At 37.3% G+C, this 968648-nt stretch overlaps 9 protein-coding genes, 1 long non-coding RNA gene and 1 pseudogene across 29 annotated transcripts; 7 read left to right on the top strand and 4 right to left on the bottom strand.

The window, feature by feature from the left end:
- Positions 1 to 56303: 56303 nt before the first annotated feature.
- Positions 56304 to 684816, bottom strand: B4. 13 transcript variants are annotated; one of them, XM_067765289.1, is made up of 13 exons: positions 684132 to 684816; positions 666694 to 667032; positions 611367 to 611821; positions 539240 to 539435; positions 438523 to 438548; positions 355305 to 355429; positions 181652 to 181700; positions 101620 to 102233; positions 99137 to 100296; positions 87288 to 87536; positions 85761 to 86140; positions 85149 to 85683; positions 56304 to 60844 (listed from the first exon to the last, which is right to left on the bottom strand). In XM_067765289.1, exons 9-13 carry the CDS (start codon positions 99393 to 99395, stop codon positions 58200 to 58202), a joined length of 4068 nt encoding a protein of 1355 aa, XP_067621390.1. In that variant the 5' UTR covers positions 99396 to 100296; positions 101620 to 102233; positions 181652 to 181700; positions 355305 to 355429; positions 438523 to 438548; positions 539240 to 539435; positions 611367 to 611821; positions 666694 to 667032; positions 684132 to 684816; the 3' UTR covers positions 56304 to 58199. The 13 variants fall into 13 exon arrangements, with proteins under 13 accessions (XP_067621390.1, XP_067621388.1, XP_067621389.1 ...); XM_067765287.1 differs by lacking the exon at positions 539240 to 539435; XM_067765288.1 differs by lacking the exon at positions 539240 to 539435 and having other exon boundaries at positions 99137 to 100235.
- Positions 199663 to 202551, top strand: LOC137242110 (uncharacterized). 2 transcript variants are annotated; one of them, XM_067769478.1, is made up of 4 exons: positions 199663 to 199876; positions 199960 to 199971; positions 201771 to 201833; positions 202106 to 202551. In XM_067769478.1, the coding sequence occupies exons 1-4, from the start codon at positions 199713 to 199715 to the stop codon at positions 202176 to 202178; spliced, it is 312 nt and encodes a 103-aa protein (XP_067625579.1). In that variant the 5' UTR covers positions 199663 to 199712; the 3' UTR covers positions 202179 to 202551. The 2 variants fall into 2 exon arrangements, with proteins under 2 accessions (XP_067625579.1, XP_067625580.1); XM_067769479.1 differs by lacking the exon at positions 199960 to 199971.
- LOC137242109 (uncharacterized) lies at positions 218282 to 221096 on the top strand. Of its 2 annotated transcripts, XM_067769477.1 has the most exons (4): positions 218282 to 218481; positions 218565 to 218576; positions 220337 to 220399; positions 220652 to 221096. In XM_067769477.1, exons 1-4 carry the CDS (start codon positions 218291 to 218293, stop codon positions 220722 to 220724), a joined length of 339 nt encoding a protein of 112 aa, XP_067625578.1. In that variant the 5' UTR covers positions 218282 to 218290; the 3' UTR covers positions 220725 to 221096. The 2 variants fall into 2 exon arrangements, 1 of the variants encoding a protein (XP_067625578.1); XR_010950081.1 differs by lacking the exons at positions 218282 to 218481; positions 218565 to 218576 and adding an exon at positions 219293 to 219701.
- Positions 233505 to 235576, top strand: LOC137239698 (uncharacterized). Of its 2 annotated transcripts, XM_067765285.1 has the most exons (4): positions 233505 to 233825; positions 233909 to 233920; positions 234840 to 234902; positions 235213 to 235576. In XM_067765285.1, the coding sequence occupies exons 1-4, from the start codon at positions 233635 to 233637 to the stop codon at positions 235283 to 235285; spliced, it is 339 nt and encodes a 112-aa protein (XP_067621386.1). In that variant the 5' UTR covers positions 233505 to 233634; the 3' UTR covers positions 235286 to 235576. The 2 variants fall into 2 exon arrangements, with proteins under 2 accessions (XP_067621386.1, XP_067621387.1); XM_067765286.1 differs by lacking the exon at positions 233909 to 233920 and having other exon boundaries at positions 233507 to 233825.
- On the top strand, positions 251017 to 271422 carry LOC137239697 (uncharacterized). 3 transcript variants are annotated; one of them, XM_067765283.1, is made up of 4 exons: positions 251017 to 251216; positions 251300 to 251311; positions 270715 to 270777; positions 271082 to 271422. In XM_067765283.1, the coding sequence occupies exons 1-4, from the start codon at positions 251026 to 251028 to the stop codon at positions 271149 to 271151; spliced, it is 336 nt and encodes a 111-aa protein (XP_067621384.1). In that variant the 5' UTR covers positions 251017 to 251025; the 3' UTR covers positions 271152 to 271422. The 3 variants fall into 3 exon arrangements, with proteins under 3 accessions (XP_067621384.1, XP_067621383.1, XP_067621385.1); XM_067765282.1 differs by lacking the exons at positions 251017 to 251216; positions 251300 to 251311 and adding exons at positions 269210 to 269411; positions 269495 to 269506; XM_067765284.1 differs by lacking the exons at positions 251017 to 251216; positions 251300 to 251311 and adding an exon at positions 269210 to 269411.
- LOC137242107 (uncharacterized) lies at positions 283529 to 287380 on the top strand. The gene is made up of 4 exons (XR_010950080.1): positions 283529 to 283691; positions 284255 to 284543; positions 286926 to 286988; positions 287291 to 287380. It is a non-coding gene; the product is annotated as an uncharacterized lncRNA (long non-coding RNA).
- Positions 360831 to 362168, bottom strand: LOC137241506 (uncharacterized; annotated as a pseudogene).
- LOC137242106 (uncharacterized) lies at positions 407677 to 409754 on the bottom strand. The gene is made up of 2 exons (XM_067769476.1): positions 408722 to 409754; positions 407677 to 408634 (listed from the first exon to the last, which is right to left on the bottom strand). The coding sequence occupies exons 1-2, from the start codon at positions 409671 to 409673 to the stop codon at positions 407730 to 407732; spliced, it is 1857 nt and encodes a 618-aa protein (XP_067625577.1). The 5' UTR covers positions 409674 to 409754; the 3' UTR covers positions 407677 to 407729.
- Positions 684817 to 687610: 2794 nt separating the features above from the next.
- On the top strand, positions 687611 to 693026 carry grk (gurken). 3 transcript variants are annotated; one of them, XM_067765280.1, is made up of 5 exons: positions 687611 to 688275; positions 688317 to 688421; positions 690814 to 691134; positions 691195 to 691728; positions 692017 to 693026. In XM_067765280.1, the coding sequence occupies exons 1-5, from the start codon at positions 688092 to 688094 to the stop codon at positions 692328 to 692330; spliced, it is 1458 nt and encodes a 485-aa protein (XP_067621381.1). In that variant the 5' UTR covers positions 687611 to 688091; the 3' UTR covers positions 692331 to 693026. The 3 variants fall into 3 exon arrangements, with proteins under 3 accessions (XP_067621381.1, XP_067621380.1, XP_067621382.1); XM_067765279.1 differs by having other exon boundaries at positions 690814 to 691728; XM_067765281.1 differs by having other exon boundaries at positions 687611 to 688421; positions 690814 to 691728.
- Positions 693027 to 752009: 58983 nt separating this feature from the next.
- LOC137239691 (uncharacterized) lies at positions 752010 to 754911 on the top strand. The gene is made up of 6 exons (XM_067765276.1): positions 752010 to 752429; positions 752505 to 752658; positions 752722 to 752855; positions 752913 to 753041; positions 753127 to 753400; positions 753461 to 754911. Exons 1-6 carry the CDS (start codon positions 752010 to 752012, stop codon positions 754909 to 754911), a joined length of 2562 nt encoding a protein of 853 aa, XP_067621377.1.
- Positions 754912 to 769558: 14647 nt separating this feature from the next.
- Positions 769559 to 771974, bottom strand: LOC137239692 (uncharacterized). The gene is made up of 2 exons (XM_067765277.1): positions 771820 to 771974; positions 769559 to 771744 (listed from the first exon to the last, which is right to left on the bottom strand). Exons 1-2 carry the CDS (start codon positions 771862 to 771864, stop codon positions 769651 to 769653), a joined length of 2139 nt encoding a protein of 712 aa, XP_067621378.1. The 5' UTR covers positions 771865 to 771974; the 3' UTR covers positions 769559 to 769650.
- Positions 771975 to 968648: the final 196674 nt, after the last annotated feature.

The following is a 968648-nucleotide window of genomic DNA, read 5'->3' as shown; positions in this document are numbered from 1 at the left end:
AAACACTCAAATATTCTGTATTACAAAATGACCTTTATTAGACTACTTTGAGAGTACTTCGCAATTAAACTTTACTTCGCAACTGATAGCGTGTTTTTAAATTAAACTGATTTCTTTACTACTGAGCTTGCGCCCTTTTATACTCTCTGCTGCTTCATTCGCATATTTCTACTTCAGTCTAGACGTTTCGCCTGCTAAAACTGCAGTACATATCTCCTACTTAGCTATATACATGTATATTTGTAGTTTATGCGTTTCTCATAATCATATGCGTGTGTATGTGTAGCAACTTTCGGCTACAAGTGTGTGGGCGTAATATCTCTTCGTGCCTTATATATATAGGTGTAAATGATGATTGATGTGTTCATGTACACAGTGTGGATCGCTTCAATGTTTTTGTGTTGAGAGTTTATTAATAGTGATGGTAATATTCGTCACAATACAAATGAAAAAAGCGTTTAAACTAATTATGAGGAGTGCATATCTCGCAGCTTATGCCGTATATATCTCAATCAGAATTGGCGCGATAATAAGAAGGAAAGAGTTGCCGTGATCGAACGCGCGGGTGAGGCGTCGAACCGCACTTTGGCTGTGTCGAAGATCATGCACATGTCTCAGGATGTTAGACCAACAAAGTTTCCCTTATCACTAAATAGAGGGTTTTTTTTAATTACAACACACCTCATCCTTCGTCTGCACCCATGAAAATATGTTTTTCTTATGCTGAAATAGCTAATAGATCAACAAGGCAAAATCTTACCATACATAGTATACTGCGTTTCCGGTGTACTATGCCCAACTGGCCGCCGTGGTGTGATGGTAGCGTACTCCTCCATCCACAGCGAAGATCCTGGGTTCACGCTCCGGGCAAAGCAACATCAAAATTTTAGAAAAAAGTTTTTTCAATCAAGAAAATTTTTCTAAGCGGGCTCGCCCCTCGGCAGTGTTTGGCAAGAACTCAGAGTGTATTTCTGCCATGAAAAGCTCTCAGTGAAAACTCATCTGCCTTTCAGATGCCGTTCGGAATCGGCATAAAACAAGTAGGTCCCGTCCCGCCAATTTGTAGGAAAAAATCAAGACGAGCTCGACGCAAATAGGAAGAGAAGCTCGGCTTAAAATCTCTTTATCGTTATCGGGCCTTACATTTTATTTTTATTTTTTACACCCAACGCTGGTTAAAAGGTATGTCCTTTTAGTAATTTTTAGCTATTTCAAAATTTATATGTTATGCTTTGGTACCGCTAGAGTGAAAATGTATAGTTTTGATATGAATCTTAATACAAATTTAAAAAAATAAAATTGTTACAAAAATTATATTATAGCTAGATTTGCGACCTTGGCAGTGGGGAGATTACTAATGGGCAATCGTACTAACTGTTTGCTTCAAATCAATTTAATAATGGATTGGTTGAATTTTATAAGTCCCTGATTCAAAATATGGATAGAAGTCAGTAAGGGCACAAACAGATTTGTCTTAATCGTCGTTTCGGCGCTTACGTTACGTCAACAGCTGACTTTGAACGCACACATTTTCATAGCTATGTTCCAAAGCCACAGGCAACGCAACGGAAGCGCCAAAGTAGCGCAAAAGGAGTTCAAAAATTTATACTAGGTTCAAACACACACAAAATTGGCAATTTATACTATTTGGGCAATTTATTACGCAATTTATCATATAATAAATTGTAATAATAAATTGCCAATTTAAAAAAAATTGCGTAATAAATTGTTTCAAACTGCAAATACAGCCTTGTAAAGTGTGTTTATTGAGTAGATTTCAACGTCAGTTGCGCATGGCTGAACTATATGGTTGGCTCATCTCATCAGCTGATTTTATGTCTTTCATTTCACTGGAGTAGGGATTGTCAAAAGAAGATGGCAAACTCAAAATGAAACCAAAACATTGAACACATTTTCTTACAACACACAAAAATTTCAAAGTTTTATGTTTTCATTCCATTTCATTCGCCTAATACCAACACGCACATTTTGACAGTCTGAACAAAGGTATGTTCTTGCTGTAGAGATGAGCCAACCAGCTATCAAATTACTATTGTGTAAGCTAAATCGAGTTGTATGAACAGCACTCAATTCAAATCGAAATTTCCTCAATTTATTTTTCTGTTTGAACATAGTATTACGTTTTGCTGGCGTTGTAAGGTCATTTCTTTGCAGCTCTCGAGTTTTGCTCAAATTACTTTTATTTTCAATTCAGTTTATGCATTTGACGAAAGTATCTTTTTTTAATTAAAAAAAATTGTGATTTAAATTTTTGAAATAAAGAAATTTAAATTCGTGTTATCCTTTTGCTTTTATTATGGCAGGAAAACTTTTACGTGCGCTCTTGCAAAATGATGACAGCGCTAAAACCCCGAATGTGTTCGGGCCTTGAGTGGAAGGTCTTGGGGAGTGTTATCGATGTTGATGGTCCTTCGCCGGATGCAGATCCGGTACGTTCCGGTACTAAGCCCTACCATCTCGTGATCGATTTGTTATGACCACATGCGACCTTCTAGGCCATCCCACCCCCTAGATCCATGAGGAGTTCGGTGTCGCCAGAGCCTCGGTTGTTAATGTAACAGGATTCGCCACGGATAGGTGAGGTTGACAATTGGGTTGGAGAAGCTATATATTACGCTGGCAACCCCTTGAAAGAGTTGCGCTACACAACCCGTTCATTCAATTTGGTATTTTAGTCGCCTCTTACGACAGGCATACCTACCGCGGGTATTTTCTAAGCCCCTAACCCGCTGGGGGTAAAAGTATGAAGTCCTCAGCACATTCGAAGCCAGCACGGTCCTTATAAAAGAAAATAATAAGGCGGTTCTACAAATCAGCGCAAACATTTTTCATTCCTTTCCGTACTCTTTTCTTTTAAGAGATTTTTGTACAAACGCAGTTGAGTTTCAATTATGAATAACCACACTTTTATTGTTACCGTATTCTTGAAATGAAATTATGCTTACATATTTTTTCACACATACTTATTTGACAATGGTAAATACCTTAACCAACACTCAGTCGTTTTAAAGCGTCCTCAACACAACAAAAAAATTCATCAAAATAGTGATGAAAGCAAGCAACTTATTATTGTTTTTATTTCATACACTCATCAAGTTGATACAGCAAACTTGTAAGGCTGGGAGTGTGAAACGTTTACCCAAATACTTGCACTGTGGTAAATAATCCAAAACTTTTATGTCAAAATGACTTATAGTGCGAAAGTGGTTGCTCATGTTTATATATATATCTAATATCTAATCTAATATCTAATATATATTATAAATGGGAAAGTTTGGATGTTAAGATGTTTGGATGTTTAGATGTTTGGATGTTTGGATGTTTGGATGTTTGGATGTTTGGATGTTTGTCCAGACGTTTGTCTTTGTGACTCAATAACGCAAGAACGGCTGGACCGATTTGGATGAAATTTTGCACACATATAGCCAATAGTCTAGAAGGATCTACTAGCTAAATATTTTTCAAAAGGGGCGTGGTCCCCGCCCCCTAGGAACAGTTATAATTTAATTATTATATTTTTTCGTCTTTGCGACTGAATCACGCCAGAATGGCTACACGGATTTTGATGAAATTTGGGACACAGACAGTAGTCTACTAGCGAAATTTTTTTCGAACATGGAAAGAGGGGTGGGGGTCCCACGACCCTTCGAGAAATTATTTTTCATAATTTTTACACATTATAACTTTACGTATACTGGCCTTCACCAATATCACAGACTCAAGGGGTCAAATAAGTCGAGGGCTTACAAAGTAAGCAGTGACACCCTCCGCCCGCCCCCCTTTATCTCCCCCTCTGATGTAAAATCCATAAATTGTTATAACTCAATCTAAATTTTCTCCTAAATCAATAGTTTTTCGTATCTGGTACATACAGAACGAGATCTAGACAATTTTGGAGGAACGATCAGTGGTCCTCTCCTCTACTCCCGCCATGCGCCCTCCATCAATTGTTTTTATTAGCACGCTTTTATTAGCTTTACCTGTATGTTTCTATCTAACTTTTTATTCGCTCCAATGCGCCTGCTGCCTTATTAACATGGTTTTATAATTAGCTTCACCTTATTTGTAATCCCGTAAGGGTCATATCGAGACCCTTCCGGGATCATTTCTGGATGGTTTTCGGGATCGGTCCGGGATTACGCCGGGGTAATTTCGGGACTTTTTCGGGACTATTTCGGGATCATTTTGGGACCCTTCCGGGATCATTTCTGTATAGTTTACGGGATCCGTCCGGGATCCCGTCGGGGTTATTTTGGAACATTTTCGGGACTATTCCGGAATCATTTCGGGACTATTTCGCGATCATTTGGGGACCCTTCCGGCATCATTTCTGGATGGTTTTCGGGATCCGTGCGGGATCTCGTCGGGGTCATATGGGGACTTTTTCGGGATCATTTGAGGGCTCTTCCGGCATCATTTCTGGATGGTTTTCGGGATCCGTCCGGGATCCCGTCGGGGTCATTTCGGGACTTTTTCGCGACTAATACGGGATCATTTGGGAACCCTTTCGGCATCATTTCTGGATGGTTTTCGGGATCCGTCCGGGATCCCGTCGGGGTCATTTCGGGACTTATTCGCGACTAATACGGAATCATTTGGGAACCCTTTCGGCATCATTTCTGGATGGTTTTCGGGATCCGTCCGGGATCCCATTCGGGTAATTTCGGGACTATTAGGGGATCATTTGGGAACCTTTCCGGCATCATTTCTGGATAATTTTCGGGATCCGTCCGGGATGCCGACGAGGTCATTTCGGGACTATTTCGGGATCATTTGGGATACCTACCGGCATCATTTCTGGATGGTTTTTGGGATTCGTCCGGGATCCCGTCGTGGTCCTTTCGGGACTTTTTTTCGACTAATACGGGATCATTTGCGGACCCTTTCGGCATCATTTCTGGATAGTTGTCGGGATCCCGTCACGGTCATTTCGGGACTATTAGGGGATCATTTGAGGACCTTTCCGGCATCATTTCTGTATTGTTTTCGGAATCCTTTCGGGATCCCGTCAGGGTCATTTTGGGACTTTTTCTCGACTAATACGGGATCATTTGGGGATCCTCTAGGGGTCGTTTCGTGACTTTTTCTGTTTTATTTCGGGATCATTTGGGGACCCTTCCGGCATAATTTCTTGATGGTTTGCCGGATCCATCAGGGTCATTTCGGGACCATTATGCGATCATTTGGGGACCCTTCCGAGATCATTTCTGGATCCGTCCGGGATGCCGTAGGAGCCATTTCGGGATTTTTTGTTACTTTTCCGGGATAGTTTTTGGACCCTTCCGGGATCATTTCTGGATCTGTGCGGGATCCCATCTGGGTCATTTCCGGACTATTTCGGGATCATTTTGGGATCCTTCCGGAATCATTTCTGTATGGTTTTCGCGATCCGTCGTTGATTCCCTCGGAGCCATTTCGGAACCTTTTCTGGAGTATGTCGGGGTCATTTGGGGACTTTTTCGGGATCATTTGGGGGCTCTTCCGGCATCATTTCTGGATGGTTTTCGGGATCCGTCCGGGATCTCGTCGGGGTCATTTGGGGACTTTTTCGGGATCATTTGGGGGCTCTTCCGGCATCATTTCTGGATGGTTTTCGGGATCCGTCCGGGATATCGTCGGGGTCATTTGGGGACTTTTTCGGGATCATTTGGTGGCTCTTCCGGCATCATTTCAGGATGGTTTTCGGCATCCGTCCGGGATCCCATCAGGGTAATTTCGGGACTATTAGGGGATCATTTGTGGACCTTTCCGGCATCATTTCTGGATAATTTTCGGTATCCGTCCGGGATACCGACGAGGTCATTTCGGGATTATTTCGGGATCATTTGGGATACCTACCGGCATCATTTCTGGATGGTTTTTGGGATTCGTCCGGGATCCCGTCGGGGATTTCTGGATGGTTTATGGGATCCGTCCATGACCCTTTAAGGGTCATTTCGGGACTATTAGGTGATCATTTGAGGACCTTTCCGGCATCACTTCTGGATGATTTTCGGTATCCGTTCGGGATCCCGTCGGAATCAATGCGGGACTTTTACGGAATCATTTGGGATTCCTTCCGGCATCATTTCTGGATGGTTTTCGGGATTTGTCCGGGATCCCGTCGGGGTTATTTCGGGACCTTTTCGGGGCTAATACGGGATCATTTGGGGATCCTCTAGGTGTCGTTTCGTGACTTTTTCTGTATTATTTCGGGATCATTTTGGGACCCTTTCGGCATAATTTGTTGATGGTTTGCCGGATCCATCAGGGTCATTTCGGAACCATTTTGGGATCATTTGGGGACCCTTCCGAGATCATTTCTGGATCCGTCCGGGATGCCGTAGGAGCCATTTCGGGATTTTTTGTTACTTTTCCGGGATAGTTTTTGCACCCTTCCGGGAACATTTCTGGATCTGTGCGGGATCCCATCTGGGTCAATTCCGGACTATTTCGGGATCATTTTGGAATCCTTCCGGAATCATTTCTGTATGGTTTTCGCGATCCATCGTGGATCCCCTCGGAGCCAGTTCGGAACTTTTTCTGGAGTTAGTCGGGATAATTTAAGGACCCTTCCTGGATATTTTCTGGATGGTTTTTGAGATCCGCCCGGGAGCCCGTCAGGGTCATTTCGGAACCTTTTCGGGATCATTTTGGAACACCTTCAGGGATCTTTTCTGTGTGGTTCTCTGGATACGTCTAGAATCGTGTCGCTCTCATTTCGGGTTTTTTTGGGACTATTCGGGGAATTTTTGGAGACCCTTTCGGGGCATTTCTGGATGGTTTTCGGGATCCGTCCGCGATAGCGTTGGGGTCATTTCGTAGCTTTTTCTGGATAATTTCGGGATCATTTGGGATCCTATCAGGTTATCAGCTCATTTAGTTCTTTTTTTTACTCAATTACAAAAATAAAATGCATTAGACAGAAAACAAAATTTTAAACAGATAATAAGCAGGCTAACGCGAATAGCCCATATATTTAAAATTTTCCTTGCGGACGGGGCCGCGGGTAAAGGCTAGTATATATTATAAATGGCAAAGTTTGGATGTGAAGATGTTTGGATGTTTGGATGTTTGGATGTTTGTCCAGGCGTTTGTCTTTGTGACTCAATCACGCAAGAACGGCTGGACCGATTTGGATGAAATTTTGCACACATATAGCCAATAGTCTAGAAGGATCTACTAGCTATATATTTTTCAAAAGGGGCGTGGTCCCCGCCCCCCAGGAACAGTTATAATTTAATTATTATATTTTTTCGTCTTTGCGACTAAATCACGCCAGAATGGCTACACGGATTTTGATGAAATTTGGGACACAGACAATAGTCTACTAGCGAAATTTTTTTCGAACATGGAAAGAGGGGTGGGGGTCCCACGACCCCTTCTAGAAATTACTTTTCATAATTTTTACACATTATAACTTTACGTATACTGGCCTTCACCAATATCACAGACTCAAGGTGTCAAATAAGTCGAGGGCTTACAAAGTAAGCAGTGACACCCTCCGCCCGCCCCCATTTATCTCCCCCTCTGGTGTAAAACCCATAAATTGTTATAACTCAATCTAAATTTTCTCCTAAATCAATAGTTTTTGGTATCTGGTACATACAGAACGAGATCTAGACAATTTTGGAGGAACGATCAGTGGTCCTCTCCTCTACTTCCGCCATCCGCCCTCCATCAATTGTTTTTATTAGCACGCTTTTATTAGCTTTACCTGTAAGTTTCTATCTAACTTTTTATTCGCTCCAATACGCCTGCTGCCTTATTAACATGGTTTTATAATTAGCTTCACCTTATTTGTAATCCCGTAAGGGTCATATCGAGACCCTTCCGGGATCATTTCTGGATGGTTTTCGGGATCGGTCCGGGATTACGCCGGGGTAATTTCGGGACTTTTTCGGGACTATATCGGGATCATTTTGGGACCCTTCCGGGATCATTTCTGTATAGTTTACGGGATCCGTCCGGGATCCCGTCGGGGTTATTTTGGAACATTTTCGGGACTATTCCGGAATCAATTCGGGACTATTTCGCGACCATTTGGGGACCCTTCCGGCATCATTTCTGGATGGTTTTCGGGATCCGTGCGGGATCTCGTCGGGGTCATATAGGGACTTTTTCGGGATCATTTGGGGGCTCTTCCGGCATCATTTCTGGATGGTTTTCGGGATCCGTCCGGGATCTCGTCGGGGTCATTTGGGGACTTTTTCGGGATCATTTTGGGGCTCATCCGGCATCATTTCTGGATAGTTTTCGGGATCCGTCCGGGATCCCGTCGGGGTCATTTCGGGACTTTTTCGCGACTAATACGGGATCATTTGGGAACCCTTTCGGCATCATTTCTGGATGGTTTTCGGGATCCGTCCGGGATCCCGACGAGGTCATTTCGGGACTTTTTCGGGACTATTTCGGGATCATTTTGGGACCCTTCCGGGATCATTTCTGTATAGTTTACGGGATCCGTCCGGGATCCCGTCGGGGTTATTTTGGAACATTTTCGGGACTATTCCGGAATCAATTCGGGACTATTTCGCGATCATTTGGGGACTCTTCCGGCATCATTTCTGGATGGTTTTCGGGATCCGTGCGGGATCTCGTCGGGGTCATATGGGGACTTTTTCGGGATCATTTGGGGGCTCTTCCGGCATCATTTCTGGATGGTTTTCGGGATCCGTCCGGGATATCGTCACGGTCATTTCGGAACTATTAGGGGATCATTTGAGGACCTTTCCGGCATCATTTCTGGATTGTTTTTGGAATCCTTTCGGGATCCCGTCAGGGTCATTTCGGGGCTTTTTCGGTATCATTTAAGGATGGCTTTCAGGATTCGTCCGGGAACACGTCAGGCTAATTTCTGGACTTTTCCGAGACTATTTCGGGATCATTTTGGGACCTTCCCAAGATCATTTCTGGATGGATTTCAGATTCCCGTCGGAATAATTGCGGGACTTTTTCGGGATCATTGGGGTCCCTTCCGACATCATTTCTGGATGGTTTTTGGGATTCGTCCGGCATCCCTTCGGGGTCATTTCGGGACTTTTTCTCGACTAATACGGGATCATTTGCGGGCCCTTTCGGTATCATTTCTGGATAGTTGTCGGGATCCGTTCGGGATCCCGTCAGGGTCTTTTCGGAACTATTGGGAGATCATTTGAGGACCTTTCCGGCATCATTTCTGGTTAGTTTTCGGGATCCTTTCCGGGTCCCATCAGGGTCATTTCGGGACTTTCGGCATCATTTAAGATTGGTTTTCAGGATTCGACCGGGATCCGTCAGGGTAATTTCTAGACTTTTCCCAGACTATTTCGGGATAATTTTGGGACCCTCCCAAGATCATTTCTGGATGGATTTCGGGATCTGTCCGGGATGCCGTCAGGGTCATTTTGGGACTATTAGGTGATCATTTGAGGACCTTTTCGGCATCACTTCTGGATGGTTTTCGGTATCCGCTCAGGATCCCGTCGGAATTATTGCGGGACTTTTTCGGGATCATTTGGTGTCCCTTCCGGCATCATTTCTGGATGGTTTTTGGGATTCGTCCGGCATCCCGTCGGGTTCATTTCGGGACTTTTTCTCGACTAATACGGGATCATTTGCGGGCCCTTTCGGCATCATTTCTTGATAGTTGTCGGGATCCGTCCGGGATGCCGTCAGGGTCATTTTGCTATTAGGTGATCATTTGAGGACCTTTCCGGCATCACTTCTGGATAGTTTCCGGTATCCGATCAGGATCCCCTCGGAAGCATTGCGGGACTTTTTCGGGATCATTTGGGGTCCCTCCCAAGATCATTTCTGGATGGATTTCGGGATCTGTCCGGGATCCAGTCAGGGTCATTTAGGGGTGCGTTCGAGATGCCGTCAGGGTCATTTCGGGACTATATCGGGATCATTTCTGGATGGTTTATGGGATCCGTCCATGACCCCTTAAGGGTCATTTCGGGACTATTAGGTGATCATTTGAGGACCTTTCCGGCATCACTTCTGGATGATTTTCGGTATCCGTTCGGGATCCCGTCGGAATCAATGCGGGACATTTACGGAATCATTTGGGATTCCTTCCGGCATCATTTCTGGATGATTTTCGGGATTTGTCCGGGATCCCGTCGGGGTTATTTCGGGACCTTTTCGGGGCTAATACGGGATCATTTGGGGATCCTCTAGGGGTCGTTTCGTGACTTTTTCTGTATTATTTCGGGATCATTTTGGGACCCTTTTGGCATAATTTCTTGATGGTTTGCCGGATCCATCAGGGTCATTACGGGACCATTTTGGGATCATTTGGGGACCCTTCCGAGATCATTTCTGGATCCGTCCGGGATGCCGTAGGAGCCATTTCGGTATTTTTTGTTACTTTTCCGGGATAGTTTTTGCACCCTTCCGGGATCATTTCTGGATCTGTGCGGGATCCCATCTGGGTCAATTCCGGACTATCTCGGGATCATTTTGGAATCCTTCCGGAATCATTTCTGTATGGTTTTCGCGATCCATCGTGGATCCCCTCGGAGCCATTTCGGAACTTTTTCTGCAGTTATTCGGGATAATTTAGGGACCCTTCCTGGATATTTTCTGGATGGTTTTTGAGATCCGCCCGGGAGCCCGTCAGGGTCATTTCGGAACCTTTTCGGGATCATTTTGGAACACCTTCAGGGATCATTTCTGTGCGGTTCTCTGGATACGTCTAGAATCGTGTCGCTCTCATTTCGGGTTTTTTTGGGACTATTCGGGGAACTTTTGGAGACCCTTTCGGGGCATTTCTGGATGGTTTTCGGGATCCATCCGCGATAGCGTTGGCGTCATTTCGTAGCTTTTTCTGGATAATTTCGGGATCATTTGGGATCCTATCAGGTTATCAGCTCATTTAGTTCTTTTTTTTACTCAATTACAGAAATAAAATGCATTAGACAGAAAACAAAATTTTAAACAGATAATAAGCAGGCTAACGCGAATAGCCCATATATTTAAAATTTTCCTTGCGGACGGGGCCGCGGGTAAAGGCTAGTATATTATAAATGGGAAAGTTTGGTTGTTTGGATGTTTAGATGTTTGGATATTTGGATGTTTGTCCAGACTTTTGTCTTTGTGACTCAATCACGAAAGAACGGCTGGACCGATTTGGATGAAATTTTGCACACGTATAGCCAATAGTATAGAAGGATCTACTAGCTATATATTTTTGAAAAGGGGCGTGGTCCCCGCCCCCTAGGAACAGTTATAATCAGGCATCATTTCTGGATGGTTTTCGGGATCCGTCCGGGATCCCGTCGGGGTCATTTCGGGACTTTTTCGCGACTAATACGGGATCATTTGGGAACCCTTTCGGCAACATTTCCGGATGGTTTTCGGGATCCGTCCCGGATCTCGTCGGGGTCATTTGGGGACTTTTTCGGGATCATTTGGGGGCTCTTCCGGCATCATTTCCGGATGGTGTTCGGATGGCTTTTCTCGACTAATACGGGATCATTTGCGGGCCCTTTCGGCATCATTTCTAGATAGTTGTCGGAATCCGTGCGGGATCCCGTCAGGGTCTTTTCGGAGCTATTAGGAGATCATTTGGGGACCTTTCCGACATCATTTCTGAATGGCTTTCAGGATTCGTCCGGGAACCCGTCAGGGTAATTTCTGGACTTTTCCGTGACTATTTTGGGATCATTTTTGGACATTCCCAAGGTCATTTCTGGGTGGATTTCTGGATCAGTCCGGGATGCCGTCAGGGTCATTTTGGGACTATTAGGTGATCATTTGAGGACCTTTCCGGCATCACTTCTGGATGGTTTTCGGTATCCGTTCAGGATCCCGTCGGATCATTGTGGGACTGTTTCGGGATAATTTGGGGTCCCTCCCAAGATCATTTCTGGATGGATTTCGGGATATGTCTGGGATCTCGTCAGGGTCATTTAGGGATGAGTTCAAGATCCCGTCAGGGTCATTTCGGGACTTCTTCGGGACTATATCGGGATCATTTCTGGATGGTTTACGGGATCCGTCCAGGATCCCTTAAGGGTCATTTCGGGACTACTAGGTGATCATTTGAAGACCTTTCCGGCATAACTCCTGGATGATTTTCGGTATCCGTTCGGGATCCCGTCGGAATCATTGCCGGACTTTTTCGGAATCATTTGAGGACCTTTCCGGCATCATTTCTGGATTGTTTTCGGAATCCTTTCGGGATCCCGTCAGGGTCATTTTGGGACTTTTTCGGGGCTAATACGGGATCATTTGGGGATCCTCTAGGGGTCGTTTCGTGACTTTTTCTGTTTTATTTCGGGATCATTTGTTGACCCTTCCGGCATAATTTCTTGATGGTTTGCCGGATCCATCAGGGTCATTTCGGGACCATTTTGGGATCATTTGGGGACCCTTCCAAGATCATTTCTGGATCCGTCCGGGATGCCGTAGGAGCCATTTCGGGATTTTTTGTTACTTTTCCGGGATCATTTCTGGATCTGTGCGGGATCCCATCTGGGTCAATTCCGGACTATTTTGGGATTATTTTGGGATCCTTCCGGAATCATTTCTGTATGGTTTTCGCGATCCGTCGTTGATTCCCTCGGAGCCATTTCGGAACTTTTTCTGGAGTATGTCGGGGTCATTTGGGGACTTTTTCGGGATCATTTGGGGGCTCTTCCGGCATCATTTCTGTATGGTTTTCGGGATCCGTCCGGGATCCCGTCGGGGTCATTTCGGGACCTTTTCGCGACTAATACGGAATAATTTGGGTACCTTTCCGGCATCATTTCTGGATAACTTTCGGGATCCGTCCGGGATGCCGACGAGGTCATTTCGGGACTATTTCGGGATCATTTGTGGGCTCTTCCGGCATAATTTCTGTATGGTTTTCGGGATCCGTCCGGGATCCCGTCGGGGTCATTTCTGGACTTTTTCTCGACTAATACGGGATCATTTGGGGACCCTTTCGACATCATTTCTTGATAGTTTTCGGGATCCGTCCGGGATCCGGACGGGGTCATTGCGGGACTATTTCGGGATCATTTGGGGTACATACCGGCATCATTTCTGAATGGTTTTCGGTATCCGTCCGGGATCTCGTCGGGGTAATTTCGGGACTTTTTCGAGACTAATACGGGATCATTTGGGAACCCTTTCGGCATCATTTCTGGATGGTTTTCGGGATTTGTCCGGGATGCCGTCAGGGTCATTTTGTGACTATTAGGTGAGCATTTGAGGACCTTTCCGGCAGCACTTCCGGATGGTTTTCGGTATCCGTTCAGGATCCCGTCGGAATAATTGCGGGACTTTTTCGGGATCATTGGTGTCCCTTCCGACATCATTTCTGGATGGTTTTTGGGATTCGTCCGGCATTCCGTCGGGGTCATTTCGGGACTTTTTCTCGACTAATACGGGACCATTTGCGGGCCCTTTCGGTAACATTTCTGGATAGTTGTCGGGATCCGTTCGGGATCCCGTCAGGGTCTTTTCGGAACTATTGGGAGATCATTTGAGGACCTTTCCGGCATCATTTCTGGTTAGTTTTCGGGATCCTTTCCGGGTCCTATCAGGGTTATTTCGGGACTTTTTCGGCATCATTTAAGATTGGTATTCAGGATTCGTCCGGGATCCCGTCAGGGTAATTTCTGGACTTTTCCGGAGATTTCTGGATGGATTTCGGGATCTGACCGGGATGCCATCAGGGTCATTTTGGTACTATTAGGTGATCATTTGAGGACCTTTCCGGCATCACTTCTGGATGGTTTTCGGTATCCGATCAGGATCCCGTCGGAATCATTGCGGGACTTTTTCGGGATCATTTGGGGTCCCTCCCAAGATCATTTCTGGATGGATTTCGGGATATGTCCGGGATCCCGTCAGGGTAATTTAGCGGTGCGTTCGAGATCCCGTCAGGGTCATTTCGGGACTTCTTCGGTACTATATCGGGATCACTTCTGGATGGTTTATGGGATCCGTCCATGACGCCTTAAGGGTCATTTCGGGACTATTAGGTGATCATTTGAGGACCTTTCCGGCATCACTTCTGGATGATTTTCGGTATCCGTTCGGGATCCAGTCGGATGGTTTTCGGGATTTGTTCGGGATTCCGTCGGGGTTATTTCGGGACCTTTTCGAGGCTAATACGGGATCATTTACGGATCCTCTAAGGGTCGTTTCGTGACTTTTTCTGTATTATTTCGGGATCATTTTAGGACCCTTTCGGTATAATTTCTTGATGGTTTGCCGGATTCATCAGGGTCATTTCGGGACCATTTTGGGATCTTTTGGGGACCTTTCCGAGATCTTTTCTGAATCCGTCCGGATTCCGTAGGAGCCATTTCGGGATTTTTTGTTACTTTTCTGCGATATTTTTTGCACCCTTCCGGGATCATTTCTGGATCTGTGCGGGATCCCATCTGGGTCATTTCCGGACTATTTCGGATCATTTTGGGATCCTTCCGGAATCATTTCGGTATGGTTTTCGCGATCCGTCGTGGATCCCCTCGGAGCCATTTCGGATCATTTGGAACACCTTCAGGGATTATTTCTGTGTGGTTCTCTGGATACGTCTAGAATCGTGTCGCTGTCATTTCGGGTTTTTTTGGGACTATTCGGGGAACTTTTGGAGACCCCTTCGGGGTATTTCTGGATGGTTTTCGGGATCCGTCCGCGATAGCGTGGGGGTCATTTCGTAGCTTTTTCTGGATAATTTCGGGATCATTTAGGATCCTATCAGGTTATCAGCTCATTTAGTTCTTTTTTTACTCAATTACAAAAATAAAATGCATTAGACAGAAAACAAAATTTTAAACAGATAATAAGCAGGCTAACGCGAATAGCCCATATATTTAAATTTCCCCTTGCGGACGGGGCCGCGGGTAAAGGCTAGTAATTATATATTTTTGAATTTACAACCGAAATCTTTAAATCTTGAATCTCGTAAATGAGCAAATTGAAGTTGTAATTAAAATGTAAATTATGTTATAAAAGTAAAACTTATATGACAAATGTCAACAAACCGTCTGATGCCTGAAAACAAAGCACGTGGCGAGCACGTGTTGTATGTATGTATGTGGATGGAGCTTATGGGTGTGACTATTTAAAGTGAGAAGTAGGCTGCGAGTTCTTATATTTATCATAGAAGTAGTAAGAGGATAGGAACATGCTGGCTATTTATTTATATATTAAGCATAAGTTTTAAGAAAGTTTTATAGGAATCAAAAACCGAAAACTAAAGGAAGGGGGAAAAAGAATAGGAAGGGAAAGGAAAGGAAAAATTTGAAGTCAAAACCGAAGAGGGGCTAGTTATTGATGAGTTATTGGTTTCTTATCGACGGGTTTTAGGCGTGTTAACTAGTTTTCATCGACGAGTCATTAGTTTGTTATACATAGGTGCCTTGCTGACGAGGTATAGACGAGCTATCGATTTAGTATCGAAGTGTTATAAATATTTTAGCGATAACTTTGTTACCGATTTGTTATTAATTTTATTAAATTTTATCGAAAATTTATCGAATAGTTATCGACCATTTTTTTGAAAATCAGCGATATGATTAAAAAGTTATCGATAAGTTATTGAAAGTTGTCGAATATTTAAAAGAATGTTATTAAAGAGTTATCGAGTTGTTATCGCAAAATTATAGTTATTATCGAAAGGTTATCTATTATTTATGGAAGGGTTATCGATTATTTATCAGATCATATCTGTCGAAAAGTTATCGATAGACATCAGAAAGCTATGGATTTGTTATCAGAAAAATATCGAATTATCTAAAATTTGTCGAATAATTATGGAAAAATTATGTAGATGTTATCAAATTTTTATCGATTTGTTATCAAAAGTTCGCAGAATGTGATGCATGCAGGGACGTGTATAGGAATATGTTAAGGATCTACAAGTTTGACATTTTCAGGGCGAAGATAATCTCATGGAAATTTTTCTGTGTGGACATCGTATGCTCTAGCAAAACAGCGCGGTTGAGAAAAGTCCCAGCAAGGGGAAATATAGTCCAGAGACTAATAAAGAAAGATAACGGAAAATGGTGACATAGCAGTGAAGAGTCTCTTGAGGCGCTTTTCGACACACATTTCTCATCGGCAGTTGATTCTGAAGAGCCAGCAGACAACATCTATGTACACTTCGATCACGGAGCGGGTATTTCCAGGCTTGGTGGCCAATACCAAAATCGAATGGGCTGTGAAGACTATCTCTAAGTTAAAATCGCCGGGCTCAGATGGTATATTCTCTATCATGCTGCAAATTTCGACTAGAGCGAACGTGGAATAGCTTGAAATAATATTATGGGTGGATAAGACTGAATTAAGTACCCAACGCTTGGAGAACTGTCCGTGTCGTTTACCTACTAAAGGCGGATAAAATCGGCCATATGTATCTCAAAGATAACAGGCTCAATAGCTAGCTTGCCAGGCTTAGACTTCAGCTATTAGGAGTAGCACAGCTATCAGATCTAGAAGCAGCAAGTGGTATAGGTCCCAGAAAGCTTCTAGTTTAGGCCAAGAGGATGGAGATATTTTATAACATAGGTCCCGGTGTTTGATTTTGTTTTTCATTTTGGTCTTTGAGCAAACTTCTGGTAACACTATAGGCTCATTCAGTCTATGTGAAGTCCTCACGGACGAGCCAGTTAAACCTAACATAGCCTGTCCATATTTTATAGAAAAGTTATCGATTATTTTTCGGAATATTATCGATAAGTTATCGAATATTTTATCGTTGACCAAACTTCTGGTAACACCATGGGCTCATTCAGTCTATGTGAAGTCCTTACGCAGCAGCCAGTTAAACCTAACCTAGCCTGTCCATACTTTATGGAAACGTTATCGATTATTTATCAGAATATTATCAATATAATCAAAAAGTTATCGATATATTATCGAATATTTATCGAAAAATATCGTTTGATTACTTCATTCTATTCGAAGGAGGGGCGTACTTGTTGCAAAAGGATCCGGTCTCTTGTTCTTATTTATTGCAATGTATAGCGACATGGCTTTGCATAGGGAAGAGCCGAACATTTTAGGCTTTCTGCGTATGATGTCTGGACCTTCCTGAAGTGATATTCGTTAAACTATGAAATAAATGTTTTTAGCATTTAAAGTAAGGCCGGGCTGTCTTCGGCTGTGCCGAAGACTTCATACCTTTCATGAATGGGGCTGAACAATAATCTTATCTCGTTCATAATCTCCAAATAATCGGATGTATAAGATAAGAAATATATAGTGAAGAGATGTACATACCTAGACGATTTTTAAGATAAATATAAAATAAAAAATGGCAAAAAACCTCCTTATCTGAACGATTGGTTGTATGGGATATATATTATATATAGCTCCGATCGAAATGATTTTTACAGGAAATCTTCAATGATGTATTGGAATATATATCACCAAGTTTCACGTTTTTATATTGGAAACTAAGGGAGAAATGGCCGAAAATCTTTCTATCTGAACGATCGGTTGTATGGGATAGGTATATACTATACACATATAGCTCCGATCAAAGTGATTTTTTCAGGAAATCTTCTATGATATATTAGAATAAATATCACCAAGTTTAACGTTTTTATATTGGAAATTAAGGGTTCGGTTGTATGGGATATATACTCACCCCTATTCTGCATTTCGATTACGTCCCCGTTCTACGCTCCGCTTTAATCGAAGTTGGGTATTCTGCATTACGACGGAATCGTAACGAGAAGAGGAAGAGCAAATGATTTTTCGAAATCAGCTGTTTGTACGGAATGTGTGAACATTGGAACAAAAAAAATTAAAGAAAATTTTTAAAAAACACTGAAAAACATTTATATTTTATTATCCACGCCATTTTGTACAAAAAAAAGCAATAAAATATATTGCCGCAGTGTTATATTTTTTGAGTGAAGTGCTTTCATAATTGTATTTGTGTTTTTGTCATTCTTTTCGCCAATTCCCTGCCGTGGCCAAAAAGTTTTGTTAAAACGGATTCCTGTACGAATATAGTTGACATTTTCTGAATTTCCTGGATGCTAATTTCATTGCACTGGCCTAAATACTTTATAAAGGTTTATTTATTCTTTCCGCAAGGATTGTTTACGTTTTCGCTTCACCTTCCTCTTCTCCGGCAGCTTGCTTTGGCATATAACTGGACCCAACGAACAGACACAAATAATAGCTGTCTATTATAGTGGAATCAATAGCCGCAGCATTATTTGTGAAGTTGGAAAGGAACGCATACGAAAATGGCCAGGCGAGAATGAAAAGGCAAATATTGAACGATTTTTGCGTAATCCATTAGAGATGAGTGACGAATTGTAAGAAATTGAACTTAATAGTGGTAAAGTTTAATGGCTTATTTTCTTATTTAGGTTCAAAAAAACTTTCGACTTAATAACGATGCTTTCAAGTATGTGTCAGATACTTTTGCGGGCAAATACCTCCAAGGAATTCGACATCGGCATGTCGTTTTTGACCTGGAAACATATAAAAAACAATCATCATCAAGCCTTCTACCTTTCTTAACAAGTCTTACTTACATTTTTGTTAAAATTCTGTAATAAATTAATAAAAAAATAAAAATTAAATATTTTTCCGCCAACTAATTTGCAACTTAGAAAAACGGAACTACGATCGAAATGCAGAATACACAAAATCGAACGATTCGAAGTTGGATCGAAAGAGATTGGAACACAGAATACCAAAATTGCCAAATCGAAAAAATTCCAATCCAATTCGAAATGCAGAATAGGGCTGACTATATATAGCTCCGATCAAAGTAATTTTTTCAGAAAATCTTCTATGATATATTAAAATATATATCACCGAGTTTCACGTTTATACTTTCTAAATTGCGGCAGAAATGACAAAAATCGTCTTATCTGAACGATCGGTTGTATGGGAGATATATGTTATAGTGGTCCGATCCTACCGGATCCGACAAATGTCCAATATAATACAAAAACACATCCTTGTGCCAAATTTGATTGAGATATATCAAAATTTGAGGGACTAGTTTGCTTTCAAACAGACAGACGGACGGACGGACAGACGGACATGGCTATATCAACTCAGTTCGTCGCCCTGATCAATTCGGTATACTTAATGGTGAGCCTATCTTCTATATTTCTCAACGTTACAAACATCGGACCAAAGTTAATATACCATTTCATGTTCACGAAAGGTATAATAAGACTATCTTTTTAAAAAATATTATGTAACTTGCTTCAACGCTCAGCATTTAACTCCAATTAAAGGATCATTATTATTATTATTTTTTTTTCACTGGTATTCACAACGTAAAATATAATAAATCAATTAAAAATTATTTTAATACAAAAGGCACTTAAAAGATGTCATCAAAACATAAAAAACGGAAAGGGAAATATTTTATGAAGATATAGTATGACGGTAAAATTTTAAAAAGAGAATCTACCTACATATGGCCAAAGTGGCATAACGGACGATTAAAATCAACACAGTATCAAAATGTACGAAAGCAACAATAAAAGCAACTAAACAAGAACAGAAGCAAACAGCAAACAAACGATTGAAATGCGACATGCAAACGATATGAATGAATAAAGGGAAATCAATGGATCCAATTCGAGCAGACAGCGCTCTAATAACCGCAACGAGCAACAGTAAACCAATCGAGTAAATCATCACTGCTACCGTTAGAGGGGTAAGGTACAGAGGAAAACATAAACGGGCGTATGGTTGTAAACCCAAATAAAATGGGTGAAAGGATATGTGAACGTTGATAATATTGAACATTTTGCTTTATATGGTCTATGTATGTTTGTATGTGTGTATATGCAAACATTTAAAGGATTTGTGTGCGTTTGTTCAACGCCTTGTAACATGACCAAAAGCCTGGGTAACAAATCGAATTGCCTATTGTTGCTTTTGTTGTACATGTTCGAACGCAAAACGCATAAATTGTGGTTTGATAAAATGTGGTTAACATATCGGCAGGCGCACATATGTATACAAGTATATTTACCTACTTTCGTTTGCAAATGTTAGCTCATATTTCTCTACTCCGTCGTGTCGGCAATGGCTGCTTGACTTTTGGCTTACATATAGAGCACCTGTGGTTCTGCAAGTCCACCCCTATATAGAGCACCTGTGGTTCTGCAGGTCCGCCCCTAGGCATGAGAATTCTTATACTCTTTGAATACTTTAAATACCCTTTTAACATTGGCATGTCATTGGAGATGGCGTCCTGCCACAAGTAGCATAATAAAAACCTTGAGAAATATCCCACCGTTGCTCTTTCAGCAAGTGCGTTCTACCTTACATTGCAGACTTTAGGATACACTTTTTCTCAACATTCGGGGTATGCTTTTACCCAACATAGCCCACATTGTAGACTAAATTCCTTAAGAAATAGAAGAAGCCTGATATTGGAGTTGGTAATAGAGCTATGAGAAAGTGCTTGTCGAATTGGATATCTTGCCACTGGTAGAGAAACAGGGATATCATATATATTTTTTTATTTTTATTTTTAAAATATTTTTTTTAACTTTATTTTATTTTGTTTTATTTTATTAAATTTTTTTATTTTATTTTATTTTTTGTTTATTTTTTAGTTTATTATGTTGTTGTTGTAGCAGTGCTTCGCCCCACCTAATAGGTGCCACCGAATCATAAATTGTCATCAATGTCCTCTAACGGGAGTTCAAGGAAACTTGCTGTTTCAACAGGGGTGAACCATAAAGAAAGGGGTGTTAGAGGCGTTGGTTCCACATTACAATTAAAGAAATGGTTGGTGTCATGTGAGAACGGATTGCAAGCGGGGCATACATTTTGTATGTCGGGGCTGATTCTGGATATGTAAGAGTTTAACCTGTTACAGTATCCCGAACGAAGTTGAGCCAGAGTGACTCGCGTTTCCCTGGGGAGTATGTGTTCCTCTTCCTCGAGTTTTGGGTGCTGTTCTTTGAGTACTGGATTTCATGGGCAATTCCTGGCATAAAGGTCCGACGCCTTTTTGTGGAGTTCACTGAGGACCTGCTTGTGTTTTTTTGCTACATACGGCTGAGTTCTCAGGTGCCGTATTTCCTCAAAATTCTTGCGGAGATTACTCCTTAAGTCCCTAGGCGACGTTGGCTCATCAATCAGATGTCTGTTGGGATGCCCCGGTTTCTGGGTATTCAACAGGAACTGTTTGGTTAGCATCTCATTTCTCTCCCTGATGGGGAGTATTCTCGCCTCATTATGTATATTGTGTTCTGGGAACATAAGAAGACAGCCCGTAGCGGTTCTGAGAGCAGTATTTTGGCAGGCCTGTAGCTTCTTCCACTGGGTAATTTTTAGGCTTGGCGACCATATAGGGGACGCGTAGTACGCAATCGGCTGGCCAATTGCTTTGTATGTGGTAATGAGCGTTTCTTTAGCTTTTCCCCAAGTACTGCCAGCAAGGGATTTGAGGATTTTATTACTGCTCTGGATTTTCGGTACAATTTCGGCTGCGTGCTCACCAAAATGTAGATCCTGATCAAACGTCACACCCAAGATTTTGGGGTGTAAGACAGTCGGTAGCGTAGTGCCATCGACTTGGATGTTAAAAATGGTTGACATTTGGGACGTCCATGTTGTAAATAAGGTCGCGGAGGATTTAGTCGGTGATATTGCCAGGTTTCGCGAGGCGAAAAAACTGGAGAGACCAAGGAGGTAGCCGTTTATTCTGTTGCAAAGCTCATCAACCATTGGGCCTGGGCCTGTAGCCATTATTGTGCAGTCATCGGCGATAGTAACTCCTTCTGGTGGGGAAGGTAGCTTAGGTATGTAGAAATTAAACCAAAGTGGGGATAGGACACCACCCTGTGGAACCCCCTGTTCAATTCTTCTTGGTTTTGATGTTTCATTTTTAAATTGCACCGATGTTTTATTTTATTGTTTCGTTATTTTATTACTTTTATTTAATTTCATTTAATTTCATATCATTTCATTTCATTTCATTTCTTTTAATTTTATTTTATTTCACATCTTATATTTTTTATTTTGATTTCTTTCATTAGACCTTATATTACGTGTTTTCTTAATTTTATTTCATTCAATTTTATTTTATTTCCTTATATATTACCGTACTTAATTTTATTTGATTATTTAAATTTTATTTTTTCTTATTTTTTTTTTAAATTATTATTGAATTTATTTTATTTTATTTTAGTTTTGTTTTATTTTATCTTATTTTTATTATTTTGTTTAATTTTATTTTATTTCAGTTTCATTTAATTTAATTTAATTAGTTGATTTAATTTCATTTAATTTTATTTTACTTTATATCAAGAAGAATTTCCGAGCTCTAGGTGACACATATATATTATTAATAAAAATGCAATTAATTATACCATATATGTTGTATTTATTTATTTTGTCGATATTTCGATTTCAATTAGAAATCATTTTCAGGGCTGTAAAAAATAAATTGTTCTATGTAAAAAAACCACAAATGCACAAACATAATCTAACACTTACACTTGTGAATGCTTCTTGTCGTCTAATTTAAAATTTCAGTGCAGAACACAGAATATCATAAACAGAAAACAAAGATGTATACAAATAATAAACAGCAATAAAAAACAAAATGTCTGCTAACAACAACGGATATATTAACTTGTTGGACACCCTCAGCATTATTGTTGCTAACTTCTCTTCATTACCAAATGTCTGTATGCGTGAGCGATGTTGTCGGTATCGCTCTTAAAATTCATGCGTGTATTGATAATATGTAGAATTTCGAGAGTGTACCGCTTGGAATATTGTTTTTCTTCTTGCAATATTGTAACATTCTCTAAGTCCGGAGAGTGTCCCGTGGTCTTGTCGTTAGAGTGGTCGCGATTTTTGATGTTCGATTTGTGAGCGGAAATCCTTGTCTTTAGTTTTGATTTAGTAGTATAGTAATGGAGGAATTACTATTGAAATATGAGGAAGAATCACGGCACAAACCTCGTCTGCTCACAAAGTACGTTGACGATTTATTCGCCATTGTGAAAACCGATTCCGTTGAAGAAATGCTGGGCCTCTTGAACTCATTTCATAACTCAATAAAATTCACATCTGAGATGGAAAATAATGGAATGTTGCCGTTTCTGGACACGGTAGTAATAAGAAATAACAACCATCTAACTTTTGACTGGTATAAAAAGCCTACGGCTTCCGGGAGGTCAATAAATTTTAACTCGAAACATGATAGGAGTATAATAATAAACACTGTCAAAAATTTTATCAGGCGAGTTCTCTCTATCAGCGATAGAATATATCACCCGAAAAATATAAGCATCATCAAAAAAATACTTCAAAACAACGAGTTTCCGATCCACCTTATTAATGGTTATATCCACCAATTTTACGCTACGAATAGAAATAAAGAACAAAACATAAACAAAATATATAAGACTGCCGTATTTGTACCTGGTTTGTCTAACCGAATAAAACATTCAAACATATATGACAAAGAAAAATTTAAATCGCGTTCCAATATAAAAATACCCTACAACAAATATACAGCAATACAAAAAGCAAAATCGAAAAATACGATGAATCCAACGTAATATACAAAATTAAATGTAATGGCGACGGGTCCAACGTATGCAACAAAGTATATGTGGGTACTACTAAATCAAAACTAAAGACAAGGATTCCCGCTCACAAATCGAACATCAAAAATCGCGACCACTCTAACGATAACAGAACGGCTTTATCGCAACATTGCAAGACCACGGGACACTCTCCAGACTTAGAGAATGTTACAATATTGCAAGAAGAAAAACAATATTCCAAGCGGTACAATCTCGAAATGCTATCAATATCACTATTAAATAGGAACACGACGCAAATCGGAAAAGAAGCTCGGCCTAAAATATCTTCGGAGGTTATCGTGATCATAGGATCCATGTTTTTTTTTACAATTTTTATAAATAGTTTGGCAGATTCATTTGAGAGAAACTGGTGCTTCATACGTAATCGTATTAACACGATCCGGGCGCAAATAAATTGGACTAGTAGACCGGGTGACGTGATAAAACAATTCCTAGCCTTTTAATTGAAAACTCATATGCCTTGCAGATGCCGTTCGGCATAAAACAAGTAGGTGCGCTCTCGAAAAATTAAAAGAAGCACGGAGCAAATTGGAAAAGAAGCTCCGCCTAAAATCTCTTCGGAGGTTATCGCGCCTTACATTTATTTATTTTAAATTGAAAATCATATGTTTGTTAATGAAAGTTTGGTAAGAAGAGTACCGAAATCGGGGAGGGGACACTGTCTAAAAAGGACCAACATTGAAAAAAGGGACCAGCGGACTAGAGGGGTTTGGAAGGGACAATGTGTGCTCCAAATGAACACAAAAGGGCAACCGTGATACATATGCGTGTATATCCGTCTTATCTATCAAAATAGTTGTATTTTTTGGCAGCATTTTTTTTTCAATGTTGGGCGCATGTTTTAAGACTGCGCGCGTCACTTCTATTGAATATTGGTTCGAATTCCGCTGGCGACTTTTATATGTTTTTACTTTTTAAATTTTTTCTTTATTATCAATCAGAATCATCAAAAAACCAAGCTATGGTTTTTTTATAAGCCATAAAATTTATAGAAGAGCAAAAAAAAAAAATCATCTGCCTTGCAGATGCCGTTTGCAGTCGGCATAAAACAAGTAGGTCCCGTCCCGCGAATTTGTAGGCAAAAGTTAAAGAAGCACGACGCAAATTGGAAGAGAAATTCGACCTAAACTCTATTCGGAGGTTATCGCGTCTTACATTTTTATTTTTATGCAAACATATCCATATATTACGTTGTCAAAAATTACAGTTATATGTACATATGTAAGTCGAACGCATTAATCTCACCACATACTAGACTGTCATTCATGCATTGAACTGTGTGTGGTGTTTGTTAGCTATGTGTAAATTGTGCGACTAAAGCATATCCTTGAATCCTTTTGCAACGTTTAGAACCATTTCCAGCATTTTCGGAATTAACCGCTTATTAGGTTGCTGTACTGAATAGAAATATACTGGGAAATTTACAGTGAAGGTCACACAAACAAAACTCCTCTTTTGCGGCACTGTTATGCACATCTTTTGCAAGTTGAATAAAAGCTAAATTCTTCTTACATAAGTTTATCTTTTACATCCGGAAATGAAGCTGGCATATACGCATATAAGCTAATCCCAGTTTAACATCATACATTTCTTGAGTTCAATCAACTCGGTTGGCGTTCCCTATTGTGCTATCTAGAAGATTATTAGACCGACCACTATTTCAAAATTTTTTTTTCCGATTTCAACTGCCGGGCGGTAAAGGTTACCTTTTCACCAAAAACTAGAAAAATTAATTTTGGTGAAAAATGTAACCTACATTCGGGAGCGCGCTCAAGCGGTACTGTAAATATGCAGTTGTGGTATACGCGACTAGAACTACAATTTGAGGTTAGCCTCGCTAAGAGTATATTTTCACTGTCACACTCTGTTAAATAAAAAATTATAAATACTTGTGCGATTTAACTCCGGGGAGCTTTATACTAAGCTTCTCTTACAATTTGCGTCATCTAATCTACGTCATTTTACCTCTTAATTGAATGAATTGTCGCAGTAATTTATTGATATTAAAGTTTATTAAAGGCAAACAAGTTTACTTTGCAACCTTTTTGCTATGGACGCCAGTATACTTACTTACTTAATTGACGCTTAACTGTTCAAACGGTTATGGCCGTCCAACAGGGTGTGCTTCTTCGCTTGGCTAACTGACGCCAATTGGTAGAACCAAGCGAACTTAAATAATTTTCTACCTGGTTCGTCCAACGTAGTGGGGCGCCCTCCTTCTCTGCTTCCATAGACGGGTTCCAATAAGAATACTTTTTTGGCCGGATCATCCCCTTTCTTTCGCCTAACATAAATAGGCAGCGTTGTCGCTCTGCTTCCATAATCTAAGTACCCTCTGGTTACCAGATCCACGTTTTCGTTTTTACAGAAGTTGCCCTGGACTTAAAACATTCTGTCTGTTATGCCCTCGAATCGTACATCTAAAACACTGTAGGCATGCCATGCCGTCCGTCTATCACAACGTGTCGATTAGCCCATAAAGGGTGGTTTCAACTTTACTACTCGTTCGTTCCAACAGCTCGTAGAATGCGTCCTTTACTTCATCGTCCTTCTAATCCGTCGGTGCATGGGCGCATGAATGAGATAAAAAAATTGATTTTATGCGGATGGCGGCGAGAGGTGAGGTCGTCATCAAAAAAGGGTTTTTTCTTTATCCAAGGCTTAAATGGTATTTTAATTCGAGTCTGATTTTACGTGGTGTGTGCTAAGTCCAGCGCAAAACTCATTCAGCGGGAATTAGGCATTTATGATACACGTTTATATAGCGAGCCGCTTGATCCAAGACAGATGCCCGCTTGCGGCCTAGCCTTATGGTGATCAGATGCTGCTAATGAATCCCTCATTAGCGCTTGAACCTTGTACGAAGAATTGGCCTAACTAGCTCGGCAGTATAGCTTTTTGAAAAATCATGTACGAGTATTTAAGTGTAGATGACTGTTGCCTTTTAGCTTTTTTCAAGCTAGATTTAGCATTTTTCCTCCGTTTGCTTGAAAATTTTCGATTTTAGATTTAAAAAAATTGAGGGGCTAAGGAACAGATAATGTTGGCATTATGGTAGGCAGAAATTGAGGCGTAGTCACTTTATTAAGGCAACATTAACTTAATATCATTTTTCTTCCGTGTGTTTACCACTCGATTCTACGACTGTTTCATCCGCTTCGAAACCGCTTTCGAGCGAAATTGAATTTTTGATTTCAGAAACATTTAACTGGGTTTCTAAGTCCACATGTAGACAAAAAAAACTATGCTGATAGCGATTTCAAATCGCATCCACATGAATGGGATAACTCCTTGTTTTTCTGTACTTATGCCAACAGGCATAATATTTATCTGAAAGATACCATTGTGTATAAGGCTTATATCTCATATTAAGTAAAACTTACGTTAGGAACTATTATAAGCCATACGGTTATTTACATAAGGCCTTATTAAAAGGAACTACTTGCTGTATCACCCACCGAAAATCAGGCTTACATAAGCTACTATAATAACGAGGTTGAATAAGGATTGGTGTACCATAGTATAAACTTATTATACATTTTATTGCACATGTAAAATTGCTTGGACTTATAATAAGACACCATCTGACTTCAAATTCCTTTTTATATCCATAATAACCTATATCAAAGCTTTTTTTTAACCTGGGGTAACCCATCGGCAGTGGTTCGGCCAGCCCAGAAAGTGCCATGACAACATTCTCTCTAAAAATTCATTTGCCAGTTATCGTTTGGAGTCGGCGTAAAACACATACCAAAAACTTGAAAAAGAGGTTCGTGTGGACAGTGTGGAATTTAGAGTTTACATCTTTCATTTGTTCCTTAAAAGGACAAAAAGTAGATTTACTATTGAAAATAGTTTTGTCGGCGTTCTTATTTTGCACTATTTACATCAAGTATATTACGAAAACTTATAGACTAATACTGTTTTCACACAGAAACTTAATGATCTCATTTCACCTTCTATTGAAATCGTAAATTTTTTGCTTTCACACGTAAGTGGCTGCTCGATTAGTATGAAGGATGAAATGTGAAGCGAATAAAATGACCAATCCTATATGACAGACAATGACATTTACTTTGACAAATGACATTTTTAAGCACTGAACACACGAAAAACTAAGAAACTGAACGCTCCCAACAGCATTGGGCTTTTGCTTTCATTATGCATTCGATTAGTCACTAAAGAAATAATTATAGATTCGACTCTTGTATGGAAGATTGATCTCAATAAGCGTCTTAATGTAGAAAACTGCCTTTATTATTCAATTAGCCGTGTGTGTAGTATAAAGTGAAGTTGTATCTCTTTTAAGTTAGAACACGATAACATCTGCTAACAATTTTTTTTTATTTTTATTTTTTATGAAATTGGACTAAAAATTAATTAAAATTTTCTATCCTGTCTTTTATGAAAAAAAAAAGAAAAATTAATAAAACGCATAGAAAGTTGCCTTAAACTTTTAGTTTTTTTTCATAGCCTTAAAAATTTTTATTTAGCCTTTTTCAGCTTTTTGGTTTTTGTCAATCTAGCCTTTTTTCTGAAAAAGTTCTGGCAACACTAGTGTAGATACCAAGTGCTTTTCTAAATAGCGCCATTTTTTCGAAAATTTTGGTTCAAAAACATTTTATAAAAAGGCCCCAAGTCAACAAATTTTATATCCCCATTTTTAATTTATTTGGTTTAACTAAAAAGTAAAAAAAAGTAAAAAAAAAATAAGCAAAAACAAGTAAGCAAGGCTAAGTTCGGGTGTAACCACCGAACATTACATACTCAGCTGAGAGCTATGGAGACAAAATAAGGGAAAATCACCATTTAGCAAAATGAACCTAGCGTAACCCTGGAATGTGTTTGTATGACATGTGTATCAAATGAAAGGTGTTAATGATTATTTAAAACGTAGTGGGCCTTAGTTCTATAGGTCGACGCCTTTTCGAGATATCGCAATAAGGGTGGACCAGGGGTGACTCTAGAATGTGTTTGTACGATATGGGTATCAAATTAAAACTATTAATGAAGGTTTTAAAAGGGAGTAGCCCTTAGTTGTATATGTGAAGGCGTTTTCGAGATATCGACCAAAATGTGGACCAGGGTGACCCAGAACATCTTCTGTCGGGTACCGCTAATTTATTTATATATTGTAACGAATTTACTTGCAAATCCTCTTATTTGCAATCCTCTGCTAAGTTCGAATCACTAAACTGTTGAATAAATAACTCCAATTTGTAATAATGCAAAATGGCCTTTATTAAAGTACTTCACAATGACACTCAAACTGTGCACCGAATAGCTTGCTTAATAACCAAACTTATTGATAGCTCAAATGAAACTCTACTATTCAAAATAATACTGCTCTTGCTCGCTAGATAGCGTCTTAGTCGAAACTGCTTGACAACTCAAATCAAACTGAATTTCAGCGCCTCTACAATTGCCGCCTTTTATGCTCTTTGATTTCAACCTTCGCATCTTTTAGGCGCTTCCAGAATCTACTAGTCCAGCAGCTCTCAAACTTCTCAGCTGTAACTACAATTGCACAATTTTATAGTTTTTCTCATTGCATACTTATAGGAGTATCTCAGATATATGCATGTGTTTGTGCATTGACTCTCCGCTGCTCGTATACGTATATGGTACTTATGTGTAGACGCAATTATTGTTTCGTTTATGTAGATACATAATGATTGAATTATTGATGTGAATTCGCGTCACTGCTTAGCATCGGCTTAGAGATAGCAGCACCCCTTAGTTTTGCTAATATTCGTAACAATATGTCATACCACGAACAGTATCCCTGCCAAGATTACAAGGGCTTTTGATTTCGCCCTGCAGAACTTTTTCATTTTCTTCTACTTAATATGGTAGGTGTCACACCCATTTTACAAAGTTTTTTCTAAAGTTATATTTTTCGCCAATAAACCAATTTAATTACCATGTTTCATATCTTTTTTCATATTTGGTACAGAATTTTGGCATTTTTTTCATTTTTCTTAATTTTCGGCCATATTTTATACCAAGATAAACTGACTTCAGATAAGTACGTGAACTAAGTTTAGGTAAGATCTATCATTTTTTGCACAAGTTATCGTGTTAAGGGCCGAGCGGAAGGACATACGGTCGACTGTGTATAAAAACTGGGCGTGGCTTTAACCGATTTCGCCCATTTTCACAGAAAACAGTTATATAGATTAGATTGAATCTATGTCCCTATCAAATTTCACAAGGATTGATAAATTTTTGTTCGACTTATGGCATTAAAAGTATTCTAGACGAATTAAATGAAAAAGGGCGGAGTTACGCCCATTTTGAAATTTTCTTTTATCTTTGTATTTTGTTGTACTGTACTACTGTACTAATGTAATTTCTTATAAATGAAAATGAAATGAAAAAATATCATTACTGGAGTCGAATGTTGACATAATTGACTTTTATACTGTAAAGATATTAAATTTTTTGTTAAATTTGACTTAAAAAAAACTGTTTTTTAAAGTGGGCGTGTTCGTCATCCGATTTCGCTAATTTTTATTTAGCACACATGTAGTAATAGGAGTAACGTGCCTACCAAATTTCATCATGATATCTTCAACGACTGCCAAATTACAGCTTGCAAAACTTTTAAATTACCTTCTTTTAAAAGTGGGCGGTGCCACCCCCATTGTCCAAAATTTTTCTAATTTTCTATTTTGCGTCATAAGTTCAACGCACCTACCAAGTTTCATCGCTTTATCCGTCTTTGGTAATGAATTATCGCACTTTTTCGGTTTTTCGAAATTTCCGATATCGAAAAAGTGGGCGTGGTTGTATTTCGATTTCGTTCATTTTAAATAGCGATCTGAGATGAGCGCCCAGGAACCTACATACCAAATTTCATCAAGATACCTCAAAATTTATTCAAGTTATCGTGTTTACTGACGGACGGACGGACATGGCTAAATGAATTTCTTTTTTCACCCAGATCATTTGATATATAGAAGTCTATATCTATCTCGATTAGTTTATGCCATTACGGATTACCAATATTCGAACAAAGTTAATATACTCTGTGGGGGGCTAAGATACTTTGCTTGGATATCATAAGTGGTTTCAGGCTCTGGATCAGGGACTGATTTCAGTCTTAGACCGGCCATAGTGACGAATGTCACGCGTGATTAGTTTTCACGTCCTGCACGAGGTGCCCCTGCTTCTACTGATAATGGCGGATCTAGAGAGGACAACTCGATAAAACCCGCACTCCCTGAGTCATTGTTCCGAGCTCAGGGGAGGGAGGACTCTTTAAGAGTCAAGATCGGTACACAACGGTGACGAACTGGACTGTTTTAGGGCTTTGATTTGACATTAAATTTGGACTTGATGACTTTGGGCTGGTAGGTGTGGTATTCTGCCACTTTAGTAGCTCGGGGTGAAACCCTACCGAAATGGCTGGTAGGCTAATGCTGCACCTGCCCACGTCCCGTTAAAACCGTGGCGGGCCTCAAGGTACGTTCCGGCTCCGTCGCCGTTAAGTTGGTGGTGTAGGTGCGGTTATCCTAATATACTCTGTGAGCTCTGCTCATCTGAGTATAAAAAAGCAAAAAAAATATAAACAGTTTTTCAAAAACTCGAATGATTTAGGCCTGATTAAATTGGAGACGGCATCTACAGACCACAGATAACAGATGTCGCTTTGTAGCCGCCGTCGTATGATGCTTGAAACACAATGCCCTGACGCCGCGAAATAAACGCGACAAACTTCGCCTCGTCAAAAATATAGAATGCTCGTAATTACATGAAGGTGAACACAATGAAAGCGAAGAGCGATATTTACGCGATGTACGATGTCATTTAGCGACGATAGATTTATAACTATCGTCGCCACCGGGCGATGGCGACAAACATCCCAAGGGTTGCGGCTGTTAAATTTTTTTAAGTATAAAAAAGGAAAACATAATATCCAAAAAAAATTTTTTTTACATATAATTCTTAATTTCACTGCCAAAACACGTTCAAAAAATTGGGAGGGATATCGACAGACGTGTTTCGGTATCATTGTTGATAAACCGCCAACTATTGATTAATATTATTAAAAACTAAAAGGTAATTAGCACAAACATTTGCTAAATTTTAGTTTTTTCAATCAATGTTTTCAACTAACCGGGTACGTGCGCTGTCAAAATTTTAAACTCATGCAAGCTTATGGAAACGTACGTAACGTGCGCCATATACATGTAAACTGTATTTTTTAAATTAAAGGGTTATAATATTAATGTTCGCTCTCCGGATTAACACAGCTCTTAACATTTTGGGCGTGTTTAAGCAGTCAAGCGCTAAAGCAAAGAATTAAAAAAGTTTAAATTTTTTTCTTCTTTATTTCTAAATAATGGCCACTCTGAATAAATAGCGTAAATTTCGCTCGGCATTGTGTTTCAAGCATATGTTATGCAAACGTCAATGTAAATGAGGCAGGGGTCTTCTTCAGTTGGGTACTTACGTTGAACTATTTCAATATAGATTAAACAAATAGGACATACATTTTTATACAATAACTGTATGATTTATTCACGTTATATGTGGTACTTTTACATATTTCTCTATATTGTTTATTTCGTATAATATAATATTTCGTGTATCTCATTTAAGATTCGATAATATCTTTTTGCTGATTTTCAATCTCTCACGCAAAGTATTGGTTAGTTGATCTCTGAAGGGCAACATAAATCTTTTGACGAGAGTTTGAAATTGTTTCTCTTGAATTTGTTTATGAAAATTTTTTAAAATATTTAATATGAACAATGTGCTGGCTCCTGGAGGCCTGTGTTCTTCACTGTTCTCGTTCTAACCAACCAATCACACTTTCTTTTATGTTTCTTGAATTTAGTTTGCTTCTGTATGGCATCCGCACAATTTTTTTCCAAAACTCTCTAAAATATATATTTTTTTTTAATTTTTTCATTAATTATATACTATAAACTACACACATAAAGAAGAAAAATTTGTTTTTTATGTATATATTTATTTTTGCATTACTAATTTTTTGCTATTCTGAGAATTTTTTTAAATTTATTATTCTATTTATTTTTAACCTTTTTTTTGCATAGGTATATGCCTTTGTTATTCTAAAAGTTTATTTACTTTTTTTTATTTGCCTGCAATCCACTCAACTACAATGTTTTCTTAACCTTCGCAATGTTTTGTTAATTCTAATTCTTGTTTATTCTCATTATTCATACTTCCTTTATTAGTAATTTTGTATTTCATTGTCTTTGCCACTTTTTGCTGTGCATATTTAAGTTCTCTTCTTCTCTCCTCCTTTGTTAAGAAATATAACGAATTAGTCTAATCGAGATATTGCCTTTACTTAGGTTTTATTAAAATATTTTGTTAAACAATATTTGTTTAATGATTTCGTATGACTTTTGTTTTAAAGTTGATATGCAAATAAGACGAAACCCTTAAAGAATTTCGCTTAACGGAAAAACAAAGGTATTAAGATATGCAATTTATTTTTAATGTGTTGGACTAAAGCATTTTCAATTTTTCTAGATATTTAAAATTTTTTTTTCCAATTTGTGTTATTTCCACGTGCCATACGAAAACTACCACTTTCAAGTTTTTGTTGAGCATTTCTTGATCGTTCTTGCGATTAGGATACCGCGCTTAAAAAAGCCTATGATATATTCAGTAGCCGTTTCACCACTTAAGAATTTTACCAATCAACGACGAACTCAAACTACCATCACCTCTTTTACAACACTTTGGAAAACTTCGTTCATTTCTTTATAGTTCTTGTGGTAAAGGCGTTTCTGACGGACGACTTCCTTAAACATAGATCAGGCAGAGCAGTATATTGAAGAAAGACCTAGAATTTTTGATCGTAGACTTTCAGGCGTCTTTTTGAAAAATCTCTAATTTGGAAAGATAAGTGGGGTAGATTAATCTGGAATAAATGGAATCAGTCCTAACTCGCCACCGAGGTTGTATAAGTTTACACATATTTTAAAAGTTTTATTTAATTTCTCTCGGCTATAAAGTTTGTTGGTGTGCTAATACTTAGGCCCGGTTTTTCAGTACAAGTTGAACCCAGTTTGTCAGTTAAACTACGCTTAACCTTATTCTGCAGTTTTCCAATCTATTTTAACTGAAGTTTAAGCTGAGCTTAAGCTGCCGATCTGGCAGCGTTAAAATACCATATCACAGTATTTGAACGAAAATAAAATAAAATATATGGATATAATCCATTTTTGATTAATTACGCTTCATTACTGCTATCAACCAGGTGTTTATTTCTCACCATAAACAGCTGTTGGTTTTGGTGGTACCTCCTTGGAGATTTTTTTTCAACTCGATATCCAATATAGGATATCAACTGGAGAAATGTGCTGAATATTCATTTGAGAACTGTGGATTTCTCTAAGTCTCTCAAAGGTCGGAAAATAATTTAAGAATGACGTCTTAAGGAAAGCTTCGACGTTGGATATTCGAGAACTATACATTTTACAAATCTTCACAAAAGTTGGATAGCGATTGGAGAATGAAGTTGGATATCAACTAGATAACTATCTGATATAAGAATAATTGAATAATGATGTTGGATATTACCTCCGGAACTAGATATATTTCGTTGGAGAATTTTTTTTCCATGTTTGTGGGGTAAATTAAAATTAGCTGTTGCCGTATCTACAAATTATCTAGGTATAATAAAAAACCAATATTGCCGTACAAAAAAGCCTACCCCGAAGGCGGCCTTAAACTGTGACTGAAAAACTGCTCGGTAGTTTAACTTAACTTTTTTACTAGAGTTTAAGCAAACCACTGAAATACCGGGCCTTAAAGTGGTAAAGTCCTTGCACTAGTGGAATGTTTGTGAAAGGCAACTGTTCAGATAAACTCTCACTTAAAATATTTTATTTGCAATGATCACTTATGAAGTTTCTAGAATTGCAAACCTAAGTTTTCGTTAATATATTTATAAGTGACTATGAACTTGTTGAAAATTAGCGATATAATTTTGGCCACTGGATTTAGTATTAGAACTGATTGCTTTCACGATGGCGGCTACAAAGCGTCGTTATTTTCAGCGCGACAGAGAAACACGACAATCCATCACTAATATCACTGTCGCAGCATATTCCGCTTGTGTCACCGAAAATTGATTCGAAGATAGCAGTGTACATTGTATTAGAAAAAGCTTGAATCCATCAAAAGGGCCACAGTTGAGCGTTTTTTGTTCTGATGAAAGCAAAAATTTTGAAAACAGGGAAACCAACAAAAGCCATTACAGTTTACCAGTCCTTATTTAAGGCTGCCGCGTTCGAAGTAATGAAGTAGTGAATACTTAGCTACGGTTGTCGTCAACCTTCGCTTTGCAGTTGTGGTTGTGGTTTATAAGCGCCGTATTCAATGTATTCAGCCTTATTATCGTGCGCTCTATTCAATTGCCCATTTGCCGCTTATTGCAGTGATGGGGGCGCATTTAATAGTGACTACTGTGAACACCAACTTCAGTTAGTCACTTATCAATAAGTGATCGAAATTTTCGTTATCTGTTTGCTATCCTCCAGATGGCGAAAACGACCCTAAAGTATTTTAGCATAAAAAATGTATTTGATAATAATATTTTCTAACGTTTTTGGTTAAAGAATTTTCTAAAATAATAATCATCATCAAAAATGATTAATTTTCCATACAGTTAGCCGATTTGAGCTAAAATCGCGTTATTCGTGCAATCAAAAATTCTTTAATTTCGCTTGAATAATGAATTATTTGATGTCATATCTAACTTTTTTTCTTTTTTATTAAAACAAATATTTTAGTAAATTTTTACGACATACCTTTGTATTTCTTTTGTGTGCATTTAATCTCTTTTATGATTTAACAATTTCAACAATATATTACTTTTTTCACAATTTCGCTTCAGTCTTTCCAAAATCTTTAACCAAAATTTGTTAGCGCCACAGTCACATCAAAATATTAGCACAGATACGAGTTTTTTTTAGCAATTATTTATATTTTTAATGCATTTTTATGCATAGAATGTTTTTTAGATTTGTACTAAAAAAAATTGATTAAGACTTTGGGAAATAAAAATATTTAAGTATTATAAAATTTTTGTATGACAACAGTTTTGCATTTCATTTCGACTTTTTTAAGAACTAATACATTTTTTTCGAATTGGAAAATATTTAAGTTTATCAAGACTAAGTAAATAAAACAATATAAGAAATAATAATAAAAAATATGACATAATACTTCTATATCCACTGCTGAGTGTTATATCACCCTATCCCGGTTGCCGTTTCGATAAACGTCCTATCTCAGCGAGCGCTTGAGCTATTTCAGAATTGGTTTCAAAAACGTCCTATCTCAGAATTCGGTTGAAGAACACCCTATCTGAGCTGAAATACAATGCATTTGATAATAGCTGTGTCGTTTATGAACAAATTTTTGAGATAGGGCGTTTCTGAATCAAATTCTGAGATAGGGCGTTATTCAAACGCTCTGTGAGATAGGGCATTTTCGAAATGGCAGCAAAGATAGTGTGGAATATCACAACTCAGCAATCGATATACACTTAATAAAGTTGCTTCGTACTTATTTAACATAGAGTCGAATACTCTGCTGCTTGATTTGCTCACATTTATTCATAATTTTTATTAAGTCCTACTTATATTTAAATATAATTTGTTGCTTAGCTTATTGCGATTTATTCAATAATTTGTGCTTGTATTTTCCTTTAAGGACTTTTATTTTGTTCTACACTAGTTTTTTTATATGATATTTGTTTAACGTAGACACCGAAAAGTTTAAAAAACTGTATATGAAATGAGTATTGTTGTTTTTTAAGCTACACATACTATATTTTTACTGTATTTTATTAGTAACATAACTTTTGGTTTATTTTTTTTATACATATTTTAAATTTTGTGGTTGTTGAATTTTGAAATGAAATTCCAATTCAAAACGAAATGTACTATTGCAAAGTTTTACCGCCGTTTTCTCATATAAACTTTAAGATTTATCAAATGTTGTTCAGAAAATAATTTTTTTCGGCTAGTTAAAACTTAAGATTGATTAAAGAAAACGGCCCTTAAGGCCCAAACACATTCCAATTTTGGGTCGTTTGTGCGCTGGCGTCACTTTGAGAGAACGCACGTTGAAAGTGTTTCAGCTACAATGAACGCAAAGGGTGGACCATGACGTAATAACGACAAGGTGGTCTACGTAGTGACAACTTATTTTGCCTCCCTTACGGTACGAAAGACGATAGTGTTTAAACAATTTAGTACTTTTTTGTGCCAAAGGACTAAAACCAAAATGGTGACGAAAATATTTTTTTTTAATTTGCTCATGAAACTATTACGTATATTATGTACGCTAAATCAAAGAAGGTCAAAGCAGCTGCCCTGTATACAGAATGCGTGATGACCTCTCCTAATTTGAAGTACAGGGTTAACTATCATCAAAATACTGTAAAAACACATTTTTTTTAAACGAGGTTGCCCCTCAGCAATGGTTTAACAAGCACTTCGATTATATTTCTGCCATGAAAAGCTTCTCAGAAATAATTGTCGGCTTTAGCAGATACCTTTCGGGCTTGGCATTAAAATTGTAGGTCCTGCCAATTTCTGTTTGTAGATAGGACGCTAGAGAAGGTCATCACCTCGTTTATTGTAACCTGGCCTTGCTATTTTGTTCCTGAATTTGGGTGATGCCTATTTGCTTGGCGGATTAGAACGAGAAGTTGCCAACTCAACCAACAGTAGTAATTGTTTAAGTTTTTGAATTTCTTTTACGTTACTTTGACGTTACCATTGCTTGTGTATTGAGAACATAGTCAGAGAGACATGTGTATTCAAAGTCAGCTGTTGGCGCAGCGTATGCGCCAAAATGACGCAAAAGTCGAATGTGTTTAGGTCTTTAAAGTTGTAATTTATTCCAATTTTAGAAGGGTTTTTTTTCGTATTCCTATTTATGTTGCATGTATTTATTACTTCCTATGCAATATTCGCTATACCTGTTATTGTAATGTTTTTATATTAAAATGCTATCTTAATTGCATTGATTAATTAAATATTTATTTTTTATCCTACATATTTTACTTAAATCTAGCTTAGTTTTAATTTCATGTCGTAGAGTTTTATCACACCTTTTTGAATATATGATGGCGGGGAGGTTTGCTTTGTCTGTTTCGTTTATGTTATATTTGTTATTAATTTTTTATAACCTATTTTATGCCTTTTTTGTTTCAAAATTTAATATTGAGTTCTACTACTTTCTTTATCAATTTCAATTTATTTATTATTTAAATTATTTTTTCTTAATCAATGATACCTACTTAGTTATAGAACATGAATTTTGATTCAGAACTTATCATACTTCAAAGAAATATTTTTATTCATTAAATCTTTGTCATTCTCCTTCAAACTTCTTTTCGCTTTAATGCGAAAATAATATTTAAAAAAAATATTTTTATTGCAAAAAATATTTCATTTATATTTAATAGATTTTTTTTTGTAAAAAAATTTGCTCACTTTGTTAAAACTTTCAGAGTATATTGACTATTTGTTAGAGTCCAAAATTCCCCGAATTATTTTGAAATTCTTAACGATATTTCCAAAGTTTCAACAATTTTTTTTAAATTTCCTTGTAAATAGCTCCAGTGAGAATGCTTTGAAATATATCGAATTCTGAAAAGAGTTTAACGTTAAGGCCCAATTTCACCATCTACAGTTAGTCACTTATTGATAAGTTATCGAAATTTTCGTTTTCTCCGTGCTAACTGAAGCTTCGCGTCTTAGTTAAGTGCAATTAAAGAGTGTTAGCAAAAGTCAGCTGCTTGATTACTTTCCATGTAATCGCAATAGATTTTTGCAATTAGTTCTACAAAATATTCAAAATTATCGATTTAACCGTGAGTTGGTCACCGTGTGTTAATGGAAACGAAAATGTCGAATGAAACTATCTGATAGATTACTGTACTCCAGATAAAATCTAACTTAACTGGAGATGGTGAGAACGGCCCTAAGTGGTTTCTGTTTTCTAAAGCCGAAAGGTAAATAGAGTCAAAGTCGTGTTTAAACTACAACAAATTTTGTAGTTTTTCACTAATATTAATTAGCAAACAAAACTTTATAAAACGATGACCTTGGCTCGCTACTTCAATACACGTAAAAAACAAATATGAATCACCTTAAACTTTTGAGGTTATTAATTCGGTTTTTTTATGCTCTTCAAGCTCTTTTCAGTATTTACACTTTGCACCTTATCGTCTATCATTGAGTTGTGCTTTTCTTTATTAAATTTTTTGGTTTCCTATAACAATTAGTAATATTAAATTTTTTTTTGAAATTTTCAGAATTATATTTACTACATTTAAAAAAGAAATTAGGTATCTAAATATATACATAAATAAAAGTAGGTATATAATGATTGGTTCTCTATCACAAATCTATATACTTAGTCACATATGACAAATTATTATTTTCAACAGTGACATATCACATACATATAAATAATAACTCAAAATTTAAAATTTGTATAGTGAATATCTGATTAAGGGCTATTTCACTATCTTCAGTTAGTCACTTATCTATAAGCTATCGAAATTTTTGTTTTCTATATACTAACTAATGCTTCGCGGCTTAGTTGAGTCCAAGAGAAAAGTGTAAACATTGATTTGTTCGTCCGTATGTCACTTATGAAATATTTCACTCATTTTTGAGACTTATTTTGGTTGCTTCGAGAAACTTACTGATGCGTTTGTGGTTCATAAAAAACGCGTCCGTATGCGCAACTTTGCTGAGTTCTGTTATGTCTTGCATGATTACTTAACTCTCAATTTAAAAAGACAGCGACTAATATTCATGGTACTTAATTCACGACTCTGAGCCGTTTTGCCATCTGCAGTTAGTCATCACCTACCTAGGCAAAACTGTAAACAAAAGTCAGCAGTTTTGTTGATCAGCGTAAATTCGCAATAGATTTTTGCTATTTTTAGTACAAAATATTCACAATTATTGTTTTAACTGGGTGCGGGTCACCCTGTGCTGATTAAAACGAAAACTTCAAATGAACGTTTACATGGCTCAACTATGTACATGGTTAGCTCATCTCTACAGCAACAAAATACATGTCTTCAGCTTGTCAAAAACTGCGTGTTGTTGTTAGGCGAAGGGAATGGAGAGAAAACATACAACACTGCAATTATTGTATGTTGTGGGAGAATAGTGCTCTATATTAGATGCAATTACTAATAAAATAGCCAAAAGTGCTGCGAAACTCTTTTTTAATAAAAAAATTTACCATCTGCAGTAAGTAAAGGTCAATTGGTTGGTTACATTTTGTGTTAGTCATCTCCTTTTGTTATCACCATTGTGAATGATGACTAAGTGTGATATCTTTATCTGTCAACTGCCTGACAGGGTGTTCAATATGGCTACTTTTTAGCGTTTTGACAGGGTGTTCAATATGGAAAGAGATACAGAATGAGACATAGTAGTCAATTACAAATCAGGTGATCCAATCACTTTGGAATTTTGACGTCTATGTAGAAGATATCACACTTAGTTATCATTCACAATGGTTATCACTACGCCAGTGTAACGAAAAAAAATTTTATCAGCTGATCAGATAAACCAACCATATAATTGCGCAATGAAGGTATCTTAAGTATTGCTATCCTACAGTTAAATTCTTAGTTAACTAGAGATGGCGAAAATGGCCTCCAAGATTTTCAGTCTGCGTGAATATTTTGTAGAACAAATCAGAAATATGGATTGTGAATAAACGAAAACTAACAAAACATCTGACATTTCTTTAAGTTCACTTTTTCATTTAACTTAACTAAGACGCGAAGCTTCAGTTAACATGACGAAAACGAAAATTTCGATAACTTGTAGATAAGTGACTAACTGAAGATGGTGAAAGGGGCCGTAAGAATATGAGATCATTTATCGTATTCGTTCTACGGATTTTAAATTTCTGGATAAGAGTACTTTTCAAACAATTCTCGGGTCATCATGAATTTTCAAACATAAATGAATAAGAGCAGGAGTAATAAAAAGCAAACTCTTAAAAGATTGCTGTTTTACAAAATAGGCATACCCCTTTTCGCACCATACTTTTTGTGCATTATTATAATTGTTTTTTTTTTATTAACTTGTTATCATTTGCAAATAATTACTGTAACTCTACTCAATTATAAAAAATATTATATTTTCTCCCCTTCCTTTTTTATTATCATTTGTTTAAGTGGCTCTCCCCACTTTTATTATCATTTTAATTCATTATATTTGTTATTTCATTTTACTTTTGTAATAAAAATAGACTTCAACTACTATCACATTTATTATTATAAAAGTGGTTAGACGGCAAATGCTGACACAGAAAGCGAGTTTCGGGAGCATTGCGCTCGCATTTGAAAAAAGAACTTACTTTGTTATCATTTTTATAGATACGAAATTTTTCTTTTAAAAATCTAGTCATAGGTATGTATGTATATTTAACATTCATTAAGATGTTGAGCCTTAAAAACTTTTTATCGCTGTTGAACATGTGCTTTCCAATGCTAAATTTACATCAGTGGTGCACAACGCCGAAAGAGCTTCAAATGAAAACGCAACTTTTTTTTGTAGTAGTGTGTATGGGAAATGTTTGAGCATAGGGTTTACTCATGAGATGTTTTCTGCTTGAAGTACAAGTTTAAAACTTATTGACTGCTTTCTTTATTGCAGACGTCGGCAAAATGAAAATGTAAATGTGTTAGTGGGAGCGCGATGATCGCGTACATCATTCGCTTCTTAGCAAGCAACAAGAAAAAATCGTTTATTATGCTTTTTTTTTCAATGTTGCCAATTCTACTGAGTGAATTAATGGTTTATCCTAAGATAAATTTTTTTGCAGAATATACACCCCCTAATACATATTTTTGTATACAAAATATGTACTCCTAATATACATATGGACAACATTCGTCAACATTCCGAGCGACGCACACAATCGATGTTAATGCGCCAAATGCTCAGCGACTACTAAACTAAAGAGAAAAAGAATACGTGTGAATTGAGTGCGAACAATTGTTTCACTATTTGCAGACGTCTGCTCTATTGCAACTGCTCACGAGTGCAGCACTGATTTACATGTGTATATGTGTGTGTGTGTGAGTATGTTGCATTGTTACATGTTATTGTATGTGTTTTGGTGACACAATTTTAATTTTAATTAATACAAATTCTTTTTACATACATTTTATATACAACGTTTTTATGCTTGTATTTGTATTTTTTTGTCATATTATTTCTAATATCATAGCTATTTTGTGAGTATCGTTTGTATTTTTACAAGGATTTTTTTCTTTTTCAACGGCAAACGTTGACTAACATACTAACTAATTTAGATATAAGTGAGAATTATTGTTATTATGAGCTTTTTTCTCTGGAATCTGAGTTTATGGTTGTAGTTTATACAAAAAAGTTACTGTAAATCTAATTCTTTAGTGCTTACATACTTCGTTAAAAAAATTTTCATGTTTTAAGTTAACAGATCCAAGCATACATCAGCACACAGAAAAAAACACAGTGAACATTTTTAATCAAATTTCGTCCATTAACTTCTTTTTTCGACTTTCATTGAAACTATATTTGTATTTAGCTCTATAAAGATGGCCTTTTAAAGTCAAAACTAGCCCATCCATTTCTAAAATATTTATGAATTCAGTTTTTCATTTATTTACACTACGCATAGCATTGCTACGAACGAAATTACTTCTATAGCGGCAAGCAGCGCGTTGTGTGAGTCGTTAATCAACTGCTCTTTATGTTGTGTTTTTGATTTCACCATCCACTCAACGTTTTACACCTGACCCCGTATCGTGTTATACGTTCAGTGACCATAATACATTTTTTAAATCGCAATAGCTAGGAAATGGTTAGGGAAATATGTGAAATGGTGGCTACCAGTACTCATTACATCCATAACTTATCATCATTTTTACGAATCTTTTGACAGTTTTACATTAATGGTTTGTGTGAAATTGCTTCGATAATAGTATAGAGTACGTTAAAAGAGAATTTGATAATTTTTTTGAAGATAAATAGAATTTAAAGGCAATTAACGGTATCGCACATCATCGATTATTGGAATAATTGCTCGGTGCCAATTATTCGAATACTCGCTGCTCAAGGATTATTCGAATGTCGAAATACATAAGTTTTTTTTTTTTTTTAACCAATGTTAGTACTAGCAACTTCAGAGCAACAGTTGCAACGAAAAATATGTTCTGTTACTGCTCCATTACATAAGACGTAATGGTAATACACTGGCTGCTGAGTCGTGGCTTAGAGAACAGCAAATAGCAAAATAAAAACTACGAGCGACCTATTTGTAGCGGAGCGGTAGGATTCGTGATCATTTCGGAATTATTTCGGTCAACCCCGGATGTTTTTAGGAACTATTTCATTGTCATTTCGGAATGGTTTTAAAAATTATTCGGATTCGGATAATTACGATTGCTTTTGGCACTATTCCGGGTTATTTTGGGATAATTTCTAAGCTTTTTCGGGATAATTTCAGAACTATTGCGTGGTTCTTCCCAAGTAATTTTTTGTAATTTCCTTATGAATTTGGGGAATATTTCGGCACTTTCTCGGGAATGTTTTGGAAACTATTTTGAGCTCATTTTGGGGCTATTTCTCGTTTTGAGACATTTTCGGGGTCAACTTCTTGTCATTTCGTGATGATCTTGGGGATTTATTCAGTATTATGCTGGTATTATTTGAGGATCACTTCGGCCATTTCGTTTTAATTTTGAGGACTAGTAGTGTTAATTGAAGTTGGAGTAGGAGAGGGAGTGGTTAAGGCAAAGGGAATAGGTGAGAAAGAAATCATTTCAACTTTTAAGGTAATTGAGGTGGGAGAGGTAGAAGGCGTAGAAGTTGGAGTAAGAGATGGATTTGTGGAGTGGGTATATAAAGGAAAAAAGGAGAAGTTGTAGAAAAAGTAGTAATATAGTAGTAGGGGAGGACAACGTCTGCCGGTTACGCTAGGATCGATTAGAAAAGTTCGTAATATCCTCATAATTATCGAGAAATAAGCATAAAGTATTCACGAAACTAGCGTTGACATGCCTATGGAACAAAAGGCATTGGTAGTATGTTACAGGCTGCTCAAACTGCCACTCCCCGGGCGCTTAATTTTTTGTCACTCAAATACGTATTCGTAAAAAGAGCCTACATTTTTGCAGTTATTTTAGTGTATTAAAGTTTTATACCATGTGTTATATCAAAATTGTATACAAATACTTTGCTCACGTATTCATAGATCCAAGATGGGAAAAATTTAAGAAACATTTTCTTGAGCTTCATACAACTTTTTCGAGATATCGGTGATAAAAGCTGTCATGCTAGCCCATTATCACTAAACACATCTCCGTCGATTTGGAGCATATTTTTCATTGTGAAACGCTCAGATATGATACGTTGTAAAAGTGCGGACTTCTCTTTCATTTCTAAAACTAAAGGCTTCTGCGTCGACGACCACAAATAAGTTCCCAAAAATTGTAAGGAATGTCAAGTTTTTTATCATTTTTTTACATTATTACCATAATATTCTAACGAATTTCAGGAATTCTTGATTATTCTGCAGCTTCTGTTACAGTTCCAATCGCTGAACATATATTCGACAAATAACTCAAATATTCAGTATAGCAAAATGGCAACACTACTTTGGCAGTAGTACTTTACAATCAAATTACTCGCGTACTTTACCTACAGCCTGTTAAAATCAAACTGATTCCTTATTCCTCAGCTTGCACCGTTTTCATACTCTCAGTTGCATCGTTCGCCTATTCTCCAAGGGTCCAGACTTTGTGCGAACAGCCTTCTCGAACAGCTGCTTATTGATTTCCCCTTTATGTATTTGGTATTCACGTTTCTCTTCTAGTTACATGCGTGTGTACGTGTGAGTAATAACTTCTGCTCTTAGGTGATTACATGATGTGTAACCGTTTCTTTTTCTTCTTCGCTCTAAGCTGCTGACTACATGTATGTTTTTAAAATATTCTCTTAGCTTTTACCTTCATTGTTTACGTGTATGTGTATCTGCTTCTTTTGATGTTTACATGTACATATGTCCATTTATTTGCTAGCAATATAGTGATGTATCGAAATCCTAATATTCGCCACAGTTATGTTTTTGCCCCGAAAGGTTTGTATGCCATCTTATGTTTTTTTCAACGGAATCGGGAAGTTTTTAAAATTCTTCTTGATTTATATCACTCCAAGATTTCAATTTAGTCGTTCAAATTAACAAAGATTCATACATGGGGTATATGCAATTTTTTTTAAAACTTCATATAAAATCGCAGTTCGAATTTGAAAATCGAATAATCGTTGAGTCGACATTATTCGAATAATTTAAATAAATCAACTATTCGAATAGTGAAATTCAATTAATTGACGTAGAAAGATCTAAAATTGTATAATCGCATCCTCGATTAATCGAGTTAATCGAATTTTTTCAAAAGCCCTTCAAGAAATACACAATTAAATTTTTAATATATTTGCTATAATTTTTACGAAGTTATTCCTATAACCTAGGGACAAAAAATAGTTAAAATTTCTACGAAAATTACTTTTCTAGATTTAGGGACTAATTATGTTTAACGCACCGAGTCATACTTGCTCGCGTGAAACCAAAATTTCTTTAATATAGAAAAACTAGCAGACCCGGCAGACGTTGTTCTGCCCTAAATTTGGTCTATCTGCATACATTTTATTAAGCTTTTTCCGTCTAACTCTGCCCCCGGCCCGTCTACACTTTTTCCTAATATTTGTATTCACTCCTCCCTCCGTATTTCTCGATTCATCTATCTCCATCTTCGTCTCATTCTATCTCTTTCTAAGTCTCTTTCTCTCTTTTCTCTTCTCTCAAGTTTTTCTCATTCTTCTTCATATCTTATTGCCAGTCCCAGTTGGTGGTATGTATTTTGTTCCAGTCCTATTCCGAGTCTCAGTCCCAGTCCCACTCCGAGTCTCAGTCTCAGTTCCAGTCCCAGTCCTAGTCCTAATCGCAGTCCCAGTTCGTCTCTGATCTACTTCCCGGAAAAAAAGCATCGTAAATACTAATATAGGCAAATTTATATAACAAATTTCAGGCAAATCGGATAGGACGTATGTAAATATGTATGTGGGTATTATTAATTCATGTCTTTATTTCGGCTTCGAATGCATATTTATCCGTTTTGGCAGGTTGATGCGACTAAATCGAATATCAGAATGAAAATTACTTTAAAGCTCTCAGCAACATATCTCATTTGATATCCATAATACACACACATTCTAGGGGTATCCGGTTCCATGTTTTGGCCCATATCTCGAGACCCTAGTCACCCAGGGGTGTAAAACTTACTCTGTACTAAAGCACACATCAACAACTTCAATTTGATACCCATAATGTAAAAACACATTCTAGGTGTATCCGGGTCCACGTTTTGGCCTATATCTCTAGTCACCCAGGGGAATGAGAATTACCCACTACTAAAGCACTCATCAACAGCTTTCACTTGTTATCCATATCCTATAAACAAATATGAATGAATGTATTTATGAAATTTTTGGTATTATATAGCAGTGACTTTGAATGTGAGTGGCAGCGAGGCAAAGTGTCACGGCATCATACATAATCTGGCCCTAAGTTCAGAATTTCTATGAGGAGATATGATATACCATTTTTCCTTATTTTAATAGCTATTTTTCAAGTTTTCTTGAATTGTTTTTTTTTTGTGTATTCTAACACAAAATTTCTACGCAACGTACATATGTGATTATTTACATTTTGTAAATAATTAATTATTTAATATTAGCCGTTATATCACTTTTCAATTTTATACATATGTAAATACACCAAAATTTATTTGTAGTTTATTTTAAATATTCACAATAAAATTTTAATGCTATTTTCGTATAAATTGTTTATCATGCAAGCAGCTTCTGACTAATTGCTTTTAAAACATTTTCGTAAAATTTTTTGTTTCCTAACTGTTTTTTTTTATAGGCTGTCAATATATTTGACACGTTCAACACCATTGCTGCATTCATACATAATTTTTTTATTTATATCTAGTCATTAATTGCATTTTATTGGAAAAGTGGAAAATAGCTGCCTTCACACTTTGTATAAATGTTTATTTACATTTAAACAAATTTGTATTTATTTAAACTTTTTTTGTTTTTATCATCATCAAAATAAACATATGCGATCTTTTAGAACATTATTATAAAATCTCCATTTTTTTCACTCAATTTTAAGTTTTCTTTATTATTTAACTAAGTAATTAATAACGTTTCACATAGTTTATTGTTGGATGTCCTTATTTGTTGCAGTTTTCGGTGCTTTTGATATGATGTTCCACTTTTACTACTACATAAACAAATACCCATCTCTAGGTCCACATTTATATACACGTCATACGAAAAGTTCTCTTGCTCCAGTATTAACTTCTTTTTAGACATCTGAAAGTTGTTATTGCAAGAAGAAAATAAATATTTATTTGTGGGCAAGCATTTATATTAATTTAATATAAATATATATATATATACTAGAAGACCCGGCAGACGTTGTCCTGCCCTAAATTTGGCCTATCTGCATACATTTTAATAAGCTTTTTCCGTCTGACTCTGCTCTCCCCCTCTTCACATTTTCCTAATCCTTTTATTCACTCCTCCCTCCGTCTTTTTTGCTTCATCTATCTCCATCTTCGTCTCATTCTATCTCTTTCTCATTCTCCTTCTCTCTTTTATCTTCTCTCAATTCCGTCTCATTCTTCTGCATCCCTTATTGCCTCTCCCAGAGGGTGGTATGTATTTTATTCCAGTCCCAGTCCCACTCCCACTTCGAGTCAGTTTAATATATATAGATTTTTATTTTTCACACTTCACTATAATATTAAAACGAAATGCAGATATTCGTTGCTTTTGAAATTCGGCTTAAAAATTGCACATAGAACAACTAAAGACTCTCCTGAATTAAAAAAAATGTCTTAGTACATCAAATAGCGGGCCCCTCAGAAACCCCGGGCCCCTCTCGCCGGCCCTGGTGATGTGCTATATATATATTATATGTATGTAAAGATAAATAGGCACGTGCACAAACATATCCATACCAACTGAAAAGAGGTGCACCACTGCGTATACGTAACATTTTATTATTACGTATAAACAAATAAAAAAAAATTGCAATAAAATAATATTGCTACTATAAACTGAGATATAACCTATCCTATGTCTCAAGTTAGATCAAACTACACACGAGATGCAAAACAAATTCAAAATCGGTACAGTAGTTTAGGAGTCCGTCGCGGCCGAAAATGTTGTGACACTTGTTTTTTATATATTAAGATATGTAAGGCGCGATAACCTCCGAACAGATCTAAGCAGAGCTTCTCTTCCAATTTACGTCGTGCTCCTTTTTTTTCCTACAAATTGGCGGGATGGGACCTACTTGTTTTATGTCGACTCCGAACGGTATCTGCAAGGCAGATGAGTTTTTACTGAGAGCTTTTCATGGCAGAAATACACTCGGAATGCTTGCCAATAATAATATACTGTGGCGAATATTAGCATCACTATGCTGTTAGTAAATAATCACAACAACAAATACAGCAATCACCCAAATTTATGTACAGGTACACACATAACCACACACACACATAAGTGAAGAGATATCTCACATACATACATGTTGTCATCAGCTAAGTGTTGTTACTCACACATACACATGCATATAACTAAATTACCAAGCAGAAGATACAACTATTGTAGAAGGTGAAACGTCTAGACTTTAGGAGAAATATGCGAATGAGGCAACAGAGAGTATAAAAACAGCGCAAGTTGAGGCATAACTAATTGATTTAAGCACGCTATTAGTGTAGTATAATTGTTATTGTGAAGCACTACTGCCAAAGTAGTCTAAATAAAGACCATTTTGCAATACTGAATATTGGAGTTATTTATTCAATGGTTCAGCTATTCGAACGTTGGCGGAAGGTGCATAATTATCAGAAATCCCCAGAATTCGTTACAATATTCAATTTAAACTTTTGTAATTGGAAAAAAGACTTTGCAGACAATTTTGCGAAATTAGAATCACTTTTCCTTTCAAAAGCAGATAATAGAGGAAACCATTATTTTACGGAGACAGAGGGGTGCCAGTGTTATTTTAGGTTCGCTTGAGCTAGCACTTTAATCCGCGATAAAGTCCAGAACATCAGTATTCACAAACCTCTTAAACGCCTGTATCCAAGAAGGCGTCTCACCCCGCTCATGGAAACGTCAAAGAATGGCTCTTTTGCTGAGACCTGGCACGATGCCCGTCCAGCCATATTCATACAGGCCAATTTGTATGTTGGATTATATAGAAAATATTCTCGAGCATATTATTAGTGAATGTCTACATCGAACCCTTAAAAGCCCAGGCTTGTGAAATAGTTGGTTTAGTTAATTTATTACTGTCAATTTCTTGAACCAAGCCAAATAAGAAAGTTTTTGTTTTTGCAACATATATCTACTCACTAGTGGGTTAAGCCACAATTTGAATCAAGATTCCATCATTAACGGTCAAGCCGCTACGTGGATTAAGCCTTTTATCGATAACTACTGTCAATTCGTGTATATCGCTTGAACCAAGCCTAATACGGCTAGGTATCTATATATTGCAAAAACCAAAACTTTGTAATTTGGCTTGGTTCAAGAAATGGACAGTAATAATCGAAAAACCGATCAATGCGCTTAACGCCATAACCGTTGATGATGGAAGCTTGAAACATGTTGTGCACAAAGCTACAAGTTGGAGCTACATTATGCAACAAAAAAAGTTTGAAATTTTGCTTAGTTTAAGAGATATACACAAAAAGCAGTTAAGAGTCAGCACTGATCGATCACCCGATAAATCGCACGTAGAAATTGAACCGTTAAGGATGGAACGCTGAATCAAATTGAGTATCAATCTACAGGAAGGTGGCTATATAACCTAGTTTGATATAAAGTTTCATCATTAATCCTTCATGGCAAAAGTGGGAATTTTCCGGTACACAAATGACCCGGCACTTAATTATCCCATATCTCTTGAACAAAGCAAGATTTTCAAATTTTTTTTACTACATTACATAGCTACTTAACCGTAGATGAATTCACAATTTGACATAAAGCTCCATCGTTAACCCCTCAAGGCAAAAATTATAGTTTTTCGGTACACAAATGACCCAGCACACAAATTGCCCTTTATATCTTGAACCAAGCAAGATTTTCTAAATTCTTTTTTTGTCCCATGTAGCCACTTATTATTAGATAAATACAAAATTTGATTCAACGTTCTTCCGTTAACGGTTAAATTTCTACGTGCGATTTATCGGTTGATCGATCAGTGGTGACTCTTTACTGCTTTTTGTGTATATCTCCTGAGCCGAGCACAATTTCAAACTTTTTTTGTTGCACAATGTATCTCCTATTTGTAGTTTTATCCACAACATGTTTCAAGTTTCTATCATTAACGGTTAAGGCACTAACTGCAATAATCGGTTTTTCGATTATCACTGTCCATTTCTTGAACCAAGCCAAATAACAAAGTTTTTGCTTTTGTAACGTGTATCTACTCACCAGTAGGTTAATCCACAATCTGAATCAAGGTTCCATCATTAACGGTTAAGCCGCTACGTGGGTTAAGCGCTTTTTCGATAAATATAGTCAATTCGTATTCAATATCGCATGAACTAAGCCTAAGGTAGGTACCTATGTATTGCAAAAACAAAAACTTTGTAATTTGGCTTGGTTAAGAAATGGACAGTATTAATCGAAAAACCGATTAATGCACTTAGTGCCTTAACCGTTAACGATAGAAACTTGAAACATGTTGTGGATAAAGCTACAAGCAGGAGCTATATTATGCAACAAAAAAATGTTTGAAATTTTGCTTAGTTCAAGAGATATACACAAAAGTCAGTTAATACCCAGCACTGATCAATCAACCGATAAATCGCTCGTATAAATTGAACTCTTAACTTTAGAACGTTGAATCAACTTGTGTATATATCTACGAGTAAGTGGCTACATGGAACACAAAAAAAAATTTAAGAAAATCTTGCTTGGTTCGAGAGATGTAGTGCAATGTGTGCTGGGTCATTTGTGTACCGAAAAACTAGCATTTTTGCCTTGAAGGGTTAACGATAGAACTTTATATCAAATTGTGGATTAATCTAGAGGTATTTTGCTATATAATACAAAAAAAGTTTAAAAAAAATCGTCCTGGGTTCAAGAGGTATTGGGCAATTTAGGTGCTGGGTCATTTGTGTACCGATAAATTACTATTTTTCATTGAAGGGTTAATGATAGAAGATTATGTCATATTGCGGATTAATCTACAGGTGAGTACCTACATACTGCAAAAACAAAAACTTTGTCATTCAAGATATATTCAGAAATGGAGAGTATTAATCGAAAACCCGATTAATGCACTTAGTGCCTTAACTGTTAACGATAAAACCTTGAATCATGTTGTGCCTCAATCTAGAAGAGCCAGGCACAAGATGCAATGCAAAAATTTGTGAAATTTTGCTTCGTTCAAAAGATATACACAAAAGTCAGTTAATAGCCAGCACTGATAAATCAACCGATAAATCGCACGTAGAAATTAAACCGTTAATGTTAGAACGTTGAATCAAATTGTGTATTTATCTACGAATAAGTGGCTACATGGAACACAAAAAATATATAAGAAAATCTTTCTTGGTTCATGAGGTGTAGTGCAATTTGTGTGCTCGGTTATTTGTGTACCGAAAAACTATCATTTTTGCCTTGAAGAGTTAATGATGGAACTTTATACCAAATTATGTCTTAATCTCCAGTTAGGTAGCAGTATAATGCATTAAAAAAATTTGGAAAATCTCGCTTTCTTCAAGAGATATATAGCAATTTAGGAGCTGTGTTGTTTGCGTACCAAGAGCTCGAAATTTTTCCTTGAAGGTTTAATGATGGAACTTTATATCAAGTTGTGGATTAATCTTCAAGAGAATGCCTAGGTATTGCAAAAACAAACACTTTGTGATTTGGGTTGTTTCAAGACTTATACACGAAGGTACAGAAGTTATCGAAAAATCGACATACCCTCCTAGCGCCTGAACCATTAATGTTACGAACCTTGAATGAAATTGTGGATTATTCCATAAGTAGGTACCTAGATACTGCAGAAGAGTTTTTTTTTCGAAATTTTACTTGGTTTAAGAGGTATATACGACAGTAGTTGTCGATAAACCCTCGTAGCGCCTGAACAGTTAATGATGGGTGATTCCGATATATTTTAAAAATAAATTTTCGATAAGCTCGGGATTGGAAAATTTGAAGATAGTATCGGGTGTTGGAGGAAAACAACGTTGGCATAGATGATTATACATAAAATGTTTGTATAACTTCGTTAATTTTCGTATATCTTACCTGAAGTTTTTATTGGCTATATTATAGTCAAAAGCCCGCTCGAACGGAGTTCCACACATTTTTCTCCTCTCTCTGCGTACCAGCCTCTCTGTGTATTTATTTGTCTATATTTTTATGTTTGCGTATGTTTGATTCATTCATTTCATAGACATTTATTACTTAAAAAATGCATACTTGATTTAAATAACTAAGTGTCCGGATGTCAATTGGGTAGTGAGTATTGATATTATAAAATTATAAATTGCTTTAAGAATGTTATTTAGGAAGAGTTATGTATCCGTGAAAATAATGGTTTAAAGGTGGAACTAAAAACTGAAATATCTTCAGTAGTTTCAGTGTTCACAAAAGAACATAAAAAATCGTACTTTAATGTAGGGTTTCGCATTAACATTTAAATTTAGCACCAAAATACTCTTAGTGCAATCTTTGCAAAATTTGGTGTAATTGTACAGTATAGCAGGGTTGTGTCCAATCCACATACCAGCAAATGAAGCGGCAATGATGTTCAAAAAGGAAAAGACACGCTCCGGCTCACGTGAAATAAACAAGCAGCTGACCCTAACCGGGCACGGCTATTCCATATGCGACAATTGCGGTGGCAAAACAGAAGCAGAAGCAAATCGCGGAATGGAAACAAATAGTCTAAGGATTGGCTTGGAGGCAAGGATTCTCCAACTATGCAAATAATAACAACGGTAGAGCAATACAGATTTACCTCCATAGGTGTAACATCCTAGATACGGAGACTAGATCTCTTCAACCGTGCCTCGAATTGGATATAGGGTCTCTTCAAGCTTCGTACCAGCAAACATACTCGAAAATTGACATTAGTCCCGGTTGGAGTACTACTTAAACGGTAGGTGGTTTAGTGTGATCAAAGTCACACATTGACTGTGAGGACGTCAATGCTTCCTTATTTGGAGTGGACGCTATTGTTCGTTGTATGGAGTAATGGTGGATGTGAACAGCAAGCCACAGTGATGTGGTGGTTGCGTGATCCGCCTTTTACACCAAATATTCTGGGTGCAAGTTGCGACGGAAGCAACATCCAATTTTTTTTTACTTATTACTGTTATAATTTAAATTTTATTTTTATAACAGCACTTTTTGCGAATGAAATTCACATTATTTTGGTTATTATACATAACAGTGGTTTTGATAGCACAATTTTTTTTTGTGTGCAATTTAAAAAAAATTTGTTTCCCACAAATAAAAAAATAACAAAATTTCCAAACAAAACAATAAAACAGAAAATATTTTTTTATTAAATTTGTATCTTTAAATTTTGTATTTCATTTGTTGCCTTTTGTGTTATAAATAAAAGCAAATTAGTAAAACTAAAATAATACAATACTAATAATACATAAAACTTAAATATAATCAAATTATATATTTAAACCCAATTGACTTAATACTTGTACATTCTGATACATAATAATACGTTATTTACATATATACATATTATTTGTTTTTATAAAAATTGTTTGTTTTTTATACAATTAAGCATACGATCTCATTTAACAAAGTTTCCAAAACCAAAAATTATTTATTCAGTAGTAAAAATTACTGAAGCGAGTGAAATAATTTCGTACCTACATAGAACGATTCACATATTCCTGCAAGGGGGTGCAATTTTCTTTTTTTTAGTGTATACAGTGAAATTTCTCATATTCGGGCATTCGCCGTCGCTGTTGTGGTAGCGCTTCGCCCCATCCAATATATGCGATCACTCACAAATTGTTATCAATATGCTCTAACGGTATTCCGAGGAAACTTGCCGTTTCAACATGGTTGCACGAAAGAGATAAGTATATTAGATGCGTCGATTCCACATTTCAATTGAAAGGTTGGTTGTTGTCATGTGGGGCCACGTTACAAGCAGCCCATGCAACGGGAATGTCGGGGTTGATTCTAGATAAGTAAGAGTTAAGCCTATTACAGTATCCAGCCCACCAATTCTAACGCTAAAGCCATGTAGTCATAGGAATAGCCGTCTGGGTCCCATGTAAAAGTACTAGAGTTAGGCTGTCATTCTTTGTAATCATATGCTACTAAATGTTACATGCTTTTCTGCGCACTTGTTACTCTTTAAGATATTTTTAGCGATGTATTTTTGGCATTGGCGAATGTTGGAACTAGGGTGCAGATCGTAGTTGAGCTAGAGTGAGGCGTGTTTGGAGAGTTTGCTTTACTCAAATACGAGTTCAAGGTATTTGTCTTTGATAATGGGGTTTGCCGGACAATTGTTGGTATACATAGTAATTTATGGACGTCTCTGAGGGCTTTTGAACTCTCTTTTCTTCATATGGCTCACTTCTCAAGTGCAGTGTTTCTTTATAGTGCTAACGGAGATGAGTTCTTAAATTCCTGGGATACGGGGTCTCTTCATACAGATGTACTTGGACATCTGGGTATTCAGCAGAAGCTGTTTGTTTAGCATTCGTCATGTCTTTGCTTTATGCGAAGTACTCTCGCCTCCCTATGCAGATGATGTTCGGAAGGAGACATAAGAAGACATCCCGTCGCAGTTCTGAACGCGGTGTTTTGACAGACCTGCAGCTCTCCAATGATTTCCTTCTAGTCTCCGCGATCATATGGGGGGCGCATAGCATATAAGCGGCCAAGCAATTGCTTTATAAGTGGTTACGAGCTTTTCTTTGCTTTTGCCCCAAGAGCTGCTGGCAAGAGATTTTGGGGGAGTTTTTTTTACGGCTCTGTACTTTAGGTCCTGATCGAACATCACACCTATACGTTTTGGATGTAGGGCAGTTGGTAGCGTAATGCCACCGACGTGGATGTCCGATATGGTCGATATTTGATTTGCCCACGTTATTTGAAGAGTGGTAATTACTGCTAAATTTTTTATGAAATGTAAAATTTTAGAGTGCCCGTTTATTGGGATGATATTTGTATGGAGTTTACAGGAGTGTCCGTAATGAGAAGCTTCACTATAATTAAATAAAGAAAAAAAATTGTTTATTCGATATTTGTTTCAATTTTATCCGAAAAAAATTTGTTGATATTTTTAGGCTTCTCATTTCCTATATACCATCTGACGTTCAGTCTATTAAAGCCTGTTTTCAGCATCTTCTGTTAATGTCTTAGCTATAAGTTATTGAAATTCTCATTTATAACTGAAGCATCAACTGTCGGTTAAGTACAAGGAAAAAACAAAGTAAGTAACAAAAATCAGCTGTTTTGCTGGTTTTTATGAATGCACAATAGATTTGTTCTACAAAATATTCCCAGTTAACGATTTAATTATTAGTCTGATACCCTGTGTGAAATGAAGCTCACAGTTAAATTCTAACTTGACCAGAGACGTTGAAAACGGACCTGTTTTAGTGTTTAAATTGCGCTTGCGCAAGTTTAAGATATTTGTCTTATGTAGTTCTAGGAAGTAAAGCATTAAAACATAGAGTATAAAAAAAATGTATTCAACTAAACTATAAAAAAAATGACTTTTTCACGTTTTACCATTTCTACATTAAAATGCATGACAAAATTAATTTCAGTCTAATTTTATGTGCATTTTTTTTGTCTTAGTAAATTAATTTAAAAAAATATATATTAATATATTTGTAAAAATATTGCAACTTACATTGTTTTTATTACTGGTTTTTTACTTAATTATTCTGTTTTTTTGTTTTTTTTGTATAATATTACTTGTTGAGTTGTCATTTCTACTATTCTTCGTCTGCCTTTGACGTAATTTACAAACTTATACATAAGCAAAAAAAAAAAATTGTATTATTTTTAAGTGGTTGTTTTATTAACATTTCATACTTGTACAGAGCTAAGTATTTACTATATACATATGAATTTTATATAATTTTACTAGCGCATCATTTGCCGTAAGACTTATTTTTTTGTTGTTTTTTTTTTTTTGTTTTGCATTGCCACTGCATCTTCTTCTACATATTGTATAGATTTCGCTTAGCTTGAGGCTTATTCACAATAAAAATTATAAAATGTATTAATATACTAATTTACGTAATACTTTAAAGAAACTACAAGCACAATATTTGTAGCAAAGATTGTTCTCTACTTAATTTTTTTCTACCTTTAACTTAAGTTACCAAGTTTTAAATGATTTGAATGGTATGTAAATTGTATCGCAGTAAAACAAAAATAAAATAATTAATTGTGATTGCCGTGCAAACTTAATCTTGTTTCTCTAAAAACAATGACAATTTGATGAGTGCGCTTGCATAGTTTTAGGCACCATTTTGCCAGCATCCATCTCATATGCATCGGAATAGGTTTGCATTTTTTTTTTCTTACGAGAACGTAGCTGATTAGTCCGTTTTCCCTTTTTTTGTTATCGAATAATTCACGACTTCTTATCGAAATATTGAGTAAAAAAAATTTATCGATTTGTTATCGAAGAAGTATCGATGATATATCGAATAGTTGTCGATTTGTAATCAAAAAAAAATGTTGAGCTGTCACACAAATGCATCGATTTTTTATGAATTTTTTTTCGATATTTCTGATTTTTTTTCAAAAACACCCATCTTAAAGTTCGGTTGAGGAACGCTAATTTTTTCTCTATCTGCAACGTAAAAGTATTGGATTTATGCTAAGAAAATGTATTTCTGAAATTAATGAGATAAAATTTTTAAGTAGGGCGTTTTTCAAAAGTTTTCTGAGATAGGCCGCTTTTGAAACCGCAGTCGCTTTATGGTGATCTTCCACTCGATAGTCCAAATGTTACTGTGGACTGATAAGGCAACTGTAATTGTAAATAAAACGACCTCTCTCGGCGAACGAATTTATATAAGCTCTACAGTTACGCTAAGATAAATTCTACAAAAGCATGAGCGCAGACAATCAGCATGTGAGAGAGAAATATTCTATGCCAGTCTTACGCACGGTGGCGACGGCAAATAAAAACACAGCGACTGTGCTGTCACGCGACTGTTGGAAGTTGTTTCAACCCAGAGATTATTCTCAAAGGAACCATTCCAAGTATGTAAAATAAGAGAGAGATGTCACCTTTGGTAGGACCCAGTAGGGCCATTAGACGCTTTGTTTCTTGTGAGGAAATAATCTTATTTTAACTTTTGTGTTATTGTCGTATAACTAAACTTAACAAGGATTGATGGAAAATCATTACAATGTCATAGGCCATTTTGAATTGGTAAACACAAGACGCAAATTCGTTTCGAGTTACCTCTTAAGACTAATTGTTTGAATTAATATATAGTATCCCTGAAGAAGACGCAGTAACGTGTGGAACGCGTCGGAGAAAAATAGATACATTTTTTTTTTTGCTTTAACAGTAATTGCATGAACAAAAAAAATTTTATTAGAAAATGAAATAATGATATTTTAATTTGAATTTTGTTCACTAAATCTAGTATACTATTTTGACATTTCGAAAACTAATAGCGCATTTTCACTACTTTCGTGAAAGTCTTAATCCACTGTCACAGAGTACTTATTATGTGCTTATGATGAGACCAAACAACATAATTCAAATAAATACAAATTTGAACAGTGGGCCTTTATACTAAAGTTGCAATTAAAATTATATTTTATACATTCATCGCTGTAATGTTAATTAGTATAGATAGGTATGTTACCTATTCTTGAAAAAAAAAAAATAAATAAAATAAACGCACCTTAACTAATATGAATCATAAAAACTTTTACATCACATTTCTGTTTCTTCTTTGGAACCGGAGCCTCATTATGAAATATATTTCGAAGGAAATTTGCATTGAGTGCATTTTTTTTTTTTCTGAATTGAATTACAACAGTGGTGCAAAACCCCGGGAGAGCTTCGAATACAAGCGCAACTATTTCGTAGTATGTGTTGACATGGAGAATGTTTGAGCATAGAATTAACGCATGGAAATTTCGCTCCTTGAAGTAATAGCTAAAACTGATTGACTGCTTGCTTTACTAAATCACTGTCGCTACGCTCACACGACTTATCGGTGAATACCGAATAGTTTACCGAAGCTCCCGAATGCACCACTTAATTATAACATAAGGCCCCTGTTCAACAAAGTACATGTATTAATACAATTACAAAAGCTTAACAACTTAATCTAGTGCTTTATTATTCTGTTGACTTTTTCTCAGCTCAAAATCGTTACACGATGACGCGCTGACCTTTTAATAGAACTCATTATTAATAGCTCATTATACTAAATACTGTTGCACCCAATTTCCAGCTAAATCACATTAGTCATCATTTTAATGTATTATATATATTGTCGGCTATTTCTTCGATCTCATTGGCGAAATGCGCAGCCGCAGCACTAATACCGCTACCGCCACTACCACCAGTACCATTGCTTGCCTCATATCCCAAAGAGTTGCCCTCCAAAGCCACCGTCGTTACATGCTCACGACTTTTGCGCACCTCTTTCGTGCGTCTGCCTGCACGCTCGTGCTGCTTACCACTGCTATTCAGCGGCTCATCGCCTAAGTAAACAGTATGATAACTTACAGGGCTGACAGAGTTGCAATTGATTTGTACGCGACTTATTGCTGCTAAACCTGTTGAGTTCGCGATCGTATGACCGCTTACCGATTTCGTGAGCGCAACAACAGCTGCAGTATGCTCAGCAGCCAATGCTTGCGCAGGACGTTCAATTGGTACGTAGGTGAGCGATGCATAATCGCCATAATCATCAGAGATATGCGTGGAATGTGTTTCAGCGGAGAAATTGTCACGTGTTATCGATGACCGTATGCCACCCATAGCCGAAACGACAGTGCCAGCTGCCGTTGTTGTAGTGCATGACGAGTTGGCCGATGATGATGCTGCATTGCAACTAATATTGTCATGACATATTTCTGCGTAGATATTCTCTTTGTTGTAATCGATGAGATTGAGCGCTTGACATATATTACCCGCTGGATTATCGGCTGCTGATTCGTCACTTGAGAGCACTAACGAATCGCGCACGCTTGAGTATGGTAAATCGTCGATTAAGCTGGTGGGAGTGAGCGGTGTTGTAAGCGCCGAGTTGTTGTAGTTGTGGTTTGTTGCAATGCCAAAACTGGCGCTACCTGCGAGCAACGATAGGCCACCCGCGGCGCGTCTACCCGTTACCGGCTCGCCAATATTGAAATCGAGTCGTCTGTCGATGTTTGGCCTTGCGGGCACGCTATTTACCACATTTTGGTGCTTGAGCTGCGCCATTGAACGTTTATTGTCATGTAGCTGCAATTTTTGTGGACGCGAAAAATTCAAAAGCTGATGTAAACTTGATGAGGATTTACTGTACTGTCTTGTTTTTACATGAAATTCATTGTAGAGTTTTTCTGTGATAAATGATTGTGGTACGGGATCTTGATTTTCAAGATCTTCCAAATCTGTGCCCGCTTCAGAAATGGTGTCCGCGGGTAGAAGGTCAGGTTTACGTGAGGCGCCACCGCCGCTTATGAGTTCGATGTCTTGCAGCGACATGGATTTTGTTATCATTATCTTACCTTTGGTCTCAATCTTTTTCAGCTTCTCGTCGATTGTAGCGAGCGTTGTTGTTTCCATATCTGAACAGCCAATGTCCGATGCGCCACCGCTAGGCTCGGACACAGATTTATGTGCATTTTGCGCTTGTGCGTTGGGTTTGTCGCCAAAACGTTCTTGCAACAGTTTCGACATATCCGAATAGCGTTCCATGCTCATGCGTTTCGCTTGCATATCCAGTTCGTAGGAGGTCATAGTGTGTGCGGCGTGCTTATCTTGCTTGCGAAACCATTTCTTCTTGGTCGTTTGAAAAACTGTCATTTTTTCTGTAATGCGGTTGCCGCTACCAGGTGCGCTCTCCAAAGCAGTTTGCGACGCCGTTTCCTTCGCCTCCAAATTGGCGAGATCTGATTTACTTAAAAATATAATTGAATCCTCCTTCTCATGCGCAGATATTGTGGTCTTTTCACGTCTCAGCAACTTTGGCAAATGTAGCGGCTTAAGTATTTTCAAGCCTTCACCACGACTTTTCGAACCTGAACGCTCGGGACGATGCAACACTTCCACCTCAACCATTTTCAAAAACTGATCACAATTGAATTGACAAAATTTCAGTATATTTTGCACATTGGGATTGGCTAGCATACGTTGTTCGCTTTCAAAACCTAATGAGCTCTTTAGTAAATTCATCTCTTTGGATAAATGCAGCTTGCGTAAATGTAGTGGACTTAGCACCTCAACATCTTCAATTGGGCAAGCGATTACCACATTTTCGGTAGTTATGTGCGTTAAGCAAACATTTTCTGGTATTGCGCTATTGCAGCCATGCGGTCCAGAAATGTAGCGCAGCGTGAGCGGCAATTCACGTTGTGGTGTTACCAGTGCTGTTATGCGATGCACACAATCGGGATTCACTTTTTTGTTAGCATCATTGCCAATACCGCCCAGTTTTTGCAGAATTTGTGGTATGCCTCGTTCAATTTCATAATATTTACCCTTCGTGGAGAGTGAGACGTAAAGCACTTGTCGATTCTCGTTTAACAGCTGAGCATAGCGCCCTTTTTCCTTCTCACGTCCATGATTGTTGCTCGCTTTGGCTGTTACGCCTCCGGCGCAGCCGACGGTCGCATGATCTTGTTTGCCATCTTCGAAGACGGCAAGCAATCGAAATACTTGTCCACCTCGCGCTGTAGTCTTTACATATTGTGGTCGATTGTTGGTTGGTGGTGGTGGTTGTTGATTGTATATTGGTATGCATCCCTCTACGGGTGGGTTATTTACGTTGGGTTGAGATTCTGTGAAGGCGGGCATATTGTCAACTGAAACAAATTTATACACACGCTCACGCACCAGCTGTATCAGCGATGTGTAGAGAGTTGCTGTGGGCATACCCTTGTCATTGAGCAGAGAGAAGTAACCTGTAAAGAGAAGAAGATAGGGATATATTGTAGATGGTATCGGAAAACAAAGTTTTGTACAACTAAAATGCTTACACAATATTGATGTAAGATACAACAATAAAACTACAATAATTACCAGAAACAAGAACACAAAGGTAATTATTGATTCGTCCCATCTCATCATTAATTACCAAAATGTTCGTGTCCTACCATCAAAACTCGCCACTTTTTCCTTAATAGCTTCACTTTTACGGCACAAGTAGTCACCTTTACGGAGACCTGGCTAAAGCTTGATAATTTCAATTCTGAGGTATTTTCAAATAAATAGCTGTTTATCGGCGTGCCCGTTTTTTTTAGAGCGGGAGGTGTCCTTATTGCTGTTGATTCTAACCTCTCATCTGAGTTGACTTTGCTGGACAATATCTCTCATATCGAATTCATAGCAGTTAGGCTTTCATTCGGTACCTATAGCGTAATTGTTTGCTGTTCGTACATTCCACCTTGTTCGGATATGGATGTTTATGCTAGTCACAGCTCGGCCATCTGCGATTTGCATTCGCAGTTAGGTGATAATAACCGACTTGTTGTTGTTAGTGATTTTAACTTGCCAACAGTTAGCAGGGTTAATATGAGTCATTCAAACTTTTTAACTCCCACTGCTCAACACGATTTTCTCAATTGCCTGTTAGACTCACCCTTCTTCAGATTAACAACATTCCCAATAGTAGAAACAAAATGCTGGATTTAGTATTTGTGGATGGCTCGGTGGGCACTACCCTTACTCAAATTCCACCTTTATCCCTTCCAGAAGACCCTCTGCAACCTACGCTAGAGATATCACTTGATATCAGTCTACCCCGCAGAATTCAAGTACAGGATCGACCCCGTTCTAGATGTTTCTACAAAGCGAATTTCATTATGCTTAATGATCTGTTGGCTTCCCATGATTGGTTGGATCTCTATGCATGCACTGATGTCGATTCGGCAATCTCCATATTTTACAGTACACTTGACGGCTTCTTTAATACCTGTATTCCTACTCGCTATACCCTGTGTTCGAATAAGCCGCCTTGGTTTTCAAGGCAACTTATCAGACTTAATAACATCAAATCTAGGCTTTATAAGGAATTCAAGAAAACGGGAACATCTGCAAACTTCTCTAAATATCTAATAGCTCGTTCTAACTTTCACCATCTTAATTAGCTTTATTATAAAAATTACTTAAGTTGTTGTAAAGCTAAATTTTTTGAAAATCCAAAAAAGTTTTACAGTTTCGTAAATTCAAAACGGAAAACTTCTGGGTATCCTCCCTCATTAACCTTTGGATGTAAAAAAGCTTGCACTGTTGACCACGTTGCTGAACTATTTTCTGAGTCCTTTAAGTCCACGTATTCATCCAGTGGTTTTCGTTCCGGTCAATACCCCTATCGCTTAGATAGCTCGACTTCCATTAGGAATCCTGCTATTGATGGTAATATTGGTCTTCAGAGTCTTCAATCCTTGAAGTACAACTTTTCTCCGGGACCAGATGGTGTTCCTAGTTGTGTGCTTAAGTACTGCGCTGAAAACATATATGAGCCTATTTTAAAATTATTTGAGCTCTCTCTGAGATCTGCGTCATTCCCGTCACTTTGGAAACAGTCTTTTATTATACCCCTATATTAAAAAGGTAGTAGGTCAAAAGTTGAGAACTATAGGGGTATTGCTAAACTTTCGGCTATTCCTAAAGTGTTTAAACAGATTGTTACCAGTCAACTTCAATATCAGTGCTCTTCCCTTTTATCTCCATGCCAACACGGCTTCATTCGTCAAAGGTCAACCACTACAAACTTGCTAGTATTTACCTCTTTAGTTATGGAAGGATTTTTAGCGAACAAGCTAACGGATGTCGTCTATACTGATTTCAGCAAAGCATTCGATTCAGTCAACCATGAGTTACTTATTCATGAGCTTGATTTACTGGGCTTTCCGTTTGCCCTATTAATGTGGCTGAAAAGATATCTTTCTAACCGGACCCAAAAACTCCTGTTCAAGTGCAATCTCTCGGAATCGTTTGGAGTTTTCTCCAGTGTTCCTTTGGGAAGTCATCTAGGCCCTTTGCTCTTTACCCTATTCATAAACGACTTGCCACATATAATATTACATTCCCATATTATAATGTATGCGGATGATGTAAAACTTTGCTACACTTACTGTCCTACCGATTTGAGAGCCTTGGATCTTTTTCAGACGGACTTAGACTCGTTCCATTGTTGGTGCACAACAAATTTACTAGCTTCGAATTGCTCTAAATATAAGCATATGACATTTCGCCGAGTGAAACCAGTTTTGAAACCGTATGTAATAGATGGTACCCCTTTGAAGCGTATATCTATTGTAAATGATCTAGGTGTTCTTTTTAATCCGAAACTGAGTTTCAACATGCATATTTCATCTATTGCCAACAAAGCGTTGGGCGTACTTGGGTTCGTTAAAAGATAGGCTAAAGAGTTCGATGATCCATACCTCACTAGGATTCTTTACACATCGCTGATCCGTCCAATACTCGAGTATTGCTCATGCGTTTAGTGCCCTGTTTCTCAAAATCATATAAAGAGTCTTGAGTCTGTTCAAAAGCAATTTTGATATTCGCATTACGTGGCCTTAACTGGGACTCAAGTCTCCACCTTCCACCATACAGAAATATACTTCTTTTTATTAGCTTACCCACTCTGGAAAACCGGAGAATCTTACTAGGGGTATTGTTCATCCATAAGCTCAATATCGGAGCAATTGATTCTGCTGACCTTCTCAGCCGATTGTTTTTTTGCAGTTCTTACTAGGGTTTCCAGACACTACGTTTCCTTTTTATTTACCCCTTTGTCGTCGAAACTTTGCTAAACACAATCCTCTACTTATCTGGTGCTCGCACTACAGTGACTTGTATAGCTGTATCAGTCTTGAATGTACTTTTGTCACTATACGTAATGCAATACTTACCTTTCTAAACTAAGAGATACAAGCTAATTTATTTTTTTAATATGCTGGAATTATTATTTCTTCCGTTGAAAACAGGCACGATATCGTATAAGGATGGATTGGCTACATCGGTACTTCAACCAGTTCGCGCGTTCCCCCTACTGCGCATCTGGCTCCTTTATGAGCACGTCGCATCAGCCCCCTTATGGGCGCCAAGGTCCTTTCTGAGCAACTCGCGTAAGCTCCCTTCTGAGCTCCTCACGATGACCCACCACTGGGGACACTTATATAAATCCTTAAATAACATTACTTTCTGTATAATAGAAATTGTAATGCCTATAATTATATACAATTTAATTTAAATTTTTAACAGTCGGCCGCTTTGTTTTTGAGTCGACTATAATCTATACTATAATAAATCTCTAGAAAATCGTGTCTGTATTCCAGGATTTCTAAAAAAAAAACGAGTGTACTTGACGTTTGGAATGTCGTAGAATCCATCGGCACCACTTTTTTCTGTTTGTCTGTATGATATAGATAATCTCGGAAACTAGCTAATGGATTTTTATGAGACTTTCACAGATGGATAGCCTGTAATCCAGAAGGGAATCTGGAACTTATTTCATTAAAATCGCGTGAGAAACAGAAAAGATATAGTTGTTTAAGCTATAATTAAGCTACTTTTAAGGATTTTTTTTTTTTGAAAACGAAGGAAAATGCACTTAGTTTCCAAACAAATATCAAAAAATGCCTTAGCAAAGTTTTTTTTTCAATTTCATATAAATTAAAAATCAAATTCATGAATAGATACAGTGGCGTACCAAAAAAAATTATTTCACGCTGCCATATTACGATAATCGGTTAAAATGAGGTTACCTAAAACCTCTAAATATGCGTACAATATGGGCATCAAACAATAGAGGAAGGTCACAGGTTTCATTTGAATTTTGTGATATTTCGATAAATTAATCGATAACTGAGTTATCGGTCAAAATGTATTTGCTCCAAAATCTTTAAATTTACCTACAATATGAAATACTTTTAGCTAAGATTTAAACCTTTTACACGCGTTAATCAGGGATTCAAACCTTTTGGTGCAATTCGGTTTATCCATTCGCTGACAGGTGGCGCAAAGTTTTCGTGTGTACTGCGATGCTTTGGTAGGTGTGCGATTGGTTGTCGTACACATACACTAAATAAAAAAAAAAAAAATAAGGGCCACTTTAATATAAATACGCATCCCGAACAACGTCGGGTACCCTGCTAGTACTATAATAAATCTCTAGAAAATCGTGTCTGTACATCCAAGATTTCTAAAAAAAAATGAGTGTACTTGACGTTTGGAATGTCGTAGAATCCACCGGCACCACTTTTTTCTGTTTGTCTGTTTGTCGGTTTGTCCGTTTGTCTGTATGATATCGATAATCTCGGAAACTAACAAATGGATTTATATGAGACTTTCACAGATGGATAGCCTGTAATCCAGAAGGGAATCTAGAACTTATTTCATTAAAATCACGTGAGAAACAAAAAAGATGTAGTTGTTTAAGCTATAATTTTTTTTGAAAAACGAAGGAAATCTATACTATAATAAATCTCGAGAAAATCATGTCTGTACATCCAATATTTCTAAAAAAAGATGTGTACTTGACGTTTGGAATGTCGTAGAATCCATCGCCACCACTTTTTTATGTTTGTCTGTTTGTCGGTTTGGCTGTTTGTCTGTATGATATCGATAATCTCGGAAACTAACAAATGGATTTGTATGAGACTTTCACAGATGGATAGCCTGTAATCCAGAAGGGAATCTAGAACTTATTTCATTAAAATCACGTGAGAAACAAAAAAGATGTAGTTTTTTAAGCTATAATTTTTTTTGAAAAACGAAGGAAATCTATCTTCTATCTATCTATACTATAATAAATCTCGAGAAAATCGTGTCTGTACATCCAATATTTCTAAAAAAAAATGTGTACTTGACGTTTGGAATGTCGTAGAATCCATCGCCACCACTTTTTTCTGTTTGTCTGTTTGTCGGTTTGGCTGTTTGTCTGTATGATATCGATAATCTCGGAAACTAACAAATGGATTTATATGAGACTTTCACAGATGGATAGCCTGTGATCCAGAAGGGAATCTAGAACTTATTTCATTAAAATCACGTGAGAAACAAAAAAAGATGTAGTTGTTTAAGCTATAATTTTTTTTGAAAAACGAAGGAAATCTATCTTCTATCTATCTATACTATAATAAATCTCGAGAAAATCGTGTCTGTACATCCAATATTTCTAAAAAAAGATGTGTACTTGACGTTTGGAATGTCGTAGAATCCATCGCCACCACTTTTTTATGTTTGTCTGTTTGTCGGTTTGGCTGTTTGTCTGTATGATATCGATAATCTCGGAAACTAACAAATGGATTTGTATGAGACTTTCACAGATGGATAGCCTGTAATCCAGAAGGGAATCTAGAACTTATTTCATTAAAATCACGTGAGAAACAAAAAAGATGTAGTTTTTTAAGCTATAATTTTTTTTGAAAAACGAAGGAAATCTATCTTCTATCTATCTATACTATAATAAATCTCGAGAAAATCGTGTCTGTACATCCAATATTTCTAAAAAAAAAATGTGTACTTGACGTTTGGAATGTCGTAGAATCCATCGCCACCACTTTTTTCTGTTTGTCTGTTTGTCGGTTTGTCCGTTTGTCTGTATGATATCGATAATCTCGGAAACTAACAAATGGATTTATATGAGACTTTCACAGATGGATAGCCTGTAATCCAGAAGGGAATCTAGAACTTATTTCATTAAAATCACGTGAGAAACAAAAAAGATGTAGTTGTTTAAGCTATAAATAATTAAGCTACTTTTAAGGATTTTTTTTTTGAAAAACGAAGGAAAATACACTTAGTTTCCAAACAAATATCAAAGAATGCTTTTGCAAAGTTTTTTTTCAGCTTCATATAAATTAAAAATCAAATTCATGAATAGATACAGTGGCGTACCAAAAAAAATTATTTCACGCTGCCATATTACGATAATCGGTTAAAATGAGGTTACCTAAAACCTCTAAATATGCGTACAATATGGGCATCAAAAAATAGAGGAAGGTCACAGGTTTCATTTGAATTTTGTGATATTTCAATAAATTAATCGATAACTGAGTTATCGGTCAAAATGTATTTGCTCCAAAATCTTTAAATTTACCTACAATATGAAATACTTTTAGCTAAGATTTTAAACCTTTTACACGCGTTAATCAGGGATTCAAACCTTTTGGTGCAATTCGGTTTATCTATTCGCTGACAGGTGGCGCAAAGTTTTCGTGTGTACTGCGATGCTTTGGTAGGTGTGCGATTGGTTGTCGTACACATACACTAAATAAAATTAAAAAAAAAAAATAAGGGCCACTTTAATATAAATACGCATCCCGAACAACGTCGGGTACCCTGCTAGTTTTAAATAAATAAATAAATATCATTAAATACAGCTCCTCATTCCTCAGCGTGTGCCTCTTTTGCTTGTTGTTGTTGTTGTTGTTGAAGCGATAAGGTTGCTCCCCGAAGGCTTTGGGGAGTGTTATCGATGTGATGGTCCTTTGCCGGATATAGATCCGGCTCCGGTACCACAGCACCATTAAGGTGCTAGCCCGACCATCTCGAGAACGATTTATGCGGCCGCATTAAACCTTCAGGCCATTCCCTCCCTCCCCACCCCTCAAGTTCTATGAGGAGATTGGGGTCGCCAGAGCCTCGTCTGTTAGTGAAACAGGATTCACCGCGGATAGGTGAGGTTGACAATTGGGTTTGGAGAAGCTATATATTGCGCTGGCAACCTGAAAGGTTGCGCTACATAGCCCCTTGAATCTGGTATTTTAGTCGCCTCTGACGACAGGCATACCTACCGCGGGTATATTCTGATCCCCTAACCCGCTGCTCATATTGAGTCTTTTAATGTGTAAACATCTTTGCTCACGGTATGCGGGAATCCAGAATGTAAGGATAGGGTAAGTTTAGGCGTAGTGTATGGGATTGGTTTGCTGTAAGGGGAATACAAAATGTATGCGCTGAAGCGTAATGTGGAAACAATGTAGTGGGAGCCGAAACCGGGCGGCGTGTTATCAATTTGTTATCGAGGTGGTAAAGTGTTATCCAAATCTTATAGTCGAGTTATCGCTATGTTATCCACGTGGTATAGACAAGTTAGATATTTGCTATCGAAGTGTTAAAAATTGTATATCGATAGTTATGAAACATTTTTAGATTTGTTACCAAAAAGTATCATTTTGGTATTGGTTTGGTATCGATAAGTTCTCCATAAGTTATATATGTAGGTGGTCATGAATATAGAGCAAGTCTGAAAACACCAGAAATATGTTCTATGTTTTTTTTCTGGACATTGCCGTGGCTTTCAACAACTTACATTCGGCCTTGGCAAATTGGATTGGATCCATGTTTAGCTGTACAATGATCAGGTCGCAGTGGGTTCTATGTGAGGCCACAAAGTCTGTAAACAGATGAATGCTACAGGGTGGGGTTTTATAAGCAATGCTGTGGACCACGGTTACCAACCAATTGCATAGGCGTTTCGATAGAGGACCAGCCGAACTCACGGTGTATGCAGAAGAGGTTTCAGTCATCATAAGCGGAAAATGTCTCCTAACAATCAGCTCCTTTGTGGATCACGCCCTTCAGGATGTGCATGCCTGAGCATCTGGAATCGGAAAAAACGATCTCGTATTATTTACTAGGAAAATAAGGTCCCTGGTTGGACTAAGCCAAAGTTGGTGGTACAAGTTGTGTATTTACGGCAATTGTCAAGCCAACACTGAACTGTCGGTTCCTAGTTTGGTGGACAGCCACCCACAAAATTACGCATACGAAAAAACTTGTTGTTGTTGTTGTTATGGTTGTATTAACGATAAAGACACTCCCTTTGGGGAACGTTATCGATGTTGATGGTCTTTTGCCAGATACAGATCCGGTACGTTCTGGTAACAAAGCACAATGAAGGTACTAGCCTCACCATCTCGGGAACGATTAATATAACAACATTAAATCTTCTGGGCCATACCGCACCCCCCCCCCCCCCCCCCCACCCGCTAGTGCCATAAGTAACTTGACGTCGCTAGAGCCTCGCCTGCTAAACATATGTATGATAAATTCATATTTGTAACAGCATTCCCCTCGCGTAGGTGAGGTTGACCATTGGGTTGCGGAAGCTTTGAAGCTCTAAAACTTTGTATTGCGTTTATCAGCCCCTTGAATCCCTACCAAAAAACTTGAGGGCGCTATGCAGATAATTAATAGTTAGCATAACAGAAACTTGAAAACTACCTCGACGGCAGCATTGTATGTCATTCTGTCCATCCCGCTTGAAGATATAACGCCCAAAAATAGCTTCAGCAGCTGCAACAAGGCTTAGCGCCTCGGGCAGCTTTCGCCATCTAATTAAGGGCGAACAGACTAAATCTATTAAATTTAACACAACGACCCACGCGCTCAACTTCGATTTGTATGTATTGTGGCGAATGTTGGCATCACTATGCTGTTAGTAAATAATCACAACAACAAAAACAGCAAGCAGCCACACACATACGTGTACACACTAAAGCAAGCAGCTACGCTCATGTGCAAGGCAATGAAGAATATTCCACACACATAACCAGCAGCTCGAAGTGAAGAGATATCTCACATACACACATGTAGGCATCAGCTAAGAGCAGAAGTTGTTACTCACACATACACACGCACATAGCTAAAAACGATAAAACTGTCCCAAGTTCGTGAAAAGTCTAGACCTTAGGAGAAATATGCGAGCGATGCAACAGAGAGTATAAAAGCAGCGCAAGCCGAGAAATAACTAACCAGTTTGATTTAAACACGGTATTAGTTGTGAAGTTAGTTATAATTGTGAAGTACTACTCCCAAAGTAGTCTAATAAAGACCATTTTGCAATACTGAATATTAGAGTTATTTATTCAACAGTTCAGCGATTCGAACGTTAGCAGAAGGTGCATAATTATCAGGAATTTGCCAAAATTCATTACAGTATGTAAATCAAAATAAAATCTAAGTAAAATACGCTTAAGCAACTTCCCCAAGAACATAAATACCAAAATATTAATCGCAGTAAAAAATGCAAGTGCAATTACATGTAGGTACTTGGGCAAAATTCTTATTTGTTTTTGTGATCTTGAGCTGAGTTGTAGTTTGTGTAGGCCCCATGCCATTTCGAATTGCTTGCAACAAGAGGTGGTGGCACACAGCAAATTAAAAAAACTGTAGCCGCAATGTCGTATAGCCTTAAAAGCATCATAAACATAAGCGTAATTTGTCGTAATAATTTGTATGTAACAAACGGCCACAGCATGTGGTCAGCAGCAGAAGGGGAAGAAGCAAGCAATGGCAAAAGCCAAGAAGACACATAAGCAAGTTGGCACTGAGTAGAGGGTGGGTGGGTATGGTTGTTTGCCTTCATGAGTGCATCGGTTTTACAAATTAAAGACTGCAACCACCAGAAGAAAACTTACGGTGTACGCTTGTCTTTTTCGTTAGAACACTTGGCGCCAAAATCATATTGAAATTTGCAAGCAATGATTAAGAGCGAACACACATAATCACAGGCACAGGCATTTACATAAATATGAGCTTAAAAGCTCATAAGCGTTAAATTAGAGGGTTTGATGGCTGTTGGTCTGTGCTAAATAAAAGTAAATTGCCAGTGGCATTTGCCAAAGCTAGTTAAACCAAATTGAACAAATTAAGCAACCAATATTGCATAAGCACGGAAAATTAGAACAAAAGTATGCGCATACTCTTGCGGTTATTTGTGCGGAGGCTGCGGATTGCTTCAAGCGTACTGCTGGGGTCGCCGCAACAATTTGGCTCGCGCTCATCAGTAACGATTTATAAATATTTGTGTAAATTGCTTTCAGCAGCCAAATGTCAACAGCAACCATGAATGGTGGTTATTGGTGGTGGTATTAAAATCATTTTAATTATTCGTCTTTATGAGTAGATATATGTATGAACTTCTAATCGTATGTGTTGTTGGATAGTTATTGCTCAGTTATTGTATTGTCCTTTGCCGGATCTGGATCCGATACGTTGCAGTAACAAGCACCTTTAAGGTACAAGACTGACTATTTCGGGAAAGATTTAATAGAACCACCCGGAACCTTGTGCCGCGCAGTCTAGTTCCACAAGGAACTAGGGGTCGCCAGAGACTGCCCTGCTTAAGAAACAGGATTCGCCATGCGTAGGTGAGGATGAGAAGCTTTAAATTTCGTTGGCAGCTCCTTGAACGGGTTGCGCCGTACAGCCTCTTTTTCAGTGGGGCTTTTCACTTCAGATGGGAGAATCCAGCATATAAGCGTAAGCGTATCCTTTGCAAGTGGTATGCTACATGTGGGAATATAGAAGGCAAATGTAGGTGTAATGTGTATGATTGGTATGCTGTATGGGGGTATATAGAATGTAAGCGTAAGTAAAGTCACTACCTGTACCTTAATGTGGGCACAATGTAAGTGGTAGAGCAGATATCGTACAGCAAATTAAGGCAAGGCAATGCGTGCTAACAATTTGTTATCGAAGAGTTAGCGGCTTTGTTATCGATGAGCTAGCGGCTTTTAATCGGCAGGTTATTGGCCTATTTTCCATTTATTATTGATGACCTATCGGCTTGTGTGTGGTGTTATCGACAAGCTTCAGACGGCTTATCGATTTGTTAACGAAGTGTTATAAATTTGCTATCGATGAGAAAGGTTATCAGTGAGTTACCTGTTTTTTATCGACTAGTTGTTGGTTTTTGGTTTTCTATTTCTCGATTGGTCATAAAAAAGTGATCAATATGCTACGAAAGTTTTTCGATTCACTATCGAAAAGTTATCGGTCAATCATGGATATGTTATCATAAAGTTATAGATCTGTTTTAAAAAAGATTATCGTTTTACTATCGAAAAATTATTTGGTTAATCATCGATATGTTAACACATTCTTATCGAATTGTTTTCAAACGTTATCGATTTGCCATTTAAAAGTTATCAATTTAATATCGAAATGTTCTCGATTTCATGTCATAGTGCTTCTGTTCTGTTATCGGTGTGTTATCGATTTATTACCTACGACTCATCGGTTTGTTATGAAACTGGTACTGCTAAAACTAAAACTAAACTCTCTGTTTCAGTTCTGCTCTGTCGATTATTTATTGAAAAGTTGTTGATTTGTTAACGGAGTTTTACCACTTTTTTCATAGCGTGTTATCGGAGTGTTAACATTTTATTAACAGCATGTTGTCGACTTGTTATCGAAAAGTTGTCCATTCTTTCAAAAAATTATCGATATTTTATCGAAAATATAGCGTTTAGTTTTCAAAAATATAGCGATTTTATATTTTTTATCGAAAAGTTATCGAAATGCTATCAAATTACTATCGATTTGCTAACAAAAGTTTAACGATCTGTTATCACAATGTTATTAGTTTTTTTTTACGGCGCGTAATCGTTTTTTTTTATGACGACTCATCGGATTGTTATGAGACAAATACCGATAAAGCTTCAATGTAAAATGGATGACAAATCTGTAACCATTTTATTTATTTATTTATTTATTTACTCATCTTGAAATTGTTACATTTCTTACAGACTAGTGACATATATAAAGACTTAACCACTAATTTAGTATTTGGTTAAGTAACAATTTAAAAGTATTTTCAGAGTAGGAAAAGTCCAAAATTGACGAATTTGAGAGCAAGTTAAACTCTTTAAGAGCTCTGGAAAGAGGAGCATTTGCAGCATAATTAGTTCTTGCCAATCCTACAAAAAAATACGCATTATTTCTTAGGCAAATATGTGGAATAGCAAGGAAAATGCGTTCTAACAGGTACGGACAATCAACAGACCCACGGATTAAATTAAAAACAAATATTAAAGAGAGAAAAGTTCTCCTGCAGTTCAAAGTCTTAATATTGATAAGCAAACATCTGGATTCATAGGAAAGAAAAGGAGGATCAAAATGAAGGGGACGTAGAGCGTACTTAATAAATACTTTTTGAATTTTTTCCAGACGATAAATATGACAAGCATAATACGGCCGCCAAATAAATACGGCATATTCCAATTTCGAACGTACGAAAGTAGTATATAGTGATTTTAAAGTATATGGGTCAGTGAAATCAGAACTGAATCGTCGAACAAAAGCCAACATCGAGTAAGCCTTAGCTATTGTAAAGTTTAAATGACTATGAAAAGAAAACTTAGAATCAAAGACCACCCCAAGATCAGTGACCTCGGACACAGTGCTTAGTTGCGCGCCCCCAATGTGGTAGGAAGTAGGAATGAGTAAACGGGATTTATAATAAGGGACATGATAGCATTTTTTAATATTTAACGCAAGTTTATTATTTTTGCACCAAGTAACTACACTATCTAGGTCCTTCTGAAGTTTAATTGAATCGGAGGGGCAAGTAATCTTGTTGAAAATCTTCATATCATCTGCGTATAGCAGGAATTGCGAAGATTCAAAACAGCTGGCAATATCATTAATGAAAATCACAAAAAGAATAGGGCCCAGTATGCTTCCTTGAGGAACGCCTGAAGAAGCTATGAAGGGATATGAGGTCATACCATCAACTACCACGGTACAACTACGGTTGGAGAGATATGATTTAATCCATTTCAAAAAAACAGAATGAAAACCAAAACAATGTAATTTCGATAGTAGAATACTATGATTAACTTTATCGAAGGCTTTTGAAAAGTCGGTATACACGGTATCTACTTGGGCTCGATTAGTAAAAGCGTCGATGCAGTATTCCGAAAACACTGCCAAGTTAGACGTGGTTGATCTTCCCGACATGAAACCATGCTGATCTACAGAGACTAGACGACTTATTGAGAAAATAATTTTTTCTTTTACAATACATTCGAAAATTTTTGAGACAGTAGATAATTTAGAGAACGGTCTGTAATTAACAATATTGTTTTTATTGCCAGTTTTGAAAATGGGAGTGATAAACGTAATTTTCCATGCATTAATGAACTCCCCTTGCGCGAGGGATTTATTAAAAAGCAGCCATAGAGGGTAGGCGATAGCAGAACTGTTTTTGAAAAGGAGAGACGACAATCCATCAACATCAGTCTGTGATGACAATTTTACTTGTTGAATCCCCCTTTCAACATCGTCTAAAGTGAGCTCGAGACCACCAAAATTTAACATAGAATCAGCAGGAGGAAGCCAGTTATTACTCACGGCCGAGTCTGGGTCAAAATTTGAACTTAAAAAATCAGCGAAAAGATTCGCAGCATCAGATGAAGAGCCTGCTTGCTTATCAGTGAAGAACACAACGGAGGGAATACTTGAACAGGATTTTATAGACTTAACATAACACCAGACAGCCTTGGGATTAAATTTTGTATCTGCCTCAAAGTTACGCACATATTTCTTCTTCAAATCCTTGCTCAATGACTTAAACTCTTTTAAGTACTGCAAATACTTTTCTTTATGAGAAGGCAAGTTTGATTTTTTAAATTTTTTATAAAACTTGTTCCTTAAATTCTTAAGTTTTTTCAACTCCTTAGTAAACCAAGGAATTTTATAAGCCCTTTTTTTGGCTCTCGGGATGTTGTCACTACAGATAGTGCTTAAATTATTCTTAAATATATCAAAACAACCTGAGACTTCAACCCCAGTAAATAGCATATCCCAGTCAATAGAATCAATTGCCGTATTGACAACATCGACATCGTAATTTTTAAAGCAAAATTTTGAAAAAGAGTCCTCACAATAAGTATTAAATTCATAAAATTCCAAATGAAGAACAAGCGGTACATGATGCAAACCAGGAGTAGACAAAGGGTCGAGGCACTCCTGGATAGAAAAGTTTATATCGCTTAAAAAGATAAGGTCCAAAATTCTATGAAAAGTATTATAAAAACTGTTGACTTGACTAAGGTCACATTTTGAAAAATTATCAATCAAGTATATTTCAGCAAAAGTATTAATAGATTTTGGGTAGAGCCCAAGGCCACCCTTTATATTAGACCATTCTAATTTGCTAAGGTTGAAACCTCCGATTACGCAAACGTTTTCGTGATCAGATGCTAAGGCTACAATATTATCAACATGATATTTGTAAGGCAAATCCCCACTAGTTGGCGGTATATAAGAAGCACAAATTAATAGTTTGGAAGATCCATGTACTGTAATGCATAGCTGATCCAAGAGAGTATCGTCATTGGGTAGTGGCATCAATGTCGAACGATATTTTCGCTGAACAGCAATTAAGACGCCCCCTCCTCTTGAGAGACCAGTTTTATAAAAGTCACGATCTTTACGAAAAACGCAGTATAATTTCTCATCAAAAAACTCACTATCCAGGAAATTGTCATTTAACCACGACTCTACAAGAACAAAGATGTCGTAATCCATGTGGGAACTCATAGTATGAAGATCGTAAGACTTGGTCCTGAGGCCTGATACATTTTGATAATAAATTTTAAGGTCCTTAGGAGGAATAATATGCGTCACATCACTAACTACGACACTTGACGAAGTGTCCCCTCCTTGCGAAAAGACCGGAACGGCCGAATTTGGACATTTGTAGGCCAGATACTAGCATTAACTATCTTATTGTAGTAGCAGTGCGGTACGCCAAGTTTAAAGTTAACTTTAATTAGTTCTTTTAAGCTGGTATCTTTTTTGACAAGTGCATAACACACGACAAATTTTTTGTCAATTTCAGCGTGCTTTGAAATATACGTTACAATTTCTGCACTGGTCACATTTGGAGAGAATGATGATAGGTGCAGCCATGCAAATCTGGGGGCAACAAGTAATTCCTGATTTTCACTAGATCCAATCACAAGTGGCTTACTTGAGTTATTTGTGAACTATGCACAGATTTCCTATTGGGTACTTTTGAAACAGAAGATGTAGCCGAATTCACTACGTTAGCATTCTCCACCGTATTCAGTTGAGCAGATGGATCAGTAGAGACAGGCATAATTGAGGCAGCAGCAGAGGTAGTCGGCTTCGACGTCAGTTTCACTTGTGACGAAGCAGGCGCCAAAAGCGAATGCGCATTACTAAGAGAGCCGGCCACAGTAGCAAATGTTTGCATATTATTGTTTAGAGCAGCGACGCCGACAGCGGTATTAACAGCAGAATCGATTGCACTGCCAGCTGCAGACGGCGAAGGCAAACTTTGCGTATTTGTACCAACAGAAATGTCACTATCCACCTAAATATGCTTTGGTCGAAAAACATTGTTTGGTTTTTTTGCACCAACACTGGATTTTGATGTTTTCAAATTTGCACCAACCTCAGCAGTATCACCATCAACAGCAGCAGTAGCTGGCTGAGGTGAGAAATTAGCATTTCCCGTTGAGACACTAGCAGAATTTTCACTGCCTTTAACCATCGAGCGAGTAACAATAGTTTTTTTGTTGTTATTTGCATTTACATTAGACAAACATCTCTCGCCCACACTCACAGACAATGATTTAAAAAAATCACATAAATTATTTAAGTTTGATAAAGTTTCTGCAATTGACTCTTTACTTAATAAAAAACCCAAACACTGGGCAGCACAATTAGAGCAAATTGGCATTATTTTAAAATTTATAAATAACAAAGTTTAATAAAAATTTGCCTCTAAAAGGAGAGCAAAAAAACACACATGCGTTCGCTACAAACTAACGATAACAAACCCACTAATCTCTATATATGTATGTGTTTCGTTCGTTAAGGTTCAAGAAGAGGTAGGATTTCGAAAATAGAATTTTTTCCCTAAAACTAGGCGAGGCCACGCCCCCTTTTAGAAAAAAGGTAAAATCGCTATAGCTCCGCAATTATATGAAGAAGGTATTCAAAAGTTATTATAGAGATTTCATATATGAGTGGGGGTGCAGTGAGAGTGAGAGTTGTAGTGGGAGTTGAAGAGAAAGTTGGAGCTGGACATGGAATTAATGGAAAGACTAAAGTACATACTCTTACACCAAACAGTACTAACTTTTTCACAACAAATATAAATTTTCCTAGTAAGGAATATGTAGGTATGCTAATATGCGTGTTTTTGTAAGCAAAGCAGATAATAATGTCAAGTGCGATTGTGTTAAGGCCTGCTGCGATCTACAACCGGATTGACTGAATTTTTGTATGTGTGCGTGTCGGGTATTTGACGCTTGCCCCGCGACTATTAAATAAAAAGCCATCAGTCAACATTTGCATTGAGAAACCGTAGCGTTCGGACGTGAATATGTCGTCATCGGATGATGAGCTTTTTACTTGCAACTACAGCAATTTTATTAAATAATAAAAAAATTAATAAAAATTTTATTAAATAATAATAAAAGCTTTAAATTCCATAAAGCTGGTAAAAAATAATTTTCAATACATTTTAATATGAATTGCTGTTATTCCGCGCACTTGTTCATTTTGAATGTCGACACAAACAAAATACAACACTGTTGTTTTGCCAATCACATCCCGCGACTATCAAATAAGCAAGCGTCAAATGAAAAAATCAAAAATTTTTGATTTTCATCAACGTGTAGCCGACAACAAATACGTGTGTAACGAAGTCACCCGACTGCACTAACACACACAAAATTCAGTCAATCTCGATGTAAATCGCAGGAGGCCTTTAACAATAATGCAATAATGTAACGACAAAGCTGCTAGCAGCAGCAGCAGCAACAACATCAACAATTGTAACAACAACATCGATAGCGTGAGCAACAACGGTTCAATAGTATTTAAAGCATTATCATGGCTATCAACGAGCTATAGCCAATGACTATTACCACATGCATGCACAGGCATCCATATATCTACATCAGTGGTGCACTCGAGAGCTTCGGAAAACAAGTTGGCATCAGATTCAGCAAAGCAAGCACTCAATCAGTTTTCGCTTGTACTTCAAGCAGTAAACATCTCATGCGTGAATTCTATGCTCAAACATTCTCAATTTAAACGCATACTACTACAAAAAAGTTACGTTTGTATTCGCAGCTCTGTCGGCGTTGTGCACCACTGATCTATGTACATATATATGCAGTTTTAGTAGTAAAAATAAGAATACAAATAAGAAGCACAACACACATAAAAGGGCAAAAGCCAGCAACAACGTCAACAAATAAAATGTATCAACAATGCTTTGCCAATCTGCTCTCCTTCCCCTGTTTGTCGTCTAAGCCGTTGACAGCAAATGATGACAACAATTGTCAGAAGGACATTTGGCATAGCACCCAACCTATTGCCATAATCATTTTGTTCATTTATTGTTTTCCTTTCATTATATTTACAACTTCTTATATACATAAATTCGTATGAATATTTATGGGTCATTCCATTAAAACACGATCAATGTTATAAAATAAGTCACTTAAACCGCTGAGCTAAGTTTGAACTCAAGGTTTCGCAAAGTGAAAAATTGTTCAGTATTTCTACGTTTTCGAGTGTAAATGTTGTCTTTGCTCACAACATGAGGAAATCCAGAATGTTATGTGGAAATAATGCATGTGGTAGAGTTGATATGAGCAAAATCAGTCTGTAGACTAAGCCAAGCCAGAGAGAGGAATGGAAAGAAAGGCTTGTTATACATAGTTGTGTTATCGACGAGGTAAAAATGAACTATCGATTTATTAACGGTTTTTTGTCGACGAATTCGTTATCGAATTCTTATCTCTCCATAATCGAAAAAATATCGATTATTTATGGAAAAATCACCGATATGTGACCAAAAATTTATCGACTTGAAATTGAAAAGTTATCGATTTGTTATCAAACTGTTAGCATTTGGTTACCGAAATGTTGCCATTTTGTTATCGAAGTATTGTCATTTTTTATCTATTTTTTTTCAAAAATTTATCGGTTTGTTTTCACAAAGATATAACACTTTCACGAAAAAAATTTATCGAATTGTTAAGAAAAGGTTATCTATCTGTTATCGGAGTATTAGCGGTGTGTTATCGACTTGTTATTGACGATTCTTTCGTTTGTTATAAAACAGGTACCGATAAAACTTCAATATAGAATGGATGACACATCCATGACAAGGCGATGAAATACCAAGAATAAGCCGATACCAAACACAAAGTTTGCATGTCCAGACGTTTTCTTCGTGACTCAATCACATCAAAACGGCTAAGCGGATTTTATTAAAATATTGAAAGCTGATGGAAAGGGGGATGGGGTCGTGCGACCCCTGGGAACAGTTACTTTCGAGTAACTTTTTAATCAATGTGTGACTCAATCACGACAGAAATTTGGTCAAAGCGAACAGGCACCAATCCCCCCACACACCCTCCCTGGAGCAGTATTTTTAAATCGCTCAAACTTTACCTGTATTTGTCCTAAAAAAATAATATTTGCTATCAAAATCATTTAAATAGAGTTCTACGAAACAGTTAGATTTGACGCAGTCCACTCCCGCAATCCCCCACCTCCTTTTATAAATCGTGACAACCCTACGCTTAGTATATTTGGTATAAAGGTCATATAGATAGAGGTCAAAGCATTTTTGGAAAAGTCAGCAGTGGCACGTCCTCATACTTTACCCTCAAAACCCCTGAAACCTTTTTATAAACTGCTATAATTCAAAATGTATTTACCTCAGACCGATAATATTTGGTATATGGGTATATTCATCCAGGTCTACCAATTTTTGGTGTCTAGATGATTTAGATTGAGGCCAAAACAACTGTGGAAAGGGGATGATTCATGGCTTATTTGGGGCTATTTCGGGATTACTACGTGTCTGTTTTAAGAATCGTATCGGAAAATTCTATGTATTTTACTTTTAGGGTATCATTTCAGCATATTTTCGGACTATTTCAGGATATTTTCGGAGTTATTTTGGAACCGCTTCCGGGATTATTTCAGAGTTAATTACGGGATTGGTTAAGAATTTTTTCAAGTTTTTTTTACAATTTCGGAAAATTTTCGTGATTGTTGTTGTCATCATTTCGAATTATTTTCTGGATCAATTCAAGAAAACTTCAATACTGCTTATGAATTTCTTCAGTACTTCTTTAGTACAATTTCGGAAGAGTTTCGGGATTGTTGTTGTCATCATTTCGGATTGTTGCTAGCTCTGGATCATTGAGCGAATGCTCTTGATGCTCCTATAATTTGGGCTATTTGGGATAAGACACTGCCGACTGTAATAAAATATATCAAGCAGTGATATTTTTTAGTCAATTAGTTCAACCCTTCTGGTATGATTGAGTCACAAAAGCTCCCGACATGGAAGTGTCCAATTATCCAAATATCCCAACTTTCACGTTTATGATTTATGTATGGCTCATGGTTCATATAGATATTGGTCTACATTTGCTTGGATTAACATGAAATTTGGCAAGCAGATTGTCAATAAAACGATGTAATTTCGTACTTATTTTTATCTTAATTAAAGAATTTAATGAAATCTGACACAGAGATAGAATGCCCCATATGTATATATATCCTTATGTAATTACACACACGTGTAGGGGCACGATATTTTCTCATCACATACTGTTACTATTGTGGCGTGATGCCTTCTTCTTTGGCTTTTGTGTGCAATATTCATTGGTTGTTTGGGATTATACAATTTTGTGACCCATTTTTACACCACATTTGCATTTTTTGTATGCGAATATGAAAATTTTATGGGATTATTATTTTTTTGTAAATATGTAGAAATGCTTTTAAACCTCAACTTGGTAATATGTTTATTTGTATGTATATTGGACAATGTGTTCTCGTTATTGCAATAACCGTTAGTTCATTGTTTGTCATTGCTATTCCTAGCCAAAAGTACTTCATGTTAATGGCAGCCAATTGTATTCAAATAGCGAAGTCATTTCAACGACCATGAGTTGCATTTCTTTTTTTAACAAAAAAAAAAAAAAAAACAAACAAAAAAAAATAGCAACAAATAGGCGTTGTAGAAATTTCTTGTACGCTCAATTTGCGAATTTTTGCAGGCTTTTCAAATTAAATTTACAGAATGTGTTTCTAAGCCCGTCGAAGTTTTAGGCAAATATCGGATTAGCTCTGGCGACCAAACGAACACTCTAAAATGGCTTTCAGTTATTTAGTCATGTACCAAAAATTCATTTCTCATTTTAAACTATTTATTTTATTTTTCAGACCCAGTTAGTTAAGAACTGCTCAATTATAAATGATTGCGAAGTTCCAACCGTCACACAAGTACTATAATAATTTATCGTTTGAATTACATATCCTAGTTCCATATTTCATTAGCTTTATATCCAATGAGTACTCGCCTTTAAGTTATAAAATTTAAAAAATTTCTATAGTGACTAATTAAAAAGAGATTAATCACAATTTTTTTTTTTTTTTTTTTTTTTTTAATCACAATTTGAGTCAAAATATCCCACCCGTCACTATGGAATACCCCAAAAACTGTTTCCCATGCCTGTTGAAAATTTGGTTTAGTTACTAGTATGCAATCCCAAAACGCATAACTTTCGTGTATTTGAAAATTTACAATACCACCTTAAAATGGCGCCAAACATGGGGCTCATGAGTGCGGTTCATAGCTAAAAGCCTCGCAGATTGTAAAAGCTTTGTTAGAAAACAATTGTTTCGAATAGCGGAAACAAATATTTCGGAAATGTCTTACAATTTTGATCTTTTCACACTTTTATTATACTCATTAGGGTGGGTCAAAAATAATATTAATAATAAAATATTTTTGTCCATCCTAATACTCTTATTGAAATGTTCACAATATCCCTAGTAAGCAACCGTTATTTGCTGTTTAGTTGTACTAGGCTGAATATACATCGAAATGCCTAACTTGTTATGTTATAAAATAAAATTAAAGAAAAAAATTTTTTTTTTTAAATAAGCTTTTATTATTTGTTAATAAAATTAACTAAAAAGTAAAAAAAAAAAAGTAAGAAAAAAAAACTTGTTTTAAAATAAGCTTTTATTATTGGTTAATAAAACGAACTAAAAAGTAAAAAATAAAATTTAAGAAAAAAAACTTTTTTAAAAATAAGCTTTTATTATTGGTTAATAAAATTAACTAAAAAGTAAAAAAAAAATTGACTGTAATAACTATAACACTTTATGAGTTCATTGTAACCTTTAACGATAATTAGGCTTCTTCGTCTGCAACAAAAAATTCCATATTGTACATAATTATATATTTGTATCATTAAAAATTTACACCTAAATTATTAAATCTTACAGTTTATATCACAGTCCTAATTGTTCTAATAACGCCATCGTTACCAAAGTCTACGTGAACCAATGGTATATCCTTATGGTATAGTTGAGCACGTCTGTAATATGGCCATATAATTTCAGTGATGTGACTTATTGCTCCATTTACAAGTCCCTTAGCAACGTCAACGGTAGATCTCAACATAACTTTAGCACCAACAAATATTTCTAGTTTTTTGGAAGACCTCTTGTTTTGTTAATGTCTGGGTGTATTATATTATTAATATTAATCTGATCATTGTTTTTTGTTCCATCAATTAATTGGTCTTGCTAATAATCAGTTATCAGCTGAGTGAAAGAAATAGTGCTATTGAAATGATACGTTGAGCCAACTGTCAACAACCAATCGATAAAAACGTTGAGTGAATAGAGCGGAAAATTTGTATGCTCATTAATTTGTCGTGAAGTCTCAACTGTGCGTTTCAAAAAGTTATCACTAATCAACTTCGCCAGCAGTTGTGCTTTTGGAATGCGCCCCATGCTTTGTTCAACTCATTCAAATGAATTTGTATATATGAATGTGCATACACATGTTCACGTGTTCTTGCAACAACAAAACGTTAAATATATATGAATATACAGATTTTCGAGAAAACATATCGTATGTGTTTGCCAAAAGGGGCTTCACTTAGAATATCAGCATCTTCGGTTGTCAGATCTTTGGCGTTCAACGCTAACGCGGTGTCAGTATGAAAAAGACTCTCAACCAAATTACTGATACGAATCGCTACGTTTAAATAACCCTGACTGAGTATGAGTACACGATTTTTTATATCATGATGCGAATATATTGGGGCATATTCATAATCGAAATAAAATGTGACAAAGTTAGTTGAAGCATTTTTAACAGAGAGCACATATAAAATTATATCAAACAGTGCTAACTAATTTAAAATCATATTTTATTGTGCCTTTGCTTATGTCGCGTTAGTTTACAACTACTCATTGCAGATCTCTGCTCTGTGGGTTAAATCTGTAAAACAAAATCAAGTGCGCAGAAAAGTATACAACATTGAGCTATAACAGCCTAAATTCTACGTTCGTTGTATACACAAACAAAGCGAAGTTACCTCGTTCTTGAGCCGCTGTAGGTTATTCACCATCCCTCTAAACAAAGGACTTAGGTTTTTATTCCTTTGTGAACACAAATCTTTACCGATCTCTGTTATCGATTAATTTATCGAATTATCGCAAAGTAATATTGCATTGCCATCGGAGTTATACATGTGGGCAAAACTTCAGCTCAATCGTACACCGGGAAGTGTATCAAATTTAACTTGTGAGATTTGATTATAAACAACAGCCAAGTGAAAGTAAATAAAAGCTTATAATAACTCCGTCTTCTTGGCAAAGACTAAAGCTTGCTAGCACCTATGCCACTTCCAGCTTCTAGATCTGATAGGAGTATCCCTTCTATTAGCTAGAGTCTTATAGCAACCGTAGAACATAAGTCGTTTCCCCCTCCAATCCGCACTTCGTACACCTGTTATCACTGATCAAGCCTAATTTAAAGGCATGTGACGCCAGAAGGCAGTGCCCAGTCAGAATACCCGTCATGAGCCAACATTACTTTCTTCTTAATGGAAAGAGTAAATTTGTTAGTCTAAGGTGGTTCTTCAACACTTAACAGCCCCTCGCTTTGATTCACACCTTTCCCGCTTCGTCGATCATGCGCAGCACACGCCTTCTCTTAATCTCGCCCAATCTAATTTCGACGTATATCGTACAATCTTGAAGAGGGAGCTAACTCATCCGTTTTTCCATTCCCATCTATTCCCATATGACGAGGGACCCAATAAAGATGTATGCTTCCCCCTGTACCGATTCTTTCCAGGAACTGCTCACCCTAGCACACTTTTAGATGTTGTGCTATGCGAGATTCATGCCCTATTCGCTGCTTGGCTGTCAATATAATAGTTGACACGGCTGCAGTTTAAGCTATTTTTCTCCAGTGTTTCTACTGCTTTGGTTACGGATACTACTTTAACCAAAAAAAAAAAATTCAGCGATCTGGCAGTTTGTAGGATTTGTTTATTTCTGGATCAGCACAGTATACCGCAGATCCTACTCCTTCAATTACATTGGACCCATGGTTGTACACATGTATCGCCTCCTCTGCCATTTGTGCACCCTTGCGACACTAACAGCCCTTCGAAACGCAGGTACGAAATCAGGTAGTCTGTTGGTCCAGTAATTGATGACACATTACTACTATGGCCGTATGGTCTGTGCTCGAGCTGTTTCAAGTCACTGAGTCTCGTTGCAGTTGTTAACGCTGTGTTCTTCGCCACCCGGTCTACAGGTGCAATGTGCAGAATGGCATACATTACAGCCGCCAGGATGGTTTTCATGGCAAAGAATAACATCTTCGATTTCAGCTTACAGCAAGTCTTCACCACCCATTCGAAATTGGTATCGGTCACCAAGGCCGTCACTACCCGCTTTGTGATCGAAGTGTAGGTCGTATCCGCTGGCTATTCTAAATCATCTGCAGATGGGACATGTATCGAAGACCGTGTCATAGCACTGTTCACTACTACGTTCTCTTTCTTTATTACTCCTTGAACTATATTTCTCCTTGCAGGGACTTTTTCTCAACCGCGCTCTTTCGCTGGATCACTCGATATCCGCGCAGAAATTTTTCCATGAGACTCTCTTCGCCCTGGAAATTCCACGCTTGTAGATCCTCAAGAGATCCCAATACTCAAACATGCACGCTTCGCTTACAGCGACCTTTACCTGCTAAAAAAATATTGCTTTAGCTGTCTTCATAAAAGACCCAGCTCCTTGCTCTAACATCACGACTTTGCCTTTCCTCTGAATCTTTACTAAACAAAAATTCAAAAATTTCTTTTTCATTCACTTCTGTACCTCATAATTACTAATTCTTGTGTAATTGTGTTATTAGTCACCACCAGTTCTACAAAGAAATTTTCCGGTACAAAAATGCCCTAACTTATTCATAAGTATACGCAAATACGTACATATAAATGCAAATATAAGTAGTATTTTAAACATTTTGCAAATGAGTCACAACCGATACGAATCCAATTAAAATTCTGAAGGGCGCTAAATTACTTTCAACTATTGTCTTAGCTAAAATTGTACATTTCGACTCACCTGGAAATTCTTGCGGTATCAGCACGCCTTTTTTACGATTTGCTACCGCCGTTTTTGAATTATGACCATGATAAATGTGACGCTGACGTATCAGTCGATAAAGTAAAAATAATTCACCAAGAGCTTCTTGATTTTCCGCATCCACAATATTGCTATTGCTATTTGTAGTTGTAGTATTTGAATGAGTAGTTATTGTTGTTGGTGACGCAGTGGTAGGTGGCGTCTTTGAGCTACCCCTTTCACCACTGCTGCTCGTATTTGTAGCACTCGAGCTAAGCGCATTCACATTACCGCTTGAGGAGGCCGTCGATGAGGATGTGCCGGTATTTACAGCAGCCACTGTTACACCGCATGCACTCACCGACGAATTTGATGCGCTGGTACCTGTGGTATTTGTAGTAGCTGTGGATGAGCCATTTGACGAAGAGGATTGTAATGTTTCATCGGAAAACTTCGTTTTATACGAAATGCGTACAACGCGTGGCAGCGAATAACGATCAAGAAAGATATCTGCAGGTAATGGTTCGTGTTGAGACTGAAAACATAATTTAATAATAAAAAGAGAAATTTGTTTTAATACTAATTGATATTTTATTTTTATTTTTTGCTCACCTCATTGCTATATTTGGATGTCTTACTATCGCCAGTGGAATAATCACCACCACTCATGCTGCTACCACCTGTGCCCATACCAATTCCAATACTGTTTACACCACCTAAACCACAACCACTACCCATGCCATTGCTACTAGCTAAACTTGCGCCCAGACCACCAGCCATGCAACCAGCGGCGTAGCCACCATTGGCGCTCATGCGCATGCGTCGTGCTAAACGTTGTTTCATTTCAATTTCGTTACGACGCGCTAATCGCGCATTCTCAAAATCTGCTACTGAGAACATATTTGCGCTGGTATCGTGAGAATTAAAACGTCGCAATTTGGGTTTGCGTCCCTCGACCGATGCGAAATGGCCAAGCGGACCGCCAGGTACAGCTGTAAAGCACAAAAACATATGTAATTAGTCATACGCATGTAAATAAGTACTAATCAGAATACAAACAGAATAAATAATCATGTTCGTCTAACGTCGAACACCATATACTCAGTTGTGTATTTAAAAAAAAAAAATAATGTAATCTTGCAATTTGAAGAGGCAGCCTAAGAATCGCAGAGATGGAAAGGGATAGGAAGAGATAGAAGTACATGTGAAGGTAGAGATTGAGAAAGGGGTAGAGGTAGTGGTAGAGGGCGAAAGCTTTCTCGCTCTCCAGAAGGACCTGGTCCATCGGCCGTACGTCCGGGATAGGATGGAAGGAGAGGGATAGGCAGGGATAGAAGAAAAAGTGTATGTAAATGTAAAGGTAGGGGAAGCGGTAATGATAGAGCTAGGGGTAGAGAGCGAAAGCTACCTAACTTTCCACAAGGCCCTGGTAGGCCGTATGTCAAAATGTCTTGTCGCACACGGGGACAAAATCAAAAGAAGCAGAAGTCAGCGATATATAAGGAGCGTACTCGGTTGTTGCGCCAAGGGCAGAACAGGGGAAGGCTAAACCAGGAACTCATTTAAAAGGTAGCGGAAAATCCTCAAAATCTTCAGAGCTCAGGAGAGAACGCAAATAAGATGACCAAATTAGTGAGATCGATTGGTGATCTGATTGAGTTATTTAAAGGGCGTTACAATATACACACGAAAATTGAGCGCTTAGCCTCCATAATCAAGGCATTGTACTTCGAATCCGCGCTGAAGGTAAAGGAGTGGAAGTAAATAATAGCCAATTATATGGCTAAGGACGGAAGCTCGTCACCCCCAGGAAAGAGACCGAGGAAAAATTCGTGTGGAGTGTGTACACATGAACAGGGTTAACCTGGTTTCATTGGTTCACTTGAGGGCAGTGCGCGGACAAAACGTCTAGAAAGAAAAAGTAGAGTTAGAGGCAATGAAGTTAAGTAAATGGAAACGGAAGGAGAAAGTAAGCGGAATGAGAAGGAATAGTGAGACATAGAAGGATAAGGAGATCAAAAAGGGAAGCAAAGTTTTGGTAAATTTAAAAATGCTATAATACTTTGAGTTTTAACGCATCTGGGTATAAAAACGCTTACGAAAAAAAAACTCACATAAATTTGCTTACTAATTACATACCACTTATCGCATTGGGCGGTACAGCAACAACACTTGTAGCTGCTGATGACGCATTGTTGCTATGCTTGCCATTGACAATATTGCCATTTGCATTGCCAGCGCTTGAGACTAAAAAAAAGACCGAAGTTGGATTGTTGCTGCTGCTGCTGCCACCACCAGTGCTATTGTGATGCTTAGCATTTATTTGTTGTTGTTGCTGTTGATGATATGTAGTAGCTGATGACATACCATTTTTATGATTGCCACTACCTGGAAACAGAGAAGTGTAAAATATGTATATAAATTAGTGAATGGTTATAAAATTCATGATTTCTTCGAAGCTGGGGATTTATAATAGGATAAAGTTGCTGTCTCCAAGAAAAAGTCTAAATTCAATGAAATCGGATGTACGGAAATAATATATTGCAAATTTGTTTTTGGTTTCGGGTTTACAGTCCAATGAATCAGAAAACGCCTTTTTTATTTTTCGCCAACATTTCGACATTTTATTTTGGTCTTCTTCAGGGCCTAGTGACAAAAAACATAAAACTTAGTATATAAGGCCTTGCATTACAACAGAAGGTTAATAATAATTACATATACAAACAAAAGTGCATATATAACACAATTATTGAAATCACAGATTCTTACTCAAAATTACTGCGTTCTTCCTTGTCCAGTTGTTTTGCATAAATATTTTGTAATAGTTTTAATTTCTATTGATTGTTGTTGGGCGTTGGTGCTCGTTAATATTGGGACGGTGTTTTTGTTGTTGATGGGCATTTTATAATGATTTATTAATCTTGAAACTAGTTTTGGCGGATAATCATTCGCTTTGAGGATGCCTATTATAATTAATTTGTTCTTGTTGTGGTATTTTTCAGCACTTAGGTTTAGAACTCTGTTTGTTAACCCTTTTGCGGTGCTGATTTTTTGGGTTAATGGATGTTTTGACCTATAATTAAGGATACAACCTGATGAGCCTGGTTTACGGTACCAGTCCGTGTTAAAGGTTCCATCCTGTGTGTTTATGAAAATAACCATATCTAAGAATGAAGAGGAGATGCTCAGGGATACTAACACATACAACGCTATAACTGACCCAACAAACAAAATACGAACCAAAAATAATCTGTTTGTAAAAACTCTATTCAATAGAGGTTAAATAGACTCCCTAACAAAATGGAAACTTACAACGTACAACGCAAACCCACCAAGGATATACTTCGTACCAAAACACCACAAAAACGAAAATCCAATGCTACTTAAACCGATCTCCGCCGACTGTGATGGACCAACAACAACACTGTCGAAATATGCAGCAGCGATTCTAGCCAAAATACCAAAATCGCAATTCCACTTACGTCATTCATTTGAATTTAAAACATTCATCGCCGAACAAACACACGAACCGGGCCAAATACAAGTATCATTTGGCCTATTTACAAATGCGTCAGTTGATTCAATTTTAAGTATCTTAAACGAGAGGTGGAGGGAAATTAAATCCATCACAAATCTTTCGCAAAGTGAATTTATCGAAATGATTACTCTTTGCACAAAAAACAGCTATTTTCAATTTAACGAACAATTCTATGCACACAATGTCGGTTGCCCAATGGGATCATCCATCAGCTGTATTCTAGTAGAAATTCTAATGGGCAACGTTTTAGAACGAGCCATTCAGAGAGTAAAACAAGAACTAGAATTCAACATTTGCATAATTAAGAAATACGTAGACGACCTATACCTTGTACTGCCTGAACATTCCATCGATCTTCAAAATATTCAATGCCATAGAACCAGAAATCGAGTTCACATTTGAAAAAGAACTACAAAATATGCTACCATTCTTGGATATGGTTATTTTCAGAAACACACAGGATGGAACCTTTAAAATGGACTGGTACCGTAAACCAGTCTCATCACGTCGTATCCTTAATTATAGGTCAATACATCCATTAACCCAAAAAATCAGCACCGCAAAAGGGTTAATAAACAGAGTTCTTAACTTAAGTGATGAAAAATACCAAAACAAGTTTCAAGATTAATAAATCATTATAAAATGGCCATCAACAACAAAAAAACCGTCCTAATATTAACGAGCACCAACGCCCAACAACTATCAGCAGAAATTAAAACTATGACAATTTCATATTTCCCGTATATAACCAAGTGTATTACAAACAAATTCAAAGAGTTCACTGCCAACGTCCGTTTTGCGTACAAAAATAGTAACAATGTTGGGAAAATGTACAACAAGATTAAAGACAGAATTCCAACAAAGAAAGAAAAGCATCGACTGCCAGCGAAGAAAAAGTTACATAGGCACTACATCTCAACATTTATACAAACGCCTAAATCAACATAAAAAAACTGTTGAGAAGAAACAGAAAAAAGTGCACTCGCCCTCCACGCTTTTACCTGTGGACATAGATTTGATTTCGAAGGAACCAAAGTATTGGCCAGAGAGAAAAGTTGGGGAAAAAGGAATCCTATAAGAAGAAATATTTATAAAAGCTGATAAAAACTGCGTTAATAAAAGAAGCTTAGAAGCTAAAAACATCGGCGACATCTACACTTGTATTTTCTAACGATGTCAACAATCATCAGCTGCTCTACATAGTCCATCAAGCACGAACCGGCTGACAACATATCAACAAACGCCAAATACGTATTTATATAGTTCGTTGTTTGAATTACATTGTGTTCATTTTATTACTTATTTCTTTTTCAATTTTATTCAAATTTAAAAAAAATAATCCCAAAGCCCAATAATTTAAACATTTTATATCTGACCATTTCTGCACAATGCAGAAAACAAAATATTTATACAAAACAGCTGGACAAGGAAGAACGCAGTAATTTTGAGTAAGAATCTGTGATTTCAATAATTGTGTTATATATGTACTTTTGTTTGTATATGTAATTATTATTAACCCTCTATTGTAATGCAAGGCCTTGTATACTAAGTTTTATGTTTTTTGTCATTAGGCCTTGAAGAAGACCAAAATAAAAGGTCGAAACGTTGGCGAACAAATAAAAAAGGCGTTTTCTGATTCATTGGACTGTAAACCCGAAACCAAAAACAAATTGGCAATAAATAAAGAAAAGAGTCCGTAGTATAAAAAAAAAATTAGGATATATGTGCATAAATTAGCTTAATACTTATATACTTATACCTAAGTTAATTTACCTTTGAAGAGACTTGACTATCGTGGTGTAAGCCGACATTTAATTTTGTGTAAGATTGTGACATTGATTGATTCGCCTTAACCCCTTTTCTATGTTGGGAATCAAAAGTTATAGCTAAGAATATTGCATGGGAATTCTTTTTTTTTTCGCCACTAATTAGCGACTAATATGCACCTAAATAAAAGCTAAGTCGAATTTCGATCAGTGAAGTGTAAGTCAGTTTTTAGCTACAACCAACCCAGCTGCAAGCCAAAAAAAAAAAACGAATTTAGAAAAGCGCGACAATTTTGACGCTTCGCAACTAAAAGGCGAATAATTTGCGGCAAAATACCGACCTTTGATCCGCCGAAGTTGCTTCGCTTACTTCACGTTCATAAGAATATTGAATAAGCTATTTTAGCTCTATGTCCCCTTTTACACCATACCATTCTTGAATTCAAGTCTGCCGCGGCATATGCGAAAAGTATGGGCAGAGAGAGGAAGAGTACAGGTCGTTCCAATTTGTCTTGCTAAGTCTTCCTCTCTCTGCTTGTATGTCATTTTTATACTCAGCTGAGCAGAGCTCACAGAGTATATTAATTTTGTTCGCATAACGGTACCCCGTAACGGCATAAAATAATCGAGATAGATCTAGACTTCTATATATCAAAATGATCTGATCACTTTTTCGATATCGAAAATTTTGAAAAACCGAAAAAGTGCGATAATTCATTACCAAAGACGGATAAAACGATGAAACTTGGTAGGTGAGTTGATCTTATGACGCAGAAGAGAAAGTTAGTAAAATTTTGGACAATGGTTGTGGCACCGCCCACTTTTAAAAAAAGATAATTTAAAAGTTTTGAAAGCTGTAATTTGGCAGCTGAGTATGTAATGTTCGGTTACGCCCGAACTTAGCTTTCCTTACTTGTTTATCACACAGTTACTTCCAAGAAAGATTGATGAAATTAAAAGCGAATAGAAAGCACAAAAGGGAGCGCCAACAGATTTGAATTCAAGAATTGTATTTTGTAAAACAGGACTATATAAATACATTTCCTTAGTTAAGAGAAGTTAAATGCCAGTAGAGCTTCGAAATGCGAAATTTTTTGTATTGGATGAATAGTTTTGCCGTTGCTTTACAAAGCTGTCAAGGGCACCTCTGGCTTGGAGCTGCAAACCAATCGATGGCACTATCAGTCGATTACTATAGTGAAATACGCATAAGGTAGCCCTAAGCCTAATCCAAACAGAGTAAGAAAGCATACTACCAAGGGAGACGTGAGTCACTCTTCGTTCTGGATACTGCAACAGGTTTAAACCCTTACTTGGTCAGAATCAACCCTGACTACATGACACCAGCAATATTTTCAATTATAATGTGTAGCCTAATCCTATTACAGCAACATCCAAAGGATAGAGGACTTTGATGACAACTTCTGAGTGGTCGCACCTATTAAATGGGTTGAGGCACTGTAAAGACAACAACATCAACAATTCAATCAATTCAAAGCTGTCTTTTCACCCACGTTTTCAATACACTTCCATTAACAGGTAACATATTTCATATTTTCAAACACTTAAATCGTCATTATATTCATTAAATTTATGTTTGTAGGCAAACAAGCAGATAGTCACTTATACAAATTCTGCAATTATTGTCAATGCGAGCATGTCATGCGAAAATTTTAACAATTTCATTGTCAAAACAATTAAAATGATTAATTGATTGCAATGAGCATTTCATCATCTTTGGAAAAATTGTCCTCAACAGACTTTGTGTTTTTGTATTTTTGTTGCTAACTCGTTTGGCATGCACAATATCAGTGGCGCCGACAGTTTTTTTTTAATATTTTGAATGAAGGGGTTCACTGGGTTTATCATTAAATACGTATACATTTCAAATCGGCGGAACCGAATGGAAAGAAAGGATACTAAACCACTCGCTAGAGGCCTGTAAGTTTCTGCTCCTTTATCCTTAATACACTGGAGAGACTTAGCGACCTACACATAAGACCCAACGCTAACTTCTACAGGATGAACGCAGCTCTAAACGCTTACCAGAAAGGCAAATCGGCTGAAAGCATCCTTCACGAGATAGTCAGCGTCAGCAAAAAGTCACGGAGCCACAAAGAGTATACCCCAGCAGGGTTATTCTGATCACCAGTTAGTTTAGAAGAAACGGTACTTTGCGGAATTTCACGATGAGCCGGAAAAGAGGGGGAGGGGGGGTGTGCAAATACACAAGAAAAACCAAAATTCTCTCCTTAGCCTAACGAGGCTAAGCCGCACAACGAATCTCTGTTCCGCGCAGGAGGTGGGGTGAGATCAAAAAAAAAAAACCTCTACAACTGTAAAACGGCTTTCAGGAGGAACTGGAAACCGTCACGGCATACCATCCATGGTATGTACTACACAGTCGTGTGACCGATACTAATGTAGGAAGCTCATATCTGCTGGAAAGCGTCGGACAAAAATATCGATCAATAGCTGATGTGTAAGGTGCAAAGGATACTATTTCTGGGAATATCATGTGCAGCGAACAGCACACTTGATATCTCTGCAATTTTTTATGGAGGGTTTGACCGCGAACGGGGCTCTATGACAAAGATAACCCAACATGGGGAAATAAACCGGCTCTCGGCGATATTAAATGAAATGATAAGAAGACGATTAAACGGTCTGATAACTGGCCGAACATCCAACACCGACCATATATATCATGGCAGTCGACTTGTAGCTGCAGAACATAAGACAGGCTTCTAGGAAGAAATGGGAAGAAGGCCTTGATTGTGGTAGGGCATAAGAATCTCCACAAATGGATCGAAAATGGAAAATAGAGCTGGACTATACACAAAACATTTGCAGATAAATCAGTCGTACTGGTTTCCTGACTCATGCAGCGTCTTTCCTGCGGAGGTTTATACCATAGAAAGAGAAGCCAGATTACTCTGGAACAGCACGGTCTCATGCACCAATAAAGCGATTTTTGTTGACAGCTACGCCACCTTCAAGCAATAGTTGATAAAATCAGACACAGTGCGGAAGTGTCGAGCCTCGCTGGCAAATATAGGGCTGCTCAATATCCCCCTTTACTTGGTTTCTGGCCACAACAATATTAAAATGAATTAATTTACAAATGAGATAGCGAGTAAATGTTCCGAAATGGACATAAGCGATGTGGAAAGCATCCAGCGCAGCAGAGCGTTATGGCTGTTTTTGGATATTAACGGAATTAGCTTCACTCTCAAGCGAAACATATATCCAGTGAGAGTACATACGGGTGGCATCACAGAACTTTGTATCATTGCACCGACGAGAAGTCGATTCGTGACTTTCTTTGCCGATGTCCAGGACTGCAGACAAGATTACTCAATATATAAATATATGTCTTCACGTCGGGTTTTGCGATCCAGACTTGAGGCCTTAGATTTCATATTGAAAAGAAAACTAGCTAATGAACTATTTATGCTTTTTAGTGTAATTTTTGTTTTGTTTCTAATCATTTCATTTCGGTTTTTGAGGTGTTTTTTTGGAATTAAATTTAAACGCAACAACAAATGGCCAACCTCCTCTGTATATATGTATGTATAAATGTAGCTGCATAGTAACTATCGTATTTAAATTCTCCCTCTCATTTTACACACATTTCCAATTTCATACACTTTGTCTACAAACGGCAAGTATTCTTAAAATTATCGACAGTGGTACATTAGGGTAGTCCATGTAAATTATATATTTTAAAAATTTTCAAACTCTATCAAACACATAGCCCTAAAATTCCGACCAAGTATGTGTAGGTTTTACCTCTTTTATTCTTTATCGGTTACGTACTACAACCTTCCGCTGCGGGTACTAGGTTATAATATGCCCGCGGTAGGTATACCGAGCAATGTTGACGTGTCTTATCACTTGCGGCACCCTAACACGGTCGTTTTTAAAAACTTTTCTCGCGGGGAGCAGAAAAAGAAGTCGTGATCTGTCTTGTCTCATTGATTCTGTTATACAGGTCTCAATTCCTATCTTTGGGTTGGACTCCTAGTGGTCGAATCGCGGGTGCTGTGATTTCATCTGAACTGCAAGGGAGTTCACTTTGTGGGAAGTTGATAGTAAAGCATTCTCAATGGAGCTATGTGATCTATTCTCCGCTCTATTCGGAGCTATGTAGCCTATTCAGCTCTCGATGTTGACAATAAAGCTTCCTCTTCGGGCTGATGAATGAGCAACGAGGCAGATGTGGACAGCGAAACTTATAACAGACGTTGGAGCATGGATCACCAGCTGTGGCGACATAAATTACTACATAACCCAAATGCCAAAAGGCCAAAGATCCAACGTGCGTTTACGACGATGCAGATGAGGACAATGCTAAACGCACTTTCTTCAAATGCTCGCGATGGAGCCAAAACCGGCACAAACGCTCGAGGAGAAAATCAATGTCGATAATGTAATAGCAAAAACGCGGAACAGCATAGAAGAGTGGAAATAAAAAATTAACTTTGTAGAAACCACAATCAGAGCAAAAAAGCGGGATATGGGGTGGTTTTTAGTCGACGAGCACGAACCACATATAAATTTTGGTCCCAATGGCAGGTTGTTAACTTTGACCCGTGTACGACATGTCTTAATGATCTTCAATCGAGTCCAAATATATATGTGATATCTCATACCATAGAATTTATATAAATAATTGTGTTTGAATGAATAAGACGCGGTATTCACATCATACGAAAACGCTCAAGTAAAATTTTGTATATATTTCATGTGTGAAAACCCCTTCAGGCAATTTCCCAAAAGGGGAGGAAGTTGAACTCTCTTGTAATGCAGCAAGTGTGAATAACCGCTCTCTGCATTACTAAGATCCTTCCAATAGTAGGTCCGTATTCCAAGTCCAACTTAAAACTTAAAAAAATAATAGTTTAAAAAAATTAAAAAAACACGCTTTTATAGCTAACCGAACTAAAAAATATAAAATAATTTTCAATTAAAAAGAGTTTATATAAGAGTAGTAGAAGGTCAAACAATCATTTATAGTTAATCACCTCAAAATAAAATTATAATAAAATTTAATTTACTAACAGATTAAGTTAATTCACAGTAAAAAGCGTGGGTGCTTGATATTGAATGTTACAATCATTCTATTGGCAACTATCTGCGAGGAAAGATATGAAATGTAGCCAAATACACCCCACGCTTTTTACTGTGAATTAAAGTAATCTGTTAATAAATTAAATTTTTATCAGGGCTGTCATGGAATCCAAATCGGTTTTGCGTTTTGTCGGAATTACAAACCAATATTGATTTCAATTGGTGTCATAAAACCGTATTGGTTTTGCTCTTTTCGAATGTAAATAAAAGCGATGTTCGAATCAGCTGTTTTGCGATGCACCGGCAATTTTGATGTTAATTTTTTTGGCAAAATTTTATAAAATAGTTGTTTTGTGCAATTAAAAAGAAATATATCTAGAAATATATATATATAGAAATACAAAAAATTTATTGACATCAAAATGGCATCAGCAGTTAAAGCAGTTATATTATGGAATTTATATTTGGAAGAAGAAAGTTGCGAGAGGGTCAAAAGGAAAATTTTGAGAGATCGCAGCAATCCGTTTGAGTTGCCAAAGACAGCGTAATTACAAAAATGTCTTAATGTGGGTTTCTCAATATTTATAGTGTATTTGCAGTTACATTGAAAAATATTGCATAAACAAAGAGGCTTTCAGAATGGTATTGGACACCATTGAAAGATGCTTAACCCGCTCGAAAGTTCTGCCAGTGCTGCAACTAGCAGCTACATTACGATTTTTAGCTGAAGGATCCTATCAAAGATCAGTTAGCAAAGATTCTAGCATGAGTGTAGGTAGAAGCACGTTGTCAACGATTTTAAATGATGTGCTTCGTGAAGTCCTTCGCAATATCTGGATGTTTCTCCATAAATTCAGTCAAAATACTGTTTTGCATTGCATGGCACCGAAAAGGTCCAAGACGCAGGGAGGCTGAACGCGGTCTTTCGCCGAAATTTCCAAAGGTCAGCAGATCATTGACATTATAGACGAGAGCAGCGAAGATGGCAGGATCCCGAAACAACAGTGGAAGTGGATCGAGGCCGCGCTCGCTACGGTGGCCGTTAAGGTTAAGAAAGACAACCCAGGTCCACCGCCATCTTACACCGATGGAGGGTGGTTCCAGGGCAATGTCAAGCTAATTGCCTGTGACGACCCCAGGTCGGTAACCCTCTATAGGGCCGCCGTCACGCTGATAGGGGTGGTAAATCCGGGCGAGCGCCTCAAGGTAGTGGAGGCGCGTGATATCCCCTCACGACCAAGGGCTAGAGCCTGGGTTCCAGTGACGCCAACGGACCCAGCTGACATCCTGGAGCTTCTCTAGGAGTACAAACCGCCACAGGTTTGGAAGTCAACTCGGATAAAACCGAGCTTGTCCTCTTCACGAGGAGGTACAAAGTACCAAATTTTACACCGCCAAGAATTGGGGGTACGTTCTTAGCGTTTAGCGACCAAGTCAAGTATTTGGGAGTCATTATGGATAGGAAGCTATTATGGAGTGACCATATAGTGGAGCGATCCAAGAAGGCAGCAGCAGAGTTGTTCACCTGCAATAGGGCAATTGGCACCTCCTGGGGATTCTCCCCTAAGGGAGATTTACACAGCCATTGTGCGCCCGATTCTTCTTTATGGTGCCTTGGTCTGGTGGCCTGCACTAGCTAAAAGTACCTATCTTAAAATGCTTCAAAAGGTGCAACGGAGTTCGGAGCTCTGCATTACCGGTGCTCTCAGCTCCACTCCAGATTCCGTTACATACATACATGGATACATAGATAGATACAGGCCAAGCGAAAAAAGCGTGTTAAAAAGGGCTCCAGTATGCTCTTTCGTAGATGTGCCATGCATCCACTTCTATCATTAATAAAGGAATGCGTTTTTCACATTATGTGCAAGGTTTCAAATCTATGGTCATTTGGGGTGGTCATAAGTTCAAATGACCTTATGTCCGTTAACCTTATGTCACCTCACCATCACATTATTGCATTGTCATCGAGCCTTGATTCGTGTGCAAAGCTTCAATCAAACTTGTGGCCATTCAAAGTGGTAATAAGGCCAATTGACCTTATGGCCGTTGACCTTATGTCACCCCACCATCACATTAATGCATTGTCATCGAGGCTTGATACGCGTGCAGAGTTTCAATCAAACTTATGGCTATTCAAAGTGGTAATAAGGCCAATTGACCTTATGGCCGTTGACCTTATGTCACCGCACCATCACATTAATGCATTGTCATCGAGCCTTGATACGTGTGCAAAGTTTCAATGAAACATATGGTCATTCAAAGTGGTAATAACGCCAATTGACCTTATGGCCGTTGACCTTATGTCACCACACCATCACATTAATGCATTGTCATCGAGCCTTGATACGTGTGAAAAGTTTCAATCATACTTATGGCCATTCAAAGTGGTAATAAGGCCAATTGACCTTATGGCCGTTGACCTTATGTCACCACACCACCACATTAGTGCATTGTCATCGGTTCTGGAAACCGGTGAAAATTAACCTCAAAAATTCCGTTACATACAGGCCAAGCTAATAAAAGCGTGTTAAAAAGGCCAAACTTATTAAAAGTCTGTCACCATATCTGTGTTAAAGGACCAGTTCTTTCAATATATCACAGGTCAACCACTATAGCCTTGTTAAAGAACTAGTTCTCTTAACCCGTTACAGGCCGATCACCATAGTCTTGTTATGGGATACATTCTTTTAATCCATCACAGGTCGGCCCTCCGGTTAAAGAATAAGTTATTTCCCATTACAGGTCTACTACCAATGTTTTAATCAAGGACCAGTTCTTTCAACCCTTATAGGGCTGCCACAAGAGCCTCTTTATGGTGGCATTTGGTCACACCCAATTTTGCGCTAAATAAAATTTGCGCGGAATTTTTTATACCGGTCCCTTTGCCTGCGGAGAATAGTAGCACCCAAATAATTTTGATATTTTCTATATCTCCCTGTTCTCTTAGAATATACGTCACTTCACTGCAAGACACGAACGTCAGATTGAATAAAGCATTAGACGAAAATTTGTCAAAATTAACATTTTAGAATTGAAAATGCACTTACGAACGTCAGATTGAGTAAAGCATTAGACGAAAATTTGTCAAAATTAACATTTTAGAATTGAAAATGCACTTAAATTAAAGAGAATATACTTAAGGAGAGAAAAGTTACACTTGTGCTCAAATAGAATTGCAAATTCTATGCAAAATAAATACAGTCACTGCTAGCTCTGGTATTTAACCGAATGTGTTCTTACAGGGTCGTTGCTCAAGAAATACTGAGACATGCATGTATTTCTTGGCAAAATCAGGGCTCTTCTGTGCAGGTTTGCAAAATAATCTTAAGAAAAAGGTAGCAAAAGCTTCTTGAGAGGTGGATATAAACGCGAAATTTTTGTTGAGGGTCACTTGAAAGTTTTTTTGTACGGAATTTTTCATTTCTTGCGATGTGGATATCGCGCTTTAATAATATCCAATCGAGTAAAAAATTTATATGTTTACCGCAGATCATGGCGTTCGTATTAACACTTTTCAAGAATCGAGACAGAAAAACAATCATTTATTCTAATTTTTTTAAGAACCACCCTAATGTATATACAAAAACACAAAATATACCCTAACTCACCTATTTGATTTGCTGTTGCTGTGGTATTTTTTGTAGCTGGTGATACTGTATTGACGGTGGTTGTTGTCGTCGTCGCATTTTCTGTTGTTGCACCAACTGATGCGGTTGTTGTTGTTGTCGCTGCTGCGGCAGCACTGTGAGTTGTATTCGGTGTTGCCATGTGCGGACTACTCTTGATAAACCAGTTGGCCAAATGTCGTTGACGCTCAAATTCGATACTACTACGCTGCATTTCGGATAATTTTATGGAATCAGTCATAACGCTAGACAAACTAAACAACACAACAAGCACAAGACGATTTAAAAAGAAATAAATATGAGTAGCGCAACTGAAAAAGCAATTCTTTGTTGTTTTTGATTTTTTGTATAAATTTTTTTCTTGATCAATAGCTGTTAGGGAAGGGCTCGTACGCCTGCGCAGAGCAGATAGTGAAAAGCAGCAAAAATTACTAATCACCTACACGCGCACACATGAGCACACGCACACGTACATCTGTCACTGTTGGCATGTCGACGCACCGCTACACTTAGTGTGCTTTTATTTAACTCTTTATTTCTTATTTACTTAATTTGCGTTTATTTTTTGCTTAAATTGCACTTGTTGTTTTTTATTTTTTGCATGTACGCTTAAATTAAATTTAACTCGCTATATGCAAATATTTTTTACAAATCACATTTCCTGTTCGTTTAGGTATTTAAAAAAATTTTTTTTATATATTTTTTCAAGTTCTAATTTTTTTTTTGAGATTTCATATATGTATGTAAATCATTTACACTTTTTTAATTTTTTCAAAATTTTATCTATAATATTTTTAATACATTTTTTTACTTTTCATTTGCACGTTTTATGTTTGCAAAACACGAGTGGCCATGTATTTTTTTTGCAGTTTGCGCCACGTTTGTTGACCCCTCAACTGCCTGCTAGATATTGGCGTGTTCTACAGCGCTCATAAAACTGTTGTTCACACTAGAGCTGAATTTCGATTCGATTCTCAATGGATTTAATCGATCTTTTTTTAGAAATGTAGAATCGATTTTTTTTTTAAATCGTTCGATTCTTTAGGCATCGAAGTTTCCATTACTATATACTTTACGGACGCTTGAGGAAATACATATTCTGTATTTTTGTTTTTATAAATTTAGCTTTATTGTGTTGGTGGCTTCGAGAGAAAAGAGAAAGATGAAGAAATTTCTTTCTGGCAAGCAATATATTGAACATGTGTTTATCTATTTTGTGGTATGATATTGTGTTCAGTACGAAATGAAAACTAATTAATACCACATTTTTCGATTCTAGTACGCCAATTGAGTGACTCTGAAGGGGAATTCCATCTTATAAGTAATCCAAAGATTCGCAGATCTGTTGTCTGAAAGTACTTTAGTGCAGTGTATGGCGATTCTGCGATGTGCAAATCGTGAGGAAAAAAATGCAAAACAGGTCGAAATACAATCAATTTGTTAAATCACTTGAAGCGGTCACATGCAACGTTGATTGAAATGTCTTCATCAACAGCTCCTATAGAATCCTTTTTTGAACATAAGGAAGTCTCAGTCTTTAGATGAGCGAAAAAAAAATAACTAGATTGTGCTTTGATTAGAATGATTGCCACAGATATGCAGCCCTTTAGGATTTTTGAAGATAACGGATTCAGATCGTTTACACAATGCTTGGATCCTCGGTACGCTTTGCCTTCACGAGTAACATTAAGAAACACACTTTTAACAAATGTATAAAATCAATACTTTTTATGGTATAGACAACAGCAAACACGAAAACAGAAGTGGCAATTTTTATGAAATTTCGACAATTTAATTCCTTATTCCCTTTTATTTTCAATAAGCTACGAAAATACTTCCATAAAGTTTTTAACTGAAACTACGCAAACCTTGACACTAATTGCCGTATCTTGTCAATAGAAAGTTCCGTATACATACCTCATTGATTAAAAAGCTGCAAAACGTATACTGAGAACATGTTACTTTACTTATGTAATAAATACTTCCTTTTTATATGACGTTGAACTTCGATCGATTCTAATGTCGTAAACGAAGCGAGAAGATGTACATATTGTAATAATAAGTATTAAAGAATAAATTGTATTGGTTAATGTTCCCAAGGTTGGTTTCCCTACATTTTGAAATAACAGATTCAAGAAAACACAAAAAGTATGACATTTCGGTAAATACTATACTAATTATCTCACTCCGATGAAAGGATCAAGTGAAGACCCATGTGGCATTGCTTGATGCTTCCAATTTTGTCGGCAGGCAACGAAACGAGAGAGAAACTGTCCAGCTTTATTTGTCGGGAAAAATCGTGTAAATGGTTAAGTACGTAAGCAAGTACACTGTTACAAAGAATAAGCAAACTTTAAATAAACTTTGTTTGGTTCGATTTAATCGTTTTTTTTTCTAGAATTGAATCGAAAAATCGATCCTTAAAAAAATCGAATCGAATCCAACTCTAGTTCACACTGTCGTACCTTCACTGATATTGATGTTAACAACAAACGCGACACAGCGCACGTATTCGAAAACAATCATACACGCTCGCACTCTATGCTGTAGCATGAACCGACGACAGACCCACTCCGTTGGTGCGTCGAAAGCAACTGCCGGCCAACTTGAATGCTAACAATATACGAAGTCTCAAAATGTGATATATTTTGTGCACCGTGCTCCAACGAGAATATCAGCACACCAGCAATAAAAATGCGCGCCTCTCAATTGTGTATAATATGAATTGAGTTGCTGCTGCTGTCGCCGCTTTTGTGACTCAGTCAAAAAATACAACAAACATTTAATCGATCGTCATCCGCATCGACATATTCTAAAGTTAGTGGGTTATTTCACATTGACGATTGTGACGACTGTGACAACGACGCCTTTGACTTCCAAAAACTGCTCTCTTCCCACAGGCAGTCAGGTTAGTCAGTCACTCAGTCAGTCAGTTGGATAACCGAATGATTACGGTTGTTGTTAATTGTGAGTAAATGCGACGACGACGGTGATGACGGCGCGTAGAAACAATTGAGTTGAGGTGCTACAATGTTGAGACGAAGCAGCTGCTCGTTTGTTGTCTGACGGGGTTGGTTACCTGTAAAATATAATAAAAAAGAACAACAATAAGCAAACAATTGTATTGTTGATACGTATGAATAATAATACTATGTTATAATAATAAAAAAACTTTATATAACAATAGTTGATTGCGCTTGGGGGGCGAGGAGAGCATGGTGGATCTGTGGTTAATGAATACCTAAGGGGCTTCAAGAGATGTTAAAATTTTTGTTGTATGAAGATTGTATTGTATGGATAGACCTTAGAGTATCTCACAGAGATATACGAGAAGAAATATTCTGAAGTAGTATACATATGTATGAGTACAATAGGGTGTCCCATTTCGGGATTATATTTTTTGAAAAACAATTAATTGTATGGAAAACAAAAGTAATTATAACACTTGGGTCTTCCGTAGACAACTCGGCTTGTCATCATATCGTACTCGGATTTTTCCATTTAGCGACGATGATGATGCGATTACAGATCTACAAATAATGCTGGAAACGATCAGCAATGCATAGGTTGTCAAATGGTAGGGTGATGAAGAATTTTCCTTGATAAATTTTCCTGGTAGAAAGAGTAAACAGCAAGCATTGCGTGTATCAGTTTATTCAAGGTGGCATGCATTCATCTTGCCTATTTCTTCTAAAGTCTAGAGTTGTCGCGAACAGCCTTCTCGATTAGTTACTTCTCTCATATCTCTGCATCTCATATTCTTCCCATATTCACTATTGCCTTATATGTATATGGCTGAGTAATAAATTTATTTATGTGTGCCTTGCTGTTGTTGTTGTCTAGAATTAACTACTATCGGCATAATGACGTATCGAAACTGCTTATACTCGCCACAATACGATCGAGACGCGTGTGCCACTGAACTTTGCTTTCCCCTTTTGCAATAGTTACAAATTTATGTAGATCTTATAAGTTCACTGATGGTTAGTCGATAAAGAAGTCTACCTACTCGGTTAGAAAGCAGTGGCTGTCCTACTTATATTCCTAACTTGTACATATGTTTCCAGATCTCGTTACATTTTGCAGATTTCTCTTCATTTGCCAAGTAGAGCCTCGTCAATCAGTTTGCTGCTGTTGTTGTTGTATTAACGATAAAGACACTCTACGAAGGTTTTGGGGAGTGTTATCGATGTTGCTGGTCCTTTGCCGGATATAGATCCTGTACGTTTCGGTAACAAAGCACCATTAAGGTACTAGCTCAACCACCTCGGGAACGAGCAAAATGACCAAATCAAACCTTCCTGGCCGACCCGCCTAACAGTTTTTCAACCCAATTTACGCGTAACACTTGATAGGCTGGCCAATTGCTAGCAATTCGCCTATTTTCCAAGTGCTTCTAACAAGCGATTTCTTGATACTACGCCCTTTAGGGCCAATTTCGGTTTTAAGCAAATAAAAACTACGACTACTATCGAAAACAGAAGATTTTAGGCTATCTACCTTAGGAGGAATGCAGAAATTAAACAAAAGTTCGGCGGCTATACGTATTTTCTACACTGGCTTAGGAAGATATGATCGTCCTTCATTGCATTGTTTCGCAGGCATTAGCAGCGGTACCAACCTATGTAGCTTGTTTTTATTTTTAATGAATGCCAAAGCACAGAAGTCCAAAATATACGCTAGCTGAGGGAGTCCCTCATAGACAAAAGTGAAAGTTTGATATCGGGGCCACGACTGTAAAGTCTTTGGCTTTGGATACCTGCGTGGTTGTGATGGTAATGTACGCAAAATCCGAAAGGGACATCACTAATTGTCGGTGGAAAGCGACTGTACACCCTTCCGGATGCGGCATAACTTTATCGCCAGAAGAGATGACAACGACTTTTACGGTTGACAAACCAATCGTCTTATGTTGATGAACCATTTGCCTGATTTCCATGTGTAGGTGCTTTTCAGGGGTTAGAATTAAATGTATGCTATCTGACGTTTTTTACGAATATGATACTATGATTAGCCGACTCATCTGCGGAGGCCCAAGAATAAGTCCAAGTGCAAAAGAGTTTTGTTTCTCTTTAAATCAATTTTTCATATGATCAGATGCCCTTGTGAGTGGGCGTAAAACATTGAAAACTTAAAAGAGCAGGAGGTAAATTTGAGGAGAAGCTCGGCCTAATATCTTTTCGAAGGTTAACGTGCCTTGCATTAACTAATGCATTAATTTGTTATTATGTTAGCATTATATTTTATTTTAATTCTTTGGTACTCTCATATAATAAAAGAATATTTCCATAGCACATTTACGAAATATTTGTTGAATGCAAGCCAACAATACGTGCGTTCGAATTGCTTCAATGATCGTTAATCGACGACTAAACTACTACCACTACGATCATAATACTCTTGTTGATACAGACACAGTTTAAGTTTTGAAGATATGAGACAATGAGAGCCTGCATTGGTCCGTACTGAAGCAGACCAGCTGCTCTCTTCCGAACCAGGACTTTATTTGTTCTCATTAGAAGGGTTAAGTGATAGACAGCTTTCGATGTTTGATGAGCTTGACTTTCTGTATTGCCCACTCTATCTATAGACCTATCTCGAAAGGTACTTAAATTACGAAATTCTCGACAGTTTTCGATATTACTAATATTTATTTAAAACTTACATATAAGCTTTGAATTCCACTTGCGATTTTTATTACTACACAAGATAAGAAATATTCAAGAGATTCTATGAAAACTAGCCAAAGTAACCGTTATCAGAGTTTTTGTTCCAGGAAATTTTGTTTTTAGTACTCAGCACACAACAAAAGTCATAATTTTTTATTCGATGCTGAAACTTTTTTCGGTATCATGTATTACATGGCGTTTTCTCAGGCTGCGTGTACAGCATATCCTCCGCCTGCTTCTTTATTTGGAAGATGTAGGGCTGACCTTTCCCGTAGGCCGACACACAGTAAGTACCTTTCAATTCTGTGTCATTATATTTGGGTTCAAACTCTGCAGAAGGTGCAGGGTACTTCATCACGTATGGTATCCGTAATTTGGCTTTTGGTATCGTGGGGATCTGCGCTTTAACCATCACCTCAATCCGCGCATTCTTGCCTTGCCTTTGGAAGTTCACAACAACTTCCTAGAGCTACTACAAGCGATAATGTCTCACGATATCACCCTTACACCACCTATTCACAGCGGACATCTGTCCGAAAGGATTACTCCGATCAACCAATGGCACAGTCAGTGACTGCTTCGCCGCACCACTCATTTTCTAGGGAACAGCCGGGGCCTTGGTGTTACCTGGCGTTGGCGCTATCGAAAAATCTAGAGTTATAACGTTACCTCCCTATGGCCTACCTTCTCCTGCAGCAGCGATTATTGGCAAATAGCCCCCTTCCACGTCCTCTCTCTGAATTGCAGCTTTTGAGTTTGTTGCCTTCGAGGTAGTTGCTACCTCGCCATTGGTGTCCATATGTCTTACAACTTTAGACCCACGTGCCTTGTCTATGCGACTAGACTGCCTCACGGCCCTGGAACTAGGTCCATTCTGTCTCTTCACAGCAGGCTTGTCACCATCGAGCGAACGTTGCCTCTTCGTTCTGCCGCTTAAAGATTCCTCCTCTTCGTATCGGTTGCAGTACCGGGGGTGTCTCGCAGCAAAACTCTTGAACTGCCTTCGACCAACTTCTACCACCTCACGGGCCCATTCCAAGCGCTCACTCTCGAGGTTTCCTGGGTCGTTGGACAATTCTTATTGCTGCACTGTACTCCGAGAGAGCTCTGTTTGTTCCTCTGCTCCGTACTCTTTTCCACTCACCCCTTTGCTTGATTTCACCTACAGTTCCATCATGGAGCCCGTTGACTTTCCACTACTTTCGCTTTCGAAACCAACGCATCGTATATAGCGCTTTTGTCTTCTTGGGAGTGCGACCGCGTTCTCCCTATCTTGTTCTTCTTATTAATATAAGATCTTCAGCTGTACATCTTTATCGTAGAACCACCTGCCGACAAGGCGGGCTCAGCGGTTTAATACTAAATATTTAGAAAACCGTCCGCAGTGCCCTTTTCTATGCTAAGTCCATCGTTACTTCCTGAAGCGGCCCTGTATAGGGCAAGCTCCGTTGAAATTCAGCCGAACATAGGCCCTGGCTTTAAATCATAAAATAAGCACAGATTAGGGGGCTGGCAGGTCTATGAAGCCGAACGGCGTAGAGACTTACTTACTTACTTAATTGGCGCTTAACCGTCTAAACGGTTCGCTCCTTCGCTCCGCCAACCGGCGCCAGTTGGTCACACCAAGGGAGTTTAAATCGTTTTCCACCTGGTCCTTCCAACGGAGTGGGGGCCGTCCTCTACCTCTGCTTCCACTGGCGGGTTCCGATAGAAACACATTCTTGGCCGGAGCATCATCTTTAATTCGCTTAACATGGCCTAGCCAGCGCAGCCGCTGCGTTTTAATTCGCTGGACTATGTTGATTTCTGCGTATAGCTCGTACAGCTCATCATTAAATCTTCTTCGATACTCGCCATCGCCAACGCACTTTTCTCTCGAACACTCCCAAAGCCCCTTCATCTGCTGTTGTCATGGTCCATGCTTCTGCCCCATATAGCAGGACGGGTACAATAAGTGACTTGTAAAGTATGATTTTCGTTCGCCGAGAGAGGACTTTACTTTTCAATTGCATACTTAGTCCAAAGTAGCATTTATTGGCAATATTGATTCTTCGCTGGATTTCAGTGCTGATGCTGTTGCTAGTGTTGATGCTGGTTCCCAAATAAATGAAGTCTTTTACTATTTCGAAATTATGGCTGCCAACAGTAGCGTGGTTGCCAAGGCGCACATGCGCCGACTCTTTTTTCGATGACAGCAGGACTTCGTTTTGTCCTCATTTACCATCAACGGCGTACATGCAGTCCCTTAATCACTCGGACACATAGTGGGCGCTCTGGAGTTCGGGAAAGCCATTACACCATCGCCACGGTGCCTACCCTAGTGAGGGTACATCTAGAGAGTTCATCTCAAAATATTGCTCTATCGCGATTACAAAAAAAAAAACAAAAATCGACTTTGTACTTATGAAATTAAATAAAATTGTTGCTCTCTTTTGTGCTTAATTGGCAAAGCAGGAAACAAAATTAATACTTTGTGATAGATAAACCATTTAATGAAATTTATAAAAATAGAAAAAAATTAATAAAACTAGATAATTGATATCTATGGGAGATCGCGAAAAATTTAAGCACGTTTTACTCGTACCTCCACCTACTACAATTTATTAATAAATTTATATCTAAGTACGAACATACAAACATACACATATATATATATATATATATATATATATATATGTATATATATTCATATGATTAGTGTACACTAGACCATTATAAAAAAAAATGTTTTTTCATCTGAACAACAGAATACAACTTTTGCTGAGAATCCAATAAATGCCTCTGAGAATATAATCTCAAACAAGAGCAAGGTGCTCATCGTCACATATTAAAACTTCGATAAGTCTGTAAAACTTCCACTCTAGTAATCCATTAGATATCTTTACAAATCAGCAGAAGCGAGAAAAAGTGTTCCCTGCAAATTCTATGTTAGTAAGGGTGGTGTGATCGTAGTGGTAGTGGCTTAGTCGTTGATTAACGAGCAATGAAGCAAGACGAATGCAAGCATTGTTTGCTAACATTCAATAAATATTTCGCAAATATGCTATGAAAATAATATTTTATTACATGAGAGTATTCGTTCTCTTTGGTAATATTAGATCTTCAGTGGTTCATTCTGTATTAGGGGGTTGACAGTTCTTGGTCATCGTCGTGCGCTATGGAGTGCGACCAAGCCCTCACACCATCGATAAGGTGCCTACCCTAGTGAGAGTACAATCTTAACGTTAAAAAGCTTAAATATTTCGTGGTTGATGTTTTGTTATCAAAATATATTATTTTGAAATGCGTAAATAAACGACAGTATCCGTCAATGCTGCTGCTCCGCTTTTTCAGCAACGAGTAACACCAGTGTTGCCATCTTTTCTTTTTTCAAGCTAGATTCGCTTTTTTCTTCTCCGTTTAGCTTGAAAATTTGTAATTTAGCTTTAACCTTTTTTCAGCTTTTCTTCAGAATTCTTTTTAGCTCTTTTTAGCTTTTTTCCAAAATTTTTGAAAATCTATATGAAAAATTTGGTATAAATTTTATTGAAGTAACATCAACCTTAAGCGATTTAGTTCCGTGGGTTTGTCATTCTATTCAATAGGCGATTTCATCTGCTTTAAAACTACTACCGAACGAAATTTAAGTTTTTGATTTCAGAAATACTTAACTGGTTTTCTAAGATTCAAGTGGACAAAGGGCTATACAATGCTATTTTCTGCGATTGAGAGGGGACTTGAACCATTGAGAACTAAAGTTCGAAATAAAAAAAAACCAAAAATCAAAACGAAAGAAATAGGTATTCTGAGTAGCTTTTCAATAGTTCTGGAGTCTGACGAAAAGAGTTCTGCAAAATTACGCCCAATTACAGGTAATTTTTAATCTTTCAGGAACTCCAGATCTATTGAAAACTTACTCACAACACCAATTAGTTTTTTTATTTTCTTTTTTTCAGATACTAAAGAACGATTTAAAATCATTTTTTATTTTAAAGTTTTTTTAAAAATTTCCACTTTCATAAAAATTTGATTGTTGGGCGACATTTGCAGAACTGTTTTCTCCTTTTTAGGATTTCGAGAACTATTGAAGAGCTACTCAGAACACCAACTTTTTTGAAATCAACATTTTTTTTTATTTTTTCCACTTTTGAAAATATGTGATAATTGACGTAATTTTAAAAACTTTTTCTCCTTTTCAGGAACTCCAGAATCATTAAAACACTACTCAATACACCTTTTTTTTTTATTTAAAATTTTCGACTTTTGGAGAATGTGAATATTGGGCGTCGTAGATCTTTTTTCTCCTCTTAAGGAATTCTAGAGCTATTTGAAATCTACTTAGAACAGTTTTTGTTTTTTGTTGATATTGTGTATTTACCTTCACAGATATGCTGTAGTAATTGTAGTAGAAGAGTGTCAAATGCGTCACTTTAAACAATTTTTACAAATCACACATTGCATTTGTAAATTATTTTATTTATTTTCTATAAAATTGGAGTACATATTAATTTTACATTTTAAATAGAAGTATTAAATAATTATACGGATACGTTTTTATACTCAGTTGAGCAGAGCTCACAGAGTATATTAACTTTGATTGGATAACGGTTGGTTGTACAGGTATAAAGGAATCGAGATAGATATAGACTTCCATATATCAAAATCATCAGTATCGAAAAAAAATCGATTGAGCCATGTCCGTCCGTCCGTCCGTCCGTTAACACGATAACTTGAGTAAATTTTGAGGTATCTTGATAAAATTTGGTATGTAGGTTCCTGGGCACTCATCTGAGATCGCTGTTTAAAATGAACGATATCGGGCTATAACCACGCCCACTTTTTCGATATCGAAAATTTCGAAAAAAACGAAAAAGTGCGATAATTCATTACCAAATAGGGATAAAGTAATGAAACTTGGTAGGTGAGTTGAACCTATGACGCAGAATAGAAAACTAGTAAAAGTTTGGACAATGGGCGTGGCACCGCCCACTTTTAAAAGAAAGTAATTTAGAAGTTTTGCAAGCTGTAATTTGGCAGTCGTTGAAGATATCATGATGAAATTTGGAAGGAACGTTACCCTTATAACTATATGTATGCTTAATAAAAATTAGCAAAATCGGAGAGCGACCACGCCCACTTTTTAAAAAAAAATTTGTTAAAGTCAAATTTTAAAAGAAAAGTTAATATCTTTACAGTATATAAGTAAATTATGTCAACATTCAACTCCAGTAATGATATGGTGCAACAAAATACAAAAATAAAAGAAATTTTCAAAATGGGCGTGGCTCCGCCCTTTTTCATTTAATTTGTCTAGGATACTTTTAATGCCATATGTCGAACAAAACATTACCAATCCTTGTGAAATTTGGTAGAGGCTTAGATTCTAGGACGATAACTGTTTTCTGTGAAAAAAGGTGAAATCGGTTGAAGCCACGCCCAGTTTTTATACACAGTCTACCGTCTGTCCTTCCGCTCGGCCGAATCGATATATCTTTACTAAACTCAGTTCACGTTCTTATCTGAACTCACTTTATATTGGTGTAAAAAATGGCCGAAATCCGACTATGACCACGCCAACTTTTTCGATATCGAAAATTACTAAAAATTAAAAAAATGCCATCATAATATACCAAATACGAAAAAAGGGATGAAACATGGTAATTGGATTTGTCTATTGACGCAAAATATAACTTTAGAAAAAAACTGTGTAAAATGGGTGTGACACCTACCATATTAAGTAGAAGAAAATGAAAAAGTTTTGCAGGGCGAATTCAAAAGCCCTTGGAATCTTGGAAGGATAATTGTTCGTGGTATTACATATATAAATAAATTAGCGGTACCCGGCAGATGATGTTCTGGGTCACTCTGGTCCACATTTTGGTCGATATCTCGAAAACGCCTTCACATATGCAACTAAGGGCTACTCCCTTTTAAAATCCTCATTAATACTTTTAATTTGATACCCATATCGTACAAACAAATTCTAGAGTCATCCCTGGTCCACCTTTACGGCGATATCTCGAAAAGGCGTCCACCTATAGAACTAAGGCCCACGCCCTTTTAAAATACTCATTAATACCTTTCATTTCATACCCATGTCATACAAACACATTCCAGGGTTACCCTAGGTTCATTTTACTACGAGGTGATTTTCCCTTATTTTGTCTCCATAGCTCACAACTGAGTATGTAATGTTCGGTTACACCCGAACTTAGCCTTCCTTACTTGTTTATGAATAAAATGAACAAAACGCTTGAAAATTTGGCTTAAACTTTTAGCTTTCTTTTAGCTTTAAACATTTTAATTTAGCCTTTTTTAGCTTATTTTTTGTTTGTCCATCTAGCCTTCTTTCTGAAAAAGTTCTGGCAACACTGAGTAACACATTCAATAAGCGTAATCGCGAAGCAATCTGTATGAATCGAATCTGTACAATTTTGCTATGAAATGACGGCCCCTGCTTTGAGTCTATTTTGGCCACTTAATAAACCAAACTTTTTTTAAACGCTCTAAAGCCGATACACACATACATATGTTAAACAAAAAAATTCTACCCGTTTCATATAAATTTAATGATGACTTGCGATAAGCTTTTTTTGCTCGCAAACCGCTAGTTCCTCTGGCTCATACATAGCAACTATAAAAGTGCGATAATCGAAAACGGGCTCATAAGCAATCACAATTGCCGTCATTTCGGCTGTCATTGTTGTCATTGCTGCTGGTTGTGGGGTGCCCTCATATCGCAATTATACAGAAATTTAGAACAATTGTGTTTTTTTGTTTAGTGTTTTTTTTTTTTTGAAGGTTTGAATTTTATACAAATGTTAAAATAAAAATATCCCGTAGTGAAAAAATTTGCCAAGTCATTTACAATATCAGTTTACAGTTACTAGATGACTTGTACGAACTACATCATCATCTGTATTTGGATCTCAACCTCTATAAGATAGGAAATAGTCTTGCACGTGCCCAGTATAGGCGACGAACTTATTGGACGAAATTCGAAAGCTTTGTAACGAGCACATTCCTAAAAGTTTGAGCGCGTCTAACCTAAATTTTAATATAAATTCAGTTCTTTTATACTCAGTTGTGTAATCGTCAAAACTCTAGAGGAACTTTTAAACACGAACTTTAGATTTATTTGTTTATTTGTTTATTCCAAACTAACGTACACGGCAGAATTTATTTTGCCAGAAACTCGTTTTACCGTGTTTAAAAAGGGAACCTCGTTTTCATTCTTCACTCTCTGTTCCATTCTCTTCTACTTTATTCTCCATTTAACTTCTTACTTTTCTCCATTCCGTATTCCATTTCTCTCCCTCCCACTCTGAAACCCCTTTCCCCTTCCATTCCCAATCCACTTCTACTACCACTCCCAATTCCACTCCTAATCCCAATTTCAATCTCTCTCCAACTACCATTCCCACTTCCTCTCCCACTCCCATTCCAATTCCCATTCCCACTACCATTATCACCCCACCCCAATATTGAATGGACTAAAAACAAGTAAGGAAAGGTAAGTTCGGGTGTAGCCGAACATTGCATACTCAGCTGAGAGCTTTGGAGACAAAATAAGGGAAAATCACCAAGTAGGAAAATGAACCTAGGGTGGATAACCCTGGAATGTGTTCGTATGACATGGGTGTCAAATGGAAGGCATTAAAGAGTATTCTAAAAGGGAGTGGGTCATAGTTCTATAGGTGGACGCCTTTTCGATATATCGCCATAAAGGTGGACCAGGGGTGACTCTAGAATATGTTTGTACGATATGGGTATCAAATTAAAGGTATTAATGAGGCTTTTAAAAGGGAGTTGTATATGTGAAGGCGTTTTCGAGATATCGACCAAAATGTGGACCAGGGTGACCCAGAACATCATCTGTCGGGTACCGCTAATTTATTTATATATTTAATACCACGAACAATATTCCTGCCAAGATTTCAAGGGCTTTTGATTTCGCCCTGCAGAAATTTTTCATTTTATTCTACTTAAAATGGTAGGTTATTTTGCGTCAATAAACCAATCCAATTACCATGTTTCATCCCTTTTTTCATATTTGGTATAGAATTATGCCATTTTTTTCATTTTAAACAGCGATCTGAGATGAATGCCCAGGAACCTACATACCAGATTTCATCAAGATACCTGAAAATTTACTCAAGTTATCGTGTTAATGGACAGGCGGACGGACGGACGGACATGGCTAGATGAATTTCTTTTTTCGCCCAGATAATTTTGATATATATAAGTCTATATCTATCTCGATTAGTTTATGCCGGTACGGAATACCGTTATGCGAACAAAATTAATAGACTCTGTGAGCTCTGCTCAGCTGAATATAAAAAACGTATTAATTTAAGCCATCGAAAGACTTGGGCCACACTGTAGTAGCTAAAGCCTGTGAATACTTTTGACATGTAAGTATGTAACTCTAAAGTGCAGCGATTGGTGGTGGTAGCATGCCTCGCCTACATCACCGAAGGTTCTGGATTCAACTCCCTGGCAAAGCTACATCAAACATTTACAAAAATAGTTTTTTCAATTTGAAAAGTTTTTCTAACCGGGGTCGACCCTCGGCAGTGATTCTGTTAACTTTCCGAGACTTTTTCTCAGTGAAAGTTCATCTGCCTTGCCGTTCTGGGCGGCATATAATGTTCGTCCCGTTCCGTCCGCCTAATTTGTAGGAAAAATTTAAAAGGGCATGACGAAAATTGGAAGAAGAGAAGTTCATCCTAAATCTCCTCAGAGGTAAATCGCCAAGTGTTTTTGGTTTTTTGATTGAATATACGCATTTACTTAATACAAAAACTTAGCTGGATATTCGAATGAGATATGGCTGTCGGGAAGTACGGAAAGGCCTTGCAACTGTTTGACCAAAAATTTAGAAAGAAAAAACAAGTGGTCTAATAGAGTGAAACAGGTCGATGTATAGCACATCAAACTTCGGCATGGAATTTCTTTTACAGACAAATAAATCGAGTACCCACCTAGGGTGTCGAAACAAATATTCTTAATAAGACAGCATTCCAGCAGAAGCCGATAAATAAATCGCAAAACTACACCAAGAGGTTATGCTGGATATGTATAAAGCATGTCTTAAGGACAGATTGTTCCCCGAAATATGGAAAAAGCAGCAGATTGTGTTAATTGGTAATGGCAAAGGGCACCAGAATAGCATACCGCCCGCTATGCATGCTCGACACAGCCGGACAACTTTTTTAAAGGCTCCTTAAACCACGCATCGCATATGCCGTAGAACAAGCAGAAGGACTATCAGGCACGGAAATATAACATGAGGAACGATTTTCCGTCATCTCTTGTCAAATTTGGTGTGGAGACAAACTGGTTTCGGCGTTGCGCCATCAGTGTCATTTTCGTTCGAGCGTCTCCAAACCAAATTTGGAAAGGGGTGACAGAAAATCGTCCAATATATATCACTCAACCGTTGCGATCTGGAAACGCGTCCACTCAAGTCTTACCCCTTTACGTATTCCTATGTTAACATTACCATTTTTTGGTACAAAAGAAATAAGTTGGCTGGCTAGTTAAGCTTCGAATTGTTGTTAGTTGAAAAGTAGTCAGTGTCATGTTCATTCGGCTGCAATGCATACACATATGCGTACTATATTGAGACGCGGGCGTTTGCTTACATTTGTGTGTACAGTGAAACCTCTTTTGGGTGGGCACTTACCGCCAGCCAACTTTTGTACGCCCAAGAGAGGTGTCCGCTCAAGGGAGTGGTTAGCTATTTCACATTTTTTTATTTAGTTAGAACATTTAGTATTTAAACCCGTTTTTCAAAAATTATTAAGATCCGTGCATTGGTATAATAGAGCCTCAATAGAGTTGAGCAAAAAACGCCAAAATACGCCATATGACCAGATACGATACGCGGTATTAAAATGGAACCAATTTAATGGAACCGGGATGGTCTATGATATACTGTGCCTGTCCAGTAATAAGAATATCGTGAAAACTGGTAGAGAAACTGCAAAATAACTGAGCAAACTGCAGTTCCTTAGATTTTGGTTTTGCCAAACAGGTGGTCATTTAAGCGGTAATCACGCATACCAAAAACACTAGAAGTGTGTTATGGTGCAAATAAGCACTTGGAAGAATTGGAACAGGAAAACGCTTACAGTCATTATAGGGTCCCGGTCATATGGGTATAGATGGTAAAGAAAAAGCGAAGAAAGTAGACAATATTTGCACTTGATCAACCAAGTAGAGGTTGCAAGCGTAGGGCTGCAAGGTGTTAAAGAACACTTCGAATCAAAATTTCAGGTCCAGAAGCAGTTATTACGTCGAATAAAACTCTATGGTAACTCTATGGACACATTCAGTTTATGTGAAGTCTTCAAGGGCCGAACAGTTCAATCTTACCTCACTTCAGGCAATATGGAAGCCATACTTTTCATTTATATAAAATCGTTACTAATTAGTGAGAGATTATGACACTTGCTAAACTTGAGTTCATATTTATCTAACGCAAAATTGGTTTCATTCGGGGAGCCCTCTTTTCTCATTAGACAAACAGTTATGTGTTTCCGCAACCAGTACCATGTTTTTCAAACGTAGACATTGATATTCATTCCTTCATTTTGTCCGCTTACGAGGAGTTCGCGTCCGTCTAAAAGAAATTTTTAATTGATTTGTTATGAGAACAGGTCTTGGTGTTCGCTGATAAGAGGTTCTCTCTCGTCCCCTCAATAGAGGGTTTTTATCCCATTTTATAGCCGCCGCGTTCGACGGAGACAGCACCCGCTAACAGCATGCGAATTGCTCCAAAAATTGTAACTAGAACTTGGTGCATGAAATTGTCCCGCCAAGAGGGGTGTTCACCTAATTGCGGTGTCCGTTAGGAAGGGTTTCTCTGTAGTTAGTACACAACTACGTGAGTATGTTTGCTTTACTTAACTCACAAATTTGTTTGCATAGCTGCATACATTGTATATATTTTTAGTTTCACTAATTCAATAATTACACTTTATATTGCCACTTATGCTTATTGTTGCTGTTTTTGTCTGCTTCATGTTAATTTATTTATACCCGTGCCAAGCACTTTTTCCTTATATTTATTTGCAAATTTTTTTATTTTTGTTTATTTGTGAAATATGACAAGTACTTGCTTAATATATACAAAAATATGACGCGATTTTTATGATCTTTATGAGAAATTTCGCTTAAGGAGCTTTTTTCATAGGCAACGCGGGATCGCCTTCAGCGGGTATTAGGGATATAATTAAATGTTAAATAAAAATTTTTCAAGAGGTAATTGTTATATATTTTTTTGTAATGAGTAATTGAATTGTGTTTGATTTACACACGAAAAAATTTTGGTGTCAAAACCGCACTTTGTGGTGTTTTTCTACATGGAGTTAATTGATATTGATGTTGCTTCGGCTCGGACTTGAACGCCGGACGTTCGGTGTAAAAGGCGGGTCACGCCTGCTTACTGTTCACATTCGCCATTACTCAATACAACGAGCAACAACGTTGAATTAGGAAACATATAGTTTTGCTATCGGCATCTTATGGAAAAGTAATCGATTCCGTTATCAAAATGTATCGATTTTTTATGGAATAGTTATCGAATTCTTATCGAAGACATTTTTAAGGTGGAAAAAGTTGCGGAAATTGAGGAGTATAAAGAGATCTGTTGAGGATTTATAAACTTGAAATCAACAGGTCGAAGAGGGTTTCGTGGTATAGACCATACGTCTATATTGCATTCCCGGTCATAAAAAGGTAGAAGGTAGCGAAAAGTCCGATGAGTTGGCAAAAGAGGGTGCAGCACTCGCTCGACAGTAGACATCACAATCCGTTTGGGAAAAACCAAAGGATATGATCCATCAAACGGGAAAGGTGCTGACAGAAGGGCGATACTTCGAAATGTCTAAGATCATGTGCAAATACTACGATAGTAGCTCACAAAGTGCCTTATATCTCTGAAGAGAGAAGACTTAAGGGTCACGGTGAGCATATTAACTGGCGTCACGTGGTCATAAGTAAAGTATCGGTAATAACAGTAGATGTAGGAAGTGCGAGCTACAGGAAGAAAAATTTGAGCACATTCTGTGTCCGCGTCCTTGGCTCGCCAGTTCAAGGCTCTAGCTATTATGGGTGGCAGAGTTGCCAGATCTTGAGGCAACAATTAAGCTAGGTCCTAGAAAACTTCTAGTATTTCCCAAAAGTACGGAGCTTTGTATAACATAAGTCCTGGCACCTGATTGGGGTTCTTCCGTTTGGTCGTCAAACAAATTGTGGTAACACTGTGGACATCCTCGGCCTATGTGAGGTCTTTATTCAGTAGACCCAATTTTTTTTTTTTTTTGTTGAAAAAAAGCGCTATTCGTAAATATCTCAAAAACGTTACCATATACTTAAAAATAACCTTGATTTTCGGAATCAGGGGGTGATTTTACATAGGAATTTCATAATGGCGTCTCTGGTGCATTTTGGCTGTAAACAAGTGTTATAGGTAACTCAATATAATTTGTAAGGAGGTTATAAACACACTTTGTTATACGAAAGTAAGTAGTTTAAGTTATAGTTTGAACGGCATTTCAATAATAAAAAACTCTTGCTTGTTTTCGTTTATATGCTGATATATTTAATATGGAGTTATTAAGTGTTATCGGTGAGTAAAATGTGATATGAATCACAGCGTGATATGCAAGCTTATATATAGCATTTTCAGGTCAAATGAAACTTTTTTCAAGTCAAATGAAACTTTTTTCATTTTAAATGAAACTTTTTTCAAGTTAAATGAAACCATACTACTAAGGTAATTGTCAATATATATTTATATCGTACTTTATAACGCTAAGTATTTATCAAATTTTTCTTTAAGACAACTATTTCTAATTAGCCACATTGAAGGCAAAATTTTTGCTTAAATTTTCTTTGTGCATCATGAAAAAACGCTTAAAAATCAAAGTCAAAAAAAGTAAAAAAAAAATGAAATTTCGCAGGCTCGAAAATTATTTTTTTGGGTATGCGTAGTGAAACTTTTTTTCCTGACCCCAAATCCTATCGAAAAATCGATGGCGTGATATCGGTTAATAAATCGACCCATTCTAATATATATTCTAAGTATTACATTTAAATACAATATACAATGAAAAATAATGGAATAAAAACAAATATATATGTTTTCAAAGGCCCAAACGAGTGAAGTGCAATGTAACTACGCCATAGAGTAGAAAAGATAACTTTTTACCGTTATGTTTTTCAGCATAGTTGAAAATGATCTCTCCACAGTCCACACGCTCTACTATATAGTTGGTAAAAGTAATGTTTCCCTCAATACCTATCGTTCTATGTTGTTTGGTAAGACGTTGGCCAAAGAGAAAAGCATAATACAGAGGATTCAACCGACGTGTTAGTTGGTGTCAGACAGTGAATAGGAAATACGCTCACATCATGCTCTTTGGTTCCTTCTTTTTGTTCTCTACGTTGCTTTATTCCTACGTTATTAACGAAGTATATGTAGAAGAAGAATGTGCTTTATATATAAGAGTAGATACAAGTAAAAAATATAGGTGCTTATTTTCAGGGGGTGGTTAAACTGTAGTATATAAGTTGCCTAGCGTATAAGCCTGCTACTTTATCTATTAAAAAATTGAAATAATCAAAATGCAAGGTTAAACTAAGCCGACCTTAACTGCAGCTTAAATTCACAAACAAAATTTAAGCAAAAAATTTGCCTTCAATGTGGCTAATTAGAAATAGTTGTCTTAAAGAAAAATTTGATAAATACTTAGCGTTATAAAGTACGATATAAATATATATTGACAATTACCTTAGTAGTATGGTTTCATTTGACTTGAAAAAAGTTTCATTTAAAATGAAAAAAAGGTTCATTTAAAATGAAAAAAGTTTCATTTGAAATGAAAAAAGTTTCATTTGACCTGAAAATAAGCCGACCTTAACAGCAGCTTAAATTCACAAACAAAATTTAAGCAAAAATTTTGCCTTCAATGTGGCTAATTGGAAATAGTTGTCTTAAAGAAAAAATTGATAAATAGCGTTATAAAGTACGATATAAATATATCTTGACAATTACCTTAGTAGTATGGTTTCATTTGAAATGAAAAAAGTTTCATTTGAAATGAAAAAAGTTTCATTTGAAATGAAAAAAGTTTCATTTAAAATGAAAAAAGGTTCATTTGAAATGAAAAAAGTTTCATTTGAAATGAAAAAAGTTTCATTTGACCTGAAAATGCTATATTTACAATAACAACAACGTCGAATTTTACACATATGATTCAAATTTTCGGAGTTGGAAATTTACGACGAGCGCGTTAGATATGATACGTTAACAATACGATAAAAGATGGATAACTTTTCGATAATAACTCAATAACTTTTCGAATAAAAATCGATAGTTTTTCGATAATACGCCTGTAACAAATCGCTATCTTTTAAACAACAACAACTTTTCGATAAATAGGCCACAAATTTTCCATAATTAATCGATAACTTTGCGATAACTCGTCGTCCGATTACTCGTCGTTAAAAATCGATAAATCATTGATAGCCTTCGTTATCGTCTATACCTCAAATTAGTAGAACTTTAATTACAAATCTTTAAGTTTCCTAAAACAAATTGATATTCTTTTTATATTATATCGATAACTTTTCGGCTAGTAGTTGATAACTTTTTAATAACAAATCGACAACTCTTCGAAAACACTTCGATAAGAAATTAATTACAATTCGATAACATATCGATAATTTTTCGATAAAAAATCAAAAACTTTTCAATAACTAATGGATAACTCATGGGTTCAAAATCATTTAAATTTGATATTATTTTATTTTAATTTATTTAATTTTAATAATTTAAAATTTATGTCAATTTGTTTGATTTCATTTTATTATACTTAATTTTTTTACACTTTATTTTTATTTGTTTTACTTAAGTTTGTTTCGTTTAATCTCATTTTATTTTACTTTATTTTGTTGTATCCTGTTTTAGTTATTTAATTTTATTAAAATTTTTTTTATCGATAACAAACCTTAACACTTCGATAACAAATTGATAACACGTGGTCTCATTTCGGTTCCGCTTTAGCTTTTGGCTATTGATATTTCCTTTATAATACCCCCTTTTCTTTTGTCCTTTATTTTCACGTATGCTCATTTGCTTTGTTTGTCTTTACTTTCTTTCCTTTCCCTATTTTCTTTTCATTACTTTTCATTGCTCGCCTTATCATCGCAACCGTGCCGATTATCATGAGCATGTCCCATCATTATGGACATTTTCATTCTACTGCTCTTTTTATTCCGTCTCTTCTTCTGTTTTTTCTTCTTTACATTTATTGCTCTTCTTTTGCTCTTCACTTGTACCCCAATAAAATCGAGGGAAGTATACCTCCCATATGAATTTTTTGTGGGCAGAAGAAGTACTTGTACATCTCGCCGTTTATCCTATCAAAAGCCGGTGGCCGTTTTGACCTGACCAGGCCAAATGCATACTCTAGCTCATCAAACTCTAATGGAGGTGCAGGTACCTTCTGTGCAAGAGGTACCGCAGCTCAAGTAATAAACTCCTCAAATAGCGCTTCCGAAAATTCCCTCCATGTTGATAGCGGCGTCTCACTAACACGGGGAGAGTTGCCTTGGGTATGGCGGCGACCCCGGCAGATCCTGTGAATTTTTCAAGGGTCATCCACGTTCTGAGACACGAAGTGGTGCCATTCTTCCCCCCAAAATTCATAGCTGTCGTTTTATTTCTTCAATTCAAGAATATGAGACGTAGTATACCTAAATAGATCTAATACCCAATTTTCGTTTAGAAATTACAAAACTATTTTTACAAATCACATCGTCTACTACAAATTTACTCTTCGATAGTTTTAACATTGCCATATATACAAAAAGCTATTTAAAATAAAATAGAGAAGTCAATAACGTGAGCACACTAAGAATTAGCCCCCAAGCGGGTTAGGGGGTTAGAATATACCCGCGGTAGTATGCCTGTCGTAAGAGGCAACTAAAATACCGGATTCAAGGGGTTTGTACAGCGCAGCCCTTTCATGTTGCCAGCGCAATACATACCTTCTCCACACCCAATTGTCAACCTCACCTATCCGTGGCGAATCCTGTTTCATTAAGAGCCGAGGCTCTGTCGACCCCGAACTCCTCATGGATCTAGCGTGTTGGAGGGCGGGATGGCCTAGAAGGTCGCATGTGGTCATAACAAATCGTTCCCGAGATGGTCGGGCTTGGTACCGGAACGTACCGGATCTGCATCCGGCAAAGGACCATCAACTCGATAACACTCCCCAAGGCCTTCGGGGAGTGTTCTTATCGCTAAAACAACCACAACAACAAATAAGAATTAGCTATCGATTGCCAAGTGACGCAGGTATGGGGAGAGATAAAGAAGGGGAAGTGCTAGTCACTTAAAAATATATATTTAAATGAGCTAAGTGTCAGGCCATAAAGTTAACTACTATCAGTCGGGAAAGTAGAAAAAAAGATTAAAATGAGAGATAAACATAATGACAGAAACAGTTCACATATGTATGTAGAGTGTTGTATATTTACATTAGGGTAACTCAATTTCAATCAAAGTTTTTTCTAATCAAATTTAAGTTTAAGTGCCGAAGGGCCGTTTTCACCAACTTCAGTTAGTAATTTATCTATAGGTTATCGAAATTTGTGTTTTCTCCATGCTACCTGAAGCTCCGCGTCTCAATTAAGTTCAAGGAAGAAGTGTAAATAAGATTCAGCTGCGCGGATAGTTTTTGTGTATTTACAATAGCAAACGAAACGTATACGCGCGTGTTAAAAAACGCCTATCTTCGATTAGATAATGCTTAGGAGACCCATCTAGCGGCTGTGGTAAAACAACTAGCTACAGCAACAGGGTGTAGCGAAAAGCGGAGACGCAACGCTCTGATGGCCATAGGGTATAACATATAGCTGAATCAGTTGCGATGAATTGTGGACACACATATAATACATAGAATTAGTGTACAGGGTGAAACAAAGACACATATTTCAGTTACATCTGAGTATAATGCGTATTGAAATTTAGTAGGACAAAATTTATGCGCAGCAATTTCAGAGGTGTATTTATAGTTTGTCTCTTAGCAGTCAATATAAAGTTTAAGCGTAAACGGATATACGCGTGTTAAAAAACACGGCTGAAAAAACACACTGAATCAGTTGCGATGAATTGTGGACACACATATAATACATAGAATTAGTGTACAGGGTGAAACAAAGACACATATTTCAGTTACATCTGAGTATAATGCGTATTGAAATTTAGTAGGACAAAATTTATGCGCAGCAATTTCAGAGGTGTATTTATAGTTTGTCTCTTAGCAGTCAATATAAAGTTTAAGCGTAAACGGATATACGCGTGTTAAAAAACACGGCTGAAAAAACACACTGAATCAGTTGCGATGAATTGTGGACACACATATAATACATAGAATTAGTGTACAGGGTGAAACAAAGACACATATTTCAGTTACATCTGAGTATAATGCGTATTGAAATTTAGTAGGACAAAATTTATGCGCAGCAATTTCAGAGGTGTATTTATAGTTTGTCTCTTAGCAGTCAATAGCCGTGTTTTTTAACACGCGCGTATACGTTTCGTTTGCGCGTGTTAAAAAACGCCTATCTTCGCTTAGATAATGCTTAGGAGACCCATCTAGCGGCTGTGGTAAAACAACTAGCTACAGCAACAGGGTGTACCGAAAAGCGGAGACGCAACGCTCTGATGGCCATAGGGTATAACATATAGCTGAATCAGTTGCGATGAATTGTGGACACACATATAATACATAGAATTAGTGTACAGGGTGAAACAAAGACACATATTTCAGTTACATCTGAGTATAATGCGTATTGAAATTTAGTAGGACAAAATTTATGCGCAGCAATTTCAGAGGTGTATTTATAGTTTGTCTCTTAGCAGTCAATATAAAGTTTAAGCGTAAACGGATATACGCGTGTTAAAAAACACGGCTAATATAAAGTTTAAGCGTAAACGGATATACGCGTGTTAAAAAACACGGCTAATATATTTTTACTATTCCTGCTACAAAATATTCACAACTGCGATTTAACCGGGGGTTGGTCACTCTGTGTTGGTGAAAACGAAAATAGCAAATGAAGCTATCTGATATCAAATCTTACTTAACTGGAGATGGTGAAAATGGCCCTTAAGCTGTGATGATTTTTTTGGTTCTTTGATAAGTATTTGCACTAACCCTCATAAAATTGGCAAACGATTTATAAAATATTCAAAATATAATACTCCAAAAGGAAGGTTTAATGTGGTCTTATTAATCGTTCCCCAGATGGCCGGGCTAGTACCTTAATGATGCTTTGTTATCGTAACGTACCGGATCTATATACGGCAAAGGACCATCAACATTGATAACACGCCCCAAAACTTTCGGGGAGTGCCTTTATCGTCAAAACGACAACAACAACAACATGACTCGGAGATAATTAGTCAGTAACAAACGGATAACCCGAAGGTGCATTCAGTACATCTCACTAGAGCTTGAATATAGAGATATACGCCGCCGAAAAACGCCGCCGCCGAATGTCAAAAATAGCGGCGCGCCCCGCCGCGGCGCGTTATTATATTTTCTACTCGTTTAAGACTGTTTAGGCCATTTATTGTTCCTGTCGAAAATTGATCGGATATGGTCAAAAGTGGTATCAAAGGATGCGCATCACTGTCAGTTATAAGAAACTAATTGCGAAAATTAACTCTTTCTAACTGTTGAAAAGTTATTTAAAAAACAGTTATTAAAACAAAACACTAAAAGAAAAGTTGTATAATAAATTTATAAGTTCACTTTGCATATTTTTTTTAAAAAATTAATAATGAACAATGAACTCAAATAAAATTACATAAGGCGAACATGTTTTTAAATTGTCCTCAAGTTGTTAAAAAAAGCAAATTACCCAAAAAATGTGCCGATCTTTTAAAGAATTTTATATTGCGATTGGCTAGCCAGAACCACGAATGTGCAATATTTCCGATTTTGTGTTAGAGGCTTCTTTGGATTACCCTTTAGATTCTCTAGGTTCTACTTAAATCTAGAGCTTCCTACGTACATGGAAACCCCAATAACTTGCAATGCCATTTTCACGAATGTATAATTCAATCACACAAACTTCAACCCGAAAAATAATGTGTCACATTGTATGACACATTTGTTGATATGGCTAAACAATTTTTGAAAAAAAAAAAATAAGAAAATCACATATTCGTATGTTCGAATGTTCGAGTATACGTGCCTGGCATTCTTCAAAAAAAATTATACCGATGAAGAATTTTTAATAGCTTAATATCCGAAAAAAATAGTTGTTTAATTGAAGGCAAACCGGTTTATTCGAAGTCGTTGACTCTTCCTGAATCAAAACTAAAATACTTGGAAAAACTGGTTATACCAAAATAATATCATTCTTTTTATAAAAATCTTGAGGGCAACGCTTTTCCCGAACTCAACATTTCAGAAGATTTTGATTCTGATGAGAATAAGAACTAGTATGTTTGCAATAATATCTTAAATAAAAACACATTAGTGTATATGAAATTTAATTGAATGTGTAACTTTTTTCATTTACATACATACATACTTCCCCAAGTACTGTGATGCTCCGAATCCCAATCCGCCAACGGAATTGGCCTAGCAGGTCTTGGCTTGGCCCTAACGTTATTTAAAAATCAATCGGTAGTGATCTTTTTTACGTCTTTTGAGGTTAAGGCCATACCATGACCAGTTGGGCCAATTCTTATAGCTTATTCGGATTCAGCGCGTCAAATGCATAGAAAACATGATCAGATTAACCTGATCCGACTACTTTTAATTTTTTTGTATAGATGTGTTAACAAAAATATATCAGCTTTTTAAATTTTTGTTGTGCCAGAAAAATTAATATGCTAAATCTCGGAGAATAGAAGGGATGCGAGCAGAACAATTATCTCAGTTAAAAGAGCATAGTGTGAGTATAATATATAAGTACATTTTTACACTAGGTTATGTTAGGTGCTAGCTGCACTGATAAGGATAGCTCACTTGGACAAGACGAAGGTCCGCTGTGATACCACATACACCAAAAATAACGGTGACTTAGATCTAGCTACTTAGAGAATCATTGGGTAGCAACGATAAAGCTCCGAATGATACCGATCTCAACTTTGGATAAATCCTCGGGAGATCCAAGGGAGTCGCGACTGAAGTACTTTCGCCTAATTCTGGCAAAAGCTGGGCAATCAAGCATAAAGCGATTTGGTGATTCCGCCTCATCATCCTCCATACAGCTGCAGCAGGATGGAGTTTCCAGTACATTGAGACGCACCGCATGGATACCCATGGGACAGTGCCCTGTCAAAACCCTAATGACCGTTGATAGGTGAGCCTTAGTGAAACCAATTATTTCCGCAGGCCTCCTGCCATCCAATTTCGGCCAGAAAGATCTTGCTACCCTGCAAGACGTGGTGTCCGCCCAACATTTGCTGATCTGACTCGAGGCCCAGCTATGGAGGAGCAATCCACAGGTGGCCAGCGGGATCCCGAAATCCCTACAGCCATCTTCATCCGGTTCAGTTGTACCGATGCGGGCTAAGAGATCCGCTTGACAGTTACCCGGGATATCACTATCGCCCGGGACCCAGATAATCTTAATTGTAAAATAATTCGCAATCGCAAGCGAGGTCAGGCACTCCCAGGCCACCCTCGATCGCACTGTAGTTGAGCTCAAGGCCTTGATAGCCGCTTGGCTATCAGAGTAGATGTTAGATTCCCTAACCGTAGTAGCACTGGATAGAATTCCATCCACCGCATCCTTAATCGCAGCAACTTACGCTTGGAATACACTCCAGTGGTCAGCCAATTTAAACTTGCGGCTTAGCTCTGGACAAAACATAACATGACATGGACATGATTTCGAGGGCGGCATCCTTGGCCGAATAGTCACTCCCTAACGTTTCAACATGTTTCTCTGGTGTAGCTCGGTAGCATAGCGCGACAAAAAAATCAGTTAGAAAGTCTTCCTACACCTAGAGCTTCTAGGAAAGTGACGTGGACGAAGGTATGAGTTCGAAGTTGCAGTCTTATAGCTTCTGTACTGGCATATGGTGTGAAGGTCAGGAGGCGTGGTAGCGACTGGTGGTCGGGATTGCTACTGTTCGCACATTGGGAATTGTAGCTCTTAAAAACAGCCGAAAAACTGGATGCGCCCTGTGCCACGAGATTCATGACTATTAATAGACCATTAATAGCAACCATAAGTCGCCTATGTGCGTGACCGCTAAGGAGCCACAAATGATTTAAAGAAATTGCGTTCGCGACAAGTTAACGCCAGGTGAAACTACGCTTTGCACGAGATATACAGACAAAAGTGTGACCATTATATATCTCTATTTCTTTTCAGCAAACGCAGCTGTGCCAATTCCAAAGACCGGGGTTAGGTTCGAATCCTCTCTGGAGAAAGTGAACGAGGGACAATCCCTCCGCAAGGAGCTACACCTGGTTCTTTCCGAAATGGCCAAAATGTTGATTTCCTTAAATACATAAAAACAAAACCTTTCCAAAATATTATTTTTTTAAATAGAAAAATCAAGCTTTTTACGCCCGGTTTTTCAGTCCGAGTTTAAGCTACAGTTAAAGTTGACTAGAGTTTAACCTTGCCACTTTGTTCGATAGCATAAAATACTTGCTGCTCATCTCAGCTTAAGCGGCCGAAGTGGCAGGGTTAAACTCTAGTCAACTTTTTCTGTAGTTTAAACTCGCTCTGAAGATCCGGGCATTATAGTAAGAACACCGGCGTACGCCGTCGCGCGTAAACCTATACTTGAATATGGCACCGCAGAGATGAGAAATTCAGAGGCCTATTCAAAGATGGCTAGACACTCTACTCCGCACGAAAATCGTTCACTTCCAGGTAGGCAAGAGCGCAGTTCACGTCAATACCATGAAGGGATATCCCCAAATACGAGTTCTGTCACCCCTCCTGTGGATCTTAGTAGTGGATGAACTCCTGCTAAAACTGTTTAACAATAGAATCAGATGCCATTTTGGCGCATATAATATATTAATAATTGCAAAGAATACGCTTTGTGATATAATACAAAGAGCATTAAACACAACAAAAGATTGTGCGCCAGTGTGGACTTAACATCAAGCCATGAAAAACGGCCATCATCCTTTTCAGCGGAGGAATAGTCTTACCAGCCCTAAGAACAATAACAATTGATGGCGTAGCACTAGAATATGGAAACGAATTACAATACTTCAGGGTTACCTTTGACACCAAGCTCCTATAAAAGCAACGTTTTGACTCCATGATAATCACAGCTACGAAGTCCATCATGGTATGGAAAACTCATGCACCAAAATAGCGCTAGAGGCTATTCGCGACCAAACTCCCCTTAACATAGCGAACCCTGCAGAATTTTGTGAAGGAGGGCTCGGGCAAAGGAAAGGTTATCTCATTTCGGAACATGAAGGAACTTAGAAGCACATGAAGCAACTTGGATCTCTCAACTCCCTGGAGATGGTATCCTCAGGTAGGTAGTCGTTCAGAAAAGATATAGAGTGGAATTGGGAGACAAGATAAGATAGAATGCAGCTAGACTAGAGAGCATTCAGATGGTTCGAAAACACCAGAGGGGATTGGAGTTGGAGTCTTTGGATCAATGCCTCTGTGAGTGCGCACGAGAATATTCCCAGCAGAAGTTTACGCCAAAAGTCAGTGTGTTGAGCTGAGCCGGATAACACGGATACTGAAACGAGCAATCGACATACTCATTCAGACAGCCGCACTCGAGGCAATTGCGGCGTTCGAAATAAAGTCAGCACTATTCTTGGAGTGCGTGGAAAAGATAAAACAACAAGGAGCACACAACTTTGTCTTACTGGACTGGGTTCAACCCCCGGGTGAGCTCTACTTAATCTAAAACATTAGCTTTCTAGACGTACACCTGTTTATACACAGCTAACTTAACGAGTACTTGGTACTCACGTCCTTGGTTTTTTAATACATATAAGTTCTTAGAGGTTGGGTGATTATAAAAACGAATTTGTTCGTTTGCACTCTCATTATAAGAACCAAATCGCAAAGTCAACATAAAAAGAAATTGAGAACAGAACCACCAAATAACCTTTATTAGAACAAAAACAATGTGATTCACCAGAAAACCACAAAACACATACCTTTGATATGAATCGCGGAAAACGAAAGCCGATTGAATGAAAAGAAATGAAAACAAAAATGTACATAATTTTAAATTCATTGTTCGATTAAGTAGTCTACGGTGTCGCCGTTGGGGCTGCGGTGACACGCAGTATGACACTTTTATCATTATTCATAGTTAATTATCACAATATAGCCAGTTGCGTCAGTTAGGAGTCGTCATTCCATAGCATAGTTGTGCAGATTCGATTTGCACGGATTACTTCGTTCTTTTAGTTTTTCGTATGTGTTAGTTGTCCCTGAACAAGCGTATCAGCAACATTGTATGCATTCATTCTGCTGCGTTGCTCGTCAATCAACGACTAATTTACTACCACCGCGATCATAATACTCTTACTAACACAGTTACAGCTACAAGTTTGAAGGGTTCTGCTCTAAGTTATAACGGTAAAAACGATACTTATAAATACTCTTTTCAAGCGAATGAAATCAAGTCAATAATCGGGGCACTTTTTCTGGAGTTACGCTACATTCGCCTTATTTCATAGTCTGTAAGGTTTCTATACCATAGACTTAATAAATAAATAAATAAATAAAATTATGCTCATAAACATATTGTACTTGCTTAAGGCTCTGTTTTATGGTTAGTGTTAGCTATTCATAAAGTTCGAAGCTGGGTATATATAGTTGGATTTTACCAGTACCTAGACTTTTTTGTTTACCTATTTTCACTCAAATGCTGTATTCTGCATTGCTTTGCCTTCTTTGTGTACACTTTTGCTTTTGATTTAGATGCCAATGCTTTGAGACCTTGAATCTGACTTTGAACTACTACTACTAACGTTTTTTTTTTGCTTGTGTGTAGATATACATATGTGCTACGAAATTGATATGGATTGAGCTGAATACCGGGCACGCTGGGTGACTTCCGATGATGGGAAATTCTGCTGCTGTTGCTGATGCGTAATCTTATGAGGGGGAGCCCACAAGCAGTTTCGACTAATATTTAATTTCGTAGAATATACAAACATACATAAATACAGTGTGACGTCTCTTCAGCGGACACTAACCCTCAGTCAACTTTTATTCGCCCGAAAGAGTGTGTAGCTATTTTAAATTATTTAACAGATTTTGTACTCACAACTTTCTATTTTTTTTTTATCTCAACGCTAATGTATGTATGTAAGCCTGTACTTCGATGCAGATTTAAGAGCCCCAACAGAGGCTGAAGGGCGCGGAAGTGCTGGAAACTGATAATAAGAAGATCGTACTGGCAGATCACTAAAATCGCTTTCAGGTGGAAATGGAAGTCGTGACCAAAACAGAGGAGATACTGGAAAAGAACTGCGCAAATTGCATTGGCGTCAACTTGGATTGACAACCAGGCAGTCATTGGGGTGATAATCTCGCATAGCACAACAACTAAAAGTGTGTAAGGGTGCAAATGAGCACTTGGAAGAATTGGAATAAGAAGAGACTTTCAACAAATATAGCTCCTCCGTCATATAAACATAGATAGTAATAAAAAGGCGGATGAACTGAGAAAAAAGAAAGCAGCTGCACATGATCAACCCAGTAGAAAATTTTTGAAACTAAGGGTAGGACCGCAAGATGTTAGAAGCCTAGAAGCCGTTAGTGGCGTGGGGTCGCGGTAACTTCTAGTATTTCATAACATAGTTATTTCATAACAAACGTCATGGTTTTTGAGGGGGGTTTTCAGATTGGTCGTCGAATATGCTGTCTGTTAACTCTTTGAGCACATATAAACTAAGTCCCTAGGGACCGACCAGCTCAACCTAACTTAACTTCAGGCAATCTGAAAGCAATACGAGGTAGTGACAGACTATGACACTTCATAAAATTGAGTACGTATTTATCTTAATCAAAATTAGTGTATTTGGGGAGACCCTTTTTAAACGGTTTTATCTAGATTGACTTGTGCGCCGGGCCAAACAGAATTTTGTAATTGAAATTTAAGTAACTTCCTGATAAACTACATGCTTTAATCTTGAAATATAGTTCAGAAACCGATGACAATGCAATAATACGAAGAAAAAACTCTGATAGGTGGCGCATGGATCGAAATATTTAAAAAAATCGTATTTGTGGTCCGATTTGGCTCGTATTTGGAACACGTATAATATATATATGAATAGAAAGCGACTAATCGCCGCCAGGTGGCGCATGGATCGGAATATTAAGAAAATCGTATTTGTGCTCCGATTAGACTCATATTTGAAACACACAATACATACATGAATAGAAAGCGACCTATGAAAAAAATTGCCGCTAGGTGGCGCAGGTATCAAGATATTAAAAAAAACTATTCGTGGTCCGATTTGGCTCATATTTGAAAAAAATATTACATATAGTCCGGTAGAAGTGCCATCAAAATACTTTGGAGTTCAAGGAGGGACAAGCACACGTGGCGCCGAGTAGAGTAAAGTCTTTGGAATGAGTCATTAAATGAACTAAATAGAATGAGAAATAATAGGCAATTAAATAAAGACCAAAAACTTGAAAATAAAATGATTAAAAAAATTTTTTTAGGTTAACGGTTTTATTGAAAACAATACTTACATTAAGTAATAATAATACTAAAAGCTAGAAAATATGTGACCCGGTCTATGAAAAGGTGGCTTATGAAGTTATGAAATTTCTAAAAGTGTCAGGCGTAGCATAACCTGATTAAGGTTCAGTGGGTCTTACTTATGACTATCAATAGAAATTTGTAGCGTCTAACGCTTTTACTTAATTGTCTGATCATTCTCTCACTTTGTCCGCTAACGAAAAATTCGATTTCGTGCAAGAGGGTTTTCTTTTTGTTTTCTTTCTCACTGTTCACTGATGAGGTATTTGTGGCCGCACAGTTGAGGGTTTTTATCCCATGTTATAGCAAATAACTGTTCGCGTACGGCAAAACCGCCAAATGGAGAGCAATTTTTTTCTAAAAATTTTACCTAAAATTTTGTGAATGAAAAACTGTCCGGCCAAGGGGGACACCTCTCTATTATAGGTGTCCGTTAGGAGGGGTTTCTCTGCATTTACTATTCTTAGGGATCAATTGCGCCATTTGAGGCAATTTTAATTGTCATACGGAAGCACGTGAAGGTGTTGGAGGTTGGAGGGGAACCGTTGGGAAAGTAGAGACAACACTTTCGTGATGAGCTTATTTTAAATATTCCTACAACATACAAAAAAATAGCAGTGGGAATTTTTAACAAATTTCGTCAATTACATATTATAATTTTTTTTTACGTAAAATTTATCGAGTTTTCGAATTTTTCCAAAACGTGTTCAAGAATGGTTTTCATAGTTTCAGTTACAAAGGTCATAGACATTTTTTTAGAATAAAAAAAAAACACCTTGACAAAGGTTTTAATACAATTTAAGTGTAGAGTTAAATCAAATTAAAAGTTCGAAGTTTTCGTATTTAAATTTTTTTCGAAAACGTTTTTGAGAAGGGGTTTCATAGTTTCAGTTATAAAATTCATAGGAGTTTTTTCCTAAAATATTGAAATAAAAAAAGATTGACGAAGTGTGAAAAAAAAACTTTAAACTTAAAAAATTGAAATAAAAAGTTCGAAGTTGGCGTAAAACTTCCTCTAAGTGTGAAAAACAAAATTGTAAACTTAAAAAATTGAAATAAAAAGTTCGAAGATTTCGGAAAACTTTTTCGAAAACGTTTTTGATAAGGGTTCTCATATTTCCAGTAATTAAATTCAGAATAAAGATTGACGAAGTGTGAAAAAACTGTAAACTTAAAAAATTTAAATAAAAAGTTCGAAGTTTTCGTAAAACTTTTTTGAGAAGGGTTTTCATAGTTCCAGTTTTAAATTCAGAATAAAGATTGACGAAGTGTGAAAAACAAAACTGTAAACTTAAAAAATTTAAATAAAAAGTTCGAAGTTTTCGTAAAACTTTTCCGAAAACGTTTTTGAGAAGGGTTTTCATAGTTCCAGTTATAAAATTCAAAATAAAGATTGACGAATTGCGAAAAACAAAACTGTAAACTTAAAAAATTGAAATAAAAAGTTCGAAGTTTTCGTAAAACTTTTCTGAAAATGTTTTTGAGAAGGGTTTTCATAGTTCCAGTTATAAAATTCAGAATAAAGATTGACGAATTGCGAAAAACAAAACTGTAAACTTAAAGAATTGAAATAAAAAGTTCGAAGTTTTCGTAAAATGTTTTTGAGAAGGGTTTTCATAGTTCCAGTTATAAAATTCAGAATAAAGATTGACCAAGTGCGAAAAAACAAAGCTGTAAACTTAAAAAATCGAAATAAAAAGTTCGAAGTTTTCGTAAAACTTTTTCGAAAACGTTTTTGAGATGGGTCTTAATAGTTCCAGTTATAAAATTCAGAATAAAGATTGACGAAGTGTGAAAAACAAAACTGTAAACTTAAAAATTATAAATATAAAGTTCGAAGTTTTCGTAAATCTTTTCCGAAAATGTTTTTGAGAAGGGTTTTCATAGTTCCAATTATAAAATTCAGAATAAATATTGACGAAGTGCGAAAAACAAAACTGTAAACTTAAAAAATTGAAATAAAAAGTTCGACGTTTTCGTAAAACTTTTCTGAAAACGTTTTTGAGAAGGGTTTTCATAGTTCCTGTTATAAAATTCAGAATAAAGATTGACGAAGTGCGAAAAACAAAACTGTAAACTTAAAAAATTTAAATAAGAAGTTCGAAGTTTTCGTAAAACTTTTTCGAAAACGTTTTTGAGAATGGTTTTCATAGTTCCAGTTATAAAATTCAGAATAAAGATTGACGAAGTGCGAAAAAACAAAGCTGTAAACTTAAAAAATCGAAATAAAAAGTTCGAAATTTTCGTAAAACTTTTTCGAAAACGTTTTTGAAAAGGGTTTTCATAGTCCTAGTTATAAAATTCATAATAAAGATTGACGCAGTGTGAAAAACAAAACTGTAAACTTAAAGAATTGAAATAAAAAGTTCGAAATTTTCGTAAAACTTTTCCGAAAACGTTTTTGAGAAGGGTTTTCATAGTTCCAGTTATAAAATTCAGAATAGAGATTGACGAAGTGCGAAAACCAAAACTGTAAACTTAAAAAATTTAAATAAAAAGTTCGAAGTTTTCGTAAAACTTTTCCGAAAACGTTTTTGAGAAGGGTTTTCATAGTTCCAGTTATAAAATTCAGAATAGAGATTGACGAAGTGCGTAAACCAAAACTGTAAACTTAAAAAATTGAAATAAAAAGTTCAAAGTTTTCGTAAAACTTTTTCGAAAACGTTTTTGAGAATGGTTTTCATAGTTCCATTTATAAAATTCAGAATAAAGATTGACGAAGTGGGAAAAAACAAAGCTGTAAACTTAAAAAATCGAAATAAAAAGTTCGAAGATTTCGTAAAACTTTTTCCAAAACGTTTTTGAAAAGCGTTTTCATAGTCCTAGCTATAAAATTCAGAATAAAGATTGACGAAGTGTGAAAAACAAAACTGTAAACTTAAAAAATTGAAATAAAAAGTTCGAAGTTTTCGTAAAACTTTTCCGAAAACGTTTTTGAGAAGGGTTTTCATAGTTCCAGTTATAAAATTCAGAATAAAGATTGACGAAGTGCAAAAAACAAAACTGTAAACTTAAAAAATTGAAATAAAAAGTTCGAAGTTTTCGTAAAACTTTTTCGAAAACGTTTTTGAGAAGGGTTTTCATAGTTCCAGTTATAAAATTCAGAATAAAGATTGACAAAGTGTGAAAAACAAAACTGTAAACTTAAAAATTGAAATAAAAAGTTCGAAGTTTTCGTAAAACTTTTTCGAAAACGTTTTTGAGAAGGGTTTCCATAGTTCCAGTTATAAAATTCAGAATAAAGATTGACAAAGTGTGAAAAACAAAACTGTAAACTTAAAAATTGAAATAAAAAGTTCGAAGTTTTCGTAAAACTTTTCCGAAAACGTTTTTGGGAAGGGTTTTCATAGTCCTAGTTATAAAATTCAGAATAAAGATTGACGCCGTGTGAAAAACAAAACTGTAAACTTAAAGAATTGAAATAAAAAGTTCGACGTTTTCGTAAAACTTTTCTGAAAACGTTTTTGAGAAAGGTTTTCATAGCTCCAGTTATAAAATTCAGAATAAAGATTGACGAAGTGCGAAAAAACAAAGCCGTAAACTTAAAAAATCGAAATAAAAAGTTCGCGTTTTCGTAAGACTTTTTCGAAAACGTTTTTGAGAATGGTTTTCATAGTTCCAGTTATAAAATTCACAATAAAGATTGACGAAGTGTGAAAAACAAAACTGTAAACTTAAAGAATTGAAATAAAAAGTTCGAAGTTTTCGTAAAACTTTTTCGAAAATGTTTTTGAGAAGGGGTTTCATAGTTCCAGTTATAAAATTCAGAATAAATATTGACGAAGTGCGAAAAAACAAAGCTGTAAACTTAAAAAATCGAAATAAAAAGTTCGAAGTTTTCGTAAAACTTTTTCGAAAACGTTTTTGAGAAGGGTTTTCATAGTTCCAGTTATAAAATTCAGAATAAAGATTGACAAAGTGTGAAAAACAAAACTGTAAACTTAAAAATTGAAATAAAAAGTTCGAAGTTTTCGTAAAACTTTTCCGAAAACGTTTTTGAGAAGGGTTTTCATAGTCCTAGTTATAAAATTCAGAATAAAGATTGACGCCGTGTGAAAAACAAAACTGTAAACTTAAAGAATTGAAATAAAAAGTTCGAAGTTTTCGTAAAACTTTTTTCGAAAATGTTTTTGAGAAGGGTTTTCATAGTTCCAGTTATAAAATTAAGAATAAAGATTGACGAAGTGCGAAAAAACAAAGCTGTAAACTTAAAAATCGAAATAAAAAGTTCGAAGTTTTCGTAAAACTTTTTCGAAAACGTTTTTGAGAAGGGTTTTCATAGTTCCAGTTATAAAATTCAGAATAAAGATTGACGAAGTGTGAAAAACAAAACTGTAAACTTAAAAAATTGAAATAAAAAGTTGAAAGTTTTCGTAAAACTTTTCCGAAAACGTTTTTGAGAAGGGTTTTCATAGTTCCAGTTATAAAGTTCAGAATAAAGATTGACGAAGTGCGAAAAAACAAAGCTGTAAACTTAAAAAATCGAAATAAAAAGTTCGAAGTTTTCGTAAAACTTTTTCGAAAACGTTTTTGAAAAGGGTTTTCATAGTCCTAGTTATAAAATTCAGAATAAAAATTTACGCCGTGTGAAACACAAAACTATAAATTTAAAGAATTGAAATAAAAAGTTCGAAGTTTTCGTAAAACTTTTTCGAAAATGTTTTTGAGAAGGGTTTTCATAGTTCCAGTCATAAAATTCAGAATAAAGATTGACGAAGTGCGAAAAAACAAAGCTGTAAACTTAAAAAATCGAAATAAAAAGTTCGAAGTTTTCGTAAAACTTTTTCGAAAACGTTTTTGAGAAAGGTTTTCATAGTTCCAGTTATAAAATTCAGAATAAAGATTGACGAAGTGTGAAAAACAAAACTGTAATCTTAAAAAATTGAAATAAAAAGTTCGAAGTTTTCGTAAAACTTTTCCGAAAACGTTTTTGAGAAGGGTTTTCATAGTTCCAGTTATAAAATTCAGAATAAAGATTGACGAAGTGCGAAAAACAAAACTGTAAACTTAAAAAATTGAAATAAAAAGTTCGAAGTTTTCGAAAAACTTTTCCGAAAACGTTTCTGAGAAAGGTTTTCATAGTTCCAGTTATAAAATTCAGAATAAAGATTGACGAAGTGCGAAAAAACAAAGCTGTAAAATTAAAACATCGAAATAAAAAGTTCGTGTTTTCGTAAAACTTTTCCGAAAACGTTTTTGAGAAGGGTTTTCATAGTTCCAGTTATAAAATTCAGAATAAAGATTGACGAAGTGCGCAAAACAAAACTGTAAACATAAAAAATTTAAATAAAATGTTCGAAGTTTTCGTAAAACTTTTTCGAAAACGTTTTTTAGAATGGTTTTCATAGTTCCATTTATAAAATTCAGAATAAAGATTGACGAGTGTGAAAAAACAAAGCTGTAAACTTAAAAAATCGAAATAAAAAGTTCGAAGTTTTCGTAAAACTTTTTCGAAAACGTTTTTTAGAATGGTTTTCATAGTTCCATTTATAAAATTCAGAATAAAGATTGACGGGTGTGAAAAAACAAAGCTGTAAACTTAAAAAATCGAAATAAAAAAAGGCTGCCGAAGTTTAACAAACAATTTGCACTGCCATTTCTCTGCGCGCGGCTGTATATTGGCTTTAATTGCAGTAATAATGTTTGTTAAATAATTTTTTCAATTTAACAGGTACTATAAATCAAATTTGATATATTTGCCAATGGTATAAAAAATAAAGAACGGCATATTCATAGATAGAAATCTGCTTGGCGAAATGCATATTTATGATATCAATGGAAGATTTCACATCTGTTATTGTGCCGATCAGACAAATTTCCAGCTTGAAATGCTGCTAGCCTTTCCAAATGAGCTACAATTCTTCTATATGGTTTCCCAATTTTTCGTATACCGCGGACGACATAGCTGAAGCGTTTTACAACTTTGTGTGGGCCTTTGCGGTTACATTGATATTTTGATAAAAAAACCCTTTCTGCCGGTGAGGATTGTCGCACCTGTTTTCAACTTACTACTCCTGATCCTGGTGCGTTGTCTAACACTCCGTTCTTTGGCCAATGGAATACTTCGAAATGCTTGGCGGATCGCCTTTGCATCATCAGTGTCGATTTGATGTGTCACATCAGTAGTGCGTCCTGGCTTTAAACCACCCTTGTATTCCTTTTGGGAAGTTCTTTCTTTCTTTTCTCATTGGAAGGTCATAACCGTTTAAACGGTCAAGTGCCAATTGAGTATGTTAGTAAGTAAGTCTTTCTTTGGAATGCGTCCATTTGGTTTTGCGAATTGTTTCGACATCCAGTATTCCATTTATAAAGCTCTGAGCTTTTATAGCCTCTGTGTATTCCACGGTTACATCCGCATTCGTCAAATGAGCCAGCCTTGCGAAATCAGACGCAAACTCCTACAAAGTCTCATTCACTTTTTTTAGCGATTTGGTATATTTGCTTTCTGTGTTCGCTTCCATAACGTCGCTCGACAGCGGCCATCAATGCTTCATATTTGCTTTGTTCTCCCTTTGGAATGCTCTATAAACTTTCAATTGCCGATCATTTCAATGTTTGTCGTCTGTCGAACTATTAACTGCTACGGTCTTCTCAAACTGTAGCTTAAAGACCTGGACAGAACCGACAAAGGATGGAATTTTTGCCTGACGACCAATGATCTAGACTTCTCGCGCACAGCATTCTTAATAGGTTGCTTGCTTACTCCACTCATCTTCTACTTCTCATATTCTCTGTTGCCTTCTACTTATATATGTGAGTAATGTCATCTGCGCTCTTTGTTGCTGTTTAGATGTGTACGAACTGTCGTCTATGCTCTAAGCTCCTGTGTACATGTTTGCGTAGCTATTTTTTGTCTCATATGCTTACTTTGCTTTTCTGGTTGCCCCGTAGTTATGTATTTACTAGTGGCGTAGTGACGAGTCTGACCAAATGATTGAGATTCCATATTCTTTTTCAGTGAGGAGTACTTGGACCTGAGCAGCCCTTTTCCGATCAATTTTGATCACCATATAGCTAAGCACGCCAATTGGCATCTTCTACATGCGGTGTTACTGTTGTTGGCCGCTTTGTGAGATTACGGTCCGGTCAGTTCAAACTAGACTACCAGTAACACTAAAGGTCAATGAGAGCATATATGTTCGTGGGTTCACAATAAGTATGTATGGCGATCATCTTCAGCGAATAGGGAATAGCTACTTGACCAGAATGCCTCTTTGTTCGTGTGGGTCTCGATCCTCCACAGATGCCCAAGTATCTCAGTTATAGTCATCAGACCCTAATATTAATTATGGATTTCTCACAGTAAATTAATTTTGTTTTTCCCTGCCAAAATCGGTGTTTTTTTCTCTATTTTCAGGTTAGGTTGAACTGGCCGGTTCGTGAAGACCTGAGATTGATTGAAGTTTGCTCAATGACTACACTTAAGTTAGGATAGATCGCTTGTCTGTGATGACCTGACGCATTTTGAATGAGTCCATAGTGTTGACAGAAGTTTACCAAGACCGTTGTCATAAAGTAATTCTATCGTTTTAGCAAATACTAGATGCTTCTAAGACCTAACCTGCTTGTGGTTTCTAGATCTGATAGCTGAGCCTCTCTTAATAACCAGCTATTCGATTCTTCTGTATGCCGATTATGTTTTCAAATTTGAGACGAGGATGACTTAGATAAGTTACTTGGGACGAAGTTTTCTCTCGAAAAGTTCTGTCTCGAAAGTCTTCTACTACCTACTAGCGTCTTGTTAATGTCCTTCTCAATACATTACACGGAACATTTTTAATGTCGATGCGATATGACATCTAGCATACCTCAAAGATAAGCTTTAACTTTTTTGTGATGAAATTTACAAAGATGGTCTTAATAGACTTTCAACTTTTAGTATGAGCATGGCAATTGACACGTACGCTACCGCTGAGCTTGTAGATAGAGCTAGCTAAATTCCTTTGTATAAAATCTGCGCAAAGTCATGATCTATCTAGAGAATTTCCTAGTTGGTGTACGTGACTTATTTCAAACAAGTTTTTGTTAGCTTTTTTTTTCTTAACAATAAACGAACCCCATAACGGCATAAACTAATAGAGATAGATATAGACTTCTATATATCAAAATGATCTGGGCGAAAAAATAAATTCATTTAGCCATGCCCGTCGGTCCGTCCGTCTATCCGTAAATACGATAGCTTGAGTAAATTTTGAGGAATATTAATGAAATTTGGTATGTAAGTTCCTGGGCGCTCATCTCAGATCGCTATTTCAAATGAACGAAAGCGGACTATAACCACGCCCACTTTTTCGATATCGAAAATTTCGAAAAACCGAAAAAGTGCGAGAATTCATTACCAAAGACGGATAAAGCGATGAAACTTGGTAGGTGGGTTGGCCTTATGACGCAGAATAGAAAATTAGTAAAATTTTAGACAATGGGCGTGGCAATGCCCACTTTTAAAAGAAGGTAATTTAAAAGATTTGCAAGCTGTTATTTGGCAGCTGAGTATGTAATGTTCGGTTACATCCGAACTCAGCCTTCCTTACTTGTTATATATAGCTTAATGTAACAGCACTAAAGACATATCAGAAAAAGCTGTTATAAAGATATTAAGAATATTAATTTTTTTCGTAATGCGCTGTCATATTTCCAATCAGTGAAATGGAAAAAAGTTGTGAGTACTTTATCCCGTTTATAGTACTACAACAATCTTCCCCGCAGGAAAAGAAGCTAACGACAGGCTAACTATAAGTTTGTTTCAAAATAACTAACGTGGACTACTATGTTTTTAGTTGCTTTGAAAAAAAGCTAATAAGTTTTGTATGACATCTCACTCTTACTATATAGGCACCTTTTCGTTGGTGTGAGGGCTTTTCCTAACACTATGGCGCCCGACTATGGAGGGCTGTTAGGCGAAGCGTGCCTAATAGAAGATTTGCGTCCGATTTCCCGATACCGATCCGCCTCGGGAAGTGATGATGACCACACCAAGGGGCGCTGCTGACGGCTGAGCCCGACTTATCGGGCAGATGGTCATACGCCCAAGATGAAGAACAAAAACTTCAACTATATGGTACGATGAGAAGAAAAAGCGAAGGCGTCACAAGTAGGGAAAGAGAAAATCGCTATCAGCGATAATTCGGTCGCGGGCAGTGATGATAGTGAGCAGTCAGTGTGATCGGTAAAGGAGGGGTCTGCCAACACGGACAATGAAATACCGCTAGGACGGGAACGAGAAGGGAGTTTATGAGAATACCGGGAAGCATTAAGAGTTATGCAGCGCTTGGGTGCAGTTGTTGGTTCCAACGACTGCGAAAGCGAGTGTTTGGCATGGGCATGTGAGACAACGCAAGAATGTCAATGGTAGTACACTGACAAAGACTTTGCTACGAGCAGTCCCTAATTTTGCAACCGCATCGGGGAGGAACAAGCACCGAGAGGAAAGAGGCAGTTATCGGCTGAACCCAATAAGCTCGCTTATAAAAGGAAGAAGTAGGAGCGAAAACGCCCTAGTCCCAGAAACAATAGGCGAAATAGCTGGAACGACAGGAACCAATCCTCAAAATCTAAAAGCACAGCGAAAAGGTAAGTCTAAGTACTGAAAAGCTATATACCTCAAAAGCTGCAATGCTGAAAGAGGAGGGCAATAATCACATAAACAATTAAGACGAAAAGTTTAATTAGCTAAAGGAAAGTAACGATCAGACACCAGCTTACTCGTTGCTACTAAAGGGAGCTAACGAAGAGACGCCTGTTTTTATCATGAAGAAGATGAATGAAGTTGTGAAGCAGTCCCTAGATGTGGCACTAGTAGATTGCAGCAACCCCAATGGGCAGTAAAGTGGAGATCCGCTGAAGGGGAGCTGATTAATATAATAAACACAATGATGCATAATGAACAAAATTAGGCACTAACAGCCTTCGAAACAGCTGTGTGGTATAATGGAGTTAAACTAATGATCTGTACTAATATTGCGACTTAAGAATGGCTGCAGAGAGTTGGTCCAGACCTTCAAAGACAAGACGGCGCATAGTTGAAGGTGATGAATAGAGCACTGATTCCCACGATACCAAAAGCTGAGGTTTGGATACCATGTGTGTGCTTAAGTCGGAGGTCACGCTAAACATGCTGCAGCGTAAAAGCCCGAATATACCAACACGGGATTGGAAGGTGCTTCGTGTATCTCATTTCGATTTGATTGAGTGGTTGCCATGGCAACGTTGCTTCAGGGATTCTTTAGTCAACCGATTGCCCTAGCACGCAGTAAACAAATAAATTTTTCTTGAACCTGATAGCTTTTTCCACTGATTTCTATAGAAGTAACTGATTACGTTTTATTTTTTATTTCGCGCGAAGTGCAATTAAAACATTTGCACTTATTAGTAGATCAAAATTATTGATAATTAAATACTCATTACTTGACTACATATTTGCTTTTTAATAATTAAACTGACAGCATGCACAAAACCAGCTGTGTTTGAGAAGCTCTACGCTGCGACAAATAGGAATTGAAATTCTGAAAATAGAACAGCGATTGCTCGAAGCAGTGATACACAACATTGACAGAGGCATAAGCCAAATACTTTTCTCTTAGGATGAATGCATTTAAAGAAGTCATCAGTTTTAACAGATTTGGACGACAAGAACTTCGCTCGGCATTCCACGAGACATCTGATTGAAGAGGCCTCCCAGGAACTTAAGAAGTGATATCCATGAAGAAATTCGGCTCATAAGAACTCAGCCGTTGGAACCTGATGACCATTAACAGGCCTTCGAATACCCGCGACTCGCAGTTGAGGAAAGCAATCTCATAAGGAAGATGCGCGATACTATCGGCACAACTTCGATATGGATGCTATAATAAGATAAACACTTACTTATTCAGAATCAACCCGACATAACCAATGTGTATGTTCCGCATGTATTGGGCCCCTACATGCCACCAACCATCTTTCCTGCGCCGCTAACATGGTCCTACCCTGTTAAAACTGTAAGTTTCCTTGAACTCCCGTTAGAGAATATCGATGACAATTAGTGAGTGATCGCCATTATTGGATGAAGCGAAGCACTGCTACAACCGGAACAACAACAACGTTGCTGTTAGAGGCCACGGGTCTATATTTTAAAGTTGGAAACATGGTTTGGTCATTTGTAAAAGTGTCACAGTATCAAAATCGCAGTTTAGCCATAATGACGCGCGTCTACCTGGGGTAATTTTCTTTACTGTCAGAGTTGGGTAATTTGCATTTATCTGGGCTTAACGGATGGAAGTTGATAAAAGCGTTTACCGGCTCTATATGGAGGGCATAAATGGTATTGTGTAAGAACTCAGCGTATTGCTCACGTAGATATTCTCTTATTTTGCTGGAAGGTTGTCTGTGGGGTTGTCCAGGGTTGTTAAAATTGAGCCCTCACTGTAAAAAAATATGTGAAATCTTGAGTAGACGTCGTCGCGTGTTTTGTGTTGCTGTGTTCTGGCAAATGATGCTTACATGCGAATTAGGATCTTTGTTGCGGCAGTGGCTTTGAGAGGCAACTACTATGGTATGTTACATTAAAGAGCACAGTCAATAGCGTGAAGGCATCGATCTAGATGTCCAACTATGTTTCATCTCTTTCTGTTAAAACGTGAATTAGGTGGCCGCAGATTTTTTTTGGGAATGTTAAATCAAGTAAGGTAATAAAACTGAAAAGCCTAAGAAAATAGCCGCATATTACAGATAAAAATCAGAGCCTTTAGTTTGCATAGATACCTACGAGCCTACACACAATAATAAGACTCCAGTTTTGTATTTTTCAAAAAGGGTGATATTTTCAACACTCAAACGCCTAATTTATAAACGCATTAATGTGAAGTTAGAAAAGCAACTTTGCCATATCAAAAAATTATTTCGTTATTTTGTGGCTAATTATTCGCTAATAAGCGGCGAAAAGAAACAAATTTGTCGCGTTTTTCTAAGTGCTTTTTTGGGGTGCCTCGCTAGGTTCACTTGAAGTTAGCGAAGCACTTTCGTAAAAACAGACTAACACTTTTCTGATCGAAATTTGATTTAGCTGACATTTTGTGGCGCATTAGGCGCTAATTAGTTGCGAAAAGAACAATTATGTCACACTTCTCTAAGTGTTTTTTTTTGTGCTCCGTGAACCAAGCGATGCTTCGTGAAATTAACGAAGCACCCTTGTAAAAAATGACTAACGCGTCTCTGATTGAAATGCGTCTTAGCTGGTATTTTTGTGCGTATTAGCCGCTAATAATTGCGAAAAGCAAAAATGTGCAACTCTTTTTTAAGTGATCTTTGTGTTGGGTGCTTCGTTAAGTAGACGTAGTATAGTATCTAACTCCTTCATTCTAAGCTGAAGAGTTAATTTACAATTTACAAAAAAAATACAGTTGTTGTCATTACAAAATCTAATTAGCTTGAAACATTTAACTGCTCTTCCAGGAAATATCGTAATTATAGGATTGGACCGCCACACTGAAAAAGAAACTTCTTAAAAAGATTAATATGATTCTAGACGAAAGATATTTACATAATTTTGGGTGTTGTGGAGGCCAGCTGTGAAGAGTTCCTTTCAAAAAATTTCCCTTTATATAGCTATTGACAGAAGGCACATTACTGGGTAACTTACGACAATTTAAAAGTCAAATTTTACTTGTAAAAGAAAACTAGGACTTAACCAGTGAATTAGTTAGCGGCTAAGATGCAACAAAATACCAACTAAGTCGCATTTCAATCAGTGAAATGTAAATAAGATTTTACGAGTGTGCTTCTCTTACTACACATGAACTTAGCGAATCACTCCAAAAACAGCAATTACAAAATCGCAACAAATTTTTTCTCTACGCAGCTAATAATTGACTAAATTGCGCCAAAATAATGAACTAATAATTTTTTCAACGGCCGAGGGTGCTTCGCTTACTTAAGGTTCATGACTAAAGGGCGCATTACCCATATTTTGCATAGACTTGACTTGACTTGAGAACTGTCACTTACAGTTCTGTTAAATGAACATTACATGTTACTGATTTCTCAAAACTTAGCAACACTTAACTTGACTTAGACGTCCGTTGAATTTTGATTTTCTATGTAAGTTCTAAGTGACGTTTACATTTTGAGATGCCATTTGTTTGTTTCCATTTCATTTTGACATTTTGTCATACAAATTGACATTTATTGATTATGATGCCAGATTGTATGCGCTAAGTGGAGTATAATCGTGGCTAAGTTGCCAAGTTTACTCCAAGTCAAATCAAGTCTATGCTAAGTATGAGTAATGGGCCCTTAACAGTCTAGCAGTGCGTGACGTCTTCTCTTCCAGTTTTAGTCGTACTAATTGTCGTACTGACTGCTTCAAAATAAAATGAAAATACTCGCATATATGCCAAGCTTTGTGCCTTTTATCACCTGGCAGCTGAAATCAGCTGACAACGTGACGTCAATACAAATTGCAAGCCAATAAGCAATAAAACAAAATTAAATGTTCTATACCTATCTTATAAGCATTGCAATACAGATACAATATATTGTAATGAGAACAGCTAGTGCAACAATAATAACAATAACAACAAAAGCTGTATTACAATAAAACAAAAAAAAAATTAAATATACAAAATTGATTGAATGACTGACATGACTTTATTTTATTATAGGTACAGTCTGCTTACGTTTGTTGCATTTTAATGAGCGAAATAAATACATATCTAACTATGTAAGTTAAATTGTGTAATTGAATAAATATGAAAATTTTGTATATGAATGCATGCAGTGGGCGCGTTTGCAAAATATAGGCAGCTGCGCACACGCACATTTATATACGTACAAAAGCTTGTTGGTACAAAAGTTAATGAATTTCGATATTCGATTGTTGCTGAAAGAAAGGTGGCAAGTTTGCAGGTGGCATATTTGAATAACATACACAAATTTTTATTATGAAAGCAAACTAAGTTTATTGACAGATATTGTTTTTTGTTTATGCTGAATATAAAGTGTAGGTACTTTGTCATAAAATTTTAAGTTTTATGCGCGTGCGTCCATTTTTTGTTATGTTTGTACAGAGGAACTGCGGATATTATGGTATAGCGTTTGGTTTCGTGACAACTGAAGCCAATGTATACAATTTTATCGTGTGGAATATTGATGAAATATCTTTGACAGCAGTATGTTTATTGGAAAGCAGACAAGTTATTCGAGAAGGCTAGGTAAGGCTGAAGTTGCTGGTCTACGAGGACTTCACATAGAATGACAAATACTAGAAGCTTTATATTAAGATCTATGCCAATTGCTGCTTCTAGATCTGATAGCTGTGCCACTCCTAAAAGCTGGAGTCTTAGCCTTGCGAGCGCAGTGCTCTAGCACAAAACGTGCTCAATCATTTCCTCTTTCAGCGCGCACTTTATACATCTGTTATATCTGACAAGGCCTAATTTAAAAACACGTGACGCCAGAAAATAGTGCTCAGACAGCATTCCCATCTTCGGCTCCATTTTCAATGATAAGAGTAACTTTGTTAATCTAAGGTGGTAAAACCACCACACGTTCTTCGACACTTTGCACCCTCTCACTGAAAGAAAGGTTCAGTGGTTTCACACCTCTCCCGCTTAACTGATCATAAGCAACTCCCGTCTTTTCTTAATCTCGCCCAATCGAATGGGGGGATTTACGGAGCAAACTTCGAGGAATGCGCTCATTTCAGCTAGCTCATCCGCTTTTTCGTCCCATCTATCTCGATATGGCCTGGAACCCAATTAATGTAGATGTATGCTTCTCCCTTTCCCGATTTTTTCCCATGGATTGCTTACACTCTAATACACTTTTACATTTTGTGCCATGCGAGATTATTGATTTATTTGCTGCTTGACTGTCAATATAAAAGCTTAAAAAAGCGGCGTGTATTTCTGCTATGAAAAGCTCCTCAGTGAAAACTCATCTGCCTTGCAAATGCCGCAAACATGTAGATCCCGTCCCGCCAATTTGTAGGAAAAATTAAAAGGAGCACAACGCAAATTGGAAGAGAAGTTCGGCCTAAAATCTTTTCGGAGGAAGAGAAAAATTAACTCCAAAAAGAAAAAACATAGGCATTTCAAAGTGGGATTTTTCAAAATTTGCCCCTACGACATAAAGTGGGGACATCAGAATTCGTTTTAGAGGTATAGTTCCTTCGGCAAAGTTTCTTATTTTGATCCCTAGAATATGATTTTCACAGAGCAATGGGTGATTTTTTTGCCTCCCCACAAATCGACCCGGCATAATATATACCTTTCATGAACATGAAATGGAATATTAACTTTGGTCCCATGTTTATAACGTTGAGAAGTATAGAAGATAGACTCACCATTAAGTATACCGAATTGATCAGGGCGACGAACTGAGTTGATATATAAAAACACCAAATAATGACTTTAATTGCATTCGCTTGGCAAATATCAACATTCGTTCATTTGCAATGTTTGCATGTTGTATTTGCATTGAAAACATTTCCATTTCAACTGCAGAGTTCCAATCAATTTCGGTTCATTTCATTTAATTACCCACAATTAAAAATCTTTATAAATTATACGCGCGCCGCAACCAAGCGAATATTTAGCGCAGCAGCAGCAGCATCATTTGTCGGTAATTTTATTATCGATACAATACGTCACTTCCGGCAAACCGCACACCACAGAATGAGTAGAAAATGAGTTAAAACATATTTAATTACTCATAAACAGAGCGCCAGCGAGTCTCGACAATTGTCGGCAGCACTATTCACCGCTAGCGTCACCAAGATTGATGTGCTCTAATTGAAAATTGTAAATCAACCAAAAAGTAAATGAGAATTTAAATTTTATTATATTTAAACCGCTTCGCAGCAATCGACATATATTAGGATATATATCACCGAGTTTCACGTTTATACTTTCTAAATTGCGGCAGTAGTGACCAAAATCGTCTTATCTGAACTATGTATGGGAGATACATTTTATAGTGGTCCGATCCTACCGGATCCAACAAATGTCTAATATAATACAAAAATACATCCTTGCGCCAAATTTCATTGAGATATCTCAAAATTTGAGGGACTCGTTTGCGTTAAAATAGAGAGACGGACGGACGGGACGGACTTCCTAGGAGCTTAAGTTTAGCACTTTATTATACTAAAATTAAACGGGCTACAAAACTACATACTTGAAAAAATTCTGCATGTTCTTTTGGCCGAGCAATCAACGTTCGAAATTTTATTGCAACAATTTTTGGAGCCAAAAGGGTCTAAGTGCGTTTGGATCCAGAAAAAAAATTGCCAAAAATCAGCGAGACTTCCTACGAACTTAAGTTTAGCACTTTATTATACTAAAACAAGTAAGGAAGGCTAAGTTCGGGTGTAACCGAACATAACATACTCAGTTGAGAGCTATGGAGACAAAATAAGGAAAATCAATCTGGGGTAACCCTGGAATGTGGTTGTATAACATGTGTATCAAATGAAAGATATTAAAGAGTATTTTAAGAGAGAGTAGGCCATAGTTCTATGGATGAACGCCATTTAGGGATATCGCCATAAAGGTAGACCAGGGCTGACTCTAGAATTTGTTTGTACGATATGGGTATCAAATGAAAGGTGTTACTGAGCATTTTAAGAGGGAGTGGGCCTTAGGTCTATCGGTGGACGCCTTTTCGAGATGTCCCCATTAAGGTGGACCAGGGGTGATTCTATAATGTGTTTGTACGATATGTGCATCAAACGAAAGGTGTTACTGAGCATTTTAAGAGGGAGTGGGCATTAGGTCTATAGGTGGACGCCCTTTCGAGATATCGCCATTAGGGTGGGCCAGGGTTGACTCTAGAATGTTTGTACGATATGGGTATCAAACGAAAGGTGTTACTGAGCATTTTAAGAAATGAAAGCTGTTAATGAGTATTTTGAAAAGGAGTGATCCTTAGTTCCATAGGTGGACGCCGTTTCGAGATATCGCCATAAAGGTGGACCAGGGGTGTCTCTAGAATGTGTTTGTACGATATGGGAATCAAATGAAAGGTGTTACTGAGCATTTTAAGAGGGAGTGGGCATTAGGTCTATAGGTGGACGCCTTTTCGAGATATCGCCATTAGGGTGGGCCAGGGGTGACTCTAGAATGTTTGTACGGTATGGGTATCAAACGAAAGGTGTTACTGAGCATTTTAAGAGGGAGTGGGCATGAGTTCTATAGGTGGACGCCTTTTCGAGATATCGTCATTAGGGTGGGCCAGGGGTGACTCTAGAATGTGTTTGTACGATATGTGCATCAAACGAAAGGTGTTACTGAGCATTTTAAGAGGGAGTGGGCATTAGGTCTATAGGTGGACGCCCTTTCGAGATATCGCCATTAGGGTGGGCCAGGGTTGACTCTAGAATGTTTGTACGATATGGGTATCAAACGAAAGGTGTTACTGAGCATTTTAAGAGGGAGTGGGCATTCGGTCTATAGGTGGACGCCTTTTCGAGATATCGCCATTAGGGTGGGCCAGGGGTGACTCTAGAATGTGTTTGTACGATATGGGTATCAAATGAAAGGTGGTAAGGAGTATTTTAAAAGGGAGTAATCCTTAGTTCTATAGGTGGACGCCTTTTCGAGATATCGCCATAAAGGTGGACCAAGGGTGACTCTAGAATGTTTGTACGATATGGGTATCAAACGAAAGGTGTTACTGCGAATTTTAAGAGGGAGTGGGCATTAGGTCTATAGGTGGACGCCTTTTCGAGATATCGCCATTAGGGTGGGCCAGGGTGACTCTAGAATGTGTTTGTACGATATGGGTATCAAATGAAAGGTGGTAATGAGTATTTTAAAAGGGAGTAATCCTTAGTTCTATAGGTGGACGCCTTTTCGAGATATCGCCATAAAGCTGGAACAAGGGTGTCTCTAGAATGTTTGTACGGTATGGGTATCAAACGAAAGGTGTTAATGAGCATTTTAAGAGGGAGTGGGCATTAGGTCTATAGGTGGACGCCTTTTCGAGATATCGCCATTAGGGTGGGCCAGGGTGACTCTAGAATGTGTTTGTACGATATGGGTATCAAATGAAAGGTGGTAATGAGTATTTTAAAAGGGAGTAATCCTTAGTTCTATAGGTGGACGCCTTTTCCAGATATCGCCATTAGGGTGGGCCAGGTGTGACTCTAGAAGGTTTGTACGATATGGGTATCAAACGAAAGGTGTTACTGAGCATTTTAAGAGGGAGTGGGCATTAGGTCTATAGGTGGACGCCTTTTCGAGATATCGCCATTAGGGTGGGACAGGGGTGACTCTAGAATGTTTGTACGATATGGGTATCAAACGAAAGGTGTTACTGAGCATTTTAAGAGGGATTGAACATTAGGTCTATAGGTGGACGCCTTTTCGAGATATCGCCATTAGGGTGGGCCAGGGGTGACTCTAGAATGTTTGTACGATATGGGTATCAAACGAAAGGTGTTACTGAGCATTTTAAGAGGGAGTGGACATTAGGTCTATAGGTGAACGCCTTTTCGAGATATCGCCATTAGGGTGGGCCAGGGTGACTCTAGAATGTGTTTGTACGATATGGGTATCAAATGAAAGGTGGTAATCAGTATTTTAAAAGGGAGTAATCCTTAGTTCTATAGGTGGACGCCTTTTTGAAATATCGCCATTAGGGTGGGCCAGGTGTGACTCTAGAATGTTTGTACGATATGGGTATCAAACGAAAGCTGTTACTGAGCATTTTAAGAGGGAGTGGGCATTAGGTCTATAGGTGGACGCCTTTTCGAGATATCGCCATTAGGGTGGGCCAGGGGTGACTCTAGAATGTTTGTACGATATGGGTATCAAACGAAAGGTGTTACTGAGCATTTTAAGAGGGAGTGGACACTAGGTCTATAGGTGGACGCCTTTTCGAGATATCGCCATTAGGGTGGGCCAGGGGTGACTCTAGAATGTTTGTACGATATGGGTATCAAACAAAAGGTGTTACTGAGCATTTTAAGAGGGAGGGGGCATTAGGTCTATAGGTGGACGCCTTTTTGAGATATCGCCATTAGGGTGGGACAGGGGTGACTCTGGTATGTTTTTGTACGATATGGATATCAAATTAAAGGTATTAATGAGGGTTTTAAAAGCGAGTGGCCCTTAGATGTATATGTGAAGGCGTTCTCGCGATATAGACCAAAATGTGGACCAGGTGATCCAGAAAATCATCTGTCGGGTACTGCTAATTTATTTATATATGCAATACCACTAACAGTATTCCTGCCAAGATTCCAAGGGCTGTTGATTTCGCCTTGTAGAACTTTTTCATTTTCTTCTACTTAATATGGTAGGTGTCACACCCATTTTACAAAGTTTTTTCCAAAGTTATATTTTGCGTCAATAAACCAATCCAGTTACCATGTTTCATCACTTTTTTCGTATTTGGTATAGAATTATGGCATTTTTTTCATTTTTCGTAATTTTCGCAATCGATAAAGTGGGCGTGGTTATGGTCAGATTTCGCCCATTTTTTATACCAAGAAAAAGTGAGCTCAGGTAAGTACGTGGGCTAAGTTTAGTAAAGATATATCGGATTTTGCTCAAGTTATTGTGTTAATGGCCGAGCGGAAGGACAGACGGTGGACTGTGTATAAAAACTGGGCGTGGCTTCCACCGATTTCGCCCATTTTCACAGAGAACAGTTACCGTCATAGAATCTATGCTCCTGCCAAATTTGAGAAGGATTGGTAAATTTTTGTTCGACTTATGGCAATAAAAGTATTCTAGACAAACTAAATGAAAATGGGCGGAGCCACGCCCATTTTGAAATTTTCTTTTATTTTTGTATTTTGTTGCATCATATCATTACTGGAGTTGAATTTTGACTTAATTTACTTATATACAGTAAAGATATTAAATTTTTTGTTAAAATTTGAATTTAAAAAATTTTTTTTTTAAAAAGTGGGCGTGTTCTTCATCCAATTTTGCAAATTTTTATTTAGCACATATAGAGTAATAGTAGTAACGTTCCTGCCAAATTTCATCATGATATCTTCAACGACTGCCAAATTACAGCTTGCAAAACTTTTAAATTACCTTCTTGTAAAAGTGGGCGGTGCCACGCCCATTGTCCAAAATCTTACTAATTTTCTATTCTGCGTCATAACGTCAACCCATCTACCAAGTTTGGTCGCTTTATCTGTCTTTTGTAATGAGTTATCGCACTTTTTCGGTTTTTCGAAATTTTCGATATCGAAAAAGTGGGCGTGGTTATAGTCCGATATCGTTAATTTTAAATAGCGATCTGAGATGAGTGCTCAGGAACCTACATACCAAATTTCATCAAGATACCTCAAAATTTACTCAAGTTATCGTGTTAACGGACGGACGGACGGACGGACGGACGGACGGACATGGCTCAATCAAATTTTTTTTCGATCCTGATTATTTTGATATATGGAAGTCTATATCTATCTCGATTCCTTTATATATGTACAACCAACCGTTATCCAATCAAACTTAATATACTCTGTGAGCTCTGCTCAACTGAGTATAATTAAACGGGCTACAAGACTGCATACTCGAAAAAAATCTACATGTTCTTTTAGCCGAGCAATCAACGTTCGAAATTTTATTGCAATAATTTTTGGATATTTTTGCAATAATTTTTGGAAATTTACAGTTATTTTCCATCTGCAGTAAACATCCTTTGAATTAGTTGACTAACCTGCATTCATTTAGACAGGAATTATTTCAAACGCATTTACCCAGAATTTACAATAAGTAATTTACATTAACCTTAATTATCTCAATTCAACGTCGATGTTACTTAGATCCTTTTGGTTCTAAGCCCTTCATATACTATATATTTCTTATCTTATACATCCTATTATTTGGAGATTACGAACGGGATAAGATTATTGTTCAGCCCCATTCATGAAAGGCATGAAGTCTTCGGCACAGCCGAAGACAGTACTCTCCTTACTTGTTTCTTTTTTAAATTCATTATAAACAAAAATACGGAAACTAATCATGATTTTGAATATTGGAACAGTACGAATGTGTTTTCTAGAGTTTTGTAGACACCAGTGGTGAACAACGCTGATAGCGCTTCGAATACAAACACAGCTACTTTTGTAGTAGTACTTGTTTACATGAAGACTGTTTGAGCATAGAATTCACGCGTGAGATGTGTAATGCTTGAAGTACAAGCTTAAGCTGATTGATTGACCGTTTACTGAGCCGCCGTCACTGCGCTCACCCGCAAATGGGTGAACGACGAACAGTTTTTCGAATATCTGTAGTGCACCACTGGTATGTTGACTTCCCTGTTCCAATTGATTGTGTTCGTTTAAAACGTCAATAAGTGCATTTGCTTAGCACAACAAGTCTGGGAGACTTGTAAATGGCCTGGGGGATTGACAGTAATGCCAAAGGTAAACAAAATTGAAACATTCTTCATACAAGCAAAAATATTAAGAAACGAAATTTTATGATAACAAAATTGCTTACGTTAACGTTCTGATTTGACAGAAAAGGTAGTAAAAATATTTTGTTGTTCTTTTCAGTCTTTTTCTGCAGCTTGTTTAAGTCCGACCGATGGCTTTGTTAGCGAATACACCCCGTGATGTATAATACATTAGCTATTACCAGGAGGGTGGCGTTGCCATTCAGCAGGTAATGGCCAGGGCGTTCTTTGTTGCAAGCAGCTGACTACTTGCGGCCAAGTATCCTCTGGGTAGCCACTGAACATCCGTTTGGTCGCAAGCTATGTGATAAGGCGACAGCCTATCTGGGCAAGGAACTCCGTCATAATCGGTTCAAGGGCTAGCGAGGGGACTTCATCAGCAGCATCTGATCACCATACACGTGTATCGTATATGTCGGCCGTCGTGTTGTGGTGGTAGCGTGCTCCGCCTACCACATCCTGCGTTCATGCCCCGGGAAAAGCAACATCAAAATTTTAGAAACAAGTTTCTTTTTTATTTTGAAGAAAGCTTTTTAGTGAAAACTTCCCTTACAGATGCCGGTGGGAGTCGGCATAAAACAGGTAGGTCCTGTCCCGCCAATTTGTAGGAAAAATTTAAAGGAGTACGACGCAAATTATAAGCGAAGCTCGGCCTAAAATCTCTTAGGGGGTTATCGCTCCTTATATCAGAAATGCCTCATACCAGCGGAGCGCCGGACTTTGGACCCGCCACGTAAAATCAGACCCCAGTGAAAGTAACAATCAAGCCTCATATAAAGAGAAAGATATAACTCAAGCCACTTGGCTGTTCCCTGATCGAAATACATGCAACCAGAACGTCCACGTTATGATAGACGGATGGCAAACCTCCAGTATTTTAGATGTATGTGCGATTCATGGACCTAGCAACGATTTGGTGCTCTATCTCGTTGCAGCTAAAATACGCAAGGAAGAAAAAGCACAAGGAAAGTTAGACGTCAAAAGGCTGCAATCGCAACAGACTACCAATGATTTCGCAACTCGACTTAGACAGCTGCTCCCTGAGAGTACAAGTCAACCCGGCGGAATGCAGGAGCAGTGTCCCTAAAGCTCTTCATATCGCCGACGAGGAAAAAATTGGTTACCGGCGACCACTTAAAAGCAACTGGTACAATGCGGCGTTGCAACCAAAATAGATGACGCTTCCTATAGGTTAAAAGCGAATGCACCTTTACGGAATAAAAAAAAGCTGAGGCAGAAAGGCGGGAGTGCGAGGAGGTTTCACTGCTAACCACCAGGAACAATACTCACAAATTTACCAAAAAATTCTGCGACAGGCAGAAGTATTAAGTTCAGGAAGCTTGAAATGCTAACTACCAGGAACAACACACATTTACAAAAAAACACCCGCTACAGACAGAAGTTTTTGAGTCCAAGGCATACCGCGGTAAAAAACATAAATGGCGAACTTGTAACCGATGTCTTGAGGGTGCTTAGATTATAGAGGGATCACTTCTCTGCCCTCCTCGCGATGAAACGCCCAGGGAAGATGATGAACCCGAGCCCGTATTCGATGATTACCCACCCGACTATGACGAAGTAAGACTAGCGATAACCAAATTAAAAATAACAAGGCCACGGGCGCTCATGCATTAGGATTCTGTGCCAGTTCGAGTTATATTTTTAAGGTTTTTTTTTTCAAATGTACATAGCTTGCAATATTTGTAGTTTTCAAACATGTACCCGTAACTTCTGTTTCGCCATCCTTTTTCTCTCTGTATATTTGAAATTTTTGAAAGTCACAACCGCATGCACTTTTCTTGTTTATTTTTTTCTTTGTTTCAAATGAGTGTGGCATAAAAGCGGAAAAAAGTTTACTGTGATGGAAACTCTAGTAAAGTTAGATTCCAAGTTTTTACATAGATACTACACTACCCAGTAGAATTTGTTTTGCCAGAAAATTGGTATGGCTATATCTTAAAAGTGAGCCTCGCTTCCCCCTCTTCAGTTTATATAACATTCTCTTCTACTTTATCTTAAATTTTTCTTCTTATTCTTGTCCATTTCTTATTGAATTTTTATTTCTCCTACTCCCGAACTCATTACCACTCCAACTCCTACTAATACTTCCACTCCCACTCTCACTAATAGTTTCACTGCCATTCCTACTCCTACTCTCACATCCACTCCTACTCTCACATCCATCTCTAGTTCCACTCCCTCTACCACTCCCACTTCATCTACCTATCTCACTTAAATTTTCTCATATATGGAATCTCTTTACCAAATATGGAATGCCTGCTTCACCTTACCGGCCGATTTCAATATCTTTATTTCCATAAACCACCAATAAACTATATAAACTATATAAATTCGAATTTTGCATTACACATAGCATATAGAGAGATAATTGAGACGTTCCCCTGTCCGGTAATATTCGTCTTCTTTAAACAGTGGAATTTGTCATACTGTACCTCAAAAAAAAAAAAATATAATTTTTTTGTAAATTCTTGCCTGTCCCTTATCTTCTTTATGTTTAATCCATATCACTCTTCATCCTTCACTCCTTTCACTTTGTCGATTTTCCCCTCTTTGACTTCTACTTTATTCCCCTCCCTAAACCTCCCCCTATTTTTCTTCATCTCCTTTCCTTTTCTAGGTTCCTCTCAAAGGTTTTAAATGTTTCTTAAATAATAACCTAGTCAAGATGGTACTCCTGTACGAAACCTCAAGCAAATTACCCAATAAAAAGTAGTAATTTTTAGAATTTTTGGAATAGGTTGGTCTCTGGTCCACTTCCCGGAAAGAAAAGTTTCTCAAATAATGAGCTCGTCACGGAAGTACCTTTTTACCAAATTTCAAGAAAATCGCGAAATACACTATTATTATTTGGAATAGGTCCGCCTTTGGTTTATTTCCCGAAGTGAAAAGTGTCTCAAATATTATCTAGGTCAAAGAGGCACCCCTGTACCGGATTTCATGTGAATCGTAATATAAATTTGATTTTTTGGAATAGGTCGATCTCCGGTCCACGACCCTGACCAAATTGTCAATCTAAAGTATTCTCAAATCTCCTTGAAGACACACACATTTTCATTAGAATCGGTCCAGTCGTTTGAAAGGAGTTCAGGCACAAATGCACCTACGGGAGAAATAAATATAGCAAGAAAGTCAGGTGGCAAACGAGGCAATAAACTCACGCAGTACTTCATCAGGAAGTTTTCTGCAATGCAGAGCAGCATTGGAAGGACTACGCTCAGGCTATGGTCTATATTTCTATACTTAGTTACCGGTCATAAAGGGATATAAGATAAAGAAAATGCCGATGAGTTTGCAAAAGAGGGTGCAGCACTCGACTGAATCGACATTGGACGTCCCAATCCATAAAAAAGAGACAGAAGTTGCATATTATCTATCTAGCAAAAAAGGAATGGAAGCGCTGGGCTATAAAATTTCTAAAATCATGAGGCTAAAAAGACTTGAGGCTCACGGTGAGCATACTAACTGGACACTGCCTTCTGGCATGACACGCTTATAAGTTAGGCCTCACGTTAGAAAGTACGTTCTGTGTTCGTGTCCTGCGCAGGCGAGGTTCAGGCGCCAGCCACTAGGGGCGGCAGAGTGTCCAGATGACGCGCCAGCTATAATGATTATAAAGGTAGGTCCTAGAAAATGTATAGCATTTTCCAAAAGAAAGGAGTTATTTTCTAACGTAAGTCCTGGTACATAACTGGAGGTTTTCAGTTTGCTCGTCAAACAAAAATCTGGTAACAATATGGACACATTCGGCCTATATGAGGTCTTTACTGGCCGATAAGTTTAAACTTACCAAGGTCGATTCTTAGTGTTCCTAATGATGCTTTAGTTACTTTCATTAATTCAGTAATTTTTATTTTTCACTTTTAGATTTTTTCTTTTGTATACTTTTTGTTGTTGCCTTTTATATTATTTTTGTTTACTCCCTCTTTTTGGTAATAACTATTTATTGTAGTTGTTACTCGTTAAACTTTATTCACGAAAAGTGCGAAAAAGTTCTTCTGGCAGTAGTTGCCAAGAAAGTTAACAGAAAGTAAATAAAACTTTAATTTCTTCTCACTACTTTATTTTCACTACTTGATAATGGATTTTTCGCTATTACAGTTTTCGCATTTTTTATTTTGTGTGCAATTGACATGGCGACTTTTCAATGATTTTTGCCATATTTGTAATTTAGTTGTGTGCTGGTAGGGAATAAGGCTTTCACAGTAGAGTTTCTGAAAGAAACAAATAAAATAAATGAAACAGCTTTAGAGTTAGGTTTGTGCTGCATTGCATCACGCTATGTTAAGGCACATTATGTTATGTTATGCTGTGCCATGCTATCGCGGTGTGTAAATAGAGTTTAACTTCTATTCGAAGTGTAAGCCAGGGATGATCTCTAACACCGTGGATCGAGTGTCAAAACTCTCCCACAGTCACAGTGAAGTACTTCCTATTGAAAGTTGTTTACGCGGGATAAAACAACGTCAGAGCTCAAGTGAGCGATTTTCAACCCAGCGGACTTGGAGGCTTAGAATATACCCTGTGCGAGGCATGCTGATTGCAAGAGACGGCTGAAATCTAAATATTGTACCCGGATTGTGTGCTGGGGTAGGCAGCCGGCAGCCAAAAACCCCTAACAATGAAAAAAAAAAACAATTCCCCGTAAGAGATTCTTTCCTCTTATATCAACCACAGAAAATATTTAAGAGACTACAATTTGAAGTAATCTACTTGAAAATATCAGATTATTGCAGAAGTTACAACTGTTAGGTTTATTGATCACCACGTGGACTCAAAGACAGGTAAAACAGAATGACGATAGAGCCTTGCAACGTCTGCCGCAGTGACTATATGAGAAAGAAAGCGCGATTCAGAGACAAGAGGCTTTGCCTTTATGTATTATCGTTCGTGGCCTTACACGAGCCTTTTACCGTGACCCTCATAAACATAAAAATATGAAGAGACCGAAATAAATAAGGTGCCTTAAATAAAAGCCAAGAGGGGCACACGATGACTGCTGAGAACGTGCCATCAAAATCATGTTTGGCGAATTTAAAGCTAAGGTGGACAAGGAAGAGGACTTTGGACCTCTTTCACGATATGTTAGACCAGCAAGGTTAGGACATGAGTGTATGTTACTATGTCTGAATTCAAGCTTCCTACAATGCTAATAAGGCTTAGCCAAATAACTCTGAGCAACACAAACAGCTGCGGAATGAAGGATCTCTCCGATCCATACGAAAAGGAAAGTGCATACCGTTATTCAAATATAGAAATACGGATGCTAAATTCGAAATGCAAATTATCAACACTCCTGTAAAAAATCGATACTTGCGAGTATCGATAAATTTTCGATAAACAATTGATGACTTTTCGATAACGAAGCAAAAACCTCTCCATAAATAATCGTTAACTTTTCGATACAAAATCAATATTTTTTTTTGATAAATCGTCGATCAAAACTAAGCGAATCATCGATAGGCCTTGTTGTCGATAACAAAATGAAAAACACTAAAACACGCAGATAAAAAATTGGTGACAAAACTTTCGTCAACTTTTCGGAAACAAGTCGCTAAAGTTTTTATAATCTACATCGACAACTTTTTGATAAATCGATAAATTTTTAATTACACGTCTATAACATGCCAATAACAAATTGGTAATCTTAATATATAAAAAAAACGTGTCACACAATTGAGGCCAATGGACTCCTAAACTACTGAACCGATTTTGAATTTGTTTTGCACCCCGTGTGTAGTTTGATCTAACTTGAAATATAGGATAGGTCTCTAAGATCTCTAGGGTCTCGAGATATAGGCCAAAACGTGGACCCGCGTACCCCTAGAGTGTGTGTATAGAGTATGGATATCAAATTAAAGCTGTTGATAAGTGCTTTAGTAGAGGGTAATTTTCACACCCCTGGGTGACTAGGGTCTCGAGATATAGGCCAAAACGTGGACCCGGGCACCCCTAGAATGTGTTTATACAATATGGATATCAAATGAAAGCTGTTGATGAGTGCTTTAGTAGAGGGTAATTTTTATACCCCTGGGTGGCTAGGGACTCGAGATATAGGCCAAAACGTGGACCTGGGTACCCCTAGAATGTGTATATAGAATATGGATATCAAATGACTGAATGGGTGACTACGGTCGTGATATAGGCCAAAACGTGGACCCGGGCAGCTATAGAATGTGTTTATAACATATGTATATCAAATGAAAGCTGCTTATTAGTGCTTTAGTACCAGGTAGTTTTCATACCTATTGGTGACTGGGGTCTCGAGATATAGGCCAAAACGTGGACCCGGGTACCCCTAGAGTGTGTTTATAGAATATGGATATCAAATGAAAGCTGTTGATGAGTGCTTTAGTAGAGGGTACTTTTCATACCCCTGGGTGACTTGGGTCTCGAGATATACGCCAAAACGTGGACCTGGGTACCCCTAGAATGTGTGTATAGAATATGGATATCAAATGAAAGCTGTTGATGAGTGCTTTAGTAGAGGGTAATTTTCATACCCATGGGTGACTAGGGTCTCGAGCTATTTACCAAAACGTGGACCCGGGCACCCCTAGAATGTGTTTATACAACATGGATATCAAAAGAAAGCTGTTGATGAGTGCTTTAGTAGAGGGTAATTTTTATACCCCTGGGTGGCTAGCGACTCGAGATATAGGCCAAAACGTGGACCCGGGTACCCCTAGAATGTGTTTATAGAATGAGGATATCAAATTAAAGCTGTGGATGAGTGCTTTGGCAGAGGGTAATTTTCATACCCCTGGGTGACTAGGGCCTCGAGATATAGGCCAAAACGTGGACCCGGGTGCCCCTAGAATGTGTTTGTAGAATAAGGATATCAAATTAAAGCTGTGGATGAGTGCTTTAGCAGAGGGTAATTTTCATACCCCTGGGTGACTAGGGTCTCGAGATATAGGCCAAAACGTGGGCCAGTGAATGCCTCGACAGTGTTTATACAATATGGATATCAAATGAAAGCTGTTGATGAGTACTTTAGTACAGAGTAATATATTATCCAGAGACGGACTGGGACAGGGATTAGGACTAGGACTGGGACTAAGACTCGGAATGGGACTGGAACTGGGACTGGAATAAAATACATACCACCTTCTGGGACAGGCAATAAGGGATGCAGAAGAATGAGAAGACATTGAGAGAAGAGAAAAGAGAAAAGCGAGAAGGAGATTGAGAAAGAGATAGAATGGGACGAAGATGGAGATAGATGAAGCGAAAAGATGGAGGGAGGAGTGAATAAAAGGATTAGGAAAAAGTGAAGAGAGGGGTGGGCAGAGTCAGACGTAAAAAGCTTATTAAAATGTATGCAGATTGGCCAAATTTAGGGCAGGACAACGTCTGCCGGGTCTTCTAGTACTCCTATAAAAAATGGATATATCTTTGCGAATATCGATAACTTTTAGGGAAATAATCGATGACTTTTCCATAGTTAGTCGATAACTTTTCGTTTACGAGGCAAAAACGTCTTAATAAATAATCGATCATTTTTCGATATAAAATCAATATTTTTTAGATAAATCGTCGATAAAGATTCAGCAAACCATCGATAGACCTTGTTGTCGATAACTATGTTAAAAATAAAAAAAATCGATGACTCTTTGGTAGTAAATCGATAAATTTTCGATAGCATATCAAGAACTTTTTATAACAATCCCACAACACGCCGACAAAAAATGGTGACAAACTTTCGTCAACTTTTGGACAAAAAATCGATAACTTTTGGTAAGATATCTTACATTTTCGAAAACTAATATATGGTTTTTCCATTACAAAACTATAACCTTTTGAAGACAAATCGATAACTTTTTGATAGCAAAACTTAAACATGGCGGCACTTATTGACAACAAATGGATAAGTTTTGATAATATATAGCTTGTCGTGAAATAGTCGACGATTTCTCAGTAATAAATCAATATCTTTTCGATCACATTTCGATAATATTTTTGATAACAAATCGATAGCTCTTCAGTAACAAATAGATAATTTTTTATAACAGTCTTGTCTTTTCAGCAATAAGTCGTTACTTTTCGATAGCACACCGAAAATAACAAATTGTAAGCACGCCGATAAAAAATGATAGCTTTCGATAACAAACCAATAATCTTGCTATAAATAATGGATAACTTTTCGATGTGAAGTCAATATTTTTTCGATAAACCGTCGGTAAAAAATTAGTAGATCAACAATAAGCCTTGTAATCGAGAGCAAAGCTAAAAATATTAAAAATCGATGTCTCTTCGGTAATAACCCGAGAGAATATCGCTAACATTTTGATAACAAGTCTATGACACGCCGATAACAAAATGGTAACAATCCTTTAAGAAATAGTAACCTGTGGCACCAAGTAGAAAAATTATCGATAGCATTTCGAAAACTTATCGATGACTTTTCAATGACAAATCTATAACCTTTTGATGACAAATCGATAACTTTCAGATGACAAATCTATAGATCAGAGCAAATCTATAACATGCCGGCACTTGTTGGCAATAACTCGATAACTTTTGAAACATATCTATAACTTTCGATAAACTCTTCGAAAAATAATCGATGATTTATCGATCACGCAACGATAACACATCGGTTATCAATCATGAAACATATATATACCATATCAATATCAATAATCTGTTTGATAACAAACCGATAACTTTTCGATTGCAAATATACTTTTTTGTCTTAACTTAACTTAACTTTTCGATGATAAATCGATAACTTTTCAATAACACACCGATAATAACAAATTGTTAGCACTCCGATAAAAATCGACAACTTTTCGAAAGCAAATCAATAAGACTACGATAAATATTTCGATAACACATAGCTAATTCTTGAACATAATAGAATAGCTCATCGATAAGAAACCGTTAAAACTGCGATAACAAATCTGTAACACGCCGTTCGGTTTTGGTTTCAACTTCGGTTTTGATTTGTTTTCTTTTATAACTCTCCTCAACTTTTCAAAGCACGATTTTCTTAATTTTAAATCTTTTGTCTATGTTCACTTTAGCGACTTATGACACAATGCACAAAATGTCATACATAGTTAATAGTTTAAAAGAAAATATTGCGAGCTACAGATTTTAATAACATATATATAAAGAAAAGCCTCTAAGCACCTTAAAATGTACTTACAGCAACTAAAACTCTAAATACTTTTATGCAACTTGAAAATTAAAATTTCAGCATAAGACAGCTTTTTGCAACCTCGACTTAAGACAGCATATATTAGCTATGCATGAAATTTTTGGTAAACATCCGTTTGTATGTAGTATGTATGTATATATGTATGTATATACGTATATGGTTGTATGTGTTAAGCATTACGCGCTTGGGGCTAAAGTGAAATTCAATTAAGTACATTGAAATATTGGCCATTACTCACAAATTCATACAGAAAAGGAAGCACAAATTGCTTTGAACTAATGGAGTCGCCAAGACAAATATAAGACAAATTGACAGCAAAAAGTAGAAGTAAAAGAATATTTACAAACAACAAATGCGTACAACAGCAAAACAGGACAGACCAGTGCGTATACGTAACTTTAGATTTTCCATTCATTTAAGCGCAGTGGTGTATTCGAGAGCTTCGTAGAGCTTCGGCAAACTATTCGACATGCACTTATATGTAGTATGAGAGCAGTAACGATGTAGTTAAACAAGCAGTGAGACAGTTTTAGCTTGGACTTCAAGCCAAAGATGACTTGATACGAAACATTTGTTTACGCTGTAATTTTTTTCGCTCTAACGAGGGATTTATCTCAAATTTGTGCTGGCAACAAGCACAGATAAATCCCTCGCGCCAGCTGAAGCGGGTGCCAGAACAAAAAATGTGCCAGCTGAAACGAAAAACGGGCCAAAAATTTCGGTAAACTTTAGTTTGACCTACAACTGTAGAAAGGCGTTAAAAAAATATGGGAAAAAAGATAAAAGTACTTGTTTTAGTGTAAATATTATTAGTTCGAAGGCGTGTGGTAAATATCATTTCCTATTCAAAAGTTATCACTAAAAACAAGTTTTGTATATATGAAGTCCCGATGCAACCAGTCCATTTTGATCACATAACCTGGAACGTCAGACATGTAAGATAAGCCTTATCCATGTTAACTATTATATCCTAGGTCCTATTTACTCAAATTTCGAAATAATATTTGGTTTTCACTGTGAGTTAAATGTGTTACAATATTTGACAATTTAATTTAATCAAAATGTAAATTTTTCTTAAATTTGTTTATATTTAACTCTAACCAACCGTATTATTGTAAAATAAGTTTAAAGAAGTTAATATTTTTGGACTATAATTTTATTAAATGATTGAAACTATAAAAGTGCTGAATGGTATGTCAAAAATCGCCATATTCATATCTATTCATTTTTTTTTTGGAGTGGCATCATTAACAAATGTTATAAAAAATGTGCATTTTGACAGCGCTCTCTCTAAACAAAGAGTTGCAAATCCATTCATCTATGCTTCAAGCATATCTCAAGCGCGACCTCTATGCTCAAAGATTCTCTATGTGAACACATACTACTACAAAAACAAGTTGGGTTTGCGTTCGAAGTTTTGACGGCTTTGTGCACCACTGAGTTAAGAGCATTGCTGTCTTGCCGTTTTACGCTTGAAAATAAAATCGTTCCATGAATTAGTGTAGTAATATAAGGCATAAGTAAGTTTTCATTCTATCATAGTTTAAAAATGTTGTTATGCAATATTAATTAGAATTTATTGCGCTGAAAAATGCTTTGAGTTGTTGCCTTTGCCACCATTTAACTATTAAAGTTTTTATTTTTATTTATATCTGCGCGCAATACTTTACAAAATATTGCTTAAAAAGAATTTACTGCTGCAGAATTTTGATAACATTGCGATAAAGTTTGTCGAAATTTCCACACAAGCACATTTACCATAATCAAAAACAATTTGTTATTCAAATTTAAGCAGAGTAAAAGTTTGCTTTCGTATTTCTTAATGCATTCCGAAATTTTTCTTTTGTTTTATTAAGGAATATTTATTTTTAGTGTCCTTAATGGCCTTGAATGCATCAATAGATAATAAAAACCAGTTAAAGAAGACATTTACTTTGCCAACTCTTCGGCCTTTTCGCTACCTTATATTCCTTTAGGACTTGGAACTCAGCATAGAAGTATGAGCTAAGTCTCTCCAAGGCTTCTTTGCGTTCTAGGACACTTCTTAATGATGTACAATGTGAGATTATTGCCTGATAGGCGCCTGACTATCAATATATAGTCAGCACCGGCCGTTGCCAGTTCATCCATTTTTTCGTTGCCGTCAATATATAGTCAGCACCGGCAGTTGTCAGTTCATCCATTTTTTCGTTGCCGTCAATATTCTTGTGACCAAGTACCCAAGTAAGCATGATGAGCGCATGGTCTGCTGTTTCGTGTAACGTCCTCTTACAGCTTTCCATGGCCTTAGAGAATGTATGTGGTGAATCTCATGCCTTTAGCGCAGCTGGGCTGCCCGAGTATACACTTTACCAACCGTCGCTTAACCGATTCTTTAACAGTTAAAAACAGAACATCTTTATTCCAAGTATCTCTGCTTGGAATATACTAGCTAAGTTTGGAAGACGGATGGATAATGCGACTTTTACGTTGTGCATTCTTAACATACCTCTGTGCCCATACAGCTTTTCGTTCCAACTTCTAGACACCCTAAATCTTGTGGCTGAGCTAGTAGCCGTCAGGCGTAAGTGGAGTCCCACTGCCAGTTGTTTAAGGATAACTGAAAGGTATCAGTTCTGATTTGCTTGGGTTAACTTTAAGACCACTCTATGCCACCCAAGTATATAGCCTGCTAAGCGCACCCTGGTAGATTTCGCTTAACGCTATGGAAGAAGTTCCCGAGGCAGCGATAAGAATGTTGTACGCTTATGCTGCTACCTTTCCGCCGTTCTTATCAAGATCGAGTAGTATTTCGTTCAGTGCTACAACCCACAGTAGTCGGGTCTTTGTCACCGAGCCCATGTCTACTCCGGCCCTTTGAAAGGCTTTGACAATAGCGCTGTTTTCTATTTCATTGAACGAACCCTTGTGACTAGGAAGGCATTTAGGGTGTAATCTTTGGAGCGGAGTGATTTTTCTACAGTACCCTTCAGGCGGTTTTTGTTGGCCTGCCCAGCATGCTGCGCCTTTGAGAACTTTGGTCGTTTTATTGTTTATCAAATATAGATGTTCAAAAGTCTCGCAAGAACTTCAACCTTAAAGGATGTGAGGCTTACTAATCTGTAGCTTTAGCATATTCGTGCCCCCTTGTGCAGAAATATTACTTTTGTTTACTCCAACTTTGTGGAATGCAGGTCAGTTTCTGAAGCATCACCGGGGTAACGACATCTAAGTTAGGAATTTAGATGGGGAAAAATTGTTGATTGCGCAACTTATTTTAATGCCATCTATTATCAAGTCCAGTAATCCCTCTGGGGGGGGGGGGGGGGGGGGGGGGGAGGGGGGGGGGGGGTTTAAAGCACCTACAGTAAAATTTTTTATCAGGTAAATGGTCGCATCCAGCGAGGTGTGTATTTTTGAGGGTTCTGAGGCAGTTCTCTGCTGCATCCGTCCATACGACGCCCTATCTTCTTACGAAGTGGTAGTTGGAGTGTGCTTTATATAGAATTTTGCTCAATCTCAAGGACTCCGGACTGTTTTCTATTGAAGAAGTATTGCCAGCACAAAAGCCTTTGTCACCTTAACAGCTTTTTTGTAATGTTTGAACCTATATCCGTACAGCTGCCACATTTTGGTTGTGAAGTACGTCTTGAACACCTTGCTTACTGGGATTTTTTTTATGAATACTAATTGGTTGTTGTATGAAGTTAATAGCGCGAGTGCAAGCTTACCCACCTACTTCCTACCTCATCTAGCTCTTACGGATTAGTGTTATAGCTGCCTATTTTTAGCGCTGCTTGGGTTAGTTTTTCTTTACCGGAGAGTCGATCTTTGTCTGAACTTTAAGTCGAAGAAGATACAGTGGTGAAAGTAGAGAGAGGCTTTATTAGTCACTCTCCAGTTTACGACCTATGTATGCCGATGCGCCTTCAAGTGACAAAGTTTGAACTAGAACATCTACCAAACCCCGAAACCTATCCGAACCAAGGAATATATATGTATGTGGGCGTATTATTGGTGTTACAAATATTAAGTTTCGTATTAAGGATGAGGCTGAGCTTCTCTTCCAATTTACGTCGTGCAGCTTTTAATTTATCCTACAAATTGGCGGGACGGTACCTACTTGTTTTATGCCGACTTCGAACGGCATCTGCAAGGCAGATGAGTTTTCACTGAGAGCTTTTCATGGCAGAAATACACCCGGAGCGCTTGCCAAACACTGCCGAGGGGCGACCCCGCTTAGAAAAATGTTGTTCTATTTGAAAAATATTGTTTCTAAAATTTTTGATGTTGCTTTGCCTGGGGCGTGAACCCAGGCTTCTCGGTGTGGTAGGCGGAGCACGCTACCATCACACCATGGCGGTTGCTACAAACAAGATACATACACACAACAAAATTATCGAATATTTTCAGCGTCACTCTTCTGTATTGAAAAACTGTCTTACTTTTTCCTGCACACCGCACAATCTCCACACAAATCTAAGTGCATTTTGCACAACTTAAGCTCCAAGCATTTGCATACATTATTTATGATTTCTCTTTGAAAATTCATATGTATGTATGTGTGCCTGCCTTCAGTTTGTTGTACGCATGTATTACTCAGGATATATAACAATATACACACATACATAAATCTCGTAAGTTTCCCCTGCATAAAATCGGGCGCTTAATCCCTAAAGAGAGTGGTCTGCGATTGATCTCATTTGTCTACATTCGGGTTCAGTTGATGCTCTCTAGTCCTTTTAGGGTATAGTTGGAATTATCCTTTAGTTTGAAATTTATGCTCGAACAACATGGTATCACTTCCACTCATATAAAGAGATAAAAACTAGCTAGTCGCATATTCCTTTGCGTCTCAACCCGTGCTCATCCCAGATTTATCACATTTTTTCAGAGCAGTTTAACTGTGTATACGTGGGTGTATGTATTTACATATGTAGTAGCATTGCGTATCTATTATCTGCAGTATTTTTGGGGGTGTTGATGGAAGTGAGTCTCATTAAAAATCACTTAAAATTCCATCATCATAAATTTGTCAAATTTTATTTCCAATTTTTAAATTTTTTTAGAAAAAACTTATTCTATCTAAATTATTAGACAAAATACTAGAAATAATAAAAATAAATGCTGTCAAAGATGAGAAATAGATTTTATACGCATATGTATGTTTATGTGTACGTATGTATGAAAAATGAGCACATTGAAAATAATAAAAAAATACACAAAATGAGAATAAAGTTAAAATAATGTAATGGACAAAAATCAAATACTGTCAAACTGGTTTTCTTCCAACAATAATAAAATTTTGTTATTACTCTTTAACTGACCTATCTATATATATATATATGTATATATGTATGTATTAGGGCGGGTGGATTTAAAAATCGCTCATTGCTCTGTGAAAATCGTATTCTAGGGATCAAAATAAGAAACTTTGCCGAAGGAACCATACCTCTAAAACGAATTCTGATGTCCACCCCTTTGGCTCGAACTTTTGGGTAGGGCCAATTTGAATTCTACCTGCTGTGTCTTGTGGTGGCTTTAAAAATACAACACAAGCAATTTTACGATCTGCAATTTTGTCACAGTGATGCCTTGGTTTTAAAAGGGGGTTGTAAAAACGCTAATTTCTAATAATTTTTTTAATTTCTTTTCTATTACTAAGGTAAATCCATTTTTTCATTTACATATGTTCTGACTAAATAAATTTCTAAAGAGAAAAATAAACTCCAAAAAGAAAAAACATAGGCATTTCAAAGTGGGATTTTTCAAAATTTGCCCCTACGTCCCAAAGGGGGGCGGGGGGGGGGGGGGGACATCAGAATTCGTTTTAGAGGTATGGTTCCTCCGGCAAAGTTTCTTATTTTGATCCCTAGAATACGATTTTCACAGAGCAATGAGCGATTTTTAAGTCGACCCGCCCTAATACATACATATATACACATATATATATATAGATAGGCCAGTTAAAGAGTAATAACAAAATTTTATTATTGTTAGAAGAAAACCAGTTTGACAGTATTTGATTTTTGTCCATTACATTATTTTAACTTTATTCTCATTTTATGTATTTTTTTTATTGATAGAATATGATTTTCACAGAGCAATGGGCGCTTTTTTTGCCTCCGCACAAATCGACCCGGCCTAGTATGTATACTTGAGTACCCCACAGACTTTGTACTGCCCAAAAATTGGTTGCCCGCTCCCAGTCCTTGTCCCACTCCAACTAAAATTCCGTCTCCAACTTCCATTCCCTATCCCTCTCTCACCTGACCGATCAATTTCAATATCTTTGTTTGTATAAGCTTTACAAAACTATATGAAATTAACGCAATTTTTCAAATCGCTTTCATTTTTATATATTAGATAAATTATAGATAATTAACCCGCGTTATTCTGCCCGATAATATTTCTCCCTGCAATGTTATTACACTACCAGTAAACAGAGGCATTTGTTATATTGTAGCTTCTGAAAACTGAAAAAAAAAAAAAACATTTACTTCTAGCCTCTCCTCCCTTATCAACATATATATTCCCTGTTTCTCCTCCGTATCTTCTCCCTTTTACATTCCCGATTTTTCTCTTTTCTACTGTCACTTTATTTCCTCTCTGTTTTACTCCCACTTTCTTTTCTTTCCCTTAACCTTCCTCTATTCTACCTTATTTCCTTACTTGCACATGCTTTCTCTCCTTTTCATCTGACCCTCACACTTTTTCATTTTTATCTCCGTTTTCTACTCACCCTTTCTTCTTTCTCCATTACCCTCCCTTCTTTTTCTTCGCCTCCCTTTTCGAAAGGCTGCCTAAACAATACATTTCAAACAAATTGCACCAAAAATTAGATTTTTTGAAAAAGGTCGGCCAGGTCCCATTTTCGGGAGTGAAAGGCTTCTCAAATATTATCTTTGTCAAGAAAGTACCCCTGTATCAAATTTCAAGCGAAATCTCACCATAAATAAGAGTTTTTGGAATAAGTTAGTCCCTGGTCTAATTCCTGGAAAGAAAAGTTTCTTAAATATTGAGCTGGTCAAAGAAGTACTCCTGTACCGAATTTCAAGCGAATCGTACCATTCATAAAATTTTTTGGAATAAGTCTGCTCTGGTGCACTGAATCTAAAACATCTTCGAACCCCATTGAACGTACACACAAAATTTCATCAAAATCGGTCCAGTCGTTTAGGAGGAGCTCAGTGACAAACACAGTTAAAGAAAAAATATGCACTAAATACCCAGCAAATAGCCTGTAGAAATAAGGACACCCTCATGTTATTATATTGCCCACATATGTACAAGAGATTTGAACAATGAGCAAACAGAATTTCTAATGTTAATAACATTGAGGGTTTATTTTAAGTAATATTGGTTTTCATTTTACCTTACTTAATTTTTTGGCTTAAGTATTATATTAAGCTGGATGTTAGTCTTTGTTGGATATGCACTTAGGTAAGCATAGTATGAAAAGCATTGAATACTCCTCAGAATACTTTAAAAGATGGTAAGATCCCAGGACGTTAAGGGATCCCTATACTTGCGGAGAGCGCTTTCGAGGTTGCAACAATGCGGTAATCGTTTACAAGTCCATAGTGAGGACTGAACTTGGTTGCAATCTTTATAAACTAGGTATCTAAAAAATGTGTGGCAACAAAGTACTCCTGACGTATCATTCGCAAAACAAAATAAAGAGTAATCATGAGCTTAACTTTAGCAGCAACCGTAACTTAAACCATACTACTAATCTTATGCGTAACCATAACCGTAATCTTGGCCGTTGCGTTGCGACCTTAACCGTAATTTGAACAGTTTGATGAACTTAAATAGCAGTGGAAAATCCACTTTCCTAAGCGCTGCCAGACTGTTGAAAAACCTTGCTTCCAGAAATCTGATTCCTCTAGTTTACATTCCAAGAGATCGGTATAAAATTGATCAATCGACTCCTCTTCATCTTAACAGTTTCTGCAGATACGCCTGTAAATATTCTCACTGCGTATTTGTTTAGTTTCAGAAAGAAGATAGTTTCTTTCCTATTCAATTATTACGATAGGGATCTTGAGACCTCGCAATCAACTCGGTTGTTCCACAGCAAGTTCGTTACTCTTATCCCACATTCTTCGACTTTTCTGAGTATATAACCCGGTCTTGCGGAGCTGCCTACCTCGCTTATGTCTATTGCGGAACCATTCCAGCCCATATCATCTGCAAATTCATTCATTTCAACGTCGCTGTGAGATATTGATATGCCTTATGGATGCCAGCGAAGCTCGATACCTCCGCATAGTATACGACTTTATCATGTTGAATTCTAATGACTTTAGGGCTGGCTGTAAGCGAAGATTGTTATATAAGTGTCTGGAACCGCTGTGCACTGACGAAGTCTGGCTGTTTGCTCTATGGAATAGACTTCCGCCAGGACGACACCGCATGAGTTAGGATGCATATACCTTCAGTACATTCTAGATCCAGTTCTCTTTTTCATTTTCGAGTCCTCTGTGTAAATTGCAATGCCCTTCCACAGTATAGGCCCTTCTCCCATTCCTTCCTTCAAGGATATATTAATCTGGAGGTCAAAAGCCGCCGTGATATGCTCGGTGTCGGCGTAGGGTTAGTTTTAATTAGTCCCTTTACAGTTCCCTTTCAGCTCCTTTCGTTGCCAATCCCTGTGCGACCACTTGTAGAGGTATCAAATAAAAAATTACTTTTAACCCTTCCTGAGAGATGCACTGTGGGCGCAGTGAGCCTGACATTCGCAGGCATGCTAGACTTTGCACATTCCCAACCCTATGTTGATTGTTCTTTTTGTCTAGCGCTTTTCACCAATCAAAAGCACAATACGTTGGTAGTCCTCAGCCTCTTCCAATAGCCCTTTGCAATTGTAGTATTGCCTTAAAGTGGGCATGGCAACTCCCACGTCTTCCTAACATAATTTATTGGTCATAAGTCAAAAATTGTTTGGAGTTTTTGAGTCGTAACCAGAAATTTGGTAAGCTGATTATTATTGTCAACAGGACCGAGTCTGGATAAATTGAACGAAATCGGTAAATGGTCACGCCCACTTTTACATAAAAGATTTTTGAAAGGACCGTGGGCGAATATAACAGGCTATATCTTAGCGAACTTTGTATCGATTTCATTTTAATTTTGAAATATATTCATAACAAGAAAACGGATATATAATCAAGTTTTGAAAATGGGCGTGGAACCTCCTTTTTTTTCGAACATTCATTCGTCTACACTAAAAGAAAACAGGTAAAATCAACCGAATTACGGGTAAATTCAACCAATATTTTGCAGACTTAGAATTATTAATGTTATCCTAAAAATACCAACGAATATTGTTAAAATTACAGATTTCCGTCGACATTAGAATAACAGTGGCTGTTGATATGAGAGAAATGGTTGTACCACGATAGTCAGAAGAACAAAGTAGTGAGTATAGGTTTCTCTTTAAGTTTGGGCGATGCATTTGCATAATATTGATAGTTGTTCGCTGTAGAAATGGTCAATGAAATCAGTTCTTTTAACAGAAGAATCAGTTAGATTGATTGAGAATCTGCAATTTTTACAGAATATGGTTGAACTAACCATAATGCGATCAAGTTTACTGAATCCTTGTTTATTCAAGAACAAGAAATCTGATTTACTTATTTATTTCACTAGCTTCTTTCCGTTTGGTGTACGTTTCGGGAGAAATAACTAAAATTTATCGCGAATTTTCGAGTTTCTTCGTAAACGTTTTTGAAAACGAGTTTTCATAGTTTCAGTTACGAAAGTTTCTGAAGATCTCGAAATTTTTATTTAAAGTTTTCCGTTTCTGTTTCAAATACTTAGTAAGAAATCTTGCTAAAACTCGGTAAATATTTCGAAAAAGTTCGATAATTCAGAAAAGATGTAAAAAAATGTCGAAGTTTTTCTTAAATATATTCACAACTATCGTTAATTAAATTTTTAGTTATTTATTTCAAGAGTTAAAGAAAAAACTACTTCTACGCAAAACTAACCTCAAAAGCGTTTCCATAAAAATTGGAAAATGTTGTGGAAAGGTTCGAAAATTCGAAAAAAATTTGTATTTAAAGTTTTCTGTTTCTGTTTCAAAAAGTTCGAACATTCTCTGAAATTATTTCGAATTTATTCGAAAAATTTGAAAAAACTAAAATATTTTCGAAAAAATTCCAAAATTAGTATAAAAAATGTACGAAGATTTCGAAATTTTTATTTGACGTTCTCTATTTCTGTTTCAAAAACTTCGAAAGTTTTCTGAAATTATTTCGAATTTTTTTCGAAAGCGTTTTTTAATGGGTTTTTATAGTTTCATTTACGAAATCATGAACATTTTTTCTTAAAATATAAAAAATCATTGCAGTTTTTTTGTTCGCTGCTGTATTTGTATTTTCTAACCAGGTTTTTTTTTGCAACTTGCAAACAAAAAATCGCACGCGGTATCTGTATGAAATCACTGCCTATAAGTCTGACAAGTTTAAACAAAGGATTTGTTTTTTACTACGCTGCACTAATTTTTATGGCTTTTGTTTCAAACACTTCAAATTTATTCAGGAGAAAAAATGTAAACAATAAATCTCACACAAACTGAGCTGACAACTTTGAAAATGACGTCACTCAGTAGTACAGCCACACAAATGGTATTAGAGTGATTTTGTAGCTGTCACGTGCAGGTAAGCACGGTGATTAGCTGTAGGCGTTTTAAAAAGCATTGCGCGAAAAAAACTGTGGCGGTGGCTTTAATAATTTTTGTGAATTTTTTATAACTCGCCTAATGAACATTCTACCGTACAATGCAAGGTCTGAAATTCATTCGTTTAATACACTAAAACAGGCAACATCAAAGCAAATTAAAATTGACAAAAAAAAAAATATATATCAGTCTTTGTTAAAATTCATTCAAGTGAGCAATGTAAATTGACACTTTCAATTATGACCAAGCATGTTTCCTCGTACAGCACGTTGCAAATTAAATAAAATTAATTAAGAATAAACTAAAATGTGAAATTAATATTTAAGCTTGTAATAAACCCATTTAAAGCGGACGAAGTGTCACAGAAAATCAATTTTGTCTTGTTGGCGACTGTGTAGCCGTGTTTCCTATCTAGTTTTAAGCAGCCAAGTAACAACACTGAGGCATTGGATGCACTTAAGGTGACTATACAGATGGTGGCGTGAAACTTAGCACCACAAGTTTGGTGACAGGCTTTCTACATTGATTAGTTTTTAAATGAAAAATAGGTAGATCAAATTTTATAACGTGAAGGCTAAAGCTGAAAAAAGATCAAGGTCAATTCAGAATTTTTTCAGTTAAAGCTTAATGAAATTCTCTGAATCACTGACATTTAGCTCTAGTCTTGTTAAATTTGATAACCTAAAAACTACGAAATTAAGAGCGTGAATGAGAGTGGGAGTTGGAGTTGGAGGATGTGTTAGGAAGGGACTGGGAGTGGTAGGAAGATTGGAAGAAGAAAGTGGTCTGAGAGTGAGAGGGAGACAAATCTAAAACGAAATTGGTACAAATAAGAAGAACAACTATGGACGGGACTGTCTTCTGCTCTGACGAAGACCCCATATGTTTCATCAGTCGAGCTGTACACTAATGTGTTGAACTTTCAAAAATTCATAAAATCTGAAAAGTTAGTCGTATGGGATATATATTATATATACGACCGATCTTGACGACATTTTCGTACAACAATGTATGTAAACATCATGTCAAGCTTCTAGCTGTTAAAATTAGGAAGAAGTTACGCCGAGCCTTTTATCTGAACAATCGGTTGTATGGGCTATATATTATATATATGACCGATCTTTACGATTTTTTTCAGACAATAACGTACGACGCATACATAAGCATCTTCTGTAATTTCAAGCTTTTATCTTTTAAAATAAGGAAGAAATTACGTTAAATCCTTTGTCTGAACAATCGGTTGTATGGAATATATATTATATATATAACCGATCTTGACGATATTTTCAGACAACAATGTATGCTTTACATAAATCCTTCAAGCAGTTAAAATGAGGAATAAATGACGAAACCCTCTTTTTCGAAAAATCGGCTGTGTGAGGATATATGCTATAGTGGTTTGATCCGGTCGGTTCCGACAAACAAACAATCGGATACCAGCTCACAAAATTTCATAAAGATATCTCAAAAATTGAGGGACTAGATTGCGTTTAACTAGACAGACGGACGGACATGGATAAATCAACTCAGCTCGTCAGACTAAGCATTTCAGTATACTTAATTGTGGGTATATCTCTTCTCCTTTAAGGACTTACAATTTTCAGATTCGTGACTAACTTAATATACTATTTCAGTTTCATGAAAGGTATTAAAATAAAGCACAAAGTAGAAGAGAGTAGGAAATAGAGCGAAGACTGGACATGGAGTGGGAGTGGGTGTAAGAATGGGAGTGGGAGTGAGGGTGGAATTGGGATAGGGAATCGACGTGGATGTAAGAGTAGGATGAGAGTGAGGGCTGAATTGGGAGAGGGAATGCGTGCGGGAGTGTAGGTGGGAGTGGGAGATGGGGTGGGATTGGAGTTCGAAGAGGGAGTAGGAGTGGAATTTAGAGTGGGAGTTGGAGCGAAATTGGGAATGGGAAAGAAAAATAATGTGAAATTGGGGCTGGGAGTAGAATGGAGAAAATAAGAAGAAACATGTAGAAGGTAAAGTAGAATAGAGTGGCATATATATTGAAGGCTGGAAGCGAGGATAACCTTTTTACCTGTAAATCAGTTTTGGGGCAGAAAAAGGTTTGCCGGGTACCCTAGCTTTTTTTTTAAAGAGTTCCGACGAGGTCTGCTGCTTATTAAACCCTAATCATATGATTTTTTTTAAGAACAATTCAAAAGGGTACAAATTTTGTAGAAAAAAAATGACAAACCTCCTTTTTTGATAAAAAAAAATGCATTAAGTCTAAAAAGGGTATTGTTCTGAGACTAGGTTTAAAAGGGTTATGCAAAAACAAATTTTTTTTTTTTTTGAAAAAAAAAGTTGATAGAGAGCTAGTCCCGGTCCGTTTCATGCAAAAAAATTAAGAGGTTTCAGTTTGAAAAATAAGACTGACGAAATTCATTCGGATTCGTTTTGATATAAAAAAGCTTGTCGAGAACATTTAATAGAAAAAAAAAGATTGAAGAGGACCGTTTCTGAAAAATAAGTTTGAGAATTTTTCTTTTTTGAAGATAATGTTTGGAGAGGTTTTATTTAAAAGCAAAAAAAAGTCTGAATTTTATTATAAAAGATTGTAGAGGACATCAAAATGGGAGAAAAAGAAGTCTGACGAGGGCCCTTTTTGAAACATCTGAAAGCTCCGTTTTTTGTTTTTTGAAAAAGAGGCCTAACTAGGTACATTTTTATAAACAAGTCTGACGAGATCTTTCTCTTCCAAAAAAAGAAAAAAGAAGTATGACGAGATCTATCTTGAAAAACGAAGATTGGAGAGTCCTCTGTTTTGAAAAGAGAAGCCTGATGACAGCCTTTTGTTTTAAAGAGATGTTTGATGAATTCTGCTCTAAGAAAAACGTCTGATAAACTCCTTTTGAAGACATTTAGAATGAGGAGGGCTATTGTTTTAAATAAAAGTCTTGTTTTGAGGAATGGACATTAAAATGAAAAACTAGTTAACTAGTTGTGGCTAAAACTACAAATCGACAGATACAATAATTAAACTAAGTCATTTTAAGCTTTGCAAACCTTAAGTTCAATTTACCTCGTTAAGTTAAATAAATGAATAAAAACATGTATAGATGTTGTAAAACAATTTAAACATAGCTCCTTATGCACTCTGCAGCAGCAACCCATATTCTTTGTAATGAAACTGCAATCAATTTTTAAAATAAAAATTCGCAATTCCTTAAAACGCAACGAGATTATCAAAAGTTGCAAGCGATAAAATCAAAGCAAGCCGATACATGATCCAATCTATAGTAAAGACATGCATTCGCGAAACCTCAATGTTCTTTACTAATAATGCCAGTTTTTTTTTCTTTTTTTGGGTAACTGAACTCATAAAAGCTATGGCATTGGCTGTAACATATGCCACCAACGTAGCTGCTTTTCACATCACCAACAAGGCAATGAGTTGGTTTATGACAGCGATGTCTGTATTTGTGTGTGATGTACAGCTATTGATGCAATGATTCATAAATTTTGTGAAAATTTTTTATTATACTAAAAAATGGATTTTTGAATTTTACAACGCATCATAAAAGTCAAATTCACGCATGACACAATTGCATAAGGGGGACTAATATATGTATATGCAACTGCATCAGACAGAGTTTTGAGTAGATACAAGCGGAACATTTTTTGTAGTAGTATGTGTGCATAAAAAACACTCTAAAACAAGTAAGGAAGGTTAAGTTCGGGTGTAACCGAATATTACATACTCAGTTGAGAGCTATGGTGGCAACATAAGGGACAATAACCATGTAGGAAAATGAACCGAGGCTAACCCTGGAATGTGTTGGTATGACATGTGTATCAAATGAAAGGTATTAAAGAGTACTTTAAGAGGAAGTGGGCCATAGTTGTATAGGTAGTCGCCTTTTCGAGATATCGGCATAAAGGTGGACCAGGGGTGACTCTAGAATTTGTTTGTACGATATGGGTATCAAATTAAAGGTATTAATGAGAGTTTTAAAAGGGAGTGGTGGTAGTTGTATAGGTGGTCGCCTTTTCGAGATATCGCCATAAAGGTGGACCAGGGGTGACTCTAGAATGTGATTGTACGATATGGGTATCAAATTAAAGGTATTAATGAGGGTTTTAAAAGGGAGTGGTGGTAGTTGTATAGGTGGTCGCCTTTTCGAGATATCGCCATAAAGGTGGACCAGGGGTGACTCTAGAATGCGTTTGTACAATACGGCTATCAAACGAAAGGGATTAATGAACATTTTAAAAGGGAGTGGGCCTTAGTTCTATAGGGACGCCTTTTCGAGATAACCCCATAAAGGTGGACCAGGGGTGATTCTAGAATGCGTTTGTACGATATGGGTATCAAATTGAAGGTATTAATGAGAGTTTTAAAACATGGACCAGGGTGACCCAGAACAACATCACCGCTAATTTATTTATATATGTAATACTACGAACAGTATTCCTGCCAAGATTCCAAGGGCTTTTGATTTCGCCCTGCAAAACTTTTTCATTTTCTTCTACTTAATATGGTAGGTGTCCCACCCATTTTACAAAGTTTTTTCTAAATTTATATTTTGCGTCGATAAACCAATCCAATTTTCATGTTTCGTCCCTTTTTATACCTTTCATGAAAATGAAATGGTATATTAATTTCGTCACGAAACCCAAAATTGTAAGTCCTTAAAGCAAAATAGATAGACCCACCATTAAGTATACCAAAATAATCAGGTTGAAGAGCTGAGTTGATTTAGCCATGTCCGTCTGTCCGTCTGTCCGTCTGTCTGTTTGTATGCAAACTAGTCCCTCAATTTTTGATATATCTTGATAAAATTTGGTGAGCGGGTGTATTTGGGTGTCCGATTAGACATTTGTCGGAACCGCCGGATCGGACCACTATAGCATATATCCTCCATACAACCGAGTTTTCGGAAAAAGAGGATTTTTGTCATATCTTACTCAATTTAACAGAGTGAAGCTTCAAACTTCACCATATAATTTCGTATATTGCACATGTTGTTGCCTGAAAAAATTGATGAGATCGGTCGTATATATAGTATATATCCCCCACAACCGATTGTTCAGGTAAGAAACTTTTCGTAATTACTGTCCTATTTTAAGAGCTAGTGGCTTCAAATTTCAATGAATGCTTACGTATATAGCATATATTGTTTTCTGAAAAAATCATAGAGATCGGTGGTATATATATTATATACTTCATATAAAATGTCATTTTTGCCCCTTTTTTACGGCTAGAAGCTTCATAATTCATCAAGTTTCATCTAATAGTTACGTTTACGTCATATATTGTTGAAATACGTGATTCGTAGTCATAGTTTTTACACGCAGACCACAAAAAACCTGAAACTTTGCATCCTCACACAAAGTACCTACCTATTTGTTATTTTATATTTATTTTAAAAATCGTTTAGGTATGTAGATCTGTTCATTATATATTTCTTATCTTATACATCCGATTATTCGGAGATTACGAACGGCATGAGACTATTGTTCAGCCCAATTCATGAAAGGTATGAAGTCTTCGGCACAGCCGTATTTACTTGTTTCATATTTTCGTAATTTTCGATATCGGAAAAGTGGGCGTGGTCATAGTCGGATTTCGGCCATTTTTTTATATCAATACAAAGTGAGTTCAAATAAGTACGTGAACTTAGTTTAGTAAAGATATATCGATTTTTGCTCAATTTATCGTGTTAACGGCTGAGCGAGCTCACATATAATAATAGGAGTAACGTTCCTGCCAAATTTCATCATGATATCTTCTACGACTGCCAAATTACAGCTTGCAAAACTTTTTAATTACCTTCTTTTAAAGGTGGGCGGTGCCAGGCCCATTGTCCAAAATTTTACTAATTTTCTATTTTGCATCATAAGATGAACCCACCTACCAAGTTTCATCGCTTTATCCGTCTTTGGTAATGAATTATCACACTTTTTCGGTTTTTCGAAATTTTCGATATCGAAAAAGTGGGCGTGGTTGTAGTCCGATTTCATTCATTTTAAATAGGGATCTGAGATGAGCGGCCAGGAACCTACATACCAAATTTCACCAAGATACCTCAAAATTTATCGTGTTAACGGACAGACAGACAGACGGACGGACGGGCATGGCCCAATCAAATTTTGTTTCGATACTGATGATTTTGATATATGGAAGTCCATATCTATCTCGATTCTTTACACCTGAAAAAGCAACCGTTATTCAATGAAAGTTAATATATTCTGTGTGCAAAGCATGCTGAGTATAAAAACAGCAGACACATGCACATACTAGCCACACAAAATTATGGATCATAGCTTATGGCAGAGGTCGTCAGTGAGTGAAATCATTATTCGCGCTCACTTCACATATATTATTATTCTCTTTCCTTTATCAGTCCTTGAACAAGAAGAGTAGTAACCTCAGAGAAGGCTATTGTTTGTTTGTATAAGATAGTGGTGCACGAAGCTAGCGGAGCTTTGAATACAAACGCAAAATTTTTTATAGTAGTATGTGTGCATAAGAAAAACTGTGAAAAAAAAATCAACACAGAATGCACGCATGAGATGTTTACTGCTTGAAGTACAAGCGAAAACTTATCCACTGCTTGCTCTGTTGTGTCTCAGTCGCTGAGCTCGACGACATGTAGGTGAACACCGTATGAAATACCGACGCTCTACGAAGCTCCTTAGAGCATTTCCGGTTTAATGTCAGCAACATATTTTGTTAAGAGTTTCCTGTTAGATTCAACTAATCATAATCGTTGATCAACGACTAAAGCACTACCACTACTAAGATTTAATTATTATCAACGCAGTTCCAATTTGGTAAGCACTGCTCTTCTATGATGATACTGCGGCGCCTTTTTTTCGGGAGTGTGAACTTTTTTTAGTCCCGTCATTTGACTGTGTGAATTTTAGTTAGTTTTGTTGTTCTTTCAGCTGCTGTTGACTATGGGCAATATGTATTTAGTAATTCTGTTTTCGCTGCATAAAGTTAAATTAGTTGAACTAAAAAGCAATAAAACTCACTGGACTACTCAGTTGGCAGTAAAATTAAACCAATGAAGCGCATACTTGAGGACGCTTTTTTAAATGAAATCAAACCAGCGTTGAAATTGATTTGATCATCATTAAGGTAGAACAAGGGAAATATCATTTAAAAAAGCTTCTTTTTGTATGATACACAACTTTATTTGTTAGTTTATTGCCATATTGATTTTAAACGTTTTTTTAAAAGATCTAAACTTTTAAATATACTTGTAGTTCTGCAAAAATATTTATCTTTGAAAGCAACTGCACATTTCCTTTTAGGAAGCCTGTTGAAGTATACACTTCTGAAAAAAGCTATTGTGTTCCTAGTCTAGGATGAGTAAGGATGAATTAAACTCCTGCAAAGGATTGTGGGCTAATGCCACTATTATAGCACGAATGGAAGATAACAGTGGCAATTTTTTTATCTTATCTTATCTTATTTTTTAATTGCGATATTTTAAGGAAAAAACTGTATAATTTTGTAACTGAAACTATGCAAAATAATTAAAAAAAAATTCGAAAACTCGATGATATTTTTTTTTGAGAGATTCGAACTTTTTATTGCGAGTTCTCTGATTTTTTTAGTGTGCAGTTTAGAAGCCCAATCAATTCTTGCCTAACAAAGTACTAGTTATAGGTATCTCAAAATTCGCATTGATTTTTGATCATTTTGAGCCCAAATTGATCAATGAGCAAGTTCTGGTGAGCGCGCCGAAAAATATTCCTCACCTTTTAGGTTTAGAACGTAATACATACATAGTATATACTTGTGTACCAAACTGTGTATAAAAGGAATATCCACAAAATGACAGAAGTAAGAGACAAATTACAGAGGAAGCAGCGATAAATTCAAATGGCTTAGTAGCATGAAAGCAGATGTACTTCGAGTTTAAACTTCTGGATTGTTCTAATATTTATAAGTCATGAACTGTTTGTCACCTTAAATCGAAGTTATGCTCGAAGTTAAATTCGATAATACTTAGCCAAACTCATCAATTAAAATTAATTTTTCAAAATAAAACCAATAAAATTATAATGAGATTTTATGTTAGTGTGAAAACTATATGCTTACATTGACCAAAGCTTCACTGGCAGAAGTACTATGTCTTTATTAGAAGCTTGCTTAGAACGTCTGCCGGTATATGTTGATATCTAAGCTGTCTGGCCACAACAAATTGAGACAAAATCAAATTAGCATGCGATTTAATTGAAATTTAGCCACACTTCCATATGTCCATATTACAGCATACACATATTCACCAATAAATAGAGGTAAAAGGAAATTAAACAAAAACAGGTACGTATCAGTGGTGCACAACGTCGAGAGAGCTTTGAATAGAAATCAATTTTTTTTTGTAGTGGTATCTGTTTACATGGAGAATGTTTGAGCATACCACTCACGCTTAATATGTTTACTGTTTGAGGTACAAACTAAAACTGATTGACTGCTTACTTTGATTATTGTTTGTCGCTGCGCTCACTGACATACATATAAGTAAACTCCGAATAATTTTCCGAAGCTCTACGCAGCACACGAGTGCACCACTGATCTAAAAGGATGGAGAAAATCGGCACAAGCAATAACCTTTCTTTTAAGTACAAAGCTTTTGAGAGTTTAAAATGGAGAGAAGGCATTTGCACAGATATTTAACAAAGCCACTCTCAAACAAGTGTATGTATGTATGCGCGTCAGCAAATTAAGTTTGAAAATTTAATATTGTAAGCAAATTTGTAAAATTTCCGCCAATTTTATTAAGCACAAATTCAATTGAAAAATCAATGTCCGCATATGCCTGTTTATGTATAAGTATGTGAGCTAGGGTGGGTCGATTTATTAACCGATATCGCGCCATCGATTTTCGGATAGGATTTGGGCTCAGGAAAAAAAGTTCCACTAAGCCTACCCAAAAACTAATTTTCGAGCATGAGAAATTTAATTTGTTTTTACTTTTTTCGACTTTGATTATGAAGGTTTTTTCAGGAACTCCTAAAAAATTTTCATTTCATTGTAAAATTTTCATGTACTATAATATAATATAAATATATATATTTTTTTTTTTTCAAAAAACTGTTATCGACAACGTTTTTAGCGGACATTTTTGGGTCGGACAGGGTATACATATGAAATTTTTTTTAGTAGGTCATGAAAAAAACCTTAAAAATCAAAGTAGAAAAAAGTCAAAAAACTGAAAATTGCAGGTTCGAAAATTATTTTTTTTTTGGGTATGCGTAGTGGAACTTTTTTTCCTGAGCCCAAATCCTAACGAAAAACATCTTCTTCTTTATGCAGCTATTAAGACACCACCCGATATGGTTGCCAAGCCTTAAGGTTACTTATTGGAAAAAAAATACAGGCCTGTCAAACACCGCTCTCAGAACCGCTAAGGACTGTCTTCTTAAAGTTATCCCCAGAACACCACCTACACGATGAGGTGAGAGTATTCTCCATCAGGGAGAGAAATGAAATGCTGAACTAACAGTTTCTGGTGAATACCCAGAAACGTGGGCATACATCTGATTGAAGAGGCCACACCTCCCAGGAGCATAAGAAGTCATCTCCACAAGCATTATGGGGAAAATCGGCACCTGAGAACACAGAAGTGTGAAGGAAAAAACACAAACAGGTTCTCAGTGATATCCACTGATTTTTTCTGAAATGTAGGAAACATTTCTTACAACACGGAATTTTTATGCTATAAAGAGAACATTTTGTTGTGCGCAAAAATATATCCCGAACTGCTTTTTCTTATGAATCTTTCTTTGAGTATCGAAAACGAATATTAAACTTTCAAAAACAATTTTTCTTCAACTTTTTTTGGTATGATCATTAAGTACTTACCAATCTTAATAAGCAAGTTCTTCAGCTCGTTTCCTAAAAGTTTCAGAATCTGAAAAAGAAAAAGGTAATAAATGCCTTTGTTTAGTATAAACAATTCCAAAGCAAAAGAAAAATATTGATGTATTGATATTAGGGAAAAATTGAAGTTCACTTATGGAGCTGAGTTTTGAACTTGAAATCTCCTGCATTCATACTGGTCAACAGAGTTTGGTTAGTAACATTGGATTTTTTTAGCAGTGCATTATTAGCAATATTTCGCTGTTCACTAAAAACAGGCTCCTTTTGCTATGTTCAATATTGCGATTTTTATTTATTTTCTAAAAAAAATAATTAGACAAGCATTTCAGTCCAACCAGGAAACTAATTTTTATTTTTTTTCAAAATCATACACAAAATTTAGATTTTTTGTTTAACAGCACATGTTCGCAATGAGTAGCAAAGTTTTTGTTTGAAATACCTTCTAAAGAAGCATGCAATCATATTTCGAGAGATATTTATTTTAAAAACATTTGAAGCGATTCGCTTCTTCAGAAAAATTGCTAGTCTGAGTTTTGGATGAAGTTGAGGATAGTTGAAATCTTTAGTTCTTATGACGCCTGTTGGTGTCGGTTCTTGATCTACTACCCAAAAGACTCCTCGTTTTCTGTTATTGTCTGATTATTTTGAATGAACCCCTTATCCATTGCTTAGGATATTTCTACTTTGACCACGATTGTTCTCTTATCTCCCTTCGCTTTTCTATCTCATTTGCATTTCTACTGCCTTCAATTCCTTCTTTATGATCCTTAAACCAGGGGTTTAAAGATACCCAATTGGTTCAGATCTCACTTCTTATCGAAGGAAAGCAATGCAATCGATTGTTAGTCTAAGACTCGTTGCTGGTAAGATCTTGATTGTTAAGTCTGGAGAGTGAACTTACTTGCTTTATAATTACCACAAAGTTCTCGCAGTGGTGTCCTTCCACAGACCTAACTACTAAAGCTTGTTCCCTTAGCTCAGTTTATATAGCGGTGTTAGGAAATAGCTACGAGATTCTATTCTTTATTGGCTTTTCTACATCTGATCAGCTAAGCCGTTTTGAGATCGCCATTAACATCAACAAACGTAGCTTAAGGCAAACCTTTCTGTAGTCATATTTCGCTACTATTCGTGTCACCTCTAGTATGAATGTTGCAAGGAACTCGTTTAAAAGTTTGCGTATGTTAACGGCGAAGGATACTAAGCTCAGTGAAAGCAATTATCCAGATTATGTTTTCCTTCACTCTATTGCGGGATGGAAACCATCGTTGTTTCCTTATATGTGAAGATTTCTTTATGTACTTTTACCAAAACCTTTGACGTTTTCCGAATTATTTAGGAGATAAATAACATTAAACATAGTGATTTATGCAGGACCTGATCCTATCATACCAATTCAGTATCCTTTGCAAAAGTCTTATTGAACATAATTCTGGTCATAATTTTTTACTGCTCTGTGGGCTTAATCGATTCGCATACTTCTTGCCAAAACATTGTCTCCGAAACACGTACAGTTTGTTTTTTAAACCCGTAAGTGCTATACGTGTCGATTAAAAAGAGGAAGCCAAGGGAAAGGAAAGAAAAGGAAGCCGGAACCGGACGGTAACCGAGCCCGAGAACGGAACCGAGCCCGGAAAGAGAAGCGACCCAAAACCGTAGCTGAATCCAGAACCAAATCCGGAACCGGACGAGAAACCAGAACCTGACCCGGATGACATTTTATCATTTTATAATTTTGTAACAGTTTGTTAGCGATGATTTAGCGGTTTTTTTGTAGGCGTGCTATCGACGAGGTATGGGTGAGTTTTCTGTCGAAGTGTTATTTGAATTATATATCGATGACATACAAATTTATCGATTTTTTATCAAACATTTTTTGGAATGTTTCGAAGATTGATCGATTTTCAATCGAAAAATTCTAGATTATTTACCGAAAGGTTATCGCTTTAAAAGAACTATCGATTGTTATCGGATTGCACCCAGTTTTCCAGATTTCCCAGGGCATATGGGAATAGATGGGAATGAAAAAGCAGCTGAACTAGCTAGAAAGGGAGTATCCCTTGAAGCTTGCTCCGTAAACGTCAAAATTAAATTGTGCGAGATTAAGAGAAGGCGAGATCACATGATCGACCAAGCGGGAAAGGCGTGGGTTCAAGCGCGGGGCTGCAAAGTGTCGAAGATTATGTGTAGGTCTTACAACCTTAGACTAACAAAGTAGCTTCTATCATTAAAAAGAGAGGACTGTAGACTCATAAGTCATTAGGAGTGATACAGCTGTCAGATCTAAAAGCAGCAAGTTGCTTAAGTTCTAGAAAGCTTCTTGTATTTGCCAAGAGGATGGAGTTATTTTATAACACACGTCCTGGTTTTTTGATAGGTTTTTTCATATGTATATGTATATTAACCTGGGTTAACCGATATTGCGTCATCGATTTTTCGATAGGATTTGGGCTCAGGACAAAAATGTTCCACTACGCATACCCAAAAAAATAATTTTCGAGCCTGCGAAAAAAAATGGCGAAAGGGTAAACTTTTCGAAAAAAAAAAACACTCCCCAAAACCCAAAAAATATTTTTTTTTTTTTTTAAACTGTTGTAAAAACGTTGGCGATAACAGCTTTTTGAAAAAAAAGAAAATAGTTTTTGGGTTTTGGGGAGTGTTTTGGTCGAAAAATGGACCCTTTCGCCATTTTTTTCGCAAGCTCAAACTATTTTTTTGGGTATGCGTAGTGGAATTTTTTTTCCCGAGCCTAAATCCAATCGAAAAATCGATAGCGCGATATCGGTTAATAAATCAACCCAGTCTAATGTATATAATAAATTGTATCAAATATCGAAGAATATAAATGTTAACTCTTAAATTCAAAGAAATTATATACCATATTAAGTAACATTAAAATAAATAAATGTAAGGCGCGATAACCTCCGGAGAGATCTAAGGCCGAGTTTCTCTTCCAATTTGCGTCGTGCTCCTCTTGATTTTCCCTACAAATTGGCCGGACGAGACCTACATGTTTTATGTCGACTCCGAACGGCAGATGAGTTTTCACTGAAAGCTTTTCATGGCAGAAATACACTCGGAGCGCTTGCCAAACATTGCCGAGGGGCGACCACGCTTAGAAAAATTTTCTTCTAATTGAAAAACCTTATTTCTAAAATATTGTTGTTGGGTGGACGGAGCACGCTACCATCGGTGGCCGCAAGTAACATTACCTTTGAACAATTTCTCCCAAATGCCATCCAATGTGGTAGTTAGATGGCTCATACATGAATACATACACATACATATGCACATATGTTATAACTTTATCTTGTTTTATGGTGACCATTCCATTCTGCCTGTGCAGTGTTTGGTTTTATTGGTGCACTGGTCGCCTGATGTTGATGATGACTAGCTTCGTTGTACGAATAGCACATAGCACATAGAACATGTGTGCTGTGTTTTTCTGGCGATAAGGACATTTTCATGTAATCATGGATGAATAATTGGATTTTGAATTTCAGCTGTTGACTAAAATAGGCATATTGCTGATACATGGTCTTACGTTCGAACATTTCGTATATGGATGCTAAACATATGTGCATAGTCATTTATAGATGCGTATCGATGTAAGCAACCTTTAATGGGCGTAGTAAATGTGAATGTACATAATTAAGGTTTGATATTTTTGTTAACATGTATTTAACAACTTAATAAATTTTGGTCAGACAAATTGATTCAAACACATAAGTTGATTAGAAAAATAAAATCAAATTTAAAATGTTCGGAAAAAAAACCTTAAAAATAGTCGATAGACGGTTTAAGAACTTTTAAGGTTGCACTTTGAGATACGTCCGTAGTAAAAAACCCAGTGACGGTAACATAAAGCGAAAAGTTCCGCACAGGGTCACATGAATCAATATATTTGCAAGTTAGACTGAATTTGACACCTAGAGAGAAAGTTCGAAACTCGATGTGACTGTGTCGGTAGGGTAATAAAATTTTGCGTGGGGATGTACATAAAAGCGGCCTTGTAAATTGAATAAACGATTTTTTCCAATCTTATCTCTTAAGACTACCGTCTAATAAGTGAAAAATATCACATATGAATTTTTGGTCCCAATTGAAAACGGTTAAAGGATGTCAAACAGGGGCAAAGTTAAGCTTTATCTATGGAGACTTAAAAAATTTATATTGAATACTTCGAATTCAATAACAAAAGTCGAAACGCATAAACATTTTGGTCCAAATTGACAACACTCCGAAAAGAATTCGGTAGCAAATCGAAAATGATAACTCACCGATAAAAAAAAGGTAACACTTTTATTAAAAATCGATAGCTTTTCATTAACGAATTGATAACGTTTTCGATAGCAAACCTATACCTTTTCATAAACATATCGATAACTTTTCGACAACAAATTGGTAATACGCCAATAAGAATCCGATAGCTATTCGATAGCAAATTGATAGCTTTTTGATAACAGAACGATAACTCTCCGATATGAAGCTTGCGTGTTGAGATACGTTCGTATTAAAAAACCCAGTTACTGCGAAAAAAAGGGAAGTTTCGCCAGAGGCACACACATCAATATATTGGCAAGTTAGAGCGGAATTTGACACCTGGCGGTTGATATTGAAGGAGACGGTGAGAAAGGGGCTTTAAATTTGAAACAAAGTTCGAAACTCGATGTGTACGTATCGGTAGGGTAGTGAAATTTTGCTTCGGTGGCGCGTGGTTGTACATTGCAGTGGCCCTTATTAATTAAGTTAACTGAGTTTTGCCAGAGTTATCCCTTTAGACGGTAATATTAAGTGAAAAATATCACACATGAATTCTACGTCCCAATTGAAATTGGTTAAAGGGTGTTGGACAAGAGTCAAAGTTAAGCTTTTTCCATGGAAACTTAATAAACAAATATTGAATATTTTAATTCTAATACTCAAACACGATAACACATATAAATTTTGGTCGAAATTGGTTAGACTCCGATAAGAATCAATTGGACAAATCGATAAGAACAAATTGTTAACTTTTCGATAACAAGTTGATAACTTTTCAATAAAAATCGATGGAATGCCGATAAAAAATCGATGGAATGCCGATAACAAACTGTTCGCAATCCGATAACGATCGATAGCTCTTTTAAAACTTATCGATAACTTTTCGGTAAATAATCTATAATTTTTCGATAACATTCCATAAAATAAATTTTTATGTGATCGATAGATCATTCATAACACTTCGACAATAAACTCACAAACACCTCGCCGATAGCACGCCTACAAAAAACTGCTAAATCATCGCTAACTGTTAACAAATTATAAAATGATAAAATGCCATCCGGGTTCGGTTCCGGTTTCTCCTCCGATTAAGTATTTGGTTCTGGACTAAGCACCGGTTTCGGGCTCGGTTCCGCTGTGCGCCTCGGTTACCGCCTTCCTTTTCTTTCCTTTTTATTAACATATCGATAACTTTTTGATAACAAATTGATAACACGCGGATTACCGGATACGGCTTCGGTTTCGGGTTCGCTAACAGAGCCGGGATCCGTGACGGTTTAAGTTCCAGATTTGGGGAACTATCCGGGTTCGGTTTCGGGATCCTTTCCATTTTTCCTCTTTTCGTTTCCTTTCCGTTCTTTCCTTTTCTATTCCATCTCATCCTTTCCTTCCCTCTCTTTACCTCGCCTTTTTTCCTCTTCCTTTTCTTTCCTATTCTTCGTTTTTCAATGCTTTCCCTTCTGTTACTTTCCTTTCAGCGATCAGGCTGCATAAAGAGATTTAAGACGCAGATTGGTAACAAGGGTTTCCACGCGCACAGGAAGCAAGGAAGAATACAAACCATAAGGGTACAGGTACGGATTGAAGACAAGGCCTCTCCATAAAGGTATAGGTACGGATTAAAGACAAGGCCTCTCCAACCCTTGAAGCAACGACATCGTAGTGAAGACGCGGTCCGCAACCCATACAGCTAGCTGATGGAATGAATGAGTGAATTACCCAGCGGGCTCGGGGGCTTAGAATATACCAGGTCATGCAAGCAAGTGGCGCTGGCAAAGTCCACGATTTTTGTTGGGTGCTTACATACAAACATTACGCTATGTTAGTTCAATCCACTTTAACATGGAAACAGTGCTTGTTATTGTGGTTGTTGTTGCAATACAGACATGGAATTTATTGATTGCACCCACGCAATTTAGGCTTCTTGCTATTGTCCGTTGGTCATACAAACATGCATAGATTACCTTCAAACTTATATGTGTATGTATATATATAGCATGTTCATATTTACAGTACAAGCATAAGAGTGTATCTGTGTTTGCGTGAATGTGTTTGTATATTTATATGCATTAGCTGCGCTGCTGCAATTTTTTAATTAAAATGCAAATATGAGCTGACGTTTGCTCAACGCATGCTATGCTTATCCACACATACACCCACATAAACAAACATATAGCTCACATGACACACATACACACATTCATACGTCATAGTTACTTATATAACTGTCCTTATGGTTTGGTAGGGCATTTCCGTGCTGTTGGTCAATAATGCGCAAATATGACAGGGCGTATGAGTAACCAGAGTGTATTTTAATTTCCTCTCATTTCTTGTTTTTCGTAATTTTTAATGCCCATTTTGCCTACGTTTGCAAGTATTAATGAAGTCGTCATTCCATTACTACTAAATTACTTTTATGAAGCGTTGAATGCAAGTTGATAGTAAAGACATGCTTCGTCGACTTCTTAGCGGTAACCATCGATAACAATCGACAAGTTATTGTTATTTACTATCGAAAGCGAGTTATCGGTTTGTTGTCGGTTTATTATCGCCAAGTCATCGGCTTCTTATTGGTTTCTCATCGGCTTATTAGCGACGGGTTACACATGTGTCATCGATTTAATATTGAAGTTTTATCGACATCGGTAAGAGTCATCGATAACACGCATATAACAAATTAATAACACTGCAATAAGGAATCGATAACTTTTCAATAGCAAATCGATGCTTTTTTGATAACAAATCGATACATTTCTGATAGCAAATCAATACCTATTTACTTAATTGGCGCTTAACCGTTTAAACCAAGGGAGTTTAAATCGCTTTCCCCTTGGTTCTTCCAGCGTAGTGGGCGCCGCCCTCTTCCTCTGCTTCCAAAGGCGGGTTGTGATAAAATAGTTTCTTAACCGGAGCGTCATATTTCGTTCGCATAATATGGCCTAGCCAGCGTAGCCGCAACGTTTTAATTCACTGCACTATCTTTGCGTCTGCGTAAAGAAAATCAATAATTTTCGATAATAAATTGATACTTTTTTGAAAACATATCGACATTTTTTAAAATGGACAATTTTTCGATAGCAAATAGAAACACATCAACAACTTTTCGATAAATAATCCAAAAATTTTCGATATTAAATCGATAACAAACATATAAATCATTGATAAAAATCAATTACGCATCGACAACCTTCGGATTTGGTTTCGGTTTCTACGTCCAATCTTTATTTTCTCCGCTTACACTCGGCATTCCTCCATAACGAAGTCAAAGATGCTTACTTCTCAAAATCCTTGCATGAGCTACTCGATTTGATAGTTACCTCCGTCGGCCTAACCTAACGATGTGCCAACGCACACGGGTCAGAGATCATTTGATAAACGCCCAATAATCACTTTCCTTGTTATCAAGTGACGATTTGAGTGAATACACCATCAGCTTCGTGTGGTTGTAGGCCTCTCCAAAACCTCTTTCAATCAATAGGCCATGTTATCCGCGGTTGCAATGCAGCTCCTCATTTGAGTAAACCAGCTCTTGCGCATTTGGTTGTCAACCACAGCCACGATGACGCTACTCAAATGAACAGAAACGGAGCAAGCTCGGCGGGCTATGCTGCTCGTGGTACAAACTTCAAAGTCTTTGGTCTTACCGTTTGATTATCCACCTACGGCGGACCGGTGGCCTTGAAAAGTAAAAAATGAAAATAAAAAGAAACACCTAAACACTCTCAACACTCTGACCATCCTGCGTATCCTTCGTCTAAACACATCCAAAGCAGACCTTTTCAACAATTCCATAAACTAGTAGAAAGAGCCCCACTTGCGTCATACCCATTAATCCTTGACATATTACTCCAGCTATTTTAGTCCTTTACATCTGAGTACTCCGAACAATCACACAAAACATGCAACCAATTATCATACAATGCCCGACACGTACATTCACCCGTTTCACTTGGGGCGTTCTTATGCATTAAACACATTAAGAGAATCATAAGCTGTTATCATAAAACCAATACGCATGTTAAATCTGCAGTCTAAATTGTCTTCCTCATACAAAACTTTCCGGATGTAAGTAATCGAACGTTACCCTACCTACTACTTGGAGCCTTTGCCACTTGTTAACAATCTGACCCTCCTTTTGTTAATTAAAAAGTCCCTCTCCATATCAATTCCGGTTATCCAATCATCTAGCAGAAACCGCAAACTCAAACCCCTCTTCAGGCTTAAGGTGATAACTCGTTAATACTTGTATGGCAACTGTCGATAAAGTGCGACATACCGGCGATCTACTGTACTAAATACGATAGTGGATGCATAAACATAAGAACCCTCTGCCGAACCACAAGAAAGCAAGCTCGGCTATAGGGAACTAAGCCAACTGACTTAACCTTGTGATTGCGAATTTAGATCTTACTTTAAACGGGTTGAGTTGGGGCACCACAGTGGAGGTTCGTATACCAATCGTCTAACATAGTACAAATAGTGCGTTATGAGTTATATTCAAGTATTTTTAAGAGTAGCCTGAAGACATCTTTATATACAATCCATGACCTGAAAATAGGTATTTTAAGAAGAAGTCAGGCAAAAAGCATTGAATGAAGCAAGTTAGCACTTTGACCTTGTTTTTTTTTTTGTGCGGGAGGGCTGAAAAATACCTAATGAACCTCAATTGCTGCCATCGCAGCAACCGTACGTCCGTAGACTAAAAAACAGCCCCAATTTTGGAACCGTCGCCCACCCCGGTACTATTTTCGCATTACTTCAGAGTGGCGTTCTATATTTCAAATTTTTTTTAAGAGCATACTATTGTCCCTGCATCCAGGTTCCCGCTATTTGCTCTGACTGTGGATTTAATCGCCACTGCTTCGCCTGCGCATTTCTCTGCGCTCCCTCTTAGCATCCATCAGACGTGTCATTACCATAGATGCCATTTTGCTCACTGCAGTCCAACATTCCTTCCTGTTGCACATTTTTGATACAAAATTTCTCGTGGTAGATTCCAACCCAAAAACTCTTTGCCAGGTGAGTCTTTCCTCGTGAATACGGGGGCAGTGCTACACCTTGGGCAAAGTGGATCTTCCTCTATACTCTGTGGAACCGCCATGTCCATTCAGTATCTGTGTGAGATGGTAGAAAACTTCATTATGAGTGAGAAACAGCAGTTAAACCTTTAATCATTTTGGCATGTCAAGTGCCCGTAAATATGTTATAAATATGTGTGTGACTTTCTTGCTTTATGGTGTACTCTCTGATTGATTGATTGATTAATGTTTTCTTTTTGCTTTGTTTGACCTTTTATATGGAAAGTATACAACAAAAAAAAAAAAAAAAGCGAGAGAAAAAAGTAAAATAAGTCATTATGACATTATTAATCATACAGAGATGTTGGAAGTATGCAATTAATAAACTTTAAGGAAGAGACGGAGAGAAAAGTAAAATGAAAGAGAAAAATTTACAGACCCAAGAATCGATAGAGGCCGTGGAAGAAAATCATGTATAGCAACGGATAGACTGCGAAAAAGGTATACAAGAAAGTGTCTAAGGTAAACAGTGATGAAGAGAAAATATACGAGATTGAGTGGAAAGAGGGGCAAAGTGGTTGGGTTAGACGACCAATAGAGACCTCGCATAGATTGATTATGTCCAAAGTCTTCTTTGAATTAATTTCGATAATCAAACGAAAAACCCGAATGAGATGCCAGGACTTTAGTTATAAATAAATCCGACCTCTTAGCAAAGACTAGATGTTTTCAAAAACCTACAGTAAATGCTGCATGCAGGTCTTCCAACTCTGCCCACCCTTATAGCCGCAACCTCGCTTTCGCAGGATACGAACGCATTACGTACTCAACCGTTTCCTCCTGCAGCTCGCAATTCCTACATTTGCTGTTACTGAAAAAGCCGAGCTTTTAAGCATGTGACGCCAGAAGGCAATATGCCGCTAGTATGCTTATCATGGGCATTAAATCTTCTCTCTCCAGAGATATGAGTAATATTGTAAGTTTGCTATCGTAGGATTTGAATGATATTTACAATTTTGCTGCCCCGTGCTTCTATCTGCGTCTATTCTGCATGATAAATCATATGCAACGCCTATCTCCTTTTGATTTCTAACAGAGCGGACTGGAACGTCTACGGTCGATTCATCGAGTGCTATACCCTGCTTTGTCTTTTTATCGCGTCTTTCGTTACCTTCTTTCATTTTATGACCCGCAACTCTTTATAGATGTGCAGTTCAGCAGAGGCAAAGTCTCTCTAATGCTTACGTGATTTCCATAACACGACTTGATGAGTAGCTGCGTGGGTTTAGTGCCTCGATGGCTATCTCACTATCAATATAAAATGCAATTGCAGCTTAAATATTATTATTTAAGAGCACCACGAAATGCTGAGCAAAAGCCTTTTGCTTGGATGTCACAAACCAGGACACTCTAGCAAACAACTGCTTGATCTAGCCACATCTCCCAGAAGGTTAAGGGAACATCTCCGTAAGCACAACAATGAGATCCGAGAAGATGAAAGCACACTACCAAGGGAGACATGAGTCACTCTGGCCCAACTTCGTTCTGTATACTGTAATGGTTTAAACTATTACCTGTCCAAAATCAACCCCAACATATGTAATGTATGTCCTGCATGCGTTGTGTCCCCACATGACACCAAATATCTTTTCAATTGTAATGTAGAACCTGAGTCTCGAACACCAACCTCCCTATGGTCCACGGCTGTTGAAACTGCTAGTTTCCTTGGACTACCGTTAGAGGACTTTGATGAAAATCGCAGCTTAAACACGCATCCTACAGAACTTCTGCTGGTTTCTTCACGACTACAGTGTCCGTCTGAAAGACATTTGGCAGCCTATGAGATCTTTTTATTTCTGGATCGACGTAATGAACATTAGATCCGACTCGTTTTGTTCATTTAGAATAATCGGCACACACGAGTATAGTATGTCTTGCAATTACCGCACATTTACGCGAACCCTCCAACTCTACTGTGGCTCCAATATCACTTGCAAAGCTCACACCATGCAGTCTGTTTGTGCTATATTAAATAACATTATACTAATATGGCCATATGTTCTACACTCAAGCTGCTCCGAGGCATTAGCCGTGGTTGTAGTTCTTAGCACTATATTCTTGGTCATTACGTCCGCAGACGGGATGTGCAGAATTGTACACATAGCTGCTTTCGCCAGTTATGCGTACCATTGATAATCTGCAGTCCCGCTTTTTGTGTAGCTGTTCACAAAACATGAGCTCTATTGTAAAGTATGGGCTTGACAATCGTAGTTAAGCCATAGGCCCCATGTGTTTTCACGAAAGTATATTATAATATAATTCCTATATTTGTTGGTTGCTTTGTATATTGTTGTAAGCCAGTAACTCCCTTTATTTTTTTAATAATAAATAGACTCCCTGAAGAAGATGCGAAAGCATCGAAACGTGTAGAAGGTAAAAGGAAAATTTTAATTGTGCTTTATAATTATTATCGGCCCTAAATCTTCAACTCTGTATAAACTAATTTCTATACCTTCTGCGCTGTACTTCGCTTATAGGGTTATCCCAAGCAGCATACTTAGGCTTAGTCCAATTGAGGACCTTACATTTTCTCCGACTACATACGCCCAGGCATAGACGTCTCGCTGAATCGCCTGATCCATCACAGAGCTGGTTGTTGGTAGAATAGTCTTGATAAACTTTTTGAAATATATTTTTTTATATTTAACCAAACTATTTGGGAAGGCTTTCCGCGAAAAGTCTAGATACTGGGAGAGTGGTATATAAGCAGCTCAATCTAAGATACGATTGAACAATATTATTTAAAGTGTAGAGCGCAGATACATTTAATTGAGCAAATCTTCATGTTTTTTGTGAATAAAGCACATTTTGTAAAGCGAACATTTGATTTTATGTACTCGACAGTTCAGCGATTCAAACGATAACAGAAGGCAAAACAAAATCGAGAACTCTTAAAATTCGCTACCGTATGCTTTCAAGTTTATATATGTAGTTGTTGATTTCCAAATCTCAGGATTTACTAGTCCAAATATATAAAATTTAGCATTAAACTACACAACACACTTTCGCCATTTCGCTTCAGTACCCATTTCAAACTTAAGAACGTTTTATATGCATAACCTCGTGCATGTATGCATTAGAGAGTAAAAGCGCCTCAAAGTATGCAGAATTTGATAGCATTGCTTCCAAAAGAAAAAAAACATATCCTGCTGATTCAGCGCCATAATTATGTCAACATGTACACATACATTAGTGCAGTGGTGCCGGCAGAGCTTCGAATACAAACATAACTTTTTTTGTAGTAGTATGTGTTTACATAGAGAATGTTTGAGCACAGAATTCACGTGTGAGATGTTTACGACTTGAAGTACAAGCTTAAAAACCCCCAGTGGGTTAATGGGCTTAGTATATGTCCGCGGCAGGTATGCTTGTCGTAAGACACAACTAAAATACCAAATTGATTCAAGGTGTTGTGTAGCGCAACCCTTTCAAGGGGTTGCCAGCGCAATACATATCTTCACCAACTCAATTGTCAACCTTACCTACCCGTGTCGAATCCTGTATCTTTAACAGCAGAGGCTCGAGCGAGCTCCTCATGGATCTGGAGGTGGGGGGGTGGTATAGCCTAGAAGGTTTCATGTGGTCATACCAATTCGTTCCCGAGGCGGTCGGGCTAGTACCTTAATGGTGCTTTTTACCGAATCTGCATCCGGGAAAGGTCCATCAACATCAACACCGCGAAAGCCTCGGGGAGTGGCCTTATCGTTACAACACCAAAAACAACAACAACTAGTACAAGCTTCAACTGATTGACTGTTGCTTTATTGAATCTCTGTCACCTCCGCTCACACAACATTAAGGTAAACGGCGACTCTCTGCTCTCGAGCGCATCATTGCATTGGTTTTTAAGACAGGAGCTGTTATAGCAAAAGGTATGTCGTATGTATGTATGACTAAGAGAGTGTGTGCAAACGGACGCGGAAAAACATATGACTAGGAAACAAAATTTTTTAATAAGTGTTTTTGCAATTTTCTTATGCACTTTTCAAATGCATTTTAGTGCAATTGTCAGCAAAAAGCTGTTTATTTTGTGCAAGCTTAAATGCTGCTGTGCACTTATGGACACATTTGACCATGTGTGGGTGTGTGTTTGCATATAATATTTTTTTATTAAATTTTGCATGCGAAATGTCACTAGAAATCTTTTAAAATATTATGCGCACTCTTCTCTTGCCGCGAGAAGTTCTGATGAAAAGAATTATTTTCGTTTCTCAACCGGAAACGAACTAACTTTAACCACAATAGAGATAGATATATATAAAACTGTACTACAATTTTTTTTTTTTTGCTTTATCTCTGCTTGCTCCTTTAGCACACCCAAGGTCATCAGTCCTAATTTCGGGAAAAGCAACATCAAATAATTTAGAAAAGGTTTATCTAAACGTGGTCGCTCTCGTCAGAGGTTAAACAACAGCTTGTCAACAAAAATGTTTCCGCTAGCCGCATTAGCCGTTGGGAGTGGACGTTAAACATGTATATCCAGTCGGAAATTGGATGAGAATCTTGGTCTCAAAACTTCTCAGAGGTTTTTCGCGCCAACTTATTATTTTTATATAATGAGTCATATTTCCACCCTTATTTCTCAAACCACCCAATACAGATATTTAAGGTTTTATAGGATGGGTTTTATCGAAAGCTGAGGTAACACTCAGTTAATCCAGGGTGAAGTGGAGATCCCAGAAACCCCAACGAAGAAAACGTCGTATTTATTTGCTAGTACGAATATAATACACTCATACACACACGGTTCGAGGTGTTAGGAAAGCAGCAACTTTCTATACCAAGATTGTGGGGAGAGAGTGACCTGGGTAAGTAGTATGCGACATACATAGTATATGAGGGCGGAAGGCGTCTGATATTACTCTTACGGTGACTTGATTTGCAGTCGACCAACCTTTTTCAACGTGGGTTTCAGAATGGGTTTCAGAGCGGCGATGTGGTAGCGGCTGGAAACAGCAAGGCGATCTAAACCGATAAAAGGCGACGTAGCGCGTACCAGTGGTAGAGACGGGAAGTTTATGATTTGCCTTATCACACTGGGGTTACCCATGGGTATTCTGGTAACTGGTCGCTAAGGAGTTCGATATATGCAATAAGAGCTGCAAGGAATACCATATTAATGTGGGCTAACTCGTTGAAGATGACCACATCCATAGCTGCACGGTGGCAGGATGGAAGGCGGAGTTGTACCAGTCGGTAATCCGTAGGGAGATTCGTGTACTGAGGGGTATGGCACCAAAAAGGTACAGTGGCAGCCCTTTATGCCCACAGAAGGGATCAGGTGACCATAAGTCTGCCTCACCCCTCCTATCAGTTGAGTTGGAAACGGGTGAGATAACCTAAAGAGTAAAGCCCGTGCTAAAAAATACACTCCTTTTACTTAGCTAGTAGTAGCGGCTCACTCGCTGGACATCTCTAATTCCGTGTTCGTACTCTAAAGTGAGGTTCCAAGGGCAATGTACCAGCTCTGTACTGCCCGAGCGAAATGGGCACGAAGACACAACCGCTCTGCAGCCTCACTGCCCTGACCTTAGTTTCGTTTTGGCTATTAAAAACAAGCTTGTTACCTTCAGGTGATCGTAACTTATTTCTCTTCCTAACGGATGCGGTACCGAGGATTCCTTGCATCAAAATCCTTCTGCCAATTCACGAGCCCAAAACAAATGCTCATTGCCCCAAGTCATTCCTAGTACCGTAGGATGGTAGATAATATTGTGAGGGGCTATTTTAATCTTTCTAATTCGTACTCTTGTGTTAACTTTTTCTCCGTTCCCCGCAAAGTTTTATTTTTCACTGGCTTGTCATTTCATTCTCCTTCTCTCCTCCCCTTTATCAAAGTACCATCCTGACAACGCAGAGTAAAAATAAAGCTCGCCAAAGCAACGCCTCATACTGTGCTAAGTCAACCGTTACTTTCCGAACTGGCCCGGTATTGGGAAGGCTTTGATGGGGTATAGCCAAATAAACCCCCTGGCTACAGATCATTCGATATGTTTCATGAAACACCTCGGAAGCAGGAGATTAGTAGTCCTACGTCACTGACAAATCGCAGCTTTTCTATGAGGAACGTAGTGATGACGTATGAATTCGGATAAGGCTTCACACCATCGGCAAGGTACTTACCGTAGTGAGGGTAGATAAATATATAGTTTCTTTCACTCAACTAATGGAAACATGTTGCAAAGCATTTTGTCAGATATGAGTTTTGACTGCAGCCATAGGGGCTCTTTTACACTTTAAAATGCCATATAACTACCACACAGCCGATCAAAACCCAAAATTTGAATAAAGCATAATCAGTAATTTGACGTAAGCTCCAAACTGTTGAGTTGATTAAAAATATTAACGGTTGCCTCAAAAAATTAATTATTCAATGGTTGCTCAACAGTTGTGTTTGCTGAAAATCCCTAATATCATTTGCGTTTTGTTGTCTTTTTCAACAGCTGAAACTGCATACATACATTAGAGCGTATCCCGAAAAAACTAACGTATACTGTGTTCTCCTCAGGTTAGGTGAAACTGAGCGATCAATAACGACATGACATAGACTGATTGTATCCATACTGTTACCAGAATTTGTTTGATGCCCAGACGGAAAAAACCCAGATAGCTACCAGGGCCCATGTTACGTGTTACGATCAGTAACTGAAAAGGCAACCGGTTCTATGTACCGTAACGATTCGGGATATTGCCCGACCAAGGGCTGTCATTTCAGTGTAACCCCACTTCACTGCTACAACAACAACAACAGTGACTGTAAACAATTTTCACTCAAGCGATAGCTATGCAATTGCCAAACTTTTTTTTTTTTTAATTATAATAAAACTGGATCTAACGAGTACTATTGTCGCTAGTTCAAATATGCCATTTATCCGATCCACATTTTCAGAGCTATTGTGATTTAAAAAATGTGTTTCGATCACGGATTGTAATACGTAATTCGGGCCCAGGACTTATGTCATAGAACTCCGTCTATTTGACAAACACTCGAAGCTTCATAGGACTTAGCTTGATTGCTACCTCGGGATCTGGCAACTCTGTCGGCTCTAGTAGCTTTCGCCTTGACCTACCGCGAGCAGGACGCGAACATGGAATGCACTTCCTAGATCTGCTGTAGCTGACGAGGCCTAACTTATAAGCATGTGAAACCAAAAAGCAGTGTGCAGGCATAAAATACCGTCGGGGGCTTGTCCACTCTCTCCTCCATGTTGAGTTTCCACGATAACTCACTGTCTAGAATAGTTCCTAGACATTTAGTGCACGGTTTCTCCTGCAGTGTCATCCCCCCCCCCCTCCCAAGGAGTCAATTTTGTAGCTCTTAGTAAATAATACCATATCCATTTCTCCGCGTTGGCGCTCAACCCAACATTAGATGCAAGGTATGTGTATCTCAAAGCGCGTGATACATCAAAGAGCTAATTTTCACTTATGCCAACTGCAACGTTATCTGCGTATACCGTACTTTTGACGGGTTCCTTATCGAACCGCCTGAGGAGTTGGTCGATGACTAGCGTCCACAGTAGAGGTGGTAACACTCCGCCCTGCGTCGTGCTCCTCTCCACTGATTTCGTGGCAAGCACCGGCAATGTCTAAGATGACTCCTAAGGCTTACTCCACTTATTACAGGCCTCTCTTTATGTTTATAATCACCCTATGCAGTGCTATGTCTACTAATTTGCTGTTGGTGTACGCATATTGTGTTGTGGACAATAGTTTTTCCATCCATCTTGGACTTTGTGTACACATCTATCAGCTTCCCAAAGGTTTTGGACAGAAATAATGTTAAGCTAATGGGGTTGTAGTTTTTTGTATAGATATGACCGATCTTCCCCTGCTTTGGTAATAAATCTACACGAGCAGTTCTACAATAGTGCAGTACACGATTCAGCCTTATGCACCCATTGAAAACTGTTTTAAGCCATACCACGATCGCTCTACTTGAAATTAGTAGCATAGCTGAAAGTGCTCAGGCCTATTCAATTTTGGTATCGGTCATCAACCCCGGCACTACTCGCTTTGTGATCGGAGTGTAAATGCTGTCTGCTGGCGAAAGTTTTGATTTTACACAAATAAAGTTCTGGAGCCCGGTACGAACATTATGAACATTTTTCATAATATGCTCTTATTATAGATACAACTGCACTCTAACTGATGAGTAAGCTTTGTAATCAGTAAGTCACTTGAATTATTATTGTATTGATAAGATTACCAGCGATTGGTGATATGAAGTAGTCCCAAGTGGCATAGCACCAAATTTTTTACTTGGACTTATGTCACACACTGCATTCATATAACCACAAGTTTTTTGCTTCGGATTTATAACACTGTAATGGGGTTGACATAATCCAAAGTAAGAATAACATTATCTCAAAGCTTTTTCTAACAAAATTTGAGTGCAGAATTTGGTAATACTCGGAACATTTTTTTGTGATTTATTTTAAATTGAAAATTTTTAATTTAAAAAAGTTAAAAATTTTGGCTTATCAAAATTTTAATTAATTTAAATTTTCTTCTTTAAAGGCTCAAAAGTGATATTATCCCGATTGGTATTATGGCATCTCATGGCCAGTGACATAGTCCCAAGTAAAAAATTTGCAGTTATGCCACTTGGGATTATGTCATGCCACACCACATCGATTGCGAAAACGGACGAACTTACAAATCAAACTTTTTAGATACATTCAATTCAACGTTCTTGCAAGATGGGTCGTCTATTATACGCAATAATATTTACTTTACTGATTACCTCATTCGACACGGTGCCAGCCGACAACACATTTACCTATCTTGACGATGGAAATGAATGTAAAAATGTAAAAACCAGTCTGGAGGCAATCGCTAATAATGAAATGGAAAATTTCCAAACGTATGAAAAAATTTTGTATTTTATTAAAATTTACTTACAACTAAAATAATTTTGTTTTGCATATTTCGCTGTATCATACATAGCATGAAAAGTTGGTAAGCAAATTTGATAAATATATTAATAATTATGTGTACTAAGATATAGACGCGAACAGAGAAATAGCAGTTGCAAATTTTTATCAGATTTCATTAAGCAAAATCTGCTTTATATTTTTGATATTTAAAGAAAAAACTTTTGTGAATTTTATGGCTTGGTTTTTTATAAAAATTTTGTGGAATAATTTTAGGCTTGTTCAACGGAACTTGATCAGTGATATTAGATTTTGCAGCAGTGCATTACTAACAACGCTTCCGCTGTTCACTAACAATTGATATAATACTGAACAGCTCAAGACTGCTTATAATGCACTACTAGAATATCCAACCTCACTGATCAAGTTCCGTTGAAAGAGTTTAAATTATTCCCTAAAATTTGGATAATAAATATAGACTATATATATGTACCTAATTATATATAAAAGGAATAGGAACAAAAAAGGAAACACTTATACACAAATTGCAAAGCGTGCAGCGGAGCATTTATACGGCTGAGTGTGAAGTATGAATGTTGGAGATTTCGATTTCAAAACTTAGGCTCTGAAAAGCTAACTGATGAAAATTCAGAAACATCTCCAAGTGACCATCGCCGTATGCAAATTTTGTAATTTTTCTCTAATATCAATAACAAAAAATAATTTCAAAAATAATTTTACGAAAATTTCCAACTTTTTACTTGAAGTTTTTTAAACTTTTTTGAGTATGTATGCACTTTTTAGCGAAATTTTAAACTTTCAATATTTTCTCGAGGGTTGTTCAAGATTTTTCTCCAAACAAAGTGTGAATACAATTGTTTTTGTTTTTATCGGCCTATTGATAAATCATTAAAGGTTCAAATCGAGCTCAAGGCCAGAACAATAATTTTTTTCTAATGATAATTATTGTTATTTTTTAATTTTTCTAAATTTGAAAAATTGTATTTTGTTTTTGGAATAGTAAGTAGAAAGTTTTTCAGACAACCTGCCATAGCTGCGCAGATAGATCCATTTCGAAGGGTGCTAAGCCTTCATCATCAGTACGCTTTAGGCATGCTGCGCTAACCATTTAGCTATACAGCGGTGGTTTGTTTGACTGGCAAATTTTCTACTTCTATTCCTTTTTACCAACTATATTTATTCAGTGTTGCGCCATCTGGTGCAAATCACTGATAATGCTGGATTTTTGTTTATTGTCAATTACTTTGTTTGACATTCCCCAAGTGCTCATGGTTTATTAACAATTGTTTTTGTTTTTATCGGCCTATTGATAAATCATTCAAGGTTCAAATCGAGCTCAAGGACGGAATAATAATTTTTTTCTAATGATAATTATTGTTATTTTTTAATTTTTCTAAATTTGAAAAATTATTGTTCTGTCCTTGAGCTCGATTTGAACCTTGAATGACAAAGTGTGAATATTTTTTTTTTAAATAGAAGAAAATCCCAAACTACGTTCGGAACACAAAAATTTTCAAAAATCAATGTGAATTTTGGGAGTCCTATCACTTTTACAAAGTGAGTTAAGAATTGACTAGGCTATAAAACTGCACACTTGAAAGGAATTAAAAAATAAGTGCGATTTTTTTTTAATTATCTCGAATTTTCGAATTTTTTCGAAAACATTTTTAAGATTTTTTTTCATAGTTTAAGTTCCAGAGTTCATTGAAATTTTTTCTTAAAATATAGGAATTAGAAAAAGTGAAATATAATTGACGAAATTTGCTTGAAATTGCAACTACTATTTTTTTGTTTGCTGTTGTATATACATATTTTTCAAATTTTTTTTTTTATAATTTTCATACAATTAACATTTTAACGAAGGATTGACAATTTGGATACAGAAATACAGCAGCTAGCGGAATGTATTACACAACTACAAAATGAGTGAGATTTGAATATCTTTATATCACATTTTCACTGCACCAAATGCATTATTTTGGGCGAAGAACTCGATTCCCTCATATAAGTCGCATTTATGTATGTTATGACTGATTTGGCCTGCCAATGCACAGTCGAGCCTTGCGAAATGCTAATGAAGGCAATGTCAATGCTTTCAAATTACTCATTCCGAAGTATGGCTTTGGGCCTAGTGTAAATGTGATATCAGTTGCAAACGTATACTAAATATTATTTTTCTCTTTTAATTTATTTTTTAGTATCAATGATCTTGATCGCAAACGCAGTTGTTTTCTGCAACAAGGGGCCCTAAACGCTAAATGTGAGTTTTAAAGTTTACACAAGAAATTGTGTTAACTTTGAAATTCTGATTCTGTGAAGCAAAACTGTGAACAAAAAACTCACTGATAAAAACTTCGCACTAGTGTACACAATTGTGACATTCAAAACTGATACGCACTGTTGCAGAATGACGCTTTTGTTTTCATGGCGTTTGGTGAATATTTTCTCACGGACATAAGACTTTTACATTCAGCGCTCATTCAGCAAACCAATGCGCAAATACTTTACAGAATCGCATTAAAATTTAAAGTGTAAATTGTATATACAAATGAGTTTTCAATAAGTTTACATTTTTCAGTTTTTTACAATTAGGGAATTGACCCCCAGAAAGCAATCGGAAATATAATATTTAAACAAATATAAATGTGTCTTATTATTATATATGGAATATTCATCTAAGGTGTGTGGAAGGAGAGCATACAACTAGTTATATTTCTTATAGTAGTAGTGTGTTATATTCCTAGATAGAATTGAACATCTAGTTGACAATCGCAAAAGTTAAAACTAATACCATAGCCATCCAGAAGCACAACTTATCGCTCCTAGTCGGAGCATAGGGCGGAGACGAACGCTCTCCAGCGACTTCTATCAGTCGCTAAACATCTTATTTCATTCCAGGTGGCGGTGGAAGAGCCCTCATTGAAAATCGTACGCATCCAAGTTTGTCGAAGACGTCCCCTGCGCCAGCTTCCTTGTGGGGGGTTGTTCGTGAGTGACAGTAGATCGGCGTTGCTTATTGTTCTTGGCCAGAAGATACGGCATACTATTCTCAGACACTTGTTTATAAACGTTTGCAGTCGTCGGTTAATGCGGTCAGAGACAAGCCAGGTTTCGGATCCGTATAACAGAACTGATTTCACGCTGGTGTTGAAAATCCTCAGTTTTGTTTTCATCACAATATGCGAGAGCGCCATACTCGGCCTAAGTTGTGGAATGCAGTTCGTGCCCTACAGATCCTTGCATATACATCCGATTATGCGCCGCGATCTTTAGTAATTTGGCTGCCAAGGTAGCAGAATTCTTCTACATCCTCAATGACGGTAGTGCTGCCATTTGATACAAGTTGGAGAGGAGATGTTTTCGTTATTTGCAGTCTCATTAGCTTAGTTTTTGCGTAGTTAATTTTCAAACCGACTGCGCGAGCATTGGTTTCGAGTCGCTGGTGTTTTGCGGCAACAGCAGCTAGTGTGTGAGTAGTGAAGAAGATATCATCAGCGTAGTCTAAATCACTTAGTTTCTGATTCAGCGTCCATTGTAACCCATCTGGGGCTTCTGCGTTTGTGCGCTTCAGGACGTTGTCCAGCACTACTATGAAAAGCAGCGGTGATAGGACGCACCCTTGTCGTACGCCTTTGTTTATGCTAAATTTGTTCTTGTTTTTTCCTTTGAAGCGTACACTGATCATTGCATCTTTGTAGAGGGCCTTAATCATGTCGATGACTTTCTCTGGGACCCCGCAGTTTTGCAGTGCACTCCATATCGCGTCACGGAAGATTGTGTCAAACGCACGTTCAAAGTCAACGAAGAGAAGATATAGTGGCGATCTCCATTCATTAGACTGTTCTATGGTTATTCGTAGGGTATTGGTGTGGTCCACGAAAGATCGATTTGGTATCAAGCCGTTCTGTTCTTTACGCAATTGTGCGTTGAGCGTGGGCGATATTCTTGCCAGTATGATGAATGCTAGAACCTTATGGATTGAGTTAAGCAATGTAATGCTGCGCCAGTTTTTGCATTGGCTGAGATCGCCTTTTTTTGGGATAGTGATTATAACCCCTTCTTTCCATTCTGCAGGAATTGTGGATCCTGTCCACGCTGACTGTATAATAGAATGTAGGGCACGGGCAGTGACGTCCGCACCATACTTGAGAAGTTCTGCTGGAAGGTCATCGGGACCGGGAGATTTATTGTTTTTCAATTTGGTTATCGCCTCTAGAAGCTCTTCGTATGACGGCAGTTCTGTTGGAATATTTCTGTTGGGCTTTCTTCTCTGCATTGTTCGTGAGTTTGACGCCACTTCTTCACCGGGGGAGTTGTCCTTAAAGAACTCCTCCCATCGGTTCAGTTGGTCTTCATCTGAGGTTAAAATGGTGCCATTTTCTGCTTTGAGGAGGGGTACGTTAGGCTTTGAGTTTGTTAGCTTCTTAATGGAAGTGTACGCGCCGCGTAGGTTATTGCTGTTTGCTGCTATTTCTGCTTCGTTTGCTGTGCTTCGCATTATATGTTTGCAGGATGCGATCGCGCTCAGGAACCGATGAGATGTTGAGTTGAGCTTTCAGTTGTTTGCGTTCTTCTATTAGCTGCCTGGAACTGTTGTTCATCCAAGGCTTTCTCTTGCATTCGTTCTTGCCGACAGTCTTTCTTATAGAAGATAATAAATTCGTAGATTCAAATTGTTGCTCTTTGGTTTACTGCTTACTTAGGTACAATGCCTACTTGATCGTTAGCAGCGACTCAAATGTTTCTTCTGTGTGTGCTAAGTGCTCTTATAAGTTTCTATATTCTATCATGAATATTTTCCTAGTCAATAAGATTTGTTTTTTAATATGTGTTTAATTAGTAATTCTTTGAAACCGCAACAAACTCCTTCTGTGTAGAAATCAATTTGCCTATCAGTCAGGAAAATCCACGCCGACGGACATTCAGAGCCTCACGGAAAAAATTAAAAAGGATTTGATTTAAAAAATAAATCCTTCTGCGATGTTACTGTAGTCTCAGGACCCTTCGATGGCACGACACATCAAGCTATCGAACACACTATGATAGGCAACGATATAAGGCCAAATATCATTTACTAGGTGCTATCAATACTTAACAGAAGAAATAAGTCTTGAGCTGGGATAGACAACTGAGTCTATTGTGACCTATAAAATTCGCCGTGAAGGGGATGTACTTTCTCCTCTATCGTGGAGCTGGGATGGACAACTGAATCAATTTTAGCCACTAGCGAATGCCGTCAAAGAGATGTACTCTCTCTTTTCTAGGGGAGCGTGTCGTAGATGAAATAATATTCAACTTCAATTTGAAATTTTTTTTCGAATTTATAAAATATGCCACTTCTCTACGACAAATTTACGGCAAATTCACGTGCAAGAATTATTTTCCTTGCTGGTCTGTAAGGTAGTTTTCTGTGTTCAAGTGAAGTTAGCGTGCCACCCTATATTTTCTAATATATGGCTGCGGCAAATTTATTTGCTTCACGGATAAATTACGGAAAATTCACGGCAATTTTCCCAATAGGTAATTTTTTTCCACGTAAAAGTGGTTTTGCCAACTTCAGATAGGTGTTTTTATCGGCCTATTGTTAAATGATTCAAGGTTAGATTCGAGCTCAAGGCCAGAAAAATAATTTTTTTTCTAATGATAATTTTTGATTTTGTTTTTTTAATTTTTCTATAATTGAAAAATTGTATTTGGTTTTTGGAATACTAAGTAGACATTTTTGCAGATAACCTGCCATAGCTGCGCAGATAGGTCCATTTCGAAGGGTGCTCAGCATTCATCTTCAGTACGCTTTAGCCACGGTGCGCTAACCATTTAGCTATAGAGCAGTGGTTGACTGATAAATTGGTACTTCTATTCCTCCTTATCAAATATATATGTAATCACCGTTGCGTCATCTGTTGCAAATCACTGATAATGCTGGACTTTTTTATTATCAATTACTTTGTTTTGACATTCCCAATTGCTCTTGGTTTTATTAACAATTGTTTTTGTTTTTATCAGCCTATTGATGAATGGTTTAAGGTTCGATTCAAGTTCAAGGCCAGAACAATAATTTTTTTTTAATGATAATGAAGTAGCAATTTATCAGCCAAACAAACCACCGCTCTATAGCTAAATGGTTAGCGCAGCGTGCCTAAAGCGTACTGATGATGAAGGCTGAGCACCCTTCGAAATGGATCTATCTGCGCAGCTATGGCAGATTGTCTGAAAAAATTTCTACTTACTATTCCCAAAACAAAATACAATTTTTCAATTATAGAAAAATTAAAACAAGTAAAGGTGTCTAAGTTCGGGTGTAACCGAACATTATATACTCAGCGTGAGCTTCAATTGTACATTTCATTTCAGATAAATTACTTTTCTACATAACACCTGGCACCGCCCATTTAAAAAAAATGTCTCCCCAATTCCTCTTACAATAAAACTTGATAAGTGAAATATTATTGATTCAAAACTATTTTTTTCTAAGTTATAGGTTATTATTCTAGTCTACGACAATTTTAAACCTTTTAAACTTGTTTTATATCTAAGTTGCCGTGGTCTTTAATCGATCCCGTCCATTTTTACTAGAAATATTTTCTGCTATAGGGAAAATTTGTGTACCTATTTTTATTACGATCCGTTAATTTTTCTTCGAGTTTTGGCTCCCGAAGCATAGAAAATTGCTTAGTTATAAAAGGGGCGGTGCCACGCCCATTTTTTATAATTTGAAGTTTTTCCTATTTATTGTTATAAATCCACTTGGGAAATTAAATACCATTGCTATAAAGCGCTTTTTTGCAAAGATATAGCTTATTTATTCGCCCACGACCCTTTTAAAACTCTTTTATATAAAAGTGGGCGTGGTCTTTAACCGATCTCGCCCATTTTTTCTAGAAATATTTCCTGCTATACGGAAAATTTGTGTAACCAATTTTATTACGATCCGTTAATTTTTCTTCGAGTTATGGCTCCCGAATTTCTTAGTTATAAAAGGGGCGGTGCCACGCCCATTTTTTAAAATTTGAAGTTTTTCCAATTTATTGTTACAAAACCAATAGGGAAATGAAATACCATTGATATAAAGCTCTTTTTTGCAACGATATAGCTTATTTTATTCTTCCACGACCCTTTTAAAAATCTTTTATATAAAAGTGGGCGTGGCCTTTAACCGATTTTGTTAATTTTTCTGTAAAGCATTCCTTATAGTAAAGGTACCTCGTAACGATTTTTGAGTTATGATTAATAATATTTGTAAAATTGATTTTATCACAAGTTGGCGGTGCCACGCCCATTTTAAAAATTGTTTTTCAAATTTTTATCAATGGTTTCAATATCAGTCGACATGTCAGATTTCAACATTCTAGGTGTATTATTTACTAAATAATCAGGTGTTTTGTGTTTTCCAAAATGTTAGATATATAAAAGGTGGGCGTGGTTATCATCCGATTTCGCTCATTTTCAATACCAATCTATTCTGGGTCCAGATAAGCTCATGTACCAAACTTCGTGACGATATCTCCATATTTACTCAGTTATCGTGTTAACGGGCAGACGGACGTACGGACATGGCTCAATCAAATTTTTTTTCGATACTGATGATTTTGATATATGGACGTCTATATCTATCTCGATTCCTTTATACCTGTACAACCTGTGCAAAGCACGCTGAGTATAAAATTAAAAACAATAATTATCATTAGAAAAAAACTATTCTTCTGGCCTTTTTTTTTTTGCTTTTGTCTCTCCTTGCTGCTTTAGCACACCCAAGGTCATCAGTCCTAATTTCGGAAAAGTAACATCAAAATACTATAGATATAGTTGATCTAACCGGGTTCACTCTCGTCAAAAATGTTTCGGCTAGCCGCATTAGCCGTTGGGAGTCGTCCTTAAACATGTATATTCAGTCGGAAATTGGATTAGAATCTTGGTCTCAAAACTTCTCAGAGGTTTGTCGCGCCACCTTATTATTGTTATATTATGAGTCATATTTCCACCCTTATTTCTCAAACCATCCAATACAGATATTTAAAATTTTATTTATTTATTTATTTCTTCTTACAGCTGATATTAAGCCTAGCTTATATCTATATATAGAAATTAATAAATAATCTAAATTAAGTTATTTATATGAGTCTTTTGACTGCCCAAATAGAGTGAGAGATAGGTAGCACACGAATGACACCAATGCAAGGATTGTACCAGTTGTACCTGACGCTGTTAACGTATTTAAAGTGCGAAGGCAACATTTGAACGGCGATGCACTTATTAGGTTGAGTGATGCGTTACAGTATGAGCTTCGGCTACTTTTTGCATACGTGGGAAAGCTTCCTAGTGCCAGCGCAGAGTAGTCGGGATGTATGCAATGCTATTGGTGATTCGAAAGTTTGCCCACCTTGCACTAGAATGGCAGTGTTCTACAGTAATTGTACAATTTGTGTTTAAATTCCCTTATGTTACTAGATTTTACTTCATTGTAGAATTTTAGTCCTTTATAGTACAAATTACATTTGTCTGCTTCTGTTCTATAAGCTGGTAAATTAAAATCATTCCTTCTTCTTGTGTTTACGGAAGGAATATTTCTTACATATTTTATGTTACTTTTCAAATAATCAGGCAAGTTGCCTTCTATTATGTTTCTAATAAACTTCATCGTATGATAAAACAGTACATGTTTAATGCTTAGCCAATGTAGAGCGCCGAGCATATCTCGGATAGGTGTGTCATAGCGTTTCCTAAGAATAAATCGCATAGCTCGGTTCTGTTGCATTTGCAGTTTGTAAATTTGGATATCTCTCATAATGAAGAATAATGCTGGACAATATATGAAGTGGGGTTCGATTATCGATCTGTAAATCATTACCTTGTACCGTCTACTTAAATACTTCCAGGTTCTTTGTTCATGCATATATATATATCTTTTTGTCTATTTTCCCAACCGCGTAATTGATGTGCTCACTAAAGTTGAGTTTATCATAAATTTTAATTCCTAAATACTTGAAAGTACTGACTTTGTCAATTGCTTCGCTGTTTATATTTAGAAGTGGTAATTCATTGTTTTGAAAATTCCTTCTTGATATAACCATAAATTTTGTTTTGCTTATATTCAGTTTCAATCTATTCGAGCATAACCAATCATATACTCTGTTTAAGTCTTCTTGTAATTTTATATATATTTCAGTGATGCTATTTCCACTAAGCATTAACAATGTATCGTCAGCAAAACATTTAATATCACAGTACTTTTGGTTATATCATTAATATAGATATTAAAGAGTATAGGTGCCAGGATAGACCTTTGCGGAAGTCCAACAGGCATCCCTCTCTTACAGGTATGATCCAATTACAGTTCTTGGACTTCCCTTCATGATAAATTCTTGGAACAATTTAGCTCCGTTTCAGTAACACCTATGCTATAAAGTTTTTTCTAGCAATTAATTTTGATCGATAGTTTCAAAAGCATGTTTTAAGTCTAGGAAAACAGCTATTATTTCTGCTCAGATATTCCTTCCAGTTAGTTAAAACAAGGTTCAAGGCACTTTCAAAAGAAGGTTTTTTCCGAAAACCTGATTCCTGCGGTATAATAACTTTATTATCATCTAGGTACTTCATTAGCTGGTTTTTAACTACAGTTTCTAGTATCTTTTCATCACACGCTAACGTGTTAGTTGGTCTTATCTCATCAGCTCTTATAGTATTCTTGACTTTCTCTATTGGTACCACAATTGAAGTTTTTCATAGGTTAGGAACTACCCCTTTGTCTAGACTTTCATTCACAATTTGAGTATAAAAGTATCCCGTGTATGTTGTGGAGTCCCTTATGACTCCTACAGTTATCAGTTTTTCCCTCCAATTTATTTTTGAATTTACTAACTATTTCTAGTATATCGCTTGCAGCTACCTTCTGAAATTTGAATGTAAGAGTGCTACTTTGAACTGCAGAAAATGCCACGTTATTGTTATTAACTGGAATATTCGAGCTGATTTCGACTATACTATCAATGAAATAGTTATTGAGCGACTCGGCTATTTCATTCTCCGAGTATATAGTTGGTCTTTTAGCAATATTTTATTTATTCCATTATTTTCTTTGGACATACATATACTTTTCTTCAAATGCTTCCACATTGCCTTACTATCCCCAACATTATGTGTGATTCTTTGTTCCATATACTTGGCCTTTTTAATCTTTATAAGACGTTTATACCTGCGCTTTGTAAGGTTGTATTCATTCCATTAACCTGTTGTTCGAGATATTTTGTATAGGTTGAATTTATATTTGTGCAGATTAACTAGTTCCGAGTCCTACCACTTGTTCATAAGTTTCACAGTGATTTCTTGAGAGTATGTTAATGTAGTCATTGCATTCGATAATGTATTGTTAAGGAATGAGACCTTGTTTTCGACACTGAATTTCTCAAATCCAGAGTAGTTAACCTGTGGTAATTGGTTGACAGGACTATCACATGCATAATATTCCCAAGAAGTTATGATTTTTTAGCTCTCATTTGAAATACTCTATCTAGCTTGGTTTTGAACTGTATGGTTTCGTGATCAGAAATCTGATGTTCTTCCAATTTTTCACATGAGATGGATTCACTGTTCGTAAAGGGCAGATCTATCATTGTTTCGGTATTATCGGTCTTTCGGGTATAAAAATCTATTTTTTGTACCATAGCAAAATACCTAAATAGGTCAACTAACTGCTCGCTATATGTCGTGCTTCTATTAAGATTTATTTGTAATCCCCAATGAAGATGACCTTGTCGTGTATAAGACAGTTGTTGTTTAGAATTCCGTTGAGGCATGCAATAAAGTCAGCATCACCCGCACTAGGCGAATGATAAGGTGCAGTGAAATAACTCCCAACAAAGAAATGAAATAACTCCCAAATATTTTCCATACAAATTGGAACTTATTTCATTATGAAATAGCCCCCAATTTATTGGCACTTATTTCATAATTTTTGCTAGTAATTATTTCATAATGAAATAACTCCCAAATGATATAATCCCACATAAAATTTCTTTGGGAGTTATTTCATAATTTTTTGAGATTGGGAGTTATTTCATTTTTATTGGGACTTACTTCATTTTTTGTAATTCAGGCATTGGAAGTTATTTCATTTTTGTTGGGAGTTATTTAATTTTCTTACAAATACAATTTTATCAAACTTTGACGTTCTTCTAACAGTTTCTATGGGTCGGCTATACATTAAGGGACCAATTGGTTTTATTCGTAAACCAAAGGGGTTTGAAATTGGAAATTTTGCACATAGGTTCTCAGGGAGTTCCCGAACGAGAATCAGTAAGTAATTTTTAATTGTTATTAACAATTTACTAGTAATTAGTAGTTAAAGTTACCATGGTATAACTATCACTTTTTATCTACATGCGAACACTTTCAAAAGAATTTTATACATAAGTACACTTTATAATGTTTATAAAACCACAATCAACTATTTTCATTTGTTTACATTTGCGTATTATTGTAAAATTTAATGATTTATTTGTTTACTTTCCGCGAACACAAGCATACAGCCATTTTATCTAATTCACCGGTTGCTTGGTGGTAATAGATGCTTTAAATTGTTCCAACGAATGACAAATTTTTAAATAGTACCAACGAGGAAAATGGACCTTTTTCATTCAACTCTATTTATTTATTTTACAAAAGAATAGAAAATTTGGAATAAAAAATCGCGCGATGCACAGTAGTTCTGCGTAGTACACCCTTCTGCGTAGAAGGACATCACCGTGGCGGTAGCCACGGTTATACCACACACCCGGACTTGACATGGCGTAGCCCAGGTATATTTTTTATAAGCGCGGCCGAAGGCTGCCTATGCAGAAAGGTGTTCTACGCAGACTTGTTCCTTTTATTTTTTACTTTTAATAAATTATGTTAATTTCATAAAAAAATGCGATTTTTTTAAATAAATAACGTTTACTTCGACGACACTATTCAAGTTCCCTTGTAATTGTAACTTTTACATATGTACATAATAGTTTGCTGTATTTTTCAAATCTCATTATATCTGATTATATAGTATAAAGATACCATTTCAAATTTTGATTTGGGATTTATTTCATTTTTTTTGGACTTATTTCATTTGGGAGTTATTTCATTTTTTTTGGGACTTGTGGTTTCATTATGAAATAATTGGAAAATATTGGGAGATATTTAATTTTTATTGGGACTTATTTCATTGGGAGTTATTTCACTGCACCGAATGATAAACCTATCCTATTTGGTACTGTGAAAAGATGTTTTTGATTTTTATTATTATACATCAAATATTTTTGTTAATAGTATTATTGTAAACTATTTTATACTCTATTGAGTCATGTATATATACTAACTACTGTATGCCTGCTATGTGAATTACTCCGTAAAGGTTTATATGTTGATATCTGTAACTCTTGGTTTGTTATTTCATCTGTGGAACAGCTTTCTGAACAAAAAATCAGATGTGGTTTCAGAAGTTCGGTAAGACGTTCTAGCTCACCTTCATTAGTAACAATACTATTTATATTTAAATATACACAGTTCAGTTAATGTAATGCTCGTTGCTAAATACGCACTTTATTTTTTAACTGCGCGTTTTTTTGTACGCTGGACATCTTTGCTGACATCTACGTGAATCACTTTCTTTTTCACCAGTTCACGACAGTTAACACATTTAATCGTACTTGATGAAATTCCTTTCTCTCGTGGGATCCAGCACATTTGCTACAAGCCACTTTATTTGTACAATCGCTTGCTTTTGTGCTTATATCCCGCGCACTTAAAGCATCTCAAAACACTTACGTGTTCGTAAGCGACACAGGTATCCCACTCTATATACAGTCTTTTTTATTGCAATATATTCTCGAATATTATTGCGTCAGTTTCTCCTAATGCAATATAACTTTCTTCCCTACGATTCGTATTTTTATATACCTTTCTTACTACAAACTCTTTTCCTGCACAAGAATCGTTCTGCTTCGTTAAATACTCTATTAACCGTTCATTGCTATTTTTTTCAGTTATACCAACTATCTTAACTATCTTTTTTATCTCACTTTTATTTTTTGTTTTCTCCGTATCGTAATCTTTTCCTATAGTTTCTTGTACTTTCTGACGGACTTGTTCACAGGCTTCCTTGTTTCTACATTCAACAATTATAGCCTCTTTATTTATCTCTTTAACATTTCTTACAAGGCCATCTGTGGGCTCATCAACTTTCTTTAAAGCTTCCTTAGTTTATTTCGCTCTCTTTTTTTGATTTTTTGGTTTAAAAAATATTTTGTTTTCATTTGTTTTAAATGCCTGAGCAAATGTCAACTTAGAGTTATCTAACATTCTCACTAGCTGCCTTTAAATTACTAATAACTTCATTACTCTTGTGGAATTGATTAGCTATATCCTTTACAATTTCAGTTTTCATTTCAATTATTTTTACTTCTATATTGTGCTCCAGAAGGGACTTGAAATCTGGTAGGATGCTACTTTTTAATAGTGAACATTTATTGATAAATATTTGTTCGACTATTTGTTTTACATCCGAGACTTTCATTTTTGATTGCTCACTTTTGTTTATAAGGTGTTTGATATCAATGAACTTTGTATTTGTATCTGAAAAAGTGCATTGATTGCAAAACCATTTTAAATTAAAATTTTCTGAGATTATTTTTATCTCGTTTCTTTTTATGTTACTGCATTTGATGCAAAAACTATAACCACACCCACCAGATCCTGCTATCATTTCATCTATCAGCAGCAATTTCGCTGTACACTCTTTACATTCTGCTGGCATTATGGATGTATATTGTTTGTGAAATTATCACAAACATATACATTAATTATATAACAACGTTATCTTATAACAATGTTTATTGCCATCATCCGGTGGCAAAATCCTGAGCCAGATAAATAATTTTGCATGTAAATGCAACAACAACGATTTGAGCCAGATAAATCCAGATAGAAGTCTGGTTCAATTTGTAAGCCAGATAATTTGTTAATTATTTCTTTTTAGTTTGGCAACGCTGCCTTTAATAAATCTACTTTTTCAAAAATAGATGCCGCTGCTTAGCCTTTCGCCGTAAGAGCTAAATCAAAAACAGCGGCGGCATCTGCCTATCACATTTCACGTGTGCGAAAATTTCACGACATCTGCTTCTCAAGTGTCTCAATAATCCAGAGCATTCCCGTGAGAATTGAGCGTGAGCCGGATCTGTACAACTCACTGGAAGACGGCATAAATGTACAACCACTAAAAATTTATATAAACTCTAGTTATAATAGCAAATAACTAAAACTAAACGCGGTGCGGTGAATGAGAGGTGGAAGCACGATCTTTGTAGGAGATGTTAAGTTTTCAGGCAGATGTCGCCACTGTTAATTATCCAGGATACAAAACAAGATCAAATGTTATCCGACAAACAGATGGCGCTGAACACAAGAACAGATGATAGATTCTCGTAGTTGTTGTTATATCGAGACAGCTGATTTGCCAACACAAGAACAAATAGCAGAAGAACCTTTAAAACTTACTTGTTTTTACAAAAATACATCCGCCGGAACAAATTTTTGATGAAGAGAGTTGCTAAATGCATTTTCGCTTGCGAAATTGGCTTTATTTATATTTAATTGGCTATTAAGTGTTTAATTTAAAACAAAATCGTATAAAAAGCGCTAAAAACTTTCCTTTAGTCACCAGGGTTGCCAGGTTCCCACCCCAGGATGGGTTTTGTCGAAAGCTGAGGTAACACTCAGTCAATCCAGTGAAGTGAATATCCCAGAAACCCCTACGAAGAAAACGTAGTATTTATTTGGCTCACACACGGCTCGAGGTGTTAGGAAAGCAGCAACTTTCTATACTAAGGCTGTGGGGAGAGAGGTGACCTGGGTAAGTAGTATGCGACATACATATTATATGAGGGCGGAAGGCGTCTGATATTACTCTTACGGTCTGATATTACTCTTTCACTGGCTTGTCATTTCATTCTCCTTCTCTTCTTCCCTTATCAAGGTACCACCATGACAACGTAGAGTAAAAATAAAGCTCGGCAATGCAACGCCTCATACTGTGCGAAGTCAACCGTTACTTTCCGAACTGGCCCGATATTAGGAAGGCTTTGATGAGGTATAGCCAAATAAACCCCCTGGCTACAGATCATTCGATAAGTTCCATGAAACACCGCGGAGGCAGGGGATTAGTAGTCCTACCTCACTGACAAATCGCCGCTTTTCTATGAGGAACGTAGTGATGACGTATGAATGCGGCTAAAGCGGCAACTACCCACCGACGTGTGCCGTACGTACGGACGTTTGTCCCGTAGGAATCAATGTGTGCGTCTGTGTACATATACATAACATATTTGTGTGTGTATTGTTTACAGATAAGCACTGTTGCCATTGACCATTTTGCATGCATGTTTATGGAAACATCAACTTTTTCCAATTTAATTTTTGATGTTGCAAAAGGCTGGAATTAATATTAAATAAATATAAATAGATTACATATTTATAATCTGCACTTTTACGAAATTATTTCAAATTATTTTCACAATATTTCAAACTTTAATTAGGTGTTTTTGCATAAAACGGCAAACGGTCAAAAATTAGTGCACAAAAGTTTACTAGGCAACTCTGTCTAGTGAGAGAACGATCAGCTGACACGTTCTTACGGAAAAAATTAAAATTGTTTTGATTTCTACGTTCCAGGCTACGTACGTACGGGCGTTGCACGTCGGTGATTTTTCGTTTACATTGCACACTGATAAGATAGGTCGTGTCAGCTGACACGTTTTTGGTACGTACGTTCGTGAGTAACTGCCGCATAAGGCTTCACACCATCCGCAAGGCGCTTACCATAGTGAGGGTATATAAATATATAGTTCTTTCACTCAACTGATGGAAACATGCTGCAAAACATTTTGTTAGATGTGAGTTTTGACTGCAACCATAGGGGCTCTTTTACACTTTAAAATGCCATATAACTACCACACAGCCGATCAAAACCCAAAATTTGAATAAAGCATAATCAGTAATTTGACGTAAGCTACAAACTGTTGAGTTGATTAAAAATATTAACGGTTGCCTCAAAAAATTAATTATTCAATGGTTGCTCAACAGTTGTGTTTGCTGAAAATCCCTAATGTCATTTGCGTTTTGTTGTCTTTTTTAACAGCTGAAAATGCATACATACATTAGAGCGTATCCCGAGAAAACTAACGTTTACTGTGTTCTCCTCAGGTTAGGTGGAACTGAGCGATCAATAAAGACCTCACATAGACTGATTGTATCCATACTGTTACCAGAATTTGTTTGATGCCCAGACGAAAAAAAAACCAGATAGCTACCAGGGCCCATATTAAGTATTACGATCAGTGACTGAAAAGGCAGCCGGTTCAATGTACCGTAGCGATTCGGGATATTGCCCGACAAAGGGCTGTCATTTCAGTGTAACCCCACTTCACTGCTACAACAACAACAACAGTGACTGTAAACAATTTTCACTCAAGCGATAGCTATGCAATTGCCAAACTTTTTTTTTATAATTATAATAAAAATGGATCTAACGAGTACTATTTGTCGCTAGTTCAAATATGCCATTTATCCGATCCACATTTTCAGAGCTATTGTGATAAATGTGTTTCGATCACGGATTGTAATACGTAATTCGGGCCCAGGACTTATGTCATAGAATAACTCCGACTATTTGGCAAACACTCGAAGCTTCATAGGGGTTAGCTTGATTGCTACCTCGGGATCTGGCAGCTCTGTCGGCTCTAGTAACGAGCAGGACGCGAACATGGGATGCACTTCCTAGATCTGCTGTAGCTGACGAGGCCTAACTTATGAGCATGTGAAACCAAAAAGCAGTGTGCAGGCATAAAATACCGTCGAGAGCTTCTCTACCCTCTCCTCAAAGGTTGAGTTTCCAATACAACTTACTGTCTAAAATAGTTCCTAGACATTGAGTGCACGGTTTCTCCTGCGGGGTCACACCTCCTAGCAGTCAATTTTAAAGCTCTTAGTAAATAATACTATATCCGTTTTCTCCGCGTTGGCGCTCAACCCAACATTAGATGCCCAGGTATGTGTATCTCAAAGCGCCTGATCCATCAAAGAGCTAATTTTTGGAAGGCACTTTTGATTTATGACAACTGAAACGTTATGTGCGTATGCCGTATGTTTGACGGGTTCCTTATCAAAACGCCTGAGGAGTTGGTCGATGACGAGCGTCCACAGTAGAGGTGGTAACACTCCGCGCTGCGTCGTGCTCCTGTCCATTGATTTCGTGGCAAGCCCCGGCAATGTCTAGGATGACTCCTAAGGTTTACTCCACTTATTACAGGCCTCTCTTTATGTTTATAATCACCCTATGCAATGCTATGTCTACTAATTTGCTGTTGGTGTACGCATATTGTGTTGTGGAGAATAGTTTTTCCATCCATCTTGGACTTTGTGTACACATCTATCAGCTTCCCAAAGGTTTTGTCCAGAAATAATGTTAAGCTAATGGGGTTGTAGTCTTTTGAATAGATATGACTGATCTTCCCCTGCTTTGGTAAGAAATCTACACGAGCAGTTCTACAATAGTGCGGTACACGATTCAGCCGTATGCACCCATCGAAAATTGTTTTAAGCCATACCACGATCGCTCTACTTGAAATTAGTAGCATAGCTGAAAGTCTTCGCGCCTATTCAATTTTGGTATCGGTCATCAACCCCGGCACTACTCGCTTTGTGATCGGAGTGTAAATGCTGTCTGCTGGCGAAAATTTTGATTTTACACAAATAAAGTTCTGGAGCCCGGTGCGAACATTATGAACATTTTTCATAATATGCTCTTATTATAGGTACAACTGCACTCTAACTGATGAGTAAGCTTTGTAATCAGTAAGTCACTTGAATTATTGTATTGTATTGATAAGATTAGCAGCGATTGGTGATATGAAGTAGTCCCAAGTGGCATAGCGCCAATTTTTTTACTTGGACTTATGTCACACCTACTGCGTTCATATAACCACAAGTTTTTTGCTTCGGATTTATAACACTGTAATGGGGTTGACATAATCCAAAGTAAGAATAACATTATCTCAAAGCTTTTTCTAACAAAATTTGAGTGCAGATTTTGATAATACTCGGAAAATTTTTTTGTGATTTATTTTAAATTGAAATTTTTAATTTTAACAAGTTAAACATTTTGGTTTATCAAAATTTAGGTTAAATTAAATTTTCTTCTTTAAAGGCAAAGAGTGACATTATCCCGATTGGTATTATGGCATCTCATGGGCAGTGACATAGTCCCAAGTAAAAAATTTGCAGTTATGCCACTTGGGATTATGTCATGCCACACCACATCGATTGCGAAAACGGACGAACTTACAAATCAAACTTTTTAGATGCATTCAATTCAACGTTCTTGCAAGATGGGTCGTCTATTATACGCAATAATATTTACTTTACTGATTACCTCATTCGACACGGCGCAAGCCGACAACACATTTACCTATCTTGACGATGGAAATGAATGTAAAAATGTAAAAACCAGTCTGGACGCAATTGCTAATAATGAAATGGAAAATTTGCAAACGTATGAAAAAATTTTGTATTTTATTAAAATTTACTTATAATTAAAATAATTTTGTTTTGCATATTTCGCTGTATCATACATAGCATGAAAAGTTGGTAAGCAAATTTGATAAATATATTAATAATTATGTGTACTAAGATATAGACGCGAACAGAGAAATAGCAGTTGCAAATTTTTATCAGATTTCATTAAACAAAATCTGCTTTATATTTTTAATATTTAAAGAAAAAACTTTTGTGAATTTTATGGCTTTGTTTTTTATAAAAATTTTGTGGAATAATTTTAGGCTAGTTCAACGGAACTTCATCAGTGATATTAGATTTTGCAGCAGTGCATTACTAACAATGCTTCCGCTGTTCTTACTTACTTACTTAATTGGCGCTTAACCGTCTAAACGGTTATGGCCGTCCAAAAAGGCGCGCCAGTCGCTCCTTCGCTCCGCCAACTGGCGCCAATTGGTCACAGCAAGGGAGTTTAAATCGTTTTCCACCTGGTCCTTCCAACGGAGTGGGGGCCGCCCTCTACCTCTGCTTCCATAGGCGGGTTCCGATAGGAACACTTTCTTGGCCGGAGCATCATCTTTCATTCGCATAACATGGCCTAGTCAGCGCAGCCGCTGCGTTTTAATTCGCTGGACTATGTTGATGTCTGCGTATAGCTCGTACAGCTCATCATTAAATCTTCTTCGGTACTCGCCATCGCCAACGCGAACACTCCCAAAGCCGCTTCATCTGCTGTTGTCATGGTCCATGCTTCTGCCCCATATAGCAGGACGGGTACGATAAGTGACTTGTAGAGTATGATTTTCATTCGCCGAGAGAGGAATTTACTTTTCAATTGCCTACCTAGTCAAAAGTAGCATTATTGGCTCCCGCTGTTCACTAACCATTGATATAATAGTGAACAGCTCAAGACTTATTATAATGCACTACTAGAATATCCAACCTCACTGATCAAGTTCCGTTGAAAGAGTTTAAATTATTCACTACAATTTGGATAATAAATATAGACTATATATATGTACCTAATTATATATAAAAGGAATAGGAACAAAAAAGGAAATACTTATAGACAAATTGCAAAGCGTGCAGCGGAGCATTTATATGGCTGAGTGTGAAGTATGAATGTTGGAGATTTCGATTTCAAAACTTAGGCTCTGAAAAGCTAACTGATGAAAATTCAGAAACATCTCCAAGTGACCATCACCGTATGCAAATTTTGTAAGTTTTCTCTAATATCAATAACAAAAAATAATTTCAAAAATTGTTTTCGAAAAAATTCGAAATAATTTTACGAAAATTTCCAACTTTTTACTTGAAGTTTTTTAAACTTTTTTTGAGTATGTATGCACTTTTTAGCCCAATCCATTTTAAAATTTCAATATTTTCTCGAAGGTTGTTTAAGACTTTTCTCCAAACAAAGTGTGAATATTTTTTTTAAATAGAAGAAAATCCCAAACTACGTTCGGAAAACAAAAATTTTCAAAAATCAATGTGAATTTTGGGAGTCCTATCACTTTTAAAAAGTGAGTTTAGAATTGACTGGGCTATAAAACTGCACACTTGAAAAGAATTAAAAAATTAAAAAATATTAAGTTCAATTTTTTTTAATTATCTCGAATTTTCGAATTTTTTCGAAAACATTTTTAAGATTTTTTTTCATAGTTTAAGTTCCAGAGTTCATTGAAATTTTTTCTTAAAATATAGGAATTAGAAAAAGTGAAATATAATTGACGAAATTTGCTTGAAATTGCAACTACTATTTTTTTGTTTGCTGTTGTATATACATATTTTTCATATTTTTAAACGGTTTTATTTATTTTTATAATTTTCATACAATTTACATTTTAACGAAGGATTGACAATTTGGATACAGCAGTACAGCAGCTAACGGAAAGTATTACACAACTACAAAATGAGTGAGATTTGAATATCTTTATATCAAATTTACACTGCACCAAATTTGTTATTTTGGGCGAAAAACACGATTTGTGATGTATTTAGCGAAATGGTAATGAAGACAATGTAAATGCTTTCAAATTACTCATTCCGAAGTATGGATTTGGGGCTAGTGTAAATGTGTTATCAGTTGCAAACGTATACGAAATATTATTTTTTTCTTTAGGAAACGTATATTAAATATTATTTTTTTCTTTTAATTTCTTTTTTAGTATCAATGATCTTGATCGCAAACGCAGTTGTTTTCTGCAACAAGGGGCCCTATACGCTAAATGTGAGTTTTAAAGTTTACACAAGAAATTGTGTTAACTTTGAAATTCTGATTCTGTAAAGCAAAACTGTGAACAAAAAACTCAGTGATGAAAACTTCGCACTAGTGTACACTATTGTGACATTCAAAACTGATACGCACTGTTGCAGAATGACCCTTTGTTTTCATGGCGTTTGATGAATATTTTCTCACGGACATAAGACTTTTACATTCAGCGCTCATTCAGCAAACCAATGCGCAAATACTTTACAGAATCGCATTAAAATTTAAAGTGTAAATTGTATATACAAATGAGTTTTCAATAAGTGTACATTTTTCAGTTTTTCACAGTTAGGGAATTGACCCCCAGAAAGCAATCGGAAATATAATATTTAAACAAATATAAATGTGTCTTATTATTATATATGGAATATTCATCTAAGGTGTGTGGAAGGAGAGCATACAACTAGTTATATTTCTTATAGCAGTTAGTTATATTCCTAGATAGAATTGAACATCTAGTTGACAATCGCAAAAGTTAAAACTAATACCATAGCCATCCAGAAGCACAACTTATCGCTCCTAGTCGGAGCATAGGGCGGAGACGAACGCTCTCCAGCGACTTCTATCAGTCGCTAAACGTCTTATTTCATTCCAGGTGGCGGTGGAAGTGCTCTCATTGAAAATCGTACGCATCCAAGCTTGTCGAGGACGTCCCCTGTGCCAGCTTCCTTGTAGGTTCCATTGGAAGGTCATTTTGGCAACGTTGTCATCTTCTCTGCGGAGAGTGTGACCGATCCAACCCCACTTACGTTTTCTAATTTCAGTGTAGATTGGGGGGTTGTTCGTGAGTGACAGTGGATCGGCGTTGCTTATTGTTCTTGGCCAGAAGATATGGCAGACTATTCTCAGACACTTGCTTATAAACGTTTGCAGTCGTCGGTTAATGCGGTCAGAGACAAGCCAGGTTTGGTGTTAAAACTCCTCAGTTTTGTTTTCATCGACAATATGCGAGAGCGCCATACTAGGCATAAGTTGTGGAATGCAGTTCGTGCCTTACAGATCCTTGCAGATACATCCGATTCTGCGCTGCCATCTTTAGTAATTTGGCTGCCAAGGTAGCAGAATTCTTCTACATCCTCAATGACGGTAGTGCTGCCATTTGATACAAGTTGGAGAGGAGATGTGTTCGTTGTTTGCAGTATCATTAGCTTAGTTTTTGCGTAGTTAATTTTCAAACCGACTGCGCGAGCGTTGATTTCGAGTCGCTGGAGTTATGCGGCAACAGCAGCTAGTGTGTGAGTAGTGAAGAAGATATCATCAGCGTAGTCTAAATCACATAGTTTCTGATTCAGCGTCCATTGTAGCCCATCTGGGGCTTCTGCGTTTGTGCGCTTCAGGACGTCGTCCAGCACTATTATGAAAAGCAGTGGTGATAGGACGCACCCTTGTCGTACGCCTTTGTTTATGCTAAATTTGTTGATGTTTTTTCCTTTGAAGCCACTGATCATTGAATCTTTGTAGAGGGCCTTAATCATGTCGATGACTTTCTCTGGGACCCCGCAGTTTTGCAGCGCAATCCATATCGCGTCACGGAAGATTGTGTCAAACACACGTTGAAAGTCAACGAAGAGAAGATATAGTGGCGATCTCCATTCATTAGACTGTTCTATGATTATTCGTAGGGTATTGATGTGGTCCACGAAAGATCGATTTGGCATAAAGCCGTTCTGTTCTTTGTGCAATTGTGCGTTGAGCGTGGGCGATATTCTTGCCAGTATGATGAATGCTAGAACCTTATGGATTGCGTTAAGCAATGTAATGCCGCGCATGTTTTTGCATTGGCTGAGATCGCCTTTTTTTTGGGATAGTGATTATAACCCCTTCTTTCCATTCTCCAGGAATTGTGGATCCTGTCCACGCTGATTGTATAATAGGATGTAGGGCACGGGCAGTGACGTCCGCACCATACTTGAGAAGTTCTGCTGGAAGGTCATCGGGACCGGGAGATTTATTCTTTTTCAATTTGGTTATCGCCTCTAGAATCTCTTCGTTTGACGACGGCTCTATTGGAATATTTCTGTTGGGGTTTCTTCTCTGCATTGTTCGTGAGTTTGACGCCACTTCTTCACCGGGGGAGTTGTCCTTAAAGAACTCCTCCCATCGGTTCAGTTGGTCTTCATCTGAGGTTAAAATCGTGCCATTTTCTGCTTTGAGGGGGGGGGGTACGTTAGGCTTTGAGTTTGTTAGCTTCTTAGTGGTAGTGTACACGCCGCATAGGTTATTGCTGTTTGCTGCTATTTCTGCTTCAGTTTTTTGCGTTCTTCTATCAGCTGCCAGGTACTGTCGTTTATCCAAGGCTTTCTCTTGCATTCTTTCTTGCCGACAGTCTTTCTTATAGAAGATAATAAATTCGTAGATTCAAATTGTTGCTCTTTGGTTTAGTGCTTACTTAGGTACAGTGCCTGCTTGATCGACAATGAGTTAGCAGCGACTCAAATGTTTCTTCTGTGTGTGCTAAGTGCTCTTATAAGTTTCTATATTCTATCATGAATATTTTCCTAGTCAATAAGATTTGTTTTTTAATATGTGTTTAATGAGTAATTCTTTGAAACCTCAACAAACTCCTTATGTGTAGAAATCAATTTGCCCATCAGTCAGGAAAATCCGCGCGGACGGATATTCATAGCCTCACGGAAAAAATTAAAAAGGATTTGATTAAAAAAATAAAGCCCTCTGCGATTTTACTGTAGTCTCAGTATCCTTCGATAGCACGACACATCAAGCTATCGAACACACTATGATAGGCAACGATATAGGTCCAAATATCATTTACTAGGTGCTATCAATACTTAACAGAAGAAATCAGTCTTGAGCTGGGAGAGACAACCGAGTCTATTGTGACCAATAAAATTCGCCGTCAAGGGGATGTACTCTCTCCTCTATCGTGGAGCTGGGATGGACAACTGAATCAATTTTAGCCACTAGCGAATGCCGTCAAAGAGATGTACTCTCTCTTTTCTAGGGGAGCGTGTCGTAGATGAAATAATATTCAACTTCAATTTGAAATTTTTTTTCGAATTTATAAAATATGCCACTTATCTACGACAAATTTACGGCAAATTCACGTGCAAGAATTATTCTCCTTGCTGGCCTCTAAGGTAGTTTTCTGTGTTCAAGTGAAGTTAGCGTGCCACCCTATATTTTCTAATATATGGCTGCGGCAAATTTATTTGCTTCACGGATAAATTACGGAAAATTCACGGCAATTTTCCCAATAGGTAATTTTTTCCACGTAAAAGTGGTTTTGCCAACTTCAGATAGGTGTTTTTATCGGCCTATTGTTAAATGATTCAAGGTTAGATTCGAGCTCATGGCCAGAAAAATAATTTTTTTTCTAATGATAATTTTTGATTTTGTTTTTTTAATTTTTCTATAATTGAAAAATTGTATTTGGTTTTTGGAATACTAAGTAGACATTTTTGCAGATAACCTGCCATAGCTGCGCAGATAGATCCATTTCGAAGGGTGCTCAGCATTCATCTTCAGTACGCTTTAGCCACGGTGCGCTAACCATTTAGCTATAGAGCAGTGGTTGACTGATAAATTGGTACTTCTATTCCTCCTTATCAAATATATATGTAATCACCGTTGCGTCATCTGTTGCAAATCACTGATAATGCTGGACTTTTTTATTATCAATTACTTTGTTTTGACATTCCCAATTGCTCTTGGTTTTATTAACAATTGTTTTTGTTTTTATCAGCCTATTGATGAATGGTTTAAGGTTCGATTCAAGTTCAAGGCCAGAACAATAATTTTTTTTTAATGATAATGAAGTAGCAATTTATCAGCCAAACAAACCACCGCTCTATAGCTAAATGGTTAGCGCAGCGTGCCTAAAGCGTACTGATGATGAAGGCTGAGCACCCTTCGAAATGGATCTATCTGCGCAGCTATGGCAGATTGTCTGAAAAAATTTCTACTTACTATTCCCAAAACAAAATACAATTTTTCAATTATAGAAAAATTAAAACAAGTAAAGGTGTCTAAGTTCGGGTGTAACCGAACATTATATACTCAGCGTGAGCTTCAATTGTACATTTCATTTCAGATAAATTACTTTTCTACATAACACCTGGCACCGCCCATTTAAAAAAAATGTCTCCCCAATTCCTCTTACAATAAAACTTGATAAGTGAAATATTATTGATTCAAAACTATTTTTTTCTAAGTTATAGGTTATTATTCTAGTCTACGACAATTTTAAACCTTCTAAACTTGTTTTATATCTAAGTTGCCGTGGTCTTAAACCGATCCCGTCCATTTATACTAGAAATATTTTCTGCTATAAGGAAAATATGTATACACAATTTCATTACGATATGTTAATTTTTCTTAGAGTTATGGCTCCCGAAACATAGAAACTTGCCTACTAATAAAAGAGGCGGTGCCTCGCCCATTTTTTTCAAAGGGAAATGAAATACCATTGATATAAAGCTCTTTTTTGCAAAGATATAGCTTATTTTATTCTTCCACGACCCTTTTAAAAATCTTTTATATAAAAGTGGGCGTGGCCTTTAACCGAATTCGTTCATTTTTCTTCAAAGCATTCCTTATAGTAAAGGTAACCTCGTAAAGATTTTTGATTTATGATTAATAATATTTGTAAAATTGATTTTATCACAAGTTGGCGGTGCCACGCCCATTTTAAAAATTTTTTTTCAAATTTTTATCAATGGTTTCAATATCAGTCGACATGCCAGATTTCAACATTCTAGGTGTATTATTTACTAAATAATCAGGTTTTTTGTGTTTTCCAAAATGTTATATATATAAAAGGTGGGCGTGGTTATCATCCGATTTCGCTCATTGTCAATACCAATATATTCTGGGCCCAGATAAACTCATGTACCATTTCGTGACGGTATCTCAATATTTACTCAGTTATCGTGTTAACGGGCGGACGGACGTACGGACATGGCTCAATCAAATTTTTTTTCGATACTGATGATTTTGATATATGGAAGTCTATATCTATCTCGATTCCTTTATACCTGTACAACCAACCGTTGTCCAGTCAAAGTTAATATACTCTGTGTGCAAAGCACATATTATGAGTCATATTTCCACCCTTATTTCTCAAACCATCCAATACAGATATTTAAAATTTTATTTATTTACTAGCAGAACCGGCAGACGTTGTTCTGCCCTAAATTCGCAAATCTGCATACATTTTAATAAGCTTTTTCCGTCTAACTCTGGCCTCCCTCCTCTACACTTTTCACTAATCCTTTTATTTACTCTTCCCTCCGTCTTTTTCGCTTCATCTATCTCCATCTTCGTCTCATTCTATCTCTTTCTCAGTCTCCTTCTCTCCTTTCTCTTCTCTCTTCTCTCAAGTTCTTATTATTCTTCTTCATCCCTTATTTCCAGTCCCAGAGGGTGGTATGTATTTTGTTCCAATCCCCTTCCGAGTCTCAGTCCCAGTCCCACTCCGAGTCTCAGTCCCAGTCCTAGTCCTAATCCCAGTCACAGTCCGTCTCTGGTCTACTTCCCGAAAAAAACGATCGTAAATACTAATAGAGGCAAATTTATATACCAAACTAAAAATTTCATGGCAATCTTTCTATCCGTTCTTGAGTTATGGAGTGACAATCAAAATATACACTTCTTTTTATATATATAAATAGGGGAAGCAAATTATGCATTCTGGAGTAAACACTACAGGCATAGGTATATGTGCGAAAAACAATAGTTAGTATACATTTGTTAGGACCTCTATTCTATAAAAATTATGCTATATTTTAATTAAGACAAAATGCTACTAATTTACAAAACTCAACTAAATCGCATTACGAATATTATAATTTAGAATAAACCGGTTTTTTGTTCACTTCCCAGAAGAAAAATTATTGTTTAGAATAGGTCGGTCCCGGGTCCAGTTCCCGGAAGAAAAATTATTGTTATTCTAATCCAGGCATAACGCTACTTACATACCAAATTTCAGGCAAATCGAGCCATATATACGATAGTTTAGAATAAATCGGTCCCTGGTCCACTTCCCGGAAAAACAATTATCCGAAATTGTATTCTAGATATAACGCTACCTACACACCAAAATTCAGACAAATCGAGCCATATATACGATAGTTTAGAATAAAGCGGTCCCTGGTCCACTTCCCGGAAAAAAAGACTTTTCACGAACACTCTCCGGGTTCCTACTAAGTTATCCTAAAAATTTCATGGCAATCCTTCTATCCGTTATCGAGTTATGGAGTGACAATCAAAATGTACACTTCTTTTATATATATAGATTTATTTATTTATTTCTTCTTACAGCTTATACTAAGCCTTGCTTATATCTATATATATTAATTAATAAATAATCAAATTAAGTTATTTATATGAGTCTATTGACTGCCCAAATGGAGTGAGAGATAGGTAGCAGACGAATGACACCAATGCAAGGATTGTACCAACATTTGAACGGCGATGCACTTATTAGGTTGAGTGATGCGTTACAGTATGAGCTTCGGCTACTTTTTGCATACGTGGGAAAGATTCCTAGTGCCAGCATAGAGTACTCGGGATGTATGCAATGCTATTGGTGATTCGAAAGTATGCCCACCTTGCACTAGAATGGCACTGTTCTACAGTAATTGTACAATTTGTGTTTAAATTCCCTTATGTTACTAGATTTTACTTCATTTGGTAATTCATTGTAGAATTTTAGTCCTTTATAGTACAAATTACATTTGTCTGCTTCTGCTCTATAAGCTGGTAAATTAAAATCATTCCTTCTTCTTGTGTTTACGGAAGGAATATTTCTTACATATTTTATGTTACTTTTCAAATAATCAGGCAAGTTGCCTTCTATTATGTTTCTACAAAATTTCATCGTATGATGAAACAGTATATGTTTAATGCTTAGCCAATGTAGAGCGCCGAGCATATCTCGGATAGGTGTGTCATAGCGTTTCCTAAGAAAAAATCGCATAGCTCGGTTCTGTTGCTTTTGCAGTTTGTAAATTAGGTTATCTCTCATAATGAAGAATAATGTTGGACAATATATGAATTGGGGTTCGATTATCGATCTGTAAACCATTACCTTGTACCGTCTACTTAAATACTTGCAGGTTCTTTGCATGAAATATATCTTTTTGGATATTTTCCCAACCGTGTAATCGATGTGCTCACTAAAGTTGAGTTTATCATCGATTTTGATTCCTAAATACTAGAAAGTACTGACTTTGTCAATTGCTTCGCTGTTTATATTTAGAAGTGGTAATTCATTGTTTTGAAAATTCCTTCTTGATATAACCATAAATTTTGTATTCAGTTTCAATCTATTCGAGCATAACCAATCATATACTCTGTTTAAGTCTTCTTGTAATTTTATATATATTTCAGTGATGTTGTTTCCACTAAGCATTAACAATGTATCGTCAGCAAAAAATTTAATATCACAGTACTTTTGGTTATATCATTAATATAGATATTAAAGAGTATAGGTGCCAGGATAGACCCTTGCGGAAGTCCAACAGGCATCCCTCTGACAGGGATGATCCAATTACAGTTCTTTGACTTCTCTTCATGATAAAGTCTAGGAACCATTTTAGCTCCGTTTCAGTAACACCTATGATATAAAGTTTTTTCTAGCAATAAATTTTGATCGATAGTCTAAAAAGCATGTTTTAAGTCTAGGAAAACAGCTATTATTTCTGCTCAGATCTTCTTTCCAGTTAGTTAAAACAAAGTTCAAGGCACTTTCAAAAGAATGTTTTTTCCAAAAACCTGATTCTTGCGGTATAATTAATAACTTTATTATCATCTAGGTACTTCACAGCTGGTTTTAACTACAGTTTCTAGAATCTTTTCATTACACGCTAACGTGTTAGTTGGCCTTATCTCATCAGCTCTTTAATATTCTTCACTTTCTCTATTGGTACCACAATTGAAGTTTTCCATATGTTAGGAACTACCCATTTGTCTAGACTTTCGTTCACAGTTTGAGTATAAAAGTATCCCGTGTATGTTATAGAGTCCCTTATGACTCCTACAGTTATCAGTTTTTCCCTCCAATTTATTTTTGAAACCTTCTGAAATTTGAATGTAAGAGTGCTACTTTGAACTGCAGAAAATGCCACGTTATTGTTATTAACTGGAATATTCGAGCTGATTTCGACTATACTGTCACTGAAATAGCTATTGAGCGACTCGGCTATTTTATTTATTTTATATAGTTGGCCGTTTATCAATATTTTATTTATTCCATTATTTTCTTTGGACATGCATATACTTTTTTTCAAATGTTTCCACATTGCCTTACTATCCCCAACATTATGTGTGATTCTTTGTTCCATATACTTGGCCTTTTTAATCTTTATAAGACGTTTATACCTGCGCTTTGTAAGGTTGTATTCATTCCATTCAGATAGAAGTCTGGTTCAATTTGTGAGCCAGATAATTTGTTAATTACTTATTTTTAGTTTGGCAACGCTGTCTTTAATAAACCTACTTTTTCAAAAATAGATGTCGCTGGTTAGCATTTCGCCGTAACAGCTAAATCAAAAACAGCGGCGGCATCTGCCTATCACATTTCACATGTGCAAACATTTCACGACATCTTCTTCTCAAGTCTCTCAATGATCCAGAGCATTCCCGTGAGAATTGAGCGTGAGCCGGAGCTGTAAAACTCACTGGAAGACGGCATAAATGTATAAACACTAAAAATGTATATAAACTCTAGTTATAATAACAAATAACTAAAACTAAACGCGGTGCGGTGAATGAGAGGTGGAAGCACGATCTTTGTAGGAGATGTTAAGTTTTCAGGCCACTGCTAGTTGTCCAGGGCACAAACCAAGATCAAATGTTATCCGACAAACATATGGCGCTGAACACAAGAACAGATGATAGATTCTCGTAGTTGTTGTTATATCGAGACAGCTGATTTGCCAACACAAGAAAAAACAGCAGGAGCACCTTTAAAAACTTACTTGTTTTTACAAAAATACGTCGGCCGGAACAAATTTTTGATGATGAGAGTTGCTAAATGCATTTTCGCTTGTGAAATTGGCTTTATTTATATTTAATTGGCTATTAAGTCTTTAATTTAAAACAAAATCGTATAAAGAGCGCTAAAAGCTTTCCTTTAGTCACCAGGGTTGCCAGGTTCCCACCCCAGGATGGGGTTTGTCGAAAGCTGAGGTAACACTCAGTCAATCCAGTGAAACCCCAACGAAGAAAACGTAGTATTTATTTGGCTCACACACAGCTCGAGGTGTTAGGAAAGCAGCAACTTTCTATACTAAGACTGTGGGGAGAGAGGTGACCTGGGTAAGTAGTATGCGACATACATAGTAGATGAGGGCGGAAGGCGTCTGATATTACTCTTACGGTGACTTGATCTGCAGTCGACCAACCTTTCTTGTAACGTGCGTTTCAGTGGTCGGTAACAGCAAGGCGATCTAAAGCGATAATAAGGCGACGTAGCGCGTACCAGTGGTAGAGACGGGAAGTTTATGATTTGCCTTTTCACAGTGGCGCGCTACCTATGGGTAGTCAGGGTCAGGGCCACCTGACCAAGTCTGCCTAACCCTCCCCTCAGTTGGCTTGGAAGCAGGTGAGATAACCTAAAGGGCAAAGCCCGTGCTAAAAAACACTCCTTTCACTCAGCTAGTAGTAGCGGCTCACTCGCTGGACATCGCTAATTCCGTGTCCGTACACTAAAGTGAGGTTCCAAGGGCAATGTACCAGCTCTATACTGCTCGGGCGAAATGGGCACGAAGACACAACCGCTCTGCAGCCTCACTACCCTGGCCTTAGTTTGGTTTTGGCTATTAAAAACAAGCTTGCTACCTTCAGATGATCGAAACTTATTTCTCTTCCTAGATACGGTACCGAGGGTTCCTTGCAGCAAACCCCTTCTGCCACTTCACGAGCCCAAAACAAATGTTCATTGCCCCAGGTCATTCCTCTTGGTGTAGGATGGTAAATAGTATTGTGAGGTGCTCGTTTAATCTCTCTAATTCGTACTCCTGTGTGCCCTGTTTCTCCGTTCCCCGCAAAGTTTTATTTTTCACTGGCTTGTCATTTCATTCTCCTTCTCTCCTCCCCATATCAAGGTACCTTATGACAACGAAGAGTAAAAATAAAGCTCGCCAAAGCAACGCCTCATACTGTGCGAAGTCAACCGTTACTTTCCGAGCTGCCCCGATATTAGGAAGGCTTTGATGAGGTATAGTCAAATAAACCCCCTGGCTACAGATCATTCGATAAGTTCCATGAAACACCTCGGAAGCAGGGGATTAGAAGTCCTACGTCACTGACAAATCGCAGCTTTTCTATAAGGAACGTAGTGATGACGTATGAATTCGGCTAAGGCTTCACACCATCGGCAAGGGGCTTACAGTAGTGAGGGTAGATAAATATATAGTTTCTTTCACTCAACTGATGGAAACATGTTGCATAGCATTTTGTCAGATGTGAGTTTTGACTGCAGCCATAGGGGCTCTTTTACACTTTAAAATGTCATATAACTACTACAGAGCCAATCAAAACCCAAAATGTGAATGAAGCATAATCATTAATTTGACGTAAGCTCCAAACTATTGAGTTGATTAAAAATAATAACGGTGCCTCAAAAAATTATCTACTCAATAGTTGCTCAACAGCTGTGTTTGCTGGAAATCCCTAATGTCATTTGCGTTTTGTTGTCTTTTTCAACAGCTGAAAATGCATACATACATTAGAGCGTATCCCGAGAAAACTAACGTTTACTGGGTTCTCCTCAGGTTAGGTGGAACTGAGCGATCAATAAAGACCTCACATAGACTGATTGTATCCATACTGTACCAGAATTTGTTTGATGCCCAAACGAAAAAAAAAAACCCAGATAGCTACCAGGGCCCATGTTACGTGTTACGATCAGTGACTGAAAAGGCAGCCGGTTCTATGTACCGTAGCGATTCGGGATATTGCCCGACAAAGGGATGTCATTTCAGTGTAACCCCACTTCACTGCAACAACAAGAACAACAGTGACTGTAAACAATTTTCACTCAAGCGATAGCTATGCAATTGCCAAACTTTTTTTTTATAATTATAAAAAAACTGGATTTAACTAGTACTATTTGTCGCTAGTTCAAATATGCCATTTATCCGATCCACATTTTCAGAGCTACTGTAATTTAGAAAATGTGTTTCGATCACGGATTGTAATACCTAATTCGGGCCCAGGACTTATGTCATAGAATAACTCCGTCTATTTGGCAAACACTCGAAGCTTCATAGGGGTTAGCTTGATTGCTACCTCGGGATCTGGCAGCTCTGTCGGCTCTAGTAGCTTTCGTCTTGACCTACCGCGAGCAGGACGCGAACATGGAATGCACTTCCTAGATCTGCTGTAGGTGACGAGGCCTAACTTATAAGCATGTGAAACCAAAAAGCAGTGTGCAGGCATAAAATACCGTCGAGAGCTTCTCTATCCTCTCCTCAAAGGTTGAGTTTCCAATACAACTTACTGTCTAAAATAGTTCCTAGACATTGAGTGCACTGTTTCACCTGCAGGGGCACCCCCCCCCCCCTAGCAATCAATTTTGTAGCTCTTACTAAATAATACCATATCCATTTCTCCGCGTTGGTGCTCAACCCAACTTTAGATGCAAGGTATGTGTATCTCAAAGCGCGTGATCCATCAAAGAGCTAATTTTTGGAAGGCACTTTTCACTTATGACAACTGAAGCGTTATGTGCGTATGCCGTACTTTTGACGGGTTCCTTATCGAACCGCCTGAGAAGTTGGTCGATGACGAGCGTCCACAGTAGAGGTGGTAACACTCCGCCCTGCGTCGTGCTCCTGTCCACTGATTTCGTGGCAAGCCCCGGCAATGTCTAGGATGACTCCTAAGGCTTACTCCACTTATTACAGGAATTTTTTTATGTTTATAATCACCCTATGCAGTGCTATGTCTACCAATTTGCTTTTGGTGTACGCATATTGTGTTGTGGAGAATAGTTTTTCCATCCATCTTGGACTTTGTGTACACATCTATCAGCTTCCCAAAGGTTTTGGACAGAAATAATGTTAAGCTAATAGCGTTGTAGTCTTTTGAATAGATATGACCGATCTTCCCCTCCTTTGGTAAGAAACCTACACGAGCAGTTCTACAATAGTGCAGTACACGATTCAGCCTTATGCACCCATCGAAAATTGTTTTAAGCCATACCACGATCGCTCTACTTGAAATTAGTAGCATAGCTGAAATTCTTCGCGCCTATTCGATTTTGGTATCGGTGACCAACCCCGGCACTAATCGCTTCGTGATCGGAGTGTAAATGCTCTCTGCTGGCGAAAATTTTGATGTTACACAAATAAAGTTCTGGAGCCCTGTGCGAACATTATGAACTTTTTTCATAATATGCTCTTATTATAGGTACAACTGCACTCTAACTGATGAGTAAGCTTTGTAATCAGTAAGTCACTTGAATTATTGTATTGTATTGATAAGATTAGCAGCGATTGGTGATATGAAGTAGTCCCAAGTGGCATAGCGCCAATTTTTTTTTTTGGACTTATGCCACACCTACTTCATTCATATAACCACAAGTTTTTTGATTCGGATTTATGACACTGTAGTGGGGTTGACATAATCCAAAGTAAGAATAACATTATCTCAAAGGTATTTCTAACAAAATTTGAGTGCAGAATTTGGTAATACTCGGAAAATTTTTTTGTGATTTATTTAAAATTGAAAATTTTTAATTTAAAAAAGTTAAAAATTTTCTGCTTTAAAGGATAAAGAGTGATATTATCCCGATTGGTATTATGGCATCTCATGGCCAGTGACATAGTCCCAAGTAAAAAAATTGCAGTTATGCCATGCCACACCACATCGATTGATATCAAGAAAACGAACGAACTTACCAATCAAACTTTTTAGATGCATTCAATTCAACGTTCTTGCAAGATGGGTCGTCTATTATACGCAATAATATTTACTTTACTGATTACCTCATTCGACACGGTGCAAGCCAACAACACATTTACCTATCTTGACGATGGAAGTGAATGTAAAAATGCAAAAACGAGTCTGGAGGCAATCGCTAATAATGAAATGGAAAATTTGCAAACGTATGAAAAAATTTTGTATTTTATTGAAATTTACTTATAATTAAAATAATTTTGTTTTGCATATTTCGCTGTATCATACATAGCATGAAAAGTTGGTAAGCAAATTTGGTGAAAGTATTAATAATTATGTGTACTAAGATATAGACGCGAACAGAGAAATAGCAGTTGCAAATTTTTATCAGATTTCATTAAACAAAATCTGCTTTATATTTTTGATATTTAAAGAAAAAACTTTTGTGAATTTTATGGCTTGGTTTTTTATAAAAATTTTGTGGAATAATTTTAGGCTTGTTCAACGGAACTTGATCAGTGATATTAGATTTTGCAGCAGTGCATTACTAGCAACGCTTCCGCTGTTCACTAACCATTGATATATTAGTGAGCAGCTCTGCTTATAATGCACTACTAGAATATCCAATTCAAAAAATCAAAAATTTTTTTCGAAAAAATTCGAAAAAATTTTACGAAAATTTCCAACTTTTTACTTGAAGTTTTTTAAACTTTTTTGAGTATGTATGCACTTTTTAGCGCAATCCATTTTAAACTTTCAATATTTTCTCGAAGGTTGTTTAAGATTTTTCTCCAAACAAAGTGTGAATATTTTTTTAAATAGAAGAAAATCCCAAACTACATTCGGAAAACAAAAATTTTCAAAAATTAGTGTGAATTTTGGGAGGGCTATCACTTTTACAAAGTGAGTTTAGAATTCACTAGGCTATAAGACTGCACACTTGAAAAGAATTAAAAAATAAGTGCGATTTTTTTTTAATTATCTCGAATTTTCGAATTTTTTCGAAAAAATTTTTAAGATTTTTCTTCATAGCTTAAGTTCCAAAGTTCATTGAAGTTTTTTCTTAAAATATAAGAATTAGAAAAATTTAAATGTAATTGACGAAATTTGCTTGAAATTGCAACTACTATTTTCTTGTATGCTGCTGTATATACACATTTTTTATATTTTTAAACGGTTTTATTTATTTTTATAATTTTCATACAATTTACATTTTAACGAAGGATTGACAATTTGAATACCGCAATACAGCAGCTAAAGGGACGTATTACACAATTACAAATTGAGTGAGATTTGAATATCTTTATATCACATTTATACTGCACCAAAAGTATTATTTTGGACGAAGAACTCGATTTGTGATGTATTTTCTTCATATAAGTCGCATTTATGTATGTTATGACTGATTTGACCTGCCAATGCAATCCACAGTCGAGCTTGCAGGGAAGGTTAAACGAAATGCTAATGAAGGCAATGTAAACGCCTTCAAATTACTCATTCCGCAGTATGCATTTGGGCCTAGTGTAAATGTGATATCACTTGCAAACGTATACTAAGTATTGTTTTTTTTTTTTTTTCTTTTAATTTACGTTTTAGTATCAATGATCCTGATCGCAAACACAGTTGTACTGTGCAACAAGGGGCCCTATACGCTAGATGTGAGTTTTAAAATTTACACAAGAAGTTGTGTAAGCCATTCAAAACTCATACGCACTGTTGCAGAATGACTTTTTTGTTTTCATGGCGTTTGATGAATATTTTCTCACTGACACAAGACTTTTACATTCAGCGCTCATTCAGCAAACCAATGCGCAAATACTTTACAGAATCGCATTAAAATTTAAAGTGTAAATTGTATATACAAATGAATTTTCAATAAGTTTACATTTTTCAGTTTTTCACAATTAGGGAATTGACCCCCAGAAAGCAATCGGAAATATAATATTTAAACAAACATAAATGTGTGTTATTATCATATATGGAATATTTATCTGAGGTGTGTGGAAGGAGAGCATACAACTAGTTATATTTCTTATAGAAGATAATAAATTCGTAGATTCAAATTGTTGCTCTTTGGTTTAGTGCTTACTTAGGTACAGTGCCTGCTTGATCGACAATGAGTTAGCAGCGACTCAAATGTTTCTTCTGTGTGTGCTAAGTGCTCTTATAAGTTTCTATATTCTATCATGAATATTTTCCTAGTCAATAAGATTTGTTTTTTAATATGTGTTTAATTAGTAATTCTTTGAAACCTCAACAAACTCCTTCTGTGTAGAAATCAATTTGCCTATCAGTCAGGAAAATCCGCGCGGACGGATATTCATAGCCTCACGGAAAAAATTAAAAAGGATTTGATTAAAAAAATAAAGCCCTATGCGATTTTACTGTAGTCTCAGGATCCTTCGATAGCACGACACATCAAGCTATCGAACACACTACGATAGACAACGATATAAGCCCAAATATCATTTACTAGGTGCTATCAATACTTAGCAGAAGAAATCAGACTTGAGCTGTGAGAGACAACCGAGTCTATTGTGACCAATAAAATTCGCCGTCAAGGGGATGTACTCTCTCCTCTATCGTGGAGCTGGGATGGACAACTGAATCAATTTTAGCCACTAGCGAATGCCGTCAAAGAGATGTACTCTCTCTTTTCTAGGGGAGCGTGTCGTAGATGAAATAATATTCAACTTCAATTTGAAATTTTTTTTCGAATTTATAAAATATGCCACTTATCTACGACAAATTTACGGCAAATTCACGTGCAAGAATTATTCTCCTTGCTGGCCTCTAAGGTAGTTTTCTGTGTTCAAGTGAAGTTAGCGTGCCACCCTATATTTTCTAATATATGGCTGCGGCAAATTTATTTGCTTCACGGATAAATTACGGAAAATTCACGGCAATTTTCCCAATAGGTAATTTTTTCCACGTAAAAGTTGTTTTGCCAACTTCAGATAGGTGTTTTTATCGGCCTATTGTTAAATGATTCAAGGCCAGAAAAATAATTTTTTTTCTAATGATAATTTTTGATTTTGTTTTTTTTTTAATTTTTCTATAATTGAAAAATTGTATTTGGTTTTTGGAATACTAAGTAGACATTTTTGCAGACAACCTGCCATAGCTGCGCAGATAGATCCATTTCGAAGGGTGCTCAGTAGGGCGGGTCGATTTAAAAATCGCTCATTGCTCTGTGAAAATCGTATTCCAGGGATCAAAATAAGAAACTTTGCCGAATTCTGATGTCCCCCCCTTTGGGTCGAACTTTTGGGCAGGGGCAATTTCAATTCTAACTGCTGTGTCTTGTGGTGGCTTAAAAAAAACAACACAAGCAATTTTACGATCTGCAATTGTGTCACAATTGTGTGATACCTTCATTTTTTAAAACGGTTGAATAAAAAACCCACACAACTCTGTTTACGACATGCAAATGCATTACAGTGATGCCTTGGTTTTAAAAGGGGGTAGGAAAAACGCTAATTTCTAATAATTTCTTAAAATTTCTTTTCTATTACTAAGTTAAATTCATTTTTTCATTTACATATGTTCTGACTAAATAAATTTCTAAAGATAAAATAAAATCCAAAAAGAAAAAACATAGGCATTTCAAAGTGGGATTTTTCAAAATTTGCCCCTACGACCCAAAGGGGGGGGGGGGGGGGGGGGGGGGAACATCAGAATTTGTTTTAGAGGTATGGTTCCTTCGGCAAAGTTTCTTATTTTGATCCCTAGAATATGATTTTCACATCAGCAGTACGATTTAGGTACACTGCGCTAACCATTTAGCTATAGAACGGTGGTTGCCTGATAAATTGGTACTTCTATTCCTCCTTATCAAATATATATGTAATCAGCGTTGTGTCGTCTGTTGCAAATCACTGATAATGCTGGACTTGTTTATTGTCAATTACTTTGTTTTGACATTCCGAAGTGCTCTTGGTTTTATTAACAATTGTTTTTGTTTTTATCAGCCTATTGATGAATGGTTTAAGGTTCGATTCGAGTTCAAGGCCAGAACAATAATTTGTTTTTAATGATAATGAAGTAACAATTTATCAGCCAAACAAACCACCGCTCTATAGCTAAATGGTTAGCGCAGCGTGCCTAAAGCGTACTGAAGATGAAGGCTGAGCACCCTTCGAAATGGATCTATCTGCGCAGCTATGGCAGATTGTCCGAAAAAATTTCTACTTACTATTCCCAAAACAAAATACAATTTTTCAATTATAGAAAAATTAAAACAAGTAAAGGTGTCTAAGTTCGGGTGTAACCGAACATTATATACTCAGCGTGAGCTTCAATTGTACATTTCATTTCCGATAAATTACTTTTCTACATAATACCTGGCACCGCCCATTTAAAAAAAAAATGTCTCCCCATTTCCTCTTACAATAAAACTTGATAAGTGAAATATCATTGATTCAAAACTATTTTTTGCTAAGTTAGAGGTTATTATTCTAGTCTACGACCATTTTAAACCTTTTAAACTTGTTTTATATCTAAGTTGCCGTGGTCTTTAACGGATCCCGTCCATTTTTACTAGAAATATTTTCTGCTATAAGGAAAATATGTATACACAATTTCATTACGATATGTTAATTTTTCTTCGAGTTATGGCTCCCGAAACATAGAAATTTGCTTACTCATAAAAGGGGCGGTGCCACGCCCATTTTTTCAAATTTTAAGTTTTTCCAATTTATTGTTATAAAACCACTAGGGAAATGAAATACGATTGATATAAAGCTCTGCTAATAGGGGAAAATTTGTGTACCCAATTTTATTACGATCCGTTAATTTTCTTCGAGTTATGGCTACCGAAACATAGAAAATTGCTTAGGTTTAAAAGGGGTGGTGCCACGCCCATTTTTTAAAGTTTGAAGTTTTTCCTATTTATTGTTATAAATCCACTTGGGAAATGAAATATCATTGATATGAAGCTCTTTTTTGCAAAGATATAGCTTATTTTATTCATCCACGACCCTTTTAAAAATCTTGTATATAAAAGGGGGCGTGGTCTTTAACCGATCTCGTCCATTTATTCTACAAATATTTCCTGCTATAGGGAAAATTTGTGTTTCCAATTTTGTTAGGATCCGTTATTGATTAGTCATAAAAGGGGCGGAGTCACGCCCATTTTTTAAAATTTGAAGCTTTTCCTATTTATTGTTATAAATCCACTTGGGAAATGAAATATCATTGAAATAAAGCTCTTTTTTGCAAAGATATAGCTTATTTATTCGTCCACGACCCTTTTAAAAATCTTGTATATAACGATGGGCGTGGTCCTTAACCGATTTCGTTAATTTTTCTTCAAAGCATTCCTTACAGAAAAGGTAAATGCTCTGTCGGATTTTGTTACGGTAGGTGTAACGATTTTTGAGTTATGATTAATAATATTTGTAAATTTGATTTTATCACAAGTTGTCGGTGCCACGCCCATTTAAGAATTTTTTTTTTTTTCAAATTTTTATCAATGGTCTCAGTATCAGTCTACATGTCAAATTTCAACATTCTAGGTGTATTATTTACTAAATAATCAGGTTTTTTGTGTTTTCCAAAATGTTATATATATAAAAGGTGGGCGTGGTTATCATCCGATTTCGCTCATTTTCAATACCAATCTATTCTGGGTCCAGATAAGCTCATGTACCAAATTTGGTGACGATATCTCCATATTTACCCAGTTATCGTGTTAACGGGCGGACGGACGTACGGATATGGATCAATCAAATTTTTTTTCGATACTGATGATTTTGATATATGGAAGTCAATATCTATCTCGATTCCTTTATACCTGTACAACCAACCGTTGTCCAGCCAAAGTTAATATACTCCTTGTGCAAAAACGCTGAGTGTAAAATTAAAAACAATAATTATCATTAATAAAAAACTATTCTTCTGGCCTTAAGTTCGAATCGAACCTTGAATCATTTATCAATAGGCCGATAGGAACAACAAAAAAAATAATATTTTTTTATTATATTTTGCATGCGAAATGTCACTTGAAATCTTTAAAATATTATGCGCACCCTTCTCTTGCCGCGAGAAGATCTGATGAAAAGAATTATTTTCTTTTCTCAACCGGAAACGAACTAACTTTAACCACAATAGAGATAGATATATATAAGACTTACTACACATTTTTTTTTGTGCTTTTGTCTCTCCTTGCTGCTTTAGCACACCCAAGGTCATCAGTCCTAATTTCGGGAAAAGTAACATCAAAATCCTATAGATATAGTTTATCTAACCGGGTTCACTCTCGGCAGAGGTTAAACAACACCTTGTCAGCAAAAATGTTTCGGCTAGCCGCATTAGCCGTTTGGAGTCGTCCTTAAAAATGTATATCCAGTCGGAAATTGGATGAGAATCTTGGTCTCAAAACTTCTCAGAGGTTTATCGCGCCAACTTATTATTGTTATATTATGAGTCATATTTCCACCCTTATTTCTCAAACCATCCAATACAGATATTTAAAATTTTATTTATTTACTAGCAGAACCGGCAGACGTTGTTCTGCCCTAAATTCGCAAATCTGCATACATTTTAATAAGCTCTTTCCGTCTAACTCTGGCCTCCCTCCTCTACACTTTTCACTAATCCTTTTATTTACTCTTCCCTCCGTCTTTTTCGCTTCATCTATCTCCATCTTCGTCTCATTCTATCTCTTTCTCAGTCTCCTTCTCTCCTTTCTCTTCTCTCTTTTCTCAAGTTCTTATTATTCTTCTTCATCCCTTATTTCCAGTCCCAGAGGGTGGTATGTATTTTGTTCCAATCCCCTTCCGAGTCTCAGTCCCAGTCCCACTCCGAGTCTCAGTCCCAGTCCTAGTCCTAATCCCAGTCACAGTCCGTCTCTGGTCTACTTCCCGAAAAAAACGATCGTAAATACTAATAGAGGCAAATTTATATACCAAACTAAAAATTTCATGGCAATCTTTCTATCCGTTCTTGAGTTATGGAGTGACAATCAAAATATACACTTCTTTTTATATATATAAATAGGGGAAGCAAATTATGCATTCTGGAGTAAACACTACAGGCATAGGTATATGTGCGAAAAACAACAGTTAGTATACATTTGTTAGGACCTCTATTCTATAAAAATTATGCTATATTTTAATTAAGACAAAATGCTACTAATTTACAAAACTCAACTAAATCGCATTACGAATATTATAATTTAGAATAAACCGGTTTTTTGTTCACTTCCCAGAAGAAAAATTATTGTTTAGGTCGGTCCCGGGTCCAGTTCCCGGAAGAAAAATTATTGTTATTCTAATCCAGGCATAACGCTACTTACATATCAAATTTCAAGCAAATCGAGCCATATGTACGATTGTTTAGAATAAATCGGTCCCTGATCCACTTCCCGGAAGAAAAATTATCCAACATTTTCTTCTACATATAACGCTACCCACATACCAAATTTCAGGCAAATCGAGCCATATATACGATAGTTTAGAATAAATCGGTCCCTGGTCCACTTCCCGGAAAAATAAATTATCCGAAATTGTATTCTAGATATAACGCTACCTACACACCAAAATTCAGACAAATCGAGCCATATATACGATAGTTTAGAATAAAGCGGTCCCTGGTCCACTTCCCGGAAAAAAAGACTTTACACGAACACTCTCCGGGTTCCCACTAAGTTATCCTAAAAATTTCATGGAAATCCTTCTATCCGTTATCGAGTTATGGAGTGACAATCAAAATGTACACTTCTTTTATATATATAGATTTATTTATTTATTTCTTCTTACAGCTTATACTAAGCCTTGCTTATATCTATATATATTAATTAATAAATAATCAAATTAAGTTATTTATATGAGTCTATTGACTGCCCAAATGGAGTGAGAGATAGGTAGCAGACGAATGACACCAATGCAAGGATTGTACCAGTTGTACCTGACGCTGTTAACGTATTTAAAGTGCGAAGGCAACATTTGAACGGCGATGCACTTATTAGGTTGAGTGATGCGTTACAGTATGAGCTTCGGCTACTTTTTGCATACGTGGGAAAGATTCCTAGTGCCAGCATAGAGTACTCGGGATGTATGCAATGCTATTGGTGATTCGAAAGTATGCCCACCTTGCACTAGAATGGCACTGTTCTACAGTAATTGTACAATTTGTGTTTAAATTCCCTTATGTTACTAGATTTTACTTCATTTGGTAATTCATTGTAGAATTTTAGTCCTTTATAGTACAAATTACATTTGTCTGCTTCTGCTCTATAAGCTGGTAAATTAAAATCATTCCTTCTTCTTGTGTTTACGGAAGGAATATTTCTAACATATTTTATGTTACTTTTCAAATAATCAGGCAAGTTGCCTTCTATTATGTTTCTACAAAATTTCATCGTATGATAAAACAGTATATGTTTAATGCTTAGCCAATTTAGAGCGGGGAGCATATCTCTGATAGGTGTGTCATAGCGTTTCCTAAGAATAAATCGCACAGTTCGGTTCTGTTGCATTTGCAGTTTGTAAATTTAGATATCTCTCATAATGAAGAATAATGTTGGACAATATATGAAGTGAGGTTCGATTATCGATCTGTAAACCATTACCTTGTACCGTCTACTTAAATACTTGCAGGTTCTTTGCATGAAATATATCTTTTTGGCTATTTTCCCAACCGTGTAATCGATGTGCTCACTAAAGTTGAGTTTATAATCGATTTTGATTCCTAAATACTTGAAAGTACTGGCTTTGTCAATTGCTTCGCTGTTTATATTTAGCAGAGGTAATTCATTGTTTTGAAAATTCCTTCTTGATATAACCATAAATTTTGTTTTGCTTATATTCAGTTTCAATCTATTCGAGCATAACCAATCATATACTCTGTTTAAGTGTTCTTGTAATTTTATATATATTTCAGTGATGTTATTTCCACTAAGCATTAACAATGTATCGACAGCAAAAAATTTAATATCACAGTACTTTTGGTTATATAATTAATATAGATATTAAACAGTATAGGTGTCAGGATAGAGCTTTGCGGAAGTACAACAGGCATCCCTCTCTGACAGGTATGATCCAATAACAGTTCTTGCACTTCTCTTCATGATAAAGTCTTGGAACCATTTTAGCTCCGTTTCAGTATCACCTATGCTATAAAGTTTTTTCTAGCAATAAATTTTGATCGATAGTCTCAAAAGCATGTTTTAAGTCTAGGAAAACAGCCATTATATGTTTATTTCTGCTCAGATCTTCTTTCCAGTTAGCTAAAACAAGGTTCAAGGCACTTTCACAAGAATTTTTTTTTCCGAAAACCTGATTCCTGCGGTATAGTAATTTTATTATCATCTAGGTACTTCACTAGCTGGTTTTTAACTACAGTTTCTAGTATCTTTTCATCACACGCTAACGTGTTAGTTGGTGTTATCTCATCAGCTCTTATGGTATTCTTGACTTTCTCTATTGGTTCCACAATTGAAGTTTGCCATAGATTAGGAACTACTCCTTTGTCTAGACTTTCATTCACAATTTGAGTATAAAAGTATCCCGTGTATGTTATGGAGTCCCTTATGACTCCTTCAGTTATAAGTTTTATCCCTCCAATTTATTTTTGAATTTACTAACTCTTTCTAGTATATCGCTTGCAGATACCTTCTGAAATTTGAAAGTAAGAGTGCTACTTTGAACTGCCGAAAATGCTATGTTATTGTTATTAACTGGAATATTCGAGCTGATTTCGACTATACTGTCAATGAAATAGCTATTGAGCGACTCGGCTATTTTATTCTGCTGAGTATATAGTTGGCCGTTTATCAATAGTTTATTTATTCCATTATTTTTTTTGGACATAAATATACTTTTCTTCAAATGCGTCCACATTGCCTTACTATCCCAAACATTATGTGTGATTCTTTGTTCCATATACTTGGCCATTTTAATCTTTATAAGACGTTTATACCTGCGCTTTGTAAGGTTGTATTCATTCCATTAACCTGTTGTTCGAGATATTTTGTATAGGTTGAATTTATATTTGTGCAGATTCGCTAGTTCAGAGTCGTACCACTTGTTCATAAGTTTCACAGTGATTTCTTTAGAGTATGTTAATGTAGTCACTGCATTCGATAATGTATTGTTTAGGGATGAGACCTTGTTTTCGACACTCAGATGCTCAAATCCAGAGTAGTTAACCTGTCGTAATTGGTTGACAGGACTATCACATGCATAATATTCCCAGGAAGTTATGATTTTTAAGCTCTCATTTGAAATTCTCTATCTAATTTGGTTTTGAACTGTATGGTTTCGTGATCAGAAATCTGATGCTCTTCCAATTTTTCACATGAGATGGATTCACTGTTCGTAAAGGGCAGATCTATCATTGTTTCGTATTATCGGTCTTTCGGATATAAAATTCTATTTTTTGTACCATAGCAAAAGACCTAAACAAGTAAACTAACTGCTCGGTATATGTCGTGCTTCTATTAAGATTTATGTTGTAATCCCCAATGAAGATGACCTTGTCATGTGTAAGACAGTTGTTGTTTAGAATTTCGTTGAGGTATGCAATAAAGTCAGCATCACTCGCAATAGGCGAATGATAAACCTATCCTATTTGGTACTGTGGAAAGATGTTTTTGATTTTTATTATTATACACCAAATATTTTTGTTAATAGTATTATTGTAAACTATTTTATACTCTATTGAGTCATGCATATATACTAACTACTGTATGCCTGCTATGTGAATTACTCCGTAAAGGTTTATATGTTGATATCTGTAACTCTTGGTTTGTTATTTCATCTGTGGAACAGCTTTCTGAACAAAAAATCAGATGTGGTTTCAGAAGTTCGGTAAGACGTTCTAGCTCACCTTCATTAGTAACAATACTATTTATATTTAAATATACACAGTTCAGTTAATGTAATGCTCGTTGCTAAATGCGTACGTTATTTTTTTACTGCGCGTGTTTTTTGTACGCTGGACAGTCTTTATTGAAAGCGTGATGATTGACATCTACGTCAATCACTTTCTTTTTCACCAGTTCACAACAGTTAACACATTTAATCGTATTTGATGTACATTCTTTGCTGTCGTGGGATCCAGCACATTTTCTACAAGCCACTTTATTTGTACAATAGCTTGCTTTTGTGCTTATATCCCGCGCACTTAAAGCATCTCGAAACACTTACGTGTTCGTAAGCGACACAGGTATCCCACTCTATATACAGTCTTTTTTATTGCAATATATTCTAGAATGTTATTGCGTCAGTTTCTCCTAATGCAATATAACTTTCTTCCCTACGATTCGTATTTTTATATACCTTTCTTACTACAAACTCTTTTCCTGCACAAGAATCGTTCTGCTTCGTTAAATACTCTATTAACCGTTCATTGCTATTTTTTTCAGTTATACCAACTATCTTAACTATCTTTTTTATCTCACTTTTATTTTTTGTTTTCTCCACATCGTAATCTTTTCCTATAGTTTCTTGTACTTTCTGACGGACTTGTTCACAGGCTTCCTTGTTTCTACATTCAACAATTATAGCCTCTTTATTTATCTCTTTAACATTACTTACAAGGCCATCTGTGGGCTCAACAACTTTCTTTAAAGCTTCCTTAGTTTATTTCGCTTTATTTTTTTGATTTTTCGGTTTAAAAACTATTTAGTTTTCATTTGTTTTAAATGCCTGAGCAAATGTCAACTTAGAGTTATCTAACATTCTCACTAGCTGCCTTTAAGTTATTAATAACTTCATTACTCTTGTGGAATTGATTAGCTATATCCTTTACAATTTCAGTTTTCATTTCAATTATTTTTACTTCTATATTGTGCTCCAGAAGGGACTTGAAATCTGGTAGGATGCTACTTTTTAATTGTGAACATTTATTGATAAACACATATTTGTTCGACTATTTGTTTTACATCCGAGACTTTCATTTTTGATTGCTCACTTTTGTTTATAAGGTGTTTGATATCAATGAACTTTGTATTTGTATCTGAAAAAGTGCATTGATTGCAAAACCATTTTAAATTCAAATTTTCTGAGATTATTTTTATCTCGTTTCTTTTCATGTTACAGCATTTGATGCAAAAACTATAACCACACCCACCAGATCATGCTATCATTTCATCTATCAGCAGCAATTTCGCTGTAAGCTTTTTACATTCTGCTGGCATTATGGATGTATATTGTTTGTGAAATTATCGCAAGCATATACATTAATTATATAACCACGTTATCGTATAATAATGTTTATTGCCATCATCCGGTGGCAAAATCCTGAGCCAGATAAATAATTTTGCATGTAAATGCAACAACAACGATTTGAGCCAGATAAATCCAGATAGAAGTCTGGTTCAATTTGTAAGCCAGATAATTTGTTAATTACTTCTTTTTAGTTTGGCAACGCTGCCTTGAATAAACCTACTTTTTCAAAAATAGATGTCGCTGGTTAGCATTTCGCCGTAACAGCTAAATCAAAAACAGCGGCGGCATCTGCCTATCACATTTCACGTGTGCACAAATTTCACGACATCTGCTTCTCAAGTCTCTCAATGATCCAGAGCATTCCCGTGAGAATTGAGCGTGAACCGGAGCTGTACAACTCACTGGAAGACGGCATAAATGTATAACCACTTAAAGTTTATATAAACTCTAGTTATAATAGCAAATAACTAAAACTAAACGCGGTGCGGTGAATGAGAGGTGAAAGCACGATCTTTGTAGGAGATGTTAAGTTTTCAGGCAGATGTCGCCACTGTTAGTTGTCCAGGATACAATCCAAGATCAAATGTTATCCGACAAACAGATGGCACTGAACACAAGAACAGATGATAGATTATCGTAGTTGTTGTTATATCGAGACAGCTGGTTTGCCAACACAAGAACAAACAGCAGGGGCACCTTTAAAAATTTGCTTGTTTTTACAAAAATTTGCTTGTTTTTACAAAAATACGTCTGCCGGAACAAATTTTTGTTGATGAGAGTTGCTAAATACACTTTCGTTTGTGAAATTAGCTTTATTTATATTTAATTGGCTATTAAGTCTTTAATTTAAAACAAAATCCTATAAAGAGGGCGAAAAACTTTCCTTCAGTCACCAGGGTTGCCAGGTTCCCACCCTAGTATGGGTTTTGTCGAAAGCAGAGGTAACACTCAGGCAATCCAGGGTGAAGTGCAGATCCCAGAAACCCCAACGAAGAAAGCGTAGTCTTTATTTGCTAAGTACGAATATAATACACTCATACACACACGGCTCGAAGTGTTAGGAAAGCAGCAACTTTCTATACCAAGACTGTGGGGAGAGAGGTGACCTGGGTAAGTAGTATGCGACATACATAGTAGATGAGGGCGGAAGGCATCTGATATTACTCTTACGGTGACTTGATCTGCAGTCGACCAACCTTTCTTGTAACGTGGGTTTCGGGATGTGGGGGCGAGATGTAAGGATGGAATGATGAAGAGGTAAGTAGGAGTATGGAGCATGGCATTAGGGTGACCGCAGAGTAGGTTGCATGATGTGAGCGGTCCAAGTTTGGGTGGGATTCCTGTGGTGCGGTCAGTAAGTGAATCCGAAGAGGTTGAGTGAAGGAAATGAATATATGTGTGCGTCCGGTTTCAAGATGGCGGGTTGAGAACCACGGCCGCCAAATGTACTGAGCTAGCCAGGGACACCATCGGGAACCAAAGCAACGTGTACCTGACATATATTTATAATGTAACAGCAAGGCGATCTAAAGCGATAATAAGGCAACGTAGCGCGTACCAGTGGTAGCGACGGGAAGTTTATGATTTGCCTTTTCACAGTGGCGCGCTACTTATGGGTGGTCTGGTAAATGGTCGCTAAGGAGCTCGTTAGCTGCAATAAGAGCTGCGAGGAATACCATATTAGTGTGGGCTAACTCATGGAACACGACTACCTCCATAGCTGTACGGTGGCAGGATGGAAGAGGGAGTTATACCAGTCGGTAATCCGTAGGCAATTTCGTGGACAAAGAGGTAGTGCACCAAAAAGTTACAGCGGGGGCCGTTATGCCCACGGAAGGGGTCAGGTGGCCATAAGTCTGCCTCACCCCTCCCCTCAGTTGGCTTGGAAGCAGGTGAGATAACCTAAAGGGCAAAGCCCGTGCTAAAAACACTCCTTTCACTCAGCTAGTAGTAGCGGCTCACTCGCTGGACATCGCTAATTCCGTGTCCGTACACTAAAGTGAGGTTCCAAGGGCAATGTACCAGCTCTATACTGTCCGGGAGAAATGGGCACGAAGACACAACCGCTCTGCAGCCTCACTACCCTGGCCTTAGTTTGGTTTTGGCTATTAAAAACAAGCTTGCTACCTTCAGTTGATCGAAACTTATTTCTCTTCCTAGATACGGTACCGAGGGTTCCTTGCAGCAAACCCCTTCTGCCACTTCACGAGCCCAAAACAAATGCTCATTGCCCCAAGTCATTCCTCTTGGTGTAGGATGGTAAATAGTATTGTGAGGGGCTCTTTTAATTTCTCTAATTCGTGCTCTTGTGTGCACTTTTTCTCCGTTCCCCGCAAAGTTTTATTTTTCACTGGCTTGTCATTTTATTCTCCTTCTCTCCTCCCCTTATCAAGGTACCATCCTGACAACGCAGAGTAAAAATAAAGCTTGCCAAAGCAACGCCTCATACTGTGCGAAGTCAACCGTTACTTTCCGAACTGGCCCGATATTAGGAAGGCTTTGATGAGGTATAGCCAAATAAACCCCCTGGATACAGATCATTCGATAAGTTCCATGAAACACCTCGGAAGCAGGGGATTAGTAGTCCTACGTCACTGACAAATCACAGCTTTCCTATGAGGAACGTATTGATGACGTATGAATTCGGCTAAGGCTTCACACCATCGGCAAAGTGCTTCTCGTAGTGAGGGTAGATAAATATATAGTTTCTTTCACTCCACTGATGGAAACATGTTGCAAAGAATTTTGTCAGATGTGAGTTTTGACTGCAGCCATAGGGTCTCTTTTACACTTTAAAATGTCATATAACTACCACACAGTCGATCAAAACCCAAAATGTGAATGAAGCATAATCAGTAATTTGACATAAGCTCCAAACAGTTGAGTTGATTAAAAATATTAACGGTGCCTCAAAAAATTATCTACTCAATGTTGCTCAACAGTTGTTTTTGCTGAAAATCCCTTATATCATTTGCGTTTTGTTGTCTTTTTCAACAGCTGAAAATGCATTCATACATTAGAGCGTATCCCGCGAAAACTAACATTTACAGTGTTCTCCTCAGGTTAGGTGGAACTGAGCGATCAATAAAGACCTCACATAGACTGATTGTATCCATACTGTACCAGAATTTGTTTGATGCCCAGACGAAAAAAAAACCCAGATAGCTACCAGGGCCCATGTTACGTGTTACGATCAGTGACTGAAAAGGCAGCCGGTTCTATATACCGTAGCGATTCGGGATATTGCCCGACCAAGGGCTGTCATTTCAGTGTAACCCCACTTCACTGCAACATCAAGAACAACAGTAACTGTAAACAATTTTCACTCAAGCGATAGCTATGCAATTTCCAAACTTTTATTTTTTAATTATAATAAAACTGGATCTAACGAGTACTATTTGTCGCTAGTTCAAATATGCCCTTTATCCGATCCACCTTTTCAGAGCTATTGTGATTTAAAAAATGTGTTTCGATCATGGATTGTAATACGCAATTGGGGCCCAGGACTTATGTCATAGAACTCCGTCTATTTGGCAAACACTCGAAGCTTCATAGGACTTAGCTTGATTGCTACCTCGGGATCTGGCAACTCTGTAGGCTCTAGTAGCTTTCGCCTTGACCTACCGCGAGCGGGACACGAACATGGAATGCACTTCCTGCTGTAGCTGACGTGGCGTAACTTTTAAGCATGTGAAACCAGAAAGCAGTGTGCAGACATAAAATACCGTCGGGGGCTTGTCTACTCTCTCCTCCACGTTGATTTTCCACGACAACTCACTGTCTAGAATAGTTCCTACACATTTAGTGCACGGTTTCTCCTGCAGGGTCGCCCCCCTCCCCCCCCCTCCTAGCAGTAAATTTTGTAGCTCTTAGTAAATAATATCATATCGATTTCTCCGCGTTGGCGCTCAACCCAACATTAGATGCAAGGTATGTGTATCTCAAAGCGCGTGATCCATCAAAGAGCTAATTTTCACTTATGACAACTGAAACGTTATGTGCGTATGCCGTATATTTGATGGGTTTCTTATCGAAACGCCTGAGGAATTGGTTGATGACTAGCGTCCACAGTAGAGGTGGTAACACTCCGCCCTGCGTCGTGCTCCTGTCCACTGATTTCGTGGCAAGCCCCGGCGATGTCTAGGATGACTCCTAAGGCTTACTCCACTTATTACAGGAATTTTTTTATGTTTATAATCACCCTATGCAGTGCTATGTCTACCAATTTGCTTTTGGTGTACGCATATTGTGTTGTGGAGAATAGTTTTTCCATCCATCTTGGACTTTGTGTACACATCTATCAGCTTCCCAAAGGTTTTGGACGGAAATAATGTTAAGCAAATGGGGTTGGAGTCTTTTGAATAGATATGACCGATCTTCCCCTCCTTTGGTAAGAAACCTACACGAGCAGTTCTACAATAGTGCGGTACACGATTCAGCCTTATGCACCCATCGAAAATTGTTTTAAGCCATTCCACGATCGCTCTACTTGAAATTAGTAGCATAGCTGAAAGTCTTCGCGCCTATTCAATTTTGGTATCGGTCATCAACCCCGGCACTACTCGCTTTGTGATCGGAGTGTAAATGCTGTCTGCTGGCGAAAATTTTGATTTTACACAAATAAAGTTCTGGAGCCCGGTGCGAACATTATGAACATTTTTCATAATATGCTCTTATTATAGGTACAACTGCACTCTAACTGATGAGTAAGCTTTGTAATCAGTAAGTCACTTGAATTATTGTATTGTATTGATAAGATTAGCAGCGATTGGTGATATGAAGTAGTCCCAAGTGGCAAAGCGCCAAATTTTTTACTTGGACTTATGTCACACCTACTGCGTTCATATAACCACAAGTTTTTTGCTTCGGATTTATAACACTGTAGTGGGGTTGACATAATCCAAAGTAAGAATAACATTATCTCAAAGGTATTTCTAACAAAATTTGAGTGCAGAATTTGGTAATACTCGGAAAATTTTTTTGTGATTTATTTCAAATTGAAAATTTTTAATTTAAAAAAGTTAAAAATTTTGGTTTATCAAAATTTTAATTAATTTAAATTTTCTTCTTTAAAGGCTTAAGAGTGACATTATCCCGATTGGTATTATGGCATCCCATGGCCAGTGACATAGTCCCAAGTAAAAAATTTGCAGTTATGCCACTTGGGATTATGCCATGCCACACCACATCGATTGCTATCAAGAACACGAACGAACTTACCAATCAAACTTTTTAGATGCATTCAATTCAACGTTCTTGCAAGATGGGTCGTCTATTATACGCAATAATATTTACTTTACTGATTACCTTATTCGACACGGTGCAAGCCGACAACACATTTACCTATCTTGACGATGGAAATGAATGCAAAAATGTAAAAACCAGTCTGGAGGCAATCGCAAATAATGAAAAGGCAAATTTGCAAACGTATGAAAAAATTTTGTATTTTATTAAAATTTACTTATAATTAAAATAATTTTGTTTTGCATATTTCGCTGTATCATAAATAGCATGAAAAGTTGGTAAGCAAATTTGATAAATATATTAATAATTATGTGTACTAACATACAGCAGCGAATAGAAAAATAGAAGTGGCAAGTATTTATCGGATTTTATTAAACAAAATCTGCTTTATATTTTTGATATTTAAAGAAAAAAACTTTTGTGAATTTTATGGCTTGGTTTTTTATAAAAATTTTGTGGAATAATTTTAGGCTTGTTCAACGGAACTTGATCAGTGATATTGGATTTTGCAGCAGTGCATTATTAGAAATGCTTCCGCTGTTCACTAATAATTGATATAATAGTGAACAACTCAAGACTGCTTATAATGCACTACTAGAATATCCAATCTCACTGATCAAGTTCCGTTGAAAGAGTTTAAATTATTCCCTAAAATTTGGATAATAAATATAGACTATATATATGTACCTAATTATATATAAAAGGAATAGGAACAAAAAAGGAAATACTTATACACAAATGGCAAAGCGTGCAGCGGAGCATTTATACGGCTGAGTGTGAAGTATGAATGTTGGAGATTTCGATTTCAAAACTTAGGCTCTGAAAAGCTAACTGATGAAAATTCAGAAACATCTCCAAGTGACCATCACGGTATGCAAATTTTGTAATTTTTCTCTAATATCAATAACAAAAAATAATTTAAAAATTGTTTTCGAAAAAATTGGAAATAATTTTACGAAAATTTCCAACTTTTTACTTGAAGTTTTTTAAACTTTTTTGAGTATGTATGCACTTTTTAGCCCAATTCATTTTAAACTTTCAATATTTTCTCGAAGGTTGTTTAAGATTTTTCTCCAAACAAAGTGCGAATATTTTTTTTAAATAGAAGAAAATCCCAAACTACGTTCGGAAAACAAAAATTTTCAAAAATCAATGTGAATATTGGGAGTCCAATCACTTTTCCAAAGTGAGTTTAGAATTGACTGGGCTATAAAACTGCACACTTGAAAAGAATTAAAAAATTAAAAAATATTAAGTTCGATTTTTTTTTAAATATCTCGAATTTTTTCGAAACATTTTTTAAGATTGGTTTTCATAGTTTAAGTTCCGAAGTTCATTGAAGTTTTTTCTTAAAATATAGAAAATAGAAAAATTCAAATGTAATTGACGAAATTTGTTAGAAATAGCAACTGCTATTTTTTTGTTTGCTGTTGTATATACATATTTTTCAGATTTTTATACTCAGTTGAGCAGAGCTCACAGAGTATATTAACTTTGATTGGATAACGGTTGGCTGTACAGGTATAAAGGAATCGAGATAGATATAGACTTCCATATATCAAAATCATCAGTATCGAAAAAAAATGTGATTGAGCCATGTCCGTCCGTCTGTCCGTTAACACGATAACTTGAGTAAATTTTGAGATACCTTAATGAAATTTGGTATGTAAGTTCCTGGACACTCATCTCAGATCGCTGTTTAAAATGAACGATATCGGACTGTAACCACGCCCACTTTTTCGATATCGAAAATTTCGAAAAACCGAAAAAGTGCGATAATTCATTACCAAAGACGGATAAAGCGATGAAACTTGGTAAATGAGTTGAACTTATGAACAATGGGCGTGGCACCGCCCACTTTTGAAACAAGGTAATTTAGAAATTTTGCAAGCTGTAGTTTGACAGTCGTTGAAGATATCATGATGAAATTTGGCAGGAAGGTTACCCCTATTACTATATGTATGCTTAATAAAAATTAGCAAAATCGGAGAACGACCACGCACACTTAAAAAAAAATTATTTTAAGTCAAATTTTAACAAAAAATTTAATATATTTACAGTATATGAGCCGTTTATTTTGAAAGTGGCATAAGTCATTTCATGTCGTTTAGGTTCAGTGGTAATTTGTTTGTATCTCTCCTCGCCTCCAGTTTTTTAGAGTCCAATATCCAAAAGATGCAATTCTTATTATTATTTTATAATTGTAGAACCATCTATATATGCATTCGTTCAAAAACAACAATGCATTTAAGACCATGAGTTGGAAATGACTTATGCCACTTTCAAAATAAACGGCTCATATAAGTAAATCATGTCAACATTCAACTCCAGTAATGACATGGTGCAACAAAATACAAAATTAAAAGAAAATTTCAAAATGGGCGTGGCTCCGCCCTTTTCCATTTAATTCGTCTAGGATACTTTTAATGCCATAAGTCGAACAAAAATTTACCAATCCTTGTGAAATTTGGTAGAGGATTCGATTCCAGAACGATAACTGTTTTCTGTGAAAAAGGGCGAAATCGGTTGAAGCCACGCCCAGTTTTTATACACAGTCGACCGTCTGTCCTTCCGCTCGGCCGTTAACATGATAACTTGAGCAAGAATATATATATCTTTTCTAAACTCAGTTCACGTACTTATCTGAACTCACTTTGTATTGGTATAAGAAATGGCCGAAATCCGACTATGACCACGCCCACTTTTTCGGTATTGAAAATTACGAAAAATTAAAAAAATGCCATAATTCTATACCAGATACGAAAAAAGGGATGAAACATGGTAATTGGATTGGCCTATTGACGCAAAATATAACTTTCGAAAAAAAACTTTGTAAAATAGGTGTGACACCTAAGTAGAAGAAAATGAAAAAGTTCTGCAGGGCGAAATCAAAAGCCCTTGGAATCTTGGCAGGAATACAGTTCGTGGGATTACATATATAAATAAATTAGCGGTACCCGACAGATGATGTTCTGGGTCACCCTGGGCCACATTTTGTTCGATATCTCGAAAACGCCTTCACATATACAACTACCATCACTCCCTTTTGAAACCTTCATTACTACCTTTAATTTGATAACCATATCGTACAAACACATTATAAAGTCACCCCTGGTCCACCTTTATGGCGATATCTCGAAAAGGCGTCCACCTATAGAACTAAGGCCCACTCCCTTTTAAAATACTCATTATCACGTTTCGTTTGATACCCATATCGTACAAACCAATTCTAGAGTCACCCCTGGTCCACCTTTATGGCGATATCTCGAAAAGGTGTCCACCTATAGAACTAAGGCCAACTCCCTTTTAAAATACTCATTAACACTTTTCGTTTGATACCCATATCGTACAAACCAATTCTAGAGTCACCCCTGGTCCACCTTTATGGCGATATCTCGAAAAGGTGTCCACCTATAGAACTAAGGCCAACTCCCTTTTAAAAAGACTCATTAACACTTTTCGTTTGATACCCATATCGTACAAACAAATTCTAGAGTCACCCCTGGTCCACCTTTATGGCGATATCCCTAAATGGGGTCCGCCTATAGAACTAAGGCCCACTCCCTCTTAAAATACTCTTTAATACCTTCCCTTTGATATACATGTCATACAAACACATTCCAGGGTTACCATAGGTTCATTTTCCTACATGGTGATTTTCCCTTATTTTGTCTCCATAGCTCTCAGCTGAGTATGTATAATGTTCGGTTGCACCCGAACTTAGCCTTCCTTACTTGTTTACTTTTATAATTTTCATACAATTTACATTTTAACGAAGGATTGACAATTTGAATACAGCAATACAGCAGCAAACGGGACGCATTACACAATTAAAAAAGGGGTGAGATTTGAATATCTTTATATCAAATTTACACTGAACCAAATGCATTATTTTGGGCGAAAAATCTCGATTTGTGATGTATTTTCCTCATATAAGTCGCATTTATGTATGTTATGACTGATTTGGCCTGCCAATGCAATCTACAGTCGAGCTTGCAGGGAAGGTTAAACGAAATGCTAATGAAGGCAATGTAAACGCTTTCAAATCACTCATTCCGAAGTATGCATTTGGGCCTAGTGTAAATGTGATATCAGTTGCAAACGTATGCTAAGTATTGTTTTTTTTCTTTTAATTTCATTCTTAGAATCGAAGATCATAAGCGTCAAAGAGGCAGTTTTTTTGTGAAACAAGGCTCCCTAGAGGCTACGTGTGAGCTTTAAAGTGTACGCAAGAAATTGTTTAAACTGTGAAATTCTGATTCTGTAAAGCAAAACTGTGAACAAAAAAACTCACTGATGAAAACTTCGTACTAGTGTACACTATTTTGACATTCAAAACTCATAGGCAATGTTGCAGAATGACCCTTTGTTTTCATAGCGTTTGATGAATATTTTCTCACTGACATAAGACTTTTACATTCAGCGCTCATTCAGCAAAACAATGTGTACAATACTTTACAGAATCGTATTAAAATTTAAAGTGTAAATTATGTGTGCAAATGAGCTTTCAATAAGTGTACATTTGTCAGTTTTTCACAATTAGGGAATTGACCCCCAGAAAGCAATCGGAAATATAATATTTAAACAAATATAAATGTGTCTTATTATCATATATGGAATATTTATCTGAGGTGTGTAGAAGGAGAGCATATAACTAGTTTTATTTCTTATAGAAGATAATAAATTCGTAGATTCAAATTGTTGCTCTTTGGATTAGTGCTTACTTAGGTACAATGCCTACTTGATCGTTAGCAGCGACTCAAATGTTTCTTCTGTGTGTGCAAAGTGCTCTTATAAGTTTCTATATTCTATCACGAATATTTTCCTAGTGAATAAGATTTGTTCTTTAATAATATTGTTATTGGAGCTTTTCGGCCGGGGTTTTTTTCCTTCTTAATAAAACAATGTTTTATTTAAACATCCTACGCTTTTCGACGCAATTTTTGCGTCTTCATCAGGGATTTTTTTAATTATAATTTTTTGTACATTAACACTAATAATTTTTTTGATAAATAACATTTAAAGTATAGAACATACACATCTATAAATACATCACCAGTAGATTTTTGACTGGTGAAAGCAAAGGGTGTACAGTGTGTCAATGATGTATTTATAGATGTGTATGTTCTATACTTTAAATGTTATTTATCAAAAAAATTATTAGTGTTAATGTACAAAAAATTATAATTAAAAAAATCCCTGATGAAGACGCAAAAATTGCGTCGAAACGCGTAGGAAGTTTAAATAAAACGTTGTTTTATTAACAAGGAAAAAACCCCGTCCGAAAAGCTCCAATAACAATATTATTAAAATTCTTACTTGGCCCAATAATAATAATTTGTTCTTTAATATGTGTTTAATTAGTAATGCTTTGAAACCTCAACAAACTCCTTCTGTGTAGAAATAAATGTGCCTATCATTCAGGAAAATCCAAAGGGGCCGAATATTCATAGCCACACGGAAAAAAATGAAAAGTATATGAAACAAATTATTATAGGCTAGGAAATCAGTCTTGAGCCAGCAGAGACAACCGATTCCATTGTGAATAATAAAATTCGCCGTCAAGGGGATGTACTCTCTCCTCTATCGTGGAGCTGAGAGGGACAACTGAGCAATTTTAGCCGCTAGAGGATGCCGTCAAAGAGATGTACTCCCTCTTTTCTAGGGGAGCGTGTCATAGATGAAATAATATTCAACTTCATGCAGCAAACCCTGTGCATCATAAAAAGGTGATGTGAAACTGTCCTAGCGCCTTTTACTATTCATGACAGAACTATCTCTGGGCGGCACCAAAATCCGATTTTTAATAGAAGCAAAATACCTTGGGCTTACATTGCAGAGATCCCTCATATGGAATGCTCATTAAGATGCTACCGTAAACAAAGCAACAAGAGCTTTCTTCGCCTTCACTCGACTTTATGGCAAAACATGCGGTCTAAATTGTATACTGAACATTTAATACTGATGCGAAGTCAATAGTTATCTATACAGGACCTGGCACTAAGAGTTTTCCAGCGCTTGGAAGCAGTGGTCGACAGAATAGAACAGGAGAGCGAGCGCTTAGAGTGGGCCCGTTAGGCGGAAGAAGTTTCAAAAGTTTAACTCCGAGAAACCCTCAGTACTGCTACCTGCACGAAGAGAATGGCAGCGTTCCTACTGCTTTAGGCTACTTGCGCCTGAAAAGCGCTACAGTGCTCTGGCTGCTTGTGGGATTTTTTTTATTTCCGGGTCAGTATACTATACCGCAGATCCTACACTTTCTATAACTTCGAAACCATCGATATACATATGTATTGCCACGTTTACTAATTGAGCGCCCTTGCGCCAACCTTCCACCCTTATTGTGGCTCTAAAAGACCCATCAAAACGCAGGTAAGTAACTAGGTAGCCTGCACGACCAATATTTGATGATGCTATACTACCACGGACGTATGGTTTGCAGTTAAGCTGCATTGAGTCTCGTTGCTATGTTCTTCGCCACTACATCTACAGGTGAAATGTGCAGAATGGCATATATTGCAGCTGTCGGGGCTTCTTTTTAGGGCTCCCGTTAGGTGGGCATTTGTAGCCTACATACGCCCTCTAATTGTTAAGATAGATTCTTTAATGTATGGCCGTTCCCAAACAAGCACTCCATAGCATAGAATAGACTTAAAAAATCGATGTAAGTACACAATGAGAGAGGGCGCGATAGACCCCACGAACACCACAGCATTAATTTACATGCATGAAATGTCGTCAAAGCCTACATGAATCTCCCGTGTACGTTGAGCTTCCACGACAAATTACCGCCTGGAAGGATTCCTCTATATTTTGTACATGGGTTCTCCTGCAAAATCACCCCTCTTAGCCTAAGCATTGTCTCATTTGGGGCATTGTACCTCTTAGTAAACAAAATCATACCGATCTTCTTCGCTTGGCGGTCAATCCCATAGAAGATGCTCAGTTAAGATGCGCCCGATCCTGCGAATACCAAAGTTTGACGGGTCCCACATCGATTCGCCTGCGCAGTTGGTTCATCACCAGCGTTCACAGCATAGATGACAATGCTCCGTCGTGTGGTGTGCCCCTGTCCACCGACTTTGTGGCCACAAGCTCTCAAATTTTGTTTCACAGAAATCGGCTCGTATATCGGTTTCAACAACGATTGTAGCTTTAGTATTATGAAGGGTATAGATAACAGGGGCTTAGAATGTACCAGCGGCAGGTATGACCATTCGCAAAAGGCGACTAGAATACGCAAATGATTGAAGGGGTAGTGTAGCGCAACCTTCTCAAGACATTGGCAGCGCAATTTACTTATAGCTTCCCCAACCCAATTGTTAACCCCACCTACCCGTGGCGAATTCTTTTTCTTCAGCAGCCGATGCTAAGGCTACCCCAAGCTTCTCATGTAACATGACCTAGAAGGTGGTCATATTGAATCATTCCGAGCTGGTCGGGTTAGTACCTTAATGGTGCTTATTACCAGAGCGTACCATATACATATCCGGCAAATTACCATTAATATCGATAATACTCCCAAAACCTTCGGGGAGTATCTTTATCGCTACAATAACAACGACAGGCATGCGCTTTTTGATATCTAAAGTTTAAGATATAAATTTTGCTTGAATGAAAAAATAAAAACAAAATTTTAAGTACCCGAGTTATTTTTAAAACAGCTTTAGTAGCAGAGCAATATTGCGTTAGTCCGTTAAATTTAACCGTTTCGCAAATATGATTCCACATTCGTCTTAGCATTGTTGTCAAGAGATGAGAATATGAAATAGGAAATAGAAAATTTGAAATAAAAGCAAAACATGAAACGCGCAAAGTGGAGTACACAATGCGGGCTGGGCACAATTTTATTTTGTTTTTTGCACTCAGCTTCCGCTTAGTGTATACTTCCTGTAATACCGTTAAGAGTGTTGTTATGCAACGTGTAAGTATGTGCTTACTGCTCCTTGGTTGATGGTCGAGATCAAATTATATGTCACTGTTCTAGCTGAAGTTGAAATAAACGCAAAGATTTGTTTGATGGAAAAGCGTACTTGTAGGTTCTGCGTACATTTTGAGCTGTTTTAAAATAATCGTAGTTTATACTGGGCACCGCTGAGATGTGCAGCAGCGAACATGAAAATAGCAGTGGTAATTTTTTGTCAAATTTCGTTAAGTAAATTGTTCTTTTTATGCCTTTCATGAAAATGAAATGGTATATTAACTTCGGGACGAATCTCAAAATTGTAATTCCTTGAAGAAAAATATATATATAAGTATACCGAAATTATCAGGATAAAGAGCTGAGTTGATTTAGCCATGTCCGTCTCTCTGTTTGTATGCAAACTAGTCCCTAAATTTTTGAGATATCTTAATAAAATTTTCTGAGCGGGTATATTTGGGCGTCGGATTATACATTTGTTGGAACCGGTCGGATCGGACCACTATAGCATATATCCCCCATATAACCGATGTTTCAGAAAAGATGATTTTTTCATATCTTCCTCAATTGATCAGATTAAAGCTTCAAACTTCACCCCATAAATAAAAATAATAAATAAATGTAAGGCGCGTTAACCTCCGAAGAGGTATTAGGCCGAGCTTCTCTTCCAATTTGCGTTGTGCTGCTATTTTTTTATTTTTCCCACAAATTGGCGGGACGGGACCTACTTGTTTTATGCCGACTCTGAACGGCATCTGCAAGGCAGATGAGTTTTCACTGAGAGCTTTTCATGGCAGAAATACAGTTTTAACAGCTAGAAGCATCAAATTTCCCTGAATGCTTACGTATTGATCATTCATTGTTGTCTGAAAAACAATAGAGATCGGTGGTATATATAGTATATACCCAGGCCCGTATTAACCCTCAACGGGGCCCTAGGTAAACATCAATTTGGGGGCCCTTTTTCACGTCCGTTCCCTTTTTTTCGATTAAAAAATACAAACTTATATCTTTCATAAACATTTTATTGTCACCATGTAATAATATCAATAGGATTACTATCTACATTTTAAACATGTCGTTTTCTTCATTTGTTTTCGGCAAATTCGACAATTATATTGTAACGAATTTATGGAAATTCCTCTTATTTGTAACCTTCTACTAACGTTCGAATCACTAAACTGTTGAATAAATAACTCCACTATTCAATAATGCAAAATGGCATTTATTCAAGTACAATAAAACTACTACTTCTCGACAGATAGCGTGCTTAAATCAAACTGAATTTATGATTGCTCAGATTGCGCTCTTTTACACTCTTCGATTTCCTCGTTCCATACCTCTAGGCGTTTCCAGAATTTACTTAGTTATCAGCTATAAAATTATAACTACAGATGCACGTGTACAGTTTCTTATATGCGCGTGTATTACTGCACAAATAATTGCATACTTTTGGGAGTATCTTAGATATATGCATGTGTTTGCGCGTTGCTCTCCGCTGCTTGTATGGGCATATGTGTAGACATAATGATTAATTTGGTTATGTGCATACAAGTCACTGCTTAGTATTGGCTTAGAGATGATAGTACCCTTAGCGTTTGTAATATTCGTCACAATATCATCAATATCGATTTTGTTCAATAAATCTGACTCAATGCAAAGTATACCTAACATCTCGAGTCGCTCTTGCCGCGTTGTAGCTCTTTCAGCAACTTTGATTCTTTTTAATTGCGAGAGAAGGATCGTTCGGCAGAACAATTTGTGATCATTAATGTTAAAAAAAACCGAAGAGCTATTTTTGTGCTAGGAAATACATCGGCTAATTGATCTTCCATTAGAATTGTATACAAATGACTATGAGTTTTTTGTGCATCAGTGTATCTGGAGTTCACGTAATTTTGGAATTATTTCATTTCAATGAAAATTTCTTCCAAATCTCTAGAATAAAAACGAACTAAGTTATTTATAGCTTCGTCGAGGTCTCCATGACTTAGAGAAAAGTTGATGAGAAATGCAAATCTCTCTGAAACTTCCATATACACTTTTGCACGTCGTTTGATTTGACTGTGAAGATTGTCGATGATTTCGAGTAAACCTTTTGACCTAAAATCATAGCGAGGCGAAAATTCTACTTCAGGTAATAATTGTTTTGAGTTTTCTAGAAATCATTGAACTTTTCACGGAATGAAACTAAACTCTCTTTAGCAGTCAAAATAGAGTTCCATAAAATCAACATGAAACTAAATTCGATTTTTTTTCATTTTATTCGCGATACCCGTATTTTGTGATTCATCATCAGCAATGATTTCTAGAGCCACTAATATGATATCAAATGAATCGTAAACTGCATTCGTCGCATTCGAATGTGCTTCCCAGGGTGTAGTTGAAAATGTCTTCAAAGTTTTCTCATTGTTTGCTTTATTTTTTAGTACGCCACAACGATAGATGGAAGCGGAAAAAATTATATAATGTCTGCATAATGGCGAAAAAATCTACTGCATAAAAACAGCACTTCAAAGCGTGCTCTCCAACCAAATTAAGGGAATGCGCGGAACAGTATGGTACCTGCTCCATTCTCATTCAAACTCTATATGCTTGCTTGCACACCTTTATACTTCCCGGACATGTTTAATGCGTTGTCATATTATTGTCCTCTACAATTTTGAATATCTAAACCACAGTCTTTGGCAAGAAACTTTAAAGTTTGATTCGCTAGATTTTCACCAGTATGACCTTCCAACTGAAGGACAGTTATAAACCTTTTTATTATTCAATATACTGTCCTTTCTCTTCGATACACTTCTTTGCACGCTCATACAATTTGTAAAATGAGTCGGAAATGTTCTTTTTAGGAACCTTGTCTAGTTTGTCGGTCGTCGTGAAATTTCTAAATATGTGAGGCGTAGCCTTATTATGGTCTTACTTATGACTATCAATAGAAAGTTTACGCGTCCAATGCTTTTATTTAATTGTCTGATCGACGCCCTAGATAGATAAGGAGTGTGATGACTAGTACCTAGAACCTACCGAGTTATTTTCTTGCTTTTAGTATTGTTATGACTTAATGTAAGTATTGTTTTCAATAAAACCGCTTAATTTAAAATTTTGTTTGAATTATTTTATTTATTTTATATTTATCGCTTAGGTATGTACATCTGTTCACTATATATTTCTTATCTTATACAAACGATTATTATTACGAATGGGATAAGATTATTGTTCAGCCCCATTTATGAAAGGTATGAAATCTTCGGCACAGCCATGTCTTTTTAACACGCTTTTATTAGCTTGGCCTGTATGTAACGGAATCTTTGAGTCTAATTTTCACCAGTTTCTGGAAGTCTGATTAATTTGAAACTTTGCATACGATTCAGGGACCGATGACAATGCATTAATGTGGTGGTGTGGTGACATAAGGTCAACGGCCATAAGGTCAATTGGCCTGATTACCAATTTGAATGGCCATAAGTTTGATTGAAACTCTGCACGCGTATCAAGCCTCGATGACAATGCATTAATGTGATGGTGTGGTGACATTAGGTCAACGGCCATAAAGTCAATTGGCCTTATTACCACTTTGAATGGCCATAAGTTTGATTGAAGCTTTGCACACGTATCAAGGCTCGATGACAATGCAATAATGTGATGGTGGGGTGACATAAGGTTAACGGACATAAGGTCAATTGAACTATTTGACCACCCAAATGGCCATAGATTTGAAACCTTGCACATAATGCAAAAACGCATTCCTTTATTAATGATAGAAGTGGATGCATGGCACATCTACGAAAGAGCATACTGGAGCCCTTTTTAACACGCTTTTATCAGCTTGGCCTATATCTATCTATGTATCCCTGTATGTATGTAACGGCATCTGAAGTGGAGCCGAGAGCCCGGGTAATGCAGAGCTCCGAACTCCGTTGCACCTTTTGAAGCATTTTAAGATAGGTACTTTTAGCTAGTGCAGGCCACAAGACCAAGGCACCATAAAGAAGAATCGGGCGCACAATGGCTGTGTAAATCCAGTAGGTCACCTTAAGGGAGAATCCCCAGGAGGTGCCAATTGTCCTCTTGCAGGTTAACAGCTCTGCTGCTGTCTTCTTGGATCGCTCCACTATATGGTCACTCCATAATAGCTTCCTATCCAGAATGACTCCCAAGTACTTGACTTGATCGCTAAACGCTAAGAACGTTCCCCCAATTCTTGGCGGTGTAAAGAAAAATCCTCGTGAAGAGGACAAGCTCGGTTTTATCCGGGTTGACTTCCAAACCCGTGGCGGGTTGTACTCCTGGAGCAGCTCCGGGATGTCAGCTGGGTCCGTTGGCGTCACTGGAAGCCAGGCTCTAGCCCTTGGTCGTGAGGGAATATCACGCGCCTCCACTACCTTGAGGCGCGCGCCCGGATATACCACCCCTATCAGCGTGACGGCGGCCCTATAGAGGTTTACCGACCTGGCGTCGTCACAGGCAATTAGCTTGACAATACCCTGAACCACCCTGCATCGGTGTAAGATGGCGATGGACCATGGTTGTCTTTCTTAACCTTAACGGCCACCGTAGCGAGCGCGGCCTCGATCCACTTCCACTGTTGTTTCGGGATCCTGCCATCTTCGCTGCTCTCGTCTATAATGCCAATGATCTGCCGACCCTTGGCAATTTCGGCGAAAGACCGCGTCCAATTAAAAAGAGTTTATATAACAGTAGTAGAAGGTCAAACAATCATTTATAGTTAATCACCTCAAAATAAAATTATAGTAAAATTTAAGTTATTAACAGAATAAACAGTAAAAAGCGTGGGGTGCTTGATATTGAATGTTACAATCATTCTATTGGCAACTATCTGACAGGAAAGATATGAAATATAGTCAAATGTACCCCACGTTTTTACTGTGAATTAAATTATTCTGTTAACAACTTAAATTTTACTATAATTTTATTTTGAGGTGATTAACTATAAATGATTGTTTGACCTTCTACTACTGTTATATAAACTCTTTTTAATTGAAAATTATTTTCTATTTTTTAGTTCGGTTAGCTATAAAAGCGTGTTTTTTTAGTTTTTTTAAACTATTATTTTTAAATATTATGCACACTCTTATCTTGCAGCGAGAAGTTCTGATGAATAGAATTATGTTCTTTTCTCAAGCGGAAACGAACTAACTTTAATAGCAAGAGAGATGGATATATACGTATAAGACTGTACTACAATATTTTTTTAGCATTTGTCTCTCCTTGCTGCTTTAGCACACCCAAGGTCATCAGTCCTAATTTTGGGAAAAGCAACATCAAATAATTTAGAAAAGGTTTATCTAAACGGGGTCGCTCCGTCAGCGGTTAAACAACAGCTTATCAGCAAAATAGTTTCCGCCAGCCGCATTAGCAGTTTGGAGACGACCTTAAACATATATCTAAAGTCGAAAATTGGATGAGAATCTTGGTATCAAAACTCCTCAGAGGTTTATCGCGCCAACTTATTATTGTTATATTAGGAACCATATTTCCACCCATATCTCTAAAACCATCCCTATACAGATATTTAAAATTTTATACGATAGGTTTTGTCGAAAGCTGAGGTAATACTCAGTCAATCCAGGATCAATTGGAGATCTCACAAACCCCAAACAAAGAAAACGTAGTATTTATTTTCTCAGTACGAATACATACTCATACACATACGGCTCGAGGTGTTAGGAAAGCAGCAACTTTCTATACCAAGATTGTGGGGAGAGAGGTGATCTGGGTATGTAGTATGCGACATACATAGTAGATTAGGACGGAAGGCGTCTGATATTACTGTTACGGTGACTAGATCTGCAGTCGGCCAACCTTCGTTGCAACGTGGGGTGCAGAATGGCATCAGCTGAGTGGCGATATGGTTAGCGGCTGGCAACAGCAAGTTGATCTCTAACGATAATAAGGCGAGGTAACGCGTAACAGAGACGGGAAGTTTATGATTTGCCTTGTCACACTGGCGTGCTACCCATGGGTAGTCTGGTAACTGGTCGCTGAGGATCCCGTTGTCTGCAATAAGAGCTGCAAGGAATAATATATTAATTTTGGCTAACCCATTGCTGCACGGTGGCAGGATGCACGGCGGAGTTGTACCAGTCGATGATCCGTAGGCAGATTCTTGGACTGGGGGGTAATGCACCAAAAAGGAACAGTGGCAGCCCTTTATGGCTGTGGAAGGCATCAGGTGGCCATAAGTCTGCCTCACTCCTCCCCTCAGTTGGGTTGGAAACGGGTGAGATAACCTAAAGGGAAAAGCCCCTGCTAAAAAAAACACTCCTTCCACTCAGCTAGTAGTAGCGTTTCACTCGCTGAACATCGCTCATTCCGTGTTCTTACACTAAAGTGAGGTTCCAAGGGCAATGTACCAGCTCTGTACTGCCCAGGCGAAATGGGCACGAAGACACAACCGCTCTGCAGCCTCACTGCCCTAACCTTAGTTTCGTTTTGACTATTAAAAACAAGCTTGTCGCCTTCGGATGATCGAAACTTATTTCTCTTCCTAACAGTTGCGGTACCGAGGGCAGCAAAATGCTTCTACCACTTCACGAGCCCAAATCAAATGCTCCTTTCCCCAGGGCATTCCTAGTGCTGTAGGATGGTAGATGGTATCATGAGGGGCTCTTTTAATCTCTCTAATTCGGACTCTTGTGTACACTTTTTTCCTTTCCCCGCAAAGTTTTATTTTTCACTAGCTTGTCATCCGTTCTCCTTCTCTCCTCCCAAATAAACAATATATAAGTTCCATGAAACACCGCGGAAGCAGGGGATTGGTAGTTCTACGTCTCTGACAAATAGCCGCTTTTCTATGAGGAACGTAGTAGGACCCTATGGATTTCGGCTAAGGCTTAACACCATCGGCAAGGTGCTTACCGTAGTGAAGGTACATAAATATATAGTTTCTATCACTCAACTGATGGAAACATGTTGCAAAGCATCATTTGTCAGATGTGAGTTTGGACTGTAACCATAGGGGCTCTTTTACACTTCTTATAACTACCACACACCCGATCAAAACCCAAAATGTGAGTGTAGCATAATTAGTAATTTAACATAAGCTCCAAACTGTTGAGTTGATTAAATATATTAGCGGTACCTCAAAGAATTAATTACTCAATGGTTGCTCAACAGTGGTGTTTGCATGAAAGTCCCTAATGTCATTTGCGTTTTGCTGTCTCTTTCAACAGCTGAAAATGCATATATACATTACAGCGTATCCCGAGTAAACTAACGTGTACTATGTTCTCCTCAGGTTAGGTGGAACTGGCCGTTCAATAAAGACCTCACATATACTGAATGTATCCATACTATTACCAGAATTTGTTTGACCCTCAGATCGAAAAAAAACCCAGTGACTGAAAAGGCAACTGGTTCTATGTACTGTAGCCACTCGGGATTTTGCCCGACCAAGGGCTGTCATTTCAGTGTAACACCCGTTTCACTGCTACAACAACAACAACAGTGACTGAAAGCCATTTTCACTCAAGCGAAAACTATGCAACTGTCAAACATTTTTTCAAAAATTATAATAAATAATGGATCTAATGAGTAGTATTTGTCGCTAGTTCAAATATGCCATTTATCCGATCCACCTTTTCTCAGCTATTGTGATTTAATAATAATAATATTTTTCGATCACGGATTGTATTACGTAATTCGGGCCCAGGACTTATGTCATAGAACTCCATCTATTTGGCAAACACTCGAAGCTTCATAGAACTTAGCTTGATTGCTACCTCGGGATCTGGTAACTCTGTCGACCCTAGTAGCTTTCGCCTTGACCTACCGAGCGCGGGACAAGAACACAGAACGTACCTCCTAGATCTGCTGTAGCTGATGAGGACTAACGTATAAGCATGTGAAACCAGAAAGCAGTGTGCAGTTAGTATACCCACCGTGAGTCTTAAGACTTCTATCTTTAGTGATATGAGCAACTTTGTGAGCTTAACGTCGTAAAATTTGCACATGATCTTAGAAACTTCGCATTCTCGCGTTTCTGTTCACGGGTTTCCTGCTTGATGGATCATATGCAATTCGTGTTTTTTTTTATTTCTTCGGATTGGCACGCCTTTTATCTATCTATGAATTCTATCCCCGTATGACTGGGAATCCAGAATACATTTTGATGAAATACTGTGTAAGAATATTACCTAGATCGCCTTCTGACTATTAATATATGTATTGACGCGACTGCGGCTTAAACGCACTTCCTCCAGAATTTCTGCTGCTTTCTTCACGTCTATAATTACCCCATGAAAGACACTGCTGTGATCTGGCAGCCTGTAGGATCTACTTATTTTTTGATCGACACCGTAAACAGCTGACCCAACCCCTTCTGTTAATTCGGAGTCATCGGTATAAACTAATATTGTCATTTCTGCCATTTCCGTAACTTCCGCCAACCCTCCGTCTCAATTTTGTTCGCAAGATTTCTCTCGAAGCACAGGCAGGAGATCTGCTATGGCTATACGACCTGCACACAAGCTGCTGGAAGTCTTGTTAGAGTTGGTAGCGGAATGTCATTCAATGCTGCTGTGGAAGTAGTTTTCGGGGTTCCCGTTATGCTAATCATTGATAATATGCGTACCCCATAATGTTTTTGGCACAGGTATTTTTTGTGTGGCTGCCTACCAAACTAGTCCGTAATACCTAATGAAAGAGGGGGCGATAGACCCTACGTACACCCTCAAATTTTTTTACAGGCATAGAATACCGTCGAGGGCTTCTTTGCTCTCTCCACCACGTTGAGCTTCCACGACAACTTACTGTCTAGAATAGTTCCTAGACATTTAGTGCACGGTTTCTCCTGTAGGGTCACCCCTCCTAGCAGTCCATTTTATAGCTCTTAGTAAATAGTTCCATATCCGTTTTCTCTGCGTTGGCGCTCAACGCAACATTAGATGCCCAGGTATGTGTATCTCAAAGCGCCTGATTCATCAAAGAGCTAATTTTTTGAAGGCACTTTTCACTTATGACAACTGCAACGTTATCTGCGTAAGCCGGACGTTTGACAGGTTCTTCATCGAACAGCCACAGTAGAGGTGGTAACACCCCGCGCTGCATCGTGCTCTTGCCACAGATTTTGTGGCATCATACAACCCCCAGTTTGAATTAATTTTCTTGCAATTCAACATGCATATGATCCATTCGGTTATCGCTGGAAGTACTTCACAAGATAGACATTGTTGAAAGCCCCGCCAATGTCTAAGATGACTCCTAAGGCTTACTCCTCTTCTTAAAGGCCTTTCTTTATGTTTATACTCACCCTATGTAGTTTTTCTATCCATCTTGGACTTTGTGTACACATTTATCAACCTCCCAAAGGTTTTGAGTAGAAATAACGTTACGCTAATTGTAGTCTTTTGTATAGATATGACCGATCTTCCCCTCCTTTGGTAAGAAAACTACACGAGCAGTTCTACAATAGTGCGGTACACGATTCAGCCTTATGCACCCATCGAAAATTGTTTTAAGCCATACCACGATCGCTCTACTTGAAATTTGTAGCATAGCTTAAAGTCTTCGCGCCTATTCGATTTTTGTATCGGTCCCCAACCCCGGCACTACTCGCTTCGTGATCGGAGTGTAAATACTGTCTACTGGCTTTTATGAATAATCTCCCGAGAGGAAATTATTGTCAAAAAATTTTGATTTTACACAAATAAAGTTTGGGAACCCCGTGCGAACATTGTCAACTTTTTTCATAATATTCTATTATTATACGTACAAACGCACTCTAACTGATAAGTAAACTTTGTAATCAGTAAGTCACTTGATTTATAATTGTATTGATAAGATTAGCAGCTATTGGTGATATGAAGTAGTCCCAAGTGGCATAGCGCCAAATTTTTTAATTGGACTTATGTCACACCTACTGCGTTCATATAACCACAAGTTTTTTGCTTAGGTTTATAACACTGCAGTTGGTAACAATAATATTATAAAAAGGTATTTCTAAAAAAATGTGAGTGCAGATTTTGATAATACTCGGAAAATTTTTTTGTGATTTATTTTAAATTGAAATTCTTAATTTTAACAAGTTAAACATTTTGGTTTATCAAAATTTAGGTTAAATTAAATTTTCTTCTTTAAAGGCAAAGAGTGACATTATCCCGATTGGTATTATGGCATCTCATGGGCAGTGACATAATCCCAAGTACAATATTTGCAGTTAAGCTACTTGGGATTAAGTCATGACACACCACATCGATTGCTATCAAGAAAACGAACGAATTTACAAATCAAACTTTTTAGATGCATTCAATTCAACGTTCTTGCAAGATGGGTCGTCTATTATACGCAATAATATTCGCTTTACTGGTTATCTCATTCGACACGGTGCAAGCCGACGACACATTTACGTCCTATCTTGACGGTGGAAATGAATGTGGAAATCTAAAAACCAATCTGGAGGCAATCGCAAATAATGAAAAGGCAAATTTCCAAACGTATGAAAAAATTTTGTATTTTATTAAAATTTGCTTATAATTAAAATAATTTTTTTTTGCATATTTCGCTGTATCATACATAGCATGACAAGTTGGTAAGCAAAATTTGGTGAAAATATTAATTATTATGTGTACTAACATACAGCAACGAATAGAAAAATAGCAGTGACAAATATTTATCGGATTTTATTAAGCAAAATCTGCTTTATATTTTTGATATTTAAAGAAAAAACTTTTGTGAATTTTATGGCTTGGTTTTTTATAAAAATTTTGTGGAATAATTTTAGGCTTGTTTAACGGAACTTGATCAGTGATATTGGATTTTGCAGCAGTGCATTATTAGAAATGCTTCCGCTGTTCACTAACAATTGATATAATAGTGAACAACTCAAGACTGCTTATAATGCACTGCTAGAATATCCAATCTGACTGATCAAGTTCCGTTGAAAGAGTCTAAAATTATTCCACACAATTTGGATAATAAATATAGACTATATATGTACCTAATTATATATAAAAGGAATAGGAACAAAAAAGAAATACTTATAGACAAATTGCAAAGCGTGCAGCGGATCATTTATACGGCTGAGTGTGAAGTATGAATGTTGGAGATTTCGATTTCAAAACTTAGCTTCTGAAAAGCTAACTGATGAAAATTCAGAAACATCTCCAAGTGACCATCGCCGTATGCAAATTTTGTAATTTTTCTCTAATATAAATAACACAAAATAATTACAAAATTTTTTTCGAAAAAATTCGAACTTTTTACATAAAATTTTTAAATTTTTGTTTGGTTTGTATGCACTTTTTAGCCCAATCCATTTTAAACTTTCAATATTTTCTCGAAGGTTGTTTAAGATTTTTCTCCAAACAAAGTGTCAATATTTTTTTTAAGTAGAAGAAAATCGTAGACTACGTTCGGAAAACAAAAGCTTTCAAAAATCAATGTGAATTTTGGGAGTCCTATCACTTTTACAAAGTGTGTTTAGAATTGACTGGGCTATAAAAGTGCACATTTGAAAAAAAAAATTTTAAAACTACAAATATTAAGTGCGATTTTTTTTTTAATTATCTCGAATTTTTTCGAAAACATTTTTAAGATTGATTTTCATAGTTTAAGTTCCAAAGATCACTAAAGTTTTTTCTTAAAATATAGAAATTAGAAAAAGTGAAATATAATTGACTAAATTTGCTTGAAACTGCAACAACTATTTTTTTGTTTGCTGCTGTATAAACACATTTTTCATATTTTTAAACGGTTTTTTATTTTTATAATTTTCATACAATTTACATTTTAACGAAGGATTGACAATTTTAATACCGCAATACAGCAGCTAACGGGACGCATTACACAATTACAAAATGAGTGAGATTTGAATATCTTTAAGTCACATTTACACTGCACCAAATGCGTTATTTTGGGCGAAAACCTCGATTTGTGATGTATTTTCCCCATATAAGTCGCACTTATGTATGTTATGACTGATTTGACCTGCCAATGCAATCCACAGTAGAGCCTTACAGGGAAGGTTAAGCGAAATGCTAACGAAGGCAATATAAACGCTTTCAAATGACTCATTCCGAAGTATGCATTTGGGGCTAGTGTAAATGTGATGTTAGTTGCAAACGTATACTAAATATTTTTTTTTTTCTTTTAATTTCTTTTTTAGTATCGAAGATCTTTCAAAACGCAGTTGTACTGTGCAACAAGGGGCTCTAAACGCTAAATGTGAGATTTAAAGTGTACACAAGAAATTGTATATACTTTGAAATTCTGATTCTGTAAAGCAAAACTGTGAACAAAAAAACTTACGGATAAAATCTTCGTACTAGTGTACTCTATTGTGTCATTCAAACTCAAACGCACTGTTGCAGAATGACGCTTTTGTTTTCATGGCGTTTGGTGAATATTTTCTCACTGACATAAGACTTCTACATTCAGCGCTCATTCAGCAAAACAATGTGCACAATACTTTATAGAATCGCATTAAAATTTAAAGTGTAAATTGTATGTACAAATGAGTTTTCAATAAGTGGATATTTTTCAGTTTTTCACAGTTAAGGACTTGACCCCCAGAAAGCAATCGGATATATAATATTTAAACAAATATAAATGTGTCTTATTATCATACTAGCGTACCCTCGCCCGCTTTGCTAGGCGATAAATTCAATATTATTTTTATGATAAATTTTGTCTTATTTGAAACAATTTGTAAATTAGAATAGAAGAAGGAAAAAATTTAGACAACTGCCATAGCTCGTTGTATAGATCCATTTCGGGAACTGCTAAATTCCTTCATCGGCAACGTTTATGCGCCGCTGCTATAACCATTCAGCCATCACAGCGGTTTTTTGTTTGTCTTCATTAATCCTACTTCTATTCTGGTTCGTGCCAATTGATATTCACAATACTGCGACATCTGTTGCAGAATGGATGTGAAAATTGGACTTGTTTGATGGCAATGCTGCCATAGTGTCATATTTTATTGACACTTTCCCCGTGCTCTGGGATGTATTAACAATTTTGGTTGTTATATCGGCGTACTGATTTGTAAGAAAGAACGCGGGTTCGAATCGAGCTCAAGGCCTAACAATAATTTTTTATCATTATTATTGTTATGATAAATTTTGTCTTATTTGAAACAATTTTTAAATTAGAATAGAAGAAAGAAAAAATTTAGACAACTGCCAAAGCTCGTTGTATAGATCCATTTCGGGAACTGCTAAATTCTTTCATCGGCAACGTTTAGGCGCCGCTGCTATAACCATTCAGCCATCACAGCGGTTTTTGTTTGTCTTCATTAATCCTACTTCTATTCTGGTTTGTGCCAATTGATATTCACAACACTGCGACATATGTTGCAGAATGGATGTGAAAATTGAACTTGTTTGATGGCAATGCTGCCATAGTGTCATATTTTATTGACACTTTTTCCCCGTGCTCTGGGATGTATTAACAATTTTTGTTGTTATATCGGCCTACTGATTTGTAAGATCGCGGGTTCGAATCGAGCTCAAGGCCTAACAATAATTTTTTAATTAATAATAATTGTTATGATAAATTTTTTCTTTTCTTCTCTTATTTGTCTAAATTTATTCTTTCTTCTATTCTAATTTAAAAATTTTTTTCAAATAAGAAAAAATTTTTCATAATAATAATGATAACAAGTAAGTAAGGTTAAGTTCGGGTGTAACCGAACATTACATACTCAGTTGAGAGCTATGATGACAAAATAAGGGAAAATAACCATGTAGGAAAATGAACCGAGGGAAAGCCTGGAATGTGTTTGTATGACATGTGTATCAAATGAAAGGCATTAAAGAGTATTTTATGAGGGAGTAGGCCATATTTCTATAGGTGGACGCCATTTAGGGATATAGCCATAAAGGTGGATCAGGGTTGACTCTAGAATGCGTTTGTACGTTATGGGTATCAAATGAAAGGTGTTAATGAGTATTTTAAAAGGGAGTAATCCTTAGTTCCATAGGTGGACGCCGTTTCGAGATATAGCCACAAAGGTGGACCAGGGGTGACCCTAGAATTTGTTTGTACAATATGGGCATCAAACGAATGGTGTTAATGAGTATTTTAAAAGGGAGTGGGCCTTAGTTCTATAGGTGGACGCCGTTTCGAAATATCGCCATTAAGGTGGACCAGTAGAGACTCTAGAATGTGTTTGTACGATATGGGTATCAAATTAAAGGTATTAATTATGTTTTAAAAGGGAGTGGTGGTTGTTGTATAGGTGGTCGCCTTTTCGAGATATCGCCATAAAGGTGGGCCAGGGGTGACTCTAGAATGCGTTTGTACGATATGGGTATCAAATGAAAGGTGTTAATGAGTATTTTAAAAGGGAGTAATCCTTAGTTCCATAGGTGGACGCCGTTTCGAGATATCGCCATAAAGGTGGACCAAGGGTGACCCTAGAATTTGTTTGTACAATATGGGTATCAAAAGAAAGGTGTTAACTGAACTGAGTTTAGTAAAGGTATATCGATTTTTGCTCAAGTTATCGTGTTATCGGCCGAGCGGAAGGACAGACAGACGACTGTGTATAAAAACTGAGCGTGGCATCAACCGATTTCGCCCATTTTCACAGAAAACAGTTAACATCATAAAATCTATGCCCCTACCAAATTTCAAAAGGATTGGTTAATTTTTGTTCGACTTATGGCGTTAAAAGTATCCTAGACAAATTGAAAAAGGGCGGAGCCACGCCCATTTTGAAATTTTCTTTTATTTTTGTATTTTGTTGCACCATATCATTACTGGAGTTGAATGTTGACATAATTTACTTTTATACTGTAAAGATATTAAATTTTTTGTTAAAATTTTACTTTAAAAAATTTTTTTTTTAAAGTGGGCGTGGTCCTTCTCCGATTTTGCTAATTTTTATTAAGCGTACACATAGTAATAGGAGTAACGTTCCTGCCAAATTTCATCATGATATCTTCAACGACTGCCAAATTACAGCTTGCAAAATTTTTAAATTACCTTCTTTTAAAAGTGGGCGGTGCCACGCCCATTGTCCAAAATTTTACTAATTTTCTATCCTGCGTCATAAGTTCAACTCATCTACCAAGCTTCGTCGCTTTAGCTGTCTTTTGTAATGAATTATAGCACTTTTTCGGTTTTTCGAAATTTTCGATATCGAAAAAGTGGGCGTGGTTATAGTCCGATATCGTTCATTTTAAATAGCGATCTGAGATGAGTGCTCAGAAACCTACATACCAAATTTCATCAAGATACCTCAAAATTTACTCAAGTTATCGTGTTAACGGACGGACGGACGGACGGAGGGACGGACGGACATGGCTCAATCAAGTTTTTTTTCGATCCTGTTTATTTTGATATATGGAAGTCTATATCTATCTCGATTCCTTTATATATGTACAACCAACCGTTATCCAACCAAACTTAATATACTCTGTGAGCTCTGCTCAACTGAGTATACAAAATTATTGTTAGGCCTTGAGCTCGATTCGAACCCGCGATCTTACAAATCAGTAGGCCGATATAACAACAAAAATTGATAAATTCAATAGTTTGCTGAAAGGGAATAAAATTAATACGAAACAAATTCTTTGATACAATTTCATTCCAACTTTATTGTAACACTTTTTGGTAGACAATGTTTTTGGGTTTTCCATCTTTCGCGTAAATGAATAATGACGTGAGCAAGCTACATACAATTGACCATGAGAAAAATTCGGTTTTCTAAATTAATACCGCACATTTGTAGAGACTGTCCTTGCACCTTATTAATTGTCATAGCGAAGGCAAGGCGAATAGGGAACTGCGAAATCGAATGGTAAATTCCTCGGAATCAGTGGAATTCTGGGTATCAAAATGTCTTCTCTTTTTGTACTTCCCTTTCAAAATTGTTTCTGCGATAACGTTACCCATTAGCTTCTTCACAGCGAGTCTGGTACCATTGCAAATTCGTGGCACATTAATGTTGCGCAGCGTAATAATCGGTGCTCCAATTTTTAATCATAGATTATGAGGTGGTAGGCCTGGCAAATCGAGTGAGTTTAACAATTCATTTGGATAATTTACGACATCATCTTGATCAGTAATAGTGTCCATTGACTTATATGCAACTATGTCACCAGGTATTTGATCCAGAATAGCTGCATTTATATCATTGACATCCTTATCTTTCCCAGCTAAAATTGCTCTTTCGCTGAGCCAATCATAGTTTTTGTAATGTTGAACTATGTTTGGAAATACACTCTGTATCAATGCTGCTTTAGACTGTGCAAAAGTGCAGAAATTATTAAGCAATGTAATCATTCCTGTTGGATCGACAGACATTTGGTCATTTCCGATTTTCAGTAATTGCTGTGAAAATTCAGCTGCTGACGGATCGTACATGTCTCCATAAATACGATGATTTTAAACATGCATTGATTTCATCTGCAGCAGTGGATTTTGGGATCACAGGTAATGTTTGCCTGAAATCTCCAGCCAATAAAATCATGGCAGCTCCAAAACTGTTTGGCTTCCTCGTAGATCTTTCAAAGTTCTATCAAGTGCTTCCAATGATTTCTTGTGTGCCATAGTACACTCGTCCCATACGATGATCTTACATACTTTAAGAACTTTTGCCATTCCAGATGTTTTCGAAATATTACATGTTGGCCGCAATTCCGAAGGAAGTGAGTGCCAATGCAACGTTATTATCTGATCGAATTGTTGCTAATATCAAAGAAATCAAAAAGGTCTTGCCTGTTCCACCAGAAGCATCCACGAAAAACAATCCACCAGTTCCATGGCTAACATTATTCGTGATTGTATCATAAACATGTTGCTGCTGTTCATTCAATTTAGTTAAATTTTATGTTACAAATGTGTTTAGTTCATTACAATCGTAATGGTATTCACGCTCCATTTCTCGATTGAACATATCATGCATTGGACGATTTGCTGCTGGCATGCCCAATTGTACTAACGATTTGTTTGACATCGACAAACAAATGTCTTCAATCCTTATCAATGATTCACTGTAAATTTCCAATGTGAATTCCAACTCATAATTTGCAGTATTTCGACGCATTTGGTTTAAAATATCATCTGCCATATAATCTTTGAAATTATTCCATAATTCCAATGCATTAGGTGGGGAGCACATTGCATTATTATCGAAAATAATGTTCGTATTTGATGTGGACTCGCTATTACAGCTGAAACGGCAAGCGCATCTTCCTAATGCTTATCATCCTCCAACAAATTTAATTGTTGACATGCTTCACGATATGTAGCGCACAACTCACCATTAATTGTTCTTAAAGCTTGGAATGATGTTGGGCCACGAACATTAATTAACAACAATCGCAAGTAAAAACACTCAGCATTATTTGGATGAACTGCATAAATGCGTCCTAATGCATCTGTTGAGAACACATTAGGATGACCTTGAACTGGTTTTCCTTGTTTTCGCCTTTGAAATGTTTTCCAGGATTTATCCCATGTGAAATATTGTGGCACTTCTGCATATAGCAATGTTCTTGCAAAATCGTCCATATCTCGAGACCCTAGTCACTCAGGGGTATGAAAATTACCCTCTGCTAAAGCACTCATCAACATCTTTCATTTGATATTCCTATTCTATAAGCACATTCTAAGGGTACCCGGCTCCACGTTTTTGCCTATATCTCGAGACCCCACTCATCCAGGGGAATGAAAATTATCCTCAGCTAAAGCACTCATCAACATCTTTCATTTGATATCCATATTCTATAAAAACACTCTAGGGGTACCCGGGTCCACGTTTTGGCCTATATCTCGAGACCCTAGTCACCCAGTCACCTATCCTATTTTTCAAGTTAGATCAAAATACACACGGGGTGCAAAACAAATTCAAAATCGGTTCAGTAGTTTAGGAGCCTCAATTGTGTGACACGTGTTTTTTATATATTAAGATAGAATATAGAAAAAAAGATAATGGAATATTAATCTGAGATGTGCGGAAGGCGAGCATATAACTAGCTATATTTCTTATAGAAAATAATAAATTCATAGATTCAAATTGTTGCTCTATGGTTTAGCGCTAACTTAGGTACAGTGCCTACTTGATCGACAATGAGTTTGCAGCACCTCAAATGCTTCTTCTGTGTGTGCTAAGTGTTCTTATAAGTTTCTATATTATTTCATGAATATTTTCTAGTCAATAAGAATTTTTTGTTAATTTGTGAATAATTAGTAATGTTTTACAACCTCAACAAACTCCTTCTTTGTAGAAATAAAATTGCATACCAGTCAGGAAAATCCACGGGGACGAATATTCATAGCCTCAGGGAAAAAACTGAAAAGGATTTGATTCTAAAAATAAAGCCCTTTGCGCTTTTACTTTAGTCTCAGGAGCTTTCGAAAGCACGACACATCAAGCTATCTAACAAACTATGATAGGCAAGGATATAAGCCCAAAGATCATTTACTGTTGTTGTTGTTGTAGGGATCAGGACTCTCCCCGAAGGACTTGAGGAGTATTATCGATATTGATGGCCCTCCTCCGGATGCAGATCCGGTACGTTCCGGTACCAAGCCCGACCATCTCGGTAACGATTTGTTATGACCACATGCGACCTTCTATGCCATACCGCCCTCCCACCCCCTAGATCCATGAGGAGTTCGGGGTCGCCAGAGCCTCGGTTGTTAATGTAACAAGATCCGCCATGGATAGATGGGTTTGACAATTGGATTTGGAGAAGCTGTATATTGCGCTGGCAACCTGAAAGGGTTGCTCTACACAACCCCTTGAATCTATTTGGTATTGTGGTCGCCTCTTACGACAGGCATACCTACGGCGGGTATATTCTAACCCCCTAACCCGCTGGGGGAAGACCATTTACTAGGTCCTGTCTATGCTTAAGAGAAGAAATCAGTCTTGAGTTGGGATAGACAACCGAATCTATTGTGACCAATAAAATTCGCCGTCTATGGGATGTACTCTCTCCTCTATCGTGGAGCTGGGAGAGATAACTGAATCAATTGTAGCCACTAGAAGATGCCACCACTATTCTGGGCGAGACCAAAATCCGATTTTCAATGGAAGCAAAATACCTTGGGCTTACATTGGAGATATCCCTCATATGGAATGCTCATTAAGATGCTACCGAAAACAAAGCAACAAGAGCTTTCTTCGCCTTCACTCGACTTTATGGCAAACATGCGGTCTAAATTGTATACTGAACATTTAATACTGATGTGAAGTCAATAATTATCTATACAGGACCTGGCATTAAGAGTTTTCCAGCGCTTGGAAGCAGTGGTCGACAGAACAGAACAGGAGAGCGAGCGCTTAGAGTGGGCCCGTGAAGTGGAAGAAATGATTCGGCGAGGTGGTACAATGGTGTGAAGATGATAGTAAGCTTGCCTTCAAACGCGCGTATACTTCATAAGATAGACATTGTTGAAATCCCCGGCAATGTCCTAGTGCCTTTTACTATTCATGACAGAACCATCTCTGGGCGGCACCAAAATCCGATTTTCAATGGAAGCAAAATACCTTGGGCTTACATTGGAGAGATCCCTAATATGGAATGCTCATTAAGATGCTACCGTAAACAAAGCAACAAGAGCTTTCTTCGCCTTCACTCGACTTTATGGCAAACATGCGGTCTAAATTGTATACTGAACATTTAATACTGATGTGAAGTCAATAATTATCTATACAGGACCTGGCATTAATAGTTTTCCAGCGCTTGGAAACAGTGGTCGACAGAATAGAACGGGAGAGCGAGCGCTGAGAGTGGGCCCGTAAGGCGGAAGAAGTTTCAAAAGGTTAACTCCGAGAAACCCCCAGTACTGCTACCGGTACGAAGAGAATGGCAGTGTTCCTACTTCCAGTGTTCCTACTGCTTTAGGCTACTTGCGCCAGCATGGGCACAGTTTTGTTTTGTTTTTTGCACTCAGCTTCCGCTTAGTGTATACTTCCTGTAATACCGTTAAGAGTGTTGTTATGCAACTTGTAAGTATGTGCCTACTGCTCCTTAGTTGATGTTCGGGATTAAATTATGTGTCACTGTTCTAGCTTAAGTTGAAATAAACGCAAGGATTTGTTTGCTGGAAAAGCATACTTTTGCGTACACTTTGAGCTGTTTTAAAATAATCATAGCGGTGCCCAGCTGTGATGTGCAGCAGCGAACATGAAAATAGCAGTGGTAATTTTTTGTCAAATTTCGTTAAGTAAATTATTCTTTTTATGCCTTTCATGTAAATGAAATGATATATTAACTTAGTGACGAATCTCAAAATTCTAATTCCTTGAAGAAAAATAGATAGACCCATCATTAAGTATACCGAAATTATCAGGATAAGGAGCTGAGTTGATTTAGCCATGTCCGTCAGTCTGTTTGTATGAAAACTAGTCGCTAAATTTTTGAGATATCTTGATAAAATTTGCTGAGCGGGTATATTTAGGTGTCGGATTATACATTTGTTGGAACCGGTCGGATCGTACCACTATTGCATATATCCCCCATATAACCGATGTTTCAGAAAAGATGATTTTTTCATATCTTCCTCAATTGATCAGATTAAAGCTTCAAACTTCACCCCATAAATAAAAATAAAAAATAAATGCAAGGCGCGATAACCTCCGAAGAGATATTAGGCCGAGCTTCTCTTCCAATTTGCGTCGTGCTCCTTTTTTTTAATTTTTCCCAAAAATTGGCGGGACGGGACCTACTTGTTTTATGCCGACTCCGAACGGCATCTGCAAGGCAGACGAGTTTTCACTGAGAGCTTTTCATCGCAGAAATACACTTTTAACAGCTAGAAGCTTCAAATTTCACCGAATGCTTACGTATTGATCATTCCTTGTAGTCTGAAAAAACAATAGAGATCGGTGGTATATATAGTATATACACAGGGCCGGATTAACCCTCAACGGGCCCTAGGCAACCATCAATTTTGGGGCCCGTTTTCACGTCCGTTCCCTTCTTTTTTCACTTAAAAAATATAAGCTTATATCTTTCATAAAAATTTTATGGTCACCATGTAATAATATCAATAAGATTACTATCTACATTTTAAACATGTCGTTTTCTACATTTGTTTTCGGCAAATTCGTCAATTATATTGTAACGAATTTATGGAAATTCCTCTTATTTGCAACCTTCTACTAACGTTCGAATCACGAAACTGTTGAATAAATAACTCCACTATTCAATAATGCATAATGGCCTTTATTCAAGTACAATAACACTACTACTTCTCGACAGATAGCGTGCTTAAATCAAACTGAATTTATGATTGTTCAGATTGCGCTCTTTTATACTCTTCGGTTTCCTCGTTCCATACTTCTAGGCGTTTCCAGAATATACTTAGTTATCAGCTATAAAATTATAACTACAGATGCACGTGTATAGCTTCTTATATACCGTGTATATGTGAGCGATACTTGCACAAATAATTGCATACTTTTGGCAGTATCTCAGATATATGCATGTGTTTGTGCGTTGCTCTCCGCTGCTTGTATGGACATATGTGTAGACATAATGATTAATTTGGTTATGTGCATTCAAGTCACTGCTTAGTATTGGCTTAGAGACGATAGTATTCCTTAGCGTTGCTAATATTTGTCACAATATCATCAATATCGATTTTGTTCAATAAATCTGACTCAATGCAAAGTACATCTCTAATCGCTCTTGCCGAGTTGTAGCTCTTTCAGCAGCTTTGATCCTTTTTAATTGCGAGAGAAGGATCGTTCGGCAGAACAATTTGTGATCATTAATGTTAAAAAATCTGAAGGGCTATTTCTGTGCTAGGAAATACATCGGCTAATTGATCTTCCATTAGAATTGTATACAAATGACTATGAGTTTTTTGTGCATCAGTGTATTTGGATTCCACGTAACTTTGCAATTGTTTCATTTCAATGAAAAATTCTTCCAAATCTCTAGAATAAAAACGAACTAAATTATTTGTAGCTTCGTCGAGGTCTCCATGACTTAGAGAAAAGTTGATGAGAATGCACATCTCTCTGAAACTTCCTTATACACTTTTGCACGTCGTTTGATTTGACTGTGAAGATTGTCGATGATTTCGAGGAAACCTTTGGTCTTAAAATCATAGCGAGGCGAAAATTCCACTTCTGGACTTCTGGAGCATTTCCGTCATTAGGTTGGATTTCCTACGACGAGTACCTTTTACGATTTCTGTATAACCTACACCAGGTAATAACTGTTTTGTGTTTTCTCGAAATCATTGAACTTTTCACGGAATGAAACTAAACCCTCTTTTAACAATCCGTACAAAAAACCGCACGTTTGCAAATCTGCTTTTTCGCTTTGCAACGACTTACTCACTGAACGCATAGCAGTCAAAATAGAGTTCCATAAAATCAACATGAAACCAAATTCGAATTTTTTTTATTCGCGATACACGTCGCCTCATAACGAGTATCAGTATTTTGTGATTCGTCATCAGCAACGATTTCTAGAGCTGCTAATATGATATCAAATGAATCGTAAACTGCATTCGTCGCATTCGAATTTGCTTCCCAGGTTGTAGTTGAAAATGTGTTCAAAGTTTTCTCATTGTTTGTTTTATTTTTTAATACGCCCCAACGATAGATGGAAGCGAAAAAATTATATAATGTCTGCATAATGGCGAAAAAATCTACTGCATAAAAACAGCGCTTCAAAGCATGCTCTCCAACCAAATTAAGGGAATGCGCGGAACAGGGACCATAGACCACATTCTCATTAAAACTCTATATGCTTGCTTGCACACCTTTATACTTCCCGGACATGTTTAATGCGTTGTCATATTATTGTCCTCTACAATTTTGAATATCTAAACCACAGTCTTTGGCAAGAAACTTTAAAGTTTGATTCGCTAGATTTTCACCAGTATGACCATCCAACTGAAGGACAGTTATAAACCTTTTTTATTATTCAATATACTATCCTTTCTCTTCGATACACTTCTTTGCACGCTCATACAATTTGTAAAATGAGTCGGAAATGTTCTTTTCGTCGTCGTGAAATTTCTAAATATGTGAGGCGTAGCCTTCTGATGGTCTTACTTATGACTATCAATAGAAAGTTTACGCGTCCAACGCTTTTATTTAATTGTCTGATCGACGCCCTAGATAGATAAGGAGTGTGAGGACTAGTACCTAGGACCTACCGAGTTATTTTCTAGCTTTTAGTATTGTTATGACTTAATGTAAGTATTGTTTTCAATAAAACCGCTTAATTTAAAATTTTGTTTGAATTATTTTATTTATTTTATATTTATCGCTTAGTTATGTACATCTGTTCACTATATATTTCTTATCTTATATACAAACGATTATTTGTATATTACGAATGGGATAAGATTATTGTTCAGCCCCATTTATGAAAGGTATGAAATCTTCGGCACAGCCATGTCACTTGAAATCTTTTCTGATGAATATGATTATTTTCTTTTCTCAAGCGGAAACGAACTAACTTTAATAGCAAGAGAGATGGATATATACGTATAAGACTGTACTACAATTTTTTTTTTTTGCTTTTGTCTCTCCTTGCTGCTTTAGCACACCCAAGGTCATCAGTCCTAATTTCAGGAAAAGCAACATCAAATAATTTAGAAAAGGTTTATCTAAACGGCGTCGCTCCGTCAGCGGTTAAACAACAGCTTATCAGCAAAATAGTTTCCGCCAGCCGCATTAGCCGTTGGGAGACGACCTTAAACATATATCTAAAGTCGCAAATTGGATGAGAATCTTGGTATCAAAACTACTCAGAGGTTTATCGCGCCAACTTATTATTGTTATATTAGGAGCCGTATTTCCACCCATATCTCTATCTCATCCATATACAGATATTTAAAATTTTATATGATGGGTTTTGTCGAAAGCTGAGGTAACGCTTAGTCAATCCAGGATCAATTGAGATCCCACAAACCCCAACGAAGAAAACGTAGTATTTATTTGCTCAGTACGAATAGATACTCATACACATACGGCTCGAGGTGTAGGAAAGCAGCAACTTTCTATACCAAGATTGTGGGGAGAGAGGTGACCTGGGTATGTAGTATGCGACATACATAGTAGATGAGGGCGGAAGGCATCTGATATTACTCTTACGGTGACTTGATCTGCAGTCGGCCAACCTTCGTTGCAACGTGGTGTTCAGAATGACATCATCTGAGCGGCGATATGGTAGCGGCCGGCAACAGCAAGGCGATCGCAAGCGATAATAAGACGACGTAGCGCGTACTAGTGGTAAAGACGGGAAGTTTATGATTTGCCTTTCCACACTGTCGTGCTACCCATGTGTAGTCTAGTAAATGGTCGCTAAGCAGCTCATTATCTGCAATGGGAACTGCGAGGAATACCATATTAATGTGGGCTAACTCATGGAACACGACCACCCCAATAGCTGTACGGTAGCAGGATGGGGAGGGGTAGTTTACCAAAAAGGTACAGCGGGAACCTTTATGCCCACGAAGGGGTCAGGTGGCTATAAGTCTGCCTCACCACTCACCTCAGTTGGCTTGGAAGCAGGTGAGATAACCTAAAGGGCAAAGCCCGCGCCAAAAAAAACACTCCTTCTACTCAGCTAGTAGTAGCGACTCACTCGCTGGACAGTGCTCATTCTGTGTTCGTACACTAAAGTAAGGTGCCAAGGGTAATGTACCAGCTCTGGCAATGTTTGCTGGCTTTTATGAATCATCTCCTGATAGGAAACGTGCTTCGAAAATTTTAATTTTACACAAATAAAGTTCTGGAACTCGGTGCGAACATTGTGAACTCTTTTCATAATATGCTCTCATCAAAGGTACAAACGCATTCTAACCGATAAGTAAGCTTTGTAATCTCTAAGTCACTTGAACTATAATTGCATTGAGCATAAGATCAACAGCGATTGATGATGTGAGATAGTCCCAAGTGGCATAGCGCCAAATTTTTTACTTGAACTTATGTCACACCTACTGTATTCATATAACCAGAAGTTTTTTGCTTCGGATTTGTAACACTGTAGTGGGGTTGACATAATCCCAAGTAACAACTGCATTATCTCAAACGTATATCTAACAAAAAGTGCAGAATTTTGTAATACTTGGATATTTTTTTTTTTTTTTTTTTTGTGATTTATTTTAAATTGAAAATTTTTAATTTAAAAAAGTTAAATATTTTTGTTTATCTAAGTTTTATTTAATTAAAATGTTCTTCTTTAAAGGCTGAAGAGTGACATTATCCCGATTGGTATTATGGTATCTCATGGCCAGTGACATAATCCCAAGTAAAAAATTTACAATTATGCCACTTGGGATTACGTAATGCCACACCACATCGATTGCTATCAAGAAAACTAACAAACTTACAAATCAAACCTTTTAGATGCAGTAAATTCAAAGTTTTTGCAAGATGAGTGGTCTATTACACGCAATAATATTTACTTTACTGATTATCTCATTCGAAACTGTGCAAGCCGACGACACATTTACGATCTATCTTGACGGTGGAAATGAATTTAAAAATGTAAAAACCAATCTGGAGGCAATCGCAAATAGTGAAAAAGCAAATTTGCAAAAGTATGAAAAAATTTTGTATTTTATTAAAATTTACTTACAATTAAAATAATTTTGTTTTGCATATTTCGCTGTATCATACATAGCATGAAAATTTGGTAAGCAGATTTGATAAATATATTAATAATTATGTGTACTAACATATAGACGCGAACATAGAAATAGCAGTTGCAAATTTTTATCAGATTTCATTGAGCAAAATCTGCTTTTTATTTTTGATATATAAAGGAAAAAACCTTTATGAGTTTTGTAACTGAGACTATGTAAATTAATTTATAAATTATTTATGGTTTTTTTTTTTTTTATAAAAATGTGGAATAATTTTAGGCTCGCTCAACGGAACTTGACCAGTAATATTAGATTTTGCAGCAGTGCATTATTAGCAATGCTTCCGCTGTTCACTAAAAATTCCCTGCAGTCAAAAGCCAAAGTAGTCAGCAAATATTCTAGTTCATTGACTAGAATTTTGTGGGGTTATTCATACTAGTCAGCTTTTGATTAGCTCATTTAATATAATTTGGTTGTGTTATTCACACTAGTTAGTATTTGAATAATTTAGTCGACTAGAATTTCGTCTGTCGAACTCGAGGAAATGCGCGAGTGCTTTCTGTAGCCAATTTGCAATTCATACTTCAGTTAACAATGCTAGATATCGTCCAAATCAAAGGTACCATAAACACAAGCATGACGAGTCCACCCTCACCGTTACCTCAACAGAGGTTAAAGAAGCCATTGAAAAGGCCAAGCCGTCCATATCAATAGTCCCAGACGGAAAACCTATGCCGAAGCACATTGGCCATGATGGCATCAGCAGCTTAGCACTTTTCTCTCCTTGTCGTTAAAAGCCTTTGCCATTCCAAAATAACAGAAAAAGACAGGAAACTCAGCCAGTATTTACCGATATTATCCCTTTAGTCAGTAACGAAAACGTTTAAAGCTGTTGTGATTCCCTCAATTAAATGAAATTCTTCGGTTATCCAGCCATCAGCATTACTTCCGTAAAGTGCATATCACTACCATCATTCTGGACACTGATCATAGGACGGTGCTAGTGCAGGTTGGCCTGTTTTCACACAGTCAACCACGACTGGTTCGTTGCTGCTCCGTTAGATATATAGATAATTCATTGCGAGCATTAGTCAGCACCTCATCCCAGCCGACTTCCATTATGAACACTAGCAGTTCTCTTGGCTTTAGGGATTAAATAATGTTCTGGCCATGGTGAACCCATAAACTTGCCCTGCGTCTTGAGATTGCATCACATTCCAGGAGGATATGGTCCACCGTCTCCGCTGATCGATCACAAAATCGGCATGTGTTATTCCGTTACTTTTTAGTAGGACATCGCTGTGTTAAAAATACCAGTTGCTTATATGGAAAAATTACAGAGCTCATACTAGTTGGGATTACTTGCAAATTAGTATTCTTCTAGTATACAAATAGTTGGTTTGACTGCAGGGTTAATATAATAGTGAACAAAACAAAAATGCTTATAAGCACTGCTAGAATATCCAATCCCACTGATCAAGTTCCATTGAACTAGCCTAAAATTATTCAAAAATATCCAGTCTCACTGACCAAGTTGCGTTGAAAGAGCCTAAAACTATTCCACACAATTTGGATAAAAAATATAAAGTTTATAAGTACCTAATTATTTATAAAAGGAATAGGAATAAAGAAGGAAATACTTATACACAAATTGCAAAGCGTGCAGCGGAGCATTTATATGGCTGAGTGTGAAGTATGAAGTATGAATGTTGGAGATTTCGATTTCAAAACTCAGCTTCCGAAAAACTAACTGATGAAAATTCAGAAACATCCCCAGTGACCATCGCTGTATGCAAATTTTCTATATTTTCTCTAATATCAATAACAAAAAATAATTTCGAAAATTGTTTTCGAAAAAATTCGAAATAATTTTACGAAAATTTCCAACTTTTTATTTGAAGTTTTTTAAATTTTTTTGAGTATGTATGCATTTTTTAGCCCAATCCATTTTAAACTTTCAATCTCTTCTCAAAGGTTGTTTAAGATTTTTCTCCAAACAAAGTGTGAATATTTTTTTTTTCTTTAAATAGAAGAAAATCTCAAACTACGTTTGGAAAACAAAAATTTTCAAAAATCAATGTGAATTTTGGGAGTCATATCACTTTTACACAGTGAGTTTAGAATTGACTGGGCTATAAAACTGTACACTTAAAAAAAAATTTAAAAAACTACAAATATGAAGTGCGATTTTTTTTTTAAATATCTCGTATTTTCGAATTTTTTCGAAAACATTTTTAAAATTGGTTTTCATAGTTTAAGTTCCAAAGTTCATCGAAGTTTTTTCTTAAAATATAGAAATTGGAAAAAGTGAAATATAATTGACTAAATTTGCTTGAAATTGCAACAACTATTTTTTTTTTTGCTGCTGTATATACATATTTTTCATATTTTTATATTTTTATAATTTTCATACAATTTACATTTTAACGAAGGATTGACAATTTGAATACCGCAATACAGCAGCTAACGGGACGCATTACACAATTACAAAATGAGTGAGATTTGAATATCTTTATATCACATTTACACTGCACCAAATGCGTTATTTTGGGCGAAAACCTCGATTTGTGATGTATTTTCCCCATATAAGTCGCACTTATGTATGTTATGACTGATTTTACCTGCCAATGCAATCTACAGTCGAGCTCGCAGGGAACGTTAAACGAAATGCTAATGAAGGCAATGTAAACGCTTTCAAATAACTCATTCCGAAGTATGGCTTTGGGCCTAGTGTAAATGTGATATCAGTTGGAAACGTATACGAAGTATTATTTTTTTCTTTTAATTTATTTTTTAGTATCAAAGATCTTAAGCGTAATGTACAGTATTTAAAAGGCAGTTGTACTGTGAAATCAGAAAGTAATCGGAAATATAATATTTAAACAAATATTATTGTGTTTTATTATCATATAATGGAATATTCATCTGATGTGTGTGGAAGGCGAGCATATAACTAGCTATATTTCTTATACAAGATAATAAATTCGTAGACTCAAATTGTTGCTCTTTGGTTTAGTACTAACCTAAGTACAGTGTCTACTTGATGAATACTTTCCTAGCCAATAAGAATTTTTTTTTTAATTTGTGAGTAACCAGTAATGTTTTACAACCTCGACAAACTCCTTCTGCGTAGAAATCAACTTGCCTATCAGTCAGGAAAGTCCACCGGGCGGATATTCATAGCCTCATGGAAAAAACCGAAAAGGTTTTGAATTCTAAAAATAAAGCCCTTTGCGCTTTTACTTTAGTCTCAGGAGCTTTCGATAAGGATTAAAGCCAAAAGTTCATTTACTGGATGCTATCTATGCTCAAAAGAAGAAAAATCGCCGTCAAGGGGATATACTCTCTCCTCTCTCGTGGAGCAGGGAGAGACAACTGAATCAATTTTACTCACTAGAGGATGCCGTCAAAGAGATGTACTCTCTCTTTTCTAGGGCAGCATGTCATAGATGAAGTAATATTCAACTTCATGCAACAAACCCTCTGCATTATAAAAAGATGATGTGAAACTGTCCTAGTGTCTTTTACTATTCATGACAGAACCATCTCAGGGCGGCACCAAAATCCGATTTTCAATGGAAGCAAAATACATTGGGCTTACATTGGAGAGATCCTTCATATTGAATGCTCATTAATATGCTACCTTAAACAAAGTAACAAGAGCTTTCTTCGCCTTCACTCGACTTTGTGGCAAAATATACGGTGGGATGGTACAATGGTGTGAAGATGATAGCAAGCTTGCCTTCAAACGGGCGATCATGGATGGACTTAATTACATTGAAGTGCAACCAGCCATAACCAGGTGGATGTCGGAAGCTGCGGTTAATTGGGCCAGCATACTACCTCTACACCACGTTGAACTCCAGGCAATTCAAGGAGAATACATACTTTTTATTACTATGGACAATTTTTTTTTTAACAAAATATACACAATCAAAATTAATTCAAAGCAAGATTTCTTACCGGCCGCCCTAGTGTAATGGTAGCGCGCTACACCTATCACACCGAGGATCCTGGGTTCTCGTCCCGGGCAAAACAACATCAAAATTCTAGAAACAAGGTTTTTCAATTAGAAGCAAATTTTTCTAAGCGGAGTTGCACCTCGGCAATGTTTGGCAAACACTACGAGTGTATTTCTGCTATGAAAAGCTCTCAGCGAAAATTCATCAGCTATGCAGATGCCGTTCGGGGTCGGCATAAAACAAGTAGGTCACGTCCCGCCAATTTGTAGGAAAAATTAAAAGGAGCACGACGCAAATTGGAAGAAAAGCTCGGCCTAAAATCTCTTCGGAGGTTATCGCGCCTTACATTTATTTTTTTATTTTTAAGATTTCTTACCACTTTCAAACCCCCTACATTTTGTTGTTGACTTCATAATTTATCGCTGCCACATTTTCATCATGCCATCCATCTACGTTTAGTTGCCTCATTACGATTCCATGTACGCGCCCAGAACTATGCTACATAATGACATTAATCAGTGCTAATTATGCATATACAACTACCAACATAAAAGCGAAATTATGCGGTTGCATGAAAACAACAAACAACAACAAAACCGTAGTAACAAAATTAGCAGCAGCAGCAAAAACCAAGAACTATTCAAAACAACAAGGCGTGGCACATACTAAATTTTGCGCTATTTAAGTGTCGTTTGAGCATATTAAAGCGACAGTGCGGGGAAAGAGAAGGAAAGATGAATAAATATTTGCTGCAAAAGAAAATGAACTGTGCGAAATGATGCACAAACCGCGCGGATAACTTATGTCTTTGGTGAAATATCGCTGAGTTAACTAATGGGATGTGCACTACCAACATACATACACACACACACAGTGAAATGGTTTTTGTTGCAGCTGCCGGCAAATGTGGATCACAACTCTAGCGGTAAATTGAAAATTATTGCATTCAATGCCATCTGTCATGGCTGCTTTGACAGTTGCAGTGGTGGCGATGCTGGTGGCATTGGTTGTGATGTTGGTGCTGATGATGGCATTGGCTGATGCAACAACGTTTGAGGTTCTTGCCAATTCATATATTTATGCATATGTATATGTATGTAAGTGTGTGTATATATGTGCGCACATGCAGCTTTATGAGACTGGCTGTGCCAAGTGCCCAACTGCCGTTTAATCGCAAGACTGTGGTGACAATAAAAACAACAACAACAACAACATTCATGTATTCACATACAGAGGCAATAAACCACGAAATCATGCCGCTTATTCTTTGTCGTTGGTTGTTTTAACGATGCGACCTCAGAGCATAAAAAAAAAACAAAAATCGATCTGCAGCAGTGGGAGTGAATGCGGTTGTGCGGCTATTTTGCTTGTACTTAGAAGATTTATTAGGCGACTTGGCTAATGTTGCAGCTAATGCAATTATAATAAAAAAGGCAAACAGAAAATCAATTATCGCTTTATGTGAGTGTAAGGCATTTGTTGGGTGATATGGCTGCACAGAGGCCACTTAAAGAAAATAACGTTGCACATACATTTTTATTGAGGTAATGAAGAAGAATTCACTGATCACGTTCCGTTTAACGAGCCTAAAAATATTCCATTAAAAACATATAGGATATATTTACCTGTATGCAAATTTCAATTTTTGAGATACCTTGATAAAATTTGGTGAGCGGGTATAGTATATATCCCCCATACAACCGATTTTTCAGAGGAGATTTATGTCATATCTTCATCAATTTATCAGATTGAAGCTTTAAACTTCACCATATGCATTCGTATACTGGACGTAATGTTGTCTGAAAAAATCATAGAGTTCGGGGGTATAGTTATTTCATGCAGACCACAAAAAACGTGAAACTTTGTATCCTCACACAAACTACCTACTAATTTTTCCTTTTATATTTATCTTAAAAATCGCATAGGTATGTACATTTGTTCACTATATTTTTCATATCTTATACAGCCGATTACTGTGATATTACGAATGGGATAAGATTATTGTTCAGCCCCATTCATGAAAGGTATGAAGTCTTCGGCACAGTCCCGTCATTACTTGTTTTATTTTTGATAATGTAAGAGAAAACCCTTATGAATTTTGTAATCGAAGGTAACATTCGAACATTTGAGAAAGTTTTCCGATGTTTTAATATGCAGTTTTGTAGCAAAATTCGCATTGATTTTTGACACATTTTTCCCACGGCTGTTTTAGGCGCACTCTGTGTGACGAACTCTGTGATTTCTCCACTTATTTATTGGTTGCGGTTCGTTTCACTGTATATATAGCAACAAGTTGAAATCAAACTGATCACATATCTTGCTGTACACAGCTTTTCATAGTTTCAGAGACATCCAGTGCGGGTCGTCCAATTTTCGTTCATTACTTTGTACCTCATACACGTTGGCAATATCGTGTCTCGCTTCGTTTCTGTATTTCTGTTATTGTAGTAGCGTCAGTGTACTAGTAATGGGAGTTTAGAGCTGCATAGAGTGTTCGTGTTGGCGTGTCCCTTTACCAATTTCGCTTGTTTTTCCAGACTTATGCCTTATAACAAAATTAATATTTTTTTTTTCTTAAACAACTATCTACATTGATGTCCAAAACTATCGCTGAATGCTTCTTCGGGTGTAGCAATCACTTCCGCTCATAGAGTGTGTAGATATCGGCGCTAACAAAAGTTATGTCGATAATGAACGGAACTAATTTCTGGAGAAGGTTTGCTGCACCCTCTCTTTAGAAGCGCCACATCCCAACAGGTAGATGCTTCAAGCAAAGGCAGAAGCCCTTCAGTAAAGTTCGCTGTGAGCCCCACTCGCCAACTCATGCATTTAAATCGCCAGCTATGACGAAAGGCTGTCTAGTTGTCGCTCTCGATATCTGGATCCTACAATTTCGTAAAAGAGATATAGCGGGGCGTTAGGACTACCTAAAAGCAAATATATATATATAGCCTATCTCGCCAAACAGAAATTCAGATTCCTTCAGTATAACCTCTATAAACAATGGTATCTGACCAGCAGACCAGATTTCGGCCTTTTTACAGGGGACTGGCAGCCAGTTTACTGCTTTCTAGCTGTATGAATCGCTCAGTAAGGCCATATGGACCTTAGGCTCAAGTAATGTTTCCTCAAAGAGATCTTGAGATACCTCGTAGTGGTTGAGATTAAGCTGAATGAATCTCATATCAGTTCATCATTTTTATAAACCGGACAGCTTATTTTACCGGTAGGATGATCAGTACTGCCTTTCTTGTACACAGTGGACAGTTTCACGAATTTTTGCAAATCTTTACCTTTATGACCCTCGCATTGAAATCACGCTCCTGTGAAGTCGATTTTACTAGTGCAACTCCTCGTTCAATGGATGAGACACATGTATGTATAGCAATCTCCATAGACATGGAGAAAGTCGACGTCGGTGACGTATGGTACGCTTTCTGAATGGACCCAATGCAAGGCGGCTTTACTTTGAAATCTAGGCACTGCAAGTTTAGTGCAAGGTAGATTTCCTCTAGCATGGCTAACTCGCCATTGTCGCGGATTTCCCAAAGAGACTCCTCAATAAGGTTCTTAACTTCCGTTTTGCCTCCTCAGTTACCGACTTAACGTCCGCTTTGCCTGATGAAGCTTGTCCGACAGTTGCTTGTAGTTTCGCTATGTTTCCACCCAACTCCTTTCGCAGTTTTGCGTATTTCCTTACCATCATCCTCATTCCTTTACGGGTTTTCTATATTTTCATTTTTGATAGAATATCCGTATAAGAACAGTCTCCCGTTCTTTTGGCGCATTCGGTCCATGGATGAGCTGGTTTTGCCCTTGATCGTTTCTGTGAACCTACTGCCACAATCCATGTTGTCCCTCTTTGAGACGGTTTCGTTGATTTCTGTATCCTCTGGGCCTACAGATTTCTCTCCGCCCGTCTTCTTTTCGTGATCCCTTGTGTTGAAAGCGTACTGCTGAGAGCCCTTTGCCGTTCACGTTTAGCACTTTAGGGAGACAGAGATAGCCTCGAACTTCCAGCGAAGAGATTCACACAGTCCCCCTAACTACGCTATATCAAGCTTATCGGCGTTTTATCCATTTGGTGTTAGCTGAGGACCGAAACTACTTTGCGAAGGCCTCAGTGGTACCTTGCTTCTTGTATGTATGTATATAAATATATATAGGCCTACCGCTTGTCCAAGTATATTTAACTAAAAGCTATATAAAGATTACATTCTTGCTTAGCTTCTGTTAACCTATCTGTACATATACATGTATGTGTATAAAAAGATTAAGTTGTGTTGATGTGGCTGACCGAGGGCATACTTCGGCCCATAAAATCAGGCCCGTAGTGATAGCACGAAACGACCTTTCCTCTTCAAACCATTTTGAGGATCTAATAAAGTAGCGCGCCCCTAATGACACTTCCCTCTAAGGCCAGTGACCCGTTCTGACACCACGAAAAGTTACCATTACTTTTCCCCTTCGAACCATTTTGAGGTCCTGATAAAAGTTTCCAGATCCTTGATGTTATACTCTACATTCGGGCGCAGATTATTCAGAGAGGAAGACCCTGAGAGCGCTGCCTTGCACCGCTTAGCAGCGAATAGTTGCAGTCAAGGTGAAATACCGTTTCCTCCTCTTCATTCTTTTTATAACATCTTTTAGGAGATAATTTTGGCCAGGAGTTGTTCGATGTCCGACATCCCGGTGTTTGTAGCTTACTTTCGTTGGCTTCATAGTGGATGTGTTCATTTAGCATTAGCTTGGTCAGGAAGTATCTGTCTGGTGGTACGCGGCCTGGAAAGTTCATACGCAATGCTGCAATGCAGTCTCCTTCGATGTCTCTGTGCCCTCGGAGCCATGTGAAACGTACCCGGTTGTGTTGGAACATATTTTTAAGAGACCGTCGGCAGTTTAGTGTTAGTTCATAAGTGAACGAGTTAGGGTATGAAAAGAGATTTGATAGGGGCTTGGCTGTCGCCGAAAATAACGATTTCGCTACCGATATTGTTCGTCCCCATCCTAATAGCGGCTTAAATGGTGGCTGATACTACTGCTTGTATATTATAGTAACCGGGTAGTCTTAAGGAGAGTCGGAGGGCTAGGTCCCTTGAATAGACTCCACCTCCACCTCTAGCGTTAAGCTTAGAACTGTCATTTTTTATGGAAATGCTGCCGCCAACAGCAAGGCACCCATCCGACTCCGACTTACATAACAAAACAAACCAAAATTTAATATCTACAATTGCATTTATTTCTCCGCAATAAGTGTGCAAAATGTCACAGCAACAAAATCAAAATTATGACATGCAAATTTAATATGACTTTGTGCAACATTACACACACGAGCCATCTGTAGAATTTCAAATGTGCTTTGACCCAATAGCGTAAACTAAACCACAGCCACGTAACAAATGACACATGTCTGCTATGACTATTGCTCACACAATTACTGCATATGTACGTATATATGTTGTAGTACATACATAGAGTAAACGCCTGAATGTATGCTTGCTTTTGTGTTGTTAAATGTAATTTTCTTTTGCATATTGAATGGTTTATTATATCAACTTAAATGTTCCGGGATATGCATTCAAGACAACAAGTTTAGAGGATATTGCTGTCTAAATATATACATATGTACATAAGTAAGTATATACTTAAATATAAAGATATTGTGACGAATTCTGGGGAGTTCCTGATAATTATGCACATTCTGCTAACGTTCGAATAGCTAAACTGTCGAATAAATAACTCCAAGATTCAGTATTGCAAAATGGTCTTTATTAGACTACTTTGGGGGTAGTACAATTATACTTCACTATCACGTACTTGACAAAGCGTGTTTAAATCAAACTAATTACTGATTCCTCAGCTTGCGCTGCTTTTATACTTTCTGTTGCCTCGTTCGCATAAGGTTTAGACCTTTCACCTTCTAGAACAGTTGTATCTCCTACTTGGTTAGTTAGCTATTATATGCGTGCATACGTGTAACAATTTCTTCTTTTAGCTGATGACTACATATGTGTATGTGAGATAATTTCTTTGCTTTAGGCTGCTGGTTATGTGCATGAAATATTCTTCGTTGCCTTGTACAGAAGTGTGGCTGCTTGCTATTTTTGTTGTTGTGATTATTTACTAACAGCATAGTGATGTCAACATTCGCCACAATATTTATAGATATACATCTAAAAGTTAGCAACTTATATCAAAAGAGTAACAGTTAACGCTACCTCTGGACCACCACATACGTAAAAGTGCAACTTGCTCGGCAATGAGACTTCGTGAGTCTGAGTGTTGGAACGGGAGGCAGTATGGCCTCCTCCTTAGTATCCTCAGAAGGATTTCCCGTGTGGCTCAGGTCGGTCATCAGATTATCACACACCATGAGTAAGATTTGACAGGTGTAATAAGGTTTAGTTTCATTCAGGAGGCGACTGCAAGGGGTACGGGGTGAAGGTTAGGTTGAACTGGCCGTTCAATAAAGAACTCACATAGACTGAATGTGTCCATAGTGTTACCAAAATTTGTTTGACGACCAAACGAAAGAACCCCAATCAGGTGACAGGACATATGATATAGAATAACTCCGTCCTCTTGGCAAATACTAGCAGATTTCTAGGCCCCAGCTTAATTGCTGCCTCAAGATCTGGCAACTCTGCCGCCCCTAATAGCTGGAGCCTTGACCTGGCGAGCGCAGGACATGAACACAGAACGTGCTCAACCGTTTTTTCCTGCAGCTCACACTTCCTACACATGCTGTTACTGACGAGGCCTAACTTATACAGTGTGACGCCAGTAGGCAGTATCGTGAGCCTTAAGTCTTCTCTCTTCAGAGATATGAGCCACTTTGTGAGTCCAATATCGTAACCTTAAGACGTCGCTGTCAGTCCGTCTTCCCAATTTTGCTCTTATCTTCCTAGCGGAATATCTGGGTAATTTCCCCATCACTTCGTCTAAGACCGTCAGCATTAGCAAGAAAACGCTTCAAGGCGCAGCTAACTCTGCAAACATAATCCTTGTATGGGTAGCTGGACACAGAAACATTGAGGTCTACAAGAAGGCAGATGAACTTGTCAAGGCAGGGCTCTCCTGTATCCTGTGGAGGTGATCCAGATGCAGCATCTACTTAGATACATTATTCAAAAGCAACTTACATGGGAGATTCAAGAAGTTAGCGGTCTCCAACTTATACTCCCCGAACTCCTGCAGGATAACCAAACAAACCAAGCCGAATTGCGATAATAGAACAGAGGAATAAAAAGGTAAAGGAAAGAAAACTTAAGGATCACTGCCACAATCATGGGTCACTGATACTGGCAGCATTTTTGGGAGCTGTGGCGAGGAAGGCTTCAAAGAAACAGTCGCACACTACGTGAATGAATGCCCAGCTCTGACTCACACCAGGTTTAAAATGGCTTTCCGTTAAAGCTTTGATACAAAATTGCCAAAACGACTTCCGATTACGGTTTCGGCTTAGGTTTTGACATCTAATCTTCCTTTCTGAAGAAGTAGCAGTTAACTGGCTAGGCAATTGAAAGGTAAAGTCCTCTGTCGACAAAAAGTCCCCCTTAAAGTATTTCATCATATCTGTCCTGATGTATGGATTAGAATAATAAACGGTACCGAGCGAAATTTGGATGGCTTTGGGAGTACTGACAAAAAACCTTCTTCAGTCCCTTCCGTGATGATGCAGACATGAGTATAGTGCAACGAATTAAAGCCTGTGTGGGCTAGGCCATGTTATGGGAATGAAGCTCCGGAGCAAAAAGTATTCCAATTGGAAATAGATTAAGGGAGAAACTTCCAATGAGGTGGGTGCGAGAACTGGAAAAAGACTTGAGAATATTAAAGCCTTTTTCGATTTTCATCCCTCAAGTTAGGTTTGGACGGTACCGACCGGCTGAAAAGACCGGACCAAAGTAGCGCTCCAGGAGCTATTTTGATGCAAATTCTCCCAGAAACAATTGCATAATGTACTCTGGGTGTTGACTCAAACCACTTGTTTTGATCCAAGAACATTGTGGGTCAAATTCCCAGTGGATGTGATGCTGATTATCTCTTTCCTAAACATATTCAGTAGAGACTCTGTTCTTCTCTGGTTGTAGTCAGGCCACATTTGCTTAGTGATTTTGCAAGTATCCAAAGAGTACCAATTGCGAATTCCGATCTCTTGAGCTTGATAATAATGTCACTCTTTATTAATTAAAGCGACCATTGCACCGTGGCTGCCTCAGAGGTTTCTAACAGTTATGGGCGGTCTTAGACAACATAGTAAATGGTAAATCTAATGCTTTGAGTGCTGCTTGGCTGAACGAGATATGCATAACTCACCGTGGCTTATCCGATTCTCTAACATGAAAAAACAGCGACTCTCTAAACTTAGTATCTCTTAGTTGGAAGACGATGGGATATTGCGACTTTTGAATGTTCGGAGAAAACCTCGGCATCAACCTCACAAGTTACTTTGGACACGGCAGTGAACAGTGAGGTTACGCTCTCTTTGTTAACTTTGTCGGCTGACTAATACGTTCTTGAATAAAGTATCACCTTGAAGGTATTGTCAAAGTTCAATGTGAGTTTATATGTAATCTGCTGTCGCATCCTAATACGGGAGCATTCTTCGGATACCGCTGCGGCCATAAAGCTTTTCGTGGCTGAGCTAGCAGCTCTCAGGCGTATCTCCAATGGCAGCTGGTTAAGGAACCCATTTAGTGTTTCCGTCGAACACCAGCTAACTGCTTCTGTTACCGCCGCGCATGCTCTCCGTTGTATTTTGCTTAGTTTCCTGATATTTCATTCCTCTCGTCCAGTGCTGGCCACCACACTAAAACGCTCTGTATGCTAGAATGAGTCTTGTGACTGCCATATAGAGCCACATCATAAGCTTTGGCTTTAGGCACCACTTCCCACTAACTTTTCTTTTACACGAGTCGTATGCAACTCAATGCCCTTACTCTTCTATAAATATTGGTTTTCTAGTTTAGCTTGTTGTACATATATATTTTTACGCCGAGGTACTTTACACTCGTTGAGAGGCAGAGCTTAAGGCCGTTTGGTGTGGCGTTCGAAAGTGAGGTATTTTGGATCTGTTACTGAAGAGTATAAGTTTTGTCTTGCTTGGGTTGATATTGAGGTCGTTCGCTGAAGCCCATATAAGTAACCTGCCTAGCTTCCCGTGTAGTATTACGCATAAGCTTGACTAAAAAGATCCAGGAATTGCGATTAGTACGTCGTCTGCATATGCCTATCTAGATCAAGTAGTATCTCGTTCAGTGCAACAACTTAAAATTGTGGGGAGAGAGCCCAAGCGTAGGGTTTTTCTTTTCCCCCGTTTCTGGAAGTTGTCACAGATCCCATTCATTTTTATTGCAGTATGCATTATAACGAAATCAAAACCCGTTTATTTCTAACTGTTTAATTAAAGCAGCACACAATCTATCAAGCTGAAAGAGTGGCTTAACGCCAAAAAGTAGGCAATAGCTTTTTCAAATATTCATTCCATGAAAAATCATAATCATTCGCAGCCGACTGAATTCAGTGATTGCTATAAAATGATTATTTATGCGCAACAATAAGGCAAAGAATTGTTGTTTAAATCAAATAAAAAGTTTTTAAAAATTCACACCCAAATATGCTGATGATGCAACTGCTACACACAAACAAACAACGCTGCCATTACAGTTCGCTTCACTTTTGAGTTGCGGGCCTGCTTACTTTACCAAAAAATTTATTGCCGCAAGTCACTTCATATACTGCATACTCATACATACAAGCGTACATATGATATTTTTGTGCAAATATTTCAATATTGTTGTTATTGTTGTTGTGGTTCGTTTGCGCTGTCATATGCGCATTTTCATTATAAATTTATCACCTGCATAACAGCACCCATGACAGACGTTGCATGCAACCAATCAGGGCAACCTAAAGAAACCAAAAAAAAAATTCTATAAACTCAAAGAATAATAATAAAAGACGAAAAACAATAAATGAAATTTTGTTGAAAAAAAAGTTTTGTTAAAAAGTTGTAAATGAAATTTGTAAAACCAAAATAAAATAAAAAAAGCGAAACAATTTTAATAAAAATTTGTTACATGGGTGAAAATTTGAAGTAGAAAAATTTCTATTGCGCACAGAGCTTTGTATGTGTTTGTGTGATGTAGTTGGAAAGCGTGTGAAAGTTAGTGAGGATATAGCATGGGTTTCATACATTGTTGATGGATAGAGAGAGGGACATGACAACAGAGTTGAAGTTTTTTTTTTTTGGTTTTGGTTTTTCTTTGTCGGCATACAACATGCAAGCGCTGAAAATATTTGGGCTGCGGAAATGCAAAGTAAAATATGGAAAAAAAACTTAAAACACATTTATTGAAATAATACACTAAAACTATATGACAGAAATTTAAAAATAAAAATTAAAAAAAATAAAAATAAAAATAAAACTTTGTTGTGTGAAATTCGTATTTGAAATATTAATAATTGTGACATGAGCCTAATAAACGCGTCAAAATGGAAAAATGACGTGAGTACTAAGTACTCGTGAAGTTAGATGCGTAAGCCTGGCAGATAAAGCCAAATTTTTAGGCGTAGTTTTAGACAAAAAGCTGAACTGGAAGGACAACGTTATCCAGCGACAAAAGAAAGCGTACATTGCATTATATACGTGTAAAAGAGCCATTGGCAAAAAATGGGGACTCACCCCCAACATATGCAGATGGATTTATACCGCGATTATCAGACCCATACTGCTGTATGGGGTAGTCGTATGGTGGCCAGCCTTGAGCAAGGCGTCAAACCTAAACTTGTTGGGTAAAGTCCACAGATCCAGCATGATAAGCATAACCGGGGCTCTAAGAACAACGCCTAGCGAAGCTCTTCAGGTCATTCTTGACATCTTTCCACTGGATCTGGCTGGTCATCGAGCAGCGGCAACGTCAGCCCTGCGTCTAAGGGAGTTGTCGTGCTGGAACAACAGGACCACAGGACACTCAAGTATACTAAACAAATACAGTTTTCTCCCTCCTAGCACGGATCGCTGTGCGACCACAACAGTTGCGGAAACCAACTTTAAGATAAACATACCCAGCAGGGATGACTGGACGGAGTCGGACAAGTGCTTTGCTATGGGCAACAGCATTTCCATATACACGGACGGCTCCAAGCTAAACGGGAGAGTTGGGGGTGGAGTATACTCAAGGGACCTTGACCTCCAGCTCTCATTCAGACTACCCGACCACTGCAGTGTATTCCAGGCAGAAGTTGCAGCCATAATGGAAGCCGCAGCTAGGATAGGGACATACATTGTCGGAAAGGAAATTTTTATCTTCAGCGACAGCCAAGCTGCCATAAAATCTCTGGGCTCCCACTCGTTCAATTCTGAACTAGCACTAAACTGTCGCCGATCTCTTCAAGAGATGGCTCAACAGAACCGTGTACACCTCACATGGGTCCCTGGACATAGGGATATCGAGGGAAACTGTATTGCAGATGAACTCGCTAGGCAGGGTACAACCAAGCAGGTTCTTCCTGGACAAGAACGCTTAGGTATGCCCCTGTCCACATGCAAGCTAATGCTAAAAGAGCACATCTACCGTCAAGCCGACGAAAGATGGCTACAAACACCGGGATGTCGAACGTCGAAAGAAACCTGGCCTAAATGGGATCCTAAAAGGTCCCGTCACGTTTACAACCTAAGAAGGGGTACAATTTCCACACTTGTAGGGGTCATTGCCTCATAGGTAAGCATGCAGAAAGGCTAGGAGCGCCTTATCGTCGTTGCTGTAGGAGTTGTAAAGAAGATGAGGAGGAGAAAACGGTGGTTCACCTCATCTGCAACTGCCCAGCGCTAAGCGGAGCACGGCAGCGCTTTCTGGGAGCTCCATTTCTTGATACTATGAGTCAGGTTGTGGAGCATGACGTCAAGGACCTGGTAGATTTCATCAGGTCCTCAAAATGGTTCGAAGAGGAGAGGTAACGGTGTTTCTCGTGGTATCACAACGGGCCTAGTACTACTGGCCTAAGTGTGCCCTCGGGCAGCCACCCCAACCTAACCTAACCTAGATGCGTAAACAGACAGGAAACAAATTTTTTTAGGAACAGATGACGCAGGTCGAATACATTACGTTACCAATTGTCAGTCACTCAACGATCCTAGGCGTAATCTGCGATAACACTCTTGCCTTCATGGCATTCGAAATTGTAACTAAAGTATAAAGCCAAAACAAAATCCTCAAGCCGCTTGCCGACAGCATTTGGCGAAAAGATAAAGAAACGCTGCTATCAACTTAAACAGCAATTGGCCAGCAGCTAATGCGCTTAAGCGTCGTCAATCTGGTTGCATGGCCTACAAAACACACACTGGAAAAGGCTGAAGGCCTGCCAAAATGTTGCACTTAAAACTTCCACGAGATGTCATCTTATGACCTCTGAACATCATCTACATAGTGAGGCAAAAGAGCTCATCATAAAAGAGCATACCGAAATGCTGAAAAGATAGCTGTTGCTAAACATGTCATAAACCTGGACACCTCAGCAAAAAAGTGCTCGATCTAGTCCCGCATCCAAGAGCGATAAGAAAAGCATTAGGCTTAGCACGAATTTATGCTTATCTGGATCAAACAGCGTCGGCAGGAGCCGGTATCAATATACACTATACAATCCTTGTAGAAGAAGAAAGGAGACTACCAAGGGAGACACGAGTCACTCTGGCCCAACTTTGTTCTGGATAATGTTACACTTAACATAAATGATACCACCCAGAGTTTTCTTATAATTCCGAAGTCTTGGTAGAAGACTTTGATGACAATTTTTTAGTTTGTCAGTTACCTGTTTCTTATGGTTTTGCTATCGACTTTTAAATATCATTATATTGAAGTTTTATTTGGTAAATATGTGTATCATAGCAAGCCGATAGGTCGTCGCTAACAAAACGATAACACGCCGATAACAAATTGGTAAAACTCCTATAGCAAATCGACAACTTTTCCACGATGACTCGAGAACTTTACGATAACAAATCTATAACTTTTTGTTAAGAAGCAGATAACTTTTACATAACAAATTGGTAACACCCTCAAAACATACCCACAGCCTCAATATAACAAATCGATAACTTATTTATAACCTTTTGATAAAAACTCAATAAAACGTCGCTAGTAAAAAAATTTTCGATAACCTATCGATATGTTTTTAAAAACTTATCCATAATTTGTTGATAAATAACCAATAACTTTCGAAAAATAATGATTAACTTTTCGTTAGTAAATCGATATATTTTCAATAACAAAGCAATAACTTGTCGGTGAAATACCGAAAATTTACGATAGCAAATCTAGAATTTTTTCGATAACAAATCTAAATTTCCCATAAAAGGTCGATAATATATCACAATATATATCACCGAAAACGTTTTTATCGATAGCGGCACTTTGATCATAAGTCGATAGCTCCCCGATAACAAATCCATAGCTCGTCGATAAGATATGGATAACACCTTTATATCCAGTATCCCGTAGATAGCATACCGATAACTCATCAATACCAAAGCGGTAACATATCGATAGAATTTGATAGGTAGAAAGAATTAAAATAATCCGAGGAATAGCGAGGAATAGCAGGAGGACATGAAAATATAGACAGTTGGGTTCAAATGAATATAAGAAGCAGAAACGTAAGAAGGCATATATATTTTAGAGCGAGAAAGAAGATGTATTTAAAATGGTGACGTGTAATAGTGTCAATAGAACTAACGTCAACTGACTGAAGTTCACTTTGGGACTATATTACGCCGCCCACGCAAAAATGAGCTGGGAGAAGTAAGATCGTGAGTTGGATTTGCTGTTGTTAGACCGTCCAAATCTGGCGTTGAGTCGGCCAAATATATATACTTTGTTTTTGCTTTAATCTCCATAAAAAGCGCCGCAAACGAAAATTTGTAATAACAAATCGAGCGATTTGAATCCCAAATTTTCATTTCATGTTATGATATTTACTAGCATTAATTTCTAAAATAAGCAAGCTGAAAAGGCGCTTTTTTTTACTTTGGAAATTAATTCGAAAAAATATCTAAGTATCGTATCAAAACATTAAATAAAAATTTGGAATTAAAAATCGCGCGATTTTTTATTCCAAATTTTCATCTGCGCGCTTTTTTTCTCTAGATAATTAATTATATTAAAACTTTTTAAATCTTATCGTAATAGACAACTAATATATGGCTCAAAATTTTTGCGAATTTTATTTCAAAATTCTATGGTGGTGTCCATAAGAAAAAGTTTTTCTGACAATATCTCGATTTTGTAAAGACATTAATTCCCTTTTGTAAAGAGAATCAATGTCAATGACGTTGATTCCAACATTATCCTGACATTGATTCTCTTTCGGATTTGGATTTAAATTCATTGACATTAGTTCTCTTTCAAAAGCGAACTAATGTCGATTGACGCTAGTTGCATTGACACTATTACACGTAACCATTTAAAATAGCTAATCGTATACTAATTTTCGTTTTTAAAGACCTGCACATGATAAGAGAGTAAGTTTATGAGGTTTAAATCAGTTTTGTTGCATTAGATTCAACCAGAATTTAATTTATTCAACAAGAATTTAATTTATATATTGAAATGCTCTTGGTGGATGCTTCTTTGAATGTTTGTTTCGAAGCGAACAAACAAACAAACATCTTGTTGTGTCTCTTTTGAAAATTATAATCTTGTTTAAACAATCTCGGTTAGACTTGAAATGCCTTAGAGACACAATTTAGTCCGTTTTCTCATTTTTCTCTCCGAAAAATGGACAAGGGCAGGCTAATTATTATTATTAAAAATTGTATTTACAGTGCAATTTGCAGGAAATGTGGAACAATGAATAGCTTATTTTTTTAAACATTTTGCTCTCAGGTAAGCAGAAGATATTCTTGTTTAAGTACTTGTATGTACATAACTTTTAGTATAAGTATTTCCAACAGTTCTTCTATTAACTGAATTCAGGAAAAAAGAAAGCACTTTAAATAATAAAAAAATGTGAACTTATTTCAAATCTCTCAAAATCTTTATTCATTCCGCTTGGTGTTTGCACGTGCGTTGCAGCGCCAGTATTTTCATATTTTTTACATTTAAGATTCACAAAAATATTTTTGTATGTTTTCTTCTTCAGTCCTTTCGCTTGTCTGAGTTCTCTATAACTAAATTAAAGGATATGTTTTCGATACAACATAACATATATTTACACACAGGTGCTGTTTGTGTGAAGATTAGACCGGTTGAAAATGCAAACATTTGTTTGATACTGAAAAGCTCATAACTTTTTGCTCGTGCTTAAACCAAATTTTCAGAAATATTTTAAAAATTTTGAAAATTACAAAGTACTAGCAGACACAGTGATTTTGTTCGAATGCCACGGTTCCTGGTCTACTTTCCCCATAAAGCTTAACAGCAACACTATTTGGGTGCTTATGTATTTATTTTGAAAATGACAAATTTTTTTTTTATTTGTATGTGACTCTGATATCAAAAGGAAATGAAGTGGAAATTCACTATTTGATCTACTTCCGCATGAGCTTGAATGGTGTGGTGGATTGCCCTAAGTGAAGGCGTGTTTGTAAGTTTGGTTCACAGCGAACAAAGACACCCATCCCACATAGCTAAGCTTCTAAACGAAACGGACCGTTTTCAAATCGGCGACTAATTTTTATACACAGTTGAGCAGAGCTCACAGAGTACATTAACTTTGATTGGATAACAGTTGGTTGTACAGGTATAAAGGAATCGAGATAGATACAGACTTCCATATATCAAAATCATCAGTATCGAAAAAAAATTTGATTGAGCCATGTCCGTCCGTCCGTCCGTCCGTCCGTCTGCCCGTTAACACGATAACTTGAGTAAATTTTCAGGCATCTTGATGAAATTTGGTACGTAGGTTCCTGGGCACTAATCTCAGATCGCTATTTCAAATGAACGATATCGGACTATAACCACGCCCACTTTTTCGATAATGAAAATTTCGAAAAACAGAAAAAGTGCGATAATTCATTACCAAAGACGGATAAAGCGATGAAACTTGGTAGGTGAGTTGTGCTTATGACGCAGAATAGAAAATTAGTAAAATTTTTGACAATGGGCGTGGCACCGCCCACTTATAAAAGAAGGTAATTTAAAAGTTTTGCAAGCTGTAATTTGGCAGTCGTTGAAGATATCAAGATGAAATTTGGCAGGAACGTTACCCCTATTACTATACGTATGCTGAATAAAAATGAGCAAAATCGGATGAGCACGCCCACTTAAAAAAAAAAATTTTTTTAAGTCAATTTTAACAAAAAATTTAATATCTTTACAGTATATAAGTAAATTATGTCAAAATTCGAATACAGTAATGATATGATGCAATAAAATACAAAAATAAAAGAAAATTTCAAAATGGGCGTGGCTCCGCCCTTTTTCATTTAATTTTTCTAGGATACTTTTAATGCCATAAGTCGAACAAAAATTTACCAATCCTTGTGAAATTTGGTAGGGGCTTAGATTCTAGGACGATAACTGTTTTCTGGGAAAAAGGGCGAAATCGGTTGAAGCCACGCCCAGGTTTTATACACAGTCGACCGTCTGTCCTTCCGCTCGGCCGTCAACACGATAACATGAGCAAAAATCGATATATTTTTCTAAACTCAGTTCACGTACTTATCTGTACTCACTTTGTATTGGTGTAAAAACTGGCCGAAATCCGACTATGACCACGACCACTTTTTCGATATCGAAAGTTACGAAAAATGAAAAAAATGCCATCATTCTATACCAAAAACGAAAAAAGGGATGAACCATGGTAATTGGATTGGTTTATTGACACAAAATATAACTTTAGAAAAAACTTTGCAAAATGGGTGTGACACCTACCATATTAAGTAGAAGAAAATGAAAAAGTTTTGCAGGGCGAAATCAAAAGCCCTTGGAATCTTGGCAGGAATACTGTTCGTGGTATTACATATATAAATAAATTAGCGGTACCCGACAGATGATGTTCTGGGTCACCCTCGTCCACATTTTGGTCAATATCTCGAAAGCGCCTTCACATATACAACTAAGGGCCACTCCTTTTTAAAATAATCATTAACACCTTTCATTTCTACCCATATCGTACAAACAAATTCTAGAGTCGCCCCTGGTACACCTTTATGGCGATATCTCGAAAAGGCGTCCACCTATAGAACTAAGGCCCAATCCCTTTTAAAATACTCATTAACACCTTCCATTTGATACACATATCGTACAAACAAATTCTAGATTCACCCCTAATCCACCTTTATGGCGATATCTCGAAAAGGCGACCACCTATAGAACTAAGGCCCACGCCCTTTTAAAATACTCATTAACACCTTTCATTTGATACCCATATTGTACAAACAAATTCTAGAGTCACCCCTGGTCCACCCTGGTCCGATATATCGAAAAGGCGTCCACCGATAGAACTAAGCCCACGCCCTTTTAAAATACTCATTAACACCCTTCATTTCATACCAATATCGTACAAACAAATTCTAGAGTCACCCCTGGTCTACCTTTATAGATATATCTCGAAAAGGCGTCCACCTATAGAACTAAGACCCACGCCCTTTTAAAATACTCATTAACATCTTTCATTTGATACCCATATCGTACAAACACATTCTAGATTCACCCCTGGTCCACCTTTATGGCGATATCACTAAATGGCGTCCACCCATAGAACTATGGCCTACTCCCTCTTAAAATACTCTTTAATACCTTCAATTTGACACATATGTCATACAAACACATTCCAGGGTTACCCTAGGTTCATTTTCCTACATGGTGATTTTCCCTTATTTGTATGTTTATGTAATGTTCGGTTACACCTGAACTTAGCTTTTCTTACTTGTTGTCTTTAAAAACAAGCACATAACAGAAGGGAAGGTTTCAGAAAATATATGGGGTTTTAATCAGTTTCGTTGCATTAGTATATATATATGTTGCGCCAGATAAAAACGAAATGGTATAGAAATTCCCAGTTTTTTTGAAAAATGTTATGACTATTTATAGAATACTTCAGCATTATTTCGGGAATGTTGCGGTACTATGTTCGGGTGATGTTCGGAATTGTATCGGGATTCATAGAGGAACCTTCTCGTTACTGTTCCAAGATTTCTAGGATAATTTCGGAACCGTTTTCTTCCAGATCTTCTTGTGACTGTTTGGACCAGTTTATTGGTTGTTTTCGTAGTAATACCAGATCTTCTCGGGACAGTTTGGATCAGTTTATTGGCTGTTTTAGTAGTAATACCGCCGAAACCATTCCGTGAATACTTCGGGGTTATATCCATATAGTTTCGAGATTGTTTTGGAGAGTTATTCAGGAATATTTCAAATAGTTTAGGGAATGTTTTCGAAGTCATTTACAGGCTGTCCGAGAAGAAGTTCGGAAGGAATACTAGGAATATTTTTTAGCTATTGCCGATCATTTCGAGATTGTTTTCGGATATATTCTAAGAGCGTTTAGAGATCGCTGCCTTAAAAAGTATTTCAAGGGAGAATTGCGTCCAACATTTTTATGAAATGCAGTACATCCTTTTTTCGATGGATCATTGTGGGTTTGTCTCCGGTCTTTTTGGCGGTGATGTACGCTGTAATGTCTGGATTCTTTTTTGACTATTTCAAGACTATCTGCTGTACTGTCTCCGAACTGGAGTGCTATTTTAATAATCGTAAGTTGTATTTTCTTCGTGCGGACTGGTGCGCGAGTTAAGCTTTTTTAATACATAGCTGCGATATATTTATGAGGTATGCATACCTTCGGTGTTGAGCATACGACACATATATACATATACAAACACACAAAATAAATAAACATAAACACGAGTCTACTCATACGAATCATCCTATTAACTACTTGCAGGCTCGCATGCATTCGCCAGATTTATTTTATTATATTTCGTTCGATTTTTGGCATGCCTACGCGTCGCAGGTCGCACACAACCGGAAGTTATTCATCATAAAGCGAATGTTGTGTGGAGCGATTAAAAATGGAGGAGGCCTTAAGCATAGCATACAGTGTAAAAGGATACGCTATTACACAGAGAGAAAATGGTGGTATTTCGTATATGATGCCGGAATTTCAAAATATTTTTTCAATTTATATAGGAAGAAGCGGTTCGTTGCTTTTCTGTAATCATTTTTCGTTTTCGTATTCTGTTTATTATGCTTTTTTTCAAACTAAAAACAAATTTACAATAATTTTAATATTTTGCTCAGTGTATTTTACTTCAGAATCAACCATTTCTCTTAATAACCTTTGTGTTTTTTTTTTTATTGATGGCTTTTATTCTTTTTTTTTGCAAATTCTTTTGCTAGCGTGTGTATATGAAATAAATCGCAAACCGCGAAATATAAATGCATACAAAAAATATAAATAACAGTTAAAATATCAGAAAATCGGAAATCGAAATATATCAAAAAGGATCTACCGTCATGGCATACGTTATGGGGGTTTTTTCCAGTCAAATAGGCGGCATTAAATTTGGCAAAGCCAAGCAAGTGGAATGTATATATATTTGTGTGTATTCATGTGTGTGTGATGTTAAATTGGCATTGCTATTGATTCATATTTGGTGTAACTTTATAAAGTATGTGTGAATGTTAGAGAGGGACAAACACGCAAATGGTGATAGGGTCTTACAGATGAACCTGCAATATAGTAAAGTAGCGCCGAGGGAGTGCCTTCTAACCCTTGAAGAGAGGTTGCTAATGTGGAGGAACTACAGCAACCCTATGGCTTCGTATCAAAAACGCTTATGGGCAAATCCCAAAAAAATTTCCTTTTTTGGATACTCGGGTTTTACACACGGGCAAATAAGGCCAGGAAAGAGTACAAGCACATTAAGTTTGACCTTTTGACTATCCGATCTGATGATTTTAAAGATCAAGAAAGTTGATAGTAAGTTTTTGCAGAACTTCGAAACGTAAAAAACGCCGAGTTTTACACTTTTTTAAGCGATACACTTGATTTTTTTTTTGAATTTTTTCGATAAAATTTTGAGGCATCGCTGAAACGCTATGAGATTTAAACTGAATGTTGTTTTTGAGACGGAGATTATAAAAGTATGAGCAAAATTAATGTGCCCCTCCAATACTCAAAACTATCATCAATCAAAGTAGCGATACTTTTTTTGTCATTTTCAATATTGACAGTTTTTTGTTTATAGCTTTTTGAGGCAACTGAGTATTGAAATTTGGATTATGCACGATAATAGCCTGTCGGGACTAAAAATACCTAGGGCTTCAAATTCGATGTGCCCCTTTCAGTTTTGAAGGTAGAGGCAGAAAAGTGGAACCGCTTGGTTGCGTAAATTTTTTCAGGAGCATGTTTTTTGTGGGCACAGCTACAATTTTACTTTCAATTTTACAATCACTTCATACCCGTTTATTAACTTTTTCCCTACACCACAGCAGTATACCAACAATTGCCTCATCTTGGAATATGCACGCAAGGAAAGTTATTGATGTTTGTACATGGGGCAAATATACAAAATTTTCGACAAAAATTGGCAATCGTCAAAAAGTGTAAAAATTTTTTTTTTTAAACCAGGTTTTATTTAAAAGTAAATGAAAAGAAACGCAAATTTGGTACAAAAATTTAAAAAAGAAAAAAAAAATCAATGAACTTTGCTCTGTGTCGAATATTAATGTTTTAATGAAGTTCTGTGCTTACATTAATTTTTTCATGTAATAGCCTTACCCCCTCATTCATAAAAAATAAAATAGTTTTACTAAGCTCTTATAATTGGAAATTTGTATGGAAACGTCATTTTAAAAAGCTTTATAAGCAGTTCATATTTTTTATGAATAAGTTAACAAAGTTAACTAAAGTTTTTATAATTGGGCATTTAATGAAGAGATTTCAAGTGTTCTGTTCTTTTCTTTATATAAAAACTTAACAGAAAGTCAGATAACAGAGGTCACGTGAGTATAATACTTCCGACTATCTAACTCTAATTGAGCAATTGAGCCAGAAAGAATTATTTGTACATTATTTCCACCTTCCCCACCGTCACAGTCAGTCTATAGTCGTCATTGAAAGGTGTTCTTTGCATACAGTTTTTAGAAAAAAAATATAATCATGGGTAAATAGTTTGTATTTTTTTCGTGAAAGACGTTACATAAGTATTTTCTTCGTTTTTCTTAAAGCGTTTAAGGAAATATGCCGTAGAAAAAAATTTAAAAAAAGTAGAATATTCAAAAGAAACGACAGCAAAAAGCCCATAAAGGTACTGCTCGTCAGCGCCAAAGAAAAAAGTATAACAAAAAGCGACTAAATACGACTTATCTTGTTTTGTTAATTTTTCGACAGGGTGGATAAATTATGTATATTGGAACGATTTTCCGTCATCCCTTGTCAAATTTGGTTTTGAGACAAACCGGTTTCGGCGTTGTGCCATCATCAGTGTCGATTTTCGTTCTGATCTGTTGTTGTCGTTTGTCCTGTATTTAGAGTTCGTAGGTACAAGAGCAGGAATTGTCAAAATTGATGCTTGTGTATATTTAGTTATGTGTATGTGCTGTGTGTTCATTCAGAACCGAGGGTGGTTTGGGGTAGGTAAAAATCCGTAATTTTAGTCGTTTGACCTTCTTTGTGGGTTGTTTTGTGTTTGTTTGTTGTTGTGTATTTGTCTGTTGTACCTATGTGATTAATTTTTTTTCAACAAGTTTTAAAGGCTCGAATATTGTGTCAGAAATTGTGTTTATCTGTTCGTTTATTATTCTACCGTCGAATGTTTTCTGTTTGTAGATTTTCAAGTTTTCGAGTACGTTGAGACGTCGGCCTTTTGCTTGTATGTGAAGAACCCTAACTGTTTTATTGATGTTTGCTGGGGAACATTCATTCTCGGCCATGTGATTCGCGAGGTTAGACTCGGGTATAATGTTTGGATTCCGTATTTTTTTGTTGTCATCTCTAATATGTTCTCTAAACCTCGTTCCTATTTGGCGCACTGTTTGTCCTATGTAAATATGCTGGCATCCGCAGGTGAGCTTGTATACGCCGTGGCTGCTAAACGGATCCTCTGAGTTAGTGTTAGTTCTTAGTTTTCGCCGTAGATTGTTCGATGTTTTGAATGCTGTGTTAATGTTGTATTTTTTAAAGAAGTTTATATGTTGCTTTTCCAGTATATGTCATACTCGTCCAGCTATTATTTTCCTTTTCATTATTTCTTTTTGGTTCTCCACTTGTCCTTCAGAGCTTATCTGCTAGTGCTTTTTTTATATCCGTTGTTTGAGGCGATATTATATATGACCTCAAGTTCTCTCTTATATGCCTCTTGTATAAGAGGTGTTCTTTCAAGTTTATGTACTAAGTGCCTTAATGCTGCATTTTTATGCTGTTGGGGGTGATTTGAGGTATTATGTATTATTGTGACGGTGGCCGTTGGCTTTCTATATATGTCATAGTTAAATCTTTTGGCTTCTTTATCAATACGACCTTGAACAAAAACACAACGTAAGTAACTTTTTTATAAGAAGCATAATCTCAGTAAGCTACGTAAATTAAACGACAAATATTATATGTTTGTATATTAATACTTAAAAACAACAACAATAAAATTTTCCAGATGCCAATCAACTTCTACATCTGCGGGAAACCGCTATTCATTAAGCGCAAGGAAAAAAAATGTTTGTCAGGTGAGAACCCGATCACTCTATTCGAAAAAGAAAGTAAGGAAAACAGTTACTGATATTACTATTAGAAACAACGAAGAGAGGGACACAAATGAAGATGGCGACTACGAAAAGAGAAAAATTCAAAGCTTTCAAAAGCGATAAGCCAAATTGCGAAGAATTATCGAAGAGCTGAAAAAAACAATAGCTAATAAGGTTAATTTAGCATGCAAATGGAAGAACAGGTACTAGAGGCTAGTTCGAAAAAAATTCAGAGAATGATGATATTGAAGGAAAAGTGGAAAAAATAGAAAAGTCAGGTCGTTACGCTATACGTACGAGTTTAATTCAATTCGAAATTTTGAAGAAAAAACTTCACGATAGAAAAATTTCGCTTAAAAAAGAAAAGGAGAGATCGATATTTTTTCAATGTTTGCCAGGCAATGTAGTGAAAAAATATAAAAAACTTGATAAAATTACACATATAATACCAAAATATTTTTTAAACCAATTTCAAAATTCAAATTCAATTAAGTTTAAAAGATTACCTGGAAAAAGGGCTATAATTAAAAAATAAATAGTGGAAAGGGTTCGAATTTTTTTAGAAAAGGATGAAAGTAGCTCTGTAGCACCAGGAAGTAGGGCCACAATAACGAAAAACGGTATGAAGAAAAGGAAAAGATATATATGTGATTCGATGGAAAACTTGTATTTGAAATTTAAAGGGGTAGAAAATATAAATATTTCACGTATTCTAGCTTAAAAAATTGTTTATTTTAAATGTAATAGAAAGCGTTTCAAATACCTCTTATACAAAACAACGACTTTGTAATATGATGAGCAAAGACCATGGCTTCGGCCATAGGAACAAATATATTGAATCGAATTTGAATGAAGATCCTACATGGTACTATAAATAGTCCACGCGTGTAGAAAGTAGACCCGGCGGGAAAGTATTTACTTATAATGTTAAAGTTACATCAAAACTAAAAATTGACTGTACATTGGGTGAACTTATATCGGAGTTTAATACAAAAAAAAAAATATATGATTTTTTAAAGGACGTGTATATTACTACTCATCAATATCAAGCTATTGATTTCATAAGAGAAAATTTAGAAAGACAACGAAGTTTTTCTTGTTATTGATTTTTCTGAAAATTATATTGGCAAATGTCATTCGGAAATTCAAAGTGCACACTTTGGAGCCTCGAAGAAACAAATTTCAATACACAGAAGATCTTTCTTTTATAGAGATAAAATAAAAGCTAGCAATATTTGCGTTTCGTTTTGTACAATATCTGACTGTCTGTGACACGATGCTCCAATTATGACTTTGATTAAAGAGACCGTACCAGGAGTCACGGCTTTGCATTTCCAAAGTGATGGTCCATCAACTCAGTATAAAAATAAAACGAATTTTTATTTATTTCAAAAATATTGCTGCAGTGAAAGTCTGCATCAAGCGACTTGGAATTTTACATCTCCAGGGTACGGGAAAAGTGTAGCAGATGGCATAGGCGGAACAACGAAAGGATTATGCGATCGATTGGTAGCACAAGGATTTGATATTATTTCTGCTGAAGCCATGGTCAATGCTATTAATTCGAGTAGCTCGAAAATAAAAGCATTTCGTTAGCTTAATGTGAAAATGTGCTAAGTAACTTTTTTTGAAAAATGGTATTTTAATGCAGTTTTAAAATTGAATTCAAAATACATCGATCACAAACAAAAAATTAAAATTTTTCATTTTTACATGCTGTGGGCAATGATGTGTAAATGTGCTAAGTCGTCAGCTTTTAAAAAAAATGTGCTAAGTCAACCTGTCAATAATATCAATCTGAATTACTAATCATTTCTTTGTGCGCGCATTTTATTTATTTATTTAATTCATTCAGTCTATAAGTACATGCTTTGTTTTTGTTGCGTTAATGATAAAGACACTCCCCGAGGGCTTTGGGGAGTGTTACCGATGTTGATGGCCCTTTGCCGGATATAGATGCGGTACGTTCCGGTAACAAAGCACTATTAAAGTACTACTACCTCGACCATTTCGGGAACGATTGATATGACCACATTAAACCTTCTAGGCCATCCCGACCTCCCCACCCCCTAGTTTCGTGAGGAACTTGGGGTCGCCAGAGCCTCGGCTGTCACTGAAACAGTATTCGCCACGGTTAGGTAAGTTGACAATTGGGTTGGAGAAGCTATATATTGTTCTGACCAAGGATATATAAAGTGCCTTCAACGTCATAGGATCCTTAAAGCCACTGGGATTTCGTCTACTGAACCCAACCATTTCAACAAATTTTGAAACAACGAAGTCAATGTGACTAGAAAAAGAGAGTTTGGCGTCAAAAATTACCCCCAAGTCTTTACTCTCTTGACAACGAATAAGAGATTTAGATTTTAGTTTGTAGATAAAGTATGTGGCAGTTTTCTTTACGGAATAAGACACAACACAGCATTTGCTTGAATTTAAAAATAAGTTATTGTCTGCGCACCATCCGGCAAAAGAGCCCAGATCAGAACCATTAGAAACAAAATAAATAAATAAATAATTGTAAGGAGCGATAACCTCCGAAGAGATGTTGGGCCCAGCTTCTCTTCCAATTTACGTTGTGCCTTTTTTCATATTTTTCCTACAAATTCGCGGGACGGGACCTACATGTTTTCCGCCGACACCGAACGGCGTCTGCAATGCAGATGAGTTTTCACTGAGAGCTTTTCATGGCAGATATACACTCGGAGTGCTTGCCAAACACTGCCGAGGGGCCATCCCGCTTAGAAAAACTTTCATCTAAAAAACCTGAAAAACCGTATTCCCAAAATTTTGATGTTGCTTTGCCCGGGGTGTGAACCCAGGGCATTCAGTGTGGTAGGCGGAGCACGCTACCATCACACCACGGGGGCCGCCAATAGTTAGAAATAGTTTGACAAATAAATAGTATTTTTTGTGAAATATATATGTAGTTATAGTGTAATATTTCAATCATTAAAGTGAAGGAGTGATGGGGAAACATATTGAGTAAAAAGTGCTAAGTCAGGAGAAAAAATGCGTTTTGAGTGAGGAAATTGTGCTAAGTCATAAAATAACTGCTGGGTTGGCATACATGATTTTTATTTATCTTTTTCAAAGCTTCTACACTCAAAAGTATTGCAACTAAGGTGTCCTCATTCACAGTTTTGAAAAAAAAAGGTTATTTCAAAATTTATTCAGTTTTTTTCGTTTCCTGTAAAATTCGTACAAAGCGGCTTAGCACATTTTCACATTAAGTTAACGATTTCTAATACTTCACACATCTATTGATAACATTGAGTCTAATATTCCCGCTACATTAAAGCCAATTACAAACACGCAAAAAATGTTGCAAATAACATGGTCTAATAAAAATATGGATACGTTATTTTTGAACCAGTTGTCATGCTCCTATTGCATATCAGGTTGTTTTTTTCACCAGCCTTGTCTACATTTTTCTTTGGAACCAAAGAGTTGGGGTTTTGAAAAAGTAGCTACCAAAAAAAAAAAAATTTGCAAAAGCATTGATAAAAAAAGTTATGCTAGTAAAAAAGAAAAAATTATGTTTTTGTATATTGTAGTAGTAGCAAAAGTATTGATATCATTAAAAAGTCTTTGCAAGATTAGTAGTTTCTTTTATTTATTTTTATGCTCAGCTGAGCAGAGCTCACAGAGTATATTAACTTTTTCGCATAACGGTAATCCGTAAGGGCATAAACTAATCGAGATAGATATAGACTTCTATATATCAAAATGATCTGGCCGAAAAAAAGAAACTTATTTAGCCATGTCCGTGCGTCCGTCCGTAAACACGATAACTTGAGTAAATTTTGAGGGTTCTTGATGAAATTCGGTATGTAGGTTCCTGGGCACACATCTCAGATCGCCATTTAAAATAAACGAAATCGGACTATAACCACGCCCTTTTTTTCGATATCGAAAATTTGGAAAAACCGAAAAAGACGGATAAAGCGATGAAGCTTGGTAGGTGAGTTGAACTTATGACGCAGAATAGAAAATTAGTAAAATTTTGGACAGTGGGCGTGGCACCGCCCACTTTTGGAAGAAGGTAATTTGAAAATTTTGCAAGCCGTAATTTGGCAGTCGTTGAAGATATAATGATGAAATTTGGCAAGAGCGTTACTCCTATTCCTATATGTGTGCTAAATAAAAATTAGCAAAAGCGGATGACTAGCACGCCCACTTTTAAAAAAAAATTTTTTTTAATTCAAATTATAACAAAAAATTTAATATCTTTACTGTATATAAGTAAATTATGTCAACATTCAACTCCAGTAATGGTATGGTGCAACAAAATACCAAAATAAAAGAAAATTTCAAAATGGGCGTGGCTCCGCCCTTTTTTATTAAATTTGTCTAGAATACTTTTAATGCCATAAGTCGAACAAAAATTAACCACTCCTTGTAAATTTGGTAGGGGCATAGATTCTATGAAGGTAACTGTTTTCTGTGAAAATGGGCGAAATCGGTTGAAGCCACGCCCAGTTTTTATACACAGTAGACCGTCTGTCCTTCCGCTCGGCCGTTAACACGATAACTTGAGCAAAAATCGATATATCTTTACTAAACTTAGTTCACGCACTTATCTGAACTCACTTTATCTTCGTATAGAAAATGGCAGAAATCCGACTATGACCACGCTCACTTTTTCTATATCGAAAATTACGAAAAATGAAAAAAATGCCATAATTCTATACCAAATATAAAAAAGGGGATGAAACATTGTAATTGGATTGGTTTATTGACGTAAAATATAACTTTAGAAAAAACTTTGGAAAATGGGTGTGACACCTTCCATATTAAGTAGAATAAAATGAAAAAAGTTCTGCAGGGCGCAACCAAAAGCCCTTGGAATCTTGGCAGGAATACTGTTCGTGGTATTATATATATAAATAAATTAGCGGTACCCGACAGATGATGTTCTGGGCCACCCTGGTCCACAGTTTGGTCAATATCTCGAAAACGCCTTCACATATACAACTAAGAGCCGCTCCATTTTAAAACCCTCATTAATACCTTTAATTTGATACCCATATCGAAAAAACACGTTCTAGAGTCACCCCTGGTCCACCTTTATGGCGATATCTCGAAAAGGCGTTCACCTATAGAACTAAGGCCCACTCCCTTTAAAAATACTCATTAACACCTTTCATTTGATACCCATATGGTACAAACAAATTCTAGAGTCACCCGTGGTCCACTTTTATGGCGATATCTCGAAAAGGCATCCACCTATGGAACTAAGGCCCACTTCCTTTTGAAATACTTAGTAACACCTTTCATTTGATACCCATATCGTACAAACAAATTCTAGAGTCACCCCTGGTCCACTTTTATGGCGATATATCGAAAAGGCATCCACCTATAGAACTAAGGCCGACTCCCTTTTAAAATACTCTTTAATACCTTCCATTTGATACACGTGTCATACAAACACATTCCAGCATTACCCTAGGTTCATTTTCCTACATGGTGATTTTCGCTTATTTTGTCTCCAAAGCTCTCAGCTGTGTATATAATGTTCGGTTACACGCGAACTTAGCCTTCCTTACTTGTTTTGTTTTTGTTTTTCGATATTGTAAATTTTATAAAATTTCGACGATAAGCATAATATTTTTAGCAAAAGATATAATTTTTTTTGTTTATATAAAATTGTAGTTTGACACAATATTGACTATAAACATTCTAAAAGATATTTTGCTGGTCATTAAATGAATATACATATTAAACACACTTGTTAATTTTTTTATGAATATAATGTAGATTTTTGAATAAGTAACTTGTTTGTTTAAAATATAAAAAACTTCGTTTAATTTTTTCATAGTAATTTCTCCATCATATACTCCACCTATATTATGTTTCTCGCATCTACCTCTCGTTTGATACCCATATATTTTAAATATGTTTTATGGGTCCCTGGGTACATAAATTGGACGACACCTCTTAAGATGTGGGAATATCGATATGAAAACTACAGTAAGTATATCTTTAAAATGCCTTTTGTTTGATATCCATATTGCAGGTAAAAAATATTTGACGGTTACCCGGTTTCATATTTTTGCCGATATCTCTAAAACCGGGTTCCGGGTATCAACAAAATTTTACCTAAATATACCCCACATAGATATGTACATCCTGATAAAATTTCAATACAATCGGTTAAGTGTTTAAATAAGTAAAAAAATTTAAGGTTTCCCGGGTTTATATTTTTATAAATATCTCCAAAACCGGATCTCGGGTATTAAAACTTTTTTACCTAAACATACTTCGTTTACATATCTATACGTTTTTAAACTTTCAAAAGAATTGGTAGAATGGTGTTAAAGTAAATGTGTTGCAAACTTTGCAGTAAAAAATATTTGGCGGCTATTCGGTTTTATTTTTTACCGATATCTACAAAACCGGTTCTCGTGTATCAAAAATATTTTACATAACTTATGAGGTGGGCTTTGTCTAAGGCTGGGGTAACGCTCAGTCAATCCAGAGTCGAGTAAAGGTCCCACAAACCCCTACTGAATAAATACACGATATTTATGTGTTACGAACACACGCACACACGGCTGGAGATATTAGGCGGGCAGCAGCTTTCCGTCGCACGATGGCGAGGGGGCGGAGCGGCGGCTAACGTTCGTTGGAGTAGAGGAGGTTCGGTAGGGCGGTTGAACGGTTGGGTAACGGACGGACTCGTACGGCGGTACGGAAGCAGCGGCAGGATAGAAGCAGCGGCTTAACGGCGGTAGGATGGCAAGCGGCCAGTGGCTAGTGTAGCAGCGGCGGGACGGATGCCGCGGCTTAACGGCGGTAGGGTGGCAGAGGGCCGACGGTCTTCGTAGCAGCGGCGTGCCGGATGCAGCAGCTAAAGGCGGTAGGACTGCGAACGACCAACGGTCGTCGTAGCAGCGGCGGGACGGATGCAGCGGCTTAACGGCTGTAGGATGGCAGACGGCCAATGGTCGTCGTAGCAGCGGCGTGCCGGATGCAGCAGCTTAACGGAGGTAGGACGGCGAACGACCAACTGTCGTCGTAGCAGCGGCGGGACGGATGCAGCGGCTTAACGGCGGTAGGATGGCAGACGGCCAACGGTCGTCGTAGCAGCGGCGTGAAGGATGCAGCGGCTTAATGGCGGTAGGATGGCGAACGGCCAACGGTTAGTGGGGTAGCGGCGGCACAAACAAGGCGGGATGGGCACGGCAGTAGTATGGCGGACGGCCAACGGTCGGCGTAGCACCGGCGGGATGGAAGCAGCGGCGGCACCAGAGGGGCGACGATACGACGGCAGCGGCGGTGGGCTACGGAGCGCGTACCAGGGCCGGGGAGAGAGGGAAAGTCGGCTGGCGATTGTGTTTATCTGGACAGTGGCGGCTCGTTCCGGGCGGGGTCGGTTGACGGTATCGAATTGATCGGCAGTCTTCGGCAGAATCGATAGAAGGCCGGTCGGTCACCTGGGGAAGAGACTGCGAGGACTCGTTAGTGCTGGTTTCACCGCTGGACACCCCCGCCTCCCTACATGCACACTAGTAGAAGGTGCGTAAGGGGGGGCGGAGTTGTACCAGCCGGGTCACCGTGGGTCGACCCGTGGGCGGAGGGGAAGTGCACCTTAACGGCACAGCGGTAGCCCCTGTGCGCACGCATCGGCTCACGCCTGAAACCAGAGCTATGGATAGGGGTCGTGCGGTCGTTCGGGCAGCGGGCCATTTCTTACCGGACCAGGGCGACGGAGGGAAAAGAAGCCCGAAGACACCAATCTCGTCGTCCTGGTGCAACAAGGGGTGACTCGCGCCACGGCCGCACACTCTTCTCCCTAGATAACTAGTGGGAGTAGTCCCACCGCTCCGGACAGCCTATTAAACCAGAGCTGAGGGGGAGGGGTGTTTTGGGTCATTGAGGCGGCGGGACGCTCAAGAGAAAAAAGACAACCACTCCCGCTGGCTCACCTGCGAGGACTGAATTGCAAAAATGCAAATTCGATGTTTATATGGGTGGTGCCGCAAACTGGTTGAGAAGTCAACACACCATTATTGTGATTTTCATTGGTTTGCTATCAGTGGTTGTTGACTATGCTATAAAAGAATAAGTACAAGTGGTTGTTGGCTATGCTATAGAAAAATAAGTACAGGGAGGTTCAGGTTTAAGTGAATAAGGAAATACAGGGGGTTACGTTATTGTAACGCTACGTTACAAACTAACAGTTGCATATAGGCCCCTATTATGAGCATTATTCGATCTTCGATCTTCGCTGGCTATCGAACATCGAAAATCGAATTTGAAATTGGTATTATGACAACTCATCTCTGTCGAAATTTTCGTTGTGTATCTAATTTTCAAGCGAATAGAAATTTGTAGTCGATTTTGTATCGAATAGAAAAAGAATTGTTTAAAATGTAAGTTTTTTGTATTTATGTTCTACTTTTTTACGACCTACTAGTAATTTTAAACTATTTGAATTAATTGTATATAGGTCCAAGGTCGTGAGTACAAAGCAACAGCTTGAAAGACTGGTTTCAATTATGGAACAAAATCCCCATATAGCAAAGGAACTTGCACATTATAGAAATGCAACTTTGCTTGATGCAGCTCAGCCTCCTCGTAATTCAATTTTATTCATCTTTCACAAATAAAATTTTCCAAGACATTCAACACCTTTGATAGCACCACAGACACAGTCGGCTGGGCAAGTCCGAGTGCATTTTCGTTTCCAACGCTCAGTTGGAGAACTGTTGCCAAAATTAAAAAAATATTAGGAATAGACTCGGCTCTTGTGCATTCCTGCAGCAGTTCATCTGTACTGGACAACAAGTCCATGAACGCTTCTTTGGACAGTCTGAAATTTTGAATAAATCTATAAACAAAACTTATAATTTCAACAATTTAACAACTTATTTAGAAAGCTACACTTACGTGGTGGAATTCACTTCCAAAGGATTTGAACCATCTTATCAGTCTCCTACTTCTGGCTAGCTCCAGTAAGCTTTCCTCTTCATCTGACGAATCATCAAACCACAATTCCGTTGTAGTCATACTTTTATTTTTAATATTTGCATTTAATAACTAGTTCTGCTTTTGTTTATTTATTCTACTTTATTTGACAGAGTATTGGAAATGTGCTATTGTGAACTTTTGAATTTATGGAAATTCACAATAATGCTTGCCTTCATCGAACGCGCGTCGTAATACCGAATGAAAATTCGTTCGATCAGCTCTTTCGACCACAGTCGAAGATCGAATTTGTCTCATAATAGGGGCCATATATTATATATCCATATTTTGTTAAAATTTCGATATAATCTGTACAGAAGTGTTGAAATAAATGTATATTTAACATTGCGACCTCAATTTATATATATTTTGCTCGATCTTTTGACTATATCTTTTTGAGGCATTATGTAAGACGAGTAACGGCGATGCACTATAGCTCCAATTTACCCCTCAATGTTCCTAACAAAAAGATATTTGCGTGCAACCATATTTCAAAAAAAATGTTTTCTCTAAAAAAAACAAAGTTTGGCGGATTTCCCCTTATAACTGCGTATAACTGAATTTGCCCTCTAGGAATATTCAGAGCAAAAGCTAAGCCGTCATGGAGGAGCAAGGAGCTGATTTTTCTTCGTAGAAGAGTTTTGTATTAGGTTGTATTGAGGATCTACAAGCGTGTAAAGTTCTCAGAGCAAAGAGTCAAACGGAAACGTGTATCAGGTGCTCAAGCGAAAGAGCGCGGTTGCGGAAAGTCTTATCAAAGGGAAATATATGTAGTCGAGGGACTAATAAATAAAGAGAACGGGGAATGATCACGAAAGAGTGAAGAGCGATTTTCGGAACACTTTTCCCTACGAGAGATGATTCGATTCAGAAGACGCAGCAGACAGCACTTCCATTTCAACCACTGAGCTACTAGTGCCTGGTCTGGTTACTTATACCAAGATTGAATGGGCGGTGAAGACTTCCTCTAAGTTTACATCTCTGGGCCACATGGTATATTCCCTGCCATGAGTAGAGCAATCTTGAAATGGCTTAAAATAATATTCGATGGGTGCAGAAGACTGAATCATGTATCCCACTGTTGGGAAAAACTTTATATGTTGCGATAAGCGAAATAAGAACAACAATAACGAGAAAGTAATGGTGCGGGAAGAAATTTACATTAGTAATGAGTCCCCGGTTAGATCGGCATTGATGGTAATGAATTGGCAGATGAACTGCCGAAGGAAGTTTTGCAGTTTATACGGTAGACGTGGTAGTCAGATTTCGCGTGACACAAAGAAATGAAAAGCTTCACATGATGAACCCATAAGGAAGGAGGAGGAACGACATTGAACCGTATAGACCATTCTGACTCAACCTCTAGTTTCATGAAGAGTTTTGGGGTCGTGGCCAGAGCCTTGCCTGCTAAAGAAACAGGATTCACCTCGGATAGGTGAGGTTGAAAATTGTCAGTGAGGTTGACAAAGGTCAGTTCAACCCAAGCGTTGGCAAGTAAACAAAAAAAAAGCAGTTTTATTCATATGAAATCGTTAACTCGCTAAGAATTACAGCGATAATTCTGAATGCTTTGGTGCTAATTGAAATAATACCAGCACTGCAAGTATCAGCAGATGGCACTTTTGCCTGCGTGCTAATTCTTTCAGTTCATTTGATTGATACATTCTTTTGCACTGCTTTACAGTAGCATATTTTTAGGCGCATTTTAGCGAGTGTTCGCTTTGCTATTGTGGGAAAATATATTAGTGAGCTATAAATCGTGTAAAACAAAGAAAAAGATTTGGAAATTGGAAAAATATTTTCGATAATCGTTTCTGAATAGAGAGTTAAAATTTTTATTTAACATCTACGTTAATGCAATTTCAAGAATACCTAAAAATATGCTACAAATTATTCATAACACTTTTCCACTTAAATCAGCAATCTTATTTAAGTTCGGCAAAAGTATTTGTTAATGAATTCATAGAATTTTAACGCTAAACTTTTACTCATTCCTATTTTTTTCAGTTTGTATATACTGACTTTAAGCATTTAGATGGGACATTTGAGCGCGATAAAGTATGCTACAGTTTTAAGTCTTCTAACGATCAAAATAAACAAAACAAAAACTTTCGTATAATATAAACTTTTCCCTCGTATTTATATTTAACATCTTATTTGCAAATAGTTCCACTAAAGTTAACGAAATATTAACAAACAAGAAAACGAATTACGAACTAGATAGGGTCGGTGCGAATCCGAAATAAAGGAGTGCCAATTTCCAAAATGTCAAATTTTTTTAAGAGGTTGTGAAAATTGTATATACTTTTATATCAGATTAGGTTTGAAAGAGAGCAGGGGAACAAAGCTACGTGAGACACTTCCATACTAGAAGTGCTCCACCGGAAACACTCACTGATATGGTACACGAAGACGCCAGACATCATCGAAGCGGGGAGCTACGGTCTCAGAACTAAGATATCCATGGCACTCGAACATTATCCGAGCATTTCTAGGGCCGAGGTTTTTGCCACAAGTCGGTGTGAGAAGATCAAGGGCCTGAGCCAGTCATGACGAAAGGGTCTCACACAATAAGAGAAGAATTCACTGGTGTGGGATTTCAGGAATCCGTCAGGCAAAGGCCCTGATTGGAATATGTAACACAAAACGCTTCGAAGCCATGAATACCTACTGAAAAGCAGCCTTAGAATTTTGAAAGGGATACTCACAGATGACTAAATAGCCAGATGCACAAACTAAGCATATGGCTTAATAATCTCTGACAATGAGGATGAGACGGCAAAACAATATCCTTCTCGAATATGATGACATCGCGAGAAGAACACTAAGGATCCTTGTGCCGCTAAAACTTGAAAATAACCATAAACACTCACTAAGGTCAAGCACCATATTGGATTTCCTCAGGGTGCTTGGCTTGGACTCAGCGCTCAAAGACCACCATTTATAGAGCTTTTCAATACCAAAAGTATGACAATTTGGCATGTTGTGTTATTAAAAACCAACTAACTACACCCAAACATATCCATACTTCATAAAAGGACAGCTACCGGTGCGTATACCTTACATTTGTATTTTGTCTCACTAAAATTCAAAAGCCTATTAGGAAAAATGGCGGCCACCGTGGTGTGATGGTAGCGTGCTCCGCCTATCACGCCGTATGCCCTGGGTTCGCACCCCGGGCAAAGCAACATCAAAATTTTAGAAATAAGGTTTTTCAATTGGAAGAAAATTTTTCTAAACGGGGTCGCCCCTCGGCAGTGTTTGGCAAGCGCTCCGGGTGTATTTCTGCCATGAAAAGCTCTCAGTGAAAACTCATCTGCCTCGCAGATGCCGTTCGGAGTCGGCATAAAACATGTAGGTCCCGTCCGGCCAATTTGTAGGGAAAATCAAGAGGAGCACGATGCAAATTGGAAGAGAAACACGGCCTTAGATCTCTTCGGAGGTTATCGCGCCTTAAATTTTTTTTTTTTTTTTTTTATTAGGAAAAATTTAAATGCTCTTTATCTCGAAAATTACTTGAAAAATATAAAGATTTCACATATGAGTGGGGGTGCAGTGTTATAAGGATCGGGATTTGGAGTGAAGTGGGAGTTAGACTTGGAGTGGGAGTAATTATCGAGAGTCGGAGTGCGAGTGTGATTAAGATAAATGTAAAAAAGAAATGGTAACGAATAAGAAGAAATATGTAGGATAAAGTAGACGAGAATGGTATAGAGAGAGAAGAAGGAAAGCTAGGCTCACTTTTTGAATGCAGAACAAAATCTGCGTTGTATTTACTCTAGTTTGATATAAAAGAGTAACATACACACATAATCCCCATATTAACATACAAGTTAAGCTAATACAAGGGTGTTACGAACAAATTTAGCTGTAAGTTGTAAGAGTAAACCAAAATTTTCGGCAACCCTCACAACATCAGCTTCGAAATATTTAGGAACTTTTTGTTTAGAAAATTATTTTCTATCCAGCTTAAAATATATGCAAAAATAGTCAAACACTTTATATTTATATGTATGTTTTTTTATTTATATATCGTCGCATAAAAACATATTGCTTATTTATTTAGAAGTTCTACAAACAATGCTACGAGAAACACCAAAACAGAAGAAAACATACAAATATATAAAAAAAAGCTCCAATAAACCCAAATAGCGTACAAAACATATTAACAACAAAAACTTTTTGCCAATTTTGCGCTCGCGTTTATGCTTGTGGTTAAGTAACAGCTTCATAAAAAAATAATCGCTCCCAGTTGACGCTTAATGTTATAGATTTATGATCATTGTGCTTTGCTCCTACTGTCTTTATTAAGCAGCGAGAATAGCCGTCGTGTCAATATTTTTTGTAGACAAATTAATAGCTGTTTGGTTAAATGCTTTAAATGTTTGCCACACTTAATTAAGATGAAAAAGAACGAACGGGATACTTCTAGCTTTTTTGGTAAAGTTCACGAAGTTATATGACTTCTTTTTGCTTTGCGGTGATGGAGTGCGTTTTATAGTTAACAGAGTTCACCCAGTTGTTGAAATTGAACCAGTACAGATGTCGCTACGCTTTAAATTTTCTTTGATATCTTTTTCTTCCCTTTATTTTATTTTACTAATTTTATTTAATGTTATTTTAGATTTTAATTTTTTTATTGCATTTTATTTTATTTTACTTTGTTCTATTCTGTTCTATTTTATTTTATTCTTTATTTTATTTTAACTTATTTTTTTTAAGTTTATCTTATTTTATTTTACTTTATTCATTTTATTTTATGTTGTTTAATTTTTATTTTATTTTACTTTTTTATTTCATCTTATCTTGTTTTATTTTATTTCCTTTTAATGTAATTTATTTTGTTTTATTTTACTTAATTTTATTTTATCTTATTTTATTTCCTTTTTATTTTGATTTATTTGGTTTTCTTTTACTTTATTTTATTTTATTCTATTTTATTTTATTTTTTAAGTTAATTTTATTTTATTTATTTGAAACTATCTTATTTTATTTTACTTTTTTATTTTATCTTATATTACTTTATTTTATTCTATTATTTTTTGTTTTATTTTATTTAAGCATTTAGTTTATTTTATTTTATTTCTTTTATTTCAGTTTAATTTAATTTAATTTATTCTAATTTATTTTATTTTATTTAACTTTATTCTATTCAATTTTATTTTTTTTTATTTTATTCTATTTTAGATACACAATTTGAATTTTGTTTTTTTTTCGTATTTCATATTATGATAATTTAATTTATTTTATTTTAATTCATTTTTCAATTAATTTTTCTTTTAATTAATTTTATTTTGTTCATGTTTTATTTTATTATATTCTTTATTTTATGTTATTTTGTTTTATTTTATTTTATTGCACGTTTTTTTATTTTATAGGTATTTTAAATATTTTTTTTTTATTTTATTTTATTTTACTTTATTCTATTCTGTTTTATATTCTATATTAATATAATTTAACTTGATTTCGTTTAGTTTTTTATTATTATTTTGTTTTTTTATTTTTTGTTTTTTTATACTCAGCGTGCTTTGCATACAGAGTATATTAACTTTGGTTGCATAACGGTTGGTATAAAGGAATCGAGATAGATATAGACTTCCATATATCAAAATCATTAGTGTCGAAAAAAATTTGATTGAGCCATGTCCGCCCGTCCGTCCGTCTGTCCGTTAACACGATAACTTGAGTAAATATTGAAATCGGATGATAACCACGCCCACTTTTTATATATATAACATTTTGGAAAACACACAAGTGGATTTATGACAGTAAATAGGAAAAACTTCATATTTTGAAAAATGGGCGTGGCACCGCCCCTTTTATGACTAAGCAATTTTCTATGTTTCAGGAGCTATAAATCGAAGAAAAATTAACGGATCGTAATAAAATTGGGTACAAAAATTTTCTTCCCTATAACAGGAAATATTTTTAGAAAAAATGGACGAGATCAGTTAAAGACCACGCCCGCTTTTATATAAAAGATTTTTAAAAGGGTCGTGGACCAGAATAATAAGCCTTAACTTAGCAAAAAATAGTTTTGAATCAATGATATTTCACTTATAAAGTTTTATTGTAAGAGGAAATGGGGAGAAATTTTTTATTATACGGGCGGTGCCACGTGTTACGTAGAAAAGTAATTTATCTGAAATGAAATGTAGAATTGAAGCTCATGCTGAGTGTATAATGTTTGGTTACACCCTAACTGAGGCACCTTTACTTGTTTTTTAGTATATTTGATTTCATTTCTTTCTATTTGATTTTATTTTATTTAAATTTTATTTTATTTATTTACTTTATTTAAATTTTGTTTTATTTTAATGTAATTTAATTTAATTTGTTTTATCTTAATTTAATTAATTTTTTATTTTATCTTCAAATTGCGGTCGGTCAATGACATGAAGGTTCTACATATATACAATATGTATATATTTCATTAACGACTGAAATATTAACATCATCAGTTGAGTTCTACAGATCCAGGGTGCCGAAAATAGCTGTCGCTAAATCCGATATCCTTAACACTGTTGTTATTGTTGTTATAGCGATAAGGACACTCGCCGAAGGTCTTGGGGATTGTTACCGATGTTGATGGTACTTCGCCGGATGCAGATCCGGTACGTCCCGGTACCAAGCCCGACCATCTCGGGAACGATTTGTTATGACCACATGCGACCTTCTAGACCATACCGCCCTCCCAGCTCCTACATCCATGAGGAGTTCGGCGTCGCCAGAGCCACGGTTGTTAATTTAACAGGATTCGCCATGGATAGACGAGGTTGACAATTGGGTTTGGAGAAGCTATATATTGCGCTGGCAACCTGAAAGGGTTTCGCTGCACAACCCCTTGAATCTATTTCGTATTGTGACGAATATGAGTGACACTAAGTGATACTCACATCCTTAGTCTGATGCGAAGTAAATAAAGTCACAACAACAATAAAGCAGACAGTCACTTGTATCTACATAAACGAATCAATCATTATGTTTACACATATGTACGTATACGCAGCTGAGAAGCAACGCACAAACACATGCATATATCCTATCTAAGGTGCTCACAAGAGAGGGCAATCATTTGTGCAAGTATTATGAGAAGCAATAAACATAGTTGTGGCTGGTGATTTTGTAGCTGATAACTAACTAGTAAGTTCTGGAATGGAAAAGCCTAGAAGTATGCAACGAGGAAATCAGACAGTATAAAAAAACGACAGTAGCGGCGCGAGAGTTTAGTTTCATTTAAGCCATCAGTCAGTTTGGTTGTTAAGCAAGCTAGTTGCAAGGTAATAAGTGTTATTGTGAAGTACTTTAATAAAGGCCATTTTTCCATTATTTAATATTGGAGTTATTTATTCAACAGTTTAGTGATTCGAACTTAGCAGAAGGTTACAAATAAGAGGATTTGCAGTAAATTCGTTACAATTAGTGTCAGAAAAGGAATTGTTGAATAAATTCCGATGATTGGGAATACAACTTGGACATGGCAAAGTTGAGTGAATTGAGGATCCAGCAAGGAGTTGGAGAACTGTGGTTTGAATACAACCGGCAATAAGATCGAATTTCAAGCACGGCTACGAGAGGTAATGGAGTCGCAGGGAATTGATGTGGACGAGTATGTCGTTTAACAAAAATTGAAGAGAAAAACGAAACATCGCAGACAGTTACGAGCACAGACTTGAACATGATTTTGGCTGCAATATCTGCACAAACATCGACAGTAACATTAATGTCGTCGCAAATGTCAGAAATGTTGTCAGAAATAACATCGAAGATTGAAGCACAAGAAACGCGTATGTCAGAAATGTCGACACAGATTACATCGAAGATTGACGCACAAGAAACGCGTAAGTCAGAAATGTCGACACAGATTACAGCGAAGATTGAAGCACAAGAAACGCGTATGTCAGAAATTTCGACACAGATTACATCAAAGATGGAAACACAACTGAAAGAACAAGAGGCACGCATAACAGTACAACTCGAAGCGCAAGAGGCGCATATATCATCAAAACTCAAAGCGCGTATGGACGAGAAAATAACGCAGTTTGAGGAAAAAATCGAAGACGAGGTGGATGCTTTGAGAGGTCGTATACAAGAGTTGCAATTAAATCACCCAGCTGTTTCAGCGAGTAATCCAAAAGTAAAGACACCATCCTTTGACGGTTCTGTTCCTTTCCAGGTGTTTAAGATTCAGTTTGAAAAGACCGCAGCAGTGAACAACTGGAGCGCTGAGAATAAAGTTGCTGCACTATTCGTGGCATTGAAAGGATCGTTGCTGAAATCCTACAGCCTATTCCTGAGGGAGAGCGGAACAACTACGAAACTTTGATGAGCGCTCTAGAGAGGCGATACGGAAGCGAACACAGGAAGCAGATACACCAAATAGAGCTGCAAAACCGCTACCAAAAAGCTAATGAGACTTTGCAGGAGTTTGAGTCAGATGTCGAAAGGCGTGCACATTTGGCGTATAATGACGCACCCGTGGAATACACCGAAAGGATAAAAATTCAGAGCTTTATAAACAGAGCTTTTTATACGGGACGTCGAAACGAAGCGAGCCACATACGCAAACCCAAAGCCAACATTTGCAGAAACGGTATCACATGCATTGACGCAGGAAACTGCCTCACTATTGATTAAACCAGCATACAAAGCTCATCGTGTGGAAGTGGAAAGACCAGAGTGGGTAGACGCAATATTGGAGGTGCTGAAAGGATCGCAAAAGCGGAAGAGTTATCAAATGATTCAAATTCGGGAAGCCTGGTCACATTGCACGTCATTGCGATCTTGGTCCTAATAGCTCCAACAATGTGGGTGGCCGTAAACGCAAAGCTGGAGGAGATGAGCAAGAGCGTGTCAGATGTAAAGAGCGCAAACTTGCCCCAGCTATTGAATGCCCTGTGATATCTGTGTCGCAAATTGGAAGAAAATCGAGCAGTCTTGCCATCAAAGGAAAGCTGGATGGCAAGGAGAGTGTACTGACTGTAGATTTCCGGCAAAATAAGAGATATCAAAATAGGCAGTGCATACTTTTAGGCGGCTCATATGACATTTTTAAGCTTTTTTCATCAATTAATACACGAAAATTTTTAGAACCCGAGAAGACCATAAAATAATATGTTTGTAAAACATGTTTGTGCGTGCAACATGCTGCTCTAAAAAATATGCAATACTATCTCTTTGAAGCACCAGAAAACGTTGTAGATACGAATATATGCTATAAATTTAAGCTTTGCTATGTTCATAAAACTGAAGTAGCCATTGAATAGTGAAACCGTAAAAAAATACCATCAGCTTCGCGCATCCACTCAAAGCGAAAAATGAAAAAAAGTACACAACCCAGGCGAAAAATGCCGTTTTTTGCACATAACACGCAGCTATGTATGTATGAATATGTGCGTATATTAGATAGTCCATTTCTGACCACTATATCTACACATAAAAAGTGAATTGCTCCTGTAGTTTTACGGTTAGCGTAGTTGGTTAAATGTTGGCTGCCACAACTGAATGCTGATCCATCTAAGACTAAAAGAAAACTTCACTTATCTATGTAGCCGGCCAAGCGCATAAACTAAATAAAAAATTTTCCTACAAACATATAAAACATAGTATTTTTGTATGCAGAGTTGCCATTTATGTGCAATAACAACAAAATCGTTATCCTGATTTGTTTTCGGTATGTCCATTGTAATATACCATCAGGAGAAAGCAATCGTAATATCTTGCTTTGCCCACAGTCAATCGCCGTTTACAAGCCACCACTTTTTCGTTGAAAAAAGAAGAGGGCAAAGTTTGAAAAAAAACACCCTTTTGGGCAACCGGAGTTGTCTTCGTGCAACCAATTAAACACACCTAACAATGAAAGAGCGAGAGAGAAATGCTGCTGTAATTGCTTTTCTTTTTAATCATGAGCTAGAGCGAGGAAAGTATTTTTTTATCCGTTCATATGGCAAACACTATGGACACATTCAGTCAACGGGGGTCTTTATTGAGCGGGCAGTTCAGCTTATTCCTTTGGTTACAGAATAGAAAATTGTTTTGAATAATATAAATCATAGAAATTTGTCTTTTGGCTGCTTTCTACGTTTTTGCGCGTATTTAAAATATAATCTTGATGATGTGCTCAGATCGTTGCCATAGTGTTCCTATACAAGTGTGTCAACTAAGCGATAAACGTCAAAACTACAAACAGCCTCGCTCACCTGATACAAATCTCAGGTCTAGAGTTGCATTTTTGGTACGTAAGAGCACTTCAAGCTGAGTTGCATTTGATGGTTTAATAAAACTTTGTAGTATTTACAGATGAAATAGTTGCATATATTTACGCGGATATAAGAATACTACAAGATTTGTAGCCTGCAACAATGCGGAAACATACGGAAAGCAAAATTTATTTAAATTAGAGTCAAAATATAAGGCGCCACACGTGTAACATGGAAACATTTCACTTCTAAGGCTGTTTACACAAATACATAAGGACAAAATTATATAAACGCTTTGATCGCTTCAAAGCAAAGATAACGTACATACGGCGTTTTTCGTATGGCGTTGTCAAAGCGTAGGCGCGCAACCAAAGCATTTATGTAAATTTTTCGATACTTCGCCCGACAGATGAATTAATAAATGCAACACGACCAAAGCGTCTGTGTAAATCCGCCTTAATTTTTAAAGCTGTGAAAGTCTCCTGCAAATAAAATGGTGCTGTAAGTGCAAACAAATCAAACTCCTATATGACACTACTTTATTTTTTATGTATTCTCTCTTATATTTTTTGTCGAGGGAGCCAATAAGGTTCCAGTACTGGTGTAAGTGTGTGAACTATATTTAAAAATACTAACGAAATACAAGAAAAATACAACGTAGTTTATTAAAAACAAGCAAGCCAGCTTGTATTTCGATAGGGTTTTTTGACATTAGGCCGTTTTTCTTAATTTTTTTTTTTTTTGACAAATGAAAATTTAGTTTTTAATTTCAAAATTTTGTGCATAAAATCACAACTAAATTCAAAGTGTAAATTGTGTGTGCAAATGAGTTTTCAATAAGTGTACATTTTTTAGTTTTTCATACTTAAGGAATTGACCTCCAGATTCTTGTGTTACACAAATATAGTGAACTTGGGTACAGAAATTCAAATTAAAAAGTTTTTCACAATAATTTGAAAAACTCTACGTTTTCCCTGCTTTTTACATTAAAAGGAGTAACCCTCCGTAATAAATTAAACTTTTAATGAAAATCAATAACTCTGAACTGAACACTTTTCACCATGATAGAAAATTAAAATGCTATGGAACAGGAGCAACACTTTTGTGACTACATAAACCCTGTTTCAATCTTTTACGTTTTTGCACAGAACCCTAATTGACCGTTTTCAACCGAAACAACAATGGCATCCCAGATTTTCCAGTTAAGCTCACTTAAGCGAGTGTCTGTCAGAAAGAAGTCAACACACTTGTACTTGTACACTATGATCGTTGCTCGCGGTATGGGAGAATCTTATATGTGATCGTAAGGTGTTATCGTAAGGGTAACCGTAAGGAAAAGAATGTCAATGCAAGCGTAGTGTGTGCTATTGGAACACTATATGAAATACACCAGAATAAGTAAGCGTAGGAGTAGTGTTTGATATTGCTATACTGTATGGAGTAACAGAATACGTAAGCGTAGGTGTAGTCACTATAACATAGCGTAATGTGAAAAGGAAGTACGTGGTACAGCTGATATGAGCGTAATAACACATCATCTCAAGACAAGCACGTCACCTATATATACATATACTTAAGTCTCTGAGCATCTACACAATTTTTATACATGCAAGTGCAAGAAGAGATGTATGCACTGCTATTTTGTTGGAAATAAAAAGCCAGAGTTATAATAGGGTATGAGTAGGTAAATGCGTGATTATTATTACTGATTCACAAAGCGTTTACCAAAACAACGCACCTCGAACTTTACGAGTACTTGGTACTCGCGCATCTTTTTTAGGCTTACCATTAATTTCTAGTGTCACTCCAGCTAAACTTGAATACTGCTGAATTGCTTAGCTTATATTTACGGAAACGTGAATGGCAACACTGCTTTCATAGGTATTCACCACAAGTTGCTATGATAGTTATGTATTTGTACCTGGACAGTCATTTTTGAGTGATGGCTCTGTTTGTCTGTTTACTTGCTTCATATATCATGTATACCACAATTTATTTTTTTATTTTTTTGTTTTGTGGTACTTACAGAAGCTGTGTAAATTGCAATTCGCTGTAGTTGAGTGCAACTGAAAATTGTAAAAATTGCTCTTCATTCAATTTTGTAGTATACTCGGTATAATAAATGAGCCAGTTATTTCCCTCTTGCTTCATAAATACTTTCTACTACAAAATTTTTATTTAGTTTTCTTATAGCGTTTTCTTTTCTAAAAATATGTAACTCTGTTGGTATTTCTCTGCTGTCTTGTAAGTTTGTGTGTTCTTTTCAAAAAAAAATGTTTGCCTTTGAATGAGAAAAGGGCCAGAAATATTTACAAATTCAGCCATTTTACAGAGCGCCAGCTGACCTAGTTCAAAAGAAGGAATTTAATAGTGCAACATGAGGGTAACCTTTTTTCCAGAAAAGAAAAGGTCATTACTTTGTAGTATAAATTATGAGAGAACTTTTTGTTTGTTCATCAGTTTTGCATTTTAATCATATCTAGTCGCTAAATATTTATTATGAACAAGTTTTAATTAATGTTATGTTAATTAGTCTTACACTTCCCATAGCATTTGCTATTTTTTCAATGTTTGTACGCCTTAGAGTATGCAACAAATATTACATAAAGGAAGCGGAATAAAAAAACGTTTAGATGCTGAGGCATGAAAAAGCGGAAAACCGGACTAAATTGAACAGCAAAGTACTAATTTCGGGTTAAAATTTCAATTCAATATGAATATAGAATGCACAAAGAATATTCCTTTGTGCAGCAGCGCACACGAAAATAGCAGTGGCACTTTTTATCAAATTTTGTCAATACAGCTTTTCATAATTACTTTTAAGAATTTTGTAATTGAATATTTGCAAAACATTCTTCAATACGTTTTCAAAAAAATTCAAAAATTCGAATATTCGAAAATTTCGAATTTTTTATATAGATTTTTCTGAATTTTTTGAATATGGAGTCTTGTAGCGCAATCAATTTTAGTTCCATAAAGTACAAGTTATGGGTCTCTCAAGATTCTTATTGATATTTAGCAAATATTTTTTCCGAGTGCATTTTAGATTTTCTTCTATTCGAATGCGCATAATTTTATTTTTTATATAAAAGAAAATTCTGAAACACAATTCGAAAAAAAAAAATTGTCAAACTGTAACTGTTACTTTGTGGGAATAAAATTTCCAGAAAACTTGTATTGGAAATCTCGAAATTTTCGTAAAATTTTCGAACTTCCGCATTTTTTATCTTTTTTGAAAAGGTTTTTGAGATTGGTTTTTACAGCTGATTGCTAAATATTGGATCCCAGGGTCTATGGTAATTGATGGGAATGAAAAAGCGGATGACCAAGCTAAAAATGGCGCACACCTAGAAGCTTGCTCCGTAGACGTCCCAATCAAATTGGGCAAGTTTAAGAAAAGGCGATATGTACTTACGATCGACCAAGCGCGAAAGACGTGAACCCAAGCGCAGGTCTGTAATGTTTTGAAGTTCGTGTGCATGTCTTAGAACCTTAAACTAACAAAGTTGCGTTTCTCATTATATAGAGAAGACTGCAGACTCACGACGGGTATTCTGATTGGACACTGTCCTCGGGTATCACGTGCTTTTAAATTAAGCTTGGTCAGTGATAGTAAATGTAGGAAGTGAGGGTTGAAGGATCAAACGATAGAACACATTTTTTGCACGTGTCCTATGCTTTCCCGGCAAAGACTTCAGCTATAAGAATTAATACAGCTATCATATCAAGAAGCAGCAAGTAGAATAGGTTCTAGAAAGCTTCTAGTATTTATCAAGACTACGGAGTTATTTTATGAGATAGGTCCCCGTTTTTGATAGGGTTTTTCAGTTTGGTTGTTAGACAAACTTTTGGTAATACTACGGACTAACTCAGTCTATGTGAGGTCCTCATGGACCAGCTAGCTCAACCTAACCTAACCTAAGTTTTCTTGGATCAACCTTCTTGTAAGCATATTCAATAATAGGATTGCGATCCCACACACTCTTTATGTCTTATCAAGCTATCATGTACTTAAAATTTACCAACTCCCTTATATTTTTTTTCGAATTAGTAATTTTACGCCTGCAAGTAGCCTTCACGACATTTGCAACGATTTTTTGTAAAAATATTTACTAAGAATTAAAATTGTTTCTTTTTTTACCTTTTCAATAAACATCAACTTTGTAATGTCTATGCGAATTTCCATGATTTAACCACATTTTCAATTCTTGTCCATGTAAGCAAATGCGATACATGCGATTTCCGTGCAAAAAAATCAAATGACTGCACTAATTACAAAGTGGCTGTTATTAAACTCCTTACAATATTAAATATTTAGAGTCCTTTCGCAAATAACTTGAAAAGCTTTTCGTGTTCTTATGCACGACGATCGAGGTTTGCTTGTAAATAAAATTGTTAACATACATACATATATCCATACATATAAATTTACTTATATATAGAAACCATTACAGGACATTGACTTGCTGTAAGAAATTACGGCATCATTGTCATTTGTACATTCACATATACATAATTGGACGCTTATTTGTTGTTGCATTATTGCATCGTTAATTTGTACATTTTATGCTTTTAATCAAAAACCACATGCTCGAGTGTATTTAAAATACACCTTCAATTAAATTAGTGGACACGGAAAAAGATTATAATAAATGAGGATTGCTGAGGGTTTAAATATCTAATATATAAAATTCTTCTGTCACTGTTTTAGAGGCTGAACTCCTCCGAAACGGCTGAACCGATTCTCATGAAATTTTGTGAGCATATTGGGTAGATCTGAGAATCGGCCAACGTCTACCTTTTTTTCGCTACGTGCCTAGGGTCTTGAGATCAAAACGTGGACCCGGGTACCCCTAGAATGTGTTTATACAATATGGATATCAAACGAAAGCTGTTGATGAGTGCTATAGCACAGGATAGTTTTCATACCCCTGGGTGAATAGGGTTTCGAGATATAGGCCAAAACGTGGACCCGGGTACACCTAGAATGTGTTTATAAGGTATGGATATCAAATGAAAGCTGTTGATGAGTGCTATAGTACAGGACAATTTTCATACAACTGGGAGGCTAGAGTCTCGAGATATAGCCCAAAAGGTGGACACGGCTACACCTTGAATATGTTTTTACATTATGGGTATCAAATTGAAGCTGTTGATATGTGCTATAATACAAAGTAAGTTTTACGTCGCTGGGTGACTAGGGTCTCGAGATATAGGCCAAAACAATATGGATATCAAGTACCCCTAGAATGTGTGTGTATTATGGATATCAAATGAAAGCTGTTGCTGAGAGCTCTAAAGTTCATTGTGATATTCGATTTAGTCGCATCAACCTGGCAAAACTGATAAATATCCATGCGAAGCCGAAATAAATACAAGAATTAATAATACCCACATACCTATTTACATACGTCCTATTCGATTTGCCTGAAATTTCGTATATGAATTTGCCTATATTAGTATTTACGATGCTTTTTTCCGGGAAGTATACCAGAGACGGACTGGGACTGTGATTAGGACTAGGACTGGGACTGAGACTGAGATTCGGGGTGGGACTGGGCCTAAGACTCGGAATGGGACTGTAACAAAATACATACCACCCTCTGGGACTGGCAATAAGAGATGAAAAAGAAGGAGAAAAACTTGAGAGAAGAGAAAAGAGAGAAGGAGACTGAAAAAGAGATAGAATAAGACGAAGATGGAGATGACGGAGGGTGGAGTGAATAAAAAGATTAGGAAAAAGTGTAGAGGGGTAGAGCAGAGTTAGACGGAAAAAGTTTATTAAAATGTATGCAGATAGGCCAAATTTAGGGCAGAACAACGTCTGCCGGGTCTGCTAGTTTGTATATAAATTTAATGAAAGAAAACATGTAATTTTATAAAATATCTTAACATATTACAGCATAACATAGCATGACGTAACGTAATAATTAAGCTCAATAAGTATGTTATAACAAAACGCAATATGAAATAAGAAATTACATAGCATGACACAACATAACATAAAAGAACGTAATGTAACATAACATGTCATAACACAAAATAGCATAAGATCACAGAGATAACATAAAATAACATAACTTAGTATAACAAAACATAAAATAAAAACAGAGCATAACATAACATATTGTGACGAATATTAGCACCTCCAAACTGGAAAAAGAAGCGGTAAAGATGGGTTTGATGGTGAATGAGGACAAAATGAAGTACCTGCTGTCATCGAGCAAAGAGTCAGCGCATATGCGCCTTGGAAACCACGCTACAGTTGGCAGCCATAATTTCTAAATAGTAAAAGACTTCGTTTATTTGGGAACCAGCATCAACACTAGCAACAACATCAGCACTGAAATCCAGCGAAGAATCAATCTTGCCAATAAATGCTACTTTGGACTAGGTAGGCAATTGAAAAGTAAAGTCCTCTCTCGGCGAACGAAAATCATACTCTACAAGTCACTTATCGTACCCGTCCTGCTATATGGGGCAGAAGCATGGACCATGACAACAACAGATGAAGCGGCTTTGGGAGTGTTCGAGAGAAAAGTTCTTCGAAAGATTTATGGACCTCTACGCGTTGGCGATGGCGAGTACCGAAGAAGATTTAATGATGAGCTGTACGAGCTATACGCAGACATCAACATAGTCCAGCGAATTAAAACGCAGCGGCTGCGCTGGCTAGGCCATGTTATGCGAATGAAAGATGATGCTCCGGCCAAGAAAGTGTTTCTATCGGAACCCGCCTATGGAAGCAGAGGTAGAGGGCGGCCCCCACTCCGTTGGAAGGACCAGGTGGAAAACGATTTAAACTCCCTTGGTGTGACCAATTGGCGCCGGTTGGCGGAGCGAAGGAGCGACTGGCGCGCCTTGTTGGACGGCCATAACCGTTTAGACGGTTAAGCGCCAATTAAGTATGTAAGTAAGGGATACTATCATCTCTAAGCCGATTCTAAGAGTGACTTGTATGCACATCCATAAATCAATCATTATGTATCTACATAAGCGAATCAATCTTTATGTCTACACATATGTACGTACACGCAGCGGAGAAGCAACGCACAAACACATGCAGATATCTTATTTGAGATGCTCCCAAAAGTATGCAATTGTAATTGAAGAAGTGTCGCTCACAAATACACGCGCATATGAGAGCTACACACGTGCATCTGTAGTTATAATTATATACCAGTAGCTAAGTAAATTCTGGAAGCGCCTAGAACAGGGACGGAAGGACTCATATAAGTTTTTATCACAAATTAATTTTTGGTATTTTTCAACAATCCTGGTACTGTTCGCTCCCTGTGTGAAGTGTAGATGTTGTTACACAATTCTTCCGCATCATCTCCTGATGGGAATTTTTGCTAACTAGCGCCTCAAGGAACCCTTTACGACTGTGTGGCCACTCCCCGTCATCCTTTTTGTAAGTCCCTGGACTGTATGTTCCTCGGATATTCGCAACACAAGACTAACACAAATTAAATAAAGTCAAATGCAAATTTCCTCAAATATCAGACCGCAAAAGTTTTTCAATAGAAAATTACGATTTAATCGTACATATCTTAAAAACTAACGACTTTTGCGGAAAATTTCCAATAATTTGTAAATGTAATTGCAACAGTTTACTTTACGTATGTATGTATACAACCAACCTGCCACGCAGTAAACCAACAAACCGAGACGAATATATACAACGTAATGGCAAAGCGAGTTAAACCCAGTTCGCCGTGCAGAAGGATGTCAAATCAAAAGGAAATTTGCAATGATTTCAAATAACTGAAATCTTGCAATGCCCAGGCATTGCTTGGAAAATATCAAGAAGAAGCTGATGGGATAACACCACCTGGTATTGACTTCCCCTTGATTGTTACGCATAACAATATGATTGAGTGGTTATTTGTTCAAGCAAATACCAAGAAATTTACTCAGTTAGAGGACATAAACCACATCAGAACAATCAAATCAACCAAGAAAAGGATGAAGTCGAAAAGAAGTGTACCTTTCAGTCATTGTCGAGCTTGAGCTTTGAGTCCATTAGCTCAGTTTTCATTGATCTTTTGCCGACCAAAATACTTCTACCAGTAGAGTAGCAATTTGGGTACAATTTTTACAAATACTCACACGAAACGACTAAAATACCCAGCTGTTTTAGGGGGTTGTGTATCGCTACCCTTTCAGAGGATCCAGCGCAATTTATAGCTTCTCCAATCTTATCTTACCGCGACGCATTCTGTTTCTGCAGCCGAGACGACATACATTAGACAAAGGACCATCAACATCGATAGCACTCCCTAAAAACTTCGCTACAACAACAAACGATATTGAACCAAGAATATTTCCATGAAGAGCTGCTGATTATGATGCAACAAAATGATGGAGCTCAGACTTTCGATTTCGATACACATGATACTATTTGAATGGGTGGCGTTGAAAGCATCAATCGACCAATTTCAGGAATATAATACACCTTTACTTTTATTATTTATAAAATTAAATACCCTATCTTGCTTCGAGCAAAACAGCCGATCTGCTATACCGATTCTCCTAATATAAGTCGCAAAATGACAATGATCTGCCCTCGATTTACATTGGATATTTTTAGTAGTAATTTTTAATAAAAACCTGTCAAGCATTCCCTAGCATGTTCTTCTCCTAACCGTTTCCTTTGTCCCATGGAAGATCATCACTTTTCTCTAGAAAACTAGCACAGTTCTTTATTCCCGAGGAAGATTAGGTAAGGTAAGATTAGGTGGTAGCTGCCTTGGTAGGGGAAGCTCAAATCAACAGCATGAAGGTCCGTTGTGATACCACATAAAATAACGGCGACGTATGCTTTAGCAACTTTGAAAGTCGTTCTGTAGCAACGATATAGTTTCGAATGAGACCGATCTCAAACATGGATAAACTTTCCGGAGATCCAAATAAGTCGAGGCCAGTTCTGGCAAAAGCTGGGCAGTCAAGCATTAATCTACTCGATGACTTCACCTCATCATGCTGCAGCAGACTGGGGCTTGCAGTATATTGATACGTACCGCATGGTTTCTCATTGGTCAGAGTTCTGTCAAACCCCCAATTGACCATTGATTTGGTTTCATACTTTCCAAAACCCACAAATCTAACTCATTTATGCAAGAGCATTTCAATTCCGCACTCATTTCCATTTACAACTGAAATGTCTTGCAATTGAATGAATTGTATTAGAATTTTATGATTTTTATTTCAACAGTATATCTTGTGCAGTTATAATGCTTTCAGTCGACACTTTAACGCCACGAAAGGTGTTGCATGCAACAAGCGCGATAGCTAGTAAAATGGTTTCTAGCCATGAACTGAAATACCTGCATTTTTTTTTTTTTAATAATTATCATATTGTCACAGATATTAGCATCACTAAGCTATACCATCACTAAGGCGATGCTAAGGCCATGCCAAACAGTATTTACGTCAATAATCAAATCATGTATACACATATATAAGGCAGCCGAAAGAGATGTCACACACAGATGCATTTACTTATACGCCTATGTGTGTGCGAGAGACTGTAAACTACAAACTCACATACATCTGAGAGACGCTGGAAAGTAGAAAATTGTAAACAAGTAGAAACTATATGAGAACTATAAACACTCGAAATAGTTGGTAAGTTCTGGAAATAGAAGAGCCTAGATGTATGCAGCGTAAACTATAAAAGCGGTACAAGCAAGTAAAAAGTAATTCAGTTTGAGTTGAGCTATCAATCAGTTTGCTTAAGCACGCGATCTGGCGGCCAATGGTAGAGTTTCATTTGAGTTATTAATCAGTTTGGTTATTAAGCCAGCGAGTAGCAAAGTATAAGTGTTATTGTGAAGTACTTTAATAAAAGCCATTTTTCCATCATTCAATATTGGAGTTATTTATTCAACAGTTTAGTGATTCGAACTTAGCAGAGGATTGCAAATAAGAGGATTTGCAAGTGAGTTCGTTACAATATTATTGTTCTAGCAATCTAAGCCATCAATTTGCTAATAAAACTAACAACAATTTCCAAGAAAGCTCTCCGTTCTAAGAATAAATGAACTTAAGTTAGAGAAGCTCAAAGTCTTCTAGTACGAATGCAGTTAGAAGGCATATAAAGCATACATATTTACTTATGTTGTTGTGGAGAAAGGTTCTCACTGTTAAGTAATGTAACTAATATACATTCGCATGTACTAGGGTGGGACTGAAAACAGGAAACAAAAAATAAAAGGAATGCTAGCAATCGAAAGGCTGCTATCGCAAAACTGGCAATGATTTCGCAACTCGAACCTCAAACCTGCTCTCTGAGAGCACAAGTCAAAATGACGGAATTCAGGAGTATTGAGAGCATATTTCTAAAGCACTTCACGCTGCCAACAAGGGTAAAATTGGTTACGGGTGACCGCGGAAAAATAATTGGTACGATACCAAGTTGCAACCGAAGAAAAGGACGCTGCCTACAAGGCTACGTTAAAAGCGAACACAACAAGAAGAGTGTGTGAAAAGGCAAGCGGGACGCCTTTACAGGAAGAAAAAAGCAGAGGCAGAAAGGCGTGAGTGTGAGGTGCCTGGATTGCCTCTGGAGCTATGCCCGACGATTGGAGTCTAAATGTTCTTTGCCCAATCCACAAGAAGGGGAATCCTGCAAACTGCGCCAACTATCGCGGAGTCAGCCTTCTTAGTATCGCATATAAGGCGCTGTTAATAATCATAAAAATGTTTAATCATTATTTAACAGTTCTGGTTTTTATACATCGAATGTCTTTAAGATGCAATGGATCTATATGTGGGACAGATGGGCATAAATGTTAAAGTGTTTGAGGCATCGTCCAATATAAGAACTGCAACTTGACCGAAGCGATGGCGAATAAATCAAGCCATACAAATAGACCCTGCTCGACTCCGCCGATAAAGTCATCGAGTGAGTTCTTTATAGTCGTCTCTAAAAGCAGATCGAAGAGGTAAGGGGTGTATCTGAAAACCAGTTTGGGTTTAAAAAGGAAAGATCCACCATTAACGCAGTTAACATGGCCAAAAAAGTTACCCAAGAGGCCATTAGCGGCACTCGATGGCTCGAAGGCGCGAATGAGTACCGCCTTGCAGTTACCTAAAATGTGAAGAATGCCTTCAACATCGCTAATTGTACAAACATTTTAGATACATTGGATAGGTATGTATATCCCTTCGAAGGATCATAAGCTACTTTGAAGAACGACCGTTACAATAAGAGACATCAGCTGGTTCGAAAACGCTTCAGGTCACATGCGGAATTCCCCAATGGCCCGTGCTCGGTTATATTCCCTCGAGAATTAGGTACGACGGAGGGTTGCTGCTCAAAGTGCCCAATGGAGTTAAAATTATTGCATTCAAGGATGACTTAGCTTTCGTTGTTACACAAAAAAAATTAAGCGAAATATGCGAAAAATCCAACACAAGCATAGCCAGAATTCAATCATGCCTCAATCAACAAGGATTACAGCTCACCGAGCCAAAAATAGATGCAGTGACCATATCATGTAGGAAAAAGGTTAAGTCCTCATAAAATTTTCATAGCATCGACACGCGACCAGCACTGCAATATCACAAAAGGCGCCAAATTGTACTGGTAGTGGTAGTAAAGCGCCAAACAAACGCTATGGCGCTCCTATTTGGCACCAGCCCGAAGGGTGCTCGTTATTATACCGCAGAGTTAAGTCAACCTACTGCCTATGAACACGCAGTGCTGTGATGTAGTAACTCAACAAAAAGACGCTGATCACAACGGCGGATCCTAGACTTGTATTGGTAGCTGACACGAACGCACGTCAAAGCGGATATCTAGCTAACCTATTTCCTAACTGGGACGGATGTTTTAAGAAATATCTTCATCGGTTCAAGTACGAAGAAAATAGCATATGGGAACACTACGGTGGAGAAACGAAAGAGGATATGTACCACATATTTTTTGAATGCGCGAGGTCCTATAGCTTGATATGTGACTGCGCAGCATATTTAGGGAAGATTACTGCAACGAGACAATCGTGGGTTATTGTTGTTGTAGTGATAAGGACACTACCCGAAGGTCTTGGGGAGTGTGATCGACATTGGTGGTCCTTTGGCGCATGCAGATCCAGTACGCTCCGGTTCCAAGCCCGACCATCTCGGTAATGATTTGTTATGACCACATACAGCCCTCCCACCCCCTAGATCCATGAGGATTTCGGGGTCGCCAGAGCCTCGGCTGTTAATGAAACAAGATTCGCCACGGATAGGTGAGGTTGCCAATCGTGGGTCATATGCTTCTATGTATCGAAAAATGAACGGAAGCATGCGATGTTATCCCAGATACAATGACGTGGTTAAGGAGCCTGGAAAGGCTGTGCCGTAGAAGTAGAAACTATCAGTAAAGAATCATAGGCACGGATTGGACACTAGGCCCCTCCAGCCGTCCAAATTCCATTGGGACAAACGTTTATTACCTACATAGGCAGTTCTGCCTCTTCAATCGTCCAACTTCAGAAAAATAATTATTAACAAGTAAGGAAGGTTAAGTTCGGGTGTAACCGAACATTACATACTCAGTTGAGAGCTATGGTGACAACATAAGGGAAAATAACCATGTAGGAAAATGAACCGAGGTAAACCCTGGAATGTGTATCAAATGAAAGGCATTAAAGAGTATTTTATGAGGGAGTGGGCCATAGTTCTATAGGTGGACGCCGTTTAGGGATATAGCCATAAAGGTGGATCAGGGTTGACTCTAGAATGCGTTTGTACGATATGGGCATCAAATGAAAGGTGTTAATGAGTATTTTAAAAGGGAGTATTCCTTAGTTCCATAGGTGGACGCCGTTTCGAGATATCGCCATAAAGGTGGACCAGGGGTGACCCTAGAATTTGTTTGTACAATATGGGTATCAAAACAAAGGTGTTAATGAGTATTTTAAAAGGGAGTAATCCTTAGTGATATCATCGGCCTAAACACCCGCGCTGTTAGTTCTGCTTACTCCAAGCTGGAAAAAGAAGCGGTAAAGATGGGTTTGATGGTGAATGAGGACAAAACGAAGTACCTGCTGTCATCGAGCAAAGAGTCAGCGCATATGCGCCTTGGCAACCACGCTACTGTTGGCAGCCATAATTTCGAAATAGTAAAAGACTTCGTTTATTTGGGAACCAGCATCAACACTAGCAACAACATCAGCACTGAAATCCAGCGAAGAATCAATCTTGCCAATAAATGCTACTTTGGACTAGGTAGGCAATTGAAAAGTAAAGTCCTCTCTCGGCGAACGAAAATCATACTCTACAAGTCACTTATCGTGCCCGTCCTGCTATATGGGGCAGAAGCATGGACCATGACAACAGCAGATGAAGCGGCTTTGGGAGTGTTCGAGAGAAAAGTTCTTCGAAAGATTTATGGACCTCTACGCGTTGGCGTTGGCGAGTACCGAAGAAGATTTAATGATGAGCTGTACGAGCTATACGCAGACATCAACATAGTCCAGCGAATTAAAACGCAGCGGCTGCGCTGGCTAGGCCATGTTATGCGAATGAAAGATGATGCTCCGGCCAAGAAAGTGTTTCTATCGGAACCCGCCTATGGAAGCAGAGGTAGACGGCGGCCCCCACTCCGTTGGAAGGACCAGGTGGAAAACGATTTAAACTCCCTTGGTGTGACCAATTGGCGCCGGTTGGCGGAGCGAAGGAGCGACTGGCGCGCCTTGTTGGACGGCCATAACCGTTTAGACGGTTAAGCGCCAATTAAGTAAGTAAGTAAGTAATCCTTAGTTTCATAGGTGGACGCCATTTAGGGATATAGCCATAAAGGTGGATCAGGGTTGACTCTAGAATGCGTTTGTACGATATGGGTATCAAACGAAAGGAGTTAATGAGTATTTTAAAAGGGAGTGGGCCTTAGTTCTATAGGTGGACGCCTTTTCGAGGTATCGCAATAAAGGTGGACCAGGGTTGACTCTAGAATGAGTTTGTACGATATGGGTATCAAATGAAAGGTGTTAATGAGTATTTCTAAAAGCGAGTGGGCCTTCGTTCTATAGGTGTTCGCCTTTTCGAGATATCGCCATAAAGGTGGACGAGGGGTGACTTTAGAATGAGTTTGTACGATATGGGTATCAAATTAAAGGTATTAATGAGAGTTTTAAAAGGGAGTGGTGTGAAGGCGTTTTCCAGATATCGACCAAAATGTGGAACAGGGTGACCCAGAACATCATCTGTTGGATACCGCTAATTTATTTATACATGTAATACCTGCCAAGATTTTAAGGGTTTTTTATTTCGCCCTGCATAACTTTTACATTTTCTTCTACTTAATATGGTAGGTGTCACAACCATTTTATAAAGTTTTTTCTAAAGTTATATTTCCCGTCAATAAAACAATCCAATTACCTTACCATGTTTCATCCCTTTTTTCGTATTTGGTATAGAATTATGGCATTTTTTCATTTTTCGTAATTTTTGATATCGAAAAAGAGGGCGTGGTCATAGTCGGATTTCGTTCATTTTTCATACCAAGATAAAGTGGGTTCAAGTAAGCACGTGAACTAAGTTCATTAAAAATATGTCGATTTTTGCTCAAGTTATCGTGTTAACGGCCATGCGGAAGGACAGACGGACGACTGTGTATAAAAACTGGGCGTGGCATAAACCGATTTCGCCCATTTTCACAGAAAACAGTTAACGTCATAAAATCTATGCCCCTACCAAATTTCAAAAGGATTGGTTAATTTTTGTTCGACTTATGGCGTTAAAAGTATCCTAGACAAATTGAATGAAAAAGGGCGGAGCCACGCCCATTTTCAAATTTTATTTTATTATTGTATTTTGTTGCACCATATCATTACTGGAGTTGAATGTTGACATAATTTACTTATATACTGTAAAGATATTAAATTTTTTGTTAAAATTTTACTTAAAAAAAATTTTTTTTTTAAAAGTGGGCGTGGTCCTTCTCCGATTTTGCTAATTTTTATTAAGCGTACATATAGTAATAGGAGTAACGTCCCTGCCAAATTTCATCATGATATCTTAAACGACTGCCAAATTACAGCTTGCAAAATTTTAAATTACCTTCTTTTAAAAGTGGGCGGTGCCACGCCCATTGTCCAAAATTTTACTAGGTTTCTATTCTGCGTCATAAGCTCAACTCATCTACCAAGTTTCGTCGCTTTAGCTGTCTTTTGTAATGAATTATCGCACTTTTTCGGTTTTTCGAAATTTTCGATATCGAAAAAGTGGGCGTGGTTATAGTCCGATATCGTTCATTTTAAATAGCGATCTGAGATGAGTGCTCAGGAACCTACATACCAAATTTCATCAAGATACCTCAAAATTTACTCAAGTTATCGTGTTAACGGACGGACGGACGGACAGACGGACGGACATGGCTCAATCAAATTTTTTTTCGATCCTGATTATTTTGATATATGGAAGTCTATATCTATCTCGATTCCTTTATATATGTACAACCAACCGTTATCCAATCAAACTTAATATACTCTGTGAGCTCTTCTCAACTGAGTATAAAAAACATATTTAAAAATGTATACCAATGTTTGAAAGTTTTGTGTACCCTTTGGTTGCATCATACTTCGATTCTTCTTGCTCCGGTTCGCGCTTGCATCGTATGGTTTGAACCAGTCGATTGAATTGAATCTAAGTAACTTGCATAAGCAGCTGTGTAATGTAAGTCGTAAACAGTGTTGTTGTATATTTGCTAGTAACAACAACAACTCATACACATTGAACAATGCATTGCAAGCAATAAACAATGAAAACAAATACATGCATGCACACACACATACACATACTTATAGAACGATAACGACAAGGAGAGAGCATAACAAAAGCTCTACGTTATACCAAAACAGGAATTCTTAGAGCTGTTTAGTCGAGTTGTTTGCGTTGTTAACAACAACCAAATATGTACGTACGTAAAAGCTGTTTGTTATATAAGAGTTAACATAACATTGGCACCAGCAAGAATACAAATGCAAAATCAACAAACAATAAAAAAATAAACACAGAACATAATAAAGTAAAGATGGAAAATCTCATTACACAAACAATTAAAGATCTTATTGCATTTCGAGAACTACTCAAATAGTTGTGCGTAGGAAATGAGAAAATCCTTTTATTGTATCGTGAATGTACATACAATACAATTCAGACTTTTTTGTTTGTTATTTTTAACTATTTATGCTATTATTTTAGACTGAACGAAGCTGCAGAAGCGAAGAGCTAAATTTGAAAAAATTTAAATCCTTTGCGAGAAAATCGGATATCATTTGCTAATTAGTTGTTTGAATTTGTAACAAAGCAGATTTTCACTTCTAATTAGAGAGTAGTATGTTAGCAATTAGAAAGTTTTAAAAGCATTTGAAATATCTGTAGGTCAGTGATTGCCAAACCAATTAAAATATAATTTTGTTGCTGAGTTGTTGGCACATAGTAAAATTTGTATTGCGCGGTTCTCCCTCTCTCTCCCTCTCTCTCCTCACAGCTCCAATGATCAGTTTATAGCAGTGATCTTCAGAAAGAGTGTGCTCAATATGACAAAGTTTGGTTTTTACTAGCACTCAGATAAGAAATCGATGCCTTTTCGGAAACTTTTCGTAGAAAAATCGATATTACGCCGATTACAAATCTGGCTCGGAAATTAAATGCATATAAATAATATTGATATAATAATGAACATGACTGGAAGCATTGCTTACAGCACATTGCTAAAATTCCAATCTTACCAATCAGTTCTGTTGAACGTGCCTGAAAATATTCCACGCAGTTTGGATTAAAAACATATAAAATATATATACTTAATTGTGTTTAACAGGAATAACAAAAAAATGGCAATACTTAGGGACTAAGTGGATAGTAATAGCTATAAAATATGAATGTTGGAAATTTTTAGTTCAAAACTAAGGTCCCGAAAAGCTAGCGGATGAAGAAGTGAAATTAAGAAACATGTCATGGTAACCATCGCCGTATGCAAATTTTGTAATTTGTCTCTTATATTTATACAGCAAATCAATAAAGCGCCGATTCTGATTCGATAAATTTTCGATAAAAAATTGATAACTCTTCGATAACAAATGGATAAATTTCTGTTAGAATATCGATAACTTTTCGATAAAATAGCGATAACTTTTCGATAGATAAATGAACACTTTTTTCTACCAAATCGATGAAATTTCAGTAACAACCAGATAACTTTTCGATAACCTACCGATACTTTGTCGATAAAAAATCGATAATTCATCGATAAGACTTCTTATCTATAGCAAATAATACGCTTAAAAAACAAACATAACCCGTCTCCTACTACCATCACGGCGACAGAGTTTGAAAAAGCCATAAAACTTGCTAAAACATATAAAGCAGTAGGCCTTTACAGCATTGCCATGCCGATGCTTAAAAACTTTGGCAAAGAAGGAAGCAAATATCTAGCGCATGTCCCCAAACTGTCTTTGTACACTTTCGTCATCCCCGAAAAATTGCAGACCCCGGATGGAAGGTAAATACTGCTGATAAAGCTTGCTAAACAAGTACGATATCTCTCCTATCTCCAGTAGCCAAGACACTTCAAGACATTCTGCTCCCTTATTTCACGACAAACCTGCAACTCGCCAATCATCAACATGGCTTTCGAAAACAAAATAGAACTACCAATGCGCTAAACGCCATCAACACACAGATAAATTGCGGATTGAAACATGAAAGGCGACGTTATTTACAATGGACAAATGTTGACCTGTCGATGGCATTATGCTACCGACTGTCCTACATTCAAAATTACTAGGTGTAACTTTCGATCAGAGCCTTAATCTTCAAATCAATTGCTGAAAGCGCTTGGGGTAAGAATATAGAAACGCTCATTACCACTAACAAAGCAATTGGACGGCCGCTCGTATGCTACGCGTCCTCAATATTGTCGAAGAACCTAAAGCATACGCACTTGTAAAAACACCGCTATCAGAACTGCTACGGGTTGTCTTCTTACATATGTCGCCAGAACACCATCTACACAGTGAGGCGAGAGTATTCCCCATATGATAAAGAAATGAAATGCTGAACTAACAGTTTCTGTTGAATAACCAGAAACCTGAACATCCCAAAATACATGTAATTGAAATGGATGCGGCTTGAAATTATGATTTCGAAAGCTTAAGGAAAAGTACATAGTCATCGTAAGTGCAATGGAAGACTAACATATGCTGTTCTTCGCGTGGAAAACTAGCAAAGTTCGTTGTTCGCCTGGAAGAACTATGCTAGTCTTCCACGCAAATAATGAAATATGCTAGTTGTCCACGCGAACATGAATCGTGTTAGTCTTTCATGGGAATGTGGAACGTGCTAGTCTTCCATTGGATCGGCGGTGTATGGATATGTACAACGATAGTTAAGAGAATACACATGTCTATACCTTTCTCTACGTGTCCTTTTACTAATTTCTGTTTGTTAACAACATGTAAATTTTAAATTCTTTTGCTTTACTGCCTCTCACTTTTCTCTCTCTATCCCACTTTCCAATTATAGTTAAAACTTAAATCATGTTGCAAAAAAAAAATTTTAAACTTTTATTCCACAATAAAAAGTTTGTGATGAGTGTGGCATGCAATATGTAGCATGTGGCATGTGGCATATATTGTATGTGCGTATATGCATGCAAGTAGATATGTATGTATGTGCATTGATGGCATGTGCCAGAGATAATGGTTTAAATTAGTCGAATATGCAACAAAGCCAATAAAACCTACAAAATAAAAGTAATAGAGAGAGAGAGAGAGCAAGTGCTATAAGCGGCAATAGCGTTGCCATGATTATTAAGAGCGATAAGTTAGTTACCACGAAAAATTTTTGCAAAAACTTTTTACACAACTTTGAAATAATTTTACAGTTATACGCCTGCAAATATGCAATACATACTGCTAAAGGACTTGAGGCTATAAGCGTGTAGCTTATATACTGAGCAGCGTGTTATCAGTGGAAGGTTTAATTTTTGTTTAAAGCTTGTGATGTTCTGCTAGAAAATACAATGTCAGTGATCAAGTTCCGTTGAAGGAGCCTGGGCGGTGCCACGCCCATTGTCCAAAATTTTATTAATTTTCTATCCGTCTTTGGTAATGAATTATCCCACTTTTTCGGTTTTTCGAAATTTTCGATATCGAAAAAGTGGCTGTGGTTATAGTCCGATTTCGTTCATTTTAAATAGCGATCTCAAATGAGTGCCCAGGAACTTATATACCTAATTTCATTAAGATACCTCAAAATTTACTCAAGTTATCGTGTTTACGGGCAGACGGACGGCCGGACGGACATGTCTAAATAAATTTCTTCTCCGCCCAGACCATTTTGATATATAGAAGTCTATATCTATCTCGATTAGTTTATGCCGTTACGGGGTACCGTTATGCGAACAAAATTAATATACTCTGTGAGTTCTGCTCAGCTGCGTATAAACATAGAGTATATATTTTTGTCACTATAAAGTTCAATTTATATTTATACGCCTAAAAGTGAGCTTTTATCTATACAAATTGTAAATAAAAATATGAAAATTTGGAAAGACCTAATTTCGGACCTAACTAAACGTGTTGGGCTGCAACTTTCATTAATAAAATTCTTACTTTACTTTTTAAAAGCCCAACGACTTTGCTGGCTAGCTCATGTTATGCCAACGGACGAAGACGCTCCTCCCAGGAAATTATTTCAATCGATACCGCAGTTGGGGAATACCTCCAATGAGTAGGGAGGAGCAAGTGGAGGAAACCATGACCGTCTTTGGTGCTCTAAATTGGTGTCAGTTATCGCGAAATATGGTTAGCTGGCGTGACTTTTCATGGAATTGCTAAAGCGGTTAAGCCCCATTTAATGTGGTTGATGATGATTTAGCTCAACAAAGATACTAAGGAACAAGTAAGAAAGGCTAAGTTCGGGTGTAACCAAATATTACATACTCAGCTGCCAAATTACAGCTTGCAATACTTTTAAATTACCTTCTTTTAAAAGTGGGCGGTGCCACGCCCGTTGTCCAAAACTTTACTAGTTTTCTATTTTGCGTCATAAGGTCAACCCACCTACCAAGTTTCATAACTTTATCCGTCTTTGGTTTTGAATTATAGCACTTTTTCGAAATTTTCGATATCGAAAAAGTGGGCGTGGTTATAATCCGATTTCGTTTATTTTAAATAGCGATCTCATTAAGATACCTCAAAGTTTACTCAATTTATCGTTACGAACGGAAGGACGGATATGTGAGCTCTGCTCAGCTGAGTATAAAAATTTGCCTATCCATTTCTAAAATAATTAGGAGTTAAGTTTAAACAAATTTCGACACTGCACAAAACGTTGCTACGAAGGAACGCAACATCATTGCTGTAGCGGAAAGAAGTGTGATTGTGTGAGTGGTAAATCAACTGCCCTTCGTTTATGCAATGCGTTTCAGTTGACATCTTTGATGAGTAATCAAGTTTTTGAACGAGGCTTTATGCCCACTTTTCCTCTATACTCAAATTAAACAACATCTTTGCAGATTTATTTTACTGCTAATGCAGAAGGGCAGCCTCTATGCGATTTTGTAATGCTGGCTAATCTTTTGGCGGTTATTTAAAAAAACATGTTGAGGGAGTGTATACGTATGCCAGTCTTTCAAAGTGACTATTGATCGTTGTTCCCTAAACGTTCCAAATTTCAGTGTTGTTATCCATGCTGGTAGGATGTCAGCTGGCGAACATCGTAGCCATTATAATGCTGCTAACACTACTGTAGTAGCAGTTTTCATATCTGAGCAGCAATTTAACAGGCGAGACATTGTGATTAAAAGCCGTGATGACCAATGATGATTCACGAGCAGCATTGCTACACATGAATGCTAATTCATTGCTGTAGCGGCAAGACTTGTGATTATGTGAGTCGTAAATCAACTACCGTTCTTATTTTTCGGCTATCGAATTCCTTTGTTGTGTGTGTTATTGTTTTCACTATACATTCAGAGCCTTACACTTGTTCAAGCAGGTACGTGCAACAAGCTGGTAAAGCCATGGCGAAAGCAATGAGGTGAACTCAGTGTCGAAATCAAATGCGGAGCAATCTTTAGACGGTTAATTGAATAGTCAATGCAGAAATGTTGTGAGAATGCAATACGCATGTAGGCTGGCAGCTGGGGAACATTGTGCCCTGTATAATGATCCTGGTGGTAGGAATTGAATAGGCGAGATATTTGTAGTTCATGATCGTCATAGAATTACGAGTGGAATATTTAAAATTCAACGGTCGTATGACTCTTTACACCCTTTACACTTTAGTTTTGTGTAGGGGTAAAAATGGATATGCATGATATGATATAAATATTACAGAAGCCAATCTCATAACCAGAGGGCAAACACGCAAAACTTTCTCATCTATGATCTATTTCGCGTATTATATATTTGTAGGAAAGCACTCAGTTAATACTGTGGCGAATATTTTCAGTTTCGACACTCACTATGCCGCTTGTGAATAAATGCTTCACAACTACAAAAGCAATGTAAGCAGAGGAGACAACAAATAGCTACGCACACATGTACACAGCAGCTAAGAGCGTAGACCATATTAAATAAATAAATAATCTAAGGCCGAGCTTATCTTCCGGACCACATTAATCACACATATACAACGTAACAAAGAGCTTAGATGACACAACTCACAACGAGAGAAGCAAATAAACAACTAATCGAGAAGGCTGTTCGCGAAAAGTCTAGACCCTGGGAGGTTAGTTGTAAACTTCCTACTTGTCTACTTCCATAGTAGAGCTGAAAATGAAGAAAATTTCGCAAACAGAACATTTGACTTTATTTATTATACAGTTTACTGTTTCGAACGATAACAAAAAGCTAACAACTATAGAGAACTTCTCGAGATTCGCAACAATATGTTATTAAAGTGTGGGATGCTAACTAATCAGTACTTTGTTGAAATATGAGTTTTTATATTTCGGAATAACCCTTAACCAAAAAATCAAAATATTCTACATAAATATATGGAAGTATAAACTAGGTGCATGGCGAAGCCTCGCTCAACCGTGACCATCTCGTATAAAATAAACCTAAATTTCTACATTGAAATAATTTTAAGAATTTTTCTATATGATTTTTTATTAAAGTTAATAAAATGCTTGGAATACCAAAATTTATTGACGCATACATTTATCTTGTTTTTTGTTTTTGTATAATGTATATTGTAAAGAATAACAGAAAAGTCAAGTTAACTATCAAATGCTCACTAAGCATTTTATCCAATATTTCTTCAATTTTTACTTGAGTGCAAAATGAAAATTAATTAAATTGCTTTCCTGCTCCTTGCTATGGCTTCCGCATCATGAATTTAAATTTCATTGGGCTTGTTGCTCCTTTCCAGTCTTCCAGTTTTCTTTTTCAAACAACAGCAGCACTTCAGCATAACTTCATTGTTTAGAAAATAAAGCATTTGAAAATTAAATAACCTGAGTCAAAAGTTGAAGTACTTGTGTGCTCTTATGGGTTGGAGAGGGAAAAGGCTTCCGCGTTATTGCAACTTGTAAGAAGCATTTCAGAATTTTATTTATTATGAAAATAGCAAAACAATAGAAACTAATTAAGTATGCAGTAAGGTTGCAAAATTTGAATTGAATGCAAGAAATGGTAAACAAAAATTTCGAGGTAATAAAATTGGAAGAAAAGGTCAGAAAAATGAGATATTTTTGAAAGCAAAGTCCTTTATGTGCACTTCACTATTTTGAGCTTATAAAAACGTGTTAACAAGACTGTCAAATTTTGAATTTTTTGAAAAAATTTTGGTTAACGAAAATAACCAGATATAATGGTACATGGGGGCCACTGCGTTCAATTTCATCCGAGCGTCGATACAGCAGCCAGATGGCAAATAGAAACACATACTTAACGCTTGCCTCCGAATACATGCCTTACGATGGAGGGGAGTCTCCTCCACAAAAGACGGCGAAAGATTTGGCGCACGGTCTAACGCACACCACGTCAAGTGGGGTAGTTCCGATGCCAACAGTCGTGGTGAGTCACTTTTCGATTACCTTTTGACTACTGACCTGAAGTTGGCAATGTAGGTAATGAATCCAGTTTTCTTACTAATAACTGTAAATAATTTATAGACCTTATTATTTGTAGCGAAATCGTTTATGGGTGGAGCTAAAAAATTTTGTGTCCTTTAGGAACACTACTTCTCAGACCACCGTTATATGGAAGTGATGATAGACATTTTCAAAGAAAAACTAAAAACCTACCAAAAAGACCTGAGAGGGGCGAAGAGAAATTCTTGAAGAAACTTCTGCTATAGAGTCGAGACCTAACGATACCTGGAGCAGCATAAAAGGGAAAACATTAGTGCTGCTACTGGATACACATTTTCCGGGTAATATGTCCGACGTATCTGAAGCACCTGCAATAAACCAGGCTGGAAAAATACCTATCACTAAGGAAAGGGTTAGGTGGCTAGTTAAAAGCGTTAAATAATCTGCTGGACCAGAGGGTATCGAAGTTATTAGTGCTTCGTATTAAACTCTAGAGAGAATAATTAGTAACCTCGTCACTACTACTATTGATAGCAACCTCATATCCGGCTATCAACACACATACATCTAGGGTAAATCTATGGAGACTGCGCTCTACAGAGTAGTCTAATATTGAAGCATTCTTATTTGAAAAGGATTTCTTTCTTGTGGCCGTCTCAGAAGTTGAAGGAGCATTCAACACTATAAGCCCAGAAACCATTAACAAAGAGTCTAACAAGTCTCGATGTAAAAAGGCCCCTTATGGGACTGATTAATCAACAACTTAAGGGAAGGAAAGTACTTTTTTTTACTCTGGAAGGTTGATATAGCACGCTATGTTGATAGGGGCACACATCAGGCTGATGTTCTTTCCCCGCTTCTGTGACACCTAATGGGAAACTCGGTACTTAGAAATGCAAGCTGATGAAGATTGTGGCATATGCTGATATCCCAGCTATTGTTTACAGCGGCAAGCTCCCCCATACTTTATGCGACCTGATACAGATAGCACTGCAAGAGTTTCTCCTAAGGTCCTCCTGATGTGGGCTCAGCGTCAATTCCGATAAATTTGAGCTTGTCTTATATACGAAATGTTACAAAATGCCACCGTTGAGCTTACCAGAACTAAATAATGTGCGCTTAAACCTGGCAAAATTCTTGGGCATAGTTCTGGACAAAAAGCTCAAAGGGCAACGTCGTTCAGCGCAAAAAAAGCTTACATTGCATTAAATACGTGTAATAGAGCCATTGGCAAAAAGGGAGGATTCACGCCCAATATATGCAGATGGATTTGTATCGCTATTACCCGACCCATACTGCTATATGCGAGTCTTATGGTTGCCAGCCTATAACAAGACGTCTAAGCTAAACTTGTTGGACAAAATCCACAGATCTAGTATGATCAGCATAAGGGGTGCTCTGAGAACAACACTTAGCGAAGCTCTTCATATCATTCTTGACATCCTACCATTGGTTCCAGCTGGTTATCGTGCAGCGGCAACATCAGTCCTGCGTTTAGGAAAAAATTATCCAATTGGAACAATAAAATCATAGCAGACTTTAGTTTTCTTCTCACTAACATAGATCGCTGTGTGACCACAGCAGTTTCGAAAAGCAATTTTATTGTAAACATTCCCAACAGGGATGATTGGATGGAGTTGGAATGGTGCCTTGCTACTCATGACAGCATTTTCTTGTACTCTCATGTGATCTAATCATATTTTAATAGTATATTTACGACATATTTTTTGAATTTAAACAAACAGTGCGCGCATTAGTCTTGCTTCACTGCTCGAAAGTCAACGACTAACCCGCTACCACTACGAACATAATACTCTTACTAGCATAGCCATAGTAACAGTTTTAAAGAGCGGTGCCTTTTGGTCTTTTCCAGCAAAACTTTTTGTTATATTCTCAAAATTATTATCATAACACTACAAAATAGAAATATGAATTATTTTTAACTCACCATTGCTTTTGTTATTGTTATTTCGTATATCTCTTATTGTTGATATCATTACAATTATTTTGCTTAAACTTTTGTTTGTGTTGTTTCAAAATTTGTTTAGAATATTACAAATTGCACGTACGTGGCTGCAAATAAAGAAAAGGTTTAAAAAGGGAGAACTATTAGAATACATTCAGATAAGTGAACGAATAAATAAGTATATACGTATGTATTGTTTGCAAAAGTAAAGATACCCAGAACAGTGGTGCACTCGAGAGCTTCGTAGAGCTTCGGCAAACTATTCGGCGTTCACTTTCATTTCGTGTGAGCGCAGCAACTGAGACTCTGTGAACGAAGCAGTCAATCAGTTTTAAGCTTGAAACACAATGCCCTGACGTCGCGAAATAAACGCGACGAACATCGCCTTGTCAAAATTAGAATTCCCATAATTACATGAAGGTGAACACAATGAACGCCAAGAGCGGAATTTACGCGACGTCATTTTGCGACGATAGATTTAATTCTATCGTCGCCGCCGGGCGATGACGACAATTTATGCCAAAGGTGACCATATTAATTTTTGCTTCAACGCTCACATTAAATTTAAACTAAAAATACATTTATCTCGTTCTTTAAAAAGCACAAACATACATTTCCAAACTGGATTAGAATAAATTTATTTGCATGATTATAATAAAGTTTTTCAGTGAGTTCTTTGTGTGAAGTCATTAGTTCCTTCTTCTCTCTTCCTTTGTCTTTCATATGGTCACACTTAGTATAGTCAAATCAGCTGTTTGTGTAAAATTATTTTGTGAAAATTTTGTATGCAAATTGAAAATTGAGAAAAATTCGCGATTAAAATGGATATAAGTGAATATATCATAGAACAAGTTAAGGAAAACGATTGTTTATATAATCTTGGTTCTTCAGATTATAAAAATTTAAATAAAAAGCAGTCGCTATTTGAAAATATTGGCATAGCATTGAACTTGGATGGTAAGTATTTATATGTTTGGATGTGGGTTCTTCTCATATGTTTAAGTATCCTTTTTAGGAGAAACATGTCGTAAAAAGTGGAAAAGTCTGCGAGACACTTATAAAAGGCGTAAGCGCTGTGCGCTATCTTCTTCCGGGAGCGCCGCAGGAAGTGCTACAAAAAGTTGGAAATACATGAATGCAATGCAGTTTTTAGACGACTATCCTGATTCAAGAAAGTAAGTACAGGGTTATGTATATTGCCGCGATGGGTTTAAGTGGTTTTCATTACATTTCGCAATTACTACACGTCTAAAAATTCCAGGAGAGGTATCAAAAGATGCGTCAGAATTACCACAATATTTGGTACAGTGATACTCATATGTAATATAGTGTGATCGGGACTGGGATGTATATAATTGAAAGTAGATTAAATTAGATTATCAATCATATATTTTTTTCTTTTTAGAACTGTTGGAAATTGTGATCCTGGCATGATTAACGAACATACTGATGTATATGAAAAGTCAACAGATTGCTCAAACTCTTCAAATCGTGAACCACTTATATACGAATCGCAAATAAGCGAAAATTCGACAGATTGTTCCAATTCTCCAAATGCAATTATGGATGCTACTTTCGAACCGTATATAGTATACGAACCACAGTTAGTTGACGAGAATTCCAAACCTTCAAATGATAAAGCCGCTAGAAGCTATGTCGCTCAGAATAAGAACCGGAAGTCAAAAAAGCAAGCAGATGCCGAAGTTACTTCAGTTTTCAAGGATGTGCTAAAAGAATGCGCAAAAACAATCCAAGACTTAGCTTGTGCCCCTGAGCAAGAAAAGATATGGGATTCAACATCGCTTTTGTTTGAAAGCTTGGCGAAAACAATTTCCAGTGCCAACTTATCACAGAATAATGTGCGCAATATTGAAAGGAAAGTTGTTGCTTTAGTTTATGAAGAACTAGGAAAGACAAGTGTTCAATAATTTCACGTCTTTAGCTGATAGGTAAACAGTCGTAAGTCCAAAAAATATATTTTGAGAAATGAGAAAAACAAGTACCTCAATGACAATGGCAATACATCGTAGAGTTCGAAGTGTAGGCAACCAACAATATCTGGGCTAAGAAGCCATAATAAAATTGAAAAATGGTACTAATTCCATTTGGACTAAAAGTGGAGTTGCGACTGCTTACCTCTCATTACAGACATATCGTTAGCTTAATGCACAAAGGACCTAACCAACATATTTGAAATTTGTACGAGTAGCGAATCACATTTTATTTTCGCGTTCACAAAACACAGTATGGCATTTCAAAAGTGGCTATGGTTCTAACCCTTTAAACTTTTTGTCAGGGCGTATTTTAATATATACCAAAGTTTGCGAAAAATGCAGTATCAAAAAGTCTGTTGGTTAGGGCCTTTGTTAATTAAGCTAACGATATTTATGTATACCAGTTATTCCCAACGGCATTGTATGCCATTTTGGGTCATATGTTGCCTTTATACAGAGAATGGAGAAAAAATTCGAGCGTTGAAGTATGCAATTTAATAACCTATCAGTATTGAATAACGTATATTCGTGCAAAACATTGAAATTTTATTTAAAACTTGATAGCAACTAAATATACATCTTTCTCTTTTGATAGATGCACAATTTTCAAGTAATTCAACTCAGAGACTAGACTACTTAAGCCTTTAAAGAAACTTATAAACTTTTTATTAATACACATACACTTTTGCTCACGCAGTTAACCCATAGTAATTTTATTATTCGTAGTTCAGGTTTTATTTAGTTTCATAAAGCAATTACGTAACTTATCAAAAAATACTACAAAACTTCTAATTTGTACATGGGTCCTTTTATGATAAAAATGTATTTTGTGTTTGTATGTATAGCCGATCTAGAACTTTGGGGCGTTTTATCAGGGAAATCCTGAAACGTTTGTTACTTTCGCTATTGCTTTGCTAGTTTGGAAGTATGCCATAATTTTTCTGAGGGATAACAGCTCCTGTACAAAAATTATGAATAGTTGCATAGATTAAAATATAAGTTTGGAAATTAATTAGACATATTTTGCTAAACTTGCATGGAGCGAATTTACTGCGCTAAAGTAAGATGGCTGAATTATGTAAGCAGCTACAATAGACCCTTGTGAGAAAAAAATTCTTTTTTGCCATAAAAGTAGATGCAAATCAAAACTGGACGTATTAATTGACAGTTTTATGTTACTTCGAGTAATGAAATTTTACTACTTGATGGTAAATGTGTGTGTGTGTATTGTAAAGACATACAGCAGCGAACAGAAAAATAGCAGTGGCAATCAAATTAAATTCGCCAATTAAATTCTTTTTTTTTCGATATTTGAAGAAAAAGCTTCAATGAATTTTGTTGCTAAAACTATGCAAACCACATTCGCAAAAAAGTTTACGAAAAATTCGAAAATTCAAGAGAATTTTACAAAAATTTCAAAGCTTTTATTAGAGTTCTCTGAATCTCTTTGAGTATGCAGCCTTCTAGTCCTATCAATTTTAGTCTAACAAAATTATAGGTCTCTAAGAATTCGGATTGATTTTCGAAACTTTTTTCTCGACACGCATTTGGATATAAAAAAGTAATTGTTTCACGTTTTGTATAGAGGAAAATCTAAAACACCCTTCGAGAGACCTATAACTTTGTTAGACTAAAATTGATTGCACTACAAGGCTGCATACTTAAAGAAATTCAGAGAACTCTAATAAAAGCTTTGAAATTTTTGTAAAATTCTCTCGAATTTTCGAATTTTTCGTAAACTTTTTTGCGAATGGTTTGCATAGTTTTAGCAACAAAATTCATTGAAGCTTTTTCTTCAAATATCGAAAAAAAGGGATTTAATTGGCGAATTTAATTTGATTGCCACTGCTATTTTTCTGTTCGCTGCTGTTAATACAGAATACTTATTTAAATTAACTTATTACATACTAAAAATATTACATTTTGAATGATTGAATGATATAATGAATTATGCTGCATACTAAATTTTCAATATATATTTGGAAATTTTTATAGAGATTTTTAAAAACATTTAAATTAACATATTTCATACTAAATATTACATTTTGAATGATTGAATGATATAATGAATTATGCTGCATACTAAATTTTCAATATATATTTGGAAATTTTTATAGAGATTTTTAAAAACATTTAAATTAACATATTTCATACTAAATATTACATTTTCAATGATTGAATGATAAAATGAATTATACTGCATACTAAATTTTCCCAAAATTTTCAAAACAATTTGGAAAGTTTCACTAAGAATTTTAAAAACATATCGAATTTTCAAGCATATTTGAAAGTTTTCGATTTTTCATAGACATAGTTTTCGTTATATAATTCATAAAATTTCTTTTTAATCAATGGATATAAAATACAAAAATATGTGTTAAAATTTGCAAACTATTCTTGCTGTTATTACTAGCAGATGTATCTAGTCGATGTCTTTGCAAAATCACCTATCGACCAATTGCAATTCCGCCTCTCTCGCGGAACTGAAACTTAACAGGGGAACAGTGAAACTTATTACAGACCACTTATTTCTTTTGAGGTTTTTGCTATGATAATAAAGTAATCCTTTTTCTAAATACCTAATAGCATTTAGTTCATTTCACTATGCCTGCGGTTTTTCCCCTAAGCTCGCTGATTTTAACAAAAGGAGCTTATATTCAATTTTGAAATAAAAACTTAATTTAACCGTTATTTTAAACAATTAGTACTCAAATATCAAATTAATGTTTTTTTGGATCGAGTGACATGTCTGGAGCTCTGGGTTATCAAATCTCACTTTTGCGAATTGGACGGTTTTGCAAAACATCGACGATCTATGAATGCGATAAGAATGAGTAACCTCAGTACAAATAAAAGATAATTATTTAACATTATCTCTACAAAATTTTAAGGCTAATATAGCAACGTAAATAAATACTTATAATAAATTAGAATGTGTGTGTTTCTTTCTAAATTGAGGAAAACCGTTTATTGGCTGGGTACATAACAAGGCTAAATATTATTTCGAAAAAAGCACCAAATGACACCTTATATGGAAAAATATAGTCTTGAATATTCACTCGATTAGTTAATAAAGGATTTTCCGTACAAATTTCCAATTATAAGAATTTTATTAGCCATTCAAGCCCTCTTGAGAAGTAGGTGGCACCCTCCGAAAACGCTAATATTATTATTGTTTAGCTCCCGTTGGCAGTGAAGTCCAATAATTGGTACATATCGACAGGTGGCAGCAAATAGGGGATTTGTATAAGGACTTTTTTTTTTTTTTTAATGAGAGTGGAACTCTAAAACATATCAGTAAAAAGACGAAAACAAGTTTTGTAAAAAGAGAGACAGCTCATTCAAACTTAATACAAAAGCTGTATGATAAGAGGACATTTTACTGCATTTAAATTTTTCCAACCCTAGTTTACAGTATATTTTAAAGCTTCACTTTTAATATTATAAGATTTGGTAAAATAAAAAAAGTAGCTATATATGTCCGCATTGGTATTTTAATGTACGTTTGCGGATTTCACACAGATCGCATTGGCCTTTCTAGTAAGTATTCCGCTAGTTCCTCTCTCAAACTAAATGCTTCATTTGTTGATCGATTGGAATGAGCAATTCGAATAGATGTGATCCTTGTTGAAAGTTGTCCACAATCGAAATTCCCATTTTCATCACTGCTGGCTCTGTTCGGATCGAAGTATCCACTACTACTGTCAAGCATTAAATAATTGTGCAAAACTATAGTTGCTAAAACAATTTTGTCCACATTTTCTGGAGCAGCGTGAATCGTTGTATGAAGAACTCTCCATCTATTTGCTAATATACCAAAGGTGTTTTCAATGTGCACTCGCACGGATAACCTTTTGTTATAATTTCGTTTGGCGGGTGACAAATTTCGACCAGGGTAAGGGCGCATGAGATTAGGCTTCAGAGGAAATGCGCTGTCACTGACGAAAAAATATGGAAATATTTGGTCCGTACCTATTTGAAATATGGCATCAATTAACTGAAACCTTATCTGTTATAAACATTTTACCTGGAAGGTTATCTGGGGGAGGAATTTCCAGGTCGTTTCTTAGAATCATGTTACCAAATACGCTTCGTGCCAAAATTCCCCCATCGCCTTGGCTTCCCAACGCACCAACATCTACAAATGAAAACGTATAGCTATCATCGCATATTGCTATCAGAACGACACTGAATGTCTTTTTGTAATTAAAAAAGAGTGAACCACTACGTTTGGGACAAACTACTTTCACATGTTTGCCGTCCACCGCGCCGAGACAATGTGGCATTCCAGTTTTTGCATAGAACCTGTCCAAAATATAAATAATATATGAGTATATAGTTACTAAATACCATACTTCAATTGAAGCAAACCTGTCTGCAATGTTTTTCAATTCGGTTTGATTTGGTTGGGCAAGGTAAATTTCGCGTAGTCCATGCCAAATTGCATCGCATGTCTCGTATATTATTTTCCTAACTGTAGAAACACCCAATTTATATGACCAAGCTAAATACTGTGGATTACAGCCTTGTGCCAAGAACCTGTTGAAACTCCATTTTTACACAGATATGTAGTTTATAAAATTACTTACATCAAAGTGATACCCAAACGGATTTCTTCACTTATTGGTTATCTTATGGAAAAACGTTGAAGTCACTCTCGTAACAAATTCAGTAGCGCATTAAACTTTGCAACACTCATACGTGTTGCCTTGAAGAAATGTTCTTCATCTGAGAGTTTCAACTGTGCGAAGGAAGTTTCGTGGAAGCTCAGAGCCTTCCTTGTACGATTAACTGGGCGCACCCACCATCGCCGCTTCAACTGCTGGCACACCTCGCGATATATATTCACCATTACAAAAATGATGTTTAAAATTTTAAAAATTTTCAACAAACGCCCACTGTTACTCATTTTTTGTAAATACTGCTAATACTGACTTTAAATTGAATTCATTTCCCACAAGAAATGGTCACTAATATAAGAAATTATTTTCCATTGAAGAAATGACAGAAAATGTCAGAAAATATCGCCGCCGCTGTCTATTGTGTTTAACTGGACGAAATATCTGAGCGTAAATTTGAAAAATGTCATCGCCCGACGCGGCGTATATCGTCGTCGCTCGGCATTGTGTTTACAGCTTTGGCTTGTACTTCAAGCAGTGAACATCTCATGCGTGAGGTCTGTGCTCAAAAATTATCCATGTAAACATATACTACTACAAAAAGAGTTGCGTTTGTATTCGAGGCTCTGCCGTCATTGTGCACCACTGAGCTAGAATAACGTATAAAATTGCGCAAGTTAAGATGTCAACTTACAAACGATAATTTAGTTAGAGACTCGTGCGAGATATTTGCAAGCTTTTTCATTTACTTTGGCGCTCATCTAGTTTTATCTCATTGTGTTTATTATTAATATTGTAGCAGATACAGTTACCCTTTCAACCTAAGCAATTCTATTAAATTAAATAAGTTAAAGTAAACTATCGCACACTTTTAGTCGCATCTAGCGTACCTATGCACTCATAAATTTATTTTAACTATCGTATTCTGTGTGACCCCAAATGTGAAGTGTACAGAAAAATGTAGAGATAGTATACAAAAAAGGACCAAATTATGTATGTGAACGCAAATACACGTACATTATTTTATACACACCTTGAAATCAAAGCAACCAAGTAGTAGCTGTGAATATTCTCTAAACTGGTAGTAATATAAAGCCGAGTAGTTGAACTAAGTAGTTGATGAAACATTTCTGCCTGAAAATTCACATCTCACTGTGAGACTATCAAAAAACGTGCGCCATGAGTCGTCTTTTCTGCAGACGTGAACACAAGGCAGAAAAAGCAATGAATTGAAATCCTTTTCCACCTCATCCTGACAGCTTTTTAATATGCGGCACCGTCGTAACTGAAGATTTGTTTAGCTTTATAAAGAAGCTAGTTCCTTTCCTAACCAAAAATGGCTAAAAGCACCCTGAGACCTTGATGTCATCACGGTTAGTTCACGGCGAGTCATTTGCCCTTATCAAAAATAGCCATAATAACCTTCAGACCTCCATACCATCCATGTCAGTTAACGCAGAGTCCGTTGCCCTAATCTTATTTTTCACAAGAGATAATGGAGCGGTGGTAGTGCGGATCTGTCTCGCTTATGTCCAATTCGGACCTTTTCCAGGGAATATCATCTCCAAATTCATTTCGTTCAAAGTCAGCAAGATACGGAGGGAGATACTGAGATGTATTACGAACACAAGCGAGTCTTGTGCGTAGCTGCGCGATATCTGACTTTATCACGTTGTAAATTGATGAGTGAGACCGCACTGTTTCAGAGTAATCTCGATGCTCTTTCTAAGGCATATACATCCGCCTGGAAGACAAAGGCAGGAAAATCAGTCGTACTGATACCTGCAGATATTTTTTATGTGCAGTTCAGCTCCAGTTCCCATTTCCTTTTTCGAATCGTTTGCGTCGATTGCAATGCCCCTAAAACAGTCTAGGCTTTGATCCCAATAGTTCGTATAAAAATATCTACTGTTCTACACCCGAAAGTCAAGAACCGCCATTATATGGTCGGCGTGGGAAGTTCGGACAGTTATGAGACCGCTTAGTCCTTCCCTTGTCATGTAATGTAATATCTTCGCATGTCCATATTCGGTTGATTTCCACATGTTCAATTCTTTTAGTCGTAGAGCTCCTTTCGCGGTCAAATTCTGCACGAACAGTTTTGGAGGCATCAAATGAAAAATTACATTTGACTATTCCTGAGGTGCGCAGGTAATGCACATTTCCTAGCATACTAGCCTCTGTACCTTCTGCAACCTTCTATTGATTGTTTTTTTTTTTTGTCTAGCGCCTTCCGCCAGGCAAGGCCTGCATAAGTTAGTATCGGCCCAATGACTGTGTTGCACATGCCATGGATAATATGCGGCAACAGTCCCGGCTTCCGGTGCAGTATGCTGGCAGAGCTTTCTTTGATCTCACTTCAAGGTTCCTTTTTCCAGCTTAGTTCGGAGTCGAAAATTACGGCAAGAAGAGAAACTTACCATCGTGTTCTTTAATTTCTGCAAGTTTCAGGAGGGAAGCATTGTTTTTTTTACAGGACAAGCTCCATTTTTGTTGGATTTACGGCCAGTCCGCGAACTGCCGTTTCTATGAGATGGTCAGATTCACTAAATTGTTGTTGTTGTTGTCGTATTAACGATAAAGACGCTCCCCGAAGGCTTTGGGGATTGTTATTGATGTTGAAGGTCCTTTGCCGGATATAGATTCGGTACGCTCCGGTAACAATGCACCATTAAGGTACTAGTCCGTCCATGCCCTGAAGGTTTTAAAATTTTCATTGACTACCAGTATCCATAGAAGGGGCGACGGCATATCTCCCTGAGTAGTGCGTCTCCTAGCCATTTTACATATTGAGCCAGCTCCTTGAAAGAGAAGTAATAAGCGATCCGCTTCGGAGGTATGACTATAGCTTATATTTTTATATTTTATTTTTTAACTTCTTTAGGGATTCAATAAAGCTATATAAGGAATTGGTATTTTGCACGCGAAATTAAGTTCAATAAGCGCTTTAAATTCGAAAATGTATTACACTACATAGCATTGCTACGAGCGAAAGCAGATACTGTGCTGTAGTGGCAAGAAGTGTGATTGTGTGAGTCGTTAATCAACTATCCTTCATTTATTCGAATAACGCCAATTTGTAGGAAAAATTAAAAAAGGAGCACGACGTAAACTCTTCTCTTCGGCCTAAGCCGGATCGCCCGTCATCGAAACTTTATCTGCCTTTAATATGCCAATTAACGCCTCCCTCCTCGGCTTAAATCTCCACACATGTTACAGTAAAGGATTTTTTTATATTTGGTCCTTTTTGGACAAGTTTGATGTCAATCAGAATTTTCTAGGTGCACACTAGTTTTTTTTCTTATAACTTTCGTGCAAGGCATATATGCACGTATTTGTACTATACACACCTTGCTGTAAAAATTCTTTACCTCCGAAAATTTTAGCAGAGTGATGCTAGGCCAGCATCTTTACACTCTTTTAGCACCGCGGTGCCGCTTTTTCCATTATCAATATTATTCTTCTTATTTCTTCTTTTTACACGAAGTTATTATACTACATCATCTTCCTTTGCCTGTTTGCATCATGTATGATGTACGCTATTACACACACATTCAAAAGCACATATTTATGTATGTGGGTGTATTGGACTTATCGCGATTGCCTGTATCGTGCGCTGATTTTCCAGACGCTATTTGTCACAGTGTTTTCCATTGCACAGAAAATTTATTTAATTTGAATGCAAAAATAATGCTGAGGAATTAACAGTATTTGCCTTCCAATCGTTCGAGCCACTGAACTCTCGAATAAATAAACCCCAATGTTCTGTATGCGAGATTCTCTTCACTTACAGCACTACTATGGTAGTAAAACTTCACAATTGAAATTATTTGCATACTTCACTTACAACATGTTAAAATCAAACTACTTACTATTGATTAAATTAGACTGCTATTAAACTCTCAGTTGCGTCGTTTGCCTATTTCTTCCACAGTCTAGACTTTTCGAGAACAGCCTTCTCGACTTGTTGTATATTTACTTATATCTGCATGTCATATTCCCTGTTGCCTTCTATGTATATGTGTGAGTAATATCGTATGCGCTCTTTTTTGCGTGCGCGTAATGTCGTCTATGCTCTTAGCTACTATATACTTGTGTGCTTAGCTTTTTGTTGTCTCATCTGTCTAGATTAAATTTGTAACTGTGCGGAAATACTAATATTCGCGATAATATGTTGGCTCATTCGTTTGAAATATATCGGAGCTCAGTCTGGAGGAAGTATATGCTCCCAACGCTTAGTGGTTGGTGGTTAAGTGTTAATACTCACGTTCAAAATCTTAGCTAGCAGAAGTTATAAATATGAGTTCTGTCTTTTAATATTGATAAATTGGGAATCAGAACTCGACATAAACTAAAAAACGAATGACTTTGTTAGCGGTAAAGTTATAGTACTTTTGGCTCCAGCTATAGCCTCTGTACTCAGCATTATGTTCAATAATTGAGGAATAGCATATTCATAGAGAGAATAATTCACAACTGTTATATAGGATTGAATTTTTCCGTAACATCCTCAACTTCTAAATGAAGAAAAGTCGCCAGTCACTCAATAAGATAGGCATGGACTAATGACTCTTCGGAGCTTTTCGAACTGATACCTCTCCTAAGATTTCTTTCCACATTAACGTGGATGAAATTAGAAAAAGGGAGCATCCAGCTTTTTATATCCTTGTTTTAGGCCATTCAACGGCCATTAAAAATCACTGTGTCGCGTTCCTTTCATATTTCTTTTACCTTTTTGCTAGTTTTTTTTTTTTCTTTTCCAAAATGGGGGTCAACAGAATTGCATCTGCATCAATATACTAACAGTATTGGCTGACTGTGGGGTTGGTTTGATTCACCCTATTCTGCGCGTGTTGTTTGTTCTTCTTTGCGATAAGGAAGGGTAGCTTATGGAGATGTTTATTGCTTGCTTTAATACAAAAATTATCCCTTTCAACACTTGGGCTTTCGGTTTTATGTGCAATTTTATAAAGAATTTCACAAAGGATTAGCCTATAACTTTCAGCAGGTCGGTTGCTGCTGAGTGGATACTTTTATGAGCTTAGCCAAAAGGAATGATGAATAATTTGATAGAGAATAAAGTAGACATCACCACCTGTTTGATTTGCAAGATAGAAAGAAAAAGAGGACGCAAAAGCAAACGAAAGCTTTGAAGAAGATGAAGATGTAGGAAAGCACGAAAAATCAAGTGCAGGTGAATCCTTTAAAAAGAAGGGAAGGTGACAGAGAGAACAATGGTGCAGGTTTCGCCGAGAAGGAACGGTGGATAAAAGCCGAAAGCACAAATGAGATTAAGGAAGAAAACTTTGGCAGAAACGTAAAGGAAGAAGTCAGGGATCCGAATACGTGAAAAAGAAGGAAAGAAAAGTTAAGGGCGACGACCGATATAAAACTTAAGAAGGAAGAAGTCGAGAGCAACACGAGATAGCAAGGGATCGGAGACGAAGTGAGATGGATGGGACAAAGAGGAAAATGGAAATGAGAAAGGGATGAAGACGCAGATTTCCGAAATACTGGTCAAGGGAACTGACGAAGGGGGATATGGACATGCAAATGGAGTCGGATATGCAAACGGAGAAAGGGGTGGAAATGTAGGAGATGCTGATGGATATGAAGATGGAGATAAAGATGGAGGCTATGCTGGAAATGGAGAGGGAGATAATGAGAGAGATTGAAATTTAGATGCTGAGGGAGATGGAGCTGAAGATGGAGTTTGAACTGCAGATTAAGATGGATATGAAGATGCATTTGGAGATGCGAGTTGCAGATGATGATGGATATGAAAGAGATAGAACTGGAGATGTAGAGGGAGATGGAGATAGGAATGGAGATGGATATAGAAGAGATAGAAAGTGAGATGGTGATAAAGATGGATATGGAATTGAACATGGAAGAGGCGGTAGAGGTGGAGATGGAGACGCTGATGGGTACGGAGATGGATATAAAAATGGAGGTGGTGCTAGAAAGATGGAGCTCAAAATGAAGATGGGGAGGTAGATGTAGTCGAATTTGGAGCTGGAGGTAGATGTGGAGATGAAGATCTAGTTGGAGTTGAAGATGAAGATAGAGAAGAAGGAGACGGAAGGAAGATGGAGTAGAGATAGAAATAGTTAATAAAGATGGATATTGAGACGAGAATGGAGATGCAGAAGGATAAGGAGATGCAAATTAAGATGTTGTTAGAGGCAAAGATGAAAAGGGAAGGATAAATCACAACACAGGCGGAGCGGAGGCAAAAAGGTAAAAGTGCAGTTTATATGAAGGCAAGGTTAGTTTCGCTTGTTATTAAAATTCTGAGCAACTTTCTGAAAAATTACCTGAGGCAGTGGCTTCTTGGGGACTGCTTTGGTATCAGTGCGAATAAAGGAGTTTATGTGAAAGATTTGGTATTAGCATAACCGATCTCTTCAGAACTGTGAGTCAAACTGCGTATTAAGAGAAAAGTTATGCAGTGTTTTCGTCGTGCTAGCATAACTGCTTTGCATGACATTCGAGGGTACCATTGCAACTACAACATGAACTTGATGCAAGGTCCTCTTTTAGAATATTCGGAACTCCGTTCACAGCTCCAAGAGACCGAACTGCAATATAGATATTCTATGCCCTTAATAATTTCCATTTCCTTAGGAGTATCAAGCTGTAAGAGTGACGTATACATTGTGCCAGAAGGGCTTCGCAATCTTTCTTGGCCATTTCGTAGATTCCGAAGTCTTCAAAAAGAAATTTTGGTTTTTGTTATGTAATACCGTATATATTGTGAAGGCTCGAAAAGCTTCGTTGTCATTACACTGTAGCAAAAAAAAATAATTTAAATCATCATAAGACGCAATTCGTTTTAACCTTCAAGTACCATTCGTTTCGGATGAAACCAGTTCAGCTTTCAACTTACCCGCCTGGGCTATGCTCATTGTGCGGTCGTGTTCAGGTGCATATGACCAACTGACACTTTTAGCCCAGCGAATTTCATTTTGCACAGACATTATTAACGTAATAGTTGTTGTTACATAACAACGAAAAATTTTTACAAAAGATCTATCTAAGTATTGTGGGGTAGGTCAACAAAAGCATGAGTAAATAAGCGCAAAGTGAGCACATAAATAAATATTTTATTTATGCGTGTTGTTGAGAAATTGGTAGTAAATTTTCTCATCGCCTCAAGCAATTGTTAAATGGTGACTTTGAAATTTGTTTTTTTTTTCAAAGAAAGGAACTCAGTAGCATCAGATATCACAGTTTTGGAAATTTGCCAAAAAAAAAAAAAAAAAAAAACCAGCGGCCAACTATAAAGCTATCAGTAAAACCAAGCTGCTGCACTAACACCAATGCACTTACAACAATTGGAGTCGCTCGTCATTTGAACAAAACCTTTGCAGACATATTTGCGGGCTTCGCTTTTACACAGAGATCGTAACGGTTATGACTTTTATCAAAACCTGAAACCTGGACATCCCAATAATCATCAGATTGAAGTGAGGACGCCCCAGAAGAACTTAAGAAGTCATATACATAAGCGGTGTGATGAATCTGAAACTTTAAAAGTCAATCGTGCGAAGAAAAGGAGGATTAAAAGGCCCTTAGATACATCTTAAAACAGTCACCAGATTACTATGTAAACAAAAGCCCGGCCAACTCCTCTTTCAGAGACAAACACCCCGAACTCGCATTTGAGGAAAGCAACCTCCCATAGAGATGCTTGCAATGCAGTGTGGAGACAACACCCCGCGAACACCCTTATATCTTTGATCCAACCATGTTGAAACAGCAAGTTTCCTCGGACTCTCGTTAGTTGATATTTATGACAATTTGTGAGTGATCGCACCTATTGAAAGGAACGAAGCACTGCTACAACAACAGCTTAAGTTCAGAAAGTAACGATTCATTTTCAGAAAATTACAATTTAACTTCAGAATTTCCAATTTAAATTTAGAATGTTAAAGTTTAGAAAATTTCAGCATAAGTTCAGAAATTCAAATTCAGAAAGTTACAATTCAAGTTCAGCTTAATTTCGGAATTTCCTATTAAGGTTCACCTTCAGCTCAGAAAATTTCAATACAAATTCAAAAAATTCCAATTAAACTTCAGAAATTCAAGCTCAAATTCAGAAAATTACAATTCAAATTAGATAATTACTATTCAAGTTCAGAAAATTACCATTAAAGCTCAGAATTTCGAATTTAAGTTCAGAAAATTAAAATTAAAGTTCAGAAAATTGCCACACAAGTCCAGAAATTTGAGTTCAAATGCAGAAAGTAACAATTCAAGTTCCGAAAATTGCAATTTAAATTCAGGAAATTGTAACTAAAGATCAGAAATTGAACTTAAAATTCAGAGAATTATTATGAAAGTTCAGAAAATACAAATCAAATTCAGAAATAAGCTCAAGCTCAGAATTTCCTATTTAGGTTCAACTCAGCCGTGGTTTTTACTGATCGATTTGTGTGGCTGACTGAGGCAAGTAAAAGTCAGTAATTCTAGTCGTTTGACCTTCTTTGTGGGTTTGTTGCGTTGGTGCGTTTATTGTTTTGTGTTTATTTGTTGTTGTGTGTTGGTCTGTTGTACCTTCAACTTATGTTCAAAAAATACAATTAAAGTTCAGAAAACTTCAGCACAAGTTCGGAATTTCTAATTCAAATTCAGAAAATTACACATCAAGCTCAGAAAATTACAATTCAAGTTCAGAAAATGTCAACTCTAGTTCAAAATTTCCTATTTAGGTTCAAGTCAAGTTCACAAATTCCAATTCAAAGTCAGAATATTGCAACTCAAATTCAGAAAATCACCATCAAAGTCATATATGTAATACTCCTATATTGCTACAAAACGTTAGGTACATTCCCAAACATCACAGTGCCGATATATTGCTGTTTAAACGTTTTTGTTTCTGTATTCAATAATCGAATGTACCTAAATTTACATTTTTTCTTGTCACACTTATGCTGCTACAATCACAAAAATTGTATAGGCTGTCTTGTTTTGATTTCGAATTTAAAACATATTGCGAACATTTTCTGTTAGCAATATAGGAGTATATGTATGATCAAAGTTCAGAAATTCCAATTCGAATTCAGAAAATAGCTAGTCAAATTCAGAAAATAACAAATTAAAAATCAGAAAATTGCAGCTAAAGTTGGGAAATTCCAATTCAAATTCGGTAAATTACAACTTAAATTCAAGAGGCTGTTCAGATATTTTTTGATCCTTATTATTAGGTTCATTTTAAAATTGTGAGCAAATTATAGTACAAAATTGGGAAATCCTGCCATTGAACTTTGAGTAACATCCATTGGAGCTAGAGTCTTGGAACTTGGCAAGTACTTCGGAACTCGACCACAGTGCCACATGAGGAAAACAAACTTCCGGTTGATGAAGCAAGGACCTTAAGATTTAAAAAACTCGGCCGACTTTGGAAAATTTTTGAGTTATTTCCAGTTAACCTGTAGATATTTCACTACAACCTTAAGCTTTTAGTTTTCCAGGAAGATCAAAATCGATGCAAAATTCCAAATTTCATATGAACTTTGTTATTATCTGCATGGAGCATTTTCTCCTCCTCACGGTGCGAGCTTAATGAAAAGTTTCTTCAAAATTGATCGCAAGACTTCACATGCTCTGAAGGGATTTTGCAAAGATTTCTAAATATATCGACTTCTACGCGACTCGCATTTGGTTACGAATAAAAATTTGTAAAGACTCGGTTTACGCTCCCTGTCATTTACTTATTTTACTGGTTTCATAAGAACACTCGTTTCAGCGCTGATGTCAAGTTTTTCTTTTTTCTTTTTTTTTAGACAAAAATACAATGAATTGGAAGATTGGCGATTGTGAAAGGCTTTGTAGGCGCGTGCAAACAAATAAATTTCAATTATTATGGAAAAATAATGTATGATAACGGAGCATATTGCAAGAGCTTGCACAAAAGTTGATTTAAATTTATTTTGTAGTGAATCAGACGCTTCAATAATTGAAAAGTTTTTGCTTTTAAACTGTTGTGTCTCGGCCTAAAATCTCTTCATAGGTTATCGTTTCTACATTTATTTTTATTTATTATTTTTATTTGTTCCCATTTTCATGCTATAGCATTGCGTGTATCTGCACTGTGTGCATCACTGGTTTCAGCTCTTGTGGTTTCAGATTCATGTACAAATTAACTATAAGCCTGATGCAACCTTTGTCGCCATGCTGTCTGCGTGAAACGTGAATCTCCCGCATGCATTGTCACACCATCACACATACACGCATGAAATGTTTTTCAATCACGTTTTTGTGGTATACATAATACTCCTAGCATCATTTTATGGAAACCAAGACTCGTTATTTAAAACGACTGATTATTTAGTCAACATTTCTTGCATGCTTTGACCGAAATATTGAGATGATAGCTACAGCTTCTTTATCTGTATATATTATAAATCAACTTCACAGATTATAGACGTATTGGGCTACAACTTTCTTAAAAAAAGTTTACAATTAGCTCTGAAAAGATAGCTACTAAAACTTAAAACTATCTCATCCGTACACATAGAAATGCTTCGAATGAATCCAAATTTAGTGCGGTAGCGGCAAGAAGTGTGATTGTGTGAGTCGTTAATCAATTGCCCATCTTTGTTGTGTGTTGAGCGCAATAATAGCAGTTGGTGTAGAATCACACAACAAACAGCGGAACAGTCATATGTCTGAGTGGGTAGATGCGGCGGCATCTAGACGAGTATGACCGCAGGCGTTGAAGTTCGCATCTCAGTGCCCGAAAAGAAACCTACATTGTTATATATTTATATTTTCTGGCAACCATTGCTGAATGAGATCTTATAAGCTTTATCTAACAACTACGACATGAACTTTTCAATGGTATTAACAAAAAACAGTTTGTATAACACAATAATAAGGTTCAGTGCTGGAGCGGTAAGAAGTGTGAGTCGTAAATCAACTGCCCTTTGTTTATGTAAACACGACATGAAAGACTATAAATGAAATTAAGTAAAGACAATTTGTATATTAGAATTGTAAATACTTTAGAAAGATAAAATGCCCACAAGCTTAAACAAAAAGTACCATTTTTGGTCCAAACGTACTAAACTGGCAACCATGAATTCTTTTTTATTCCACCATCTCCAGCATACAATAGTGTCACTCAGTTTTTATTATATATGTACGAAATTCACGTGGGCTTATTGTACTATTATTATTTATTTTACTGGATTCATTTGTTTTCGTATGCAACATTTTACCAGCAGAGCACTTCACTTCACCCATAAAAAAATAGCTGATGTTTTTTCATATAAGGTTTTATGATATTTCGTCAAAAAGGAGAAGCATCGTTGGATCCTTTCTCCTTAAAAACGATACAATTCTGAATCCACAGACTTTTTCTACAAGAAAGAGAAATTCATATTATTTAGTATGCATAACATGACAAAATTAAGTAGGCATGTAAGTTTCTCATAAGTAAAATTGAGTAAAATTTACAGTCGCATTGTATTACACGTGTCCATGTTGGTGGCCAGGCGAGTTTAAACACTTTTATATTGTACTGTACATGAATATAAATATTAATAATGTTCTTGTTCTTGTTAGTCTTGCTTTTGTCATTTGCTTCTCATGAATTTGCCGCAGTTGTGAGTTAAATGCAGGTCACAGCAGCGTTCTCATATCAAATTTGACACTGAACACGCGCGATCAGATTACTTGTGCTGGGACAGACTGAAGCTTGTTGTTTTTTTTTTTTTTTATTTTTTTTTTGTTATCTCATTAAATTTTTTTTATTCAGAATAACATAAATCTAAGATGAGAAGAAATACCAAAGTGTACATAATTGCGTAATTGTGTAAGAATCTTTGTAAGAAGTAATAAAATGAAATATTACTTTAAAGAGAGGGATTAGTTAAAGCTCACAAAAGCTTCCTTTCTCAAATCATAAAAAATAATCTACAAAAAACAAAATTTAAAAAAGAAAACATGTGCTTATCTTGGTCTTAATTGCAAAACAGCATTTATAAAGCAAATGCCTGAAAAACGCCTTAGCACAAAATCCCTTTCTTAGAAATGGTTTCAAGACCACCCTATCCTGGCTTACAAACAACCTGCGTCAGAGATGGTTGCTCTTTCTCGATTTAAAAACAGTTTGTTTAATCGCTTGGTTAGATTTGCTAAGGGTTAGCTGAGATGGGGCTATTGAACTGAAAGCAAACTAGTAAAGGTATCTAAGTTCGGGTATAACCGAACATTATATACTCAGCGTGAGCTTCAATTGTACATTTCATTTCAGATAAATTACTTCTCTACATAACACGTGGCACAACCCGTCTGAAAGAAAAATGTCTCCCCATTACCTCTTACAGTAAAACTTGATAAGTGAAATATCATTGATTCAAAACTATTTTTTGCTAAGTTATAGCTTATTATTCTAGTCTACGACCCTTTTAAACTTGTTTCCTATCTAAGTTGCCGTGATCTTTAACCGATCCCGTCCATTTTTACTAGAAATATTTTCTGCTATAAGGAAAATACGTGTACATAGTTTCATTACGATCCGATAATTTTTCTTCGAGTTAAGGGTGCCGAAACATAGAAAATTGCTTAGTCATAAAAGGGGCCGTGCCACACCCATTTTCAAAAATTTTAGTGTTTTCCAATTTAATGTTATAATTCAATTTAGAAAGTAAAATTCTATTGATACAAAGCCTTTTTTCGCTGAGATATGTCTTATTATTTTCGTCTACGACCATTTTAAAAATCTTTTATATAAAAGTGGGCGTGGTCTTTAACCGATCTCATCCATTTTTTCTAAAAATATTTCCTGCTATAGGGAAAATTTGTGTACCACATTTTATTACCATCCGTTAATTTTTCTTCGAGGTATGGCACCCGAAACATAGAAAATTGCTTAGTCATAAAAGAGGCGATGCCACGCCCATCTTTTAAAATTTGAAGTTTCTCCTATTTATTGTTATAAATACACTTGGGAAATAAAATACCATTGATATAGAGCTCTTTTTGCAAAGATATAGCTTATTTTTTCGTCCACCAACCTTTTAAAAATATTTTATATAAAAGTGGGCATGGTCCTTAACCGATTTCGTTAGTTTTTCTTCAAAACGTTCCTTATAGTAAAGGCCGAATTTTGTTACGATAGGTTTAACGAATTTTGATTTATGATTAATAATATTTGTAAAATTAATTTTATCACAACAGGGCGGTGCCACGCCCATTTTAAAAAAAATTTTGAAATTTTTATCAAGAATCTCAATATCAGTCCACACGTCAAATTTCAACATTCTAGGTGTATTATTTATTAATAATCCGGTTTTTTGTGCTTTCCAAAATGTTATATATATAAAAAGTGGGCGTGGTTATCATCCGATTTCGATCATTTTCAATACCAATCTATTCTGGGTCCAGATAAGCTGGTGTACCAAATTTGGTGAAAATATCTCAATATTTACTCAAGTTATCGTGTTAACGGACAGACAAACGGACAGACGGATGGACGGACATGGCTCAATCAAAATTTTTTTCGATACTGATGATTTTGAATTCTATACATATCTCGATTCCTTTATACCTGTACAACCAACCGCTGAGTATAAAAATCTGGTGAAATCAACCGTTTTACGGATAAATTGCGCCGAACTTTACACAAATTGTTGATTCAGAACTGACCGGTCAAATAAAGAAAAAAATTCATTATACCCAAGCCATAGTAACAATTTGTACAGTTACCCTAAAAAGACCAATGAAAGCTGTTGAAATAACTGATTTTCGTGGACATTCGAATAACAATGAAATGTTGAAATGACAAAACCAGTTCCCTTAAGCGCATAATCAGTTAGATTGATTGAGAATCTGTCGTTTTTACAGAATGTTGCCGCTTGAGTTCAACAAGTCTCTTCTGTTAAAATTACTAAACAAGTTAACAGTTTTTTGCTGTTAAGTGACCAATGATCTACAACCAAATCAGTTCTTTAAACAGAAACATCAGTAAGATTGATAAACTGTCGTTTTTGCAGAATATTGCTAGCTGGAGACCAATTCTCTTCCAATGAAATGACTAAGCAAAAAGCATAATTATTTGATATTAGTTACCTAACTTTCACTTTCCAAATTCATATGATTGATTAAATTTCTTTCAATTATGTCTTATTTCTAATAAAAAATCTTAAACGTACACAGAACACAGAACAGAAATAATAAAAATTTGGAGTACGTGATATTTCTAATATACACCCCTATTATGAACTCATACGATACGCGATAAACGCTTGCAATCTGTTCTACCGTATTATGAAATAAATTCTAGCGTGTGAAACCCGATCGTTAGCGTTTATCGTTTATCGTGGTATTGCCATACGCAAACTATCAAACTAGTTGGCGTATGGCAATATCACGATAAACGCTAACGATCGGGTTTCACACGCTAGAATTTATTTCATAATACGGTAGTCGCTAGCTATCGTTGAAAAATTTTTCCACGACACGTTGGGAACTATTTAAATAAAAGTAAATATAAAACTATTACATAATCCAAAAGAATCCAACTATAGCCTCATTCCCAACACTCTGTTGCAACACCCTGGGCAAGAAACCTTAAAATGGCACAAACCTTCAAAATATTTGGGATGGATGACCTATTTTTACGGGCGCGCAAACTGCCTTCTATTTCTGTTAAGACATACTCTGACATCAATTTTGTTTATTAGACTTTTTGTTTACTTTTATTATGTCAAGTACTTACAGTGTAGAGTTCATTTCAAGAAGATTGGAAGCATCTCTCAATTTTCTTCTTTCTATGGCATCTATGCAAGTTTCGTCAATTTGTTCATTTGAGTTTATATAAAAGGTAACAGAGGTTGCATAAAACATTTTATTATTACAGCTTTTAAAAACTTTTGCCACTTTCACGTACAAGACAAATGAATTGTTACTATTTACGTTTTGGTTTGCTATCTGTTTCGTATAGATTCACAAAAATTTGTAAACAAAACTCTGCTGTCGTTCACAATATTACATCTATCGGGCGTGTGGAAATCGCAATATGAAAGCTAATTTTTTACGATACGCTAGCAAGCGTTTATCGTCTATCGTATGAAAATTTCATAATAGGGGTGATAATCAAATGCAACATCTTGTACTAGGGGTATGAATCTTAAGCAAACGATATAAAACAATGAGCGCCGTGCTCCTTATAATTTTCTCTACAAATTGGCGGGGTGGGACTTACCGACGCCTAATGCAGCTGCAAGGCATCTGAATTTTCACGTACAAGCTTTTCATGACACTCGGAGTGTTTGCCAAATCACTGCCGGAGGGCGACCTCGTTTAGATTAACCTTTTTCTAATTAAAAAAAAAAAACTTTTTTTTCTAATTTTTTATGTTGCTTTGCCCGGGAATTGAACCCAAGATCTTAGGTGTAGTAGACAAAGTACGCTAACAACACACCACATCGCCCACAAATTTTATTTTATTTTATCTAATTAACTTCATTTTATTTTGTTTTTGTTTATTTTAATATACTTTATTTTATAATATTTTATTTTATTATATTTTACTTTATTTCACTTTATTTTATAACATTTTATTTAATTTTTTTTATTTTATTATATTTTATTTCATTGTATCTTGCTTTTTTTATTTTCTTATTCTTTTTTATATTATTGTACTTTTCTTTCTATTTGTTTAATTTATTTGAATTTATTTTATTTCATTCTAAGTAAGTTTTTAGTTTTTTTTTAATTTTATTGTATTCTTAAATTTTATTATATTTCATTTGATTTTATATTATTTTAATTTATTTGATTTCGTATATTATCTTATCTTATTTTTCTATTCAATTTATCTTATTATATTTTATGGTTTTATTTTATTTATTCGTTTTTAATTTTTTGTTTTTTTTTTTATTTTATTTTATCTTTTAATTTATTTTATTTTGTTTTTGTATTTCTCTTTAATTTATTTATTTAAGTTTATTTTATTTATATTTTATTTTATTATTGATGATTTTTGATAGCCTTGTAAGTACTTGTTATTGTAAAAATTTTTTTGAGCTGATAGGCCTTAGTTAAATAAAACACAATATTTAAAGTTGTATTTTAGTTTTACTTCGTCGATATTTCGATTTCAGTCTGAAATCGTCTTCAGGACTGTCAAACACAAATAGAAAAAAGGGCTATTAAAATAATATTCTATTTTACATATAGGTATATAATAAAGGAACTTACGATCAAACATAGTCAGATCGACTGATCAGATGTTCAAAAATTAAGTATAATAAAGCATAAGAACGAAAGTAAACAATAGAAAATACCGCAAGTGTAAACAAATTTTTGCAATAACAATAATATATAGGACAAGGAACAATAAGACAGAAAAAAGTGCACGAGCCATAACTATGGTGTTTAGTTGTTGTCATTGGGTAGATTTTTAGCGGGATGTTGGCTGGACGCTGTTTGAATTTGCTGAGCACCGTGAAGCTTGCACTGCATGTTGTTGCTTCAGCAATAGATGTCGATATGCATAGGCACATTTGTCGGTGTCGCTTTTAAAATTCATTCTCTTATCATTAGGTGTGCTCATAATATGGAGCATTTCCAAGGTAAACCGCTTATTATAATGTTTCTCAATATCCAAAATAGAAACATTTTTGAAGTCAGGATAGTGACCAGTATACTTACAATGCGCTGTCAAGGCCGTCTTATTGTCCGAAGCATTGTTTCTAAGCTTTATATTGGACTTATGACCGGAAATCCTTACTTTAGCATTAACTTGGTTGTCCCCACATATACCTTATCGCATAAGTGGGACCCGTCACCGTTGCATGGAATTTTATAAATGATGTTGGATTTCTCATCCTTCGAGATTCTGTTCTTAGTATTGCTGTAAACCTGTCGTAACGTATTGTTATATGTGAAAGCTAGTGTAATTTTCTCTTTATCATATAATTGCGATGTTTTTATTCTCTCCGATATTCCTGGAACATATACTATAGACTTGTATATTTTACTTTTCGTTTCACATGTTACCTCATCATTAGAGGTTCTAATTTTAAAATTCCGTAAGAGTTTGCTGATGATATTATTGGGGAATTCATTTTCTTCTAGAGTTTGCTTTATAATCGCAATATTCTTTCCGTGGTATATTCTGTCGCTAATAGTGAGTACCCTACTGATGAAGTTTTTGGCTGTATTTAAAATTATTTTCCTTTCATGGTGTGAGTTGTAGTTAATTAATCTTCCCGAAGCTGTGGGTTTCTTTGTACCAGTCAAAATATATTTTATTGTTGTGCGTGTTTATTAGCATGTCAAGGTATGGTAGTTGGCCGTCTTTTTCGAACTCCACTGTAAATCTGATGTTCTTGTTGTAGCTGTTGAGTTCCTTGAGCATATACTCTACTTCATCCGTTTTGACAATCGCCAATAAATCATCAACATATTTAGTTAGTAGGCGTGGTTTACATTTGGTTTCCATCTCAAATCTTGTTAGCAGCTCTTCCATGGCGATGTCTGCTATGACCGGGGAGGCTGGGGAACCCATGGGAATTCCTGCCCGTTGTTCATATATCTTTTCATTGTATTTGAAATATCTATTCTCCTTTATACAAAATTTGACAATCGTTAAAAAAAGTTCGACTTACAAATTACAGAACAATCGTTAAAAAAGCTCCCTTGTTAACGTTGTGTAATCTTTTATTGCATCCCACTTTGCAGAAATAATTTCCAAGGCCACATCAACTGGAATGCTTGGGAATAGGGAGACTACGTCGAAGGACACCAAGCATTCATCATCATATATGTACGTGCCCCCCACTTTGTTTTTAAATTCTTCCGAGTCCTTAACATTATACTTGGACGACATAGTAAAATTTTTAAGAATTTTCACGACATTTCGAGGAGCATATATGCCGTACAGGTATATTTTCTTTGTGTATTTTTGGTAATCCGTAAATTCTCGGTGTGTTTGCGTTTTTACATAATAGAAAATTCTTTTCTTGGGCTTCTATATAGCCATTTTTGAACATTCGTTGTACCAATTCAATGTTTTTCTCCTGTAATTTGTTAGTCGGATCGCGTTTTAAAATCCTGTAGGTAGAGATGTCGTTGACTACGGTCTGTATTTTTGAGTCGTATTCTTTATTGTCCATAACAACCGGCATTAAGTATGAGTAACTGTTTGTTTTGTTTGAGGAACCGTTTTGTATCTTCTAAGGTTTGGCATATAAATTTGTCTCGAAATGTAGTCGTCTTTTTCTTTAGGTGATCCTGTATTAGTGTCGTGAATTATTTAATTTTATTTAATTTTTTTAATTTTATGTTATTGTATTTAGTATTATTTTTTTTTCTTTTTATTTTATTTTATCATAATAATTTAAATTATTTTGTCTTGTTTAGTTTAATTTTATTTTATCATTTTGTTTATTTTATTTAATTTTTATATGTTTATATTATTTTATTTTATTTTTTTTATTTTATTCTACTTCATTTTAGTTAATTTAAATTTATTTTATTTTATTTCACTTCTACTTTTATTTTATTTTTTATATAAACATTTCATTTTCTTGTATGTTGCCATATTTTTTTAATTTAATTTATTTTCATTTATTTTATTTTATTTTCTATTGTACTTTATTTTATGTTTTATTTTATTATTTTAATTTTATTTTTTTTTTTATTTTATTTTATTTTGTTTTATTTTATTTTATTTTTGTTTTATTTTATTTTATTATTGTAAGTTCATACCTCTTAATGTGATGGTAGGTAAATCTGTCAAAGTCATTTAGGCATGCAAACATGCGTGACGGTAAAGTTAATGCTCACACATACATACATACACATTTACGCATGTAATTTTCAATGACATTTTACCTAATTATGTTTGACAGAAGTAAACACGTATGTCAGAAAAGTTTGTATAAATGTAAGTGTCGATTTGTGCATATGTATATAATTATATAATTGAAAACAAAAAAAAAATGGAAATAAAACAAAAAAGGGGATATAACCTCGAATAGTTAGGTGAAAGTTTTTTAGGAAAGTTGTTAACAATAATTGGTGCGTTACATGAATTTGGGTGCCAGTTTATGTGTCTGTGAGTACGGAGTTTTCAATTTCATGCATACAACGAAATAGTTTTTGGGTTATTTCAGAGATGTTCACAAGAGCTTCGTAGAGCATCGAACATTTATTCAGCGTTTACTTATATGTCATGCATAAATACTACTACAAAAAGTGTTGCATTTATGTTTGAAGCTTTGCCTTGTGCACCACTGATCTACTTTCTGAATGGGGTCATTGTCAAATAATTAGGAATACAGTAGATAATATATAAATGAATGCTAAACGAAAATGAATTTTTTATCTATTCTTACTTTCTATTTATATTTAAGCGACCAATATAGTTTACCAAATTACCCTTTGACAAAAAGTAAAAGTGGAGAACAATTTTGCTTCAAATAATAGCTTCAACTTAATGAAAGGCCAGTTTAAAAAGTTTTTTGTTCAATACTTAAACGTGGGCTTAATGCGTGTTCACACTTTGCAACGTTAGGTGAAGTTTTTTTGTTGTTTTGAGGATATTTTATACCCATTGTACACTTCTTCACACAAGCACTTGACGCACTGGCATAAGGGAATCTTGATAGATATAGACTTCCTTATATCAAAATAATCAGCAACGAAAAAGACATTGATGGTTCATATCCGTGCGTCCGTTAACCCGACTAAAAAAATTAAATGAATTACTTGGTGCGATTAAGGCCAAGCTCTTCTTCCAACTTGTGTCGTGCTTCTTTTTAAATCTTCCCTAAAAATTGGCAAGAGTATTCTCGCCCCACTGTGTAGATAAAGGTCTCGAAATATATGAGGACATCCCGCAGCAGTTCTGAGCGCGGTCATTTGACAGTCCTGTATTTTCTTACAGTGAGTAACCTTTATAAGCGTTTCATTGCCTTTGTCCCAACGGCTGTGAATTTAAAGTACAGTTGCGGCATCGTTCACGCCAAATTGTGGGTCCTGATTGAACGTCACAGCCGGTGGTTTTGGGTGTAGGACAGTCGGTAGATTAATGTCATCGACATGGATGTCCAATATGGTCGAAATTTGACGTTCCACGTTGTAAATAAGGGCGCCGTGCCTTTGGTCGGTGACACTGCCAGGACAGCATAGGACACAATGGTAACTTCTTCTGTTGGGGAAGGGAGTTTCGAAATGTAAAAGTTTAACAAAATCCGGGGTAGGACAGTATCCTGTAGCACCTCTTGTTTTGATGTTACGTTCCTGAACTGCACCGAAGCCTGCCGACCAAGCAGATAATTTCCAGTCCACCTTTTTAGACTGGGAGGAAAATTCGGTTTGCTAATTTATCATTATTTATTTAGCAATATTAAAAACTTCGTAAACATACCTACATAAGTATGTGTACTAACAATTGCTCTGAAAATGCACGCCATGTCTTCACAATTACTCACAAACCGAATTTGTAATGATGATGACACAATAAGTAGCTCTGGAGATTATTACTTAATGAACTTTCAGTTATTTCGTTGCATTGTACAATTAAATATAATTCCAAGTTCCATCTCTGTTGAATAAATCATGTTGGAATTCAAGCAGTGCATGAAATATCTAAGTGGCTTATTATTATTACAGACATTTTACCCAGAAGTAAAACACCTATTCAAACAACAAAAAAGAGTAGTGCATGTTTCGAATTATAGTATTGAAAGTAAACTAGTCATAAGTAGAAAATGAAACTTGTGCCAACTAAAAAAATAAATTTTTTTTTGTTTTTTGTTTAAATTAGCTTCGCTTACCGTGGTCTAACTCCGTTGTGCACAACGCCAGATAGATTCGAATACAAAGGTAATGTTTTTTGTTTTAGTATATGTTTACATGGGCTATTGGCTTTCTGACTTCGAAACACTCTAGCCTTCTTACCAGTTTCGACTTTATCTCTGTCCCAAGTCGATAACTGCTCCCTATACAACCTTCACTCCAGTCATTCCACCAAGAGAGGGGTGGTGAAGAGGAATTATTTGGGGCACGGAAGGGTCGAAGCTGGACGGAAAGGTTAGTAGGGTGGGCGGGGGGGTGGGTCTTTTGTCAAGAGCTAAATGTAAGCCGCAAGTTAAAGTTGGCTGATCACTGCAGTGTATTCCAAGCGGAAGTTTCTGCGATTAAGGATGCGGTGGACGGAATGATATCCAGTGCTACTACGGTTAGGGAATTTAACATCTACTCTGATAGCCAAGCGGCTATCAAGGTCTTGAGCTCAACTACAGTCCGATCGAGGGTGGTCTGTGGGTGCCTGACCTAGCTTGCGATTGCATCGAATTATTTTACAATTAAGATTATCTCGGTACGGGCCATAGTGATATCCCGGGAAACTGTCAAGCGGATCTCTTAGCCCGCATCGGTACAACTGAACCGGATGAAGATGGCTGTAGGGATTTCGGGATTCCGCTGGCCACCTGTGGATTGCTCCTCCATAGCTAGGCCTCGAGTCAGCTCAGCAAACGTTGGGCGGATACCACGTATTGCAGGGTAACAAGATCTTTCTGGCCGGAAGTGGATGGCAGGAGATCTGCTGAAATTATTGGGTTCACTAAAGCTCAGCCATCAATGGTAATTGGAGTTTTGACAGGGCACTGACCCATGGGTATCCATGCGGTACGTCTCAATATACTGGAAACTCCATCTTGCTGCAGCTGTATGGAGGAAGATGAGGTGGAATCACCAAATCGGTATCATTCGGTTGCTACCCAACGATTCTCTAAGTAGCTAGATCTAAGTCACCGTTATTTTTGGTGTATGTGGTATCACAACGGACCTTCCTGTTGTCCAAGTGTAAGGATGGCTGTTAGATGAACACTATTTATTCATTTTCATTCAAATTAACATAGTAGATAGAAATTCATTTTAACACATTAGTACATTAAAAAGATAAAAGAGAGCAATCAGTAATGTATAGCCAACAAATCCATTCTATGCAGAGATGCATGTATATAGAATTACCACTGTGATGCCAGATTTGACTATGACCTTACATTCGGCCAATCCTGATCACTGGATTCGCCCTCGGATCCACCGCTGTCATCACTGTACCCATCAAAATTTGGAAGTATACACCATGGTTTTAATTTGTCAGATGCATATATCGAAGAATAGTGTCGCTTCTTACGACTCGATTCTGGCACATCCTCAATTGAATATCGATCGTTCCCAATGGCGTTCGTTATGATGAATGGCCCTTTGTACGGAGGTTCTAATTTACGTGAACTTCCGGTACTGGCAGGCTCGTTTTCTGCTAAGACTAAATCACCAACGCTATAGATTATTGGTTTCTTATGTCGCTCATCGAAACGTTTCTTTGCTTTGACTCGTTCATTATTTATTCTTTCTGTTGCTTTTAGTTGTATATCCTTTAGTTCATCGCTGGTTATCATTTCGTCTTTATGTAATGCTAGTATTAGTTTATTTTGTAGTATATCTCGTGGTTTAAAGTTAAAAAGTAATTCTTGTGGAGATCGATCTGTAGTTTTATTCTTAGTTGAATTTAATGTCCATTGTATTGCTCGAAGTTCATCGTCCCACACTCTATTCTCGCTTGTTGATGTCAATAACATGCTCATAATCGTTCGATTTGCCCTTTCAGCATGTCCATTCGCTCTTGGTGTTCGTACTGCATTCAAAATATGTTTTATGTCATTTTCGCTACAATATTTCTTAAAGTCGTTGGACGTAAACGCTGTCCCTCTATCAGTCACTATTCTCGCTGGTATGCCAAAATAACTGCTGACCTCATTTAATATCGCCACCACATGTCGCGTCGCTGTACTTCTTACTGCTCTCACGATTGTAAATTTTGTAAATTCGTCGACAAAAACTAATATGTGCTCATTCTGTTTCTTACTCTTAGGGAATGGCTCTAGATGATCTAGATGGACTGTCTTAAAGGGTATTGGCTCCATATCGCTATAATGGTACTCGCCTTCTTGCTTACCACCACGCTGCTTATTATACGCACACTCTATGCATGACTTGATAAACGATTTCACAAAACAACGCATTCTGGGGAACCAAAAATATTTTTGGGTCTCTTCTAAAGTCTTCTCGATACTCAGGTGCTTTACTTTTTCATGTACATTTTGTATAATTTTGTACCTCATCGAATTTGGAACTACCCATAACAGTTTACCTTTATTCCTACGATAAAGTCTACCATTTTCCACCTTGTACTCGTCATTCAATGTTTTATCGCCGGTCATTATTTTCTTGATGATATCCCGTAAATTTGTATCTTGCTGCTGCATCGTATAAACCCAATCGTTGGTTTCTAGTGATGTCTTCGCTACTTTTAAGGATGCTGTATCTAATTCTTCGTTTTCTTCGTATGGTGTTCTACTCAGGAAATCAACATGCTCCATACGCTTACCTACCCGATGCTCAAATGTTACGTCAAAATCTTGTATACGTAACCACCAACGCGCTATTCTTGGTATTAGTTCTCTTTTGTTCATAGTCGATGTCACCGCACTGCAGTCAGTAACTATGACAACATGCTTACCTTGCACGTAAAATCTGAACCGTTCTAAGCTACTAACCACAGCTAAAACCTCAAGCTCGTAGCTATGAAACTTTCGCTCACATTCCGTAGTGGATCTACTGTAGTAGGCAACTGGCTTCCAGTCACCATCTTCGTTCTGCATTAAAACGCCTGCGATTCCTACTGAACTAGCGTCCGTATGAATCTGATGTTCTGCCTCAACTCTATACGCTGTCATAACTGGTTTTGATGTCAAAGCTTGTTTTAACTTACAAAAAGCCGTTTCTTGTTTTTCAGCCCATTCAAATGGCTGATTTTTCCGCAACAAATTTCGCAATGGTTCGCTCACAATTGAATACCCCGCCACAAATCTTCGGAAGTATCCGCTCAGTCCTAAAAACTTTCTAACATCTGTAACTGACTTCGGAAAAGGGAAACACTCAATCGCTGCTGTCTTCATACTCCCTGGACTTACTCCATCAGGGTGAAGTTCATGGCCTAGAAACTCGATAGTCTGCTTGAAAAACTGACATTTGTTTTTATTTAATGTTACGTTTAGCTGTCTCAATGCTTTGAAAACTCTCGCTAACTTCTCGTTCATTTCTTGAATATTGTTGCTCCCTACTAAGATGTCATCCATATAATGGATCATATCCCCGGGTCTCGTTTTCTCAGCAATATTCTGCATTAACCGTTGAAATACCGCCGGTGCATTTTTAAGCCCAAAAGGCATTCGCTTAAATTCGTACAAGCCCTCGGTAGTTATAAACGCTGTGAATTTCCTACACTCTTCTTTTATTGGTACTTGATAATAGCCGCTGTTTAAATCAAGTATTGAAAAATACTTAAACTTCATCGCTTCACTCAAGCGCTCCTCGATGTTTGGAGTTGGATAAATCTCTTTCGCTGTATATTTGTTGATTCACCTAAAGTCTACACAGAGGCGTTCGCCCCCATTCTTCTTGGTTACTAAGACTACTGGACTAGCATACTCCGACTGAGATTTCGTTATAATGTCGCATTCTAAAAGTTCATTAATAATTTTTCTTATAATTTCTTTCTTCGGCTCTGGAACCCTAAAAGGTTTTTGTGCTATAGCTTCATTCGTCGTCAACTCGATCTTCATTTCGATTGCATTAGTTAACCCAATGCTTCGTAAGCCCTCAGAAAATATATCGCTATTATCATTTAAAAGTTTTTGAAATTCATCTTTAATTTGCTCATCGCCCCTGTTCACAATATCATCCGCTTTTCTGTCTGTTTTTTCTACGTTTGCTTTTGCTACTTGTGATGAAAACTCGAAATCTTTATTCGATATTCTTGCTACTACGTCTTTATTTGTAAATACGTCCTGCCCAAGAAGAATCTCAGTTGATATAACACCATCGTCAACAACAAACAAATCTATGTTGACTACCTCATTGTCTAAATCAATTGATGCCTTCAGTTTCTCCGTTAAACATTTTCTACCGCCGCATATACCATAAATTACCATCGAACACTCTTGATGTGGTATCGGCAAAATATCTGCTATTGACCGCTTTATCATGCTACATTCGCTACCGGTATCAATAAAAGCCAAAAATGACTTAACTTTTATTTTGATATATTTCTCGCCGAATTTCATTTGCTGATTAACTTGAGTTAGTTTAACGCTACTCTTTTTACCACAATTTTCTGGTTCACCGCTACCGTGGAATTTGGTACAATCTTTACAACGACGTGGCTGTTTTGCCTTTTTACACTCCTGCGCGTAATGTCCTCGTTCTTGGCAATTAAAGCATTTTACTTTTTCCTTCTGTATATCACTTTTCTCATATTCGCTTTTAATTCCACTCGTATACGGTTTGTTACCACGCGGGGTGCCACGAGTATCACTTATAACATTCTTCGTCACCACCGAATTTTCTAAATAGTCCTCGATTGTTTCACGCATTTCTTTTACCGATTTAAACCGAACCGCCGATATTGCCAACTGTAGCTCGCGATGCTTAAGCCCGTCACGACAATATTTAATTATTGCATTTTCGCTCAACCCGTATCGACGACCAAGTCCACTCACTCTAAAACAATAGTCCATAATGTTTTCGTTTTGTTTACGTGTTGCACTTGCCATTTTACAATGCACTTCTGCCTCATTTAATTCATGCCCGAATTCACTTATTAAATCGTTTGCAAATTCAACTCAACTTGAGTGAAATTGAGGTGATGCATCAAGCCACATTCTTGCAGCACCTTTTATCTTACTATACACAGCTAACAGTAAACACTTTTCGTCCCATTGGTATGCATTAATCGCACTGTTTACACGATCAACAAATTGATCAGGCATGCTTAACCAACGAAACGATATCATTTCGTTACGATAATCAACGTTAATAAACGAAACGAAGTCATTTCGTTTCGTTTATTAACGTTAAGATCGTCAAATTAACGAAATGATTTCGTTTCGTTTTCTGCCATATCAAAACGAAATCAAATCGTTTATGTTGATTTTTAATTTCAAACTATGCTGGCAAAGCTGATTGATGGCGGAGTCATTAAAGGTGAAAGCATTAGCCAAGCTGATTGCAACTTTTCTCATGAATTTTGACAGTACGAACATTTCTCAAGGTATTTTTGACATTACCACCAACGAATTACACAAACAAATTACATAGAGTTTGTGTGTGTATGTGCGCTCGTTGTTGCCACCTTACGGCTTCACCATTGCTATAGCATTGCCAGCACAATTCAAACATAAAGTATCACGTTTTTGTTAACGTTTTTAACGTTAACGAAAGCTTTTCGTTTCAGTTAAAAACGAGATACAATTTATTTTGATAATTTCTTTATCGATAATATTTCGAAGTGTTTCAACGGAAACGGTGGAAATTTTTTGATAAACGATTAGCTTAACGTTAAGGTGCATCCCTGAAATTGATACACTGTCAAAGAATTCTCACTAGTGGGGTTATATTCAGGAATTGTTTCGGCAATTTCCTTCACACTAACATTTCGTCCCACTGTAACATTCGAACTGTGTGGTGAGTTATTTATTCTCTCTCTACCAACATTATCACTTTGTCTTTCTACGCTGGTGCTATTATTATTGTTTGCTTGCATGTGGTCAGTTAAGCTTCGAACAGCTGTCACCATGTTTTCCACCATGCTACGCAAATCGTTCACTTGTTCTTGCAATCCACATTCATTATTTTGAACTTCAATTTCATCGGCATTCACACATTCCGATAAACGAAGTACCAACTCAGCTTTCGTTCCTACTGTTGAGAGATCACGAGCACGCAATTGCTCTTTGAGTTCATCGACTCTCAGTGAACTTATCTTTACTCTCAAAGACATTTTAATTCTTATTAGAACTTCTCACTAAAATGAATTATTATACAAACTCACTGTCTTTTCCCGATTGATCTAGAAATTTCGCGAATTTTCTACGCACACACTTATTTGGCATACACAGATTATATGTACCTCCAAATGTTTCGCACTCAATGTTATTTTCTAAACACCCTTAACAAACGTTTGTATGTATGCACAACAAATGTAATAACGCGAAACCAATTTCGATTGTATGTATATCAGTATGTGCAATGCTCGGATATTCATACGCGCATTCAACACCAACAACAACACTATCGCTCTTAACACTTAGCGTTTAACACTTGTATATATGTATACGATGCTCGTCCATTCGTACGCGCATTCGATCACAAAATTATAGCATTTATTTAAATTTTCTCAAAAGTTATAGAAGAAATTGATTTCTATACCGCAACTTCACTTCGCGGCGCTTTTCTTTTGTTCTTTATCAATTTTCACACACCGATAATTTAATACGTTTTTTTATTGCTCAACCGATTATAATTTTTAATTTTTCAATTAACAATTACTTCGCGTAAAGGTCTCGGTCTCACTTCTGACCTGTAAGGATGGCTGTTAGATGAACACTATTTATTCATTTTCATTCAAATTAACATAGTAGATAGAAATTCATTTTAACACATTAGTACATTAAAAAGATAAAAGAGAGCAATCAGTAATGTATAGCCAACAAATCCATTCTATGCAGAGATGCATGTATATAGAATTACCACTGTGATGCCAGATTTGACTATGACCTTACACAAGTGAGCTATCCTTATCAGGGCAGCTACCACCTAACCTAACCTATATGTTTACAAGGTGAATAGTGGACAAAATTTTGGTATAGAATCTACGCGTGAGATGTTTACTGCTTGAACCATAGTACAGGTTTACAAGTATGATATGTATGAGAAGGAAACAATTCCTTTCTCTTTCTAACACACTGCAGTTTGACACTTCGGTCAGTGTCAAACTAGCGTGGAACCCAGTGGAACATGCGTGGAACATGAGTTTGACACTAAACAAAGTGTCAAAATTATCGGGGTTGCTCCGTCGAAAGCGACGCAGGGAAACAAAGAAAGGATCTGAATATCAGATATGGGTTGCTGTGTTGGTAAATTTTTTGAACGAATTTAGTAGGAAATTTAAATGCACCTATATGGGTCCTAAAAATTATTATAAAAAAGTCTTCAATTGTGGTATCTGAGGACGCGTACATGTCAGCATTAAAAATACAAACACGGGTGCTAAGTTTTTCTATCCGTTCAAAATTTCTCCGCGAAAAACAGTTTGAAACCGTGGTCGACTGCAATAACCCGTCTAAAAATGTGGAAAGAGGTATGAAAAAACGCGTTTTGTCCTGATATCAATAATCCAAAGGCGAAAACATGTTCGGATTATGGAAACCGTGGCCAAAACGTGTCTACTAATGCCTCCCTTGACAGTTTTGGTCGTGTTTTAGCAATCGTCCCCGGTATTAAAGATATCACAATTTGATAACTAAAATTGTCCAAGACATATGGATTTTAAAGAGAGATGTAATTAAGTGCTCGTTTGAAAGTAAATAAGGGTATTTCTTCGAAATTTTACAATTAAATTTTTACGCATTTTTCACTTTTTTTGGACCTAAGAAGTACAACAGTGCCAAAAAGGCATCCATAAAAAACCGAGCAAGAACAAACATTTTATCAGGTGAGCGTGGCTGTGTATGTGCGTGCTGCTACATATCCTACTTCTAGACCTTTACAATGGCTTGAAGTGCAAGCGCACACTAATGCACTCTTTGCTCTGCTGAATCTTGGAAGCTGCGCTCACACGACATATACATAGGTGAAAAACGAATAAAACGCCGACGCTCTACGAAGCTCTTGAGGACATCTTTGGTCTAACTCAGTGGTGCACTACGCCGGAGAGCTTCGAATACAAACTCAACTTTTTGTATAGTAGAATGTGTCTTCATGGAGAATATTTGAACATAGAATTTACGTGTTAGATATTTACTGCTTGAAGTACAAGCTAAAATTGATTGAATGATTGCTTTACTAAATCTCTGTCGCCGCGCTCACATGACGATGCCCAGAATAAATTGCCGACGCTATACAAAGCTATTGAGGGCATCTCTGGTCAAGCTCGTCTGCCTGTTTTTACTATACAGAGGGACTGATATATTCTCACAATTGACACTACGTAAGGCAAAAGCATGCCAATACTTATTGTATATAATATAAGAAAAACGGGTCTAAGTAAATTGTGTGACTTGTGAATCATACTAGTTGCATGGTGGTTTATAACAGTTTGGTGTGACTGCTGGTTGCATACCACATTAAATGTATATAGAATAAAACGTGAATTGGACATATTCCGCTGTCATCAACTCGTCGTGCAAACATTATTTAATATATGGTTTTTTGTTATAACTTTTTATCATTTCTTTCATTTGTTAAATTTTTCATTCTCCGTAATGTAGTTTACTTCGTTGACACAGTTACTAACGTCAATTTTTGATAGCATTTGGAAAATATTTTTTAGTAAAAAACACCCATATGTATGTTTATCGATTCCTTTAAGATTAAAAAAAGACTAAAAGATGAATCAGTTGTATTCTTATAAAAAATACTTGCTAGAAATGCATCTATGACAAAGCTTTACCAAACTGGTTTCCCTACAGGATTCATGGCGAGCTTACACAGACTGTAGTTAGCTCTTGTATGCTTTTGATTTTATTCTCTGAGAAGCTCCCCTGGGCTGATATCGAGTACTTTAAAATAAATTGTTTTAAAGACAGATCTCTTCTACTTCAGGACAGTGCTGGGTAGTTGCACAGTTGCAGTACCAAAAGCTTGCAGCTGTGAAGTGCTGTACCGGTAGCAACACTCCAACACTTCTTAAAGCAATGCTAAGAGCCTCACAACAAGGGGCAGAAGAACCTGTTCCGATTCTGCAAACAAAGGTGATAGCTACACTTAGCTAGTGCTTCTAAATTTTTAAATTAAAACCAGACTCCCTAGAGAATTTGTGGAAACATTGAAACTTGTCAGGGGCGAAAATAAAATTTTAAGTTTTGTCTACAAATTACCGGCCGTTGCGGCTTTCTCAGTATAAAAAACCTGACGTGTTGGCCTGTTTGGGTTTGCTTTTATTGATAAAGCACGGGATGCGAATAATGGCAGTTGCAAATTTGATCAAATCCCATCAACTAAATTCCTCGTTTTTATTTTCGACATTTCAGAAAAAAAATTTTTATGAATTTTGTAACTGAAACCTCTAATCCAATTTATAAAACACTTTTTAGAAAAAATTTGAAAATTCGAGAAAATCTACGATTTTGTTTGAGTTTTGAAAATTTTTTTTCCGAAGGGTGTTAGAAATTTTCTTTCATATAAAAAAAAGAAATGTTCACACCTTCTGAAAAGAAATTTGTCAAAAATCAATACGAATTTTTAGAAATCGATGTATACTTTGCTATACAAGCATTTTCTATGCGCATATTCAGTGCCGTCATTGCAAAAAGTGTGATTGTATGAGCGTAAATCAACTGCCCTGTTTTTATTCGGTTAACGAATTGGTTTGTTGTTGTTGTTGTTGTAGCGATATGGTTGCTCCCCAAAGGCTTTGGGAAGTGTTATCGATGTGATGGTCCTTTGCTGGATACAGATCCGGTACGCTCCGGTAACACAGCAGCATTAAGGTGCTAGCCCGATCATCTCGGGAACAATTTATATGTCCACACTAAACCTTCAGGCCATCACTCCCTCCCCACCCCCAAGTTCCATGAGGAGCTTAGGGTCGCCAGAGTCTCGTCTGTTAGTGAAACAGGATTCGCCGCGGCTAGGTGAGGTTGACAATTGGGTTTGGAGAAGCTGTATATTGCGCTGGCAACCTGAAGGGTTGCGCTACACAGCCCCTTGAATCTGGTATTTTAGTCGCCTTTTACGACAGGCATACCTACCGCGGGTATATTCTGACCCCCTAACCCGCTGGTTTGTCTTGTGTGCTGCTTATTTCACCACACAAGCCCCTTACACCTTTTCAAGTAGGGCTATTACATACACTAGAAAAAATCGGAAATTATGAAAACAATATACGACTTAAGACTTTACAAAGAATGTGATTTGCGAACTGCTTAAATATGTTTTCCACTAATTTATTTATTCAATAATCTCATTTTAACAAGTTTCGGGATATTTGTAACATTTTTAAAATATGATTTATGCTAGTACGACTATTATTCAACTAAATTACAAAACAATTAGTTTATTACTGCTTTAGCTTTTCGGCCTTCGCACATCGTAGCTACAAAATATAAAACAAACAAAACCTGAACGGCTTCAGTTAGTAATTCAAATTTTAATAGAAACAAATTTTTAAATGTAGTAAGCAAAAAAATATAAAAAATCGCATAATTATTTAAAACTGCATTCTTCAAATTAAACACACATAAACTATAATTTAGAAGCATTTATTAAACTTTTTAATTACAAAACAACATATAAAAAAATTCACATTTTCTAATTAAATGCATTTACATATAATTTTATACATTTTTAATGTATTACAAATAAATTTATTATAAACAATAGCCACACAAAATTTCAAAAACCCATAAGTTACCAAATCTCAATTCTTCACAATATGTATATATAGAAATTATTTTTCTGTGCAAAATTTGGATTTTGTTTGCAGATTTTCAATGTAATTCAAAATGGAACTGTATGAAAAACAATAACAAAATTCTATGAAATTAAATTAGTTTAATATTATAGTAAAGTCTCAAATAGCATACAGTTTTTTTGATCAACAGCAATTAGACGTGCTTAATGCCTATTAAGTAACGCATACACATTAGTCACGTATATAAAACATAGAAATAGAAGTAAAGGCGTAAGGTGCTGAAATAAATAAATAACAAAAATTTATCGAAATGCAACGAGAAAACAACAACAAACGCAGTAAAAAAGGGTAAATGAAAAAAAAACTGCTTATGTAAAAAATGTGTAAAAGTAGTTACGCTAAAAGTATTTCATAAAAACTAAAATTTTTTAAAAATGATTACCCAAAAAAATTTACGTAAAATTATTACTGTTACGTTAAACACAGTCCCGTAAAAAAATTGTATTTTATTTAATCTTTATTTTAAATTGATACATAAAAACTCTGGCATAAAAAACTGTTACGTAAAAAATAGTCACGTAAAAATGTTGCATAAAAACTGTGACATGACAAAGTTACTGCGTAAAAATTATTACTAAAAAAGTTATTACATAAAACCCCCTATAAAAAAGTTTGTTACGCAAAAAAAATATAACATAAAAAGCTCTCACGAAAAAAAAAATTTGGGAAAATGGTTTACACTTAAGAATATTTCATAAAAACGTTTATGCTTTAAAAAACTTTACCAAAAAGTCGTTACGTAAAATATTATTACAAAAAAAACTTTCACTTTGAAATCATCCCGTAAAACAAAGGTACTTTATTTTATTTTTATTTAATTCGTACTTAAAACTCTTGCGAGAACAGCTGTTACGTAAAAACAATTACCTAAAAATTTTGCGCAGAAACTCTTACGTAAAATAGTGCTACGTAAAAATGGTTCGTAAAATATATTAGGTAAAACCCTTTGTATCAAAAACTAAATTATCTAAAAAATTTGCACAGAAACTCTTACGTAAAATAGTGCTACGTAGAAATGGTTCGAAAATAATAGTACGTATGAACCCTTTGTATCAAAAACTTTGGCGAAACCAGCTGTTACGCAAAAACTATTATCTAAAAAATTTGCATGGAAACTCTTACGTAAAAGAGTGCTATGTAAAAATGATTCGAAAAAAATATTACGCAAAAACCCTTTGTATCAACAATTTTTATTGTTATTCTTATTGAACAAAAGCAGTTACGTAAAAAGTTAACATGGAATTAACTACTTGAAAACTGTTTCATATAAAAAAAATGTAAGGTGCGATAGCCTCCGAAGAGATTTAAGGACGAGCTTTTCTTCCAATTTGCTTCGTGCTCCCTTTTAATTTTTTCTACAAACTGGCGGGACCTACATGTTTTATGCCGATTCCGAATGGCATCAGAAGGCAGATGAGTTTTCACTGATAAGAGATTTGCAAGATATGATCAAAACAGCTGTCGCAAAAAATGTTTACATAATAAACTCGTTCCTATAAAAATTGTTACGTAAATACTTTTTCGCACAAATTACTCTATAAAAATTCTTTGTAAGAAAAATTTCTACGTTGCATAGAAACTATTAGAAAAAATTTTTACGTGAAAATAGTACATAAAAAAACAATGTACAAAACTTGTTACGTAGAAAATCGGTGCGTAAAATTTTTAAGGTAAAAATATTGTAACGTAAAAAATTACTTCATAAAAGCTGTTACGTAAGAAATTTAACTTTAAAATAATTATTTGGAAACTGAAAAAACTGTTTCATGTAACTTTTGTGGAAAAAATATTAGCGGTAAAAATTGTTTCGCACAAATTACTATATAAAAATTCTTTGTAAGAAAAATTGCTACGTTGCATAAAAACTATTACACAAAAGCCGCTTACGTAAAAATATTTAAAAAATCTATATATCAAAAATTTCAACGTAAAGGTCGTTGCATGAAAACGATTACATGAAAATTCTTACGTGAAACAATTTTTACGCGAAAATAATTATGTAAAAATAGCACATAAAAAGACAATGTATCAAAAATTGTTACGAAGACATCCGTTGCGTAAAATTTTCAACGTAAAAAACTGTTACGTGTAAAATTAATTCATAAAAGCTATTACGTGAGAAGTTTAACTTTAAAATAATTATTTGGAAAATGCAAAAACTGTTTCAAGTAACTTTTGTGTAAAAAATATTAGCGTTATCATAAATCGTGACGTAAAAATTCCAACTGAAATGCATAGCGTAAGCAAGTTTTTGCGCAATGAGGTCGTGAAACCATACATTACAAATCATAAAGTATTAGAACAATTTTTCTGTTTTTGTAGGACCTTGCGATTTCTTCACGAACACAAGCGAGAATTTGGAGACTCGAGAACTCGGCTCCTCGCGAAATTCGCGAGCTTTGTGAGTATTTCGATTAGCCTGTTGAAGAATGCCTTCTGTAATTTTTCTTTTTGAGAGGACCAAACATTGGTAATCATGAAAGAAACAGGTCGAAAATGTACTTGAAACTGCATGGAAGGAAGATCTCCAGAGCATATTACGAAAAAAACAAACTTCGAGCAATGAAATCGCTTTTATAAACAACTCTATTTGGGAGAAAGTTAGGCGGATACAGCCATTCCGGTGGATTGTTTTAGAAATATCTAAAAAAAGAAATAAATGTAAGGCGCGATAACCTCCGAAGAGATTTTAGGCCGAGCTTCTCATTCACTTGTTTTATGCCGACACCGAATGGCATCTGCAAGGCAGATGAGTTTTCACTGAGGGCTTCTCTTGGCAGAAATACACACGGAGTGCTTGGCGAAACATCTCTTTCATAAAATTAGGGATCCATCTATTAAAATATTACAACTCAATACAAAGGACCCGTCGTCCCTAAATGCGCTCTCTATTGCACCGACTGCAGCAGCTTCAGTTAAATTAACCGATTCAATGGGTTTAAATGATTTTTTTTTTCACTTTATCTAAATCTACAAAAGCTCTTATTTTTTCCTTTGACATAAAAATTCGGTATTAAATGTAAAAAATAAAATCATTCAAGAAAATGTCATACCAATTTTGTGCTGCTATTGCTTTTTGTCATTTCTTCACATGTAACACATTTCCTCTTTTACTTAGAAAATTAATGTAAAATGAAACTTTTTCTGTTTCTTAGTATAACCACAATCCCTAACTACATTCCACTATTACCTTTACTTTTACTTCTATTATCAAATAGCAATCAAAGTAAAATGTAATTCAAGTCAGTTCAATTGAATGCAAAGTGAATGAAATAGAAAATAAAATTTATATTATCTACTACATAGTTTAGATACAGACAAATGTTTTTGAAGCGTAAACACTAAATGGCATTGAATATAAAGAAATGAGAAACACACCCATTACCTAAGTGATTGAATTAATATTGAGCCAATGCAATTGTTTACACAGGAAAAATATGTGTGCGTGTGCTTTTTAGGATTGAATTATATAAACAAAGGATATCTGATGGATTTATCTGCATGAAGAAAATTGTAAGCGAAAATATGTAGCTGAAGTAATATTCAAAGGGGTATTTTTTACATACATTCTTACGGTATTTTTTATTATTGTATTTTAATTTATTTTATTTTATTGTATTTTAATGTATTTTATTTTTTTGTATTTGATTTTATTTTGTTTTAAATAATTTTATATTTTCTGTTTTATTTCGATTTATTTTACTTCACTTTATTCTATTTTATTTAATTTACTTTATTTTATTTTATTTTGCTTTCTTTTCTTTATTATTTTATTTTTTTAACTTTTTTTCTCTAATATTTTTTTATTTAACTTATTTTTTTCTATACAATTTTTTTATTCTATTTCATATATTCCGTTTGATTTCAATTCATTCCATTTTTTATTCCATATTTTATTATGCGGTATTTTATTTACAACAAAAATAAATGTAAGCCGCGATAACCTCCGAAGAGTTTTTGGGTCGAGCTTCTCTTCCAATTTGCATCGTGCTCCTTTTTAATTTTTTCTTAAAATTGGCGGGATCGGACCTACTTGCTTTATGCGGACTCCGAACGACATCTGCAAGGCAGATGAGTTTTCACTGAGAGCTTTTCATGGCAGAAATACATTCGAAATGCTTGCCATACACTGCCGAGGAGTACCCAACTTAGAAAAGTTTTCTTGTAATTGAGAAAACTTGTTCCTAAAATTTAAATGTTGCTTAGCCCGGTGCGCGAGCCTCTTCGGTGTGGTAGGCGGAGCACGCTAGCATGACAACACAGCGGCCGCCTTATTTTACTATTATCGACTTTACTTTATCTAGTTAATTTATTTTATTTATTTTACTTTATTTTATTTTGTTTTAAGTAAAATTTTTTATTTTATTTTCTTCATTCTATTAAACGATTTTTTATTTTAATTAACTAAATTTTTTAATTTATTTTTTTAAATGTTTTTTGTTTTTTTTCTACCTTATTTCGCTTAATTTTACTTAAGTTTTTTTAATTTATTTAATTTAAATTATTTTCTAATTTTATTTTATATTATTTTGCTTAATTTTTTTTTTAAATTTAAGATTAAATTATTATTTTCTTTTTAGTTATATTGTTTTATTTAATTTTTTTCTCTTAACTTTTTTGTTTATTTTATTTTACTTAAATTTATTTTAATTTATTTATTTAAAAATTTTTCTTTATTTTTTTCTTTTTGGAATTGTATACTTTACTAAATATATATGTATTAACTAAATTTTTAAATTTAAAAGTTAGTAAACAATTTTTGAAAAATTTTGTCTTAATAATTTGGGAAAAATTTAAACAACGTGACATCAGGACGGACAAGGCGACAGCTGTTTCGATTATACCTTGTAAATCTCTTCAAAGCCTTTTCTCCCGGGAGTGGGAGTCGAACTCGCACCCCTACGATAGTTGAAATGGTTGTAAACGCATTCAGCTACGTCATGCCTGTTGTGAAGTCTTTCCCAATTGCCTTCTTTTTGCATATTTTAATCTTTTACACATTGCATACTTCGTATGCAATTATGTGTTAAAGCTATGCTTGGTACGGCGGTTTTCAAAGAAACTTTGGTTTTGTTGCTGTTTTCGTTCTATTTATAGAACTACAACGAATTAACCAATTTTGTCTGTTTGTATGATTTTTAATAATCGGGGATTGCCCATATTGCTTTTTTTAAATGTATGAAAACATTTATTTGAAGCAATTTTTTTAATTTTATAATTTATTTTAATAATTTGGGAAAAATTTAAACAACGTGACATCAGGACGGACAAGGCGACAGCTGTTTCGATTATACCTTGTAAATCTCTTCAAAGCCTTTTCTCCCGGGAGTGGGAGTCGAACTCGCACCCCTACGATAGTTGAAATGGTTGTAAACGCATTCAGCTACGTCATGCCTGTTGTGAAGTCTTTCCCAATTGCCTTCTTTTTGCATATTTTAATCTTTTACACATTGCATACTTCGTATGCAATTATGTGTTAAAGCTATGCTTGGTACGGCGGTTTTCAAAGAAACTTTGGTTTTGTTGCTGTTTTCGTTCTATTTATAGAACTACAACGAATTAACCAATTTTGTCTGTTTGTATGATTTTTAATAATCGGGGATTGCCCATATTGCTTTTTTTAAATGTATGAAAACATTTATTTGAAGCAATTTTTTTAATTTTATAATTTATTTTAATAATTTGGGAAAAATTTAAACAACGTGACATCAGGACGGACAAGGCGACAGCTGTTTCGATTATACCTTGTAAATCTCTTCAAAGCCTTTTCTCCCGGGAGTGGGAGTCGAACTCGCACCCCTACGATAGTTGAAATGGTTGTAAACGCATTCAGCTACGTCATGCCTGTTGTGAAGTCTTTCCCAATTGCCTTCTTTTTGCATATTTTAATCTTTTACACATTGCATACTTCGTATGCAATTATGTGTTAAAGCTATGCTTGGTACGGCGGTTTTCAAAGAAACTTTGGTTTTGTTGCTGTTTTCGTTCTATTTATAGAACTACAACGAATTAACCAATTTTGTCTGTTTGTATGATTTTTAATAATCGGGGATTGCCCATATTGCTTTTTTTAAATGTATGAAAACATTTATTTGAAGCAATTTTTTTAATTTTATAATTTATTTTAATAATTTGGGAAAAATTTAAACAACGTGACATCAGGACGGACAAGGCGACAGCTGTTTCGATTATACCTTGTAAATCTCTTCAAAGCCTTTTCTCCCGGGAGTGGGAGTCGAACTCGCACCCCTACGATAGTTGAAATGGTTGTAAACGCATTCAGCTACGTCATGCCTGTTGTGAAGTCTTTCCCAATTGCCTTCTTTTTGCATATTTTAATCTTTTACACATTGCATACTTCGTATGCAATTATGTGTTAAAGCTATGCTTGGTACGGCGGTTTTCAAAGAAACTTTGGTTTTGTTGCTGTTTTCGTTCTATTTATAGAACTACAACGAATTAACCAATTTTGTCTGTTTGTATGATTAAATAGAACGAAAACAGCAACAAAACCAAAGTTTCTTTGAAAACCGCCGTACCAAGCATAGCTTTAACACATAATTGCATACGAAGTATGCAATGTGTAAAAGATTAAAATATGCAAAAAGAAGGCAATTGGGAAAGACTTCACAACAGGCATGACGTAGCTGAATGCGTTTACAACCATTTCAACTATCGTAGGGGTGCGAGTTCGACTCCCACTCCCGGGAGAAAAGGCTTTGAAGAGATTTACAAGGTATAATCGAAACAGCTGTCGCCTTGTCCGTCCTGATGTCACGTTGTTTAAATTTTTCCCAAATTATTAAAATAAATTATAAAATTAAAAAAATTGCTTCAAATAAATGTTTTCATACATTTAAAAAAAGCAATATGGGCAATCCCCGATTATTAAAAATCATACAAACAGACAAAATTGGTTAATTCGTTGTAGTTCTATAAATAGAACGAAAACAGCAACAAAACCAAAGTTTCTTTGAAAACCGCCGTACCAAGCATAGCTTTAACACATAATTGCATACGAAGTATGCAATGTGTAAAAGATTAAAATATGCAAAAAGAAGGCAATTGGGAAAGACTTCACAACAGGCATGACGTAGCTGAATGCGTTTACAACCATTTCAACTATCGTAGGGGTGCGAGTTCGACTCCCACTCCCGGGAGAAAAGGCTTTGAAGAGATTTACAAGGTATAATCGAAACAGCTGTCGCCTTGTCCGTCCTGATGTCACGTTGTTTAAATTTTTCCCAAATTATTAAAATAAATTATAAAATTAAAAAATTGCTTCAAATAAATGTTTTCATACATTTAAAAAAAGCAATATGGGCAATCCCCGATTATTAAAAATCATACAAACAGACAAAATTGGTTAATTCGTTGTAGTTCTATAAATAGAACGAAAACAGCAACAAAACCAAAGTTTCTTTGAAAACCGCCGTACCAAGCATAGCTTTAACACATAATTGCATACGAAGTATGCAATGTGTAAAAGATTAAAATATGCAAAAAGAAGGCAATTGGGAAAGACTTCACAACAGGCATGACGTAGCTGAATGCGTTTACAACCATTTCAACTATCGTAGGGGTGCGAGTTCGACTCCCACTCCCGGGAGAAAAGGCTTTGAAGAGATTTACAAGGTATAATCGAAACAGCTGTCGCCTTGTCCGTCCTGATGTCACGTTGTTTAAATTTTTCCCAAATTATTAAAATAAATTATAAAATTAAAAAAATTGCTTCAAATAAATGTTTTCATACATTTAAAAAAAGCAATATGGGCAATCCCCGATTATTAAAAATCATACAAAAATTTTGTCTGGAAATTGTTTGGGTATTCTAATTTTTTTTTTTTTTGAAAATGTTTTTACCTAGTTTCAATGGGCCGTTTGGCAATACTGTACATTGATATTTGCGCCTTAAAGTATGCAGCCGTTTTTGTTCACACGTACAAGAAAAATTCCATTTCATCATGAGTAGAAACGGCTTTTAGCCGAACAAAGTTACGGAACTTTTTATTATTTTCTTAAGTCTCGTGAGTTAGTTAATGATTTATCAAGTTTTAAAACACGCTTGATTTGCGGGGATGTACTGTAGTATCATCGAAACAGCTTTTGCTTCTTCCACCCCCTTTTTTTGAGGATTTAATTTCTCTCAAATATTGCGAATTTTGGTTATTTAGAATAGATTAGTTGCAAAACTTTTTCAAACTCCCAATGCAGCTCTGGGAATTATTAAAATTTCTAATTAGTTTGCGTTGCTAGAGATTTTGAAAATAAGTGAACAAAACTAATTTCACTGCATACTTTCAGCTGCATCTAAGAAATATATAAATTCTTCTCTAACGTGCCATATTCAGCTCAGCAAAGATTTTTCGCCAGAATATTTACTCACAATGCTTTGATTTTTGCTTCCTTTGTGTTGGCTATCTTAATATTCATTTTTTTAAGCAATGTTATCTTAAAGTTGATAGCCTACAAGCCTATAAATATGCAACAATAGACATGCTTATGCTTCAATTATTGGGATAAGTTACCGGCACAAAGCAATTCAGTTAGCCAGGAGTTAAAAAATTGTGCAGAAAAAACCTACGCACAACACATAAATATACAAAACCCCAGATGTGTGTGAATAACAAAAGCTTATTTATCGGATTAGCTTTGAATTTAGGTCTTAAGTTCATTTATGTGAAGATACTCTTTTCTAAATGAATAGAATAAAAATATATTAAATGAATTTATGGCTACACAAAATTAATCGCATTATCGAATATTGCAACTCAAAGTAAAATCAAACAATGAAAAGAAATTACTTTAAGATTTTTCTCCGTGCAAAGTGAAAACAATTCTTTTAAATTAAAAAATTAAAAAGGCAGAGTACTAAAAAAATGTTTTTTTTTTTGAGTTTTCGAATTCTTTCGAAAACGTTTTCGAGATGGTTTTAATAGTTTCAGCTACAACGAAGTTTTTTCTAAAATATTGAAAATAAAACATAATTTAATCGACGAAATTTGAAAAAATTGCCACTGCTATTTTTCTGTACCCTGCTGTAAATTGCACATGTTTAGAAATTTGCAAACTAATGCAAATGCAACAATTTGCAATGCAAAAAATATTTGAAATCAAAAAAGAAACAACGTATAGAAATAAAATTAAATTTAAAGTACAGATTTAGGGACTATATACTCAATATAATATTTCTATACTGGAGAACAGTTGGCCCTGTGCGTTGGGCATAATATGCCATCATATTATGATGTATATAAATGAATTCAATTGAATACAGGGTGGTTCATATACTAACTCTCTTAAGTTTCAAAGTTATACTTTTTTGACAAAGATATCTTTTTGTATGACTTCTATTGTTTTGGTATCTTAAGAGAGTACCACTAAGGGCCGTTTTCGGGAAAACAGTTGCAAATCTTGCGGGAATAAAGATATACAAATTATATATAGCAAAGAATGAGTGATATCCTCCCCCATCACGTCCGTCAGGTGGGAGGGGATGGCCTGAAGGTTTAATGTGGCCACATAAATCGTTTCCGAGATGGTCGGGCTAGCACCTTAATGGTGCTGTGATACCAGAGCGTGCCGGATCTGTATCCGGCAAAGGACCATCACATCGCTAACACTCCCTAAAGCCTTCGGGGAGCAACCTTATCGCTACAACAACAACAACAACAAGGGCCGTTTTCACCATCTTTAGTTAAGATAGAATTTATCTGCAGAAGATCCATCATTCGGAAAGCTTCATTTGACATTTCCTTTTGCAACAACACAGGGTGACTAACTTCCAGTCAAAACGATAATTTTGAATATTTTGTAGAACAAATCGCACAAATCTATATAGTGTTTATTTTGCGATTTCCGACTTTCTTGGGCGTTGCGATTTCATTCATTATCCGAACGAAACGGTAAACTTCAGTATCACTTTATTTCAAAAGATAAAAAAAAGCATATAAGTAACATAATATTTCTTATTAAAATTTTTGAATTTTAAGGCCCATCCTACAGAGGAATAAATTTTCCAGCTAAATATTATAAAATATCGCAAATGATAAAATTCATATAATAGTATGCAATGCAATCACGACTCTGTTTATGTAGATGGCATTGGTCTTTTAGGTACACTTTTAGGCGCATATTTTCTACTCTTACAAAAGCCGTGATCTTAATGCTTGGTGTCCACGAGGTCAAATTTAACCACGCCCTTGGTCATATCAACAAAAACGGCTTGTCGTACAACGTCAAATGCGTTTGGCATCCTTTTTGACAACCAATTGACAGTTAAATTGACGAATGAGTGAAAACGGGAACTATACAACAACAACATACAAATTTGACGTTCAAATTTCATTTGCTAACATGTTGGCAATTTATTTTCGTTTACCAACCGGAGTCCCATCAATAAATAATGCGAAGGAGTGTGAAACAAAATAAAAGACATTTCAATCTTTTGTGAAATAAAAGAACAAAAACATTTTAGCATGGGTTTTGCCTGCGCACTGCTTTATCGACTGTGGGTCAGTCAGTCATGAGACAGTTTTTGATTTCAGTCATATTTTGGCCTAATTAAACCAACTATATGGCGCAAATGCTGGTCAGTCAAATTTTGTAAATAACAAATTATGTACCTAAAGAATGCAATGCAATTAGACGACTCCGGCTATGTAAGTGGCATTGCTTTATATGCTTTATACTTTTAGAAGCAATTTTTTTCTTTGTGATATTTCTTTTGAAATAAAATTGGAAAAATGTATTACAGTTTTTCTAAAAAAAAATTAAAAGCATTTTACTTGAAGTTGCTTGCATACGAGTATATTAGACTGAGTGGAAGAAAAAGTTTAAAAAACCGTCAACTTCGGATGCATTTGTAAGGATCCAAACGAAAAAATTTTATTTTTGCTGAAACCATCACCCAAACTCCAGCTTTCGTTACGCTAAACCTCGTTCGTCTAAAATCTTTAAATCAATATAAAGTGTGCAGAAAAGTATGCAACATTTAGTACCATGTAAAAGTGTAGGAGCTAGGCTGTTGTTGCTTGTGGTGATCTGGCACTAAATGTTGCATGCTTTTCTGCGCAGTTGATATCGTGTTCTTTTTTACATATTATTTAGAGGAATTCTCATACATTCTTCAAATGAATATTATTATTATTTTGAAAAATATCACAAGGAATAAAAATGCGCCTAAAAGTATACCGAGTAGAGCAATGCCACCTACATAACCGGAGTCGCTTAATTGTATTGCATACTGTCGATGCAAATTTGTTATTTGCGAAATTTAACTGATAACTGTATGCTGTTTAGAATCATATTTTGAGTACATACAAAAATTAAAGGTGACTTTGGGGCTCCTTAATATAAACTTTAAATGTATGTAATTTCGCAACTATTTTATTTCATATTGGGGCCGACCTAGTTTAGGGTGTATGAAAAGTTCTTCACTTTAAGATTTATCCTTTTTCCTATTTTTAATCAATCGTTTGTTTAATTCTTGTTTCACCTTTTTCTCTCTCTCTCTCTCGGTTGCGGCTGGTAGTGGCGTGCAAATGGTTTTTTTTCTTTTTTCTAACATAACATATAAGTATTTACTTATGTATCTCATATCCCTTGTAATCGCTTAGAACATTCGTTCGTTCTTGTTGCTGTTACTAAGCTCCATACACAGACAACCAATTTACAGCTAAAGCTTTAAGTATCTCGAACTACCTGTAAATTTACGTAGGATGAGTGTATACATCTGTATGTGTATGTGTATCAAAGTTATTACGATTTGTTGCAAAGTGAACGTGCTACAAACTGAAAATGAAAAGTTCTCTGAGTGGCATGCTTTTTATCTTTTTGCGTACTACAGCCGAGTACAAGAGTTGTTCACTAAAACAACTTATTTTTTGCTGCACTTACACTGTTTACTGGTGCATTGAAAAAAAAAAATTGTCAAACTCGCTCTCTTTGCCTCTATGAGCTGTGTAATGATGCAACAGGATATAGCACTTAAGTATAATTGGTTGTATTCATTGCCACTCTCATTGTGTATTGTCCACGAATTCTGTCTGAAGTGTGTTTTTAGAGTGTTTCGAAAAAGGTAATTGTACTTCAGAGAAAGAGCATTAAAAAGTTCGAATGGAGTGTTGTGGAATTTGATCTTTTTGGCTTTTTTTTTTTTGGAACTTTTTTAAGTTTTAAATCACAGGAGTATACTCGTATTACTGGTGTGTGGACTGTAAATTTTGCAGAACTTTTCAGTTCTGGTAATCTGAACTTGTTTTAGTTAAACAGGGAACATGAAAATATAGTAAGTAAACAACGTCTTGCTAGATCTATAAATACTATTATTATTTTTTTAATGTATTAACAAACATGCGTACAGACATTTTATCTCATTGCTCGTTAATCAACGACTAAACAACTATGAAGTTATTACTCCTACTAACACACCCACAGTTTCAGTTTTGGTAACAGCTAGTTTAAATCAGAGGTGTTCTCAAGAGCGACAGCGAAGCAAGCAGTGCAGTTTTGGCTTGTACTTTGAGCAGTAAACAACGCGTGCGCAAATTCTTTACTCAAAATTGCATTCACAATTATTCTTGTACACACATACTATTACAAAACATGTTGTTTGTGTAGCTCTGCTGCACTGTTCCAGATAAGTGAACGGCATTATGCGATTTGCTTATGACTACTTTATTTTCCTCTTAACGATATTGAGAATTCGCACTCTTTCTGTGATGTCAAATTAGCAAAATAAACATGGAAATACAACACATTAATATCGTTCTCTAGCCCAAATAACGCAACGTAGGCATGATTATCATAAAAATTATAGTCAAGGTGGCGCACGACTAACAAACATACATAGATTTTCGCAAGCTATTTATTTCACTGCGACCAGCACCTCATCTAAACCGAATGCACTCAGAACTTTCGGCGCCCAGCTTAAGAGAATGTAGATATTTATCCATTTTCTAACTTCAGCAATTTAAGGAGATTCAGTTTTGCTGGAGTATCGTTCTCTGAGATTTTCCATTCAAACCCTATGCTAGACCTTATTTCCGTAATGAGTTCGGGCCATACGTGCTTCTCTGCAGCTACCTTACGGTACCTTGGAGCTAATACGACATCCACGCCAGGCGTGTCTTATATAAACAGTATATTTGGATAGCACCCTCTGCCGCCGTGGTGTGGTGGTCGTTTCCCGTCTACCTCACCCAAGATCCCGGGTTCAACACCCGGGCAAAAGAACATCAAAAATAAAGAAACAATTAGGAAAGAGTTTCTCTAGTCAGGGTCGCCCCTCAGCAGTTATTTGGCAAACACTCCCAGGGTATTATTGCCATAGAAGGCTTTGCAGTGAAAACTCATCTGCCTTGAAGATGTCGTTCGGAGTCGGCGTCAAATGTGTAAGTCCCGTTCCGCCAAAGTCGACGCCAATTGTGAAAGAAGACCGACCCAAATTATCTTCGCAGGTATATTGTTCCTTGTGTTTATTTATTTTTTTATATATTTATTTGGATATTACCGATTATTGGATGGTTTTTTTATAAATGGTCCGCGCACAACATCGGACGTATCGGTTACAAACAGCCTAGTTGGATAGTGCCCAACATCGGGCGTCTTTTTTTTATAAACGCCGTGTTTGTATAGCAGCCAAAACCGGACGTCCCTTTTTGATATATGACGCATTTGGAGCGGCCAACATCGGGCCTCATGTTTATAAACAACGTATTTGGACAAACAAAAATCAATACATAGGGGCCCATACGCATTTTTCTCTTGAAAATTGTAAGCATTCGCAATAAGTTTTTCGGCTCGTAGAAAAGCTCGAAATTGATTTGATCTAATATTTTTGCGATTATGCTAGATTTTCTATGTTATTGTTGTATATTTACTGAACAAAGCAAGCCTCAATGAAATAAGCAAAATAAAAACACAATTCGGTTACCATACATTTAAAATGCATTTAATACACAGAAGCCTACATATACACAAACTAAAATATTATTCACATACACACATACATTTGCAAAGCACAATTACAGTTACCAAATATACACACATATACAAATAATTTCGCATATAATGCACAACAAACATTCACTGGCCAGGTAATACACTTCTAACAAGGCAGAGCTTTCACATTGTACGAAATCTTTCACAAAAAACAAGAAAGCTTTCATAAAAAAGAGAAAGCTTTCACAAAAAGTGAAAGCTATCGTACTTGCCTCAACATTATCGCTCACAAACCAAATACAGAATTCTCACTGTGTATGCCATGTAAAGCATTTACATGATGCGCGATATTAGGTGGCGCAGCTGGCGTTTGAAATATTTGCGGATTTATGCTCAAAGTACGATAAAAGAAAGCAGTTAAGAATGAAGCGCTTACAACGAATGCAATAAAAAAACCTAAACAAAAAAGACAATCCTTATTAACCTGTAGACAAAGGCAGACAGCAGCACAAAAGTCGGTAATAACATTCCAAAGCCTTGAGCACAAGGGTGGACGACGCATCTCACTCGAAGGGGGCGACGTATTCGCTTCAATGTGTATAGTATGATAGTTGCGTTCACAGGGTGCATCAGACGCAGCCGCATCGGTGACAACAGAAGTGACGCGCGTGTCTTGTGTTAAATCGATAATAGTTGGGGGTTCACGTATTTTCACCAAAGCGGACTGATCGGTGGTGCCATGAATTATTGTGCTCGGTTGTACAACAGTGATGTTGCTAGTTTCAGTGGTGTCGGTAAACGTAGCGGTGACAGCACCTGTGCATGCGCTTGTAGTGCCATCTGTGATTGAATCAATAATAAGTGCATTTACAACATCATCATCATATGTTTGCGTATAAGCTTTTGGCGCTACATGAAAATTACTAAAGGATGTGCTTCCTGTGGTACAAGCTTGCATTGTTGTGTAATAATCTCCGGTAGTTTGACAGCCAATTGTGCTAAGATTTTGCACATCTCGCTTATATTGACGTTTTTTTGCGGAATTCGATGGTGAAAATTCACTCAGCAATTCCAAACCACTTACTGTGGTTGCTATGTCGCGATACATTGGATCCAATGCTGCCTCGACCCTTTGCGTATAAGAGCTGCAGCTTGGGGTGTTATACGATTTTAGCGAGAAATCTTGAATTTCTACAAAATAAAGTATTTTTCTTTTTGTTAGCTTAAACACTACTGTAAACGCTCTAATTTATATCCTACCTTTCTCAGTTGCTACACCAGGTTCATTCTTAAGATCACCATGCACTTCCAAACAAAATTCATTATACACACTGCCGCTCCCTGATGCGCCGGCACTTACAGCACCCGCCTCATTTCTATCCGCACTGCGTATGCCCTTGAAACTGAGCCGCCTACGCAGCGGCAGTGCAGCCTTCTCTACCACTTCCTCTGTTGACTGGCTGATCGCCGGCATTTCAAGACTTTCTAAATTTTTCGTAAAACTATCAAACATTTCCATAATTTGTTTGAAACGTTCGGCGATTTCTTTGTTTTCGCGCTCGACCTGTTTAAAATCGGGACATTCGGAGGCACACATCATCGCTGCTTCTTCATTTTCAGCAACAATACGTTCAACCTCATCATGCGCAATACGCTCTATTTCGCTAAGCTGTGAGAAGCTATCATCGCTTTGCTTGCTTGTGAAACTCAAATCTGACGCATATTTGATGGTCTCCAGCGTGAGTGCTTTGTTTATGGGTTCCACAATTTCTGCAGCGCTGTGTCGCGGTGTTGTTGTACTACAGCGTGGTAAGGTGAAGATTTCTGCATTCTCCATACATTTATCGATCTGTTTCACATATTCGCGCACGTTCTCTACAACTTCGCTGGTTGAAGGTGCAGGTATTGCACGTTCTTCGACAATTTGTTCGAAGCAAATGTGCCTCTCTATTTTGGCAACATTTTCGTATGAGTCCGTTTCAGTTGCTGTAGTGTATGTGCCCTCCTCAAGTGTAATCAACTGTACGGAATGTTTAATTTCTCTCACACTCGAAACGGTGTGTAAGCTATCTTCGTCATCTTCTTCGGTGTCTTCCTGCTTCTCTATTTTTCGATTGCTTAGGGAAGCTCTCTCCTCTGGCTGCACATTTGCAGTATGCTTCTCATCCTCATCCTCCTCATGCCCTGATTCGTCACGCGTTTCTGTGGTACAATCTTCATTATTATCCATTCTAAAAATCAAAAAATTTTCGAAAAACTCCAAATTTGCTTTAATAAAATACAATTTTATTTATGGGTTTTTAATTTTTTTGTTTGATGTTTGTATGTGTCAACACTTTTGTGAGTCAGGGATGATATAACAAATCACATTTCAAAATTGGGAGCTAAATTTGGTAATGAATAGCTGTGGTTACTTAGACCAAGTTTGTATATGACTACATTCGCCCCGCTCCAGCGAATATTCACTCGTGCTAATAAATGCTACTTTGGACTTAATAGGTAGGTAAACGAAAATCGTGCTCCACAAGTCACCTGTCCTGCTATATGGTCCAGAAGCATGGATCATGACAACATAATATATGCCGGCTCTGGAAGTATGCGAGAGAAAAGTTCTTCGAAAGATGTATGGACCTCTTCCCGTTGGCAACGGCGAATACGGAAGAAGATTTAATGATGACCTGTACGAGCTTTACGCAATCATAAACATAGGCCAACGAATTGAAACAGCTGCTGCGTGGGCTGAGCCTTGTTATCCGAATGAAAGATGATGCCCCAGCTAAGAAAGTATTTTTATCGGAAGCCACCTTTGTAAGCAGGAACACTTTCGTTGGAAGAACCAGGTGGAAAACGATTTAAATTGTTTTGGTGTGGCCAATTGGCGCCAGTTAGTACTGCGAAGAATATATTGTAAGAAGCGAAGGAAGTAACTCAGTTTATCATTTGGATTTATCATTCCTCATTTTGACATGGAACTCTAGAAAGGGAACACAGGTGGGGTAACGATGGGACATGTAAGTGGCGCAGACTAAAAAATATGGACAACTCTTCGGATTGAGAGAGCGCATATGTCAGCAACGGCACAGGGTTAATAAGAGGCGAAGCTAGTACTTTTGACAAGATTTAAAAGACTTCTAGCAGAAGTACTGCCACCCCTTATCTGTTTTCATTAGAATGAAAGGTACTCACACTCAGTTTCAGGTCATGACGGTGAAAATTCTGTGCTCCTGGGAGTCTCGAAGCTCGTCGACTTTTGGTCTCACTACTGAAGAGCATGCATGTGACGAATTTTGTGTAGTTATTTTTTTCCTTGCGTAAGTGTTGAGGGTGTTGAAAATCTTTTTCTGATTAAGCCAATGCCGATAATTTCGCTGGAGGCATCGCACGAAATCAGTATCGTAATTGTCTGGAGCTACATGACTCATTATGGGGACGATACGTTAAAAGAAGTAAGGAGTTTGATGAGAAGTTTACTTCAGAATACCCAGAAAACTGGTCACCCTAACAGACACATGCTTGAAAAGGTCACGCCTCCCAGGAACTTATCTCCATAAATATTATGAAGAAACCCGCCACTTAAGAATTCGGCAGTTTGAAAAAGAAGAGCATGTCAGGGCTCACAGAAAAAACAATAAAAAGGTGTCAAACCACTATACCGGTGAACTCCGTTCGCAATGACCAATACCCTAACCACGCTGTTGAGGAAAGCAATCTCACCAGGGAGATGCGCTTCACTCTAGCTCAACTTCGATCTGGATGCTGTAAGCAATAGGTTAAGCTCTTACTTATCCAGAATCAACCCCGACTTCCCCAATGTATGTCCCGCTTGTAATGTGTCCCCACATCACACCAACCATCTTTTCAATTGCAATGTGGAACCAACGCCTCTAACACCCTTATCTCTCTGGCCCAACCCTGTTGAAACTGCAAGTTTGCTCGAAGTCAATTAGAGGACATTGTTGACAATTATTGAGTGGTCGAACCTATTGTATGGGCGAACCACTGCTACAAAAACCACAACAACATGAGAAATTTAAGATAAAACATTGTACTATTAGTGGTTGTGTGGCGGCCACCGTCGTGTGATGGCAGCGTGCTCCGCCTGCCACACCGTGTGCCCTGGGTTCGCACCCCAGGCAAAGCAACATCAAAATTTTAGAAATAAGTTTTTCAATTAGAAAACAATTTTTCTAAGCGGGGTCGCCCCTCGGCAGTGTTTGGCAAGCGCTCCGAGTGTATTTCTGCCATGAAAAGCTCTCAGTGAAAACTCATCTGCCTTGCAGATGCCGTTCGGAGTCACCGGAAAACATGTAGGTCCCGTCCGGCCAATTTGTAGGGAAAATCAAGAGGAGCACGACGCAAATTGGAAGAGAAGCTCGGCCTTAGATCTCCTCGGAGGTTATCGCGCCTTGCATTTATTTATTTATTTTATTTGTTAGTGGTTGTGTAATACAACCTTTTCAAGTGGTTGGTTTATAGCTTCTACGACGCACTTATCAGTAGCAATCGTAGCTCTGTCTACCCCAAGTGCCTCACGAAAGGAGTAGCTTGAATGACCTAGAAGGTTCAACTTGGTCATAGCAAATTGTTTCCGGCTAGTACCTTAATGGAGCTATTTTCTGGGTGTTTCTGGATAAATATCGATCAAAGGATCATCACTGATGAAACTGTCAAAACATCGAGTCTCCTTATCGCTACAAAAAAAAGAATAAGAAGAAGACGAGGGAGCAACTGGTACAGTACATCAATATAGTTAAAATGAAGGAATAGTCATTATAAAAAGTCGAAGCCGCCGTCTGCGGTTAGCTTTTAGGGAAACCTTGTGTAATTCAGACTTTTTTAAGCGTCACAAATATGTATGTACGTGTGCCTATGATTATCGTCATAACGCTAACGAAAGAATTAGCAGCTATTGTTAATCATCAAGCGCCACTCTAAACTAAGTACCGTACAAATATTTATATACCTTGACTTAATCTCGTAAACATACAAATTTATTCAATAAAATGGTGCATGTTAAATTTATATTTTTTTTTTGTTTTTTTTTTTCTCAAAGCTTATTGCATAGTTGCATAGGCAAGTGTTAAGCAATAGTAATTAATGCTTAGCTAAGAGCGCATCGCTAAGTTGCTAATTCTTCACACTTTAACATGACATATATAGTTGCAATGTGCACATGTACAGTAGCGAAAACGAAAATAGCATTGGGAATTTTTATAGAATTTTGTTATTAAAATTTTGTTTTATTTTTTTCAATAATTCAAGAAATTCAATGAATTTTGTAACTGAAAATATGAAACTGGATTTCGAAAAAACTGTTACTAACATTTTGTTTTATTTTTTTCGATAGTTTAAGAAATTCAATGATTTTTTTATTTGAGACAATGAAACCCAATTTCGAAAAAATGCGAACACATTTTCGAAAAAGTTCGAAAAAAATTTCGAAATTTTTAATTAAAATTTTTTGTTTCTGTTTCAAAAAGTTTTAAACTTTCTTAATATCATATTGCCTTTTTTCGAAAACCTTTTTTGAATGGATTTGCATTTCTTGAAAAACAAAATTCATTATTTATTTTCAAGTTATCGAATATAACAAATAACAATTTGATTGACGACCTTCCACTACTATTTTCCTGTTTTATGAATTTTGTAACTGAAACGTTGTAAACTTATCTCAAAAACATTTTCCAAAAAAATCCGAAAACATTTTCGATAACAGAATTCCGAAGATTTCGAAAATTTCGAAACTTTTATTTTAAGTTTTTATTTAATCCGTAAATTTTTATGAATATTAAAATATTGTATTTTTATTATGATGGAAAAACTGAAAGAAATTAAACATACTGGCTGATATTATAGCTATTTCGACCGAGCCAAAGATATCTTCAGATATCTATATTCTCCCCGAATGAGATTCGAGATCGAGCCTTCAAATTTCTAACACCGCAGGCCTACTATTAGGCTATCACTGCGTCTCTATGTATGCGGCTTAACTTCCTTTTTTGCCGTTTGCTTTTTCTTTTTATTTTTATTTAATTTTATTTGCTTGATGCAGTAGAGCTGAGTCATTCTGATTCGATGTGGTACCCGGTGTACAAGGCTTTTTGTGTTGTTGCTTTTGATAAAAGCAGAAAGCGTCACCTGAACTCTTTATTCAAAACTCGAAAATATTTTCGAAAGAGTGCGCAAATTCGAAAAAAATTTACATAGATTTCGAAACTTTTATGTAGAATTTTTTGTTTCTATTTCAACAAGATCTAAAATTTTCTAAAATTATTCCGAATGTTTGCTCAAATATCATCAATAAAATTTTAATTTATTTTTATTTTTGATAATTTAAGATACAACTTTTATGAAACCACTCAGATTAATCTCAAAACCGTTCTCGAAAAAATTCGAAATCTATTTCGAAAAGGTTCGAAAATTCGAAAAAAAATTACGAAGATTTTGAATTTAATATTAAGTTTTCTGTTTCTTTTCGAAATAATTTCAGAAAAATGTTGGACCTTATTGAAGCAGAAACGGAAAAGTTTAATCCAAAATTTCAAAATTTTTTTTATTCGAATTCTCGAATTTTTTCGAAAATAGTTTCGAATCTTTTGGAAAATGGTTTAAGATTAGTTTGCACAGTTTCAGTTACAAAATACGTAGAAGTGTTTTCCTTATTAGTCGAAACAAGTAAATAAAATTTTATTTCGAATAGTTCGAAATTGAATGCGTAACAAATTATTTCGAATTTTTTGTCAAATTTCGTGAATAAAATTTTATTTCGATTAATTAGGAAAAAACCTCTACGTTTTTGTAACTTGTTTACAAAGAGGTACAAGGTCCCAAATTGGACCAGGCCTAACTTAGGAGGGGTGACCTTACAAGAGAAACCTTGCACAAAATATCTAGGAATCATCCTACAGTAAGTTAGATCAACGTGGGGGAGAGGGTGAAGAAGGCCTCAACGGCACTCTATGCATGCAAAGGAATGCTGAGGTGTACGTGGGGCTTATCGCCCTCTCTTTCTCATTGGGTGTTTACAGCGATTGTAAGCCCTATTCTATACTATGGAGTTCTTGTTTGGTGGAAAGCCACACAAAAAACAACATACCTCAAAAAATTAGAGGGGGTATGCAGACTATCGATGCTTAGCATTACGGGAGTACTGAAAACAACACCGACGGCTGCACTGTATGCCATTCTGCACATTCCACCTGTAGACCTGGTAGCAAAGAACATAGCATTAACAACTGCAACCAGGTTCGGTGCCTCGGGCAGCTTGAGCGCCGACCATATGGCCATAGTAATATAGTGGCATCAATCACGAGACGAACAGACTACCTGATTCCCTATCTGCGCTTCGAGGGAGATCTTAAGGCCACATTAGAAGCGGACGGTTGGCGCAAGGGTGCGCAAATGGCGGACGAGGCGATACATGTGTACACAGATGGTTCCAAGGTAGTGGAAGGAGTAGGGTCTGCGGTATATTGTGTAGATCCCGAAAGAAGAAGATCATACAGGCTTCCGGTTTACTGTAGCGTTTTCCAAGCGGAAATATTAGCCGTAACCAAGCAGTAGAAACCCTGGAAGAGAATAGCTTAAGCTGCAACCGTGTTAACTTTTATATTGACAGCCAAGCAGCAATTAAGGCAATAATCTCGCATAGTACAGCATCTAAATTCGTGTTAGTGTGTAAGCAGTCTCTGGAGAGAATGGGGACAGGGAGAAGCATACATCTATATTGGGTCCCAGGGCATATGGGAATAGATGGGAATGAAAAGGCGGACGAACTAGCTAAAAAGGGCGCATCCCTTGAAGCTTGCTCCGTAGACGTCCCAATTAGACTGGGCGAGATTAAGCGAAGGCGAGAAGTGCAGATGATCTACCAAGCGGGAAAGGCATGGTTTCAAGGGCGGGGCTGTAAAGTGTCGAAGATTATGTGTAGGTCTTACAACCTTAGAATAACACAGTTGCTTCTATCAATAAAAAGAGAGGACTGTATACTCATGACGGGTACTCTGACTTGTCACGGCCTTCTGGCGTCACATGCCTTTAAATTAGGCTTGGTCAGTGATAGCAGATATAGGAAGTGTGGGTTGGAGGAGGAAACGATCGAGCATATTTTGTGATCGTGCTCTGCGCTTGCCAGGCTAAGACTCCACCCATTAGAAGTGATACAGCTTTCAGATCTAGAAGCAGGAGTGGCTTAAGTCCTAGGAAGCTTCTAGCATTTGCCAAGAGGACGGAGTTATTTTATAACAAAAGTCCTGGTTTTTGATAGGGTTTTTCAGTTTGGTCGTTAAAACAAACTTCTGGTAACACTACGAACCCAAGGTCCTCATGGACCGGCCAGTTCAACCTAACCTAACCTAACCTAACCTTGTAACTTAAACTGTGCAATCTAATATTAAAACGTTTTCGAAAAGATTGGAAAATATTTTCGAAAAACTGCGAGAATTCGAAAAAAAAATTTTAAATTTTGGGTTAAATTTTTCTGTTTCTGATGCAATAAGGTCCAACATTTTCCTGAAATTATTTCGAGTTTTTTCGAAAACGTTTTTAAGATTAGTTTGCATAGTTTAAAATTACAAAATTCATGTATTTTTCATTAAATTAGCGAGAAAAATACAAATTTAATTTACGAAATTTGCTAACAAATTGCTTCTGCTATTTTTGTGTTTTCTGCGGTAGGTAGGGTGATGGTTATGCTTTGAAATTTTAAAAGAAAAAGAAATTCCAAAATCATAAATACCTACATACCTGCATATGTATGTGTATTTGCCTATTAACACAATCAACATGGCATGCAATGCCGCTAAATTATTCACAGCGCAAACTTTCCTGTGGTGCGGCAGGCATTATTTGTACATTCGAATACGCGAACGATGTTGCATGCAACAACAATACAAACATGTTAGGTACCTACTACTTGGAGCCCGTTGAATGGCAAATGTGCACTCATAAGCAATTCATATCTTGTTTAAATAAATGTAAACTTACAAATGTGGTTTTATGTGTATATGTTCATAAACCTACTGCCTGTGAACACATATTTATTGCTTAAATATTTTTCTTATTATTATATTAGCGTGTGATTTTTCTCGTGTAAATCTGCCACTTGAAGTGTTCGGAAATTTATGTAACCAAAAATGGAAATGCGTGCATTTGTTTGCAATGTGATGCAATAAATATAAATAAATGTAAGGCGAGATAACCTCCGAAGAGATCTAAGGCCGAGCTTCTCTTCCAATTTGCGTCGTGCTCCTCTTGATTTTCCCTACAAATTGGCCGGACGGGCCTATATGATTTATGCCGAACGGCATCTGTAAGGCAGATGAGTTTTCACTGAGAGCTTTTCATGGCAGAAATACACCCGGAGCGCTTGCCAAACACTGCCGAGGGGCGACCCCGCTTAGAAAAATTTTCTTCTAATTGAAAAACTTTATTTCTGAAATTTTGATGTTGCTTTGCTCGGGGTGTGAACCCAGGGCATACGGTGTGGTAGGCGAAGCACGCTACCATCACACCACGGTGACCGCCATGTGATGCAATAGCGATATAAAATTTTAGTGCATATGAATACAGCGTTCTTTTTTTTAACGGTAAGTTCTTGTTATTTGTACATATCAAAGACTGGGTTGAGGAGCACCCTATCTCGTTTGTCCGTTTGAAAATACTATAGCAGAGAATCCCTCTCTATCAATTTAAAAGCAAAATACTCTGACAACTAAAAAATTTCTCCACGAGTACCAGGTTTTTAACTCTGGTAAATACAGCGGCGAACGCAAAAACAGCAGTGCGAATTTTGTATCAAATATCGTCAATTTAATTATTTCATTTTAAAAGATTTCGAAAAAACTCGAACAATTTTAAGAAAATTTCGAACACCATAAAACAGAAATATAAAAACATGAATAAAAATTGCGAAATGTTGATAAATTTTTGTTCTTAAATTTTTTCGAAAATGCTTTGTTTTTTGACTAATTGTTAGAACTTTTCGAAAATAGTTTCGAATTTTTTGCGAAAAGGTTTTCGAAATATGTTTGCACGGATTCAGTTACAAAATTGAAAATATTTCTAAAATCATCAAAAAAAAACAAAAAAAAAACTTTTGACCAAATTTGAGAGTAAAGTTTTTTTGGAAAATTTCGAACTTTATATTAGGAGCCGTCGAATTCTTGTGTGTATGGAATTTAGTAGCGTTAATACTTTTTAATTAGCAAAGTACAAGTTCTAGGTTTCTCAAAAGCATATTTCAGTTTTATTCCATATAAAAAAATTGGCCACAGTTTGTATGGAGGAAAATCTAAAACATTGGGAAAAAAGATTTTCAAAAATTCGATGCGGATTTTCAGACCTATAAATTTCACTTTATTGTAATAAAATTGATTGTGCTACAAAACAGCATAATCCCAATATAAAGTTCGAAATTTTAATACATTTTTCGAATTTTTGAATTTTTTCGAAAACATTTTTGAATTTGGGCTACACAACAGCATACTCAAAAAAATTTTAAGAACTCCATAAAAATGCGAAATTTTCATTAAATTTTCTCGATTGTTCGAATTTTTAGATCCAGAAGAACGCACTTAATTGAAGTTGGAGGCACAGGAAGCAAAGGTGTCATCGCAGCTGAAGGCTTTTAGTGAACGACAAGATGAAATGGAGGCGGAGATGGATGGTCTGAAAGATCGGATCCAGTAATTGTAATTGAACCGTCAATCATTTCAACGTCTACTATGAAGGTAATATCCTAACGATTGATGGTACTGTTTCTTTCCTAGTATTAAACCTTCAATTTGAGAAGACGTCAGCTGCAAACAACTGTAATTCTGAAGAAGGCCAGACATGATTGAGATATGTTTTCAAGTGCGGGAAGCCAGGTCACATGCACTTCATTGCGGCATCGGCCCTAATCGTTCCAACAACAGCGGTGGTTTTAAACATAAAGCGTATGGAGATGAGCTAGAACGAGCCAGCTGCAAGGAGCGTGAACTTGCTCCACTTATTGAATATCCCATTATATCTGTATCACAACTCAGAAGAAAATCGATCAGTCCTACCATCGGAGATTGTGTGAATGGAAAGGAGCGTTTGCGAACTGTAGATACGGACGCTTCTCACTCTACATATCCGATCTGATTTGGTCAACAAGAGAGGAAACCCATTACATGAAGCTAGATTTCGTATGGTCACTGGTAAGTTCAACCAAGTCCAGGGAGAAGTGACACGTGAAGTCAAAATTGAAAAGGTCACGGTTTCAGTTAATTTCATAGTGGCAGAGATTTTTAATGAAGTCATATTGGCAGTGGACTTCTTAGTTGAGCATGACATCAAAATTAGCATGCAAAGAAGTGTCATGCGATATAAGAAAAAGGATGTGCCACTCAACTTCAGCTATGATTAGGGTTCAGCAGTAAACGATTGCTGAAGGAGAAGAGTCGACAAAGACCACAAAATTCGAAGGCAGTAGACCCCGGAAAAGATTGATGCAAAGAATAGGACAAACAAATCAAAGAGGCATGTACTCCAAGGGGGGGGGGGGGGGGAGCACTGGCATTGACAAACCAAAATGAACGCATTCAAAAGAAGGAAAGAACTTAACAAAAATCATGAAAGGTTGGTTTCAAGCCCTGGCTGACACTACTGTTGTGAAGCATCAAATCGATACTGATTATGCAAAGCCAATCCGTCAAGCACTTATTATGTTGGTTAAACAACAGAGTATGGAACAGCGCACCAGGATTATGAGTACTAAGATGAGAGATATGTGATAGAAGAGAAATAGAGGAAAATTTGTTTGCTCGGAACGAATATACCTAGTTGGAGGGCAGTGTGGCGAGTATGGGCAGTTTCGACACGTCACTATGCCACTAGTAAATAAATGCTCCACAACAACAACAGCAATGTAAGCATATGAGACAACAAATAGTTACGCACACATGTTCGCAACAGCTATGAGCGTAGACGATATGACACACACACACTTGTTCACAACAACAGAGAGCGGAGTCGCCATTACAGACATATATACACAGTAAAAAAGAACGCAGATAACATTACTCACACATAGAAGACAACAGCGAATATGAGATGCAACAAATTAACAACAAATCGAGAAGGCTGTTCGCGAAAAGTCTAAACCCTGGGAAAAATTGGCGTACGAGGCAACTGAACGTATAAAAGCGCGAAATTCCAGTGATGGCCAATCAGTTTGATTTTAAAACATTTTAGGTGAAGAACGCGAATATTCAATTGTGAAGCTCTACTACCACAGTAGTGCTGTTAACAAAGAGTATTTTGCATACTGAGCATTCGAGTTTATTTATTCGACAGTTTGGTGATTCGAAGGATAACAGAGGATAAAAGAATAATCGAGGATTTCTTCAAAATACGTAGCAATAAAAACTTATGCATTTAAGTTTCTATGCACATAAGTTCAGGCCATCTAATTTGAGCATAGAGTTTAAAAAAATCTACTTTACAATGTAATTAGAAATGTCACATCCATCATGAGGGAATGAACCATTCGAACGAATACACACAATTCATTAATTAAATGCTTGTCACGCGCTACAAACATCACAATAATATTTCATATTCAGCAACATATTTGTAATATGAAACTATGTTTTTTTATTGCGCTTAGCACCCAAAAAGTATATTCATTCACTCATTCACGTGTTATGAAAAAATTCGCACCAAAATTGCAGCAATCCACAAATGACAAATAAAATAATGTTACTAATTTGTTGTTCGCCAAAAATGCGCTCTATTTCCAATGTGGTCACTACAAATGATGTTAGCCAGATTGGGTTAATTGGGTTAAGTATGGCTACAACAACATTATTTGAAATTATTTGTTTTTTTTTTCAGTGGCAGTGAATAATGTGAAAATAACTATGCTTAGTAAAGCTATGCTTAAAAAAAATATATTACTGTAGTTTCACACCAAGTAGGGCAAATAATTTAACTTGCTTTGTGTGACTAATTGTTGGCATTTCAATTGAGATTTTTTCGAGTTAGTCAAAATATTTAAAGGATTGGAGCATGAAACGCAAAAGGCGTGAGTTTTACAAAACGATTTGCTGAATTACATGTTTATTTCCAAAAAAGCGTTAGCACGAAGTACAAGTGAAGTTCTTTTGAGAAGAACTTGGTACGCTTCTTATCGGTAACATCGGATTCTGACAAGTAATTGTTTTAGTATCCGTTTATTATTGATAGCGAACTATTATCAACAAGTCTACAATTTGTTATCGAATTGTTATTTATATTGAAGTTTTATGGATATCCGTTTCCTAGCCAATCGTTGAGTCGTTGTTAACAAATCGACAATATGCCGATAACAAATTGTTAACACTCTAATAAAAAATCGATAACTTTTTGATATCAAATCGATACATTTGTGATGACGAAATTGATAACTTTTCGATAACACGCCGATAGCAAATTGGTAACACCACGAAAACAAATCTGTAAGTTTCCGAAAGCATATTGTGACGAATATTAGTATTACTAAGCGATACTTCCACCACTAAGCCGATAGATACTAAGCAGTATGTACGCAAACAACTCAATCATCTATACACATACATACAAGGCAGCAGGGAGATACTCACAAACGCATGTCATCATCAGCGAAATATTACTCATATATACACTCGCGTATGGATGCAAACTACAAATATACATGTATATAGCTAGTTACAAGTAGAAGATATGTACAGCAGTTCTAGCAGGCGAAACGTCTAGACTGTAGTAGAGAAATGCGAATGAAGCAGCAGAGAGTATAAAAGAGCGCAAGCTGAGCAATCATGAATCAGTTTGATTTAAACACGCTATCAGTTACGAAGTGAAGTTTAATTGCGAAGCACTTTCAAAGTAGTCTAATAAAGACCATTTTGTAATACAGAATATTGGAGTGTTTTATTTAACAGCTTAGCGATACGAACGTTAGCAGAAGGTTTCAAATAAGCGAAATTTCTATAAATTCGTTACAATATATATTAATATATAATAATATTTTTTATAACTTTATCACCTTTTGATAAAAAATCTTAAAATTTTCGAAAACAAATTGATAAAACTTTAGTTTAAAACGGATTTTATTTAATATCTTTTAGTTCTACTTTGTTTTGTTTTATTTAATTAAATTTTATTTTCTTTAACTTCATTTTTGTTCATTTTATTTTATTTAAGATTATTCAATTTTATTTTGGTTGATTTTATTTCATTCTACTTTATTTTATTTTAATAGTTTATTTATTTAACTTTGTTTTTTTTATTTAATTAAATTTAGTTTACTTAATTTAATTTAAAATTATTTAGTTATCAGTATTTTAATTTAATTTATTATACTCAGCTGAGCAGACCTCACAGAGTATATTAATTTTGTTCGCATAACGGTAATCCGTAACGGCATAAACTAATCGAGAGATAGATATAGACTTCTATATATCAAAATGATCTGGGTGAAAAAAGAAATTCATTTAGCCATGTCCGTCCGTCTGTCCATCCGCCTGTAAACTCGATAACTTGAGTAAATTTTGAGGTATATTGATGAAATTTGATATGTAAGTTCCTGGGCGCTCATCTCAGATCGCTATTTAAAATGAACGAAATCGGACTACAACCACGCCCACTTTTTCGATATCGAAAATTTCGAAAAAGCGAAAAAGTGCGATAATACATTACCAAAAACGGATAAAGCGATGAAACTTGGTGGTTGCGTTGACCTCATGACGCAAAATATAAAATTAGAAAAATTTTGGACAATGGGCGTGGCACCGCCCACTTCTGAAAGAAGGTAATTTAAAAGTTATGCAAGCTGTAATTTGGCAGTCGTTGAAGATATCATGATGAAATTTGGTAGGCACTTTACTCCTATTACTGTATGTGTGCTAAATAAAAATTAGCGAAATTAGATAACGAACACGCCCACTTTTAAAAAAAAATTTTTTTTAAGTCAAATTTTAACAAAAAAGTTAATATCTTTACAGTATAAAAGTAAATTATATCAACATTCGACTCCAGTAATGATATGCTGCAACAAAATACAAAGATAACAGAAAATTTCAAAACGGGCGTAACTCCGCCCTTTTTCATTTAATTCGTCTAGAATACTTATAATGCCTGTGAAATTTGGTAGTGATATAGATTCTATGACGGTAACTGTTTTCTGTGAAAATGGGCGAAATCGGTTGAAGCCACGCCCAGTTTTTATACACAGTCGACCGTCTGTCCTTCCGCTCGGCCGATAACACGATAACTTGCGCAAAAAACGATATATCTTAACTAACCTTAGTTCACGTACTTATCTGAAGTCACTTTATCTTGGTATAGAATATGGCCGAAATCCGACTATGACCACGCCCACTTTTCCGATATCGAAAATTACGAAAAATGAAAAAATGCCATAATTCTGTACAAATATGAAAAAAGAGATAAAACATGGCAATTGAATTGGTTTTTTGACGCAAAATATAACTTTAGAAAAAATTTTGTAAAATCGGTGTGACACCTATAATATTAAGTAGAAGAAAATGAAAAAGTTGTGCAGGGCGAAATCAAAAGCCCTTGGAATTTTGGCAGGGATACTGTTCGTTGTATGACATATATAAATAAATTAGCGGTACCCGACAGATGATGTTCTGGGTCACCCTGGTCCACATTTTGGTCGATATCTCGAAAACGCCTTCACATATACAACTAAGGGCTACTCCCTTTTAAAACCTTCGTTAATACTTTTAATTTGATACCCACATCGTACAAATACATTAAATAGTCACCCCTAGTCCACCCTTATTGCGATATCTCGAAAAGGCGTCCACCCATAGAACTAAGGCCCACTACGCTTTAAATAATCATCAACACCTTTCATTTGATCACCATATCGTACAACACACATTCTATAGTCCTTTATGGCGATATCCTGAAATTGCGTCCACCTATAGAACTATGGCGTACTCTCTTTGAAAATATTCTGTAATACTTTCCATTTGAAACCCATGTCATACAAACACGTTCCAGGGTTACCCTAGGTTCATTTTGCTAAATGGTGATTTTCCCTTGTTTTTTCTCCAAAGCTCTCACCTGAGTATGTAATGTTCGGTTACACCCGAACTTAGCCTTCCTTACTTGTTTTATTTGACTTTATTTTATTTTATTTTATTTTTGTTTGTTTAATTTTATTTTATTTTATTTTATTTTATTTTAGTTTTTTATTTTATTTGATTATGTTTTAATTAATTTAATTTAATACAATTTTTTATGTTATTTTATTTTATTTTATTTCTATGCACTTTATTTTATTTAGTTTATCTTATTTTAATTTAGTTTGTTTTATTTTATTTGCTTTTGTTTATTTTATATTATCTCATTTTTTAATTTTATTCTATTTTAATCTTATTTTATTTTATTTAAGCTTATTTTATTTTATTTTGTTTGATTTTATTTCTTTCTACTTTATTTTTTTAACGCTATATTATTTTAATAGTTTATTTATTTAATTTTGTTTTTATTTTATTTAGTTTAATTTAATTTAACTTTATTTTATTTAATTTAATTCAATATAATTTAGTTGTTAGTCATTTAATTTAATTTAATATATTTCAGATAATATTATTGTTTTTATTTTATTTTGTTTTATTTTATTTAATTTTTTTTTCTAATTTTATGATATTTACTTTATCTTATTACTTTATTTTATTTTAATTTATTTTTTTGTTTTATTTTATTTAATTAAAATTTTGTTTTACTTTATTTTAATTTGATTCCTTTTCATTATTTTATTTTACTTTTTTATTTTATTTAATTGTATTTTAATTTATTTTTTTCAATTTAGTTTTATTTAATTCAATTTTATTTTTTTGCAGTTTATTTTATTTTATTAAAAAAAAAATACCGAATTATCGACCTTTTCATCTTAACTTTCCAATTTGCTGGCCGAGGTCTATACACACAAGTTTTTTGTTCTGCCAATATATTTCGAATTACCGTCGGTAATCGTCTTCAGAAAAAAATGTATTTACACTTTTGTACTTCTTAACGTGGAGTATAATACTTATTTCATTTATTTTATTTTGATTAATTTTATTTTATTTTATTTTTGTTTATTTTATCAAATTTTTTATTAAATTTTATTATATTTTATATTTTTTTGTTTTAGCTTATTTTGGTTTATTTTATTTTAGTTTAATTTTATATAATTAAATTTTTTTTATTGTATTTTATTTTTATTATTTTATGTTTTTTCTTAGTTTACAATACATTACTTCATTTGAATATAATAATGTACATTGTACATAGATTTTACAACCAACAAAGTGCTGACAAGAAACCAATTTCTACATAAACCTGAGTTCCTAACCTAACTTTCTGAATCAGTAACAAAAAATATGCATTTACTCATATTTGCCATTATATCGCTGGTTCTTTGTTTCCAACAAAACAGGAGCATATAAATCTCTTCATGCATTTGCATGCATAAAAATTGTGTATATGCTCAGAGAATTCAATTTGTACGTAGGTGACTTAGTTGCCCTGAGTGGTGCTATGCGATTTAGCTCATATCAACTTCACCAAGTACTTTGTTCGCACATTACGCTACGGTGCAGTAACTACAATTACGCTCTCATTCTTTATTACAACATACAGCATACCAATACTATATACACACTACGCCTATGCTTACACATTCTCTACATGCTACTCCATACAATATAACAATAATACGCCTGCATTTATATTCTACATATATCATCCAAATAGCATACCACTTACAAATAATACGCTTACGCTTGCGCATACATCTTACGTTAACGTTCAAGATTCCGGCACTCAGTGAATAAAGACGTTTGCATATCAAAAATTTTGAGATTTAGGCGCAAATTTTTGACCAAGTAATTAGTTATAAACTAAAGCTCTAATGTGACTCAAGCCCAAATGTTTATTAGAAGTAATGCTAACGCTAGCGTAAACATTTCTACTTGTTTTATTTATCTTGTAAATCTATTTAACTTCGTTAAATAACGCTTTATACACGCCGTAATTAAAATTTTAGGTTTCCAACAATTTTAGCAAAAACTTTCCATTTTCCCAACCAATGAGAAAACTTAAAGAATTTATTTTCCAAAGTTTTCATTGAAATATTAAAATTAAGCAAAATTAAGTCATTTAATTGACAGAACTTCAGAAAGAATGCCAAAGTGATAAATACTCCAACGCGCAAAATTAGATGTGAAACTATGGAGATTCATGCAAGTATAGCTATTGAGAAGACTCAGCGTCCACCAGGGCGCATTCAAGCGATTAAATTAATTAAAAAACACACAAAATTTTCACAGCCAATGCTTCTATGAATAATTAAAGAAAATCAAAACAATTAAGGAAGGCTAAGTTCGGATGTAACCGAACATTCATTACATACTCAGCTGAGAGCTTTGGAGACAAAATAAGGGAAAATCACCATTTAGCAAAATGAACCTAGGGTAACCCTGGAATGTGTTTGTATGACATGTGTATCAAATGAAAGGTGTTAATGATTATTTAAAGCGTAGTGGGCCTTAGTTATATGGGTGGACGCCTTTTCGAGATATCGCAATAAGGGTGGACTAAGGGTGACTATAGAATGTATTTGTACTATGTGGGTATCAAATTAAAAGTATTAACGAAGGTTTTAAAAGGGAGTAGCCCTTAGTTGTATATGTGAAGGCGTTTTCGAGATATCGACCAAAATGTGGACCAGGGTGACCCAGAACATCATCTGTCGGGTACCGCTAATTTATTTATATATGTCATACAACGAACAGTATCCCTGCCAAGATTCCAAGGGCTTTTGATTTCGCCCTGCAGAACTTTTTCATTTTCTTCTACTTAATATGTTAGGTGTCACACTGATTTTACAAAATTTTTTCTAAAGTTATATTTTGCGTCAAAAAACCAATTCAATTACCATGTCTTATCTCTTTTTTCATATTTGTACAGAATTATGGCATTTTTTCATTTTTCGTAATTTTCGATATCGGAAAAGTGGGCGTGGTCATAGTCGGATTTCGGCCATATTCTATACCAAGATAAAGTGACTTCAGATAAGTACGTGAACTAAGTTTAGTTAAGATATATCGTTTTTTGCGCAAGTTATCGTGTTAACGGCCGAGCGGAAGGACAGACGGTCGACTGTGTATAAAAACTGGGCGTGGCTTCAACCGATTTCGCCCATTTTCACAGAAAACAGTTACCGTCATAGAATCTATATCACTACCAAATTTCACATGGATTGGTGAATTTTTGTTCGACTTATGGCATTAAAAGTATTCTAGACGAATTAAATGAAAAAGGGCGGAGTTACACCCGTTTTGAAATTTTCTGTTATCTTTGTATTTTGTTGCAGCATATCATTACTGGAGTCGAATGTTGACATAATTTACTTATATACTGTAAAGATATAAAATTTTTTGTTAAAATTTGACTTTAAACAAATTTTTTTTTTTTAAAGTGGGCTTGTTCGTCATCCAATTTCGCTAATTTTTATTTAGCACACATACAGTAATAGGAGTAACGTGCCTACCAAATTTCGTCATGATATCTTCAACGACTGCCAAATTACAGCTTGCAAAACTTTTAAATTACCTTCTTATAAAAGTGGGCGGTGCCACGCCCATTGTCCAAAATTTTTCTAGTTTTCTATTTTGCGTCATAAGGTCAACGCACCTACCAAGTTTCATCGCTTTATCCGTCTTTGGTAATGAATTATCGCAGTTTTTCGGTTTTTCGAAATTTTCGATATTGAAAAAGTGGGCGTGGTTGTAGTCCGATTTCGTTAATTTTAAGTAGCGATCTGAGATGAGCGCCCAGGAACGTACATACCAAATATAATCAAGATACCTCAAAATTTACTCAAGTTATCGTGTTTACAGACGGACGAACATACGGACGGACGGACGGACATGGCTAAATGAATTTCTTTTTTCACCCAGATCATTTTGATATATAGAAGTCTATATCTATCACGATTAGTTTATGCCATTACGGATTACCGTTATGCGAACAAAGTTAATATACTGTGTGAGCTCTGCTCAGCTGAGTATAAAAAGAGCAGCAATAAAAGTTTAATGAAAAAAAGAAATAAAACTTAGAAAAAAAGTAAATATTGAATGTTGTTGATAGCCAATAGAGCTATGAACGCTAATTAGAGGGATCGTAAATAGAGTTAATAAAGAGAAGGAAAGTGAGAAATTTGCTAGAGCCAAGAAAATGGTGGCGTAGAGCGAAATCGCTAAAGAAGCGTATATCAAAGTGTTCAGGAAAATTTATAAACTATTGAATCTTTCCTCACGCTGTTGTTGTTGCTGTTGTTATTGTTTGCAATAAAAGTTTAAACCAACCAGCCACCAAAGCGTGGTGGATTGTGGTTGATGAAGTGAGCAGCGTAGGACAAATTGAAAAACTCGTAAAAAGGTAAATTCTGAAAATCAGTAACCTGAAGCCAAAAAGGGTTAGACTTTGTTGAACGCTTTTCATAATTGGAAGTATGATTTTGTATTAATAAATACAAGTTGAAGCACAAAGTTGATAGATAGTTGGTTATGGTGCGCTTCGCTGATTAAAGTGCATAGACTAAGAGTGTTGTCAGTCAGTCGTAACTGCTGTTTGTGGCATGGACTCAATTAAAAGTGAAGTCACTTAGCTTATTGGCGGTGAGAAAATTAACTGTTTATGATTGAGTTTTTAATTACTGAACTTTTTAATTGGAACCTCAAGCTGCTTGTGTACTCAGATTGTAGGGGTTGTTTTGGTTAAGAAAAGGATTCTGTAATTTGTGTTAGGGATTGAAGGTAAGAAATAGCTACTTAAGTTAAATCGGCAAAGCGACGCCGAAAACCTAGGCAATAAAAATAAAGGTAAGGAACTATATCCTCCTAAGAAAGAAACTTTAGGCCGAGTTTCTCTTTCAATTTGCGCCGTGCTCGTTTTAATTTTTCCTACAATTGACGTGACGGGATCTACTTGTTTTAAGTCGACTCCGAACTCTGCAAGGCAGATGAGTTTTTACTGAGAGCTTTTTATGGCAGAAATACACCCGGAGTGCTTGTTAAACACTACCGAGGGGCGACCTCGTTTAGAAAATTTGTCTTCTAATTGAAAAAACTCGTTTCTAAAAATTTAATGTTGCTTGGACGGGAGTTGAACCCACGATCTTCGATGTAGTAGGCGGAGCACGCTACCACTACACCACGGCGACCTAGGCAATAAGGGATTGAAATAAAAAGCGCATGTCTTCAACCTGTCTTTGTTCACTTGCGACACTCGAAGCCATTATTCTCCCCTATTTCACCGCAAACCCGCGACTTGCCAAGCATGGCTTTCGAAAACTTCATAGCACAAATACCGCGTAGAACGACATCAACACACAGATAAATTGCGGATTGAATCAATATCCCTACCACAGAACAGTACTCCTAGCGCTAGACCTATCACAAGCTTCTGATACAGTAAATTACTGCACTTTAGTGCAAGACTTGGAAGGGTCCACCCTTCCTCCTAGTCTCATGAGGTGGACTTTGCAAATTATCTGTCTGGACGGCAAGCATCGGTACAATTCACGAACGTAACATCTAAAACAAGAAGAGTTAAACAAAGGGGTTGGTGTCCTATCCTCGATTTTCTTTAATTTCTATATATTGAAGTTCCGTTCGCCATCTGAAAGATTTACCATTATATCCTATTCCGATGAATCCACGATAATGGCAACAGGTACCGGCCCGTTTATGAGCTATGCAATAAAATAAAAAAAACATCTTCTAAGTCTTTCTATTTTCTTCGCCTCGCGCAAACTAATATTGCCACCGACCAAATCCTCGGCGAACTTATTCACAACGTGGACAGGACAAATGTCGACCATATTGGACATCCACGCCGATCGATAGCATTACCCTACCGACTGTCTTACATCCAAGAATAGTGGGTGGGACGCTCGATCAGGGCCTATATTTTGGCGAGCATGTATGTATCCGCAATTGTGTATAAAATCCGGGCCATAAAAAAAGTCTCCAATTTCTTGCCGGCAGCACTTGCGATAAAGATAAAGAAACGTCCGTTACCATTTACAAAGGAATTTTCAATATGGTCGCCGATCCTATGGGATATACGCTGGAAGTAACTGCAGGCCTATTACAACACCGCCCTCAGAGCTGCTACGGTTTGTTTTCTTATGTTCCCAACACACCATCTACTACAGAGTGAGGCGAGAGTACTCCCCAACAGTTTCTCTTGAATACACAGAACCCTGGGCATCCCAACAGACATCTGTTTGAAGAGACCCCACCTCCCAGAGGCTTAAGCAGTAATCTCCGCAAGGTTTATAGGGAATACGACACCTGATCCTCAGTGATATTCAGAAAAAGGCGTCGGACATATGTGACAGAAATTGCCGAGCGAGCCCCGTTTTTAAAGTTAAATACCACGAAATCAAATTAGAGGAGAGCAGCAGCCCCAGGTAGGGCACGTCACTCTAGCTCAGCTTCGCTCTGGATACCTTTATACGTTAAACTCTTACCTATCCAGAATCAACACCGACATATACATGTATCCCCTTCTTTTTTGTAATTTTCGGTTTGGAGAGGCCTTGTATCCAATCCATCCAGCCTTTTCCTATTTCATCATTACGACGTCACTTTTATACGATTGGGAAGGCTGTGCTTAGTGCACTCCCATGCACCTTTTCAGTTTGCTTTCCACCCGCAAAACTGGGCTGTTTAATATGCGCTGCTACGTCGGAGCTTTTCTAGACTTCGTAGACACTTCATTGTTTTCGCTATTAAATCGCCGCGGAACATTTTCCATTGCTTTGTAGCATGCATCCAACAAATGTTTCCGAAGTGTAATGTTGTTGTTGTTGTTGTTGTTGTAGCGATAAGCTTACTCCCCGAAGGCTTTGGGGAGTGTTATCTATGTGATGGTCCTTTGCCGGCATTAAGGTACTAGCCCGACCATCTCGGGAACGATTTATATCGCCACATTAAACCTTCAGGCCATCCCTCCCTCCGCACCCCCAAGTTCCATGAGGAGCTTGGGGTCGCCCGAGCCTCGGCTGTTAATGAAACAGGATTCGCCACGGATAGATGAGGTTGACATTTGGGTTTGGAGAAGCTATAATTGCGTTGGCAACCTGAAAGTGTTGCGCTACACAACCCCTTGAATCTGGTATTTTAGTCGCTTCTTATGACAGGTATACCCACCGCGGATATATTCTGACTAGGGGGTCCGCTGGGCACTCAGAGTGTAATCCTATCCAACAATGCTGTGTAGTTTGCATCTCGAGCTATAGAATCTAGGACACTCGAAAAATATATGATATATATCTTCTACTGCATCACATTCACAGCAGCAATTGGTGAAGATAATCCTTGAAGCATCCGTGGCCACTTAGGAACTGTGTGGGGCAGAAATCTCAAAGACGTGTTGGTATTACGTTGACTTTACCCCGGGGGCGTATGGTACCAGTTGATATACTAGTTGGTTTATGTAAGACCACCATACCCTTTGGCATAATAATCAGTCTATGAATCGGCGTCATATTAGTTGACATTTTAGTCGATATAGGCAACAGCTGAATGCCTTTTAATACACTACCCTGTAAAAAATTGTGCGATTAATCCATAATGAGACTGGTCTCCGATTGATCTCTTTTGTCTACATTTGGGCATAATTGATCCGCTTTAGTCCCTTTCGGGTGCAGTTGGGATTACACAGTTTGAAAGCTATGTAGCCCATTTTAAGAAATATGACAAAAACGGCAACGAAATGAGTAAAATAAAAAAAGATTACAATTGATTGGATTGATTTATTTAAGAGAAATGCGGATACCTATAACGAACCTAAATTACTACAACTTAACGACTAAGCCGAAGTTAGGATTATACTTTCGGATATTTTTTATTCCTTTTTGAAAAGCGGGCAAACAACTTTCATCTAATATATTTTGTAGCTTGGCAAACCCTTCGATTGTGTTTCTGCCATGAAAAATGCGACTTCATATGTTCCTATATGGGTACAAAGGGGATTGGTGTTATCGACCCCTTTAGGATATAAATGGGTACAATTAGTCTCTTCATAGGACATGCCCAAACAAAAGGGAAGAGTTCAACTCATACAAAGAGATCAAAACTGGCATTGGTCGCATACTCCTTTGCGACTCATCCCGGATTCATCCTAGGCTAATCGCATTTTTTGCAGCGTAGCCATTACATACATCCGTATCCTACCAGTTTATGGTATTGTAGTCCTATTCTTGTCGAAAAATCATGCGAAAAATGCTAAATTATTGCTTACGGTGCTAGAAGCCATCTCCTTCTTACGTTGGGTCAAAGTGACTTGTATGAGACCCCCCATAAAATTCTAGTCAACGAACTAAAATATTTGCTGAGGACTTACTTTGGCTTTTCACTGAAGCGTTGTATTGCACTTATGTCGTAGCTTAGACAAATAAAGTTATTGACCAGTTGTATAACTGTTGATGACATTGTTGCTATTGTTTTGTACTCATCACATACCTCAGGCGAATGGAATGTTATTTTATGTAAGAAGGAAGTTAGTGACATTAATAATAATGTCGACACTAATGTGACTACCAGCACAAATGTGCAAATATATATACAACAATATATTCATAAAAGATGCACAGTCACGCATATCTACATATATCTATAAAGTAGTGAATAAGTTCAAGTGCTTTTATGGTTTGAAAGTGTTAATGTTGATTTTGTCGCTTTTAGCATAAGTGCCATTTGATGTCCAGCGGCTTTATGCACAACAACAATTTTATAAATACTCGCAAAGCTTGTGTGGCTTTGAATATAAGGCTAATATGTAGATATGTATATACCATTTTGTATATGAAATATATATATGATAAGAGTTTAGTTATGCCTTTATCGCAATATATTAATTCATAGGAAGAGCTTTAACTCTGCCCTTGAGTTATATTAATAACTTGTGCTGTGCTGTTTTCGAATTTTTTCTACAACTTTGTGGAACCTACATACATATTTGATGCCTATTTCAAACGCCATCTGCGAGGCAAATTAATTTTATCTTAAAAGCTTCTCGTAGCACTACTCCATGCTGTTGCTCGTTGTATTGAGTAATGGCAAATGTGAACAGAAAGCCGCAATGATATGTTGATAGCGTGACCCCTCTTTCACACCAAACGTCGTAGATTCAAGTTCCTTTCGAAGCGTTATCCATTTTTTATACTCAGTTGAGCAGAGCTCACAGAGTATATTAAGTTTGATTGGATAACGGTTGGTTGTACATATATAAAGGAATCGAGATAGATATAGACTTCCATATATCAAAATAATCAGGATCGAAAAAAAATTTGATTGAGCCATGTCCGTCCGTCCGTCCGTCCGTCCGTCCGTTAACACGATAACTTGAGTAAATTTTGAGGTATCTTGATGAAATTTGGTATGCAGGTTCCTGAGTACACATCTCAGATCGCTATTTAAAATGAACGATATCGGACTATAACCACGCCCACTTTTTCGATATCGAAAATTTCGAAAAACTGAAAAAGTGCGATAATTCATTACAAAAGACAGCTAAAGCGACGAAACTTGGTAGATGAGTTGAACTTATGACGCAGAATAGAAAATTAGTAAAATTTTGGACAATGGGCGTGGCACCACCCACTTTTAAAAGAAGGTAATTTAAAAGTTTTGCAAGCTGTAATTTGGCAGTCGTTGAAGATATCTTGATGAAATTTGGCAGGAACGTCACTTCTATTACTATATGTACGCCTAATAAAAATTAGCAAAATCGGAGAAGGACCACGCCCACTTTTAAAAAAAAAATTTTTTAAAGTAAAATTTTAACAAAAAATTTAATATCTTTACAGTATATAAGTAAATTATGTCAACATTCAACTCTAGTAATGATATGGTGCAACAAAATACAAAAATAAAAGAAAATTTCAAAATGGGCGTGGCTCCGCCCTTTTTCATTTAATTTGTCTAGGATACTTTTAACGCCATGAGTCGAACAAAAATTAACCAATCCTTTTGAAATTTGGTAGGGGCATAGATTTTATGACATTAACTGTTTTCTGTGAAAATGGGCGAAATCGGTTGATGCCACGCCCAGTTTTTATACACAGGCGTCCGTCTGTCCTTCCGCATGGCCGTTAACACGATAACTTGGGCAAAAATCGACATATCTTTAATGAACTTAGTTCACGTGCTTACTTGAACTCACTTTATCTTGGTATGAAAAATGAACGAAATCCGACTATGACCACGCCCACTTTTTCGATATCGAAAATTACGAAAAATGAAAAAATCCCATAATTCTATACCAAATACGAAAAAAAGCATGAAACATGGTAAGGTAATTGGATTGTTTTATTGACGCGAAATATAACTTTAGAAAAAACTTTATAAAATGGTTGTGACACCTACCATATTAAGTAGAAGAAAATGAAAAAGGTCTACAGGGCGAAATAAAAAACCCTTAAAATCTTGGCAGGTATTACATATATAAATAAATTAGCTGTATCCAACAGATGATGTTCTGGGTCACCCTGGTCCACATTTTGGTCTATATCTGGAAAACGCCTTCACACCACTCCCTTTTAAAACACTCATTAATACCTTTAATTTGATACCCATATCGTACAAACTCATTATAGAGTCACCCCTGGTCCACCTTTATGGCGATATCTCGAAAAGGCGTCCACCTATAGAACTAAGCCCCACGCCCTTTTAAAATACTTATTAACACCTTTCATTTGATACCCATATCGTAAAAACATATTCTAAAGTCACCCCTGGTTCACCTTTATGGCGATATCTCGAAAAGGCGAACACCTATAGAACAAAGGCCCACTCCCTTTTAAAATACTCATTAACACCTTTCTTTTGATACCCATATTGTACAAACAAATTCTAGGGTCACCTCTGCTCCACCTTTATGGCGATATCTCGAAACGGCGTCCACATATGGAACTAAGGATTACTCCCTTTTAAAATACTCATAAACACCTTTCTTTTGATACCCATATTGTACAAACAAATTCTAGGGTTACCACTGGTCCACCTTTATGGCGATATATCGAAACCGCGTCCACCTATGGAACTAAGGATTACTCCCTTTTAAAATACTCATTAGCACCTTTCATTTCATACCCATATCGTGCAAACGCGTTCTATAGTCACCCCTGGTCCACCTTTATGGCGATATCTCGAAAAGGCGACCACCTATACAACAACCACCACTCCCTTTTAAAACCCTTATTAATACCTTTAATTTGATACCCATATCGTACAAACATATTCTAGAGTCACCCCTGGTCCACCTTTAGGGCGATATTTCGAAACGGCGTCCACCTATAGAACTAAGGCCCACTCCCTTTTAAAATACTCATTAACGCCTTTCGTTTGATGCCCATATTGTACAAACAAATTCTAGGGTCACCCCTGGTCACCTTATGGCGATATCTCGAAACGGCGTGCACCTATGGAACTAAGGATTACTCCCTTTTAAAATGCTCATTAACACCTTTTTTTTGATACCCATATTGTACAAACAAATTCTAGGGTCACCCCTGGTCCACCTTTGTGGCGATATCTCGAAATGGCGTCCACCTATGGAACTAAGGATTACTCCCTTTTAAAATACTCATTAACACCTTTCATTTGAAACCCATATCGTACAAACGCATTCTAGAGTCAACCCTGATCCACCTTTATGGCTATATCCCTAAATGGCATCCACCTATAGAACTATGGCCCACTCCCTCATAAAATACTCTTTAACGCCTTTCATTTGATACACAGTCCAGGGTTTCCCTCGGTTCATTTTCCTACATGGTTATTTTCCCTTATGTTGTCACCATAGCTCTCAACTGAGTATGTAATGTTCGGTTACACCCGAACTTAACCTTCCTTACTTGTTTTTTAATATTGTTATTACAATTTAAATTATATTTTTAGAAAAGTCCTTCTTGGTGATAAAATTCCACTATTTTGACTTTTATATACAGGGCTGTTCAAAACTGTTTATATTGAATATACAAAATTATATATACACTGAAACTGTTTTAAATTAAAATAAAAAGATGATAAAAAAATTTTAAGGACTACCTTTATATAAATGGACCAAAAAATTGAAGGCAATTTTTCCTTAAATACAGACATAGTCTTGTTGAATTTTGACAAATAAACTTTAACAATAGCTCTTGTCAAAGAATTTTGGGATTTAAAACTATAAAGGTGGAGCGCAATCTTTCAATTTAAGGCAAACCATGTACTTGGGATTAACTAATTACACGTGCTCTGTCTTTATAATTTTAAATCCCAAAACTCTTTTACAAGAGCTAATAAAGTTTTTTAGTCAAAACTCAACAAGACTATGTCTGTGTTAAACGAAAAATTGCCTTCTATTTTTTGGTCCCTTTATATAAAGGTATTCCTTAAAATTTTTTATCATCTTTTTACTTTAAATTTTTTAGTACTGCCTACAAAAAGGCAATTGCAAACTTGATTAGTAATTTAAGTAATTCCTAAGTGAAAATTCTTATCTTTATTTATTTGTTCAAAATAGCAAGATTTAATAGAATTAGTGGAATTTTCGCTGACAACACTGGCGAAAACAAAAGAACTCCACCTCGTTTGTCAGCTACTTAATTTGCACAGCTGAAAATCGTGGTGAAATTCGCATACGCCTGAAAGTCTAATAGAAAATCGTGGTGAAAGTCGCATACGCCTAAAAGTATGCAATGACGTGCATTGAGTTAGGCCTTCAACGAGGTGGAATTATACAACGCCTACAACACTCAGCAGGCAAGCCATGTAAGTATGGCATAATCTTCTAAATAGTTCGACTTGTGCGTTACGTAGCTCAAATTTTTTGATCAAACATTGCACTGTCACCGAGTTTTAAACTATATTTCAGGTTTCAAGACTCCAGATATCCAGGAAGTTAGTTAAAAATCGATTGCAAGATTCCCAATTTAAAACTAGTTTTCTCAACATCTCGATCCATGTGCCACCTAGCGGAATTTTTTTGATAAAATATTGCGTTGTCACTGGGTTCTAACTTACGGCCCAAGTTTCATGTCTCTAGATCATCGGGAAGTTACTCAAAAATCGATCGCTTCCCCCCGTTATTAAAGGATTTGCAGTTATCTGGATCTGGCGCGCCACCTAGCCGAACTTTGTTTTCTATAAGTTGTATTGTCACCAGGCCTCTAACCAATGCAAAGTTTGAAGTGTCTAGGTAACCGGGAAGTTAGTTAAAAATGGATTGAAAGATTCCCAAATTAAAACTTGTTTTCTTACTATCTCGATCCGCGTGCCACCTAGCAAATTTTTTTTTGATCAAATGTTGCATTGTCACCGGTTTCTGACCCACGGCCCAAATTTCAAGTCCCTAGCTCACCGGCAAGTTACGCCACCTAGAGGAACTTTGTTTTTCATAAGTTGTATTGTCACCAGGCCTCTAACCAAGTGCCAAGTTTCAAGTCTCTAGGTAACCGGGAAGTAAGTTAAAAATGGATTGAAAGATTCCCAAATTAAAATAAATTTTCCTAATATCTCGATCCATGCGCCACCTAGTGGAATTTTTTTGATAAAATATTGCATTGTCACCGGGTTCTGACTTACGGCTCAAGTTTCATATCTCCAGCTCACCGGGAAGTTCCTCGAAAATCGACTGTCAAATTCCCCTCGTTTTTCAAGGATTTGTAGTTATCTCACTTAGCGCGCCACCTAGCGGAATTTTGTTTTCTGTAAATTATATTGTCACCGGGTCTCGAACTATGTGCTAAGTTACAAGTCTCTGGGTAGCCGGGAAGTTAGTTAAAAATGGATTGAAAGATTTTCAAATTTAAATTAATTTTCCATGCGCGGATTTTTTTTGCAAATTAAAATTAATTTTCCTAATATATCGATACATGTGCCACCTAGCGGAATTTATTTGATAAAATATTGCATTGTCACCGCGTTCTGACTTACGGCTCAAGTTTCATATATCCAACTCACCGGGAAGTTACTCAAAAATCGATTGCAAGATTCCCTGCGTTTTTTCAGGGATTTTAGTTTATCTCGATTCGTCTTCCACCTGGCGGTATTTTGTTTTCCACGAATTGTAATGCCGTCGACTCGCAAACTATGTGCTAAGTTTCAAGTCTCTGGATCACCGAGAAGTTGGTTAAAAGTCGATCGCAAAATTTCCATTTTACAATTAATTTTCTGTATATCTCGATCCGTGCGCCACCTCTTCGATTTTTTTTTTCACTTGCATTGTAATGTCTCCCAGATCTGAACTATGTTCTAAGTATCAAGTGTCTAGCTCAGTAGGAAGTTACCGAAAAAGACTTTTCCGTGGGTCAAAAATTCGTATGGAAAAGAGGGGACAAACATGAAAGGGACTTAATATAAAGGTAGTAAAAAAAAAATTATTTTAAATGTTTAAAGAATATTCATAGTCCCCTTAATGAATAAATTCAAATTCTTCTCAGTGCTACAATATTTTTGAAAAAATTTTTGTTGTCAATTTGTTAGTGTAAATTTGAATATCATACTAAGGTGTCTTGGTTTCATATGGAAGTGCTTTTTCGTTGCATTTTCATATGAAATTCAGGCACTTTCATATAAATGGAACTTATATGAGAGAGAGAGAGAGCTATGGAAACTTTTTTTATATTCAAAGTGTGAGTTTGTAGCAACGCCTATTCTTCAGGGCAAACCAAAAACAAAAGTGCTATAAGTGTATATAAGTTGAACAGCTCTGTTTATATAGAACAATCCCACAAAGTGCGGTTTTGGAAAACAAAAATTTGTGTGTTGATTTAACCACATATGACGAAGCATCTTGAAATATGCGCTATTTCGGCATAGATCTACTAATATTTTTTACCGAAAACTTCGACTAAAGGAGTAAGGCCGCTTGTTGATACAATAATAAAGCATTGAAATCATTGTCTTCCCGACAAGCCATATGTACATATTTACTCACACATTTAATGATACAGAAGTGGGTATATCACCAACCCAATAGAAGTTATTATTTATTAGTCGGATTTAATCACTCACCTAAGATTTACAATATTTGCTTTCATCTGAAATTAAAAAGAAAAAAAACGTGCATAATTAAATACTAAAAAACATGCATGGGTAAACATATGTATTATGGCGAATACAAGCAATTCCGACACAGAACTATGCCGGTAGTAAATAAATGATGTACAACCACAACAACAATGTAAGCAGGTGAGACAGTTACCCACACATGAGCACACTAGTTAAGAGCGTAGACGATATGACATACATGTGAACACAACACGAGAGTGTGCAGACTACATTGCTAAACATATACATAGCAGATAACAGCGAATATGAGATACAGAGATATGAGAAAGGTAAATAAGCAACTTATCGAAAAGGCTATTCTCGTAAGGTTTAAACCCTGTGAGAAATAGGTGAACTAAGAAACTAAGAGTATATTAACAGCGCAGTCAGTGAAAGAGTCAATTAGTTTGGTTTTAACACGCTATAAGTGAAGTATCCGAATGTGTTGTGAAGTTCTACTGCCAGAAAAGTGCTATACATAAAGCGAATTTTATATAGAGTTCGTATCGTATTAAACAACCATCAATGATAAAAAAAAAAGTTTGTATATATTGAGTACTGGTAGCCACCATTTCATAAATTTTCCTAATCCGATTGCCCATTTTGGCCACCGTGGTGTGATGGTAGCATGCTCCGCCTACCACACCGTATGCCCTGGGTTCACACCCCGAGCAAGGCAACATCAAAATTTTAGAAATAAGGTTTTTCAATTAGAAGAAAATTTTTCTAAGTGGGGTCGCCCCTCGGCAGTGTTTGGCAAGCGCTCCGGGTGTATTTCTGCCATGAAAAGCTCTCAGTGAAAACTCATCTGCTTTGCAGATGCCGTTCGGAGTCGGCATAAAACATGTAGGTCCCGTCCGGCCAATTTGTAGGGAAAATGAAGAGGAGCACGACACAAATTGGAAGAGAAGCTCGGCCTTAGATCTCTTTGGAGGTTATCGCGTCTTACATTTATTTTTATACTCAGTTGAGCAGAGCTCACAGAGTATATTAAGTTTGATTGGATAACGGTTGGTTGTACATATATAAAGGAATCGAGATAGATATAGACTTCCATATATCAAAATAATCAGGATCGAAAAAAAATTTGATTGAGCCATGTCCGTCCGTCCGTCCGTCCGTCCGTTAACACGATAACTTGAGTAAATTTTGAGGTATCTTGATGAAATTTGGTATGTAGGTTCCTGAGCACTCATCTCAGATCGCTATTTAAAATGAACTATATCGGACTATAACCACGCCCACTTTTTCGATATCGAAAATTTCGAAAAACCGAAAAAGTGCGATAATTCATTACAAAAGACCGATAAAGCGACGAAACTTGGTAGATAAGTTGAACTTATGACGCAAAATAGAAAATTAGTAAAATTTTGGACAATGGGCGTGGCACCGCCCACTTTTAAAAGAAGGTAATTTAAAACTTTTGCAAGCTGTAATTTGGCAGTCGTTGAAGATATCATGATGAAATTTAGCAGGAACGTTACTCTTATTACTATATGTACGCTTAATAAAAATTAGCAAAATCGGAGAAGGACCACGCCCACTTTTAAAAAAAAATTTTTTTTAAAGTAAAATTTTAACAAAAAATTTAATATCTTTACAGTATATAAGTAAATTATGTCAAGATTCAACTCCAGTAATGATATGGTGCAACAAAATACAAAAATAAAAGAAAATTTAAAAATGGGCGTGGCTCCGCCCTTTTTCATTTAATTTGTCTAGGATACTTTTAACGCCATAAGTCGAACAAAAATTAACCAATCCTTTTGAAATTTGGTAGGGGCATAGATTTTATGGCGTTAACTGTTTTCTGTGAAAATGGGCGAATTCGGTTGATGTCACGCCCAGTTTTTATACACAGTCGTCCCTCTGTCCTTCCGCATGGCCGTTAACACGATAACTTGAGCAAAAATCGATATATTTTTACTAAGCTCAGTTCACGTACTTATCTGAACTCACTTTATCTTGGTATGAAAAATGAACGAAATCCGACTATGACCACGCCCACTTTTTCGATATCGAAAATTACGAAAAATGAAAAAAATGCCATAATTCTATACCAAATACGAAAAAAGGGATGAAATATGGTAAGGTAATTGGATTGTTTTATTGACGCGAAATATAACTTTAGAAAAAACTTTATAAAATGGTTGTGACACCTACCATATTAAGTAGAAGAAAATGAAAAAGTTCTGCAGGGCGAAATAAAAAACCCTTAAAATCTTGGCAGGTATTACATATATAAATAAATTAGCGGTATCCAACAGATGATGTTCTGGGTCACCCTGGTCCACAAATTGGTCGATATCTGGAAAATGCTTTCACATATACAACTACCACCACTCCCTTTTAAAACTCTCATTAATACCTTTAATTTGATACCCATATCGTACAAACTCATTCTAGAGTCACCCCTGGTCCAACTTTATGGCGATATTTCGAAAAGGCGGACACCTATAGAACGAAGGCCCACTCCCTTTTAAAAATACTCATTTTCATTTGATACTCATATTGTACAAACAAAGTCTAGAGTCACCCCTGGTCCAGAAAGGCCCACTCCCTCTTAAAATACTCATTAACTCCTTTCGTTTGATACCCATATTGCACAAACGAATTCTAGAGTCACCCCTGGTCCACCTTTATGGCGATATCTCGAAAAGGGGTCCACCTATAGAACTAAGCCCCACGCCCTTTTAAAATAATCATTAACACCTTTCATTTGATACCCATATCATACAAACAAATTCTAAAGTCACCCCTGGTCCACCTTTATGGCGATATCTCGAAAAGGCGAACACCTATAAAACGAAGGCCCACTCCCTTTTAAAAATACTCATTAACACCTTTCATTTGATACCCATATCGTACAAACAAAGTCTAGAGTCACCCCTGGTCCACCTTTATTGCGATACCTCGAAAATGCATCCACCTATAGAACTAAGGCCCACTCCCTCTTAAAATACTCATTAACTCCTTTCGTTTGATACCCATATTGCACAAACGAATTCTAGAGTCACCCCTGGCCAACCTTTATGGCGATATCTCGAAACGGCGTCCACCTATAGAACTAAGGCCCACTCCCTTTTAAAATACTCATTAACACCTTTCGTTTGATGCCCATATTGTGCAAACAAATTCTAGGGTCACCCCTGGTCCACCTTTATGGCGATATCTCGAAACGGCGTCCACCTATGGAATTAAGGATTACTCCCTTTTAAAATGCTCATTAACACCTTTCATTTGATACCCATATCGTACAAACGCATTCTAGAGTCACCCCTGGTCCATCTTTACGGCGATATCTCGAAAAGGCGTCCATCTATAGAACTTAGGTCCACGCCCTTTTAAAATACTCATTAATACCTTTCATTTGATACCCATATCGTACAAACGCATTCTAGAGTCAACCCTGATCCACCTTTATGGCTATATCCCTAAATGGCGTCCACCTATAGAACTATGGCCCACTCCCTCATAAAATACTCTTTAATGCCTTTCATTTGATACCCATATCGTACAAACGCATTCTAGAGTCACCCCAGGTTCACCTTTATGGCGATATCTCGAAAAGGCGCCCATCTATAGAACTAAGTCCCACTCCCTTTTAAAATACTCATTAACACCTTTCATTTGATACCCATATCGTACAAATAAATTCTAGAGTCAGCCCTGGTCCACCATAGAACTATGGCCTACTCTCTCTTAAAATACTCTTTAATACCTTCCATTTGATACACATGTCATACAAACACATTCCAGGGTTTCCCTCGGTTCATTTTCCTACATGGTTATTTTCCCTTATATTGTCACCATAGCTCTCAACTGAGTATGTAACGTTCGGTTACACCCGAACTTAACCTTCCTTACTTGTTTATTTTATGATTGCCCATTTCAGAGCGAAAGCGATTTATAAAATTGATGTCGATCACGGATCGTATAACGCGATACGGGCCAAGAATAGTTGAACCTATTTATTTTACAGTTCAGTGATTCGAGCGTTTACAGAAGGCGCCGTATTATCGATAATTTCTTAAGATTCGTAATAGAATGTACAGGCGTGTGTATTTTATGTGAATTATTTTGAATAAAATTTAATGGCAAATTCAAAAATATTTATTTTCTTTTTGCGAAGAGCTTCATCGGTTTCACATCAATAATAAGCGTTACCGACAAGTTTTTGTTTTATTATTGGCTTATTATCGTCGATTTATCGGTTTGCTATCACTAGGTTATCTTCTTCTTGTTGCATATTATCGAAGGGTTACAGCTATGTCATCGATTTTATATTGAAATTTTATCGGTATCTGCTTCGTAACATCCGGTGAATCGTCGATAAAAAATCCGATATCTAACTTTTTGATAACAAATCGAAAAGTGTTTGTTAACAAATCGATAACAATTTGATAACTTCTTTGAAATATATGGAAAACTTATTGATAATAAGCCGATATCTTGTTGATAAAAAAACGAAAACTTCTTTTTGATAACACATTGATCATTTTTTGATAACTTTTTGATAAAATATCGCTAACTTTTTGCAATACTTAACTTACGATAACAACCTGATACCTCAACGGCTTACAATCGGCAACTCATTGAAACCCTTTGTAAGCGATACAAAATTTATGACATTTCGATAGTAAATCGATAACTCATATAAACGTGTTTAACCGGTCTATAACTAACCAATAACTCATCGTTGACATACAGCTAATACTTGGACCGTGTAGTGACTACATGCAAGCTTACATTCTGTATTCCCCCATACAGCGTTCCGCTTCCAAAACTCACGCTTGCGCTTGCACTTACCTTACACTTATATTATGGATTCCACCATACCGTGAGCAAAGATGTCTACACATTGCAAACAAGTTTTGAGAAAATTGGCGTTTACAACGATTTTCGCGCCAACCATTTAATTGATAATGCCCATCTCTAATGCTTTATGGTCTTTTTTTTGCTTTCTTGTTTCTTCGACAAGCACGCATTTTTTAAGCATTTGCGTATTTTTTTGAGTATCGAAGGTAAGTATTTCTTAAAACACTCTGCGCGCCAAGTTTAATGCCTTTGTGCGACGCTTAAATCAAAATTCAAGCAGCTCCAACAACAACAAAAATTAAAGAGCGCAAAATTTGGCTCATGGGCATTGCAGTTACGCCTTGTAGAGGCCAAGTTATTTGTAATTTTTGCAAATGGAAAACCGTAAAAAAAAATATTAACAAACAAAATCTTGAAAAATTGTAGATAGCAACAACATTAGTAAAGGTGTTGCAACACACCTGTGGAGTAGCCATAACATGGCGCGCGCGCGCGCATGCTGTAAGGTGCGGAAATGCTTTACGATAGATTATGATGCTAGAACAAAAAAAAAATATTTGCAATAAAAACCATAAAAATGTTCAATAGCAAAAATATAAAAATTACAACATTTTTTAATTTAAATTGTTAAAGCGATTGCGCCATTTTTGCAAAGCTAGGATCATTTTTTATTGTTTCATTGCAACATAGCAGGGGTGGGCAACCAACGAGCAGCAGCAAAAGGAATTGGCATAAATAAGCGGCATAACGTGAGCGACGTGGCTGCCAACAGATGTGACGGCTGACAAGGGATTCCCTTTGAATCAGAAGGGGTTTTTACCACGTATGGTTCGTTAGGCAGGACGTTCCCATGGTTCATAATGAAACTCCCTTTTTCGAATACATTTCTTCCGAGTAAGAAGGGATTTGCCTCCCCTTAAACTTAGAAGATAGGTAATTCAATAGCGTTCTGTGACAGCGCGGACTCCCCTATTATCCTAAGCTGTTTACTAATGGTTGCTTCAGTCAACCTGCCTCCATTTTTATTTGAGAGAGATGAAATCGCTACAGCCACTGTCTTGTATAAATAGACAATAGTTCACATTACTAATGACACTTACTCGTCGGTACAACCAAAACCACCTTCTTCGATTCGATGGACATCCTATTCCTAAGTCTATGCTATTTTTCCCGTCATCACTCTCTGGTAAGAGCTAACGTCGGTAATATACTCTTCAAACGTCACCGATACTTATAGTTCTCCATCATGTCTCTACGAGTGTCGCCATAACAAACGGTGCACCGTCAAAACACACGGAGCGTTACCATTACTAATAGCACTCCGTCATCACTCTTTGAGCGCCACTGTTACTAATAGTACATTGTCATCACTCTTTGTTGGGAACCAACATCGTTAATATTCTCTCCCAGCGTCACCGTTAATATAAAAAAAACCGTTGGCTTGTAATCTAACTCTCTCTGTGGAGAACCGTCGTCGTCCTTGGAGGGCATCTACCTCGGCGAGATTACCCACGCGAAGCCTAGAAGAGCGGCTCTGTCTCTCTTTCTCAACTAGACCTAAGGTTGTGGGGATTCTGATTTGAAAGCTGTGTTGTGCGCGTTTGTTCGAACAATAATGTACTATATATTTATTTGACATAAGGAACTCATAAAATTTGACATAAATGAACTCAGTGGAATATTATTACAAGGAAAAAATTATATAAAAACCAAAACCAGATACAATAGCAAAGTGTTGGTTAACAGAGCCTAAATACGGACCCGTTTTTAATTCTTAGAGACCCTCGCTTGCCCATCGCTGCAATAAAGGTTTTCAGCATGCGTGTGTGTATATGTGTGTGGGTGTTAGTTTAGCGTCGCTTCGACGTTTAAGTGAAACACGATATTATACTTGAGCGCGTGTTGGTGGTCACATTGGCTACTGTGGTTTCTTATATATTGTAGTTGTTGGACGTAATGGAAAGCGGGCTTGAAAAACACAGCTGCCATAACGAATAAAAGTAAGACATTTAACTTACTTTACTAATTACTAATTGTTGATATCGTTTTTCATATTTTTAGCGAGAACATAAATTTTTTCTTGGCAACTGCTTTCCTGTCAATTCATTTCGTGCTCTTTTTTTGCTACTTCTTCTACCTCAATGATACGTTCAGTAGACATTTATTTTCAATTAATTAACTAAACCGTTTAAATCAAGTAGTACATTTTTTACTTTTAAGGTTAGCTTTGAAAACTTAGACAATGTTTGTGGGTAGCGATCGTCGCCAGTAAGTCCGCCAACGCTTATTTTTAGTTGGGCGCATGCACACAAGCGCCGTTGATATTTCTATTTTTTACAGACACACACCTCATGTGATGTCTGCAATATATCAACATAAAACGAGTAAAGACGGGACTGCCTTCGGCTGTGCCGAAGACTTCATACCTTTCATGAATGCTGCTGAACAATAATCTTATCCCGTTCGTAATCTCCAAATAATGGGATGTATAAGATAAGAACTATATAGTGAACAGATGTACATACCTAAACGATTTTTAAGATAAATATAAAATAAAAATGGCAAAAACCCCTTGTCTGAACGATCCGTTGTATGGGATATATATTATATATAGCTCCGATCGAAATGATTTTTACGGGAAATCTTCTATGATATATTAGAATATATATCACCAAGTTTCACGTTTTTATATTGGAAATTAAGGGAGAAATGGCTAAAAACCTTTCTATCTGAACCATCGGTTGTATGGGATATAACTATATATAGTTCCGATCAAAGTGATTTTTTCAGGACATCTTCTATGATATATTAGAACATATATCACCGAGTTCCTCATTTATACTGTCTAGATTGCGGCAGCAATGACCAAAATCGTCTTATCTGAACGATCGGTAGTATGGAAGATATACATATGTTATAGTGGTCCGATCCTACCGGATCCGACAAATGTCTAATATAATACAAAAATATATGCTTGTGCCAAATTTCATTGAGATATCTCAAAATTTGAGGGACTAGTTTGCGTTCAAACAGACGGACGGACGGAAAGACGGACATGGCTATATCAACTCAGTCCGTCGCCCTGATCAATTCGGTATACTTAATGGTGAGTTTATCTTCTATTTTTCTCAACGTTACAAACATCGGACCAAAGTTAATATACCATTTCATGTTCACGAAAGGTATAAATAGTTAACAAAACTAAGGGGTGACTCTCCAGGAGAAATCTTGCTCACAATATCAGTCTAAACAATTGTTATAGAAGCTAATGTGGAGGAGTGAGTGAAGAAGGCCTCAACCGCACTTTATGAATGTAAAAGACTGCTGGGGTGTACGTGAGGTCGATCGCCTTCTCTCTCATTGGGTATTCACAGCGATTCTAAAGTCCATCCTGCACTATGGAGTTCTTGTTTGGTGGGCAGCCACACAAAAAAGAACGTTCCTCAAAAAAATTAGAGGGGGTATGTAGGTTATCAATTCTTAGTATTACGGAAGCTCCAAAAATAAACCCTGTAACTGCACTGCAAACCATTAGACACATTAAACCTGTAAACCAGGTGGCAAAGAACCTAGCGTTTACACCTGCAACGAGGCTCAGTGCCTTGCGCAAGGGTGCCCAAATGGTAGTCGAGACGATACACATGTACACCACTGGTTTCCAAGATAATGGAAAGAGTAAGGTATACTGTGCTGATATGGAAGAAACCAGATCCTGTATGTGTCCAGGTCATTGTGGTGTTTTCCAGGTGGACGCCGTAACCAAATCAGTAGAAACACTGGTATAAATTAGGTTTAACTGCAGCCGCGTCAACTTTTATATTGGTAGCAGAGTACCAATTAAGGCAATGATCTCGTGTATGTAAAAGCATGCTAGGGAGTTAGCAATCTCTCGAAAGAATCGGGATAAGGAAAAGCATACATCTATGTTGGGTTCCAGCGCATATGAAAATAGAAAATAGGAAAGGAGAGCGCAGCTCTCGAAGTTTATAACGTAGACATCCCAATCCTTTTAATCAGATTTGGCGAGATTAAGAAAAGGAGATAGTTGGGCATGATCGATCAAGCGGGAAAGGCGTGGGCCAAAGTGCGGGGCTATGAAGTCTGGAAGATCATATATTGGGCTTACAGCCTAAGACTAACAAAGCTACTCTTCTCATTAAAAAGAGAGGACAGTAGACTCTGACTCGACACTACCTTCTGACGTCACATGGTTTTAAATTAGGATTGGTCAGTTATAGCAGATGTTGGAAGTGGGTGTTGATTTTGCTCGCTTGCCAGGTTAAGACTCCAGCTATTTATAGTAATACTGTTGTCAGACCTAGAAGCAGCAAGTGGTATAGGCCCTAGGAAGCATCTAGTATTTGCCAATAAGATGGAATTATTTTATAACATAGGTCGTGGTTTTTGATACGGTTTTTCAGTTTGGTCGTTGAACAAACTTCTGGTAACACTATGCATTCATTCAGTCTATGTGAGTCCCTCACGGACCGTCCAGTTCAACCTATTCCAACCTGAGTGTTTTATACTTTTTTGATATGTAAACATCTTTACTCACGGCGGGATCCAGAATGTAAGCGTAAGGTAAGTGTAAGCATAAGCGTAGTATTTTGAAGTGGCATGCTGTATATGGAAATACAGATTGTAAGCATAAGTGTAGTAAATATACTGTAGCATAATCTGGAAACAATGTTCGTGGGAATGTTAATATTAGAGAAACGGTTTGATAATCGTTTATTATCGATTTCTTATCGACGAATTATCGATTTGTTATTGAAGTGAAATAAATTTTATACCGATAGCAAGGGTTATCGATGATTTAACAATTTTTATCGTCGAATGTCAGTTTTTTATGAAAAATGTATGGATTTGTTATTGAAAAGTTATCGAGTTTCCATCAAAATTTGTTGTTTTAAAGTTATCGATTTTACATCGGAGTGTTAACAATTCATTATTGTCTTATTATGGCTTTGTTAATGTAAAGTATTCTATTTTTTATCGACAAATTTTTGTATCAATTTGTTATCACAAAGGGATCGTTATTATCGAAAATATGTCGATTTCTTTCGATATGTTATCAAAAAGTTATAGGTTTGTTATCGCAGTGTTACCGATTTCTAAGCAGAGTGTAATGGATTTATCATTGAAGAGTTATAGATTTTGTATCGCAAGGTTATCAAGCTGTTATCAAAAAATTATCGATTTGATATCGAAAAGTTATCGATTTCTTAACAAAGTGTTACCAATTTGTAATTGGCGTGTGAGCGATTTGCTATCGACGACTCATCGGTTTAGTATTAAATATATACGGACAAAACTTCAATATAAAATCATCGATGACACATAAAAAGTCGATATCTCGCCAATAATAAGCCGATATTCCGATGAGAATAAGCCGACAATAAAATATTAACATGTTGGTATCGGTAGTTGCTGCCGAATTTGAGCGAACATATTTTCTTTGGTATTTTTTTTTTGTTTTTTTTTTTTTTTTTGATAATTCAAATACCTAGGGTTTCCGGATCCGATTCCTAGGCTATGGGTTTATATCAAGTCGGTGTTTAGCTAATAATAAAAAAATTAGTTTATTCGTTTTTTTTTTTTTTTGCCCGTCATATCTTTTCAAGCTTAAACGCTAAACAGTGAATAATAATTTTACAAACTAAACAACCCTGAGAATTGAAATAGTATCTTAAATTAATAGGCATGAAGAAACTCCTTGCATCAGCTTGAAGCTAAATTGGCGTTAAAGCGTACAAATTACAGCTAATCGATTCAATAAAATGCAGTTTTACTAATGACCGTCAGAATATGTTATTTTCGAATGTTATGTGTGTGTGTTGGTGTATTTACCGCATGTATATTTATGAACATACGTTCGAATGCAGACCACAGCACGCTTCAATGATTAAGTGGTTTTTGGAGCAAATTACAAACGCTCATATTAGGGTGATTCATAAAATGAATATATTTAAAAATAGAAAAAAAAACAGTTAGGAAGGCTAAGTTCGGATGTAACCGAACAGTACGTACTCAGCTGACAGCTTTGGAGACAAAATAAGGGAAAATGACCATTTAGCAAAATGAACCTAGGGTAACCCTGGAATGTGTTTGTATGGCATGGGTTTCAAAGGGAAGGTATTAAAGAGTAATTTAAAAGGGAGTCAGCCTTAGTTCTATAGGTGGACGCTCTTTCGAGATATCGCCATAAAGGTGGGCCAGTGGTGACTAGAATGTGTCTGTACGATATGGGTATTAATTGAAAGGTGTTAATGAGTATTTTAAAAGGGTGTGGACCGTAGTTCTATAGGTGGACGCCTTTTCGAGATATCGCCATAAGGGTGGACCAGGGGTGACTCTATAATGTGTTTGTACGATACGAGTATCAAATTAAAGGTATTAATCAGGGTTTTAAAGGGGAGTGGTGGTAATTGTATATGTGAAGGCGTTTTCCAGATATCGACCAAAATGTGGACCAGGGTGACCCAGAACATCATCTGTCGGGTACCGCTAATTTATTTATATATGTAAATCTACGAACAGTATTCCTGCCAAGATTCCAAGGGCTTTTGATGCCCTGCAGAACTTTTTCATTTTCTTCTACTTAATATGGTAGGTGTCACACCCATTTTACAAAGTTTTTTCTAAAGTTATATTTTGCATCAATAAACCAATTCAATTACCATGTTTAATCTCTTTTTTCATATTTGGTATAAAATTATGGCATTTTTTCATTTTGCGTAATTTTCGATATCGAAAAGTGGCCGTGGTCATAGTCGGATTTCGTTCATTTTTCATACCAAGATAGGGTGAGTTCAAGTAAGCGCGTGAACTAAGTTCATTAAAGATATATCGATTTTTGCTCAAGTTATCGTGTTAACGGCCGAGCGGAAGGACAGACAGTTGACTGTGTATAATAACTGGGCGTGGCTTCAACCAATTTCGCCCATTTTCATGGAAAACAGTTACCGTCATAGGGTCTATGCCTCTACCAAATTTCACAAGGATTGGTAAATTTTTGTTCGACTTATGGCATTAAAAGTATTCTAGATGAATTAAATGAAAAAGGGTAAAGCCATGCCCATTTTGAAAATTTCTTTTATTTTTGTATTTTTTTGCACCATATCATTACTGGAGTTGAATGTTGACACAATTTACTTATATACTGTAAAGATATTAAATTTTTTGTTAAAATTTGAATTAAAAAAAATTATTTTTAAAGTGGGCCTGTTCGTCATCCGATTTTGCTAATTTTTATTTAGCATACATATAGTAATAGGAGTAATTTTCCTGCCAAATTTCATCATGATATCTTCAACGACTGCGAAGTTACAGCTTGCAAAAATTTTAAATTACCTTCTTTTAAAAGTGGGCCGTGCCACGCCCATTGTGCAAAATTTTACTAATTTTCTATTTTGCGTCATAAGGTCAACACACCTACCAAGTTTCACCGCTTTAGCCGTCTTTGGTAATGAATTATCGCACTTTTTAGGTTTTTCGAAATCGAAAAAGTGGGCGTGGTTGAAGTCCGATTTCGTTAATTTTAAATAGCGATCTGAGCTGAGCGCCCAGGAACCTACATACCAAATTTCATCAAGATACCTCAAACTTTACTCAAGTTATCGTGTTTACGGACGGACGGACGGACGGACATGGCTAAAAGAATTTCTTTTTCGCCCAGATCATTATGATATATAGAAGTCTATATCTATCTCGATTAGTTTATGCCGTTACGGATTACCGTTATGCGAACAAAGTTAATATACTCTGTGAGCTCTGCTCAGCTGAGTATACAAAAAAAATTGTGCAAAAACTTGGCGCGAATGGGGTCCAAAATTATTTAAGCTGAGCTTCTCTTCTGATTTGCGTAGTGCCCCATGTTTTATTTTTACTGAGAAGCCTTTCGGGGCAGAAATACACTCGAACTGTTTGCCAAACCACTACCGAGGGACAACCGTTTAGAATAACTTTTTTCTAATCAAATAACTTTACAGCACTAAATTTGCATTCGTCGTAGCAACGCTTTTTTATTGTGTAAAAATTTTAAAACTTGATTCTTAAATATTCAATAAATGAATGCGCAAATTTTTTATAAATCAAAGTTTTAAAATTTGGAAAGAGGTAATATCAGACACTACTGAACGGATTGGTGTGTAACTTGAATGAGGACAATACTCCGGGTAAGAAAATATTTTTATCGGAACCCGCCTATGTAAGCAGGGGAAGACGGCGGTAGCCACTTCGCTGGAAGAACCAGCTGGAAAACGATTTAAATTCCCTTGGTGTGACATTTAAGCCCCAATTAGGTAAGTAAGAGACACAAGATAACCCCTGGAAACTTGATTTTATTTCATAAGCCTAGTATTATTTCTTGTCTTTGAAATCTTTTGCTTAGCAATAATGACAAGGGGTTGGTATGTCGAATTTACTGTCATTTGGAAAACCCTAATATGGACATATTTTGTGTGCACTAAAAAAATCTTTTTTCTTTAGCTAAGAAAATAAAATTCACACTTTTCAATTTGCATATGAATACCATTAATTAGTGATTTTAACAAAAATAATATTTATTTATTTTGTTTCTTTTCACAAAAAGACCACAATAAAGATGTAAATTGATTACAGTGATTGCGCTGATTTTTCTGCATAATAAAAACATAAACAATTAAATGAAATAACACTTAATTAAGCAAAACACAGACTAGTAAATATGTATGTAAATAATACCAATTAGATTTTACTAACAATAAACTTTAACTGTAAACCCACACAAAGAAATGCAAACGAGCATTAAAACATTTATATTTAAGTATGAATGTGGGTGTAGGATTACATAAAAATATCCACATATGTGCGTGTGTGGGTGTTAACTAAGTTCAGAAAATAATAAATTGCATAAAATGCCAGCTGAAGCCAACTTTATACTAAGCCATTTGAAAGACATGCCAAACGACTTAAGCTACCAAGTTTTAAATATTTTGTATGCTTGAATTGTAAGGTAAAAGTTCACTTTATTGGTAATGAAAAGTTTTGCGTCAGGTAAAATCGGCACACCCATGCAAATTTCTGTGCTAGGAAGCATATTTGTTGATAAGGGGACACTCAAAAAACACAAACCTAAAATGGGGATCACATTTCCTAAAAAAAAAGTTTAATAAAGCAAAATTTTAATTTAATGAATAAGAATGTCTAAATTTTGTATACAACTTTTTTCAATTGTTTGACGAATACTTTATGAATATATTTTCTCACAATATTTACATGTACAAGATAGCTCAGTGAATAAGATCATTCGAGTGTAAAGTTGCGGACCTAGACTAGAATTCCACGGCCGTGACAGTTAAACAATTTAATTTAACGTTCGAATCGCTGAGCTGTCGAATAAATAACTCCTATATTCAGTATTGCAAAATGGTCTATATTTAGACTACTTTGGTAGTAGTACTGCACAATTATACTTCACAATTAATAGCGTATTTAAATCAAACTGATTACTAATTCCTCAGCTTTCGCTGCTTTTATTCTCTCGGTTATCTCGTTCACCAACTCTCCTAAGGTCTAGTCGTTTCACCATCATGTGTTCTAGAACATCTGTATATCATGCTTGGTTACCCAGCTATATACATGTATGTTTGTAGTTTACGTTTTTCTTCTAGCCATATGCGTGCGTATGTGTGTGTAACTACTTCTTCTCTTAGCTGATGACCACGGTTGCCGTTTGCCAAAAATGTTGCGTATCAAAATTAGTACAAAAGCGAAAAAAACGTAACAAATAATTTGTTAGGCAAACAATATAACATTTATTAAAACAATTTTAAGCAGTTCATCTGCTGACATAAATTTACACAGAAACGGGTTTCATTATACATATGTGTATTTATAAACATAAAAAAACTTAAAACATATAACATTTTTTTCTTCTAAATAAACCATATAATGAGTAAAAGTAAATAAATAAATTAAAATGTCCACAATTCCTTTCATAAAGGATCAATAGTAGTTAAGAATTTTTAAAAATATTTTCGTTTTAATATTTTGACCAACTGAAATTTAAAAAATTTTATACTCCGTCCAAACGTCACTATATCCTATGGAAAGCTCTTTGGCGAGCATAAGGCCATTGGGTCATAATTGTATCTGCATCACACTTTAATAAATGGTCAAATTCATTGGCCAGGTAGTAAAATGTGTCAGTGGTTTCATTTAAATCGGAGCATACATTATCAGGAATTAAAACGCTCAAGCCCTCGATGTCTTTCCTGTGGAGATCAAATCTCTTTAATAATTGTTTCAAAAATGCAATATAGAAGTTTCGAATGTTTAGTTTAACTGTTTCACGCTGTTCGTCACAATACAATTCCGATTTAATAAATTTTTCTGCTTTTGATCCAATAAAAATATCACATGTTGGGAAGTAATTTTCGACGTTTTCTAAATCAATTGACTGTATATTTTGAGTACGTTTAATATGTCCAATAGACATGTAATTGCTCATAATTTATTTTAAATGTGTTTCCATTTTCTGGTATAAGTACGGAAATCGAATATATTCTGGTTGAAACTCTTTATTTAAGTTATTAATGATTTTAAGAATATAATTAAAAAATAGCATATACGCTTTAAGCTCAGGGTTGCCTAATAAATCGGCTAATTCTCGTGGTTTTACATCAATAGTTTCAAAGGAGCAAGCTAGAAAATACACAGATGCAACTGTTCCCACTGCTCGACAATACGAGCTTTAACGCCTTCTAAAGCGAGCCATCTGGTTAACGATAAGACTAAACTTTTGTGGGGATTAACCTGACAAAAGTCCTGAAACTCTTGAAACTCTTTGATACGCTTAGGACTATGTGAAAAAAACTTGTATTCATTACGGCAAAGCTCTTCTATTTGCCCAGAAAGTTTTTACAAGCATAGCTAGAGCAAAGATGTAGCGAGTGGCAAGTGCATTTTATGTAAAACAAATCAGTATCGATGGTAAGTTTTGCCTTCAAACCATTCAAATGACCCGCCATGGTACTGGCACCATCCGTGGCAAGGCCGATCGTGTTTTTAATGGGAATGCTGTGATTTACAAAAAATGATTTGATAGTTTGGTAAATATATTCCGAGTTTGATTGATCTAATTCAATCAACTGCAGCAAACAATCTTTAATTTTTCGCGCAGATGAATCAAAATATCGCGCCACCAACACTAAAGTTTTGCGAAAAGTAAAGTCAGTTGTTTCGTCTATAATTAATGAAAACTTGTTTTTTTGTAACATGCTCACAATTTTATCTTTTGCTTTATTGCCCAATACTTCAGCTAAAGATGTTGATTTTGTTCTGCGACACTTTAATGATTTGGCTATAGCGCTATCGGAACAAGTGTGAGCTCAGCCTGTCGCACCTGTTCCAACAAAGTTTGACTTTTTTGGTTCATAAATTCATGTAATTTTAACTGGTTCTTTTATTTTGAACGCTCATAGTATGTGTCTTATTACTTGCATGACGTTTTAGATGCGATAAATTGTTTGTAATATATTTTTGGCACACGCAACACAAGGCACATCCATTCGACTTTGCAAGCCATGCAAACATTTCCAACCACGCCGGACGAAATTTTCTTTTGTCCACACCAACACTAAAAAATTTTACTTTAATATAACCAGTTTCCATATCTAACATTAAATTTGCTTGCGCATATTCCCGCGATTATAAACTTACCTATCCATGTTTATTTTTCCGCTTCAGAATAAGACAAATGTTATAATAATTTTAATTTCCTTAGCACTACTTGCTGGTGCTATTTTGCATCACAAATAAATATTGGTACCTCTTTACAACTTTTTCTAAAAATATCAAAGCGACGTATGACAGAGAAAGACTCCTACGTATAAGTTAATTCAAGTGGTACCACTTCAATTCTACTGCCAGTAAAGCAGTAAATAAATAATTTTTGTAGGCATTCAAATGCAGGTTTGATATTTTTAGCAGTCATCGGAGTTGGGTTGAAGTAAAAAATGCAAAAACGTACCAAATTTGGAAGTTGTGTACCCGGAGAAAAAATTTGTACCAAAAGTGGTACATTTCGGCCAAAACGCCAACTGTGCTGATGACTGCATATGTGTATGTGAGATATTCTTCGTCGCTTTCTATGTACGTAAGTGTTGCTTGCCTTAATACGTAGTGTACATAAGAGTGGCTGCTTGCTGTTTTTGTTGTTGTGATTAGTTACTAACAGCGTGATGCTAATATTCGCCACAATATGTTAAATGTAAATGACTTAGTGTGTGGCATTGGTATGCTGTATGGAGAAGTGCAGAGCTTAAGGGTAAGTGTAGTCACTACACTGTAGCGTAACATGGAAACGTTGCACATGGTGTAGTTGATATGAGCGAATTCAGACGACAAACCAAGGTAAGTTAACTCGGGTCAAATCAAGTCAAGACAAATCAATTCAAGTCAAGTCTAATCAAGTCAAGTCAAACCAAGTCAAATCAAGCAAAGGCAAGGCAGGGAAATACTAGCAATAGACTCCTCCTTAATACCGATGAGGGTACAAGAAAGCACAGCATCGCTGGCAGCATTTCTTTATGATCTGCTCTAGGACAAACGTTATGGAATGCGATGAATGACAGCGTACTACAAATCGACCTTCCCGGAGGCATGCGCATTTTCAGCCCCGCAGGTCGTAGCAGTGGCCAAGAAACTGGATCTACTTCAATCAGTATGTAATAACGCGGAAGAAAGAATAAAGAAATGACCAAAGAATATGGGACTTGACATGGCTAGCAAACTAAATTTTAAGGAGCACTTCAGCGCGAAGGGAGTAAAATTTTCTAAAGTTACTGGAGACCTAATACGAATAATGGACACAGATCTTAAATGACCCACTAAAAAGGTATGCTAACATTTTACCGAACAACTGCCATGGGAATAGCAACTGCTTATCCGACAGTGACCTACGAAGCGATCTTTGTTTTATCTCGGAAAATTCCATTTGACCTGATGTTAAGCGAAATGGCCGATCTGTTAGAATCGGGCGACCGTATGAAGGTGCGCAAGGTCACGAACAAAAAAAGTTAGATTGCAAGAACGGTGGGAGAAATCAAGGAAAGAGCGCTGGATCTTGACACAAGTTCGAAGTATAGAAGAATGGTATGAGTGTAAGCACGGCAAACTGAACTACCACATCAGGTAGATATTGAGTGCGCAGAATAGAGGAGTATCCTTTCTGTTCCCACTGTCCCACCAAATTGGAAAACGCAGAACACGTAATGTTTCATTGCCCCCACTAAATCGGTGAAAGGCACTCTGTACATTGAATTCTTGGAGCGGACCTCCTATAAGGAATTCAGTTCCCCTAATGAGCAGACGCATAGAGTTTTGGACTGCTGTGAACAAAATGGTCTTTCTGATTATGACGCGACTAATGCAGGCTGAAAGGATTCGCAAAGAAATGTGCATGCGAAGCAGTGGGGATTAAATCGCCTCTCCCCCTGTGACGTTATGTCCTACGGGGTCCCACGGGGTGGGGGCACATGAACAGGATTAGTCTGATAAGGCAAAGAAATGAAGAGAAAGGCGATGCAAAGCAAGGCAAAGGTAAAGAAAGAGAGATATGGAAGGAGAAATATAGGAAAGTGTTGTGATAAGTATGTTATCGACGAGGTATAGACGAGTTATCGAAGTGTTGTGAATTTGGTTTCGATTACTAAGGCTAAAATTGAGTTATTAATTTTCTAACGACGCATTGTAGGTTTTTTATCAAAAAAAATACCGAGTTATTGATTATTTATCAAAAAGCTGTCGATATGCTATCGAATTTTTGTAGAGAAGTAAGCGCTGTGTTACCGAAAAGTTATCGGTTTTTATAAAAAATTGTCGGTAATTTATGGAAAATGTAACGATTTTTTTTCATTTATCGATATGCTATCAAAAGTTTATTAATTTGCTATCAAAAATGTATCGATTTTTGTATCGAAAGTTTATCGACTTTTTATCGGAATTGGATCAATTTGCTATCGGCGTGTTTTATTTTGATACAGATATCGATAATAAGTCGATAACTAATCGGTAATGCGACGAAAGGTTTTTCTTCATACATCGAATTTTGCAAGTACTGTGTACTTACGCCTTTTGGTATACAATTTTCTCCGTTTTTAAGGAAATTATTCCTATAACCTAGGAAAAAAGTTTAAATTTTTAAGAAAATAAATTTTCCAAATTTAGGGAATGGTTTCTATGGCGAAATATTATAAAGCATGTTTTTCTTATTTCAATAGCTACTTTCCGCGTTTTTAAGAATACTTTTTTTTTGTGTGTACACAATTTGCATGCTGTAATAATTTTCATTTTTTGTATGTATGTATATATGTTTGTATAGCACATAAATATGTACGCGCATATGAAAGCAATATTTTATGTTACCTCATAAATTAATTTGTGGCTTTGCCAAAAAAGCCTAATATAATTTTTTTTTTTTTTTTTTTGATTCTTTAAAACACATTTCTGTTTACACAGAAAGTGTTGGTTGACTTTAATTTATGGCATATTTATGTCGCAAGTGTAAGATATTTATGTTTTTCTGGTATATTCCTAAACACATTTGGAACTTTTTTTTTTTTTAATTCGCTGGTAAGTTTCCTTCAACTTTCTAATTTGGTTTGAATTATTAGACAGCATCTCAGTGTTTGTGGCAACTGTGAAATATGCTTGATCAAATGAAAACAAAAAAAAAAAAGATTTTAAGTTACAAATACGACATTAAAAAAAATTGAATACTTTGGCGATACACAAGAGTGTCATATTCATTTAAAATTTCAAGGTTTTGAGTTGTGTCCATAGTTTCCAATATAAGATTGGATTGTGAGTTGCCTTACCAATTTAATTTTTTTTTATATTCGATTATTTAAGTAAATTTTCTATGAATTCTGTAACTGAAGTTATGCAAACTAATTTTAAAAACGTTTTATAAAAATTGCGAAATTTTTTTATTTTTTATTTAGATTTTTTGGAACGAGCAATATGCGATTTTGTAGTCCAATCAATTTTACTTTAACAAAATTAAAGTTATTCATCTCTCGAAACTCGCATTGATTTTTGACGATTTTTTATCGGAAGAGTGTTTGAGATATTCTTATATACAAAGTGTGACAAATCTTATTGTATAAGAAAGAAAATCACACTTCGGAAAAAAGTTATCATAAATTTCTGCGAGTTTTAATAGAGCTACAAAACTGCATACTCAAAAAAATTTTGAAAACTCTGAATACAAATTTTGGAATTTTTCATTATTTTTAAATTTTTTTTTTTTTTGAATTTTCCAGTTTTTACAAAAACGTTTTTTAAGTTGGTTTGCATAACTTCAGTTACGAAACTCTTAGAAGTTTTTCCACTAACTAAATTAATATAAGAAGAATTAGATTGACGAAATTTGTTAAAAATTGCCACTGTCACTTTATTTTACGCTGCTGTAAATAAATTTTGAATAATATTTTAAGTATTAAATATATAAGTATGTATGTTTAGGAAATAATTTTTTGTTATAATAAATCAACATGTATATTCATTTTCTATAAGTGGAAAAGATTTATAGTTGTTTTATTTTTGAACGACTGGAACATTTTTTGAAATATTATGGTTTTTATTGGTTTTAACTTAAGTGCATACCCGTTAATTTTATTGCTTTATTTAAATTTTGTTTATGTTCAAAATTTTACCGCAGCAAATGTCATATTATAACAAAAATAAACCACTTTGTGTCTTGCTAAAGTTTTATAATCAGACCAATTCTAAATATTCTCGCGGAATTTTGTTCTCGCGGATTTTTTTATTCCCGCGAGAAAATTCCTCCAATTCTTTTCTCCTAGGGAGAAGAAAAATTGGGGAATAGGAATTTCGAATTTTCGAAGTCAGCTGTTTGGTCAATTGAAATTTCGTTGCGCATTTCTTATTTTGTTTAAAAAATTATAAAGTTTAATTATTGTTGCCAATTTGTTTGAAATTAAGAAATAAGGTATAAACAATGCACATTATTGCATTTCATGTGGTATTCACTGAAATGAGTAATGAATTGGTGCCACAGCAACATCAACAGAGGAGCATAAGAAGAAGACGGCGGGATAACACAAATCCGCCGGAGTTGCCTGCATTCATTCTGCAAAGCAATTTTCTGGCGGCCAAGTCGAGTTGAGTTCACCTTTCGACATATGCCCATATCTATTTAAGCCTTCTTAAAAAATCCTTGCGCAATTTCTGGATGGCTGCATCAAATATGCGAAGTGCTCTTCCGTTGCTTATGATATACTTTTCGACTTAAAATAAAGAATGTTGTGGTTGTTGTTGTTCTGGTATTAGCAGTGAGAATATTGTGGTAGAATGTAAATACATATTTTAGCACAAATTTGTACAAATAAGTGTTCTTTCTTAAAATAACCAATTTCCTTTAAGTATTTTGATGCATTCCCTTTAATTTAACTAGTGAAAAAACTCACATGAAATGGCAGAGAAATCTCCCTCTCCCTCATATTCATAATACCTACTTTTCTCCCATAACCGGTTTCCGCTTTTTCGAACATTGTTCAGAATAGGAGGAAAGGGAGAAGTGAAAAAACTCACAAGGAATTTTTATTTAGAATACGAGGAATGGGAGAAGGGAAAAAACTCGCACGGAATTTTCGTTTAGAATTGGGCTGAATTTGTTTGGGTTTATCTACTTAGCAAAATGTATATTTTTGGTATTGTGATTTATTTCAGTGTCATTATTGATAATCAAAGACGCAATAAAAAGCGAATTCTGGGGAATATTACGTTCAACAGAATTTGATCAATGACATGAGGTTTATAGCCATGCTGGCGCTGTTCGCCATAATATCAGTATTATATATATGTATTTGGTTAGCGGCGTCGTGGTGTAGCTTTAGCGTGCTCCGCCTGGGTTCAAGTCCTCGACAGTGATTTGGCAAGCACTCCGAGTGTATTTCTGCTATGAGAAGTACTCAGTTAAAACTCATCTGCCTTGCAGCTGCCATTCGATGTCGGCGTAAAACATGTAGGTTCCGTCACGCCAATTTGTAGGAAAAATTAAAAGTAACACGGCGCAAATTGGAAGAGAAGCTCGGCTCAATATCACTGCGGAGGTTATTGCGCCTTGCATTTATTTATTAAGTTAGCAGGTCAGACTCATATTCCTTTATACAATTGTTTTTTTTTTTTTTTTTTTTTTTTGATTTTAGAGATAAATTACAAAATGTACACACAGTGATTGTCACTATAACATGTTTCTGAATTTCACTTATTTATTAGCAACCTTTTTGGGTGATGAGTTTTGAAAACAAGTTCACCTTCGCTCATACGGGTGTAAAGGCGGCACGTGCGTAACTAAAAAGAGTGTGAGTTTCATCCGCAGGAAGTGCTGAAAAAAATTATTTTAAAAATATAATATAAATAACAAAAATTAAAAGATAAATGGATGTTGCTTCGGCCGGAGCCCAGGCCGTTCGGTGTGAACGCGGAGTGCTTTTCACATTTGCCATTACTCAATACCACCAAAATAGTTTAGGTATCATTCCGAAAAGTGTAATACTGTACAATCACACTAAACTCTTTCACATTGCACTATTTTGGTACTAAATTTGAAAGTACACCAAAATTAGTTTTGATATTACACTGAAAAGTGTTAACATTCCACTTATTATTATTTTTTTTTTGTACGACTACATCAATACACTTATATCTGGCATATTAAAAAGTTTAAACATATTATTATTAACTGCAAAATCAAACTTTTCAAGCCTTGTATGAGATTTCTGATATCAAATAAAGCCAATATAACAACAAACAAAACTTTACAACAAAATTTCCCAACTACATTAATTAAAGTGAACGCCGTTATATAAAATGCAATTGAAAATGTGTAAATAAATTGCGGTAAAAATAAATGCATACACACATACATATACACGCACGTGTATGTAAATTTGTGGTAGTTGTAATATTTTAACATGCGGTCGGAAATAATGTCAAGTGTGTGCAGCACACAAAGTAAAAAAAAATAAAACAACTTTGAATAAAATCATAAAATGATAAACCAGTGTGGGCCGTATAAAAATTAATGCGTGATGTTTTTATAATCAAAATAATAAAAAACAAGTAAGGAAGGCTAAGTTCGGGTGTAACCGAACATTACATACTCAGTTGAGAGCTGTGGAGACAAAGTAAGGGAAAATCACCATATTGTAAAAAGAACCTAGGGTAACCCTGGAATGTGTTTGTATGACATGTATATCAAATGGAAGGTATTAAAGAGTATTTTAAGAGGAAGTGGACCATAGTTCTATAGATGGACGCCATTTAGGGATATCGTCATAAAGGTGGACCAGGCCTGACTCTAGAATTTGTTTGTAAGATATGGGTATCAAATGAAATGTGTTAATGATAATTTTAAAAGGGAGTGGGCCTAAGTTCTATACGTGGACGCCTTTTCGAGATATCGCCATAAAGATGGACCAGAGGTGACTCTAGAATTTATTTTGTACGATATGGGTATCAAATGAAAGGTATTAATGAGTATTTTAAAAGGGCGTGGGCCTAAGTTCTATAGATGGACGCCGTTTCGAGATATCGCCATAAAGGTGGACCAGAGGTGACTCTAGAATTTATTTTGTACGATATGGGTATCAAATGAAAGATATTAATGAGTATTTTAAAAGGGCGTGGGCCTAAGTTCTATAGATGGACGCCGTTTCGAGATATCGCCATAAAGATGGATAAGGGGTGACTCTAGAATTTGTTTGTACGATATGAGTATCAAATGAAAGGTGCTAATGAGTATTTTAAGAGGGCGTGGGCCTTAGTTCTATATGTGGACGCCTTTTCGAGATATCGCCATAAAGGTGGACCAGGGGTGACTCTAGAATTTGTTTGTACTATATGGGTATCAAATGAAAGGTGTTAATGAGTATTTTGAAAGGGAGTAGGCCTTAGTTCTATAGGTGGACGCCTTTTCGGAATATCGTTATAAAAGTGGACCAGGGTTGACTTTAGAATTCGTTTGTACAATATGAGTATCAAACGAAAGGTGTTAATAAGTGTTTTAAAAGGGAGTGGGCCTTAGTTCTATAGGTGGACGCCTTTTCGGAATATCGTTATAAAAGTGGACCAGGGGTGACTCTAGAATGCGTTTGTATAATATAGGTATCAAATGAAAGGTGTTAATGAGTATTTTAAAAGGACGTGGGCCTTAGTTCTATAGGTGGACGCCTTTTCGAGATATCGCCATAAAGGTGGACCAGGGGTGACTCTAGAATTTGTTTGTACGATATGGGTATCAAATGAAAGGTGTTAATTAGTATTTTAAAAGGGCGTGCGCCTTAGTTCTATAGGTGGACGCCTTTTCGAAATATCGCCATAAAGGTGGACCAGGGGTGACTCAAGAATTTGTTTGTACGATATGGGTATCAAATGAAAGGTGTTAATGAGTATTTTAAAAGGGCGTGGACCTTAGTTCTTAAGGTGGACGCCTTTTCGAAATATTGCCATAAAGGTGGACCAGGGGCGACTCTAGAATTTGTTTGTACGATATGGGTATCAAATGAAAGGTGTTAATGAGTATTTTAAAAAGGAGTGGGCCTTTGTTCTATATGTGGACGCCTTTTCGAGATATCGCCATAAACGTGGACCAGGGGTGACTCTAGAATGTGTTTGTACGATATGGGTATCAAATTAAATGTATTAATGAGGGTTTTAAAAGGGAGTGGCCCTTAGTTGTATATGTGAAGGCGTTTTCGAGATATCGACCAAAATGTGGACCAGGGTGATCCAAAACATCATCTGTCGGGTACCGCTAATTTATTTATATATGTAATACCACGAACAGTATTCCCTCCAAGATTCCAAGGGCTTTTGATTTCGCCCTCCAAAACTTTTTCATTTTCTTCTACTTAATATGGTAGGTGTCACACCCATTTTACCAAGTTTTTTTCTAAAGTTATATTTTGCGTCAATAGACCAATACAATTACCATGTTTCATCCCTTTTTTCGTATTTGGTATATAATTATGGCATTTTTTTCATTTTTCGTAATTTTCGATATCGAAAAAGCGGGCGTGGTCATAGTCGGATTTCGGCCATTTTTTACACCAATACAAAGTGAGTTCAGATAAGTACGTCAACTGAGTTTAGTAAAGATACATATATTTTTGCTCAAGTTATCGTGTTAACGGCCGAGCGGAAGGACAGACGGTCGACTGTGTATAAAAACTGGGCGTGGCTTCAACCGATTTCGCCCTTTTTCACAGAAAACAGTTATCGTCCTAGAATCTAAGCCTCTACCAAATTTCACAAGGATTGGTAAATTTGTGTTCGACTTATGGCATTAAAAGTATCCTAGACAAATTAAATGAAAAAGGGCGGAGCCACGCCCATTTTGAAATTTTCTTTTATTTTTGTATTTTGTTGCACCATATCATTACTGGATTTGAATGTTGACTTAATTTACTTATATACTGTAAAGATATTAACTTTTCTTTTAAAATTTGAATTAAAAAAAAAAATTTTTTAAAAGTGGGCGTGGTCGTTCTCCGATTTTGCTAATTTTTATTAAGCAGGCATATAGTAATAAGTGTAACGTTACTGCCAAATTTCATCATGATATCTTCAACGACTGCCAAATTACAGCTTGCAAAACTTCTAAATTACCTTTTTTTAAAAGTGGGCGGTGCCACGCCCATTGTCCAAAATTTTACAAGTTTGCTATTCTGCGTCATAAGTTCAACTCACCTACCAAGCTTCATCGCTTTATCCGTATTTGGTAAGGAATTATCGCACTTTTTCGATTTTTCGAAATTTTCGATATCGAAAAAGTGGGCGTGGTTATTGTCCAATATCGTTCATTTTAAATAGCGATCTGAGATGAGTGCCCAGGAACCTACGTACCAAATTTCATCAAGATACCTCAAAATTTACTCAAGTTATCGTGTTAACGGACAGACGGACAGCCGGACGGACGGACGGACATGGCTCAATCGAATTTTTTCGATACTGATGATTTTGATATATGGAAGTCTATATCTATCTCGATTCCTTTATACCTGTACAACCAACCGTTATCCAATCAAAGTTAATATACTCTGTGAGCTCTGCTCAACTGAGTATAATTACATCAAAAACATGTATAAACATTTTTTAAATATCAATTGTATATATACCAGTTTTTTTGATGAGAAGAAGTTGCGGTAAAAATTTAAGCATTATGAGCACTAAATACGCATGCAATTATAATAAGTTAACAATTTATTATTTTATCAGTGTATATGTGTGGCAAAGAAGGAAATTTACAGTAACATGAGTGAGATGCAGCAAAATCCAAGCTGATAATGTGATATATAAAGTGTGTGATTCTGAAACGTATCGTATATTTCTAATTGAAACATATTTGATATGATGCGATAATACTTTTAAGCGTTGTGATTTGGTGTAGTTTGATGTGATTTTTATAAGATATGAAAGCATTTTTAATTTAAATATATTTGATATGATGTGATATAACCGTGAAGCGATGTGATTTGTCTTAGTGTGATGTGATTTGTATAACAAAAAGTCGTTTAAGGCAGTATGTGGATCGTTTCTGATTTAATTTAAGACAATGCCGAAAAACTTAGCATATCATATTTGTTTCATTTTTATGTACAATGTTAAGATATGAAATTTTTTTGATTTAATGTGAATTTGTAGGGAGCGATGTGATTTTGGCATGACAAAGTCGAGTAAGCTACTTGATAATTTAATGTAAGTTGACTTAGTATGATATGATATGATTTTGTTATAAAAGGTGTGTGATTCCACAACACATCCTACATATTTATTTATTTGAAACAAATTTGATTTGATTTAATATTACTTTGCAGCGATATGATTTGGCGTAGTGTGATGTGATTTCTATCAACCGGACACAAATATTTTCGTGCTATTTGACAGATACCGCCAAGTGTTTGTTTTATTATCGACTCATTATCGAAAGCGAATTACTATGTCGAGCTATCGGTTTGCTTCGGTTTGTTATCTGCGAGCCATCGGCTTAATAATGGTTTCTTATCGGATTGGAATCAACGGGTTAGAGATGTATCATCAATGTTATTGGTATCGGTTTCACATGATGGATGAGTTGCTGCTGACGCACCGATAAAAAATTGGTCACAATCCGATAAGAATTGGATAACTTTTCTATAATTTTTCGATGACAAATCGCAAATTGATTACAAGCTAATAACAAATTGATAACACTCCGGCAACAAATGGATATTTTTTGATAAATAATCGATAACCTTTCAATAATAAATCGATAATTATGCGATAATAAATCGTTGACTTTTTGCAAATTTTTTGAGAAATTTTCTCTAATTTTTGATAGTTTAACGATAAATTTTTCATAAGAAGTCGATAACTTTCTAATAAAAAATCAATACATATTTGATAACAAATTGATAACACACCGAAAACAAATTGTTAGCCTTTCGATTACAAATCGACAACTTTTCGATAATAAATGGTTACTCCGGTAACAAGTCGAAATTTTGTGAGAATATTTCGATAACGTTTTGATAAATAATCGATAACTTTTCGATAACAAATCGTTAACTTTTCGATAGCAAATTGATAACAAGCCGATAACAAATACATACTTTTTTGAGTTATTTTCGAAAACGTACCAATAAATAATCGATAGCTTTTCAAAAACAAATCGGTAAAAAAATCGATTTTTTATAACTTATCAATTGCTAACTTTCCGATAACAAACCGTTACTTTCATAGTTACTATTCATAATTAATCGATAACCTTTATTATTGATAGCAAATTTATAAAAATCGATAACTCCCCTCTACCTCGTCGATAACATCTTTTCTTTTCTTTTCTTTTCTTTTCTTTTCTTTTCTTTTCTTTTCTTTTCTTTTCTTTTCTTTTCTTTTCTTTTCTTTTGTTTTCTTTTCTTTTCTCTTCCATTCTCTTCTCTTCTCGCTGTAAGGACTTACGTACCACACCAATGAAACAGTCAGTCACGTAACATATGATAAAAGGCATAACTCCTACAGTATGATAACACGTTCACTTGAAATATCATGTGACTAGAAGTGGAGATAGGAGATAGCGGTATGTTTTATGTATTGATATGGCTTTGTCTCGCTGTTCTTTGTAAAGCTTAAAGAAGTGATATTAGTGCGGCACGATTTGATATAACAGCATATGGTTTTATTTGAAATCCGCTTTAACAGAGTGATGTAATTTTTCTATGGAAATATATGATTTAGAATAATACGACTTGATCTCTCACATACTAAGTTAATCAGCTATTGCAAATATTCTCTTATAGCTCTGATTGTTAACAAAAGGATAAAAAGATTATGCGTAAGACATTGTAGCTTAATTATTTTAGTATCATTGGATGTGCTCATTATTTATTTGGTATGGTGCGATATGACTAATAAGCAATAGAGTAAGTCAGATCATATTCATTTCGTGACTTCGGATTCACGAAATAATTTAATTTTAGTTAATATATCAGCTGTGCTGTTTGAAATGACATCAAACGAAAGTAGTGATATGATATTAATATGATGTGACATCATTTTTCATTAGGACCACAAAATAACTCAGCGATTTTTTACATAAGCTTTCGGAATTAAAATATAGGCTATGGTTAGGTTAGGTTGAACTGGCCGGTCCATGAGGACCTCACATAGACTGAATGAGTCCGTAGTGTAACCAGAAGTTTGTTTTAACGACCGAACTGAAAACCCTATCAAAAACCAGGGCCTATGTTACAAAATAACTTCGTCCTCTTGGCAAATACTAGAAGCTTCCTAGGACTTAAGCCACTTGCTGCTTCTAGATCTGACAGCTGTATCACTCCTAATAGCTGGAGTCTTAGCCTGGCAAGCGCAGGGCACGAGTACAGAATGTTTTCGATCGTTTCCTCCTCCAGCCCACACTTCCTACACCTGCTATCACTGACCAAGCCTAATTTAAAGACATGTGACGCCAGACGGCAGGTTCCAGTCAGAATACAGGTCATGAGTCTACAGTCCTCTCTTTTTAATGATAGAAGCAACTTTGTTAGTCTAAGGTTGTAAGACGTACACATAATCTTCGACACTTTACAGCCCCGTGCTTGAACCCACGCCTTTCCTGCCTGGTCGATCATGTGAACCTCTCGTCTTCGCTTAATCTCGCCCAGTCTAATTGGGATGTCTATGGAGCAAGCTTCAAGGGATGCGCCCTTTTTAGCTAGTTCATCCACTTTTTCATTCCCATCTATTCCCATATGCCCTGAGACTCAATATAGCTGTATACTTCTCCCTCTATATAGCTATAGTCGAACCTTTTTTTTATAGACCATTATACGCCTACTTTTGGAACTTTGTACCTTAAAATTGCCTCGCATACCAATAATAAACATACGAAGAACAGCCTGCCAAATCTTAATTCACCATAAAACTGCCTTCACTTAACAATTTCCCATTTACGGGTTTCTTTGTGTATACCTAAACCTACTTTGCATAAACTTATAATTATATTAATTATATTTCATCAATGACTTTATAAATTTGCTTATGATTTAATCTCTGAAAAGCTATTATTGGCATTTATTTTCATGCAAATAAGGCACCGCACAAAATTGGTGCTTGATTAAAATTCCATTAATGTACGCCCACATGCAGCTGTGCGATGCATTCAGACGCTATGTAAATAGCCATACGTAAGTAAAGTAATTTGTAAATACAGAGAAACCTCTGCTAACGGACACCTCTATTAGGCGGACACCTCCCTTGGCCGGAAAGTTTCTCATGCACCAAACTTTGAGTACAATTTTAAGAACGAATCCCCCTTGCGTGGACGGACACTATCTTGGGCGAATGAGGGCAGTTATATGTTATAAAATTGGACGAAAAACGTCTACTGGGCGAACACAGAACTCTTTACCAGCTTACATTAAGACCTGTTTTCATAACAAATCAATCAAAACCCCTTCTTGGACGGACGTGAAATTTTGACGTGAAATGTATCACTTTACAATGCTACCCTTGGTTGGACATCACAATCCTGCTTGGTTGATCATGTGCAGTAGACTGGGTTGGTCCCCATACAAAAAAAAAAGTTGCTAATGTCCGCCCCTAAATTTAAAGATTATGTTGAGAGGATTCCGGAAGAATTTTTTTAAATTTTGTTTTTATGATCCTTCGAAATACAGCCGAAAAGGTTTTTTCGTTGTAACTAGGTTATTTGACGTCCGATTTTTAAAATTGATATGTCATTATTTTGGCCTTGAGAAGCTTCACATTTCCGTTTAATGTCCTTTTAAGCTATGAAGTCGTTTTCACATGATTAGGTCAGCTAACAAAATTGTACCCTCCTAATGTATCATTTTTTCCTTACCAAACGAAAGTACTTAAAAATTCAAGAAAATGTCGCTTTGAAACCATATTACTATAATAATAAACAAAGAAGTTATAGCACTTTCAAAATTTATTGCAACTGTTATTTTACCTGATTCTTATTATACTTAGACCTGAAACTCATGATATTTTTGGAGGAAAATTTAATATTAGGGTTTGCATTGAAAAGTTAATAAGGATATGCCAAATATCATATACAGGGGAAGTCAAAGTAAATAAGTGAGTCAAACGTGTTGTTTCGTATTTATAATAATAACGCTATGCGACAAAATCAAATTTTTTTCTGGGTGTTGAACAAAACCTACTTTTTTTGTAGAGATTGATGCTTAAGTAAACAAAGTACTCTCTCCGTTTTTCGAAGTTAGCCTCCAAAAATAAATATCGGCTTTCGAAATTCGAAATTCTACATTTCGAAATTTTATTTTTTTGTTAACGCGTTCAGCAAATTGTAAAAGTAAAAATGTGGGCATTTGTTAGCTGACCTAATGATGTGAAAACGACTTCACAGCTTAAAAGGACATTAAGCGGAAATGTGAAGATTCTCAAGGCCAAAATAATGACATATCAATTTTAAAAATCGGACGACAAATAACCAAGTTACAACGAAAAAACCTTTTCGGCTGTATTTCGAAGGATCAAAAAAATTTAAAAACTTTTTCCGAAATCCTCTCAACATAATCTTTAAATTTAGGGGCGGATATTAGCAACATTTTTTTTCGACCCAGTCTAATGTTCAGCTCTTGTCTCCTTCGCTAGGTCATTCGCCTTTTCGTAATTATCTGTGTCCATATGACCAGGACTTTATAATGATTGTATACCTCTTCCTGTTTTTCTTCTTCTTAGTGCTTATTTGCACTCTAATACACCTCAGATGCTTTGCTATGCGAAATTATCGTCGTTGCGACCGCCTGGTTGTCTACTTCTACCATCTCTGCTGCTTTGGTTACGGCACTTTATTGATCTCTCAGCTTGTATGGCTGAAAAGAGTTGCCTGGCGGTAAGTGTCCGCCCAAGTGAGGTTTCACTGTATTTTAATATGTATATCTGCATGCGATTATGAACTTGAAAAATGATTGAGTGAAATCGATTCGGTATTAAATGATTTTGCGTGACTATGCAGAAATAAAAAAATTTAACTAATTTACTTTATTCCTAAATGTAAAATTTTGAATAAATATACTTACTATAAAGAGATAGATATATATAAAGTGTGCACTCAATATACGCTAAATTTGTATAGAATAGGCAATTAAAAGCAAATTTTGCCAGTTCACGAAATACAGAATATTCTAATTGCATTAGTTTTTAGCAATTAGATGGAAAGGGGCAAAGAGCTCAGTAATTTTGAAGGAAGTTTTCTCTTAAGTACACAAATTTATTTATATATTCAATTACATAATGATATGGGGTAATTTTAGTGAGATTTCGTTATTATTATTATTTTTTTTTGTAACGTTTGCTTTGATATGATGTGTTTTGCGATATGATAGTTATATGCGGTATGAGATATGCGTTTGATTGCGATATGACTATGATGACATGATGTGACATTTTTCCTTAAATCTGTTAAAAAAAGGTGGAGGATAAATGCTATACGATTTGATTGGATGCGATTTGATTATGATACGGAATATTAAGGTATGATCAGACATGATTTTATATGATTAATATGGTTTGTTGATTATTGAAAGAAGTGATATCAAATGATTTTGATAGAACATGAAGTATCTTAAATAAGAAATATGTACTTTTAATTCGATAAACAATGCGACGTGATGTAATACAGATGTTAAAAGGTAAATATACATATGTAATATTGCTCAAAAATGTATCGAGATGGTGGAAAATTCTGTTATGTTGATATGTGGATTCGTCATATAATGTTTATATGATTTACTAAATATAATGTAATGTGTTGGTTTTGTGAAAACATATGGTAAAAACGATTTGAATTGTTTAGCCATAATTTTAATATGACTTAAATTTGGTACTGTTTTACATTTGATATTGATATAAAAATATTTGTCATTTTTTTTTGCGCTCTGAAATATAATGATGTGCTGATATGATATTTTTTATCGAAATGGCGCAATTTGTTTTTAGGGTAATAAGGTTTACTGTTTCAAATGTGATGCTGTGATACGATTCTAATGTGAAAATACTTGGTGTAAGGACTATCGTTGTTTTCAGGTATTAGTAGGTATTGTATAAAATATTGTTTTGTTTAGATGCGTTGCAGAGTGATTTCATGTGATGTGACGTTAATGTTATACACATTTCTGACTTTGATATGAATAGATGTGTTATCTGTGCACAAGCTTACATCAAATGAGCCTATATACACACTGAAATAAAGATTTACTTCTATATAATTTATTTATATAGGACGTGATACATCATATTATGCATATGAAATGGAGTGATTTACGGATATGATATTTCTTGAACGAATTTCGTTATTTGATTTTATAATAATATAATTAATTATTTCAGATGTGATGAGATTTTTATGTGAAAATACTTGTTGTAATTACTATGGTTTTTTCAGCAATTAGTATTGGAAAAAAATATTGTTTTGTTTAGATCCGATGGGATGGAAAGTGATTCAATGTGATGTGAGGTTGATATTATACACATTTTTGACGGTTGACTATGGTATGAAAATGTATGTGATCTTTGCTCATGCCTATGCCAAAAATAGCTGAAATACACACTGCCTCTATATGAAGTGATATATCATATGATGCGTATGAAATAGAATGATTTGGTGACATGATATTTTTTGAACGAAATGGCGCAATTTGATTTTAAGATAATCTAACTTACTATTTCATAAGTAAATGAAAACACTTGCTGTAAGAAATATGTTTTTTTTAAGTATAAGTAGGTATTGTATAGAATATGGTTTTGTTTAGATACGATGTAAAGTGATTTCTTGTGATTTGATGTTGATGTTATACACATTTTTGACGGGTGACTTTGGTAAGAAAATATGTGTAATCTTTACACATACTTACATCGAAATAAAGGATATACACACTGAAATAACGATTTGCTTTTATATGGCTTTGTGTATTAATGACGTGATATATCATATGATGCGTTGAAGCTATAAGGACATATTTGATGTATTTACGATGTGACTTACTCATATTAAAAACAAAAAATAAGCAATATTATAAAAAAAGGTACACGCGTTAAACAGACTTTACAAAATATAAGGCACAAAGTTCTAAGTTCATCAGCTTGTGACATCATGCAGTAGAACACAATTTAATATGACATCACACGCAGGCAAGCATAGGACACATTCAAGCTTTGAAAAGTGCATGCATGATATCATCGTTATTAAAAATCATAATAAAAACTTAAACGCCAACCAAGTTTATAATTTAAGGATATCGTACAAGTTGTTCTTGCACACAACAAACGAGCAAAATGGAAACTATTTTTCGCATCCTACTGATACACTCATGACTAAACACCGTTACATGTGAATGCCTGTAAAAACACATCTAAAATACAAACACACGCAAATGTGCATTTGTATTTATTTTAAGTGCTTAAATTTATGGCATATGAGTTTTACTACGTTCGGAAAAACTCAAGACGCAATCGGTTGTTAAAAATCGTTAAAGCTTAATTGCCACATTTTAAAAGCCCACTTGTATAGGCAATTGGCCAATAATAACATAATAACAACAATTAGTTTGCAAACACACACAAAGAACGTCTCGGCTTGTTTTAGTTAGTCTGTTCTAGTATAGACACACACATATCTAACACATATGCATGTCTATGCGTTGAGAACTTCTTAAGGAAGACATTACTTGTTGGTCTAACTGCATAATGATTTTTGTTACAATAAATGCGCTGATGTTTGGCTAAGGCTTGCAACTGTATGATTATGGTACTTGATGGTGACTTCCGTAATAGGTTTGTTAGCAAAATTTGATTGGAGAAGGTTTGAAGGAGCATTATTGGGCTGGTCAAGGATCTTTTATTACAAAAAAAACTTTGTTATGCTGTTAGATTAGCTTAGTTGTATTATGACTTGTCAAAATATGCTGTGTTACGTTACGTTACGTTACGGGAGATAACCACGAAGTCCCTCCAGAGTGTGAGAAGCAATTCCCGCACAACTGCAAGAGGGTACAACTGCCTTTAATCATAAGATGCTACGCCAATGCACACCACGAGGTATGAATTACTGCTGACATCAATCCGAGGGGTAAGTGTTCTCTTCAATTTATTAATAGAGAGTTCACCAACCTCCATAACAAGGTCCATAGGGAAAGTCTTGGACATCACCCTGGATAACGATCTGTCTAATGAGCTGGTATCGGGTTGGGAGGTTTCCGCGGAACCCTCCATGTCGGACCAACTTATTATCCAGTTAACTATTGGGGCTGTCTTAGTAGAAGGAAAGCCCAAGAGAAGCAACAGGAACAGAAACTGACACACGGAATCTGCTGTCAGCAGTACACGAACGATGTGATCATTATTCAAAGAGACAGATTTGAAAACACCCTTTGTGACATAAGTGCAAAGGGCATTGGAGTTGACAAAAGTAATGGTGTACAGAAGAAAGGCATCAAATCTAACAAGACAGCCATTGTGTCCTTTACCAGGAGAAGGAGAGATGAGGCAATTCGTAAAGAGTGGAGTACGGTTGGAGCATGCGACTGAGATGATGTACTTGGGAGTTAGCTTAGACTAAGCTACTGTGGACGAACCACATTGACAACACCTACTACTACAGCACAAATGGTTTGCAGACGCATTGCAGGAAAATCCTGGGGAAGCAGCCCCCATATTAAGATGGATGTACTCTATTATAGTGAGAGCCATCATATCATATTTTATGAAACAGTTGCGTGGGAATCAAGACCGTACAAAAATCAATCAACATGGTCTAACGCTGGGCTTGTGTCTGCATTTCGGGAGACATGCGGTCATGCTCGACGTTGGCATTAGAGGTGCTGCTTGAACTAACACCTTAACATATAATTGAGCAGGCAGTATTAATTTGGTGAATATTTCTACAAATGGATTTGGAAGAGGCGAATTAATACAGTCGTGAAATATGGAGACACTGGAAATGCATATTCCATTCGTCAAACTTAGGTATAACACGAGGAAGTTGGTTTAGTTTGAGAAGCGTTTTAGAGCTGGGGAACAATAGTGTGTGAGACACTTCCAGGATACAAGCGTTTCACCAGTATCATGCTCTCATATGGTAGACCGATAACTCGAAGACGCCAGAGCCAAAAGTTATCGCCATAAGCCGATGTGCAGAGATAAATAGGGATCACAAATCATATAATTTTTACACTCAGCGACAGTCAGGCCGCGCTCAAAGCAAAATTTGGAAGAGGCGAATTAATATAGTCGTGAAATATGGAGACACTGGAAATGCATATTCCATTCGTCAAACTTAGGTATAACACGAGGAAGTTAGTTTGGTTTGAGAAGCGTTTCAGAGCTGGGGAACAATAGTATGTGAGACACTTCCAGGATACAAGCGTTTCACCAGTATCATGCTCTCATATGGTATACCGATAAATCGAAGACGCCAGAGCCAAAAGTTATCGCCATAAGCCGATGTGCAGAGATTAATAGGGATCACAAATCATATAATTTTTACACTCAGCGACAGTCAGGCCGCGCTCAAAGCAAAATTTTGAGTAGAGATAAATCATCAACAGCCACTGAGTGCGCGGAGTGGTTAAATGGTTTGGGGACTAATAATACTATTCGTTTGACTTGGGTACCTGCCTACAGAGGGGTGCATGGAAGCGAGCAAGCCGACGGGCTGGCAAGGGAGAAAATGGCGGAAAAGCCAGCAGGGCTTGAACTTATCATTGTGATAAGGTCGCACACTACAAGGGAAGAAGAGCCCATGTAAAAGGAGGCATGCCACAATGAACAACACTGGCATGAAAGTCGAGGACTTCGGTAGGCTAAATCACTAGTAAAAGGATACAACTGAAAGTTTATAAAGTCATTATTAACCTTCAAAAATCCAGCCTTAGAGTTTTAACAGGCGTACTCACAGGTCACTACAGATTCAAAAAGCCGCAAGCACAAAATGAATATATGGCTAAAATTAAAAAGTAGACACGCACCCTCTCTAAATCCGGACACCATTCTGGATCTCTTCAGGCAAATCAGTTTGGACGATGTGCTGTAAAAAGAATGAGGGAACTATAGAACAACAGGTCGCAGTACATATCCTCACAACAAGCTATCTATCCCTCTATCCATTTACGTTATGTTATATCAAGTTATGTTATACTACAATATGTCATGCTATGTTAACATATGTTATTTTATGTTATGTTATATTTTTCAGTGTTACGTTATGGAATTTTATGGTTTATATTGTTCTTTTATGTAATGCTAAACCATGGTATGTTGCGTTTTTTAACATTATGTTATGTTATGTTGTGTTGTGTTGTGTTATGCTACGTAATATTATGTTATGTTATTATACGTTATGTTACTTTATTTCATGTTATGCTAAGCTATGTAATGTTTTGTTATATTACGTAATGTAATATTTTGTTATGTTATGTCATGTAACTTTATGTTATGTTTTATTATAATGTGTTATGTTTTTCCACTCTAGGCCTTGCTATTCTATATTGTGTAATTTAATGGTGTGTTATATTATTCTAAGTTTCGTCATATTATACTATTTGTGTCATACTATTTTATGTTATGTCACCTCCTTGTGTTAACTTATTTACGGATATTAAGCGCTATATTAACTTAGGTTATGTAGTGAACAGTAAAGATATGTGGTGCTTTGTTTTTTTTTGTTTTTTTAATATTAACTAAAATTAGGTATAATACTTCTGAATCACATAGACCTTGCCCATTGTATGGATTCGTTTACAGCTGAAATTTTTAACTAGTCTAGAGTCGATTTAACGGCTACGCTTGCGTGCATAAAATAAAACATATCTACCTGCATAAGTTGAGATTCGCAGGTCTTTATAAGTTAATTGGACTTCAATATATGTGCATGTGATATAAAGGTCTGACTCAAACCAGCACTTGCAAGCATGCATTGCGAGTACAACCATTTGAGTCAGCCGATACGACAGTCAGCTATTCAGGCAATCCAATTGCAAAGGAATAAGAATTTAATAGCTTTCAAAATTATGCTGTTACCTACAATATAAATTTGAATATTTAAAATACATTTTATGTTCACGGTTATGTTGGCTCTTTAAATGGTTTGCTTGATTGAATCAGTCTTGTACTTAGGTTCTAAAGAGGCAGGCAATCAGGCAAAGCGATGCAGCAAACTTTAAATGCTTTTGACCATTTTCACTTTTGCTCTATATTGTTATTCTTCTTATTCACTTACAAATTTATTATTATTGCTAGTGTGGTTGTTTTCTTATTACACATTTTTGCATTTTCAATTTGCTTTTCTAAGCAGGCAGTAAGCTAGCGTCTGTTGCGTAATTGATTTGTTTTCGTTGGTTGAGCAAATTTAATTAGATTTTTGCATGGCATCAATTGTGCGGAACACAACTACAATAATATTACTATTCTATATACATATATTTGTTATTATTAGAATTAATGTGGCAGCGACTAGAGCAGTTTTCGATAATTTCTGCATTAGGTGGCTATTCAAGCGAAAATTTTTAGGATGCGAAAAGAATAGATGATTGAAATAAATTTCGTAATCGCTTAGAATTGTAGCTTGATTTGAATGGAAGAGACCAGAGAAGGTTTGAACATAGTACACTTTTATGACACTTGATGGTGTGTTATGTTATATTATGTTATGTTGATTGTTGTTATGTTATGTTATATTACATTATGTTGTATTATGTATATCATGTTATGTGATGTTTTATTATGCGTTGTTATGTTATTATTTATGCTATTATGTTATGTTGTGTAATGTTATGTTATGCTATATTGTGTTATGTTATGCTATATTGTGTTGTGTTATGTTATGCAATGTTATGTTATGTTATATTATGGTATGTTAAGTTATGTTATTTTGTATTTTGTTGTGTATATCATGCAATGTGATCTTTTGTTATGCTTGGTTATGTTGTGTTGTGTTGTGCTGTGTTATGTTATATAATGTTATTTTATGTAAGTTTATGTTATATCACGTTGTGTTATGTTAATTAATACTATTAAATCGTATTAAGTGATACTATTTTTTTTCTTATGTTTAATAATTTTTATGTAATGCTGTATTTAATTTTATACTAATGTACCCGGAGACTTTGTACTGCCCGAAAATTGGCTTGCGCTCTTCAAAAGCTCAGCCACGCTGCCCCTTCATCTCCAACTCACACTACAATTCTCACCTAGTCCAGTTTCCACCCCAATTCTCACCCCCAGTCCCACTCGCACCTGCATTCTAACTCCAACTCTCATTTCAACTCTCACTCCCATTCTCACTTCCACTCTTTCCGCAACTCGTACTTCTACTCCCACTCTCACTTCCGCTCGCACTCTCACTCCCACACAAACTCAAACTCCCGTTCTCCCACCCATTCCCACTAGAACTCCCACTTCCACTTTCAGTCCCAACTCTCACTTCCGCCCCGCTCTCAGTGCCACTTCCACTCTAATTCTCTCTCTCACTCCCAGTCTCATTCCAAACTTCACTCGTACGCCCACTCCCACTCCTACTCTCACTGCACCTCCACTTCTATAAAATAAATTTTGAATACTTTCTTCAAGTAATGGTGGAGATAAAGAGAATTAAAATTTCTTTTTTTAACCAGCCTTGAACCATAACGAAATAAACAAAACAAAAATTTCGAAATCGGTCAAGGTTAAGTTTTAGCGAGATTAACGCACAGCATTTCACTATTATACCCAACGTGTACTTGTACACACGGGTATATAACTTTAATTGTATAACAGTAGTACGTAATTCGTCCGTCCGTCCGTTAATATGTAAACTTGAGGAAAAATTGAGGCATCATTAAAAAATTTGGTATACTGGCCAACCTGGGTACAGAAAAGATTTGGATGAAAATAGGCGAAATCATTCGAAAATTTGGAAAAATGGAAAAATTTTGATAATTCGTTACCAAAGATCAATAAACAGACGAGACGTGATATGTGGGGTTGTCCTTATTGTAAGAAATAAAATGTTTGGAAAATAGGAGTGGCCTACGTTTAGAAGCAGAACATTTAAAGTCTTTTAAGACAACAATTCGAGGCATGTAGGTTGTTCTAGCTAGTGTATATGCACTCCATGGAAATTAATAAAATTGGCCCACTTTAAAAAAGTTGATATAAAAAATTCGAAAAATGGAGAAAATACGATAATTTATAAAAATTTTGTTCAACCTAATGTTTACCTCAAAATTGTTTACTGCATTTAATGTCAATCTCATTATAGTCCTTGCCTATCATACAACTAAATAAAAGAGAAACTGGCAATTCAGCAGACACAACTAAGTATTTTGGCAATGAGCCAAATCCTATTCATAACAGCGGTCGCCTTTGGAATGTTTAAATTGGTTTTTTTTTCGGTAGCTCCCTTTTTGACATAGCTTCCCACACGCACATGTACATTGCTGCTTACATTCCATCTCACTCCACCGCTGAAAGAACAAAATGACGCGACAATTGTGGTCAGCATTTGGCAAGCTCCGTAATGTCAAACTGTGACCTCTGCTGGCATTGTGAGATGCTTTGTTATGCTACTTCTATACACAACACCAACATCAGTTTAAGCGCCTAAATATATGCAAGGTATATATATTTGTATGTATATAAATAATACACAGCTAAGTTAATCGCGCAGTTGGACTACTACTTTGGACAATTGTTTGTGCACATTAAAATGATTTGTATTAAGTTGCAAACAATGAAGGGAGAGGAAAAGCTTTAAAGTATACGGAAATTGTATGGAGTGTGAAAGCGTTGTGATCAAGGCAAGCAAGATAGCCTAAATGTGGGTAATAAAAAATTAATTTGTTACACTTGTGCGTTCACAAAGGCAAGGAACGAAAGGAGTTTCATGGCCGCAGGTTAAGCAATTTTTTAATGGAATTTTAGATGTGAAAAAAATAAAAGAAATAAACTCATTGAAATTTGAAGCACATTTTTTATTCATGTGAGTACTTTTTCTGATCCTAAATAATAAATTCTATTTTAATAGTTGGGGAATTCCCTATGGCATTTCTTATGCTTTTCAATAATTTGGGAATTTTCAAATATCCTGTGCAAGTCGTAAACAACGTTTGGCTTAACTAAAGGCAGTGATTATTTTAATTTAAAAAATTTTAAGTAATTTTGGGTCATGAGCTAAAGGAAAGACGGTAGCTTCATCAAGTACAGCAGCGAACAGAAAAATAGCAGTTGCGACTTTGATCAAACTTCGCTCTTCATTTTTTATTTTAATTGTTTTTTTATAAAAAAAGAAGACGTGTGTACAAAGTACTCGTGAAGTTCGATACAGATGTACGTCTAGAAAACTAATGTATTTATATGTTAACTATAGGTCGCCTTGGGTTTCAAGTTTAGCCACAACAGAGGTAACTTTACCAGAAACAAATTTTTGCCGACTGCCAGTAACAACTGATACCGACAAGTTATTGTTTTATTATCAGTTCATTTTTAATAGCGAATTATTATCGTCGAATTTTCGAATGGTTATGAGCCGATTTGTTTTACGCTTGTCATAGTCCCCTTATTGATTGCTAATCGACTTGTTATCAATGGATTGCAGAGGTGTCATTGATTCTATACTGAAGTTTCATCGGTATCTGATTCTTAACGTAGCGATGAGTCGTCGTTAACAAAACTATGAAAAATGTGTAGCACTCCGATGACAAATCGATAACTTTTCGATAAGAATCCGATACATTTTTTATAGCAAAATCGATAGCTTTTAAACAAATTGACAAATTGGCGACAGTAAACGGGTAACAGTTCCATAAGGCTTTACATTTTTAATAATATTTTATTCTAGTTAATTAAATTTTATTTTACTTTATTCTATTGTTTATTTTTTATTGTTTCATTCATTCATTTCATTGTTTTCATTTTTAATCATTTCATTTATTTTATTTATTTTTTCATTAAATTTTATTTAATTTAATTTTAATATTTTTTATTGTTTCATTATATTCAATTTTAATTTATTTTATTTACTTTATCTTATTTTTTATTTAATTTTATTTTATTTTGTTTATTTTTATTATTTTGGACCTCAAGCCGGCAAGAAAATTATTTATTTATTTTATTTTAATTAAGTTTATTTTATTTTCTTTTATTTTGGTTTATTTTATTTTTTTTTAATTTTATTTTATATCATCTTTTTTACTAAAAGTAATTTTATTAAATTTTTTTTAACTTTATTTAACTACCTTTTATTAAATTTACTTTATATTATTTTATTTACACTTGCTTTATTTTATTTTATTTTTATTTTATTAATTTTTTAATTCTATTATATTTTATTTCGGTTTTTTATTTTATTGTATCTACTTCTATTTAAGTTTATTTAATTTTATTTTATAATGTTACAACCAACATAATCCTATTGAGAAACAAATTTCAGTTTAAGCCTGAATTCCTTACTACGTACTTTGTGTATGTAAACACTCTCTTGTGCTTTATATGCAACAAAACAGCAGTGTATACATCTCTTCGAGCACTTGCATGCATAAAAATTGTTATATGCTCAGAAACTTTAATTTGTAGGTAGGTGACGTGTTAGCTAGAAGTTGTTAAGTGAACTCGCTCATATGAACTCTACCAGGTACTATGTTCCAACATTACGCTACAGTGTACTGACCATTACCCTTACATTATCATTTACTCCATACGGGATACCAATACCACACACTACGCCTATGCTTACACATTGTCATGTACTCCACACACAACTTACCCATGTAGTTACATTATATATATATTCCTCATATAGCATACTACTCAAAAAGGGTACACTTACACTTACGCTTACGCTTACACTTACGCCCGAACTCAGGATTCCCCCGTGCCGTGAGCGAAGATGTTTACACATTTTTTAAGAATTTTGTAACTGCAACAATGCATACCAGCTTAAAAAATGTTTTTGAATAAAATTGAAAATTCGAGAAAAGTTTATTAAATAAAAATTCTTTTTGAGCTTTCTAAATTTTTCTCGGTACACAGTTTTGTAGATCAATCAATTTTAGTCTAACAACGTACAAGTTATAGGGCTCTCAAAATTCGCATTGATTTTCAACGATTTTTTTGCGAAGAGTGTTTGAGATTTGGGTCCATGAAAAAAATTTCACACTTTGTATGGAGGAAAATCTGATACCCCCTCTTTGATAAAAAAGTGTGAAGTTGCAGAGACCTATAACTTCTACTTTGTTAGACTAAAATTTATTGTGATGCAAAAATGGATACTCAAACAAATAAAAAGAAACGCTAGCGAAATTTTGAATAACTTCTGCGGCAAAACTGATACAGTTTTTCTTAAGATATCGAAACTAAAAAAAAAGAGTTTAAATAACGAAATTTAAACAAATTGAGTTTGCTATTTGCTGCGCGTTGCTGCAATCGCAAAGCTTTTTCATTTCCTACAGGATTATTATAAAATGTAGACATATGTATTTGAGATGATTTCTAAGCGATACGAAAAGCCAACAACCTTTCAAAAATAGGAAATCTCTAACAACAGCCAAGTGCTGAAAGGCAACTGAACGCATAAAAATGTTAAATGAGTTGACTTCAACATAAATAAAAATATGCACCCTATTCGAAACTGCAAATATATATTACACAGCTATTATCTCACCACCTAACGCTTACGCAAGTCAAAATCATTATTTCCTAATGCTGCTATAAAGAGATGTTACAAATTTCTCTTCTTTGTGCAAATTTCACTTCGACGACGTAACAAGTCAACAAAAAAGGGTAAGTCGAAAGAAATCAAACAAAATTCCCAACAAAAGAAAAATAGAAAAATAGCTTTACGTTTGACGTGCGTGTAACACAAAGTAAATAGCTCATTGCTAATATTTTTTGAAAAAAAAACGCTCCTTTTTTTTTTTTGAAATGAAACCGCTGGCACAATCGTGCAACGTAATGCGGTCGCTCGCTTTGCTTTTATTGCTGCAAACGCTTTTGATGTTTTACAGCTAGAGCCCGCGTTTTTTTTATCTTCTTTGACTTGGCATTTCCCTATATTTGTGGTTACTTTTATTGCATTATTTGTGCTGATTTTTTTTGGTGCTATTTTTATTATTTTTGCTGCTGTCATTTGTAATTTTTTCTATTATAAATTTTTGCATTACGCGATTTTTGCATGCATCAGTGAGTTGCGGCTGCTGTTGCAAGTGCAAATGATTTGTTAACGTATCTCCCCTTTTTTATCACTCATACGCCCTGCTGGTCACCGCGCGATGAATAGAGCTGCTGCTATTTGGTTATATCGTTGACGTTGTTGCTGTAAATGTCTGCATAACTGTGTTTCGTTATCACTTTTGTTGTTGTTTTTTACAAACATCAACTCAGTTTTTATTTATATATACCCAGTTGCACAAGCACACAACAAAAACAAAAAGCATGAGTACGTATCGTTTCTTTTGTGAGCTGGAGGATGAAACGCCAGTTCATATTCGATAAATTTTCAATTTTTCGATAACATATCAATAACTTTTTTGATAAAATATCGAGAATTTTTTCGTAACAACTCTTTTATTTACAAATCGAAAACTTTTTGCTACCATATCAATAACTTTTTGATAGTGAATCGCCAATAAATCGATAGTTTTTTTTCGGAATGAATCCAACATACGATTCGTACTCAAGACTCATCTACAAACGCTTGTGTGACCACAGCGACCATACCTCTGGAGCATTTATTTTCACTATGCACCGATTCACCGTTCATCGAGTCATCAGCTGCTGATTTTCCTTCACGTGAATTAAAGGCACCTTTTATCCACACGCCGTTTCACACTATTTATCGGCCGCCCTCCATCATTCGCCATCATCAACCATCTACAACTCAATCTTTCACCAGTTCCACCGGTCTGCATCTGGTAACTTTGGCAGCGGTGCAACACTCATCACTTTACTATACTCATAGTTCATCAATTTCGTCGCTCCATCCACCATTCTCCATATACCACTCACCCTTACCCACATACTAATCAATGGTTTATCATTGACCGTCCATCATTTGAATATTCTGTTATATATGAATACCGGCCAATTGCTCAAAAATTGAATGATATATAGGTAACTTTCGATATCACATTGGCATCAGCCGTGCATTCTCCGTTTTACGATGCATTACTAATCTTAGATTGGATGTGTCGTCAGACATTGGTACACCGATTCCCAGTCCTACAGTCCTATTATTCTCCGCCTTCTTCTCTTAGTACCTCGATGCGGCGACTAAGTCATTTGCCACTCAATTCCCAATCATCGCGATTCATGTACGATTCAAAAAACGAGTTAACGTATATGTGTTAATATAGAAAGTGAGACCACTACTCGATTCTAGATTATTTGAGTCCTACTTAAGCCTACGTCGAAGTCCACCGGAACGTAATAGATAAATATCTGTATGCTACAAGAAGAAGAAGAAGAAGGCGAAGTACACCTTGCTACTTCAGATGCTATCAAATAGCTAAAATAATGTCACGGGTAGATTCGTTTAGAATAAGCTGAACTCTTCACATAACAAAAACTCTGGTGCTTAATAGATTACTGCTGACCAACTTGGGTACTTAAACATTCCATAATTTTAACAAGTTTCGGCTTTAATATATGTACAATATTTAGATAAATTTGTGTCAGTTACTGACATATTATACGAGTATAGTTCTCGGATTCACATATCCCAGTGGAAGCAGCAGATAAGTAGAGCATCCGAAGTAATGCAATAATGATCTTATTTACAGAAGAACATAAAAGGATAAACGTGAAGTTAACGAAGCACCTTCGGCGGCTCAAAAAATTAGTTGGTTGGTATTTTGCCGCAAATTACGCACTAATTAGCTACGAAGAGAAAAAATTTGTTGCGCTTTTCTAATTGTTTTTTTCGGTGTGGTTCGATAAGTTAGCGAAGCATGCTCCTAAAAATAAACTTACACCACATATATCCAAATGGGACTTAGCTAATATTTTGCCGCTTATTATGCGCTCATTAGGCGCGAAAGGAAAAATTTTCTCGCTCTGTTTTAGAGCTCTTCTTTGGGTACCTCGCTAAGTTCACGCGTTGCACCCAAATAAATCACTAAAAAAAAGTGATTACATTTTTCTTATCGCGCCTAATTGGCGGCAAATAAGCAGCAAAATACCAGCTAGGTCGCATTTCGATCAGTTTAATATAAGTAATTTTTTACGCGGATGATTCGCTAACTGGAGGTCGGTGCGTCACGGATAGTATCCCACATATGCTTTTTCTTCTTCCTCTAAGTTAAAGTTAGACTATATTGTCTTGGATATTCGCTAAAGGTGTACTATTGTCGAAGCAAGCATCTGGGTATATAATCTGTCAAACGACCTCTATCGCTGTCAATTTCATATATTACTGTTGGTACCCGCAACAACAAATGCTGATTACATTTTTGCACAATGTCATACACTTTTTATGCAATACTTCTCTACACATTTTTATAAGTTTTAAATATTTTATTTTTGTTTAGCTTTCCAATGCTTATCAACCATTTGTTACAAATACAATTTATTATTCTTACATCGCTTCAACAATTCTTTCATGCACAAAAACCAAAACAAACACAACAAAATTGATAAACGTAATGCTTTGGGGCTTATTGTCAGCGACAGACTGCAGCGCACAGCGTAATGTGCGGCACCCACATGCTAGCACAAACACACTCACATTCTTCAATATATATCCTCAGAGAGACCATACTTTGCATAATTTACATTTATGACAAAACCAAGTTACAATATATAAATGTGGCTATCAGTCAGTGTTTGTGTGTGTAAATAAGCCAAAAAAGCACACTTTTCTTCCTCTAGATCAGTGATGCACAACGCCGGCGAAGCTTCGAATACAAACACAACACTTAAGCACAGAGTTCACACATGAGATGTTTACTGCTTTGAGTACAAGCGAAAACTGATTCTCTCTCGCTGCGCTAATATGTTAGTGAATGCCGAACAGTTTTCGAAGCTCTGGGAAGCTCCCGTGTGCACCACTGCTCTACATAAATACATATATACATACATTAATACTTAACACCAGCGCTTATTTATACTTGCACTTCTGTCAGCGATACTTGAGCGCCACTTGATCACCGCATGCATTTGGGTTGACGCGCGCTGTTTAGTATCTAAAATCTGCTTTCATGCATCGCATGAAGTATCTAAAATCTGCTTTCATGCATCGCATTCACTACTCCCTTCTAAGTGCTTTGCAAATGGTGTAAGTATGCATAAAATTAAACTTCAACGGTGTGAATAAGTGCATAGGAGATGCTGAGTAAGTTGTATTGTGGGGTTAAGAGTTCAAGAATTGTACAAATCTAAGAAAACTTAATTGAAGGAGACACAATCAAAGATTTGCTTGTCTTAAACGTTAGAATAGTAACGATGTATAAGATATTACTTAAAAGATTCTTCCTGCTGCACAAAGTAGAAAGAGAAATGAGAAATAGTTAAAAAAGTAACGACAGGGAACAAGAAAAAAGCTCTGCTGAAGAATGGGAGTATAAAAAGGAAAAAGAGCAGCAAATAAGGGTTAGGTTAGGTTATGTTAGGTTAGAGTGACAACCCGTGCGAGTACCACTTAGGCCCAAAAGGTCCCATTGTGATACCACGTGGATCTCTCCCCTGCTCAAACCAACATGTCGATTCAGCAAATGTCAGGAATTTCTTAGGTTCCAACTTAGCCAGATCACAAAGATCGTCAAAGAAGGGAGATCCCAGAGATTCCTTCCTCTTGCTCCAAAGCACAGGACAGTCGCACAGAAAATGTTTGACTGTTTCTATCTCCTCTTCGCCTTTTCAGCTCCTGCAGTAGTCATTATAAGGAGCACCCATCCGTTTTGCATGCTTCCGGATTGCTATGTGGCCGGTTATAAGTCCAACCACCAGAGATATGTCTCGCGTCCCATTCAGGCCACACGAGGTTAGTGTGGGAGCAGGATACGAGATAGATCCATCTCACACCCTCTTCCATAAAGAAGATTCCTTTCAAAGTAAGCTTACAGGTAGCGAGCGGTATGCTCAATACCTTCTAGGACGACGAAAGCGGAACGGATGTGCTCCTTCTTGCAAGTTCGTCAGCCATCTCATTTCCGGTATTTCCGAGTATCCAGGCACCCATACCAGACTGAGGAAAGTTTGCTCAGCGATATCGTTAAGAGATTTGCGGCACTTCTCCACTGTCCTGGACTTTCGTGTGACCGATCCAAGCGCTTTTAGTGCATCCTGGCTGTCAGAGTAAATACAAATTTTATTATAGCCGTGAACAGCATTCCTCAGGTGACCAATGGCCTCATTTATAACAGCCACCTCCGCCTGGGAGGACGCTGATCGGGTAGGCTAAAGGATATGTTCCACGCTAGTTGAGGTGCAAAGACCCCGCTGCGAACCTTTTTATCCAGTTTGGAGCCGTCAGTATAAATGTGCAGCCTATCGCTCAAGTCCGGCGGCTCCTTCGACCAATAATCCCTATCCGGGATAACAACCTCGTACTTCGTATTGAAAAATGCAGTCAGAGCGCAATAGTTCGGCGAAGGCGAATCTAAGTTCTTAAGGATGGCTGCATGGCCAACCACATTAACTCTCCAGCCGGATAACTCCCGCAGCCGTAGAGTGGAAAAGGCCGCACATTGCTTGGCCATTAAATCTATTGGCAACACATTAAAAAGAGTATCCAGCGCCTCCGCAGGGGTGGTGCGTAGAGCGCCCGCCACGCAGACTAGAGCACTTATTTGTACCTTCTGGAATACTCGTAGGTTCAATTTTGTATCTAAGCTCGTCCACCAGACCAAAGGCCCGTATATAAGGATTGCTCTAACCACAGCAATGTAGAGCCACAGGGTAATATCCGGCGATAGTCCCCATCTTCGTGCAGCAGCCCCTCTACAGCTGTACAGTGCCAGCGTTGCTTTCCTCACACGCTCCTCAGCGTTTTTCCTCCATGATAGTTTGCTATCCAAAATTACTCCTAGGTATTTGGCAGAGTCCCTAAGCGTCAGAGTCGTACCCGCTAGCACCGGCAGCTGCAACACAGGAATCTTATATGTCCTAGTGAACAAAACCAGTTCAGTTCTGGCTGAATTGACCGATATACCTTTACTCCTGGTCCAGTCCTCCACCAGTCTCAGTCTAGTTTGTTTAGATCGCATAGTGTCTGCGGAAACTTCCCGCTAACTAACAGCGCGAGGTCATCTGCATATGCGATTCCCTTGCTGCATCCCTCCTTCTCAAGAAGAACCAAGAGCTGAATAATTGTGGCAACCCATAGAAGTGGAGAAAGTACCCCCCCCCCCCCCTCCCCTGCGAGGAGCCTCTCCGTATGTGTTTGACCACCGTTGAACCAGCTAGGTCGGCATGAATCTTTCTTCGCAACAGCAACTGCTGAACAAGTTTCACTAGCCCAGAACCGGTCCCCAAGCCGGTTAGTGCATCATTTATCGCAGAGGGCGTAACGTTGTTAAATGCTCCCTCAATGTCGAGGAGTGTGAATTCCTTGAACGCCAAGGATTTCTCGATCTGGGAGACAATTGCATGCAAGCCTGTATCCGTGGACTTCCCTTTCATATACGCATGCTGGGTTGTAGACAACTTTCCCTCCAAGGACTCCCTTAATGTGGAGTCCATTAACCTCTCGAGTATCTTCAGCTGGAAGGATGTCAGACATATCGGTCTGAAGTCTTTAGGGGTCGCGTGACCAGTCCTTCCAGCTTTTGGTATAAAGGTGACCCTTGAATCGTTCCAACCCCGTGGAATATGGTTAAGAGCACAAACTCCTTTGAAGATGTTATACAACCACAAAGAGCTCAGCTCAATTGTTTGCTGGAGTTGTACCGGGGCCAATCCATCCGGCCCTGGTGCTTTGAAGGGCTTGAACGACATTATAGCCCATTTAACTTTACCCATAGTAATGAACTTCCCCTCAAATGGTTCGCCAGTATGGGTTTCCCTCCAGTTCATTTCTTCATCACTAGCGCCCGGAAAGTGCGTACTCAGGAGCAGGCCTAGGGTGCTCTCTGCCGAATCCGTCCATGTCTATCAAATCCTTGCAGGCATCCAGGGACACTTTTTGGAGCACCAGAGAGCACCTTTCTGAGCCTGGATCCCTCAGACACCGTCTCCATTTCGCTACAAAACTTCCGCCAGGAGGTCCTCTTCGATGCCTTTAGCAGCAAATAATGCAAAAAAATTTAATCAGCGGAGAGGTTGAGGAGAAAAGAAAATGATGAATGAGAAAATGATGAATATGTTAGTAAGAAGAAGAGCATTCGAAAGTCAGCAGAAGATGCATATGTAGTCGACCAACAATTCAAGGTTGAGAATGTAAAAAAGGAGTGCTTCATTATATAGTTGTCCAATTCGCATATCTCAGTGAGAGCAATGGAATGAGTACATCATCTGAAATAATGGAATTCTGATCTTATTTATGGCAGAATATAAAAGGATGAACCTGAGTTTAGCGAAGCACCTTCGGCGGATAACAAAAATTAATTAGTCGGTATTATGTCGCAAGTTATGCGCTAGCTATGTGCGAACAGCAAAAATTTGTCGCGCTTTTCTAAGACCTTTTTTTGTTGGGTGTAGCGCTAAGTTCACGTGAACTACCCAAAACAAAAGCAATAAAAAAGAGTGACCAAATTTTTCTTTTCGCACCTAATTAGCGACTAATACGTGGCACAATACCACCTATTTCGCATTTCGATCAGTTTAATATAAGACAGTTTTACAAAGGTGATTCGCTAACTGGAAGTGGGTGCGTCTCGGGGAGTATTAGATATATGTTTTATCTTCTGAAGTAGAAGTGAAGAAAAGAGGCTCGCCAACTTGCGAACGAAAAGAGAAAGAAAGTTGTAAGAATACTATAGAAAGAAAAATAGGTGAAAACAGATCACGGAATAGCAACTGTGTTACCACATGACACAAAATATTTTTATACTCAGTTGAGCAGAGCTCACAGAGTATATTAAGTTTGATTGGATAACGGTTGGTTGTACATATATAAAGGAATCGAGATGGATATAGACTTCCATATATCAAAATAATCAGGATCGAAAAAAAATTTGATTGAGCCATGTCCGTCCGTCCGTCCGTCCGTCCGTCCGTCCGTCCGTCCGTCCGTCCGTCCGTTAACACGATAACTTGAGTAAATTTTGAGGTATCTTGATGAAATTTGGTATGTAGGTTCCTGAGCACTCATCTCAGATCGCTATTTAAAATGAACGATATCGGACTATAACCACGCCCACTTTTTCGATATCGAAAATTTCGAAAAATCGAAAAAATGCGATAATTCATTGCCAAAGGCGGCTAAAGCGATGAAACTTGGTAGATGGGTTGACGTTATGACGCAGAATAGAAAATTAGTAAGATTTTGGACAATGGGCGTGGCACCGCCCACTTTTACAAGAAGGTAATTTAAAAGTTTTGCAAGCTGTAATTTGTCGTTGAAGATATCATGATGAAATTTGGCAGGAACGTTACTACTATTACTATATATGTGCTAAATAAAAATTAGCAAAATTGGATGAAGAACACGCCCACTTTTTAAAAAATTTTTTTTTTAAATTCAAATTTTAACAAAAAATTTAATATCTTTACTGTATATAAGTAAATTAAGTCAAAATTTAACTCCAGTAATGACATGATGCAACAAAATACAAAAATAAAAGAAAATTTCAAAATGGGTGTGGCTCCGCCCATTTTCATTTAGTTTGTCTAGAATACTTTTAATGCCATAAGTCGAACAAAAATTTACCAATCCTTCTCAACTTTGGTAGGAGCATAGATTCTCTGACGCTAACTGTTCTCTGTGAAAATGGGCGAAATCGGTGGAAGCCACGCCCAGTTTTTATACACAGTCCACCGTCTGTCCTTCCGCTCGGCCGTTAACACAATAACTTGAGCAAAAACCGATATATCTTTACTAAACTTAGCCCACGTACTTATCTGAACTCACTTTATCTTGGTATAAAAAATGGCCGAAATCCGACCATAACCACGCCCACCTACTATATTATGTAGAAGAAAATGAAAAAGTTCTACAAGGCAAAATCAACAGCCCTTGGAATCTTGGCAGGAATACTGTTAGTGGTATTGCATATATAAATAAATTAGCAGTACCCGACAGATGATTTTCTGGATCACCTGGTCCACATTTTGGTCGATATCGCGAGAACGCCTTCACATATACATCTAAGAGCCACTCGCTTTTAAAACCCTCATTAATACTTTTAATTTGATATCCATATCGTACAAACACATTCTAGAGTCACCCTGGCCCACCCTAATAGCGATATCTCGAAAAGGCGTCCACCTATAGACCTAATGCCCATTCCCTCTTAAAATGCTCAGTAACACCTTTCGTTTGATACCCATATCGTACAAACATTCTAGAGTCACCCCTGGCCCACCCTATTGGCGATATCTCGAAAAGGCGTCCACCTATATACCTAATGTCCACTCCCTCTTAAAATGCTCAGTAACACCTTTCGTTTGATACCCATATCGTACAAACATTCTAGAGTCACCCCTGGCCCACCCTAATGGCGATATCTCGAAAAGGCGTCCACCTATTGACCGAATGCCCACTCCCTCTTAAAATGCTCAGTAACACCTTTCGTTTGATACCCATATCGTACAAACATTCTAGAGTCACCCCTGGCCCACCCTAATGGCGATATCTCGAAAAGACGTCCACCTATAGACCTAATGCCCACTCCCTCTTAAAATGCTCAGTAACACCTTTCGTTTGATACCCATATCGTACAAACATTCTAGAGTCACCCTTGGTCCACCTTTATGGCGATATCTCGAAAAGGCGTCCACCTATAGAACTAAGGATTACTCCCTTTTAAAATACTCATTACCACCTTTCATTTGATACCCATATCGTACAAACACATTCTAGAGTCACCCTGGCCCACCCTAATGGCGATATCTCGAAAAGGCGTCCACCTATAGACCTAATGCCCACTCCCTCTTAAAATGCTCAGTAACACCTTTCGTTTGATACCCATATCGTACAAACATTCTAGAGTCACCCCTGGCCCACCCTAATGACGATATCTCGAAAAGGCGTCCAACTATAGACCTAATGCCCACTCCTTCTTAAAATGCTCAGTAACACCTTTCGTTTGATACCCATATCGTACAAACATTCTAGAGTCACCCTTGGTCCACCTTTATGGCGATATCTCGAAAAGGCGTCCACCTATAGAACTAAGGATTACTCCCTTTTAAAATACTCATTACCACCTTTGATTTGATACCCATATCGTACAAAAAGATTCTAGAGTCACCCCTGGCCCACCCTAATGGCGATATCTCGAAAAGGCGTCCACCTATAGACCTAATGCCCACTCCCTCTTAAAATGCTCAGTAACACCTTTCGTTTGATACCCATATCGTACAAACATTCTAGAGTCACCCCTGGCCCACCCTAATGGCGATATCTCGAAAAGGCGTCCACCTATAGACCTAATGCTCACTCCCTCTTAAAATGCTCAGTAACACCTTTCGTTTGATACCCATATCTTACAAACACATTCTAGAGTCACCCCTGGCCCACCCTAATGACGATATCTCGAAAAGGCGTCCACCTATAGACCTCATGCCCACTCCCTCTTAAAATGCTCAGTAGCACCTTTCGTTTGATACCCATATCGTACAAACATTCTGGAGTCACCCTTGGTCCATCTTTATGGCGATATCTCGAAAAGGCGTCCACCTATAGAACTAAGGATTACTCCCTTTTAAAATACTCATTACAATCTTTCATTTGATACCCATATCATACAAACACATTCTAGAGTCACCCCTGGCCCACCCTAATGGCGACATTTCGAAAAGGCGTCCACCTATAGGCCTAATGCCCACTCCCTCTTAAAATGCTCAGTAACACCTTTCATTTGATTCCGATATCGTACAACTAGAGACACCCCTGGTCCACCTTTATGGCGATATCTCGAAACAGCGTCCACCTATGGAACTAAGGATCACTCCTTTTCAAAATACCCATTAACAGCTTTCATTTGATACCCATATCGTACAAACATATTCTAGAGTCACCCCTGGTCCACCTTTATGGCGATTTCTCGAAAAGGCGTTCACCTATAGAACTAAAGCCCATTCCCTTTTAAAATACTCATTATCACCTTTCGTTTGATACCCATATCGTACAAACACATTCTAGAGTCAGCCCTGTCCACCTTTATGGCGATATCCCTAAATGGCGTCCATCCATAGAACTATGGCCTACTCTCTCTTAAAATACTCTTTAATACCTTCCATTTGATACACATGTCATACAACCACATTCCAGGGTTACCCTAGGTTCATTTTCCTACATGGTGATTTTCCTTATTTTGTCTCCATAGCTCTCAACTGAGTATGTAATGTTCGGTTACACCCGAACTTAGCCTTCCTTACTTGTTTCAATTACAGTTTGGAACGCCGCTAATTCCCAAGTCTCTTTGCTCCAACCCTAATAAGCTGCGATTTTTTGTTTTTTGATTTCCGTTAGCGAATATCCATGACAATTTGTGAGCGATCGCACATTTTCGCTAAGTCCAAGTACTGCTACAAGAAAAAGATTAGAAGAAGAAATGACAATTGAAATAAGGGGCGAAGAAGAAGGAAAAAATCAAACGTAAGATAAAATCAAAGAAAAAAAGAATGGAGAGTAAAAATAAAGTAAAATTGAATGGAAGCAGCGATAAAAAGCAAGAGAAAAAGAGAAGAGAACAAGTGAAGAAAAATAAAGATTAAAAAAAAATGACAAACTAAAAGAATAGAGAAAAGTAAAAATTTAAAAATATAAAGAGAAGTAGAAAGAATAAAATTAAAAAAAATACGAGAATAAAAGGAAAAACTTAAATGAAAACATAACTAAAGAGAGAAAAGGGAAAGCAAAAAGAAGAGCTACATATTTAGAAGAAGGATATTTAAAACAAGTAAGGAAGGTTAAGTTCGGGTGTAACCGAACATTACATACTCAGTTGAGAGCTATGGTGACAACATAAGGGAAAATAACCATGTAGGAAAATGAACCGAGGGAAACCCTGGAATGTGTTTGTATGACATGCGTATCAAATGAAAGGCATTAAAGAGTATTTTATGAGGGAGTGGGCCATAGTTCTATAGGTGGACGCCATTTAGGGATATAGCCATAAAGGTGGATCAGGGTTGACCCTAGAATGCGTTTGTACGATATGGGTATCAAATGAAAGGTGTTAATGAGTATTTTAAAAGGGAGTAATCCTTAGTTCCATAGGTGGACGCCGTTTCGAGATATCGCCATAAAGGTGGACCAGGGGTGACCCTAGAATATGTTTGTACAATATGGGCATCAAACGAAAGGTGTTATTGAGTATTTTAAAAGGGAGTGGGCCTTAGTTCTATAGGTGGACGCCGTTTCGAAATATCGCCACAAACGTGTACCAGCGGTGACTCTAGAATGTGTTTGTACGATATGGGTATCAAATTAAAGGTATTAATGAGGGTTTTAAAAAGGAGTGGTGGTTGTTGTATAGGTGGTCGCATTTTCGAGATATCGCCATAAAGGTGGACCAGGGGTGACCCTAGAATTTGTTTGTACAATATGGGTATCAAAAGAAAGGTGTTAATGAGTATTTTAAAAGGGAGTAATCCTTAGTTCCATAGGTGGACGCCTTTTCGAGATATCGCCATAAAGGTGGACCAGGGGTGACTCTAGAATGAGTTTGTACGATATGGGTATCAAATTAAAGGCATTAATGAGAGTTTTAAAAGGGAGTGGTGGTAGTTGTATATGTGAAGGCGTTTTCCAGATATCGACCAAAATGTGGACCAGGGTGACCCAGAACATTATCGGTTGGATACCGCTAATTTATTTATATATGTAATACCTGCCAAGATTTTAAGGGTTTTTTATTTCGCCCTGCAGCACTTTTTCATTTTCTTCTACATAATATGGTAAGTGTCACAACCATTTTATAAAGTTTTTTCTAAAGTTATATTTCGCGTCAATAAAACAATCCAATTACCTTACCATGTGTCATCCCTTTTTTCGTATTTGGTATAGAATTATGGCATTTTATTCATTTTTCGTAATTTTCGATATCGAAAAAGTGGGCGTGGTCATAGTCGGATTTCGTTCGTTTTTTACCAAGATAAAGTGAGTTCAAGTAAGCACGTGAACTAAGTTCATTAAAGATACGTCGATTTTTGCTCAAGTTATCGTGTTAACGGCCATGCCGAAGGACAGACGGACGACTGTGTATAAAAACTGGGCGTGGCATCAACCGATTCCGCCCATTTTCACAGAAAACAGTTAGCGTCATAAAATCTATTTCCGTACCAAATTTCAAAAGGATTGGTTAATTTTTGTTCGACTTATGGCGTTAAAAGTATCCTAGACAAATTATATGAAAAAGGGCGGAGCCACGCCCATTTTGAAATTTTCTTTTATTTTTGTATTTTGTTGCACCACATCATTACTGGAGTTGAATGTTGACATAATTTACTTATATACTGTAAAGATATTAAATTTTTTGTTAAAATTTTACTTAAAAAAAAATTTTTTTTAAAAGTGGGCGTGGTCCTTCTCCGATTTTGCTAATTATTTTAAGCGTACATATAGTAATAGGAGTAACGTTCCTGCCAAATTTCATCATGATATCTTCAACGACTGCCAAATTACAGCTTGCAAAAGTTTTAAATTACCTTCTTTTAAAAGTGGGCGGTGGCACGCCCATTGTCCAAAATTTTACTAATTTTCTATTCTGCGTCATAAGTTCAACTCATCTACCAAGTTTCGTCGCTTTATCTGTCTTTTGTAATGAATTATCGCACTTTTTCGGTTTTTCGAAATTTTCGATATCGAAAAAGTGGGCGTGATTATAGTCCGATATCGTTCATTTTAAATACCGATCTGAGATGAGTTCTCAGGAACCTACGTACCAAATTTCATCAAGATACCTCAAAATTTACTCAAGTTATCGTGTTAACGGACGGACGGACGGACGGACGGACGGACGGACATGGCTCAATCAAATTTTTTTTCGATCCTGATTATTTTGATATATGGAAGTCTATATCTATCTCGATTCCTTTATATATGTACAACCAACCGTTATCCAATCAAACTTAATATACTCTGTAAGCTCTGCTCAACTGAGTATAAAAAAGAAAAGCTATTCTCAAATATAATGTGCCAGAGAGAGAGAGAGAAAAAACAGTATGATAGAAAAAATAAAAAAGGAAACACATATAACAGGAGAAGGAAAACGGAAAGTAATATGAAAAGTCAAAAGCAAAAAAAATGAGAAGAATAAAAGAAGTAAAGAATTAAAAAAGGAAAAGAAACATAAAAAGGAAATAAAAAGGGGAGCTAAAAGGAAATGCAAGATAAAGAAGTGTAAAAAAGCAGGAACGTGAAAGAAAATCAAAAGCAGGGAAAAGCGAATAAGAAAAAGAAAATGAAAAATAATAAGAAAAAAATAAAACCTAAACAAAAGGAAAATTAAAAAGAGAAAATGAAAATTAAAAGAAAAAAATGAATATATAGGAAAAGAAAAGGAAGAAATAAAAAAATAATAAAAGAAAAATGGAACGAAAAAAGAAAAAAGAGAAATGGGAAGAAAAGGAAAAATAAAAGTAACAGAAGAAGGGCAAGAAAAAGATATAGAGAGATAAAATAAAAATAAAAAGTGAAAGCAAAAGAACAGTAAAAAAGAAAAAGAAAAAGCGGAAGCAAAAAGTAAATATAGATAAAAGTAAAAAAGAAAATAAAGAAGCAAAATGTAAAAGAAAAAAGAAAAAACAAAAATAAAAAGAAAGGAACACTAAAGATCAAAAGAAGGCGAAATATGTGGAGAGATAAAAAGTCAAATGGAAAAATGGACAAGTAAAAGAAAAAATATGGTAAAACATTACAGAAACAAAAGTAGAATACAAGGGCAAGTATATATGGATGAAAACATACGAGGCAGAGCAGGCGCGAGGAAAACTTATTCAAATAAGAAGAGATATAACAAGAAAAATAGAAGGAAAGAAAGAGAGAACTGTAAAAATGAAGAGATGGATGAGAATTGAACAGGGAACGAAACGAAAAAAAAACAACAACAAAATAGCTACGCACACATAAACACAGCAGCAAATAGCGTAGAAGACATTACACACATATTTACACAGCAACAAAGAGAGCAGGAGAGATTACTCACACATATACACAGTAACAAAGAGCGCAGATGACATAACTCACACACATACATATGAGTGTAAAATAAATGAGATGCAGCATATGAGAGAATTTCTTAAAATGCGCAATAATATTATAAAATGGACCAGCATGCTCGCTACACACTGAAAAAAGCAAACAATATTGCATAACATATTTTACACTTGTATACATCCATTTTGCGAGCAAAAAAAGGTTTTTTTCACACTCACAAATCTCACCCACAGTCTGCGCCACGCCAAATGGGCGCTGCCATTGTACAACAAAATTAATGCAAACGATTGTGACTACAATGACATGTAGTTCTGTATTCAGCAGAAATACCAACAACTTTGGTAATAGCAAGCATTAAGAACAACAAAAAAAGAACGAAAAAAAAAACAAAATGACAGCTGAATAGCAGCAATGACAGCGACTAGCGACAACAGCGATAAACCCAGTACCAATGCTCATTTGTAATTCTAATTAAACTGCCTCCTTAATATTTTTTGTTATTTTCGTGTTTGTTCTTGTTTTTTTTTTTTGTATACACACACAAGCACAATGGAAGCGATGTCTGGCAGGCTTAACTCGCTGGAGTGACTTTTGCTAAGATTTATTGAAAATAAAATGAAAACTCTATAGTTTTAAAAATTAAGTTTTAAAAATATTTACGGTAAAGAAAAACACTAAAAGAGTATGCACACTGGAAATATTTCGACCAAAAAATGGTTGCTTGTAGACTCTCTGTAAATATTATAAAGCAAAGCGTTAAAATTTGGAAACATTATTTTTTTCACTAAGCATAGCGTTGCTGCGAACGAACGCAAATTCAGTGCTGTGGCGGCAAGGCGTGTAATTGTGTGAGTGGTAAATCAACTGCCCTTCGTTTTTTCTGCGAACGAAATGGTTTGTGATGTGTGTTGTTCGATTCAGCATTCACTGTCTGCCAGTACCGAGAAGCCGAAGCGGAGAGTCTTCCTGTCTGTACACTGTCTAACAAATGAAGGCAAACAAACTTTGCATTTGAAGAAAACTTGGTCAAACTCCCCTACAAGAATACTGACTATCATATGACTATCATCTGATTGTCAGCAATGTCAACCTAACGATCAGCGCCTCATACAAACTTTCTATCACAACCTTAAGGGGACTTGCGCAAATGTGATGTAAAGAACTGTGTACGTGTGAGTTTTTGTCTCCTTCTTATACACCAACATGGCCTACTGATTAAGTATATGTACTGCTCACTCTCATTCCTTTCCTGGATCTGTGCTGACACTCTAACTATCAAAAAGAGTCATAAATGATAGTTTACTGTAGATATCAGGTTTGACTGTTATATTATCATAAATGACCATTGTTATATTCCGCCAAAAATGAAACAATGCTGTTTGCTTTTTATTTACTTTATTTCATTACGTTTTTAATTTTGTACGTGATAAAATCATACGTGTTTCTTATTTGTTTAAAATAGTTTTATATAATTCGAGTTCAGAATGTTCAATTTAAATTCAAAAAATAACAAAACAACAGAAGTGCGCTTTCCTCATGCGGAAACCCATTTAAAAATGAATCACCACTAACCACTATTGTTTTTCGCGTATCACTTTTTTGAGTGCTCCCCATACATTGCGACAGCTTTTGGTATTTTTTAATATTATTTTCGATTTGTTTTCTTTTAGCATGAAGCTTTGAAATTCTCTCTTTTTCATTTATTAAACTTATTTTTTATATGGTTTTCGTCGGTTGAAAATGGAGGAATTTAAAAAATAACAAAACAACCGTGATAATAATTTGATTGTCATATGACAGTCAGTAGTGACAACATGATTAAATCGGATAAACTGTTCTCGCATACATAAAATTCCGTTGAGAATTATGTATCTGTATCACATGCATAATGGTATCTGCTGTGTGTTCTTTTGTTCTGTACCAGGTGTCCGAAGCTTTCCCAGTTTGAGTCCTTTTTCATGATTATAGGCTGTCGTTGGGAACATGCGGACATGCGTGAGCGAACAAGGGAACATACATAAATTTGAGTATCAATGTTTACGTCATCGCAGGATCAGCATTGTCAATTACAAGTGCGAGTGTATTAGTAAAGCTATCAGCGTTTCTTGTAGGGTCGTTAAACCAGAGAAACACAAGCGCATGACTTGAGAAGCAAACGACGCGTAAAATGCGTCACGTCGGTGGGTTGTACATAAATACGGCTGCAAGTGTTCGACCACTCGCTTCGTTGCTTGCTATTCTAATGGAATGCAACGCTGGTAGCCACAACAAACTGTGCTTTTGGAATAATAAAACTTGTACGGACCAGCTGTGCTGATTATGCTTCATATTTTTTACCAAAGCACTTACTGCAACCATAAAAACAATTACAACAACTATACACTGCTAATACTTTTTTTTTAGCATCTACATATATTTTTGTATTACTGTTGTTGTAACCGTTACTAACACAATTCTTTTCACCTCTTATCTATGAATAACAAAATCAGTTCATTTTTTATTTTTCGCAATTTTCATTATTCGCTATATTATTAATGCGTTGTGCTATAGTTTTTTTATTGTTTTTGTTGTTGGTTGAAGGGGAAAAAATTAGGCATTGAACTCAAAGGTTTGTAATGCTCGTCTTAGCTTTTCTTACGCAATTGCTAGGCATACCAATAATTAGAGAGTGCCAGCGTGCGAAATTTTTTTCCGGTTTGGCATAGATTTTTTTAAATTTAGACTTTGTTGTTATGAGCGAAGTTAGGAAAATTTGATAGAAGAAAAATGTTTAGGCATCAAAGAGCTTATAGGCTAAAGCGACAATTGCAGTTCTTTTAAAGTTCACCTTATTAGGGTTTAGGCTTAACTGGGCGGTCAAAAACGAATTCAAACAGACCGACTGTGTTCATAGTCTTACCAAAATTCGCTTGCCGACCGAACGTTGTGGCCGCTTACTACCGGGGAGTTTCTGGCAAAAGCACCCGCTGCCGTTATCTAGGTTAATAAAGATAACTATCAGCAAAATCACTTCTGGCCACTGCTGTTAATAGCATTCCACTCAACTGTTGCGGATCTGCCCCTAATGTGCTTAAAAGATGGATGGTCTGTCAGCCTGTCCCTTCGAGGTGTAAGGCAATCTTCCTCGCATACGTAACAACTGTGCAGCCATGCTTCCCTCCAGTTTCTCGTTGAGTTCGTAAGTCTTCGATTGTTTATTCTGTGCGGGCTTTTGAGACATACATTTGACTCTAGATGTTGTGGGCTCTACTTATAGCTTTGAAAAAAATCATAGCGTAAACAAAGGGATCAAAACTAGCCCTTGAAATGGAGAGGTCATTTAAGCACTACTCTTAATTTCAGTCTGAACTTTAAACCCAAAATGTGGCAAGCGAAGAGAATTGCAAAGCCAACAGTTTAGATGGAACCAAGGGCAACATGGACCTAGTTTGAGAGATCAAACCTTGGAAAGTTTGAGTCGAAAGTCCGATATTTAAGTACCTAATTCTATGCGGATATAGCCTCACCCTTGAGTAATATTGACAGAGGTATAAGTGCTTAAGGAGAAAAACTCAAATAAATCATCTTCTGCGTGCCTAGAAATAAGGACATGCTACAGACTACCATCACTGCAGTGTCTTTCAGGGGCGGACATGGATATTCTGGAGGAACCGTGCTACATCTTCAGCTGCGCCAATATATATATATATATACATATATATTGATAGCCAGGCAACGATCAAGGCAATAATCTCATACAGTACTTTATCAAGAAGTATCCTGGAATGCAAAGAAGTATTGGAGAGCCAGACCATATATCTATACTGGGTTCCCGGTCATACAGGTATAGAAGGTTTCGAAACGGCCGATGAGTTGGAAAAGGAGGGTGCAGCTTTCGATGAATCGACGGAAGACGTCTCAAACAATTTGGATGAAATCAAAAGCAGCCAGGAGTTTCATATGGGCCATCAAGCAGTAATGGCGTGGACAGCAGCGCGATGTTAGAATCACAAAGTTGCTCATACCTCTGAAGAGAGAATATTTAAAGCTCACGATGGGCGTAATACTAGATACTGCTCTCTGGCGTCACATTCTTGTAAGTTAGGTCCTGTCAGAAACAGCAGATGTAGGAAATGCGAGCTGCAGGAAGAAATGATTGAGCATGTTCTGTGTTCGTGTCCTGTGCTCGCGAGGTCAAGGCTTCAGCTTAAAGTGGTGGAATATGTGCCAGATCTGGTGGCAGCAATTCAGCTTGGTTCTAGAGAACTTTTAATAGTTGATAAGAGGAATGTATTGGTATCTAATTGCGAGTTTACTGGTATCTTCATTGACCGGCCAGTTCTACCTAAGCTAACCTACACTGTACAACAGAAAATCTGAACAGTATAATAAGCGATGGTTCGTTTCCTGATAAGTTTATCTAAACAATCAGATCATCCATACGCTTAAAAAAACAAATCGGTAGCTTCTTGGTAACATACTGTTTCGATAAATAAGCGATTAGGTTTGACAACAAATCGATAACTTTTCCATAACTTTCTGATAACAAATTTATAACTTTTCGATAACAAATCGATACGACGCTGAAAATATATTGGTACAAATCTGATAAAACACCGATAACTTTTCGATAGTAATTCGTTTAATTTTTGGTGGTATATCGATCACTTTTCGATAAATAATCGATAACTTCTCGATAATAAAGTGATAAGACTTCGGTGAAAAATCGATAACCTTTGGAATCGATAACTCGTATATGCCTCCTCCCTAACACGCCTATAACAAACTTTTCCTTCTCTTTCTTTTTCGTCGCATAAATCATAAAATATACTAAGCTTCATATAGCAAAACAAAAATATGTATAAGTAATAACAACAAGCGCATTTATTTTGAAATAAGAGGAAATGAGAAATAAGCAACTGTAGTGCAGATTTTTGCGTGTTAAGGACGTACTGAGTAATTGATGACATTAATTGACACAAGCAAGTCAAGCTGAAGAATTACTATGTGTAGCTTAATAAGAACTAAAGAACAAAAAGGTGAAATGAACAAAGTGAAATAAATTGTCAAGCTGTGATGCAGATGAATGTACATCAACCCAAAGGATGAAAGAAATGAGCAGACAAGTGTATGAATGTAAGGAAGAAAAAGAATGTTAGCGGATGCAGCATTTTACTTTTTAATAAATTGAGAGAAGAGCGCATGGAAACGCAAACATTAATTAGCTGCTGAATGAAAACCAAAAAAGAAAAAAAAAACACTAAATGAATAAAGCCCGTTCGGGAAAACTGATTTTGTTACAAGACTTAGTTGTATAATTTTTCATACATTTTTTTTTTATTAACTTTTTACATATGATTGATTACCTAAGACTCTGGATGTCTCTGATATCAGATGTGGCTATCAAGGTAACCCAGAATCTATTTTCTTAATGTATGCGATGCAAAATACTTTATTCTACTATATAATTTCAAAAAAATGTTGGTGTAAGCCACTGGGGGTGGTTCTTAAACAGATGGGGTAACAAGTGACATTTTAGCATGCCGACAACGTAGCACTGTAGAACAGAAAGGTGAGCAAAGCCGGGGTATACCACTTGATTTTCTAGACAAGGTTGATAGTACTTTTGTGCTAATAGTCTCATATTTTAATAATAGAATTGTTTGATTGCATTAGTTAAAATAACTTGAATAGCGCATGAAGTGTTATCGAGGTGATGTGATATTGTGTTGACGCCTTGACTACATCTTTGTCATGAAAAATCCGCAAGAATGGTTTTAGTATTGGATGTTATTACAAGGTCAATTAGCTAAAATAACTCGTATTATGCATGATGTGGTATGAGGAGATGTGATATTTTTTTGATGTGATGTCGTCTGGATTACTTGTTTGTTAAGTAAAATTCCGGAAGAATGATTTTAGCATTGAATATTATAATGAGTTTAATTTATAGAACATAATATGTTATGAGGTGCTGTGATATTTTTTTGATGTGATATTGCGATGACGCCTTGACTAAATCTTTGTCATGAAAAATCCGCGAGAATGGTTTTAGTATTGGATGTTATTACAATTTCAATTAGCTAAAATAACTTCTATTATGTATGATGTTGTATTTTTTTATGTGATGTCGTCTGGATTTATTGTTTATTAATTAAAGTTCTGGAAGAATGATTGTAGCATTGGATATTATAAGGGAACGTACCCAAACTACGTGACCCATTTTCTACAACTTTTTATCCCCTCGCCCCCCTCGGTGACCACCGGTAGTATATAACTCGTCCTAAGAAACGGATAGTCCCCCTATATACCATCGATAGCAAAGCGATAACTTTTTGACAGCAAAGGGCGATAACATATTGATAACAAACCGTCCGGTTTCGGTTTTTACTTTTGGGTTTTCCTTTCGCTCTCCTTTTCTTTTCTCTTCTCCTACTGTCTTTGCTTTTCTTGCCTTGGGCTATTTTCTTAGCCGTGACGAAAGCTGTAAGTATCGTTATTATCATCCACATCATTATCAATTGGCTTGTGTATGCATTGCGTGTGGCCATGCGTATATGCCCCCAACAGTGCTGGACCTAACTCCGCTACGCAAAGGGATACAGCATTGAGTTAAGCGAACCTTTCTAAACATTGCAAAGGAGGGCTCGTGGAAAGGAAAGGTCAACTCATCCCATGAAGGAACTAAGAGAGAAGAGCACAATGTCTCAACTCTCGAGAAATTATATCCTCAAGCACTAGTCTATCAGAAACGGTATAAAGAAGAATTTGGAGACAAGATTACAAGGAATGCAGCTAGATTAGAGAACATCCAATGCCTACACAAGATCGTATGGTATACAGAAAACACCATAGGGACCCTAGAGCCAAAATATCACTGCCTCTGGGAGAATACCAGAGCATATTTCGAGACGCAATCAAGGCGTTCGGCGTTCGAAATTAAGCCAGCACTAGTTTTGGAGAGCATGAAAAGACAAAACCATATAAAAAAAATAAAAAATAAATAAATGTAAGGCGCGATAACCTCCGAAGAGATCTAAGGCCGAGCTTCTCTTCCAATTTGCGTCGTGCTCCTCTTGATTTTCCCTACAAATTGGCCGGACGGGATCTACATGTTTTATGCCGACGCCGAACAGCATCTGCAAGGTAGATGAGTTTTCACTGAGAGCTTTTCATGGCAGAAATACACCCGGAGCGCTTGCCAGACACTGCCGAGGGGCGACCCCGCTTGGAAAAATTTTCTTCTAATTGAAAAACCTTATTTCTAAAATGTTTGATGTTGCTTTGCCAGAAGTTTGAACCCAGGGCATACGGTGTGGTAGGCGGAGCACGCTACCATCACACCACGGTGGCCGCCAAAACCATATAGTACCGACAAAACCATATAGCAGCACACAATGTTGTACTGCTAGCCCGTGTAACGCTCAGCAACTATCTTTCTTATACATTGGCGGCATGTTTTATGTCGACACCGAATGGCAAGCAGATTAATTTTTACTGATAAGCTTTTCACAGCAGTAACAGACTCACAATTGCCAAGGGGCGACCACGCCTACAGACATATTTTCAATTTGAAAAACTTGTTTCAAAAAAGAGTTTGATGCTAGTTTTCCCTGGCCTTGACAGGTTATTATTTTACTATCGACTTTTCATCGAAAGCGAGATTATTATTATTGTCGGTTTGTTATTGGCTGTCTATTTCCGAGACAGCAATTTCTTATTGGTTTGTTATCGGCTTGCAAATCTCTTATCGATTTTATTGAAGTTTTATCGGTAACAGTTTCATAAGAATCCGATCAGTCATATATAATACGCCAAAAACCAATTTAAGAAATACACACCGATAACCAATCGATAACTTTTCGATGAAAAATCAAATATTGCTGCAAAATAATCGGTAAACTTTCGGTAACAAATCGAACACAAAGATGAAAATTCGATAACAAATCTTTGCCATTTCTTAAAGCAAATAGAAAATAGAGCAATAACAAATCTTTCTATAATTTATCGATAACTATTTTCGATAATTTACCGGTAAGTCGATAGTGAATCGATAACTTTCGATAATAAGTCGATAAGTTTTGAAAATAAATCAATAACTTTTCAATAATTTTTTGATAAAAATCAATTTTCGTCAATAACAGATTGACAACACTTTAATAACAAATCAATAATATTTCGATATTCGACAACATTTCGATAATAACTCAATAAGAAACCGACAAAAAAATTTATAATTTCGCTATCGATGGAAGATTTACAACATTTCGATAAAATATCGATAACCTGTCTATACCTCCTCAATTGCACACTAATAAAACACTGATAGCCTGTCGATTAGAAATGGATAACACACCTTTATAACTTCAATAACAAACTGGTAACTAAACGATGAACGATAACGCACCGCTTCGGTTTCGACTCCCTATATTTCTTTGTCTTTGCTTTATTTTCATACCCAATGATATTCAAGTCATGCTGGATTGCGTTCAGCATTCACCCATACCAGGAGCAAACATATTTAGAAATGAGTTACCTAATTTGTTAAGTAAGTAGCGTGGAAAGAAATAATCGAACAACATTTGCCTTAAGCATATGATTGGAAGATGTGACATTACAATTCCTACAAGGTTTATGTTTTATTAATTTCATCTAGTATACATCCTAAATATGTAGCTCCAAGTGTATATGAATTAAATGAGCATTAAGGTAAGCTTAAGTGAATGAATATGTGATGTCGTAAACTACTGCACAACAAGCATACCTATGCATATGTCATATGTCATTCAAAGCACACATACATATGTACATACATATTTGCACAAATGCAGTTAATTCTATTTACTCATACATATATAAGTATCTTTGTATGTTTATGCTGATATATAGCTTTTATGTCTTTATTTGCGTCAGACTGCATGATTAGCTGTTGATAAATTGCAATACGTTATAAGCACACACATACATACATATTTGAAAGCCTATACACATCGCCGCATATGCTAATACATACTTACAGTGTAAACATCACTTCAATAAGTCAGAATAACAAGCCATTTGAGCATCTAATCAAATATGTTTTTAGTAGAGAATAAAAAAAGTTAACAAACATATAAATGAGAGAAATCACAATACAAAAGGCAACATTTGCTTGCACTTAATTATAAGAAAACAGAAAACACATTTTGTAAAGTAGGCAAAAAAGGCATTAAAAAAACAGAAAGTAGCTAATTTCTTCTAATAAGCTATGGAATAATGAAATGTCTAACTAGTATAAAATTTAATTCCATGATGTCACGATGTGATGTCGCAATGATGTCCTGTTTTGCAGTTGACTTTTTTGCTTACAGAATAAAATGATATTCGGAGTTTTTATTAAGCAAAATAAAAATAATGACCACTTTAAAAATGTTATTACGTGATGTGATGTCGCAATGAAGTCAAGCCGTGCAGTTGACTTTTTTGCGCACAAAATAAGTATGCCATTTGGAGTCTTTATTAAAAACCAATAAATTAAATTACGTAAAGGAAAAGTAATGACCACTTTGAATGGTCATAAGTTCAGTTGACTTTAAGACCTTTATTTTATTTATCTACTAGCAGACCCGCCAGACGTTGTTCTGCCCTAAATTTAGTCTACCTGCATATATTTTAATAAGTTTTTTCTCTCTAACTCTGCCCTTCCATCTCCACTTCTTCTTAATTATTTTATTCACTCCTCCCTCCGTCTTTTTCGCTTCATCTATCTCTATTTTCGTCTCACTATATCTCTTTCTCAGTCTCCCTATCCTTCCCTCTTTTTCCCATTCTTCTTCATGCCTTATTGCCAGTCCCAGAGGGTGGCATGTATTTTGTTCCAGTCCCATTCCGAGTTCCAGTCCCACTCCGAGTATCAGTCCCAATCCTAGTCCTAATCGCATTCCCAGCCCGTCTCTGGTTTACTTCCCCGAAAAAAGGATCGTAAATACTAATATAGGCAAATTTATATACCAAATTTCAGGCAAATCGAATAGGACGTATGTAAATAGGTAAGTGGGTAATATCAATTTATGCTTTTTTCCGCTTCGAATGCATATTTATCAGTTTTGCCAGGTTGATGCGACTAAATCGAATATCACAATGAAAATTACTTTAAAGCTCTCAGCAACAGCTTTCATTTGATACCCATATTACAGACACATTCTAGGGGTATCCGGGTTCAGGTTTTGGCCTACATCTCGAGGCTCTAGTCACCAGGGGTATAAAGATTACTCTGTACTAAAGCACACATCAACAGCTTCAATTTGATACCCATAATGTAAATCCACATCTAGTGTTATCCTGGTCCACGTTTTGGCCTATATCTCAAGACCTTAGTCACAAACAGATATGAAAATTACGCTGTACTAAAGCACTCATCAACAGCTCTCATTTGTTATCCTTCTTGTATAAACACTTTTTAGGGGTATCCGGGTCCACGTTTTGGCCTCAATCTCGAGACCCTAGTCACCAATAGGTATGAATACTACCCTGTACTACAGCACTCATTAACAGCTTTCATTTGATATCCATATTCTATAAACACATTCTAGGGGTACCCGGGTCCACATTTTGGCCTATATCTCGAGACTCTAGTCACCCACGGGCACGAAAAATACCGTGTATCAAAGTACTCATAAACAGCTTCCATTTTATGCCCACATTGTACAAACATATCCCAGGATTACCCAGGTCCACGTTGTGATCTCAAGACCCTATTCAGAACGGGATAAAAAGTATCCTATGTCTGTCTCATGGTTCTAAGCTACCCCTCCACAAATTTTCAGCCAAATCTGTTCATCCGTTCTTGAGTTATAAATAGTGTAACTAACACCACTTTCTCTTATATATGTACATATATACATCACATTAGAAACTTCAAAAATAACAGTATTTCTCCACTATTTAAAGGGTGTTATTATACAATCTACAAACTTCAATCCATCTATCTATTAAAAAAAAGCGCATGAAAATCCGTTGCGTAGTTTTAAATGCGTAGTTCAAAGGGACATGGGACAGAAAAAGCGACTTTGTTTTATAATATGTAGTTATAGTGATACATGCAAAAATACCAAATAATAAAACTTTTTTGAATAATTTTAAGGAAATTTTTAATATTTTTAACGAAAGATTAATTTTCAATAGATGTATGCATTCTTAACCATTTATGTTGCATTAACAATTAACCATTTATGTTACATAAATATGTATGTACACACCTATGTCAAGCTGATATGATATGAAAATACATACATATGTACATTCATACATGCCTATAAACCTACGCCCGAATTTAAATAACGCAGCGAATGCTATGTACATATGTACTTATGTGTCGCATCATGCCTAACTCAAAAGCAATTAGCCCGAACAGTTGACACCGAACAATCACACGCACGAATTTTTTGGTAAAAATGTTACTTTTGTTTAAACAATTGGGTGATATAAGAAAGGAATCAAGTTTTTTTTTTTGATGCAGATCGAAGGTAAATATTTCAAAGTTTTATGGAAAAGTAGAACTTTTTAAATCCATCCATCCGTTTATGAGTTATAGCTGTGTAAACAAAAATTTTATGATGTTTTACTACATATTGGCAATTTGCCACGCCCCTATAATATATATCTTCAAATTATATTATCTGTACCATCTCACGTAGCTAAGTTTTCAAATGCAAAAAACTGTTTTAAAATCGGAGCATTCTGTGTGAAGTTATGTGCATACATGGCATTTAGCGACTTTATTTTATAAGATTTATAGATATGACACTGCCTCGGAAAAGGAGGACGCCGCCTATAGGGCGACACTGCGTACGGGCGCTATGAGCCGCGGTATATTGGAGCGCTGTTGTGAGGCGAAGAAGGAAGATAGACATCAAGCAGCTTCAAATTCTGGCTGATAGGAATAACATCCAAAAATTCTACCAAAAATCCGCCGGATGAAGAAATATTTCAAGACCGGGGTGGCAGATTCCTGCAGAAATGGTAACGGCGACTTGGTAACTAACGTTTTAAGTGTCCTTAAGTTGTAGAGGGAACACTTTTGCTCATTACTAGCTAGCGAGGGAGAAGACGAACTCTATAGTCTAATCGCCTGTGATGAAAAACACGTTCCGCGGAGTTGATAAGCTCAACTAATCACTTCCGCAACCCAATTGTCAACCCCACCTACGCGAGGCGAATCTTGTTACAAATATACTTGTATCGTACACATATTTAGCATGTAAGACTCTGGCGGCCACAAGTTCTTCAGGTAATGACGAACTACCCGCTGAGCTGTTGAGATACGAAGGCATAGAGTTGGTAAAGAGCTTGCATCAACTACTATGCAAGCTATCTTCAAATGAGCGCATGACTCCAGATTGCAATTAAAGTATGCACTGCGCAATGCGAAAAAAAGGTGAACTCGCACACAATAAGTGCAGAGTCAGTCTGTTTATTATCGTGTATAAGGTTCTATTTAGCGTACTGTGCGAAAGACGAAAGCCCCTAATCAATGAGCTGATTGAACCTTATCATTGCGGCTTTAGACCTAAGGTGAATCTACTAACTAACAGATCTTCACGATGCGCCAGATCCTGGAGAAGACTTACCATAAGATAATCTACATTCAGTATCTTTTTGTCGAATTCAAATCAGCCTTTGACAGCGCGAAACGAAGTTGCTTGTTTGCAGCTATGTCTTTTAAGTTCCCTGCAATTTTAACAAGCCTCTGTCAAATGACGTTGAGCAACACAACCAGCCATTCGAACCAAAGGAGGCTTCAGACATTTCTTATTCAGTGTTTTCATTTCTTATACATAATGCTGGAGAAAGTAGTTCTGGCAGCAGAACTAAACCGTGACAGTACAATCTATTATAAGATTGTACAATTACTGGCGTAGGTTGATGATATTGAAATTACTGGCGCTGTCAGTTCTGCCTTATCTGGATCAGATAAAGAGGCATAAAAAATGGGAATTGCGGTAAGTGAGGACAAGACGCAGTACTTGTTGTTATCGGGAGAAGATGAAATGGCTCTTGGAGTATTCGAAAGAAAATTTATCCTCAAGATTTATGCTTCTGTCCATGATGCGGAAGGTGAGTATCGAAGGAAGTAAAATGAAGAGCTGTGTGAGCTTTACGCAGATAAGAAAATAGTGCAGCGACTAAGAAGGTTTCACTCTCTATAGACAGACTCAGGAGTTGCAGACTGTGATATATTAATTATATATTGAAAGATAACAATGAGAGCATTTCGAAAATCGGCGAAAATTTACGTATTTCCATGTAATGCTCGATTAACACACATATTGTGGCGAATATTAGCATCACTATGCTGTTAGTAAATAAAAGCAACAACAAAAACAGCAAGCCGCCAAACTGACATAGAAGGCAACGAAGAATATCTCACATACATATATGTAGTCATCAGCTAAAAGCAGAAGTTGATACTCCCACATATACACGCATATGGCTAGTAGAAAAGCATAAACTACAAATATACATGTATATAGCTGGTAACCAAGTACAGGTTCGTGAAACGACTAGAGCTTAGGAGAATTGGCGAGCGAGATAACCGTTTGATTTAAACACGCTATTAGTTGTGAAGTGAAGTATAATTGTGAAGTAATCCCAAAGTAATCTAAATAAAGACTAGTTTGCAATACTGAATATTGGAGTTATTTATTCGACAGTTCAGAGATTCGAACGTTGGCAGAAGATTTAAAATAAGTGGAAATTTCTAGAATTAGTTACAATATATTAGTTCTAGTTTACTTCACACTTGTTTTGAACCATAAGTTTATACATTTTTCAATGGATTATCTAAATTTACTACGCTTGTAGTATTCTCCTGTATTACCCAAAACTAGTTATGAGATTAAATCAAGCTTAATTTGATGATATGAACCTTTCACTTGAATGTGCTGTAAATAAAAACTCACAACGAAAACATAGAATCTCTTTAAAGTTCAAGCATATTCTATTTTAGTGCAATATACACCAGCAGCTACCGCTTCCAATGAAAAGGGGACCACAACAACAATGAACACAATGTCTCAGCTGCTTATTTACTACCAATGCACGGCCTGTGGTTTTAGTATCTTCACATACCAACATAGGGTGAGCGCGCTAGTAACCGGACAGCGTTCACATCCCGACACTGTGCTTTTTTTTTATACCCAGCAGGTAGATAGATATAGACTGGCATATATCAAAATCATCAGTATCGAAAAAAAATATTTGATTAAGCCATATCCGTCCGTCTGTCCATCCGGTAACGTGATAACTTGAGCAAATATGGAGATATCTTCACCAAATTCGTTATACGGGCTTATGGTATTGAAAATGAGCGAAATCGGACGAATACCGCTACGTTATTGTAATTTGGTATATGGGCGTGGCACCACCCACATTTATAAAAGTAAATCAAAAGTCGTTAAAGATATTTCATTGAAATTATAAAGACCGATAGTCTTACTGCCCACACTAGACATCAAAAATCCTTTTAATTAGCCATGTGGTATGGCATGTTTCAGACACTTGAAACACCTTTTAGGATAAAGCAATATTGGCTTTACATATATCTTAAGGGACTTCCTGAGAGACCGGTCTAAAAAAAGGTAAATGTAATAGTTTTGGATGTGGTTGCTTCGATGCTAAACTTCGAGCTGGTAGTTTAGTTTAAACCAAAACTAAAGCGAAACTGAGCCGGCAAACATAGGCTTTCCAAAGACATCTCATCATAATCATTAATTTGCGCTTAACCGCCTAAACAATTTTGCCGTTTCGTAACAAGTCACGTTTCGTAACAAGTCATCCCTGTTTAGCGATAATTGACTGCAATTGAGAGCGCCAAGGAAGGTCAAGTCTTCCGCCAGCTACCTCACCCTAAACAGTGGTGTTGACCGCAATACTTTCTTTGCTGGAGCGTCAACGTCCATTCGCATATCATGACCTTGCCTTTGGGTTTTTATTCGTTGCACTATTATCAGATCTGCGTAAATCTCATACAGCTCATCATTTTACCTCCTTCGATACTCGTCGTCGAGAACTTTCTCTTGAACACTCCAAGAGCCATCTCATCATCTCTCGACACTGTTAATGATTCCGAGCCGTGCATCAGGACATATATGATGAGCGACTTGTAGAGCGTGAGTTTTGTTCGTCAAGAGAGACTTTACTTTTAAATTGCCTACTCAGTTCAAAGTAGCACTTATTGTCAAGAGTTATTCTCCATTTGATTTCTAAGCTGACGTTGTTTTTGCTGTTAATGTATGTTCCCAAATAAGAGAAATCCTACACAGTTTCGATTTTATATCCGTCAACAGTGACGTGGCTGCCGACGCGAATGCGCCGATTTTTTCCTGAATTACAGCAAGTATTTCGTCTTGCCTCAAACCCATTCTTTTACTTCTTTATTTAATCCCGAGAAGACAGAACTTACAGCGCGTTTGTACAAGCCTATAATATCAAACCCAGCTACACCAAGGATTTATAACGGTGTACAAATATGGATTACGCCGCGCAATTGATAACTCTTCCACAACGCAATCTTTAACCTCATTTGCGTAGGGCGAATACTGTTAGAAATTTGAATGTATTGCATACAATTATAGCTGTCGAGCATCTAGCGTCCTCAGGTTCTTGCCGAGCTAGCGGACATAGCCATGGTTTCCGCTCAAGCAGTTCTGGTTATCACGGGAGCCATATTCATATATCTTCTCGCTGCTTAAAGAAGGTGAAGGTGAAGTCAAAGTTAAGGCACACGCTAAATGTCCGGATACTAGCGCGTTTACATTATACACAGCAAATATAATGAAAACATAGCAACGAGGAGGGCTTTGCTGCAAGCAAAAGTGTAGGTAGTATGGTGTAGCTGTGGCCAGTAGTTGTCTGCATATATGCGCCAGCTTAAAAGCTTTAGTTACTGCCATAATACTCGCACTTGAACACCTACAAGACTTAATGATCAATACATGAAATGGGTTCGGTCCATGTCCAGCTGAGAACATAATCTTGATTGATTTTCAGTCAGTTGTGATATGAAATCCGCCATTCGCCAAAACAAAGAGCATACATGTGTGTGTGTGTGTGTGTGTGTGTGTGCGTGTGTGTGTGTACCTGCAATATACTTGAGCCGTAAGCCATGAACAGTTTACTTGCATTAAGATTGTGAGTGAACAAAAAAGATGGAGATTTCGAATGGTGGATTAATATGATGAGAAGACAGAAGCAGAGGGGGTTTGTTTTGCAAAAATGTCACTGTGGAGTAGCATTTGTACTTTGTAACGTCCTTCTGTTGCTGAATTTAAAGTTCAAAAATAGCAAATGAGATGAGGGATGCATTTGTATGAGGCGTTGTTCAATCCGTTTGTTGCTGAGAAGTGAAAAGGATATCATCGTCTAGATAAATATCTATAAATACTTGATTAGATTGCGTACTTTGAGTGAATATGATTTATTTAGAAACGGTTTGTTTTTATTTATTTTATATGCTTCAAAATATTTTTGTTAAGAATCTTTTGCTTTTTTTTATACTCAGTTGAGCAGAGCTCACAGAGTATAGTAACTTTGATTGGATAACGGTTGGTTGTACAGGTATAAAGGAATCGAGATAGATATAGACTTCCATATATCAAAATCATCAGTATCGAGAAAAAAATTTGATTGAGCCATGTCCGCCCGTCCTTCCGTCCATCCGCTAGCACGATAACTTGAGTAAATTTTGAGGTATCTTAATGAAATTTGGTATGTAAGTTCCTGGGCACTCATCTCAGATCGCTATTTAAAATGAACGATATAGGACTATAACCACGCCCACTTTTTCGATATCGAAAATTTCATTACCAAAGACGGATAAAGCGATAAAACTTGGTAGGTGAGTTAACCTTATGACGCAGAATAGAAAATTAGTAAAATTTTGGACAATGGACGTGGCACCGCCCACTTTTAAAAGGTAATTTAGAAGTTTTGCAAGCTGTAATTTGGCAGTCGTTGAAGATATCATGATGAAATTTGGCAGGAACGTTACTCCTATACCATATAATAAAAATTAGCAAAATCGGATACCGACCACGCCCACTTAAAAAAAATTTTGTAAAGTCAAATTAAAAAAAAAGTTAATATCTTTACATTACATTAGTAAATTATGTCACCATTCAACAATACAAAAATAAAAGAAAATTTCAAAATGGGCGTGGCTCCGCCCTTTTCCATTTCATTCGTCTAGGATACTTTTAATGCCATAAGTCGAACAAAAATTTACCAATCTTTGTGAAATTTGGTAGGGGCTTAGTTTCTAGGACAACAACTGTTTTCTGTGAAAAGGGCGAAATCGGTTGAAGCCACGCCCAGTTTTTATACACAGTCGACCGTCTATCCTTCCGCTCGGCCGTTAACACGATAACTTGAGCAAAAATCGATATATCTTTACTAAACTCAGTTCACGTAATTATATGAACTCACTTTGTATTGGTATAAAAATGGCCGAAATCCGACTATGACCACGCCCACTTTTTCGATATCGAAAATTACGAAAAATGAAAAAAATGCCATAATTCTATACCAAATACGAAAAAAGGGATGAAACATGGTAATTGGATTGGTTTATTGACGCAAAATATAACTTTAGAAAAAAACTTTGTAAAATGGGTGTGACACCTACCATATTAAGTAGAAGAAAATGAAAAAGTTCTGCAGGGCGGAATCAAAAGCCCTTGGAATCTTGGCAGGAATACTGTTCTGGTATTACATATATAAATAAATTAGTGGTACCCGACAGATGATGGGCAGGATCACCCTGGTCCACATTTTGGTCGATATCTCGAAAACGCCTTCACATATACAACTACCACCACTCCCTTTTAAAACCCTCATTTATACCTTTAATTTGATATCGTACAAACACATTCTATAGTCACCCCTGGTCCACGTTTATGGCGATATCTCGTAAAGGCGTCCACCTATAGAACTAAGGCCCACTCCTCTTTAAAATACTCAATAACACCTTTCATTTGATACCCATATCGTACAAACAAATTCTAGAGTCACCCCTGGTCCACCTTTATGGCGATATCCCAAAATGGCGTCCACCTATAGAACTATGGCCCACTCCCTCTTAAAATACTCTTTAATACCTTTCATTTGATACACATGTCATACAAACACATTCCAGGGTTACCCTAGGTTCATTTTCCTACATGGCGATTTTCCCTTATTTTGTTTCCATAGCTCTCAACTGAGTATGTAATGTTCGGTTACACCAGAACTTAGCCTTCCTTACTTGTTTTAATTGAAATTGATAAAAACTTTGTATACAATTTTTGAAGATTGACAAAGCGATATTTCTTGCTATTTAGTCCTATTTGAATTTGCAAATTCGCTTCAATGGGGAAAAATTTTATTAAAAAAAGTAAGAAAGGCTAAGTTCGGGTGTAACCGAACATGACATACTCAGCTGAGAGCTTTGGAGACAAAATAAGGGAAAATCACCATGTAGGAAAATGAACTATGGTAACCCTGGAATGTGTTTGTATGACATGTATATCTAATGAAAGGTATTAAAGAGTATTTTAAGAGGGAGTGGGCCATAGTTCTATAGGTGGACGCCATTTTGGGATATCGCCATAAAAGTGGACCAAGGTTGAATCTAGAATGTGTTTGTACGATATGGGTATCAAATGAAAGGTGCTATTGAGTATTTTAAAAGGGAGTGGGCCTTAGTTCTATAGGTGGACCCCTTTTCGAGATATCGCCATAAAGGTGGACGAGGGGTGACTCTAGAATTTGTTTGTACGATATGGGTATCAAATGAAAGGTGTTATTGAGTATGTTAAAAGGGAGTGGGCCTTAGTTCTATAGGCGGACGCCTTTTCGAGATATCGCCATAAAGGTGGACCCGGGGTATTAAAGGTATTAATGAGGGTTTTAAAAGGTAGTGGCCTTTAGTTGTATATGTGAAGGCGTTTTCAAGATATCGACCAAAATGTGGACCAGCGTAAACCATAACATCATCTGTCGGGTACCGCTAATTTACTTATATATGCAATACCACGAACAGTATTCCAAGATTCCAAGGGCTTTTCATTTCGCCATGCAGAACTTTTTCATTTTCTTTACAAAGTTTTTTCTAAAGTTATATTTTGCGTCAGTAAACCAATCCAATTACCACGTTTCATCCCTTTTTTCATATTTGGTATAGAATTATGGCATTTTTTTGATTTTACGAAATACTCGATATCGAAAAAGTGGGCGTGGTCATAGTCGGATTTCACCCATTTTTATTACCAAGATAAGGTGAGTGCAGATAAGAACGTGAGCTAAGTTTAGTAAAGATATATCGATTTTTGCTCAAATTATATTGTTAACGGCCGAGCGGAAGGACAGGCGGTCGACTGTGTATAAAAACTGGGCGTGGCTTTAGCCGATTTCGCCCGTTTTCACACAAAACAGTTATCGTCATAGAATCTATGCCCGTACCAAATTTCACAAGGATTGGTAAATTTGTGTTCGACTTACGGCATTAAAAGTATTCTAGACAAATTAAATGAAAAAGGGCGGAGCCACGCCCATTTAGAAATTTTCTTTTATTTTTGTATTTTATTGCACCATATCATTATTGGAGTTGAATGTTGACATAATTTACTTATAGACTGTAAATTTATTCAATTTTTTGTTAAAAGTTGACTTAAAAAAATTGTGTATGAATTTTTTAAGCGGGGATTATCCTTATTGCTTTAAATGTATGAAAACATTTATTTGAAGCAATTTTTAATTTATAATTTATTAAATAAGTTGTGAAAAATTTAAACAACGTGACATCAGGACGGACAAGGCGACAGCTGTTTCGATTATACCTTTTTAAATCTCTTCAAAGCCTTTTCTCCCGGGAGTGGGATTCGAACCCTGCACTCCTACGATGGTTGAAGTGTTATAAACGCATTCAGCCACGTCATGCCTTAGTTGTTGTAAACCTTATCCCAATTGCCTTCTTTGCATATTTTCTTTACTCATAGTCCATACTTCGTATGGCATCATATGGTAAAGTTATGCGTTGGTAGGGCGGTTTCAGAGAAAGGCTTTGAAGAGATTTAAAAAGGTAAAATTTAAACGGCTGTCGCCTCGCCCGTCCTGATATCACGTTGTTTAAATTTTTCCCAACTTATTTAAAAAAAATTTTTTTTTTAAAAAGTGGGCGTGCTCGTCATCCGATTTCGCTAATTTTTATTTAGCACACATATAGGAATAGGAGTAACGTTCCTGCCAAATCTCATCAACGGCTGCCAAATTAAAGCTTGCAAAACATTTAAATTATTTTCTTTTAAAAGTGGGCGATGCCACGCCCATTGTTCAAAAGTTTACTAATTTTCTATTCGGCGTCATAAGGTCAACCCACCTACCAAGTTTCATCGCTTTATCCGTCTTTGGTAATGAATTATCGCACTTTTTAGGTTTTTCGAAATTTTCGATATCGAAAAAGTGGGCATGGTTATAGTCCGATGTCGTTCATTTTAAATAGCGATCTGAGATGAGTGCCCCGGAACCTACGTACCAAATTTCATCAAGATACCTCAAAATTTACTCAAGTTATCGTGTTTACGGACGAACATGGCTAAATGAATTTATTTTTTCGCCCAGATCATTTTGATATATATCTCGATTAGTTTATGCCGTTACGGATTACCGTTATGCGAACAGAATTAATATACTCTATTGGCTCTGCTCAGCTGAGTACAAAAAAAGATTAAAGCACCATTTTTAAGGGTCAGGGCTCACTCAGCTGAAAAGTTGTTTCAATATTCAATGGCGCATTCCACGATTGGCTTGGAACAAATCGTACGCAGTTTTTCCGTTTCCGACCTTAACTAAAGATAAACTAGAACTTTTTCAGACAAAATTTTTAGAGCATTAATACTGTGTGATATTTTTCTAAATAAAAATGGAAACCTGCTTTTGAAATTGTTTTTTTCATAAGTTGATACTTATTTAAAATTTTTCTTTCTTGGTTAATCGAGGTGTGATATATTGAAAATACTAGCCTTCATCCGCGTCCAGTCCGTCATACTACGATATATTCCTAAACACAATTCCATAACAGTCTAGAAAATAATCTTGAAACAGCCATACAACCATGATATAGTGCGGAGATAAACCCACAATGATCCATAGAAAGAAGGATATATTAGATTTCTTAAAAAGGTGGGGTACAATACTATCCCGAAATATTGTTTTGCGAAGGGGTCCCTAAATAATCTTGAAATAGTTGCTAAAACAATCTCGAAATGATCCGGTCGTAGTTAAAGAGCTGCTATGGTAGTTCTTCCGTTATAATTCTAAAACAGCCTCGCAATGAATGAAATGAAAACATTCCGGAATAATCCAAAATAGTGGTGAAATTCTCTCGAAAACAAACTCGCACCTATATGAAGGTTGTCCCGCAATAGTCACGAAGTGGTTTCGGCGATATTGTGACGAAATCGCCAAGAAACTGCTCCGAAACAGTCCAAATAAGAAACAAGATTTCGAAAAAATCAATCCCGAAAAAAATCCTGAAATATTCCCGAAAAGACTCCAAAATAAACCCCGAACAGTCTCTAAATAGTTCTAAGGTAATCTAGAATTAAGTAATCGAACACAATCCCCAAACGGTGTCAAAGGTATCTGGAAATAGCCCCAAAACTATTCCGAACACAGTCCTGAACTGGCCCAAATAGTACCCGACAATCATCCCCAATAGTTCCATAAATAATCAGAAAATTAACCCGAAATAGTGCAAAAATGTTCCAAAAAAGCCAGTAATAAACAGAGCTCACCGTTGCATAGAACTCTATCCCAGATGCCAAATATTATTGGTCTGGGACAAATACGCGAATTATAGTAATTTAAAAGTATTTTTTCATATAGAAAGCGGTGGGAGGGGGAGGGGTGGGGGGAAGGTGAAGAATCTGCAAACTTTTTCTTAATTGTAATATCTCTAGCAATAGAGTTTGTAGACAAAATATCACTATTCAAATTCGACATACTTAAAGTTATATCGGATTAAACTAATTGAAAAGTAACTGTTCCCAAGGGGTGTAGGACCCCTTTTACAAAAGAAAATATAGCCAATAGAACCTTCCACACTATTTTCAACCCCTGTGTCCGATTTCATCCAAATATGTTCAGCCGCTCTTGCGTGATTGAGTCACAAAACGATTAAAAAATGAATCGAAAGTACGTATCTCTTCCCAGGGCCGTAGGACCCCTACTTTTAAAAAATAAAAAAAAAAATTGCCAGTATATTGAAAACTAATAATTAGAGCAATATCGAAGACCGTCGAAAATTTATAATTTTCCATGGAATGCTCGAGCACTTTGACACATTTTTTTTCGTTTTCTTTTCCATCTTAAAGGATGCATGTTTTGATAATAAAACAACGAATGTACTCAAAACAGATTTGGAAAGAAATTAAGTTTTTAGAAGAATAAGTCATAGACCAGCCATTTGAATGCCGCCCCTTTGCCAGCTTTGTTACCACCTGGCGCTGATTATTTGAAAAGGGAGCTCCCAGCAGTTTCAGATGAGATGAACTATCGTTTCTTCCTCTTCATCCTCCTTGCAACTCCTGCAGCACCCACGATAAGGCGCTCGTAGCCTTTCTGCATGCCTACCTATAAGGCAGTGCGCAAATAGTACTCTAACTAGTGTGGAGAATTTATGCCTACTTAGGGTACACACGTGTCTTTTAGGATCTCATTTCGGTCAGGTGTGCTTAGATGTCCGACAATGCGGTGTACATAGCAAGTTTTGGTTGGACACTTAGTTCAGTCCCCATTTTTTGCCAATACCTTTTTTACATGTACACAATGCAATGTGCGGCCACCGTGGTGTGATCGTAGCGTGCTCCGCCTATCACACCGTATGGCCTGGGTTCAACTCCCGGGCAAAGCAACATCAAAATTTTAGAAATAAGATTTTTCAATTAGAAGAAAAATTTTCTAAGCGGGGTCGCCCCTCGGCAGTGTCTGGCAATCGCTCCGATTGTATTTCTGCCATGAAAAGCTCTCAGTGAAAATTCATCTGCCTTTCAGATGCCGTTCGGAGTCGGCATAAAACATGTAGGTCCCGTCCGGCCAATTTGTAGGGAAAAATCAAGAGGAGCACGACGCAAATTGGAAGAGAAGCTCGGCCTTAGATCTCTTCGGAGGTTATCGCGCCTTACATTTTTTTTTTTAATGCAATGTGCAATTTATTTTGGCCTGAATGACGTTATCCTTCCAGTTCAAATTTTCGTCTAGAGCTACGCCTGGAATTTAGTCTTGTCTGCAAGGCTTAGGCCCACACACTTAAGTTCTGGTAAATTTAACGGTGGTATTTTATATGGTTTGGTATATAAGAAAAGCTCAAGTTTATCGGAATTGACGATGAGTCCGCATCGGGAGACGCATAGAGCAACTACTCGCAATGCTGCGTACATCAGATCGCATAAAGCTTGAGGCAAATTGTTCCTGCTGTTGCCTTAGGAATGAAGATAACCCCAGCACAACGCCAAGCACACGGAATAATGCCGCATCCAGTTAGCTGATCTCTTCAGAGAGTAAATAAATCAGCGGGACTTTTTACTTGAATTTCTTAAACTGGAGTAGGCAAAGAATATTTACAGTGGTTGCGTATTTATTACTCCCCATTGAGTGCTTTGTGTCAAAACAGTCACAACAAGCTTCAAATGATATTTTGAAAATGCTTCTTTAGCACTTTTGTGTTGTTAAATATTACTACAGTGTTTCCTTGTTTTTGTATTCCTTTTCTTTCTTATTGCTGATGGCAGCTACATTTTTCATTTACCGATGCTGTAACTCCTGATAGATCTCTAACTATGCCAGCAAGCCGACCGACTAAAGCGATCCGGACATTGGGCATTGAAGTCAGTGAGTAAATGCTAGTAACAGCAGTTAAATTGGCAAACAGAAAATTCAGATGAAAGCTACGGGAGGAGCTATTGAAAAAGCAGCACAACAACAACAATTGTACAAAAAGAAATAACAACACATTTCTACATGTGAATTTTTTGTGTTTATACACTAAAAAAAAAACTTCAATTGTCATCAATATCCCCTAACGAGAGTCTGAGGTAACTTGCGGTTTCAACATGATTGGACCAAAGAGATAATTGTGTTAAAGGCGTTAGAAGCAGGACTTACATTGTGCATATGGCGCACGAGCAGGGACGATAAATAAAACGCATATGGCGCCCGAGCAGGCTTAAGAAAAATCAAGCAAATCATCAAGGCACTACGCAAAAGATATTCAAAGGAAAGTAACAAGGACACACGGAAATCAAGTCATAACAACGAAGGTTAGAGACAGAAACCAACAAGGAAAGGACATTCAAACAAGACAATGGTAAAGGTATCGTGGGTGTATTACCTCACCCGAGAGGAGCTAGCAAGTTACAACTCGGAGTTCGGGCTGGAGGATGCACGAACGTTAGAAGAACTACGGAAGCGACTGGCGGCGTTCATACAAGCAGAAAAGTACAACAAGAAATGGCAGGAGCGGCTTACAGACCTAGCTCTGCGACACGCATGAATGACGGCTACACTAAATATACCACAGGCAAGTAGTAGGTCGACATCTCCAAGTACTATGAAAATGGATGACGAGAATACACGCGGGGCATGCAACCAACAAGAGGTCACACAACTACCACTATATACGATTTAAAAGCCAGGCACATACGCAACAACGATGGACCGGGTAATAAAATGAAAGTTTAAAGTACTATGGGGTTCATCGAACGCGTTGAGGAAGTAGCAGAAGGATACGAAATCAACATCAACTCGATACTAAGAGCATTGAAGGAGCTACTCAAAGATAAAGCGTTGGTTTAGCACTGAAACAACAACCGGAGCTGGAAAGAGTGGGACTGGTTCAAGAAGGATTTCCTAAAATTCTTCCTCAGCTTCAGATATTTCGAACAGTTGGATGACGAGATACGGGCACGCATGCAACGACCGGGAGAAAAGTTTAAGGATTATGTGCTAGCACTTCAAGGACTGATGCGACATGCCGCCTACATGGAAGATCAAACGCCAAACCGTATATACAGGAACTCCCGCAGAGAAATACAGTTGTATGTAAAAAGATGCGGGATCAGCAGCCTGGAAGGATTGGTAAGTTTGGTAGAACATTACGAAAATATTACTCCTGACAGAGATCCGACGCGACCAACGGCAAGACCATTTGTACCACGGCGTCCAGAAGAACGCTACCAATACCTACAGGCGGAAGAGCGAGAAGCTAGGTATATGAGTCAGTGGGCTTCTACCACTGATCAGAAACGCGAGCTGAAGGTTTCCACTTCATTTCGTGTTTAGTTTTATATTCAGTAGGAGGTTTTTACTCCAACTGACGGAGAGCTTGGCAGAGGGGTTCTACCTCATCTACTGTTATTGAGACAGGGCCAGAGAATAGGAGTAGCTCGTAAGGATATTTTGTTTTAAATAAATACTATAACATTCCAGAACTTCTTTGCTTATTTTCTTGTGACGGGCGATAACTTCCGAAGAGATTTTAGGCCGAGCTTCTCTTCCAATTTGCGTCGTGCTCCTTTTTTCATTTTTCCTACAAATTGGCGGGACGGGACCTACCTGTTTTATGCCGACTCCGAACGGCATCTGCGAGGCAGATTAGTTTTCACTGAGAGCTTTTCATGGAAGAAATACACTCGGAGTGCTTGCCAAACACTGCCGAGGGGCGACCCCGCTTAGAAAAATTTTCTTCTAATTGAAAAACCTTATTTCTTAAATTTTGATGTTTCTTTGTCCGGGGTGTGAACCCAGGGCATTCGGTGCGGTAGGCGGAGCCACTACCATCACACCACGGTGGCCGCCACGAACTGGGAATACCTCAGGGAAAATAAGTCCGTCACATATGTGCATGTCGTAGTTGATTTTGAATAAGTAAGAGTTTAACCTATTGCAGTAGCCAGATCGATGTTTAACTAGAGTCCCGTGCATGTTGTTGTTGTAGCGATAAGGACACTCCCCGAAAGTCTTGGGGAGTGTTACCGATGTTGATGGTCCTTCGCCGGATGCAGATCCGGTATGTTCCGGTACCAAGCCCGACCATCTCGGGAACGATTTGTTATGACCACATGCGAACTTCTTGGCCATCCAGCCCTCCCACCCCCTAGATCCATGAGGAGTTCGGGGCCTCCAGGGCCTCGGCTGTTAATGAAACAGGATTCGCCACGGGTAGGTGAGGTTGAAAATTGGGTTTGGAGAAGCTATATATTGCGCTGGCAACCTGGAAGGGTTGCGCTACACAATCCTTTGAATCTATACCAAGGGAATATTCTAACCCCTTAACCCGCTGGGGGAGTCACGCGTATCTTCCTGGGGAGGGAGAGATGAGTTGAATTCGGCTGATCGCTCCAGCAAGAGTAGCACGGGTAGACGGTCGAATGCCAATGTTACCATCGGCTGCCAGTTAATGCAGTTTACAAGTCCTTCGCCCAACATGGAGATGTCTGGCGAGCTATTTAGGTAAGTATGTTTTTTTCTGAGTGTAGCAATAATATTTGTGCGTATATGTAAGCTCATCTCTGTGCACATAAATGGTAAAATACCCGACAAAATTTCGTATCTTTTATTGTCCAACGGCCAAAAGAGAATGAGGCTAAGAATAAAGTGCTGCTTGGGGCGGCGACGGCAACAGAAATACTTAGCATGTACATATGTACAAAAGGCACCGCAAACGACGCTGGCGACTACGACGCCGTCGACGTGCACAGGACATTGTGACGTTTGAGCAAATTTATTGCCCATTGATTTATGGCCGAAATTGTAAATTGTGTAAAGTGCGAAATTGCAATTGCAAATTGTGCGAAAATTCCAATTTGGTTTATTGTACAGTGAACACACGTACGTATGTCCGTTCGTATTTACAGAGATACGTAGTGAGTGTGACTACCGTGCAAACAGTGTTGTTGTTGTTGTATTACAAAATACTCTACAGTTCTGTTGCAGATAGTTTGAACTGCTGCTAACAATGTTGTTATTGCAAAACTGCTTGTGCTCAAGCACACGTACGCACATACAATTGTATATTTTCTCTCTGACGTTATGTACAGTGGTTGTCAAAAAAACAGCACAGTAATTATTTGTCAAAACTAAGCATAGTTAGCAACTCTAGCTATTTTCTATGTAATACGAAACTTGTACCACCTAAAGACAATATTATAAGGCTAGTTTAGGTTGAGAGGGCGTGCATGCGAACTTCCCACTACTCCGCTCGAAGACATTTTGGTCTATTGTGAATGTCCTCAGTGAGGGCCGGGTGGCGGCACATTTTTCCAACGAGATTACTTAGTTATATTCCTCAGTTAGCCCCTTGCTTTCCGTGACAAATTTAAGTATGAGCGAAAGATCCACCTTTCCAACCTCTACCATACTGTCAAAAGACCGTGCGCCCAGAAATCTGAGTCACATTGGACTTCGGCGGATAAAGTGATGAGTCTCGTAAGTGTTCTCACTGCAGATTTGTTTAGCTCAAGAAGGACGCCAGTTTCTTTCCTATCCAAACAAAGCCAGAAGGACCTTGAGACCTCGCAGACCTACCGCTTGGCCGGCAGCAAGTCCGTTGCCCTAATATAATATTCCTCGATTTTTATTAACAGATAATCCATCGGTGGTGACAGACCTGTACGCCTCGCTTATGTCCATTTCGGATCCTTTCTTGGCCATGTCATCTGAAATTTCATTATCTTCAATATGGCTATGCTCATGGACCCAGGAAAGGGAGATATTGAGATGCTTTATGGATCCGAGCGAAGCTCCACGACTTTATCAAGTCAGATTCTAATGTCGTTCAGGCGGTCTGGCTGTCCACAAAGATCGTTATATTGATTTCTGAGACTGTGCTGTCCACCAGCGTTCTGACTGCTGGATTTCTCTATGACATAAAACCGCACTGACTAGAGAATACTAAGTAAGTCAGGAAGTCGATACGACTGATTTATTTGAAGATGATTTGAGTAGAGTCTGCCCCTACCACTGTTTAGGCCTTCTCTTCGTTCCTTCACAACAGCTGCGATATAGACCATGCAAGTGTCAAGTGAAAAATTACATTAAGTCATTCTTGAAGTGCGGTGCTCACTGCGCTTGATACCAGGCACGCCAGCCTTTGCACCTTTGCAACCCTTTGTTGGTTGCTTTTTTTGCCAAAATATTTAGCTTAAGAATATCCGTTTTTAATGGATCATTTCTGGCCGATTTTGCATAGCCCATAGCGAAATTTCGTAAAGTTTTATTTTGTTGCAGAAGTTTACCTGTGATCAAATTCACTTAGTCATCGGCGTATGCGACTACCCTCCTTCCATCTGCCCTGAAGACTTCCGAAATTTCATTAACTGCTAATATACACAGAAAGGCGATAGCACGACTCCGTGGGGGATGCCTCTGGTAGCCATTTGACATACTTTGTGAGACCATAAAAATTTGCGTTGACGACCCTACTCCTGGATATAGAATCGATCCATGTCAAAAGAGTGCCCTTTATATGGCCTACATACGTTTGTACGTTGTTTAAGACAGCCTCAGTGTCGAGGAAGCTTGCCAAAATATAGTCTTAGTGATGCAGCGATTTCTCGATGACGCAGACTATTTCGGAAGGGACGCTTTGAACTTATGTGCCCTTCCGGTTGCTTTGTTTCTTTTGTGTAGGTCTGTGAATGTCTCCAGTGCTTTAAGTATAAAGGAGGAGAGGCTTATTGACTTGGAGTCTTTGGCTTCCCAGTGGGTGCCCAGTGGAACGATTGATGGGGTATAAATTTGAATTGATCTCATTTTATACCAGATTGGGCAATAATCATATATATTTTTATTCTTAAGCCTTGGAATAGGCGCGTATTTTTTAACGGTAATGAATTTCAAACAATGGTAATCAAATTGGCATATTTATATCACCACCACTGTATCTTTTAGTAAGTGTACATGGTTTTACATGACTAGAATTTAGTCCAACACGAAGTTTGATCGCTAAAGCAAAATGTATTTTTCAATTTAACTGTTGCCATGCAGAGAGATGTATTAAGTATTTAATTACACATGATATTTAAGAGATTCCTCTATACACTCAGCCATTTGAATGCCCTGCAGCACGCATTGTTCAAGTTCTGTTAAACGCGCCGAAAAATATTTCACACAATTTGAGAGTAAAAACATATTGACGGCTGAGTCGAATATTAGCCTATCTCAGGAGCCATTTCGAAATGCGCCATCTGAGCGCTGTTTCAGAATTTGTTTCAAAAGCGTCCTATCTCAGATTTTTTTTTTCAAAAACGCACCAGCCTATTTTTAAAAATTTTTTGAATTTCAGCTCAGGTAGGGTGTTTTTGAAAGAAGTTTTGAAATGGGGCGTTCTTTAAGCAATTTCTGAGATAGGGCGTGCTTGAAACAAATTCTGAAAAAGGGCGTTATTTGCACCATAGGAGCTTGGTGTCAAAGGTGACCTACAAGTACTTTACTTCAGTTTCATATTCTAGTGCTACGTCATCTGTTGTTATTGTTCTTGAGGCTGTTATGGTTCTTCTTCTGGTGGAAGCATGTAGTTTTTTCGTCCTCGAAATCTACAGGAAGAAGTCCTACTCGGAAGTACATTCCGCAGAAGCCTCGGGCATGTTCATACCCCCTGAACACTACATCCTTTATCAGCTTCTCGATGTTTTATGTAAAAACTACTTAGAATCAAAAACAATTTAAAAAACCAAAATTTTTCGTATATATTTCTATTTCCTACCGGCCCTAACGCACGCAATATCAATTGCAACTTGTACACCTACAACTACAACTACAACTACAACATATGTACATGACTCAAAATGCTTGCTTCTTATAGCAAAATGTCTACTAAACAATATTTTATTATTGACCCTTTAACTGGTGTGAATGGGCAGTAATAAGTTGGTCATGTCACAGACGATACCGCACAGAAATAGCCAAAATTGTTCAATTTTACTCATACAAACAAACTGACATGCATATACAAGTTTGGAAAATATTTAATCACACAAAGTGTATTTAAAATGTGTTGGAATGCACATATGTACATACATGAATGCCAGTATGTCCTTTAATATTGTTGGATCGATGATGCGCTCTCCTTTGACCTTTACAGCTGTCACAAATTCACTTAGCTTGGCTGAGTGCCGAATAGATAGAAATTTTCGTCGCGTGCTCACTGACGTACAAAGCAGACTTTATTTTATTGCGTGTTTTTTATACTCAGTTGAGCAGAGCTCACAGAGTATATTAAGTTTGATTGGATAACGGTTGGTTGTACATATATAAAGGAATCGCGATAGATATAAACTTCCATATATCAAAATAATCAGGATCGAAAACAAATTTGATTGAGCCATGTCCGTCCGTCCGTCCGTCCGTCCGTTAACACGATAACTTGAGTAAATTTTGAGGTATCTTGATGAAATTTGGTATGTAGGTTCCTGAGCACTCATCTCAGATCGCTATTTAAAATGAACGATATCGGACTATAACCACGCCCACTTTTTCGATATCGAAAATTTCGAAAATCCGAAAAAGTGCGACAATTCATTACAAAAGACAGATAAAGCGACGAAACTTGGTATATGAGTTGAATTTATGACGCAGAATAGAAAATTAGTAAAATTTTGGACAACGGGCGTGGCACCGCCCACTTTTAAAAGAAGGTAATTTAAAATTTTGCAAGCTGTAATTTGGCAGTCGTTGAAGATATCATGATGAAATTTGGCAGGAACGTTACTCCTATTACTATATGTACACTTAATGAAAATTAGCAAAATCGGAGAAGGACCACGTCCACTTTTAAAAAAAAAATTTTTTTTAAAGTAAAATTTTAACAAAAAATTTAATATCTTTACAGTATATAAGTAAATTATGTCAACATTCAACTCTAGTAATGATATGGTGCAACAAAATACAAAAATAAAAGAAAATTTCAAAATGGGCGTGGCTCCTCCCTTTTTCATTTAATTTGTCTAGGATACTTTTAACGCAATAAGTCGAACAAAAATTAGCCAGTCCTTTTGATTTTATGACGTTAACTGTTTTCTGTGAAAATGGGCGAAATCGGTTGATGCCACGCCCAGTTTTTATACACAGTCGTCCGTCTGTACTTCCGCATGGCCGTTAACACGATAACTTGAGCAAAATCGACATATCTTTAACCCTCATTTGTACTGATGGGTCCAGCCAGACCTTTATGAATTTTAATTCACTATTTCTATGCCAGGAGATGAGTTTATGTTTTAAGGCTTCTTGATATCCTTCGTCATGTATTTTAGCATAATTTTTTGTATGCATACATTTATAAACATTTGTAAATAGTTATTAAATTGAAATTTTCAGTGTCAAAGTCATATTGAGTACTGATGTGTCCGGCCAGACCCTTAAGTAAATAGCGTAGTGACTAAATTCGTTCGTATGAATCGGCTTACTTTATTTTCGGATTGTGCATGGCTTTCTTTGCTGTTTTGTGTTTGAAGTCCCGTTTTCCAAAATATTTTTGTTTTCACACTTTGCACGTGGCATTAGAATTCGGTGTTATCCGTGAAAACGTGTATTTATTTATAAAAAAATAAGTAAAATATATTTTATTTATGATAATATGCCACGTAGGGATCCCAAATTTTATGAGTTGGTTGCAAATGCTTTGGCCGAGGAAGTTGAAAACGATAATGACAATGACCAGAATGATTGTGCCTCAGAAGTGGAAAACGAGTCGGGATTTGAAATTTCAGAAATTGAAGCTGAACATGAAAGTGAAGTCGCAGCAGTTATATACATATATAACAGTCAGACAACGAGGATGATTTGAATACTGATGCAAGTAACGACTTTTTTGATAAGGATGGGATCGTTTGGGGTAAGACAGTGCCGCAATGTGGTCGTCGTATTCGCTACCATAATCTACTACGTGTTCCCGGTGGATCGACTAGCAAATCGAGTTCTCCTGTTGAAGTTTTTGATGAGTTTTTACACCAAACATATCATACATTATAATAAGTGAAACAAAAAAATACGGTATGAAAAACACAAATGAATGGAACTTGAAAAATCCTACCAATTTAAAAGAATGGCAAAATCTTATAAAAGCAGAGCTGAGGAGTTTTCTTGGTATTCTATTGCAGCAGGAGTCAGCAATATCAATAACCAAGCGGCGTCGGCTTTATGGAAAACGATTCAAATGCCGATTTTCAGAGCAAAAATGTCTTACCATAGTTTTTTGAATATATCCGGTTATATGCGCTTCGATGACGGGCGTACTAGATCCTTTCGCTCAGAAAATATACCTATACGAGATATTTGGAACTTTTTAAATGGAAGCTTTCAAAGGAATTTTTGTGCGTATAGTGAAATATTTCTTGACGAGCAACTCTTTCCTTACCGAGGAAAAACAAAAATTGACTCAATACATACCTTCAAAACCGGCTAAGTACGGTATAAAAGTATAGTGGGCACGTGACGCAAAAACTTATTATCATTTAATTGGATATATTTATTCTGGAAGAGTAACCAATGAAGAGAGAGCAAAAAAACCAAGGAGAAAATGAACAGATGCGCTTGGTTTCAAAATATGCAAACTCAGGGCGCACAGTAGTTGCCGATAACTTCTTTTCTAGTTTTAATTTATGTAAGCGTCTAATGAGCTTGGGGCTGTCCTACGTTGGAAATCTTCGAATCAATAAAGCATGGATCCACCAGAAATTAAAAAATACAAGAATAGGGCAGTTAGAAGAGTAGAAAAATAAGATTCTTTTGCCAGGAGTGTGAAGAAGCTCTTTGCCAGCAACACTCAAAATGATATTACATACATATGTTTTAAGTGCACAAAAATAAATTTATTTTAATTTGAACATTTTATTTTATTAATATTAATATAAATATTTAAGTTTTCAAGATGGTATTAAAAAAAAGTGCAGTTTCGAAAAATTTATGTTAAATTTTCTATGGGGTCTAACCAGAACCATGGGTACTCAATATGACAATACAGGTATCCGTCAAAATGAGGGTTAATGAACTTAGTTCACGTGCTTACTTGAACTCACTTTATCTTGGTATGAAAAATTAACGAAATCCGACTATGAACACGCCCACTTTTTTGATATCGAAAATTACGAAAAATGAAAAAAATGCCATAATTCTATACCAAATACGAAAAAAGAGATGAAACATGGTAAGGTAATTGGATTGTTTTATTGACGCGAAATATAACTTTAGAAAGAACTTTATAAAATGGTTGTGACACCTACCATATTAAGTAGAAGAAAATGAAAAAATTCTGCAGGGCGAAATAAAAAACCCTTAAAATCTTGGCAGGTATTACATATATAAATAAATTAGCGGTATCCAACAGATGATGTTCTGGGTCACCCTGGTCCACATTTTGGTCAATATCTGGAAAACGCCTTCACATATACAACTACCACCACTCTCTTTTAAAACTCTCATTAATACCTTTAATTTGATACCCATATTGTACAAACAAATTCTAGGGTCACCCCTGGTCCACCTTTGTAGCGATATCTCAAACGGCGTCCACCTATGGAACTAAGGATTACTCCCTTTTAAAATACTCATTAGCACCTTTCATTTGATACCCATATCGTACAAACGCATTCTATAGTCAACCCTGATCCACCTTTATGGCTATATCCCTAAATGGCGTCGACCTATAGAACTATGGCCCACTCCCTCATAAAATACTCTTTAATGCCTTTCATTTGATACACATGTCATACAAGCACAGTCCAGGGTTTCCCTCGGTTCATTTTCCTACATGGTTATTTTCCCTTATGTTGTCACCATAGCTCTCAACTGAGTATGTAATGTTCGGTTACACCCGAACTTAACCTTCCTTACTTGTTTTTATTCATTTTTATTAGATGTTGCATAATGTAATGTAATGTAATGTAATGTGCGTATCACATTTTTTTGTTTTTGTTTTTTTTTTCTGCAATTTTACAGCAACTTTCCTCACCATACAACAAATAGTTGCACGTACTATGTGGAAAGTTATTACTTTTGCCAAATACCAATTCCAAATGCAATGACGGCAATCATGTTGATTTGGCAGGTCATTAATTTTATAACTGTCCAAATGGTTAACAGACATTTTCAAGCAGTTATAAACAAGTAATATTACACATGAACTTTCAGTTAGCTTGGAACTTCATATGCGTAAAGACTTATGTCATAGATTTACAATTCATGACAGCTGATTTGGTAACAGTGCGTATAAGAGGTCTAGCCCCAAGATTCGAACAAGGGGTAGTCCTAGTCACCGTATACTTCCAGAAGAAAGAAATGGTCCAACAACTGAATCAAAAGTTTTCATCAAATACTTTCAGAAGAACAGGCTGCCACAGTATAGGGGAGCGCGACCATCAACACTAGGGGTGAGTATCTCCTTGAGTTTTGTTGGTGGGTATAATTCTAGAGTATCCTGCAGACTTTGTTCTGCCCGAAAATTGGTTAGCTTACATTTGCATCGATATCTCATTCTCTTTTACTATATCTTTCATTTTTCTTATAATTCTTGTCCATCACTAATTCCATTTTTCTGCCTCCCACGGCCCAATCCCACCTCCACTCCTAATTTCGTTCCAACTCCCACAACTACTCCTACTTCAGCTGAAATTACCACTTGCAGTTCTAGTCCCACTCTCTCTTTCATTCCCTCTCTCACCTCAATTTCCTCATATGAGCAATGTCTATACAAAATATCGAATACCTGCGTCACCTGGTCGACCGATTTCAAAATCTTTCATATTTGTAATTAATATAAATATAGATAATAGAGAAAATCTGCTACCCGATTATATTCCTCCCTGCGATGTTGTTACTCTACCAGTAGCTTCTGAATACAAAAAAATTTGCTTCTTCCTCTCACCTCTTCTCTCCAAATTTGATGCGTGTCCTTCTTCGTATCTTCTTCTCCTCTTCTCGCACTTTCTTCATTCTTATCTCCCTTTTCTACTATACTGGCTAGATTTTAGAAATTCTAGCATAAAAACTGGGAACTCTTCCGCTTTATAATTGAATAAGTCGGAAATAACATACAGAGGTCCATAACCAAGGCCCAGGAACTTGAGAACAAAATGAATGATCTTGCAACTGCCGTACGACTCCAAAGAACTGAATCATTTAAATGTAAATGGCACTCTGAAAAAGACAGCTGGAAGCAACACTAAGGAGCCGGAAAAGACATGTAAGCCCCTACTTAAAACCCACTTTACACACTGTATATGAGGCTATCAACACTCATATATAATAAGAGGTTTGCTGATCATCAGTGGTAGAGAAGCAAGCTTAGCAACAGAGCTCACCACGTTCAAGCCAGTACATGGGCTTTGTATACTTTCAGCCCATTCGAGTCACCAGAACGGGATGGGGTCTATCCCTGTGTGTTAAAGCAGGGAATAAACCATATAGCTCCAGGCTTATCCAACCTATATAAGGCAGCTCTAATACTCGGTTACATTCCAAAAAGGTCGACAGAGGTTAAGGTAGTATTCGATAACACGACATATCACACTATTAAACAAGCTAAGATGGGCAAGGATATAAGCCCAATTATCATTCGCTGGATGCTATCCATGCTAAAGATAAGAAAAATTAGTCTTGAGCTGTGAGGGACAACCGAATCAATTGTGGGACTGTACTCTGTCCTCTCTTGTGGACCCTAGTCATAGATAACAAGCCCTATGCATAATAGCCAGGTGATACCAAAGGATCGTATCAATCCTAAAAAAACTGCCTTGGTGCCTTTTGTCAGGAGAAGACGGTTGAAAGTTTTCAATTGTAGCAAAATACATAAGGTCATCTGGATCCTACTTTAAACAAAGAGAAGAGCAAAAACTGTTGTGAAGTCGCAAATACTTTCGTACAAAAAAATCATTTTAGGGCAGCTACATAATTATTCACTTCTACAAAAAAGTTTTATTCGACTTACAAAAAGTTGTTTCAAATAACGAGACAGAATAGTTAATTTTTTGATGATGTCGGAATTAACGGGAGTGCGAGTAGCAAAGTAAAATTAGTTGGGAAGCAGAAAAGGCATTCTTCTTTTAATTTAAAGTTCTTGGCATACCGCATATATCTAATATAACTATATATGTAAATGATTGGTTAGTATGGGTGGATTGTCGGAATAGACGAGATCTCAAACAACACAAGATCGTAATCGAGTGATCGAGAGGCACTCGATAGTGGTGTTCAATTATTAATAATGTTATCAGAATGGACGTGATTTCGAGCTGCAAAGTACAACAATTATGTTTCTGCTACACGTGATGTTGAAAAGGACGCGTTAGCAAGCCACACACACTAAAAATGGTTTTTAAATATTGAAGGCAATTAGTACTTGATTCTTAATTAGAAAGAGCGAGACAGAGGTATCATAATGATTACAATGCTTGCAAAACCTTGCACATACCACGAATACTCTCACTAAGTTGCCTTTTTTGTGTAGCTAACACCGGTTTGGCCACTTGGAACATACCACAAAAAGAGAAAAACTGAATTACCCCAGAGTAATTCTGAAAATCGCAATCCTCATACCTTTTCAGCATCCAGTTTTTAGCGAAAAAATTCATTAGCACCATTTCATAAGTAGTTTCATAATTTTGAGCGCCACTTTAGACTTTTACTAGCCAACGACAACAAGCATTTGAGAAAAACCAAAAAAAATTTAAATTCTGAATTAAAAGAAATACTCCAAGTGATAAAGTCAACTGCACTTTGTGTAATCTAATCCAAATTAAACATACGTTTATTTCAATGTCTGCTCTGGATAACATTGCACGAAGTTGCTGTGAGACAACATTTCCGCTAGACAAATACAATTTCCTGCAAGTACAGTAGCGAACTGAAAAATTGCAGTTTTGCATTTTTTTTTAATTTTGGCAATTAAATTGCTTTTTGCTTTTTGTAAAGGCAGCGCAAAAGCATTGCTCTTATTGCACTTCCAGAAAATCCAATGTTACTGAAAAAATTCTGTTGAACCAGCCTAAAAATATTCTTCACGCTTTGCATATAGCATTTATTTACCCCATTGTGTATAAAAGGAACAGCAATAAGCAAGGCGTGCAGCAAGCTGAGGGGATAGAGGCATCTGCCTTTACACCAGTATGAATATTGGAGATTTTGAATTCAAAACTCAGCTCCCGAAAAGCTTGCTGATGATGAAAAAAAAATCAAAAATCAACAACAAAAAAATGTATGAAGCAATATGAGCCGATATCGCTAATTAAATACAATCTGAAAATGGATTTCGAAAAAACGCGAAAATTTAGAACTTTTTATTTGAATATTTTTGAGTATAGAATTTTGTACTCCAAACAATTTTAGTCTAGTAAGGAAGAAGTTATTGGTCTGTCGAAATTCGCATTGTTTTCGATTTTTTCTGAAGGCTGTTTTAGGTTTTCTTCCATATTGTGGCGAGTATTAATGTGTACTTTCGAAACGTCAGTTAACATACATGTACACAGCAGCAAAGAGCGTAGACGACAGTAGACATACATGTAAACAGCAACATAGAGCGCAAATGACATTACTCACACATATAAGCAGAAGACAACAGCGAATGAGAGAAGTAAATAATCAGCTTATCGAAAAGGCTGTTTTGCAAGAAGTCTTGGGAGAAATAGGCGAACGGGGCAACTGAGTGATATAAAAATGGCGCGGTCTAAGTGACTCATCCAGTTTGATTTTAAAGCGTTATAAGTGAAGTACCCCAATACGATGTGAAGTTCTACTATCATAGTATTGCTGTTAATAAAGAGCGTTTTATACGCAGCATATCTTACGGTATTTATTTGATAGTTCAGTAATTCAAGCGATAACAGCAGCAGGTGCATACTTATCGATAATTCTTTAAATTCCCAACAATATAAAAAATAAATGCTGCTCACTTTGTATGGAGGAAAATCGAAAACAGCTTTCGGAAAAAATTGGTAAAAGTCATTGCAAATTTTAAGAGAGATAAAAATTGTACTTGTCGACCGCCATGTTGTGGTGGTAGCGTGCTCCGGCTACCACACCGACGATCCTGGGTTCACGCTCCAGGAAAAGCAACATCAAACTTTAAAAACAAGCTGTTTTAATTAGAAAAACAGTTTTCTAAGCGGGGTCGCTACAAAACTGCAAACTCAAAACAATTCAAAGTACACCAAATAAAAAGCTAAAAATATTTCTGAATTTTTTTCAGAACGTTTTTGAGATTGGTTTGCATAGTTGCAGTTACAAAACTTTTTACTTAAAATTGTTACTGCTAATTTTCTGTTCACTGCTGTTAGTGTTTACTTACAACAACTGCATTTTTTTTCTGCAGTGCAAATGCTTTTTATACTCAGTTGAGCAGAGCTCACAGAGTATATTAAGTTTGATTGGATAACGGTTGGTTGTACATATATAAAGCAATCGAGATAGATATAGACTTCCATATATCAAAATAATCAGGATCGAAAAAAAATTTGATTGAGCCATGTCCGTCCGTCCGTCCGTTAACACGATAACTTGAGTAAATTTTGAGGTATCTTGATGAAATTTGGTATGTAGGTTCCTGAGCACTCATCTCAGATCGCTTTTTAAAATTAACGATGTCGGACTATAACCACGCCCACTTTTTCGATATCGAAAATTTCGAAAAACCGAAAAAGTGCGATAATTCAATACAAAAGACAGATAAAGCGACGAAACTTGGTAGATGAGTTGAACTTATGACGCAGAATAGAAAATTAGTAAAATTTTGGACAATGGCAGTGGCACCGCCCACTTTTAAAAAAAAGGTAATTTAAAACTTTTGCAAGCTGTAATATGGCATTCGTTGAAGATATCATGATGAAATTTGGAAGGATCATTACTCCTATTACTATATGTACGCTTAATAAAAATTAGCTAAATCGGAGAAGGATCACGCCCACTTTAAAAAAAAAAATTTTTTAAAGTAAAATTTTAAGAAAAAATTAAATATCTTTACAGTATATAAGTAAATTATGTCAACATTCAACTCCAATAATGATGTGGTGCAACAAAATACAAAAATAAAAGAAAATTTCAAAAGGGGTGTGGCTCCGCCCTTTTTCATTTAATTTGTCTACGATACTTTTAACGCAATAAGTCGAACAAAACATTACCAATCCTTGTGAAATTTGGTAGAGGCTTAGATTCTAGGACGATAACTGTTTTCTGTGAAAATGGGCGGAATTGGTTGATGCCACGCCCATTTTTTATACACAGTCGTCCGTCTGTACTTCCGCATGGCCGTTAACACGATAACTTGAGCAAAAATCGACATATCTTTAATGAACTTAGTTCACGTGCTTACTTGAACTCACTTTATCTTGGTATAAAAAATGAACGAAATCCGACTATGACCACGTCCACTTTTTCGATATCGAAAATTACGAAAAATGAAAAATATACCATAATTCTATACCAAATACGAAAAAAGGGTTGAAACATGGTAAGGTAATTGGATTGTTTTATTGACGCGAAATATAACTTTAGAAAAAACTTTATAAAATGGTTGTGACACCTACCATATTAAGTAGAAGAAAATGAAAAAGTTCTGCAGGGCGAAATAAAAAGCCCTTAAAATCTTGGCAGGTATTACATATATAAATAAATTAGCGGTACCCAACAGATAATGTTCTGGGTCACCCTGGTCCAAATTTTGGTCGATATCTGGAAAACACCTTCACATATACAACTACCACCACTCCCTTTTAAAACTCTCATTAATACCTTTAATTTGATACCCATATCGTACAAACTCATTCTAGAGTCACCCGTGGTCCACCTTTATGGCGATATCTCGAAAAGGCGTCCACCTATAGAACTAAGCCCCACGCCCTTTTAAAATACTCATTAACACCTTTCTTTTGATACCCATATTGTACAAACAAATTCTAGGGTCACCCCTGGTCCACCTTTATGGCAATATCTCGAAACGGCGTCCACCTATGGAACTAAGGATTACTCCCTTTTAAAATACTCATTAACACCTTTCATTTGATACCCATATCGTACAAACGCATTCTAGAGTCACCCCTGGTCCACCTTTATGGCGATATCTCGAAAAGGCGACCACCACTCCCTTTTAAAACCCTCATTAATACCTTTAATTTGATACCCATATCGTACAAACACATTCTAGAGTCACCCCTGGTCCACTTTTATGGCGATATTTCGAAACGGCATTCACCTATAGAACTAAGGCCCACTCCCTTTTAAAATACTCACTAACACCATTCGTTTGATGCCCATATTGTACAAACAAATTCTAGGGTCACCCCTGGTCCACCTTTATGGCGATATCTCGAAACGGCGTCCACCTATGGAACTAAGGATTACTCCCTTTTAAAATACTCACTAACACCACTCGTTTGATGCCCATATTGTACAAACAAATTCTAGGGTCACCCCTGGTCCACCTTTATGGCGATATCTCGAAACGGTGTCCGCCTATGGAACTAAGGATTACTCTCTTTTAAAATACTCATTAACACCTTTCATTTGATACCCATATCGTACAAACGCATTCTAGAGTCAACCCTGATCCACCTTTATGGCTATATCCCTTAATGGCGTCCACCTATAGAACTATGGCCCACTCCCTCATAAAATACCCTTTAATGCTTTTCATTTGATACGCATGTCATACAAACACATTCCAGGGCTTCCCTCGGTTCCTACATGGTTAATTTCCCTTATGTTGTCACCATAGCTCTCAACTGAGTATGTAATGTTCGGTTACACTCGAACTTAACCTTCCCTACTTGTTTATATTATTTTTGAACTCAGTTTTTCTTTTTAACATTTTGGTCAGATATTAAACGAATAGTGGAAAATGTTCAGAAACACAAAAAATTAAAAACGGTTTGTCGAGTTTTATGTCGTCTGGGTTTCCAACTGAATTTGTATTTTTCTGCTTACGTTTTCTGACATTTTCATGTCTCACCGCATTTTTGGTATTTTTTCTTTAACTTTATACAAAATGAACTTCCACTCACATCTCATCGCATTTTTTTTTTCAAGTAAAGTCTGCATTGAAGTATGCCTTTTGGGCTTACACTTCCTGCTTAACCGCATGCAGACGTAGTATCGTACGCTGTTCCCCACGCCGGCCATTTCACACACACAAAGCCTGTGTGAGTGAGCCGCTGTTGCCTGCCTGCTATTGTTTGCCTACCAACCTGCCATCCCGATTACCCTATCATTGTCATTTTCGTGTGCCTGGCACTATCGGGACTTTCTTACTATGCTAGCAATACAACATACTTTAATCCTTTTTATACTCAGCGTGCTTTGCAGACAGAGTATATTAACTTTGATTGGATAACGGTTGGTTATACAGTAGGGCGGGTCGATTTAAAAATCGCTCATTGCTTTGTGAAAATCGTATTCTAGGGATCAAAATAAGAAACTTTGCCGAAGGAACCATACCTCTAAAACGAATTCTGATGTCCCCCCCACCCCCTTTGGGTCGAACTTTTGGGTAGGGGCAATTTAAATTCTACCTGCTGTGTCTTGTGGTGGCTTAAAAAAACAACACAAGCAATTTTACGATCTGCAATTGTGTCGCAGTGATGCCTTGGTTTTAAAAGGGGGTTGTAAAAACGCTAATTTCTAATAATTTTTTTTTAATTTCTTTTCTATTACTAAGTTAAATTCATTTTTTCATTTACATATGTTCTGACTAAATAAATTTCTAAAGAGAAAAATAAACTCCAAAAAGAAAAAACATAGGCATTTCAAAGTTGGATTTTTCAAAATTTGCCCATACGACCCAAAGGGGGAGGGGGCACGGCTAAGTTTCTTATTTTGATCCCTAGAATACGATTTTCACAGAGCAATGGGCGATTTTTGTGCCTCCCCACAAAACGACCCGGCCTATTGTACAGGTATAAACGAATAGATAGATATAGACTTCCACATATCAAAATCATCAGTATCGAAAAAAAATTTGATTGAGCCATGTCTGTCCGTCCGTCTGTCCGTCGACACGATAGCTTGAGTAAATATTGAGATATCTTCACCAAATCTGGTACACGAGCTTACCTGGACCCAGAATAGATTGGTATTGAAAATGAGCGAAATCGGATGATAACCACGCCCACTTTTTATATATATAACATTTTGGCAAACACAAAAAACCTGATTATTTAGTAAATAATCAACCTAGAATGTTCAAATTTGACGTGTGGACTGATATTGAGATTCTTGATAAATATAAAAAAAAATGTTTAAATGGGCGTCGCACCGCCCACTTGTGATAAAATCAATTTTACGATTATTATTAATCATAAACCAAAAATCGTTAAACCTATCATAACAAAATTCGACAGAGAGGTTGCCTTTACTATAAGGAATGCTTTGAAGAAAAATTTGCCAAATCGGTTAGGGGCCACGCCCACTTTTATATAAAATATTTTTAAAACGGTCGTGGACGAATAAAAGAAGCTATATCTTTGGAAAAAAAGCTTTATATCAATGGTATTTCATTTCCCAAGTGGTTTTGTAACAATAAATATGAAAAATTTCAAATTTTAAAAAATGGGCGTGGCACCGCGCCTTTTATGACTAAGCAATTTTCTATGTTTCGGGAGCCATAACTCGAAGGAAAATTTAACATATTTGTGTACACATATTTTCCCTATAGTAGGAAATATTTCTAGTAAAAATGGACGGGATCGGTTAGAGATCACGGCAACTCAGATATAAAACAAGTTTAAAAGGGTGGTAGACTAGAATAATAAGCTATAACATAGCAAAAAATAGTTTTGAATCAACGATATTTCACTTATCAGGTTTTATTGTAAGATGAAATGTGGAGACATATTTTTTAAACGGGCGGTGCCACGTGTTATGTAGAAAAGTAATTTATCTGAAATGAAATGTATTATTGAAGCTCACGCTGAGTATATAATGTTCGGTTAGACCCAAACTTAGACACCTTTACTTATTATATTTGTCTTATTTGTTATAAATTTTCTGCTACACTTTTTTCTTACCTACCTACGACGTTGCTACTTGCAATTATCACGTGATGTTGTGCGCGTCGTGCAAGTGATAATTTTTACGTTTGCTGTTGCATTTCAATGTTTATGTTGTTGATTTCGTGTTTTTTTTACGGTTTCCTTTGGGCTGTCTAGCTGTCTGCTTACCATCTACCAAACCACTTTAACGCTTCGCATTACATTACTTGGCTTACCTGAAATGTTGAAAGAGAAAGAGAAACTTTAAAAAATCGTATTAAATGCATTTTAGGTAGCAAAAAACAAAAACTCCGTAGTAGTACTGGGTGGGTCTCTAAAATATGTAATTTTGTCATGTTTTGTTCTTTTTTTTTTTGTTGGTGCAATGTTTTTGTTTATCTCTTGATTTACGAAAATTACTTGACTTTTGTGTGGTGTTTTGGTAGTAAGAAATGTTGCTATTCTAATCATATGTAATCACGTAAATAATGAAGGCAAGATATTGTTATGTTGCCCATACTTACATTCTAGCGCTTAAAAGCGATAAAAAGGATTAAATTTCAAGACCTTCAAAATATGGGAGCGAAATAACAAAACAGAATGTTGTTGTTGCGGTTAGTAGTAAGAGTTGATTTTGATGTCAGGCAATACACTAAAAGTTAATACAGCACAGCTTCTGCTTAACAGTAACTGAAAGAATAAGACAAAATGTTTTTGAACTGCACTTGGCCTTTGAAAAGCTCCTCAACATGACTACAGCTCTAACCATGCTTTCAGTTTTCCTAAACAAATGCAGAATACGCGCGTGCTGAGTCCAGAACCCTTTCCTTCATATTAGAGTCATGGCTCCTGTATTAGCGCCACATTAAAACGCTCCTCAAGGGGAGTTGAAGGTTTATCTGTAGAACTCGCAGCCCCATTTAGCTATTTATCTCTATCCAAATTCTCTGCTACTGCGCTCACGCAAAAGATTTTTTGCCGCGGATTTGAAGTGCTGGAGGTGCGTTTCTATCATATCTGGTCGTAGCGTTTTATGGTTATTTATAAGACTCGCATCATCGTTGGCTCCGCCTCTATGCCTATACGCTGCTCATTTGACACTACTTCCAGATTCTCGAAGTCTCATCCTCCCCTGCTTTTAGCATTTGAGTCTACGCCCTCAGCATTCGCCACGACTTTCAGAAGCACTAGAATCTTTTCTACCTCTCCTGCTTTTATCGTAATGGGGTTACTGTCCTTAGCACTCCTCTTTCTAAGCCATATATAAATACTGCCAGCACCTCAGGACATCCTCCGATTCCTTATTAATTTGAAAGATGTAGTGCTGATCCCCATCATTTGTCGAGATACATGAAGCACTTTCCAACCCCGTTTCGATATATTTGGGCTTTGACGCTGCACCATGTTGAGCGTATCCCCCGACTTCGCAGCACATGATATCCAAAGCTTTGCCTTTGGTATTATGGACATCAGTGCTCTATCCACCACTTTCAACCTTGCGTCTCCTTGTCTTGAATGTCTAGAGCAACTCTTTCCAGCCATTCTTAAGTCGCGTCGTAGAGACAAATGTCATCAGTTTAATCTCATTGTATCATCCAAATGTTTCGAAGGCTGGTAGCGCTTTATTTGGTTAATTATGCATAATTTTGATCATTATATTCATTAGCTCTCCTTCTACAGATATCCACCTTTCGAAACACATCTGCTCATAAGGGTTTCTGCAATCTACCATTGTCACAGTCGGGGACTGCTTCGTAACTTCGTTCATCTTCTTCGTGGTGAAAACCGGAGTCTCAGCGTTAGCTCCCTTTAGTATCACCGAGAAAGCTGGAGTCTGATCATTACCTCTCTTAGCTTAGCAAACTTCTTATCTTTACTTTCTATGTCACTATTGTTCTCCTCCTCCACTGCACCCAAGCGCTGCATTATTCTTATTCATGCTCGGTATTGCGAGGGGATTCTCCTAACCTCTCTATCTCGTTCCCGCCGTAACGTTGTACGGGTTGTATAATATCATCGCTATTCGCGTTCGAATCATAACTGGTAGCCATTTCCTCTTACCCCGGTTTGCGAATACATCACCTTTTCCTTCTCATCCTTTCTTATTTGAATTTATCTTGATCGTACAACCACCTGTCCGACGAGGCCGGCACAGCGGTCTAATGTTGAATGTGGGGATTAAAACGGTCCGCGACAGCAGCGCCTGTGGTAAGGTGATCATTACTTCCCCAGGCGGCGCGGGATCGGAAAGCATCCGTTCTCAAACAGCCAAAACTACCCCGTGGCTGCAAATCGTCCAACAGGCACGGCCCACATAATACCCTGACATTTCATATGAAGTGTCCTTCTTTCTATGCAAGGCTTGAATTCACAACGTGGTAAATGAAGTAATAAACTATTGCCGAGCTCACAGTTTTCCAAAAAAATGGTGTGGGAGAGATTTTAATAGAATGTGTCATCGCAAACCTAAGACCTGAGTTTATAAATTAGTGAAAAGGAAGATGGTAAGGATGAATTCTCTTGGTTTCAGACTTGATATAATACATGACTCTGAGCCTTACCATTTGTACCGCTGGACGTTTGCTTGTATATACAGTAGCGGGCACGAAAATAGCAATAGTCATTTTTATACGTTTTCTTCAATTAATTGTTTAATTTTGATATTTTAAAAATTTCATTAATTTTTTTTTTTGAGTATGCAGTGGTTCCCAGTCAGTCGAGTTGATTTTTGGCAATTTTCTTTTTCGATTGCCTACATGCATAAAATCTTGTATTTGTATGAAACGATTTACTACTTAGATATACGAAACTTGGGCGGCCGCCGAGGTGTGGTAGCAGCGTCCTCCGCCCGTGCCCCTTTAGAGAAAAGTGTTCTCAATTAGAAGGAAGTTTTTCTAAACGGGGTCGCCCCTCGGCAGTCATTTGGCAAACTCTCCGAGTGTAGTTTTGCCATGAAAAGCTTCCCAGTGAAAACTAGTCTGCTTTGCAGCTGCTTTTCGGAGGCAATATAAATTATGTAGGCCCCGTCTGGCCAATTTGTAGGAATAATAAAAAGGAGCACACGCGAATCGGAAGAGAAGCTCGATCTTAGATCTCCTCGGACGTTATAGCATCTTACATTTATTCTGTAGCGAATATTAGCATCACTAGGCTGTTAGTAAATAATCGCAACAACAAAACACAGCAAGCGGCAGCACTTATGTACAAGGCAACGAAGAGATATCTCACACACATACATGCAGTCATCAGCCGAAGTAGTTACTCACACACACATGCATATGGATATACGAAAACCATAAACTACATATATACGTGTATATAGCTGGTAACCAAGCATGAGATACAATTGTTCTCGAACTGTTCGCGAAATGAAACCTTAGAAGAAATGGGTGAACGAGAAAACCGAGAGTATAAAAGCAGCGCAATCTAAGGACTCAGTAATCAGTTTCGTTTAAACACGCTTTTGTGAAGTACGTGATATCGAAGTATAATTGTACTACTCCCAAAGTAGACTAAATAAAGACCATATTGCAATGCTGAATATTGGAGATATTTATTCGACAGTTCAGCGATACGAACGTTAGCAAAAGGTGCAAAATATCAGAAATCCTCAGAATTCGTTACAATATATTTTATATGAAACTTGGGACTTGTATGAAACTTTCTTTTATATAAAACATAAAACAATGCGTCCTCCGAATAGAAGAAAATATTAAACAGCCTCCGGAAAAAAAAATTATGCGAGTCTTGAGCGACTGGGCTACAAAACTGCATACTCAGAAAAATTCAGAAAACTCCAAGTAAAAAGTTCTCGAAAACGTTTTTGAGATTTGGTTTGAGTTACAAAATTCATAAAATTTGTTCTTAAGTTATTGAAACTAAAAATAGGAGAACTTAACTAAGACGAAAACTAATAAAAATTGCTACTGTAATACTGTAATCAGTTTGATTTTAATAAGTTATGCCTGAATAATTTCAATTCGAGCTTCAACAAGTAAAGGTGTCTAAGTTCGGGTGTAACCGAACATTATATACTCAGCGTGAGCTTCAATTGCACATTTCATTTCAGATAAATTACTTTTCTACATAACACGTGGCACCGCCCGTTAAAAAAAATGTCTCCCCATTTACTCTTACAATAAAACTTGATAAGTGAAATACCATTAATTCAAAACTATTTTTTGTTAAGTTATAGCTTATTATTCTAGTCTACGACCCTTTTAAATTTGTTTTATATCTAAGTTGCCGTGGTCTTTAACCGATCCCGTCCATTTTTACTAGAAATATTTCCTGCTATAGGGAAAATCTGTGTACCCAATTTTATTACGATCCGTTAATTTTTCTTCGAGTTATGGCTCCCGAAACATAGAAAATTGCTAAGTCATAAACGGGGCGGTGCCACGCCCATTTTCAAAAATTTTTTGTTTTTCAATTTAATGTTATAATTCAATTTAAAAAGTAAAATTCTATTGATACAAAGCTCTTTTTCGCTAAGATATAGCTTATTATTTTCGTCTACGTCTTTTAAAAATCTTGTATACAAAAGTGGGCGTGGTCTCCAACCGATCTCGTTCATTTTTCTAGAAATATTTCCTGCTATAGGGAAATTCTGTGTACGCAATTTTATTAAGATCCGTTAATTTTTCTTCGAGTTATGGCTCCCGAAACATAGGAAATTGCTTAGTCATAAAAGGGCGGTGCCACGCCCATTTTTTAAAATTTGAAGTTTTTCCTATTTATTGTTATAAATCACTTGGGAAATGAAATACCATTGATATAAAGCTCTTTTTTGCAAGGATATAGCTTATTTTATTCGTCCACGACCCTTTTAAAAATCTTTTATATAAAAGTGGGCGTGATCCTCAGCCGATTTCGTTAATGTATCTTCAAAGCATTCCTTATAGTAAAAGCAACATCTCTACCGAATTTTGATAGGTTTAACGATTTTTGATTTTTGATTAATAATATTTGTAAAATTGATTTAATCACAAGTGGGCGGTGCTACGCCCATTTAAAAAAAAAATGTCAAATTTTTATCAAGATTCTCAATATCAGTCCACACGTCAAATTTCAAAATTCTAGGTGTATTATTTACTAAATAATCAGGTTTTTTGTGTATTCCAAAATGTTATATATATAAAAAGTGGGCGTAGTTATCATCCGATTTCGCTCATTTTCAATACCAATCTATTCTGGCTCCAGATAAGCCCTGTACCAAATTTGATGAAGACATCTCAATATTTACTCAAGTTATCGTGTTAACGGACGGACGGACATGGCTCAATCAAATTTTTATCGACACTGATGATTTTGATATATGGAAGTCTATATCTATCTCGATTCCTTTATACCTGTACAACCAACCGTTATACAATCAAAGTTAATATACTCTATGTGCAAAGCACGCTGAGTATAAAAAGTCTGCTGCTGAGCTATGTAATTTTTATTAATGCCAATTAAAGAATCATTCTTTGCTAGGTTTTCGCCAACCAATTATTGCATAATTCATTTTGGTTCATGATTTATTTTTATACTCAGTTGAGCAGAGCTCACAGAGTATATTAACTTTGATTGGATAACGGTTGCTTGTACAGGTATAAAGGAATTGAGATAGATATAGACTTCCATATATCAAAATCATCAGTATAGAAAAAAAAAATTCGATTGAGCCATGTCCGTCCGTCCGTCCGTCCGTCCGTTAACACGATAACTTGAGTAAATTTTGAGGTATCTTGATGAAGTTTGGTATGTAGGTTCCTGGGCACTCATCTCAGATCGCTATTTAAAATGAACGATATCGGACTATAACCACGCCCACTTTTTCGATATCGAAAATTTCGAAAAATCGAAAAAGTGCGATAATTCATTACCAAATACGGATAAAGCGATGAAACTTGGTAGGTGAGTTAAACTTATGACGCAGAATAGAAAACTGGTAAAATTTTGGACAATGGGCGTGGCACGCCCACTTTTAAAAGAAGGTAATTTAGAAGTTTTGCAAGCTGTAATTTGGCAGTCGTTGAAGATATCATGATGAAATTTGGCATGAACGTTACTCTTATTACTATATGTATGCTTAATAAAAATTAGCAAAATCGGAGAACGACGACGCCCACTTTTTAAAAAAAAATTTTTTAAGTCAAATTTTAAAATAAAAGTTAATATCTTTACAGTATATAAGTAAATTATGTCAACCTTCAACTCCAGTAATGATATGGTGCAACAAAATACAACAATAAAAGAAATTTTCAAAATGGGCGTGGCTCCGCCCTTTTTCATTTAATTTGTGTAGGATACTTTTAATGCCATATGTCGAACAAAACATTACCAATCTTTGTGAAATTTGGTAGAGGCTTAGACTCTAGGACGATAACTGTTTTCTGTGAAAAAAGGCTAAATAGGTTGAAGCCATGCCCAGTTTTTATACACAGTCGACCGTCTGTCCTTCCGCTCGGCCGTTAACACGATAACTTGAGCAAAAATCGATATATCTTTACTAAACTCAGTTCACGTACTTACCTGAACTCACTTTATATTGGTGTAAAAAATGGCCGAAATCCGACTATGACCACGACCACTTTTTCGATATCGAAAATTACGAAAAATGAAAAAAATGTCATAATTCTATACCAAATACGACAAAAGAGATGAAACATGGTAAATGGGTTGGTTTATTGACGCAAAATATAACTTTAGAAAAAAACTTTGTAAAATGGGTGTGACACCTACCATATTAAATAGAATAAATTGAAAAAGTGTTGCAAGGCGAAATCAAAAGCACTCGGAATCATATAAATAAATTAGCGGTACCCGACAGATGATGTTCTGGGTCACCCTGGTCCACATTTTGGTCGATATCTCGAAAACGCCTTCACATATACAACTACCACCACTCCCTTTTAAAACCCTCATTAATACATTTAATTTGATACCCATATCGTACAAACACATTATAGAGTCACCCCTGGTCCACCTTTATGGCGATATCTCGAAAAGGCGCCCACCCATAGAACTAAGGCCCACTCCCTTTTAAAATACTCATTATCGCCTTTCGTTTGATACCCATATCGTAAAAACAAATTCTAGAGTCACCCCTGGTCCACCTTTATGGCGATATCTCGAAAAGGCGTCCACCTATAGAACTAAGGCCCACTCCCTTTTAAAATACTTATTAACACCTTTCATTTGATACCCATATCGTACAAACACATTATAGAGCCACCCCTGGTCCACCTTTATGGCGATACCTCGAAAAGGCGTCCACCCATAGAACTAAGGCCCACTCCCTTTTAAAATACTCATTATCGCCTTTCGTTTGATACCCATATCGTAAAAACAAATTCTAGAGTCACCCCTGGTCCACGTTTATGGCGATATCTCGAAAAGGCGTCCACCTATAGAACTAAGGCCCACTCCCTTTTAAAATACTCATTAACCACTTTAATTTGATACCCATATCGTACAAAAGACTCTAGAGTCACCCCTGGTCCACCTTTATGGCGATATCTTGAAAAGGCGTCCACCTATAGAACTACGGCCCACTCCGTTTTAAAATACTCATTAACACTTTTATGGCGATATCTCGAAAAGGCGTCCACCCATAGAACTAAGGCCCACTCCCTTTTAAAATACTCATTAACACCTTTCATTTGATATCCATATCGTACAAACATATTCTAGAGTCACCCCTGGTCCATCTTCATGGCGATATCTCGAAAAGGCGTTCACCCATAGAACTAAGGCCCCTCCCTTTTAAAATACTCATTAACACCTTTCATTTGAGACCCATATTGAACAAACAAATTCTAGAGTCAGCCCTGGTCCACCGTAATGGCGATATCCCTAAATGGCGTCCATCTATAGAACTATGGCCCACTCCCTCTTAAAATACTCTTTAATACCTTCCACTTGATACACATGCCATACAAACACATTCCAGGGTTACCCTAGATTCATTTTACTACGAGGTGATTTTCCCTTATTTTGTCTCCATAGCTCTCAACTGAGTATGTAATGTTCGGTTACACCCGAACTTAGCCTTACTTACTTGTTCCTTTACTATTTGTTAATTAATATTTCAATAAACTCTGCTGTATGAAGTGGCTTGAGCATAGTAGGCTGGTTTTTGCCGCCAACTTTTTCGTGCATTTGGATGTGTAGATGTGTGTGGGTGTGTGCGCGTGCGCGTGCGCAATAAAGGCTTTGCAATGCATGTGAAAACAACTTTTAATTAAGCCCAAAATGTTGGCGAATTCGAGCGAATAGCCAAAGGCAATGAAGTTGGCGAAAATGCCAAAGGAAACAGAAATTTTTTTGTAAAACAACAACAACTTATAACAGTAATTATAGCGTTTTGCCAATTCATGCAAAAATCCACAGATGCATTGAAGTGAGCTAAATGAATGGAGTGACTGATGGATATGAAAATACGAATAAAAAGTAAAAGCAAAGCACTGCATGGATGAGCTTTAATTTAAAAATACTCAAAGGATTTCTTATTTATTTTTCGCTATTAATATTCATATGCGAAAGGCGGTTTCCCAAAGTGATGTCGCAAAACACTTCTCACACAGTTTTGAGAGCATTTAAGGATATAAATTTATTTCTGAAAATTAAAGAACTTTAAAGTTTTCATTTTTAAAATTTTAATGTTTCTTTTTCCTCCTACGCGTTTTGCTGCCTCCTCACCTTCTTCTTCAGGGAGTTTAGTATTTATATAAAACAAGAAAGTGTGTGACTGGTGTTTATGTGTATTGTTGTAAGCCAGTAACTCCCTTTTTTCAATTAACACTAGACTCCCTGAAGCGGAAGCGCGGAAGCATCGAAACGCGTAGCAGGAAAAAGAAAATTCAAATTTTGCCTTATAATAAACGGACGTCAAGCTCCAGCTAAGTATAAATAATTGTTAACTATATAAAAAATTTTAATGGCATTGATATCTTTTTAGCTTTTTTTCTATTCCATTTTTTTAATTTAATTTGCTTTTATTATACTTTATATCTCGGCTTTCTAAAAGCACAAAATAACCATTTGTCTGCTGTTGTGGCATGCCAGTTCTGCTCCACATGTGCATGTATATTTAGAGATTGATAGATACCTTTTATATACAACCGCACATCCAGACAGTCAAAGGTCGCCATTAATCACAGTCTAGTAAAATTGAGGGTGCATCTGAGTAAAATGAAGTGAAAAAACATTCATAAAAACTAAAATGCAATAAAAAGTCTTATTTTTACATCGACTGGAAGTTTAATTACTTAAAGCAAACATCAAAAGCGTAACCAACCATTAAATGAATTTAAAAGGAGTTCCCCATAATAAAAGAAAAAAATGGAGCATATTTATTTGGTTGAACTGCCTAGTCCGTGTTGACTTCACATAGTGTTACCAGAAATTTGCTCAATGCCATATGTTATACAATAACTCTGTCCTCTTGAAAAATACTAGAATTTTTCTAGGACCTAGCTTAACTTTTGCCTCTAGATCTGTCCCTAGTAGCTGGAGCCTTAGTCACGCGTGCGCAGGATACGAACACAGAACGTTTCTCTAACCAGCTCGCTTCCTGCATCGGCAGTTTCCAGCTAGTACGTCCATCGTAAGCCGCAAGTCTTCTCTCTTTAGAGATATGAGCAACTTTGTGAGTCTAACGACGTAGGATTTGCACATTATCTTAGAAATTTTGCGGCCCAACGCTTCTGTCCACGCCTTTCCTGTATGTTTGATCATATGCAACAACCGTCTACTTTTGGTTTTTCCAAAACTGATTGAGACGTCAACCGTCTATTCATCGAGCGTTGCACCCATTACTTCCAACTCATCAGCCTTTTCGTTAGCTCATTTTTCTTTTGACTGGGCCGCCAGTATAGATATATGGTGCGGTCTGAGCGAAGTTTCTCCAGTGCTTCTTTGCATGCCAGGACATTTCTTGATGCGCTACAGTGTGAGATTATTGCCTTATTCGCCGCATGACTACCAATATAGATTTACGCGTCTGCAGCTTTAGCACGAAGAATTTCTGCTGCTTTCTCTACAGCTACACTGCCACAAGACACTGCAGTGATTTGGCAGCCTGTAGGATCTATTTATATCTCGATCGACACAGTAAACAGCAGACCCAACTCCTTTCGTTAATTTGAAACCATCGGCTCTGTTGTGGTCGCAAGATGTCCCGTCGGACATGCTGCCGTCGTGGTAGTTTTCAGGGCTCCCGTTGTGTTAATCATTGTAATCTGCGTACCCGCTTTAGGTTTTCGGTATATGTACACTTGTGTGTGGATGTCCATCAAACTATGACTCCATAGCAAAGTATAGGCTTGACAGTGGCCGTAAATACCCAACGAGAGAATTTGGGCTATGGGCCCGACGTGCATCCTAGCATGCTCTTGCTTGTCTGAATTTTGCTTCCCCGCAAAACTTATACGGATGTGCAAAATGACGTTGGGCATTAGCTCAGTCAGAATTGGGAAAGATCCCTCAGAGTCGTTCGAAACTAAACGAGGTTTCAGACAGGGTGATCCACTACCGTGCGATTTCTATATGGTGCAGAAGCATAGAGCATGACAACATCAGATTCGGCGGATCTGGGAGTGTTCGAGAGAAAAGTTCTTCAAAATATTTATGGAAGCCTACGCTTTGGCGACGGCTAGTACCGCAGAAGATTTGATGATGTACGAGCTGTACGAGCTTAACGCGAATTGAAATGTAGCGGCTACGCTGGCTGGGTTATGTTATAAGAATGAAAGCTGATGCTACATCCAAAAAAGTATTCTTATCGGAGCGCGCCTTTAGCAGCATGGGAAGAGAGCGGGCCCCGCTCTTCTGACAGCCCAGATGGAAAACTATATAAATTCTCTTGGTGTGACTAATTGGCGTCAGTTAGCCTAACGAAGAAGCGAGCCTTGTTGGACGCCCATAACCGTTCAAGTAAGAATATTTTGGTGTACGAAACAGGAAAGCAGAATTTGAAATATGATACCTACCTTGATTAAAGCAATGTTTAATAAGCACTAAAATAAGTTCGCTACATTTGTATATATGTATGTATACTTTGTATATTCACTGAAAAGCTTTGATGTACTACATAATGAGCGCTTTTCGTTTCCTCCGACACCATGGCGTATACGTAACATTTATATTTGCTTCGCGAATTTGTCAGCTTAAAACAACTATAAATATACGTGTTTAAATATACACACACATACAGGCATGTTTACAACGTATATCTGTATATATATATATAAATTAGTGTCATCGTAATTTCCCTGATGTCTAAATAGAATAAATGAATAGCAATGGATTTTTAGCGCTTAGCTTTAAACAGCAAGTAATTACTCATGAGATTTTTATAGCACAACGGGCGTTCCACACTGTGTGGGTGTGTGTTTGTCCAATACATACACGCATATATATACAAAAAATATACATAAGCATGCTAAATATATACATACGACACATATAGACATATCATCCATACAAGAAATGCCAGGCCACTGCTACAACAACAACAAAGTAATTCCAGTCATTGCCATAGTTACTTATCCAAATTTATTAAGGAGAGTTTGTTTAGCAGTAAATTCATTCATTCTGCCATTTTGCTTCCAGCTTTTTCTTTTTTTATTAATATTGGCTCTATGACGATTATATCTACTTTACTTAATACCAGCTATATTTGGTCAATTATATTAATTTTTTTGCCAGTGATTAGTGTCAGAGGACTGCCTTTCACACACCTACTACATATAGATAAACAAACATTATATACATATATATCCAAAAGTAAATTCATATATTTACATGATCATTCCCAACAGTAGAATTGGTTAGGTTAGATTAAGAAAGTGTGCATGAAACTTTCCCACACTCCCACTCGAAAACATTTTTGTGAGTGCCCTTGGTGAGTTCCGGGTGGCGACACACTCGTCCAACCAGATTACTCCCTAGGTGTCCTAAACGATGCATTTGCTTTCCCTTATGAGCCTAATTAGAAGTAAAAGATCCACTTTCTTAACCTCTGCAAGACTAACGAAAAACCGTGCGCCGAAAAATTTGAAATAACTTTTTCGTAGTCTGCGTTGTGAATCGGCACCTATTCTTCCCTATCCCGACAGCTGCTGCAGAGGGAGCTTGTTGGTATACGCCACTGTTGCAGAGTTGGTTCAAAGCGCAAAGACTTTAAGAACTCTAACTGCAAATTTGTTTAGCTTGAGAAAAAATCTGGTACCTTTCCTATCCAAATATAGCCTTAAGGAGCTAAAGAACTCGCAATCATCCCCACAGCATATCTGTTGCCCTGCTCTTGCTCAATTTTTCTCAGAAGATAACACAGCGGTGGTCGTACGATTCGCTAATATCCATTTCGGAACCATTGCTGACCTCGTTATCTAGAAATTCATTCCCTTCAATGCTGCTGTGCGCTTGGACTCAGGAAAGGTGACTTAAGGAAACCGGCGTGCTTCGACACCTCCGCATGATATCCGGCTTGATCACGTTGGGTTCTTATGCCATTAAGCGGTCTGACTATCGACGAACATCGTTACATTGATGTCTGAGATCGTACTAGTAGTCTGGCAGCTCTCTCTTTGGTATAGACCCCCGCCTTCAAGACACTGCATGAGACAGGGCATTTTGAGCCCCCCATTTTTTAGGCGTCTGTGTAAGTTGTAATGGCCCTAAAACTATCTGCGTCTTCTTCCCTGATCCTGGAAGTCAAAAATTGCTGTAATGTGATCCGTGTCGAACGTTAGGTCAGTTGTTATTCCGTTTAAGCGTCCTCTTGTCATGTCATCTTATATCGTTGCGTGGCCGTATAAGGTTGATTTCCACAAGTTGGATTCTCTGACACAAATTAAGATTGAGGTTCCTTGAGTTTAGATAAAAAAAAAGCTCTGGCAGCATACTACAAGTGTAAAAGGGCGTTCGGGATGAACTGAGGACTGCCACTGCATAACATCAATGGCATGTACAGAACAGTCATCCTACCAATATTAACGCATCGAGTTCTTGTCTGGTGGAAGGCGCTAGACAAGAAGAGCAATCAACATAAGTTTGGGGAGGCGCTAGCATGCCTGAGCATGTCAGGCGCAGTAAGCAGCGCACCTCAGGAAGGGTTACAAGTCATTTTTCGCTTAATGTCTTTACAAATAGATGTATTACTTTGAGAATTCAAGATGTGAAAAGGCACGTTACAATATAAGATGAACGAAAAACGAAGCTGGCAACTGCAGTTACTGCAATCGTAACGACTCAAGACCCATGCAGTGTCTTCTAGAGGGAGCTCTATGTCATATAGAGAGCAGACAAACTGATCCAGGATAGAACGGTCCCAGATATCAATATAACGATCTTTGTCGACAGCCAGGTAAGGTTTCCTTAATGTAATAAGATCTAATATGATAAACTCGGATATCGTGCGGAGTTGGCGAGCTACGCTGAGCTGGCGTCCATAAGGCACCTTCAGACACTGTCAGGATTAAGAGGAAGTCAATTCATCACTTTCTCTGCCGATGACGAGAACTGCCAGCAAGACGACTCAGATTTCTGGGCGCACGGTTTTTCGAAAGTCCTCAGAGGTTGGGAAAGTTGATCGCTCACTCCTACTTGGGTTCATCAAAGAGAGCAAATGGTTCGCTGAGGACCGCTAGGAAGTAATCTGGTTGGACGAATGTGCCGCCACCCGGCACTCACTGACTTTGTATGCGTATTAACAGTTGTATTTTTTAGCGGACTAAGTAGTTCTATTCCAATCAGAAATTCGTAGTTGTGAGTCAATTTCTTTTAGCCTAGTTTACTTTCCCACTAAGCTGTGTGTATATACAACTCAATTGTGTGTGCGCTGGGTTAGGAGGGTGGGACTGACTATTAAAAATTGAAATGTAGGTGCTGCATATTTAAGTATGTAAGCTGGCGATTTGTTTCATTGGCCTGCGCGAAGGACATGTCTCGCTGTCAAGGTCATAAGAGTATTGTGTAATTGGAAATTCCAATATCAGTACAGTCATGTAGCAAAGTGTATTGCATTAGTAATACAATATTATATGCATTCGAAATAGCAATGAGTAATACGGCGATAATTTCTAAGTGGCTTAGATTCCTGAAGGCAAAATGAAATGCGCATATTTTGTATAGAAAATTGTAATAAACTTTCAAGTTTGCATAATGAAGTTAAATTATTATCACTATGTAATTAAAGAGAAATTATTCTACACCTTTCAACCCAATTATTCTATACTTTTATACCTACAACGTACCGGTATGTGCTCAGCAATGCGCGATATATTTGAGCGTTATTGTAGAGCAAAAAAGTCGGAGGGGCCCGTAGAAGGACAAAACGTGCGGCAGAACGGCGTGAGTGCGAGGAGCTTCAGATGTTGGCTGATGGGAACAATGCCCGAAAACTCTACTGATAACTGATCTACTGACGGTACTTGAGTTGTGGAACACTTCTCCTCATAGCTAGCAAGCGAAGGAGACGTTTCGACACCCGACTATGATGAGATGAGAATTGCAATATCCCGGCTAAAAACCGCAAGGCGCCAGGTAACAACAGAACAACTCCGGAACAACCGCAGAGCTGTTCAAACACGCATGCGAAGAGTTGGTAAAAAGCATGCATCAACTCGGATGGTCAGATAAGTGCATGCCTCCAGATCGGAACTTAAGCATACGTTGCGATCACGCAAGCCGCGCTAATTACCGCGACATCGGGCTGCTTAATATCGCGTATAAGGTTCTACCTAACGTACTGTGGGAAAGACTGAAGCCCACAGACAACAAACTGATTGGACCTTTCAAGCGCCCTGAGTATCTGTCAGAACCGTTTCCAGGAACAATAGCCCTGAATTGTTTAGGGTCAAAGAGTGTTAGTGCGGCAAACCATCCTTGAAGTCTCGCACGAAATTTAAAATATTCCATAGGCGTGCCTATCAAATAATTATCAGGAAGTATGAGGGCGTTCGTGATGCCAGCTAATCAGCTATACAACTGCCTTCAATATTTCATGCCTTTATACTAATATAAGGCTAATACTGAAGTGCTGGGCCATCTCATTGAGCGGTCTGCGGCATTCAGTGATAGACTTTATTTTGTCGACACAAGAGCGCAAGAGCTTAAGCACTGTGTGGCTGTCCGACAAAATGATAAACCTTTTCCGGCCTTTAGGCATCGAGGCCAAATTATTTACAGCGCATTGCTAGCATTTCCACTTGGTACACGCTGCAATGATCGGGAAGGCGATAGGAGATCTCATGTCACAGATCCGGTGAAAAGAGTCTTTCACCGAGAAAATGGGGGCAATGAAACAGTACGTGTTTTGCGTTTTCCAATTCTGTGGGATAGTGTGGACAGAGACGATACTCCTCTAATCGATACATTTTTAATTACAAATTGATATATCTCTTATAACAAATTTATAATTTTCGATAAAAAACGATGAATTTTTTATTACAAACTGACACTTTTTTGATAATTAATTAGATTTTTTTTAATAATTATCGACATGTTTTGAATAATAAATCGATATATTTTCAATAATAAATCGATAAATTTTCGATAACATATCGATAACGTGTTTGTAGTAAGTATTTTAAGGAATCGACAACTTTTGAATAAAAAATCGATAAATTTTCGATATCCGATAGCTTTTTGTTAAGAAATCGATACATTTTTTATAGCAATGAGATTAATTTTCAATTAGAAATCGATAGCTTTTCGATAACAAACTTATAAGCAAATTTTTAGCACACCAATATCGATAAGAACCTCAAAAGTTTAAGACCTTCATTACTCATTTTGCGGTTAATCTACACTGTAAAATATCTTTGCAATTACCGAATAGCAAAAACTTTGTTTACCTTGAACTTTGGTAACCTTGAACAAAGAATCGAAAACAATTTGTTAAAAATTCCATAAGTATTATAAGGAATCGACAATTTTTGAATAATAAATCGATAAATTTTCGATATCCGATATATTTTTTATAACAAAGAGATTATTTTGTATAACATATTGGTAACTTTTCAATAAATGCTGGGTAAATTCGCGATAATAAATCAATAAAAACCTCAAAAGTTCAAGACCTTCATTACTCATTTTGCGGTTAATCTACACTGTAAAATATCTTTGCAATTACCGAACAGCAAAAACTATGTTTACCTTGAACAAAAAAATCGCATGTTAAACAATTCAAGGTGCATGTATAATTTTTTTTAAATATTGGCATGACGGCATGTACATACCTCAAGTTATTGTATTGTATACATTTAAATATTTACTTGTATCTATGAGATTTTATTTTTTACTATTTTTTTATAATATCCATACTCTTTCAATATTTATGTTTTTTTTTTTTTTTGAAATTATCGCATGACAACAGGCATTTAAGATGCGAACGGGCACATTAAGTGGTGTGTATAATGGAAATCCCAGCGCACCCGCCATTAAATTAAATAACAAACAATAAAAGCTTTTACCAAAACCAGACATTAAGGCGTCCCATAATAGTACGAGTAAATATGCGATACTTACGCGGTAGACTGCGTTATGAAGCACACGGGAAAAAATTAAGTTAGTAAAATCATTACACGAGGTTTGGCCTTCTTCAAGCGAAGGTTACTTAGTTAAAATGATCGCATTTCATTCAACGGAGTCCTTTGTCAAGAGTACAAACTTGTTTAACCATTTCAACAGAAGAAAAACTATTGGTTTCAAATTCTGTTCAATATTCTGTAAAAATAACAGAATCAATATAACTAATTTTTATGTTAAAAGAACTGATTGGTCACTTCAACAGCGAACAACTGTCAACATCACGCATGCATCAGCTAATTCTAAAGAGAAACTTCCGCTCATCGCGCTCACTACTTTATTCTTATGACCATGGTGCCGCAAAAATTTCTATCACATCAGCAGCATCACTGTTATTCCAATGTTGACGAAAATCTGTTATTTTAAACGTTTTCATGGGTATTCTTGTGCGTGAAAATCATTATTGTAAAGTTGACAGGTGTTTGGTTGACCTGTGATGGAATTTTTTTATTTTTTTCTTTGTTTGTTGATTTTACTGTTAAAACGGTCAATTCAGAATCAACAATTTATGCGTAGTTGATTCAAGCCATGCATACAAATTGACGGAAATATCGGTTGATTTTATCTTTTTTTTCTTTCAGTGTATGTATCGACATTTTGGTAAAACAATTAAACTTATTTCTTTATGTAACTACGTATCTAAGTATTATTTGATTGTTTATGTCACACATTAGCCTTAAGCGAATTGCTATGCTCAGACAAAATAGTATCTTAGTACTTAAATTAATTCTTTATTTTATTTATTTGTGTAATATGAAATTAAATTTGTGTTATTTTTATGTGATATGGAAATTAGAAATATTAGTTCACATGCATAAGTTATAAAAAATCAATAAGTACGTTGAGTGAACGCGACAAGAGATTGATGAGTTGGAATTCACTGATGTGTCAGTTGTCGTGAGTGAAACGAATATTGTGGCAAATTTTGTCCTACGAGAAAATTGGTTTGCCTACATTCAAGTGAACCTCGCTTCCCCCTTCACTCTCTATAGCATTCTCTTCTACTTTATCTTCCATTGTCTTTTTGATCCAGTCCATCCCCTATTCTATTTATATCTGTTCCGCTCACACTCTCCCACTCCCACTACCAATCCCACGCCCACTACCAATCACGCTCCTACATTCACTCTCAGTCCAACTCCTACTCTCCACTCGCATTCCCGTTCCCGCTCCCCCTCCTACTTCCATACGCATTCCCATTCCCACTTCCACTGTCATCTCACTCGCTTCCCACTCCCACGTTCACTTCTACTCATAATCCCGATCATACCAGAAAATATTGTAACGAATTTAGTGCAATTCCGCTTATTCCAAATCTTCTGCTAACGTTCGAATCACTAAACTCTTGAATAAATAACTTCAATATTGAATAATGCAAAAATGGTCTTTATTAGACTACTTGAAAATAACACTTATACTTCGCAACTGATAGCTTGCTTAAATCAAACTGTGCGGTCGTGCCTCAACTGTTGCTGCTTTTATACTGTTTGGTTACCTCGTTGGCATATTTCTAGACGGCTCCATTTCTAGAACTTACGAGTTAGTTATCAGCTTTAAATTTACCAGCTATAACTACGTTTATAGCTTCTCATATGCGCGTGTATATGTGAGTGATACTTGCACAAATTATTGCCTACTTTTGGGAGTATCTCAGATATATGCATATGTTTGTGCGTTGCTCTCCGCTGCTTGTATGGACAAATGTATAGACATAATGATTGATGTATTGATGTGCATTAAAGTCACTGCTTAGTATTGGCTTAGAGTTGCTAATATTCGTCACAATATGTTTGCCTACATTCAAAAAGTGAGTCTCGATTCCTCACTTCGCTCCCTATAATATAGATATATTATATAATAATATTATTATTCTCTTCCAATTTGTCTTCCGCACTCCCACGCTCAATCCAACTCACAATTATAATCCCAATCGCTATCCCAAGCCCACTCCTAATACCAATCCCAATCGCCATCCCAATTCCGCTCTCACACTCACTCCCACTCCTTATTTCCCATGGCATCATCATCGATTGCGGACCGCGTTCATCATCCATGTGCGGTACATCGCTGTCTCCATTTATAACAGCAGAAAAGTATTCCCTCCATAATCTATGGTGCTCTTTGGTCATCGGTGCCTTCCAACGATTAGTTCTTTGATGGATCGGGCGCTTCGGGATATGCATACCTGGGCATCTAATGTCGGGTTGAAAGTCAATGCGGAGAAGACGGATATGGTCTTATTTAGAAAGAGGTACAAGGTCCCAAATTGGACCAGGCCTAAGTTAGGAGGGATGACCTTACAGGAGAAACCTTGCACAAAATATCTAGGAATCGTCCTAGACAGTAAGCTGTCATGGAAGCTAAACGTGGAGGAGAGGGTCAAGAAGGCCTCAACGGCACTCTATGCATGTGAAAGAATGCTGGGGTGTACATGGGGCCTATCGCCCTCTGTTTCTCATTGGGTTTTTACAGCGATTGTAAGCCCTATTCTATACTATGGAGTTCTTGTTTGGTGGAAAGCCACACAAAAAACAACATACCTCACAAAATTAGAGGGGGTATGCAGACTATCGATGCTTAGCATTACGGGAGCCCTGAAAAAATCCCCGACGGCTGCACTGTATGCCAGTCTGCACATCCCACCTGTAGATCTGGTAGCAAAGAACAAAGCGTTAACGACCGCAACCAGGCTCGGTGCTTCGGGGGATTGAGCGCCGACCATATGGCCATAGTAGTATAGCGTCATCAATCACAAGACGAACAGACTACATGATTCCCTATCTGCGCTTCGAGGGAGATCTTAAGGCCACAATAGAGGTGGACGGTTGGCGCAAGGGTGCGCAAATGGCGGACGAGGTGATACATGTGTACACCGATGGTTCCAAATTAGTGCAAGGAGTAGGGTCTGCGGTATACTGCGCTGATCCGGAAATAAGCAGATCCTACAGGCTGCCGGATTACTGTAGCGTTTTCCAAGCGGAAATATTAGCCGTAACCAAAGCAGTAGAAACCCTGGAGGAGAATAGCTTAAGCTGCAACCGTGTTAACTTTTATATTGACAGTCAAGCAGCAATTACGGCAATAATCTCGCATAACACAGCATCTAAATGCGTGTTAGAGTGTAAGCAGTCTCTGGAAGGAATCGGGACAGGGAGAAGCATACATCTATATTGGGTCTCAGGGCATATGGGAATAGATGGGAATGAAAAAGCGGACGAACTAGCTAAAAAGGGTGCATCCCTTGAAGCTTGCTCCGTAAATGTCCCAATTAGATTGGGCGAGATTAAGCGAAGGCGATAGGTGCACATGATCGACCAAGCGGAAAAGGCGTGGGTTCAAGCGCGGGGCTGTAAAGTGTCGAAGATTATGTGTAGGTCTTACAACCTTAGACTAACACAGTTGCTTCTATCATTAAAAAGAGAGGACTGTAGACTCATGACGGGTATTCTGACTGGACACTGCCTTCTGGCGTCACATGCCTTTAAATTAGGCTTGGTCAGTGATAGCAGATGTAGGAAGTGCGGGTTGGAGGAGGAAACGATCGAGCACGTTTTGTGCTCGTGCCCTGCACTTGCCAGGCTAAGACTCCAACTATTAGGAGTGATACAGCTGTCAGATCTAGAAGCAGCAAGTGGCTTAAGTCCTAGGAAGCTTCTAGTATTTGCCAAGAGGACGGAGTTATTTTATAACATAGGTCCTGGTTTTTGATAGGGTTTTTCAGTATGGTCGTTAAAACAAACTTCTGGTAACACTACGGACTTAATCAGTCTATGTGAGGTCCTCATGGACCGGCCAGTTCAACCTACCTACCTTGGTCATTGGTTACAAGAGCGCCGTTTTCGTTCTCGCAGGAGTTGGTCCCGGACTTAAGGCCCTCCATCTGTCGACAACTTTTTTGGTAAAATTTACGGGCTGCTAGTGGCTAGGAGCTCAAGCTTCTCGCTCTCAAGCCTTTCTTCATCTGCTTTTTTTTCTTGTAAGGGCGTTTCGCTTCCCTTTTCAACTCGCGATAGCGTTCACAAACTCCTCGCATAGCGCACACTTTTAACGTAGTGCTGTTTAAGCTATTGCATATTTTTTTTTTTTTGTCCAAAATTTTTGATATCAAAACAATCCGCGTGGCTATCATTCAATTTTGCCCATTTTCAATACCAATTCATTCTCGGTTCCCATAAGCAAGTAACCGAATTTCGTAAAGATATCTCAATTTGCATGCCAATGTAGCTCAATCAAAATGTTTTTTTTTTTTACTTTCAGTAGCCCCCCCCCCTTCTCCAGGAGGGTTAGCTGCGCTTATAATATATACGTGGCAAGTACATTTATAGTAAAAAGCGACTAAAATATCCAAAGGCTTCAAGGGGTTGAAGAGCGCAACCTTTTCAAGGGGTTGCCAGCGCAATATATAGCTTATCCAACCCAATTGTCAACCTCACCCCGTGGCGAATCCTGTTTCTTTAAAAGTCGAGGCTCTGGCGACCCCAAGTTCGTTCATTTTAGCCAAATTTCGACAAAGACAAAGATATCATAATCCGGACTGGTAATAGTCAATATCGTTTTATGCTTAGTCTTTAGACTAGAAACATTCTGGTAGTAGATATTAAGCTGACCACTCTTATTACCACTTTAATATGCCATTACGACGTTTTTTGTTGAAATGATATATATACTTGTGTTTATACTAAACAAGCATAATCCTCGCCTGACGGTCTTTCCATCTATCTATGCATGTCCATATGTATGTATGTGTTTTTATACTCAGTTGAGCAGAGCTCACAGAGTATATTAACTTTGATTGGATAACGGTTGGTTGTACAGTTATAAAGGAATCGAGATAGATATAGACTTCCATATATCAAAATCATCAGTATCGAAAAAAAAAATTTGATTGTGCCATGTCCGTCCGTCCGTTAACACGATAACTTGAGTAAATTTTGAGGTATCTTAATTAAATTTGGTATTTAGGTTCCTGGGCACTCATCTCAGATCGCTATTTAAAATGAACAATATCGGACTATAACCACGCCCACTTTTTCGATATCGAAATTTCGAAAAACCGAAAAATACGATAATTCATTACCAAAGAAGGATAAAGCGATGAAACTTGGTAGGTGAGTTGAACTTATGACGCAGAATAGAAAATTAGTAAAATTTTGGACAATGGGCGTGGCACCGCCCACTTTTAAAAGAAGGTAATTTAAAAGTTTTGCAAGTTTTGTATGCTTAATAAAAATTAGCAAAATCGGAGAACGACCACGCCCACTTTAAAAAAAAAATGTTTTTAAGTCAAATTTTAACAAAAAATTTAATATCTTTACAGTATATAAGTAAATTATGTCAACATTCAACTCCAGTAATGATATGGTGCTACAAAATACAAAAATAAATGAAAATTTCAAAATAGGCGTGGCTCCGCCCTTTTTCATTTAATTTTTCTAGGATACTTTTAATGCCATAAGTCGAACAAAAATTTACCAATCCTTGTGAAATTTGGTAGGGGCATAGATTCTAGGACGATGACTGTTTTCTGTGAAAAAGGGCGAAATCGGTTGAAGCCACGCCTAGTTTTTATACACAGTCGACCGTTTGTCCTTCCACTCGGTCGTTAATATGATAACTTGAACAAAAATCGATATATCTTTACTAAACTTAGTTCACGTACTTATCTGAACTCACTTTGTATTGGTATAAAAAATGGCCGAAATCCGACGATGACCATGCCATAATTCTATACCAAATACGAAAAAAGGGATGAAACATGGTAATTGGATTGGTTTATTGACGTAAAATATAACTTTAGAAAAAAACTTTGTATAATGGGTGTGACACCTACCATATTAAGTAGAAGAAAATTAAAAATTTCTGCGGGGCTAAATCAAAAGCCCTTGGAATATTGGCAGGAATACTATTCGTGGTATTACATATATAAATAAATTAACGGTACCCGACAGATGATGTTCTGGGTCACCCTGGTCCACATTTTGGGCGATATCTCGAAAACGCCTTACCACCACTCCTTTTTAAAACCCTTTATTCCTTTAATTTGATACCCATATCGTAAAAACACATCCTAGAGTCACCCCTGGCCCACCTATAGAACTAAGGTCCACTCCCTTTTAAAATACTCATTATCGCCTTTCTTTTGATACCCATATTGTACAAACGCATTCTAGAGTCAACCCTGGCCCACCTTTATAACGATATCTCGAAAAGACGTCCACCTATAGAACTATGGCCCACTCCCTTTTAAAATACTCATTATCACCCTTCTTTTGATGCCCATAATGTACAAACAAATTCTAGAGTCACCCCTTGTCCACCTTTATGGCTATATCCTACCCCTTCATTTTGTTAATCCCCTACCACCTTATATAAACAGGTGCATGCTTATAAATGTTATGCCACTGCATGTCAGACGCTCAGTACAACATTTAATGTTTATTTACGATATTATCTCTGGTACTATTGATTGCTCAGCTCTGTTGGAGCAGTTAAATTTTCTAGTTCCTAGTAGATCTCTACGCTCTCATAATATATTCTACGGTGAAGTTCTGAGAACCAATTACCTTAGCTTTGCCCCTCTCACAAGAGGTCTCGAAGAGTGTAATAAAATTTCCAGAATGTTAAATCTTGACTTTGCAATGCCCAGGCCTTTGTTTAAGTTACGGATTGAGTCTTACTATCGAGAAAATTTATCTCATCCTTGAATTAATTAATTTTAGTTGCTTAGTTTTAAGTTAATTTGCAAACTTGTAAATCTAGTCAGTAAGGTTTCTGCCATTGACTCAATAAATATGAATATGAATATGAATATGAATATATCCCGAAAAGGCGTCCACCCATAGAACTAAGGCCCACTCCCTTTTAAATACTCATTAACACCCTTCGTTTGATACCCATATTGTACAAACGCATTATAGAGTCACCCCTGGTCCACCTATATGGAGATATCTCGAAAAGGCGTCCTCCTATTGAACTAAGGCCCACTCCCTTTTAAAATACTCATTAACACCTTTTATTTGATACCCATATCGTACAAACAAATTCTAGAGTCACCCCTGGTCCACCCTTATGGAGATATCTCGAATAGGCGTCCACCTATAGAACTAAGGCCCACTCCTTTTTAAAATACTCATTAACAAAAAAAAAACACCTTTCATTTAATACTCATTTCGTACAAAAAATTCTAGATTCAGCCCTGGTCCACCCTTATGGCGATATCCCTAAATGGCGTTCACCTATAGAACTATGGCCCACTCCCTCTTTAAATACTCTTTAATACCTTCCATTTGATACAGATGTCATACAATCACATTCCAGGGTTACCCTAGGTTAATTTTCCTACATGGTAATTTTCCCTTATTTTGTCTCCATAGCTCTCAACTGAGTATTTAATGTTCGGTTACACCCGAACTTAGCCTTCCTTACTTGTTGTACTTAAGTTTATTTATTTATTTCTACATCTTACATTGTTGTATGAAAAGGAAATAAAATAAATAAAAAAAGAGACATAAAAATTTCAAGTTTACTAGCTACTGACTATTCTTACTTCATCGCAATGTATTTCTGCTCCCTGCTCATCATCACTTTCTCTTTGTGTGATGAAGAATATTTATTTCTCCATGAGCGATGTTAATGACGACAGTCATGATGATGTCGATGGCGTTGATGTTGGCGTAGAAAAGATGTTTGGCGACGACGTCGCTTGTCTGGTATTATTTTTTATTGTTGTAGCAGTTGTCGATATTGATGTGTTGTTCCCCTACAATATTTGTTTAGATAAAATTACAAAGCGCAAAAAAAAAATAAACACATAAATTTTTCTTCCAGCACACATACAAACAAACAAGCTTGTCGCGAGCAAATACATCAAAATTACATATGGAACATTTTTTAAGTTGCATAAAGATTTACAGCTATATTTACATTAGAGTGTGTAAAAAAATGAATGTGTTCGAGAGCACCATCCACAATCGCCAATCTCTGCAAAAATGCAAAGTCATCGGTACTGTATGCCATCATAGAGAGTGATCCGCCTAAGACTCCTGCTCTTTATATATTCATGATATACTCAAGCCTCTCGAAATTGAAGACTTGCCCCAATAACTCTCAGCGAGAATGTCAGTAATCAGTAAAAATGGGAAAGTGAAAAACAGCAAATTTCGAAGCGCTTGATTTGGAGCTTACCGGATTTATATAAGGCAAAGGGCCTTCGACGTCGATAAAACTTGTCTTACAACGTTCAAACAATTTGCTCTTTGATTGATCGTGCGCTTCCTGATATACATAGTTGGGCATCGAATGTCATGTTGACCGCCGACACTGAGAAGACGTATATGATCTTCTTTTCTTAAAGGTATACGGGCTCGACCTTGAGCAGGCCTTAGCTAGGAAGATCCGCAGTAAAAGCTTTGTACAACATATGTAGGAATCATTCTAAACTGTTAATTGTCGTGCAAGCTCAAGCGGGAGGAAAGACTGAAGAAGACCCCGTTTTAACTTTATGCACTAAAAGAATGCTAGAGTGTCTCTCTCTCTTTCATTGGCATTTGCAGCGTTTGTAATGCGTCCTGTACTATGGAGTCGAGTCCTTGTTTAGTGGAGAGCTACACAAAAAGGGACCAACCTTAAGAAATAAGAGAGGGTATGCAGAATATCAAGCATAGCGGGTACCCTGAAAATAACCGTGGCGGCTGCACTGTATGCCATTCTGCACGTCCCCTCTGCAGACCTGATGGCAAAGAACTTAACATTAGCAACTGCTTCGGGCTAACTTGAGCACAAACCAGACGGCCATATTAGTATAGCCTGCTTCGACTCTCATCTCAACTTTCTTTCAGAGAAGGCATCCCTATGGCCGCTAGCTTAGTCCGACAAGCGCTGCAACGATTCCTAATACTCAAGTTTTGAGTAACTGATTTTACTGTCCAGTCAGCTTAGAGTCATTCGTCATTCAAGAAAATGAAGTATATTAGAGAATCCCTACTAAGAAGATACGGTCCAATTTAGGATTCCTACTTCAAAAATACATTCTAGTAGTTTGTGTACGGCGACCCTATTGTTTAATACGGTGTAATGGATATACATACATATATGTATGTACATATATGAATATGTTTATACATCTAAATAAAATATGTTGAAATGCATGCTTACAATATATTTGTTTTCTAGCCCTTTGAATATCACACGAAAGGTAAGAAAACAAATCTAGCTTATGGGACATGAACACAGCCGTACACAAATTTTCAACGCCAAATATTTTACAACCAATCACCAGTGTCTGATGACTCAAAAATGTTAATGTTACATATGAGGTATGTTTTTGTTGTACGATTGGCAAAAAGAAATAACAGTAACATGTTTTCGTTCAACATCACGATATATTTACACGGGTGGCCCTGGGGCTGTGATAGTTATAACGAATAATGATTGATATGATATGATTTGTTATTCTTCCCCCCCCCCCCCCCCGCGGATATGGGGAATAGCTGCACCAACAACTTGCGTCAGTTCTCCAAATCACAGATTTCAGCGAACTAAGAGGAAAGCCTACCATTCAATTCACCCATAGGCTGAGGCAGACGAGCCCAACGGTTTGTCGATCCTCCCCCGGGGATATGGGGAATGGCATATCTCTAACGAAGAAGCCGCAGACTGCGGCAAACTGAGAGGAAAGTCCTCCATTCATTTCATCCATGGAATGGGGTAAACAAGCTCAACGGTCTGTCGATCCTTCCCACGGGGATATGGAGAATGATAGAGTAGCTGCACCAACACAATGCGGCTTCTCTCTAACGAAGGAGCAGCAGACTGCGGCAAACTGAGAGGAAGGTCTTCTATTCACTTCACTCATGGGCTCAGGTTGTCGTTCCTCCCTCCGCGAATATGGGGAATGAAAGGATAGCTGCTCCAACAGCTTGCGTCATCTATCTAACAACGGAACCACAGACTTCGGCGAACTTGGGGAAAAGTCTACCATTCACCTCACCCATAGGGTGATTTAGACGGACCCAACGGTGTGTCAGTCCTGTTCCCAGGGATATGGGTAATTATAGGGCAGCTGCACCAACACCACGCGGCAAACTGAGAGGAAGGTCTTCCATTCAATTCATACATGAGCTCAGATTGTCGTTCCTCCCCCCGCGAATATGGGGAATGAAAGGCTAGCTGCTCCAACACCTTGCGTCATCTCTCTAACAATGGAACCACAGACTTCGGAGAACTTAGAGGAAATTCGACCATTAAATTCACCCATAGACGGAGGAAGATGAGCCCAACGGTTTCTCGATCCTCCCCCGGTGATATGGGGGAATGATAGGGTAGCAGCACCAACATCATGCGGCATCTATCCAACGAATGAGCCGCAGACTGCGGCAAACTAAGAGAATAGCCTTCCATTCATTTCATCCATGGGCTGGGGTAAAAAAAGCCCAACGGTTTGTCGATCCTAATCCAAAATGTCTAGGAACACTCAGGGACGTATGAATATCGAATGGCTGATTTCGAACAGTCCCCTCCGAAGCCCGCGAACGGTCCGATGTATAAGTGCCTTCTAAACGTATATTTAATATGACCACAGGAAGCCTTCTAGGCACCCCATATTTCCTTGCAGCTCTTCCCCAGTTTATCGCAAGACGAGGACTTCCACAACGCTTCCAACTTCGTCGCGGCTTTATGGTTTTTTCAAACGGAGTTTAAAGCAGATATAGCAGAATCGCGAGACAAAACTGTATCGAGCTACCATCATCAAACTTTGCCGTGGCATTTTATTCCAGCAGCGGCCCCTCAAATGGGTGATCTGCGGGAGAAGCTTTGAAATACATTTCAAAATTCTTGCCTCACCGCAAAGTTTACCTTCCAGGAGTGCCATATTCTGTTGTGCCGAATTGAGGGCTGCCTGAACTCCCGCCCTTTGCGCGGCTCGTCGCATCATGCAATATTCCTGGAACCATTGACCCCCGGTCATTTTTTGACCGGCAGCCATCTTATGGCTCTACCTAAATCAGACGTGCATGGTGAATAGGTTGCAGAAGCTCGAAGCACTCCATCACAACTTCTACAGGCGATGGAAAACAGATTACATTTCCGAGCTTCAAAAACGAGTGAAGTGAAAACATTCCAAGCGACTTATCTCTCAACGAATTTAGGCGCGATGGAGTGTACAAGGTCAACCCCGGTGAAGGTAAGCGAGTTCTTGTTGTTGACCTTGTTACGGTGAAAGGTCATGTTAGAAGACCGTTGGTTAAGCAAATCCTACTTTGTGAGAGGATAACAGTCCCATTGTAGCAATCCCTCTAACTCCCACCTACCGCCATCCCAATCGTTCCATCATGCACAAAAACCCTTTTAGTTTAGAGTGGATTTTAATAGCACTACTTTAAGGTCTCGCAGATAATTACATTTTGCTATTTAAAGTTTTTGCACATAATTTCGTATTATCTCTGCACATCAACTCCTATTTCTACTACTTTGGTTTATTACCTTTTTTTACACTTTTTTATTACTTGAACGTTTTTACCTTGACGGCCTTTACCTACGACACTGACACTTTTATTGTTATATTGAGCTAAACCTGTTCTGTGTGCATAGCTTTGTGTGTGTGTGTGTCTGTACCTCTTTTTCCATGCATTTCTGTCGCCAGTGCTTACAACTCTCGTCGTCCTTTTGTTCTAATTTTTGCAGACACCCTGCGTCTGCCTCTACCAGCAATGCCTTTTTTAAGCTGATACTTTATTTATATTTATATGCATTTTTTATTTTTATTCACTTTTTATCCGTAACCATAACTTGTTTGGTTTATATATTCGCCTTTAAACGCTGATATCCGCCCATTCCTTATATACACTTCATGCTGTACAAGCAGCTTCAAGTCGTCTTCATCATCGTCGTCTACGTTCACAACGTTTGTGGACGTCGTCAAAGTCATTCTTGTCAGCAATGGTCTTTCAGCTCACTGGTCAGCGCAAAAAGTCCCTCTTTCATGCCTGCTGCTGCTGCTTCAGATCCGAAGTCACCAAAGTGACTTCTAAACGTAAACTTGTAGCTGTTCATTCAACCTGGTTGACTACCTGTTTTGATGTTGTTTATTTCTATTCTATATCCTCTCACCTCCTCCGCCTTCTTCACCTCATCAATTGGTTAGTCTGATAGTCAGTCACTCAAACGCTTTTGGCTTGCTTGTCCAGTATCTACAACCAGTTCACGAGTTAATTCTTTGGTTCACTGAAATTGCGCCTATAGCTTAGTTTTGTACAAGTTTACGACTCGTATTGCTATGCCAACTATTTTGTTTGAGCTGTTGCCCTCATCATACTTAAAAAAACTTTTTTTGTTTCATTAGGTGCTGGCTTTGTTGCTTAAGTTGAAGCTGCGCTTCTTATCTGCTCTGTTGAGCAATGCACTCTGTGTAATAGTTGTTGCTAGTTTGGATTGACATCCTGCCGTCTGTCTTTCGTTTTCGTTTAAGTTTTTTTGTTTTTCTTATTATCTCCCATTGTTTGTTTGCTGTTTTCCTAGCAGTATGAGGAAGTCAATATTTCGTTCTATCTTTGACTATTTTATGTCTGTAGGTATACATTAAATTTTCGTCCTTTGCGTGTACTGCATGGAAAATAGTATAGAAAAAAGCCTGCATATCACATACTCACCAGCCCTAGTCTCTTCTACCATCGTTATTGTTCTATATCTATAGTCTTTTTCCCGCAACGGCAACACATTCGAGCAGTATGCCGTCTCATCCTCGCTGCCGCAGAACCGACCCAGATTATTATACCATATGCCTAGATTGTGCATGTGTCTGCAGTGACCTATGAGTGTCAAAATTCTAAGACTGCTTTCTGTTAGGTTAAACATGGCTTTATATCGCTTTGTTTTATACCTCTCTATCAGTGCCTTTGCCTTCCAAACTCCTGGTATTCAAAGCTAGTTTTGATGTATGAGGCATGCCTCATTCTGTCTGAATTTTACCCCTATTGTGTGAGACCCTATCGCCATGATTAACGCAGGCCGTGTAGGTCCTTCAGTCGCTGCTTTCCTGGCCAACCCATACGCTTCCTTGTTTCCATCCATCCCTATGTGCCCTGGTACCCAAGCCAAACTAATAGTGTTATCAGCACTCAAACGATTTGGAGAGTTCGAACTCAATGGCTGTTGATGATATAATCTCAACTGACGATATTGCATTAGGCACGTCCTGACTCTGTAACCTCGTTGCTGGTAAATCTCCACAAACCGGCTCATGGCGAACCCCACCCCTTAAACATGCTCGGATAGTATACGAATATAAGTAGAATTTATGATTTTATTATCTTTTGATCTCTGTTCTATAAACGAAAAACAAGTAAGGCAGGCTAAGCTCGGGTGCAGCCGAACATTACATACTCAGCTGAGAGCTTTGGAGACAAAATAAGGGAAAATCACCATGTAGGAAAATGACCCTGGGGTAACCCTGGAATGTGCTTGTACGATATGGGAATCAAATGAAAGGTGTTAATGAGTATTTCTAAAGAGAGTGGGCCATAGTTCTGTAGGTGGACAACTTTTCGAGATATCGCCGTAAAGGTGGACCAGGGGTGACTCTAGAATGTGTTTGTAAGATATGGGTATCAAATTAAAGGTATTAATGAGGGTTTTAAAAGGGAGTGACCTTTAGCTGTATATATGAAGGCGTTTTCGAGATATCGACCAAAATGTGGACCAGGGTGACCCAGAACATCATCTGTCGGGTACCGCTAATTTATTTATTTAAGAATTGATGCACAACAATCTATCCTTCTTATAAATTTGTAGAATAAATATATTATTTATATCGCATATACTACATATTTTAAGTAAATTGAACATTTTTGTCTGTATAAATTTTTAAATTGTAGACTAATATATTCAAGGTATGTTTGAGCTCTAGGCCAATATATACATATGTTTATTAAAATACAACAAATGTGTGTAAACAATGTATATATATTTGTCGAATGGTTTGTCTTGCCAATATTTCGACTTCAATCTGAAGTCATCTTCAGGAACTTATGACTGCACCTGGTCGACCAGGCCGGAATACAAGAAATTAATTGTAGATAAATAAATAAATAGTATATGAACCACCCTGTGTTCAATTGCATTCATTTATATTCATCATAATATGATGGCATATTATGCCCAACGCACAGGGCCAACTGTTCTCCAGTATAGAGATATTATATTGAGTATATAGTCCCTAAAACTGTGCTTTAAATTTAATTTTATATCTATACGTTTGCCCCTTTCTATTATTCTACCTACTTTACCCTTTCTAGCTTCTAAATCAATTGCTTCTTGTTTCTTTTTTGATTTCAAATGTTTTTTGCATTGCAAATTGTTGCATTTGCAAATTTCTAAACATGTGCAATTTACAGCAGCGTACAGAAAAATAGCAGTGGCACTTTTTTCAAATTTCGTCGATTAAATTCTGTTTTATTTGAAACTATTAAAACCATCTCGAAAACGTTTTCGAAAGAATTCGAAAACTCAAAAAAAAACAAAAAAAAAAAATTTTTAATTACTCCATATATGTAATACTCCTACATTGCTAATAGAAAATGCTCGCAATGTGTTTTGAATTGGAAATAAAAACAAGACAGCCTATAAAATTTTTGTGATTGTAGCAGCATAAGTGTGACAAGAAAAAATTTAAAATTAGGTACATTCGATTACTTACTTACTTAATTGGCGCTTAACCGTCTAAACGGTTATGGCCGTCCAACAAGGCGCGCCAGTCGCTCCGCCAACCAGCGCCAATTGGTCACACCAAGGGAGTTTAAATCTTTTTCCACCTGGTCCTTCCAACGGAGTGGGGGCCGCCCTCTACCTCTGCTTCCATATACGGGTTCCGATAGAAACACTTTCTTGGCCGGAGCATCATCTTTCATTCGCATAACATGGCCTAGCCAGTGCAGCCGCTGCGTTTTAATTCGCTGGACTATGTTGATGTCTGCGTAAAGCTCGTACAGCTCATCATTAAACCTTCTTCGGTACTCGCCATCGCCAACGCGTAGAGGTCCATAAATCTTTCGAAGAACTTTTCTCTCGAACACTCCCAAAGCCGTTTCATCTGCTGATATCATGGTGCATGCTTCTGCCCCATATAGCAGGACGGGTACGATAAGTGACTTGTAGAGTATGATTTTCATTCGCCGAGAGAGGACTTTACTTTTCAATTGCCTACATAGTCCAAAGTAGCATTTATTGGCAGGATTGATTCTTGGTTGGATTTCAGTGCTGATGTTGTTGCTAGTGTTGATGCTGGTTCCCAAATAAACGAAGTCTTTTACTATTTCGAAATTATGGCAGCCAACAGTAGCGTGGTTGCCAAGGCGCATATGCGCTTACTCTTTGCTCGATGACAGCAGGTAATTCGATTTGTCCTCATTCACCATCAAACCCATATTTATAGCTTCCTTTTCCAGTTTGGAGTAAGCGGAACTAACAGCGCGGGTGTTTAGGCCGATGATATCAATATCATCAGCATACGCCAGTAATTGCACGCTTTTATAGAATATCATTCCAGAGCGGTTAAGTTCTGCAGCTAGTATAATTTTCTCCAGCATCAATAGATTCCAACCGTCGGGCATGCACTCGTCCGTCCATAATTTGCTAAGAAGCTGCTGCATTCGCCTTACCAACTCCTTGGCGCCGTACTTGAATAGCTCCGCAGGCAATCCATCAGCGCTCACGGTCTTGTTGTTTTTCAATCTGGTTATTGCTATTCTAACTTCGTCATAATCGGGCGGGGGGACATATATTCCATCATCATCGATTGCGGGATGGGGTTCTTCATCTCTGCACGGTGAATTGCTGCCTCCATTTAGGAGAGCAGAGAAGTGTTCCCTCCATAATCTAAGCACCCTCTGGGCATCAGTTACAAGGTCGCCGTTTTCGTTCCTACAGGAGCTTGCCCCGTTCTTAAAACCTTCCGTCTGTCGCCGTATTTTTTGGTAAAATTTTCGGGCGTTATTCCTGGTGGCTAGCAGCTCAAACTCCTCGCACTTACGCCTTTCTGCTTCTGCTTTTTTCTTCCTGAAAAGGCGTCTCGCTTCCCTTTTCAACTCACGATAGCGTTCACACACTCCTCTTGTCGCGCTCGCTTTTAACGTAGCCCTGTAGGAAGCGTCTTTACAGCCATGTAACTTGATGTATCTTTTTATGCATGAACCTCGTGCTGGATATGACCATGTTTCGAGCACCGGAAAAGTCAATCAGCCTCAGTCCGTTAGGAGAAGTTTCATTGTGTAGGCTGAACTTTCCGACTGTAGGGCTAGGACTGTAGGGAAAGGTCTTACTATCATCGTGTATATCCACCTAAGGATCTTGGGGCTATATTCTCAAGATTTTCATGCAATGCGTTTGCACACCATTGCTGCTCACGTCATCTTTGATATAACGTTGTTGATGTGCTTCCTTCACAGTTGCTTGGAGTCGAAAAGACTCTCAAGTATTTCACCTCGGTCAACTGCTCCAATCGTATTTATTCTATTACTATTTGTCTCATATCATTCAGTTTTCCTCTCCTGGTAAAGGGAGCCGTCTTCTTGGGGTTGATACTAAGCCCAATCTTCGTGCACAAGTCCTTTGTTATCATCAACGCCCTTTGCATTATGTCACAAGGGGTGTTTTCAAATTTGCTTTTTGCAAAGTTCGTTTACCACGAGGCTTCACAGCAGGGTTGAGAGCACTCCACCTTACGGACATCCTATTCCATTCCTAATCTGCAAAGTGATATCTTCAATTGATTTTCGGTAATCTTTGTACGTAATAGAACGTTTATATACATTCAAACCTCTCTACTGCATACCACATTTGTAAGCATCTGATAAAACTTCAAGCTTATATATGTTAAAATAAAGAAGAAATGACAAAAACCTCTAATAACGAAAAATCGGTTGAATGGGAGATATACGCTATAGTGGTCCATTCCGGTCGGTTCCGACAAATGATTAATCAGACATCTAAATATATCCGCTCACCAAATTTCATTAAGATATCTCAAAAGTTGAGGAACAAGTTTGCGTTCAAACAGACAGGCATGGCTTAATAAAGGCGGGCACGACATTCAGATTGGCATCCCGATCATTTCGGTATACTTATTGTGGCTATATTCCTTTAGAAACTTAATATTTTCGGAAAATGGGATTAAACTTTGTGACGTAGCGCAATGTTGGTAATTTCATCCGCTGTCACGCAATAGGAAGCAATTTTCAACTAATTGATGGGCAACAACGTACACGACGTTCAACTAAAACTCAATAGAGACACTTTCTCTTAGGTGAGTGAAATGGCTGCCACCTGCTGTGATGACAAGGGACTTCTGTTGTGTCAGATGTTTTATTTATCACGTCTGATACGTCAGGCAGGTTTTCCTCACTGTCAATAGGGAAACCTTGCCTTTAACCACATTTCTTATAAATAAGAAGGGATTTGCCTCCCCTATTACTCAGAAGAAAGCTTATGCACGAGCATTCTGTCTGTGGCAGGACTCCCCTACTAACCTGGTCGAATTCCAGAGCCAAATAATAAATGTGTAAATCTATCTTAAAAGGGAGGGTCTGTTTACCAACGTTGGCTTCGGTCAACAGGTTGGTTTGTTCGAGATGAAAGCGCGAGCATTCCGCACAGGTAAGAGAGACTGCTTAAAAATCGTCTTGTGGCAATAGCCGGTAGTTCATATTACTAATGACACTTGCTTGTAGGTACAACCGAACCCACTTTTCTCGATTCTTCGATATCGTATCCTAGATTCTATACCATTACTGCCATCACTATCCACTGGTGAGAGCAAATCTATCTTCAAGCGCCACCTTTACTAATACCACCCCGTCATCAATCTTCGAAGCGTCAACGTTACTAATAGTACTTAGTCATTACTTGCTTGCGACGACCAACGTCGTTAATATCTTCTCTTCGACCATCACCGTTACTAATAGTACTCTGCCATCAGCCTCAGAAAGTCACCGCTACTGTGTCATTACTCTCCGGTGAGGACGAATGTCGTTAATATCCTCTCCGAGTGCCACCTTTAATAAAACCACCGTCGGCTAGTACTCTATCTCTCCCTTTGGAAATCCGTCATCGTGTTTGTATACAAACACCTCGATGACATCACATACGAGAAGTGGCCCTTTGACTCTGTCTCTCTATTTCTCTCTCTATTTCTTTCTCTCTCTATCTCTCTCTCTCTATCTATCTCTCTATATGTCTCTCTATCTCTCTCTCTATATCGCTGTCTCTCTATCTCTCTCTATATATATATCTCTTTCTCTCTCTCTCTCTATATATCTCTCTCTATATCTCTCTCTCTCTTTCTCTCTCTATCTCTAAACTGGACTTAAGTTTGTGGGCATGCCGTTGAAAGTGGGCACAAACGCATAGTCATTTTTTATTTAGACACTAGCAGACCCGGCAGACGTTGTTCTGCCCTAAATTTGGCCTATCTGCATACATTTTAATAAGCTTTTTCCGTCTAACTCTGCTCTACCCCTCTACACTTTTTCCTAATCTCTTTATTCACTCCTTCCTCCGTCTTTTTCGCTTCATCTCCATCTTCGTCTCATTCTATCTCTTTCTCAGTCTCCTTCTCTCTTTTCTCTTCTCTCAAGTTTTTCTCCTTCTTCTTCATCTCTTATTGCCAGTCCCAGAGGGTGGTATGTATTTTGTTCCAGTCCCAGTCCGTCTCTATTATACTTCCCGGCAAAAAGTCGTAAATACTAATATAGGCAAATTTATATACGAAATTTCAGGCAAATCGAATAGGATGTATGCAAATAAGTATGTGGGTATTATTAATTCATGTCTTTTTTCGGATTCGCATGCATATTTATCAGTTTTGCCAGGTTAATGCGACTAAATCGAATATCACAATGAACTTCAGAGCTCTCAGCAACAGCTTTCATTTGATATCCATATTGTATAAACACATTCTAGGGGTACCCCGGTCCACGTTTTGATCTCAAGACCCTAGACACGTAGCGAAAAAAAAGGTAGACGTTGGCCGATTCTCAGACCTACCCAATATGCTCACAAAATTTCATGAGAATCGGTTCAGCCGTTTCGGAGGAGTTCAGCCTCTAAAACCGTGACAGAAGAATTTTATATATTAGATATACAACACAATATCAATGAACCAAATATTTTATCTTATAAAGATATGGGTTGCCTTTATATAAGGAAGAAAATGAAAAAGTGCGTAGGATTTGTGGAATGCTCCATTGGTACATTTTACGACTGCATAGCTTTCGGCTCAAAGTAAAGTTTCTGGACGCTTAGTTATAAAATTAAAATTTGCAAAACAAAAAACAAAAAAAGCATTACAATAAAAAAAATAACAATAAAAAAACCTTAACGGAAAGAGCAGAAATTTTAATTATAATTTTCGTTTTAAAAGCCTTTAACATTTTTACGAGTCGCGCACACACAGAGACAGACACAGACGAACTAAATTTGCTTTTAGCTCTTTGCAGAACTCATAAAACTCCAATCAGTTTTTTAACAAATTTACAATCATTTTAAATATATTTATTTTCGTTTTTTTTTTTGCATTTTATGATTCTAGCCTTGTGTCAAAATGGTCCACAGATAACTAAAAGCAAATGCCCAATTGTATGCATACTTTTATGTATTAGGGTGCGCCTTGATGACTCTTTTAAAAAGCGAATAATGCGTGCATTCGTTTTGTTTCATTGCTCGTTAATCAACGACTAAACCTCTACAACAACGATAATACTGTTACTAACGCAGTCATAGTTCCAGTTTTCAAAAGCCCTGCATTACTTAATCAATGAAACATTCCCAGTAGCAAAAGAATTCAGAACTGAAAAAGGTAAACGAGTTGGTAACAGGTTGCGGGGTGAGGGAAGAAACAAATTTCGTTTTAAAATCGTTGTTGTTATTTTGAACAAAAGTTATTTTATCAAAGTATGTGAGTCGGTAAGGTGAACAGCTGATCAATTCATTTACCCAAGTATGTGAGTTGGCAATTCATATAATTGACTGGTTAATATCCACGGGTAAGCGAGTTGTTCAGGTATGAATTTCATAGGACATCGCTGTGTTAAAATTCAGCGATGAATTCAGCAATAGACCCTCACTTTGGCTATTACCAACTCATTTCCTATATATTACCTTTTGTTACTGGGTTGCTTTTCTTAAAAAATTTCAAAGGTATTGGGTGCTATTGAAATTTTAGTACACTTAAGAGTAGCGATTCCAGTTCGAGCAATGTGAACTTGTTTTTAGATCAGTTATGCTAAACGGCAGCAGAGCTATAAAGGCAAATTTTTTTTGTAGTAGTATGTGTTTAAGTGAGTTGAGATAAATTTGAGCATAAAATGTATGCCTGAGATGTTTACAGATTGAAGAACAAGCGAAAAATACTCTACTGAGAGCACGCGAAAGAGTAAAGTTTCATATCATTGGTCATTGATGCAGCGTTGCCATATAATTTTTTTCCAAGTCATCAGACGCTTCCCAAAACATCGTCAAAAATCGTCATATCTATGGCAACAACCAAAGTTGAGTTAGGACGAAGTTGGGTTATTACCAGGGGACATACGATTGTATTCGCCGAAAAAAATGAGATCGGCGGATTTCATTCAACAATATTAACTTTAAAAGCGCTTTTCTGAAAATTTTCTTTGATTGTTATTTCTTGTTGCCACATACAACATATAAAATCGTTTTTAATTCAATTCGTTTTATTTTATGAATAACAAAAACGTCTTAAAGATGAGTTTTGTACTACATACAAAAGGTACTTGCTTTCAGTCATTTTAACAATTGTTTTTTTTTTTTTCTTTTTTCTTTGAGCTCAAATCATTTTAGTTTCTTAATTATACATTTTCGCGTTCATTTTTTTGAGCATATTATTTGCAATTCAATGTTATTACAAGAAAGGTTATGCAATTTTAAATAATCTTGAGCTAGCAATATTCCTTTTAATGTATCAGTTTCCAGACGGTTCCTGATTTTTGTTTTGCTTGAATTTATTTTAGAAAAAATTCGTTCTACATTCGCTGATGAGTGTGGCAAACACATTAGATCTGCAACGAGTAGAAATAGTTTGCCAAAAATCGTCTGGAGGAACCTTAGAAATGTCAAAATGTGTCTTAAATTCTAAAAACTTGAATTCCCTATACTCGCTATAAATATGCTGCACAATTTTCTGATGGATTGTGCGCGAAAAATGTTGAAAAACCATATGCAAAGAATACATTTTTTTTTTTCCAGCAAATTCTTTGGGATCCATGAAACTTAAGTTTTATAGGACAACATTTTTAATATCAAAACGCTTTTTTAATTTGGTTACACAGTTCAATATAAAAAATAATATAATCTTGTTTAAATTTGCCTTTTTCTTGCTAGGAAATGTTAGGGGCGATAAGCTTATCCATCGCATAAACTCCTATATAAATCTTATCATTTTTCAATATATTTGAAATGTTTTTATAATCTATAATTCCTATATTGTTTAATGTAATATATTCCGGCTTTAAAAAATTATACAATATACTTAAATAAAGTCTTTTTATTTCTGAATACATCTTGATCACCATCATATTTGGGTGTTTTATACCATATTGGATTAGGTTATGATTCCCATCGAAACTGATCGAATGGGGTATCCAAAGACCCATATTTTTATGACAGGATAAAGAGCCCGAAGGTGGAAACCAAATACATATATATTTCCCGCTCACAAGTCAACAGTGGAAATCCGTTTTCTGCGCAAAAATATCTGAACTTACGTAACTGGTGTTGGACTAGGTAAGGATTATATTTCAAAATCAAAGCCCAAATTTTTGTTGAGTGCCATAAACAGCAAATTTACTTTACTAAAATGTAAAACTTTAAATAAGATGCTAGACAATGTTCAAAAATGTTGGATGAGGTATGTAAAGACTCAGGTTATACGAGGCCGTTCAACGCAATCTTGCCTACGTGTGAATACACATTGTAATTTTTTAAGTGGATATGGAAGGAGTTCTTGAAGCTTATGAGATGTAACTGACTTGGTCTTACTATATTCGTTATAATCAGTAATTGCGGATTAGTCGCCTAAGCGAAAATGCCATACGAGCCAGCGAAATCTTTGGGATTTTATTCGTTCCACTATCTTTACAAAGTACGACCTTTAGGCAGGCTCATACTGCTCATCTTTATAACTCCTTCGATAGTCACCGTGGTATCACAGACAGGACGATAAATCTTCCTGAGAAGTTTTCACTCGACCACCCCAAGCGCCATCTCAACTTCTACTTGTAGTTCATGATTTTTGTACGTCGACAGAGGAATTTCCTATTCAAGTACCTACTGAGTTAAAGAAGCACTTACTAGCAAAGGTTATTCTCCATTTCATTCTTTCAATACTATTTCGCAGACGGAGGAAATCCTTCACAGTCTCGAAGTTATATATGTCAAAAGTAGCGTGGCTTTCTTGGATGATAGCATGTATTTTTTCTTGTCCCCATATGCCACAAGAAACACACCTTTTTTGCCCCTTTATCCTATCCAAAGTTTGATAAGGTCAACGATATCAGTATCATCACTTGTACACTCTTATAATAGACTGCATCTTCACGGTACAGTTCTCCAGCATTAGATTGAAGAAATCTTACGAAAGGGGGGTCGCCTTGTCTGAAGCCTCGTTTGTTTAGTATGGCTTGGAGAGGTCCTTTCCAATTCAATATCATCTGGCAGAACCTTATGAAATTTGCAGGGAACTCAAATTCTAAAGGCTACTTTAAAGTCGACAAAAAGATTGTGAGTGCTCATTCTCGTATCGTGTGTTTTCTCCAGGATATGGCGCATCCTCAAGATCTGGTCGATAGTAGATTTACAAGCACTGAAACCGCACTGATGAAGTCCAGTCAGTTTGTTGAATCTACTAGTCGACCGCTTTGTGTTTGCTTGTGTTTAAATAAATAAATCAATAAAAAAAATAAATACGCGGTATTAGGCAGGCTGACTCCGTGGTAACAAGCGGGGATTGGGGATCGCCTTTCTTCATGATTGGCCAGAGGGCATTTAATTTCCAATTTGGAGGCATAGAAGTTACTATTTACCATCACCCGGCTTGCTTGCTTGAACAACTCGGCGGGTTGTTTGTCGTTGCTCGGCGCCTTGTTATTCTTTAGCCCAGATATTTTCGTTATCATTTCGTCGTAGTCGTTTGCCAGAACGTGTTCCTTTCATCAGCGATTAGAAATTCAGATTCGTCTTCTGTCCTGCTAGCTAGAAATGCGTAGGAGAAGCGCTCCCTCCTCAACTAAAGCATATTCTGTACGTCAGTTCGCCATTATCATTACTGCAGGAATCTGCAACGGTCCTGCAACCTTTCGGCATCCACGGCATTTTCCGTTTGAATTTTCGCTCATAATTCCTTTCAGACAGCATATGGGGAAATCCGCCAAACTTTGGTTTTTTTGGAGAAACCATTTTTTTTTTTTTTTTTTGAAACATAGGAACACGCAAAGATCTTCTTGTTAGGAACATTGAGGGGTAAATTGGAGCTATAGTGCATCGCCGTTACTCGTCTTACATAATGCCTCAAAACCATATAGTCAAAAGATCGAGCAAAATATATATAAATTGGGGTCGCAATGTTAAATATACATTTATTTCAACCCTTCTGTACCGATTATATCGAAATTTTGACAAAATATGGAGATATATGCAACTGTTAGTTATGTAAAATTTGTTTGATACACGAGACTCGGTTTTGTAGATATCGGTAAAAATATAAAACCGAATAACCGCCAAATATTTTTTACTGCAAAGTTTGTAACACATTTATTTTAACATCTTTCTACCGATTCTTTTGAAACTTTAAAAACATATAGATATGTGAACGAAGTATGTTTAGATAAAAATCCGGTTTTGGAGATATTGATAAAAATATAAACCCGGAAAACTTTAAATCTTTTTACTTATTTAAACACTTCTTAACCGATTGTGGTGAAATTTTATCAGGATGTACATATCTATGTCATAAACGAATGAGCCAAGATCCCGCATTCCGGAATTGTTGTATTTGTAATCGAATTTGAAAAAAAAGTTTGATGACGTAGCGCTTTTGAAATTTTTCGACTTATTACATTTCTCTCATATTTCGCTACCAGTGTTCGGAGTATTTAAAACTGTTACCTGTGTAAACGTCTACGCCGAAGTAAAAATTAAATTTTCGGAGTATATTTTCTCTTCCTTTTTGAAAGCGGGCGAACAAACAACATCAAATTGATTTGGTGGCTTGGCAAACCTTTCGATTGTGTTTTTGGAATGTTTCTCAGCAAAAAAGTTATCTGCCTTAGCAGATGCACATGGAGTCGGCCTAAAACGTGTACGATTACCAATAAATGCTCCCATTAACACACCACATTCTATCTCCCCGCATATTTATCGCGAAAAAATATTATTTATTATTATTTTCGGTTTACCATACATACTTCATGCTCTTTTAATGGCAGAAGGTTTCAAGACCGGGGCAGATTCCTGCAGGAACGATAATGGCGACTTGGTAACTGACGTACAGAGTGTGGGGGAAGACGAACTCGATACCCCGATCGCCGATGATAAAAAACACTCCCCAGCATCCAATATAACTGCTAAAAAATCACAAGGTGCCAAGTAATGACGGGATACGCGCCGGGCTGTTCAAACATGGAGGCGAAGAGTTGGTATAAGATAAAGAAGCAAAAAAAGTGGGTCTTTCAGTAGATTTTGACAAGGCCTTTGTAGCCACGTCACTGTTGACGGATATAAATTCGAGACTGTGAAGGATTTCGTTCGTTTGGGAAGCAGCATTAAAAGCAAAAACAATTTCGGCCTAGAAATCAAACGGCGAATAAAATAACTCTTGCCAAGAAGTGATTCTTTAGGCAATTGAAATGTAAACTCCTCTCTCGGCGAACAAAATTCTAGCTCTACAAGTGACTCATCATACCTGTCCTGATGTATGGCTCGGAATAATGGAAGGTGTCGAGAGAAGATGAGATGGCTCTTGGAGTATTCGAGAGAAAAGTTCGCCTGCAAGGTTTATAGTGCTATCCGTGATGTAGACGGCGAGTATCGAAGGAGGTATAATGATGAGATATATGAGCTTTACGCAGACATGACGACAGTGCTGCGATCGAAAGTCCAAAGGCTTCGCTAGCTAGGACATGTTATGCGGATGAACGAATACGCTCCGACAGTTTGTATACAAAGGAAAGAGAAAACCTTCACTGAGTTTTGAGAGACAGTTGGAGGAAGATTTGACCTCGCTTGGTGTCCCCAATTGGCACCTGTTATCGCAAAACAGGGTTAGCTGACCTCACTGACTCAACGTACTTCATTTTTAAATAAAGCTTCAAGAAGTGATGTATGTTGAATTTTGCCAGGATTTACAGATGGCGTCCGGACACATTTTTTGCTATTCCCGTTCTGTACGAAAAAAGTACAAAAACTGAAAGAAGTTTAAAATGTGAACAAACATGTCTTAACACACGAACAGTTAATTCACGCCATTTCATCCAATCGGCACTTGTAAACAATCAGCTTTTCATGCGTATACAATAAAAACTTCAACCAAAAGATATTAGGTAATGTAGGGTCTATATGTAGTTATTTATTTTATTTATGTTGATATTTTTACTTGTTTCTTACTTGTGATATTTCAAGTTTTTTTTAAATAATTAAGTTACCTTTTTTAAATGAAAATTTTTAAATTAATCAAAAAATAGAAATTTATATAAACAAATAAATTTTGTTCAATAAACATTTAAAAATAAATGAATATGTATAAAGTATAGGTAATTATACTATTCAGTTTCCAACTCGACCCAAATAAACCTTTGAGATAAAAAATGTAGTAGGAGGTAAGAGCGGAACAAAATACTCCGATTGGAATATAGTCTGAACACTGCGTCAGCAATGAAACATTTTGTCAAAAGCGTGACGTCACACCCAGAAAATTTATTTCACATCTTACTATGATTTTTTGCTCTCTCATTTTTTAATGCGGGATCTGTTTATTGGTTCATGTATCTATTTGGGGTATATTTTTGGTAAAATTTTGTTGACACCCGAAACCCGGTTTTAGAAATATGGGCAAAAATATGAAACCGGGTAACCGTCAAATATTTGTTTACCTGCAATATGGATATCAAACAAAAGATATACTTACTGTAGTTGTCACATCGATATTCCCACATATTAAGAGGTGTCGTCCAATTTATGGACCCAGGGACCCATAAAACATGTTTGAAATATATGGGTATCAAACGAGAGGTAGATGCGAGAATCATAATATAGGTGGAGTATACGATGGAAAAATTACTATGTAATAAAAGTATAAAACTAAAGTTTTTTATTTTTTAAACAAACAAATTTTTGTACCAAATTTGTGTTTCTTTTCATTTACTTTTAAATAAAACCTGGTTTAAAAAAAAAATTGTTTACACTTTTTGGCGATTGCCAATTTTTGTCGGGAATTTCGTATATTAGCCCCATGTACAAACATCAATAACTTTCTTTGCGTGAATATTCCAAGATGAGGCAATTGATGGTATTGTAACGATTTTGCTTGCAAATCCTCTTATTTGCAATCCTCTGCTAAGTTCGAATCACTAAACTGTTGAATAAATAACTCCAATATTGAATAATGGAAAAATGACCTTTATTAAAGTACTCCACAATACACTTATACTTTGCTACTCGCTGGCTTAATAACCAAACTGATTGATAACTCAAATGAAACTCTACTATTGGCCGCCAGATCGCGTGCTTAATCAAACTGATTGATAGCTCAACTCAAACTGAATTACTTCTTACTCGCCTGCCTCGCTTTTATAGTTTACGCTGCATACTTCTAGGCTCTTCGATTTCCAGAACTTACTAGTTTATTTCGGCTACAAAATTGCCAGCCACAACTACGTGCACAAATTATTGCTCTCTCTTGTGACAACTCAGATAAGATATATGCATGTGTTTGTGCATTGCCGCTCCGCTGTTCGTTTACGTACATATGTGTAGACACAATTATTTATTCGTTTATGTAGATACATAATGATTGAATTATTGATGTGAATGTTTGTAGTTTACAGTCTCTCGCGCATACATAGGCGTATAAGTAAATGCATCTGTGTGTGACTTATTTCGGCTGCCTTATATATGTGTATACATGATTTGATTATTGACGTAAATACTGCTTATCGTGGCCTTAGCATCGCCCTAGTGATGGGATAACTTAGTGATGCTAATATCCGTGACAGTATGCTACTGTGGCGTAGAGAAAAAATTAATAAACCGGTATGAAGTGATTGTAAAACTGAAAGTAAAATTGTAGCTGTGCCCACAAGAAAACATGCCCCTGAAAAAAATTTACGCAACCAAGCGGTTCCACTTTTCTGCCTCTACCTTCAAAACTGAAAGGGGCACATCTAGTTTGAAGCCCTAGGTATTTTTAGTCCCGATAGGCTATTATCGTGCATAATCCAAATTTCAATACTCAGTTGCCTCAAAAAGCTATAAGCAAAAAACTGTCAATATGTTATTTTTGAATATTGGAGGGGCACATTAATTTTGCTCATACTTTTAGAATCTCCGTCTCAAAAACAACATTCAGTTTAAATTTCATAGCGTTTCAGCGATGCCACAAAATTTTATCGAAACAATTCAAAAAAAAAAAAAAAAATCAAGTGTATCGCTTGGAAAAGTCAAAACATCGACGTTTTTTACGTTTCGAAGTTCTGCAAAAACTTACTATCAACTTTCTTGATTTCTAAAATCGTCAGATCGGATATTCAAAAGGTCAAAATTAATGTCCTTGTAACTACTCTTTTCTGGCCTTAAGTTATTTGCCCGTGTGTAAAACCCGAGTATCCAAAAAAGTAAAAGTTTTTGGGATTTGCCCATATAAAGCTCCTCCTACTCACGTCGTTCTGACTCAGGTGTTTTTAACACGCTTATATTAGCTTCACTTATATATGTATGCTTGTTTGTAATACTCTAGGCTAGGCGCGCGCAAAGAAGAGTTAGACCCAGCTAGCAGCAATTATTGAAGACTTGCGGGTGTGGTTAAATAACTCGCTAAAAAACGAGTTGTGCTTAATAGCGGAGACACGAACCTCAGTGCTACGCCGGGTTTTTTATTTTTTTTTTAAATATATTAATGTTATTTTCTTCTAAATTTCTCTGCAAGCAGCGCTTTTTATTCCGAGGCTGCGCGACATACCTTAGCGTACCAGATGCTTTTGCCGGCTCACTAGAAACCAACAGTTTCCACAACGCCGGTACGAAATGAGATAGAAACGCGCTATCACTCCCCAGTTACATCGTTAAGTTCAGAACTACTATCTGTGAACAAGTGTGAAAGCCGGGTGGAGTAATGATCGGCTGTCTGTTCCGTGAGCAGCTTCTCGACAGCAAGCTTTTCTTATGTAACATCATGCATTTTCTTCGCTGCACAAAGGCGTTTACATATCTTGACTGCCACCAGATATTGGTGCGAGTCGATATTTGGACTTAGTAGTGTGCGAACATCTACGACACTGGATCTCGTTGAGACGGATTTGGTTTTCGATCGCGAGAATACCATCTGGTGTATCTTTTTATGCTTGAACCCAGTACTGCAGACGACCATATTTATTTAATTCGCACATCATAAAATTTTTTCAAAGCTTTTAAGAACACACATATATATGTACACGCAAATGGCAAAACTACAAAGCTTTCACTGCAAATTCAAATGCAATAAAATTTTCTCCGAAATTAGATAAATAAATGCGAATGCACTCACGTCTCTTTAACAAAGACAACCATTAGAAAAATAAAAACAAAAATCCAAATATACAACAAAAAAATAAATAAAATTAGAGCAAAGCAGCTGCAGTTTTGTATCAACATCAAATCGTATTAACATAAAAACAACAACATTTGCCCAGCGTACGCCAAAACATGGCAAATCATAGCCAAGCAAACATGTGGAGCGTAAATTTAGTGAGACACGTTTATCACAGTCTATTCTAAGAAGAAGGAGAAAAGTAAATAATAGGAGTAGAGCATTAGCTGTGTTGGAAAACTCAAATATTCGCAAAATAATCACAAAACATACATATTTGCGTACATACAAATTGTGTATGTATGAGTCGTTCCATGTTGAACCGACGAAGTATGAGAATCGACTTCCTTTGATTTGGTTTTACCTTGTTTAACAGTTAACTTAATTCATTGAAAAAGCAAATCCGCCATTGTGAAGCAAGGAGCTGAATCTTCTAATCTTCTGAGAGAACAGGTACAGGAAATGTTCAAGCTGGCAACGATCGTGGAAAGCGAAGCCTGCAGGAACGAGTACAGGGATCGGCCGAGGGTCTACAAGCGCGAAATCCACAAGGCGAGTGTTATGGCATAATTTTTGTGCGAAAATCGAGTGCTCCAGCGAAATAGCACGGTACAGGAAAATCCTAGCTGGGGGAAATAAAGTCCAGGGTCTAATAAAGCAAGTAGTGAAAATTTTCTTGAAACGCTTCTCGAGGCACATTTCCCACGGGCAGATAATGCTGAGGAGCCAGCAGACAATATTTATGCGTCGATCACGGAGCGAGTGAGCGAACGGGCGGTGAAGACTTCAATTCGCAGGGCCTAGATGATATATTCACTGCAATACCACAAATCTCAAGTATAGCAATCGTGGAATTGCCTAAAACAGTACTCGAAGGATGCATAAGACTGAATCATGTACCCAACTGTTCGTGTCGTTTTCCTCCTCATTTCAGCTCAAAACCTTGAAAAAGATGCTGATAAATATATATATAAAGTCTAAGATGGATGAAAAACTGTTCTCCATGCGTACACCAAAGGCAAGTAGGTAGACACGGCACTGCATAAGATGGTTATAAATATAAGGAGTGATCCTTGGGAGCCTTCTAAGACATTTCCATGGCTTTCATTTATGTCTCTAAACAGGCGATGATGGAGGGTCTTATGTACACTGAAGTGCATCCAGACCTAAACGGATGCATCGGCTAATGCTTAAATGTATTCAATGTGGGACACATAAAGCTTACGGTATATGCAGATGACGTTGCAGTTGTCACAAGTGCAACGAGACTCATCGCATCGGGGCAGCTTGACCATCATTAATAACTGGACGAAGAGACTATCTAATATCAGAGGTGGATAGGTAGCGCAAGAGAGCCCAAATGGTAGATGAGTTCCATACACGTGTACACCGATGGTTCCAAAGTAATAGGATGACGGTATACTGTGCAGATCCTACACTAAAAGCACTTTAGCGCCTTTTAGGCGGAAGTAGAAGCCGTAACCAAAGCAGTAGAAACACTGGAAGAAAACAGATTAAACTGCTGTCGCGTCAACTTTTGTACTAAGAGCCAAGCGGTAATTAAGGCAATCATCTCACATAGCACAACATCTAAAAGTGTGTTAGTGTGCGTGTTAGAATCATGCATATATATTGGAATAGGTAGGAATGGAAAAGTGGGTCAAAAGGGGTCATCTCTCAAAGCTTGCTCCGTTGACGTTCCAATCGGATTAAGCGAGATTGAAAGCAGGCGAGAGTTGCACATGATCGACAGTGGGAAAGGCGTGAGAACAAGCGCTGCAAAGTGTCGAAGATCATGTGTAGGTCTTACAAACTTATACTAACAAAGTTACTCTTATCATTGAAAGAGGGGGCTCTAGACTCATGACTGGTCAACTGACTTGACCCTGCCTTTTGGTGTCACATGCATTTTAATTGGGCCTAGATAGTGCTAGCAGACGCAGAAAGTCTAAAAGCTCTTAGTATTTGCCAAGAGAACTTAGTTTTTTTATAACATGGGTCCTGGTTTCTGAAAGGGTTTTCTAGTTTGGTCGTTGAGTAATCTTCTGGTAACACTATGCACTCATTCAGTCTATATGAGGTCTCCACGGACCAATCAGTTCAACCTAGACCAAGATGGCTTGAGAAAAAAGGTCCAATAATTTTTTTTTTGTAAATTATCTATAAATGTACAACAAAGTGATCAGCGAGTAGGTGGCTAAAGCTACGTGCATTTTTCAATATTTTTTGTTGCTTCATTCACTACGTAATTTTCGCTCGCAAATTTCTAGTTTAAGTTTGTTAAACAATTTTTGTCTTATTTTACTTGCTTAAGATTTACTTTGTTTGAATATTTCTGTGCTTTTTAAATTTTTTTGTTGTTTTGTTAACTTAGTTTTTTCCTTCATCTGCCTCAATGCAATTTGGAATGTGAAAATCGTTTCAGCCTTCATTTCGTGGCATCGAATACGTCAGTTGTTGTTGTTCAAATGCGCTGGCTGCTGTCAGGCGAATTACGTTGCAACCGGTTCCAGCTTTCGTTGGGTGGCGGCAACAGGGAGTTTGGAGTGAACTTGAAAAGGTTGGGCGTACAGCTTGTTATTGCATGAAGTGGGCTAGACTGCACTGTCCATCATTGGCCCTTGACTGAGTGGTTTCAAATGGAATTGTGTATGTGTGTGTGATTGGCCAGAGAAATAGAAATGTGCAAACTCACCAAAGATGAAGCATCAATTGCAGAAACGTGAATATTTACGATATTTTTCAAAATACGATATTCAGTATTCAAAAAAAATTTAATGGCTGAAAACTAATTTTTAAGAATATTTTGTTCTACTGTTTTGGTTATAAACTCGTTCGCGTTTTGGTGTTAATTTGTACCTTCTTCAGGGATTCCATTATCTAAACAGAGGAGCGTCGCACGTCATCAATAAAATGCTTTGGCAGCTAGAAAATGGACCAATCAAACTGACGGCGTATGTAGATGACGATTCAGTCATCATTAGCGGCAGATGTCTTCAAACAATCAGCTCTATGATGCAGCAGGCGCTTCGGGATGTACATGCCTGGGCAGCTGGAGTCGGGTTAATCGTAACCCTTCACAAACACAAAAACACAGCACAAAACATCTCGGAATTGTACTAAAGAGTAAATTTTCGTGGAAACTCATGTAAAAGAGAAAGCGAGGAAAACCTCCGCGGCACTGTATGCATGCCCAAACTCTCTTAGAATACAGCCATACAAAAACTTAAGGGGGGTATGCAGCTTATCAATGATATAACTAACCCGACAGCAGCATTGCACACCATTCTACACATTCCGTCTGTAGGCTAAATGGCCAAAAATATGTCACCCTCTAAGTTTTTATATATAACTATGCGATCACTGAAATAGCTTTTGATGACGCCGTTGCTCTAAGGCGGCCTGGATATCTGCCCATCTCGGCTTGTTGAAAGCGTTTCTTACGTCTAAGGTTGCAAGGAGGACAGCTCGCTAAGATTTAGCATAATTGCGCCATAAGTTCATTTTCCAGGCCTGAACCCATGCCGCCTGGGTGATAGTGCTCCTGCTTGTTTTCGCGGCGTCTGCGAGAAGTGGATTTAGGAGCTTTTCAAACACAAGCTGTTGCTTTTTCCATGTACCGGTGTACAATCCGTCATTTAGACATGCGTTATATATATAAAGCATAAACTTTATGTGAATTTTTGTAGTTCCTTTAACGGTTTCTGCTGGGATGCCGTCTTACCCCTTTATTTTTTTTTTCAAGCTTCTTACTGCAAATTGTAACTCTGTTGAGGTAAATGGCAGGAGTTCTTCAGTGTGCTTATGTGGAAGTGACTATCTTCCCTTATTTTGTGGGAAGGCAAGAGAAGTTTCTAGCTCCGGTATCGGCATATTGGCTCATGCCCCAAGGGGCCATGTTGACATCTACTCGAAGCTCCGCCCATTTGCGCTTCTTGCTATTATTAAAGTTATTAGATAAGATATACAAAAACCGAGATTTATGGACAAATTGAGAGAACGGGTGGGATAACTTTGAAGTAACCAAAAAAAATCACTCTGGGGCTCGTGATTATTTCACGTAATCTCAAGCTATTGTGGCGAATATTGGCAGTTTTAACGCGTCACTATGGCGTTAGTAAATAAATATTGCACAACTACAACAACAATGTAAGCAGATGAGACAATAAATCGCTACGCAGCTAATAGTGTAGACGAATTAAAGACACATGTATTCCGAAACAAAGAGCGCAGACATAAGGATAAGAGCGAATATCAGATGCAGCAGATGAGAGAAGCTAACAAGGAGCGAAAAGTGTAGACCCTGGGATAAATAAGCGAAAGAGGCAAATGACAGTATAAAAGCGGCGCAGTGCAAGTGAAGCTATAAGTGAAGTATGCGAACAAACTAATTTGTGAAGTTCTACTACCATAGTAGCGCTGTTTATAAAGAATATTTTATATACAGAACATTTGCGCTTCGACATTTCAGTGATGTGAACGATAGCAGAAGGCAAGGGAATCCTTGAAATACCTAACAATATCCTTTGTAAGTTTGTGCAACATATAAATGTATATTCATATATCAATTTATTATCATGCCAATGTGAAAATAATATATTTTATGATTTCTGTGAAAACCTGAAGCTATTGACCATACATGATTCAATCACTCATCCACCTAAAATGCGCTAGACTTAATAACATTTTATGCAATAAATTTTATGTTTTCATGCTGTGTACAATACGAAATATGAATATTTTGTAAAACACACAAACATATGAATTCATAAACATAAAGAAAAGTTTATAAAGCCAGGAAATACATCGGAGGATGATGACCAGACGTACTTTGGTAAGGAAAACCTTCAAGTGCAAGTGAGCATCTGCGACAGCTACCATAGTCAGAGGAGGTGATGTTTATACACTCTTACTACTCACACTTAATTGTTGAAGAAATACTCCTCTGTTATATTAAATTACATTCACTCATATGATTTTATTAGCATATCTTTTATTTTTACTGCCCAATCTTTTATTTATACTACTTTAAGTAAAAATGTAACTGTATGTACTTTATTATGCAAAATGTTCAAGAATGGCATATGCAAATATTTGTGTAAAGAAAAGCACAGAAGGCTCTATGAATACATTAACAATACAAGTCTCACGCTATTAACTTAACCAGATATAAAATTATTACATATTTTGCTAACTGCAAAGTAGGATTGTACCGAATTGATATCTAAGGTCTAGCATGCAAACCCTAACTCATCTTAGCTGGTAGCTGAATGCAAACAGACTTGACTTGACTTAATACTCTTTTGACAGTAGATATGTTATGGGTCAGAATATATAAAGCTTATACTGGTAACCATGTAGGCCGTAAGGACAGAAGCCTATCAATTATAAGTCTAAATGACACATATCAGGTGCCATCAGTCTTCCTGCAAGCGCTACTTTCGACTGCCCAACACTAAAGGGCGAAATTCGAGATGGGCGTAAGTAGGAACTGTTAAACTGGCAGAAATAGATTTGCCAATAATCCTTAATACATACTGTTGCAACATGTTGAATAAATAAACTGCTCTTCATGCACCGCACTACTATGGTAGTGGACCCTCACAATGTATTCACGTATTTCACTTATAATGTGCTAAAATCAAACGAATTCATCATCACTTAGACTGCGCCGCTATTATACTCTCAAATGCCTCGTTCGCCATTTCTTCCAGGCTCTACACTGTTCACAAACAGCCTTCTCGAATAGTTGCTACTCTTATCTCTTGTACATGTTGCATGAGGGTGTTGCAGTCGTTGGCTCGACGTTGCAATTGAAAAGATGATGGGTGTCATGATCAAAAACGAGCAAGATCAGGGTTCACCTGGCAATCCCTGGCATAGTGGTGTGACGCCTTTCTTAAGTGCCAGATTACTTCATAGTGCTTACAAAGATGACTTCTTAAGTTCCTGGAGGCGGGGCCTCTTCCATCAGATGTCTGCTGGGATGCACAGGTTTCTGGGTATTGAGAAGAGTTATATTATTCTGTGTCGGTAAATTTTCGGTGTGAATAAAATGTATGAATGAAACTTGCTGAGAGCATTCAACGTAACGTACACATACAAAAATTGGTGTGAAAACGGCCATTTGCGATGTTGTTCCATATCATCATCATCATTAATTGACGCTTTACCACCTCAGGGATTTTGGCCGTTTCGTAACAATTAATGCCAGCTATCCCTGTTTGGCGATAGCTGACGCCAATTGGGAGCACCAAAGAGGGCTCAAGTCTTCTCCACCTGCCTTTCCTAGCTCAGTGGAGCTCTGCCCCTTTTTCTGTTTGAAAAATGCGTTTCCAACTGAAGAACTTTCTTGGCCGGAGCGTCTTCCTCCATTCGCATAACATGATTTAGCCAGCGAAGCCTTTGGGGTTTTATAACCGCCGCACTATTGTCATATCTGCGTTAAGCTTCTATAGGTCATCATTTTATCCCCTTCGATACTCGGCGTTGGCATCACACGGACAAGACCATAAATCTTCCGGAGAATTTTTCTCTCGAACACTTCAAGAGCCCCGTCATCTTCTCTCTGCACCCTAAATGATTCCACAATCAAGACAGGCATTATGAGTGATTTGTAGAGCGTAATTTTTGTTCGTCGAGAGAGAGCGACAATTAACGATTATGATACAAGATGAACTTTGTAACAAAAAATTTACAAAATTCGTTAAATTTTTGCAGTTAGTGCGTAAAATTGTTTGCAGTGTATTTCCCGGTCAATTTGCATATCAAATAAATTTTGTTCTAAAGCATTTAAATTTTATAAATCTCCATGGTGCAATAAAGATTTGGGGAATGAAGCTAAATTATATTGTGAGTAAGAAATACATAACAATAGGGTTGCAAGCTTAGATAAAATAACGGATGTAGACATGAAATATATACATAGGAAAGGAAATTGTGAAACGCTTTTTAACCAAAAAGGATTTATGTAATTGAGTAGCTTGCAAAAATAAATTAAGGTCGTTACGTTCAATGAATGGCTAAATGCGAGCGGAGAGAATTTTAGTTACAGGAAAAGTTACTATGATATCTACATACAATAGCGGGCACGAAAATAGCATAACAGTGGCAATATTTTATACAATTTTGTCAATTAAAGTCTTCGTTTTTCATTTTTGATAATTGAGGAAAAACAAGTAAAAAAAAATTTGGTAGGAGCTTAGATTATAGGACGATAACTGTTTTCTGTGAAAAAAAGGCGAAATCGGTTAAAGCCACGCCCAGTTTTTATACACAGTCGACCGTCTGTCCTTCCGCTCGGCCGTTAACACCATAACTTGAGCAAAAATCGATATATCTTTACTAAACTCAGTTCACGTACTTATCTGAACTCACTTTGTATTGGTGTAAAAAATGGCCGAAATCCGACTATGACCACGCCTACTTTTTCGATATCGAAAGTTACGAAAAATTAAAAAAATGCCATAATTCTATACCAAATGCGAAAAAAGGGATGAAACATGGTAATTGGATTGGTTTATTGACGCAAAATATAACTTTAGAAAAAACTTTGCAAAATAGGTGTGACACCTACCATATTAAGTAGAAGAAAATGAAAAAGTTCTGCAGGGCGAAATCAAAAGCCCTTGGAAACTTGGCGGAAATACTGTTCGTGGTATAACATATATAAATAAATTAACGGTACCCGACCGATGATGTTCTGGGTCACCCTGGTTCACATTTTGCTCAATATCTCGAAAACGCCTTCACATATACAACTACCACCACTCCCTTTTAAAATACTCATTAACACTTTTCATTTGATACCCACATCGTACAAACAAATTCTAGAGTCACCCCTGGTCCACTTTTATGGCGATATCTCGAAGAGGTGTCCCTCTATAGAACTAAGTCCCACGCCCTTTTAAAATACTCATTAAAACCTTTCCTTTGATACCCATATCGTACAAACAAATTTTAGAGTGACCCCTGGTCCACTTTTATGGCGGTATCTCGAAGAGGTGTCCCTCTATAGAATTAAAGCCCACGCCCCTTTAAAATACTCATTAACACCTTTAATTTCATACCTATATCTTACAAACAAATTCTAGGGTCACCCCTGGTCCACCTTTATGGCGATATCTCGAAAAGGCGTCCACCTATAGAACTAGGCCCACTCCCTTTTAAAATTCTCATTAACACTTTTCATTTGATACCCATATCGTAGAAACAAATTCTATAGTCCCCCCTGGTTCACCTTTATGGCACTATCTCGAAAAGGCGTCCACCTATAGAACTAAGGCCCACTCCCTTTTAAAATACTCATTAACACTTTTCATTTGATACCCATATCGTACAAACAAATTCTAGAGTCACCCCTGGTCCACCTTTATGGCGATATCCCTAAATGGCGTCCACCTATAGAACTATGGCCTACTCCCTCTTAAAATACTCTTTAATACCTTACCCTAGGTTCATTTTCCTACATGGTGATTTTCCCTTATTTTGTCTCCATAGCTCTAAGCTGAGTATGTAATGTTCGGTTACACCCTAACTTAGCCTTCCTTACTTGTTTTACGATAGGTTTAACGATTTTTGATTTATGATTAATAATATTTGTAAAATTGATTTTATAACAATTGGGAGGTGCCACGCCCATTATAAAAAAAAATTTTAAATTTTTATAAAGAGATATCAGTCCACACGTCAAATTTCAGCATTCTAGGTGTATTATTTACTGAATAATCAGGTTTTTTGTGTTTTCCAAAATGTTATATATATAAAAAGTGGTCGGGGTTCCGATTTCACTCATTTTCAATACCAATCTATTCTGGGCCCAGATAAGCTCGTGTACCAAATTTAGTGAAGATATCTCAAAATTTACTCAAGTTATCGTGTTAACGGGTAGACGGACGGACGGACGGACAAAGCTCAATCAAATTTTTTTTCGATACTGATGATTTTGATATATGGAAGTCTACATCTATCTGGATTGCTTTATACCTGTACAACCAAACGTTATCCAATCAAAGTTATAATACCCTGTGTACAAGTACAGCTGGATATAAAACGCTATGAATTTAGCAACTGAAACAATACCAAACAATCTCAAAAACATTTTCGAAAAAATTCAAGAAAATCTTCCGAAAAATTCGAGTGTTTTATTAGAGTTTTTCGATTTTGTTTTTTTTTTGGGAATGCAGTTTTATAACCCAATCAATTTTGCTCTAACAAAGTTCACGCTATAAGTCTCTCAAGAGTCGCATTGATTTTTGAAAAATTTATTTCGACAGTTGTTTCAGATTTTTGTTCATATAAAAAGGTCAAAGCCTACCTAAACCATTGTAGATAAAACAAGTGTGATATCTCATCCGTCATCTGCCTGACAGGATGTTGAAGATGACAACTTTTTAGCGTTTCGGCAGCGTTTTGAAGGGATGTTCAATATGGCGGCGTATAGGGCCGGCTATCTTCAGCAGGTGATAGAAAGAGATACAGAATGAGACCACGATAGTCAATTAAAAATCAGGTGATCGGTTCTATTTGTAATTTTTCCGTCTATGCACCTATTTCATCCACAATGACCTAAACCTCTTCCTTCTAGTGATCTGACAGTCGGTTGCCAGGTAAGTTGAGTTTCGATTATTGTCACCATTTCAGTTACTCTCTTATGTAGAAGTGATTCGACTTCTCGTTCTCTCCATACTATTTGAAGCATCGACTGTCAACTTATTGTTTTACGAAGCATTCGCAATTATCGAAAATGTGAAATGGAGCTATCTGAAAAAAATGGAATTTTCGTTTCCTCGCGGAAAAATGTGGACATTCCCTAGGGTCAAAACAGTTGTATGATATTGGCAAAAACTCGGTTTTTGCTGCATTTAAGCTAAGGCAATTCTACTTGCCCCAGATTGATATGAGTTGAAAGTCATAATTCAATTTGCAAACCAGGTCTTCACAGAGACCAAGCGAACGCATAAAGTAGATCTAAGCGTCGTCGGCGTACAACTGTACTGACGTGCTTTGGCAAACCAATTATAGTTTCGTTAATAAAAATTGTGAATAAAGTGGGGCTTGGATAGACCGCTGAGGCACACCAGAGGTGGCAAAGCTCCGTAGCGAGATGTTGCCGCCACACTGTACCTGTAGTAGCATGTTTGACAGGTAACACTTCATTGATTTATAGCAACACGACATTGCATCGAAACCAAAAGAAAGCTGTAATTAAATGTCTTGGAACCTAGAAGAGCCAAGAATGTTAGCAATTTACTTTCAATTTTGTAAAAAAACTTGTTATCGGCGCGCTACGGATTTGATATCGAAAAGTTATAAATTTTTAATCGATAAGTTATCAAAAAATTAACGATTTGCTATAGCAAGACAATCAATATGTTAGCAAAACGTGATCGATTTGCTATCGAAAAGTTATCGATTTTTTCTCGGAGTGTTGCCTAATTTTTATCCGCTAGGTATCGTTTGGTTATCGAAAATATGCCGATGAGTAATCAAAGTTATAATTTGTTCTCGAAAGGTTATGATATCTATCAATTTACTATCGAAAAGCTATCGATAATTTTTTGGAAAGTTATCGATCTGTCATCGAAAATTTAACGATTTGTAATTAGAAAATAATCCGTTTCTTACTAATATATTACCGAATATTTATCGATTTGTTTCCAAACAGCCATCGATTTGCTGTCGCAAATTTTTTACCAATTTTTTATAGGCTAGTTAGCGATTTGTTATTGAAATGCCATCGAAAATATGCCGAAGTGTAAGCAAAAAGTTATTTCTTTTGGAAAAATAACGAAGGTATATTGTTATCAAATGCTTTCGATATGTTATCTAAAAGTTATCGACAATTTTTTTTTTTTATTTAGTGATCTACTGTCGAAATTTGTCGATAACTTTTTGAAAAGCAATGGATGGGCATAAAGTTATAGATTTGTTATTGAAAATGTAAGCATTCGTTATAGGCATGTTAACAAAAGTTTATTGATTCGTTAACAAAAATAATCGATTTATTATTGATTTACCATCCAATATTTATCGATTATTTGCCAAAAGTTTCCGTTTTTTCATCGAAAAGTTACGATTTTTGTATTAGCGTGTTATGAAAAATTTATCAATTTTTTATCGAAAAGTTATCGATTTCTTATCGGATTGCTACCAATTTGTTAAGCTGTTTCTATCGATTTTATTACGTGGACACGTTGGTTTTTTATAAAAAACTTTAAACTAAAACTTTAATATAAAGTCGACGACACATCTGTGACCTGGCGATAAGTGTGATCTTAGTGATAACCAAAGTTAATCGATTCACTTAATGTGATTTACGAGCAAACTAAATGGTAAAGCTTTCCGTGATTTATATTTGTTGGTTTATTACTATTAGCAATTAAGTTTAAATATTGAAACAATACATACATACATATACAAATTCACGCATACATTAACAAAAATATGTAAGTATGATCAAACACGCCACATTATTTGCGGTGATCAAATCATTCGGTAAACAACGTCAACACTATTTTATTTACAATAAAAAAATACAACAAATAATCATAGCTAACGGTGTTCAATGTTATGCAATAAAGTAGGTAGATAGGTAAGTAAGTCGGTAGCAAAGTTTGTTATAATCCATTGAGGTGGAAAATAAAAAGTCAAAGGCATAGCAAAAGAGAGAAACAAATGTTGTGCACACAAAGAAAAATAAAAAATAAAAATACAAAAAAGAACAGTTGTTTATGCGAGGCTTTGATGTAAGCCAGTGGTGCACAACGACGCCAGAGCTTCGAATACAAACGCAATTTGTTTTTTAGTAGCATCTAATTACATGGAATATGTTTGAGCATACAGTTCACGCATGACATGTTTACTGTTTGAAGTACAAGCTAATAGCCCATTACCTCTGACGCTATTGTGTCAAAATGATCAGCGTTCGTTTTTTTGTAGCACGATTGGCAATACGACGCTTACGAAAACGAATTGTCAGAAACAAAGTACGCAAACAAATTTGACAATTGATTTCGTGCAGTTGACGAATAACGTAAGGCTAGACGACGAACGAAAACGTTAGCTTCGGAGTTGCATTAGCAGACGATATCGTCAACGCAGGTACACTTTGTTAAGCGTCTTCTTCGCCAGACAGAATGAGGGTTTAAGACTGATTTGACTGCTTGCTTTACTGAATCTGTTGCAGCGATCATATGACACGTAGGTAAACGCCGAATAGTTTTCCAAAGCTGTAAATATGTAGCTCTCGAGTGCACCACTGCGTGTAAGTGCAACATCGTATGGCAAATGGCAAATGAACTCTACACAAATACACAGTTATGCAGTGTTAGCGTGTGTTGCACGTAGAGTGCGGAGCGTTTTTTTTTTTTTTTTTTTTTTGTATATCTCTGTTGCTATGTTCCTGACAATCAATCGCTGATGGCAGACAAAACATTTTTTTATTTCATGCTATTAATTCTAAAGAAACTATGTCAAAAGTACATGCAAATGGTAATCGTACACATTTGTGTATATACGTGTTCACGTATGCTGCTGCTAAAGAAAAATAAACTGGTCAAGCGATATGTAAGTCAGTCAAGCTTTTATGAATAGCAGTAATCTAAATAAAAAATGAAGAAAGTAAGTAAAAAAGATAAAGAACGTCTATCCCAAGTGTTCTAGCGGAGAAGTGGTGGCTTGGCCAATAGTATGCCGTTTGAGGCTCGTCGTCCTTGAGGTGCGGTTCTTGTCACATCTTCTTCGTAGATATGCGTGCTTGAAAAAAGGTATATATAAAGAAAATGGGAGAGAAAACTAGACCATGTGAGGTGTTGCGCCTCCCACCCCATCTGCTCGCAAGTTGCGAAAAGTATTTGAACTCCGCTATGGCTCCGTCAATCGTGTGGAGTTCTCTATATCCTGAATGACGTTCGTCTCTAAAACTTCAGTCCCTGTCCATCATTTCCTCAGTTGTCTAAACTTACTTTTGACTTGCCACAAGGGCAAGATCTGCACCAATAAGAATGAAATTTAGCCTACCATACTTTTAAATACTAAATATTGAAGCACGTCAAGTGAATAGCAGAGATAAGGTAATAGTTTATAAGTACTACTATTGTATGCCATTTTTAACTTTCATAAGTTCTTTTTCGTTCACTCTTATCGCAATGATTTATTATTAATTTCTTCTCGACGAGTTGTTGGTTTGTTATCGGTATGTTTTCGACGAAGTATGATTCTAGTTTTGTTATCGCAATGTTAAAAAGTTGCTATTTATAATAAGTGTTATCGATAAGTTATCGATATTTTATAAACGAATTATCGGTTTTTATTAAAAATTTATTGAATATTTATCGAAAATTATCGATATGTTATCAAGAATTATCGATTTTTTTCAAAATTTTGTTGTTTTGTATACAAAATGTTACTAATTTTTGTATCGGACGTTATCGGTGTTTTATATAAAAGTTACGAATTCGTTTTCGCAAAGTTGTTTTTTTGCTAGCGAAAACTTTTAAATTTCCTTCAAATACACTGGATAAGAAAGAGGCGACTGGAAATTTCGGAAGTTCAAACAAATTGTATTATAGCCAAAACCTTGGTGTAGTATTTTTACGATTATAGCAGCAACACAATTTCAAGATAGTATGTTTCTAAATTAGCACGTACTTTTACTTAAATGCTGTCAAAATTTAGTACGGATCAGCCAGACCCAATAAAAATTAGAAGAAAAAATTATTCTTGGAGCACCACATTGCTCCCAGTATGCGTCTTCAATATTCAATAATAAATTTCACATCATAAACTATTACGCCAATTTTGCTTGTCGAAAATTTGCTTACACTTCAATCAAAACAGCATTTACGTGACATGACGGGCAAACTCAAAAGACGGAACACGTTCAATCTTCGACTGCATTGTGTGCTTACATTTTTGCTTAGCCGCCAAAAAATTATGCTGATTTATAAGCCTAACCTGAAACTACTAAGGAATCCTGTTGTATGTAACATTGTTTATAAATAAAATAAGCTATAAATAAAATTGCAATATCAACCCACCAACTCTTATAGATGAGTTACCGGTTCGTTATCGAAAGTCTATCGATTAATTATCGAAAAGAGATCAATTTTTTATAGAAAGTTATCGATTTGCTGTCGAAGAGTTATCGGTTTATTATCAAAAATTTTTCGGTGCGTTATGAAAAAGTTATCGACTTCAAAAGGTTATTGATTCATTACAGAAAAGTTATCGATTACTTTTCGAAAAAATTTCGATTATTAAAAATTTTCGACTTCTTATAGAAGAATTATAGAAAATTAATTGAAAAGTTATCCATTTGACATCGCAAAGGTATCGATTTGATATCACAAAGTTGTCGCTTTATTATTGGAGTGTTACCAATTTGGTATCGGTGTATTATCGACGACTGATGGGTTTGTTATGAAACAGATACCGCTAAAACTTCAAGATCAAATCGGTAACACATATATAGCTCAATCTTTAACGAACCGATAACTCGGCGATCATTATACGATATCGATAATAAGCCGATAGTAATTATAATTACTTTTCAGCGATATGAAGTCCACGAAGTTCTTCTCAAAAAGTCTGAAATTATTTGTTTCCTTTAAACCTCTGTTATTGTTTAAATTCAATCCCTGATTGAGCCCTTAAAAACATTAGTTTTCTAGACGTGCAACTTTATGTGCACGGAAAGAACTACACAAGTATTTGGTACTCAAGCCTTTTGTGTATATAGAAACCTTAATCAATAATATTAAAGCATGCGGGATTGCAAATGTTTGAGGGGTATACTATAGGGGTCCAAATTCACATAACCGTATGAGGACTCATAGTAAATTCTAAACATTAACCTTTAACCGCTTAACAAACATGCGTGCATACGTCTAGCATTGTTGCTCGTTAATCAACTATTAAACTACTACAACTAAGATGATTTTACTCTTTTCAACACAGCCGTAGCTTTAATTTTGATGATCACTGCCATCAATCTGTTTTGAGTAAACAACCGCTTTGAAACTCGTTTATCACTCATTCGAGCAAACTGCGTTGTTGCTGCTTTTCCTATTCTTATAATAGTTTACAAACTGTTTTGTTGGGTTTTTATACACGGTAGTCAATAAACATGCATAGAAACATACAAATTCGCACTCATGTACTAGTCTTTTAATTGCTATCGCCATGCAATGTTCTTTCAATTTAACATTCAACATTATCTTCTTTGTTTTCCTTTGCAACAATTTTTTATGCAATAATTTTTCAACTCGATACTCGACGCTTATTTGGCTCGCTTATAGTTTTTTTGTATTTTCTTTTTTTTTTTTGTAAGCTATGCTGTCAACTGTCAACTGCCAAATGTCAGCTGTCAGCTATGCAAAAATTACGATGAAACAAGATACAAAACAAGCAACAAAGAAAGAAGAAAAAACCGTGAAAAATAGGAAAATACTTTCCACAAAAAAAAAAAGTTACAACAAAAATAGAACAAGACAAGCTGCCATTAAAAACACCAACACTCATCGCACAGTTCAGAATGTATCGATAGTTTTACAAACTTTTAAGGCAGTGGGTGTGTGCTGCCCACATTGTTTTAAGAATTTTTTTGTGCTGTCTGCACTCTTCTCGCAGGTAGAGTTAAAACGGGCGAGTTATTCAGCGTTAGAAAGATGCCATTCTAACATTGTAGAATCACTGAAAAGTATTACCTGTCGGCATAAATTATATGTAAAACACCAAAAAATGTATACAGTTACAGCATGTAGCATGAGCCGTAACACCAAATGCAAATTGAACAATGAGTGATAAGTGAAGAAGAACAAAACATGATAGAGTTTGGTAAATTTTAGAGAAAAAGTACTTCGAATACGAACGATATGTATGTATGTATATTTGTACACACATACATATGTACGTACAATCTTCAAAACAATTAGCAAATAAAGGAATTCTTTATTACACAGTAGAGATATACGCCGCCCCCGATTTTGGTCGTTTTTCGCACGCCGCCGCTGAATGTCAAAAATATCGGCGCGCCGGCGGTGGCGGCGGCGTTCGGCGCGTTAATATATTTTCTACTCGTTTAAGACTGATTAGGCCATTTATTGTTCATGTCGAAAATTGGTCAGATATGGTGAAAAGTGGTATCAACGGATGTGCATCACTGCCAGTTATAAGAAACTAATTGCGAAATTTAACTCCTAACTTTCTAACTGTTCAACAGTTATTTAAAACAAGTAAAGCTGTCTAAGTTCGGGTGTAACCGAACATTATATACTCAGCGTGAGCTTCAATTCTTAATTTCATTTCAGATAAATTACTTTTCTAAAAAACACGTGGCACCGTCCGTTTAAAAAAAATGTCTCCACATTTCCTCTTACAATAAAACTTAATAAGTGAAACATCATTGATTTAAAACTATTTTTTGCTAAGTTATAGCTTATTATTCTAGCCTACGACCCTTTTAAACTTGATATCTAAGTTGCCGTGGTCTTTAACCGATCCCGTCCATTTTTACTAGAAATATTTTCTGCTATAGGGAAAATGTGTGTACCCAATTTTATTACGATCCGTTAATTTTTCTTTGAGTTATGACTTTGCTTAGTCATAAAAGGGCCGGTGTCACGCCTATTTTTTTTAATTGAAAGTTTTTCGTATTTATTGTTATAAGTCCACTTGGGAAATGAAATACCATTGATATAAAGCTCTTTTTTGCAAAGATAGAGCTTATTTTATTCGTCCAAGACTCTTTTAAAAATCTTTTATATAAAGTGGGCGTGGTCCTTAACCGATTTCGTTAATTTTTTTTCAAAGCATTCCTTATAGTAAAGGCAACCTCTCTGCCGAATTTTGTTACGATAGGTTTAAAGATTTTTGATTTATGATTAATAATATTTGTAAAATTGATTTTATCATAAGTGGGCGGTGCCACGCCCATTTTAAAAATTTTTTCTAAATTTTTACCAAGAGTACACATGTCAAATTCTAGCATTCTAGGTGTATTATTTACTAAATTATCAGGTGTTTTGTGTTTTCCAAAATTTTATATATATAAAAAGTGGGCGTGGTTATCATCCGCTTTCGCTCATTTTGAGATATCTCAATATTTACTCAGTTATCGTGCTAAAGGACGGACGACGGACGAACGGGCATGGCTCAATCAATTTTTTTTTTCCATACTGGTAATTTTGATATATGGAAGTCTATATCTATCTCGATTCCTTTATACCTGTGCAACCAACCGTTATCCAATCAAAGTTAATATACTCTGTGTGCAAAGCACTAAAGAAAAGTTATATAATAAATTTATATGCTCACTTTGCATATTTTTTCAAAAACTTAATAATGAACAATGAAGTCAAATATAATGGCCCAAGGCGAACATGTTTTCAAATTGTCCTCAAGTTGTTAAAAAAAAGCAAATTACCCAAAAAAGGTGCCGTTTTTTATTTTATTTTATATTGCGATTGTCTGAAAGAATAAGCGAAATCAGTGATGCAAAATCCTTTAGTGGGTTGTAGGGGCATTACCACTCCTTTGAAATGATCCTTAACTCATACTTATGTTGAGGACATATGTACGATGAGAAGAGTTTGAAAAATCACTTGGGCTTACATTCAAACATCTGTTGTCTATTTGCGAAACTATACAATAGCGTGTGAAATGTTAATTTTGATTTTCACACTTAATCCTTCAACACCCAAGTCCCCTGGTTTGAGATTTCCTAAAGTTGGCATCCCTATCCAAAACTAGTCCCTTGGAGTGAAACATATTGATTATAGCCTATCAATCATGTTTAAATATCACCTACACGTTACGGCTCCTTTTACAAATGTGAATACGTAGGCACATATATTTACCAGGCGAGGCTTTGTCCTTCGCAAGAACACTCAAATTGGTGAAGCAAAAGCTTTCCCAAGACAGTCGAACTAATGGCCGTGTGTGCTACTACCCTAACGTAGTGGACAGTCGAACTAGTCTGAAAACTGAAGCTACGGGGTCATCCATAATGAGCTCTTATATCGCAACGCCGGAAACAGCAGTTAACATGTTATACTCAGCTGAGCAGAGCTCACAAAGTATATTAATTTTGTTCGCATAACGGTACCCCGTAACGGCATAAAGTAATCGATGGGCGAAAACAGAAATTCATTAGGCATGTCCGTCCGTCCGTCTGTCCGTAAACACAATAACTTGAGTCAGTTTTGAGGTATCTTAATGAAATTTTGTTTGTAAGTTCCTGGGCACTCATCTCAGATCGCTATTTAAAATGAAGGAGATCGGACTATAACCCCGCACAATTTTTCGATATCTAAAATTTCGAAAAACCGAAAAAGTGCGATAATTCATTACCAAAGATGGATAAAGCGATGAAACTTGGTAGGTGGGTTGACCTTATGACGCAGAATAGAAAATTAGTAAAATTTTGGACAATGGTCGTGGCGCCGCCCACTTTTAAAAGAAGGTAATTTAAAAGTTTTGAAAGCTACAATTTGGCAGCTTAGTATGTAGTGTTCGGTTACACCCGAACTTAGCCTCCCTTACTTGTTTCAACTTAAAATCGGTCGACCTTCATTCCAAAATATCGTTTTTATTTAACGAAGGCTATTGAAATCAATGTTGTGAATACAAACGTCTGCAAACTTTGGTCTACATTTTAAAAATTTTATCCAGGGTCCTTGTGAAATGTTAATTATATAGATGTGCCGAGGATTAAACGATTTTCACCCATGAGTTACGCAATGACATCCACTTATAATGCTTATGATTTCGAGGGCGGCATCTTTGGCGGAATAGTCACTTCCTAACGTTTCAAGGTGTTTCTCTGGTGTAGCTCGGCAGCATAGCGCGACAAAAGCATCGGTTGGAAAGTCTTCGGAGCCACACCTAGAGCTTCTAGGAAAGTGACGTCGACGAAGGTATGAGTTCGAAGTCGCAGTCCTACAGCTTCTGTGCTGGTATATGGTGTGAGAGTCAGGAGGCGTGGTAGCGACTGGTGGTCGGGATTGCTATTGTTCGCACATCGGGGATTGTAGCCCTTAAAAACAGCCGAAACAACTGGAGGCGCCCTGTGCCACGAGAGTCATGAGTATTCATAGACCATTAATAGCAACCGTAAGTCGACTTTGTACGTGACCGCCAAGGAACCACAAATGATGTTCGCGACGATTTTTAGGAGTTCGCCCTAGGTGAAACTACGCTTTGCACGAGATATACAGACAAAAGTGTGACTATTTTATGTATCTCTATTTCTTTTCAGCAGACGCAACAGTACCAACTCCAAAGACCGGGGTTAGCTTCGAAGCCTCTGTGGAGTAAGCGAACGAGGGCGAATCCCTCCGCAAGGAGCTACTCCTTGAAATTTTTGAACGGTCTGCGAGATCTTGAGGCAAAAACCGGATCTTTCCGAAACACGTTCATTTCCTTGAATATATACAAACAAACCCTTTCCTAAATATTATTTTTTAAATAGAAAAATCCAGGTTTTTAAAGTAAGAGCACCGGCGTACGCCGGCGCGCCGCCCGCGCCACCGCCGCCGATATATAATAGAGACTATGCCGCCGCCGCCGGTAAAGTGATCGGCGTAAACCTCTATTACACATAGCGCGTAGTGTCACGGAGTAGCTCAAAACCGATTCTCATGAAAGGTGCTCACTCCATAACCTTTACATTGCGGTTGATGTTAGCGAAGCGCCTCCGGTGAATCAGAAACTTAAAAGGTTGATATTTTGTCCCAAATTATGCGCTAATTAATTCCGAAGAGAAAAAATTTAGCGCGCTTTTTATTTGGTTTTTTTTCACGTGAACTTAGTACCTTCGTAAAAACTGTCTTATACTATAATAATCGAAATGCAACTTAGATGATATTTTATCGCAAATTATACGTCAATTAGTTGCAAAGAGAACAATTGTGGCTATTTTTGGTGTGATTGTTCTTTTTTTTTTTTTTTTTGATGCTTCGATTAATTCACGTGAAGTTAGCGGTGCTGCTCGAGAACTTCACAATAACTTAGAAAACCACTAAAAAAGAGTGTGTTTAGGCAGGATGCCTAACTTTTCCGCACCTGATTGCGATCCCCCCAATACAACTCTGCAAATCGATACTCGACTTAATTTATAACCACCCACACCATCACCCTCATGCATGTCCATGCATGTACATGCACGCGCATGTGTGCTTTTTGTCAGCACTCATGCATATGCTTGTCGGGGTTGATGTGTGGGTGCCTTTCCCCTCCAAAACGGAGGATTTTGCGGGTCAACGGTTGTAGCTTGCTATACAACCGCTCTCTTGGATTTCAACAGCCGTACAGCTCACATCTGCCGCCAGCGATCTCTGCCGTTTGTTCCTACAATACAGTCAGGTAATATTGTAACCAGTTTATTTTACTTCTACCCAATAAAGCATATTATTATAACGAGAAATTCTCGTCTTCATTTTCTTCTTTATTCCAAAATCCAACCCGTTCATTGAGATCGACCCGGTGCGCCCACCTCTCGCAAGGATCAGACGCCCCCGGCCGAACACAAAGTTTGGCGGATTTCCCCATATATAGATTTTTTTTTATTTATAAAAAGACGAAGAATACTAAAATTCTTGGACTAAAATTTTTTAATATATTTTTTTTTAATTTTAATACTTTAAATTTACGCTAAGTAATGAAATTATAGAATTCGCTCATTAATAATTAAAAAACATTTCAAATTTAATTTCGCATACTCTTTCTCTCAGCTGGCATATCCTATAAGAAGCCATAAAGGAAATAATTTTTTTTTAAATACCCACATTTATCACAAAAATTTACGTTCCCTAAATGTTAAAAGAAAAGAAGTTGTTCCCCAAAGACTGCAACACGCGCTGGTTTCAAACTTTCGGAAAAATGCATTAATAAATTTCTTTAAAAGCCTCTTTCCTACAATAAAAAGTTGTAAAAAATATTTGCATAAGCACTACTCTTATGCACGTAATGCACACACATACTTCACATTCGTTTACTAGAGCTTTTTTATTATTCGTTATTTATTAAGCGCTACTTTTACATGCGGTTTTCACATAATTAATCATTAAAAAAAAATAATAATATCAACTCACCAAATGCTAATTACAAAAACACTGACAGCAGTGTTTATTGTTGTTGTTATTATAACAAAAGTGGGTGTATATTAAAAGCGACCAGTGGAAAGAGAAAAGAAAATAAAACAATAATGCGAATGTGCTAGATCAGTGGTGCACTCGAGAGCTTTGGAAAACTAATCAGCGTTTACCGAAATGCCGTGTGAGCGCAGTGACAGAGCTTCAGTAAAGCTAGCAGTCCATCAGTTCCAGCCTGTACCCCAAGCTGTAAACATCTCATGCGTTAATTCTATGCTTGAATATACTCCATGTAAACACCTACTACCAGAAAAAAAGCAGCGTTTGTTTTCGAAGCTGTGCGGGTGTTATGCACCACTGAACTAGAAATTTCAAAACTTGTATGTACTCTTATTAGTTGTTAATAAAATTTTTTGGGCAAATTTATAACTACATGTGATTTAGTTAGGTACCAGTAGATGTATGTATATACAGTAGCGAACAGAAATATAGTAGTGCTTTTTTTTTTGTTTTTTTCAATTCAGCTTGTTTTTTTTTTTGTAAGATAGTTTTTCTATAGCAATATAGAAAACTAGTGATTTTAGTTGAGAACGAAAATTACACTGAAGATGGCACAACACCGAAACCGGTTTGTATTCAAATCAAATTTTACAAGGGATGACATACAATCGTTCCAATCGTGGAGCTAGACTCTTGAGACTTGAAAAATATATTAGAACCCGATGAAAATTTAACACGATAGAAAATAATGTTCGATAGGTGGCGTAGGGATCGTGCAAATCAAAAAATTTCGTCCGAATTTTCAAATTCAATTATGAAGTTCTAAGTAATTTCCCCGGTGTGCTAGAGACTTAAAACTTTGAACATAGCTTAGAGCACTTTTTTTTATAATATTCAGGATAAGAAGTTTTTTTTAAGGATATTTAGAAAATCCATTTAGAGCATGTGGAATTTTGCTCTCGTTTCTTAAGTAACTTCTCTTTAAGCTAGAAACGTGAAACCTGACCTTACACGTAGTTCAGCTCATCATGACAATGCAAATGGAAACAAGTATACTAGGGGACGCACAGGTCGATATAATTGAAATAGGTACGAGATTTGGAAATTCGGAATATGTTTTTAGGTGACTTTCCAATAATCTAGGAACCTGAAACTTTGGACATAGCTTTGAGCCATTACTTTTCTATAATATTCAGCATAGATAATTCTTCTACACCATTTCCAGTTGTATTTTAGAAAGCGTAAGTTGGATTTTAGAATAATCAATTGGATTTCAGAATTGTCAGTTGGATTTTAGAAAGCGTCAATTGGATTTCGGAATTGCCAATTGGATTTTAGAAAACGTCAATTGGATTTTAGAAAAGGTGAATTGGAAGGTGATTGGATTTTAGAATTGGCATTTGGATTTTCGAAAGCGTCAATTGAATTTTAGAAAACGCAATTTGGATTTTAGAAAACGTAAATTGGATTTTAGGAAACGTCAATTGGATTTTAGAATTAGTAAATTTTTATTATTTCACACCCTATTTATTTCGAATCATAAATAAATTATTATTGATAACAGCGTAACATAAATGTAGTATAACAAAAAGACGATCATGAACATGGAAAAGCAGTTGAAAATTGTATTTAAAATGTGGGTATATATATGTATATATATATATATACGAAATAATACAAGACATTTATTCACCAACCCTCATGTCTTCTCTGGCAATGGCATCCGCATAGAAACTTGCGCTGTGCTGTACTGCTCTTTCACAATCTCATCCGGTTACTGTAGCCTTGGCGTCATCTATTAGTTTTTCAACATATTGCAGTCGTTGCTCGCATACCCGGGAGCCTACTGTTACAGGAATTTCCATATGGCTTTTTACGTAGCTTTTTACTTTAGCCCATATATACTCGATGAGGTTTAGCATGGGAATATATGGACCCACCCTCAAAAGTCTGGACCTTCCACTCGAATGTTCCTCGATGACAGCTCCTAAGCGCGAGTGACGTGGCGCGTTGTCGCATACAACGACCAAGTCACTGAGACGATTGATTGTCTTGTTGCTCCCAATCGTCAAGCATATTTTTTGCCCATTCAGCGCAGGTAAATGCGTTGTACGACCCTCGTTGTCTATCGATAGTCACTACGCCTGATTACTATGCATCGAGCCCCGGTTTCGGAGGGACCCGGGGTCATTTTTTGGCATTACATGAGATATGTATGTCAATATGGGCACCAAACGAAAGGTATTTTACTCCACATTTCTATTGATACTTTTAAGTAGGGTTGCCACTTAGGATTGCCACCTCACCTTTTTATATTTCTTTGTATATCCACTACACACACAAGAGCTTAACCGATTTGAATCAAATTTGGTACATCGGTATAGTATTACATTTTCAGACTTTTCACCTAGGTGTTGCCACTGAAAATGTTTTCACAAGGATGCCACCTTTTGCCAATAGGGGCATCAGTCTCTTATAAAATTGATCACCACTGAAAGCAAACACAAGCGTATGTATTGCCAAAAAATTACTGAAATGATATGCCATGAAAAAAAGATATGTTTTTTTGTTTGCAAGGTTACTGAAAAATTTAATATTGAAAAGTAGAAGTATTACAAGTAGAATAACTCAGTTAACACATGCGATTTAAAAAATCTAACACATGCATTAAAAACACACTTATCTGTCCTAAAAGAAAATGTTACTACATAGATTTGATTAAGGCTAAACAAGTGAACAAGTATTTAGGTTAGAAGGGTATATTGCTTTTTAATCCAAAAATACATTAAACTGCACATAATTTTTATACAACTTTAAGGGCCGATTTCACCAAATCGACTTAGTCTGAAACCTAGTTTCAACTTAAGTTAGCCCAGATTTGAGGCTAAGTTTTTTTCAGTTTCACCAACTTAGCTACTAAACCCATTTGACATACAAAAACCCTATCAGCTGTTTTATACATAGTAGTATTTTTGGCTACGTTTTAATTACACGCCACCCAGTGAATTCACACAAAAGCGGGGTTGTTATATTTGCATAATGAAATAAGTATCAATACTGCCATTTAATTCGACCCAAATTTTTTTGTACTACAGCAACACTGTTGAAAGTCGAGAATAAGCCAGCTGACAGGTAGGCTAATTTGTGACTTAGTAAAGCATTGGTGGTGACAGAGAAAAATTAAAAAATATGATTTAACTAAGTTAAGTCGAGTTGGTGAAACCGGTCCTGAATGTGCGTGGTTAGCTCCGTTGACGTTGCAGATGGGTTTTTGGGGTATGTATACTATTCAGTGTACATCTAAGAATGCCAGGGAGTATATTTAAAAAAAAATTGGAATATTTTAAAAAATCCAATTGACGCTTTCTAAAATCCAATTTACGTATTCTGAAATTCAATTGGCGCTTTTCAAATACCAATTATCAATTCTAAAATCCAATAGACGCTTTCTAAAATCCAATTTACGTTTTCAAACATCCAATTGACGCTTTCGAAAATTCAACTGACAATTCTAGAATACAATTGACTCTTTCCAAAGTCCAACTAAACAATTTCCAATTTTCTAAAATCCAGTTTATGATTTCCAAAATTCAACTGACGCTTTCAAAATCGAATTGCCGCTTTCTAAAATCCACTTCACCCTTTCTAAAATATAACTGGAAATGGTGTAGATGAAGCAAGAGTCGAGATGTTTAGAAATATTTAGAAAATCTATTTAGAGAATGTAGAATCATGCGATCGATTTTTAAGTAACTTCCCATTAACGTAGAAACTTGAAAACTTACACATTTTTCGGGTCACCGCGACAACCGGTTTACAAGATATAGGCCAAAATGTGGTTCAGGGGTATTATCTATTTTATAAATTAAATTCTCGTGTCACAGTATTTGTGGTTGAGCTCTAATTATCATGAAATTTATTGAGTAGGTTTGAGTATCGGATCTTATCTATTTTACATACCCCAAAATTGTAAGTGTGGTCCATCTCTTAATTCATTTTTTTAGAAACTTTTTTGTTTTAATATTTTTATGAAACACCATTGCAAAATACTTACAATCCTCTGGCACTGGGACTGGGACCGGAAATAAGGGATGGAGAAGAATAAAAAAAATAGAGAGACAAAAAACGAGGAAAGAGAAAAAGAGTGAGAAAGAGATAGAATTAGACTAAGGTAGAGAGATAGAGATAGACGCATCGGGGGAGGAAGAAGGAGAGGAAGCTAGAGAGAAAAGGAGTAATGGAAAAGAGGGAGAGGGAGAAAGGGACTCAGAGTGAGGAGAGAATTAAAGGATAGAGAAGTTAAGGTAGAACAACTTCTGTCGGTTCTACAAGCATGTAATAAAATCAATATACACTAAAGTTCAAGATCTTACGCAAAATTCGGGGAAACTCGATGTCGAAAAAATTACGTTCAAAAGTTTGTATAGAAGTAAATGCTCAACACAGCTGATGAAAAGTTGCCAAAAATCCGGTAATTTTTTTAGGGGATTGAGATCAACATTTGTTTTACTAAAATTAAGTCAGCTACAAAACTGCAAACTCAGATTAGTCTTAGCGAAAATTTCAAAATTTTACTGAATATACGTGTACCGAATTCGAATTTTCCCCAATTTTGCGTAAAATCTTGAACATTAGTGTATATTGATTTTATTACATATTTGTACATGTATTTATAATAATAAAAATAGCGAAAACTATTTTTACTAAGTAAAAACTGCAAAGTGCTTGTGCTAATATTTTTTCCCGTGACTGTATTCACGCGAAAGTATGCCAATATTCTACTTTTTTCTTTTTTGAAATTTCCATATATTAGTTCTCATATCTACCCAAGTAAAAATTTAGCCCCACGATAAGTTTGAAATTTAAATAAAAATTTGCCATTTTCGAGCTCGTAAAATAATCAACTTTAGTCAAAAATAAAATAAAACACAATTAGAATGGTTAATGAATACAGCAAAATTTTGTGACAAGCAGAAATTGAAACGAGCAACAACATTTAAGCGCATTAAAAACGTATAAATGTATACGTGTGTAGTATATTTTAGTAAAAGCTGTATATGTATGTACACTAGGGTGGCGCTAATTTGCGTGGTGAAAAAATAGCTAGTTCACCAGATCGGAAAAAAACCAGCAACCTACTTGGCTTCTGATGAAAAAGCCCGCAATCAATTCAATGGCTCAATGATCAATCAATGCCAAAATGATAAATGTCAGGCACAATTCCAGATCCAAATATCGACTGGGACCATCATATTTAGCTTCAGGAGCACACAAATATATGTACTCATGAGCATGAAACATTGACTTATGATTATTATTAAAAAAAAATTTATTTTTGTTTGAAAATTTAAAAAAAAAAAATGTATTACATTTTTGAGTTCGCGCAACGCCTTCAGTTTCAAAATTTCAAATCACAATTAAATTGGGTCTCTGATTAAAAGTGCATAAAAAAAAGTGCATATTCAAACCAAATATTTTGTTCAGAATCGAAATGGGCGTATTGTCTTGACGGCTTTGAAAAAGTCAATTAGTATATTTTCTGTTTAAATTTTAATAATTAAGTTTTACACCTTATTTAAGAGAATCTGAGAAATCAATAAATGAATTCAAATGTTAAAAGTTAAACATTTTAGTATTATAAAGTGTAAACTTACCTTTCAAACTGCTTGAAGTAGCGATGCAATAGGCAGATGGATAGTTTTATGGGTTATTTAATTTGAGTAACTTCCTTTTTTAGTTAAAATATTTTAAAAAAATTCTGCTCCCACGTACATTTTTTTCTTACACTAACACTTTTAAGTAATTTTTTTTTCATATATATATTACACGAACAATATCTTTTAATATTCTCGCTTTTCTTGCCCCAAAGTTTTTCGGCAATTGCTTAAGTAATCAACTTCATATCTAAATATTGCTTTTATTTATTGCAGTATTTGTTTTTTTATTAATGTAACTTTTTTTATGTACAAAAATTTTATATTTTTTTAACTATGAATATCTACACAAACACACACAGAAAAACTCATTAAGCGATAGTAAGAGCCATAGTCATAAACCACTTAAAGCAGACTTCGAATTTATCACAAAAGATGAAGTTTTATAAATTTATCTGAAATGAAATAAGTAAAAAAAAAATGAAATATTATTTAATAAATTTTAGTATAATTAATTATGAGCATATCTTAATTATGATTAATGTATAGAAAAATTTAACGCAAAACAACATTAGTCAATCACATAAAAATGAGAACAAAGCCGCTTGGTCAAAGCACTCGACTGCAAAAAAAAAAAAAAAATAGAAGCAACAAATAAACATAGTAATGACAACCGAAAAATCAACAAAAGTAGAGGAAGAGCTATAGGTATGTGCCAAAATGTGTTGGTGGAAAAATTGTTGTTTGGTTGCTGTTGCCACCTAGCAACAAGTAGACCAAAACAAGAAGAACAACCCGGCCCGGCATTTGACCATAAACACAACGTACGGCACAGACCAGCTGTTCGTTGAACTGTTTCAAGCAGCAATGCTCGAAATGTATTTATTATACACAAAGAAATTAAGAAAACTATTTGTGAACAGATGTAATAAGAAAAGATGTGCTTATGTACATAATGTAGTGCCTAAAACCTTTGGTACAGTGTCGAGTGAAATACGCTATCACTTGGAGACATTTTTGTCCATTCCCAGTGGTCCTCAATGCACGATTTGCTTGCATTGCTGAACCTAAGTAGGAGTGAAAGATCCAATTTCGCAACCTCTGCCAGACTGTTGGCTGTTGCAGCTACCGTTCGGAGTCAGCAAAAACATGTAGGCACCGTTTCGCCAATTTGTAGAAAAATTTAGGAAGAGCACGACGCCAATTGGAAGAGGAACTAAACTGCAAAAAGTAATTTTTGTAACTTGTTAACGGAAAGTTTTCGGCTTTTTATCGAAAAGTCCCCGATTATTTATAGAAAACGCTGTTGTCAAATAAGATTAAATTTGCTATCGAAAAGTTATCGAAGAGTTAGGAAATTGTTATCGAAAAGAACGATTTGTTGTCGAAATCTTAGCGATTTTTTACCGGATCGCTTTCATAAAAAATTGCCGTTTTGTTATCGGAAAGCTATTGTTACACGATCGGGGTGTTACCAATTTGTTATCGAAAATATCAGTTTTTTATTAAAGAATTATCGATTATGTAATATCTTAATAATCTAAACTTCTTCTATATTTTCCAAGTGTTTATAAGAACTAACAAAATTTTTCACAACACTTTGGTTTGGCTTTGTCTATATGAACACCCAAAAGGTAAATTATTTGCTAAAACACGTGTTTCCTCAATTTAACGCTGGCTAACTTAATATACATATGTGACCCGGCCTATGAAAAGGTGGCTTATGACTCAAAAAAGAAATTGCGAGAAACAGCTGTTAAAGATAAACAATGCATTTATTCAGCTTCTTAGTAGTTTTCTTTTTTTTTTTTTGAGTCATAAGCCACCTTTTCATAGGCCGGGTCACATATGTATAATGCACCCATTTTTTGTATTTATGTAAATATACACTGTCACAGTGCACTGCAGTGGTGCAAATGTCAAAACACATGGGAGAAAAACTTTTTTTAGATATTTTTTGGCGAGATGCTCTAAAGATGCAAAAAGTATTTCAAGACAATTAATACCAGACAGTTTTTCCAAAAAAAAAAACCACTTTTGTAAAAAAAAAGTTTGCAAAAGATTCAGATTAAAAATTACAATAATTTCTTTTTACCAGTAAGCATTTTTGTTCATTGTTTGGGATAGTCCTGTACGTAAGCATAAGATGTAAGTGTAAGCGCAAGCATAGTCTTTATAAATGGTATTTTATATGGGGGATATATGGGGTACTTTAAAATGTGTATGCGTAGGCTTAACGTAAGGTATTGTTATGATGTATGGAGTAATACAAAATGAGAGCGTTAGGGGAGACTGTAGCGTTATGTGGAACACGGTACGTGATTGACTTGATATCAGTTAATCGATTAGCAACTCAGTGAAAATACGTCACCCACGTTTTAATTAAAGATTCTGAGCATATACAAAATTTGTATGCATGCACGTGTTCGAAGAGCACTACTATTTTGTTGAAAATAAATTAACAGAGATATGATGGAAAACATGAACAAATGCGTAATTTTTATTACTGATACGCAAGGTGTTAACAAAACAAAGCAAGTGGTTAGTTATTCAAGTTGTAGTTGAAATAAAATATAATAAACCAAAATAAAAATAGAATAAAAAAGAATTATAAAATAAAATACACTAAAGTTCAATAAAATAAAGTTGAAATAAAACAAAATAATATTAAATTAGGTGTGACGACACCCATTTTACAAAGTTTTTTCCAAAGTTATGTTTTGCGCCAATAAACCAATTCAATTACCATGTTTCATCCCTTTTTTCATATTTGGTATAGAATTATGGCATTTTTTTAATTTTTCGTAATTTTCGATATCGAAAAAGTGGGCGTGGATTTCTACCATTTTTTATACCAGGATAAGGTGAAATCAGATAAATACGTGGACTAAGTGTAGTAAAGATATATCGATTTTTGCTCAAGTTATCGTGTTAAGGGCCGAGCGGAAGGACAGACGGTCGACTGTGTATAAAAGGTGGACGTGGCTTCAAACCGATTTCGCCCATTTTCAGAGAAAACAGTTATCGTCACAGAATATATGCCCCTACCAAATTTCGCAAGGATTGGTAAATTTGCGTTGGACTTATGGGATTAAAAGTATTCTAGACAAATTAAATGAAAAAGGGCGGAGCCATGACCATTTTGAAATTTTGCGATAATTCATTACCAAAGACGGATAAAGCGATGAAACTTGGTAGGTGATTTGAACTTATGACGCAAAATAGAAAATTAATAAAATTTTGGACAAAGGACGTGGCACCGCCCACTTTTAAAAGAAGGTAATTTAAAAGTTTTGCAAGCTGTAATTTGGCAGTCATTGAAGATATCATGATGAAATTTAGCAGGAACATTACTCCTATTACTATATGTATGCTTAATAAAAATTAGCAAAATCAGATAAAGAACACGCTCACTTATAACAAAAATTTTTTTAAGTCAAATTTTAACAAAAAATTTAATATCTTTACAATATATAAGTCAGTTATGTCAACATTCAATTCCAGTAACGATATGGTGCAACAAAATACAAAAATAAACAAAATTTCAAAATGGGCGTGGCTCCGCCCTTTTTCATTTAATTTGTCTAGGATGCTTTTAATGCCATAAGTCAAACAAACATTTACCAATCCTTGTGAAATCTGGTAGGGGCCTAGATTCCAGGACGATAACTGTTTTCTCTGAAAAAGGGAGAAATCGGTTGAAGCCACGCCCAGTTTTTATTCACAGTCGACCGCTTGTCCTTCCGCTCGGCCCTTAACACGATAACTTGAGCAAAAATCGATATATCTTTACTAAACTTAGTTCACGTACTTATCTGAACTCACTTTGTATTTGTATAAAAAAATGGCCGAAATCCGACAGTGACCACGCCCACTTTTTCGATATCGTAAATTTCGAAAAATAAAAAAATGCCATAATTCTATACCAAATATGAAAAAAGGGATGAAACATGGTAATTGGATTGGTTTATTGACGCAAAATATAAATTTTGAAAAAAAGCTTTGTAAAATGTGTGTGACACCTACCATATTAAATAGAAGAAAATGAAAAAGTTCTGCAGGGCGAAATCAAAAGCTCTTGGAATCTTGGCAGTAATACTGTTCGTGGTATTCATACATAGATAAATTAGCGATACCCGACAGATGATGTTCTGGGTCACCCTGGTCCACATTTTGGTCGATATCTCGAAAAGGCGTCCACCTATAGAACTAAGGCCACTCCCTTTTAAAATACTCATTAACACCTCTCATTTGATACCCATATCATACAAAGAAATCGTAGAGTCACCCCTGGTCCACCTTTATGGCGATATCTCGAAAAGGACTAACTAAGCCCACGCCCTTTTAAAATACTCAGTAACAGCTTTCAAACAAATTCTAGAGTCAGCCCTGGTCCACCTTTATGGCGATATCCCTAAATGGCGTCCACCTATAGAACTATGGCCAACTCCCTTTTAAAATACTATTTAACACTTTCCATTTGATACGCATGTCATACATCACATTCCAGGGTTACCCTAGGTTCATTTTCCTACATGGTGATTTTCCCTTATTTTGTCTCCATAGCTCTCAGCTGAGTATGTAATGTTCGGTTTCACCCGAACTTAGCCTTCCTTACTTGTTTTAATTGTAATCGAAGTTTTTTTGGGTTTTATCGATAATTTATCGATTACTTATCGAAACGCTGTTGTCAAATAGTTTTAAATTTGCTATCGAATAGTTATCGAAGAGTTTAAAATTTTTATCGAAAAGAACGATTTCTTAGCGATTTTTATCGGATCGCTTTCATAAAAAAATTGTTTTGTTATTGGAAAGCTATTGTTTCACTAGCGGGGTGTTACCAATTTGTTATCGAAACGATACAGTTTGTTATTAAAGAATTGTCGTTTATGTAATATTTTAATAATCTAAACTTCTTCTATACATAGGACCGATTTCACCAAATCGACTTAGGCTAAAAATTAGTTAACTATAGTTAAGTCGAGTTGGTGAAATCGGCCCATACAGTTTCCCAAGTTTTTATAAGAAACTAGCAGACCCGGCAGACATTGTTCTGCCCTAAATTTGGTCTACCTGCATACATTTTAATAACCATTTTCCGTCTGACTCTGCCCTACCCCTCCACACTTTTTCCTAATCTTTTTATTCACTCCTCCCTCCGTAGTTTTCGCTTCATCTATCACCTCCTTCGTCTCATTCTATCCCTTTCTCAGTGTCCTTCTCTCTTTTTTCTTCTCTGAATTTTTTCTCATTCTTCTTCATCTCTTATTGCCAGTCCCAGAGGGTGGTATGTATTTTGTTCAAGTCCCACTCCGAGTCTCAGTCTCAGTCCCAGTCCCAGGCAATCTCTTATTGCCAGTCCCAGAGGGTGGTATGTATTTTGTTCAAGTCCCATTCCGATTCTCAGTCCCAGTCCCACTCCGAGTCTCAGTCTCAGTATGGTGCATTATTAATTCTTGTCTTTATTTCGGCTTCGGATGCATATTTATCAGTTTTGCCAGGTTGTTGTGACTAAATCGAATATCACAATGAACTTTAGAGCTCTCAGCAACAGCTTTCATTTGATATCCTAATACACACAAATTCTAGGGGTATCCGGGTCCATGTTTTGGCCTATATCTCGAGGCCCTAGTCACTCAGCGGTGTAAAACTTACTCTGTATTATAGCACTCCTCAACAGCTTCAATTTGATACCCACAATGTAAAAACATTGTTTAGGCGTTCACGGGCGCAAGTTTGGCCTATATCTCCAGACCCTAGTCACCCAGGGGTATGAAAATTATCCTCTAATAAAACACTCATCAACAGCTTTCATTTGTTATCCATATTGTATAAACACATTCTAGGGGTACCCGGGTCCACGTTTTGGGCTATATCTCGAGACCTTAGCCTACCAGATGTATGAAAATTATCTCGTACTATAGCACTCATCAGCAGTTTTCATTTGATATCCATATGGTATAAACACATTCTAGGGGTACCCGGGTAAACGCTTTGGGCTATATCTGGAGACCCTAGCCTCCCAGTTGTATGAAAATTATCCTGTACTATAGCACTCATCAACAGCTTTCATTTGATATCCATACTGTATAAACACATTCTAGGGGTACCCGGGTCCACGTTTTGGGCTATGTCTCGAGACCTAGGCTCCAAGTTGTATGAAAATTATCCTGTACTATAGCACTCATCAACAGCTTTCATTTGATATACATATTGTATAAACACATTCTAGGGGTACCCGGGTCCACGTTTTGATCTCAAGACCCTAGGCACGTAGCGAAAAAAAGGTAGACGTTGGCCGATTCTCAGACCTACCCAATATGCTCACAAAATTTCATGAGAATCGGTTCAGCCGTTTCGGAGGAGTTAAGCCTCTAACACCGTGACACAAGAATTTTATATATTAGACTAGCAGACCCGGCAGATGTTGCTCTGCCCTAAATTTGGCCTATCTGCATACACTTTAATAAGCTTTTTCCGTCTAAATCTGCCCTACCCCTCTATACTTATTCCTAATCTTTTTGTTCACTCCTCCCTCCGTCTTTTTCGCTTCATCTCCATCTTCGTCTCATTCTATCTCTTTCTCAGTCTCCTTCTCTCAAGTTTTTCTCCTTCTTCTTCATCTCTTATTGCCAGTCCCAGAGACGTATGTAAATAGGTACATGTGGGCATTATTAATTCTTGTCTTTATTTCGGCTTCGCATGCATATTTATCAGTTTTGCCAGGTTGATGCGACTAAATCGAATATCACAATGAACTTTAGAGCTCTCAGCAACAGCTTTCATTTGATATCCCAATACACACACATTCTAGGGGTATCCGGGTCCATGTTTTGGCCTATATCTCGAGACCGTAGTCACCCAGCGGTGTAAAACTTACTCTGTACTTAAGCATACATCAACAGCTTCAATTTGATACCCATAATGTAAAAACACATTCTAGGTGTATCCGGGTCCACGCTTTGGGCTATATCTCGAGACCCTAGCCTCCCAGTTGTATGCAAATTATCCTGTACTATGGCACTCATCAACAGCTTTCATTTGATATCAATATTGTATAAACACATTCTAGGGGTACCCGGTCCACGTTTTGGGCTATATCTCGAGACTCTAGCCTCCCAGTTGTATAAAAATTATCCTGTACTATAGCACCCATCAACAGCTTTCATTTGATATCCATACTGTATAAACACATTCTAGGGGTACCCGGGTCTACGTTTTGGGATATATCTCGAGACGCTAACCTCCCCAGGTGTATGAAAATTATCCTGTACTATAGCACTCATCAACAGTTTTCATTTGATATCCATATTGTATAAACACATTCTAGGGGTACTCGGGTCCATGTTTTGGGCTATATCTCGAGACCCTAGCCTCCTAGTTGTATGAAAATTATTCTGTACTATAGCACTCATCAACAGCTTTCACTTGATATCCATATTGTATAAACACATTCTAGGGGTACCCGAGTCCACGTTTTGGGCTCTATCTCGAGACGCTAGCCTCCCTGGTGTATTAAAATTATCCTGTACTATAGCACTCATCAACAGTTTTCATTTGATATCCATATTGTATAAACACGTTCTAAGGGTACCCGAGTCCATGTTTTGGGCTATATCTCGAGACCCTAGCCTCCCAGTTGTATGAAAAATATCCTGCACTATAACACCCATCAACAGCTTTCATTTGATATCCATATTGTATAAACACATTCTAGGGGTACCCGGGTCCACGTTTTGATCTCAAGACCCTAGACACGTAGCGAAAAAAAGGTAGACGTTGGCCGATTCTCAGACCCATCCAATATGCTCACAAAATTTCATGAGAATCGGTTCAGCCGTTTCGGAGGAGTTCAGCCTCTAAAACCGTGACAGAAGAATTTTATATATTAGATAACAAAATTTTTCCAGACACTACTTTTTTATGGCTTTGTCTATACGAACACCCAAAAGATAAATTATTTGCTAAAACTAGTGTTTCCTCAATTTAACGATGGCTAACTTAATATATGTATAATGTGCCCATTTTTTTATTTATTTAAATAGACACTGCCACAGTGGTGTAAATGTCAAAACACATGGGAGAAATTTTTTTATTAGATATTTTTTGGAGAGATGCTGTAAAAAAGTATTTCAAGGATACTTTTGTAAAAAAAAAGTTTGCAAAAGATTTGAATTAAAAATTACAATAATTTCTTTTTACCAGTAAACATTTTTGTTCATTGTTTGGGATAGTCCTGTACGTAAGCATAAGATGTAAGTGTAAGCTTATTTTATATGGAGGATATATGGGGTACTTTAAAATGTGTAGGCGTAGGCGTAACGTAAGGTATTGTTATGATGTTTGGAGTAATACAAAATGAGAGCGTTAGGGGACACTGTAGCGTTATGTGGGAACACGGTACTTGGTTGACTTCATATCAAGTAAATCGATTAGCAACTCAGTGCAAATACGTCACCTACGTTTTAATTAAAGCTTCTGAGCAAATGCAAAATTGTTATGCATGCACGTGCTCGAAGAGATGTATGCACTACTATTTTGTTGAAAATAAATTAACAGAGATATGATGGAAAACATGAACAAATGCGTAATTTTTATTACTGATACGCAAAATGTTAACAAAGCAAAACAAGTGGTTAGTTATTCAAGTTGTAGTTGAAATAAAATATAATAAAACAAAATAAAAATAGAATAAAAAGAATTATAAAATAAAATAAAATAAAATAAAATACACTAAAGTTCAATAAAATAAAGTTGAAATAAAATAATATAAAATAAACAAGAAATAAACAAAATAATATTTAAGTAAAAAACAATAGCATAAAATCAAATAGACAAAACAAAATAAAACAATATAAAATAAAACGTAGTTAAACAAATTACAATAAAATAGCATAACGTAAAATAAAATAAAAAATTAAAACATATTTGAATTATATTAAATTAATAAAAATTTAGTAAAACTAAATTAAATTAAATATAATTAAATAAAATAAAAAAAATATATATCACAAAATTAGTTATTCAAGTTGTAGTTGAAATAAAAAGAGTTGTAAAATGAAATAAAATAAAAAAGGTAAAATAAAGTAAAAAAAGGTAAAATAAAATAAAATAAAACAAAATAAAATAAACAAAAATGAATAAACAAGAAAAAAACAAAATAAAAATAAAATAAAACAAGTAAGGAAGGCTAAGTTCGGGTGTAGCCGAACATTACATACTCAGCTGAGAGCTTTGGGGACAAAATATGGGAAAATCACCATGTAGGAAAATGAACCTAGAGAAACCCTGGTATGACATGGGTATCAAACGGAAAGTATTAAAGAGTATTTTAAAATGGAGTGGGCCATAGTTCTATAGGTGGACGCCATTTCGGGATATCGCCATAAAGGTGGACTAGGGGTGACTCTAGAATGTGCTTGTACGATATAGGAATCAAATGAAAGGCGTTAATGAGTGTTTGAAAAGGGAGTGTGCCTTAGTTCTATAGGTGGATGCCTTTTTGAGATATCGCCATAAAGGTGGACCAGGGGTGACTCTAGAATTTGTTTTTACGTTATGGGTATCAAATGAAAGGTGCTAATGAGTATTTTTAAAGGGAGTAAGCCTTAGTTTTATAGGTGGATGCCTTTTCGAGATATCGCCTCAAAGGTGGACCAGGGGTGACTTTAGAATGTATTTGTACGATATGGGTATCAAATTAAAGGTATAAATGAGGGGTTTAAAAGGGAGTGGCCCTTAGTTGTATATATGAAGGCGTTTTCGAGATATCGACCAAAATGTGGACCAGGGTGACCCAGAACTTACTATGTCGGGTACCGCCAATTTATTCACATATGTAATACCACTGACAGTATTCCTGCCAAGATTCCAAGGGCTTTTGATTTCGCCCTGCAGAACTTTTGCATTTTCTTCTACTTAATATGGCAGGTGTAACACCCATTTTACAAAGTTTTTTCTAAAGTTATATTTTGCGTCAATAAACCAATCAAATTACCATGCTTCATCCCTTTTTTCGTATTTGGTATAGAATTATGGAATTTTTTTCATTTTTTGTAACTTTCGATATCGAAAAAGTGGGCGTGGTCATAGTCGGATTTCTGCCATTTTTTATACCAAGATAAAGTGAGCTCAGATAAGTAGCTGAACTAAGTTTAGTAAAGATATATCGATTTTTGCTCAAGTTATCGTGTTATCGACCGAGCGGAAAGAAAGGCAGTTGACTGTGTATAAAAACTGGGCGTGGCTTCAACCGATTCCGCCCACACACAGAAAACAGTTATCGTCATAGAACTTATGCCCCTACCAAATTTCACAAGGATTGGTAAATTTTTGTTCGACTTATGGCATTAAAAGTATTCTAGACGAATTAAATGAAAAAGGGCGGAGTCACGCCCATTTTGAAAATTTCTTTTATTTTTGTTGCACCATATCATTACTGGAGTTGAATGTTGACATAATTTACCTATATAATGTAAAGATATTCCATTTTTTGTTAAAACTTGAATTTAAAAAAAATTTTTTTTTAAAGTGGGCGTGTTCGTAAACCGATTTTGCTAATTTTTATTAAGCACACATATAGTAATAGGAGTAACGTGCCTGCCAAATTTCAGCTTGCAAAACTTTTAAATTACCTTCTTTTAAAAGTGGGCGGTGCCACCCCAATTGCCCAAAATTTTTCTAGTTTTCTATTTTGCGTCATAAGGTCAACGCACCTAACAAGTTTCATCGCTTTATCCGTCTTTGGTAATGAATTATCGCACTTTTTCCGTTTTTCGAAATTTTCGATATCGAAAAAGTGGGCGTGGTTGTAGTCCGATTTCGTTCTACATACCAAATTTCATCAAGATACCTCAAAATTCACTGAAGGTATCGTGTTTACGGACGGACGGACGGACGGACATGGCTAAATGAATTTCTTTTTTCGCCCAGATCATTTTGATATATAGAATTCTATATCTATCTCGATTAGTTTATGCCGTTACGGATTACCGTTATGCGAACAAAGTTAATATACTCTGTGAACTCTGTGAATAAATTAAAATTAAATAAAAAATTAAAACATAATGAAATTATATTAAACTAATAAAAATTTAATTAAACTAAATTAAATTAAATAAAACAAAATTAAATATAATTAAATAAATTAAAAAAATATAAAGAAATTTAATTTAATTAATTTAGATCAAAATAAATTTAATATAATTAAATTAACTAACTTTAATTAAATTAAACTAAATTAGAATATAATTAAATTACATTAAATTAATATTTTGTTGTTAGGCTATTTGACCCATTGTGGTTCCAGTAGGAAATAAAAAGATGGTGACTATTCCACTGTTGCGGCCCTACGTTTCGCTAGCCGCCCTAGCTTCTTCAGGGGCGAAGTCTATTTATTTTCAACAATAAAACATAAGAAATAATTACATTAGTTTTCGGTCACAATTTTGAAATTATTTACATCAACAACAATAAGGTGTCACAAAACAACAATTTTAGCTAAGCTAATACTAATTAAGGTAAAAAAAGGAGGCACATACATATATACACGTAAACAAAAATTAACATCAATTAAACCGAACTAAACTAAATTAAGAAAAAATTTATCATAACAATAATAATGATAAAAAATTAAAGTTAGGCCTTGAGCTCGATTCGAACCCGCGATATTACAAATCAGTAGGCCGATATAACAACAAAAATTGTTAAATTAAATCAAGCTAAATTAAATAAAATAAAAGCGATAATATAAAATAAAATAAAATAAAATACAATAAGATACACAAATTTTTGTATGAAGGAAAATAAAATAAAACAAAACAAACTAAAATTAAACTAAATTAAAAATAAATGAAATAAAATAAAAAAAATAAGTTAAAATAAAATGAAATAAAATAAAATAAAGTAATATAAAATATAATGAAAGAAAAAAAAATAGCGTTAAATAACATAAAATAAAAAAATTAACTATAATGAAATAAACTTCAAAGGAACTAAAATAAAATAAAAACAAAATAATTAAATTAAATCGATAAGTTATCGATTTGCTATCGATGCAACAACGAAACGTTTTCGATTTATTATTAAAAAGTTATCGACAGGTTACCAAAAGGATATTAATAAATATAGGCTTGTTATCAAAATGTTACCAATTTTTTACCAATTTTTATGGGCGTGTTATCGATTTGTTATCGAAATTTTATTGATTTTTATCGAAAATTTATCCAATTTTTATCGAAAAGTTATCGATAAAACAATTATAAAATCGATGAAACACATCGTCAAAAACTCGATAAAAAACCAATAGGTAAACGATGTCAAGCTGATACCACATCGAATGCAAACTGATAAAAAATCGAAGACACAATGATAACAATCCGCTGTCTATAATAAACCGATAATAAAACAGTTAATTGTTGGCTTCGGTTGTTACCGACAGGAAGCCGAGGAAGCACTTCTCAAAGAGCCTCAAACTATTTGTTTCTGGTAATGTTACCTCTGTTAGGGCTTGTCATCATCACCATTCATCATTAATTGGGGTAATCGCGATTTTGGCCGTTTCCTACCAATTTTTCGATAACTGACGCCAATTGGGTGCGACATGGGAGCACAAGTGTTTCTCCAACTGCCTCTCCCAACTCTGTGGAGGTCTCTCCCTTCCACTGCTTCCAAACTGCGGTGTCGACTCAAGTATTTGATTTCTAGCCTCGGGGTATACACCTTGGAGAAAACACCAATCCATCATTTTGGCAGCATTTTCAACAAAGCGGCCAAACTTACGCAACGCTATGACAAGGTCGTCGGCTTGGCCAGATATGGGCGCCATATCTCAAGAATATCTGAGCTTATCGTTACATTCTTCAAACTATGTACTAAAAACTAGTATCTTGCGGTCAAAGTATTTTAGATTTAGATCAGTTTGCAAGCAAACAGGAAGAAATTAATTGGAATAACTTTTGAAAAAGAACACCCTACTTTTAAGTTTCTGAACTTGAATTACAATTTTATAAACTTGAGTTGTAACTTTCTGAACTTTAATTGAAATTTTCTGAATTTAAACTGTAAACTCCTGAATTTAAATTAGAATTTCTGAACTTGGGTTGTCATTTTCTGAACTTGAATTGCAATTTTCTGAATTTAAATTGCAAATTTCTAAATTTAAATTGCAACTTCTGTACTTGAAATGTAATTATATGAACTTGAATTGGAAATTCTGAACTTGAGTTGTGATTTTCTGAAATTGAATTCTAATTTTCTTAGCTTGAGTTATAAATTTCTGAATTTAAACTGGAAAATGTGTAGTTAATTTAAAAAGATTAGATTAACAGGCGTACACCTTGTGTTTACACATTGAACTTCACGAGTACTTGGTACTACCGATATTTTTTTATGTAAGTGCTCAAGTCTAACTTCAGTTGACCACAATAACCAGTAATGACCCTGAAATCAACCTGGCTTTGGTTATGCATCTCTAAGCGCTGAAGTTGACTACCAATTACTTATGTTTTAATATTTTTATATTTATTTATTTTTTATTTTTTGCATGTCATTATTTTATTTATTCTTGACGCGTACAAGCCTCGTGTTACTCCTCGTTAAGCACCATCAAATTACCGTTTGCTTGTACCTGCCACCGAAACCAGTGCGTATGATTTTTAATTTTTTTTTTTTTTTGAAAATATATAATTTGTTATTTACGCTGTCAATGAATTAAATTAAAGTAGAGTAGGTAAATAAAAAAGAAATACGGAAATAGATGAAGAAAAACACCGATAAAAATAAGGTACTTTGAACATCAATCAAAACGAAATTAAAAACGCGCTGACGTTTTAATTGCTGGTATGACATGGACAAATTAATTTAATGTCCTCAATTCATATTTTTTTATTTATCGCCCTAGAGTAATTTTTAAAATGTTTAACTAGCATATAAAATATATAAATTTTTTGAAGGTTGTTGCACCACTTCCTATTGACCTCTCTTTTTAATAATTTAATTGCTGATTTAAATAAACAAATATTTTTGTTGGACTTTGTAGCAAAGTATTGGCTGTGTGTATTAAATTTGCTGCAGCCTATTAATGTGACCCACCCTACTGAGTTATAATTACTAAGAGACAAATTACGTAACACTTAATGTCAAATTTTCCTTATTATAAACTTTAAGGCATATATTTCGCCTGTATCACTGTCACTAGTTTGTCACAGCTACTGAAAGATCACAAAAAGTTTCAGCAACAGCTTGGTAGGAACAACCGTGACTGACGAACTATGATAGCGTCTTCTTCCCGTTCTCAATCACGCTTACCAATAATCAGCACGCACAGAGTCAAACAAAGCTCTCAACAAAGGAACAATTTGCTGATATAATATGAACCTGTGAGCAATGTATTTAAACCAATGATCACTAAAACTGAAACTGCGATTGTGTTGGTAAAAGTACTTTAATCATAGTCTAGTGGTTTAGTCGTTGATTAACGAGCAACGAGTGAAGACATACGCACCCATATTTGTTAAAACCCAAAGAATATTTCGTAAAGATGTTATAAACATTACGACGCTTGCCCAGCTACTTCTAAACAAAAGAGAATATGTGTAATGTGAGCCTGAATAATTATTTAACTAGCGGACGACAACTGATTTAAATTGCGACTGAGTAACAGTAGAGGACGCAGAAAATGATGCGGAGGCGGCTTTGTTAGCAGTGGATATCCATTTTTAAAGCAATGGTCGCTGAAACAGTAATGTTATTCACATATCTGCTGTTAGTGAGGGCGTTTGAATAGGGTGTTCTGTAGGAATTTACTGCGACATCTAGTGCTACTTATATGCAACACAATCAGCAGGCAAATATAAAAAATTGATTACAATTATCGTGGTAATCTCTTTGAATCAGTCACAGTCACGGATAAAAGCTGCTGTGACTGAGAGGGTAAAATCACAGATCAAGTTGTGCCTCCCAAATCACGGGTTCGGTCAACAATACAGTTAAATATAAAAATGAGTTTTCACGTCGCACAGTGGCGCCTTTTGAGTTTTTTCTATGCAAAAATTATAACTTTTGAACCAATGAAGATATTTTAAAAATTTAAAATGCAAATGAAAGCTAGTTATTTGAAGTTTTATTGTGTCAAAGCTCAGAATGTTACAGATATAGGGTGCTTAAAAAATTCGTCAAACTCGAAAATTTTTAGAAAAATGCAAAAACAAAATGTTTTTATTAAAAAATAAAAAAAATAAAATGAGATTTGTCTTATAATGACGTATTTAAGCATTACTTCCCACTTATGATAAAAAACTACCAAAATCTATAGACGTATTGTTTCTTTTAAATGGCAATACTCTTATAAAACTCAAATGTCCGTTTTTGGTGCCACAATAACAAGGTGTTTCAAAATTCATCGTAATATTTTACGTTTTTTTTTAATTTGCAAGCCAAATATGTATTTTATTAATAACTAAAAGTTATTGAAAGCGGTTCAATGAAATTTTATTTGAGCTCAAGATTAAACAGCCAGGAAAAGGGGAGTGGCACTATCCATTTATGCTAATTAGTTTGATCTTAGTAACCGCTTTAGAAATTTGTACCAAACTCGATAGACGTATTGATTTCTATAAAAATTTAATACTCGTTTGAAGGCGAAATGCCTAAGGTTTAAAATAAATTTGATAAACTTTAGAGAAATGCAATAACGAAAAGTATATATTTATAAATTACTAAATTAATTAATTCTTTTATTTGAAATAAAAAATTAACTTGTACATAGATATCTTATTTTTCAATAAAGTAACAAAATTGATTAGTAAATCTCTTTTTCATTGTTGTGATAAGAAGTGAGAAACTTATTTTATCTTAACATAGTCATCGTCACTGGAACATATATCTAACAAAGCAACCATTTCTGAGCTATACGCATCTGTAAGATCTTTTTATGTTCTTACATACCTCATAGATGATATGACTGGATCAGAAGAGATAGCTAACATGTTGAAAATGTCTTAGTTTTGTCTAACTCGTGATACTTTGCAGGTGTCTAACTCGTGATACTTTGCAGGTGTTCATACATCTATATCTTTTGTAGTCCTTGTTCTTAGATTCTTGAGCTTCTTCAGACAATTCTCCTAATGGTAAGCACTGGTACTCTTTTAAATCTTTTCCATGTGCTAAAATTTTATGTACCGTTGGTGCAAGTTTCTTCCCAGGATACTTTTGATGCAGCAACTATGTAGTTTTAGATGCATATTCTCCAAATTTGGGTCCGTTAACTGGTTCATGGTAGTTTAAAATATTTAAATTACTCCCAATCTTTTCACAATATCTCTATCAACTCCTGTTATGCGAGCAGTCACTTTATCGTTTTCAAAAAATCTTCTTGAGGAGTTACCATCATTTGTATTTCCGTATCCATACTTTGGACAGTCAACTCTAAGGCCAATCTCTTTATAGAATGCATCCTGAATTATTTTTTTTTCTCCTGTTTTGACGGTAGCGCATTTGGTGGTGTGGGAATGCTGTTTTTGATCCTCATCAGTCGCACTGGACTTGCTACCGCAACTGCTTCTGTTATATGAGACTTCACGTTTTCTTCGCCTTTTTTTAAATTTATTTTATTTTGAAAGATGAGTCGTGGTCATAGCTTTTGTGGTATCAGACAGCTTCCTTTTCCTTGCGTAGGTAGAACACTCTTCTATGAGTTTTGCTGGTCTCCCTCTAGTTGGATTGGCTGACGTGCTAGGCGTTTCTTCGTCCAAAAAAGTTTTGTCAGCTAGCCACTTTTCATGCTTACTTAGAAATTTTGAATTGTTACGATAGACGTCCTTCCATTTTCTTTCTATCATAATGTATTGTAAACCAATTTTTTCTTCCAGGCCTTCCTTTTCTTTATTGCTTGTTTCACTCGCTAAGTACCGTCTTGACTTTGTAGATTTAAACACCGCAAATAGTTTCGAGTTTTCTAGATACATATTAGAATTGGCTTCGAGTGTATCTGACTAAATATTAAACTGTGAACTAATTTGAAAATACTATTCACTTTATTTAAGTAAACAGAATACTTAGTTCCTTAATCTCCAAAAGACGAATGATAATGTGCATTGTATGATGGATAGCTTTATATACCTACTCAAATTATTAAAATTAATTTCAGGTATACAATTCGTAACTAAAAAAACGTATGTTGTTAACAAGTTCCAATAACAAAAACGACTTTACGGCCATACTGAGTTATATATACCTGCTCAGGCGCGTATTTATGCCCAAGGTTGTTTAACTTTATTTGATGTAAAGAGTGAAGTTGCAGCTGGACGCAGGAAGACTTTATGAATTTAGGTAACTGAATATTTCACAAATAACTTCTGTTAATTTGACAGAGCACATATTTTAACATTTTTTTATTTTTTCCATCAAAGTTTTAAAAAGGGCCTAAAAATAGGCATTTCGAAAAACAGGTATATCCGTCAACTTTTAACAAAAAAAATTTTTTTTTTGTTTCAATCCTAAATTAAATTATCTTTAATAGCTATACAAGAAAACGACAACCGGCCGCCCTCTTTACTCACAAAACCATTTTAAATACAACGAAAAAGAAGAAAAATTTCAAATTTTTCCCAATGTTGAAAATTGGTCAACCTTGAGCGGCTCTACCTGGTAAACTATAATTTTCTGTGAAAAAACAGTTGTATATTCTTAATCCCAGGAAAATTCTCTATTAGAAGCATGTATTAGATTTAGCGAACGCTTTCATGGTTCCTTTGATTTTTGCCATGCTTTAACGGCAGAGGCGCCACTGTGCGTCGGTTGTGGAAAAACACGCTTTGGGTTAGATAGCTGAAACCTATGGGTTTTCGCTATGCGAATTGAACTTCGAAGCGTGGCGGGTGGGACTACGAAATGACTTGCCTATGTAAGTGAATGAATCCACTTTCCAACTAATGATTGTTTTTATTAGGTCAAAATGACTCACATCAAAACTGCCTCAAACTGTAAATCCGTTTCCATTTTGTGACACATAACTGACTCGAAGTCGATAAAGCAGTTTGTTATCAAAATCTTACTTGAAATTTTATGTTCATTTATTTCACAATTCGTTTAATTATTCCTCGTTCTTTCATATACTGTCAGGGAAGTCAGTTGGGAAACGAAAAAAAGTTGCCTACATATAGGCAATTGAAATTTGAATGTCAAATTTGGCATACCGTTAAGCAATTCTCCTTTTCACTTCTTGGTCAATTAAATTACCAGTTCGTGGCCAAAATGGACGGCGAATGCATTTGACGTTGATATGACCAAGTTTGTGGTCAAATTTGACCAAGTGAAAACCAAGCATAAGAATGAAATTGAAAGCTCTACACAACTTCATACTCACGAGGGGATATAAAAATATTTTAGTTAATGGAACTGAATGGCTAGATCTTTAGACTTTTACATTGTTCTCTATCTATTCACTTGTCTCACCTCTGTCTCACCTTCTTCTTTCTCCCTTCTGCGTTTACCCTATGGACACTTTTAGTGTATGTGAAGTCTTTATTGGCTGTACGGTCCACCCCTCTGCGATCTTCCTCCCTACCTTAATAGGATCACCTCCATTTCCCTATCCTTTTTATTCCTCCGTAAGTCTTCCACATTTTCCTTTCACTCCTCCTACTGTTGCTCTTATCTAAGTCTAAATCTAACTATTACAGTTAACCTTATGTAGCAATAAAGACACTCCAAGAAGGTTTTGGGTAGTGTTGTCTGTAGCTGGTCCTTTGTCGGATATAGATCGGGTACGTCTCGGTAATAAGCACCATTTAGATTAAAAAAATTTTATTAAATAAAGTAAAATAAAATGAAATAAAATAAAATAAAATGAAACGAACTCAAATAAAATAGAATAAAATAAAACCTAATCAAATAAAAGAATAGAGATAAAAATAAAAATAAAATAAAATAAAATAAAATAAAAGTAAGATAAAATAAAATAAATTGAAAAAACCAAATAAAATAAACTAAAATAAAATTATGTAAAAAAAGTAAAATAAAATGAAATGAACTCAAATAAAATAACATAAAACAAAATAAAATAAAAATCAAATATAAACATATATATATATATATATATATATACATATATAAATAAAAATAAAATAAAATAACATAAAATGAAATTAAATTGAATAAAAAAATTAAATCAAATACAATAAAATCATGTTAAATAAAATGAAATGAAGTCAAATAAAATTAAATAAAATAAAATAAAGTAAAATAAAATAAAATAAAATAAAGTGAATTAAAATAAAATAAAATAACATAAAATGAAATTAAGTTAAATAAAAAACAAAAAAAAGAAATAAATAAAATCATGTAAAATAAAATTAAATTAACTAAAATAAAATAAAATAAAATAAAATAAGGTAAAATATTATAACATAAGATTAAATAAGGTTAAATTTAAAAAATGAAATAAAATATAGTAAAATAAAGTAAGCTAAAATAAAATTAAATTAAGTGAACTAAAACAAATGAAAGGGAAGGGAAGGACAGAACAGGAAATCATAGAAAAGGAAAGGAAAGGAAGGGAGAGGAAAAGAAGATATACGAAATATATGAAATGTAAAGAAAAAGAAAGCCAAGAAAAAAAGGGGAAAATGGGAGCGAAAGAAATTAATAGAAAGCAAAGGCGCCGTTTGTAGTGGTTGAATTTCAACCACTGAGTGAACTCCAGTATTTATAAAATTTTATTTTACTTTTTGCTGCAGCCAAAGTAAAGCAACAACTATTCATCTGTTACCATGCCGAAAACTAAAATGTTTTTCTTTACTTTAAGTTCATAAACTTAACTACTTTGTTCGATAACAATAAAATATATTTTTTAAGTATTGCATAAGTCGGTCATTTGTAAGCTTTGTTTGTTGGCAGTTCAAGTAACCTATACTTATTGTAAAGTTTTTTTTATAACTTATATTATTTAATTTTATTTTTCTTTTAACTTTTATTTAAAAAAAAATTTTTTTACTTGTTTTATTTTTCTTCTAACTTTACATTTGCTCATATGCGCCTCCACATTGGCCTCGGTCATTTATATAGCCGAAACTCTGCACGTCTTTGCTATCTAGCACTTTTGTTTCACCAATTTAAGTAGACACATGTGTGTATGCATGTGTATATATAAGAAATACATGTTTATATATTTGTATATGTTCATTTGTCTGGAGATGCAAGCCTCCACACATGTCTGGATCACGCCTTGGAACGCAAAACTTGTTTGTTCTATTTTTTTTTTTCATTGCGTCAGCCAAAGTAGTAGTTTGAGTTGTTCCAGCCTACAATTTATTACAAACATACAAATACAAAATTTTAACTTTTTTATTTACATTCTTTCTAGTTTATTTCTTTAAATTGTTTGCCTTTTTTTTCTTGCTTATGCCACTTGTGCCTGTGTTCTCAACTCGGACTTGTTTCTAAGCAAACTCTGTTGGTCTGTCTGTACAGTGATGATGCTTTTGCTGGTTCTTTGTTTTTTTTTTTTTTTTTTGCTGTTGTTATGAAATGCTTAATACGATGACGTCGAAGCTCTTGTAACGGAAGAGTTGTACATTTTTTTTTGAAAGGTTATGCGATATTCGCTTTCCAGTTTAAATTACAAAAATCTTAGAATTAAAAGAAATATTTTGACTAAAAGAGAGAGAGAGAGAAGGTTGTGCAGTATTGTCTTAAAATTATTTCAAATGCTGTTGGTGTAGTAGCGATAAAGGCACTCCCCGAAGGTTTTGGGGAGTATTTTCGATATTATTGGTTCTTTACCGCATATAAATCCGGTACGTGCCGGTAACAAGCACCTTTTAGGTACTAGCCCCTCCATAAAACAGTATCTGCAAATTGCTATAACGCTTCGTGTATATGTTTCAGACCATTATTATTTGGAACCTGGGTGATATATACATAATTCTAAGCAATTTTGGAGAATTGAGCAGTGGCGCCGTCTCCTAAGCTATCCTACTACCCTTTAAATGTTTTTAAAAATCGTGATAACTCTAAGTCTATTTGTTCTAGACCAATAATATTTCGTATGTTAGTTATATAAAGCCAAGGGCCAAACAATTTTATAAATCGTCATTACTCTAAATCTATTATCCTCAGTTCAATATTTTTTTTATATGGGACAAATTCATCAAGGTCCAACGATTGCGTTCGGAATCGTTTCGTGGCTATTTCAAGATTATTTCAGGAACTATTGGATGCCGTTTCGCGCTTAATTGAAAAACCTTTTCAGGGATATTCCACCATGACTAGTTCAAGACGGTTCAGGGGTTAGGGTCGAAATCTTCTCGTGAAGGTTTTGTATCAGTTTTTTTGGATTGTTTTCGAAGCCATTTCGAGGCTATTATAGAAATATATCGAAAGAATTGCTGAGCAATATTTCCAAACTCTAGCCGCGTCATTTGGAGATTATTTTGGGAACTATTTTAAGACCATCTAGGAGGAGAAAATTGGCTCTCATCTTTTCAAACAATACAGTATATCCTTCCGCATATCCTTATATGGCTCATTGCGTATTTTTTTCGCCGGACTATTTGGCGACTGTGTCCGTTGTAATTTCGGAATATTTTCGGTACTGTTGGAAGATTATTTACTGAAGCGCCGTTTTTTTTTATCGATTGATCAGTCAACTGTTTAATGTGTGAACATTAGCAGTTTAGCAATTAAACCATATTTGACCTTTTCAAAATACCAAAAAGTCATTACAACATCAACGCCATTATTTGACTATGTTTTAACGGGGAAGAGGTGTCCAACAATATATATAAAAAAAGTAGCAACAACATTTAGTTGGACACTTGACAAATGTGAAAAGCGATTAGCGAAACCCCACATGAATGTGCAAAATGGAAGTTTACCCAAGAGAGGAAATGCAATACTTAGTCATGCATACAAATGTACGTACTTACGTAACAAATTTTATGAAAAAACTGTGATGAAATTAAAAAAAAATAAAATGGCAAAAAAAATGTACGTAGTTTTGTGAAGTAACTACCCCATCTAAATGTCGACCACGGTAAGCGTAGCAAGAACTATTAGTTGAGGATTTGTTTTTGAATGCAAAAATTTAACAGGCATTGGCAGAGTGCGCTTGCAACGTAAAGGAGCGTAGGTATGGTGACAGCTATGTCTCAAATAACCACACACATGATAAAACGATTTGTTAGCCGAAAAAATGAAGGGCAGTTGATTTACGACTCATACAATCACACTTGTCTTCTTGCTACAGGACTGAATTTGCATTCGCTCGGAGCTATGCTGTGCGTAATCTTTAAAACTTTATTGCATGCGTGAATTATATCCTGGGACACTCTTCATATGCTACTAAAAAACAGGTGTGATTGTATCTAAAGCTGTGCTGGCGTTATACACCTCTACTCTAATTAAAAATTTTGTCTGAAAGGGACTGTTACATCAGAAAAATTGTCTAGGACTTTAAAAACGATAACTCTTTGGGAGAGAACTATGACTGGTGCATTTTAAAATAGTATTTTTTTCAGGTCACTTATACTCAACGAAACAATTTGTGGTGAATTTTAGTAGTTTTGATTAATAAATGTTGGTCAACAATAACAGCAAGGCAAGCAGATGAAATAGAAAACAGCCACACATACATGTACACAGCTATAAGGAGCGCATATTACTCAGGCATATACACATACATATGTATATATAGAAGACAGTTAAATGAGATGCAGAGGTATGAGAGATATAAATATGCAACTAAACGAGAAGGCTGTGCGCGAGAAGTCATACCCAGCAGCACAAGCTAAGGAATAACCAGTCAGTTTGATTTTAATACGCTATAAGTGAAGTACGCAAATACGTTAAATTGTGAAGATCTACTACCATAGTAGTGCTGTTATTATATGGTAATTTATATACAGAACATTTGCGTTTATTTATTCGACAGTTCAGAGTTTCGAACACTATTAAAAAGGCAGTATTATCGAGCATTTACTGCAACTTGCTACAAAATTATAGTTTTGTTATATTTATAAAATGTGTAAGGCCTTCGGTACAGCTGAACATGGTGCCAGTCTTACTTAATTTTTTTTTCTTGGAACTTCAACACGTTTATTAACCATAAAGCCCTACGCTATTTTATGTTACTGAAAAAAAAATCATATATTTATATATCATTAATTAAGCGAAAAAGTTGTATGTATGTCTTAGACAAGGCCCTCATTAAAAAAAATTTTAAAATTAATTTTTGCTCGTATTAATGCAATTTATTACTTTTGCAAAAAAATTTTATACAATTACTTAGTAAAAAAGAGTTGTGGCTCGTGCGTGATTTTCTTAAATTTAAGTGAACTTTTGTGTTTCATTTCGACCTCCTCACCTTTGCTTACACATTGTGTAACATAGGTCACAATAAAATTTAACACTCTTCCTACACAAATATGTAAATCAAGCTTATCTGCATTTTTATATGTGTTGCGATTCATTTAAAAAGTTTACTCGCTTCCCCTCACAAGTTTTGCAATGATTTTCATTTAGATTGAAATAAATTATTTACTTGTTTGTTTCATGGTATGGTGGTTAGTTGCATATTTGCTTACGAAAAAGTTGGCATATTGTAATCACAAAAACATGCAATCTTTACATTCACAAATTTAAAAGTTTTGTGGCGAAGGTCTGTTATTGATAATTGCAGTGTAACCAACCACAAATTGCGAAAATGTTTTGTTTAGGAAAAGTATGTTGGTATTTGAAAGTCAAGAAATTTTACTCATGAATGTACGTGTTTGCTTAGCAGGTGAAAGTAAACACCTTGATTCGTCATAAATACATAATTATGCACTCTTTCGAAAAAAAGAGGTGAGTAGGAAGTACTCGTGAAGCTCTAGGAATCAATGTTTTTAATTTAACAAGAGCCCAGGGGTTACAAGTTAAAACATAACAGATGTAACTTTAACAAAAACAAATAGTTGGGGGTTCTTTGATAAGTGCTTCATCGGCTTCTTATCGGTAACAACCGATACCGACAAGTTATTGTTCACTATCGGTTCATTGCTATTACTTATTATAGCGAATTACTCCCGTGGAGCTTTGGATTTGTTATCGCTTGTCTTCTTATCGAATTTTTGACGATTGGTCGATTTTTTATTGAAGTTGTATCGATAAATTTTCGGTAACAAGTCGATACATTTTTGATAACAAAATCTGTAACACTTCAATAACAAAATTGGTAACACTTCGATAAATAATATATATAAGTATATATTGATATCCAAATCCATAAATATTCGATAACACTGTGATGAGAAATTGGTAACAAAAATTTTTATTAACTGCGGTTAACTTTTCGTTGACAAATCTATACCAATTTTATCAACTTTAATTTGATTTAGTTTAATTTTATTTAAATTTAAGTTTATTTCATTTTCATACTATTTTATTTTCTTATATTTTAATTATATTTTATTTTATTTTATTTTATTTTATTTTATTTTATTTTAATTTAATTCTATTTTATTTGATGTTGTTTTATTTTTCTCCATTTTTTTATAATATTTTTTTTAATGCTATATTATTTTGTTCTATTTTATTTAATTTAACTTTCGTTTATTTTATTTTAAATAAATTTTTTACCTGTTTTCATTCTACTTTATATAATATATTTTTTTTTTCAATTTGAATTAATTAATTTTATTTTAATTCTATTTTATTTTATTTTCTCTTTATTTTATTTTATTTCATTTTATTTTATTTTATTTTACTTTACTTTGCTTTATTTTATTTTATTTTATTTTATTTTATGTTATTTCGTTTTATTTTATTTTATTTTATTTTACTTCATTTTATTTTATTTTATTTTATTTTATTTCAACTTTATAACCAACCACGTGCTTTGTTTTTGTAAAAACTTTGTGTATTATATCTCTCGTTTTTATTTTCTACAAAACAGCAATGTATTCATCTCCTCGAGTACTTGCATGTGTATGTGTATGTACTCAGAGACCTTAATTTGTATGTAGATGACGTGTTTGCCTTAAGTTGTTATGTGATTTCGCTCATATCAACTCTACCACGTACACTGTTCCCACATAACGCTACAGTGTAAAAACTACACGTACGCACGCATTCTGTACTACTACATGCAGCATACCAAAACCACACGCTAAATCTATGCTTACACATACTCTAGTACTCAATACAGTTTATAAAAAAGAATGAAAGCAGTTAGAATTCCCGTACGGGTAAAAAAATCACAAGCCCGACAGTACGCGTGGGCGAACAAAGAAATCCTATCCGACAGTACCGGTAGGGGTATAAAGAGGCCCAGTACAACAACCCATTCAAGTATAAACAGGTACAATTGATTTCTCCGTAGCACATACGCAAACAAAAGGGACCATATAAAGAGATCAAAATTAGCTATAGTGGCGTATGTCTTTTCGACTCATGCTAGACTCAACCGGGTTTTATCGCAATTTTTACAACGGTGTGTCTAAAGTTATCATGCGATCTTTATAACAATTTTTCCATATCAGGCTTAGGAGTTCACTGCACAAAACAAAGCGTGTAAATACCCTACAGTGGATCGCACTTTCTTACTAGCATTAAGGTACTGGTTCTAATTTTGTTCCCTCCCAGTGATTTCAATCGGCTGTTTAGGAAGTGGCAATTTTCCCCTGTTTAAGGCCTTGTGAACGTGTTTCTAACTGGTTCAGACGAGGTTCCGAAATAGATGCAACCTTACATCAACTAGCTTGTAGGGTTAGTCTCTTGTACAAACGTGGTAGACTTGTAGTGCACTCGAAACCACCACTAGACTAGGTTAGGTTGAACTGATCATTCCGTGAGGACCTCAATAGATGGCGTTACCAGAAGTGTGTTTAATGCCTAAACTAAGAACCATTTTCAAAAACCGGGACCTATGTTAAAGAATAACTGAGCCCTCTTGGCAAATACTAGAAGCTTTCTAGAACTTATGCAACTTGCCTGCATCTAGATGTGACAGTTGTATCTCTCCTTATAGCTGGAGTCTTGGCCTGGCAAACGTAGAGCATGAACACAAAACGTGCTTGATCGTTTCCTTCTCCAACCCGCACTTCGTACTTCTGCTATCGCTGACCAAGTATAACTTAAAGGCATGTGATGACAGAAGGCAGTGTCCAGTCAGAATAGTCATCATGAGTCTACAGCACTCTCTTTTTAATGACATGCGTAACTTAGTTAGCCTAAGGTTGTACAACCTACTCATGATCTTCGCCACTATACAGCCCCAGTTGAGTACGCGCCTTTCCCGCTGGGACGATCATGTGGAACTCCCTCCCTGTCTTAATCTCGCTCGAACAAATTGGGACGTCTACGGAGCAAGCTTCGAAAAATGTGCCTTATTTACCTAGCTCATCCGCTTTTTTATTCCCATATTTACCATCAATATAGATGTATGCTTCTCCCTATCCCCATTCTTTCCAGGGAAAGCTTACACTGTAACGCAATCTTAGATAATGTGCTATGCGAATTTATTGCCTTAATTCCTTCTTTTCTGCCAACATAAAGGCTGATTCGGTTGCTGTTTTTTTCCAGTGTTTCTACTTCTTTGGTAACGGTTACTACTGAAAAACGTTACAGTGATTTGGCAGCATGCAGTATCTACTTATTTCCGTATCCATCACAGTTTACCCCGGATTCGTCTACAATTTGGACACCAACCGTCCACCTCTATTGTGCCTCTAAGAGCCACATTCGAAGCGCAGGTACCGAGACACTGAGCCTCATCACAGTTGTTAACGCTATGTTCGTTGCCACAGGTGGAATATGCAGAATGGCATACAGTGCAGTCGTCGGAATGATTTTTAAGGCTCCCGTAATGCTAAGCATAGATAGTCTGCATATTCTTTCAAATTTTTTGAGGTAGGTTCTTTTTGAGTGTCCGTCCATTAAACAAGGACTCCATAGTATAGGACAGGCTTTTTAACCGCTGTAAATACCCAACGAGAGAGAGGCGATAGACTCCACATACTGATTGAAGCTAAAATCCCCATCTCTTAAACAACACTGACTGTCTTTCAATTTTTAAAAGCTACCCACCCCACAATAAATAAATATTTCCTGGTTACTTAGTGTAAGTATGTTACCGCAAGTCACCATTTAAACTCGAAATAAACAAGTAAGGAAGGCTAAGTTCAGGTGTAACCGAACATTACATACTCAGTTGAGAGCTATGGAGACAAAATAAGGGAAAATCACCATGAAGGAAAATGAGCCTAGGATAACCCTGGAATGTGTTTGTATGACATGTGTATCAAATGGAAGGAATTAAAGAGTATTTAAAGAGGGAGTGGGCCATAGTTCTATAGGTGGACGCCATTTAGGGATATCGTCATAAAGGTGGACCAGGGGTGACTCTAGAATTTATTTGTACGATATGAGTATCAAATGAAAGGTGTTAAGGAGTATTTTAAAAAAGGAGTGAGCCTTAGTTCTATAGGTGAACGCCTCTTCGAAGTATCGCCATAAAGGTGGACCGGGGGTGACTCTAGAATGCGTTTGTACAATATGGGTATGAAACGAAAGGTGCTAATGAGTATTTTAAAAGAGAGTGGACCTTAGTTCTATGGGTGGACGCCTTTTCGAGATATCGCCATAAGGATTGACCAGGGGTGACTCTAGAATTTGTTTGTACGATATGGGTATCAAATGAAAGGTGTTAAGGAGTATTAAAAGACACTGGGCCTTAGTTCTATAGGTGGACGCCTTTTCGAGATATCTCCATAAAGGTTGACCAGGGGTGACTCTAGAATTTGTTTGTACGATATGGGTATAAAACGGAAGGTGTTAATGAGTATTTTAAAAGGGAGTGGGCCTTAGTTCTATGGGTGGACGCCTTTTCGAGATATCGCTATAAGGATTGACCAGGAGTGACTCTAGAATTTGTTTGTACGATATGGGTATCAAATGAAAGGTGTTAATGAGTATTTTAAACGGGAGTGGGCCTTAGTTCTATAGGTGGACCAGGGGTGACTCTAGAATGTGTTTGTGCGATAGGGTATCAAATTAAAGGAATAAAGGGTTTTAAAAGGGAGTGATGGTAGTTGTATATGTGAAGGCGTTTTCGAGATATCGACCAAAATGTGGACCAGGGTGACCCAGAACATCATCTGTCGGGTACCGCTAATTTATTTATATATGTAATACCACGAATTCCATTCCTGCCAAGATTCCAAGGGCTTTTGATTTCACCCTGCAGAAATTTTTCATTTTCTTCTACTTAATATGGTGGTGTCACACTCATTTTACAAAGTTTTTTTCTAAAGTTATATTTTACGTCAATAAACCAATCCAATTACCATGTTTCATTCCTTTTTCGTATTTGATATAGAATTATGGAATTTTTTCATTTTTCGTAATTTTCGATATCGAAAAAGTGGGCGTGGTCATATTCGGATTTCGGCCATTTTTTACACCAATACAAAGTGAGTTCAGATAAGTACGTGAACTGAGTTTAGTAAAGATATATCGATTTTTGCTCAAGTTATCGTATTAACGGCTGAGCGGAAGGACAGACGGTCGAGTGTGCATAAAAACTGGGCGTGGCTTCAAACCGATTTCGCCCTTTTTCACAGCAAACAGTTATCGTCCTAAAATCTAAGCCCCTACCAAATTTCACAAGGATTGGTAAATTTTTGTTCGACTTATGGCATTAAAAGTATCCTAGACAAATGAAATGAAAAAGGGCGGAGCCACGCCCATTTTGAAATTTTCTTTTACTTTTGTATTTTGTTGCACCATATCATTACTGGAGTTGAATGTTGACATAATTTACTTATTTACTGTAAAGATATTAAATTTTTTGTTAAAATTTGACTTAAAAAAAATTTTTTTTTAAAGTGGGCGTGGTCGTTCTCCGATTTTGCTAATTTTTATTAAACAGGCATATAGTAATAAGTGTAACGTTCCTGCCAAATTTCATAATGATATCTTCAACGACTGCCAAATTACAGCTTGCAAAACTTCTAAATTACCTTCTTTTAAAAGTGAACGGTGCCACACCCATTGTCCAAAATTTTACTAGTTTTCTATTCTGCGTCATAAGTTCAACTCGCCTACCAAGTTTTATTGCTTTATCCGTATTTGGTAAGGAATTATTGCACTTTTTCGATTTTTCGAAAATTTCGATATCGAAAAAGTGGGCGTGGTTATTGTCCGATATCGTTCATTTTAAACAGCGATCTGAGATGAGTGCCCAGGAACCTACATACCAAATTTCATCAAGATACCTCAAAATTTACTCAAGTTATCGTGTTAACGGACAGACCGACGGACGGACGGACATGGCTCAATCGAATTTTTTTTCGATACTGATGATTTTGATATATGGAAGTCTATATCTATCTCGATTCCTCTATACCTGTACAACCAACCGTTATCCAATCAAAGTTAATATACTCTGTGAGCTCTGCTCAACTGAGTATAAAAATGTCAATCATTGTTAAATAAATAGAAAAATGTACTACTAGCAGTGTTGAATACAAATCAACGTATAAACAACGCTATGAATCTATAGACCAAAAAAAAGAAGCTTTAAAAAAGAAGAAAAAAACAGAATGAAGCTACTCGATGTGATGGTGTGGCAACTAATCGTCAACCAGACACTGAACGCTTATGTAGTACTCATACTCCTCGACTCATACTCTGTAACCCGTAACAACAACAATAGCAATACTCATACGCTAGACACATTAAAAAGGTACTCAAAAACGTCTACTTGTACAAATGTATGTTTCTTTGTTAAATAAGTGTAGATATATTTAGCAATGTAGTACATATAGATAAATATGGTTGTGTCTCTGTAAAAAAACACAATAGTGAGTATTATGCAAAAGCAGCAGCTGATAATTTAACGAAAATGGCTAAAACTGCCAAAATGCTGGCCAACAACAATTCAGTTAGACATTCAGACAGTCAAGCAGCTGCTTGATCTCCAAATTGCTGGCGGCACCCATCAAGTTGTGGCTTAACTGATTAAGCGTACCCAGCCTGTTTTCACGGCAAAGCGAACTAAACAAAACTAACAACAAAAAATAAAAAATAAAATAAAAATAAAATAAGCCGAAAAAATTAAGTAACAAAAATGCAAAGCTTTACAATAATTTAAGCGAAAAAAAAACCAAATAAATAAGCGATTTATGCTGGGGCCAGTTTAAAGTTAAAATTTACTATTAATTTTCAAAGCTGTGAAAAGTTGAGCTCTATATATTTATTTATGTGGGGCTTTGGCTACAATAAAATAAAAAAAATTTTAAAATAGAAAATAACATTAAACACTGTTAGGAAGTTGAAAGTGTTCACAATTCTTTTTTGTTTTACCGATATATTTGAAGCTAGATAAAACTAGGTTATTTCACCAAAACGGATTTAGTATGTTTCTTTTTTTTATAGTTTTAACCGTATTGTTTACTTATATTGTCTTTTGATGAGCGATAAATAAATTTTATATTTAACTTTTTTCAACTGTCTGACATCATGTCATTTAATTAAACATTTGAAATCGCTGTTTTTGATGAAATTGCAGCTTGTACTAATTATTTTCATTGCCATACAATATCGTTATTTGAAATTCTTAATTGGTTTATACAACTCAAGAAAAAATAAGTAATTTTCTTAGACGAAATGAAATTTTTAAGCTAACGACTAGCTGTCAAGGTAACAAAAACAGTATCCTGACAAGCCTTCTGTGCCTCAATAGAAAACACTTGAGAGTTCTCGAGACTCGGCAGCAGTTGGTCTAAAAAACAATTCAAGCGCGAGGCTGCAAAATTTTTTAAGATCATGTGCAAAGCCTACGATATTAGACTCACAAAGTGGCTCATATCTCTGAAGAGAGAAGACTTAAGGCTCACGGTGGGCACACTGACTGGGCACACTGCCTTCTGGCGTCACATGCTTATAAGTTAGGCCTCGTCAGTAACAGCAAGTGTAGGAAGTGTGAGCTGCATGAAGTAACGGTTGAGCACGTTCTGTGTTCAAGTCCTGTGCTCGCCAGGTCAAGGCTAGGGCTATAGGGGGCGGCAGAGTTGCCAGATCTTAAGGCAGCAATTAACCTGGATCGTAGAAAAGTGCTAGTATTTGCCAAGAGGTCGGGGTTATTCTATAACATATGACCTGGCACCTGATTGGGGTTTTTCCGTTTGGTCGTCAAACAAATGCTGGTAACAGTATGGTCGCATTTAGTATATTTTAGGTCTTTATTGACCGGCCCGTTCAACCTAACTAACCTCACTTCAATGAGCACTTTGTAAGAAGACAGGAAGGGGTATGAACAAACTCGGCAGAGGACTACCTTAATACTCTCATAAATACACACTTTACTGGATGCGATCCTTTGCTCTCAGCCCTCAAAAGGGATTACTGTACTTGATTATAGACAGAAATAAAAAATTAGCCACCCAATGGTTCCGCAAAGGGTGTATAAAGCGCGTATCATCCCGACCTACATTCCACAAAACTAGAAGAAAGGAAAAGTAATCTTTCTGCCCCAGGGGGTAGATGAACGCACGAAAATACCAAAAACTGCAGACCAGAACGCCACACATCTTTTATGAATAAAGTTTTTGAGACATCTATATTAGGTGAACAATTACAGAGTAAACCTTTCAAAGACGCAGCATGCTTATATGACGATCAGGTTAACTGAAACTACACTGAAAGAAAAAGACTGGTGAAATCAACCGAAATATGGGTCAATTCAACCGAAATGTCTGCCAATTTGTATCCATCTCAGCAATATGTTGAATCAACTGCGCACAAATCGTTGATTCGTTATTGGCCGTTTTAGTAGTCAAATGAACAAAAAAAAGTTGTTGCGACAGCTTTGTACGAAAGTACCTATGTTGCGGCATTTGCAAGGCAGATGAGTTTTCACTGAGATCTTTTCATCGCAGAAATATACTCGGAGTGCTTGCCAAACAGTGCCGAGGGGCGACCCCGCTTAGGAAAATTTTCCTCTAATTGAAAAACCTTATTTCTAAAATTTTTATGTTGCTTTGCCAGGGGTGTGAACCCAGGGTCCTCGGTGTGATAGGCGGAGCACGCTACCATCACACCACGGCGGCCGCCATATACATACGTAAATATGTGCATACATATAGTACACAGCATACATAAGTACAAAGTAGAGAGTGCAGTGAGCGTAAAATTCTCTTTGAAATTTGTTCATGTATTGACTGTTGATCGCTGTTGAAATGACCAATGATATCATTTGTGTTAACAAAAAAATCAGTTATATTGATTAGGAATCTGTCAATCTGTCCGGAGTAGATAACCAAGCATTATTATTATTAAAGCGGACATGGACTCGGTTGAAGAAAATCTGTACGGCCACAGCGGTATGCAAAGAAAGCTCCCACAACACATAACACCACATTGAACTTTGAGCAGAATTTCAAGGTGAGGGTTCCCTCAGGTACGGATTGATTAGTCGACAAATCTTACAAAGAGGTCGTAATCTCCCTCTACACTGACGTCAATTCTTTTGAGTGTAGTTATAACTAAATAAAACGCCTAAAATTATGCGAAAAATCTTTTCACAGAGAAAAAAAAATCTGTTCTAGGAAAAAATATTTTGTCACTAAAAACTAAATTTTTAATTCCCAATTTTCTGCACTCTGGCACATATTTTCAAACGCTATGTGTATCGCAGCAGAAACGTGATTTAAACCTGCAAATTCATTGCATATTTAAAGGGGCACATAGCACCTAAAAGAGCACCACAAATTACCAAAACAACATAAAGTGTCTTAATGAGACTCAAGTAAGAAGATCTTCACTGTCTACAAAAACGGGTCTGATACCAACATCGATTAGCTCCCTTAACTTTACCTAAGACATTTTAGCGCATCATTTTCAGCGGATTTTTTTTGTAATCCAACCTCTATTCCTAACAATATAACACGCCTAAAATTATGGAAAAAAACTTTGACAGAAAAAATTAAAAAACAGTTCAAGGATTAAAATATGCTCTCATTACTATTGTAGCATTTTCTTGAAGAGCTTATGTTAAAAATTTATCGCAGTAGAAACGTGATTTAAACTTGCAAATTTGTTGCATATTTGAATGGGCACAAAGCGCCTAAAAATGCACTACAAATTCCGAAAAAGCCGGTTTTATACAAAAAATGGAATATTCAAGTTCTTGTTGTATATACATCTCTAAAAATTATTTAATTCTAACAAAGTAGGCATTCTTTATTCATAACTAAATAAGGCGTCTACAATTATGCAAAAAAAAATTACACAGAAAAAACAAAAAATTAGTTCTGGAAAAAAACTGTTTTTCACTACAAACTTAATTCTAGTTTCATACAACTTTTGAAAATTCCGAAATGTTGTTCATTTTCTTAAAATATTATGTTAAGAATTTGTTTGCAGCAGAAACGTGATTTGAGCATGCAAATTTGTTGCATATTTAAAGGGGCACAAAACACCTAAAAGTGCACTAAGAATTACCAAAACGAAGGTACCAGAACAGATGAGTAAATCTTTAAAGTCTAAAAAGTGTTTTGATTTCGACAATTGACCCCCTAAAATCTGTCAGTGGCCTCGCTTGAAATGTTTTAGTGCATAATTTTAGGCACGTTTCTTATATAATCCAAACTCTAGTCATAACTAAAAAAGACGCCTAAAATGATGCAAAAAAAAGTTCACAAAATAAATAAAAAACGCAGTGCTAGGAAAAAGATGTGTTCACACTAAACAGTATAATTTAATTTCATACTCCTTTTGAAAATTTCGAATTGTTCTCTGTATTCTAGCATTTTCTTGAAACGCTATGTTAAGAATTTATCGCAGCAGCAAGGCGATTTAAACTTAAATTTTTTGCATATTTGAAGAGGCACAAAGCACCTAAAAGAGCACTATAGCTTACCAAAACTGAGATAAGAAAATCTTTAAAGTCTCCAAAGTGATCCCGACCTAAATTAACACCCTTAGTCTGTCAATGGCCTTGCTTCATATGTTTTAGTGCATAATTTTAGGCAAATTTTTTAAATAATCTAAACTCTAGTCATAACTAAAAAGGACGCCTACAATTATGAAAAAACCTTTCACAAAATAAATAAGAAAACGGTTCTAGGTAAAAGATGTCTTCTCACTAAACAGTAAAATCCCATTCCATACTTCTTTTGACAGTTACGAAATATTCTCCCGATTCTGGCTTATTCTTGGAAACCTGTGCTAAAAATTTAGCCCCACAGAAACCCGATTTTAACTTGCAAATTATTTAAAGAAACACAGCAAAAAAATTTTGGTTTATACATATCTTTAATAATTATATAGTTCTAACAAAGTAGGCACATTTCTTTTATATTTCAAACACTAATCATAACTAAACAAGACGCCTCAAATTATTCCAAAATCCTTTGACAGAAAAATAAAAAAAAATAATTCTAGGAAAAAAATTCTAATTAGATACTTGTTATGAAACTTCCATAATGTTCCTTCTTTTCTGCCATTTTCTTCAAAAATTATGTTTACAATTTAGCGCAGCAAAACCGTGATTTAAACTTACAAATTTAGTTCATATTTAAAGGAGCATAAAGCGCCTAAAAGGGCACTACACATTACCAAAACGCCGTTTTAATGCAAAATTCAATGTCTGAGTTCTCAGTTTAAAAAAATCGTTAAAAATCATTTAATTCTCAGTTCGCACTCACAAAGTACACAAAATTTAAAAACAAATTGGTATTCGCTCATTTATTTATTCCAAATTCGCACCAAATCTTTCCTCTAGCAAATAGCACTTCTACAATAAAATCAAACCGCTTTTCATTAAATTTCAAATATTGCACTTAAAAATATTGCGAGTAAAACAATTACCAATAACCGCAAACACAATCAGTCATTCGCAAATTAATGCAAATAATTTGCAGCGTACCATTGTCACACATTTTTGTCGGCGTATCCTTCAACTTCTTAAAAAAAAAAATTTGTGCGCGAAATTTGCAAAATCGATTTTTTCATTTGCACATCAAAATGTTTTATTTAAAACAGTCAAAAATCCCTAATACTTATGTACAACCAGACATACATATATGCATTTATGTACGCCACTATTGATTACCGGTGTATGAAGCCGCGGATTGCCTGTTCGGCTGGCTTGTCTCGCTAACTTTCTTGCACTGCCTAACTTGTTCGAAACCGACCGAACGCTTTGCTATCTATAAACCTAATGACTATCCATGCAGCGCTGGTGTTTCAATGAAAGCTCGGTCGCAAAAGCTAACAAAACAACAACAGAAATTAGTGGCAGTTTACGGCGAAAAACAGAAAAAAATTACAGCGAAAGGATGACTTCCACTTTGCAGGAATATCGTAATGTTAAGTCACACAGTTCTCGATAGACGAAGTTGTACATCAAACAGTAAACATCTCATGCGCAAATTCTGTAGTCAATTTTTTAACCATTCTCCTTATATACTCATACTACTACAAAACAAGTAAGGAAGGCTAAGTTCGGGTGTAGCCGAACATTACATACCCAGCTGAGAGCTTTGGAGACAAAATAGGGGAAAATCACCAGGTAGGAAAATGAACCTAGGGCAACTCTGGAATGTGTTTGTATGACATGGGTATCGAATGGAAGGTATTAAAGAGTACTTTAAAAAGGAGTGGGCCATAGTCCTATAGGTTGACACCTTTTGGAGATATCGCCATAAAGGTGGACCAGGGGTTACTCTAGAATGTGTTTGTACGATACGGGTATCAAACGAAAGCTGTTAATGAGTATTTTAAATTGGAGTGGGCATTAGTTCTATAGGTGAACGCCTTTTGGAGATATCGCCATAAAGGTGGACCAGGGGTGACTCTGGAATGTGTTTGTGCGATATGGGAATCAAATGAAAGGTGTTAATGAGAATTTTAAAAGGGAGTGGGCCTTAGTTCTATAGGTGGATGCCTTTTCGAGATATCGTCATAAAGGTGGACCAGGGGTGGCTCTAGAATGTGCTTGTACGATATGGGAATCAAATGAAAGGTGCTAATGAGTATTTTAAAAGGGAGTGGGCCCTAGTTCTATAGTTGGATGCCTTTTCGATATATCGCAATAAAGGTGGACCAGGGGTTACTCTAGAATGTGTTTGTACGATACGGGTATCAAACGAAAGCTGTTAATGAGTATTTTAAATTGGAGTGGGCCTTAGTGGGCGTGGTCATAGTCGGATTTTGGCCATTTTTTTTACCAAGATAAAGTGAGTTCAGATAAGTACGTGAACTAAGTTTAGTAAAGATATATCGATTTTTGCTCAAGTTATCGGAAGGACAGACGGTCGACTGTGTATAAAAACTGGGCGTGGCTTCAACCGATTTCGCCCATTTTCACAGAAAACAGTTGTCGTCATAGAATCTATGTCCCTACCAAATTTCACAAGGATTGGTTAATTTTTGTTCGACTTATGACTTTAAAAAGTATTCTAGACAAATTAAATGAAAAAGGGCGGAGCCACGCCCATTTTGAAAATTTCTTTTATTTTTGTATTTTGTTGCACCATATCATTACTGGAGTTGAATCTTGACATAATTTACTAATATACTGTAAAGATATTAAATTTTTTGTTATAATTTGACTTAAAAAAAATTTTTTTTTTAAAGTAGGCGTGTTCGTCATCTGATTTTGCTAATTTTTATTTAGAACACATATAGGAATAGGAGTAACACTCTTGCCAAATTTCATCATGATATCTTGAATGACTGACAAATTACGGCTTGCAAAACTTTCAAATTACCTTCTTTTAAAAGTGGGCGGTGCCACGCCCATTGTTTTTTTCTATTCTACGTCATTAGGTCAACTCACCTACCAAGTTTCATCGCTTTATCCGTCTTTGGTAATGAATTATCGCACTCTTTGGGTTTTTCGAAATTTTCGATATTGAAAAAGTGGGCGTGGTTATAGTCCGATTTCGTTTATTTTAAACAGCGATCTGAGATGCGTGCCCAGGAACCTATATACCAAATTTCATCAAGATACCTCAAAATTTACTCAATTTATCGTGTTTACGGACGGACTGACGGACGTCCATGGCTAAAAAAATTTCTTTTTTCGCCCAGATCATTTTGATATATAGAAGTCTATATCTATCTCGATTAGTTTATGCCGTTACGGATTACCAATTTGCGAACAAAGTTAAAATACACTGTGAGCTCTGCTCAGCTGAGTATAAAATGTTGCGTTTGTATTCGAAACTCTGCTGGCTTTATGAACCACTGAGCCAAAATTAACAAGCTGCAGCAACAGGATGTTAGCAACAGTTTTTTACTCGAACTGCAACAGCTGAGAAGCCGGCAAATTTAAAGCGAAAGTATCCCAATCAGCTGAAAGTTGCTGCAATGCGCAGCGCGACACGTGAACTTGAAGGAATCAATACCTATAAAAGTAGGGATTCAGAGAAAATAATGAATAAAGAAGCTCATAACAGCTGAGCGAAAGCGTGCAGGAGAGACCGCAAAGCTATATGAATGCATAATATATTAGATGGTTTTTTTTTAATTTTATATAAGCTATTTAGGTATGGCTATCAAATATGAATGAAGCCTTATACTATTCAGCACAATATGCATACATTAAAGGCAAGACAGTTGATACTGCATTGCATAGTGTGGTCGTGAATAAAGAGAATACCCTAGAACACCAGGAATATGCTCTAGGTGTTTTTCTGGACATTGCTCGAAATGAGCAATAAACGACAGTCTCAACTCGATTAAAGTACATCCGGCCTTGACAATTTGCACTGACTCCATTTTAAGCTGTAGAATGATCACGTCGCAATGGGGTGTAAACTGAGGAACGCTCTGGGGTGGAGGCATTATCACCAATGCTGTGAATATTGGGCATCAATCAAATGCTTAACGGGTCGATAGAGGACCAGTCAAACTCACGGCGTATGCAGATGACATTTCAATTATCATAAGCCGCAGATGTCTACCAGATGTACATGCCTGAGTAACTGGAGTAGGGCTTCCCCCAACGTGGATAAACCCAAACTAGCACTATTTACTAGGATATATAAGGTCCCTTATGGGATTAAGCCTAAGGTTGGAGGGGTAGACGCACAAGAAAAGTACAACACAAAATATCTAGGAACTATTAAGTTAGTAAGTTGTCATCGTGGAAACTCCATGTAGAAGAGAGAGTGAAGAAACCCTCTGTGGCACCACTGTATATATAAAAGAGGATGCTAGAATGCACGTGGGGCCTATCGCCCAAACCCTCGCATTGGGTATTTACGGCAATTGACAAGCCCATGCTTTACTATATGCTCCTAGTTTGGTGAACAGAAACATAAAGGAGTTCGTATAAGAAAAAACCCTGAGACGGTATGCAGATTAATAATGATTGGAATAACGTGAGCCTTGAGAACTTCTGAACAACTGCGGCAGCAACTCCAACAACTCCAAGTCCTCGGGGCAGCTGCAGAATGCAGGTCGTATGGCCACAACTGTAAAGCGTTTTCAAATACAAGACGAACGGACTACATGATCCCGCGCCTGAGCTTCGAAAGTTATCTTGGGACCACAATAGACAGAGGTTGCCTCAATTATGCGAAATAGGCAGAGCATACTATAGACGTGGATACCGATGGTTTGGAAACCAACGGAAGGGGTCGAGGCTGCTGTTTTTTTTTTTTTGTCGATTCAGAAATAGGTACATCCTTCAGGCTGTCAGGCGAAAATTGTAGCCGGTAAGAAAACACCAAAATTTCTGAAGGAGGCGTGCTTAAGCTGCAGTCACGTCAATATATATACTGATTGTCAGGCGACGATAAAGACAATAATCTCAAACAGTACTTCATTAAGAAGTTTTCTGAAATGCAAAGAAGCATTCGTAAAGAGATAGAAGCGATCATGAAGAGATAGAAGTAACGAAAAGGCCGATGAGATAGCACTCGTTGAATCGACGGTGGACGACCCAATCCGTTTGTGAAAAATCAATAGGAGACAGGAGTTGCATATGATCCAGCAAGCAGGAAAGGCGTGGACAGTAGCGCAGGCCTGGAAAATTTCAAAGATAATGTGCAAATACTACGGAGTTAGACTCAAAAAGTTGCTCATATCTCTATGGGCATACTAAATAGACACTACCTTCTGACGTAAAATGCTTATACGTTTGGCCTGTTGTTGTTGTTGTAGCGATAAGGAAACTCCCTGAAGGAGTGCTGTCGATGTTGTTGGTCATTTGCATGATATAGATGTGGTACGTTGCGGTAATAAGCACCATTAAGGTACTAGCCCGACCTGCAGGAGGAAACGGTTGAGCATGATCGGTGTTCGTGTCATGCGGTCGCAAGGTCAAGGTTTCAGCTACTAGGGGCGGCAGAGTTGCCATATAGGTCCTAGAAAACTTCTAGTATTTGCCAAGAGGACAGAGTGATTCTATGACATATGTAAGTCATGGTGCATAACTGGGGTTTTTACGTTTCGTCGTCTATTAAATTCTAGTAACACTAAGGACGCATTCAGTCTATGTGAGGTCTTTATTGACCGGTTATTCCCGATAGTAAGATCTTCTTACAAAGCCTGAATATATTTGTTTCTGTTAAAGTTAGATCTGCTGTGGTTCTAATTCAACCGCTGGGCGAGCTCCAGTTAGCTTAAAAATTTGAGATTCTTAGACGTACACCTGGTTTTTTACACATCGGACTTCAGTAGGTTCTCACGCCTTGTTTTTGTAATTTAATATATGTATTTCGTTTGCACCTTATAGTCCCGATTTTCAGAGTCCCGAAAATGTATAGTGCCGAAAATTTACAGAAATCCCGAGAGGTCACAATCCAGGCATAACAAAATTCCAACATAACGAGATCCCAAAAAGACAAAATTCCGACAACATTATATCCCGACTAGGCAAATTCCCTACAACTTCAAATCCCGACAACACACTACCCAGACAAAATTACTACAAATTGGTTATTACACATTACGCCTACGCAGAAACACTGTGCATGGCGTAGCCGGTGTCGTATCAGGTAAGTTGTTGTTGTCCAGAGATGTCTAAAATAGTAAAACAATACCGAAGATGTGTATTTTTTTGACATCATGTGTGATTTCTCAATTTCCATGTTGTCGGGATTTAAGGACGGAATTTGTTCAAGTCGAGATTATGAATGCTCGGGATTATAAATTGTCGGGATTTGGTCGTATTGGGATTATATTATACCCCCTTTCAAAATATTTCATTTCATCGTCGGGATTATGAATTAACGGTATTATGTGTGTCGGGATTATGTTACGTACCCCCTTTCATCATATTTCACTTCGTCTTATTATCTTACACTTCAGTTCATTATTTTCCATTTCATTTCTGAAAATTTCACTCTATTTTAACTCAATTGAATCTATTAAGTTTAAATTGCGCTTCATTTCACTTCATCGTTATTTAATTCAATCTTATTTCATTCCGTTTCAGCTCAATTCAATTTCATTTAAATAAATTGTGAACTTTTTTTTGTGCGTTAAATTACATCAAGGCACCTTTACACAAACATTTATACATAACTATAACTACATTGACACCCACGCACGAACGTGCATACATACATATATACCAATGTAGATAGCTCTCAGTTATTCTTGCTCTCAACTTACTATACTCTCTTACTCATTTTGCTGTAATATGAGAATAAGTTTTTCTATTTTACAGCTCATATGTTTAGTAAAGCCAGTCTGCAAAACGCAAAATATTGTATTTGTTTTCCATGTATAAGCAAATGTTTATCAAACTCCCTAACAAATCAATACAAATCAGTGGTGCACAATGCCGACAGAGCTTCGTATATAAATGCAATTTGTTTGTAGTAGTATGTGTTAACATGGTGAATGTTTGAGCATTCAATCCATTGCTATGGTTACCAGCAACATTTTTTGTGCTGTTGCCAGCTAGCATTAAACTCATCCAGGGTTGGGAAATGACATTTCATGAATTGTACTAAATCCACTCAAAAATCGTACTTTTTTCGTTCAAATTGTACTGATTTACATATATTGCACTATTACTCATTTACTTTTTTTTACTTTTTAGTACCAAAATAAAAATACGTGCTTAACCGTCCTGTTCATGCATAATTTTTCTTCTTAGTTCGCATGGCTGGGTACACGGGTACCACAAGGCAGTTCATACGTGAGAACTACTAGTGGTACCTGGGTATCCCAGCCATGAGAACTAGTAATAAAAAACTAATTTATTAAAAAAATCATCTTTATGAAATTATATTTAAAAAATTGTCTATCCTTTTTGTAGACAACTTATTTCCATAGGATGCCACAAAATTTTGACTCGTTTCTATTTGTAGATTATGTAAAAATGGTTTTTGAATATGCAAAAGGTACCCGGTTAGCAATCTATGAACAGGACGGTTAATGTATGAATTCATTTAAAATTAATTTTTCTTTTTATTTAGAAGGAAACACTTTTTTAGTTCAATAAGAGTTTTTGAAAAACATAAATAATATTCTTTTCTCATACATAAAACATACTATTATTACATAGGTATATTTTAAATATTTGCATATATGTATGTATGTTTGTTAATCAAAAGACTTCATCCTCGTCAACGATTAAACTTTGTTCACAACTAACTCCCTTATCAATTTGCATATTATAACAACATTCCCCCCTGGTCTTAATAAAATCCTTTGTTTTTATCAAAGAAGAAACTGATTCAACAAGTAAACGATTTCTACACCTGGTTTTAATTATATTCTGTATCGAAAATATTCTTTCAACATTCGCTGAAGAATGTCAAATTGATAAAACCCCCTGTGCAATTCTGTATATATTTGCAAAAAACGGCTCGTTCAGTTAATTTTTCAATAATCGCACCTTTGCCCAAAACTCAGAAATGGAATGATTTTTAAGTGCACGGAATTCTTCGTGTTCTGACAGGGCTCGATATTCCGAATTAATTTCCTCGATTTTATCAATTTTACATGTAGGAAATAATTTAGCAACCAGTGGAACAATGCTAGTTACTTCTCCTGATAAAACAGTTTCAAGAGCAAGCTTTGTGACCCAATTCAAAATTTCATTATTAAAGTCAATTTTCGTCTGTAGGTTTTTACAAAACTCCTTGTAAAATAGTTTGAAGTTTAGTTTAAAATTTTGAATATCTTGTTTTTCCAATAAATTTTTACAAATGAATAGATCTACTTCAGCGCCGCAATACATAATATCTATCTATTTAGAAATAGTAGTGTTATCGAAATATTCTTTTTGATTTCAGTGAAAACAGGTGGGTTTCATACATATGTATGTAGGTACATATTATTTCAAACTAATTATTGCTTCAAAAATCATATGTGATAAAGAGAGTCAGTGCTAATCGAACTACTAGTGCAAGTACACAGACGAAAGGAACGTTGTCGTTTGTTCGAAAGAAGGTTGCCATAGCGTCAAAATACATTACTTGAATTAGAATATTAGCTGTAGGCAAAATTGTACCAAAAATTGCAGCGTAGTACTTCAATACTTTCTTGAGTCAAATTTTATCAAAAAAGTACAATTGTATCGAAAAACCCAACCCCGAACTCATCTATATGAAAAACTGCTTTTGTGACGGAGCTACATACATATTACTCCCCATGAGAGCGCGTGAAAATGTGCTTTTTTTATAATATTGGCCATAGATGCCAACATACTCAAAATCAAATTTGGGCATTTCAGAATAAAAAAAAAAAAAAAATAAATGTAAGGCGTGATAACCTCCGACGAGATCTAAGGCCGAGCTTCTCTTCCAATTTTCGTCGTGCTCCTCTTGATTTTCCCTACAAATTGGCCGGACGGGACCTACATGTTTTATGCCAACTCCGAACGGAATCTGCAAGGCAGATGAGTTTTCCCTGAGAGCTTTTCATGGCAGAAATACACCCGGAGCGCTTGCCAAACACTGCCGAGGGGCGACCCCGCTTAGAAAAATTTTCTTCTAATTGAAAAACCTTATTTCTAAAATTTTGATGTTGCTTTGCCCGGGGTGCGAACACAGGGCATACGGTGTGGTAGGCGGAGCACGCTACCATCACACCACGGTGGCCGCCACAAAGGTTTAAGTTATGATTTTCACCGAAAATTTACTCAAGATTGTCAAAAGAGATATCAAAAAACTCGAATTTTTGGCAGGATTACAAATCCGAAGGAAAAAGTAACTCCTTTTCACCCGTGGAAAATGTATCAGTGACAACACCTTTCATCGAAAGGCTGCACACGAAACGGGTTTTGGTTGCAACTTTCGATTGGTGAACAGGTCAGCTTCTTAGTCTTCGCATTGATGTAAAGGGATGCATAAAGGCCATGTTTTTGTGGAGCATTGCGACATTCCATTTTTGACAGCTGAGATAAATTGTAGGTATACGTATAGGTTAACGTAACATGTTTAATTAACAGCCTTTGCGGACGACAACGCAGATACTTCACCAAGTGATCTAATTTCGTAATTTCTTATAAAGTTTTTGCCTTTTTTATTGTATGTGGATATACATATGTATGTACATAAACGTTTTGGTCGCATCAAAGTGAAAAAAGGGCTATCCGTTCATTGTTATCTTATGGCGGTGCCAGAGCTACAAAGCAAAGCAACGCAATCGAAATATATTATTTCATATTTTTTCACTTATCTACCACAAAACATTTCTATAAAGCTTTGCCTTTTTTATAAATTTTAATAGGTTTTCATCAGCTTACTTGCAACTCTATAGCCATCTGATGTTCAAGATCCATTCTTGGAAACGAATGAACTTTTGTTTACAATCGAATGAACCATTGTTTACAATCGAATGAACTTCAAGATCCATTCCTGGAAACGAAATGAGATAGAATGAATGTTTTGTATCAGGTCATCAGTGAGCGAGACAGAAACGAATAAACGCGGCGACCGGCTGTCGCAAAAACGTTAAGGTTCCCTGAGAGAAATATTACGATGCGATAACGCAACTGTTGTGATATATAGCTCATCTTCGAAACATGTTTAGGTTTGGGTTTTTACCTTTTTGGGTATGTTATATTAAATAACTTTTCAAAACATTACGAGTTTTTTAAATTATTTTAACAAAAGTTGTAACAATTTCATTCTGGACTCCTTTTTTCTGCGCCAAAAAAAAATTTAACTTCTGCACTGCAAAAAACTACTATAGAATATTTAAAAAACTTAGCGAAATAGCAAAAAAAAATTACATGAATGTATCTTTATGTTTTTGTTTTTTAAATCAGCTACATATTTTTTAAACATTTTGTATTTCCCCGGTTGCGGCAAATGTATTAGTCTCGGAAATATAATTTTTTTAGCGAGTGATCGCTTATATTTTTGCGATATTTGAGGTACTTAAAAATATTTCAAACTATTTCTGAACCAAAAATGAAATTTTCGAAAATTTTTGGTATAAATGCATCCTCTGCATGTTCTAATTTTAACTTTAGTTTTCTGCTGGGTTGCCCATGCTCTCGCTCTCACTAATACACTTACATTTTCATTTTTGCCGACCACTGGTTTAATGAACGACACACACGACATGTCAGTGAACGCCGAATAGTTTTCCGAAACGCTACCAAGCGCTCGAGTGCACCACTGATACAAATGGCTCCCGATTTGAAGCAAACATATAATAACAACACAATATCTGCAACATACAACAACTCTCTTGAAAAATTGCTATTTGCTTAAAAACTCGTCGGTATTGCAATTGCCATTCCAGCGAAGCAAATAACTTTTCTTTTTATTTTCCACATTGCGGACTCGCTTCTTAGCTTCTTAGTTCAGTTTGTTATGTAGCTATGTGGCCAATAAACATTTTATGACCAAAAACACACAAAGATACCAGTAAAATCTCTGTCCTCACAGGGGACCATAAAAAATTCTATCAGCGCAAACACACAAATGGCTGTTGTGGCTAAGCTTTTTTAGTATTTTGGCTGCAACTGCATACCGAAGTTTTGTACTTTTGTGTGAGTGTGTGTGTATGCAAAGTTTGTGAGTGCATAGAAGTTACTGGTTGGTAACAAGTTTTGACAGCTGTTTTTTGGTTACTTTGTTTAGCTTGGCTATAATCTTCTTATTTATTTGTTCGTTGCAGCTAAGTTTTTATGTGGGACAATCCAAAGAAGTGTCTACAGTGGCAGGAGCAGGAGAACTAGAGGAATCCAATAACTTGCTTTCAAAGACGCTTATGAGTGCTTACAACAGAGCGTGTCCCCTAAGAAGATTATAGGGAAAGGCAAAGCCGCAATGGTGGATCAAGGTGCTGAGTCTTGTTAGAAGACAGGTAAAAGTAATGTTTAAGCTTGCAAAGGCCGCGGCAAGCGAAGCGTGCAGGGACGTCTATAGAAATCTGACAGAGAGAGCGTTATGGAAAAAGTTCTATGCGCAAAACGAATGCTGCAGCGAAACGGCACGATTGCGGAAAGTTATAGCTAGGTGAAATACAGTGCAGGAACAAACAAAGCAAGAGAACATTTCCCATCAGAAGATAATGCCGAATAGTCAGCGGACAACACTTACACTTCTAGCACGGAGTGGCTAATGCCGGGTTTAGTGACTGATAGTATAATTGCATGGGTTGTGATGTTATATTCCCAGCCATGCTACAAAGTTTGAGTAGAGCGATAGTGGAATGGCTTAAAATAACATTCGATGGGTGCATAAGGCAGAATCACATAGTGTTCCCTTGGAGAACTGTTTGTGTCGTTTTCCAACCAAAAGCAGGGAAGATCGATCATATTTATACCAAAGACTACCCCGAACATTTGAGAGGCTGATGGATATGTACATAAAATCCAAGATGGTCGAAAAACGTTTCACCACAACACAACATGCGTACACCAAAGGCAAGTCACGGCACGGTTAAAAACAAAGAAAAATCTCTGGAATTTAAGTAGTATGCAGTAGGAGTCTTCTTAGACATTACCGGAGCTTTCAAAAATGTCTCTAAACGGATAATCATAGACGGTCTTTATTACATCGAAGTACGTCCAGCCATAACCAGATGGATCCACTGCATGTTAAATTGCCGGAAGATGACTTCACAATAGGTTGTTTGAGGCCACGAATTGAATAGACAGGGGAACGCCGCCGGGAGGGGTACTATCACATCTGCTGTGCACGCGGTTTACCAACCGAGTAGTCAGGCGTTTCGACGAGGGACGGGCTGCGATATACGGCGCTTATACGGAAATAATCAAATTCTACAAGCTGCCAGATTACTGTAGCGTTTTTCAGGCATAAGTTGTAGCCGCGACTAAAGCAGTAGAAACACTGGAGAAAAATATTTTAAACTGCAGCCGCGTCAAACAGAAATTAAAGCAATAATCTCTCATATCACAATATCTAATAGTGCGTTAGAGTGCAAGCAATCAATGGAAAGAATTTTGAGAGGGAGAAATATTTATGTATATTAGATCTCTGGGCATATGGTTATATGGGAAATGCTGGGTGAGTTAGCGCAACAGGGCGCAGCACTCAAAACTTCTACCGTAGATGTCATAATCTGATTGGGCGAGATTAAAAGAAGACGAGTGCTGTACATGATCGACCAAGTAGGAAAGGTTTGGAACCAATCGCGGGGCTGCGAAGTATCGAAGATCATGTGTAGGTCTTACAAACCATGACTAACAAAGTTACCCTTATCATTGGTTCCTGGTTTCTGTAAAAGGTTTTTAGTTTGCTCAGGATTCTGTAAAAGGTTTGCAGTATGCTTGTTGAGCAAACTTCTGGAAACACAATGGACTCATTCAGTCTATGTGAGGTTCTTACTGACCGGCCAGTTCAACCTAACCTAAGCACAAACAATAGAATAACATTTTAATGGTATATTAACGATTTTTGTTTTTTTTTTTTTTTTTTGTATTAACAAACATACGTGCATAGGTCTTGCCACGTTGCTAGTTAATCAACAACTAAACCACTACCACTACGGTGTTTTTTTTTTTAGCCAAACAGTCGGAGTTTCCATTTTTTTTACCATTGCTGTAAGTATTTCAGGTCTAAGAATATTAAAAGCAATGAGCAAAATCGGTGGTAGACTATTCAAGGTAAAATAATAAAAAAAAATCAATAAAAAAGACAACAATATGCAAAATGAAAAAATGGATAGCGAAAAAAGTTGACGGAAATCAAAGAATAACGTGTGAAAATTGGCTTAAGTTCTATAAGGTGTTGGTGTTGCTGTTGACAGCTGTCAACAACAGGCATTTGAAATATCCTTACAACTGAAGACAACAAATAAATAAGCTTCAAGATGCAAAGGAATAATAACGCAAATAGATAAACAGCAGTGCAATTTACTGTTAAACTTTAGAGTTAAAAGGGAAAGAGAGAGGAAGCAAGTCCGTGACGTAAACAACAATTGTGCTTCATTAATATGAAAAATATATTTGTTGCAGGACTTTGTTTCCGCCTTCTTTTAAAATGGCTTATGCCCTTTTTATGACAACTGCAATATCAATAATAGGGATGACGATTTTCGGAAGTGTCTACCTTCCGCAATTTACGGGATCTGAAAGTTCAATTTAGTGATCTCTGTTGCTTTGCGAAGTGATCAAACTCGTGACGTGTATCGTCTATGAGCGCCCAATATAGACAGTTCGACACTGAAAGAACAATACTGGTAAAATCAACCGAAATACGGGTCAATTCAACCGAAATTTCTGTTAACTTTTATCCATCGCAACAAGATGTTGAATCTACTGCACACAAATCGTTGATTCGTAATTGACCGTTTTAGTAGTCAAATGAACCAAAAAAGTAGTTGCGACTGCTTTGTACGAAAGTACCTATGTTGACATATAAATACATTAATGTAAGGCGCGATAACCTCCGAAGAGATCTAAGGCCGAGCTTCTCTTCCAATTTGCGTCGTGCTCCTCCTCTTGATTTTCCCTACAAATTGGCCGGACGGGACCTACATGTTTTATGCCGACTCCGCACGGCATCTGCGAGGCAGATGAGTTTTCACTGAGAGCTTTTCAAGGCAGAAATACACTCGGAGCGCTTGCCAAACACTGCCGAGGGGCGACCCCGCTTAGAAAAAAATGTCTTCTAATTGAAAAACCTTATTTCTAAAATTTTGATGTTGCTTTGCCCGGTGTGCGAACCCAGGGCATACGGTGTGGCAGGCGGAGCACGCTACCATCACACCACGGTGGCACTTATTAACCGAACGTCATTGGGGCTTACATCAAATATGCTGGCACACATTAAACATTATACACTTTATTATTTTGTTTTATTAAACGCACTTTCACCAAATTTTATATTTTATAATTTATTTAATTTATAGTTTTGAACTTCGCTTTGCAAATAGAATTGAAAATAGTAGTCACAAAACTCATTCTCAATTCTTTCGGTTGCAGCTCAGCTCATTCTCAATTTCTTCTCTCGCATGTAGTTGCCACACTTGATTGTTTCAAACAAAACTTGTATAAATCTTTGACATAACATTTTAAATAGAGAACTTGTAAGTTAAAGAAAAGTACAGAATCAAATCGCTAGAAGGTAATTCACCACTGGAGTAACTTTACATGTAATTCGGCAAGTTTAATTTTCGTAACACTTTAAGTTGAAACGATTCCAAAACAACTCAAGCTTTTATGTTGTCGGAAATGCCAACATTAAAAAAGGATGTTTTTTATTATCTTATTAGATTCGTTCGCGTGAGTGAAAATACGTAAAAACTTGAACAAAATGTTACTAAGTTTGGAAAAATCCTGTTCGTTCAAACAAAACTTTTGCAATTTTGCATTTCGCTTGGAGTAGAAGTTGCAAAATTGTACCCTATATATAGGTGTCCCGGTAGCTCATAATTTTTTGCACAGTAAATTCAGGGTTTTTCTTTTTGTATTGATAACTGAAAAACTAGTTTTTTTGTTGTTTCCCATTTTGTGTGTTTTTTCGATTTGGTGGTTTTCCTATTTTGGTATTTTTTTTTAAACAAGTGGCACCATCGTCATAAGTACAAAGTAGAGAGCACAGTGAGCGTAAAATTCTCTTTGAAATTCGCTCATGTATTGACTGTTGATCGCTGTTGAAATAACCAGTGAGATCAGTTGTGTTAACAGAAAAATCGGTTAGATTGACCAGGAAGATTTAGAGATACAGAATTCTGCTAACTTAAGAGCTACAATTTCTCTTCTGTTGAAATGGCTAAACTAATTTGTTCGTTTGACAAAGAACTCGGTCGGATTAACCGGAATTCGATCAATTTCACCGAATCTCCATTAAGTCAAGAACAACAGAACCGATTTGTTGATTTTACTAGCACCATTTCTTTCAGTGTAGCCGCTACAACCATGGCTCCGGTTCGGTCATCAGTTTTTTAGTCCACATGCCTGCAGCAGTGATATTCCTTTCTAGGTGCCAGCGTCGAATAGATTCTTTTTGCGCCTGTACGACAGCAATATCTTTGTCCTCCTAGGTGATAAATTGATTTCGTCTCCTTAGCGAGAACGTGTATTGGTGTGGTTGCGGCAATGACAAAAACTACAAAGTGCGGAAACTGAGCGGTAAGATGAAGCAATGTGTAGAGCCGCTCTACGTTGAAGCGAAGTAATATCTGCTCGGTACTTCCGAAATTTCATTGCATCCGTCCAAATTTCTGCCCCGTACAAAAGTATAGCATCCGTTCTCAGAGTCCAATACCCCAAATTCGCAGTTGTAGAAGCAGACTCTCCTGGGAGATGCGCGAAGAAGAGAAAAATATAATCCGAAGCGAATATAAGCAGCTATTTTCTATCCTTTGTTGGCAATTAAACGAATGGTATGTGAAGTCTTCTTGCAGGCCCATTGAAAGTGTACTTGCTATTTAACATCACCCCAAAGCTATTTGAAAGAGCTGCGTATTGCGACTTGCTGGTCATTTTGATTAAGATGAGGACTTGCTCTCTTCGTGAGGATCACGATCTCAGTTTTCGCTGCAGGAAAAAAAGTCTTTTCTATGAAATGCTGGGGGAGAAGGCTGTCATACGTAGCATTCCTGATGTCGAGACCCAATGCCGTTTCATGAGCTTCACCGCCTGTTATTTTTTCTCTGGCCTACGTAAGTCAGCAGTGTTTTAGGTAGTCCCTTAAAGTGGCAAGTAGATATGGGAATGCGTTGAAATCGTGTTTTAGGCCGTCGAGCATGTCATTCCACCCTGAGTTGAAGCATTTGGCACGTCCAACGTGACGGATAAGAACACTGGTCTTGTTTAGTGACATGCCTTTTCGACTTTCCTTAGAGCATTTGTATCGTCGGCTATGACGTCTACTGTGGAGTTGGCTTATTATACGCTTCGCGGGCAGAACAAAATCGGGGAGCGTGCTTATAGTAACGGCACGCTGTAGTAATACATTAGCTTACCTAGAAGCCATAGGAAGCATTGTGGAAGAAGCTGGCGAAATCCAGCAACTTTCCCGACGATTGCGGGTAGACATTCTGGGCATGGACTCTCTGACAACCGCAGAAGAATATGCGGAGGCAGTCCGGAAAGCGACTGGTGAGGAAATAGTGGGTCTATATGTTCTTGGAAAGCCAGCGCGAATAGAAGATGCCGGCTGTTGATGATGATGATGAAGGTGTTAGCTTCCTTCTATTAGCAAAGGGTGACCATTGCTATCGACATAACTACATATCTCTTATCAACTCTCAATTCTCACACACACACCAACTAATACCCTCAACCTCAACAAGACGGCTGTGTCCAGACTTGCTTTATAACGGGAGTGGCGATGGCAGCAATTGTTTTTCTCGATTAGCGTACGAACTTTTTTCGATTGGCAAGTGGTTTTAATGTTCGTTTTCTACGATGTTTTTCTTTTGTAAGCCTCAAAGCTAGGAACGTGATAGGTAATTTCACATAGAGTACGTTTACCTCTGTCCCAGTGGAAATTGAAAGTACTAACCCATATACACACACAAACATGGTTAAAAGCTAAGGTAATTATAAGCAAATATCATAAGCACTTTGAAGCATTTTTTGTTTTTCGTACGCCCTTTGAAGTACATTTCCTGATGCGTTTTGTGCTTTATCGTCTAAATATTTGGGCTTCTAAGCCAAATGTTTATTCACAAAGTTTTACCCAATTTGATCAAAGATTGTTGTGTTTTTTTTTTTTTGTGTGTATTTAATTTAAGAACTCTATATTGAAAATCTTTATGTGGGTAAATCATGCAATATTGGCATTCACATCAAATCACGAACAAAAATATAATTTAAATACTACAAAAATGGGTAGATGAAAAAATCAATAATGTGTGGTGCTCACCGCGTCAAGTGTTAGATTTTAAATTGAATTATTTATGCAAAGTAATTGAAAATTGAAACGGGAGCCTTTTTCAATTTAGATTAGTTGTATTGTCACATTGGATGAATTGATAGAGATAAAATGTGATGGCCTGGGTTGAGGGCTTGCGGATTTGAGACATACATATATACATATACATATACACATATATATGTATATATGTACATGTATTGTCCAGGGATGCATCTTAACGTTAAGCTAATCGTTTATCAAAAAATTTCCACCGTTTCCGTTGAAACACTTCGAAATATTACCGATAAATAAATTATCAAGATAAATTGTATCTCGTTTTTAGCCGAAACGAAAAGCTTTCGTTAACGTTAAAAACGTTAACAAAAACGTGATACTTTATGTTTGAATTGTGCTGGCAATGCTATAGCCATGGTGAAGCCGTAAGGTGGTAACAGCGAGCGGACATACACACACAAACTCCATGTAATTTGTTTGTGTAATTCGTTGGTGGTAATGTGAAAAATACTCTGAGAAATGTTCGTACTGTCAAAATTCGTGAGCAAAGTTGCAATCAGCTTGGCTAATGCTTTCACCTTTAATGACTCCGCCATCAATCAGCTTTGCCAGCATAGTTTGAAATTAATAATCAACATAAACGATTTGATTTCGTTTTGATATGGCAGAAAACGAAGCAAAATCATTTCGTTAATTTGACGTTTTTAACGTTAATAAACGAAACGAAATGAATTTGTTTCGTTTATTAACGTTAATTATCGTAACGAAATGATATCGGTTCGTTGGTTAAGCATGCCTGGTATTGTCACACAATTGCAATTGTATATGTATAAAGAAATCGGATTATATTAAATACAGGTGTGCCATAACTGCCATTTAAGCTCAACGCGCTTATATAGAACTCAGAGCTAATCAAGTTCTTTTATTCAGTTGCTTATAATTCCTTACAATATTGTTAAATTTTTTTTCGATAAACTTAAACTTCGAAAAATTAGGCTCACGCAAGTATACGAAAGCTTCTGTGAATAAAGCTTTGAAAAAATTTAATTTTTCAATGGAATTCGGAAAGATTAAATAGAAAGTTCAAAAAGGAGCTCGACTCAAATTGGAAGAGAAGCTCGGACTAAATCTCCTCGGCGGTAAATAGCGCCAAATTTTAATTTATTAATTATATATGAGCAAAAAAAGATTTTTATTTAATGCACCAAGCTTAAGTGAAAGCTTTGGTGAAAGCTTTGATGTAGGCTTTTGTCAAAGCTTGAGTGAAAGCGTTGGTGAAAGCTTTAGGTAAAGATTTGGTGAAAGCCTTGTCAAGGGCTTTGGTTAAAGCTTTAGTCAAAGCTTTGGTAGAAGAATGAAGAAGCTCTTGAGGCAAAGCTTCGTGAGAAAGCCGTTTCGCCATATCCAGTTAAGTTAGGTTTTACCTGGAGGATAGCAACCTATCAGGTGATTAATTTTATGTTTTCGTTTTTATGACCACAGGGTGCACTACCCTCTGTTAAATCGATAATTGTGAATATTCTGTGGAACATATCGCAAAACTCTATCGTGAATACAAGAAAACTATCTAAACAAACAAAAATTTCGATTACTTACAGCTTCTCATTGAAAAAGGGGTGGGGGATGGGATGACCTAGAAGATTTAATGTAGTCATCTAATATCATTCGCAAGATGGTCGAGCTTTGTCGGGTATTGTCGCTGCAACAAAAATCTGAGGTGTTTAACAGTCTCGGTTTATTGCTGCAGTTTTGCCGGATATACATGCGTAGAGCGGTCAAGCTGACTTATATAGATAAGCTATGATAGTGATAAAGTAATGTGAATAAAGATTCCTAACTATAAGCAGTGCCACCTTATGAAGGCGATAATAATAATAATGATAATGAACGGAGGTATTCCGACGATATTTGAGCCGAACTACAACTTATATGACAACTATGACGTCAATAAGTTTGGTAAAAAAAATACAGGCCACTACCATAGCCACCCCGTTTTGAGGGACGTAACAAACTAAACAGTGTACCACTGAAATTACATCTCTTGGTTGGGTCGCTCCGGTATACAAAACCGGCTGCCGTGGGAAGTATGCTTAATCACCTTGGTTATGATGGATTAAAATATCTGGCACTCGTCTTAAATCTGTCTCTGTCCACTTTCGTCAATCCTGAAAAAAGAAAAATGGTGAGGGTAATACCGCTACGAAAGCCTGGGAGACCAGCCTACGTAGGAGATTCATATTCTGTATCTCTCCTATGGCCTGCTACCAATACACTTGAATCCCTCCCTCTCTCTTATTGCACCTCAAACCTGCGACTTGCCAATCATCAGCGTGAACTAAATTGCGGACTGAGTCAAAAACTTCACCATAGAACAGTACTCGTAACGCTAGGCATATCATAAGTTTTTGACACTGTCAATCGCAGCACGGTTCTCTAGGGTTCTCCTCTAAATCTAAAAACGTCGACTACAAATTATCTCTGTAGTCGGCAGGCAACAGTCTAGTTTAGGAACGTAACAACAAAATCCAGAAGAATTTAACAGGATGGTGTCCTATCCCCACTTTTTGTTATTCTTTAGCATATCGAAGCTCCCTTCCACACAGGAAAGAGTTATCATTGTGGCCTAGTGAACAAAGGTCCCGTCATATTCATCTATGAGCTGTGCTATAAAATAAACGACCCTTGTCTTTACAGTTTTTTCACCTCGCAAAATTTGACATGGTCAACGACCAAATCCACAGCGACGTTATTTACAACATACACAAAGCAAATGTCGATGTCATTACGCTACCGACTGAGAGAAGTGAAATGCTGAATACACAGTTTCTGCTGAATACCCAGAAACCTGGGCAATCTCCTAACATACATCTGATGGAAGAGGCCCAACCGCCCAGGAACTCTAGAAGTCATCTCCGTAAACACTATGACGAAATCCGGCACTTGTGAAGAAAAGGAGTTTGGAAAGGAGACATCGACAAAAAGTCTTCAGATTACTATGCCAACAACTGCCCGTTGAACCATGTTCTCAAAGACAAGTACCCTGAACTCGCAGTTGAGGAAAGCAACCTCCCCGGCAGGTAGACACGCGTCACCCTAGCTCAACTTCGTTCTAGATACTGTAATAGATTACAATCATACTTATCCAGAATCAACCTTGACATATCCAATGTATGTCCCGCTTGTAATGTGTTCTTATATGAAAACAACCATCTTTTCAATTGTAGTGTGGAACCAGTGCCTCTAACACCCTTATTGTTTTGGTCCAACACTGTTGAAACAGCAAGTTTCGTCGGACTCCAGTTAGGGGATATTGCTGCCAATTGAATGGGGCGAAGCAATGTACAACAACAACAGCAACAACCCGACTTTGAGTAAAAATTTCTGAAGCAACGCAAGACAGGGAGAACTCCTTTATTCATACAACCAAGAAAATCTGGAAGGATTTTAGTGAGAAGTATGAGGCACCTATTAAATTAGGTATCCCAAAAAATAGGTTTCCTGCAAAACATTTTTTAGTTCATTTACTTGATTGTGGAAAACTCATTATGAACTTTTCACAAAATATATATATGAAAAGGATCTGTCGAATCATTTTAAAACAGTGTCAAATCATTTTAAAAAGGTACCAATCAGATGATTTCCGGCTAGCACCTGTTTGAGTCTGCCATGTATGTGTTCATATTTTTCCTGCTCAACTCCATTTGGTCGCTGGTCGCTGCTCTCTTACTACACTTAGGGCAGTTTTCACCATCTTCAGTTAATCACATATTTATAAGTTATCGGATTTTCCTTTTCTCCATGCTAACTGAAGCTGAGCGTCTCAATTAAGTGCAAGAAAAAAGTGTAAACAAAAGTCAGCTGTTTGGCTAGTTTTCATGTATCACAATAGATTTTTGCGATTTCTCTACAAAGTATTCACAATCAACGATTTAACCAGAGGTTGGTCACCCTGTGTTGGTGAAAACGAAAATGTAATTGAAGCCATTTGAAAGATTGCTATCCTCCTGGTAAAATCTAGCTGTTGAAAACGGCTCTTAAAAAGTGTATTAAAAGTTAAAGTTATTGATAGAGCTTACCGTTTGTATTAGGGTTCCAAGCAATCCATTTAGCACATTATTCTATTGTTAACGCTGGACAGTAGTTTTAGGACATTCTGTTTGGATATTTTAGTTTTATAACGATAATTTTGCATTATTTTTGTTTTAAAAACTTTTCGCAGATATTTAACCGATGTTATTTGCACAATGTCGAAAATATGTCGAAAATTTAGATTGTTTTCAAGATTTTTTTTTAATTACCATTTTTAATGTGTTTTAACTTTTTTTCTGTATCGTGAACTGTTGTTTTAAAAATATTTTGAGTTTACTTGATCTTGCAAACTCAATTCACCCTCACATCACTTCAGCACAAGCGTACTGCAAATAAATCAAAATTTTATAATTTTATTTTCGTAATATTTGAACACTAAAAACCAATTTTTTTATCTAAACAATTTCGTGCGCACACCTACTACACAATATCATCACAATTTCGCACACAATGCCAGACTGAACTCACTGCCGGATCTTGGCTTCACTGAACCGACGTAACGTTGTCCCACTGATGGCCGCACTAGCAAAATCGCAACATCTACACACCCACATATATACATATATCGTTAGCTAAATACGGCGCAGCTTCCAGCGTCGGTTACAACGATATTCCGAATTAGTGAAATATCAACAACAATACCTTTAGCTGCTGAGGCAGAGAGGGCTTTTAATGGTGCGTTTTGTAAAAGCGCTGCTCTTAGTATAGTGGCTATGAAAAAAGTTACCTACTCCGCTTCTTCTTTTTTCTTTAAATGTGTGGCGGCACTAAATTCCATCATTCACAGTAGGATCTTTTGATAAAAAATTTTCTAAAATTCACGTCACGGGATTTAACTTTTTTTCTGTAACATTGGTTAACATTGAATCCCTTCTAACTGAGCAACGCATATTTTAATCACCAAATGTTATTGCTGTTGTTGTTGTTATAACAGTGCTTCTCCCCAACCAATAGTTGAACCCATTCACTATTTGTCATCAATGTCCTCTAAAGCGAGTCCGAGGAAACTTGCTGTTTCGACAGGGTTGGACCAGAGAGATAAGGGTGTTAGAGGTGTTGGTTTCACCTAGCAATTGAAAATATGGTTGGTGTCATGTGCGGACACTTTACAAGCGGGGCATACATTGGGTATGTCGGCGTCGATTCTGGATTAGTAAGAGTTTAACCTATTACAGTGGCCAACTCAAAGTTTAGTTAGAGTGACGCGTATCTCTCTGGGGAGGTTGCTTTCCTCAAATATAAGGGGTTTTTGTCTATAAGAACGGGGTTTATGGGGCCATCCCCAGCAAAGTAGTCCGACGCCTTTTTATGGATCGGCCTTATCATGATTATTTTTTCATAAGCCTTAATTATCAACTTCCCCATTGCTTTATATTGCTTAAGGCTATGACTTCATAAGTTTCTGGGAGGCGGGCCCTCAACAGCATTTATTTTATCAATCACCAAATGTTTTCTATCAATATTTTATGACTCCGACACTAAGAACCATTGTCGGAAAAGTGATTTCAGAAAACAGCAGATATTATAAGCAAGGTTGTCACATAACCTAAAACTTAGGTGGGCGAAGTTTAGTGTGCGGCTTCCATGAAAAGACTTTGTGTTTGGTGTTCGTTTCACTTCGTACCCTCGCAGTAGAGTTTTTGCAGGTTTAATACATTACCTGATTAGGAAAAGCCAGACCACTACCAACAGTGTAAGTCTTCGTAATCGCTATTACATCACCAACTTCAAGGGGATAGAACGAAAACGTGCTTAAAGGTCTGACCAGTATTTAAAGGGTCTTGTGAGGTTCCAATTAAAGCTAGCAAGCCAACAGTTTAAGAAGTTCCTGCTGATAAATTTGCCGCAATGCATGCTAGAATGTAGTGTAGGCTGGATTTGACTTTGTAATATAATCTTAAGACACCCTCTGTGGTCGCCTTGACGACTCTAGTATTAAAAACACGAACGGCTTTACAGTGGGGCTCTTTTTGTGTCTCCTTACATCTTGAAGTCTGCATTTTAGTCGCGTCATACAACAAGCTTCTCTACCGGGCGTATATCCCAAGCCTCTTAACTCAGGAGTAACTTTGGTTGCAGCGTTTACCACTATTTTTTGTTAAATTTACTACTGTTTTCTGCGGTTTCAGAAATTAACAGATCCTACAAGGTACCAGATCACTGTAGCGTGTTCAGGTGGAAGTAGTAGCCATAACCAAGGAGTGTAAGCAATCCATAGAAAACAATCGGCAGAGTTGCACATGATCGACCAAGCGTAAGCCCCGCGATTGGAGCTGTAAAGTCCCGAAGGTCATGTGTAGGTATTGCTACCTTAGATGGAAAAAGTTCCTCTTATCCTTAATAAGGCGCATGCAGCAGCTTCTTAGCAAAATATGGGCGGACGAGTGCATGCCCGACCCCCTTCGTCGACTTTAAAGCCGCCTTCAACAGCACGAAAAGGAGCTGCCTATATGCCGCTATGTCTGAATTTGGTTTCCCCGCAAAACTTATACGGCTGTGCAAAATGACGTTGAGCAACACCGTCAGCTCAGTCAGAATTGGGAAGGACCTCTCCGAGCCGTTCGAAACTAAACGAGGTTTCAGACAGGGTGACCCCCTATCGTGCGATTTCTTTAATTTGATGCTGGAGAAAATTATACTAGCTGCAGAACTTAACCGCACTGGAACAATATACTATAAAAGCGTGCAATTACTGGCATATGCTGATGGCATTGATATCATCGGCCTAAACACCCGCGCTATTAGTTCTGCTTACTCCAAACTGGAAAAAGAAGCGGTAAAGATGGGTTTGATGGTGAATGAGGACAAAACGAAGTACCTGCTATCATCCAGCAAAGAGTCAGCGCATACGCGCCTTGGCAACCACGCTACTGTTGGCAGCCATTATTTCGAAATAGAAAAAGACTTCATTTATTTGGGAACCAGCATCAACACTAGCAACAACATCAGCACTGAAATACAGCGAAGAATTAATCTTGCCAATAAATGCTTCTTTGGACTAGGTAGGCAATTGAAAAGTAAAGTCCTCTCTCGGCGAACGAAAATCATACTCTACAAGTCACTTATCGTACCCGTCCTGCTATATGGGGCAGAAGCATGGACCATGACAACAGCAGATGAAGCGGCTTTGGGAGTGTTCGAGAGAAAAGTTCTTCAAAAGATTTATGGACCTCTACGCGTTGGCGATGGCGAGTACCGAGCATTGTTACAACAACAACAAGAAGATTTAATGATGAGCTGTACGAGCTATACACAGACATCAACATAGTCCAGCGAATTAAAACGCAGCGGCTGCGCTGGCTAGGCCATGTTATGCGAATGAATGATGATGCTCCGGCCAAAAAAGTGTTTCTATCGGAACCCGCCTATGGAAGCAGAGGTAGAGGGCGGCCCCCCTCCGTTGGAAGGACCAGGTGAAAAACGATTTAAACTCCCTTGGTGTGACCAATTGGCGCCGGTTGGCTGAGTGAAGGAGCGACTGGCGCGCCTTGTTGGACGGCCATAACCGTTTAGACGGTTAAGCGCCAATTAAGTAAGTAAGTATCCTTAATAAGAGAGCACTGTAGACTGATGACGGACACTGCCTTCTGGCGTTACATGCCTTTAAATAAGTCTTGGTCAGTGATAGCAGATGTAGGAAGTGTTGGTTGGAGGAGAAAACATTCGAGCACATTTCGTGCTCGTCGCCTGCGCTTGCCATGCTTGGAGGCCTTGGAAAGCTTTTAGTATATGCCAAGAGGGCGGAGTTATTTTATAACATAGGTCCTGGTTTTTGAAGGGGTTTTTGGTTTGGTTTAAAACAAACTTCTGGTAACACTATGGACTCGCTCAGGACCTGCCAGTAAAACTTAACTACCTTAGAAATACTTGCTATCGAATTTAAAAAATTTAAGACACATTTTTTCAAAGAGCACCCCACTATGCATTGTTTGCTGGTGCTATAATTTTGATTCCAAAAACCACTGCTGTTGCAGCTGCTTTCGGCTTATGGGTTCGTCATCGTTCTCATTGGAATATAAATTGCAAAACTTTTTTTTTCATTTTATTACTCGGTGGTTGGTGGTTGTGAAATTTTCTGCATGTTCTTGTAATTTTTTTACCGGCGATTTTGTTGTTGTTATTATGCATTTTATTCACCAGATGCTTCTTTCAACCGTCGAACGTACAGCCTAAAGCTTGATCGACATATCGACCCAACGCAACTCGCATATCAACCAAATGTCAAAAGGGCATTCGCGTCACCGGAAAGTTCAAAAATGACGTAGGCAACTGCAGAAATAAAACAAAAAAAACTATTCGCTATTTGCACAAACGCAGTGACCGCTGCTAAGGGAAAAATTGCGTTGAGTTCTGCACTGCTTACTGCTAAAAATATGAAACGTGTGTGTGTGTTCACACAAACATTCGTTGTTGCAAAAACCCGATCAGAGATGTTTGCAACGTCCTCTTTGGCGCATCGTCGCCAATGCTTTTCGCCCTTTCCTTACACTCACCCCTCAAAAACAATACTTGGTGCGCTCCAACTGCATTAACCCGAACACACTTGCTCTCTCATAATCATCAACACCAAACACTTTTACGCACACTCACGAAATACAAACAAATAAACAATTTAACAAAGCCACTCAACAAACATTCATTTCCTGAGTCTGCTAAATAAACTACCGAAACAGAGACCCACTGGCGAACGGTAAATAATGAACCACCTCACGCGTTCACGTTCAACTTGCGAATGAAGACTGGGGTTGGGGCATGTTGGCTGCTAGCTGCCGAGCAACGTCAGAGCGCCAACACTATTGATACAGTGAGTCTTTATTATGTTGGTTCAGTAGTTTTTATTGAATGGTAAGAATATATCGCGAGACAAATTTTTATACCCAAAGTTGTTATTGTACACAAGGGTATTATAACTTTGATTGTGTAACGGTAGTACGTTATTTTATAAAGGAATCGAGATGGATATAGACCTCCATATATTAAAATTATCAGCATCGAAAAAAAATTTTATTAGACACGTCCGTCCGCTTAACCGATATAAAAACAAATAAATGTAAGGCGCGATAATCTCTGAAGAGATTTTAGGCCGAGCTTCTCTTCGAATTTGCGTCGTGCTTCTTTTAAATATTCTTACGAATTGGGAAGGGAACCTACTTTTATACCGACTCCGAACGGCATCTGCAAAGCAGATGAGTTTTCACTCAAAGCTTTTCATGCCAGAAATACACTCGGCGTGCTTGCCCAACACTGCCCAGGGGGGCAACCCAATTTTCTTCTAATTTAAAAACTTGTTTCTAAAAATCTGTTGTTGCTTTGCCCGGGGCGTGAGCCCAGGATCTTACACAATAGCTTCAGTTAAAATTGATATATCATTACGAAATTAGGAATAGAGTAGATCCCTATTGAAAATGGGTGAAACCATGCCCACTTTTTCGATATCGAAAATTTCGAAAAATAAAAAAAGCGATAATTAATTTCCAAAGACCGATAAACTGGTGAAATTTGATACGCGGATTGACGTTAAGATAAGAAATGGAAATTTGCAAAAATTTGGAAAATGGAGGTGACACGCCTACATGAAGAAGACATTTTTTACGTTTTGTAAGCTATAAATCCTAAGCCGTTGGCAGGGAGATTATGCTTAACATTATACATTCACTTTATGAAAATTAACAAAATCGGTTTGTGCCTACTTAAAAAGAAAATTGATATTCATATTTCGAAAAATGAGAAAATGCGGAAATTCATTACCAAAGATAGATTAGGTGCTGGAACGGTATATGTTCGTTGACTTTATGACTAAAAACGAAAATATTGTAAATTTTTGAAAAATGAGCGTGGTGCTGCCTACATTTAGAAAACGGAAATTTAAAAGCTTTTAAGCCGTAAATCAAAACCCGTTGAAAATATCAAATTGCAACTTGGCATGGAAATTGCTCTAGTTTTTTAGAATTTAAGTAACTTCCCGATAAGCTACAAGCTTCAAACTTGGAATATAGTTCAGAACCCGATGACAATGCATTAATAAGAAAAAAATACTCCGATAGGTGGCGCACGAATCAAAATATTTCAAAAAACATCGTATTTGTGGTCCGATTTGGCTCATATTTGGAACACATAATACATACAGGAATTTAAAGCGACCTATGAGTCAGATAATTAAATAAAAGCGTTGGGCTCGTGAAATTTCTAAAAACGTGAGGCGTAGCATAACCTGATTGAGGTTCAATTGGTCTTATGACTATCAATTGAAAAATTAAACGCGTCCAATGATTTTATGTAATTGACTGATCAACGCCCTAGATTGATTAGGAGTATGATTACTACCTACCTAATTATTTTCTAACTTTTAGTATTATTATTACTTAATATTGTTTTCAATAAAACCGTTTAACTTAAAATTTTTTTAAATTATTTTATTCTTTTCTTTAGTGTATTCTATTTAACTTAAATGCATTTTAAATTCGAAGACTTTCATGACTTGCAGGAAAATGACGCCGCTTTCTTGAGAACAGAACATGTCACAATTACTTGGCTGCTACTTTTTTCACACAAGAGATATACACAAACAACGGTACCGCGCTTAAAGAGGAGCTGACCCGCTAATCCATAGTCTGATCAATAAATATATTATTCTAAAGCTGCCAGCGGCCACTGCGATTTCGTGGTACCGTGCTCGCCTACCACACCCTAGGTCCAGGGTGTAAAGCAAACTCAATAGCAGGGTCGCCACATTTATCACTGGGAAGTGTATTTCTCAGCGAAAATTCATCTCCCCTGCAGATGCCTTTCTGAGTTGGCATACAACTTGAAGGTCCCAATTTCAAAGAAAAATTAAGAAAAAAAAAAACGAAAAATTCCTGAATTTTTCTGTGGGTTACTGTACACAAACAGTGGTATATATTAGCAATAGCAAACCAGCTGGCGACAAACAATAACTGAAAATTATATTGTTGCCATACAGAGCTCTCAACAAATGTATATCTTTATGAAGTAAGTGTGTATGTACATATGTAAGTTTGCCAATGCAAGCTTTATGCGGCTCTCGCCAGTGGCAAGCATTTTACTTCGATACACCGGCTTTTATGCAATTACAGCTCTCTTCCAGTGCTACATGCATATCACACGATATTCAACCTCAGCAAACCAACCCAAGCCCCAGACGAGACGATACGTAGAGTTAGTTATTCGATAGACATATATAATTATGTATATCAGTGTTCGGCATATTGAAACACGATTCCGTAGTAGACGAGCTGTAAAAACGGAGTAAGAAAGAAAGCCACTACTTTATATCTTATTCTTCCAGGGAGTGTTTAAATGTGCTTGTCTTTCACGCATTAATTTAAAGCGAGCAATATGGACGCTATGTATAACTTGCGCAACCCACCACTGAAAACTGTTCCGCGCGGCGCTGGAAAAGCTAGTTGTCATCTTTATATATGTATTGTATCAAAGGAACTTGTATACAGGTCTCATCCTCTGTCCTTGGTATTTGCCCACTTGTGGAAGATTCGCGGTGGCTGTGGTTTCACCTCAAACCGGAGGGAGTTCACTTTTAGGGAAGTTCACAATGAAGCATATTCAATGGAGCTATGCAATCTCTTTTTCGCTGAAGTTGACAATGAAATATTCTCTACGAAGTAATGCGGTCTCTTGTGCTTTCGAAGTTGACAATAAAGCATTCCCTTTGGGATAATGTTGTCTCTACGTTAGAAATTCAGCAATAAAGTTCGTTCATGGAGACTCTGTCACCAAGTTCTAAACAGAATTTTACATATTCAAGCTAAGCATATATTTTTCAATTGATTTTTCTGCGGAACGTCAAAGAAAATGCTGATCACATCTCTTAATTCTGCGAAAATACGTGATGGATGAATGCTTAACAGAGTAGATACCTATCGTTTGTGGATAACAATTGAAATTTTTAAAGAGTGAGGTATGTGCGCACTCTTCTTTCTGAAATGTTTGAAACTACGTTGGGCTATGTTGAGCAGTAGCATCGGATCTATTGGGAATGTGATTAGCAGCTGAGACTTTATTTCGTAGTGATTCTATGTGAACTGACATTTTGATTCTATGTAACGAAAAGGTTGTAATCACATCCCATTATTGGGATGCAGGTTATCCTGGTGCTCAGGAAAGGTTGTTCACAGCCATTAATTGTGGAATTGTATCTTGTATCTGCCGCCGCCGTGGTGTGGCGGGGCCGCCCTGTGCAGTGTAAAGCAACATCAAAATTTTATAAACAAGTTTTTTCAATTAGAATACACTTTATCTATCCAGGGTCTGCCCTCGGCAGTGATTTGGTCTTCACTTCGAGTGTATTTCTGCCATAAAAAGATTATCAGTGAAAACTCATCTGCCTTTCAGATGTCGTTCGAAGTCGACATAAAACATGCTGAGCCCGTCCCGGCAATTTGTAGGAAAAATTAAAAGGAGCATGACGCAAATTGGAAGAGGAGCTCCGGCAAAATTCTCTTCGGAGATTATCACGCCTTACATTTATTTATTTATTTTTTATCTTGTATCTGATTAGCCAAAAAATCAGAGCTTATGCTTAGAATATATTTTTTTTGGAACTCACGATGAAGTTGCAGTGCAACCGGATGCCATTATATATAAAACGAAAAAGTGTTTAGATCAGGGGTCTGCATTCCATAGCACAATTGTGCTCCATAGAATATGCTAAAAGGCAATCACATTCCGGTTTTGGAGAGCCTAGGTTTAGATGCACCTTGTATCTTACAAGGTAAGATCTTGTGATTGTATACACGATTACAAGCTAATGTGTACGAAAGATCGGCAAGTGTTTGGCAGGAGCAAAAGGGCACTTGTGCTCAAATAGAATTGCAAACTCCATTCAAATTGGCTAAACCAGGGTTCCCTCTACACGAAAAAAGCAACAGTTACTACAAGGTAACGGTACTACTTGACAAACGAAAGTTTTATTAAGCATTTCTTGAGCGCTTTTTTATATGGACTTTGAATGAACGGTGTTTAAACCAGAGGAAGTTTGCTTTCAAAAAACAAAAAAAGGTTTAAAGAGTAGTAGATTTGAACAAAAATACGGAACAAATTCGTTCCAATAGCCGGTTGCTTGTTGGCACTGGTTGTTGTAGGCACGCGTCTGTGCGCTGCAAACACATTTTTAAGCTTACGACTGCTGATGCTGCTACTGCGGTTCTTTGTGCCACAACCAGTTTTATAAGCGATTCTTCGCATACATTGGCATGAACACAAACACTCTTATCCACAAATAAGTTCGTTGCATACAGCTAGGTTTTTATGATGCTTGTCAACCATTGTGTGAAGTATCCCTTATTATTATGTTAGCCTTATATAAGACTTATTGTACATAGCAACAAGGCGTATGACATCAGACCTTACTTAAATAAGAAATATTAGTTGTACGGCGTATTGCTTATTATACTTACTCATTCTTTTCTGTACTTATGTCATCAGGCATAGGTTATGTTAGGTTAGGTTGAACTGGCTGGTCCGTAAAGACTTCACATACACTGAAGGAGTTCATAGTGTTCCTAGAATTTTACTCAAGACCAAGCCAAAAAAACCCTATCAGATCTCAGGTCCTAAAATATCTCTGCCCTCTTAGGAAGTACTAGAAGCTTGCTGCGTCTAGATTTGATAGCTATGCCACTCCTAAAAGTTGGAGTCCTAGCCTTGCGAACGCAGGGTACTAGCAAAAGACGTGCTCGCTCATTTCCTCCTCTAATTTAAAAGCAGGTGAAGTCAGGAGACAGTGCTACAACAAAAATGACGATCTCAGAAACGGCAAAAGTTAGTGAATCGCGCTACAGTATCTTTTATTGCTTACAACTGCTTATGACAGTTTTTGCTAGGTTGCCTGCCCTACAATTTTTGTTGTTATATGCCCTACGTTCCTTGCCATTAGGCCTTTGTATTTACCTTGCTTGTCTGTGGTCTTGCATGCAATAGTGCCTCCGCAATTGTAGTGCCGACGTCATACATTTTATTTGTATACTCGTATGTAGGCGTCTATTGCTCTCAGTGCAAATTTTAAGTGCTTATACCCAAGCGAAAAAATGTTAATTTTAAGATCGACGTCCACAACGGGCATAATATTTTTAAACGGTTTTACTTAGCTTGACTTGACAGGCTGGCTGGTTGGTTGGCTGGCTGGCACGAACTTTGTAATTAAAATTTAAGTAACTTCCCGATAAGCTACAAGCTTGAAAATTGGAATTTAGTTCAGAACCCGATGACAATGCAATAATAATAAACAAAAACTCCGATAGGTGGCGCATGGATCGAAATATTTAAAAACAATCGTATTTGGAACACATAATACATACATGAATAGAAAGCGACCTATGAAAAAATCGCCGCTAGGTGGCGCAAGGATCGACATATTAAAAAAATCGTATTTGTGGTCCGATTTGGTTCATATTGGTGGCGCAAGGATCGAGATATTCAAAAAAATCGTATTTTTGGAACACATAATACATACATGAACAGAAAGCGACTTATAATGTCCGATTTGGCTCATATTTGGAACAAATTTTACATACAGTGGCATACGCGGCGCAGAGTGGAGTAAAGTCTTTGGAAGGATTATGTATTGAGGACTTAGATTTTGACATATTGTCAGGAAAGGGTCCGGGTAATAATGAGTCACTAAATGAACTAAATAGAATGAGAAATAATAGGCAGTTAATTAAAACTCTAGAAACTTGAAAATAAAATTATTAAAAAAGAAAATTTAAGTTAAACGGTTTTATTGAAAACAATACTTACATGAAGTAGTAATAATACTTAAAGATAGAAAATAATTAGGTAGGTACTAGTCATCATACTCCTCACCAATCTAGGGCGTTGATCAGGCAATTAAATAAAAGCGTTGGACGCGTCAAATTTCTATTGATAGTCATATATAAGACCAACTGAACCTTAATAAGGTTATGCTACGCCTCACATTGTTAGAAACTTCACACGCCCAACGCTTTTATTGAATTGTCTGATCTAGGGCCTTGATCAAGAGTGTGATGACTAGTACCTAGGACCTACCTAATTATTTTCTAGCTTTTAGTATTATTATTACTTCATGTAATTATTGTTTTCAATAAAACCTTTTAACTTAAACATTTTTTTTTTAATTATTTTATTTTTTTAGCTATTGAGGCACAAGGCGTCAAAACCGCGCCACGCAGGGTTTAAAATGTATTATCGGTGTATTTACTCGATTATGGTATGAACCATATATGTAATACTACTATATTGCTACAAAACGCTAGGTACATTCCCAAACATCAGAGTGCCGATATATTGCTGCTTAAACGTCCTTGTTTTTGTATTCAATAATCGAATGTACCTAAATTAAAATTTTTTCTTGTCACACTTATGCTGCTACAATTACAAAAATTTTATAGGCTGTCTTGTTTTGATTTCGAATTCAAAACACATTGCGAGCATTTTCTATTAGCACTATAGGAGTATTACATATATGGTATGAACTTATTTATTTTGATCACACGGAAACATCAATGTCAACTCCATTTGATATCAGATTTCCAAATCAAAGTTCATAATTTAACAGTGCCAATTATATGACGGAAAGTCAGGAAATTGGCAATCAGAGGTGAAAAACGCCATATCCTTGGATCAGTTATAGAGTTCCACTTCATCTTTATTTACATAGATTAGAGCTTAACTATATAGGCTTTTTTTATACTCAACGTGCTTTGCACACAGAGTATATTAACTTTGATTGGATAACGGTTGGTTGTACAGGTATAAAGGAATCGAGATAGATATAGACTTCCATACATCAAAATTTTCAGTATCAAAAGTATTGAGTAAATATTGAGATATCTTCACCAAATTTGGCACACTAGTTTATCTGGACCCAGAATAGACTAGTATCGAAAATGAGCAAAATCGGATGATAACCACGCCCACTTTTTATATATATAAAATTTTGGAAAACACAAAAAACCTGATAATTTAGTAAATAATACACCTAGAATGTTGAAATTTTGCACGTGGGCTGATATTGAGACTCTTGATAAAAAATTTTTTTTTAAATGGGCGTGGCACCGCCCACTTGTGATAAAATCAATTTTACAAATATTATTAATCATAAATCAAAAATCGTTAAACCTATCGTAACAAAATTCGGCAGAGAATGCTTTGAAGAAAAATTAACGAAATCGATTAAGGACCACGCCCAATTTTATATAAAAGATGTTTGATAGGGTCGTGGACGAATAAAATAAGCTTTATTTTTGCAAAAAAGAGCTTTATATCAATGGTATTTCATTTCCCAAGTGGATTTATAACACTAAATATGAAAAACTTCAAATTTTAAAAATGGGCGTTGCACCGCCCCTTTTATGACTAAGCAATTTTCTATGTTTCGGGAGCCATAACTCGAAGAAAAGTTAACGGATCGTAATAAAATTGGGTAAACAAATTTTCCCTATAGCAGGAAATATTTCTAGAAAAAAATGGACGAGATCGGTTAAAAACCACACCCACTTTTATATAAAAGATTTTTAAAAGGGGCGTAGACGAAAATAACAAGCTATATCTTAGCGAAAAAGAGCTTTGTATCAATATAATTTTACTTTCTAAATTGAGTTATAGCATTAAATTGGAAAACACTAAAATTTTTGAAAATGGGTGTGGCACCGCTTCTTTTACGACTAAGCAATTTTCTATGTTTCGGGAGCCATAACTCGAAGAAAAATTAACATGTAATGAAATTGTGTACACATATTTTCCTTCTAGCAGAAAATATTTCTAGTAAAAATGGACGGGATCGGTTAAAGACCACGGCAACTTAGATATAAAACAAGTTTAAAAGGGTCGTAGACGAAAATAATAAGCTATATCTTAGCGAAAAAGAGCTTTGAATCAATGATATTTCATTTATCAAGTTTTATTGTAAGAGGAAATGTGGAGACATTTTTTTTAAACAGGTGGTGCCGCATGTTATGTAGAAAAGTAATTTATCTGAAATGAAATTTACAATTGAAGCTCTCGCTGAGTATATAATATTCGGTTACACCCGAACTTAGACACCTTTACTTGTTTCTTATGCCAAACTGGTGCCCTAAGGGAGATTAACTTCTCCTCCACTCACTTTTCTTGACAACCAGTCATGGCGGTGAAGGCTTTGGAGTTTCAACCGCTATTCTATACTGACATTTGCGTAGAGATTTTATAGCTGATTATAACATTTTCTTGGAATGATGATAAATGCGTAAGAGCCACGATGTCATTTTCTCTCGACAACGTCCATGATAAAAACTTTGCACATATTTAGAAGAAGGATTCTAGCTCAAATAATATCATAGCTCAGTAATAACACAGGGCACCAGCAGGTCTAGGCGTGCTCTTCTGCTTTGTTGTAGGGTAGCCACTATAACGTAACCTACCAGTCCGAAATAACACTTAGATTACTTATTAGGTTAGATTTTCTAGGCTAACACTTATTTTACTTCTTCGAAGTTTTGTGTATTAGGATTTTCACACGATTTAGCCCTTGACCTGCGGAAAAAAACTTCGTAATTCTACGTTTCCAGTCGTTTTCGACCCTTTCGCCCCGGTTTCTATTTTTTTTTTTAAACATTATTTAAAATATGGTTATGGCTTTTTCCCATTTTTGACATAAGATCAAACAGAAATTTACTAAATGGCCAGTACACCAAATTTTGAAAGGTCACAAGGTCGGTTGGCCTTATGGCTACTTTAAATGGCCAATTGACCTTATGACCAATTAATATGCCTATAAGCTAAATTGGCCTTATATTCGTTGACTTTATGTCACGCCACCATGAAATTATTTTTTCGACCCTTGATGCGTGTGCAAAGTTTTAATTGACCTTATGGCAGTTTTAAGTTGTTGTAAGGTCAATTGACCTTATGTTCGTTGACCAATGACACCCCGTCATTGAATTATTGCCCTGTCATTGGTCCTTGATACATGTGTGAAGTTTCGACTGACCTTAATGTCATTAGAAGTGTTCATGAGGTCAATTGAACTTTTGTCCATTGAATTTAAGTCACTTCACCATCAAAGTATTTTATTGTCATCGATCCATGATACGTGCGCAGAGTTAAAATTGATCTTATGGCCATTTGGTATGGTCATAAGGACAATTGACCTTTTGTGCATTGTTTCTGGGATGTATTGTCCCAGTAGAAGGGAAATGGTTTAAATCACGTTGAACAAAACTTCGTTTATTAAGGGCCGTTTTCAACATCTTCTCTTAGTAACTTATCCATAAGTTATCGAAATTTGCGTTTCTCGAAACATTCAAAATATCAAAAGATATTAACAAAACACCGAAGAATGACCCCGGGCCCTCCGAAACCGGGGTGGGATCCATATTATTTTTGCGTGCGTGGAACACCTTTCTGCATTGGCGCTTACAAAAAATTACCCTGGCCGATCCACCATTAGTGTGGAGTCAAAATCAAATGAGTGCAAAATCCCTTTGAACACAATTTTGTTCACTGTGTACAACAAAATTACAACAACCACATAAAATTTGTCAACTTCAACTGAAAATATCTCCTGAAAGAGTTAAATTTTTTTCTTTCCGCCTTCTGATTATTATTGTGGAATGATGCCCAACTCAATTATGGCAACAACACCGCAATTTTGCTCAGTAAACATGAGCAAACAATCGGGTTTGGGAGGTGTACGGCTTTTCGTCACTGCTACTGATAATTCTCATTGCTCAGACACATTAATGAATCTGAACTGGAATAACGTGTTCTCTGAGAAAATTTTGAATATAAATTCAACATGGAGAGAGAGAAATTACAACACCTGTACCATGGTTCAATTATATGGTTGGGTCATCTGTACAATAACAAAATATATCTTTTCAAATTGTCATAATCTGTGTATTGGTGTTGGTGCAAATGGTATGCAATGGAAACATAAAACTTAACAGTTTTTGTATGTGTAAGTAAATGCTGCCAATGTGTTGGTTTCATTTTGAGTTTGCCATTTCCTTTTGACAATCCCATCGGCCATGCAATGAAATAAATAAAATCGCTGATGAGATGAGCCAACCATATAATTGAACCATGAACTGTACGCTAAGAAAAATTTAGTCTGTAAATATTACAACAAAAACTTCAAATCAGTTTGACCCAAACGCTTTATATGTGCCTAAATATACCATTCACGTCAGAAGATACAAGTGTTTACCAAACTTAAACGTTGTTTATTATCTCCAGATGAGGATATTTCTTTTCAATCCCTAAATTACGTTTTTACACTCTGACACGTTATCGGCCGATAGTACATGTGACAAAGACTGATACTAACTTATAAGTAAGAGAGGGTACCTATTTAGCTCTCTTGACCATCATACTTATCAAAGCGGAACCAAACAGGTGACGGCCGGAATCAGCTGATTGGTAGTTTTTTTTTTTTATATTGTGACGAATATTAGCAACTCTAAGGGATACTATCATCTCTAAGCCGATACTGAGCAGTGACTTGTATGCACATAACCAAATTAATCATTATGTCAACACATATGTCCATACAAGCAGCGGAGAGCAACGCACAAACACATGCATATATCTGAGATACTCCCAAAAGTAGGCAATAATTTGTGAAAGTGTCACTCACATACACACGCGCATATGAGAATCTATACACGTGCCTCTGTAGTTATAATTTTATAGCAGTAACTAAGTAAATTCTGGAAACGCCTAGAAGTATGGAACGAGGAAATCGAAGAGTATAAAAGAGCGCAATCTGAGCAATCAGAATGAGTTTGATTTAGTCACGCTATCTGTCGAGAAGTAGTAGTGTTATTGTGAAGTACTTGAATAAAGGCCATTTTGCATTATTGAATGGTGGAGTTATTTATTCAACAGTTTAGTGATTCGAACGTTCGTAGAAGGTTGCAATTAAGAGGAATTTCAGTAAATTCATTACAATATGGTTTGGCACTTCATTTTCCAACGCAGTGCGATTTTTGTGTTAATCCATCGAAAATAATATACATGGAAATTTTATTAATATTTGTATGTATGTCACCCTGCCGCCTTGATCCTTATACCTACATATCTACTCCAGTGTTCTTCCTGTGAAAGGGCCATATAACATCATCGCAGTAGAAATGAAACGATACCATGAAAGTATCGATAGCTCTACTTGCGAAGAGTATCGAATAAATGTATCGGACCGAAAGGCCGGACCGGACGCGTTGCTTCGCTTGACTCTATAACAGTACACAAAAGGCAGCGATTGAAAATGCTATTCTACTCTGGAATGTCTTTTTCTGCTATTGCTCCATCATATCATTACTTAGGCTTTGCTATGAGCTACTTCTAGTCTTTTGTCTATTTTTTGTTATACGGCTCTGCTCTATGCCCTGTTCATGTTCAAAGTCGGAGCAGTAGCAGAGCATATTTTTCGTTTTACTGCTACTCTGGAGGAACAGCAAATCTGCCTAAAGGGACTCATGCTGGGTTTACATGGAACGCTTTATTACATTGCTTCGCTTCACAGATGAGTTTAATGTATGATCATACGTATATCTTGCTACACAAAGTTTATAAATGCCATGCAAGTTTAAATTAAGAATATCTTCTTCCTAACTTATGGCACTATCAAAGCAATAAAAAGTTTAAATGTGATGGAATAGCACTTTTTAAGATAAATACGGAGCTCTATACCGAACCTAAAATACTAGGACAATATGTTCCATTATCGTAATATTTGTTTTGTTTTTATTATTCTACAACGCCAATACCAAAAAAAAAAATCAAGAATATTAGAGTTTAAAAAATTATAAAATCCGTAAGAAATTCCGTACAGATAGAACGAGGACTTGTCCGACAGTATCCATAGGCGAACAAAGTAGACTTGGGTGACTCTGACTGTAGAGTCACGAAGAGAATATGTCCCACACTACCCGTATGGATACAAACAAGTAAGGAAGGTTAAGTTCGGGTACAAAGAGGAAGTGTCGATAAGTATAGAAAAGATCTGTCCGACAGTACCCGTAAGGGTAAAAAGTGGGCGTGTCGAACAGTATCCAAAGTGGTACAAAGGGAAGTGTCGAACATAACAAAAAGGATCTGTTCGACAGTACCCGTTGGGGTATAAAGAGGACCAGTCCGACACTAACCGTTCAGGCATAAACAGGTGCAATTGGTCTCTCCATAGGACATGCGCAAACAAAAGGAACTACTCCAACCCATATAAAGAGATCAAAACCGGCTATAGTCACATACTCCTTTGCGACTCAACCCGGATTCATCCTAAATTATTGGCTTTTTTGCAGGGTTGCGACATTCTTATTACTCGGAAAATATCCACAGTTCAAACACCCAACCGCCTATAGTTGGCAAATCATGTTTCCCACAGCCAGTGCTGAGATTCAGATACAGTACCAGGTTAAACACTTGCCTTCAATCACTTGCTCCCTGAAACTGAATCGGAGGTTTAAAGCCGCGAACACCGAAATTGGAACTGTGGCTCTATTGGTTAAGGTAAAATCATCGAAGTAATAGTGGTTTAGTCGTTAAATAACGCGCAACGAGGCAAGGCGTATGTGTGTATGTTTGTTAGCGCTCAAAAAATAACTCTTAACAGCCCCACACTGAGGGAGCAGTGCGTTTTCTCGATCTCTAGATAGGCGATAGCATTGCTTTCTTTACATTTTATTCTTTTTCAACTCTTCCACTTTTCATTTGCTTCTGTTTTTTCACTTTCTTTTCTTTGTCTACTTTTAATTTATTTTTTTATTTCTTTTTATTATTTATTGTGATTTTTTAACACCTCATATTGTCTTCTGCTTAAATTCTCCTATCTCAACTTGTTTGTATATTTATTACTTCACTTAAACTGCATTCACGTTGGAGACCTTTTTCATCCCAAGTGACATTTGACATTCTTTAGCGCCGTCAGCCGCACACCACCAAACAACAACACAAACAAAATTTGTACGATCAAACTGTTTCAGATCATTTCTTGTTTTACACTTTAAATGCTTTAATCTCAAATAAAATAAATAAACGAAAAATGCAATTACATATTTTCATTCACTTTCATTTCACTGCGTTGCCTTCTCCAACCCACCCTCTTGCCAGAGCACAAAACACAAATTTGTCTAGAAAAATTAATGCCTCCGCTAATAAAAAACTATTTTTGCATTCCCTTGTCGTACATTTCTCCCACGCGCTCATCTCAAATCGGCGATCGCTGCTGCATTCCACAAATTAGCATAGCATACGTCGACAGCAAAGAACAGTTCTATGAATACATTCCGAAAAGAATGAAGCAGTGACATTAGTCGTGGCTGCTGCATAGTGGGGTGTTTTGAAAGAATTTGTCTTACATTGGAATAACTTCGAAAGGAAGAGATCTGTAATTTTCAGTTCATAAATGGAGGAAAAACTCCTACGTAATTTAACTATTAGTTGATTTATTTTCTGAAGTTTTCTGTCAAAAAGCAATAATTACGTCATTGGCGTTGCCAGGCTAAAACTCCAGCTATTAGGAATTATACAGCTGTCAGATCTAGAATCAAAAAATTGCATAGATCCTAGAAAGCTTCTAGTATTTGCTAAGAGGACGAAATTATTTTATAATTTACGTCCTGACTTTTAATAGGGGTTTTCAGATTGGTAGTTTAAAAAAATTCTGGTCTTTACAGATCCATTCAGTCTATGTGAGGTCTACATGGACTGACCAGTTCGACCTAACCTAATTGGCGTTTAACAAGGCGCTCCAGTCGCTTCTTTTTTGATTAACTGGCCAATGGATCACATCGAGAGAATTTAAATCGTTCCCACCTGGTCCTTCCAACAGGAAGGTGAGTTCGGATAAAAATACTTCCTTAGCCGCAGCATCATCTTTCATTCGCATAACATGGCCTAGCCAGAGTAGCAGCTGTGTTTTAATTTATTTGACTATGTTGATGTCTGCACAAAGCTCGTACAGCTCATTATTAAATCCTCTTCGATACTCGCCATCTTCGACGGGAGTTGTTGTTGTATTAACGATAAAGACACACCCAGAATGCTCTGGGGAGTGCTATCGATGTCCTTTGCCGGATATATATCCGGTACGTTCCGGTAACAAAGCATCATTAAGGTACTAGCCCGCCCATCTCGGGAACGATTTATATGACCACATTAAACCTTCTATTTCATCCCGCCCTCCCCACCCCCTAGTTCCATCAGGAACTTGGGGTTGCCAGAGCCTCGGCTGTTAATGAAACAGGGTTCGCCACGGATAGGTGAGGTCGACAATTGAGATGGAGAAGCCATATACTGCGCGCTACACAACCCCTTTAATTAATTTGGTATTTTAGTCGCCTCTTACTACAGGCATTCCTACCCCGGGTATATTCTAAACTCCCTAACCCACTGGGGGTTTTTCAGCGCGTAGTTGTCCGTAAATCTTCCGAAGAAATCTGATGTTGTCATGCTCCATGTTTCTGCACCATATAGCAGGATGGGCACGATAAATGTCTTATGGAGCATAATTTTCATTTTTCGAAAGGGGAATTTACTTTAAAATAGCATGCTCAGTCCAAGGAAGCATTTATCGGCAGAGTGATTCTTCGCTGGATTTTAGGGGTGGCGTTATTTGCTTGAGCTAATGCTGGTTCCCAAATAAACGATATCTTTTACTATTTCGAAATTATGGCTACCAACAGTGGCGTGGTTGCCAATACGCAATTGAGCCGACTCTTTGATTGATAACAGCAGGTACTTCGTTTTGTCCTCATTCACCATCAAACCCATCTTTTCTGCTTCTTTTTCCAGTTTGGAGTAAGCAAAACTTACGGCGCCGGTATTCCGGCCGATGATATCAATGTCGTTAGCATACTGCAGTAACTGCGAGTTTTTATAGAATATTTTCCCACAGCGGTTAAGTTCTGCAGCTAGTATTAATTTCTTCAGCAGCGAAGTAAAGAATAGCACGGCTCTGAGAGCTCCTTCCTACTTCTGACTGAGCTGATGCTGTTGCTTAATGTCATTTTGCACAGCCGTACAAATTTTGCGGGGAAACCAAATTAAGACATAGCGGCATATAGGCAGCTCCTTTTCGTGCTGTGGAAGGCGACTTTAAAATCGACCAAGATGTGATGTGTTCAATTATTTTTTCGTGCGTCTTTTTTTTTCAAGATTTAGTGCCCAGTGAAAATCTGGTTGATGAAATATTTACCAGGTTTGAAGCCGCAGTGATAAGGCCCAAGGCCGTTGCACGGTGGGCGTCAATCTTTCGTACAATTCACTTTAAATGCGATACTAAAAATGCAGGATCCCCCTACTTGTGGACTGGGCAAAAACACTTAGATTTCAGGCGTCGAGCATACACTCGTCCGACCATATTTTGCATAGAAGTTGATGCATGCGCCTTACCAACTCCCCGCCGCCGTCTTTGAATAGCTCCGCAGGCAATCTATCAGCGCCAGTGGCCTGGTTATTTTTTATTAAAATTTTTGGTTTTCTTATTTCATAGTCGGATGGGGTTAACACTCATTCCATCATCATTTATTACGGACTCGAGCTCTTCATCTCCTCTGGGTGTCTCATCGCTCTCTCCATTTAAGAGCAATGAGAAGTGCAAGCACTCTCTGGACATCGTTTACCAGTCGAAAATTATAGAAGATAAAAGTGTGGTCGTCAAGGATGCAGCTTTGCATTTGTGAACAACAAATAAGACTTATGTACATATCCAGGAATAATTATTTTACATTTCAAAACAACATGTGGCCAAGAATATTTTTAACTTGATACGAATTTAAACAAAATTACTCACTGTGCGCTATTCATGTGGAGGCGATCAGCCATGAACAATTTTGTCTACTCCGTGCTCTATTGGTCTGACGCCATATTCAAGACATCCATTCACCACAGTCTCTTTTTGTGCGCCCATTGACGAAGAACGGGATTTAACGTGCGCGTACGCGTCCAAGCAAAATACTACGTAGTCTGTAGTTTTGCAAAAATCGCCTTTGACAGAGATACGTCTTTTCTGTTGGATATTTATTATCCAACAATTTTTGAGTTTTCGTTCGGAAAATAATACATTTTTTTCATGTGTATATAAAATGGACTTTTTGAAAAATTTGAAATAAGTGATAAAATCAATAAAAGTATGCAATTATGTGACTCATTTTGATAGGCATCATGTGTAGTAATTTCTCTCGCGACGCGTGTGCAGTGTGTGTGTGTTTGTAGATATCGTTCCAGTTGTCACGATCGTAGAATCAAAACAAGAGCGGACGACAACACAGAAGAACTCTTCGTCGCCGAGACATATAAATTTTTTGCAGTATATTTAAAAAATATACTAATATAATATTAATCAAAAATGGCATTTGATTGATTATAATTACAACGCATATTTCACATGGTGAATTGCGAGAAAGGTTCACCTTCAAATAACCTCGCCATATTTTGGATGATTTTTGGCGCTACGCTGCGTTTTGCCAATTTTTGCTGTTTCGTTTATTATTGGGACTTTCTGTTTATGTTTTTCAATACGTTATTGGAAATTCCGACCCATACACATTTATTTTTGCTCATTCATTTTCACATATCTAAACACATATTCACCTCACACATGCTCTCGCTCCTGTGGTGAATATCGTGTATGTCACATATCACTTTATTATAATGCAAATATCGGAAAATTTGCTGAGAGTAATTTTCATGCTGTCAACAATCGTCGCAGTAACTGGTAGGTAGAGATATGTATAGATGTATACATTAGAGTGTCCTTATTTTCCAAACACAATTTTCTTTTTAAATGTTCATGTTTTGAACAGGGTTTGTGTTATTTCAGTATGATTTTCTGTCATCCCTTATCAATGAAACTTCGACGCTGATAGATAAGAGCGTCGTATGATCCACCGGTGGGTTAGGGGACTTAGAGTATACCCTTCGCAGGTATTCCTGTCGTAAGAGGTGACTATAAACCCAAACGATTCAAGTGATCTGTACCGCAACTCTTTTCATAGGTTGCCAGTGGAATTTATAGCTTCACCAACCCTTTTTATTTAGCAGCCGAGGCCTATTGCGACCTCAAATTTACCACGGAAGTAGGGGGTGGGGAGCGGTATCGCTAAGAAAGTTCAATGTGGTCATATCACACTGTTGCCGAGATGGTCGGGCCTGTACCCTAATGTTGTTGTTGTTGTTGTATTAACAGTGCCTGTACCCTAATGGCGCTTGTTACCTTAACGTACCGAAACTATATCCATCAAAGGACCATCTACGGTAAGTATCTTTATCGGTGCAAGAACAACTCGATCGCTTCCTTCTCCAACCCGCACTTCCTACATCTGCTAACACTGACAACGACTTATTTAAAAGCATGTGACGCCAGAAGACAGTGTCTAGTCAGAATATCCGTGAGTCTACAGTCCTAGTTAGTCTAGGTTGTAAGACCTATTAATGGTCTTTGACACTTTACAGCACCGTGTTTGGGTCCACGGCTTTCCCGCTTGGTTGATAATGAGCAACTCTTGCCTTCTCTTAATCTTGTCTATGCGGCTGGTCTGCCTCGCGTCCCTGGGACTGGGGTTTTCTGCTCTTGAACTTCTCTCTTCATTTGGTTTCGAATTTTTTCCATCACAGAGTTCATTGACTCTCCACTACTTTCTCTCTCCTAGTTCAACGCAATTATTATCTTAGCCAACCCTAAGCTCTACCATACTTCACTTTTGGAACGGAGATTTCTGTATATCGGTATGAATACCGCAAGTACCAGGAAAACATCTCTAAAAGCCCAGATTTTTACAGCGTTGGATGGTGGGTTGTTGGGGCTATTCCCCTTTGAACCCAATTGGCTCTAATGCATCCTTTTGTAACCACAGCCCGTGAATTTATTATGAAAAATTTTATGAGAAAACTGCCGAATGTTCAAAAGCCTCAACGCGAGTCCCACTGAGGCCATATATTAACGTACAGGCCTGACATTCTTGACGCCATCGAAAAAGAATTTTCGAAGAAACTTCATTCTGGTCGGACAATACAATGCATTGTTGCATAGTAGGTACTCCAATGTTTCCTCATTTTCAAGAAATTGCAGCTACCACATATTATGTTGAACTCACATCCGCGCCGCATGCACCCTAATTTTCCAGTGCCCGGTGAGTACCGTAACTAGGAACAGCTAACGATTGATTTTCGTTGTAAAATGAAGCTCTACAAAACCGCAAATGTTTCCATCGATTGTAAGCCTTGATGTGGCAATTCTGGGAGATTTGACACTTATCAGCCCAAAGGTGCAAAGTCGTCCCGGAACCACCAAAAGCTGATACACGCCGTGCCACCACATCGACCATTTCGTTTCATTGTAACGATGACTGTTTGCTCAAGTAAAAGAAACGATATGTCGACTAGCCAAATCTATATGCTACTCCCTAAACTGACTTTATGTTTTCGTCGCTGATCACAAAGGAGTAAATGCGATCGTAAAGTTTGAAATGACATATGTATGTAGTTTGCTTTTGTGTGCTATAGAGATCAGTAACAGTGAGCACGCTACGAACAGTATATACGCTCTTTCCTCTGGCCTAACTCCCGAAGCCTAAGAACATCATGAGATGCCGTTTCCTTAATGAAAACATCGATTCGTGGGAAATTGCATATTATGTGTAGAGCCTCTGAGGGGTATGACCTTATCGCCGGCAGGATCGTTGAACTTTCCGTAGCATGTGATTTATTTAGCTCGACTCGCCCTTCTTCCTGCGGAGAAATAATATAAAATCTGAGAGGGATGTAAACATCTTTCTCATACTTCATATTGCAAATGAAAATTGTCATGTGATGTCTTCTTGCGAGCTCCTTTAAAGTGTCAAGCTATAAAGCTTCGGCGATACATCTAATCTTGATATTTACCATCTCCGCTTCGACTTTTTTCCAGTGATAGTGATTGCGTATTTGATCTGCTGACTTCGGAAGAGACTTACATGCGTCGAACATAACATCCCATCTGATCTGGTTCAGAGCACTTTTACCGTATAATGCAACGGCGAGAGTCTGTTAGTCTTTAACATTCTTTACAGCCTCAAAAAAGCGAAGTCAACTTCACCAAAACTCTTCATTCCCTTCTTCTTTTCCCATAGATTGTTGTTCGAGCCGATTATTACTACTCAAAGAGCACACACTGCAAATCGTACAACATCGTCTGCCCAATATCAATATCGCCGATGATTCTGATTATGGGTACGATGACTATGATCAGTTGCAACAGCAGCAGCAGCAACAACAGCAACTGGAACAACAGCAGCAACAACAAAAAATACCTCAATATGTTGCCATAACAAATGGTGATATTGAATTCAATAAAAACTCGACAGATGAGCATTCACGATCCAGGGATGATAATGAAGCGAACAATACGGATACGAATTTATTGTTAGGAGCAATGCAGTTGCGGGATTTCGGTATGGATTCATTTGAAAGTTTACTTGGAATATTTGATGCAAGAGCTTTTGAACCGACAGAAACAACAACAACAGAGCAGGCGTCTGATATGAGAGCGACAACAGCGGAAAGTATAACTACCACAACAATAACAACAACGACAGAAAGCACGATTACAGCGGAAGGAACAACAACATACACAACAACTACTGCTGCGGGAGCAAAATTAGTAGCAGCAGAAGGTACGACGACAACTACAGCGTCTGCGCCAATAACAAACTCCAAGGAAAGTACCAATGCGCAAATTGCAGACAGTAGCAACACCCAAAAAATAAGTACTGTTGCGCTAAATGAGTTGGGTACTGAGTCCAGTACTTCCACCACAAAAACGTCCACTATACCAACCACGATCATCAGTAAAATGGAGAACGTTATGAATGACTTAAAAACCGCGGGAGACCTGTTGTCCTTACCATGTAGCGGTCAATTTAATACTGAATTTTGTTTGAATCGTGGACGTTGTTTTCGTTATCCCATCGGCAATGATACGATACATTCGTGTATATGCGCCGATGGCTATATAGGTGAGCGGTGCGAATCGAAGAGCATGAATGGTGAGTACACTTAGCACTAGAATTAAAAATGCTGAAAAATTCGATATTTAGAGCAAATGAAATCCTTGGTTGGTCTGGCTGCTACGTTAGGAACTCACATAAGGCTGAGTGAGTACATAGTTTCAACGAAACCCTCACGGACCAGCCTGTTCAACCTAGGATGTCATGAAATCCTAACAAAAGTTATTTTTAATTTTTTTGTTGAAAAAAATCACTCGAAATTATTTATAATGTTGAGGGGCCTTAAGAAATATATAGAACAACCAACTTTCTCTCATCTTTCCGCAGGCTCCTTCATACCTTCCATAGCTGGCGCTCATAAGAAAAAAATTGTTATGGCTCGTATTGTCTTTTCGTTTCCTATGCTAATGGCGCTATCCGTCATCTATATAATGATTGGTGCAGCGATCGTTTTCAAGCGTCCCGCTGCTATACCTGATATGGAAATCTCACCATCTGCAACATCGCATCCATCGTCACGTCCAACGCTTTCACCACACAGAGAACCATTCGAGCTTTTGAGTGAGGACGATGCTGCTGGCGAGTTTATTATGATGAATTCATATACAATCGCAACTACTTATACAACCTATATGGACTAGTGCAATTTATATTGCATACAAATGCAAACTTCAAATACTATTTATTCATCAAAAGAAAAAGTACTTAATTTATTTGTAAATATGTATTAGCATTACTACTTTTTAATGCAACATTGTAGATTGGCGAAAGCTTTTTCGTTAGCTTTTATATTACGCAAACTTTTTCTTTGTTTTTGAGAAAAGTGTGTGCTTATTATAAGAAATTTATTCTTAGTTTAATTTTCGTAGTAATTTAATTTAATATACATATTTATCGTTTCGACTTTCCGCTCGTATGAAAGTTATTTTTATATACTAAATATATATAATTTATGTTTAGGTGAGCTTTAAAGCTTAACCGGTATAAGTAGTGCTTTTAAATAGCTTTAATTTTTTCGTAGTTTTGGGAAAAGCGCGCATTCCCGCTTATATTGTTTTTTGCCAAAGACTTGGTCCACTGAAGCTTCAGTTGGTATTTGTGTTTATTATATTTGTTAAATATAAAAAAAAAATATTTATACACATTGATTTCTAGTGCTTTTTTGAAATGTTCACTGCATTTAGCAGTTTATTTATAAATTTAATACGGAAATGTAAAATTTTCATTTGCATTCATAATGCATTCGTAATTCGTAGCACAAAGCTAATTGTTTCAGCAAAAAAATAACAAAAAAATAAAAAACAAAAAAAAAAAAATACTTAAATTTAAAACTAAAACGTTGATTTTTTACTGCTTTTATGACATCTCTACTAAAAGCTCCACTTATAGTTGGTTTTTAGCAACAAAAAAGGGCTTTATCGCTTTAAAAGCTTTGAGTAGAATATGGGAGCTTTTTAAGAACTTGACACTATACTACATTTCCTCAATTAGGAATCTCTCTCAAGGTCCATAAACTAATATTAGTATATCAACGAAAGCTGAAAGCCCTTCTTTTAGATTGTTTTCAGAAAAAAATCGTTTATCGATTTTAAAGCTTTGAATAGAATATGGGGGCTTTTTAAGAACTTGCAATTATATTACTTCCCCTTAATAAAGGAGTGTCTCTAATGGTCCAAAAACAAATATAAGTAAAACAACGAGAGCTGAAAGCTCTACTTTCAGATCGTTTTTAGCAAACAAAGATTAATCGGGTTAAAAGCTTTGAATAAAATAAGGGAGATGTTTAAGACCTTGAAACTATATTACTTCCTCTCAAATTAAGGATCTTCCTCAAGGCTCATAAACTAAAGTAAAGCCATGAAATCTGAACGCTTCCACAAATCCCTTGTTTTTAGCAAAAAAAATGTCATCGGTTTAAAAGCTTTGAATAAAATATCAGAGCTTTTAAAGAACTTGCAATTATATTACTTCCTCTCAAATTAAAGATCTCTTTAAAGGTCCAATAGAAACCTCTACTTTCAGATCGTTTTAAGGGAAAAAATTGTATCAGTTTAAAAGTAGTGCTGTGCTGTGCTGGTCCGGAAATAAACAGATCGTACAGGCTTCCGGATTACTGTAGCGTTTTCCAAGCGGAAAGAGTAGCCGTAACCAAATCAGTAGAAACCGTGAAAGAAAATAGCCCAAGCTGCAATCGTGTTAACTTTTATATTGACAGTCAAGCAGCAATTAAGGCAATAATCTCGCATAGCACAGCATCTAAATGCATGTTAGAGTGTACGCAGTCCCTGGAGAGAATCGGGACAGGGAGAAGCATACATCTATATTGGGTCCCAGGGCATATGGGAATAGATGGGAATGAAAAAGCGGATGAAGTAGCTAAAAAGGACGCAACCCTTGAATCTTGCTCCGTAGACGTCCCAATTAGATTGGGCGAAATTAAGCGAAGGCGAGAGGTGCACATGATCAACCAAGCAGGAAAGGCGTGGGTTCAAGCGCGGGCTGTAAAGTGTCGAAGATTATGTGCAGGTCTTACAATCTTGGACTAACAAAGTTGCTTCTATCATTAAAAAGAGAGGACTGTAGACTCATGACCGGTATTCTGACTGGACACTGCCTTCTGGCGTCACATGCCTTTAAATTTGGCTTGGTCAGTGATAGCAGATGTAGGAAGTGCGGGCTGGAGGAGGAAATGATCGAGCACGTTCTGTGCTCTTGCCAGGCTAAGACTCCAGCTATTAGAAGTGATACAGCTGTCAGATCTAGAAGCAGCAAGTCGCTTAAATCCTAGGAAGCTTCTAGTATTTGCCAAGAGGACGGAATTATTTTATAACATATGTCCTGGTTTTTGATAGGGTTTTTCAGTTTGGTCGTTAAAACAAACTTCTGGTAACACCACGGACTTATTCAGTCTATGTGAGGTCCTCATGGACCGGCCAGTTCAACCTAACCTAACCTACCAGGCCCTTCAGGCAATCAGACAGATAAACTTTAAAGTTTACATAAGAAAATGGCCCTAAATGACATATTTCGCAACCGTTTCACAGTTACCTTTACTGCCTTACTTAACTTTTTCATAAGTAACAATGCTCTCACAAATCAAAGCTTCCTACATGTTGCAACCCCCTACCAAAATTTATAAACAAAATATATACATAGAACACGCAATTCGAGAGAAACGTTTTTTTTTGTCAGAACCTGCAAAGCTCATTCACACATCGCATCCGCACATGCTAAGCACGTGAGCTTTGGACGAACAGCTGCTGGGTCGCTGCTCTGTCTGGCATAACTCGCGTTTGCCGGCATAAGAAGCACGTTATATCTATAAAACACATAGCTGACTTGGGGTTGCATAATAAATTACTCTTTTGTATTTGTAAAGGTAACGTGCGCACTCTTTGTTTACAAAAGCTTATGACGAAAGGGAGGGCAGTGAAATGCAAAAGTTATTCGTATTTCGCAATGCAAATTTCATAAGAAAGTTTGCGTGATGGGAGAGCATTACGTCAAAAAAGATTACTTATTACGCTCATTTCCATTTTAGTACATCACGAGTTCGAGAAAAATCCACTTTGGTGATTTTATATGATGACGAATTTAGGAGAGGAACAGTGTGTATGAGTTCTTTGAAAACGATTAAGAAGTCTATAAAAACATTAATTTAATCCCAACTTTCTAAATGACAGACTCCCTCTACCAAAAGTACCAGATCTCTATCCTTGGGGGTTTCGTAGTTTGGTCGTTGAGCAAACTTCTGATAACACTATGTGGTCATCCAGTCAATGTGAGGTCCTCAACGACCAGCTAGTTCAACCTAACCTGTCCTTTAAGGTTCTGGTATGTATAGTCAAGATTTGTCTCCTTAAGAGTTTTAGTACAAATGGAGCATGTCTTCGTTATTAATATGTTATGTTCACTTGACCCAGGAGTCGATTCGTGAGAGTTGTTCTCAATTTATTTCAGGTCCTCGTCGGTAAAATAATAAATATACAATTAGCGCGATTTACTTCCGAGAAGGTCAAGGCCGAGCGTCTCTTCTAGTTGGCGTCCAGCTACTTTTCAGTTTTCCCTACAAATGGTGAGATGAGACCTAGACGTTTTATAAGAGAGAGAGAGAGTAGTAGGAATATGAGGACGCTACCACCACACCACGGAAATTGTTGGTAACAGTTTCCGAAAATAATCTTTGAAATTTCCGACGGCTATAGCCCACGTTTACGTACTTAATATTTCTGATAAAGGTAATTTTTGATATTCATTCTTACACTACTTCCTCTGTAAGGGTGATGGCAAAAGTCATTCATATCTTCATCTTAATAAAAAAAAATTCTTGGCGCAATTTACCTCCGAGGTTCTCTTTCAATTTGCGGCATCCTATTTTTTGAGTTTTTCCTACAAATAAGCGGGACGGGACCTACATTTCCAGAAGAACTGGAGCTTGTACCAATGGAGTAAGCTGCAAGAAAACGATACCAATGGAGACAGAAACCCATACAAATTAACGGAAGGAGTCGGGTCTGCTGTTAACTGTGACGACCGAAAAATAAGTAGATCCCACAGGTTGCAAATTACTGCAGCGTCCTTCAGGCGGAAATTATAGCCGTGAAGAGAGCAGCAAAAATTCTAGAGGAAGGGTGCTTGTATACATTGATAGTCAGGTGGAAATTAAGGCAATAATCTCACATAGTACTTCATCAATACAAAGGAGCGTTGGAAAATCTCCGCTTAAGCCGGATCATACATCTATACTGGGTTTACAGTCATAAAGGGATAAAGGGTAACGACAAGGCCGATGCGTTTGCAAAGGAAGGTGCAGCACTCGCTGAATTGACGGTAAACATCCAATTTTATACTATAGATCTAAATAAAGGTCGCAATGCATAGAGGCCTAAAAATAATAATAATAATTTTCGAATTTTCTCAAACTTTTAGCTCCTTTAGAACACTGTGCTGAGTGTGTTGAAGATTAAGATAGCTATTAAAAGTATTTATGGCTCGGAAATACCATACATTTTTGGCTAAGCGGTAAGCTAGCTTGATAATGGCAAAGGGAGAGAAGAGACTTAGGGGAGGGAGAGAGAGTATGAGTGTTTGTCATCCCTCAAGGAAGATAAAATGTTAAGTTCCCTCACGCGTTGAGAGCAAGAGAGAGAATTCTTAACACCTTGCCAGTGTTAATTCTCAAATTAGCAGTGTAGAAACAAACGCTGGGCTATGGGGTGGGAGAGTAAAGCTCAGAAAGGGCAAGTGCCGTTGACGACAAACATTCGTAGGCCGATTTTTTTTTTTCAACACTAAATCAACCCGACCATCCTCAAAAAATCATGCGCCGGCACAAAATCTGTTGCCAGCTGGAATGCTGAATACAACATACAAACGAAATGGATAACATTGGAAAATTGTTGCCAAGCGCCAAGCTCAACGAAGCCAAAACAGCTGTTAAAGAGTTTTATTAGCCGGTAAGTAAGGCGATATGATGCGAACTGTATGTATGACTGAAGGTGCTCGAGCGGAAATCCCAATAAGCGAACAAGATGGGTAAGTAGATGGATGAAAAGGAAATGTGTGGTTAAACAGCAAAGTTTTTAAGCTCTTTTTTTTGGGGGCAATGGCAGTTGAGTTGAGCACGTGATTTGCTTTGCCGATGTTTAGGGCAATTTTGTATGGGTTGAGTATGGCTTCACTTGTGTTGAGGGTGGAATTGAAAGACCGGCATGCTGTACAGGAAATTGAAGCAATGCGTAATGGAAAGAGGGTAAAACAAGAAGAGGAGGCGAATACTGTGTGCTTTGTGAGTTTTTATATGGGAACTGGAAGTGAAAAGTGAAACTGATATTGGAAGTGTATCTAATGACGTATGTGCTCAGGTATAAAAATACATACAAAATGTTTGTTTGTATATGTGTCTTAGCATTTTTTTAGCTGGTTATGTGAATTTAACTTAATGCGGGGAGTTTAGGCAAATAATTAATGTGTGTGAAGGGTTTGTTTGGTTGTTGAGCTGGCGATTGTGCTTTGATGAAATGTATGTATGCCAATATGTGTGTTTAGATGCATGTATGCGCTAAGATTTATTTCGCATCTTTCGTCCTGTACATCTCTTATTCCATTTATCTCCATGCCCCATGCCCTCCTCATTCTACTTCTCTTTCTAACACCCAAACCCATTCCCACTGCCATCCCCCTCAAACTCCCACTCCCACTCCCACTCTCACTCCCATCCGCACTTCCACCCCCACTCTCAATCACACTCCCATACCACTCGCTCTAAGATAAGATGTTCTTATCCGTTTGGGAGAAATCAAACGGAGACAGGAGTTGCATATAATCCATCAGCCAGGAAAGTATGTAAGCGCAACGCTGCAAACTTTCTAAGACAATTTTACGACTTTAGACTTACAAATTTGCTTATATCTTTAAAGAGAGAATACTTAGGTTCGAGAGTATACACGGCAAACACTGCCGTCTGGCGTCAAATGCCTACAAATTAGGCCTCGTCAGTAACAGCGGATGTAGGAAGTGCGAGCTGCAGGAAGAACCAATGTTCTGCAGTCGCGAGGTCAAGGCTCCAGCTACTAGGTGCGGCAGATTATCAGATCTCGAGGCACCGATTAAGCTTGATCCTAGAAAACGTCTAGTATTCGCAAAATAATGGAGTTATTCTCTAACATAAGTCATGGTACCAGATTGGGGTTTTTTTGTTGTTTTTTTTTTCGTTTGGACGTCAAAAAAATTCTGGTGATACTATGAACACAATCATTCTATGTGAGGTCTTTGTTGACCGGCCTAACCTGAGCTCGCCAACAATGTTCGAATGAAAGCGGTAGAAACCCTATTTTTAGCTGGTACTGAAACCCTATTTTTAGCTGGATAGGATTGATGCTATATTCCAGAATAATTAGGGAGGCCTAAAAGGAATCATGGTAGCACTACTGTGGGATCCTGGAGATAACAAATAAGGCATCAAGACAAAAAACTAACTGGGCCAAATTTTTCCCCAATTAGCATAAAAAAGGCTGACGGCTCGTGGACCGAATCCAGCCCGCAAACTTTGGTTGTCTTGATGGGGATACGCTTTCCGTGACGTGCGTAATTGGCGAAGCCAACTTCAGGGCACTTGTACGACATGGAACCCAAGGATCTATTGCTGAATGAACTGATTCTTTGCTTAGGAGTAGGGTCATCAACGCAACTTAAGAGCTGGTTTTGTATGTAAAATGGCTACCAAAGGCATCGCGCAGGGTGGCGTACTATCAGCTCATTTATGGATACTGGTAGCTAATGGTATTCTGCAAATTGTCAGGGCAAGAATATACGAGAGTAGGCGCATACGACGACAACTTAGTGATTCTCATCACAGGTGAATTCCTGCCAACGATTAGCGAGCACCTAGAAACTGGATGGGAAGGGCACAACAGGCTGGGGGTTTATCCAACAAAAACGGAACTTGCCCTGTTCACAAGAATACCAAAAATTTCTTCCTTCAACTTAACGACTCTAAACGGCGCCACGATGCATTTCCCTTCCGAAGTCAATAACTTTTCAATATCCTTGATTCCAAATTAAGGCCGAAAGGAAAGTTGAGGTGAGATCAAAGAAAGCTCTGCCAGCATACTCTACACCTGCAAAAGGGTTTTCGGGTGGAACTGTGGGCTAACACCGCATATCATACCTGCCATATACAACACTGCAATTCGACCGATACTAACGTGTGGAGCTCTAGTCTGACGGAAGGTTCAAAGCCAAAGCGCAGTTACCAAAGCGTTGAGAAGGAACAAAGTCTAGAAGGCCTGGGAATGTCAGTTGCAGTGAGCAACGCACTTCAGGAAGAGTTAGTTATAGTTTTCCACTTGGTGCCAAGTATTCGTGCAGATATTGGCAGCTAAAGGAGCTCTACGACGAGATGGATCCAACATGCGGAAATCAACCAAATACTTGCACGTGACAATGTAAGATGACATGAAAAGAGGACAAGTAAAAGGAATATGAACGAACATGGACTACATCATGGTTGGCTTCACAATCTTTACAATCTACACAGATGGCTCGGAAATGTAAAAGGGAACTGGAGCTGGACTGTGATTAAAGCATATCCAGGTAAGTCAGTCTTGCCGTATCCTCCAGGCGTACGTATGTGCCATAGATAGGCAGCCAGACTGTTCCATGTCCAGCACGGTTTAAAACACTAACGTACCGCTTTCTGTTGACAGCCGAAGGGCATAAGTATTCAACTTGATAAAGTCGGATATCAGGCGGAGGTGTCGAGCGTTGCTGCCGCCCATATGGCATCTCAATAACTCCTTTTGCTGGGTACCTGCGTACATTGGTACTGAAGGGAATGTATTTGCAGGTGAGATGGTCAGAAAGTTTGTTATGGATAAAAGCTAGTCGAACAGCTCTGTTCGACAATGGTTGCGTTGTCTCCTGAGGAAAATCGATATATATAATAATAGGGCAATGGACTTTCTGTGGACCAACCGGGATGATTGCGAGTTCTAAACGTCCTTATGATCATATTTTGATAGGAGGCGAACTGGCTCCTTCTCAAGCTAAACACATTTGCAGTATGAGGACCTGCAGGTGTTTTCCCAGCGTATTCCGATATTGCACGGATGCTCTGATTATGGCATATATCAATCAGCTCCCTTTGCAAAAGCTGTCAGTATGAGAAGAAGAGGAGTCGATCTCTGCCAATGTCCAGAACAGCAGAAAAAACGACATATAATTTGTAATATTTTTAAAATATTTTAAATAACGTCCGTTTTCACTCTACACACACTGTTCCTTATAACATAGCTAGTGCACAGCAGATGGCGCGCGAATGCGATGTTATACATAGAATTCGGCTATTGCGATATTACTGGTTTGTGTTAAAGCTACTTTTGCTTTACATTGGCGACACTAGCGGCTACTGGTACAAAAATTACACAAGTCTATACAGAAGAGGTCGCAACTAATTAGGCTGGGCAGTTATAAATAAATTGGATTAACAGCTAATGTTGCTTCAAAACACATTTGGTAACTGAAAATAATGGAATACAAACTTAAGTAAGTGAAGCTCAGATAAAAGTGGCATTATCCTAATATAAACAAGTAAGGAAAGCTAAGTTCGGATGTAACCGAACATTACATACTCAGCTGAGAGCTTTGGCGACAAAATAAGGGAAAATCACCATTTAGGAAAATGAACCTAGAACCCTGGAATGTGTTTGTATGACATGTGTATCAAATGGAAGGTATTAAAGAGTATTTTAAGATGGACTGGGCCTAAGTTCTATAGGTGGACGCCTTTTCGAGATATCGCCATAAAGGTGGACCGGGGTGACTCTAGAATATGTTTGTACGATATGGGTATCAAATGAAAGGTGTTCATGAGTATTTTAAAAGGGAGTGGGCCTTAGCTCTGTAGGTGGACCCCTTTTCGAGATATCGACATAAAGGTGGACCAGGGGTGACTCTAGAATGTGTTTGTCCGATATGGGTATCAAATGAAAGGTGTTAATTAGTATTTGAAAAGGGAGTGGGCATTAGTTCTATAGCTGGACGCCTTTTCGAGATATCGCCATAAAGGTGGACCAGGGGTGACTCTAGAATGTGTTTGTCCGATATGGGTATCAAATGAAAGGTGTTAATGAATATTTTAAAAGGGCAGTGGGCCTTAGCTCTGTAGGTGGACGCCTTTTCGATATATCGCCATAAAGGTGGACCAGGGGGGTGGGGGGGCTCCAGAATGTGTTTGTACGATATGGGTATCAAATGAAAGGCGTTAATGAGAATTTTAAAAGGGAGTGGGCCTAAGCTCGGTAGGTTGACCCCTTTTCGAGACATCGGCATAAAGGTGGACCAGGGGGGACTCTAGAATGTATTTGTACGATATGGGTATCAAATGAAAGTTGTTAATGAGTATTTTAAAAGGGAGTAGGCCTTAGCTCTGTAGGTGGAACTCTTTTCGAGATATCGCCATAAAGGTGGAACAGGGGTGACTCTAGAATGTGTTTGTCCGATATGGGTATCAAATGAAAGGTGTTAATGAGTATTTTAAAAGGGAGTGGGCCTCTGTAGGTGGAACCCTTTTCGAGATATCGCCATAAAGGAGGGCCAGGGGTGACTCTAGAATGTGTTTGTCCGATATGGGTGTCAAATGAGGGGTGTTAATGAGTATTTTAAAAGGGAGTGGGCCTAAGCTCTGTAGCTGGACTCCTTTTCGAGATATCGCCATAAAGATGGACCAGGGGTGACTCTATAATGTGTTTGTAAGATATGGCTATCAAATTAAAGATATTAATGAGGGTTTTAAAAGGGAGTGGCGCTCAGTTGTATATGTGAAGGGGTTTTTGAGATATCGACCAAAATATGGACCAGGGTGACTCAGAACATCATCTGTCGGGTACCGCTAATTTATTTATATATATGTAATACCACGAACAGTATTCGTGCCATGATTCCAAGGGCTTTTGATTTCGCCCTGCAGTACTTTTTCATTTTCTTCTACTTAATATGGTAGGTGCCACACCCATTTTACAAAGTTTTCTTTTAAGATATATTTTGCGTCAAAAAACCAAGCCAATCACCATGTTTCATCCCTCTTTTCATATTTGGTATAGAATTATAGCATTTTTTTCACTTTTCGATATAGAAAAAGTGGGCGTGGTTATAGTCCGTCTTCGTCTGAGATGAGTTCCCACGAACTTGCATACCAAATTGGATCAAGATACCTCAAAATTTACTCAAGTTATCGTGTTTTAGGGCGGACCGAAGGACATGGCTAAATTAATTTCTTTCTTCGCCCAGATCATTTTGATATATAGAAGTCTATATATATCTCGATTAGTTTATGCCGTTACAGGGTACCGTTATGCGAACAAAATTAATATCCTCTGTAAGCCCTGCACAGCTGAGTATAAAAAATGTCCCACAAAAGCCGATCCCGTCAGAACAGCCTTTCCAGTTTGTCACCTTCCTACGTTTAGCTCTCTCCAAACGAATGGTCTGTGAGTACACAAAAGAAAATTGATCGCAAACATTTCGAAGCTATTGTACTGAATGGAAAAGTATTACACCTACCTTTTCCGTGTTATAGTTAGTTTGATGGTTGATCTCCCCCGGTAAGTTTTCCTAGTGTCTAAGGCTCACCATCAGACTTGACCTATCCGTACAGCCCATTTATCACCCTTCAGCGTTTGCAGATTGGCCTCGATAGCAGTAAAAAGCAAGCGAAGCCTTCCCAGTCCTAGCCTCCACAATAAGCTTCCATAAAAGCTTGCTGCCAAGAATAACCCCAAAGTACTTAGCCCTGTCATAGCTTCTGTAGTCTTCGATATGGGCAACGGTTTAGATGTCGAACGATATGGCTCACTATTGCTGCACAATCTTCTTTGCAGACCTCTGCTACTGTCCATAGAAAAGCTCGCGCAACAGAAAATGAAGGCAGATTCGCATTTATCACTCACTACATTGTGCAGTATAATAATCTATTTGATCCTGACATCCGCTAAAGGGATAGTATCTTGGAAAGTCAAGTCAAGAGAGAGTGTGACCTTGTAAGACAGTAAGACAGTAAGGGGGAAAAATGGGAGGAACATCTAAAGAGCTCTAACCTCTCTACCGGAGGATAGGATAGAATGCGAAGAAATGGGTAAGCGCTTTCTGCCGGCAAAATGGAATGAATTCCTTGGCCGACAAATCTAGACGGTACGCCAACAGATGCGCACATAAGCATGAATACAACGCGTCTCCTATTATTATCACCGCCAAAGCGGTTGACGAAGCCATCAAACTTGTTAAATCGTCTTTAACAGTACGACCGGGCGGGATTGCCATGCCGATGCTTAAAAACCCTTGCAGTTAGGCATAGAAATACCTGACGCTTGTCTTCAGGTTGTCTCCTCCGATATCTATGCTATTCTAGTCATAGCCAAAACACTTGAAGCCGGCTGGCTCCCTTATTTTACCGCAAACCTGCGACTTGCCAATCCTCAGCATGGCTTCCGAAAATTACATAGCACCACTACGACGCTAATTGTCATCAACATACATAATACATTGCGGATAGAATCAAGAACCCCACCAAAGAGTTGGAGCGTTAGACTTATCAAAAGCTTTGGACATAGTCCAGCACAGCGCGTTTTTGCAAGACTTAGAAGGATTCACCCATTCTCTAAGTCTAAAAAGGTGGAATGTATACGGTTTGTGAGTTCGGTAGGCAACTGTGCAGTTCCAGAACGCTAATCTTCAAAACAAAATGATTGAAACAAAGGGGTGCTACTTGCTGTCCTATCCCCAACTTCGTTTATCTTTTACATATCGAAGCTTCCTACTTCACCAGATGGAGTTAGCATTATTAAGGCGAGAAGCGAAATGCTGAATAAATAATTTCTGCTGAATACGCAGAAACTTGGTAATCTCAATAGACATCTAATTGAAGGAGATCCGCCTTCCAGTAACTTGAGTAGTCCTCTCCATAAGCACTATGAAAAAATACGGCAATGAAGCATTCAGTCATATGAATAATTCAGGAGCATGAAGAGGCCGTCAGAGACGTCAACAAAAAGTCTTCGGACTACTACGCCAGGGATTGCCCGGTGAACCACGTTCTTAAAGAAAAATATCCTGAGCTCGCAGTAGAAGAAAGCAATCTCCCAGGGCGACGCCCTTCACTCTATATGTCACTAATATATGTCCTGATTTAACGTGTCCCACATGACACCAACCACCTTTCCAATTGTAATGTGGAACCCACACCTCTAGCACCCTTATCTCCTTGGTCCAACCCTGTTGAAACTACAAGTTTCTTCGGACTTCCGTTACAGGATATTTTAGGCAATTTGTGAGTGGTCGCGCATTCATTGGATGGGGTGAAGCACTGCTGCAACAAAAAACAACAACCATATTTTGCACGGAAGTTGATATTGCTATTCTGAGTTCATCAAAGTCGGGTGTGGGAATATAAATTCTATGTTGTTGTTATTGTTGTAGCAGTAAGAACACGCTCTGAAGCTTTTGGGGATTGTTACCGATGTTGATGGTCCCTTGCCGTATATAGGTCCGGTACAATCCAGTAACAAGCACCATTAAGATACTAGCCCGACCATATCGAGAATGATTTAAATGTGCCCACGTTGAACCTTCTAGGTCATATCTATCATCATCAATCGCGGACTAGAGCTCATAATCTACCCTCGGTGGTACATCGCTATCTCCATTTTGGAAGGCGGAGAAGTGTTCTTCTCATATTCTAGATACTCTCTGGGCATCCCGGTTTCGTTCCAACAGCCGTTTTCACTGGGCTTAAAGCTTCACGTCTGTCGGCGAATATTTTGGTAAAATTAGCGAGCGTTATTCCTGGTGGCTAGCAATTTAAGCTTCTAGCATATACGCTTCCTTCCACACACTTCTCTTATTTGAGTTGAAGTCTTAACGTCGCCCTGTAGGCAACACGGCGTTCTTCATCATACCGGTGGTTTCCGTGACCGCCGGTAACCAATTTTTTCCTCGGCGTTAGTAAGAAGCGCTTCAGAGATATGCCCCATTGCTACTGCATTCCATCGATTTGACTTGTGCTCTCAGAGAGCAAATATGAGAGCGGAGTTATAGAACTCAGGCATTAGCATGTTTATACGCCTAAAAGCATACTACTTACATGTGCATAAATTTTATTGATATGAAAAATCAAAGGAAATTCTTAATACTAAATGAGTTTAGTTGATGTTGATGACAAAATTTCTACTTCAATAACAAAGAAGAAGAAATAATAATACAACAACAAAAGTAACCTCTCAAAGAAATGTGTACATACAACGAATATTTAAATATTGGTATTATCAATTTTCGTGGTATTTTATAATAAAACCAAAATAATTGCTGCAAAAAACAATTATTATATGGATTGCAGCTAGTTTGGTAATTTGCTAAGTAATACAAAAAACATATAAAGTTACGCATGAACATACATTAATATATATGTGCATGCACTTGTGCAAAGAGATTGCATAATAAAGAAGCAAATGTCTTTTCCAGGTGCATATGTGTGTGTGTATGTAGGGCAAGTTATTGAAAATTTAGAAATGATTGAAAATTATAAAGAAAAACTTATAAGCACTTAGCGTTTATGTATATATATATATTTATTACAAATTTACATATGTATATACGATATCTTTATACCAGTATATCTTGGCAATGCAATTAATGAAAATTTTGAGAAAATTGTGAAGTAGTTACACATATACACATACACATACATATACATATAAGTAAAAGCCTATATAAACAAAGGCGTTATAGTTAGACATTAGAAAATTGTTTATATGTCCTATAGACTGTCCATTGGTGTGACTGGGCTATAGATTTTTGCAGATTGGTAACTTTTAAAAGCACTTAAGAAATATGAAGAAATAAAAGTATCTACGTATTATGTGGATGTATGTGTGCATTAAATATGTATATATTCCATAATATACATTAATAAATAAAACTATATACATTTATTAATACGTGTATTCGTTATACTTAATTTCCTGTAATAGATAATCACATACAATCACTTACACACGTATTAAACCTGTGTGCAAAAAAAATGCTACACAAATTTTTCACCAAATTCACTTATACTAGACTTCCGCTCACTGGTTGAAATTCAACCACTACAGACGGCACTTTGCTTTACTTTGCTTCCTTTCCTTTTCTTTCCTTTCGTTTGCTTTCCTCTCCTTTCTTTCCCTTATTTAATTTTTTTTTAATTTCTTTTTCTCTTATTTGTTTTTATGTTGTTTGACTTTGTTTTATTTTATTTTTATTTATATAATTTTTTTGTTTCTTTATTGATGGCATATTTTAATATAATACAGTGTTTTCTCGAAAAAAATACATTTTGTGTGAGAAGATAGCTTAACATGTATGCATATTTGCTTCCTACGCTGTCAACTGCGTTAAGTACACTAGTTTACATTTAAATTATTTTAGTACATACTAACAAGTGTGTTGTGCCAACTTAAATATACTGGCGCCAAATTATTTTAACGTACTTATTTACTGTGTTTTTTTTTTTTTTTATAAAAAACAAATAAGAATAAATTATCTATATTTGTATTTTACAGGCTAAAGTTATAATCTTGTAACAAGAGGCTTTTAACTTGCCTCTTGAAATGCAAATAATTGCAACATGTTTTAACATTGTCGGGCAATTTATTAAACATTCTAGCACCATAGCTACGTATTGAATTTGTGCTTCTTTGAGTACGGAAAAAACAAGTTTTTATATATAGAATATTTCTAAAGTTATAGTTTAGATTTCCTGCGAAATTTAAGTCAAGAATATGTTTAATCAAATTGTTTTTGATTTTGAAAACAATCAGCAGTGTCTGTAGAATACTGTACTTTCTAACGTCTAACCTATTTTCGTAAAGCCTGATATTGGGAGTTATTCTGGGTAGTAACAGGATATTTTTTATTATTTTATTTTGAAGTATTTGTAACTCATTTATTTTATTTTCTGCGCATCTGCTCCAGATTGGGTTTAAATACGTTAAACGTGACATAAAGTACGCATCGTATAATAGCCATAATTGTTTTCTGGGTATATTATTTCTACTTCTATATATTGCGAAATTTAGCGGTATTAACTTAAGTTTCAATCCTGTTATATGCTCGTGCCAATTTAAATTCGTGTCGAACCATATTCCCAGGTATTTCAAATTGTCTACCCTCGTGATAATTTTGTTATCAAATGCGAAACCAAGAAAATCTGTAATGCTCGGTATGGGTTTGAAGTTGTTAAAAATAATGAAATGTGTTTTTTGTAAATTAATTTTTAATAAATTACAATCAAACAATTTTTTTATCTCATCCAAATCTGTCCCAATGTTGGTGATTAATTCTTCTAACGTATTTGCAGAGTACATGAAGGTTCCATAATCAGCATAAAACTGGGGAACACCCTTTAGATTTAGTCTTAGTACATTATTAATATATATTATAAACAGAGTTGCCGCTGGTTTTGATCCTTGCGGTACGCCTGCTATAATTTCCAAAGTGGAACTCGTTGTATTATTTATTTGTACTAACTGTTTTCTGTTGGTTTAAAAGGTTTCAAATATCTTCAGTTCCTTGCCTTCCAAGCCTAGTTCAGCTAACTTACGAACCATTATCTTTATATTTACTGAGTCAAAAGCTTTTGATAAATCAATTGCCAAGAGAGCCACATAATTCTTTTTATCAATATTTTCGTACGATATGCACGCTGCCATGGCATTGGAGCATTCTGCTTTATTTTATTTTGTTTAATTTAATGTAGTTTTTCGTTATTCTTTTAAATTTTATTTAAGATTTTTACTTGAGTTAACTTTACTTTATTTTGTAATATTGTATTTTATTTTATATTGCTTTTCATAACTTTATTTAAATTTTTATTTTTTCTTCACCCTATTTCATTTTATCTTACTTTGTTTTATTTTATTTCATTTCAATATATTTAATTTAATTTAATTTAATTTAATTTAATTTAATTTAATTTTATTTTATTTTATTTGTTTTTAATAATTTGGGAAAAAATTTAGACAACCTGCCTTGCCCGTCCTGATGCCAAGCTGTTTAAATTTTTTCCAAATTATTAAATAAATTATAAATTAAAAATTGCTTCAAATAAATGTTTTCATGCATTGAAACCAATGAGGGAAGTCCCCGCTTAATTCATATCCCTTTCATTGGATTTGCCCAATACAATGGACACATCTTCAAAAAATTGTAAAAATTTGCTTCATATTTTTAGAATTTACTTTATAGCAAGCCTTGAAATAGAATGTTATCAACGTAGTAATCGTTCATTAAAAAAAAGTGAAATTTTGCTAGTTTTATTTTTTTTTTCTGGCGAGCTGAAGCTTTTTTTTTTTTTTTTGTGTGTTGCGATTTTAAACGTTTTATCCCAAAAAAGGGGTTAAAATTCTTTACCTGCTTTGTAAATTGATATCTTTACTAAAATATTATATAAGTAACACAGTTGTACCGGTATCATTCTAATACAGTGTAAGGTAAGTAAACTAGGACTGATTATGTCCTGTCCATTATAATGGACAAAAGCAATCAACGGTTGTTATTCAATAAATTTTTTATTGATTTTTTTTAAATTTTTTCGTAAGTTTTGTGGCAACTTCTATGTCTTTCAGTTACATTATTTAATTTATTTATATACATATTTATAAAGTAATACGTGTAGGGTGTGTGTGCAGCTGTCTCCAATACAGTTATAGTTCATCGATTTTACGGTGTATTTACATATATAGATACTATTTATTTAGTACCAACCGTTTGTTTACTTTTTTCAAAGTTTAATTTTGAAATAGACTAAGGCTTGTTTGGAGCCAGAATCTGCCACACCCTCGCCGCCAGATAAACGATGACGTTTGGGTTAAAGTTTAGATGTAACAGAGGATCAAGTGGGTCATGTTCCAAAATTCCATGACGTAAAAAATGCTCAACGTTGTGCTTACGACAAATGTAAATGAAAAACCTATATAAGATGTGAAAAATGTGAAGTATTTTTATGCGTAAAAAGGCGAACAAATTGTTTCATTAATTATTACAAGCCTTGAGCTTACATTTATCTGGATTCATTCTATCTATTATTATCATAATTATTTTTTACAAATGAAGTTTCTGTTTTGTTTACAACTAATATTTCTATATGCTTACTACCATTATAATTATTTGTTTTCAATAAAAAGTCCATAAGGGCATTTACGCAGCAATAAATAACCTTATTTTCTATTATATCATTCCTCCATACACTAATATTGGGCCAAAATGGGTTTGCATTAGCAACATTGGATGTATATTGCTCTGCAACCTTTGACTTGCTGTGTCCATTATAATGGACCACCCACAAAAAAGTAACCCGAGCAGGTAAAAATCAAATGTCATTTTTTTATATCTTCTTAGGGCCTAAGTGGTGGGAATATTGCTCTAAAAAAATTATTTCACTGCTGGTTTGGTTTAGCCATTGAAAGGGATATTAATTTAATTTTGTTTTTTTACTTTGCCTTATTTTATTTTATTTAACTTTGTTCAGTTTAGTTTGTTTTTTTTTTTTTTTACTTTAACTATTTTATTTTATTTTATATTGTTCTATATTATTTCACATAATTTCATTTTATTTTATAAATTTTTTTTAATTTTTATTTTTTATTTAATTTAACTTAATTTAAATTAATTTTATTTTGTTGACTTTATTTTGTTTTAGTTTAATATATTATATATATATATAATATTTATATTAGTATATTTGATTTTACTCTACTTTACTTTAATATATTTTTAATTTTTTTTTTCACTTCACCTTATTTAATTTTTTTTATTTTATATAACTTTATTTAATTTTATTTATTTTAATAAATTTCATTTTATTTTATTCAATTTAATTTGATTTCATTGAATTTAATTTAATTTTATTTTGTTTTTTTTTTTAATTCCTCTTATTTTATTTTATTACAGTTTGTTTTATTTTATTTTTTTTTCGTTTAATTGAATCTATTATTTATTTATTAATTTAATTTAATTTTATTTTGTTTACTTAATTTGTTTTATTTTATTATATTTTATTTTTTTAGTGTTATTTTACAATATTATATTTTACTCTACTTTCTTTAACACTTATTTTATTTTGTTTACTTTATTTTGTTTTACCTTATTATGCCTCCTTTTCACTATATTTTTTTTTATTCTACTTTACTTTAATATTTTTTTTATTTTATACAACTTTATTTAATTTTATTTGATTTTACTACTTTTATTAAATTTCATTTTATTAAATTCAATTTAATTTGATTTAATTTAATTGAACTTTATTTTATTTTATTTTACTTGATTTTATGTTATTTTATTTCACTTCACTTTATTTTGTTATCTTTTATTTATAATTATTTTTTTATTTACTTTTATTTCATTTTATCCATTTTTTTTAATAAAATTTTTTATTTTATATTCTTTACTAGCAGACCCGGCAGACATTGTTCTCCCTAAATTTGGTCTATCTGCATACATTTTAATAAGCTTTTTCCGTCTAGCTCTACCCTCCCCCTCTTCACTTTTTCTTAGTACTTTTATTCACTCCTCCCTCCATCTTTTTCGCTTCATCTATCTCTATCTACGTCTCACTCTATATCTTTCTCAGTCTCCTTCTCTTTCCCTCTTTTCTCTTATCTCAAATTCTTCTCATTCTTCTTCATCATTTATTGACAATCCAAGAGGGTGGTATCTAGTTTGTTCCAGTCGCATTCCGAGTCCCAGTCCCACTCCGAGTCTCAGTCCCAGTCCGTCTCTGGTCTACTTCCCGGAAAAAAGGATCGTAAATACTAATATAGGCAAATTTATATACCAAATTTCAGGCAAATCGAATAGTACGTATGTAAACAGGTATGTGGGTATTATTAATTCATGTCTTTATTTCGGCTTCGCATGCATACTTATCAGTATTGCCAGCTTGATGCGACTAAATCGAACATTACAATGAAAATTACTTTAAAGCTCCCAGCAACAGCTTTCGTTTGATATCCATATTATATAAACACATTCTATGGGTGCCCGGGCCCACGTTTTGGTCTATATCTCGAGACCCTAGTCACCAATAGATATGAAAACTACCCTTTAGTAAAGCACTCATCAACAGCTTTCATTTGATATCCATTTTGTATAAACTCTGTCTAGGGGTACCTATATCTCGAGACCCTAGTCACCCAGGGGTATGCAAATTACCCTCTAATAAAGCACTCATCAACAGCTTTCATTTGTTATCCATATTATATAAACACATTCTATGGGTGCCCGGGCCCACGTTTTGGTCTATATCTCGAGACCCTAGTCACCAATAGATATGAAAACTACCCTTTACTAAAGCACTCATCAACAGCTTTCATTTGATATCCATTTTGTATAAACTCTGTCTAGGGGTACACGGGGCCACGGTTTGGCCTATATCTCGAGACCCTAGTCACCCAGGTGTATGCAAATTACCCTATACTAAAGCACTCATCAACAGCTTTCATTTGTTATCTATATTGTATAAAAACTTTCTAGGGGTACCCGGGTCCACGTTTTGGCCTCAATCTCGAGATCCTAGTCACCAATAGGTATGAAAACTACCCTGTACTAAAGCACTCATCAACAGCTTTCATTTGTTATCCATATTTTATAAACACATTCTAGGGGTACCCGCGGCCACGTTTTCGCTTATATCTCGAGACCCTAGTTACCCGTGGGTACGAAAAATACCCCATATCAAAGTACTCATAAGCAGCTTCCATTTGATACCCATATTGTACAAACATATCCCAGGATTACCCAGGCCCACGTTTTGATCTCAAGACCCTAGCCAGAACAGGATAAAAATTATCCTATGTCTGTCTCCTGGTTCTAAGCTACCCCTCCACCAATTTTCATCCAAATATGTTCATCCGTTCCTTCCTCTTCAATCACTCTTTATCTATTAAAAAAAAGCGCATCAACATCCGTTGCGTATTTTTAAAGGTTTAAGCATTCAAAGGGACATAGGGACAGAAATAGCGACTTTGTGTGATGTACATCCATACATACCTATAAACCTACACCCGAAGTTAAATAACGCAGAAAATGCTGTATATGTACGTATGTATGTGTCGCATCATCCTCACACAAAAGCAATTAGCGCGCACAGTTCACAGCGAACACCCACACAAACGCATTTTTTGATAAAAATGTTACTTTTGTTTAAACAATTTGGCTGATATAAGAAAGGAATCAAGTATTTTTTTTGATGCAGATCGAAGGTAAATATTTCAAAGTTTTACTGAAAAGTAGAATTTTTTAAATCCAGGCATCCGTTTATGAGTTATAGCTGTGCAAATAAAAATTTTATGATTTTTTACTACATTTTGGCAATTTTCTACGCCCCTATAATATATATCTTCAAATTATATTAACCGTACCATCTCACGTAGCTAAGCTTTCAAATGCAAAAAACCGTTTTAAAATCGGAGCATTCTGTGTGAAGTTATGTGCATACATGGCATTTAGCGACTTTATTTTATAAGATTTATAGATTTTTTTTGTTTTTTATTTTCTTTATTTTATTTCTGGTATTGGTAGCAACAATTTTCAGATGATCGTTTTGGTTTCAAATCTAAATATTTAGAAGAATCGATTGATATAAGATTCGTTAAGTTTGGATGAGCCGTTCCATAGTTATAGGCCGAACTTTTATGTATTTATATTTAAAATATAAAAGTCCGGTATTAACAATTATTTTCGGACCAAAGAACTAAAAGTCCGGAAATAACTTTGTTAGAGGACTTTTATTATAAAAGAAATAACTGTTTGTGTCCCTGAAAAAGACTAAAAAAATTTTACAATAATTTTGAAGCTGCTATTTTTATGCACACACGGGTATGTATGTATGTACGGGAATTAAAATTTAAATCGTTTTAATGTTAATAAGAACATACACAAACACATACATATAAATGATTAAATTTTCCACAAATGCCTTAGATTAAATATGTATATAATATGTATAGGTAAATGGAGGGAAATATGCTGCAGATAATGGAAAATAATATAAAACTAGAAATTTCTTTGTATGAGTGCATACTTAAGTCAATTTTTGCTACCGTATTGAAATATTCATGAGCTTTACCGAACAATTTATAACTAGCTTTTATTCGAAATGTCAAAAATGAGCTAAGGAAGGGTCCGAGCTGCCGGCTGCTTTCTTGGTGTTATCGTATTATCGGTGTAATCAGTGCTGTTTTTATTATATTTTCAGGAGGATACGTTGTTCGTATCTGAACAACTCTTAAAAAAATTGTCGCAGGGAGTGATGAAGTGCGAGGTAGGTTAGATTAAACTGGCTGGTCAATAAAGAACTCACATTGGCTGGTCAATAAAGAACTCACATAGACTAAATATATCTACAGAGTTAACAGGACTAAACGGAGAATTTCGAATTAGTTACCCCGACATATGTTATAAAATAACTCCGTCCTTTAGGTAAATATTAGAAGTTGCCTAGGACCTAGCTCAATTCCTGCACGATATCTGGCAACTCTGTCGCTCTTGGCAGCTGGAGTCTTGATCTCGCGAGCACAGGACACAGAGAGATTGACCAAATGCGTTTAAGAACTTCAATTCACTAAACACTTAAAATAGCGAAGGATGATCAAGTCAAGCTCACGAAAACTTTTTGCCGAAAAGACGACAACTTTACTTAGTTCGTTGAAGTTGAAATTGTAATCGAAAGCGAAACTTAGTGGACCCGTATTAGCAACTTGAATAGAAATCAGAAGCAGGGCCGCAACTGAAACCAAAACTAGAATCAAAACGGTAGATGGATATGGAATGGAAATTAAAACCTAGGACCACAACACAAATCAAGAGCACAATTCATGTTCTGTGAATTAAAAACAGTGGAAAAACCATACAAAAATTTTGTATAAAGTAAAAAAACAAATAAATTTGAATAAATTTTTGATGCGTAAACATCTTTGCTCACGGTGTAGGATAATTCAGAATGTATAACGTAAGGTAAGTGTAAGCATAAGCGTGGTGTTTGGAAGCGGTACGCTGTATGGTGGGATTACAAAGTTGCATATTATGATTCTAAAAAATAATTATGTATATGTTGTGAAAAAGTTATCGATTAGTTATTGAAAATTCACCGATTAGTTATCTCAAGGTTATCCAAAATGTATTGATTTGTTTTCGTTAAATTATATATTTGTTATCGAAAAGCAATCGATTTATTTTCGAAAAGTTATCGAATATTTAACCAAAATTTATCGATGAGTTATCTAAAAGTTAACGAGGAGTTATAAAGAGTTTTAGATTTGTTTTTGAAAAGGTAACGATTTGCTATTAAAAAGTTTACGATTTTTTAACCAAAAAATACGCAAAAGTTATCGATTGTCTATCGAAATGTTACCAATTTGCTATCGATGTGGTATCGATTTATTAAAGACGGGTTGTTTGCTTTTTATGACACAGATACTAAAAAATATGATTAGTAAAATCCTCACAACAGTAGTCCACCAATAACAAGTAGGATAAAAAAGTAAGAGGCTGGTGACTTGGCTATAGCAAGTCGATAACAAAGATAACGATAACGACAACTCGACGATAGTTTCATTTTTATAATAAAACAATAGCTTGTTCGCATCGGTTGTTACCGATATGAACTAAAATTGCCCTCATTGCCGAAACCTCAAACCCCAGTCGTATCCTGATCCGAAACAGCAAACCAAACTAGAACCCAAACGGATGCAGTAAACTTTAGTTGTAATGGTCGGCTGATAGTTTGTCCCGGTATTTTGTAATTTTTGGCTGCCTGAGTTGCCGAGAGACTAAAAAATTGCGTTTTTGTTGTTGTAGCGATAATGACATTCGACGGTTATTGGGAGTGTTTTCGATTTGATGGTTCTTTTTCCGTATATCTATCCGCACCGTTTCGATAACAAGCACCATTAAGGTGTACGCCCGACCATCTCGCGGACGATTTAGTTTGATGAGGAACTTGGGGTACGCACAGCCTCGGCTCTTAGGTTAGGTTAAAGTGGCTGCCCCTCAGAAATGTGAGGGACACACTTAGGCCGGCTGGCCCATTGTGATACCACTGCGTGGGCTATAGCCCTTCCTCTTTTAGATGTGTAGAAATTTGAACTAATTTGACCTTCTGATGTAGCGTAGAATTTTCGATTTCGGCAGAGCCAAGTTCTGCTAAGCACTCGATGAAATAATTATTCAGACATTTCATACCTATACTAGCCAGAGCAGGGCATCTACAGAGGAAGTGTTCGACGCTTTCTATCTCCTATTCATCCCTGCAGCTCCGTCAAAAATCGTTGGTTGGAATTCCCATGCGTTCGCCTTGTATTCCCATCAGTCAGTGGCCCGTTAGTATGCCAATCAGTGGAATCAAGGAGAGACGATTGAGGTTAGTGAGGAACCTAGTTCGATTCTGATTTAAGCGAGGCCAAGTTTGTTTGGACACCTCGCATGTGAGTTCCAGCGTCCATTTGGAATTCGTCTTCTTGGTGAAAAATGATGTGAGCCAGTATTTGCACGCAGCAAGAGGGGGAGCAATGTCCTTCAGCTGGCTTAGCTCTGTATGTTCAGTAGCCTTCCTCGCTAGTTCATCGGCAGCACAGTTCCTGGGTACACCGCTATATCTTGGGACCCATACAACAGCTGTCTCGCACCACGATGCAAGTTCGTTAAGGGTCTGTCTACATTGTATTGCCAATTTTGATGAAGTGTACTTGCCTTGGAGTGCAGATTAAATTGCTTCTGATGTGGAGTTCTTAGAGAGCACCCAATGGGCGGCCTCCATTATTCCAGTTAATTCCGCCTGGAAGACGCTACAGTGGCTTGGCAGCCCTATGCTTAGGGAAAGTGAAAGATCCTCTGAGTAGATTCCACTGCCCACGTTACGATTGAGCTTAGAGCCATCCGTGAAGATGTTCGTGCACTCTAGGTTAGTGGCGTTATCCCATACGTGCCTCTCAGGGATTCTGATTGAGAACTTGTTGTCCATAGAGAATATCGATGTGGTATAATCCAGTTGATGTAAGTTTTCGGGGATGGTTCCCAAAATGCGGGCATGTCCGAATCTGATGTCACTCCAGGGTAGGACAGCGCTGTTAAAGAAACAGGATTTTCTCCGGGTAGGTGAAGTTGACTATTCCGCTGGGGTTTTATTTTTTTTTTAAAAAGGTGCGTGAATATTTATAGTTTTAAGAAATTTGCTAACTTAATGTGTGAGAATAAAAAATATTAAGTACATATGTACATATTTGCATAAGTTTCTGGTAATCGAAATATAATATGAATATATGTATGTGTGTGTTAATGTTTATATAAATTCGCAGATTTGAAGCACAAAAATTGAGGTGAAGAAAACTTATATCTACATACGCATATTTAAGTATAAATGTATGTGTGTATACATGCATTGCACAAGAACACAGCTGCACACAAATGTAGCGTATTTCGGAAGTATGTGTGCATGTATGCGTGTACATTAATATCGATATGGGTTTGCTTTGTTAATATTGCGTGTACATTTCTATCTACTTACAGCAGCTGAAGTATATAATTATGAAAGTACATAGTTACTTGTGTGCGTGTACTTATATATACATATATGTATAAATAAATATATAAGGGCATATTCGAAAGCATGTATGTGTGTTTACATGCGTGTGTTTTTGTTATTGCATATGGGTTTGACCATATATATGTTTATACATATATTTGTCGAAGCTTTAAACTTTGCGTCAAAGAAACTTCCTATGCACATACACAACTACTCATATACATAAGTACATACATATTATGTCTACTTTGTGCTAAAGTATTAAGAATGCATTTGCAGATGCGCCTCGAAGAGAGGCAATGAAAAATATATACAAATTCCTTTGCACAACGCAAGCGAATGAGAGGGGAAATGTGGAGGAATTGATGTGCAAATGACAGTGAAACAATTGCGTAGTTATATGTACATATGTACAAATACCTAATGGTATGATTGATAAGTTGAGCCTACCTCAATAGGAAGTATGCGCCCCATCCACTTTCCCAGTTACTTCTCAATCATTACAGCGAACTTGTCTTTGAAGAAGTGAAGTTAGTGACCAGCAGCCTAGTAGACGATCACCAAATATGTGCATAATTAAAAATAAAAGACGCCACGTTGACTCACACTTTTAGTGCAAAAATTAAAAAATACAACAACAACGCATAAGGGTTATTGGAAAAATATTTTACTATATATTTAATTTATCACTTTCAGCAGCAAGTGAAGACTTCGTGTGTTGATCTGCAGTTAACAGGTTTATATTTTGTTGTTGTTATTGTTGCGAAAGCGAAAATATTTAATTGAAACAGCACTTGCTCATTACTCGAAAGCATGTCAGCGTTAAAAAAAGGCAGAAAAATCAAGTTATATTTAAAAGGGAAATGGCGCCCAACGTGGGGGTGTAAGAAATTGCTTGTATAAACGTTGATCTCAAGACTGAAGTCACCCACAAGGAGCGTGAGATATTCTTTCGAATACTCGTGGAGTTGTTTTGCGGCCACAACCTCAGCAGCAACAACACCGCCAAAGTTGAAATACGGTTCGAGAAACAAAAACAGGATCCAACTTAAATCTGTCTACGGTGAAAAAAGACCCCACGTAAATGAGGGAGCTATTCCATGCTGATATTTCTCTAAATTTCTTTGAGTTTTGAAAAGCGAGGTGACAACATTTATTAAAAATAGAAACGGCTTGTATTTAATGTACGAGGTCCTTTTTAGCAACAAGTAAAGACTCCATGTGTTCTCTGCAGTTGACAAGTATGCAATTTTCGTTGTTGCTGCTGTTGCTGTTCTTGTGACGAGCGCAAATATTTAAACAACAGAGGTAAATTATCAGAAACAAATAACTTCGGGCTTTTCGAGATGAGATTCGTCGGCTTCTTATCGGTAACAACCGATACCAACAAGTTATTGTTTTATTATTGATTATTATCGAATAATTGTCTTTGAGTAATCGGTTTGCTATCGGCATCTTTTGGTCCAAGAAATCGGTTTGTTAATGATGGTTTATCGGGGTCACTTTCATAACAAACCGAGATGTCGTTAACAAACCTATAACATGCCGATAACAAATTGCCAACACTCCTATGTCGATAACTTTTTGTAACAAATCGATACATTTTTGTTAACGAATCGATATAAATTTGTTAACATTTCGATAATGAATCGATGACTATTCGATAACAATTCGCTTGGCTGATGAAATTTCTTCTGTAGCTGAGCAGTCTCAGATCGTGACGCTTGACAAACCGCTGCCCATCAAAGACTCGGCAAATTAAAAAAAAAAAAAAAAAAGTTATTATATATATATACTAGCAGACGCGGCAGACGTTGTTCTGCCCTAAATTTGGCCTATCTGCATACATTTTTATAAGCTTTTTCCATCTAACTCTGCCCTACCCCTCTACACTTTTTCCTAATCTTTTTATTCATTCCTCCCTCCGTCTTTTTCGCTTCACCTCCATCTTCGTCTCATTCTATCTCTTTCTCAGTCTCCTTCTCTCTTTTCTCTTCTCTCAAGTTTTTCTCCTTCTTCTTCATCTCTTATTGCCAGTCCCAGAGGGTGGTATGTATTTTGTTGCAGTCCCACAGCGAGTCTCCGTCCCAGTCCTGGTCCTAATCCCATTCCCAGTCCGTCGCTGGTATACTTCCCGGAAAAAAGCATCGTAAATACTAATATAGGAAAATTTATATACGAAATTTCAGGCAAATCGAATAGGACATATGTAAATAAGTATGTGGGTATTATTAATTCTTGTCTTTATTTCGGCTTCGTATGCATATTAATCAGTTTTGTCAGGTTGATGCCATTAAATCGTATATCACAATGAACTTTAGAGCTCACAGCAACAGTTTTCATTTGATATCCATAATCCACGCCAAATTCTAGGGGTATCCATGTCCATGTCTTGGCCTATATCTCGAGGCCCTAGTCACTCAGCGGTGTAAAACTTACTTTGTATTATAGCACACCCAGTTGTATGAAAATTATCCTGTACTATAGCACTCATCAACAGTTTTAATTTGATATCCATATTGTATAAACACATTCTAGGGGTACCCGGGTCCACGTTTTGGGCTATATCTCGAGACCCTAGCCCCCCAGTTGTATGAAAATTATCCTGTACTATAGCACTCATCAACAGCTTTCATTTGATATCCATATTGTATAAACAAATCCTAGGGATACCCGGGTCCACGTTTTGGGCTATATCTCGAGACCCTAGCCTCCCAGTTGTATGAAAATTATCCTGTACTATAGCACTCATCAACAGCTTTCATTTGATATCCATATTGTATAAACACATTCTAGGGGTACCCGGGTGCACGTTTTGGGCTATATCTCGAGACCCTAGCCCCCCAGTTGTATGAAAATTATCCTGTACTATAGCAGTCATCAACATCTTTCATTTGATATCCATGTTGTATAAACACATTCTAGGGGTACCCGGGTGCACGTTTTGGGCTATATCTCGAGACCCTAGCCCCCCAGTTGTATGAAAATTATCCTGTACTATAGCACTCATCAACAGCTTTCATTTGATATCTATATTGTATAAACACATCCTAGGAGTACCCGGGTCCACGTTTTGATCTCAAGACCTTAGGCACGTAGCGAAAAAGGTAGACGATGGCCGATTCTCAGACCTACCCAATATGCTCACAAAATTTCATGAGAATCGGTTCAGCCGTTTCGGAGGAGTTCAGCCTCTAAAACCGCGACAGAAGAATTTTATATATTAGATAAATCGATCGCGTGAACAGGATTAGCCTGGTTTCATTGGGCAACTTGAGGGCAGCGCGCCACAACGTCCATTAAAAAAAAAAAAAAAAAAAAATAGAAAACAAACATATCGCATAATTTTTGGAGCATAATCGATATACGATATCCATAATATTTCATTACAAATCGACAACTTTTTGATAACAAATCGAGTACAATTTTTAACACTCCGATAACCAACCTAAAACTTTTAGATAACAACTCGTAAACTGACATATCTGTTAATTTTCGATAGAAAATCGATAACTTTTCCATATTAAATCGGTAACTCTTCGATAACATTCCGGTAAAAATTTGGTAACGCTCCCATAAGAAACCAATAATCTTTCTATATTAAAACCATATTTATTTGTCAACAAATCGATAACTTTTTGAAAGTGAATCGCCAATTTTTCCATAAAATATCGAAAAAATTTTGATAAATAATCGAAAACTTTTCAATAGTAAGTCGACCACTTCTGGATAAGATATCCATAATTTTTTGACAATAAATTGCCAATTTGTTTATTATAAATCGATAACATTTTAAAAACATATCGATAACTTCTCAATGAATAATCGATAACTCTTCCAAGGTAAATGGATAACTTTTCAGTAACAAATCGATAACAAGTCGACATCAATTTAGTAACGCTCCGATTAGAAACAAATAACTTTTCGATATCAAAACGAAAATTCTTTGATGACAAATCGATAATTTTTCTATAAACTATCGACATCTATTCAGCAAAAAATCGAAGACTTTTCCATAAATTTTCGAAAAAAAAATTTCGAAAATAATCGACAGCTTTTCGATATTAAGTCAACAACTTTTTCTCGATATTTTTTGACAGTTAGTTGGTAGTTTTTTGATACAAATCGATAAATTTTTATTAATAACTTGTTCGAAAAATATTCGAAAATGTTTCAATAATAAAGCGATAAATTTTCGATAACGGATCACTCGTCAATAAAAATCGATAACTCATCCATAACATCTATCTATGGAAAATTTATAACATTTCTAACACAAATCGATAACTCTCATTTTCTTCGTCGTGACACTCTTAGGACAAACCCACAACTCGTCGATAACACATCGCTTACACTGCGATAACAAATTGATATAACCCAGCATGGTTTCTGTCCGGATTCCATAATCTATTTTTTTCCTTTCACTTCCTTTTTCCCTTTTCTTTTTTTTTTCTTTTCTTTTCTTTTCTTTTCTTTTCTTCAATTTTCTTACTTTTCTTTTCTGTTTTCCTTCCCTTTCCTTTAATTTTCTGTCCTTTCCTATATTTTACATTTATAAACCATTTCACCAACCATAATACATACATATTTATTTTTTTACGCGTAAGTGTTTTTTAAGTATCGATACTCTCATACATACATAATTACACAGCTTTATGCGGTCCACTTTGCCGAATCGAACTCAAACTGGTGCTTGTTGATTTTCGCGAACTCATACACAGTCGCACACATACAAACTCATTTTCATGTTCGCTCTTCCCTCATTCAACACACACACATACAACCATACTAGAAATTCGCGTGTCAACTGTCATGACAATTTATACAATAGGCAGTACGCGTGGACAAGCACACATATACTGACGCACGCATATGTCGCGCAAATTTACACATGAATTTTACATGATATACACACATATTCATATTTGTTCATTTGTGTGTGTGTGTAGCAATGTGCGGTTATATAATTATGGATGTAAATATGTGTATGTAAATGTACACTATGTATATAGCGTTTGCTAAGTATATGATTTTCGTTGGTATATAAGAGATAATTATATACTTGGCAAAGGAGCAGCGCCTGTTAGTATGCAACGCATTTGTAATGCAAGGAGTATGTCTGTATATGAGTGTGTGTGTGTGTGCGTGAGTGATGGAGCTGGATCATGGACGGTGCAAAAGTGCGCCTACAACAATAATGCAAGCAATAGCTACAACAAAATAATCATACTGGCCTTAATAACGACACAAACAACAAAAACCACAACAACAAAAACCACCAATAACAAAAACAATGGTTGAATAATTGCAATGAATTTAAAATAACAACAACATTTCCATACAACATCGCGTACAACAACGACAACTAAAGCAGCAGTTGCATAAGCTGCAGCAGCGAAAATACTAAAAAAATATTCATTGAACAGCAACAACAATTACAAATTGAGCACCATACGGCAAAAACGGCAACAATACTTAGCTCACAAGATTTGACAAAGAACCCCGTAGGACTTTTATGCACTAAATTGTTTCGAGGGTTTTTGCGCGAGTATCGCCTTCTTGCAAGATTCTCGAATCTCGAAAAAGCCGTTAGGCTAGCGAGATTCTCGACATTAAATTTAATTGATACATTGGCAATATTTTATAGAGCTTACAATTTCTTCTAGAACACAAGCTAGAATTTTGAGAAGAAATCGTAAGCTGTACATATATATTACTGCCAATGCAGAAAACAAAACGAATGTCCAGTAGTTCGCGAGCTTTATGAGAGTTTCGAGATGCGATATACTCACGAGAAGCCAGGTTTTCAATTTCTTGAATAAGATTTTAGATTTGAGAGCATGCACCTAGAAATTGCGGTACCCTAATGGAAAAGACGCCACTGACCGTCTAGTTTTCTTGAAGAAAAATAATGATATTCACGCCACTAATGGCCACTGTACTACTTATGTAGAGGGCCACACACTCGTTTTCGGATTTGTATTTAGAGGGTATATACCCTCTATTTTCTATTTTTCTATTTTCACTCATTATGGAAAGATCCACAATATATTTAGCGAGTTTGCGTCTTAGTCCTGATAAAGAAAAACGTCTAGTTGAAAAGGACGCCACTAACGAGCCGTTTCCTCTTCTTAATGACTTGACGAGACGAATGTATAAAACGCTTTTCGATAGAAAGAAATAGAGATAAAGAGCTCAGACTCAAAAATTTATTAGATTAATCACGACGAAAAAAAGGTCGGCTCTTAGCTGAGCTAAGGTCAATAGCTTTTCGCCACATAAATCACCAGTGGATGACGTTATTCTCCCCTTTATGCTGCAGAAGACTGAAGGATCTTAGTTTAAGAAACTAAAAGAAATATTTTTTATGCTTTCGTTATAGCCAATTTCCATCCTCGTGTCGGAAAACAAGGGTGCTCTTCATACAAAAACCAGAATAAACGGACACGAGCTGGCCAAAGATTTCAGGACAATAAGTTGTACATCTTTTGTGATAGAAACACTTAAGAGAGAGATTGCTTGATAAACACATAAGATACGTTTTTTGGTGAGGTCTCCCTTTCCACGGAACAGCATGCGTACCTGAAGAGAAAATCCACGGAGACACCGCTATACGAGGTGGTGCGAATAGTTGAGAAATCCCGCATGCATAAGCACTTTACTCTGGTCGCGTTTTTTGATTGGCAGGTGCCTTTGCTAGGGCAAGTGTGGAGGAATCGGTAAGGAATTGGGTCTAGTATCTTCACCTTAACCGCGATATATCGGCTGAGCTGGAGGGATCGAAAATTAGTAAGCAGATATCTAGAGCCACACCACAAGGTGGGACTCTCTCATCTCTGCTATGGCTCATTACTATTAACGATATTATAGAAAAACTAGACACAAATTATGCGAAGAATATGGCGTACGCTTAGAAAGAAGTACAAACCACTAACTATTGAATTACAAAGACTAATGAGCAAACAATAAACCCTACCAAGTAGTACAAATTATCTGGGACTAATGATCGATTTTAAACTCAACTAGAAAGTTTTAATCGAGAAAGGGGTATGGAAAACCTGCATCGCTTTCTATACTTGCAAGGGAATGTTCGATAAGAAATGGGGTCTCAAGCCAAACATTGTGCTATAACTGTATGAGTCAGAGGTGCGCACTGACATACGGCTCTATAGTGTGGTGGGAAGCTCTTAGTAAAAATAAAAATTTCATCAGTCTACACCATATGTCCTTCAGTAACTTTAGACCCTATCTTAAACCTACTTCCGATAAACATGCGCATATTATGTACATGGCGGCACAAAGCACACTGAGAAATCTGACTGCTGTAAAGATACTCAGAAAGGGCATAGCAGTATTATTAATTTATTTCCACTAAGAAACTTGTATTTCGAAATTGATTATTATGCCTGCAAACTGCAATTTGAGGACAGGGCGGTCTTAACATTTATATTTCCAGTAGGAATGATTGGAAGATGGGCACGGTACCAGTTAATAGCGGTATACTAATCTACACCGATGGCGCCTAAATTTGCACAGGTTTGATGGCTGTAGCCTGTTCGCATTCCGTAGAGATCTGCAAGTCATTCAAAGCATGGTCACACTTTAGTGTATTTCAAGCAGAAGCCCTCGCGATTCCGCAAGTTTACAAATCACTCGCGGTACGGAATATAACTGGCAAAGTATATATCTTTCCTAACAGCAAAGTAGCAATAAAACCGCTTAGTACACCATACACCATCTCAAAGCTGGTAGTGGCATACAAGCAATTTATAGCTGCTTCAACCAACACACTGGAAACACCCATTAACTGTGCTGTGAATTACAACTTTTCACGTGAATAAAGCTCATCTAAAGGGGAATAGCACCGCAGGTTGTGCAAATTCAAGCGCCACATGGCAAGACTATAAGGAAAGGAGGACAAAAAGTCCACTGAAAAAGTAACTGTTGAGCATTTTCTGTGTAAATGGACGGTTCTAGCTGGTACACGCTTAATGACCATATTATGTATGACGCAGTGACACTTTGCATCGCAGTCACTGGCATTCACATTCGCCCCTATGTAATACCAAAAATTTCACAAAGGCAATCAGGTTTACTGTCACTCACTGAGGTGAATGAATGCTCTTATTCGAATTCTGGTTCACACGAGAAAATATGACACGTTGCGTTATACATAAAATACCCTTAAGGCTCTTCGTAAGCCCTTCTTAGAAAATCTGGGTACATTATCGGAAATAGGCATTCTAAATATTCCTAATTTTATACACAACTGCGACTGGTTTTAGCGCATATCCGAAGATACGCTCAGTAGTTTCGAACCAGTTTTGTTGCTTCAAAACGGCTATCTATTAGCTGAGGTAAAGTTTGATGCTTGCTAAACGGATTTAAACGAGCCCCAGTGGGTTAGGGAGTTCGAATATATCCGCGGTAGGTATATCTGTCGTAAGAGGCGACTAAAATACCAAATAGATTCAAGGGGTTGCCAGGCCGATATATAGCTTCTCCAAACCCAATTGTCAACCTCAACTATCCGTGGTGAATCCTGTTTCATCAACAGCCGAGGGTCTGGCGACCCCGAACTCCTCATGGATCTAGGGGTGGGAGGGCGGTATGGCCTAGAAGGTCGCATATAGTCATACCAAATCGTTACCGAGATGGCCGTGCTTTGTACGGGAACGTACCGGATCTGCATCTCAACATCCGATAACACTCCCTTCGGAGAGTGTTCTTATCGCTACAACAACAAATGAGCTAGAGTGTTTGATTCTGAGGTTTTTCATTCACCTTCTAAGCGCCACGTATGCACTTGTTGCTGTAATTTTAACAGTAAATGAGTTATGATGCTTTGGCTATTTATCTTCATTTGCGCTTTTCCGTAGGCATTTTAACGACTTATTTATTTTAAATAAAATAAAAAAATATATATATTTTGAATACAAAAAAAAACACAACAACAAACAAAAAATGTGCTCATGAATTGCAATATGCGCATACCTACAGGTTTGTTGCAGCAGCAACAAATATAAAAAAAAAATGTACCGAAACTCCATTTACTCATTGATTTTTTTGCTCCTCTTGTTCACCAGCACTCACTCCACTGACTCGCTGACTCTACTTGCATTTTTGTTTATTTATTTATTTATTTTTTTTTTTTTTTCTTATTGTTTTTGTTGCTTTCGCATACGCATGCAAATGTTGCCGATTTTTTTAAATTAAACCTTTTGCGGTTGCCAAACAGCTGGCGTTCAGTGCCATTCGCCTACTCATTACTTCTCACTCTCCCTTCACGCATACTACCTGCTCCACTTACTGCCAATGTTACGCAAGTAATGCATTCATTTCATATTTTGTAGCCTATCTATAGGCGTTGTAGCGACGTTTGAATGCCACCACAAATGTGCGTTGAGTGGGGTGCGGGTACGTGGAGCGTCAGTTGGTCTGAATTTGGTTGCCTTAATTTTTGTTTCGGTATTGTTGTTGCGCCGCCTGTATGCATTTTTGTTTTTTCACACACACACACATATACATACATGCATTTGCTGCACGCATACATTTGCTCGATTTTTGCGTTCATTTTTTTTTTGTTGTTTTGCTTTATTTATTTCATTTTATTTATTTTTCAGCTGCCATTTCCCTCCTTTGCTGTCTGTTTAAATTTTTTCCTGCTTTTGTTGCTGTAATCGCGCCGCTGTTACTGCAATTTTATTCATTGCTCGCATTGCACGCACTTTTCCCCACTTTTTGCCGCCCCTATGTAAACACTTTGTTTTATTTACTTGGAAATTTTTTTATTTTAGTGTTTCTTTTTTTGTTTCGGTGTTTTTGCATGTGACCCCTTCCGCCGCCACCGCCTGCATATTATGTGGCTTTTTTATGCTTTTATTATAGACATTGCAATCGCGTTTGGCTTTAGCGGCCATTTTTGTTTTTCGTTTTTTTGTCATGTTGCACACATTTCCTGCACAATATAGTTGTTGTTTTTTTTTTTTAATTTTCTTATTGCTCATTATTTCGCTTGATGCTGGTGCGTGTGATGGGCTTTTGTCGCTAGTGTTGTTGTTGTTGCTGTTTGGCAATTTTTTTCTTGCTATCTGACAGTTACTAAAGCATTTAATTCTGCTGTTTGATTTTTATTGTTATTGTTGTTGTTGTTGTCTGTTTTGTATCATTTCATGCCCTGACAGCAACATAAAATTGGCTCTTTGTATTCATTATTTGTTATTTTTATTGTTACTGTTATTGATTTGTTTTTTTTTTTTGTTTTTTGTAGCTAAATTGAGGCTTTAAATGATTTTTTCATTCGATATGCTTTTTTTTTTGTCAATTTGGTTCAATAAATTTACCATTTTTTTGTTGTAGCTTTAACAACGCTAAATAAAGTTACTCCCATGACACTCTTCTGCATTTGTTTAGTTAATAACATTTAACCAGCAGATTTAATTTTATATTATTGATTTCTGTTTAAATTTATACAGTAGCGAACACAAAAATAGCAGGACAGTTTTGTATCAAATTACTTCAATTAGATTCTCTTCTTTTATTTTTAATTAGAATAATTATTATTTTCGATAATTTAGAAAAAAAAAACTAAGTTAAATAAAGTTACTAAAACTATGGAAATCAATCTCGAAAACGTTTTCGAAGAAAATCGGAAAGTCGAAAATTTCTAACTTTTTACGTAGAGTTTTCTAAATTTTTTTGAGTAAGCAGTTTTGTAGCGCAATCAATTTAAGTCTAACAAATCTCAAAACCATTTTCGAAAAATATTTGAAGTTTGGAAAATTCGAAAATTTCGAACTTTTTGAGTAGAGTTTTCTAAAATCGTTTGAGTATACAGTTTTGCAGCCCAATCAATTTAGGTCTAGCAAATCTCAAAACCGTTTTCGAAAAAATTCGAAATTTGTATAATTCGAAATTTTCAAATAAAACTATACGTTTTCCAAATTTTTGTTTAGTCTTGAGAGAAAAAAACTTAGATAAATTAAATAAATATGCAAATCAATCTCAAAACCGAAATTCTGAAATTCGAAAATTTTGAACATTTTGCGTAGAGTTTTCTAAATTTTTTTGAGTATGCAGTCGTCCAATCAATTTTAGTCTAGCAAATCTCACAACCGTTTTCGAAAAAATTCGAATTTTGTATAATTCGAAAATTTCAAATATTTTACGTATAGTTTTCTAAATTTTTTTTTTTTAGTCTGGAGAGAAAAAACTTAGATAAATTAAGTAAATATGCAAATCAATTTCAAAAACGCGTAGTTTTCTAATTTTTTTTGAGTATGCAGATTTGCAGCCCTTTTCAAATTTTAGTCTAGCAAATCTCAAAACTGATCGAAAAATTTGAATTTTCGAAAATTTTAAAACTTCGAACTTTTTATTTAGAGTTTTAAGTTTTTTTTGAGTATGCAGAGCAAGCAAAGTGGAGGGAAAAGCGTATATGGGGAAACAGGGATCATTATTTTGCAGCTCACTACTTCCGGTCGTTTGCGGCCAAGTGGCCACTGGGCAGCCACTGGATATCCATCCATTTGGTTGTGTTGACTTCGTCAAAATCGGTTTAAAGTTCACCTGAAGGGCTTCTTCATCAACGTCTGAACACCATAAATATATGACATTTACTTGAGTGGCCATACAAATAAGTGCAGTTTCGTTGCTGAATTCGTTGTGGGAGAGAGACCGACGAAGGAGGACGATCACCGCTGCCCTCGCCATGATATAAAAGTCGTGCCCGGCGATTATAACGCCAGGCTGGGCAAAGAAGGTGTTTTGGCCGCACGGTCAGAAAGTTCAGCCTTCACAACGAAACCTCTCCTAACTGACTGAGGCTGCTCGACTTCGACGGTGCCCAAAACATGGCAAACCCATCTCCGCGTTCAAGCATAAAGATATACAACAAGCTACAAAGCTGTCCAATGTTGTTGTTGCCGTATTAATCGATAAATACGGTTTTGGGGAGTGTTGTAGATGTTTATATTCCTTTGCCGAATACAGATCCGATACATTCTGGTAACAAAGCACCATAAAGGTACTAGCCCCTCCATGTCGGGAACGATTAATATGACCCCATTAAACCTTTTAGGCTATTTCGCGGCTAATAACAATGAACAAAAAACACAAGGAAAGTAAGTCGCCGAAGGGCTGCAACTTCAATAGACTGCCATTGATTTCGCAATTCAACTTTCACAAGGGTTCTCTGACAGCACATGTCAACTCGACGGAAAATTTGCAGCCCACCGTGATTCAGCTGATTGGACATTATCAGTGCGGCTCCAGACCTGGTAAATCTACCACCGACCACATGTTTACCATGATATCATAGGCCTGACTACCCGCGCCGTAAGTTCTGCTTACTCCAAACTGGAAATAGAAGTGGAAGGTATGGGTATGATGGGGAATGAGGTCAAAACAAAGTACCAGCTGTCATTCAGCAAAGAGTCAGCGCACTTGCGTCTTTGCAACCATGCTAATCATAATTTCTTGAAATCAAGCGAAGAATCCCTTTAGCAATAAATACTACTTTGTAGTATGTGGGCAAACGAAAATCATGCTCTACAAGTCACTTATCGAACCTACTAAGGTACTCTTGTCGAAACCTGTTAACGGAGGTAGATGAAAAGGGCGACCTCTTCTTCGCTAGAAGGATCAGGTGGAAAATGGTTTTTTTTTTTAGTTAGCCCACCGATAAAGCGACTGGGATGCCTTGTTGGACGTTTACACGGTTAAACGGCAATTAAGCAAGTAAGCAAAATCTGTTCAGACTATTGGTAAAGTAAAATTTCATATTTGTCATTCACGTCGATCTGATGTAATTGCACCAGAAAGACGAACGTCTGGCGCTCCTGCCTCTAGATGGATCTTTTAACCAGGTTTTTAATTACCTTTTTTATTGATGATGCTTACAGAATCATATAACGAATTAGAGCCAAGACATTTGTTAGCAGCCCTGGCTATCGCTAAAAATTTTTTGTCTCTATCCTAACTGCGGCTTCCATGATGGCTGAGCCATATAAATCATAGCTTTCAGCAGAACTCAGTTTTAATATTTCTTTATGATTTCAAAACTAACCGCCATGAATTTTCTGTACACCTCCGTCTACCAAATTGCTCCACTGCATAATTTTTTTTTTTTTTTTTGTATTAATAGGTCCGACACATAAGCGTTTTTTCATATAGATGAGTTTAACTCATGCTTATGCATTATGAGTAGATTGCACGTATTTTTATGGAGAACCGTAGAATGCGCGACACTGGCGCCATCTGATATTAAAAAGTAACCAACTCCCCAATTTTGTTTCAAGCAAATCATAAGAAGAAGAATTTGACATTTGCTTTGGCTAAGGGTGTTGGCACACTTTACAAGTGAAATTATTTTTCCCACTGGTTGGTAAATTTTCTAACATTTTTCACAATTAAAAACTGCAATATAACAATCGAATACGACACAAACTATGTTAGCAAGTATTTTTGTTGTATAGGGAGAATGTTTACAACGTGCTTCGCGAAATTTTGTATGTGAATGGGCAAGGCGAAATAAGCTACAATTGCCAAGTCTGAAGTTCCTTCATATTTACAAACGCAACATCTTGGTTGATCGTGGCGATGTTATTGGAATGCATAAGCTCGTGTTAAACGCATCTATATGAAAAATGTCATTGTACCGCGGCCTTAAGATTCTAGAAAAAGAAGCAAAGAATTTTACAAACAGACATACATTCAAGAAAGTTCTCTTTCAAATACCCTAACCCGAACTGCCAGCAGAAACGGCAAACTCCAGCGCGATAATAGAATATATCTAAATAAAATTTTAAAATCTTTTAAATGCAAATAAATATACATATTTACCTAAGTAGAAGCATTGACACAATCTCTATATCTGCATGACATGTCTTTAAAATTGTTTCATGACTGTTACACAAACAGCAAGCCAAAGATGGGCAATGACTACAACAAACTACCCTATCTTAACATGAAGATCGCTTGGACATTGCATTTACTTTACGGCGCTACTCATCCGCTGACCGATGGACCAAAGCAAGCAAGAAACGTCTGCGTGTATTTGAACAAGTTTTTTGATTTTTTCGGTACTGCAACATCTTCGAAAGGGTTGATTACGCTATCTTGGACGACGCATTAAGATGCCAAAAACGTTGTGTCAAAGTTCATGAGCAGCCTTAGAAAATAGCAGCAGCAAGGACAGCATCAAAGCGTTAAGCATCTGCATGATGCTGTTTATAGCGTGGTTGTTGTTGCTGACCATTGTCCAGCTTGTCATAACAGGCGCTGTACAAAACAACCCTTCTTTTTTCCCGTTTTGTTGCAAGGAAAATGTTTAGCTTTCTGTTATTTTAAATACTAAAAAATCTTGTTGATATTTCATGTGAAAGTTCAGAAAATTTTTCTTAGATCCTTTTCAACAGTTTGATCACACAAAAAAAACGACAAAGATTGTGATTTTCTTAATGGGATAGCCAGTTAGTTGATGCTGTGCCGTGAGAAAATTCTATGCGAGATCTTTTTTGTTTTTGTTTTTTTTTTTAAATAGAAAACAAGTTTTATTTAGAGTTTCGATGATGGGAACTTTGTACGCTTGTACGCTTTTAGCAAAGCTGTGAATGTGTACTTTGAACTTGCGCAATGAAAGAGAACTTCCTGAATGCGTGTGTATGTGTTGAGCTGGATTTAAAAGTAGTTACGGAAGTTATAAGAAGCTGTAAGCCTGTAAATAATGGCCAAACGGTTAATTGAGCAAGTTAGGTCGAGATGAATTGGAGCTCTTACAAACCTTTGCTTTTTTTTATATCCCAGGCCGAAAAAGGTCGAAAAAAGTGCCCAGAATTGAGCTAATACTGGTCGAAAGTACGACGGTTCACTATAACTGAATCTGAATATCGAAACACATTTTTTATTGTCCCAGTTATTAGGCGATTAAAGCGAGAAAGTTCCGTAAAAATTTTGCATGAAAAAAAATCGCTAAACTAATACAGCTTTAAGAACAATATCACAAAAAGAGCTTTCCAAAAAAAAAACAGGAAATACACATTTAATACAAAAACAAGAAGGAAGGCTAAGTTCGGGTGTAACTGAACTTTACATACTCAGCTGCCAAATTACAGCTTGCAAAACTTTTAAATTACCTTCTTTTAAAAGTGGGCGGTGCCACGCCCATTGTCCAAAATTTTACGAATTTTCTATTCTGCGTCCTAAGGCCAAACCACCTACCAAGTTTCATCGCTTTATTCGTCTTTGGTAAAGAATTATCGCACTTTTTGGGTTTTTCGAAATTTTCGATATCGAAAAAGTGGCCGTGGTTATAGTCCGATTTCGTTCATTTTAAATACCGATCTGTGATGAGTGCCCAGGAACTTACGTACCAAATTTCATTAAGATACCTCAAAATTTACTCAAGTTGTCGTGTATACGGACAAACGGACGGACCGACCGACGGACATGGCTAAATGAATTTCTTTTTTCGTCCAGATCATTTTGATATATAGAAGTCTATATCTATCTCGGTTAGTATATGCCATTACGGGGTACCGTTATGCGAACAAAATTAATATACTCTGTGAGCTCTGCTCAGCTGAGTATAAAAAATCAGTTCTCGTTCTTAATCTGTGCAGACATAATATGGCCATCGCTGTCACTAACAGGCATATCTCAGGGGAAGAGCCGATATCAGACCATAAACACATTGAATTCGACTTTGGTTACTTTCCCGAGCACTGGCGCGATTTAAAAATCCTAGGAAAACAAACTGTTGGGAACTCTTTCGCTTTATCACTGAAGAAGCCGGAAATAGAACCCGAAGACTCATAACCATGGCGCACGAGGTTGAGACGTGAGCTGAACAGCTCCACTCAGATAATAAAACTGCTTTAAATGAGAGTTGCTCCCAAGGAAAGATACGTATACAACATGATGTGCCTCGGTGGATTTAAAAGCTACAACAGCTGAGGAAGCTGCTTAACTGAGCAAAAGTTACGAGCGATTGGGATACGTACCGAATTACTCTAATAGCATACAACAACGAACTTAGGGGATGCAGGAGGCATACCTGAAGAGAACAATCTGAGAGGTTGAATTACAATCCAACAGCGTTGCGACCCCAATAAACCATCTCTAGAGATCACAAAAATTTAATTGGCACTCAGAAAAATACAGATATGAGCTACATTTGGCAGCCGGTAGATATGTAAGATGAAAGATCTTACTTAAAACTTCAGACTGTATAACAGGTTATAAACATGCGCATATGTATAATGAGAGACTGGATGGACATTAGTGATAGAGAAAAAAGCCTAGCAAAAAAGCTCACCACTGCCAAACGAGTGCAATAAACTTTGTCTACTTTTACGCCATTTAAGTCACCTATACCGGATCAGGTCTATACCTGTCTGTTACAGCATGGAATAAACTATATAGCCCTAATTTTATCCAACCTATATAAGGCTCGTCTATATTCCAAACAGGTGGACAGAGGTGAAGGTAGTATTCCTACCAAAGCCAGGGAAATACGAGCAACTGCCCTCGTCGTATCGACTAATCGTTTCTCTTAAAGGGTATGGCGAACATTTTGGATCAGCACATTAGGGTGGTCAACCTTAACTCTATGCAGGAATCAATTTGTCTATCAGTCTGAAAAATCCACGGAGACAGCTATTCATAGTCTCACGGGAAACATTGAAAAGGCTTTGGAGTCTATAAATATAAATCTCTGCGCTTTTATTGACGTCTTCCGGGCTGTCGGCACATGAAGATATCGAACAAGCTATGATTGGCAAGGATAAAGTTGTATAAGAGATTATAACCACAAAATATTTATAAGTAATAATGATTCAATAGAAATTTTTTCCCAAGCTTTACCTAAAGTTATAGTATTGAATTGAAGAAGCCGTAGAAATATGTTTATACAAAAACTATCCTAAAGATTTTTTTTTTATATTTTCAGTTTTAATAAATAATCCCTATGTTCTCTTGCAAATTGAATATTCTATAAATTAAATGTTCCCAATCAGCAGTATATCTAATGCTATCTACCCCTTGGATTTCAATTCAAAATATTCCTAAAAGCCTAAAAGTATGCAACACTAACTACGTACGCGAGAATGAAGTTCGTTAAACAATTTCATACTTTTGGGTGTAAGTAATATTTTTTATACTGTTTTCACACAGACGGCTTATTGAATAATTAAGACATTTTTCTACACTAAGATACTTATTGAGCTCAATCTTCCCTACAAAATTCGAATCTATAATTATTTCATTAGTAGCAAATCGAATGCCTAATGAAGTCAAAAGCACAATGCAACTCTGTTGGGAGCGTTCGATTTCTTAGTGTTTGGTGTGTTCAGTGCTTAAAAATGTCATTTGTCAAAGTAAATGTCATTGTCTGCATGGCGGAACGATACAAGGTGGCCGCATCGAATAGCTGATTATAACCTTTTTTTATTTGATTTGATACATCAACTTCCGGCGCAGTACGATTTTGACATTTGTCCATCGAATTTACAAAAACAAAGTACATGGAATTCTTATTTATGTATGTAGGTATGTCTCCATGCTGCCACCTTGTATCGTTCCGCCATGATTGTCTGTCATATAGCATTGCCATTTTATTCGCTTGACATTTCATCCTTCATACTATTCGAGCAGTTACTTCTGTGTGAAAGCAAAAAATTTACGATTTCATTAGAAGGTGAAATGAGATCAATAAGTTTCTGTGTGAAAACAGTATTAGAAATCTAGAAATAAGGCGCCAGAGAGGTACCTCAAAAGATTGGCTTAACATGGTTAGGACGAATAGTTGTGCAATAAACATACATTTTCGAGTATCCAACGCATTCATATCCAAAGGTATCATATTCAAAAACATTTCAAATGCTTGTCTATTTTTTCCACATTTATTGAACGCTGCATACTTTTCAACATTCTCGTGCGTAAAAATTTCAATTACTAACCCAATTAAAAATTTTGTTTTTGCAGCATACTTTTGGGAGCTAGCTAGCATGCGACTTTATATGACATAAATGCTATATTTCTATACACACCGCAAAAAAAAATGAAGCAAAGTGCAATGAAGCACAACATTACGATTTTTTTTTTTTATAATTAAAAAAAAAATTATGAAAAGCAATAACACGCACTTCGTTAATGACATCATTGAAATACAATCAAAGCATAGCAAACAAAAAATGAATTTTAAGCATTTGTTTCGCACAGAACCACAAAAAAAGCTCAAGCAGCAGTTTGTAGCAGTGGGTAGCTGAAAAAAACATCAATAATGCGATGCGGCAACAAAATATAGCAGGGCGTAAGGTGAGCGCTGGCAGTTGGAGACCATATCAGCGCTTGATTGTCGTATGCGTTGTGATTTTCCTTTTATCTCACCCAAAATGAGTACGCGCAATACACCCACACTGGTGACCTGCTGCTGACGCACCTCGTACCCTAGCTAGCCAGCCACGCATAGCGTACCACCTTGGCGCGCGCAACGGCACAATAGCGCAATGGTGCTAGCTTCCAATTTGTTGGCGAATAAAAAACTTAAGCGGTGACTATATTTAGGTGCAGCAGAAGTACGCAACCAACAAACGTTCAAACGGAAATTGCACACGCATACCCCACACACACACCGCGCTAGACATTCAGCGCGGGGGCGGGGTCTTGTCTACGCCTACCGCTATTGCTACACTACTTTTGCTAGTCTTTTTCACAATTTTGGCGTCTCTTTTTTCTTTTGCTCACTTTTGTCCGCGCGCGCCATCAACCGCCCGTTCCACACCCCGCTACGCGTACGCGCTGCATGCTGCATTTCCACATTTTCAATTTTTCACATCGTATTGGACGAATGCAATTTTTCGTTTCATTTTATTTTTTACTCACTCACGCATGCAATAAAAATTACACAAAAAAACTGTAACGAAAAATTACTAAAAAAAAAACTGGTGAAAGCAAATTGTGCGATTGCAGTGAAAAAAAGCAAAAAGGATAAGCAGCAGGTCTGTTCGGTTTTCATATACTTTTTGTATATGCTAATAAGATAAAAAAAAAAGAAAAGTGCAGAAAACAAAAATGCAATTGTGCGAAACGCACAAAAATAAGCATGCATTAACGAGAGCTGGACTGCAACAACAATCACACGAAATGCGCGGCGCAACGCGTAGAGCTGGGAATTGACGCGCCGCTAGATGGCTCATGCATTGGTAATGCGCACCGCCATGGGAGCCTAGTAAATAATATAAAAAATAAGGAATATACTTTTAGGGGCAATAACAAGTCGAAGTAAATGAGCTGCTGATTTCCATTTGAATGTGCAATAGTAGTAATAAATATGTGCGCTTGAGTAAATGGTCGTACGAGGTTGATGCGGAGCAGATGCGAGCCGTTGAGCGACAAAAGCGCGACGATGCCGGCGATGTAAGACATTTCCAGTGAGTGGCGTGAGAAGAGTTACGTCATAATAAACAAGTAAGGAAGGCTAAATTCGGGTGTAACCGAACATTACATACCCAGCTGAGAGCTTTGGAGACAAAATAAGGGAAAATCACCATGTAGGAAAATGACCCTAGGGTAACCCTGGAATGTGTTTGTATGACATGGGTTTCAAACGGAAGGTATTAAAGAGCATTTTAAAAGGGAGTGGGCATTAGCCCTTTAGGTGGACGCCTTTTCGAGATATCGCCAGAGGTGAAAGGTGTTAATGAGTATTTTAAAAGGGAGTGGGCCTTAGTGCTATAGGTGGACGCCTTTTCGAGATATCGCCATAAAGGTGGACCGGGGGTGACTCTAGAATGTGTTTGTACGATATGGGTATCATATTAAATGTATTAATGAGGATTTCAAAAGGGAGTGGTGGTAGTTGTTTATGTGAAGGCGTTTTCGAGATATCTACCAAAATGTGGACCACGGTGACACAGAACATCATTTGTCGGGTACCGCTAATTTATTTATATATGTAATACCACGAACAGTATTCCTGCCAAGATTCCAAGGGCTTTTGATTTCGCCCTGTAGAACTTTTTCATATTCTTCTACTTAATAGTTTAGAGTGAACTAAGTTTAGTAAAGATATATCGATTTTTGCCCAAGTTATCGTGTTAACGGCCGAGCGGAAGGACAGACGGTCGACCGTGTATAAAGACTGGGCGTGGCTTCAACCGATTTCGCCTATCTTCACAGAAAACAGTTATCGTCATAGAAGCTATGCCCTTACCAAATTTCACAAGGATTGGTAAATTTTTGTTCGAATTAAGGCATTAAAAGTATTCTAGACGAAATAAATGAATAAGGGCGGAGCCACGCCCATTTTGAAATTTTCTTTTATTTTTTTATTTTGTTGCACCATATCATTACTGGAGTTGAATTTTGACATAATTTACTTATAAAGATATTAAATTTTTTGTTAAAATTTGACTTAAAAAAATTTTTTTTTTTAAGTGGGCGTGTTCTTAATTCCATTTTGCTAATTTTTACTTAGCACACATATAGTAATAGGGGTAACGTTCCTGCCAAATTTCATCATGATATATTCAACGACTGCCAAATTACTGTTTGCAAAACTTTCAAATTACCTTCTTTTAAAAAGGGGCGGTGCCACGCCCATTGTCCAAAATTTTATAAATTTTCTATTCTTCGTCATAAGCTCAATCCACCTACCAAGTTTCATCGCCTCAGCCGTCTTTGGTAATGAATTATCGCACTTTTTTCGGTTTTTCGAAATTTTCGATATCGAAAAAGTGGGTGTGGTCATAGTCCGATTTCTTTCATTTTAAATAGCGATCTGAGATGAGTGCCCAGCAGCACACATACCAAATTTTATCAAGATACCTCAAAATTTACTCAAGTTATCGTGTTTACGGACGGACCGACGGACGGACGGCCGGACGGACATGGCTAAATGAGTTTCTTTTTTGGCCCAGATCATTTTGGTAAATAGAAGTCTCTATTAGTTTATGCCGTTACGGATTACCGTTATGCGAACAAAGTTAATATACTCTGTGAGCTCTGCTCAGCTGAGTATAAAAATAGCAATTCATTGCATAAGTAGCGCAGGCGAAATTGCTTTAACTGTCCCTGTAGATGTTTTCAATGTTGGCAAGCGGCATGCGGTAGGCGCTCGGCAATGATGGCCAATGTATATATTACATACATAAGTAAGAAATAAGAACAACAGTAAAATGGGTATGTAAAAAATAAAAAAAAATGTATAGCGGATTGGCTGATACGGTGCTGAAATGCTTACATTCATATAGGCCATAGGCGTGCGACAACGACAGAGAACTGTGAGTGAAGCGGCAGGGGTACGAGTGTAGCGGTGTGAGCTAAAGCGGCGCGTACTGATGATATTCGATGCAGCTGGGCACAATATTTCGCATGCATTGAGCGCATCGCATACACACACACACACAAACATTGTTCTAAGCGTTCACAGCTACATATATGGGCAGCAACTCAAATACGGCCGCGCTTTGATTTCGTGAGGTGCGGAGCGCTAGTGAGGTGAGTGATAACAACGCGCTGTAGTTATCTGTAATCGCGCTTGAGCAGTGTGAGTGCTTCATGTATGTGCATGTTGTGCATGTCCATGATGGATGATGATAATGTGACGCATAATAACACATACAAACACAATTACATGCCCCAAATGGTAGATGGATAGGTAGGAAGCGGCAGCGCGCACGGCGGTGACAGCAACTGCAATAAGCCATCGGCACACACACGCACACAATCAAACACACACACATCACCTTTTCATGCAACATTAACAATTATGTTCATCTCATATTGTTTTAAATGTACACCACGCCTCAGCCCTCTTGAGCTCACACTAGAGCGCTCATTCTCATCAGTACATTTATCCAGCCACCTTGCGCTCAATCTTTGTCTGCCTACTCATATAAATGCGCGTTCAAACGCCTTTGAAGGGTCTCAGCTCATTGCAAGCTCATTAAAATATGACCAGCAATGCATTTGTATTTTCGGTATTCAATATTGCCTCGTTGGCTCGCGTTATTCGGTGCTTTGTTTATATAAATATTTGTATGTGTGTTGCACCCCCATCCGTCTGACGCTTTCACATTGCGCGCATTCAGCTTAAACAACTTGTTTTTTGCAACGGAAATCGGAACTGATTAAAGTTGCAATTTAATGTATATACGAAGTAATATTTGTTATATATAAATTCCAAAGAACTAAAAGTTGAACTCATTACAGCAAAGTGCGAGCCAATTTTTATATTAATTAATAAATATTTGGTACATTAAAAAAGTTAAAGGAGCTTCAAGAACTTTTGATTGGTAGAAGATGAAAGAAAACTCTATCTATCGGACAGTTTCAAGGAATGCTTTTATGTTTTCAATAATCGTCATTAATGAAGACGAATAACTGAGGGAGTAATGACGCTTGAAAGCATGGAATGAGAAAAAAGGAGTCGCAAGCGTGTTCGATAAAATCATTTTTGACGGGGGAGAGCAGAAATCGTTTCTGTAAAAATTTTAAATCATTTCATTTATCAAAACTGTTTAATTTTCCATGCCTGAAACCGTTCCACTTTCCATAATTAAAACTGTTTCATTTCTCATAACTGTAGCCGTTTCATTTCTCATAACTGGAACGGTTCCACTTTCCATAACTGGGACCGTTTCATTTTTTATATCTGAAACCATTCCACATTCCATAACTGAAACCGTTTAATTTTTAATAACTTTAACCGTTTCATTTTTATAACTGACCGTTCCACTTTCCATATCTGAAACCGTTTAATTTTTTATTTCTGAAACCTTTCATTTTCATATCTGAAGCCCTTCCATTTCTTATATCTGAAACTGTTTAATTTTTCGTAACTGCAACCGTTTTATTCCTCACAATTGAAACGGTTTAACTTTCCATAAGTGAAAGCATTTAATTTTTCATAATTGCAAGTGTTTTATTCCTCACAGCTGAAACGGGTTAACTTTCCATAACTGAGAGCTTTTAATTTTTTGTATCTGAAACTGTTTAATTTTTTATAACTGGAACGGTTCCACTTTCCATAACTGGGATCATTTCATTTTTTACATCTGAAACCGTTCCACATTCCAAACCTGAAACCGTTTAATTTTAAATAACTTTAACCGTTTCATTTTGAAACTGAGACCGTTCCACTTTCCATATCTGAAACCGTTTCACTGAAGCCCTTCCACTTCTTATATCTGAAAACGTTTTTTTCTCATAACTGTAATCGTTTTATTCCTCACAACTGAAACTGTTTCATTTTTCATTATTTGTAACTGTAAGCGTTCCACTTTCCAAAACTGAATCCGTTCCACTTTCCATAAACGAAACCGTTTAATTTTTTATACTCAGCGTGCTTTGCACACAGAGTATATTAACTTTGATTGCATAACGGTCGGTTGTACAGGTATAAAGGAATCAAGATAGATATAAAATTCCATATATCACTATCATCAGTATCGAAAAAAAAATTGATTGAGTCAGTCTGTCCATCTGTCCGTTAACACGATAACTTGAGTAAATTTTGAGGTATCTTGATGAAATTTCGTATGTAGGTTCCTGAACACTCATCTCAGATCGCAATTTAAAATGAACAATATCGGACCATAACCACGACCACTTTTTCGATATCGAAAATTTCGAAAAACCGATAAAATGCGATAATTCATTACCAAAGATGGATAAACCGATGAAATTTAGTAGGTGGGTGGACTTTATGACACAAGATCGAAAATTAGTAAAATTTTGGACAATGGGCGTGGCACCGCCCACTTTTAAAAGAAGGTAATTTAAAAGTTTTGCAAGCTGTAATTTGGCAGTCGTTGAAGATATCATGATAAAATTTGGCAGGAACGGTACCACTATTAGTATATATGTGCTGAATAAAAATTAGCAAAGTCGGATAAAAAACACGCCCACTTTTCAAAAAAAAAAAATTGTTTAAGTCAAATTTTAACAAAAAATTTAATATCTTTACAGTATATAAGTAAATTATGTCTACAATCAACTCCAGTAATGATATGGTGCAACAAAATACAAAAATAAAAGAAAATTTTAAAATGGGCGCGGCTCCGCCCTTTTCCATTTAATTTGTCTAGAACACTTTTAATGCCATAAGTCGAACAAAAATTTACCAATCCCTGTGAAATTTGGCAGGGACATAGATTCTATGACGGTAACTGTTTTCTGAGAAAATGTGCGAAATCGGTTGAAGCCACGCCCAGTTTTTATACACAGTCGACCGTCTGTCCTTCCGCTGGGCCCTTAACACGATAACTTGGCCAAAAATCGATATATCTTTACTAAACTTAGTTCACGAACTTATCTGAACAGACTTTATCTTGGCATGAAAAATGGCCGAAATCCGACTATGACCACGCCCACTTTTTCGATATCGAAAATTACGAAGAATGAAGAAAGTACCAAATACGAAAAAAGGGATGAAACATGGTAATTGGATTGGTTTATCAACGCAAAATATAACTTTAGAAAAAAGTTTGTAAAATGGGTGTGACACCTACCATATTAAGTAGAAGAAAATGAAAAAATTCTGCAGGACGAAATCAAAATCCCTTGAAATCTTGGCAGGAATACTGTTCGTGGTATTACATATATAAATAAATTAGCGGTACCCGACAGATGATGTTCTGGGTTACCCTGGTCAACATTTTGGTCTTTATCTCGAAAACGCCTTCACATATACAACTAAGGGTCACTCCCTTTTGAAACCCTCATTAATACCTTAAATTTGATACCTATATCGTAAGCACATTATAGAGTCACCCCTGGTCCACCCTTATGGCGTTTTCTCGAAAAGGTGTCCACCTATAGAACTAAGGCCTACTGCCTTTTAAATAATCACTAACACCTTTCATTTGATACCCATATCGTGCAAACGCATTCTAGAGTCACCCCTGGTACACCTTTATGGCGATATCTCGAAAAGGCGTCCACCTATAGAACTAAGGCCCACTCCCTTTTCAAATACTCATTAGCACCTTTCATTTGATACCCATATCATACAAACGCATTCTAGAGTCACCCCTGGTCCACCTTTATGGCGATATCCCGAAATCGCGTCCATCTATAGAACTATGGCGCGCTCCCTTATAAAATAATCTTTAATACCTTCCATTTGATACCCATGTCATACAGATTTGATGATGATTTTCCCTTATTTTATCTCCAAAGCTCTCAGCTGAGTATGTAATGTTCGTTTACAACCGAACTTAGCCTTCCTTACTTGTTATAACTGAAGCCGTTTCATATATCATAACTGAAACCGTTTCATGTTTCATAACTGGAACTATTTTTCAAATTCGAAAACAAACGGAGCCTTTTCACGCTGTTTAATTTTTCTAACCCGGAGTCATAAAGTTCACCATTTGAAGCCATTTATAAAGTTAAAATGTTAAGTTGTTTAATTTTTTCAAACCCAAACAGAAGCAGTTGAACAAAAGCGAACAAAAAATGACATTTAAGAAAACAAAATTTGACAGGAAAATGACAAAAAATCTTCTAAACCCATTAAATGTTAATCGTTATAGTCACCGTTTGAAACACATTCATTGTTCAAAACTGTTCCTAATACCTTTTTACAGTCTTATACCGTTTCAGTTCAGCTGAATACATATCAATTTTTAATTGTTTTAGTTTTCAAAACCGAAACAAAAATCTATATTTTTTTGAAACACTTTTAACTTTCAAAACGAAATCAAAAATTGAAACCGTAAACGTTTGAAAACGCTGAATTTCAAAACCCAAAACGAAACCTTAACTTATCAATCAGTTGGGATAAGTTCTGCACCAAAGAGCTTGGGACTTCTTCCTGAACACAAGCGGGGATTTCGTGAAGAAACAGTAAGCTCTGTCAATGTAGCGAATAAATTGATTGTCGAGAAGCTCACGATCTTTACGAGCATTTCAAGATCCGGGAATAACGTAAAAAGCGGAGTTCGCTATTTCTCCAGTCTCGAAATTCTCAGACATCATAGAGAAGAAATCATAAGCTCCATGAGGAACTTACGGCGCTAGAACCTTGCCTGCTAAGCAAACAGGATTCGCTACGGGAAGGTGAGGTTGACAATGGAGTTGGATATGGTCGTTGATATCAGTGCTCAAAAAGCCCTATCATTATAGTCGAACCAAAGAATGCATTACTCATCCTACGGAACCTATATCAGAGCCCACATCTATATTGCTCTGGAATCGTGATGGTCTCTATGGATAGTTGCTCAAAAAGCCTATCGTTATTGTCGAAGCAATGGTTTGCTCATCTTAAGTACCCGTGAATTTCTACAAAACTAATGTTTTTAGAGCAAACAGCAGTGCCAAGAAGTTTTTTCTTTATTGTCGATAAAAAATATATAAACTTGGGTTATCTTTTTGTTATCGCTAAGTCATTGTCTATGTATTGGTTTTATATCGGCTTGTTGGAGAACCAACAGAAAGCAAAACGAAATTGCTGATAAACATCTCGCTATCCACCTTACTGTACGGTTCCGAACTGTGTGGACAAACACACTTCGTAAGAAGAAACGTCATAAGCCTCTAACATCTATACAATGAACAGCACCTCTGAGAGAAGCCTCCGCATATCGGACTGTACTAGGAATAGCCACTCTAGTGATAAGCGGAACAATCTCCATAGACTAGGAAGAGGAGTAGGGAATAAACATATAGGCTGTGACAAGAAAGGTGGGAGAATGAACAACGAGGCAGATGAACAACGAAACTTATAACAAATGTTGAAGCAGAGTGCACCAGAAATTTGCGCGAGGTAAATTACTACGTAACTCAAATGCTCTTCGGACATGGGTACTTCAAAAAATATTTGCATAGGATAAACAAAGCCGAAGACATTAAGTGCGTTTGAGGCGACGCAGAGGAGGATGATAATGAACACACATTTTTCAAATGGTCGCGACGGAGCTAGAACCGGCTATTGCTTGGAGGAGTCGGCCAAATCTTTGTAGAAAATGTTATAGAAAAAATGCTGAGGTGCCCAGAAGAGTGGCAACAAATCAGTAACCTCGTAGAAACCATACACAGAGCAAAAAAGCGAGACCAGGATACAAGAAGCACAGAAGGATCTTAAAAAACGAGAAATCCTAAAGTTCTGCCAAAGCTGTCCCGGGGTGTGTGACGGTCCCAAATGGGTTGGTTTTTAGTCCACCTACACATGGTTGCTGCGATGGCAGCTGTGTAATAGATGCATTAGGCATTTTCAATCCCAAACCGCAAAAACAAAAAACAAAAAATTATCGGCAGATGGGTCACCCATAACAACATTGATAACAAACCATTAACTTTACGATAGCAATTCGATAACCTTTTTATAACATATCGATAACTTTTCGGCAAATATTAGATAATTTTTCGATAATAAATCGATAAATATTCGATAACAAATCGATAAGTTTTCTAAAATAAACCAAGAGTGAGTCGATAGCTTTTAAAAAACACAGCGATAACAAATCGACAACTTCTGCTAACATATCGATAAAAAATCCATACATTTTCTGTAATAAATCGATAAATTTTTGTTCACATTTTCGTAACTACATCGATAACAATCGAAATCGAGAATAAATAAAAAGGTTTTGAAAATATATCGATAACTTTTAGACTACAAATCAATAGCGTTTCGATAGCGAATCGATAACTTTTCGATAACAAACTGATAACTCGTGTTTAAAAAATCGGTAAATCATTGATAACTTTTGCTTTCGATTTCAATTTCTTGTCATATCTTTTGCTCTGCCATTCTTTCCTTTGATTTTGTTGCCTAAGTTCGATTTATGGATTCCCTCAAACCGTGACTAAGGATGTTGACACATCAAAATAAAAGCACGACAAAAATTTATAAATTATAAGTTGTCCGGCTGCAGCTGGCTAACGTTAAATCCGGTTTTTTTCAAACCTACTTATTACTAACTTGGAATATCCCATTAATATCCTACCAACCTTCTCTGACACTTAACCGTCAAAAGCAGCACAAGTTACATTTACAAAAATTTACCGTTTACTGGACAGCATCCCATCCAAATGTGGACGAACCATCAGCAAGAATATGAAAGAGCTGAAAGGGTCATATCTTTATAGATAAATATGCATTTTGTTGTTGTAATTAACGGACACATTCAAGTAAACCAAACAAATTCAAGAATACAACACGGTCAGCTAATTTTAATGGATTGAAAGTTCGAAATTCGAGGTTGAAACCCCAAAGAAATCACCCAAAATAAGCAGACAAACAAAATGCACATCAAAGTAGCATTGAAATATTTAGAAAGACAACAAAAGTTGCGCAACCAGTTTAGGCCGGACGTATCCTGTTGACCATTTTTAGGGTAAATTCCGACACACATATTCATTTGCACACACACACATATGCATGTTTATGCACAAACGAGCAGCTTTTGTCCCACCCTTAAACATGCTATATATGTATGTACTAACTCTGCCGAAAAATAGACTTTCAAATATATATGCAATAACAAAAACTAGGCGCATACATACAAATCGATATATAAACATCTTAAGTTTTTGGCAGTGGAACGTCTCAAAGGTAGATCGACGACGACCAATCAAAATAATTATGAAAACAACAAAACCTAAAGAAATGGCAAAGGAGCAACAAACTATTATCAACACCACCCCATACGTGGTCTATCGTTACTTCTATGTATGCTTACACACACGCACACACCCATGCATTTTTCTTTGTCTACGCATAAAATGCAAATGAATTTCTTAGAGAAACAATAGAAGGTTGCCTATTTTGTTGGCTGTAGATAATTTATAAAATAAAACAACAACAAATTTAATGAATATTAGCAGAATGAATAATGAAGCCTGGTATAGAAGGAAGTGGAAGCATGGTCATCCGACAGACATTCTAATGTCACACAGTTATATGTAAGTATGTATGTATTAAAGAGATATATTTTTTAAGGGTTATTTTTGTATGTCGGTATATTTAGTAGGCTTAATAAATTACTCAAACCCCTCAAGCAATGCGATTATTCTATGCCAAGTATTTCTTATAAAGAGATAGAGAGAGAGAAAGGAAAGTAAAGAGATTGAAAATTAGTATTAGTTAGAATCTTAAGAGAGTGGTAAAGAGTGTTAACTATCCGAATTTTTCTTCCAAAATATATTGAATGGACGACAGAAAGAAATGGTATTTATATCAGGAGTTCATGCGTAAGGGGTTGCCCGAAGTTCGATCAAATTTTGAAGTGGATCGAGTTGTGTCGTATATTGTTGTAGTAGTTGTAGCGATAAAGACATTCCTCGTAGGTTTTCGGGAGTGTTATCGATGTTGATGGTCCTTTGCCGGATATAGATCCGGTACGTTCCGGTAACAAGCAACATTAAGGTACAAGCCCAATAATCTTGGCAACGTTTCAATAAGCTCACATTGAACCATCTAGACCAACCCGCCCGTCCTCTTGTTTCATGAGGAACCTGGGACCACAAGTGTCTTGCCTGCTAAAGAAACTGGAATCGCGACGGGTAGGTGAGGTTGAAATTTGTGCTGGATAAGCTATAAATTGCGCTGGGAACCCCTTGAAAGAGTTGCGCTACACAACATCTTTAATATTTTGCACATTTTAGTACCTCTTATGACAGGCATACCAGCTGCGTGTATATTCTAAACCGCCTAACTCGTTAATGGAGTATCGTATATTCATGGGCCGTCTTTGCGATGATCTATAAAACCTCGGTATAATTTTAAGAAGCAGTTAGAAATTATTTCTACACAATTTCACAACAATTTCAGGGTAACTTTTGGATTATTCAAAGTATCATTACAGGAGAGCTTCGGCTCTGAAAACTATTTTATTCCCAAAATTATATTTAAAATTGAGTCTAAGTGATCCCGTAACAGTCCTAAAATGGTTTCGAAATAGTGTCAAAATGAAAAAAATGTCGAAGTGATCCTGAAAATTTTCCGAATTGGCCTGAAATATTTTCGAAATTATATCGAAAATAATCGCGAAATGTTACTGCGATAATCCGGTAACAGTCCCGAAATGAATCGAAATAATCTCGAAAATGATTCATAATCTCTCCCGAAATGATATATAAAATAATGGTTCCGAAATAGTATCGAAATGATTCTAAAATAATATCGAAGCGATGCTGAAATTTTTCCGAAATATTTTCGAAATGATATCGAAAATAATCATGAAGTGATCCTTGAATAACGCTGTACCTGTCCCGCAATAAGTTCGAAATAGTCTCAAAATGATACAGAAATTTTCCTGAAATGCTACCTAAAATAGTCCCGGTTTATTTCTGAAGTCAAGATTGGACCATCAAATTTCGTCCTCTTCAAACTTTGATCGAAGTCCGTCAATAACGACGTCCCGCTTTTACTGAATTTTTTCTGCTTTTTCCAGTGAGTGTTTTATAGATCAGGCTGCTAAGTTGTTAGCAGCGTTTCTTTAGTTGTAGTAAAAGGCGTTGTATGGAATATAATCAAGAAGAAGCAATCAGCTGCTGGGATAACAACACCTGGTAATGCAAGATGTCAGTTAATAGAAATCAAACCAAATTTTCTTTTGATTCGAAATTCTTCTGCAAGGCGAATTGGATCGTATTCGCTTTGCCATTCCCTCTATACATTCGCCTTGAATCAAGCATAGCGGGCAGTGGAAAATAGGAGGAACACGAAATCGTGTAATCCTAAAATAGCAAAGAAGCAACATAGAGAGTTTTAATGTAAAAAGATTATTGGGATTAACTGGGTCACATAGATTTCTAAGGCGAATTCAGTACAAAGTGGTGTTATTCCAAAGCTGTTTGCTTCTTCTTTATATTTTCCATAAAATGCCTCGATATAAAAAAATGTCAGTTAATCGAAATCAATGCTAATTTTCTTTTAACTTGACATTCTGTTGCACGGCGAATTGGGTTGAATTCGCTTTGTCATCACCATGTACAGATTCACAAACCTCTACTCAACCACTCGATTGCCCTTTTTCACTATTTTGCATTTAGAGAGTTGAAAGTTCATTTTGTTTCTGTTTGTGTCTGCTTGTCTTTACTTTCGGTTTTCCTGCTTGCCTTCCCTCTAATTTCTTTACACTCACTTTCACTCCCTTATCTGCTGACCGATCAATAAAAGCACCGTTGTAGTTGCGGGCATGTACCTTTATGCCTGTTTCTTAGATCTTGCGGCATTGCATCTTCTTTCGTTTCATAAACCTGTTTCGTCCTTCATTTCGCTCTTTGCGCCTGCACTCTTTAGTCTCAGCAGCCCACCACCTTCTTTGAAATGAATTGTCCAGCTTAATTGCAGCCTCTTTGGTCCGGTCGTTGAAAGCAGCAGAATAATTTTTGGTGGAAAACTTCTTTCTTTGGATCAGTCTTTGTTGATCTTTTCAAGCGTCGCGTTCGTTCGTGTCGTTGTCGTTTTTATTAAGTTTTATATATTTTATTAAAAGAGAAATCGATTTGTGTTTTGTTTGAAATTTTCGTAACTATTGATTATTGTTTAAATAATTTTTTTAAGCTTTATATAATAATTACAAATAAAAAGTGTCGAGCTTTATGTGTAATACTTTTGTTGTTGTTATTTTTTTTAATCAATAAATTTTTCAACAAAATAACTGAGTGTAATATCGCGCTAAACATTTCTAAAAAACAAAAAAAAAAACAAACAAAAAAAACAAATCGACCAAAACCATAGCCAAAAACCGTGTTGCGATTCTTTTTAAGACTTTTAAAAAATATTTTTTTTTCGAAATTTGGATAATTTAAAAAGACTGTAAGTCAAACTTAAGTGAAATATTATGCACTATTTGTTTGTTCTTTAATTGGTTGAAATGCTCGCAGTTAGGAGACAAAGTGGTTCCCCTCTAAGCGCTCTTATTAGCGCTGCAATCACATTAATATCATGAGGTTGGAGTATCATAGTGTATCGGCTTGTCGTTGTTGTTGTAGCGATAAAGACATTCCCCGAAGGTTTTGGAGAGCTGATGGTCATTTGCCGGATATACATAGATCCGGTACGTTCCGGTAACGAGTTCGGGCATAAGCCCGGCCATCCCGGTAAGGATTCAATTTTGCCAAATTGAACCTTCTAAGCCAACCCGCTCCCCACCTCCTAGTTCCATGAAGGACTTGAGATCACCAGAGCCTGAGCTTCTATTGAAGCAGGATTCGCCAAGGGGAGATGAATTTGACAATTGGGTTGGAGGGCTATAAATTGCGCTGGCAACTCCTTGAAAGGTTTGCGCTACAATACCCGATGAATCATTTGGGTATTTTAGTCACCTTTTACAACAGGCGGGGTATATTCTAAGTCCTCTAACTCGCTGAGGGTAGTGTATTGGCTTCATATCTAACAACTGGAAAAGTGTGTTGCAGTTTTACGTGGGTACCTGCCTAATATTTCCTAGCCCATAGTGTTCTAAAACACACAGATAAATATCCGTTGATCACTGGCCTAACAAAGTTAGTACCAAATATCGAAGTTGGGTTCTCAAGTTAAACAGCCTTCGTCAAGTTGGGGGCCTATCTCTACTCCACCGTTCCATTTCTAGGTAAATGGCACCCGGTTGCTTTCGGCTATTATACAGCGAGTTCCGAGCTTGTCTCTTTATCCCTATCATCGAAACCATCCTTTCAAGCATTTTTTCTTAATGTAGCCTAAAGTAGCTTCAAAGAGCTCAAAGAACAAGATCAGTACAGACGTAATCATACAATTATCCATTGTTTTCAGAGGCCACTAACACCCCTCTCACTCTGCTCCACCCTTGTCTGTTCAAAGTGCAAGTTTCCTTGGACTCCCGTTAGATGATATTGATGCCCAATTTGTGATCGGCCGCGTCTATTGGATGGGCACTACTACAACAACAACAACAAAAAGATGACGATAGGCATCCATTCGACCAATTTCTCACAGTTTTGCACCGATTGTGACAAATAAAGTCATACGGCCAACCTTTTCGTCTGCTCCTCGGGATCAGTTTGCAATGATTAAGGTTTTTGAGACAATTATCGATACCGAACTCATTTCCCTGGGCGAAGGTAGCACCCAAGGAACTCCTTTATGGTTTACTGAAAGTGAATTTGTGAGTGATCTCTTTCGGCATTTGAAGATATACCACATCCACCGCAATTCTCTCACTAGACGGCCGAACCCAAGAACAGGAGATGAGACCTGTAAATAATTATACAATAATACATTATATACAGGTCACAACTGGCTTTTCCTTGCTCCACGCGGTGCAGTTTTTAACAACCGTAATAGGATCGAGAAAGAGGTACACGTGTCGCAGCTTACTAAATTTGGGTAAAGAAACCTTATTCTGAATAGGGTAACCGTGCATTTATGGCCCCTCTTATGCCCGGCATGCGTGCCGCTGATATATTCTAGACCCCTATCCACAGAGGGACTAACAATGCACAGCAAAATCAAAAACTCTGTCTACAAAATGACCAAAGGGTAAGGTCAGGTGATAGCTGCCCTGATAGGGGCCGTTGTGATACCACACACAATAAAATAACGGCGACTTAGCTATAGCTACTTAAAAAATCGAAACGATAAAGTTCCGATACCGATCTCAACTTTGGATAAATCCTATGGAGATCCCAGTGAGTCGCGACCGAAGTACTTTAGCCTAGTTCTGGCATAATCTGGTCAACCAAGCATAAAGTGAATTGATGATTCCACCTCATCATCCTCCATAGAGCTACAGCAGGATGGGGTTTCCAGTATATTGAGACGTATCGCATGGATTCCCATGTGGCAGTGCCGTGCCAAAATCCCAATGACCATTGAAAGGTGAGCCTTACTGAACCCAATTATTTCGGCAGACCTCATGCCATCCACTTTCGGCCAGAAAGACCTTGCTACCCTGCAAGAGGTTGTATCCGCCCAACGTTTGCTGAGCTGACTTGAGGCCCAACTATGGAGGAGGAACCCACAGGTGGCCAGCGGAATCCCGAAATCCATTCAGCCGTCTTCATCTGGTTCAGTTGTACCGACGCGGCTAAGAGATCCGCTTGACAGTTGCCCGGGATATCACTATGGCCCGGGACCCAGATAATCTTCCTTATAAAATAGTTCGATGCAAACGCAAGCGAGGTAAGGCACTCCCAGACCACCCTCGATCGCACTGTAGTTGAACTCAAGGCCTTGCTATCCGCTTGGCTATCAGAGTAAATGCTAAATTTGCTAACCGTAGTAGAACTGGATAGCATTTCATACACCGCATCCTTAATAGCAGCAACTTCCGCTTGGAAGGCACTGCAGTGATCAGCCAACTTAAACTTGCGGCTTACATTTAGCTCTTGACAAAAGATCCCCCACCAACCTTTCCGTCGAACTTCGACCCATCTGAGAAGAAGTTAACCGGTCCCCTGTCCCAGATGAGTCCTATTCCCCACTCCTCTCTCAGGCGAATGACTGGGGTGAAGGTTGTATAGGGAGCAGTTATCGGCATACACTAGTCGGTCCTGTCAGGGAAAAGTCGAATCTGGTAAGAAGGCTGGTGTGTCCGAAGTCAGAAAGCACATAGCCCATATCACGAAGCCTGACCAAAGACCGGGCCGCGGCCGCCTTTCCCGCAATGTCTACTTTTTTTTTTTTTTATGTTCAGCATGACATTTAGTGCCAATGTAGGTGTTGTGCTAAAAACGCCACTGCTACAGATCAGCGCCGTCCGTTGCACTGACACTAACATTATGGAGGTGCTCGCTCTATGTGAGGTCTAATTCACCGGCCTGTTCAACTTAACCTAACCTCTGAGTAGATGTTCTTTTGCAATACACTTTATTTGCAATTTTACTCTTGATATCAGAACGATATCCTTCCTTTCTGATTAAGGTACATTTGATAAGATAGCGAGGATACTGCAAGACATGAACCTTGCTAGTGGGGAGCTTTATTTGTAGACAAAGTTTGAACAAAGAGCTGTACGAAGACATTAGAGGTACACTATTGTCTCGATCCCTCATTTTTTCCTAATAAAAATTTATTTTTGGTTTTAGATTGATTTATCTCTGGACATTGTTATTTTAATGGATGCTGGCTAAACAAGAAAAAAAATTGTGTCACAAGACTTAACATTAAAAAATTCGCGTAATGCGTGAAGCCTCTCCTCAAAACTCACAACAGATTAAAGTTTCTTTGAGAAAATATACTTATTCGATTAATTATTTTTAAAAGTAAAAGCTAACATAGTAAAAAAATTATCAAAAAATGGATTTATCGCGAGAGCAGTCGCCCGGCGATGCCCGAGAAGAAAAAGCTCATGGATATGAGCACGAAGAGCTAACAATTGATGAGCAGCAGATTCAACGACAGCAGCAAGATTTGAAGCAACTAGACCAGCAGCAAGCACAGCATGAGCAAGCTCAGCAAGAGCAAACATTGCTACCTGCACCATCACAATTCGTGGTAGAAGAAGAAACTCCAGGTGTTGCTTCAACCTCTGCTTTTGCTCCAGATATTTCTTACGAAGCTGATGATGATGATACTGACTTACCAATTGTTGTTACTGGTGAGCAGCAGAAACACGAACTAGTATTCTATAAAGCTACGACGATGCCAGTGAGATTTTCGGAAATGGCTTTAGGCTCGCAAAGGCAACGACAGGCTGAACGTCAACATATTTATGAGGTAAATGAGATAGCTTTAAAGCTTTAAACTCTGAATAATTAAAAATGAAAACATGCTCTCTTTATGCTCATACAGCTTTTTCAACCTTGGGCATTGAAAAATTATGGCGATCAAGCAAAGACCAAAACTATAACGATGCGCAAGAAAACGCGTATACTGAAAGCATTAGAGGGTAAGGAACATAGTCGGCCAGATAGTTCAAAGTTTCGTTTTTGGGTGAAGACAAAAGGTATGTTCGAGTAGCGGCGCTATATGCAAAGCTTTCTAAAATATATATTTTTTTCAAATTTAGCTTTCACTACCAAACGTCCAGCTGATTTTGAAGAAGCAGCTGGTGGACATCGGCAGCTAGAACCGCTCCCAGCTAATGCGGTGCTCTCGGATAATCCCAGTTTAGTTGATCTATTTGTAGGCTCAACTACGAAGGTAAGTGGAGTAGCAAGATATGATAAATTAGACTTTAAAAGCTCTTGCGCTTTGTAGGAGTATGGTAAACGCACTTATCGCAAGGTGGCTGTTGTGGAAGAGTTCTTTGACATTATCTACAATGTGCACATGGAATTGGGTGGACGCAGTGGGATGCATGCTGGACAAAAGCGCACATATCGCATAGTGAGTGTAAAGTTGTAGAAAAAAATTGCGCTGATATGCAAACACAGTTAAAGGAAACTAAATTTAAATCTTTTTTTTCTTTTAGATCACCGAAACGTATGCTTTCTTGCCGCGCGAAGCTGTCACACGTTTTCTCTCCATTTGTCCAGAGTGTAAAAAGAACTTACGCGCTGCTTCACCGGCCACATCGTTGCACCAACCCGATGAATGTGGCAATGAAAGCTCATCCGAAGTCGAGGGCATACTTAACTATGCAACGCATACAGAAAGCTCTGCCGAAGTCGACGGACCAATACGCATTAGCAGCGCCGCAGCTGGTTACGTAAAAGCTACAGTATCGTGTACATCAACATTAACCAGCATTGGCGTCAGCGCAACAAAATCTTCCACTACAACAACAACAGCAAGCGCACCATTAGTGGTGCCCGTAAAACGTCGCTACTCCCAATTGGAGGAGGCGATAGATAATCAAACTAAACTAATACCAGCTTCGCAGTCGTTAGCGCGCACTTTGCTAACGGCTGCACCCAGGCAGCGTGACGCACTACTGCCAACTAAACAACCAAGATCTAGCTCAACGGATGCAGCTGTAGCAACAACAACTACTAGTACTATCATTGATTTAATGTCCGATATAAGCTCACCGCTACCATCGCCATTGTCATCACCAAAAATTACACAACCCAAAATACGCATTAATCCACAACTACAACGTCCTTTGACTCCACCTCCGATCGTAGTATCAGCGGCAATGTCGACGCCGGCAACAGCACCATCATCATTGGTGGTGCGCGAACCGGTTACACATGCGCCGCCTTCTTATTTCGGCTATCATCCCCTTTGTTTCGATATGAATTTCTTAAAGACGCACGATAGTTTTATTCGTTATTATGAAATGATGCGTCGTTTTTATGCTGGCACCTTTCCAATGTCGACAACTGCAATGCCCGCTGAGTTTGGTGTTGCGGAAATGTTAGCCACTCAGCGCACATTAACTTCAGCGGGTGGAGGAAGCTCGTTACTCACAGCTAGTGGCGTGGATGTGGCAGCTACTGAGTACGCAAAAGAGCGCGCTGCTACTTCATGCACTACGCGCGAACGCGCAGTTAATTTAGAAAGTCCAAACGCAAGCAAACGAGAAATGACAGCCGATGAGCCGCTGCTGAAAAAGTTTAAAACTTCACCCGAAAGTGAAAACAGCTATCGCCTACATATAGGCGACACTGAGCCTATTCCAGAGCGCGCTGCGCCTTCGTCTAGTTCCAAAATTACTGTTGATACTGCTACAGCTGCCGTTGCCGCTGATCTAGTTGAGGTGGCTTGCGCTGCGTCTACGCTGCCACCACTAACTCCACCTCCTCCTATCGCACAGCTCAGCGCCATTAATCTTTCAAAATCTTCTATTTGCAGGTCTACACGCACCACAACAACGAATGGCTCATCATCATCAATAACGCCGCGCACAAAATCAATGCCTACATTGACTCCACTAATCATACCAACAACACCTCTAACTACATTATCGTCGTCAATGCTTTCACAACTTGTCACATCCACACCCACACAGCCACAATCGTCATTGAGAAGTTCAGCAGCCGCAGCGCTTTCATTCAAATCGAACGTAGAAGAGAAAGCTTCCACATCATCAAAATCATCGACTGCAGGTGTTGGTGCTAATCACGGCGTAGCTGCCACCGCTTCCGCCGCCACTTCACGTAGTTCATCGTCGCGTTTGCCGCCGCTGGATTTGGAGAGTTTGAAGCCGATCACATCGACATATTTGCAATTGACTCGCAGCATGGGTCTGAGCGATGAGGATGCTTTACGCTTCGATAACTTGGTGAGTAATGATTTTAACTATACACTTTAAGAGAGAATCATACACACATACTTATATATATTTTAATTATTATTTGTCTTATACATGCAAAGTAATGGGAAAGTATTTAATTCGTTAAGTCCTTAGACAATTTTATATGTTAAATTTTTTTATGCTCTATAGAGAATATGTTTCTGCTAATTGTTACAGTTTTTTGTTATTAATATTTTGGGCTAACAGGGTTTTCTAGAGCACAAGCAATAGTTTCAAGCCTCGAGAAATCGAGAACCCGGCTTCTTGTGGGATACTTTTATCTCGAAATACATGCTTCTAAAGCTTGCGTGCTTCTCGACATTCAACATAATATAAATAAATAAATATAAGGTGCGATAAACTCCGAAGAGATCTAAGGCCGAGCTTCTCTTCCAATTTGCTCCTCTTGATTTTCCCTACAAATTGGCCGACGGGACCTACTTGTTTTATGCCGACTCCGAACGGCATCTGCAAGGCAGATGAGTTTTCACTGAGAGCTTTTCATGGCAGAAATACACTCGGAGCGCTTGCCAAACACTGCCGAGGGGCGACCCCGCTTAGAAAAATGTTCTTCTAATTGAAAAACCGTATTTCTAAAATTTTGATGTTGCTTTGCCCGGGGTGTGAACCCAGGGCATACGGTGTGGTAGGCGGAGCACGCTACCATCACACCAGGGTTGCCGCCACCTGCATACCCGTGGATATATTATAAGCCCCTTAACCGCAGGGGATCTAACAACGTGCAGCCGATATTCGCAAAATTCCTGGTAACCTGGCAGTAGAAAGATACGCTGATAAACGTTGCATAACTTTTAGGGCACATCATGTTTTCTTAGAAATTTTTTGACCAGCAAGAATTCTGGCAGAATGTGGTAAATTGAAGAATTTGTTGCATATATTTTAGGCGCAACTGCTTTCGGTATAAAAAAATTTGTAGAAAAGTTGGAGTATCGATTATCGAAATTCCAAAATTATGTTTAAAAGGCTACAAGACAGTACAACAAAGTCTGTGTATCTCAGAAGCCTTAACTTCAAATTCACTAATCTGGTAAAGTATGAACTTTTGATGACATACTTTTCGGCATACAAGAAGTTTTCTAAGGCATATAAATAAGGAGCACTATACAAAGTTCAAATTTTAATTTGCATAGTTGCTGAGGCTTCGGTTCTCTGGTTTTAAAAAATGTTGCCTTCAAGCATACCACGAATTCGAGTATTGATTTTAACTCATAACATTCGTTCAAAAATATTACATATTGTAGGGCGTAGTTATGTCTTTTCTTACCCTATAACGCCTGAAAGTAGATGATCAAAGATTACTTCCTTTCAATTTAGCTGCTCAGTTGTGTAAAGTAAAAATAAGTTAATAGTTTGCAATATTTGAAAGCGGCCTTGACTCCAATATACTTCTTAAGGTACAATAAAAATCAGTAAAGACGTCTAGATGGCCTTTTGCGTGTGGCACCATTCAGTTATCGTAAAACCTTACTTTCTCACCTAGAATTGATATTAGAAATCTTGGAATAAGACCACTCATATTAGATTGCGACAACGGCAAGCTACTGTGATGTTCCTTAGTGAGCCTGATAGAACAGCTACTCAAGGGAAGTAAAATACTTTATGTAGGAAGGTGCCATGGCGAGAGAGTTGAGCTTGTCTCATATACCAAACAATACAAAATACCACCACTAAACTTACCAGAAGTAAATGGTGTGCGACTAAACCTAAACGGGAGGGATAACGTTATTGCATCTGCGTACATGTTATATGCAGATGCATTTATACCGCGATTATACGATCCATACTTCTATATTGTATAGTCGTATTTTGCCTAAAGCAAGGCGTCAAACCTAAATTTGTTGGGTAAAGTCAACAGATCTAGTAAGGTCGGCATAAGTGGTGCTTTCAAAACAATGTCTAGTAAAGCTTTTTAAATCATTCTTGACATCCTACCCTTAGACCAAACTGGTTACTGAGCAAGGGCAACGTCAGTTCTACGTTCAGGAGAGTTGTTCAATTGTAATACTAGAACCGTAGGATACTCTAGCAGACTTAAGAAATACAGTTTTTTTCCTCCTAGACAGATCGCTGTGCGACCATAAAAGCTGCGGAAAGCATATACGCAGTAGTGATAATTGGGCGGAGTCGGATAAGTGCCCGGCTGTTGAGGACAACATTTCCATATACACCGATTGATCTAGACTTAATGGCGGTGTGGGAGAAGGAGTATTTTCTTCAATGGATCTAGATCGCGAATTATGCTTCAGACTGCCCGAACACTGTGGTACACTCCAGGCAGAAGTATCAGTGGATGACAACTAACACTGGGGTGTCGGACATCTAAGCCAACCTGACCAAAATGGGATTCTAAAAGATCCCGTCACATGTACCCACTGAGTAGGGATAAAGTCTTCACACTAGTAGGAGCAATAACTGGGCGCTGCATTACAGGTAGGCATGCAGAAAGGCTAGGAGAGGCTTATAGTCGGTGCTGCAGGAGTTGCAAAGAGAATGAAGTGTAGGAAACGGTGGTTCGTCTCATCTGCAACTGCACGGCGCTAAATGGCGTGAGAGAGAGCTTGAGAGCCTCATTTCTATATAATTCTCGCCAGGTCATGGATAATGATATCAAGGACTTGGTAACATTTAACAGGTTCTCAAAATGATTCGAAGGGGAAAGGCGACGTTGTGTTTTCGTGGCAGCACAAAAGGGTCCAATTGTCATTGGCCGATGTATGCCCTCGGGCAGCCACTTCAACTCAACGTAACCCATTGTGATGTTTTTTGTGGTATGAGACTACGCCTACGGGGCTGTCGCTTACAGTCAATGGAGTGAGACAATGCGACTAGGTACTGATCGAAATTTACCCAGGAAAACATGTTGCCACTTAACGCTTTTTGACGATGATAAAAATGCTCCTTTTTTATACGGCATAAGGAAGCTGAAATAATAAGTCTGGGCGGAGATAGATGCAAGACGAAATGTCAGCTGTAATCAAGCAAATCCCATCATATGAACTGGCTCTTTGAGTATTTAAGCTTTAAGATCTTCCCGAAGTAGTATCTACTCAGGCGTTATGGCAGTTGGCGTATATCTGGGAATAAAACTGAAAATGAAAGCATTTCTACTCAGCTTAGACTGCTTTTGAAACCTTAAAGTAGTGGCGCTTTTTCCTACTACTACTTAGTAATATATACTACTTATTTTTACAGCGGTTGTAAATTTTTTTTTTTTTCAGACTCTAAACAGAAATATTTAAAAATCAGCAGCTTAGACTGCGCCTACTAAAATATGTCAGCTTTGTTATCGATAAACCGGATTTTAATGGATATCACAAATAGCAAATTGGCCTAATTTTAGGCGCATCAACTTAACATGGACTAATGCATTGTAATGCTAAAAAATATACCTATGTTGCGAAAAAATTAAAGCACATCTGCTAATGTTTAAATTTTATTTGTCCTACGCATTTTGAAACGCCTAAAAGTAGGCAATACATACTTTTTCAGCATAATATTAAATTTTGACATGAAATATGCGCCTAAAAGTGTGCTTATGATGGATATTTATTAATTAATATTATTAGCGCAACACATACTTAATCAAACACACACTCATACAGTTATTTACATTTATAATCTTCTTATTATTTTTTCTGCCTTTTGTTTACATAAACAATTAACGCAATTTTTAACTAATCTAGTTCTTCTTTTCTATGTCATGCATGGCTTGAAAAAACAAAAAACACGCAAAAATCGACAACTCATACTCGCAACATTAACGAGGATATAATAAATGAGCGACAACAACAACAAGAACAAGAACAAAATTACTGCATGCTGCTTGCGCTATACAAATGTTTGATTTATACAGCTTCTTCTACTTCTAACGCTGCGACTGCTAATTGAACTCTTCGTTTGGCTTGTAGTTATAGAAATGCTAGATAAACTGCGGCTAAAAATATACACACATGCATACATATATATATTTTTTTAAAGCTGTTTGTGTATTTATGCGTAGCGTATAACTAAAGCACGACATGGGTGACTTCAAGTGCTTAAAAGAAGTGGAGAGAGTGGATGCAAGAGGGCAGCTATCAAAGTAAAACAACAAAATAAAAAAATCACCGAAAGAGCAATAGAACAAATTACAATAACAAAAGCAATAGCCAAACTAAACAACACATTTTAAAAACAACAAAAAGACTTGATTATGCTCAGCCTGCACAGAGAAGCGAAAACGTACTAAGCAAAAACACACACACTCATACGCTCAATATATAAAACAAAAAATCAGCTTATTTTATATTGAAATTTTAGTTACAATTTTTTTGGTCTGATTTTTATAAATATTTGATTTACGCTTTTTTTAATTTAAGCATAATTTGTGCGTATTTTTTCTTGCTTTATTGATCTCGTATGTTTTTTAGTTTTAGTTTAATTTGTTTATGAGTCATTCCATTTATATGCGACCAGTTTATGGAGTCGAGAATTTTCCATTCCAATGAATTTTGGTTTGCAAAAAGAAAAAAAAATTTAAAAACTTATAAACAGACACAGATAAATATTTTCATGCCAATAAACATCACCAGTTTTATCATTGAAAAAAAAAACAATACCGGAAATTAAAAAATTCATATTTATTCATAATTTTTAAATTTTAATACAAATTTTTGCGGTTACAAATACAAATTTATAGGGCTAAAAAAATATTGAATTAAGAAAAGCTACAAATCTTGACTTGATTTCAAAATTAAAAAACATTCAGTCAATAATTTTGTACATTTTTGAATTAGGCCACAGTAACTTTTTTTTTTTTTAAATGTGATTGACTTTCCTTAGAGCATGCAGAAATTTGAAAAACCCATATTTTTTTGCTTCAAAAATACAAAATTTTAATGTGTTTTAAAAATTTGGCATATACTTTTTTGAAAAAAAGTATAAAATTTACACAAAAACATTTTTTCTAACAAAAATCAATTTCTGAAATCTATTAATTTAGCATCATTTAATGTAAACAGAAAATGCAATTTTAGGAAATTTTATTTTTTTAATCAAATATATACATTTTTGAGTTTGAAAAAAAAAATATATATAAATTATTATGCTATACACGTTTTTAAGGAAATATTCTAAAATTTGCAAAAGTTTCGAAAACGTATTTTTTGATTGTTTAGAATATACCTAAAATCTTTTTTTTTTTTTAATTTTTTATAATTCTGCCTCAATTTTTCATTTTATAATATTTTTAAGAATATTTTGCATCCAAAAATTTTAAACAGAAGAAATTGGAAAACATTTTAAAATATTTCAAAAAGTTTTAAAAATGGTAAAACATAGCAGATTTTAAAAGTTTATATATCACAATCATACATTTTTTTTAAATTTTTCGCCAATTTTTCATTTTATAGTATTTTTAAGAATATTTTACATACAAACATTTCAAAGACAAAAAATTTAATATAATTTTAAAAAATTTCGAAAGGTTTTCAAAATGTTGAAACAGTTTTCGAAAAAAATTATTTTTTTTTTCCGAGGCAGATTTCATTTATAATATTTTTAAGAATATTTTGCATTCAAATATTTTAAACGAAAAAAGTGTAGCTTTATTTTAAAACTTTAAATAAAAAGGTAAAAACATAGATTATTTTAAAAATTTTCGAAAGCAGATTGTTTGTGGTACATTTTAAAGTTTTTTTTTTTAATTTTAAAAGACTTTTTTTTTTAATTTTTCATTTTCTCAATATAAGAACTCCAGTCACTCAATAAAGTTTTTTCATATTTGATTTGAGCAAAAAAAAATTTTTTTTTTGATTTTGAAAAAAACTCAAATGTTTAAAAACTAGTAGATATTGAAAATTGAAAATTTTTTTTTTAAATACTGACCCAATTTTTCATTATATATTATTTTTAACAAAATTTTGCAAAAAAATATTTTAAACGGAGGAAATTTAAAATAATTTAAAAAATTTTACAAAGTTTTAAAAGTGTAAAAACATAGCATATTTTAAAAGTTTTCTCAAACGTATGGTATATTAATTTTTTTTTTATTTCACTAATTTTTTTATTTTAGTTATCTCAAAATAAAAATTTCAGTCGCAAACAAAAATTTTTGTATAATTAATTTGGACAAACAAAAAATTTTTTTTTAAATATTTTTATTTATTTTAAAAAAAATGTTTGGCAATAAATTGTTACTATTTTTAAATGTTCAAAAATATTATGTTTGCAAAAAAATCGCTTTATTTTCAAAAAAAATGTTGCAATTAAATATTTCCAACTGAAGAAACTGCCTCACATTTAAACATTTTTAAAAGTTTTTCGAAACGGATTTTTTTGTGGCATATATTCCGTTTTTTTTTTTTTTTGAAATTGTAATTTTTTGTTTGTTTTGAATATGCCATAATTTTTCATTTCCTCAAGATCATAATCACAGTTGCTTAATAAAATTTTTTGATATTTAATTCGGACAAAAAAAATTCCAAATAGTTAAAAACTATTAGATGTATGCAATCTTCGATATCTGGTAACCCCTTAATCTGGAAGTCATGACAAGCATAACACGATTGGTCGCTTTGTAATGGAATGAAACCATATTCATATATATAAATTTATTTTTAGTATGTAAATTTGTGTGCTTTGTATTTAGTTGAATGTTTTCATAATTTTTTTTGTTATCACTTAATTTTTTTCTCTCTCTTTTTTTCTCTTTTTATTTCATCTATTTTATTTGATTTTTTTCATTTACACGTTCGCAGCTTGGCATATAAAATAATATTAATAAAAAAATTCTAAAAAAATTAAAAAAATATGTATTTACTATTCTGCTTAAATATATGTATGTTTTTACATTTTCGCCTAATTTATATATTTGGAGTTTCAATTTTTTATGTATTTCATATTTTTTCTGTTATGCCGCTGCTGCTACTGCGAAAAAGCAATTTTAAAATATGCAAAAATATTAGTTATGTGCGCTAACGAAATAAAACAAAAACAATATTTAATCTAGAAAAGCTTTTTGTACATTATTCTGTATCTGACAAATGCGTGCGTGTATCTGCGTATTTCAATTATTTTGCGAGTAGCAACGCTGCACCTGAATTCCTGCTGCTTTACCAAATGCATTAAGTGGTTGCTACGTGTGTATGTGTTGGTGTGTATGTAAATAATATTTTTTGTTTTTACTAGGCAAATTATTAGAAATCGCATAAAAAAGTGATAGGAAATTTATTTATGCACATACAAATATGGTAAGTATTTAAAAATTTAAGCAAACGTGTTTGTAAAAAGAAACGGAAATTATATTAAAACTTGATTGAAATGTGAATGTACGAGGGAATTTATTGCATACGAGTTTTTTATTGTTGTATTTGTTGAAAAATCTTTATATATAAAAATCACGTGCCACTATGTTTGTCCGCGATGGACTCCTAAACTACTGAACCGATTTTGAATTTGTTTTGCACCGCGTGTGTAGTTTGATCTAACTTGAAATACAGGATAGGTTATATCTCAATGAAGGAAAGTAGGATTACCCCGGGTCAGGAGTTTCTGAGAGGGCCCGCGGCTTAGAGGTGCTAAGACAATTTTTTAAATTCAGGAGAGTCTTTAGTTGTTCCATGTGCAATTTTTAAGCCGAATTTCAAAAGCAACGAATATCTGCATTTCGTTTTAATATTATAGTGAAGTGTGAGAAATAAAAATCTATATATATAAAAAGAAAGTATTTTAAAATTTTTTTAAAATTTTATTGAGCTCAAGGCCGGTTTTAAATAAAACAAATAAATATGTTATTGTTTTAATTTATTTTTACTCAGTATTTCGAATTCATCATCAGGAACTAGAAATACTTAAAACGAAAAAGCCCTTTTTTATACACAAACAAAAAATTTTAAAACAAAACATCACTACTTGCTTCTTCAACTCTGATTAGAAGACTAAATCGTTTAACACTAATTATATGTAACAAAGGTATTGAGCATAATAAAACAGAAAATATAAACAAACTAAAGAACAGTTTTTGTAAACAAAGATATTGGAAAACATCAATACATAAGACGGCAAAACAGTAACTATTCAGCAGATCATCCTAGCGTTGGTGTTGCTGTCACCAAGTCGATGGTGTAAATATACATGTACATACATACATATATGTAAATGTTTATGAAAAATTCATTAGGGGTGTCTGTTGTTTTTTACAAGGTTGCGGTATGCATATGCACAATTAGAAGTGTCGGATTTGAAATTAATTTTCTTGTCATTAGGTGTGTCTACTATATGTAACATTTCTAAAATGAATCTTTTATTGTAATTTTTCTCTTCTTCCAAGACGGTGACATTTTCGAAGTCCGGGTAATGCCCTGTATCTCTACAATGTGATGTTAAAGCTGTTTTGTTTTCCGAAAAATTATTCCTTAATTTTATATTTGATTTGTGAGCGGATATCCTTGTCTTAAGTTTAGATTTTGTAGTCCCTACATATACTTTCTGGCAAAAGTGAGACCCGTCGCCATTACAAGGAATCTTGTATACCACATCGGACTTGTCATACTTGGATATTTTATCCTTAACATTGCTGAAAATGCTCCGGAGCGTATTGTCATACGTAAAGGCTAGTCGTACGTTTTCCTTATCATATAAGTTCGAATATTTTATCCTTTTCGATAGCCCAGCGATATATGTTGCAGATTTGTATATTTTATCCTGCGATGTTTCTCTCATATTTTCACCACTGGGTCGAGAATAGTGGTTATAAATCAGTTTTTTTATTAATTTCATGGGGAAGTTGTTGTCCTCTAACGTCTCTTTAATTATCTTTATGTTTTCGTTATGGTACATCTTGTCGCTGATGGAAAGAACCCGCCGCACAAAGTTGTTGGCCGTATTAATAATTATTTTCTTCTCGTGTTGCGAGTTAAAGTTGATGAGTCTTCCGGATGCTGTTGGCTTCTTAAACCAATCCATAGTGATCATGTTGTTTTTCTTAATAACAAGAGTGTCCAAGAACGGTAGCTTTCCATCTTCTTCCACTTCTATTGTAAATTTGACAGCTCTATGGAATCCATTTAGAAGGCCCAGCATTACTTCCATGTCTTCCGTTCTGACTATGGCGAATAAGTCGTCGACATATTTTGTGAGCAATCGTGGTTTGTTGACCGAATCCTCCTCGAATCTGGTAAGCAGCCCCTCCATCACGATATCTGCTATAACGGGCGAAGCTGGTGAGCCCATGGGCATCCCCGAACGTTGCTCATATATCTTTTCATTGTATTTGAAATACCTGTTCTCTTTTATGCAGAACTTCATCACTGTCAGAAAAAGCTCTTTTTCACGGACGTGTACTCTTTTATTTTAATCCATCTTGACTCTATTATCTCGAGGGCTAAATCTACAGGGATACTGGGGAACAACGAGACGACATCGAATGACACTAAACTCTCATCATCGTTAAATTATGTGTCTTTGATTTTGTTCTTAAATTCTATTTCGTCTTTAACGTTGTACTTAGATGAGGTGGTAAGATTTTTAAGAATTTGGACGATAAATATACATAGATTATATGACGGAGAGTTGATGGACGAACAGATTGGCCTAAGAGGAATACCTTCTTTATGGATTTTGGGTAGACCATAAATACGTGGGGGTTGGCTGTTTTACAATTAAAGCGAAACTTTTCTTTCAAATCGATAACTTTTTTATTGTACATTTTTTCCACTATTTCACTGTTTTTCTCCTGTAGCCTATTGGTAGGGTCCCGTTTTAACACTTTGTACATGGAAATATCATTCACTATACTCTGTAATTTCTTGTCATACTCTAACTTGTCCATCAATACGGTAACGTTGCCTTTATCGGCATTGAGGACTAGGATTTCTTTGTGTTCCTTTAAAAAATGTTTGGTGGAAAGCAGGGTGTTTTGTATAAATTTGTCCCGAGTCGAAGTTTTTACTTTTTTAAGTTATCTTTTATAAGCGTCGTTAAATTGTTCCTTTCAACCTCTTGTTTCTCTTTATCCCTAATTGTTTGAATATAATTTTCTCCATCAGCTATAGTTTTGAAAAGTGGGAATTTATTAATATCTGTGGTAATTGCGTACTTAGGGCCTAGGGAAAGAAGACATTGAATGTTGGTGGGTACTTTTATATTTGTTGTGTTGCATATCCATTTTGGTACCACCCTAATGTTCAGGAGTTGTGTTTGTTTATGTTTAAGACTTTCGTATTTATTCACTTGTGTGTTTTTGATGGTCGTTTCTTGTTTCTCTTTATCCTTAATTATTTGAATATAATTTTCTCCATCAGCTATAGTTTTGAAAAGTGGGAATTTATTAATATCTGTGGTAATTGCGTACTTAGGGCCTAGGGAAAGAAGACATTGAATGTTGGTTGGTACTTTTATATATTTTTTGTGTTGCATATCCATTTTGGTACCACCCTAATGCTCAAGAGTTGTGTTTGTTTATGTTTAAGACTTTCGTATTTATTCACTTGTGTGTTTTTGATGTTCGTTTTAAGATTGTTTGTCAAGAGTTCTTCGCTATTGAAGAGGGCAGTGGATTCGTCTGAGTTCAGTTGATGTTGTATGTATGTCTTTGGTTTATTTACCTCGGTTCCTTTTTTCCGAAGAGATACATGTTGGATGGTGATCAGGAGATTCAAAAGCTTATGGCAAAACTGATAAATATACATGCGAATCCGAAATAAGGACATGAATTAATAATACCCACATACCTACTTACATACGTCCTATGCGATTTGCCTGAAATTTGGTATATAAATTTGCGTATATTAATATTTACAACCCTTTTTTCCGGGAAGTAGACCGGAAACGGACTGGGACTGAGACTCGGAGAGGGACTTGGACTGAGAATCGGAGTGAGACTGGGACTGGTATTAGAACAAAATACATACCACCCTCTGGGAAAGGCAATAAGGGATGAAGAAGAATGAGAAGAACTTGAGAGAAGAGAAAAGAGATAAGCAGGAGACTGAGAAAGAGATAGAAAGAGAAGAAGATGGAGATAGATGAAGCGAAAAAGATGGAGGGAGGAGTGAATAAAAGGATTAGGAAAAAGTGAAGAGGGGGAGGGTAGAGTTAGATGGAAAAAGATTGTTAAAATTTATGCATATAGGCCAAATTTAGGGCAGAACAACGACTGCCGGGTCTGCTAGTAAATTATAAATTATTAATTTGAGTTAGCTACCTAAGCTTCTTAAAAATGTTTGTTTTACATGAATCAAACACGCGCCGAAATTTTATTTTAAATATTGTTCCTTATCCATAAAAAGTTAGCATTTGCTCATACTCGAGGCTTACTTCGTTTAGAAAAAAATATCCCTCATTTACTCAGAGAATCGAATCAGAGACAATACTCACTTTTAAAAAATGTTTCGATGTCATATTTTTGAATTTACCTAAGGGTATTTCCAGAAAACTTTCCTTCAGATGAGAGCCAGGGCTTCTGTGTCAGCACAACATCAAACAAACACTCCTCAAGAGTCAGGAGAAACTCATTCGATGCCACTTTACTATGCTGGCGATTTAACTCAAAATTCGAGCGTCATTGAGCCATTTTGTGTCTCTCCAAATTCTTCGCTATGGATTTTTGCCCATGATTTCAGGTTCTGAAGGTCCGTTTCTACCTCCTCGGCTGTTAGCGTCTTATGGTTATTTGTAAGACTCGCAGCATCTTTGAGCTGTTTGTCCACTACCAGCACCTCCACCCCTACGACTATACCGGCGTAATTTGACGCTACTTTCAGGTTTTTCGAGATCCCTGCTTTTAACGTATTGTATTATTGTCGTTACGACTTCTCTTTCCAAGGCGCACATAAATACTGCCAGTGCCCCAAGATATTCCTTCCACCTGTGAGTGCAGCACATCCTCCGACTCCTTATTAAGTTGGAGTATGCAGTGCTGGCCCCCCTTCGTGGGTCTTTGATACATGAAGCACCTTTCAATCCCGTTTTGGTACTATGTTCAGGTTTTGACACTGCAGTATGTACAGCGTAACCTCCGACTTCACCACACATGGTATCCAAACCTTGGCCTTTGATATCGCGTGGATCAGTGCTCCATCCACCACTTTTTGCACCTGCTTATATTTAAAGTCAGAAGCAACCCTCTGTATCCATTCAATTTACTTGGTTCATTATGCATCACTTCAATAATCAGGTCCCCCTGTAAGGATCACCACTTTTCGGTAGAAGTCTGCTTATTAGGGTTGCTGTAATCTACTAAGGCCACAATCAGAGACTTCTTCGCAACTTCGTTCATCTTCTTCTCGGAGTTTCAGCGTTAGCTCCCTGTAGCATCAACGAGTAAGCTGGAGTCTGATCGTTACCTCCCTTTAGCTTTACTTTGTATGTCTTTTTATATCCCTCCTCCTTCTGCATTGTAGTTTTTTAGAGAAATGGCTTTTCAATACCTAGATTTCCCTCTTCGCCCTGCTTTGCAGATTTAGAGGTGTGCTTACTGTCCTTTCGGCTAGCTTACGTCCTGTTTTTCGGATAAGGACATTGCACTCCCACTTCTGCCTCGTAGAAGCAGGCCTTTCGGGGTCAGCCGATCGCTCTCGCTTCCCTCTCGGGGCTTATTTCTCCTCAATTCCCACTCTCGTTTTCGTTCCAACGTTAGTTCTTTGTTCGCTCTTTTACCGAGCGCACTGACAATCATTGCTATACGCTTCCGAATCATCTCTGATAGTGATTTCCTCTTCTTCGGTTTGCATTACCTTTCCTTTCTCATATTTCCTTAGCGGTGAAGTTATTGAACACATCTTGGTCGAAAACAACCTGCCCGACAAGGCAGTTCAATGTTAAATGTGGTGATTCCGCCACAGTGGCGCCGCTTGCTGTGCTTACTTACTTACTTCACTGGCGCTTAACCGTCTAAACAGTTATGGCCGTCCAACAAGGCACGCCAGTCGCTCCTTCGCTCCCCCAACTTTCTTGGCCGGAGCATCATCTTTCATTCGCATAACATGGCCCAGCCAGCGCAGCCGCTGCGTTTTAATTCGCTGGACTATGTTGATGTCTGCGTACAGCTCGTACAGCTCATCATTAAATCTTCTTCGGTACTCGGCATCGCCGACGCGTAGAGGTCCATAAATCTTTCGAAAAACTTTTCTCTCGAACACTCCCAAAGCCGCTTCATCTGCTGTTGTCATGGTGCATGCTTCTGCCCCATATAGCAGGACGGGTACGATAAGTGACTTGTAGAGTATGATTTTCGTTCGCCGAGAAAGGACTTTACTTTTCAATTGCCTACCTAGTCCAAAGTAGCATATATTGGCAAGATTGATTCTTCGCTGGATTTCAGTGCTGATGTTGTTGCTACTGTTGATGCTGGTTCCCAAATAAACGAAGTCTTTTACTATTTCGAAATTACGTCTGCCAACAGTAGCGTGGTTCCCAAGTCGCGTATGCGCTGACTCTTTGCTCGATGACAGCAGGTACTTCGTTTTGTCCTCATTCACCATCAAACCCATTGGAGTAAGCAGAACTAACAGCGCTGGTTTTTAGGCCGATGATATCAATGTCATCAGCATATGCCAGTAATTGCACGCTTTTATAGAATATTGTTCCAGTGCGGTTAAGTTGTGCAGCTAGTATAATTTTCTCCAGCATCAAATTAAAGAAATCGAACGATAGGGGGCCACCCTGTCTGAAACCTCGTTTAGTTTCCAATGGCTCGGAGAGGTCCTTCCCAATTCTGACTGAGCTGATGGTGTTGCTCAGCGTCATTTTGCACAGCCGTATAAGTTTTGTGGGGAAACCAAATTCAGACATAGCGGCATATAGGCAGCTCCTTTTCGTGCTATCGAAGGCGGCTTTAAAGTCGACGAAGAGGTGATGTGTGTCGATTCTCTTTTCACGGGTTTTTTCCAAGATTTGGCGCATTGTGAAAATCTGGTCGATCGTAGATTTACCAGGTCTGAAGCCGCACTGATAAGGTCCAATCAGCCGGTTCACGCTGGGCTTCAATCGTTCGCACAATATACTTGAAAGGACCTTATATGCGATATTAAGGAGGCTGATTCCACGATAGTCGGTGCATTTTGCAGTATCCCCCTTCTTGTGGACTGGGCAAAGAACACTTAGATTCCAACCGTCGGGCATGCACTCTTCCGCCAATATTTTGCTAAGAAGCTGCTGCATGCGCGTTACCAACACCTCGCCGCCGTACTTGAATAGCTCCGCAGGCAATCCATCAGCGCCCACGGCCTTGTTGTTTTTCAATCTGGTTATTGCTATTCTTGCGCTTGCTGTGCTAAGCTTATCATTACTTCTGCAAGCGGCCCGGCATTGTGAAAGCTTCGTTCAAATACAGTCGAAAAAACCCCGGCTGCAAATCGTATAATTGGCGCGGTCCGGACAACAATCTGTATTAGGGTGTTGGCAGTTCTCGAACACCGACATCTCGACGCCCCCCGGTGCAGCGAAACGGCATAGATGCAGGTCTCTTAGCCGCTCAGCTCCATAGCCAGATGCCATGGAGTTCGGCTAAGCCCTCACACCATCGACAGAGTGCATATCCTAGTGAGGGCATACGATAAGCTACTACCAAACCTTTTCTGCTGTAGCTACATGTAGAATGAGCTGATAACAATAGACTTGAAAGCCATTTCAAGTTTTCAGTGCCAATTGAATATAACAACAACTATTTTCGAGGAAAAAAGCCAACGATTTTTATTAAACACATATGTAAAGGGTATACAAAAATCTTAGATTCAAATCTCAAATTTATTACGTATCTTATTTTGGAACAACTGACCCACTCAAGACAAATTTAGCCGTCAGCACGCGGCCATCATCATCAACAATAGTTTTCACAAATTCACCATTATGCGCCACTAAATCATCCACAGATAAACCAAGTTGAGCTAAAAACTCAGCAATTACGCTTTTAGCGCGCTTCGGCTTGAGCTGATCACTTGTTGCTTTCTCCTTTGGCACAGGCACCGCTTCATTTAAGGGATGTATGAGTAATGGATTCAAAGTTGCGCCTTCCTTCTCTTCATCTACATCCTCCAAAGGTTCGCGGTCACGCACTATCGTTTTCGGATCAAAGTCGCGTTTAGGCTCCACCACGGAAGGCACAGCAGCTGCGAAAGGCGTAAAATCGATGCCAAAATGACTAGCGCTGTTATGATTGCCGTGGAGAGTATCCCTGGAGATTGTTGGTATGTTATAGGGACTACGTATTTCAAATGGATTACCACCAAATAGTGCGTCAAAGTTTCTTGGCGCAGGTAAATTAAAGCTACGCGCATCATTAATTGGTCGCCAACGATATGTGGTCTGCACAATACGTCCATCTGGTTCAATGCGTTTACGCGTTATCGATTGTACATTATTGTTAGTGATCTCTTCAGGTTTTATACCAGCACGTTGCAATGCATCCAACATATTTGGATCTAAGTCTGCAGCTGTTGGTGGTCCATTGCTGTGCAATGTTTTCGAGATTGTACGGATTTTGGTGCGTTTAACAAACTCATCGGCGGGTACATCTGGACTTGGTGAGATATTTTCAACTTTCAAGGTGCGCTGCGGCTTCACACCAGCTGTATTGGGTCCAAGTGGATGCAGAAATTGTTCTTCGATTGGTTTGTTGATATTTACCACAGCGACGGCTGGCAAATCTTCAACATTGATAGTTCTTATAGTTGACGGTGTGGTTGATGTCGACAATGTGGCTGGTGTAGTTGCAGGTTTGCCTGCTTTATTGTTGTGTTTGTATTGTGTTTGGAGAAAATCTTCTAAACTAGGCATTGTACGCGTTTGTATTGTCGTGCTCTCTTCAGCTGTTTCTGTGGGTTGATAGTTTGTGTTGGAAATTTTCACTGTCTTGCGCTTCCACTCATTCGGTCCGGTCGTATAGCTCGTTTGTACAGTATTGCCATCTTTGTCAGTTGTTGTGCTTGTAAATGTTTTTGTTTGTGTGTTCGGTGCTGTGCTCTCACCGCTTGGTACATACTCAAAATCTTCACTATTATAACCACCAAATGATGGTAGCTCCGGCGGATTGAATGGATCCGGCGCATTGTTCCACGTATCGCTGTTCCATGATTTAGGCAATTTTGGATATTGACCAAATATAGCTGAAGGCGGCGCGTTAAAGAAATCACGTTCCACATTAGTTGGCGACTGCCTTGTGGGCACATTCGCATGCGATTTCGCGTGCTGTTGCGGTTTTGCAGGTTGCGGTGTCGTCGACGTTGTTGTTGTGTAAGTTTGTGTGTTGGGCTGCTGTGGTTTGCTTTCTACTGGCGATTTCTGTTTTGGTACCGGACTTACTAACACATCCGACTCATCTTCCGCATCATCCTCATTCTTCTCGTCATTTGACTTATCAACCTCAGCCCATTCCCAATCACTGCCAAGCTTATTGGGGTTCTGTGGCAAACTTTCTTTCAAGATTTCTTCAAATCTACGTTCCACATCGGCCTCGTCGATGTCTTCCACTTTTCTATATAATATACTACCATCTGGTTCTAGCGTATATGTGCTCGTATGTTTTTGTCCATTTTCAATATTTGTGCGCTTCACCGGATGTCCTGTACTCAATAGTTGACGCACAGCGGTCAAGTCCAAATCTTTTGTATATTTCGCTTGATCCAATAGCTGATCGGGAGTAATATTCTTGCCACCGATACGTAGCGTTGTTGTTTGTGGTTTAATACGTAGCGTTACACCATTACGCGTGTATGTCTGAAAGCCTTCGTTTGCTGCATTTTGCGAACTCGGAATGTCTTCATCTGTGTCATGCGTCGTCCAAGTGCTTGTACGCTTATTGCCATTGGTATCAATTTCTGTACGTCGGTGCAAAACGGTACCCGCTGCCACTAACTAAAAAATTAAAAATATATTAAAAATAAACAAACAAAAAAAAATTAGTCCCCGATCCCCGTTTTGCTCTCACACCTCTAACAGCAGCAGCATCCAAATTATTTTTATGTAGCTAATCATTTTTGCCTTCTATTCACTTCGACCTCTAAAAACGTTCTATTTGCTTAGCTCAATCGATCTTGTTGAATACTCAATCATTTAAAGTTTCTAGTGATTCAAAAATTGTTTACTTATTCATTCAGCCAATCCCAAATAGCCATATATAAACTTTGAATTGTGCGACGTACTAACGGATGAGATAAGCTCTTTCCATGTAAGTTTAAGATTAATAAAGTGTGAGGTTATCAATTTGCTTACAGTTAGCTAATCATTTGGCTATGCCGGTTTAGACAAAAATAAATATGAAAAACCCAAACAAAGAATTATGAACATCAATAATATTTTGAGCAAAAGCTTAGCCCCACAGGGGGTCTAAATGCGGTAATAGGAGGCGAGTATGAATATTAATGAAAATTATACTCATGTCATGAGCGTACGAAGTGTGTCTGTCTTATTGTTTTCCCTAAAGAGCTAATTGCCGATTGGGCTACCGAAACTTATGATTGTCGGCACCGAAGGCAATGTGGCTCAAATCGGCGAAGACTCTAACATCTTCAAAGTCTTCAAAATATAACATCTTTCGACGCCACTGCATATGCACGTTGTTGCTTTTTTAATTGTAATAAATTTAATAAATAACGAATTGTTAACTACTTTGACAGAAACCAATACGATGGATAACATAAAACGGCAGTGTGGATTTCGGGGTATTCCCCTGTGATGTGTGGGCCATTTTGACTCGACTTTGTCTTAAACTTTAAGTGATTTCTCTTTAACTAGTAACTATATAAATATGGAAAGTTTATCCCTTAGAGGCGTATACTCATTTGAAACGGGGCTGGTGAAATATTCAATTTCAGTGAGTAGTTTACACAAAAAGTCACAATTTTCTAAAAGTGCCAGGTGGGACTAGGAAATCGATCGCCTATATATGTAAGTGCTTGATTTCACTTTCCAATTTTAGACAAACTAAAAAAAAAAACTTTTCACAATTAGCTGCATATGTTTTAGTAAAAAACTGAGACGTAATTCATACTTTTACGTTACTCGTATATTTTACAAAGGAAAAAAGTAGTGAGTACCAAATACTCGTGAAGTTCGATGTGCTAACATGTAGGTGTACGCCTTGAATCTAATTTTTTTAAGTTACCCAGAGCTTACTCAGGGTTGTCACTAAACCACAACAGAGGTAACTTTACCAGAAACAAAAAGTTTCGTACTTTTTGATAAGAACTTCGTTGGCTTCTTATCAGGAACAAAAGATACCGTCAAGATTCGATTTATTATCAGATTGGTTTCTCAACGCCTTGCTATCGAAGGCCTATATGTAGGTAATCGATTTTACATTGACCTTTTGAACAAAAATGTTGTATATGCTCAGAAACTTTCATTTGAATTTATATGTGGGTGATAGGCTCGCGTTGAGTTGATGTGTGATTTCATTCATATCTCATATCAACTCTACCACATACCATGTTCCGGCATTACGCTACAGTGAAAATACTGCTTCACATTTTTCATACATAAAAATACAATTATTTAGTTACATTTTTTTTTATTCATGATGCCATTTTTTGTGGAATGCCCCTTTGGTTTTTGAAATTCGTATTAACCTATGCTCATGTTGTCTGCTTCTTTCCCTATCGCCTCCCTTTGTGTTCCACAGACAAGACACATTTCAAATGCTACTATGGAGTCTCACGCTTGTGTTGGAATGCTGGGAGAAACCGATAAACATTTAACTAATCAACAATCGTGACTTAGCTCAACGATGCTTATTCTAAGTAATTCTACGTTCAGTCATGCTAATAAAAACTTTTTTATGTCACTTAAACTAGCATTCCGATTTCGAAGCGCAGCTCATTTAAGGCAGTATGATATCTACTTATTAGATAAAGTTGTTTATAATAATATTTTTAAAATTTTTTGTTGTGTAAACATCTTTTCTCACGGAATGGGGGAATCCAGAATGTAAGCGTAAGGCAAGTATAAACGAAAACGTTGTAGCATGCTATATGCGATAATATAAAATGTAAGCGTAAGTGCTAATGTCGTTACTGACAGATTAAAGTCAAAATCGAAGCTGGACGGACGGCGTGTTATCAATTTGTTATCAATGACATATCGGTTTGGTAACGACGGGATATTTTCGCGTATCGGCTTTGTTGACGAGTTATCGCTTTGTTATCAAACAGTTATCGAATATTTATCGAAAAGTTATCGATTTCTTAACGGAGCGTTACCAATTTGTCATCGGTGTGTTAACAATTTACCATCGAAATCGGTCAATTGGTTTCCGAAGATTTATCAGATTTATCCATTATAGACATGTTATCAAGAGGTTATCTATTTGCAATCTACTAGTCATAGATGTACTATCGATTTATTATCGACAGTAATTAACTATTTATTGAAAAGCTGTCAATAGGTTATTTAAAAATGATCGATTATTTATCGATTTGTTATCAAAAGGCCACAGGTTTGATATTTGAATTTGTTTTCGGCGTGTCATTGAGAGGCTATTGAATTGTTATGAAAGGGTTATCGATCTGTTATCAAAAAGTTATCGATTTGTAATAAAAATATATCGATTTAATATCAAAAAGCTATCGATTTTTTTCTGAGTGCAACCAATTAGCTTAGTAATAAAATTTTATAAGAAATAGAATGAATGCCATGGCGGGGTTTCAATCCTGGATTTACGGAGCATACCCTAAGCTCTGATTGCTTTCACGCCAACATAAAGTCTAAAAGGGGTGTTTGTAAGCTCAGACTTTATAAAGTGAAAAATCTGAAACTTTCTCTAAATGTTACTTAAAAATAAGCGAAGCTTTCCATTCACAGTTTGGTCCGTTTTCTTTCGTTCCGGGAAGTGAACCAGGGGCCAACCTGTTCTAAGCCAAGTAATTTATGATGCAGTTTGCTTGAAATTTGCCAAAAGGGCACCTTATTTACTACCGATTATTTGAGAAACATTTCATTCCGGAAAGTGGAATAAGAACCGACTTATTCCAAAAAATATTATTTCTGGTGCTATTTGCTTAAAATCTGGTACCCCTTTGACCAAGTTAACTGTTTGAGAAGCTTCTCTTTCACAGAAGAGCCAGCAGCCGACGCATTTCAAAAAGTCTGATTTATAGTGAGGTTCGCTTGAGATTCGCTACAGGGGGTCCTCTTCTACAAGCTTAATATTTAGGGGCCTTTCTTTCCGGAAAGGGTATAATTAAAATAGATTATTTTGGCGATCTATTGGTAACTTTATTACTCAAGATCGGATGCAGTAATCTTAAAAATAATAGCTGTGTTAATTCAATAATGCTTCGTAGATTATTTTAGATCCATATGTGGATCCACTTGCGAGTTATAGATCAAAACGTGGACCAAGGTGCTCCCAAAATACGGGTATCAAGTAGGATGTGTTAATGAGGGTGTTAATAAGGGGTGATGTTTTAGAGGAAGAGTTAGAGGGCAAGGGAGAGCCATAGACTGAAAAAGAGAAAAAGGAAAATTAGATATAGAAGTGGGAACTAAAGATGGAGAGAAAGAGAAGGGAAGAGGAAAAAAGGGGGAAAGAGAAAAAGATAGTAATAGTGGGGAATGGTAGCAGAGGAAGCAAAAGAAGGGAGGGGCTGAAGAAAAATAGTGCAAGGTTGAGTGAGAGGAAGAAAAGCTAGAGCGAAAGAGAGAAAAATTGAAAAAATGAAAGGGGAAGATACGAAAGAAAAACAGGGTTTCAACATGGAGAGGTAGAGACAAGAATACAAAACACCAAACCTACAATTTACTGTCCCAGTAAATAGAAGAATTTTAGTGTTATTTAGATTCCTAGTTGTTAATAAAAACGGCGATATTGAAATCGGTTGGTCAGGTCAAGCAGGTATTCAATATTTGGCGTAGATATTTCAAAATGAAGTAAACGAGGTGGTGGGAGTGGAAGTGAGATTGAGAAAGGGAGTGTAGGAAGGAGTAGGGAGTGGGAAGAAATACAAGAGAAGGTAGTGTAGGAATGGAACTATGTCTGGGAGAGGGAGTAGTAGTGAAAGTGAGACCAGGAGTGAAAGTGCAATTAGGATTGAAACTTGGAGTGAGAGTGCGGTAGTTGGAGGGATATATGGAATGAATCAGGTATGGACAAGAATAAGCAGAAAAACAACAGAACATGAAGTAGGAGAGAATAGGAAAGAGAGTGAACGGGGAAGCGCAGCTCATTTTGAGATGTAGGCAAATCGATTTTCGGGCAGAACAAATTCTGCCAGGGTTAGGTTGAGCTAGCCGGTCCATGAGGGCCTCACATAGACTGAGTGAGTCCGTTGGGTTAAGTCTGTCTGGTATTCTAATATAAAAAAAAAAACTAAATAAATGTAAGGCGCGATAACCTCCGAAGAGATCTAAGGCCGAGCTTCTCTTCCTCTTGATTTTCCCTACAAATTGGCCGGACGGGACCTACATGTTTTATGCCGACTCCGAACGGCATCTGCAAGGCAGATAAGTTTTCACTGAGAGCTTTTCATGGCAGAAATACACTCGGAGCGCTTGCCAAACACTGACCAGGGGCGACCCCGCTTAGAAAAAATGTCTTCTAATTAAAAAACCTTATTTCTAAAATTGTCATGTGTAAACCCAGGGCATGCGGATTGATAGGCGGAGCACGCTGCCATCACACCACGGTGGCCGCCAATATATTGTGTATAGTAGATTATGCTTTATATCGTACTTTGTTTCTAATTTTTATATATACACTACAAAAAAAAAGGTTTTTTATTAAATAACTCGTACCTCAAAAACTAAATTTCTAATGTATATTTCTAAAAATTTTTAACCATTATTTCGTAATTTATAACGACGTTGAAAAAACCTGAATCGAGTGGTAGCTTTTGACGCATACAAACACATTTATAATATTTTTTAAGTTAAATTTTTTTTTATATATAGAAAAATATATTTTTTATCATACGGATTTTGTCGACGTTTGTGCCACTTCGTTTGATCCCCTATTTTTTTGTTTTTGTTTTTGCTTTACTATTTTTGGCACTCACACAAATACGCCTTCTCTTTTTTGAGTTTGATAACTGAAAAGTGAGAAAAAAAGAAAAACTAAAAATTGAAGCACAATTCTCTTTGCCATTTAGTACCGCGTGCCAAACAAAAAGGACCAAAAATACGGGCATTGTAAAATAAAGTTTATTTGGGACCATGGTAACAGCCGCAAAACAAAAATTAGAGGAATAAGCTGAATTTTATTTTATATAAAAATCCTTGAAAAAGCGTAGTAACAAAAAATGTTTAGTGAAATTGGGAAAATACAAAAATAAAGACAAGTGGTAGTGTGGGTGGAGAGGAGGGAACAATAAGGATGCACAGGAAGTCGTGTTGGGTAGCCAAATGAATGTTAGTCTTCATTTCAGTGTATGTGGGTGTTTTAGGGCGTATTGTACACCCAGTTAACCAAAATCAAAGAGGACCGAAATGAGGATACATAAAAAGTATTAAATTGTCACTTTATCAAGCTTAAACGTAGTTCAATTAGTGACCTGATACTTCTTAGTAAATAATACTAGATCAGTTTTGTTCGCGTTGGCGCTTTATCCTACTCTAGATGCCCAGGTATGTACATCCCGATGTGCCTGATCCATCCGCGAGCTGATTGTTTGTAGACATCTGCTGCTTATGATGACTGAAACGCCATATGCTTACGCAGTGAGTTTGACTGCTCTTCTGTCGAACCGTCCAGTGGCAATTGGTTGATAACCAGCGTCCACAGCATTAGTGATAATAACTCACCCTGTGGAATTGCTCTGTTTAAGATTTTGCGGGTTGGCATGGACCCTACTCCGCCGTGATCATTTTGCAGCTTAACATGGATCCAATCTAATTTGTTAAGGCCGGATGTACTGCATATGGGGCAGAAGCATGGACCATGACAACAGCATATGAAGCGGCTTTGGGAGTGTTCGAGAGAAAAGTTCTTCGAAAGATTTATGGACCCCTAGGCGTTGGCGATGGCGAGTACCGAAGAAGATTTAATGGTGAGCTGTACGAGCTATATGCAGACATCAACATAGCCCAGCGAATTAAAATGCAGCAGCTGCGCTGGCTAGGCCATGTTAAGCCAATGAAGGATGATGCTCCGGCCAAGAAAGTGTTTCTATCGGAACCCGCCTATTGAAGCAGAGGTAGAGGGCGGCCCCCACTCCGTTGGAAGAACCATTGGTGTTAACAATTGGCGCCGGTTGGCGGAGCGAAGGAGCGACTGGCGCGCCTTGTTGGACGGTTTAGACGGTTAAGCGCCAATTAAGTAAGTAAGTAAGGATGTACTGCAATCTAATTGAGATTGCCGATTGTTGCTCGTTTCGAGACATTGTTGAAAGCTCCGGCAATGTCCAGAAAAACACTCAGGGTATTTTGCTGGTGTTCCATATTCACGGCCACGCTATGAGATGCAGTATCGACTGATTGACTGGTTCTTCCCGCTTAAGCCATGAGGACTAGTCGAGGCGTTTTGCAAGATTGCGTAACGTGGTTCAGTTTTATGCAACCCTCAAAAAGATTGTTCTAAGCCATGCTACAATCGTTCCACCACTCATATGCAATATAGCAGGGAATATCCCATCTCTATTTGGAGTGCAGATGTTGTAACGACAACTCTTTCGCATCATCTCTTCATCGGAAGTGTGTGCTATGTAGCGCCTAAAGGGAGTCGTCACTACTGTGTGACTACTCCCCAGTGTTCTTTTTTAGCAGATAGAATTGCAGTGTTCTTTGTCTGCACAGAAGTTTTTCCATTAAACCTTCTTCGACCTGTTTATATAGCGTTTATAGATCCTCGAAAAATCTCTATTGAATCCCAGCAGTCTTCGTTTTCCGCAACTTAAGCAGCTAAGGCAGCTTAAAGTCTGCTTTACCTGCTAAGTTAGACATTGAAAATAGGGTAGGAAAATGACTCAAAAATAACCCAAGCACACCTCCCAAGTATAAACAAAAAATGGAACGCATAAAAGAAAAAAGGCATCGAAGTCTTCCATAAACTATCCAAAAAACGATAAATCACAAAATTAAAAAAATTGCTTATGAGTCAATAAGACACTGAAAATAGGACTGGAAATATAACCAAAAAAGCAGCGATGTTATTTCAAAAATACCCTTTTAGAGAGGCAAATTGACATTTACTTTAATTAATAACTCCAAAAAAGAGGCAAAAATGAAAAAGGTCCAAAAAGTACCAAAAAAACCAAATATGGCTCCGAAAAGATTCATGTAAAACGAGAGCAGAGTTTGTAAAAATTATTGGAATTCCAAAAAACAGAAAAAAATATAAACAAAAATATTTTTTTTTTTTAACTAAAACAAAATTGTACAGCATATGACTCCCAAAGAGTTTGCGAACTCATTTGAAGTTTTAACAAACCTCTCAGTTTTGGAGTAATTTTTTCCAAGCTTTTTTCCTATTTCAAAGCGATTCAGTGCGATTAACTTATTCATAACTTAAGGCTTCAATGTAAATGTATTGTTGGTTGGTTGGTTCCTGTGCCGCCCAACCAAAGAGCTGAGCCCGAGTAGCGCTCGGGCGGCATTTTGATGTACATTCTCCTGGAACAAATTTCTGCTGTTTAAGTACAACACGTTTGTTTTTCCATCAAACCAATTCGTGCGGACAATGAATCTGCTGATATCTTTCACAGAGCACTTATAGTTATAAACCTAGTGTAAGCTAGTGTTGGACATTCACACAGATAGTGCGCGACTGTTTCTTTGCTGCTTTCCTTGCTGCAGATCCTGCAAATGCTGTTGGAAGGGATTCCCATTTTCTCAGCGTAAATGCCGAGGGCCAGTTTCACGTGATCCTAAACATAACTTTCTTAGACCTATTTAACCCTCAGTCCTCTGTTATCCTATTACCATAATTCGGGCCGTTTTTGTTTTTTGGCTATTTTGCAGGTTATCGAGTAACAGCTGCAGATTTATATGCAACGCGAATCTGCAATAAATGTTTCTTTTTATTGATGCATATTGAATACCTCCGCAGCACCTGGTAGGACATCTACCTTTGCAAGTTCGTCTGGCTTTTCCTTGCCTTCAGTATTCCTGTCACCAGGTACCCATTCAGGTGTTACGTTTGCGAAGTTTGCTGCGGCTTGAAGCGACCTCTTTCAGCTGCTGACGGCCTTCTATAAAGTGATGGGGAGTTAGGCGCCATGAACGCTGCTTGGCTAATTGAGTAAATGCACATATTGCACCTCCTCAACGAGTCCTCCGACAAGACCGCACACGAGCTCTCTATATCCAGAGCTTCCGCTTGGAAAAAACCAGAAAAGCTGGGAAGCCGGACTGACAGCGACAACTTAAAATGCCTACAGAAGACACACACTTCCTTCCCGTATTCCATTTTGGTAACGTCGATGTAGGGTGAAATTACGCCCTTTCTTTGTACCACCAAAGTCCCCTCTTGAGAGGAATTTAACCTTATGGCACTTGTCAAAACTTACGGATGTTGATGCTGATCTGATGACGGAGCCACACCCCGAAGCCTTTCGCGACCATACTGCCTCGAATTCCAACAATCAGACTCTCGAAGTCTTACTGCGGAACAAGTTGCAATTTGACGTATATGAAGGACCAGCAGTAGGTTGCTTAGGAGCACATTTAGTGCATTAGTTGGACACGACCTTATTGCACCTGCTACAGCTCCGCTGACCGCTGTAGCCTAAATTTCATATTTCAAAAATCATTTGGTTAATTAGGTAAATTCAGATATGTGCATTTGGTGGAGCACATTTGATGTGTGGGGCCCGTTCTTTCATGAGTCAGCCGATCGGATGGGTGCGGCTGGTTGAAACCCATAAAACATAACTAAAATCGTACAAAGCAGAGTGTAAGGAAACAGAGAAAACGCAACTACATACAAACCAGGAAAAAAGTGAAACTCTACATTCTAGAAGACTCAACTTATAACATTGGAGGGTTTGTGGCATAACGGTCAGCTTGGCATTGGTGGAATGTCGGTTACCCGAACGCTATCTTCACAGACGTTCATTCATTTCATTTTCAACTTTCTGCATGCTGTTTTTTTTTGTTGCCTTTTTTTCTTTTTTCCTACTTGCCCATAATGATTTCCATAAAAATATGTAAAGGCGCGCGCGCCAAACCAAAAAAAGGGCCGCAAACTAACAGGGAGAAACAGGAAGCGCCTTAGAAAGTATGTGGGAGGAGTTGGGTGCACGAAAAAAGGTACTCAGCAGATAGCGGACATTCATTTGTGCCATAACCCCAACTCCAGCAATGCGACAGTAGAAAAGTTGGCAGTCTTTGCTATAAAAGTATGAATGGAAGGAGGCATGAGTTGGTGGACGCCCACAAGCAAGCGAATCAGCAGTGGTGTGAGTGTCAATAGAGGCAAGATCAAACTTTAAGTATGTCCACCGCTGAGAAGGGTGGCGGTAGTAGCAGCACACAAGCGCCACTTTTGGCATGAGCTCAGACTTTCAAATATCAACATAGCTGTCTGTTATCTGAAAAAGGATGCGGCGGTACTCTTTTTGATTTGGCACATTTGGTAGTGTGAGTAGCGAGCGTAAAAAGGATTCAAAAATTTTTTGTTTGTTAACGCGTCGTTTTTCAATTTTTTATTATTCATCTTGTTTTTTTTTTGTTGGTTTTTTGTTTTTCTTTTGGCTGCTTGCTTTATCTGCTTCAAAAAGGTTGCTTATGCGAAATACTTTGCTAGTAAAGATGCTTTGCTCGAGCGGAGATGCGCTTTCCTCATATGAGCTAAACCTATTTTGTTTGGAGGGGGGGGAGTCTCGCATTTTGAAAAAGATAAAACAAAAATATATATGTATATATATAAATATATTTATTATGAACTATGTTTGTACAGACCGCAAAATTGAAATTCATTAGAATTTGGGATAAGCCGTTTTTAGCTGGATGGAGGTGAGAGCTGCGTACTGAAGTTTATTTGTTTGAGCACATGCATTTTTAAATGTGCCTCTGAGCTTTTGCAAATAGTGGTTGTCTGGTTTTTCTCTGAATTCGTGGAAATGTCCACATATACTAGTTTTAAATTAAATATTTCTTACGAATTTCCCGAGCTCGAATACCGTTAATTGAAGCTGTTATTTAAGAAAATAAAATTAGCTGTAGCGAGGATAATGATCGTCGAAAATAAATGGTTTTTTTTTTTCATATAACTCACGGAATGTTGGAAAAACAAAATTGCATTGTTTACAATGTCGGGATGAACGTGATGGCAAGCTGCATAGGAGAATTTCGTTGCAAGTTCGAAATAACTAGTTTTTAGTCTATCATTCCTTCCTCGTAGTTGGAACAACAAAATTGTATTTATAGTGCTGTTGGAATGGAAGTTGGAAAAAGAAATTGTACTGTTAAAGATGTCGGGATGAACGGGAGTTCAAGCATATTGAATTTTTAGTACTTTCGGAATGTAAGTTGGAGAAACAAAATTGTATTGTTGGTAATATCGGGACGGATGTGATTGCAAGCAACCAAGTATAAGTTTGTTCACAAATTCGAAATGCATCTATCATCCCGTTCTCGTAGTTGGAAAAATAAAATACTTTTGTAGAGATTGTCGGGACGTACGGGATTGCAAGCACCATAGTAGAAGTTTCTTAAGAGATTCGAAATTATAAATTTTCAGCCTATCATCATCTACTCATAGTTGAGAATTCAATCCCGAAATGGGGAAAGCAAGGTTGTGTTGTTGATGATGTCAGGATGGACGGGACTACGAACCTTTTGGTAGAAGTTTGTTGGCAGGTTGGAAGCAATTACTTACCTGTTCAGATTAATTCGTTTCGAAGGTTACTAAGGCCTGCTCGTTGGTAACAGTTACTGTTACGCCTTGAACTGGAAGTTGCATTAAGATTCTTGTAAATTAATAGGCACGAAAAGCGTAATTACAGTTATACATTTAAATTGCAGTATAGTATTTGGCTACCTGACCGAAGATTCGAGCGGTAAATTTCAGTATAGGTTAGAATTGGGTTGAACTGGCCGGTTCGTCAGTACTTCACATAGACTGAATGAGTCTATAGTGTTAGCAGAAGTTTGTTTAACGACTAAACTGCAAAACAAAGTAGAGTCCTCTCTAGGCGAACGAAAATCATACTCTACAAGTCACTTATCGTACCCATCCTGCTATATGGGGCAGAAGCATGGACAATGACAACAACAGATGAAGCGGCTTTGATAGTATTCGAGGGAAAAGTTCTTCGAAAGATATATGGACCTCTACGCATTGGCGATGGCGAGTACCGAAGAAAACTTAATGATGAGCTGTACGAGCTATACGCAGACATCAACATAGTCCAGCGAATTAAAACACAGCGGCTGCGCTGGCTAGGCCATGTTATGCGAATGAAAGATGATGCTCCGGCCAAGAAAGTGTTTCTATCGGAAGCCGCCTATGGAAGCAGAGATAGAGGGCGACCCCCACTCCGTTGGAAGGACCAGGTGGAAAACGATATAAACTCCCTTGGTGTGACCAATTGGCGCCGGTTGACGGAGCGAAGGAGCGACTGACGCGCCTGCTTGGACGGCCATAACCATTTAGACCGTTAAGCGGCCATTAAGTAAGTAAGTAAACTGCAAAACCCTATCAAAAATCAGGACCTCTGTTATAAAATAACTTTGTCCTCTTGGCTGATACTAGAAGCTTTCAAGGAGTTATGCCACTTGCTGTTTCTAGATCTGACAGCTGTATCACTTCTAATAGCTGGAGTCTTAGCTGGCAAGCGGAGGGTACAAGCACAAAGCAAGTTCGATCGTTTTCTCCTCCAACCTTTACTTTCTTCATCGCCTATCACTGACTACGACGAATTTGAAAGCTTGTGAAGCTAGTATAAAGTACTCTCTCTTTAACGATAGGAGTAACTTTGTCAATCTCACCCAATCTGATTGGGACGTCTACGGAACAAGATTCGAGCGATGTGCTTTTTAACTAGCTCATCCGCTTTTCCTTCCTACCAATTCCCATATGCTCTGGGCCCAATAAAGATCTCCCTATCCCGATTCTTTCCAGGTATTGCTTATTTTAGTTGTTGTGATCTGCGAGATTATTGCCTTAATTGTTGTTTGGCTACCTAAAAAACACTACAGTGATCTGGCAGCTTGTAGCGTCTATTAAGCTACGCATGAGCACAGTATACCGCAGAACCTGCTCCTTTTGGAACCATCGGTGTTCACGTGTAACGCCTCGTCGGCCATTTGGGTACCCTTGCGCCCACCAACCACCTCTATTGCGGCTCTAAGTGCCCTTTCGAAGTGCACATATACGATCAGTCTATTCGTTAAGCTGCCCGAGGCACTGAGACTCGCTATGTTTTTGGGCCACTAGGTCTACAGGTGGAATAGACAGAACAGCATACAGCACAGCCGATGGAGTTGTTTTCAGAAGTCCCGTTATGCATATGAAGCCTTTATACCCCCTCGAAATTTTTTTGTTTTGATAATCCGTACACTAAAAAAGGACTCCATATCATAGAAATTGCTGTAAATATCAAATGACAGACAGATGGCGATGGGCCCCACGTACACCCCAGCATTCTTCAATATGCATAAAGTGACTCCGATGCCTTCTTCACTCTCTCCTCCATGTTGAGCTTTCACGAAAACTTACTATCTAGAATGATTCCTAGATCTTTTGTAGAGGGTTTCTTTTGCATGGTTCCCATCCCTAGCTTAAGCCTGGTCCAATTGGGGACCTTCTACCTCTAACTAAATAAGATTATACCCGCATTCTCCGTGCTTGCGGTCAACTGGACATTAAATGCCCAGCTATGTATATCCTGAAATGCCCGATCCATCAAAGTCCTAGTCGTTGGAAGGAACTTTCCGAGTGACAACTTTAACGTATTCTGCGTATGCCGTAAGTTTGATGAGGCCCTTTGCGAGCCGCCAGCGTCCATAGCAGAGGTGCGCGTGCCATAAGTTTGACAAGCCCCTCTTCGAACCGCCTCAGCAGTTGGTTTATCACCAGCGTGCACAACAGAGGTGATAATACAATGCTCTGCGGCGTTCCCTCATACAACCCTTATTCTGCAATAATATTGATGCACTTTAGTTACCATGCGACCGATCTACATAGGTTTGGCTAGATGTGCTTCAATATTATTGAGCCTATAAATAATAGCCCGTTTACGGACATTGTTAAAAGTCTCGGCAATGTCTAAGTAGACTCCTATGTGACAGGACACATTGGGAAATAGGGAATCGCTATAATGACCCTGACTCAGAGATCTGGTTCAAGAATGGATCGAAATTCGATGACGGAAGAACGGGAGCTGGCATCTATGGGCCGAACTTCAGGAAATCGATACCAATGGGATGATACCCCCACCGTATTTCAGGCAGAAATCCATGCAATAGAAGTATGTGGTAGAGAATGTCTGCGGAGAGGCTCAACATCGAAGAGCATTTACATTATGTCGGACAGCCACGTGGCCCTGCGTGCCTTGCAAGTGGTTGACTGCACTGAAATCCTTATTGACCTGGGAGCCAAAAATAAGGTTTTGTTAGGATGGGTTCCCGAACATCAGGGACATGAAGGCAATGAACATGCAGATTACCTAGCAAAGCGGGTGCTATAGCAGCATTCTATGGTACACACCCTATTGTGGACTTACAAAAGCACACGCCAGGGAAACTATAAGTAACTGTGAAACTAAACAATTCAGACGTCACTGGGTTGACTGCCCAGGGCAAAGACAGGCCAAACTGCTTAAACTTACGGCAACGAAAGTATCAGCCAAACGAATTAACCTAAGCAGGGATCACCTAAGAACTCTCACGGGGTACTATACGGGATATCACCTAAGTAAGTTAAATCTATCCGATACTCAAATTTGTCGTTTGTGTGAGCTGGAGGATGAAACGCCGGTTCACATTCTCTGTGAATGCATCGCTCTCGCTAGGTAGAGACTCTCCCATCTAGGTGGTGTGACTCTTAATCCCTATGTGATATGGAGTAAAAAGCCTGATGAGCTACTTAGATACATTAAAAGCCTCCAGATATAAAATTAGGCTGAAAGGTCATGCACAATAGATCTGCACCAACTTCGCAGTGCTTCCAGGCCTAGAAATAATAATAAGTAGACTCCTAAGGCATACTTTTTATATTGCAGGACTTTCTCAATTTGTATAACTATGCTGTGCGGTGCCGTGTCCATCGACTTGCTTTGGTGTTGTGCTTTGGCGAACAGTTTATCATCCATGTTGGACTTTATGTGTACTTCTATCAGCCTCTCAAAGGTTTTGAGAAGATATGATGACTAATCTTTCCCGCCTTTGATAGGAAAGTTATGCGAGCAGTTCCTCAAAATATGTGTACATGATTCAGCCTTTCAGCATAAAAACATCAATACAAAAATACTTTGTAAATCAATTTTCAAACGTGGTGGGCCCTATATAGTGATTTCGCAAACCCTACAAGCTTATAGCTGCCATGCAGAGTTCCAATATTGTTTGTTGGCATGACAAAAACAAAGTAAAAATTCATACCTGCTTCTTTCTAGTTTATGTGTATTTGAACGTTGTTCAAAAAACTGACTCAATACGGCGTACAATTTTTATACTCAGTTGAGCAGAGCTCACAGAGTATATTAAGTTTGATTGGATAACGGTTGGTTGTACATATATAAAGGAATCGAGATAGATATAGACTTCCATATATCAAAATAATCAGGATCGAAAAAAAATTTGATTGAGCCATGTCCGTCCGTCCGTCCGTCCGTCCGTTAACACGATAACTTGGGTAAATTTTGAGGTATCTTGATGAAATTTGGTATGCAGGTTCCTGAGCACTCATCTCAGATCGCTATTTAAAATGAACGATATCGGACTATAACCACGCCCACTTTTTCGATATCGAAAATTTCGAAAAACCGAAAAAGTGCGATAATTCATTACAAAAGACAGATAAAGCGACGAAACTTGGTAGATGGGTTGACGTTATGACGCAGAATAGAAAATTAGTAAGATTTTGGACAATGGGCGTGGCACCGCCCACTTTTACAAGAAGGTAATTTAACAGTTTTGCAAGCTGTAATTTGGAAGTCGTTGAAGATATCATGATGAAATTTGGCAGGAACGTTACTACTATTACTCTATATGTGCTAAATAAAAATTAGCAAAATTGGATCAAGAACACGCCCACTTTTTAAAAAAAAATTTTTTTTAATTCAAATTTTAACAAAAAATTTAATATCTTTACTGTATATAAGTAAATTAAGTCAAAATTCAACTCCAGTAATGATATGATGCAACAAAATACAAAAATAAAAGAAAATTTCAAAATGGGCGTGGCTCCGCCCATTTTTATTTAGTTTGTCTAGAATACTTTTATTGCCATAAGTCGAACAAAAATTTACCAATCCTTCTCAAATTTGGTAGGAGCATAGATTCTATGACGGTAACTGTTCTCTGTGAAAATGGGCGAAATCGGTAAAAGCCACGCCCAGTTTTTATACACAGTCCACCGTCTGTCCTTCCGCTCGGCCGTTAACACAATAACTTGAGCAAAATCCGATATATCTTTACTAAACTTAGCCCACGTACTTACCTGAACTCACTTTTTCTTGGTATAAAAAATGGGCGAAATCTGACCATAACCACGCCCACTTTATCGATATCGAAAATTACGAAAAATGAAAAAAATTCCATAATTCTATACCAAATACGAAAAAAGGGATGAAACATGGTAACTGGATTGGTTTATTGACGCAAAATATAACTTTGGAAAAAACTTTATAAAATGGGTGTGACACCTACCATATTAAGTAGAAAAAAATGAAAAAGTTCTACAAGGCGAAATCAACAGCCCTTGGAATCGTGGAAGGAATACTGTTAGTGGTATTGCATATATAAATAAATTAGCAGTACCCGACAGATGATTTTCTGGATCACCTGGTCCACATTTTGGTCGATATCGCGAGAACGCTTTCACATATACATCTAAGGGCCACTCGCTTTTAAAACCCTCATTAATACCTTTAATTTGATATCCATATCGTACAAACACATACCAGAGTCACCCCTGTCCCACCCTAATGGCGATATCTCGAAAAGGCGTCCACCTATAGACCTAATGCCCACTCCCTCTTAAAATGCTCAGTAACACATTTCGTTTGATACCCATATCGTACAAACATTCTAGAGTCACCCCTGTCCCACCCTAATGGCGATATCTCGAAAAGGCGTCCACCTATAGACCTAATGCCCACTCCCTCTTAAAATGCTCAGTAACACCTTTCGTTTGATACCCATATCGTACAAACATTCTAGAGTCACACCTGGCCCACCCTAATGGCGATATCTCGAAAAGGCGTCCACCAATAGACCTAGTGTCCACTCCCTCTTAAAATGCTCAGTAACACCTTTCGTTTGATACCCATATCGTACAAACATTCTAGAGTCACACCTGGCCCACCATAATGGCGATATTTCGAAAAGGCGTCCACCTATAGAACTAAGGATTACTCCCTTTTAAAATACTCATTACCACCTTTCATTTGATACCCATATCGTACAAACACATTCTAGAGTCACCCTGGCCCACCTTAATGGCGATATCTCGAAAAGGCGTCCACCTATAGACCTAATGTCCACTCCCTCTTAAAATGCTCAGTAACACCTTTCGTTTGATACCCATATCGTACAAACATTCTAGAGTCACCCCTGGCCCACCCTAATGGCGATATCTCGAAAAGGCGTCCACCTATAGACCTAATGTCCACTCCCTCTTAAAATGCTCAGTAACACCTTTCGTTTGATACCCATATCGTACAAACATTCTAGAGTCACCCCTGTCCCACCCTAATGGCGGTATCTCGAAAAGGCGTCCACCTATAGACCTAATGCCCACTCCCTCTTAAAATGCTCAGTAACACCTTTCGTTTGATACCCATATCGTACAAACATTCTAGAGTCACACCTGGGCCACCCTAATGGCGATATCTCGAAAAGGCGTCCACCTATAGAACTAAGGATTACTCTTTTTTAAAATACTCATTACCACCTTTCATTTGATACCCATATCGTACAAACACATTCTAGAGTCACCCTGGCCCACCCTAATGGCGATATCTCGAAAAGGCGTCCACCTATAGACCTAATGCCCACTCCCTCTTAAAATGCTCAGTAACACCTTTCGTTTGATACCCATATCGTACAAACATTCTAGAGTCACCCTTGGTCCACCCTAATGGCGGTATCTCGAAAAGGCGTCCACCTATAGACCTAATGCCCACTCCCTCTTAAAATGCTCAGTAACACCTTTCGTTTGATACCCATATCGTACAAACATTCTAGAGTCACCCTGGCCCACCCTAATGGCGATATCTCGAAAAGGCGTCCACCTATAGACCTAATGCCCACTCCCTCTTAAAATGCTCAGTAACACCTTTCGTTTGATACCCATACCGTACAAACATTCTAGAGTCACCATTGGTCCACCTTTATGGCGATATCTCGAAAAGGCGTCCACCTATAGATCTAAGGATTACTCCCTTTTAAAATACTCATTACCACCTTTCATTTGATACCCATATCGTACAAACACATTCTAGAGTCACCCTGGCCCACCCTAATGGCGATATCTCGAAAAGGCGTCCACCTATAGACCTAATGCCCACTCCCTCTTAAAATGCTCAGTAACACCTTTCGTTTGATACCCATATCGTACAAACATTCTAGAGTCACCCTTGGTCCACCTTTATGGCGATATCTCGAAAAGGCGTCCACCTATAGAACTAAGGATTACTCCCTTTTAAAATACTCCTTACCATCTTTCATTTGATACCCATATCGTACAAACACATTCTAGAGTCACCCCTGGCCCACCCTAATGGCGATATCTCGAAAAGGCGTCCGCCTATAGACCTAATGCCCACTCCCTCTTAAAATGCTCAGTAACACCTTTCGTTTGATACCCATATCGTACAAACACATTCTAGAGTAACCCTGGCCCACCCTAATGGCGATATCTCGAAAAGGCGTCCACCTATAGACCTAATGCCCACTCCCTCTTAAAATGCTCAGTAACACCTTTCGTTTGATGCACATATCGTACAAACACATTCTAGAGTCACCCCTGGCCCACCCTAATGACGATATCTCGAAAAGGCGTCCACCTATAGACCTCATGCCCACTCCCTCTTAAAATGCGCAGTAACACCTTTCGTTTGATACCCATACCGTACAAACATTCTAGAGTCACCCCTGGCCCACCCTAATGGCGATATCTCGAAAAGGCGTCCACCTATAGACCTAATGCCCACTCCCTCTTAAAATGCTCAGTAACACCTTTCATTTGATTCCCATATCGTACAAACACATTCTAGAGACACCCCTGGTCCACCTTTATGGCGATATCTCGAAACGGCGTCCACCTATGGAACTAAGGATCACTCCTTTTCAAAATACTCATTAACAGCTTTCATTTGATACCCATATCGTACAAACATATTCTAGAGTCACCCCTGGTCCGCCTTTATGGCGATTTCTCGAAAAGGCGTTCACCTATAGAACTAAAGCCCATTCCCTTTTAAAATACTCATTACCACCTTTCATTTGATACCCATATCGTACAAACACATTATAGAACCACCCCTGGTCCACCTTAATGGGGACATCTCGAAAAGGCGTCCACCGATAGACCTAAGGCCCACTCCCTCTTAAAATGCTCAGTAACACCTTTCATTTGATACCCATATCGTACAAACAAATTCTAGAGTCAGCCCTGGTCCACCTTTATGGCGATATCCCTAAATGGCGTTCATCCATAGAACTATGGCCTACTCTCTCTTAAAATACTCTTTAATACATTTCATTTGATACACATGTTATACAACCACATTCCAGGGTTACCCCAGATTGATTTTGCTTATTTTGTCTCCATAGCTCTCAACTGAGTATGTTATGTTCGGTTACACCCGAACTTAGCCTTCCTTACTTGTTAAATTTACAATGAAATAAAATACATTTAAACACCACTTAGTTGCCCTGCAATTAACTTTCGACACCAAATGAAGTCCAATCGTTGAGAAGAATATATATACATACAAACAAATATGCGAATGCATGCGTGAATCTATATAAATTTAGTATTCGTATATATGTATGTATGTGTGAAGTGTTCACAAGCGCAAGCAAAACGCACCTGAGTATCGTATAAAACAACTTTAGCGCTGCCAATGCCGCTAATTGAAATGGCCACAAACAACAATGGTTTGTATGTTATGAAAAAACAAATTGTTGTAATATAGTTTAAGGTGCATGTAGAAAATAAGAATTGAAAATAATATTGCGATATATGCATTAGGTGGGGGGTGGCAGTACCTACAGATAATAGGCAGTCGCATAAAAAATCCATCCAACTTGGCTGAGCAATCAAACTAAAAGCCACAACTATACGTCAGAGCGTCAAGCATAAAGGGCGGAGCATATGCACTAAGTACCTGCACAAATATGCATGTGAAGTTAAAAAAGTTACTCATATATATACGCATGTGTGTAAGTTAATATGCAGTTTAACAGAAATAAAGTCACAACCACGTCGATGTTGCGTATACGCCATGGCAGGTGAACACATGCGAATGAAAGCAACTTTGAGTGTAAGGCCCGGTTTTTCATTAGTTGGTTAAGCTAAACTTAAATTAAGTTTGCTTAAACTCTAGTCAAATTTAAACTCCAGTTAAACTACTGAGCAGTTTTTGAGTCAAAGTTTAAAGCCGCCTTTGAGGTAAGGTTTTTTGTACGGCAACAATTGTTTTTTATTATCTACATCGATAATTTGTAGATACGACAACAGCTGGATTTCGTTTACCCCACAAACATTTAAAATATATTTCTCCAGCGAAATAGCATTTTCAAGTTATTATCCAACCTTTGAGAGATATTGAGAAATGTACAGTTCTCAAATTAATATTCAACACGTTTCTCCAGTTGATATCGTACATTGGATATCGAGTTGAGGTGAAGTTGAAAAAAATAATTAAAAAAAATTTTTAGTTAACGGTTTTATTTAAAACAATACTTACATGAAGTAATAATAGTACTAAAAGCTAGAAAATAATTAGGTAGGTCCTAGGTATTAGTCATCACACTCCTCATCAATCCTGGGCGTTGATCAGATAATTAAATAAAAGCATTGGACGCGTGAGATTTCTAAAAATGTGAGGCGTAGCATAACCTGATTAAGGTTCAGTTGGTTTTATATATGACTATCAATAGAAATTTGACTCGTCCAACGCTTTTATTTATTTGTCTGATCAACGTTCTAGCTTGCTGAGGAGTGTGATGACTAGAACCTAGAACCTACTAATTATTTTCTAGCTTTTAGTACTATTATTACTTCATGTAAGTATTGTTTTCAATAAAACCGTTTAACTAAATTTTTTTTTTTAATTATTTTATTTTTAAGTTTTTAGTCTTTATTTAATTGCCTATTATTTCTCATTTTATTTAGTTCATTTAGTTACTCATTATTACAAGCACTCTTTCCTGACAATTTGTTACAATCTATGTCCTCAATACATAATCCTTCGAAAGACTTTACTCGACTGTCCGCCACGTATGCTTGTTTCTCCTCCAACTCCAAAATATTTTGATGTCAATTCTATCGGACTGTATGTAATATTTGTTCCAAATATGAGCCAAATCGGACATCATAGGTCGCCTTCTATTCATGTATTTATTATGTGTTCCAACTATGGACCAAATCGGACCTCAAATACAATTTTATTTAATATCTCGATCTTTGCGCCACCTAGTGGCGATTTTTTCATAGGTAGCTTTTTATTCTTGTATGTATTATGTGTTCCAAATATGAGCCAAATCGGACAGCAAATACGATTTTTGTGAATATCTCCATCCTTGCGCCACCTAGCGGCGATTTTTTCTTATTATTGCATTGTCATCGGGTTCTAAACTATATTCCAAGTTTCAAGCTTATAGCTTATGGAGAAGTTACTTAAATTTCAATTACAAAATTCGTGCCAACCAGTCAAACAAACAAGTAAAGGTGTCTAAGTTCGGGTGTAACCCAACATTATATACTCAGCGTGAGCTTCAAGTGTACATTTCATTTGGGATAAATTACTTTTCTACATAGCACGTGGCACCGCCCATTAAAAAAAATGTCTCCCCATTTCCTCTTACAATAAAACTTGCTAAGTGAAATATCATTGGTTCAAAACTATTTTTTGCAAAGTTATAGCTTATTATTCTAGTCTACGACCCTTTTAAACTTGTTTTATATCTAAGGTGCCGTGGTCTTTAACCGATCCCGTCCATTTTTACTAGAAATATTTTCTGCTATAAGGAAAATATATGTACACAATTTCATTACGAAATGATAATTTTTCTTCGAGTTATGGCTCCCGAAACATAGAAAATTGCTTAGTCATAATAGGGGCGGTACCACGCCCATTTTTTAAAATTTAAAGTTTTTCCTATTTATTGTTATAAATCCAATTGGGAAATGAAATACCATTGATATCAAGCTCGTTTTTGCAAAGATATAGCTTATTTTATTCGTCCATGACCCTTTTAAAAACCTTTTCCTTAACGCAAAGGCAACCCTTTCTGCCGAATTTTGTTACAGTAGTTTTAACGGTTTTTGATTTATGATTAATAATATTTTTAAAATTGATTTTATTACAAGTGGGCGGTTCAAGGCCCATTTTAAATATTTTTTTCAAATTTGTATCAAGAGTCTCAATGTCAGTCCACATGTGGAATTTCAACATTCTAGGTGTATTATTTACTAAATAATCAGGTTTTTTGTGTTTTCCAAAATGTTATATATATAAAACGTGGGCGTGGTTATCATCCCATCATTTCAATACAAATCTATTCTGGGTCCAGATAAGTTCGTGTACCAAATTTGGTGAAGATATCTCAATATTTACTCAAGTTATCGTGTTAACGGGCAGACGGACGGACGGACGGACGGACATAGCCCAATCAAATTTTTTTCGATACTGATGATTTTTGAATATGTAAGTGTATATCTATCTCGATTCCTTTATACCTGCAAAAACCAACCGTTATCCAATCAAAGTTAATATACTATGTGTGCAAAGCACGCTGAGTATAATCAATTATATATATTTTATTTTATTTTCGTGAAAATACTTTATCATTGGAATCTTACACTGGAGTCCAGTTAAAGAACCACAAGTCGGGAATATCATTTTTTCAACTTAAGTAATAGCATTTTTCGCTTTATAAAAAATTCCCTCTTTTGCTGAGTGCGCTATGAATCTCAAGTTGAGTCACTGTTTTAAAACAACTCTTGAAATTTTAGAGGTATGCTAGTTATCAACATGGGCTCTAATGCTACTCAAGCCCAAACGCTTGTTGGGTATATCCGACGCCATTTCGGACGAACGCAAATCACCAATAGGTTAACTAGAGTTTAAGCCTGCCAGATCGGCGCTTAAGCTCAGCTTAAACTTCAGTTAAAGTAGACTGAAAAACAGCAGAATAAGTTTAAGCGTAGTTTAACTGACAAACTGAGTTGAACTTGTACTGAAAAACTGGGCCTGAAGAAGACAATAATGCAATAGCAGCACCTACACACATATGTCACAGGCACGTATGTATGTATATGTGTACTAACTTATATGTTGATCGTAGGTAAGTGACAGAAGTTGTTTTGGTGAGCTCAAAGCGGACTGCAGATGGGTTAGTCCAATGAGTTTCTTGAAATATTTAGGAGTAAACATTCACTCAAAACTAACTTTTAAGGAGCACTTCAGGGCGGTGGGGGAGAAAGTTTCTAGAGTTAGTGGTGCCCTAACGCGAATAATGGCCAATATCGGCGGCCCAGACGAAGCTACCCGTCAGCTATTATCCAACGTAACCAGCTCGATAATATTATATGCATCACCAGTATGGCACGTAACAAAAATAGTCCACCAAAAAGATATACTAGCAGCCTACCGTATTACTGCTATACGAATAGCATGAGCTTATCTGACGGTGTCCCCGTCCATGTTTTATCCAGGAAAATGACAATAGATCTACTATCAGGTCAAATGGCCGATCTGTATGGCATTGGAATCAGCCGACCATTTGAAGATGTTAAGAAAGGCGCAAATGATCAAAAACTTTTCGGTAATATCATGCACACTTGCACATAACAATCGATAGAACGTCGATAACAAATTTGTTACACTCCGATAATAAATCGATAACTTTTATTTATAATTAATTGAAAATGTTTCGATAACTAATCGATAATAATTCGCTAGTAAATCGAGAACTTTTCGATAACTAACCGGCATATTGTTGATAATAAATGGATAACTCACCGACAACTTTGTTATCGAGAGGAAGTTTATAACACTTCGATAAGAAATGAATAAAACGCCCATATCCCGTCGATAACAAACCTATCTTTTTTCGATATCCTGTACTAGAGCTAAAGCATGCGATCTCAATAGTCTCTCTAGAGTTATGGCAGTTCCACCCAGAGGGTTAGGGGGCTAAGAATATACCCGCGGCAGGTACGCCTGTCGTAAAAGGAGACCAAAATATGCATAAGATTCAAGCGGTTATGTAGCGGAACCCTTTTAAGGGGATGGCAACGCAATTGATAGCCTCTTCAACCTAATTGTCAAGTTCACTTACCCGGGGCGGATCCTGCTTCTTTAGAAGCCGAGGCTCTGGCGACCCCAAGTCTGTCATGGAACCAGGACGTGGGGAGCGGAACGACCTAGAAGGTTCCATGTGGACATTTTAAATCGTTCCCGAGATGGTCGGGGCTATTCCTTAATGGTGCTTGTTACCGGAGCGTACCAGACCTATATCCAGCAAGGGACCATCAAAAATGGCGACCCCAAGTCCCTCATGGAACTATGTAGGACGTGGGGATCGAAATGGCCTAGAAGGTTCCATGTGGTCGTATTAAATCGTTCCCCAGATGGTCGGGGCTATACCTTAATGATGCTTGTTACCGGAGCATACCAGACCTATATCCAGCAAAGGACCATCCACAATGACAACACTCTCAAAAACCTTCGCGGAATGTGTCTAACGCTACAACAATAATGACAACAGATATGACAGGTTACACATATTTTCATCCAACTCAATTTCATAAGCGAATTGATTCAATAAGCTGTTTGGTTGGTTGCTGTGCTGCCCAAGTAGCACTGTAAGCGCCATTTTGATGCACTTTTTCCTGGAACCCATAAGTTATCATGTATATTAAATAACTGTACAATGAGCTGGTTTTTACTCCAACCATTTTGTTAGTTCAATAAACATGTTGGTGTCATTTATGGTGCATTTTAATACCTCTCTTATATCGGACAGCCCTAAGCTGCCTAGAGTTCGCTACCTGATATTTTCCAGGGCCGGACATTCGTAAAGAAAATGGGTGACCTTTTTCTTATAACCTTCTTGTTAGTAACTTCTGCACAAGACGTTGAAGGGAATTCCCATTCTTAATGCGTATAGGACACCAGCCATTGTCCTGTCCTAAATCTAAATATTTCTTTCCCAGACAAATTTGATAAAACCTCTTTTTTTTTGTTTTTTTTTTTGTTTTTTTTTTTTTTTGTTTTTGTAGACCAAACTCTTTGGTGATCCAATATGAGTCCATAGAGTACCAATTTTGAAAAGCGATTCTCGTAAGGTAAGGTAAGGATGCCACCTTTTATTGATGTAAGCAGTAGATGTACTGCCTCAGTGATGTCTAACTCTGCAACGGCCTTTGTCAGTTCATAAGCTTTTTCATTGCTGTTTATATTCCTGTGATGTGGTACCTATATAAGAGAAATGGTCGCTGAGTTTGCTCCATTGCGCAGCACATTCTTACAGTTATCGACGGTATTGAAGAACATAAGTGGTGAATCCAACGCCGTTAGCGCTGCTTGGCTGTCTGAGAACTTGCATATGCATCTCGATGGTTTACAGAGTTCTCTGACAGGAAAAAAAGGGTGTCCTTCATTCGTAGTAACTCTGCTTGAAAGATACAAGCTGAGGTGGGAACACGAATTGAGTGTGCGACTTCTAGCTCTGCACCAACAAGCAGTAGTCCATTTTCGACACGTCAGGGAATAGTAGGGAGACACCCTCATTACATACCATGTCAGCAGATCTATCCGTTCTCCAAGGTTTCCTCAGCTTGAAGTTCTTGTTAAATTTCTGTGTAGCTTAAAGACAATCTGTTGTAGAATCTACATCGGCTAGCTACTTTCTTCGGATGCCGCTGTGGCCATACTGCTTCTCGTTCCAGCGTCTGTAGACACTATGAGTCGGATCGAAAGTAAGATTGAGTAAAATACATATAATTGGTAGGATGCTCACTGAAGGCCTTCACAAAGTCTGCAAGTGGAAGTGTGTACAATCCCATTAACGTACTGTCAATCTAACCGAAATGCAGAAGAAGAAAGGCATTGCTCTTTGAGTGTGACTGCTTGAAATATTCATAAAGAGGGCGGTCAGTGGCATTAGCATTTTTAATTACCAAAAATAGAATGAGTTGCCAAAGTTTATACGCTTTGTTGAATTCATCCAAAATTTCAAAAAAAAAAAAAAAACACACACACGCAGGCCGACGCGTCAGTGTGAGCAGCGTAAAGGAAACAAAGCACATCATCAAACTCACGTTTTTCAATTATTTTGCGTTCGCAATTATGTGTATTTTAATAAAATTAAAATATCATATGTGTTCTTATATATGGGGTATTCCATCCCATTTCGACCAATTTTGAACCCGACCCCTTTAGAATTGGCTGAAAGTTTATCTTCTTTTTCGAGCTTACGAAAGACGTTTTTCAGAAATTTTTCAAATTTTTTCATCCAACTCAAAAAAAGTTATGAATTTTTAAAAAAACACCGTTTTTGTTTTCAAAATGCTATGACTTTTTCAAAAATTTACCGTTTGGGATCTTTTTTTTTTAATTTGTTTTTAAATGTGCTTTTCGAAAAAAATACAAAAAAATGTTTAAAGTTTTTTTTTGTAATCTTTCAGTTTTTCGAGATTTTTCGAATTTCGCCATTTTTTTTTCTCATAAATAACTTCAATCAATTCTGCAATCATCCCCACTAATCCCGGAGTGGGCCGATTTTTTTTTTTTTTTTATTTAATTGAAAAAAAGTTTAAACATTTTTTTGTATTTTTTCCGAAAAGTACATTTAAAAACAAATTAAAAAAAAAGATCCCAAACGGTCAATTTTTGAAAAAGTTATAGCATTTTGAAAACCAAAAACGGTGTTTTTTTTAAAATTCATAACTTTTTTTGAGTTTGGATGAAAAAATTTGAAAAAATTCTGAAAAACATCTTTCGTAAGCTAGAAAAAGAAGAAAAACTTTCAGCCAATTCTAAAGGGGTTGGGTTCAAAATTGGTCGAAATGGGATGGAATACCCCATATATTTTTTTAAGAATCCTTAAAATTTTTTCTTATTTGGGTAGGATTTAACAAAATACTTTTTTCCCCATACATTTACATGCAACTTAAACTTGAAGACTTTTAAGGTGGTATGAGTTGAAAAAAAGGCGTTGGACAACGTTGTCGTCTGCTTGAGAGTTGATAAACCCAAAATTAGACCAAAGAGTTCACGCATACTCATAGCTAGTCAGGCACACCTACACATACAGTTATTTTCCTCAAGATACCTTTTTTTGTTCAGCACTAAAGCGCACATTCATGCATGTATGAATGTGTATGTATGTATGTATGTGCGCTTATGCAACTATGTGTGTTTTTGAGCCAAATTAAAAGTTTGTTGTTAGACAATCCAGACCCCAGCGAGCGCACGTTCATATGTGTGTGGGTATGAGTTTGATGGGCTATCACCCCCATGCCGTTGGTTTTTTTTTTTTGTGCGTCACTATAGCTTCAGAGTAGCGTCTGACGACGAGCTTCATTGCTGTCATTTGCCTTACTTTGCTGCTGCCACCAACCTCCATCTGTGAGCTCGTAACATTTTTACATTGCTTCGCTGCTTTGTTAGCGTTGATCGGGGTGTGGTAAGTACGTGTGTGTGCCCTACGCTGCGTTGGGGTTGGAGGAGCAGGCAAAAAAGGATAAAGTTTTTATTTCTTTTAATTTTTTTCTTCTTTCATTTTTCAAATGCGCCTTCTTTTTCCCAATTTTCCTTCTTTCTTTTTTTTGTTACAATGTATTTTTCTCATTATTAAAACCGTTTCGCTTGTATGCCAAAAGGAACGAAAATAAGGTATGTTATCTTATAGGTAGGTGGTTGGGGGAATGGATGTCTGCACAATCGAAGAGCGGTTCAGTTTTTGCTTTCGTTGCTATATCCAGTTAGTACCATTGCTACCTTTTACTTTTACACAGAGGAGACGACGCCGCGGCTACTTGACTCTCACCCCACTAGCACCTTACTGTGCTCATGCCGTCGTACTTTTATAGCTCTGCATTCTAAAATGGGCTACCATTTACTTGTACTTTGGCCAACAGTATAGAGCATAACCATTTTTCTTTGAATCCATGTTTTGTGTTTTCATTTTTTTTTTTTTTACTTTTTTCATAATGGACATTGCAAGAGATAACTGGAATTGCCAAGTTCTTCTTGCGCAATACGAAACATAGACATAGCGCCTTTACGGCAACAAGAAGGAAGAGGGGCGTAGATTTTAGCGTTACTGCTGCTGATTGAAGGGTTCATCGTAAGGAACAAATAGAGCTGTGGAAGGCACAAAGCTTAAAGCTTGCTTGAAGGGACAGAAAACGAGGCAAGACATTGGTAGTAAGCAAAAAATACATTGGCAGCAGGAATGAAAGGATTCAGCATGGTTATTGGAGAAAAACCAGTCAGAGCGCTTGGCATGTAATCATACAAGTCAACGCGGAGTGGAAGAAGGGTGGGAAGGTGCAGCCTGACAAGTAAACACCAACGGAAGTGCCAGTAAAAAATTCAGCAATTTCTGTGTGCACAAAGCAAAACAAAACAAAATAAAAATAAAGTTACGTACAGCAGCTTAGGAAGCGTAGCAAGAGGAAGAACGTACGAAATGTAAGGAGAGTAACCGAAATAAAGGAAAAGAAATTACAAAAGAAGAAGAAGACTAAATTACATAGAAAAAATAAAAAACAAAAAACAAAACTGAGTTTATAAGTAAAAGTGGCAGGAGAAAGAATTGTTATATACTCAGCGTCATGTTTTTTGTGACTCATGATTAAATCAAGAAGCGCGGGTTATGGCAGTGATGGGCGCACACCTTAAGAAAGTAATGAACGGTTTTAATCGATTCTACAAGGAACTGTTGTAGTATTAGGTTAGGTTCGGTTAGGCCGATTTAGGTTACATTTAATAAGGTTTTTTTTTTAAGTTAGTTCAGGCTAGCTTACTTAAGGCTAATTTGATTAGGCTAAGTAAGGTAAGGTTAAAAGAACTGGGCTGAGAAATTATTTTCCAGCCCTACACTTAGGCCACAAATTCCCGCAGTGTGATGCCTTTAACAATCTGTTAACCTTACTGTATCATCTACAGTATCAAGCCCCTCTTAATTATCACCAAGAGGCTCCTTCTCCCCTTTAGGAGACGGCACGCAGCTACAGAAGAGATATCATCAGCTGAGGGTAAAACTTAAATTAATAGAATATAGAAACAAATATATACAGCATTAACGATTAACAGAGATAAGGACAGTCTTTTTTATAGAAAAAAAGGAGTCCGACATATCAAATGTGTTTGAGTGGGAGTTATAATCTTGGCACAAACATCGGAAAGGTTCGTTAAGTTCGAAATTCGTTCTATATTGTTTTAAAAGAAGAGGTCCATTGAAAATTTCTTAAGGCAAATAGTAAAAACTGTTTTTGTATTGATTCGAGCCTGTCAGTATGGACTTGAAAACGCGGATTCTAGACTATTGAGCCATACTCTAATATCGGTCAAACAAATGTTGTGAAGAGGGTTTTCGTAACGTAGGGGTCGCAAGAATATACTCGGAGTGTTTGCCAAATCACTTCCGTAGGGAAACACCACATAGAAAAATGTTGTCTAGTTGAACTTAACTTTTCCTTAATTTTTGATGTTGCTTTGTCCGGGTTTTACCTCGTGATCTTCCTTGTAGTAGGCAGAACACGCTATAACCACACTGCGCGGCCCCGTTAGCCTTATACAACTTCAAATGGACCATCTTAAAGCAAGAAAATTAAACCCAGATTCGATCATGTAGTTAAATTTATCCATTGCCTCAACGCTGTCGTCATCTGTACTACCTGCGTCGTTGCCCTTTGCATCTTGCCGACATTGAGACAACCCTCCAGTTCTTCATTAGGAGACAAGGGTTGAACGAACTTAGGATTCTGCAGCGTGCATTGGTGTTTCTGTAAGCCATACTCTCGCTCTTAGCGGCTACGAAATATCCTCCCGCGCTACCGCTGTTATATACAGCTCGAAAGACCCTTCCATGGGTTTTCCTTAGATTCTGCCCTACCATTTTAGAAAGCGTGACCTTGATCTGCTTCCTTTAGATAATTAAAGTTCCTACTTTTGGGCGATATTTTCATCCATCATGCCAATAATATTTCGATATTTAGTTATGTCCGCGGTAGACTGTGCCCAACCCCCCTGTGCTTTGGCTCTCAATGCATCTCTCGCTCCAGCATGACCAGCTTCGTTCAGGCAAGATCATTCTGCGCTTCCACCTAGTCTTCATCCGATACCTTAAACACCCTTATATAGGTAAGCTGGCATGTCTACCGAGGATTCGGCCTGCTTTCGCTTTTCGTGTTGGTTGGTCTTTAATCTTTGGCTTTTGTGAGAGTCCATGGCCCCATAGGTGTTACCAGAGCAATTCATGGTCTCTCCGAGCAAATTGTCAACTTCATCTTCCCTTAGCGAATTCTGTTTATATAGCAGGCGAGGCTCTCGCATATCACATCATGAACATAGTTTACAAAAACTAAACACGCTTGAACGAAATAAATTTAAATATATAAGTTGAAATATCAGTCTAATCTTTTCTGTAGCTGTGAAATCAAAAACGTTAAGTTCGTTGTGGTTATGAGAGAATGCGTGTGAATTTCCCACACTTTCACCCGGATACATTTTTGTTAGTGGGTGTGGGGTGGCGGCACGTTTGTCCAATCAGATTACTTCCTAGTGCGCCTCAACTAACCATTTGCCTTCTCTGATAAACTTAAGTGGAAGTGAAAGATTCCCTTTCCCAACATCTGCCAGACTGGCGACAAACCGTTCGCCTAGAAATTGAGTCATCTTGTTTGTAGACCTGCATACCGAGAGAAAAAGCGATGAATCGCCTTCACTTCCACCTCATCCTGACAGCTTCTGCAGAGTGAGCTCTTTAGTATGCGCCACCGTTGGAGGGTTGGCGCAAGGAGCAATGACCTATGATGACACCCGTAAGTACTCTCACTGAATATTTGCTTAGATTGGGAACGAAGATAGTTTCTTTTCTATCTAAACATGGCCATAAGGGACTTGAGACCTCACATTCATGCTGGTTTGTCCACAGAAAGTCCGTTGCCCTAATCTCATGCTTTTCGATTTTGTTCATGAGATAACCCAGCAATGATCCTGGCCATCTTATCTGCAAATTCATTCCCTTCCGTATTGCTGTACCCTGGGATACAGGTGAGACATTTAGGTGCCTTATGGACGCCAGCGAGGCTCGATAGCTCCGCACGATATTCGACTTCATCACATTGGATCCTAATAGATATATTTAAGGCGGTCTGGCTTTCAAAAATCATAATCACACAAAAATAAGTATGCAACTCTCCCGCTGGTTATAAAAAATAAACAAACAAACAAAAAAGACACCAACAAAGTGTACCAAAGTAAAGGCGGCAAATTAAAACAAGCAAACTTCGAAGATATTTTGATTGCGAGCCATAGAATCGTAGCCAACACCAACTTTAGCTCAAGGTACTTTCTTACCAACAACAAGAAAGTTATGCTGCCCATCCTTTATTTCCAAAAAATAAAAGAAAAAAATGAAAGAAAAATGAAATCTGCGAAAAAAAAGAGTTACGAAGAAATTTTCGGCAAGACAATTAATGCACGAATGAAGACTGACAGCACCAAACCCTGAGTGTCTATCCAGTTCGTAGACTCTGCTAAAAGTATTCATAGGACTGAAGTCATATCCTTTTGGCTACTGTGGATGACTGTGCCACCACACCTCACCGCACCACACCATCCATGGGAATGAGCTCGCCGGCCTTTAAGTACAAACGAACGCATTTTCTCTGTTCAAATTTTTCCAAATTTCCACTACACAATTTTGTTGGTGTCTCCCATTCCTCTTTTTAGGGTGACGCAGTTTCTCATTAATTTTACGTTAGCTATTTGTTTGCTAAGATATTGGCTAAATGGCAGTTGTATTGCGTTCGTGCTTTTTTCGTTTTCTTTGTTTTAGTATAGCCTTTTGAATTTCCTTTTTGTGAGATGCTTTTACAATTTTTGTTATTCTTTTAGAAGAGTGTGAGACCTTAAGTTTAATCATAATTATACAAAATTTTCGCTTCCAGTGAATTATTTTATGTCTCCCAAGCTTTGTAAGGAAACTTGAAATTTGATTTGAATATAGCATACGGGCACAGCAAACTGATGATGGAGAGAGAGCAGGATTCAGGGGGCTGATAGGCGCAATGCAAAGCTTTATAAACTCAGAGCTTCCGCAACGCAATTGTCAACCTCATATACGCGAGGCGAATCCTGTTACAAATATGAATATATCATACAGATATTTAGCAGGCGAGGCTCTGGCGATCCCAAGTTCCTCATGGAACTAGGGGTTTGGGGCGGGATGGCCTAGAAGGTTAAATGTGGTCATGTTAATCGTTCCCGAGATAGTCGGGCTAGTACTTCAATGGTGCTTCCATACCGGAACGTATCGGATCTATATCCGGCAAATGGCCATCAACATCGAGAACAATCCCCAAAACCTTCGTGGAGTATCTTTATCGTTAGTAAAACAGCAGCATGGATAAAGAGCAAATTTGAAAGATGATAATATGTTTTTTTGTTTTTTCCGCCCGAAAATTGATTTTCCTACATTCAAAAAGTGAGCCTCGCTTTCTCTCTTCTTCTTCTATTCCATTCTGGTATAGTTTCGTCTTCCATTTTTCTTTCGAATATTTACCTTTGATCTTTAACCTTTGACTTTTATCCTTCGACCTTTGACCTTTAACCTTTTTGACCCTTAACCTTTCACTTTTAATCTTTGACCTGTTGCATTTAACCTTCAACCATTGACCTTTAACTTTTAACCTTTAAATTTTGACCTTGAACATTTGACCTTTAACCCTTAGCGTTCTACCTTTAACATGTGAACTTTATCCTTGGACCTTCAGCTTTAAACCTTTGCCCATTAACGTTTGAGCTTCGCCTTTTATCTGGGTTCCTTGTCAAAGGGAAATCAAAGGAAATGAGGTGGCTGATGAGCTGGCACGTAGGGCCTCAGCGGAAAGAAATGGGGGGATAACCAGCATCGAGGATAGCAAATTCCTTGGGGTAGCCAAAGGAAGAGTACTGCAATTAATGAAGGACAAGGCATATATTGAGTGGATCTGTGACCGATACCCACCGGACTTTAGGCTTTAAGCACGCATGCACAAAATATGGGTATTACTCATAATTGCCATTGCTAAAGTTATACAAACGTGACTGTTGAACACTTCAATATCGATTCATTGGTGGTATGATTGGATGCAAATTACGGCCAGTACTTCCCTCACATGACAGACATTAATTCGTCCGACTCCATAATGACGATGTCGTACCAAAGAATAAATTTCGCTGCAACTGGTTTGTCTTTCAACATCGGATTGGCCTTCATAAATTCACTGGTCACCCAACACGAGATTAGGTTTTATTAATATACTTTTTAGTCGAGGTTGGTATCGATCTAATTCTATTCTAATTCCTATTGGTATAACGACACACCCGTTACTAATTTATCATTATTATTTCACATGCATAGCTTGTCGATTTACCGATACACTTCCTCTGTCTGACGTCGCCACCTGCCTCCCATTTCCATTTTTAATTGATTCTACTGGCAACTTGGGTACCGTACGCCATTTGTACGTCTGCATTATCTACGCCAGGTCGTGGAGTACGACATCAAGGATTGGGTAGCCTTTATCAGGTTCTAGAAGTGATTCCAAGAGAAAAGGCAATGCAGTCTTTTTGTGGTATCAAAACGACCCTGCTGATATTGGCCTCAATGTGCCTCCACTTTAAGCTAACCTATAGCTATATACATGTGAAACGACAAGGAAAATAAGTAAATGAAAAGAATATGAAACGAAAAAGAGAACGAGGAAAGAGAGCAGTAGAATAGCAATTTTGATAATGTGGTGGATGATATTAACTATGCCCATTGTTATCATGATGGTTGCGAAGCCAAGGCAGGGCAAGGAATGAAAAGGAAAGGACAAAATAAAAGGAGGGAGGAGAGGAAACATTAGAAGTTAAAGCCGAAGTTGGAACCCAAACTGGGCGGCCTGTTATCAGTTTGTTATAGAAGTGCAATCAGGGTTTTATTGATGAGTTATCGTTTTGCTATTGACAGTATACGACAGCACGATTTGTTATCGAAGCATTATAAGCTAATTATCCTTTAAAAAGTTTTCGATTATTTGTCGAAAAGCTGTCAATATGTTATCGAAAAGATTTACGCTTGCTAACGGCGTAGAACAAATTCGTTCCCCGCATGTTATTAACTTGTTATCGAATTGTTCGCAATTTGTTATGGAGATATTATTGATTTACTATCCAAAAGTTATCGATTTAGTATTGAAAAGCTATCGGGTTCTTACTCTAACGTTAGCAATTTTTAAACCACTACTCATCGGTTTGTTATAAAACAGATAACGACACAGCTTCAATATATAATCATAACATATCTGTAACCTCTCAATAACAAGCCGATACCTAGCCTTATAAGAAACCGATGACTAGGCGATAACAAACAGCTAACACAACGATGCGCTAAAAACACTATCTTGTCGAAGTCGATAAAACTATTCTAGTTTTAAAGCTAAGATTGAAATACGGCGAGCTAGGCATGTCCACCTGTATAGATACTTTTGATCGGAGTAGCTAACGGAAAATTGAACTTTTACTAATACAAGTAAATGCCGACTGCCATAAATTCTACTCATCATCATCATAAATTGGCACTTGTGTCGCGATAACTGACGCCAATTGGGAGCACCAAGGGAGGTCAAATTTATTGCTTTCGAATGGAGAGGTCCCACTCGTGGAAGCTGGTGATGTTGCTCAACGTCATTTAGCAGAGCTTTATTAACTTTTAGCAGCATACAAGTAAATTCTTTTCGCGCCGTCAAAAGGTGCTTAGACTAAAAGAAGGTGAGTGTCGATTCTATTATCGTGAGTCTTCTCGAGAATCTGGCACATTGTAAAGCTCTGCTTGATAGAAGATTTAACAGGTCTGAAGCCATACTGATTAGGTCCAATCAGTTCGTTAACTATGAGCTTCAGTCTTTCGCATAGTATGCCTGCCTTGAACGCGATATTAAGCCTCGGCACAGTACACTTAAATTCCGATCTGGAGGCATACGCTCATTCAGACATATTTTGCATAGGAGTTGATGCGCGCTCTTTACCATTTATCCGTATCCGTGTTTGAACAGCTGGGCGTATCGGCACCTTATTATTCTTTAGCCAGGATATTGCAATTCTTATTTTTTCGTAGTCGAGTGTCGGAACGTGTTTTCCATCATCGGCGATTAGGAGCAACAAGGGAAACCTTCCGTCATTCGCCGCATTTTTTTCTATAGTTTTCTGGCATATATCAACCAGCATCTCCTCGTACTCACGTCGTTCTGCCTCACTCTTTTTTTCGTTCTAAATAAGCGCTTATCTTCCTTCTTCCCCTCGTGCTTCCAACCGAAAGTGCTATTTTTCCTAACCAAATATCTTTACACAAACATAAAGCTTCTCAGCTTCATGTCAACTCATATGTCAGATTAAACGAATAAAAAACAAATCACAACAACAATCAATGCAAATCAAAGTCAAAAACACTAAAAAAAACACATTTTTAAAAAATAATAAAAGAAAAAAATTAAAAAAGTCATTCAATTTACGAAACAACATGCAAAGCAGACAAGAACAAACTCGTTAGTTAAACTTTTACAACTCCATTCACAAACCACGTCAACTGCCGGCTATTAGTAGACAATGGCCCACTCATACCACCACCTACACAACAACAAAATCGTACACATCTCAGGGGTACGCCCGGTAAATGAGTTGAAAGCGCTGACTATGGCTCGTTGCCGATTATAATAAAAACGTAGAGCGGCTCTCAACTTGTATTCATCGCTAATGTCATCGTGTGCACAAGAAGTCTCAGCAAATAAGTCGTTCTTGCACGACACACGAACAACAACAGTATTTGCTTGCCTTTGATTCACGGTTGCCGAACTTGGTTATTAGTAACCAAACATGGTTATTTTTTTCGCCGTTGGTTACTTGGTTACTTTTAGACGCGTTTGGTTACTTTTTTCGAGATTTTTGCTGCACAACGAAGTATAGAAATAATTGTCCTATAATCTAATATATATTATAAATGGGAAAGTTTGGATGTTAAGATGTTTGGATGTTTGGATGTTTAGATGTTTGGATGTTTGGATGTTTGGATGTTTGGATGTTTGGATGTTTGGATGTTTGGATGTTTGGATGTTTGTCCAGACGTTTGTCTTTGTGACTCAATAACGCAAGAACGGCTGGACCGATTTGGATGAAATTTTGCACACATATAGCCAATAGTCTAGAAGGATCTACTAGCTATATATTTTTCAAAAGGGGCGTGGTCCCCGCCCCCCAGGAACAGTTAAAATTTAATTATTATATTTTTTCGTCTTTGCGACTGAATCACGCCAGAATGGCTACACGGATTTTGATGAAATTTGGGACACAGACAATAGTCTACTAGCGAAATTTTTTTCGAACATGGAAAGAGGGGTGGGGGTCCCACGACCCCTTCTAGAAATTATTTTTCATAATTTTTACACATTATAACTTTACGTATACTGGCCTTCACCAATATCACAGACTCAATGTGTCAAATAATTCGAGGGCTTACAAAGTAAGCAGTGACACCCTCCGCCCGCCCCCCTTTATCTCCCCCTCTGGTGTAAAATCCATAAATTTTTATAACTCAATCTAAATTTTCTCCTAAATCAATAGTTTTTGGTATCTGGTCCATACAGAACGAGATCTAGACAATTTTGGAGGAACGATCAGTGGTCCTCTCCTCTACTTCCGCCATCCGCCCTCCATCAATTGTTTTTGTTAGCACGCTTTTATTAGCTTTACCTGTATGTTTCTCTCTAACTTTTTATTCGCTCCAATGCGCCTGCTGCCTTATTAACATGGTTTTATAATTAGCTTCACCTTATTTGTAATCCCGTAAGGGTCATATCGAGACCCTTCCGGGATCATTTCTGGATGGTTTTCGGGATCGGTCCGGGATTACGCCGGGGTAATTTCGGGACTTTTTCGGGACTATTTCGGGATCATTTGGGGACCCTTCCGGGATCATTTCTGTATAGTTTACGGTATCCGTCCGGGATCCCGTCGGGGTTATTTTGGAACATTTTCGGGACTATTCCGGAATCATTTCGGGACTATTTCGCGATCATTTGGGGACCCTTCCGGCATCATTTCTGGATGGTTTTCGGGATCCGTGCGGGATCTCGTCGGGGTCATATGGGAACTTTTTCGGGATCATTTGGGGCTCTTCCGGCATCATTTCTGGATGGTTTTCGGGATCCGTCCGGGATATCGTCGGGGTCATTTGGGGACTTTTTCGGGATCATTTGGGGGCTCTTCCGGCATCATTTCTGGATGGTTTTCGGGATCCGTCCGGGATCTCGTCGGGGTCATTTGGGGACTTTTTCGGGATCATTTTGGGGCTCATCCGGCATCATTTCTGGATGGTTTTCGGGATCCGTCCGGGATCCCGTCGGGGTCATTTCGGGACTTTTTCGCGACTAATACGGGATCATTTGGGAACCCTTTCGGCATCATTTCTGGATGGTTTTCGGGATCCGTCCGGGATCCCGTCGGGGTCATTTCGGGACTTTTTCGCGACTAATACGGGATCATTTGGGAACCCTTTCGGCATCATTTCTGAATGGTTTTCGGGATCCGTCCGGGATCCCATTAGGGTAATTTCGGGACTATTAGGGGATCATTTGGGAACCTTTCCGGCATCATTTCTGGATAATTTTCGGGATCCGTCCGGGATGCCGACGAGGTCATTCCGGGACTATTTCGGGATCATTTGGGATACCTACCGGCATCATTTCTGGATGGTTTTTGGGATTCGTCCGGGATCCCGTCGTGGTCCTTTCGGGACTTTTTTTTCGACTAATACGGGATCATTTGCGGACCCTTTTGGCATCATTTCTGGATAGTTGTCGGGATCCCGTCACGGCCATTTCGGGACTATTAGGGGATCATTTGAGGACCTTTCCGGCATCATTTCTGTATTGTTTTCGGAATCCTTTCGGGATCCCGTCAGGGTCATTTTGGGACTTTTTCGGGGCTAATACGGGATCATTTGGGGATCCTCTAGGGGTCGTTTCGTGACTTTTTCTGTTTTATTTCGGGATCATTTGGGGACCCTTCCGGCATAATTTCTTGATGGTTTGCCGGATCCATCAGGGTCATTTCGGGACCATTTTGGGATCATTTGGGGACCCTTCCGAGATCATTTCTGGATCCGTACGGGATGCCGTAGGAGCCATTTCGGGATTTTTTGTTACTTTTCCGGGATCATTTCTGGATCTGTGCGGGATCCCATCTGGGTCATTTCCGGACTATTTCGGGATCATTTTGGGATCCTTCCGGAATCATTTCTGTATGGTTTTCGCGATCCGTCGTTGATTCCCTCGGAGCCATTTCGGAACCTTTTCTGGAGTATGTCGGGGTCATTTGGGGACTTTTTCGGGATCATTTGGGGCTCTTCCGGCATCATTTCTGGATGGTTTTCGGGATCCGTGCGGGATCTCGTCGGGGTCATTTGGGGACTTTTTCGGGATCATTTGAGGGCTCTTCCGGCATCATTTCTGGATGGTTTTCGGGATCCGTCCGGGATATCGTCGGGGTCATTTGGGGGCTCTTCCGGCATCATTTCTGGATGGTTTTCGGGATCCGTCCGGGATCCCATCAGGGTAATTTCGGGACTATTAGGGGATCATTTGTGGACCTTTCCGGCATCATTACTGGATAATTTTCGGTATCCGTCCGGGATGCCGACGAGGTCATTTCGGGATTATTTCGGGATCATTTGGGATACCTACCGGCATCATTTCTGGATGGTTTTTGGGATTCGTCCGGGTCATTTCGGAACTATTAGGGGATCATTTGAGGACCTTTCCGGCATCATTTCTGGATAGTTTTTGGAATCCTTTCGGGATCCCGTCAGGGTCATTTCGGGGCTTTTTCGGGATCATTTAAGGATGGCTTTCAGGATTCGTCCGGGAACCCGTCAGGGTAATTTCTGGACTTTTCCGAGACTATTTCGGGATCATTTTGGGACCTTCCCAAGATCATTTCTGGATGGATTTCGGGATTTGTCCGGGATGCCCTCAGGGTCATTTTGGGACTATTAGGTGAGCATTTGAGGACCGTTCCGGCATCACTTCTGGATGGTTTTCGGTATCCGTTCAGATTCCCGTCGGAATAATTGCGGGACTTTTTCGGGATCATTGGGGTGCCTTCCAAAATCATTTCTGGATGGTTTTTGGGATTCGTCCGGCATCCCGTCGGGTTCATTTCGGGACTTTTTCTCGACTAATACGGGATCATTTGCGGGCCCTTTCGGTATCATTTCTGGATAGTTGTCGGGATCCGTTCGGGATCCCGTCAGTGTCTTTTCGGAACTATTGGGAGATCATTTGAGGACCTTTCCGGCATCATTTCTGGTTAGTTTTCGGGATCCTTTCCGGGTCCCATCAGGGTCATTTCGGGACTTTTTCGGCATCATTTAAGATTGGTTTTCAGGATTCGTCCGGTATCCGTCAGGGTAATTTCTGGACTTTTCCCAGACTATTTCGGGATAATTTTGGGACCCTCCCAAGATCATTTCTGGATGGATTTCGGGATCTGTCCGGGATGCCGTCAGGGTCATTTTGGGACTATTAGGTGATCATTTGAGGACCTTTTCGGCATCACTTCTGGATGGTTTTCGGTATCCGTTCAGATTCCCGTCGGAATAATTGCGGGACTTTTTCGGGATCATTGGGGTCCCTTCCAAAATCATTTCTGGATGGTTTTTGGGATTCGTCCGGCATCCCGTCGGGTTCATTTCGGGACTTTTTCTCGACTAATACGGGATCATTTGCGGGCCCTTTCGGCATCATTTCTAGATAGTTGTCGGGATCCGTTCGGGATCCCGTCAGGGTCTTTTCGGAACTATTAGGTGATCATTTGAGGACATTTCCGGCATCATTTCTGGATAGTTTTCGGGATCCTTTCGGGGTCCAGTCAGGGTCATTTCGGGACTTTTTCGGGATCATTTAGAGATGGCTTTCAGGATTCGTCCGGGAACCCGTCAGGGTAATTTCTGAACTTTTCCGAGACTATTTCGGGATAATTTTGGGACCTTCCCAAGATCATTTCTGGATGGATTTTGGGATCAGTCCGGGATGCCGTCAGGGTCATTTTGGTATTAGGTGATCATTTGAGGACCTTTCCGGCATCACTTCTGGATGGTTATCGGTATCCGATCAGGATCCCCTCGGAATCATTGCGGGACTTTTTCGGGATCATTTGGGGTCCCTCCCAAGATCATTTCTGGATGGATTTCGGGATCTGTCCGGGATCCCGTCAGGGTCATTTAGGGGTGCGTTCGAGATCCCGTCAGGGTCATTTCGGGACTTCTTCGGGAATATATCGGGATCATTTCTGGAGGGTTTATGGTATCCGTCCATTACCCCTTAAGATTCATTTCGGGACTATTAGGTGATCATTTGAGGACCTTTCCGGCATCACTTCTGGATGATTTTCGGTATCCGTTCGGGATCCCGTCGGAATCAATGCGGGACTTTTACGGAATCATTTGGGATTCCTTCCGGCATCATTTCTGGATGGTTTTCGGGATTTGTCCGGGATCCCGTCGGGGTTATTTCGGGACCTTTTCGGGGCTAATACGGGATCATTGGGGGATCCTCTAGGGGTCGTTTCGTGACTTTTTCTGTATTATTTTGGGATCATTTTGGGACCCTTTCGAGATAATTTCTTGATGGTTTGCCGGATCCATCAGGGTCATTTCGGGACCATTTTGGGATCATTTGGAGACCCTTCCGAGATCATTTCTGGATCCGTCCGGGATGCCGTAGGAGCCATTTCGGGATTTTTTGTTACTTTTCCGGGATAGTTTTTGCACCCTTCCGGGATCATTTCTGGATCTGTGCGGGATCCCATCTGGGTCAATTCCGGACTATTTCGGGATCATTTTGGAACCCTGCCGGAATCATTTGTGTATGGTTTTCGCGATCCATCGAGGATCCCCTCGGAGCTATTTCGGAACTTTTTCTGGAGTTAGTCGGGATAATTTAGGGACCCTTCCTGGATATTTTCTGGATGGTTTCTGAGTTCCGTCCGGGAGCCCGTCAGGGTAATTTCGGAACTTTTTCGGGACTATTTCGGGATCAATTTGGTACCCTTCAGGCATCATTTCTGTGTGGTTATCTGGATAAGTCTAGAATCGTGTCGTTGTCATTTCGGGTTTTTTTAGGACTACTTCGGGAACTTTTGGAAACACTTCCGGGGCGTTTCTGGATGGCTTTCGGGATCCGTCCGCGATAGCGTCGGGGTCATTTCGTGTCTTTTTCTGGATAATTTCGTTATCATTTTGGGATCCTATCAGGTTATCAGCTCATAAAGTTCTTTTTTTTACTCAATTACAAAAATAAAATGCATTAGACAGAAAAAAATTTTAAACAGATAACTTTATAAGCAGGCTAACGTGAATAGCCCACATATTTCATTTTCTCCTTGCGGACGGGGCCGCGGGTAAAGGCTAGTATATTATAAATGGGAAAGTTTGGATGTTAAGATGTTTGGATGTTTGGATGTTTAGATGTTTGGATGTTTGGATGTTTGGATGTTTGTCCAGACGTTTGTCTTTGTGACTCAATAACGCAAGAACGGCTGGACCGATTTGGATGAAATTTTGCACACATATAGCCAATAGTCTAGAAGGATCTACTAGCTATATATTTTTCAAAATGGGCGTGGTCCCCGCCCCCTAGGAACAGTTATAATTTAATTATTATATTTTTTCGTCTTTGCGACTGAATCACGCCAGAATGGCTACACGGATTTTGATGAAATTTGGGACACAGACAGTAGTCTACTAGCGAAATTTTTATCGAACATGGAAAGAGGGGTGGCGGTCCCACGACCTTTCGAGAAATTATTTTTCATAATTTTTACACATTATAACTTTACGTATACTGGCCTTCACCAATATCACAGACTCAAGGGGTCAAATAAGTCGAGGGCTTACAAAGTAAGCAGTGACACCCTCCGCCCGCCCCCCTTTATCTCCCCCTCTGGTGTAAAATCCATAAATTGTTATAACTCAATCTAAATTTTCTCCTAAATCAATAGTTTTTGGTATCTGGTACATACAGAACGAGATCTAGACAATTTTGGAGGAACGATCAGTGGTCCTCTCCTCTACTCCCGCCATCCGCCCTCCATCAATTGTTTTTATTAGCACGCTTTTATTAGCTTTACCTGTATGTTTCTATCAAACTTTTTATTCGCTCCAATGCGCCTGCTGCCTTATTAACATGGTTTTATAATTAGCTTCACCTTATTTGTGATCCCGTAAGGGTCATATCGAGACCCTTCCGGGATCATTTCTGGATGGTTTTCGGGATCGGTCCGGGATTACGCCGGGGTAATTTTGGGACTTTTTCGGGACTATTTCGGGATCATTTTGGGACCCTTCCGGGATCCCGTCGGGGTTATTTTGGAACATTTTCGGGACTATTCCGGAATCATTTCGGGACTACTTCGCGATCATTTGGGGACCCTTCCGGCATCATTTCTGGATGGTTTTCGGGATCCGTGCGGGATCTCGTCGGGGTCATATGGGGACTTTTTCGGGATCATTTGTGGGCTCTTCCGGCATCATTTCTGGATGGTTTTCGGGATCCGTCCGGGATATCGTCGGGGTCATTTGGGGACTTTTTCGGGATCATTTGGGGGCTCTTCCGGCATCATTTCTGGATGGTTTTCGGGATCCGTCCGGGATCTCGTCGGGGTCATTTGGGGACTTTTTCAGGATCATTTTGGGGCTCATCCGGCATCATTTCTGGATGGTTTTCGGGATCCGTCCGGTATCCCGTCGGGGTCATTTCGGAACTTTTTCGCGACTAATACGGGATCATTTGGGAACCCTTTCGGCATCATTTCTGGATGGTTTTCGGGATCCGTCCGGGATCCCGTCGGGGTCATTTCGGGACTTTTTCGCGACTAATACGGGATCATTTGGGAACCCTTTCGGCATTATTTCTGGATAGTTGTCGGGATCCCGTCACGGTCATTTCGGGACTATTAGGGGATCATTTGAGGACCTTTCCGGCATCATTTCTGTATTGTTTTCGGAATCCTTTCGGGATCCCGTCAGTGTCATTTTGGGACTTTTTTGGGGCTAATACGGGATCATTTGGGGATCCTCTAGGGGTCGTTTCGTGACTTTTTCTGTTTTATTTCGGGATCATTTGGGGACCCTTCCGGAATAATTTCTTGATGGTTTGCCGGATCCATCAGGGTCATTTCGGGACCATTTTGGGATCATTTGGGGACCCTTCCGAGATCATTTCTGGATCCGTCCGGGATGCCGTAGGAGCCATTTCGGGATTTTTTGTTACTTTTCCGGGATAGTTTTTGGACCCTTCCGGGATCATTTCTGGATCTGTGCGGGATCCCATCTGGGTCATTTCCGGTCTATTTCATTATCATTTTGGGATCCTTCCGGAATCATTTCTGTATGGTTTTCGCGATCCGTCGTTGATTCCCTCGGAGCCATTTCGGAACCTTTTCTGGAGTATGTCGGGGTCATTTGGGGACTTTTTCGGGATCATTTGGGGCTCTTCCGGCATCATTTCTGGATGGTTTTCGGGATCCGTGCGGGATCTCGTCGGGGTCATTTGGGGACTTTTTCGAGATCATTTGGGGGCTCTTCCGGCATCATTTCTGGATGGTTTTCGGGATCCGTCCGGGATATCGTCGGGGTCATTTGGGGACTTTTTCGGGATCATTTGGGGGCTCTTCCGGCATCATTTCTGGATGGTTTTCGGGATCCGTCCGGGATCCCATCAGGGTAATTTCGGGACTATTAGGGGATCATTTGTGGACCTTTCCGGCATCATTTCTGGACAATTTTCGGTATCCGTTCGGGATGCCGACGAGGTCATTTCGGGATTATTTCGGGATCATTTGGGATACCTACCGGCATCATTTCTGGATGGTTTTTGGGATTCGTCCGGGATCCCGTAGGGGTCATTTCGGGACTTTTTCTCGACTAATACGGGATCATTTGCGGACCCTTTCGGCATAATTTCTGGATAGTTGTCGGGATCCGTTCGGGATCCCATCACGGTCATTTCGGAACTATTAGGGGATCATTTGAGGACCTTTCCGGCATCATTTCTGGATAGTTTTTGGAATCCTTTCGGGATCCCGTCAGGGTCATTTCGGGGCTTTTTCGGGATCATTTAAGGATGGCTTTCAGGATTCGTCCGGGAACCCGTCAGGGTAATTTCTGGACTTTTCCGAGACTATTTCGGGATCATTTTGGGACCTTCCCAAGATCATTTCTGGATTGATTTCGGGATTTGTCCGGGATGCCCTCAGGGTCATTTTGGGATTATTAGGTGAGCATTTGAGGACCGTTCCGGCATCACTTCTGGATGGTTTTCGGTATCCGTTCAGATTCCCGTCGGAATAATTGCGGGACTTTTTCGGGATCATTGGGGTCCCTTCCAAAATCATTTCTGGATGGTTTTTGGGATTCGTCCGGCATCCCGTCGGGGTCATTTCGGGACTTTTTCTCGACTAATACGGGATCATTTGCGGGCCCTTTCGGTATCATTTCTGGATAGTTGTCGGGATCCGTTCGGGATCCCGTCAGGGTCTTTTCGGAACTATTGGGAGATCATTTGAGGACCTTTCCGGCATCATTTCTGGTTAGTTTTCGGGATCCTTTCCGGGTCCCATCAGGGTCATTTCGGGACTTTTTCGGCATCATTTAAGATTGGTTTTCAGGATTCGTCCGGTATCCGTCAGGGTAATTTCTGGACTTTTCCCAGACTATTTCGGGATAATTTTGGGACCCTCCCAAGATCATTTCTGGATGGATTTCGGGATCTGTCCGGGATGCCGTCAGGGTCATTTTGGGACTATTAGGTGATCATTTGAGGACCTTTTCGGCATCACGACTTTTTCTCGACTAATACGGGATCATTTGCGGGCCCTTCGGCATCATTTCTAGATAGTTGTCGGGATCCGTTCGGGATCCCGTCAGGGTCTTTTCGGAACGATTAGGTGATCATTTGAGGACGTTTCCGGCATCATTTCTGGATAGTTTTCGGGATCCTTTCGGGGTCCAGTCAGGGTCATTTCGGGACTTTTTCGGGATCATTTAGAGATGGCTTTCAGGATTCGTCCGGGAACCCGTCAGGGTAATTTCTGAACTTTTCCGAGACTATTTCGGGATAATTTTGGGACCTTCCCAAGATCATTTCTGGATGGATTTTGGGATCAGTCCGGGATGCCGTCAGGGTCATTTTGGTATTAGGTGATCATTTGAGGACCTTTCCGGCATCACTTCTGGATGGTTATCGGTATCCGATCAGGATCCCCTCGGAATCATTGCGGGACTTTTTCGGGATCATTTGGGGTCCCTCCCAAGATCATTTCTGGATGGATTTCGGGATCTGTCCGGGATCCCGTCAGGGTCATTTAGGGGTGCGTTCGAGATCCCGTCAGGGTCATTGTGGGACTTCTTCGGGAATATATCGGGATCATTTCTGGATGGTTTATGGGATCCGTCCATGACCCATTAAGGGTCATTTCGGGACGATTAGGTGATCATTTGAGGACCTTTCCGGCGTCACTTCTGGATGATTTTCGGTATCCGTTCGGGATCCCGTCGGAATCAATGCGGGACTTTTACGGAATCATTTGGGATTCCTTCCGGCATCATTTCTGGATGGTTTTCGGGATTTGTCCGGGATCCCGTCGGGGTTATTTCGGGACCTTTTCGGGGCTAATACGGGATCATTTGGGGATCCTCTAGGGGTCGTTTCGTGACTTTTTCTGTATTATTTCGGGATCATTTTGGGACCCTTTCGGCATAATTTCTGGATGGTTTGCCGGATCCATCAGGGTCATTTCGGGACCATTTTGGGATCATTTGGGGACCCCTCCGAGATCATTTCTGGATCCGTCCGGGATGCCGTAGTAGCCATTTCGGGATTTTTTGTTACTTTTCCAGGATAGTTTTTGCACCCTTCCGGGATCATTTCTGGATCTGTGCGGGATCCCATCTGGGTCAATTCCGGACTATTTCGGGATCATTTTGGAATCCTTCCGGAATCATTTCTGTATGGTTTTCGCGATCCATCGTGGATCCCCTCGGAGCCATTTCGGAACTTTTTCTGGAGTTAGTCGGGATAATTTAGGGACCCTTCCTGGATATTTTCTGGATGGTTTCTGAGATCCGTCCGGGAGCCCGTCAGGGTAATTTCGGAACTTTTTCGGGACTATTTCGGGATCAATTTGGTACCCTTCAGGCATCATTTCTGTGTGGTTATCTGGATAAGTCTAGAATCGTGTCGTTGTCATTTCGGGTTTTTTGGGACTACTTCGGGAACTTTTGGAAACACTTCCGGGGCGTTTCTGGATGGTTTTCGGGATGCGTCCGCGACAGCGTCGGGGTCATTTCGTGGCTTTTTCTGGATAATTTCGTTATCATTTTGGGATCCTATCAGGCTATCAGCTCATAAAGTTCTTTTTTTTACTGAATTACAAAAATAAAATGCATTAGACAGAAAAAAAATTTTAAACAGATAACTTTATAAGCAGGCTAACGTGAATAGCCCACATATTTCATTTTCTCCTTGCGGACGGGGCCGCGGGTAAAGGCTAGTATATATTATAAATGGCAAAGTTTGGATGTGAAGATGTTTGGATGTTTAGATGTTTGGATGTTTGGATGTTTGTCCAGACGTTTGTCTTTGTGACTCAATCACGCAAGAACGGCTGGACCGATTTGGATGAAATTTTGCACACATATAGCCAATAGTCTAGAAGGATCTACCAGCTATATATTTTTTAAAAGGGCGTGGTCTCCGCCCCCTAGGAACAGTTATAATTTAATTATTATATTTTTTCGTCTTTGCGACTGAATCACTCCAGAATGGCTACACGGATTTTGATGAAATTTGGGACACAGACAGTAGTCTACGAGCGAAATTTGTTTCGAACATGGAAAGAGGGGTGGGGGTCCCACGACCCCTTCGAGAAATTATTTTTCAATAATTTTTACACATTATAACTTTACGTATACTGGCCTTCACCAATATCACAGACTCAAGGGGTCAAATAAGTCGAGGGCTTACAAAGTAAGCAGTGACACCCTCCGCCCGCCCCCCTTTATCTCCGCCTCTGGTGTAAAATCTATAAATTGTTATAACTCAATATAAATTTTCTCCTAAATCAATAGTTTTTAGTATCTGGTACATACAGAACGAGATCTAGACAATCTTGGAGGAACGATCAGTGGTCCTCTCCTCTACTCCCGCCATCCGCCCTCCATCAATTGTTTTTATTAGCACGCTTTTATTAGCTTTACCTGTATGTTTCTATGTAACTTTTTATTCGCTCCAATGCGCCTGCTGCCTTATTAACATGGTTTTATAATTAGCTTCACCTTATTTGTAATCCCGTAAGGGTCATATCGAGACCCTTCCGGGATCATTTCTGGATGGTTTTCGGGATCGGTCCGGGATTACGCCGGGGTAATTTCGGGACTTTTTCGGGATCATTTTGGGACCCTTCCGGGATCATTTCTGTATAGTTCTCGGGATCCGTCCGGGATCCCGTCGGGGTTATTTTGGGACATTTTCGGGACTATTCCGGAATCATTTCGGGACTATTTCGCGATCATTTGGGGACCCTTCCGGCATCATTTCTGGATGGTTTTCGGGATCCGTCCGGGATCTCGTCGGGGTCATTTTGGGACTTTTTCGGGATCATTTGGGGGCTCTTCCGGCATCATTTCTGGATGTTTTTCGGGATCCGTCCGGGATCTCGTCGGGGTCATTTGGGGACTTTTTCGGGATCATTTGGGGGCTCTTCCGGCATCATTAGTGGATGGTTTTCGGGATCCGTCCGGGATCTCGTCGGGGTCATTTGGGGACTTTTTCGGGATCATTTGGGGGCTCTTCCGGCATCATTTCTGGATGGTTTTCGGGGTCCGTCCGGGATCTCGTCGGGGTCATTTGGGGACTTTTTCGGGATCATTTTGGGGCTCTTCCGGCACCAGTTGGAGTCATTTCGGGACTTTTACGCAACTAATACGGGATCATTTGGGATCCCTTTCGGCATCATTTCTGGGTGGTTTTCGGGATCCGTCCAGGATCCCGTCGGGGTCTTTTCGGGACTTTTTCGCGACTAATACGGGATCATTTGGGAACCCTTTCGGCATCATTTCTGGATGGTTTTCTGGATCCGTCCGGGATCCCATCAGGGTAATTTCGGGACTATTAGGGGATCATTTGGGAACCTTTCCGGCATCATTTCTGGATAATTTTCGGGATCCGTCCGGGATGCCGACGAGGTCATTTCGGGACTATTTCGGGATCATTTGGGATACCTACCGGCATCATTTCAGGATGGTTTTTGGGATTCGTCCGGGATCCCGTCGTGGTCATTTCGGGACTTTTTCTCGACTAATACGGGATCATTTGCGGACCCTTTCGGAATGGATAGCTGTCGGGATCCCGTCACGGTCATTTCGGAACTTTTTCTCGACTAATACCGGATCATTTGGGGACCTTTTCGGCATCATTTCTGTATGGTTTTCGGGATCCGTTTGGGATCCCGTCGGGGTCATTTCTGGACTTTTTCTCGACTAATACGGGATCATTTGGGGTAGCTTCCGGCATCATTGCTAGATGGTTTTCGGGATCCGTCCGGGATCCAATCAGGGCCATTTCGGGACTATTCCGGGATTATTTGGGGTACCTTCCGGCATCATTTCTAGATGGTTTTCGGGATACGTCCGGGATCCCGTCAGGGTCATTTCGGTACTATTTCGGGATCATTTGAGATACCTTTCGGCACCATTTCTAGATGGTTTACGGGATCCGTTAGGGATCCCGTCAGGTTAATTTCGGAACTATTTCGGGATCCTTTGGGGTACCTTCCGGCATATGGTTTTGAGGATCCGTCCGAGATCCCGTCGGGGTCATTTCGGGAATTTTTCTCGACTAATACGGGATCATTTGGGGACGCTTTCGGCATCATTTCTGGATGGTTTTCGGGATCCGTCCAGTATCCCGTCGGGGTCATTTCGGGACTATTTCGGGATCATTTGGGGTACCTTCCGGCATCATTTCTAGATGGTTTTCGGGATCCGTCCGGGATCCCGTCGGAGTTATTTCGGGACTTTTTTCTGGATTATTTCGGGATCATTTTGGGACCCTTGCGGGATAATTTCTGCATGATTTTCGGGATCTGTCCGGGATCCGTCGGAGTTATTTCGGGACTTTTTCGGGACTATTTTGGGATCAATTTTGGACCATTTCGGGATATTTTCTGAATGATTTTCGGGATTCGTCCGGAATCCCGTCGGAGTTATTTCTGGACTTTTCCGGGATCATTTGGGATCCCCCTAGATTCATGGATGGTTTGCGTGATCCCGTCAGGGTCAAATGGGTACTTTTCGGGACTATTTATAGATCATTTGGAGACCCTTCCGGCATTATTTCGGGATGTTTTTCGGGATCCATACGGAATCCCGTCAGCGTACTTTGGAAACATTTTCAGGGCTATATCGTGTTCCGGCAAAAACATTTCGGGACTTTTTTGGGAGTATTTCGGTATCATTTCAGGATAGATACTTCAGGGATAATTTCTGGATTATTTTCTGAATCCCTGCAGGATCCCGTCAGGATTATTTTGGGACCCCTCCGGGATAATTTATGGGTCATTCTCGGGATCTGTCCGGGATCCCGTCGGAGTTATTTCGGGACTTTTTTCTGGATTATTTCGGGATCGTTTTGGGACCCTTGCGGTATAATTTCTGTATGATTTTCGGGATCTGTCCGGGATTCCGTCGGAGTTTTTTCGGGACTTTTTCCGGACTTTTTCCGGGATCAATTCTGTATGGTTTTCGGGATCCCGTCACGGTAATTTCAGGAATTTTTCGGGACTATTTCGGAATCATTTTGGTACCCCTCCTGGTTAATTTCTGGATGATTTTCGGGATCTGCCCGGAAATTTTGGTATCATCTTGGGTCCGGGATCATTTTAGGTCTCTTCGCAACCGATAGTACAGCACACATGCCTTTTTATATTATGACCTTTTATGGCCGTGCATTTGCTGCTAATTATTCGTAATTAAAATTCGGTATGTTTTATCTTCAATCTAACAGAGCTTTTTCGTAAAATTTTTTAGGTTTTTTCAATGAATCGTGTAACGAACTGTTATAACTATAATTACACTTTTTTTAATATTTTAACCAACTAAATACCCGAAAAGCAACACTATTTTCATCTAAAAAATTCTCTTTGGTTTTAGCTAATTGTAGTTTCACTCCTTTGTTCTATGAGTAGTAATTATTTCACCCCTCTCATATCAATTAATTTAATTTAAAAACAAAATGTATTTTTTTTTTAATTCGAGAAAACTGTATTGTGCTATTCATGAAAGCGTACCTTTCAGCTTATCTTCTTATTTAGTTCTTTTTTTTACTAAATTACAAAAATAAAATACATTAGACAAAAATAATTTTTAAACAGATAACTTGATAAGCAGGCTAACGTGAATAGCACATATATTTTTTTTTTCTCCTTGCGGACGGGGCCGCGGGTAAAGGCTAGTCTAATATATATTATAAATGGGAAAGTTTGGATGTTAAGATGTTTGGATGTTTGGATGTTTAGATGTTTGGATGTTTGGATGTTTGGATGTTTGTCCAGACGTTTGTCTTTGTGACTCAATAACGCAAGAACGGCTGGACCGATTTGGATGAAACTTTGCACACATATAGCCAATAGTCTAGAAGGATCTACTAGGTATATATTTTTCAAAAGGGGCGTGGTCCCCGCCCCCTAGGAACAGTTATAATTTAATTATTATATTTTTTCGTCTTTGCGACTGAATCACGCCAGAATGGCTACACGGATTTTGATGAAATTTGGGACACAGACAGTAGTCTACTAGCGAAATTTTTTTCGAACATGGAAAGAGGGGTGGGGGTCCCACGACCCTTCGAGAAATTATTTTTCATAATTTTTACACATTATAACTTTACGTATACTGGCCTTCACCAATATCACAGACTCAAGGGGTCAAATAAGTCGAGGGCTTACAAAGTAAGCAGTGACACCCTCCGCCCGCCCCCCTTTATCACCCCCCTCGGGTGTAAAATCCATAAATTGTTATAACTCAGTCTAAATTTTCTCCTAAATCAATAGTTTTTGGTATCTGGTACATACAGAACGAGGTCTAGACAATTTTGGAGGAACGATCAGTGGTCCTCTCCTCTACTCCCGCCATCCGCCCTCCATCAATTGTTTTTATTAGCACGCTTTTATTAGCTTTACCTGTATGTTTTTCGGGATCACTTTGGGACTCTTCCGGGATCATTTGTGGATGGTTTTCGGGATCCTTCCGGGATCCCATCGGGGTCCTTTCGGGGCTTTTTCGGGATAATTTCGGGATCATTTTGTGAACCTTCCGGGATCATATCTGTATAGTTTACGGGATCCGTCCGGGATCCCGTCGGGGTTATTTTGGAACATTTTCGGAACTATTCCGGAATAATTTCGGGACTATTTCGCGATCATTTGGGGACCCTTCCGGCATCATTTCTGGATGGTTTTCGGGATCCGTGCGGGATCTCGTCGGGGTCATATGGGGACTTTTTCGGGATCATTTGAGGGCTCTTCCGGCATCATTTCTGGATGGTTTTCGGGATCCGTCCGGCATCCCGTCGGGGTCATTTCGGGACTTTTTCGCGACTAATACGGGATCATTTGGGAACCCTTTCGGCATCATTTCTGGATGGTTTTCGGGATCCGTCCGGCATCCCGTCGGGGTCATTTCGGGACTTTTTCGCGACTAATACGGGATCATTTGGGAACCCTTTCGGCATCATTTCTGGATGGTTTTCGGGATCCGTCCGTGATCCCATTAGGGTAATTTCGGGACTATTAGGGGATCATTTGGGAACCTTTCCGGCATCATTTCTGGATAATTTTCGGGATCCGTCCGGGATGCCGACGAGGTCATTTCGGGACTATTTCGGGATCATTTGGGATACCTACCGGCATCATTTCTGGATGGTTTTTGGGATTCGTCCGGGATCCCGTCGTGGTCCTTTCGGGACTTTTCTTCGACTAATACGGGATCATTTGCGGACCCTTTCGGCATCATTTCTGGATAGTTGTCGGGATCCCGTCACGGTCATTTCGGGACTATTAGGGGATCATTTGAGGACCTTTCCGACATCATTTCTGTATTGTTTTCGTAATCCTTTCGGAATCCCGTCAGGGTCATTTTGGGACTTTTTTGGGGCTAATACGGGATCATTTGGGGATCCTCTAGGGGTCGTTTCGTGACTTTTTCTGTTTTATTTCGGGATCATTTGGGGACCCTTCCGGCATAATTTCTTGATGGTTTGCCGGATCCGTCAGGGTCATTTCTGGACCATTTTGGGATCATTTGGGGACCCTTCCGAGATCATTTCTGGATCCGTCCGGGATGCCGTAGGAGCCATTTCGGGATTTTTTTTTACTTTTCCGGGATAGTTTTTGGACCCTTCCGGGATCATTTCTGGATCTGTGCGGGATCCCATCTGGGTCATTTCCGGACTATTTCGGGATCATTTTGGGATCCTTCCGGAATCATTTCTGTATGGTTTTCGCGATCCGTCGTTGATTCCCTCGGAGCCATTTCGGAACCTTTTCTGGAGTATGTCGGGGTCATTTGGGGACTTTTTCGGGATCATTTGGGGCTCTTCCGGTATCATTTCTGGATGGTTTTCGGGATCCGTGCGGGATCTCGTCGGGGTCATTTGGGGACTTTTTCGGGATCATTTGGGGGCTCTTCCGGCATCATTTCTGGATGGTTTTCGGGATCCGTCCGGGATATCGTCGGGGTCATTTGGGGACTTTTTCGGGATCATTTGGGGGCTCTTCCGGCATCATTTCTGGATGGTTTTCGGGATCCGTCCGGGATCCCATCAGGGTAATTGCGGGACTATTAGGGGATCATTTGTGGACCTTTCCGGCATCATTTCTGGATAATTTTCGGTATCCGTCCGGGATGCCGACGAGGTCATTTCGGGATTATTTCGGGATCATTTGGGATACCTACCGGCATCATTTCTGGATGGTTTTTGGGATTCGTCCGGGATCCCGTCGGGGTCATTTCGGGACTTTTTCTCGACTAATACGGGATCATTTGCGGACCCTTTCGGCATAATTTCTGGATAGTTGTCGGGATCCGTTCGGGATCCCGTCACGGTCATTTCGGAACTATTAGGGGATCATTTGAGAACCTTTCCGGCATCATTTCTGGATAGTTTTTGGAATCCTTTCGGGATCCCGTCAGGGTCATTTCGGGGCTTTTTCGGGATCATTTAAGGATGGCTTTCAGGATTCGTCCGGGAACCCGTCAGGGTAATTTCTGGACTTTTCCGAGACTATTTCGGGATCATTTTGGGACCTTCCCAAGATCATTTCTGGATGGATTTCGGGATTTGTCCGGGATGCCCTCAGGGTCATTTTGGGACTATTAGGTGAGTATTTGAGGACCGTTCCGGCATCACTTCTGGATGGTTTTCGGTATCCGTTCAGATTCCCGTCGGAATAATTGCGGGACTTTTTCGGGATCATTGGGGTCCCTTCCAAAATCATTTCTGGATGGTTTTTGGGATTCGTCCGGCATCCCGTCGGGGTCATTTCGGGACTTTTTCTCGACTAATACGGGATCATTTGCGGGCCCTTTCGGTATCATTTCTGGATGGTTTTCGGGATCCGTCCGTGATCCCATTAGGGTAATTTCGGGACTATTAGGGGATCATTTGGGATACCTACCGGCATCATTTCTGGATGGATTTCGGGATCTGTCCGGGATCCCGTCAGGGTCATTTAGGGGTGCGTTCGAGATCCCGTCAGAGTCATTTCGGGACTTCTTCGGGAATATATCGGGATCATTTCTGGATGGTTTATGGGATCCGTCCATGACCCCTTAAGGGTCATTTCGGGACTATTAGGTGATCATTTGAGGACCTTTCCGGCGTCACTTCTGGATGATTTTCGGTATCCGTTCGGGATCCCGTCGGAATCACTGCGGGACTTTTACGGAATCATTTGGGACCCTTCCTGGATATTTTCTGGATGGTTTCTGAGATCCGTCCGGGAGCCCGTCAGGGTAATTTCGGAACTTTTTCGGGACTATTTCGGGATCAATTTGGTACCCTTCAGGCATCATTTCTGTGTGGTTATCTGGATAAGTCTAGAATCGTGTCGTTGTCATTTCGGGTTTTTTTGGGACTACTTCGGGAACTTTTGGAAACACTTCCGGGGCGTTTCTGGATGGTTTTCGGGATCCGTCCGCGACAGCGTCGGGGTCATTTCGTGGCTTTTTCTGGATAATTTCGTTATCATTTTGGGATCCTATCAGGTTATCAGCTCATAAAGTTCTTTTTTTTACTCAATTACAAAAATAAAATGCATTAGACAGAAAAAAAATTTTAAACAGATAACTTTATAAGCAGGCTAACGTGAATAGCCCACATATTTTATTTTCTCCTTGCGGACGGGGCCGCGGGTAAAGGCTAGTACTAATATAAAACATTTTTCAACACTGGCTAACCAATTAACGGTTCATGTGAGTATGCAGAAATAAACAGTCTGTTCACTTACTCCAAGAAACAGTCAGAAACTCTCAGCACTAACCTATTTCTTGTATGAAACCCGTCAGCTTTTTGGCAGTTTTGCTGACCGATTCTGACTGTTTCTGATTATACGGAAACAGGCTTTAAGACGAACACATTTTAGCTTAAAATAATAACGACTGTGTTGTTTCGATAACAAAAATATAAATAAGCACTCTCATCACTACCAATGAGGAAAAGTCATATTGCAAACTATTTGAAACATTTTGGATGAACCATTTTAACTATTTGACAAAACATAGTAAAAAACAGTCACATATTCAACTGGAGCAACAAAAAAAGAACCAGTTAAAAATAGATTCATATAAAGGTAGTGAGCAAGTAAATCTTTGTAGATAAGTAGGCAATACGGAGCATATTTTAGCTGATGGATTATTTTCCAAATTTATTAAGAGCATGTTGTACTGATTCCAGTATAGCCAAAGTTTTGAAGTGCGGACGGACAAAACTACTCAAGTAGTTGAAAAATTAGGTAGCACGGTAGTAAACCAAATAAGATGTGCAATGCGATGTTCAAAGTTTTCTCTAATCGTTGATGAGACAACGGATATTTCAACTAGAAAGTTTTTGGTTTTAGTAGTACGATATTTTGATAGGAAATCTCGAACAATAAATGCCAGATTTATCGTTGATTGAATTGGTCTTGATGACAACAATATCCCATTAGAAAGATTTGACTAGCAATAGATGGTGCAAGTACAATGGCTGGAGAATTTAATGGCTTAAAGGCCAAGTTCGGAAAAGACACACAATTTTTATACTCAGTTGAGCAGAGCTCACAGAGTATATTAACTTTGATTGGATAACGGTTGGTTGTACAGGTATAAAGGAATCGAGATAGATATAGACTTCCATATACCAAAATCATCAGGATCGAAAAAAAATTTGATTGAGCCATGTCCGTCGGTCCGTGCATACGTCCGTCCGGTAACACGATAACTTGAGTAAATTTTTAGGTATCTTGATGAAATTTGGTATGCAGGTTCCTGTGTACTCATCTCAGATCGCTATTTAAAATGAACAATATCGGACTATAACCACGCCCACTTTTTCGATATCGAAAATTTCGAAAAACCGAAAAAGTGCGATAATTCATTACCAAAGACGGATAAAGCGATGAAACTTGGTAGGTGACTTGAACTTATGACGCAGAATAGAAAATTAGTAAAATTTTGGACAATGGGCGTGGAACCACCCACTTTTAAAAGAAGGTAATTTAAAACTTTTGCAAGCTGTAATTTGGCACTCGTTGAAGATATCATGATGAAATTTGGCAGGAACGTTACTCCTATTACTATATGTATGCTTAATAAAACTTAGCAAAATCGGAGAACGACCACGCTCACTTTTAAAAAAAAATTTTTTTTAAGTCAAATTTTAACAAAAAATTTAATATCTTTACGGTATATAAATAAATTATGTCAACATTCAACTCCAGTAATGATATGTCGCAACAAAATGCAAAAATAAAAGAAAATTTCGAAATGGGTGTGGCTCCGCCCTTTTTTATTTAATTTGTCTAGGATACTTTTAATGCCATAAGTCGAACAAAAATTCACCAATCCTTGTGAAATTTGGTTGGGGCTTAGATCCTGGGACGATAACTTATTTCTGTAAAAAAGGGCGAAATCGGTTGAAGCCACGCCCAGTTTTTATACACAGTCGACCGTCTGTCCTTCTGCTCGGCCGTTAACACGATAACTTGAGCAAAAATCGATATATCTTTACTAAACACAGTTCACGTACTTATCTGAACTCACTTTGTATTGGTATGAAAAATGGCCGAAATCCGACTATGACCACGCCCACGATATCGAAAATTACCAAAAACGAAAAAAATGCCATAATTCTGTACCAAATACGAAAAAAGGGATGAAACATGGCATTTGGATTGGTTTATTGACGCCAAATATAACTTTAGAGAAAAAATTTGTAAAATGGGTGTGACACCTACCATATTAAGTAGAATGAAATGAAAAAGTTCTGCAGGGCGAAATAAAAAACCCTTGAAATCGTGGCAGGAATACTGTTCGTGGTATTATATATATAAATAAATTAGCGGTATCCAACAGATGATGTTCTGGGTAACCCTGGTCCACATTTTGGTCGATATCTGGAAAACACCTTCACATATACAACTACCACCACTCCCTTTTAAAAGCCTCATTAATACCTTTAATTTCATTCCCATATCGTACAAACATATTCTAGAGTCACCCCTGGTCCACCTTTATGGCTATATATCGAAAAGGCGTCCACCTATAGAACTAAGCCCCACGCCCTTTTAAAATACTCATTAACACCTTTCATTTGATACCCATATCGCACAAACACATTTTAGAGTCACCCCTGGTCCACCTTTACGGCGATATCTCGAAAAGGCGTCCACTTATAGAACTATGGCCCACTCTCTCATAAAATACTCTTTAATACCTTTCATTTGATATACATATCATACATACACATTCCAGGGTTACCCTCGGTTCATTTTCCTACATGGTTATTTTCCCTTATGTTGTCTCCATAGCTCTCAACTGAGTATGTAATGTTCGGTTACACCCTAACTTAACCTTCCTTACTTATTTTATTTAAAATGTAGTTGCCATTCGTTGCATTTGTGTTCAAGTTATGCGTGCAAGAAACTCCCTATGGAAAGCGAAACTGTATGTCGAAATATATACAAATTTCTCTCATACAGACCTAAAAGAATTTGTGAACTAAAAGATTTCATGATTATTGTAATGTACTGTCACACAAAATTTTCGGGTTTTCCTTGACTAGATGGCTAGCACTCGAAAATGTTACTAATAGAATATTGGAGCAATAGGAAGCTTTATAAATGCGCCTTGATTTTAGTAGACAAGATATCAAAGATTTGTGAATTATTATTCCAAAAAATGCGCTATGTCAAACAGATACAGCAATTATGCAACTTGTAAATAATTTCTGCTATGTATTTGCTAGAATGGGGGTAACGACCTTCGACTATTGTCGCAGCTGCAGATGTACAGAAGAGGAAGAGAGCGTCCAGCACCTTCTCTGTCACTGTCCAGTGCTTAGTAGGCGTAGGATAGCTATCCTTGTTAAACCTTTTCTACATGACCTCGCTGAGGTCTCTTGCTATGAAGTAAAGGCTCTAGCCAAATTTATAATTTCCACGAGGTGGTTTGACCCGCTTTAGGCAAGGTGGGGGTCCTCTTTTGAGACCGTATAGGGTATTACAATGGGCCCATTCGTGGCCTAAGTAGTGAGCTGTTACCATAGTGTTCAGCTCAGCCCTTGCAACCTAACCTAACCTGATGGAAGCAAGCTGGAAACCGAAGAATGTGGCTGCGCTTTTATTGTCTTTCAACCAAACGGCACCCACTATAAGGAGACATTTAAATTAGATAACGTTTGTACTGTCTTTCAAGCCGAGGCCTTAGCTATAGATTCAGCTCTAGCATGGTCCCAAACCTATCTTGCGTCTACCAGGCTACACATCTTAAGTGATAGCCAGTCATGCCTTGACGCTATTAAAGATTGGAGCAACACGAATTCATTGATTGCATCCATACACGAAAGATTATACCAATTACGTCAAAACTATTCGGTTGAGTTCTCATGGGTGAAAGCTCATATCGGTATCATGGGCAATGAGCTTGCAGATGAAGCGGCTAAAGAAGCAGCGGCGCTAACAACAACTCCCTCGTATTACGCATATCCACTTAGCTACGCTAAGCGCCAAGAACATCAAAAGATTGCTGAAACGTGGCATAGTGAGTTTATGAACGAACCAACCGGAAGCGGCACTAAACTATTCTTTCAATCTCCTGCGAAAGCGGAAAGTTATAGTCAAATACTGGGTATATCTTTCGAAATGACTCACATCCTAACAGGTCACAGCTATTGCAAGGCATATTTAAAACGTTTTAAAATCATCGAAGAAGATACATGTCCATGTGACTCGACAACATCACAAACAATCAACCATCTTTTGATTGACTGTCCAGCCTATGAAAGAGCCCGAAGACCTCATACAATACTATGTGAAGAGCTCGGCGTACGACCATTCAACATTATGGAAGTCGTTAGACACAAGCAACTAATAAAATCGCTTAATAAATTCGTTTATACTATTATTAGTACTCTAAAAACTTTAAACGCATAGATTGTTATTTGATAAATTTTCAATGCTTGCTATTAAATTTTAAATTGTAACATATTTTTGCTTGTATCCATTTGCAAGCGGTATTATTTTAATACTATTTATAACTAATCTAGATACATACATACCAATATTATAAAGAGATATCATACAGTAACATAAGATTGTAATCACAAAGTTAAAAATAATACATTCCTCGAAGCGCGGTTAGCGTGTAGAGACAAAGGAAAAAAAAAAAAAAAAAAAAACCTATTGTGCTCAGATGCAGAATCGGTTATAACGGAATGGAACCTATTAAGACTATCCAAAAATCATTTAAAGATGACCTGGATTTAGTTGCTTATGGGGATCAGGTTGGTGTTTTTAAAAATGGTCTTAATGAAAAAAGCGTTCAATAACTTATCAAACTTTGTATGTAATCTGATGTGCCTTCCACACAGCTCTGCATGTGCAGAACGTAAATTTTTTGAACTAAGTTTAATTAAAACGAAATTGCGAAATAAACTTTAGTTCACTACTGTGAACAATTTGATGAGGGCAAAAGAATTGTGCCGTTATATTGGGGATAGGGAAATATGGGCACCGTAAGGACGGCGTCAGATGGGGCTTTACGCCATACTTCAAGTGTGACAACTAATGTTAAAGTATTAAAAAGTTAAGGGTTACGTAACTTTTCGTTTTGCTTTGAAGTCGAAAGATTTATTCTACTAACCTTCATAAAATGTGTATGCTTGAAGCTTTAGTGCAAGCTGAAATCTGACGTAAAGCCACCGTAACATCAATCTAAGACTTAAAAAGGTACAACTTTTTAAAAACCGCGCTAAGTCATTTATTTTTAATGCACATATGTATAACTTTATTTATGTAGCATATGAACTGGTGTTTGTTTGTTTTTTGAGTGAGTTGAATGCTTATACCTATGTAACACATGAATTTTATTAAATCAATAAAAATTGCTTTTTGGATCGTTGGTTACTTTTTGGTTATCTTTTTTGGGCTCGTTGGTTATTTTTTTGTTCATGCTTGTGGCAACCGTGCTTTCATTGCTTTCGTTCGCGTATACTTTTTTAAGCCTTCATCTTCGTTTGACGTTTGAAGTTCGCGCGTAAAAGTAGACGATTGCGCTTTGTACAAGAACAACAAGTGCCTTCCTCGTTTTTTATTTAATTTTAAATGTGTGTTTCGGCATTTTCGTTGAGTTTCGGCATGTGTCTATGTGTGTGTGTAGAATACAAAGTCGCCGGCTCAGGTAAACAAACTTTTGCTTTATACTTCTTTGCTATTTGTTTATAATTATTTTTATTGTTCAATTTTTTTTTTATTTTCTTCAACTCGTTTTGTTGCTCTTTTTGCTTACTCGTATTTGTTGTCATTGCTGCGCAGGATTTTTATACTTTTTGTTTAGCGTCGTGGTATGCGTGTTCTTTTTTTTTTTTGTATTATTTGAATTTTTTTTAAGCTGTTGTTGTTGCTCTCTTTGCTGCGCGCTGGTATTCAAAAATAACTAAATAAAGCATAAAATTCGTAATCGCTAGCCGAAGATGCAAATTTACTTGTCTGTTGTGTATTTGGATTTTTTATCAAGTGCGATATAATTTTTTTACGCTGCTGTTGTTTGTTGTTGTTGTTTATTTGTTTCTGTTGCTGTTATTTATAGGTTGTTTGACTTTTTATATGTGAGTGCATATACATATCTACATAAATCGACTTATTTCATTTCATTTCATTTTTTTTGATTTTTTTTTTTTTTTGCATATCCAATCAGCTGTTTTCGCGACGTAACAGGTTTGCTTGCATATTTTTATTTTTTTAGCATTTTTAATGCTTCTGTCTGCTTTGTCATGCAATGTTGGCAGTTTTATGTTTGTTTTTTTTTTTCAGCGTCAATTCTTAAGCAGTCATATGAAAGTGAATAAATTTTATGTGTGCGTTTGGAGTCATTGAGTATGAGTTGATGCAGCGCAGCAAGAGAAAACAGCTGATATCGTGCGGCATTCTGATTTCGACATATATATGTACATTAGGGTGGGCCAAATTTATTGTTGAAAAGGCACATCCAGTTTCTGAATCTATGGGTCATACTGAGTAATATTGCCCATGGGACCATAGGTCTGAAATGAATTTCGAGCCTCCCTAATTTTGATAGAAAATATTTTTTTTTTTTAGAAAGTTTTATTATTATTTTTGTTAGAAAATATTTTGGGCTATTTAAAAATTGAATTTGCATTATGGAAAAGTAAAATATTCTTCGCCATAGGGCGCTTTCCTACTATTTTTCGAATTTTATCGCTTCGTTTTGGGGAAAATCGACGACGTGCTATCGCGCCAATGCTCCGACGGTGGTGAATACCAACAAGCTCCCTCTGCAGAAGCTTTCAGAATGAGGAGGACGAGGAGTCGATCTACCACTTTACTGCCGATGTCCGGCGCTTCAACGAAGAAGGCTCAGATTTCTAGGCTCACGGTTCTTCGACAGCCTGGCAGAGGTTGGGAAGGTGGACGTCTCGCTTCTTCTTGGGTTCATCAAAGAAAGCAAGTGGTTCGTTAAGTACCACTAGGAGGTAATGGGGTTAAGCGAATGTGCCGCCACCCTGCGCTTACTGAGGGCACTCACAATGGACAAAAATGTCTCTAAGTGAAAATGTGAGTAATACCAATGCACGCCCTCTTAACCTAACCTAACCTAACTTAATTTGTGCTTTACCGTTTAGGCGGTTATGACCGTGCAACAATCATCTCTCATTCTCGCCTAGCCGCTACGTTTGACTATGCTGATGTAGGCATAAAGCGGGTACAAGTCATCATTAAATATTCTTCGCTACTCACCATCGAAGACGCGTTGAGGCTCACATAGTTTTCGAAAAACTTTTCTCTCCAGCACTTACAGAGTCGCCTCATCTGAAGTTGTCGTGGTCCATGCTCCGTCACATATAACAGTACGGGTACTTTTAGTGACTTGTGGGGTATGATATTCGTTTACCGAGAGAGGATTTCACTTTCAATTGCCTACATAGTTCAAGGAAGCATTTGTTGGCAAGTGTGGTTCTTTGCAGGATTTTAAAGCAAATGATTTTGTTTGTGTTAATGCTGGTTCAGAAATAAATGGAGTTTTTTACTATAACGAAATTATGGCTGCCAACAGTAGTGTGGTTACCAAGATGCAAATGCCCTGACTCTTTACTTGCTGACAGCAAATACTTCGTTCTGTCTTCTGTCGTCAGCCTATGCCAGTAATTGCAAGCTCTTATAGAGTATTGTTCTAGAACTAGTAAAATCTGCAGGTGGCATAATTTTGTCCAACATCAAATTAAAGAAATCGCACGTTTGAAGGTCTTCCTTTCTGAAACCTCGTTTAGTTTTGAACGGATAGGAGAAATCCTTCATAATTCTGAATGAGCTATTCAACGTCAATTTGCACAGCTTTATGAGCTTTGCGGGGAAATCAAGTTCAGAATTAGTAGCATACAAACAGCTTCTTTTCGCATACAAACGCGGCTGCACAGAAGGCGGCTTTAAAATCGACGGTGAGGTGATGAGTGCCAATTCTTTTTTCGCGGGTTTTCCCCGAGGTTTTTGGCATAGTGAAAATCTGGGCGGTGGTAAATTTACGACATCTAAAAATACACTGCTAAGCTTTAATCAGCCGATCTAGGCTTCAACCTTTCACATAATATACTTGACAGGACTTTGTATGCGATTCTAAGAAAGATGATTCCGCGACAGTTGTCACATGAAAGAAAAAGTAAGCTCGGGTATAAGTAAATAAAAAATATGAGGCCATCAATCTAAAAGATAACATTAAGGAACGAAAGTTGAAAAATAAAATAAAGTGCGTATACCTGAATATAAACAGTATCACAGCCAATGAGGAAGGAGTTGTAAGAATGATAGAAGAAGAAACTCCTAATTTTGTTTTTTGTACAGAGACTCATACCACAGAGAATGTCAGTGATTCAGAGGTTAATATTGTTGGTTATAACCATGTAAGGTGTGATTCACACAGCCGGCACACGGGTGGTGTATTGATATATATTCATAAATTGATTAGATTTAAAGTAATAAAAGTAATATACAACAGTAATGTAAACAATAATATGTGGTGTGTTGTGTTGAAAACAACGAGAAGCACAAGTAAGTGGCAAATTGGTGTAGTATACCATTCACCGAATACAAGCGATGCTGCATTAGATGCATTAGATATATGGGTGAAGTGCTGGACGAATATTTTAATGAAAATGAAAACAATGTCGTTATTGATGATTTCAATATAAACCAGCTAAACCAAATATTCACATCAATGTCAATGAGACAGTTAATCAATTTTAATACAAGAGCAACAGAACCATCACAAACCAAAATAGACCTTGTCTATAGCAATAGCGGTGATATCGATATACAAAACTTAGGGATTCAGAGAATATCAGATCACGAAACAATTTTTATCAAACTGCCTGTACAAAAAAACTACAAAATGAAGGTGTATGATAACCGGTTATGCTGGCACAACTATACGGGGGGAATTTTATTAAATAAACTTAGGAACTATAATCTGGCCGAACTTACAAACTGTGACATCGATGAGAAAGTCATAGTCATAAATAATATTTTGGAAGACGTATTGGATAAGATAATATTTGAAAAGCAAGTTCAAATCAAACTAATGAACAAGTGGTACGACTGTGAACTTACAGAACTGAACAAGCAAAAATATGAAATTTACAAATTGGCAAAGATATCAAACTCATGGGAGAATTACAATGATTTAAACGACACTACAAAAGAGTAATCAAGCTTAAAAAGAAGAAATATATGGAGAATAAAATCACAATCAACAGTAACAACCAAAGGCTGATGTGGAAATGTACAAAAGATGCTGTAAATATGAACAACGATAATTCTCAAATAAAACGAGTTTTTATAAACAACACTTATGTTGAGGCAGATTATGAAAAAGGCAATTAAATCAGTTTTTTGTTGAAAGTATAGGAATTTTTCGTAGTAGTATTGAAACCATTATGGCAGTTGAAGCTGTGGTAGACATAAATAGAAATTTATTTGAACTTAAAAATGTAAATGTGGAGTAGTTCTTGCATACAGCGGCAACATTACAAAATAAATATGGTGGAAAAAAATTATTAACAGAAGGAGTCTTCAAAGATAGTATGGCATACTTAGGATACTATTATACTAGCATAGTTAATGAAAGCTTTAATAGTGGTGTTTTTCCAGTAGGCTGGAAAACGTCTACAATTATACCAGTTGAAAAGGTTAGAGGAACTGAAGAAGAAATACCGCCAATAAATACCTTACCAAGCAATGAAAAAAATAATAGAGAAAATTGTAAAAGAACAGCTGCTCGAATATGTAAATAAATATGAAATTGTTATTAGTGAGCAATCAGGGTCTAGATCAAAACACGCCTGTGAAACCGCACTCAACATGGTGATAGCAGAGTGGAAAGAAGGAATGTCTTGCAAACTAGTAACAGTCTCAGTTTTTCTTGACCTTAAAAGAGCATTTGCAACTATTGACAGATATATGATATTCAGGAAATTATATAACATCGGCGTCCGAAATACAGCTTTAAAGTGTTTCAAGAGCTACCTTACAGGAAGAAAACAGAAAACTGTAATTAGGAACGTGACATCTCCTGAAATAGAAGTTGAAATAGGTTTACCACAGGGATCAGTACTAGCCGAGATTCTGTTCATAATATATATAAATAATATTAAAACTTGTTTGAGTCACTGTAAAATAAGACTATTTGCAGATGATGCATTGTTAACGATAAGCTGTCCATCCATAACTGAAGCCGTATCAAAAATACAAGCGGATATAGAATCTGCATATAAATGGCTATGTCAAAACAAGCTCAAAATTAATATTGAGAAAACACAATGGATGGTTATAGTAAACTACACTCTGGAGTTGACCTTGACAATGTAAGCCTAGAAATAGCATATATCCCATTACAAACCAAATAAAATAAGTAGGAGTTATAATAGACGAAATATTAAAGTTTGATGAGCATCTTAAATATGTAGAGGGGAAAGTTTCAAAGAAGATAGGTTTTATGATACGGACGTGCAAGCACGATACTATAAAACAATGTTTTGTAGGTCTATCGTTGAACTCATTTTATATATTGCCCAGCGATTCTATTTACAATAGCTGATTCAAGTATAAATAAGTTGCAGAAAAAACAAAATACGGTGATGCTATTTATTCAAAAGAATGGTTTTGACACTCCCATACAAGAGCTACTAAACAGCTTGAACTGGCTTAGTGTAAAACAGCTTTAGTTATATTATACTTTGAATTTCATACACAATATGAAATTAGGAAATCTACCAAATTATCTAAATGATCGTGTAAAATACAACAACGATGTCCATAACTATAACACAAGAAACAAAATTAATTTCCACTTGTCAATTGTGAAATCCGAATTTGATAAAAAGAGTATATATTTTGAGGGATTAAGAGAATACAATGAACTACCTAGGGACTTAAAAGATTGTAAAAATATGAAAGAGTTCAAAAGGCTATTATTTGCGAATATTTTAAAGGAGTACCTATCAAGTAACAAAGAAATACTTTTTATAAATCAAAATCAATTATGCAAAATCCAAAGACTGTATAATGAATAAATGTGATCTCATAGATTTAACCAAAGTCCAAAGGCTGTAATAAATAAACAAATAAATAACCCAATAAACAATTTGTAGGATCCTCCATCTTGTGAACTAGATTCAAGTCGGCGGACATGCACTCGTTCGACCATATTTTGCAAAGAAGCTGATGTATGCGCAATACCAGCTCCCTGTCGCCATATTTGAATTGCTCCGCAGGCAATCTGTCAGCAACCGCCCCTTGTTGTTTTTTAATCTGGTTATTGCTATTTTTACTTCGTCATAATCGGGTGGGGGAACTTAATTCCATGATCATCGATTGCGGACACGATTTCATTGTCCTTGGAGTTGATAAACAAATTATATCTTCTTTTCACATTTCTCCTGTTGTTAGTAAACTAGCACTGCATAAGGATTTACAAATACATCTAACGAGAACTCACTTGCTTAACTACACGGAATTACGTAATTTCAGCTTTAGTATGAATGTACTGTAAGGTAATCTATAAGGGTATAAGTTGCTCATACGACACGTAGTGCCAATTGGTAGATTAGAAGTAGATATACACAGACTTCAAAAATAGGTTATATCGTTAGATATAAAGACAAACAAAACAAGTAAGGAAGGTTAAGTTCGGGTGTAACCGAACATTACATACTCAGTTGAGAGCTATGGTGACAACATAAGGGAAAATAACCATGTAGGAAAATGAACCGAGGGAAACCCTGGAATGTGTTTGTATGACATGTGTATCAAATGAAAGGCATTAAAGAGTATTTTATGAGGGAGTGCGCCATAGTTCTATAGGTGGATGCCATTTAGGGATATAGCCATAAAGGTGGATCAGGGTTGACTCTAGAATGCGTTTGTACGATATGGGTATCAAATGAAAGGTATTAATGAGTATTTTAAAAGGGCGTGGACCTAAGTTCTATAGATGGACGCCTTTTCGAGATATCGCCGTAAAGATGGACCAGGGGTGACTCTAGAATGCGTTTGTACGATATGGGCATCAAACGAAAGGTGTTAATGAGTATTTTAAAAGGGAGTGGGCCTTAGTTCTATAGGTGGACGCCGTTTCGAGATATCGTCATAAAGGTGGACCAGGGGTGACTCTAGAATGCGTTTGTACGATATGGGTATTAAATGAAAGGTGTTAATGAGTATTTTAAAAGGGAGTAATCCTTAGTTCCATAGGTGGACGCCGTTTCGAGATATCGAAATAAAGGTGGACCAGGGGTGACCCTAGAATTTGTTTGTACAATATGGGCATCAAACGAATGGTGTTAATGAGTATTTTAAAAGGGAGTGGGCCTTAGTTCTATAGGTGGATGCCGTTTCGAAATATCGCCATAAAAGTGGACCAGGGGTGACTCTAGAATGTGTTTGTACGATATGGATATCAAATTAAAGGTATTAATGAGGATTTTAAAAGGGAGTGGTGGTTGTTGTATAGGTGGTCGCCTTTTCGAAATATCGACATAAAGGTGGACCAGGGGTGACTCTAGAATGCGTTTGTACGATATGGATATCAAATTAAAGGTATTAATGAGTATTTTAAAAGGGAGTAATCCTTAGTTCCATAGGTGGACGCCGTTTCGAGATATCGCCATAAAGGTGGACCAGGGGTGACCCTAGAATTTGTTTGTACAATATGGGTATCAAAAGAAAGGTGTTAATGAGTATTTTAAAAGGGAGTAATCCTTAGTTCCATAGGTGGACGCCGTTTCGAGATATCGCCATAAAGGTGGACCAGGGGTGACCCTAGAATTTGTTTGTACAATATGGGTATCAAAAGAAAGGTGTTAATGAGTATTTTAAAAGGGTGTGGGGCTTAGTTCTATAGGTGGACACCTTTTCGGAATATCGCCACAAAGGTGGACCAGGGGTGACTCTAGAATGTGCTTGTACGATATGGATATCAAATTAAAGGTATTAATGAGGGTTTTAAAAGGGAGTGGTGGTTGTTGTATAGGTGGTCGCATTTTCGAGATATCGCCATATAGGTGGACCAGGGGTGACTCTAGAATGAGTTTGTACGATATGGGTATCAAATTAAAGGTATTAATGAGAGTTTTAAAAAGGAGTGGTGGTAGTTGTATATGTGAAGGCGTTTTCCAGATATCGACCAAAATGTGGACTAGGGTGACCCAGAACATTATCGGTTGGATACCGCTAATTTATTTATATATGTAATACCTGGCAAGATTTTAAGGGTGTTTTATTTCGCCCTGCAGAACTTTTTCATTTTCTTCTACTTAATATGGTAGGTGTCACAACCATTTTATAAAGTTTTTTCTAAAGTTATATTTCGCGTCAATAAAACAATCGAATTACCTTACCATGTGTCATCCCTTTTTTCGTATTTGGTATAGAATTATGGCATTTTTTTCATTTTTCGCAATTTTCGATATTGAAAAAGTGGGCGTGGTCATAGTCGGATTTCCTTCATTTTTCATACCAAGGTAAAGTGGGTTCAGATAAGTACGTGAACTGAGTTTAGTAAAGATATATCGATTTTTGCTCAAGTTATCGTGTTAACGGCCATGCGGAAGGACAGACGGACGACTGTGTATAAAAACTGGGCGTGGCATCAACGGATTTCGCCCATTTTCACAGAAAACAGTAAACGCCATAAAATCTATTCCCCTACCAAATTTCAAAAGGATTGGTTAATTTTTGTTCGATTTATGGCATTAAAAGTATCCTAGACAAATTAAATGAAAAAGGGCGGAGCCACGCCCATTTTTAAATTTTCTTTTATTTTTGTATTTTGTTGCACCATATCATTACTGGGGTTGAATCTTGACATAATTTACTTATATACTGTAAAGATATTAAATTTTTTGTTAAAATTTTACTTTAAAAAAATTTTTTTTTAAAAGTGGGCGTGGTCCTTCTCCGATTTTGCTAATTTTTATTAAGCGTACATACAGTAATAAGAGTAACGTTCCTGCCAAATTTCATCATGATATCTTCAACGACTGCCAAATTACAGCTTGCAAAATTTTAAATTACCTTCTTTAAAAAGTGGGCGGTGCCACGCCCATTGTCCAAAATTTTACTAATTTTATATTTTGCGTCATAAGTTCAACTCATCTACCAAGTTTCGTCGCTTTATCTGTCTTTTATAATGAATTATCGCACTTTTTCGATTTTTCGAAATTTTCGATATCGAAAAAGTGGGCGTGGTTATAGTCCGATATCGTTCATTTTAAATAGCGATCTGAGATGAGTGCTCAGGAATCTGCATACCAAATTTCATCAAGATACCTTAAAATTTACTCAAGTTATCGTGTTAACGGACGGACGGACGGACGGACATGGCTCAATCAAATTTTTTTTCGATCCTGATTATTTTGATATATGGAAGTCTATATCTATCTCGATTCCTTTATATATGTACAACCAACCGTTATCCAATCAAACTTAATATACTCTGTGAGCTCTGCTCAACTGAGTATAAAAACAAATTCAAGTATTACAAACAGTGACCTCTATTTTATATTGGGGGAGTTACATATTTACTTCAATACATAGAGATTTACTCATATACCACGCTTTAGTGCGATTCGTCTCTTGTTGCTTTGTACAGATAAAAGCATAGCGAATGCAAATAAACGGACAATAAGCATAACTAAAACAATAACAACTAACAAGACTAGCGATATGAAAGTGTTACATCTAACAAACAAATTTGTTTCTATATATGTAAGTATGTATGTACATAATCGTAAAGTCGCGTATGAATTGTGTTAACAACACAAATCTTACCAATACATTTTGACGCATACAAACGGCTACCTGTTGAATAGCCCACAGGGACGAAGTTGAACTAAAATACAGATACGACCATATAAGGCATATGGCTGGTCAAAGTGATTATGTTAATGTTTTGAATTTTCGGTGACTTTTGTTGCATTCACACTGGCGTGTTAGTTACGCTTACACTGCATTGGTCAAATATACTTACTTCTATTGGTATGTATTGCTTTTAGAAAATGAAATCATAAAGACCCGGACCGATAGACGCTGTTCTTCCCTAACTTTGGTCTATCCGCATAACTTTTAAGAAGTTTTTGCCTCTTACTCTCCATCTCCCTTTTATTTACTCCTATTTCTGCCTTTATATTTGTCTTTGCCACTATCTCCCTCTCCGTATTTTCCTTCGCTTACCCCTCTCTTCCATGCTTTATCGTTCCCGCTCGGTCTAACTCTACCTCTTTCTCTGTCTTTCTCCTTCCCTCTTTTTTCTTCTCTATACGCAGTTGCAGTTCCAGTCTAAATATCAGTACCTGTCCAGTCGAAGTCCCAGTCTTGTGTAACTCTATCTTAATCTCTTTCTCAGTCCCTTTTGTCTTTCCTCTACCCTGTCCTGTTTCGAAGAAATTCAGCCAGAAACTCTGTCAAACGAGAAATTTATAGATACATAAGGTATAAGCTTGCCTATACTCGCGGCCCAGATCGAATAGTGTCGACAGCATCCTGAAAACATTTCCAAAATAATTCAGAAAATAATCATGGGATAGTCCTGAAAAGATCCCGAAACTATAGCACACACAATCGTGAAATAATTGGGAGATAAACCCGCTTAAGTTAAAGGAAGTATATGCTCAATTTTTTAAAAAGCCGTGTTGGCATGGAGATAAAAGGGAAGAGCACTGATTTTGAAGTTGACTTATAACAATCTGTTCAAAAACTTTAGGAATAGCCGAAAGTTTAGCAATACCCATGTAGTTCTCAACTTTTACCATACTTCCTTTTTTATACAGGCGTTTAATAAAAGACTGTTTCCAAAGAGACGGGAATGACGCAGATCCCAGAGATAGCTCAAATAATTTTAAAATAGGCTCATGTATGTTTTCAGCGCAGTACTTAAGCACACAAATAGGAACACCATCTGGTCCCCGAGAAAAGTTGTACTTCAAAGATTGAAGACTCTGAAGAACAATATTACCATTAATAGCAGGATTCCTATTGAAATTCGAGCTATCTAAGCGATAGGGGTATTGACCGGAATAAAAACCACTGGATGAATACGTGGACTTAAAGAATTCAGAAAATAGTTCAGCAACGTCGTCATCAGTGCAAGCTTTTTTACATCCAAAAGCTAATGAGGGAGGATACCCAGAAGTTTTCCGTTTTGAATTTACGAAACTGTAAAACTTTTTTGGATTTTCAAAAAATTTAGCTTTACAACAACTTAAGTAATTTTTATAACAAAGCTGATTAAGACGGTGAAAGGTAGAACGAGCTATTAGATATTTAGAGAAGTTTGCAGATGTTCCCGTTTTCTTGAATCTCTTATAAAGCCTAGATTTGATGTTATTAAGTCTGATAAGTTGCCTTGAAAACCAAGGCGGCTTATTCGAACACAGGGTATAGCGAGTAGGAATACAGGTATAAAAGAAGCCGTCAAGTGTACTGTAAAATATGGAGATTGCCGAATCGACATCAGTGCATGCATAGAGATCCGACCAATCATGGGAAGCCAACAGATCATTAAGCATAATGAAATCCACTTTGTAGAAACATCTAGAAAGGGGTCGATCCTGTACTTGAACCCTGCGGCATAGACTGATATCAAGTGATATCTCAAGCGTAGGGTGCAAAGGGTCTTCTGGAAGGGATAAAGGTGGAATTTGAGTAAGGGCAGCACCCACCGAGCCATCCACAAATACTAAATCCAGCATTTTGTTTCTACTATTTGGAACGTTGTTAATCTGAAGAAGAGATGAGTCTAACAAGCAATTAAGAAAATCGTGTTGAGAAGTGGGAGTTAAAAAGTTTGAATCACCCATATTAACCCAGCTAACTGTTGGCAAGTTAAAATTACCAACAACAACAAGTCGGTTATTATCACCTAACTGCAAATGCAAATCGCAGATGGCCGAGCTGTGACTAGCATAAACATCCATATCCGAACAAGGTGGAATGTACGAACAGCAAACAATTACGCTATAGGTACCGAATGAAAGCCTAACTGCTATGAATTCGATATGAGAGATATTGTCCAGCAAATTCAACTCAGCTGAGAGGTTAGAATCAACAGCAATAAGGACACCTCCCGCTCTAGAAATGCAGTCACGCCGATAAACAGCATATTTATCTGAAAATACCTCAGAATTTAAATTATCAGGCTTTGACCAGGTCTCCGTAAAGGCGACTATTAAGGAAAAAAGGAGGAGTTTTGATCGTAGGCCACGAACACTTTGGTAATTAATGATGGGATGGGACAAATAAATAATTACCTTTGTGTTGTTATTTCTGTGTTCGACATTACGTTCTTTGGATTTGTATTAGCCGCTGTAATAGGTTCAGCCCTTGACTTCCTCTTAAATAAGTGTACCACCCTATGTACAGGCCAAAAAGAAGGATCAATCACCTTGTCGAAGAATGCATCAGAAACAGATATTTTAAACGAGGAAATGTCTCTATCATACTTAAAGTTACATTTATAAACATTGATGTTACTGGTGGGCGCGACACCAAGCTTAGAGTAGACATAATTAGCAACGTTCCGTTAGAGATGCATGTAGCCGTGACACAATATGGCCCTACGAGGTAGCAGAGCAGTCACCTGCGTAGTAGTAGCAGGTAGCACGCCAGAAGCTGGAGCTACTCTCAGAGAAGAAGGGGTAGTTAACGCGCTGGTTGGCCTAGTGTTGTTGTTCGAATCAGTCATTAACGCTTGGTTGCTGGCAGCCACAATTGTTGCCAAACTGTCGGTTACTGTGGTTGTAGGAGGTAGAGAAATAGGTGGAAGCGAAGGTAAAACTGGGGAGGTTAATGAAATTAACAGTGGTGTCGTGGGGGCAGTCGCTACAGAGGTACCACTGCTAGTTGGAACGGTGTTAACATGCTTAGAAATCACCTTAGCATCGCTAGAAAGCTCGGCAGACCATTTAGGGAATTTATGGGTCACATTAGTTTGATCTGTCTGTGAAGTTGGTGGTACAGACGTATGAGGACAACCTTGTCCCACACCCGTAGCCAAATTGGTGTTATTATTGGGCATGCATTTTTTGCGTTTTGGTGACTCGGAAATTACTTTAAATTTTTTTAAATGAGTCTCCATCATTTTAAATCTTTCGTGCAGGTCATGAAAGCCAACGAAAATATTATTAAACTCTTTCTGAGTTTGTCTCATGAAAGCGCGCATGTCAATTTCAACTGTACGGCAATCATGACAGGTGCAGTTTAGCCCAATTTTAACACAATAACTCTTCTTAAAACAAATTTTTTGGTGGGCACTCACTAAGATGCTTTAATGAGAGTTATTTTGGAGCACTGTATGCTAACAGCTGGCAGCGCTTAGCGGATAGTAAACAAAGCAGGAAGCAAAAGACACACAATGACTTGCTAATAGCAGATACCAACAAAAAGGTATGCTGTTAGACAAAAATTGTTGTTTAAGTTTATTAAAGCAGAATTTTAATCACTAAAAATGCACAAAATTTCAAATTATTGTAACGAATTTACTGCAAATCCTCTTATTTGCAACCTTCTGCTAAGTTCGAATCACTAAACTGTTGAATAAATAACTCTACTATTGTCCAAAAGATTGCGTGCTTAATCGAGACTGATTTTAGCGCCTCTACCGGTGTCGCCTTTTATACTGTTCGGTTTAATCGTTGACATTTCCAGGCGGTTCTGTTCTAGAATCTACTAGTTGGTTATCTGCTAAAAGTTTCTCAGCTATAACTACAGATGCATAATTCACAGCTCATGCGCGTGTGTTTGTGAGCGACACTTCCACAATTATATTGCATATCTCAGATAAGATATCTGCATGTGTCTGTGCGCTGCTCCTCCGCTGCGTGTTCGTACATATTTGTAGAGGCAATGATTGAATTATTTATGTAGATACATAATGATTGATTTATGGATGTGCATACAAGTCACTCCCAGCATCGGCTTAGAGATGGCAGTACCCCTTAGTGTTGCTAATATTCGTAAAAATATGTATTGCACCTTTATTAAGATTTATACACTGTAAGCTAATAAATGAACTGTATAGAATTAAAACAATTTATATGCAGAATTTAGGTTGTTTACAAAACTAAAAATAATGAAAGGTTACAGAGCGATCAAAAACACGTCCGCGCAATAAAAGGTTACCAGATCTATAATGATTAGTAGTATTCTCTCTTTACATAAATGAGCAAATTTGTGAGTCTAACGTCGTAGGCTTTGCACGTGATCTACGAAATTTTGCAGCTCCGCACTTCTAGTTTAATAGCTGCCTCGAAACTGATAACGCTGCTGCCTCTAGCAGCTGGAACCTTGGATCCCTTTATGACCGAGATGCCAGTATAGATGTATGTGCCGGTTTGAGTGAAGTCCTCTTCTGCTTTCTTGCAGAAGTGTCCTTGCTTCTTGAGGAAGTGCTGTTTGAGATTATTGCCTTGATAAACGCTTGACTAATGGCGCGACTAAGCACGCTTCCTCCAGAATATGTGCTGCGTTCTACACGGCTTCGATTTTCGCCTGAAAGACACTGCAGTGATTTAACAGCCTACAGAATATTCTTATTTCTGGATCAAAAATTGGTAAAAATGTCTTATTCTCGAAATTTTTATATTCTTTTAAGAGAAAACAAAAACGATTCTATCATACGCTTAGCGCTACTTAAAAGATGTTCGTACTTACTTACTCAATTGGCGTTTAACCGTTTAAACGGTTATGTCCGTCCAACAAGGAGCGCCAGTCGCTTCTTTTCTCTGCCAACCGGCGCCAGTTGGTCACACCAAGCGATTTTAAATCGTTTTCCACCACCTGGTCCTTCCAGCGGAGTGGGGACCGCCCTCTACCTCTGCTTCCAAAGGCGGGTTCCGATAGAAAAACTTTCTTGGCCGGAGCGCCATCGTTCATTCCCATAACTTGGCCTACCCAGCGCAGCAGCTACGTTTTTAAACGGTTTTATTAAGCTTGACTTGACAGGCTGGCTGGCACGAATTTTGTAATTGAAATTTAAGCACCTTAACGATACGCTACAAGCTTGAAACTTGGAATATAGTTCAGAATCCGATGACAATGCACTAATAAGAAAAACTCCGATAGGTGGCGCATGGATCGAAATATTTCAAAAAATCGTATTTGTGGTCCGATATGGTTCATGTTTGGAACAAATATTACATACAGTCCGGTAGAAGTGACATCAAAATATTTTGGAGTTCGAGAAGGGACAAGCATACGTGGCGCAGAGTTGAGTAAAGTCTTTGGAAGGATTATGTATTGAGGACTTAGATTGTAACAAATTGTCAGGAAAGAGTTCTTGTATTAATGAGTCACTAAATAAAGTAAATAGAATGAGGAATAATAGGCAATTAAATAAAGACTAAAAACTTGAAAATAAAATTATTAAAAAAAAATGTTTAAGTTAAACGGTTTTATTGAAAACAATACTTACATGAAGTAATAATAATACTAAAAGCTAGAAAATAATTAGGTAGGTCCTAGGTACTAGTCATCACACTCCTCGCCAATCCAGGGCGTTGATCAGACAATTAAATAAAAGCGTTGGGCGCGTCAAATTTCTATTGATAGTCATAGGTAAGACCAACTGAACCTTAATCAGCTTATGCTACGCCTCATACTTATTTTAGTTTAAAATATGTTCACGTTCACAAAAAACGCTTCATCTTAATTGTTACTCATAAAACTGCTTCAATTGCTCCCCTCTTAATGCGGAAAAAAGAAGAAAATTGTTTCACATTTTCGGCAATTCAGTTTTTCGGCTATTGTTCATGCTTCTTTCATTGTACAAACCAAAGTGGCAGGCACTTAATCGCACCTACGAAACCACTTCAATCCATATATTCACTAAATGGCAGACGAACAAGTGTTGAATGCCTATAAGCCAAAAAGCTCGAAACGGAGCCACTCAACGAAAAACAACGTCCCGTTTTACATATGTACATACAACTATATGTATATATGTATGTGCATGTACACATCTATGAATGAATGTGTGGAGCTCAAAGTTGCAACTTTTAACAACTTTGTTGGCTCCGCAATTTTTTTCTTTTTTTTTTCTTTTGTGGACAAAATGTGCAATTTTTCCTTGAAAAACAGAAGAGAGTTGGGGGAATGAGTGTAATTGAAGTGCTTTTCGTTCACAATCAGATGAACTGTATGCCAAAATCTTTTCTACAATGCCCACTCTTCCTATGATCAACATTGCTTTCGATACGGGATTGAATATTGTATAAAGCGCTTCGCTCTTTGGACCCCGAGACAGCCATATAAGGTTCTCCAGGAAGGCAGCACCAATAATATTATAGTATTTTGAACTGCCAATGTTGTACTATCACGTCTCAAATCTTACTCACGTCAGTAATATTCGATGCTGAGGCCTTTAGAGCATTGGTTCCTTTCTTTTAAAAGCTTCTTGAGACATAATAATAATTGGTTTTTTCGTAAAGTACCAGCTGCATACCCTCCATCTTATATAGCCTGAATAGGGATACGATATCGAATGCAGAGTATAGACATGGTATTCATATCAAATATGACTCTACAAGTACCGAGTACCGGACAGATATACTAGATATTCAAGTACCGATACTCAAGTGACAAGAAAAATTAGCGGAGAGGGCCGTTTCCGTTGATCTGCAATTCTATAGGCTATGCTACACAATTGGCAATCGATCATGAGGGCTGTTGTATTTTAACTTCAAGTTTATGTTTTATAAGAGGAATGTCGCGCTGCCACAGAAAAGAAGGACGCTGCCTATAGGGCCATACTGCGTATGGGCGCGGCAACAGGCGGTATATTGAAGCGTTATCGTGAGGCGAAGAAGGAAGAGACACACCTATTTAGAAAGAAAAAACGTGACGCAGAACGGTGTGAGTGCGAGGATCTTCAGATGATGGCTGCTAGGAATAATGACCGAAAATTTTACCACAAATTCCGGTGGAGGACGGAAGGTTTCAAGACCGGGGCAGATAACTGCAAGAACGACAGTGGCGACGTGGAAGCTGACGTCCATAATGCGCATTACTAGCGAGAGAGAAGACCAGTCCGATGCGGAAAACACAATCCGGTACCCAAGTATGATGAAAAAACCACAAGGCGCCAGGTTTTGACGGAATACCCGCCGAGCTGTTCAAACACGGTGGTTAACAGTTGGTAAAGGGCATGCATCAACTGCTATGAAAAATATGGTCAGAAGAGCGCATTCCTCCAGATTGGAACTTAAGTGTACTCTGCCCAAAACCAAAAGAAAGGAAATCTTGCAAACTGCGCAAATTCCGCGGAATTTCCTATCTTAATATAGCAAGTAAGATTTTATCTGGCGTACTGTGCGAAAAACTGAAGCCCATAGGCAACAAACTGTTTGTACCTTATCAGTGCGGCTTCAGACTTGGTATATCTACTATAGATCACATCTTCACTATGCCCCAGATCTTGCAGAAGATTCCCTATAAGAAAATTAATACTAGCCATCTTTTTGTTGACTTCAAAGCAGCCTTTAACAGCACTGCGTGTATGGCGCTTTAAGTTCACAGCAAAGTTAATAAGGCTCTGCGAAATAATATTGAGCAATGCCACCAGCTCCGTAAGGATTGAAAAGGGCGTCTTCGTGCCATTCGAAACCACAACGCGATTTCAGAAAGGGCGACTCCCGATTCCTTTAACATAACGCTGGAAAAGATAATTATAGCAGCAGAACTAACCGTGATGTTACAATCTATTACAAGAGCTTGTAACTGCTGACGTATGCTGATGATATTGATATTATTAGCGTTGACTAACAAGTTTTGAGTTTTGCTTTCTCTGGATTAGATAAAGAAGCAAAAAAGTGGGTCTTCTGGTAAATGACGACAAAACGATGTAGCTGCTGTCATCCAAGAAAGAATCGGCGCATTGACAACTTGGCAGCCACGTCACTGTGAATGGATATAAATTGGAAACTGTGAAGGATTTCGTCTATTTGGGAGGAACACGCATTAACAGCAAAAACGGTGTTAGCTTAGAAATCGGGGTATAACTCCTGCCAGCAAGTGCTACTTTGGACTGAGTACGCAATTCAAAAGTAAAGTCATGCTTGTTCTTATGAATGGCTCGGTATCATGGACGAAGTCAAGATAAGATGAGCTGGCTCTTGAAGTGTCCGAGAGAAAAGTTTTCAGGAGATTTATGGTCATTTCCGTGATGCCGACGGCGAGTATCGAAGGAGGTGTAGTGATGAGCTATATGAGCTTTACGCAGATATCACGATAGTACAGTGAACAAAAACCCAAAAGTTTTGCTGGCTAGGGCAAAGAAGCTTCCCAGAAGCTTCGATCAAAAAAGTATATCAGTTGACACAATAGTTTGGAAGCAGAGGAAGGGGGAGCCCTCTGTGCTCCCAACTAATGTCAGTTATCGCGACACTATGAAGGTTTTGAAAGCATAAACTTGCACTCTTTTCTTCGGTCTCCCAAAATACAGGTTCTAGATACCGTATTTTTTATACTTCTCTGTTGCCAATTAAGATCTAATTCGACATGTTTCTGCCTTGTAGAAAACAGTTTGTCGCCATGAGCTACCACCCAGAGAAAAAAAAAATGAAATAAAATGCAAGACGTGATAACTTCAAAAAAGATTTTAGGCCGTCATTCTCTTCCAATTTGAGTCGTGTTCCTTTTAATTGTTCCTACAAATTGGCGGGACGGGACATACTTGTTTTGTGCCGACTCTAGGCAGATGAGTTTTCGCTGAAAACTTTTCATATGTACACTCGGAGTGCTTGTCAAACACTATCGAGGGCCGACTCCGTTTAGACAAATTTTCTTCTAATTGTTTCTTAAATTTTGATGTTGCTATGTCCGGACGAGAGCTCAGTATCTTCGGTTTGGTACGCGGAGCATGCTACCACCACACCACTGCGGCCGCCTACTACCCAGAGACGAATCTTAAATATAGGCTATGGCTACCTCTCTGAAGTTGGCAAGACAACTTTTACGTGGAAAAAAATTACCTATTGGGAAAATTGCCGTGAATTTACTGCTTCACCTCTCAAATAAGTAACTAAGTGGTACATTTTATGGTTTTATTTAATTTTAACACAAAACACAAGTTTGGGCTTAATACTGTTATTTTTTTCAACCCTTGCTCCTTTATCGTACAGAATATATTGCCCACCCCTTAAGCATATTGCCATATAATGGCCCATATCATCCGGCCCTTTTTGGAATTCCGCAACTTCGTAGCATACCATTCCCGTAAGATCAAATATGCTTTCGTTTCGCCTGTTAGTTTTTTTGGTAATTTATGTAATTCAGCATATAAACCCCTTTGGGTTAACGAATAAACCTCAAAGCATATAAGAGTTCCTATAAAAAGTTTAAATTCCCTTGTAAATGATGAGCAAAATTATATTAAATTAATTAGCCACAAGATCTCGTACTAGGGTGGTTACAAGGTATATGGTGAATTTTAATTTTTGTTCTATCTTTCCAGCCAATAAAATATGCTAAGAGATCAGAAAATGATTATTGTAAAGTTTCAGGCCAATCCGATCCTGGCATAAATGGTTTCGCTTTTACGGATGAAACACAAAAATTGTTTCTGGAAAATCGCTGTTTTTCCTAACTTTGACCTCAATGAGGCACGTGTTAACATTATCGGATTGGCCTGAAACTTTGCAGTAATCATTTTCTGATCTATTGGCATATTTTAGGAAGGTGCCTCGAAAGATGGAACAAAAATTAAAATTCACCATATACCTTGTAACCAACCTAATCTCATACTAGTTAATTCGAGACTTACCCGGTATTTTGGGCTATGGTTCTGGCTGTGAGCGAAATCCCACCGATAACTGCGGCCAAGACTCTTCCTGGTTTCACTTGACTTGAATTCCACTTCGTTTTGTTCCGCCACCCCTTTGATGATGACAGTAAGGAACCGCTGCAAGGTTTAAGTTGCGCTAGCAAAGATTTTTGTTAAACAAACGCTGATTTTCGTCTATTTATTTTGAACGTAGATATACCAGATTTCTAGTTAATTTACAATTAATAATACGTACATACGTAGAAAACTATCATATAATTCAAAGATGAAGAATGTACGACACAATCACTATATGTAAATTTTCACATTAACCACTTTGCTATATTTGGCTGAGTACAACAATTTCAGTAGAATATTTGTAAAGCTTTAAATCCATTAATTTGTTGACGTTCTATTTTCCGTCCTACGCCGGTTTTTTATACAACTTATTTGTAGAGCACAAAGGAAAAAAAATGACCAGCAAATTTGTAAGGTTTTGATAATAATAATAAATTACAGATATTGCCAAAAAGGTGATGGTTTTTGGTAAATTTAAGGTTAAATACAATGCATTGATTCTAGGGGATAATTCGATATAATACAATTCAATAATCGAATACAATACAAAATACGGGTTATATATAAATTCATAGATATTCGATATGTACAAGGGGGAGATGGGACGGGTGGCAGCCTATGCCGCGTAAACACATACTGTCTCAAAAGTGCTTTGATGTTATTTCTCAAATACAAGTGTGCTAAATTATTATCAAACGAATTATTTATTAATTTAAAAAAAATTTAAATAAATTTTCGTAACAAAATGTAAATAATAGCAACGAAAATTACAAGTAGTAAGTAGGTTTTTTAATGCGTTTTACTCATGGCTTTTCATACGGATGTACTTAAATACGACATACAACTCATTGAAGTGTTCACAAGGGTCATAGTTAAAAAATTCTTCATAATTTTTTTTTTTCGAATTTATAAAATATGCCACTTATCTACGGCAAATTTATGGCAAATTAGCGTGCAAGAATTATTTTCCTAACTGGTGTCTAAGATGGTTTTCGAAAAGTGGCACCCTAACTTCACGTGAAGTTGGCGGTGTATGGTGTTAACTACTTTGTACTCTTTACTTTAATTTTTAAAATAATTTTAATTGAGTTTTCGTGTTAACTTAAAATTTTGAATAACTTCAAAAAAAGAAAATTCTAATTAGTTGGAAAATATTTAAACACAAAAAATTTAATAATAACGCTCTTCATAAAATAAGAGAATATTTTTCACTTGTTCGTTCTAAAGTTTTTCATCATAACAAAGAAAATTTTTTCGTTCCTAAACAATTAGAAAATTGTGAGTATGTTTTTGTTAAAGTTCTTCGTAAATCTAATTTAGAATCACCTTATGAAGGACCTTTTAAAGTTATCTCTAAGAAACATAAAACATTTACAATTCAATACAAAAATACTATTAAAAATATTTCAATTGATTTATTTAAACCAGCAAATATACTTATTAACACTGATTTAAATACAAATACATTAAACAACAAAAAACAAAAAAAGGTTACATTTAATATTAATTAATAATTTGTTTGTTTCAACTTTTCTTGGAGGGGGAGTAAATATAGTGTTAACTACTTTGTACTCTTTACTTTAATTTTTAAAATAATTTTAATTGAGTTTTCGTGTTAACTTAGAATTTTGAATAACTTCAAAAAAAGAAAATTCTAATTAGTTGGAAAATATTTAAACTCAAAAATAAACAAAAATAAATTTTATATTACAAACCAAAATAAAAGTTTTTTAAAATATCAACTTGAATGTTGATATATGGTGCACCATAAAAAAAAGTAAATTTTTTTTTTCGAAATTATAAAATATGCCACTTATCTACGGCAAATTCGTGTGCAGGAACTATTTTCCTAGCTGTTCTCTAAGGGTTTTTTCGCGTGAAGTTAGCGTGCCACCCTATATTTTCTAAAATATGGCCGCGACAAATTTTTTTGTTTCACGGATAAATTACAGCAAATTCACGGAAACTTTCCCAATAGGTAATTTTTTTCCAAGTAGAAGTTGTATTGCCAACTTCAGAGAGGTGCTCTGGCTATTTATACATAGTTGTCTTAGAGCAATTGACGGGTATTAACTCCAGAATAAAACTAAAGATTATTTTGAAGACGCCAAGTGTTTCCTTCCATATAATTGAACCTGATGCATCGAAAAATAGTTTTTAGCGCCCACTGGATTTTGGTATATCCCACCATTTGGGCAGATCAATGGAATCCTCCTTATTTCAATCACAACTTACTCTAGAAAACACTTATTTATCTGCAGAACCCTTTCGTTGTGTGTGTATCAAAAAAGGACAAGAAAATTAATGGCCAGATTATGTGTGATGCCGTTAAACCTTGCGTCGAAGTCACTTGCATTCACATTCACCACTATATAATGCCAAAAAATTTCCGATGGCTTTCTGGTTTACTGTCACCCACTAAAAGGAATTAATGCTCTTACAAAATTAAACGAATTTTGAGTCACACAAGAAATAATGACTCGTTGCCCCTAAAATACGTAATTTCCATGCGCATTTATTTATCGTGGCACAAATATTAAACCTAGCGTGGTTAACACTTTGAAATTACCTAAAAACAACTAAAAGAAACAAGTAAGGATGGGACTGTCGGCTGTGCCGAAGACTTCAAACCTTTCACGAATGGGGCTGAACAATAATCTTTTCCCATTCGTAATCTCCAAATAATGCGCTGTATAAGATAAGAAATATATAGTGAACAGATGTACATACCTAAACGATTTTATGATAAATATAAAAAAATGGCAAAAAAACCCGTTATCTGAACGATCGGTTGTATGGGATAGGTATATACTATATATATATATACATATAGCTCCGATCAAAGTGGTTTTTTCAGGACATCTTCTATGATATATTAAAATATATATCAAAGAGTTTCACGTTTATACTTTCTAAATTAAGGGAGAAATGGTCAAAAATCTTTCTATCTGAACGATCGGTTGTATGGGATATAACTATATATATCTCCGCTCAAAGTATTTTTTTCAGGATATCTTCTATGATATATTATAATATATATCACCGAGTTTCACGTTTACACTTTCTAAATTGCGGCAGGAATAGCCAAAATCGCCTTATCTGAACGATCGGTTGTATGGGAGATATATGTTATAGTGGTCCCATCCTACCGGATCCGACAAATGTCTAATATAATACAAAAATACATCCTTGTGCCAAATTTCATTGAGATATCTCAAAATTTGAGGGACTAGTTTGCGTTCAAACAGACAGACGGACGGACAGACGGACGGACATGGCTATATCAACTCAGTTCGTCGCCCTGATCAATTCGGTATACTTAATGGTGAGTCTATCTTCTATATTTCTCAACGTTACAAACATCGGACCAAAGTTAATATACCATTTCATGTTCATGAAAGGTATAAAAATTTATTTTTCACGTATCTGTATCACAATACACAATCGCTCTCCTTGCCGACGGCGAATTTCTTCTTCGTCAATTTCAGTTTCAATTGTTAATTTTTTCTATAGCAATTGCACATAGTTTTTCTTTTATCTCACACATACTCATTGACATACATACACACACACACAAAATTTGTTTTTCTATTTATTATTTTCGCATCTGATTTCTTTTATTTGTTTTACTTTCTTTTTTGGTTTTTCAATATTTTTTTTATTCATTCTTCACGTCGCCTATTATTTATTTTGTTTTTATTTTTTCATGTCATTCCTTCACACAACATTCCTTTTACTGCGTCGTAATTTTATTTTTATTTTTAAATTTTCTACAGGAGATCACGTCAAGGACGTTTGCCTTTTAGCTTTTATTTTTTGAAAATTTTCTTTGAGCGCGTGCGCGTAGTATTTTATTTTATTTCTATTTTACTTCATACAATCCACTTTTGCTTCTTCTATTTTTTTTTATTTTACTTTCGTCTGCAGCTGTGCATATATTTATTTTTTATTTTTCTTCTTAATACTTTTATTTATTCATGTCATATGTTCGTTGGTGGCGCACAATAAAATTTTGCTCTCTCTTATGGTTTCGGCTTCGTTAACTTGTGCTCAGTACTTGTGTTGTGTGTATGTGTGTGTTTATGTTTTTTAAATATTTTTTTTAGAAGTCGCACACATGTTTCTTTGGAATGTTTTTAGTCAATTTTAATTTTTTTTGACATATATGCATATGCAGTTGTCATATGAAATAGAGACAAATTATTAAGTTCTAAAAGGCGGCAGCTATTTCATAATTGGTAACGTTCTAGCGGTACATATCCAAAGTGAATCAAAGTCAACCAAAGGCAAAGAAAATGTGCTATCCTTACGACGAAAGAATGATAGGATAACGATCCAATCCTTCACATTTTCAGAAGTAAAATAAAGTACAAAAACATCTGCATATATTTTGGCCCGTATGCATGTTTCAGGGTCTGAAGTTATAGCCTGGTATTCGCCTGGTGTGACGGTTGTTGTTGTTGTTTGTGTAGCAGTTCTTCGCGCCATACAATACGTGCGACTACTCACAATTTTTCACTGATGTCCATTGTTTGACCAGGGAGAAAGGGGTGCTGGGAGCTATGCTTTCACATTGCAATTGAAAAGATGTTTGGTGTCATGTGGGCACGCTATACAAGCGGGACATATATGGGGTATGTCGTGGGTTGATTTAGGATAAGTAAGAGGTTAACCTTTTACATTATCCAGATCGAAATGGGGCTAGAAAGACGCGCGTCTTACTGAGAAGGTTGTTTTCTTCAACTCTTTGTCTTGAAGAATTGAATTTTTCAGAGGACCTTATCATTCTCCTTTTTTCATACGGCTAAATTTCCAAGTTCAGGATATCTTCATAGTGTATACGGAGCTGATTTCTAAAGTTCCTGGGATGCGGGGCCTCTTCAATCAGATGTCTGTTGGTATGCCCAGGTTTCTGGGAATTCAACAGGAACTATTTGTTCAGCATTTCATTTGTCCCCTTTATTGGGAGTTTTCTCGCCACACTTTGCAGGTGATATTTTGGGGACATAAGAAGAAATCCCGTGGCAGTTCTGAGCGCGTAGTTTTAATATGCCTGCAGTTTATTCCTATGTGTTTCTTTTACGTGCGTCGACCATATTGGGAATGCTTATCACACAAGCGGCCGGTCAAAGCTTTATAGGTGGTTAGGAGCGTTTCTCGAACTTTGTGCCAAGTACTTCCGGCAAAAGACTTGAAGATTTTGTTGCGGCTGTGGATTTTTGGTACAATTGCAGTTGCATGCTCGCCAAAATGTAGCTCCTGATCTAATTTCACACTATTTTTTTTATTTAGGTTGACTCTGTGTAGCTGCCGACCAGTCGGCCGGCCATTGTGAACGAATTTTGTAATTAAAATTTAAGTAACTTCCCGATAAGCTACAAGCTTGGAACTTGGAACATAGTTCGGAGCCCGATGACAATGCAATAATAGGAAAACAACTCCGCATGGTATCAAGATATTCAAAAAATCGTATTTGTGCTCCGATTAGGCTCATATTTCGAACACACATTACATACATGAATAGAAAGCGACATATGAAAAAAACGCCGCCAGGTAGCGCCAGGATCGATATATTAAAAATACTCGTATTTGTGGTCCGATTTGGTTCATATTTAGAACAAATATTATATACAGTCCGGTAGAAGTGACATCAAAACACTTTGGAGTTCGAAAAGGGACAAGCATACGTGGCGCCGAGTCGAGTAAAGTCTTTGAAAGGATTATGCATTGAGGACTTAGATTGTAACAAATTGTCAGGAAAGAGTGCTTGTAATAATGAGTCACTAAATAAACTAAATAGAATGCGAAATAATAGGGAAATAAATAAAGACTAAAAACTTGAAAATAAAATAATAAAAAAAAATGTTAAGTTAAACGGTTTTATTGAAAACAATACTTACATGAAGTAATAATAATACTAAAAGCTAGCGAATTCCATTGGATTTAACCGGACGAAAATTGTTACTTTTACATCAGAGCAATATCTCTAAAACAGGCCACTAACTGAAGGTAGGGAATGAGCACTGTTGGTAACCGGCGTTGCCATTATAGTCGTAGAGAGGCAAAGATCACCAGACTTTCAATGCGAGCATCAAGGTAGAAGAATTTACTAACACAGTAAGTCTTATCATAAAGACGGGAGAACTGTAGACTCATGACAGGTATTCTAAACAAACTTCTGATAACACTATGGACTCAATCAGTCTATGTAAGGTCCTCAGGGACTGGCCACTTCAACCTAACCTATCGTCAACAAATAAAGTAGCCAAATTTCTGTAAAGTCACTTAAATAAGACTTCTTAAGAATTGCGTTTAATTAATCTAAATGGATGTGTCATCCTTTGATATGCAAATGGTTGTAAAAATATACAACTCAACCAAACCAGAACCAACTTCTAATACAATTTTTGAAAACCAACCCCAGTGCTGCTGTACATGAACCATGTCACTGCGGTCACTATTTGTCAAACACTTGAGATATCTTTTTACCAATCTATTTTTGCATGAGAAATCGAAGGTAAGGTTAGTTACTCATACAAAAAACACAAATTTTGCTTGAAATATAAAGATTGTTATATATATGAGAGTCAAGTCAAAGCTTCTTTGATATATTTATATTTTTTAGTGTGTATGAAATTTGCATATACATACATATATACATACATATATATATGTCCTTATGTATATGTTGATAGTTCGAAGAGTTTCTTTGTTTCTTCCAAGATGCTGCTTATAGGGTGGTGTAGATGCGCTTGGCATGGAAGGAGTTGCTTTAGAGTGAAAATATACGATTTTCTCAAACTCACACACACACTACCAAATCTGTTTATACACAAACTCATATGTGTGTGTGTGTGTATTTTCGGTACGAAAATTGCATTTGAAGAAAATGCACATAAGAAAACAAAATATTCTTGCTTTTCTTGTCTTAGCTTTTCTTTCCTTTTCTTACTACTCGGTCGTATTGCTCCCGACATTTAATTGATGTTAAGGCACACATCTAAAGAAATATGGTCATTTGCGCATATAAATATTTGTAAACTTGTGTTTGTATGATTACTTATAAATATTTTTTGGAAAGAGTGTGAACTTGGTACAAAATATTCGTTTTATTGAAACGAAGACGTACAGTGATAAAGCTAAATTGAAGTTTCAGACTAAAATTAAAAATTGAAATCTAATTAAAAATTGCAAGCAACACAAATATTAAAATCTGAAAATTTAATATTCAAAGTCCTAAATCGAGCACTAAGATCCTTCATACAATCCAATTAATACACCCAAACACGGGTACAGGTGCGTATACATAACATTTTTTTATAATCTTATAACTTTAAACGAGCAATTCTCGTTTGTTTGTATAGCCGAACGATCTCGGGAACGGCTCAACCGATTTAAATGAAATTTGGCACAGAGATAATGTATCACCTTCTAAGACTTTCTACATAGGTGTTGCCACTTAGAATATTTCACAAGGTTACCACCTATTTGAAATTAAAAAAAAATTGCATGAGATATGCCGATATGGGTATCAAACTAAAGGTATTTTACTCCGCATTACAATAGGGACATTTCTGAGTAGGGTTGTCATTTAGGGTTGCCCCCTATTCGAAATTTAAAAAAAATTGCATAATTTATGCCGATATTGGTATTGTCACGAATATTAGCAACACTAAGGGATACTATCATCTCTAAGCCGATGCTAAGCAATGACTTGTATGCACATCAACAGATCAATCATTATATCTACACATATGTACGTACACGCAGCGGAGAAGGGACGCACAAACACATGCAGATATCTTACCTGAGATGCTCCCGAAAGTATGCAATTATAATTGTGGAAGTATCGCTCACAAATACACGCGCGTATGAGAAGCTATAAACGTAGTAATTCTGTAGCTGATGGCCAATTAGTAGATTCTGGAAATGGAAGCGCCTCGAAGATGCGAACGAGGAAATCACAGAGTATAAAAGGCAGCAACAGTGGAGGCGCGACAATCAGTTTTATTTAAGCAAGCTATTGGTTGTGAAGTATCAGTGTTATTTTGAAGTACTTTAATAAAGGGTATTTTGCATTATTAAATATTGAAGTTATTTATTCAACAGTTTAGCGATACGAACGTTAGTAGAAGGTTGCGAATAAAAGGATTTGCAGTAAATTCGTTACAGTATCAAACGAAAGGTATTTCACTCCGCATTACAATAGGGACATTTTTGAGTAGGGTTGCCATTAAGGTTGGGGTAGTTAGACGAAATAGCACTCTACTTACTCATATTCTATTAAAGCTTTAAAGGAGAACATTAAAGTTAAAAATCTTCGTAAAAAATCTTACACATGATTCGACTTAATTTTCTTAATTTCACACACGCTAATAAAATTGAAATGCAATATCAAGGCACCGTGGCAAATTCCATCAAAATATATTAAAATGCATATTTTTGGCAAATATGAAATTAATAATTGCAATTTCTCACAGATTACTATAAGAAAGATTTCTCACCATAGCAAAAAGTTATCTCACCATGGTAATTTGCTACCGTTGAACACTAGAGGCATATGTTCAATTTGAAAATGAACAGATGGCGCTTAGGGAAGTAAGTTGGAATGTAATAAAATTGATAGACTTTCATAGTGTATAACTAAAAAAATGTGTGAAATTAACAATTCGGCGCATGAAGATACTCGAGAAACGTTGCCAGCACAACGAAACGTTGCCGAGCAAAGCTTGGTCGCCCAGGTACTTTGGTTTAAAGGATTTATACACATACACTCAGATGCGTCCTCCACCTGTCCTGTTTTTTATAACGCTTTTGAGGTACTTTTCAACTTTGCCAGCTCCTAGCGTTTTCGGATTGCTATCCTTGGCACTTCCTTTCCTTCGTCGCATACAAATTTTGCCCCTGCCCCAGGAAATTTTGCTAAGCAGTGTGTTCAATATATCCAACTCCTGTTTGTTTATTGGAATATATAGCGTTGAGCCTCCTCCGTAGGCCGAGCTACAGTAAATAGCCTCCTCCTCAGGCCGAGCTACAGTAAGTACCTTCCAATCCTATGTAGGTATATTCCGGTTCTGACTCTGTCCTTCTCGACTTTATCACGTATGGTATCCATACTTAAACTTCATGTATTGTTGGGTCTACGTTCTACCCACCACCTCAAACTGCGCGTTTGTGCCTTTTCTTTGGAAGTTTGATACGGTTTCCTCCAGCCACAGTAAGCTCGCGATGCTATCGCACGCTATCACTTTCACATGATTGTACCACCCCGCCGAATCAAAGTTTGAAAGGCGGTTGCTTGGTTCTTCACGCATCATCTTAAGCTTTAAGCTTATAGGCCCAATTTCTACACATCTCCACCTTTCAGTAGTCATCTCTCCAAAGGACGATCAACCAGCGTCATAGTCACTGACCGCTTTGCCACATCACTCATCCTCTCGGGAACAGTCGGAGTTTCAATAGGAATAGAAATATGAATAGGAAAAGAAAAGGAATACAAATACGAATAGAAAAAGGGGCAGGAATAGGAATATGAATAGGTACAAGAATTGGAATGGAAATACGAATAGAAATAGGGATAGAGATAGGGATAGGGATAGGAATAGGAATAGGAATAGGAATGAGAATAGGAATAGGAATAGGAATAGGAAAAGGAATAGGAATGGGAATAGGAGTAGGAATAGGAATAGGAATAAGAATATGTATAAGAATAAGTAGAGGAATTGGAATAGGAAATGGAATATAAATGGAAAAAGAAAATGAATTGGAATAGGAATAGGAAAAGGAATAGACGAAGGGGTAAGATTAGGAATACGAATAGGAATAATAATATGAATAGGAAAAGGAGAGGGAGTGGAAATAAAAATTTCGAATGGATTGGGAATAGGAATAAGAATGCAATGGAAAAATAAAATTGCAAAGATGGAGATAGAAATATGTGGAGATAGAAACAAGCATAGGACGATAATAGTAAGAGATAGAAACAGGCATAGTAAGACGAAAATGACTAGGTGAGATAAGAGAAAGCTCAAAGTGAATAAAAAGCATCTAAGGATAGAAAGGGGTGAGTAGCAGCAAGCCAAGTAGGAAGAGAAAGAAGAGTTTGGTGGAGCACGAATTAAAGAAGTTGGTTAGAAAGGGGTGAGGAGCAGCAAGAGGAATAGGAAGAGAGAAAAGGAGAAGAAGCACGAGGAGGAGAAGTTGTTCAAAACTTTTGTCTAAAATACTATCCAAGCTGATACACTGTACACTGCTGCTGGACTGAGCTGATCGATACTGGCCTAAGACAAAATTCTAATGCAATTTTCTTGCTGCTGCACAGAGCATTTCAGTTATTCACATTTTTCAACATAAACCGTAACAGCAAAGAGATAGGGAAGAAGAAGGAAAACCAACAAATTTTCAAAGAGTAAGGAGCAAGAGGGGCTAAGATATGAGCTAAGTGCACAGCAAACTTTAGAAATTTCGCATCGAGAAGATGCAGAAGAATATCTTACATTTAATTGTGAAAATATTCCTTTCAATTATACGTTCATATGTGTATGTACGTGTGTCTGTGCCTGTCCATGTACCATGTCTTTGATGGTAGAAGAAATTTGCATTCATCTTTTGGCATAGCTAACGCACGCACACACACACACACACACGTGCACATGCAAATTAATAACTACACATACATACATTTGGTATCAACATTTATATATGTATTTCAAGAAACTGACCAAATAAATTAAAGTTTTCTAGAGAAAATTCTCAGCAAAGCAACTCAAAGCAAATGTACTAAATTTGTAGGTCGGTTAGCTTGAGATACAATCGAAGATGTAACCAATACACACATTTTCGAACTCTTTTTTGCGTGTGTGTAGAGGGTGGAGTGCCTACATCGTCTTCGTTTTGTGAAATCATCATTCTTCTCAGCCTACAAATAAAATACAAATTTATGCATACTTTAATACTTTCTGGCACACACACATGTATGAATGTATATACATAAATATTTGTGCTAAACTGAATGTTGTGCGCAATGAAAAATCTTCGCTTTTACTCGATTTTGAGGGTGTCTTCGGTTTTGTGGTGCTTGGACGTGATGGCGTATGAGTGACGACTAAATGCGGGCATAGGCAAGATCTTTGCCAAAGCTTTAATCATACCCCCGTATTTTCTATTTTGATAATCAAACCAAAATACATATATATATGCATAGATATATATCTACAAACTTGCTTAAGAAACGACTTAAATACTATTATACGCACCACTTTGGCATATGTTGGTACTTAATGTGTGTGTGTGTGTGCGTGGACGTGTATGTGTGCCCTAAAAGAAAATACAGGCGCATCTCAAGATGCCATATAAAAGTATTTTGCTCGTATTTTAAATGAAGTAGACATGATTGCGTTTGAAAATTTGGTAAAAGCAAATGTGTTGTAAAAATTGTTTTGATGTCCATGAAAGCAGGAGCGGTCAGTAGTTGGATGTATGTATGTATATGCTGCACTGAACTAGGCGTTAAGTACGTGGTGTGGGTTTCGTGAAAATCTTGAGCCTATTTAGAAATAACTTTATGTAGTATATATACGAAAGATCTTTCGTATGAGCAGAAATGCACTAAGACTGCATTCAAGATAGAAGTAATTATGTTTGTAAATTTGGAATGTGAATTAACTGAAACTTTAGGCCCATCTTCCATTAGCTGAGTATGTCTGCCTCTTCATTTAATTTGAGTTTGCTTAGTTTTGTTTTAGGCTAAGTTAAGGAGGCTATTTCTTGTAGGCCCTCTACATCAACCAGTGCCAGCTCACTAAAGTTATTCAAGGAGTATCTACTTTAAAGCTTCCATAGGCTCAAGGGAGATATCAACAAGGGGTAAGCCTAGAGCTACAGCGTTTCCCAACTCAATCGCTATCGAACTGTATACACGAGTTACTAATACCTCCACTGATCAGCGTGAAAAGACTTTGTAAAAACAAGTAAGGAAGGCTAGGTTCGGGTGTAACCGAACACTACATACTCAGCTGCCAAATTACAGCTTGCAAAACTTTTAAATTACCTTATTTTAAAAGTGGGCGGTGCCACGCCCATTATCCAAAATTTTAATAATTTTCTATTACGCATCATAAGGTCAACCCATCTAACAAGTTTTATCCCTTTATCCGTGTTTGGTAATGAATTATCGCACTTTTTCGGTTTTTCGAAATTTTCGATATCGAAAAAGTGGGCGTGGTTATAGTCCGATATCGTTCATTTTAAATAGAAATCTGAGATGAGTGCTCAGGAAGCTACATACCAAATTTCATCAAGATACCTCAAAATTTACTCAAGTTATCGTGTTAACGAACGGAAGGACGGACATGGCTCAATCAAATTTTTTTTCGATCCTGATGATTTTGATATATGGAAGTCTATATCTATCTCGATTCCTTTATACCTGTACAACCAACCGTTACCCAATCAAAGTTAATATACTCTGTGTGCAAAGCACTCTGAGTATAAAAAGGGTAGAAGAATCAGAAAATGAAGTTACTCACATTAACACAATTGCCACTGCTTATGTAAATAACTGCACTTGGCTCAGTTTTATTTATTTCATTTCTCTTTACCTTCTTACTTTCATATTTCCACCTAACCATGCACTTGCTAATCTAATAAGCCTATCTGCTACCGTAGAAATTGCTGTTTTGCCTGCAACATAAGAAAATGTTGTGAAAATCTCTAAACTCCCAAGAACAAACACATTATTAGCGCACATACACACACATTTGCATGTGAAGTTTGTGCAATTTCTTCTTATAGAAAATGCATTTTTTATGTAGTACTTGTTGTTGGCATGTGCGCCTTATGAGGCTTTGTACATTTTTGTCTTGTAGTTGCATTTCCTGTCATGCATTTGCAAAATCAGCATTGGCTTTGTTTTATTTGTGTATATGTGTGTGGGTGTGGGAGTGTGTATTTCCTTGTTTAAGTAATCCATCCTATTAGATACATACAAGCAAATGGGTGTCGGATACAAATTTAGGCCTATGCAGAAAGCTACAAACATACACACACACATACTCTTTCAGGTGTAAGCATGTGGCTTTGTGATATATTTCTTACTCACATCCTCATAAGAAAGCATTTGAATTTTACAACAAATGCACATACAACTTTGAATATGTGCGTAGGTATGTATATAAGTATGAACGAATTAAGATTTCTTCACTTATTTTTCATATCTACACACATACATACATACCCTACATAAATACACAAATACACATACATGAGAGAGCTCATATGGTCGGATGCATTAATTTTGTGAAATATCTCAAGGCATATTCGATTGAGGCAGTTTGAACATGCCCTAAGTGGCCTACACACACACATACATTTACTTGCATATTCATAATCAAAATCAATGTCAGAGCCTAAGAAAATTGTTGATTTCCTTCTTCAACTTAAAAATTTCCAAATCTTCATTTAGTATCTACCTACGTTGCGTTGGTCAAAATGTTTATACCCTGCTGGGGATTTTTGCCAATTCTGGATTGAATTGTATAAAACGGAAAAAAGTGGGTATTGCGGTGAATGAGGACAAGATGAAGTAAGCAATTGCAATGTGAAGTCCCCTCTCGGTTTACGAAAAATCACGCTCTATAAGTCTCTTATCATAATTTTTTTGATGTACGTTGACGACGTAAGATCTTCTCTCGATGAAACAAAATCACACCCCCGAAGATTAAGATCCTGTCCCTGATGCTGACGGCGAATGTCGAAGAAGGTATATTGATGAGCCGTATGAGGTTTTTGCAGCTATGAAGGTACTGCAGCGAATAAAAGTTCAAAGGCTTCACTGGCTAGATATTGTTATGCGAAAGAATAAAGACGGTACGACCATGAAAGTATTTCAGTGGATATGTTTGAAAGTAGATGAAGAGGAGGCCTTTGCTGAGTTGAAAGAGACAGGCGGAAGAAGACATGATCTCCCTTGGTGCTTTCAAGCACCAATTATCGCAAAACAGGTATAGATGTTGTGACTTGTCACGATATCGCTACGCGTGGTTAAGCCAACTAATGGTGATAAAGTGGAGTGTTCGAGAGAAATTTTCGCCGCAAGATCTATGGTGACTTGTCTCTAATGTCGACGGCAAGTGTCGACGTAGGTATATTAAAAAGCAAAGTGGATATGAATGGACGAAGACGCTCAGGAGAAAAAAGTATTTGAACCAACCACCGTATTTAAAAGTCAAGTAGGATGAAGACCTTCACTAAAATGGGAGAGACAGGTGAAGGAAGACTTCATTTGTTTGGTGGTAATAATTGGGGTCAGTTATCGGATAATAGGGATAGCTGGTGTGACTTTTTGAATGACTGAGGTGGGGGAAGAAATACTGCAAGAAAAGTAAATGAAGATTGGGCGGAAAAATATTGCGTTGCGGAAAACAAGAGGAAAAACCGATATCAAGAAGAAGATAACAGTATGCTAAAAAAAGAAAAGGGGGATGAAGAGTGAGGTAAGGAAAAGGAGACAGAGAGGAAGCGGGAGAAGAGAGCCAGAAATCGAGAAAGAGATAAAAGGAGAGGCCGAAGCCAGGCGAAGGAAAAAAGGACGGTAAAAGAAAAAAGGGAAATAAAAGGGAAAATGAACAGAAGAGAAGTGGAAAATTAAGGGGCAATGCAGCCCCTACATATAAAGAGAGAGAGACAATGAGCGGGAGATAACAAAATTGCGGAGGCGAAATCAAAACACAACGAAATCGAAAGATGGCGAGGAAAAAATGGAAGAAGAAGAAAAATAAAAGAACATTGAGAGAATGAGTGAAGGTTAGGAAAGAGAAGAGCGCCATCAGCAAAGGCAAGCATTATGCAATGTCTTAGAGTTCTTGCAAATCCTTTTTCTATTAGTCTAAACCAAAGCGAATAAGGGGAAGATTTGCTTTCATTGGCTTGACATCATCCATTCATCGGCTTCTTTTTGGTTTCTTATGAGATTGTTATTGACGGTTTATGTTTAACCGATTTGATATTGAAGTTTTTTCGGTATCAACAATATTCATAAAAAACCGATGAGTCGGCCATAACAAACCGATAAAATCTAGATATTGAATCGATTATTCAACGGTAAAAAGTCGACAAAACTTTCGATAAAAAATCGGTAAATTTTCGATAACACTGCGATAAATAAAATTGGTGCTTTTTCGATAGCGAATCGATTACTGTTTGGTAACTTTTCAAGAATAAATCGATAGCTTTTTGATTGCAAATCAGTATCTCTTTGAATCAAAAGATTACTTTGGTTATATTTAGTTCAACTCCTGTTTCTGAGCCTGGGGCGTTTGCCGTTTCTTCTCTGCCTTTTAAAAAAATGCTTGACGGGTGCAGCCGATTGCTTCGTCTTACCTTCTTCCACCTCGATGCGGTTATAAAACTGATTTCTCCAAACAAACTCTTTGTTAGTGGACTGTCTTCGACATTCCTTAATTATATCACGGCCACAAGCCAAACGCTTGCTTTCGCGGCCGGTTGAATCGACCACTGCACCCGAGGTTGCATAAGTGCTGCCCGGTTTTGTGAGAGGATTCTCCTTAACGCCCTGCTCGTCTCCGTCCTAACATTTGTTCTTTGTCAGTGTTGGCAGACCGCCACTTCACCGAGCGCACTGACTGAGCCCGGCTTTAGTGTTGAACTTGTCTTGGTTGCATGACCACCTGCTCGACAAGGCGCGCCCAGCGGTGTATTCTTTAATGTGGGGATATAAAACCGTCCGTCATTTCAGCGCCCCTTATTGTGGTTAGGCCATCCTTATTAGCCGAAAATACCCCCTGGTTGCAAACGTTCTAATAGGAGCCGTCCGCATAACATCCTATATTAGGGTGTTGCCAGTTCTTCATCACCAACATCCTGCCGCCCTTCTATGAAACGAAACGGCGAAGATGCAGGCCCTTAAACCACTCAGCCCTATAGTATGACGCCACGGACCTCATACCAACGACAAGGTGCCTGCTATATATGTATATACACTCCCCAGCGGGGTATATACTGTACACTATATTAGAGGTCACTCGTTTTTACAAAGATACTATCGGTTGCCATGCGCATAATCATAACATTTTTAGTTAGACTTTTATGCTGACAGTTGGTCGTACTCATATAACCGATTTATTTGCTCAAAAAGCATTTTGCATGATTAAAATTTAAGTTATTTCTTCGTGTACATCTTAAAGTGTATTGTGTGATGCAAAATGCAGATGTAAGTGTGTGTGTGTGTATGTTTTGATGGCGTGTTTGTGACGTGCCACCTTTCACCATTAACTCTATATATATATAATTTTAAGATTTTAATTTGCTATGAAACTACCCTAAAAAAAGTGCGATGAGTCTGGGTTGGGCCACAAACTAATATGCGACTATAGCCAATTTTGACGTCTTTATATTGGTTGGAGTGATGCCTTTTGTTTGAACATGTCCTATGGAGAGACCAATGGTACCTGTTTATGTCTGTACGGGTAATGTCGGACGGGTCGTCCTCAGGCAGTTCTTTTTCTACTCTACTTTATACCCTTACGTGTGATTTCGACACGTCCTCTTTGTACCCTAACGGATACTGTCGGTCAAGTCTTCTTTCTACCCATACGAGAACTGTCTTTGTTCGCCTATGGGTACTGCCGGACGAGTTGCTTTCTAGCCGTACGAGAATTCTTACCGAGTTTATCAGTTTTTAAAATTTAGTACAATTTTGTACCGAATCTTAAGTAATTCTCGATTAGCTTCGCGTCTTCTGTTATCATCCGAATCACTGAACTGTCGAATAAATAAACTCAAGTGTTTTGTATATAAAATGTTCCTTATTTACAGCACTACTATGGTAGTAAAACTTCACAATGTATTCGTGTACTTCACTTACAGCACTGATTAACTATCACTTAGACCGCGACATTGTTGTACTCTCAGTTGCCTCGTTCACCTATTTATTCTCAGGTTCTAGACTTTTCGAAAACAGTCTTCTTGATTAGATGCTTATTTACGTTTCTCATCTACTGCATCTCATATTCGCTGTTGTCTTTTATGTATATTTCTGTGTAATGTCGTCTGCGCTCTTTAATGCGGCGTACATGTGTGAGTAATGTCGCCTACACTCTTTGCTTCTGTGTTCATGTATGTGCATGTTGTGGTTGGACAATATGCATAAATAACAAGTAAGGAAGGCTAAGTTCGGGTGTAACCGAACATTACATACTCAGTTGAGAGCTATGGAGACAAAATAAGGAAAATCACCATGTAGGAAAATGAACCTAGGGTAACCCTGGAATGTGGTTGTATGACATGTGTATCAAATGGAAGGTATTAAAGAGTATTTTAAGAGAGAGTAGGCCATAGTTCTATGGATGGACGCCATTTAGGGATATCGCCATAAAGGTGGACCAGGGCTGACTCTAGAATGTGTTTGTACGATATGGGTATCAAATGAAAGGTTATAATGAGTATTTTAAAAGGGAATGGGCTTTAGTTCTATAGGTGAACGCCTTTTCGAGAAATCTCCATAAAGGTGGACCAGGGGTGACTTTGTAATATGTTTGTACGATATGGGTATCAAATGAAAGCTGTTAATGAGTATTTTGAAAAGCAGTGATCCTTAGTACCATAGGTGGACGCCGTTTCGAGATATCGCCATAAAGGTGGACCAGGGGTGTCTCTAGTTGTACGATATGGGAATCAAATGAAAGGTGTTACTGAGCATTTTAAGAGGGAGTGGGCATTAGGTCTATAGGTGCACGCCTTTTCGAAATGTCGCCATTAGGGTGGGCCAGGGGTGACTCTAGAATGTGTTTGTATGATATGGGTATCAAATGGAAGATGGTAATGAGTATTTTAAAAGGGAGTAATCCTTAGTTCTATAGGTGGACGCCTTTTCGAGATATCGCCATAAAGGTGGACCAAGGGTGACTCTAGAATGTTTGTACGATATGCGTATCAAACGAAAGGTGCTACTGAGCATTTTAAGAGGAAGTGGGCATGAGGTCTATAGGTGGACGCCTTTTCGAGGTATCGTCATTAGGGTGGGCCAGGGGTGACTCTAGAATGTGTTTGTACGATATGGGTATCAAACGAAAGGTGTTACTCATCATTTTAAGAGGGAGTGGGCATTAGGTCTATAGGTGGACGCCTTTTCGAGATATCGCCATTAGGGTGGGCCAGGGGTGACTCTAGAATGTTTGTACGATATGGGTATCAAACGAAAGGTGTTACTGAGCATTTTAAGAGGGAGTGGGCATTAGGTCTATAGGTGGACGCCTTTTCGAGATATCGCCATTAGCGTCGGCCAGGGGTGACTCTAGAATGTTTTTGTACGATATGGGTATCAAATGAAAGGTGGTAATGAGTATTTTAAGAGGGAGTAATCCTTAGTTCTATAGGTGGACGCCTTTTCGAGATATCGCCATAAAGGTGGACCAAGGGTGACTCTAGAATGTTTGTACGATATGGATATCAAACGAAAGGTGTTACTGAGCATTTTAAGAGGGAGTGGGCAATAGGTTTATAGGTGGACGCCTTTTCGAGATATCGTCATTAGGGTGGGCCAGGGGTGACTCTAGAATGTTTGTACGATATGGGTATCAAACGAAAGGTGTTACTGAGCATTTTAAGAGGGAGTGGGCATTAGGTCTGTAGGTGGACGCCTTTTCGAGATATCGCCATTAGGGTGGGCCAGGGTGACTCTAGAATGTGTTTGTACGATATGGGTATCAAATGAAAGGTGGTAATGAGTATTTTAAAAGGGAGTAATCCTTAGTTCTATAGGTGGATGCCTTTTCGAGATATCGCCATAAAGGTGGACCAAGGGTGACTCTAGAATGTTTGTACGATATGGGTATCAAACGAAAGGTGTTACTGAGCATTTTATGAGGGAGTGGGCATTAGGTCTATATGTGGACGCCTTTTCGAGATATCGCCATTAGGGTGGGCCAGGGGTGACTCTAGAATGTTTGTACGATATGGGTATCAAACGAAAGGTGTTACTGAGCATTTTAAGAGGGAGTGGGCATTAGGTCTATAGGTGGACGCCTTTTCGAGATATCGCCATTAGGGTGGGCCAGGGGTGCTCTAGAATGTTTGTACGATATGGGTATCAAACGAAAGGTGTTACTGAGCATTTTAAGAGGGAGTGGACATTAGGTATATAGGTGGTCGCCTTTTCGAGATATCGCCATTAGGGTGGGCCAGGGGTGACTCTAGAATGTTTGTACGATATGGGTATCAAACGAAAGGTGTTACTGAGCATTTTAAGAGGGAGTGGGCATTAGGTCTATAGGTGGACGCCTTTTCGAGATATCGCCATTAGGGTGGGCCAGGGTGATTCTAGAATGTGTTTGTACGATATGGATATCAAATTAAAAGTATTAATGAGGGTTTTAAAAGCGAGTGGCCCTTAGATGTATATGTGAAGGCGTTCTCGCGATATCGACCAAAATGTGGACCAGGTGATCCAGAAAATCATCTGTCGGGTACTGCTAATTTATTTATATATGCAATACCACTAACAGTATTCCTGCCAAGATTCCAAGGGCTGTTGATTTCGCCTTGTAGAACTTTTTCATTTTCTTCTACTTAATATGGCAGGTGTCACACCCATTTTACAAAGTTTTTTCCAAAGTTATATTTTGCGTCAATAAACCAATCCAGTTACCATGTTTCATCCCTTTTTTCGTAGTTGGTATAGAATTATAGCAGTTTTTTCATTTTTCGTAATTTTCGATATCGATAAAGTGGGCGTGGTTATGGTCGGATTTCGGCCATTTTTTATACCAAGATAAAGTGAGTTCAGATAAGTACGTGGGCTAAGTTTAGTAAAGATATATCGGTTTTTGCTCAAGTTATTGTGTTAACGGCCGAGCGGAAGGACAGACGGTGGACTGTGTATAAAAACTGGGCGTGGCTTCCACCGATTTCGCCCATTTTCACAGAGAACAGTTACCGTCATAGAATCTATGCTCCTACCAAATTTGAGAAGGATTGGTAAATTTTTGTTCGACTTATGGCATTAAAAGTATTCTAGACAAACTAAATGAAAATGGGCGGAGCCACGCCCATTTTGAAATTTTCTTTTATTTTTGAATTTTGTTGCATCATATCATTACTGGAGTTGAATTTTGACTTTATTTACTTATATACAGTAAAGATATTAACTTTTTTGTTAAAATTTGAATTTAAAAAAATTTTTTTTAAAAAGTGGGCGTGTTCTTCACCCAATTTTGCTAATTTTTATTTGGCACATATATAGTAATAGTGGTAACGTTCCTGCCAAATTTCATCATGATATCTTCAACGACTGCCAAATTACAGCTTGCAAAACTTTTAAATTACCTTCTTGTAAAAGTGGGCGGTGCCACGCCCATTGTCCAAAATCTTACTAGTTTTCTATTCTGCGTCATAACGTCAACATATCTACCAAGTTTCATCGCTTTAAGCGCCTTTGGCAATGAATTATCGCATTTTTTCGGTTTTTCGAAATTTTCGATATCGAAAAAGTGGGCGTGGTTATAGTCCGATATCGTTCATTTTAAATAGCGATCTGAGATGAGTGCTCAGGAACCTACATACCAAATTTCATCAAGATACCTCAAAATTTACTCAAGTTATCGTGTTAACGGACGGACGGACGGACGGACGGACGGACGGACATGGCTCAATCAAATTTTTTTTCGATCCTGATTATTTTGATATATGGAAGTCTATATCTATCTCGATTCCTTTATATATGTACAACCAACCGTTATCCAATCAAACTTAATATACTCTGTGAGCTCTGCTCAACTGAGTATAAAAAATAACTGACTAGTTCTAACTGTACCCAGAAGGGCCTAGAAAGGATCAATTATATCACAATGTGGGCAAAACAGATCAATCGCAAACCACTTTGTTTAGGAATAAATCGCTCAATTTTTGCTGGACAACTCTTCTCATAGGTAAAGTACATAATATAATAATGTACTGCAATATACGTGAACAAAATTATAAACGTTTTTCATGTGATATTCGAAATGTTTCTAGTACACACAAGCACTGTTTAAATAATTTTATTTTTGTTGTATTAATACTTATTTTAAACATTTGCTGCACTTTGGGCAATTTATTATGAATAACTAGTTAGTCGTTGGGTTGCTAATGTTTTGTGGTTATGTCGCGGTTAAATAGTCGTTTTGAAATGTTTTGTGAAATTGGTCAATTTCTTAATATTGAAAATGAGCTGTGGTTATCTGCCGTGGTGAGTTTGAATTTTGTGATTTTTGGAAATATCGATATTTACCGATATGTGTGTGTAGCTCATACATGTCATGTGCATGACATAATATTTTTAAGGCGTGTTGCTAAAGACCGCATTATTCACCAGCTAGTGGTGTGAAACGACATCGCTGTATCGCTTATTGCGGTTGGCTCATCTTGCAACAGCCGTTCTTTTCTCCAAGCATTTTGGGACTCCCAATGTGGTGCTTTACCCTATTGACACTACAACAGCAGGAAACCAGGATAGGTGTTCGCTTCACCTGCGCCATAGCCATAACAGCACTCTCAAAACCTGCTTTCCGATTTCGCGAAATAAACGAATCGTCGTGCACTGATCGCAAAAATCTTGCCTTCAGAAAATGTGTAAGGCGCCTGGATCAGTAGCACGTCAAGCAAAGTAGGAGGAGCTCAATCTATACTAGGCTAGAGCGCTGAAGGTTTATTTGATGAACCCTCAGAATCATTATGTGTCCACCTCCAACGACTACGTTCTTCTCTTACCTGGCTTGTAGCGTGTTATGATTACGGTTATAACACTTTTCTGATAGAGGGCCAGCTAATAACCGAAGTCCGCGTGCAATACCTCTCATGCCCGCTAGTTTATTAGGAGGATGCTGTGCAGACCTTAGGCCGAGATACGAAGAACCCCAAAAGTCCTATGTCGATATATTAAAGCTATGGCGGAGTAGAAGACACTACCCATCCTTCGAATTACACAGCCAGGGAATCGATATCTTAGCCATTGGGGATCCGCCAACTCAAACAGTGCACTCGCAGCCTGCGTTTGCAGATGAGGGACTAGGCGCCATATCTAGGCGCGGTATTGATAATTGCTGTCAACCTAACCCTATTTTAACTTCCCGCGGAAACGAAGGCAGGCAGCGTTTCGTTCGATTTGTTCTGCGATATCGTGCTCATGAAGCTAAGCTCGACTATGTGATAGACGACTTCTTAAAAGTATTGTCGCGATCAATTAGCGCGCCTTCGCGTCTTCACTGCATTGTAGGATCATACCAAGTGCTCGATCTCGCGGCTAGTTATTTTGACCACGACTTCCAAAATTCTTAACGCTGTCCTGTGCTGCGAGAGGACTAACTTACACTCTATTTGTCGAACCCTTTTCCATTCTTCTAATTTGGTCGTACTTGCTTTCCGCTTCCACACCGAGCTCATTGATTTTTCTCTAGTTTGCAATGACATTAGCCCATTCTACCAATTCTTGTCTTTGTTATATTTAGAGTGATCCATCATGGTCGTACGCCCACTCACCTACCTAACAACAGGGCTTGCTCAGCGGTCTTTATTTGAGTATTGTAATGATGGGAATAAAAAGTAATTGGATTTGGTGTAGTGCCCATTTAGCGGCACCAGACGGAATTTAGTTCTTTATTTAAAGGCTGTTTCTTTTATACAAAATTTCTATAAGCTAAAATACTTACTTACACTAATACTTACAAAGTAAGTATAACACACATATACATTCAATTCAGTTGTATTGCATACATATACTTTCAGTTCCCTGGGAACTGCATTCTAAGCATAAATAAGATTAGATGTAGAATCTGCAACGCAAACATAAAAGAATCATGTTAATAATTTTTATACAGGTAAAGGCTTGTCGCGAGCAAGCTCTAAACAGTAACATACCAAGGTTCAGGTCTGGTAACAATGCACGGCTTAGTTACCGTGGCATGTAGAAAATATATGTTTGTACAAATGAATGAATGCGTCAATGAATCTCAGGCCGTACCAAAGCGAGCCAAAATATATGTATGTACAAATGTGTTAACATGTATGTAAGAGTCAATGCATTTTAAGACATGCCAAAACTGGTTGAGATATGTGTCTGTACAAATGAATGAATGTGTCAATGAATAACTTAATGAGTGAATGCTACACCATCCGCCTTTGAAAGAGTAGACATATATAATTTTGTGCACGAATTATCTATGGCTACTCAAGTTATACTATTAATTTTTGAATCCGTTTGTGCTTACTTTGTTTGTTGGTTTTTTTTGTTTTTTTTTTTTTTTGTGTGTGTGTCAGTATTTTATGACATTTAGCTTGATTCCAAAGAATTGTTTACATTTGTTTTTCTTTTTTGTTTTGTTTTATTATTGTATTTTTTTTTTTGCATACAATCAAAATGTTCTTTGTGTTTACAAAATTAAAGTGCTCTTATTCTATGAGTTTAAGTCTATTTTTATGTATTAAAATTTTCTTATTTTTATTATTTTGATTTATGTTTTCTATGTTTCTATTTTCTACATTGTTTTTATCGATATTTACTACTCTAAATGGAATTATAGTAAAATTATTATTGTTATCAATTTTTTCTACCTTATAGGGTATTAATAACATTATTTTTCCTATTCTAAAATTTTTTTTCCTATCGGTATTTTATATTCTGCAGGGCCCTATATGTATGTCTACTATCTACCTTATGACCTGTCTAAAAGGCGAGGTTTTTCTATATGAAACAGGTCAAACTTATATTTATAAAAAAAATAATGAAGATTATTGATTTAGATTTTCTTACTTTCTACTCCACAGGGCCCTATATATATGCTATAGACTAAATATAGGAGATTTAGTTTTCCTTACCTTGACTATTTCTATTAAACAAAGCTTTTGCATTGTTATCAAAATTAAAACGTATAGAATAAGATGATGGTTACAGTCATCATTGGCTGAAAATTGACATTGTTAAAAAAAAAACGGGATCTCTGAGTATATGATATACAGTGGATTGGGTAAATTCAGTTGCTGCTTGAGCAAGAAGTAATTATATCGTGATAAGTGGTTAAACCAATGGGTACAGTGGATGCAAATATTTTTCGTATCTTTTCTTATACCATTTTTCATATTTTCCAGTAATATTTTTATTTGATCTTATGTATCATGCGGTTTTCTGGGTGACCTTCCCAGCTGGGGTCGTCATCATATTTGTGAAGAATTTATTTTATTTTTGTCGACATTTGTCTCTTGCATAACTTTTGGGGTTAATGCAAATATTAGATCTTTGAGAACTTGGGTACCTATTTTATATTTTTCAAATTTGCCTACTCGAGTATTCCATTCATTAACAATCAATTTGTCCCTAAGGGCAACTGTGTTTTTATTTTACAAGGCCTAGATTGTCGGCATTTTTCAGCCTGGTTAAGTATTGTCCTAAGTCAATCTTTTCCTAAACAATCTGGTTGCTTGTGTTTATTATGCTACAAACTTCCTATCCTTTTGGATGAAAACGAGCGCGACATGTCTAATTGCAAATGTATTAAGCGCTTTATTTATAATAAGGTTCTCTTTGTGACTTTTTCTTCATTTCTACTGTTATTACTGGTGCAAAAAAATTTTTCCTCTTGTGATAGCTTTTGCTGTGTTGCATTGCTATGCACTCTTTGAAGCATTAATTGTGATATAAATATCAAATTCATTATTTTTATAATGGGTATGTGATTAGAAGAGTATTAAGTACATGCATTTTTATCTAAATTACTACCATTTGTGAATATCGATATTGGCATTGCTTCATGATTATCTTTGTTTTGTGTAAAGATATCATGAGCATCCAAAAGAGAATTATGCAGGTTCTTGCTTTGCTATCGGACTTGGACAGTGCTGGTAAAGCTGCCTGAAGAGACTTTGCTGTTAAATGAAGCATTTTGGGGTTTGCTGCTCTTCCTCAAAATCGGATTGAGTTGCAAATAATGAAGTACTAAAGGCAGTTCTGAACGCTTTTCAATAGATGGCTCATATTTGATTATTCTGATCTCTGATTTTTCAAGTTTTTCGTTCTCTTGGGTTTAGACCTTGTCTAAACCATCTGCTCGGCTAATGAATTTTTTTCTTTAAAAATGCATTATGAGTCGAATACAATTTTAGGAATAAGTTGAGGCAAGCGCAGACTGTTAAAATTATCAGCAAGATTTTGATAAAGTCTAATGCTTAACTGTGGTCAATGACCTGAATAGAATTAATTACATTCGCATTAGGCTATTCTAATTTTGTTTCTTTACCTCCCATTTTTAAATAGTAATTGTAAAAATTTTGTTACTACTTGTTCTAACTTGCTTTCTATGCCATTTTGGGCTTAAAAAGAATTTTCTGTTTTTGAAAAACTTCAGTAAGCATTTCAAAAGAATTTTGTTTTTTTTTTCACATTTAAGGGGTTTTATGAATCAAAAAAAATCTAACTTTTTTTTCTTCTTCTATTAATCTCCTACAACGCATAAATACTGCGTAAAATTCTTCCTGGGTACTAATATTGTCCATTTAAAAATTTAAGTGATAAAAATATTCTTAATTCTATTAGCAAAAATCTACTTTTTGCCCATAAACTGGCAGCCGTTAGGTTGCCAAATGCTTCTAAAAATACTTAAATAAAAAATAACTTAACTAATTATGCTTGGCTGGTCCTCCACGATCTTTTCTTCTTTCTAGCTTGCTGGATGCCTTGATTATTCCACTTCGTTATGCGTTGGTTTTGGTGGCGGTAGTGCAATACATTTAAACTGAAGGTATACCCATTACGTGGACAAATGTGGTATATGCAAACGGTTATCATCCAACCGGTTATCCTAAACCCTAGTTACTGGAACAAGTGTTGTTTAATTTGTTAATATGATAATGAGGATGCCAATAAGAAGGCAGGATGCTAATTTAGGCAGGATGCCAATAATAAGGCAGTGGGGTACTAGGGTCGGCAGTCGGATGCCAATTTAGGCAGGATCGCCATGTAATGATGGGAATAAAAAGTAATTGGATTTGGTGTAGTGCCCATTTAGCGGCACCAGACGGAATTGAGTTCTTTATTCAAAAGTTGTTTTCTTTTTCTCCAATTAGTTTGCTACAGTATTGGGTAGAAGAACTATCCGTCACAGTAAAGCCTCTTCCCCAGATAAGGCCACCTTAAATTTCCGAAGCGGGGGAGGCATTTGCCGCAACAGAGGCATTTGCCGCGGCAAATAATCTAACAAGCGTGGTTCGCATAGAGCCATGGATTAGCGGGTTTGCAGGTGTTGGTCTTTCTATGCAGCGAAACAGCCAAGGTTCAAACAATTAAGCCATTCCGCCACATACATGAGCAGAATGGACCTCGACATCGGGCCGTCTGCGCCAGGTAGCACACTTTATTTAAGAAATATTAAAAAATTGTGGGAGGATTCGAACCATCGACCCCTCGACCACGATTTGGGTCCTCACATCGCTACGCCATAGAAATAAAAATGAGTCGAAATGAAAACGAGTAAAAATGAAAAGAACTTAAAGGCGATTCAAACTTATCGGAGTTGGGGACGACATTAGAAACTTGGCTCAGAATCAGCTTAACTTCGCTCCTCTTTCAAGTATGAAACTTGTTTACTACACGAAACGAACTCTCACTGATTGTTCCCATTAGCATCATTAAGTCTACCTTTTTGAGCTTGTATTCTAGGTTTTATTGGATGTCTCCAAGCAACAACTCAGTTTTTTCCTTAAGGTACAGTAAATTCAAAAGCATGGACGCAGAAAGGCTAATACTAATATATCTCGTTAAAACTTCATTCTTTAACATGCCAGAAGTTTCCCCGGAGTTTGAAATGCTTTAGAACGATTTTTCGTTATCCCTCATCAGAGACAATCCGATTTCGGTGGATAGTCTGTGTGCGTTCCGTCCACCACGTTTTGAATTTTAGATTACCTGAACAAAAGATGGTGATAAATAGTGAGAGCTACGACTTCACGGGATACTGGAAGGGTCCTCAGAAGGTCGTATCGACTAACTGCTTGATCAGATTCTCTACTAAGCCAACTTGTCTTGATGGAGCTTTACTGCCAAGAATTGAGAAGGCAAAATTCAATTTTCAGTTTTTTTCTTCTACGCGTTTCCACACTCTCACTTCTTCCTCGGGGAGTCTAATAATTTTATCAAAAGTAGTAATTAATTCACAACAAATTGGTTCTTAGAGAAATGATATACCACAATGGTGCAAGAGACTTGACAGCCCCATGCAGCATGAACGTATATTTCCCTTCGATAGGAGTTGGTGATCTAAGAAGAAACCAGCAAGAGTCCTATTTTCAATATAGCCTTATTAACGAATCAAGATTTTCCTAGCCGTAGCAACACTAGAAGCGTGCTTTGCAATATAAAAACATATCTTTGGCGTGGAGTTGTGTGCGATAACTGTGCTATGTCAGAGCCCCTGGGTAGCGCCACTGACTGAGATAAAAGGGCGAAGGAAAAGTTGCACGAAATGTGTGAGCTGATCTTAATACCGGAACTACACGATACGATAGCTCTTATGCTCTGTGTCTCATGGAGATTCTAGGTACTCTTTGTAGACCTAGTGCTTTGGAATCCAGGTAGTTCCTGAAATGGAGTTAATTCAGTGATCTGGTGAACTTGTGTCTTGGGTTCAGGCAAGAGAGGTATGAAAATAATCAATAAGGATATGCCCTTATAAAAAAGGGGTGATGTATGAGTATTTTATGGTGCCTAGGTTAAGTTATATTGAACTGGCCGGTCCGTGAGGACCTCACGTAGACTGAAACTGAAAGGACAAAACTGAAATACCCTATCAAAAACGAGGAGCTACATTATAAAATAACGCCGTCCTCTGGGCACATACTAGAAGCTTTCTAGGACCTATGCCACTTTCTGCTTCTAGATCTGACAGCTGTATAAGTCTTATGGTGCCTACTTTACACAATTAATATTTGACTTCTATTAATTTGGACAAAGAGATCCCCGCTCTCACTGGGTACCTTACAGCACATTCGAGTTTACGTTATCACCTATATAATAATCAGATATTCTTATCATATATAGCGAAAGCTTTGAAACTCAATATTTTCTAATTGGAGGTAGAACACGAATTAGATTAAGTAGAAAAAACTATATACCTTTAACAACGAACAGTTTTTATTCGTTTCTTTCATAAACTACTGAGCGCGATTGTAATTCTCAACTAGTTAGTGAAATATTCTAAAGACATAGTTTGAAATTTGTATTCTAAAGCGGGGGTTTTCATAGCAAAATGAAGTGGATCAACTCGTAGCCAATGCCTCAGAACCCAAGTGCTCGCCTCCAATAAATATATATTGGGGTTTTCATAGCAAAACGACGTGGCTCAACAATCAGGCAATACTTCGGAAACCAAGTGCTCGCTCCCAATAAATACATATCGTCGGTCCTATGAAAGACTAACATTTTTCTGTTCTTCTCTTGGATAATTGGCACAGTTCGTTACTTACTTGGAAACCAAGCCTGCGCGTGAAAGAGCGAACAACTAAAATGTGTTAGTTTTCCACGCAAATAACGAACTGTGATAGTTTTCCATGCGAGCATGATCCGTATTAGTCTGCATTGGAATTATAAACGTTTTAGTCTTTCATGGAATAGACCATATAAAGTTTAGCAGGTGCTTAGCATCCTCTGTTCTTCGTAGGAGTCTCCGTTCTTCTACAATAACAAAGCCCACCAAAGCTTAGATAACAGATATTGAAAATATTCAATTTCGCTATTTAGTTAGCCTCGCGTAAGCGGTACTGTACTTCGTATATTAAATACGGGGTGTTATGGCAGCGCAAATCATGTGCGTTCTTCAAGAAGCTGCTTCTCTACTCATATGTAATTAAAAAAAAAAGCTCATATGTAATAATCTACGCACTACCAAGGAAAACTAAACCGAGGAAATGAGTCAAAAGTAGATACACATACAATCTGGTATATATAATTGTACAACAAACAAACAAAAGAAATCAAAGAAAAGAGCATAAAAAAGCTATATTTAAAATGAAAACGAGATAGGGAAATGGGTGAAAACGCCAAAATACCTTACTAACAAGCTACCAAAAAAAAGGGTAATAAAAAGAGGCAACAAACAGTTGAAGGAGGAAATGAAAGCAGGTTAAATCCCAAGTATATGTCTTCATACATACTAAAATACATATTGGAATGGAAATCTATTCTTTTGATAGTAGATTGTAAATTTTCTTTTAACTTCCGAGAGCGAATGCATAAATACAAACTGAATTGTTTTCAACAGAGAGGTCATATACCCGTCTATTAAAACCGTATGGAGTACTTTACAGCATAAGATGGCTCTTGATTATTTTCTTTCTGTATGTAGTCATTTAGCATTGCCTGCAACAGAATATGCCCAACATTGGGCGCCCGATTGATGCAACACTATAATTTAGCAGAAGGAAGGAGGCAGGTGTGGTTGGTGTGACTACCGCGGAGGCACACACACACCAGTGTGTGCAGCCCCGTTCCTATATCTTAAAGAGACAACATTACCTCACTCCTCGAACCAGTTCGAGGACCTGATGTCGTACTCCACGACCTAGTGGAGATTATCCAGAAAGAGAGCTTCCCGGTAGCGCTATCTCGACCACGCTTAGTAAGTGCGCATGCATCGTCTCCTTCTCTTCGTTATCTTTCCATTTCTCACAACATTGACGATCGGACACTCCTAGCTTTTCTGCATGCCTACCTATAAAACAGTGCTCCTACAAGCGTGGAAATTTTACGCGTACTCAAACTGTTAACGAAAAGGAGGCTTTAAACATCTCAGTATGACCAGGCTTGCTAAGATTTCCGACACCCCGGGGTTTGTAGCTATCTAGCCGATCGTTGGCTTTACGGTTGATGTACCATTTTAGTGTTAGCTTACAATGGTATACCTAAGCATTCTATGTTACCATGCCCTGCCTAGCAGGTTCGTCTGCAATACAATTTCCATCAACGTCCCTGTGTCCGTATAACAAGCACCACTAAGGTACAAGCCCGAACATATTGGGAATGCTTTAATATGACCACATTGAATCTTCTAGGCCATCCCGGCTCACCTCCCAGTTCCATGAAAAACTTGGAATCGCGAGAGCCTCACTTGCTACAGAAACAGGATTCGCCACGGGTAGGTGAGGTTCACAATTGGGTTGGAGAAGCTATAAATTGCGCGAACAATACCCTGGGTTAAGTGAACATATCCATAAGCACTATGACCAGATTCGGCACCAGCCAAAACAGCCGTTTGATCCAGACAAGCATAAGCAGGCGCTAAGCCAAATCCACACAAATCGGTAAATGCTTTTGGCAGGGCGCGCTCCGTGAACCCCGTTATTAATATGCAATATCCTACCCTTGCAAAAGAAGAAAGCACACTACCAAGGGAGACACGAGTCATCCTGGCCCAACTTCGCTCTGGAGTCTGTAACAGGTTAAACTCCTACTTGTCCAGAAACAACCGCGACATACGTAATGTATGTCCTGCATCCGATGTGTTCCCACATGACACCAACCATCTTTTCAATTGTAATGTGGAACCTACGCCTCTAAAACCTATCTCCCCATGGTCCGGCCCTTTTGAAACAGCCAGTTTCCTTTGACTCACGTTAGAGGACTTTGATGACAATTTATGAATGGTCGTGCCCATTGAATGTGGCGAAGCACTGTTAATACAACAACAACAACACAATCCTCTGGAAGGGTTTGGGCATTTATATCGCCTCTTACGACAGGTACACCTGTTGCGGGTAAACATTTTAAGCCCCCTAACCCGCTAGGTGTCCGCTTCCATGATAGTTGATACTTTTACCTTGAAATCTCTACAATGATCAGGCAGTCTAAAAGGAAGTTAAAGGTGTCGATCCTTCTCCAAGCACCGACCTCACTTCATCAAATCATCCCTGCTGAACATATTTTCCATAAAGTTATTGCCCGCAACTGTTGTTGTCGACAGCGGTCTGTGCTGCGAGGAAGAAAACGGTAACTGCTTGGTAGACTAGATTCTCCAACTGAATGACTCTTTTGAACTCAGAACTGACGTTGCCTTTGCTCGATGGGCTGCTAGAACCAAGGTTGTGGGATATCAAGTGTGATCTGAAGAGCTTTGCTTGACAGAAAGAAATCAAACAAGTTTGTCAGTGTTTCTGCTTTTCAGTCACCAAAAAACTAGCCATGAGCGTCCAACGATTTTTATGCCACCTCAGTATTTTAGCGTGTGATCTTTTACAACTCACTTGGCTAAAGAATTCGTTTTCTGTAGCAGTTAAAAGATGCTTAGAATTGGTTTTCTAACACACACACACATGTATGTCTGTATGTGTATATCTACATTTATACCATGCCTTTTACATCTCAGTTGTTTCAGCTGTATGTTCCTGTGCACAAATTTCTTTTGCTTAGCGATATGCAAATTTCCCCAACATCGTACGGTCTGATAAGTTAACCCTTTCCTTTTTAAATTACTTTGGTATCGTTGTGTGCTTTTTTTATTCTATCTTTTTTTATGCCTTCGTTTTGTTACTTGGCTTCTTTAAACCTCCACCTTAGCTTTTCTGCGGTTGTTGGATGCTGTACCCTTTTTTGGGGTAGATTGATATAAATTTTACCATTTTCTTCACATATGAAATACCTACGAAAATGTACCAGAGTTTTTGGGTTTGGTAAAGAGTGGGAGTATGAAAGAATATATCCCTTTTTTTGGCAATTCTTAAGTAAATGGAATGAGAGTAAAGGCAGCTGTTAGAAACTCTGCTTATGAGCATAGAAAACTTTTCTAAAATATATAACGGTGTATGTGTGTGTGAGTTGAGTTGCTAAGCGACCCATTTGGGGAAAATAGGCACACATATCCTTTGACGTGTGTGTGTATGTGTTATGCTGCAAATTCATTTTTGATTAAACATATTCAACCCCATCTCAATGTTTTCTCAACTATTTTACTAAAACAAAGTTGGCATTTACGCGCGTTCCTTAAACGGGGATTAAAAATGTAGAGCTCGCGCTAATTGTCTTGTGTCCGCTTTGAGTGATTTTGCTACCCATTGTTCTTTGTGTGTGGATATGCAAATACGTAAGTTTGTTGCTTATACCCATATATGTATATTTTATACATGTCTTCTCTTTACAAATGTAAAATCTAATTGAGAAATAGGCAAATGAAATTGAGAAAACGGCAACTATACTTAGGATTAACTGGCCAGTCCGTGTGGACCTCACATAGACTCAATATGTCCATAGTGTTACCAAAATTTGTTTGAGAACCAAACGGCTAAACTCCAATGAAGAACCAAGACTTATGTTATGGAATAACACTGTCCTTTTGTCAAATATTAGACGATGTCTAGGACCTAGCTTAATAGCTCCCTCGAAATCTGATAGCCCTGTCGCCCCTTGTAGCTGGAGCCCTGACCTCGCAGGACACGAACATAGAATGTGCTCAAGGCCTAACATATATAAGCATGTGACGCCAGAGGGCAGTGTCCTGTAAGATTCGTGAATCGCCGCCTGACTATCAATATTTATATTAACGCGACTGCAGCTTGAGCACACTTCTTCCAAAATTGCTGCTGCTTTCTTCACGGTTACAATATCCGCGTGAAGGACACTACAGTCACCCGGCAACCTGAAGGATCTATTTATTTCTGGATCGAAAAAGTAAATAGCAGAGCTGACCCCTTCCATTAAGTTGGAACCCTTGAGTCAACCCTCCGACACTATTGTTGCCCCCCAAGAACTCTTTCAAAGCCGGAACTCAAGCTGCATAATCTCTAAGCGTTGTTGACATCAGATCTGCAGGAGGGACGTGCATAATGACATGCAATGCCACTGTGCTACAGTGCCATGGAGGTTTTCATCTTCATCTATTTTAGAGTTCCATCTCCAAGCTTAGGCCTAGTACGATATTCAATATAGTCGCTTATTTCGAACTAATACGATTTATTCTTGAACAATGGTAATTACTTCAAGACTCGGTAAATCGAGCACTTGGTCTCTCGCGAGATTCAAAAATCTTTAAGATTAGGTTAGGTTTGAGTGGCGGCCGCGGAGGCACACATAGACCAGTGTTAGGAGGCTCGATGTGATACCAAAAAAATACAACATTTACCTCTTCTCTTCTAACCATTGTCGTACTCCACGACCTAGTGCAGATTATCCAGAAGGGAGCTTGCAGTCCGCGAGATTTTCGAATCTCGAAATACTCGTAGGGCTCGCGAACTACACGACATCCAATTAAGTCGCTCCATTGCCAGTATTATATGTAGAGCATACGACTTCTTCTCATACACAAGCGACAATTCGAGACTCGAAACATCGCGTACTCGTTTTCTCGCGAGTTTATGGAATCTCAATATGCTCCTAAAGCTCTCAAGCTTCGCTACACTCAATTTAGTTTCTCCGTTGCTAGTATTGTGTTTTACATTTACGATTTATTCTCGAACAAATGCGAACACTTCGAGACTCGATTAATTGAGAAATCTGCTTCTGAAAAAATTCGTAGAGCTGGAGAGCTTCTCGTCATTCAATTAAATCGCTGCTTTGCCAGTTTTTATGCAGCGACTACATCCAATATCGGCAAGCTCTTGAACTTAACGAGTCATTCGAGAGTCGCGAATGTCGCGAGAGGTTAAGTTCTCGATTTCTAGAGCATTAAAGTTCTCGAGAAGAAATGACAAGCTCTAAATATAACACTTACAATGCACCGATTAAACTGAATGTCGGTAAGCTCGTTAGCTCTACGATTATTTCAAGAGATTGATAATCTCGCGAGAAATAGTATTCTCAATTTATCGTGTCTCGAAATTTTCGCCTACGTTCGGGAAAAAATCGAAATCCCTTCAGTCTTGCGTGTATTTCGAGACTCGAGAATCTTGCGAAAAGCCGATGCTCGCGCAAAATATCTCCTCGAACAAATTCGACATGTCGTAAGCTCCTACTTGCTAAAGAAGCTGTTACTCGAAATTTAATTGTAATTTTCCTACTTAGTTTGTAACCTTTTTTTTAGATATTTTTTGAAAATCTTAATATATATATTAACGCCCAAGCAATATTTTAACAAACTATCTTTGTTAACTGGTAGATAAAGCGCTTTCCTTTCTTTAGATAGCCTTAAAGTATGCATTGATCAAAGTAAAGCTCATCGATCACAAAAAGAAAATAATAACAGTAAATCCAGCGGGAGGCATATAAAAACTTGTAGAAATAAACATATAACATATAAACATACAAACATATATATAGACGAAAAAGAATAAATAAATCACACATCCGTAACAAACTAAAGTTGCCTAACACAAAATAATAACAAAAATTACGACTAACCGAAGTGAAGGGGAAGAGGTGTGGAAAAGAATTTGGTATACAAAAAAATTATGACAAAAAGACAAGAAAGTGTAATGGAAATGGGAGACACAATTTTGGAAAAACCTTATACATAGAAACCTACGTACTTACTGGCTTAGTAATTCAATGTGTCTGAATGTACTTATTTATATGTATGTGTGCGTATACAAAATTTATATAAAAATTGTGCTTTTGGTGCATGAAAAAAGGGCAAAAAATAGATGAAGCGAATAAAATGCTGGGGGAATATGTGCGTATTTATATATATAAAATATATGTGGGGAACACGCTCTACACACATACATATATAACAACATATACTGCTACCCATATGGATATGGATATGTATGTGATTGACTTTTTACACCTCCCCCCTCTAACACTCGATGAGATTTTTTGCCCTTTTAGACACCGCTGCGACAGTGCAAAACTCTATCCGGTCACCAGCATTGAATTGGCAACGAGGCGCAAAACAAACTATATAAGCGTACACGTATGCACATATGTATGTATGCGAGTACAAAGAAAAGGTGCGGCGCACGCTAGTCGAGGGGTGAAGGTATGATGAGGCACGAACCAAAAAAATTACTTTTATTCTAACATTGAACATTTGCCCACATGTCAGTCAAAAAAATTTGCTACACAAAGTAGAATATCCTAATAACCGCGCGTTAGCCCCAATAATGGACAATAAAAACAACAAAAACAAGAGCCTTGCTCGCTGCTCTCTATAACACAGCAACTACATACAATAACTAGATAGACACATAGAGCGAACGCCCACTGCGGCATGCCATAAGCATAGCGTAAGTTGATTGTCCGCCAGCGTTGTGTTGGCGTGTCAATTGTGAGGATATGAATAACTTTCGTTTGAGGTTGGTGGAAGCTAGGGTTTTATTATGCTTTCTATACAGCTATGCGCAGTTGAAATGGAAGAGCAAGCGATAACTTTGACATAGTTAGTTGTAGACAAAAAGGTTCAGGCTAGACGGAACGGATGAGGCTGGAATATGCTGCCATAAGCTCTGTGCTATCCGTAAGGTCTTAGGCTGTGAGGAATTGCTTGACCTCACTTGCAGTGACTTCTTACTTCTTTCTGCTAAAAATTTTATGCGTGCCATTATATAAGGATATCCCTGGCAGCTGTGAGGCTGATCCCATGACCCTAGCAGGCATTGACGAATTGAACGCATCTGCCAGTGGAGACTTTAAGATTCAGATTAGCAAACTTTGACACGAACACTTGTCATGTTTCTATGCCTTTTTGACCTGTTGTGGACTCTAAAAGCACGGCGAAGGTATTAGCGCATACAAAAGCTCATCTATATATGTTTATTGGAGTGTTTACAGGGTAATACACAATAGGAATGCTTGCGATACGACTTAAAATACCCGAGGGATGAATCTGCTTTAGCTGTATGGGGGATGAACAGTTCGAGTCATCCAACGACTTTACGCTTATCGACTTTCCGGTAGAAATTTCCAAAATCGGTTTGTGCCTTATTCGTAAGGCCAGTTTCAACGTTAAATATGTGGCGGCCGCTGTGGTGTGATGGTACCGTGCGCCGCCTACCACACCGAAGGTCTTACGTACAACTCCCGGGCCGTAACGCGAATTTGTAGGGAAAGTTAAAAAGAAGCACGAAGCAAATTGGAGAGAAGCTCGGCGGAAAATCTCTTCGGAGTTTATTGCGCCTTGCATTTTTGTTTCTATAACTCAACGTGAGCATTTAATTAATGTCTGTCAGTCAATACTAGGAAATTCGTGAGGGGGAAATGGTCATATTGTGCTCCGCTAGGGCTCGGTTCCGGTTTGCGTTGACGTACCTCTGCTACGGTTTCGGAAACTTTACTCTCTGTTGCGCCTTGTGTCGATTTATTTCTGTAGTGCCAATACGCGGGCCTCTACTGAGGGGTACGATGGCGCAATATCTGCTGGGACGTACGTCTGCAACTTCACTGAGGTTCGCGTAGGCGTTCTTTGCTGCACCTTGCAACTGCGTACGTCGGCAGCTTCTCTGTCACGCTTTGCGGTCACTTACCATCTGAGCCATACGGGGACAGATCTCATGTTATTGTTCCTCTGCAGATACAGCTGCCGTTGTCGTTGCTTTGTTTGAACATAGTTGATCGGTTTTCGCCTGTGCGCGAATTCACGTGGCTGTGGGGGATGTTTAGTCGACAGAGTAAGATTGTGTGGTTCAGCATGGCGTGATAAAAACAGATTCACCCAAGGCTCTCTCCTATACAGCGCAATGTCTTTCACTGGTCAAACACCTAACTGCAGTCAACAGTAGCTCCGGTCGCATCCACGACCACGTGCTAACTCACTTTATATCACCCCTGTGTCGCACTTTCTTTAACCAGTATCCTTGGTGTTGCTACATCGGTTAGTTGTGTTGCTATGGTTACGGTGTTGCTATGCAGTGTTGCGGCAACTTGTTGCGCTAGTGAAGTAGCTGAGATTTGTTTGACTTTCTTCGACTTATGGAGTTATGCTACTGGGGCATGTTTGTGCTGCTTGTCATGTTGGCTATGTTGCCGGTCTTTGTTGTAATTTTATGTTCCTGTAGCTTTCTAACTTGTTGACAGTGTATCTTGGAAGTTGTTTTATGGGGCGTTGTTCGTCTTGTGTGGGTCAAATTCATGGCTTATTTTCGTCCTCACCGCTCGGTATTCAACAGCATTCCTGGACTGTTTGGGATTATGCCCCCTTACCTAGCATCTAAGCCTGTTATTTTTCGACGCCTGAGTAAATGAGTTACTCGGTGCCAGTCCAATGAGGGTATAACTGGGTTGGCCGTCCAAAAACACCCTATGTAAGAATTGATTTTCATAAGGCCATAGAAAAGCTAAGAATATTTAGAATTTATACGAAATAATTAAAGCACATTCTGAGGTGGAGTATTCGGCCGTCGAACTCTGAAATGCAGCGCTATTCCAGAAAATTCTGATATGAAATGTTATATGTCTTATTTAAATGGCGATGGCTGTATGTAGGGGTGCAAGCATACTTTGTCTAGTTTTAGTATTATTTTAACGACTCTAATAGAAGCGAGTGTGGGTCACATTCACGACTAGGGATACAAAGTATAAGCAGACATGTAGAGGAAAATGTAAGGGAGGAAGGCGGGTTCTGACCGGAGCATGCAATGTAAGTAAAAATGAGATTGCGAAAACGTTAACAAGAACAAAAACAGTTTTTCGTTTACACAATGAAAAAGTACGCGTGTTTCATAGGTGTGTGCGTTTCCAATTTTTTTTTTTTTTTTTGCTCAACGTTTTTTTGTTTTCTATGGTACCACATTAAAATGCTAGCCTGCTAGGCACCTAACCTAAAATAAAAATAATAATAATAAAATATTATAACAAAAACAAATAAGAGCTTGTGTATCTAACAACCACACTCGTACCCATAGAACCCATAGACACTTACCACCCAATTTCTACTGCACCCCCTTCGCGCACACACAAATAGCGTGCCAAACTCTTGCTGCCATACAATGCAAGTTCCCTAAGGGTCAGCATGTCCAATGTGATCCACCCACTATCATTATTATTCCCCCCCCAACTTCATGCATTCACATTCATATTTGTGACGCGTCGGCAAGCCCTAACAATTTGATTATCAACGGTAAAGCCAACGGCCAAATATATGCCAGTTCTGCTGTCCCATTGAGACTGCGGTGCCGTTTGCTTTGTCCACTGCCGCTAATATATAAAATCGGCGTTCTCCTTTGCATGTCCTTGCATACATTTTTTTCTATACCGCACACCCTCTTGAATTAATGTTCTTTTTGAATTCGTAATCCTACAAAACGTAACAAACTTGGGTCGTATTAGATGGTGCAAAAGAATAAAAATTTAGCTGCTGAATATGGTGTGAGTTTAATTCGCCAAGAAGACGCTTGAGTAACGTGACAGCTATGGAGGGGGGCATAGATAGATTCGGTTATGGTATTTCAAGGTTTTGTCAGTGTCCGCCTCACGTAATTTTTTTTTCTTGGTTTTATTTTCTAACTTTTTCCAGAATTCTTGCGTTGTATTCCTCCTTCCTCAAAAAGAATTTCACCAAGTAAAGGGTGGCTTAAAAGATTATATTTCCATTATTATTATTTTTATAAAGTCTTGCTGCACTACAACCTTAATTTGGATCTATTGTGATCGAACTATCAGCTTTATATGGAGGCTTTAAATGAAGAATCTCTTCAGGCTTTTTACCCCACACCACGACGGGATTAAGACTCACGTCAGCAAGGTGGGAGAGTCTCTGAGAATGTGAATCTTCATTTCGTCCTCCAGCTCACCAAAGCGACAGGCTAACGTATCCGAAAGTTTAACTTACTCATTTCATATACTTTCGGTATGGTCTACTACCGGTATGGCATTGAAGCTGCAATGTGATCATACTATATCGTTCCCACCGAGCTTGTGCCCATACAAGACGATGTGGACTGTCTTAAGTACAAGGCAAAATCTCAGAAGCACATTTATATTTTCCGAGACAGTGAAGCAACGCTGAAAGCCCTTGACTCTGTCACAACTAATCCTGAAACTGTAGTAGGCTGTCGCAGATCACTTAACGTGATGGCTGAACAGTTTACTCTGCATCTGGTATGGGTTCCGGGGCATAGGGGCATAACAGGTAATGAGATGGCGGATGAACTTGCCAGAAATTGTATCTCCCTTCCACTTTCGCCATTCTGGAAGATATCGGGCATGCCAATCTCCACCTGCAAGCTCAAGATAAAAGGAGGCTCTACTGACGGAAGCGGGAGCCAGGTAGAAGCACAATGATAAATGCCACACGGCAAAACTCACATGGCCGGAGTGGAATGAAAAGAGGTCGCGTGAACTTCTCACCCTCCGTAAGGGGGATATTTCCTTAGTTGTGGGTCTTCTCACTGGTCACGTTTGTATTGGACCGCATGCGGAAAGGATCGGTGTTCCATTTAATGATTATTGTAGAAGCTGCGGCAACGAAGAAGAGCCTGAAACTATTAGGTATCTACTCTGCGAATGTCCAGCGCTCGGTAGAAGAAGGCAACGTTTTATGGGTAAGATGTTTCTCGAAGATCTGACTGATAAAACTGAGGTCAATACACGACGCTTAGTTAGCTTCACAAACTCAGCGAAGTGGTTTGATTAGGAGATTAGGAACAAATCCGTGTGGTTTCACAATGGGCCTATAAAGGCCTAGGTGTGATGCTCCGACACGGACGGCAGCCACTTGAACCTAATCTAACCTAAATCGTTCTCAAGGTGGTTGGGCTAGCACCTTAATGGTGCTTGTTACCGGAGCGTGCCGGATATTTATCCGCCAAAAGACCATCAACAACGATAAAAGTCCCCAAAACCTCGGTGGGGTGTCTTTTCTCGCTACAACAACAAAAACAACTTAGCCATCTAGCGACTGCCTTCTCTTCCAATTTTCGCCGTGCTCCTTTTTAGTTTTTCCTACAAACTGACCGACTCCGAACGGTAGCTGAGTTTTCACTGAATTGCTTTTCATGACATAAACACATTCGTAGCGTTTGCCAAATCACTGCGGAGGGGCGATCCCGGACTTTTGGTATGCTAAACGCCGCACGCTACCGCTACACCGCGGCGACCGCCGGAAATTTACCCATGACATTAATTGGCAGGACCTCTGCAGAGGCAAGCACAGCTTTTCGTACTATCAGAAGCTCATTTAGTACCACGCTCCAATGTAGAGGAGCTAAAACATCTTCCATTGGCATGCCTCTGCACACCTTCCTCTCGATTGTGTCCTTCCACTCCGCTGCGGCAATTTTGGTAATGAATTCAAATCCCCTTGATTCCTAAGCCATCCATAGCATTCAATAGCAACAAATAGCACATTGTTAAACGCTTCTTCAATATCGAGAAAAGTAGCTAGAGCAAATTCTTTATGTCCTAGAGATCCTCTCTATTTGCTTTACAATCGATTGAATAGTGGTTTTCGTTGATCCATCCTTGCAGTGGGCCTGCTGCGATACCAATAGTAGCCACCAAGGAATCCTGTCCTGAGCGTTTGTACACACCAATAAAGCGGCAATTAACCACCGACGTGTGCCGTACGTACGGACGTTTGTCGTACGAAATACGTTTGACCGAACCCTCAAGCCCGTAGGAATCAATGTGTGCGTCTGTGTGCATGTACATAACATATTTGTGTGTGTATTGTTTACAGATAAGCACTGTTGCCATTGACCATTTTGCATGCATGCTTATGGAAACATGAACTTTTTTCAATTTAATTTTTGATATTGTAAAAGGCCGGAATAAATATTAAATAAATATAAATAGATTACATATTTATAATCTGCACTTTTACATAATTATTTCGAATTATTTTCACAATTTTTCAAACTTTAATTAGGTGTTTTTGCATAAAACTGCAAACGGTCAAAAATTAGCGAACAAAAGTTTACTAGGCAACTCTGTCTAGTGAGAGAGCGATCAGCTGACACGTTCTTACGGAAAAAATCAAAATTGTTTTGATTTCTACGTTCCGGGCTACGTACGCACGGGCGTTGCACGTCGGTGAGTTTTCGTTTACATTGCACACTCACAAGATAGGTCGTGTCAGCTGACACGTTTTTGGTACGTACGTTCGTGAGTAACTGCCGCATAAGGCGCTTCAACGTTTTTGAGGAGAGACAACGGCAAACTCATTAGTCTGAAGACTTCTTTGGGTGATTATTGGTATAATAGTAGCTGAATTTTCTAATTATTTGTGCTACTTTTCTCATCACAAAGCTGCCAATTCGCTCTAAGAGAAGAAGTTCCATTATTAAAAAAAAAAAAAAGAAAAACAAAATACAACACCCAAATTATTTCTCTATGCAAATATCATTGTTTCGATCTCTCTCTCTCTCTCTCTCTCTCTCCCCCTCTCGAAGCTCTGTGACGATTATATTGTGCCAATAACAATATTCGTTTTTCTCCCACGATATTAGGATTGGTTCATAGATCAAAATTGAATTCGTATTATGTGACGTAGACGTGTAAGCTTTTGTTAAATTTTCTCGCCCAGCTCATTCTTTACACCTGTATATGCCTCGAAATGGACTTCAGGTCGCTAGTAGCTTCCAGTTTTTGAATTGGGAAGCATGTTTTAAATTTCCAATCCATTGGAGTTTACGGACTACACTTTTGAGCTCTTTTCTGAATATTTCTTATTTTCATGGATTTTTATTGAACTTTCGAGGAGATTTGAATAAAATTAACATTCCAAGAGTCCAAACCTCAAAATCTTTATGTATATTGGAATGATTTTGTCTGATACCGTTTGAAGGCAGACCGGTTTCGGCATTATGCCGTCTTCAGTGCCATTTTTTTTTTCTGAAACACAACCTTCATAGAACACATATGTGTTTTTAATGTGCCGATAGAAATTTCTCATCTGAAAGGCAATCATTAGCAACACTTGCTTGGATCGAAGCACCCTGTACGCTTCACACTCCATGTATTATACTCATTTGCTAGATGTCCCTCTATTTCAGGCTTTGCCCGCGTACACTGTTAAGGTAACTGCTATCATACTTATCAACCTAGAGACGACAGCTCCCATCCATGTGCGAGTATCCCAAGCAAATACAAAAACACACATTCAAATAAAAAGTTGTTATCGTGTTCAACTAACGTTAATGGCGTTATGGCACTGGTACTGTCACATTACTGCAACTCCTGCCTTTGACATACACAGCATTTTTACTTTAGCCTCAATGAGCACACAACAGTCGTAACAGAAATCCATCCATACACAAGTCAACCCCACTTCCGCAGTGTCAGCGACCAAATTGTTGTTTGTATGTAGCCGTGTAAGAGGATGATGTGTCTCGCATCTAAGACATTGGTTGTCATTTGGTATGCACCTCACCTCACCTAAACCTCCAACCTATTTTTCGATTACTCTGTTAGCACATTCAGTGAATCCTGTGTGCACCCAACTTCGAAGGACTAACGACAAAGTAATATTTTTGTCCGAAAATAAAATGGTTAGAAAAAAATCGCAAGTCACAGTTTGCGAGTGTTGCAGCAGCTGGTGGGGGAAATATTGAGGCATTTTCTTGTCAAAGAAAAGGAAAGTATTGAGTTTCATTACGCTGGCGTCACTTTCGTGCTGCTGCTGCTGCTGCTGTGGCTTCAAGAGACTTGGTTTTGTTCGCTTCGTTGGTAGGTTTGGTTGGTTGAATAAACGGCTGACTCGCTGGCGTGTTGCTTAGTCCTTTGTGACACTTTCAACTCCCACACCACGTTCAACTACAGCTAAGTTGATTTCGCAAAAATTGTTTCGTCTATGCTACCAACCAACGCTTTGGCCGTTAGCTAAATGGACGCCATTGCTAAACCATTCAGAGTAGCACATGCACACACGCACATGGAAGCACTTTTTCCAGTTTTGTAAGCACTGTTCTAGTGAGGAGCACACAAATTTCAATGCTAACGTCTTACAAGAAAGCAATGAACGTGAAATTGCCATGGTGGCGGCTGTAGATGTTCTCTGTGCGCTACTGTCGTCGAGCATATCTGTCTGTAACGTTGCTTCCATAGCCACCTACGCATCATGTGCACTATTGAAGTACCACCGACGAATGGTTTGACGAAAAGACATTGAGCAAACACTTATACATTCACGCACATTAATACTTATATGAGCTTCGCAATCCATGGTTGGCTACTGCGACTCAAAAGCTTTTTTTTGTTTGAAATAGAACGAATACCCTTCATCATGCTATAATTGAGCTAAGGCGTTCGTTTGTTGCGGGAGTGAGAGGTATGAGGTTGAAATGAGGTAACGGTCGTTAATATTTGTATCTCAGCAGAGCATGGACGTCCGCTGATGAGGGGGTAGGTATACTGCCATTCGTCGGCATATTTTTCGATGTCGGGTTGGTCTTTGACAGTGCTGATGTAATTGCTGCCGAAACTCGATGCTGAAAACATAAGTTATTCGAATGATTAAGTAAGAAATTTTCAAGGTTTTTTTAGAGGTGGTAGCTTCGAAAGCTTCAAAATCGGTGTGGAACCGTAACCTGCACTAAAACTCTTACCGTCTTAGTACCATTCCTGCCGTCAAGTGTTCCGTCGGGAGGCATGTTGAGCACCAGGATCTACGTCTTTTGGGGTCAGGTTATAATTCTTTCAAAGTCGCTTGACATTCGCTAAGCTGGGTTAGAAACCCACTTACGCATATGCCAAGTGTGTCCAGCCCTCGCTAGCTACATATGTCAATACATCTTTTTTTATTGCCGAGTCGTTGATGGGCAGCGGTTTGTCAAACATTTAGTAAGTAATCCAGATATGTTCCCTAGAGGTAGGCCCAGCTTGAAGCCTTGGGAAACGCCGCTATATTTTGACAGGTGTCATAAGGTCAATTTCTCCACAAGAAGGGTCTAAAGAGGCACCGAGTGCACAAGAAGGATGCAATTACGCTTTACATACACGGGTCCAAAATGTGCTCAGGCGTGCTAACTGTTGTCTTCTCTGCGCAGCTTAAGATGTCGGTGTCATTCCGTCGGTCCGACTCAGCTAGTATCTTCGAAGCGGAAGTTTTGGGTATGTATAAGGCCTCCAAGCTTCTGCAGCACTGTAAGCAGCACTGATGGTGTCTAACATCACGCCAGCATGAATTCCTGGCATCAGGAGCATTGAAAGTAACAAGAAGTCAGACGAATTTGCAAAGTTAGTGCGGCTGCTGGTTCCTGCGGAGGCGGTCGAGATGCAACATATACACACTTCCAGAAGAAGGTGCATTATAATGTGCTCTAATTGGACTAAGTTACTTATCCTAAGTACATTTGTAAGTGCGTTACTGGTCATAAAATCAACATACTCTGACCAAACGACGCCTGAGAGGACACGAAAATCACTTCATCCCCAGTTTGATGGAATTAAGCTATCAGGCATCGACACCGCTTTCCGAGAGCACTTATTACACCTTATATGTACGCAGAGTGGAACACGAGGCAGCAAAAGCGCAACTTTATCTTCAGGTCATAGCTAAGAATACCACTTTGACCATACTGCGAAGTTTTCCAGGTTAATTTGGTGCTGAACGAACCTAAATTGTATCAAAAACATTTCATATGCCCACAAAAACTCCCACTCTATCCATTATTAACGTAGCTAGGTTACGCCACTGTGTAGGACTATGGAAACTTACAGCTCTATATAAACAAATTCACATAAAAATGTAGAATTGTAGCAGCCGGCAGGCTTCTAAAGACTCCGCACTCCTTCTACATTTGGCTATTTTCTATATAATGGATGGGATTTTGTATCAACAGGAAAGTGTGCAGGAAGCACGGACGACTTAGTGAAATGACATTGATTGGATTTATTTCATTTTTAATATAAATCACACAATTGGAAATAGTGATGGTTACTCGATAAAAATATATCTATGCATTTGATGCCAAATATGTCCTCATCAGTGAGCTTCAAAATCCACACAAAAATGGAAATACCATCTAAAGATGAATGAGAAGTAGGACACGGCAAAATTTTCGTGTATAATAAAGTGGTCATTTAATTTAATAGAAACAAAAGAAAGGAGTACCCTTGTATGCAAAGAAGCATTGGAAAAACTTCGCTCAGGCCGGACCATACATCTTTACTAAGTTCCCGGTCATAAAGGGATAGAAGGTAACGAAAAAGCCGATGAATTGGCAAAAGAGGGTGCAACACTCGCTGAGTCGACGATAGGCGACCCAATCCGTTTGGGAGAAATCAAAAGGAGACAGAAGTTGCATATGATCCATCACGCAGGAAAGGCGTGAACAAAAGCGTGGTGCTGCAAAATCATGTGCAAAGCCTACGATATTAGACTCACAAAGTGGCTCATATCTCTGAAGAGAGCAGAGTTAAGGCTCACGATGGGCATACTGACTGGCGTCACACTGCTTATAAGTTAAGCCTCGTCAGTGACAGCAAGTATAGGAAGTGTGAGCTGCAGAAAGAAACGGTTCAGAACGTTCTGTGTTCATGTCCTGTGCTCGCCAGGTCAAGGCTTCAACTACTAGGGGCGGCAGAGTTGCCAGATCTTGAGGCAGCAATTCAGCTGCATCCTAGAAAACTACTAGTATTTGCCAAGAGGACGGAGTTATTCTATAACATATGTCGTGGCACCTGATTGGGTTCTTCCGTTTGGTCGTCAAACGAATTCTGGTAACACTATGGACATATTCAGTCTATGTGAGGTCTTTATTGACCGGCCAGTTCGACCTAACCTAACCCTTGTATGAAGTGCCGTATGCCTCCGATTGGCTTGGAGAGTTCCTTCCAAACTTCTATGAAGCTGGTGATATTGCTCAGAGCTATTTGATAGGGCCTTATCAACTTTGCAAGGAACTTTAATTCAGCATCTGACTTAGCGTGAAGATCTGGTTGTTAGTAGGTTTACCAGGTCTGAAGTCGCACTGATAAAATTTAATCAATTCGTTGGCTTTGGACTTCACTCTTTCACATAGTACGAGCCTTATACGCGATTTTAGGTAGGCTGATTCCAAAGTATTTAGCGCGCAGAGCTCATTTCCATTCCAATCTGTACGCATATGCAGGTAAGAGGATATTTTGCATAGGGTTTGATGCATGCTCTTTGCCAACTCAATGCATTCGTATTTGAACAGCTCGGCGGATACCATTCCGACTATGCCATAGTCCGATGCCGAAAGGTGTTTTTCATTATCGGCAATTAGGTATGGTGTTCGTCTTGTCCTTCGCTAACTCACAATGATGAGAAGTGCTCCCTCCACAACTTAAGCACACACTGAACGCCAGTGACCAGGACGCAATTATTTTTCCCAGAGAAATATATCCGGTCTCGAAACCTTCCATTATCTGCTGGATTTTGTGATAGTATATTCGTTCATTATGCCTATCAGTCAGCTTCTGAAGCTCTTCGCAATCACGCCGTTCTACCTGATGTTTTTTTCCTTCTACATATACGTCCCTCTTCGTTCTTCTCTTCACGATAATGCACAAACATACCGCACCTTACCGCGCCCGTAAGCAGCGTGGTCCTATGTACAACGTCCCTTTTTCGAGGCAGGGTAACATACCTTATCGTAGCAGTGTATTTTTCGGGTTCTCCATAAAACCTGTGGTGTTCGCAATAGCGCTATGTAAAGAGAGAAGCGACAGCCAAATAGCTTGATGTATCTTTTATGCAGGAACCTGGTACTGCAGCTGACCATATTTCAAGCCGCAGTGAGATGAATCAACCTCAACCCGTTGGGAGATTTAACATCATGGGCGCAAAATTTTTCCACTGTAGAACCAAAGACCCCTTCCTTGACCAACCTGGCCTTAAAGTCGCCTGACATGATTTGAATATTATGGCGGCGCAAGGATTGTACATATTTTCTAATATCTTATAGAAGTTCTTAGCCTTATCCTCCGCAACGTCTGTTGGTGCGCCTCACGCCATTTCCATTCCGTTTTTTAACCCGATTTTCTTAACATTTTCGAATTTCTTGGTTAAATTCTCTACTTACATGCATTCATGCCCCTGCTACGCAAAGCTATTGTTTCCTTCCCATTTGTATTTTCTGTGATGTTCCTACACTTTCAAATTTTTTACGCCACTTTTTTTTACTGCTGCCATTTTACGAAATTGATGGCTGACTGTCCATTGCAGCTTTGCCTACTTCCAAGCACATGCAGACAAGCGCTTCAAAATGATTGCTGGAATCTAATGCTGTGTCAAACATGATGAGGCTGGGTGTAGCAAAAAAGTAATCCATCTTTTTTCTTTTTTTGTTTGCCTTCCACTTGCTTTTGTGCCTATTTCTTATTTTTTCAGCTTAAATATTGTGGCAGTATGAGATTTCCCTGACCTCCAGCATTTGATGAGTGTGTTCAGGCTAGAGAAGAAGTTAGAAAAAATAATGGCAAATCAAACTTTCAGCAGTCGCTTACGCCAGCAACCGAAGCCGAAAAGTATTTGTTCTTGCTGGCTTTACAAGACTTGCGTTTGCTACTTTCGTGAAAGTAACTAACGAGATATCGTTCACGCAAAGCATCCTACGCTTTCTGGCACTGAAGCGAAGTAGTGAGTAGTTCAGTGGTGCACTACGCCGGAAAATATTCAAATGGTTAGGTTAGGTTAGGTGATAGCTGCCCAGATAAGGGAAGCTCACTTGGACAACATGAAGTTCCATTCAGATATAAAATGAAACCGATCTCAACCTTGGATAAATCCTCGGGAGGTCCCGACCGAAGTACTTTCGCCTAGTTCTGATAAAAGCTTTGAGTGATTTGGTGATTCCTCCTCATCATCCTCCATACAGTTGCAGTAGGATCGAGTTTCCAGTATATTGAGACGTGCGATCGTGCCCTGTCAAAACCCCAATTACCATTGATAGGTGACCCTCAGTGAACCCTATTATTTCGGCAGACCTCCTGTCATCCACTTTCGGCCAGAAAGATTTTGCTACCCTGCAAGAGGTGGTGTCCGCCCAACTTTTGCTGAGTTGATTCCAGGGAGCTATGGAGGAGCAAACCACAGGTGGTCAGCGGAATCCTGAAATCCCTACAGCCATCTACATCCAGTTCAGTTATACCGATGCGGGCTAAGAGATCCGCTTGACAGTTACCCGGGATATCACTATTGCCCGGACCCAGATAATCTTAATTATAAAATAGTTCGATGCAATCGCAAGCGATCTTCAAATACAAGCACAACTATTTTTTTTAGTAGCATGTGTTTACATGCAGAATGTTTGTGCACAGAATTCACGCATGGGGTGTTTACTGCTTGACTTACAAGCTTAAACTGATTGAATGCTTGCTTGACTGAATCTCTGTTGCTGCGCTCACACGACATCTAAGTGAATGCCGAATAGCTTTCCGCAGCGCTACGTAGTTCTCGAGTGCACCACTGGAGTAGTACTTCGCTTATATTTTGGGCAAGAATAATTTGTAAACTTGTATGCAAAAACAAAAGCAAAAGCAACAACAACAACACCAAAAGATAACCTCAATGTATGGGCATTAAGAAATGAACCCAAAAAGTTTGTGGCAGACGTTTTGGGTAACCGAAGTAAGTAAGCAAACGAAAAGAACTTAAAGACTCCAGAAAAATGAAGCAGCGTAAAGGACGTGTTGCAGTTGTTGTGTGCTACATTACATTGTGGCAATGGCATATCTTTTTAGTTCCTATACAAAAAGCTACACCCCCAAATCTCCATTCCCCCTCCAACCCTCTCAATTTCTTTTTTTCTTATCCATTTTGGGCTCTACATCCCCGCAGTCGTGATAACAGCAGCTTTGTAAGCCATAGCAGCGTTACCCGCCCAGCGTTACATCAAATGCCTTGCGTTATAACAAAAATGGTAACAACAAAAACAACAAGCACACCAAATCCATATAAAATATTACTGACGCAAAAAAAAAAAGAAAACTAAGAAAGAATATAGCAAGGAAAAAAGGGATAACGATGATTACAACAGAGCAGATGCATAAGCGTAGGTGTGCCACATAAACGAGCTGAGCTGCCAGCTAGCGCCGGTCGGTCATCATTAAACATTGTTTGCTTCGTGGAAGATTTTAGAGTTAAACAAAAATGTGTTCGTGTATGTGTTTGTGCTGTTTGTGTAAGGCACACCAGCGTCAATGTGGAAGTTTTCCTTTGCACGTGGTATTATTCACATTTCTAATAGAATCTAAAATTATATTTTTTTCTTAGACATTCTTCCCTTTTCAATTCTTCTACTTCATCTTCTCTTCTTACGCTCAACTTTGGCAACATTTTTGGCTGCGCATCAATGAGCGTTAGAATCGAATCGCAGTGTTGGAAGGTGATCGGTTTTTGTAGAGAGGTCGTCGAGAATGATTTGGCTCATAAGCAACTTAGAAGCCAGTTTATTCAAGGGGTTGTGTAGTGTAATACTTTCAAGACATTTCCTACGCATTTGGCAGCTTATCCAACCCAATAGTCAACGTCACCTCCCCGTGGCAAACACTGTTTATTAAGCATGCTGGGCTCTGGCAACACCAAGTTTCTCACGGAAGGATAGAGTTTGAAGACCTGGAAGGCTGAATGTGATCAGTTCAAATTTTTCCCAAGATGATCGGCCTAGCATCTTAATAGTGTAATTTCTCGGAACGTACCAGATCTGTGTTCAGTAACAACTAAATCGATAAAACTCCCCACAGTTTTCGGAAAGTCTCCTTATCGCTAAAAGAAAGAAGACGAAAACGAAGTAGCGCCCCACCAATAAAATTTAAAAAAATGTCCTATGTTACTGATCTCGGCCTTCGAAAAACCGTCCCAAATAATTTCCCTTTGTTTCGGCCAAAACGATCCAGTCAAATACGAGGTGGCTCGATAGGAGGTGTGACGAAGGGCCGCATGGATTCACGCTGGCGCAAACGGCCCTCAGTGAACAAAAATATTATGGCGAACATCTGACATGTACTTGTGACTAGAAAAATTTTGCCACCCATTGTTTTTTTAGCCGACTAGATGCGCATATGTCGGTCACCAACGGAACTCCTAAATCCTCACAGTCCGCCACTACCGGTTCTATGGTACTCATCCGTGATATCGACATAACGGCCTACCCTGAAATCCATACGATCCTAATTTTAAAATAATTTGAGGCAAACGCTAACGAATCAGGAGCTTTCATCCATAAACATCCATAATACCGATCGCACCACAGTCGCGTTCAGGATCTTGAGTGTCATTTGGCTATCAGAGTATATAATGAGTACTTATAATTCTCTATCCGTAATAGCACTGGATACCTCACCTTGATTTGCGGCAACTTCAGCTTAAAAGACACTACACTAATCATGGTACATCGAGTTCCCGACATAAAATCTCTTAACTACCTTTCCTTCCAACTTCGACCCATGCATGAAACAGTTAGTTGATTCAGTGGTTGAGTTCGCGGCCTCGCTCTATTCCAATATCGAGGGAATGAAGGTGTTAAGTTTCTGATGAGCAGTTGTTGATAAAAAAATATTCTATCATGGCTAAGAAGTTGGTAAGCATGCTATGTACATTTTACGAAATCGGAGAGTCCATAGCTCATATAATGAAGGTAGAAAAACTCACGCACAGCAGACACTTCGCCCGTAATATCCATCAGATACTTATTCAACATCACATTGAGGGCCAAGGTGGGCGTTGTTTGCAGTGGCGCTTCTAACTGTAATAACCGTTTGTCGCTGCACGGACACTAGCATACTTATAACGTTTATCTTGTTCAGTACGTTCCATCAGACCTGCACTCTATAGAAGGGGATGGACTTGACTACAATCCCAAAATGCCAGTGCACGATTATTGGTGAGGTCTTACCGATGGTCTCCCTAAAGCCTTACAAGGCAGACGATTCCTTCCTAGCCCCAAATTTAAGCTTGATTTTTAACGATATCTATGTATACGGAAACGATTTTCCGCCATTCTTTGTCAAGTCTGGTTTTGAGGCAAATCATTTTTGTAGTTGAGCCATCTTCAGAGACATTTTTCGACACAAATAGAGGGTCACCTAAAAGCCAAATTCCATTTTGCTCTGTTTCAGAGCTTCAGACTTCTGGACTTATTCACCATCCAGGGCTCTTTCGATTGTCCCAAAAGGAATACTGTTTAAAGCTCCTTTGAAATCTAGGAAGACGCTCAGCGAAACCCAATATTCGATTCACAATCGAATAAAAGGCTTTTTTCGTTGACTGGTTATTGCAATAGGCAGGCTACGACATCGACAATAGACACTCCAACCTTTTTACGAGAAATTAAGTGTACACTATCTGTCACAGTCCTTATAAATCACATGAGCGCTCTTTCCAACCTTCGAGAAGTCACTAAAGAACTTTCCAGCAAACTAAAGTTTTAAATCACTGTACAGGCGATTTAGTTTTTTGAATGTCCCAAATGTTTTTTATGAGTTTAAGCAAGCATCATCGGTTATCAACATGCAAGTACTCGAAGTACACCACCGTACAGCATAGCCAAGCTACTCCCCCATGTAGCTAAAAAACAAGGATGAAAAAAGATATTAAATGTGGGAATCAAGGGAAAGAAAACGTTGTCCTTTGCCACATGCGCAATTTTTTTGGAGGGGAAGCATTCGATTTGTCCTAACAATGCATCTTGTAACTGTTGCATATGCAATGAAAAGTCTATGTAATAGGAATTTTTTCATTATCGCACCCCATCCTTGGTACTAGTTTTTGAGCTTTGTACTAGTGCTGTCTTCACTACGGCTTTTTGTTTTAGCTTTTGTCTATCTACTTGTAAAATGAAAAGTCCATCTTAGCTTGGATGAAAATTGCAATCACCTTTGTTGCAATTCGAGACATGTCTGCTTTCAGTTGCATGCTCTTATGTTATTTTTTACTATCTTTTACTCCTTTCCTTTGCCACTTAAATTCGTGTGTTTTTTTTTTTTTTTTTTTGTAAATCCCTGCTTTCTGTTTTTTACCAACAAATTTTTTTATAGTTCAGTTTTGGTATATTTCGAAAAAACGTACTAATTGGATGCGTTCACTATCCACTCAGCTGCTTGCTTCAGGAGAGTGAGATACTAAAATTTCAGGAGGCACGTTTCTTATTCCTTTTGGTGGATGAAGTACAAATACGATGAACATTTTGAAAACAGTGGAGGTGAATTTGTATAGTCCAATTTTGTGTCAACGTTTGAAAGGTCGGAAGCATTGCTAACAACGTACTGCGTACTATCCAATGTTACTAATCAGGTTCTGTTGAGCGAACCTAAAAATATTCCACACAAGTTGCATTAAAAACATATAGTAACATATGTACCTAATTATGTAATTTCGAGTCCCAGTTCCACTCATACTGACATTCCCAATCCTACTCCCGCTGCCCTCTACCTTTCTCTCCACAATTGTCTCATATATGAAACCTCTACACCAAACATTTAATAGCTTGCGGAAACGAATTTTTCCAAAATTCCATACAACCCTTTAGATTGGTTCAAGCCTTTTCCGATTCAATCTATTGGCATTTTAAGTAAAATGGACACTCGTGGAACTATTGACCCAAATACGGTACATGTGAGCTGCATGTAGCAGAAAGTATGCGTTTCTAAGCTCTCTCTTGATCGCATGCAATCTGTTCTGGTATAGGTGGGCCTAGACCAGCAGTTATTCTGTGTGCTTTTTCTAGGTGTAGAGAGATGCGACCACTTACTAATTGTTATCTAAGTTTCCGAGGAAATTTTCCGTTTCATCAGGGTTAAACCAGAAACTGGCCATACTATCGAACAACACATGCCGATTTTGCGATCGATCAACGGAGACGGCAGCTCATATCCTCCTGGAGTGTGACGCAATCTCAAGACGCAGGTCTAAGTTTATGGGCTCACCATGGCCAGAGCATTTTCGCATAAAAACCCTTAAACCGGGTGAACTGCTAGAGTTCATCAGAGATGTCGTCTTGGATGAAGTGCTGTGAGGAAGCTGGGGACACAATAGACTAATGGTCGCAGTGCGATTCTCAATTAATTATCTATCTAGACCAGAGAGATTAGGCTCTTAGAGGCGTTGTGTTCTCTTAAATTAGATGTCTGTTGGGATGCCCAAATTTATGGGTTGTTCAGCATTTCATTTCTATCCTTTATGGAGAGTATTCTTGCTTCACTGTGTAGGTGATATTCTGGAACTTTAAGAAGTGCAAGTTCTGAGCGTGATGTTTTGATAGGCCTGCAATTTCTTTGAGCGTGTTGCTTTAAGGCTCGGCGAACATATTGGAGACGCATAGCATACAAGCGACCGGCAATGGTTTAATAAGTAGTTAGGAGCCTTTCTTTATCTTTGCCTCTAATGCTGCCGGCAGGAGACTTGAAGATTTTGTTGCGGCTCTAGACTTAAGGTACAATTGCGACTGCATGCTCGCCAAAATAAAGATCTTTATGGAATGTCATGCCAAGTATTTTTACATAAAAGACGGTTGGTAGCGCAGTGCCATCGAAGTGGATGTCCAATATGGTCGATATTTGCTTTGTCTACAAGTCCACTGCCGTTCTCAGTTCCGGTAATTTATTTGATACACAGACAAATATTCCTGTTTGCATGTTTCTGCGTTCGTTCTTTATCTAATCCGCTAGAGCGCTTGCCATTCGCTTGGTCAAACAAGACTCATAAGCACAATCGGTACACCATTGTTGGATGATATGAACGCTAGAATCAAGTGCGGGGTGTAACGAAACGAAGTAAAATAAAATAGAAAGCAAAAATTACAAAAAATAAAATCGTGTAGTAAGGAGCGGAAGATTGAAATACAAAAAAAAAAAAATTTTATTTTTCTTGGCATTTGTTGGCGAGCTCATGGGTTTTCAAGAATGCTTGGAAGTTTGCAAGTTTAAAACATTGTGTGGGCGTACTCTAACACCAAATGATGAAGACGAAATGTTGCTTACTTGGATTAGAGGGTGTTGGTGATAAAACGGGTGCAGCTCCGTTAGCGATATGCTTCAAACCAAAAAAGGGGGAAATGGGACACAAATTTATAAAATGAGTACATCTCGTTGCCAACTGTGTGTGTATGTGTGCGAGTGTGTATGTGTGTTTGGTTGGAGCTCGTAATGCTCCAACCCTAACTGTGCTTCAAATTGAAGCGCGACCATCGCAAAAATGATTCCCAATTGAATTTTATAAGGAACACAAAAGCGCTCCCTCCCTTCATTTCCTTCATTTGCTAAATAACAGTAAAAATTGTGCGATTTGTACGCTCACCAGCTATGGGTTAGGTTGTATCACAGCGCTTTTAATACGCGTTATGGACATGTGTGCTAAGCGTTTGCCATACTTCCATCTTTCGTTGGACTTGGCATGGCAGGAATATAAAATTACAGTACGTCATCTACGCCTACACCATACGCCACCTCTACCCACACCAACACCCCTTGCGCCCCTTCTTCGACTTATCGCACACGCTTTCAAAATGCGACGCTCAATCATTCATCGCAGCGACTATTGCCCTTGTGTGTTCGCGACAAAAATTTCTCGTCTAACCTGCTTTTCCGTTCTAGCTTTGTATCTCAAATGGGCTTGCTTGCGCACATACATACATACATACATTCATACAGCTCTGCGACTTGCTATTTCCACTGTACCTTTAGCGCATTTTTTATTTTATTTTAATTTTTTCTTTTACATTTCATCTCAGCTTTCGTCCCAGTTGATTTGGTTTTTCGAGAAATGTGCCATGTCCTCTACTGCTGCCTTGTCGTTACCCCAAATTGCCTGATAAGACACAATGGACACATAAAATTTTCGGCTAAGCCAAACAACTGGGCACATGGACTACTGAAATTGTTTCTGTATTAGGACGAGAGTGTGGTGGGGTGCAACCTTGTAACTAACTATGGGGTTGCTGTGTCAATTCATTTCGTTGCTGTTAAATTTCGGTTTGATGGTTCTTTTTACTTTTTTCAAATTTTTGATTCCTTCTTTGTTGTTGTTTTCCTTCCTCTTCTTCTTGTTATTGTCTTCGAAACGTCGTTTATGATGACTTCTGTCCAAATGCTTATGGGAAGTGAGGAGGAGCTCCATGATGGTTGTGATGATGGCAGCTGTCAAGTGAGTATGTAACAGTGATGATTTTATGGTTGGTGAGCGCGTTTTGTAGAAGGGGAGTCTGCGTGTGTGTGTTTGGATAGGCAAGAACCAACGATAAATTGGAACGCTTACAATGGATATGTGCAAATATGATATTCTTTAATTCAGTGAATAATATTAGAAATCTTCAGAAGCAGTAGCGAACAAAAAAAATCTGTACCAGTTTTCTTAAAATTTCTTAATTTTTATATTTTTTGTATTTTACAAAGTTTGAGAATGAACCTTAATAAATTTTGTAACTAAAACTATGCAAACCAATCTCAAAAACACTTTCGAAAAAATAGGAAAATTCCAGAGAATTTTACGACCATCAAACAAGTAAACGTCTTATTGTGTGGAATATATTTGTTCTACGCTAAGAAATAAGTTACTGTTGCCACATAATTTAAAATTCCCAAAGACTTTAAGGCCCCTTTCATCTTCGGAAGTTTGATAATCGTAGTCACTGAAGCCGATAAAAAGGCCTTGAATAATAACACGAGCTCCTAAAAGTATACCACAAACTCTAATGGGCTATTATATACGTATACTTTTAGGCGCATATGCTATTTTTCAGTTTTAACGACAACGGTTTTCCGATCTAGCCAAAAGCTGAAGAAATTGGGTGACATCCGATTAAAAAGTTAAAATTAGAACACAAGTTCCTGCTGAGTTGGCATTTTGTACACAAAAACCATTATATCGGTTCTTATAAATCTATCACATCAACTGCTTAGCTTGGTTTATAAAAGAACGTAGGTTATAGTTTGCAATAAATAGCCTGTTGGATATTTTAAAGGAACTCTGCTGATGCAAACCGTAAACTGACCTAACCATACTCCGTGGGCGATTAAGGAGGGCGAGATTCTGAAGAAGACCGCGATAATTTGTAGTCCTGTAAAACTTTCCTTCATGAATGGCATTGTCTTGCGTGCGATCTCTGTACGTTCTCTCGATGTCTTACCAAGAGATGCCCTCAAGAGCTGCCTAGAGTGTCGGAAATTTAGTCGAGGTTCATCTATATGTCGTGTGACTGACATTAAGCAAAGAAAGAAATGGCGCTTTTACTTCAAGCAGTAAGCATCTCACGTTTAAGTTTTATGCTCAAATTTTTTTCACCGTTATTCTTATATACACATACTACTTCAGAAAATGTTGCATTGTTATTCGAAGATCTGCTGGCTTTGTGCGCCACTGGTCTAACCCAATAAGGCAAAACTAGCGCAACTCGAACCAGAAAAATTCCAACATGATTTTTTCGAACGGAGTCTTGCCTAAAACTATCTTCTTAGCTAACTTATACTAAGATCAGCGATTCAAGCTACATAAACCAACATCTTTTAATACTGTTACGAATATTAGCAAAACTGAGGAGTGCTGCCATCTCCAGGCCGATGCTAAGCAGTGACGTGAATTCACATCAATAATTCAATCATTATGTATCTACACAAACGAATCAATAATTGCGTCTACACATATGTACACATTCCGACGAGCAACATTTACATACAAGGCAGCGAGAGATGAGATGTCACACACCGATGAATTTACTTATACGCTTATGTGTGTGTGGGAGACTGTAAACTACAAACACATGCATATACCTTATCTGAGTTGTCACAAGAGAGAGCAATAATTTGTGCACGTAGTTGTGGCTGGCGATTTTGTAGCCGAAACAACTAGTAAGTTCTGGAAATCGAAGAGCCTAGAAGTATGCAGCGTAAACTATAAAAGCGGGGCAAGCGAGTAAGAAGTAATTCAGTTTGATTTGAGTTGTCAAGCAGTTGCGATTAAGACGATATCTAGCAAGCAATAGCAGTATTATTTTGAATAGTAGAGTTTCATTGAGCTATCAATCAGTGTGGTTATTAAGCAAGCTATTCGTTGCACAGTTTGAGTGTATTGTGAAGTACTTTAATAAAGGCCATTTTGCATTATTACAAATTGGAGTTATTTATTCAACAGTTTAGTGATTCGAACTTAGCAGAGGATTGCAAATAAGAGGATTTGCAAGCAAATTCGTTACAATTGGTGTCAGAAGAGGAATTGTTGAATAAATTCCGAAGATTGGGAATACAACTTGGACATGGCAAAGTTCAGTGAATTGAAGATCCAGCAACTGAAAAAGGAGTTGGAGAACCGTGGATTAAATACAACCGGCAATAAGATCGAACTTCAAGCACGGCTACGAGAGGTAATGGAGTCGCAAGGAATTGATGTGGACGAGTTTGTCTTTTATCCTGATGGGGACGAAACAACAACAAAAATTGAAGAGAAAAACGAAACATCGCAGACAGTTACAAACACAGACTTGAACATGATATTGGCTGCAATATCGGCATAAATGTCCGAAATGTCATCACAAATATCCACCAACATGTCATCACAACTGGAAGAACAAAAGACAAATATAACATCCCAACTGGAAGAACAAAAGACAAATATAACATCCCAACTCGAAGAACAAAAGACAAATATAACATCCCAACTGGAAGAACAAAATACAAATATAACATCCCAACTGGAGTCACAGAAGACATATATGGCATCCCAACTGGAATCACAGGAGGCACGTATTTCAGAAATGACGTCGCAAGTGTCATCTCAACTGGAAGACCAAAAGACATATATGGCATCTCAATTGGAAGCGCAAGAGGCACGTATATCTGAAATGTCGGCAGAAATTTTGGAACAGGTATCATCAAAACTGGAAGTGCAGGATGCAAAAATGGCTCAATTTCAGGCAGAAGTAAATGATTTAAAAGGTCGTATGGAGCAGTTACAACTAAATCGCCCAGCTGTTTCAGCGAGTAATCCAAAGGTAAAGACACCATCCTTTGACGGTTCTGTTCCTTTTCAGGTCTTTAAGCTACAGTTTGAGAAGACCACAGCAGTGAACCAATGGAATGCTGAAGATAAAGTTGCAGCTCTGTTCGTGGCACTGAAAGGGCCTGCCGCGGAAATCTTACAGACCATCCCAGAGTACGAGCGGAACCATTACGAAACATTGATGAGCGCTTTAGAGAGACGTTACGGAAGCGAGCATAGAAAACAGATATTCCAAATTGAGTTGCAAAACCGTCACCAAAGAGCGAATGAGACTTTGCAGGAGTTTGCCTCGGATGTTGAAAGGTTGGCTCATCTCGCAAATGCGGACGCACCCGTGGAATACACTGAAAGGGTAAAGATTCAGAGCTTTATAAATGGCATACGAGATGTGGAAACGAAGCGGGCTACATATGCGAATCCAAAACTAACATTTGCTGAAACGGTATCGCATTCTCTGATTCAGGAAACAGCGTCGCTTCTGTGTAAGCCAGTTTTCGAAGCACGCCGTGTGGAAGTAGAAAGGCCAGATTGGGTAGACACAATTTTGGAAGCACTGAAGGGATCACAACAGAAGAATGCCGGAGTTATTAAATGTTTCAAGTGCGGCAACCCAGGTCACATTGCACGTCATTGCGATCTTGGTCCTAATAGTTCCAGCAATGTGGATGACCGTAAACGGAAAGCTGGCGGAAATGAGCAAGAGCGTGTCGAATGTAAAGAACGAAAACTTGCCCCGGCTATTGAATGTCCTATGATATCTGTGTCGCAAATTGGAAGGAAATCAAGCAGTCTTACCGTCAGAGGGAATGTGGATGGCAAAGAACGAGTACTGACTGTAGATACGGGCGCATCTCATTCCTTGATCCGATCTGACTTGGTCAACAGGAGAGTAAAACCGTTACCTGGAGCAAAGTTGCGTACGGTCACTGGCGAGTATAACCAAGTTCAGGGAGAAGTGATATGTGAAGTATTGATTGGGAAGGTCATGGTTTTACACAAATTTGTTGTGGCGGAGATTGTTGATGAACTTATATTGGGAGTGGATTTCTTGGTTGACCATGACATCAAGATCGATATGCCCGTCGACTTGGCGGTAACAAGCTGATAACTCGACGATAACAATTCGCTAACGTTAATAAGTCGATTATAAAATAATAAACTGTTGGTGTATTTCAAAAGCTCGAAACTATTTGTTTCCTGTCGGGTTATGCTTGGTTTTAATAAGTTTGAAATCACTGACATCAAAAACTACCTTAAAGTGGCCCGCTGGACATTTTGAGTGAAAAGCGAAGTAGATAAAGCAGTGTGTGGCCAAAACCCAAGCTAAATTATTGTGTTAATTTTTCACAATTGGCAAACTAAATTAAATTGCCAACATTTAAGCAAATGAACTTTTAATGTCAAATTTGAAAAACCGGTGGACAACTGTCCTTTTCACTTATTGGTCGATTTAACTGTCACTTTGTAATCAAAACTGGCGACAAACGTAATTCACGTTGTATGATCAGCCGTTTTCATTGATATGGCAAAGTTTGTTGTTAAGCATTACATCTCTTGCGATTAACTTCAACCTAATGTTGTTCGACACTGAGCTCACTTCACTGTTTCCACCGTGGTGTGATGGTAGCGTGCTCCGCCTATCACACCGTATGCCCTGGGTTCGCACCCCGGGCAAAGCAACATCAAAATTTTAGAAATAAGGTTTTTCAATTAGAAGAAATATTTTCTAAGCGGGGTCGCCCCTCGGCAGTGTTTGGCAAGCGCTCTGGGTGTATTTCTGCCATGAAAAGCTCTCAGTGAAAACTCATCTGCCTTGAAAAATGCAAATTGGAAGAGAAGCTCGGCCTTAGATCTCTTCGGAGGTTACCGCGCCTTACATATATATATATATAACTTTTAAAAAAAATTGCGCCACACATATGTCATAGCAAATAATTCCTCTTTCTTTTTCGTTTTGTCACTAAGTTCTTATCTACTTTAATAGGTGTAAAGCGCGCGATAAGCCAATTCGATAGACGAAAAACGAAAGGCAGTTGATTTACGAATCACACAATCACACTTCTTTCCGCTACATCACTAAATTGGGGTTCGATTGTTGCAAAGCTGTGCGTTGTGAAAAAAAATTTGGCATTTAATCAAGGAGTGTTTAGATTTTTTTGTATATAGATTTAAACAGTATATACTTATTATATTTTTATATATATGTATGTATACACGTTTGTGGCGGTGGGATGCATCATCATTATAGCCTGGAATACGCGGCTAACACCGAGATCATGGCAGTATACTCCACGCCCAACCCATCCTTTCAGCCCCGTATCAATACCTGAATAGGTTTACCAGTTTCCGATTTCATACTAATACCCTATTCCTCCCCTGAAGGAAAATGAGAGGGTGAATATGGCAACAGTGGCGGAAGCCGGTGCACAGTATTCTCTGCTATCAGGGATGAAGTTGAACTTGGTCAGTATGTTGGAGTGCCCATAATTCACAAGCTTATATCACGATGTCAACCGGATACAGACTCAGTATTGCGTATAGTGCCAGTATAGGTGCTGGACGAAGGCCCTGCTTCTTCAAACATCGCCAACCGCTGCACTGCTTCAAGCCATTTGACTGTGGAACAAGTATACAGTGCTCTCCACCTGACTGAGCAGGATGCCACAGCAGAGAATCGGCTGTATCACCATATCGTACAGCCAATTTAGCAATAGAGATTCTCCAACATTTGCCGATTGCCTCTCGACAGCTGTACAAGGCAGCAAAAGCCTTCTTAGCCCTGACGTAAACATTGAGATAGCTTGCATGACAGCTTGGCTTTAAGTATAGTCCCATGGTACTTAATCCTGTCCGACAGCACAAGCGATAATCCACCAATAGAGACTGTACCTCCACGTAAACAAAACGAGCTTCCTGTATAACGTCCTGCCTTTTACCCTGAAATTTACCGCTGTTAAGAATTGTCAGGTCATCGGCTTGGCAGCAACTGCCCTCACGTTCCTGTAGCAGCTCGTTCACTACTTTGACCTAAAGCAGCGGAGAAAACCACCACCTGTGACCCTTTCCCTCTTTCCCTGAGCCGGTTCTCTTACTCACCCCTCCGCTAAGGTTGTGCCACTCAGCAATCTGCTGATGACTTCTACCAGAGCCGTGAGAACTTTTCCGGCCCTTTGGAATGTAGACCATTTTGAAAATATCCCAAAATAAGGAAGGTTTAAAGTAGGGAAGGAATGCAGAGTAGATATATGAGAGAAAAATTAGACTAAAGCATCATTTCAACTAGTACACTGACTGTGTGGAAACACAAATAAGGGAGTGTGAGAGTGATAAGTAGCAGAATGTATGAAGTGAGATGAATGGTAGGAAAATAAGTTCATGAAATTTGAACCTCATAGCATAACTTGAAAGAGCTTAGAAGGCAGAGAAGCTACTCACTAACCAGAAACAGAAATATGGAGACCTGAGAGTGTTCTGGTTAAGTTTTTTTCACGGGGTCTCGACCAGAGCTTATTGCTTAGATTTTGAGGTAATTAGGACACTAGTTTTCTGGGTATTGGACTGGGGTCGCATACTCTCTTTTAGTAATCAGATTACTTGAAATTTGGTAGGAGTAAAGAAAAGAAATGAAAGACGAATGAAGCAGAAACAGACTGAGAAAGAGTTCGAGCTTAACGAAGATATAGAGATAGAGGAAACGTGAAAGGAATAAGGAGAGGGATCTAGAGGAGATATAGAGAGAGATGTAGGGAGAACGTGAAAGTAGAGAGAAAAGCAAGAGGAAAAGGTAGAAGGGTAGAGAGAAGATGGATCATTAAGAAATATAAACTATTTTCAAGTCACGCCAATATACCAAAGTTAGGTATACAAAAAGCATGCGAATACTCTACCACACATATCAATTTCTTATAGTCAGCAAGTAAGCATATACAAAGGACACCATTATGCACACAATCAAAAAAAAACCACACAAAAGGAGAAGAGAATCGATTAAAGTTGAGTAGCGTCTAAAAGCAGATTACAGCAAAACAAAAATCAGCACAAACTAACGTTTTGAGACAATTTTCAAAAGCCGTTCAATATTATTATTATTATTGTAGTCGTTTTTGTACTTGACATGCATTATAAAAGCAGCAACACAAAATTCGCAAATGTGTACACCAACAACAAGAACAAATTAAGCAAACAAAATGCATGGCATAGTTTGTGTATGAGTTTTCTTGGGTGGCACCAGGCAACAGTCGGCATATTTTCAACAAAGCTCAAGTGCATACATTTAAGGCTACGACTTATTTGATCAATGATACATACACATACACATGATGTATAATGGAAGCTATAGAATGCCCGAAAGTGAAGTTTAAAGTAGTGGAGAAGTGTTCTTGTATAAATGATGCACTCATGTGCGCTTTTGTGTGTGTGTGTGTGTGTGAATAACTTTATTGCATTCAAGCATAAATTTTGCTTGCTTCAAAACACATACATAAAAAAACGTGCATGCATATATATGAATAATAACAACAACATGCAAGAAATTGTGCTCAAGAAATATTCCTGCCATCTTGCTTATGTTTTTCTGCTTTTCACCCCCACGCTGTATTAACGCAACATTTATTTGTATGAATGTATGCTTGTATTTGTACACATATGCACTTGCTTTCTTGCTTATCTAAAAGTCCAAGAAAATTTTGCACCGGAAATGCATTTTTGGTCAAAATTCCATGTGAAAGAAAAAGAAGCCAAGCAAAGATGTATATGCACATCACACACATACAATGTTCACCAATACATACTAGCATGCAGCAACCACTAGTGAAGATTCTAAATAGCATTAGCAGCAACAATTATTTTATACCAAAACTAGTTTACAACAACAACATAACCATCAACCATTTCTCGAAGAATATAACATAGACTAGAGATTTTATGTTGTAGCCACCAACAATGTGAGAAAGTGCATACAGTGGACATGGAGGATGGGTTGGTGGTAACAAAAATTTTGTTATTGTAGATGTTAGTAATCTTACCTAGAATGAGAATATCATCTTCTTGGTCAAGACAAGAAAATGACCACATAATGTGGTTAGCAGTAAAGTGAATGGATGCGGATATATGTACATGTGTATTTATATGTATGTACGTTGTTATTTTAGAAATCATTTTGTGAGAATGTAAAATTGAGGAGAATTCAGACTAACATATTGTTTATAAAGAGAAGAAGTACTTCAGAAATGTAAAGTGGGTTGCAAAGACTAAGAAATGAACGAAATGACAAGACTGGAAGCGAGTTAAAATTTAGAGACTGAGGATAGTTTTTGGTGAAGATAATGCTCTCCTATAACTCTGCTGACTTTATCATATGATTACTTTTTCCTTTGAATTTTGGTTGGCTACTGTGCGGACTGAACACCAAAGTTCCGGGACCAAGCAGCTTACGCGGCGACATTTTGACGCACATTACTCCAGGAACTAATTACTGCTGTTTTGGTACGGCTAATCGTTACTAACTTAGAACCATTTGGTTCGGATAATGAACTTGCTGATAATTTTTACAGAGCATCAAGCTACTTGCTTCAATTCTGGCAGTAGATAACTGCAAACAGTTATGAACCTAGAATGAGCTAGGCATAGGCATTCACATAGGTAGTGTGCGACTGTTTCGTTGCTTCCGTTGCAGATCAAGCAGGCACTGTGCCGTGATTGTGGCAGTGATTTCTTTCCTTGACCTAGTTAGTAGGTCCTCTGTTCTCATGTACTATCGTAATTCGGCCAGGGTTGCTTATATTTTATTTCTTATCATATCTCACTGCATCATACAACACCCTTTGGAATCACATCACATCATGTAACATAACCTACTTCATAATTTTATACCATATGACATTCCTCTACGATATCTTCATCAACATAACGCAGCATCATGGGATTATGCTCAGTGAGCGAACTCCTATGACATCGCAACATTTCAAAATACAGGGTCATAGCGTGTCCCTAAGGCCTATACAAAACAATATCAAATCACACAAAATCATTTTTGGTCAAATTCAATACACAACACATTGCTTAGATTAATATGACATGTAGGATATTGGGTATTTGAACTAAACCGTATCATATGACACCCTTTGAAATCACATCACATCGTACAACATCACCTAATTCACATCGTCGAATCATATTCCTTGAGTGACTTCATATAGTAGTATTAGCCAAACTCATATGAATTTTTGTAAACTACGATAACTTGTACATGGATATTCTACTTCATATCATATCTCGCCGCTTCATATGACACACTTTGAAATTACATCACCTCGTACAAGATCACCTACTTTGGATCGTATAGCATCATGTCATACTCCTTGAATCACTTTATACAATACGATAGTCTGCAAATCATAGCATATTGAGTTATGTCGAAATCATATTACATCGCATATCACTCCATTAAATCGCATTACTTCAAATCATATGATCAATTATTGTGATTTACAAAATAAAAAGGAGGATGGCGATATTTAACAGTATTAGATACTAAGACCCTTTCAGATAATTTTAAGGAAATACACTTAAATTAGATCCGTGTACAACATAAACGTTAACATGACAAACCAGTTTGCAAATCGAACTCACCATTTGTTGTTGACTTTTTTCGGCTTCTTTAAAAAATCGTGCAATTTAAAAGAGCAAACCACCACGACAATCTGCGTACAAATCAACAAATTTTTTCTTAGATTTAGCACGTTTCAAATAATAATTAATACGATCGGTGTAAATCTGAAATCAAAAAATCAGAATTGTAGGTAGGTAGGTAGGTGAAATGGCTGCGACCCTAGTCGCCCAAGTAGCTATTTAAAGCCCTTTCGATGCCATGTAACTCGTCTAAAACCTACGGAATGTTACGGTCAATGTATTACAACCAGCCAGAGTTGTTGATAAAATTCAGAATAATCGGGATTTCTATCACAGATAAACCTCTGAGGTCTTCTAGAAACGGGCTTCCAAGGAACCTTAGCCGGGCTCTAGCTAGAGCCGGGAATTTACACATAAAGTGTTCTACTGTCTCCCTAGAATTTGAATCTTTGCAGCTTCTGCAGTATTCGTTATACGGAATGCCCATCTTTTCCGCATGCGTGCCTACTGCCCAATGACCGGTGGAGACTGCTATCAGTTTGCGTGTGTTGGCGCTGGATTTGTTCAGAAGACTTCTCCTCCTCTTTCTATCATAGTTTGGCTAAATGGATTTTGATATTGCACAGGTGGTGATGTTATTCCACTTTGTTTGTGCTTTCTTCAAGTAGAAGCTTTGGATATTCCCCTTGGCTACTGCTAAGGGTATGCCTATTTCAACACTGGTTATTTCGTCCCTCCTCTCCGATGAGCCCCTGCGTGTCAGCTAGTCGGCCTTTTCGTTACTCTCTATCCCCTATGACACGGGACGCAGATAACGCATAGTTCTATATTGGTGGATAACTGGGATATGAGTCGCTTACAAGACCACACTAACTTTGAGTTAATGTGTGGTGAGGAAAGCGCTTTTATCGCTGCTTGGCTATCCGACAGGATGCAAACTTTACCAGCTACATTCAAGCCCTACAGTGATTTGCAGGCTTGCCAAATCGCGAGGATTTCTGCTTGAAATACGCTGCAGTGCCATGGGAGTCTGAATGATGCAGACAAATCTAGGGACTCAGAGTAGACTCCGGCCCCACTCCCGATTCCATCTTGGAGCCGTCAGTGTAGATTTGGATGTCGTCGACCCTTATGTCCGGGTTTCTCTTCCACTCGTTCCTGCTTGGAATGGCGGTATTACAACCGTACTCAAACTTCAGTTTGCGAGGGTAGTAACCTGTCTCGGTACTACATGTACCATCCGGAAGTTTCGTTAGGATACTACTATGCCCTTGCTGAGTATCCTTCCAACACCCAGACTCCCTGAGTCTCAGTGCGGTTTGTGACGATGTACAAAGTATATGCAAATCGATCGGAAGCAGGTCCAAAATGGGGTCTAAAGCAGCTGTGGGGCAAGTGCGTCCGGCCCCTATGGCACCAATACACGCAGTGCGCTGGACTTTTGGCAGGCTGGTGAGATTGTAGCTCTTACTTAGAGCTTCCCACCAGACAATGGAATCATAGGTAAGCACCGGTCGCACCACCGCCTCATACATCCAAAGTACCATGCTTGGCTTGAGTCCCCATTTCTTACCAAACATTGATTTGCAGGCATATAAGGCGATGCAGGCCTTCCGTATCCGCTCTTCGATGCATACTCTCCAATTCAACTTGCAGTCAATTGTTAGTCCCAGATACTTGGTACTCGATGACAGGGTTAGTTGCTGGCCGTTTAAGAATGGTAGTCTGAAGGCAGGTGGCTTGTACTTCCTCGTGAAGAGATGCAGGTCCGTCTTGTCGGGATTTAACCTAAGGCCACATCCCTGTGCCCACCTGCTGAGCATAGCAAACAGAATTGTACACCAAATAAATTTAAATGGAAAGCTATGAAAATATTTTAAATTTTCAAAGCATCAAAATTGCAATGCATTTAAAAAGAAGTAGCTTAAATAAAAAGTCTGTTGGAATACACGTATACGCCCAGGCGGCCATGCGATTCGAACACATCATTTCTAAAAATTCTAAATAAAAAAGTTCAAAAATTGTTTAAATCGCAAGCGATATTAATAAATATACTCCCAGGCGTCCATAGTCCATTCGGTTCGAAGCCATGAAAAAGTTTAATATTTCCATTACGCCCTCTCACTCTCACTCTCCCTCTTCCTCTACCTCTTCTTTTCCCTCCGCTCTCCTTCTACATCAACTCTCCTTCGCCATCGACTTCTATACAAAGTGCGCCTAATTTATTTTTTTTTATGGAAGAAAGTCTGAAACACGCTTTAAATTTTTTTTTTAATCACTACGAGCTTTGAGAGACTTATAACTTGTACTCTGTGTTCAGAAAAAAAGGTTGGAAATTTTCGTAAAATTTTCAATATTTTCGAACTTTTTTCGAAAATCTTTTTGAGATTAGTTTGCATAGTTTGAGCTACAAAATTAATGAAGGTTTTTTTGGCTAAAATATCGAAAGCAAAAAAGAACAATTTAATCGACGAAATTTGATACAAAATGCTAGTACTATTTCTCGGGGAAGCCTCGGCAACCACGACCAGCTTGTATTCAAGAATTTTCACAAAAAAAGCAAAGCTCCACACTATATTATTAATTTAGCTATGCATAATTCAACATTAAAACCCAATCAGGCATACTAAACTTACAAATGCCACAGTGCATCTCAACCCCCGGTGAGGCGCTACAAATGTTAAGCCTTAGAAAAAACGGAAAGGTGTATTAAGTTGCAGTAGGCATAATTTTATATACCAAGATGCAACTTCACGTACCTCCACATATGCATAAATATATGTATATATCTAATATATATTATAAATGGCAAAGTTTGGATGTGAAGATGTTTGGATGTTTAGATGTTTGTCCAGACGTTTGTCTTTGTGACTCAATCACGCAAGAACGGCTGGACCGATTTGGATGAACACACATATAGCCAATAGTCTAGAAGGATCTACTAGCTATATATTTTTAAAAGGGGCGTGGTCTCCGCCCCCTAGGAACAGTTATAATTTAATTATTATATTTTTTCGTCTTTGCGACTGAATCACTCCAGAATGGCTACACGGATTTTGATGAAATTTGGGACACGGACAGTAGTCTACTAGCGAAATTTTTTTCGAACTTGGAAAGAGGGGTGGGGGTCCCACGACCCCTTCGAGAAATTATTTTTCAATAATTTTTACACATTATAACTTTACGTATACTGGCCTTCACCAATATCACATACTCAAGGGGTCAAATAAGTCGAGGGCTTACAAAGTAAGCAGTGACACCCTCCGCCCGCGCCCTTTATCTCCCCCTCTGGTGTAAAATCTATAAATTGTTATAACTCAATATAAATTTTCTCCTAAATCAATAGTTTTTGGTATCTGGTACATACAGAACGAGATCTAGACAATCTTGGAGGAACGATCAGTGGTCCTCTCCTCTACTCCCGCCATCCGCCCTCCATCAATTGCTTTTATTAGCACGCTTTTATTAGCTTTACCTGTATGTTTCTATGTAACTTTTTATTCGCTCCAATGCGCCTGCTGCCTTATTAACATGGTTTTATAATTAGCTTCACCTTATTTGTAATCCCGTAAGGGTCATATCGAGACCCTTCCGGGATCATTTCTGGATGGTTTTCGGGATCGGTCCGGGATTACGCCGGGGTAATTTCGGGACTTTTTCGGGACTATTTCGGGATCATTTTGGGACCCTTCCGGGATCATTTCTGTATAGTTCTCGGGATCCGTCCGGGATCCCGTCGGGGTTATTTTGGGACATTTTCGGGACTATTCCGGAATCATTTCGGGACTATTTCGCGATCATTTGGGGACCCTTCCGGCATCATTGCTGGATGGTTTTCGGGATCCGTCCGGGATCTCGTCTGGGTCATTTTGGGACTTCTTCGGGATCATTTGGGGGCTCTTTCGGCATCATTTCTGGATGTCTTTCGGGATCCGTCCGGGATCTCGTCGGGGTCATTTGGGGACTTTTCGGGATCATTTGGGGGCTCTTCCGGCATCATTTCTGGATGGTTTTCGGGATCCGTCCGGGATCTCGTCGGGGTCATTTGGGGACTTTTTCGGGATCATTTTGGGGCTCTTCCGGCATCATTTCTGGATGGTTTTCGGGATCCGTCCGGGATCCCGTTGGAGTCATTTCGGGACTTTTACGCAACTAATACGGGATCATTTGGGATCCCTTTCGGCATCATTTCTGGGTGGTTTTCGGGATCCGTCCAGGATCCCGTCGGGGTCTTTTCGGGACTTTTTCGCGACTAATACGGGATCATTTGGGAACCCTTTCGGCATCATTTCTGAATGGTTTTCGGGATCCGTCCGGGATCCCATCAAGGTAATTTCGGGACTATTAGGGGATCATTTGGGAACCTTTCCGGCATCATTTCTGGATAATTTTCGGGATCCGTCCGGGATGCCGACGAGGTCATTTCGGGACTATTTCGGGATCATTTGGGATACCTACCGGCATCATTTCTGGATGGTTTTTGGGATTCGTCCGGGATCCCGTCGTGGTCATTTCGGGACATTTTCTCGACTAATACGGGATCATTTGCGGACCCTTTCGGAATGGATAGTTGTCGGGATCCCGTCACGGTCATTTCGGGACTATTAGGAGATCATTTGAGGACCTTTCCGGAATCATTTCTGGATTGTTTTTGGAATCCTTTCGGGATCCCGTCAAGGTCATTTTGGGACTTTTTCAGATCATTTAAGGATGGCTTTCAGGATTCGTCCGGGAACCCGTCAGGGTAATTTCTGGACTTTTCCGAGACTATTTCGGGATCACTTTGGGACCTTCCCAAGATCATTTCTGGATGGATTTCGGGATCGGTCCGGGATGCCGTCAGATTCATTTTGGGACTATTAGGTGATCATTTGAGGATCTTTCCGGCATCACTTCTGGATGGTTTTCGGTGTCCGTTCAGGAACCCGTCGGAATAATTGCGGGACTTTTTCGGGATCATTTGGGGTCCCTTCCGGCATCATTTATGGATGGTTTTTGGGATTCGTCCGGCATCCCGTCGGGGCCATTTTGGGACTTTTTCTCGACTAATACGGGATAATTTGCGGGCCCTTTCGGTATCATTTCTGGATAGTTGTCGGGATCCGTTCGGGATCCCGTCAGGGTCTTTTCGGAACTATTAGGAGATCTTTTGAGGACCTTTCCGGCATCATTTCTGGATAGTTTTCGGAATCCTTTCGGGGTCCTATCAGGGTCATTTCGGAACTTTTTCGGCAACATTTAAGATTGGTTTTCAGGATTCGTCCGGGATCCCGTCAGGGTAATTTCTGGACTTTTTCGAGACTATTTCGGGATCATTTTGGGACCAGCCCAAGATCATTTCTGGATGGATTTCGGGATCTGTCCGGGATGCCGTCAGAATCATTTTGGGACTATTAGGTGATCATTTGAGGACCTTTCCTTCTGCATTGTTTTCGGTATCCGTTCAGGATACCGTCGGAATAATTGCGGGACTTTTTCGGGATCATTTGGGGTCCCATCCGGCATAATTTCTGGATGGTTTTTGGGATTCGTCCGGCATCCCGTCGGGGTCATTTCGGGACTTTTTGTCGACTAATACCGGATCATTTAGAGACCTTTTCGGCATCATTTCTGTATGGTTTTCGGGATCCGTTCGGGATCACGTCGGGGTAATTTCTGGAATTTTTCTCGACTAATACGGGATCATTTGGGGTAGCTTCCGGCATCATTGCTAGATGGTTTTCGGGATCAGTCCGGGATCCAATCAGGGCCATTTCGGGATTATTTGGGGTACCTTCCGACATCATTTCTAGATGGTTTTCGCGATCCGTCCGTGATCCCGTCAGGGTCATTTCGGTACTATTTCGGGATCATTTGAGATACCTTTCGGCACCATTTCTAGATGGTTTACGGGATCCGTTCGGGTTACCGTCAGCTTAATTTCGGAACTATTTCGGTATCTTTTGGGGTACCTTCCGGCATCATTTCTATATGGTTTTGAGGATCCGTCCGGGATCCCGTCGGGGTCATTTCGGGAATTTTTCTCGACTAATACGGGATCATTTGGGGACGCTTTCGGCATCATTTCTGGATGGTTTTCGGGATCCGTCCAGTATCCCGTCGGGGTCATTTCGGGACTATTTCGGGATCATTTGGGGTACCTTCCGGCATCATTTCTAGATGGTTTTCGGGATCCGTCCGGGATCCCGTCGGAGTTATTTCGGGACTTTTTTCTGGATTATTTCGGGATCATTTTGGGACCCTTGCGGGATAATTTCTGCATGATTTTCGAGATCTGTCCGGGATCCGTCGGAGTTATTTCGGGACTTTTTCGGGACTAATTTGGGATCAATTTTGGACAATTTCGGGATAATTTCTGAATGATTTTCGGGATTCGTCCGGAATCCCGTCGGAGTTATTTCTGGACTTTTCCGGGATCATTTGGGGATCCCCCTAGATTCATGGATGGTTTTCGTGATCCCGTCAGGGTCAAATGGGTACTTTTCGGGACTATTTCGAGATCATTTGGAGACCCTTCCGGCATTATTTCGGGATGTTTTTCGGGATCCATACGGAATCCCGTCAGCGTACTTTGGAAACTTTTTCAGGGCTATATCGTGTTCCGGCAAAAACATTTCGGGACTTTTTTGGGAGTATTTCGGTATCATTTCAGGATAGATACCTCAGGGATAATTTCTGGATTATTTTCTGAATCCCTGCAGGATCCCGTCAGGATTATTTTGGGACCCCTCCGGGATAATTTATGGGTCATTCTCGGGATCTGTCCGGGATCCCGTCGGAGTTATTTCGGGACTTTTTTCTGGATTATTTCGGGATCATTTTGGGACCCTTGCGGTATAATTTCTGTATGATTTTCGGGATCTGTCCGGGATTCTGTCGGAGTTTTTTCGGGACTTTTTCCGGACTTTTTCCGGGATCAATTCTGTATGGTTTTCGGGATCCCGTCACGGTAATTTCAGGAATTTTTCGGGACTATTTCGGTACCCCTCCTGGTTAATTTCTGTTTGATTTTCGGGATCTGCGCGGAAATTTTGGTATCACCTTGGGTCCGGGATCATTTTAGGTCTCTTCGCAACCGGTAGTTCAGCACACATGCCTTTTTATATTATGAGCTTTTATGGCCGTGCATTTGCTGCTAATTATTCGTAATTAAAATTCGGTATGTTTTATCTTCAATCTAACAGAGCTTTTTCGTTCAATTTTTTAGGTTTTTTCAATGAATCGTGTAACGAACTGTTATAACTATAATTACACTTTTTTTAATATTTTAACCAACTAAATACCCGAAAAGCAACACTATTTTCATCTAAAAAATTCTCTTTGGTTTTAGCTAATTGTAGTTTCACTCCTTTGTTCTATGAGTAGTAATTCTTTCACCCCTCTCATATCAATTAATTTAATTTAAAAACAAAATGTATTTTTTTTTAATTCGAGAAAACTGTATTGTGCTATTCATGAAAGCGTACCTTTCAGCTTATCTTCTTATTTAGTTCTTTTTTTTACTAAATTACAAAAATAAAATACATTAGAAAAAAATAATTTTTAAACAGATAACTTGATAAGCAGGCTAACGTGAATAGCACATATATTTTTTTTTCTCCTTGCGGACGGGGCCGCGGGTAAAGGCTAGTAAATACATAAAGAATTGTGAAGTAGGAGTACGTTGCAAATTTTTCTAAGACGTTTGTATGTATGCATTTTGTGTGCACTTTTGTTGCATCACCTGCTGAAAGTCATCTTAAATTTTAATGCGAAAACTCTCAGCAACTGCATTAGTTTCTTATGCATATAACCACACACACACACAAATAACACAACAATAACAAAATGTATGTAAAAAAACACAAAATTATATATTTATAAAATGCAAATACAACAATATAAGTTAAGTTTGCTTGACCGTAAACTAAACAAAATGCTGTGTGAGAGGGAGCAGCGGTATGCAGGCAAAAATCTTGAGTGAAAGAAGAAGAATTTGAGCAATAAATGTCAGCTTTAACTAACCAAGCAGCATGTGTTTGAATAATACATCGAAGTGGCAAACAAAGTGCAAGTGTGTGTGTGTAATAATGTGGAAAATAGTACACATTAGGCTGCTATCTACATATGAAGCTACAAATATGTTTCCTTCATTCATTTCTTAGAATACTCAGTGTAAAAAGAATTATTTTCCCGAATGAAAGACTAGATCCTCATATTCGCTTGCATGATGTAGTCAAAAGATATAGCGGTATTTAAATGCTGAGTGAGCCTCCAGAGAAACCTAAGTAAGTCGGAACTTATGTTGCAGAAACTACACGATGCACAGATACTATTTATGTTTTTACTGGCGATGTATTGAAAAGTAATCTTTTGTTGCCGAGGAGTTATAAATTTGCCATCGATAACAAAAGTTATCGGTAAATTATCAAAGAGTTATCGATTTAATATCGAAATTGTATAGATATGTTATAAATTAGTTATCGATTTGTTTAAGAGGTTTTACCAATTTCGTATCGGCGTGTTATCGATTTATTATGGAAAAGTTATCGAGTCATTATCGAAAATTTATCGAAAATATATCGATTCAATATTAAAAAGTTATCGGTTTGTTATCGGAGTATAACGAATTTGTTATCGTGGAGCTATCGATTTGTTGCCAAATTTGTTTTCGAAAATCCATCGAGTTCAATCGAGAATCTTTAACCAAATATTATTACCAGGCATTTGGAGAACATTTCTAGTTCAGCCAGCACCAAAAAACAAAATAACGTATAATGCTGTATCAGAAAAGCAGATAGCTCCAAGAAGGACATATTGCGTACGGCCTCAACAATGTGCAGTATGTGGGAGCATTATTGTGACACGAAGAAGAAAAAGAGACAGCTACAAAGAAGAAAGAAAAATGAGGCTCAACGGCGCTACAAATACGAATAATGTACCAAAGTTTAAAAAGATAAAAGGGTTTTAGATTGTGTATGGTTTTTGCAGGAAACATAATGGCAATCATGTAACCGATGCCTAGGGTTTGCATGTTTTCGGAGTTAACACATCCCCGCATTGCTAGTTAAGGAGGTATATTTTGTATACCTTACCTCGGTGATTACGAAAACTAATTCGGCCATGTCAAACACTAGAAGAACGAGTAGAACAAGCAAGGGATATGTGTAGGTGGCGCCTTAGTGGGAAATGACAGGCATAAGTATGGGAGATTCGGTGAAAAAGTGAGGTAAAATGGTGGGAGATGAAGTATAGATGGGGAGGCTAAAAGGTGAGATTTGTAAAGATGTGGGAGTAATGGGAAGGACACATAGATAGGAATAAAATATAAGAGAATATAATTATTCAAGTTAACGCTTTGCGACCTATAGGTCCATTGCGCCCACTTCTTTGCACAGGAACTCATCCCAGCAGAGCACCCTCAAAAAATCGAATATGGCACTCAGAAAGCATGTGTCTGCATTCTTTTCGCAATGGCATCAGTGTTACCAGCGTTGTGGAAGAACCAAGAGTCAGAAAGTATTTTAATTCACTCAAGGATATTGCCTTTAAAACTGCCACCTGACTATCGCAAAACATCACGCTGCTTTCATTTGAGTAGCCGCGTTGCATATACATTTATGGCGAAGACTACCGCCAGAACTTAGCTCTCTTGTGTCATCGAGCCGTCTGTGTACCATAAAATTGTATGGTACAGTTGATAACCCCCAACTTTAGAGGTGCTACATGTGGCATTATCTCCAAACTCAATTTCTAAAAGAAACTGCCATCTCCATGAAACTGAATGAGTGGATCAGTGAGTCAGTTGATCGGAATTGATCTTCCGCACCTTTCTTTAGTAATGCTCTCTAGTATGCGCCGTGCTGTCTGTTCTACTACTATGTGTAGTGGCGTCAGTTGGAACAGCACCTCCATAGCTGTAGTTTGGCACGTGCGCAATGCTTCATAGCTGCAAACGCATGATCAGCTTTGTAGCTTGGTGAACGGCTTATACACTGTAATTAAGGCTGCTCTGCTCGAGGTGCCCACGCAACCGCTCCATACACCATACAATATAATGGATCTAACTATCATGGCGTACATCCATCGTAGGATCTTAGGACTATATTCAGGACGCATTGCAGGCAAGGTCTGCGCACAATTATTGCAGTTGTATCCTTGGAAGTTACGTTGATGAAGCACATATTTCTTCCAGGGTAACTTGGAGCTGAAAGTACTTGAATTGGGTAACCGCCTCCAGCAGTGTTCCATCCAATTGACATCTCTCATTCTACGAAAGGAGCTTCTTTTTGAAAAAAAATGTTTCATTGTCTTGCCAGGATTAAAAAGGCTTCCACATTCGTCCCTTGCAAAAATTATATTTTCCGCATATGTCTGGCATCGGGATCATGATCTCGTCTAATACTGGGCTCTAAAGTAGGGGCGATGGTACCACACCCTGTGGGCAGCACTTTGTGGTCTTGATATACACCGTGCAATGTCTGGATTTACACCGACATAACCTTAAATTCAATGATTGCGACTAAAAACCCATATTGAGAAATAAACGAGCATCCTAATAAACATACATATGTCAGTACTTGTAGGAATATTAATGCAGCTGATACAATTGCAAACACAAGTACTAGCAAACTATTGCCAAACACCGTATCTCTTGTGTGGCTATTTACTCATCGCAGTTAATGTATTGCAGCCTTTAATGCTGCCCATATTTTATACTCTCAAAACTCAAACTTTTTAATTTTTCACCACCTATAGCTGCACTTTATTAATACTGTTGTACATAGTCATCTTTAGCATAAAGCTTCCCTTTATACACTACTCCCCTTCACCAGACATTGCATACTTTTAGGCTGCTAGACCTTTTTGTATTTATTGCACGTCTTTAGCACGAATGCATTTTCTTAAGATGCACTCGTTGCATTTAATAACAAAATTTTCTTAAAATTGCATGCACACATACGAATATGTATGTATTTGACAGTAGCGAAAAAAACGCAGCAGTGGCAATTGTTTTTTAATCAAATTTTGTTAATTAAATTCTTCTTATTTTTGTATTCGATATTTTAAGAAAAAATTCTATGAATTTTGTTACTTAATTATGCAAGCCAATCTGAAAAACGTTTTCGAAAAACTTCAAAAAAATTTTAGGTAGTTTTCAAACTTTTTATGTAGAGTTTTCATAATATCGATTTATTATCACAACGGTATCGATTTGTTATCGATATGTTTTTCAAAAATTTATCGCATTGTTATCGGATTGTTTTCGACGGGTTTATATGTCACCGATAAGGCGTTTTTAAAAAAATCGACAGCACGCCAATAACTAATCGGAAACTCTTTGAAAACATATCGATAACAAGTCGATATTTTTTTGATAACAAATCGATATATTTTCGACAATATGTTGTTAACAGTCCAACGGTAAATCTAGAACAATTCGACAATATATCGATAACAAACCGTTAAATTTATAACGACAAATCTGTAACACTCCGATGACAAATTGATAACACTCCAATAACGAATCAATAACCTTTCATTAGTAACTCGATAACTTTTCGATAACAAATCAATAAAAAAAACAAATAAAAAGGTAGTAATATTTTACAGTAACAATGCGATAACTTTTCGAAAAAATATTGGAAGCACTCTCATAACAATTCGATAACTTTTCGATTGTAAATCGGCTTTTTGCAATAAGTAATAAGAAAATAAGTTTTTGATAATAAATCGCAGATTTTTGATAGAAAACTTTTTGATAAAATACCGATAATAACTCGATAGGTCTCCGATAACAAATTGATAATATATCAATAACAAACCGATAAATTTATAACGACAAATCTCTAACACTCCGATGATAAATCAATAATAATAATAGCGAATCAATAACCTTTCAATAGTAACTCTATAAATTTTCGTTAATATCAATCAATAAAAAGCAAATAAAAAGTTAGTGATACTTTTCAGTAACAATGCGATAACTTATCGATAAGATATTGGAAGTACTCTCATAAAAATTCGATAACTTTTCGATTGTAATTCGGTTACTTTTGCAATAAGTAATAAGAAAATAAGTTTTTGATAATAAATCGCAGATTTTCGATAGAAAACTTTTTGATAAAATGCCGATAATAACTCGATAGGTATCCGATAACAAATCGATAATATATCGATAACAAACCTATAAATTTATAACGACAAATCTCTAATACTCCGACGACAAATCGATAATAATAGTAACTCTATAAATTTTCGTTAACATCAATCAATAAAAAGCAAATAAAAAGTTAGTGATACTTTTCAGTAACAATGCGATAACTTATCGATAAGATATTGGAAGTACTCTCATAACAATTCGATAACTTTTCGATTGTAATTCGGTTACTTTTGCAATAAGTAATAAGAAGATAAGTTTTTGATAATAAATTGTACATTTTCGATTCAAAACGTTTCGATAAAATGCCCATAATAAATCGATAGTTCTCCGATAATAAATCGATAGCTTTTGGATAAGTAGTTCCTAATTTTTTTGATAATAAATCGATATTTTTCCACCAACAAACCTATAATTCATATATAAAAAGTCGATAACCAAACGATAACCTTCGTTATCGATAGAAAATTAAAATAAATTCAATAACTTTCCAATACTTCATCGTTTACGCAGCTGCAAAACAAACTCTCCTTTCATTTCCATAACGATTGTAACTCGTGCAACTCTTGCAATAAGAAGATAAGTTTTTGATAATAAATCGCAGATTTTCGATAGAAAACCTTTTGATAAACTCCCGATAAAAAATCGATAGTTCTCCGATAACAAATCGAGAGCTCTTTGATAAGTATTTGCCAATTTTTTTTATAAAAAATCGAAATTTTTTCGATAACAAACCGATAATTCATCTATAAAAAGTGGATAACCATTCGACAAGCTTCGTTATCGATAGAAAATTAAAATAAATTGGATTTCTCGCCAATACCATGCTCTTTGCGCAGCTGTAAAAAAAAACTTTCCTTTCATTTCCTCTGCTTGCCTTTACTTGCTTTGATTTGCCTCGCCTTGCTTTTCCTTGGATCGCTGCCTGATATCGCTAATACCTATCTACCATAAGCATACATTGTTCCTAAATTGCGCGACGATGTAGTGAGCTTCCGCTCTGTATTACTCCATACAGTATACTCATACCACACATTACGTCTACGCTTATATTTTACATATATCCCCCATATGGACTGCCACAAATACAACGCCTAAGCTTATGCTTACACTTTTCATTTTACATTTACAATCAGGACTCCCCTTTACCGTGAGTAAAACTGTTTACACACCAAAAGGGATTAAGTAGATGAAATTTACTAGAAAATGTCACTGCTATTTTATTGCTCGTTGATCTATGTGCATGCGCAACTACATACATAAATATTCCCATTAAAATATGCACACATACATACACATACACATACTTAAAAGCTAAGCAATTCTTGCTTATTGTTACGCATACTCTCGTGGCTGGCTAGATGTGTATGTATGTGTGTATGTGTGTATGTGTGCATTGTCCAAATTTGCAAGGCATTGCATATTGCACTGACTTCATCTCACCCCACACACACACACAATGTTTGCCTTTTTGTTAGTCTCCAAAAATGTTGTGTAGTCATAAAATGCAATACTGCATCTACGTAGTCCGTTTGTCTGTGTGTGTATGTACGTATTTATGTAAATACTTGCACTCGGTGTTGCACTTTAGCACATTATTCGACCACTAACACACTAGGCCTACTGCACAACGCACACACACACATACACACACACACACAAACACCTTTTCATATAAATTTATTTGCATTTAAGAAATTTAGCAACTCTCTTGACATGAACATTTCTGGCGCCTATTAAAACGTCTTGGTTCATTTTTACACTCTCTTTATCTCTTTTCCACTAAGCTACAGCAAACAATTTTATTTCCATTTCATTCTTTTTTATGCAGCACACATCTTCGTTTTGTTCTTCGTGTTGAATTTTTGTAAATTTCGATTTCTTCGTTTTAACGAATATATTAATTCGTCAATATTTCTTAAATTCCCCGCCCAAAAATTTGAAATTTTTTCTGTTGCTGCTGCCGCTCTGGCCGATATTATAAAATTTTATATTTAGTATAAGTATATATATATATATATATATATATATATATATATATATATATATATATTTATATACATTTAATATATAAAGTTGTTTCCTATTCGACTTAAGTTGCTTCCGGAAATTACAACAAATCAATTAGACAAGTGAAAAACTTCAGGAAGCGCTAGACTTTTTGTTGTTGCCTTGCTTTCTTTCATCAGCTAATGGCATACGGTTGAGTAGTCCAAATATTTTTTTCTGTATTAATTTTATCTAATCTGCAAAGCAAAAAACGTGGGGCGGAACGACGGGAGTGCGAGGAGCTTCAGGTGCAGGCTGAACTGAATAACGACCGACAATTCTACCAAAAAATCCGGTGAGCGGCGAAAGGTTTCAATACCGATGCATATTCCAACAGGAATGAAAGTAACGTAGAAAGAGCCGCAAATCTCTTAACGCGATCGCTAAGCAAACTTTCCTCAGTCCGGTATGGGTGCCTGGACACTCGGGTATACCGGGCAATGAGATGGCTGATAAAGTTGCAAGAGGGGGCACATCCGTTCCGCTTTCGTCGTCCTGGAGGGGGTTGAGCATGCCGCTCGCTACCTGTAAGCTCACTTTGAAAGGGATTTTCCTTAGAGAATCGGGTGTGAGATGGAGCAATCTTGAACCCTGCTACCACACTAAGCTCGTGTGGCCTGAATGGGACGCGAGACGCACATGAAGTCTCCTTTTTCTTGGAAGGGAGACATATCTCTGGTGGTTGGACTTATAACCGACCACATTGTAATCGGGAAGCATGCACAACGGCTGGGTTCTCCCTATATTGATTACTGCAGGAGCTGCAAAGACGAAGAGAAGATGGAAACAGTCAAGCATTTTCCGTGCGATTGCCTTAAGATTGACGATCTTTGTGATCTGGCTAAGTTGGAGCCTAAGAAATTCCTGACATTTGCTGAATCGACTTGTTGGTTTGAGTATGGGAAAGATCCACGTGGTATCACAATGGGACCTTTTTGGAGCTAAGTGCACTGGTGCTCGCACCGGTGGCCACTCTAACCTAATCTAAACCCCTCATTGCTACCTAACGAAAGGGTAGCCGAAACCCATAAACGAAACGCCGAAGACGGCAAACACGTTCCGGCATCCGACAATGACGATATGAGAGCGAAGTCCTTCGAGCACACCCAGCTAAACTTGAAGACTTGGCAAAGAGCACACATCAACCGCTATGTGAAACATAGTCGAACGAGGCTATGCCTCCAGACCGAAATTGAAGTATACTCTGTCCAATCTATAAAACCACAATTCAGAAAACCGTGGAACGAGCCTTCCAAATATCGCGTTCAATCTAACGTTCTCTGCGAAAAATATAAGTCCAAAGTCAATTAACTGTGTGGTTTAAGCCCTTGTGAATCTACTGCCGGCTAGATATTTACCATGAGCCCAATTCTGGAGAAGTCGCTCGATAAAATAATCGAAAGACTCAGCGTTTTTTATTGACTTGAAAGCAGCATTTGATAGCGCGAAATGAAGCTACTTAGCCGCAGTTTGTCTAACTGAGAACCAGCATTGATATTAGAAATCAAATCGATAATTACTCCTACCAACACGTACTACTGTGAACTGAGTAGGCAATTGCAAGGTAAAGTCTGCTCTCGTCAACCGAAAATCACGCTCTGCCAGTCGCGCAAACGTGTCCTGAAGTACATGGCTAGGAATTGTGGACGGAAAAGAAGATGAGAAGGTTCTTGGAATGTATAAGAGAAAAGTTCTCTAGAAAATGTGTGGTTCTATACTCGATGCACATTGCGAATATTGAAGGAGGTATAATGATGAGCTGTCTAGAATGATAAACAGCGAACAAAAGTATAAATACTTCGCTGGCTGGAATGGACGAAGACGCAGCTGGCAAACAAAATATTTCAATCGACACCGCCGCACATATATCTCTTAACACAAGTTCTTTAAATTAGTTATGAGTGTAAAAATTTCCTAGAAGGTCGGATTAGGAAGATATATAAGTCTACTAGCAGAACCGGCAGACGTTGTTCTGCCCTAAATTTTTGGTCTATTTGCATACATTTTAATAAGCTTTTTCCGTCTAACTCTGCTCTCGCCCCCCTACACTTTTTCCTAATCTTTGTATTCACTCCTCCCTCCGTATTTTTCGCTTCATCTATCACCATCTTCGTCTCATTCTATCTCTTTCTCAGTCTTTTCCTTCTCTCTTTTCTCTTCTGTCAAATTTTTCTCATTCTTGGTGGTATGCATTTTGTTCCAGTCCCACTCCGAGTCTCAGTCTCAGCCTCAGTCCCAGTCCTAGTCCTAATCACAGTCCCAGTCCGTCTCTGGTTTACTTCCCGAAAAAAAGCATCGTAAATACTAATATAGGCAAATTTATATACCAAATTTCAGGCAAATCGAATAGTACGTATGTAAATAGGTATGTGGGTATTATTAATTCATGTCTTTATTTCAGCTTCGCATGCATATTTATCAGTTTTGCCAGGTTGATGCGACTAAATCGAATATCACAATGAAAATTACTTTAAAGCTCTCAGCAACAGCGTTCATTTCATATCCATAACACAAATATTCTAGAGGTATCCGGGTCCATGTTTTGGCCTATATCTCGAGACCCTAGTCACCCAGCGGTACGCAAAATACCCAGTATCAAAGTACTCATAAACAGCTTCCATTTGACACCCATACTCTACAAACATATCCCAGGATTACCCAGGTCCACGTTTTGATCTCAATACCCTAGCCAGAACGAGATAAAAAGTATCGCATGTCCGTTCCCTGGTTCTGAGTTACCTAACCACCAATGTTCAGCCAAATCGGTTCATTCGTTCTTGAGTTATGCGTAGTGTAACTAACACCACTTTCTTTTATATACATATTTGAATTTTTTCAAAAAAAAATCATAACTCAAGAATGGCTAAACCGATTTGGGATTTCAAAATCAACTAACCATCATCTTTCCTTCCTGTATCTTTCCTAAAAATTTCATGGCAATCTTTCAATCTGTTCTCGAGTTATGGAGTGACAATCAAAATGTGTTTTTATATATATAGATATTGGATCTTTGGCCATATGGACATAAGTGGTAATTGAAAAAACGTATGAGAAGCTAAAAAAGGGGCACATCCCTCGAAGATTGTATCAAGCAAGAGTTGTACATGATCCGCTTCCCACGACAGCGCCTCTATGTCTCGTAAGGATTCGGGATTTTTTTCCCGAACAGAACTATCATTTCCGTATAGCCCCATTTAGTTTGTAAAGTCACTCAACAAATGGTCATCTATGGGTCAAAGCTTTTGAACCTAACTCAGTTCCAGAGAAGTGGCTTTGCTGCCGGAAAATAACTTTTGTTAGGACAGTCACGTGCAAGGAATAGTTGCTTTAAACAGGTTGTTCTGGGCTAGATCCCAGCATTTGTCGACCCCTTAGTTTATCTTTAACTTTTTCGATACCTTGTAGCATGGGAAGACGCATTGTCTAGCTCTAGCCCTTGTCTTCGTCTTTAACAACACCGTGCCCTCCGGCAGTTACCCGACCTAGCCTAAATGCACCAAGGCGCACTGACCCGTCTCTTATCCCAAGACTGACGTCGTCTTCCCGTGGCACTTCAGAATACTTCAGTAAAATTTTAAGTTATCCGGGAATATTATGGAGATTGTTGCCAACATGAAATACTGGTAGCACAAACTCCGCGTGCGATGCAAGACACGAAGATTAACGCAAATTCTGCAATGCAGGCTTGGTCGTGCTATGACGTCTATAGAAAAATCGCGCGAGTGGGCGATCTCGCGTTTATCACACACCACCTTGTGCAATGCAATATAATTGACCCTGATATCAGCCACAGGGATAGTGTCCTGAAGCGTCAAGGAAAAGATGTCCAGTCAGGCAATCATATTTGGAAATCATATCTTCATCCCCCACTTCCTCAGTGGATAGCGTCCTGAAATCAGTGCTCTGCTATTCACTGGTGTAAAGCACATCTCGATTGATGTCCGTCAATGTCACTGAATACAACCTTCTCCAAGCGTACCAGGTATCCTGCGAAATTTTCCAAGGGAACCTGCAATATTGTCGAGAGAGCGTCATTTCGTGACCGTTAAATTAGCGCCATGAATTTGCAAATCGGATAGTTCGTAGATAACACATAAGCGGTGGGGACGGGAGGAACAGAACTGTAACCTCTTTGCCGGTGAACGTTAGTTTAACGTAAAGTCACTCTCAAAGCCGACAAAGTACAATAACAAAATATGCATCGCCTTTGGCAATAAAGTGCTATTGTATGCGAGAACGCCAATTCGTTTGACGAATCCAGACGACAGGCCAACATAAACGCACCTAAACATAAACAGAGTGCATCTGCCATTACCAACACCGGCAAAGAGGTTGAAGACGCCATACAACTTTTTAAACCATCAAAATTGGTAGGCTTGGTCGATATTGTTATAACGATGCTTATTAACCCTGGCAAGTAGGGATCTTGTTACGTGGAGCATGTCTTCAACCTGTCTCAATCTACTTTTGTTGTCTCCAAAAATGGAAAATGGCGAGAGTGGTACCACTACTAAAGCCTGGGAAATCAGCTGACGAAGTACACCAATATCGTCAGATATCTCTCCTGCCGCGAGTAGCTAAGACACTTGAAGGTGTTCTGCTCCCTTATTTCACCGCAAACCTGCGACTTGTCAACCACATCACAGCTTCCGAAAATAACACAGTACAACCGCCGAGCTAAATGCCGTTTACACACAAATGATTTTCGGATTGAACCCAGAGCCCGACCACAGACTAGTAGCGTAGCGCTAGACTTAACCTTGGAAGATCTTCCTTCCACCTAGTCTTAAATGGCGAACCGCTAATTATTTGAGCGATCGACTGTCGTGGGGCCAGTTCCCCACTACGCATAGAATATCAAGAAATTTAGAGGTTTTGATGCGCAAATAAAAGAGTGAACAACACGATATTCTACAACTGATTGAACAGATATATTTCAATATAAATTACAATACACAAAATTTAGTTGTTTATCGTGCACATGGCAGAATGAATTATCATAATAAGAAGAGAACAGGAAGTGTCAGTCATCTGTCATAAGTGATAGATAGTTTCCAGACGTATGTTGCCAATGACCCTTGTGTGGGAGTTGCCACAAGGTGTCCATTGTGGACGGAAAACGCTTTGATAAATAGAGAATCTATATGCTGATCCTGAATCAGAGGTCTGGTTCTTGGATGAATCAAAACTTGATTACGGAAAAACGTGAGCAGGTATCTATGAACCGAACTTCAAAAAAAAAAAAAACCATACCAATGGATAAGTATTGTCACTTTTTCAGACAGTTAAGCAGCCATGCGTGCCTCGCAGTCTGACACCACTACTGCTAAACTAGTGAATGAATGCATTCCAGTCCGAAATGATCTGGAAACTAGGTTAGGTTAGGTTTGGTGGTAGCTGCCCTGATAGGGAAACCTCACTTGGACAACATGAAGGTCCGTTGTGATACCACATACAGTAAAATAACGGTGACGTAGATATAGCTAATTAGAGAATCGTTGGATAGCAAGGATAAAGTTCCGAATGACACCGATCTCAACCTTGGACAAATCCTCGCGAGTTCCAAGTGAGTCGCAACCGAAGTACTTTCGCCCAGTTCTGGCAACAGCTGGGCAATCAAGCTTAAAGTGATTTGATTATTCCACCTCATCATCCTCCATACAGCTGTAGCAGGATGGAGTTTCCAGTATATTGCGACGTACCGCATGGATACCCATGGAACAGTGCCCTGTCAAAACCCTAATTATCATTGATAGGTGAGCCTTAGTTAACCCAATTACTGCGATAGACCTCCTGCCATCCACTTTCGGGCAGAAAGATCTTGCTACCCTGAAAGAGGTGGTATCCACCCAACGTTTATTGAGCTGATTCGAGGCCCAGATATGGAGGAGCAAACCACAGGTGTCCAGCAGAATCCCGAAATCCCTACAGCCATCTTCAGCCGGTTCAGTTGTAGCGATGCGGGCTAAGAAATCCGCTGGACAGTTGACCGGGATATCACTATGGTACGGGACCCAGATAATCTTAATTATAAAATAGTTCGATGCAATCGCAAGCGAGGTCAGGCACTCCCAGAACACCCTCGATCGCACTGTAGTTGAACTCAAGGCATTGATAGCCGCTTGGCTAGCAGAGTATATGTGGAATTCCCTAACCGTAGTAGAACTGGATAGCATTTCATCCACCGCATCTTTAATCGAAGCAACTTCCGCTTGGAATACACTGCAGGGATCAGCCAACTTAAACTTGCGGCTTACATTTAGCTCTTGATAAAAGACCCCCACCCACCTTTCTGTCCAACTTCAACCCATCCGTGAACATTATCTGGGAGTTAAAAACAAGGTTTTGTTAAGATGGATTCCCGGACAACAGGGACACGAAGGTCATAAATAGGTAGACTACCCAGCCAAACAAGGTACTGCAGCAGTATTCTATAGCCCAGAGCCCTACTGTGGGCTCTCTGTTTCTCGAACTGAATGTTCAGTACTTACTTTAAGATATTGAATGATCTTAAAGAAAATGTGCTTAAATCATAAAAAGGAGTGTACTCAAAGTCTATAGGCAACAAAAAATTGTTATGAGACTCACAAAACCAAATAGGATCGAGGCATAAGCGCATACCTAAGTATAAAGCAAACACACTCCTCTCCCACGAACTGCTTAATGAGTATTGACAACAACAATAGAAACATACATATTTTCATAACATAAATACAAGTAGAAGTTCACATTAGAACTAACAACAATAACAAGAGCTATAACAACAGTTACTTATACACATGGATGTAATTGTAATAATAGCGGCGGGAATCGCATGTGCCACACCCCATACTTAAAATGAAACACTAACTTTACCTCAAAGTTCGATATTGCCGCGTGCGCGCAAGGTTGTCAAGGGGAAAGGAAAGGCAAAAGCGCCAAATGGTGAGTACAAACCCTTATTATAATTTTACAGAAGAAGAAAAACTATTTGAGCCAAAGATGGGAGGGGGGGGGGGGGGGGGGGGGGGGGGGGGGCAGGGCGGGGGAGGAAGAACACTTAGTTTTAGTAACTATGTGCTAACTTAGAATTTGTAGAAATACGCAAAACAACACCAACAATGCCGCTAATACCATGCATAGTGTGTAATTGTATGGCGAACCCCACGCTCTACACATACATATGTGTGTATGAACGTCAAATACCCGGCTCACACGTACAAAGAGCTTACTCAAATCGTAAGGGGAATGTCAATCAAACCATCAAAAACAAGTGACGATGACGGTGAATATGTGACGAGGAACGTCAAAGGCGGCTATGAAAAGACGACGCGACGCACCCAAAAAGCACACGCAAGACAAGAAACTATATTATTAGACAGTATCCAAGATACGCTATGCGGCCGCCGTGGTGTGATGGTAGCATTCTCCGCCTACCACACCGACGATCCTGGGTTCACGCCCAGGGCAAAGCAACATCAAAATCTTAGAAACAAGTTTTTTCAATTAAAAGAAATTTTTTCTAAGCGGGATCGCCCCTCGGCAGTTTTGGCAAGCACTCCGAGTGTATTTCTGCCATGAAAAGCTCTCAGTGAAAACTTGGAGTCGGCATAAAACAAGTAGGTCCCGTCCGGCCAATTTGTAGAAAAAATTAAAAGGAGCATGACGCAAATTGGAAGAGAAGCTCGGCCTAAAATCTCTTCGGAGGTTATCGCGCCACACATGTATTTTTTATTTATTTTTTTTATCCAAGATACGCTATACTTATAAGCCTCGGCCTGCATGGAAAACCCAAAATGTTACCTAGGTAAATCACAGAAGCTCGACGATGTGCCAGGGTCTGGGACATGCTACAATTTCAGAACGGCACTCGCTGTTGCAAAGTCCAAACACTCATGTGAATAAAGACTGTTTTGACCTAAGGCATCTTGAACCGGAACAAGCTTGCTGGTGAGCTACTCTAGCAGCGGCGCTATCATCAGCGAACCTTAAAGATGCTGACGCCAGAAAAGATTGGCATATAGACAATACAGGAAGCACCTTGCTCTGAATGGTGAATGCTAATGCCAATTTTGCGAACCATGTGTGCCGGACAAGACTATGTCCGTGTAACTGCAACTAATACCACAATATCAGCTGTCCCCGAATTACCCCATTCAAACGTTAAGCTTAAGCTTCTTGAATACGACCCGAGATGGCAGCTAGTTTCGGCTTGACCGTGCCCAACAAAGCCACGACCCAAAACATATTGACTGGCGGAATTTGGATACTCGATCCCCGATAAAAAATTAATTTAAGAAATTCTCTGTCGGCCGCTGCTGGAGTGAGAGTCATAGAGGAACTAATTGGCAGTAACCCCGACGCACCAGTAGCAGTACCAGTGCAGCGAAAGATAATTTTGGAAAAAGAATAAGCTATCCTCTTCATATTTGCAACGTCGCTATGCCTTGGTGAGGAACTTGGAGGGGTGAAAAGCAGGTACGCTAGTGGAACAGCCAAATAACTTTGCACCTGACTGCTCCCGGCAGATACTTAATGGGTCACACAAAGAATTGGCATGAGATGCATTTTTGGTCGACTCTGGCACATCATCTGCAACTGCACTGGCAAATGCTGACGCATAAGCAACAGTACCAGTGCGGCGAAAGAGACATTTGAAAAGACAATATGCCGTCTTCATCAATCTTGCAACGTCTATATGCCGCGGAGAGGAACGTGGAGGTGCACATAGCAGGTACATTGGTGACACAGCAAAATCTTAGAGCTGTGGAAAATTTGCCATAGGATGTGAAGGCAATCAATACGCGAGCGTGGCCCAAGGCTTTGGAAAAGTCGGTAATGTACAAGGGAGTGAAGAAAGCTCTCGATGCCGCCAAACCAGATGATGCACCAGGACAAAATATAAAACATTGTGGACAGGAGATGCCAACTCTCTATCGTCTTACCGTCCACTGAGCAAATTTTATATCGCAGGCAACTTGATGTAGAGCCTGCTGAAGCAACGCCTCACGAGAGCATTCGTGGATGGGGGTTCACAGTATTGCTGACAGCATGGTTTCCGTAGGGCACTTCACAATTGATGCCATAAGAAAAGTGATAAGCGCAGTCAAGAGAATCGAGGTAGCATACCACAAGGCAAAACTGGTAGTTTTGCTGGTCACGCTGAACATATGAAACCACTCACGTTCAAAGAAAGGTAAAGACAACAAACGGAGCAGCTCAGGGTTCGTTACTAGGTTAAAATCCCTGAAATTTTAGTTACGTCAGTCTTCTTCGACTGGGCATGTCAGGAAGTATCTTCCCTTATCGCTTTCGCAGACTACGTGGAAGCTGTGATAACAGCAGGAATCACAACTCAAACTAAACCTGGTCATACGCAGAGTAAATAGATGAATAACTTAGCACGGCCTCCAGCTATCAACAGCAAAAAAGGAAATCGTCATCCCCACGAAGATGCGGAATTCCACTATCAAGATAATGACGGTTGGGGACCAGCAAATAGAAATACGCACTTCAATGAAATATCTGGGTGTGAGGCTAGTAACAGTAAGCTCACTATCTTGGAGCACATCCGCAAACACAAGCGGTTCAAAGCCATGTAAAAGGAAGCTGCTTGCATGAGCCTCGCATACTATGCTCTTATACGGTGTAGAAATCTGGGCGGAAACAATGAGGCTTCGGAAGCACCAAACCACACTCATCTCGTCAGCGAGAAGAACCGATCCTACGTTGGCAACAACAGTGGAGCTGCACCATCGCAGGAATGTGGACCAGGGAATTGATTACTCAAGGCAAGCAATTGTGGAAGCGACCACACGGAGAGCTCGACTTTCACCTGACAAAAATTCGTCCGGTTACTTCCATAGATATCTCTACAAAACTTCATGTACTGCAATAATTTATATGATGTACACCACACCGTCTTTGAAATTTGAGGACTTCGCACAATAGCGAAGGAGGGTAGACAAGATATTTGGCGACCTATCCCCACGCAGTGAGACCCGACAAAATGATCTGCCGAATTGACATATTGCATACGGTCAGCACATATGTGAGGCATATACTTCACATGCAGCGAGAAGGTGGTTGCCCAGTCATTAATGTCAGAACGGCCTGGAACTCACGTAGCGGGTATTACCCGAAGCAATGGTAAATGGGAACCGAAATACGGGGAATTGCTCGGGCCTTATGATGTGAGGTTTAAGTGGGTATCCCTCCAAAAAAGGAAAGGAATCTTACACTCCGAGAGTATACAACTGAGGTTATTGAAAGATCTTCGCCGGAAAGCATGGAATGTTATAGGAAACTGTATCACTTGAATGACATTCAAGCATTAGGTGAGATTTTTTTCAATTTTTATACACTCAAATGTACTCCTATAAACAAATATACTGACGCGAGCAATCTTAGAAACATATAAAATATTCCTATTATTTGAAACGAGCACATTTGCCAAGTTAAGTATGACATGGGAGGGATACTCGATATCCTTAGCTGAGCCTTGCAACCAACCGCAACTACCATTTCCACCAAATAGTGACGCTGCTGATGGTAGAGCAGCACATACTAGCTAACATATACTCTATATAGTTATGTATATATGAAATGATTTGGAAATTTTGGCTGGTGGGCGGGCGAAAGATTGCGGTTGCAACAATGTCGATGTGGCTCAGTCCCATCACGTGCCGCCACAGCTCGTATGCTTACGCATTTTCTATGTTCTTACAATAGACACACACATACATACATATGTATAAACGCATACCCTTCTGAATCTACTTAAGCACATATGTATGTAGTTATGCATGTATAAAGCTAGGCGCATATGTGGGAGTTTGGCATACACGTTTTGTCTTATCCTGCGGCTACATCACTCATCGATGAGTGACACTAACTGCCTGCTTCGCGTACTACATACTGACTTATACAGTAAGTCGCCGTAGAAATGATATGATATATTTCTTTACTTCAACGAATTTAAACCTGCATACATAGAAGTAGGACTGAAGCCAAATTGTGCCTACTTTTTTCCAGTATAATCATGGAACAGCATTTTTCGATATCTACACAATCATTTTAGTTCAAGTTTAGCACACATCATATAGCGCCACATCCCATTACATTACATCACGTCGTCACATGATATACCATTCTTAAGGTATACCTTCTAAGCTGAAGCTTCTTCGTCCACTCACATTTCAAGCAAGCGTAGCCAGCGTGGACGGCTTTCGTATTCAACGTTGCGCCACCAAAGGGATCATAAATCTTGCCGACTTACATGACAAGATGACATCACACACATCCAATCACATCACATCTAATCGCATCACACGGAAGTCCGTGTATGTTCTTCCCAAATTCATTATTGATCCTCAAAGTCACCTTGTGAGTGCTTAGCGATTTTAATGGTGCTTTTTAAAGACCCACCAGATGTTGAGCGACTCCAGATTAGGTGCAAAAATGAAAGGAAACAAAAGTAGAGGAAGGGAAAGGAAAGCAAAGGAAAGGAGAGAAAAGGAAAGGAAAGGAGAGAAAAGGAAAGGAAAGGAAAGGAAAGGAAAGGAAAGGAAAGGAAAAGGAAAGAAAAGGAAAGGAAAAAAGAAAAGGAGGAGATGAAAATGAAAGATTATAAGTCAAATCCAAAGCCAAAATCAAAACTGAAAGGCGTGCTATATATTTACGAAATTTTAACAGGTTCGTAATCGATAAGTGTTATCAATTTCACACCAATGAGTTAACGGTATATTATAGGTGTGCTTCCGACGAGGCATAGACTAGTAATCGTTTTGTTATCAAAAAGCTATCAATTTATAATCGATATTTTATTGAAAAGTTATCGATTTTCTATTGAAAATTAATTGGTATTTTTCCGAGTGTTAAAATTTCGAAGCCAAAACTTAGAAGTCAAACTCGAAACCGGAAACAAAACTTAAAGGCGTCCTATCAATTTACTATCGAAGTGTTAATAGTTCGCTATCGATGAGTTTTGGGTTTGTTATCGACGGTTTGTGGGCGTGTTATCAATTTCGAATCAAGAAGTTATCGGTGTGCTTCCGACGAGGCATAGACTAGTTATCGATTTGTTATCAAAAAGTTATCAAATTATAATCGAACAGTCATCGATATTTCCTTGAAAAGTTATCGATTTTCTATCGAAAAGTAATTGATATTGTTTTCCAAGTGTTTAGATTTCGAAGCCAAAAAATTAGAAGTCAAACGCGAAACCGGAATCAAAACTGAAAGGTGTGCTATATATTTATGAATTTTGGGTTTGTTATCGACTGTTTGTGGGCGTGTTATCAATTTCACATCAATGAGCTATCGGTGTGCTTCCGACGACGCATAGACTAGTTATCGATTTGTTATCAAAAAGTTATCAATTTATAATCCAACAGTCATCGACATTTTATTGAAAAGTTATCGATTTGTTATCGTAAAGTAATTGATTTTTATTCCGAGTGTTTAGATTTCGAAGCCAAAAAATTATAAGGCAAACGCGAGACCAGAATCAAAACTGAAAGGCGTGCTACCAATTTACTATTGAAGTGTTAACAGTTTATTATCGATGAGTTTCGGGTATGTTATCGACGGTTTGTAGGCGAGTCATCAATTTCTTAACGACTAGTTATCGCTGTTATAGCTGTGTTTCGACGAGACGTAGACATGTAACCGAGAAGCTATCGAAAATTTATCGGTTTGTTATTGAAAGGTTATCGATTTACTATCGAATAATTATCGACATCTTATTGTAGAGTTATCGATTTTTTAACCAAAAGTTATGACTTTTTATCGGAAGGTTACTAATTTTTAATCGGCGTGTTATTCATTTGCTATCGATTTGTTATCGAAAAGTTATCGATTCACTATCGAAAAATTTTGATTATTTATCGAAAATTTATCGATATGTTATCAGAATGTTAGAAATGTATGACAGTTATGACACACCGCACAACGTACAATATAAAATCCACAACACACCTGTAACACGTCGATAACGTGCCGATATTCGAAACCAATGAGCAGCCGATGACACGGCGATAACAAGCGGATAAGAAATACAATACTCGATGATAATAACTAGGTCGTAATTGATGTGGGATAAAATGGGAAAAATGGGAAGTGAACAAGGAAACAACTACAAGCAGCATAGCTTAGTGATTAGACAACTGCGGTCTCAGCCGAGTTTGCAAGAAAACCAAGGTACCGTCCTCCTTCCAGAACATAACAGACCTCACTAATATTTTGAAATAGCACGCTACCATCCAGTGACAGCGCTTAAAAAATTGTCCCATTTTCTTTGACAATGGCTGTTTATCTTCCTTCAAACACATTTGAAGGCGACTCATAAGAAAGCAGGCATATGCATATGCCTACTTTTATGTTAGCATGTATAAGTATGTGTGTGTCTGTGCGTGTGTAACTAAGGCATCTCTAAAATGATGTGTGGCTCAACCAAAAAAGGTGCGTCACTTAACGTCTACGACGAAATTAATTTCATGAAATGAAAAGCGAAAACGAAAAGAAAAAAAAAAGTTTCCTAAAACTTCACATTTCTAACCCTTTTCGATATGAACTTAGAACGTACACCTACAAACATACAATCAAAAAAATACTCAAACTTTCATTCAATTTTGAGGGTTAGAAATTCAAAGCGATTTTCTTTACAAATACCATCAAATTACTGTTAGGCGGGATGAGTTGTTGGTAGAGCAAAGTTTTTAGCGAAAAACTTTGTCTATGTATTGCGTTTGGTTTGGGGTTATTAGAATTAGCGTTGGTGTGGGCGGGGGCGCTACACACATGACGCGCTTTGTATGACTTGTCAGTCGCAAGAACTAGGCTTAATTTTTCAATTTTTTTTTTTTTCGAGCGCATTTCCTTTTACATTTTCACTTGTAGTTAGTTGGCGTATGCGTATCGCATTTCTATACTTAGTTTACTCTTTTTTTTCGTCTTTACGCCGGTTTCTTCCATAGAACCCTTTGAGTGGTGTATATATGCGTACGTGTCTAGCCCCCCTACCACTTCCTAGATTACTCGCATCATAGAGGACCATGACAACTTCGCTTCACGCTTTCCTTCACAAACTTCATTAAAATTGACAGACATTTGCGTCAAAATTTTGTGTAGCTAGGTATTGTGAACAATCTTGTTTATGACAATTCTACAGTTTGATTTGATGTGGTTTTTTGTTTTTTTTTTTTTCTTTTTGAAGTCTGGAGGGTTAAGCGGAAGTCTCTAGTTTTTAAATGATTTTTGAAAAAAAAGGTAATTGCTTTGAGGAAAATAAAAGCGTTTAAGGCCAACTTTTTGGATTCAGAGGAGTCAGTTGGAGAGCTATGAAGTTGTCGTAATGTTCTAGTAGTGGCAATATACCCAATCTGACTAGCCCTTTCTCATGCCCCTATTACCATACCCATTATCTAGCTTCTTCGGCGGAAATTTCCCAAGGCATTTAGTTTACAATATAGGGGATGTTGAAAAAAAGTATACCCCAGAGGCAAAGGCAAGGGTGTGATATTTCTCAAGGTCTTTAGTGTTTTACCTGTGAAAGCACCCCACCTTCAATGAAATGTCAATGTTCAAAAAGGGATATAACTAATATAGGGGCTTGCCTCAGCTACAAGGGGTATACAAATTCTTATGCCTAGTAGCAGACCTGCAAAACTATAGAGTTTTTTGTCAAAATCTATAGCAGCGCCAAATCAATAAAGAGTCAAGCGAGCACTCAAACCTGCCCTAATAAATAACCGTTTTAAGGGTTCTTTGCCCCGAGTAGAGAAAGATGAATATGGAGTACTGAAAATTAACAAGTGAGGAAGGCTAAGTTCGGTTGTAACCGAACATCACATACTCAGCTGCCTAATTAAAGCTTGCAAAACTTTTAAAGTATCTTATTTTAAAGTGGGCGGTTCCACGCCCATTGTCCAAAATTTTACCAATTTTCTATTCTGCGTCATAAGGATTTCAATATCGAAAAAGTGGGCGTGGTTATAGTGCGATTTCGTTCATTTTAAACTTACATACCAAATTTCTTTAAGATACCTTAAAATTTACTCAAGTTATTGTGTTTACGGACAGACGGACGGACATGGATAAATGAATTTCTTTTTTCGCACAGATCATTTTGATATATAGAAGTCTATATCTATTTCGATTAGTTTATGCCGGTACAGGGTACCGTTATGCGAACAAAATTAATATATTCCGTGAGCTCTGCTCGGTTGTATTTTGTATTGACTGCAATGTAATATAAAATACTAATCTACATAGTAGTTTCTTATAACAATACGGATTTTTACTAATTTTTAATTTTTCTTGCTTTTTTATGTTATCACTATATGTAACCCGGCCTATGAAAAGGTGGTTATGATTTAAAAAAGAAATTGCGAGAAACAGCTGTTAAAGATAAAAAAAAACTATCGAAACCAGAAAAAAAGTGGAAAAATTTGTTTTAGTCATAAGCCACCTTTTCATAGGCCGGGTCACATATATATTTAAAAAAAATGTTCCCCCCTCCTAGAAGTGCTACTGGAACTGCGCCTGGGCCATATCAACCCGTTCCCGAGATGGTCAGGTTTGACCTTAATAATGCTTGTTAGCGGAACGTACAGAACATCTATAACCTTCGGAGAGTGTCTGTATTGCTGCTGCAACAACAACAACAACAACATCATCAAAACGCGGCAAAAGAGGAAATCATAACCAATTGCCTTCAAAGCTCGTATCATGGTTTCTCTACGAAATGAAAACAGATTTCGCTTTTTGATGATTGGTCTTTCGCTAAGCTCCCACGGTCACATGTTTGACCGGTGGACTTGAAAGTTGTAGAATGCAGAGGAATCTTCCTTAACATCTAGTTAAACAACTTGGTAGGAAGTCGTTTAAAGTAGCTCACGACTAAATCTTAGGCCGATGGCCAGAGTTGAGAAGAGTCCATGTAAGCTAGTTTCCGTCGTTTTTGGAAAATGGCAAACTGTCAAAAGCTGCAACTATTTCAGAGCCACCCACGACTGAGACAACTAAGAACGTATTCAAAAGTTTGCAAACGCTGGCAATTGCTAAGAATTACTTTCATACTTTTATTTCAATTTTTTTTCCAAAAAATTACCAAAATTAACAACGCAGCAGCAACCCCAAAACAAAATCAGTACCAGATGTTGTTATCCCAACAGTTGATTGCTTCTTCTTAATTAGTTTCCATACAACGCCTTGGACTACAGTATGTCAGTTAATCGAAATCGACGAAAATTTTCTTTTGACTTGACATTCTTCTGCATGGCTTTGCCACCACCTGGTTTGGATTCGCCTTTATTCTAATTCTTCTTTCACATTCATCTGCACGGCGAATTCGGTTGAATTTGCTTTGCCATTACTTTATATAGATTCGTCTTGAGCACACCAAAACTCAAAATAGCTCAATTCAAACCAAGGCGAATCCCTACAAAGTGATGTCAAAGCGAATACAACCCAATTTGCCGCGCATAATAATGTCAAGTTAAAACAAAATTGGTATTGGTTTCGATTAACTGACATATTTTGCTGAACCAAGGCATGGCTTGAAAGTTATCAAAACAAAAGCAATCAGCTGATGGAATAGCAACACCTTGTACTGAATTCGTCTTGATTCAAACTCACTGTTGACTTCCTGCCTTGGTTTTTGAAAATTTTAATTTTACTGTTGCTGTTGTTTGAAAGTTTCAGTAGCGCAAAGCGTTGGCGAAATGGCTTTTTAAAGAAAGTATTGCCTATCACTTCCTCTACTCGCATAGGAAGGACGCTATAAGGCTTCTATCTGGGCCAGAGCATCTTCGCCGATTCGTACAAAAATGGCTAGCCAATACATGGTAGAGCTCAAGACTTCACATACTGTGAATCGGTTATGCGTTTTTTAGCCACAGCATCTGCTTGTGGCGTAGATTTTGTCTAATGGAATCCAAATTTACTTTCTTATGCCAAACTTCTCAATTCCCATTAGTAAAACAAGTTTCTACGCCAATTGCAATTTTCTCGAAAGCTCTGCATACTTACAAAAAATGTTAGCCTAGGCCTAGACGATTCAGTGTGGCCATATTAAATCGTTCCCGACATGGTAGGGCTTATAATGGTGCTTTTTACCGGTACGTACAGGATCTTTATCCGGCAAATGACCATCAACATCGGTAACACTCCCCAACACCTTCGGGGAGTGTCTTTATCGCTACAACAACAAGAGCTCCGAACTAGCGCAGAGCTATTACATTAAGAGACAGTACCCTTTGGAGGCCTCTTTAGTATGCTCTCCGCTTAGAACCAGTTCGGAGTTGGGTTAGGTTGAACTGGCCAGTCAATAAATACTTCACATAGACTGAATGTGTCCATAGTGTTACCATAATTTGTTTGACGACCAAACAAAACAACCCCAATCAGGTACCAGGACTTATGTTATAGAATAAGTTCGGAGTTAGTCATTAAACCTGTAGTATCAAGCAAAGCGAAACTGTGTCGCATATTCGCTGCAAACAATTTAAACACTAAACTAATTTATAAGAAATGCCGAGTTTTTCTTCAATCTACACATCAAAAATGCGACCAGAAATTTGATTTGCATCATTTCCTGACTCTTTTTGATTGTTTCAAATGCCTGTCTTTTGTTGGAAAATATTCCGAAATAAAAGTCACTCATCATTCTTTAAGCGACCTTTGAGACTGAAGCGATAGCGATGTGTGGTCGGTGGCGATGTGAGAATGCTTCTTTGAACGGAGTACTCAATGGAAAGTCATTACGGACTTGGTGTCACGTTGTATTTCTTTGAAGTTAGTATACCTATGCATGTAGATTGATAGCTGGCTTCATTCTTTTTTCCTTTTGTATGCATTAGGAGCTTTATTGAATGGAAATAAGACTTCACGTACGTATGTCGATTGGTTTAAATAGGTGATGAAACACTCAGTTTGCTCTAGCATTAATGATATTCTCAATTTCATTTTCTTTGCTCAGGACTTCTGTTTAACGTCTCATCAAGTTTATAGATGCCTTAGTATTTTTTCAGCTTTGATTTGAATATCTTTTCAGCTGCTGTAACAAACTCATTCACCGTCGGCGTGGCATTTAGCTTATGCTTATATCGTGGGTTGGGCTAAATTAATGTATGGGTATACTTTTGGGTGGACAGGCAGAGTTGTTTCTCGACTTTTGCGTTCTCAATTTCTCAGGTAGGATTGCATTTCGTCGTATAGCCGCAGAGGAGATAAACCAGGCTCTACGAATTAGAAGCCCGCTCCCTGGTATTAATATGGCTTTAAAACAGATTATTTATCTTCATAGCACCACAGAAGATCCAGTACAAGAGTCAGCCTCTCCAAAAGTGGCTAAGTGCATTTGTATCGCTTCTGAAACATTAAAAACATTCCAACACTTAGTTGGTTTATATTGTCGTAAGTCTAAAATTAGCTGTAACATACTTCACGTATCTCGAACCACGGAAGGGGGTAGCACAATATCTTGCTAATTGATATAGAATCGGGAGATGTATCGCACTCACAGCTGGAGGAATGCCTTGAAATAATTAAAGCAGAGGAAGTAGAAAAGGAACTCCAGAACCTGAAAGTAGCACAAAATGACGAGAGTATGGGCGCAGTGGCGGAGGTGCTGGAAACGGACAAACAGCCCAATGATGCTACGAGCCTTAAATATAACCATAATATGCTTAAAGCAGGTGAGAACCTATAAGTACCCGCCAATGTTGAGAGTAAAGCCATAGAGACCGATAATTTATCGAAAAGTTTTCGATATGTTATCAGATGTTATCGATTTGTTATCAAAAAGTTTAATAAGTTTTTGAATGTTTATAGATTCGTAATCGAAGGTTAATAAATTTTTTCAGGCGTACAATCGATTTATAAACGACAAATCGTCGACTTTTTCTGTCAATATGTGTATAATTTATCGAAAAGTTTTCGATATGTTAGCAAAAGTTATAGATTTGTTATCAAACGGTATAAATAAGTTTTCGAATGTTCATAGGCTCGTAATAAAGGCGTACTGTCGATTTATAAAGGACAACTCGTCGCCTTTTTCCGTCAATATGTTATTGAAAATTTATAGATTTTTTATCGAAACGTTATCGATGTGCTATCAAAAGCTTATCGAACTTTTTATAAAACCGATACGATTTATTATGGAAATATTATCGATAATTTATCGAAAAGATATTAGAGTGTTATCAAATTTTAAAGAATTTTTTTCTAAAAGTTATCGATTTCTTTTAAAAATGTATATTTTAACGGCCTGTTATCGATTTATTAACGACAACTCATCGGTTTGTTCCGTCATTATGTTATCGAAAACTTATAGATTTTTTATCGAAACGTTATCGATGTTTTATCGATTTTTGATGACAAAGTAAGCGATTTACCATCGAAACGTTATCGACAATCTAACGAAAAGTTATCGATATGTTATCAAAAGTTATAAATTTTTTATCTTGAAGTTATCGATTTATTATAAAAATAATATATATGTTTTTGAATGTTTATCGACTTGTTATTGGCGTTTTATCAATATTTTAACGGCTTATTATCGATTTATTAACAGCGACTAGTCGGTTTATTTTGATACAGTTACCGATAAAACTTCAATAGAATTTCGTTTGCGATAACAAGCCGATAACTTACCGATAATTCGATAACGAAAATTGTATGTTTATACATCGAACTTCTTTACTTTCTACTTTGGACTCACGCCTTTTTCTAAATTATCATCAATTTTTTTCTATATTTTTCATGCAACTTCGCAAAATATTTTCTTTGAAATGAAAAAGCACACAGAAAGCGACCACAATTTTTTTTCTCAAATATAAATCGAATCAACCATGTGCACTTTTCAGGAAATTTGCTAGTCTCTAAATAAATTTAACCTTAAATTTCGTTAAACAATGAACGTAGCAAATTCGCATTTTTTATGTGTTATATAAAATAAACTGTTTTAGGCGCATAAACATTTGAGTGCAGCAATACAAATACATACATGCACACATACATAATGTTACCTGTAACGTTACATATAAAACCCCAACGCTGCAGCATTGAAGAGTGCGTAGAAAAAATGCACTTGGGCAAAAGCCTAGGCCAACTACATTTTTCATTAGCCTGGACATGGCGAGGTGCGCCAGATTGCAGCATTGCAAGTGCAGGTGTTATGCATGTGTGTGTGCTAAAACTGCATTGACAACAATAACGTTGAAAAAACGGTATTGCACTAGAGAGTAACAACAACAACAAACCAAATAATGGACACTTGTGCACAAAAAATTTTTTGCATCAAAAATTAATACCATGAAAATATTTGCCATGGCAACAAAAGTGCAAAAAAAAAATATAAAAAAAATTTTATAAAATAAAATCACAAAAATATACAAAATAAAGTAAGTTAGTAAGTATGCATGTTTGTGTAGGTAAAAAAGAAGAAAACAACAAAAACAATTAGAGAGTTTATTGCATAGAAGTGAAAAGAGACAAAATATCATGATAAGCGCATGACACACATACACACACTCACGCAAAGAACAAAGCTCGCTTGAGCGCCTACAAATATGCAGCATTTGTGAATTGACGCCAACGCAGTGGGAAGCAGTAGAGTAACGGCTGGTAAAAGCAATGGCGTTGGCTGAATTAAAAACAAAAAAATAGTAACGTATTGAATAAATGACCAACTAAAACAGAATTATGCGCGCTCACAAAAATACTTGCACCCCATGCGCATACATACACACACACACATATATGCCTAGGCTGTAAGTGTATGAGTGTCAAAAAAATTGTAGGCTAATTGTGAATGTGATGCTGGTTGAGAAGGGAAGTTGATGGTGTGAGGCGTCTGAAGTTGGGCGCTGCACTCCAAATATACCAATCATATGTATATGCATTTATAGAATGTTTTGTATGTATTTGTATTTGTCCTAGTGCGCTGCTGCGTCCCGGTGCACCCAATTCAATTAAAAATATTTCCCATTCGTCCTTTTTAGACAGCTCTAGCGTCGCCCGCTTTGCACCGTTGATGTCGCAAGCTTTTGTACAAACGAAATTTTCGAATAGGTAAAAATTTGTATCACAAAATACACACACATACATGCACACACATATACATACATGCATACAAGGGAAAATGCATGTAAGCGGGCAAGCTTAAACAAATGCATACCAAAATAAGGAAATAAGCCTAAGTTTGTGTGAAACTGGACTATATAGCCAGTTGCGTCCTTTAGTAATGCTGAAAAGTATATCCATGCTTTATTAAAAACCAGCCACTCACACTCAAACACAGAATGACCACCCAGCTAAATAGGAGAGTCTCTACCATGCTAGAGCGACGCATTTGCAGAGAATGTGAACCCGAGTTTCATCTTTCAGCTAACAAAAGTGACAGATTTGTGTCGCATATATTTAACTAGTGGTGATATCGTAGACTTGACTGACTAGAGATTGACTGATATTCTCGTTGCTGGGAGTATAAACGGTTCAGTCTCTCCTTGCCTTGGGCATTCAATGCAGTGTTGTCTGAACTGCTTTTTTTCAGTTACTTATGGTTTCCTTAGTGTGTGCCTTTGTGAGTCCACAGAAGGGCTCTGGACCATATAATGCGGCTGTAGCACACTGCTTGGCTAGGTAGTTTGCATTATCATTACTTTCACGTCCCCTATGCCTGGGAGCCTATTCAAAAAACATTTTTTTTTTGCTTCCAGTTCATTCAGGGACTCTTATGCAATCATCCACTAGCTTTGAAGTAATTGTATAAAGCTGCAAGGCAGGCAGGGATGTCTGGCTGTCAGACATAAGGAGGATACTCTTCTAGGATAATGTCTAGGAAGGGGACATTCGCTACAGCAAAATTTATTGCAAGTATTTCTGTCTGGGAAAATAGTGGGGTAGCATGCCATTGATACCGATATCTCGAAGTTCGGCCCATTTCATTTTTACGTCATCATCCGTGATTCATCCGTGAACCAGACCGCTAATCCAGGGTCAGTGTATGAATTACCGCTTCCCCAAAGAGTTCTGTCCACAATGGGCACTCTAACTCTAAGCCCCCGAACAGTTCAACGGTCTAGAAAATTAATGTTTTTAAGTTAACTAGAGGTCGCCCTTGGGCTGCAGTTAAACCTCATTACAGGCAACTTTAGCAGAAACAAATAATTCCAGGCTTTCTGGGAAGAGCTACGTCTGATTCTTATCTATACTAACCGATACTGATTGTTTCACTATCGGCTTATTATCGATAGCGAACTAATAATGTCAAGCTATTGGTTTGTTATCGTCGAGTCATCGGCTTCAAATTGGTTTTTAAACGGCTTCTTATGGTACCAGATGTGTTATCGATTTTATATTGAAGATTTTTTGGTTTCTGTTACATCGATAAATTTTCGATAACTTTTTGATAGCATATCGTTAATTTTTCGATAAGTAATCTTTACTTTTCGATAAATAATCGAAATTTTTTTATATAATAATTCAATAGTTTTTCCCACACATATTCATACTATCGATAACAAATCCGTGACTTTTAGCTCATATGCCGAATACTTTTCGATAATTAATCGCAAATATTTCGATGATAAGCCTATAACTTTTGATTAATATATCGCTAACTTTTCGGCGACTATCGGTAACTATTTGATATCAAATCCTTGGATAATAGAACGATAACTTGTTGATCACATATCCATAGCATTTTGGTAACAAATCGATAACTTTTCGATAACAAACCGGTGACTATTCGATAGCTTTTGATAAATAATCTGTAATTTTTCGGTAGATAAACGATAACTTTTCAGTGACTATCGGTAACTATTTGATGTCACATCGTTAGCATTTCGATTAACTATCAAAACTTTTGATAATAAATCGATAACTTTTCGAACACATATCCATAATATTTTGACAACAGATCGATAACCTGTCGATAAGGAATTGATAACATACCGAATACTTTTCGATTTACAGTCGGTAAGTTTTCTATAATAAACCGATAACTTTTCACTAATATTTCGATAACTTTTCGCTAACTACCGGCATATATTTGATAAAATATCGTTAGCTTTTCCACTTATAATCGATAATTTTTCAATTATAAATCGATAATTAATTGAAAAAAAAATAATTCATTGATAACTTTCGGAGGAAAACATGAATTAGCTTAAGCTGAAAGAGCAAATTCCATTCATCCAACTTCCCAGGAATGACACGAGGAAGTTGAATCAGTTAAAGAAGCGTTTCAAAATAGAGCTGGAGAAGAAAGGTACGTGGGTGGGATACTTCAAGAATTGAAGCGCGTCACGAGGATCACACTCTCTTAGGGTACGTCAGTGGCTCGAGCACCATCTAGGCTTTCATATCTGGGGTGAATGAAAACGAACAAACGACGGGCTGGCCAGCAGCGGCCGAAAACCAAACAAGGCCTGAGCCAATAATTCCGATGCATTAGTATTTTAACAAGCATACTCACAGGTCACTGCAGTCTAAAGAGGCACATGCACAAACTGAGTATATGGTGTAAAAGCATCTGCCGGTCCTGTGACAGCGAGGATGAGACTGCAGAGTACACGCTGCTTGAATGCAATGCAGTCGTGAGAAGAAGACTAAGGATCCTTAGATCGTTAAAATTAAAAAGCAGACACACACGCTCTCTTTAGCCGAGAAACATTTTGAATTTCCTTAGCACACTCGGTTTGGACGCGGTGCTGTGAAGAGAATGAAGCCACAATAAAACAATATGTCGCAGTGCATAGCCTAATAACAATCTAAATATCTGCTTAATATTTCCAATTGGAGTGTTATAAAGCTAGAAAGCGATTACTGGTAGCAAACTCATACTTTCGGCTGCTTAGCAAAAACAAGCTAAAATCGTATCTTGGGTGGGAAACCGCCTTTACTTGTGCATGTGGGTATAGCCAATAAATGCAGTAGGATGCAAGCGACTCTACACATTACTTTTTTGCTGCAAAGCCCAGTCACATACATACGCACACATATACAAACATGAGCTTTAGTTGGCGGAATTTGAATTTTAACAAAACCAAAATTCACACACACACACACACATATACCATGCATACATAGAACGGCACTTAAATGCCATTTGCAAACTGAAGTGTCCAAACATATTTATTATTTTTGTTGTTGCTACCACACATGCTGTTGTTGTCGTTGTCGCTTGTTCATTGCATCTCATTTTAACTTTTTATGCGTTTTTTAGTTTTGATTTTTTTGTTGTCTTTTTGCACATAAAATGCGTGCTCTAATACATACAAATGAACACAAAAAACTATACATATGTACATTTTATAAAAGTGCAGTTAACAATATATACAATGCATAACTGCATATCCTCACACCCACACATGATGAGCCACATCAGAAGTCCGATTTATGCAAAAGTTAGAGCGCATTGGATGCAAACGAGGTGGCGCCATTGCTGCCGCTGGTGCATCTGCAATGAGACATTGAACAAAAAAAAAAAAAAAATAGTAAGTAGGCGTGAAACGAGCACTTACACGCACACATACCCATATATAGATATAGTTACTTATGCATATTTTTCTATAAAATCACACATACACACGACCATAGACAAATACTAAACGCGTATGCAAATCAATGCAGTTATGCACACAACGAAAAATTTGCGTATTTGAGTATACACTATTACACGCTAAAGCTTGGCGCAGATTTTCAGAAAGGGTCACATGGTGTGACGATTGGTAGTTGGAGCATAGTATTTTTGAATGCCAAGTAAACGATATGTACTTTCTTTCTAGAATCAAAATTTTTGGTCTCACAATGGTTACATGGGCTTTTACCAACTTTTTATCGACGATTTGTCGGTTTGTCATCGAAGAGCTATCGATTTCCTATCGAAAATGTATCGGTCATTTATCGAAGAGTTATCAATTCTTTTTAGAAAAGTATCAATTTGTTATGATTTTTGATTGAAAATATCCCGATTTATTAAAAGATTATCGATTTGCTTTCGAAAAGTTATCGATTATTTGAATCGATATGTTATCAAAAAGTTATCAATTTGCTATCGAAAATGTATCGATTTGCTATCGAAGTACCTTACAATTTGTTATCAGCGCAATACCGATTTGTAATCTAGAAGGAAAAGAGGAGAGAAAGGAAGCATAAGCATGAGATTTCAAACCCGATTTCAAACCTGAACACAAACTGATACGGGGCGAAAACTATCGAGTTACTATCGAAAAGTTATCGATTATTTGACGAAAAGTTATCGATTTGTTTTCAGAATGGTATCGATTCGTTATGCCAGTTTGTTGAAAAACTGTGCACCCAAAAATGTGAGTCATCTTGTTTGCAGTCCTCGACACATGCAGTCCTCCTCCTTATCCCCATCCTGACAGCTTCTGCAGGGGGGTACGATTGATTCACGTGCAGATGCTTTGCGTACATTCCAGCTCCCTTTTCCATTTTTCAGCCGTCTGGGTAGATTGTAATGCCCCTACCACTGTCTAAGCCTTCCTCTCATTCCCCTTTTAAAACTTGTTATATGATCTTCACCTGGAAGTCAAAAACCTCCGTGATGTGGTCGGTGTCGGACGATTGTTCACTTGTGAGTCCATTTAATCGTCCCCTTTACATGTCACCTAATCTCGTCGTGCGCCCGTTTTCGGTTGATTTCCACATATTGCGTTCTCCTCGTCATAGAGCGTCTCTCGCGGCTTATTCCTATATGAACACAACACTATGGACACATTCTGCCTAAGTGAGGTCGTTATCATAGATGCATCAGGTGAAAAATTACGTTTAACCTTTGGTGAGGTACACTACTCACTGCGCCTAATATACCCAGGTATGCTAGCTTTTCCACCTACCCCATCCTTTGTTGATTGCTCTGCTTTCCTAGCGACTTCCACCAGACAAGAACTCCATACCTTAATATTGGTCAGATGACTGCGTTGTACATGCCATGGATACTATGCGGTGACAGTCCCCAGTTCCTCCCGAAAGCCCTTTTGCAAGTGTAGTATGCTGCCAAAGCTGGCTTTTATCTCTCCTCAAGGTTCCTCTTCCAGCTTAATTTGGGCTCGAGTAGATATTATAGCAACATATTTGGCTTCAGAGAAAGAATTTATCCTTTTGTCGTTTAGCCTCGGTAAGTTAAAAAAGGGGATCTTGGTTTTCTTGTGAATAGGAAAAGCTCCGTTTTTTTTTTTTGTGGATTTACCCCCAGCGCGTTTTGCTCTACCTTAGCGCGAGATGTCAAATTAGCATACCACTTTTAAATTGCTTACTGGGTACATAATTCAAAAATTTTATAAGCGTATATCCGTAAATGTTGACTACAAATGCAAAGCTGAAAAAATACACAAAAAAGCAAAAATTGAAAGCAAAAAAAAACGTTATAAAAACTCACACGCGCATAGAGTTATGATGCAGTAGCCCAGATAGATAGCTATTGGCAGCCAACATTGGTGTAGGTTAGTAGTTGGTTTATGATCAGGTTGGCAAACAAACCTACACACACACCCAATAACAACAACAAAAACAGCTACAATGAACGCGCGTACAACAAATGTGAGCATAATAAATAATAAAGTGCATTGAAACTCAGCGCAAACATACTGACTCACATTCCTATCCTGATCGGTAAATGCGCATTTGGTTTGGGATAGCTATTTGTATGTTTGTGTACTGTAAACACATACAGGGTGTTTAAAAACTGCAGAACGACCAGTTGGACAACGATTTGAATTGCCTTGGTCTGACCAATTCGTGGCAGTTGGCCTAATGAAGAATCGACTGGTGCGCTTTGATGAACGGTCATAAAGGCTTAGAGAGGGTGGCTAAGAAACACGTCCCTACCAACCTCCCAGGCATCACAGCCGTTATTAAAGCTTAATAGATGTATTATTATTATTAAAAATAAAGAGCAAGATAAGGAAGTTACCTTGAACTCATTTATGGGGCGAAAGCTACTTCGTCCTCCAAAAGGACCTGCTGTATCGACCGTAGGTCAAAATGTCTCGTCCCACACGGGGACAAATTCAAAAGGAGGGAAAACCAACGACAGGCAAGGAGCATCTCTCGGTGTTACTCCAATGGCAAGGTCTAAACAGCTAAAACAAACACTCCTTCATTAAGTGAACTCATTAAAAAGGCAGCGGAAGATCTTCAAAATCCTCAGGCTTCGTGAGGCAACGAAAATAAAATGACCAAATTAGGGAGATGGATTGATGATATGTTTGAGTTTTTAAAGGGCGTAATATACACGCTGAAATCTAGCGCTTAGCATCCATAATCAAAGGATTGTACATCGAATCCGCGATGGAGGTAAAGGACTTAAAACGAAAATAATTTACAATGATACGGCTAATGATGAAAGTTCGTCACCCCCAGAAAAGAGACCGAGGAATAATTCGACAATGGAAGATAAGGTAGCCAAGCTTACGATCTCATCCAGTTACGCTACGCCCGGACAAGGGGGAAATCACAACCGAGCAAAATCGCAAGCTCTCAAGAGGGAAAACAAGCACGTACCAAGCAGAGATTGAAGCAGTCCTAATAAAGGAGTCAGCGAAGGTCACAGAAAAGTCTCAAATGATCACACTAAAGCACAGAGACTTCGATGAGATTACTACGCCCGATGAGATTTATGATGCGATCCATCAGTAATGCAGGATAGAACGGCCTGATCCAACTACCATTAAAAGTATACGTACAGGGTACAGCTGTAAAAAATCGGCACTTGTAAGCCTTTCAGGGGGTGATGCTAAAGTTGTTCTAAAGGCGCAAAGAATAAGAGTAATATGGGTATCTTGTCGAATTGGAGAGGTGAAACAGGAGAGATACTGTTATAGGTGCTGGGCATATGGACATATAGCCCAGGAGTGCAAGGAGACTATAGATAGGTCAAAACTTTGCAGAAAATGCGGTCAGAAGGGACATATGGCCGCGAACTGCTCCAACGTACCCACAACGGGAACGAAGCAACCAAATTGTTCTATGAGAATGTTGCAACTCAATTAAAACCAATGTGAAGAGGCCCAAGACCTCTTAAAAAATATATGTATTGTGTGCTACGAACCGTGTCCACTCTGACAGCTTCATAAATATTATTTAAGACGGAAAACTCTAAAACCATTTTAAGCAAATTATGCGGTGTTTAGATAAAAAAAAACAAAGTTAAGCGAAATCCATTCAGCAGTCTACATATCGGACTACATCAAGCGGCTCTAATGTTAACCCAAGTAAAACAAAAATGTTACGCTCCTCTCCTCTCTCTCTCAGCTAGGATTAGGTGCATTGGAGCCGAAATAGACAACAACTCAAACTGGAAATTCCATATTGATAGAAGAGTAGAGAAGGCGTACATCGCAAATAGAAAGTTAGCAGAAATTGGGGCCTAAGACCAAAACTTACGATTTACTTACACAGTAGCCATAAGGTTGCCCCGTATGGAGCAATAGTGTGGGTGCCAGCCCTTGACAAGCAACATAAGATTAAAAAATTAAAGAAAGTTTTCAGGGATAACAGGATCACTTTAGTCTTGTCCAACAGACGCGTCAAATGTTATCCTTAAACTGCTGGCCCTGTATCTCCACATCTGCCTTACAGCTACTACCTCTGTCATCAGACTTAGGAAGTTTAGATGCTGGAACGAGAAGCAGTGGTATCTCAAGAAGGTTACCTGATATATATTCGACGACAGATTAGCTTTAGCCTGCATTGAGCTTTGACAGGAACATTAAGGTAAAGATACACTCGAGAACGAATTGGTCAGATGGCATGGTATGTAAGAAGGGTGTCATCTCACTGCTTACTGACAGATACAAAGTCGACTGCAATGTGGGTGCAGACGCTGTTCTTCGAACAGCTAGAAGTCACACTCTCAATCCGTTTTCCAAATTCAGCTAGTTTGTTTTAAGCAGCGCTACTGCATATTGATGAAGAACTCTGCGTAAAAGAACGATAGATATGCATATTTTCAGATAGCCAAGCAGCGCTTTTGGCGTTGCTTTCACCACTTACCTTCTACAAGGCCGTCGATAACTGTAAGAAGATGCTGTGTAATGTAGCAAACTACTCAGCCCCATTACACTCACATAGGTCCTTCGCCACAAGGATGTAAACGGCAATGAGAAAGTGAATGAACTCCCAAAGGACGGTGCCTGGTAAGTCGTCACTGAGGCAGTAGCTGTAAAGCGACCGCTTACATCAATAACAAGTAACATTCTTACTTATTTCAAGAATACTGCTACTCAAAATTAGTGCTCTACGGACACATGGCTGCACTACAACAAACAAAAAAACACAGGATTTACTAAAATATTCATAAAGAAATATTTAGCACGACAAATACAACTACAGCACACTCGCCATTTGGCCCACACGCAGCAAGATCGGGAATCCGCTTCAACGACGGATGAGCGGATGAACTAGCCAGAAAAGGGTACAACCCTCGAAGCTTGCTACGTGGACGTCCCAATTAGCTACGACGTAGAATGTTCAGTGTGCTCTTATGAAATCGTGGTCAGGCTTGCAACCGGTGTAATGGTGCTTGTAACCAGAAGGTACCGGATCTATATGCGGCAAAGGACCATCAACACCGTTCACACTCCATGAAGCCATAGATTATGAAGTCCTTACGGACCGGTTAGTTCAACCTAACCCAACCTAATTTGCAACAGCATGTGCAGGAGGTGCAACCAAGGTGGTTGTAAGGAATGAAATGTACAATTTCTGTCCAGCCAAAAATTACAATATTTTCATACTTTCACGTAGTTTTGAATCATCCTGTATATATTGATAGGCATGTGTAGGTATGACTATGCGCGCCAATGGATAACAACGACCCATTTGGTGTTCAAACTTGATTCGCATTTTGTGCCTGAAAAGTATCGATATGTATGTAAATATATAAGTAGGTGACTATGTTTTGATTTCGATATGCAAATGCAACTGAAAAAGATATTTCAGAAATTTCAAAAAAAATATCATCGAATTGACATGCAGCCTAAAGTAGGGTATGGGGTGAGGCGTATGAGCAACATTTTTAGGCGACAGGAAAACAAAACTGAATTAGGCGCATAAAAAAATAGTTTGAATGTATGCAAAAAACTCTATTTAAAATATGTATGTATGTATGTATATATACACATCTGCAAACTAAGCTCATGGGCAATAGAGGTGAAGTGCAGCATACTTAAGCTCACACATACATATATACGCACACAACACACACTTAAATGGGATACACGTGTGGGTTCATAACATTTCGGACAAAAAGCTTACTTTGGCTTGGTTTGTTTCGAACAAAAAACGCGTTATGTATAACAAAATAAAATGAGAAAATAAGTGCAAATGGAAAATGCATTAAATATAGCGTAAAAAAATGTTTGTTGAATAAAACAAAATAAAAACTTTAAATATGTATGTATATTTAAAAACGCACTCGAACCTAAGCGTTTAGCCACAAAATTGGTGTATGTTTTATGCGCGTAGCTGAACGGCCTACAAACACAGAACACAAACGCGCCTACACACACGCACACACACACACACTTAGTTGTATGCATTTGCTAACTGCACAAGAGTACATGTGTGTGTTGATGTGCGCTGAAGCTTTTGCCCGTTTTCAGTTGCAGTATTGTGTGGTACCATCATAACCATTGAGGGAGGAGCCTAAAGGTACAACAAATCACAAAATGAAATAGCACTATGAATGCATGAAAAGGATGCAAAATGCTTGACCATGCCTGCTCTTATACATGTGTGGTGTGCATTTGTTAGTGCAGCTGCTTTTGTATTGGTGGTCCCATTTCGTTTAGGTGCATAATTTTTTTATTTATTTATTTTTTATTTTCACGTTATAAAGCATTTTTAATTAATAGACCACGTAACTGATCTACCACAATCTGGGCATCAGGTTTTTTTTTTCTTTCGAAATGTTAGGTTAGATTAGGTTGACCTGACCGGTCAATAAAGACCTTACATAGACAGAATGTGACCATAGTGTTACCATAATTTGTTTGATGACCAAACGGTAAAACGCCAATTAGGTACCAGGACTTACGTTATAAAATAACTCCGTCCTCTTGGCGTATAAAAAAGTTTTCTAGGGCCTAGCTTTGTAGCTGCCTCGAGATCGAGTAGCTGTAGCCTTGACCTGGCAAGCGCCGGACACGGACACAGCCCGCGCGCAACCATTTCTTCCTGCAGAACGCACTTCCTGAATCTGTTGTTACTGACGAGGTCTCAGCTATGTATAAGCATGTGATGCCAGAGGGCAGTGCCCAGTTAATATGCCCCTCGTAAGTCTCAAGTCTGCTCTCTTTAGAGATACGAGCAACTTTGTGGGTCTAATATCGCGCTTCTGCTCACTCCTTTCCTTTGGGTGTCTACCGTCGATTAATCGAGTTCTGCATCATCCTTTGCCAACACATCGATCTTCTATCCTTTTATGGCTAAAAACCCTTTATAGATATAGTCCGGCTGGAGCGAATTCTCTCCAATGCTTCTTTGCATTTCAGCACAGCTCCTGATGAAGTATTGTATGAGATTATTGCCTTGATCGCCGACTGACTGTTAATATATATATCGACGTGACTGCAGCTTTGCACGCTTCCACCAGAATTTCTGCTCATTTATCTCCTTTTGGTATCCCCGTGCAAGCTAGAGTCTGATCGTTACCTCTCTTTAGCTTACTTATTTCTTCGTCTTTACTTTTTATACCGCTATTGCTCTCCTCCTAGTGTATTGCAGCTTTTGAAGTACATGATCTTTCACTACTTAGGCTCCTCCCTTCGCTCTGCTTAGTAGATTTAGAGGTGTGGTTCACGTCATTTCGGCTTTTTCGTCTCATGTTTTCGGGAATAAAGAGCTTGCCCTTCCTCCCTTCCTCGTCTGCCTTTTAAAATCAGGCTTATCGGGTTCAGCCGATCACTGTCTTTAGCTTCTCAGACCCCCTCGATGCGGTTGTAAAATTGAGAATTGCTCGTAGCAAAAGTCTCTGTTAGTGAACAGTCTTCGAGATTTTTCCACTGTCTCACGGGCCAATGTCAACGCTCGCTTGCGTGGTAGTTTGGACCGACCGCTGTACCCTCCCATAAAATCCCTGTCTTGTTCCCGTCTTAACGTTAATTCTTTATCCGGATCGGCAGACCGCTCCCTTGAGGGCACTGGCTGCCCACTATGAACACTATCCGCGTCCGAATCATCGCTGATAGCGATTTTATTTTCCCCGACTTCCGACGCCATCTCCTTTTCCTTCTCATCCTTCCTTATTTTTGAAGTTTTTTAGTTCATATTAGTCGTACAACCACCTGCCCGACGAGGCAGGCTCAGCGGTCTAGTATAAAATGTTGAAACAAAAAACCGCCAAAGCAGCTGCCCTTGCTGTGTTATGGCCATCATAACTTCTAGAGGCGGCCCGGTATCGGGAAGACTCCCTTCAAATATCCCCTGGTTGCAAATCGTCCAACAAGCACGGTTCGCTCAACACATCCGCCCTCTAATGAGGCAAAACGGTGAATATGTAGGCCCCTTCACCGCTCACTCCCAAAGTCGGGTGCCATAGAGTTTGAGTAAGCCCTCACACCAACGCCAAGATGTCTGCAAAAAGGTAGACGTACGTATTTCTAGCTTAATGTTATTTTTCGCGTTCTTAACGATTTGTGGCGATTTTTGAAAGGGTGTCAGTCTAATTTCCTAAGCGATTTTGTCCATTTCGTTACAAGTCACACAAACCATTTGAGAGCGCCAGGGAGGTCAAGTCTTCCACGGCTCTTAACTCAGCCCGCCCCCTTCCCTGCGGGTAAGGGTTTAGAATATGCCCACGGTAAGTTTACCGATCGGAAAAGGCGATTATAATACAATGGATATCCAATCCAGAGTGGTATATTACTCTAAAGGGAGCACTGTGAACGCTGTGTATCACTTGCGCGTTAAATGTCACGGAAATTAAAAACTGTACCGCGGCGAGGAGGAAAGGTCAGTTGTGATCTTTATATACTACATCATAGATACTTGTACATAGATCTCGTCTCCTGTCCTGAGGATCAGCCTCCTTACCTTAATTGCTAGGGGAGTGCACTTTTGGAGAAGTTGACAATAAAGTATACCCGATGGAACTATGCAGTCTCTTCTGTGCCGAAGTTGACAATCAAGCATTCTCTTTTGAGTAATGCGGTCAATAAAGTTCGTTCTTGGCAGCTCTGCTGCAATTGCATCCGTGTGTTTGACACTGTGAGGTTGAGTTATACGATTGTGGGTACTCACGTTAAGTATAAATAATATATCTTTAAACTCAATGGAGGCCTCCCCTTTCCTCTGCTTGCAAATGATATTGTCATTGTCAGACAGCTCTTCCTTTACCTCATTCGTTACTCGCCGTCGGCATCACGGAAACGATCACAAATCATTCGGAGAACTTCTCTCTCGAATACTTTAAGAGCCACCTCATCATTACGCCGAATGTTACATTAGAAAACTTGTGATGAATGGCTAGTGGAGCATGATTTTTGATATTCGAGGATTTACGGCGCGCTTGTTAAGGCCAGAGATATCAGCAGACGGCAGCTCTAAAAATAGATTGTATCATCGAGGTTTAGTTCCGTATTAGGTTAAAGAAATGGCATGAAAGGAAGTCTCCTTGTCTAAGGCCGATAATCATGCAGTGTATTCCAGGCCGAGGTCTATGCCATGGACAGAGCATTAAAGCTGCTTCAAGATAGTATTATCTTCGACACCGATGTAACTATCTTTGTTGGCAGCCAAGCCGCCTTAAAGCCAATATAAGTCATCTCATATCCCTTTGCTGGGTCCCTGGGCACAGCGGTATTGAAGGGAATTAACTCGCAGATGAGATGGCTAGGAAAGGTTCCATCCCACCACGGCTGAGTTATCTCCTGGGGAGAATCGAGGACTATGAGAAAATTCAGCGGACTTGCTATGGACCAAAAGGATTGACTGCGAAGTCTCAAGGTCCTTATGGCCATGTTTGGATAGCAAAGGCATAAGTTTTCTTCTCAAACTGAACAAATCTACGGTGAGAGTATTTACGGGTGTTATCACAGGTCATTGTGCCATCGCACCAATGCTCCGACGGTGGCGAATATCAGAAAACTCCCTCTACAGAAGCTGTCAGGATGAGGAGGAAGAGGAATCGATCTACCATGCTGATGTCCGGCGCTTCAAAGAAGAAGGCTAAGATTTCTGGACTCAAGGTTCTTCGACAACCTGGCAGGGTTTGGGAAGGTGGACGTCTCGCTTCTTCTTCGGTTCATCAGAGAAAGCTAGTGGTTCATTGAGGACCACCAGGAGGTAATGGGGTTAAACGAATATGCCCTCGCTCTGCACTTACTGAGGGCACTCACAATGGACAAAAGTTTCTCCGAGTGAAAGTGTGAGTAATACCCTCGCACGCCCTCTTAACCTAACCTAACCTAACCTAACCTAAGGCCGATAATAAATTTACCAGGTCTGATGCCGCACTGATAAGGTTAAATCATGTCATTGACTTTGCGCGGTGATTGGCGCGGTTTGCGGGTTCGCTTTTTTGTGGCTTGGGCAGAGCACACTTGGACTCCTATCAGAAAGCGTGCGCTCGCCGATTATGTTTTCGTAGGAGTTCATGCATGCTCTTTACCATTTCTTCTCCTCCACTCAGCGAGTAGTGCGTCATAACACGTGCCTTGTTATTCTTTAGCCAGGAGGAGCTGTGAAGCTATAAAGCTTTGTAATGCGCTAAGCAAGTACTGTCTTTAACTCATTTGTAGGATCGGGCCGCCGCCGGCAAGATTTTTTTGCATTTCTCTCAATTTCGTCTACGTCATTATTGATGTGTGGGTTAAGCGACCTTTTTGCCTGTTTCTATGAAAAGCTAGACAGAACATAAGAATGCTGACTCGACCATCAAGAAAAATATATTAACCACGGAGTGGGGATTTTCAGCCTTCAGTAAGTAAACATACTTAAGTGAAATAGGCTCTAATGCCGGCATACAAAGGTCCACTGAGCCACGTTACTGTCTATTGATAAAAAAAAAAACCTGAACTCTTAACGGGCATGTTGTAATCGATGGCCGTCTGAACATCAGTAAGACACGCCAGCAAGAAACGCGCTTTTGCAGGTTTAAATATCTACTCGAATTACCGTATCTGGTAGGCAAGTTACGAGCGGAGTTAGAAGAAAAGTTTCCCGCTTTGAATCCGTTAGCCGCAGTAATTCCAAATTCGGTTCATCTGGCTTATGAGAACCATATTCGATTCACTGATAGAACCGAAGAATATTTCTTATTCATTTTGTAACGCCGATTCGAACCCTCGAGTTTTGGAGTGCAGAAAGGAAAAAAGATTCCTACAAGGCCCCGTTAGGAAATATTCTCATTAAAGCAAGTACTAGCCAAATCTAGTGTAGTTTTAACTTTCTTTGCAACTGCCGAAGTAACTTTTCTCTAAAAATCGGCAAATCGTTAAAACTACTAAAAACGTTCGGAGATTCTTCTTATCGCATGAACAGGATGAGAAGACCAAGAAGAAGATCAAAGTATAAGGACTTGGAGAAATAATGCAAGCCGGAGACTGAACTTATTGTGGTCGCATGTATTGAGCCATCCCCTACCCAAATCCCAATACCTCTCTACTCTATATTACGCCAAAGAATAGAACTTCTAATGATAATAAATAACGATAAAAAATTTTAAATAATACATAATAAAATAAAAATAAAATTAAATAAAATAAAATAAAATTAAATTAAATTAAATTAAATGAAATAAAATAAAATCAATAAAATTAAAAAAAAACCAACAAAAATAAAAATAAAACAATAAATTAAAATTATAATAAATAAAAATAAATGAAATAAAATAAAATGAAATATGATAAAATAAAAAAAAAAAATAAAATAAAATAATTGTTTTTGTTTTATCGGCCTATTGATAAAGGATTCAAGGTTCGAAACGAGCTCAAGAGCAGAGCAATAGTTTTTTGTAATGATTATTGTTTTTTTTTTTTTCTTTTCTATAATTGAAAAATTGTATTTTTTGTTTTTGGAATAGTAAGTAGAAAATTTTTCACACAGCTGCGCAGATAGATTACAAAAAGTTACTGTTTTGGCCTTGAGCTCGTTTCGAACCTTGAATTCTTTATCAATAGACCGATAAAACAAAAACAATTGTTAATAAACCAAGAGCACTTGGGAAATGTCAAACAGAGTAATTGACAATAAACAAATCCAACATTATCAGTGTCTTGCAACAATACAATTTTTCAATAAAATAAAATAAAATAAAATAAATGGAAAATATAATAAAATCAAATCTAATAAAATAAAAGTAAATAATATAAAACAAAATAGAATAAAATAAAATAAAATAAAATAAAATAAAATAAAATAAAACAAGATAAAATAAAATAAAATAAAATAAAATAAAATAAAATAAATAAAAATAAAACAGAATAAAACAAATGGAAAAGAAAATAATAGCAAAGTAAAATAAAATAAGAAACGAATGGAATAAAATCAAATCAAATAAAAAAAATATTATAATACAAAGTCCAATAAATTCAATCAGTACACTTTGCCACTAATAACACTGGTTTACAGCCAAAATGCACCAGAGACGCCATTATGAAATTCCTATGTAAAATCACCCCCTGATTCCGAAAATCAAGGTTATCTTTAATTCTATGGTAACGTTTTAGAGATATTTACGAATAACAGTTTTTTCAAAAAAAAAAATAAATAAAAAATGGGTCCACTTAATCATATATATCTCAAGAACAAATTGAGCACTTCCAAAACAGTTTGAAACTTTTAAAGGGTAATAAAATTTGCTATAAACTGCGCATACAATACTTTTTGCTAGGCCCTGCAGCTTCAAAGATAACGAACAATCATTACGGATTTTTTTCAATTTTTTTTTGTAAGAATATAACAAAATTTGTACTTTGCGAGGAAGGATCTCGAAAACTTTTTATTTTTTTGTAGATTTTTTTGCTCTGTTTTATTACAAAAAAATAAGGTTTCATTCAACAAAATCAATGTACCAATACAAAAGTTATAAGCATTCACATAAATATAGTAAAACTTAAGTACCCTACAAATAATAGCATATGTACATATGATTCTGTCTTAACTCTATGATCTTATTTTATAATTTAAAAAGTTATTTGTCTTGCTTTGACGCTTATTTAGATTAGGATCGGCCTCTCATATGAGAAACAAACAGTAGTCAGCCATCATAGCGACATCGCAGAATCCTTGATATCGACTTTCAATCATTTTCATTTGCTGGTGCAACCTTTCGCCATGCTCGTCACATTCGTCCCCAAGATTTTGCGGAACAAATTTAAATGGGAGTGTAGAAAATGAAATTTTAAAGACATACTTACTCCTGAAAGAAAATAAAAAAGTTTATTAAATAAATACATAAGTGACCCATTAGTATATAATTTTCTTAGGCTGGATTTATCTTTCAATTCAGAACAAATTTTTTGTTTACATTTTTCTCGTTCTTCTTTGTTCGGAACTGGACGATGAATTAAGATTTAGAGCTATATATTCTCATGTAAATTTAAAAATTTTCATACAAATTTTTTCTTTATGGGGCAGATAGGTTTTAAAGTTAACTGGGAAAACAATAATACGGTCTTTAAACTTAATTTATTGCCGTATATGAACAATCGCCACTCTTTTGAATCATATGGTTCACCAACCTCTTTGAATATACTAGAAATGTGTTTGCAGTAACAAACACTGTCCTCCTTCGTATAGTACTTGGAAAATTATTCGTGACGAGTTCTATAATATTTTACCTTAACATCGAATGAAACAAATTTAAATTGTTGCATACGAGAGGCGTGCAGTTCGGCCTTTTCCTTTGGCAATTTAAAATCCCTTATCCAATCATTGCGTTGTGCTTGTGACAAAGAGTTTCTTTCGTTTTCTGTTTAAAATCCAGTACAACATGATGTCGCATAATCAGATAGTGCTGTTGACAATGAAACTGGAGCCGGAACTAAAGTTAAATTTGTTTCTGGCAATGTAGCTTCCGTTCTGGCACTGTAGATACGCTCGCATAGGTTACTTTTCTTTACTTTCCAACCCCAAGTACTTTCGTAGTACAAATGGCAGTCCGTTCAATGGCAAGTTGGTTCCCTCCACTTCATTGGTGTAATAAATTTCATATGTTGCCTAAATAGATAGTTTCAGAAATTAGTCAGCTACTAATTAAAAGGGAGCAAATTCCTAATTTTTACAACGCACCTTTTTGTTTCGGTTTCCGAAAAAATCAATTCGACTCGATATGTGGTGCACACAGTATTCGTTGTCCATGGGTTTTCATTGTTTTTAGGCTCAATTCCAAAATACTTATAGTATGTAACTTTCAAAGGATTTGAAAACATACGTTGCATCCTTTTAAGAATAAATTGACCGCAGATGAAACGGAACATATCTGGATCATTTGTACACTCAAACTGTCGCGCCCTTTTATTCATATTGTAACGAAGTTAGTGCAATTCCTCTTATTTGCAACCTTCTTCTAACGTTCGAATCACTAAACTGTTGAATAAATAACTCCAATATTCGATAATGCAAAATGGTCTTTATTCGACTACTTTCAAAATAACACTTCTGTTGCTCGCCAAATAGCGTATTAAATCAAAACTGATTGTCATGCCTCTACTGTTGCTGCCTTTTATACTGTCTGGTTTCCTCGTTGCATATTTCTAGGCTTTTCTGTTCTAGAATTTACTAGTTAGTTATCAGCTATGAAATTACCAGCTATAACTACGTTTATAGCTTCTCATATGCGCGTGTATATGTGAGTGATACTTGCACTACCTGCCTAAAAATATGCTCTTGCTTGAAATGTACCTGTGTTTGAGAAAACGATACTAACAGTTCTTTGTATCTAGTAATCCTTCGAAAATGTACCTGCTACGTCTACGAATACTAAAACATATGTACCAGTAGGGTACTTAAGTATTAAATGGATATATTTACTTGTATGCTTATAACTTTTGTATTAGGTCATCGATTTTGTTGAATGAAAGCTTTTTTTTTTTTGTAATAAAACAGAGCTTAGACAGAAAAAGAAATCTGCAAAAAAATAAAAAGTTTTTGAGATCTTAACTCGCAAAGTACACATTTTTTTATATTTTTACAAAAAAAAATTGAAAAAATCCGTAATGATTGTGCGTTATCTTTGAATTCGCAAATATCTCAAAAACGTTACCATAGAATTAAAAATAACCTTGATTTTCGGAATCAGGGGGTGATTTGACATAAGAATTTCATAATGGCGTCTCTGATGCAGAAAAATAATTGGAATTTGTGATCCAGTGTAATTGGTAAGTATAACGGTTTTGTAAATCGAACGT

The sequence above is a fragment of the Eurosta solidaginis genome, chromosome 2 (assembly GCF_040869045.1).
Source record: "Eurosta solidaginis isolate ZX-2024a chromosome 2, ASM4086904v1, whole genome shotgun sequence".
Lineage (NCBI taxonomy): Eukaryota > Metazoa > Arthropoda > Insecta > Diptera > Tephritidae > Eurosta > Eurosta solidaginis.
Note: the sequence above shows the minus strand (reverse complement) of the source record. Positions and strands in the feature narration are given on the sequence as shown.

Coding starts and splice junctions, on each gene's coding strand:
- B4 (XM_067765289.1), bottom strand. CDS start 99,395: ATGACTGATTCCATAAAATTATCCGAAATGCAGCGTAGTAGTATCGAA. Junction 87,537..99,136: donor AGCAACAGCAAATCAAATAG/GTGAGTTAGGGT, acceptor CTCTGTTTCCAG/GTAGTGGCAATCATAAAAAT. Junction 86,141..87,287: donor ACCGCCCAATGCGATAAGTG/GTATGTAATTAG, acceptor TGTGCTTTACAG/CTGTACCTGGCGGTCCGCTT.
- LOC137242110 (XM_067769478.1), top strand. CDS start 199,713: ATGGGTCGTCTATTATACGCAATAATATTTACTTTACTGATTACCTCA. Junction 201,834..202,105: donor ATTACACAACTACAAAATGA/GTGAGATTTGAA, acceptor TTTATTTTTTAG/TATCAATGATCTTGATCGCA.
- LOC137242109 (XM_067769477.1), top strand. CDS start 218,291: ATGCATTCAATTCAACGTTCTTGCAAGATGGGTCGTCTATTATACGCA. Junction 220,400..220,651: donor ATTACACAACTACAAAATGA/GTGAGATTTGAA, acceptor TTTCTTTTTTAG/TATCAATGATCTTGATCGCA.
- LOC137239698 (XM_067765285.1), top strand. CDS start 233,635: ATGCATTCAATTCAACGTTCTTGCAAGATGGGTCGTCTATTATACGCA. Junction 234,903..235,212: donor ATTACACAATTACAAATTGA/GTGAGATTTGAA, acceptor TTTACGTTTTAG/TATCAATGATCCTGATCGCA.
- LOC137239697 (XM_067765282.1), top strand. CDS start 269,218: ATGCATTCAATTCAACGTTCTTGCAAGATGGGTCGTCTATTATACGCA. Junction 270,778..271,081: donor ATTACACAATTACAAAATGA/GTGAGATTTGAA, acceptor TTTCTTTTTTAG/TATCGAAGATCTTTCAAAAC.
- LOC137242106 (XM_067769476.1), bottom strand. CDS start 409,673: ATGGATAATAATGAAGATTGTACCACAGAAACGCGTGACGAATCAGGG. Junction 408,635..408,721: donor TGATCTTAAGAATGAACCTG/GTGTAGCAACTG, acceptor TTTATTTTGTAG/AAATTCAAGATTTCTCGCTA.
- grk (XM_067765279.1), top strand. CDS start 688,092: ATGGTGAATTGCGAGAAAGGTTCACCTTCAAATAACCTCGCCATATTT. Junction 688,276..688,316: donor ATTTTTGCTCATTCATTTTC/ACATATCTAAAC, acceptor ATGCTCTCGCTC/CTGTGGTGAATATCGTGTAT. Junction 691,729..692,016: donor CGAATCGAAGAGCATGAATG/GTGAGTACACTT, acceptor ATCTTTCCGCAG/GCTCCTTCATACCTTCCATA.
- LOC137239691 (XM_067765276.1), top strand. CDS start 752,010: ATGGATTTATCGCGAGAGCAGTCGCCCGGCGATGCCCGAGAAGAAAAA. Junction 752,659..752,721: donor TTTTTGGGTGAAGACAAAAG/GTATGTTCGAGT, acceptor TTTCAAATTTAG/CTTTCACTACCAAACGTCCA. Junction 753,042..753,126: donor AAAAGCGCACATATCGCATA/GTGAGTGTAAAG, acceptor TTTTTCTTTTAG/ATCACCGAAACGTATGCTTT.
- LOC137239692 (XM_067765277.1), bottom strand. CDS start 771,864: ATGATTAGCTACATAAAAATAATTTGGATGCTGCTGCTGTTAGAG. Junction 771,745..771,819: donor GGATGCTGCTGCTGTTAGAG/GTGTGAGAGCAA, acceptor TTAATTTTTTAG/TTAGTGGCAGCGGGTACCGT.